Source organism: Anas platyrhynchos, chromosome 21, assembly GCF_047663525.1.
Source record: "Anas platyrhynchos isolate ZD024472 breed Pekin duck chromosome 21, IASCAAS_PekinDuck_T2T, whole genome shotgun sequence".
Taxonomy (NCBI): Eukaryota; Metazoa; Chordata; class Aves; order Anseriformes; family Anatidae; genus Anas; species Anas platyrhynchos.
The window spans coordinates 9972708-11002332 of record NC_092607.1 but is presented as its reverse complement, the minus strand read 5'-3'; the positions used below and the strand labels follow the sequence as shown (position 1 = coordinate 11002332).

Sequence of the window (1029625 nt, the reverse complement as noted above, 5' to 3'; positions counted from 1 at the left end):
GGATGTAAAGCATGCCTGGATGGATTGTGTCCATCAGAGACTACAGCTGCCAAGCACTGAGCCTTTACTGACTACAAGCAAATATATATTTTTTTTTGTTTCATTCAGCTTGGTGAAATTTAAATAGCAAAAGACATCTACCTGAACTAAAAGCTACCTAACTTCCAAATTTCCATTTTCTACTTAGTGTACGTATAGTGAAGTGAGTCTTCCTTGAATAACTGCATTTTTAATACAGGACAAAGCAACATCTCAATAATGTGGCACTCCAAAACAGCTAAGCCAGTTTGTTGCAGCGAACCACTAAAGGCCACGCTTCAAATAAAAATAAAATAAATAGAAAAATAAATAAATAAAATAATTATTATTAAAAAAAAAAAAAGTTAACACCCCCCCTTCACTACCCCCACCCCTATCCCCACCCCACTCCCCCTAAAAATGGTGTCATTTTAGAAGAAAGTTTTCTACAGCTCTAAGTACACGGAACACTGACTGCCTGTAATGGACATTTAGGCCTACATCCAGAAATCCATGCAAATGAAGAGGTTTTCCAGTAACTTCAGTGGGCATCAGATTTTTATTGGGCAGTATAAATGATATTAAGTTAGGTTTGTCTTTGAGATTTGTGGTGAACATGACTAAAGGGCAGGTGAGGGCCTGGGGAGGACAAACGGCCTGTAAAACAGGACATGTAGAAGTGGAGGATGGCTTTCTTGTGATGATAACCATCCAACCATTCTCAGAAGTTACTGCAGTGTTGTCCTAACTATCAACAATCTCGCAGTATATGGTTTTGCATGATGACTAACACTATGCACAAAGCAGGGCACTTCTACCCAGTCAAGGAAAGTGACTGCCTCACTCTACTCTGCGTTGGCGAGGCCTCACTTTGAGTATTGTGTGCAGTTTGAGGCAACACAGTTTAAGAAGGACACGAAACTATTGGAGAGTGCCCAAAGGAGGGCTATACAGATGGGGAAAGGTCTAGAGGAGAGGATGTATGAGGAGCAGCTGAGGTCCCTTGGTTTGTTCAGCCCAGAGCTGAGCAGGCTGAACAGAGGCCTCATGGCGGCCTACTGCTCCCTCAGACAAAAATCATAGAGTTGGAAAGGGCCTACAAGACCACCTATTCCAACAATCCTATCACCAATACTACCCACTAGACTACTAAATCATATCTCACAGCACCTCATCTAGGCACTTCTCAAGCACTGCGAGGGATGGTGACACCACCACATCCTTGGGCAGGCCGTTCCAGTGCCTGACCACTCTCTGAGAGAAAAAGTTTTTCCTGCTATCTAATCTAAATCTCCCCAGGCGCAACTTGTGGTCATTTCCTCAAGTCCTGTCATTAGTTATCTGAGAGAAGAGGCTGACCCCCTCCTCATCAAAACCTCCCTTCAGGACATTGTAGAGAGCAATGAGGCCACCCTACTGTCAGGCAGATCAACACTACCTCCCAACTCGGTGTCATCTGCAAGCTTACTGAGGGTACACTCAATCCCCTCATTTAGGTCATCAATAAAGATATTAAACAAGATAGGCCCCAATAGCGACCTCTGGGGGTCCCCACTTTCCTTCTGATGGAATGGCACGGATCTGTGATGGGAGTGCCAGGCCTAGAGTTAGGAAAACGTTTTTTACTCGGGGGTGGCATTGTCACAGGCCCCCCAGGTACGTAGTCATGGCACCAAGCCTGTTGGAGTTCAAGAAGCATTTGGACTATGCTCTGCCATGTGCTCTAAATTGTTGGGTAGACCCTTTATGGAGCCAAGAGTTGGACACAATGATCCTTGTGGGTCCCTTCCAACTCAGGATATGATTCTATGATTTTGACAACACTATCAGACATAGGGCCTGATTTTTGTGTGGTCCTGTGTGGAGCCAGGACTTGGGCTCATGATCCTTGTCGGCCCGTTCCAACTCGTGATATTCAGTTTCTGTGACTAGGCGCATGACTGAAGTGAGATAGCCAAAACTTAAAGACTACCTCAAGCTGTAATTCTAGCACCTGTCCTGCCTCATTTCAAAATTCAAGTTTCCAAATTCACACACGCCCTGCCAGACACAGAAAAGCCTGGCTCAGGACGATGGCCTCGTCAGGAGGTAGGGCTGGCTCACACGAGCTACCTCTGCCTCACAGACACAGCTGTGCAGCACAGCCGCCTCAGCACCAAGGCTTCACTAGCAGCTTCATCAGGGCACGGAGCCCGGGCTCATGAGGCCAATGCGGGCCGTTACGGGGGGCAGGAACGATCGGGCTGAAGAAAAGCCCGAGGAGCCGAGCACGGCGGTGTTATGAGGGGCTGACATGGCGGAGCCCTGAGCGCGGCGGCAGGTGAGGGCAGCCGCAGCCTCGCCGCCTCCACTGAGCATGCTCGGCCCCTCCACATCCGCCGCCGCTCGGCCGCCGAGAGGCGCGGGGGAGAAGGTTCCCCGCCGGTAATAAGGCCCTTGGCAGGTGGCGGAGGCGGCGTGCGGGGCTCGCTGCCGCCATGAACCCCGGTGGCGGGGCGGGGGCGGCGCCGGCTTTCCCCGGCCCCGTGCAGTGTAAGTGGCGCAGCGCGCTGGGCGGGTTATGCGCGCTCCGGGGCCCGCGAGACGGAAGCCGGCTCGAACCGGGGCCCGGCTACGCCCCGAAACCTGAGTAGCGCAAAAAGCGAGGCGGGAGCGGAGGAGCCCGGGAACCTGGCTGGGGGGGAACCCGGGAATCTGGGTGAGCGCCCGGGGGCTGCGGGGCCCGGGCTGGGCCTGGGCGGGAACCCCCAGGGGACCCGGGGCCTGCGGGGAACGTGGCCGCGGGCATGGGCACGGGCCGCAGCGGGCAGCTCCGCCCCTGGGGGCCACGGGCGCTCGGTGTCGGTCTCCTTAGAATCATAGAATCACAGAATCACTGCCCCATCTGCTGCCGTTCCAGTTCCAGGAGGCACCACGGTGCTGGTGGAGCTCACCCCGGACATCCACATCTGTGGCATCTGCAAGCAGCAGTTCAACAACCTCGACGCCTTCGTCGCGCACAAGCAGAGCGGTTGCCAGCTCACGAGCGCGGCGGCCGGGGCCACCAGCACGGTCCAGTTTGTGTCTGAGGAAACGGTGCCCTCGACACAGGCACAAACTACGGCCAGGACCATCACCTCGGAGACCCAAACCATCACAGGTATCGCAGTGCTTCAAAGCACTTGCTCATGCAAAGCAGCGTTACATTGCTCCCTGCACATGTGTCCCCATCACACTAAGGTGAACAAACTGGTCACACATTAGTTGTCACATCTGTGCAAAGGAAGGAAGAAAACGAGTGTTGTGCAGCCTCAGTGTTGGTGTGGCAACAGATACGAGTTCACTTACAACAACGCTAACGTTGTATAACCAAGTTGTGCAAACTAATTAAAATTGTCAATACTTAGGAAAAGTAATCAAATTGCTATGCATTTTATTTTTTAAGAGTGCTTTTGATGAGAAACAGACTCGGAATTGCTGTCAGGCTCTAATCCAGGCCCTTTTATGTGAGAACACTGCATTCCCTAACATTGCTCCCACAAGTAATTGGCAGAAAAAAATATTACTCAAAATTTCTGTGTATGTGAAGGCTGAAGTAAGGTCCTAATCCTGCAAACATGTAAATAAAACTACAGTTTTGTTCAATGTATGAAGATTTGTCCTTCTATATATTGTTTTGTTTTGCCTTGCTGTGGGATTTTACTAAAATTCAAATTACTCGATTTTAAAGTTGTACAGATAGATTAGGACAACAAATCTGAAAGAGTAGTGAAGCAAAATGAATTCAGGGCTCACTTCCAGGAATTTTTGTATTATAATCCCTCAACTCAGTGTGGGTTTTGGATGAGTCACTCTTGTGCTTCATATTTACTCATCTTTAAAATGAGGGCAATTATATCCTTCTGCCCTTTTGGGGTGTAACATTTAATTGATTTAAAAGCTGCGACTTTGCCTGACAAAGTTGTACCCGTTATGAGTAATAGTTAAAAACAGTATTGTTGAAAGAGGCTGAACTCTTTAATTCTTTTTTAATTTATTTACATTATGCCTTTTTGACAATATTAGCCATGTTATTTTTTTTTCTTTCCTTTAAGCTGTAGCACAGCCAGTGTTGAAAACCAAAGAGAACTTTATTAATGGAAGACCTGGACAGGCTTCAGAAGCAGAATGTTTTAACAATGCAGTCAGATAGGATTCAAACAGGGAGACAAGTGGGCCTGTGTAGGGTCATACGAAGCTCAGCATGGCTCATGTGGTCTTTACAGAGTTTTCATCTGATAGCAGGATAGCAAGGGAGAGAAATGCCTTTCTTTTTCCAACTCCCCCATATTAATAAGAAGCCAGGAAGAAAAATCTTGCTGGAAAAGAAAACAGAGTAGAGGAGTAGTTAATGAGATGGAAAGTAATTAGAAAGGTTTTACTGACTGGACAAGCTAATGTTATCAAACTGAACTATTTTATGTGTTTAGTTTCTGCACCAGAGTTTGTTTTTGAACATGGCTATCAAACGTACCTGCCTAGCGAGAGCAGTGAGCCTCCAACTGCTGCTATCGTCTCTACACCACCAAAAGCACGTTCAAGAAAATCGACTTCCTCACTTACACAGAAGAAACTAAACTGTTGCTATCCAGGTAAGATGTGGGTTATGTTTTCTCCGTTATAACATTGATAGGATTGGTATAGTTACATACAAAGCAGGTGTGTCTGTCTTAAGCACTTAAGATACATGTAACTTGGAGGGCAGCTAACAAAGGGTGTAATATACTACCACTGACATCAGTAGTAGTTTTGCTATTGATTTTGCACGTCTTTAGTCTTTGGTCCTATACAGTGACATACCCTAGTGATGCTCCAGTGGGTTTGCGTATTGACATTGGCCTGTGCATACAGCCATTGCTGTTGAAGGGCAGAGTCTGGTTTCCTTTTTGCCAGCTGCTGTTATTGCATGCAAAAAATATTATATGTGCATTTTGCATTATATGCTTTGTCTCTGATCAGTTAGCTTGTGTATAAAGATGTCCCTGCCCATGGCAGGGGGTTGGAACTAGATGACCTTTAAGGTCCCTTCTACCCAAACCATTCTATGATTCTATGATGATAGTTTGAACCAAAGTATTTGGAAACCTTAGTGAGTAAAAATCATTCGATATGCAGTAAATGTGCGGAGACAGCCATGTAGATGAGTAGCGATCATTAATGGGGACAGAAGTTGCCGGCTCTTTTTTGCTAGCTTGCCTTCACTTGAAAGACACACTTAAAATGTGTGGCATTCATTTCTGCGCTTTAAACCTGTAACACTTTCTGTTTGGGCAGAATTCCTGAACGGTGGGCTGTTAACTAAGTTCCCAGTAGCACTAACTTGAAATCATATGTGGAATTAATTAGTTACTTCTGCATCCCTCGTGTATTTTAAAATGCATCTCAAATCCTAGTCAGAGAGTGCAGAGAATTTGTTTCAAAGCTTATAGAAAGACTTACAGAAAATGGAAATGTAGAGGGGGAATTGCCTCCCTGGGGAAGCATTAGAAAACTAAAGTTCATAGGTAAGCCAGTTTTAAGCAGTTGTAAGGAAATGAGATGGGGAAGTTCTTTTCTGTAAATAGTGAATTTTAAAGAAAATCTTATTGAGAAGAAACCTAATGCCCAGAATCATAGAATGGCTCAGGTTGGAAGGGATCTTAAAGATCATCTAGTTCCAACCCCCCTGCCAGAGGTAGGGACGCCACCCACTATATCAGGTTGCCCAGGGACTCATCTAGTATCATAGTATATTGTTGTTATTGTTGTTTTGGTAGATTTTCCATTAATTTAATGGTGTTCTTTTCTTAATTTTACTACTGTCAGGTTGCCAGTTCAAGACTTCCTATGGTATGAAGGATATGGAACGTCATCTGCGAACCCACACAGGTTTGCATAGTTGCTATATTTTATTTTTGGTTGGTTTCCTTTCTGGCTTCCTGTTAAAGAGTTTTCCTACAAAATAACATCTACAGATAAATCAGATAAGTTATACACATATGTGTATATACTGGAGTTTTAGTTCTTAGTGCCTAGGGAATTGCCTTGTTTGGTAAGCTACAACAGCCCAACTGGGCCATACCACTCACAGCTATGAAACATGAGCACTTTACATAGGTTAAGGCACTGTCAAACTTCGTAGATGCAGACCGTGTGTTTATCAGGGTGCAGTGTGGTGGTGCACAAACTTAAGTTGCCTTTGATATCTAACAGTTATTTCAACAGTTCACCTGCTATCCCCCAAAACACTAATTCAGAGTTCTAAGGGGAGACGATTCCAAAAGGTCTTCTCAACTTTCTGCACTTGCATTTGTAGCCTTCTGGAGCCTTAGCTGACTGGCTGTCAGCTGAAATTCTACATCCAGTTTCTGAAAACTAGCCACACTGGTATTTGAAAGTGTTCAGTGGTTTTTGTTTGCTTGTTTGTTTTTTAGTAATATCTTCATGGTGCAAAAATTCTTCATGTATTGATGGTCTGCTGTTTGTGTTTTGTTTTGTTTTTCAGGAGACAAGCCCCATAAATGTGATGTTTGTAACAAATGTTTTAGTCGCAAAGATAAGCTGAAGATGCACATGCGGTCCCATACTGGTGTGAAGCCTTACAAATGTAAACACTGTGACTATGCAGCTGCTGACAGCAGCAGTCTCAACAAGCACCAGCGCATTCACTCCAATGAGCGTCCTTTTAAATGCCAGATCTGTCCTTATGCAAGCCGCAACTCTAGTCAGCTAACCGTACACCTCAGATCCCACACAGGTGAGCTTATACCAAAATTCAGATCTGTAAAAGTTTGGAAGCCATTTGGAGGATTTTAAAAAGGTATACAGGGTGTTAAGATGCCAGGAAGTGCCTACTTGAATTCTCAGAAGCGTTTAGGCATCTGGCTTCTCTCAGTCTCTTGGGTATGTAATCTAGTAGGGCAAGACAGCTCTTCTGAAAACACCTAGAAGCAATTGGAAGACAGATCTGACTCTTGGTAGTTGTTCTTTTAAATTGACTTTGGAACTGCCTGTTAAGATGTTCTTAAACCAATAGAACCTAATGAATCAATAAATAATTAGATCCTTGAGAGTGTGTAGGGTCCTATCTGTGTTTCTCAAGCCTGGTCCACTATTTAAGAAACAATGAGGTTATTTTTGAACTTTGAAATTACAGTTAAACTAGTTGTGTCATCAGAAACTTAAGATGCGTAATTTAATTTAAATCTCATTAGTAAACTTGCAAGTAATTAGCAACTTAAAGAATGGTCAAAAAAGGTACAACTTGTGTTGCCTTCCACGTTCAGGCTGATGGACATTAACAGGGGAGTATGATCAGTTGGAACTATATTTTTCCCATATCATGTTTGTTCTGTGGATAAAACATTTTAGCCCCCAGGCTTATAAACATTGTATTGTTTTATACTTACACTGTTTGGTTGGTTTCCTTTTAAGTAGACTTCTGACTTACAGGTTGTTCTATAAGAGTTTTGCTGTAAAGATACTACTCTACAGTTGTCTTTGTACAATTTTCTCTATAGGTTGTTTTTTCGCCTACTCCAGGTATAGGTTTGTGTGTTGTCTTTTATATATTTGATTAGTTCTGTGAATTTTAGCTGCAAGGTGGTTATGGTTCATTGATTAATAGATTAGCTTTGAAACTAGCCTGCATCATCTGAATTGGAATTCAAGTACTAAACAACATTAGTTCAGATGTGTGCAAGATGGGATTTATTTCAAACAGATAAAAGAAATAAATCCCTTATGCATTGTGAAGGTGGGAGGGTTAAACCAATCTGTCTCTAGCAGAAGAGAATCTTTTATACTTCAAGTCTGCTGTGATGGAACAGGCAGGATTATCAGGCAGTTGTTTTACAAGTTTCCCTCTTTCTGTTGCTATACAAGAAGACATGGTGGTCAGTCAAAATAGTACAGGGTGTTATGAGAAGGTAGCTGTTAGTAAACACAGCAGTTACAGAATATGCTGTTGAGTTTTCCGCATGTAATGTAAGAGTGTGCGTATCTTTGCATTTATGAACATGGACAGGTATGCTCTGAATTTGACTGTGGGAGAACCTCTGGACGATGACACTCACGCATTCCCAGTAGAGTTAGATTTTTGTTCCATTAAATACTGCAATAGTTGGAAAGGGGTTTTAGGCTGCCTTCTTTCTTTTTAGCAAATCGTTCTGTTACGTCTTAAGCAAACAAAGTTATGCTGAAATTCAAGCAAGGCTTTAGTTTGCTCGTCCCTTCCATTTTTCTGAAATTAAATCCTCTTTTTGTTTTTTAAAAAAAAAGCTTTTTTGATTAACCGACAGGAGGCACAAGACTCTAGACAGTAATCATTTCATCCTTTTTAGGTTAAAAAGCTGTTATGCACACAGCCAATTTTAGGAGAAAAGTAAGACTGGTTTCTAGAATACATTCCTTACTACAATAAAATTAGTCATTCTGTAGGAGGTGAATGTAATTTACATTGCTCAGAGTCACATCATCTACATGACGTTACTTGAACTAGTCATCTGAAGCGCTGTTTCCTATTAATTTGAGTAGAAATACTATTAAAATTGTTAATTTTAATTCCAGCATCAGACACTCTTTTTATTTGTTTGATTCTGTCAGCGTTAATAATAAATGAATAGAAATGTAAAGAAACAAGTAATAAACCACTCTTAAAGTAAACAGAATGTTCATTGCTCTATTCAATAAAATTACTAATTCTTTTTCTTACTGTGCTATGCAGTATGTGAAAATTAAGCCATTGAAATACATACAATGCCTTCATCAGTGAAGTAGATAAAAATTTCATGGCAGAGTATGCAGCTGCAACTGTAAAATAAACCAGATGAGCAAACAGTGCATCTTCATTAATAAAAATGTGTTTAATATAGATAATACACTATGTATCTCAATTATTAAACAGAGACATGGATTAGCACAGTAGGCCACAACTTGATATGAAAAATATGCAGCTAAACCTATGATATATGTAGCTGGATAAGCAAATTATGCAAAACTATACAGCTATTGTCATAGCTGTAAGAATTGTATGAAATATTAACTTATAAAATAGCTATTTGTGGTTTTCTTAAAGAAGAAAAAGCTTGTTAAACAAATACACTCTTTCTCCTCCCTCCACCAAGCATGTCTTAGCACTCAGGAGCACAATTCTCTTTCAAAATAAGTCTTTTAAACTTTATGCTCAAGTAGTTTAGAAAACTATGTATTTTTACCTTAAAGAAAAAGGTAAAGAACGTTTTTCAATAGGATTGGCCTGTTTGCTCTAGATCTTTTTCGATGACTTCAGAAAAGAGTCCTTTTTTTATGCTGTAATTGACTGTATAGATTGATGGATGTACGGCTTATTTTGACCATACATATGACACAAGCCCGCAAATAAAGAAAATGCAAAACAGTGGCTTAGATTCAGGCTGTTCAAATGGTTATTTGTGTAGGTGGCTTGACATAAACAGACTACTAACGATCTTACAGATGAGTACATTAATTTTTCATGCTTTAGCAGTTAAGAATTTGACCTAACTTTCAGTTAAATAGGTTTTGGGTCAGGATTGCTCTCATAAAAATTATGCATTTATGAATATTTTATGTATCTGTTTGCATGAATGTGAACTGATACCGCATGAATACAAACAGATAGTAGATTTTCTTGAATCTGTAGTATATTATTAGGTATGATGCAAGTATCTCAGTTGCTGTAATGCTGGAAAAACAAAAGCTGCATGTTATTTCTCTGTATAAACACATTTCCCTGGAGTCACTGTGGTGGTTTTACTCATGCATACTTGCATGCATGTTTCATTACTCAGCCATTTCTATCTTGCAGTTACATTTACATATCTCTGATTCTTCTGTTTCTGTACAACTGCAGTACCGCCGTGGTTTGGCAGCCACCTGACACTCATCAAGATACGGACTTCTGTCCATACAACTCCCCATGTTCTGGACAAAAGTTTTCACTACTCTCTCTATGCCAGCAATAGCATTTGTGCTGCACCACATGAGCCAGGGGAAGGAATTAACCAGGCCAGAAAGTAAACTAGGCCAGCTTTTCTTGTCAGCTAATTTAACTCACCATGTGAATAAATGTCAGTACAAGAAAGGCAATAAGGACTGTATGGTTGAGCAGTGAGGTTGTTGCCCATTACTTGCCCGTTTCTGCAGTAGCCTGAAACTTACCTAGGCTTAAAGTTAACTTAGGAATCTCACTTTAAATCTTGTACTGTAGACCTGAGACATGTATGTCTTTCTGTTGATTTCTTAGACTTTAAAAATATAGCAGCTGTTAGTGTTTATTTTAACGAATTTTAAATGCTGGTTGAGGCATACTGTTGCTAAAGGGGGACAAATGAGAAAGAAACTCCAGTTGCTTTTTGTGAGCATACTGTACGGTTTTACAAAGTGAACTAGAAATTAAGAACATCTAAATATGGAAAGAAAAAAAAAAACTATAGGTGTGGGCAGGCATTCTCTTTGAAAGTCAGCACACAGGTACGTTAGAACAGGTGATAAATACTGTGCCTCTGCATATTCTAAATACCTGTAAACTCCCAACATATTTTCAACAAGTTGGCTGTGCATGTTTCACTATGGGCTTTTGTCTCCCCAGAAATAAAATGGATCTTGGTGTCTCATCTCTAATTGAAATGTGCTTTTTGTTGACAGGAGATGCTCCTTTCCAGTGTCAGATGTGTCCTGCTAAATTTAAAATCAACTCAGACTTGAAGAGGCACATGCGTGTGCATTCTGGTGAGAAACCTTACAAATGTGAGTTCTGTGAGGTCCGGTGCGCCATGAAAGGAAACTTAAAATCACACATTCGTATCAAACACAGCATGGAAAATACGCTGAAGTGTCCAGAGTGTGAGTTTCAGTGTGGAAACAAAACAAGCCTTCGACACCACATAAGAACTCATCAGCCTGAGCAGCCAGTGAAGTGCTCGGAGTGCAACTACTCTTGTTCCAACAAGGCAGCTCTGAAAGTGCATGAGCGAATTCACTGCAAAGATCGTCCTTTCAAATGTGAATTCTGCAGCTTTGATACCAAGCAGCGGAGCAACCTGACTACTCATGTGAGGAAAGCTCATGGAGACAAAGTCAAGACCAAGAAGCAAACTGTGGAGAAGAAGGAAGGAGATAGGCCAAAGCAAGGTGGCTCTAGGCAAGTTGCCAAATTAGATGCTAAGAAGGCATTTAAGTGTGATTTGTGTGATGCTTCCTTTGTCCGAGAAGACTCTCTTAGGAGTCATAAGAAGCAGCACAGTATGTACAGTGGATCTAAAAATAATGAGCTGGCTGTTCTACAGCTCCAGATGGATCCCAGTCGACAGACCAGTGCCCCGATTACTGTCAGTCACCTCCAGGTCCCAATTCAGGCTGCTCAGGTTTCTCCATACAATGAGGGAAGGGTCAAGATCATTGTGGGTCACCAGGTCCCTCAGAATAACAGCATAGTTCAGGCTGCATCGGTGAATGTTGTGCCCCCCACGCTAATCAGCCAGAATCAGGAAGATCTCTCAGCCAACAGCCGCTTGCAGCTGCTGGGCCAAGTCAGTTTGCTGGCACCACCTCCACCTCCAATATCACAAAGCGAAGCAGTGCCTGTGGCACAACCAGCAGTTCTTCTAACAACCCATGACCAAACTGACGGAACTGCTTTACATCAAACTCTGATTCCTGCTGCACCTGTCAGCAGTCATGAGGCTTCAGCAAACCAAGCTTTCATCACCAGCTCTGGAATCAGCTGCTCTGACTTAGAAGGCCTTAATGCTTTGATACAAGAAGGAGCAACAGAAGTGACTGTGGTTAGTGATGGAGGTCAGAGTATCACAGTGTCCACTTCGGCTCCCCCTCCTCCTATCTTCTCCTCATCTTCTCACACAGAAGCCCCTAAGCAGACCTACTCCATCATTCAAAGTGGAGCACACACAGCTTTGCTTTGTCCAGCAGACTCAATACCAGATTAGTCACAAAGTAACTAACAAATTTCAGCCTTGGAGGCACTGGTGATTTTGGCAGAAGTGCATAGAACATAAGTGAATACAGGATTTGTCCCACAAAGCCAAATACCTTCCACATATGCATTCTGCTTGTCTGTACATGGAAACATACACCTTGTATGTGGCAAAGAGGTTGTGTATATTTGTGCTTCTTTTGAAATCAGAGGCTATGTTCTTCATAAAATCTGAGCATCAAAGCAACTATTGAAAGCTTTGCCAAGCAGTATGCTTCCTGGACTAGGATTCTTGCGTTGTGCTGGCAAAAATAAGAAAACCTCACCTTATGATGAACTATCCTCACAGCAGACTTTCATGTATACACAAAAGACAATAGTCCGAGCCATTCCAAGCTATATTTTTAAGTGAGGTCTGTTTTGATTACATGCTATGTATGGATTAACTGAACCTGGCTGGTTGTAGACATTTCTTATAGATCAATAATGGAGCCCTTCTGAAGGTCATGGGACCTGTTGCTTAATATTAGTAGAAGTGGGTAGCATGTGACACTTGATCTGGTAATGCTGATGCAGAAGACCAAGTGATGGTTTTTAGAAGACAAAATAATTTGTCCATCAGTAATAACTAAGTTTGTTAGCAAGAACACTATTAAAAATTATGTATATGACACAGTGATCTGTGTCAGAGGCACCTGTGTTTTAAAAATCAAAACAACCACAAATATATTTTTTACAAACACTACTTAAATTTTGTTTTTATTTTGATGTTGCTTGGGTGGAAAAAGTCCATTCCACTTTAGTGCTTTTCTTTTCATGTTAAAGGGGAAAAAGAAAAGATTGAATTGATTCAATTAAAAATAATAATTAAAAAAAAAGATTCTAATCTGAAGTTTGCAACACCACCATTAACTCAGATTGGATCTGAGATAGACACACATCATTTACTGCTAAATTAATGAATGAATGCTGGGCTGTATTTTTAGACAGTATTATAGTCCTATCTGATGAGTATTCCTGTAATGGTAGCTATTAATAACATCACTACTCTACTATCTAGTTGAAAAACAGAATGTGTAGCTTGAGAAAATAGACAGCTCTATGGGTCCCTGGATCTGTAAAAATGAGTGATCATTCACAGCCAGACAGCATCCCAAGGACAGTTGTTAATACTTGTGAAGTCTGGAAAGAGACTTATCAAAACCAGCTCTGAGATTCTATCTTGGGGAATCAAAATCAAGTTAAATTTCACAGTATTTGCTAGTGGAAGACATTGAATGATAGCTTTACGTGCTTGGAAAACTTACAGAGAAGATTATATAACTAGGGCCACTTTCTGAATAGGCCTTGTGTTTGAATTTTATTTTTTAGCTTTTACAGACTTTATTTTGCATATCTGGTGGTGTTCCCCACCACTTCCTTATGTGTGGTACGCACTTTTACGTACAGTGTAAGGCTTTCTGCTTTACAATATGTCCAGGAAAATTTAATCATAACTTGCAAGCACAAGTTGTTCTTGAAAATGTGACCTTTGTTTTTTGTTGAAAGGTTGCTTAAATCTGAGTCTTCCTGTATCACTGACTTAATTATTTATGGGAAATAATACTTTTTTGGAGATCTATTCAGCCTTTCTAATTCTTGATTCAAAATTAATGTTCTTAAAAAAAAAAAAAAAAAAAATCCAAATAACCCGGGGTTTAAAAACATCCGGGATTTGAACAGGCTGACAATGTGTCCTTCCACTTAGGGATGTCAGAAAAGACCACACATCAGTTAGAAGGAGAAACATGATGAATGCTTAATTAAAGAGGAAATATTAAATATTTATTTTGTAGTCCTATGCTGTATTGAAATGAGAAGTACAAGTTCTGAGTTCACCAACAGCTGCATTTCAGGGTATATTGTTCGCTGCCCTTGTTCTCCAACCCTTGTTCTCCAACTTTTCCTGTGGCACAGGTTCATCACCTGTTGTTAATTATCTCTTCCCTACAGATAACTGATTTCTGGAGCTGACAAGACCCAGTTCCAAGTCACTAAGCACACCTATTTTTAAATAAATTAGAAGTAGGCGGGAGAGTTTTACTACATTAGATCACTGCAGAACATTCGTTGAGAACAATAAATTGAAAGCCTAGACACTGAATTTTAATGCTGGCATTGGTGTTTTGTGGCTCTCAAGTCATGCCTCATTGTTGTGCCTGTAGCAGAGAACTGATCATTACTACTGTGTTGAAACAGCTTGTAAAGCACTTGGAAGATAAAAGGCATCACAGGTAACTGTTTGATCTTATTATGTGTGGTCCCTGATAGCCAGGTTGTAAATCATAGATGATCACTGTAGTAGCATAGATCAAACATTTTGTGATACCTTTGAAATAAAACACACGGCACAGAAACAGTTCTTTGCTATTAACCCACCTCCAGACATGTACATGCACAAGTTAAACCATTGGGCTGCATACAGTGCTTCCGTGCACTTCTGTGCAACAGTTACTGTAAGCACTAGCGATATAAGGTGCACTTCCAGTCACACATCAATAAATACACATTTCTCCCCCAGGTTGTGGTGTTTTTAGGCCATGCTTCAGGGGAGGCAAAGCTTCCCCAGGAGCGTGTGTGTGGCAATGCCAGGCTGTCCTCAGTACAGCACATGATCTGGGCAGCTCAGAAGGTTTGTTGCAGCTCCTGCAGAGAAAGGAAGACTCCTTCAGTGGTGCGCTGTGCATCGCTGCTCCACGCTTATGCTGAAGTATCTCATCATTGCTGTCCTGCTGGAGATGGGGCAGGTGGGAGCTTTCTTCCAGCTGCTTTTTTGCTGTTGAAGTTGTAATACAGAGCAACAGAAATAGTATAAGTTCTTAAGTTATTGTCTGCTTTGAAATCCTGTGCTAGGTCTTTGAATAGGGTTTGTTAGTCTGTTGGTGATTCAGGTTCTGATACCAGTTGTTACACATTTTCTCTTTATTGTAAGACAAAAGAATCTGAATTGATTTGCAGGCACACTTCTGGTTGTTTTTGGTAAGACTCCCTCTCTATCTGCTTGCTCACACATTGTTGTACCAATATTTCCTGCTGGTTGTTTTTATGAAGGCTAGTGATATCACGGATAATTGTTTTAATACCTACAGGCTGCATGGGTAGTGTGGTTAAGTGCTCTTATTGAGGAGCTTGCATGCTGGAGGTGCCGGTGCTGAAGCTTTGCAGTGCCGGACAAGAGCCATGCCACTGAGCCCTTGTAAGTGCAAAACTTGCACTAACTTGTAAGTGCAAATATAATACAGTTTGGCAACTAGAAAGTTATGCTGGTTTTCATACTGTCCTTGGTGTATACAAACTCCACGTGCAGGGTTTTGTGAGGATGAAGTATTTTGTATCATCTGTAGGTGGTGCAAGAGATCCAGATAAATCGTAAAGTGTGGTCTGTTCTACTTAATGATATGTTTCCTGTTAAACAGTTCCCTGCCTTTAACTCTACCAAGTTCAGATGGTAAAAATATTTCAAAATCCACTTTTATAGAAGTTATAGAAAGTTTAGCTGGAAACACTTTCTTTTCACTTAAGATAAAAAACAAATAATAAAAACAATTTTCTACTGTAAAGATTCCATGAAGCGGATTTATGGCCAGAACTTAATCTCATAATTTAACATTAATTAATATTTTTTGGCTCTGTCAATTAATTTCAGCCTGTACATATTCTGCAGCTGCAGAATTGTAGTACAGTGCAAAAATAATTGAAAATGAGAGATGTTCACAAAGTGGATGGTCAGAATAGCAATTATATGTGTTTGCACTTGGCCAATAGACCTGCACCCAGGGGAGGCACCAGTACGTACAGGAATCTGATGTTCAATCTAATGTCACACTCAACGATACACAGCTCTGTTATCTGCATTTCAGTTAAAAAAAAAAAAAAAAATACATAGTTTACCTTCTAAAATAGGAAACCAGTAGATTTGTCATAAGGCAAAGACTAACCTTCATTCTGGTCCTATGTGTGCCTCTAAGATAAACAGGAAAGATAACAAAATGGTGTGAATGAATAGACGAAGCTTAGTGCTGCTGCTTCAACATTGTTTACTTGATTGCATTATGTTTAAGTGAACAATCTAGAGAGACTTCTTCCCTCCACCCCAAAAAAAAAAAAAGAAAATGCTGATAAGCAAGGCTGGAGTTGAGGCAATTTTCGTCAGTTTTCTGTTCAAATAATCTTGCTTTACTTTTGTGTTTGACAGCAACGGTCTCTGTGTTTTGGAGCTGGTAGAAGCAGATTGTTTTAATCTCTGCTATTCATTTAATACATTCTTCATGTTATCAACAGAGCTATCCCTTGAGAGGGCATGGTAATTCATAACAAGTGTCTCTGGTAGAGCTTCTTTGCTTGCATGCATGTAGTAAATAAATCGTATACCTTCTGAGAGTTCTGCCACAACCACAGAACCCTGTAGCAATTTATCTCTTTCCAGGAGAAAATACTTGGATGGATTTTGTTCCTCTTGCTGCGGGATCTCCAGATCCTCTCTGGTAAGACACCCTCTGCACATGTGGCACAGAGCAAGCAAACCCGGCTGCTCGTCAGGAGCATGTCTTACGCTGTACAAAATGGATGATGTTTACACTGGGTTATGTTTTCTTCTTAGAGCCAGTTCAGTACAAAACTAAATATGCCATGGATAGATTCTTTCCACACGTTCACAGCAGTTTTTGTTCTCTAGATAGCCTGTGTTTTTTGAGGAGTTTGCTTGCAGAGCCCCAGATGTGAGTTACATTGTGTTACAGTCCTACCTTTTCTGTGAATGTCTCTGACTGCTTAAAGAAATGAGGTTAAACAGCAAGAATGTTAGCAAGATCACCAAGAAAGCAGTGGTGCAGTATGCATGCATTTCAGATAAAGCGGCCTCTGCTCTTTCTTCCCTCCCAACTTTTTTTTTTATTTTTGTCATCGTCATTACTCCATAACACGTTTTTTTAAAACCAGACCTGAGAATCACATGGGCAGAGGCTTATCCTCTGCAAGGCCTACCAGAATGTGCTTTCCCTCTGTTTTTGTGAGATAGAAACATGCAGCAGGAAAAAATCCATAGTACAGTGAAAATTTCGTCTTCAACACCTTTAATTGCCCTTCGGTGTGGCAGTTATCTGTGTGTGCTCCTGCACAACGTCCGCAGAAAGAAGCAGTGTTGAGTTGTAACAATAAACCAGCAGCACTCTGGATTAAGTCCTCTATCAGTGTTACCAGTATCTTTTATGCGGTTTTGATAAACACTTTAACTGTCATTTGCATCAAAATGGCAGATTCCTGCTCAAAATCAGCATCAATTTGTCCTGTGCACAGGGGGGTTGCTGGGGATGCAGAAGCACTCCTGGGTGATTGAATGGGATCAAGTCCTCTTGTGAGAGGAGGCACAGAAATGAGAGAAATTGGCCCAAAGTTAGCTCCTTCAGGATCTGGGGGAAAACCAAATTAATGTTGAACACACATGGGTATTCTTTTTTTTTTTTTTTTTTTTTTTGCAATTAAAAAAATAAAATATTTCCCAATCATTTTGGCAAAGTTATTTATTGCTCTTATGATCTGACTGCAGTGGAAAGTACCTTCTGTTGTGGGATTTAAAATTGTTCTTTTAAAATGATAGAAGCATGCCAAAACATTTTTATCTAAAAGACAAACAACTGGGGAAAGCCTCGTTTTTTTAGATGCATTTATTTTATTCCATGCTCTTTATTTTTAGGATATTTATTTATGTTTGCATAGTCTATCAACCTTTTGGATTGTGATACTCTGGTGTTTGGGGAAAAAAAAAAAAAAAAAAAAAAAAAAAGTTGCTATGCCCTCAACAGAATAGCTTCTATCCTATAATTTCAGGCATATTGACTGGATACTCTAATGGCCTTTTACATCTCCAGTTGGAAAATCTTTAGCCTTGTTATTTAAATTTTAAGAAGAGAAACCAATATTGTTAAGAGAAACTGATGTCTCCTGTCACTTATCCAGATGACCTTTCATAAGGTGATAAAGGTTTCTATAGTGACCTGAGGAAATAATGTCTCAGGTATCATTGTGAATTAAAAGTCTGTAGCAGGAAAAGCTTTCTTCTCTCTCTCAGGTATCCAGTTCTGCCTTCGCCTTTATTCCAGTTGCTAGACATGGAGAAGGTCTCATAAAACATACAGTATTTGGTTACATGGCTGTCTTTCATCTTTTAGAGACTTCACAATGTTGTAGGGAAGTGGAAAAAAAAAACTCTATGACAAAGCAAAGGGTTTTTTAATGCTATGTAGTATTAGAATAGCATATAATATGTATGTTCAGGGTCGCATTGTCTGCTGCTGTGAAGCTACTGAACCCTGTGACCCATGATATGAGGCAAATTGTTGCATAAGCTTCAGAATTTTAAATTCACATCTATAAGAAAGAGGAATTATCTAGTATTGCAGATTCAACTTTGGCAAAGTTCTTGTGGGGATTGTGCTTAGTCCCTGGTCTCAGACCTCAAGTAAACTTGTTTTTTAACGTCTGAAAGTGAAAACTCTCCCAGTTAGTGGTAAAAGTGGGTCAATTCTGCAGTTAAAAGTTGAACGTTATCTGGAAAATAATTTTCTGGTGACCTAAGTTTTTTTTTTGTTTGTTTGTTTGTGTTTAAGTTTACAAGGATAGAATTAAGCCTTCTCCTCCTCCTACATGAAATACTGTATAATGCCATGAATATCTTTCAGTTTATCAAACCTGATATGACAGATGCCTAAAACAAAGCTTGGAGAAGCCCCCAACACTTTCAGTTTGACTTTTCCATTGATATCTTCCAAAATGGAGAACTGTTAAATTATTTGTTAAAGGCAATACTTGGAAATAAAGGCTGGCCCTACAAAACAGCTGTACACTACGTATCTCTGTTGGTCACAGCTGTTGAGACAATTGTCTAACAATTTTATTTTGTTTGCAAAATAAAAGCTTAGCAAAGCTGTAAGTCCCTGTCTCTTTTTTAGATGTCAGCTTCTGAAAGAAAATATCCACTCTCCACCTCTTCTTAACCCAGATCACAACTTCAAACTTCCAGAGTGTGTCTGCACTTACTGGATGTGTTTATTGTTATGTTAGTCATATGTGTATTGGAATAGTGCTGCTAAATTGCTCACCCAGAGAAGTGACATGCACTGCAGAAGTATGTTGTGAGGCTGAGAATAACTTGGATACCTCAGTGATGAGCAAGATGCAAATACCTAGATGGATACTAGAGATAGCCACAACTCACGATGGCCTAGAGGAAAATTTGAAAGAACAGGAATGCATAAAGCTGAACTGCATAATGCATAACAGTCATAATTAATAGATTAAAGTTCTTTGTGAAACAAGATTTTTATTTCAATAAAGGAAAGGGACTACAAATGGTGACATAGTTTGAGGAAAAACAATGTAAGATGCTGCGTGAATGTTGTAAAACTAAGTAAGTGTAGAAAATGTACCTTGTTTTTAAATTTTTGCAAGACTGACTTAAAGTTTATCACCTTAGATAGTAGCACTTCCCCTCATCTTGAGGCACATAGGATCATTTTGTTTCTGCAAGTACATATAGTTGCTGGGGGGTTATAAAGATATTACCAATCTTTACTTCTTGTTTCTTAAAAAAAATAAAAATAAAAACTTCAGGATTTATCATATGAATCAATTTACCTACTCAATGTTATTTTTTTCTTAGTTGTAAAATCACGTCGATCAGCCATTGATATAACTTTAATTGGATAGGGATATTTGTGATTCTTTTTTCTTTTTTTTTTTTTTAAAAAAAAAAAAAAGCCTGCCAGCAAAATTGCTTTTTGGTGATGACTCTGCTTGAAAAGTGCTCTGCAGGGGCCCATTCCCAATTGATTATCTTTCACAGCTAATAGCTTCAAAGGCTATTTGGTGGACAGTCCAGTTTTACATTTAAATGTAAATCTTGATAGCCTTGACAGACTGATGATCAGAAAAAAGGGAGGAAAAAACAGTAAAATAAATGTACAGCTGGTATAACTTTCACCAGCTCCTCCAGGGGCAATTGTAGTAAAATTAAAATGGTTACAGTTTGACAAAGCTCTTTATAGTGGATGGTTAGTGAAAACTTTCCTCAAAAGATCCAGCATTAATAAGTTGCTAAATAGCGTGTCAGCCCTAAAAGTTCAGTACAGTGTCAATGGCTCCCATTTGTGCTTCATTTGGATTCAGGAGTAAAGTTCAAAGCACTGGAGCCACCACCGGGGTAAAGTCAGTCTTTTGATGAAGCTGCAGCAGAGAAGGTCTCTGGTAAAAACCAAGTTCACTTTTGCAGCCGATACCTGGTAGTGGCCCAGGTGGCAGCGGTGTGAGGAGACGCTGGGCCTTGCCACCATTTCGCGTGGAATGGGAGAGGTGCCTCAGCTCTGCCTGGGGCCTGCTTGGTTCTACTTTTCAGGCACACTTAGAGCTGAGCTGTTGCATTGATGTCACAAACTGTATATGTATTTTTCCCCACCATACTCATAGGTGCAGGTGCAGTAGGGTTTGGTCTCGCATTGTGCCAGTAGGAGGGCTGGCAGCCTGGCCGTGCCCTGGTGGGAGTTGGCACTAGGCCTGGATTTATGGAGGCACAGCCCGGGGTTTGACAGCTCTGAAAACACTTGCCCATGTGGCCCTGGACCAAAGCTAACGATGATTGGAGAGGGACAATTTTATGACCTGGGGGGGGGGGGGGGAATTCAGCATGGGGATATATGAGATGATGAGTAGTTTGAAACCTATAAGTGGATAGGGCAGCAGGACACAGGGCTTTTCAGCAATGCTGTGCTTGTCTTTGCTGTGAAATGGCTGGATGGTGGCAGCCTGGAGGATCCCGCAGAGACAGCTCATGTGTTTTGCCATTGCCATTTTGCCAAATAGCATTTTGCCTCTTTTACCCTTTCCCTCAGCCTTATCCTCTTCTTGCACATTCCCCATCTGACCACAGTTTGTGGCATTGTTGGCTCTGCTGTCTGGGACTCTCCAGCCCCTGACACCCTCGCCTGCCCCTGCACCACGCTAGGATAGAGAAACACCCATCAAGGATGGAGCGCACTACTAATGTCCATCACTGTATGTGTCCTACTCTCAGGAACCCCAGGGAAAGGCTCTTCGCAACGGAAAACTACTGATATAAAATCTTGTCCAAAAGTAATTCAACTTTCTTACTTCATCATTCCCATCTTGTTTAATATCTAGTGTGCTCTAGGACTCCTTGCATAGCAGCAAAGTGAGTTTTGAGCTGTTTGTGTGAGTCAGCGGTGGGTCCTTGACTACCAGCACTGCTTGCAGGGTTACAAATGCAACAGTTTCTCTGACCTCCTTAGACATCCTCTCCACCTGCTCCCCCTGCTTACATAAAATGCTCTGAAACTGCGGTCAATTAGGAGTGTTACCTCTGTCTGGCACCAAAGTGTGCTGTAGAGATGCTGTAATCTCAGCCTGAGAGTCTCTGCATGCTGAAGCTCCCTGTGCTGTGCTTCCACAGTCTGTGGGAGAAAAGGTGGTAAAGGAATTCATCTCTAAAACATCCCAACAACTATGAGTAGATGCCTTTTTTTAAAAAATATTTGTTACCATAGAAACTGAGCCACAGACACTCACTGAACATTTTCTCCTACTTAGTCCTCATGTATCCAGACACTCAAGAATACTGGTTAACCGCTGTCTGGCGTTTTCTGGTCTTGTGAAGGAAGAAAAAAGGGGACAAATAGGACAAAATGCTTAGTACAGAAGCCACTGAGGAACAGGAGATCAAGGAAAGAGTCTCTTGCAAAGAAAAATGAGACTTAGGGATACTTGGTGATGAAGAGAGAGAAAAAGTGTTCACCCTGAGCATGGGACTGGCACATAACTCCTGCATAGTAAAGATCATCTAAGCCTATTTAAAAAATAAATAAATAAATAAATAAATAAATAAAGATAAATTAAAAATAAATAAATAAATTCTTTGTGATAAATCACAAATTCCCCTAGAAGCAATGACTAGTGCTCAGACCACAGTAAAGTAGTATCAAACCCATCCAAAACCTCACCTGCCTCTTAGTCTTCCTTCAGTCCTATAAGGCAGGACTGTGAATTAGCAATGATGCCCTTCCCACAGTGAAATCCTAGCCTCCCTCCAATACAAAACTAAGAGAAGTACATAAAGCATGTTTAACAAAAATTGATATGCACCCCCTCTCCTCCCGGCTGAATTCATTCTTTGGCTTTACTATTTACTGAGGATGTACAGAGCCAAGCAGCCAACACAGACAAAAAAAAAAAAAAAAAAAAAAAAAATCTCACCTCATTGATTGGCTACAGCATTGGAAAGGCCCAAAATGAAACGTCTTATGTCAGGAGAGAAATCAGAATATGTTTTTTTTGGAGCCTGGCCCTCTCCAGGTGCTGTAACGTTACATGTCTCCTGGCACAGGCTCTGCCAGATATTTCCTCATGCCAGGGCTCGGTGCATCCCTTGGGTGGAAGCCCCCACATACAGAGACCGTGGCTGGGACAAGAAGCCGGCTGGGTCTGTGCACAGTTAATGAATGCCAGCTAGCACCGAGTAGTTGCAGAAAATTATTTAAATTTGAATTAATCCTCTTTTCCTTCCCTTATAGATAAGACTTTAATGATAAATCCAACTATCAATCTGGCTTATATGGAAAGGCATGATCTATAAAATCCATGTGCAGCAATAGAAAACTCTCTCTGTATTAAGCTCTGAATACAAGCTCTCACTATATTAAGCTCTGAAAATATTGTTCATGTGGCCACTGAACTATGTATGAATCTCTTCCATTGACTTCTCTGGGCTCTGTGTTAGATCCTAGTTAAAATGTGCTTGGTGGTGTGGTTGGTACAGGAACTAGCAGTAAGTTAAAACAAATTAAAAAAAAAAAAAAAAAAGAGTTTGTGTTACTTGTTCCTTCTGACATACCACTCCCCTGTTCGGGGATAGGTTTTCAAAATATTTGTTTCACAATTTATTGATTCATGCATGCATAATTAGTCTATTTGGACATGCAAATTTCTATTATTTGCCATGTGTCTGCATGTTCCATTGTATGCACTCAATGTTTGCATTTGTTAAACAGAAATACTTTGCATTTGGAGAAAGACTATACTTCCACCACAGTTCTTCTATATACCATGATATCTAAAAACAAGCATACACACACACAAAACACTCACCATTACAGCAGTATTAATTCATAAAGAAAATCAAGTTCATCCGAAGGTTCTCCATTCTGTACCTGTTATCCATGCTTTATAGATGTTAATTTGTTTAAATCACAAAGACTATCATTATTTTAGTTCATATTTAGACATAAAGGTCTACAAATTAAAGCATTTCCTCTCTTTCTTTCTGCACTGTTATTAGGGGGAAAAAATAAGAAAGCACAATTTGTCTGGAGAGGACTTCTCAAAAACTTAATCCTTATTCCTTTTAATCTTGAAGGTTGTCTGTTTAAATGGTGCATATATTTTTCTGTGTTCATGCTTGGTAAAAATCTGGGTTCCAACCAATGGAATATATTATGTGACCCTTTTTCTCCTTATTCTTTGAGCTAGCTTGTCCAAAGGAAGAAGGTCTCACTATGGTGAGAACAGTTTAGCAATGAGGGGCCAGTTAGCATGGTTGATGAGTTATGCCATCAATACCAAACTGAATTCTAAGATAAATACAACCCTGAGGCATAACAAAGCACAAGTTATGGCCAACTGTCTCTGTATGTGATCATCTTATAGTGATAATACAGCTTAGATCTGCTTTTATTACTAGCATTGTGAAGCATTTATTGTGTTTTTTTTTTTTGAAAGAAAAAGATTAAATTAAAAAGACACTGCAGTGTTATCAGCTACATTCTTTAGTTCATCTCCTAGCAGTTGAACAAGTGGCCCAGCTGACACTAAACGAGACCAAGGAAAATTGTAATATAAATGATTTGTTAGAAAGGCAAATAATTTGGGTTACAGTTACAGAGATGGAATTTGAGGCCCCCCAGTGACCACATCATCTTCAATGTACAAACAGTTGATAATCTTATCAATGCAAAGTTGCCTCCGTGCTGCATTTAAAAGCAAGTTACCTTTATTCCAGCTTCTACTCCATTGAAATCTGCTATAAATACCTACTTTATAACACTGACCCAATATATAAATTGCTTAGTTCAAAAGAAAAGCTTTTTTGGAGGAAGGGGGGAATGGAGTAAACACAGTGTGTTGTAAAAGCTAAGTGGTTTTATTGGCACTTTAAAATACCCTTTTATGCTGAACTCTATCAGCTCTGATTATATATAACAACAGTAGTTATGTATTAAAAATGTGTGTCAATAGTTCCACTAACATTGTGATTTGTCATTTCTGTGCCAGAGGTCCCAACAGGCTTGATTGACAAAATCTACCCGTGGCTCAAAGGGATCAGATGCTGGAGTGTGTTGTTTGTTCAGTAAATTGATAAGAGGCACCATCTCTGTTATTTAAATAAAAAACTTCATATATCAACCACAAAAATGGTAAAGCATTCTGCACTCACAAACCTCTCAAGGGTGCCCACTTGTGATGCCAGCAGAAGAGCCCAAACTGAAGTTATCATGTCAGCGTGCCTGGCACGGGAGGTTCTGGTAGGATGTTTATCAATCAAATAATAAAATAAACCTCTAGTAAAGTTTAAGGAATAAGTTTACTTGTGTTTATGTAGAGTGGCTGATACTCTCCTGTGTTCAGTGGTTTAGTACCTGCCCACATAGCTGTGTGGCTAGATATCAGGGACTAGAGAGCCTATGAACTCTTGCTGCCAAAACATTGGCACTACAGGAGATAAGTGTGTGTCTCACTAAGACGTATTAAGCCTTACATTTTCCATAGGTTAACGACTCAAAAGTAGCATGCATTTTTGTGTGATTGACAAGGCAGAGCACTACTTGCACTGCAGCCAGGATGCAGGCACACAGACAGCTTGTCTCACCTCTGCTTCTTAAATAAGCAGCATTTAAAGCAAATAATGACACAAGTGCTTGCAAGACCAGTCAAGCTTTTAAAGGGATAGTTTAGTTTTAAGGCAGTATTGTGTATGAAATAGAAACTAAAATTTCATTGCACTTGACACAAATGAAGATCCCCTCGGACGGCAGGTGCTGAGCCTTGGTTGTTCAGCGAGGAGAACCTTCCCTATAACTGCCTTCTTCTGCCTGTGTGCAAATGCACAGGCTGCGAGCTGCAGTATCTCTCAGGACAGCTTGCTCTGTGAATTCTCTCCGTGTACAAATTACATTACTCTGAGACCAGAGGAAGTAATTTAATGCTGGAATTCTCCAAAGAGTTTGTCTGCTTGTTTTGCTGAGGTGTAGCTATGTTATACCATGCATATAAAGCAGTGGGGTTTGACAACCCTCTCTTCTTCACAGTCATAACTTCTCTCCTGAGAATTAGATCAGTGGCTTTATACTGAGAATTGCTGGGTACTCGCTACTTCATTTTCTTTGCATACCACCCTCAGCTGAAGGCCAAGCCCGAGTGATGCCTGCAGGGGCAGCCAGCTGCTTCTCACGCTTAGTGAGTGACCAATGGGCCACAGCTGGGCAACATGCACCTTCCTTCCCTATATATACCAGCTCTCACACAGCTGAAGTCATGTATTTGGGTATATCTTCAAGTCCCACCTCATCCTTGTGGTGTACAGTGATGAAAATCTTCTGTGCTGCACAGCTTTTGTTACCTCCTGAGGCACAGGTACTTTGCTAGTGGCTGGAGTTAGTTGTACACAATGTTTGGCTGTTGTTCAGATTCATCTTTTTTTAAAGAAAATAATGTTGTTTTCAGTGGTTAAAGCTATTGCGCTGAGCAGCGATGTTTTAGCTCCTTTTGGGAGCTTTTCAGCTCCCTGCCTGAGCTTTGGGGTGGCTTCAAGAGGGAACATCCCGTCATACACTGTTAGTGGCTGAAAACAGTGATTCCCATGCAGATAGGAAGTTTTTAGGATTATTTCCTTAGGGTGACAGCAGGGGCCTTGCTCTATTTGTAGAGTACCTACTACTCTTTTACTTACAAATAGAAGGTAAAAGAAATACTCATTACAAAGCGCTTTTGTTTTAAAATGCCATTTATAACTTTGTAATCTGGACCGATGGGGATGGTCACAAAGGCCTCATGTGGCTAATCACAACCTGCCTGCTCTGTGTCAGTGGAGGGAAGCAGTTTTCTCCAGGGCTGAGTCAGTGCAGTGTTAGCTTTGACTCACACCTTGGAAAAGCTCACCTCTTTGCATTGATGCATAGTGAAATTAAACTTGTGTGGCTCAAGCTGTGCTTTGCAAATATTCCTTGTAAAGATAAGAGATGGTGGAGAATCCTTTCTGTCCATCTGTGCTTAGTTTAGAAGCAGTCTTTGTCAGATTTTTAAGTAGAAAAGCTCTTGAATGATGATTTTGAAGTTAGCTGAGACTTCTTTGAGCTGTGTGCCCCAGCAGCAGCCTCTGGGTACCCCACCTGGTGATCGAGCAATGCCCAGGTGCTACTGGCTGTAAATACCCTGAGGAACAACAGTGTTCTGGTTCTTATGTGCAAAATACAGCAAAGAAAATACATAGCCAGTTCTGTAAGTAGCCTTAAGATGTCACTAACTGACTTGGCCTTGGCTTTTTCTGCTGGTTTGCAGCAAAGCTCAGGCTGGAGAAGCGGAAATAGGCTGTTATTTTTAACACATCTCCCCCTCCTACAGTGAGTGACAGACAAGGTGCTGATGTCAATTGGCTAGTGTTACAGGCATTAATTAAGTCAACTAAAAGTCCTTTTAGTTTCTATTTCCTTCTGCAGGGACAACTAACCTGCAGAAAGGGGAAGCGCAAAAGGCAAGGGAGAGCTCGGGGGAGCTACATGAAACAGCACACTGCAAGGGGGCAGCTGAGCGCTGCCGTACTGCGTAAGCTTTCGGTGGCTCTTTTACTCCTCTTGCTTTCAGCCCCATCCAACTTTTGTTGTTTCCATTTCCCACTGTGCCATGATCTCCTCGTGCCTTGTACTAAGTTGCCAAAGTTTCCCCTGTGGTTTTAGTCTTCAATTCTGCTCATTTCAAGAGTTTGCTGATTTCCCCTGTTTTGCCTTAATTAAGTCCTGGTCACAATGCAGTTCCTTTGGATGCAGTGCTGTGATGGCTTTTCAGCTTCTGCACTGAAATATTTGTATTGGGACAGTGTAAGGAGGAATAAAATGGAGACAGGTAGAAGGCTCTTGTGTAGGAGCCTGCTCCCAAGGGGTCCTTGCAGCGCCTGGTACCGCAGGATGCTGCAGGGGTCTTCTGGGTGCCCCAGGAGTCAGCTGAAGGCTGGCAAAACCTTACTCCTTATCCCCTGCGCTGCTGCAACTGACTGTAAGGATGGCAGCTGTGGTAAAATCCGCAAGTACAAACCCCTGTAAACAGTGCTGATGGTCTATCTTACATCTGCGGTGATCTAAGCCCATCCTAAACCAGCTAATGTGTGATAACCAGCACCAGGCCTTGGACCACTGGTTCTTTGGTTCTTCATTGCTTCAGATCTTGTTGGTAAAGTTCAGGATGGTACCAACATAAGAGAGACCACCAACAAATTCCAGTGATCTTTAAATTAGATCTGCAGCAGCAGCCATGACGCTGACATCGATATAGCTGGGATGGGTGCTGGAGCTGTTTTTTCAATTACCAAGAGGTTGGGTGCTGAGAAGGCATGAAAATAGCAGTTTTTACTCTAGTGCATTAGGACTCTGCATCTCTCCTGAGCACCAGGCAAACCACCTGGGGAAAAATACTCTATCTGTTCTTTTACCTATATCTGAAACTATTAAATATATATATATACATCTGTAAAAAAAAAAAAAAGTCTATGATTTTTCTTAATGTCTTGTCAGATGCTACAGTTTCAGCTGACCCTGCACTAAATTACTACTTCCTCTCTAGCCAAAATAATATGGGATTAGCAATTCCATATCTGTACCTTCATATAACAGGTAAAATATATCTATAACTTTCCAAGCTTAAAGCATATTTTACTGAGGTACAAAGCCTGTCAAATCTGTTAATCTCTAGTTTTTCTCCTATTCTACTACCCTGTCTCACAGAAACATTAGCCCTACACTATTTTTGCATAATTCTGTGGATGTTTGATTAGTTGGCATCTGGTCTGCATGCTAATTCTTTACCAGTAGAATTATTTCACGTGGTTGTAGGCATCACCTAGTGCCTCTTGCAAGAGATCTCTGCTGTTCCTGTATAATACATTCCCAGTAGCAAACAGGACAGCCCTGAGTTGCATACTAGAAGTTGAGGTGATGTGACAAGTCATAAGTCAAAAAGGCCATCAACATACAGCCCAAGTTCTGCCTCCTTCGCTCAAAACTGACTCACAGCACACTTACCTTGGCACTGCTTTGCCAGTACAGAAAATGCTGTGGTCAGATTCCGATCTTCACTGGAGGAAAAGAAGCAAGAATAAAAATAAGTGTTTTTGTTTTGTAAAGTGAAATCTTAAAATGTGTTAAAAGTTTAGATCTTCAAGAAATCAATGTATTCACGCTTTATAAACTTTGTTGCATTTCTATTTTTTTAAATAGTAATTAATAGTAAACAGCAGGCAGTGTGGAAAAGAATACTAAGAGAGAGCATGCTGGCTCAAGGTTATAGCAGAGGTCTCTGATTCAAGGTTTACTGCTCTACCATGCTTTCATGAACCTTTTTGTGACCCCAAGCAAGTTACTCCCATCTCACTATTCTTCTATTTCCTCTTTCTGTAAAATGATATTAATAGCACTTCAGCTGCAGAGCAGGTTTATTGTACATGGCTTAATGAATGTTTGTCTCCCTCTGATTGAGATTCTTTCCTGCTGGAGGCAAGAATTTTAAGCAGGTTGATTAAATATAAAAGGGCTCTAACTCTGAAGCTGCTATTAAAAGTAGAAGGAATGATTTCTCAGGGAATTCTTAATTTGATGTCTATTAGAACTGTCTAAAACACAGCAGCTTCAGTTCTTCTGTTATTTAGCAACTTTAATTTTAATCCCCATGGGAATTCTGCTAGGAGGATGCTCTGACTGTTGAAGTGATCCAAGACAAAGCCTTGACAGACACTGCTAAACCATTATTGCCCTGAGGAAGAGCAAATCACAGCAGTTGTATGGTCACAAAATTGTGCAACTGTATGAGCACTACATCTGGAGATCTTGGAGCTGCAGGAAAAAACGAGTGTTTGGCCAGATCCAATCCCCATTGCAGAGGCATGAGGCTGTGATGTTGGTGTAATGCCTCTGGCATGAGGGCTCAAATGCTGCTAGAGGTGCGAGGCCTCTTGCTGGTTGCAGGGAGAGCATCCGGAAGCCCATGACAAGATGGATGAAAAAGGTTGTGCAAGTATAGAGCACTAACTAAACTGGGCCAAGAGGAAATGCTGAGGATAACTTCAGTACATCCCAAAAACTTTGTGGAGGCCAGCAGTGTTGTACCTGTGTTCACATGTAGCTGAAAACTCAAAAATAATAACAATTTTCCTTGTTAGAAGAGGCTTCATCCTCCTCCTTTAGAAGAATGCTGCCAAGAGATACGGTTATATACTCTTGTGTTATTTTCTCAGTGTTGGCTCTTTCCAATAGCTTGTGACTTCTAATTTCTGCCTCAATGGATGTGGATACAGCTTCATCCATCAGTGCACTGTGTGCCCTGAGCTAAGCAGCCTCTTCTCTTACAAGAAACAAACAGATACAGGTCTCAGGGCCCTGCTTCTAGGGCTTTCTGTGACTTATGTTGAACAGCCTTTGGACAAAATATGGAAAGAGTCCTAGAAGCAGGGGCCCAAGCCCAAGGGCTTGCTCTCCTCAGGTGGCACCTGCAGACCTGTGGCAGCCCAGCAGATGAAGCTCTGACAGCATGTGGTTCCTTGGGCTTGCCTGTTGTACAGCACATTTTGGCACAGTCCACATTGCAGTTCAGCAGCTGATTTCTTTATCGTATGAGGAATTTCTCCTCTCAAAGAGAAGTTGTTTCCTAACCCTACAGTAGGGAACAAGGGCATCTCTGAAGCTTACAGATGATTCCCAACCATTAATTGCAGCAGCTACTTATTTTGAATTGTTCCTTTTTCATTCCTCATTTCATGTTGTCACTTATATCTTTTGCCACCATAAATGTTAGTTAAGTGGCTGGTCATCGCACCATTTTTTCTGGGAGAAAGAAAAGTATCAGACCACTAAAGTGAGTTTTTAGTTCTCATAAGATTAGCGTGTAGCTCACAGAAGAATATGAAACAGACATAGCATGAATTTAATTTGATGTGTACTACTCTTGTGTATTTTGCAGCTGTGGGAAAATAGGAGCTCCAAGAGCCAGGCTGCCCACCATGGAAGTGGTGCACGGTCACTTCTTTCACCCTCTGCTCAACCCAGCAGTGTGCGCAAAAAACAATTGTGTTAATATAAAGTTTCGCGCATACCCAGGAACATGCTACAGGAGCTCAACGCAGCTGTAACACTTCTGAGAATTGCAATTTATAGGTATTGCATACTGCATAAGCATGCCTCCATAAAAATAAAGCCATCTTTATCACAGTAATAAAAGCATAACTATGGGATCCTGCCTTGCTTCTTTGTCATGAAAGTAGGAAATTGTAAACACTCCCTAAACTCTCAAAAAAAATCTTTAAGAACTTCCCTAAGCATTAAAAATGTTTTCATTCCCTTCTGATATCAGTTCCCTTTGTCTGTGAAACGAAACAGTCAGGGTTCCAAATATGCACATATAGGCTGTTTTCACACTTGCATATAGTGTTCTTCATGACCAATGGCTGGCAGCAAATCAGTTCTTGTAGGGAAGTCTTCTGGCCAGATCTCCTTCAATTGCAGCTTGTACAAGAACTGAATCACAGCAGGCTGCACATCTGACTGTAACACATGTTTAGGCAAGGAGTTAGATTTAATGGTCTTCACTGGATTCGGGTATTTATCACAAAACTGACCTACGTGCTTGACTAAGCAGTTTTTACAAGTAGCTGTATGAACTGAAGTTAACTGTTATATGAATTTAATCTCTCTTCTGTGCATATGATGAAAAGCTTGGCAAGAATTTAGACAGTAGCTAAGGCAGATCACCATTGTGGTTAAGGGATTATATAGCTGCTGCTGGTGGCCAGAGACAAAAGATGTGATGTTTTAAGTTAGCCCCAATAGAAACCACAATGTTTCCATTATTATACAAACAGGGCTTAAAGTCCTTGCCTTTCTTCCCGATGTGTTAAAAGCAATTACACTGGTTAATAAAATTCAGGGGTGAGTTTTGTTTTTCTCAGAAAATGGAGTGTGTGGAACCTCTTTGGAAATCTGTATGATGTAGTTTTGCTAATATCTGCAACTTTGTAACTAAGAAAACAAGTTCATGTGTTTCTTGTGTTAAAAACAGAATGGCCAACAGAGGCTCTAAAAAGCAGGTATAGGGAGGAATGCCCAAGGCAATGTATAAAGGAAGATTTTGCTTTGGGAGCGACAGCTTTAATACACAACACACACGTGGCCAGTAAACCTCCCAATTTTTTCTACTTCACTTTGATTCAGTGACCTCACATTTACTCCTAAGCCTAATCTTCCTCTCTTGTTCAAGATATCAACTACAGAATAAATAGATCAATGGGGGGAGTCAGCGCGATGACATGGGAGCAGTGCTTAAAGTGGCGGGATTTATAGGTGGTCAACGGAGGCAGATATACAACACACTGGTGAGGACGTCGGCAGCTTTTATACCAGTGGGCTGGGAACACGGGAACTGTGATGTACCTATGAACCCCCAATAAAACAAGGAAGTGTGTTTTCTGTCCTCCCTCCTTACGCATACAAAAATGGCAGAAATTGCTGAAATCATCTTCTGTTATCAAGCTTATGAAGTGAGCAGCCTTGTGCAATAATCCCTGTATGCATCTGGAAGGCTGTTGTTTTACAGCTGTGCAAAATGATTACCATAAAATCTAAACGGTGCCAGTTTTGTTGGTTTGGATTCCAAGTAACAAATTAGATTCAGTTCAATGAGAAGACTTTTGAGGTTTTAAATTAATTCATCCTTTACTTATGTTTCTGAATTAAGAGTAATATGTGTTTTTTTTTAGTTTTTCCCATTTGGCAAAGAAGCATGTAGACAAACAGTTTAGTGTCAGCTTAATCCTTCTGATGTTTGAGAGTCATTCATTTAAGAAATCCTCAGGTTATTCATACCATGCTCATGCAAAGTTAGTTTAACATTAGTAGCAAATCTCCCAATAGAAATTGGGGTTTCATGGAGCTTTTGCTATGAAAGAATAATAACAATGATCATTCCTTGAAATTTGACCAGAATCACATATTAAGATTTGGATGTACTAAAAAAAATCAAGTAAATCTTACCTGTCATTCAATTCACTTGAAATAAATTGTGAGGGTTGCTCTGGTAGCCTAATTCATAGCTTTTTTTTTTTTTTTCCCCATTACATTTTGGCATGCTTAGGCAATAAAACCAATAATCAATGCCAAGAAAAAAAATGTTTAAGTTACAAAACTACGTTCTGTTCTATCTTGCTTGTTGTGGGGATCTTTCAGCATCACTGCAGAACTGCACATACAGAAATGTATGCAAATGGACTCTGTGGACTTTTTAAAAACTATCTTCTTTCCTTTTTTTTTTTTTTTTTTAGTTTGTCTACAGAGGTGTCAGAATGTATTTTTTTAATAGAATTTAATTTTTTTTTACCATCCTTTACTTAGTCTTCAAATTTTCAGACATGAGTAGGGAGGTTGTGCCTTCTTAACAACTGTAGTAGATGTTTAGAGGGGAACTGCACACCTATGAAGACAGTATAATACAAGTTTTTGTTACAGGTTTATTAAAGGCATGTTTTTAGGCACATATCTTTAGAAAAATAGCCCATATTTGTAGGTTTCCTTGCCTATAAATATATGTGTGTGTGTGTACTTCAATTGCTGTTTTCTCTCTAACTATTGCATTCCCAATCACTTTTCTTCCATCAGAGGAAGCAATCAGAAAAAGCTGTCATTGCCCCTCAAGGTTTCTTCTTGGCTAATTGGAGTTTTTGGCTCTTTATCCTGATGATTAAAAGAACAGCTGAGTGGAAGTCAGAATGCATTTACAGAGCTGGCACACCCAGCTCTGCTGTTTGGTTTACTCTGATTAATTTAGCAAATGAAACTCCTGTAAACTCACATAACATTTTGCCTATACAAAACTACCGTTGCTATATAGTTCTAAGTGAGCGTTGGGTAAACTATCCCATAGATAACTAAATCAGTGTAACAAAAGCTTTTGATGAAAAGTGGTTTTCTGTAAAGTAACATTTTGTGTTAGGGCATACAGATTGTATGAAATAGAACAGCTCTTTTAAAGAAGCTGCCTTTATTTTAGTGTATGAGAAAAACAACTGTTACTGTTTACACTCTTCAATCAAGGTAAGCATGTTTGTCTAAAGTATTACTACAGCTTGGCTTGCAAACACTTCAGGATTGCTTACCATTTTTCTATATTTAGACTACTCTGTGGAATTGTCTTTATCAAAACTTTTGAGAAAATCTTTAACAGAATCTGAGGAACTTGCCTAATTTATGCAGCCATCTATTCTCCTTCTATTGATTCCCTCCATGATATATGTTTATCCTCCCTGCCTGTGAAAACCTAGAATTAAAACCGAAGCATTTCTATTTTATCTCTGTAATTGCTGGTAGAAAAGAGATGTGATGTTTTTCTGTGAGTAAAAGCCATAATCTGTTTAGTGAGCTTTAAAAACAAATATCTTGTAAAACTAAATACAACACTATCCCAAGTGTGCAAGGCAGAAATTTCCAAGCAGACAGAGACTTACTTCACTGCGATTTTTTAGAAAGTGTTTTTAAAGATCTAACCATTCGCACACCTTTTGTAATGAAATAACACAAAGTGAAGCAGCCAGCTCCTCGGGTTTGAGAGGAGAGAGTGTTGGGGATGTGGTCCCCACATCAAAACTGTCCTGGAGAGATCAACCATTGATGATTTAAATCTTCACTACTTTATCTCTTTGTTTGCTGCTTGGAATGCTATTGATACCTTCTTTGTCTTTGTAATTGTTTTAATTAGCCACCCAGCATGGGCCCCTGACAGTGCTTGTGATAGAGTATTATGGACAACCCAGCAGGACAGTGAGCCTGTTAACATGAAACACAGACATTATGGCAAGCTTAATTTCTTTTATTTGTGTCATTTTTTTCCCTCTCTTCTTTGTGTGTGTGTGCATGCGTTATTACTTGTAGAAGGAAATAACTTCCCAAGTATTTTGCCATTTAAAGGGGAAAAGAAGCGTGAAAACACCATCACAAACATTTCTCGGAGATTGTACAATTAAAGCTGATATTACCACATATCATTTCTGGAGTCGGACAAACAATGAAACGTTGGCCATATTGATTAGTCTTTTCATGCGTCGTGTCTTCAGCAATTAGACCGATATTTATGTCAGTTACTGTACTCTCGACTCTGTAAATTTCTTCTTAATTATTATTTTTTTGGCTCTGCAGCAGTATTTGTTCTTGTTGACCACATCCTTCTTTTGTAAATGGAAATCTGGATGTTCAATTATGATGCAGATCTGCAACTCATTAGCAGTAAGCTTTGGTACTGTTGCCATTTGAAGACAGCTCTGTCATTTAACTTGTGGGAACTTTTGGCAACGTCTATGTTCTGGGAGAAAAAAAGCAAAACCCCAAAGTTTGTTTTTAGAGGAATGATTCAACAATGTCAAAACCTCAAACCCTTTCGTAGTATAGATTTTTTTTTTTTAAATAATTTTGTGCTTGGAATAGCGGGATGTGAATAGAGAGAGAAGTGCTTCATGCAAGTACAAGTTTCCTTTGAATTTAGTTTGTTCAAATTAGCCCAAGGTCAGTCCCTACCAATTATTGCCCCACTTCAGCTGTTCTCTGGACATTAATAAAAGCATCTGCTTTATTAACCAAGAATCTAGTTTTGCACCTTCAAAGCAAGGAATTTTTGTTGCTGTTGTTTTCTCCACTGTGCTGAATTTCTTCCTTGTTAGCCTATTTGTTTCATTTATTGGCCTCCTTGAAAAATACCTATGATAACCATTATTTTGTGACTTGATGGACCGGATTTAAATTACTCTCCAATGTGATAGAGCTAAATATAAATCCTAACTGCCTGGGAATTCCTATGTTATGTTAACCTAAAGGCAATGCTTATTTTCAGTGTTGCCAACTCTTGCACTTTTTCCATGTCCCTCAAGCACGAGGAAAAGGTGTGCAGCGGGGGAAGGATCGAAAGGGGGCAAGGGGTATTTCTTAAGGAAGATTTTAATTGTGACTGTTTTGAAGAGAAGCTGAAATACTGCCTGTACTGTACAGTGCAAGCCAAAGGGAAACTTGCATAGGGGAAAGGAGAGGGAAGAAGGGGTTGCAATACCAAGGGGCTACGCTCGTCCCTGGTGTTGATTTCAGACACCACCAGACACGGTTCATTGTACACTGAACTGAAATCTTGAAATCAAAGGGTATCGCCCCCGGAGCGGAGGGCAGCACAGGAAGCATATCTGCTCCTTTCACAGTTTGCAGCTCAGCATTTGAAGGTGAATTATCCTTTCCTATTTATGTTAACATACCAGCCATGGTGGTGGGCTCCGAGCCCTGGAGCGGCAGCAGGAGGTTTTTGGCTTCTGTTAACACTGTAAGTCAAATGCATGTTGGCCAGTCCTCCATAATAAAATATTTGAGATAACCTATTTAAATTGGGAGGGTGAGAAACCTCCATTGTCATTAAAGTAGTGAAGAAATGCCCTTTATTACAACAAGATGACAAATAATGTTGCCTTATATCCATTGTGAGGGTTCCTTTATGGAAGGAAGCAGGAAGATATTCACTGGGCACATTTGACCCATCCTCAAGCTAATCTAAAATGTGATGTTAAGTTTCTCTGCATCATGACCCCGTTTCCTTTGCTGGCAGATATGAGGGGACTGAGACCTCTGTAGTTTTTCTCAGCACAGCTCACTTACACTAGTGGGGGAAATTAATATGGCAGAAATTAAGTTGTCTTGAGATTTGGTAATTTTTATTTAAAAGGCACAAGTCATGCAGCATATCAGCCTTGTCACAGATTTATTTTTTCACCTTGGGCAACTTACACAGCCCACCGTGTACTTCAGCCTTCTCCCCTATAGTGTAGATGTGGCTTTTTGTTTTTCTAGATTGTTATAGGGCTAAAAAGCCACTAACGATTGCAAAGAGCTCAGAGGCTGCTTTAAAGAAGGCTGTTGGGGCTGAAGGGAACTGATAGTATCTCTGACTCCAGTGCTTAGCCATCCTTTACAGTAAAAATATATCATCTTATTTTATGTCTGTTTATGTCTATTTGTCATCTTCAAATAGAAACATTACTCTTCTGTAGCATATGGAATAGCTGTGGCATGTCATGCTTGCCAAACTGATATCCTAAGTATATATGGTATTTCAGTATTTTAAGTTAAAAAAAATAGCTACAATTGCAAACATCTTTTTCTGTGGAATTGTTATGCTTGCAAACTTTGATTTTTTGAAGTCTCCATTCTGATTACTTCGAATTAGGATGTGCATTTATTTGCAAGCATCAAATGGCACTGTTAATTAAACAATTACACTTAGGTTTTAATTGGTTCATGACTATATCTAGTTATGGAAAAGGGATGCACAAGTTACAGGTACAACCTGGTGGTTAGTGGTTGCTATTTCCCCAACACTGTACCTACTACTTTTGATAAACCTGGCTGATTGTAATGTAAATATTGCAATTTCTGTGATACCATAAATGCAGCTGGCTGTAGGTAGCATGAGTTCAGCCATACCATTGCTTTAATTAGCTTGGATTCAAAATTACTTATTTGGAACCCATAGAAGTCAGTGATCCTTCTTTCACTGGTCTCACCTCACCAGTGCTGAGGCTTCTTGGGGCACATCAGCTCATGCATTGAAATGGAAAAATGAAACTGCAAATGGAAATTGAACTGCAAGGAAATGGCAGCTTCATCAGCAGCTCCTTTCTCCGTCATTTTCAATCTCACTGTTATGTGCTGGCCCCTCTGGTAGGTCAATACAGTTGCTAGGCTGTGTTGAGGAGCAGCTTGAGGAACATAAATCGGCCTAAGAAAGTGCAGATTTTTTTTTACAGTTTGAATCACTTTCTTGGTAGAGTTCACAGTGCAGCTCAATGGGAGGAATGGAAAGATGGAGGGCAGGGCCCAACATGAGGGACAGTTGAGATGCCAGTGCCACCATAAACTGTTTATCCTTGCTGAATGGTTTGTGATACTGGACCACGGTTTAAAGTGGACATCCTTCAGGATGCCCTACAAAGTCAGCGGGAAGAGATGGGCACCCTTTGGAGAAAGTGGCCGAGCACCTGAGTTAAAGGCCTACTTTGAAAATGTGCAAGCAAAACCAGAGCAAACTAAAGCTGAAAGAAATACCTTGCACTCTAAAGGCTTGTGCAAAGAGGCAGAATTTGTCCAGTTTAAGTGAAGTTTGATGTATTATTAGGAGACTGATAAACTCTCTGTGATTAAGACAGGGTCATTGGTCTGGAGATGATTTTTGGTTCAGAACGACGAACTTTGCTCACTGGTTATTTACTGGATGGTGAAGGCTCCTCTAAAGCACCAGTATAAAGGATTTTTGTCTCTATGTCTGACTCATGAATTATAAATAATAGCTGTGTTTACAAATCAACAATGAGCAGAACTCTCCTGGGTAAGCAGACAGTTTAATTAGTTCTTACTCAACAATTGGTAGGCAACAAAGGCCCATCCCAATGCCAGTGGAAAATAGACTTTGTCTTCATGGAATGCCGGATTAGCAATCTGATTTGACCGCTTTGGATGAGGAATTCTATTTTTGTCAGAAAACTTGTGTGGGAAAGCCTTGTAAGTAATCCATAAACTCCAGACATTGGCACATAGTAACCTAGCCTGAATCATCTGGGTTGCTCTTCTCCTCAGGCAAACTCACGTGTTGTAGAATTTAATAAGGGAGATAATATCTTGTGCATCATGGCTCGAAGTCCTCTAGTAGCAATAGCTACTAGAATGTATTTAATCTTGAATGCCCATTTTTGTACTGATTAATGTTCAGGCCTGTTATTAACAATCACACTGTATGGGCTTCCAGTGGCCAGCTGCACACTGGGGCCTTCACAGGGACATGTGTGTGGGGGGGGGGGGAGCCACTCTGGGATGTGGCATGGTGGGGTGAGCAATTTTCTCCACCTTGGAGAAACAAACAGCTTGAAAGAAGCTTCCATGGCAGAGAACAGATTTCTTGTACTCCAAGCACTGAGGAAGCTCTTGGTAAACCTGCTGGGCAGAATGGATTTATTTCTGAAATGGGAGTAATCCATGACATGGCTAAAGCTATTAATTTCTTACACAAGAATTCCTGTAGTAATGCATTTACCAAAAGGCAGCTTGAGTGTAAACAACTAATTGTAAAGGTTGAGTGATTATTTTCTGGTTTTCATTTTGAACTAGATGGTGAAATGTTTACATCTCCTATAGATATGATTGATGTGGAGAGCAAACAAGAAAAAATCTTTTACTGGGTCAACAGGTTACTTAGAAATGTGTGGAAAGGTTAATCCCAAAGCTTCTGTCCTTCTTAAGTGACCATTGTTATTTATGTATTCATAACCCTGGAAAAATCATAAAGACCTTTCCCCCCTCTCCAGGAAGTTATACTCATGCATTTACCTGTTACAAATGACTAACTAAAGTAATCCACAATTTTTATGACCTCTCACTGCACTTTCAAATGAGGTTTTTTCTTTGTGAGAGCTTGGTGAGGTATTACTTTCTGCTCAGGTGTAACTGAAATCCTGGGTCATCCATTCAAGAATGTTGTTGCCTACAAGATATTAATTGCTTCTCAACCCTTAGAACTATTCCAACTTCCAAAGGTTAATGGAGCAGATAGATTTAGGACATGTTCCTAACCACACAGGTTATCCTCCCTTCCAGAAATATGACACTTGCTGGAGATGGGTCATTCATTTTTATTGTTTAAAATGTAACGAAGCATGGCGTTTATAATCTGCTGGCTGGGAACATCTTACTTGTGAAAAAAGAAGCCACAGTATACTCTGCTTTTATGGATGCTAGCACATCCACCTCTGTTTCCATTCTATGGAAACCGGCCACAGAGGCATGCGTTCTGGTCAGTGTCTGGTTACCCGTGCAGGGCAGGCCTGGTGTGCCCAGCTGGGATGCCAGTGGTTCCCAGCTGATGGGGGAGTCCCAAAAGCTGGACTGATGAAGAACTCAAAAAGGTACAATAGACAAATATGCCACTGAATTAGCACTAGTGAGAATTAGCAAGTTTAGCTCTGCACATACTGAATGTAGTGGCTTGTCTGCTTTGTTTATAAGCAAAGTCCTCCAGCATCAATGTTTGTGAAGTTCCCAAGCTTTCCTGGAGCAGCCTCACACTGGACAGTAGTGTGCTCTGGGTTACATTACGCTTGGTTGACACAAGCTTGCTTTCCTCTAGTGTAAAATATACTCTGCTGAAATTTGGAGTGTAATGTTAGTTTCTTTAAATATCAGTAGGCCAGGACCCTTGAACTCTGTGCCAGACGACACTCTTGAACAGCAACAACAAATTCCTCATGTGAACTTCATTATCCACTCCTAATTTTTAGAAGTTATCTAAATTCTATCTATCATAAACCCTTGGCAAAACAACTGCTAAGTTTTGATAAATATTTGATAAGCCTCAGGATTTACTAGGAAGATTCATGAGGGTCCCCTTGTCCCTCCCACACACACTATAGGCTCTGGAATTCTCAAAATATTTGCACAGGTTGTGTGCAAGCAGTGCGTGTGGACACGTGGCTGCCCACAGCACGGATAACCTCCAGCTTCTCGTCTTTGTTTAATACAAATGGATGCAGTATTTTGGCTTGCCAATTTCTCCAATCCACTGCATACTGAAAATAAGATTGGGAAGCTGAAAAAAAGGTTTTGTGTTAGTTTAGAACCGTGTTTCTTTGTCCCAATTGATGTTTTGACTCATAAACTTAATCTATGTTCCATGCAGAATAATAGAAATAGTTTTACCTTCTGTTTATGTCAGTGAAGTCAGATAATTTAGTAGGCTGAAACTGTGATATAAAATACCTGTTTAATAACCTGTTATACCTGTTGTTACAACAGGTTGTTAAAAATGATTAAAGATTTTTTATAAAGTGATACAGAAAATAAGAGAGAAATTTTGCTCTTAGTTTGGGAGAGATCTGTGCATGCATTCAGCATCACTTACCATCCCAGAGAAAGCAGTCAAATTCTGTGTAAAAGCAGGTGTCATCCAGCCTTTTTTCTTTCTTTTCTTGACCAAGGCCAAGATAAATACCGCACTCAAGTCTGTCAGTTGTTTTTCTTGGGAGCTGGTTCCAAGCTTTATGCTTCAAAATTTGATCAAGCAGAAAGGTTGTCTAGGATGTTTGACTGCAGTGCCTCTGTGCACTACAGGCTGCTTCACAGGTTCTACCTATCTTGAGGTACAAGCAAGAGTTTTTCATGTATTACAAATTAAATTTCGAGAATATACAATGTAATCTTACTTAGAAAAATGTTTTTGAAGTTTTCATTTAATGTATTCAAATTTCTGAATTTTGAGTGTATTCACCTTTTCCAAGCATCTTAAAAGACTTAGGATCATGTTAAAACTCCATTTCTGTTGCAGTAAGTAAAGGACTTAGGGAAACTCTTGAAGAACTTGGATCCAGCACTACAATTCCACTATAGATCTGTCATAAGGGCCTGCAAGCTTTTACTGAGGACTGTCTGTCCTCCTGGACAAGGACACTAGGAGTGGGAAGACCACAGTGATCTCAGTTTCATATAGGGCAGTACGTGATATTTAATATGAAAACCCAAGCTGGTAGACTAAAAAGCTGAGTAATACATTGCAAAGTCTGAAGGGGGAAACTTTGCGTCTTCATTTCAGTGATATTGGGGATGAAATGATTTTAATACTTAGGACAAATAGTAAGTGGGAGGTCAGTAGATAAAGAGATGAAGAGCACTCAAAAGGTCAGCACATCTTACTGTGGAGCCAGGAAGAAAGCAGATGAAAGAGATAAGAGTGCTAAAGAGTGAGATGTTTGCTGGCTCCTGATACAGTACGGGCTGCCTCTACAGCTGCTTGAAACATAGCCCCATCAGGGTAGTACAGAGTTACATAGATCACAAGAAGAGAGCAGTTGTTTAACAGAATTTCTTCACTACTGCATTTGGATTAATTGAATCCTGTGCAAGACCTTATCAGGAAGAGCTGTCAGCAAAGAATTCCAATAATCCAATCAGGAGGTCACAAGTGCAAGAATAAGTATCTACAAATCGGATTGGGAGAGCCAAACCTGAAGCCAAGCAATATTCCAGAGATGACAGAATAGATGATTTCACCACATTGCTGATATAATTAATGGAGATTGATAAGTTCATCACAACACCCACATTTTGGTTGTTGTGCTGGAAAGGTGATAATCTAAAACTCTGACAAAAAGGCAACAGAACAAAACAAGAAGAGTAAATCAGGTAAAAATAGCAGCTAAACAATTGTCTGTCATGTTAGATATGTCAAAAATTATGAATATCAGATGTTTCTAAGCAGGTGGGCCCCATGCTAACCACCACATTAAGTACAAAAGTAGAGTGGTAGATGAGTTAGATTATAATTTTTTATATAATAATAATAAAGTAATAGGACTGTGTCAAATAGTCATCTAAAATCAACAGTTACTCTGCAGTTTAGATATTTATGAATATTGTATCAAACTATTCTTGGGAAGGAAGAAATATTTCAAGTGAATGACTCAAACCTTAGTCACTTCTCACAGCTCCTACGTGTTTCCTGTTGTATATATCAGAGAAGTCACTTAGTCTGAGCTATTTTACATGTATATAAAAATAAGGCTGTCCATAAATGAATGAAAAACCGTAAATCCAACATTTTCCAGTCTGTTGAAGCAAGGTGTTTTGTTTTTTCTTATATAAAAGGTTAGTCTCAAAAAGAGAAATGTGAAGTGTGCTCAGGACCGGGTCATGACTAATGAAAGCAATGTGAATTGTGTGTATAATTTTTACTTGTTTCTTGGCCCAATTGAAAGCTGGTATCCAACCAGGATGTGAGATTCCTGGCTTGAAAGGAAAGGAGGATAAAAGCTCTCTGATTTGGAGCAACATTAGCTCCGTGAATTACCAAGGTGTAAGAAAATGCCATGATATGTGCTGTGAGTAAGTCTTCCCTGACCTATGTTTGTTGAAGCAGTATAATGTGATGTTCTTTAATTTTATGACTACAGATGCAGAAACTATAAACATACACCTACACGTTGTTTGTTTTATTTCTGTTTGAGTGTTGCAAGATAGTAAAATCTGCCTGTGCCAATAAAACAAAATGAACCAAACATGAGAACAAGGGAAATATGTTAAGTTCAACTTCCCTCTCACAGGGAGAGTAACTTTGTGATTTAACCCAGTGTGACTGAGGGTTGATTTGGTCTGTTGCTGACTGCATAAATGTTTTCCTGATCCAAGAAGTGCCTCTGTATTGTAAAACCTTGTATTTCTAACCTTTAACATCTTTCCAAGAGTACTGTCCATTGCTTTCACATCATTATCTGAGTTTAAATACCTCTGATCTGAGCTTGTTCTTCCTTAATCTTTAAACCTTGCTTAGTGCTACCTTCATACTTAATCATTCTCCCACCTTGCAAAGCATTTGGGGATCATTCCGATGATAAATTTCAGCTTCATCAGCTACTGACCCACATACGCTCTGCAGCCAGACTGCAACCGCTTGTCCCTGTAGATCCTGGGGTAATGGTATAGTTAAAGAGCAGCTGCTGGCATATATATGCTCTGTCATCAAAGGGCAACTGATGTCCCACATTAACCAAATGGATCTCTAAGGAATTTCAGTGATAGAAATCAACTTTCCTTCCCAGGAGAAATTATAGCACATCTGCTTTGTCACAGCCAGACACTGCACTTATCCTGACAGTTGTCTCATCCAATGCTACAGCTGTGCCTACAGGTGTGGCACTCAGGTTTTGACAGGACATGGGGACCTCCATTCATCTTGCTAGGGTTCCCCATGACTGTCAGAGATGTTTCTCTGTGTATTACCAATAAAATAGTGTGGTTAATAACATGTATTTATCCATCCATCTAATGATTAAAAATAAATGGCAGTTGAATTTATTTTCTTTTATGCATTTTTGTTGCCATATAAAAAGACATTTTAATCTTGTGCTTGGTATATGATTAACCTGTGGAATTTACTGCAGTGGATATTACTGAAGCAAATAGTTTAGTAGGATTTAGGGATTAGACACATGAATAAGAAGAGCATTTGCTAGTTACCTTCTCTAGGTTTAAGAAAGGTAATTTCTTCCTGGTGCAATTCGATACATAAGGTCAGCAAATGATCACTACATAAGGATGGGTAATGTCTTCTCCAGCCCATGATTCCCGGCAGGTCTCCAAGACAATGGTTCTTCCTGGAGGAGGAAAAGGTATCAATGTGCTTGTCAATCAGGCAAAATACTGTACTGGGTGCACAACTGCTCTCTTCTGTTGAGGGATTATTTTGTGCCTGTGGGTCAGGTCAGGACTATTTCACAGCTCCAGCAGTTCAGAGGTTTGCCCTCCCACCTTTTCTTTTTCCTTTCATAATTTCAGAAAGCCTGACAGTGTGGCCAACGCCCTTCCTCAACGCTCATTATAACTAATGGACAAGCCTATTTATTATAAAGTCTGTTAAAGAGTAGTTAACAAGCCCTGATTTCTATTTAACTGTCACTCTGTAACCTGCTTAAGAGCAGAGCTGCACTCTAAACATAATCACCTCTTAATGCTTCTTATTTATTTATTTAGAGCCAGTATAAACACTATAGGGCAAAACCTCGGCTGATACATCAGCGCGCCCCCAGCAGCAAGGGTCTGTTGAAATCAATGGGGCTTTGCTGATTTACATCCCCTGAGAATCTCCACGTAAAATAAATTCCGTCCAGGAGGTATGAGATACATGTATATGCAGAAGTCAGATAAATTGGTGTGTTTGTGTGACACACAGCCGTTTCAGGGTCAATAGTATGTACAGAAATCAGAGTTCCTTTAAAAGAAAACTTAACGACTAATCCAACTTATTAAACCTGATTTATGTTTGTTAAAAAACAGTCAGGTGACAACTAACTGATGCATATCTTTATTTGCTTTGGTGTAATCCTGCGTTTTTGTTTTGCACTAGTAGATATGATGTTTCACTGTTTTAAGGTCAGAGTCTAATTTCAGATGTCACAAGAAAGGTAGTGTACTAAAAAGCACACTGCAGCTTTGTGTGCATGCAAAGAAAAACAGATATTTTGCAACACCAAACTCCTCTGCAGTCACGGTAGATATAAACTGTCCTGTCAACCTTAAAAACAACAAAAATACCTTTAAATCAAGAACTTGCAAGATGTTTTTAAAGCTGTCATCCTAACCAGCCAAATTTTTAGTAAGTTGCAAAAGTCCTAATTTATTTATTTGACTTGTTGATGTTAGTCTTCAGAAAAATATGTGAAGATTTTGCCCTAAGGGAAATGAATGTGTGTCCAGTTTTGGGGGGCCATGGTCCATGACGTGCACAATTAGAAGTTTAAGTTGAAATAGGTGGATTTCTATGAAGTAACATTACCATTGTATATTTTAAGTTTCTTAACCAACCAATTTCTCTGCTGCTTCCTCCCCTCCCCCAGGAAGAAAAGACAAACGGAAACTTTTGACATAATTATTTTTGTGTTTTTAGTGATATAGCCCTGACCCTCAAAACATGACTACTGTACTATGACTTATTATAATGCCGTGCCATGAAACACCTCATAAAAATAATGTTATTTCCTCTGCTTTCTTCTGGACCTTTACAGGAAAATTGCTCTCAGTCTGCTTAAATCCTGTTACTTTTCATAACAACCTCCTACAAAAAAAGCAGTGTAGTTAGCTAGGTTGACATGCACAAAACAGAAAAATAAGGTAGAAGTTTGAATTTTTTCCCCGTTTTGTTTATTGCTTTGTCACTAACCAACAGTTGGAAGAAAAAAAAAAAAAAAAGTAATTGGATGTTTTATAATTTGTGACCATTTAAAAGAATAAATGACCTGAATCAAAGGTCAAAGCCTTTGTGCTTTCTGCAGTAGAGAGGTTTTTGTTTTGTTTTCTCCTGAATCTTGTTATACTGGAAAAAAAAAAAAATAAGGCAGACTAAAATAAAAATCTCCCCTGTGCAGATTCCCTCCCAAAGACAATTCGTAAAGGACCTTTAAAGCTTCTGATTGAAACGCCTTTTTCCTTAAAGGTTGCAAATATCAACAACATTCCTGCACACTGTAATCAAATACTTTCCCAAAAAGCCATGGAATGTGCCATAATTTGTCAAAGATCCTCACTGACAAGTTTTTAGTAAAGTCCACTACAGCAAACCCTCCTCGGCCCCCTTGACCCACGTAGCAAGAGACCTTTGACCTGATTTGGGCCTCTTTTATGAGCTTCTTTCACTCTGACCAGATGGCTAAACTATCAAAGGTTTTTATGAGTAAAAACTGCTTTTCAAACTTGCAAGTTGTATATTTCTCTCCATGTTAATGTGAACTATCAACCCAAAGGCTTTAAATTGAAAACACAAAAGGTGCTCTGCAGCTGCCCGCTCTGCAGCAGCACCTCGCATTGTGCCGGCTGGGTGGGGATGTTTGCAGAGTAAACAGCTGATGTCCAGATGAAGACAGTTTAAGGCCAGATAGTTTAAAAAACACCCATCGAAACCCTAATAAATTATTTCTTCCCTCCTCCACCTCCCCCCCTCCGGATATTGTTTTGAGCCTCTAATGTTGTGTTTGCATATTCATTCACAGCTACTGCCAGCCCACCCTCTCTTCTGCGTAGAGACTTCTACCGTGAGAGGCAAATTGGGACTAATTAGACCAAATTGTGTCAGAAACAAAAATAAGGAGATTACAGACTTCTCAATCAGTTTGAATTTCAATACAAACATCTCTGAACACCTGGGCATCGCTTTCTTAAAGCCAACTGTGCTGTCGCGTTCCTTGCTCTCAGTGTGTTTTCAGAGAACCTCTGCCTCTGATTTCTGATCTAAGAGCATTAATGAAGGTTTGTCATTACTGTACTGTTAATCTGGTCCACATTATTTCTTTACAGAAAAGAAAATCAACTATTTAAAAAAAAATTATTATACTCATCTTTTATATAAAATATTAATACACGACATATTTTACAGCATGTGACCTTCCTTTTTTTTTTTTTCAGAGATTTAATAATTTTAAAATCATGCTAATATAAATCGTGGAGGGATTAATAAAGAATAATCATACCTTCATAGGGTTTCCAAAGAGAACTAGAAATATAATCTGCTCTTCCTCTTTCTCACAGGTTTCCAACAGCTCTTTTTTTAACCCTTCAGGTTCTGGCATGCTTTTCTTGCCATGTTGTATTTGTGTTACATTACTGGGAAGTCAGATATTGTCAAAGTTACATAAATGCAGGTAGTACAAATTTGGGAACAGCTTTAGTATAATATTGTTAATCAAATGATTCTCATGAAGGGCACTTTAATTCAGTTTGAAATTAGGGCCTTAAATAGTTCTGTATTTTTAAAGTCTACTGTCCTTTCTCTCACTTTAAATCACAAAAGATTTTGTTCAAAGGTAAATAATGATGTCAGAGTACAATTAAAAAAAAAAAAAATCAGTATAGGTAAGAAGTGTGTGCTTAGTGAAGCCAAGGTGGCTGCTAACATCACACTCCTAGCTTGTACAGTTGTCCATGCATTCCAGAACCACGTAGGCCATTCCTGTGTCTTCTCTTCAGTAGTTATTCAGACCTACTGTACTTAGAGCTGTCAGTCATGCCAGCATATTACAAGTGACAATAATGTAAAGAAAAATGTGCAAAAATATTTTTTTTCTCTTACCTCAGAGAAAAATTCAGCTTATCCTTACCTTTTGTCTAAAGCTTTTCACTTTCTCAGATTTCTTTACATGTGACTTGTTAATCCATCAGTCTTGTTTATCCAACCAGGTTTATTAATGACAAATGTTGCTGGCCTTGCTGAGTTATGACTGTAAACTGAAAGAATATGAGGGCCAAGGTGAAAAGGTGATTTCTTTATAACAGCTGTAATTTATCCTGGGCTTTGGCCAGGCCTTTGATTTTGGACTGGCCCTGGATATAGTATTCCTACTGATTGCATTAGAATAGCCCTCAGGGGTCATGCTGAATTCCAGGGCCCTGGAACCAGTTAGAAGAATGGAAGATGACCATATGTGCAGGGTTAGAGAATGATAATAAGGTGCAGCACAATACAAGCCCTGGTGTTGTGGAAATCCTCTGCTATGCCTTGTGCATGCTGTCATTCATACAAGCATTGCATAAGAAATGCATCCCAGCTTGGGCAAGAGGAGGAGAAAAGAAAGCAGGAAAAAAGAAATTAAGTCTCTTAGTTAGTCTGTGGGTTCATTAAATGTCTCCTGCGATGAGAAGTTTTAAGTATCGTGTTACTTCTGTTTAGATTTTGAAAGGATGGGAGAGGCCAGTGCCATCTAAAGCAGTTTCAGCAATTGTTGTTTCCAAGTGTTGCTTCTTGTGCAAAAGCCATGAGGTCCTTGTCCTGCAAAGAAGGAAGAAATGGAGAACATAAGGGCCTCTTTTCTGGTTTTCACTTACTTTGGTAGTCCTGAAGTCCATTTGTTATGTCCTGTTTTATTGTCAGTGCTTGTTTTATAGACAGTACCTCAATCTGTCTGGAGGTGATCCTGTCCATCCTATCCAGCTGTGGTTTTTCACTTATTTCATTTCTCATGGAGTAAAAGGAAAAAAAGAGTTGCATGTATTATCGTTCTCCTAGTTTTCCTAACTAGGGGCTAGGGCACTGTCTTGCGAGTCTTGTTTCAGCAAATATTTACATATTTTTTATTAAGCAGTCACAGATAAGTTACCACAGGAACTTTCTTCATCTTTTAATGGTCCATTCTAAGCAATAAAATCATAAGAAACTGCAGGAAACAGCAGGTCTGGGCTCACCTGTCCTGAAGTCAGCTGGATTGCAACGTTGTAGGTGCAAACAGATGATTACACTGCCCTAACAATTGTACAATTCAATGATACATACATACTACCATAGACAAGTTTTCACAGGTGCAAGATTGCCTTTGAAGAGAGATCAATCCAGCCCCTTAAAGTACAGTTTTATTAACTGTTGACAATTCCCATTATTTTTCAGGCATGGCTGATTACACTGTCACTTTTGGCAAAAGCTAAAATAGCTCGTGATCTCTGCAGACTTCAAAGGCTTTGGAGCAGGGCAGTACTGTACCTGCATTCTACAAAATGCACGTGGTGTCTCAATGAGGGCAAAACTGTTTATTGCAGGACTATATGTCTATGTCTCTGGCTATGTATAAAATTGTACATGGCTAATCCCTCTACCTGCCAACCTGTCATTAAGTGTCGAAACCATGATTTGCAGCCATCAGGCATACTTGGCATGACTCAAATGACCACTTTCACATGAGATCTGTATCACAGTCTGTATTAAGACACTTCATTAGCTCATCCTTGTATAGGCTGCCTTTTAGCCTCTGCAAAGTTTTATCACAGTTACCATCCGTTAAATTATTAATGGTCCAGACTTTACCTACCATCAGTGTGAACCTATACTTTTTAAGTTCTCACATAGTTGACCTTGGCAGGAAGCATCTGAACATCTTCCAGCAGTGCAATAGTAAAGTCCCTCATTGTCGTTGTGCATTTGTCCTCCTTCCTCCAAGGAAAAACATAGATGATGGAATAGCTTGCTTTCAGGATGGAGAGAGAGGGAGAGAGGTGTTTTATTTTTTTGAGAGGTGGGAAGGAGAGGGTAAATATTCATAGTGTACATATTGCAGTAATGTACTTTACAACAGCATTCAAGCCTTTGGACAGTTCCTAAAACAATTTTTTTGTTTGTTTTTTTTTTTTTAAAAAAAGGCTACTGCCCACATACTTCTCCCCCAAATGCTTTTCTGATCCCATGAGAGGTGTCAGTAAATGACAAGACAGAGATATGAGTGGCAGAGGGAGAGTTGTACTCGAAGAGGCATGTGATTGCACGGGCAATTGCATACTTCATTTGCACAGGATGACTCTTTCAGCTCCTGGCGAAACAATTGCTCTTGCAATGTGCCAGGAGAGCAATAAACAGCTGTGGTCATTGTTTGGGCCAAATGCTAGTGGTTGTGTTCTTCACAACCAATATTTCAGAAAGCAGAGCTTTGAATTCCATGTTCAGAGGGCAAAATTAACAGTAAGGCATTAATCTTCATTGGCAGAAGCACTGCAAGTCATTTGAAGTTTTGTTAATGAGTATATTTTGAAGTTTTGTTAATAAGTATATTATGGCTGTAGGTTTTCATCTCAAAAAACAACCTAAGTCTAATGAAGAGCACTAGAAAGACAATAACCTTTATTATACATTCCTCCTTCTCTCTTCTCCTATCATTATCTGTAGTACCCACAGCCTGAAGGCAAGGCTATATGGAATACCTGAAAATTTGGAGAGTAGGCACAAAATGGTCTTGACTGCTGGAAATGCTAGACAAGAAACATGTATAACTGATCCAAGTGTTAATATCTCCTGTCAGGCATCATTTTAAATCATGAGATTTAAAAAATAAAATAAAATACTAATAATTTTTTTACTTTCTTTAATTTTTGAGCCCTTAGATGATATATGTTACATTTTCTTTCCATCAGGCATAGATGGAAAGATAAACTTTATTTTTCTTAACAAAAACTAAAATTTTTAATTCACTTTTGCACCAATACCTCTTAAAATGAGGAGAGTTAACAGTGCTTTGTTACAATACAGCTATATTTCCAAACCATTGTACAATTAAGGTGTAAACAAAAAGTACCTGAACAAGAGCAGGCCACAGCTGGGATACCAGAGCTGCAGTAGTCAGGACAAAGAGCTCTGACTGACAGACTCTTGCAGTCCAAGCCATTCCTGCAGGCTGCTCTTGGTTGGTGATAACTAGTTGAGAGGGGGGAGCAAACAAACCAGGGTGGTAACTTCTCCAATCATTTCAGATAGATCCATTCAAAACATGACAGCCTGCATCCTGATGTGGGCCCAGTCTATTAAGACTTTTTTTTCCCCTTCTCTGAATTTTGTAGCAACTGTTTTAAACACCGCTTAAAAACAGCAGTAACAGAACTCCATTTCTCAATTCATTTCCTAGGAGGGTTGGGCAGAATACTGAAAAGAATGAAATGAAATCCCTCCACAGGTAACTGCACCTTGGGCTCACATAATGCGAAGCTGTTGTTTTATCTTCTCATCTGACATACCACTAGCCTTATTTGCAGAAAGCTGACCTTGTGTCAAACAAGATGATCTGACTGACATTTTCTATTTCTGGAAATGATTAATCTGTTTATAAAAAGTTCAGCTAAGAAAACCCTTGATGTTTCCTTCTACATTTTCATTGATTTCTTAAAGCTTGAGTTACATTTTCCATTTGTTAGAAGATGTAGAATTCACTATTCAAAGAAATGCTGATCCCAGTGCTCAGCACATACGATGACTGGACTGCTGCTCTCTTATGCTAGGGTATGAGTTACTTATCCTGAGCAGCCAGTTTGTGCCAGCACTATGGCACACTTCTCCATAACCAGCAGAGGCTTTTGGGTTCCAAGCATGGTTGAAAATTTCACAGTGAACCGCTAACAAAAAACATTCTCTCCCCTCATACTTGTAAAAATCCTACTTGGACGTTAATTTGTGTAAGCCTGTTGACTATGTTCAAATGTTCACAGGCACAGCTGGATCTCCTGGACCACATCCTCTACAAAGAAACTCATCTCTTGTTTGAGTTTTGCAGTCATGTATAAGGAATGGAGCTCCTTCAGTATTTGTGAGCAACTGTAGCTTTATTTTTATCTTCATATACAGTCTGGATAACAATCATGTCTACTCAGAAGCCATGTGATGCCTCCTTCACCCCACAGAATGGCAGTATGTGTTCTCTTCAAATTCGTTCATATTTTATTTTTTAGTCTCTTCTGAGCTATAAATACTCTCTGGATCCATTAGGCTCATTTTGTACTTATTCATATTTCCTCTTCTTGTGGCAGTCCAGTTCCCAGCTGAATCTGATAAGCACATTAGTCACTGCTATGTCAGCAAGGAAGAGCAATGTTGTACCTTAATATTTGTCATTACCCAACACACTCATGCAAAGCAAGCTGTGAGGAATGCAGGTTTTCATGCTTTATCAGCTCTAACTAAACATCTGGTTACTAAAAAAAAAAAAAAGAATCAGTCAAAGTTAATGAAGGTTATGATTTCATATAATCCCTTTCAAGCAAAACAAATTCCATTGGAAGAATATAATAGATTAACTGTGGAACTGAATCAATTGAGGTTTTAACATCAGTGTTATTTACAACCCATCCATTTTCCATTCTAAGCTCAAACTTTGTTTTGTCATTGCCAGCAGGGCTTTTACATTTCTCTTTAAAAGCCTTCTAAAATGCCTTCATTTTGTAGTTTCTTAGAAATATAACCACTATTCTAGCCGTGAGTTCAAACAAATTAATTCACTTTGCATTACTGAAATGCTGACTTAACAAAGCAAAAGAAAACACCTACATTGTTTAAATTCATGTCTCGTACGTTCATGGTGTAGGGTCCAGCTGCAGAGGAGGAGTAATATGGCCTTGTAGAACATCGCTAATCAGTTTGAAGATCTTAGCGATGTCCTGCCCACGTGAGAAAGGAAAATTTATCTTCCCTTTTGTAGGTGGGAGGAACTGGGGCATGTGCTGCAAGAGGTGGGAATAGCTGAAGCTGGCAGGAAGGAAGGAGGCTGCCATTCCCTGGGGATTGTACTCCTCATGTATATGTTTGTGTGCCCATCTCCCTTATCCTCCTCTGCACTGCAAGACTTTGACCAATTTCAAGCAAGTTTGAGAGACAAAGAGAAGTCCCAAAGGAAGATGAGTTTCCTAAGGTTTCTGTGAGTGGAGTGGAGGGAAGGAGATGACTTGTTAGGGCAGTGTGCTGATGGAGGCAATGTCATCTGTCTGGGTTTTCCTTGATAGAAACAGAAAAAAACACATTGGGAAAAAAATGAAAAAGCAGTTGTGTTCCCTGTGCATTTGTGTTGTTTTTAGTTTGTGGCATGATAGCATTGTAGGTGCTCGAGGTAGGAATCAAAGGCAAAAGCCCAAGCGACTATTGACCAAACCCATCCCTCTGCTGCACCCTGTTATTCCGTTCCCAGCCATTGCTTCCTGGTCCAGGAGAAGCTGGGAAAAAGCACATTTATCCAGACATCTATCCTTGCTTATAGTGAGTACAAGGGGATTGTTATGACATGGAAGGAAGTGATGGCAGAGAAGCGTGGTAGAGCATCAAGGAAAAAGCTGCTGTGAATGTGTACGTGCTGCTGGGAAGTCAAGGGCACCGCAGCATTACATGTTCTTCTGGCTGTCAGCAGAAATGATGGTGTGTGGACTGGTAGGTGATGGAGCTTCACTTTGCTACCCATCATTAAAAATGGGGAAAGCAGGGAGATATTTCATGCTGCTGCTGCGTAGGAGGTGGCTGGAAGTGTTAAAAGAGCAGAAGAAAGGACAGGCAGTCTGATGGCACGGCCTTGAGCTGGGCAGGAACAACAAATGTCAGTGTCATGGTTTCTTTTGTGACAGGGAGCAAAATAACAGAAGAGTAGCCTTTTAAATTAAAAAGGGATGTGAAGTACTTTAAAGTTATAAAACAAATATTTTTTTTTCCTGGAAAATTGGTAAGAAACAATTCTGGAAGATATGTCAGGGAGGAAATCTACTTCAGCAAAACCCTTGACTTTCACTCATTATCAAATTATTTGCCTAAACATACCTTAGACTATTAATTTCATTTATTTTTAAAGCAAAGCTGAATGAAATTGCCAGTTTCTTAAGAATGCTGCTCTCTGCACCCCTGAGTCTGGGATTTAGCAGACTAATGGGATCAGTCATCTCCTACTTAAATACATCCTGGGCAGCATTCACAGGAATGTCCTTGTTTGTGTCCAAAATGCACTGATGTCCTCTTTTCAGCATCTCTGAAAAAAAGTGAAAATCATAGCATCCGTAGACCACACCAGGTTTTGGCAGGCAGTGCCATCCCGGTACTCCTGCAGGAACACCTCTCCTACCATACTGGCCTCTGTTGTCAGGAGGCTCTGCTGTCCTTGGCTTATCCTTGTAGCTCCTTGGGGTTTATAACCTGAGTTCAGCAGGCCCAAACTCTTCCCTGTAGGCCCAAATTCTTCCCTCATTGCTAGTGTACATTGCTAGTGTCACAGTTTCAGACATTGCCCCCACTCTGCACTGGTCCCAATGTACTTGTCACAAGTGGGGCCATGCTAGCTGCCTCACTGGGGTGACAGACATAAGTACCTGGATTAGGAGATAGGCAACAGGTAAAGCCTCCCTGCACAATGGTAGGAAAAATGCATTGGCATCCACTCTGAAAGAAAAAACACTTCCTGAGTGCTGATAAACTTGGCTTGGCTGAAAACTGGGTAATTTATGTTTAAATAAATTAATATAAATAAATAAATATAGGTTTAAATTCACAGCAATTCAGCTTCTCAACCCTAGTAGTAAACTAGAAGTTCTAAGTGGAGATATCCCACTGGGCTCAGCTCTGCCTTGTCGTGCTGTGATACAAATTCAGAATGGTTTGTTTTAATGAATCTGAGGACAGAAAAATGTCATTCAACATCCTGTTAGCAGCATCAGTGTATATTTACTCCGGAGTTCTCATTAAAATATGCTAAGTGGATCCAAGTTTGTCTTGATCTATGTTCAGTGATTTCTGTGGAGCTTAACTGTACCTTGGTTTGAAACAGACACAACATTCTGTGATTAACTGAACTTAATTGTTTAGTGGGGAAGCACAAAAACCAATAGACTCAGGAGGACCCTTCTGGAAGTAGAATATGAGCCACAAAGTAGAATATGAGCCACAAACATAGACATGCTTTAACAGCCACCTTTTGCTGGATAAAGTTTCACATCCTCCCAAATGACACACAGTTGTCTTCACAGCATAGCAAAGATCTCCGACTTCTTTCACAAAGCTTCCATGACTTATCTATTTTTGTTTTTTCCCAGCTGTTGTTGTAAAATCTGTTATCTTTAATGTATTACCCTGAAAAACAACACACCTTTGAGAAGGCCAGTGGACTGTGACATAATTAGATGCAAAATGCACATCTAAAAGCTGTTTACTTCCTGTAACACTAGGATAACTACTAATGAATCACCGACTCTGGGGATTCTCAGTTTGTAACTGGATACTCCACAAACTTCTTATCAGATCAACAATGATTTCTGTCAAAAAAAAAAAAAAAAAGAAGAAGAAAAAGTGGGGGTGGGAGGTTTTTTCTTCCTCAAACCAGAGTTTAGCCTATATGCACCAATTCTAAAGCATTTTTAGCATGTCAGGCAGAGTAGTCATGGTGAGTTTGAAGGGATAAGGGAAGATAAAGTGTATCAAAGCAGGATCTGACATTCGTGATGCTATGCAGACCTTTCTTTCTGAGAGCATCTTGCAGGCCGGACTGACAGCAGGGATTAATCCATGCAATGGCAATAAACAATAGTTGAAGTGGGGTTGAGGCCTAACACCTGGATGTTATGTTGCCATCAGTAAAGAAGCCTGTTTCATGCTGTGGATGAATATATATGATCCTGGCACTGTTGCTTTCTCAGCAACAGGTAAGGCTTCTCAGACCTCTTTTGTGAACTGATATTTTTTTTTCCTTTTTGTATGCGAGAAAGCCACAAGCTGTCCAGTTCAAATTAAATGCTTCAGGATGCTTTGTATATGACCTTTGTTGCCAGGTATGAGCAGCTTAAATGCACAGGCCAATGTTTTATGCTTATCTATATGTGTGTATTTATTTTTTTAAACCACGTCTCGCCAAATGAGAAGGAGCGAGCATTCCCTTGCTGGACGTTCACACCTCCAGGTTGCTCAGGTGGCTCTGAAGGGAACATTTCGGTGTTTTGTGCAGGACAGTGGGAATGTCCTCCTGGCAGAGCAGGCAAGACATGCCAGAGCCACTAGGGCCACAGTGTCGCGTTGTCCTCAGCACAAGCAAGTTTGGCACATCCGCTCAAGCGTGCCGGCATTGCAGAGGGATGAACTAACGACAGTATGAGGAAATCTTCCCTTGTTGCCCTCTCGCTCAAGTTACCCTTTTTGGCAATAAAACATGCCAAAAATTTATGTAAAGAATCTGAGAGGCCTTTAAAAGGACACAGAGAGGTTGAAACTTATCCACGAGCCAAGCAGCTCTCAGGAAGTCGTGGCCTAGCGAAACCTTGCCAGGACGTTAGCCGCATGGGGGCCTTTTTCACTATTTTTGACCTCATTTACTCTGGTGTATTATCTCTGAGTTCTCAGGGTCAGCCTATGTAGGTCAGGGATTCATTGACATAGATGTTCATCTCTCTTTTTTACAAGAAAAGAAAAAAAAAAAAAAAGCAGGGAGGGAAAAAGAGAAAGTGGGTTGGACAGACTGACAGAAGGCCCCAACAACCATGTCCAGAAACCAGGCCTGCGAGAGGCCATAAGTGCAGGCATGATGGGGGGGAGGGAGTGCATGAAGGAAAGGAAAACATGCTTCAAGGGGCCCTTTGAGCCAAGCAGAGGAGAAAAATAAATAAATAAATAAATAAATAAATAAATAAATGCACGTGGGAGCCGATTGGGAAGTACTTCACCTGAGCCATCCCCACACAGACCTGGGCCAACTAGCCTGGCAGCACAGAACTGGAGACATGGCAGGCAAAGAGGGCCAGCTCACTCCTCTTCTTACTATGTCAGACTGTCATTTGCTTTATGAGAAAAACTTATCAGCCAGAAAACTTCCAGGCAGAAGGTTGTGGAGAAGCAGAAATGTCACTGAAGGTTACTCAGTGAAACACTGCCTCCTCTTGGAGCCAGTTCTGTGTGCTCAAATGGGAAAAATGAGAGTGGTCCTGCTTTGAGTTTTGAATTTTCAGGTGAAGAGACATGTATCTGGTGGTGCTATAGGGTTTCAAATCTCAAAAGCAGACACAAAAATGGCATTAAAAGGACTTGCTATTTTACAGTTTTCCAGGAAGCAGAAATAAAGCTCATCTCGTACATGTTTTACGAGCTTACTCAAATGAGGGACACTGGTCCAGATCCAGACTGCACCAAATTCCCAAATGTAATTTCTCATGTAGTTCATTTTGCAATCTCTTGGCAATGAGCTGCCACTAGTCCCAGCCATGGAGGTGGCAGTCGCTGCCTGACTGGCCAAGCAGACCTGGGGCTGTGTTGCTCTTCCAGCTAGCTGGCTTCAATAAAGTTACACAGAGGATTTAATTATCCTAGCCATGTACTAGGTTATCCCCTGTGAAAATAAGGGGAAATGCAATGGATTTGTCAATTTTGTGCTTTGATGCAAACATGTTTTGCATTCAACATGCCTAGACTATATTTATCAAAGGTCCAATTTTGAAGTTGCTTGGCCAAGATCAAGGAAGATTTTGCTTAGAAAAGTGGGGAATTAAAACCTGATTTCCCAAAGCCATGCATTGACTCCACCCTCGCCAGTCAGGACTCATCCACACTAAATATAAATCAACATTTAACAAGGAACAAGATAGCTTTCAGCCATAGTTGTCATCAAGAGGTACAAATGGCTCTTCCACTTTCACCTACCTCATCTAGCTCTCTATAACTAGAAAATCTTCATCAAAAATACCACTGGAAAATATTAAATGTGACTTTGTGAACTGTTCTATTTGTGCCTGCTCCTGCAGAGTCATTCATTTAAATAAGTAGCTATGATGTTTTCTTCCATCCCTTTCTCTGCCTAGACAGATACTTAGCACAGTTTTGCCTCCTTCCTCTGCTAGTTGGCTGGTGTATTTAGATGTTACAGAAGAGATTTTAAACATTTTGAATGCTTTTAAGGGCCAAGATCTCAGGCTTGTAACCACTGGGGTATCTGGAATATAGAAGTCAGTCTGACTAATTCAGTCCTGCTCATCTGTTACTGGAAGCCTTTCTGCTAAATTCAGGCTTACGATCAGCCTGTTAATGTTTACAATGTGGCTCTTTTGGAATAGATGGGAAGGATTTGCAAAGTGAATGTGCCTATAAAATCTCGTATTTACATGCATCATTTGAGTGATTGTGTGTGCAGAAGGACAATGACGTGAGTTGTTTCCTATGCAGTGTATTCAGCAGTCTTTTTCATGCAGCAGCGTGGGCACAATGGGTTTTTCGGGGCATTCATTGTGCCCTCCTCTGTAACCTGCCTCACACAGCTTACAGCAACTTGATGTCAGTGTGTTAGATTTCCCGAGGAAAAAAATGCACCAAGCAAGGCTTGGAAATCTGGCCAGGTAGGGCATCGCTGTAGCACCTGGGCAGGAGTTCCATCGACTTCTGACAAGGTTGTCTGCAGTGGATGGTGCTCCGGTCCTCCACATCCAGAGACAGAGCTGTGTGGCTACTGTCTACACCTCTTCTGGGTCTTGGGGTTTATTTTCCCCAGGTCCTTCAGTTGTTTAAAAGGTTGTTTTTAGAAAGAGTCTGTGCTTGGGAAGGGCACATCCTTGTTGTGGTTATGAACAGGGAGATCACTGCTGGATGAGAGCCAGATTCAGCTGTGATTAAGAAATAACGACACTGTGAAAAATCCAGTGGTGAAGCAGAATGAGGATCCTGGTGATGTGGGTTTTATCCTTGGCTGTCTTCCAAAACACTTTGTAGCTGAGGTACCTACTCATGCCCTCCTCCTCTCCCAGCCTTTGCCTCACTGGTCCGTCTGTGAGGACACAAGATGGGTGGCTCGTGCTCATTCACATGGGCTGAACAGCACACAGAAGCTGATCTGAAAACTCTGGAAGCTGTTGTCATGCAGGTAATATATTTGTAGTATTGGCCGAGCACATATATCTAATGAAACCTTTAGGCTAAAGAAGCTCTAGCATCAGATAGATGCAAATCTCACTCCCAAAATTTTATATAGGATTTATTTCTTGATCTAATAATAATACAGTTTCACAAATCTATAATTATTTTTCTATTCTGTTCCAAAATACTTTCAAAACATTTATTGCTAAGGTCTTGAACCAGTCCTGAATGGTAGATAACCATCTCATTCACTTACATTAATTGACCTACTATATTAAAAATAAATAAATAAATAATCTGCATTCAGTTCTACTCAGTGATGAAACCCTCTTGTCACTGCAACGGAAATTAACCTTTTGTCAACAACTGTTAACAGGAGGTTTGCAAAGACGCTGGCTTTCCAAACTGCGGAAATAGCTGAGAAGCAGCAGTACTCTGACATCTGAATTTTAATACGCCAACTCCTTAGGAAGCTTATCAGAAGGGTAGGGGGAAGTATTTGTGCAAAATGCTTTTATTTGACTGTTTTCTCTCCATTCAAGGAGAGTAGTTGCTCTAACAATGGCATGAATCCAGTGTATCGGTGAGTTGTATCCCTTGAACTCCAACTTACAGAACAAAAGACTTCTAAGAAGCATCCATGCAGCAGATGTTTAGTTATCTGAAGTGTCAGAATGCCAATTAGATATTGAACATGGCAGGAGGAGGGTGGAGTTTCCAAAACAAATGAATGATGAATAGGAACAGTTCCCGAGTTTGGTCTAAAGTCCTGCTGTTCTTTTGTAAAATGATTTGTGGCAAATTTGTTTTGTCACTGAGGCATAGTTCCCCTTCAGGATTTAAGTGATTTTTATAATCACTCCAAGGAAACTTTAAAAAAATAATAATAATAATAAAAGAAAGAATATAAGAATAAAATACCCTATTTGTTCTGAAGAACAGTCTCTAAAAATGAACGTGATTTAAAGTGTAACCAAATAATCCTGTCTTCCATGTGGTTCATACATAGGGGTTACTCCCCCACAGTGAAATCCTAGCCTTGTATTGAAATGGAGGATTCTTTTTGGGGGGTCAAACATGAATGGATTTAGTGAAAATTCTTTGTTTCAAAGATTAAATTTAAAATTTATTTTTAATTTGGTTGCTCCTCAGTGCCAGGGTAATCTTGTACAGCATAAAGGGGGTTAAAAAAAAAATCAACTGGGTTACAAAATGCCTCTATAGCTGACTTGCATTTTTATTGTCATTGACCTCAGTAAATCATTGTTAGAAATTAATATAACGTGGACATTTCTAGTTCAGCATTTTACGTGGCACTGGGTTTAAAATAGTCTTCTCTGACTTGCAAAATGCTCTGGATTATTCTTGCTTTATAATCACAAACAACTTGTAAATGTACTTAGGACAACTAGTTCTGTGTGTGTCTCTGTCAAATAAGAATAATACTGGACAGTATAAAATACCAGGCAAAGCAGCAGAGAGGAAATTGGACTTGCATTGACTTAAATAAGCAAGTGCTGTGACAAAATTGTTTAGTTCTCTTTTGACCTTTTGAGGTCACGTTTGACTATTTATGCTATCTCCTAATGCTCTACTTCTCCCTGCCTGGTAACAATTATGTGTTTATGCTGTTCTTTGCCTTCCCAGTTGGTATATTAAACAATTGCTAATTACTGCATAAAAATATACATTACTATTTTGGAGCTTCCTGTAAACAGCAAGCTACTTCCAAATACCCTATTTAAACAGCTGGATGAAAACCTGCATGTTTTATCTATTTTGTTTTATTTTTGGTTTATTTGTTTAAAATTACATATAAGCCAAAATATTAAAAATTGTCATAAATTGATTTTCCATCCAGATATTGACTATATATAATTGATAGCAAAAACTATTTTGGGGAGGGTGGAGACAAAGCTGAATGATTTAGGCAGATCGAGATTTTCTTCATGGTAGTGTTAACAGAGGAAAAACTCAGCTGAACGCGAGATTAGCATATGTTTTGTAATAATCTAGGGAGGTATTTGCCACTTTTTCCTAAGTTGAAGCATTGCTAAGAAGTCTGAGTGTAAAACTCTCTTACAGTCCTACGTATGGCCATTCCTGTCAACCTCAATGGAAAAGGCAATAAGAATTAAAGGTTTCAGGACTGTCTTTAAGAACTTGATCTTATAGTGTTGAGTGAGTTCTGTTGTTTCAGAGTGTTTTCCATTCCCGTTGATTTCTACAGATGTCACTTAATTCAAAAGGCCACCAAGCCAAAGCTTTAAAGTACAGCTAATTTGAAGTTGGATCTTGACACTCATATTTAAGTACTCCAGTGAAAGGCATTTGATATTTAAGATATTTGGAGATCTCATCTTCTACTAACTCCATAAAAGCAGTTACCGAGTACATACTGGTTTTACTTTTTACATAAGTTTTATGTAAGGTATCTGGAAAACTTGATTGATTTTTTTTTTTTTTAATTATTTTATTGTATGTCGTGTAGTTCAATGCTGCAATTTTAAAATTGTTCAGGCAACTTACAGTTGCTTCCATCCGGAGCCAGAGCCAGCAATTCCACCAATCTCAGTATCTCAATGCATTTCAATAAGATTGTTAAGCACCAAATGGGTCATGCACTTTGCCCACCTGGTTCTTTGTGCTAGTGCTTAAAAGCATTGAAATCTCATGGAAAATTGTTTACAAAATAGAAATTCTTTTCTTGCACTCTGTTTATGAACTCTACTTCCAAATTGAATGTTCCTTTAGAAAAATTAATTTGTGAAAATGAAAATGCCAGGTGAATCATCTGCTTCCTGGCTAGACTAAATCTTTCTGCTTTTACTTCTAAAAATGTATGCAAGGGTAAATTGTTCAAAGTGAGCATTAATTGTGTCTAACTAGCTCAAACATGTCTAGTTTTTCAGTTAACCACATAAACGAATCACTGGTGAAAACTGAATATGTCTCTTGCTGTCTTGTACTGAAATTAAATCAACACTGTGTCTTTTAATAGATCATCTTGGTAATACAGCAGTGGAGAACAAAGAGATATGACATGCACACCCCAAATCAAGTATGCCAACATAAACTGACAGAATCTCTGCACTCGATGACGTTACAGTACGTAAAGCAGCGAAATGGGACAGGAAAGCCATTTCCCATGCTATTTCCTGATTTCCTGCTCTCTGCATTCCTGCACATAAACCTTTAATTCATTTCAGAATGCAAAGGTCATGACAAAAAGTCAGAGGATAAATATACCCTTTTGACAAACAGAAGGTTGACAGCAATTTTTACCCAAATGTTTCTGAGGCCAGGTGTTTCCCATATACTGTATTGAAATGTGTACCTCTAAATGTTTTGTTAGTATTTTAACTGTAAACACTCTTAAGCATTATGCTCAAAAATAATTTCTCTGTGGAAAGCAGTAACATTCACATCTGTATTTGTGCAAGACCAGTGGTCTGTAATACCAAAGAGATCTGGTGCTCCAGTGACCTAGGGATTGCACGGTGTAAAACAAATGTCCCATTTGAACACTGTGAATGGCAACTAATTACACACGTAATGTTCTCTTATGATTAATCAAAGCAAATATGTGAATATTTTTTGAGTAGCACAGCTGCTATCATGACAGAGATACCATTTGTTGAAAAAGAAGCACCCTTCTTTCCCCAGTATCCTGCCGCTCCTGGGGTCCACAGGAGACAAATGCGGACTCTAGGACAGAGTCCCACAGCAGTGGGCTCTATGTATCCTTTGCAGCCTGTCAAGCCTTTTATAAATGCACAGAAAATAAACTTTTAATTGTGGAGTATGTGGCAGCTACAAGGATTCCCTGGATGTGTTTGGAAGGCCGAGGCTGAGAACCATCCAGAGAGCACACCAGAGCCTGGGGTGTCCTCCCCCTGTGGTCAGGCTGTTCACCCATTAAATCTTCCTTCTGTGTACAATATTTTGGAAACTTTTATTGGCCTTTGTGTCCTGCACAGCTTAATATCTCAGCAGCACTGCACATTGCAAAACTGCATTTGCCTCTGTGAAAATACGTCAGGGTGCGAAAACATTCATTTTGTCAAGATCGGAGGTGTGTGCAAGATGCATTTATTGGCAGGTGTCAGGAAGGACTTGCTGAAAATGTTTTCTCTGTCCTTTGCTGGCAGCTAACCAAACCCTGCCCATTCTTCAGCTGAAGAGGAGTTATACATCTGATGAATTTCCATGTGTGTATTCATTTCATTCACAATGAAATCTTCAAAGTATAGAAATTATCAACCTATGTGTTTGTGAGTGACCAAAATGCAGGTGTGATTTGCTTTGTATATGCAACAAAGAAAAGGTAACTTTTCTGTGGAAAAACTCTCAGCTTTTTAACTTTTGTTTGCCTTGCAGAATGCCCATGGATTTAATTACAGTTTCTTAAATTCTTTGTAGCCAGTTCCTAGAAATGGAGCAAATGAATTTGCTACAAACATTCAATTTTCATAATATCTGTATTTAATTCTACTAATAGCAACTGCAAGACATGCCCTCCTCAGTCTTTATTTTTCTCAGGAGTGCATAATTGTAAAGCCATCCCCATGCTGAGGATTTACAGCCATACACAGGACGCAACTCAGATTCACACATTTCAGCGTGTGGCAGTGAGGAGCTGTTATTGCCCAGATCATTGTCTCCTGCAATCAAAACCCCTGAACTTTTCTTGAAATGAATTGATAGCAACTGTCTGGAAGTCATTGGCTCCCTGGCATTAGCCCTCCTAGCATCTTCCAGAGTGACTTTTCCCCTTGAAAATTAAAGACTATTATCCTACTTAGTTTCATACATTAGGTCTCCCAAGGAACATCTGAACATTGCTGGGCCTTAATTTGGCAAGGGTGTTTGTAATGGCTGACCTACTCAAACACCCTCTGCAAAAGGTAAATCCTATGTATAGCTCCAGCCTGTTTCCAAACTTGTTTGATGAAGCCTGGAAAATACTATGGAAATAATAAAACAATACTCTTTGCACATAATTATTATTTGCTTTAGAAGTCAACTTAGTTTCATTAGATACCAAAGTTTGAAAGCAGCCTTCAAAGACAGCCCTCCTTGCCCCCATTCCCAAATAAAATGTGAAGGAGATAAATAGATTAGGGTCCTGTTTGCATATTGATAAGAAAAAGTACATTTACATCAATGTAACCACATATCTTATCACAGCCGTTACAGACTTCAAGGTCTCTATTAATATGAAGGGAGGGAAAATCTTCAGTGGTGAAATCAGTGAATTCAACAGGGTGATTTTGGTCCTCTTTAGTTTTTATGATGTGATGTGAATTACTCTGTCATGGGTTAAATGAATTTGTGGTATCCTCTCAGATTATTCCGCTGACCTAAGGCTCCTTAAATTCCTTATGTGGTTTACAGTGACTCATGTACAGAAATGTTTCTCCTGATTTTTGCGGCAGGGCTACTCTGGTTTCTATAAGACTGGACCTGGTGTTTTGTCTGTGCTGTAAGGAAGACCTTACAACCTCTTCCCACAATGGTGGGCTTTGGTTTTTAAAAGATTTTCAGCTAGTAGGTGACAAGAAATATACAAAGGAAACATGTACAATAAACTCCACAAGATAATCAGGAACCATATGAAATTCTTGCGTGTTTCTGGCAATTTTTAATGGACTCTAATGGCTGTAAAGCAGAATATGAAGTGTTATATTGGGTTGGTTTCTCTTAATTTCTTATTATTTAAATTCAGAACCTTGAATCGTGATGTGACTGCTTGGAATGCATTTTCATGTGTTGTGTCAAATTTTGTGAAACTAGAAAAAGTAGAGAGGGAGAAGACCTACTAGACTAAGAATTTTCTTTTCCTTTCAATACCATCTCCAGTGGTCTGGCTAAAGAGGTGCGAGGGGATAAGAAGAAGAGAACTTCCTAAGGTGGTACACTGCAGCCTCCTTGGTGACAGGGTTAGGCTGAGGCTAGAAAACATTTTGGTTTCTTTAAGACATCTTCTGACATCTTTCTGAGAAAAGCCACCTTCCTCTAGGGACCAGGTGCCTTTCTGAGCACTATTTCTGTCTTTTCAAATGAAGAAATCACTATAATCAAAACAAGACATTCATAGAGGAATAACTCTAGATGGGAACTTGCTGCCGTTATTAGGTCTCTTCTTCGAATTTGCTCTGGACACACAGCAATCCCTGAAAGCCGTTCTCATTTTCTTACTATTTAATGGTCTACTCTAAGACAATGGTAGTCTCACACTAACTGCTGTGTAACATTTTTATTGTTGCTGTTATTGACAATTTTATTAGGGAGTTTATGGAGTTTTAAACAGCTTTCTTCTCAGTGAGATGAGGACCTCTCTGGGACAGGACAGGTCAGAGCTGAGAGGCTGTTGTTGTTTTTAGATACATAATGCATGTTCCATCTTTAAACTGCCATTTTAGCATCTTCCGTCACCATCAGTTTCTGGCCATTTTTTTTCCCAAACGTCTGCAGTCCACGATGTGGTTATTATCTGACCCCAACCTCTTCTGGAGTAATATGTAATTAACAGATGAGTTACAGGCTTTGAAACAGGTCTGCTGATGCACACTGGATAATAACTTACACTGGGAAAGCAAGTCTGAAATGTTTTAGGTGCTACCTGTAGAACTGGCATGACAAGGAGGTGCTTTCCATGACAGACTCTGATGGCTTAAATATACCAGCACAATGATACTGTCATGAAAACTGTGCCCAGGGCCCGCTTAACTGCCTTGCATCTCTTCAGCTGACAAACTGGCTGTAACTACAAACAAACCCCCATGTTTGCCCCTGGCAAACAGCAGTTTATGACATTGACATAAACCATCAAGCCTTACCTGCTACAGAGAAAGGACAAATAGATTTTATTCTCTGCTCCTGTGCACCAAATTTGAGGTTCTGCTTTATTCTCCGTCTAACTTTCAAAACAGAGAGGTGGCCCAGTTGCCTGTAACTCCACAAACAATTTTGTAGATGAGAAAAGCTGTCCTGCATATATCCTGCAAGGCTAAAAGGAGCAAAACTGTATCTTAGACACTGGAGTAATCAGGTAGGACTTAAAATATGTTCCAAAAGATGGATTCTGTCCCAAATCACTATTGGGCAGGAATAATTGCACTGCAATTCATGGAAACCTACTGAAATGAGAAAAAAGCGTGTAAGGTCTGAACTGGGTGCAGGAACCAGAATTTCATGGCACAAAAAACTTCTTTGTGTGGCTGCTTCTCAGAGTACAAGCTCTGTAAAGCAAGTTCTTCTGTTAATTTTTGTAATTCTGTAAGGTAATGTCAGTACTCGGTAAGTTCCCAATACAGTAATTTAATTTTGAAATACACTTAGTTTATTTCTCTGTAAGAAAATTATCAGCAGCACACAGCTCTGTTCCCAGTCTCACAAAGGCTAGATGTCACAAATTACCTTCTGAAGGAATAGTTAGTTTTTCTGTACATATTACTGTATTTCAGAAGATTAGCACATCATTGAAAACACACAAGTTTTATTGCTTCTGTTGGCTCCAAGAAATCATTGGTGTACCTTCACTGACTCTTTAAAGGAAATATTGTGTAATTCAAAAAACAAAAATGCATGGGAACTAGTGGTATATGAGTCTTCACAAGCTGAGGGCTTGTATCCACTGTAGATAAGTGTGTTTTTCCCAAATCTCTCAACCTCCTGAGTCTGCAGAATTGGGCCAGAAAATCTCATTTGGAAACAAATGGTTGTTTTGTTGTTTTATTTAAGTTTAATAGCACATTTTAGATCCAGACCAAATAGTGTTCTCTCATCAAGTTTCAGAGCGCGTGTAAATATGAAAGTGGTTTACACCTGGGCTTAACCAGAGCTCACTGAAATTATGAAAGCATGACAGCAAAGACAGATCATCTTCAAAGGGCTTTGGGACAGCTCTCTGAGTTTTCAGACCTCCAGGGCAGGCTGGCAGTTTCACTCCCAAATTGCACAGACATTTCCCAGACCAGTAAATGAGGATGGAGAAGGGCAGTTGCAAAATGTTGCTTTAATTCAAACTACAGAAAACCATAAGGGGGATAGGAGAGAAATTTCCACTTAATTTCTATTTCCCTTTCTCTGCTGAGGTCTGTATTATTTTTGGATGACCACTCTGTGAGTCTTGGCATTGAATGTCTGTAGTTGTACAGGCCAGCTGTACTGGGACCAGGGCAACTGGGACTCCTGGTTCCTTCCCACCCAGCTGGGAGCCAGGATGAAGGTCTCCAGCTCAGAGCAGATCTCTAAATCTCTTTCCCCCTTCCTAGAAAACAGGAGAGTTGTTTCTGCTGGGAGGGTAGCCAGCAGAGCAGCATCTCTTTCATTCAGTGACTTCTTAAGCCTAAGGTAGCCTAGATATGTATTCAGGATTTCTTGTTTTGGAGGCTGAAGAGAATTTAATGTCTTTGGGAGAGGAATTTCTAAATCCCGGATGTCAGTGTTGCGAGAAGGAAGTTGTGGGCTTTGTTCAGCTCTTCATCTGACTTGGTTTTCCTGTCCAGCCACCTCTACAGCTTCTGGTTTTATTCTTTTCTCTGGACAGTAAGAGATTTGGTGTACTTTCTGTGCGTTATCTTTCTTAGCTCCAGTGGTACAAACTGAGTGCAATGTCTCTATGCAGATAATGTTTTTAACGTCAGTGATGATTTCTTTTAGTGTTGATTGTTTTCTGCCTGAAACAACCACCAGGGTCTAAACAATAACAGTTTGTGGTTTTGATATTTTTGTTGATGATGTTTTGTGTGTGCGGTGTGATATTTAACATTCAACACAAGAACTGTAAAGAAATTACTATGTAGGAAATGGTCAGACATGAAAACAAGTTTTGTGACCTTCCTTCTTCCTCTCTCCTTCACAAATTGGGTAACACAAAGAAATTCAGCTTAGGGCTTGCACTTTAAACATTTGTGACAGTTTTCAATTTCCAAATTTCCCCTGAAAAATAATGAAGTGGCTGTAGGAGTGTTATGGGATCTGACACAAAGCAAACCTGCAAGACTGCTCTCAGAAAAATGATAGAAAAATAGGTAAAAACAAAATTTGTCTATATTTAACAAATATCTAGCTGGAACTTTAGAGAACTAAAAACCAAACCCCATGTATCAACAGGGGTTGATGTGTCAGCCTGTCCTTTCCAAACCAGATCTAAGTAAGGAGCTGTCCTGGGGAACAGCAAAGCAATGTTTTCAAAGTTTCTTTTTTCCTTCCTGCCTCAGAAAATCCGGGACTCCAACCTGAATGATTGTTTCATGCTAAATAATATTAGCATTTAAATGGCCCAGCATTGTAGTTAACAACAGGGTGAGAGTAATAGGAGGATGGCAGCGCTGGGTTCACACCTCTGTCCCTGGCCCTTGGTCTGGAGACCACTGCCTCCTCCTACCCTCGACCATGTACACAGGAGGCAGCATGTCTGTCCCTTTGTTTGAGATTTTTGCTGGGATGGTGAAGATCCCTCTGCAGCTCTAAAAAGCCAAAATCCTAGCCTTGTGTTTAGGTTTTGCCTACAACCATGTACAAGCTCATGTCTTCTGCTTGAGACATTGCTCTGATCAAGTAGCTCACAACAAACTGCTTGAAAGATGTTTCAAAATTATTTTTTTGCTTCATTTTATAAGCTTGACTTGCTTTTGCCTATAAAGAGACTACACAGACTACATGTATACTCAGGTGTCCTTATTGTCACAGTTGATATGTTGCCATGGAGGAAGGCTGTTAATAAGAGGACATTAAATTAAATCACCTCTGTGCGCATTTATCTGCACCCAGCACAGCTCCAGTCTTAAGGAGAAGGAGTTGTAGGAAAGCAATTAATTGATGCAGGTGCACAGAAAAAAATGCATTTCTTATATACCTCTGAAAGATGCAGATCATATTCGGGCGTATGCTGCTCCTTGGCATGCTAATCACTTCATCAGATTTCACAGATACAAGGTGATTTATCTCACACAATTTTATAATTAGCAAATTTTTTTTTTGGTTTATTTCCAGAGTTGTCTTAAGAAGATAACAGATGCAGTTGTTTAAGAATGTAAATCATTTGCAGTTTGAGTGGAAGCCTGCTAACGACGACATCATAGTCTTGTCTGATTCAGTGTCACACAGCAGTCTGTTGGATAAAAAAGGTGTCCTGATTCCAAAAAAAACCTGAGGTCTTGGCTCAGCGAAGAGTGGTGAGGGCAACCTGGGTAACATTTATGTGTGTGATTAGCAGGAGGGAAGCCTGCATTTAAAAGAATAGGAGTCTTCTGAAACACGGACAGGAGTTTGTAAGAGGAAGGGTCTTTGTGTCAATGAGAACTTCCTGCCTCAGGTCTATGGCCATGAAGATGAGACATGGATGAAATCTAAACCAGATCCTCAATGCTGATAGATCCAATGCTTTTGTGTCTTTCTGCCCATTCTCAGCCCACAATATGTGTGTGTAAAGCACTGGCAGAAGAATTAATCCCATAAATGTGCAGCTGATAGGCTAAAGCCAGAGGACTGTTATCCCAGCACAGGCACCTCATGAGTGCAGCTGGCCAAGAAGTGTGCGACAGTGACTGAGCGCGTCGCTGTTCATTCGGGTTTCTAGATAACATGGGGAGCAGTAACCCCTGGCCCAAAGATCAAAATATTAAAGATTGAGGTAGTCGTGTCTTTAATTATGTATTTTTTAGTAAATAGGCCCTGAGCACAGTTTCATATGACGGTAGCAGCCAAGGAAAGTGGTCACAGTGTATCTGTGAGGAGGGGCCCTGTAGGACCTTCTCACCTACGTGGGGGTGACCAGCAGCTCCCCTGCCTTGGGAGCAGGGGTTGTGGGGTGTCCAGACTGCAGATCAGATCAGAGATTGGGCCAAGCGATGCTAGCTTGATATCATTACAAAATTAAATGAATATGTAATTAATACATAGTGGCTCTTCGAGGAGCCAGTTAACTCATTAAAATGGAGGAAGATGGTTTTAGGAGAAAGGTTTTTTTGTTTGTCTGTTTGTTTTCCTTCCAACTTGAAGGAGTTAAATTTGCTCCTGGAGTGGGCAGAGCAGGGCAGGATGCGTCCCTGGGAGCAGGACCCTCCTTGGTGAAGGCTACCCCTGAGCACAGCGCCCTGGTGCCCAGGCGCCTCTGGGAGCTGTTTCATGTATGGATTTCCCTCCTTTTGATTCCGTTAACGAGGTAGGGAGACTAATTATTAGCCTTTTGAATCTCTGACCAATCAATTCCTACTCCGTGACAATGATTAGCACTTATTTTGCTTCATGGAACGACAGATGAAATATTTTATAACAGGAGGAAATTGCCCTCAGTTTGAAAACAAGAAAATTGAACCCCAAGGTCACCAGAATGACAAAGTCAGGTACAACACAAGGTTGTACATATATGTGGTAAAAAATCACATAATGAACTGTAAGCTCAGTAAGAAATGGAACAAACTATTTATTCTAGAAGTAAAATCAGTAGATCAAAAAAAAAAAAAAAAAAAAAAAAGTCCTTAATTCATACCAAATACGTAAATTACACAGTAATAGCATTTAAACAATGAGCAAACATAATGGGCACAGCTGACTTAGGTACCTATGTTTCCCTAAAAATCAGTGATTTTTAAAATGCCTCTTGGACTTCTAAGTTTCTTAGGATGTGTGCTTAAATTAACTTGGTATAAAAGAAATGTACAGTATATTTTCTGAGGTTTTGTGACAAAGGAGAATTAAGTAATGGCAACTTTTCTTTCTTTCTCTGCTCAGGCATAATCCAGTCAAAATCTGTACAATAAATTTTGCTTCTGGGCTGAAATCCTGTATGACAGCTTGCAGCCCAGAGCGAGATTTCGGAGATGAGCCATGTAAGCCCTGAAAATAGGAGCTGATAATGATAACAATCACTGACCAACCTTTAACTATGCCTGCACTAGTGTGTGTCACTATAATACAATTTTGTATGTTAAACAACAGATGTCAAACAGAAGAAAGGAAAGAGGCCTTTGCTTTTCTTCTGTTGTGGACCTTGTTCTTCCAAAGCAGCCATTTTTTCAGTTGCCATGACAGTGTTAATAGGAGTTTATCATTTTCCCATGCCTGCTGCATACTAATGAGGGATCAATTCATGAATGTTATCTGTAAGGCTAAGAAGGGTCCAGCACCACAATCTCGGGTGCATTCAGTGCTTGGCGTGGCACCCCTGTCCACAGCCCTTTGGCTGCAACACAGTGTTGCACGGTGCAGGGTTTCTGCTCCTCACCTTTTATTCGTGGCAGGATCGGGATATGCAGCAGACCGACTGAATGACTGCATTGACCAAAAAGTTTGACTCACTATTTCCTGATTTGTCATGGGGAAAAACAGCTGTGAAGTAATCACAAAGATAAGGGAATGGCTTCAGATGTATGTCAGAGGGAAAGCCGAGATTTCTTTCATTTGGGCTTAACTTTGGGAGCTGGAAACTTTTAAGTTTCTGGTATTTGAGCACTTCATTTTAGGTGGTCAGTAAAAAAGCAAATCACACCTTATGCAGGAAAGTACTGGGGCCTCAGATAATGCATTTCAGCAGTGTATTGTGTGCTGTGGGATTGATCCTGCCCCTGCCAGCCATTTTCCTCAACTCGCAGTGATGAAAATAGATGAAGAAACACAGAGATTAGGGGCTGATTGGAGAATTGGTGGAGGTGCAGTTAAGCAATGATAAGCAGTTTTTCTCTAAAATTAAGGAAAATACTGCAAATTCCACACTGCAAAACACAGCATAGCAGCATACACTGGAAGAGCTTTGTCCCACATAAAGGTTTTGGGATTTGTTTCCTTCATCAGTTATCAGCTGCGCTGGGAAATAAGCTTTTGAATTAATTATTCATAATGATGCTATAATGTATTATAGGTAGCAAATTGAGAGCCAAACAAGGTCTTTCTTGAGCTACATAAGACTTTTCAAATATATTTTTTATTATCATATTTCTCATTCTATTGATTCCTATATGTAAACCTTTCTGCTGTTTCCTTTGTGAGTTCTGGTTATATGTTTTTGTTTGTTTGTTTGTTTTTGCTGTTTTGGTTTTCCTTATAAAAAGCCAAAGAAGTGAGGGGACAGAGGTTTTCCCTTTTCTCCACACCCATCACCCCATCAATTATTTAAAAAGAAATCTTAAGGCATTTTGGGCTTTTCTTTTTTTGTTATTTGCAGTTGTTCTTTTATCATTATCTTCAGGAAGCAGCATTACCATGTTGCAGATAAGAGGCACATCCAGATGTGCATATCAAAGGATGAACAACTACTTATTAAGAAAAACTTCTTTTACGCCAAGCAAGGTTCAAAGGAATAGTAAAGTCTATGGCATAAGCGACAAAACTGTCTGGCAATCCTGTGCATTGTCAACCTAATGCACAGAACTGGGAGAGAAAACACTTTCATCAAAAAGAAATGGTGGCGAAATGCATGTAGAAAGAAGAAAAGGCAGTCAGCTTAAAGGGCAAACACCCTTCTAAGCAGTGACAATATTAGCCATTCTCTTAATGCTTGTGCAATTAAAAATAAATAAATAAATATATATATATACACATAAAAAAAAAAAAAAAAGTTGAAGTACCTTTGTTGAAATATGCTTTTTTAATATAAACTAGTTTTAACAGAATGTTCCAAAAGTGTTTAAAGTCTTTCGTGCCAATATCAAAAGATTTGTGTTACACCCACTTTAACTATAAAGAATATTTATACATTTAGGTGAAAGGCAGATTAAGAGACTTGTGTTCTTGTTTGTCTGATACTGGGAAATGTATGAGATTACAATGAATGTACAGCAGCATATTCAGGTATTATTAGTCATCTTCAAAACAGATTGTGTTTAAAACAAAAGGAAACAAAGACTTAATTGGATGTGGAACTGTGCAGCTCTGTAATCAAGGCATAGGTTGGAGTTTGGGTCTGGGCTTGAAGTGATCTTAAACAGGGTGATCCCTTCTCCAGCTCCGCTGAGTACAAGCAGTGCCTTGGGTGCCCCTGACTCTGCCTTGCTGAATGAGTGCAGCACACAGAGAAGGCGATGTTAAATTGTTTTACTGATAAATTGGCTGCAAACACACTTTTTTTTCCCCTTTTCTTCCTCACCTCCTAATAAGCCACAGACAGTGCAAGAAAACTCCTCCTCCTTTCTTTGTGGTTGTCTATCACAGGCATAAGGGGGCTAGGAGAAGATTTAAGGAAGTGCTGCTCCTTCTTATTCACTCCCAGGATTTGGCCGCTGATACAGTGGTTTATTTAGCACACTCAACTTAATCTGGAGCTAAAGTAATGAATTCACCTCCATTTCATGTTCAGTGTTAGATGTTGAAATTTGCTAAAGTGGGTGAAAAATTATTATTTTTTCCTCTCCCTGTTTCACTGCATTCAACCAAACGGTTGGGAAGATGTCTGCAAGGAGGAACTGTATTATATGAGGTGGAATCACTGCTTTCTCATAGTCTTTCTCTGTCTGTGCAATAGCTGGACTCTGAATGTCCAAAGTGACATGCCACATTTAGGGCCTGATGCATGTAAAATTGCTGTTGGGGTTCAGGAGTCCAAGATTTGCTTTGGGGGGGATATGTGTTGAGGTGAGCAGAATACACTCAGAAATCATCTTGCAAAGTGCTGGGTGAAACTCAGTTGCAAGCAGACATATTGTTCATAGCTATTTGAAAGACCTTTTAAAGGATTGATCGTTTGTAATCAATCTTTCATTGTGAGTAAATTGAAATAAAATCATATTCAGATTCCCATCCAGGCAACAGCAGAAAATATGATAGTTTAGCACCTGGCACAATCAGTCCAAGTTCCCAAGCTGTTTTTTTTTTTTTTTTTTTTCCATTTTTAGCTCTGTTGAAAATATGAGATTGCATAATGCATTGCAGTTTATATAACATCTTCACATGGCTTTACATTATAATTTCACATCAGTTTTACCTCAGAGTTTCTAACAGGTCAAGTAACCTTCTGATTTCATTTAAAGTTTCCATTATTCTCTCCTGAAAGGGAAAATCTAGCTCTTGTTTGGACAGCTTTGGTAACTCCAAAGGAAAAATTGGGCATTATGGTGAATACAAAAGATTCACTTTCCATGCATTAGGCTTTTCAATTGCTTTCTTAATGCAAAGTTGGACAGGAGAGTATAGGCAAGAAAAAAAAAAGATCATTTTGTGTCCATGGTCAGATGTCAATATTGACAAAAATAAATGGAATGTAACAATAGATTCTTGCAAAGATGAAGGTCATATGACCAAAATGTCTAACTAGACCTTGCACTATAGCTGTATCTTATTGCTGTTAGTGAAAAAAAAAAAAAAAAAAAAAAAAAAGTGTGTTTTTTTTTTCTCCCATAGTTTAAAACATGCAAAAAAAGAGCACATCTAGAATTTTTAAATTAGCCCAATTTAGGCAATAATATTGAAGGCAAATCAGAAATGAAGTACTTAGAGAATTAAAATATAAAAGGGAAAAAAAAAAAAAAAAAAAAAAAAGAACTGGGAAGGTCAAGAATGTCCATCCCATTGAGGTCTCAGCACATCATTCCCATCTGCATTTTTCAAAATTTCTTTCTTCAAAACTTCGATGATGCAAGCTGCTGCCTCTGCCCTGGGGGAATGGGCTGAGTTCCAGTTTGTATATTGGCTTAATTAGTGATAGTCTGAAGGGTCATTGTGTCTTAAACTGAGAGTTTTCTTCACTTCAGGTTTTCTTGACTAAGTCAAAGTATTTATGAAATCAGCCTTTGAGATTTTTTTTCTTTTTTTTCACATAGTTAACATCATTGTTTTAAACTCAAAACACAAAGATATTACTTAGATGCTGTTAGCATTCAAGCCTTTTCCCGTAGAGATATTTCCCAATTGTGGCAGCAAAATGTAGCCCTGCATAGTAGCTTCAATCTGGCTGAAATGTATGTCTGTGTAGATAACTTCTGACCACATCTGTAGTATCACTGAGAAGAGTGAACAAAGATTACATGTCAAGCAAATCCTGCTTTGGTTCACAGAGGTAATAGAAAACTTCATTCATATTTACAAATTATTTGGGCCCTTTGATTCAGACACTTAAGAATTTTGAAGTGCCATAATTTATTTAGTATACAAGTTCAGTTTCTCTCCTTAGTGCTGCAGCATCTCTTGTCATTACTGTTCCTACCTCTTTTTCTCTTACTATATAAAGATCTATAATACAGGCATCACCTGTTTATCTGAATGCTTGGATATCTCTTGTGAGCCTAAAAAAAATAAATCCTTAGATCCCCATTGTTCCCTGTTCAGAAATATGGATAGATACACAATGTAAGGCAATTTTTAAAAAGGACTTTAATTTGTGGCTGATTTAAAGATTTGGTGAAAGCTATTTTCTTGTCATGAAATGTTTTTTAAAAGCAAATTATTCATTTTTTATTACCACTAAAGTCTGAAAAGTTCCTTGTGTCTTGTCTTGTATGTGGAAAACTTACCTCCTGAAGACAAAGCAATAGGAAAGGTTTCTTAACCATAGCATTGTCCTTCCAGAGCACTGAACAGCCCCACCAAGTTTGTTTCAATTACACTGCCATTTCCTAGCTGAATCCAAAATATTTCTTCAAAAGGCTCATCTGGTTGAGGGTCATGATCATAGGTGGAAGGTCAGTTAGTCATTTGCTGAGACATTCACTTCTCACTCTAATAATCTTTCATAAATCTTAAAGGAATGCAACAGTTTATGCCAGAAGTAGGGGAGGTGGATGGGAAGAGGGGGTAAAAACATTGATACGTTTATACAAAACACATTTCTTCAAATACAGTAAGTATCATTTTTTTCCTCTTTGTTGCTGTGAGAATGAGGCTGTTTCCTCACTTCCAGAAATGAAGCAGCAACATTGCTCCTAAGAACAAGAAGCTTCTGTCCAGCCCAGGCAGGCTCTGCCTGGAGGCTTAGATCAGCATGCATATATTTTCTGGTTATATGCACATACATGTTCATACAATTGTGCTGGTTTTATTGTCCTAGTACAGCTATCCTCATGAGATACAGGAAAAAAAAAAAAAAAAAAAAAAAAAAAAAGATTCTGGGAAAGATCCACCTGAAAATTCAACAAAAAACACGTGTGCATCCTTAACCAATGTCCTTATAGGCAATGTCAGTCGGGCTACAAGGGGGTGCTCCAAGCTGCTACCTCCTCTCCAACCACCAACCGGACCTCAGATGCTATTTTAACAGAGCTGCTAATTAATCATTTTGGGTAGAAAAGGGTGCCTGGTTTCATCTCTGATGGGAATCTTCGATGGGAAATTTCCAAGTACTACCAATTTTAATGCAATACCAACAGGCTTTTCAGACAGCTTCATTTCTCTGTTTCTGAATTTGAATAGTAACACTACGGGAAATTCTTATTCAAAATGCGACCAGTCTGGCTTCTGGATTGCAGTAAGTGAGCCTGGTGCTTATCTGATCTTGGTGTAAATACTATGTGTCTGTCCTGGACGCCAACCAGGCTGTCACTGAATGACAAAGGAAAAGCATGCTAAATAGATGGTAAAATAACCTATTTATCAGATGCAAACAGCAGAGGAAAAAATTCCAATGTACTGCTTGTTGTCCTGGAAAATGTACAGAAACTGTCTCAATGTTTCAGCTTTCTCATGTAGGTAGATTTAATCATATTCATTTCGCTTTTTTTCCTCACATGCAATAGTTTGTAAAGTTTGTTAGATGAAAGCTGCTAGAAAAGATGTCAAATATTAGTACCGATATATCAGTATTGGCTTTGTTGCTGAAAAAAAAAAAACAAAAACAAAAAAAAACCAAACACAAACAAACAAAAAAACACAAGTGACTTCATAAATCTATAGCTTATCTATACTATAGATTTATCCACATAAAGCAGATTTTGGTTCCTCAAATAGAAAATATATGGGCTGATTTCCTCCTCATGATTATCAGCAGCATACAACAAAAGAGTTCTCCACAGTGTTTCTGAGCATGAGTTTGATGATGAGGTGTGAAATGTTTCAGTGATTTGTTTTGTGTTTGTTCCTTTCATTTCTAGATCACTCATGACAAATAGCAATGTATCAGCAGTACGAGACAATTTACCACTGCATGAGCTAAAAGGTGAAAAATGTTCCATACATTTTATATCCCTTTTGTAGTCACTATACTGCACTAAAGATGACCGTGGGTCACAGTGCTTGTACTCAGCATAGTTTATGTGTTAATAACTTATTCGGATGATCTCACCTTATTTATTTTAGGGCCCTTAGATAAGGATGACTGTTGCCTGGGCTTTCTTCCATAACAACCCCGTTCTTGACATGATTCAAAAGAAAACAACCTGGGCTGAAGGTTTTTTTTTTGCTTTTTTTTTTTCCCCTTCTCAACTAAATGGATTTTTCCTTTGTTTGTACATGACAATTGAGGGGGGGATTTTATGCTTAGACTACTCATGTGACTAAGTCACACGCACACCAGCTACAAAAGGAGCTTTGCCATGTTATGTGTAAATCTCCATTAATTGAGAAAATAGGAAACTTTTACGTGACTGGTATGTTGTTCACAAAAATTAACTTATTATCTATCTCAAACCACAATACAATCAAGGTCAAAACAACTGGGAAAACAAAACTTTGTGGTCATGCTGTGGTACCTACATGAATAGCCAGCGTTAGTATTGTCAGTCTCTAGTTTTCATATCATAAGGTAAGTCTTTGTAAATTTAAAGCCTTTTGTTCTGATTTATGCAGGAAAGGAGGTGTGTGATAACACAAGCTTTCTGCAGACATTTCTTCTCAACTAACTCCAGAATTTGTTTTCTGGTCTGACCTAAGTTAGAAACAGAAGTCTCAGAGATCATGGCGCATTTAATGATTCAGCTCGATATAAGAGGACATCTCTACTTTTGGATTGCAGAAAGGGTTGTAACATGTTCACTTTTTATTGGACTGTAACCTATCCAACTGCATGATATACAGGAAACCTTCATTGCTTTAAATGCCTGTGCACAAAGCAAAAGCTGAGTGAAATGCTGTGGATAGATGTCCCCTCCCAGTCTGGGGCCTAGTAATGATGCTGCAGCTCATGGCAGCTTGTCCTGCAGGTCCTCTGATGCACCCATGAGCAGGTTTGGCTTGAGCCCAGCTTCATCCTGAGCTCAGCAGGCTGCAGTGGGAGGCCTACCTGTGACTCCTGTGACTGACCTGAAAGAATTCCTCATACAGAACTTCAGGTACAGATATTTACTTATCTCTGTGTTAGATATGCACACTCTGTCTTTAGAGGAAACACCAAGTCCAGTTTTCAACATGGCTTTAAATCTGCATGTAACCGTAGAGACCCAGACTTCATCACAGGCTGTTGTACACCCAAACACATGCACAACCATGGAGCAAGGATGTCTGATGTCTCCTCCCCTGCCTGTGCTGCTCACCCCACAACGAGAGCCTGACCAAGAGCTCACAGGTTGTCTCACTCGAAGTCCCAATTGCATGCTTGTGCTCTCATCATAAAAAGACACCCTTATCTTGGCGACGACAAAGGCCCCAGTTCAGACAAGCTTGGAAATCTGGACAGGTCCAGAGGCACGTGAATGTGCAGTAGTCCCACAATGCCAGAGATGAAGTGTTATCCCAAAGCAGGCCATAATCACATCTCCAATGTAAATACTCTGTTACTAGTTTAAAAGTTGTCTTCTCTAAATAATCCCTTTTATATCAACAGCTGCTCTTTCTGTGAGGCTTTCCCAGCAAGCAAATCTCTTACACACAAGAACATGGGGACAAACAAATAAAATTGCCATGTTTTTCTTAATTTGAAGCAAATACTGAGGTTTGTTCCCAGCCCTCCATCTGCAGAAAACACGAGCTCTTTCATTTCCCACCACAGAAAACCAAAAAGAAGAAAATTACTGAAATAGCTTGGCAATCTTCAATTAATCTATTAGCATTTTACATTGACTTTAACTTAAAACTTTGCAAAAGACAAGTCCCACTCCACACAGGTAACCTCTTCTTGGTCGCTCACTGTAACTCTGCTGTAGGAAGCTGACTGCCAAGGCAAGGTTCCTGTTTCAATATGATGGGAACCCACCACAATTTTCAGTGTTTTTTCAGGGTTGAAGTACTGCTCTAGTGTTTTAGGCTTATCAGGTTTGTTTTCTGTCTTTCGGCAGAGCATTTATGTTGGCCTGCACTCGCCTCTGTGCGTGGGTGGAAGTCTGAGCAATTTTACTCTTCCAGACAAAGAGAAGAGAAGACCAACTGCTTCAGCCAGGTACCCAGATTTGCTTTCCCTTCCACTTGTGGCACAGACGCTGTAGCCAAGCGGTTGTCATCATTAAGCTGTAAAAGCAGGAGTCCGCATGAGAAGGAAATGGGCACATAAAGCCATCCCGTACAAAAGGCGACACCCCTGAGATTATTCCTGCTTTAAGAGTCTTTCTAATTTGTAGATTGGTGAAAGGAAGCCCAGCTTTTGTACAAAGGTTGGGATAAATCTTTTTACAACAAGCAGCACTAAACCTGTGGTGGGGGCAAGTCCTGTGCAGGTGTGAAAAGGGAGAGCGGCCAGTGGAGCCACACGGAGTGGTATCAGCTGAGGGTACAAGCTCTGCTGGAGAGCAGAGCAAAGCACAGCCTGGCCTCCAAACAGCTTTGACAAAACAGGTTTTTGTCAATATCATGGCCAGGGTGGGCAAATCTCAGAGACAGGCTTCTGTTTTCGTGACATGTTAATAATGTTGGAACAAGGTTGAATCAGGTGTTGAAGGTGAAAAATAACGAGTATGTGTTATCCCAAGCAGCTTGCATCAGTGTCTGCACAATTTCCACTTGCAATGAGTTTGCTCTAACACTTGTGACTGTAATTCATTGCCAGTGGTATGACAGAGTCTGCTTGTGCGTCATCCCCAGTGGGAGCTGCAGGAGACAGCGCACCCTTCCCTAACTGTATGTTCCCCAAAAACTTGGGGGACCACATCCACCCTACTACCCTTTGAAAATGGAGCTAAAGCATGCTTCTTTGTGTAGGGAGGGAATTCAACTGGTGAGCACAGACTGTGGGTAACCACTCCAGCATTCCCACGCATTGCCAAGCACCCGCAAGCCTTGAATTTACGAGCTCAGTCTGAGTTGCAAATTGAACGAGACCTGCTTCTTTTGAATTTCCTAGCTTCATAGTTTTGATCCTTATGTTTCATTGCGTTAAATCCTTTCATGTTTGGGACAGTATAAAACTTCTGTTTTCTTTTTCTGCATTAGCAAGAAAGAGTCACTTTGTATTCTGGGTGTTTTGCAAAAGATGTTTAACTGAAATTGTTGTTTATTGTCATAACCGAAAAGCACTTCCTTTCATGTTTCATTTTAAATGCAGCTCTGATGCTCACAAATAATAAAATACAAACTCATCTTTGCAGTTGCAAAAGTTGGTAAAGCACATAAGCAATTCTGGGATTTTCTTGTTTCCATTAAAAATGCCCAATGTCCTGTATTTGCATGGTTGCTAACATGATTTAGATCTGGCCTGCTAAGCTCTTTTCAGCATACTGTAGGTCTAATTGTACAATTTTCCCAAAGAGGAACGCCAGCTTTTCCCTTTTCTGTGACAGAAACGCTCCCGCTGTGAACCTGCAGCAGGGCTCTGCTCCCCAGCGGGGCACGGGGGGGCACTTCCAGCCCCATTTCCTCCACCAGGCGGGGAGCAGGGGTCCCCAGGGCTTCCCCAGCTCTCCTTGGGGCTCTGCCTCTCTGACAGTTGCCAGCTTGCAGCCACACCTGCTCAGGGCCACTAAACTGTTTTATGAGAAAAGCAGCTTAATATCTTCCAGTAAAAATCATTTTGGAGGTTCCGTCCCCCTGAGCCTCCTTTTCCTTTTACCCCTGCCTCTCCTGCAGGCTCGGTGCAAACCTAATTCCCTGTGAGCGTGAACAATCCCATCTCTGGTTTTTATACATTCGGTATAAACATTTCCTGAAGCTCATAAACACCTTTGTCATTTATCAGTGCAGTGAAAGATGTTTATTGCCTAAATATGAAAACTGTGATAGGATTAGTGCTTAAAGAGGCTCGCCGCCTGATTCTGTATGGTGATGTTCTCCAAAGGAGGGGCAACTTTGGGACCGGGTTTTCATTGTGAATACAAAGGCCCCCACTTTTTAATTACTGGTAGCATTGATTGCAACTTCCAGCATTAAATGGCGAGCACTGTCTGACCAAAGCTCATTTTACAGCAGTTCTGGTATGTACCAAATTGAAGGAGGTAAAAGAAAATGGTCGGGGTGGTGGGGGAGGAAGAGGAGATCTATAACTGGCATGTTAATAAAACTCCAGTTTGTCACTTCAGCAGCACACCCTGAGTGTAATAACTAAGCTTCCTTTCTATACCCCCTATGAGTCCCTTTGTATTGACAGATGCCATTTGTTCATTTACGACGTGATAATAAAAACCTTCAGTTTTACTGAATGTTGTTCTTTTCCTCCCCTGACACTGGGGCACCAAATGGTTTGTACTGCACTCAGCAGGCACTTTTCATTAGAGATCATGGCATGAAAATGAACTGTATTTGAAAACCATTTAGTAGCAAAAGTTCTGGTATTGAATAGGCTGCATATAAATCTTCCCTACCTAGGAAGCGGCTTCCTAGGTGCCTCGGCACACACTAGCACGCATTTACAGATGCATGCTGAAATAATGGGTGTCTTTATGTCAAGCAGCGCCGCTGCATTTGAGAGTCCAAGTGCTCGGATTCCTGTAGTAATGATTGTATGTTGGTATCAGTTTCCTGTGATATATTTCTTTTAAATCTCCATCCAGATTTAAATGGCTCAGAAACATTTCTTTTGGTTTATCTGTATTTCTTTAAACTCATGATTTCAAATGTTTCCAGAAGTTTTCTCTTACACACACACACACACAAATTAAGCCAAAACTGTAAATTCAGATGTCTGGAAACTAGCATCTGAATTGATAATTAAGCCTTTATTCAGGAATGCTTGTAAACATCAGCTCAAAGTTTATTTTTAAGCACTATTCAGAACTCAGGCTTACAACACCTAAAAATGTGACTTGGTTTTCAAAGACACTGAATGCTCAGCATTCCCACTGACCTGAAAAGAATATAAGTGCATAACTTGTGTTTGATTCACCTTTGAAACTGATGTCCATAAGTTAGAAATATTTTGTCCAAAATGTTACAACATTATAAAATGTGTAAAAAAAAAAAAAACAAAAAAAAACCTTGGAGGATAAATAGTATTTCTTTCTCACTTTGAAAAGAAGTCAGTTATAAATTCAGTGGCTATCTATATGTTTTTCTGTGAATAGTACAGTTAAGTTTATCATAACTAGCAATACATAGCAATAATCCATATTCGTTATTCACAACTGAACGAAAAAAGCAATTATTAAACCAAAAAGAGTTTGGCCGAAGTGGAACACAGCCACATACTGTGCTCTTTATGTGCTAATAGAATGTTCTCTGCATTCTTCCCAAGGCAAAACTCTAGCAACACATCACAATAGTCTACAATATGACAATGTTACTCTTTTTAATTATTATTTTATTTGAACCCGTCATATTTCATTGCATTTGGCAAAATCTCTGTAAAAGAAGTATGTACTAACCACAAGAAAGGTAATAATAACTGTTATCATCCTTCCCTGATCATCCAGGAGAGACTTTTATCACTAACATTATCACTTGTTGCCAAACAAGTACAGAGATGTTAGCCCGGAGGATGAAATAGTTTAATCATGGGGAAACAATTTGCAGTGCACAGATCTCAGCTGGTTCCCCTTTCATCTGCTCTCAGTTACTAAGCGACTTCTGAAAATCTGTTTTGTAGCTGTAATAAAATTCATTCTATGGTCTCTCACGCACACACCAAATGGTTTGCCTAATTCAGAAGTGTTACAATCATCTGGAACAAAGAGAAAATTCATAAGTTTTATAGGGGGTTATATTTTTTTTTTTAATCAAATAAACATAATCCTTGGTTTAAAAAAAAAAAAAAAGACAAAATGGAAAAAATAATAATAATAATTTGGGGGGGTGCTGCTTGTTTCTGACTCTTTCTGAAGAAAAGATCTGTGGTGAAGTTAGACAAATTGTTGCAAAGCACGTCAGCTTCAGATTTAATGTGGCCTGAAAATCTCAATATTCAAAGCTCATAAAGTGTCACAGTAACACAGCATTTTAAGTGTGTATCAACACTTGCCTCCTGCAATACATTTTCCATATTAAATAAATACTATTTTTAATCTACAGAAAAAGAGAAAGAGAGAGAGAAATAAAAAAAGGAATATACATGTTCCTCGTACTCCAGAAAAGCAGGAAATTTCAGGTATTAGTGCAGCTAAAAACCTGTGTGAAATCTCTGCCCCATCTAGAATTCTGTGAAATTCTTCACATTTTTTTTGAATCTGTGCTCTTGGTGTTAATCCAGTGCCAAAACATCTCCTGACTCAAAGGAAAATATATTCTAATATAGCATTTGTACTTCAGCTCAGTGGCCTTCATTTAAAGCATGTAAGTAATTTCTTAGCTTAAGAACCTTGGTGAATTGGTACCAACCCAAGCACATCACGCTGACCAATGATCAGAAAGTGCTTCTGTTGCACTGGAAGTGAAGCTTCCCTTGGACTTCATCTGTCTGCTGCTCACTTGAAGGGGTGTTCTCTGAAGTTAGCACAGTTACATCAGCTTAACATGTGGTGCTTTTTCTCTGTTTCCCCATGTGGTATCAAGAGCAGACTGCCATAAAATTATTTTAATGTAATTTTTATACTATATTATGTGTCATTTAGATTACAGCTTGTAACTTAACAATTTGTACATGAACTTCAGGCCTGGTACATGGTTTGCAGTTGTTAAGTACATTGGAAATGCAGACAGAACGAGTAAGTGGGAAATGTGCTCATGGATCATTTGCCAGCAGGTAGGTTTGGGTTTGGTTTCACTGTTTCTCAGTAGTCTTAGCTGAAAGTCACCAACACTGTGTTTGCCTTGACATAACCAAATGTTGGGCTCTGATACCCTTGCATTGAATACAACTTCATGTCAGAAGCAACCCTGTTGAATTAAAAGCCTTTTTTTTTGTTTGCTTGTTCACAGAGAGAATAAATTGGGATTATTTATTTTTTCATTGTTGAGGAAAGCTTATGAAACCTGTTTTTGACTGGCTGGTTACAGTAGGCTCCTGAACTTGAACAAAAACCAGGAGGCTACAAATGGCAGGGTCCAGATTTATATCTGCATTACAAAAGCCAAATTATCATATAATCATGTGTTTCCTTCTCTCTATGGTTTGGTTTAGACTACTAAAAAATGACAGGTATATTGATTCAATAGTTATATTTTCTTTGGATGCCCACATATACTTATCTGAATGTTTTTTGCTAGAATAAAAAAATATTTCAGTTTAGTTGGAAGAGCCTATTAATTTACTAATTTACTACCTGAGTATGACCGTTTCTTAGACTTTGATTAAGCTGGAAATGTATAAAAGTGTCTTTCATAATGCATCTTAAGAAATTGCACTATAATGCTGTTTAAACCAATGTACACATGAAAACAAGAAATGGAAATAAATGTCTAATGTTTTTCATGTCTTATCTCTTCGTCTTGCACAAAAATGACTTTTGCTGAGCAACAGATAACATCTCTCTCTGAGCACAAAGCGCTGGGGTTAATTCAAAGAGTTCCTCACTCTTCTCAGGCTCAACTGCTCGTCAGAGTACTGTAGGCCGTTATTGTGGTCATGCAATAACCAGAAAGAGAAAGTGCTCGGTGCACCCTGAAAAAGGAACTGGTAGAAACCTATCTGCAACAAATCACAGATACAACACTGCAGGTAGGACCAGTGTACAAAGGAGCACGGGGAACATTCTAATTCTTGCTAGCAAAAGCAAGGAAGTTCAGTTAGGTCAGGAGGCCTCTCCATCATCAGCATGCCAGTTTGTGTCTATGAGTTACATCAGTCCCTGAAGAAAGATTTATTGATTACTTCTTTAAAGGGAGACATATAAGATTCATATAAGAGCAGTATTTTCTATCAGTTACAGCAGTAGGGCTGCCTTTACCCCACCTCATGCCTTTCATCTCTTTATCCACCACACATTTTTGAAATCCTACACTGTGTCTCCCAGTGCAATGTTTTCAGCAGTGATGATGGGCAGGTCCAGCCTGTGATGGACTCTTCCAGCTGTATAAAACACAAACAGCAGAGTACTGGCAGCTGAGCAGGAAGGTATAGTCTACCTCTCAGTCTACATGGGAATATACCAAATGTGCTGTTAAAATCCATGATTTGCTCACCACTGCGTGGGAGGAGTCATTGAGCACAGGTTCTGTATGGAACACGAATGGTGTGCGTAAGGGGCAGTGGTAGCCTTCTGTAGTCTTCTGGCAGCAATTTGTCCATCATATATAACATCTCCATGTATTCTACACAGCTCGGTAGACACTATCATTAATGAAAATCTCATAGACACCAGTTTAGAGAGGAAGAGCTGTGCAGCAAGTGGGATGCTGGCTGAGGACTGACAATTTCCTGGGCAACATGGAGCAAACTACCTGTTCTCTTCTTGCTTGCCCCAGTTTCACCCTTTATACAGGGAAATGCACAGATTATAATGTTTCCCAATGTCAGTGTGATGTTGTGACACATCATACTCAGATACTGTGTAATGGGGACGCTATAAATTCCATAGCTACTTTATCTGATCCAGCAGTCATGAGGCTGCCTGTCTGAAAGTGGCTGCTGTTGATAAGAAAACATTCCTGCTCTTGAAATTCCTTTTTGAGAAAAGAGTAAGGAAGGTCTCAGTCATGTTCTGGTGAGCAGGTGCCTTTGCTACGGCAACATAATGGTCACATGCTGTGTGCTGTCCCACACTTTGCTGGGTGAAAGTCTCTGTACGTGTGCACTGCTGACCCTGGAGAAGGGGAAGTTATTGGAGAGGCATCTTCTGCTGCCCTTCTGCAGGGCTGAGGTGGCCTTGGAGCCCAAACCGTTGCATCATTTCTTTACAACAAACTGCGGAAATTTTAAGGAATTGTTCTCTTTTCTTAATTGTTTGTTTTGTTTATTTGTTTTGTTTGTTTGTTTTGGTTGGTTTGTTGTTGTTGTTTTTCTGAAATAGCAAAACAATGGAAATTAATTGTCATAATCCCACTTGAAAACTATTTTTTCTGTATTTAAATATGTATAAATGGTCTTGATTTTACCTGCTTTTTAATGAAACTATTTTTATTACATTTGCTCTAGTTGTAGTAATTTTGCACCAAGTTTTAGCCCAATGCAATACATCTAAAACCCTTTGAATGTCTTTGTTTGTTATGGGCTGACAGCTGACTCTTAACTCTAATATGGTGCCCTATTATTTATCCTCTGGTGTCAAACTAGCCAAAAGAATTCCAGAACACACACATATATTACTGTATGTGCAAACAAAAGGAGGTTTCCAGGTTACAAATACCAATGGCAACACTGGAGGATTCTCAGCTAGGCAAACATCATGACAGTGACCATTCAAAGTCTTGGAGAAAAACCATTAGTGCTACTTCTGTGGAGTGGAGGAATCAGCAGCTCCAATACTGTCTGTACACCTGAGTTTGTGATCCCATGGTAGCAAAGTCAGAGAGACTGGTAGTTTTCATATGTCTATTACAAAATTCTCACCTTTCCTCTCCGTCTTTTCATTTCATCTTCATATAGCCAGCCCTACAGGGTTAATTTAAATAACACATTTATTACTTCAGCAGTTCACAAGAAACATGACTTGTCTAGTTCTGTTTATAGAGCATGTAATCATTAGAGTAAAATAACAACAAAGATCAAAACTCTTAAATCACCATCTGTATTTAAAACTGACCTCAAGTCTTTCCTGTAACAGAAATACTGCTGTGAGCACTTCTGAAGCTTTTGGGGCCTAAACTACAGTATTTTCCATTTTTAACAATATACATCATTATCTTTTGTTACGGTGGATTTTGCTATGTACATTTATTTATACTTTGTTGCTATGGTAGTTGCTACTGGTTTTGAAAGGTAGGGATGTATTATCAGTCAACTAAAATCAGATTAATTGAGCTCCTTCTGATATAAAGATCGCAAATCAATACAGTGTTCCCCCTGTAAAATGCCCAATTTTTGTGTTTTCTTTCATGCCTCCTGAGATCTGATGCATTAAAATCCACGTGGAACTAACTTTTCTTTCTCTTCTCACCCCCACACTTCCCCATATGTGGTTCTGATTTTCCCCTCAGGGTACCTATGGGAGGTCTGGAAAACTCTTGGGAGCTTTCACAGAATGTTAATATGTATAACACTGCATTTTTAGTTTTAAATAAAACATGTGAAGCTTTTTCTTTCTGAGGATAAACAAGTAAAACTGCTAGTTAAAAACTATTTGTGAGAGAAAGTTCTCTTTTATCATAAAAACCTTAATAACAGTTAATTGTATTTCATAGCATTTGGCACCCATGGTATTAAGCATTTACAATTCCTTGTAAAATGTCTGGCAACGCTGACTTTTAATTCTCTTGATTATTTTTTTTTCCCCTCTTGATAAGAAATTTCTACCTAATGGTCCAATCTAGCATTTGCTATTCGATCCTTAAGCATTTTGTTTGCCTAACAGCAGAATCTGCTCCCTGATATCTATGCTGATCTTTATAAACCTCATCTTTGTGCTGTGATATTTATTGTGAGTACCAAGATTGCAATCACAACTGGGAGCAGAACCTTCTGCTATAAGTAATTCTACAGATAACACAAATAAGCATTTACAAGATCAAACTCTCAAGCTCAAGCACATATACCAGCACAGAGACACAGGCACCTTTGGATAGATGACAATTCTTTGGTGGCAATCAACATGCATTAAGTTATTGGTTATAGCTGCACTCCCTCATTTTACCCTCACTTGAAAAGTTAGCTAGTCAGTGCTTCAGATAAAGGCTGTGAAATTTGATCACTGGAACTAAAATGGATGGCTTAGCTGCCTAATCTCCTCCATCCCGTTATCATCAGCTCCCAATCCCCTCCCCACACCACCTTCAAAATTGGGAAATAGCCACAGACTTATGGGAATGTTGTGCTGAGCTAAAAGAAACAGCTCTTCAGGATTGTGCAGCTTCAACCAGTACCCATGGGTGGACCTGATGATGAGACCCAAAAAGGGAAAACTGACTGTAGGAGAGACATCACCAATTTGTCTGTCAGATCAGCTTATTAAAATTGATAAGTGTGTTGATAATATCTGAAAATATCTGATTATATAGTCCTAATTTGTTTAATCTGTGTTTATTTGAGCAAATGAGCTCTGCAGACTACGTTCTGACAGAGAATGCATGCTGTTTTCAGGAAGAATTTTAGCCAGGAGAATTGAAACTGCCTCATCGACACAGTGCACCCATCTGCGCAGCACATGGACGGGGGAAGAAGACATGTTTGGATGTCTTTGAGTGGTGTCCCACAATGGAGATCAGATTGTGTTTCTCATGCATGACCCAGAAGCAGCTGGAAGCAGGGAGAGGCCCAGCTGCTCCCCTGGTACTGCTAACGGCACAACCAGGGCCAGGTCCCCACCTCCCGCTGCAGCAGATGCAGAGCACCTGGGGGTTGGCCCCTAAAAACAGCCACCATGGTACCCACAGAGCCATCCCTGCCTCCTCAGCCCCTGTGGCTGCTTCTGAAGCCTGCCAGAGTGTAAGGGTTCAGTGTGCCCTGCAGGACCAATGTTGCTTCTCTGCAAAGTTTTTTCTATAGATATAGCAGGCAGTCCTAGATCTCTGGAAGCCTTTTTTTTTTTTTCCCCCAACAGAAATTATTTCTCTGTAAGTACAAATTAAGTTTGTCTTTGTGCACTGTGTTGGAGGACTATTTCTTCTCTATGAATACACAAAGAAGTCAAAATTAAGGTGGGGAATAAACTCTAGTTGTGTTTCACTTCTGAGCTTCACTGGAAGGGATTGTGTACACTCGTACTTCTTCCAAGGGAAACTCTTTCCAGCTTTGCTAAATGCACACGGTCTTGCTATCTCGTCAGTGCATTTATGTTGTTAATGGAAGTTCATTTACTGGAATTGCTGAACAAGAAGACAAAATAATAAAATTACTACTGATATCACGTCCCTTTTACATCCATAGACCTTACAGAGGTGAAAAACAGTTACTTACACTTTTCTTGATATTGTAAATTGCAACTAAAATCCCAGTTTAATTCCTGTGTTTATTCTATACTATAACAGCACACGGGCATTCTCATCCCACATTTAAATTGTATTAGATGATGGAAATAATTATAGCAAAAAAGTGTTTCATTTTCCAATTAGTTGCAATCCTTGCATAGGATAACACAGTAGGACTAAAAACTGATGGATTGGGCTAATAGTCTGAACCTCTGGAAGCTTTAGCAATATATATACACTTATTATTAGGTTTTAACTGGACATTTTATTGGTGATAAAGTATTTACATTCTGTACTAAAGTGTTTCCAGAGCATATGAGTTGCTGCTAATTAATCTAGTTCTGATTATCTGAAGTGTTTTTACAGTAATGTAATTTTTACCAGTTTGCCACTGGTCTGTCAGGTATGGGCTCCTGCTTCTGGCTGAGAGCAACAGCTGAACTCTGGACAATAGTGAATATCTCCCAGGTAGATGTGTAATGTTGAATGTGGAACTGGGGAGTTGGCTTTAGTCCTCACCTGTGGCATGAGGATTACTGTGAGAGTAAGTAAACGATGGTCTATTATTATTCTACTTTTTACATTCTATTTAAATTCAAATTGAATGTCCTTTATAAAAAAAAAAAAAAAAAAAAGAGAGGTATTTCCTACTTTGCACTCCCCATCCCCCTTACACAACCAAGGACATATTTAAAACTTAAGGGCAAATGTTCCATAAAACACTGCCCAACCCTTTGCAAATTCCCTGCATAACTCTCACATGCATCCTCTAACTTTAGTCCATCCCTACTCCAAAGTTGTAATTTGCCCTCCAGTCCTTTTCTCTCTCTCCCTCTCTCTTTTAAAACAATCTTTGAGATGACAATTAGCTTAAGAGAAGCACTTAGAGCTTTGCTTCAATTACAGATGCTTCCATCTCAAGTTATATGTTTGGCTGTTTTATGCTAATTTAATGTTATTTTGCATGAAACACCAGTCTGAATTCTCTGATTGTTCACTCCTTATCTGAGATTTGTCTCATGCTTTCCACCCATGGGTGTGGTGATCTACATCCCCCATAGATGCAAAGGCTAACTCCTTCACCCAAAACTAGGTTTTGTTAAAGAGAATCCCTTTAGGCAGAACTGCTAAAGCTAAAAAAGAAATAGAAGTATTAGCGCTGACCATTAATACAGTCCTTTTCTCTCTCTTTGTGAAGCTTTGTGAGATCTGTAGAAGAAGTAAGCATTGCCATTTGCATTTTACAGGTACACAAAGAGGGGAAGAGTACATTTGGACCAAAACAAATCTGATACGGAGTCATAAAGGTTTGGGATATTCATTGGGTTTGAGGACACTTTAAATGATTATACTTATGATAAGAGTGATATAGCTGGGGAGAGCTACCATGGTTATCATCAGTTTCCTTTCTCCTGTATGCTCAACATTTTTTGTGTTTTTTTTTTTTTTTTTTTTTTGTCTTAAATACATGCATCTGATAACTTGAAGTAATTGTTATTCATAGTGTGAACCTCAAAATTTCTGTCCAGTTTAACTCCATCGGTGCTACCCATCACACTCTCCAAAGATATCCAATATTTCTTTCCATGAGAACACCTTGGAGCAGAATAGATTTAAGTAGTGTGTTGGTGGAGAAAATTAGGTTGGGATACCTGGTATGGGGTTGCCAAATGCTGTGAATCACTAACTGGAAGAAGCAGTATGAGATGTCCTTGAGAACTTCAAGGAAGCAAAGACCACCTGTCTTCATGCCAATAATCCTGTCTGAGAAAAATGATGCTGGAGTTAAAATTGTACGTGACACTTTCATTCTTGGTCTTCCTCTTCACCCCTCAAATTTCTGCTGCTGTATATTAAGTATCCCCCTTGTGAAGTTAAAGTAGCTCATAAAAGTGTTAAGTAAAAAGTCAAAACTTACATGGGAACTGTTACATTTTCTCTGTGTGGCCATAATGAGGTTATTTATGGTACATGTAGGAAAGATTAAAGGTTTTCATAATAAAGGAAAGCAAGAGCTCAAGAATTGGGTGCCTCCTAACAGCACTGACTCTCAAGACAGGATAAATCACCCAAGCAACCATTAAAACTTCAAGAAGATTGCTTGTAAACCTCCAAGCAATGCCAATAAAGCATATTCCTTGCCATATAGCAGTCCATATGGTGGAGCTCAGCAGTTTTTCAAAACTAAGGGCTATTCAGAATTTAACCCTACTGTCTTTTTTCTTATAGGGCATAGTGCCAATGAACCACTATCAAATCAATGCGATCTTTAAATGTGGGAGGGCGGGGGACCTGGGGAGCAAACTGCAGTCTCAGGAAAAGTTAACTTATCGGGAAGCGGGCTTCCTGAGACCATGAAGATGTTTTTGATTCCTGTGTTTAGGAACTCAGCACCATTTTTCATTATGCTGCTTCTTGGGGGTCTCACATCATAACAAAATATTAGAGGCACATTTTTATGGGCTATCAGGAAGCTAGGAAAATAGTCCAAGGCCCCTCAAGGTTCTGGTTCATTTGCATTTTAAAAAAACTCAAGTCTGCCCGTTCCTTCCACTCTGAAAGGCCAAGGTAGTGAAAACTGCAATAAATCATAAGCTTGCGTGTGGCATAACATCAGCAACTGCATCAGAGCCAGAAATGACCCCTCTAGTTTTACAGCAGAGGAAAAAAGGCCAAAGCCAATGATATTCTTTCTCTTTCTTATTCTTTTATTTTTTTATTTTTTTTATTTTTTCCTCCCAGTACTTATCAGGAACCTCAGACCAGGAGATTTGATACTACTAGCTCAGGCTGTATGAAGGTAAGCACTGAGGAAACTGATATAGGAAATAATATGGGTCAGCACTGGCTGAAGTGATGCCCAGAGATGGGTCACACAGTTTTGCAGACCCAGGGGATTTTATTTATTTTGTTTCTTTGATTTTTTTTTCCAATCTTTCCTCAAGGGAAGTTACTGAGTGTGATCTTCGTGTTATTCATAACCTTGATTTAAGAGAGTACCACAAATTTATTAAGAGTCTTAATTCCGCAGACTTCAGGCTCCACGTGGCAATCTCCAGTATGTTTCTGGGGGACTTCTCATAACAGACTTGTTTCCCACATGGACAGCTCGATTCTCACTGGAGGAATTTCTAGTGTTGTTACATAATAAATAACAATGATGATAATAAAATAAGGAATACCTAGTGGTATTCAAACAAAGCAGATTTAAACAAATGCTCAGCTTATGACAAATGTTTTTTTCCAACCCACTTTATAAGAAAAATATTTTTGGAGGGAAAGGAGTAAACCTAAATCTTTTATGAATACATCAATATTGGACACTCATGTAAGTCAATTGGACTCAACATCAGCTGATATAAATTGTCATCATTCTGTTAGTTTTTCATTGAGTTATTCCAGAGCTGTGCTGGAGTAATTTTCTCAGTCAGTCAAAGTCAGCGGACATATTCAAGCTGTGACTTTGGTGCCTATGTGGACTGGGATTTATCTATAGGAATCCCAAACTTCTGTCCATGCAAACTAGACAGTAAAGCAGTCTCCACTGCAATCTTCAGATATCATTGTGATTCCTACCATAGACTACCTGCAGATCTGACTTTAAAAAGTAACAAGCTTTCAAGTCCCCCCAGACTCCCAGCAAAATTGAGGAATGCTTTAGGTGTTTAAAACCTGTGAAACTGGGTGCTATTATGATAGGTTAATCAAGCCAGAATTCTGCTTCTACCTGGGAAGGAAAAGGAAGAAACATCAGAGCTGAAATTGTCAGGTCTCAGCACATGTTTCTCTTTCCACTGCCAACTTGGGAATCAGTAAACCCCTGGGACAGGATTGTGGGGGTCATATCTGACACAGTGATGCTGAAGGCTATGGGAGATACCTGGGAGTGAGCCTCCCCAGCAATATCAATACAGCGGGGGCACTGAGGTGGTGTGACTGGAGGGGGCACTGGCCTTGACACTCCAGCAGTACTCTGAAGTTCTGCTCTCACCATTGCTTGCACTAATCTAGTCCAGCACTTATGAATGGGAAGAAAATTTCTTGTCTGAGGAAACCAAATTGCATTTCAGGCGCAGCTAAGATATGTTTCCTTTGTCTGTGGGAAGGTCAAAAGCACTCAAGAGTCAGATCTACAGTAAGACCAAAGTAGGGGAAGTGAATTGGGAACTAATATTTTTAAAAAAATAAAAAAAAAGTGGCAAATGTGGTGCAAGTCCACTAAATTCTCATTCCTGTTTATTTCACTCTCCCTTACTCTTCAGAAACCCATGTGTTCCCATGTGTACCTTATTCTTTTTATTTTTATTTTTAAAGTGCCCTACTGAATTAACCATCTTATTCACATAGCAAAATCATTCAGCTATCCATCCAGAAATGCCCATGAGATTTGAAGTTAGCCTGGAAATCTTTCAAAGGACACCAAAGATAACTACACTGGGTCTTCTATTGCATTTCCATTTTATGGCATCTTTTTATATTCTGTAGTAGGCTTTTCTGAATAAAAATGAGACAGCCTCTTAAGAGGCCTTTTTATTATTTGCATTTGGCAAAAACAGCCTTAATGAGCTGTTAAGAGTCATTCCCCAGTCCTATTGTTGGCGATGCATGGGAGCCTGTAAAGTGTTGAAAAGCCAAAAGACAATTTATGATCCCTGATGCTATCCCTTCCTGAGACAATTCTTCAGAAAGGAAGATATCTGGGGAGTAGGAAGTCCCATTATTTAAATGCCTGAATAACTTTTACTGGAGTCATAACTGTGGAATTTGCTATTTTAATTTCAGACCTGTTTACACTCTGTTTTCCCTAAAAGCAGCAACGTCATGCGTGCACTGCATGGTCATTCAGATCTGCAGCACTGGAGATTAGGAAGATGACGCAAGTAAAATTCACCATTCATTCCCAGGACTGAATAAATAGCACAAAATTCCAAGCAGGCACTAATCAACTTACAGAATTCTTAATATTATTTTTTTTCCAGACACTGCTCATGCTTAATATCTGGAGGCAGTGGTCCATTTGTCAGCGCTAGTTGTATTAGCCTGGTCCACACAGATCTGGAAAGTGTAAAGGAACTAAAATTCACTGACATATGGGACAAGAGGGTTATTCAGCACAGTGGGAAAAAATGAAACAAAGAGTTTCACAAGTTTCTGCAGCAGATGGATGTGTGGTTCTTGGCATTGTTTTCTCTTTGAAAATGGACAGCAGCCAGTGAGTGTCGGAGGTGTTTGTTATTGACTGAGGGTGCTGAAAAGACAATCAAATATTTGTGACAAAGGCAAAGACCTTGGATGTTATCGTTGACACCCAGACATCTCAAGAAAAGAGCAAATATTGCATTCATTGTACTGTCTCTTCCTGTAAATGGCAAAATGACATCTTTTACCAGACTCATGCGTATTGATCTGCTTCAGCCCTTACTAACTTAAATACTGTAAATGGGTGAGGGATAGGTTTGTCTGTTTGGCTTTAATTAAGTGATACTCTCACTGTCTGAACAAAGGGATGACCCAATGAGGCCTTAAGGTAGTGCAATTTTTCCTGTTTTGAAAGAGCAATAATCACTTGCTAATAAAAACAAGGAAAGCATTAAACTAGTGCAAGATTAAAATCTGTCTTTAAGACAGCTTTTATTTGCAATATATTCTCTTTCAATACAATATTTAAAAAGAAAAAAATGAACAGTATCCTCCACTGTGATATTTCCATTGCATGTCTTACCATATGATCTCAGCACACCTCGGGTGTACAATGAACACAGAGTTTAAGCATGATATTTAAGGAGAGGGAAAAGTCATTTAGATGGTTAACTAAAGCACTCAGGTGAGCTTGATACAGTGACTGGCCAATAGGTGAATAAACATATTACCAGGAAAGAAAGGAAAAAGGAGAAAAGGCTCCAAACACTGTTCTGCCTCTGACAAGAAATTCTCTACTCTAGTCAGCCAGGTGAGGATATCTGCACGCCACCCCCAGATGCTGAGTTGGCAACAGTAAAAAAGAGAAAGAGAGAGCAGAATGAACCCAAAGCTGCTATAAAGGGGATTTGTAGCCAGCTCCAAGCCCTCCAGCCCAAAAGGAGGTGGCTCACGGCCTGATTTTGGCATGTGGCTCTGTACCCTCTGGGACACTTACGATGCAGCATGATAGGAAGAGCCCCAGGAAGCAGGAGCAATGTGAGATGGATCAGATCCATGCCTTCCCTCTGCTCCTTCCAGGCAGTGCCATCTCCTCTCTGCAGACCATGGCTTTGGGTACCATCTGGGCAGGAATTAAGGCACAACGAGGGCCGGGCAATGAGATTTCAGGCCATTGTTACATTCAGCTTTTCATCTGGTTTCAAAGGACATGCCACATGCTTGATTTGGATTTGGATGTATAATTTACAAGCTATTTTTGACTAAATAATCAAACGTGTGTAATTTGATTGCCTTCCTTTTATTGGTACACATAATAGTCACTTATGTTCTACTGTAAGAGAACAAAGTTTCCAAAAATAAAGTAACTTACTCTTACTAAAGGTGCCAGCATGGGTACTACTTTTTACTCCTGTCTGCTAGGGGGGCTGATAAAGTATGCGGTCCTGCAGTGACTCCAGATCAAATTTCAATTGATTCTTGCCTATGCCCAATATCTACTTTTTTTTTTTTTCAGACACAATCATATTTTTCTCTTTGATTTTTGAAATCCCTTGAAATGTCAAGGTCTGATTCTGGCCTCACGTCTTAAAATCAGTAGAGTGACTTTGACTCACTTCTTCCATTAATAGCAATATAACTGCAGTATAATTTTTCTTCCATCGGGGAAATATTGCCTTGCTGTTTTGTTAACGCTGGAGTCCTTTGTCTGAAATGTAATCATCAGCAATTACCCATGTGCAGAGCATTTTGTCACAGTTACTTACTGCTCACAAGCCAGCCGTACATAGTAAACAGTCAGACCCAGGGCCAGACTCTTGCTGGTGCAAGCGGTTGTAAGAAGTGTGACAATAAAGCTATGCAAATTTGCAACAGCTGGATTCTTGGCTCCTCACTTGGCTTCTGATTATTTAAAAATGTTCTTTCCTTCTGTAATTTTATTTGCATAAAAACACAACACAATAATTTGACGACTACTCACCCTCACGCTGTGCATAGAAGCAAAACAGCTTACGACTGAACCGAGCAATCAATTTTTATTTTTTTTCTGAAATCACACATCTTTCACTTTCTTTTCTATGCTGTGACTTATAAAAGTGACTTACAGTGCAGCTGGGTTATGTGGTAAAATGAGTAATTCGGAGTTGTTAAAAGAGAAGGATTATTCTTCTGTTAGCTCGTGGAACAAAGCTTCCCAATAAATGTCGTATTCTGCTGTGCACTGAGTGCTTTTGTCCAGTTCATAGCACAAATCATACTGTTCCCGAGTGCTCATCCACAGCAGTATTCTTTAATGCTTAACTCAGTGACCTCACAAAAATAATTGGTGTGAAGCAAATTTACTTAGCCCTCTGCCTTTATTTGCAGACTGAATGGCTCAGAGAATTGTGCATATTGTTTATGGAAATGAAGAGGGAGAAAAGAAAACAGAACATTACTCTCCAGATAAAGATGGGCCCATGCACAGAAGGAACACAGGGGCTTAGCATGATGTCCCTGCCTGTGTGAGAGACACCTAATGAAAGATGCTGATAGACTAATACAGCTGCAAATCAGTTCAGTGACTGTGAAAATCCAATCCAGCTGCTCTGAGTTAAAACAGTTAGCATTTCTGACATTATTCCTAAGTTAAAATTTCGGGTTTAACTGTGAGCTTTGACTAATAATTATCCCCCAGATGCGAACAGCAATAATTTATAAGCAGATTTCTGTTGCCTTGCAGGTGAAAGGACAGATTCTCATTTCTCTGTATAAATCTGAAAAATAAAATAAATAAATCCCAGCATAGCCCTAAGTGAAATTTTGGAGATTTTCAGCAAAAACTATGTTCTGAACACAAGCCATTGTTTCAAACTATCTTTCCTCTGTGCTACAGCTGGTTCCAGCGCATCTGGCAGCTCCTTGCATACTGAGCTCCTGCAGAGGAAGGCAGAGAAGGGGGTAGGAAGGGTGTTGTGGAGCAGGTCAGAATGCTGGCTATTTGTGTGCATCTATATTTATATGTATACAGATGTAAACCTTCCCTATGGGGAAAAAAAAAAAAAAAGAAAGAAGAGAGAAAGAGAGAGAGAGAAAAAAAAAACACAATCACGCAGTTTAAAACAGGGTGATAGACATAACAGAATAGTTGTGCTTGATGTGCATGTGATATAACCATAGCACAAAAGAAGCTTACCAAACAGCTTGCAGAGATTAGCTAACAAGAACTAAGCTATTCTTTTCAGGAGGTGTTATTAGCATATTTTTCATCAATACTATACTTAACAGCTACTACATAGCAGGAAGTGGTATTTAACCTCTTGTTGCAATGTAACAAGATTACTTTGTATGGTTATGTTACATTCCATTCATAAAGGCCCTCCTGTGTCCAGTTAATTAGATTCACTGTTTGGCAGCATTAGCTTGAAGAAAATGTAACAAAACGTATTTGGAATATTTAAATTTTAAGCTTTTGTTTTGCCTTTCTTTCTCGAAGGCTATATTGAGAGCTATGTAAAACTTGATTTGGGGAGATTGGCATTCATTACAGCCTTCTGCCAGGGGCTGATCAACGTGGGCTTTTAACCACTTAAATCCCCGAAGTCTAAAGGAAAGCTAATCCTCAGAGTTATAGTTATCAAAATAAATGATGATCACCTGATTTCACAATCAAAACCAGGTTAAACTATTTTTTTCCTTGATTTGCCTGCAAAAGTGTGAGCAATGCCATGAGTTAAGAGGGGACTTTCTGGTCTCAAGTTTTGCTTTTCAGTGAGTTCAGGCTCGCTTTGGAAAATAGTTGGAACATTTGGAAGAAATTGATCTGAATTCAGAGTCTGGAGTAAAACAGTAAAGCAGGTGAGTCTTGTGGAATGTCATATTTCTGTTTTAAACAACTTCTGTGGTCCTGGTATTTTTTCCATGAAGAAATGACTGTGGAGTGCTTTTGTTTTTCATTATTTTTTTTGGTCATCTTTTTCCTATTTTCCTAAATATTTCCTGGGTTGCACAACTAGTGCCAGAAGTGCTATTTATTTAAAAGACCCAGTATTAGTTAACAATAAATAATTTAAAAGAGAAAAAAATAAACATGCAACAGCTGCATGTAGTTTGTCAAAGAGTTACAGCAAGCAAAGAGGAATCAGCATCTCCCTCTTGCAGAAGCTGTTCTGTGCTTCTACAAAACAAACAAACAAAAAATCTTGAAAAATAGTTAAACAAGGCTATTTTTTCGTGTTCCTGTAAAAACATGATTTTACCACTGAGTAAAAAAAAAAAGGGGGGGGGAGGGAAACACTAATGAAATTCAGCAATCCAGCTTAACAATGCCACTATTTTGCTGTTTGGCCATACAAAGCATGCCTGGCTGCAGTATTACAGGCAGCAGTTTCAGTGCTGTAGCACAAAAGACAAATCACTTTTTTTTTTTCTTCCCCTGCCTTCCGCCCACCTTCCTAAGACTCATCAGCACAGCCTTTACTCTCTGTACATCTTTTAAAGCCAAAGCAAAAATTACAAGAGGACAGAGAAAATGTGTTTTCATGCCCAAGATTTAAAAAAAAAAAAAAAAAAAGGAGGGGGGAAACCTGAAAATCAGACTTAAAATATTGATTTGTCTTTAAAAATATATTTTGAAAGTGCTAGCATATCCTCATGAATATTATGTAGTGCCTCGTTGGGTTGCACAGTTAGATGAGCTAATGTCCTGAAGCCTGACAGAGATTCACCGTTCAGGAGCACATTGGTGTGGATAGAATCCATGGGCAGATTCATGCCCTCAAGGAAGGGGATGAGTGGCCACCTGGATGTGCCTCTGCAGCCTGCCCTTGCCTCTCTGTTGTCCATCACTGTCCATCACTGAGAACCCCTCAGGCAGCCCCCAACTGCAAATCACCACCCCAGAACTGAAGGGTCTTGAGTTTCTGATCCTTTCCAGTGCAAAGACCACTCAGCATGGCATCAGCATCAACTCTTGGGCTGTTGGGTGGAGGCTGGGAGGCCAAGGGGCATCCTGTGAGAGGGGACTGGTGGCAGAGCCTCAGCACCCTCCCAGTTTGCCCTACCGGAGGAGACCCCACCAGCATGGTGAAATGAACCTGGTGTTTGTGTTTCATGTGCCACTGCTGCCAGCAAATGTCATAAAGCAAAGGAGTTTTCACCACCAGCCTCCCAGCCGCTCTGCTTTTGTCCTCCTTGCCCAGGCCGGGTGACATGGGCGGGTGGCAGAGGGTGCAGTTGGCAGGCCCTGTACAGAGCCCTCAGGGACTTCCTTCCCTAGCACGACACGGGCCATGCAGGGCAGCAAACTCCAGCCTTGCCACTATTTCTCGTTCAGATAACAAATCTGTTAAAACATCTTTTTTGTGTGTTTCCAGACTGCAAAATTAATTTAAAGGGACACTGCCAAGGTTAGCATCCTCAGAATTTGATTTGACCAACTGGGCATGTTTCCTAATAACTTTGAAAAGTCTGCACAGATCTTTATATGTGCCTTTTTTTTTTTTTTTTCTTCCCTCTCAAGACAAATATATTTCTCCAGGGAAAATATATCAAAGCTTCAGGTCTGTCTGTCTTCATGGGCAACCCTGGTAAATCTGCCCAGTGTTCATACATAATAGACAGAAACCAAATTAGAATGAAAGCAAGCTTCCTTTTCAAGCCTTCCAAAGGAATGAGTTTATTTTCAAGAAAAAAAGGAGCTGAACCAAGAGTTGGATTTTATAAATGGTGTACAACTCTTTAAGCAAAACTCTTTGAAATTTAAAAACCAAACAAACATAGCAAGTATTTGTCAGTGGATTATGGGGCACTTATTGACTCCCATAGCAGTGCCCACACTTCCCAGGGTCACACTCAGTCTCCCATCTGCTTCAGCCCTTCCAGATATAGCAGACAAATCCTGACGTCCACATTTGTCCACTGCAACTGCTGCTTGCAGGACTTATCAATTATTCAATCGATAACTTGTAAGATGTGTGCCCTCCTATCACAGAAACTTCTTTTCCCCAGCTACTGTGACATTGCTTGATGAAACAAGATGGTGAAGCTCTGGGGTTCCTTGCTGGCCTCACCCTCAGTGCGTGTACTCAAACTTCATTATGTGTCACTTTTAGCTTTTTTTTTTTTCCCCTGGAAGAAAATACCATCTAAATATTTTACTAGTGGCACAGTTGTGCCAGCCAATTGGTTGCAGAAATGGCCTGCTTGAAATGACAGGACAAGCCATGGAAACTTCCTAAATATAGAGTGATCTGCTCTTGAACTGTGATCTACCATAGAATCAGCTACAAATAACATCATCTCCAAGGTAAACACATCTATTCCTAGGGCATCATTTCAGAATGGAAAGTAACCAAATTACATCCATGGAGTTCAATTAAAGATGTAATCTTACCTCTATGAGTTCTGATTTTTTCTAAAACCAGTAAAAGCCATTTTTCTATAACACTTTCTCACAGCTTTTCCAGCCATTTCCAGTATCTAGTTTGTGGTGGTGCTGGTAGTATGTTTTGTTGTTGTTTTGTTGAATGAAATAAGGGCCAACAACAGGTAGGTACATAACTGAGGCACCCGCTGAGGCATTTTGAGCCCTTAGCATCTGCACTAGAACTGTCTCCTTATAATATGGATGACAGGTTTGTTACTCCTTTTTAAACTCTGCGGAGTATAGATATTATTAACAAATTCAATGCCTTGTAGTACTTCATACAATGCTCTAAGAATTGTTTCACAAGTTTCATCTCATTTCTCAGGTACACACCCTGTTTCTCGTAAAAAATACCACTCGCATTGCTCCCGCTGGTCAGCTCAGCAAGCATCTTTTATGCACTGTTTACCAGGAGCAGACCTGCAGTATTTTCTCTTACATGGAGATAAAATATTCTGCTTCTGCAGGTACAAAACAGTACTCCAGAAGTGTTAGAAACACTGCAAATGAAAACTGTGAACCTCTGTGAATTTCATTTAAAAGTTCCCTTTCAAGTGGAAATTCGTTATTTTTCCATAAAAATGATGATCAAATTAGATCAGACTCTAGTTTTTCCTTTCTTCTCTTTCCCTTTCTTTTCTTTCTTTTTTTTCTCATTTCCCCCTTCTACAGTGAAGATAGGGAGTAAAAGAAAACACTTTTAAAAGACCTGCACTTTTTTCTTGAAAGAAGTACTACTATTCAAGTAACTTCTGAAAATAAGCTTCAAAGCGAATTTCTTCATTTTGCTTTTGAGACCTCACATTTATTCTTTGCGTTCAAAGTACTGCCAATCCTATGGAATTCTTTCTGTAAATTCACAGAAGCAGAGCACCCTCGCTACCTTTCCCTCCATCTAGATTCTCTTGCAGCTGCCAGTGGAACGCTGGCACGGCACGGCACAGCCCAGCTTCCCGGGCGCCAGGCAGGAGCTGTCCAGCAAGGCCTGGGTGGCTGTCGAGCTTTCAGCTGCTCCTGGAAGCCACCGGCACACTGCTTGGCTGCCTTATACCAGGCAAACGTCAGGGACTGTCTCTGTTCATCTGCCTTAAATTTTATAGAGTTGCATCGGCTTCGCAAAGCGAGGGAGACGATGTGGGGTGTGAGCTGTCTCTGTGAGCATAAACACACAGGAACCACGTGTTTACAGCGTCGGTGTTTGTGCTGAACAAACGTCCTGCAGCCCCTGCTCGTCCTCGTTTAGCCTCTTCTCACACCCTAAATCATTCCTGAAAGGGAAACGTTCACCTGCATGGCCACTGTGGAAAATACAGTTCTGTTTAGCCTTCTATAAACCCCTCTGTAATTTCATTATCATTTTTCAGGAACATACTGAGTCACACACCAAAATTTGAACACACATGTTCTGCCGGGATTACTCACATGCTTCAAGTTGGGCACATGAGTAAGTAGTTTGTTGAATCAGGGCCTAAAATGGCATGCTATTTCTCAGTATAAATTATAGTTTAAAGCTCATTCTAGACCACCATGGCAAAATAAATCTTTATCTTAGCTACTTAGTACTAATGAAAAACAATATTATCGGTATTTTTCCTATAGCAATTCACTTAAAGAGAAATGTTGTACAATTACAGAGAATGGCTAACCGTGCTTCTTGATCAACCTGATAATTAATAGGAATAGAAGAAAAAGCCCTGTATTTCTGAGTGCCGATCAGGCAGCAAAGGCACTCCAAACATCTGAAGAAAAAACAGTTTGTTAATTGCTGTCTAGACAGTTTATTGCTGCAATAAGATCAAAACACAGAATACTGAGGTTTGTGGTATGAATCATGCAGACTAAACAATTGTTTTATTGCATTTACAGAGCACTTGATTTATAATGCAGTCAGTTTGGTAATAAAATTCCTCCATTGTATATCCTGAATAATTTCACCTCTTTTTGCATCTCTCTTTTAATTCTATATCAAGATGGTTTAAAAATGCCTGTATGGAGGGAGGATTACTGTCATGTATATAGGATATTACTTAGCATGGATCCCTGTTACATTGTCACCGAGCATACAACACTCAGCTGAGCCTTGATCAGCTGGTGGTATTATGGGCACACCAAAGAACAGATTTATTGGGCTGCAGTGAGCACACTAGAGGAAAAGTAAGGCTGTCCCATTGTAAGAGGTTTTGTTCCACTTGAACCAAAAGGGATCAATCAGGCAAGTGACTTTTTTTTCCCTTTAAAAAAAAAAAAAAAAAAAAAAACACTTTATTACTCTGAAAAACTTTTTTTCCTGAGAGGAGTGATTCATTGCTCCTCTTCTGTGGTTATCTCTGGAAGACTGAGGTTTAAGGGAATTCCTCTGGGAACCCAGAATCTTTTGGGATGAAGAAAGTTACTCTTTTCTTTACCAAGTGCCTGAGCTGGGATAGGGCAGTAGTAGCATTAAACATTAAATTTTCCTGGGAACATAAAGTATTGTCTTTGTATAAGAGAAATTTGTTTTGTTTTGTTTCATTTGCCAGTTTTGACCAGCTATAATCATCCTTGTATCTATGAAAAGAAAAATATTGGAACAGAATGTAGTTCTGGAGCAAAACCAAAACAGAGCCCTACAGCTTGATGTTCTTAATTTCACAAATTGCATACTGAAATCCTGGTCCCATCAGGTTTGGTGGAAATGTTGCCATTGATTCCATTGGGTCACAGTTGGACATACAAATTTAGTGAACTACTTATTGATAAATCTGAGAGTGCTGGGGGAAGCATGATGATATTTGTCACTTTATAAAGACCTGTTTACATAAGATTTTGAACTGAAAGCTGTTTGGGTAAGTTTAGATAAGTATCTTTTGTACTTTGCCTTAATATTGGGGGGAGGGGGGATCCTTCTGTGCAGTAATCCCCTGATTAAGGAGATCTGTTCTCTCTCATTGTAATATCTTAACTTGAATACCCTCACTGTAGTTGTATTTGGAGTTAAGCTCTTTAAGAAGGCAGGGCAGCCAGGCTTGACTGGTACGATATGTCTGAAGTGGAGGTGTTTTTGCATATACTCATACTTGGCTTAATTCCTCCCAGTAAAAGTTGATGTTCCTGGTGGTCAAATGAAATTACTTCTGACGATCGCACAAGGCCTGTACAGAGCCTGCTCCACCCACCAAGTGTACTGTACAGGCTCTTCATTATCTCCTAGTACAAGCTGCATTCCAGAGAAATGACAGAAAATGCTCTGGTATAAATTTTGATCCCAGCTGCCCATACTCACAATGAGTGGAGATCAGCCCTATCTCTTTAAAACTTCCAAGCATTGCATTGCCTGTCTGCCTTGTAATTCCTCTCGCAGCCCTGCAGGAAGACCACAGTGGCCCCAGTTCAAGCTGCATTTGGACCTCAGTCTTCCACCTAGGGCAGAACAAACCTGCTGAACATCCGAAGCATGTGAAGAGCCGAATTTACAGGGGACAGATGGAGAAGTGCACAGGCCAGAGTGCAGCGGAGGAGCTGACCTGAGGAAAGGTAGGGCTCTGGGGACAACCCAGACAGCATGGGTCTTGTGGCTGATCCTACAAGCTTTGTGTGTCTGCAGGGCACGAGTCTCAGCAGCACTCCCAGGTGAGGAGCCTGTGGAAGCTGGGGGCTCATTCAGTGCACTTCCAAGAGAAACCCAGAGCAACTCTGACACAGGGCTGGGTGAAGAAGGGGAAGATGTTCAGGCAGGTACCATGTTACACATTTCCCAAAATACCACTCCACAGCCCCCTTCCTTTCTTCTCTAAATGACAGAGGAACATACAAGCAGAGAAGAAGGTGCCTCTTTTTACATAGCTGTTTTATTTAACAAATAGGTAGTGATAGTTGTAGACAAAAGCAAATACTACAAGCCACCGTGACAGGGCAGGCCAAGCCCAGGGGGCTTCCAGCAGCATAAACCAATGCACTGTGAACAGAGAGGCTGAAAGAGTGCCTGAGATGCAAACAGCATTCAGTAGTCCTGCAAGCAATCTGGTAACTGATAATTTAGACTTGGAGGTTTTCATGAATAAAATGGTAAAGTAAATCTACAGCACTGATGCCAATAATGCAGAACTACTGTTTTCCAGTTTGGAGAGTCCAGGTAAATTATTTGGTCACTTTCTGCAGAAAGAAGGAAGCTGTTGCTGTCTGAGAGGATTTGGCATAAATTACCTTGTGGGAATAGCAGAAGGAGCTCTTTTCAGAGTCCGAATTCCCTACTGATGTTTTTTAAAGCTGAGCAAATACTTCTAAAAAGGGTGCCTTTCTTCTTTATGGTAGGACATTGGTCCACACCACACAAGTGAGGTAGCTGCCAGAGCGTGTTGATACCAATTCAGGCAGTTTTCTCCTCTGGTTCTCTAATGCTTCATGTGCAGCAACACGTCAGTCACCTGCACGTTAAGAAAAATTTGGGATGCCATTTCTATACATGTTGCCCAAGATGTTCCTGGGCCCATCCCTTAGTGCAGAGGACCCAGAAGATGGTTCTTACCCCCCTCTACTATGAATGGCCAAATACACTAACAAGCATAGAGGTACTTGTATGAAGAACTTTAAGATAAAAAGTTAGGAATTTTCCTCATTTTTTGGTCAAATGTCAGCTTACTGGCTTTGAGTGTGTTATTCTGGAGGATGCATTCTCCATGTGCTCAGTGTGGATCCAGGCAGGACGGCAGCACAGTGGGCACAGTGTCCTTGTCCCCATACTTGGGACAAGGAGCAGGGGAATTTATTGTGGGGAAAGGCAAAGTGAGAGAAGGGTTATGTCTAGGGAAAGGTACCAAAATGTTGTAGGTGCTGTGAGCAACAAATGCAGAGGCTGAAAGGTGTTGGGGACCAAAGGCTCGGGAAGTTACAACACAGCAGCCAGTGTGCAATCCCCCCAGACAGGTCTGTGCCCCCCTCCTCCAGCAAAGCACCTTCTCTCTCATCAGTGCTATGCAAGCTGTTACAAGCGTATGTACTCGAGGCAGTCAGCCCTTTGTGCTCTCTTTTACGTGGCTTTAAATGCTGCTAGAAGTATTTCTGTTGTTTATTGCTGCTCAATAAAGTTTTATCTTGTGAAAGTCATGATTTATTTACTTCATCTTGCAGAATAGACATGTGCGCTCTCCCACCTCAGCACCCCTTTACCAGATTCATAAAATGTGTTAACAATTCATTTAAAATTCATATACAAGCCAAGTACAGTTCCTTCACAAAGCTGCACCAAGTAATATAAAGCAGCACGCGCCCTGACATATGGCACACTGTCAACGTGTGCTCTTAAGGCCTCCCTCAGCTAAAGTACTTCAGTGTGCTCTTGTAATTGCTCATGTCCAGCCAGTCAAACAGCATCTTCCCATTTTCCAATTACTGTAGAGTTTTTGCTCATTTTCCCTCTCAGCTACCATGAAAATACAGGCTATGAGGATAGGTGGTTTAGAGAGAGACTGGTCAAAGTTTATCTTCAGCTTTAAAGTTTATTGACTGCCTGTTTAACAGGAGGCTTTCACCTGCCCAGACAAGACGTGTCTCCTTGCCGGTCTGTGTGTGAGTTATGCAAGGAAAAAGGTAAGGTGAGAATCAAAATAAGAATTTCTACCCAGTGTGCCCTTCTGGGAAAATCATCTTGCTGGTAGCTCTTGTGACAGTCTTCATTCTGAAAGGTGCAGTCGCCATGTGGCTTCAGTCACCTTTTACTAATAGCTGTGAAACATCTCTGGTTCTTCCCTTTCCCTGGTATATTCAGTTTTCTTGCAGCAGACTCACTCACATCACTGTTATTTTCATTTCCCAGCACCGAAGAGCTGTGAACCTGACCCAAGCACATCTCCCCTCCAGGCTCCTTGCAGCAAGAAGCCCTGCTCCAGTCTGTGCCAGGAAAAGACAGCTACGGGGATGTAACCTCAGGCTTCAACATCCTCTGGTACCTCACAACATTTGCGTAATTCCCAACCGAATGAGACTTGAGGGATCTGTGATGTCTCTGCAGCACACTTTTTTCTTTCTATTCCTATTTTAATAGGGCCACGCACAGGGAAAGGCGTGTTTGGGGATTCCAGAGAGAAATCTATTGGCAGTTCTGTGCTGGCCCAAACAGTAAAATAAAACATTGGGGTGTGGACAGGTCCCAGGCATGTGCTTCAGGCCGTGGCTCTTCAAAAGAGCACCCAGCTGGGCGGCTCTGCTCTGTGTGAAGCTGGGCAGAGTCCTTGCTGCATTCCTCACAATGTTGCTACACACATTTGTGCAATATTTGGCTTATTTGTGCAACGTAATTAATGAAACATGTCTCATTGGCACCAACATCCCTAGGGACCTAAAGCAAATGGGAGGCTTTAAAGCCTTAAAGGGTCTTAAAAGCAGAAAATATTTACCACAAGTTTATTAAATCAAGCTTTACTGGTAATAAATTAGCAGCCTGTAGACATGCCTTTTTCTTGAGGATCTGACATTAATCTTCTAGAAAAATACAGTAATGATTTACAATTTTCATAACACCTTTCCTTCTTTCAATTCCCAGGCATTTTGCTTCCAGAACTCCTACGTTTGTTCAGGTCTCCCTACGGTGAGTTTCCTGCAGAAAAGGGCGATGAGAGAGGGACCCCCATTCGTGTGCCATTCTCAGGAAGTCCATGAGAGACATGAGCCTTACCAGCATGCTTTATAGGTGCATGCAAGCAAAACCCCACACGTAATACTCATGTTATTCCTTTTCACGTAGCCACTGATCCATGACGCTGGAAGTATTTTAAAGACATTGACCCAGAGTCTCAGTAATGGAGCTGGGGGTGGCTGAAATGCCCATTCTGCTCCTACATCTGCAGTTTAGGTTATGTGATCTTACTGTGCTGTTTCAAACCCAGAAAACACTGGGGGGGTGTTTACAGATTTGCACATCTCTCACACTGCACCATTGTATGGTAAATTACATTGGAGCCTCTCCTGAGCTCATTAACAAAAGCCCATTGTGTGAGGGTGTTATATATCCCGCGTGCTTAGCCTGGGACTTATACGTGTGTCATGAAAGTGTTGGTGAGCTTGCATGAGAACTGCTTTCTAGTATTTCTGTTTGGATTTTTAATGACATTTGTGCAGGTGCACAGCTTATAAAAAGAATCTTTTCTTAGTCCATGAAGTTGTTCCACAATTCAGCTGGAGCAACAGGCATTCTTAGCAAAGCTTGATTTTTAGTGGTGACCTCCAAAATTTTTGCTGCATCACTTAGAATTACTCATTTTTATTTATTAAGGGTATGCTTGAGTATCTTCCCATTAAATAGAGAATATTCTATATACAGCCAGGGGAGGGCTTGTCCAGTTCGACAAAAGCTAAATCAAGACCAGGCAATTGTACTCAAGGACACAAGCAGATGTGAATAAGCTTATCTTTTCAGTGTAATGCCATTTTACAGTAATAGGTGATTAAGTTTTATTGCAAGATCAAACCTTCTGTGTTATGTAGTATATTCCTGGCTGCGTTTGACACAGCTTGATAACTGCTCAGAGGGATATCTGTGGCATCCGTGAGTGGGAGGTTAGGGGGATGGTTGGCCTAGATGATCTTGGAGGTCTTTTCCAACCTTAATGGTTCTATGATTCAAGCTTTCATGACAGAAAGGGGTTGGTGATAGGACTGGCCTAAACTCTTCTTGCCGAGTTACACCTTCCCCAGTTTTCCCCAGTACCCTTCCCAAGCTGGCTCTCCACCTGCTTTTTTTTTTTTTTTTTTACTGTTTAAGTTAGATCACATCCCTGAACTGGATCACAGACTGGTCACCCAAGAAGATGGACCAACACAAAAAGGACTGTGGTACAGAGAAGAGAAGTTAAAAAAAAAAAAAAAAAAAAAAAAGGCAGAGGGATTCCTGGATTATTGGAAACCACAACAGCCTCAAAAGTCTCTGTAACATGAAACTGCAGATAAGGTTGGTCATAGCCCGTGACGTGCAGCTGACGGCTGAGCCCATGGGAGAAGAGCCTCCCAGCAGCATTGTGCAAGGGGCTGATACCGCGTCCTCCTAAATCTTGGAGGGCTGAAGCTTATTTGTACAACAAACAAGGCTTGACTGGAGTTTACCGTGCAGAATTGTGCCTCTGTAACACAGTTCAGCTGTGTGTATATTTCATAGCAAAGAAAATATAGTGATGACTTCCACTAGGTTTCTTCATCAGTGGCCATTGCATTAATGCTAAATGTTTGTGTGACTTGTTTGGGTTAAAAGAAGTGCATTGGACAGGATTCTGAATAAATGTAAATTAGAAGTGACTCATTAAAATATTTGGAGTTACAGGCACAAACGGGATCAGAATCAAGCCACTTGTCCTAGTTTCTGTCACACAAACACTAACCCTTTATAAATCATTAATTTCCAGACTGTTTATTATCCAGGGGAAGTAACAAAACAGTAGTATCACATAACACATCCTAAGAATGCCTTGTTCATTTTAAGAGCAAATAAAACTAAATAGCACCAAGTTGTTAGTGATGCAGCCTATGAGACCAAGCAGAAAGACAAAAAGGGGAGCTTAATGAGTCTGAGGCCACAAAATAAACAGGGAAGGGGTAAAAAAAAGAAAAAGAAAAGTAGTATAAGAGTGACTTCACATAGAGTATCTTCACATAGATATTATTTGTTTACTACCACATGGAAATTCCCTGTTCATTACATGGTGGTGCTTTCACTGGGGATGCCACAGCCATGCTATCGGAGTGTGAATGCTTTCCACAGCTGCTGTTACCCTTCATCAGCTTTCTCCACAGGCATAGAACAGAGTGGAGCCACCCTTTCAAAAAATAATAGTCGAAATTAATTACTCTGTCGAGAAAACAACCTTTGGGTTGTTTCATTTACTAGCCCCCTCTTCTAATGTGTTTGTCACATGTTGCCCAGAAGCTGCCCATGATGAGGAAATTACATTAACGCACAGCTGAGGATGAGGCAGAGAAAGTGAGCACCGTGTCTGTCCTCGCTAGGACTGTGCTGAAGTTCACGACTTGCCTTTCTATGGGGCAAGGGGACCTGCCTTGGCTGCAGGAGCCCACCCTGCCACGGGAGCCCACCCTGTGAAGGGAGCCCATCTGGCTGCGCCAGGCAGGCTGCTGAGTTTCCCAGCCATGCAACCTGCTTGAAAGCACAGGGATGGAGTTGCAAATACGGAAGTGGGAGTTAGATAAAACAAGTTTTTTTTCTCGCCTATTTTGTATCATTTCAATGGATAGTGCTGACAGCTGAGAGTGCACAGCTATTTATTCCTTGCACTTTTGCTAATAGCAGCAACGCCAGACACCGTACTGCTTCAGTACCATTGAGCCTTGCTAGCACAGGCTGTATTGGCTTGTTGTCAATTTAGCTTAAATCCGTTCCCAGTTTCACTAGTAAAAAGTCCTTTTCTAGCCAATATTACTGAGCTTATATTGAACTGGCTTTTTTGCTAGCCTTACTTGTCAGTAAAGTATCGTACTTTTAAAAGTGATGTTAGCAAAACCGTAATACAGGCCTCACAGATGATTTGGGTCCATATGTTATTTATTTTAATCTCTTAAGGTTCCAAAACACTATATATTTACAGTCACTCTTTAAAGTTATTGTTAGTTACAAAATATTAGAAACATAGTTTCATCTATAAAATGCGTGATTAATTTAATCTTTACCATACTTTTTTGCATCATACAGGAAACATTTTAGCCTGATGAATACCATGGATGTATAATTAGTGCTTTATACAGTAAACTTGATTATAACTTACACTGTCCACCCTGGCTCCAAAAATCCTTGCAGATTTTAATTCAATTGCTGCACTTTATCTGGATGAAAGCATTTGAATTCAATTATTATTATTCTGCATGCATTTGTGCCTTTGTATAGGTTAGATGTGGTAGTAGTTTTAAAACAAGTTTAGTGGAAGTCTCAAATTAGGCATTAGAGTCTATATTTAGGCATCTATCAGATTTTAAATGCTGACCATCTGATTTTCCTAGCTGAGGTTTGCCAAAGTCAGGGTTTAATGGGTATTGAGACTGGAAGATAAAATTAAAGGGAAACAAATTTTGAGATGTTTCTGAATTTTGATGGGAATTAGGCACCTGCCCTGCCTGGACTATTGTGAATGCCCTGTTACCTGCTTATCTGTACCTGCCAATGCTCAAATGCCTTTAAAATCTTGGCAGGATGCTTTGGATACCCACATAACAGTAAACCCATTAAAAATCTCCTTGCTCATTTGATTTATTCTTTCCATGGCTGAGAAACTTTTAGACATTTTTGGCATCGAGACATCCCTTGAGGTAGCTCTGCCCCTTTTCATTTTAGCTGAAGAGAACTTCATGCTATAGCAAGTTTAAGACATTTTTAAAAACGGGACCCTCAAATTGGCCACGTGCTCCTGTATTTAGGCATCTCCTGGGTTTAAACGCTGGCCAAGGGGCCAGATCCGTGCAGGTTGGTGCCCTTGGCAAGGAGGAGGTGGAGGCAGTCGTGCAGCAGCCTGGGCGCTGGCTGCTGGAGGAAGCAGAGGCAGGCCATTCATTCTCCTATTACAGGCCATTCCTGTGTTTATACCATCTTGTTTAGCTTACTCCTAATGCACATCCTAAGACGTACCTCTAATACACATCCTAAGACATGTTTATGAAAATTCTTTATAAGCAAAATATTTTACTTCCATTGAGTAAGTTCAGATACAGAACAGCCTCAGCGCTGCGCCTGGTTCAACTGCACTCCTGCTCTCTCTCTCCCCGTGCATCTTTTCTTTGAAAATTCAGCCTTCAGCCCACCCACATTACCACAGCAAGACCCAATAATTGTAACATATGGATTCTCGGCCAATCTTGTTTTGTTCTCGCTAACATGTTTACAAGCAGTAATTATTCTTCAGAAGATTAAATACTGCTTAGGGCTGCAGAAGGTAAGTTGTTAGCTGGAGAACCAGCAACTGGATTTTGGATCCATTTTTGGTTTTAATTCTTTAAAGGCTTCTTCAGAGCAGATCCCATATCCTTTCATGAAGCATGTATTCCCTAGGTATGATCCTCAAATCAACAGCATCATTGAACTGGCTAAACATAAAGAATATGCCTTGGTCTGAAAAACATTGTGAACATTTACAAAACCCATTGACTCCATTTGTGGGTGCTCAGCACTTCTGAAAATCAGGCAAGAAGCTTTTAAAGATGAAACAATAGCCCGACTCCAGCAGGAAGGAAAATAATTTAAAATTTCAAGAGAGACACATAAAAAGGGGACATGACATTCAAGAGATATTTTATTATGTTAGACAGCAAATTCATAGGAAATGCTTTTTTCTGTGAAGTGATTTATAGTACTGTGGGACTCATGGCCACAGAGACAAGGATTTTAAAAGTTTCATGCGCAGACTGGATGACAGAACTATCTTTGTTTAACTGTAATTGCTAATAGCATTTCTGCAAGGGTTGTTTAACCTCAGGCTTCACAGCCTAATCTATACTCTGATTTTCAGGTCAAGATGAAACCTAATGTGGTGGCTGATTATCTTGCATCAACTTAATGCAAGGTCTTTTACACTGTCTGCTCTGAGCATCCACTGCTGTCCAGTATCAAGAGTGGTTATTGAACTAGATAGGGACCTCCCCCCTTTTAGTCCCACACAGCAATTTCTGCTGGTCTCAAATCAAGTGTTGGTGTTCGGACACAGCAGGGAAGGTACTGTGCAAACACCCTGCAGAAGGATTCTGTCTGTAGGAGACAAGAGATGATGAGCACAGCAATATCGGGCTACTTAGATAAAAGTTTTCTGCCCTGCATGCTGTGATTTGTCCTTAAAGTCTCACTCTACACAGACCCGATGCCACATGCCCAAATCTCACATTCATCATCTCACGTTCAGGTGGGTGCCGCTTCCCACACTGCTGAACTCAGCTTTTCCTGCATTATTTATGGTTATTCTGTTTGGGGGAAGAAGAAAAAAAAAAAAAAGTACAAATATTTTACATCCTTTTTAAGCTCATAAATATTATAAATCAAAGGCAATTTGGCAAATCTGCTTTATAGCTAGGGACCTTGTATCTGCCCACTTAGTTAAACTCCGTCTTGCTGAGGCATCTTTCTATGTCCGATGAGTCTGTCACTTTGAGCCAATCGATCATGGTGACGTGCTGTTCTTCCCCCATGTCAGGGCACTTGTTTCTTTTTATTTACCCATTACTTCACTTCCTGCCATCTGGCTCCCCAGAGCTTTCTTCTCCTTATTTTTAATACCTGTTCCAAATTGTATTGCCACCATCTATTTGTCCACTGTGATCATCAGACTAAAAGCAGAAAGAGGCTGAAGCTCCTATTGCCATCAGCCCGAAATCTGATTTCCTGGGCCTTTTTTATTCACATATCATTGATAGTATCTGGAAAACCAAATATGCACTGGATTTGAATGAATACATCTCACATAATGGTGAGATAAACATAGCATTCTGTTTCACAGGTATTTGAAGAAAAAAATGTGCAGGTATTAGCTTCAATTTCCCAAAAAACTCCACAATAAACCCTCTGAGATTTATAAAAATATATGAAATGTTCTATTTACTTGCTGGGGGTTGTGACCTTAGGGTGACCCCACAGAGACCCCACATTTTCAAGATTTTCTTTGTTATCATGTGTTTTAAGATTACTTTACAGATCCACAGAATAAAGGCTTCTCATACAACCATTTGTTTCTCTAGGAACTCCAGTTCTAAATGAAACATCAAATATCGTGGGAGTTAGTAACCTGAAACCGAACAGCTCCTATCAAGAAACTGCTTGATACAACATTGAGTGCTCTGAATAGCAGTCATTCATTTTCAGAAGTGCCATCAGCTGAAGTGCCATGTAAAAGTCGAGTCCCAAAATTACAGAAATGTTCAGAAATATACCCTCAAGTATATTCAAACTTTTTCCCTCTTTTCTTGTGAATGCATGGATGGAGTTTCCACAACTTTTTATAGATAACATAGAATTCCACATAAGACTTGATTTAATAAAATCAGTGTTTCTTGAATGAATGTTGAAAGTAGGGAGCAAGGTGGGAGAGCAGCTGACGGCTGTTGGTGCTGGGGCCAGAGCTCAGCTGTTATGCATCATGCCACTTATGTTGGAGCCTATTTATACCCACACTCAGGCCCTAGAAGGTCCCTTACTAGGGACTATGCTGAAGGGTGGGTGAAGGTGCTTTTCTCTGGCTGCAGATGTGTCCTAAAAGGTCTGGAGATCACCTTCCTTAGGGATTTGTGAAGACTACACAGGTGATTTTATGGGTGTTTTTTTTGTTTTCCCCTCTTGTATTAGTAATGTGCTTTTGCTAGGTGAACTAGCAAGAAACAAAGTACGCTTCTGGTTTTCAGTGGTGCAAATTCAGCCCAGAGCTGTGCAGAGACTGGGGGGGAGGCTATAACACCCCTGGGAAAAGCAAACCTGGGGGCTGCACTATGGCATGTATGTGGGCTTCAGATGCTGTTGATTCTTTCTTTGTTTCACTAATTTTCAAATTCCTTGTGAGTTTTTACATAACACCTTATTTTGATGTCACTGCAGATAAATCTCTGTATATATCTAAATATTCAAAAAGCTGTTTAACCCCAGGAACACCCCCAATACCTCACTGGGAAAAGATAGAGCAGGCTATTAAAAAAAAAAACAACGGGGGGGGGGGGGGGGGGGGGGAGGGGGTAGTGCCCATACTATACAATTCCATGACTTGAGGTAAATCCACCCTAGCCCAGGAAACTGTATCCTGGGTTACTCATTCAGAGTATTTCTTCCTGAGAGGCTGGTTGTTTGTGTATGGCTGCCCCAGGCTATTGCAGCAAAATTCCTTGTGCTGAAGCAACTCCATTCATACAGGCAGGGCCTGAAATAATGTGCACCAAGGCTAACACACAGCTGATCCTGCTCGGGGGAGCTGCAGATTTGCATCCCAACTGATCTGACTGCAGTCAGACACAGCCTTATCAATGGAATTGAAAATAGAGAGACATTCTCAGCACTTATATACACCCTGGGCATCCAACAGACCTCTCTCCTTTCTCAGAGGGTTACAGAATGCATTAATTGAGCTTCAGAATGGCTTATAATTGCTGACTAATTTCCCTTTCCTAGAGGTGAAATTACATTAGTAGCAATAAAATAAAATCCTGCACGGCTTACTCAGAAGTACTGCTGGATACGAGACCCAATCCTGTCCTGACTGCAGCCATGCTGGTGAGAACCTGCTAAAAGTGAGAGAATCTGATGGGAGTTTTTCTGGCTGGATCCTTTCTGTGCTGGTTGATGCTTCCTGCCTTGCTACACCAGATCTGTCCCAGAGATGTGGCAGGATGCTGCAGCTCATACCTAGCCTGCTCCAGCCCCACATGCTTCTCCTCCTCAGCTGCTGGACCCATGAGATTTTTTTTGTTTGTTTTGGTGGTTGTGGTCTGAGGAAATAATCCAGCTGCGTTATGAACTCCTTACTGGCTATTTTTCAGCCAATGCAGCATAAAAAGAACAAAAGAGGTGGGAGCACCTAGCTGTGCTGCTGTTTAGGGCTGATACTAAATGTTACCAAGCTAAACTGGGAGGCTTTGGCTCAGTGAACAAGAAAACCCATCTAAAGTCTTGTTGCCACCCAAGGGAGAAGGCTTTAGTCTTCTCCCATCTTTACTCTGTAGCTTCACCCTGAGAGAAAACACCAGGTCTCCTGACTGCATCTTTGTCCTCTTCTGTGTTTATACAGTCCTGAGCGTACTGACTGCACAAAATAGCAGAGGAAATGCAGGTGATAGACTGCTCACTGCTTATTGTAGGTGGCTGTGCCATTTCTGAGACCTGATGTGCCACGCCACATGCAGTTCCCTTCTTTGCCTCATTTTGAGGGAAAGCCCTGCAAGTTGATGATGCCTGATCAAGTCTTTCAACCCTCGGGCAGTGACAACTTTATACTTTGACACAGCTGTAAGGATGATAAATATACGTGCATTTCTTAAGATTATTTCAGGTCTCTGAAAGTCCAAGTTTTCTAATCTTTTGCTTTTCCCAAAATAATACTACATAAAGGATTATCTCCATCTTAAAACCTACCAGGAAGTCTATTGCTTCAGACTCAAAATTGCAACTTGAGAAGGACTGTAAGGAAACAAGTCTGCAAATGTATTTAGTATATGAAAAATGATTTTCTTAAAAACATGCAAAATGTTCTTTCACCTAATTCTGTATTGATTCCTGTAGCATCATCTTTTTCTTTTTATTCTCTTAATGCATTTCTATTTCTCCCAAACACACACAAAAAACTGTTTCCTTTACAAAACAGAACAAAGAAGTTTTCCTTCCCAATCAGTAATTTTGTTTTCTTTTGTAATTGTAAAAAGAAACTCCTGAAAAATCAATATATCGTTGCCAAGTCATACACAATCAGGAATGGAGCAAGCTTAGTAAATAAAGGAAATTGCAATTTTTTCCCTCTCTTTGGTCAGTCTTTAGTACATTCAAGGTGACTGCCAATCTCTTCTGTGTTTCGGGTTTGTTCCTCCCTGCAAATTTAAAAGTTAATCTTGGAGATGAAAAGAAAAGTTTGAAAAGAATTGTTCTTGGAGTCAAAATTCCTGATGTCCTAAATTACAGCAACCCCCACCCCGAAGTGATTGGCTCCTTGAAGTAATCTGACCTCTCTCAATTAACTAGCACAGAGATAAAGATTGTTCATGCTAAAGTTGTCACATAACACCAGGCTTAGAAATTGGAAAATCTCAAGTAAAAGAAAGATACCTTTTCAGCTGTATCTGTAGTTTCAGCATATATCAATATTTGGATTTGGTTTACTCTTTTGATGTGCAAAATTGAGGGAATTTATGTAGTGACACCTAACAAAAAGGACTTTTCAGTGAATAACCATATTAATTAAAATGTAAAAGGAAGCACTTACTAGCTGAACATTTGAGAGCTGGGGTCTATGTTGCTTTTTCTAGGCACAATTGTCACCTGCAAAATATATGCAGAGTTTTGGAGCTCAGATGTGAACTGCTTACAAACCCAAGCGGGGGAGAAAAAGATGTTTTAACGAGTTGATTTGCACCTGCAATTAAACAGACACACAGGCTAGTCTAATTTACACTGAAACTTAATTGCAAGCATAAATCTTGTGTATACATGTGACATAAATAAAACCTCTCCTAGCTATTCATGATCTGTTACAAAAGAGCCAAGAGTACCATAGCTCTTTTTTTCATGGTTATAGGTCTCATTTTTGGATATGGAATTGCTTTAATGCATTTGTCATCTTCCCTGAAAATACCTAATTGTGGAGTGTCAAAAAATAAGTAAATCAGCATCCAATTTGTCTTGGAGTACCTCTAAACACAGTTGCCGCTAACAGTTAATCAGCAAAAGTATGGGGAAATACAGGCGTGTGTGCTATAATTTATTAAATGTAATTCCAGCTTCTTTGAGCATCCTGCAAAGGTGCTCTGCTGCTTTTGCATATTTGTGGAGGGAGCCAGGATTGAGTGTTATAGGGAATGGCTGAAGGGATTATAGATTTGCTGAGGCTACTTTTATCTTCTAAACAATATTTCATGTGTGGAAAGGCACTTTGAAACTCCTAGGGTGAGCAGCATATGACACTGGGTCATCAGTCTTTACATGTGTGGCAACTTTTTGATGAAACCTAAAGGAGAAAGTATAAAAGGAAGCATCCAAAAACCAACAAGAAAGCAACCCATGCTGGGTGTTTTCACCCAAGAATACCTCTTGCATAACAATTTATTTCTGTATAAGCTTGAATATTTCGAGGCTTTTGAGGAGCCTAGATAAGGAGATTGAGGCTAAGATGTAGAAGGCTCGAGAGACCTTAAGTCTGGACAACAATGGAGCACCATAGCCACCCTCTGAATAATGTTAATATCTTTATGGAGACTTGTATAGAAATAGGACTAGATACTTTGAGGGTCGAATTTTAATTTCAGTTTTGAGAAATGGCCAGTCAGTGAAGAGGCTGCAGATTTGTTTTGTTTCTCTTGCAAAATAAATTCTCTGCGTTTTTCCTATTTGAATTGTGAGCCTGCTGTTATTCTGATAAGCCTGTTTATGGTGTGACCTACTTAACCAGAGCTCTGGTGGCTCAAGGCTCACAGTAGCGCAAAGACTAAAGGCCCCAAACAGGAAAAGATATCATATGAAAAAAAAAGTTTTCAAGCCTTTGTCCTTTACATGCTGCAAGGTGTCAAGCACTGAACCAGTGCAGAAACCATTGTTCAACCAACTGCTCTTTTCAAATGGAAATGTCTGCAAAAGCCATGTCAGCAAAAGGAATTCGTTGCTTAAACTGTGCCTCCTAGCTTATATCCTACAATAAAACCTGTGGCGTATTAGTCCATACTTAGGACTTGTTACTAGGTTTTAAAGCTCCTTTCAGGCACAGTTTTAGCCTAATCTGGCTGGATCACTAGCACGGGCAAGATTACGAAACTGCAAGGTTATGTTGCCTTTGACTTGCGAATGTATGTCAAAAGTCTGGTTTATAGTTTCCACCAACACAATTGTCTTTTAAATAATATCTTACTGCTGAAGGCTCTGCAATGGTACAGGACTAGCTACATCTACACAGGAAACAGGATCAAGGTTTTCCATAAGTCTGTTGATTTTTCAGCTTCCATGCTCTGAAGATATATTTCCTTTGAAGTGTCTCAAATAGGGTAGTATCCAATTATATTTGTAATCCCAATCTAATTCAATCAGGGACTCCAATTATAGCTGATCTGTCTTTTAATCTAGTTAAAGTCTGTAGAGTAGACTGCACCTTAGCTAGCATAACAAAATTAAAATTCAAGCTGTTGAACACTTGTAATCAGGGATAACCAAGTTACAGCTGGAACTAGCTGAAAAGTGGGAGGCTTGCAAGGAAGAAGGGCTATTATAATTTAATGTCCAAACATTGCATCAATTTAACTTGAAGCTTGGCTGAGAGCTAGCTGCTAATTACGAAGGACTGTGAGAAGCACTTTTGGATGGAGACAGATACAACAAATATTTTAGCTTTGCCTAGTTTTCTTCCTCCACAAAGCTGCATCCTAGCTCCCCAACAGAGGGCCAAGGAGGTAATGCAGCACCACTTTCACAAGTGCATCACCTTGCAACTCTCTGGAGCAAGTGGCTTAACAGTTGCTTGGTATCTTACCTGCTTACTGTGAGGCCACAGCATGCCTGGAACAATTGGGCAGACACCCAGGTCTCAAATAAATCCACCCTCCTCTGCACACCTCCATTGAAAAGCCTGACCCAAAAATCCTCTGTGCAGTACAACCTGAGGGACAGCAGCTGACCTGACGTACATGGACACACATGGTGATGGTGCAGCATTTACACTAGGAGAGGGAAAAGTCAGCACTAAGGGGCTTGTAGATACAGGAAGAGACACTGTACAAGAGCTGAAAGGGGAGCTTCACACAGGGACACAGCTCTGCTGGCTGGTCCTGCTATATTGGTATAACTTCAGAAAATACATCCCTAGTTAATTAACCAGTGTTGAAAACAGCAGGTCCTAAACCAGTCTGATCAGCCAGTGTGAACGGGGTTACAATGAAACAACCGAGCTTCCTAGGCAGAAAAATATTAGAGTTTGTTTATTTGTAATTTATACTAGAATTGGCTGGCTGAAGTGACCTTGGCCAGCAAAACAGCAAAGATATCCTATTGTGTTTAATCATACTTGGGGACAGCTATTAAACTTAATTAGTTCTGTCCCAAATCTCAGTTGCTCACTTTCAGTGTACTTATCTACCAATTCCAGTTCCCTTCTTTCATTTCTAAGGGTTGTACTTAAACTGCCTTGATGATGAATAAAGTCTGTTTCAGCCATTTTGGGAGATGATGCATGAACCATGTATGACCTAACAATAAAAAGTAATTTCCTTTGTTTGAAGAGAGAACTGAGTAGCTATACTGGTGGTGGTGGTTGTTGTTTTGTGTGTGTTTTTTTTTTTTTTTTCTTAAAGTAGTGTTTGACAGAAGAAATGCTTTGCAGAAAGTGGCAGTTTATAATACTTTGGCCTGAGTTTTCTGATCTGACTTAAGAAAATACATATGCTGTAATTCTAAAATACAATAACGTAGACACATGGCTACAGAGCATCTAAACAGAATATTCACTCTGGACTTTAAATCTTGGTGATCTATTTTCTTGTGTAAGGAAATTCCAATGCAATTTTTATTTGTCCTATCTAAGCAGAGATACTGAATAATATCAAATGTTGAGTCTTATCTTCAGTGGGCTCATGGTTCACTGCTGTGCACTTCAACATCTGCATAATAGCCAGATCAAAACCAAAGAGTTGCTTGAAAGAGTGTTACTTGCAGCAGGCAGAACTCACTGCCATCTTCAAGACTTGCCCAAGAATCAATCTATAAGAAAGTTGGAATGAGGCAAAAGGGTGACATTCTTCCAAAGTTTACGTTCAGCACACAATCCATAAATTGTGAAAACAGTAAATTATTCAGATGTTCAAGAGTGATCACACTGTTATATCCCCTCCATTTTCCACCTTATAGTGTAAGAAGTAGAGTCCTAATCGTGTTAGATATTTAATTCATCATTCTATGTATAAGCTAACACTTCACAAGAGGTGCAATTCATAGATTTCTGTCCCATTTTCTTTTAGGCTGTCATTCAGATAGCTTGGTGTTGACTTCATTCTATTCATTGTTTTAAGTGTTAATGTTTAGCTGTTTTGTTTTTTTTTCTTCCCCTTGTCTTCCAACTATGACAACCAAAACCAGGGTGCTTGGTTTTTTTTGTCGCTTATTTTTTTTTTTTTTTTTTTTTTAATAAAAGCTGAGCTATCAAAGACCAGATAGCACCTTCCAAACCTGCTAATGCTCTGAATCTCCATTAACAATTGGTTGTCAGCCCTTCATTAGGAATGGCATGAACCAAAGTCACCCACATGGAAACCAGCCAAATTCAGGACTAGGATATAACTGATGAAAGTAATGGAAAAAAAACTGCTGTAGCAAAAGAAATGGAATTAGGTCTACAACATCAAATACATACATTACTAATCATAGTCATAAAAGCAGAAAGTGAGAGCTAATTTTACTAAGTAGAAGATCCCTGCTAAGTGGTATTTTGACATCTGAAAATAATTCAATTTCGATCTTGGTGCTTCACTGACACGAACAGGAAATGCATAATTCTCTGAGCTGTTGTTTCAAGCCTACCCTGCATAAACTCTCAGATGCCCAGCAGACTTTCTTGGCAACTCGCTAAGGGATCGCTTGAAACAAGGTCAACCCTTTGCCAAGACAGACAATGTGTTTCATGAGCCTTTCATAGAGTGCAGGGAGCTACTTTTTGGGAATCATAGAATCATTTAGGTTGGAAAAGACCTTTAAGATCAAGTCCAACCATTAACATAATGGCACAATGTATTGACAAATTATGAAGTGATAACACATGCAAGTGTCTCACGGTTATTCAAGATGGTACACGTAAGTGTACAGGGGAAGTCATCCTAATTAGTTACTTACTGAATAGTATTTAGCATTGCTGCCAGATTAAATATTTTACGATCACATTTGGACGTGGTTTGCTGTTCATTCAAAAAAATATACCTCGTGATCAAACCCTATTGGGCTCAATTTGTAATTCTGAAGGAGACTTACCACTAAAAAATGCCAGCCCTGAGGCAGCTGTGATGGCCTGGACGCATGGTTAGTCTGGGGCCCCCTTACAGTGCTGCCTGCATTCTCGCCTGTAAAAGGGACAATAATTAGACATTTCTGATGGCTCCATTACAGCTTAGTGTTAAAAAAAAAGTTTGTGTACCTTGTCTGGAAGGAAATGATCTCACAGGATTCCTGTTACTATCTGGGATGTATCATTGGGTCATGAAATTCAATGAAGGCAGCACCACAATGACAAGTTACGCTTACCTCTGATCTTAGTGTTTATTCAGAAGCAACTAGGTGTTTGCAAATGAATAAATATTGCAGAGTGGGGGACTGCTATTCACTTAACACACAGCTAATCCATTCCTTAAAATGTTTGGTTTGTATTCTTGGGCAGAGGTGTATCCCTCACTCTCCAGATTGCATCTGCCATCTAATACAAGATATTACACTAGGACACTTCTCATGCTGTGAGAAATAGAGCTGATAGTGTTTACTCTTGCCTAGATGAAACGCTTGGGCATTTTAACAAACATCCACAGATTTGTTTGTTTACCTGCCTATCCCACATGCCTCTCATTCCTCCAGGCTGGGGAGCCAGTTGGTGACTCTTTCAAAAAGTTACAATTCCTACGTCATTCCTCAGCTTACTTGGGACACGTAACTTCCAATCAAGCTGCTTCCTGCATCTTCAGTCAGACACATCTTTCATAAAACGCGTTTTAGATGTAACAGCACAGAACCCATGGGAATCAGCAGTCCATTAGCTGCATTAGGAGGACTAATATGAAGGTGGTACTTCTGTTGTGTTTATAAAATGTTTTAGAATTGTCAGCATGGTAAGCCTGAGTAGGAGAAACTGTTTACAAGTAAGGAGGGAGGGTAACTATGAATACATCTTACACACACACCATTGTGCTTCTTTCTCCTTTACCTTCCCACGCTCTAATGGAGGTGTGAAGATTTCACCACCTCCAAACTCCTCATCCCCTCTTCAGCCCCATCATCCATGTCTAAATATTGTTCCTAAAACATAATGCAAAATAATGTAATCTCTTCAGGGAAATCCCAGCTAATGGAGCTGGAGTAGACACTGGGAATGGGGGCAATCAGATGGTTACGCAGAATCACAACAACTAAAACAACAGGGTTTGTTCCCATCTTTAACATGAGCATTAAAATAGTGTGAACATTGGCTCACACTTAACAACTTGTTATTAGTGAATAACTGTTCTCTGATGCTGTTACCTGGAGGCTACATTTAGTGTACAGAAAATATGAATCTCTCTTAATACCCTGGTAGCAGCTTTCATGACTTTTACTTAGTGTTTTAGCTCTTAAATGTCAGTAATGTCAGTGCCTAGATCCTTTTAGGATATTCAAAAGATTTGGTCTCACAGATTTTAGCCCTGTGTTTGAGAAACTGGGAGCAAATTCAGGAGTTCCTAAATTTAGCTTAAAGTTTCTTCATTAACAGGTGTACCCTTTAATTATTCTGCCCTGCAAATACATATAAGGTATTGCTCTAGTGAGGGTAGTTGTATTAATTCCTGTGCAGAAAGTAGTTAAGCTGTGTACAGTGCCTGTATTAATAGGAGCCATGCTAATTGGCCTGATAGGTCAATACGTAAGCTGTCCCTGTGCAGCAGGCTAAGGAAGCCTCTTTCTAAAGCTTTCTCCTCCATCATTCTCCTGTTCCTCGGTGTTTCACCTGCTCAGTCCCTGATGTGTTTGGGTGGCTGGTGCCAGCATGTATGTGCAGACCTGGAGCTACAAATTGGGTGGTGGGTCAGCAGTGCTAACATGCTGCCTCATTGCTGGCTGCCATGCAGGTATGGCTGCCATGCAGGTAGGGGTTGAACCACAGCCCTCTCTTTCAGTGAAGACATAATATGCATCTTTCCTCCCTGTTTAGATGCTGATTGTCACACGGTTTCCAAGAACTCGTGTTTTTTGAAACTGCTATCCTGCTGTCAGGTTGCACAGAAACAGGCAGCAGGCTCAAGACTCATTTGAAAGATGGATGCATAGACTGACTGTGGAAAGACTTAATGCTTATTTTGTTATAAAGCAGGAGAAGAAAAAAAAAAAAAGTCCTTTAATTATCATAGTTATTGCGGTATAAAAACTGTCTCAGGAGTGTGTCTCCTGACTTTGGTTTCAAGTAAAGTCTAGTTTGGGAGTCAAAAATACTTACCAACATGGAATTTAACATACTTATTAACCAGTTCTGAATTCTAATGCCTGGGACTCAACATTCAATCCTGATTAACTGGCACAACAATGAACATTAATTACCCTGATCTACATTAGTTACAGAGCTATGGTCAACTTCATATCAGCAAACTTGAGGCTTCCTAAACACGTCTAACAGGTAACATTCAACTCATCTTCCATGTAGTAGAGATAAGCCCTGAAAGCTTGCAGTAAGGTGTGGTGGGAAGAATACAGGAGGAAAGTGAACTGGTGTGCCTCGGAGTATGTCAAGGCTTGTTTTCCTTACCTCTCGAAGCTATTAAAAAAAAAAAAAAAAAAAAAAAGTAGGTAACCTGTAGCAGCACAGCTTTTTAGAAAAAGACATATTTTTATTTAAATTCTAAATTTAGAAAGAAAGATTACGTTGTAAATGTGTACATCCTTCCCAGAAATAAATTGAACCAATCAGAATAGGATCAGCACAGGATTTAAGAAAATACTCTTTACCTTGGTGGGTGTTAGTGTGTGTGTATGGAGATATCTACATGTATACACACGTATATATGCCAACATGTATACATAAATGTATGTATCACCATGAACATACTTGTCAGATCTGCCACAGTCCTAATCATTTGTCAATGACATTCCTGAAGAGAGGAATTTCCAGGGCTGGGCAGAGCCGTGGTTGCTGCCGCTGGAAGCAGTTTCTTGTGGCAATGAATTCCACGTGCTCATAATGCACAGCATTAAAAAAGCTTCCTTTTATCAGCCTCGAGGGTGGGGCTGGGCTGCTGTTGGAAGTATGCCTATCACAGATGATGCCTCAGCTCTGTTGGTGGTAGAAGATTGTTCCTCTGGACTTTTCTTAAAAAAATAAATAAATGTCAAGCCAGAAAAGGAAGCCTGCTATTTTTCAAATCCAGAAGCTGTAATCATGCTAATCCATATGATCGTGCTAAAGCCAAGTTACATGCCTTTTGCATATGATGTAATCATGCAGAACAGCCTATTTATAATCACTGCTAGCTGGAGGTGCCTTCTGAGAAAAGTTTTTTGGTCACATTTCCCCTCTTCCTATATTTTCCAGTCAGTTATGCTTTCTCCTACTTAAATACAGCAATGTGCATTGCTTTTTTATTTTTCTTGTTAATGCTTTCCAACACGCCTTCTGCTCTCAGTGTGATAGAGCCATACCAACTGAAATCCCAGTACTCTGAAATCAATACCAAAACTTCCATTGATTTCATATAATATATTCTTTTAAATTCAGTACAAATTCTCCACATGAGATGCTTATTTTAAATATGGATCTACTGTACAGGGCTGTCTGTCTCAGCTTGATACATAAAACAGCATGTTTAATAAATTCGCTGGTGTGGGCTGGCAGCATTATGTGTAATAAATGAAAATCTGTTGGTTATACTGAGCATATCAAGTGTAAAAGGAGAAAATTCATCAATGTAAATACCTATCTGTGGATCAATTGCTATCAATCTTGTTTAACAGTCTATTTCCTCAGGACACACTTTGGAAACAAAGAGCATTTCAAACTGCTGGTTAAACAAACAAATATATAGAAGCTCTTTGGGAAACATGAGGGTGGAGTAATCATCAGATAAAAATGGTCAGAGTGATTTTAAATACCTGTTAATCTCTTCTATTTTATATTAGTAAACGCAAAGTTTCTGATGGAACATGTCCATTCAGAGTACCCCATCAAGAGTAGAGGTTTCTGAGACAATGATCTGCTTGCAGAGGAAACAGCAAGAAAAGCAGCCTGAAAAACAAAATTTGTTCCCTGACCTCCATGTTCAGTAATTGTCCAAGGAGGGCAATACCTTCTGCTCTGCAAGAATTTTTCTAAGATTTGTATTATCCTTAGCTAAATAGAACCCCTTAAGACACACTATAAAAACAAAACAAAACCCCAAGAGGATATATAACTAATGAGATCATGATGCACTGTTTACCTTGCTCTACAACGCTAATATCTTTTCATGGCTGTCATGTACAAACTACAGCTCCCCCCTCCTGAAGCATCACCAAAAAAAGTCAAACCTGAACTATACCACAGGCACTTGGCATGTTTGTGTTCACAGGCACAAACTTTATGATATAATAAATGTACAAAATGCAGGTTTTTTAAAGTTACAAATGCTGATGAATTAACCAGTAAAATGAGACTGTAGTATTGTGCAATCGTGTCTGTGGCAATTGCATGGCCTTGTTATGTACTATTGTTTCCTCCCAACCTTTGTGCTGTCTACCCAAATTCAGGTTTTCCACCCTAAATCACCCTCCTGACACACACAAAAAATAATCTATAGGTCCATTCGTGGATGTTTGCCCTCATAACAGCTCTACAGCTGCAGAAATGCCATCCTCATTTTACAAGAGGGAAACTGAGGCACAGATCCTAGCAAAATGTAAGCGCACCGGCAAGTGCAGGTCGAGTCCGACTTTGAATCTAAATCTGAATTCACCACAAAATCACCTCTCAGCCAAACCAATCTCACCAAAAAATCCCTGTAGAGGATTCAATAGGAAAACAAAAGAAATCAAGTCTTCCCCCCTCCCGGTTTTGCAATCCCCATCTCCAAATGCTTAAGGAGCCTCACACTTTTGCTTGTGCAATGTCCAGCTGGCTTCAGTGGGAATCGGAGGGGTGGAGGTGACTGCTCTGTAACTCTCTGGGGCTTTGCAGCAAAGTAAATCTGAGGCTCAGCAAAGCGGGGTGCAGCAAGCCGAGGGAACCACAGGGACTGTGCCCCCAGCATGCCACCAAACGCCAGGGGCCACCCAGATGGCTCTCGTGGGGAGCATTTAATCGGGCGTTTTTACGTGGAATCAGACAAGTTGGAAATGACCCACCGTGTGCTGACCCAACCAATCTGGCTCCCGTCGTCACTTTCAAAACACAATTTTTTCACTTGCATCAAGTTTTTTTCGCGTGAACCTTTTCCATGACTAACGTTTTTTATTTGCTTTTCAAAATACTATCGGCTCACTTTTGTCGGCTTCCCAGAAAGTGAGACTTAAGGGCAGATTTTGCACAAACGCCGGCTGCAGCCGCCTGTAAAGCCCCTAACTTGCCACGTCGGGAGCCCGGCTTAGCCCCCCCCCCGGACAATCGGGGCTCTTTTCCTTTCCCACCTTATCTCCCGCTTTGGGATTAGCATTGTCCCGGGTTTCTGCCCGCTTTAGGGAGAAACCCCAAATCTCCCAAAGCACACTATAAAAAGTGCAGGTGAGATAACAAAGGTATTGTCCCTCGGCAGCCCGCCGGCTCGCTTGTTTACTCGGGGGGGCCGGATCCTGCCCCTTCCCCGCAGCTCGGGGGGGGCTGCCCCGGCCCCCGGCAGGGCGCACGCCTTTGTCAGCCGGGCCGGGCCGAGCCGAGCCGAGCCGTGCCGGGACTACATCGCCCAGCGTGCCCCGCTGCGCCCTGATCAATGGACCTTATTTGAATAATCTGTGAGCCCTTGGACTCAGGCCAATCAGCTGTCAGGGACCCATGATAAATCGCAATGCATTATTGATAATCATAATTACTCTGACATGCGCATTCCGCCCAATGGGGGTAATTTCCCAACTCTAGGAATTTGTTGTGAAGAGGAAAAATAATTGCTACTATTTTGCTCCCGATGCTGGTGCACCATGTCGCGACGGAAGCAGGCGAAGCCCCAGCACATCAACTCCGAGGAGCAGCCCCCAGATGCTGCAAGTGGTAAGGCGCGCAGCCCCGGCGCCCCCCAGCCCTGCTGATGCGCGGAGGAGGCAGAGGGGCTCTTGCTGGGGGGGGGGGGAATTTTTCAACCCTCGTGTTTCACCCCCACCCTGGGTCCCACAGGCTCCTCGCTGTTTTTTTGGGGCGCTTACATCCCTGGAGTTGTTCCGCGGGCTGGGGGGGCTCGGTGTTTCCCTGGGGGGGGGGCTCGGCTTGGGACTGCCCTGCAGCGCTGCCCGAGGGGGTCCCCCAATGTCCCCCCCCTCCCCAACCCCCCTCACGGGGGCACCCTGGTCCCGCGGAACTCGCGCGGGTCCCCGCGTGGGGTGCGCGCTCGGGGCGCAGCCCCACGGGAGGCGAACCCCAAATTGCCTGGGGCGGAAAGGATTTTTTTTTTTTTTTGGGGGGGGGAGAGTAAGGGGGGAAAGAGGAAGGAATTGCGAACCGTCTTCTCAGGGGTAGGAAATGACTCGAGGTAGGTTTCCCCGATTTCTCTATTTAAGACTTTCTCGGTAGTTCTATGAAGATTTTTTTTGTGGGGTTTTTCGAGAAAAAAAAAAAAAAAAAAAGCGTTCGGACTATTTTTGTTGGAGATCACAATCGCCCTGGACCTTTTGTAGCTTGACCTCCAGCCATCTTTGATTTCCGACTTCCTAAAATAACTCCGGTGAGCTAATGTGGGGTGTGCGTGAGCGCTTTGTATTTGGGTGGCGGGGGGGATTTGTGCTCCCGCAAATCACGGTGCCTCCTTTTCGGGGAGCTCGCAGCACTCTCCCTTGCGAAGGGAAGAGGAAAAGTCTCGATTTGAACTCAAAATTATTCCGGAGCGCTGGGTGGGCGTGCAGGGGAAGGGGTGGAGGGGGGGCAGTTGTTTGCCCCTGTTCCCCATGGGAGCGGGGAAGGGTCGGGGCGGTCGTGCCCCGCAGCATCGTCCCGGCACCCTGGGCTCGGGCAGGGGCTCTCACCCTTCTGTTAACACCCTTGTGGCCGGGGCTGGGGGGCAAGTTTCAGGGGCACTTCCCCGCGGGGGGAGGTTTCGCGGTCCCCGGAGGCGCTGCGACCCCCGGGGAGCGCGTGGGGGCGCGTCGCGGGTGGGGAAGGGGAGGCTGAGGCTGGGTCTTAGCAGCCCGAGTACTTCTGTAGGTGCCCCCCCGAACTTTCTGGGGGGGGTTCTGCCTTTTTAAAGGGCTGGTTTCGTGTGGGGTTTTTCCGTGCCTGGAGTTGATCGATACCAGCGCACGTTACAGGAGCTGCTGATTCCCAAACCGCAGGAGGTTCGGGCTCTTAATTTTTTTTTTTTTTTCCTCCTCCCCCCTCTCTTCTTTGATTCGAAATGTGCGATTGTTGGGTCCGGTTAATGGTGACTTAAGAATCGGCAAGCTGGCCAGAAGGCAATAAATCCCATGTTTAATGCATGACTGTTTTCCTTTGTGCATATGGTTAGGTTGGGGGATGGAGGTGATGTTTCCACATGTAAATCTCTGCCCACTGCTGGAAAGGCACCTCCGGGGCTGCGCTGAAACAAAAGGGTTAATAACTCCTGATGCGGCCCGCTTGGGGCGGGGGGGCGTGCGGGGAGGGGAGGGAGGGTCGCTCGGCACCGCTCCTCTGGGCAGCGGGCAGCTGCTGTGCGCTTGGTGGGGGGGCTTTTTTATTTATTTTTTCTCTTTTTAACAACAAAACCCTGGATGAAAATTACCCCCCCGTTCTCCAGGAGCCGGAGCAGCGATTGCATGGGCCGGGGGGTGGAGGTAGGGGCTCCTTTTTGGGGTCGAGGCGCTCGCCGCAAGGGGAGCGGCGCTACCGGGGGCCCCCCGGTGCCACCCCCGGTGTCGGTGGCCGCTCTCGGAGAGCCACCTCGCGGCTGCGACACCCGCGGCTCTTATCGCCCGCAAATCTCCCTGCCCGGCCCCGTCCTCCCCGCTCCAGGTGTGTCCGTAAATACCAAGTGATGAAGCTGCATAACAAAGTCGAAATAGCCCAGGGATTTGTCTGGGACATTATCGGGTATATACACAATCGTAATAATAAAATCAAGCCCTTATCTCCTTCGCAAGTGCTCTTTTTTTTTTTTTTTTTTTTTTTTGTGCAAAGCGATTTGGGACCCACCTCTGCGAACAATGCGGCACGTTGAGAAACGGTTCTGCTAACCTGAGGATCAATTAACAGGTCAAAAAAATCAGCAGGTGGTCACCGGAGAATAATACTACACAGCGAAAATTAGCATTTTCACAAAGGGCTTGAAAATGCCCATTGTGTTGGATTGCTGCCATTAAAAAAAAAATAATCGGGTTCGTTCTTAAAAATACAGTATGAACCGGCAACTTTTTTTCCGGACAAAAAAAAATTTGGAGATTCTCCCTTAATTCCAATCTCAGGTCGAGCCGTGTTGATGCCGCGAGGGAGGTGTTGAGCGAGGAGGAGAGCGAAGTTGCTCGGTAGTGCTGCTCTGATTTTTATTAATTATTATTATTATTATTTCTCGGAACTCGCCCGTTGGCCGGGCTGGGAGCGGGATAAGCATGAGTCGGGCCGGGACAGGGGGGACCCGGGAGCGGTGTGAAGGGTGAGGGTGCCCGGGGGTGGGCGATGCCCGCTTGTTTTTCCTTTTACGTAAGTGAAACATTAGAGTGGTTGTAGTGCCGGAGCCCGGCTGGGCTCGGCGGCATGTGACGTTTTGACAGAGCTGCTGCTCTAACCTTTGCCTCCTCCCGCTTGCCGTGGGTGGTAAGTTGATGTCAGGCTCACAATTAGGACTCTCATGCAATTGACCTTGGCAGCGGGGTTTGCGCCGTTTAGCCGGGTCTTAAACACTGTACTAGTGTTAAGTGTGCTCCGGGGCCGCCCTGCTTCCAGCTGCGGCCGCGCTGCTGGGAGGACCGAGAGCCGCGGAGGCTCCGCCGCCGAGCAGGTAGGGCCGAGGGCGGCCTCTACCGCTGCCTCCGGGGGGGAGGCTGCTGGGCTACCCGCAGCTTCTGGAGGAGCCCCCCCACCTTTTCCTTCAAAGCCCCAAGAAGGGGGGTGATGCTCGGGGATGCGGAGCGCAGGTGGGTGCGCGGCGGCGGAGGCTGAGCCCCGGGGAGGCTGAGCCGGGGGTCCCGGGGGGAGGCTGCGGGACGGGACGGGACGGGAGTGCCCCCCGCCGGCCGGCCCCGCCGCTGGGGCCGGGGTTGTGCCCCGGCAGGTAACCCGTGGACATTTTCCAAGGGGGTTGTCCAGGAATTTGGGGGTTTAAAGCTCTTAGAAACGGCCTCGGAAGGTGGAGCGGGGCTGGGGGCTTGCACTGGAGGCTGTGCCCGGGGCTGGGGGCAGTGCTGCTCGCCTGGAGCTTTCCTCGGGGTTTTAGGGCCGCTCGCTCACGTGGGGCTGTGCACCATTACTCTGTCCTCTGCCGGGTGTTCCTCTTGGGTAGGTGGGTGAGCAGAGCTCAGATGGGTGACTCGGGAGGTAGGTGATGAAATGCCTGGCCAAAACCTGAAAACATGGGAAGCCCTAATGGTTAGGGGCAGCACTGCTTGTTCTTGGGTGCAAAAGTGCTGCTGATAAATTCAGGATAGAAAGCATCGAGGCCTTTGAAATAATTCTGTAAGTCATCAGCCACGTATTTGCTAACTCAAACAAGTGTTTATTGCTTAAAACTTGAAGTGGAGTAGGGGAAGAAGGGAAATTTTGGACAGTTTAATGTTTTTGAAATGCCCCAGCTTTTCAGCTGGGAACAGGGCAGGGAGGAAATGTGGGAAGCACCATGCCTGAGGGGAGCTGATTTTAGAGCTGGGGCTGCAGTGGATGCTTACTGATCCTGCGTGAAATACTCATCGGGAAGTACGTGGTTACTGTAAAGCATTAGAAATTGATCAACCCTAGCCTGTGGGGGGAAAAAAGTAAACTCACCAGAGGTATTAAGCTATTAAAAAAGGGGGAAAAGAAAGCGGGGGAAAAAAAAAAAAGGGGTTTTCCACCTCATTCAGGTGAAATAATCTTCTCACAGTAGAAAAAAAATAGGCCACTAATTGCTCAGATGAGTGGTAGACCAGCAGCACCCTTTTGAAATCAAATCAAACCAGATAAGGCTTACTTCACTCTTTTACTCATTCCCTCAAAAAAAATAAATTAATTTGAGCTGTGTGGATTTTATCAGCCCTCCTTGTCGATGACCGCCTTGTCCTACACAATAGTGGATTTTTTCCATCCATTTGCCAGTGATTCAATCTAACCCCCCTGCTGGGTTTACTGCATTCTTCTAACTTATTGGATAACTAGATGCTGAGAGATAACATTCCTGAAATTCGGGGGTGGGGAGATAAAAAAAAAAAAAAAAAAATAGAAGTCCTATCCCTGGGAAGCCTTTGGAGAGGGTTAACTTGAGTGCACGAGCAATTGTTCTGGCAGGGCTCTCGCTCCTCCACCAGTGCTCTTACAGTATTTGGGCTGAGCTGGCAGCAGATGCACGGGGAGGCTTCTGGGCAGGGAGGGAGCCTGAGATTAAGCCCACTACACCCGTGTGTGATAGCTGGGGTGAGTGGGGTGCGCTGCTGGCTGCCTAGCACTCCTGCAGGGCTGGGTGGACTGGAACAGGCTCCCCAGGGCAGTGGTCACAGCACCGAGCCTGCTGGAGTTCAGGAAGCACTGGGACAACGCTCTCAGACACATAGCCTCATTTTTTTTGTTGGGGGGGGGGGGGGGGGGGGAAGGTGGTCCCCAAAGGACTTGATGATCCTTGTGGGTCCCTTCCAACTTGGATATTCTATGATAAATTGAGATGAAGAGTTTATAGAGATGGGTTTTGTAAAGAAACAGTCGATTGCTGCTTTGTTATTACAGCTACGGCACAATAAGCAAGCACCTTGTTTCTACTACATCTTTTAAAAACAAAATGTTTAAGATAGGGGAAGCATTATGCTCAATTTTGCTGAGGTGGAAGGGAAAATAAGGCATAATGCTTCCCTGCTTGTCATGCAGCAAGTCACTACAAGCTGGGAATTGAATTTGTTTGGAGTCCTCCCTTAGTGCCTCACTGTCAAACAGGGGAACTGGAAACTAAAATGTGGCAGTGACGGCGCTGGTGGCTGCAGGCGGGCTGCTTTCCCAACATGCGTACCTGCAGCTTACTGCAGATGCCCTCTGAGGTGGCAGCTTGTTTATAAAACCAAAAAAGTCACTTTTGGAGCTCCTCAGTGTAAGAAAAATGGGGAAGGTGGACTGTTGTGTGGAGGGGGAGGAAAGGGCTTTGAATTTAGTATGGTCTTATCAGTGGAAAAATAAGGTACTCCCAATGGAAAGGGGATAAATAACGATCATGTGTTTTGAAGCAGTTAAAGTTTGAGGACTTGTCTAGACATAGTTATCCTGGAATATCTCCTTGGGGTGGGCTACAGTCTTTCATGCAGCCGTTTCTGTTCCACTTGAAGCATTTTGCATTGCTACCACGGAGGTGCAAACTGCAGTGTGAAATGCGTGTGTTTGCAGATGAGAGAGACTGGAAGAAAGCTTTGTGTTTTCTAAAGTAAAGCCTAACATTACTGTGCAACCCAGGGAAAGTTAAAACCTTAAATGCTAAAGGATTTGGAAAAGACATTTTGGTGTTTTAGGCTGTGGTCTGTAAAGTACCTATTGTATGGGAATAGTTATGAAAATAGTCAAGTGAAGACCTGGAGTCGGTGTGCAGCATACTTACGAAAACTTCTTGTATTTTTTTCACTGTTTAGTACTTTCTTTCCCATTTTATCTGCTCACACTTATGCGAAGATTAGAGTTTAAAAATGTTCAGTCTTGACCTCAGTCGACCCTATTTATTGACTAAGTTCTGCATCATGTACTTCTTGTACTTAAATAATCGGCAGAGTAGATTTTGTCCATAGTTAAATTAACTTCTGAGGCATCAATTTAATATTTGGAGTGGGAAATGTATGCAAAAAACACGCTTTTCTTCTCAATACCTTCATTTATGAGGGTTGTTTGGGCTGAAGGAGGGAGGGGGAAAAAAGTGTTTCAGTCTCCCTGTAGGACTGTTTGGATGTGAGTGATCCGAATGGTTATGATCATAGATGTACCAAGAACATTTCTTCTCATCATTCGAAGGCAGTTTTGACTTGCAACCTTGAAATTTGTGGTTAACAGAGTTACATACGTACGGATTTGGATGTACTGCTCTGCAGACTGTAGCATAAGGGGGCCTCTATTTGTGTTTTGTAGTTGATCTATTTTTTAAAAGAAAACTTTAACGTGTACTTTCCACCAGTCAACACATCAAGCAGTTGAAGTTTTGATTAGTTGGCTGTATCTATCCATCTTTATAAAATATGTAATATTCTCGTTACCCTTACAAATGTCAAAGTTTACAATATCCTCCCCCACAGAGCTTTTACACTTCCCTGAAACAGTAAGTGAACGTGCTCAGGTTGTTGCTTGGACATGCTCGCCCTCCACCCTGCCATGTACAGGATATACACATGTATCAGATGTGCGGTTCAGTTACACCTTTAAAATGAAAGCCGCAAATAGCTCCTCTGCTTGCAGTCTTTGGTTCCATTTTTGAGACAGTGTGGGGTAGCAGTGTGGAATCAGAGCTAAGCCCTGGGGTGAACTACTGGAGGTGCAGGCCCCAAATACGAGGCCCTGTGGTACGAATTTTCTGTTGACTGAGGCCTGCAGAGTGCCCCTGACTGTGTGTGCGTGTGGGAGGCAAGCAGGGGCAGTGAGGCACTTGGTTACTGCACCCTTGACACCCATTAAAATGGGACCAATTACTGTGAGTTACAGGACGTTTCACCTGGTGTGGGCTGTGAATTATCCAAGGTCTTCGGTGCTTCCCCCCTCAGCTCTACAAGCCTCAGGCTTTACCTCCTGCATGCTCCCAAACACCCACCCGCCTCGAGCTCAGTGTGAGTTTGTTTGAAAGATGGCTAGATTGAGCAAAAACATCCTGTTTTGGTTTAGAATTTCTCTTAACCTCTCTTCCCATTCTGGTATTTTCCTGAATCATGTTTTCTGCATGTCCGTGTGCAAGTTGTGCTCAGTCGGTGGGGCACTGGCAGAGGGAGGGCAGGAGTGGACTTGCAGGCTGGCTTTGCTCTCCTTCCCCCTCCCTAAAAGGGGGGGGGGGGGGGTAAGTTAAAAACACAACTAAATCCAGCATCCGTACCATGTCCGGAACTGCTTCGTGAGTGTTGCAAGCAGGCCTACTAGTTTGCTTGCTAGTAATTGTCAGTATCAACATAAGCTTATTCTTGGATGTGGGGTTCTTGTAAGTTAATCATCTTTTCTTTACTTCTGTGACTTTATAGAGGATTTTTTTTTTCCACGTGAGTTGGCTTTTGAAGTGTTTCAAAGCTTAATATTGGGCTCAAATTTTGTTTCTGTCAGCCCTCTTTGGTAGCAATTACCTCTGTAACGGAGGAGTGAATGTCATTCAATGTATCAGTGTATCATCAAGAACTACTCTGAAGTTCTTTTTTTTAACAACCATGAGTTTCTGAGACCGTTAACTATGAATTCTGAGGTTATGTTCAAAAAAAAAAAAAGAAAACCAAACACATGAACTAAGCTTATGAGAATCAGTTTTTTCCTGTGTAATGATACCTTCTGTCTTGCTTAGGTCATATTCCATTTAGCTGTATTGCAGGGACTAGCTGACTTGTTCCACTGTTCCATTTCTACCTGTAAAGGTAGAAAAAGGGATTTAAGGGATATAAAAAGGATTTGCAACAAACTTATTTCCATCAAGCCTTGTGAGACTTCTTTATTGTTTTTATGGGAAACAGAACTGCGGTGTAGATTTCCTTGGGGGCTGCCAATGAACTAGTAGCAAAACAGCATAGGACTTCAGGTCAATCTGCAAAATTGATTTTTGACACTAGAAAAGTGTCGTGTATCTTAACTTGAAATTCTGGTGAAGTCAGTGTAAACTGAGCTATTAACGATGTGACTTTCTTTTATTTTAAGGGAGTCCACAAGACGTCCCAGGTGACGGAGATGGTGAAATGAGTTCCAAAAGGTGCCGAACAGAGGAAACTAAAATCTGTGAGAAATGCTGTGCAGAATTCTTTGATCTCTCTGAATTCCTTGAGCATAAGAAAAATTGCACTAAAAATCCACCTGTCCTAATCATGAATGATAGTGAGGGAGCAGTACCTCCTGAAAGCTTCTCTGAAGCTTCTGTAGGGAGCTTCCCAAGTGACCGAATGGATAGCAGGACACGCAAGGACACTCAGGCAAAGGGCTGCACTGGCTCTACGGAAAAGAGAGAAGGAAAAATGGATGCTGAATCGGTAGGAGGAATGTACCTTAAAATAGAACCCCCTGCTGCGCCTGCGACTCCTGGGCTAAGCTATCTACCAAAATCCAAAGTACCAAACACTAATGTGACTTTGCAGACGATACGTGGCACTAAAGTGGCTGTGAACCAGCGTACCTCCGATGCCATCTCTTCTTCAGCAGCCAGTTTTAATGCTATTCCGATGATCCTGGAGCAGCTTGTGTGTTTGCAGCAGCAGCAGCTCCAGCAAATCCAGCTGACGGAGCAAATTCGCATTCAGATTGCCATGATGGCTCCCCATGCCCTGCATCCTTCTATAGCTGCTGCTGCTGATCCGCTGAAAGCTCTGGGTGCTCACATGTCTCAGCAGCTGTCGGCTGCTGTTGCTTTAATCGGACAAAAAGCTGGAAGCCAGAGCCTATCACTGGAATCCTTGAAGCAAGGAAAACTACCTCATTCTAACACTGGCGTTGCGGCTGCTGGTTCGCTAGCTGCCGGGCTTTCCTCCTCCTTCCCCTTGAAGCCGGAGGCAAGCAGAAGCTTCCCTGGCTCTATTTCTCGGTTCCCGAATCCTTTGCTACCTCAGTCCTCCCACTCCGTCATCTTCCAAAATCCGCTTTCGGCTGTTTCTTCTGTAATAGATTCCTCAAAGAGGGTGAAGGGGAAACCTCCCAATATTTGCGTGTCCGAAAGCAAATCGAATGCAGAAGAGCCGTTCTTCAAACACAAGTGTAAATTCTGCGGCAAGGTCTTTGGCAATGACAGTGCCCTGCAGATTCACCTCCGTTCCCACACCGGTGAGAGACCCTACAAGTGTAACATTTGTGGCAACCGCTTTACAACCAAAGGAAACCTTAAAGTGCATTTTCAGCGTCACAAAGACAAATATCCCCACATAAAGATGAATCCGTACCCAGTTCCTGAGCACCTGGACAATGTTCCCACTAGCAGCGGAATCCCTTATGGGATGTCTGTGCCACTGGATGAGTCCAACCTAATTGTGGATAGCAAACCTCTCCTAACAACCCTGCCTACCTCTGCGGCCACCAGCACACCTCAGAATGTGTCCAACCTAGCAGGCATCAAGGAGTCCCTGCCCAGTACGTTCTCTGGTGACCTGCAGTCAAGGCCTTCTCCAGAAAGTGAAGGTGGCTCTTCCTCATCAGGGGCAGTCGGTCACGAATCAGGAACAGAGCAGAGCTTGAGTTCACCACAAGCTGCCTGCAGCACGAGCATCTTCAATGCTGGTGGGTCCAACGAGCAAGGCTCTGAAACATCAAAGCTTCAGCAGCTGGTTGAAAACATTGACAAATCCACTGCTGACCCCAATGAGTGTCTGATCTGTCACAGAGTGCTAAGCTGTCAGAGCTCCCTCAAAATGCATTATCGTACTCACACTGGAGAGAGGCCGTTCAAGTGTAAGATCTGTGGTCGTGCCTTCTCCACTAAAGGGAACCTTAAAACTCACTATGGTGTCCACCGAGCCAATACTCCTCTGAAGATGCAACATTCATGTCCTATTTGCCAGAAGAAGTTTACAAACGCAGTTGTGCTGCAGCAGCACATCCGCATGCATATGGGGGGACAGATACCTAATACACCCATACCCGAAAACACCTCTGACAACACTGATGTGGATCCTGCTGCAGCTGAGAAGAACGGAGACATCAGCCGCCCAGATGAGAACGTGGAGAACATAGAGATGGAAGAGGACCTGGAGTCTCAGGATGGCCCTAGGAGTTCCTCAAAACCTCCTACTCCATATGATGCACAATCAGAATCTCCAGCCACGGCATCTGGCTTCTCTGGTATTGCAGCACTGGAGAATCAAATGAAGATTGTCAGCTCTGCTTTGAACTTGCAACGGCAAAGCAGCGTGAAGTCCAGCGACAATGGTTCCGCAGAAAGTGATGGCATGACAAATGATTCATCTTCTGTGGCAGGAGATCCAGATTACCAGAACGGCAGGAGTCCTGCTGCCTCTGAGTCTGCATCCATCCAGGCTTTGTCCCCAGCCAACAGCCAAGCCGAGAGTGTGAGGTCGAAGTCACCTAGCTTCAACAGTCAGGAAGACGCAGGCACAGGAAATAAATCAGAGGGTCCTGAGAATGCTTCAGGAGAAATGGAAGGAGTTGTTGCTTTGGATTTAACTTACGGCAATATTGGTCGGAAGGTCATTAAAGAAGAACCTGGCTTACACTTTGCAAATGGAGAATATGGTGAGTAATTTGAGATGCTGGCAATAACTTGGGGTGGGGGAACAGTACTGGAGGAAATCCTTCTCTAAAAGGATCAACAGGAGTCAAAACCACCTTGGTTTTCCTCTTCCTTCTTTGTTAGCAAAGGAGTGCATGCCCTGGGGAATTTTTGTGACTCAGACTCAAAATTAAAAGACTTAAGTGCTGTCCTCTCCTGCAAGGGGGAGTACAGAGGCCCTAAAAGTAGACAGGGGCTATGCACTTAATGCCTTTCATGGATTTGCCTGATAGCTCCCTGTAGCTCTCGAAAGATACACGTTGGTGTTTCCTGTAAAAGCTTTTAACAAAAGAGTGGCATGTTGCTGGAATGTTTTGAGGGGGTTTTGAGCTCTTTAGCACTGAAGCTGTTGTTGACCTAAATTTGATCAGAAAGTGAGGCTTCCTAACTCTTAAGCTCACTAACAAAACCAGGGATAAGTCAACTTCTTCCTGAGCCTAGTAGCAGCCCTACTGCATGGCTTTACAGGGCTCAGCAAGTGTGCTGCTCAGGTATGTGCAGCTCCAAAGGCAAGGATTTAGGTATCTCAGCCAGATTTAAGCTTGGCCACAGGAGATGGGAGAAGTGTTATCTATCTGTTCTTTCTCTCCAGGCCGAACTAGTATTCCAGCTGCTTTTGTTAGGGCCCCACCAGCCCTCATAAAAATGGAAATGCCGAGCGAGCGTCCCATTAGCACTAGCCATTTCATTGGCCCACCAGCTCTCTCCCCTGGTGTTGCCCCTCTCCTTGTGCCACGACCGAAATTCTGCCGTCCAGCCAAACAGCACATCTGCACTACGTGTGGGAAGAACTTCTCCTCTGCCAGTGCCCTGCAGATTCACGAACGGACCCATACCGGTGAGAAGCCATTTGCCTGCACCATCTGTGGGAGAGCCTTCACAACGAAAGGAAACCTGAAAGTAAGCCATCTCTTGGGTTGGGATTCCCTTTTGTTGGGGAAAGTCTTACAGGAGTGGAAAAGACTATTGATAACATTTGTCCTGCCTTTGGGGACATCTTAGATTTTTCTTTTAGTTCCTCAAATGGTCATCTTTAACTTCTGTCCCCTTCCTGAGTTTGTTCACACAGCTGGCTTGCTAAACTGTCCAGAAGTCTGCTGCTGTCTTTGATTTCTTTTTATGATGGAAGGGGAGGTTTAGCCTGTACTAAGCCAATTACTTGATTTCTGTTTGGATTTGGAGTTGTCAAGACAGTCTTTTTGTAGTTTAAATGCTACAAAATGATGTTTACAGAATACATGTGTTTCACTGCATGGTTTGGAACATCATGCAGGACAAGTTAGAGAAGTACTGCAAGTCCATTTACTCCAAGTTGCAACTCCCTCTCATACAGCGGCTTTTCTGTTCCTGTGAGAAACCTTTTAAAGCAGTTTTCTTGCATAAAAGCTGATGGGGAGGGAGGACTTCCAGCTTTACAGTTTGCGAGCAATTGCTTGCAGGAAGCAGCAGCGGTTTGTGTTGTGGCACTGAAGCTTTTAGTCTAGGTGTAATGCTTCTTCCATATTCCTTGGTGATTTTTTCATCAACTAGTATTTTTTCAGTGCAGTCTGTTCACAGCAAGTGTGGCTCTTCTTGGGTGGTTAGAATGCCAATGTCATTTAAAGTAAGCGTAAGAAACCAGTCCTCCAAATATTTCAGTAGCAAACTCTGAAGAGCCATGGTGATATAAGGCTGATGAATGGCTCTCTTACACATGGAAGGCTGAGGACAAATACAAGAACTAACCAGCCTAAATACTTACCTTTGTGCACACTGAGTATATGTATCTTCTGAGCAGCTTAACTGCAAGCAAAGTAGAACTCGGGTTTTTCATAAAAGAACTGCTATGTTAATGATTCTCTTTACTTATTTCCTCCCTCTGAAAGGTCCATGTAGGAACTCACATGTGGAATAACTCTGCCAGGCGGGGAAGAAGGCTTTCAATTGATAACCCCATGGCTCTGCTGGGGAATGATCCCAAGAAGGTATCTGAAATGTTTCCAAAGGATATAATGCCTCCTTCAGTGAGCATTGACCCCACAGTATGGAATCAGTATGCAGCGGTACTCAGCAATGGCATAGCAATGAAGACTAACGAGATCTCGGTGATCCAGAGCGGTGGCTTACCTACCCTTCCAGTCACCATTGGGGGTGGTTCGGCAATAAATACTGCTACGGTTTCCAAAATAGATGGGACCCAGTCTGGGACTGGTTCTGATACGGAGAAGGCCAGTGGTGCTGCTGCAGACAACGTGCCAAAACATCAGTTCCCTCATTTCATGGAGGAGAACAAAATTGCTGTTAGCTAGAAACTCTAGTGAAGTTGACGTACAAAAAGAACAAAGATATATATACACAAACATATATTTTTAAGAGATTCCACTTCAGCCTCCTATTTTCCTATTGATGTGCAAATGATTTTATGGTTGTCTTTGTAAGAGTTGCCCAGAGTACAATCATGATATTGCTTTGCAAATAGTAAATAATAAAGAATAGGATTTCCTTCTATTTGGAAAGATGCGGGTCTTGCAAAGTAGTTCTTATGTGTGACTTTAATGTGTACAGCCTTACAGAAGTTTCTACAACTTGAAATTCCAAAGGTTAGAATATTTACCTCTTTGTTTAGAGTGGAATACTTGGGGGTTTTGAATAGAGTGGAAACAACCTACTGTTGATGGAAAAGCTTATATTTACTGATGAGAAATGAAAACTATTAATGCGGGTAAATATCCTAGAATGTCTGCCACCCTCTTAGAAGTAGTTTTTCTGTTTGGATTTTTGGCTCTGTGTGGTTTCTGAATGTACTTTTTACTATAATGGCTATAAGAACTACAAAGTCTTTTTTTTTTTTAAATTCCTTTTTTGCCTCAGAAGTTCTATGAAAGGAAGTTGCTGTTTTTCTTTAATCACTGCTTCTAAGGAATTGATTCTCTGTATTGTTGACTGCTGCTTATTTAATACTACTACTAGGACAGTTCTCCAAGTGTAGTGCCAAAACTCCTACTTCCAAAGATGTGCAGTTTTTCCTAGATGTTTTATTTCAATACCAAGAGCCCCAAACAAACATGGGTGGGTATGTATATACTTTTTTTTTCCTCTCTTGAAAGGGAAGACTTGCCTTGGGAAGTCAGGTCTAAAAGCTCTGCAAGGAATCTCAGGTGACTGTTGCAATTAGGCATGGGAACTGGTTTCCTTCGCAAGAGATTTCTTTTTTTTATTTTTATTTTTTAATTTGGGTAATTTAGAAGATCAGTCTGTGTAAACCTGTATTTAAATATGAAGTATTCATGCTTAGGTTAAATGTTTTGTGGGTTTTTTGGATGGCATTCCTACTCTGGTCATTAAGTTTCTTGGTGGTCTGTGAACTTGCATTCTGCCAAAATGGTAATTAATGATCCATGTGTATTGTATGAAGGTTGCTGGGATGGTCATCTGGATTCTAAGTTATCTACCTCATTTTTTTTCCTTTTGTAGATGTAGTGTCTATTTTTCTATTAATGACCACTGTAATGAACTGAGATTCAAGCAGATGCTTCCATGCACTATCTGAAACCAAAACCTGATGTATTAGTGGAAGCACCTGAAGACTTTACTGGACTGACCTTTCACTATTCCTCTAACGTCTGCTGGAACTATGTGTAATGGGATCTAAACCAGACTGGAAACTGAGCATTTGGTATGGAAGGACTGAACAATGGAAAGAAGTCTTTTGACTGCAGGAAATCAAGTCCAGTCTCTGTTGTGGAAGGCCCCAAAAATGCAGATTACCAAAAGTTTGTGTAATGTTGTTGCACCTGATTCTTGCTTATGATCTCTGTATGCCGAGTTGTGCCTTTCCTGCTGGACTTGTAAGTAAGAACATACCAGTACCTGTTTACACTGTAAGATGGATATTGTTACATAGAACATGCAAAAGGCATCCCAATTGTCAAGTTTTCTGCATTGTGAATGTATGACTTTTAAGAACTCTGTAGTTTTGAGTATCTACTGATGCGTTTCTGTTGACATTTTGAGAATAAATTTTGGGATGGCTTTTTCACACTCCTTCTGGTAACGCATTTGTCTCCTGAAGAGCAACGTTAGTATGCAGTACCCTGTTGCAGTCCTGGGTTGTGATTTTTTTTTTTTGTTGTTGTTTTGTTAAAGCCCTAGATCAATTATTTGGGAATACTGGGGTTCAATTTAAAGGTGATTATAAAGGGTAGGTGTGCTGGAAGGTAGAAAACATAAAACATACGAATGATCTACAGCTCCAGAAGACAAAATAGGTGGGGGCAAGAGAAGACAATCTTTCTGCTCAAGGGAAACTAGGTGATTACAGCCTGAACTGCTGCTGTTGAGGAGTGTATAGCAAGAGATCTTTCAGTGGTGATAAGTAAAACCAAACTGTAGTCCACATGCATTCATGCTAGCACGGGTACTGTTGCCAAGCACAGAGCAGTGGTGCTCAGGCTGCCTTTATGAGCTTGTGGCCGGAGCTCATGCTCCAGTTGTGCCTGATTCCTCAAGCACCTTGGGCTGGGCACCACATCCGGGGCTGATTTCCGCCACACTGGGAGCAATGTGGTGTGAAAGAGGAGGCAGTGGGTTTTTGGGACTGGTAGGGCAGGTCTTTGACTGTAACCTAACAAGGAAATCTGATTTCTAGCAGGGGCCAACCAGGGGTAGGGTGAAGAGGAGGGCATCATTTCAGGAGAGGCTGTATTAACAAGGCTGGCCTCTAATAAAGACTTGATACTAAATGCTGTCATGATGTGATGGAAATGTGACAGTAGCAGGAGAAAACAAACAGTTGTGCTAGCAGGAAGACCTGCCATCTGGGGATTTGCACTGTTAGCAGCTTCTGCTGTGTCCTCATTCTTGCAGAACCTGATGTGGGGTTTCTTCTTCAACGTAGTTTCTGAGCCCATCCCATGCCAGCAAGCTGTCATTGCAGCTTTACCTCAAGGGGGGCTCTGACTGCCTTTTTGTTACCCTCTATAAGCGTGTATTTGGGTGTGTGCTGTCTACAATTATGTTGGTGAACAGGTGGGAAGTGGAGGTGAGACGTGAATGAAGTAGGAGTTAAAGTATAAGCTCTGCTCTAGATGAACTAACAGGGTACTTTGAGAAACCAAGGTGAGAGTTTTGTCAAATAGTTCTTCCTAGCCCGTGGTTGCTCAGGGTTTAGGGTGGATGCGGCTGGGACCTGCTGCAGCCAGGCGGATGGCTGTGAGAATGAACAAGGAGGCCTGGCAAGTGCTGCTGTGGGGGCTTACCCTCCAGGCCACGGTGTCGAGCTCTTGCTGTGCCTGCGGCTGGATCTCACAGCTGGGTGATGAAGGTGCTCAGGGCTGGAGCACTTGCACTGGCTTTTAGCACGGGACCTGAAGAAAGGTTGGGACCCATCCAATGACTGTCACCATGCAGAAAGCAGTTCGTGCCACAGGGTACTTGGGGTATTTCTGCTGTATGTAGTGGCAGCAGAGGCTGCGTTTCTGGAGCACACAGGGCTGGGAGTTAACTGCTGTCCTGCCCACAAGAGCTGAACCAACGCTAACCACTCAGCATGCTGGAGCTTACCTACTGGCAGGTGGACATGCTTTACAGCAACACTTCATCTTCACAATTAAAATAGACAGCTGATTCTTTTCTTCACGATGTTGTTGTAAATGAGGGACAAGTTTACTGAAGCTAATAAAGCCACACTGGTGTGAGAGCAGACCGAGCATGGTATGTGTGCTGTCTCTGCTAATCAACCTCTCTTCTTGCCTGAAGGATTCTCCTGTTCTTGTTTGTTAGTGCTTACTTAGCTCATTGCATAGAGGACTTGGCAGAGCTGTTGAAAGCAGCATATTTATTCATTTGAGATAAGGTAAAATTGGCTTATTTAAAAGGTTAAATTTGAACTTGCAGGTTGCATTGATTTAAAAGAAGTAGAGTGCACTAGGTTTGTAATATATGGACTCTGTTCCTCAAGAGGAATGTTTTTCCCTTGACCTATCCCTTTTGTCCAAAAGTTTCCAAAAAGTCAGTGTATGCTTCAAGGTGCAAGACTGTCTTAAAACCACATAAATAAGTGACTCTTCAGGCTGAACTCAGCAACAGCTGATCCAACAGCTGGCAGTGGGGAGGCGGGAGCCTCCTCAGTGCTGATAAGTACAACCTGGAGCAAGACACAAATGGCCAAGGAGCTTTGATCCATCCACAGAGGGAGAGGACCTGGCTGAGGTGTTTGAGCCGCTGGGAGGGTAGAGAAGCTGAAATGAAGGAAAGGGGATGAGTATTGCATTCATTTGTAATGTTTTCCTGTTGAAAGCTGTTGTGCTTATTGCAGAGTTGGTAGTACATTTGGAGTTAGGAAAAACAATGTCCTGTGTTAGCAAAATAACAGTTTAGGTAGGAGGCTTTATTACTGTTTGTGATCCAATTCCTGCCCTAATGCTGAGGCTTTCTTAGTCTCTTGTGTTGGGCTCTGAGGACTCCTGTGCATGCTGCCTGCAGCCTCCCTGCTCGCTGCGAGTGCTCTGCTTTGGTGCTGCGTGGGCGAGCGCTGGACACACGTTTGGTTCCATCTCACATTCATCACTGACCTAGAAAAATGTCTCTCACTGCACACCCAGCAGGACAGGAAACATAACTCGAAGCAGAAAATGGAACCGTCAGTTCCACACTCCTGCATGTTATAATATAATCCATTTTGTTATCATGTTTTCTATTTTCCGAACTTTTAGTTAATTACTATTAAGGGTAGTATTTTTTGGTAGCATTCTGACTTTGTTAATGCCACTGCTACTTGAGAAGGTGTCTGACAGATGCTGATTTATTGGAAACCATACTTTTTAAAGCCTATTGTAACTGGACTATGTGCTGGCTATCGCAGCCAATCCAATGCAGCATCCCTCTGCTTTCACAATTCTTTATTAGCCTCTCTGGCTGTCACATCTTGCAGCCCAAAGCTTAACTTCTTTGATTAAATTACTTTGTGCAGAAAATGTCTCAATTCAGGATGAGAACAGGTGGATTTCACTGCGTGCCTTATTTTCCAATACTTTGTTGAGGCAAAATCCAGACATTATTAAAAGCTTGTATAAAAGCGTCTCTTTAAAGAAAACTGAAAAACAAACCAAGTAAAACTCAGAGCATCTAGCAGTAGTTTATATAATTAAAAGTACCCATTTGAAACCACTGTGTGAGGAGCACTACCATGAGTATTACATATATTGCCTATTACATGTATTGAGCTATTTGTGTTAAGCAAGGATCCTTATACGTAATGAAAATTCCTGCCACCTCATGCATTTTTTTGTCTTTAAGGGGTAGTTGCAGTCCATCCTCATTCAAATAGCCAGAGGAACTTGAAAAGTCACTCTGCTTAGAAAACACCTGTTTTTTTTTCTTCCCCTAATGTAGAATATAAACTTGTGAGGGAAAATCAGGGGTACTGTCTGTGATGTCAATGCAATACCTAGAACTACAAAAGCAAAAGGGACAAATGGGGTGAAATCTGAACACCACAGCCTCAAGCAGGGCGAGGAATACAAATGCACCCTGGCAGTGTTTGTGTCTGAGCAGGGAGTACAGTTGCTGCTTCTGTGCACTTGGAAGCGTGAAAACCATCTTTGCTGAAATTTTGCTGTCAAACTGATGCTTGCTCAGGGACTGCTGGAGGAGGGAAAGTGAGCAAGCTGAAGCCTGCCTGCCTGCCTTCAGGGAGATGTTCCTCGGCTGCTCGCAGATGCCAGGGGCTGGCTTCGGTAGGTAGATACCACAGGGAGCACTGGCGGTGGGTCGGGATGCTTCTGTATTCCCTCCCAGTCTGGCTGAGCTAGACACACTGAACAGCACAAAAAAAAGCCTTTTTGGAAAACTGGTAACTGTTATGTAAAGGCAATTCTATGGTTTTGCTTAGATAGATTTAAGGGCAAATATTATGCAGAGCATAAATAAGATACTGTTTTTATTACAACTGGTCTCAGACATTTGTCTGTACCTCAGTAAGCTCATTTGAGCTTTCAAAATGAAATTAATGTTGTGAGCTGACCAAAAGTCAAAGTACCTGGTTTATGAAACTATGGGAAGCTGAGGGCCAGCTGCACAAAACGTGGTGCGTGGTGAACAGAAAGGAGGTGCAGGAGAAATGCGTGGGGCTGATAACTGCCTGATAAATAACTCGCATTCTTAGTGCAGTAAGGCAGAATCTATCTATCTGGAATCCTTTCATGGATATTATCTTCCCAGATCCTCAATGGCTTTGCAATCCCATGGACTTGATGACAGAGGATGCTTTTTAATCAAGTTAACTGAATTGGGTTAACAGCCCCTTACACTCCTGGAGATCCACTTTGCAAATTTGTTTCAGAAAAAAATGTCCCTACGTGGTCTGTATGTTCAGAATACCAAATGCATATTTTTTTTTTTTTTTGGCCACACTAGTTGTTTCAGGGAAGCCTGTTTGATTTCTTAGGTTCTTAAAGTTAAGCAGACATTCAAATAATTTGCAGGGTTGGGACACCTAAATCTTGGTACATATTCTGAGCTCACAATGTCCAGATTTGGAAAAAAATCCAATTTCCTCATGACCAATTCTTCTGTTCCTCCTATCAATTCTTTCAAACTGACATAATAACCACTTTTGGTAGATATTTTTGTAAAATTTCCAAACATAAAATGTAAAACAAATACTGATTTATTCTCAGTTTAAAGCTTTACTTTTTTTTTTTTTTTTTTTAAAATCACACCCACAGGACGTGTAACAAATAAAAATCAGTGTGATGACAGCTTATACAACAGATAAAGTTAATATTAAGATCTTTTCAAGAGCTAACAAAATGAAATGTGTGTTTATTTTTCTAAAAATCAGCACCTTTTTCTCTCTTTGTTTCTTATATTCAGCAGCCATCCTGCGTGAATGGCAGTTTGACAATATTCTCGTTTTGGAAATTAGGTACTGAGGGGTTTTCCTCTTGATCTGCAACATATAATTGTGCAGGGAAGAAAAAGATCCTATACAAATACTGCACTTCCTCAGCTCAACATGAAAAGTATCTGCTCTGCAGCTTCATTATGAGAATGCCAAATGTTCCCTCGATAACAGAGCCTATGGCAGTATGAGCTTTATTGTAGTTTCCCTTAGCAAGTGTTGATGGATTTATGGAGGCCTTCATTAAATATAGGCTTAAAGGATATCCGCTATCGCCCACTTGTCAAAAGAAAAAATAATATCAAAGCCATCCGTGCAGATCAGAGATGCAGGTGTTAACAGTGCATTATAATCTGGTAGTGTTTAACTTGCCAATTAATTGCAGTAGTCTTGTCTGAGTTCAGACGCTTGACAGATAAATTTAAAAGATGAATGCATCTCTTGTAGGCTTAGGGCACATGTACACGGATACCATATTGCTAATGATTCTTGCTTTGGCATCCCTGTTCATGTTTGCATTTCTCTTACAGAAACGCTTCTTCCTGGCAATGACGGTGTGCGTGTGCAGCCGGTGCCCCCCAGGAGCAGGCAGTTTCTGCATGTTTGCTCTTATTTTGAGTGAAGGCAATAGCCCGCATCTGTCCCAGTGCTGCCTCGCAAGGGTGACGTTTCACCTCACCAGAGCTGCCTGTTTCCTTCTCATCTGTGAGTCAGTAGCATGGGGAAAGCACGCAGCGTCCGCCTGCCTGCTGCACAGCTTCTGCACGCCGGCGAGTTTGCAAGTCCCTGGCAACCCAGTCCCTGCTCCTGCACACCTGCCTGCCTTGCAAATGCTGCCACTGCATGCACAGCTCCGTAACGAAGCTGAAAATACCATCTGCACTCGGTTATGTTTTCAGACTCGGAAGGTGCATCCTGGTATTTGTAAAACACGCAGTTGTGAAATCAGGTAATAATAGGTACAAAGCTTAGTGTCACAATTTGAGTTGCCTGTGGAATCATTGGCATTTTGTGCAACCAGTTACGCGTGAGCCATCTCTTTAGATGTCAGAATTACCTTTAATTGGATACTTGGGTGGGGGTGTGGGCAGGGAAGCAATAAACAAAACAAGCAAAAGCTACTGTAGTCCCAAATCTCTAATGCTCTTCCAGCGTATAAAAGGTCAAGTAGAATATTATTATTGTGACCTTCTACAGGGTTCATCAGGTGAAAACACAGGAGTCCTATGCATAAAAGACTCCATCATTTATTTAGTAATGCAACCAAAATTGAATAAACCTATGGCATCTTGTGCTAAAGAGGTAGTGAGTACAATTTGCAAATGTACCCTCAAAGCTAACATCCACGGTTTGAGTAGGGAACTGGCACAAGGGCTTGCTCTTTGGAGGAATTTAGGCACCACCCTGTAATAGCTTATTATTCACATGTTCTTTAGTCAGTGGAGGGTAGAGACCTGGTTCCATATGAGGACTGATGAAATACTCAGGGAAGGCATCACTTGCAGGTGAGCAGCTGGAGGCAGAGCTGTGAGGAAGAGGAGGTGGCAGTGCTGCATAATGGGGTGGGGGAGAAGGGCCAAGGGATGGGGTGTGAAGGCTCTCTTCCAAGAACGGAGAACCACTATAGTAAGTATGGTTCTTGATTTTTCTTGATGTACAGGTGGTTCAAAGCATTTGGCATCTAAATTATTTGTATAAAATAATTTTTAATACAAATTATGTTGATTTTTCAGTGCTGGTTTGCATTTGCGGTTAGGAAAGGGGACTGAAATTATCAGATTATTTTAACTTTATTCCTTTTATGGTCTAGGCATCCCTGGGCAGTCAGTCATGTACGCAGGCTGTTCTTTGCAAGACTGAACTTTCACTTGTCTTCACAAACTTGAATGGCAGACCACAAGAGACTCATGACTATTCAGGGCATAAAATATAATCCCACTTGCAAAACAAGTGTGCTTGCACTGCCTGCTCTGGGAAAAGATGCTAAATCATTCTAATCAACCACCTGGCAGATTTGTACAGCCCTTTGCATTACAAATGGGGGCTCAACCTTGGACTTTCTGATTTCTGCTTTTGAAACAGGGTATGTAATGTGCAGTGACAAAAACGCTGGATAAATTCTGCCTACAGGACAGACCCAGAGGAGATCAAGTGCTCCAGATTTTCTCTATGAAAAGAATACAGGGGAAAAAAATAAAACACTGTTTGCTGTGGTCTTCATTTAATTATCTGGGTAAAAAGGAAAACAAATAATAGATAATGATTTAAAATATGAAAAACAAGTTAGCTTATTTTAGTTAGCAGTTGTCAAATTCTCTGCTTGCAAAAATAGAGCATCAACAGAACAAGCCAGTGGCGTCAGAGAAACCAAAACAGGCTTTATTTCACTTGATTTAACAAGCCTTGAGAAGTTAGACTGGAGGCTTTCCTTTGGGCATTCCTTCTCAACAGGCAAATGAAAGGTTTGGGAATCAGGGGAGCACATACCTGCCATGAATGGTGAGATCTGATGCAAAAGCTTTACAGCAAGGCTAATGCTACAGAAGAAATATATCAAGAAGTGGGTTTAGTCCGCTGTGCTACAGGCTAGTCTAGATTGTTCACTGTGATTTTCTAACTAAAATCAAACACATTACAACACAGGGCAGAAAATGAGAGTCCCCTCAAGGAAGGCTCTGAAAGCTTGTTTGAATCCTGAGATGCTGTGGGAGCAAGTCTGTAGACTGCACAATCACAATTGCTCGATTTCTGGCACTGTTTGCCGCATTCATACTAGCTGATTATGCAGGTATGCGTAAACCTGGCTATGCTTCCCTTTATCTACTCCATGTAAAGGAGTGATGGCATTCATTTCTGTCCTGAATCACACAGATGTCAAGGGCCAAAATGTGGTGCTAAAAAGAATGCTGGCAACATTAAAATTCAGTGCCACTTCCACCTCAAAACAAGTAACATTGATATTTGAGAAGTTCTATTTATTATACAGACTGAGACTAAAGGCTTGAGGCTATGGTTATCATTTCAGCCAGTCACAGCATAGGGCCAGTGGTTTTGTGGCAATGGTGATAACACTCGTGACAGTTTTGGTTACATAAAACATCCTGTTTAGGTGCTGCAGTTGCTCCTTTTATTACATTATCATTTGAAGTGAATTCTATTATTGTATATTTTCTCTCATTAAATATATATAATGTATATTGTTTTTGCTTTTTATTCTTGAAGTTGAATACGAGAAAAATGGAACAAATGGGTTTTATGAGCTGAAATGTTTGTAGGAGGAGAAGGGATTTCTACTTCTATTTCTATTGCCCCCATGAGTGGATAAAAACGATAGATCGAGAAGAAATTAAAACATGATATTACTATATTGAAATACAGTACAGTCTTCTTGGCATAAGACTGCAGTAGCTCAAATAGCACTGAAAATATCTACCTAAACAGTCTCAGTGGTGGTGCCTGAAACTGGTGTAACTATTAATTACGTTGCTGAAATGTCCTCATTACAAAATGTCCGGATGACTGCTGCAACTGTACAGAAAAAAATTAAATGACAACTGCAGTTTTTGTGCTGTTGTAATCCGTAGTATGACCTGAGCTAGAGCTCAGCAAGGACAGGAAATCAAACAGAGCTACCCAGAAACTCTAATGGGGCTCACTATTCTTTGTTTTTCTTTTCCTTTTTTTTTTTTTTAATATTTTTTCTTCTCTTTTTATTTTCCTTTTTCTTTTTCTCTTGCATGAGAACTTCTCATTGTAAAAAAAAATAAAAAAATAAAAAAATAAATCCATCTATTTGGTATATGCTATGCTAACGAATTTTTTTTGGTAGATGAAATTACACCATTAGTGAGATGCTAATCAGAGTTTTCATTTAAGTGTTATTAGTCTACATCATTCTGATGTTAGGCACTTTCCACCAAAAAAAAAAAAAAAGCACGAGATCTAAGAGTTAGCACTTGTGATACCACTACGCATGTCTTCTACTCATGTTTTTCTCTGCATTCTTGCAAAGCAATTCTGTTCCTTCTATAGGAGAAGAATCGCTCATATTTTTTTCAAATAAGTATTCATTAAAGACTAGTAAATTATTAAAAAAAAATAAATATTAGTATTATAAAGAAGTCATTAAATAATTTTGAACAACAAAACTGGCAGATCACATGATTTTCTCAAATATTTCACATTGAAAACAGGACTTACCACACTGTAGGAAGTGAACGTGGCACTGAAGGATTAGGATGCATGTTGTTAGCTTTGGGGACAGGCGCTGCATCCTTCAGAATACATACATTTTGTCTCTAACAGGTATTTTAAAGACTGTCATTTAAATGCCATAATTTTTTATATTACTGTACACAACATGCTTGCATAGTGCTGCTTAATTACGAGACTCATCATTTTTTATCATGTACATGTATTTTTGTCGCCCAGGATCCCGAGATGAAACATGGCAGCAAAGTACACTCTGTAACTAACGTACAGTTTGAACTGACACGTGGGTTACTCACACTCTGCTCTTGGTCACTGTCCTTGTGGCATTTTAGCTGGGCAGCACAGTGAGCAGCTTGGAGTGGCCGTGCAGGCAGATGCATGCTGGCAGCCTGGGCAGCAGAGAGTGGCACCGCACGCGTTCATGGCACAGCTGCATGCGTAGGCACTGAGTTTTTGCCCCGTGAGCATTTCCAGGAAGGTTACTCGTTAAGGGAAAGATTTTGCCACCAGCCTGCCAATGGAAGAGGAAAAGCTGGCCTTGCTCTAGAAAGAGGTTCACATTTTGTGGTGACCAGGACTGCAGTGTGAGAGGCTGTAATGGATACGTAGCTCTGTTTTATACGATCCTTATCTGCGCTGGGCATTTCCTCCATCTGTAGAGGTGCACCGGTGTAAATCTTTGTGGTTTCAAACAGGAAGGAGCTACACTGACACAAACAACAGCCTCCAGCACATTTGCTGCGCAGGCGGCAGGAGCAAACTTCGGGCAATGGCCAGGGCAGCTGGAGCGCTATTACCCGGCAATAACCTTGTCGTCAGCTGGCTGCAGTCAGCACCTAGGGCACAGCCAGTGCTCAGTGCAGGAAGGTTTTGGTTACAGCCAGCATCCAACACCCAGGCTGTGATTCCCTGGGAGGTGAGGTCCTGGTGCAGCAGCACGCTCCCTGAGCTGCCCGGCTGCCCACAGGCTGTGCTCCCATCCAACTTCCCATGGGATTTGAAATAAAGACATAACGGCCCTCTCCCAGACAGATGTTTTTTGTAAAAGCAGTCACTTTGCCAAGCTGATTTAGAGCGCAGCCACACAGCGAGGTACGTGGTGCAGGGGCACGACGAAGCAGGAGGAAGTGATGTGTAAGGGCTACGGGCTGGATCCGCACTGACCAGATGTCACACCAGGACACAGAGCCATCGCCTTGCTGGTTACAGAATTTGAAGGTTTTTTTTCCCTTTGTTTTGATTACTGAGATTTTTCTCAATCACTTGGTTTTCTCTGCTGACTTTCACCAAGCTTCCACCAGGCTATCATCACTATTTCTGGTGGCTGACCAGATACCATTAGCCCTGTTAGACTTCCCTATTTGTGGCTTTCTAGATATTTTTAACATTTAAAAAGGATGTTGTATAGGAGCATTTGTCTTGCCCATTTTTTTTTTCGCAACAACATCACTAGCAATGCATACATCATGTAACTGGGACCACGATGGTACCACTTCACAGTCTTTGTTATGAAGTACATCTTTGCCACTGGGAATTTTGTTTTTCATGTTTGAATGAAGAACAAGGTCAGCAGCAAGAAAGGTGTGCAGGTCCTGAGGGGTTCCTTTGCTTCCTTGTTTATGGCAAAGAAGAATGTGAAGATGTGGAGATGGCAGGTGGAAAATGCAATGGAGATGGGAGAGGTGGAGTGAAGTGAGATAGATGGAGAGGACGGAGCAGCTGGCAGATGACCCATTGGGCTGGGGCAGGGACATGAAGCAGCTATGGGAAGGCCCGCGGCTGTGTCCCTGCCTGACAAAACCCGCACAGGCCAAGCACACACAAATCTCTTCAGTCTCAGCTGCTGCTGTCCAGCACGTTATTGGAATCTGGTTTGTACACCCAGTTGACAGACAGTTTATTTAGGTGATTTTACAGAAAAAAAATGTAAGTCACAAACAGCGTGGACACGTTGGAACAATTTCTGCCTGGATTTGCGGAGGAAATCCGTGTCAGGACCCAGAAGCGAGCGCTGCCACGCGTGGGTGACAGTCCCCGGGCCCTGCACGAGTGGGGTGCGAGGTGGGCGCAGGCTCGGGGCGCCCCCCACACCCCTGCCCGCTGGGGGGGCTTCGGCCGCGGGCACGGCGGTGCCGGGGGTCGGGACCCCGAGGGGGCGGCGTAAAGCAGCGGGCATAGACCGGGCCCGGAGCGGGCCGAACCGGGCCTGAGGGAGGCCGGGGGCGAGGCGGGGCGAACCGGGGCGGGCGGAGCGGGCGCGGCACCTGCGTGCTGCTGAGCCCGGCCCCTCGGCGAGCCGAGCCGAGCCCGGCCGAGCCGTGCCGAGCCGAGCGAGGCGCTGCTGGGAAGCGCATCCCGCCCCGCTCCGCCCCGCCGGCCGCGGCCATGACCGACAACATCCCGCTGCAGCCCGTCCGGCAGAAGAAGCGGATGGACAGCAAGCACCGCGGCGGGTGAGCGCACCCCGGGGGCGGCTGCTGGGCTGCCTTCATCCCCCCCGCCTTCTCCTTCATCCCTTCCTGCCCGCTGCCTTCATCCCCCCCGCCCTCATCCTCCTCCTGCCCGCTGCCTTCATCCTCCCCCCTCGCCCGCAGCCTGTGCTCGGGGTGTGGGTTGGGGGGCGCCGCGCCCCGGTCTGAGCCCGGAGGAGGAGGTGAGGATGAGGAAGATGAGGAGGATGAGGAGGAGGCGCTGACAGGTTGCTCCTGACGCCATTGCCGCGGCACGCCCGGCGGAGGGAAGGCTCCTGCTGGGGCTGTGGGAGCGCGGCCGGTCCCTGCGTGGGGAGGCAGCTGCCTGGCCTGCCCCTACCCCCATCCCATCCCCATCCCATCCCTATCCCCATCCCCGAGCTGCTGCAGCAATCAGAGCCCGGACACAAAGCGGTGCTGGGCGGCAGCGAGAGCCCCCGGGGGTCCCCGTGTCCCCCCGCTGCATCCCCGCCGGGTGGGGAATTGAGGCTGGGGAGGGAATGGTGCTGCTGCCCCAGCCCGCGGCCTCTGCCTGGGGATAATGTTGGCCCAGCAACAGTGTTTGTGGATCTGTGACAAAGGTCTGGGGCTAAACAGGCTTTAACTGTATCCGTGACAGCAATACAATGTGCCTGCTCGGTGGTGTTGCAGCGTTCTGCATGTGGGATGTGTTCCTGGAGATGCCTCTGGGTGTTGGTACTGATATTTCCTTCCCAGCACCTTCCTAGGGTGTTGGTACTGATATTTCCAGCCAGGAAGCTAAATAGGAGGAATGAGCCTCGAACGCTGTTTGCGTAGGAAATGGCCCCTCTGCCAGACAGGTTGGTTTGTACGCAGCAGAGCGTGCGGGGTGCCGAGTTACCTGGCTGTCAGGAATTGCTGTGCAGGCCTTGGACGTGTGTGCTTCTAAATGTGAGTGATGGGAAAATAAAGCAAAATCTCCAGGGAAATCACGCCTGTCAGAACAAGAGGAAATTGTTACTTTTTCCGTTGTTTATTTTTTGTTGGTTGATGGTTTTTATTGGGGTTCCTTTGATTGAAGTTGTTCTCTGTAGATTATTTGAATTATTCCTTGTTATCAACGTTGTTTCTATTAGCTGGCACGGATGTTGCCACATCAGCCTAGGCTGAGCTGGGAGGTATGTGTGATGCAGCAAATAATTCCCCAGCTGCTGTGTAGCATGCACGGCTGGACAGGTTCCACAAGGTGCAGCCACCGTGGCATTCAATTTGGCAATGTGATTGAAAGGGATCAGCGAGAGCAGGCAGCCGCCAGAGAAATTTCTCAAAGGTTCTTGAATCATTGGTTTCAGAAAGTGCTCCAAGCTCCAGCAAGCCCCTGTTAGCAGTGTCTGACCGAAATAACCCTCATCTGACCTAAGCTGCAGCTCACTGGTTATGGACCTTACCTGGTGAGCAGTCACAGAGGTGATGCTTCCTGTGCTAGTGAGAAATCTTGGCAGCATGAAGTTGTGAAGGAAGATGAACGTGGGATTTTTCTTACTAGCAGTCTGAGTAACTGGGATTTGGTTTTCTGTTCGGTGCTGTAACTGTTTGGGGATGTGATTGCATCCTGGGAACTGCTGTCTTGTTTTACTGATCAGGAGGCTGTGATAGGTCAGTAATTCTGGATGATAGAGTGGATTGCATTGAGGTGAGGCAAATCCAAAATACTGTTAGCAACTGAAGGAGGAATCAGCCAGCAAGCTGGAAAAGGTCGTGTGGTCAGATCCAGGATGGAGTCCTGGGAGCCGTAAGCCATAATCGAGACCTTCTTACTTCCGTTTCCTCTGAGGAAAACACAAACAAAGACACTTGAAAGTCACCTTCGTTTATACGTATGAAAACCCAGTGGTAACCAAGCCTAGAAAGGCTTCACCTTTATATAGCCCCAACTGCAGTTTATAGAGTGTCTATTTTTCCCCCAATGGGGACAAGTTCTTGGGCAGATTTTGTCAGCTTGGTCTTCTGGAGTGGGAAACAGATTTCTCTTCCTGTACTGAATGGCTTCATAGAAATCCTTGTGTATGTTAGCAAAACAGAAATAAATGCCTAATTCTCCCGTAGGCAGCCAGGGGCAGGTGTCATCCAAGCACAGCTTTGATTACAGCCTCAGTCTCTAGCGTACTTTGAAGAGAAGCCAGAGAGGAACTCCCACAGTAGCCTTGCAGAGATGAATAATGGTCCAGACAGCTGAGATCTGTGTCAAAGAGAGAAAGCATGTGCTTTATAAACCAGTGGGAGTAGTGGTTATCTGTTCCTGAGCATAACTTTAATGTGGGTCTTCCTGGCCACAATCAAAGCCTGTGTGCTCTGTGTTCTCCTTGAATTCAGCTGTATTCATCCAAATGCTTTGCAGCACTCTGAAAACCACTCTGAAGTGTGTGCCAATTAGGAAGGAAGGATAGCATTAACTAATGGGACTGCTGGTGCTGTGGCATGGGAGCCTGAGCTTCTCAGGGGCTGCACTCTGACGGGAAGTGAGCTGCAAGTTCCTGAAGCACCCCAGATGCTCTGTTCAGTGCATGACACAAGTTTTTCCCTAAATAGCTTATGGTCTCAGTCCACAATCCTGCGAGGCTTTTTTTTGAAACCAGCAAACTGCTGTGCTCACGCTGCCTCTGCAATGGAAAAAGGCCTCGATCCAGAAACACGGGGGGAAGGACAGGGAAGGAGGAGCTTTCCAGTACGTGCCTGTGGGCTCTCCTGGTCTGTTTAAAATGGCAAATTCCATTTCAAAGTCAACAGAGAGAGACGGGAGCTCCTGGCAGCCACCTGCCTGCGTGTGGGTGTGCCAGGGCAGGGCCAGGCTGGCTGCAAGCAGTCGGGGGGAGCTGCAGAGATGCCCCGAGACAGGGTACCCGCCCGTTGGGTAATGTGGAGGTGTGTAAAGAGGCAAGGTGGTCATGCACTGCTCTGATTTTTTTTTGTCTTTTAAATTAATGGATAATTCTTCATATGCTTTTACAATAATGAAATGTAGGAGATGGGTTTGTGGATTAAAGGTGCCAGGGGATTAACAGCACTGCCTGTGGGAAACGTAGAAGCATCATCTGAGAAATGTGAATGCTGTTGTAGGAATGACTGAATGCATGGAAGAACTTCAGCAGTAATTTGACCAAAACCCATCACTGTATTAAGAAAATGTGGCACTTTTTTCATTATTTTTTTCTTTCATAAGCATTTTTCATGTTTTCCCTAATATATTTCTTTATCAGACGTGCTACATTTATAAATACAAACTGCCTCTTGGTAGTTGCTTTTAGTTGGGCAGCTGACAGTCAATCTGTCATATTACTGTTTCTTACATCATTGCTAAGAATGCATTCTTGTAACCAAATATACTCCCATGTAAAATACACAGTAAACCTTTCTGATCTTTACCAGCTCACGTTCATTCAGATCCCTGTGCAGATTAAAAGCCGTATCACCTATAGGACTCAAAGTTCAGGATGCAGCTCGCATCAAAAAAGAGATGCTTTTGAACGATTTTGGTGACTTTAGAGTGTTTTGCTGTTTCTCAAGTTGTGATTTAGAATGTGAATGGCACGATGCTGTATAAACTTCCCCATATAAGCTGCCTTCATACGCTTTTTCATGTTATTTCCGTAAGATACTCATTTATAAAGTTCATGGTATGCAGTGGTTTGTTAATTTGCCACACTTCGGGAGCTCTTACAATAGTGTTCTCCCATACCTCAGTTGCAATCCAGAGTAGGAGAAATGTTTAGAAATGTTTAGAAATGCGTATTCCTAAACTTTTATAGAAAATTGCTCACATTTCTGTAACTTTGTGATTCCTATTCCTGGAAAGTGCATGCTAATTTTATCAGCATCTCTGAGCAGCAGTGAGGGAATGATGTAAGCTGTTCTTTAATAAAATCTTTCTCTCTTTTCAAGGATATAGTCCCTTGACTTCCTGCTGGAAAAATATTTTATTATTCCTAATAATGCAGATAATTGTCTCCTACGAGAAACAGCCAGCTTCCTGCAGTGACACTGACATTGCCCTGAACACAAACTGGGGAGTAACGTGATGGCCTGAGCAGCCCCTTCCCTCATAGGATAGGGCCTTAAGCTTGATACCCCAAAATAGGGATGGTGTCCAGAGAAATGGCAGATCACAGAGCTATGCATGGACAATAAAATTATTAAAAGGAAGAACACGTAAGCCAGGTAGAAAAGCTGACAGCCCCAATTTAAAGGGCTTCTTATTTAATGAGTACCAAGATAATCTTAAAGTACCTTTGTGTATTTGTTTGTGTGTGCCCAGAGGCCCAGAGTACTTGATTAACAAATCCATTCAGTTGGACACCAGAAACAATGTGGTTTTTTGTTTGTTTGTTTGTTTTTTGAGGTTAAGTTTACTCTTCCCCTTCTTCTCCTTAGGGGTAGTACTGAGTAGACTGCCTGAAATGTTTGTTAGGAAGTTCACCATCAGTCTTCTGCATCTTTTTTCCATTTTTCACTTGGTATGAGTTGTTTCATGGATAGGAACCCTGTTCTGTCATCTAAGCACGTGGGTATCCCAAGTTTCGTGTTGAGGACTGTGCACCCGTAGTGTGGCCATCTTTTCCCTGGTGCAAGCCCTCAGCAGCTTTGGAGTTTTTGCTTGGGTGGCTGTGCACGCGCAGCAGTGGTGCAGCAGGGGTGAGCACTGTGCTGTCACCCCATGTGCTCTGCCAACACAGCCCAGTGCAGTAATAAAAGTGCCCATGAAAAACTGGAGTTTATTCACTTTGTAACATCAGCACGTGTAAGACAAAAAGGGTTTGGGGGGTGAAATTGTCCTGCCTGCACGTGACATTATTGATGAAGGTTGATGAAACCTGCCATTAGTCTGTTAAAACACAAACTGCCAGTGCAGCCACTCCTGTTTGCATAATGCAGTTTGTAAGGAACACAGATGGTGTATGGAGGATTTTCAGTCAGAAATAATGAGCTTAAATATGTATTCTTCGTTAATGAAGTTTAAGACATCATCGAAGAGTTAAAAATAAATAAAATGATGACCCTTGAATATCTTTTAGGCTAGGGAGATAAGCATCAGTCTGTAAGAATGAGCACCTTGTTCTGTTCTTGAGACGTATCCTTGCCAAGAGCTCCATTTCTAACATTGCAACAGGCTGTGGGCTGGCACTTGCACAATTAATGTGCAGATAGCTGGCACCACCAGCGGTCCTGCCAGCCCCAGCTTCGGGCTGTGGCTTTCTGCTCTGCCCGCTCAGCAAAACACGGGCAGAATGCAGGCGGTTGGTGGGACAAAAGGGGAAAACAAAGGGAATAGGCAAAAGTTAAATGCCAGCACTGGGGTTGACAAGATGCTTTCATTTTAAAAAAATGAAAACATATTTATCTTTGGGGATCTTCTTTAATATATGAGATAAAGATCAGCATTTGTACTGCCAGGGTTTTCAGCTGCGGGTGTACAAGTTCCCAGCTCAGCACTGTGAGGCAGTGACGTAGCGGGATTCCTGGGCTTGCTGATAAACCTCCCTGCAGTTGTTGCAAAATGCGACTTTGTTATTGCTGGGTGTAGTATTGTGTTCCATTGGCTGGATTTTTTTTTTTTTTTGACAAATTTATGTTGCAAAGAAACCATGTGTTAAAAGGCTACAAAGAAGATTTTGTGGTAGAAATGCTGGATATTCTTTGCTGGAGCATTGATACTACTGATAATCGCCTTCAGAAACTTGTTAGGCAGGAAGTTTTTCTTTTGTTTGTCTAATTATGTTTTTGGTTTGCTTTCCCTGTAATTCAGGAGGTTGTGAAAACTGTGACTCTAGCCAGGGAGTAATTTCACAAAACTGTTACTTTACACAGCAGATTCTCCCATGCCCTTTCTTGTTTACACTTAGAACTGCGTTATTTTTAGACTGATTCTCAAACCTTATAGTAACACATCATTTGGAAATTAAAATTCCTCCAGCAACAGGTTTTTCTGTGGTGGGAATGCTGTGAGAGGTCATGGCTTTGATTGCAGAACATGTGCTAAATTTTGGGTTATTTCACTTCTGTGAAATTGCTTTGTACTTCCATACCTTCACAGGTGCTGTCAGTCTTGGCTGCGATCTCATTTGGGAAAGCACAATTGGAAGCAGTTTTGCAGTGCTAGGTGTTAGTTTTCAAAGTATTGAATCCATAGTTACTTGGAAAAGATGAGGAGCATTGGAATTGTATGTAAACAGCTGGGTGGAGCACATTCTTTTAAAGGTAAAACGTTCTGTTTAGTTTGTGGGTTCATTTGCCATTTTATTTTACATTCATGATGAAATAGGCTGATAAGTCATAGAACTTTTTAAAATGTCTGGAAGTCTGCTTTGGAGTCTTAAATATTGGCTTGAAAATCTGTCCTAATATTTAGATTTTTTTTTTTTTTGAGCTTACAGATGAATGTTACATTGTAAAAATTAACAGCACAAGTAAATTATCTGTTAAACTATAGAAGTATCCTGCCAAAGCCTTATCCTATAGTGAATATTACAATATAGGTGCCTAGCTCTTTCTGCTGTTCAGTAGGATCCTGACAAGAGGCCCAACCTAAAAAATAAACAAAGGTAACTGGTTTCAGATGTCTGACTGGAAGGGCTGAGCAACTCCCTCTGTAGCTGGGAAGCACGTCTGATGAAACCGGGTGTGTGAACACCAGGTTTGCTCCCTTGGGCAAAGCCCCTTGTTTGGAGCTTTATCATAGGGGTCATTCTAAATTCACAGTAGTTAAAACATGAAATCAAGGCTAATCTTCTGTGGTTTTCTCCATCATGAAAAAAGGCAAAATACTTTCTTTCTATAGAGCATATCAATTTTCTATTGCAATCCAAACACAACCATTTTCACTATTTTCATTTAAAATTGGAATACAAGTTACTCTTAAAGCGACTGTTCATTTTAGCTCTTTATTTGCAAACACAAAAGGGAACTGCAATTAAAAGTTACCAAGCTACTAAAATATATTGCTGGTGTAGAGTTTGTGAATTGGAGTGTTTAACATCAGCTTTACTGTTTGTCCTATGTTGGCGACAGCTTTTCTGGTGTGGGTATTATACACAGTCATGTGGGGAAGGATTTTCTCTTTAGTTTTCTTAACAAGAAAAAAGTTTGTGGATTTGACAAAAATCAATAGCTTCAGGAGCAAGTGTAACTTTCAGAAGTGGGCTATATTTGGGCTACTGGTGTTTCCTACTTTTTTATGGTACTACCTGTTATGGTACTACAGATTGTCAGGGGTGGAAGTCCACAGAGAAATATTACAAATTCTAGGCAATGTCCCTGCTAAAGGTAAGCAGAGATAGCAGCAGTGGTGCTGCAAGTCCATAGGAAGTCAGATACATCTTCTAGATACTCAAACATCAAAGCATCTCCAATTGTTTTATTCCAGTAATTTGATCTAGGTGATCGTTACTATTAGTTTTTTTGAGCTGTTTGCATTACCCACTGTGTTTATTTTTGTCAGATTTTCCTGCATTTTCTCTTCAGCAAATGAACAGTTTGTGAAGTCCTCAGGTATTGAGGGTTTTGCTTACCTGGAGCTGGTAAGCAACTATTCAGCACCATCCAAAATTTGTGATTTCTCAGCACCAATATGCGTGCTCTGTAGTGCTCTGCAGTCCTATCTGCATGTGTCTGAGAGCTGCTTGAGTGAGAAAAGTGTCCTTCCTATGTCTGCTGGCAGCTCTATGCAAATGGCCTAGGTTGGCCAGGCTAAAGAGCCCACCTCTTCAGGGCTCATCTGCTACTCTTCCTGAAACGGAAAAATGTTAATGGACTTTGATTATGGAAAAAAATATATCTTTTGTATGGTTTTAAAAGCTTGCGAGGAAATTCTCCTGCAAGTCAGCCTTGTGAGGTTAATACCCGTGTATGAAACACATGAGGGAACCTGTTCTTTATGTCTGGAAGCAAAGTTGACTTTCATTACCCTATAGACTGAAGGAAATTATTTAACTGATAACATTTCTTTCTCTATTTGTATCCAGCAGTTACGGACAAACAAACAAAAAGCTATTCTCGTAGAAAACCACGTTCTGTGTGGTAAATTGTAAACTGTTCCTCATGCTGCGTGCATCTTTCTGGCAAGACAGTAACTTCAAGAGCTGAATACTTTGTGTTCTTGCTTAAATAGTTCTTTACTTTTTCATTTAGTTAGGTGTGTATTTAGCTAAAATTCTGTATTAGAGTGCCGTGAACCAAGACAGATCTTAGCAGTGTTTTCTGGAAAGACTTTTTGCAAGAGCTCTGAAGCAATTAGTTCACAGTTTGGCGGGTGGTAGCCTTCCCAAATGTCTATGAAATCCAACAGGACTACTTTTAAATAGAGGGGAAAAAAAACAACAAGAGGGATCAGGAAGAGATTGGCTTTCAGTGTGAAACAGTGACAACAGAACAATGATTCTTTCGGGGTTTGGGAGGTTGTAGTGCTGCCATTTTGAACAGTGAGCGTGGCACTGGGGCCTGCGTGGCTCTGTGGCCGTGTTTTGTTTCAGTACCAGCACCAGCCCTGCCTGAGGTGTTGGCTTGTGGCCCAGTGAGCTGTGAGGCAGGTCTGCAAGGCCTCTGGCTGGCAAGGAGTCAAGCTCTTGGTTTGAAGATGCTCGTAACATGGTGGATACCTGGCAGATGAGAGGTGGCTGGTGGTGGATCAAGGAGCAATCCTCAGATGTTCTTCCCAGCTGGTGGAGGGGGTCTGGGGTGTGTGTGTGCAAGTCAGGATTAAAGATTTACTTCTTGATTTAAAGTTAGATGTTCCTCCCATAGGTGTTGCGAATGCCTAAGATGCTGCGGGAGAAGAGACCCAAGGCCTCGTACGGTTTGGCTTGGCCATCCAGAGAAGAGAGACCAGCGATACCCTCGCAATGTTATCAACAATCAGAAATACAACTTTTTTACGTTTCTCCCTGGGGTAAGTGTGAAGAAAGTTGCTTCTCATCCCACCCCAATGCAGTGCCTGATTTCAGCACTTCTGCAGAAGGGAAGTGCAGAACCTGGAGCTGGAGGAAATGAATAATGTTCACGTTGCATTTGGTGGGCCTCCTGCAAAGGCTGCAGGCAGCTGCAGCAGGACAGACCCACGCCTGGTGGGATGAAGTGGTGAGGAGGACTTCACTTCTCCCCCTGCAACAAGGCCCTGCTGCTGATGAGAAAGGGGCCTGGGTTCGCAGGATGGGCAGCAGCTCCTTGGTGTCCACTCTTCCTGGGAGGAGCGGCTGAATTATCCATCCTATGCATTCTTCTGGGGGCAGCAGGAGAAACAAGTCAGGTTCCCACTGATTTTATAATCAGAAGTCAGTTACTGACTGGTTGGGTAAGAAAATGAACCACTGTCAAGTTTTCTGAGTTAGCTGGGTTCCTCTAATGTCTACAGTGTGATTTTGCAAACAAAATCCTGTAGCTGGTTATGTTCCTGTTTATTGTGAGCATCCCTTTGCAGAGTGGGGATTGTTAAAAGTTTAAATTCAAAGCAAAATGATTTATTTGTGTTAAAGGTTTAGGCCCAGCTACGTGGCAGTGTTATCCAACAGGCAGAGTAAGTTGATCTTTAGCAATGAATTTCCAGACTACTGTAAGTGAGCATTTAGACACCAGAGGAGCAAGCAAAAATGTTTCAGATTGTTGGTTCAATTTGGGTAACTTCTGAACTCCATTAATGTCTTATTTCCTCCTTTTTTTTTTTTTTTTTAAGGTGTTATTTAACCAGTTCAAATACTTCTTCAACCTTTACTTCTTGCTGTTGGCCTGCTCTCAATTTGTCGTTGAAATGAGGCTTGGTGCACTTTACACATACTGGGTTCCTCTGGTAGGTAATTTAAGGTTTATTTATTCCAGAAAGTTTTAGTGTTTGACTCAATTTCTTTTGCTGCATTTTTTCTAGGGTGTAAGTCTACACTTCAAATCATGTTGTGAGCTTACTCTTTCAAGCTTTTCTTGTACATATTGTAGGATAGATGCCTGTTTTGGCTTTAAACTTCATTTTGTAAAGGTAAGACCCGGATGAGAGAGGACTATGCCTTCACCTTGTTTGTTGTCTCTTTCATATAAAAGCCATATAAAAATATATATATAAGCATACTTGTACAGCCTCATACTTCCTCAAGGTGCAGATACTCTTTCCTTCCTGCAACCATTTACCCTTTTCTTTTGATAGCTATATGTTTCACTTGCGTTCAGAGGAAATCAGTAATAATCAGCTTTGAAGCACAAACTCCAGTGCTGTCAAAGGATGTAATGAGGAATAGTTCTGTGGGCTTGTTAGATTTCTAAAATGTACTGTACGAGCCAATGAAAACTGTGTAAATGCTTAAGTATAGGTAGCTGTATATTTTTTCTTCAGCTTTTATCCTAGTTAAACTACTGTTTATTTATTTATGTAAATATCTTTTTGCTGCACTTCAGCCTTATAGTGTTATAGAACAATTTTGATTCAGAGATGTCTAGTCCAACTGCCTGCTCAAAGCAGGGCTATCTTTAAACTTAGGTTGGTTTAACTCATCTAGCTGAGTTTTGAAAACCTCCAAGGATAGGCATCTTTTTTACTTTAAAGAAATGATATAAAATCAACTGGAAGTTGATTATAAAAGCAGAGTGTTTTAAGGCACTACTTGTTTGCTCTTTTGTGAAATGGTGGTGGTAAAAATCCATGGCTCAACTGAGTCAGGATGAGGAGGGGCAAAGAAAAATTTTCTTGCCTTTCAGACTTCCAATAGAGTGAAATCCCTGGCAAAAGTCAGAAAGAAGTAAAAGGGCAACTTCAGGACATTGCTTCTAGAACTGTTTGTATCAAAGCCTGGAGCTCACTGAATTCTCTCTCAAGCATGTGCTTAGAATTTCATTTGCAGTATGAATTCAACACGACTTTCCCAAGATCCTGTCCTATAAATAAAGTACACAGGAGCTCCCTTTCTGGGTTTTGTATAGGCAGCTGCGAATTGTCTGTGCCAGGTGAGCAATTAGAGTTTGGCATATGAGTTGCCAGAAAGCAGCATAAGAAAGGTCTTTGTTCATTACTGGCTGCTAGTATGAGTTCTGGGGATAGGATGACATATGTGATGGCATAGTGAGACTGAACATGTGGGAATATTTTGAGGTTATTATTTGAAGACTCTTTAGGTAGCTAAAACATAAGCTGAAAATAGCCAATACTTTTTTTTTAAAAAAAAAAAAAAACAAAAACAAATAGGAATTTCTAGGTAAGCACACAAATGCAGTTTGCACGTGGAAGAGAAATGCTCATTTTCTCAATTTGTTGCTTACCATAATGAGAGAACTACTATGGTGGTGCAAAACATGCTGGTGCTACTGAACTGTAGGGTGAAATGCTTCTCTGAAAAGACTGAATTCTTGGCTTCTTAGTTTCAGTGTTTGTGAAAGCAGCACTGAATACCTGCATTAAAAAAAAATAATTAAATGCCTTCCGTGTGACTCAAGAACACATGCAGTTCTTGTTAAGGAAACCAGGCAGGTTTGCAGAAAAATCTGACTTATTACACATGTGATCCTTATTGTTCTTTGTATGGCAGAAATGTTGTCTTATATTTGTTGTAGGAACTTTCCCTCCCAGTTGATAAATATTGTCTGTTCCCAAACTCATACATGCTCTTCAAAGGCTATAGATGAAGCTGAAAGGCTAGGGGAATAATATTTAAATTTCATTTTAAGGCCATAAGGGAAAGAGATATAGTTAAGACAAATATAAAGCCTTTTTGAAGGGTCATTTGCATGCTTAGATCTTCTTTATTTGTTTCTGCATTTTTAAAAAGTGCCAAAAAATACAGCTTCACGTTTCACAATTAACTGTATTTTTCTCTGATCTTGGTAAGAGAAAAAAAAAAGATTTTGACGCTATGAATATACTAGAACTAATGAAATTTAGTTTTATTATAGGACTGTACGAGCAGGTGAAGTGTATCTCAGCCCCTTTATTAATTACAGAAACTGCTCTCTTGAACTCTCAGTAGCTTTCAGGTCATCCTTCATTGTGTTCTTTTATTTAAAAATAAAAAAAAAGTGAGAATTTGAATTCATACTGTTTTGGGTAGTGTTGCTAGCAACGATATGCAGCAAGGCTTTCCTGAAATGGTTGTGGAGTTCAGGGTCACAAGTTCTTTGTGCCTGACTTAAAAACCTGTACACAACTTTTTTTGGAGGTGTGTGCACAGCTGTTCTTTCTAAAAATGAAGTTAAAGTTGGAAATTCCAGCCCATTGGCCAAATCTTCTGTTTGCATAGTTTGATGTTTACAAACATTTTCTCGAATATTATTAAAAGAGCAACACACATGCTATTGACAGATAATGAGTTCATGGTTGCAATTTTGTATAATACAGGCTGTAAAAAGTTTATATTTCTTCTGTACAGATATGTTTTCACTTTTTTTGAGTCCAAGCTGAACAGTATCTAATAAAAATAACTTCATGCTACTAGTCTCATAAAAAATTATTTTGCATTAAGTTGATTTTTTTATAGTGAAGGGAGCGATGTGGGCATTTTCCTTGTGACATGAGGAAATGACTTCCACAGAAAACTAGGACTAAATCCCTAATTAGCTAAATAGGTAATTATACAATGAGTATTTCATCTCGGTGTGTTTAAGGTGCTTATACATGCACACAGTTTACCAGTATGAATACATACACAGGAATGTACAGACACATTATATGTGTGCATGTGTGTATATATGTTTATATATGTAAAAATCTGGGATATGTTAAATATTTACGTAGATTATATAAGCATATGAAAAACTTGCCAAATTAGGTAAATTAACTGTAATTGTTCTATTTTGGAAAGATAACTGAGATTTGAGGGATTCAGTCTTATACTGGACTTGTGTAACCTCCTTCAGTTGTGGTTACTCTCACCTGTGAAGTGAAATGAAATATTTTCACATTTTAAAAGAAGCACAAAGGCTTGGGAAATGCTGGCAGGTCATCACGGTAAAGGTGAAAAGCACAGCTGCGTTTTTCTTAAGTGGCAGGTCTAGTGTGCATTTGCTGTTAGGAGTCCTGGACAGCACCACCTATCACTGTAATGATTTAGCAAGAGAAAATAGGATAAGGAAATGCAGATTGTTGACATTGGTGCTGATAAATATCATGCATCGCTCTTATTAGAGGCAGATGTGTTTTTTCCTGGCCTTTTCATCCATTCTCTTCCCCCCCGTGCTCTTTTCAGGGATTTGTGCTTGCTGTTACCGTCATCCGAGAGGCCGCGGAGGAGATCAGATGTTACATGCGCGACAAGGAAGTGAACTCGCAGATCTACAGCAAGCTCACAGCGAGAGGTCGGCTCTGTGGCTCCAGCACGGCCGGGGCTTGCTGCTTGGTCGCATGCTGCTGGGGATGGCCAGGGCTGGGTGGCAGCGGGTGCTGGGCTTTGGGGGCTTTGCTGGGGAGGCACAGGGCTGCTGCACTGCTTACTTGTTTCAGATAACTGCCCAGCATCATCTTGCAGTGTGGGGGGCTCACCGCAGCCAGCCCTGGGCAGGGAGGATTGCCAAGCAGCTGATGTTTTCCCTTCTGTAGAGCTGTGACATGAGGGAAGCGCTCCATAAGGGTGCCGGGGTGAAGGCAGGAGAGGCAAACAGCACAGTAGGAAGAAAACGAGTGGGGCTATAATAGATATGTTGTTTGAACTTTTTTTTTTTCTGTTTTCCTTTCCATTTTGGTATCAATGCATCTGTATTTCCTCTCATGTGTTTTTGCTTGGTCACCATGTGGGGAAGAGAAACAGATATACAGAGGATTCCTATAAAGTAGCACTTCATATTCCTTAATGGAAACAACAAATGTATGCCTAAAAAAGAGAGAAGGATCCACATCATCAGATTACTTGCAAAAGTACTTTACTAAAAAATTAAACTGTGAAATTGTCAGAAGATGCTTATGCAAAAGAAGATTCAGCAAATGAGGGGTGAAAGTGAGCTGTGTCCCAGTGTCTTATGTGGGAAGCCCTTTCAGCACAGGTACTGCAAACCATAGTTAAGTACAAGTACTCCATACTGATGGAGCTTGTAAGTGCATGTGTTATATTTGGGCGACTTGCTTGACATGCTGACACATTCTGTCCCTTACTGAACATGCAATACCAATTGAGATTCATAGTTCTTTCTGGGCTGTACCTGACAGGGACTTGCATAATGCTAAAAGAGTTTGTGCATGTGTGCTGTTACTACATCTTCTGTGTGTTTCTGTTAGCAGCAACTGAGGTAGCTCCTTAGTATTGGTAATCTTCTCATGTATTTTTGTATGCATCTTCTTTAGCCACTTCCTCCAGCAGTGAGGAATTCAGAGTCCCCAGACTGCAGATCAGCTGTGTCTGCTCACTGGCTCTGGCCATTGTTTACAACTTGGTAGCACCTAACAAAGACATTTAAATTCTCATTTGAAAAATTGAATGCTGCCCCACTATGGAGTTGCTGCTAATACCATGACAATGTCAGTGAGGCCAGGGTTTTGTTTTTAAAAAGGGAATGAACTGAATTTAAGCAACTTTTTTTTTTTTTTTTTTTTTTTTGCATTTCTGGTTTCTTTGTTATAGAAGTTTATACCCCTGAATTAAGATGCAGTGAACTAGATGTATTAAAACTACGCTGCTTTCAACACTTGCGTGTTTAAGAATAAGCCTGCTTTTTAAGCATAATTGCTTAAGGCTGTATATATTTCACATGCCAGGAATTATGAGACAACTCCAAACTAGGGAATTTGAGTTTCTGAATATTAAATCCCCCTTTAATAACATGTTCTTACTACAACACTTAAAATGCTTGGCAACCAACAAAAGCCCCATCCAAGAGGGGTGTACTATGTCTATTTAAAAATATAAAAGAGTTGCCTTCTGGATTCTATTCAGTGATCTATAAGGGGCCTGACCTCTCCTTTAGTTCTTTTCATATTGCTATTACGTTTCCCATGAATGATTTCCCTCCCCCCAGTCCTTTAACTTCTCTAATTTTGTGAAAGAAACCAAGGAGGATTGGCAGCTGGGCACTGGCTGAAAATCTTAAGCCACTTTGTTTTTAACACACATTTGGTGTAGAAACAGTAATGAGACGCTAGCAGTATAGCCTAGAGTAGGAAAAATACAGAAAATTTTCTGATTGCCTAGTGGCTTGGGGAGCAAAGCCACTTTCTGTCTTTCACTGAATCCAGTGTCTGCCAGCAGTCAAGCTTTTCAGATCTGAGCCTCCACTTTTTCACTGATTAAAACCTTAGCACCTCTGAGAATCATCTATGAACAAGGGAGTAGCATGGTTGAGAGATGGATAGGTGGTTAATTTTTGTATGTTTGTGCCTATTAGAACAGAAGAAAACATGGGCAAGCTTTGGAGCAAGGGCTTCATTGGTTCAGAAGTAAAAGCAGTTAGTACCAAAGTTAGGGTAAGTTGAGAGCAGCTGAACATAACCATTAATTTTCAGTGCAGCTGACAAATCTCCAGGTAGGACTCATTCCCCCTGTTTTTTTTGTATGGCACAGTTCATGCTTCAGGAGTTTGGCACAGCCCTGTACTGCAAAGGGGCAGTGCAGAAGGGTGCACAAAAGCTCTCTGAAATGTTGCTGGCTGGGCTAAGCCTCACAATAGTTTCACCTCTAAAGCCAGTGCTTAGGAGGGGAGAGATTAGGTGAGGCTTGATGCTGAGCACTGCTGTTCTTGGAGATTGGCTATAATGGATCTAATGGATCGCTGTAGCTTTCTCCAAGCTATTTTTATTTCCCCTGAGTAATTGCACTAAACTGCCATTAAGGTGACTGGAGAATAGTTTTCCAGTCCTCAACCTCAGCCTCCCACTGCAACCTCAGGGCTGTAAATACATTCTCTGCTCTAAATGAAGGCAGGGGGACTTAAGCACAAGCTTATAGGCTGTTTTGAATAAGGCCGGAGGTAAACACAGATATGAGTGCCTTCCTGGATCGGGATCCTCAGTTTCCCCTGGATGTGCTTGCCTGTGCTGAGCCCTGGGGCAGGGCCCTTCAGCCAGCCTGCACCTCACTGCTTGGAGCTGCCTCCAGTGCACAGCATCGCTCCTGTGCGTGGGGCTTTGTGATGCACAATTCCTGCTCAGCTTTGTAAGCTTCACTCAGCTGCTTTCTTTGTAGAGAAGGAAGAATCCTCTTTGGATAACATTCTATTTTGAATATAGTTGCTAAATCCCAGTGACTCTAGTTGGAGTCCAGCGTGATGCAGAGCCAGCAGGTATTTTCTGTGTTCATTTATTTTACATAACATCATAAGGAGGGAAAAAAAAAAAAGGCACCCTGAACCTTTCTTCTCTTTCTACCATTATGATCCATTTATGTTCCAAAATGTTGAAACCAGAAGTTTTTTTTTTTAATAGAAAGCTCTTTATTTAAAAGACAGCTGTTTGGATTGTAATAAAAAATAATCAAATTTCAATCCCCTATTCATAAACCTACAAGCCTCCTTGTGTTCAGAAGTCTGTGTGCTGACTTTCTGCTTGATAGAAAGCTAGAACTGTGCTTGCAAATTCTTGGTTTGTTTTTCTTCTCTCTCACTCCCCCTCCCTGGTAACACTGCATAATAGAGAGAAACTCTACAGAAAGCAATGGGAAGAGACCTCCTACTGAGGGGTGCTACTTAAGATACAGATCATTGGCATTTACCAGCCATATAAAAACAATATTTTCCCAAACCCTCTGAGTCCTGCTCCACAGTTTATACAGCATAAAGCTGCAAAAGCCAAAAGTTTGTTGCAGCACATCCAAAACACCCTTTTGTTTTTTCATATGTATTTGACTTGTTTTAATAAGCCGGTGGCTTAATCTTTAATTCCAAATTAAGTATTTTGAACCATGCCTTAGAAGCTGCGCATATTTATTGTGAGAGCTTGACTTTAGTACTCACACAGTAGAAGAAGGTGTCTCTCCTGGCTAATATATTTAATACTTTAAATAATCTGCTTTATTATATCCCTCACACTGCAAATTTTGTGGTAATTCCAAAGGCCATAGATGAAGTTGGAACAAAATACTTGCACTATATTGTCTCCCTTTCTGTCCATTACCCAAATAAAACAAAAGAAATCTTCAGAACATAGCAAAGAATGAAACAAGTGCCAAGCAAATTTTAAGAACTCTTATTTAACATAAGAGATAAAGACTTTTATTTAGGAAAAAAAATAATTGTTAACCACTGACTTTATTCTGATTAACTTCTGAAAATACAAACTGGAAACGAGGTAAATGCTAAATACACCTATGTGTGTGTGGAAGAAAGCACTTCTAGATGCATTTATAAAAGCAGTAATTTATTATTACAAAAATATTTTAATAGTAGAGCAATATTGGGAAATGAAGCAGTTGTGTTATTAGCTGGTTTCTTAAACATGTGTGAGAAAACATCTAATGTTTAGGAGCTAGTTTCCCCACAGAAAGAAAAAGGAATTACAGAATTCCCAAGATCAAAATAAAACTAATTCAAGTAAGTTGCTTTATGGGAGTCCTGAGTCAAAGGAAACATCTGGTCCTGCGCCTTCTTAGTGGGACATATGGTACATGCTGCAGAGATGTCATCCACGAGAGTCCAGGAGTAGGGCTGGAAAAGCAGAACTAGCTTTGCTGCCTGAAAAGGGCATCTCGTGTGTACAAGAGTTATAAAAATGCATGTTGGTTCAAATGGGCCTCTCTTTCCTCTACCTAAAACCAGCTGAGGTTGGGAGGATAATTGAGGGTTATCGATACAAGGCAGATCTCCTCCGGTTGCTTTTTTTTTTAATGGAAAAAAATTTGGAGCAGCTAACATTGTTTTCAGAATAGCCATCCACAAAGCCGTTTACGTGCATAACAATAGGAAATAATGATATTGTAACTTTGCCCGATTTTATTTTCTGGCATGAATTTATTTCATTAAGTGACACAAAATTTTCCATTCCTGAGCCCTGCAGGTAGTGCTGCCTATACTGGCAGTCACCAGCTCAATCCTTGTGATTTTTAAGAGAAATACATAAAATATGGTTGAACAAGTCCACCTGTACTGCCAAGAACTTTTTTTAGCGCAGTGGCGCAGGAGTTGCTGTGCCCTCTGTTGCCCAGAAGAATATTCAAAAGCACTTTTTGTTGTTTCATGAATAACCGTATTAAAAGGGGAGGAAGAGATGTTATCTGTCAGACCCTTTTAGTGTCAGAGTACCTAACTTTGTATAGCCCATACAGAGGACTGCCAGGGATGCTTTTTGGGATCCTCTCGGAGTGCGGCTTTTCTTTTCAAGCCCCTGCGTAATGGACTCTTAATCCCCCGTATGCTTCCTGCCCCAGCAGAGATGTCTTTAGCCCGGCATTCATTTTGTTTACTTTTTTTCAGCTAAAACTCTCAGAAGGCAAAACCCAGAATCTGCAAAAGACCTATGAGATATTTGTGAAATGGGCCATGACTGCTTATAATTTGTAGGAATAATTACAGCATGTAAGGAAGTCTGCATTTATTAGCAGCAGTGATGAAGCATGTTGTTAAGCCCGCAGTGTGTCACCAAAGCAGCAGGCTGCCGGGAGCCCAGAAAGGCTTTCATTGTTAATTTGGAGCAGAAACACTGAAGCATATCCTGAGAAGGATGCTAATGAAGGGACTGCCAGTAGTAAAATCCTAGTGACCTTTGTGCTTTGTGCTAATTTCTACTCCCCTCCCTTCCCCCTTCTCCTTTCCCCCTGAGCTGCTATCTGGCCAGTTAGCCCCTGAATTTGGAGGTACAGTAGGAGTGTTGTCCGTGCCGGGGGGAGCTCCCACGTGCCTCCCCCACTTCCACTCAAATCACAGCAGATTAAAGAGGCTTTTGTTGAAATATAACAGACAGACACTTAGAGGCAGGGTTCAAATTAACTGATTATAAATCACTAGTTAGTCTGAGAAGTCAAATCTAGAGCTGGCTAATGATTTGAAATTACTAGCCAATTGTGAAATTAATCCCTTGTTTTAAAGCAACTGGGAAATGCTTGAGAGCTGCAAGGAAATAAATACGTAGGTGTTTTCTGGGGGACTCGTGCTCTGCGGGTTTGTTCAGGCTGTGTGTGCACAGAGGCCAAGGAGAGGAGGTCGAGCTGAGCCAGACACGAGAGCAGTGGCTCAGGAGGAAATGAGCCTGGTTTTTAAGATGTGCCCCTTTTAATTGTGGCTTCCAGGTCTTGCTTCAGAGAGTTAAGCTTTAAATTTTCATCCACTTGGGGAAGAGGGGTCATGAGCTCATGGTTCCCTATTGTAGCTTTCCTGGGTTTGCACTATTGTCTGCCTGGCGCATGCTGGAAGTGTTTTCAAATTCCTGGGTTTGATGGCTTGTGTCAGAGTTGTCACTAGAGGGTGACAGGCAGCACCCCGAGCCCTGTCCTGCTGCTGCGAGGCGTGGCTGTGATGTACTGGTGTCTTTCCTCTGCAGGGACTGTGAAGGTGAAGAGCTCTAATATACAAGTAGGCGACCTCATCATTGTTGAAAAGGTTAGCCTCTACGTGTCTATCGTTTTTGTAAAGCATGTTTCTTGCAAGACCTTTGAAAATGAGATATTTTGAAGTCATATTTGTTTTATGGTAGGCTCAGAATATTGAGTGTTGAACATTCGTTATGATATTTAATCACTTTTCAAGGTCTCTCCCTTTTTCCCCCTGGCCCTGGAAACAGCATTGTTGTCCTTAAAAATGAGAGAAAATCTGTGGATAAGCTGTGTTTTCCAATTGCACCATAGCAAGATAAAGACTCTGGCCCTTACCTTTGACTGTTGGACAGGGGTTAAATGCCTGATACAAATGCAACATCAAGATGTTGTTTGGTGTAACCAACACAAGTATGGGGAGAGGGATCCATTTGCAGGCACTGGAGTGTACAAGTATATTCTCCCTTTTGTACAAGTTTGTGTTTTTCTCCTCAATTTATTTTCTTCACATGCACACTCCATGCAAATATCTGTGTTCTCTAAAACTGATGAAGGATGAACATACTCAGTCCAAAAAAAAAAAAAAAAAGAGCTGGTACCTGTAGATTTCAGATACTTGCTTTCTTCTAGCATAGGGCTTCTTGGAAGGAAGCCGGCATTAGTTTAAAATTTCTTCTTCTAGAATTACTCGCTAGCTCTTTTGTAAACCTAGACATTGGCCAGTCTGGTCAGTGGGAGCTGGCACCAGTTATTATTCTGCAGGGAAGCAAATTTAGGATTCAAAGCAAAATGAATACCAACCTTCAGTCTGACAAAGAAATACTTTCTCCTCCGTAGCCCCTTTGCTTGTCACTGGGGCTGTGGAAGGAGGCTGCACACGCGTGCAGGGTCTATGCACAATAATGGCCTTTCTTCTTGTAACAGAACCAGCGGGTCCCTGCTGACATGATCTTCCTGAGGACGTCGGAGAAGAATGGTAAACATCTGGAACCAATTGTCAAAATAGCCATTAACCTTTCACTGGTTGTTTAGAGAAAATTATCTTTTGGAAATGTGAAAGAAATAGATAATAGTAAAATTTTGGAGTGACTGGGAATTCAAAGGCTTTGATGGACCGCCAGTTTTCAGGATGTTACACTCTGGTCTTGTTTGCTAATCCAAGAATGTAGTTATTTGAACCCAGAGTAAATGAATGGGATTGCAAAATGCTGTGCATTATAGATGTAAATCATTTTACTTGCTGTTCAGGTTTGTTTTGTCAAGTGTGGGATAAGGAAATGCTTGATTGGAAGGTTTACAAAACATAATGACTAATAAGAATATTTAAAATGTCTTAAAGATACAGAGCAGAATCTCACTGCATTTTGGACTAGTGGAAGGAAATGGATGTGAGATGCAAGAATATAATTCCTTGATTCTTACCTTATTAATAAGTACTACTTTAAATCAGATACCAAAGAAATAAAAGTGTGCTAGAAACAAAACCATTTCATGAGCTATAGGTGTACATAAGATTGCTCTAGAAAGAGCACTGACTGTTGTTGAAATTCCCCAGGGTCTTGCTTCCTCCGTACTGACCAACTGGATGGTGAGACAGACTGGAAACTGCGGCTGCCAGTTACCTGTACTCAGAGATTGCCAACTGCTTCTGTAAGCTGCTTTATTAAAAATACTCTAGTTGTTAAATATGCATGTCTGATTTTCCTGAAAAGTGTTCAGGTGCTTCAGTTAATGGGCTGCTTTGAGAAGCGGGTTAATTTAGCATTGCTTTGCAGAGGGCTCGGTGCATGTTCCAGGTTAGCTCTGGCAGTAAAGAGTGTCTGGTACTGAAACTACGGGTAAACCAGCTCTTCCTGAGCTGCAGGCAAGATGTCAGGTGAGGTGAAGCTGGGTGTTTGGTTGCCACACAGCTGTCACTGCATAGCTGCGTAGACAGAAGGGTGCTGGGGCTGGCAGCTAGGGAGTGGCTTTGCAGCAGAAGGTGACTCATGGCAGGGTGCTCCTGTTTTCTTGTTCGTTTCCAGAGACCATTGCAGTAACTTACTACAGGGTAGGTCTTACTGCGGCATAAGTATCCTTGTTCTTCTTAAAGTCCCCCTTTCATTCACTGGAGTGCAGTATACTGAGACACAAGTCATCCGATTTAATGAAATGGATTCAGAAATTAAGCTTTCATTACTCTCCATCATAAAAGGAGGAATTGTCACCATGGATGCTCCACTGCATGATCTGAAATGAGTGTATAACCTCCATTAAACATTCTGTTCCCTAACTAAACTACTCTCTAGCTAAAGTGGTTTACTCTGACTACTCTGTAGTTAAAGAAGTTTGTGTCCAAAAAAAAAAGGGGGGTGGGGGGGAAATCTGTGTTCCTGTTTTATTGATGTTCTGTCTGTAAAAAGTACAAGAAGTTTATTTTATACTAAGGCTTTGAAGAGAAACATTCTCTCCATGGAGTGAATAGTTCATGAGTGTAGGAATCAGCAGTGAATGTTCTTTTCAGAACTGGCATATCTCCTTGTCACCATAGAACTGTTCCCAGTGACACTAGCATCTCAAACTAAATACCTAGTGGTAGGATGTTCCTTGGTTGCCTTGGAAAAGTAATCCAAATCTTTTTTTGATAAATAGTAGTAAGTGTTTTAGGCTAGCTTCATTATTCTGACTGAAATTGCTTGTATGGGGCACCAACAACTAAGTAGTTCCCAGGAGCCTTTGTTATCATTGCAATAAATACTCTCGGATAAGTACTTTTCAGTAAAGCTGGTATAACAGTTGTATTTTCTCTCAGTTGAACTCAAGTAAGGAGTATAATTTAATTATTATCTTAACTTGATTAAGTAACTCTTGCTCAAAGTATTTTGTTAGAAACATTGGTACATTATTAAAATGTGGTTATCTAACTGCCTGCTAAAACATGTCTGTTTTTAGGACCTACTGCAAATCCGATCATATGTATATGCAGAAGAGCCCAATATTGATATACATAATTTTGTGGGGACCTTCACAAGGGTAAGTCCTACTTAGATATGCTTGAAATAATGTATGTAGTGTTTTCTGTGCAAACCTGCTGAATCACAGGATGCCAGACTTTTTTAGGAGTGATGAAGTGGTGAAGTCTTGTCATTCATTGTACCCTTTCTGTGTTTTTGTTTTCGCACCCTCCATAAAATACATGTAATAAATCTGACATAAAAATATGCTTATTGAAGCTTTGACTTGGAAACAACATAATAGACTGTTTGAGATTAGGGTTCTTACTGTTAAAGTATTAGGTCTGAACATTTGGACTAAGATTGGTAGTTACACGTGCGTGGTGTTCAGAATGAAATCTGGACCACCACAATCACTGCAGGGTTAAAATTGTTTACTGGTGAAAAAGCAGAGGTTCTTAGATAGATCAGTCTTAATTGTGAGTCAATTGTTTTTTTTTTTTTTGCCTTCAGTTGTTGCATGCAACCTGTGTGAACTTAGTTATATCTGCCCTCAGAGGGCAGTGGCTCAAACCCTCTGTGAAATATCACAGAATATCTATCTTTTGACTTCTTGGGAAGATGTGCTGCCTATTTGGGGCAAAAGGTTGTGATGTTTTTGTTTTTTTCCCTCTCTCCTCCCCTCCCCTCTCCCTGGGATTATGAAAACATTAAGAAATACATCTAGTACCCTTGGGGAATTTTCAGAGGACAAATGATTTTGTAACAAATGGGAGACAGTTACAGCTTTTAGAAGTTGTTTGCTAGTATTTCAGTTCAAAATTGTAATTTTTTTAACTTTGAGGCATGGTTTAATCTGATTAATGGCGGTAATATGGATTAGAAGTTTGAGTGGCTTAGTGAGGTAGTTGTATAAACCCTGGGCATATATTAATTTACTTTCTTATGCAAAAGTACAGTCCCGTAGAATTAGTCTTTTGGTGCCTAAGAGGAATCAGATTTTCTTGAAACTGTTCTCTGGCATGCATCAGACAAGTTTCCAGGCATCACTGAGCAGTCCAAATTGGATCTCAGTGAGATCTCACAGCAGAAGGCAAAATGCTATTAATCTGCATGGACCAAGTGAGGAAAACATTTCCCTGTAGTCCCTGGTGAGCTCCTGACAAATCCCTTTCTCATTTCTGATTCCCAGGGTCCTTCAGCAGGAACATGTTTCTTCATAGATTTTTTTTTTTCCACCCCTTCCTTTCTCCACTAAAATCAAGTTGTTTTTTAACCTAGACGTAGGTTTAACTGTTTTTGAAAATCCTCCATCTTATCTAGGAGCTCTCTATCAATTCCCCCAGCATCCCTCTCCAAACACCCATGTGTAACTCTGTCATCCAATAGTCTTTTCAATTACTGACGTTTTTTTTATTTTTGTTGTAGGAGGACAGTGACCCTTCCGTGAATGAAAGTTTAAGCATAGAAAACACTCTATGGGCCAGCACAGTGATTGCATCAGGTAAGATGGAGGCATGTGTCTTTTTTTTTTTTTTTTAAGAGAATATGTTAACAATTTTTAAAGGTCTTTTTGTAATGGAATAATCTCTGTCAGTTGGAGAAATTAGCAGTCAGAGTGAGGTTTCCCACTTGTCCTAACACCTCTGGGGAGCAAGACTGACGTCTAATTGCCTCTTGGACATTCCTAGATGAGAAAGAATTGGAGTGGCCTTTGGGCACTTCTTTAGCATCTAGGACCAGAATAGCACTTAATTGCTCTCCGCATTGACATCCTAATCTGTAACAGAAATGGTGTCAAATAGATTCTGGTAACAGAAGCTAAGATGAAAGATTTCCAGGTAACTGCTTCCATTGAGTTTGTCTTATGTATTTTTAAAAAGAAAAAAATAAAATCTTTGACACATTTTGGTATATGTATAGTATAAGCTCACAAGGCCTGAGATTAATCAATGCTCTTTTGCAGAGGCCTGTCAAAGTAAAAGCCTTGCTCTTCTCCTGCCTAGCATGCCTGCAAGATTTACAGGACAGTAGCTGGAGGAGGGTGAAATTCTGTAATGCAGTGCTGGAATTGAAGCTGTTGAATGGAGGGACTTCAGAGTGCTGTACCAAGGTGTATATGGAATTAATAACAATGGGAAGGAACTTCAAAAGACGTCATGAAGCATTGAAAAGATTTTGATTTGCTCTTTTTTAAAAGTAGAATATAATAAATAGATTTTATACCTGTATGTTTCTGTCTACCCCTACTCAGACTCCTAGTTGAAACACATCTCAGTATTGTCACAGGATGTGACCAAAGGGTCATAAAAATCTAGTTGGCCAAGTGTTATTTAGTCAAGTAAATTATATTTAGGGATGAGTAATTGTTAATTGTTAGGTAACCTGCCTTCCTCCCTTCTGAGTGTAAAACCACTCAAGAGGCATTGGGACTGGCAGTTTCACATACCGAACAGGCTGCTTAACGCATGATCCTCAGTCCATCCTGCTTTGGAACAAATACATGGGAAAGGAAAGCCACTTTTCTTGTGATTCTGACTTCAATGGCAATTTTTCCCGCAGCCCCCTTTCCCACATGGACTTTCTTAACTCTTCCTTGGAAGCCTTTGTCCTGATGCCACAGCTGAGCATAGCACATGTGTGTGCTGCCACGAGCAGTGCGGCTGATGGGAGGGAGATGCTGTCCTGCCCTGAGCCAAGCTCCCAGTCAGCCTGCTGAGGGTGAAATCTAACCCTCCTTTCTGAGTATGAACAAAGTTATTTGTAGATAGATATCTTTCGGAGTTCAGCTAGTAAGAATAATGTTTGCAGATGTTCTTGTAATTTCAGCTGGTTTGTACAATGAAGTCTGTTTTGGATAGCCATAAAATGATTAGAAACACTATTTATACACATACCAGCATGTCTTCAAGCTGTTTTCTAGCCCTGGTAGGTTTCTCCCCTTATTTCAGCTGACTTGATCAATTTAAATTCAGTTGTGTTTTTCCTGTGGCAATAATAAATAGCGTGGTGGAGGTCATTTCTGTAAGGAAAACCTATTGGTTTGGAGAAAATGTGGATATCATTTTTCTTCTTCTGTAAGCAAAAGCTGTCAAGTCATAGTGATGCCATCTCACTGGGACAGCCTTTGCTTGTAAGATAAAGCAGAGCTATGTGACTTTCTCCATCTGCTGCTGTAGTAGGAGCGGGTCTGACTCTGACTGTTTGCAGTTGATTTGGAGTAGCTGTGCCATCTGCTGATTTGAATTGTGATGATCTTACCACCTCCTGCCATCTGGCTCCAGCGACTTCTTGTTGTGCTGTTTTTTTTTTTTTTTTCCAAAGGAATGTTTCCCAGCATTTTTAGAAACCACCTCTTTTGAATTATTCTTATTTGATAATAATTCACTTGCAGCTTGCTAAAACTTCTGTTGCTAATGGGAGCAGGGGAATAGTGGAGTATAAAATGGCAATGTATTAACAACAGAGCAACAGTGCTATTTTTTTTTTTTTTTGTTTCCCCACTGTTGTTTTTATCCATTTTTATAGACTCCTAAAATTTTCTGCTAGAAACTTTGACTTTGGCAATAGCACAATAGCAGCTTTTAAACTCTTGACTGTAGCTAGCTTTTTCTCGATGGCTTTTTGCAAAGGCTTTAAGAGAAACCTGTAGAAAAACAGTGGTTTATGGTACTAAACTGTATTATATTTCTGCAGGAAGAAAAGAGAGCTCTTTAGAAACTGTGGGACATAGCATTAAAATACATAGATGGGCTCCCAGCAGCTCCATCTGTTGCAGTAAGGTGGGAGTTGGTATGATTTGCCTTTCTGCTATTAAACAAATACTTAATTTAAACTAAAACGTAGATTTTTAAAAGCTTTTACAGATAGAATTACCTTAAAGATAAAATTACCAAAAGATTGTGGAAGACTGCACCAATAAAGAACAACTACAGTCCAGAGCACTAATTTAGATGCACTTACAATGGAGGACCACTATCTGAAGTAAGGCAAACTTAGCACACCTGAGTGAGGTTCAAAATAGCAGGAGAAAACACAAGAAATCCTCCTTCCTCAGCAGCTTTTATTGATATTGAGGAACAACAGCTTACATCAGAAGGGGTTACTGGGGAGCCAAGTGAACAAAACTCTTGATTTCTCTTTCCATGCTCTTTAGTTGCTGCAGTCTGTCCAACCCAGTTGGAATAAGCCCAACCATAAGGGCAGTGTGGTTGAAGACTTGCTGACTTCTAGTAGGATGTCTTCTGTTCAGCATCTGTTTTCATGGATTTTATATTTCAAGTACTGGCCTTTCTAGTCTGATTGTTATTGCGTTAGAAATTAACCTGCTAAAAGTCTGTTTCAACTGCCAAGCCTATGTATTTAACAAGCATTTTGCAGATAAAACAAGTGGAGATTGTTTTTCTTAGGCTAATGAATGTTTTGTTCAGGTACTGTTGTGGGAGTTGTCCTCTACACTGGAAGGGAATTGCGCAGTGTGATGAATACTTCAAACCCAAGAAGTAAGGTAGGGTAAGGATAATAACTAATTATTATCTTACAATAAAAAGGGGCAGAAATTTATAATTAAAAAAAATATATATATATAAATCCAAAGGCTATGAGTACAGACTGTAGGAACAACGTCCTACAAATGATTTATATCTTCCAACCTATGATTTAGATAGTTACCATTATCAGAGACATATTATATTTTTTTGATCCTAACTACAAGTATCTGCTCACTTTTTGACAATGGTAACACTTTTATTTTCTATGGTTATAATAAAATAGACCCAGACAGAATGGGAAGGCTGATTTTGCTGCATTTTTCCATTATAGCAAAGTTAAGACAAGGTGTGGGGATGTTTATATAGTGTGCAGCTTTTGACAGCATGAGTCTTTCACACCTCTTCATGCACTCCTCTGCGTCCAAAGGATGGAGCTCTTATTTAGTAAGCTGGAACAGTATCATTTATAAATTTAAATATGTTTGTAGTGTTTTATGTGGAAAAAAAAGTTAATGACTGTTGAGAGACAGCTTGTTGGATATAGCAGCTCATTCTCTTTGTGAATATTAAATTGAACTAACACCTTCGCTAGTGTGATTGAAATGTCTCAATTTCATTCTTTAGATCGGTCTCTTTGATTTGGAAGTGAACTGTCTTACGAAGATCCTGTTTGGGGCTCTTGTCGTGGTCTCGCTTGTCATGGTGGCGCTTCAGCATTTTGCTGGCCGTTGGTATCTTCAGATCATAAGATTTCTCCTCCTGTTCTCAAACATTATTCCTATTAGGTGAGTCGATTGCTAGTTCTTCCAGCAAGATACTGCTTCCTTTGCATCCTCCTCCACACTTCTGATGTGAACAGTCATTTAAAGTCATGTGTGTTCCTCATTTGACAACTAAATAAATTTAGAAATAGAAATCGAATTACTGTTAAAAGTTGTTTTGTTGTTTCTGCTGAATTTGTTTAGTGTTTTAGCCTGTTTGCTGTCTGTGCTCTCTAATTTAGGCTGCAGATTAGTCATTTAAGGCCCCTGTCTCTGTGTTCAGGCTGCCTGGTTACTCTGATAAGAGCAAAAATAGAGGAGAGAGATTTATATAGCATGTAGCATAATAGGATCCAACTGCCTTTAAAAAGGGGCTGAAATTTTAATATTTAATTGTGCTATATTAATAAGCAGATTGTTATTTCCAGCGTAGGTCAGGGATTTGTTTCAGTTCCATTTTTAACTCCTGTCTGCTTATCAATCACACTGTCCTTATGCGTCTGAGTCCATCATCCTCTCAAATTATCTGTCCTCAATGTAATTTTGTCATATATCCTTTTGAATCACAGTACCACTGCAGCAGTGCGCAGTTCTCCCCATCTGCCACCCAACCACTCATTTTGAATATACTTCTCCCTAAATTCCCTCTTTGGCTGCTCAAGTTCAGTATGGAAGGCCTGGCCTTCTATTGCTTTGTCGCAATTCACAGTGATTTTTTCCAAAGTTTTAATGCAGATACACTTCCTTTTTCTTTTTCCCATTCCTCCTGCATAGTTTGCGTGTGAATCTGGACATGGGGAAAATTGTCTATAGCTGGGTGATCCGCAGAGATTCCAAAATCCCTGGGACTGTGGTTCGATCCAGCACTATACCTGAGCAGCTGGGGAGGATATCCTATTTGCTCACAGACAAAACAGGTATCTATGTAGAAAATACAGTTTTGAGTTGTGGTTGAGTTGTTTTTTTGTTATGTTTTTGACTAGCCACCGATCATAATGTAGGATTTCTTTGGGCTGGGAGAAATACGCACTTTCTGCCACTTTGACAATATGATTTCATCAGTTTAAAATATTTTTTGAATTTTTGTTGTTGTTCTGAACATGTCATAAATAAGAGAGGACACAAGTACTATGCTACTTGAAAAAATGGTTCAAGTGTGATATTAAACCAAAAGTAGAGGTTAGACTTAAAATCAAAATCAACTTTTAGAGTTAATTTTTAAAGCTGGATGAAGATAAGTTACGCATTTGGGCAGAAACATATGATCAGTCTGCCTGCTGCTATCTTCACTTTTTACAGTTTAGTTGATTACAAAGGACAAATCTGTAAACAAAAGCTTTGTCTGACATAAACTCCTGGTTCTGTTGAAGGTGTTCCCAGAAAATTTCTTTGGTTCCAGCAGGACCAGAGCTACAGCTGCCACTCTTTCTGGCATCAAGTTTTGGTGAATGATCTCATTATTTCTTACTGGGACAGTGATGTGCACCACAACTTCCCAGGAGATTATGCCCTGAGATTTTTAATACCATCACCTTTGACTTCAGTCTGTGCTGAGAGCCTTGTGCAGTGACTGACTCAGCTTCTGGACCAGTTCTTCTTGGAGTAGGGAATACAGCAAGGACAAGAACATGCCCTGGGGATAGACACATTGGTTCATGTTCCATGTTGGTGCTGCTTCTGTTACAGGAACGCTTACGCAGAATGAGATGGTCTTCAAGAGACTTCATCTGGGCACAGTGGCTTATGGCCTGGACTCCATGGATGAAGTGCAGAGCCACATATTCAGTATATACACCCAGGTAAAATTAAATCGGATTTTTTAACTCTTTGTTAAAGTTTTCCAGATCGCTGGGCTAATGGTGAATTAACACGTCAGGGATCTGCCTATTAAATGTTATTTTTTTGGAGAAGTCTGAAGACCATTGGGTGCTTAATCCAAACATATTAGCCTGATTGCATGCTACATTTATAGGTTATTTCACATCCACCAGTTTTCTAAGTCTAATTGCCGCAGCACTTGCATGGGCCTGTAAGTGTAAGCACACATAGGTACCTGTGTCCTGTTACTGAGGTCTGATCATATGATAGCATACTTTTATTTAGACATTTACCACTTACAGCAGCCACACCATTTGCTTCACTGGAAAATTGACAGGGTGATATATAGTGGATTAAGTTGCTGTTTGAAAGGCTGTGTAAAGGAAGAGGAGCCATCAGTATTCAATAAGCAGTAACAGAGAACAGTGGGCCATTGCTGCTGCTCTAGGCCAGGTGGTTAAAAAAGAAAATGGTGAAAGTGGGATTCTTTCAACAGTGCACCAGTGGCTTCTGGAAGTCTCATATGGCACATAACTGATGTGTGCTTTGAGAAATATCTATAGCTAAAGAAGACAGGAAAGTCAAGATGTAAAGTATAGAACAGGAAAATCCTGGTTTGGAAATCTTTCCCTTGCATTCCTCTGTCAGTGTAACTGGATGAGTGAGCATCCAAGAAGTCTTCATCTTTGGATGAAATTCTAAGAATAAATTCTTAGAATTCATTTCAGAATAAAGAATTTATTCTGATATAATTAAATTTTTTATTAGAATTTATTTCAGAATTATTTTAAGAATAACTTATTAGAATTTATTTCAGTTTTACCTGATAACCAGGTAGTGCCATGAGATCTGTCTGGATCAGCAAGCTGTATTTCCTTAGCATGTTACAGTGGACACTTATCAGCTGAAATTTCATATAGATGCATGCTGTTCTTTCTTATGGATGAACTTTTACTTAAAAAGACTGTAATACTGTTGGCTGGGGAGGGATCAGCTGTCAACAGCTTGTGTTCCAGCCACCCCTCTGAGTGGTACTTATTTAAGATTTAAGAATTGTCGCTAATAACGTAATCATGGAAGCATTATTTTTCATTTTCTGCTAATAGCTGGTTTTGCAACTGCAGTTATTTCTAACTTTTTTGTGACTTAATGACAATTGAATTTTCTTTTGTAAAATGTGATTCAACAGATGCAATCTGCAGAGGTTAGTGATGGGTTGCTAGTCCTGCATTGTGTCTCAAGCATTTTCATTTCTCAATAGTTGTGGTATTGCTTCGTTCCTACAGAAACCACAGAAGTGGTTTTCAAGGTACCTGTGCTTTTCCTTGAGCATGAACACCCCATGTAGTGAACTGGATTTTTCATATCACATTGTTCTTGTTTTGATCTAGAGATTTTAGACTCAAGTGCATTTTCTGTAACCCAACAAACTGAAACATGAAGCCAATATTCTTGCCTGGAAAAGGGCACTACCATAAAAAGGATTTTTATTTTTTGATTTTGTTCAAGGTGGTAAAGATATACAGCATTTTTCCTTGACCTCAGTAATCTGTCTGGTGGCCTAGCTTTTTTTCTGGGCAGACTGTCAGGCTACTGTATCCTTTTAACCATGCATATTATGATTGCTAAATACTTGGTATTTTGAGCAACTATCTTTTTCACTGACATGTGTCTCAGGTAGCTTTTAACTCCTGTAGCCATCTCTCTCTTTCCCTCCTCTGCTTTCACAGCCCTTAATAGCATCTGCTTCTTCTCTTGCTGTTGAGACCCTTAAATGACTGAACTGTACATTTTTTGCTAAATACAAAACAAACAACAACAACAACAAAAATGTAATAAAAAAAAAAAAAAAAAAAACAAAAAAACACCACAAAAACAGACTTCAGATTTATTTGCCATCATTTTGTATTCAATATCCAGAGAAAACTTGACTACTGGTTAATTATTTGCCAAACTATTCAATATTTGTTAAGAATGTTGTGATGACTGTGAGTAGTCCAGTATGTGAATAGTTGTACATCAATCTAAATGTACTTGAGCTGAGGGTTTGCTATTGTTTGGTTTGTTTAAAGCCTGTTGCAACAGTGCTGATGAGCTGCAACAGTAAATTTGAAAATCTTGTGTGTCCTAATCACTAGAATGTGGAAAGTAGCATGTGGAATTACACTGGTAAAGGACGTGTCTCATAAAACGTTTATCATTACAAAGTCAGATTTCTTATAATGAGAAGCATTTGCAGGCAATGATTCATTTTGAACTGTAGTTCTTATTCTGTGCTCTTATTTTTACCACGTTGTGCCCTTTGACCTGGAAGCGAAACTTTTGTCCTCTTGACACTAAAGGTTAACAGACCAGGAAACTAGATCACTGTGTGTCCCCTCTTCAACCAGGATAATTTAGTAATTGTGCAATTATCTGAAGAGTCCCATTCTGATACTAAAAATAGTATTAAAAATTAAATGAATGTAATTAAGATTTTCTAGGTCCATACAAGTCATCTGTTTTCTGTTTTCAGCAATTATATGCTCTTGCGCATGAAACCCAGCTGAGGCGAAACTTTCAGAACCATTGGTCTTTTGTGGAGCAAAAAGTGGTTTCATCAAGTCTTCTGACTTTGGTCTTGCATCCATTGGTGTTTGGTACATCTGCAACTAAGGGCCGTTTACTCCATGTACCATTCTAAAAAATTAGGTGAATTTTTTGTGGGCACCTTCCTCCACCACTAACTGTGATACATAAATTGAATTAGTGTATTCCTGGTCAGAGTTAGAGTACAGTGAGCACATCTCATTCCAAGGGACAGAAGAGTCTGCGAAACTACTATAGTACATATATACTCTTCACTGAAGTAAAGTTTCAGTTTGAATCTTTTTCTCTCCAATTAGACTTTATTCTTTTTTTTTTTTTTTTTAAAGCAATCTCAGGACCCACCTGCCGTGAAAGGCCTTACCTTAGCCACCAAGGTGCGTAAAACCATGAGCAGCCGAGTGCACGAGGCCGTGAAGGCAATTGCGCTGTGCCACAACGTGACGCCGGTGTATGAGTCCAACGGGGTGACAGACCAGGCTGAAGCCGAAAGACACTATGAGGACTCCTGCAGGGTGTACCAGGCCTCTAGTCCTGATGAGGTCAGTTTGTGGAGTTTGGTTCATGTTTCTGCACTTGTGATTTGTCCAGGATGTATTTTGTAGGTCAGTATTTTAAGTTCCTTTGGCAACGCTTAGCAAATTATAGGCAATGGTGTCTTGGGAACTTGTGGAAGGTGGTTGGAACACTCTCATCAGCCAGCTTGTCCCTCATTGGCAGTGTTCAAACTTCCAGACAGAGTTCAAAGTTAGAAGTCTTGCTGGGTCTCATGTCTTACCCGGGAGGCATCCCTTGCCGTGCAAATGGGACAGACCTGGAGCCTGAGTTAGCTCTGCAGGATAACCAAAGTGAACCAGAGTTGGTCTTGGAGCAAATCTGTGCTGTGCCATTTCTCCATCAGCACCTAGTCCAGCCTGGGCTATGTGTAGTGGTACAGCAGAGGGGAAATTTGCAGTTCTCCAGAGGATTGATGAAGACTCTTACTGGGCACTCTACAGAGCAGACTGAGTACATAATGCATGATACAGTGCTCTCTGCCATGCTCTGCAATATTTGAAAAAATAGTGCTAGCATATGATTATTGTGATGCATCTTCTTGAGTGCAACTATGCTAAAACAATTTATCTATTAACTTGTACATTTGGTTTCTGCCATTGAAAGACAGAAGTTTTAAACTTTCCATAAGAATCCTACTGAGGTCCTATCGGTCATTGGGCTACATTTGGAGGATTCTTCCATGTATTGACCCAAATAAAACAAAATTCCCTCTGGAAATAAACTTCTCACCCTTGACATCAGAAGAGAAAGTAGCTTTCCTTATAGTTAAAGATGAGAAATTGTTTGCATAAAAATCAATGTATAGGTAAAAATCCTCAAATGGACAGGTTTCTGAGATTGTAGTGCATGTATTACTGAAAGACTGGCATACAGAGTTAGGCTCCACATTTTGTGCCATTCAGAATATTCTTTGTGGTGTTCTTCTACCCAAGCATGCAATTCATTACTTTCATATAATGTGGTCTTCTCTGTATTACACAAAACCACTATCTTTGCTTTTTTTTTTTCCCCCCACTCCATTGGTATGCCTACAGTGACAACAAATGCTTACCCCTCCCTGCTTTGAGCTGGTGAGCAGATCCCACACCATGACCCAAGTCTTGTGTTTTGCTTACCTGCTTTTCTCCTCTAATGTGTTGCTTTCCCCCATGAAGGCAGCTTTACAGAAAGCAACTGCCTTTGGATTGAAATGAGATCTGAATGATTTCCAGATGGTAATTTTTGTGATCTGTATTTAAGTTTTTTCTTTCCTTTTTTCCCCTAAAGCATTTACTGGCTATTTTTGTGCAATCCTCTGTTTATTTACATGTGTGCTGTGGTATATAGTGAAGTCAGTGATTTTTCTTTTCCTTTTTTTGCTTTATATTATTCTGTCTTAAAAATATTTATGGAGCAATTTGTCTCAAATACCTAAGGGATTATTGTTTGTTTGTTTATTTTACTATAGCATGATAACTAATCCTACCAACATTATTGTTTAAGTTCTTTTTTCTTTCTTGTGGTGTCTTAAGTAGAGAATTACAGTGGGTTCAGAAATCAGATATGCTTTGCTGCATTGAGGAAATCTCGTCTGTAGGTCTTAAATATACAAATATTGTTTAGACGTGCTCTGTGTATGTTATACTAGGTGGTACAATATGCAGGATCAGCACAAGTCAAGTCCTTGAGAAGAGAGTGATGCTGTTAAATAACATTCCCTGTAGGGGAATGGCTTTGGACTCCTGTTAAAGCCAGCCTTTGAAATTCTATATCAATAAAATATTACCATGGCAGGGAAGGTCAGTTTATGAAATGAGTACAAAAACTTGTATTCTCTTTACTTTAACAGCAAGGGTAATTTCTACCAGTTGGCATAGGATTCATTTCCTGTAACAGAAAGCAGGATTTCCTAAATTTGTTTCCTGTGCACACTGCTATTTAGAAGACTTCAAGTATCTTTATTCAGGTATCAGTTACAGCCTTGGGGCTCTGCAAGCGTGTCAGTTGTAGCCATACAGTAACTAACAGGGGAAATGAAATAGATATAATCTGATCAGAGATAAGAGTGCCTGGGATTCCTGGGCAAACAGTCTTTAACCCTGACAGCCCACCGCAGCTGCCAGGACATGAAAGGGTGCTCCGATCAATGGGTTTCTGCCTGTTGTCTGTGTGCCTAGGCAACCCTAAATGGGACGTTTGTAGAGCAACTCATAGCACAGAAGGATCAATTTGTCCCTTTGGAATGAAATTTATTAGTCGATATCCACTTTGGTGGTGGCTTGGGTAATTTAATTGTCAGAAAGAACAAAGTTGAGGGGATGGTACGGCGGGCTCCCGTAGCTGCTCTGCTCTGTAATGCACGGATCTTTGTCTGACTTGGCCAGGACAGAGCTACGAACTCCCAGAGAGCTCTCAGGAACCTTTCTGACTTCTCATCAGTCAGCATGGGCTCATGAAAAGGTGTATGAGTGGTTTCCATCCTGGTTAAAGCTGTCAACGTATCTTTGCATCTTCCGTGTTTCGCATCTTTTTGCTGTGACCAGGAGCCTTCCAGTTACCGATTTATGGGGTGCAGAGTAAAGTTTTTCTGGCCCATGCCGCTCTGGAAGCACGTTGCCTGGCCAGATGCCCCGGCCCTGCAGGAGAACTGGTGGCCTGGTGTCCTTGGTGTCGTCCTGCAGTGTTCAGGGCTGAGCACGTTGTGCTTTGTGGTGAATGGGAATGGCAATTTCAGTGCTTGCAGTGGCTCTGATGGGAACACTTCAAAATGATATCACTTTTCCTCTCTGTTAATTCGCGAAGCACTGCAGAGGCTGGGAGGTGACAAGTTAAAAGGGGTCAGCCCCACTTCCCCGTGCTGAATGGGCTTCACCTGGAGGGCCATTGAGGGCTGAAAGAAGTAGTGCTCCTGGGCCCAGCAGCAAGGGAGAGGGGGGATTTCCTTCATTACTCTTCCCCTTCTGCCGACATGCCTTTTTGTAGTCTCAGGGCCATCCGAAATGAGTGGTGGCGCACAGGGAAATGCAGTTAGTTTGCAGTATGATGTGTGCAGCATAGCAGGTATCCTCTGCTGCTCTTCCAGTTGCTACTGTGTGCTGGGCTTTTCTTTTAGGAGGTTTGAATGCTTCCTGACATAGAATTGAAGTGAGATGCTGGCAGGGAATGAGGAATCTGTGAAAGAAAGTAGCAATGGAGATGCTTTAACAGCCTGAGGTGGGAGCAGAGCTTTATGTCTTCAGACATTTGTAGCTCACCAACATGGGCAGATGAGCATCTAGTGCTATGTACACCAAGCAAGTCCTTGTGTTAACATCACACTGTGAAAAATTCTCAATCATTATTAACCAGAGTATTAGAAACCTGAGCTCAATCTCTGCTCTGAGAGGTAGTTAGGAGGATTATCCAACTGCACCCTTTAATGCACTAAGGATGTCTTGAAGAAACTTTTGAAAAAGAATCTTGAAAGATCCTTTGATTTGTTGTAACCTTTGTGAATAAGCCTGCAAAAACTTGCTAGTATTAAAACAAATATTGATTTAAAGGCCTTTAAAGACAAAGGCAACTCAGCTAATTTTTTTTTTTCATCTGATGATTTAAGACTACCTTAAGAAAGAAAAGGATTTATTTTAGGTTGTTTTTTAAACCTAATTGTGGATGAAAGGGAGCCGAGATATAAAAGATTGTCTGATTAGACCAATTGTATCAACTTTCCTAGTAAAACCTTGAGTCGATGCAAGTATTTATAGATTTCATTTCTATCTGTATCCTAGTGTATGTGATTTCCCAAAATAAATCTCACTTTTATGTAAGGTATTTGTGGGAATAGGCAGTAAAAGCAGAACCTGAAATGCCCAAGGAGTAATTAACCTTCAAGTCAGCAGCAACCATGTGCCACACATTCTCACATTCTTGAGAACGTCACTGTAAAAAACTTCTAGTATTTTGTATTTGTTTGGGGAAACTATCCCTTGATCCTTCCTGTAGGCACGTGATATATGGGCTTATGTCAGCTGCTGCTCCCATCCGTTACTGCCAGGACAGCTTCTAGAGTGAAATGCCTGTATCTCAGCAGGATCATTCCTAGGTGGCTATGTCAGCTGAGGTGGGGAGATGGGGGCAGCGCTGGGGGAGCAAAATGAAGTCTTTGGTCTTCTGTTGTGACTTGGTTGTAATTTAGTGAATGCTTGTAAGGAAATCAATGTTGCAGGTCCTCAAATACGGAAAGCAGCAGTCAAAATGATAGTTGTATAAGCTCAACTGAGTATTACTGTGTGTTGAAAAACAGTTTTTTTTTTAATTATTGTTATTAATTTGTTTATTTTAATGTGTGGGGCAGAGGAGCTCTGCTAAAAAGTGCCTGCGAGCCAGCCTTCATCTGTTTTGCTGCTCAGTACAGAGATTGCAAATTGCTGATGAACTGTTACTACCAAACCGAGTACAACAGGGAGCTTGTTTTCCTTTGTTTTTCCATGTGAATTTTTAATGATCTCTGCATTAGCATTTCAGGCTTTGATACTGTAAATCCAGGGTGAAAGCATCACATTGAATTCTTGATTTCATAAACAGCAAGTTTTGAAACAGCACATTCAACAAGTTAGGTGTTTGTAAACAGATTTTACTAATGGGCCCCTACAGAGGTTTGGGCGCCCTGGAGCTGGGCAGAGGGTACCGGTGCCTCCGTTTGCTGGATGTTTTCCTTCTGGACACTGCAGCCAGAAGCAGGGAGCCGGCGGCCACCTCCTGCTAAGGGCCTAGGAAGGCTTTGCAGCTGATTCAGGAGCTGGCCCGCCCAAACCACAGAATTACTCTTAGTGAAGGCTCAGTGTCAGGAAAAGCCCGTTATATCCAGCTGTACCCGAGCACCTGTGTAAAAAATGTATCATTAACATTAGGTGGAGATTTCAGCAGCCTGATGATCCACAGCCCACCAGTTTTTCTGGAAAACTTGGGCTCTACCTACATGCCTGACCCAGAACCATGGTCAGGGTGCTAGGCCTGGACTGGCATTTCCCTTTCTGCCTCCGTGAACGGTTTTAATTCATGATACAGCATAAGTTTCAGAGCAGATTACAACCTGCTGTGCCTTTCCTCTCAGGTGGCCCTGGTGCAGTGGACCGAGAGTGTGGGCTTAACACTGGTGGGCAGAGACCAGTCCTCCATGCAGCTGAGGACACCAGGCGGCCACATCCTGAACTTCACCATCCTCCAGATCTTCCCCTTCACTTATGAGAGCAAGCGCATGGGGATAATCGTCCGGGTGAGTGGCTTCAGTTACACGCTTCTGTCTGTGATTCTCCTGTGAATATAATGTGGAAGGTACAAAACATTTGCTCTCAGGAGTGGTGTGCTTCCTCAGGCTATAAACTGGTTCTGTGTTTTGAGCTAATAGCATCTCGCTGCTGGGTTAGTTTGGTGATGTATCCTTTCCTTCATCTTCAATTTATTGAACTTTAGTCCCTCATTCAAACTGACAAGAAAAGGGAGGAGTGAGCTGAAGCTTCAGGCACTGTGTGCGTGTCCTCCATGGCTCTGTCTGCCTCTGGCTTCTCCTTCCTGCTCATGTTTTTAATTTCTATCCTGGATTTCAGCCGTGGGTCCAGCTTGTGCTCAGTCTCTGCAGCAGTTGTGGTGGTACAACAGGGGGAGATAGAGACAGCAACAACTGAGAAGGAGTGAGGGGTTGTGGACTGATGCCACAGCAAACAAGTTCAGCAGATTGGTAGTGGTAGTGCGGTGCTGCCCTGATCTCTGCCAGGTGCTGAAACTCTGTCAGACACTGTGGAAGTACAAGACTGCTGGAGAGGGCACTTGCTGTAGCTGCAGAGAATGGTGGAGGTCTTTCTGAGCTGTTTAACATCTCAAAGCCATGCTGAGAATGTTGTATCATGAGCAGAATTCGAAAATAGCTGAGTTAAGGTAAAAGGGTACATCTGTGCACGCAGATAATTTTATCAGCAGGGGCAGGCACTGCACAGGCTAAATATGTGCCCAGCTGAAATTGTGCATATTTGTTATTCTGTCTGCAAATGCAATAGAAGATCACACTTCCAGAAGTTAATTACCTTGAAAAAGAAAGAATAAGAAAGCATGGATCTTTTAAAAACAGTAGAAATGAGTTATCACCATTATCATCATTAGTTTTCCAGATACTGCTAGGAAATCAATGTTAGAAAAATAAATCAACCCAGCTGAAGCAAGGCACTTCCATTTTCCTGCAAAGCAAACAAGGTGAAGCGGTTTGAATATTTCTTTTGGAGATAATTAAAACATTGCTGTTACTTTTTTTTACTGAAAGTACAGACATATAATTGGTGCCAGGAATTTAAAACATGAATAGGAAACCTATAATCCAGGGCAAGATATGATTTGCTGTATCATTGCACAGGATCTGCAGCCTTGTTATTTAGGGTGGGGAGAATGGGTAAGGTTGATCCTTACCTCCTTTTGCTTTGTGCTAAAACTAGGTTGCTGCATATTTATTTGGGGGTATCTGGAAAGAGAGTGTAATATTATCTTCTGCCTCATATTTTAAATTATAAAACAGTAGTTGGAATAGTCTTTGTTGTCATTAGAAGCAGCTGGGACCAGGGTAGTGTACATGGGCCTCTTCCATAGCAGATTTATTTGGTCTGCTTCATTGGCTGATGTTTGGAGGCTTCACAAATCTGAACTTCTCTGGCTGTCTTGCAGAACACAGCCTCTGTCAGAAACAACGTCATGGAGGAATAATGTCACGGAGAACTTCAAATCTCTCAGTAACAGGAATATGGGTGATAAAGATGGAACTGTAACGTGCACACAATAGCTTTTGCAAACCCATGCTTGACAATCTGTGTTTCATACAGATTGAAATTCATTAAAGCTCTTGCAAATGGCTGTATTTGCATTATTCCACCTGTGTATTTTGGACCTGGATCTCCCGTTACTCAAGGAACTGCTTTTAAGTGCTGGATTGCAGGCCTCAGTACAGTGGCACAAATATGTATTTCAAGTTGTTCCAGGCTTTGGAATATTAAAACATGCCTGAGGGCAGGAATGCTGGTTGAAATGTGCTGATAGGCTGAGCTTGTACAAAGTAATCAGTGTGTTAAATCTGTGAGTGTAGAGACCTGACTGAATGTGTTTTAACACAGAGTCCCACAAATGTGTCCTGCTGCATGGGAGGATAGCTGCAGCAAGGATAGCACATGTACCTCTAAATACAGCAAGCATGATTTCTTGAGCTGGACTATTTTTTTTAATGGTAAAAGTGATTTGGAGCCTTCAGGCAACCTTTTTGAGTCCTAAAAGAAAAAGATGAGCAATAAAAGATGGAGGAATAAAAAAACCTTTCCCTACCATTGCTTATGATAAGTATTTTTTTTTTTTTTTTTTTGAGGAACTGTTTTATCAAAAGATTAAGAAGTGGGCTAACCATCAGAACAAGAAAACACTTCTTTTAAATTGTGATTGCGTGCTCAGCAGAGAAACGGATGCTCTGAAATTCTTTCTCATCTAACAAAAAGTAGAATCACAGAATCACAGAATTTCTAGGTTGGAAGAGACCTCAAGATCATCGAGTCCAACCTCTAACCTAACACGAACAGTCCCCACTAAACCATATCCCTAAGCTCTACATCTAAACGTCTTTTGAAGACTTCCAGGGATGGTGACTCCACCACCTCCCTGGGCAGCCTGTTCCAATGCCTCACAACCCTTTCAGTAAAGAAGCTCTTCCTAACATCTAACCTAAAACTCCCCTGGCGCAACTTTAGCCCGTTCCCCCTCGTCCTGTCACCAGGCACGTGGGAGAACAGGCCAACCCCCACCTCTCTACAGCCTCCTTTAAGGTATCTGTAGAGAGCAATAAGGTCGCCCCTGAGCCTCCTCTTCTCCAGGCTGAACAAGCCCAGCTCCCTCAGCCGCTCCTCGTAGGACTTGTTCTCCAGGCCCCTCACCAGCTTCATCGCCCTTCTTTGGACCCGCTCAAGCACCTCGATGTCCTTCTTGTAGCGAGGGGCCCAAAACTGAACACAGTACTCGAGGTGCGGCCTCACCAGAGCCGAGTACAGGGGGACGATCACCTCCCTAGCCCTGAAAAAATGATCCTTCCGCAGGTAGAAAAGTATCTAAGTAGAAAGGAGATCTTTTTTCCCCCCCTTTATGTATGATAAAATGACAAGATGCAAGTCAGTGATCTGAAGCTTGTGCCTTTTAAAACGACCATGAGCTACATTCCTCCCATTTAGGAAGAAAAAGTTTCCTATTGTGCATTTCTGTATTTAATGTAGTACTGCTGAAGAAAATGGCAAAACTCCCACTGGTGGTCAGTGGGAGCAATATCAGGCCCAGATCCTAAGCCTGTAAAACAGGTTTGTATTGCTCATAGAAGCACTGCCTCCTCCATCATGCTTGGTAGCGAAGTGTCTTTATTTTGCAGCTGTGAGCTGCTGCTAAGCCACTGTACAGCCTCCTATGCACCCTGTGCGGAGCCAGGTTTGAAGTAGCAGATGCTGGCTGCCTGAGTGTTACCTTAGCATGTTCCTGTATATTCCAAAATACTATCTTTGAGCAGGGTTTACATTTGCATTAAAAAACAGTTTAAAAATCAGTAACTGTCAAATAAAATGTTTTTATTGAACATGCATGTATGCAGGTGTAGGCATTGATGTTGGTTTTGATACGCAGCTTGCAAAGGTGGTTAGTTACCTCTTCAGCAGATCTTCTAAGACTGTGCTACTTGTCTATGGATCAGTAGAAAGTAGCATAGAGTCCACAAGACACCAGAAGCATTGTGCAGGAGGGGAGAAGAGAGCAGCTGTAGAATGAAACCACACTCAGGAATGCAGCGAGTAGAATTAAGACGGTAATATTTTCTGCTCAGCCATACAGATATTGCCCATTCTTAGAAAATGCCATTTTTCCAGCTAGCAGGAGCCACTGCGATTGTCTTGCCAGCATAATCTGGGTATAGAATTTCAGCAAGTGATTCATGCATCAAGCTCAGCAATGCTGTTACCAAACTCTTTGGCAGGGACGCCCGTCTCCCCTGCTGGTCCAGTCCTCTCTGGCTCTCATAAAAAGATCTCCTTCAACACACAACATTTAGTAAATAAAATAGTAGTTAATATTGAAAACAAGTAGCAGATGTTGCCTCATTTGGGATATTTTTGCAATATCTTCTATATGTGATCAAACTGTCATATCTGTAGCTGATTATTTCAGTTCTAAGAAGTCCTGTTTTAACAAAGCAGCCACTCTTTACAGTACTGTTTACTTACTTATCTTCTTGAAAAGAGGCCTGTTTGTTTGACCACAACATTTTCCATTCTTCTTTCTCTCTGCTTTTTTCCCCTTACCCATGTGGAATGGTCTTTGTTGCGAAGCGAAGATAGTGCTATTGTCATATCTGGAATTGAAAGAAGCCTTTGAACTGTGGCCAGAATCAGACCACGGTGGAAAAAGATGCCTCTCCAAAACAATATAACTGGCAAATCTTTGTGTAGATTTATAGTGTGATCTTACCATAATATGAGAACGCACTAACCTCCTACTGAACTCGGTGAGAGGAAATGACTAATGCAAGGAGATAGCTGATACAGTATTTATATTGGACAAAAACTCTAAACTATCTTAAGCCGGTTCTGCAGCACGGGAAGTAGAGTCCTCATGCAGTTTCCTACAGAGATGTTAGACACTTTTTAATCAAATAATTTAATAGATAAACCCTTACCTTTTGCCAGTGCCAAAAGTGTTATGTTTTATTTAAGCAGAGTTTGTTTGTTTTGGTAGTTGCACGCGTTCTGCTTTGGGGGAGGTGGGATGTGTGTGTATCGGTATGTGAAGGCTAAACCTTTCAGGGCTTTGAAAAACATTCTTAGGCTTAATCATAAGAATCTTACCTGCAAAGCTCTTTGAGCTTGGCAGAAGTCTTTGGTAGAGGATCTTAATTATCCTTGGCCACTTCTTAATTGCCCTAGCCAAGTCACTTATTTCTCTTCGTTGGGTTTTTAGTATCTGCATCAGGTGCTGCTTTGCCTTGCTGTGCAAGTGAACTGTTTTGCCACAAGACGTCAGCCTTTTAATCTATCGACTTGTACTCCTCGTGTGTGAGAACCATCACTACGAGCTTCTGTAATGGCAGAGCAGATTGACGCCTATATTAAACAGTGTAAAAACAAAGCAGTGTTCATTGTGCTTTTCTTTAATTTCTCCTTTTACCTAAAGTATTTCTTCCCCTTTGTTCATGGCTGTCTATTTCCAGACCTTTCTAGACTTTCTGCTCTTGCGTGTTAAGTTTATTTTCTTCCTATCCCTGGTGGCTATCTTCGTTTACAGAGCAGTTTGTTCCTTACTCATTGTTTTGTCTCCTTTGAGGAAATTGCCAGGGTTTCCATTAGCTTGTAATACTAATAGCTGTGACCTCCTTAGGTATCTGCCTGGTTAGAAGGGATTTTTTAATTTGTGGTAATGTAAATATGCTTTGCTTGCAGCCTACAAATTACTTCTATCAGATAAGGCAGGCAGCAATCTAACCTTTCCACGGCAAGCATAAACTTTAATTATGCTTATGTTGTATAATGTAACGGGGTAAATTAAAGTGACTTTTACTCTGTTAATTTTTCTGCATCTGTTTTATTGTTCCTGGTAAGTATGAAGCAGGTTTTCAGGGTGAGGGCTAGAGGTTACTCCAAAGGCACACGCTGTTGGGATTGAGAGGTGGCTGCACAGGGATCACATGTTGCTGATTAAGAAGCTGATCATACTTGTCTAAATTCCTGCTGCAAGTAACTGAACTGTAATTGAATAGGCATCTCCTTCTGGCCCTGAGACAAGATGCTGGGCCAGATGGACCTTCAGCCTGACCCTGCACAGACATTTTTGTGACTGTTGTGTAAAAAACCTCATCACTTAGCTTGCTGAGACCACTCCAAATGTGCTAATAATGGCCCAACTTTGACTCTTCTGCTTCTCAACTTCAGGATGAATCAACAGGAGAGATCACCTTCTATATGAAGGGCGCTGACGTGGTGATGGCTGGCATTGTGCAGTACAACGACTGGCTGGAAGAAGAGGTATGGGGAGGTCTCTCTTGGTCCTGAGGGTTCCACCCGAGAGTGCTTTTCCCCTTCCAGGGCAACACCTGACAAAGCTTCTGCTGTCAGTGTGCCAAAATGGGCACAAGTGCTAAAACACCTGCAGGCCAAAAGATCATGCATTATGGCAATCCACTGTTAGTCTTCAGCCTTGTTACTTCGGCAGTAACAAGGAAGTCAGGTGGCAAGTTCAGCATATTCAGTGCAGAATAATTTCTAAAAATAAAATGGATTTTGCTCCAGACGGGTTGCTATTCAAGATCACCTAATTTGTCATGGGCTTGATCCTGTGTCTGGATTTATTTTAGACTGAAAGGTCTGATTTCAAAACTCCATTTGGCAGATTTGTACTTGGATGTGTTTGTCAGGTTAGCAGTAATGTTGACACAGAGTTCATAGCAATAGCTTCATTTACTGGTATTCCTCAGCCCCACACCCCAGAGTTCATAGAAATAATGGATTGGTCTTATTTTAAAGAGTTTGTGGCCAAAGATTCCAAGTCTTTAAATAAAAGGTTTGTGTCCTTTTACTTAGGAATGGAGAAAATGAAATCAATGGGGCTGTTTTTGCCATGTTGATATGGCAGAGGGGACAGTTTTGTTTCTGATCACTGGGATAGATTACAAACCATTGCAGATCTCCTTTTTTCCTCTCGAGTTTATCATGCACTTTATCAGATGTTATAGACCTGCTGGGGTTGCTCAAATGGGACGGTTATTTTCTTAACCTGCTATCTTGCATTGCAATCTCTGAAATGCTGTGCATAAATCATCTTACTTGAGATGCAGTTTATGGTTTACAATGTGATACTTCTTTCCAGTGTGGTAACATGGCTAGGGAAGGCCTGAGGGTTCTCGTTGTAGCCAAGAAGTCTCTGACAGAAGAGCAATATCAAGACTTTGAAGTAAGTTCTTTGTTTGTTTTTTTTTTTTGCTTTGTTTTTAAACAAATAATCACTGAAGTGATTCTCACAGACCTCTAATGATAATGCCGCCTCTCATCTCCGTACTCCTTCTGTTAGAATTGCCATTTTTCAGTGTCTTGCTGTTCTTTTAATCAAAGTGCCTTTTAAAGTGATATGTAGGAAACTGGATCCCGTCCAGGACTCTCCAAAACAGTTCCTGAATCCTGCCTTCTAATCTTCTGCGGTTATAAATTCTGCAAATATCCATCATTCGTTAGACAAGTTGTGTTTGTTTGAGGCAATGTGTTGGCTTTTAATTTTCATTGTTGCATTCTGGCATTCAGGGAAACTACAAACATCCCACATAAAACACAGCCAGGCTTCATGGAAACACAAGCTTCACGCGTGGGGTTTGTTAGATGGGTCTCTGTACACGGTGCTAACTTCTGTACCCCAAGCAGGCAAAATGTGAAGTAAAACTGGTTAAATGCAGAAGTGAGATGGTGGGAAACTTTAGGATTCTCTGTTGTCCTCGTTTGGAGAAGTGTTAGTCACAAAAGCAGTGGTTGGACCTGTGGTGTGATGGCAGCGTTCCCAGGTTTGTGTGTGTGTGCCATGCTGTGTGCCATGTCGCTTGGCTGGCAGGGGACGGGGCAGAATGACACAAACTTCCTGAAACATTTTCTGGCCCATTCTGTAACAGCATCTTGTGCTCATGGGCCATTACAGGTGACACCTCTGAATGACAGTCAGCAGATAGTTTTGGGGCTTCATGCTGGCTAACCCTGTGTTGCACAAAAATGCAAGCTGACCGTTCATGTGGCTGTGTCTACCTCTGCTCTGTCCTCAGGCACGCTACGTGCAGGCGAAGCTGAGCGTGCACGACCGCTCCCTGAAGGTGGCCACGGTCATCGAGAGCCTGGAGATGGAGATGGAGCTGCTGTGTCTCACCGGTGTGGAGGATCAGCTGCAGGCAGACGTCAGGCCCACTCTGGAGACCCTGAGAAATGCTGGCATTAAGGTTTGCCTAATTTAATATTACCCCGGCAGAAATACCTAGGCTCTCAGGAGTTTACTGTCCTGCAGGCAGAAGCTGACGGTTTGGGGCCCTGTCGATTAAATGTTCTAGCAAGTGCCCTTTGGGAGCAGGAACAGGGAGGCTGGCTGATGCATTTGAGCACGACTTTGGGTACAGAACATGTGGGAAATGTTAAAAGTTAACACGTGAGAGTGTGTCATCTTCTGTGCTTTTCTTCCCTCAGCCTGTTCTGGCTCCATCCACCGAGAAACCGGGTGCACGTGCAGGAGGGGAGCTGGAGGAGACTTGGGGGTTGCATGAAACAACAGGGCTGTTGTGGGGTTTAGTGGGTGACATTGGTAGTAGGGAGATGGTTGGACCAGATGATCTTGAAGGTCTTTTCCAACCTTTATGATTCAATGACTCTGGCACACGGTGGAGCTGGGATGAAGCGCTCGGCTGTGGAGGTCAATGCTTTGCAGCAGCCACTAGAGGGTGCCTGAGCCAAGAGAATGAGAGGCTGGAAACCCATTTTTTTTGGGCTCCTGCATCTGAGACGCAGGCACTTATGGCCCCAGCTGTGCTTGGCAGAGAAGGATTCTTGCTCAGTTTTCCTCTCTGAGAACTTGTCATTCAGATTCTGGATTTGAAAAAGGGAAAAAATAAAAGACTAAACATTCAGATTCAGGCAGTAAAAGTAGATAAAATGTTCTGCTTGTGGCTTTTCTGCTTGAAATATAAAAGTGAGCAAAATATTGAGCTGTGCTGCAAATACAAAAGCAGGGAGGGCTGTGTGTTGGAATTTAGATAGGAATTGGAATTCCAGGCTTAGGACAGTCTTCCAGAAGTGTTTTCTGTTTGGAGCAATCCCTTTAAGCAACATGATCTTGAGCTACAAAGTGAGATGAGCAGAATAAAAGTTACTCAGCAGTGCTGTGGCTTTATCTGATATAGATCTGGCCAGTAACTCCGGAGCAGTTTAATATTGTCTTCTCACCTTGGCTGCAGTGGGCGTTGTGGTGCAGTGTGGGTTGTGCAGGGCTGTGCTTGTTATGGCGGTATGTTCATTAGGGTATAGCATGCAAAAAGCAAATCAGAACTGAAGGCAGTCTTGTAATTCATTACAGGGACCATCTTGTTAAGATCAAATCATTTTCCAACCTCAGATTATTAAATAAATGAGTCCCTGTGAATTTTTAAAAAAGTTTAGTTAAATAGTTAAATAATCTTGGGCGTTGTCTTGAAAGAATAAAAACACTGAAAAAACAGAGGGGGGGGGAAATAGAGAAAAAAAAAGAAAATAATAGAAAATATATATTTACAGTATTGAAGGAATTCCCTGCCAGACTATAATATATTATTGCTGCTGAATATTGCTGCTGACATTGCTTTCAAATGCCCCCCCACCAGCAGAAAATAAAAAGAGCAGTGTGTGTGTATATATATTTAAAAAAAAAAAAAAAGACTAACACAAAACCAACTCAGTCTGTTCCAGACGCACACATCAGCAGTGAGCTAACCCCAGTTGCATCATCCACATTTGAGGCAGGGCCATGAGGGATATTTCTGCAGCGAGGCCTGCTTATTTCAGCGTACAAGAAATAGCTGGGGTGGGACACATTAACACACGCATACACATTCTTTAGCTTGCATTTTGTGGGTTTTATCAGCAGAATCTTGAAATATTGCAGGTGGAAAAATGCTATTCAGCTTGTAACCTCTTTTGCAATTCAGCCTCTTTAAAAGCTTTGCTTTTTTTTTTTCATACATGAGAATTTTCTGTACATATTAAAATAGGGCTTTTTTAGGGAAATAACTTGTATGTGTATTTCCTAATAATTCTCTTCCATGCCTGAACTGATAGGTGGTAATTTTAGATGTCTTGCAGACGTGGCTGTTAAGTTTTGTGTTTAATATATTAAATACTTGGATTTTAGGTGTGGATGCTGACAGGGGATAAGCTAGAGACAGCCACGTGTACAGCGAAGAATGCTCATTTGGTGACACGGACACAGGACATCCATATATTCAGACTAGTGAGTAATACCCGTGTACTCCTCTCAAGACCTGTTCAGGTCACCAAATGCCAGGACAGGAGGGGTGCTGAGATCAGAGCTCTGTTCCAGCAGCAGACCCAGACTATTTATGTTTTTTTGACCCAGCTTTTTATCCCCTTGAGGTTTTGTTTATCAGTGTGCTGCCTGTCCATACTGCTTTTGCTCGCCTTGAGACTTGTTTGCTTTGTTGGGGTGAAAACAAACAAACTCTTCCTCCCTGCCATGTTTTTCTCCAGGTGACTAACCGTGGAGAAGCCCATCTCGAGCTGAATGCCTTCCGCCGGAAACATGACTGCGCGCTTGTTATTTCTGGCGACTCGCTGGAGGTAGGCTGAGAGCTCCCCAGACTGTTCAGGAGCAGCCCCAACACCCTGTCGCTGATTTCTGATTTGTAAAGAAACATAGCACAAATGTAGTGATTGATGCTTGTGATCTCTGTAAATTAGGTGTGTCTGAAATACTACGAGTATGAGTTCATGGAGCTGGCGTGCCAGTGCCCTGCCGTCGTCTGCTGTAGATGTGCTCCAACACAGAAAGCCCAGATCGTGCGTTTGCTGCAGGAAAGGACTGGCAAGCTCACCTGTGCCGTAGGTAATGGACTTGAGAGAAACTTGAAAAACAGTTTTGCCTCCTTTTTAGTCTGCTCAACCTCTTGTTCATACATTAGGCAGAGTCTAAGATTTTGTGTCTGTGGGGACATCTGTGGCTGGTATGAAAAGACTGAAAAGTGTTTTAAGCATGTGAACTGTTGCTTTTCTTTAAAAGCCTGACTTATGTCAGCTCCAGGCTGCAAGCAGCCAGAGGTTGAAGTCAGAAAAGTGTGTTTTGGCTATGCAGCTGTGCAATAAGAAATCTGTTATACCTGTTTCAGAAACAGCACCGCTCTAGTTAGAGTTGAGTGGCCGTGTAGAATGGAGTCTATTTATTTATTTATTTTTAATGTGAACAGTCCTGTGTCATCCCATAACACCTGGAAATGCTGAGCTAAGGAACAGGTTCTTTGTTTTTTTCTGGGGGAAGGATGATTGGTAAAATCAAGTTTCACATATGGAAACTCATAAATATTTGGGGTGATACCTTTGCGGAACAGAGTTTGAACTTTGTCAGATACAGTGCTATTGTTAACAGGAGCTTTATTTCATCATTGTATGTAAAATAGTACACCTACTAGTCAGTTTAACTGATCAGTGGCCTTGAATTCATACAGGTCTATTAAAAAAAACAAAAATCAGAACAAAAACACACACAAAAATCAAACCACTTCTTTAAGAATTCGAATTCCCAATTTCTGTTTAAATTCCTGCTTTTGTTAATAGGGTTCAGTGTTTCTTCTAATGTTACAGCCTGGCCCAGATGCCTTTGGTTAGGTTGGAAGTTGGATCTGTTGCTTAACTACCAATGTCATTCATCTGTGCTGTGACCTGCAGGTGATGGAGGGAATGATGTTAGCATGATTCAAGAGGCTGACTGTGGTGTCGGAGTTGAAGGAAAGGTGAGATTCTCATGCTTAATAAGACTTCCTATGGCAATTCAGAAACTAGTTAGCAAGTATCTCTTAAGTAAATCCTCAGAAATTTGTGCAGGAAAGTGAGAAGCTTCCACAAGAATAATTATCCAACCAAAAATGAAGTGACAAATAGTTTTAGTAGAGTTGAAGTTTCTAATTTGATTCTTGGGAGATTCCTTGAACTTGAACCACCATGGTTAGTTTGGGGTTTTTAATCGTGTGTTGGTGCTCCAAATGCTGGGGTTATGATTGCTCTTAGAATTAAAAATGGGTTATATTTTACCTGTAGAGTGTGTATTATTTTAGAAAGCAAACTCTAGGTTAGAGTTCTAGTTCATGCATGTGGAGTTGTTTTGAGTGAAAGGACTGAATTTAATGGGGGTGGAAAGACTGCTTGCAGTATGCCAAAACATTAAAATTGAGTGAACTGTTGAGACTGAAAATTTGTGTTCAAAACTGACCTGGTATAAAATGAGTGTCACGTTAACATACATGTTGTGAATCATAGTCCAGAGGGTTGATTAGAATCAGAAGCCAGGGTTCAAATGGGAATTCTTTTCATATTTTTGCTCTTTAAGTAAAGGCTGTGGTGGAAGGCAGAAATGCTGAGGTAATACTCTTCTCCACCTAATGTATTGCAATTTTTCCTGGAAATTCTGTTGTGATAACTAGTAAATAACATATATATATATATATATAGTTTTCCCTAATAATAAAATGATCTCCCTATAATTTTGCTTGCTATTGTACACAGGAAGGCAAACAAGCATCACTTGCAGCAGATTTCTCTATCACTCAGTTTAAACATCTGGGTCGTTTGCTGATGGTGCACGGACGGAACAGCTACAAGCGGTCAGCAGCTCTCAGTCAGTTTGTAATCCACAGGAGCTTGTGCATCAGTACAATGCAGGTCAGTGGGCTGTTGTGTGGGCTTTTTCATTGAAGAGGTAGAAAAAAATCAAAAAGCAAAGGTTCTGCTTTTCAGTTTGCATGCAGTTATTTTTTCTTCTGAAAATTTTCTTGGGTTGGGAACTTCAGACTGTTACTTTGTTATGAAAACACACAAGCTCTTGCTATTGGATGAAGATAGCAAGTTTTCCAAAACTGGACAAACAATATTCTGCCTTAGGAAATGTTGCTGTGATACAGTATGGCATTGCTGATTTTAGTAATGCCAAAAAGTGCTGAAAATCTGAAGGAGAACAATATTCTGCTAAGTGCACTTAATTTCAGGTGTGTTTTAGGTAAGGACTTCAAACAGTGGGACTGTAGTTAAGCATCTGGCTGAGGACCTGGCTCAGAACCTGATGAGGTTCCCGAAAGCTTGGTCTGATGTGGTGCAGAGTGTTCCCAGGAGGCTGTTGAAGCACATTTTAACCTCCCCAAGTGCTCAGCAGCTTGCTAACAGCAATGTGGAGGCAGTCTGTTCCTCTTCGTTCCAAAGAGAACCTTAGAAACAGATTTAGTAGTCTCGAAATTTATGTTGCTCGTGTGTGCAGAGCCCCAGTATAACAAAAACGCAATTGCCAGTTGACAGGGAGAGCTGGAAGAGATTTTAAGAGTTTGTAATCCATATTCTGTTCTTAGCTGTGGTGACTGGAGTGAAAGTTGCAGTTAAGGATGGAGGTTGCTCTTTGGGACTTGTATTTCCACACTGTAGAGTATAATTGCGTGCATTAAAAATACTAAAGCTTTTTAGTAAAGCACTTGATATTTTTCAGAAGGCTCATTCTTCCTTTCTACCTTTTTAGAGTAAATGTGTTAAAGAGGGATAACTAGAGAAAAAAGGCTCAAACTCGAGAGGATGGTCTAGCTTCCCCTTCAGCAGAGGCAACCTAAGAGACGTCCCAAGCTAAAAACAAGATCAGAAAACAAACCCATGATTTCTGTAACTGACAAAAATTATTTTTACATTTTGCAGGCATAATCTAGGGAATGAGACATAAATAAGTATGCACCTGTCCTTCACAACGTTTAAATGGCTTTGATCAAAAGAGTGGGCTTCGAAGGAAACTCTTCATGCTCTTTTCTGTGGAATTATATTACCAAAAATTTTCCAAGTCCAGTTCTTCAGTGTTTGCTCTTAAACATAGTTTTCATCCAAGGTTTGCGTAGGAATAAAAGGGTTGATATTACATTCTTCTTAGTTTCGGGAATTTGGAGAACCCACGAAAAGTATTTTCCAGCTTGAACAGGATATATTTTTAAGCTGTTACATTAACTGCATTATTTAATGCCTGAAAAGTTTCTATTTTCTTTTCTAGGCTGTTTTCTCATCCGTATTTTACTTTGCTTCAGTTCCCCTCTACCAAGGCTTTCTCATCATTGGGTGAGAGCTCACTTTTTTATTAATAGTGTGGAAAACATATGTGTAATGATAGATTTGGGCTAATTAACATGCAAGGCATGCACATCTTTGCTCTGCATATTTCACAACACTGCTTCAGAAGGCAGGTGTGATCTCTGTCCCTCTGTGTTGAACAAAGCCACCGAGGCAGTGCAGTCACGTCTAGAATCCTTTCCAGAAGGAGAATGTCTCAAATTCAGAATGTCGGAAGGTTACAGCAGTGCATCTTCCAGAAAGAGCTCCGTCAGTCCTGGCAAATGTAGAAAGACAGTCATGGTGCTCTGGTGGCTGTGCAGCAATGAGAGCCAGTGCCCAGCTCCTGACAGTGTCATTTTAAGGGGACAACACAAAATCTTCAATGGGAGGAATCAGCTGAAACAGTAAACTGAGAGATAGCAGTAAAATATACTGGTATTGCACTTGCAATCCCATGACTCTATAAGCTATCCATTATGTGATTAAAAAACAAACAGCAAATTCATCCCCACCCCCTTCTGGTGCGAACAGGACTCAGCCCAAACTGTGGAGTGGAATTTAGGGTGGGGACAGGTCTGTCCTTGGCTCCATTAATAAACCTATAACACCAGTTGCAGTACTTGAAACAGTCATCTAGCTGTGAATGTTTTTAATCAAAAGCTATTCAGAAAGCAAATCCTGCAGGTTTTTCCTACATGCAAAGCTCTAGTGTGTTCCCTTTGGAAGTTTTTATAATACGGACATTATTTAGTACTTTGAGTTTACTGTACTGTATTTTCTTTGTGAAGATTAGCATTTTTGTTTGCTCATCTAGATCTTAGCTAATTTTTGGTCTTTAACCTTCTTCACAGGTACTCCACAATTTACACAATGTTTCCAGTGTTTTCCCTAGTCCTGGACAAGGATGTTAAATCTGAAGTTGCAATGTTGTACCCAGAACTCTACAAAGATCTTCTTAAGGTGTGGGAGACTCTTGTATGTTTTGGTTTCAGGCAAAATCTTTGTTTTGATTAGAAACTCTCTAAATGTTTTAAATCAAATGGATTTTCTGTAGATACAGAACTCATTGTTGGACATATCATATATATTCAAGCAAAATTATTTTAAAGGCAAATTTGAATTAACAGATATAACCAGATTTTTGTGCAGTTTGCTATTGAATGCTGCATAAAATACAACTTATTAAAAACGGCTGGGAAATAGTAGTTGTACTTTGCAGGAAATTCAAAGTATTCAATATTACTGATTTGTTCCAAAATAAAGGGAGAAGAGAAATTGTCAGGGAATTTGCACTCTCCTGAAGCCAGAAAAGGGGGTGGGGGTCATAGGGGTAAGGGATCTATTAATGTCATGAGGGAAGGAGGTTATCACATAATTTCTTGAATGGAAATTTGCCGTAAGGATCATCTAAGGGGATCGTCTAAAAGTTTGGTTGCTGTGCCTTTTGTTGTTGCCTGAGCATGAAAGACAGAGTTCCTTCTCCTTAGACAAAGGAAACTTTATTTGATACTTACCATAGAAATATCGGGAAGGTAAATCTTGTCTTTGGTTCCCTTTTTTTCTTTTCTGGAAAATTTTTTGAATAACTGGGTATGTGGATTGGGAACATCTTTCTTAATTGAAGGAAAGGATGGACTGAGTCTTCAACAGATCCTTTCCCTCAAGGATTTCTGTTAAACAGATACTCTCAGAAGCAAAGCCTGTTTTTCCAACAGTCTGAATAAGTCTCCATCTGGTTTCACTTGTATGTTGTCTCTGATGTCATAAACCACTAATTCTCCAACCATCCTTAGGCCTGGTCTAAACATAGGTTTTTTTGTACTGGTATAGCTGTGTTGGCTGAAGGAGCTTTTTTTTAAAACCTATCTGCCTTCAATATGATGTGATTTGTGTGTGTATAGAAATATAATATTAATATATACATATATTTGTGTATACACACATCTTATATTTCACAGTACAGTGACTAAACTCATGAGACATCATTGCATTGAATTAATTGTGTGTGCAGTAAGGAAGAGGTACCGTGCAAGCAGTGAGCTTCCACAGTCCCAGGCGTCCTCTGCACATCATGAAAAATGAGAATAAAGAGACAGTACCTCAGGGTTGGTTGGTTTGGTTTGGTTTCTTTCCAAATCACCTTCAAATTCCCTTTTATTAATTGGTGGGTTGACCTGTAAGTGAATGTTCATAAAAGAAAACCCTAACAGAGCTGTTTTTTTTTTTTTTATTCCCCCTTTTAGGGACGACCGTTGTCATATAAAACATTTTTGATATGGGTCTTAATAAGCATCTATCAAGGTAAGAAATCAGCTTCTGCTTATGCCTTTACACGTTTTGATGAGTACAGAATATCTAGTTATTTATACTGTGAGAAGCTAAGGAAGTGAATTTAGCAATGGATCCTTAGGTTATTGAATCAATATTTCTTTTTTTGTTTGTTTGTTTTTTGTCTCAGAAAATTTTGGTAGCCTTCCCAAAGCAAGAAGCAATTTAAAGCTAAATATTGGCAGCAACTGGTCAACAATGTCACAGTGGTGTGATGTCGAAGTTCAAAACATTTTGCCTTTTTCCATCAGGACAACTCTTTGTGATTTTGTGCAAGTTCCTTTTGGTGCTGTAATTGTTCCATCTGCATAGTAGAGCTGGAGACTCTTCCTTTGTTTTGAAAAAGGTTTCCAAATGTATGGGTTATGCTGGTTAGTCAGTATGCAAAACAGAATCTGTGGATTAGTGTATTTTATCTAAACCCTGTTTATTAGCAGTGGCAATAGCTCTGGTTACTTCATAGCCATGTGCAATTAAGGATTAGAGTAGAGCTCAAGGTCTTGATCATATCACATATACATGTACTCTACGTAGCCTGCTAAGAGAGTTGAGCAAATACCTTAATTACAATGCATCCATTTTACAAAAGTGGATGTGGGGATAGGGGTATATGACTCTACAAAGTCTTTTTATTTCATTTTGTCCTTTTTTTTTTTTAATTAAGTAACCTCAAACTCTAATACTTTAACGGTTAATCAGGGTATCATGGAAAAAGTGTACATAACGCTGAGCTATAAAGCTAAAAATGGTAACACGATCCTGTGACAAAATTTCTTGTTTTCCAAAACTCCTTTATCAACAACAGTCAGCATAAATGTGCCAAAATAAGCAGCTAGTTCTTACTGATTTAAATGATGTTACCATCCTCCGTAGGGAGTGAAGCCAAGAATACAAAAGCTCTCTTAGCATTATCTTCTGAAATCTAATACAGTAGAACCCTTTGACAGGGCTAACGGTCTTCTGTTGCTGTATAAATATGATGGCAAAGCCAAGGCATTTATAGAAAACTCACAAGTGGTGGAAAGCTACAGCCAGAGGGTGATGCATTGAGGGAAAGATTTATCCTTGAGCTGAGACCACTATCTCGTTACAATATTTGGTTAAAGTGACTTCACTTCTGATGTGCTAAATAACTAGAAAACATCAGGCCAAACAATTGGACTAGTTGCTAGCAGAGATGAGCCTAACCAAAAACTTGAGCAGCCCTAAATTTTGGAAAGTTCACAGCTGGATTTGAACTCTGTGGCTCGAGCTCTAGTCACTTGCAGGTTTTCCCTTCCGAAACTAGCCTAGTGTGATGGATGTTGGTGCAGATTACTCATGCTGCTAACATGAGTTATTTATGCAGGTGGCTGTGCAGGGTGTTTTGAGCATTCCCTGGCTTATAGCTAGAATAGAAGCACACAACAATACATCATTAACGGTGTGCTTTTATGTGCCCTTCTTTTAGGGGAAAGCGTCAAGGGGAGAGAACTTGGCCAAAGTAGTACAAAAGAGAAACTAACTTGTATCAACTGAACTTCACAACACCTTACTTCTATCTGGGCACTGAGGCAATGCAGTGGGATTTAGAAGTATTTGATATCTTTAAGCTTCTGAGGAGTGACCAGCTGCTTTTCTGGAAGGATAGAGTTTCATGATGCTAGAAGTCACCAGCTGCCAAAATAGTGTGTGTTAATTTCCTATTTCCATGTGTCTATGAATATGATAGATTATCATAAAAGTCTGGGTACCTCTGCAGTAACTTTTCCTTGTCTTATCAGTTGTCTCCTAAATAGTAACTAGGTCATTGTCATTACATTTAACAGGTTTCATGACTATGTTTCAGCCTTTCCAAGGCTTAGCAGTGGGTTTTAGAGCTTCAACTGGTGTTAAAAAAAAATAACCAAATTGGTCTACTCTTTTGCAGGTAGCATCATTATGTACGGAGCACTCCTCCTCTTTGAATCTGAATTTGTCCACATTGTCGCCATTTCCTTTACATCTTTGATTCTCACCGAGTTGCTGATGGTAGCATTGACAATCCAGACATGGCACTGGCTCATGATAGTGGCTGAGCTGCTTAGTCTCTCCTGCTACATAGCTTCCCTGGTCTTCTTACATGAGTTTATTGGTAAGGTTAAATGCCTTTTTTCACCAACCAGTTGCTTCATGACCTGGATAGTAACAAGACTGTAAGGACATGAACTCAAAGGCTGTTGAGGAAGTTAACATGATTATAATGACAGTGGTTCTGACCAGAGCAAACTCTTTGATTTTGAAGGATATTTTATGGTTCCTTCTCATAGCAAACACTAGAGGAGATAAAGGTAAGGTAGTCAGTAAGCTTTGTGCTGCTCAGTGAATCTCATCCTTGCTTTCAGAGCTCCACTGCATATCACCTGTCATGTGCAATAGTGGCCTCTTATTTCCATGTGGGAACTGAACTTGAAACTAAAAATGTTATCCTCTGCTGTTGGTTTGAAAGATGCCATCTTCTAACTGGATGAAGTTACCCAATTCTATCTGCTTCAATGGGGGCTCTTCTCTTGTGGTTTTTGTTGTTGTTTTGTTCATTTGCTTTTTTTTTTTTTTTTTTTTTAATTTACCTGGAAGACAGCTAATAATTTTAGTTTCCCTGGCTAAAGGGAAAAAGGTGAGGAATTCTAAATTTCCAGATTTACTCTAGTAGTTGTCTGTTTGCAAGTATCAGGTCCATACGTTTTGATCCAGGGTTTGTTCAGGAAGCCACAAGATGTCACTACTTCTTCCATAAACTCTTTGCATCCTCTGAAGACAATGAAGATAACTTCCCAGTGGGCTAGATCTCACGAATACGGGTATACCAGCCCTATTTTGAACAATACTTCAGCTATTTTTGTAATGCTTCTGAGATACCATGACTGAGTTAAGAGATGTATTTGCTGGACTACCAGCCACGTAGCAGAGGGCAAGTCCCAGAGTACAAGTAGTCCATTTAAAGGAAGCTCAGTATTGCCAGCAGATGGATATCCCAGTTCCAGATGAGGAATATCTGTGTGCTTGTCTGTGATGGGTTATGTGCCCTGCTGGAATCCTACAGGGAATGAATTATGCAGAAAGCTGAATCTTCTGTGAAAGAGAAAGGCAGAAAAGTGAGGAACCAGGGACTGCATGAGCTTTGAAATTCTGTGCATGTGGAGAAGGTGAGGCTGTTTAAGCTGCATTGTTAGATTGTATGGCTTCTCTGTACCTCTTTCCAGAATGTGCTTCCCTTCTTTCTTGACTCTGCTCTTCTCTTTTTACAGATGTTTACTTCATTGCAACTTTGTCATTCTTGTGGAAAGTCACCGTCATCACTCTGGTGAGCTGCCTTCCCCTCTACGTCCTGAAGTACCTGAGGCGAAGGTTTTCTCCCCCAAGCTATTCAAAGCTCACATCTTAGGGCTGCTTTTCTTGCACACCAGAGACGAATATTGCACATGGCTGAGAGACAAAAATCATGTAGTTGTTACTATAATGAATACGTCTGATATTTGCATAAGGATCATGTAGTAATCTCTATTACATGCTGCTTTATTGAAAAAGACTTCACAACTACTACAAACGGAAACCTAACAGTACAAGGGAAGGATTTTTTGAGGGTGGAGGCACTTGTTAGTTCATCCACTTTTTGTCACTTTTGTTCAACTTAACTGGGGTCAAATGCATGCAACTACAATGATGATTGATTCCTCATGTGTGGTTAAAAGTACCAAAAGCTGCTAACTGACCTTGGAGTATATGTTCGACAATTTTTAAGTTACATTTTAAAAATATCTGTGGTGTTCCTTGCATTGTGTAACGTAATTTTATTATTTATTTTTTTGATTCAAGTAGGTACATTCTTTTTACATCTTGGAAATCCCTTAACGTAGGTGATGCACTATACTGTTGACAGCTGATTCCTGATTTATGGCATGCTGTTCCCATAATGGGGCTCCAGCACGTCGAATCTACACACACTGGAGAATCTGAGCATGTCTGAGATTTTCCTTCAGTTGAAATGTGGTCACCCTGGTGATTTTGGTGGTATCCAGCCATCGATAAATAGAGAGAAATGTAATCTAAAATGAAGAAATTCAGTTTTGTTTAGTTCTTGTGCTTCCTGTTAAAAGGAGCTGGTGACATAATAACTTTACTCTGTATTTATTTGTATAGGACAAAATTATCTAAACTACAGCAAATCCTCTTTGGAAAAGAAATTTGCACTTGATCAGACTTGAAATGTGTTGACAACGTGAGAAGAGACTTGTAGTGTTCCGCAGACAATGTGGCAGACATGTCTTGAATCCTCGGAGACTGAAAGGAAAGGTCACAGAGCTGCTACTCCTCACAACTACACAAAATCTGTTTCCTGTTAGGGTGAAACAGTGAAGATGAGCTGCAAATAAGCTGAGGCACTCCTAGGTAGATGTCATTCTTGACGCCCTCCCTGCAAGGGGAGTTTTTGAGAACCTTGCACTTGCGTTGGTCTAAAACCAAAACTTGAATGGGAGGCAGGAGCAGGGTCTGTACAAAGGTATTAGGCTCATGTGCAGAGCAGTATACTTGTTTTTAATTTTCAAAAACTCAATTAGTTTTGTTTTCATAATAACATAACTTAATAACATAAGCATTGTTCCCCTTATAACACAGTGAGGAGGGCAACACGTGCACAGGCTGTTCAGGAGAGTGACAGGGTTGCAGGAACCATTCACCATTGAATCTGTGCGTCGAGCATGGCTGAGCTTTTATAGTGGCAGCCATCCTCATCTAATGGCTGTTTAGTCTGTGATAAATTAGTTGCTTGCTGTCTTGTTCCCACATCATAAAAACCACTGTCGTGGCGGGCACAGCCTGGCGCCGTCGCTGGTCAGCTGCACGGAGGGACAGGGAACGGCAGAGCCCAGAGCCTGAACTCCCGCTTGTCTCTTGAGGCAGCCCCTCCAGGTCCAGGCAACAGCACTGGTGTGAGGAGCAGAAGCTCCCTGGTTGCCACTGTGCCATGCTGAACCCCTTTAATGGACTGCCAACTTCTGTTGCCATTGCTACAAGATGCTGTCGCAAGCAGCACAGTGCTGCATGAAAAGCTCTGGTGTGAAAATCAGTGGAAAATCCGAGTGTTGTTTTAAAGGGAGAGCTGGAGTCTGCGTTGATCTATAGCAGCACATCTTGAATTTTTAGATCTAAGATTGCCATGACTTACATGGTTGATTTTTGGTAATTTCTCTGAGGAATGCTTTGGACAACCTGACCTGCCTTCCTTTTTCTCAGTTACTGAGAGGAAATAGGAAAGAGAGGAAGCAAGTTCCAAAAGCTATGTAGAGAAATCATAATGCATGTAGCTTCGGGTGAGAGGAAGGTGCAAGTCCATATGGCCTTGTCGTTAGTTCATGTGGGGGAAACCCTCGTAATTTAGGAAGTTATGTTTCAAAATCCTTCAGGAATAAGAACAGCCAACACCCTTTAATCTAAGACAAGGTTTTTTCTTTTGTGCCAGTCTTCTGATTAGGCACTTGTCTGAAATCCTAATACATGGCAACCACCTTTAGAAACAACCTGCTGACCAAGGAAATGTAGCTAATTCTTAGCAGTCACCTTTTAATAATTTGTAAATTTGCCTTTCATTCTCTTCTAAATTTTTTCCTAAAAAGAATAATAATATATATTCCTACTCCTTTGACATGCATTGGGTAGGGGCTTCAAAGTCCTATGCTTCTCATTGATTTGTCTCAAAGAAGAAAAGCAGTGCCTGAACAGCTCTGTATCGGAACAATTGGGCTAGCAGCCGTCTGTGAATTATTGCCAAAAGGTACTTCATGTTGTCTTTATTGTGACTTGCTACAGTTCCTGGATAGTGTCAGACATGCAGCTGTTCTGGAGTCCCCAGTCAGCATTTGATTTAAATAGATTTAAAGAAAAGAATCAATTTTTTTTTTTTTGTCAGCTTCTTGTGACTGAGAAGTCAAGTACCTCTTGTTCTTTGGAAAATACACCATGATACACATCTTTGTAAAATCCCTGTCCCTATCTAGCGTGTATTAGTAGTTCAATGTCCTGCAAAAATAACAGTGCCATGCTACTGTATGTAAATATTTGAGACGTATGTATGGTAGAATTCACTGTTTCCTGAAGTCAATACAGTTTACACTGAGTGGACCATATTTGCAAAATATTAGCCTACACCAAGAAAGGGAGTGAATTGTGATTTCAGTAATATTTATTGAATCATAACTTTAATAATGAATGCATATTTAGTGGCATTGAGACTAATCTGTAGCTGTGTCCTGGGGTGGGGATTATGTTCCTTTGCAGCTAGTTTTTTTGCACAAGGTTGTAAATCCAGGAAGTAATTTCTCTCTGCATTTTTTAAATCAATCAGAAAATTAAAACTGCCATCTAACAAACAGCTGGAGAGAGGAATGATTGTTGTATTTTTCAAGTTTAGCACTTTGTCTGAAATATATTTCTCTTAAGTTATTTAAAAATGTTTTTAAAAGCAAAGTTTAATACATATGTTCATACTTACTGTACATCTGAATAAATGTATTCTCTGCTGGAAATTTAAATTAATCTTTTTCATCTAGTATGCTCATCATTTGTGCTTATTGAGAGTGAAGCATTGTTTTCTTGTATGTAGTTATCTTGTTTGTAGATTTAGTGTTCTTTTTGTTCCTTTTTTGTTGTTGTTGTTCTGGTTTACGTACTGCAGCAGTTCGTATAACTTGTGAGCTTTGGGACTGCGCTACAAGTGATGCTGTAGGATAGCAGTGTGTGTCTTGGTGTGTTCTTGTTTCTTCTGGATGCTGTAGGGAAGCCTGTGCTCTGTGATGTGCTGCTTTGGTGGTTAGTTCCGTGCAGATTTTGTGATATGCACTGTTCTCTTCTTGCATCACTGCAGTAATTCCAGGTGCTTAACAACCTCTTTTTTTTTTTTTTCTTTTCTTTAACTCTTGGATATATTTCCTTTGTAGGGTTTGCCCCATTTCTCTTTGCAAACACTTGTTCAGCTCATACTGCAATTGAAATGCAACATCCTGTGTTCAGCAGCTCAAATCTGGGCAGGGTCTTATCAGAACTGGGCTGGGGAGTGATGAGTGACATCCCTGGTGTCCCCTCAGAGTTGAGAGCTACATGCTGAGAGCTACAGCTGTGGTCGGACCAAACTGAGCAGTATCAGAGGTGTTTTTCTGCAGTCTGCTGAACTATCACAAATACTGTGACAAACTCTCTTGCTCACTGCAACTCTTGATGGAAATTTTGCTGTGGATGGGCTGTTTGTCAGGGAGCCCTGGTGAGTTAGATGTGTGAATCCCTAAAGCTTGTGTTCTGGCTTTATCTTTTAAAGAGAGCTGCTGCATCTTCAGATAATAAATCCTTAGTTTGCACAAGCAGTGCTCTGAACCAGGTATGTGAACTATATTGCATGCAGCTCACCGTCACACATCCTTTGTGCACAGCTGGTCAGATGGGGATTGACTCATCTCCACAGCTGCATAGCTAGGGCCAGCTGAGTGCCCTCTAGAATCGTCAGTGTGAGCTGGGTGGGCTCTTTTCATTTTTATTTATTATTAGTTATTTCAAAGTTAATAAACTCTGATTTGCACGAAATCCTGGGTTCTACAGCTTTGCCAATATGGTCCATTACTACTGCCTACTATAACTTGTGTACTTATATGCCTTTGAGAACACTTTTAATTGTTAAAATTTGTTAAAAATTAATGTTAATTTAATTTAATTTTTAATTGGGGAAATGGATTCTGTTGTCAAAAGGATATTTACTGTGATGCTGATGTTTTGTACTTGTCATCTACTTAAACAACATGTAAATACTCTTGATTCAAGAGAAATATGAATGCCAATTATTTATTGTTCTGTGGAGTTATATGTTGCAGATGTGTAAGAACTTAAAGGGAATGTTGTAAAACAAGGTGGAAAAATAAATTTTATGCAACTTCTCTATTTCATCCATATATGCCAGCTGTGATGCACCTGAGTTAGTCCTGCCCTGATCAGTCCAAGATGTGTTCTGACAGAATTAAGTGTAGAGGTCAAGTTGCATTGTGGCCCTTTAATGTGGCTATATGGGAAATGCACGTGTGAGAAATGATCAGTGCTCCCTGCTGATCAGTGTGGACCTGCTTCGTTATATTTTGCTATAAGCAGTTTGCTAGCTGTCTTCACGGGAAGCTTGAAGTGTATCGGAGATGGCAACTTCTGCCGTCCTTCGCTTTATCGGTGGCTTCTTGAAAGACTGCAGTTTCATGCAGGATTGTGTTCTCCAAGCCATCTGAGCTTTGTATCGTACTGTAAAGGTATTCATCAGCCCTGGGGAGCAGCGTAGGAGCAGCTGCATGTGCCACCTGTGTTGCCACAAGGTGGAAATTTGGGTGCCACTGCGCTCCCAGCTAGCCCAGGCAGCCCCAGGTGCCTGCCTGTTTGAAAAGCCAGTTTCAGGAGACCCAGCTCGTTCAGGAAGATTCTGGTTGAGTTAGCCTTGGGGTTTTTTTAAGCCGGTGTAACCCCAGTGAGGGAGAAGATGGTTGGTACTGGTGATTCCCGCTGGTGTGAATTAGGAGGCACAGGCCTTTCATTCGAAACATGGATGTGCTGCTCTTGGAAAAGCAGTGACGCAACAGCAGTAGGAGCAGCTATTTTTGGCATGTTCTCATCACTCGAACATTTGATTAAGGAACTCTTTCTGCACACAGCAGTCACACAGATAGAGCTGGCTGCCGTGTTTGTGTCAGAAATGGAGGGAGAGGAAGGAATTTAATGCTGAATATTCTCTGCAGAGGAAACTGCAGTAACTTTAAGGACACAATGCAGTGTTTTTCTACTAAAATGTAATAGAGCTATAAACACCCTCAAATAAAAAGAAAGAAAAATAGAATTAGATAAAGTAAATCCATAACTTGGGAGATTATTTAACTCAAGCAGTGATTAAAAACTATTCCCTCAGACTCCTAAATATATATTAAAAAGCTTTTCTTTTAGGTTCTATAGGAGACAGATGCCAGCATATTAACCTCTCTCATGATCAACATTCTTTTGTGTAAAATAGTTAATGCAAATGTTAAATACGCTTTTTTTTTTTTTTTTGGTGATGTTTGCACACATCAAATGAATGCTGTGGACTCCAGAAATTACAGTAACAGACTTCACTCCCAAGTGTTACCAATTTCCCACTCTAAATGGGTTACATAAGCCCTAGTTAGTGGTTCTTTTAATTTATGGACGGTTTCTTTTTAATGGTGAAATGTGTAATTAAAAAAAGCTAGAAATAGTTTTTCTAAACTCACTCTGGAAAGGGAAGGAGAATTTCTGCAATTTTTTTTTTTCACCCAAACATTGCATAATAGTAGAAATGTCAAAGATTTCCATGGGTTTAATTTCATTCTTCATGTGGCTGTGGTCATACAAGAAGTTTGAACACTGCAGGGGTTGGCAGATTTTTGGAAGATCACGCATCCTGGGATAAGTTTTCAGCTTAAGCTTTACCAAAGAATGCCAGTGGCCTTATTTTTCAAATTGTGGTTGTATTATATACTAGTGTCTTTTTTCTTTAAAGGGAGGGGAGGAGGGAAAAAAAAAAGGTGCTGGCTGGTAATTGGGTTTCATACTATGGCCCTGAGCCTTACGTGTGGCATGAAGACATACAGAACCTCACCTTAAGCCGTTCATAAAGAAGAAAATCCTGCTGATGTGCCCTCTGTCTTTTCCTTCCAATGGCTCCAGTTACTGACAGCTGTACTTCTGTATTCTGCTGCTTCTCCATTGCATTAGCATGGCGTTAAATATAATTGTCATGATAACCATTTACTAGAGGAAGGTAGCTGCTGCTGTTCCTGTTTCACAGATAGGAAATGGGGACAGAGAACCTAGGGTCTCTGGTCTGAACCCCAAACCCATGGCAAAGCGTGGTGTATGAAATTACTTTCCTGTTTGATTATTGGAGTTTCTACCCACCTTAGAGTCAATCACACAGGAAAGATACTTGCTCCGTGGTGTATCCAAATGTTTGTTTTTAAATTAGGAATGTGATTGGAAGCTTAAAAAAAAAAAAAAAGGGCACACACAAAACTACTGCTATTATTTGGAGTTTTGATGAACCTCAATTTAACAATTTTGTTGGCTTGCTCTGTCTTGAAATTGGGACTGTGGATCAGGGCTAGTGTTGTGCAACTCCATGGTAAAGTGGTGAGTTTGAGAATGCGAGCAGCAGTTAATCACAGAAATGGCTTTGCTGTAACTGCAAAAAGGTAGTGCAAGGAAGAAGTTTGCTGCACATGGCAGCAGCGATTAGCAGCACTAAGTCCTGGTCCAGCACTTACGTAAATTTGATAACAAAACTGCCATCAGCCTAATGCCTGCTTGGCTGCTGTGGCTTCCTGGGGCCACAAGCAAGCATCTCCTTGCCCTAAAACTCTGGGTAGTATGGGGCTCTCTAGGCTGTGCAGTGAATCTCTTGAGTTTCTGCTTCTTGTAATTAAAGTTATAGATGATCAGCAGCTTGCAGGATTTGGCCTTCAGTAGAATGTCCTTCCCTCTTCTGCTTTTTCTCCCTTTGTGGCCTAGGACCTAACTGTTATTGACTGAGCGGGTTACAAAAAAAGGCTTTAAAATCATAGCATTCCCACTTTAAAGTCTCCTTTTCTTGGCTTGCTGTAATTGTGCACGTAAGGAGGAATATTGTGTGCTGTTCAGATTCTCTCACAGAAAGAAGTAGTAACAAGAACAATCTGTGCGAAAGAATTTAGCACATTAAAGATGGGGGTAATAGTCATTCTCATTTGTCCTTTTATGTGAAACAGATTTTATTTTAAATGTACACTGAGTAGTTTAACCATGTCCAGAGACTTGTTTACCAGGGTAAAAGTAGAATTACCCGCAATATAAATTAAGAGTATTGAATAGAGGTGGATTGATGGTGCTGCGTGATTCTGCCTAGTCAGCTCAGAAGCGCTCCTGGGGCACGCACCTTGGTGGGCACGTGGGACGGGGGCATCTCCCGTGCTCGTGATTTCATCAGACAGTATATTTAGTCATGTGTTGCGCATCTGCTCCAAAAAAGTTGTGTTGCAGCTCTGCTGTAGGCATTGTATTTCTCTGCCTTTAGACATGGATCTGTCTTGTGCCGGCTCTTACACTTTTAAGACATGTCACTTCTGATTTATTTTGCACAGTGGCAGACTTCACCATTGTGTCACTTGTCAAAAAGTGATACAAATCACTATTGATCAGATTTCCTATTTAAAATGAGACTTGGTGTGACTATTACATGAAATGCCACAGAATGGTCTCGATGGAGCACGTTAACCCGTTCCAACGGCCATGAGAAGAAACGCCATCTGGTGCTGAGCCTATCGAAAAGGCCAAGGGACGCTGTCTGCAGAGGTGGAATTCCTCTGTACCATTTCTAAGTTCAATATGACTAAAGGCACCTTTATATGGATCGGCATTGCCTCTGTCAGACGGCATCTCTCTCCTCACACAGCGGTACCCAGCGCCTCACCACACACCCTGCAGCCGCTGCTGCACCTGAGGCGAGCGCCACAGAGCCTGTCACAGAGCGAGCTCCGCGTCTCAGCCCGCTCTCCTGGGCACCTCAGGGTGCTGATTTGCATCTGGGAGCTCGAGTGGGTTGCTCTGACTGTTTGATTCCCTTCGGTCTCGTTCCAAGAGTTGACAAGATCGGACCCTTGAGGATAGGCCTGGGCTGCGGCGGGCAGTGAGGCAGCTCGTCGTCGTCCACTGTGGGCCGGCGGCGCTGCCAGCGGGCCTCCAGGCCCTTAGGAGGTAGGATCTTTCTTCGCCCTGGAGATGTTGCTGGAAATGTTTATTGCTCTCTCCAGCTGCACCTCTATTAGGCTCCATCCTGTTCTCCTTATGTTTGACAACCAGCACACCCTGAGCTGTAAAGTTTCGGAGGCCCAGTGAAGAGCAGCCAGTGTTTTAACCACTCTTTTGCCAAGGCTTCCTTGGCACGGGCCTGCAACGTGAGCGAGGAGAGTGCGTGCTGCTGGAGCTGCTCTTGTGATTAGCAAGCCCCAGGAAACATCAGCACCCACCCTGCCCAGCCAGGGTTCGGCTCCACGGCTGCCCTGGGCTGTGGTGTGGGCATCAGTGCTCACAGGGCTCCTGCCCGGGCACCGAGACATATTTACAAGTCACTCAGTCTGCACTCGGGATCCTTAATTTAATTTTTGAGAGTAACTGGAGCAGTCGCATCCTGTTGTTTATTAATGTAGCTTTAAATATTTAATAGGCCATCTTGGCTTCTTTCTAGCATGCAGCAATTACTTCAAGCCCAATGACAAACAGAAGAGTGATTTCAATGTTTGAAGGTGAATAAAATTAAACAAGGGCAAGCAATCATTCCCCCTGAAGTGTGAGCTGGAAACTAATAATCAATTCTTCACTTCATCTCTATTTGTCCATGTCCAAGGTAAGTAAAATCCCTGGAGAAGGAGAAAGAGAAGTTAAGTTTTAAATAGGTTCCATGCCATTATTTTCTGCTGAGAGCTACTCCAAAGAAGCATTTATCAATGACGCACAGAGTGGCATAGAAACTTGGGCCTTCTCCACCCTGATGGCTAGGCTGTAAAATGAAGAAGTTTCTAAAAGACAAAGGTTAGATGTTCTCAACCCTCATATATTTTTCTTTCCCCAGATACACCCCTTTCCAGTCTTTAGCATCCTCCTTTTTGTTTATCTGAACGTATCGCTGCCTTTTAGCTGGATGCAGATAAATTAACCCTAGTGACAGTTTACATTTTAGGTTGAAACCAGTGCCAGAATTTCTCAGGCAAATGTCTGTGGGCTAAAGTTTGATTCAAAGCTTCCCAGTTTTGCTTCTACGCAGCCTCAGGCTCTTACTGATCACATTTTTGACATCTGATCTTTCCTATATACAAGGAGAAATGATCCAGAAAACAAATTTGCAAAGTAAAATTGCTGTTTGCAACACTAATCCCTTAGGGAGAAAATCCTTCCAAAATCAGATGCATCATGTTGGTATTTTGGTGGAAGATCTGTGGCTGGTGTGCACTGAGGGGGTCGTGCTCCTTGGCACCTCCAGGGAATCTGGCTGGTTTTGTTTAAGTTTAATTCTTTTGAGTCCTTGTTACTGAAGTGTGGAACTAATTTTTACAGGTGCAGCGCTCACCATAAATAGTCTTCAACAGAAAGAAACATCTTGTATTTCACATCTGAGTGACAGCTATTTCCTTCAGCAGCCCTCATGTCTTTTGTGATCTTTCACCATAAGGATGCATACGGGGCAGTGATTTATAAATGTTCCTGCTCTTCTTTCTTTCAGCTCCTGTTGCCATTCCGGCTTCGAAGAACATAATGCGACAAAGCCTTCAGTAAAACCAGAGCCTGAAGGAAATATCAGGTGTTAACATCCAATAAAAAGCTAACACGCTTGAATGAACTAGGATTGCAAGGCTTGTATGGCTCAAGCAAGAACTGACCAAATGCAGCATTTTTATGATGGTGGCAGGTAAGCACTAATTATAGACCCTGGACTCCATCATGAGCTGACTTGTCAAGTTAACTTACTGTCCAAAGCACCTACAATTATATTGTGAAGGCTCTCTACTTCTTTCTATAACTGAATGCAGTTGCTCCCGAAGAAACATAGGGAGTAAATCTGAGGTGCTGAAAGAAATACTGCACTAGAAATTACTCTGTAGGGAACTTTTTATATGCTTTGGGGTAAATTAATGACTGGGTTTGGATTTTTTTAGGAAAAAAAAACTTTGTGCACAAATACATACTTTAAAATATATTTTCTTTCAAACACCAACCATTTTAACAACAGTGTAAATCAGATTTTACAGACCACATATTTCAAGTATGAAGTTCATTAAATGTGTGAAATTCTAGATTAGCTGCCGGGTGTGGCCAGAGCCCCAGTAATGAATCGTAAATTGTGTTTAGGATGTAATATCAGATTCCCTTGCCCTGGCGGCAATATTAAAGGCATAGAACCACCTTTTCAAAAACAGTCATAACCTTTCTTTATTATCATAATTTAGTTTAGCCATCATATGATATAGTAGCTGATTGCATCAGTGTTTCCATCCTAAACTTATGTGCAGGTGTCTAATTGGATTAGTTCATTGTTGTTGTTATTAATAAGCCAACTTCAGACTTAATGTAACTAAAACTAATGCCATCTATTCATACCTGTATTTTTGCCAGTGCCCTGATAGCAAGAGGTAGTTTGTATTTAGATACAAGAATATCACTTTAATCTACAGTTCACTCTGACCTTGTGTGAAAGAATCACTCTCTGTAGTGAGACAGCAGCGTGACGTTGGCTTGAGTTATCCACCAGCACAGCTGTATGCTGTGGCTGAGAGGTGTGGGTGTTGGAGCCCAGGGATTCTGCGAGCATGGTGGGTTTTGTTGTCTAGGTTTGCTGAGTGAAGTCCTTCCTGGGCTAGCTTTCAGCCGTGAATACTTTCCTTTTCTGAAAGCTCTGCAGGCCCTCATGCCAGCCCCATAGGAGAGCTGCTGCTGCTGCAGCATGGCTCTTGCAGGCAGGTCCTTGCAGGATCTTGGCCACACAGCAGGCAGGGGAGGGTGCCCAGGGTCTACCAGCCCCTCTGCTCTCAGCCCCAGGTGTGCAAAGGGCGGTGGTGCAGAGGGTGTGTCCTCTGCTGTGCAGAGGGCAGGAGGTTCACCAGGCAGTTCTAATCCTGATATGATCAATAATGGGAGTTTCCCAAGTAGCAACTTGATGGGGCTAAAAATCCAACATTACAGAGTTCAAAAACAGTCATTCACCTGTGTGGCTGTTTGCTGGAGAGCCTAAAATGGCTTGATGACTGCTGTGACAGGGGCTCAGGCTCTAAAAGAAAGAGGTAAATGGTTACGTGCTGTTTACTTGCCATCCCTGCACAGAGAAGCACCTCTCCAACTCCCAAACATGACTAATGTTCTTCCTAATTATTGCAGTGAGTAATTGCTCCTTTCAGCCCTCTCTTTCTTCTGAACCTCAGCTTTAAACCTTGGAAAACAAAAACAAAGAACGCCCTATGGATGGTTTTATTTTCTTAAAGAGAAAATACCTTTGGCAAAAAAACAATATCTTGATGGTGTTGTCTAGGGTTCTTATTTGCTTAACTAAAAAAAAAAAAGTTATAGTTCAATTTTATCCTACCTGCTTGTTTGCAAAAAGCCTCAGAGCTGCTAACCTCGTCATTGATAGTGGTTTGTAAGGCAGTGCCAATCTGGAAGGCTTAAGTGTTCCCTGCAAACAATGTTTGGTGTTTGGATAAAAGCATAAATCATGGCGCATAAACATCCGTCTCTGCACGAGTTTGCTAAATAAGGGCGCCAGGAGAATTTCAGCTTTGGAGCAGACCTAGTGCCACTTACAAGGCAGCAAATCAATCTGCTGCTTTTATTTCCAAGCTGTTGTGTTTGGGTGCTGCATGCAAAGTTCACAATCCACCTGTACCTTCCCTGTTCCTTGCCCTTCCTGGCTGACTCCCTCATCCTGCTGCAAGCTAAATCTTCCCTACATGGAAAACCCATGTAAACCCGCAGGTTTTTGGCTGCATGATCGGGTTTGCCCCTGCCCTGGCATGTGCAGGGGGTGGTGGGGGCAGGCTTGGCGCCCCCAGCCCCAGCTGTTTCAGTGCTTGGTGCAGAGCTGCAAACTCCTTGAGGTCAAAAAGAGCCTCCTGGGGAGAAAATTGTTCCCTTCTGGCCTACCTAGGGTCACTCCACCTTGTATCCTCTCTCATGCAAATTAATTTCCCTGCCTTTAAAATTCCCTGTTTGAGATTCAACACAAGCTCTCTGCGTATTGAAAGGTACAGGGTCTGAGCACTGATTTTGGTAAGAGTTGGGCTGTGATGCCGGGTTGGGGTGGGCATGTTTTGGGGTGCCAGTGGGGCCTGAGGCCAGCCCATGGGGGACAAGTACCGGCTGGCTGCACTGGGAGCGCCTGTGCTGCGGTTGGGCTGTGTGGTTTGGCTTTTACCTAGGGGGGAGAATGGCAAGATTGTTTTTTTCGGAGGCTGAAGCTCAGAGCAGGTTTTCCTGCAGGTGCAGGTCCGTTACTCCTTTCACAAGCAGCCTGACATGAGGGTGTTAGACATTTCCATAATAACCACCATAAGTGGTTCTGAAGTTGTGTGACTGCTTTGCAAATACACTTTGCTGTCTGTCTGGAATCCTAAATACTTCTAGGAGGCAGACAGGGTAATAGGTAAAGCGGAACACTGAAGCCTGGGATGGAATTGTATCGGGCCAGCTGAAATAATTACATCCTCCTGGTCCCATAAGAGGACACTAATTCAAGAGCTGCCTGACTAAAGACAGTGAGAGTGGGGCCCTATTGTTCTGCGAGTGAGTCGAAAGACATTTATTTTTTCCTTTACAGGAAACTTCTGAGGGGAGGGGGAAGAGAAAGAATGCTCTCTACACTTTCTTCAATATCATTTTTATTTGTGGTTTTGTTTTCTGAAACTGCCTTTGTTGAGGGGGAAAAAATAAAAATCATTCTTCACTTATAAAAAATTATTTTTAATTTTCACAAACAGAATCCTTTCACTAAAAGCCAGTTCTTAGGAAAAAAAACTAACACACTATAACTCAAAAAATAGCCTTTCGGTTTATTGAGTTTTATAGAAAAAACAACACAAAATTTTGACCAATTTTCATTTTAGATGAAAAGCTATTTTTCATTTGGAAAAAATGTTCTGATGGGAAAAATTCGAGCAGCTCTAGTTCCAATCTCTCGGAGCTGTATGTGGGTGGATTCCCCGGGCCACGTGGAGCTCGTTACAAGATCAGACACTCCGTTTGTAACTTAATCAAGTGAGTGAATATGTTATTTAGACAAGTGCATTGTCAGAAGTAAGCTGGTGCCATGCTTTCTGTAGTCACGATGCTCTAGGACTGTTATGAATACGGAGGGAGATGCCAGTTAGCACCAGTTAGCAGGCTGAGCTGCGGCTGGGGAATTGTTGGGTCCCTGTCAGGCTCGGTTTGGGAGCCCGGGCTAGGTGTAGTGACGACACCCAGGTGCCTAAATCTGGTGTTCGGGCACCGCTCTGCCTATGGCCTGCAACACGTCGAGCTCGGTGTGCATTGTGTGTCGTGGCAGATTTGGGGAGAGCTGTATTTACTTTGGAAGTGTGATCAGCTTTTGTCAAAAATACTTATTATTGCTGTGAGCCTGAAATACCTTTGCAAGTGGAAAACAGAGATGTCTCCATGAAGTCTATTATGATAAACTCTCCGGGCAGCTGCCCCAATGGCCTGAGAGCACATCCTCAGGAAGCCTTGATGTCTTATCTCCTGGAGAGCATGAAAATTTGTGTTATTTTTTAAAGCTATTTCATTTTTATTGCCGATCAACAGCGCGGAGCCGGCTGGGCAGCAGCATTCCCTGGCAGGAGGTGCAGCGGAGCGATGCTGGGACCCCCAGGACCCAGCTCCCCGCTCCTCGGGCCAGCTCCTGGCTCCCCCCAGCCACCTGCAGCTCTCCTCTCACGGGCAGGGAGCTCCTTGCTCAGCCTCCTCGGCTGGGCGCCCGGCGCTGAGGCCGGGTTGCTCCCAGGGACAGCAGCGGTTTCCAAACCTGCCTGCAGGCCAGGGCTGGGAGATGTGCTCCCTCCCCTCTGCTCCGACCCCCAAAGCCGGGCATCCTCTTGGTGAATCCTGGGGGCTGCCATGCGCAAGGTGGGGAGGTGGGTCTGTTGTTGGGGGGTAGGGATGTGGTCCAAAATATGCCCCTGAAAGGAAGAGGAAGTATTCTCCTAAAGAGGGAATAAATAGTTATAAATATTAGCTATTAATAGCTCCCTACCTCCAAAAATAAAATCCCTTAGTGATACCAAAATAAGAAAGCAAAGGAAAGTCGGAGGTATTTGGCCTTCCTTTGAAAAGGAAGCTAAAAATAACTATATATATATAAAAATCTCTCGTTTCTAGGGAAAGTCTCTGCCCCCGCATCCAGCCTGCACAGTTATATAAGACTTGAACTATATCCCCCTTCTCCTCCGCGGCCGCTCACAACGCGCTGCGAGCCCGAGCCAGATGGAGAAAGGTTCCGTCAGGAAAGTTTAACTCAGCGGGGAAGCTGCAGCCAGTGGAGGACACGATTCTCTCGCTGAACTCTCCAAAAGCCTTGGAAATCTTACAGTTGTGTCATATGCTGGTTTGGGGAATGCTAGCAGTCCGGAGGCAGCCGCCAGCCCTCTTTCACTTCTTTCTTTATTTATTTTTTTTTTCGCCTTGCACTGAGTTTAATTTGGGTAGCAGGATTCAGCATTTTTAAGTTGGAAAAAACTTGGTGGAAGAAGATATTTTAGGAAAACCCTGTCATGTGAACTAGCAGGAGCCGATCAAACTGAGCTATTAAAAGAAAGACATTGTATTTTTAAACGGTCCAGACTAGGGAAGCCAACCTGTGTGCCATAACCGCTGAGCCGTGACTGCTCCCCCGATTATAGCTCAGCGTGGGATGAGGCGAAGCTTTCCATCGGGGTCGCCCATTCTCCGCTCACTCTGGGATACCCTTGGCAGGGCCTGGTGCCCTTGGCCCCCCCAGGCTGTCCCCCCCCCATCCTGTACCTGGCTGCTCCCTCTGCTCGCCCCAGCCGTGGTCCTGTACCCCAGCCCTGCTGCAGTGCTCCCCCTCACCTGAAGCCCCCTCCCCAGTCCCTCTCTGCATTTCCCAGTGGAATCATACTGGTTGGTGCTGGGGGTAGCGGGTAGTGCTGTGGTAAGGAGTTTGGGGGCGTGGGGGTGCAAGTTGTGCAAAAATAGTGATCCTGCACTTCTCTCCAGGCAAGGCAGTAATCTCGTCGCCCCCTTACTGTTTGGAAATAGAAACCACGTGGCTCTTGACTTTGCTTCAAGTGATGCAAATGGTGGATCTGGGCTTGAACTGGCTCAGAGCGTGTGCCAAACTGGCTACAGGCGTGAAACCTCCGCTCTCTGAAGAGGAGCAGAGCTGCTGGGTGCAGGAGCACCAGCCACATCCCGCAGGGGAGCTGGGGATCTGCGGGTGCACGCACCCACCTCTTGGGGCCAGTGCAGGGGGGTTGCAGGATCTTGCTCCTAAACATCAGGGCTGTGCTGCAGCCCCTGGGGAAGGCTGGTAAAGGACAAATCCTCCAGGGTGAGGCTAGGTGTGAGGCACAGCTTTTTGGCGCTTCCCTGCCTGCTGTTCCATCCCCCAGCACCGCGCTGCATGCCCGGGGCTCTGCAGTGGCTTCGCTGTGCGGGTGCAATGTGAAGGAAAACCTCTGCTAGACAGCAGCCAAAAAGCGAGGTCTGCAACCAGCTTTGCTGCTCAGAGAGCAGTGGGGTCATGGGGCTTGGTCTCTGCAGGATGAGGAGGAAAGGTTTCCCTAAAAGCCCCCTGCAGCAGGTGGGTGTGTGAGAGGGATGCTCCCTGCCCAGGGGGGCTGGTGCTCACTGCGAGCCCCGCTCAGCCCCACTGGGGGATGGTGCCGTGCCACGGGAGGGGGCTCCCCAGCACCTTCAGGGTTCAGTGGAAGCACATTGCATTAACAGGGCGAGGAGCTGGGGAAGGTATTTCCGCCTCTGCACGTCCAAAAATGACAAAGGCTAGGAAAGTGAGGTGCGCTGAGTTTCCCTGGCCGGCCTGCAGTTGCTAGCCTGCAAGACAACAAACTAGAGAAGCAGAAAGTTTGATTGTGATACCTCCTTCGAGTCGATTTTGGGACTCAGAGAGTGAAAAATGGAAACGCTGTGCGGGTGCCAGCCAGCCCTCCGTGCAGCGCCGGGCCAAGTCCCTGTGCAGTGACTCACTCCCCGCTGCTGCCCAGGGCTCCAGCTGACCCCGGCAGCCACCCCGGCTCGCAGGGTACGTCGCAGCATTCGGTGGGGTTAGACACGAACGCCGGGGAGCTGCAGAGCTCTCCCGCTCCCTGAGGCAGCAGTTTACATATGTGAGCTCGTGATCGCTTCTGGAAAAAAGTATATGCAAGTCCTGTTGCATGCAGGCACTGAACCCGTACAGAATCAAGAGGCAGATGCTTGTTAACACGCCAGTGAAAACTATATGTTGGGAGACAGCACACGCTTCACATCTCTGACTTTATTTTCCTGTTTTCTTTTGCTTTATTTTCCTGTTTATACATAGTATGTGTAAACACACACGGGTTGTCTTGGTTTCAGAGGCTTCCTTGGCTATTTCATTCTTGCTAAGCTCCACGTGTATCAATGGAAATCCATGGGGTTGCTCCTCTCTCTTCTAAATGGATCTAAAAATAGAAACAGAGAGAGGTCTGTGATATGCCACTAAACAAATTAACTGATTTTTTTTTTCTTTTCATCTTCTCCGTGAAGAATCAAACTAGCGGTAATTAGAAGCCAAAGCCTGTGCCAGTAACAAGATGGGTATTAATAGGGTGCTGGCAAATTTAAAAGACATAAATATAAGCTTGGGACCTGAGTTTTCTGAATGATTTATTCAAAGGTAAAAGCAGCAGCAGCCCGAGCTTGTCTCTGCTGGGAAGAAGGAAAACTTCTGCACAGAAGCCCCGTTGCTTTGAAAGGCTTTGCAGTGCCTGCAAGTTTTGTTTAAAAAGCACACACTGGGATTTTTAACATCATCCATATTTCTTTCTTTCTCGCTCTCTAACTTTCTGCTCAACAATTAAGTGCTTGTGCTGCAGACTGAGAAAGCCGCAGAGCTGCCTTGGCCCGGAGCTGGAGACGTCATGGATTCCTGAGTGTGAAGCTTGCAGGAAAGCCCTCAGTTTGGGAGATGGCGGCCATCCAGGAGTTTCCATGGCACTGGGATAAACAGGAGGAAACAGTGAGGGAATCCCGTTATTTTACAGCATTCAAAGACTATAAACACTCGGAGCAGGGAAGGAAGTGGCCTTTCCCTCTCTAGTAACCCTCATCTCAGAGCAGAGAACTGACTTCACTTCAGGAACAAGCTCAGCCCAGTTCGGATCCCTCTTTGCACCTCCAAACACTTACGGAGGAGGCGAGCAAGAGGGGTTCCCTCTGTCTGGGCGGCATTGGTTGAACATGGTTTAAAGAAGACTTTTTTTTTTCTTTTTTCTTTTTTTTTTCCCTGCTATTGATTTTTTATTTTTTTTTATTTTTATTTTTAAATTCCTGATGCAGAGAGAAACTGCCTGCAGGCTGGTACATTACCACCACATCATGAGGTCTATGGATCAAGGTAGGGTCTTACTCGGGTGCTGCGTGTCTGTGTGCTGTGTGCGTGCCCTCCCGTGCCTTTCCCTTTCCCAGGGCCGTGCGGGGGTCTCCCCGTGGACCAGGTGCCTCCTGCGGGCTTTCGGCTCGCTCAGCCGGGTGGGCAGGAGGGCTCTTGGGGCAACAAGGTCCCTCGGGGCAGGGACGGGACTGGGTTTGGGTTTGGGTTTGATTCGAAGCGTGCTCTGCGAAGGCGCTGCAAAGCTGCCTGGAGAACCCTCCTTTAAACCTCAGCCAGAGGGACTCCTCTTGCGAGCCAGCACCCGAGGAGCTCGCTGACACCCCCCCGGGCCGCTTAACCCTTCCGCCCCTGCCCCCGGCCGCAGCTCCGGGCACCGCCGGCGGCTTCCCCGGCACCGCCGGGCTCGGGCCGGGGCTTGCGCGGGGCTTGCGCGGGGAGTGCCCGCGGCTGCCCCCGGCCTCGGAGCCCCCCCGGGGGGAGCAGCGGGGCCGAGGGGTGGGGGTCTCGTTGCCCCCGCTCCTCCCGGCCCCCCTGCGGGTGGCGGTGCCGGTGGATGCAGGAGTTAAGCGCGGCGAGAGGCGGAGCCGCCCCCGCCGCCAGCGCTCGGTGCGCGCCCCCTGCGCGGGGCGCAACTTTGCGCTGCGCCCCGGGGCCGAGCCGGCAGCCCGCGGAGGTGGCCCCTGGCCGCTGTCCCTCGTCTCCTGCCCCTTTCCTAGAGCTTGGCGCCGCCTAGGAGGGGCTGCGGCATCCTCCGCGGGGTCCCCCCCATCCCATCCCCGCGGTTGGGGCAGGGCGCGGCCCCGCGGAGGGGTGCAAGGGGTAATGGGGTTATGGGGTAATGGGGTATGGGGTTATGGGACAGGGCTCCGGGGAGGGGGGGCTTCGTGCCCGGAGCTCTCGGGAGCGGCTCCAAGCGGAGGATGCTCCGCGCTGGGAAAGCCCTCCCCGGGGGAAAGCACCGCTGGGGAGGGGAGGCCGGGGGGTGGGGGGATGGAGGTGGGGGGGCCCCACGCTGCTCCCCCCGCTCCCGCAGCCACCGAGCCGCGGGGGGGGGGCAGCGCAGGTGAGTGGCGATTTTCAAACAGCGGCGGGCTGCCGGCCCGCGGAGCTGTGCCGAGAGAGAGGGGGGCGGGAGGTGTGTGTGGGGGGGACGGGGCCGTTTTTCCACGGCCTCTCTCCATTTTAGGTCCCTCCCGGCCCGCTCCCGCCCCTGGCCGCCAGCGCTGGCCCTGCCGCCGGCCGCTGAGTCAGAGCCACAGGCTGGGGCGCTGCCGGGGCCGGCGGAGGGGATGCTCGGGCTACCGGGTAGGAGGCGTTTGAAGGGCTCTTAGCAGCGGCTGGTTTATTTTCTCCTGCCTTAGCGAGCTTCCCCAGGCACCTGCCAAAACACACTCGTTAACGCGTACGCCCAAAAGGGCTCATCCGAGCACTCGCTAGCGCCAATGGAAAGACTCCGACCGGCTTTGCACCGCCTTAGGATCAGGCCATCGCCTTGCCTCCTGCTCCTCGGCTTCCTCCAGCCACAACTCCCTCTCTCCTGAGCACCTCAGCTGCTCTTAGTCACTCTCACAACACCACAGAGAAGTTATTTTGCCGCAGAGAAAGCAGGAAGGGGGAAGACGGGAGACTTCATGCTCTTCTGGGTGTTGTCAAGGTCACACTCTCACCTCCTGTAGGGTGGTGGTGTACCAAAGCACAGGGCAGCACTCTGATGGTACCCACCACTATTTCTTCCGTTATTATGCATCCCCGCTTTCCCCAGGCACGGATGTTCCCCAGAGCCCTGCAGTCACTGACCGAAAAGAAAAGCACTGATTTTTTTTTCCAGATCAAATATTTGAGACCACAGTAGCCAGACAAGCAGTGCAGTCAGCTACACGACACAGCCTGGAGACGCTCCAGAAAGAATATGCTCCTGGGCCCAGGCATGTGTTTTTCCCTTAGGCAAAATGCTTGCTTCTGTCCGTGGCACAGCAGTGATGGGAGTGCAGTCTGACAGCGACTCGCCTTCATGTCCTGCTCCCAGTCTGTCCCCAGAGAAATAGTTGCATGGAACTGCTAGGAGTGAATAGCACGTGGTGCTATCAGGCTCTGGGTTTGGGAGGATTTCTGCACCCACAGCACAGTGCAGGAGTCTCATTAATGTAGGGTGTGTAAAATATAGGTTAATGATTGCGGGCTCTAGCCCTGTTTCATGATTAGAGCAGGTTCAGAATGGGGGATGAAGATTTTGCATAGCCTAACGCTGTTAGCAAAAGGATGCTTCAGCAGCTTTGCTCCCTTGTGCTGTGCTTCTGCAACTGTCAGCAGGATAGAGTAGACACAGCAGAGATTTTCATCAGGCAACCGAGTCCCTATGTCATCCTGTCTTTCCACGTTGCTTGCTGCTCTCTCGCTCCAGGTAACCCCTTTCTGTGGGTAAGCATGCACGGCGAGACAGTTACACCAGCTAGCAGTCAGTGAATCATTTCAGAGTCTCTCTTACAGGGCAGAAATCACATTCACAGATGGGACACTGACATAATTGGAGCACTCTTTTATGACATTCCAATAGATATTCTAACTGAAATGTTTCATCATTCATTTTTTGGAAATAGCCAAGGATAATAATATCCTAGAGCTTCTTTTCCACTACTGGCTTAATCTATTTTTTTAAACTATGATATGTGCATTCCTTTGGTTTGCACAGCAGACTTCAGAACTTAATGGGAACACGGAGATATGAGCAAATTTTCCATTGTCCTTTCTTGCCAAACCACTTTAAGCCTAAAATTGGGGGGTAATATCTCTGACTCAACCTGACCCCAAAATTGAATAGTAGCGTGTGCATGTGTGTCTTTTAAAGGAAGTACCAGAATATTACTCCCTGCTCTCTCTCTCTTTTTTTTGCTCTAATAGCCCTCCCCACACTCCAGACTGAGCAACCAGTCACTCAGAGTCTGAGCTCATTTTAAAGACTTTGGATTAAGTCCATCTACAAGTTTTAGCTGCCTGTTAAATTTCTAATGCTTGCCACATACACCAGTAGAACTCTCAGATTTTTTAAAACAATATTGACTTGTATTTTCTCTGGGTTTTAGCTGCTAAATAGCGGTGCAGCATTTTTAATACACTTCTCTCAACTTCTTTTTCTTTTAAAATCTTTAATACGAGGCTTTAAAATACAGTTTTACAGATCCAGTTACATTTCATGTGGTCCATATAATAATTAGCAGAGTCACCATATTTCTGAGAAGATTGTCTAAAGCTTCCTTCAGCTTGGAACATCGTCCACTCGCTTGCATAAGTGAAGTTATTGGTGTAGGAAATACAATGGAACAGTGTAAGTAGAAACTGAAAATTGGAAATGATAAATTAGATCTGCAGTGAATTTAAACACTGAGAAATACGTGAAGCACTTTTTAAATCATAGTTTGTATTACACTAGAAAATACTCTCTTAGCTTTGTTTTTGGACTTCTCGTCCCCAAGTATCTAGGTAGTCCAGTATTCACATACTTTTAAAGTTTATTAAAGCAAAGCCCTGCCAAGGGCAAGCACCGATCCAACTATGTGGAAAAGGACTCCTTCCATTCTCCAGTTCCCTGAAATGGCAGCACAATGTATTTCCAGTTCTGCTCTGTGTAGAGGCTGCTGCAAGTATACGTGGCTGCAATTTTTGTTAATGCTGCCAAGGACAGATTTTGCTTAACTTCTTGAAACACCTTTCTGGCTGATGAAAACGGCTTTGCAGAAAGATAGAAGTTGATGCTGAGTCCCAGAGCTCTCATGTGGGTGCTACGGGCCCAAGTGGAGCTGTGAGCGAGGCTGGAGACTTGCGGCTGTGTCGCCTTCTGAGCAGTGAAAGGAGAAAACATGGAGCAGCCTTGCAGAAAGGAAGTGTTCCTGATATGGAAAAGACTGAGAATTAGGGAAAGCAGCTAGTATTTCCGGTCCTTGGACGCTGTATTCTAGCCTTTCTCTCCAGCCTTAATGGAAAACAAGCATTAGGAAGTGTTTGTCACATTGTTTGGGTTTTTCCTTTGATTTGGAGTGGCTGGGTGCCTTTTCTGAGTGCATGTATTGAGCAGGAGTCCATGCACTACTTAAGCCTAGTAGTTTTCCTGTCTTTTCTCCATTGCTAATTATTAATGACAGACTGAGGGCAGTATTTGTAAGTTATGTAGCTATAACAGCTACAACTTAAACAATTTATAATGTTTTATTCTCACTGTTGGCTCAGGAGCATGTTTTGGGTCTCAGCAAAACTGTGCTCAGTCCTTGGAGGTCTCCAAGAACTACAGCTGTCACTTGATCTGAATTCTGCAGCTGCTTGCACCTAGTAATGGTTTCATGCATTTCTATGTAGGCCAGATCTGTATTTTGTGGATTTGGACCACTTCTGCTCAAAATAACACATTGGTAGGTTCCAAGGCAGCCCACAGGGTATAACATTATAACTCACACCTCTACGTACTCAGAGTCTGTGGAAACTGCAATTCCTGTATGATACTGCTCAGTGGGCATATGGGACCAATGTCCTCATGTGCCCCATGAGCTGCAGAAGGGAGCAGAGGAACGCGGTTAGTTGAGTGCCTGGTGGCTATTGCTCCTTGACATCTGTCAGGTTGTCTGCTGGGTGAAAAAAAAAAGAAAAAAGTTGAATCCTACAAGCTGAGCTAATTCCTACGTTTCTCTAACACTTCTCTCATTGCTGTCTTGTCACCCTAATTCCTCGCCAGTGTCAGAATTTATGATTCGATGAATTAGCAGTGAAGCTATTTCGAATGACATGGTCCTCTTGGAAAGCAGAAGGTACATTTTCCATTTGTGGAATATTACTAATTCTAGGAGTAGCTAAGGATAACTTTAAAACTTGACATTCTTAACGGATTGCAGGCAAGCTAGGAAATATAGGATGAAGGATCGGATAAAGATTTAGCAGAAGTTGGGGTCATTTCCCCATGCTCTCCTGCCAATCACCCATATCTTATTTAAAAAGGCCAATATTATCATTTACATATTTTCTTTTTGTGGCTAATATAAATGATGCTATCCAATCGTGCTCCATGTGTTGTTAGCTGGAAGGATGACAGCTCTCTTTAGTGCTAAGCCAAGATCAGCAAGTATATTTAGTTTTTCTAATGAATTTTAAATAGAAGGGCTAATGATAAAAGGCTAGTGCTCCAGCAAATGGTAAGCATCATTTTAGAACAGATATATAAATACACCAATTTAATATATTCTTTTCTTCAAATTTAAACAGTTCAGAAGGAATCAAGCCCTCAGACACAGCAGCACATGTTCCCCAAGGAGCCGGCAGCCTGCCGTTCCCCATGCACGTTCCTGAGGGTAGGAGCTCAGCCCCATCTGCAGCTTCCTGGGGTGGCCTCATTTCTGAATCCCAGTAGCCAAGACCGCTAATCACCGGCTGCGCAGGCTTCCCAGTCTGTGCCCGGCGGCAGCAGAGCCCCTTCCCTGGCCGAACCAGTAAGAAACTACAGAGTGCGAGCGCCTCGTGTAGTATTAAGAAGCGGTGCAGCAGATGAGGTAGACTTAACTGTGGTCTCCAGCTCAACCACAGAGAGAGCACTGGATCCTTTCCAAAACAGGCTTCAGCAGTCCCCGCACCAGGCAAGCAACCACAGCGGGCCAGGAAGCAGCATCGTGTGGCACAAGGGGAGATGTACACAGCCTGTGGGCTCTTCACGCTGCTTGTCCACATGCGTGTGCACACAAAGCTGCCTGCTGACCGTGCGGAAACCCAGCTAATTGCTGTTCCTGGCTGTTTTGGCAGGGAGCGCAGGAGAAAGTTCAAATAGCTTGGTCCTAGGAAGCTATTGTATTACTACGTATATTGTGCGTTCCCGAGAAAGAAACACTGTCCTTTTAGTTTGCTGAGTTAAAACCTGGCACTGACTGTAGTGAAATGGCTTGTTAAGCTGGTGGCTGTGAATGTGGACTGGTGGCTTTCCTTTCCCTGTTGAAATTGCTCTCAGCAGTACGTGTATAGACAGGACATACCAGCAGGGATCCCGGTATTTCCAGCTAACCATCTCCTGTAAATACCTTAGTAAAAACCCCAGCCCATCAGGTCTGCCGGATCGCCTGCCTTTTCTGGAAGTCTGCTGTCCCTAACCCTTGCCACTTTCAGGTAAAGAATTAATGCCATAAAGGCCTGAATCCTGCCTGATTGCTCCCCACCTGCCTTTATGCAGCCCCCAAAGCAGAGCCCTTGCAGTTACCCTCACTCTCCCTTCACACCAGAAAGCCTGGTGCAGTGTTCCCAGTCACCAATAGGTGCCTCTAAACACGTCCCAGTAGCTGCCGCTGGGCGACTGGCTGGTAGAGGGCTTGCTGCGGGCTTCTGCAGCTGCTCAGCATAGTTGTTCTTGCACTCCAAACTGGCAAAGGATGGTAAAAAAATGCAATGAGAAGGTGATGATGTGGCTGGCCATATTAATGATGAGGGTGGCAGGTTATAAGCCTCAACAAAGAGATCCCAGTTGATGTGAGCTATGAAACAGACTTTAGGTGAGTAATTTAGAGTCAGATTTGTAGGCTTTTTAGGCTTAGCAAATAAAAACAAGTTGAAGTAAACACTAAAATACCTTTTTAATGATCTTGGTCTCTCTGCCTTTGCCTCCCTACCCTGTCTACAGACTAAGAGTGCTTTTCAAAGCCAGAGAGCCAGTGACAGCAATCTGTTCAGTAATAAAGGGAACCATACAAACAGGTAAGCGAAGGAACAGAGTCTTCTGACCACAGATGCTCTAAACACACAAATTTAGGATCTCCAGGTACCCACGAGTGAAGCCTGCTGGTAGCAGCAGCCGTCAGAGGGGCAGAGGGCTGTTGGCAGGAGGCGACCAGCCCCTGGAAGTGCCCCGGGCAGACCAATGAATGCAGCCAATGTGGCTTGGGTGGACTAGGGGTACCTGGGGAAGCTGGCAGCACTGGTGCTGTGGTCAGCAGCGAAGGCGGTGTGGCCCACTGGGTGAAACGCTGTTTGTGAGCAAGGCAGGGAAGAACAGAGGCCTTGTGCATGATGGGCTTTGCGTTTTTAAAGGTGTTCTAGTGAAGGGAGGTCAGTCTCCTGCAGGAGATGCTCCCAGAAACCTGCCTGTGGCGAGGGGAAGGAGCATGTGGCTTGGGATGTGTGAAGCCTGCAGGAGGCAAGGGCAGCACCACCCGCAGCCCCTGCCAACCTCAGCAGGGACCCTTGGGGTAACAGGGCAGGGAGCAGCTCAGGCACTGGGGGCTCCCCAGCACCGTGCGAGGCCGTTTCCCTGCTCTTCCCTCTCCCCGCTCTTCCCTTTTCCCTCTCCCTCCTCCTCCCCCAGCGGGGCCCCGCTCGGCCACCGACACCCCGGCCGGGGCCACCCTTCCCCGGGGCCGGTGCGGTGCAGCCGGGCCGGGCTCCTCCTCCGCGGGGGCGGCCCCGGGCGGCAGGTGGCTGCTCGGGAGCAGGAAGCAGCCGCTGCTCATCTCGCCATCCCCTCGTGGGCCGCCGCAGGGCTTCCTCGCCCGCACCCCGCCGTCGGGGGCAGCCGCGCCGGCCTCTGCGCGACCCCTGCGAGAGTTTTTTTTTCCTTTTCCTTTTTTTTTTTTTTTCTCTCCCTCTTTTATTTTTTTTTTCTCTCTCTTTTATTTCTTCCCCCTCTCATCCCCTGTAATTCTCTCCGCTCGCTGTTGAAGGCCACCTCCGGGGCTCCCCGCCGCCGCCGCCCGCCGGGCTCTGGCCGCGATGAGCGCCGCTGCCCGGGCTCCGCAGCCCGAGCCGCAGGAAGGGGGCTCCGGGCCAGGCCCCGGGCCGGCCCGGGATGGCAGCCCCCAGGAGGAGTTTGACTTCTCCATCCTCTTCGACTACGACTACCTGAAGCCGATCGAAGGTTGGTGAGGAGCCGGGCGCCGCCGCCTCGCCCCGACGGGGGCCGCCGCTGCCGGACCCAGCCGGTCCGGGGGAAAAAAGGAAGGGACCGGGGCTGCTGCCGGCCCCTGCCCGCCCCGCCGAGCCCCTGGCCGGGCTGGCGGCTGGGTGCGGTGCCCCGCTGCCTCCCGCTGAGGGATGCGGGGCTGCTCTGGCCGCGCCCGTCCGGGCTGCAGCAGGCGGCGATGCCTCGGTGGTGCCCGGGGTGGCCGGAGCGATGCTGGGACTCGCCTGGTAGTGACACAAAGTCCTGGGGCTGCGGGAAGGAGATGGAGAAGCGCCCGGCTCGGTTGGTTGCCTTGTGGCCGTCCTCACGGCGGCAGAGGGTGCGCTGGGAGCTCCCTGCCCAGGAGGAGAGTTAGGGAGCTGGCATGGCAGGGAGCTCTGCCGAGCTCGTTTTCAGTTTGGGTTCAAGTGTCATAGACTTTGGTTAAACTGAAAAAAAAAAGGTCTTTTTTAAAAAAGTGACAGGTTGTTCTCCTACTTTTCCAACTTTATGCAAGTCTGTGGTACTAAAAGTGTCGTGACAAGTGCTCCCTGACTTTCCAAATGATGATTCTGCCTGTTAGTGATACTAAAAAGTGATACTTAAAATACAGATCTGTATAAACCAGATGAAAGGGGCAGGACCCCGAGGAAAGCAGTGCTGGGGTGTCATTTCTAAGACATGCTCGTTTTGATTCTGCACAGTAGAGGTGGTGTTTTGTTAGGGCGTTTGAAGAAGATGCTGTGTTCCCAGGGGATGGTGCAGGTGAAGGGGACCCAATAGGCCTGAACTGTGGCATCGTTAGCAAAATGGAGAGCAGTTGCTGAGTTTTACTCTTTGTTTACATGTGCTCATATACAAACATGCACCAGCTTGGCAGCTGAGTTAGAGTGGCTAATGCCATCCCATGTCCAAAGCTGAATTTTCTTTCAAGGATTAATGTAGATCAAACCATGCTGCAATAAACCCATGATGGGAAGAGGTCAGTGATTTTAATGAAAATACATTCGCTCTCAGTGAAAGTTTCAGATACTATTATTTTCACGTCTTTGCAATAGCGAGTACTGCTGTGAGGCCTTAGGTGGGAAGTTCCACAGAATATAGCAGTGCGTAGGTGGGGGGTAGAAAGTTTAATCTTCTCAACCGCATAAATGCAGAGCAGTGTACGCTTGTAGTAGAAGTAACTTCCTTCTTGAGCCTGCTTTCTCCACATTTGAATGACTGGAAACCATAATTAGTAGTAATTTTGTTTGTTCCAAAGATGGAAATCATTAGCATAAAAAAAATCACAGCCATATATGCTGGCATTGTAATCTGGAGAACATTCTCTCTTGCTTTGAAAAGGCACCAGCTTGAGTCTGTAAGCAATCCAGTATACATCCGTGACCTTTAATGTACAAAAGATTAAAGCGTGTTTACACGAGAACAGAAAATGTTCAAATGTTGAGGAAGGGCTTTATCCACATGCTGGTGGTAAATGATGCTTGTTGTTCATGTGAGATTCTGGCCTCAGATGAACTGCAGTTAGGAAAACAAGTCCCTTTCAGTGGAGGATTCAAAATGGAACCAAAACCATAGGAGCGTCTGAGTGAGGATCCCCGTATTTGAGTCTGGTTCCTATGTTCAAAGCCCGTTTGAAAGAGGCTCTGGTTTCCTCAGTCTGGGCAGCTCCACCCACTGCTCACGACAAGTCCTATAATAACAAATCTCGGCAAACATGCTAAAAGTAATTAAAAAAATAGTTAATGAAACAAATGGAAATCCGGGGCTCTAGAAATGGATTGGGATGAAAGTTTATTCCTGATAAACAATTTTTTAAAAGGTTGTGATTTGACAGTATCCACCTAAGCTTGTGTTTTAAAAGTAGGATCTATATCACAACTTGTTGCCATGGAAATGCCAGAAATATTCTTACTGAAAGCAGTTGGCATTCAGGAGTGCTTATGTGTGCCTGAGACAACAGGAACATGGACTGCTATAAAAGCAACAGAGGAAAAAAGGGTAAATAAAAACCCTACGGTCAATATTATTAATATTAGATATTCCTCTTTAAGCCAACCATTTCCATAAGCAGGAGTGTTGTACACAGTGCCATTTTCCGTGTGCCTTTTACTTTCACCCTTACTGGCCAGACTTTAATTAGCTATCTTCTCCTTGGTATTTTCAAACCAGACATGTCTGCCTTTAGCAGGCTGAACTCCAAGAAGTGCCCAGGTGAATGGCTTTGGGAATTGTGCAAAGCGGGTGTCCTGGCTGCTAGGCTGAAGTCATGGTTTCGCTTGGGCGTGGAAGATGCTTACTGCCCTTTTAAACCATGTGTTAGATTCATGCCCTTCAAAGAGACACATGGAGGCATTGCTAGTGGTACCCCAAGTTTTATCTAATTTCAAATTTGAAAGGTGCTGAATATCTTTGTTTCTCAGAGGAGATTGACAGAAAATAGTTGCACCTGTAGTTGAACCTCTCAGCAAGGTTACAACTCCTCTGCAAGAGGAATGGCAGACCCTAAATGAGAATTTGAACTAGCTCCTGCACATAGGATTCCCTGATGAACATGTTCTGACAAATGTTTTGAATGTTATTCCTTACTAATTCCATAATCTCTCTCCACTATGAGAGACAAAAAAATGGAAAGCCAGATCTCTGCTCTGCTTTTGCAGGTCAGTTCTTGTATTTTTGTTCTGTGTTTACCATGGGATGATTGATCCACCGATAGATAGCACTAGCACATCTTTTTTTTGATACTTGAGGTTAACCCTTCTGAGAAGCGATCCTCTGAGTGGAGTTCTGAAACTTAAAATTCAAACAAAACCCACCTTTTAATAAGATTCCAGACAAATCCTGCCCTAAGACAACAGGTGAGCCTGGCAGTCGGAAGGAGGATTTGCTCATAGACTCAAGCCTTTGCTGTAGCTCAGCAGCCTTTACATTGCATCTTGCAATAAGAATCTTAAAGCAAATGGCTGTGTATATATATTATAGAGAGGGGAAACAGGGAGTACCTATAAATATTAATATTCTTTTAAGTGCTGACTTGTAGGTAGATAGACTCATAGGGACATTGCTACCTCTTGTAGTTGTTAAATGCTGTATAATTTGCCTCATTCCTCCTTTTTCTCCCCACTACAAAGCTATTAAAAGGGGAAAAATGCTTGCAGCTCAGTGCTGGTAACTGCCTCGGTAACACAGGACGCAGTGTTCAGCAGCAGCCATACAGTAAGGAAACAAATATGCACATGTAACAGAGAATACCAGATTTCACTCAGGAAACCAACTTTCACTTTGAGCTTCCAGGCAGCTAGAGTAAATATCAGAATACCCAGCTTTTGAAAAATGCAAAAAAGCTCCAGACTGGTCATGAAATGATAATAAATAATTAAAAAAAAAATTAGGACTGTCTTACTTATGCAAATAAGTAACTCCATTTAAATTACAGCAAATGGGTGTGAGATCGAAACCAAGCTTCTCCCCTGCGTTCCCTTGGCTGCCTTGTCCCGCACACGGCTATCTTTAGCTTTTCTTAGATGATGATTTGTATGAACCCATTGTGGAATGCAGTTGCTCTGGTGATCTGTTATTCCCTAATTTCATGCTAATTGGCAAGGTCACATTTGGCTGACTGAATGGCTTTGAAGTTGCTGCCTTGTTTAACAAACAGCACAGGGTGGGCCGCTGCAAACCCATGTGTGCACGCACTGGTGTGCGTCAGGCCAGACTGGGGAAATCTCCTGGGCCCAGCAGGCCTCAGTACAGGTTTTCCTCTTTCAGAGGTGTGTGAAAAGTTAAATCCTTTGAAACTTAAATCCATTGATCTTTTTCACCTGTGTTTTAGCTCTTCGTGGTAATTGCTTCCAATGTGAGCACCTGGGGAGGTGGCCCAGCCACCAGATGGTTAGTTGAGCTGCCTGCAGCATTCGTGTATCTATAGGAGCTGGTGTGCTGTTTATTTGTAACATGGTAGTGTACAGAGTTCTGCTTCCATTTCCTATTGTGAGAAGAGGAAAGATCATCTTGTGAACTTTTAACTGAATAAAGACTGAGGAACAAAGCGGGAAATAAAGAGCTGTCAGCTTGGATGCGATCCCTCCCGCAGGGCTTGGAGGTAGGCCTTTGCTAGCCGTGAGGCTTGGGTACCAGGGGGGAGTGGTGAAGTCAGTCTGCTGACAGTCTGCACTGACGCTGACTGAGGATGTGGGGAGGCACCGGTGCTGTTTGGATGTGAAGTTCTCTTTCTTTTAACTCCCTTTCAAGCGAGAAGGATATTTTGTTAGTGAATCAGAGGATGAGTCAGCAGTGAAAGCTAAGGCTGAGAGACTGAGCAATGCCCAAGTGAAGGGAGGTGGGGAAGCCCTGTGGTGACAGGGGCAGAAAGAGGGGTGTCAGGGGAGCTGTGTTGCTCTGGGTCGCTCCCTGAGATGTCTGTCCTGCTGTGGTCAGAAAAAGCAGTTGAGAGGGCAGTCCTTCACAAGAAGAGCTCTGTCTGTGTGCTGGGATGCAGGAATAGATGAATCCTTGAAGGTGGCACAACACTGGGAGCAAAGCTGTGCTGCCAGGAGTTCCACACAGGTTGCAAAGATACTTCAGTTCTTGTAGAACACATGTGCTAGGTCTGTTGATCATAATGGTCTCATTGTATGGGGATGCAATGGCCCCTCGCCTCCTCAGGGTGCCCTCTCTGCAGGGGGCTCTCCTCTACTCCTGCCACCCCAACCAAGCTCATGGGGGCAGCTTTTCCTCCCCATGTTGAGGAGAAGCACCCATGGGATATGCTGCCATCCATGGGGCCACGCGTGGGGCTGCTCCACATTCAGGCTGGTGCCTGTGAATGCAGAGGGAAAGCAGGAGGGGAACAACCTTTCCCTGACCCCTGCCTCCTGTCTCCTGATGTTGTTTGGGAAAACAAACTCCCGTGGCGCTTGCATGGAGAAGTGGGATGTTGGCTTGCGTCCTCCCCTTCCCTGAGTGGATCCTGGGCACATCAGCAGCGAGCTGAGCAGCCAGTCCTGCTCCTGCTGAAGCATGAGCCAAAACTGCTGCTGCTGTCAGTGGAAGAGCCATTTATTTCAGGAACGCAGCACTCGCTGCTTCACCCAAGTGCCCCTTCTCCCTCCCCCGTGAAGTCAGAGTGTTGCCCCGTAGCATCACAGGCGTTTCTGCAGCAACAGACTGTGACGCCACAGGCGTGGGCAACAGCGCCTGGGACAGTGATTTCATTGTAGCTCTGAAGCTACGCAGGCTCGGGAGATCTCCCAAAAAAACCCTCAATCCCCAGGTCCTGCCGAAGCCAGGCCGATGCGTCAGGGCCCGGCAGTGTCTCCAGACCGCATGGAGCCGCCCCCACCCCGAGCCCAGGGGCTCCCTGACCTGACGCGGGCCGAGCCGCACTCGTCTGCAGCGCTGCCCACGTCTCAGCACTGCTGCCCGCTTTATCGATAATTCAACGTGTGTGTGTGTTTAGTGGGGGGGAAGCTAAATATTTTTGTTCTGAGGAAGGCTGTGGGTGTTGTCTGCTTGGCAAAGGGTGCCTGCCTGGCTCGCTCCCGGCTAGCGAGGGGTGAGCAATCCCGGCTTGCGTGGCCTGTGAAGCGCTTTGGAGTGCTCTGGGAAGAATGCTGCATGAAGGCACGGTCGTGTTGCAGCTTGCTGTTGTGCCGAAATATTGTCATTAATATCTGGAGCACGGATCCGCTTGGAGGGTGGATAGCCAGGATGAAAGTGCTTGTATTGAAAGTGCTTAATAACACAGTATTTCAGGGAAAAGGAAAGAAAAATAATATAAATAATTGAAAGCCTGTTTTTAATGAGCAAAATGCGGGGCATATGTGTTTGTTATTCACAAAACCTTAAAAATTACACATGCACATATAAATATCTTGTTGCTGTCCCCCTGTCCCCTCAACACAAATCTGAACATGCTGGCTTCATTGCGTGACATATGTTGTGAGGAGCTGTTATTCTTTCCCTCTTGTATGTGTACCTGGCCGCTAATGGCACAGATAGTAGGGTTTAACGTGTGCGGTGGGGGCAGCTATTACAGCAGTCTGTTGAATGGGGAACTGAAACAGCCGCCTGTTCCTTGATGTGAAGCTGTTCAGCCTGGAGAGCTTTTATGCGATTACTGATCGCTGTGTGAATCCTGTCTCGACTCTTGATGTCAATCTTTGCTCTGTTTGGTGCTGATTTTGCTCGCTTGCATCAATTTGAATCTGAATGATTCTTCTGAAAGCAGTGGGAGTGATGTTTTGTGCGACTGCGAGGAGGCGTGTTGCTCTGTTGAGCCCTAAGGAGGGATGAGTTTAATTCACAGTGAATCATAGCACCAATATCTAGGCATGATGTGACAGAATTTGAGTGATGTGAGTGGCACGTGAATTCCTGTGAATGCCAAAGCTCTGATATCTGAGATAATGGTGCTAAAAAATGTTCAGCTCAAAATTCAGTTACTCGTTGCTGTTTTCCCTATTCCCCAAGCAGCTATGTGCTGGGATTAAAAGCCAGAGGGAACCTTAAGGACTCTGCAAGCTGGACTCTTCCAGTGTCTCTGATCCTATCACGTAGAAATTCTGTGTGTTGGTTTGTTTGGTTGGCAGGCTGGTGTTGTCCAATAAACACTAAAGTTCAGCATTTCCTGCTAATTTTTTCTTTAAGTGGAGTTTTCTCCAGGTTTTGCAAAACTTTCAGCACAAAAAGTAGTAGTAGCAGTCCACGCTGAGACTCTGTCTTCATTTACACAATCTTAAAGCTGAGTTAATTTTAAGAAAAAATCCCTAATGGAGCTAATGACTAGGGAAATGCTGCCACTTTGGAGGAGAAAAACAGGTTCATAATCAAAAAGTAAAGATGGCTTTGAACATTTCACTACAGACCAATCTGTGGTGGATTTTGCTTTCACATTGAGGGATTTAAAACTGAAAGATACCAGAAAACCCCTGAAATTAAATAATAGTCTGTGTATAGAAATTTCACTACGGCCTTTTGCTGCTCTTGCAAAAAGTACGGTTGGCTCCTACCTGGCTTTATGTACAATGCTATTGCTCAGAGGAAATGCTGTCTCATGTAGGACTTAGAGAAAATGTTGGAACCAAAAAAGCTCTTTGCCTGTGACACATACTGATCTGTGCCCAAGGGTGAACAGATAAAGCAAATTAATCTCAAACCATGCTGTTTCAAGTGTTTCCTGCTGGATACATTAAAGTCTTTAAAAACATAAAATTTCTGGTGATATCCTGCATGTTCTTGTGTAATGACAAGTATTATTCAGCTCCCAGGCTAGGGAAACTACTGGAGCTGATGTTCATTGAGGAGTCTGTCCCAGGGATACCTGGCATGACTTGCTCTCAGATGCCCCTGGCATTAAGCACCCGATGGGGTGCTGGGATGAGATCCGAGCTGGGCTCAGCAATGCCAGTGGGAATCCTGGTCTGGCCTAGAAGCATCCCTATGCTCTGCAGTCTGGGGACAGTTTGCAAAATGGAGAATCTCTAAAAATTGAGAATTTCTGTACCAGGAGTGAGGGTTCCACTGAACACTTACCTGTTTTTCTGTACTTTATAATCCTCCTCTGAGCTGAATTAGAAAGTGATTGCCTGTAAAAATGGGGTTGGATTCTTTCTAAGTCTTTCTTTTTTAACAAACCTTTGGGAATGTGTTTTCTGATCATCTGGTGCTTTTTTATGTGAAACCTGTTACTAAAACTTGTTGATGTGGTATGGAGCCAAACAAATCTTCACACAGAATTGACTTTATAATGCTGAGCTTGAACTCAGCATTGGTTTCATGAAACCTTTTTTGGCTGGGCTTCACTGTGTAAGAAACACTTTTCTCTTTTCACCAAAAGCTGTTCCTTAACCTTTTGGTTTTATATAGATCTATTTATTTATATAGTTTTATATAGATCTATTTGGAAGTGGTTTCATGATGTGATGGTCTCACTCCAGCTTGTAGCTGACAAAAATTGACCGGCATCACAACATTTCAGTTGATGCTAATGGATGGAGTTGGCCAAATGAATAGGAAGGCCCACGTCTAAATGGGCAGAGAGGCTGATGTGCTGCCTACCCCTCCAGGTGACCCCTCTAGCTCAGGTAGTGGGAGCCCGACAGGGCAGTGTGGAGGAGTTTTCAGTGCTTCTGTCCATGCTGCATCTGCTCTGAGCACTTGAGCTTCCCTGGCTGTTAATCCAGTACTTTTCACAAGCATTAATTGCAGTTAAAAATAATTAAACAAATATTTACCTAATATCAGATCACAATCAGTTTATAAATATGCATATTTTAATCCATGATTGCTCAGGTTCTGTAATAATATTTATAGCCTTAAAGAGACCCTTCTTTTTCCAGAAGAACCGACTCCACATAAAACCAACAGCCCACCCTCTGGAGTTGCATACGCTCATGATGTCTTGGACTGTGGCCTCAAGCCATGCCCCCTGCCTTTTTCTAGCCTTTCTGCAGATCCCATGGGCAGATATGGACAGCCAGATAGCATAGGGACAACACCTACAAACCCTGCCAACGCTGCAGGGGCCTCTGCTCCAAGCCCTAGGATTGAAATTACTCCATATCCTGAACTGATTCATTCAGGGGGTCCCTACCGCAGCAGAGACACAGATGTTCTTTTGGTAGAACATCAGCCAAACTCAGCTACCGCTAGCCCGAGGGTTACCCTGCCTGTCCCTGGCTTTGAGGGCTACAGAGAACCACTGTGTTTGAGCCCAGCTAGTAGCGGCTCCTCTGCAAGTTTCATTTCAGAGACAAATTTATCTCCTTGCACATCACCATGTGTTTCACCAAATAATGGTCCTAGTGATGACCTTTGTCCGCAGTTTCAAAACATCCATACTCATTATTCTCCTAGAACCTCTCCAATAATGTCACCACGAACAAGCATCACGGAGGAAACCTGCTTGGGACAACATTCACCATCACCCCGTCCCAACTCAAGGTCTTCGTCACCAGGTGCAAAACGGAGGTACTCTTGCACTGAGCTCTACAATACTCAGCTGCCTTCCACTTCTCCACGACAGTCAAGGACCCCCTCTCCACAATCCTCTCCTCGCATCCCACTGAGGGAAGACAGCTCTTCAGTTACTTACACGCAGTTGCCCACCGCTTCTATTTCCATGGATGCTATGAACAGCCTCCCTACAGATCCTTCCTGTGGTGTTCCCACGAAAATTTGGAAAACCAGCCCTGACCCTTCGTCCATGCCTTCCCACAAAAACAGCATTCCATGTCACGTCTTTCAGACTGTTGACTTCCACGGGCCTTGTGAGCAGGAGGACAGGAGAAACTCAGCCCCAGAATCGATTTTGTTGGTTCCTCCATCCTGGACAAAACAACTGATGCCGGCAATCCCCATCTGCAGGTATGTAATGCTTCTTGTGGTTGGGTATTTTCTCATGGTATGACGCCCTATCTTGTGCATGAGGATCCCTAAGGAGTGTTCCCATGGGCCAGATCCTGCTGCAGAGCAAAGCTAAGTGCGTGGGGACAGCCCTGGTTCATGTGAGCCCAATCCCTCTGTGAGGTGAATGGTCTGGGTTTGGAAGAAACATCGCTGAAGTGTTTCATTGGTACCATGTCATGCAAAAAATTCATATCAGTTTGCCAAACCATTTGTATAAAGAGCAGATTCCAAACAGCCTTTGACAAAGGTTAAATGTTCTAATTCCATCCAGCTACTTTTAAAGAGAATGGTTCGGTTGCTTTTTTAAATTCAGCAAATGTCTTGCTTACAAATTTCCATCAAGGAGAAAAAATACTTCAAATATTTCCCAAGTCAGAATGGAGCATGCTGCTCCAAGTCAGACCGAACATTCATTCCACTCCAAGTGACTTGGTGGTTGTTAATTTATTTGTCATCTAACCAAAATCTCAGTCACTTGCATGTCTCTCATCAACTCCCTCTGTTACCTGGCACTGGCAGCACCGAGCAGCACACCAGTTTGGACCCTGTTTGTTGTGTGTCGGCCAGAACGGCAATTTCCAAATTTGTGACTCCACTTCGAGTCGCATCTGGGATCCTGTCAGCTGTGCCATTCCTCGTGTCAGCATGGTTTTCCCCATGCTGGGGTTACCCCGTGCTGCTCCAGACGTGGGAAACACAAATTGCAGGAGGAAGAAGGAGGAATCACATAGATTGTGATTTTCTGTGACTTGTTAGATCAGTCCTGGCAGCAGTTTATACTCACAAAGTTGGAGTTGGTTAAAATGCAGTGCAAGCTCAAATTGTGTTTGTTTTCAAACACATCTTTTTCATTGTTTTTTTGTGTTCATCTCATGTGGTAAGCTCTTGTGTATTTTGATAACAGGAGAACTATTATCAGGAAAGACTATTTCGCACTTTATTCTTCTGCATCTTATTAATTGTGAAAATCATACAGTGTTACTAACTTACACAACTGGCAAGTAATGGCAAATGGAGATAATTTTTCAATGTACACTACCCATGTTCAAAACTCAAGGCACTCATGGAAGTTAGGTAAAAGAGGGGGATCTCTGAAATAATGAAACTGCTACAGATATCTCTATTTAAGAACATGGATGTGTCATGCTTCTGCCAGGAGATGGGCCCACAGAAATTACTGTGTTTGTCCTGAATTCCATCTAGGTTTGTAATCAAGCATGAGCAGGACAGCATGCGGTCACTGAAATTAATAACAAACTCCCAAATGTGTCAGCAGGAGCAGCCCAGTGGGGTTCTTGGAGGACAAACAGCTCAGGGCTTTGGGAAATAAAGTGCTGAAAGGTTTCAGCTTATCTGGTCTCTCTCTGCCCAGTTTGCCCGTCCAGTCGCTCCCACCCCTCGAGTGGCCTCTCTCCAGCCAGTCTGGCTCCTATGAGCTGCGGATCGAAGTCCAGCCCAAGCCTCACCACCGCGCGCACTACGAGACGGAGGGGAGCCGAGGGGCAGTCAAGGCACCGACCGGAGGCCATCCCGTCGTCCAGGTAAGGGTCTGGAGATTACCTGCATGGAGAAAAAAATGGGGCTGGCCTTATTTTGGAACGTCTTGCTAGGGGCTTTTCCCCTGAAACAGGGGAGCTTGCGGTACTGCATGTGTTTGTAGTAGTAGGCGTGCATAAAATGTCTGAAGTGGAATGGTGATAAATTTCTAGAAGTTTGGAAAGTTGGTTTGGATTGGCTTGTGAAAGCTCAGAAACTGAGCAAAAGTATTTGCTATCTTTTCTGGGATAGATGTTAAAAGTCCTGTGACCCAGCTCTGTCATAAGGTGTCCAGTATTCCAGTGTCCCTGTATTCACCTGAACCCTTTTTATCTTGAGAACAGCCTCTTCTGTCCCTGCAGCAGGGAGGTGCTGTTGGTATTCCTGGCTGTATCAAACTTCAGCTCCTCTCCAGTCCATACAACCAAATTGTATGAGACTCATACAAGTTCCCTTGAAGTTTAAAGGAAGGCAAAGCTGCCCTCTGGCTGTAGGGCCTTCCCATTTAAATGTAGGTCAGAGAACTTGACCTGTGTGGGATCCAAGCACTCGGCACATCCATTTCAATCCTCTCCTGTTTTTATGTCACTTGCTGATGTTGTGTCCCACCTTGCATGCTGTTCTGCTCATCCTCTGTGGTAACGCTGCCTTCTTTTTGTCCTGGATGTGTGACACCAATAGGAAATTGCGCTAGCTGTAGCTGTCATGCGATAAGGAGGTAGGAGGGCAACAAATGATGTAGCAGTGGGGATGAGTTCAAGAAAAAGTTTGGCCTCTATAAGGCTGTGACTGCAGAGAGGATGTGTTTACTGACTGTAACTCTACAGAGAAAGGGTGAGTGAGTTTAAGCAGGAACTCCCTCCTGAATTGGGCTGATGTCAGTATAGAAACAAAATTTTATCTCTCTGAGGTATCACCTATACTGCTACTAGAAGTTCAGTTCTGGTTCTAGCTATGCTTGTGAGAAGGAAACTCTCGCTATTGAAATCAGTGAACAGAATGCAAGCTGACAGGCTGGAAGTGACAAAATTTGGCCCTCTGAGCTGATTCATTATTCTGCTGAAGAGGGTAAAGGGGCTTTTCCTTCACCATGCAAAGTCCTAGGTACAACAATGGCTGAGTAGCCTAACGGTAGCCCTTTGGGGCCACATCAGGTTTTTTACTCATTTCCTCCTAATTTCAGACAGTGCCATTCCGGAAGGAAAGCCAAGCTTTTGCCCAGGGTTGCAAGGTGTTAATGTGATATTGCTGGTAATATTGCTGGTAATGATGTATAGCAACTGTCTGGATCAGCTACAGCTTTCAATAAGCAAAGTCAGGGTGCATTCTACAGATGTTCCCATCACGCTCATGACTTTCTATGGGAAGCCTGAGACAGGAAAATGCTGAAGTTTATGCTCAGTTTTAAGCATGTGATCAATACCAGTAATTTCACTGGTTTGATTTGTGTTTAACTTCAAAGGTTAAATATTACCCTGCAGGCTCATCCCCTTTTAAAATCAAGCCATTAATTGTTAAATCAATGAATTTGTTTATTTCTGTTGAGCTGGACTTGCATATATGGACTGGATACTTGAGTAAAGGGTGCAGGATAATAAATAGTAATCACATTTGCCGTAACTTAATATATGCAATTTTTTTAGTCCATAAATCTGACAAACCCACCACAGTGTGTTGGGAACATGAACTGTGTGTCCAATCAGCACTTGTTCATTTCTCAGTTTGCTCACATATAATTTACCTTCCCAATATGTTCCTATCAACCGGATGTTTGTTACAGTGAATGAGTATCTTGTCACATGGGGAATTAAGTGTTTTGTTTCCTTCCTGTAATCAATGTCCATCAAAAAGGGATTTATATTTTCTGTTGGAGGTAGGAGCTGATATTCCTAGTTTTATCACAATTTGCCATCCAGCTTAAAGATCTTAAACCATAAATACAAAGATCCTTGTTAAAGTCTCCCAAGCAGATGTGCCTCTGCACATCTGTGCCTGCATGTGGGGGGAATATGGACAGTTTCTTTATGAAGGTTTATTATAAACCTGGAAGTATTTGTTGGATTTGTGTTCACTTTTACATAACAGAGATCATATGGGTACTATGAGCAATGAGATAGTTGCACCTGTATGGTTTATGACATCTGAAACTCATGAAGGCTAGTAAAATCCAAAGCTTTCATGTCATAAGTTATTTGGCTTCAAGCTTCTCTTCTTCTTTCCCCTCAGCGCATTTTAACTTTTGTGTTCCTGTCAGATTCCAACAGTACAGCAACAGACAAAATGAAACAGGAGAGATTTTTAAAGCTGAGGAAAGCGTGCTTGAGTTAGAGGCAACTGGTTGCAAGGAAACTGAATTACATTACTTTTCAACAAGTTGTATCTGTTTTCAGCCCCAGAGCAGGAATGGCAATGTTTACACAGGGATGACGGGGCTGCAGTTCTGCGGGCGGCAGACCTTACACTGGGGACTTGCTGCACTCTCAAAATGTCAGACATGAGCACACCAACCACCTTTTTTTTTGTTTTGGTTTGGTTTGTGTTTTTTGTTTGTTTAGTTTTCTTTTGAGCGCTAGGACCCCTCCATGCCAACTTTCTTGAATCCAGTGCTGCCTCTTAAGCATTTGGATTTAAACACTGAGAAGCCAAACTTGCCCCAAGTGTGAGAACCCCACCAAAGTGGTGGGATTTATACTGAGGCTGAACATCCCATTCATGTTGCAGTGTTTTACAGCCACTTCCAATAGACCGCTTGATTTGATTACCTTTTCTAAAACATAATGACTTAATTTTTTTCATGACTTTTCTGATTTCCCATTAAATTAACCCTTAATGTGACTATCCAGCTGAGCCTTCTGGAGGAAGAAATGTTGGCTACTTGTTCCAGTACGATGTTAGTCTGCAATATTTATTTTTTGAAAACTGCATTTTGCATGCAAGTTTCTTCTTTTGGGTGTGCTGAAGCTACAGACCAGCAGATCTCATATCCTCTAGGCCTTATCTTGTGGTTTATCTTTCTGATGCTGCTTCCTCTTTTTCACGTGTCTAGCCCCGAGAGTTTGTGCTCTGCACCAAGTTGTGCACTCCAAGTTTGGCAGGAGAAGTGTCTGATTAATCAAAATGTCTGGTTAGCTGGGCCATACGGAAGAGGCCATTTACTTTGTTTACCTGGGGAAGGAAGAAAGAAGCCATTCATCCCATGCAATGTTCACACCGTCTAACTTCAGAGACCTTCTAGAGACAAGGAGAAGTGTAGGCTTCCAGTTTAGGTGTTCTGAATTGCTCTTTGGGGGAAACTACAGTTTGCTATTAACTACAGAGAAGCTTGTATTTTAAAGATGTTAGTTGAATGCGAACATTTAGACATCTGGTGGACACACACTGGCACATCACTGAAAACAGCTTTGTCCTTGCTACTCGGGATTTCCTTTCTGAAGTTTGCACGCAGTTACCTTCTTGCAGGGCCATCCAGTTGCTGAAATAGCAGAGGGGGGTAGACATGATTGTTTTCCTTCCCAACTCCTTGTCATTGAAGTTGAGGATCAGCTGCTCACATCAAGACTCTGAAAGAGGCTGTTCACTAGGTAGAGGCTGCTTCTGCGTAAAGAGTTTATGGATGTGATAGGGATTGAGGTGGCAATGCAAAAACAAACCTAGCTCAGTCCCAGTTCACCCCGCAGTAGTGCTGCCTGCTCAGAGGAGTACAGTCTCCTTTGCATGCTTTTAGGCAAACATCTAGTAGGAAGTACATGGATATATTTGAATTCTGCTTGGGACAGGAGACATAAACTAGATAATTCCATGAGATTTCTCCCAGCATTATAGGTACTCCCACCTCTTTGAAGAAATCAAAATTTTGATGGTGTTGGCATTTCTTGCTGTCCTGTTTTCAAGAGGAAGCAGGGCATGTGGTAGCACTTGAGTAACCCTGGATGCTGGCATAGATGTGTTTCTACTGCACACAGGAAAATGTCACAGTAAAAACCTCTCTGTTTCAGGGAGACAGATGTTAGGTTCTTCAGTAAAGGTTCTCCTGTATTTGAACTGTTTAAGATGGTGTTGAAAAGGAAAGACCTTTTCAGTAGCAAAGGCTGGATATGAATGAACTTCACCCCATTGAGCAGAGCCTCTGGTCCCTTAAAAGCCATAGAAGTATTGTTTTAAATATATTTGGAAAGCTTGGTGGTTCTGTTTTTGTCCTGTTGCTTTGCATGGAAGCAGACTTTTTTCAAGATAGAAATTAGGTTTCACACAATAGTGAAATAGATATTTCAGGGAGTTCTAAGTGGAGCCCTTTTCCTTTCCCTTTCACTTGCCTTGAAGGAAGGACAAGTTTTAAAGGAAGATGAGCAGTTGATTTATGCAAATAATTGTGCACATCCTCTGGATCTGTACTTGCTTCGTTAGAAATGGTTGCATTTACATGTGTTGCAGTCCATGTGTATAAAAGGCACAGTTCCATTTCACATAATTATTTTCCCACATTCTGAAGTACTCAGGGTCCTTGCAGTTGATCAGTGCTGATAAATGTGTGATTTACTGCTGCATATAATTGAGAGCAGTGGCACAGGGCAGCAATTTCAGTTGTGTATCTGCCATGGCCTATAGAGATGCCAAGTATTTTGTTGATAATTTGAGAACTCAGCTAAGTCTTGGGGGTCAGAGAGGTAAATAAGATTTTTTTTATTAACCCTTTGTTTCTAATTTTTTCCCCCAAGTGCCTCTGTGTTTTGGACTTGTCTTGCTGTAAACAGTCTGTGGGGAAGCTGGTGTTTTACACAGCTCTTTGGCACAGCAATTTGTAGTAATTTTCTCAAAGAAGCATGCCTAACTCTGGTATTTTGTTTTTTTATTGCCATCTTAGCAAAGCCTTCCCTGATGTATTACTTCTCTAATTTATCTTTACAAAAGGCTCAAAGCCTTCTGAATGAAAACAAGCACAGAGGTAACGGGTAACTTATTTGCATCTCTCACTTACTCTCGCACTCTCGATGCATTATTAACTCACTTTTTCATCTACAAACCTGTCATTTTCCGCTGCTTGTGTCAGATAACTGAATCGATTCAGCACAACCAATTTGCAAAGCAGCCGAGCACGCTTGCCTCTCGGGCCCCCATTTCCAGAGGCACACAGCCTGGAGCAGCCAGCCGGCTGGGGCTGGGGCCTGCTCGGTGTTTGGGGAGAGCAGAGCCGGGCCCTTTGCAGTCAGCAGCCGTGGCCGAGTGGTGCTGGGGCCGTGCTCCCGCCTCGAAGTCGCATCGCAGCGGTTTGGGCGCTTCCCCAGGAAGTGGCAGCCCCACGCTTGGGCCCAGCTCCGCCGCAGGGCTCGGCGGCTTCATACACACACCCCATGCAGCTTTCTCCTGCCTCCTCTGGAGCCCTCGGCCCCTCTGGGCAGGACAGCAAGCTCCCTGCAAGCACTTCCACTGCTGTGAAGTCCTGGGGTCGGTGTTGAGTCAAACGTGACGGGTTAAGCTGAGCAACGAGGCCGAGAGACGGGAGGAGATCTGTCCTCCAGGTCAGAGCTTCGGGGGCACCTCCTTCCCCCACTTCCTCCTCAGAGCGGGGCGGGGAGAAATCTCAAGCGCTCTGAGGCTTCAGCCCCTGCCAATATCCTCAAATCACCCGGGAGCTGTATTTATTTAACAAGAGCCCTGCCAGCACAGATGTCTAGGACACCAGCGAGGTCCTCGGTCTCCTCTGTTCCTGGCACACGATGTCGGAGGCTGAGAGTTCCTCTGACGGAGGTTTGGGAGCAGTGACCTCCAGCAGGGCAGCAGTGGGCACGCTGGGCACAGGACAGCCCTCAGCTGTGGGGAAATGGATGTCCCCCGTGGGCCTCGTTTCAGAGGCCAAGCGTGGGGAGGTAATCCTGGTATGAGCTATCATCCCACTGCCATAATTACACCTCCATTATGGGCTTGATTGTAATGGTAAAAATAAAATGTGTTACCCAAATGTTGCACTTGGTACAGCATCCAAATATAGCCCAGGTCTACAAAGCAGCAGCGCTGGGAGAGGCAGCGCAGGGACCCGTCACAGCCAGTGCCGTGCCACGCGTGCTGGGCTCCTGCTTGCTTCTGGTCCTTCAGGCAGGGAGGCAGCAGGGAGGGTACGGAGGGGGGGTCCCGGTCAGCACAGCCCACCCCTCCTCCCCCCCGGGTTTTAACTTTTAAAACTGTGGTGCCTTTCATTGCCTCGCTCTCTCTTTATTATTATTGTTTATTATGAAAAAGAAGCTGTAATTGTGGAGTTGTTATTGGAACACACGGGAGCTGCTTTGCAATAGCAAATATATGTTCACTTTCCTTTTATATTTGAATTTTGCCGTATGTGTTTTCTTGTGGTTTCCAAGTCAAAGACGACTTTGTTTTCTAGGCTAGGCTTCCCATGGGGGCCTGAGTTGTAAGTGTGTGTGATTTCCAACATTCAACTAATTCTTTTGCTTATTAGTGAAACCAGAACCTTTGATGGAAACTCAAAACCAAATCACAGCTTGATATCGTAATTCACACTCTCACAAGCGGGGCTGGATTAGAGATGTGTTCCTGCTGAAATGAAAACTCGCCTGCCCAGATGATTTACTGCTGGGGACTCAGGGGTGGTTGGGTTTCTCTTTCTCTGCCCATCCTCCTGTTCAGTGAAGGGGAAGTCAGAGGTCCAGGATGAAGGGGGTGTTTGCACTTCCGTAGTGTTTGGCCTCTGCAAGCTGCCCTGGACATGTGCAGCTAAGCTGGCTCATGCTGTGCCATGTCTCTGCACTGATCCTGTTGCCTTTACTTCCTTTTTGTAGCGAGTGGGAGCCTGGTGCTGGCTCCTCGCTGCTTTTGAACCTTGCAGGGATTCTGCCCCCAACTCGAGAACAGCGTGTGACGAATTGTCTGCATGTATCATGCCTAATTAACCTGCAGGATTACCGGGCTTGTTTGCACAACTGTGGTGATTGATTGCATGTGCCTTTAGAGCTCTGAGCTGTTGGTTCGTGGGTACATTTACTGTGTTTACATGTGCTATTGCAGGGATCGATGTGCAGTCTGAAAGCGTAGACTTTGGTTTTAGGAATATCTGAGAAATTGTCTTTAAAACTAATATCCTGTCAAATGCACGGGGAGATGAGTCGGTACCCGGCACACTGTCCTGGTAGCGTAGCTGTACCTTTGGATCTGTCTATCTGAGGCTTCGCTGGAACCGCTGAGGAAATTAAATTACTACGTAGATCGGAAGTAGTGTAGGAAAACATGATTGAGTCTGAAAGTGGCTTTTGTTAAGATGTGGGACTGGACTAAATAATAGGGAATATTAAATGTGATACCTAATAAACAGAGATAAAAGGAAGAGCTGGCTCATATGCCTTCTCGATCATTAATGCAAGAGGAGAACTGCTGGACAACAGTAAGGATAATTAGCTGTAGGGAGAATTCACCTGGACTTAAGCTGCATCTTCTGTTGCTTGAAGTTGTTAAGCTGGGTCTGCGTGCCCCTGTGAGAGGGGTGCTGTCCCTCACAAAGAGGTGATGTGCTGAGCGACTGCAATTGGGGTGCAGAGATGCAGGTGACCAGAGAACCACATACCTCAAGGGAGCAGCTGGATCTTACCATGTGTCTTGTGTTAGAGATGACTGAATGGTTCTCATTGCAACTTTTTGTCTCAAAACGAAAATGGAGCCCAAGTCAAAATACACTGCTTTGATGGAAAGTAATTTTGGCAGAGGTGAGGGGAAGGCAAGTATACCAGCCAAGTCTGAGGAGGATGCCTGTGAGATGCAGGCAGCCTCAGTTATTCCTTGTCTGGATTAGGCAGATCCAAGAGTTAGGCTACTCTTTCATGTGTGCTTTAACTGACAGACTGCACATGCAGGAGTCAGTGTGCAGCAAACCAGAGGCTGAATTTGTGGCTGTTTGCCAGGAATGTGGACACGTACAGCAATAACGCCTACAGAACTCATCCTGTTCAGGGCGCGCTCAAGTATCTGCAGAAGTTGTTCATGCAGAGCAGCCAGCATCCTCTAAGCTCGCATCTGGGCACTCTGGGCAAGGGCTGTACCATGCAGCAAAGCCTCCAGTTCCCCTTTCCTTCTCTCAAGACCCATTCTTATTTAATAGAAAGTGCCTTGGTCCGAGCGAGGACCTGCATGTGGGTGTCTGTGTCTCGGGGGAGAGTCATGTCACTGGGCTTATGGCTTATGAGGGGAAGGGGCTGGACTCCTCCTGGAGCTTCTTGGTGACAATTTTCTAGGGTCTCTCTATTTCTTTCTGAAACAACTGTTGAAACCTTGAGGCTTCCAGCAGATTCCAAGATGCTCTTGCTGCTGCCTCTGTCCCATTTCTCCCCTTACCTTGGTTGCTCTCAAGCTTTACGCCACCTCTTGGTTGCACAGCCTGCTCTACCTGGGACTGTGTACTGTGCCAGGAAGGGCGAAATAACTGTGGGAGGGGAAGCTGCAGGGTTAGGTGACAGAAAAACATCTCTGCTTGCCACCTTCATTCTGCTCCAACCTGGTTGAGGCCGGTCCCCACCAAGCCTCCCGCAGCTGGCAGGGAATGCCGTGGCTAGCTGGTGGCAGAGCTCTGTGCTGGGAGGTGGCGATGCAATTCTGGTGAAATCAGCAAATTTGCACCCTCTGCTTTGCTTGTGGCAGAGTTCTTTCTTGCTCAGGGAAGTTGAAATCTTTTGTCTTGAGTGTGCGTGGAAGCTGACTAACTATGCAGGTGATTTTCTTAGTATGAAAAAAAAAATCATTTTCACCCAGATATAAAAATCTTACCTTCCCAGTCTCCATATCAGTGAGATGCAGTCAGATGGAGAGTGCCTATTTTTTTTTTTTTTTTTTTAACTTTAAGCCGTGAAAGTCAAAGCACCTTGAAAACAAGCAGCTCTTTGTAGACATAGGGAAATTGGGGTATAAAGAGGCAAAAGCTTGCCCATGTTGCAAAGTGTGGTCAGTGTCAAGACGATTGGGAACCAAAGCCTGCTTTGAGCCTTAATTGCTTTTTCCTGAGACCTGCCTTCTCTGCCCCAGGCTGCTGTTTTAACCCCTGGTGGAAGCAGAACGCCCAGTTAGGCACTGGGAGCCTGGTTGTCATTTACTGTAAGGAACAGCAGCGTAAATGAGATTCAGTCCTTGGAATTCTGTCAAAATTGTCACCAAAATAAGGAACATTTAAAATCAAATATAATAAAAACTCATCATTTAGCAGAATCAGATGTTCAAAGGATTATCTTCTGAGGCCTTTTTAGACTGCTTCAGTGAGGAGTAAAAAGAACCGAGGCAGGGATTTCCTTCTGGTTTGCGTTCTCTTGCTATGTCCCAAGTACATCAAATTGAACAAAAACATGTGACAAGTTTCAACTTTATTGCTCAATGTCAGCTCGAACGAAAGCAGGCAGGCAAGCCACTACATGCTGCAGTGTCTGGATGAGGTCTTTGTGTTAATTACTGACAGCTATTGATATGCCACTCTCCCCGAGACAATATAATTTTCCATCTCGGAGTGCTGTTGAATAAAGAGACCCCCCAAAAAATCCTTGAACTTGTTGCAGCCAAAAAGTATTAATGATAGGAATTAATGATCAAATCCAAAACACAGAGTTCCTTCCACCAGGAAACCGACTGAAGAGGCAACGCAGAAATGCTGTGGCAAGCAGGGGCTACTGAGACAAGCACATCTTCCTCCGCTCTGCTGCGGATTGTCCTACAATGCTTGCTGGCATGGAAAACAGCATTGGGGCTGATGAAGAGTCTGGGCAGGGGAATAATTTGTGGTGTCAAATCCCTTGAGGCACAGGCTTAGCTCTGCAGTCTGGCTGCTTCAGGAGGAAGGTGGGAGTTGGGAGTGGGGGCTCCTTCCTCCAGCAGCCGGCGCCGAGACCTCATGCTGCTCCTTGTGCGCCAAGGGGCGAGCCTGTAAGTGCTTTCTTATCTCCTCCTATACAGCAGGAAAAGGGAAGCAGTAGGAGGAAGCGATTTCTCACGCGGCTTTGTATTTGCTTCTAATTAAACGTTGCCAGTCGAGCTCTGTTTTCCCACTTTTCACCAACGGCTGATGACCATCTCTCTGAATCACCACGGCGTTATTTTCAAAGCTGACCACACACATGCACACCCCATTCAGAGGGAAGCTGAAATGACTTCCATGGGGAGATAGCAAGTAATATGCAGCAGTTAATAGACCAAGCATCTTGTTACGGTGAGGCGAAACAAGCAGGAGAGCTGATTAGTTTCAAGCAAATAAAAACACCAAGGCTAGTGAATTCATTCCCATATTTTATACTCTCCTTTTGGCAGTAGCTTGTGTTGTCTAGACAGGAAGATGTGCACAATCAGCTTTAAAGATGCAGCTTTATACCCCACAGGGGAAAAAGACCTCAATTCCTGACAAGCAAAGCTCTGCTGGGTTGGATGGGAAACAAATTATTCCATTCTGTTCTCGAAGGCGATCAGAGTCTGTAGCACACAGACTGCATCACACAGGTTCTCACTGGGGCTCTCCAAAGGTGCATTTAAGACTTGCAGATGCTCCTGCTGTTGTCTCACAAAGTCCATCTCTGTTTGCATGCAGAGCAGATACCTAGCTTGCAGGTGTGCAACACTGAGCTAGAAATTCTCAAGAAAATTTGGCTCTGAAACCTGTCAATTAAAAAGGGAAATGCAGAAACTAGCAATAATAGCAGAAAACAAGGTTGTACAGCTGGTGAGGGGTGTTAGCACAATCAGTGCTCACGGTAGAAAGGGGTTGGTAACCCCTGCAGTGAAGCAGAGCATGGCAGGGACGGGACCTCTGATTTCTCACTGTGCTAATCCCCTGTGGGGCCTGGCAAATCACTGCATCTCTGTGCCTTGGCTTCCCCATTTAAGAATACTTCTCCTCGTCTGCTCTTCCTATCTCTTGCTAATAATGCAATTCTCTATAGACTACAGTAATATTTAAATTCAAGTGCATATGTCCAAGATTCAAAGATCTAAATTCCAAAGGTTTTACTAAGTTCCCTCTTTATGTGTGTATGTTGTATGGTGACCACCTACAGAATCTTAAGGAATTCACCCTTCTTTTTGACTCTGCTGTCAATTTATCACTCGATTACCAGAAAAAATAGCTAAGCAGTGTTGCAGACTTTGCTTCTGCAAAGAGATTTGCTATTTACACAGTACTGCAAAGGTGAACCAGTGTTTTTAAATCCCCACAGCCAGACATTGTGCAAACTGCAGCTGCGGGGTTTGTGTCATCTGAACACTGGAACAGGGATTGATTTAGACTTGATTTTTCAAACTTGCTCAGTAAGTGGTTATGTATGTGGGGCCGGGCTCTCGGTTTGTAAGAAGACGTGCGTTTAGAAATAGTTCAGAAAAAAAAAAAGGCATTCTAATGCACGTGGTCTGAGTGGTGGTCTTAATGGCTGTGGTTCCATGTACCATCACAGGAATTGTGTTTGGGTGGGTAACTGGACTGCCCACACAGCAGCTAATGGCATATCTGCTCATGTTTTGCATGCAGAATTGCATATGTGCCGTTCTGAAAACGGCAGTTGACTACCCCCTCTCCCAAATTTGACTGTTATTGATCCATGGATGAAGTGTAGAATGAATGAGTTTTGTTTATGCAGAGGTGAGCTGATGATTCTGATCATGCCACAAATTTCCATTTTGTTTAGAAACCCAATCATAGCAGCAAACAGAACAAGAAAAGTCTCCTTGTTTTCTGAATGATGTTATTTGTTTATCTGCCAAAGTGCTTTGCATTTCCTCAGGTCACAGACCAGCCCATGTCTGGCTATGTTAATATTATAAGAGTTATGCAAAAGTAAAGTTTAAGAAAAATCTTTCAACTGAAAGAAATAGGATCTTAAAATCCCAAAATAGAGTATGGAAAGGTACACATCATGTCTGGCTTCTCTTTCCCCTTGTGGCAAATGTGACTCAAAGGTGTTGGTTTTTTTCCAGCTCGATCTGTATACAGTTTGGGGGAGTTTTATTGTGAATAGCTCACCTTATAATACACAAAATTATTTCCTTCCAGAGTTCTCTATTCATAAATCTTTCTTGATTCTCACTCTCTCAAAACTGAAATCCAGATGATTTTTTTTTTTTTTTTCTTCATTGAAACAAGCGAGAAAGATGGTAAGAAAGCACCTTGGCACAGTGCTGGTCCTCTGCTCTTGTCTCTGGTGAATCTCCCACATCGCCTGAGTGAGCAGCCAAGTGTTGGGTGCTCCCCTTGGGCAGTTGCAGCTCGCTGCAATGCATGCCGGGCTCTCCCTTTCTGAGAGATGAGCAAAAGAGTGGAGTGGGAAATGGAGATGTTACAGGGGCTTGGTTGTTACTGAGGCAGGAACAGATGAACCTTAGAGTTATTATTCAAAAATGTCTTAAGTCTTTGCTTCTCTGTAGGGTTCTTTCAGGGTTGCTTTTTCTCCTTCTTTGTGCCACCAAAGGAAAGATCGGCTTTCTGGTTCAGTTGTAAAGTAGCTGCCTACCATAGCAGAGGTGAGTGTTTGTGGAGAGTAGCAGTCTCACCCGGTTCAGCTTTGAGGAAAGGTGTATCAGAAACAAAGCCCTAATGTGTTCTTCCATTCTAGCTCACAATGAATTTCTCTGTATAAAAATGCAGCACAAAATATTAACTCCTTCCCGTCCTCATGAAAAAGGGTTAGCATCACTATTGCCCTGTTACAGATAAACAGAGAAGTTATATGACATGACCAAAGCTATATAGTGAACTATTGGCAAAACTGGGTGTAAAACTCTGACTTTAATGTGCCTGGAGCTGTTCTGTGAGCTGTCCATCTTCAGTCTTTGTTCTTAAGTCATCCGAACGTATTCTTAGCATATGGATGATAGATGGAAATGTGTATGCTAAAAGTTAAATTTTACTTATTACCCTTTAAAATGTAAAATATAATCAATTAAGATAAAGACGTGCACTTTTAAATTGGGGTGCTTGATGCTTCCTTGTGTTTTTCTCATTTATTTGCTTTTTATAATGCTATTTTGATTTTACGGTGATGTCATCCCAAAGCATTGTCATAATGTCATAAATTACCAAGTAATTACCTTACTTTCTTCCACTGATCAAGCAATTTATCTGAAGTCTTGCTCTGTGAAGGACCAGAAGTTCTTTTACTTTGTGTTTTGTACCCGTGTCCCACAGGTGACACAGACGTTGCCATATGAACAGACAGTCAGCTCCTATCCTTTTTTAATTATGTATACATTTACACAGCCACACAACCACGGACATTTTTATTCTTAGAAGACCAGGAATAGTTTTTACCTTGGGAACTCACTCTATACATGAGGAAAAACACCACTTACAATTAATGTTGGCCAGTTTTAAAACCTGTGTACGTAGCCAGTTCTGTTACAGCTGCTACTGACTGTGCTCACTTGGGGCAAATTTTCTTTTGTAATTTATTACCTGTTTTATTCCATTCCAGTCTCCCATCAATAACTCTGGGGTTTTGCTCTGCCAGTTTGTAGACAGAACGAGTGCTGTGTTGCTGTCGCTGTAGCCACTATTCCAGTCCAAAGGGTCCTCTCGTCATCCCAGCTGGATTGACAATTATTCCGTCAGGCATGACAATAACCGTGCTTAGTACTTAAAAGCTCCTCCTCTCTTCTCCCCGTCCCCTTGTAAAGACAACACGGCCTTTTCTGATACGATGGCTTTTCACTGAAGGCCAGGAAATATTGGATTTTGAAAGTACCGTGCTTAGGCTGGGTTTCAGTATGGCTCCCAGAGGACCTGGGCTTAGCGGGCCTCCTCATGGGTAAGCAGGGGATAATTTGTACATTCAGGTCTGTTCCCGATAGATCTGTCATTATGACCTCTGACAGCTTTAGTCCTCGAATTTTTCACCTCACTCAGCACATTTCTGAATCTCCTCATGGCCATCATTCTTGGCAATGCTGCTCCTTCAACACCAAGCCTTGCCCTTGGAGTCCAGCTCTGCTCCTCCGCAGCCTCACCCTAAGAGCCCGTTGGCACATTGGGGCAGACTCATATCCTTTTTTCCCTCCTAACAGCCTACTGAAGTACTGGTGTGATTGTAGGCGTATGGTCTGTGGCAGGGACGGGTTCTGTAATTCTTCCATGCACAACCTGTTCTCAAGGCCTGTTGGCTTCAATGGAGTTATTCATGGGAGTGGAGGCTGCATGTCTGGGCCTTTGGGTTGCAAGATTTCTGGGGCATAGACTCTGTCTTCGTGTGCCTTGCAAGTATGTGCTAGATGATAATGATAGCTCAGAAGAGTGAGTGTCGCTTTACATTTGCCATACTGAAGGAAAGCTGCCAGGATTGCATTGATGCTGCATGTGGTCCCCTTCCGGGGGGGGAATTAATCCTTCTGTGCAGAGATACCTCCTGCTGACTGGTAAAAATTTAAAAAAAAGAGAAAAAAGAAAAAAAAAAAAAAAAAGGTTTGGCCATGAATACCATTAGCTTAATCTTCCTTTTCTGTGATCTTCCAGTACTATTTGCTTTGTATGGCTTCATCAAGGTTTGTATGTGGACAGAATAATTGAAAACAAATTCAGTGAGTCTCAAACCATAAAGTTCCCTTTCAGCTAGATCATTGGCTGTGTGGTAGATAAATGTCTGTTTTTCATTTTTGGTTATGTGAAAAAATCAGAATGGTTTGATTTGTGATTTTGAATGTTAATAGAGAAGAAGATATTTCCTTGTCTCTTGGCCTATGGAGAAATTCTGGCTTTATTGGTTCTCTTGCAGTAAATACTGTTTAGGAACACGTCTTTTGGTACAGAAGAGTCTGTTAATGTCTTTCAACCATAGAGGGCCCCACCTCTAAGGTCAGCCAAGACCTCCTTGTGTCACAGAACAAAAAGGCCATCTCTACCTGTACAGATAGTATTTTAGTGTAAGGCAAGAAAAGTGGCTGAAGGTGAACCATCCTGAGGGAAGAATGAGTTGCAAAGAGCAGTGACTCAAGCTCACATAAGTGATTTCATGAGAAAAAGAACATATCTACTATTAATGCTATTTAAGAATTTTGCAGACAGCTTTGTAGGGTAGAGATGTGGATGTTGAAAGGGAACATCTTCCCTGAGGGAAGAGGCAGATGGGCAGAAAATACAATGCTGTGAGCATTTGAGAAGCTGATGCTGGTGTTCAGGACTGGATTTGGGAAGTTTGGGAAAATACGTTCATAACGGCGTAGAAAATGAGAGGACAAAGAGAAGGGCAGAGCTGTGAAGGTGAAGGCAGACATCTTGTATCAGTTGTGAGGTAAACAGGGAAATGGGAGAGCTGTGGAGTTTGGGCCTTGCACATGCCAAGGCCAGAGAAAGAGATGTGACGGGGATTGGTAATTTCTGAAATGTTTATACATAGTTTAACATTTCAGTTCTCAAAATCATGGACACAATTGCTAGATACCTCCTGTTTAGGGTTTTTAAAAGCAGTTGAAGAAGGAGTCATAAGCTGTGCAGAGGCAAAGTCATTTTACTGTACACTAGGCTGGACAGACATCAGGGTTTACAAGTTGAATGTCACACAGGGCCCAAATTCAAAGACCCCTTACTCCATTAGCTTTAATAAGGTCTGTAGAAGGTACAATTTATACCTGCAGGAACATAAGCAGGGGACTCTGTTCTTGCTGTGTTTCCTGCTGATGGGAAGCAGAAGCCCTGCCCAGGGCTGCAGGTGCATGGGCCCACCTCTGCTTTCATGGCTTTATCCACCCCACAGGGAAAAATCTTTTGAACCTCGTTTAGGATTCAGTCACTGCAAATTAAACAAATGTACTAAAAAATGTACCTTTTGAGGGTATTTATCAAAACATTTTGGAGACAACCAACAAATTGCTGGTAATGGAGAGCTTGTCTGGAATTTTTTCCTTCTTGACATATCTAGTGTTATAACCATTAGTTACATATTTTCCATTAACTGCTTTCCCTGGTACAATGTACAAGAAAGTACTCTTAAGAGGTTGTCTGTCCCTGAGAGTAGGGAAGAGTCTGTACTACATGTGTAGTTCTATCTATCTGTATCTCCATATCTGTGTAGATGTCTGTAGATCTGTTTAGTTTCCTGAAATGAGAGCATTGCAACCCCCATGTGTGATAATAGATTTTTAATGTCTTGCCAGCTTCATGGTTACATGGAGAACAAACCCTTGGGTCTTCAGATCTTCATTGGGACAGCAGACGAACGGATACTTAAACCCCATGCTTTCTATCAAGTCCATCGCATTACAGGAAAAACTGTCACCACCACGAGCTATGAAAAAATCATTGGCAACACCAAAGTTTTAGAGATCCCACTGGAACCCAAAAACAACATGAAAGCAACGTAAGCATTTTTATTTTTATTAGCAAAGTTGTGGCATGTTGAAATTCCTGCTCCTATGGAAAGCAGTCACTTAAATGAATAAAGATGTCTGCTCTGGAAGGACTCCCCTTTCCAAAACATGAATTTAAGACCCTTTTTACAAAGGTATGAACAGACAGTTACAAGCACCTGGGTTAAAGCTGCTCAAACAATTACCATGTATGCATTTTTGCTGTTTGCACCAACTTCTTCAAGAACTACATTGTAATTGCCAGTCATATTCAAAGTTAGAGTGGCTTGGTATGGCACTAAGGAAAATGAGACACAAATCTCAAGTCCATAAAGTCCATATGCTGCAGGGACACAATGAGAAACAAGGAGTAGTAAGTAGACAGTGCATGAAAAGTGTATGTTACATTTTACAACAGTTAACGGAATAGAAAACATCTCTCCTGAACTCAGCCAAGTGCTCTGGCCATGAAATCACACTCTCCTGTTGTAATAGTTTACCAGAAAAGCAAGTACAGGCACATCTTTAATGTATTATTTCTTCCAGTTTTATGGAGGCAGAGGGATGAAGTGGGCACCAGTCTGAAACTTTGGGCTTGAATGTGTGCCAGGCAGCACGAGAGTGATTGCTCTGCAGAGGGAAGAGCTGTATCTCCATCCTTCAGAGGATACTGACAAACTTGGCAGAGCAACTGTGTTTTTAAGCCCCCCTACTTCATTGCAAAATCCACATTCTTTCTTTGTATATCTTTTTTTTTTTTTTTTTCCCCCAGAATATATACCTCATTTCTCCCTTTCCTTCAGGCTTATCCTTCCCTCTGCACCCAAGGAAATAAATAAAAGCCCACATCTCAAATTTAAGCAGCCAAGTGCTAAATGGAACGTGATTGTCTGTTCCTAACAAGTAACCCTGGAATAATAAAGCCCTGCACATATACAGTGGTGAGGAACAGTGTGGGTGTAGGAAACAGCTCGGGGTGTATACTCACCGAATGTGATTTTAATTCATATGAAATGTATGTTGTCTTTCAAATTGATATCAAACCAGTTTGGGAGTGCCTGTTAATACTCACTGTACCCTCTGAGGACTGTTGCTGAACTCAGATCCTGTAACATTGGCACTTCTTCTTGCCTGGGCTCTGCTGTAGACAAGTTTGCTAGGCTATGCGGGGCTCCTGAGAAGTTAACCAGTGTGTTTGTACTGAGTAATGTTAAGTAGCAATGCTGGTTTCAGCAGCCCTCATCCTCTCTTGCCGTTCAGCCCTGTCCTTCTCCTGACATTCTCCCTTTGTGAAGGGCTGGGGTGAATGGGAGCAGAGAAGAATCTTCTTTGCTACCAGGCTGTGCCTGCCCTGAATAGCTTGTGTGTTTGGCAGCATCGACTGTGCGGGGATTTTGAAGCTGAGGAACGCGGACATTGAGCTGCGTAAGGGCGAGACAGACATTGGCAGGAAGAACACCCGCGTCCGGCTCGTCTTCCGCGTGCACATCCCTGAGTCCAACGGCAGGATCATCTCTCTGCAAGCAGCATCAAACCCCATTGAATGCTGTAAGTACCTCCTGAGATCTGCAGGGAGCCAGTGTGGGTGTGTGTGTGGGGCTTATATACATCCTGCCTGTTTGTTCAGGAGTGTGCACACTGCCTGCCATCCTGGGAGCGGTCATATTTGTAGTGGCAGCACAAGCAGAACTTGTTATCTCCAAGCTGGTGGTTGGAGGCTTTGAATACAGACATGGGGTGGCAAATGAAATGGAGAAAAGGTTGGATTTCAGGGCTTGAGCACATACTGGTTGTTGTTTTTTCTAGATGACGGTGCTGAGGGGTGTGCAGCTCAGGAGGCTGCAGCTGAAGCAGGGAAAGCCCAGGTTATTCTGGTATTCCCCTGAGGGACAGAAGAAAGCTTGCAGTTTTGATTTCTGGGGAGCAAATTCTATAAGTGTGTAAACTGAGAAACCTGCACCTCCCACTCGTTTTAACGTACTGGATCCTGAGAAAGAGAGGCCTCCAGCAAGGTGCCCCCGGGGTCGAAGTCATTTCTGGAAGGGCTCCACCCACTGCGCTGGTTTATGTGCATCCTGTGATGCTTTTTGTTGATAAATGGTGCCTTTTCAGTGGTTTGGGGATTTCACAAATACAAAATGAACAGTTTTCCTCTCCCTTTGCTGAATGACTCACCCCTTTAGCAGAACCTATCTTGCCATAAGTTATGTGAAGAAAATCATTGAAGAGTTTCTTGTGTGTATTTATTGAGATGTAGGCCTTACTTAAATAATTACTTATTGTAAGAGAGGAGCCTATTTTGGATATAAAATCAAGACAATTTGTGACTAGTGAATTATTGAAAAAAAAGCAGTAGAAGTGAATAAACAAGGCAAGACTAAGGAGAGGATGATGGATATGTATATGATCTCTTGGCAATTTTTATGAGAGGATGACAACTCCCAGAGCATTTTACCAGCTGTGTGAAGTCTCTGGGCACCGTGATGGGAGGGGAGAGCAGTGGGAGTAGCCACCACCTGTCTCCATAGAAAACAGGATCCTCTATGGGACCTGATGCCTGAAACAATAGCAGCCTCCACCCCCGACATGTCCCTGCTGAAACAAAGGCCTATTTGCTAAAGGAAACATTCAGTAAACTGCCAATATTGTTTATAAGAAGGGAATTGCAGTGAAGGAGCACCTGGCTTCTCCCTCAATTTCTTTTCCAAGTGAAAGCAGCCCATTCCTGCCTGCAATGGGGACCTACTTGGGTGGGGAAGCTCTGGGTGTGACTTTTACATCCACTGTACAGATAACCAGCAAGGGTCCAGAGCAGGTGGACGGGCCCTGGTTTATGTGTGAGCCCACCAATCACACCCATTATTCCAGTCTCCTACAGTAAAAGCAAACACTGCTTTCAGAAAGAGTAAGCTAGGCATTTCTAGTACCCACAACAGCACACTGTATTTGTGCCCATCATCAAAGAGCGTTCAAGCAGAAATCCGGTCACGGTTTACAGAATAAGATCACATTTTCCGAATGGTATTGTGCACACCTAATTTGCCTGTGCAATGACTGCTATTTGCAACGGCTTGTTTAAGATGTCTAGGCACTTATTCTGAGATGTGTTTGCTTTGATGAGTCCTAGAGGCATAAAAAAACAAAACAAAACAAGAGTCATTAGTTTGTGGCTTATTTATAAGTTTATTATAATCAAATTGAAATTAAGAAAATGTTGGGCTGCTTAGCAGACAACAAAGGACATATGAGAACTGTGCTTTTCTGAACTCACGGAAATAGAGTATAAAGTGACCTGGAGAAGTAAGCCTCTTCCATTTAGAATGTATGTTACATATTTACAGTGTTTTTGCATTTCACTTGCACTTCCTGATCGCAGCCTGGTTCTAGGAAGATGGTTAAAAACATTAGTTGGTTCAGCCAGCGCTAGTAATGCAGGCTAAATCACACTAGAGATGGTAATCTAACTTGCTCACAGGTAGTGCTCAGATAAGCTCAGGAGACCTGCTGATGAGCCCTGGTGTAGCAGAAGGAGCACGCTGGGACTTCAAGACATTTTGTCCTTGCATCCCATCTCCCCCCTTTCTGTGCTGCTGGGATTCTCTGTTTCATCACTGTTTGCTTTTCACTTTTTTGACATAGCCGCTTGGGAGCCCAAGCCCCTGGAGCCTCTCTCCTGAGATCTCTCCTGTCTGGTAGCTGTTAATAACATCCCACTGGGAAAGCCTCAGTAAGTAGCAGCTCTAAGATAAGCGGGCTCACCAGTGGGGTTCCCTCGAGAGCACTGTTGCTACCAACAGAACATCTGAGTGCTCTCCTCAGCAGAAGCAGATCCCAGCTAAAAACTCCCACTGGTGTCAGCAGATCATTAGCTGCAATGAAGCAAGAACTGCAAAGTATCTGCTTTTCTAGGGGGCAATTTGGTTCCACCTCATCTGTGTCACATTCAGCACTTGACAGGTTTTAGGAGGGGATTTCACAGGTTCAAAGAATCATCCGGAGCAAGTTCCTCCCCAGGCAGCTGTGTGGGAGGACCATGGAGGTGCTATGTTGTTAAATGATCAGTTATGCCTCAAAATGGACCTCATATCCAGACATGCCTGCACACTCAGCAGCTTGCAGCTTTTCTCTCCTTTTGCCTGTTGATTCACTCTGAAGCCACTGAGGACACAAAGGCATTTCAAAGTCCTCTGATAATTGTAGCAACAGGCTATCACTCAAGTCGGGATAAAAAAGCCAATGTCTTTGAGGTGTGGTGCTGGAAAGGTGAGAAAAATCTCTTCTCCTGGTCGTTGTTCCACACTGACACCCTGAAATGGCAGCAAACCCACAGGAGCTAGGTGAGTTGTCCCCATAATCTCAGCCACTGGGGCCGTGCAGCATCATGCAGCGTGGCCCCGCTCCCTGCCTCTGCATGTCTGCAGGGTTATGCCTGCTGCAGCTGTACGTGTCCACATGCACATCCCTGACTCTGAAGATGTGTTTTAGGCATATGGTTAACTCATGAGGGTGAGCTTTTGCGGGGACAGGCAGGGCTCACTCTGAGCCTGGTGCAGAGGCAGGGCAAGAAGTGCTTCAGCAGCACAGTGCTTGCTGTGTAGAAATGACTTGATGCCTCAAAGACAGCGGCTTTTTTATTCCTACCTGAGTGATAGCCTGTTGCTACAATTATCAGCAAGTGCTTGCACGCAAGTATCCTGCAGCCTGCCCATAAAAAGCAGGTGCTGCTCAAGCATAAGCATCTTCGATCTGAAAACTTGCTAGAAATGACCTGAAGTCTGAGTCTAAATGTGAGTTCTAATCTCTCAATGTCTTGAAAATATAATTAGAACTAAACAGTTTTCAATCACACTTCTTTGGTGCCAAAATACAACATTGTCACCAGCACGGCAGTGTGTCTGAAATCTGAGTGGCTAGCACACAACTGCTAACACGCAGATGCTGTGACACAAGGGATTGAAGGGTTACAGAGTTAACCTGTCCATTCACATGCAGCCCTAATAAAAAGCCACTCAGTGAATTGCCGCAGAGGGTTTTTGGTATTTGCAGACCTGATCATTATTCTCAAACCATTCAGACAACATCTGCAATATTAGTTCTGTTTGTTTCCTTGCATTTGCTGTTCAGTGTGAGATGAGGCTCATTTCTTGGTGAGTATCAGTGGAGTCAGGTCTCTACTCCTCAGCTGAAATATCCATGGAGCAGGAAAGAAGCAGCACTGAAAGGATTTCAGAGTAGCCACATCAGCACCTGTGAGGCTGCCTGGTTTATTCCATGCTGCTGGCAACCAAAAATCACTCTATGCAAATATCTTTAAGATGTGCATGTAGGATGAGGAGTACCACTCATACTGTGTCACAGGTTTTATTCTAATGGATTGTGTGCTTAAAGCTTCCCAAAGTGTCTCACAGTTCATGTTTCATATAATCCATGTTTGCTGAAACTAAACTGCTCGTGAATGGCTTAAAATGCAAATGATGGCACTTGGCATGAGAGAGAGAAAGGTTCTAAAATCTTGTTCTTATAATAGATATTCCACGGTGGTAAAAGCAAAACAAACAAACCTTATTACTAAAGAACAGTGTGTCCATCCGAGGAATTTAAAATAGTTTCTGTTATTGACAGTATTTTGTTCCACTAAATTGGGTCAAATATCTTATTTCCCTTTAATCAATTTCCCTGGAAGTTTCCTTTATTTTTCTCTCCTTCTAGTAGATTTTCCCATCGTATTAGACAATCTGAGCCTATGATACTTGACACATTAATAACTACAGAGGAAAGAGCTCGTCATCTAAAAGAATGTTGTCTTGGCAAAGTTGCTTTTCCTCGGCCATGAGTTGTGCTGGTTGGAATACAACGGCAGGCAACAAGCAGGTCTGGTTTACTGAGATAAAAAAGCAGAAGCAAATGGTCTGTTTGCACCTGAGAGGTGCCCGCTGCAATTTTAATCAGAAGCAAGATTATTATGAGAGTAGCATGGTTTCCAGATGAATTAAAGGAATTCCCCCTCCCCTTTCATTTCAACTTCAAGACAGCCATGCACTTTGCCATAAATACAGTTGACATAAAACCTGGTGCCTTTCCTAAAGTAAAATTTCTCTCTCCTAATTTAAAGCTAATTCTGACAACTTTTGCCACTTTTAATGTGCTACTAAAAGATTTTAACCTGGAAAGTCTGTCAGAAGGAAAATGCTCATCCTTTTTGCAGTAGTGCTGCTGGTAAAAGCAAGCGACCCAGCTTATTACGCAGACCATGGGTTTCTGAGCATAATTTAAGCTCAGCAGATCTCCTCCACAAGGGATTAAAGGGAAATGCTGTGCATACCCGCAGAGATGATCGACAGAGAAGTGAACCGAGGCCATGGTTTTCCTGTCATTAATCACATGCTGCTTTGGTGAGCTGGCTGCAGTTCATAGAAAGCATCATACTTATCTGACACTGCTGCCATCAATGCTTGTCACTCCTCCTTCGCAAGGGCATCATAAAATAAATTATGTGCAGGGAAGGAGGTGGAGAAAAGCCCTCTATTTTTGGTGCTTTTTTCTTGGATGGCTCTGTACAAACTGCTGATTAAGTCTTGCTGGCGACAAATTGGAAACTGTTGTCATCCCATATGGGGGTTCTTCTTTTGGTAGCATTTGAATCACATTTTCAAGGTTTCACATCACAAGGGCTGGATATTTGCTTTATTTCCTTGATTCTCGGTTAAGCCTTCCACTCCCCAGTACTCCTACCAGGAGGTAATCCTTCCACCCCTCCAATTAGGAGGTTGTTCCTCGAGGGGGTGTGTTGCTGGTGCCTGCCTACCTGCTAGAGATGCCTCCTCTCCTTGGTCTGCACCCAGCTCCCACACTGCAGCTCCCCAGCCTGTGCTGCTGTGCCCACCCTGAGAGCTCCGGGTGCTTCAGCAAGTGATGAATGGGATCAGAGGCTCCCAGGACGTTAACGTGTTGGACAGGCACTGGGCACAGGAGCACTGCTCCTATCAGTCCTGCCGCAGGCGAGCAGTTCATGGTAAATAAACACGGTGTGACAGGAGGAAAGAGATATTTACTTTGGCTCATTAAGGTTTGCACTGAGGTGGAAGAATTAATCCCACAACAAATTATGCTGCTGTTAAGGCTCTGCTGTTGCTTCTAGGGTTTGGGATTTCTTTTTTAGCGTCAGACAGGCAGCTCTGCTTGCCCTTCTCCAATCCAACAGGAATCAGTCGCTTGAGCCAAGAGCCTCTGGGGGTTTGGAAAGACATGTTAGGGGCAGTGAGTCACGGCTCAGAGGCTTCCAGAAAGCTGGGTGAGCCCAGGACAGGGTGTCCAAAGTGAGACCTGGACATTTGGCGTGGGGGGGACCACTGTGCTGGGATGCGAGTCCTGACACCCCGCCCCCCTTCCCCCTCTTTTGAATATCCAAGTTTTAGTTTACTTGGCTTGTGAGGGCAGTTAGAGGCAATTAGAGGTAATGCTAGCTTTGTCCTTGGTGCGCTGCAGGTGGTCCTCAGTCCTGCTCCTTGTGACCACCCAGAATATGATCTCTCCTGAACTGCGCTCAGCTATGGAGTCAGTTATAGGGACAACACATCGATTTAAGCTCTGGATCTGGCGTTGCAGGTGTCAGGTGGCATGGAGCAGCTATTCTTTGGCCTCTACTTACACGGAAGTTTGCATGGAGGCCTTCAGTCAGTCCACAGACTAAGACATTGAGAAGCTGTGCTAATACCTGGGGGCTATGGAGTGTCTGCTCTGCAAGCGACCGTCAGACCCGCTGCTCTGTGCAGAGTTCACAGCCCTGTTCCTCCCGAGAGGCAGATCATGTAAATTCCCTGATCAGGCTCTTGCTCTTATTGTATGTGCAGGGAGAAAGATTGCCTAGACGGTTCCTCTCCAGAGGCTGTTAAGATACATTTAGCTTCAGTTAAGACTCCTCATAAAACGAGTCAGCCTTTGGGCAAGACAAGGCAGTGCTTGGAAGCCCTCCAAGCCAGTGGAAGGAAACACGATGCTCAGGCAGGGCTGGAGCTGCTCATCAAGGGGACGCGTGGAGGAGCACTGATGGGGAGCAAGAGGGGCTCTCGGGCAGAATTGCGATTCCCTGAGGGGCACGCACAGGTAACACTCCCCTGGGGAGAATTTGCAGCCACAATAGTTGTATCCAAGTAGTCAGTTGTCTCAAAATATCCCTTTTTCTTCCTCGAAGCCCAGTAACTTCTGCCAAAAAAGGAATGATTGTAGGTGCTGTGAGCAGGTGGGAAAGCAAGAAACACCCTCTCCCAGCCTTGGCACATTTCTTGTGGTCAGCCTGCAGGCTTGTGCATCCCATGTGCATAATTCAGCCCACCAACCCAGATGTTTAGGCCATTTTTATGCTTCCTCCACCAGCTGGTACAGGGATGGGGACCAAGGGGACAAGTCTCGTGGCCTGGCAGCGATGTGCAGGCCCCTGGGTGCTGTGGGCAGGGGAGGAGGTGCAGGGGCCACATCCCTTCTGGTTGGGGGTGCGTGGAGGTGGTGCAGTGGCTGGGACAGCAGCTGCTTTTCTCTCTCTCATGTCACTGTGCACATTGTGTTTCTTGGCACTGTGCATCCATGACATCTTGATTTGCAGACAGTCAAATAAAATAGAAAAATAATGTCCCCTGTTAATAGGTTGACACACTGCTTCAGGCCAAGTGTGAGTATTTCTATAGCATTTGCTTTGCTGCCTTATGTCAGTAACTGTTGCTATTGAAAGTAAACACCCCAACTGGTTAAATCAACAGCGTTTTGTTTATTCAAAGCTCATAAACTCCAGTAGCTGTAGGTCACTTTATGAAGTGCCAACCCCTGGGGGAAGAGAAGGAATAGTGTGAAATTATTGCATGCAGTCCACCCATCGTGAGCCTTAGAGGAAGGGGATTTATTGGCAATTAATATTTCTTGCAGAGAAAAATAAAGTGATCCTATTGAGGCAGCTCCGTGCTGAACCTTGAGCCTCCTTTCTAGTGAAAATGGGAAATAGGGGGTCTCCTTGCAGACCTGGGAGAAAAATAAGATCTTGGAAAATGAATTTTTTTAATTTTTATATTTTTTTACAAAATGGTTTGCAAACCACCCAATGGGAGAAGAGTGCAGACAAAACATGCAGGAGGAAGCCTGATGCTCAGTAGGTACCCGAATTCCTCCACCTTTCTCATTAGCATGATGTCTGCACTGTGAAATTCACTGTGAAGATTTCTAAGTGACATTGTTCTGCTGCACTTCTGAAGCAGATGTGGGTTTTTACACCTGTGGGTGTGACTAATTCTGGGCCTGGGTGAAGGCACTTCTGGAGATGCCAGTAGCCTGCTTGTGCTGTAGCTGTGCCTCAGTGTAGCTTTGCAGCAGCCTGGCTACCGCTGGCCAGCATGGGGCTGCATCAGGGAAGCCCCAGCGCTCCTCTGCCCACTGCAGGCTTCCAGGCAGCGCTGCTTGGCTGCCCGGCTCAGCTGGGGATAGCAGCAGGGTTTGGGGTTTCCAAGGAGCTGGGAGGCACAGGCTCCCCAGTGAGCATGCTGTCCTCCCCAGCTCCCTGGTAGGTTGCAGCATACACAAACACTGCGCTCTATGGAAGTTGGATAGAGACTTGGTTTTCGGCAGTGATTTCCAACTTGCCTAGTTCCAGATGTATTTCAGATGAGTCAGATGGTTATTTCCAGGCTAAAATTTGTCCTTCCTCATCCTGAAAAAGCCTTGAGAACCACTGGTCAGTGGGATGTCAGGTACAAAGCTCTCTATTGAGACACTCAGTCTGCAGGAGACGTAGTTTAATCTGCAATTTTGACAATTTGGGACGCTTTCAAAGTGAAACTTGTGGGTTGAATAGGAATAAAGAGCATTCAGGGCAAAGTTTAAATACATTTTCTCTTGAGTGTTGTAGACATGGTTTTGGTTATTGCTATTTACTTGTAAGCCTTTGAGGTTACAAACCTTTGTGATAAATCCAATTATGAACTCATCAAAAGCGTGAGTATTTAGGGATAGGAATTAATCATGGAGCCATGTGAAAGAAATTAGCAGCTTCTGTGAAAATAATCTGAATATATATTCTTAATTGGCAGTATCTTAGCCCAGCTGTTGTAATATATTTGAAGGGAACAATGAGTCATAAGGTTGTTTTAAATAGATTTTAAAAAATGCCTCTCAAACGGCAGAAGAAAGTTACGAATATTGATTTATCTGTATTTCTAACAAGACAAAAAAATAAATTGTTCCCCTCTCCCACAGACACCTGTCTACAGGGTTTAACGTTTACGTTTTCCCAACAAATGCCCCAGCTTTGTTTCTGATGCAGTGACAGAGTTTGTGCAGCTCTTGCTGCAGCCAAGAGCCGTTGGATTTTCGGCTCTCTGAAGGCTGCAGAGCAGTAAAAGGGTGCCTGGACCGCAGCCTTGCCTGTGTGTGAGGGGAGGCCCAGCACTGGACATATAGGTTAACGTTTCTTTGGTTTTGGCTCAGCGGTGAATGGTGTTCAGTGAAGGGAAGACACAAACCCTCGAGGTCTCTTGGGAGCAGGCTCTTTGTCAGAGAAAGTTAAAACCCAGCCAAGGCAGCTGTTAAATAGATGAGCGGCATCCTCTGGAGGCCTTTCCAGTTGGGGTGGATGAATCTGGAGGAGTTTGAGTGCAGGTCATGAACTCGCAGTTCACCAGACCCAAATTGCTGCCCACCTGGTCTGCTCGCAGGGAAGCTCCTGATATTTTCCAGCTGTTTGTGTTGCAGGGAACAATTCTCGCATCTTCACTTTCTTTGCCTCCTGCTGCTCGTTAGTGAAGAGTTGAAACAGGATTGTAGGGATGGTGACCAGGACTCTCCAAAGTTTTCCTGACCATGTAAATGGCCGTTTTAATGGGATGAGAGGACCATAGTGGGAGAAATGGTGCTGTCCTGGTTTTCTGGCTGAGGAGAGAAAGAATAATAAAGCTGGGGGCTGCTTGTACACACCCGGCTTTGTGATTGCCCCTCTGGTTGTGTGTGAGGCCTGCTGTGTGCACATGGAGACGTGTTGGCAACCCGACTGTGCCAGGCCCAACACTGGGCCTGGTCTCTGTGAGAAGCATTGGGCTTTTGTAGAAAGGGTTTATTTTTATTTTTTTTTCTGAAGGAATTCAGTGTTATTCAGTGGAATCCTCTCTGCAGGTGGAATTTTTGGGCTCCAGGACTGTAGTGTGCCTGCACTTGAAAATTTGGCTATTTATTTGGAAACAGACATGGGCAAGTTCCAGCTCATTCATCCAAGCTGTCCTTTTTCAAGGACAAGGAGTAAGGCCAGCACAGCTGAATCGCTGCAGCCAGCTCCTGAATGTTTCCAAATAAAATGCCTTGAGTAAGTTTATTTTTCCCTCTCAAACCTAAATTTAGCACCCTGGAGGAGCTGCTTTGGCAGTCAGTGGATGGTAACGATGACAAGATCGATCTGTGGATAGTTCTGGGAAGATTTGGAAAGTGCTGGTAAAACAGAGTTGATTTCATTCATGTCTGTATTTTGTCCACAGCCCAAAGGTCTGCTCATGAACTTCCAATGGTTGAAAGACAAGATATTGACAGCTGCCTTGTGTATGGAGGACAACAGATGATTCTGACCGGACAAAATTTCACAGCAGAGTCCAAGGTGGTGTTTACAGAGAAAACTTCAGGTAGGGCATTTTTTTTTCTCACTTTTCCTAATGTGATAAGGCAAACCTGCAGTACTGTTGTGTCTCATGATACTGTTCTAAGATTTTTGCTCGTGAGTAACTCTACTCCAGTGAGTAATCCCATTCAAGTTCTGCCAAGTAGAACCAAATTTTTTGAGGTAACCTTGTGAGTAAAATTACTCCTGGGTGCTCACATCTGCATTGTCAACCTTGCAGACACTGTTGGAAAGTAAATCAAAGCCATGTCATGGGGAAGGTTCACAAGAATATAGACATTGGGAATCAGCAGAAAAAGGGTACATTATCAAATAAATTAAATGACTGTTACATGTACCCTTTTGCTTATTTAATCTCATGTTTTGTGAACTTTACTGTAGAAATAATAATTGAAATGACCATTTTTGTTGAAGTGAACTACAGGTAGAGGTTGGGGCTTCTGCCCTTAGAAGTCTGTGAGAGAAAAACGTGTGTAATATGTATTTTGATATCAAAGTAAAATTATTGTTATACACATAATTGAGACATGAGAACACATCACTGCATCTTCCACATTTTTTCAGATATTTTCGGCATTGATAGTTTCCACATTGATAGTTTTCACATCACTTCTTATAAAGAACCCTTTTAAGCATAAACAGAAATATATATTTCCCCACAGTGTGAAGGGAAACAGTGCCTCCACAGGCAAATGAAATTCAAGGCTGTGAAACATGCTGAGATTAAATGGAAAATAATCCAAAATGTCACAAAACACATATAAAAATATATTTTATTGACTAAGGGCCTGCTTCTGTAAAGCTTCTTTCTCTTTCAATTATCCCCAGACAGGCAGCTGCACAGCTCTCTGAAGGATCTGTCTCTAACTTTACCACATACCCCTGAAACACATAGTCAAAATTTGCACTGCTTCCACGTGTACAGGTTTGCATCACCTCAGCATTGCCATTGCAAACTGAGGCATCAGGTTAAATCATGCAGCTATCTAAGCCTATGCACACACATGCATCTGTCCTACTGTCTGTGCAGATACAACCATGTACACCAGGTACATGAAGAACTCACAGAAGGAAGGCTCAGACTGTAGCAAAACAAATCAAATTCAGTTCAGAGGGAAAAGTTCCCTGTTATAGCACAATACTATTTTTTTTCCAGTAGAGCTGCATGTTTTAAAATACTTTTTGCCAAATTTTGGGGGTATTATTGCTAGCTCTTGAGCAATAACAAAGAGGGAATGACTAGCAGATTACAGATTATCTCTGTTCTCTTTTCATCTTGGCTGTTTATTTGCTTAACTTGCACAGAGCCAGTACAAGATGGTCCCAAGCCCTAGTTGGTGTTGGATGAATATAAATAATAGGAATAATGACTGGTTACTGGGAGTTATTTAGTTGCCTAGCATCACCTCTACTGCCTTTGCTGAACTCTATTTATTGTGTTTTCACAATGGCATGCCGTAATAAATACCACTTGATTTCTGACCCAAAGAATACCTTACCCTAGAAAATATGCTTAACATGGTCTAATGATTCAGGTGGGCGGAAGAAATCCAGATTTTCTTGTTTATAGGTAGAAACACAAACAAATGCATTCTGCTGTAGTTAGTTACCTGTTTACTTAGAGCAGAATTGTTTCTTTTCTAATATCATAGGCACACAGGCATTTCCTCTCACCTCACTAGGCAGTATGTGTATTTTATTGGATTTCTTAGGGCTTTTGCAAAATGACATTTGTTTCTTTGTAAATGGTCTAGGCTTGTTTAACTTACCCTTCATTAGGCTTGATCTTTGTATTTGGAATAATGTGCTCTGCAAGGATAATAACAGCATCCAGGGATCAGAAAAGCATCTTGCAATATGAAAGGCCAGACTCTGCCATCCTTTAGTCTGGTTTGTTTTAGTGAGACAAAGGACTCTGCGGTACAAAAGAGCAGCAAGAGTAAAAATAATAATAATAATAATAATAAAAAAAAGTAACAGAGCAATTTTATTTAAACTTCACAGTCCCTTTGCATTGCTGAGAAAACAGACTGTTCCTAAGTTTTCTGTCAGTAAACTAAGGCAGAGAAAGCCTAAGCAATATATCCAGTGACTTGCAAGAAGGGATTTAAGAAATAGCATCACCCAAGTGAATAGCATGTGCGTGGTTTATGGGGTAATGCTTTTGGCAAAAAGCAGGCCAAACATTCATGTATGTGGGCATCAGCTGGTGAAGTGGGGGAACAAAAAGTGTGCTGGAGGTCCCCCTTTCTTCCCACAGCTCCAGCAAGCCACGCTATTTCCCAGCAAAAAGGAGAGCTGCTAGGCCACTAGGCCTCTGAACTGTGAAGGTTCTGATGAGCCTGTGCAGTCAGAGCAATTTTCTTGGCACCCTTTCTTTCCTTTTAAGACCATGTATTAATTCCTTCCCACTGTGCTGCCACTGTTCCGTCGATGTCAGCGAATCGTGAAGGTGCATGGGAACATGCTTGGCAGCCCGCAACGGTACCTGTCCCAAGAATGTTTTGCAGTAACTAAAGGAGATGATACACTAAAAAAGAGGTAGCTCTTAATGCCATTTCGAGGAAACATCTGAAATGCCCAGCCCCTATTTCCATATGAGAGCAGAGAAGGCTTTGGCTGGAACAGATGTTAGAAAGTAAAAAGAACAACAACATTTTCCACACTAAATCTAAAGCTTTTCTTCACTGCTGGGGAAACTGCATTTTTTTGTTTCTTTTTTTACCTCCTGGTAGTGGAGAGCCATGGCTTATCCCAGTAGCAGTGCCCAGTCTGGAGCAGAGATTCGCATGCTGGTGTTCCATATCCTGCACTGCTCCCTGGCCACCTCTGTGGTCAGTCTCAGGCTGCTGGGTTTTGGATAAATGGTTGGCATAAGGGGAATTCAGAGGATGGGAGACCTGATTCAAGGCTTTGGTCTGGATGAGCAGTGTGTGCATGCTGGTATATAGGGTGTCTAGGGGACTCTGCGCCATGCTGCAGGTCTGATAGCTCTGTGTGTCCATACACCATTTTATAATGTAGCAATACCTCTTGCAGGTACACCATGAAGTGCTTTTAATATGAAGATTGCTTTCTTTAATAGGTGTACATTTAAGGCAAGAAACATTAAAGCTTATCTGGATATGTAAGTCATGCAGGGGCTGATGTGACTTCAACTGACTGCAGTAGATGGAGAATTAAGCCTTTGTGCATGGCTTGTAGAGGTCCCAGAGAGCCTGAAAGTTAGGATCTTACACACCTGGGACCTTCAGCTTCTCCCTTTATAAACTGTAGACTATTTTAATTATTACCGTGGCCTTACTTAGTCATTGTTGCATTAGACTGCAGGAACACAGAACAAAAAGGGCTGGTTGTGCAGCCCACTTCTCAATTAGAAACATCGCTGGGTGGAAGGAGGAGGTGGATATTGCACTCACCTCGGAGTGCTTGCTCGCTGCAGCTCCCATCTGCACAGCAGTGTGCAGAAAGCTCTGATAAGCTGCTCAGCAGCAAACTAAGCCACAATAAACATTCTGGTGGGTGGATAGCATGCGTGACCCTGCCATTGTCGCGTCCTCTCCTAGCTCGCAGCACTGCCCCGGGGAGCCTCAGAAAGAATTGTACCTCTGTGCAGGCAGGAAGATGCACCACCTCTGGGGCAGCACAGTTTTCTCTGAGTTTCGTTTTAACAGCTCACAAGCCTTGTCTGTGCTAGAAAGTGGTGTTTGATTTCCCACTTTTGACACCACTTTTAGCTCTACCAGTAATGGCAAGGGAGAGAGCAGCAGTGTGGAAAAGCATCTGATAGGTTTCAGCATGTTGTGCTCTGCAGAGGGCCTTGGCTAGGCTTGTTTGCCTTGTGTTTAAGATGAGAGGAGCAAGACATTTATTTATTTATTTATTATTTCCTCCCCTAAAAAAAACTCGGTGCAGTGAGATGTTCTGTTCACTGTTTCACAGACACTCTACCATCTGGGTGTACCTTGAACCTGGGGTCTGGATTAGTGTCTGCAATGAGCCGGGTGCTGAGGTTGAAGTCTCTGTGACTTACACAACTGAGTAAACTGCTCTTGGGGCTCACAGTTGTAAAAATTAGGTTTCACCCTTCAGATGAATGCTCAAAACATACTTCATTTTCTCCTGGATTTTGTAGGCAATTCTTCACTTAGTATTAGTGACAGAGAGAAATGTAGAACTGTTCATACTTGTGACCAAAATACAACTTGCTCCTAAGAACAATAATGAATACTTTTTACTTCTCTATAACATATACATATTTTCCACTAGAAATACCTGGAAAATAAAGAATATTCCCCAAATTACACTGGGCTGTCATTACGCAAATAGCTGCCTTTTTGTGTTATACTAAAACTAGTGCAATTAACTCGCCACCAAGAAGTCTGTAAAAGGCTCATTTTAGGCTTGCGACAGGAAATGGCAGCAGGAAGCGAACTGAAGGGGCTGGAGCTCAGTGCTTTGTCTGTGAGCAAGGGGATAAAGCGCTTGTGTTTGAACTGCTGATGACTAAATGACATTAATTTTCTTAATGATAAGGTTTACCAACATGCAAGCATTATAGTTTTAAGTTCTTTTTAAGGTTACTTATTTTTGATGATCAGTTGTAATCTTCAGCTGCTGTAGGGCAGGGGAGCTCACGAATTAGAGTCAGGACACAAAAGCAGAGTTGGGTCCAAGGAGTTAGATCTAAACTCAGAGAAACCTAACTGAGCGCATCTGAATAAAAATAGGTCAGGGGAAGCAACTGGATGGGATTGTACAGGGAGAGGTTTGGACGTGCATGTATTCTTTCAGTTTAGATCTGGAAGAGAGAGCTTGGAAAGCAGTCCTGTGGCTGTTAAGGGTTTTGAATATGCTAAAGGTCAAGGGTGTTAGTTAGGGCCTGTATCTTACAATGCAGTAAAAAAAGAAAAAAAAAGGTTTGGAATCCCCCTTCTTATTTGTTTTAATTATCACGTAATAATTTGTAAATCAGATGCAGTTGGTTGCATTCTGTTTATTCCCATTTGTGTACTGGTTACTGCTGCTGAGCTGTGAGTGATAGAGAAGTTTCGCGTTGGTCCAGGAGAAAAGTGCAAATGGACTGTGCTTTCCCCTGCCAAACTCTTATGGTGGCCACATGGACATCATGAATCATCGCTAGGACAATGTGGGTGGTGGAGGAACAACCCAAACAGAAAGCGTACATCTTTGGAGTAGATCCACCATAAATCTTTCAATTCAGCTACACAGCGTAAAGAGAGGAGGTGGTGCTCTCTGCACCCTTTGAACTGATGCAGCTGTCAAGGGCGCTGAAGCATGGCCACTCAAAGTCCATTTAACTAAAATAAATCCTTCCAGCCTCTAGATTCAAGCAGTGGAGTTCTAGTTTCTTTGTCCCTTGAGTTCCTTTATGTGTCTGTCTGTCACCTCAGGGATGTTTTTATGACGGTGGTTTCTTAGGATGCTAATAGGTAGAGCAGGTGAGCGTACTTGAACATCTGCCAGTTTCAGGAGACCTCAATGCAGGGCACTGCTGTGTTCAATGTGCACACCCATCTGCACTGGGGATTGGTGTCCATGGCGAGTTGAAACTTTCATCTGCACAGTGTGCAAGAGGTGGGCTCTCGCTGCATGTCCACCTATACTAACTATACTAACTGTTGGGTTGTGTGTGCAGAAGCACCTATGGTTTTACCATGGCTTGCCTATCACTGAAATAACAATACTGACAATAACTCTTCTAATGATATCTGTACTTTACACTGTCTCTCTGATTTCCAGCACTTCTGTACATCTCTCATTGCAGATGTGCTTTATTTTAACTCTGGGCAAATCATTTATTTGAAATATATTCCTTTCAATTCTAAAAGAAAACAAACAGGGATTGTTTTGTAGGTATTTTGCTCTCAGACTTGCACTTTTCAGTATTCCTTTTGCATTGCAAGCTAGCAGATTTTGAGATTTACACTCTCTAGAAAAATGCTTGTTTATAAAGCACAAGAAGTTGGACCCAATTATGCTATCAATCTGAGTCCAGAGTCAGTGCTGCTCCAGACCCAGGAGTCCCAAGGCACATACTGGCTGACATTTTATTATGAGTGAAGCCCCTACTGCATGTTCTTATCTGTGCAGTAGATGCCTTTTACAGCCCATACTTGTAATTGTGTAAGTTGATATGTATCTGCTTGAAGTCAGTCAAATGACTTGGAGTATGAGGCAGTCTTCTGGACAAGACAGTTCACTGTAGAAAACTGTGATGGGAAGGCATTATGACACGTATAGTGTGAAAAGAAGGTGGCTTGTGTGTTGGTTTTGATAATAGTGAGGAACCAGGGTTGAAGATTAGAATCTTTTGTAGGAGATGTGAAAGGAAACTGTAAGACTGGCAAGAGTAATGTTCCCCTATTCTGTTATATCAAGTCTGAAATTTCTCACCATGCCCAAACAGGGAACTAGATGCCAGTTAGTAGTCTGACAATTTCGTGAATGATCAAAAAAAATGTCCTGGGGAATGCAAAAAATAGCAAACTATTTTCAACAATTATCTCTTTGAACTTAATGATGCAAAATTAATGATGCAATTTACTCAGACAAATTAAAGATAAAAGAGAAACCTAAAACATTTTAAAACTTTCATTTTTTCCTCATACCCGTCCAACAGAGATGTTTTCTGTCTGAATCCAGCAAATAACCATAAATCTTTCATGCAAGCTCCAAGCTCCAGTTCTCTCACAGAATTTCTAAACTAATGAACTGAAACAGAAGATTTAAGTTGTGGAGAATTGAGGGGAACAGGACTTATCTGAGAACCTGGATCCTAACTCAGTCACACAGACTGATGAACATCCCTTACAGTGTAGGTTTTTAAGGTATCTTAACCTGAAACAAAAGCCCAGCATCTGGGGAAAAAGCAAAGAAACAAACTACTGTGGTTTTCTTGTTTGTTTGTTTTTTATGGAAAAGCCTGAGGAAGAATGCACAAGTCTCTGGGAGTAGCTACAGAGTTAGCAAAAGTGAGAGTGGCACTGCAATCTGATATGATTCCATTCGTCTGCAACATGAAGTTCTGTAGACAGCATATGAACTATATTTGCTATCTTGCTCTTTCCTTGGTAGTTCGGACAGCACACACACACCGCCGCTTTCTCTGCTCTGCTCAGTTTGTGGCTGGAGCCTAGCAGTTAAAGGTGGGTGCTGGATCCACTCCAAACCGACAGAGCGATGGATGGGACGAACCGGTAGAGGACATTATTGATCTCTGTGTTGAGAGGCACATCTGATTTTTACATTAGCTAAAGGTGATCACCTTACAGGTTAATCTCCTGTCCTTATTATGCCTTGCAGTGCAGCACATTGAAGTGGCTGCAAAGCAGAGTGGAGGACCTGCTTGGTAGTTGTTCATGCAAAAAGATGTCAGAACTGGAGGGGGTCAGGAGGGTTTTGTTTTCTTTGGGTTTCTGCTCTGTTTGCTCTTTCTAAGCAAAAGAGGAAGGCATACAGCAAATCCCATCATTCTGAAGAGTGACAAGTGTATAAAATCAGGCAGATCTGAGTTTTCCCGTTTTTGCTATGTAGACGAAAGGGTTTCAGGGTAAATGTGACACCTTCTGCATTTTCTTGATGTTGCTGATGAAAGCCCTGCAGATCTTTCTGCCCACAGGTTTACCCCATGGCTGGAATGTGCTGCCTGCCCCAGGTGTTCCTGTAATCCCTCAGGACAATTGTTAGGCATTAAGCTGGGGATCTCAGAAAAACACTGCAAAACAGGAAAAAATCTAAGGATCACGCACACAAAAATGCAAAAGTGTGTGGCTGCAGAAACGGAGTTGCCATAGCTGTTAGAGACTCAGCGAGACAGGGTGGAATCCAGTGTTTTGGAAGGTTTCCCCGTATGACACAAGATTTTGGAATTTTACAGCTGGTAAATCCTTATTAACACAGGCAGCCACTACTGGCCTGGATTCCCTGGCTCACTGTTTACTATGGGGGCGCCTGGTGGAAGTGTGCCTGGTCCTGATTATTCAGCTTTGAATCTTAATTGTTTAAAGAGAATATTAAATAATAATAATAATTCTGGGAATAAACAAAAGGCAGAGAGACAAGCTCCCATCACCTGTTGACAGAAAATTGATCATGTAAAAAGCTGGCACGGGGAGTGGAATTCCCTATTCTCCCACTTAGTCATCACATCCTGGTGTGACTCATTTTATTACATGGAGGTTCCCAGTGGTTTTATTTTGAGACGAGCTTTTGTTTAATAATTTATACACAGACACACACAAACACACACGTATAATCTTTAAAAAACAACAAATCTATTTTGATGAATTGGCATAAGGAATTATTTGGAAGAGCTCTGGGATGACAGACTGCCCCTGCTGCTTCTCTGCTCAACTACTGTATTTATGTTTTATTTTAGTGTGGATTGAATTCCTCAACAATAGCTGGGGAGAACTCTTCTCTAGACTTGTTCTCACTGTGCAAAATGTCAGATTTGGGGCTGGGCTGGATGGCGGATGACTAATCCATTGGCCTTTTACCTCCCAGACCTTGACTTGTATCTTTGGCCTTGGTGACTCAAACTCACGTCCTCAGTAAAATGAAGGCACTGGCCTCAGCTCACCATAAACAGAGCTTCACTAACTGCAGTGGGCAGTCTTGCTTCAGCAAGAAAAAGAAATCCACAGAAATCAGTCAGTGAAAAAGTCAATAGCTCTTCTTTTGCGAGTTGTAAATTCATTCTTGCAGTGTTTGCTCTAAAGTTTGAAAACTAGTCTGAAGTAAAAGCTTCAAAGGCAGCAACTGCTCAGGTGTAATGCTGAGCAACGTTGCACTGACGTGAAGAAGAACAACTTCCCAGCTGAAACCAGAATTCATCCCCCAAAAGAGCAAGAGATTTTGTGTGCGTTTTCCCCTGCCTATAAGGCTTCCACATCCCAGAGGTAGTGTCTGTTTTTCTGGAAAGCATTCGTTGTTATTAGCTTTGTTCTTGGGGTGGCTTAAAAAGACTTGCCTGTTTTCCAGATATGCCTATCATGTACCGATAAAACCTCACGGAGATAATTGCTGTGCATTTTTGGAGGACTTTCCAAAAATCACAGTGAATAGGGACAATTCATTGCAAGCCCAAAGGGAACTCTGCAGAAATGTGATGTGAGGGCAGCTGCCCCACTGGCTACCAGGCTCCATTTCTTTGGGGAGCTCGCATGGTTTGCTGCCTGGGAAAAAGGTAACAGGTTGTTCATTAAGTAATTTGTGTAATGCTTGACTGAAAAAGCAATGTACATTTTCAAGCATAAAATCACATGCAGGCACAGAATCACATACAGAACCGGCACAATAGTGCACTTAGTCTTCAGTTGGAGAGAGCTGCAAAGAAAATTTCCTGAACTTCTCAGCCCATCAGTCATGCTTGTTCAAATAAAGCAGTAAGTTTGTTTCTCTGCTAGTTACTGACCCCAGAGTCATGAGTAAGGGATCGTGAATAATGTGTAAAGGCTGTAACTGGTTCAGAAAACCTTTAATTGGCTAATTAAAAAAAGCCCTATATGGGGCTGCAGAGAATCACCCAAAATGTTCCTAATGCAGACTGACGTTTTGATTTTCCCCAAAGTTTGAAGCAAGACTTTTGGTATGATCATGGTTTGAGCTAGAGAGGGTAGAATTACTTTCTTCCAACAACTCATTCATTCCTCCAAAGAGTGCTGACACAATCAGATCTCTCATCGGGGTTTAATGCTAAGTCTCATAGCCCTGAAGCAGCACAAAAATCTCTATTTCCTGAACATTTAACTGACCTGTGGTGTTAAAGACTTGCCAACTAAGACAAACCATTAAACGAGCAGGGAACCACAACAGTAAAAATATTGCGTGAGGCAGCCGTGGCTGGTAAGACCTCAGGGTCCACGTCCAAAAATATTTTATCATCTTGAGTGGAACTACCGCTCTTTTCAGAGACATGGATTGAATTCCCCGTTGGGGAGGTGGAATTTGAGGCACACCACACACGTGGACCTGGCACGGAGCTCCCACGTGATCGCTGCACATACCAGGGCATCCTTGCAGTGCTCTGGCTGGCACGTATCCCTCCCAGGACAGCCCAGCACACGCTCTCTGCATCTTTAAAATACTTCAGCAAAAATGATGCTGTTGCACTTTTGTAGTTTCCTTACTTCTCCACTGTTAGTGCAGGTTTAATTATACACAATAAGCAATTATCTGTACTTGTAGACTTTATATTAAGTTACCAGTAAAGCTGGGGATTAATCTTCTCTGTCTGCAAGCAGGGAGAGGACCAGTCATTTATCCCGTATGTGGCATGACAGAATTATGGGATAATTAAAGCCAGAATGGACCTCCGGAGGTCGTTGAGCCCAGCCTCCTGCTCAGAACAAAATGCACATGTGGCGTTTAGGCACCACCTGGGTCGCAACCCTGGTGCTGGAGGAAAGGGCCTGCTCCTGAGCACGCACGTCATGATGCTGTTTTTGTACCAGGTCCGTGCTCCACCATCGTATCAGCAGTGTGGTTTTTAGCACATCCTTACAGTAAAAATCACATTTTTGCTGATGACTTCCTTGAAACATTCACTTTACTTTTCCGCTCCCTCAGAAAGACTCTTATTTATGCACGTTTAAAAAATTATAAATGTGCTGACAGTTTGGTGCAAGTTTTCTCTGTTCAAAATTTCCTTTAATTGTCCTACAGGTGGACCTTAGGATTCTTCTTAATTTACTCTTCCTGCTGTCTGTTAACTGTCTGAGTGGGAGTAATCAAAAGATTTACTCTTGATTATGGAAGGATAGGTTAAAGCAGAGAGGTATTTCTGCACGTGCCTGTATTTTTCATTTTATTCACAGCTTCCCGTATCCTTCTGCCAAAAGCTCACTGTAACATGCCTGCCCAGAGGGATTAAAGGAAAAGCAAATACTGATTATCTCAAACTGAAGTTTGTACATTCATAACTATAAAAGTGAAGCAGTGAGACAGGTGGAGCCACATCATGATGGTTAAGCATAAAGGTCAGCAACTAAGCTGCGGAGTGCTTATATTCAACAGGGCTTCGGAGCTTAAAGAACAGGGCCAGCGCTGCTGCCAGATTTGTTAGGAACCTGTTTAGCCCGCTGCAAGCATGAATATATCCAGACAGAAGCATCCATCATCATTAGGATGATAACCCCAAATACATTTATTTCTAGTTCGGTTGGGCTTATTCTCGTTCTTAATCCCCCTAGACTTTGGACTCAGCCTAAACATCATTTGATTTTTATGGTTGGCTTCATTAGCTTTTAGTGCAATTTCAGTGGCTCAGTTACTAAACCAAATCAACTGTGATTGTGGTTGCATATGCTTCACAGGCCTCATGAGTACGGCAGATGACTTTGAGGCCTATTTCTCCTTTATTTTTTGCATTTTGGAAATCCTTTTGATTTCTACCTTCTATGCGAAGTTAGTGCTGCTGCATCTGCACAGCCTGTTTGAATTTAGCAGTACAGGAACAAAGATGAAAACATTCTGCCTGGAGGAAAAACACTGTCAAGTATTCCCACGTGGCTGGCCTTGCTGTCAGGACATCTTCATACTGCATTGCTTAGACTGCTCCTGATGCACGTCTCTATTAGAGCTCTTATTTTGTCATGTTTTCTGGTTTTCTTTTCCCACCTCTTCCTCAAAGGACTATAAAAATTTCTCTTTTGGGGTTGTTTTTGGGGATGTAAGGAGGTTCCTTAACACCTATTGTGATGGTCTCTTTTCACAAAAATCATCTCGAAGGGGAATCCCCCATTAAATATTAACTGTCCTGTCATCAGGCGGTGCATTTAGTATCTGCAGGATCAAAGCCACAGCCACCCACTCTCCCGAAGTGTTTACCAATCCAGCCACGGGTGAAGCATTAGCTACATTAAGAGGGGCATGGATTTAACCTGGAACAGTCCAGAGCAGTGGCCGAAGCAAATGCCTATTATTAAATAATGGAATACTTTCCATTCATTTGCACAGCGGTCCTCTGGGATGTTAGGGCTAAACAGCAAACCAGGCGAGAGGCTTGCTGGCTCTAATTACACCGCTCGCTCTGGCCGTTCCTCCCCGCCTGCTGTCACCGATCTACATGCTAGCGTGGAGAAGGCAACTGACTCACAGGGGAGGGACTTGAGACGCTGAAAAGAGAGAAAAGTCAGAGTTATTTTGCGTTTTCTCTGCACACCAAAATGCTGCGGCGGCACCGGAGCAAGGTGTTTGGACGTCACGCTGCAGCGGTGCTGTTTTGTCCGTGCGTGCAAGCAAGAAGGGACTGGGCAGGATTGGAGGGAGGGAGGGGCACACTGTAGGCAACTGATCCAGGGAAAACCTCCTCCTCTTTCTGAGTGTTGGGGGGCCAGAATGTAGCAGAGGTTTCTTGGGGATGGGACACCAGGGGAGGCACGGTCCTGCCAGGTTCACTGGGCATGCTGGGACCCGGGGACGGAGCGATGGAGTGTCTGTGGTGCAGAGCAGCAGCTTGAGTCCTTCTCCAGGAGATGCTGTCCCGAGAGCCAAGCACATCTGTCAGCTCATTGTCTGCGGAGCAGAGAACAAAGAGAAAGCAACAGAAAAAATGCAAAATGCATTTAAAAATACTCTTTCATTTCCCTTTTCGCCAGAAGCAGAAGTGCTTAAATAACAGAGGACAAAAGCAGCTCTTGCAGTATTTCCAAGAATCGGGAAAAATAAAAAGTCCTCTGAGAAGCGTTTTTATGAGCCTTTACCCTGTGCTGCCAGACCTGGGAAGCAGGAGGGGAACCCCCGCGATTCCCCCCCCTTTAACGCAAACACCAGCCCAGCGGCTGCGGTACTTCAGAGCCCGTCACTTAGCCTGGCTACGTGTCCCCTGTTTGTTTTAAAATCAAACTTTCAGAAAGGTACGAGGCGATGTTTTTTTTTTTTTTTTCCCATTGGTATTTTTCTTCTGAAAATGGATTGGCTAAAAGACTCAGCAGAATTTAAAATCAAAGGGGTAGAGATTAAAATCTAAAAAACCAATAAGGAAAGCATTGCTAAGAAATAGTTCTGGGAAGTGTGAGCGACAGTAGATTTAAGAAACCTTTCTAGCCAGATGAAGCACCCTGTCTGGGTACAAATGTCCTGTGACTGCTCACGTACTTACAGCACTGGGTTACTTTGGCATTACATGCAAGGGGATTATATTTTATTTTACTTTATAAATACTATTTTATGTAACTCAGAATGGGTACGAGCTACAGTGTAATTAAGAGCAGGAAGACTTCCTGTGGGCTGGAGGCTGTTGTACGTATCGTGAGGTGCTTTTACTCCAAGCCAGGTGAATATTTGGTCCTGTGCAGGGACTTCAGGCAGGGCTGCTGGTGGCTTTTCTGTAACAGCGGTGGCAGCACAGAGGTGCAGATCCACTGGTGGAGGTGCTGGGCTTGTTCCTTGATCAGAGGAGTTGTGTTGTTTGGTATCGTGTGCTGAGGTTTCATATTGCACATCTGAGAAATGAGTATCAATAGTGAGAAGGCATGCAAACAGAAATCAAGCATCCTATGTATCTGGTTTCCCAATTACAGCAAGAATCTGTCCCTGTTGAACTACTTCTAGAAAAACCTAAGCTCCGGTGAGAATTCAGAGCATCTGCCAGTTTCACTGTGCACCAGCTCTACGAGTCAGCCCCGAAGTGGCTCAGTTTGCGTGCTTCAGTCTCCATGCAACCAGTGCCAGAGCTGGATTTCCATCTAGTCCTTTCCTCGCCTCTCCACCCAGCCTGTCTCCTACCACACCAGTGGGGAGCTGCGTTAGCCTGAAACAGCAAAACATTTGCTGAGCCCCTGACCCACTATGACCATTAATGAGTTATTTGACCTTCTGGTGCCCTCCGTCAAGTAAATTTGGCTGAAATCAAGTCTGGCAAAAAGCAGATGGTGCACCTGTGCAGAATGTTTCATTCCTCGGTTTGCTTAATTTCTACATAAACATTTAATTTTAATATGTACGTAAGTCTTTTCCTGGCAAGAGAAGTGTTCAATGATGTGTTTAAATTAAATGCTGTTCCTTTTGGTTATAACTGGGAAGGTTCTTGAAATTAAGTAAATTTTGAGAGTTTTGCTGACCTGATGTCCTTAATTTGTCCTTGATTTTTTTTTATTTTTTTTTTTACTTTTTAAGTCAAGCCTAATGATAAAAAAAAACAGTTACATTAATACTGTCTGTAATATTCTTCTAGATGGACAGCAGATCTGGGAAATGGAGGCAACAGTGGATAAAGATAAGAGCCAGCCTGTAAGTATGCAAAACATTGGATGTCCTCTCGTTGAGCTCCTCAGACAGCAACTTGTATTCAAGGGATAGTTTTCAAAGAGCGTCTCAAAAGCAGAAAGAGTAGCTATCTGACTGCTGTGATGACCAAATGTCAAATGCTTCAGCAGTAGATGTGTTGGAAAAAGAAACTATTCATTTAGCAGTAACCCACAGCAAATTGAATAACTGCTAGATTTTGTGTTCATGCAGAAGACTCTATTGTATCAGCCCAGTTTTGAAAGAGTCCTCTGCAGGATGCTGGCTATACTGACTTCCTTTTGCCTGTATGGAAGTCTTGGGTGCTCTGTGCTGGGGAGGACAGGATTTGCACTATAGTATTTAAAATTAACATTGATCTTTCAAGGGAATAGGCCTCATTGTTCCCTTTGCTTAATGGGACCGTACTGTAGTTGTTCAGTGCATTTAGGAGCTAGCACTTGCATTGCCATGGGCCATGCCTGTCCTTGCGGAAGAGAATGAGACTCTTGCTGTTAATTTCCGTGGAAGCAGGATCCGGCTGTCTATAAGTAAGAAGCCTATAGAATAATCTAATTTATTCTAACACACGGAGGGAAATCTGCAATATTTGTTGCATTTGCCATAAGGAAATATTTTGTTGCATTTCCCATAAATTTAAGGGGACGGTTATCTTGGCAGTGGGCTGATCCCACTTCATTCACTTGATGGGAGTTTGCCAACAATACTTGTTTATCAAGCACAGAATGGCTAACAGCACTGCTGTATTTACCACCATTCTGTGTGTTTTATTTGTAGCTAAGACTTCTCTCTCCAAGTTCAGGACAACATCAAGTACCACAGAGGATGCAGTACATAGAAACCATAATACCAAAAATCTTGGCAGTTTTTCACCATCTGCCCTTTTTTCCTTTCTTCCTCACATACCCTTCTTTGTAGGGATGAACTGGGAGGTTTCTCTTCCTGTATCTCTGAACACATAATGCAAGAGACACACCCAACAATCTGCTGTCGGCCTCAGTTACTAACTCTGCACTGTCACCTTTCATTGTTTCAGAGCATGCTTTTTGTAGAAATACCAGAGTACCGGAACAAGCACATTCGCACACCTGTGAAGGTGAATTTTTATGTCATCAATGGTAAAAGAAAAAGAAGCCAGCCCCAGCATTTTACCTATCACCCAGGTAATTGCCAAGGACAGAGCAAGTGGTTGCCTTGTTCTCATGAGCAAGATTTTATTTTCTGCTATGTTGTTTTGTTGCCATTACCTGAGAATCTAAATTTTACTGTTTTAATTCAGTTGAGTGCAGCTAAGCTTCAGCTACTGTTTGGTTTAAAGGGTGCCTGTGATTTAGGATCAGGAATTTCCCATAAGTTTAAGGGGACAGTTATCTTGGCAATGAGCTGATTCTGCCGTATTCACTTGATGGGAGTTTGCCAGCAACTTCAGTGGGAGCAGTACACAGTTGACGTGTACGACACTAAGATAACATCAGATCTGGGAAAATGTAACAAGGGCTTGGTAAGGAGGAAGAAGAGCAATATATATTCTTCAGAATGAGGCTGGTTGAGAAAAATATGAATGCTTTTCTGATGTTCTTCCTCTTGGGAACTGGTGAGCAATCTCACAATAAACGCAACAGGATTACTAATGAGATTCCCAGAATTTCTCAGCTTTGGCTGGGATAAAAATATTGTGAGAAAATTGGAGTATTGTGCTTGTGGAAACCAGAAAGCATAAAATAATAGTACCAGATTTTTTGCAAGCTTTAAAATGATGTCTTAATTTGGCTGGTTTCTAAGGACAGGCAAACATTCATTCTGGTTCTTATTTCAGTCTCCTCCAGCCTATAAAAATTTTTGGTTCTCTCCCCAAATTTAAGAACTGTATTAGAACATCACTGATACAAAGGTTTCATATAGTTGCTAAATTGTTCTCCTGTGGAATAGGAGAACAGTATTGAGGAGTACAATACTATTTCAATACAATCTCTGAAAGAGACCACTTCAGAGTAGAAAACCTTATACTTCCCCAAAATAATCCTGTTGCATGACCATTATATGGTTTCCATTGCGTGGTATTTCTGTATCAAATTTTAGTGAAGATTTGACAGAATAAGCATTAGAAATGTCAGAATTTGTCTTTAGAGGACCATCATTTGTCCACACCAAGATTCATACAACTTCTACTAAATCATGGTCATTTAAATGATGGTGTCCGAGAGGTCGTCAGCTCTCTGCTGGGGAAGTTACATGTAACAAAGGAACTAAAAGAAAGCCCTAAAATAATTAGATACTGCGTTTGGTCACTAGCTAAATGTTTGACAGAAAAATTAGTAGTTGTTTACGTCATAGGATTTCTATTTACTCAGTCTTGCTTTGAGATGCAAGTACTACAAGAAACACCTATGGGCTTGTTATTTTGCATATTTTTCAGAATGGCCCTTCAATGAGTTAATATATGAGCTAAAATATTGCACTTTACAAATTTCAGAAATTTGTGGTTAAATAGTTGATTAAAGATTTTCAGGAATATCTTACTACAAAGCTCTTTCAAGAGAAAGCCTCCCTTGTTTGCGTATTTATTAAGCTCAATGCCTGTGAGATATGAGCTTGCACATGCAAATCTTGTAAATGGCCTAAGTTTCTTTTTACTCCAAGGAAAACCTCTCTGTTCCTCATCAGCCTGTTACAAATAACGTCCTTTGCATGCTTTGTTCTAGTACCATCAATCAAAACAGAGCCCATTGATGACTATGATCCAGCCTTAATCTGCAATACAGTACACAGTGGTCTGGGAACAGTCACACAGCCCTACTATTCACAGCACACAATGGTCACCGAATCCCCTTCCTGTCTTGTGGCCACTATGGCTCCCTGCCAGCAGTTGCGCTCAGGCCTTTCTTCTCCTGATTCGCGATACCATCAGCAGAATCCGGCTGCTGTAATATACCAAAGAAGCAAGAGCCTTAGCCCAAGCCAACTGGGCTACCAGCAATCCAGTCTGATGGCTACACCGGTTGCTATTTCAGATGCCCATAGGTCGGTGCTGGTGCACACTGGTTCCCCAGGCCAAACTTCAGCAGTGCTCCACCACTCTCCGGGCAACCAGCAGTCCTCTCCAGTGATTCACTATTCTCCAAACAACCAGCAGCTGAGGTGTGGAAGTCACCAGGAATTTCAGCACATCATGTGCTGTGAAAATTTCACGTCCAATGTTGCAAGACCCAGCCAGCCCCAAGTTAGTCAAGCACAAAGGTTAAGTCCGAGTTCATATCCTACCGTGATCCAGCAGCAGACAGCTTCAGGCCAACGAGCAGCGAAAAATGGACCACCAGTCAGTGACCAGAAAGAAGTATTACCAGCTGGAGTCACTATTAAACAGGAACAGAACCTGGACCAAGCGTACCTGGATGACGGTAAGCATTGCTCATCACTTGTATGGGTTCATTGGAGGGAGGGGGAAAGTTCGTGAATTAGAGATCCCACCTGTTCCTTGTCACAAAAACAATGTGGCCTTCTTTTGATGTGTATTTGCTGTTTGCTCATAAAAGTAAGTTTTGGTCTTTCATCAGTTGCATTTTTGGTAGATGGCAATGGACTCTGGCAAATGAGCAAAAAAACAAGAGTGTTCTGCAGAAACCTTCAGTCTTGCTTTGTGACATGGAGTGAGCTGTCAGGTTTCAAGCTGTTGCCATTTTGTTTCCCTTTGCCAAGCATTAGTTTGAAAAATGGAGAAACTGAAACAAAATGCACTTTTAAATTATTTTTTATTATTCATATCAGGGCAAAGTCCACTCTGTAAAACGCTTTTGTACATTTTGTACCAAAAAAAGCCCATTGAAGAGTCTATCAAGGCCTGTAATGAATGGGGTAGTGCTGCAGGCAAAACTATTGCAGATGTTCTAGATGAACAGTAGGACATTGATAAGTAAAACAATGCTGTTTCTTTGTGGTGAGCCCAGCAGATTTAGCCTGTAGGAATGAATATAAGTTAGAGTAAAGCTTTCTTTGAACATATCCTGCTTATTCTTAGGTAGGGAGCTATTGGCAAACTGGTTGATTGGTTCTTTCATTAAAGTAGTGTCGCTGTTCCTTGCAAGAGGAAATCAATGCAAAGTTAGTATTTGCAGCTGGCCGCTGCAATCATAAAGGCGAGCAGCAAAACCTACATTGATTTTAGTGGAGCAGAGTGCAGTTGCTGGATGTATTGCTGCAAATATATGGTGCTCTTATTCATAGCGTACAGACCTGATTCTCACATATATTCACTGCTCCTGTCCTTACAGTCTAGGTAACTGCATGCATGATTTGATCCCATGAATGTGCACAGTTATGTGGTTTGCAAACACCCAGTGGCCTGGGATTTTTCCTGTAGTTACCTACCTAGAGTTGTGAAATTGTGCCCATGGAAGTTTCGTTTTCTTAGATTCAGGTATTGAGTGCTCTGTGGTTGTGTCATCTACAGTCTTCCCAGTCTTCACTGCTGCTTTTGTGGGCAGAGTAGAGCCTGTTAGTTGAGCAGTTGAGGCCGTTTCTCTCTGTTTGAAATGCAGGTGACACATTTTGAGTGCCATGACTGTAAAATCTGGAGAGTTTTTACTAGTATCCTTGTCTGAAGAGGAGTGTTGAATTGGGCTTTAACTGTGAATTTGATTTAGGAGGAGATTTGCTAGATCTGCAAGAAAACAGCTAAGAAAGATCCACTTCCCGTCAGGGAATAGGGCATGATAAGAAAGCAAGATAATCTTTCTGATGATAAAACTGAACACTCTGTTCTGAGGTACCTTTACTATGAGAAAATGAGAGCTTCTTCCACATCTCTACAAATACTCGGTACAAACCTTGTAAAAGAAATAAAAAGAATGAAACTTGAAGTTAAAGCTAGCAGACTTCAGAGTAGAGCCAAAGTCCACTTAAATGAACTCCCAAAATGGACTGCAAAATTAATTTCAATGGGTTTTGAATCAGGCCAGAAACATGTAAATAGAGCATGGCTCACAGGGGATGTGCTTGACCTGTGAGCCATTAGGCAGAATAGCAGCAAGTTAGAAATGAAATTCCAGGCTTCTGCTTGGCTGACTGGGTCATTCCAAACTGATCTCAGACTAGAGATTAATTTATCAATTCTGCCACTCAAGTCGAGCAAGGTGAGTTTGGTTACATGTAGCCTCCTTACTGACCTCAGTGAGTTTACATTAGTTAGAAGTCTGACTTGGAAAACTGTGATTTACTTTAGGACTTTGCAAAACATTTGATTCTGAAATGTTCAAGGCTTGAATTGAAAAGCCACTCTGTTTGCTGCTGGGGGAAAATGACTCAGAACATAACAAAAGCCATATTTTTCCTAACTAGAAAGTTTATTTTTGTGCTTTATAGTATTAAAAGAAACCAAACCCAAAGGATTATGGAGGCTTTACCCTCAAATCCCTTTTATCCAGAAAGCTATTCCGAGATAAAGTGAGCTGTAAGGCCTTGCTGTGATTTTTCGTGGATAGATGCTGAGCTGATGGTTCCCCAGCTAGGCTTGGCATGAGCGTGCTGCAGTGCCACTGGTGTACAGACTCCAAGGCAATGGCTGTTTCGGTGTCTCTCGCTTCCCTTCTCTCCTCTTCCCTTCCCCCATCTTCCTCCTCCCTCCTCGTTGTTCTTCTTTCTCCATATTTCTGCTGACAGTCCAGCTTTCGACCCTCTCTGTAGTTCTGACCTCCTCTTCTCAGCTCTCGTCCTCTGCCTTCGTGGTTAACGCACAGCCCTGCAGTTCTGGGCTTTGCTTCTATTCTCAGCTCTGCCATGAACTTCTTGTGTGACCTGGGACGAGCCCTGCTCCCTCAGTTCCTCATTCCTGGAGCTGTTCCCTCTCACAGAGGGTACAGTGTCCCATTGTTTGAGCTCTCCTGGAAGTGACCAAGAATAACATCTCATAGATAACACAATTACTGTTTCTATTTACTTCTTCAAACTGCCATTGCTGGCAGGGCCCTTCACTATTTTCTTCTCTGCTACTGCTGAAAAAAAAAAAAGAAAAGATATTTGGCCTTCTTTCTGAGCCCATGGTTTGTTCTTTCCTCAGTCTTCACTGCTCCACGGGGCACATAAGATCAGGGCTTAGCATGTCTAATCTCTCTGTGCATCCTGCCATGTAAAGATAACAGCCAGTCCCACCTCCACAGGAGGATTACTGTCAAACATGTGACTGTAGTAGCATCATCGGCATAGCCGAAACAGCGAGGACCTTAAGGCAGGTGATGGCAAACATTTGCCTGTCTGCTCAGCTTGCCTGTGCTGTGTGCAAGGAGCTCTGCGCATAGCAGCTGCACACCTGGTGCCAGCCGTACTGGGTACCTTAGTGACAACTTCAGTGTGTCTGTGACACATTTCTGGCCGTACTGCAGATGTGGAGATCTGTCACGTGCTTTGTTTGAAGGAGACCTTTGTCCTTTTCTCCTCTTACCTGTGCTACCTTAGGGCAGCAGGTGCCCTGCCCAGCCTGTGCAGCCCCCTTGCAATTTCTCACTTTACTTCTCCAAGGCCAAGTGGCAAAGTGTGGGGCTGCTGGAAGAAAGGCTGGAGCCTCAAGTCCTAGAGGCTGCGTTGGGAAAAGCAACCAGCAGGGAGCCTGGTGCAGGTTGGATGTTGCCTCCCATATGTGTATCTCTATATACATATTCCTCTGGACACCATCTCTCTGTCAAAAAAACCCAACAAACAACAATATAAATAGATCTGTAACTTTTTGATATGAAAAAGGGTAGAGAGAAATCCTCAGAGGAAAGGACTACTCATGAAAGATTGGCAGAGAAGCTGTTGTTACTCACTTCTGCCTCACAGACCCATTGCTGTTGGGAATATTTTGGGAGAGAGGATGAGCCGTGGTCAGGAAAACCTTCGGGACACAACAGGTAATGCTGGCAAGAAGTGATTAGTTAGTTCAAATGAAGTGAATACTGCAGGAAAAGAGAGTGCTCAGCATGTTTCAGATGAGGCCTCATTTTCATATTGTTCATAACCAGAGCCAGCCACAGTGGTAAAAGCTACACCACCAAGCACAAAACCTTACCGAGTAGAGCTGCCTTCTTCCGGGACGTTCAGAACAATTGGCTTAGCTATTTAAAGCAAAAGCCCTGTTAAAAAAATATAATTATTTCCAACACCATCCCAAATCCATTGGTGCTGACTTCTGTAGGGGCAGGGGGGAGAGTGAGGGTGACGGGGGCTGGGGGCAGTGGCCGTGCCCTGTGCCCCTGCTGCAGAGCCTGGGGTTGCTGCACAGCCCGGGGCAGCCGCTCAGCCGCCGGGTGCTGCAGTCCCCATCTGGGACACAGAGAGACAGAGATCGTGTGACAAGAGCAACAGGAGGGGAAATGCATCGCAGACAAAGCTCTCTGGTGCGACACGATCTGCAAGTGCCTCGTAGAGGTTTGTTGTAAAGCACGGGGTTAGGTCTTCCCCTATACAACCAAACGGACGTGTAGCTGTTGTCTTGCATGTTACCAACTTGCCTGCCTCGGGTTCAGTCCTTCCTTTAGGTTCGGCTGTCATGTTGTGCACTTTTTACTTTACAAAGAAAAATGATTGTCATTATTCAAACGATAGCTATCTAACCACATCTGACAGCCAGAACTGTCTGTTTGATACAGGATCTCTAAATTATTTTTGGTGCGCCAGTAATCTTTAATGGGGAGGAGAGAAGCAAGGCAGATGGTGTGTAGTGGTTAATCAGACTGCCGATCAGCAGAGATGCTTTAGAGTGAATTCATGTATTTCACAGAAAATTTCAGATGCAGCAGATAGTTCTTCAGAAAATGAATTTGCAGGGTGTGCAGTGTGGTGCCTGTAAATCACCCGGCACTTTCAATCACCTTCACTACAAGCAGCCTGTTAGTTTGGGAGTTCTGCTCGCCACCACAGGAACCATTGCCCTTACTCGGAATGTGCCAGGTCTCTCCTTTTACTTTTTGTGTTCTTTCTTTCATTCAACTGCAAGAAAATGCACAGTCTGAACCCACGGTGGCATGAAATCAAATTCAAATCTCTTCTTTCCTCCGTGGACGGGAAAAATACTTTCTGAGCCACTTTTTCTGCGTAGCCACGTAGCTGTCAGGCCCAGGGCCGAGCACCTCCAGGAAACCCCAGCTCCCCTGGGGAAGCAAAGCTCCTGTGTCAGCCCTGCATCAGCAGCAGCTGGGCTCTGACCTCCTTTCTGCCAGCGCTGGTCTCTTGCTGCCCACTCTGCATCTGCGCCGGTCCCACAGGTGCCTCGGGAGCGTGCATCCACCGACACGTGTGTGGGTGAGAGGAGAGGGTGAGCACAGCCTGGGGGAAGGAGGATGCTCTGCTGCTGTCTGCAGGGCACTGTCCCCACCTCAAAGCCAGAAGTCTTTTGGGGTTTCAGCTCAGGTGGCGGCATGGCACCAGCACCCTCCCCAGTCCCTGCATGGTAAGGGTGGCAGAGCCACCAGCCCCCTCAGCTTGGTGCCAGCTGGGGATTTCCCTGCGCTGGGGGAACCTCAGCTGCAAGGTGAAGGCAATTTACACCCTCCGTGCATTATAGAGCAGCGGAGCAGCACTAAGAGAGAGCAGGGATCCGGCCAGCTGCAGAGAAGCTGCCTTTCTATTTTAGCACTGTATTGATCTCCTGGCCAGGAAGCACAGAAGATGGTGGCTGTGGGAACACGAATTGGTTTGATTTATATTTGTCTTCATCATGCATCTACACTCATCAAATGCACGGAGGAGAAGAGCGACCCGGGGCAGGGGGGAAATGTTCCTGTTTCCTGGTGCTTTAGACAGGAGGGCATTTGCATGTTGCAAATGGGCTGTCGTTCAGTAAAGGCAACAGTTTGCACCAAAAAAAGCCATGCTCTGTTCTTAATTAGAACTACTTTTCATAGAAGGTGTGGTCATTTCTGCTCAGACAGCGTTTGACTAAGAGTGAAGCATGTATGTTCGCCACCGTGTTTTGCTCAAGCACTCTAGCAAATCAGGGTGTTCATCAGACTCATTCCTGATGCTCTGACTCACTTTATTCCAGATTTTCTGTTCTCTGCTGGGACTCGATGCCACTCCTTGGGTACACTACATGCTTTATTTCTGGATCATTGTTATTGTATGCTTGTGTTAGGATCTAAGTCCCCCATTCATGTTCCGGAGTCTTGCTTTTGCTAGGTGTGATATGAAAAAAAGAACAAAAAGGTGGCTCTGTCCCCAGAGCCTGTGGTCTGCTGGTAGGAATTAGAAGGATCATTCTATCAAGAGGCAGGTCTCCTGGGTTGTGTCTGAGCACGGTCTTTCAGCAACATATTTTACTCCTCTGTACCTCGGCTTACCACTAATAAAATGAATCGTGTTATCCTTTCTCCTAGTACAGTTAAGCATTTAATTAACTCATGTTACTAAAACTCACATGGACTGTCAGGAAGAAAAAAATGGCTGCATACTTGAATAAGAGCTACGTATCTGTGTTGTTATGGCAGACTGGCATCTGATGTTGCTCTTCACCTCTTGAAATTATTCACTATTTGAAAATTCAGCCCTTTTTCAAAAACGCTATTTTCCCAATAGTTCTTCTGAATGGCTGTCCTGCCACCTAAAAACATGCAAAACAAAGCAAAGTGAGAAAAAAAAACAACACACATACATCTAAAATCAGCAGTGGAGGAAGGAAGAAAATGAATCAAGTGATTAAAACCATAGTTCCACTGGCACCTCTTTGTTCTCGAGCTCAGGAATCTTTAATTGGTGCAGTAAGTGCCCACAGGCAAGTTGTGTTACAAAGCGTTTCCTGTTCAAAAGAACATGCAGACTCCATTAGGAGACCACAGGCACCGCCGCCAAGAACTGACAGTGCAGGATGGGTACGTGAAAGCTTGCTCCGTGCCTCAGTGGGCAGGGTCCCACCAGCAGCCCGTGCACCAAGACAAGAAAGCCCAGTCCTGGCGATTTGTTGGTGGAAGGCATGCCACCGTTTGAAGATGTAAGCAGCGGGCTGTTATCAGCAGAAAGCGCTTCGTTTTCAGAAGGCATCAAGCAATTTGCAACGATAGTTTTGAAATACTGGCAGAACTACTTGAAAAAAAGAACTTGTTCATGCAGTTGGGAATTGAAAGCTTCTAAACCACAATAAAGTCCTTTCCCAGACTTGCTGTCCATTTACTCCACGCTCATGGCATTCCTTAGACGGTCTGAATCACAGACAGCAGACAGCTCTTATACAGACGACCATAGACACCCATCTGTTGGAAGACATCTGCCAAAACAGACCATGCATCTACTTTTATTCCTTCAATCCACTTTCAGTTTAAAGGGATAACAACAATAACATTTGTTAGTCCGGTGACACTGCTCGTTCAGCGTGGAGGAACAGTAACGAACTAAAACAATTCCAGAGCAGAAGGAAGCAGGCAAAGCTTTTCCCTGGCTCTTACAGATGGCCGAAGCGGGGCACGGAGCTGCTGAGTTGCCCAAGGTGATGCAGAACGATGGGAGGCATGGCAGAGCTACTCGCTCCTTTTTCTGTCTTTCCATCAGACTCACTCTTTTCGTAGCGTGTATATCAAAGTGTGCTATCCGCTTTCTAGAAGTGAATGAGTGCCTGCTGGCAAGCAATACGTTACCTGTCACCAAGAACAGGTGTGGCTGTTAGAAACACCCTCGTTTCTTGGGGAAAGCTTGGAGAAAGAGCAAAGCTGTCACACGAGCAAATACAGGGTGTAAGAAAAATGAATCAGTGGTCTTCCTGTCAGCTGGGGGTGACACTGAGGGCTCTACACAGAAAGTCTTTTAGTTCAGGCAAAGTCATGACTGTTTTGACAATATTATTTTTAAACGGGTCTTTGGAAATGAGACGCAAGAAATGTGCAGGTAGCACATTTGTAAGAGGAGTGTGCAAAAGCAGGGAAGGAGGTGAACTCCTTCTGGAGCCGAATTCACCGTTTTGCCTCGAACCAGAGGAGCGCTTTCTGGAAGCCTTTAACGAGGCTTGATTTACACTTAGGCAGCTCACCACAGAGCTATGCTGGTTAAGGTGGTTGAGTTTTTTTCTTTTGCTAACACAGCTATTATGGTATGAGCCCTTGTAGAGACACAGCTCTGTCGGTGTAAAAGCGCTGGGATCAGCACGGCCAGTGCCAAGGCAGGGAACCACCACCAGCTGCTCCCCTGAAAGCCTTTTGTGCATCCACATGGGGAGGGCTTCACGCAGCACCAGTGCTGCTCAGCTGGCCGAGCTTGCAGGGGTAGCTGCAGCCTGTGTAGCCCGATGGATTGGCACATGCAACATGGGCAGCAATTGCAGCAGCTCAGCTCTGTGCCTTTACCACCTCTAAATGAATCCTGACGTCGGTAACTCCCAGCAAAGATGATGTAACGTGCTGGATTCGTTTATTAAATAGATGCACTGCTGGGGGGAGCTGTGCCCTCCCCGAGAGCTGCTCTAGCAGCTAGGTGTGTACTTGTCCTCCCGGCTTATCTTGTTATCTCCCCTTTATAATTAGTACTGTGTAATTGAATATGCATGTAACCAGTGCACGGGCGTGTGCCCACATGGCAGCTCAAAGATTTTGCTCATTCTTTGCAATTTCATTGTGAGCCTTGGAATTTTCATAGTGATTTCAAGTCCCTGTGCAGGTGACTGCAGCAAAATAAGAGAGTTTTTTTCTCTTAGTGATCTTTTCAAGTCCAAGCCAAGAAAATACAAAACCTTAGAATTAGGAGCCTCAATGTTTTGATCTTTCAAAATCCAGGCAGGCAAAAAAAATGATGCCGTTTTGGGGGCGGAGGGGTGATTGCCTGCTTTTATAACCAATCTCATGATTATTAGGTGCCTGACTCATGAGCCCTGAGCGCCTGCATTTGGCATTGCTGCTCTTTGCAGTTTCATTTGTTACAAAGCGAGTTCGTGTTAAGAATGTGCAAAGGTAGGTGAAGGAAGTTTTCTCCCCTTCCAGTACAGTGTAATGGGGGGGATTTGCTCCTGCTGAGAGGGCGAGCGAACAGGCAGCTCAAGGCGTCTTCAGACTGCACTTCTGAAATCTTGCAAGCAGCTGCGAAGAGCCCTGCTGCTTTGAAAAGTTTGGACAACATCTGCACGTTTAACTATTGTGAAATAGGATGCCTGGCAAAATTAGCCATCTTAAAGATATACAGGCTATTTATGGTGCAAACTGAAAGCCGGTTGTAAAGTCTAAAGCTACAGAAGAATAGCTGGATTCGCAGCGTTACTCACACAAACAGAACCCCTCCAGCTGAGTACTGCCAGGCAGCGTGGAGAGCTGGTGTGGGGCTTCTGGTCCATACAGATTTTTTTTTTTCACACAAGAATGAAGCCTTATAGGTTGTTTATTTAAAACTCTTTCTTTTTTTTTTTTTTCCACCTGGTTTTCATACATTATTTCTTAAAAAATACAATCCTGAATATTTGTAATCCCTGAGCACTTAAAAAATGAGGACAAATCATCTGAACTTCCCATGAAACACAGTATTCTTACAAGAGCTCTAAATAATGAGAGCTAATTTAGCTCCAATTAGTGAGAGCTTTTCTGCCCAGCAGAAGCTGCTATGGCCTTACACTCCCAGATCGTTTTATAGTGCTGCTTACTCACCAGTTCCAAGAGACTTCTCTGCTCTAATTTGGATGCAGTGTGTTTTCAGAGGAATTTTAAAAGCAGACTGGACAAATGCACAAGAAGACAATTCTGCATTGGCTATGAGAGGTACTAAATGACCTAATAGGTCATTCCTACTTCTGTGATTTGAAAAACAAGCAGTACATCTGTAGTCCTGCCAGCAGGAGAGGCAGAGATAGGGGGGAACAAAGCAAATTCATGGAGACCATGAAACTCCCTTCCCAGCATATTAGTTTCTAATTTGAATTTCCATCCAGCTGCTAACTTTCACACTCTTTCTCTGTGTTTACCAAGAAGAAAACAGAGGAAGGTAAAAGCCAACCTAAAATGCATAAACAATGCAGTTGTGTCTGAGTCATCACTCCAAGTCCCCATGCTTCAATTTTGCAAGCACAGAAATCTGGGCGTACGTCCAGCTGTGAATTTCACAGCTGGATCCTCTCTCTGAAAGGGGTCTGTGCAAAAACCCTCAATCCAAGTACTCCCGTCTTTGGAAGCTTTCCTGTTCTCCAGTTAGGTGCACGTCTACTACAAAGGCTCCAATCTGTTCAGCAATTAGATCTCTGAGCTGTCTATTCACGTGGCTAACGGCCTGATAACATTGACTTTGAACCTTGGTTGGATTTAGCCGGTGGATTTTGTGAGATACAGAAGAGTTAAATCTGCAGCTACTCTAACCTGGAGTAAAAGCACTGAGGATCAAAGGACTTCAAGGGTGATGCCCATGTGACTCAGCAGAGCAACACTCACTCGCTAAGTGAGAAGCTGGCCTAATGCTTTTCATCCTCTTGCAGGTTCTCCTAATCCACGCAGTTCCCTTTTTAATCACGCCATGTCCTTTTGTGGGTTTTTAATTTGGAATCTGTTTGCATTCCAAAACACAGACTAAACTCTGCCCTCAGCTGAACAAACACGATTGCTTTAGAGTGAAATCGTAATTGAACTAGATGTGGTGAGAAAACTCTTATTGACTTTTGCCCGTGGACGCTGGAGGGATATGTTTGCATCTGAGGGAGAATTTTTCCACGTGGATAATTGTCAGGTGTCAAAGTAAAGGTCAGAGTGGGCCGTCCTGAGCTGCCATCCAGCTGCCTGTGTTGGCCATGCCTTGACTCCTGGCTGGTGGGGGGGCACTGGCAGCACAGACATACGCCAGCCCTGTTTGTGCACCAGGGTGCACTGCTTGACCAGAAAACCTTGAGGCCGTGCAGCAGTAACCAGGTGATACCACAGCAAAGTGACAGCATCGTTTAGCCCTTTTTCAGTGCTCATGCTTGCTCTTCCTTGCAGGGACTCTGAACCGTCGCTTTTAACGCGCAAAGAATAATTTGGACCAGGGTGAAAGAAGCTGTAAATTAGAGGAGTGTGAGTTTGCAATCATCCCCTCTGATCTTCTCTGCCAGGGGAGCCTAGTCAAAGATTCCCAAATTGTGGTGTGGTTTGGTTTGGTTTCTTAATGATGAATGACTTCATCATTCGTGAATGAATCGAGTCAAATGTAGGACAAATAGTGAGACACATGAATGACTCTTATGACATTTGCAGTGTCTCAATTGGTGCTGGTTTATTTAGGTGGTTTCTAAGTTTCTTTGGAAAGAGTGAGAATGACTAAACGAAGGGGGAGCCACTTCAGAAGTATGGGACTCGGTGGTGAAAGTATTGTGACAGTTAAACCTCCCTGGTGAACTGGCTGGCACAATGAGCAACGCGGCGTCGGTTGTTTTGTAAGAGCTCAGCTCCGGGAGCCTCGGGAGCCACAGGGCCGGAGGAAGCTGGGTGGTGTGCCAGGCACAGCCTTTAGGGTCAGACACCTCCCGGTGCTTGGGCCAGGTGCTCACCAGCCCCGTCTGGGATTCCAGCTCCTACTGGGAAGCAGCTGGGTGCTCCTCCAGAGGTGTCTGTGAAGGTCCCGGTGTTGGAGGGCTCCTGAAATCAGAGGCTCTGTGCAGCTCTCTGCATCCAGCCTGCCCAGGGGCAGCACCTTCAGCCTCTGCTTGCAGGGAAAGGGGCACGTGAGGCACAGCTTTAGTCACCCAATTCACAGATCTGCCAAAAACCCCCAAATAAGGCCCAGCATTTCTGTAGGTAAGCGGTTGCCAACCTAGGAAGTTGTCTGTATGGCTTTGAGGAGTCTCACGGTTCAAGTCCTTGGATATGAAGTAATTGTAAATGGTACAAAATGATGCTTGCAGAAGGCTGGAAACAGTGTGAACGTGAGCACTGACCTCTCAGGGCAGGTCTGGGGAGCAAACTGGCTTGGTGAAATCAGAGGACCGAGGCAAATCAGAGCAGAACTTGTAGTTATTTAATTACATTCGGGTTCGTGCATCTCTTCTCTTTAAAATCATTCCAGTTTGCCTTGTGCACAAGGAAATGCACACATGTGTTTGCTCTGAATGGGGTGCTGTCTTCTTCCTTGGAAAGCACACCAGGGTCAGGGTACTGATTACCAGCAGACAAACCCTGGGGGTAGATTTTTGGCTAGGTGGGCTGCTTGGACACCTCTCCTAAGGTCTTCCTGCAGCCTCATGTCATCAAATAGCTTCTACAGACATCTTCTTTTAAAAAACACTGTGGATTTTAATACACTTTTTCTTCCAGATATTTTTATAGGTTACTAATAAAATAAAAAGCCCACAAAATGATTGTTATGTCAGTTTTCAAAATTACTATCTATGAGGCTTTGTTTTACGCTTGATGACATTTCATAGCTCTTCCCAGCTTCCAGACTAGTGCAAGCTTCAGATCAAAATTAAGACTTACCCAAAATTCAGGCGGTTCTGCTTAATGGTCTTGGGGTAGATGTAGCTTTTAGCGCTCCTCCAGCCTATTCTGTCATGCAGAAAATCATCTCTGCTTTTCAGAAACCACTGCTGAGCGTGAGTGTCCGTGCGGGAGGGCTGGAGGGAGCCTTCCCTGCATGTGACATTCCAGCGCAGCTCTCGAGGGGCCGCGTACCCCGGCCATGCGAGCAATCTAACCCTTCATCACGGCTAGACTGTAATAGTTACAAGCATTTCAACAGACTGTGGTCAATAGAACAAGACATTCATTTCCTCCCGTGGATGCAACGAGAGATGCACGCAGTTGATGGCTGCTTTATTACAGGAAGCACGCGTTGCCACACAGCCACGCTCTGCTCGGGCTGAGCCAGGCCGAGGAGCGAGAGCAGTCAGCCAGGGCCCGGCTCTGCCCCTGCCTCTGCAGCGACGGGAGCTCCGTCACGCCGTGTGCATGGACCAAAACCTTCGAGTTTTTTTTTTTTCTTTTCGAGATGCGCACTGCCTGCAGATGCACCAGTTATCCGGGGAGTCCCTGTCCGTGGCACCTGGACAAAAATGCTCTGGCAGGCCGAGAAGTGAGAAAATGAATTTTCTTTTCTTCAGCAAACAGCGCGCGCCATCGTGCCTGGATAGATCGAATTTGTTTTGATAGCAAAACAAGTTCTATGGAAACCATTGTGAACCCTGCAGTGAGGCTGCCCAGGAGAGTTGGGGAAAGCCGCTTTTGTTTGTTGTGCTTGGCATCGTTTTGCTCTGGATGAAGATGCTTTAATTTTGTGGGGAGACCCAAGAGAGCATTCCTCTTTTTCCATACCAGAAAGCCTTCCAAGCTGGCATAAACGTCCCCTCTTTCCAGCTGCTCCTTTCCAAACACACTGTGCCTCCTAAAGATAGTCTTTACAGTGGCTGGGGCTGGTGGAAAACATGAAGCCTGCATGGATTAGCAGAGGAATTCATTTGGGCTGACGAATTGGGTTTCCCTCTATAAACAGCACTAGTGTTTTCATCTTCTGGACAGCACAGCAAACTTCACGTCCCCTCGCTCCTCGGCCCGCCTCTCCCGCGCTCTGCATGCATCCAGGCCGGCCTCGGTGCGAGACACACAAAGTCCTGCTTATGGGGGAAGGCACAGAGCACACGGCCAGCGAGGCGCTCTCGGCTGTCCCCCTTCTCAGAGAGGTTTTTTTTTCCAGCCCTTTAAAGCGATGCTGAGGTTATTTGGTTTTCTCGGTTTATTTTTGTTTCCAGGTAAAAGGGAAATTAAAGTAATCCCTTCTCCTCTGGGTTAGCGACCTTCCAAGCAGCCCACACTATATATTTATGCATTTACTGTTCAGCTTTGTTTATCTTCTGCTATGATGTGCTTATCTGCAGGAGGCAGGGATTCTCTGAAGAGGGTTGTGTCTGCTCCTTTTCCCCCGGGACTTAGGGCACGCAGAGGCTGGGCTGCAGGGGCACGGCACTGCCTGCCGGGCTGCCCTACCCCTGCCAGGGACACACAGGTACTGCTTCTCCAGCCATGTGGAAAACAAAGTTTGCTCTTTTCCCAGCATTTCTCATGTTAGTTTGTGGGATAGAGCTGAGTGTCCACCTAGCACGCCTCTGAATGCCTCTCCTGCAACAAAGGCACTTGTACAGTTTATGCTTTCTCTCGGAGCTTACTTGGTAAATCTCATCATCGGGGTTTTTAATCACCCAGCATTGTTTGCATCGTGGCTTGGGAGGGAGGGGAAAGTCGTGGAAGGGCCGATGATGCGATCAGGCTACGTTTAGCAGGGGTTGTGTTTACCTGATCAGTGCTGGATGATTTTGTCCATGTCACTGAGTGACTTAGTATGGAATAGAGCTGTGTGGCTAAAAACTGAGTACTTGGGGTTCAGCTATCAAAGGGAAGAGTTATTTCAGTGATAAAGCCTTATCCCTTAACTTTACTTAATCCCTGCATTCTCACATGTGTAACCCACACCCCATTCTAAGCTCATTCCTTGGGAGACTCTGCACACTCTCCTGCCCTTTCAAGGCACTCTGGATCCATTTGTTCTCTGGCTGTAGCAGGAGGTGTCTGCTCTGGGGTCAGGGGAAAATGAGGACATTATTGTGGGCTCAGGAGAGAGCAGGAAACTGTACTGGGCATGGGAGAAGTACTGGAAGGGACGTGTGCTGGGTGAATTCATCACCCACATTCATGTATAACCTGTCCTGCTGCTGATTCATGGCATTTTTACAGATAACATAGATTATACTCATAACAGTATGGAATTTAAGAAGAAAAAAAAAAGAAAGCAGAAAACCTGCAAGCAATGCCACAGTGTTTGAAGGTTTATCAATCTGCAGTGCATTTGTTATGCTGCATTTTGTGGTGTAGGCATTGGGATACTTTCACAAAAAGCAGAAGCTGTTGGTGTCAAGATGCAGTTGGCTGCAACCAAAATACTTTCTCTGCCACGTCATTTGCTGTAGACACCTACTATGTAGGTCCTGACCACCTCGCTCTCCTCTGGTGTGGTTATGGTGGAGCCGAGCACCATTCCCTTTGGGGTAATGAAGAGGCTGCCCCCAGGACCCCAGGAGAGGAAGGTGCTGGCTGGGACATGGACTTTCCTGCAGAGCTGCTTTAAGCAGGCTCACTGGCAGCTGAGGTTTTGCAGCTGGAGCATCAGCCATGCTGAACCACACGAGGAAAACAAAACCGAGCAGATTTCCAAAATACTAACAGCTGGATGCAGATGACATTTCAGAATGAAAAAAAAAAAAAGAAAAAAAAGAACAAACCAAACAAACCACTCTCGTGTTGCTCTTTCCCCCTTCTGATGCTGCCCCCATGCAGTTGAGTGCCTTGTCCAGGCAGGCGAACAAGAGCTGCAGCCAGGGGACATTTCTGGGACACCCCACCTGGGAGGAAAGGGGGGAGTCCCCACTGGAGACTGCCAGCCTCTGGAACCATAAAAATTGCCTGTCTTTGCAGGTGAAAGGCTGCAGCCCTCTGTATCTAGGTCACCCTTCAGATCTCAGCCAGGGTCAGCAGTGACCAAACCCTCTCTGGAGACTCAGCTGGCAGTCTCTACTTGCAGCAGCGATTTACAGCCCCAATATAAACGGTGCCGTTATTCTCAGCGTTGCCTCCAGCCATGCCTGGAGCAGCCCCAGGAGGGAAGCCCCCTTCCTGACCCGCAGGGCATCACCCTGCATGCTGACAGCCCCTCAGGGATGCTGGCTGCTGCCTTGGCTGTGGACGTAATGCTTGCTGCTCAGCGGGGCACCTGCAGGTGAGCGGGCACCCTCAGCACAGCGTGGGGAGTTTTCAGCTCTGGGAGGCTCCTCTCGCCTGCTCCCAGCACCCACGGCAGCGTGAGCCCGCTCTGAAATCATTGTGGCTTCGCCACCCACTAAAACCTGGAGTGTGCTTTATCTTCTTGGCAGCAAAAGGGAAAGACCCTGCTTCTTGGACAGTTTATCTTTTCCCACCAGTAATTACTTTCATTTTTAGGTCTCTTGAGGGGGTGTTTTTTCACACCTGAAATCTTCCCTTCCCTTTACTGGGCACCTGCCTGTTTTCCTGCTGCTGGCCTCGGGTTATGGCAGCACTGCGCAGTGTCGGTCCGTGGTGGTGCCACACTGTGAGCCTTCCGTGTGGTGACACTGCAAGGAGCGTGCAAGGAGGCAGCGTTGATTCAGTCCTGTTACAAAAATCTTCCCATCTCTCCTCGACATCCTAAAAGCTAACCCCCAGCTCCTCTTGTAGGATTCCTCTTGTTCACCAACGTTTGTTCCATCTTCTCTACCATGGTGGCACAGGTTGGGCCAGATTCTGAGAGGCGATGCGTGCTCGTGTCTTTGTATAACTGATTGTTTTTTTAGAGTGGGTAAATGTCTCATCCACAGAGATTTAGCTGACAGTTAGCTACCAAAATAGCTTTAAAAATCTGGCCTTGAGGAAGGTACCAGCGGCTTCATATTATTCTGTTATGCTGTGTGCGTTAACCAGGGCATTTCATCCGTGTTGGCAGTTGCTCTCCTTCTGAGACCACTGAGAAGGAGTTATTGTGAGCTTGGCCTTCGAATTTGCTACTGCTGAGTCTTCCAGCTGTCTGGGGCTGGTTCCCCAACTGCAGGACAAGCAGTGTTCCCGTTCAGTCCACGTTCCTTGCTGAAGGAGCGGCCTGCCAATTGCTTTTGAAAGTGTTCTGTAGTCAGATGAGTTCATACCACACGTAAGAAAGTTTTATCTTTATTTTAGGCAAGAGGGTGTTTTATCACAACGTGTTTTATCCAAAGCCTTCGCCGTGTGGTTGGAATTCACCCAGGAAATGTAGCAGTGGATGGTTAAATGCAAACTAATGGGTTCAAGATGAGCTCCAGACGCGGGGCTCGTGAGCTGGCTGTGCGAAGGAGAACGTTGTCATACAGCCCATGGGAACTTGGGAGGGATTAGGACGGTGTTGCTAGGTGCTTGCCGTGTGCCCCTGAGCCACGGCGCTGGGCAGGGCGCCTCGCATCCTGCCTGGGTCGCACAGGGATGCAGGCAGCTCGGAGACCTCACAGCTGGAAAATTTGGGACGGCTCATTACGTCCGGGAAAGGATTCCCCGGGGCAGTCTCTTTGGGTGGTTGTTCCTATGGCTTGATCTAGACTTGGGATGGGAGGTCTGCAAATAATTGAGGGCTAATGTCTGAACAAATGTAGGTTATTGCTGTTGTGGTGAGGTTGGAAATTGCCCAGCCTCCATAGCTCTGGCTGCACTTCAGCTAAAGCCAGTCACCTCAGCAGCTATTGGGCATGGAGGAGCTCCGCTCTCTTTCTGGTAATTTATATCCCCCCTTCTCTTTTCTCTTCATATTGAGAACACAAGTTTTATTGTTTGTGTCCTTGACTCAAACTGAAAGTTTTAAATCCACAGATGATGCACATACATTTTTGTTATGTTGTCAGGCCATTTACTGTCAGAGCTTCCCGTCCTTCTGAGGTGAGATGCAAAGGCAGTTACACTGTCTGCTCCCCAGAAACTTTGCACTCCTTTTGTAGTTACAGGTATCTCTTACAATGAGCTCTCCCTCTCACCTCATCACAGCCTCTAATCTGTCTGTACGCCCCATAGGATTATTTTTATCATCGTATTTTGGTACAGTAGAAAACCCCTCATGGCTGAGCTCTCATTGTGACAGATGCTGTATTGACTCCTAAGATAAAAAACCAACCCAACAACAAACAGTTGCTGCCTCAAAGGGCTTACAGTCAAAGAGCAAAATAAAAGCTAACAGATGGATGTGGGCCAACACGCAGCATCTTGTATGTGGCACCTCCTTGACATTGTTTTATGTGAATTGTAACACTCTGTCAATAACCACTTAAATACTTAATGGTCTGGCTTCTTTCCAGTGAACTTGGGGCATGTAACTGGAGCCCCAAAGTTACTTGCCCTGTTGTCATGGGCTCCTATTACCAAGACCTGCAGACCTCCCTACCCTCTCCCTTTCCATCACCTGCAGAGGCAGTTCCTGAGAGCAGTGCTCTGAAAACAGCGCTCAGCTATCAGTGCCTAATGCAGAGGGGAAGAACCTGCTCCCAAGCATGCGTTTGCTGAAGGACGTGGAATTGTGATAGAAAAATAATCTGTATGCAAAAGTGATTTCATATGTTCCCATGCTCGGGGTTTTGCACTAGGAACACTATGCCTACTGCCCCAAATCCTCTTTAAAATAAGGCACATAAGAAACATATGCCTTCTTCGTGCTCGCTGTTCCGAAGTTGTTTGTGAAAGCAGAGTAATTGCAAGCAGAAGGTCATTTGCATGCCTGTTGCATAGGAAGGCTTGGTCTATCTCGCAGTTGTTCATAGGCCATTTGCGCATCTCTCCTGTTCCCTTGGACAGTGGTTTTCTGCTGGCTGTTTTCTCCTGAGAACCAGCTTCAAAACTCAGTTCAGACACGTTTGAAGGAAACCTGGTTTGCTGGGGAGGACCAGATCCTGCAAGAATCCACAAGCCCTTCGGCAGGGACGCTTGCAAAGTTAAGACGCTGCAGAAGATAAGATGCCAGAGAATTAGAGCCAGTAAATAGTTGTCTGGATTAATAGACATAAGCACAAGTGCTCAAGGGAGGAAAATAGATTACATTATTGACTGTTCATCCCCTGCAAAACTGCCTTAAGGGAAGGGTAATATGGTTTGCTTCCCCTCAATTAAATATTTGTTAAATGGTTTGTTTCCCCTCAATTAAATATTTGTTCTGGTAGTTCCTTTGTGACAGAAACACAAAAAGCAGCAGCATTGCCTATTCTCGTTACTTTCAGCTAATCCTGAACATGCTGTAACTATTCATCGGTGCCTACCCCCCAATTATTTCCTGTAAAACACAGCTTTCTCCCATCCATTCTTTTTTCTCTCTCTCTTTTTCAAACACTTCGCTGAATGACTCATATCACCTCTCAGTAAATAGGTTAAGTCTAGGAGAATGATGAAACTGCAAAGTGCCATGTGAATAAACAGTGCTGTCGCTTGGGTGCTTTTCCTGCCGGCAGGTACTATTTTAGAGGCACTGCGGTATCTGCGACAAATTGCATTAGTGCTCAGACCGCGAGGTGCAAGCTACTGTAGGAAAAAATCATCAGCAAACACCTTTGGTTTTGCTGTTTTTAATCTAAAAGAAATAGATGTTAATACCAAATGGTGCTGCTTATCTCAGCAGTTTTGTAGCAAATTCACAAGGTCCATACGCCGCTCACAGAAATAGATGTGAGCACAGTTCACCCCTGTGCTCTGCAGCAGCAGCCACGGAGTTAGATCAAGAGTTAGGAGTGAGAAAGTGGAGCCTCCTGCCTCGTATTTTTCAAGCTTCAGTCCATCAGTGTAGAATTTCTGTATTTGTTTAGCCAACTAATGTGGTTTAAGAAAATGAACTCCATCCTGTTCTGGTATAAGTTTTTGTATATGTATTTATGACGTGCATCTTCTGCTTGGAATAGTTCACTTGGTCTCATTGCATGTTAACTAAAACTAAATACAAACTTCATTTTTTCTCAGTAACTTACTAACTATCAACTAGAGAGAGCCAACTGCATGACTCAAACATGTGTCCACCCCTTACAATTTCAGCCAAAACTATCTGGCACCAGAGGACTGCAGAATGAAAGTCATATCTAAATATATGTGAGCAAGAAAGAAAGTCAGTTAAAAAAAGACTCTGTTATGGAAAGCTACTACAAACCAAATCCACGGTGGCCTGGAGTTCCTCCTCACACCCAGGCTGATCTAGTTTTCCACTTTCAAGGTATGCTTCCCAAAGTGGCTACTTAGACTCCTAGAAGAACTTCACCAAGCTGTCAGACACTATGTAATGCCTTACACAGAGTGACCGAGCAGACTTAAAGGGTTTATCTGGTAAACAAACAGACTATTTATCGTCCTCTCAGCAAATTTAATAATACAAGAGTTTTTGCTTTTTATTCATATGGTTCCTGGCAGCGTCACCATTAACATTCAGAGACAGTCCCGTGCCAGGTAACCCAGGCCTGGAGCTGGGACCACCCCCGTTGCCATCACTTGGATTTGGTTTCAGCATGCGCAGTGCTGAGGAGCAGGCAGAAAAAGGGTGCTGAGACTGGCACTTACAGAAACACCCCAGTTTGATGAGGCGCCTCTCCTCATTGTAGCCATGCAGTGACCAAGATGGGGTGCTCTACATTATGGGTTTTTACACCAGTGTGAAAACTGACCCTCCAGATGAGCTCCAAAGGCTTCCTGCCGTGGCAGGAGGGAAAGTGCACTACGTTTTGCCCGAAGGTGCACTTCTCTCATTGCCAGCTGGCACGGATTCTTCCTCCAATCAATGTGTAAACAGAGTTTGCACCTATCTTAGAATCACCAGATTAAAAAATTATGTTTAAATAGTGAAATTCATCAAGCTAACAGGAAATCACACTCAGGAGCAGAATTTGCTCTTTCTCTTGCCATTCCAGGCAACAACCCAGGATGAGAAAGCTAGTGCAGGTGTATCCTGCAGATACCACGTAACCCCTGGTTCATGGAGAAAGTGCCTAGAAAACTCAACTCATCAATTTATAATAGATTGAAATATTCAGCTGGGTTCAATAGGAGAAACCACCACAAGTGGCACCCGCTCAGTTCTAGAATTCCTTCCTTCAGCTCACCTTAGCGCACCAGTTGGTGCCTGTTTCTCCGGGCCAGAACGCCATTTGTAGGCAAGATAATTCTCCCATACATTGTTTGCACTTCTGATTTCAGTCCTCTTGTTATGGGGGTCTCAATAAACTGGTCTACCAGGGAATTAAACAACCCGTTAACACCCAGTTCTCTTCTTAACTGATTAACTGTGTGAAAGTCCTCTGGCCATGGAAGCGTAATGATTTTTTACTAATCACTTACAGGTTCAGGTGCAACTTATTACTGATTTACAAGATTGTAACCGTTTGTGTAACGGGCTGAAGTGAAGCATGGCAAACTGGGACAGACCCCATGGTGTGTAGTACGGGGAAAGCAGTGTGGGGTCTGCATTATCTCCACCCGTGCAAAGTGCTCTGCCTTCCTTCCCCTGGAGCTGCTCACTGCTTTGTATCACTGGGAAGAAAGGGCCTGGAGGGCACAGTTGGCAGAGTAACAACTTCTGCCTGAGGATTGTGCATGGATAATGTGGAGAGAGCAGCCAGCTTCGTGCAGTGGTACCCAGGGGCTCCCAGGACACGGCATCCCCAGGGCGGGGGATGCTCCGTAGTCTCCTGGCTTTGGATGCCATAAAACAAAGACAGAATACTGTTTTCAGAGTGCTCCTTAACCTGTGTTGGCTCAATGTTGATCATCTTAATAGAAATACTTAGGACCTAATTTTTAGAGATATTGAGTGCTCCAACCCTGACTGAAGGTTATGGGTTTATAGGTGTTATCTTGCTATCTTACCTTGGTGGCTACAAGGATGCTTACAGTGCCTGAGCTCAGCACCTCATGCCTTTGGTAGTTTGGGATTCAAGCTACCTAAGGACTTTATAACATCCCTGTGGGAGTATTTTGAAAATGAAGTGCTCTCCGCTATCTCCACATGCTCTATACAGGCTCATTCCGTGTCATCATCACACGGGCTCCTTTCCTTCCAAGTCATCATCATCTCAGGCTCTTTTTTTTCTGTTAAATTTCCTTTAAATACTTCTGTGAAGTATTTAAGTTCCCTGAGTGTGACCTCCACAGTCTGCATTTTTCAGACTCAAGCAAACCCTTGATAGAGCTGGTCCTTTGGGAACACTTTGGACTTGGCCAGGGCGACATGGCAAGATGATGGCATAGCAGAGCTCCAGGCTGCGAGCCCCACTGTCCAGTTGTGCCTTAACCACTAGGTCACGCTTTTTCCTCACAGTTTTAACACAGATGTTTCATAGCAATAGGCTTTTGGTCTTTTCTGGAAGCAGGCTGACAATAGTGGAAGTGCTTAGAAAGTCCTTAAAAGTTCTGGGGTGTCGTCATGGACAGATTTGTGCTTTGAGTATTTCCTTCTTGATACTTTTGATGTACAGTGAATTTAGGACACTTTTTTTTTTTTTTTTTTTTAACAGCAATGCTATCTTTATTTTCTGCTCTTTTGCTGCAGAACCACGCAGCTTCCTGTTAAAGATTTTGGGTAGGATGGTACCACAGATAGACATCTTTTTTTTTTTTTTTTGCACCTCACTCTGGAAGCTTACTGACATAGAAGGGGAGCTGAGTTAAATGGCGTGAGCGAAATAGAGATCCCGCAAATCGCAAGGAGTTTAGCTATTGATTTGAGTTGGGACAGGCTTTAGCCAAAAATATGTGTTTTATTTAGATTCTGTTTTCCATCAGATATCTATATTATGATGTTAAATTCATGGAAAGATGCCGATGGGTTTTGAGTCTATTGAAACTATTGTAGCAAAAATGCATCACGGGACTTGACTGAGTTTGGGGCTCTCGTAGTTTGAAATCAGTAACTTCTTCCAAGAGTTTGCATGAGTAACAGAGATGACACGATTGCTGTTGAGCTGGATGGCATTAAAGAGGCTTATAGTTCACACAGATAAATTACAATACAAAAAAAGTTCAAGGGTGCCTCTCCTGGCATTACTTCAATAAGGAGAAAAACCCTTTGGAGAGGTGGAGATGCAATTAAAGCAGAGCTTTACAGCTGAGCACTTCTTGGCAGTTATCTGCCCCAATTTTCCAGAAAAAGCCTTTCATTGCTGTTGATTTATAAAAACATCCCCCCCTCCCCCCGGTATTTTTCCCCAAGACAGTTTGTTGGATTTGGGCTCCTTGTGCCTGATACACCTAAGTTTGTATTTACCAGTCAATTAGTTGCTCTGCTTGCATGTGCAGAGGCTGATTTTCCAGGATGCAGAATATAAAATAGGCTGTGTACTGAGTGGTAGGTTCCAGCGTATGATACGTGGCTGCACAATCTGAGGGAGCCAACGAAAATATTTCTCTTCTATATATAGTCACCTGAAATCCAGCAGCAAAGGCACTTCTGAATCCTGTACTCAAAACTAGCTTAGTTTTTAAGAAGCGCTTTTTCCTCCTTAATATTGGAATAATTTTTTAATTTCCACATGGTTTTGTGGGAAGTGCCAACTGCTTTCATGATGTATTCAAAAGAAATCTAAGAAGATTAGATAGGAAAAAAAAAGAAAAGAAAAAAAAAGAATCAGAATCTTAAACATTGCCATTTTATGAGAAAAAAAACTTCATTTGTATTTGAAGGAAAGACTGTAACTTGCATAACTTCTTTGCACATATCTTTCCTCTTCCTTACAACTCAAGCAGAGTGTAATTTACACAGCCACCGTGCTTAGATCTCTGATTTGAAAGAAGGGACTGACTTTTGATCTGGCATAAATGTGTCATGCTTTATTTGGGCCACGAAGATGATAATACACCTGAGTTTTGCAAAAGGCAGTGACTAGTCTTTGACCTGACTCACAGACACATGGACCTCCTGTGCCTCCGAAGTCTCAGATCAAATTACCAGCATTTCTCGTCTGTTTTGTGATCAATTTAGGAGTGTAATTTTTTGCATACTTATTTTTAGATAATATCAGTTGAGAAAAGAGGGGGAAAAAGTAAAATCTAGTGCTGGATCTGAGCAAACAGAAAGGTCAGCGGTTACGTTCTGCCTTATGTATTGTATATGCTGAAATGTCCTTTTAATAAATTAAAGCACAAAATGAAAGAGTAGCTGAAAACTGTAACATTTGGCCTTGCAACATAGGCCAAAGGTTACTTTTTTTTCTCAAAAATGGTTTTGCAAATCTTTTTCAGAGCTGATAGATACACACCTTAGCTGGATACAAAACATTATATGAAAAAGAATGACTGTGATCTTTGATCCAAGCAATCAAAAAGAAAGGTAATTGGTATTTTTCTGCCTTTTCTCCAGCTGTGTGTTTCTCTTAACCTTTATTTATTTATTTTTTTCAATGAAAAAGTCATGCCCCTTTTTATTTGGCTTAGAGGGTTTAAACTCTTATTTAATTTACTTTAATTTTTTCATCCTTTTTCTTCCCTACGTGTGTACCACGGAGCTGTCCTGCATTAGCCGGGGCTTGGTGGGCAGGAAAGGAGAGACGGGGCTGTGCATGCTGGGCCGAAGCATCCTGCTGGCAGCAGCCAGGACCACGCTAGGACCACGGTTTGCCTGGTCACGTCTTCGTGGCACGCTGAAAGCTCAGGGTTCAACTTCCCTCCCTGGTCCCTGAAATGCCATCAGTCCCTCCCCGTGAGCCTTGTGTTGGCTGCACACGTAAGATGCCTCTCGGCCACGCTGGCAGAGCAAAGGGAACATGTGGGATCCATGCCCAGCAGCGTGGTGCAGGGAGCGACCCGTGGGAGGTTGGCTTTGCCTCCTGCGATGGGACCTTCGCTCTAAGAGGATCCCAAAAGCCCAGCCACTGCAGCGGATACAGTGCTGTGACAGCATTGACTCCGTTGGTGTTATTCCAGACACATAGACGGAATAATGCTAGGAGAGCTGTTACAGTGCGTGTGTGGATGTGTGTGCGCGCACGCATGCATACGAGTGTGTGCATGTATGTAATCAATTCCAAGGAGCCTGACTCTTTGCCAGCTAAAACTGGAGACTGTTTTCTGTCTCTGGACTACTAGTTGAAGCTCGGTATTTAATACAACCCACTATCATCCCACAAGCGAATATACTCCAGATTTCTATCTGAGAGGATGCGAATTAGAGTCTTAAACGTCTTTGAGAAGTGGAGCCTGAGAGCCTGACTGTAACCCATCAAAGCTGGGTGATTAGCACAACGCAGCCAGCCCCCTGTGATTTTAGCCAGTCTCCAAGCTAGCGTGGGGATCTCCAAGCACCAGAGCTGTGGCAATACCCATCCAGCAGCAGTATCTAACAGGATATGCTGAAGAGATTCAGGCCTCCCTAGGCATTTCCTTGGTCTGGATGGCTGACGTCAGCTCTCATTTCAATACATTTTTTTATGATTTCATCTTTCATAATCTTTGCATATGTCCTCATGTCCCCATTTAATTGCTCATTAAATGGATCAACAGCAGTGTGCTCCAGAGCTGCCACATGCCAGGCACCTTAAATAACATTTTATTTATTAATCATGTTATCTCTATTTCCTCACAGCTAGAAATGAGCAGATAATGAGAACTGATACTTGAGAGGCATTTTAACCATGTTACCAAAAAAAGATAGGTGGGACTTCAGAATAGCAAGTTCCGTGCATGAGCTCAGCTTCCTCTGAAGTTTAGATATGTCTCAGTTTGCCGGTTTTGTTCACCCTGCTATTGAAACCCAAGCCGCTGAGATTACACCTCAGGCTGCATCCAAGTGCTCCCCAGATCTCTGGAGCAGATGCGCTGGAGGTGGGCAATGTCACCAGGCTGTGTGGAAGTGACTCCAAGCCAGGAGAGCCATACCTGCCTTGGGATCCACTCCATGTCTGTTAGTTTAGGGGCTCTGGGTGTAGATTTTGGCTTTTTGTGCTTGGGCAGTTGTTGACTGGCACATCCTTCCCTTGGAGCTCCAGTGTAGCTGAGCTTAAATTGCCCCTCACTGCCCTCCACGTGGATTTAGCTGGAATTCAGGGTGAGTACAGGACATTCAGGCCACCCAATGACAGGGAGCGACCTTGTCATTTGGATACAACAAAACCCCAATTTGCAGCCTGTGAGAGCTCACACGGAGGGAGCCCGGCTGTGCCCTCCAGCGTGGTCCTGCAGCCCCTCCACAGGGCTGCTGTTCCACGTCCCCCTGCAACTGTAGCTCGTTCAGATTGCTGTCCGTCTGTAACCTCAGCCCACAAAACCCACTGCTGACCTCCAAGACAGCATGCAGGAGGGAAAGTGAAGGCTGCAGGCTGAGTAAGCCGTCACCGCATCGTCCCACCTGCCTGGAGCCGCGAGCGGGACCGCGCTGGCTGGGCTCGGGGCTCGCGGTTTGCTATTGCTGCTCGATAGCTTTCGCTTCGCCTGAAGCTCAGCCTGAGAAACAGCACCAAAAAGGGACCCCTCCGAAGGCTAAGGGTTAGCAAACACCATTAATTACCTGCTCGTTCACCTAATATTTAACCCCTCTTAGACCAAGATGACTTGGCTCGATGTTTCCATGAGCAGTGGCTGCATTGTATGAAAGGAAACTCGTACACAGCATTTTTGGTGTGCTGGCAGCTCAAACAAACCTGTCAATAAATAAATCGGCCTGCAGCCTCAGCCCACTTGTTGTTAGAAAGGAAATGACCCTGTGAGAGTGGGTGCCCACTTCTTTTACCTCACTGCTATTTTTAGCTGAGACTGTGAAAAATTTCCATTGAAGACCTGCTCCTCTCATTTCCTGGGTAGAGCAAACAGGAAGCCCTTCTGACTGAGCCACAGGAGGGCTTTGCCTGAAAGTAGACCAACCTCACCTCCCTCTGGTTGCTTGCTTGCACTGCAGAGCAGCTATAACCAAATCCCCCCCCTGTGAAGTGCTTCACAGGCATGGATTCACCCAAAAGGCTGAGGACAGAGGCCACCAGGTGACAGTGGCTGCAGAAGGCTGGGCAGCAGGAGAGGCCAGGCTGTCAGACACCTATTTTTGGCCCATGTGCTCCTCAGCAGGCACCAATCTGATTGAAACCAGGCGTTTCCTGGCTGGAATGAGAAAGAAGAGCTGAAACCCAGGCTGCTCACAGGGGGATTTCTGAGCACGGAGGGATGGGTCGTGCCTCGTGTCAGAGCCCACGGCAGAGACCAGGGCGGCTCGCTGCACTGCTGGGCTCCCCAGCCCACAGGTGGGCTTCTCCAGTGAGACCCTGCAGAGCCTTCAGCCCCCTCCTCATCCTCCATCAGCACAGGCCATGGGGCACATGGAAACTCAGAGGACTGCTGCCCTGCGCCTCCCACCCTGCACCTACACTGCTCTGTGCAGACGTTTGGTCCTTGAGAAGTGCCCAGCCACACCAGACAGCTGTATAGCAACAGCTCTGAGCTTCACATAAACCATAGATTTTTTTTTTTCTGAGATAAATTCCATTGTTGTTAGAAAGGAAATGACCCCGTGAGAGTGGGTGCCCGCTTCTTTTATCTCGCTGCTAGTCCCAGTATTAGTCATACTATTATAAATTAATGCGTGTGATCTCCCAGAGATGATACGAGATTGGGCACCGCATTTTACTTGTTGGTGAAATACTATGTTCATTGCTATTTTTCATGATCATTTGTTAGAAACAGGCTTAAGTGTTGTGGAGTCTTACAGCTTTATCCCTGACAATTAATCAGGCTTGGGTGAGGATCTGCTCAGCTTTGACTTGGTCCTTGTCTTAGCCCTGAAGTACCAATGGGATGAAATCATTCAGATTTGGGGTCTGAAACCTTAGAAAATTTGGTCTTCGTTTTTAAGGCAAATTTCTTAGAGTAAATAAGCAGTTTCCAAAGTTGGCAATCCCCCCTACCCCTGTGCATACAGTGCCAAGGAGCTGCACGGAAACGGAGTCCCCAGACAGGCAGTTCTGGAGTTCTGCACCAACACACTCGTGTGTTAGGGCTCTCTCTTAACAAAATCGCTGCCTAGAAAGAAAAGTTGTGCCAGGAGGTACCAAGGGGTGCTTTAGGCAAGCATGTGAAAGGTGTACAGGAGAGGACGGCTGTTGTGTACAAAATGTAATCTGTTCAGTTCTTTTTAAACAGAGAATGAAGTGATTCGGTGTCTTCTCTTGAGCTTTATTTCCAAGCCTGTCCTCAGAGTCTTACAGCATTGTATGGAAGTTTGCTTATGCTACAATCTACAAACAAACCAGAATGAGAACATAGCTCAAACAGTGAGATTTTTGAAAAGAAAATGAAAACAATAAAGCCAATGCTTTTGCACCTCAGTTGCAGTCTCGGTGTTTTCAGCACTATCCACTATATTTCGTCCAAATCTGGCCCTTCTCTTTTCAGAATACTCTCATTTTATCCTAGTGAAAAATATTAAAATGCTCAGACACTTAGAGATTTTTTATTTTTATTTTTTATTTTTTAAAATGTGGGTAAAGGAAAAGTCTGTGAAGGAGTTGTGTTACATAGGGGACGTAGCATGTACTGGACACATGGTGCAAGTTGTCAGTTGTGTTTTCATGGTACTTGAAGCATGCCAAACACTGTGTAAACCCTCTCTCTCCTCTCCTTCCCTCTTGCTTACCAAAAATCTGTAGCCTGCATTATTAGGCTAAAATGTTAATATTTAAATCAAAATAATTATATTATCAACAGAGAGGGGATGTTTTCAGCTTAACAGCAAAGTGCCCAAGGATTGCTTTTACTTCTCATGACTTTGAAAGTGCTCTGACATTTCTTCCTCTTTCTTTTATTTCACAGTTAATGAAATTATCAGGAAGGAATTTTCTGGACTCCCTGCCAGAAATCAGACATAGAAGAAGAGATTTGTGAGACAACTTCTAGCGAATCCTTCCATAACTGACCTCTTAGATCCTTCCAGTGCCCCTGCAACCTCCTGCTTCCTTAACTGTTCATCTCAAGGCACCAATTCAATGCAAGGAACAATGTATTGGCATCAAGCTGACAGCCTTGACTAAGCAACTCGCCACCTCTCTCTGTAAACACCGAAAAGGACACCCTTCCTTTCGTCCAAAGATCGTATTGTTCTCATGTAACGGAGCATCTGTCTGAGGAAACTCTTCAAGCCTGCTGCAAAATACCTAGCTGTGTATCGATCAATCTATCTGAGTAATAAGGGAGAAGTAAGATGTCACTCCTGAACACCACACAAAGCAAGGGAGATTATATATTAGTGCTTATTTGGGTGGGGTGGGAAATGAGGGAAGAAAGAGTAACATATTCCATAACAGAACAGCAACATTTTGCAGTTCACTAACAATGATTTGCCCTCCGGGTCACAAAGCCCTTCTGAATTTTTTTTTTGTTGTAGGAAACTGAGGCAGCCCAAGCTTACTCAGCCTTTATCCAACCTGGGAGCAAAAGCTGTGTTTTCTGACCCTGAGCACTGTGATCGGTATTTCAAAGAGTAGATAGCAGCTGAATCCAGGAGTCTTCTCCATTTTTTTCTTGTCTGACTGGATAGGAATTTGACGGAGAAGGATGCTTGCAGAGAACCAGTGAAAAGAGCAATTCAGCAGTTGTAACACCTGTCCCAAGGTAACATAAACTCACATAAAACAGAAATTGATATATAGGAGTTACAGTAAACCCAAAGATTTTTATGATTTACTCTCATTAATATTTAGGCTGTGTATCAACACATCTTAGGTATTTTCTCCCTAATAAATTGTTGCTGTTTCTTTTCACACAGAACTGCTGTTGGCTGGTGCCTTGTCTCAGCAGCTGTGTTTAACCATTCAAAGCTGCGAAAATATTTGCATTTTACAGAAGCCATATGTTCCAGAAAAAGCATACACTTCCTTATATACACCTTGTTTCTTTAGCTTTGCAAAGCTACCAGCAACTTCTGGAAAGGTTGAATTTCCACACAAGTTAGTATGTTTGTTGTGTTTTGCTTCATGTGTCTGAATATAATGTACTGACACATGCTTATCACAGTAAGAGAGACCTTCTGCCACCTGCAGTTGTACAGCTAGCAAGTTTATAACATTTTGGTGTGTCTTTGGTACCCCACTGTGATAAAAAGGCATCCAGAGTCAATAAAAAACATGCAGTAAAAAGTCACCATAATATTGTAGGCAATACCTAGTAATCCTTAGGGGTTTTGTAAAAGAGGAAAGCTGGCATTTGTTATGAGTGCAGAGCCTGAGCTCTGTTCTAGAAAACACAGTGAAACTACCCTGCTCTCAGTTGTTTCACAGCAAACTTTTCTGATTACCATTGTGCCCACATGCTCACAGTAGGAATTAGGTTACATGAGTACCAGCAGAGCAGCTGCCTACTCGCACAAACCCTACAGACTCAGTTCAACAGAAATCTTTTCAGGAGTATTGAGAAAAAAAAATAATCTGCCACTTAAAGGTGACACTCAAACTCTGCAAGGAGAGAGATGGAAGTGAGGGATAGAAGCATGAGATTTTCCAGAACATCCAACCCTAGCCCCAGCTACAATCTTAAACTGAAAGCTGAATTCCACAAGAGCAGCTCTAACCTCTGGCTTCAACCAAGTCTAGATCCATAACCAGAGCAGAGCCATTCTTCATTGCAAGTCCCAAACTCACATTAGTAACACGGCTTGGGAAGTTTGCTTCTTTTCCCCATTGAAGCAGGCGTTACCTGCTTGGTGAGACTGAAATCTTTTGTCACAGAACGAGTCCCCTGGCTCCCATTTCAGCGACACCAAAGAGAGGTCCCTGAAGGTCTCTGGCTGAGGATGCCGTGTGCTGGTGCTCACATGAGCACCGTGTGCTGCAGCGGGAAGCGCAGCTGCCAGCGTAGCTGAGCCTCAGCCTGTCACTGCAGAAGTCAATGGCCTTTTTTCTACTGACTTTTGCAGGAACAAAACTGAGGCTTGGACTAGCTGAAATGGCCTCTGTATGGGGGAGTTGGTGATTGTTAAACAGCACTTACACTGTATAGCATTTCAGCTGGCTCACATGCCTCAAATAAGCTATTTTGAATTGTTTTTAAACTGCCATATTGCCAGAATCTGCCATCTATTATGGATTTTTAATGCAGTTTGACATTTTGGACAATTTTGAAAAATTCCTAAGGACAAAAGTTGCCTGTCAGAAATTCTTTACTGCGGCTGAGCAAAAGAACAGCTTCACAGGGTTCACACTGCCAACAACGACCATCTAGTTTTCCCCAATCCAACCTGCAAAATTAAGGTATAGGAGAAATTTAAAAACAAAACAAACCCATTCACAAAATAAAAATAAAACTCCCCAAATAACTGACAGAAACATTTCTCTTGCTGGATTTCAAATACAATATTAAAGAACGTGAACTTCTTTGCAAATCTCTAGACACATAGATGTGGTCTGAACATATTGCTGCTTATCTGGTGATTGCCAGTAGTAACTGACTGTCAGTAATCCTCTTTATACAAATGAACATCCAATCTTTAAGTCAGATAGTGGCACACCAAATCCACTAGCAACTTTTCTCCCGCAACATGCAATTGCATTATGTGTGTTCAGAACCTGACTGACTTTAAATTTTTGCCTCTGTCTCCTAGTGATCATTTAAGCATCCTTCTCCCCTTTTTTCTATGAAGCATAAATGTATAAAGCAGACAAGAAAAGTCTGGACCCATAGTAAGAGCTTTTAAGCTTTAAAAGGGACTTCTGCAGGACTCCTCAGATGCCCTGAGCCCCTGCAGTGCTCCACTGAAGCTACTGTGCAGGATGCACCATTAAACATGAGATCTACACCGGAACGATAAGATATACACTGCTCTTGTGTGTTCTTTCAGGCAGTTTGCTGCAGAGAGAGGGAGAGGAATATTTTTTTTTTTTTTAAATATATATGCTACAAGTGCTTTACTCGTGCTTGCACTAGCAGTATTTCTTCCTCATTTTTAAGGCATGGATACTAATCTGGATGTGTGTTTGTGTAGGTGCATATACATGCATAATTATATAATATAACCATGTAAGCATATATGGTTATAATATATATATGCACACATATATGCTTCTGCATGAACACACACAGCATTACGAACTTGGATCACAATCCTATAATTGGCTCCAGTCAGGCAGACCTCTGCAGGCACATGGAGCCAGCTAGTGGATCGAGTGTTCATAAGATGTATATAATATAGACTACATTTTAGTGGTTTTATTTACAGCTACATGAGGTCAGGCTGTGCTACTCTATCTGTTCTTACGTGCCACCATTAGTTAAATAATACAGCTTTAACCAGCTTTATATTTATTTCTGGAGAAAAGGAGTATCCTCAGACATAGTGTTATGCATTGTTGTCTCTTTTTTTAAAAAGAAAACTGCTATGTTAAAATTATATAGCTAGGCTGAAGAACTTCAAAATATACAGTACTAAATTATTTCCTGTTCTTGCTGAGCAGTGTTTTCCAGTATTAATATTTTGTCGCATAATACACCTTGCTCTCTTTCTGTAGAAGCATTAGCTTAACCTTGGAAGAGTTAATACCATTTTATGAGTAATTTGTTCTCACTTTATCTGGAAGATAGCCATATTTGCACATGAGGAAACCCTGTCTTTCCTCAGTTATCTGAATGTTTCACCACAGTGCCTTCCTGCCATTGTACCAAAGGCCTCCAAATATATTGTCTACAGGGTGAACAACTCTAATGCATTTTCCATCAAAGTTATACCATGTGAAGTACATGGGGCTCATTGGAACTCAAAGTTCATCTCTTTTTTTTTTTTTTTTGTGCGTGTGTGTGCATTTTTTTTACTTCCATTTTTCCATCAAAGCTTTGGCTGCAAATACAGGATGAGCTTCTATAAACGTCTGCATCAAATATATGAATACATAGAATAAAATCATCATTCATGATATGTAAACAGTCTAAGAGTGGAATGGGAGTGGACAGATATCAGGAAGATTTTTTTTTTTGTCAGTTATGGGTGTTGGAAGTACGGTTTTCCAGAAGAGTAATTGCTTGTGAAGATACTTGCAATGAAATATGAAGTCCTGTTTTTGTTTTTCTCCATGAGAATGAGCAAAATGTAAGATCTGAACAGCAATGGAATGAAAGCGTCTAATGTATGTGTTTTTATTGGTAGAAAGAATGTAGAAGAGCCATGGTTTTTGCACTTGCTTTATTTGTATCCATGTAAATATGTATCACTCCATTCTTCTGGTAGGAATACAGCATTTTCTGAATGTAGAATATTTCCAAAACCAGCACTATGTTATTCTCTATTGTATAAAATGCTGCTGCTTGATAACATATCTAAAACAGTTCTCAAATTAGCTAGCATGTTTTTTAAAGTGTATTTTGTAATCCATATCTTTACAAAAAATTTCTATGCTTTTTGTCTGACCAAATATGCAACATCTTTTGGATTAAGGATAGTATTTATAAAGGATCAATTTTCATTTTTCTGAGTGTATTAATTTTCTATGCAATTGTCATTGAATTGTTATTGTCCTCAAAAAATTATATTTGATACATTTTCCAAAGACTTCAAAGACAGCTTTAAACACTTCAGATGTCTCTAAATATTTCAATCTGACATTTTTTCCCTGTGTTTCTTTCCAAATTGCTTCTTAATAGAGAACAATTATCTGCCATCTGGGATTCAAGAAAATGAGTATCTTAATTTCAAATCTTACGTCGATTTACATCTTCATAAATCTTGCACCACATAAAATCACCTGAAGTTCCAGTTTACCTGCAATGCCGAGTGTTTGTTATTTATATTATGTATTCCTATGCAATAGGAAGAGGTGCCTATGTCAGGTGTAGAACGGGTGAACCAAATTCTCTGGAAATCAACTGTTTGTTTTCCTCATCGTTTACATTGCAGTGATTTCGTACATACAAATGTAAGGTAGCTATCTGCCACCAAACATGGAAAATTATAGTTCTTTATTCATCTCAGTTCCCACGTTTTGAATGTTGGCATCGGTCTTTAGTGTCTGCTACTTTATAACTGCAGCAGGTGATAGCCAGTAGTAATTTCTTTATCAATCATTGTCTAATCCATTATGGTCTGTTTAAGATTTGTTTAGCCATTTTCATTGTTCCTCGTGTAGATAAAAAAATAATGAAATAATTTTAAAAATGGGACCTGACCCATGCTACAATAAAAATTTGAAATGAAGATGCTGGTACATCATATAGTCTAATACTTCATATAGGCTGTGAGTGAGTGGTTATCTGGGGAGAAGATAATATTTTAAGTTTCTTTTCAATAACTCTCTTAAGATAGCTAAATTGGATAGAAAGTTCTGGAATGACTGAGTCATAAAAATGGATAATGATCCATGTGTTTGTAGTATGTCAGACATACTACAGATACGTGCTGGCAGAATAACCCGTTATTCTTGCAGAGCTCTAAGGATTAAACTGCCATCATTTTACCGCTGCTGGTTCAGTGCCTTACTACAGGCGTGCGGTGAGACCTGGGAATATAGTCAAGGTACTGCAGAGGCTTAATAGTGGTGGCCTAATGGGACCCGTGTTTGTGTGTGTGTGTGTAATTATGAATTGTTCCCCTCACCTCAAGAAGTCCAAGTGTCCTTGTTGAAGCCTTGCTCATATGTCAAGGGAAAAAAAACGATGTTAACAGATACGCATCTCTCAAATCATTCTAACATATGTCTTTTTAATTAAACTGTTTGTTCAAAAGACTAATTTTAAGAACTGAAAAAGGGTTTATGTAATTCACATTCCTACAACAACATTGTTAACCTCCAATGTAATAATTTTTTTGCTATCATCTGTAAAATATTTTTTATATATTGCCTGTACTATGGTAGTTTAGCAATAAATGAGAGGATATCATCTGCTGCATGATTGTTTGGTTTATTCTTAAAAACCTTTATCTTCCTGTATAAACTAATGCCAAGTCACCCAGTCGACTTGTCTTCACCACCCTCCTAAACACAATGGTGTGCCTAAAGATTTCAGAGTATGGAGGGCTTCTTTGTAAACGTGATGCCCAGTGTCCCTATGAATTAAGATCCCGTTCAGCTTCTGTAGATGAGACTGATTCACACAGCATTAACTTAATGAACTTTAATCCACATTAGCAGGTACTCCACAGGGGTTTTGCCCTGCTATAGCATTAATTTGTCTGAGTAAATGTCCTTCCATGCTCCAAGTGTTTTAGAGACTGGGGATGTGCTCCGTTAAATTTTTGTTCAACTAAATCTTAATTCTGCAGTTCTGTATTGCAGACACCAAAAGACACGTTTTCATACTGCTGTGCTGGAAGGATGCCCAGAGCCCATTATGTCTCAGTAAGAGTCAAGTTTATATAGCATACAATTAAAGACATTTACCTTAACAGAATCAATATTATCCTTTGCATTTAAAAACAGAGAATTCAAACCATATTCGATGCATTTGTTGGACATAGAGCAAGCGCTTTGCTTTGCTTATTCACAAAAGCCTCAGAGCAAGAGCCATGTGGAAGTTCTTAACTCCCAGTACGTTGTACAAAGGCTGGGAAGCTCATAAACCAGACAGGCTTCGCCAACAAAGAAGCTGTTACTGGCTAGGAGAGAACATTTTATGATGAGCAAATATATGGCACACAGGATTTTAGCTTTATTCAGCAACAGGAAAATTTAAGTAACTTAACCTGGAAATTCCACAGCTAAGGGCTGAGAACTTGAGCACCTGACCTGATACTCTGGCTTTAATTTATATCTTGGGTCCAAATTACAAAACTACCATAGTACCCCAGATTTTTAGTCTTAACGGGAAATTTCCTGGATTTTGTAGACTTAACTCACTCCTTTATACCCCTTCGACACAGCTGACTTTTTTCCCAGTTTACTTTTCATGGTAGCAGCAAGGAAGAACAATTCATGTTCCTAATGAACATCTGGGTTTCGTATGAGACCTTGCTTGCTCGCGTGCGCAATTGTATAAATACGTGATTTACAAGTTCTTTTTTTTTTGGTTGTTTTTAATACAAATGTAATTTACTCGATTTAAGAAGCTGCCTTTCAGCTTAATACCAGATTCTTTTCCAAATACATCATCACTGGCTTGCCCAGGTGGCCACACTCAACCGCTGCTAACAGTGTGTGGCTCAGAAAAGATGAGCTCACCATGAACCTGTCCTTGTCATCTCTGTCCCTGCTGACCCCCTTCTTGCCTGGACCCTGTCGCAGGCAGCTGTCATCTCCGTGAAGTCGTGTTGGACAGAGGCTGGAATTATTTTTATTGACACAGAGACTTAGGGCAGCGGAGCCCATGCAGAGGATTTGAGCTCCTGCAAAACCAAAGGGCAAGACTGCTGACACAGTGAAATTGCTGAGGCTGTGAGGAACCACTTAACCTAAAGGCCTGGGGGAAGGGGCAGGCAGGAGAGGCTGGCAGGAGCAGCGCTGCATACAAATTGGCCAAATATATCCACTGGAGGTGACTGCAGTACAAAGGCACCTCTTTATTCACCTGTGGGTAGGACTGAAATTGCAGCCGAAATCAAGTGGGAGAGTACGGAGCCAGAGCACATCAAGAAAGGCAGGCAAATGAAACAGAAACAACATCTGCCACAGGCATATAAATAGTAAAAGGATGGATTTATTTGTGCTAACTAGTTTTGAGAGCTCACCTTTGCTTAGGGATTTTGGATGAAATGGACTTTCAGGCCCAAACCTACAGGCCACAGCTAGGGCATGGGGCACAAGCAGACTTGTGCCAAATGAAAAGTGCAACAAAACTTCCTCCCTCAGCTGCGGCATTTATGCCCTGTGATGGGAGGACCCTCCTGGCAGCGGACCAGGACACGCAGTGCAGAGCCCTCCCCGTCCCTGTTGGGGGAAATCTGCCAGTGCTGAGCTGTGCCGCGGGAGCTGTGAGCTTGTGGCAGTGCTGTAATGACAGCCTGGGGTAACCGCAGGGGGAGGCGGGTTTGATCCGTATTAGTCCTGACAGGTGATATCAGTGACTTTTTTGTCAGCTACATTATTTTTTTTTTGACTTTGCATTTTTGTAATGGCAGAAGTTGTCACACATCCATGTGACAACTTTTCACATCAAGTGAACATGAGGCATTCATGCCCATCAAAAAAATCAGAAGCTTGTAGCCCTTCCCAGCTGCCACCAGGCATCCTCACGTCTCGTTGCCTGTGCAGGAAGGCCAAACGGGCTTGGCAGGCTTGCTGCAACTACCATCCGACTTTGCCTATCCCAAACTAAAATTAAAGGGTTTCCAGCATATGAAGAACACCCATGGGAAATGGGGCTTCATTCCTGTCATTTCTGTGCAGTGGGAGCCCTGGGCTACTCCTGCTCATTCACAAAGCTTCCCAGTCTAATTTATAAAGTGGATTCCTCCCGGCCTACAGCGCAGGCGCTGTGGGTGCCGACAGCCAGCAGCACAGGAGCCTGCTCGGGTGTTGTATGGGGACATGGCCGTGGCGAATGGGCCGTGCCAGCCCAGCGCAGTGCTGGGTACGAGTACAGGACTCTGACAGCGAGGAGAATTTATTCAATTCCTATGCCACCAGCTACAGCCCAGTAGACGTGAGGCTGCGCTGACTGCCAGGATCCTGCCTCTGAGTGATACGAAAGGCTCCAGTTTGACCTGCTCCCTGCGGACACTCGTCATTTAGCAAATACTTGGTGGAGCCTTACGGCTGGTGGAACAGCTCACAAGGTTAATGTCGGCCTAAGTAAATTTTTCATGGACACTTTATATAACCTTATTGAAAGTAGGGTATTGTCAGGAAAACCTTCTCAGATGGCTGATTATATCAGCACGGGCAAGCCACTGAAACCTGAGCCTAACAGATGTTTAATTTCTTAGCTTTTTCATGTCAGGCTTCAGAGAAGCAGAGACCTTTCCTGAGTTGAAATCTCCACCCAACAGCATAATCTACCATTGGCACTGAAGTGCCCTTCTTTCCCTATTATTTTTCTCTTTCCCTACTCTAAACTCAAGTAGTTCCATAAATCCGGATCCTTGCTGGCTATGTATGCAGGGTTTTTGCAAGAAATCGTTCTGGCTCCAGTTACTTTTCAAAAGGCCACATAATACAAGAAATAAGTGGAAGGAAGAACTGTAATTGAACCATGCCCACATACCTTACATTTCCTAGGCTTTCATACGGGACTGGGATATGTAATCCCGTGCCATACAGCCATACAACAGCACTGCTCCCCCGGGCTGAGGCTGGGGCCAAAGCAAAGGCTGTATAAAATTTGCTCTTTAGGCTCTCCTTTTTTTTTTTTTTTTGCCCCCAAGGAAAAACTCCGAGGCAGCGTCCCGGCGGCCGGCCGCAGCACAGCAGAGCACTGCCACCTGCAGGAGGCTCACGGCTGCCGCACGGCCCCGCTGCAACCGGGTGTGCGGGGACAGGAGGGGACACGGGGCCTGCTGGCAGCACGCCGGGTGCACCCTGCGTGGTGCACGGAGCGCCTCTGCAGGCGGGCGTGCAGCACCCTCACACATCTCACCCTCAGCCCGTGCCCCAGCTGCGTTTGCTGGCGAAGGAGTTTGCTTCCTCCCCAGCAAAAGGCAGCAAGCAGCACTGCCAGGCGAAGCTCAGGGGTTGCTCCCCCAGCAGACACCCAGACACCCACTTTTCCAGGCACAGGGCATGCACACACAGCATTTCCAACGCCGAGATGCAAGCAAGCAGACAAGCCCCCCACCCACCCCTGCAGGGCTTCCCAGACATCCTTCCCCAGCTCTCGCTAGGCCATGCCAAGCCCAGTAAGTGTTTCATGATTGTGAAAACTATTTTGTCTGGAAAACCTTGTTTTTCCAGCCCTCCATGCAGCCTGATCTGCCTCGTGCCGCTCAGTTCCCTCGTAAGAAAGCGGCGTGTTTCAGCGGGCTGAGCTCTGCCACCGCGCCTCATGCAGCAGGCAGCGGGCGATGAGAGTGGGTGCTGCCTTTCCTATGAATCGCAGCAGCCCTTTATTAAACCGCTGTTTACACAGCTGCTGCACTGCCTGTGTGACTTCCTGGCCTTTTTCTCCTCTCCTTTCCCCCGTACCACACACTCAGGCAGCCGCCAGGAGCCAGTAGCCCCATTTCACAGACGGGAAGGCCGCAGGAATGGCAGGCTGTGAATTCGGCCCCCACCATTTCTCTGGGTCACAAAACACAGAGCAGGCTTGGCAGCAATTAACCTTTTCTTTAATTATCCCTCCCTTCTTTAGAAACAGGTTAAATGAAACGTGTTTTTTATAACTAAAGAGCTACATCTAAACAAGATCTATTTTGTATTCATTATGGTCCAGGACAAATCTGCTTTCCTAAAGCTGCATCAGATAAAGCCAGATCTTGCTGGCCAGCCTCAGGCCCTCCGAAATACGTCTAATGAGGAAGGCTTAGCTGCTTTGTTTTTCTTACCCAGGGACATGGCAAGAGCTCCATCAGGAGAATTTAGGAAATAAAAGGGATTTGCTGAACAAGAAGAAAATCTGAGGACAAGGGTTCTTTTTTTTTTTTTTTTTTTTTTTTGTGTGTGTGTCGTATTGATTTTTATTCCCAGTTGAGAAAAAAATAATTCAGTATGGGAAATAACCAGGAATCTTCTCCCTCCTCCAAACATGAGTGACAAACTTTGTTTCAAATATGTGACAGCAGGTTGGAGTGTGAACTTTCCCTGGCTGGCACTCCAGGGCACCACGTTCAACCCTGCTGGCTGAAACCTCGGGACCTGCCCCTGACAGAGAAGCAGCCCTGTCAGGGGACTAGGAGCCCATCATGTGCCTGATGAGATCTCCTCTGCATTGTGTTTCTTTAGTTTCGGAAATAAGCAGGTTTGAAGCAGGACAGGCTGATTCAGAAAAGGTGTCAACGTCCTTCGGGAGCCACTCACCTGTTTGCAGCTGGTGGTGGCTCTCGCCTCATGTCCCCCAGGTGCTGGTACGGCTCCAGGCATGGAACCGACTGCAGGTGAGGATGGGTCACTTCTCAGCGAGGGTCAGCTGGCAGATGGTTCATAAGCAACTGCGGTCAGGGGCTGACCTGGTGGCAGCCGAAAATTAACCTGGCCACCACTTTACCCAGCACAGTTTTCAGTGACGGAAGAATCCAAGCGAAACAGCAACAGAAGAGACCTAAATGCAGTTTGGAGACACAACAATTTAAGAATGGCTGCAGGATAAAATGGCTTCCTTAGAGAATTATGCACATTCACATGCTTGTAAGTATTTAGTAGGACATTCCATCTGGTTGTGCTTTTGGAGACAAGATGCTCTTCTAGCCAATAAACTCCTGTATGAATCAATATACCCAATTTTCCACATGGGAACCTAAGCCAGAAGACTCCCTGCATTAGCTGTCAATCACAGAGAAATGAAAACATTGTAAAATTTTAAAATTACAAAATTCCTTGGTTCTATCCAGTGCTCTTCATCCACACAGTATAAATTTCTCAAGGAAATGTTATAACCTTGGTTGCACAGATGGCAAACCTGAGGCCTAGGGAAAGGACTCACCAAAGTGCCAGCTCCAGCAACTGGAATAACCAGGGACAAACCCCAGTTGACCATAGTCTGAGCCCAGATCAAGAGCCATGCTCCTTCTGCCCCCGATTTATGAAGTAAGAGAAGGCTGCAAGCATCTCGTACTGAGGAATGGCCCGAAAAAGACATGGGGCTGGCAAGCACGGGCTGGCGCTCAGCGCTGAAAGGTAAGCAGGCGCCACACCAGAGTCCCATATAATAGTCTGGCACGGAAACCACGGTTCATAGTGACATTGTTGCTGTTGGCACCAGGTAGCTGGTACAGGAGAAGGAGAAACACCACCCTGTTATTCTGCTGGCCTTTGTTTCTGATTTATGGCTCCCTCTAAAGTACAAGTGAAAGGTATTCACTTTACTTATGGCATGTGGTAGAAAGTGGGATTGCGAGAATGGCCAAAATACCTCCTACATTTGCTGCAAAGACAGCAAATTCCAAGTTTATTTCCTCTTCAATGGGTACAAAATTTGCATGCTAATAAAGAAGGCACTGGGGAGTTGTTATGAGTAGAAATTCAAGATATATCTTCTACCCTGTAATAATGTGGTTTTGTTAATCAGCGTTCAGTCCCAGATCTTGCTTTCAGATGCTGGGATTACGCTCCATGTATATTGACATTATACCTGCCTGACTGCGCTGCTTCCCTTGCCGCAGCTCACCACTGGTTTGGGGATTATTTTTTTCTTCTCTCCTGTGGGATTAAAGCAATCTGAATGGAAGCATGAGCTCAGGGCAGGAGATGATTTGCAAGTCTCTGATTGGGGTTCACAAACCAAATTTCCAAGGGAGAAGGGGGTACCCCATCACAGGAGGACACTGGAAAATATGGTAACAGGCAACATACGTTAGGGAGTAAATCTGCATTAGGCTGAAATGAACAAGGCATGTCCCTGTACGGAATTGCTCATTCTGATCCAGTTCATTTTCTTGAGCTTGCATTAGAATTTATACGTGTTAATAATGCTTAATAAAAAGGCATTTTTCCCTCTGCAGTGCTACAGCCAACCAAGATGCAGAATCTGTTGGTCTGGAAGCTTGAGTTAAAGCTTGCACAAATTACAGAGGCTAATTTATTACTTTAATTGGATTCTGACTTCTCACATGCCTCATACCATCTCTTGGTTCCTACTTTCCTTTACGCTTATTCTATATGAGAGCACAGGGATTGTTTTAGTCCCAACAGTTTATCTGTCTTATTACATGAAATCTCTCATACACTTTCCATGTGATTAAATTTTATTTCATATTAATTAATTCCAATTACTAAATAATTTATATATGTTCAATTATTAAATAATATGTGAAAATAATTAATTTCATATTAATTTAATTTAATTTCATTTATTTCATTGAAGACTTTTCTTTCAAATCATAATGGGGACATTAGTCCAGTCTTTAATGAGGAAAACATTGATGTCACCAGTGAATCAGTAATCACAGGTGGCAGCAAGTGTAGGAGCCTCAGCAGCGAGGAGTGAGAGCCATGAAGTGGGGAGTCTTGGCCCTACGTACTTCTCACCTTGCTGTAAACCCAGCCCAGGACTTACCAACACTGGAGGCAAACTGCATTTTGTCAAACTTAGCATACAGGGCTAGGTCCAGCTGCATTCCCACTGTGGGAAGGAGAGGAGAAGGCTGGAGGCGGTATGGGCACAGCAGGGAGAACAGCAGTAGGATCAGTCCTACCCCAAACCATCCATAAGAGAGAGCCACCGGCACAGAGGCTTTTAGAGGGCTGGCACCATGTGCCAGACAAGCTTCTCTCCCTGACTGGCAAGACGGGACCCCTCATCTGTGCTGTGCTTATAGAGCAATGTTTAAAGCCTATTTCATTAACCTGTCACATTTTTTTATTGTTCATCTTTGTGTAATTTTAAGTATACCTCTCTAGAGCAGTGACTCTCTGAGATGTACTGCAGCTGAATTGTCGGCACCGTCTCTTCAGTCATCGTGTTGCACATCAGCATGCACAGAATCAGCCCACTGATAGCATCGGGCTAGTGTCCCAAATCTATTTTTGTTTGCTGTAAAAAGAGAAAAGAGGGGAAGGAGAACTTCATCCCATGAAACATTTTTCGTGGTTGCTGAGAGACATCTAACTTTAAATCTCCCTAACGAATAAACACAGTGCACTTAATTTTGTTTATGAAAACAGATTTATTGTGATGGCAAAAAGCATGAGTCAGTGCCCTGACTGAAGGGGTGTGCTGCAGCTGGAGACACTCACTGAAAAGCAATGCCTCGGAAAACAGAAGAACTCTCTTCTCGACCAGTGCCAAGAGATGCAATTTCTCCTTTAACAAAAACCATGAGGATCCAGGGACAGGAATCAGGCTTCCTCATGGCCTGGCAGTGGGTTGTTGAGCAAGCATTGCCATTGCTATGAAAAAGCTGAGAATTTGTGAATGAGCAGCATGTGCTAGCTGACAGTGAGTGCCATGCGCCCAGCCCAGCGGCATCCTAAGGATGCTCCTCATGAAGTCGGCCTGAGCCTGACTTGCAGGTATGGGCAAGAGCTGCTGCTGGTCCCTCCATAACACACAGCAGAGAGACAGAAGAAAAGGCGTCTCTCTCTCTCTCTCTCTATATATATATATATATATATGAGCCCCCAAATGGGGCGAATTGCTGACTCCAACAAGCATTTTTCTATTCTTCACTTCCTCTCAGACATTTGCAAGGACATTTATTTTACTTGGACAAAACGAACATTGCTACAGTGAGACCAAAAGCAGGTGAAGAAACATGGGAATTTGGAACTATCACTGGGGCTCCCTGGCCTCGTTAAGGTCTTGAGGTTTCAAACAAGCAAGTGCAACAGCAACACTATTTCCTTTAACTCATTTTATTGTCTGTACTCACCATTAGACTTACTTCCCATACACGTGCCCCATGTTTTGAAGTGGAGTGTCTATTGTGGAAAATGCCTTTAAGGAGCCCCGAGTTGCTGAGTATGTTGTCCTTGTTGTAGCCACCAGCTCTGTGTCACTCTGCCACCAGCACCCTTGCAGGGCGAGCCAAGAGGCCAGGCTGATCAGATCTTCATCTCACCCTCAGCACATTACTGGCGCTTCATAAATAATGACAGCCCTTCCTTCAGATCATGGGCCTTTTGTTTTTATTCCTCAGTTTCACTGATGTAAATCTGCCATGTATGCATGAGGCCGTGCCATGGTGATGAATGATCCTGAATAAGGACCCACTTAGCCAATTCACTGTACAGAGTTTCATTGTGCGGAGGAGGGTTAACACACAGGGCTCTGTTCAAACAAAATGAGGTAAACAGAAGTTCAGTGCTTTTCCTTCCTTCCTTCCAGAAAAAAAAAAAAAAAAAAACAACATTTTCCGAAGGCCAAGCATGGAGGAAGGAAAGAAATTTCAATTCAAAAACTAAAATTGCTCATCCTACATTGGTGTCTAGGTCAGACAGGCAAATATACTGGACATAAGTATGAACAGCATCAGGAGAAAGGTTTTTAGACACCACAGTGAAGGCAGGAACAGATGCCACTACATCTACCCAGAAGGCATATCAAGCTACCCAAGCTCTCTAAAAATGTCCCCAAAGGACTAACCAGGCAGAGATTTAAAACTCTGTGGGTTCCACTTTCCGTGTAGGGTGGACAAGAGCCCATCACTCCGTAGGGGGTGGCAGCCCCAAGCCCACACAGCAGCTGGTGCTGGCATTACCACTGGTGCTTCGGTCCCCTCAGCTGCTCAGTGCCCTGTACGAACACAGCTGGCGGCTTTCAGCGGGGCTGAACACAAAAATACCGCAGCTGCAGCCTCCAACTATTACATGCTTTTAAACATCCAGTCCGTTAGGACTGGGACTCTAAAAATTGAAGATAGTTAATAAATTAGTAGAGTTTCCATACAGAAACTGTAGTTAATATTGTTGCTGTTCAAACGACTAACCAAAAAAGAGTGATAAGATTTTAGCTATTAATAGCTATTAACTATTGAGGTCTGTGCTTTGCCCTACAACCACACAGTCATTTAATATTTTCAATTATTAAAACACGCTCTCTAACAAGCTGCAGCAAGTATGCCACACGTGCTCACAGAGGAAGGCAGGGCCGAAATGGGACTGGTGGAATTACATCACTAGAGCCTAGTCTCCTGGATGAAAACCACCAGTTGTAGAAAATCTGCACAAACCAATGCCCTACAGGGAAAAGGAGAAGAATTTGGGCAAGCTGAAAGGTCAGCGTCCTGCCACAGGCAAGGCACCGTGAGAGGGAACAGGGCACAGGGATGCCACTGTGGGGGGGCTAGGTGGCAAGATGGCCGCTGGGGGGAGACAAAATGGCGGCTGGGGGGAGACAAAATGGCGGCTGCGGGGGGCAGGATGGCAGCTGAGGGGGACAAAATGGTGGTTGTGGGGGGGGCAAGATGGCGGCTGGAGGGGACAAAATGGCGGCTGGGGCAGCAAAATGGCAGCTGCAGAAGGCAAGATGGCGGCTGGGAGGGGCAAAATGGCTCTGGGTTTGTAGTGCCTCCTGGGCATGGCTGCTGTGGCTGTCACATACACAAGGCCAACCCAGGGATTTCAAATGGATTTTGCATGAACACATGTTTTCATACGGATACAAAGCACCAAGGTGTGTTGAAGGCCACTGATTCTCCTGTTGTGGTAGTTCAGTTGCTTGTACCTTGACTTGGTTAATAGTATAATTCGTTTTCTTTCTCACCCAGCAATGCCCCAAGCAAAGTTCACCATGTTAAAAGGAAACTGCGGTTTCAGAGGGTTTTCAGCATCCTCCAGCAACAGTAACTGTACGTTCAGCTTAATAATTCTATTAAAAGTCTGTTATGTCTAAATTGGAGCCTTAAGTAAATGAAGGATGAGAAGCAATAGTAGAATTCTCTCAGTAGACCATGCAAGTCACAGGTTGGTGCTTTCTGTTACTGTAATTCACAGGAAAATTGCCTTAAGAAAATTAAGACTCTGTAAGCCAAGACTTTTTTGTCTTTTTGGTACCGTATTTGTCCTCCAAAGCTTAAGATAGTTGAAACACACACATCCTTTTCCAGTTCCTTTAAAGTCTGTGATGAAACAATGATTTTTCCTTTATCTTCAGTACAAAACCAATTCTTCATCTGCCACCAAAACACCAAAGGAAAGAGGATGTGGCACCAGCCCAAATGAAATGCCAGAAATTTCATGCAAAACCTGTGGAAATCATTTCTCCAGTTCTTACAAAAGCCACTTTCCTGATTCCCTGGTTCCAGAGCATGAAGCAGGAGGCACCCAGCAGCATCCCTGACACCACAAGGGCCTGGCTACATGACTTGCCATTTACTTGTGCTGTAATGCACCTGGCACAATGAGGTCTTGGTCCCTTGTAATAGTCATACATGAGATACTGGTACAAAGAAATAATGGTGAATAATAATTTTCCCACCAGATCTATTTGAAATAGTTTGCATCCAAAAGTACTTATAATTCAGGGGGGAAAAAAATCTATTAAAAACTAGTTCTGTGGTACTAAACTTGGCTCAAACCAGCCTCTTAAAAAACAAAAATAAAAACCTAAGTACTGTAGATTAGTTGGCTTTTCACCAACCAAGTCTTGATTGAAAATCAAATACAGATGTGAACAGAAAAAAAGCAGCAATTTCAGCTCTCACAGCAGCCGCTTGTTGTTGGCATGCTCCAGAAAAATATCAGTGCAAACTGGTACCGTCTGGACCACTCTGTAGCCTTCGTGGCAATTACGCAGCCAGAGTGTTCCTGCTGTCCCTATTAAGATAAACAGTGCTTTTCTGCAACAAAGAGAAAGGAGGGATTAAGACAAGAAAAAAGGACTCAGATGGGAAAGCTTAGTTTTCTTACAGCTAAAGGGTCTTTGTGCAACTCAGTGCGCTAAGAGTGAAAGCATAAGCCAAGAAATTCATCCTCTGGCTTGTCCCTGACAATGTCTAAATAGGAAGAGTCCTCCTGCACATGGCAAATGGGGACTCTGTCACCCCAAATTGTAACCACCGGCCAGAGAACAGCACCTGACTGGGAAGGGAGAAGATGAGCTCTAAAGAGTTTTAAACTCCTTTAATTTAAAAAATAAATGATGAAGAAAGAGAGAGTGTGATGATAAAAGATGTTTTGTGCTGTACTGGCAGAGGAGCAGAATTGATGATGTGATGAGTCAGTTCCCTCTCCATCATTAACAATCCTCAACATGCATCGTCCAAAAGCAGCCTCTGTTTGAGATCCCTTACTGTAATATCAGCCATACTTTCCTTGGGACAAGGATCTGTCTTCTCTCAAACTTTACTATTCTGTTGGGGGAAAAGTATCTTTTTTTTTTTTGTTTCTATCACCATTACAAATTCCTTTCGGGACAGACAAGCTGCTTAAGTAGCTGGTTGTCTGTAGGGCAAGAGAGAACATTTTGTATCAAAATAAATTTCATGTGAATGATACTATTTATTGTGCTAATCTCGGACTATTCTAATTTGCCATACCCAGAAATACTAAGAGAATTAAACATGAAATGTTGAAAACCATATCCATTTCTACATGCAGAGTCTAACTTTGCTGGATTCATTTTTTATTTTTATTTTTTAGTTCTTGCCATAAGCTACCTGGCATTCCCAAACACCCACTCCCTTGCACACGATGCTTGCAGTGGCTATCATACAAATGACACGTTGTCTTTTGGCAAAAAGTTGCACAAAGTGAGGCTTGACTCAGAGACCTGTTCACCAGCAACTGCACGAAGTCTCCTCAAAGTTTCCTACAGAAGCAGAGCCAGAAGGTCTCTCTTAATTAATTCTCTCTAGAGAGTGGGAATTTGGAACATCTCTGCAACACTAACTAGCAGTTTTTAAAAAGAAAATTACTGTCTACAAATACAAACAGCCCCAGATGCATTGGTTTTCTTCTTTCACTTTGTCCCATATACCTACAACAAAATAATCTGAGAACGGAAATACCATTAAAACAGAGAACTGGAAAAAAGATCCTTACATTCGAAAAGCATTCACTAACATGGCCATGGATAAAATACAAGGTCTGGTTCATGACTCATCTCTGAATCTATAACTATTTTTAAATACCAAAGTACTTTGACTTTTATGTAGTCATGACGAATAGCAACAGGCAACTGAATTCACATCCTTAATGTGAAATATTTTATTAAAGACAGTTCTCCACCTAGCCATCTGCTCTCTCTCCCGTCTTTCCTTTTTCTTGGTTCTTCATCTTGGACTCCTACCTCTTTTTTCTCCCAAGAGAGCATCCAACCCCAAAAAGCGCTCACAACATTGCAGAACCATCTTGAAAGAAATGTGGAAATATTCTACAATTTTTACAGGAACAGCTTTTGTACACTTTACACAATAAGATACTGCATATTTCTTAAGAATAAATTCTTTGAAGCTGTCTCCATATTGTTCAGCCATCATTGTTATCAGCCTCAGCAAAAGAAGAACAAAGTTAGCACTACTTAATTGCCACATCACTTTGAAAACAAAGATTTTCTCTACTTCTGGCTCTGGTATCTCCTGGGATATCTTTTTCACACAATATAACAATCCCACTTTGAAGCTTCCTTCCCAGCACACAAGAGGTGAACGATTAATTAATGATGCTATTCCAAATAATTGTGTACTGCGGTTGCACTCCTAGTTCTTCCCTGAGAGCCACCAAGCACCTTGCATGTGATTTGCTTAGAAACTCTCAGTTTGAGCAGCTCCAGATCTCCTGTGAAGGACTAACATGCTCTCTGTGTCCAACATCCGGGGCTACCAGAGGTTAAGTTGGGCTCAGTGCTAGGGTGCCATGACTTCTACAGGCTGCTGTCACTGGCACGAGGAACACCTTTCCCTGCACAGTACCTGGGAAGGAGAAGGTAGAAGCGGGGATGGAGACAGCTGAGCTGTATCTGCCCCTGCTGAGGCAGGAACAGCCCAGGGACATGGTGATGGGAGAAGCACTGCAGAGGTAACCAGACGTCCTTCTATGCACCGTTTTGCCTGCAGACTTTGGGCACTGCAGGCAGAAACTTAGTGTACAATGATTCACATCAGGGACACCAGCAAGGAAGCATGTTGGTTTCTATCTTTTAATAAAAATAACTGTTTTAACATTACACAATAAGCACGATCTTGCTGCAGAGAACAGTTGCTAAACCAGCTTCAGATCTTTACAAGCCTGCAATCCTCAACAGAGAAAGGGAGGGAATTCAATTTGGAGTTAGAGATCTGTGAATACCTATTTCTGCTGGGGAGACTGGCAGGACACCCGGCTAGGGAGAGAGCACGGGTGCGGGGGAGTTATTGTGGGCAGCCAGAAGAGGCTCACACTGGCTGCAATTCAAAGCAAAACATGTCATAATGAAAACAGAAGGAACGGGACTTGTTTTTTCACCACCTATTAACTCTTCAGTGCTTTTCTGCTTCTCCAGTTTACACTTACAAACATTCACATATTCAGTGTTAAGGCAAGATCTAATTCATCACCACTGAAACCCCAAAACATAGGTCACCGGAGGGCTTGGAAGCTCTACATAAGTATTATTTAACCTTCACTAACACACTTCAATCATTTGAGCTCAGTCAGATGGGATGGTACCATCTATTTTAAAGAGCAAAGCGATGCATCACAAGGCAAGCCACTAACAATGCTCATTAGCACAAACGAATTAAAGCCAGGAGTCCTGGCTTATGGTCTTTCCCCTCCCAACTGGAATCTCTGCCTAATCAGGTTCTTTTCCTCCCATCATGACAATGGCATATCAGAGATCTTTTCCAGCCCTGTAAGTAACCATTACTCCATGAAAACTGTATTTCCTAGTTTATTTTTTCCATCCTGCTTGCTTTGTGCAGGGGGGGCATTCAGGCCGCTGCAGCTGCCGTACCCTGACAGCAGCCTTTCCTGCCCCGCTGCAGGCAGCAAGGGCCTCTCCCAACCCATCCCTTGATGCCACAGTTCAGACAAGGTGCTGGTATTTCACAGGTAGCCCCTCAGATACCCAAGGGTTTAAACTGTCACAGAAAGGACAGCCTGGATGTCTGGTCCTCTAGATTATGGGAAAAATCCATCTTCCCCAAAGGTTAACCCAAGAGCGCTTGGTCTCTGAGCCTGTCTGCAGACAGGCTGTGTGCAGCGAGCACAGACACAGGGGACGATCTCCATGACGTACAAGTTTCTGTTCACTTGGCAGACTGCTGGCCTGATGATAATTTGGGTCCAGTATACACACACAGTGTTTCAATCCAAGCTCAGGATTCATGCTGGAAAGCTGAACTCCGTATATGCACAGCCCTGCTTTTGTCTAATCCACTCAGACTGTGCTGATGAGAGCCTGGGTCTCTACAAAGACACCCATTTTGCTCAAACTCATGCTTCAAGACAGTGAGAGCTGGATGCAAGCCTGCGCCAAAGCCTGCATGAAAGCAAGCTGCTCGTGGACAAGTCTGGACTTGGACATGGACTTGAACATATGGTCCATTAACAGCATAAACCTACCCCAAAAGCTGGGTGATCTGGCTCCTCCGAGCGTGATGCCTGTTGACCCTAAAACCTAAAGATCAATCATGATTTCAATAGCAATAATTTTAGCAGAGCCTTCCAGCAATTCTGGAGCTGGTTTGTCAGCTTTTCTCCTGTTGCCAGAATGGACACCAGTGCTTGCACTAAACCCAAATCCTTTCAGCTCCTTTGCTATGCAGCTCTGTCCTGCACTAGGACAGCCTAAGCCCAAAACTGCTTGCAAGCTCATGGAGCATGGCTGGGGCCTCCACCCAGCAGGACTCAGCTCCTTTTCAGCCCCATCTGCCAGTTGTTACCTGCTTGCTTTGAGGCACTGAGTTTCTATCAAACTGCGTGGCTCTGCCATTTATCTCCCACGTGTCAAAACATGCATCCAGACAGAAGTACGTGCAGTATTTGTGCTACCACGTTCACAAGAGAACGACCACGTGTGGGGATTTGGACCAGATGAGTGCTGTTTCAGCATGAGGCCATATCAGTCTAAGCCACTCAGGTTACATCCCTACCTCCTCGAGTGGGACGCAGTATGTACGCTGCTCACTTTGTCGTTCTCTAGGGGAACGCATGGCATCTGTAATACATTACCATCTTTTCAAAGAAATGTTGTCTACATTAAGTAGAAGTATTTAATTAGCACTTCATTTAGAGCATGTGGTACAGCTCACAGTTCCATTTTGGGCCAGAGATGATTTTCAAGGGTGGGTGGAAAACAGCCGAAAATGCCAGGAGGCCAGAGTAGTTTGCAACAATCACTCCCTGCTTATTTCTGTTTTCACATTATTGCAAACTTTGCAGGGAAGCAGCCATGGTTCGTAGCACTGGTGATGTAAAAACAGAGCCTGATAGCAAACACACACAGAAAGTCATAGTGGCAACATTTACAAATGCCGTGTCTCACCTTGATCCTGTTTTTCACCCATGGCCACTCTGTAAGTGCAAGGTCCCTTCTGCAAGAGGCTATCCCTGGGCCTGCAGGTCTGCAGAGCTGGAAGCAGCTTCTCACCAGCCTCTTTCCCTGTCCCTGGAGCCTAGACATGTGGACAGGCCGTATGCATGAGTCCCAGCCTCGCCCAGGGGAAGCCCAGATGATTCAGACACCCCTCTGAGTCACGCTCCCTCCCCAGGGAGAGGCCAGGTTGTTGGCTGGCCAAAGCTAGTAACAGTTTGTAAACCCTGGGCTTGGACAGCGCGGTGGGTGGTGACACCCCATCTCCAGCGTGGAGCTCAGCTCCTCCACACCCTGCTCCAGCAGGTAGCTCACCCACGCACACAGATTTCTTGCTTCCCTTGGAGATAAACAGCCAGACTCCCTCGTGCATGACCGAGTTCTAAGTAACTAAACACAAAATGCTCCAGTATTGTTTAATGGAACTTGTCCATAATTTTATCAGTTCCTATGAGGACTGGGATTCAAGTGTCCATATTGGCCTAAATATTCCTCCTTGGATGGAGAGCCAAAACCTCAAACAGGAGCTTCTTGCCAAGATCAAAATCAAGTCAAAAGACATCTTACAAACAGACAAGCAAAATCATTGCACTAGATCTGCTGGAGTGCTTTGGCTATGTGCTTTGCACTTCTCAGGCTGAAATCTTGATCTGACTGGCTTCAGATTTTTTGCATTTGTTCCAACCTCCCAAATGAGCTACCTATTACCTTCCTGGTGCCTGTAATAAATTATTAATAAAAAAGACAATCGGTACATCTAATAAATATATTATCAGAAAAAAACTCTATCAGGCATTATGGCAAAAGGACAGGACCAACCGGCTGTGGTTTTCTGTGTTTCGTATACATGCACATGCATCTATTCATATATAGATAGTGATATATCTATTTATAGATACATGATAAAAACTATTCCTTGGCTGTGTACATACAACAAGTATTAAAGTCAGTGTGACTTTGGTGAATATGCATGTACAATCATTCATCATCATCATCACCTATTTTATGTGCATTGTATCAACAGTTTTCTATACTGTGGCAGTGTACTATGCCATCTTGTTGCAAAAGCTTTGCTGCAAGTGACACCAGTAATCTGACAAATTTTTCACATTTAATTGTGTTAGCAAGTATCAAAATCTCTGAGAAAGAATTTGGCCATAACAATCCAGTTATCACTTGAGATACTACATAATCAATACATGGACAAGCAGGACTGCTGTCATTTTGGTGATGAGAGATTCACACAAAATGTAAATGTTAATACTAGCTGGAAGGCAACACGCATCTCTGGAAATTCAGATTTCTGATATCCAAAATACAGCTAACAGAACAGTAAGGCTGCTGCAAAATCTTAAGTTCAGGCTATAAAGCAACCTTCTGAGACTCATATTTTATACTCTGGTCTGCACTGCCAAACAGCTTATAACTGTCTCCATTCTGCGTGTGTATATCTTGCACTTCTGAAACCCTAGGGCTGCATTTGCAAAGTAGACACTCTACAACTTTCTTTTTTTGTGTATACTGATGCTTGTCTATACGTAGCTATACAGACTTTTTCTTTGGCAGGAAGTTCCAAACACACTATTATTATGGGCACAGACTTGGATTTCCTTTGACAATATAGTCCATAATGTTTCATGAGGTAGAACTTCTAATGCTGTATCTAACACTGGGAAGCTTTGTTCTCTGCAGTGGTATTTGAGCTCATGCCTGTTTGAAGGCTGCCATAGTAAGGAGCTGCTCTGTGTCTCATGTGGGATTATATATCTCATAGCAGTGTGTAATTTAGTGACTCTGCTCCAGCAAATTATAAAGTCCAAGTCAGACTCTGGTCAGTCCCGACGAAGTGAACAATGTGTACCACCAGCACAGCTCTGCTGGGCTGTCTTAGCAAATTAAAAGGTTGGCTCCACTTTACCCAAATGTAAATGCAAAAGGTGCTTGTCCTGATATTTGCAATTACTCTGACTGTCTGCTCGCAGTAAATGCAGCTGGAAAAAGCTAAATTTGTTTTTTAGAATTACATAATTCAAATCACTCATACACGCTCCTGGGAAAAGCATGGCTGTTCGGCTCCAGTTTATTCTTGCAGAAGTCCGTAACCAAGTATGAGCGCTAGCAGATGCAGGATCAGCAGCACTTCAACGCTGAGCATCTCTGTAGCTGCTTCCTTGCAGCTGCAGCAAAGGGAGTTGTTGAGTGTTGGAAAGCAGCAGCACACAGAGTTGTTTTCTTGGGGAAGCAAGGGTGAAGAAAGTGAATATAAGGGCAAGAGATCTCATGGGAAAGAAACTCTGATTTACATTCTCTGAAGACACAGAGATAGGAGATAATGAGGAGAGAGGAAAGACATCTTAAGCCACAATTCTGCTGGCTTTCCTTCTCCTCTCTGCATATTCCCTGGAAGATTTCCTGGTGGCACAAATTGCTTCATGTGTATCTTGTTTATTTTTGGACTGCATAACTTCCTTTGGAGTCAGCCCAGCCCCTGTTGGGAACATACGATAAATCTGGATTCATTTGAAACTCCCTTTTGGAATAGGCAGAGGTGTCCCTGTCAACATGTCAGATTAGGAATGCTCCGTTTGGTTTAATGGAGCTGGTTTTTGGTTTAATCCAAAAGGCTCCATAAACTTCCATTGTCATTTGTGCTCCAAAACTTGCAGTCTTCAGAATTAAAGGGTTTTTTAAAATTATTTTTTAAAGGTAGTGGCTTCCTCGTTATATTGAACTCCTTTGCTGTTTGTTTTGATAGTAAATCAAGTCAATTGTATCCACCAGAGATGAAGTCAATCATATCCAGCAGAGATGCTCCATTTATCCTGGCATATAGGAATGTATTTTTATCAATCTGAAGCCAATATAATTTTAATTATCTGCAAAGTTAAAAAATGAGTCAAAGAATGGGGGAAAACTAAAGAAGGAAATTTTAAAAAAGGATACCCCAAACTGATTACAGTACAGAGTGGAATCAGAATTATTCCTTATAACACAGACTTCTCGGATGTTATTGGCAACTCAATTCAGACGTTCTTTAGCATCCACTTCTCAAAAGACACTCAGATTATTATTACATTGTAAAAGACCACAGTCATTCATTCCTAAAGGAGGTGAACTGGGTAATAATAATAGTCTTTTCCATTAGTAAAACTGTTGGGTTCTCTAAGTGTCATTTTATGGCAGCTGAAACTTTCAAACTACTGAATCAATCAGAAAGCCTTATTTTTATTTTTTTTTTTGAAAGAATGGATAATGATGAATGCTGTGCACTGGGCTGGCACTCCGGACATCTGGGTTGAAATCCCATCCCTGGCACAGACGGCATCTGGCAGCCACAGAGTCTATTGTGTGACTTCAGTGAGTAACCGCCTTTCATTCCCCAGCCCATGGAAGAGGGATAGTAACCCTTCCTCATGCTCCCATTTTTCTGCCTGATCCAGCTAGGTGAAAAATTCATCAGCTCAGGCCTGTCTTTTCATAGGCACTAACTGGCTAAGTGGCACCTGGTCAGCTCAGACTCTGCCAACGTAACTTGCCCGATATAACATGTTTTTCAGAGATTGCTCAATGGTTTTGGAGGAGGCATCTTGCTCCATTTTGAAACCATATAAACCAAGCTTTGTCATATGAAGGGCTTGCTCCCTCACTTGTGTCTCACTGGAAGGGCAGAAGTTCTCAAGGAAACACTGCTGCAGCTCTACCAGCACGGTGCAGTCAAGCTGCCATAGTGTGAGGAAATTACTGTTTGTGAAAGAAAGTGGTCAAAGACTGACAAAGCCAGTAAAATGTAAAAATTTCTTACATTTACACAGAACCTCAGCCCAGTCTACAATAAGTAGAGTGATCAACATGGTGAAGGGAAGGGTGGTGGTTTTCTGTCCTGAAGTTGCAGGTAGGTAGTTCCCATGACTGTCAATCCACACAGCTCTTCCCAGACATAACCTTAGGCCTCTCTGCATAAGGAGGGGCAGACACCACAGCCCTGCAGCTGTATCAGAGTCTTGCTTTTGAAAAAGCTTTGTTAACAAATAGGAACAAGGATTTGGATAGGTTCAATGCCTCTAGAACTGGATCTTTCGGCATTGCCCAATTGTAAGGGCTCTTTCACTCCCCGTAGTATTGCTCTAAGCCTGTTTTTTGCATTATTTGTTTCCTCTCTGAGAACTGCCTTCAACCAGTGAATACCCAAATCTCTAGCAGAGGACAGACTTTATAAAGGGGCATCTGCAGGTCCCTGGCCTGCTGGATGCTGCCTTCGTGGGATTCTCTGTGGCAGCCAGTGGTGCTCCCAAGGAGGATGGGTCTATGGGGAGGTTGGGGTCTGGGTAAACTGAGCAGAAGATGAGCCACCAGCCATACAACATCCCAGGGGCTCTCTGCTGCAGTGCCAGGCCGCTATTTCTAAACTGCAATATATGTTAGCAGTCCTGGCCCCTCTGCTTCCACTCCCACTTCCCAAGGCACAGAACGCTCTGTGGGAGCTCTTCTCCCTTTCATAAGTGAAAGGGAATGTAGCAGCCCACTTTGTGTCACAAATTGGCATATACGCAAACCAAGCTGCCAAACCTTTGTCCTTAGAAGAGCTGCCCCCTGCACCTTGTGCCAACAGGACAGGACAATGACCTGGATTGCTACTGCACCCATCAGACATGCTTATGGTCATTTAAAATTTGCATTTCTTTTTTTTTTTTTTGGTCCAAGGTATTTAAAATTTATTAAAAGCTGACTTCTAGGTTACCTGCTCTAGTTTTCATTCATAAAAAGTATGCTCAGAGCTCCCAGGATGCTGATTCTGTACTGCCCAGCTGATGAGCTGCCAGGCAGAAATGTTTGTTTTCTCTTTATATGTACACAAGCAATTCCTGAAAACCAAATCCGATTCAAAGGAACTTGACTGCATCATGAACATGGAGACTGTTAGTTTCTGGCTGACCACAGACACACTGCTTGCTGTTTTAGCATGATGGGTAGCATGACCTGGTTGCGAGCTGTGCTGCAAAATGAATACCAACAGGAAAAAGAAGAAAAAAAAAACCTCTATAGAGCAATACACCAGAGAGGATTCTTCTATCTCTGCTCAGTTCCTTGAGGAAAAAAAACAAAAACAAAAACAAAAACAAAACAACACAGATACATTTCAAATGAAATTCTCATATGATGGGCTCTCTTACAGGCCAGTGTTCAGGTATTAATTTAAGCCTGATTGCTCATTTAGATGGTAAAAGTTTTTGGAAGTATGTAAAGATCACTGGAACACAAGCAAATCAAATACTGTATCCTTGTGCCAGCAAAGCAAAATAGAGCAAGTAATTAGAAGGAGATCAAAAAAAAACATACTTTCCTTACAACATAGGCAACTTAGAATATGTAAATTAAACACCTCATTAAGGGCAGCAGCACTGCTGATCATCTGCTTTGATAATTGCAGATGAATCCAGAGCAAAAGGTATAAAATTAAAGGTGAAATGCAAAGGGAGTTATTAAATCCTTCCAGCTCAAATACACAAGTTCCAAAACACATACACAAAATTACTGATGAGAATTGGCTGGAGGTTACTACAAAAAACATTTTCTTTAGCTGCACGTTCAACAGATCTAGTTCCTAAAAATACATTTACCATAAAATGACTTAGATAGTAACTAAGGCAATGAAACAAGTTGTCACAGGGATTTTAAAACCCTGAGTGAAGGAATTTTGTAGCTGCTATTTTTGGAATGGGTACATCAACTGCATGTGTGGGGCACTGCACGCAGACATGCATCAGGCTGGATGCCCTTTTCCAAGCTCAACACCTGAATGACACTCAGAAAGCTCAGCACATTCAGAGAAATATTCACCTGTAATTCTCAGAGCTGGAACAAATAAAGCTGTCATACATTTTTAATATTTCTCAGCTATTTAGAATGTAAATATTCATCACTCTTGCAAACCAAAGCCTAATTAGACTCATAAATGATTATTGCTTCAACGTAGAGCAGAAAAGCAGCAAGCATTTCTGAAGCTCATTTCACCTGGAGGAGCCCTGGTTATCTCATGCACATTAATGAGATAACAAGCATGCATAAACTTACCTCTTTGTAAAGTACTAAAAGGCAAACACAAAGCTGAGGAGAGGAACTCCACAAACCATGCCATCCTCAGGCCACCCCCTGCAGCAGCTTCATTGACGTCGCAGGCACCTCTGGGACTGTTTGCTCTGATCCTGCTCAGGTTTTGGTTAACACATTCCTGGTCCTAAGGCCTGGTGTATGCTGGAAGCAGCACCACGAGGTCAAAGCAAGACCAACAGCATAGGCAAGACACAATGGATAGGGTGGGATAAAGTCATCAGGCAGCCACCATCACCTTCTGCACCCTTGCTTATTATTTGTCTGGAAGCTTCTCCAGTATCCAGTAACTTATGGAAACGGTATAGACCAAACTTTCAAGCTGAAAGATACAAATAAATCATCTTACTGCCAAAAAACTTTTGAAGTGGATCCAATAGAGGCCAAGCTGGCTTTCATGTTACCTGCTGTGATACAGGGGACTCCTGTGCCATGAGGAGGAGGAAGGATGAGTGCTCTCCCAGTGGGCCAGGGAACTATTTTGCTCACGGGCATGCGAGTTACAAGTTGTGAATTGGAAAACTTGTGAGTTAAAAACTCCCTGAATTCATGAGTGCTGAATTAGTGAATTCACGTTACACTAGTCTGTAAAATGGCATTAAGCCCTTTTTTGATGTGTTCATTTTCTTTTTTAATGAGCTCATAAATTTTAATTTACAGAGTAAGTCATCCTGTAAATCTGAGAGATCCAAACAGACCATGGCAAACTCTTAAGCAAAAAAGATAAAACCAAGCATATAAGATTCGTAGGATCAAGCTGAACTTGTTAGCCAGATCATGCCTATGGAAAAAATAGTCTATTCCAGCACAGAGCAGAGGACAGAATTTTTTTGGTGTGTTAGTCCAGAGTTATGCCCTGAATGGAAATTCAGTAGTCAAAAGTGCAAAGTCCCTTGCTGGCATTTGCTCAAGTGTCCCATTTCAGCAGTGAGCTCATCTACAAGCTAGTGGCTGTAGTCACAAATGACAATTTCCAAATTTCTTTATTCAAGTAGTCAAAGCTATCAGTTTCATTGGGCCTACTCACATGAGGACAAGCAGGATTTTATCTTTAATACTGATTTTTGTCAGAATAATCATCTTCTCTCCTGTGCCATATACACTCATCCTAAGAAAACGTTTTGACTGAGATGGGCTTCAACAAAAAGAAAAATGGGAAAGAGTCTGGATATGAGTTTTAGGTTTAGAGATGTGCCACCACCTGGTCAAACCCTTGCTGAGTGTGCCCAGGAGGAGCTGGAGGGCTCCTGGTGATGATCCTTGCTCTCTTCTCCTCACAAGACACTTCCTCCGAGGTGGATTTGAGGTGGAACGGCATCTGCATTTTACAGCCCAAGTTTCTCCTGTTCAGCTGTATACCCACAGAGAACTTGAGTGAAACCCATGTTGCATGGTAAAATGTAAAGTGAAATGTAAAAAAAAAAAAGTTTTTTAAAAAAGTAAAGTGGCCCCCATTTTAACTTCTTGCGGCACTGAAGATCTAGTTTTCTATTTTCATTGTTAGAGAACTATATGAATTGCTTCTTTAAAAAATATATATATATAAAAAAATCTGCAAAGGCTCCCAAACCTCTTAATCTAGATGGCTGAGGATTTCCAAGGGAACTTCACAGCGATCTGTGGTGAGCTGCAAATTGCAGACAGAGCCCTCGAGTGTCCTTCACTCCTCCTGGAGTGGTTGCTCAGAGCAGGTTGAGTGTCCACATGCGGCAGGGTGAAATTGCTCTCTGTGGGACATATTTGCCTATCAGAGGGAAGAACAAATACTTGGCTGTGCTGCGGTTATAGCTGTAGCTCCCGAGAAGCCTTCTGTGCAGCTAAGGGCATGCATAATGCATGTGGACTAAACACACATAATACAGATTTGGGGATATTTCCAGCTCCCAAGGTTTCTGATTTTGATCTACTTTGCAAACAGGCATGCTCAGCTCCCTGGTGGCCGTGCCCTGCTAAGGTACCTCCACTCCAGAAAGACACCAATGAAAGTCAGAATGATAATTTGGGTACAGCTGCTGAGCAATTTGCCACCAGTAACACCTACAGCTTTGTCAGCTGCGAGATTCTTAGTTGGGCACGAGAGAGGAGGGGCAGGCTCTGCCTCTCCTGCCCCAGGTAACAGTGCAGAAAATTTGTTCTGTAAAGCTGTCTTTATCTTTCAGTGTATTGTCTTCTTTAGCAGCACCTAAAGCAGAATGTTGTCAAAGGCAGGACACACAAATAGAGCATATTCTCGATCCATATTCTCATCTGAGACCTGATACAGATGCCATGAATTTTCCTGTTCTTGCCCTAATGCAGAGATAATTCCATTTCCATCCCACTTCAAAGTCTTTTTGATTAGGGAAATTCAACTCTGCTCTGCATAGCAAAAATGATAGGCCTTGCTGCCACAGACTAATAATTAAAAGAAAACAGTTCTACTACATATTTCAAGCAATTAGGCTGACTGTACCTCATTTTAAAGATCATTCATTATTATTCATTGAATCATGAGAGATGCTGCAAATTATAAAAATGTAAGTCTTCCTCAGTAGAGAAACCTGCTTTAGGATTTGCTTGTATTTGGATTTTCATTACAGGAAAGACTTCTCGTTCTAGCTTCTTTAGAGTATAAAAATAGCACCGGTGTTAAAATTAAAATATAAATCTGTTCTATTTGTGTTAACAACAGTTCTAATTTCAGGCTGCCTTTTTCCTGAGCTACCCTTTACTATGTTTCCTTTTGACAACTGGCCAAGATCATAGCCTTGAATTCAAAACTTCTACTGTTTTCATGTGGGTCCAGTTGAAATCCCAGTATCAAATTATTTCCTGTAATTTAAGTCTCTCTACAATAGATAAAAGAGAATTAAGTAAAAATCAGATAATTTAATATATTTTTTTAAATAAACAAATTTGAAAATGAAATCTGAGATAAAAACTTTGAGATAAAAACTCAATATACTGAGATATAAATTTAATAGCTACTTACATTTTTATACATATTTATTTACTTTTGAAATAATACATCGTTGCTGCTGATAGTGTGAAGGGAGTCATGCAGTTATTCTCCAAAAAGCTTGCCATTTAAATAAGTAATTGAACTCTACTTCAAATAGCATTTGTTTCTTTTGTAGGAACACAGAGGAAAGAAAATTCAGTGTATTTGAATTTCAGTATATTTGTGTTCAATGAGTGGGTTATTTGACACTGAGAAACTAGCTAGGAGTTGAAAAGGCAAAAAAGTTTGTTTTCTTCTTCCAATTTATGCATACAAATGAGGTGTGAGAGCCTGGGCTCTGTTAGCTCAAAAATGTTGGCAGACACATTGACAAGAAACAATGGGTTCAATTTACTGACTCCGGGTAGAATTCCCTCCTTTAATAAATGCATTCATTTAATTGTGAAACACAGCTAGGTAAACTTACTTCTTTTCTTTCTGAGGAGTCCAAAGTATTTGAAGGCAGCTTTTAAATAATAATTTTAAAGTGTTACCTTAAACATTTACCGATAAAGCCTTTCCTCAGGGAGCACGCAGAACAAGCAAAATGCATCTAGCACATACAAATTTAGAAAGGATTTTTGAAGCACAAAATCAAAACAGCTTTAAATTGGTTGTTTAAAGCTAATGTTTCTGACCAATTGATTTAGATCATGACTTTTATTTACAATTTAAATAACTTAAATCAGTTCACTCCAAATACTTCCCTTCACCCCAAAGCAAACACAGCAGCTATTAAAGAGCTCTTTGGCATACGGCTGCAGCACAACAGAGGGCAAAGCTCTGTGCCATAGCTTACACGGAAGATAACTGGAATTTTATAATTTATTTACATTCCTCTAAGTAGAAAAGTGCAGAATACTGTGCAGAAAAACGTCATTCTCCTCCAGAGCCACAAGAGGGGAGCCTTTTCCTTCTGTAACTCAGAGAAACTCCTGCTAGACAAATCACCACCTGGAAACCATTGACTTTAAGAGGGAAAGTCAGCTCCTTTGATCTAGCAGAAGAGTTTGGCATCATTTCCAAAGTCAATAAATACACACAGAGAGTCAATTAAAAAGAAACCAACCAACTTATAACCACACTAATTATTTATATATGCATGTTAAAGACTCATTGTTCCAGGGATTTTACATGAAAAATTAATTTATATAGAAGCCTGCAACTATTTTTCACCATCGTGTGAGAGTGTCTGCAAACCCCACGTTGTTATTCAGAGCGTTGTGGTCATTGGGGAATCCATGGACTTCTGCTAAAAAGCCAAATATTTCGTTTTGAAGTTGCATGTTCAGCAACAGAGGACAGGCTTGCAGTAGGCTGGGAACTCATTAATTGTAGGCTCTAATGTCATGCCCACTATTAAAGCTGTCTAAGCAGTTCATTCTGTATGTTGCAATAACAGGCCTTGAGGACTAAGAGGGTCTCACCACGATAAGAACAATTAATGCACTGTAGGCACTAATTTTGTGCCCCACAAACATGCTGGGAGCCTCTGTCACAGCTCAAACCCCAAACACATGGCTCAGCTCACAGGGAGCCTTGCCAGGCTGGGAACCAGGAACATGAGTGTTACTCTACATCCACAAATTCACCTTTTTTTTTTTTTTTTTTTTAATCTTTTGTAGGAAGCCTTAGGTAATTCCTGCCTAGGTAATTCCTGCCTAATTCCATTCCCACCTACAGGCAAATGCCCTCACTGAGGTGGAGGTGGATTACCTGGGGAGCACCAGCTGTTCAGATGAAGGAGAAACCAAGGACTCAGAGTACAGAGGTGAAGGATACTCCAAGGTATGCGCAGGAAATATTAAGCATTAAAGAAGGAAGGAAGGTGTGAGCTATGTCATTTTTCTAATTCAATAAATAGACTGAAACTCAAATATGTCTTTGTTTTCTGGATAGAAGGTGGCCCAGCTAGATGTTCAGATTCCCTGAAATTGTGCTTGTACCCCCAGACAGAGCAGCACGAGTCTGATAATGGTCTGGGTACTAGTCACATAAGAACTGAGGCGAGTCTGGGCTTCAGGCGCTGGTTTGCTGCAGCCCCGTAGCAGGGCTGGATTTGCCCTGCAGTGTTTTCACCCGAGCTATGTCCTTGTGTGTCCCTGCAGTAGGTAAGTTGCTGACTGCTTAAGAGCCATAGTGTGAGTATCTGGATATTGTATCCCCTTTATTCTACTTACAGTTCAATCTCCTAAGCTTAAGGACAGCTTTTCTCGCTCCTCCCACTTCCCCCCTCCCTCCTGAAGCTGTGGAGTCAGAGAGCAGTTATGTTACCATAACATTTGATAAGCTCGGTAAAAATATCAGAGAACATTTAGTACCTGGAGGAATACAATGGGATTTTCATCCATCACTCTGCCTTTGTACAAGGCTATTATCTACAGAGCACCAAGCAATGATCTAGCACTAATAGACATCTTCACAATAGTCTGAATCAAGCTGTGACATAAAAGTTTCAAGTGACACAGCCTCTGCCACGACTATTTAATCCAGAGCCCATTACCTTTTAATATACACAGTGGGTTGCTGGAAAGACCAAGGCATGCAACGGCTGTCTGTCAGTGGAGAAATATGTGAGACCTCTGGTTTTCACTGACTGAAATTTCAAGAGCATAAATTATCTGAAGTAGTTTAAAGAGTCTTTATAAAGCCAGCTCTGAGCACAAGCCTACTCAGCAGCCGTTCTGATGGCTTTCCAACTTCTCGCTGGGAACCTCGTTGTCTTCTCACCACAACATAATTTTTACATAGTAAACGGGCGTGGGACATCATTCTTGCTGTGCGCTGCACATGTACAACCCTTTGTGCAGTGTAAATCATAAGGCTGTGAATGAGGAAGCACAGCCGTGACTGCTGGATTGTCAGAATTTATGGAACAAAGCTTACCCCAAAGTAGAATTACTTTTTATTACCAGTGCAATTATTTTTTTTCAAAGAAACTAAGCATAACAAAAAAACCCTTCACTTAAAACAGGTCCACAGAAGAGAAATATAATTGAGATCGTGTTCTTTATTTATCATCAGAAAGGGATGAGGTTTAAAGTGTTTTTGTTCTTCTTTACAACTGCTATCAATTCTGACCTTCCCATATAACTCATCAGCAATCTCTGATTCAGACTCTTCTCCCTTTCTAAATAAAGGGAAAGAAGTAATGAATTTTAACAAAGACATCTTTATGCCTCACAGTTTCTCAGAAGTCTGAGTTAGAGCAGCATTAACAAAAACCAAAGAGCTTCAGATAGCCTGAAAAAAGTTCTCCTCACCATGGAACAAGGCTTTATTTGCACAATATTTCTCACTTCATCACCCTGTATCATCAGTGACCACACACCAATTTACTTCTGAAAATCAGGTGCCTTTTCAGAGGGGCGATAGAGCCTTACTTAGAAGTAAACTGTATTTAGTTTCAGTTACAGAAGCCCTGGCCCCAAGACTTTGGCTGCCTTGCAGTACGAGCACGCTGATGGTGAGCAGATTTCAGGTGCTTTCCAGCAGCAGCTCTCCCACCCCTCGTGGCAGCGCTTCTGAACACATCCCTTAATGAGTTACTTGGGTGAAAACAAGTTCAAGCCATTGCCTAGTGAGATATCAATCCTTCTGCATAATTAGTGGCTGTCTCTTGATGGTATAAATAGTATTATTAATTACACCGATATTAATACTGCCACTAACATTATAAGGTTTCATTATGGATACAAATTGGGTTTGCTGCAGGATCACAAGTCATTAACAGAAGAAATTGGCAACTCAACCTTCTCTGCTTCCCTAAGCAGGACGCAGATGCGGACACTGGAATGTGTCCCGTGCTACAGGGTGTTGCCTTTTTAATTTTCAGTCCATCACCACCCTTTTTCACTGGAAAAAGGGCAGACCAACCACCACTGTAAGAGGCTGAGCCTTGTTTCTATTTTGCCTGCTGAAATCAAGTGAGGGAAAGGTGCAGCCAGCAAACAGTGAGCCTTTAGGAAACACCAGAGGACTGAATACCCAGTACCATTTACATCCTTTGCTAACTGATTCTCATTTGCCCTCAAGACACTTGTTGGTCCTATTTATTTAAGCAGACAAGTAGGCCAGCAGCTGGCGATGCAGAATCTTCCCTAATTCACTTCCTTCCCTAAATACAGTTTCATGTATTTAAATTTCCCTGATAAGCTGGACAGTCATTGGAGAAATGTATGCTTGTCTTTCCTACCTGTGCAAAGCAATTGCAGAATTTCAGTCTGCATAAACACCCAGCTGCCTCTCCCTCCTCTTTAATGACCTCAAGAAAAAAGTCCCATTAAGATTACTGGTTGGCTGCATGTACTGTCAGGTCAGAAATTCCTCTTTCTGACAACATTTTATTGTTATTTACCAGCTTCTGTCTGTGGCCCTAACTGGAACCAGGCACAAAGAAAGGAAATTCTTGCAGAGATCAGTGGGGTAAGAGAAAAGACCCACACTTGGGCAGAAACTAAAGAAACCTCGTTAATGTTCACGTCTGCAGGGAGGCTGGCGATCTGTTTCTTTGGCTTTACTCATTACTCTATTTTTATTACTTTTACATGTATAACTATTGTCATCTACGCTTCTGCTACTTTGTAATACTTTACCAAATCAGTTAATGCAAAAGTTTGAAATGCACCTGCATAATACATCTTACTAGGATGCAATATTCTAGAACCAAAGTTTTATGAAAGAACCAGTACAAGAAAAGTGGGTCAAGCAATGTTCTTAGATGCCAGAAGGGAGCTAATCTTCCTCAAGGACGATGGATCTCAGGAACCTCTCATTTGTGAGGCAGATCAGAAAAAAACGATGAAAAAACAGCAGATCTCTTTTCTGGTTAAAAACTGTTTAAGTACTACCCGTACTTATACAGTATTTGGGAACATAAGAACACAAAGGGCCCCCAGCCCAGCATGTAGCCAGTGGACTGCTTTGCATCGTGCCCAGGGATAACAACCCCGGACCGAAATCCCTGGGGCTCTGCGGGGCTGGAAACTGCACAGGCAACTCCGGCCTCAAGTTGCTGCTGGCCTGTAGCCCAGCTGTGATTAATCACTGCTATCAGCATCCCTTAGCTGTTCTGTGACTCAGGGCTTGGTGTAAGCACATTCATTTGAATTCATGTCGCTCATAAAATTGTGCATCTAATTACCATTTGCAAGCATGCACGTTGTGGTAGGCAATTAGGAAGCTGTTGATCTTAATGCAACAAACATTAATGCAACAAATATTTGGGGGCTTTCTACAGCTCATTAAAAATAAAGGTTTGTAATAATATTTAATATCAAAATCTCAACTTTCCGGGATTGGAAATTTTGAAAGAGGTGGGTAAATGAGGATAAACCCATATACTACACTTACAAAACAATTGTGCCTAGGAAGAGCAAATTAGACTTTGCAAGGTCATTATGCTGGAAGAATTAACCAAGCATTTTAACTATTAATAAAACTTTACATCCCTGAGTTTCTGGAGGGGATAGGGAAAAGAAGAATGAACACAAAAATGCTGGGAGTAGTGCTAAATGCATAAATTGGCATATTTGTAGCTATTTCCATTCTGTTTATATTTCTGAATTCATTCAGTCTTCCTTAAAAAAATAATACCAGCCTCAAAGAGAGTTGCAGAGAGGTAGTTAGGGCTTCAAGCCATGGTACAGGATTGGTGGGGACTGCCTGGTGCTTGTCAGCCCACAGGAGCATGGGTGTGAGGAGGGGACAGCTGAGTGAGGGCTCCAGGAGCCCCCAACTCCTGACCTCCCTCCTGTCCCCACACTCCCCCCGACAACAAAACCGCTGCAGGAAAAGAACCTTGTCATCTTCTTCTTCACCCACAGGACCAAGGTGCACAGCCTGCCATCTGACACTCCCCGAATAATTGGAAAACCACCGTCCAGAGAAATTGACTGGTGCCTTTTCTTGCTGCCTTTTCAAGAGTTCACACAATGGCAAGGTTTCCTCTGACGAGAGAGAAGGCTTTCTTTTTAGCTCTGACCTGGAGCTGGCTAAGATAGCAGCAATGCAGCAAGGATGTTCGCAGCAAGTGCTCCCAGCCTGCATACGTAATGCACAGCAGCGACACCGGGCAGCCACAGCATCACACATTTTTTCCTATACTAACGATGCGGTGCAGCCTGGCATGAAAAATGGGGGGGAGGGGAATAAAATAGAATAGGGAAACAAAACAGGTGATTAAAAAAACTGTCAGAAACACCTAGGCTTGATCGATCAGTTATATACTTGGGTAAAATGAATACTGTAAAAGGGTTCCTGTGCTTACAGTACAGTAAAATCCATGCTGCGGACCTCCAGGGGCTCACAAGCCATGCTTTTGAAGCTAGCAAATGTGATATTTATCTTCAAAGAGTTTAGTCCTATCATGTTAATGCTTTGGTGTAAGTAATCACACAGTATTTCCCACTGTGCATCAAAATGAACAACAGTTTTTTTTCTAATAGTATACAAGCGAGTAAATATTTCCAGAGGCATTCTGCACTGTGCAATAGCTGAGATGGATGACAATGTCATGAAGTCACAATCTCAGGAGAGAATAAAGATAGAAGGAAAGAAAGAAAAGATCAAAATTAAGATCTTTGCAGCTTTAATCTAGCACCTTATACCCTGAAATTACAGCATTTCCCTCTGGAGTCAAATGAGAGGGCATACCAGATACAAAGTCCAACTAGGTCTATTTTCTTTTTCCAGCTTTTTCTTACAAATGTGAGGGAACATTTTTGCTGCACTGAGTTATGCACCCATACAGGCACACAAGTCACCAGCAAGGTGACAGTCCCACAGATCTGCTGTCACCCCTAGAGCAGCGACCTCCTTGGCCATGCTCCGGAGCACGCCGAGTGCCAGCTCCGCTCCTTAGCCAACCCCAAAATACATCGAAATAACCCCAAACCACTCAGTATTCCAGCCACAGGTCAGCTGGCAGTTTTTGGCTTTGAAACTTCCACCAGCCCTGTGTTTGCGAGGATTTTACCTCAAGCTAATCAGTTAATTGGAGTTAGGCACTCTGGGAGGTTCCGCATGCCTCTGCTAATGAAGAGGCTGCTGCCGCCAGCCGGCTCGCACAGTCCTCTGGCAGCTCCCTGCCCTCCAACGTGCTTAGCATTACATGCTGAGGGAATTGAGAGGCTTTCCATCGAATCCAGGGGGGTTTCCAGGCCAAATGCTTGAATGCTGAGAAGCCTTTGGATGCACGAGGCTGGGGAGCTGCAGAACGTTACTGCAGAACCAAATCTTTGAGGCTTTCTCCCCATTGGTGTCTCCTGCCCACCAGCTGGAGTTGGGCAAGAACATGCAGCAAGTCTCTGAGATTCCCTTCATTAGAGCAGAACCTTGTGGGGCAGCGAGTCACATGGAAAGGGGCTTTGGTCCAAGCTGCTGTTAGTAATAACTGATGGCAAAATATCACTCTGGCATGGAATTAATCATAAAAAATAGTACCCCCTCACTGCTCATATACAAGGGGTTTCGTCTGCGGTTTAAACTACTTCAAACAGCAGTCAGGTGCTTGAGGTTGCCAATGCTGAGCCCTGTGGTGGTAGGACACAATGACCTTGCTATAGCAAAAAAAGACCAGAAAAGAGTCTATCCTGCCTCTGTAAAAGTTCTTTTCCCACATAGCAATATCCACTGAAATGATGCAGCAAACACTGGTGGTAGGGAAAGAGAGAATAATCTGAAGAAGATAATTTACAAACCATCCTGCTTTGCTGGGAAGCAAACCCGTTCAGAGCTCCAGAGCTGATGTTCTGGGCAACAAAGGCAACCTGTAAACGTGCAAGTGACCCTGCTCACAGAAGTGTCACAGCCTTTTGTTAATGAATGCCAGGACAGCTCCTAATTTCCCTATGAGAGTCCCTGGAGGAAAAGGATTCCAGAAAGCCACAGTCAGGATACAGGGGAAAAAAATAATTAAAAAAAAAATTTTTTTTGGAGAATATTCTCATTGAAAAAAAAAAAAAAACACATTAAACCTGCAAGAACCTGCTAGGACAGTCTCTGTCAAATGGTTAATGTAGCACTTCCTTCACTGAATACCTCTTCAAGCATGAAATAATCTAAATCTATACCTCTCATCCCACATCAGGTTTACACTGCATTAATTCATTGATGTTGCTTCCAAACTTAGAATTAAGCATCTTGATCTCTTGTGCAGTTTAAACACTAACCTACATACCACGTTTTACCTGCTCTCACCCCAAACCAGAAAAACAATCTTTTTTTGTTTGGCAGCATACTTTGCAATGTGCTTTTTTCCTATCTAATTTTCTTCATCTATCCCAGCAAGTATGAGGTCTTGTTCTGTAGTTTATAAAGATTAGTGAAAACAAAGATCCTCCAAGATATTTTCACTGTTTGTCTCTTTAGGCCTACATACGTCCAAGCTAGGCATGTGCTTAAAATACTAAGCACAGGGATTCACCGAAGACAACTAATTTGTCTACATGTGTAATGAGAGGCACAATGAAAGCACTGCTGAAATACGACCTAAATGATTTGACTGATGTGCTAGCTGTAGGTTTGTAGCAGAACCAGGATGTGAGCTTAGCTTTTTGCAGCATCCCAGGCTGGTATTTTAACTTTATTCTGACTTCTGCAAAGCTCCTGCTGTTGTCACACTGGAGTTCCCAAAGCATTTCTTTGAACCGCACACCCTGAGATAGATCACAAGATGTTCAAGGGTTCTGAAGATGAACATTTTCATTCTGTAAGGAGTTTTGATTTTTTTTTCCCACGTTATCAGTAAAAATGCTGCACCAAGAGAGAAGCATTTTTTTTCCAAAGTCCATACAGCTGCAATAATTAGCATGTTTACATCTTTAAAGTTCCAGTTGTATGTTTTGTTGTTGTTGCTTGTTTTACAATTAAAAAAGCAAGCTACAGCTTGCCATTCACCCTCTTCTATATTGCCATAACTCATCCTGCAGCTGCATTTTGGTTCCCTGTGTGTCCCTGTCAGGAGTTCTTGTGCAGTCTCAGAAAACAGGGCAAGCAGAGCAGTAGGCGACAGCATACAACAATACGTGCTAGGAGAAGGAAGCAGTTATCGATCGTTAATGCATCAACAAGACACAAAGGGCCAACAATTCGTGGTTCAGTGAAAGTGTTCCCTCTCCTTCGCTTTTATTCCCTGTGAGCACCTTCCCTTCCCCTCCTCTGCTTCCTCCTGCTACCCACTGCTTGGGCTTTCAGGGCCATAAATGCAGCGGTATGTGTTTGAACCCATCGTTTATATGGGTTGATAAATTGGAGCATCATCATTTGCAGATGCAAAAGATCACCCACAGAAATGTCGGCTTGGATTCGCTATGTGATCCTGCTGCAGAGCACTGCGTCTAGCTTCTACTTTATACTGCACATTACTTGAAGTTACTTGAGGGTGAATAGCTCCCCTCAGCTTTCAGACCTGAGGATTTTATGGCTCAGTGACTGTCTTCAGAGAGCGTAAGACAATTCACTTTACTGCAATGTGCCTCAACCCAGGGATCTCCAGCTCTGAAAAGGAGATGAATGCTGGAAATCCAAATTCCACAGCTCTATTTCTAAGAGAAGCTGAATGTTTTCATTCAAATGCAGGTATTTAGTTATTTTATTCTTTTCTACACAGCAATAAACACATTCCTTTTGCAGCCTGAGGATAGGTAGCTGCCAAACACAACGTCCAGGTTTTGACTCAAAGCTAGAAAAAATGCTAAAGATTTCTAAGATCGTGAAAAACAATGCAAGCTGAATCCGATAAAACCTGTTGGCATCTCGTTTTACAGTTTCCCTCTTAAGATAAAGCATACAGTTTAGTATCAAAGCTAAGTTTTACTGTTTGGAAAGTTGAGTGTTTTTATAGTAGGAGAGCGAGCACTTTGCTCTCAAGGCAGCAGCAGCACCAAGCCAGGCACAGTCCCGGTCCAGGTCCATTGCTGGCAGGAGTGCTGTATGAAACAGAGCAAACACAGCCTGAATTACAAGAAACAGGCTGAGCAGAAAGCCACGGGGATAGAAAAAAAGCAGCTGTTTTTGACTTGTAAACTGAATATATTTGATACGGAAGTGGTAGCTGGAGAATAAGAGGCAGAAGCTTCATGTTCGTGCTTTTACAACTTAAAGTGTTGAAAATAGTAACCTGTTTAAAAATAGATTTTAGATATTTTATGAACATCTAAAACTTTGAGAAAAAAAAAAGGTCTGAAGGAAAACCACTCAATAGAAGTCAAAAACCCTAGGCCTAGACCTGTGCTACTTGGTTCAAATGCAAAGATAGGTGTGAGATACTGTTATAGAAAAATGATTTTCAATCTTTCCTTGTGGTTTCATGGGGTCTTCTGAAGATACCTGGAAAGCAAAGGATTATAAGACCTTGTTTTCCTCCACACTCATATTCCCGCATCCAAAGAGACAAGCTCCAGCTCCCCCCTGCAGAGGAACACAGAACTGTTTGTCTGCCACTCGCTTGTAAAACAACCAGTATTTTTAGAAATCTCACTTATAAAAAATGCTGCTCCCCAGCTTGTGAGGAAAGATACCAGTTGGCTGGAGGCTGCCCAGAAGGAAAAGAGGAATTGACTTTCCTGCTTCAAAGAAAAAGCTTCTTAACAATTGCATTCCAGTAAAGACCAAAAGCCACTGACCAAGCAGATCACATTAAGTCACTGACTTTAGAGTTATGCCTACAGGGAGCACAGCACTCTGACTTTTGGCCAAAAATATTGATACTTCCTTTTTTTTTCTGCTTTTCCTTTTTCTTCTCTCTCTCTCTCTCTCCCCCTCTCTCTCTCTCTTTTTTTTTTTTTTTTTTCCCCATATCTGGAGGAGACAGAGGGCAAAGGGTGTTTTCAAAAACAATTTTCCTACACATTGGCAATTTAATTCCTTGGCATGCAGCTGTAGGGAGATGAAAAGGCTGAGGTGCAGGGAAAGCTTTATAGTTTCCCAGTGGCTGGTTCCTCACCCACCCCCAGGGTGGCCGAATTACAAAATCTCCCGTTTGTTGTGAATTTCAACCTTCTGTTTTTTCTGTCACTCTCTGTAGCACATAGGAGCATTTCAGTGTGTGCAATCCTTAAATGTCAGCATAATGGAAAGCAGATGAGTCTTTTATGGCTGCAATTTTTCACTCGTTTTTTTTGCTAAAACTATGCAGCGGGAATAAAAAAAAAAAAAAAAAAAGATTTAGATGGTGAAAATTGTAGTTTAAGTCAGACACCACCTATTGCTCATTGCTTTTGCCATGTGAGGCACACAAACACATTCAGGTATCAGTCTACTTTCAGACTGCTCTGCTGCAAACAAAACTTATGAAGTCAAATGTGAATTCCTCATTAGCACTGCCCAGCTTTTCTGCCAGTCAAGCTTTGTTATGAACTTAATTAATTATCTGGTGCCACTACATGCTACAAGGCTCCCTGGGTGTTGGTGTTGCACAGGGTATTTCACACGAGTGACAGTGCATGACCAGACAGCAATGCATCCCAGGGCATACTGGTGTTAAGGGTAAGCAATTTTTATCCTGTTTCTCCTCCTGCCGTGCTTCCAGAATTTTGTACGTGGCACTTGCACAGCCTGCAGAAGGAGCCAAAGATTTAATGAGCATTTGAAAGTTAAATAATTTGTAGATGTGACTGTTCTGAAACCTCTGTTTGCAGAGAGCCAAAAAAAAGCTATGGCTCTGTACGCAGATGACGCTGAACTACTAAACACTTATCCAAAAATGTCTTCAGAAAGTACAGGAACTGCCAATCAAGACGGACACGCAACATGTTTAGGAAGGTCACTGCCTAATGATATGCTATTGTAGCACGTATGAATGAATGAAGATATGCAAAATTATGAGAGTATAAATTAGCATTTAAAAGGTGACAAATGTACAACAAAAACCAGACAATTCCTTGTCAAAAACAATAGCCCAATGATCTTTCTTTGAAAATGAATCAAAGGAACATTTCAGAGTAATGCAGTTGTATAGTTTTGAGTTTTGTTATTTAGTGGTTTTCACTGAGGGTTAGGGGGTACTGAGGGCTGCAATCCATCACTGGGAAATTGAAATAGCTCCCTTAGAGTAAGTGCAAAATTTAATTTGTGTGAAAAAGTCAAATTTTCTACATCCCTGCCTCTAGTGGGAGGTGTCCCTGCCTATGGCAGTGGGGTTGGAAGGAGGTGCTCTTTAAGATCCCTTCCAACCCAAACCAGTCTATGATTCTACGATCTGTGGACTGCAGAAATAAACATAACTTATTTTCTTTCCACACTTCTGAAAACTTTGGAATTTAAACAGTTAACTTTAAAATTTTAACAAATCTAAACTTACGTGCCTTTTTAAGAAAGTTCATGGAATATTCCTCACATAGTTGCAGTCATTGCCTGTAAAAATGGGAACTGAATCTTAAATCACCATGAGGAAGCTTTTAAAATGTGGCTCTGAGACTAAGGCCTTTTGGTACAGGTGACCTACAAGTATCTACACTAACGAGCCTTAAGTGTTTCCCCAGCTGATAAGAATCAGCTCCAGCTTTTCTGACTGTTCCAGAGCAAGGCTTAAGAGATGTCTAGTCTACAAAAGACAAAGTTATAGGCAACTAATCCTGATTTAAATGTGCCTCCCAGGTCTACCAATGGGAGGATTCATCTCTCCTTGATTCAGAAGATCTTCAAGCACCCATAATGCATCAAGTATCTGTTTTGCTCTCTCTGTAGTTCTCTTCAAGTCTCTTTGTTCTCTTTTTTTTATTCTTCTGACCTAACACTTACTGCTTTATAGGCAGTGATCAGCAAAGATTGCTGCTGCAGCTACCCATAAGGGACGTCAGCCACACATTTCATCACTGCCACACAAACACATCCAAACAGACGTACAAACACTGCAGGCCTAGAAAATTGTATCTTTGAATTTCAAATATGTTCCAAAAGAAAAGTAACGGGATCTGGATCAGATCCTGGGTTCCTAACCTGCCTTGTCATCCACACACACGTAAGATCTTACAGTGCAGAAGAGCAGTCTTGTTTTCAAGACTTGGTATCTTTTCAGCAATGCTTACTGAAATGACACAAAAAACATCCTTAGCATTTCTACGCGCCTAGAATATTTGTCACCAAGTTATGATCTTTGAGAAGAACCAGACGGGAGCTGCTTTGTTTATGCACTGCACAAGAGAAAACCTGCCCGAACACCTCTGCCTTGCAACACTCGCCTCCTGTCAGGCACCGGCATGTAGTGGTTAGAGACCAAGAGGCCAATTTGCAGGGCTTTCCCTCCTTGTGGGCTCCTGTTTAAAGAAATTCCATTCTAATTACAGCAGCCCTTCCTTCAGATGAACCAGACTATGGCAGGATGGGGCAGTAAGGTAGCACAAGTGTGACATGCAGCCCGGGCTTCCAAGCCACGGCGGCCCTCATAGGGTGCTCCAGGGTGAAATCAGAGTGGCCTCAGCAGCCAGATGATGCTGACACAGGGACTGCTCACCACTCCCAAGCCATGCAAGGAAACACATTCACAGTGCACACAGCTGCTGGGGTAAACCCACCCGTTCATCCACGGTCCTTCTGACTCAGTCAGCCGTGGCCTACCCCAGTGTGGAGCCCCGGAGAGATGCTGTCATCTCCCAGCTCCCCGCACACCAGACAAACACCCCATGGTTCGCCAGCACCCACGAGCTTTGCTCTCAGATTCATAGGCTCAGCAAGGTGTCGGGGATGCCGTGCGATCCGCAGTCAGACGGAGTGTGTAACAAGGTCATGGGGTGAGGGTGGACTCTGTTGTTCCCTCCAGACTGCCTCAGTGCAGTCCTGCCTGCCTGCTGTTGCTACACAAAGGTCTTCAAAAGCTCTTGCAGGGATGTACAAAGCAATCAGGCAGGCTTGAAAGGGACTTGCTATGGACACCGCACTTGTTTCCTCTAAGGCCTGCCACTTTACTTCTTGTTTAATCAGTTACTAAATAAAACCCACACTTTCCTACTTTCTGTTTACTCAAAAGAGCTAATGAAACCACTTCAGGAGGTAGCTTAACCCTTTAGGCAGTCACCTAAGGCAACCGTAGATAAAAATCTGCCTGTAACTGACCAAATCCACAGCAATGCTTCACACTCGGGAGAGCAGGACTCCCCCTCTTATGTTGTAATTTGAAGATGGCTGACAAATGAATGTCAGAAAATTGAATAGATGATCTGTCTAACATAGCAAATTTTTCATTTACCCTGCCTTGGTTATGAATAAGATCTTTACGGTGCTGAGCCACCTCAAGAGGCAGCATTATTCAGCTGCACAATTGGAACAAAACAACAAACAGTCCAAATTAATTCTGTACAAAGGCAGAACAAATTGTGTCATTTGCAATGCAAATGTGATTTCAAGCTTCATTAGCATTTCCTTTAAGGTCTAGTGCCTCAGTACTTGGATGGAGTGATGCTTCCCTAACTCCCAGACATGTGCCAAACACCCTGCCCACTTCTCAGCTCCTTAGCTCAAGGAAGATAACAGAGGAACACAATGAAGATCAAAAGCCAATAGTGATAACATACATTGCTTTGCTCCAATTTGGAACGAAATCCCAAAGGTTAGTTTTCATTTTAGTGGAGTAAATTCTTGATGAACTCTTAACATTGCGATGTACTCTGCCTTTGCTCAAAGAGCCTTCAGAAAAGTAAACGTGGATGAACTCGTGTATTGATTTCCTCAAAACCAACACAGACCCCTACGAGCGTTCTACTTTCAGGAGTGCAAATGGAAAAAAAAAGTGAGAAAAAAGTTTGTAAACATGGAAATATGAAATAAGAGCTCCAGGATTTGACCACTCCCACCCTGCTTTTCCCCTGGGCGCCCCTTGCAGTTACAGTAAGGAGGTCAAATTCCTCCACAACGTGGGAGCACAGCAACAAACTGTGGGGTTAGGGCCCTGGGGACCTGCTCAGGGATGGCACCACCAAAGCTGCACAGCAATAAAAGGCAATGGGCATGTGGCAGAGTTGGTTGGGACAGGTACAGCACTGCTTTGGTCCAGGCCTCTCAACATACACTGGGGACGGATATCCTATGGGAGGACACGTGATGGATATATAATATGTAATTTAATAGTGTGTAAATACATTTAATGGAATATCTGGGAACAAACCTACTAGTAGATATTTTGGAAAAAAAAAAAAAAAAAAAACCTAGAGATTTTTAAAGGCTAAATTCCCCTACTAAAAGGGGAAAATACACTGTTTAAGTCAGTTTGTGAATTCAAGCTGATATTGTTACACCAGAGTAGCTTTCCATGGGGTATATGATGTATAAACCTCCATGTAACAGAGGTATTTTGTCAACTTATGTAATTTTATTTGTGTAACTGGAAAAATTTTCCTTTCCAGGCAAGCCCTCAAGGATGGTTGAAGGGTATAGAAATACTGGTGTTTTGACACAGCGGTCCACTAGAGGTCCTGCTCAACTCAGAATGATCTAAACATGCTTTTCTAAACCTGCCTCAGTTAAATGTGATAAAATGCAAATGAAAACATGCCCAAATCGTGCACACAGACTGGATACATAGATGCACACACTAAATTTAGGATATGCAAATCTGTATCTGATTCATATGCCCAACGACTGCCAGTGCAGGAATAAATCAGTTAATTGGCTAAGGCCAAAGCAGCTATAAGGTAGCCAAAACACTGACTGCTGACCGGTCCAGGTACGTAATCACAACAGCTGCACAGAAAACTGAATAAACACCTTTCAGGAAATTGGGCTCTGTACCACTGCAAAAGAAAGCTGAATGCCTGGGGCTATCTTCTGTCTTCCGTTAAAATCTTACCTTGGGTTCACTGAACAGTTTGCCAAGGTTCAGCATGGGGCTGGTGAGAGCCCATCTGGCATTCAGGATTCTTGCGTGGATCTGGGTGCAAATAGTGCGTCTACCACGAGTCAGACACCGTCAGGAAGCGAGATGTGAAAATCAGGCTCTGCTCACAGTCCCAGAATAGCTGGGTGTGAGTAGCTGCAAAGATAGCTGATGGCACCAGTTACGCAGCTAAGGCAGAAGGTCTCTTCAGTGATGCTGAGGCTGAAGCACACAAATAAAAAGTTGGTTGCACAGCACACCAGGAACTGTTCTGAGAGAACAACAAAAAAAGTCTGAATGGAGAAATAAAATGTGGATTACATCCAAAGATAAATACGTGCCCTTAGATGGCGTGTTGGACCTGGATCAGCAGGGCTGGAGCTCAGTCGGTTTGGGAGCTGATGTGTCCCCCTTCAGACACTCATTCTTTGGAAAATTGACCCATGGTTGTTTTTCTGATGGGGAGCAGTGGAAAATCAAGAGGGCAAGCACGGTGTGTTGCAGAGGAGCGGGGTGCACAGGGTGCTGCGCATGCACGGCACTCTCTGCCCTTTCACAGCCCACATTAAATCTTGTTCTGAGACCAGTAGAGCAGAACAGCTTTACTCGGCTCCTGTTTTGCTCCTTAAGTCATAACTTTTTATTTTATTGACAAAATCAAGCTTTCTACCTTCTTGGCACTGCAGAACCAACACAGGGAGCAGACTCCCCTGCATGCATCACGAAGACACAGCACAGCTCTTGCTGCCAGTAGCTTTTTCAGAGGAATGGCAGATGCAGACAAACAAATACCAGCTGGTAGAAAAATTGAGTCCTGAAGTCTCATCTGGGGCTTCATTTTTTACCTTCTCATTTGAGACATTCCTTTAAATCAATACAAGGGCCTTCCAAAGCCGCACACATGCCATTGCTTCAAAAACTTCTCTAATCATATCTTGTGAAGACGTGAGTCATGAGCAAAATTCTGAAAGCCAAGAAGGCTTTAAAATTAATCTCAGTAATCATCACATTACCATCAGTGCTGCCTAAATCCTTCCTACAACTCACTCTGACATTTTACAAATAAAGATAAGGGACATTACAGAGCCCAGCTGGCCAGCTACCTTAGCCTGCAGGTGGAGATACGGGAGGAGAAAAGCAGAATAATACTGAGGGCTAGCTGAAAATGAACTAGTAACCTGGGGGAAGGAAGAGGTAGAGAAAGATGGGGAAGCCACGAAATTCTGTGTTTTTTCCCCCCTAGAATGTTTGCCTGGTTTGAAACCTAAGCATCCAGAAAAGGAAAAATTCTAAGCAGAAAAATTCAGGGTTGCATCTTTTTGCATTAAAAAATGCTTTCTGCCACCCCCTTCTATTTTCATCACATTTATTTGGTTTGTTCAAGCAAGCTATGTCCAGAACCCCTGCAAATCCATGGTAACAGCCCCAGCCCCAGCTGGGATGTGGTTATGTGCAGGGCTTTGGCACGGCCTCTCTCTTCTGCAGGAGCTGCTGTATCCCAAACACCCACTGCCTGTCCACCCCTTGGCGACAGCCTCTCGGAGCATCCTGCCTGTGGTCTGGACAACTTTGCATCCCAAGTGGAGGAACATTGCCCAGCAGAGTCAAAACAAAAGAAATTAGAGGAACCAAGGTGGGCAAAGGCCAGAGATTTATCACTTTTGGAGCTTTGTTTGCAATAACTCAGGAAGAAGGTTGAAGAGCGGAGAACCCTATTAAGCTGAACTGACCTGAGCGAAGCCCAGTATCCAGAGGCAAAAGACAAAAACAAGGATGAGGGAGTTTTAATACCATAGCCACAGCCTTCAGAACTGGAGGTGAGAGGGTGCAAGGACTGCAGCAAATATGGGAGGAATTTGGGATTCAGGAGGTGTTGATCTAGCTCACAAACTTCCTGCAGTGCTTTGCTGATACAAAATAAGGTCTCTCGTGTCACTTCAAACTTCCATGAAGCATTAATACGAACACACTCCATTCCCGCATAAAGTCCCATGGAAACGGGTCACAATCTTCTTGTCAGATCATATCTAACAGGTACTATACATATATTTATTTCTATCTATTTATATAGCCTCCATCACCATAGTAACTTATCCATCTGTTAATACTACACGATCTCTTCCTTTATTCAAGAGAGATAAAATACAGTTTTCCATTATCAGCCCTCAAGGTTACTGCACCATTTTCACAAGTGATCTCAAGAGCACATCACAGCCTGCCAAATTCTGCACTGCCGGTGATGCCTGCTGATTACTTTGGCCTGGGGCAGGAGCAGGGAAAAGAAGCTCTCCTCCAGCAGGGCTTCAGAAAGAAGCCTGCACTGGAGCACAGAAAAGAGCAATATTAATTCCTGCATTCTGTTCCATCTCATGCCAAATCAACTGCTCTAAATATTGATTTTTTTTTTCTAATGCTTAAACTAAAAAAAAAAAAAAAAAAATGCGAAAGAGAGAATCTGAGTCCAAAGAGAGGCTGTGGGCACCAGTTGCTGCACGTAATCATTGAAGGCTGTAGCACTGTGAATATATTTCTGATTATGTTTCAGTTCTTCGTTATTAAAAATGGACTGCAGTTGATTCATAGTTTTGCTACAATCAGCTGAAACCCAATTACCATCACAGCACAAACCACTTCTGGTACAGGCTCTCAGACCACCAGGAAGGAATACTGCCATATTTCTAAAGCACTACTTTCCCCCAGTGGCAAATACAACTTATTTGTTTTTACACAGTTTGGGAATTTTCTGCAAAACTTCACAAAACAGACACTGACAATTATACAGTGTCTGGACCCCTTAATGGAGCTGGATTTTTCCTTTCCAAGCTTTGACTCCAGCCATGGCCCTGTATTACAGCATCACTGAACCATAATCCTTCCCCTGCAGCTGTCCGTGGCCTCCTGCAGCAGCAGAACCCACTCCCCACAGCCTACCTGTGTCCTGCTGGTCCAAATCCTGCTCTTTCAAGTAAAACCCATTCTGACAGGCCTACCAATTTTCTTTCACAACATCATGATTAGCAGCAGGGTAGGGAGCAAGGTTTACTCTTTGGCCAGACACTCAACATAAGCAGCATGAGCAATAATGGCTCGCCACCCTGCCTGGTAGTTTCTCCTCTCCTCCCTCCAACGTGTCACTTTTCTTTGGGATCAGAAGGATAGGAAATTACTTTCATTTTCCCTGAATATTAGAAACAAATTTCTCTGTGCACGTACTTTTGGTCGACCCTTCCTGCAGAAATACAGCCCAAAGGCTCTTGGTACGTGGCCATGCAGCCCAGTTTAAGAAAGAAGAGATCTGTGCATCGGCTGAAGGTCAGGATGCAGCACAGGGAAACACGGGAAATGGCAGAGCAGGGTTATTTGGAAGGGGGCAGCAGGAGAAAAATAAAAGCCACACTGCGTCTTCGTGTTTCTGTCCTTCTTCAGAAGTTGTTAGTGAAGTCATATCTCTATTGGCAACATCACAGTCGTCTCCACAGCAACTGATGTGATGCTGCAGAATGCCGAAACGTCTGGTTTTTAAAAAGGTGGGAGGAAAACACAAGCATGGAGCACATAGGGGTTGAACAACCACACGGGCCTAATGACTGTGATGGGAGATGCATAAAAATACTGCCTGAAAAAGAAGTCAAGCAAATGAGCTTCTGAAAATCTGTGTGTGTAACATCTTCTGGCCCCCTTGTTACATCTAGTGGGCAAAGATAGCAAAGAAGTCACAGAGGCAGCAAAATAATCCTACAGCTGGCATCACTGCCTCTCTTTCTGGATGCTCCCTGGTCCTGCACAGCCAAGCGAGGCAGCTGCCAGGAGCAGCACTGCACAACTGTGAATGAAATACCAAAGTGAGAGGGACTGCCTGCGGAAAGGCCCAGTGTGAGCCCGTATTTTACACTGTGCTAAAGAGCGGTTGCTTTTCTGAGAGGGAGATCCCTTATCCTTTAAAGGACCTAAGAAGGATTTGCAACCATAAAACTTTAGGGGATTAAAGCAGAAGGAATTTTAATTTCCAAATCCAATCTAGATGCAGCCAAAAATACTGTAACAGCATTCTGTTAAGTTTGTTTGGCTGTTGCTAAAAATCCTAGGAAATTTCTGTTTCTCCTCCATCCCCAGATGATTCTCTAACACTTTGCCAGGAGGCCCTGTGGGGCTTCCTACAGGAAGCCAAGATGGGTGCTCCCCATTCTCTTCACTGCCCTGTTTGCGATTCCAGTAGTGTTCCTCCTCGTGCAGGAACAGCAGGCAGGGCCCTCAGATTCAGCACACACATGGCTCAGTGTCACGGGTCCTTTCTACCACCTCTACCAGCACGCACTTACAAAAAGAGCCCAGATGCCAGAAAAATAAAAGCTCGTGGTAAGAACAGATTTGGGCCAGTGAGCAGTAACCTGCAATGCCCCAAATCCCCTCTATCACACCCTAGATAACATTTCTGTTCTTCGTGTTTGTGAACTGCAAATTATTATAATCCAATTCATGCAAAACAGAATCCTAAAAAGATGAAAAGGCAATGTTTAGAATTTGTACAAGAAATATAGCACCGTAAATATTTTTATTTGGTACTATGAATTACGTTTGGTTTATGCTGCTTGCACTGTGCACTACACATGTTTTGAAATCAGGAGTTTATGGCTGAGGCTGGCTCATGGTTTCCACTGAATGCACACTAACAAGAACTGGGATATGAGAGCACAATAAATACTGTTGAATAAATGGGAAAACTTTTCACTGCAGAAATAATGTATTTTTCCTGAGTCTCTCTCCTCCTTAGCTTGACAACAGAATTTGATTGTCTTCAACCTATCTGGAAAAAAAAATAAATCAGAAAATGCCAATTTTTCAAAGAAGAGAGGGAAATGTTTGCTCTGCTGGCAAAGGGTGCCTGAAATAATGGTTTAAATTCCTTCTCTCTCTAAATCAACTTAAATGGGTTGGTTGCTACCTTTTGCCAAACAGTTATGTATCCTTCAGAGTTTTGAGGTTTTCACCCAAAAGCTCAAGTGTTTGGTGGTGTTTTTTTTTTTGTTTGTTTGTTTTGTTTTGTTTTCACAATGACAATATCTTTTGAGGATGAGAAATCAGTTCCCTTCTCAACTCCATTTTTAAACAGCAAGTCAGAACAAAGCTATCTCCTTCCTTCATGCTTTTCAGAGGTTTCTCTTTCTCTGCACTTTGTAATAACAGCAATTCAGAGGTGTATGAAAAGTGACAAATAGGAAGTTAATGGCACAGGAGTGTTCTCCTTCCTACAACAGTACAGCCAGCTGCCTACAGGAAGGGAGAAAGGCAGAAGAGAAAGTTGGACCACCCTTCACTTTTTTTGCGTGGATGAACCCCAAAGGCTTTCAGCCTCACCCAAACCTGGCCCACTGGCACATAGGGCAGGTGCACGGTCGTGGCACACTCACACTACAAGGGCAACTTCTGCATTCAGAATGGTGCACTGAATTTTGAAAAAGTCTGACCCCACATTATCAGGTCTTCATGAACTGGAAAAAAACATTTCTTTAAGGTAGCCAGGCTTGCATAACGAAGCTAACGCATGCCCTTCACACAACATCAGTGAAAGCTCAGTGAATTGTTAAATGCATTTAAATTCCATCGCATCAGGAAAGATGAATCCTCTCTGCAAAAGATTTTCAATAACCCTGAAATGGCAGAAGAGTGAAATTACTCTGCTAAAATCTAAGGCGCTCCGAGCTTTTCTTAAATTTTTATGTTTATGGTGTTAAGCTGCCAGGTAGGGCTGCCGCAGCAGCCCACAGAGCACCGCAAGATAACGCTGTGTGCACCAAGAAGTAGTCAGCTGGAGCATACCAAAACAGGTCCAGGGACCTTCAACAGCAAGAGCTCTTAGAAAGAAGCCCTTAAGCATTGAACTGAGACAGTGAACTCTGCCGGACTGCCCAGGCCACCCCAGGAAGCTAATAGCTGTGGCCATTGTAGGTGATCCTTTACGTATTGAAACTACATGCATCTGTAGAGGTTCAAAGACATCTCTTGTGCACTCCTTGGAAAACAACTGCACAATCATTCTTGCTGGCTGAACTGTCAACCGTAACAGCCTCCTTTCCTCTCCTCTAACTGAAAGCAATGGAACTTCCTCAGAATACAAAAACCTGCAATGTGCTAGCAAGGATATAGTCTCAGAGATGTGTTTTCAACCCTTCAGCATCCCAATCCTCTACTGTTGCAGTTTTACCCTCTGCGTCCATGTACATGCATCCTGAGGTCTGTGTGACTGTCACCTACCAGCGTAGGTGGGATTGGTTTCCCTCATTCAGCTGTGGGTGCAAAATGATTCTCCTTTTCTGCAGACAGATATTTTGAGACCTACCTCTCTTCCCAGTGACATTAGTTTATCTGTTAGTTTTATGTTGATAACAGAGCATTAGCATGCACAACTGCAATTCTTATTTTATTATTTTCCTACCTCATAAAATATAGAAATTTAAATCACCAAGGAATTAGAGGAATGAAAGGAGCATTATGTTTAAGCAGCTACAAAATGTGGTTTACATCATGTAATGGGACATGTTAAATGTGGTTTTACACAGCAGCCTTTCATCATTTACATTTGCCTCTGGCTTAATAAACTCTGTCATTCTGTTTATGTTTGTTACGGTTGGATATAAATGCTTCCCAGGCAGCATCCCCATGAATCACACCTGGAACATGGAAATTGGCAATCAACATTTTCATACATCACTTATGTGCTTCTGCCTCTCAGCCTTAAGCTTTAATATTTTATTTAGGAGTGTGCCAAGTGCTTTCAATTATACTTGATGGCCAGCCACGAGCACCAATATCAAACAGTGTGAAGTGATGTAAGGTTTCAGCCTGCCATCCTCACTGAATTATATCTTGTTCCAGGAGCCATCATGCTGATGGGGCTGCAAACATCCTCTGGCTTATTGAAGGAGGTGAAATGGGGTCTGTGATGTGTGTGTTGTGGTAACTACAACAGCTAAGTGTCCTTCTCCACAATAGGTGATGGGCTCATTGACAGCACCCCCATAGGTTCCAAGAGAGACAGGAATTTACCTCCAAGTTTCTGGGTATTTCAGGCATGGACAGCAGCAGCGAGTAGAGATGTGTTACTGAAGATGGTTCATCTGGGAGGTCACACTTCCAGACAAAACCTTGCTTTTGTGCAGTAGTCTTCAGGTGCTGAGAAAGTCCTCCCCAAATAGCCAGGTTGGAATGCCCATATGGAGCGGTGCCTCCTGAAGACATCGCAGGAGCTCAGCCTACGCTGCGATCAGTTGACTCAACATATATTTTTAAGCCTACAACCACAGTGGGATTTCACAAAAGACAGAATACATATTTGGAAACTGTCAAGAAACAGCCACCTTCACGTTGCAGCTGCCTTTGGTACGTTGGAGCTGTCGGAAGTAACAGAACTGGAAATGGGGAGGCTGGAAAAACTGCGTAGGACCCACTTCGAACCCCAAGCTGCTGCAGTAGCAGCCTTTCTGGTGCTTCTCAGCACGTGTATAGAGATTTCCTGTGCAACAGCTGAGCCAAAGCTTCACTGCAGGTAGCTGTGATGTGTGTCCATGCACAAGGACTCGCTGAACAGGGACAGCCGTGGCTGCTGCAGCACGGGGAGGCGGCCCTGGTGCTCCCCAGGCTTGAGCAGTGAGGGGTCTGGGGAGCTCAAAAAACTTCACAGACCTCAGCACCCCTGGCTGCCATGTGCTGTGGGGTAGCTGAGCAGGGACTTGGTGTTACAGGCACAAACTGAATGGCACGGAGAGGTCATGCTGCTCTTGTAGCAGGGGCATGGCAATAACCTGCACCAGCAAGTCCATGGCAGCCAGAAAATGGAGATGCCTTGACAAGCTGTTTTGCATAAATCCAAGAGCATCCAGAGAGTATTACATATAGCAACTTTACATCCAATAGAACAAGAGTGAACATTATCGATTTCTTTAAAAATCACCTTTCATGGGCATTTTAATGCAGAAGCAGTTTTTATGTGTAGAAAAATACTCAATCTATAAAAGAGATTACAAGCACATAGATACCTAATCTCTTTCATCAGTTTTAATTAAAAATCAGTAGTGCAGGGTTGAAAGTTCTCCAAGATTTTATTAAGCTGGGCAAAGTTGGAGGAGGAATAACAAACACTCACAGGAAAGAAGTTTTGGTCTTATTATCTGAACTTCCACATTTTCCACTCGTTTCTGAGCTTCTATTCTTTTCCTCCAGCACTTTCTGGCTCCTGCTCATTTTGGTGTTCATTGTCTTAATTTAAATCTAGATACACTGTTTATGATATAGCATAACAAAGATTACAAATCTTGTTTGGAAGTTACATTTTTATAGACATATCAAGCAATGACTTTCATCAAATTCTTCCTAAAATACACTTCACGTTTAAATAACAGACCTAACAAAGTCAGCATAATAGTAGCAAAAGAGGGTGAAAGAAAGGAAGGAAAAAAAAAAAAAAAAAAGGAAATGAAACAGGTAATAAAAGAGATTTTAAAATGAGATTTGGAATCAAAAGCAGTGCCAAGAACATATCTCAATGGAAAGGAACTACCCTGCCTATTAGAGACAGCAGAGGAGAAGGCTCTTGTATAAGTCTTACAGTAGAGTAGGAGCGCAGGCAAAAATCACAAGCTATATGGAAAATCACCACGGCCAGGGTAATTCTGGGATGACAGGAGAGCCTAGTGAAGGACATGGCTGCATGTCTACAGCATGCCTAGAACGGCAGGGATAACATGAAGTGTGTGGAGAAAGGCATGAGTTCTCCGTTAGGCAGTGGTAAACTCCAGACACAACCAAATCTCTGCCCAGGACAAGACAAGAGAGGAATTTAAGACAGTAAGGCATTAAGACTATGAGAAGTGCTGGCAAAAGAAATGAAGTCAAAAAAAGAAATGGGCAGGCAATAAAACTTTGCTTTTAGTCTAATTACTCTCTGAAGGAGCTTGTACTGTACTCAGTAACAGCATGGATAGCTTCTACTCCCGGCAAACTTCATTTCATTCCAAATAATTATCAAAGAAAGATTACAGCTGCTCTACTAACACATGCGTACTGTATCAAGGTATAAGAGGGAGGAGGCCAGAAAAGCAGATAGCACTTTTGCATTACTTCCACATTTGCAATCACTGCAGTTAATCCCCAAGTTCCTTAATCAAAACTCATCAAGAATACACTGTCAATGAAATCAGGAGAAATATTACTTGAGTAACTCTTGAGACAGGATTGAAGATTTTTGCAGTACTACATTATTAAAAATGATGGGCAAGTACTGATCATTTTCTAATAACATCAAGTATAGCAATCTCCATGTTTTTAATAGCTGTCTTTATCCAGTTTAACTCCAAAATCATTGACAACAGTAAGCTGTCAATCTCTAGCAGGTTTGGAAACCCCATTGGAACAGAAACCATTGAATTTAAGTTTTCAAAGTATCATGAGAAAACAGTAGGAAAACATGTTTTTTACTAGCTAGATGAAATGCTAGATGCTTAATTTGACCCAAAGTGACAAGGATAATCAACAAGACCTTCACTAGACTTCCAAGTAAATAAGAATAGCACCTAGATTAAACATGTTGTAGTCAAAGTTTAAAAATTTTGTCTACTTACTGAAGATTTGACAGTGGATTTACGATATCCACTGCAGCTTCCTGCTGTCTAAATCTTTTTTGGGTATGTCAGGACCTACTTTCCAACAAAACACTGCATGTAATATTATGATAAATCCATTCTATGTTGGCACTGATGCATTGTTCTCATGATTTCCAATGATAAAATACCCCTAATGCAACATTTTATTGCTTTCATAAATCAAATTCACAATGTCAATTACATTTCTGGTAACCTACTGTGAAAGATCTCACTCTTTTATTAGACAGATCTATTTCTGTGCAAAATACAGTGTACTCCTATCATATATCATAAGAAACACTTCCAAAAAGTTTCTCAATGCCTGGAGTTTTTGTCTAGTCTTTCTTTCTGAGTATTGACTAACAATATTTATCAAAGCAACAATAATTTGCAGTGAGATGGAATAGGTTTTTGTTTGTTTGCTTTAATTTCATTAAACTCAACCTAGAGACAGACTCGTTGTACCATGAAGACAGAAATCTCAATGGGTTTGAAATCTCATGTCTGAAAATCTGAGATTTCAAATAGACAGCTTTATCAGGCAGGACCCAGACTTTGGTTAGACTCACTACACGCTGAAGTTATTCCGTAGAGCTGTGATCATAGTTCTTTGTTCTGAGACACGCACAATTAGCCATGCTGTCCATGTATTGCACTGCTTCAATTCCCTCCATCCCCATTTCCACTGTCACACCATGTATAACCACTGTTCTTATCATCTTATCTTATGAACATGGATCCAGCTTGACTGGGAGCACTGGTTTTTCTGTGTTAAGAGAATCTTTACTTCCAGGATGGGTAGGAATCTGGATTTACAGAGAAATGTGGAAATAGTTAAACTAGGGGGAAAAACTACTCATGTTTAAATTTCATGCTTAGGTTCATTCAGAGTTTGAAATGAAGGCATGAGCCATCAGTTCTTATTTTATTCAAACCAGGCCCCTGGAGAGTGTTAGGTTACACCAAGTTACACTCTGTACTCTGGCAATTAACCAGGTTTGTTTATTGGCTGCCATTTTTCTGATCCTTCATACCAGAGAAGTAGCCTAAATTGCAGGAGCCAAAAAGCAGTGCCCATGTTACGGCACAGTGCAGCCTCCAAGCAGAATGGCCGCATTGTCCCTGGGCTGCTGGGACCTCGGGGCTTCATCTCTATTAACTTGGGGCCAAAGGACTTGACCCTGAGAGGCTCTGAACACTTTCGGGGATGTGAAGGACTGTGCACAGCTTATCACAAGGACTGAGGCTTCAGGGTTATTGGCTCCAGCAGCTTACAGGAAGCACATCCACAAAGGTGTGAAGGAAAGAGAAGAGCTGCTCATCTGTTTCCCCTTCCCTTCACAATGTTAATGCCTTAGGATGCAGAGAAAACTGTTGGATGTCACGTACAACCAAGGATTAACCACAACTTCTGAAGTTCAGACAATGACCTTTCCTAAAGCACATGATTTTCTGACAAAAGTACTTGTAGATTAGAAGGGGCTTGTCTGTATTTAAAGGTTCTGGTAGGAGGAGACATGGGATTTTTCTTTGCTGTACATCATTATTTGTATCGAAGACATTTCCTCATTGTAATTCTGAATGAGAATGAGCACTGCTCTTCACAGAATTCTCTGCACAGTCTCAGCGCTTTTCCTTTCATATTCTTCAATTTATTTTTTTAATGTAGTGCAATTTGGTATCAACAAAAAAGAAAGCAAGAAAGAGCCCATTTCAGCATAGAGCCCAAATCCTCCTCCCAACTCAGCCCCCTGCAAAAAGATAGATATTACAGCTTTAGCTGGAGAAGACGGAATGACATTTTCCTAAATTCCTGAAACGCATCATGTCACTTCACAGTACAATCATACAGCAAGAGCACAAAGGTCACAGAGACCTCTTGGTCACACACTATATGTGACCACAACTTCAACTCAAGACAAATGAAATGGTGAGACTGTGATTCTGTCCTGGGTGTCCGGTGGCACCCATAAAACAGAAACTCCAAAGCAAACGTGGATTTAAAGAGTTAGCTTGGTCCAGTAGTTGTCTGAGATGATCTAAAGAACCTGGGTGCACTTTTCTGTATATGGACTAGATTCCCTCACTATGTGATGAATGCTGATCAGCTACACAGCCACAGAAGCATATTTCATTTGAAAGATGGAGCTGTTTGCTATATCCACTGAGATGAGGTTTCAATAAATGCAATATATGAGACACAGGGCTGATATATTTTTTCTTATTTGCCTACATCTCATTTTTGTGCATGTACATGAGAAATAAAAAAGAGGATTCAGTTGTTAATGATCAGATTTCTGTTTCCTCAAACAACTCCCGTGCCTTTCAATTAGTTGTTTTAACAGGAATGGGAACCCAATAAAGTTAAGCTTCATGAATAATTTGGACTTAATTGTCATACTTGATAACAAATCACTTCACTTATACCTTCATGCTCCATTCTGTCTAATCTTTCACTACCTTTCATACAGCATATATTTTATTCTTTAAGAATGTGACTGTGATGTTAAACAATTGCCCTCAACAGAAACATCCCTGATGGTGGGCTATACCTTGTACCTCTCTGAGGTCATCAGAGGCTTTCATTGTCTTTCACATTATGATTTAATAATCCTATTTCATTGTGTTCTAGTATTGTTTTTAATAATGCTTTGCATAGAATAGATGCTTGATTTGTATCTATTTTTGGTTAAAAAGGAAGGGTCTGAGCCCTGCCATCCATTACACACTTTGTTATCTTCCACAAGACAACCCTAAACAAACAAATGCTAAACTCAGGTCTGCCAGTGCCTCGATATGTTGTGAGTTTGGTTATTTATTATTGTGTCTTGGTTTATTACTATAGCACCAGCACACATTAGGCTTGTTCTTTCCAACCTTCCCTCAGGCAGCTGTGATAGGAGAATGAGTAATCAGTGGGGACTGCTGCTGGGCTTCTGCCTCTGCCCAGCACACAGCACGTACCTGGAAGCAAGGGGACACGCTCTGCTGAGAACTTGGATAGTCTGGTCACCACTTCATTGGCATTCCCTTCTAGTCAAATACACACAGCCCCACCTGAAATAAAAACTCCACAGGAAATAAGATGGAGAAGGGATTACACCAAGATAAATAAATTCTCATCTATGAAGATATTCTCATCTAGGAAGACTGAGGTTCCTTTTTCATTCAGATCTACAGGCCTCAAAAATCTCCTCTGAACTCTACCCTGTATGTGCCAGCACACAGCATATCATCAGATTTAGCAGTGAAAAACAATTTCCAAAATGGGAAACATTTTAATTCATCATTAGAAACTTTTTCGTCAGCTTGCCCAGACCACTTCATAGAATTTATGAGCTTCATACCCATCAACACTCATTTCACTGCCAGCCTCTGACAGGCTTTTCATCTTCAGACCATTAGACCTCCGCAGTGAAGCACAAGCCTTATTTGACCCACAAATATTTTTTTTCCCACTCTCTTCCTCCAGCAGAGTTGAGAGAAAAGCATTTGGTGCACTTTTTTTTTACAAGGGCTTCATCTTCAAAGAATCAAGGCCTGGCTGCATCGTCCTTATCTTCAGCCATCTAAAAGTTTGACATCTCATCCAGCACTGGCAGTGAGCCTAAGCTCCCTCTGCATTTGAAAAAAAAAGAAAAAGAAGTGCATTGTATGGGTAATTCATCACCTTGGGAAGACTTCACGTCTTGTTGTTGCCTATTGAGGAAACCCAGAGCCTAGTTTAGCTGAGGGGTCTTGTGCCTGGCTGGTGGCTGGGAGGAGCAGAGTAAGCAGCCACTTGTTTCTGCCACGGTTTGTGCTGGTTTGCACACACACAGCTCCGCTCACTGTGCACAAATCAAGCTGTACATTCACTGAAGCCTGTATTCCCCCAAAATACAATCACATGAATGTACATGCATATTTCCAGAAATAATTATAACTTTCTTGACGATATGGTGCCTGACGCACAGTCTAAAAATGCTTTTGAAAATCAACCTCCCTCTGGCAAGAGTCAAAAGAGAGGATTACATGTTGTGCTACCTGCTAGTCAAGGAACTAACTAGTCATTCGTGTTGGCAACTGAATGGGATGAAATACATCAGCATGCCTGTAATAATCGGATAAATAATTCTGCACCTACAATCCCAAAAGAATACTTTAAAAAAGAGACCAAAGCAAAGGAAGACACACAGAGCACCCAGGAAATGTATGTGAAGCCCCTGAGGCTTTGGGTCCCATGAAGAGTTTTCTTGTTTATTTAAAAGACTGGATTTATTATTTTTAAAATCAGCTGCCCACAACCACTTTTCTTAGTTTTAAAATGTAAATGTTTCTTGTAATCTAAAAGCAGGCAGCGTCAATAAGTGGCATTACAGGAATAAAACAGCACATCCAGTTTGCTGTCAATATAATGAAGTTTACAAGTGACAGATGCCTGAACCAGCCTCCAGGTGAGATCACTCACTTGGTAGCCCAGATTCACAAACAGCATTTTACACTTGAATAAGATAAAGAAGAACAAGCAACCACATATTTCAGAGTAGGAAGCTGGAATTGCAATTAGAAGATTTTTTAAAAGAGAGAGAGAGAGAGATTGCATGTTGAGTGCTGCTGAATGAGTCATATGTCAAGACTCCGATGTAGGGAGGATGTAGGAAGAAATTCAGCATGCTGATTTCAGCATCTCCAGAATTACAAACAATTTCTACTACTGACAGATATTCAAAGATTGTCCATAAACCTAAAAAACAAAGGGTGATAATACATGTCTTATTAATTCAAAGTGATCTGTTTCAAAAACAGTTCAGCTCTCCTAGAACTATGTCATTGCTTCTGCCCAATAGAACTGGACAAATCAGTATAGATTTGATGATGCTTTGTCTGTATAATCATATAGATTGTTAACTCCTGGGGCAGGGAGTGAATTCATTACAAATTTAAAAAGCTCAGCAAATAAAATATTAAATACTATGTTGATCACAGTCATTATCCAATAGCACTAGACCATTACATGGTGTACCACGGGGCCAGTGGGCAGGATATTTCAAATTAGTCAATGCTATGGCTTTTTGTTACTTTGATTAATGACATTTGCATGCTACAGAAGGATCCAGTTCAGTTCCCACTGTGCCACATTCATTTCTCCAACAAAGATTACACATGCTGCCAAACCCTACCCTGTGGTCCTCTTAGTCTTTTCTTCAGGCAAAATCCCAGTAAATGCCACTGGAAGCTTTTCCTGACTAAGAACTTCATTATCTGACCTTTAATGTTATGCATGAGCATTTTGTGAGCAATGCAATTTACTAGTAACACTTTCCATCATACGATCCTACAAAAAATTCTTCCTATCTTAGGATAAATTCAGCAACAAGCAATGTGAACTATTACTGATTCCTAATGGGAAGCTCTGATCACTAACATTTGTCATGCTGCCTCGTTCTTTGACTTTTGATGTGTCACTTGAGCAGTCTTTGCCTCAGTTTCTCTACCAGTGCCACATGACATTAGAGGCAATGAAGGAATTAGCTTATCTGCAGAGCTGCTTAAAAAGCAAAAAGTGAATAAAGGCCATAACCTAGTTAGGAATTAGCATTAAATACTGATTAAGAATTTCACTTTCCTGGTTTGTTCTCATCCCCCAGTACAGATAGCTGCAAGGCCAATTACAGCTTGGGTCCAATGTATCAAGAACTGGGCGTTCAAGAAACTAGAGAAGCAGCTTCAGCCCACATGTCTGCAGCACAGGTTAAATTCGCTGGAGTTGATTCTACCCAGCATTCAGGCACTGCACTTACTCAGATGTGATTTTTTATTTTTTTTTAATCCAGCTCACAGCAAAGACTGATCTCATGATCTCGCAAGCTAGAGGTAAGAGGATCTCTACCTTGAGCTAACCAAGGCAGCTCTGGAAGCACTGCCATGGCTTACTCGTGTTCACTGGCTGAATTCAGCAGGGATGCATGCTGAAGAACAGGCTGGATGGACACAATTGCAAAAATAGGACAAGCACCATTAGAAGGGACTCCAAGCTCCTCTTTCATCAGGATCATCAGGAAGTGGGGAAAAGTGCAAGAAGTAAAAGGATGCCTTTTAAGAGAAACAGTGAAGTATTCTTTGACTAGAATGAATGTATGAAAGGAAGGCAAGTCTCCAACACCATAAAACTCCAGCTTTTTGCTGCTTCACAAGTTTTCACAATGATGGCCCTTAAAAGCAAGTTTTGGGTTTCATCTTCAAATTGAATGAGGAAAGAAAAAACTATACCAACGATACAAAGAGACAGGGCTAATTAGAATTTCAATCTAAGGCCCAGGTATGTCCCAGATAAGAACAAAAAATGAAACAGTTATAGAAAGCAATCCTGCAATAACAGCCACCTGACTTACATACTAATAGGATCACCACAGCAGTGATATGTGGAGTAGGGCAGCATCTCATTTTGGATCATTTGCTTTTTCCAGACCCAGAGTTCACATGGTCCCTCTCAACTCACTCCTGCTGCTCTTCCTTGCTCACCTCCATACAACCATCCCCGAGACCAGGGAGGTTTTAGTGAGTGAGCTACTCAAAACATCACTTCAGACAACAGATTTTCCAAAGCCTAAGGTGAGAAAGAATTAACTTGTTTTATCTAAAGCACTAGGTGTCAGTGCTTTCTAGAGCACTCAGCTCTGATTACTGCAGCTGACTGACCCAACTGCATACAAATACACACAGGTGTGAGCCAAGGAGATGGGAGCCTTCGTTTTTGGCAGAAAATATCACAGATCACACAGGAGGATGAGAGAGGATTAACAGAGTAATACTGCCTCTGTTTCCCAACAGCCTCATGAATCCACAAGTAGTCAACCATGAAAAAGGACAGCTAGAAATTCCTGAGTCTGAGTTCTACTCTAGCCCTCTAACTCAGAAGAAAAAGGTATTATTTGAAATATAGCTACAAAAAGCCACAAGAAGCTGCATTTTAGAGGCAGAGATGTTTAATTATGCTGTTGAGAATAGCAAGGCAGGCAGACCACATGAAGAGAGGGGTTAAAGATACAAGCTGAGAAAAAAAAGATTGCAGTGGTCCTTTGAGTGACTGAGTGACTTGGCTAAGTTGCTTCATCTCAGTAAAATGAGGCTTGTGTTGAGGAATACTGCCCATACTTTCAAAGCACATCACACAGGGTAACATACAAGGAGCTCCACAGGAATAAAAGTAACAGTGTTAAATTCTCTTTCGTTATTAATACTGTAATTCCTTTCCCTAACAAGCCAGTACGTGTGTGTGTATATATATATATATATATATAAATAATTATTTTTTTTCTGCACAGAAGTCCCAAATACCATAACACCAGAGAATCCTCAGAATAAAACAGGCTTTAAAAATGTGGCTTGTTTAATCCCATCATTTAATCAATTTAGAAGAAGCAGGAAAGCAGGGAAAAAGGGGAACAAAAGGCTGTGAAAGAATGAATACATGGGGGGGGGGGGGAGGGGGGGGGTGAGTCTCACACCTTGATTGTGGCTCTTATTTCTCAGTTAGGAAGCAGCTGGCTTCCACGTGTCCTAATCCCTGGCCTTCTTAAAAGCAAATATCACCACTGCTGCTTGACTGCAGATGATGGCTGTGCTGCACGGTGTGAATTCCAGCAGTACCTCATCAGTCATCCCTTCTAACTTAGCAGCAGGGACAGCCCAGAGCATCAGTCCGGTGATATTTGGGCTCCAATTATACATCATTGCATTAAAAGCTCAAGAGCTGATCTCGCAGCATTGTTCTGTCACATGGCACCCATGGATGAGATTCCTAAATGGTTTTTAAAACAAAGACAAGAGGACAGCTATAACAATTACAAGAAACTAGCCACTTTGAAGGACAATTTGCTGTGGCATTTGGTAGGGCCTCGCAGTTGTGTTTCTGGGCCTTTTGAAGCTTGTTGTTGAATAAGAATTGTAAATGCTACATGGCAGAGGTACAGCCCTCTCCAGCCTACATGAAAGCTGGCAATTACACAGCTGCAGGCAACATAAAAAGCCTTAAAAAAAAAAAATCACACGTATAGTTTAATAACACCTCAGCCTCCGTGCTGCTCTGAAATGAGGTGCTGCTTCAGAGGCTCTGCTCCTGCCAGGCCACATCTCGGCAGGGACGAGGGCCACTGAAGGGAAGGCCCCAGGGCCTGGCTCCCTGTGGCAGCCACATCATCGTCCTGCAGCAAGGGACAAGGGACGGCAAGGCCAAGGCTGTGCCCTCCCCACAGCCCCCACTGCCTCCCTGAATTCCTCCTCTTCTCTAAGAAACCTAATTATCGAAAGAGAGCTGCAGGGGCCTAGGAATCGCGTGTGTGTTCTTGCAGCGCTTAACTGCCGTGCAGCTCCTGTTAATTAATGCTCTTGATTTGCATTTGCATTGGGCCTAACTTGATTACACACTTTGTTCCAGCACCAGGGGACCGTGTAATTCCCCGTTCAATTGCAGAGATGGAGGGATTGCTTTTCATTGATCACGATGCTGTAATTCAGGTGCAGCACAGCCCTTGTCAGGCCAGTGACAGATTACTTTGGTTACCCTGTGCTATGCCTCTTTCCAGCAGCACATTACACAGCTAAGATCTTAGGGTATCTAAAAATAAAATTGTTTATTTTTCCCTTATCCTTTTTTCCCCACATTTCCCCTCTAAACACACACATTCTGTCTTCCTTTCAAGAGCATTTGCAGAAAAATAGTACACATGAAATAGGAATAAAAAACACTGAATGCTAGTGAGTCTCTCTTAACAGGTTTTCAAGGCCTCTGTTCATAAGCCCACCAAAGTAATGAGCTCTTCCTTACGCTTTCTTGCAGCTCTAGCCCAAAGAGTTAATGGTGAGAGAAGCATCCACATGCCCGTTTTGCAGCTTAAAGAACAAAGCCAGAAAGCCAAGGAGACTGGACCAGCACACACCCAGCATCGTTACCTTTTGTCCATACCAGCCATGAGTGCACGTACTGACATTTGCAGAGTCTCTGGCAGGTTTAGTAGGAAATCTGATTCTTCCCTCTCCCTGCACCCTGCAATCCCTTGGGACTGAGCAGCCCATACGGACACATTGCTGCCACGTGCACTTCTCCAGCTTTGTGGTCAGCTGAAGTCAATACATTTTCCTAGGCCAAGACTAACTTAACCTCCACTTTCTCCTGTATGTCATCACTCAATCAGTATGGCACCACCACTCATGCTTCAGGCAATGAAGCTGCTCTCAAAATCTGCTCTTCCCCCAAAAATGCAAAAGATGAGATTGTATTAGTTTGGGTTTCACAGTATTTCCACAGAAACTGTCAGCTTGCCAAGCCCTAGAAAGCCTGCAGTGCACCTCCAGCTCCCATTCACACCCATTGCTGAACCAGACTCCCCAGCTGGATGGCATCTCCTGGGGTTTGCTGCAGCAGTTCAGCAAGAGAGTGGAAAGTTCTTAACCACAGAAATATAACACAAGAACATAATAAACCCAGTCCAAAGAGGGGTGTTTAACTGATTATTTTTTTTAAAACATATGCATATAAATACAGGGACCCTCAAAGATATGACCATGCGATTGAGTCCTTCACTTATTTTTTTGTTTGAAAGAAAATAATTAATACTTTGTGGTTTGCTTTCAAAATTCAGATTCTTAGTGGAGTGCTGTTCTGTGAGTTATGCAGTTTCTGTACTGAAAGTCTTTCACAATGCACACTGAACAGAAAGAAGCTCAGGTTCTGGCTGGTGCAGATAAATATTTGCCTGCTCTCAAAGGAGGTACAGGAGACAGGTGAGCCACCTCAGCACTGAGCTCTGTGGGGAGAGATGCCTTCTCCTTCCCAAGATAAGTTAACTTTATGCCACTGCCTTTACATAAATCCTGGTATGTGCTAGATTACTTTCAACTTCACAGCTTAGTTGTCTCTGCACTGAGTCACACCGTGTGCAGATTTATCCTTAGACAACGAAACCTCCACAGATTGTCAAATGGGAGTACCAAGCAGCCATGATCCTTGGGGCCCTTTGACATTCCCAGCCGTATATCTACAAGCTGGCCTTGCCCATAAAGTATGTAAGCACATCTCTGAATGTTTTTTTTTCTGCTCACTTGTCAGACTCCGCAGCCAGGCATCTGGATATCAGACACCGATTTTTTTTCTGTATTTTGCGCAGACTTCATTAAAAAATAACAAATACCAACTAAATACACAAGCTATTTCCCATAGCTAAGATCTGCTTCAGACTAATTTCCGTGATGTCTTCCATAACCCTAGATGCCATTCACAGCATCATCTGGCAGAAACAGTCATGCCTACGACTGTTCAGTTTGAAGGCAATGCACAGTAAAACAAAGTAATTTTATTTTTTTAATTTTTAAGATTAATTTTTATAAAGTTCCATGCAGCTAACCACCATTAGACAGCCACTATTTTTGAGGTCATATAGCTTCTCTTCATTTTGCCTGCCACTCAGCTGAGAATCTGTAAGTTACTTAAGCCTTCAGTGCTGGACCTTGCTTTACCCTTTGACAGCAGTGTATTTTCTTCTGCTCAGCTCAAAGGGGGTAGTTTTAATTGATTAACTCAGACATGCTCCAGAAGGACTTTCCTCTAATTTAATTTTTAAATTAAGAACATCGTGTTCACATTAGGAGCAGCAATAGGGAAAGAAAGAATAATTTCTCAATAATTATTAAAAAGACCAGAATTTCAATTAAATTCATGACCAGTAACAGGAAGGGTAAGAGGATCCAATTACAGCAGCTCTTACTCCCATCACATGCTCCATGGGAATAAAGATGCTCACATGTGTGAGTAAAAATTGCAATATGAGATCCTATTTAAGATGTATGCTCTGAACTTCTGCAGCAAGCAGCTTTGATTTTCTGCCACTTCCACTGACAAGCAACACGCTTCTCTCCTCTAACTTACACAAAGTCAGTATTTATCAACGAGGCATCCTTTGGGTTAATAGATATAAAGAACCCATTACACGTATCTTATTCTATATCCTCCCAGTGTGCATTAAGGATCTGTGCATTTGCTACCAGCTCAGCTAGACAGTTATAAGTGGAAGCAGAATTGTGCTGGCTGCTCTTAAATGGAACTTTCAAGACGGTAAACATATATATATCCTGTTCGATTGGATGCGATGGAGAAATTTCTTGGCTGTCAGAACAGCTGTTTCTGTAAGAAGAAAGAGGATGTGTGCATCCTGTGTCCCGTGCTTCCAAAAGAAGAACAAAATAAATCTTTCCCTTTCATCTTTTTCTCACTGCAGGGATATCATCTCACTGCCATCGAATTGCTGCCACAAGTTGTGAATGACATCTGAATTGAAAGCCTCTGCCCACTGCACAAGGGGAATGCATGTAACACTGTGTAATCACGGCTGTGCAGTGATATTTACTTTAATACTGTACCCAGACAAGCAGAAAAGGCCAAATCAAAATGGCTCCTGCTAAATGAAAGGGGTGAATCTTAAGGGGTTACAGTTACAGCCACCTGCAGCATACATTTCTAAGGCCAGTTCTCCAAAACTTGTGCCTTCAAACACTCCAATGAATCGGTCAAGTTATACTCCACATTTGCAAATCAGCACATCACCTCGAAAACATGGAAAATCCTTTCTAGGGCTCAAATATACCATTCCAAGAAATGTGGAAAAGGTACATTTTAAGCTACCTTTGCAAAAGGTCACTTTTGCAGGCACTGCTGGGTACATCCTTAGTGTATGTTGCCATTTATGCAGCCTGCATATCAAAAATGAGCTAGGAAATAACCTAGGAGGAAATGGGATCAATTTCCAACTCTGTTTTCTCCCCAGTTAATGCACTTCATCCTGCGCTGCCAATTTTCTAACAGAAATATCAAATCCACAGAAAATACAAAACGTAACTGTAAAAATGACACCTGGGTAACGTGAGCCCAGGTTTGGTGTCTTTGCCCCAAGACGGGAGAAGCTGGGAGAGTTTTATCACCCCGTTGGTCTCATCTGTGGTCTTTGCTGGCATTCTCCCTACCACCACGAGACCCCAGAGGGAAGGATGTTGTCCTCATAAACGTGTCTGAGAGCACAGTTTGTAACTGCAGCCCACAGTGCTCCCACACAGGCTGCCTATTTGTTCATGGAGTTTAATTGATAAGCAAATGTCAGGTTTGTTTGTTTTTTAATTATTTCTCGGCTCAAGCCATCAAAAAGTTCTGGAACAGAGAGACAGCAGCTATTTGGAAAGAAAAAGGGCAGCTTCATATCTGTGAAATAAATTTACTGCAAATAATGTGTGTGTTTGAAATAATTGATCTCTCCAGAGTGCCTAGGAGTGTCTTTCCTAAAAACAAGTTGGAAAACACAATCTAAGTTCCTTTCAGTTCAGAGCAATGGAAGAGTTGAGAACATCAGTACAAATATTTCTGCTATGTCCATCCCTGAATCCAAGCATGATCTGAGTGATGAATCATTTCAGTCAAGGGGAAAAGTAATACGCTTCATACCTTAAAGAATCTAAAGTGTCTAAATTCATGCTGCACAGCAAAACAAATTATTTTTAAAAAGCTCGCTTGCTGGAAACTGCATCCAAGGACCTGCTAGGAGACAGGCAGCTGTGTTGGGTGCTGTCCTCTGTTCTGTGATTATGGGTTGCTAACCTTGAATCCTAGCCTGGTGCTTGTTCTCATGAAGTGCTTTCCAGCCAGAAGATCTCATAATATTTGGGAAACTTCACTGAGCTGGGGCAAGTTTATCTGTAAGGGAGCGGTCATGCCTGATGGGATGCTCACAGGTGTTGTGTTTGCTTCATGTAAAACACGTTAAACAAAAGGAGGAAGCACTATGAACATACCATGGTTCCTGACAACCAGGCTTTCTGTTCCAGCATTCACTGGTGCTGGCAAAGTAAAATACCTGTGCATCTCAACTGGAAGAGAGCTATTAAGACAATTAAATTTCTCCTCTCAATATCCCCAGCAGATACAAGGCTTCCCTGAGCTTCAAGCAATCTGTGTTGGGGAGCATTATGGACCATTATTCTGGGATGTGAGGAGAAATACAAGAAAGCTCAGTGAAAATGCAAAAAAGACAAGAAAGCAGAAATGTTGCTTGGGCAAAGCTACTGGGCCCAGTCTGAGACTGGGACTTTTTGTTACAAGGAAGCCAGATACAGGCTAGGTACTGACCAAAGGGATGGTCCATCCTATTTGCTCTTCATTTCTTGTAGAACACCAGTTCCTTCAGGGGAAAAAAAACAGCAAAAATCTCTAAGCCAAAATAATAGATGTTGTAGTTTTAATTTTGTATAACTAGTCCTGCCTAAGCTTTTTTTTTTTTTTTTTTTTTTTTTTTTTTAATAAAGGGATCCTCTCTAAACACAGTTGCTTACATATGCTTCTGCTCTCCTGGATCTGGTAGTTTCTACACTAGAAGACAGGCAAGCGTGGCAATTTTTTTTATGAAGTATTGAAAAGAATACTACTCAAATCCCCTACTCAAATCCCAGGTGCTAAAATAGCATTGCTGTTGAAATGCTAGAACAGTGAGAATAACATTTTTTTCTGCAAGAAAACAAAGAATATTAATCAGACAGAATTGGTTCACACTGGAATTTCACCACATTAAGACTGTAAAGCTGATGCCCTGCACAAAAGCAACAAACCAACCATCCCCACACAGATATTTCATGTGGAAGGGCCACGCTGGATTTCCTACACAGAGATAATGGATGTATTTATTTTTGAAATGGCACACTTTGAATGTTATGTTTTCAATATGATGGAAATTTTTATTCAACCTTTACTCATAAAGAAGTCCAGCAGCTTTTTGAGAATCTGGCTACACTGAAATAATTGTACAAGTATGTTCACATTTAATTTACAATGAAAGACCAAACAAAATAAAACCCTTTCACAAATTGAATTTCCAGTAGTTTTGTCAACTGCTGTAAACCCATCCACAGAGTGACAGGGCTCATTTTCTCTTTGCTTGTTTTCAGAAAATAACATAACCAAACTGAACCCTAGTATTAAATCTCACCCAGCCCCTGACAGCAATGACACATGTCAGCATCGACTGAAAGAGAAAAGTCACTGACCACCAAAATGAGTTTTTTTTGTTGTTGTTTTGTTTGGGTTTTGTTTTGGTTTTTCCCCAAAAGGAAATATTCTTTCTTCATAAGGGCAAGCTGCTTACATAAATAGCAGAAAATTATTAATGTCGTTTGACTGAAAATGAACACACACAGCTGCAACAAGACTTCAGCAAAGTTTTAAGCTGAGCCTTTAACTCCAGCTTGCTGGTTGCTGAGCACAAGCCAGATGAGTAACAGCACTCAGCACTGTTCCTCCTCGCTGACTCAGGCATGGACTACCAGGGAGTACACATGCCTTCAGAAATGTTCTTTTCAATGTACAAACATACTTCACAGTAAAAAAAATAGTGTTTTTTTTTTTTTTTTTTTTACCGTTTTAAAATGGATTTTAGACGAGTAATGGCAATGCACTTAGTGTCCTGGTTTTGTCCCCGAGGTTGTCCTACTGATGCTAGGACGTAAAGAAAATAGTTGAACAAACGAGAGACAGAATGAACAGTGGGAAGGGAGATAGTGAAAAGCCATTACCTGATGGGAGATAGCTCAGCATTTTTATCACTGTTTGACTAATGGAACTTCAAAATCGGGCAAAACAGGAAGGGAAACAGGTCAAGGCCAAACACCAACAGTGAAGAGCATGCCCATGAAAGCCATTGAGCTGCCAGGGAGCAGGCACGGCTCTGGGCACGCAGCCACAGAGAAACGACTGAACTGAGCACACTGCGTCTTGGAGTCACCCTCCACCCAGTTCACATTCAAAATTCACATAAACCCTTGTGTTGTGCTTCAAGATACAAAAATTACATGCACGTTTTAGTCTTATCTCCAGGAGCAGACAGTGGTTATGGTTATTAAGTGACTGTTCCTTTTCTGTGTAGCATAACAACACAAAGAGGACAATCTCAGGGGACAATCCCGGTGGGGCTGTGCCTGCTTGAGATCCCCTCCTTGTCCAGAAGGCCCAGGGATGTCTTAAGGGCTAAGTAAAAGCACAGCAGCAGACATGGCTGCTTTTCTCTGGTCTTAAACCAGATAAATCAATGTGCTGTGATAACATTGCTAAATCACCTCTTAAGCATTACTCTTCCTCTTCCAGGCTCTCCATCCCTAAATTGGTTTGACTGCGGAGCCTATGATGCTTCCAAAATGGTTTGATTGTCTTTAGTTTTCCCTTTTCTTCCCTCTTACTGAGTCAACAGAATAATGAGGAGACTGTTCCTTGGTTTTGAAGCTGAATGAGTAAATGACATTCCTATTCATTATTTATCTGCTTTGAAATTCTCATGAATACCACCAGTGGTGATTACCTAATTTCTATCAATTTATTTCTAGATCACAATCACATACAAAGTGTACTGAAGGTTGCAGCTCAATCCGCTATTGATGAAGTGATATATATATGTTTTTAATGAATACCTAGAGGTTCAGTAGTTATAAGCAGAGCTGTTCTTTGAAATTCCATACTGGGGATACATTGAATAGAAATGTATCTCAGTTTGTTGGAGTTCATGCTATTACTTGAAAACATCATAATCTTTCAAGATAAATTTTATAGCAGATATGGAATTAGATCTACATAAAAGGTGTCTCTCTCTCGTAAGGTCTGCCATTGCTGCTCAGCAGGGTACTAGCACACCAACCAGCACTGGCAGCATCCACCTATGCTGAGATGAAGGCCACTTCTCCAACGGCTGAGTACTAAGGTAGGCAGAGAGTTTGCAGGTACCTGCAAGGAGTTTAAGTCCATGAACAACTGAGCAGTTACGGAGGCTCACATCAGCTTAGCACCGCAGAAAGTTGGGCAACTGTCACCTTGAGTGGCCAAGAGACCCCTGCAGCAAGCCCGAGGCAGATCTCCCTGCAGCAGCCCGTGCTGGCGATGCCAAACGTAGGCATAGTGTCAGACCTCTAATTACATGAGGCTTTGCTACCAGGTTTTTCCCTGTGTTTCACCACCTGCTTTCAAAACACTGTAATGAGAAGGTGTCCACTCACAGCAGTGACAGAAACAGCCTGGGGAATTCAGGCATTTCAGGGTTTTTAAAGCTTCCTGTAGGACATAAGGAAGACTGTGTCCTTCATGCTGGATTTTATCAGACATCCTGGGTTGCGCCATCACATTCAGTGAGTTCTAGACTATAGATCTTCATTGCTTTCATGCCACTGCTTGTTTTACAGGACTTTGTTATAGGTCTTTGAACAAATATGTACAACTTGGGAGGCCTTGGTAAATAAAGGGCTGTAACAAGCTGACATTTTGGATCACAGTTACTGATAAAGAATGATAACGAACGCTCTTGTACAGTTAGCATGCACAAAAATGAAAACCAGAGCAAAGCCGAAGGACTAGCAGCATTTAATGATTGTCATGACAACGAGCTATATGTTTGGCTCAAATGAAAGACCAGAAACGCTATATGGCTGCAGATTAAAAATCAAATTATATTTCTTGCAGCCACCTCTGCCAATGCCATTGGTTTATATTATCTAGAATTTTTCGGACTAAGAATTCTTAGAGATCTTCAGGTCATCTGTAGAAAGTTGAAGGTCACAGTGCACTTCAGCTGAAGCACTGAACAAAAGAGGTTCAACTGCTTCTCCAGAGGACAGATAAGAATTGTCTGTTAGCATTGAATGAATTTTTGCTGACTCCATGCAGAATACTTGCAGTTCCGTGCCAGCTATGCCTATTTGCCAGGTGCGGGGTTAGTCCACAACAGCCTCTAGATCTCCTCTGGCAGTACTCTCATGATGGAGAGAAACCTAAAAGTCTGTTTTCAGTTCTGGGTAAGGACCAAGGCTGGAACCTTCAAAACCTGTTGAATATCTCAGGAAATTTCTACTTGCAGCCTTGGATACAAACAAGCACGCTGTGATCTAATGCCACCTTCAATCCAAAACACGGATGGGATTTATCTTCAGAATCTGTACAGCCAAAGGAATCTTATTAAGACAGGTGGCACTAAAAGATTTCAGGCCAGCTTATACTGAAATTGTGCAAGATGATTTATGAGATGTTAATGCTATTGAATTTGAACTCTGATTCAACCTCGGACGTGAAGCAAAAGCTGATGTATATCTGAATGCTGACAGCTCTCCTACAATCTATCCACTCCCTGCACTGTCCCAGCAATTCCCTAACCCAATTTAGCCAGCAGTGATCAACAGCAGACCCAGGCAATTGAGTTGTTTTCCTCCAAATCTGACAAACTTTACTCTGACTCAGGCTGATCGTCGTTCCAAAATAGGGAAAGGGAAGGCAGCCAAGTCAAGGAAAGGAGGAGGAGGAGGAAAGGGAGGAGCTGGCAGTTTCTTTGCTTTTGGAAAGAATAGCAAAAGGAAGCTCAGATGTCGGCACATCCAAACAGAACGAGTATCCCATTTTTAATCTTTTCTTCCCCATTAAATTCAACTGTTGCACGAGTCTTGGGATAACAGTGAAGCAGAAAGAATGGGTAGGGCATTCATGTGGCATGAATGTGCAAACAGTGAATGACTACATTTTATATATACATGCACAGCCACCGCCCATGAAGAGGATGATCAGAAATCCTTGTGGTGGGCATAGCGAAAGATGTAAAGGGAAAAATTTGACCATAAAAGCACCCCAGTCTATTTGTTTAATAGGGGTGGGACATTGCAGTCCTTATGTGATGATTTGCTCTTTCCTCACTCCCTCTGAGCACATTACAAGAGTAAATCTTCCCGCCCTCAGAGGCATTTGTATAAGAAAATGGCAGTGCCCAGCTTTGCAGTCAGTTAGCATTAAAGCTGGGACTGCTGTGAGCTGGCTGGCTGACTGGGTGTAATCTGGGAGCTATTAGCAAGAGAAATGAACCAGAAAATATCCATAATAAGCACATGACCAAAAATGAAGTATTGAAAGGAGAATCCATCCCAAAGGGAAGGCAGCCACGAAACTGTCTGCTCCTCACACTCCCTGCTGCAGGCACAGTGATTTCCTTCTGGAGTTTTATTTCCTTCTGGAGCTTTCTAGCATTAAAGACAGCAGTAGGAACACAGCACAAAGGTTTGTCATTTGGCTCTCTTCTTTCACACCTGCCACTCAGTCCCCTCCTTGTGCCCGTGTGGATGCCAGCAAGACCCCTTCCACAACCCTTTATGGATCTGCAATGTTTTTCTTGTCTGAGTGCCAAAGAACGTCTCTGTTCAGCATTCGCTTTCTATGGAGACGGATTCTTCCAGGGGGGCTGGAGTGCCCTCAGGGATGCTCTACTGCACAACAGGCAGCGTGGAGGGTGCCTCTGGTTCCCTTTCTGCCCAGGGGACCACACGGAGGGTTGGCAGCTCAGCCAAGGCACACTTGCAGCAGCATTTTGGGACAGTGCCCTCCAGAAGGATGGGCGGTAAAAAGCTATAAAACTATAAAGGAAGAGAAAATTAAGAAAGGACTATCAGGAATGAAATATCTGAGTGAAGCAAGCACCATGTCAAGAAGGTCAGTGACAAGGTGAAGGAGCAAAGCGGTGTTTCAGATGCTGGAACTGGCATTGGAAGGAGAGTCCATGAAAACAAGCTCAAGATGGATCTCAGAAGAGCACCCAAAGCGAAAATTCCTATTTCCCAGGTGTAAATATAAACTAATCCCACTCAAACACGGGCCATGCCAGGAGCCCTGCCCTGACGTGCAGAGCGGCTCTCAACGCCAGGTTCAAGGGCAGGACCCTGACGTCCCCTTGGCCACGAGGGCCACCGGCAGCGGGAGGCCAGCTCGGGGCGTGCAGCACCCTCCCTGCACGGCCCCACAGAAGGGACCACTCGCTGCGGTTGTTGCTATAACAGCCATAAGAAAGGGCCAGAAATAGAACATCTTCTGCCAGCAGGAGATCATATCGGCAGAGATTTCGCCCCAGCTTCTTACAGTGCGCTTGCTCCTTAAATATATAGACACGCATACATGTGTACCTCTATATATAACACATGCATGCGTATAAACGAATACGTCTCCGTCTGATGTACAGAGTATGTGTAGGTGATACCTATGCAGCCATACAAGGATCACAGTCAGCAGCACATACAAGTGCGGGGCTTCAGCCATGCTGTGAGGGTGGCCGCTCGGAGCTCTGTGGCAAGCAAGGGAAGAGCTCAGGTCCTTCGCCCCTCCTCTGTCCCAGGGAAGACATTTCTGGTGGTGATGTGGCCTTGGAGCCCTGCAAAAATCTTTTCTACTCTGTCTAGAGAAAATGCACCAAGAATTCTTGCTACCCCTCTTTTGAGCATCAGAACGGATAGAGAGGAAGGGCTGTACTGCTTCTTTGGAAAGAACACCAAATAATTCAGATCATTCAGGTGAGAAAGTTCCCCGAGCAAGAAAGCAGCAGGGGACTATGTGGTACGGGCAGCTCCCTGGCACAGACACGATGGGTCTTGCTCAGATTTCTGGATGATGCAAGGAACCCTTACCACATCCTTTCAGTGAGTATCAACACCTTAAACCTTCTCTGCCAACTGGGGGTTTTAGACAAAGAGGCATTTATTACAGCAGTCACATTAAAAAAGTAAACTTTTACACTTCAGTTGTCACAGCAGCAAGGCACATCTGAACTGCACTTCCCCAGCAATCCTAACAGCTGCACCCAGCCATCGCCGTCAGGGCGCCCTGAAAGGAAGTGAATGCCGTGCTTCAAGCCCCTTCCAACATAAATGTCAGTCGCTGTTTTCAAATACTAGACATTGCCAGTGATAATAACACCTCTGCACTGCACCGTGCATAACGCCCAGCAGCGCTCCCCGCAGACCCTTCCCTTGTGCCGTGCACACTGCAGAGGCAGTGCAATGACCCACACCGTCCTCAGGCCCTTCGTGTGCAGCAGACCCCACTGCCTGCCCTCTGCCCAACTCCACTGGAGTTCCCCAGCAAGAACATCACTGCAGAGACCTCCACCTCCTTCTGAGTAGTGTAGGAAATCTAAAACTGTGTTCAGTTTTAGAGACAGGGAACACAGACGGGATAATTCGCATGAGGCACGTCGTACATTTGTGGTTTATTATGGAGGCAACCTTCTCCTTAAAATGGATGGATGGATGGGGAAACTGAGGCACGGGGACATGGATCTCTGAACTAAGGTCACCCAGTGACAAAACCATGAACAATTCCCAGGCCTACTGATTGCAACACTATGTTTTACACACAAGATCATGTTGTTTACCAGCAAAACCCAAATCTTAGTAGAGATCATCATAATCCCAGCTAAGATTAATAACTTTCCCTTCAGAGTCCCCAGGTCTCATCTGCACCGGACAACACACTGAGATAAAGGAAGATAAAGATAAAGCTTCCCAAGTATCTGATCACATCCCTGTTATTCATTCCTGCAGCTGTTTTAATCCCACTGATTTTGGACTAAACTTCAAAATAAACAACATGGTGCTTTTTCCACCACCATTAAATGTAATTAAGGGATCCAGCTAGTCAAAGATAAAATCCCTAGCAGAAGGTCCATAGCGATGTGAATTTTTGCTCCATTTTTTCAAAGTATTTTGTTTACTTGGCATCGTTGTTTTTCATTCATCGTAATCTTTTTATCTATATTGATTTCATTTCAAACTGTGCTCTTAATCTCAGCTAATAAATGTAGCTGTTACACCATTTCATATTCCAGTTGTCTGAGAAGTTGACACAAACAGGTTTTTAATATCTCATTTCCCATTTAAATATTTTTCAAATTATGTTTTCAGCACATTGTCATCTTGTTTACTTTATCCTGAGTCTCAATAACCATGTATCATGACAAACACCTGTGACTACAGGGCAGCAGATATCAAGTTCAACCTGCAAAAGAGCTGATTCCCAGACGTTGTGCATCTGGTTTTGAACCTGTAAGGCATCCAAATGAAGGTACAATAGTGGCGTGTGATGAGGTACTGTGTCCAGTTCCCCTGGATGCATACAAATGACTTATTTTTTATCCACAGCCACACCATTTGTGCATGCACTCCCATTAACACTGCCTGTCAATTAAGCAATGCTTTACTGACAAATTGCATGAGAAGTCAGAATTCATGTATGCAAGGAAGACTAATGGACATGAAAAATCGAAACCCTCATCGTTCAAGCAATTGCAAGTTGCACAGAGGTTTCTGATAAACCTCTGCCTCACCTGTAAAGCCAACTGAAGTCAATGGAGCTGAAAGGATGCAAACAACAGCAAAATCTTCTTTCTATATACTCAGAGATTTTCGTCCCAAAGGTTGCAGAAGAGCTTTTCCAAGATACATAATGTGAAATAATTCAATTCATCTCTGAAATGAGACCATCTCGGAGGTGAAACCTGATAAACTTTTATAAAAGACACTTGGAATGTATGGGCAGAACACGCTGTGTCTTAGCATTGCAATCAAACGTATTGCTCAGACATGGATTAATATCACAGTTCTGCCAAAAGACGTGCACTGCCATGAGACCCTGTGTGTTTAGAACCTCAGCTTTCAGCCAGAACCAAACCAGCTCCTTGTGGTGTGGTTCAGTGTTGACTTGTGTGCAACCTACGCTTCTCTGTGTGGTGGGGCTGCAGAATCCTGCCCTTCTTTACTCCTAATCAACAGCTTCTCTTCATCAGGGGGTAGGCAAAGGGCAAAACTGAGGTGGCCACTGAGTCCAGGAGGAAAGACTGGTAAAAGAGCAGAAAGAAGCACCATCTCATCTCATCTCATACAAGAACTTTTTCTTTTTTTTTTTGATGGAAATTCTGATTCTTGCAAAAAGAATTTGTTATTTGAGGGCTGAAGTGATTCCATAACATTTCAGGGGCACAAGTCGCAAAATTACAGGCTACTTGCTGGTGAGTGTTTTAAACTAAACAAATCTTCTGCTGATCCCCCTAGCGAAAAATAAGCAGCCTTAAGAGGCCTCCTTTGTATGGGACAAACTTGCCCTCTGCAGTGAATGTGATGCAACAAATTCCTTTGTAACCAACCTCAGCAGTGCCTGTCCCATGTGGGAAATGAATTCTTGTTATACTCCAGCTATTGATCCTTTACCAGGGATTCTTCCTTCACACACCTTTGGGCTCACTTGGGAAGCTTAGCTCTCATTTCATATCCATGAGCCGAGATGAAAGGAAAACTGCAAAACAGCCACTTAAGGAGTTTGTATTATATATATCAAATAAGTGTGTTAAAGAAAATCTTTATTAACAAAAATCCTTTTAGAGAAATAAATATCATTGTCAAAATTTGCTATAATAGTGGGATAAATTTTCCCTGAGTAACAACAAATAGAAAACAGTGCGCGTAACCACTATTGGAGCACAGGCATCTCACAAACTACAAGGCACAGCTTGGAACAAATCAAAAGCCTCCACAGATCAATATTAGTAGCAAGTAAAAGCCATGTCAGGTTTTGATTTTGCAAAACTATTAGTAAATCAGACCAAAAATTCTTTTCATCTAAGACCAAAGTTCAAATAAATATTCTAACATTGATTTGTCTCTAAATATCCGACTTGGAACAAAACTCCACCAGCAGAGAGGTGAACACATGAAGCCATGGAAATAAAGAAAACTCTGTAATGAAAAAAATTAACTCTTACCAAAATGAAAACAAAACCACAAACACAACAATTGCTCTTTGAGACCTAAATTAACACAACAATTCAAAGTCTTGTTATATCAGTTAATTTTAGGGCACGTGGCCTTAGCTGCCTCCAACTCTGACTGTAGAATTTAAACCCACCCCCATGGCATTTGCCCGTGGTCTTCCCATCAGCCTTCCTGGCCGGCTTTGATAAGGAATTGCCCTGGCATCTCAGCAGGGCCAAGCATCAGCGTGGGTGAATGCTACCGCATCCTGTGCGTGTTTTGTACATACAAAATACCCAGTGGAAGTGCCACTTGCCCAGGTAACATTTGACTGAAATTTTGAACATAAGACACATGCTGAAATGGGTGTATATATATATGGAGGTGGGAGCAATGCACTTACACAGAAACTATGCAAGGCTAACCAGGCTCCAACCCTCACAGCCATCCCCAGTGTAGCTATCACAAACCTGCATGCAAGACGTGTACTATGCGGTAAGTGGCTCTTTGTACACGGCCTGCTGTGACTCAGATTTTATATCCCTTTCTAAATCATCTCTAATGATTTCATCTCTAATGATTTTCTTTGAAGACATTTTTACCCTAAAAAAAAAAATCATTTCTAATGTAAAATAGCATTCTGAGCTGATCCATACTTTGTCTAAGAGAAGGAATCAGATCAAAAAGGAAACACTCATTTCTGTAACACAAATCTATAACAGCAAAAGTCAGCTGTAATTTAATTAGCAGCTATCGAAGATTAGAAGATTTGTGATTCCTTCACTAGAGAGAGATTTTTAGGACCAATTAACACAAAACGAGATGTGAAGCCTTGAAATTCAGAGAGAACGAAGGTGGGAAGTAGACACAAAAAGACATACAGGAACTGGAAACAAAAAAGTTTTCTTATTTTTAATCACAGTTCTCCTTGCTTGGGGCAAGACATGCTACTGCTATAAGCAGGTAAGTGCCTAAAGTTGGGCCATAGCTTGCTCAGCTGCTGAACATAATTCCTGCTCTCAGCATCCCTCCGTTTACAGCAAAGTTGCTTACTCATTAAAACAAAACCACACACATATATTGGTAGCAGAATTGCCTTTTACTGGGTCATGAACTTTTATTTGTTGCATCTAATCAACACAGAGAAAAGAAAATGGTTCTGTCTTGACTGGAATAGCATGGGAAGTAATATATCAGCAAAGCACAGAAGCCAAAGACAGTCCACTTACTGCTGTTGCATCTGATTGTTTGCTTTATGGTTTAATAGTGTAAATGGAAAGACAGCTTAAATGTTAGCATATCTGACAAGATGGTAAATTCAAAACAATAAGGAAGGAAATAAAATGATTCATGTGGAATTTAGATCTATCTCAAAATATGCCAGCCACCAGATGTCACGAAGCCTGCAAGCGATGATGCACTGAAGCGAGAGAAGGGCAAGGCTCTGGCAATAGCACCCAAATGCAGAGCGCAGCAGGAAAATTTTCCTATAAACCTCCATAAATCTCAGAGTCTTGGAATGAACGGAATAAAACACACTTAAGACAAAACAAACAGATTTTCTCTGCAGTCATCTACCTCAAAGTGGAAGTAATGTGTTCAAAAGCAGCATCCTGAGCACCAGAGAAAATATGGGCCACTTGTACACCGCAATGAGCATTTAAAGATATATAGGGCCAATCTGATCTGCCATAAGCACAGACAAGGTCAAATGCTTTCCATCACTCACAAATTTTCAGAGACACAGCCAGTTACTTAAACTGCTAGCAACACAAATTCCCGAGCATTTATTTTTATTCATGTATATAGAGAGAAAGATGGTCATCTGCAAGCTCACTGTAGCCTTCATGCAGCGTTTGAATCCCTACATGAAAGCCACAATTTAGTCTAATTAGAAAGGAATCTTTCTGTTGGCCTTGCCAGACCCATTATTGGATACTTAGGGAATCACACAAAATATGTACAAACCAATTTCCATCACGTTCTGATGCTAATAACAAGCTAGTCTGAAGAAATGATTCTCAGTAAAGAACTTAAAGCCTGATTCTTAATATTAGTTCCAAAAAAAAGCATTTGAAATCTTAAACTGAAGTAAAGGTTAAATCTCACCATATACCATAATAGTTCTGTTTCACACACTGTAAAAAGAATGTGCATTTCCCCAACCAAAATAGCACCGTAAATCAAGAATATCTACTGAGAAAAAGATGTCAATAGGCATGAAGCAGAAAGAAAAAGTGATTACTAACATTCTGCAATCCAAAGAAAAATTCATTCGGAGCAATAAATAACTTCACTTTTGTTAATACAAGCTCCTACTGCTGTTGTGTGACTACAGCAATCTCCAAGAACTGCAACAATATGAGAAAAAAAAAAAAGAATGAATTTGCTCAAGGAAGTAGCAGTTTATAACCTCTGATAACGCTTCCTACACTTGATTGCTTTTATTTACTACTTTTCTATTTTAAAAATTAAATACTGGACTATAGAGCTATCTGGTGCCTGTGCCAAAACCTTGTATACGGTATGGCAGATGTGAAAGGTCAGCATTTATACTGCTGTATTGCACAGCCCATTAATCATCGGTCTCTGCTGTCACCTAATCCCACTGCAGGATGTTGTTGTATAAAGTACTTGGAAATTAATAAAAGATGAACAGAGTAATTTGTTTTATCTATCTGAAAACTATATAGAGGCTTAATGCATTTTGCACTGTGGTAAGCCAGACATGGATACCTATCTCTGCTACTAATCTGAAACCCAGCCTTAAACAATAAACTATTCTAAGCAAACCAGAAGACACGGATCATTATGAGCTCCCTAGTTTAGGAGGAAATGAGCTGTCCTGCACCTTCACTGCGTTACCTGTGAGCATATTCACAGGGCTGAGCTGGGCCAGAGCCAAGGGCTGCGGCACACCCCGCTCAGCGCAGCGGGATGCAAAATCCTGGGGTTCATTTATAGCTCGGGCTGGTCACAGCGGCACTGAAGGCGATTCAAGAGAGTCAACTGGGGAACAAAGCCAGGAGGAAGGAACTGGAATTGCTTACTCCAGCAGCACCAAACTCTTAGATCTGATTAAGTGAATGTTTTCTCTAATGCACAGAGACCCAAACCCAAGGTAGATAAAATATAGTTATGCTACAGGATTACCAAAGTCTGAAACCTACAGGCAAAAGGGTTGGGATTTAAATTCACAACAATCAGGGCTAAAACCTTAAACACTGCCCCCACACAGTGCATAAATGGTCCTTTAATTACCAGTGCTTGGGTAGTACAAGTGACATGGTCAACGCCAGGTCATGCTTCCTGTGCTCTCATTAGCTGGGAGATGCGAGCCCCAGAAGGTGCAGTGACCACAGCTAATTTAGTCAAAAGTAAGGCAGCAAAGCATGAAAACAAGCATTTAACCTATGCAGGAAGGAGCTCGAGTGAAAAACTGTATTAAAGACCTTTGAACACTTATGTGTTCTGCAGAGAAGAGCACCACTCCGTTGGACGCAGGGTTGGTTTGCAGCAACCCAGGAGCTCTGGGAAGCATTGCAACCAAAACAGGGTGCCTGGGCTGTGATGCCAAAATAGGGTGCCTGGGCTGTGATGCAGCAGGATGCTTGTTAACAGCAGAGCCTTTGGCTGGGGGTGCAGCAGAGTGACTTCAAACAGTTAGGGTAAAGTTGTTGTAATCAGACTAATCAAATTAAATATCAACACTAAAAACTTAATAAAAGAGAGAATAAGACTGATTTTCCACCTTTTTGACCTTGATGTGTTAGTGAAGCACAAATGCCCTTAGCAAGAAATGTGCCTGCTTGGCGGAAGCCCGAGAGCCTGCAGTTGCACCTGCGTAACTGCCACATTGGTCCTGTTTATTTTATTCTGACTGAGGATGCAGCAAGGGAAATATAGGGCTTTGAATCTGAAGCAGCTTGTGACATATAGAAAGGAAACAGAAGTGATTTTTTCAGTCAGATCACCCACTACGTCCAAAATAACAATCCACCCTATCCACTCTGACAAAATAACACATAATAGAACTAAAACTGGGCTGAGAAAAATAGTCTGTTAAGCTTCCCATTCCTCTGAGGGCTGACGTCTATTTTTAACATGGAGAACTGAAGTTACATACGCCCCATCGAAGCTGCCTCGCTGCAGCCAATTGAGAGAAGCAGCCTGCAAAGCATTAATAATTCATCTGATTTAGTTTAGCTGGCATATTTCAGCAACCAAACTGCACCAAATTCTCCTGCATGGAAAGAGAGGGGACATTTCAGAACAAGCTCTCCTCTCTCACTGTGTTTTTTTTTTCTTATGTCTTTCTTTCCCATGCACTTATTGGTGATGAAAAGCCTTCACAGGCAGTCTTGGAGGAAAAAAAAAAAAAAAAAGTCTCCACATAGCACTGGAGTGGGAAAAGCAGAGACACTGGTAAGAAAAGATTTCCATGTCAACAACAAACCTCCAATCCAATCTATTTCTGGTGAAAGACAGATTATTCTGTGCTCCTTGACAGTCATTTTGAGAAGTTATCCCTGGCATGGCAAGAATAACAAAGACCTTTGTCTGCCAGCTGTACCTTTACATTGCATCCAAGACCAGGCTCTTTTTCCATTCAGTCTTAAAGCCAAACAAAACTTGGACATAACTTGCATGCAAAACATCCCTCTTTTTTTTTTTTTTTTTTTTTTTTTTTTTGGTCCATGTTTTTTGAGCCATGTACAGCTTCAAAAGGAAAGCCTCTGTTGCCTTGCCACACCAGCACTTCACCAACTCTTCAGCATGCTGAGTCCTGCATTTATGTCCATTCATTTCACTTTTAAAATGTTTTCTAGAAAATGGGAGTGAATTAAAACAGTGGCTGTCTCTAGGTTTATTCACTGTATTGATTGCTCTGGAGATGAGTGGGAGTAATTATTCTGAAAAGGTTCACTCTGAAGAGTGAACATGGAGGGTGCTAAATGTATTCAAAGTGGTGAATAACACACAGCTGAAAGTGAGAAAAAGACGCGATTATGAATGAATGAAGAGGAAAGCACACAAAGGACAGGGGTCTGAAACAGTAATTTCTGCTGACCAGTACCACATAAAGGGGAAGCTGAGAAGGTCCTAAATAGAGATTTCACACTTGTGAGCAAGCAGATGTGTTTGAGAAGGGCCAGCTTTATCTCTAGACATCCCCACCACAGCCTCCTATGGAGGAGGGGCCGGTGTCTTCAAGAATCGTGTGGATGGGCAGGAGGCAGGATTTACTGCCTGATGGGGTTTGTCCCAGGTTAGTAGTGCTAAATACCACTATCAGGTTTCACAACTTCTTACAACTAACAAGAGTCCTGTGAGATTTACTATTACTTTTAATAATACTGGTAAAAGTGTTTGTCAAAAACTGAGAAAAATGGATCATAATCCAAGGACATTAATCATCCAAGCACCTGAGGACCCAAAGTTCTGCAAAAGCAAGGACACAACGCCTGACAATACGCTTCCAAAAAGAAGTGCCCAGTCTGAGACAGGCTGGGATTTCATTGAGAAGAGCTGCTTGCACCTCACAAATAAATGGGTTAGGGCTTTGCGTGTGCTTCCTGCTCGGTGCTTTCTTAGCTCTGAGCTTTTTGTAATTGCTCTTTTAATAAACATATGGCTTGCTTAGCACTTGAAAAAAATAAAATAGGCCCCTCTGGCATGAATTTGTTTGCAAGTTTTCATTTTCATGAAACACAAACCCCAGGTACTTTGTATTCATAAAAATCGAACACCTTTAGCATGTTGAACTTTGCCCTCACATGGAGGAGATCATTTAGTCATTACTGAATCATCTTTCAGTAATTAAGTCTCTTCTACATAGCAGTTATTCATCTGAGTAGGTCTTAAAATATTACAGAAAGAGCATTAGAGACCACTTTTAGAAAAGCCATTGACTAAAGAGAAAAAGAACAGAAGACCATTTGTCCTTCCCAGTTTGTTGTTCTGGCCCCAGTCACACACAGCCCCTAGGTAGTACTGGATTAAACATGGATTGGATCGGAAATATTAGCGCACCCACGCAGAGTAGGAGCCTTCTCTTTTTTCAGAAACTTCAACATTTTACCAGAGTGCTCATTTCCTTACATTTTGCAACTGTTTGTGCCATGCTAATCAAAAGTGAAAAGCTGTATCTGTCGTACCCAGATTTGTCATCACGTGAATATTTTGCCAACAAATCTTAGAGGGGTGGGAATTTTGTTGCTGTCCAAATGAATTTATCAAGTTGCCTAGGTTAGCCCATTGTGAGGCATTCCGTGCCTCGGAGCGCAAACAAAAAGAAAGTTATATACAAGAGAAAAAAGGACCAATCTAATCAACTACAGAGGTCCTGTAAGTGTTCCAGCACCAAATTTCCCTTGGAAGCGTGGCATAGATCAGTACCCCCAGGGCACCCACCAGCTGACTGCTGCACTGACGATGGAGCCGGCCTTCAGCAAAGAGCAGAACGTGCTGGAGCAGGCAGCACAGAAGCACAGTTTTCACTTGGAATTGCAGTAATTTTCCTTCTCAAAGTTCCCTGTTGCACACAATCCAGTGCTGCATTACAGACACTGCAGTGAAAAGCAGAGAAAGCCTCAGCAGCAGCAACACCTTGTCCCCAGAAGGCCTCAGTCCTCAAGAAGAGTGTAGTGAAGGTCGTCATAGGACTGCAGTTCCCAACCAGGCTGCTCTCAGGGGAAGCAGCAACAAGTGCTGTGGACGTGCTCAGGGCTCAGGCACAAGCCTGGAAGCACAGGTTCTGGAGGCAGCATCCCTGTGGGAGCCATGCTCAGGTGCCTCGACCTTTACATACTGGTTCCCCATCACTGGCAACCCACAACTCAGCATATTTCCTCTCATGGGGAGCAGTCTTTCAAGTGTTATCCTTCTGCTTGACTGCTGTGATTACTGAATTAATGCAAAGGAATTATAAAACAGAGCTACCAGCTCTGGCTCACTTATTTAGTGAATAATCCTCCATCTTCTGGTAAGCCAAGAAAGAGAAGCAGCAAAATAGTGTAACGAAATGGCATGACCACAGGAAAAAAAATCAGGGTAGCTTTCCTATGGATAGCTGAAAATGGCATAAATTTCCTACCTGGAACAGGAATGATGTATTGGTTGAATAGAAAACCAATTTCTTTATCAAAAGTTTGCATGCACAGTCCGTACAGAGCTCCTTTAGGAAGAACCTCAATAGGGCAAAGTAAAGAAAGATGAGATCTCTTCATTCTCTGCCACTTGTAGAGCACTGATTAATCCCCCCTTTTCTTTCTCCTTTGCCATCCCCATCTCTGCAGGAGGAACTCCTGGTTAGTCAGCCAGCTATCATAAAGCACGGATCCCCAAGAACAGGGTTTGTGTCAAAGTATCATTAATTCCTGCATCCTTATTCCAGAAATGCTTTTCCCTTTAAGACAGCTGCTTAATTTAGCACATACAACAGCTTGAAAACAGGACGGCGGTGGCTGTTTTGAGAAACCTGACAGCAGCTCTCTAAAATATCACAAGGACCTCGTACTTGCTGTGACCTTTTGCTGCTGGATTATGATGAGGAACAAGACTACACTTCAAAGGCTTATCAAAAGCAGCACCACTGGGAGATGGCTGGCCTTCTTCAGCACTGCTCCCCGGAGAGGAAGCATAACTCAGGTGAGCAGTCATTAAGGTGTGTGTGCCTAGCGGTTCCCCAAACACGCCTCGTAGAAGGAGCTTGTCTTGTTTTTGTCACCATAAATTTCCAACAGGACAGGAAGGCCTTGCAATGGGAGCAGGTACTACATCAGGAGAAGGTCATTTTAATTTAATGACTGACACACTGGCTCTGATACCTCACATTTTTGCATCTTGCATCAGGCTCTGCAACTGCATAATGCCACCTCTGCTGCACGGGGTTCTTCTGCCACGTAGCAGGAAATCACCTTGTTAGGGGGAAGCAGCACAGGATTGCATCCACATCCAGATTTAAGAAATTATACATCCTTATCTGAATTTAAAGAATTTATCACTTCTCATAGGAAGATTCAATTTTCAAGAAAAGGTTAAAATACTTCAACAGTTGGCTTACGAAATATATGCCTTGATTTAGAAATTCTGTGCTCCCATTTACTTTGCCACATTGAACTTCCTGAGCGACCATTTACTCCGCTATGGATTTTCCTCTTCAAGGGTGGATGCTGGACAGCAACACTTCAGAGGCCCATCAGTATGCTCCCAGAAGAACGTCCTTTCCATAGGGAGCAATATGTAAGGAAGTCAACTGAAGCATCAAATGGGCAAATGCAGCAGCATATACAAAATAAACTGGTTCAACTCAGAGCCAAAATATTTTTCATTTCCTATCAAAAAATCAACATGATCTGGAGGAAACTTACATGGGAAAAAATATCTAGGAAGTCTAACATTTCTCAAAAAACAATTAGTATTCAATTTTAACAGTCCTTGTACTTTATCCCATCTGCAGTCCTGCATGACTCCAATGAGATTTTGAAAAATATAAGCATCATCTTGTTCTTTAGTTGTAGCAGCCTATTCACAATGTTAAAACTAGCACATTCTCAAATTTCTTTTCACCTTTTGCCACCTGCAGTGATTCATCCCTACCTTTTTCCTTCCCCTTCCCTGAGGACTCATTTAATCATCCCTGCAGGATGGATTCATGGCTATTGGGTCAAGCACCCTAAGTCTAACAAACAAAGGAGGCTCCTCCTAGGCTGGAGGAACTGGATATCCCATGCAAAAGAATATGCAAGTTTTAGTTCTCTGTTATCCAAAATATTCCAGACAGCCCAGGGACCAGCCCTTTACTGCAGGCATTCGCTGCCATATTCATGCTTCCTTCAGCATACCTTTCACTAAAAAAAAAAAAAAAAGTATCTTTTGTTGATTTAGTCTCTTTTTCAATGCCCTTTGCTTGTGGGCACACACCTGCAAAGGGCAGCAGGGACACACAAACTGTACCTGGCATTGACCCCTGAGGGTTTGAGTGCTGTAAAAGCAACATGCCCGTAAGGCATGGACAGCCTTTTTTTTTTAAAAAAAAAAAAAAAAAAATAGATATTTAGCCAGCTTTTATGTCCATGTAGTCTAGGATTCTAGTGTAAGACATCATTATGTAACCAGAGCAGAAATTTCCCATATGCCAAGGAGAAGTTGGAAAAGTTCTCCTCCCCGCCCCGAAAGCTTGCTGTAGGTCAGATTGCCCTCTAGAACAAGAGATTCACAACAAGACAGTTTTCCTGCAAAGAGACAGCCAGTTCTGATCACATCTCATCTGGTTAGGACCGGAAAGCCAAATAAAGAAGTGCAAATCGCCAGCTGACCCAAACAATCCTGCAGATACGTCACACGCCGTGTTTGCTGCCTGTGCTCGCTTGTTTGTCCCCTGCCCTCGCGGCTCTCGCAGCGAACAGACGCACAAACGCTTCCCGCTGGTGCCAGAGGACAACCTTATCCCTGGGCAGGAGGCATTTATCAGGAAAATAAATTCAGTTAACACTAGGGGACTTATTTTGCTTTTGAGCTCATAATTCAGGCTTCTTGATTTTGCTTGTTTCTGCAATTCCAGATATATAGAGGCCTGTATTAAAAAGTTGCCTGGCACAAAGCCTACATCATTTGCCTACTCCTCAATGCCAAATGCTCCTGCTTTTAGCATCTTCTTCCAGGATTCTCAGAGCACGCAGCCATCTGCAGAGCTCCCCTCCACCCCCAATTTTCAATTATTTCGCCGGCTAAGCAGCAGTTACTCTACCACTGAGCTGCAATTCCCATGAGACTCCGCAGCTCTCCTTCAATCTGACTGCACTTCTAGCTGAGCATCTTTCCTGTTTTGTGAAATTATTCTGATCAGCCAAACATAACTGGTGTCGTGTAACTTCGCAATTCCTGGACAAAGCCATTTAGAGTCCTGCAGCTTACATCCTTCAAGCCTTATGAATAAATTATAGCTCCCTGCACCAAAATATTCCAGTGAACTGACAAAAAAGCTCCCCACCCAGAAGCTTTGGTTTTTAACAGCTCGTTTCAAGACAGCAGAATTTCTAACCAGGAGACTTCCAGAGGTCTGAAATCTGCACTAACAGTGAAGAGAGTCCCAGACCCGGCAGGCTGAACACTGAACACTTTCTAAACACTGTCACTCCAGTTTAGCAGCATCCGAGAAGTCTACTTCATTATTCTTCACACATTTCCCAGATGAAATAAGGGGAATGGGTAATCCCTACGCATTTACAGGATACTGCTTGCTGGCTGGTGGGGCTTTCGACCCGCTCAGGAGGTCAGGGCAGCTCCCATTCACTGCACAAATCCCCACTGCCCAGCAGTAACGTGGGTCATGCTCAGGGCTCCCTGATCCTTATTTCCCTTCTACCTTGCCCTTCTGTTTTAGGGTCTCCAGTCTCCTTGCACAAGTACTTATGGAAACATAAAATCAGTTTCTTCATAAGATAAGCAAAATAATAATATTTGAGGAAGAAGAGTTGCTATTTTTATCTTCATTTTCTGTTCCTGCATTTTCTAAAGAACTGTGCTCACATGGACAGATTTCTCGTAGCAATTTTTAATCACTTTAAGAAGAAAAACTCTCTCTAGCTTCTGCTGTACCTTGATTGTTGCTTCCACAGACACTCATTTATGATTCTGCCAGCTCTGTATGCAGACGTGGCAGAACATCATTCAGAAAAAGGCCACGCTTATGAACATTAAGCCAACCTAAACGCTGCCACTGAATGCAACAGTCCCAGCCCTCCCCAGCCGCCCACTCCCACCGCAGCTCCGTGCCAGCGCAGGCGTTCGTACAGCTGCCTAAGGAGTAAGTGCATCTGAGGAGCAACCTGGCAGACCTACAGAATTATTGCTCAGCTGGCTGTCTCCTGGCCCAGGCCAGCAGTGCCACTGAGCTTAGGGCACCGAGCCCCTGGGTGTGCTGCCATAGGCACTGCGCACACCCACTGCTCGTAGACACCAGTGGGAGAGGTCAGGAGCTGTGTAACCGTGTGTGTCAGCTCATCAGGAGGGGAAAAGGCAGTTTGCTGCCACTCAAAGTCTGAAAGGAATTTTAAAATGTGAAGGACTCCGATTACAGCAGCTGGGTCTTGGCTGGGACACAGCCGTGCTGCGAACTCCGAGCATTGCTTCAGTGCCTTCCAGGACATAGAAACCGGATCCCACAGCTAGGCACAACTCCTGACTGAAGGGTAACGTCAAAGCCATCACTTCTCATGGTTCTGACTTCGTGCACAGAGTAAACGGCACAGAAATGTACAGGAACATACTCCTCTTGTGTGAGCCAGCTGGTTGCCAGTACCAGTGGCTTGAGTTTTTCAGGAACTAACGCATTGCCACTGCAGCGCTGGCATGGCATTTCTTTGATCAACAAGCGCTGCTGTCACTGCCCCTTTTCACTCACATTCTCATAACAGGACACAACACGAAGCAGCTCCACATAATAAAGTTACCAGAAGAACTACAGCCCGCTCTGCCTCTGAAGCCCTGCACCCAGAGCACACCAGGCCTGTCACTGAGCACAATGTCCTGGATTTACTCCTTTTTAATTGAAACAACTCTGGTGGTCATTTTTATAGTCAGGCCATTTTTATGGTCTCCCCTTCAAGTCATTTGAGCAGCTGTTACACTTCTCTGGTTGCCTTTGTTCTATTTTTCATTTATGCAAGTTTGTAGCTGGTGTTTGCTTTGGATTATTATTATTTTTTTAATTTATTGAGCTTGCTTACACTCCCATATTCATGTGACATCATCACAGGAATCGCAGAGAGGACTGCAGCTGTGAACATGATCAAATCCACCACTGAGCCTTAATAGCGGTCATAATCCTGAGGCACAGAAAATGCCAGTGCCTGTTAGCGGCAGCCCTAACTCTGACCTTCCTCGCACCACACACCTCATTATTGAGATCAGCCTTGAACTCCCTCCAAGTTCAAAGAGATGAGCCCATTTGGATAACCCCTATCACCGTACCAGTAAAGATGGGCTCATGTTGAATTAGAAAGGGAAAAATCAGACCTTTTGGCACAGGTGCTATTTTGAACTGCCAAACTGAACTTGAAAGCGTGCTAGCTTAGAGTTACCAATTCACACAAAACCAATCCAGTCCTTTGTCCATCCTGCATACCCCTTTAGACTAAAAGTGTTTGAGATCATACATCCTGCTGTAATCACTTCTGTTGGTTTAACTCAACTGAGCTTTGTGCTGTTGGCTGAGTTTGATATTTCCCCGTGCAGTTCAGTCGTTCTTCCACGCAAGCTCCTCTGGCTGCAGCATGCGAGCTGCTTGCCAAAGATGCCAATAAACAAAACAGCAGCAACAAGCCCTGAGCATAGAACGAGGCTGTTTGTACAGACAAAGTGACAGGAACATATATCTGAGACTGCTTAGCTGCTGTGACATTTGCCTAGCCTGTATTTTAAATGCACTGCTGTAAAGTTAGCGTTAATCCTATTTATATAAAGTGATCCTGTTCAGCTACTGAGCACTCTTCTCCCTTTCCATGGATGTACATGGAACCACGGAAAGTGATGAAACCTATAATTCACCATGGTGACATCCACTGGTGTTCTGACAGTGCTGAAGTAGAGGGCTGTTTGCATAGGGTTTTTGTTTTGTTTTTAAATTTCATATTATGCAAAATATCTACTCTTAGTTGCCTGTTAAATGAGAGAAAGGAAGACTTGTGATGTAGGATTTATTTTTTTTCCCTTTAAAAATTTTCAAATCAGCCTTTCCTATTTCTCTACCTACACAAAAGCAAAGACTTGAACAGCAAACACTGGATGAATCCCTTCAAGGTCTGAAGAAATGCAGGTATTTCCATACTAACATGTAAGATGTCATCAGAAGTGGGAACCAACACTAAAAGCTGCTTTGAACGTGAAATGGAATACATCAAAACATGAATGAGAGCAGCAGCAGATGTATTCTGTGCACAGACATCAATTTACAGCACGTTAACCTCCAGAGAAGTGGCTTCTGCTCCTGGAGAACTCAGCACGCTGCCCCTGCACCCTGACGTGCTGTAACTTCGGAAATGCGGGAGACTTAATTCTCTCTGAATTTCACAAAAGCCATCTTGCTTCGACTAAAAAGGCATTGCAACCATTTGAAGAAACAAGGCTTCCCTTGTATGTTTTTAAAGTTGTCTCTTGTACCCTTCACAAAAAACCTGTAACTGATGATCAAAACTTAAAAGGACAGTTCAAATACATTTGCCACATGTATTAACTGGACTTCAATGACTCAGAGTATGTAGGATAACTCTTGGAGAGCAAAAGTTTCTGCGACACTATCCACACTTACTCCCTTTGTTGTAGGGATTCTGATAATCTGCTACACTACAAACGCTAGTGCGGACGGATAGGCACATTGCTTGTTTCCAGTTCAAAGTTGTCCTCTTGTCTATTTGGCAAATGACCAATTTATAGAGAATGAGAAAAAGGGAGAAATTAAAACAAGCAAAAGCATTACACTTAAAATCAATTTCAATTTAGGTACGGCCCCTCTGCTGAGGAGCAGACATGTTCTTACAAAGCAGCCCACTAATCACAGAAATAAATAACTTTTAGAGACAAGTTTTTCCTGACACCAGAATAATATGTCAAGTGCTGGAATTTAATTCCCATTTCCAATATGTTTGAAAACTGAGCAGATTTCTATTTCTGCAGGTAACCATTAGTTAGGTGCAGTTCCATCCTACCTTCACGAGCACATAGCCTTCTGCTGACAAGAATGACCACAAAAAAATAAAACACACTGCCTGGAAACCGTTTAGCTGCTGTTAAGCAGCCATTCTGGCATTATTTTGTAATCTCAAACTTGCATCATTACACCCAACATTGCATGCAGTATAAGATAGGTGTGTTTCATTTAACCCAAAGTGTTATATAATGACCAGCAACTTTTCAAAGCCTAATTTTGTATCTTCTTAGGTTTCAGCAGAGTCCATTCCACGAAATAAATTACTATGCACACACGAGCATTTACATTAAGGTTGTTTGTGTTTTTTTTAAGCAGTGGGAACATTAAGTATTCCCTCACCCTCTCTTATTGCCTCTCCTTTAATATAGTTTCTCTCTCACTCTGCTTACAGAAGTGAATGGAAGCACACTGGTGGGTTGGAGAGTTGGGGGACAGAGGGACGCGTGCAGGGGGCTGCATAGAAACAGGCTAAAAGCAGAACATGACAGAATAGTTTGCAGATACCTTTGTCTGATGAATCTGTTGTTCATTTGTGAGCCTTTCTGCCAATTGTTCCATTTTCTGTAAATTGACTATAAGGTAGTGCTTATCCTGGTTTCTCTCCTGCCTTATTTACAAATGTTATTTGTTCCAGCGTTTTGTGCCTGGCCACTTCGAATACCTAAGATTACTACTATTGTTTCAGAAGAGAAGCTCTTCAGACAGAGCGAGGAAAGCAGACAGACACTGATGGCAAGAGTAATGAGGGATATAAATTCAGCCATCTCCAGATATTGTGACTCGCATTGCGGGAGAAGAGTGTTCTTACTAAAAATACCCACTACTTAATAGTATAAAAACAACCAAAAAAAAAAAAAAAAAAGTAGCCACATTCACATTAGCATTTCTGTCTGAACACACATTCAGAAAGGCAAACAACTTCACATGCCTGTTAGTTTGGGGGTGCTTTGCTATCTCGATTAATTTAATATAGTCATCTAATAAAAAGATGATTTGCTTTAAGTACAATTATATTATACTTTAAGTACAATTATATTCTGTCCACAGACCTTAACAGAACAGGTTTAAGAGTTTGCTCTGCTGTCTGTGATGATAAAGGCAGAAGTTTCTGCAACTTCATGGGGGATGCAACTGAGTCGAGGCTGATCCCTTGGGAGGATTATGCCTGAAAACTTCTCACTGCAGAGTTTGCAATGCTTCCTTTACAATATGACATTATACAGTGTGCTGTATAATTTATAATAGTCTCATAACTTCCCCCTCTATCATTACAAGTAATCATTCTCTACAATTCAGATCCAAAAACCTCACCATTAATATTTTTGTATCTTCAGTATCACGGGTTGTGTGTTTGTCTCACAGCTCTAGGGACAGTCTGATCCCAGCTCCTCTAATGCTCTTCACCAAACCTATTTAATTTCTACCAGTAAAATGAAAATAGTTGAACTTGTCTGCTTTCAGAAGGGATTTCTGAGAGAAGAATGGAAGCATATTATGACAATATATGAAAATACCACATAACCAAAAGGCTCTTCGGGTACTTACAGACTTTTATGTCCTCTAGGAATTGGTAGATAATAGTCATATGTCATAAATGTTAACAGAAGATGCCTACAGAGGCAAACATTAATATCTGAAGCAAAGAAATTAGTATTCATTATCACTTGCAATTAACATTTTAATTCATTAACCTAAAAAACAACAAAACTAAACTGTATTTCCAGGTTTAAAAAGGTTTAATAAAGAGGATTGATTACCTGATGTTCTTAATGTTTTGACAAAACTCTTTTCAGAACAAAATGCAGAATTATTTCTTACACGATGAAAATGCATTTTTCCTTGGTCCAAATTCCCTTCCTTACAGAGACTTTTCCTGGACAATGACTTACACTCGCCTATTCCAAGTTTGGGATCAGTCATTATGCCATGATCATTGCAATGGAGCTACTTAAGACAAACGTGGAAATCCAGATACAAATTTAAGTTATCACATGATTTGAATTCAATTCTGTACTTCCCCATTCCCATCTTTTTTCATCCAGGTCATTCTGACAAGCCATTTCATGCTAAGGCAGTACAAAACACCCCTGAGCACCAATTCCTTCCCCTCACAGGCTGAAGCTTCATGAGGTTGTAACCAAAGGGTAAGAGAACATCAAAGTTCTGTGAAAGCTCTGTGACTGATTCCCGTCTGAGGCTTGAAACAGCATCCACTTACAAAGTCCCTGTTCCATGCCCTCTCTGTTGAGTCAGGATAAGTTATGTCTAGACAGTAACAACCAAGTATCTGTCCAGCAGCTAATTGCAGATCTCCAAAGAGTCTTCCCAGCTCACTGCAATGCTTCACTGCCCTGGCCGATGGCTGGTATTCTCTCAAATCTCATCTAAATCCTCCCTCACCTCAAATAAAACCAGGTAACTGTTGTCCTGCTCCCTCCTGAATTAAACCACTCGTGTTTACATTGCTGTTTGCTAACATACTGTACTTGAATCCAAATCCAGCTGGAAAAGGAAAGAAACTAGAATTGAAACTCTATCCCTTCCCACCTCTTTATTAATGTTTAGGGGACAAAATATTGCTGGAAGGTACAAGCATTTTTTCATGAGTAACTCACCAGTCTAGCAAATGGCTGCAGTCCTAGCCAGTCCCAGCTGGAACTAATCTGAGCCTTGCCTGAGGTTCAGGAGGATCCTTTTACTATCTTGAAATTACTCCTGCCTGTCTGTAGATTGTGGCTCCAACACGGAAAACATACCTCCTGAGTCTTGCTTCTATAGTATCAAGCCCAAATTGTGTTAGCATTTAGCAGTAATGTTCCTGCTTTTAAGCACAGGATACTGTGAGACCTTTTGCATGAAACAAAGGAAAAAGGTATCAGGAATTAGTATGGAAGACATTCAGATTTCACACCTATTGTAGAGAACAGCATATAGTAAAAAATAAATAAATAAATAAAAATGAATTAAATAAGTAATTTACTACTCATAGGATAGGAAATACTGTAATGAATAGAGCATTCAGAAAAAATCAGGCTGAAGTTACTGTGCACTGCAGTTTCAAACTTGCAGTGAATAAAGGCAAGAAGTGTTCTGGAGAGCAATGCACAAGTTTTATTCAAGTTTCTGTTAAAATAGTTGGTGATATTTGCCAAATAAACCCACAGAGCTCTGAATATTAGAGAGACAGAAGTTATTTATGGCTGGCAAAAAGTGCAAAATACCAGACCATATTACTTTGCAACAGAGGCAGGCTATGCCAGATGTTTCATGGCAGTATATATTTTCAGCCCTTAATTAAAAGAAAGAAAAACAAGAACAAGAAGTCCCAAGTCACAATCATTACAAAGCTTTGGAGGAAAAAACTAAATCAAGTCTCTTACCATTCTCCAGGGACTTAAATTAAGTGCCCAATAAAATGGGCAGTTAACCATATAAGCATAGATCTCTTCACCGCTTTAATTAAATGTGACTCATCTAAGTCACAATTTTCTTGGAAACTTCAGGTACATTCTTCTCAAGGGGGAAAAGCCCCAGAACATGGAATAGGATGAAAATTAGTTAACTGAAAAGTTGCACTCTGGAGGTAAAGTGTGCAGATAGATTCAATATATTACAAGGAACAAAAACAGAATTTGCAAAATGATGTGTCATGCTTTGTGACACTTGATGCACATTTCCTTCCCCCTTCCAACAGGAAGGTAATAGGAAGAAGCTGCAGGGCACGATATTTCAAGGGAATGGCAAATTTATAATTATACAAATGAACAGTGAAGAACAATCTTCAGAAAGGAATAATATATTCCTATTTCTCCATATCCAGTGGAACAAGACTATCCCTTAAAGATGTGCCCAACCTCCTAGGAACAGAGGGCAGAAAAAGAGCAGAGCTTTCAGGGTCAGGAGATGCTCTGTACTGAGCCCACTCCTGCTTAAAGGTGAGCAGGGACCGTCCCAAATCCTGTCGTGGTGTGGTCCGAGTCTGAAGAGCTGATCAAGCTGAAACACCCTATAGTTCATAGGAAACTGGGACATTTTGGAAAGCTTTAACTCTGGTTCTGAACAAAACCTGAAATTTTAAAAACTTTCCACCAAAACACACTAAAGGACACATTTCAGGAAGAGCAAAACTCTGTTCCAAGAAGAAACCCAGGCAGCAACACCTGCTGCAGACCAGCTGCACCGCCACAGCTCTGGAAAACTTCCCGGGCTGCACCCAAAGGGAGCAGGAGGGGACCCTGGGTCCCCCGGGGGCTCTGGGCACCCAGGAACAGCCCCACAGCAGGATGGCAGCTGCCAGGGACCAGGCTGCACCACAGAAAGCTGAGACAACCTTTTTGTTAGAGAAGTCCAAAAGAGGCAAAGGCCAAGTGTGAGTGCCTCCCAAGCTAGCTCGTGTGTGCACACATCTGCTCCAGCTGGAACTAAGGCTGAAGACTGGTGAACCCATGTGGGTGAAGTAAGAAGAGGTTTAACTTGTCCCTTTAACTGAGTCCAACCCCAAATCCTGCCAAGGATTCAAAACACTTCCAGTTAAGTGTTTTTCCATGCGACACGTGACATGTGGTTCCAGGGCTGGCACAGAAACAAATGCAAGAAATGCTCTCAGCAGCCTGTCAGAGCAGCACAGCAAAGAGGGCTGGAAACTCTGAAGATGCTTTGCTTCATTTGCTGCTAGAGGAACCGTGAGAAGTTTCCAGATTTTTGCAACTTTTTCAAATGAAAATTTTGGAATCCTAATCAAAAACAAGTCCCTCTAGATCCTGCTTTGCGTTTCTATTTTGCAACAGAACAAGAGAAGTAAATTTGCCAGAAGCATCTTTCACTCAAAATTGAAAAATGAACAAAACTGCACAGTTAAAGCACCACAGAGGTGAAAATACTTCACACTGGGTGAAAACAAGAAGTAATATCTAGTAAAAGAGCCTTTTATGAAGAGATGGTATGTCATTCTCCGCGTGCAAGATTTCTGATCATAGCTTTATTGCATTCTTTGATCCGCTAGCATAAGAGGATATGTGAGAGATTATTACAGAGAAGCTGAACTAGATGAGATGACCGAACCATAATGCTACTCCTGCTCTTTCCATACTGTTGTATCCACTGATGACTTGTTCTGTACAAGCCTGAGATCATCTCATATTCCTGGATAAACATGCCATTATGTTAGGTTCTCAAGCCTGCAAATAAAATAAAGTGGGTATCTAAGCCTGGGTGATAGGTCCAACTCTTCTCCTTTAGCACTCCTTTTACAGACGTGAGGTATTCTTTCATGTGAACCTGCAGTACCTGCCCCAAGCCTCCCCCAGTTCTGCAGTCAGGCCAGGCTTTGCCACATCCTCATTCCACTACTTTATCTTGAACTGTTGGCATGGCACCCAGCCTGCATGAACGAACTCCTGCTTCATTAAATGTTAATTCCTGTTTTTCCAGGAGTGTTGTGAACGATGCATTATTGATGTTTACAAAGTGCTTGGGAACTCCGGACTGGAGATGAAAGATGTGTTATGTGATGATCTCTCCAAGCATATCTATAGCAGAAGGAAATGGGGCTGAACAGTGGATTTATTAACCTTGGAACTTTATTTGACTTTAGTCATTGTTGTGACAAATGTGGGTTTTAAGTGGGAATTTAGAAGTGAATTTAAGTTTTAAATTACAGCTCAACTGTATTTTGTATGAACTATGCCTGCCACCTACCTCGGGTTGCCAACTGGAGAGAAGAACGCTCCTCAGATGCTCTGCACTAGGACAGAAATGCAAACACTTCAGAGAAGTGAATGCAGTAAATATACAAATATAAACATCTGGACACTGCTAGCTTGTCTTGCATTATTTGTTTTCAATCATCTACCTAAGTTCATTACAACTCTTTTTCCCTGCCAGAATCTTTGCTTTGAACATCCGTCAGACAGCAATATAAATAGCATCCAGCAGCTCATGCTTGGTGGTCACTTTACCTCTGCCTGAACCAGATAGATTGTTCTTGCTGCAGGGTAGATCTGCACAGAACAGTCACTGAGCTCTTCAGATTTTGGGAGACGTTCCATATCACTCCAGTGACATTAAACTACATTTGAACTTTAGAAAACCTAATTTTCTCTTTTAGATCAATATAGTCAATAAAGGTGTTAGGGGAAAAAAACAATTACCTTTGCTGTACTTCTGCATTTTATAATAACCCACGAGCAGACTTTGTTTACCAGCTAACAGAAAGTCTATTCTCATGAATCAAAAGGAAATGTCGGTGACCTACTAATCACAGACAGGGAAAATACTGACTATGGACAGAACCTTTATGGGAATTACAACCTGCAATGATTTCCTCCAGTGACTTGAATCACTGCTCTCACCCTTAAGCTTCAAGAGGATTCAGATTTTTTTCTTGTCTTCTATATTTGACAAGAATTTTCTGGGTTATTAAAACAGAAGGTATTATTGGGGCTGTCTACAGTAGTGATCCGTGGATCAACTAGAAGTTATATTTAATGTATTATATTTTTTATAAAGCTAGTAACACTATTTATTAGAAGATAACTGTATGCTCAGGGAAGAAACTATCTTAAATGTTTGTGCAGTATGTAGTAAAAGAGCCTTGTTCCAAATATAAGAAGTGTTTAAGTAGGAGAAGGAAGGGGTGGTTTCTTAAATCAGAAATAATAACCTTGCCAGGAGATGCTCATGAAAGTGGAATCTTAATATTTACTTCGGCTTTCAGCAGCACTGGATTTGCACTGCAATTTATCACCTCTTCAAATATTGTACAATGTACCTAGACACAAAACATTAGCCACAAGAAGTTTACCTGAAAAATATTATATTAGAACAGAGCCTATTTTAAGCATACACCTGGCCTTGATTTATCTTCACATTCAGACAAGGACAAGTTATACATTTCCATATTAAAACGAGTAGGATTTTTCTTTGTTGCTTCCCCTCATGAACAAGAGGTTCATAAGAAGGAAAGAGTTACCACAGATCTCAGCTCATATCCTAAACAAGCTCAAAAGCAAAACGATGTAGTCAGCACCTCCAAACCACTGTGCGAATATTGCAGATTCCTGCGTTAATGACATCTCCACATCCCTCTGTTCCTAATCCAGCCGCTGGAGCACTGCTAGCTACAGAGGTCTCCAGCTGGTTTGCTGCAGTGTTCGGATCAGCCCAAACCACTGGCACTCTTCCCAGAGGAGAAAGGGTCCAGGCAAGGCAGACGACTCACATCAAATGCAGATAGCTATCTGAGAAGCCCTCGGTGACTAAGGTCAAAGGGAGACAGTTGTGCATGTGTGCGCTAAACCACTACTTAGAAGTAGTCTGCTGGCACCTTTTATCTGATATATTAACAGCAACTTGTTGAATGGCTTTAGGTTTCAGCTGTTCATAGTATCCAAGACTGTCTTCACTTACGTTCTATATTATTTACAATAGTTCTTACAGTTCTATATTTCTTACACACACCAATTTATTTTAGCAGGAAACTACACAGACCTTCCACTTTGTTTGACTTGCTACCATTAGCACCAAGTTTCGTCAGGGCTTGAGGGACCCCAGATATGAAGTTCAGATCTGGAAAACACTCTCACTCAACTCACAGTATGACACCATAAGCCTTTAGCATTAAGCCTTCTCCCTGCTCACTTTGCATGTAGAATCATTTCTTTTTCTTTTTAATTTTTAGCTCCAAAACCTTGAATCTACCTGTAGATTCCTTAATAAAGCCAGCCATTATTCACCCAACAAATGTCGCCCATTTCTATGTAACATCAGGTCCAGAAACATGTTTGGAGAAAAGTGAAAGGGAATGCCAGAGGGCAAAATGTGTCAAGCACAAGAGTCAGATCTGAAAGTCTTTCAAATGGAAACACAAGCCTGACACGCTGCCTTGGAGAAACTAAAGCAGGTATTGCAACAAGAAATGCTCCATTCTGTCTGCTGAGGTACGCTTCTCATCAATAATGGATACTACTTAGCATTTAATTGGATTTCTCCACCATTTAAAATTTGATGCAGCTTGTTCATTTTCAGGAGATATTTTTCCCTTGAGGAGCCCCAACACTTTGCTGTCACAGTTCCTAGAACTTCTTTGCTGGCGCTTGGCCCAGACAAGTTGTTACTGAACGCATGCCTTTATTATTCCCGAGCAAGACAAAAATTGACAATTCTGATAAACAAAAAGTTGGATGCTCCAAGGAACACGGAGTGCTCCTCACATGCTAAATACTTCAAATGATACTCTGAATAGGTACAGGCCTCCAAGTTGAACTTGCCTCAGTGAACTTCAGGGAAAAGGTTCTCACTGAGCTTTTGCAGGAAGGCTGGCACCATGGTCTTTAAGATCAGTATTTCAATGTTGTACGAAGTCCCAGGTATTCAGCTGGAAGCAGGCACTGATGATGCCTTTATGAGTTAGCTTGGGTTCCTAGAAGCCTAGCTAGACTTATACCCATTCACCTGATTTGGTTTTGATCTTGTGTTGAAATTGTTGTTCATGTTAAGCAGCCTATTTATCCAGTCCTTACCCAGAACAGAGTTAGTCTCGCTGCTCACATCTTGCTCAACTGCACAAGTCCCTCTGAGGTGCAAAGCACAAGACTGACAGATCATATTCCTGGTTTCAAGATAGCCCAACTTCTCCTCAAAGACTTGTCTGTATAAGAAAAGCCTGCCAACCTAAAGAACATATGGTTTTCCTTCGCACACTTGGAGACCCTATTGCTTCCATGTATAAGAGCACTCCAAACAACATATGGAGAAGATGCATTTCCTAGCTGGGCATAACAGTGGCTTTGGATGCACAAATGAGTGAACACCGTAGAGCTTGATCTGCCATCGCTGCCATGCGCTGAGTCTCCAGATGTCTCAGATCCTGGCATTTCAAAGGGTTCTAAGTGACATTGTGACTAAAGTGAACAAAGCCAGAACAGGCAGGGGCAAAACAGTAGTCGCTTAGTCAGGAAACTAAGGTGCTAAGTAGTAAATTTAGTAATTAATGTTTTCCTCTGCTAAAAATGCATCAGAGTTTCTTTTTTCCAGTCTCTAAAACAAATGTTTTCAGTTGCTCCCCCTCCCTTTATAATTCACTTGGAAAATGGAAATAACAGCATGTTCAGAGCACTATTTGCTCAAAGCCACATCCGAGTATTTCACAGAATAACAGAACAGTTGCTGTTGACAGGGAATTGTCCAGTCCAACACCTCAGCTAGGGAGGAGAGTTGCTCAGGACCTCGTCCAGTTGGGTTAAAACCTTCCAGGATGGAGACTCCTTTGGGCAGCCTGCTCCAGGGTATGACTAGCTGCACAGTAAAAGCCTTCCATGTTTAATGGTTTCTGTATTTCAGCTTGTGCCCGGTGCCTCTTTATTTCACTTGATATTACTGAGAAGTGTTTGGGTCCATCTCCTTTACTCCCTCAACCCCACTCCCATCAGATATTGGTACACATTAAGGTCCCCCTGATCCTTCTTTTGAGGATGAAGAGTTCCTCTTCTCAACCTCCTCATGAACAACAGGTGCTCCAACCCCTTTTGTAACTTTCATGGCCTTTGGCTGGAGTCTCTTAAGTATGTCCTTGTATCTCTTGTACTGAGAAGCCTAGAACCAAACCCAACACTCTCACTGGTGCTGAGTAGGGGGACAAGATCACCTCACCCAACCTGCTGTCGCTCCTCCCGATGCAACACAACCATCTGGTGTATCAGCCATTCCTTCCAATTTTGCATCAGCTGTAAACTTGCTGCTGATGCATTGTCTCACCATCCAGGTCATTTATGAAGACATCAAATTGTGTTGGCCCTAGTAGTGACCCCTGGCTGCATCTCTGGACTCCAGTTGGTCTTTGTGCCAGTGAACACAACCCTTTATGCCCCAAAACCTCAGTTTTCAATCCACAATGCTTATTTACATGTATGCAACCAGCTCTTCATCAGCTTGTCTATGAGGCAGTAATGGCTGAAAGAAGCTTTGCTTAAGTCAAAAGAAATGACATTGCTACTCTCCTCTCATCTACTGAGTTTGTCGTTTTGTCATAAACGGCTGTCAGCTTTACAAGATTATTCCTTCAGAATGAAGATAAATGTTATTTTCCCATTTATAGAGGACACACATTAAGTTGCTCTTTACTTTGTTTTTCTCCACTGAAGTTGCCCAACTTGTTTTGTTACACTGAACCTGAGTTGAGACATACATAACTTCACTTTGGTGGTCACTAAACAAAAGATTCCCGCATGAGAACTGGAGTCCCTCCCCTACTCTTTTCCTACCTGGAGGAATTCCCATGCTCTCCAGGCATGCAATAGCCATATCTGAGTGTTTTGGTCCCTAAAAATATTAGCTCTCACTGAAAGGCAGTGGTGTGATGGTGCTTTTCACTATGTGCTACAGCAGCCCGTCGTTACAATAGATGAGTGATCGATCTCCCTGTCAGCACATCAAACTTTTAATGTTGCCTTTCCAGTACAATATAATTTGTTAAACTTTGTGATCTCCACCCATAATCATTTTCTCTAATGAAAAGCCTGCATAGTCACCACATTGTTTAAAATCTATCTTAATAAGGATTATTAGATAATCATAATATTTTCAGCTAGTCTGTGCTGTCTTGCCGTCCTCAGTGGACTAAAGACAATCTGTTCTAAAACACTCATCTCAGGAAAGCATGATTAATGTATAATTAACAGTTTGTGTCCTAAAAATTGCTGTCAGAGTGTCTGCTGCACTGTGAACTCAGCTTGCAGAATAGGTCCCATCCTTCAAATTACCATAGATTAATAAGGCTTATTGCATTCTACATTTGTCCTCGGCATCCAGCTGTTCTCTCTATTTATTTTGTAAAAACTTCACAGCATGCAATCAGCTGTACAAGTTGAATGATATTGTTTCTACCACATAATCAAAAAGCACATAAAAAATAAATAAGGCACCTTCCAGAACATGCATATGGATTCTGCAGCTTCTGTACCTGAAGCTCTAGAACATCCATTATTCAACAATATATTCAACAATATATCCCCATCAACCATATGGCAGTTAAACACAACCACCCCAGTCTGTACTACAACCACAGACTATAATTTGAACTCATGAATCAGTTTCCCATTAAATTATCCATTCTCTGGGGAAAGCCCACTAATACCCTTGTGTCTTGGGCGAGAGCAGGACCTGGTCTTTAAGTTGCTTTTTAAGGAAAGAATTTAACTTGTAATCTGACTTTTGGCACAAATTATATTCAGGCTCACACACAAAAATAGGGTGACCAAGTGGTGAACTGTGTTGCCAGCCACAAACAAACTGAAGAGGAATGGAAATGGATTCAACTATTTCAGGACATTTACACTACCTTTCAACAGACGGGCGAGTTCCACTCAGCCTAATGGCAGGGGCTACGTTTGAGGTACTTGGTTTCTCCTGTGCCTATGGGAAACATTCATGCCCAATGCTAATAGTCCACAGATTAGGGATTAGAAGATGGCCAAAGACCATTCAGAACTGTCACTCACATGAAAGTACTCACTCTTGAAAAACAGCGTTTAAGTAAAGCAGGAACCTAGAGCCAAAGCACTTATCTTGTATGACTTTCTCAGCCAAGCTATGAGGTACACATATAACCTTCCCAAAGATGATGCTCTCCTAATATACCTGAGGATACAAATCTGACAGTGTGTCACTTGCATTAGGTTTATAGAATATACCTAAAGAATATAGGTCAGGAATATGACCATTACCCAGCTGTTAAAAGACTAGATCCAGAAAACGTAACTCTCTGAGAAATCCTTAGTCTGTATTTTTGTCTCTTTTTACCTAAAAAGAGAGAAAACTCTCTAAAAAGAAAGTAGTGAAATCTTGTAACCAGTCATTTGCAATGTCACTGATGAAACTCTGTGGATTTTAGACCATAACACCCCACTTTCAAATACAGTAACATTGCCAATTCGGTAGAAACTCCTTATGTAACAGGAGAAAAAATTGGAAGTTAAGAGTTCCTTTTAATGCCTTTACATTCACCTTGAAAACTAATAACAAGTACTAAGTTATATTCCACCTTATGGTCATTACTTTTATTGTGAATTATATTTACAGCCGGGAGCCACAGACTGGAACATCCGAAGAATCGATGCAGAGCAGCAGCATTGCAGGGGGTTTTAGCACAGAACTGCACCCCTGAGATCCTATGCAGAAGATGCTGTAGAAACCATTCCCTGCAAGGAAGGAGGAACCTGCACTGTATTTTATGCTTCCGTGTTTATTGTGTATCTTAAAGATTTCATGTCTCAGTGCCGTCAAGGTTAAGCCTGTACAAATGGCAGGAAGGACCTGAGGACCCTAAACTAATGGGAAATTGTGAAACCAGTGACTGAGCCTTAGGAAAATGGATTAGAGTGAAAGCAGAAATGCTACTGTGAAGAGCTTCTGCCCTGAAATGGAGCATTATTCTCCACTTGCAAATATACTTCCTGCTGAAGAAAACAAGCTTTTATTCACATTATTGGTTTTGAGGTTTACAAATGTTTTAGCTGGAGTTCCCTGTAGTAAAAGTTTGATCTCTTTGGTGCTATTATGTTTCCAGAATCAAGTCTAATAATATTGTGCAACTCACAGATAGGATATTTACTTTTAACATAATTCTGAATAATTTTCATTTTTACTATTGAAGTAAGAATCAGGAACCCATTGCACTGAATTCTTAGGGGAAAAACTCTTACAGTTGTGTAAATCCTAAGAGGAGGACAATATCTTTACACCGTAAATCTAACCACCGATGTTAACTCCATATCCAGCACCTAACATGCAATCGCATCAGCTTTTTGCAGGTGGATGAAAATGAGAAATGCAAGTCCCAGGCAGGCTCACAGATGCAGCCTTGTGTTATCTAAGCTGCAGGCAGCACCGGTTACTGGAGGAGTTAATGTGCAGTTCCAGTAACTGCCAGGTGAGCCCATATAATCAAGGAGACCATTTAACATGTTAAAAGTAAGGAACATTCCACTCCAAAGTGCTGCCTCTCATTTATCCCCAAAGAAATTCTCCTAATAGCTTCTAATAGCAATGTTTAAAAGACTTCTCCTTGGAGCACATTGTAACACGCCTTTGTTCTTTCCCTCCCCTTGCAAGGCCCACTACTGAGAGAGCAAAGCTATAATTTCCTCAGCTTCTAAGTGCTCCGTAGGTTTCGCTGACCTTTAGAAAACACATTCTCCTCCCTCCCCATCTCCTTTAAAGCAGCTGCTTTTTCACAGCACGCCCCGTGGCCCAGGCCCTGTGGTAGCAGGGGTCTTGCAGCACCCGTGGGTCCCCAGCCCCACGCAGGCCTCCAGCATGCGCCGTGCTCAGCGGGGTGGTGGCAAACACAGGAGAAAAACATCGCTAGACATGCAGAGCAAAGAGCACACGGACTCTGACATGTAATTGTTGCTGATTGCCCCTCTTTTCTTGGCCAGAGCTTTACTGTTCACCAGCACCAGAGCACAGACTCCTCGTTAATGCCCGTCATTAGCCCTGCAGGTAGCCAGGGGCAAATTGCAGGGCCTGGCTATTACAAGTGCACCCTTCACGTCAGCCCCTTTGGGCACTCACTTGAGCCCGCCTGCAGTTTCTTAGAATTTGAAGTCATTTACAAGGCAGCCAAGCTCTCAGACCCAAGCGTTTGCTGTGCACCGTGCACATACAGATCTGCACGATGAGGAAACCTAAAAGGGCTCACAACACTTACGGACTCACAACACGCTCCAGCTCAGCACAGACATGAACAGGACGGCCCCACGTGCTTCCAGCGGCACAGCACACGCACCATGAAGGAGCACGGATCACCTGGGACAATAATCGCAAGTCATGGCCCAGGTGAACAGCCAAGGGACTCACTATGACAGACTCGATGAAACAAGCAATGCAGGGCTGGTACCAGGTGCAGACCACGTTGGAAGCCAGACCCTCCCCGTCCCTGCAGAGGTGACCTTTGGGGAGGATGGGCACACCAGTGATGTCCTCCCCTCGACTCTGCCCACTTTATCACACTGCCAATGCACAACTAGAGCAGGTGGCAACCAACTATAAGAGCTCAGGGGGTTCGTTCCCATCCATTTACTCATCAATGATGATTCACAAATGTTTTGAAAGCAGCACAGTGGACAACCTGTCCCTTTCTGCAAACTCCACCAGAAGTATTGTTTTTAATCACTTCCTCCAGATGAAATCAAACTTTTATTACCTGCCATTCAAAGCCAACTAGACTAAGATGAGCAGCACATCCTCAGCGCGATATGTGGGAGATGTGATAAAGTAATAGATGGGATTTTTTTCATATCCCATTTATTTCTTTAAATAAGACACCTGCTGAGCCACTGACTATGAGTGCAGAGTTCAGGACAGAGGGAGGTGCTGTTCCCTCAGCCATGGAGTTGGACGCTGTGCTTTGGGCACCTGGAGGTAACACAAAGGCTGTATTGCAGCAGCAGGGACACAGTGAGCTTTCAGAAGTAAAACAGTTCCAGTGATAATGAGATGATCTCTTCCGTGTTATTGTGACATCTTAATGCACACATGAGACTGAGTTGCAGACTGATACTGTCCAGATCATTTAAGACTCGGAAGAGAAACTTTATGAACTTAATGGAAAAATTAAGACAGCAAGATTTTTCCACCTCTAATTCTGATGGAGAAGACAGGGAAAATGCCAACTTTTACTAGCAGCAGCCCAATTCTTCAGTATTACAGAGTTATTCCAAATACCGTTAACACATCTTTTTTTCACGCTGAACTTCACTCCAATCAACAGTTTCATTTTTGAAGCTTCACACACCCTTTAGAGACCGGCTTTGCCTGGAAGAAAGGATCAAGGAACTAAAACTACACAATCTTCTCCAGAGACCAAATAAGACTAAACCAGACCAAATAATCTCCAGTATCAGACTTTAATGGACACTCATGCCACTATAAAAATACTCCAAACCCCAGAAGAATGAGAAGCCATACAAACTTAATTTATACTATAACTCACCCGGTTCATTAGAGGTTAAGATAATAAATTTGGTACAAAAAAAGAGCTCTCAAGAATGGCTTCTTGGTTTTAACGATTTTGAGGATGAAAGTTTTAACTGTCGAACCCATTTTTAAACACAACCAAGCTCTTGTCTAGACAGATCAAAATGGATATGATTTCATCTCCTGTTAGACACAAGCTTCTGCTTTCCTTCTGACAAACTCTGCTCTGTTTAATACAGGTGTTCTGCATGGCAGATGCTTTCCAAACAATAAAGACATTTATGAAAAAATTACAAGAAAACAAGGTTAGTACACAGCCATCCCATCCTACCAACGCGACAGAAGGCTCAGTTCCTATCATCACTATCATCAATTCCAAAGCCCCCCATGCAAGAGCTCTTATTCAAGCACCACAGTTTAGCTCAGCAGTAATGGTCCTTTCAGAATTAACTTCCCTGTAAAGACGTTGCAAAGAGCATTAACGATTGTAATGTTTCATTAATTAGTAGTAAATACAGGTAAATCAGCCAGACAAACAACTCTGCAGAACTCCTGGTGCTCAGAGCATGCTAATATGCTACTAATTAAGACATTCAGCATTCATTTTAATGATTGCATTTGTTTGTTTAAGACTTGATTCATATTTTTACCTACTCTCGTTTTTCTTATTCAGAACAAAAACCAAGCAAAGACTATACAAAAAGAAAAATAGAGCCATTCCATTCATGTTTGTGGTGATAAACTCAGTGTTTTAGCTTCCAGCCCAATCTGATTTCCAAATTAGGATGTGAATGGGAGACAAAGACAAGGAAAAGCATGCACACGGAGTCCCGTCTGTGTAGGAGTTATTTCTAGGAAGTTGTGTTTGCTTGCAGGCATTGGCCCAAGTTCACCTCTCAGACAAGAGGTCCTGGTTCAGACCCCATTTGTGCACAATGGTTATTTTCTATGAGAAAATCAAGCTCTCCTCCACAAGCATCAAAGTTTGCAAGTGTCCCCCCAGCCACAGGATCCAGCCATCAGGTCTTTTGTAGCCATTTCTGCTGCTCCTTCTGAATCTCCCAGCTGGGGACAGAGGCACCACGATGCATGATGACCAGAAGAGAAAAGGAAAACTGATGACAATAGCACTGCAAGAGTCATATCAGGACCTCCTCTAGAGCTTCTCTAACTGGTGAACAGCATCTGGCTTGTGTCAATTCAGAGATTAACCAAGAAGCCAGAAAGAGTAGTAGTTAAAATACCTATTCTTACCTCCTTGTATACAAAGTTTCTCAATATTCAGCTAAAAAAAAAAAAAAAGGCAGATACTTATATCCTAACCAGCTTTTCCCAGTTAGTTATCACACAGCCACCTTACAGGCTTCCTCTAAAGCTGAATGACAGTTTCTACTCACCAGGAACACTAGCACTCTGGCAGTGTGTGACCCTAAAAAAGACAGCCTATCTTAATACAGGTTAAGTACATGACAGTTCCTTTTCAGTTTAAGTTGTCGTTTGAGCAACTATCAGCGTAGACAGCTGTTTGGCCAAACTGGCTTCTTTCAATCCAACTGAGATCATCTAATCTCAGCATTGTAAATAATTATATAGTAAACATGCATAACCCAGAGGATGCTTTAATAGAAGAAATTCATCCGTGCTCAGCAGTGTGGAAAGATGATAATCATTCTGAAGTGTATGCACAGCCTAAGAGTCAAGTAAAGATTCACCATGACTGCATAGACACTAGACCCAAAAGGACAAGAATTTTGCATGACCTGGTGCCTCTGAAACCACAAGCCTCAGTTCACCAGCAGCCTGCAGAGCTTTGTCTGCAGGAGTTTAAGAATTACATATTTTGAGAATAAATTCTCAGAGGACTGGAGTGCTTCAGTGTTCAAGACTTCTGTTTCATGAGGTGTAAAGTTGCAGAATAAATCAGTGAATCACTAGTTTAGATGTTTATCTCCAAAAGCAAAATGCAAACCATTTCTACTATATCACTGCATTTCTTAAAAAGAAGAAAAAACACTCAGAAGATCCTCCCATTTGCTTTCTACTCTGCTGTGTCCCTGCTTGGATTGCTTCAAAACTAACAGCTTCTGAACAAGTTCAGAACAGCAAATACCCCACAGAGCTGTTGAACTAAGTTTCAGAAATTGTCAGATACAACCTCATGAGAATTTACCTAGAGGCAGAAGTGAGAAATCGGAAATAAAGCCATTTCCATCCTTTCTCACTAGAAATATTTCACAATATTAGAAAAATACCTAGATGTGAATATATTAAAACTAAAAGAAATGCATTGAAACAATACAAAAACTCCGGCTTCACACGGATACATAGTTTCAGTCCTTAATTCATCTCAGTCCTCCTTTAATGCCTTTTCTATAATATTGTTTCCCTTAAGGCAAACACTGTCAGGAACAAGACAATCTAAGTATAATGGGGTTGCCTCTGAGAACTTAGGCTCATATATAGTGCAATCAGTCCTTTCTATGGACCAAATTAAAACTCACAATCATTAATTTACTGTAATCAAGCAATGACCTCATACTGTTACCGAAAGTACCAGTAGCTTAGTCACCTAGTCACTTCTCAGTAGGAAACAAACAAACAAACAAACAAACAAACAAAAAACACACAAAAAAAAAAAAAAAACACACAACTGACCCTCCTAAAATGGAGCTCCTAAGATACTGCGTCCATCTGAGGTGTTTGCCACAAAGCAGTTCACTTAGAAACAAGGGGTTCCTGCCATTAAACTCTTAATAACAGCATATTAAGAGTTCGTTTCCTATAACGTGGTGAAAGGAGGGCGCTAACTGCTATATGTATTGCTGTATAAGTTCTTTGCATAGTTGCTGGATCTTGTACCAGCCAAGAAGCACAATCACACACACGTATTAGCTGTACAGTGACGGTACCCTTTCAGAAAGGATTATTCCACTGACACATGTCCCCTATTATGTCCTAAAAAAAAAAAAAAAAAAAAAAAAAAAAGCAGCAAAAATTATTTAGTAATTGTTTTTTCCAGGGAAAGAATCCAGTGATGCGGAGACCTCTGAGGGGGGCAGTCCCCCCCAGCACGATATTCTCTGAAGGGCTGAAATCCAAACAAGAGTGTGCCTGGGAGGGAAAATAAAAGAGGGAAGATAGAAACAGATGCATTAAAAGGGAGAAATATTCTCTTTGTATACAGACTGATGATGAAAGGGAGGGGGAATTATGATGATTTCAAAAAGCCACCTTGAAAACAAGGAGAAAAATTCATGTTACCAGAAAGGAAAATAAACAAAACTGTCCTGGCAGGAAGCACGGCATCTGCAGTGGGCCCCTTACATGGCAAAGCCCTCAGAAATCCAAGTCTTTTGTTTGGATTTCACGTTATGTGGCAAGTGAGAACAACGGCTCTGTACGTCTTTGTGGTTTGCCCATCTTACCCTTTTACGTTAGGGAATTTCGCATTTCTTTTGTTTTTATTTTTGGAGGGGGGGGAGCATAGCTTGTCCCAATGACTTAGCCAAGCAGGCAGTACGCCTGACACCAACAACCAGTCTCCCTTGTATTCGACACAAAAAGCCTTGGAGATGAAACTATTCCCTACAGAGCAGCAGGTAGACATGTGTGTCTTGCAATGGAACAGGCCCAAAAATCATTGTTCAGCTGCCTAAAACATGAAACAGTTTATAACAACATCTTTTTATGGTAGATTATGCTAACAAATCCTCTTAATTTATTCAGAGAACCAAAATTTCTCTTAACCAGCAGGCTCTGCCCCCTCTGAGTTGTGCCTCTGACCTTGCGACAAGCCTGAGACCATGTAAGGATGTCCTTGGAGTCCCCCAGCCCTGAGGGCAGGACAGGGCCGAGCCCAGGCCAAAGCTGCTCAGGGAACCTTTCACCCTCCTGAAAACCAGCTGCCAGGAGGAACGTGCACAGTGCAGCAGCACACGTGCAGGTACATTGCTATCTGTGGGTGACAGAGGCAGCGTCACTCAGCTGTTGGGTTGCCCAGGCTCACAGTTATGCCCATGTCAGAGGACTGGGTTTGCTTCGTGCACACAAACGTGCCTGAAGTTTGACCCCCCCCACTAACTTACCCTGGTAAATTAAGTTGTAAAATGGTTTACACTGCTTTGGATGGGAATATATTGCTTCACACACTTAATTATGGGCACTTTCTCTCACAGGAGCCACCTGCTCCCCCTGCACTATAATTCCGATGCCAGGGCAGCGTTTGGTTGCAATTCTTAGGCAACAGTAAAAGCGCACTGCTCCCAGGTCTCCACATGCTGATAAGCTATTTAACCAGTCAGCTATTTTTAGCTCTGCCAAGCAATCAGGATGCTGTTCATAAACCACTTCACCTTAAAATATAATTGCTTTCCTCAGATGACATTGTCATGCTCTGTACTTTTCACCTTTAATGTGAAATTTCAAATAAAGGAACTAGATAAGGTGGCTTATTGTGAGGGTAAAGATGGTTCTTGGTCAGAGTGGAAAGATGAATGTGTGCTTAAGTTTTAGCTTAATGATACCAAGTGATTATCACTGCTCTTTGTGAAAGATGTTGAGTCCTAATGGATGTTAAATAACATGGGGAAGCAAATCAGTCAGACGCAATTATCAGGGCAGCGCTGCCTGCCACTTGGTATTTTTGAGGCAGCCCATCTTGGAAGATGCCCTCATTGTGGCTGCAGCACCTCAAAGCCACGCAAGAGCTTCATTCAGCTGATTTAAGGGTTGTATGTTCAGCATGCAGCTGCCTGCAGGAAGCCTTCAGGGCCTATGGCCTGCCCACGGCCTCAGAGCAGCTCTTGCACACTGCCAAGCCCAGCTTTAAGAGTACAATCTCCAGTACCGGATTACACCCATCTACATGCCCACCTCTTTCTGTCCTGCTAGACTCCTACCAGCATGTTTTCTCTCCCCCAACCCCTCAGATCTCACACTCACCACCTCCCCCCCAGAAGTACTTTCACTCACTCCAGTTCTCTACACTAAGATGCGGACGTTCAATTGAACTGTCCGCAGCCAGCTTTACTCTCCCTCATCCCCACAAGCCTTAGCACACAGCATGCTTAGGAAGAACGAGGCAAAGCTCAATCCAAGAGTTCAAGAGATTTGTAGACAAGTCCAATGCCTGCCCTGATCCGTGGGATGTTCATGTGAGCCAGAGAAATGGCACGTACAGCAGTTACCTTGGGTGTTACAGTGTCTGAGGTGCCCTGGGCCTGTTATCCATACAGTGGCAGGCTCATTTATGGAAGAGAATTTAAAAAAATAGGATATCAAGTGATCCAATGTCTTGATAGAAAATTGACAATAGAGACAATGCCTCTGTTCTTCAAGAATGGAGCAACAAGCCATGCTACATTTGCCTTTCCAAAAATCAGAACAGGCACAGTTAACCCCACAAAGTAGCAAGAGAAATCTTCCTGTATCACAAGACACCTTCATCTCCAGCACATTTTTCGACTGTCACAGTCACATTTGCAGAAAGGATTCATCTTTATCTGAAACTGTAATTGAATGCCAGTAGTTACCTTGGTGACATTTAAAAATCTATTGCTGTGCTTTGCTGTCAACACTTTATAACACAATAAAGTGCCTCATGGAACAAGTCAGAACACAGCTTAGGAAATAGTTCCTATGACAACTATATAAATTGAGGAGATGGCAAAGATCCCAAAATGTCAAATGGACAGTACCACGCAGGTAAAGAAAACCCAGGCTGAAGTCAGTGCTGTGCTGAACTGCCGCACAGAGCCTGGTTCTAGCCACGTCTGTAATTAACCAGCCCGCGATTCTCTAGCTGCTCCCATTTGCACTGAAAGTGCTGAGGACTCTGAAATTTGTTATGCAATCAATCTGGCCAATTTCAGCAGACCTCTGCTGGGACTAATCATTAAGAATGAGGAAGAATCAATTCCTGCGAATAGTTTGTTGTACTTAAAATATTTAAAACAAGTGGAGAATTTAATTAAGCGTCAAAATGCAGGATTCCCATTCTGCTTATTGCAGCGTGCCCATTACTTTCAGATGCCAGTACAGAACAGCCCGGAGAGCACATTCACCCTTTGTATTTACAGATTTAGTGTTCCTCAGTCACCCAGAGATGAATTTCTCTCCTTGTCACTGGCCCACAGCTGTATGCTCTTGGTCTAAATGAGAAGTCACAGCCTGCCACAGCCGTGCCTGCAAGCTGCAGCCTGCTCACAGCCTGAGCGGTCCCCAGCTCCTTTACCAGGAAGCAGGCAAGAAACAGCTCACAAGGAGGAGAGGGGTGAGGGCACGCCATGCGTGGCAGTTGTGCACACGTCAGCGTTACAGCAAACATGTGTAGCTCTGCACAGCTGGGAGAAGACCTTGGCTGAAGCAGAGGATGGCTGAGGAAAGCAACCCATACCTTATGCCCTCAAGATTGCCTACAGCTCCATCTCTTCTTCAGTTCTTCCTTTGCCTTTCTCTTCAAGTTTGCTTGGCCTCTCCAGCCTTGCCCAGGTTCTTCTGTTCCTTCCCAATCGCCTGAAAGAGCAACTCTCCTCCCCAGCACATGGGCCTCAAGTGCTTCTGCCACAGACCATCTGGGGTTGGGACACAGAAGCATCTGGACTGTTGGCCCCTAAAGAAGGTAATTATTTCTTTTGTTGTAAATCAAAAACTGAGAACCAGTTTGTTTGGTAAATCCCTCAAAAATTTGCTGTGGCCTCCCTCCAGCCATCCCTTCATGTGAGAACTGTACACATCCTCTAAGGCTGTCCAAGAACCATGGAAATGAATTTAGGACTCAGGGCCAAGTGACAAAACCCAAGTCAAACCAATGCTAATATAGCAACAGTGCCTTGTTCATGTGCTAATAAGCCCTTCTTTGGCAAAATCAGGAAAACGCACCCTCCTCTGAACGCAGCTATGCTCCCAGTATGTTGAAAGTCAGGTGCCTTGCACTGAAGTGCAGTGACCTCTGGCTGGGCTTTTTGGCACTCCCTAGAAATGTCTTTGCCACATTTTCACTTGAACTTCAACCTGAGAGAAGAGAAAGCCATAAGCAAAACTGATAAAAACACATGCTGGTGAAAGACAAACGGGGTAAATGAAGAGATTACATTCTTGCCCTCTAGTAAAGTTTTTTGTTTTTTTAACCTTAAAGCCACCCCTGAGTACAGAAAATCCTGCCACTAGAGAACACAAAGGATAAGTCATTTGCATACAGAATAGGCTCGCAGAAAATTAAACTGCTGTGGAAAACTAGAGCTTATTATGCAAGAAATGTGATAAGCTAAAACATACAAAAAATCCTCCTCAGGATCTGAGCAACATGAGCTAAAAATACCTCTATCGTGTGTCATTTACAAATTCAAAGGGTTGTTTAGGCTGTGTTTAGATTGTGATCAAACAACACTCGATACATTTTTTTTTCCCACTTATGATTAAAGATAGTGCCGGATTTTAGGTGTTCTGATTGCTTTCCCTCCCTTCATTTTATTGCTATTTTTAGTTTGCACTCAATGTTCCCTGCACCCTTGCTAAAAGCAAACAGCTCGGGGGGGACTAAGGGAATGCATGGTTATCGCACACGTTGCCCACTCTTCCTAATGACAGGCACAGGACACGAGGCAGGAGCCACTGCACCAGAGCAGCCTGGAGAGAGCATCCCTGATTTACTGATTTACACAATAAAGGGCTGAAGACATCATGTTCCCAGCCTCTGTTCGTGCTCACATGCTCACATCTGTGCTTTGCAGGTGCAAGCAGTATGTCGGGCTGTTAGCCACCTGCACACACCTTTCCAGCAGCACCAGGTGTGTTCAGATGCCGCAGACACCTCTCGTGCCAAGAAGGTTTCCAGGCTCTGGTGCAGCAAGCTGCCAAACATTCCCAGCTTCCCGAGAGCCATTGGCATGCAACACTTGGCTGGCATTATGCCGCACAAGGTAGCATCGTGCTCTGAAAGTGGCCCAGCACTGGGCTAGGTGACAGCTAACATGGGCAGGTGTCCTGGGGCAGCACATGAGAAGTGCTGTGCAGGTGCAAGGGTTTATAATTAAAAGTCTCAACACAAGTCTCCAGACTTTTCCATCTTTCAAACTGCAGAAAAAGAGTTCAAGAACCTTTCATCACGGCGATGAACATAAATTACCATCATTTTTCTGTTATGCAACGTGATTCATCCAAAGCATGCACTGGGCTCATTCCAGTTTCCACTGAAGTCAATACAATTGTGAGTGTTCAGCACCTCTGAAGAATCAGGACATGCTTATTCATGGGTATAATTTATGGTACCCAAATTAGAACGGTCTGTCCTTAAGTTACCATTGCAGAAAAACATGGCTTCTTACTCCTTTCCCTTTTTCAAGGGATATTAATGGGGCAATACTGGAATTTACCCCCAGATCTTCAATCAAGTTCCTAGAACTGGTCAAACTTTCATGAACCAGAACACAAGGTTTGAAATACTGGCTCCAGAAATGCCTTCCACCCACCCATTAGATCAAGTGAGCTCCAGGATGATTGGTTTTACCTATGTGAGCCCTTGCCTCCAGGAGGTTTCACAAAGGAGTAACTTCCAGAGAGATTTTCTAACCCAAACTTATTACAAGTTCTAGATGAAGAAAATCCATCATCTAGCAAGGCCATCTGGAAAGCCAAACCAGAAATCTGTGAGTTAAAAGCAGCAGAGTAGGAAGTCTGTGCTGACAGCTCTGCTCATCCTGGTGGCCACGTGTCAGTGAAGTACTAGTTATCATCCCTTCTTTATATTCCTGTTAGACACAATCCCTCTTTCCTTCAGGATTGTGCCATCAAGGATGGCAATAAAAATCCTAAGACCAATCCTGGGTTTCCTACACATCTTTGAAAGATGCACAGGAGGAGGCAGCAGTTTGTGGGTCTGACCAAAGAGCAAACAGCACAGCCTACGTAGATGGCTTGAGCCCCCATGACCCCAGTGTGAAGCCACAGAAGGAATGTGGGGCACTACAGAAACTGGCCGAGCCAAGCTGCAGGTTGCCAAGAGGTACAGCTTGGTTCACCTTAATCTCATAGCATGGCACCATGCTGCCAGAACAGGAACAAGACCACAAACAGCAATGCTGCCCCTTGCACCTTCGCAGCTTCCCCTATTACAGCTGCATCTCCCTAGATCTCCTCCCAGGGAAGCACTGAAGAGGAGGGAAGTCCAACGGGCTCTGCTCCTGTAAAGCAAGCAGAGCAAAGTCTCTTTTCTCCTCTGCATTCCCTCCCAGAGCAGGGAAGGAAGAGTTAAGCAAAACTCTTGGGCTGGGAATACACCAGAACCAGTAGGAAGATGATATTTTCCTTACACCAAATTAACAGATCTTGTTTTTATCCGGTCCCCCGGGCCCCACACAGAGGACGGGCAGATGGATCCCGCCAATCACTTGGTGCCACAGTTGCACCACACAAATGTGCTTGAAGGAAAACTCCTGCAGCACTAAGAACGAGGCTATTATAGGAGTCCAGAAACAACAGCTTGTGTGTTCGCATTTCTATTCCAAGTTTCAGATTCCTTCAGAAAACAGGAGACCAATCTAATCCTTTTGACTTTGAATCCCTTCGAGGAAGGCTGCCCGATGTGCTGTCAGGCTGACAAGGAGACGCACACCTTGCTCCCCTAAGGCCAGCCTCATGCCAGGTCCACCCTGCGTCCTGGGCTCTGAACGTCAAGGACTTTGCAGGTATCAGACAGCATAAGAGAGCGATTAAGCAGAGCTGGCACATGCCATAGAATAGCTAAAAACCCCAAAGCAGCACTGAGTTTCACAATTGCAGCATTTAAGTTAAAAATACCAGGGTGGTGGAATTACATAAACTGCAATCTTTACCAGTTTCTAAAGGCAAAAATCCAAAATGGCCTAAAGCACACATGGGTAAGTCACCTGATGGAAAGAAACCTAAAAACACCATCCTGAAACCCCACATGAGATGTCATTTCTTTCATTCATTCAGGAATGAGATAATTCAAAGCTTTGTGCACAGACAGCTAGCAGCGGGTGCTGGAAAGGTATGAACCTTCAGGAGGAGCACTTATTCCAGAAACAGGCTGTTCCTTCAATATCTCCTCAGTCTCTTTATTCTTTTCTCCATGCCTTCCAGCTCTGGTCTCCTCTGCCCCTTGAAGAAGCCTTTGCACCCTTCCCTCCCCAGCTCTGTGCTCTGCTTGTAAACAGATCTGTCCCTATACCAGGGACAAGCAACATATGGTCCTTAAACACCTTCCCAAATGGAAAGCTTTGCAGCTAGAAAGAAGGTCACAAACCTGAAACAGAAGTTTTGAGAAATTTCTGAAGCCAGATTGTTTTTTAAAGGACTTCATCAGGGACCAAAAGTACCATTAAACAGAATTGAAAAGGTTTTCCATATTTCAGCTAGTTTACAGAAATAAAATGAGATGGGTTTTCCCACACCCTACTTAAATCCTACACATTTAATAGGTGTCAAGCCCTTCTCAAAGGGCCTCTGACTCTCTAAACAAGCCATACATAGCACTTATAACAGCTTCCTATACCTGCAGCTGCTGTATAGGCAGGCACCTCATCTCTTCTCAAGCTTGGTGTACTCAACCATAGAAGTGACAACAATATTTAGCAGTACTCATTTCACAGGAGGAGGTGTGGAGCTGGTTTGTAAGGCAGTGATTCACTAGCAGGGCTCTAAGTGTAGAGATGATAGGAAATTGTTCTTTTATTATTGCTAACCCGTTAATATAGTTTCATTATCTGCAAATGTAATGCAGCTCTCAAAAGCAGCTAGCAATTAAGAGCACAAAAGGCAGGAAATCCTTTACATTAAATCCCCAGCAGCAGACTCGTGCCAGTAACTCAGAGCAGCATTAGCCCCATGTACACAGCGAAGCCTGAAGAATAACAGAAGAATCTTCTGATTCTCCAGCAGCCTTGAATCCTGCATCATTTTTGGACCAGAAAGTCTGATATTTGCAAGAGGAGCGATCTGTACGTGAAATTGTAATGAGGTGACTGATGATCGTTACCTTGGTGACATTTAAAACTCCGGCACTGAGCTTTGCTGTCGGCACTTTATAACACAATAAACTGCCTAGCAAGGGAAGTCAGCTCATCACTCAAAACGTGCTCCCATGACAACGGAGGCCTTCTTCCCACCTTGCCGGGGCTGGGGCCGTCGCTGGCCAGCAGACCCTCAAGAAGCTCAGCTTCCCCAGCAGGAGCTACTGCGGGACTGCTGGTCCCTTGGGAGCTACCCGAAGGATTTGGCTGCTGGGGCTGCTACATCTCCGCCGAGATTTTCTCTGCCAGAGCCACGCTGCTGAGCTCACGGGCTGACAGAGCAGAAAGCACAGACCAGGCTTTAGCAGCAGAAGCATGGGGGAGAGATCCCAAAGCAGAGGCAGAGAGCCCAGCAGTACTGCTGAAGTACTTCTCACTCTTTTCAAGTCACACATCGGCTGTTTCTTGTTTCCCCCACTGCTTTAGGGTCAGAAGCAGCACTGGTGCTGGATGCAGTAGAGCTGAACACCAAGGAGCAGACGTAGGCCCTACTTTTAGAAAGGGGATTCTTGAAAGTGACCTCAAGAAGTGCCCAAATCCTTCCCCCCATTTTAAAGTCCCGATGGTCATTAGGATAAATCTAAGTGATACAGCCTAGGAACTCAAGTTGATATTTGCATTTTTTCTTTAATAACATAAAAATTCAAATCTGCAAAACCACAAGACAGTCCGCTTTCCATACTGCTATTTCAGGAGTCCCTTGTGCCGTGCATAATCTAACATTTCTGTTGTCTTAATTGCTACTCAGAAGCCGATCTGCTCTTGGTCAGAGCCGAGCAGATGGGCTTAGGGAAGCCATGTAAGTTCTGTACATCTCCAGCTCTGCAGCCTTGAGTACAATGATCTGTTTATTGATTTCAACACGCACGTGGGTGGTTTAACTTAAAAAAAACTAATATTAGGTATCATGTGTTACAAAGTAAACTTTCACTTACAGGAAAGTTGTTTCTATAGTAACTAATGTTTTTCTAGCAGCACATTCCACATTAGGGTTGCTATAGGAACAGAACCATAGGGATGCGCTCAGCAAATAAGTTGCCAATAGCTTTTTTCCCTTGCCCACCACACCCTATCCACCCTGCCTACCTGAAGGTGAACACAGCACCCTACCCACTGTGTCTACCTGAGGATACCTCAGATAGTCTCCAACAGGAGTGTGAAATATTTGCTGCCCACTTGAGAGCATGATTTCCCCCGTGTGATTTCGTGCTCACATTCTCAGGAGTAAGCAAGATGCTCGATTCCGGATCAGGTTATGAATCCAGACAAATTGGAGCTCCTGAGCAGGAGGGTATTGAACACCCTGATGTATAGGAAAAAGGAAAGTTACCGTACTGGGAACACTGATCCCAGCTATGCTCATCCTCTTAGAAGCCTCAGGGTGCTGCTGGTACATGTCAAAGGGACATCAAGTCATGCCAAGAGGAGGACAGAAACTCTTGTGCTTTGAGCATATATTTAGGCTTAAGCATTCCCAAGGGTAGTGTACAGACTCCCACTCACATCAAAGGAAAGTCTTCAAAAAGATCACAGCTATAATCTGGCATTTACATAGCAGCTGGGATTTTAATTACTATTTGTTCAGTACCTTCCTGTTCATTCAGTAACAGCCAAATGTACACCTTCAGGACTAGCACTGTTCCTGACCTTTGCTTTGCCTTCTTCCCCCCTCTTTCATTTCTCACTACACTTCCCCGAGATGTTTCTTCTCCAGCCCCCTCCACCCTTTGATTTTCACCTCAGCCCTCCCCAGAAGTAGGTTCTAGGTTTCCTTTACAAAAGCAGCCCCTTCAGTCTTTACTCTTTCCTTTTGCTTAAGTAAGGAGCTACAACAGATTCTCCAGATCTGGCCACAAGGGCCCTTGCTAAGGCAACTCTCCTGTCAGAGGAAGGCAGGGAGCTGTGGCACCTGCTGCTTCGACAAGAGGCTAACAAGCACCTGGTGACAAGCTGTGCCAAGAAAGCTGCCCTAGCAGCACAGCCTGTGCGTGCCTTTCCAGCATGGAGAGCAGCCATCCCCGGGGGATTAAGGTGGGCTGAAGATCATTTCCCTCAGCCATCGCCTTCGCAGGCTCTATGGATTCAGGAGGCCAGCACTGCTCCATTTCACACTCAGTTCTCCACCACACAGGTGATCACACAACCAGCACAGCAGCAGCCCAGATTCAGCACACCCATTACCTCCCATGTGAGCCTTCGCTGCTGCTGTCTGCCTGGCCTCCTCTTCAAAAGGAACCTTTGTTCCTTCAAGCAACTTTTGGCAAACACCATTTTGGCATTTAGTTGTTGGCTCAAATGCTTCAGAGCTAAACCACCCAGCCAGAGGTGCCACAGGAAAGGAGAGAAGCTGTAACTGTCCAACCACTTCACCTACACCTGAGACTGACTGGCTCCAAATTCATCATATCTATGGTGTCTTTTACAGATATCCTCTCCCAGGATCATCTTTTCAGATGCAGCAGCTCAAAATATGGAAGAAAATGGAATGATTATTGAAGTGACATTATGCATAACTTTCCAAGTCAAAACCACACAATGTGGGGACCTAAAAAAACAACGAATGCAATTTCTCTGTTAACTCCATTCCAGCTGTGGCTCTGCTTTTTAACTAGGAAAATGGCCAGGCTCATAGAGGGCAACTGCTCAAGCACTACACAATTCCTGCTTCCACAAGTACTTCCAGTGCTGGTTTGCATGCTCCCTGCACTCAGTAAGTTGCAATGCAGGGCATGGTGCTGGCATGCATCAACTGCACTGAGCACATGAAGAAAAGAGAACCATATTATTAGAAAGGTCTCGTGCAGAGGGACTCACTGTCACCAGCAGAAGAGTCATTCCCACTTCATTCTTAGTGGTATGTATAAGTGATCTACAAAAAAACATTGGATTTGGGTTAGCTGGTAAGATCTGTTTTTATTCAGCTCTATTTCCAAGCTGCAGAAGCACCCTTCAGAGTGTTTTCAATTATTTAATCTTTCTGTAACTATGCAGTGACATAACACTGAATGTGATATCCTTCATACTTCAGTCTGCCCCCACCTACCTCTCTTAATAAGAGAAGTAGCAGGGATACAGCTCTTCGTTTATCATACTGGAGTGTTACAACAAAACAGTCCAAATCCTACTGCCTTTGAAAAAAACATTTAGGAAGAATGATAGAGTCCCTGTTTCCACTACAGATATAATAACCCAACAATACAGCCTAAAATAATTGTCATAAAAGAAGTTAACTTAGGCAGCCCACCACTAGGGTTTTAGAGGGACCACCCCCACATCAGGCATGACAGGAAGGAAATAAAAATCTGAGTTCTGCAGAATCCCACTGGAATTCCAAATCAGATTTATATGGGCTGTTATATGGGCAGCAATTTGAAAATGACCTTAAAATCCCTTTGCTGACAGATTCTGCGAGTTACAGGGAGTTTTGCTAATTCACATATACAGGTCTTACTCAGCCAGGCCTGTTTGCTTGCAAAGCCTTAGGCTGGAAACAGCTCAAGCTCAGAGTTGTTGTTTGTGCATGCCCAGGAAATGCTAAATATAGACTGAATAATATGCAGACAAATCATTTTTATGAACTTTTTAGGTCAAGGTCCATGCCTTCATTTGTGCCTAAACAGCACCTAGTGCAGGAGGAAAATCTGTCCCAGATACAAGTCTCCAAGCACTACGGCAGCTTAAGCAGCATGTTTAAGCAGTAGTTTTGCCTCTCTATCTAGATATTTAAAGTTATTTAGCTCATCAGCTTCTGCTGCCTCACCGTATTGCCTCACCCTAACGCATGCGCGGTTCTTTGTAAGCTCACAAAGACTTGCAAAGACAAAAACTAAGGACCAGTGTTGGGAAGCCAGAAAGGTGAGCCCAATCCAAAAACTAATCTAAACCTACAACACTTATAACACTTATACACCAATCAATAGCCTCACTAACATAGAAAATCAGCCTCACTACAATTAGTTAGCTCTTCTGTCATCCTATTTCCCCACACTTCCAACTATCTCCTTTTGAAACAGATATGTATTTTTTAAATGAACAGTGATAGAAGTAGGTTTTGTTTCTGTGCACAGCCTCTTGATAAAAGCTATTTTCTATTACTCCATGAGTTGAGGAACGATCCATAAATCAAGAATTATGAAGGGATCACTTCACTCATAAACTTTCTGTGCAACCACAGCAGACACGTCTGGTTCAAACAGCCACGAAGAAATGGAGTATAAGATCACAAAGGTGTGAATTCCCAGAAGTTATCCTCGGTAACAGGATGTCCAGATGCCATAGTTTCTCATGCAATGTTTTTTAGAAAGTTTAGAATTATTTTATTCAGTTACCAACTGAATGTAAAATTAAAAAAAAATAAAATATCAGAATTACAACAAAGACCTATTCCTCTTCTCCTTTTTGCCCCATCCTAAGAAAGACAGTGTCTCAACATGCCAGTATAGGACAGAAATCCACTCACAAAATATAGCTGAGAGGAAAAAAATTACAGTGATTATGAAATGCGCATTTTTATTTTAATTTATTTAATTATGCAGAAGCATTAGCTTTTCCAGGGATTGTTATTTTGGCATCCAAGGTCACATTAATGAATAACATCAATAGAAATGAGCCACAACATTTGGGTGCAAGTCTGAAAGCACCAAATATTTAGAAGTGCTTGAATATATCTCCCAGCAGAGAGACAGAGGCTGTTTAAGCTTAATTACTAGTGACCAGAGCTTAACTGTTAAACAAAGGTGATTGAGAGCTGCCTTGCTACCTGTATTTCTTTAGATTTACAAGGCTAAATCCAATTCCCAGTTACGGCATTTAAAATCTGCCTTCAGTCCACTGAGACCCAACAGAAAAAGAGATCAACATTTCATTCACAGATTTCAGCTATTCTAACTTCTGGTTGTCACGGATGAAAGCAGTAGACAAATTCTATGTCTCTGTTCATTTTGAGGACAGCCTGATCCTATTTTGGGATCATTTTATTCATGAAAGTCACAACTAAAGTTCCAAACGTCTTAAGGTTCTTCATAACCCTCTCCCCAAATGGGCTGTATGCACACCTTGTCTCTCTTAGTGGGGCTGCCATTAATAATACAAGTTGTCCTGCCATCCCCATGATCTGGTTTTGGTTAGAAGGAAAATGCCTGTCCTGGAGACAAACGCCTTTATCTTCCACTGCAAAACTAACTACCAGACTCTCATACCTCGCACAGTAGACACATTTAACCCTAACATCCGTTCACTTCCCTAACCCTCCATTTACGATCCCTGGGTCCAGCCTCAGCCCAATCTTATCATCTGCTCAGTCACCTCCTACACATCAGGTCACACTAATAATTTTGGTGTTTCAGAGTTGTTCCAAGCTGATGAAGGATTTAGTGTTTAGTTGTATTTCAGAACCTGGCAGCATCTGAAGCTGTCAGTGATTTGCACTGCTCATTAAATCAGTGAAATCAGTTTGAGTGATTATAGCTCTCAGTCCTTAACTAGGCAACAATCAGGGGCTTTTAGAAACTCATTTAAAAGCACATAAGATGCCCTCAGGAAAAAAATGAAAAAGAAAGGAGTGGAGTTTGGGAATGGATAGGACAATTTCCCCAAGCAAAGAAGCAGTACTGAATATAGAAAATAAATCCACCATCTCAAAACACACAGAAGTCCTTCAGAAGGAGCCCCTTCACTGTACCTCACTGCAGCTGCTGCTTGCAAGTTGCTAGAAGCAAACCCAGTAACAAAATTAGCTTTTCCAAATGGCAAAAACAGAAGGTGGCAAACTGTGACATATTCCCAGGCTCATACACCAACAAAACATCCTGTAAGCATTTCTTTTTTTTATTAAGGAAATTTCTAAATACACAGGCTGGAAAAATAGTTACAGTCTTAATAAGGAAGCAAACTTCTACCCTGAAGTCAAAGCACACTGATTAATTACAAAGCAGGTGACATTTCCTACTGACAATTTCCACTGGCTATTTTTACAGCTCTGAACAGCAAACTAACCAAAAGAAAGTGTTTTGTTAAGATGGTGGATAGACTGACTGCTTGTTAAGCCCTGATTACCCCTTAAATATTTGGCTAGACATGAATCTCTTGAAGGACAGGTCTAAGGATTGTTCAGTCTGATCCCATGAAACTGGCACAGGAAGCCCACCTTGAAAGATCCCTGCTGCCTGCATGGAACCTCACAGCATCAGCTGAATTACTGAAAGTGGACTGAATCCCCTGTACCACTCAGAACCCAAATATGAAAAGTTGATACAAAGCTGGGCATCTCAGATTGCTCTGGACTATTTATTAAAATTTCATCAATTATCATAGCAGCGCTCCTGTGTGCCAGGATGAGCACTGAGATGAGAGGCCACTCATCTGGGTCAATTCGCTCTCCAAACCTGCAGGTACAGGAGCATGTATATGCCCTGAGCAGGTATTGTTCAAGGCAGATGGGTTATTCCAAGCTCTGCTACTCTTTTTTGCTATTGTAATTTTGTCCTAGCAAAGGCATGACCTCTGAAAAAGCTGTGGGGTTTTATATTCAGGATGTAATCAAACAGCATTTGCCATTTTTGTCCTTAATCCAGACAGGATACCAAGCTTCCATACCTTATTCTTGTGGTAAGATACATCAGTGCAGCGAACAGATGTACCATGTTTAAGATCAGACTTACTAGTTTTTGTTGTTGTTACTTGTTTGCTTTAAAAGCTTCTGGCCTAAAGGTCTACGTCTGTAGTATTTAAGACATTATCTTACACCACTGCACAAGGCAACACAGCACATGCACTTTTAAAGCAACTGGAAAGAGGAAAGGAAATAATGAAAAAAAATCACTCTACGATTCTTGCAGAGAGAAAATGAGAAGATACATTTGCACAGAGTCCAGCAGGCCACCCAACATTTTACTACACAAAGAGCTGAGTCTGCAACAGGAGTTTTGCCACCAGCTCATCTGGACAGGCTCACCCAAGTTCACCTCTGCAGTCCCCACAGCTGATTTACAGGTGTTTCTGAAAGTCAAGACCAAGGCTCTGTGGGGTTCCAAAGTCTGTTGCTATTCAAAGAGTTATAAATAAATCTCCTCAGATCACCTAAAGCCTTGCATCAGTATAATTTCAAACAAGCTCCAATGGAAAATATCAGCTACTCCGGGTTTGTGTGCTTTGCTCTAATAGCATTGAATGCCTGGGCAACAAGATGAAGAGCTCTTGCAAAAACAGAAGAGACAAGCTGAGATAAATTGTATTATGTACTAATACCCAACCCTATTGACAACACTTATCTGTAAAAGTGAGGTCTGTGCAGACAAGGGGAGTTAAAAGCTCTCTTATCTTCAGAAGCGGCTGTCTGCAGTGAAGTTTGTCCAGGCCCCATCCTCCCCACGTCTGGCTTCTGGACCGGAGGGACCGAAGGAGATTCTGATTCCGCTGAAGTCAATGGTAACACGAAGTCCACCAGAGCCAGGATGCAGGACCCTCCAGGATGGGGAGGGATGCTGGTTCACCTGCACTGCACGTGCACACGTCAGCAAAGAAGGAGAGGCTTGGAGGAATATTTATGACCTCACAAAGCACGCCTTTTCTTGAGCAGAGGCTAGCGTTTGCATGCAGCCACATCACCCGTACTCAGCTCCGTCTGTTCGATAGCACTCATTTTATCTCTGCCAGCAGGAAGGGAGTTAAGTCAGCCTTTTGTATCAGCTACAAGTCTGCAGAGTCTTTGTATAGCTTTGTACCTCTGGGACCAAGGTTATTCAAAACTAGAGGTTTTCACAGCACAAGAAGAAGAAGCAATTCAGAGTTTAATTTTAAAAGTCCTTACCTGCATCACTTGTGTCCTTCTAATTTAATCTCACAGCCTCACCTCTGTGTCAACAAATGGTTTACATTTTAGTCTGGTTTATTCAGTCTCTTCTTATATCAGGCACTGAAGGTTGATGGCTCAGTGTGCTCCATCCCAGGCATCCCTAAGCTTGAGGGTTTGACCTGAATTCTAAATGCTGGTGAAACTGATCAAAAGAGTAGAGTAAAAAAAAAAAAAAAGTGATAACAACACATGGTAGGGAAGAAAATGCAATTGCAAGCTATGGCGGAAGAAAAACAGCAGAAAGATATGAAGGAAGAAGAAAGAAAAAAAAAAAAAAAAAAAGGGAGAAAGAACACCTGCACCATACATAACGTGCTGCTTCCAGCTGCTCAGTAATAATACCTCTGTCACCACTACAGGTGTTACCAATAGATTCAGAAGTAAGCCACTGATATAAAGAGAAATCAACATATTCTTCTGAAGAGCAAAACAGCTTTAAGTGCTTTTTAACAAGAACATATTTAAGTACTCCCTGAAATAATCTGAGGACTGTTGAGGCAGTCAGTAGCACAGTGCTACTTCTGGGAGTTCATCTAGCAGCATCTTGACTTCTTGGATTCCTCTTTTGAGGAAGCCCTGAAGTTTTAAAGAAAAATCGAAGAGACTTCTATTGCAAAAATATATTTCCAAATCCCTGCTTTGTAAATCAGTTGAATGCATTTTTGATTTGGGTGTTATCTTACCCCTTTTCTTCCTGATAAGGACCATTTTGTACACCAAGTTTTTCCAGCGTTCTCCTGTAAGGACTTGAAGAAAGTCTTTTTTTTTTCTTCTTTTCTTTTTTTTTTTCTTTTTCTTTTCAGCATCTCCTAACACTGCTGCATCCCAAATCATTGTATCGTTGTTCCCTCTTCAAATCAAGGTATACAGGGCCTGTTTCCCTTTAGGTTGCACTTTAACAATGTGCACATGAGGTGTAAAACATTTCAAGTAATTTCCCTTTGTTTTCCCAATCCCGTCTCCCAACACTGCTGAAGAGTTACAACAACGCTGTCATGAGGTACAAGAGGAGTTCTTTTCTCTTACTTCTACATCTCCACTGTTCATCCATTCACACCCTGATGGCAGATTCAAGCCCGGGGCAGATCTCTGTGTGTGCAGGTGCTGAGAGGTGATGACTGTGCTCCCACTGCCGCTACTGTGCAGTTTCCTTTCCTGCACTGCATGACCAAGTGGGCACAGCACGGTCTGTATGCTTCTTGTGCCACCCTGAGCATTGGGAGCTTTCAGCTCAAGCTCTTCTGGTGTCACCCCATGTTCTCAGTGCAGAGAAGCCCTTTCAAATGCCCAGTTGTATTTTTGGCATTACCAGAAATGCAGGGAGAGCCTCTGCACCTTAGCGGGTACTGGCAGAAGCTCCCCTTAACCCTAACCATTAACATCATCATCTGACAGCATCTTTCATTATCCCACTTCTTCGAGGCTTTGTGGTATGTCAATTCATTAGCATAAAAGATCAAGGCTTCATTTACAAGACAAATACCATAAACAAGAAATTAATTCAACAGATCAGTTGATTTCAAATGAGAATGGCGATGTTAATTTCAATGTTAAAAAAAAAACGAAACTCTTGGTGCAGTAATTAAATTCTGTTCCACCAGATATAGTCAAGCATATGCTCTGCCTACACAAGGCCTGATTAATTGACCCTAAAATGACAGCCTCCACCCAGCAGTGGGGACCAAACTGTCCTACATCACAGAGCCCAGAAAAGGGCTCTCCTGCTGCAGAAAAGGAGAACCTGCTCTCTTCTGCCTTGCAAAGATCCCCCAGCCTTCCACAACGCGATGCAGGTTTCCTCTTCTGTTTGTCAACAGCCTCTCCTGAAATTTCTTCCTTGAGGCAGAAAGTGTGATGATGAGCACTGGATGAAGCTTGGTGCCATCGTCCACATCCTGGTGTTCACACAAAGCTGCTTGCCCTTTATTGGCGTGGTGCTGAGCTGTGTATCGGTTTTGCATGGGGAGCACAGCAGGGCTCCATTTCTTGCTGGACATCAGACCACAGGCTCTGCCTTTGCAAGTCTCTTTATCTAGATTGATGAAGGCAAGCTTCAGAAAGAGTATTTCAGCAGCCTCATATAAGGGGCATTAGTCACTGCTGCCTTGGTGCCTAGCAAGAGCCATCAATTTGTGTGAAGCAGACAGACGTAACCTTCGAGTGAAATGCAGCCAGGCTCACTGACCCGCAGCTTTTCTTCTCTTTCTGACTCCACAGCTCTGATGAGACCTGTGGGAGTTTGGACTTCAAAGCAATGCAGGATCATGCCAATTAGGAGACTATAATAACCAATGTAGAACTAATCCCCTATTCCCCCAGGCAATCCACATTGACATCCACCACTAATGGAGACAACTGCCGAGACTGCTGGACTTCCCTGGATCATCTCTAAGATGGACTGCGATACCCAGCTGCTGTGGGAACACGGGACTGCAACGGGGCTGGCAACCCATGAAAGCAGGCGCATAGCATCTTCAGCATTTCTCCTGCCACAAATGCACATTTGAGAGGCGTTTAAACAGTGAGCCTCAACACCGACCTATGTATCTTTCTAGAAGAAGACATATAATAAACAAGGAGGTTAGAAGAAAGAAACCAGCAAAGTTTTACAACTTAGAAAGTGTAATTAAAATATAACAGTCCCTTTTTGAAAAACACTAAATATACGCGCAAAGCTTTCGTATAATCTGTTATTTGACAGCATTCTTAAACTAAGTGTGATCTCTAAAAGCAACACTGAAATGAAAGAGCAAATGGATGGGGCTGAAGTAGGTTTCATGACAACACCAAGGAAGCAAAACTAAAGATGTTGGTCAGAATGACAGGATTTTGTTTAAGAACACATGTACTGCTTTGTAGCTTGCAGAAGAAAAATTGATTTTCCAGACACTGCTATAAAACATGCCAAGAAACAAGTGTAAACCAGAGAAAGCACAAGCTATAACGAGACAATAAAGCATCCAAATTTTTCCATGTATGCCTATTTATGGAGGGAAGGAATTACCCTATACTTAACTTTGCTCCCTCTGTCACAGGTCAAAAGACAGGGAACATTTATAGAAAGCAGAGCTGAGCGTTGAACCCGATGTGCATGAAGCGCTATCGACAGGGGTTTAGCGGGGCTGATGAGCAGCCTGGGACCTGCAGCCAGATGCCTCCTTTGGCACTGAGCGAGATCCACGCTGCAGTAACCCCTGCGAGCCCAGGAGTGGAGCTGGTTTGTTACAGAAACAAAGACTGAAAGGAAACGATGGTTATGTCCAAATATTTTGATTCCACTTGTTATCACAGGGCAGAACAACTGCATAACAGGGACCTTTCAGTGGGTTCAAAGGAACTAATTTCATTTATATGTACATTACTTTAGATTGCACTGTGCAATAATCTCATTGAAGTAAATTTTTAACTCATGCTACAAGTTATACAGTCAGATCCATGCACACTAACAAACACACCAAAGGGAAACCTCCGGGGAGAAAGCAATTGCTCCCAAAATGCAATAGGAACAGGCAATGAGCTGTGGGGTTCTGGTCCATATAGCCAGAAGTTTAAGGACAATTGAGAAAATAATTCTACTCATATTAATTGTATCCTGCTTGGTTATTCCTTCCAGGCTATTTAAGCATGCTTTCCAAAACCGCACTAATTTGCTCCATCAGTTATGGCTTAATGTCGTCCTGACATGCTTGCTTCATCAGCTTCCTGATTCATTTCACATTTTATGCATCTGTTTTTTTCCTTTCCTTTCAGCTTTACTTTTTCTTAAATATATCAGACTCATGTAGGAGCTTGTCCAGGGACTGAATGTCAGTGCTTGGAGCTGAATTTATCATTCCTGAACTTATCCCTGCCGCAACAGCAGATCCCTGCATGTGGCCCAGTGAGAGGCAGCAGGAGAAAACGTGCTTTCCGTGCTATCTTGGTGCTTATCTTCCTGTGTGCTGGAGGCAATAGGCAAACACTTGGAAGAAACCTCAGGAAGCAGAAGGGTGTACCTGGCATTAACTTTCCCTGGAAAAAACAAAGGAACATCCCCTCTGTGCTGGAGGTAACGAAGAGCAGTGCGTTTTGGGGACACAGACCAGACAGCCTGGAAAGCAAAATGCACTGTGGTGTGTTTCACAGAACATGAGCATCTACCATGTCCTGGCACAGCTTTATCTGTGTGTCCTCGTCTTCCTGCAGTGATAAATAACACCTAATGTGCATTTCCATCATTCTGCCCTCCGGGCAGGGGAAATCCAGGTCAGACAGGGCTGGCCACAGTCAGCCAAACGCCGGGACTCCAAAGGGGTGCTCAAGTGATGACAACTGGGAACCCTGCACGTCCACCTGCTGGAGGCAGGACAGGGCTTGATACCTTAGCCTGATCTGGAGTAGAAACTTCTGTGCTTTTAAAAAGGATCTGTTTGCTTCTGGTGATTTAATAGCTGTAAAACCAAGTTCTGGGATCTGAGGCTCCAGCAAGCAGTCTGAGCTCACAGTACATGCTAGCCTGTGTGCCTCCTGCAGGAATTGCTCTGGTGAACCTCTGTCCCAGAGCTGGGCCCTGCTATTAATCCCAGCATCCGCCCTGAGAAGGAGACAAAATCCATCTTGATTCATCTGCCCAAGCCCAGGTGTGGGCAGCGGATAAGCAATATCACCAGAACAACAGGCACAGGGGAAGATATTTCTTCGCCTTGTGTGCTTTGGACTAGCAGATTATCTCCGTGTGCAGAGCAAAGCTGAGCAAATCCTGCAAGTGCCTTCCAAAAAACAGGGGGCAGGGGGAGTAGGTGCTATTATTGGTGCCCTATTGTAGTTGTAATAAAGAAGTTTCTTCAGTTAATTTATTGCTGGTTCTCCCTGAAATAACAAATAGCTCAGGCTGCTTCTACAGAAACAGTCAGCGGGGAGCGGACTGGCATCACGTGCGTTTTACACCTCCCCCAGCTAATGCCAACATTGAAACTGCATGGCAGTTCTCAGGGAGATCTCAAGGAGCTTTTACTCTCCTGCGAGGTTTGCAGGTCCATAAACCAGCCAAATAGTACAGCGAAGCATAAATAAAATATTTTCATCCCTGACAGAAACAACGGTATTCCCCAAAAGCAGAGGAACATCGAGTTTGCTTGCTACTACTACCAGACTGAATGACTTCAATTTACAAATATAAGAGGATAATAAGAAAATATAATTAACTGGTTTTATTTAATAAACTTGAATAATTGGTTTATCCTTTCTTTGCTGAGCTTTTCTTATAAATTAAAAGCTACAAAAAGAATAAGGTTGAAAAGAACTGGGAAAACCTGCAAATTACTTATTTTAGTACAGATCAAACATAGTGGCATATTCCCAATCCTAGGTTTATTTTTTTGTGTGTCTGGGTTTTCCAACATTAATATAACCTCATGCACTGATGAAGTAAAAGATCTGAACATTGAAGCATCTCCTGTGCATTTTCATTAGTAGGAGGAATACCAAAGCAACCAATGCTTTCAATTCCAGTTTGCCAGCCACCCGAGAGGTGAAGTTCCTAAACAGAATGTGCAGAAGTGTAAATTCAATTTCAAAAGTGAATTTGTGCCATACAGAAGGTATTTTGGGGGAATTTAGGCACTGAAAGATGCAGATATGCAAGTGCTATAGTTTTCTAAGATACTTACCAATTACATTCCATACAAAATTATACACAAGTAACTACCCTAATGGTAAGGGGAAAACTGACTTGTTGTTGTACTGTTGTTCTATTCTCCGAATGCCTCTTTCAAAAGCGTTGACAAACTAATCTTAGTTGTTATGTTGGCCAAAATACAGCACGTCATCCCTCTTGATTTCATATTGACGTATTGATCAAAGCAAGTAAAATAGCACACATACATTTCAGGAGAAGTTGGAAAAACAAGTGTGACATGCAAAAAAGACCACGATGATCTGATAAAAGTCATCAGGCCTCATCAGTGATAGAGAGAGAGGCTTGGTGAGAACTGCACAGGGCGGAGCAAGCTCCAAGAGAAACCCAGGGAGGGCGAGTGTGGCTGTGGATGACTCAGTGTGCAGCACACTTTCTAGGCGAAATCTCTGAACAGCATCTGGGAGCACTGAAATGTCAGAAATTCCAGTACTCAAAAGAGGGCCAAATCGTAGCAGGCGGGCACCCTAGGGAGCTGAAGAACAGGCTGCTGGCTCCGCTGCTTTGAGGAAGGGCTCCTGTGGAGCGCTTGTGCTCAGCCTCGCAGCATCCTGCCCTGCCTCTCCTGCCTCCTGTGCGCGGCGCAGCCACGCAAGGCAGTGCTTGGCGTGCTGGAGGAGGCTGTGGGCTCCTCACTGGTGTTTTGACTGCTGTGAAGTTCTGGCTGGTGTTTTGACTTGCAGCTAACCGATTTTACAGCGTTTGCAGATGTACATGGATAACCAGATAAACCATCCTCAATTTTCGGTGTCCCTCTGAGCATATCACTTGTGAGAATATGCAATCGCTAAACACAGCTTTTGAACTCAGAATAAATCAATAATTTATCTAAAATTATAGTCTTAGGCTGTTTAATAATTCACAAGTGCCCATAAAGATTTTTAGCATTATTTTTATCAGTACATCAGACATGCAAACCACTCCAGTGGGTAGCACCTGCACCCGATTCCCGATGTGGAAATGCCCCACTGCCTCCAGGACCACATGGTATAGAATTAAAATGTTAAGCACATTCTCTTCCCTGGGGAACACTTGAAGGCTTTCATTATTCCAGTTATAGATTCATTATTAATCCTTTCCAGATCATTTCAAAAGCTAACAGCTCCCTGATTGCATATAGCTGTAGAAACTACTGGGAGCGCAAGCAGCTTAACACAGCAGCGTTTCTGGACACATCCGTCTCCAATACATAAAGGACCTTTAGTGGCACAGTTACACGAGGTCTTTCATTTTTTTACACGCCTTCTCAAACAAAAAGGAAAGAAAGAGGATGAAGAAATTTGCTTCTGACATTTGATACCAGTTCAGCACAAATATTGGGAACTGGGAGCTCTCCCTGGCATTCACCTGCACCCTTTGAAGTTGTACCTACATCAGGGGCACCAGAAATACTCACTCTGTATTTCCATCTCAGGTGAGATGTGAATATAGCACATAAAAATCCTTCTGTCGCTATTACTTAGCCACATGGTCAAACAGGATTTGTTAAATGGTGTGTTTTACTGAGCAAAACCAGTGTGTGATGACTAAATATGAGCCTAAATAATTTTTGCTATGTCATACAAGGATGATAAAGAACAATGTTTATTGCCCTACAACCAAATCTTCAGCAGTCTCACAAAACTACATCTATATGCAAAATGTTCAAGAACATGAGCCTGAGCTGGTACGGGTAGTTATACATGGGCAATAACACCTAAAGAGCCTTTTTTTTTAACCTATGCATGTAGAGAAGAATAGACACAAATGTTCTTCTATTTGCCATCACTCTTCCTCATGGTGCAGGTGACTGAGCAAGATACATATACCCGTGACAAACCCTTCATCTAAAAGGCAATTTGCACGTGCCTGCTGAAAGTACCTTTACAGTTGCACCACGTGCCTACAATTAAGAGCTTTGATCTTCCACTGACTCCAGCGTGTGTCTTAGTGAACCCCCTGAGTCACCCTGCCGGTTCAGTGGCCACTCGTTGCACCTACGCGCATCTCAGTGGGTGCACGCACAGGTATCGAGGCACGAGATTTGGCAGTGCTGATGCATTTGCATTTTTGCAATCCTATTTTCGGGGGGGAAAGGTTTTATGATGGGCTGAAATCCTGGCTCACAACTACCTCGTTATGGCAGAAAGGAGGAGGAACAGTTCCCAACCAACAGAAAAAGCAGCCCCAGCCCTGTCGCTTCTGGTGGCCGTCTGCTCCTGTTCACAGAGGCTGTGGAAGGTCAGGGAAGTCCCAGAGGAATGAGCATGGCACGAACAGCATGCCTTGGAGATGGATACTGATGTTTCTGGGATTTTTCTCAGATCTCTCTGATCCGAGATACTGAATGAGGTATTTTCAGTCATCGGGCACAAATGTAAATGCTCCATTCACTACAGTGGGTATCTCTGATTTGCCTTCTGCATAAATACAGAGATCCAGTGCAGGACATTGCAGTTTCCTTGCTTTAGACTTAGCAGTGTTAACACCCTTGATCAATAAGATAAAACAATTCACAGAAAAAAATCTGGAAACCTACTTAAAAATCTGAACCATATTTGTTTTATTTTAGTTTACCTTGTGCACGGCTAAATAAACAAAGATTGCACAGAATGTGTGTAATCTGTAGTAGCAGCTAAATCAGCCTTCTTCATTTGCATGTTTTGCTTTAAACTCCTGGGATATTTTTATGTAGAGAAAAATAAATGTTACTTTCATTTTGCTTTAGCTCATTTTTATACTTTTCTGTGATAAATTATTCTTTTAATTTGAGTCTGGAGAAGAGACGGAAAAGCTATTTTCTACAGGCTGAAACATCATTGTCAAAGTAAAATGAAAACATCCAGTTCCACAAATCTAGAGTTTTTTTGTAAGTACAGATGTCTAAAGAAATTCTGGTGGTGCTGTTGTTCCAAACCAGTGCAGCAGGTAGTGATGGTAACAAGACTAACAATGACAGAACCAAGCAGAGATAATTTAGCACACGGATATTTTTATTATTGCTATTTGAAAATGTTCCTGGTCTCTATAGTAGCACTACTGTCAATAAATATTTCCCTTCTTTCCTTTCCTTCAGTAGGTAAATTTACATTTTTCTCTTTAGATAGCTACTATCATACCAGACACAAACTGTCATATGTGAGCCAAATTCATTCCTGAGTGAATCCTTCATGCTACAAAACATTTAGTCAGGAAAGTATTGGATTAAGAACAACTGAAATGAAAATAATGTTGTGATTATTCTTCTACTTAATCAGAAAGTGTTACAGGGATAAGAAAAAATAAAAATAATGGGCCAGTTAGTCCAGACTAACCCCGGACATACTGAATTTTGGGAGAATCGGGTCCAACATTCATTCCTTCAAGTGTGCTTTCTAACTCACTTCATTTAGACTTGAGTGCACAGACTACATTTTGCAGAATTTGGTCCTCAAGAGGTTGTACAGCACAGTTGTTGCTCTTTCTGCCACAAATCACATCCTTCCAGAGCAGCTCTTGTGATTACAGCCGGTGACCGGGACGGGCATGACCTTTCTGTTCATTCCGTGCCAGACCCAGAGACGCAGAAGTTCAAGAGAGGATGCAAGATTCAGGGAAGTTTGGCTCGGGACAAACACATCTTTTCTTTAGAAGTACTCAGGATTTGGAATCACATAGTGCTAAGGACCATGGAGACTGTGCATTGCTCACTCCTCTCCTCAGACAGCAGGACGGGAGAGACGCCACAAGATGCTTAGGCACCAATTTGCGAAGCACTGCTCCAAACACTGTGCGGTGCTTCATTTCTCCCTCTTACTCAATATATTATCCTTTTGGCATCCTGCCACCTTTGTCATAATGGATTATAATTTCAGTTTGATGGAAAACTTTGGACAGACTGTTCTGAGTCATGGCAAGGAGTAACTGTAGTCATTCTAGAGGTTTAATTTATACCTGCCAAATTTTAGGTACACAGTACAGTAAAAAAGGACTGAAAATGGTACAAACAAAGTGCTCCTGCTGGAACCTTAAAGTGCACTATGGCTCAAGAATTAGCCTTGATTTCTGTAATTTATTATGTGAAAAATTAGAAAAAAAAATCTATATTCAGGAGTGGTGCAGATAACTGGGGCTGATGTAATCAGTCTCTCTCAAAATGGGCATTACGTACTGGAGAGGATTTAAGTGGTTTTAGGAAAGGATTAAACATGCAGTGATCTACGCACATAGCAGCACACTAGTAAGTTAGGCTGTAGGAGAGCAGTGAGAAATTTACCATATGAGGACTCTCAAGGAACACAACAGACCTTGCTCTAGAGTATCATCGAGGAGCTGGAACTATCTGGGCAGCATGGAACACCTCTCAAAAGATTTTCCTGCCCAAAGTAGCAAGAATTAGCATCCATAGTACAAGTGATGCTAAAGCCTTGCAGCACAGGAGGATGCACCACAAGGCTGGGGGCAACAGAGCAGGTGAATATGGGTGGATATGGGAAGAACAAGGAAGGAATTCTCCTGTTACAGAGTGAATTGAACAGGTCCCAGCCCTCCATAACACATTAGAGCTGCAACTCTACGTACATTTAAAGCATCACATCAGCACGTAAGGAATAATTCCTGCTCACAGCAGGAGACACAGGAGGTTTCCAGGAACTAGAAAAGCTATCTGTATATTCAGAATGGCCCCATACTCTGCCTGCAGCAAATAATGACTCCTGCCCACAGCACAGCATCATATAAGGAAGTTTACAAAGGAAGTTTTTGACAAATCATTATATGATGGCTTTCAGAGAAGAGATAATTGGATGTGTCTCCAGGTCACTGACTAAGTAGTGTTACTCTCAGCTAGAGAGGAAAAGTCCAACTGCTATTTCTGTAATTAAAAGTAAAATCAGTATATTGCTAACCTCCTTCTACCAAACCAGAAACCCACAACAACAAGCATGTGTCAGCTGTACAATTACAGCACTTCAATTAGATCTATAAACCCAGCTCTTGGGCAGCATATCAGCATCTCCATTCAGATAAGCCTAGCTGCTCCCTGGAAGCAGAACAATCGTGTTCCGCGGGGCTCCCAGGAGAGGCTGTGTTATCCGCCGAACCGCTCAACAAGTTGTCAGTGAAGGCTTCAGCGAGCTGGCAGCCGAGCAGACAAAGCCCCGTTCTGTGTTCCCAGGGCAGCAGCACATTTTGCAGGAGATGGGGATTTCTATTTGTTAAACAAATGGGAAGTCTCGGGATGTCGTGGCATCCCACAGCAGACAGCACTTGAAAACTGATGATTTATTAATTAAATCAATCGCTCACTGGCCAGACACGGTGTCCACCTAGCCATTCTGAAGCGTATCAAGCCCCATAGCTGCAAACACGACTTGCTCCCTTTGGCCTCTTAGTACAGCTCCACTCCATAAAGGGTTATAGCACACACATTATAACCCTAATACTGCCTTAAAAGCGCTAGTCTTCATATAAACATGGCTAATGGGATTTATACCAGACCCTTGAAGAGCATTAGACCCAGCCAGTCCGTCAGCTTTTGGTGTTCAGAGAGCCACGAGCAGTCTATAACTCTCTTCTTGTGCTTGTTTTGGCAGATGAGTCTAACAGAACGACAAAGAAGAGAGAAAATGAACCTAAACATCTCCTTTACTGGAGACAATCAGCTTCAAGGTCTCACCCCCACTGTACTTCAAAAGGCGGCTGCTCTAGGAACAATAATGCTCTGCACATGCTGCTCATACTGCTATAACTAAGTTAGTTCATGAAATCATTACAGAAATACCAGCACAACCTTTAGTGGGGACACAGCTGCTGAGGAAATGTTTATACTGATCTAATTTCTTTCTTTTCTCTCCTAGATACGGCTGTACTGGTGTAACGAGAGATCAGACAATGCTAACACAACTAGCCCAAATTTCTAAGGTACGTACGGCTGTAAAGGCATAAACGAAGAAAAATGAGATTGCAAACTAAATGTAAAAAGAATTCAGTACAAAACACACTTTAATATATCCATTAAAATATCTGACAGAGCTAGTTCTTTCAGTAACTTTATATACCCTGCACTAGAAGTTGCTCCAGAAGATCTCCAGCACAGCATTTCTGCAAAGCCCACACTGCAATTATCGCTGGTTTACACCTCCTGGGCACTAAACGCTTTCCACGAGTGGACAGTTAAGTCACTTACTGAAACAGAGTAGATGGTATCTCTCCAGCACGCACTGTGCTGATGCTTGAGTGCCCATTTTCCAATTAAATTAGTACATTGTAGATTTACCTAGTTGTCTGACAGAAGAAGAGAAACTGCCAAGAACTCATTAACATCTTATCGAGGTACTAGCTGCTAAACTGAGATTTGATTAGCAACACAATCAGGCATTGTTATTTTGGCAGCATGGTGAGGATTATATAGAGACTGAAAAGTGGGGAGATTTATCGTATAATTGTAAAAAAAAATAATAAAATAAATCATTTTGTTGTGTAGTCCTAGAATGCCTGCAGATACAGGGGAGTAGAGTGGCCTTAAAATATTTCTTCCTACAGAGGAACTATCCATTTGTGAGTTATTTCAACAGATTTGTCACGACAGTACCATTTTCACTATTTTATGAGAGAAATAACAAATGCTGACATTGTTCTTCAATTCCCAGCAGCCCAGAGAACTTAGCTGATCAGTGCACACACACCCCAAGTCCTTTTCTTTGCCAGATTAAACACAGAAATGGCAAAAAGGACAGATTTTTTGGCTCACGCTGGAAAAATACTCTTTATTATTTGTATCGTGGCAGCCTCTAGGAGCCTCAGCAGTGGATCCAATCCTCACTGTATGAGGACAAACAGAATTACGAGTGTTAATTAAACCACAAGATGCTTAAAACATAAGCCAAAATACACATCAAATAAGAAAGAAGTATGATAATCTTAGCGTCCATTCTGCCACACTGTGCTAAAAGACAGCAGCAAAACCTACGACAGCTACAATATTTAAAGAGCAAGAGGTACAAAAAAGCCTCAAAGTCTGTGCAAGGTCTTGCTCCAGCTACACCTGCGACCCTGTGCCAGTTTCATTGAAACCAAAGGAATTTTGACTTGAATTTCAAGGGGAAAAACAAGCCAAAATGTGCCATGATCGAACTCCAAAAGCATGCAACTCAAGTCTGTTGTTGCCTAGAAGGGTTCCTAGTAGCAAGCTAACGCCAGGCACAATTACATCCAAACAGGAAATGTCAAGAAATAATATTTATTTTTAGATAAATACATGAGATTCAGAAGTTCAGTAAAAGTGAATGACTAATGCATAGTAAGCCACCAATGAAGAACCTGATTTTATTCTTCTGATTTCTACAGAATTATTTTTAGAGCAACATTTCATAAACTTAATAAGAAGGGAAAGAATCTTATTAACCAGAAAGCTGGTCTACATTTTGCGGCAATTTTGCTCCAAGCAAGACGTACAGCTGAACAATAATTAGGTACAATAACTACATTATGCATGTCTTGCTTCTTGTATATGAGGGTCCATTTTTGAATTATAAGGATTACATATTGTTTTAACTTTGAATTATCTATCCACTGCCATTGATACTTTCACATGCTAGGAAAACCAGGAAAACCAAACCTCTCCTGGAGGTACCTGGCCTGGGCTCTCTGGACTCTCCACTATTTTCATTTTTTAAGTGTTAATAATTTTAGCAGCTGTTGAATCATAATGAGATAAAGTCATAATCGGAATTTAGTAAGAGAGATGTTATGGTTTGTCACACAGCCATGAAACTATATGGGAGACTTGTTTATTAATTTAAAAGGGCAACAGGACTACGGGGCTGAGACTTTTCCAAGTAATGCAGCAACCCACGGGAAAAGTTTTGGAAGCAGGATCACAAGTATTTGTTTTAGGGCTACTTACAGGTAAAATGTCATTAGTAAAATGCAATTAGTACCAGAAAAAGGGATTACCAAGGGGCTATTCACTACTTGTAGTGGGGGGTCTAGCTCTAAGGTTAAATGTCAGGTAAGCTACCAGATGTTTTACAAATATTTTTATATGAACATGCTGTCATTTGAGGCTTCCCTGGTGCTGACCAGCTGTGTCACTCACAGACAGCCTGCAAGGGGCAGGAGGACACATCCTTTGGAGAGCACGGGGCACTCTGCCCACATACACTGCTGTTTTGCAGCAGCTGTGGGGCAGGAAGGCAGAAATCCCCCTGTTCCCACCACGCTGGAGGTCATTCCTTCCTTCCAAGCTCCTTGGGAAATAAGGCACTGCTCACAGAGGACAAGAATATCAGAGTCTGGCTCTGAGCTTAAAGGACTGCTTTAAATTTTCATTAGAGATGGGGAACTGCGCCGAGCCAGGAAGCAGAATCCTGGTGGATGGTCAAAAGCACCATTTATAGGAGCAGCCCGCAATTACCCACCCAGAGCCATTGTTTACCACTGTCAAATGTTTGGCAATTGACTGCTTTTCTACAGGGCTTCAACCACTCATAAAGTTTTTTAATTAAAAGTGCACGACACAACTTCAGACATGCAATGAAACATTCATTCGCACGCTGCTGTATTTTCCAAGCAGAGTACAGATGCAGAGAAACAGCAAGAAAGATGCTGCTCACAGCCAACCAAATGAATGGCAAGGATCTTGTTTTCACCACAGCATGCAACAAATAAACACATTACATGTTTGTGTACTGGGTGTTTCAGCTGAGCACAAAGTTGCCCATTGTGCATGCAGAGATGGAAAATTCCTGTGCAAATGGCCAGTCAGCTGGTCTCACTATTACTTGGGACTATAACTACATTAACAGCTCTGCTACCTACAGAATTATCTCCAAGTCCCACTGAGTCTGGGAGCTCATTCAGGGCCTATTTTACAGCATATTCTCCAGATGGTTCCCTTCCTAAAGGGAAGATTTCCAGTGGTGAACATGTGCATTTTTTTTACTATTGAAAATATTCTGCCCTCACAGACACAAGAGACAAATCTCCTGAGGGAAAATAAGCACAAGCTGTAACACAATTCCTCCGGTGCCCCAGAGCTAAGACAGGAACAGAAGCACTGTGCCCTGTCTCCTGGTGTCCTGGCCACTGCCTTCGTGCGCAGTTCCATGTGCAACCACAGTGCTGAGTGAGCAGAGGAAGCACCAACTTAGCGCCGCGCTGTGCAGAACAAGGGCAGCACTTACCTGGGGACTCAAACCACACAAACTCCTCAGGTTCTCCTTTACTCTTTACTCGGTCAAACCTCGAAGAATGAGGTCTGTCTGGATGAAGAAGGCAGGGATTGGGACTTTTTAAAGTGTTGTGTTTACCTGCAGAAATGCCATTGTACGGCATACACCCATGGTTTTGTAACAGCAAATGCAGCAGTCATGCAGGATGTTTTTGCCTAATAAAAATTGTCTTTTATATTGTCAAAATCGTTTTTGAAAACTGCATCACCAAATTTGTTATTGTACAAACCAAAGTATTATGACTAAGATAATTATTTCAATTTTGCTTAATGTGTCAGAAGCATGAAAAATTGATTGAGCTAGAAAAGCAAATGTAATGGAAACCCATCTTGTCTTCTTAAATATATCTTTGAACAGAAGTGAATGTCCAAAAATTGTGTGCCTGGCAACTTCCAGTGACATTTTGACAGTTTGTGGAATCTATCATCAGGGAACAACTTGTAAATTTAGTTTGGCATTAGGGACTCTCTCCCTGTTAAGTGTTTCATACCACAGATTCTGTTTTGAAAGCGGGGCCATTTGGCCTCTCTATTTTTCTTTTCTTGTCCATGACAGAATGAATCTCAAAAGGGCTGACAGTAAGAAGTCATTAATTTGAAAGGCTCCCATTCAAATGGAAATGCGCTGGAAGGAGGGAATGGCTGACTCCAGATTTCTCCAGTCTCCCTGCAGAGAGCTTGGACTCCAACACCCTGGAATTTTACCATGAACTAAACCCAAGAAACTAGTCCTAGAGAAATAAAGGATAAGAATATGGATGTTGAGCTGTGAGTTCATTCAGTGAAGAGGGGAGCTGGCAGCACGAAGAGACGCTGTTTTCTGGAGAAGATGCCATGTGTTGTCCTGGCCATTCTTGTGCCCCCTTCAGAGCCTACTCTCAGACCAAACCTTCATGGGTGAAGAAGTGATGAAGGCAGGGAGCACACACTGCTGTGCTCCTTCTTGCCCACTTGCTCCACTTGTTGCCAAGGCAGTGCTTGTGCTCCTGCTGTGCCTTGTCCATGAGGAGTGAACTGCCATCAGATGGGTGGGATGATGGAAAATAGGGGTTGTGTGCTACTGCGGGAGCCTAGGGAAGCTGGATGCACTGAGTCTGTTCCAGCAAAGGGGAAGAGGAGAGCCCCAGCAGGGAGCTCTGTGCTCCTCCCCAGAGGACGCAAAGCAAGAACAAGGCCAGCTGGGACCCAGACTTACTAAGCTGGCATCTAAGACTGCCAGGTCTACAAAGCTCTGGCAATTTTCACAGGGAATTGCATACTAGAATTCATATTTACATCAGTAAGGTCCAAAGACACATCCCTAGACCCACATACTATATGAATACACCCACATCTTCTCGTTGCCTGAACAGAGGCCACGAAAGACGATTTCTGTGACTAATCTGAGGCAGATGCAGTAACAAGGTGTTCAGGAGTGTTATCTACCCTTTCTCATAAAGCTGAACAATACTGATGCCTAAACACACGCTTGGAAAGGCATTTCTCAGATCCTTGCAAGGCTCTTTCGGTTCAGCAATCTGAAAAAAAAACGTGACATGTTTTTGGAAGCCTGCCAGAGCCGTGATAAATAATACGCTGCCCTGATAACTTCTATACAGCAGCCTCCTGAAACGCACTGCAGCCAAAGAACCTTCCTCTCCTGTAAACACTTCTGCTGGTTTTGTTAGTACAGGAGATAAAATAATAATTTAGATGTGTTGAAATAATGCATTTTATCAAATGTTTTGGTATTTTTTTAATGTGGCTCTGCAGTGGCATGCCACATGGTTACTGTTGTGTGCCTAACCTGAAAACAGATTCAAAGTGCCAAGAGCAACCTGCACGCAATGATGCTCCTGTTTACCCTTTACTAGCATATTAACTGCACATTCAGATTATGCAGAGATTATGCAAAATATGCAAAATATATGTATGCAGAGATTCCTCTGCTCACTCATGAAGTCATAGGATTTTCCAAGGGTGGGCACAACCTACGTGGAGTGGCGTGCTGCACAGCCAAGCCCCTGAGACACACTAAACTTAGGAACATTTGCTGCACAGACCAAACTAAAATCTTGTGAGACTTCAAGTATATCCATATCTTATTCCCAGTTTAAATTAAAAGGAGTTTTCTGCACAACTGTGCTCCTGACCTCCTGCTGTTTTCCACTTTCAGGACCTGTTCATTTCCTGTTTGCTTCATAGAGTCAGAGTCTGTGCTGATTCTGTTTTTGTGTCCACCGATGTTCCCTACTTCTAAAACTCCCATTTTCCAGCAGAGTAGACCACAGGTAGCAGTCACACACGTGTACACCAAAGGAGTGTTCAGAACAAGCCTCAGCGTATCTGCAGTGGGGATATGGGGGAGGCTGGCAGCATGAGGTACCGGAGTAAGACTTCAAGTGTTTGTAAATTAATTTTAGTCACATTGGCCACCTTGCAAACATAAACATAACAGCCACGGAGCTGCAGATGGAGGAGGTATGTGTTACTCCTCTCTCCCTCAATGCCACGATAACGCGATACAGCCGTGCAGAAGCTCGTGCAGGAGTCCTCCCTAATCATTTTCAGCAAGAGCAAACAGAAGGAGAACAGTAGAAAAGCCTGACTCTGACCATGTGCAATCACAAACGCAAGCACAAAACTCACAAAAAAGCTGCAAAAGGAATAAAGCTAAAGGAAAGCTTTTCTCCAAACATGAATGTCTGAGGCTCTGGCTGAATGACTAAAGACCAGAGTAAGATGTCTAAATTGAATCCTGTCTATGCTACAGACCTTTTGTGACCTTAGGGAGGTAATTCCAGGTGAGACTCCTCTGTCCAAATGTGGGCATCAGATGCCAGATTACCTGAGATTCCTTTCGCAGTGAGTTGAGCCTTGAGTCACCCATTGAGTCAGATGTAGTTTATTTGTGCTCTACTTTAAAGCGGGTAACCACATTTGGTCAAATGCATCTCACTTAGCAGCAAAGGTAATTAAATTGACACATTTACCTCAAGCAAGGCAGGCGAGGAGATCATTAGCATTCCTTGGAAAAGGGCCCCCAAACCAGACAAACACACTGCTACAATGGAGACAGGGCTTACCTGCAGTATGTGCTCGACGAGGACTGCTCTGAGAGCTTGGAGACATGCTTGGAATGGTGAAGCTGAGACTTTTAGCCAATTGCTTCTGGCTGGCAGAGCACTTTACCTTTCTGGGGAAGCACAGTAAAGATAAACACTACTGCAATGCAAATGCATGTCTGTGTGGCTGGGGGGGGACATGTCCTAAACCAGGGCATGGAGAAAGTACGTGGATTTCTGAAGGCTTCTTGTAGTGACAGGAGGAACTGCAAGATGTGAGGAGCACAGAAACACGGGAACCTGGACTGTTGAGTCTGGTCCCCTGCTATTGCAACTCTGTAACCTAAGCATCTCTGTGAATTCCAGCAAAAGACAAATTGCTGTTTTAACTGGGTTACTTGTAATAAAAGTCATAGACGTGTTCTGAAGCTTTACCCACAGGAAGGTGCGCTACAGAAGCACTGCATTAAGAGTAATGGGGCTATTCATGAGAAAAGACATGAGAAGAGCAAGCAACAGAAATGCCTGCATAGGCCATAAATCAGCAAAGAAATGTCTCGCCATGCACTGACACGAGAACTGGGTCCATCTGCAAGCAGTGTGCGGTCTGCTTATGTCAAAGGTCACCTTGGACTCACAGGGGAAGCTGACAATGGCAGTAGTGTTTCCAACAGCAATTACCATCCAAACACGGAAACACTCAGGCTGAAAGAGATGTCAGGCAGCCTTCTTGCCCAGCCTTCTGCTCAACGCAAGGGTAGCTATGAGAGCAGACTTGGTTCCTCAAGTCTTAACCAAGCTGGCCTTGGAAACCCCAGGGCAGTTGTCCTCCTGCCATGCACCACAGTGAAGAGCCCACCTCCAGCTTTCTGAAAATCTTGTTGATATTGGAAGCTATTAGGAATCCCTGAAACCTGCTATTCTTCAAGTGCCCAGTTCCCTCAGCCTCTCAACAGAACATGTGCTCCAGCCACTGACCATCTTGGTGGCCCTCTGCTGAGCTCAGTTCAGTTTATGGATGTTTATCCCATCCTGTGGGCCCAAGACTGGGTGCAGTATTCTAGAAGTTATCTAGCAGGGAGCAATCACTGCTCTTGATCAGTGGCCAAGCTCCTGTTAATACATCCCAGGATGCTGCTGGACTTCTTCGTTACCAAGGCACATGGTAACTAGCCATGTGCTGGGTAGTGTTCAGCACATGGACCACCACATCCATTCCAGAACTGCTGAAAACTGCCATGCCCAGCTCATTTCGAGGACCTTTTCCACCAAGCAATGGCTACCCCCTTAAACCAGCTCATCTGCTGCGCAGCCTGGGCCAAGTGGTCCCACGGGTGCCCACAGCTCAAGAATTTTAGGGCAGGCCACGATCATTACCTAATCTGCAGTCATTTTAAAGCCCTTCTTTCCCAGTAGGATTGTCACATTGGAAGGGCTGACGGAGCTGTACTGGCAAACACTTGCTGCTTCCTTTGCTGTGGATGGTGCTAAGACTGAGTGGCTGCACTTTCTCACTGCCCTTCAAAGTCTTTCCCCATTGCCAAAATCACAGGTGTCACATAACCACTTTCTTTGTGCAATAGCAGAAATCAAGATAAAAATATATCTGGGTATAAACAGAAATGAAGGAATATATTTCCTTGGTCTTGAAGGAATTCCCATGTTCTGTGTGAGAACACCACTGATACACAGCAAAATGTATCGTGGGTTTTGATACATTCTTTTTTCAGACCTTTTTGAATCTCTGTACAAGAGCAGTCTGTGCTATCCACCTTCAGCTTAACATTTTGCATATATATTACATAGAATCCTCAAAAGACAAAAATATTAAGTTTTCTAAAAGCAGGTGAATAATTTTTCATCCATAGTTTATTCAACGACTTTTGCTTCTATCTCTGCTTAGAGAGTCTTCCTCAAACAGATGGCATTTTTGTAATGTATCCATTAGTTGAAATTTTCTAATGAGTAAGTTCTGTGAACAATCCTTGCTCTGTAGCTTCATTTTGAAAATTCTCATCTTTCAGCTGCATAGGAATTTACATTCTGTTTTATAAGAAATTAATTTACCCTCCTGCTTTGTTTGGAAAGTTAGAGGTGAAAGGTGCTGTAAAGTTGAAATACTTTGTTTTGCTGGCAGCACTGCTCCTGACTGCAGAATGATGCTGGAATTATCTGCAAAAGCCAGAGAAATGACAGAAAGGGATTTCAATGTCAACAATCAAAGGAACAGAGGAAAAGCAGCCGTAAGCTGCAAAAAGTAATGAAAGTGGGATTAATTTTTTACTCTGTGGCAATGCTAATTCCTCAAGGAGCAGAAAGTAGTAGATTTACTTGGGGAATCCTCAGCCAGTTTGTGCTGCAGTCAGCTTATCACTGCAGATGAACTGCTAGCGCACTTCTTGTTATCTTCAAGGGCATGTACAACTTTTGTTTTTCACATAAACTCCATGTTCATGAAAGATGGAGGCAAGGCATGCCTGAAGAGTACAGATCTCCATTTGCCAGAACAGATTTAGTATAGCCTGCAGTTAGTGCTCTCACATCTGCCTTTCATTTCTCATTTCAAAAAGTCAGGCTCTCAATGAAGTTCTTGACCTCACCTGACTCCGCCAGCATCCAAAAATGAAGTGGTGATTTTGACAGTAAGTACCAAGCGAGTTCCAAGACGCTTAAATTTGCACTGGCAATCAAGCAGTAACAATTTTCAATCATTATTGTTCAAAAGTGGATTTGAAAACCGCTTACTTGGAATGGATAGCTCCACTCACTACCTGCTGCAGTCTCCAGATCTTAAAGAGATACTGATGCATAGTCTGGCATGACTTACTTAAAAGTGCTGCATTAATCATATGCAGGATGTGTAATGAGTTCTTCTACGCCATGCTATTATGCCTCTCCTGAATAGATAGGTGTAGCTTGTTTGACAATCAGAAATCCTAGAAACATGGGCTGGTAAATGTCTCGGGAGATCACTGGAACAAGATCTTCTCTGCTCTGAGGAATGGCCATTCATGCTACAGCCAGCCCTGATAGATGTTTATCCAACCTTTTTTTTTTTTTTTAAAAAAAATCTCCTTTAAATCTTCTTTCTAAACCTCCTGAGATTCCGTCTGCTCTCACAGTAGCAGGTGTTTTGTTTTTTCTCTCCTTTTTTTTCCTTCCCCCTGATATCTTAAGTAATCTCCCTAATTGCACTTCAGGAAGTTGCTTTTTATCCTGCCATTGGTGGTCACAGAACAACTGATTACTGCCATCTTTACAAACGTGTTTACACATCCGAAGACTGTTCCATGTCCTTACATTGTGTTTTCTTTTAGAGATCAAACAATCAAATTCCATCACGCCTCATAGCTTACATTTCCTAAGCCCCTTGCAGCTCTGGTTGCTATTCTCCTGTCTTGTTTGCCCACATCTTTCTTTAAAAGTGTGTGTAACGCTTGAAACTGGATAGCGTGCTTCAGCCAAGCCTGCCTGTTGCTAAACAGAACAGAAATAACACCCTCCAATGCCTTACATACGATCCTCCTGCTACTGGAGCTCAGAACAGCACAACTATTTTGCAGCACTGCACAGTCCATGACCCACTACAATCCCAAGGCTCCCTCCTGCAGTATTTTCTCCTAACGAGACAGTCCTCATTTGACATGTGATATTCCTTCCTAAGTGGCGTACTTCATACTTCTTCTGCTAGAATTTTATCATGCTGAATTTAGACTGGGTCTTCAATATCTCAGGGTCATTTTAAAACCCAGTCTTGTACGCCGTGACTGGAATCACTGCAAGTGTTATGAAAGTACAATCCACTCCATCGCCCAAGTTATCACAGAAAATACCAGCGAAAAATGATCCTGGAAAATTCCCTGGGAGATCCTATTTGTGTGTCCTTCCTTTTTGACACTAACCATCCATAAAGGCTTTTGAAATACAGGTTTTCATTAGCAGGACTGTTATAGAATACACAAAGGGAAAAACTCTCCATACATCTCACTGTGGTCAGTAAGAACAGCTACATCCCTTCTAGAGTTAAAGGCTGAGAGCCATCCTAAGAAAACTTTATCACAGAATTTCCCAAAATCAAATAAAAATCGGATATCAGGAAAAAAGCAGCAAGTTGCTCTCAGCCACAGCCGATGACAGCCCTCCAGAAGTGCTGTTTAACAACTCCGGTTGAAGAATACAAGCATGACTATTTCAGTAAGCCCACACAATTCTGAAGCACAGTCCAATTTAATTTAGAAAAAAAAAAAAAGAGAGAGAGAGAGAGATTTTGCTAAAATTACTATAGTATAGGTTTTCAATTTGTATTACCATAGCAACAAAGGACCTCACTTGAAATGAGACCCCCCCTCTGCTCTTGGTGCCAGTGCATAATGCTCAGAACAGGAGACAGCCCCTGTCCCACGCGGCTCGAGGTGCCTTCCCCAGCCCGGCCCGAGGTGCCGGAGTCCACCCGCAGGAGTTTCCCTGCCTCCAGGACCCCTGCCCAGGCAGGTAAGGCCAGCCGAGGAGCAGGAGCGCAGCAGCTCTGCGCCCCCCGGGAGCCAGCACACGTGGGGTGGGAGTGGTTTGCCCACGAACGAGTCCGTGGCAGAGCTGAGGATGCTGCCGGCTCCTTAACCCCGCCACCCAGATTTAATTCCCCGCTTAAAATCGGAGACGATCCCCGCTCCGAGGAGCTCCCCCCGGCTGTCCCGCAGATTCCCGTGCAGAGCGGGCACGGGGAGCGCTCCCCTGAGCTGTGCGAGGGGCGCGGTGTGGTGACCCCTGCACGGGATTTCGGCTTCCCTGGAGCCATCCCGCTGGAGGGGGGGCCGTGTGTGTGTGTGTGTGTGTGTGTGTGTGTGTGTGCGAGCCTTGCACACTTCTCGGGGACACGCACAGCACCGAGTGGGAAGAGCACCACAAGTTCATTAAGGGGTGCCACCGGTGGGCAGCACCCTGCTTCCAGCACCCCACCGGGGGTCACAGCGGGGCAGCACCCGTCCGTCCGTCCACCCATCCGTCTGTCCGTCCATCTGTCCGCCCTCCACCCTGCCGCTGCCACCCCCCGGTGCCAGGCACGACCCCAGCGGGCTGCCCCCTTTCCCCGGCGAGCCCCTGGCCCCGCGGAGAAGCGGCTCCGTAGAGCGGGAGGTGCGGGCGAGCCCCTCCTGCCCCGGCCCCGCCGCCAGCTCGGGCGCGCCCCCGCGGGGCGGGCTCTGCGCGCCTTTTGCGCGGCTTTTGCGCGGGGGGAGCCTCCGGGTGCGCCATGCGGAGCGCTCGGCACCGGGACCCTCGCCGGCTGCGGCCCGGGGAGCGGGGAGCTGGGCAGCGGCACCCGGGGCTGCGGCCGCCCCCATGCCGCGGGGCCGCCCCCCGCCGCCCGGCACCAGGCAAGTTTGCGGGGAACTTTTCCGCCGGGGTTGCGGGCACCGGGAGGCACAGCCCGGCACGGTGGGCTCCCCCCCGGCTCCGGGGCTCCCCCCCGGGGGTCGTGAGGGTCCCCGCAGGGGTTGCAGCAACAGGTCGGCTCCTGCGGCAGGGCTGGCAGAAGGAGCGGGCTGCCTCCGCTCCCCGCAGCGGGAGGCGCTCGGCTCCCGGCGGGGCCCTTCCCGGCTGCTCCCCGCCTTCTGCCGGCTGCGGGAGCCGCCTCGTCCTGCGGGCTGCTGTGCTGGGGATGCTCCGCCAGCCCCGCCGCGGCTCCCGCTCGCTCCCGCCGAGCCCGGTGGCGGCACGGCGCGGTGCGGAGGCTGCCGGCTGAGATTTCCTCGTCCTGGGCTAATCTGAAGGTCTCTTGCAGAGTTCTCTTTGAAATACTCGAGATGGCTTTGCTACCGAGCTACTTAGGGACTCGCGGTCGTGGCAGCTAATAGGTAAAGTTAACTGGTCTTGATAAACATTGTATTTCTGGCAGTTTTTTTTTGTTTGAAAAGATTTGGGGGGGGGCAGAGACAACATTTGTAAAATATCTGCTCCATGACTACCTTCATTTCAATAGCAAAATACGGCTATATGCAAATAAATGCCAAATCCTTTACTTTATGACAAGATGTTTAAAAGACTGTTTTCAATATGACTTGCTAAAATTGCTTAACAAATATATTTCAGTGTGAGCGAACTACCGTAGTTATTGCCTGTAATGTATGTCCGAACATTCTCCTGGGGATACAAGTTATCTAGCAAAGTTATTTCACTTCTGAATGTTACCAGCAGAATACGGCTCAGCCATATAAAACAAACCACCGGGTAACGTTTGTCATCATTCAGTTTGTAGGATGTCACAAGATGCCCTAAAGCATAACACTGACCAGATCAAGGAGAGCAGCATGCAGATATGTTTGGCTTTTTGTGTTTGTGTGTTCTTTCAGAATGATTTTGGTTTATGCTATACATTGACCCCTGTAAGTTTTACTTCAATTTGGCTGGAGGTTCACTTTGCAAGCAGAGCTAAAGTTTGAGATTTGTTGTTGCTACCTAGAGAGCTGTGTGAGTACAACTTGGTATTGCATGGGGGACCCTGCCAGTGGCGATACAGGATGGAAATCAGGTGTCAGAAGAGAGCTGCATTTAACACTGGCTATTTTAACTAAGAAAACTATAAAACATGGAAACTGCAAAGCCGTTTCTTACAGGATCCTTTCAGACAAGTCACTGTATTCACATTCACCCTGCACTGAAACTTTTTTTTGCTAAAATTCAAAATGGTAAAAGGCAGCAGAGATCAGTTCCAGGCACTGGAATTGATAGAAGAGTCTAGGGGGGAGTTACGCATCTTCCTTGCATGCTTGTTATCACCCAGGCACAACTTTGAATTGTCTGCATCACAGAGCAGTATCAGGACTCCTTGCAGGAGCTCTGATTACATCAGAGATGCACTGCAGAATTCAAAATACTGCAGAGGATGCTGGAGGGGGGGAGAACAGAACTTGAAGTGGAATTTTAGCATGTTACTTCGGATTTTTATTTCTTTACCTAAGAAGGGCATCTTTAATAATTCTTTCCCCCATTGTCTAGGAGTCTGGCACCCTTCCTGAATTTGTGCGGAAAGTAAGGGCAGTACAGATTTCTAATTCAATTTCTTCACCAGACATAATGGATCAGAATATCATCTTGTGCAAGAGAGATTTTTAAAAAGATGTTATATCTTGATTCACATGCACGACACACCATTTAGAGTCACCAAGAGCTCTTGCCATGGGACAGTTAGTCTGTATTACTGTGGTTTCTAGAAGCCAGAACTACAATCAGGACTGTATAATGTGGTAGGAGTCAATTCTTGCCCTGGTAAGCTTACAAACAAAAGTAAAGAAGCTCAGAGAGAAGTGAGTTATCAAAAACAAGCACACAAGATGAGCGAGGGAGCTGGAAAGAACTGGACTCCACAAACTCCCAAGCATTCAAAGGGCAGAATGCTATCTCAGATGAGGATGGATTTTATCACTGGGCCCTACTTAACCAGAGCAGTTTTATCTGAAGGAGGATTTTACTGTTATAGCACATCCTTAAAGTTCATCTTGTTTAATTGTTGTGAAAATGGTTGCTGTAGGCTAATGTGTTTTTATATTCCAATAACGTACTTCTGAATGCATTTCTTACACCTATCCCCAATGTCATCAGTCTGCAATCCACAAGTAAAGCAGGTTGCTCTTTTTGCAAGCTGACTAACAAAAAAAACCTTTCTAATCATCAGATAGCTCCCTTCTTAAAGTAGTGCTGATCATCATTCCGAGAGGTGCCTTCCAATGAAGAAACATGCAAAGAAGCACATGGCTTTATTTTTCACCTTCCTCTTCTCCTTCAATTGAGACCATCTTTCCTATTGTCCCTTGTTTTCTCCTATTCTTCCCTCTTAGATATGAAGCTTTGTGTATCGGAGGTAAAAAATCACATAAATAACACATGTACAGCATGAAATACCAAAGCTGCCTACGTGGAGTCTGTGGGCTTGCCAGTTCTGGTTATGGAAATAGAAGGAACCACCTTTTATAACTGCAGTCACTGTGTGTTACACAGGGGATTAATTTGTCCAATTTATTGTCTCGCACAGGTCGAGAAGCTGGAAGTGAAGAACAAAATTATTTTTTCTTTGCTCTGTTGTTTCACAGTTGATGCCTCAGGGTTACAGCGTGTGTCTGACACACGCGAACATTTACATTTCCCTCTCCCCATTTCTTTCCATTGTGTCAACAATGGATGTGGTGGGAGATCAAACCAGTCACAGAGATGAGCTGCCTCCTCATTTTTCCTGGCTGAGATTCAGAGGATAAATTGTTGCTAACCAACATCATCTGGCATTACAGAAGGGAAACCGGTTAACTTAGCTCCCATTTATCCACAGTCTTCCATTAATCATGATCTTTATTCTCTTTAGGCAAGCCCAGCCTTAGACATAGTTGAGGCAGAGGGGAAAAAACTTGTTTCTAAAGAAAACAACAGCTACTCTTAAGGAGAAGGGTCCTACATAACCATACATGAGGTAGCTCCATTTTCCCACCTACAGCTTGAGCTCACAATGCAGCATTTCTGCAGATGGGCATGCTTTAGTAGACCAGCTCTTAGGTCACTAGGAGTGCTTCGTGTGATAGGACTGTAAGTCAGGGTAATTACAAGCTCAACTGCTCCTTGCTTGCACTGTTCAACATGCTCTAGCTAGCACTATGTGAGCCAGCTGTCATTCTCCTGAGATCCATTCATTTATCTGAGCCCTGCAGCTTTAGCAGTGGGCAGTGGCAGAGTGCCACTGTTTGTCGTGATGCTCCACTGATAATCCCAGCGTTGGCTGGAGTTCTCTAGACAGTGACTTTTTAGTACGATTGCATTTTGTGTAATGTTCATTCAGAAAACAGGACTTGCAGATCAGTATGCCTTCACTTAGTCTTTCTTGAGACAACACACAAACTTAAATAATCTAGAAGTTTACTCGAGTTTATTATACCCTCCTTTTCTAAAACTCCTTTGGAAGTTTTAGAATTGCCCATTGCCTGCCATGGGGATTCCCAAGAGTTATAATTCTGGAGCAAAGACAGGGCCCCTCAGTGATACAAACAAGTATGTAATGATAAGGTACAGAAAGCTGAACATAATTAAGATTTTAGCAGAGAGTGGGTTAGCCCTCCAAACAGCCAATCTCAAATCACTAGCAATAGCAACAGAGATCCCACTTTGGGATAGCAGCAAGATGACAAAGCTTACCTCTGCCAAAACAGCCAGAAAATGGAACCACAGCTCTCGAAAGGTCTGAATCACACCTTGTCCATTCTTGTATATTCCCGTAGGCTTTCTTTTTCCACAGTCCTACCACAGGCCCTAAAGGTAAGTAAATGAATGATTTCTTTTTGTACTAAAGAGTATACGCATTAAAAAAATCAAAACACATCACTCCATCCAAAGCTCAGTTGTAAGAGTATGTAAGGAACTGCTTCATTTAGAGTAATTCTGGGAAGTCTGGGAGCAGGACTGAGACAGTATTTTATTGAAAATATTTTAAGCCCCCATGCAGCAAAGAAAGCCTGTTGCTCTTAAACTGAAGTGCAGCTGTAGTAATGTGGTTTACAAACCCCAGATTCTGAAAACAACAGTTCTGTGCTTAAGGATTAAACACTGTGCATAAAGCTGTAGCTGACTGTGGGGATGGAAGACCTAGAAGCAGGGCTGTACAATTCTCCTGAGCAAGAGCAGACTTTCAGACTGACTTTTAAATTGCAGTGAATCAGGGAGGCAAAACCTTTTAACATTTCCAGTACCTGTTTTTTATACCAATTTGAGCTTTGTGGTCCATGCATTCCACAGACTTCATACTAGTTTTGTGTGAGCAGAATTTAAATCTGATTTTCAAAGTCATCTTAAGAATTTTTTGGTTTCTTAGAATCACAGCTGGAGGTAGTCACCTTGGTTCTCAGCTACTACTCAATGTTAGAACAAAGACCTATTGTTGTGTTTAGGGTGCCAATTGTAATTGAAATAATATTCCAATTTTTGTGTAGAAACCATGTATTTATTAACAATCTTTTGTAAATGAGTCTTTAAAAGGGGAGTTGCCATGTCATTAAATGTGTAAACTCTATACAAAGATTTTATGTGATCATCAATAGAAGTGTTTTTTTCCAAATTGTTTCCATATGGCTTTTTAGAAATTAGTCTTATAGTAACCGTTTTTCAAAGTATTTAGTTAATTACAGCATAATTGACTTCTGTTTTTTTTTCCTATATACTTAATGCAAACTAAAATAATTAAGATTTTAACGTGTAATGTTAAATAAAAAAGACATAATTTCCTTTTCTAAAAAATACACTTGAATTCTGTGTTCTTACGTGATACTATCATAATTTTGACACTTCCTTTCTGTAGCTGGAATATCCTGCCACATGCAGGAATTATTCCTGGTTTCCCTCTGTACCCACTGGGAACTGAGACCTCAGCATTTGAGACAAAAGTTCCCCAGTGTCAGTAAATGGAGTCAGTTCTACCTGACCGGACAACAAGCCTCGCCAGAAAGCTTTTCTGACCATACTCAGCCACTGCTGATTTCTTTCCAATTATTTTATCAACCATAAATGTTTCTGAGCCTCAGTCACTGCATTTGTTCCAAACTCGAAAACAACCACTCACTCACTAAACCCATATATCTGTTTTTCGTTCCAGAAGACACTTGCAGAAGTAGCGAAGTGATGTGAAATTACCTTCCAAGATGACTCTTCTACCTGGAGAAAATTCTGATTATGACTATAGTGCCCTGAGCTGTGCTTCAGATACTTCCTTCAACCACACATTCTTTCCAGAAACAGAAACCCTTAAGGGAGTCTTTTACCAAAGAGCCAAGCTAATTCATCCTGAGGAGGATCTCCTGAAAGGGTTTCACCCTGATGATCGGAAGCATCATATTATTATAAACGTAGGGGGCATTAAGTATTTGCTCCCATGGACCACGCTTGATGAATTCCCATTGACACGTTTGGGACAGCTAAAATTCTGCAACAATTTTGATGACATTCTAAACATCTGTGATGATTACGATGTGACATGTAATGAATTCTTTTTCGACCGCAACCCAGGAGCATTCAGGACAATCCTGACCTTTTTGCGGGTTGGAAAACTTCGGCTCCTGCGGGAGATGTGTGCGTTGTCTTTCCAAGAGGAGCTGCTCTACTGGGGAATTGAGGAAGATAACTTGGACTGGTGTTGTAAAAGGAGGTATCTGCAAAAAATGGAGGAGCTCACTGAAATAAATGAACGGGAGGATGACCTCATAGAAAATGAAACAGGTGAAACATTAGAGGAGACAAAAATTGGCTTGTGCATGAGAAAGTTACAAGACATGGTGGAAAGACCCCAGTCTGGCCTCCCTGGGAAAGTGTTTGCTTGTTTGTCTGTTTTATTTGTAACTATTACAGCAGTGAATTTATCCATCAGCACCATGCCTGACCTAAGGGAGGAGGAGGAAAAGGTAAGTTAACTTTTCAGGATGGAAAACGGTATATGCTGAGAAGAGCAGAACAAATATGAGGTCTGATGGTATTGATTTGAATGGGGATTTTGCGGCTGCCTTTAGAGCGAAAAAATAGCACGAAGAAGATTGGAAATCTTACGTGACTGTGTTCAATTACTTGTAAGAATCAACCATATCAAGTTCTATGTCCAAAGAAAATGTTGTTAGTGGGCATTCTTCAGTACACTTGTATTGTATAACACCTTGTTAGGCTTGCATTTGGTATTTAGAATGCCTGAAATAACCAAGCAACATCTTCTGTGCAATAAGTAGTTCTTGTCTAAGTTTTGCATTTAACTTGTTCCAATTTGTCAATGTGTTTCCCCATAGCAACAGCTTCAATTCCTTTAATATTTTGGGTTTTAAAAAGCCCACAAAACTCTCTTTCTGTCACCGTACCAACTAAAATAGTTATTATCCAAGTGCCGATTACAAACTCCTCCTCTTTCTTCCAGGGTGAGTGTTCCCAGATGTGCTACAATATTTTCATTGTGGAGTCTGTCTGTGTGGCGTGGTTTTCACTGGAGTTCCTGCTAAGATTCATCCAGGCAAAGAGCAAGTTTGCATTTTTGAGAAGACCTCTAACCCTGATAGACATCATAGCCATTCTGCCATATTACATCACTTTGCTAGTAGATACCACTTCAGTGGGCTACAAAAAGCCCAGCTCTGGGAGCATCTACCTGGACAAAGTAGGTCTGGTCCTCCGTATACTCCGTGCCTTGAGGATTCTTTACGTTATGCGGCTGGCCAGGCACTCCCTGGGGCTGCAGACGCTGGGGCTGACCGCTCGCAGGTGCACCCGGGAGTTTGGTCTCCTGCTGCTCTTCCTCTGCGTGGCCATTGCACTGTTTGCACCGCTCCTGTATGTCATCGAGAACGAGATGGCGGACTCACAGGAGTTTACCAGCATCCCCGCGTGCTACTGGTGGGCTGTCATCACCATGACCACGGTAGGCTACGGAGATATGGTTCCCAGGAGCATTCCCGGCCAAGTGGTGGCGCTGAGCAGCATCCTGAGCGGCATCCTCCTCATGGCATTTCCAGTCACTTCCATCTTCCACACGTTTTCACGGTCCTACCTTGAGCTAAAGCAAGAACAGGAAAGAATAATGTACAGGAGAGCACAGTTCTTATTAAAAACAAAGTCTCAGATAAGCAATGCATCACAAGGGAGTGATATTTTATTTCCCAGTCTCTCTTCTGAGACTAGGGAAAATGAATGAAATTTAAGTTGCTATTTTTCCTCGTGTCAAGTAATGTTTTGTTGTAACAGATTTCACCTTTTAATTTGCTTTGGAAGCTTTTTACAAAGGTAACCCTCATATTAAAAGGAAGAAAAGGGGCTATTAACCAGGAACTGACGTGGTTTAAGAAGGCTATTATTATGTTGTTTCTTCCCCCTGACCTTCCCAGTATAACGTTTGGGACAGATCTTTCACTGAAATCATACGGTGGGATTTTAGGGATTGAAAGTTCTCTGACAAAAATAGGAACAACATATAATTCTGTACGTGACAGGCTGTTTTGTCATTTGAAATACACATTTTTTCAAACAAATCACAATGTATATAATCATTAAGCAGGCTGCCATTTTTCTTGGTCTTCTTGTATATAAATAATGTAAATACAAGAAAATTAATGGCTAAATTCTCTCCCAGTAAAATGCCTCAGAGCGTGATGGAAATAACCACAGCTGTTTGTCCCATTGTGCTCTTAAAAAACACTAAGAGTTATTGTTCACAACACCAACTGTATATTTCCGTGCAAGTCAGCCATAAACGTAACAGGAAAAAAAAAAAAAAAAGAAAAAAAAAGAGAATCAAAGTGTTTGTATCATAACCTCGCTAAAGATGTAAATACTTAGAGCTCACCAGCTTCAAAATTTAAATGAAGTTACAACGCTGATCCTATGTCACCGAATGTAGGATTCCAAGGAACAAAGTCTTTTGAGTTTTGTAGCATTTAACATTATCAAGAGGCGAATAGCTGCAAATCAAATGAAATATGCATGATAAGATGCCAGTCGTTCCCTACCATCTGTTTCCATGTTTTTACTTTACCTCAGATATGAAACAGAATTAAAAGAGGCCTGTTTCCAGGGGACACCCTACCATTACTTGGCAGATCAATATTGCAGCTACCCATTCACATTCTGCATTTGGTTCTTTAAAAGGAGCAGAAAATATATGGTCGTGGGAAGTTGCCAATGATGAAAAAAAGAAAATATCATTTGAGTCATGGAGTGGGGGGTACTGACAGCTTTATACTTTACTGTCCTCAATCACGAGGGACCTAAGACTTAATTAACTATAACTTTACCGTTATTACAGACATCACAGTACCAGAGAAAATTTTAAATAGGCTATGAAAAGGCAATTAGGTCCTAAAGCACAGGTGTATTATTCATCCACATGTGTCTTGGTCCAAGTTCCCCTGCTGAAGCCAGTGGGAGTACACGGGTCAGCAAGGTGCTGGGCTTTGGCACCTCTTTCTCTGGAGATTACCGACAGACCTCCCTTTTATTTTAGAGGGAACGAGACTGGTTCACATAACTCAGGAGACAAACTCCAGGCCTTTAAAAAAAAGAAGAGTCAAATCCAATTGCTTGACTTCATGTGTGCTCAGAGGTAAAGAAAAGATAAATGTATGAATTCCACTTTTTTTTTTTTCCTCACTAACTGTTAAGAGCTAGGGAGAGATTTGGAAGTTCCTCAGCCTGTGCTATTTGGCCAAGTCCACGTTACACCGGTTTTCTTTTCAAATGTCTTTAAAAAACAATTTGAAGGTGTTTTGGTATGCTTATTTTAGGGAATAGTTACAAAACTTGCAAAAATGTACTCTACAAATAATTAGGAATCTAAGACTCTTCAGCCTGTCATAGGTAAACGTGCCTATGGAGCTTTACTGCAGCGCTAAAAGACCCAGACTAAACTCTTGGCAATTAATTACATGCCAGAGCTAGGACTACAACCAGCTTTTCACTCTTGTTCTTCGGCTCTAATTAGAGTTGGACAAAAAATGGGAACATTATGACGAAAAAAGGAACACATTTTCCATCCAAAATACTCTTAATTTCAAAAATGTTTGATCATCTGTAGAATTGGCTTCAACACAAGTGCTATACATCCTTCTACCTTTGTGTCAGCAGTCATAAAAAGAGACAGTAATTAGATTAGTCCTGTGAGCAACAGTTGCTTATCTAAGGATGTTTTTGACAGGCTGAGCCAGAAATAAGAAGCTGTAAGTGAATATAAAGAGAAATCAAGTCTTACCAAATAAAACCTAAGCTTATTTCCTTTTTTTTCCCTACCTAATAAATGCTGAAGATCTGCCCATTTTCTCAGTGCCTTTACTTTGAGTTAATCCTCATTAATTTCATGTATCACTTTATGCCAGAATTATAGCTTGATTCTGAAGTCCTTGTCCAGAAAAAAATAAAAATAAATAAATCACCCTGAATTTGGGTGTTGGTTGAGCAAACCTGTGAAAGTATCTTGCCTGTTGGGAGTTCTGCCTGAGCCAGGAACAAAGAAGCCTTCCAGGATGCACCCCTGTGTAATTCTGAGCTTGGCAACACATCTCTTGTAAGCATACCAACATGTTTCACTGTGAATCACTCTAACAAACTTGCTTATGTTTTACACAAGGTAACGCATACTGTAGTCCTTATGCTAAATAAAGCCAGCTATACGTCTTCAGAGCACAACGTTAATATGAAACCCACATGCTGCGTTCCAGCTTCTGCTGTGAAGGCTGAACGTTTAACACGATTATGCCTCTTTACAGTACATTATCTGGAATTTTAGTCAAATTCATAAAAATTATGCATTGATTCAAAAGCTGGCTGTTTCCAGTGACACAGCTGACAGCTACCAAGTCACCTATCACTCCTTTTTTGCATTTTAACAGCATGTGAAGTCAACAAGAAAGTCCCAATAAAAACACTTTGTGCTTTCCTGAAGTCAAAAGAATTGTTTGAATTGCCATTGATAAAGAGTGGTGCTCGTCTCCACTGGAGATAGGCTCGCATTGCTATTTATATTAACCTGGGTATACTGCAGAAATACTACAGCGTGAATTCAAACAGCAGCAGCTGTATTCATTTTGGTTAATAAAGTGTTAAGTTCTCCTTTCACTTCCATGTGCTTCTTAAGGTATAGAGAGACTCAGGCATACTACAGGCAGGCATGACATCCTGGGGTCACGAGGAGTGCGTGACCAGCAGCTGAGGGAGAGTTTGGGCTGGAAGTATCACTAGCTGAAGCATGCTGGTTGTAAAAAATAAAAATAAAAAAAATCTCTCAGTATAGAACAACCTAGGTACCAGTTCAGCAGTTTGAATAGGGAAAATTTTCTTGCATGTTGTCCCAAGAGTCACAATCAGTTACTGACCTGTTAATTGGGACATAACTCAGAAACAATTTTAACCGTTTAATCAAAGAAACTAACAGGTTCCAGAAAAGAACTGGAAGGATGTGTGGAGATTGAGGATGAGAAAAATCCCTAATAAAACCAGAACTTCCAGGTAAAGGTGTTGTATTAAATTACTTTCTCCATAATCTTTCCCTTCTTCATCTGCATGTCCTCAAAAAACAGTAACAAATGGGATAAAATCATTGCTCCTTTGTTTTTCTCATTACTTCAGTATTTTTCTCAGTACTTCAGATTTCCATAGTCAGAGGTTTTCGTAGTGTTACCGAACAGTCAGAGGCTTTAGCAAGTCCAATTAAGCAATACCAACAATTATGCAGAACTGAATCATGAATTTGCACATCATCAGCTCCACGTCTGGGAAGGAAAGCTGGCATGCTCTCTACATTCATGACTTGTGTGGGTAGAATTTAACTGGGTATTCAGGCTGATGCAAAAGCAAAGAAGTTTTGCTGTAGAAGGTTCTCATTTCTACTGCTATAGCTCTGTGGTCTTATTAAACCAAAGTTTCATAGGAGTCGCTCTGAACAAAAGCTTTCTGCTCAGTCTTCCCCCTTCAGGCTACACACTGAGGCTCAGAGTCAAAATTCGCGTTAGGCACTTACCAAAGCACCTGAAGGGGCAGCCTAGTTGCCGGAGATCTGACTCACCCCTGGCAGTGTGTAGTCTTCCCCATTCTTTATCTTTTAAATAAAGGGTGCCTAGAATGAACCAGATCCCTAGTTCAGGTGTCTCATTAAAAACCCAGTGTTAGGTCAGATGAATTGGAGCCTTAATCCTGAATTGTACAGACCCACCCATATCTTCCAGCACTAACTCCATGTTATTTGTCCTTTCCACATCTCATTCACTACCTGTGGAGACCAAGAAATAGGAAGCAGCACCCAGAATCCTGGGCCAGAGAGGTCAGCTTGGCCTTGGCCAGGATCAGTGTGAAACAACGGCAGTGGCAAACATGGTTCTTGGCAGCTCGTGCCTGACTGAAATAGTTCTGTTCCCCCCAATTACTGATTTGGGTTTTCTTTTGGCTTAGTTAAGAAACAAGACTAGTAAATTAAAACAAGAGGAAAAGAACATACTCTAACAAAGCCGTAAAAGTTCACATCCCTCTCTCAGGTTTGTGACAGGCTGAAAACTGGAGTGGATGCTTCCAAACCTACAGATTTAATTGACTCTGTTTAAGCAGAAATTAGAAGTAAAAGTGACAAATGTGACTTTGAAGACTGGGCCATCGATCTCTGCTCATGCATCAGTCAGTGCTACAATGGTTCACGGCCTAGTTCTTTCCAGGTTAATAGTTCTGTTGGCTCCCTTGTGTGAGATTTAACAGGAATTTACTACCTATTTATCCAGAAGACAATATGGGTACCAAAAATACAGAAAAAAACATGCCTGAAGTACAATGTCTTCTGAAATGGTGGAACTGTGGTATCCCATAGGCCATCTCGAGAACACAGGGAGTGCAACCTACAGGGACTAGGCAGAACTGAAGGCCTGAGCTAGAGGTCACGACTGGATGAATGTCACCCCCAGCCACAAAAATGCCTTCAGAAGTTCTATTGCCAACACAGAAAATGCTTAACACTAGATTTACCCATTCATTTATCACTACCTGTGTGGCATTTCATAATCCCATTTCAGCACTGGTAATGATCTCAGTATTCCTAACATAGTAATGACCACATAAAAAGGACAGGGAAGCACAGAAGACTGGTTTAGATCCAAAACTTCCACCTCACCGCAGACTTCAGCTTTGTGCATGTTCTGTCTCGTCTTGTAACATTAGAGTGTAAGTCCTTCGGACAGTATTCCTTGTTTGGCATCAGCCAGTCACTGTATAGGACTATGTAAAGTCACACACCACATATTAAGATAAATTGGTATACCACAAATAAAGTCAAGAATATTGCCTGCACTGCACTGCCAAACTGAAAACGTTCCGAGTTTGGCCTATTAATTATTAACAATAAAATCAGAACTTCCTCCCTTTTTGCTTGTTGTTTTTCTTTGTCATTTTCCAGCATTTCTCGTGTCTTCTGAAACACTCCTTAGAATTCACAAACGATACCAGGAGTGCTATTAGCCCTGCCAAAAGCAGGTTGAAGAAGCTGCATGACCATAGCATCAGGGGACGTTTCTGCCCTGTCCAACAGAGTTTTACTTTCTCTTTGCCTGTGGGAACTAATCCAGAAGCAAATGTCACTTGAACAGAAATAAAGTTCTGCCATAACTGGAAACACAGTAGGCCAATTAGGGTAATTAGAGCGTATTTGCTACACTTTATAAATATTCATTCATTATCCCTGTAGCCCTTGTGACGAGCTGAACAGCCTTGTGCAACACTGGAGTCAGCTAGGGCACATAAACACATGTAATGCTGTCAAGATGAGGTTTCAGCTTCTCCTTTATCAGGTATCCTATTTAATGACTGCAGTTTTGTAGCCATACTTAATTATATTCATATTTTTTTCCCTACATTCACTGTGGGTCCAGAAAAACAGGGCTTTAAACTACAATAATTAGCCTGCTCAAATGACTGACCTGGAATACAAGCAGTTCCCAGCCCTCAGCTGGAGATTAGAAACCCAAGGCTGCTTGTTTCCAAAGCTAGACAGACAATTTTACAGCTCTCAATCATTCAAGTTAAGTGGTCAGTGAGTATGGTAATGTTTATCTTTCTGCTCAGCATAACACTGTAATTTAAACGGGTGCCTATCACAAGAACAAAGTTGTGTGGGCTAGCATGAGCTCCTGTACGTAATTATATAGAGGGGTAAAGTTTTGACACACAATTACTGAACAATACATTGAAGTGATGCTGCTCATTTTCATTAGTGAAACACTTCATGTCATGAACAAACTGAGTAATAGCATTGGGAGCTTTTCTGTCAGTAGCAGTTCTCAGGCCAAGCAAGGAAAAGACAACTCAGTATCACTCAGAAATAGAAGCACACCTTGGGAAATCAAGCAGATCAGATCCAACACTGTGGAATTGCAGGTGTCTTTAATTATTGAGAGGAATGCTTCAGGGGACAACCTGAGTGGGGAAAATTAAGACTGCAGAGTATCATGTGGCACAATAATTGGGTGAAGTTATCTTTTAGTTAGGTGAAAGCAGAGAGCACAAATTCAATACGGGTATCACAGGATGAAAACAAACATGATTTGACGGGATCAGAAAAGCAGCACCAGCAACAATAGTTGGTGTCCCAACACACAGGCTTCTGTATGCCCTAAAATTCATTAATAAAGTATTCTTCTCGGTGTGACATGCATAAATTGGGGGATTATTTCCCATTGACTCCTTGCTCTTCATACTGACAGCAGCAACTCTGGCCCACAGCTAAAGTACTTCAAGAGCTTGCACAAGACCGTGATGCATATTTAATTTTTTGCATATGACTGATATGCAAAGTCAAAGTTTTCCCTGTAACCCAAAATTTATCATTATTTACTGTCTTTGAATAAAACTGTATTTCTAACTATAAAAGTTTTAGTATCGAAATGCATCCACAAAGGAAGGAACGGTCAATTCTGCTAGACCACATTGGTCAATTCTGAAGAAGAGTCAAGTTAATGATAAACAGTGTGAATCCTACCTGTGCGTCAGTGCTTGGTTAAGATAGGGGGTTTTCATCACTGCAGACCGCAGAATGTGCCCAATTCGAGGATCTTACATTGCCATCTACGGGCTGCTCCTGGCAGTTCACTTCTAATTCCCAGGAACCCTGTCCTAAAAGCACCAGTTCCTACCAGTCATCGTTAAAAAGATGTATAAAAAAATAAGAAATTGCTTTTAAATCTTAGAGTCAAATATTCAGTTCCTTCCTTAGCTTGCTTTCTGAACACATGGACTCTCATTACCCAGAGAGTCCTGTCAGATCAGAGAGCTGTTAGATCTGCAAGCAAAGAGGGGCACCTGTAGCAAGGCAGGATCTCTCACTGCAACGGAGAGATTCATTTCTCTCCCTGACAGCAAGAACTTGAGTCTAATCTTAACTCTAAAACGCTTTAAATTTGAATAATGTTATTTGTGGGGTTCAGGTTCTAAACTAATCAGGAGCCAAGCCAGGACTATTTGCTTCCCTACTGTCTAGGGTTTGAAAAAAAAAAACAAAAACGGATTTCCAAAAGCACACCAGAAGGCTTAAGGCAGGCAGGGACGGTGCTGGAGGTTCTCGCATGTCAGATACAGCGGTCCCACATCACCCCGCTATGACAGACGGGTTTTTAGCAGTATGGAGGCACGCATGTTCAGTGCACTGTTCATCAGTTGCAAGTAGACTAATCTACGCCTCTGCACAGAGCTTCTGCACATGATTATGGCTCTGAACCTGTATGAGTAGAACTACCTATCATTTAAGTAGCTTTGTCACCCCCTCTACTTCTGTACCCCCTGAGTTCGCTGTAGAGAGAAAGCACAGGTACAGATAAAAAGGAGGACTCGAAGAAAAGTAGGATGCAACCTCCACAAATAACAATTCTCCTGTAACGTAATTGCTTACAGCACAGCTCACCTTTGCCTCACCTTCCCTCTGGAAGCACCCTGCAGGCATCACAGCAGCAGCGAATCACACTGAGAGCCACAAGAGAGGACAAGGTGCCCAGGGGCGTGGAAGTCTGTTGGTGTTGAGAGCAACACCTGAACAAGACCCACTGCAACAGCAGCACAGGTGTGCTGGGAGAAAGGCTGTCAGCCTCTTCCCAACATTGGTTTGTTGGTAGGTGAAGGAAAACTGAAAGCAGTCATGTCACACAGGCAAGTCTAGAACACCATCGCCAGCCAGAAAGCACCAGTTCCTCCAGCAGTGTGAGGTGTAACCTCTCAGGTAGAGAATTTCCATGATCCAAAAGCTTCAGTCTTCGCTTGGAAGAGTATCAGGCACAGACACAACCCTGCTCTAAAGCAGAGGCCTGCCCAGCCATGAGGTTGGTGATATTAATCACAGCCGTGAGTATTACCTGAAATTAATAATGGGAGGGCTAAAAGGAAGCTGTTTCAGAGTCTCTGCAATCTTGCAACATGCCAGGAAAAGTCACAAAACTTCTCCCTTTTGTTCAAGTTCCTCTGTCTCTGGCATACACAGCACTCAGCAGCAGCAGGCTGTTAGAAAGGAGTCTTCCCCAATGTCTGTACTCTGAGTCTCTGCAAAAATATAAAGTCTTCAATTCCTAGTAATTTTCACATTGTACTAGAATGGCTTTTTTTTTTTCCTTAGAAGTATTGTACATCAATGCTGTCACTATTTTTAACCACAGTACAGAGGAAAAGGAAATAAAAAAGGAAACATGATCTACATCATCTACAAAATGATCAGTGATTTAAAAGACTGACAGGATAAGAACATGAAATGTGAGCTTATCACTGTGAAAACCGAAGAACTGATCAAGGTAACTGTATCCAAGAAATAATTATAAGAAATCATCTCATAATGGTGCTTCGAATGGACTGAAATATGGCATTCAAGATATTCTAATAGAGAAGGAGTTTAACACTAATCAAGGCAGGAGATGAAAAGGCCATAATTCAGAGCTTTGTGCAGAAGGCAAAGGAGAAAAAATAAATTATTGTTTAAAAAGCAAAGCATCAATATTCAGGTATTCTCTGGATCAGTGGAGGGAGTGATTCAAAGGCGAGCACTGCGGTTCTGAGTGCTGAGGAAGCTGCTGGTGCTCTCATCCGAGGAGCAGGAAAACACAGACACCTAACAAACAAATCCCATTTTATTAAAAGGACACCTACAAGGGCTTTATCAAGTTTTAACTATTGTTGCACCTGTTACTACCCACAGGTACAGTAATAAAATAGAAACTGAGAGCAGAGTTTCACAAGTGTGTTTGAAATGGACAACAGGCATATCCTGGAAAGGATTTCTATACATTCCACCCAAAACTTACGGTCCTGTCACACAGTATCTGGAACACGCCTGTGCTCCGTGTGTGCACACCCCTTTGTGTACGTACACATACATACACGTCTGTCTTTTGTAAGTTTCCGACCCTTGTAAGGTCAGAAATCTCATGACGGCAGAACTTCCTTTCGCTATTCACGAGCAGGTGAGCGCTCGTCTGTACCAGAAACTTCATTTCCCAGCCGAACGCACGAGCGGAGCCATTTTCAATTTGGACAGAACCTTTCCTTGCGAGCCGGGATTCAGTCTCCTAGCAACAGCACGAACACCTTGCGAGCGAGTCTGCAGCTTACGTGCATGGGAGGGCCTGGCACCGGGCAGCCACAAGACCATTGGCGGCAGGTTTCTTCCTGCAGGGGATGATGATGAAGGCTCCCGTCAGCAAAACTCAGAGCTGACGTACATGTCCAGGCCCACCAAGGGCCCACTGCCCCACTGTCTGAGCACCAGACATGGATGGTGCTCAGACACATCCACATCCACATCCACATCCACATCCACATCCATCTCCTTTTTTCTCCTCTAGCTACAAGGGCCGGTGAGAAACACTTACCTGAAGGATAAAGAGCAGGCACGTTGCACTCTTCGAGGGATCAAGCCCAAGTTGTTCTCATTTCTTGAATCAGAGCGCCAGAGCTCTGGGTGTCTGAGGCCTATTCCGTGGGGTTCAAATCGCGCTGTCCCCGAGGAAGGCAGCCCTCGTCCCACCTGCCAGGACTGTAGCTGAATCCCTGGCCATCCCTTCGTGGCCAGGATGCCCCCGCCCCAGCAGGCCTTTCCCCCCTCATCTGGCTGCAGCTGTATCCTGACTGCAGCTTCCCCTGGACGCTATCATCTTCAGAAGGCCTGATACAGAACAGGAATATTTCTGGCTGGGAAACTTGTGTTGCAATAGACCAGGCTAAATTTATAGCAATTTCCTTTTCTGATAGCTTCGCGGCAGGTGTCATTTTGGATGGAAGCTATTTTTTGTTCTTCACTACAATTTTTACCGCCAGCATGAAATGGAAGAATTGCAACGACTTCACAACAAAAAGAAGCAAATTAGGTCAGAGCAGCACCGTCACAAATATATTTCAGTGGGCTTTTACAGTCAGCTGAATCAACCAGATGAAATATATTCTGAAGACGAGATTAAATTAATCGATCCAATGATAAAAGACTAGAAAATAGGCAAACAGAAGCCACTTTCCTTTCCTAAATAGACCAGAACATAACAGTTGCTGTGCTGCTGCTGTATTGCTCAAGCTTCTGACTGCATAACAAAGGTTAGACCATATTTACACTGCAAGTGGGCAAACATGTGGCATTGGGTCCAGCTGAGGAGATGCAGTATCCCATTGCTTGTGCACGTCACAAAATCTATGAATTTTAGATCTCAGAACTGTTCCAGAACAAAATGCTCCCTTGGGATCTGATCACTAGAGGAAGATTTAAACACACCACACAGACACAACAGGGAGCTGGGGCAGAGTGATTTGCCCAGGTGTACAGCCAAAACTTCACAGAAACTTTGGATTTCTTCTTGGTCTTTTACATTACTCACAAACTCATCGCTCCTTTGGACAACTCAGCTATTCAAGGAGAAAGCTCTGGGAAATTTTTGCATCTCCTTCCCAACCATGGGTTCTAACCCCACACTGTTTCTTTCCCTGTGCTGTATTTATTTTCCCCACAAAGGTCCTGAAGCTGTGGTATACGGTAAGTAGAGGAGCTGGTACGTTTAACCAGGGGTAACAGCAACCACAGCAGGTATTAACCACAAACCAGTCTGTGTGTGTGTTTTCCTGTGGTTTATGTTGATGTTTGCTAACTGGTCTAAACTTTGCTACCCTAACACGTTAATATTTTACTCTTCTGTTAGTCTGTAGGGTGACATGTATGACGTTATCATGCCCACTAGAAATTCAAAGAACCAGTACTTCCTCTGAGGAGCACCCGTTAGTCTCCAGCCACAGTTATTGCTACTTTTCATTTTTGCCTCTCTTTCTTCTTTTCCCAGCTACTCTCCTTAACAAAGTAGCTTCTTTTTATTCAAACCTGTCATTTGAAAACTACTCAACTATTTCTGGCAGATGTCTTATAATCAAACCAAGCAACCCAGTTTGTTTTTATCAAGCTTCTTGTATCACTACAGGCTCCCCCTTTTTTGTTCAGTGTGGGTCCAAGTTTTGGAGTAACCTCAGTGTGAGCAGTGACCAATCCTTCCTCCCAGCAAGGCAGGGTGCTGCAGGAGAAGGAGAACTCATAGCAGCATTAGCAAGATTATCTTTCTCTTTATTTCCTTCTAACACTTTGGCAGCATTTGTGAGAATTCTCACACAACAATTGTCTTTATAAGCAACCTCTGCAAATGTGGATCTGTTGGTTATGTTTTGGTTTCAGCAGTGAAGTCGCACACAGCTCCACTGCTCTGAGGGCTTGCCACCACAACGCAGAGCATGCAGCTGGTGCGCTTCCGTTTGCAGTCACTGAAATGGATCCACACTTCTGATGCCTGTGAGACAGGTAACATCCAGCACATTCACTGTGGAGAAATCATCTGCTAATAGGCAGCAAAACTTCATATTGCTGAACAAGTAACTGCAAACAAACTCCCCAGATTTAGCCTGTTTGCCCCAGCAGTGAATCTCAACTATATAATAATAATTATATTATTTTATTATAATAATATAATAAAGCCTCTCCTGTTTTTCACCAAAAGACTTCAGAAAACCGCAGGCAAATTGCAGATTACTTTGGACTAGTAATCGAAAGATGAGCTCTTCTCATTATCAGCGCTTTCAAAAAACCACTGCCTACAGCAAAACCAAGTGAAGTTGAGGAATTTCCTTTTTAAGCTTTGTTTCAGCATATTTGTTTTACTAACCAGCAACGCTATTTAAGATCTTTGTCTCTACATGACAGCTGCAAGCTGTAAGGCGTTTTACAAAGTAATTGTTCTTTCTGAACCATACAAAAAAGGGTTTGTAAATGAAAAGATGACATTACATTATTCCTCTTTAGTTTCCTCCCTCAGATAGGAGCACTCCACAGATGATCTCAGATAAACGTGACCTGTGTAGGTCAATCCATTTGCCTTCTCCCACATGAAACAGCTGCCACCTTTTATTAGTATTAGGTGATCACATGGGAATAAAGGCAGAGGCTTTCAGTGTCATAGAAAAAGGAATGCAGGGGCTGAACGCACTCTTACTCCAGAAGAAAAAGCAAATCCTTGTTATATTCTGATCCACAGCTCTTCCAAGATAATTTTTCCACTGACATGAGCAGGCACTAATGGGGGAGCTTCAGGTGAAAATCTTGCAAAAACAGTAATCCAGCACCCAGGAACTTCAGCAGCCTTGCAATGCAGACTTTGTAACAATGTCATTAGGACTAAACTTTCTATACATGAATCTGGTTAGCATGAACATTAACAGTGAACCAGGAGTAAATGTAGGAATGATTAGTGATGTAAATTATTAGGTGTAAATTATTGACAGCTATTAGTTATCTTGCTGTATTTTAAAATTATGTCTGACATCAAAAATGTGAGTAGCTTTAAATTGTTAGCTTTGTGTTTAAAAATCTGACGTCTAACTCTTTATAAACTTTAGTCTACATGAACAAAAATATTTTCAAGAGTTACTAAATAGTCACAGATAATAATGCCTAGTAAAAGCCTAATTATCCTTTGGAGAAATTAGTTGTTGCTGGGGGGGGGGGTTGGTTCTTAACAGTGGATTCTTTTTCCCCTAAAGTGGTCTTGCTGCATTTTATTCAAATATACTGGAACATGTGCACTTTTTTCCCCAGTCACTTTAAAGATCATCTTCTGATGTCTTACAAGCCACTACTCTTTTACAGACCACCAGCTGAGAACACTGCCCTGGACTACACACACGTTGGCTGAACCCAGCTGGCAATTTTAACAGAACATCCCAGTACCCACTGTTCTCTTTTTTTTTTTTCTTTTTAATTCTGCTTCATGCTATTAACTCAGGTGTATGCATAAACTAAGCAACACGAATAAAGTTCATGCTGACACTGTAATGACTCAACTCCTTCTAAAATACAGTGATAAGCAAGCCTTTAATCTCTAGTGCTAGAATGACTCAATTTCGTGAACAACTCACCTAATTAATCAGGACATGATTTAAGTAATGTCATCTGTAATAGTGTGATGGTCTACTGTAGGAAATACCAAATGCATCATTTTTCATTTCTGTTTTCAAACCAGCATCTTGATTTCAACGAAAATTACAATTATTTGAACTGATGCACGTGCCACAACCTCACAAGATATCTTCTGATTTGTATCGAGGGACCAGGCGGTCTGGCAGGTTCCACACTGCTAGCATCATGCAGATGTTTAATCAGATTTAAAGGATTGTAAGCTTGAAAGATATCCCACACGTCAAGTTGAAGATTATAAAGCGAAAAACTTTTCAAAGTATTAAAATAAATCCTGAGTTACAAGATGTTTATTGTTATAGAAGCTTTAAACAGATGTGTTTGTTTTGATCCCCTTGTTCCATCACTATTGTTACAGCATTTTTAGAGCTACAAGAGGCAGAGCCAGCTGTTGATTTGCGATCTGAAGTTTCTGCAGAGGATGTGGGTTTGCTGTCAGTACGTTCACGTACATTTGTACTGAACACACCTGTAGGCTTTTTTCTTTTTATTTTAGCTTTTAAACACTGAAGACAGCCATAACAAATATATATTCCCACAGCAGTATGTGGGACACTAAGGCTCACAACCCAGTTTTATTACCACAGGAGTGTTTCTGAGCTCCAGGCACAGACACATCAGGTGGTCTTGTTCTGATGCATCAGGTCTGCAAGTTCAGTTCTTGTTTTCCAAAGAAATTCACTGGTCTTTTTTCAAAAGAAATGTTTAACTTTGTATTGCTACAAATGCACCTCAGCTCTTGCTACAGTTGAATTGCATCTTTACAGACCAGGGAATGATTTGGTTTATTAACTTGCAGTGCCACCTAGCAAACACCCTTAAAAATTTTTTTGTGATATTTTTTTTTTTTTTTTTACAAACGACAGCTTAGGGCTTTCATATTAAAAAAGAGAAAAAGATAAACTCGTGCTTGCACCGAGTGCATAGTTTTGTTTTGAACAGTTAAATTCCAGCTCAAAATTATGCTTGCAAATAGCGTAAGAACATGCCAGGTGTTCACACACCTAAAATTCCAGTACATGAACTCAGAGAACTTGGTTCGGACATAGTCCCTTAGAGATTTGTCTAACAATATTATTAGTTTTATTTTTATTTATACAATTCAGTTTTAGATCAGCACTGAATTTGTTGGAGTTTTGAGATAAGAAGCTCCTGCCACCAAAATAAGGCTTTTAGCTTATCAAGACATGTCAATGTCTCGTATGAAATTCTTCTTAGACTTCCCTGAAAGCTACACCAGCTTGATTTACTCTGCTTTAAAATAACAACCATGTCCCAGGACAAAACAAGTTTAGATACTTAAGTCTGTGCCTGAACCATAAAGCTCTCCCACAGACCTACATGGGGATTCAAATGCAGCAATTCCGAACAAACGCTACAACCACTTTTTGTTATCCTAAATATCCAACAGGAAGCTGTTTCCTGTTCAATTCCTGTGCCAAACTGTAGTAAGCCACTTTGAAATAAAAGAGGTATGACCAAGCAAGCTAAAAGCAGCCTCAAAACATAAAGACTGAGGGCCAGAGAAAAAAACTCTGCAGCCTAACCTTACCCCTCCTGGTAAGGCATCTTCGACCAGCTACACTGTAAGCTCCCTGAATAAAGCTGCTTGTCTTATTCACAACGTCCGCATGCATCAGTATTTAGGCAGTACTCCGGCAGCAATACAAAATGATAGTTTTATTGCTGCCCTTAGAATTTCTAAACAGAGTTTTGCTATGATACCTCCTGGTGGAAAGAGAAGCCGCTACATGTTTGACAGAGTTCAAGAAACGAAGCAAGTCAGGTAAGTTTGGGTAAGATTGGATATTAGAGCCTCACTTGCCATCGCACTAAGTACAGAAAAAAGAAAACAGGTCATGCATTTCAAGCCTCTTATCAGAATGCAGATTTTGTAACTGAACCAAGCCTCTACACCCTGCCTTGAGAGGTCTTACAACTCTCACACACCACAAAGCACTATGCGTACTTTCACTCATGGCCTTACACACTTTCCTTGTCCTCTAAGTTGCAGAGATATGACTGTATTTATAAATTCATCATTTTCCTTCAGGAGAGATTCCTAGTGCTAGAACCCATGGCATACCATAGTAAAGTAGGTACTGTGGGTGTTTTCCACCTTATTTTATTAAATCAGTAGTATTTTTTTTCACTCTTGTATAATACAAAGTCATGGCAAGTGCTGTTTTCCTCCTTCAAAATTTAAGGAAACCCACTTCTTTATTAATAAGATAATTACTATGGCATAACTTCACTTTTGCTGTATAAGCTGAAGAAAACACTTGTTGCCAGCCCACAGATGAGCATGGCTGGCTTCTGAAGTTCTTGACAGGTATGTAAGACAATGAAATACCTTCAATACACCTGAAACTCCCTACTCACAGACTAACCTTCATAGTATTTAATATTTAAATTACACAAAAAACGGTTTTACTCAAATACATTACTTACTCAATTTCTTAAGACTGTGGGCACTGTCATCAAAATTACCCAAATCCAGAAAAACTAGGCTTGTAAAAATCAGGTCATGAAAAGAATTAAGTGGTCACAGGAACAACACATAAGCCACACTTCGTGGTCACCTTCAAGCGTATCTTCAAAGACCCTTCGGCTTTGGCTGTCCTACCTCAGATAGCCAGGAGTCACCAAAGCTTAACAGCACCCTATAGAAATACTGCAGAATCCTAGGGCTGCCTTTGGCTCTAAAAATCTGACTACAGACGTTAGTCTGGGTTTCTCTGTCACTCTGGTAGTAGCTCTACCCTGACTGTTATTGCAGTGAGCACTCCTTCCCTAAATACACAGTGCTGCTGCTACAAGCTGCAGGATGGTGACTGAACGTCTCGTCAGTGTGGACTTTTTCTTGGCAATTCCTTATGATGGGCTTTGTAGTGCTAATGAGCAGCTAGAGATTAACAGTTACTGTTGTGTTGTTGTTTTGTTTAAACCACTACATGTATTATTTCAATTTATGTTGGCCCGTTAGGAGAATGAGTAAAAACTTTCAACACTACACTCTTGTGCTAGGTCATTCTCAAGGCTGCAATAATTAAAGTAATTCTCAATTATCACTTGCACAATTAAGCAGTCATTCCAAAATTTCTCAGTTGTTTTTTAATAGTGAAAATTATTTATTTCCACATAATTTCATATTTTTATATAAAAACAGACACCAACAAATATATAATTAAAAAAATAATAAACGTGGAAGATAGAAATATCATGTTGTATCTCCACATGATATAGACACTGCAGAGAAACATTTAAACCCCATGCATTTCCTGTGAATATCCTTTTTTTTTTTTTTTCCATTTATATTTCTAGTACTGAGGAAATGTTGGGTCAATTTTACTGGCCCAAGCCATGAGCCCCCCTTTAATATCCTTAGCTAATACAGGACCATATTCTTTAACAGGTAACTCCTGAATAATTCTGACAGCCTTCTGGGAGTCATTTCCTAACTTGCAAACAACATATACAGGAAAAGATGTTTGGCCATTAGTTCTCTGCTTTTCTTCACAGATTCGTTTTTCTAAGTATTCCAAACATTCTTCATTTTTTTCCTCTAATTTACTCAAGGGAATGTGGACAGAGTGTGCCAGGCGACAGATATCCACCTCAACCTGGGGACGAACATCTAACAATACATGAGGAACTTGCTCATCCAACAGTTTTTTGTATTCCTCTACAGATATCCTGTCTTTACTGGACAGCAGATGTAAAGTTCTACATTTGTCTGTTGCAGAAGACCCACAAAATGCCTCATAATCCTGAAGGCAAGTGACAGACGGATTGTCCCCACAAACAGCACAGTCTGCTTTCTTTGGTCTTAACTTGATGTTGCGAAATTTCCCTTCCCGAGCATCGAACATCAGCATGAACTGATTGAAGGAGGAACCCATTCCCGAGGCTATCTTCAACACTTCCAAGGCCTGAATGCACCCCATGATGCCCGGCACAACACCCAGCACCCCCCCATCTGCACAGTTTGTCACCGTCTCTGGCGGAGGGGGTTTGGGGAAGAGACACCGGTAGCAGGGTCCCCCTTGGTAGTTGTACACCACTAGCTGCCCCTCCAGCCGGAGGGCACTGCCGGACACCAGGGGCTTCCCAGCCAGGACGCAGGCGTCGTTCACCAGGTACCTGGTGGGGACGTTGTCAGAGCAGTCGGCCACCACGTCGTACTGCCGCACCAGCTCCAGGGCGGTGCTCGGGCTCAGGGCGCCGCAGTAGGGCACGTAATGTACCGTGGAATTCAGCAGCCTCAGGGTCGCCGCGGCAGACACGGCTTTGGGGATCCCCCGGCGGGCCTCCCCGTGCAGCACCTGCCGGTGCAGGTTGCTGGTCTCCACCACGTCGTGATCCACCAGCCCCAGGCGGCCGATGCCGGCCGCGGCCAGGTACTGCGCGAGGGGGCAACCCAGCCCTCCGCAGCCCACCACGAGTACGGAGCAGCGGGCGAGGCGCAGCTGCCCCCGCACGCCCAGCTCGGGCAGCACCAGCTGCCGGCTGTACCGCAGGATGGCGGCGGCGCTCAGCGAGGCCTGCCCGGGCAAGGGAGGGAGCTCGGCGGGGAAAGCGGCGGCGCTGACTCCAGCTGACCCCTCCTCGGTATCCGCACCGCTCTCCCCCGCCAGCACTTCAGCCAGCCGCTCCCTCAGACCCCGCAGCTCCCGCTCCCGCCGCTCGATCTCGGCGCCCAGCCGCACCGCCTCCGCTCCGCCCGCCATGCTGGGCAAAATGGCGGCGGGGAGCCCGCTTCCGCTTCCGGCCGGGCGCTTCCGGCCGGGCGGCGCTGAGGGGCCGGCTGCGGGCAGCGCCGCGCCATGGCGGCGGGGGGGGCCGGGAAGGTGTCGGTGCTGCTGCCCACATACGAGGAGCGCCACAACCTGCCGCTCGTCGTCTGGCTGCTCGTGCGCACCTTCCAGGACAGGTACGGGGTGCTGGGGGTGTCGTGGAGCCAGGTGTCTCGGCTCGAGGGGCAGCGCTGAGCGCCCCAGGGGGAGCCCCTGTGGGGAAATCGCCCCCGGCTCCGCGCTGGGGCCGTGCGGGGCGGGCAGCGAAACCGGGCACTGCCCTAAAATAGGTCTCGTTTCAGTGGAATCGACTTTGAAATTATCATCATCGACGATGGAAGTCCGGACGGGACGCAGGAAGTTGCGGAACAACTGGAGAAGATCTATGGGTCAGATAAAATTGTGAGTTGCACGCTTTGTTTGGGGGTCGTTTTGTATTGGAAAGCACTTGAAATTTTTAAAGAACTCGAACAGAGTCCCTGCATCCTGCACTGACTTTCCTTGCCTCCTTAAACAAGGATATAAAGTTACTTGTTTTAAAAACAAGTTAGTTAAGTTTTGCACACCGCTTAAGCAAACATAAAATTGCAACAGTCGCTTACCAGCATTATGAACTCTTACACAGAATCATAAATTAATGCTTACAGAGGTTCTCAACGCTTTGTGCATTGCTGTGTGCTCCTGAATAATGTGTTTGGTTGGTACTTTGTGCACGCCTGAGGGAAAGGTGAGGTTTGGATACAGCTGCATTTCATTTTCTGTGGCTGCAGGAATTGGAAAATTAAAAAAAACCTGGGCAGCTAGTTGGTTGTGGGATTTATTTGTAATGTCTGGTTGCATTTCTCAATAACGAGTAATTTTTTTCTATTGTGTTACTGTAGAGCCAGCAGTTGTATATAACAAGATACTGCCATTTACTTACTCCTTGTGAGTCATTAAAGCCAGTTTTTGGGGAGGATAAAAGCTTTATCACAGAAGAGTGGAAAAACTCCAAGCTGAGTTTGACAGTTTTGTGCTGTAAGCAGTGTCAGGCTCTTTTCCAATCTATTACTGTGTAATTGTAAAGTTTTTAAAAGTATTTGTTGTTGGGTTTTTTGTTTGTTTGTTTTTTCCCCAAGCAAAGTCAGTGTTCTGATTTGTCCTCAGGGCGTTTCATGCAAATAATTTCATGGGGCTCCTGGCTTAGTAAGTTACGCTTACTGAATGTGGTATGTAGATAACCCGAGAGGACAGCACGTTTTAGGGAGTAGATGAGGTGTTGAAGTGATTTATTTTTTTTTTTTGTAAACTTTGACTATTAAAGAACTGTTATTCAACTTTGACTATTAAAGAGAAACAATCATGGTGGAAGCAAAAGTCAAAATAATGAATTATTAGAAGGACTAATGATTGTTCTCAATACCCTTGTTGTTCTTCAACTCACATTAGTTACAACCTCTCAGATAAGGTAACAAAATTAGCCAAGTTCTAAAAGTTGGTATCCATGGGTTATACCTTGTATGCACATGAAAATCTTGAAATTTATATTCAGTACTAAAAGTATATTAAATCATGCTGGGGAACTTGCTAAAATATTGAGTGAGTGTTTTCCATTCCCTAAATTAATGATACCGGGGAGACCTTTGTTTGAATTCATATGCATGTATTTGATAGTGGAATTTGAGGAAATTCTTTAATTACAGAGATGGAACTTTTAATATTTATTTTTTTACTGAAAAAATACAAGTAAAGCTTATAAGGAGTTTGTTTTTAAATGTGACCTGATCAAATACCTGCTTAAAATAACGGCTTGTTTCTCTTACATTTTGTCAGATTAATTTTTTTTGTGTGTATAGTGAAAAGGAATTTTCAGTTCTTATATTGAAAGTACGGAATTTAAAGATGTCACTAAAAGTAATTTAGAACTGTTCCTCAATTAATTTATATGTATTTTAATATATCCTACAGCTTTTAAGACCCAGGGAAAAGAAGTTGGGCCTTGGTAAGTCCTTATCAAGTCTGGTTTGTTGTTTTTAAAAAAAAAAAAAAGTTATATTCTTTGTTTGATTCTGGTGCATAAAGTTCCAGAAGAATCAAAGTAAAGCCCAAATCTGCAAATATGTTTTCACCAAGCTTGTATAAGTGAACAAAGTTTAAAAGCATGCACGTAAAAATCACAGTGTATTACAGCAAGTTAACCACAACCTCAAACCTGATGCCTGCGGTGACTGCTGTGCCGTACAGCTGTACTTTCCTGTTAGCACGCGCCTCTTCTCCTCCCACACAGCGTTTGCTGATCACAGAATAAGGGACGGGGATTGAGACAAGAAGTACCTGTTCAAAGAGTAGCTGCCCTTTCTGAATGGAGCCTACTGATTCAGAGCAGACAGTGGCGCTTTCTGTGGCATCTACCTGTGTATAGGATGCTTCAAAAAGTGGGCCATGGCTTGTGCAGGGCTCCAAGCCTGGGACACTCCTCGGTCACATCTTTTCACAGAACTCTTCGCTGTCAGCTCATGTCAGCATAACTGTTCAATTAGCTTTAATTATGACTATAAATAAAAAAAATGCATATCTGACATGTCTAGCACTCAAACTACTAAGTATTGTCTCACCTATTAACTAACACATGAACTGAAGCCTTTGAAGTGCATTACAGAAGTTACTCATTGTGTTCCAGAAGCCCTCACAGATTTGGGAGCCAGTCTTGTGCCATTGAGCTAAATCATTAAAGTTTTCATGGAATGACACAAGACTGCAATTTTGTAGATCTGATTTTGTATTTCACAGAAAGTCTAAGTCAAGCCTGTCTTCCTTTGCTTCAGAAAAAGCACCCTTAGGAGGTCGTAAATGTCATTAAAACTGGCAGTATCGAAGCTGTCCTAAAATAAAGTTGAAATGATTCATTGTGTAAAGATTCATGTCTCAGATCCCTTTTCCTCTCCTCTTTTACAATAGGAATGGAAAAAATGATAAAATGCAGTATGTTTCTGGTTTATTGGATATCAGTATCTGTCTTTCTACACATCTTGGCAACCATTTGGTAAAACATTTCAGGTGTCTTATGTACCAAGTACTGCGGCTAACAACTTTCTCCATTCCACTGACAAAACCAAAGTTCTCCTTTTCTAAAAACTGAATTGTCTAAATTCACCTTTATACTTTTTTCTACATCTAAGAAACTCTAAGAAGCGTATAAATCTTAATTTTTCTGTTTTCTGCTTTTTGAGCCTTTGTCCTAATTTGACTGGTATTACAGCATAAGCTGATTGATTTACATCTTCATGCACCGTGTTAACCAATCCTACACAATACACGAACCTGCAACACTTCTACTGTGTAACTTTGGAAATGACACGGGAAAGAAAAGAAAGACAGGTTGTTCATTAACCAGGACCTGTGACACTGCCTGCTAAGGATGTCAGTTAAGAGTGTTTTGGTTTCAGTTTTAGCTATTCCTTATGAAGTTAAAAAAATAATTTGGATTAATGAACAGGTTTTAATCTCTGTTAGGCTGCCGCACTGTTCTTGGAAGCAGTGCTATCTTTGAGTGATCCGACTCAGATCAGAAATTGGCATTATTGAGGAAAGTTCTAATAGCAAAACTTGCTCATATCAGAGAGCTGCATCAGTTCATACAGGATGAATAAACCACAAAATCTGTAAGGAAGGGGAAAAAAAATCTTTTCAGGAATATAATTCATGGTGTCACGAGAATAAATCAAAATGTATATGCTATTAATAGGAAATCCTGAGTATAGAACAGTTTTTTTTCTTAAACCCTGTGATTTCATATCCTATTTCCATTTTTTTATAGCACTTAAGTGCCAGTGGTGCTTCTGAATGTTATTTCAAATAGTGACCCATTTATCAAGTCATTTCTGTATGCATTTGTAGTGCAGTAGGGTTTGACAAGACTTGTATTTCTAAAATCTAGTACTGAAAGTATAGGGAAAGGGGAAACGGTTTTAGTGTTTGACCTCTGATACATCATTAAAAAAAAAAAATAGGAGTATTTAATTAATCCTTTTCTGGTAGAACTTAAAGAGTTCAGAAAATTAAGTGAAGACTGACTAGAAGATTGCATATGTTAAAATACTGAGGGAAATTACTTCTGTATTGTTTTAATCAGGCACTGCTTACATTCATGGAATGAAGTACGCCACTGGGGATTTTATTGTTATTATGGATGCTGACCTGTCTCACCATGTAAGTTGTATTATGTACTGTTTTTAATCTGTTGTAATTACATATTCATTGTTCATGCCTTTCTTTTATCTCATCTCATCTGTTTTCTTTCTATTTCAGCCAAAATTTATTCCAGAGTTTATCAGGTAGGTAATAGTTCTTGTATAAGTGAATGACTTCTAAACCGTTATTGTTTTGTAGTAAAACTGGAAAGCTTTAGGTTATTTTATAGCAGTCTAACTAGTGAGAAAACTGTAAAGGCAAGAATTCAAATAAAAGTGATTGGACCTAGTTAATTTGTTCCAAAATAGAACAGAAAAAATAATTAGCTTCAAATTGGAGCAAAGATCCCCAAGTTTAAACTGACAGAGAACATGTGTGGCTACGTACTTCTCGTTCTTTTTGAAAAGCTGTGTGTATGTGTGTGTGTATATATATATATATATACATACATATATATATATGTATATATATATACACACACACGCATACACAAGATCATTAGGATTAGAAGATAATCTTTTTTATTTTTTATTTTTCTAACGATCTCACGTGTTTGTAGGGATGCTGATAGGAGGACCCATTCCTCACTTAATTGTGAAGTACTTCTCTCCTGCCTGCCTACCTCTTATCTTCCCCTCTCTGTAATATTTCAATTTGTGAGAAGCAGTAAACAGGCGTTCCAGTGGAGTCTAAGGGTAGTTCAATAATTTTCAACTTTCTTCCTAAGTAGTGCCAGAGGCTTACAACTTTTAGATACGTTCCTGCATCAGTTTAGGCATGATATGGATAGTCCCAGACCTCTTTTTTTTTTTTTTTCCCTTATTATGTGTCTGTGTAATATAAATGTTTAAATCAGCATTTGGTCTTACCTTTACTTTTATACTAGAGAGACTTGCTTTGAAAATAAGATACTCTGAGATTGTTCTTTATAAGAGAGCAATTAAGCATTTTTTAAATGTATAATGCACCATAACCACCCTTACTATCGTTTTCCTATCTTCTGTACTTGCTTGTTTAAAGGTTTGTAAAATATAGAATTTGTATTAAGAGTGATCATTCTTATTTTGATCTATATACTGACTTTATGCAAATACTGTTCCTGGTTTGTTCTGATGAAATCAATTGCTTATAGAAAGCAGAAAGAAGGCAATTTTGATATTGTGTCTGGGACAAGATATAAAGGAAACGGAGGAGTACATGGCTGGGATTTGAAAAGAAAGTTAATCAGGTTAGTAGTTTTTAGATACTTACACATAAACGTGTTGTTTAGAAATTAATAAAAATTCCAAGCACAGAACTCCAATAAATCAACGTGAACTGAATTGAGTCTTTAGTTAATTGTACTGGGTACTGCGAAATTATGTTAAGTAATAGGAGTATGCACAATCTGTAGATTCTTCAATTAAAAATAACAAAGAACTTAATGATACAACTAGGTTTGAGAAATTGGTTGGTACAATGTAAAAATGTACAAATCTGCACAGCGTCAATTTGGGAGGCTTTTTCAGGTTTATCATCCAAAGAATAAGCTGAGACTGACGCTTTTCTCAAGTTTGAATGATGTGTTTAGTTAGCTTTAAGAGCTGCAAAGGTCCTTTCCCTCAACAGTAAATGACTTGCTAAACCCCTCTGTTGACACTCTTTTGACACACTTTGCTAGAAGTTAAGGATTATCTGGCATGATCAATGTCAATAAATTATTACTTAGACCTTATTGGAAAAGGGTTACAGTGAGCACCAAGGAAAAGTTTCACCCCCAAAGCAGAGGAAAACTGTATCAAGGTCATATGAGTACACGGAGCATCTCACGCTTATAGGGGCTCACAGATTTTGAGCAGTTAATCAACAAGTTTCTTCTGCTTACCATCTTTTCTAAGTGTTTTAAGAGAATAGGCATAACTTACTGCTGTTGGTTTTTTGTTTTTTGTTTTTTTTTTACTGTGAAGAATTTGGAGGTGAAGTGTTAACAGTCTGATTAGGAGATGGTATCACAGGGATGGTATTTGGATTTCTCCCTTTTTTTAATGGCTAGAATAAGTGCTTATTTTTTTTGTGAATGGGAGGAATTTGTACAGTGTATTTACACCCATCCCTGAAGGGAAGAAAAAAAAAAAAGAAAAGAACAAAGAAAGAAAAAGAGTAATGGGTGTTACAGAGAAATCCTTTTGTATCAAACACTACAATGTGAAGGAGTTGGACATCCCATCTGTATGTAATACAGCCCTGAGCAACGTAGTCATGAATGACTTTTCAGTCTTGCAACATTTTTCATCTGTGGAGCTTTTCCTTATTATACTAAGAAAGTAGAGTAAACCAAAACTGAATCTTGCTTTTCTAAATCCAAGTCTAACATTCATCCAGGAAGCAATTTTATTCTTCTCTGTTAGTAAATGTTACAGGAAAAACATTATTTTGTCTGTTGTCAAATTTATTTCTTTTGTACTGCAACACAGTGTGTGGTTGTACTGACAATTCTACTATAAACAGATTGTAAAACTAATTTCTGATTTTTTTTTTCTGTCATAAAGTTCAATAATCTGTTAATAATTTGCATTTGAAAAACAAAATCACAGAATCACAGAATTTCTAGGTTGGAAGAGACCTCAAGATCATCGAGTCCAACCTCTAACCTAACACTAACAGTCTCCACTAAACCATATCCCTAAGCTCTACATCTAAATGTCTTTTGAAGACTTCCAGGGATGGTGACTCCACCATCTCCCTGGGCAGCCTGTTCCAGTGCCTAACAACCCTTTCAGTAAAGAAGTTCTTTACTGAAGATGGGATTTGACTTAAAACAAACATTTAGGAATCAAATCTAACAGTGAAAATATATTAGGAATACAATTGTTTCCTCCTAAGCAATTAAAAGTTTCTTTTTTGATATTTACTTATTTTCTAGAAACCATGCTTGATTTTTCTGAATTATGTACTGGGTAATTTTGACATCTGTGTTTTCTTTGCAGTCGTGGAGCCAATTTTATAACTCAGGTTTTGCTGAGACCGGGTGCATCAGACTTAACAGGAAGTTTCAGGTACGGGCCTGGTATGCAAGTCATAAAGTCTATTTGAAATTAAGAAACTGCTAAACAAGGAACTGGATTAAGAACAGACCTTTACAGAGGACTGTGACGTCTGTTTGAGAAGGGTGTAAGAAACAGCAGACCAGACTGCAAGACCTGTTGCTCCTATCACTTTGTTAATGATTTTTTTTAAACAGTGACGATATGAATGAGTGATCACAGTTAAGATTCCTACACATGGTACGTTGATTTCTGAAGTTCAACAACTGTTTTGTGTTTCATTTTCTCTGTAATCATTTACAGGTTATACAGAAAAGAAGTGTTACAGAAACTAATGGAAAAATGCATTTCTAAAGGATATGTCTTCCAGATGGAAATGATTGTTCGGGCCAGACAGCTAGGATATACTATTGGAGAGGTACAGTAAAAGTCCTGATAAGTGTATTACGCTTTCATTTAAATGTAGGTGCAGATTGCTGTACCAGTCAGGTTTGTGACATGGGCTCTGTCACTGGTCAGTTATGCTGTCCTCCACAATTCATATGTAACATTCCCAATCTTCCTTCCTCCTTTGGTTTCTCCCATGTGGGAAGATTTCTAACATCTGAAGAGCTGCTTCATTTTTCTGCTTCAGCACTGCTTTAAAGATATCTTTAAAGATATCCTTTGCAATATCTGCAACAAACTTGACAGTGTTCAGATTGCTAACATAGACCTATATATAAGATTATTTTATTGCTTTGGGGTTTTTAAAAAACTGTTCTGTTTATCATCTCTATATTGTAACTTCCTGGGGCAGGATAATTTTCCATTAAGTCCATTGATACAATATTTCCTGACCAATAGTTACGATTCCTAGATGGTTTATAATTATCCAAATAATGATACTGACATTTCAGAAGAGTTGACATTTACATGTCTAATTCCTGGCTTGCAGATGCTGCTTTTGTAGCCACAGGTTACAAAATTTTTTCATGCAGTTGTAAAATCTGCAGAATTATGAGGGTTAAACATTTCTTATGCAAAGTTAAAAATGAAGATTTCTGAGACCTTCCAGTCTAAAAGAAACAAAGGGGTCATGGTAAGATAACTGACACAAGCTCCACGCACCTGTTTCATTTTGCTGTGTTTCTGTGCCATAAGTGAAATGTACCACGGCCCATGGAACATGCCCTTCTGGAAATGCCTCCTTTGAGACTAACAGAGCTTTCCGTGCAAGAACGGCCAAGTCCAGCAACAACACAGGTGGTTAATCCCTATACTGAAGGGGAAGACTGGATACTTCTTGGTAGATTAGATATAAATGGTTCTTCCATCACTGGTCACGAAATACCACATCTGACATCCTGAGCTGACTATGTCTTCAGTGATTTCTGGTCCTGCCCCGTTGATCAGCTGTCCCCAGGTGCCATGATGCTTACTGGGATTACCAAAAGGGACCTTACTAAGAAAGCTAAAATCATTAAGTCTATCTGTGTGCCTTGTTAGGTCTTCTTTCCCTGGTTTCCCTTCTACCATGGACTGATGTGCTTAGAATTTTGAGAAATCCTCAGTCCTGGCACAGCTGCAAGGGTGTGGTAATTTCTGTGTTCCACTTGCCAGATCATTTCTGGTTGAAACTGCTAGCAAACACTAAGCCAATTTTTTAATGACTTTTGCAAATGCAGTTCTTTATTTTAGCTGAAGTATCTTGATTTCACACACAAGTATATATGGAAATTCTTGAATATTCTGTTACAGTATTGGCAAAATGACCTGTCATATGTCATTGTACGTGGTCAAATTACTGAAAAGGAGTGTGTTCCTCACGCTTAGTGAGTGGTGAGTTAATCTGGAGGGTATGATCACCTAAGTAAGGGAAACAAAATAACTTTTAAATGACTTTCTATCCTCTAAATAACCTGTAAAATGGTCAAAGACTGACAAAGGTAGGTATTGCTTTTAAAAATATTCACTAACTGCCATACTCAGATGTCATCTTCTAGCCAGTGATGAGGTTGAGCAGAATGCTGTTTCACAGTGGCAGGAGATGGTTGCTTTCCAGAGGCATTTTCTTAAAGTTACTTTATTTAGCTAACAGGGAAAGTGATGACGGTTCATGTTGAGCCCCTGGACTGTTAGTGTACTTAGGCTTTTAAGGTTGTTCTAACAGCTGTATCATCCAACTGCTCAGTAATGTCTTTGGATCATCTTTAAAAGTGATAAACCAAATATTTTCATGCTATCCAGCTATGGGCCATCACTAAAGTCATTGGTAAGAAGAACTGAGATGAAGGAAGCCAGCCTAAGGCTTTCTGAACTCCACCACAGAAAAGTGCTGTAGTTTGATGTCCGTGTTTTGCCTTTCTCTTTCTCTCTCTTTTTTTTTTTTTTAACATAATTTCTGGTTATTTAGGTTTTGAACCTTAAAAATAGTTTTCCTTGTTTCAACAGGTTCCTATTTCATTTGTGGACCGAGTCTATGGAGAATCTAAACTGGGAGGCAATGAAATAGTCTCTTTCTTAAAGGGACTCTTGACCTTGTTTGCTACAACATGAGACTTTCAAAAAATTAATTTAGGATAAAAACATTTTCTGACCTCTGTGTGGCTTTTAGCATGTAATAGCAGAAGCTTGATAATTTGCCTGGTGACCAGAAGACCCTCTATGATAAATGAACTGCACGTTAAACAAGTCAAAGTAAAGACTAATACCCTATGCCTTTTTAAAAAAAAAATAATAAAGTCTAATAAAGAACACAAATCTAAATTGTATTATGCATTTAGAAATGAATCATTATTCAGCAGAAGATGATTTTGAAATAAAGATGAGCAAGTACCTTAAAAATATTATTTTTTCTTTATTCTGTGTTTTGCAGATAGTATTTTAAATATATACGAGTTCCCTTTATTTCTTCGATGCAGATGTACATCTGTGTTACAGCAGATATAAAACAAAGGTGTTTCTACAGAACTGATAATAACTTATGTAGTTTAAGAGGGAGTACAGATGAGTACAGTGTTTGTTCTTTCAGCTTTGTTCTTTTTAAATTTGCCGCTAGGCCAGAAACAGAGAATATTCTTGGGATAAGAAAGAGAATCACTGGGATAGTTTTGTATTGCGTATGCATGTCCAGAAATAGATGATTCTTTTTTCCTACTTTCTTTAAAAAGTAAGCATTTTTAGAATCTAAAACAGGAGGATAACATCTCACACAACTTTAGAGTGATAGAGAACACAATTGAATAGAAAACCTCACTGAAGACATACGAGAGATTTTTCTTACATCAAGTAACATTTTGCAATGTAATATCTATACTTGCTCCAGATCCTGATTGGAAAAAAATACAAACAGTATAATACTCTTGGCTGTTGGTTTGTTTGTTTGTTTTGGTTTGTTTTTTTCTGTCTCACTATTTGACCTAGTCAGAACTCAGAAATGCTGAAGAACTTGCAAACAAATATGCATTTTGAGGGAGTTTTTTTTTTTTTTTTAAAGGAGCAAGCAGGAAGATGAAATTGTTCTGATAATGGCTTTGTATACAAGAAAAATATATCCTTGCATTTTTTTGGGGATGGGAGGAGGGAAGGGTGGTTCTGTTAAAATATGCATGTCAGAAAATGGTGGGAGAGGAGAAACAACAAATACTTTAATGATTGTACTTATTTTGCTTGTATTTTGTTTGAATTCCCCTAATACACTAAATGCAGTTGTTAATATTAAAAAATGTTAAAAGTCTGTACATTAAATAATAAATTCACATTTCAGATAGTTATTTTTAAAAAAATTATCCCACTCAACAACATAAAAACTTCAAAATCCAAACTTAATTTTCTAGTGGATTGTTTTAATTAAAGATACTCCTTTTGTTTTTTAGTGAAGTTATTCAGATTCTGCTATTTTTCCCCTTTTCTGAGTACTCACAGCAGATGTTTTGAAATAATAAATGCTTTAAAATAATAAAAAGGTAGCTGTAGGTTTTGAATCTACCTGTAACTGAATTACAGTGACTTAACTGTACATTTTGTGACATTTGCCTGTACTTTCCCAGCAAATTATGTTCATCTCTCTATAATTTAATTTGGTGCAGGCTAATCTGATCTAATAATATATACAGAAATCTCTGGGCCTGAAGGACCATGGAACTCTCATGTGAATAGGTTTCATCTATCTATGTTTCATTTGGAGCATCCATGGCTAAAATAAACATTTTAAGTTTGAAATAGGTATAAAATTTTTAATTACCATATAGTTTTTAGATGTTGCTTTGCATTTTCATACAAGTGGAAACCGTTTCCTAGAATACATATTGAGCCTCAGCAAGATTTATTTTATTATATTTCTCAGACTTCTGTGTAACTAAAGTAATATTAGTTACTTGTGATCTAGCTGCTGGGAATTAGAATATATATGCTTTTTTTTTTTTTTTTTAACGAAAACTACCTGGTAAATTCCCTTCTTTGCGAAGTCATCTACTTATGAGATGGCATTTGAAGTAAGTTGCTTTTAAATATAAATTAGGATCATTATATGCAGTGTTATTTTGTGTGCTTCAGTACATGCAAGTTTGAAGCATGACGGGGCTATATTCAGTTTCTAGATAAATAGATAATATTCCTTATTATGCTTAAATACAACGGAATTTAGGTTATCATAAAGAAAAATGCTTTAAAGAAACTAAAGCAAGTGTTTCATGTCATCAGTACACAAGCAGAAAGATGCATTCTGCAGTACTTCCTGAGACAAGAAAAGGTCACGGTAGTGAAACTGATTTAATCGCCTGCACCAAGCTACTCATAGAAAATGCTATTAAAAGGACCTAATAAAACGTGGATCCAGTGCACAGAAGCAGAATTAATGCCACTGCTGGCTGCAGAGTAGCTCTGCAAACTTTCCTTGAGTTAGCAGGCAATGGATACGTATGCATATTTTACTGTATATATCATGAAAAATAACTTTTTTTTTCCCCTAGCCAAAGACTGTATTTTTCCTCAGAAAGGGGAGTGGGCTACAGGTAACTCACTAAATACTGAATGCGCTTTCAAAAGTTCCCTTACTGCAAGTTTTAAAAGCCTCAACTTCAGAAGTAGCTGCTGTTTGTGTGTTTGTCCCTCCACGCACTTGCAGAGGAGAGATTCGTAAATTAGTATTGTGCTGATGCTGAGTAAAACAAACACAGAATCTTTGCCCAGACTTGCTCTAACTAGCCTTTCCCTTCATCTTTTCTCCCATCTCAGACCAGTACTGTCTTTCCAAATAGTTTCTTCCCTGAGGTGACTAAAACCATCTGATTCTAAAGTATTCCCTGTGCTTGAGCGTGTCAGAGCCTCACCAGTACTTGAAGTGTTCTGTACATAGGAAAACTTTACAGAAACAAGCTCCAAAGCTGCACTTTAACTCTGACCTTTTCTCCTGTATGCACTGCTGTGAAAGTTCACGGAGAATAAATATTGTAAAACCGTAGCCAGTGGCCAGAGTTCTAATACAAAGCCGCCTTTAATAAAGCTTGTATCTTTTAAACAAGACGGGGTGAAATAGCATTCATTTAGTGCTACTTCTGATGGTTTTGAGTTTCTGTTAATATAAACCCTTTGAGTTACTTGAATTTGTTCTCAGCTTCTTTTAAACAACTTATAAACCACCTATATAAATTCTTAGTTAAAAAAGAAATAATATGTATTGTAGGGGAACGATGGCCTATAATGTAAGAAGGAAGTTGTACAAGAAGGGCTGTGCTGTCTCTTAGTGCTCAACAACGGCTGCAGAATGAAAGCAGGTGAGAAACAGCTGCTGTGATCTTTGCCCAACCACACCAGCAGTCAGCCGTACGGGGTCTTCTGAAGCCAGAGAGCGAGAGGGCCTGGACCTTTTAATGGCTTCTGGGGCTGTCTAAGGATTTAATTGCTTTTTGAATCAATTTATAGTCCTAGCTTCTACAGCACCCTGTGGCAGGGAGTTCAGCAATTTACACATGTATTTTGTGAAGTCCTCTCATTTCAAACCTATCACCTAATAAATTCATCGGATGTTCCCTATTGTTTCCCATTTCCCTTTTCCTGTGTATTATTTTATAGACCCTGCTTATCCCCTCATCGTATTCAGCCCTGTTTTTTTTTTAAAGTTCCTCAGACAGAAGGCACCCTGCACCTTGCTATTCTCAAAATGTCAGTAGCACGTTACGGTTCTATCCTTAGGGACCAGGTGCCCAGAACTCCATACAATGCCTCAAATATTCATGTCCTAGGGATTTACACGGTCGCATTTTAGGTTTCAGTTCCTTCCTTAATCCCGTTGCAATACTTGGCTTGCCTTGTTTGGGCCACCACAAAACACTGAATTGATATTTACAGGGAATTTTTCATTCTATGTCCTTGGTTTTACAGTTCCACATAAATCAGCTTTTCTTAATTACATCCATATTCATTTCCTATGAAAGCACAAATACTCTGCTAATGTACTTTACTTTCTCCATTATACTTCCTTAAGAATCTGTGTCTGCAAGCAACTCAATCATTTGGCAAGAACAGGAGCTTTAATTCCTTCCTGGCTTAAATCTGTGCAAATCATGGATGTTTGTTTGGACATGTTTAATGTAGAGGGGGGAGCAGGTGACACATTTTATACCGGTAATGCACCCTTTCCCCTGAACAGCAAGTACTTCCTTTGGCAGATGGGCAAAGCTATGGGAAGGAGACCTCTTGTTCTGTCATTGTAGACCAGAAATTCAAGGTGGTGTGTGAAAACTCTCACACACAAACCCATGAAGACAACCAAAACGTGCTAAACTTCAAGAGTACCGACCCAACACATTTGAGCTTACAGAAGAACAGGTTGTGAAGCTATGCATGGAGTTTTACACAGCAGGGCATAAGGTTATTCCTGACACACGTGAGGTCCTTGCGCTCTGTGCGGTTTGTGAGTCCCCAGTCAGAGCTGTGACCTAAGGCCTGTGCTGACGTGAACTTTTTTATTGGACAAACCGAAGCCCCAGTTGTGAGATGAAACACTGCTGGGGGCTCCTGAAGTTGATAGCACCTTTTGTCAGAGGACTTATCACCCCATCAGCTATACCATGTGGCAGCAGTGTAATCTCTATGCCCTTACCACCTTCCAAAGCCCTGCCCCAGGGCTACGCAATACAGCCCCATACCCTGAGCCATGGAATTTATCACTCAGTCTTACGAAAATTTTCATATGCAATTCGACTGACTACACCATTATGATCCCACAGCTGGGACAACCACTTCACACGGCCAAGGCCTGGTTAGCATATCAACTGAATCAGAAATCAGCATCAAAACAGTATCCCTAGTTTAGCAGGTTTGGGGCTCGAGGGTGAAGAGTCGACTGATCTGAGGTTGGAAGGAGTTGGCTGCAGTTGTGGTTTGTTTCTAAAATACAAAGCTTTAATCTGAGGCTGCAGTAAAGATGTGCCTAGTTGCCAATATGGGCAGCACAATAAAACATATTTTCCAATGGACTGTGTAGAAGCCAACTGCAAGGCTGCACAACCTTCTGCATATCAACAGTAAAAAATAGCAATGACTAATCAATAATATTTATCTAAGGGTCTATCAAGATTCCCAGTATAAGCATGGATTGAAATCTTGGCACAACTGAATGAAATGACAGATTGCCTACTCAGTTCAACGCATTGGACTTGAGCAACAGCTTTTCAACAGTTAGCATTCCAGAGCGGTAGGCAAATTAGGATCAGTAAATACAGAGTGTATGCAGACGAGAGGGATTGCTTATCAAACTTTATCACTGTTTTATGACATATTACCTCCACGGTGTCATGCTGTAAAAGTCATGACCGAAGAAAGTAATCACAGAACATTTGTAAAGCATAAACATTTTTGGAGGATCATTTCCTCCCCTCTGAGGAAAAACTTCCCACGTTTTACCTACCTTCTTTCTTCAGGAATGACATTCATAACAACTTATATATTGTGATTGTTACTGTTCAGGGGAAGTGTATTGGGACCAGAGAGAAGTATACTGAACTACAAATTTTAATCCAAAATTAGATCTGAAAACTCATCCCTAGAGAGAGGGATTTCTCAACAAAGCAGCAGTGGGCACACATAAAATGTAAGCTTTTTCCTGCAAGGTTAGCTGTGGTGATGGTTCAACAGGAATTGATACTGATGGTGCATCACAAAGACACGCGTTTGGCTCACAAATTCTTATTGCATTTTGACTTTTTCAAACATGTCACACCCATAGCATCAGGTAAACCCATCGAAAACCACAATGGAAAACTAGTTGCTTTCTGGGAAGCTGAGGGTAGTTATCTAAGCTCCTAAGATGCTGTGCTCTCAGAAGATCTGAGCACTAAAGGATACTTCTACCTTTGCTCCAGAACAGGAAAGATCTCAACTGAGCTCCTATGGTCACAGCTCAAGAGGACTCAGGGCCCTTCCAGCACACTACTGTGCAACCCCTGGGGGGATACCCGCAAAGAAAATAACCAGATTGACTTACTATGTGGTGAAGTTCATGTCGTGAGTCAAATGTGCTTGGAGAGCTCTCATTTCTAGTCCAGTCTGCCATTCTGCTCGCTCTTGCAAAGAAAGCATGCGGCAGGACTTTTGATGGGCTGATCCTGTCAAAATAATTACATTACTTGGTATTACAGCTTCAGTGCAGGGGAGGTAAAAGAGACAAGCTGCTTGAACATGCTAAATTATTGAAATTTTCAAGGTAGGTGATTTTGTAATTTATTTTTTTTAATTGACATTTTTATTAACTAAATCCACACTCAGAATTCATTGTTTTTGAAATTGTTGACAAAACCTGGAAGCTGTCAATCTTATATCCACAAAAAAAGTGGTTTGTCATGGCAGAACAGCATCGCCTCCAAAGGACATTATGCTTCACTTTCCAAAGTGAAATTTAAATACTCCATATGACAAATCAATTTCTTACTGTTCTAAGGGATCAACCTTTCCTTCCAACATATCCTAACCAGCTAAACAAATCTATCTTATGCAGCTATTATCACTGACCTGCTCAATTTAAGTATTTTTTTTCTTAAAAACAAGGGAAAAATGAGAACTCTTTGTGAAGGGATAGTTCTTCCCTACTTTCATCTTGATACAGACTGAATTTGGCTCCTGCCTAGTGACTTTTGCCAAACTCATTTTAATGGAAGAAGGTTAGAGAATGCTGACAGATGATGAAGTGTCTGAATGACAAAGGAGCTGGATGGCTTAATGGAGCCCTGTGAGACTAGGGATCTTAGTGCTGCTGAGGATTAACCTTAATTGTATTTATTATATAATTAATTATGTTAGGGACTTACAACCACTGATAGTTGGCTTAGTTATTCTGTATTCGAACAAACACAAACGAACAAACAGACGGCTGCTAAACTAGTGCAGTTGTAAACATGGGCACAAGCCCGACCTGAATCAATAGCACAACACACCTTCAATTATACCTGTTCAGTGTGGGAATGCTAATTGTGTCCCCTCTGGTGCTAAGTGTTTAGCCTCTTACAATGCCAGGAGTCTATGGATTTCTCTGGTTGTCATAGCCTGTTGTGAGAAACAATACCCACTTCCATAATACAAAAAGTATATTAAGAATATTAGCATGAAGTTTTGTCTTGCATTGTGCACACAGCAGAAAAATGGGCTCACGGCTTTGTTTCTCCTTCTTCCCCACTGCTTGAATTTTACCTCTCAAATCAATCTTCTCATACAAGCTTTGTATTGTTCTCATCTCTCTTTTCGAATTTGCTAACTGCTGACAACTGCCATACTGTGAAAATCATCCGGAAAACTCTTGGTGAACTAAATGAGGGTGTTATAAATGAAGTTTCAACTCAATCTGAATTTAGTAATATTTATAAAAGGCAAGTAAACAGTGATGGGTGCGCGGGGAGTCTATGCTCTACCAACATGCACACACGAACATCAAACCTTCTAAATATACAGAACATTGCTTTACATACTAACCCCGAGTACACCTATACATACGTACAATCAGAAAAGGCAACAAGCAATCCTTTAAGTTCCATGACTTAACAGTCTCCATTTTCCATTCCTTTTCTTGATTACAAACACCGGAGAATTCCAGGGCTAGTCATGGGAACAATATGTCTCGCTTTAAGTTGTCAAGCAACTCGGTCTTTGGGCCTTATGTAGGATCCCAGATTGAAGAAAAACATATCCATCTCCTTTTCAAGGCCAATAGGCCTGGGTCAAAAGGCACGTCCAGGTCAGCAGGGGGCGAAGCAGCAAAGGCCTGAGATGGCTGTAGCAGCAGAGGGGCCGATGGCATAGCAGTCGGATCAGTAAAGGAGCCCGCAGCTCCCTCACTGTCTGGCAAACCACACGTTTCTGACTGTGGTCCCACAGGGCTCTTTAAGGCCTCAGAGACTGCTCGCCAGGTGCTGAGCAATCCCACTGCAACCTTGTCATTTTTAGTTGCAGAGTCCCCCACCTTGACCTCAATTTGGTCCCATGTTTCAGGATCATAAACTGTCTGATTGTTAATAAGGAGAATGAGCTGTAAGGTTACCAGGACAGTCTTTGTTCTTCCCAGCTCCAGTGCACCCATTTCCAGTGACTTTCTGTACGAGCTTTTCTGAGCAGTTTGCTGAGTCTGGCCGAACCTATCTTCATAAGGTGATCAGTGTGCTTGTTCCCGTGCTGGTCCCCATTCCTTTTCATTCCTTCTTTCTACTCCTTTATTGATGACATAACTTTGTTATATCTGGAGCAGTAATTCGTGTCAAGAAAATGGTTGATATTAATAAAGAAGGGGGAGATTTGGGAGTGTGGCCATGGGGGTTTTACTTGCCTTTTATACCTTTTATAAATATTCCTTTTATAAATATTACTAAATTCAGATTGAGTTAAGACTTCATCTATAACAAATTGGTGATCCCAACATGATCTTCTTGGACTTTGGATCTGTGAATAGTAAAGGGAGGCGCCCCACATAGTGGCCCTTGCCGATAGCACTGCCAGGGTCCAACAAGATTTTGAACATAAGAGGCAAGTAAAGAACCAAGAGCTCTCCCTTTGTGACCTGTAATTCTGCGTGCAAAGACCCAAACGAAGACAACATTCAGTTGGGTGGATCCAGTTGTGTGACTGTGTGTAGGGGTGTGACTGAGACAGAACTTTGTTCCAAAGCGAGTGCAGAGGTCTTCTAACCCCGGTTCCGATCTCCTGTGAGGGACTTGGCCGGTGAAGGACCGAAGTGATTGCTCTAGGAATTCGTGAGTGGGTTAACCACTTAAAAGACACCTCCAGACACAGGCACAGCCAGGGATTCAGAACCTGTTTGAGGGTTCCAGGGATTTGGAACCTCTTGGAGGGTTCCAGGGATTCAGAACCTCTTGGAGGGTTCCAGAGATTCTGAACTTATGTGAAAGTTCCAGGATGGGTCAGGTGAAAAGACACCCATAACAGGAACTTGGAAGATTGAGTCTACTCCTGGAGATTTGAAAGTTAGGCTTAAAAGAACTTAAAGTACATTGGGGCATAGCTACCCTTTGGATGCTATGAAAATAATTGAAATAATAGGTGGGAAATATACCTAGAGGATTGCTTATCTACTTTGATCACTTGAATTTGATGTGTGTGATGCTGCTAGTGACAATTATTGTACACCCTGTGGAACAATGAATTGGGTGAAATATTATTCCAACCATGCTAAAAACTTGTTTATAAATCTTGCAGAGAATATTGCGAAGGCATTTTCTTGTTGTTCAATTGGCCTTGGCCAAATTTGAAGCCAAGACATGAATTAATGATACTCAAAAGAAGAGGAGGGATTGTTACATATGGAGTGGTAATTCGTGTCAAGAAGATGGTTGATATTAATAAAGAAGGGGGAGATTTGGGAGTGTGGCCATGGGGGTTTTACTTGCCTTTTATACCTTTCATAAATATTCATTTTATAAATATTAGTAAATTCAGATTGAGTTGAGACTTCATTTAGAACAACTTCATCGTGTTGCCTTTTTTTTCGAGGACAGGCTCCTGTCTTATACCCTTCTCCCCACAGCAGTCCTTTTCAAAAACAACTTTTAATTGGTCAAACAACTTTGCATCTAACAGCAACAGCAAACACCCAGAAACTTCCATGCCTTAACGGCTGGAGAACAAGCAACCGGAGACTGCATGGAGTCACCCTTCTTTGTTCCCTCTAAACTCTTTTATATTCCTGATGGCTTCATCGTTAAGAGCCTGATGTTACCATCAACCACAGGGCTTGCCGACCCCCATGGCCACACTCCCACATCTCCCCCTTCTTTATTAATATCAACCATCTTCTCAACATGAATTATTATTCATATATCACAAGAGGAAGATCTTGTCCGTCATTTGAGGATTGCTTTCAACATCTACTGTCTCTACTGTGTATCCTCACCCCCAAATCATTTGAGCCCTGTCACTGCAGACTTTATGCCAAACCAGGCAATGGCTCCCATTTGCTCAAACTGCTGCTGCTTCATTATCTTTCCCTCCTGTCATTCTCTCTTAAAAATCTTTGCCTGAATCACCCACCTTGTGCACGGGGTGGATATTTCTGCCTTCTGGTGCTCTTCTTTCCACCCATACCTAATTTAATTTCCTCACACCAAATTCCAGTTTCCAAAGTCTTTCTAACTTGTTTTCCGTGTTCTTTTTGTCCCTAATTAGACTGGGAACCATCATCACAACATGGCTGGAATGTCATTTCCAGCTGGAAATTCCTTGATATTGTCGGATATTGAGGAAGTGGTTAGAAAACTTTCTATCTTTGGCTGTTCTGGCTGCCAGCCTAGCCTGGAGGCTGTGTCTGATGAATATCAATAAACTACCGCAAGATACAAAATTAATACTTTCATTTGCAAACAGAATTCTGGACATGAAATGATGTCTGAAAGCCTGTTCCTTTCTCCTGCCTGAAATCAAAATATTTCTGCTTGCGCTATTGTACCACTTACGCATACTCTTCTGTTGTGCTCATCCCCTTAAGCATCTACCACATCTAATTTCTATTTCCTAGGGCACTGTTGTGTTCCACAGAACCCAGTTCCTCTAATCTTCAGGCACCTCAATGTTTTCTCAAATTCAGCTTTTAGATTTGAAGGTCTGTGGGTCAGGGATTCGTTTTTCTGCTAGTTTTGTCTTACTAGACATTTCTTCTCTTGCGGGTGGATTTTCTTAGAAATTTATTTTCTACATGTAATAAATCCATTCTAGGATCCTAAATTACGGTGGTGACACATACAGTCAGTTAAATCTATCCTCTCCAGCCTTGCCCGTCTTCTCGGCACAACCAAATGCACCAGAAGGTCTTGCAGCCTCAAATCCAAACCATGGCTTGGTAACTTCCATTTAACTCTTCTGCTGCCATTGGTCATTTCCTCATTTGAGCATTCCTCCATACAACCAAAAGCATCAGATGGCGTTAAACCTCACAACAGGCAAGACATCTGCAGTAGTTACCGCTCTTCACTCCAAAACTTCAAGAACTGTTTATCGGCATGCTTTTTTTTTCTTCTTTCATAAAGAAGAAAAGTTTGTGTAACGGTGTTGTATTAAATGTGCTGCAAACATTTCTCCTCTTCTAGAATTTTAATTTGGAGAAGAAAACATAAACCTGAGCAGTAAGAGACATTAGGTAAAAGTGATCTCTAAACTTTTTTTTTTTCCCAAATAGGAACTTCAAGTTCTAGAAACTTTTTTTTATTATTGTGATAAATCACAAGTTTTGTTTTTGCAGCTGTTTCATGTACTTCCATTCTGTTCTAAAAGACTCTTTCCTTCACTTTCTGATTCTTATGACCACTAATGTGAAGACAGTGTGAAATACATGGTGAAATAAAGGTGTGATTTGCAGACGGTGTACTTTTAAATGCAGTTGAACTAGGAAGTGTTGAAAAAAGGTAACAAACGCAGTAAAGCATCACTAAATTCTTCATGAAAGATATTTACGTGAGTTGTGGTGTAAACATTTGCGGAATGTGAGTCATAAAAACATAGGAATTTGATGTTTTATGAAGTCCAAGTAAGTTAGGGCAACTTTTCTATGCTTTTAAACTTCAGAAAACAGACAGACTTTTCTTTCTAGCACCGTGAGGTTCAACCATTGTGTGTGTCACTGAGGCAGCAAGGCTCAGTGCCAAGTACGGCAGGGATTGAGCTTCACTTCATCTTTCAAGTCTGTTTTAGAAGCAGCAGCCACCGCGGCTCCACTTCACGTCCAGCACCTCTGTACCCAGCTCTCAATTACCCCCAAGCTCTCTCTCACACCGGGCCTCGCTCCTCACAGCGCTCCCACGGGCAGCCGGGCCCTGCCGTGCCTCAGCCGCCTGCCGCCTCAGCCTGGTGCTCACCAGACACCACGGAGCTGACAGAAATGACAGAAATAACGGCGCGGCTGCAGGAGCCCAGCCCGAGCCGGGCAGGCCGCAGGGCCGGGCGGTGCCCGCCTGTTCCCGCCCCTCACCTCAGCGCCGCTCCCGCCAGCTGCGCGCGAGGCTTCTCCCTCAGGGGCCGCTGGGCGCCGCCTTCGCCCCGCTCGACGCCTCCGTGCCCCGTGCCGGGCCTCACCCTGCGCGCCCGGGCCCCTGGGTGTCCCTGGGTGCCCCTGGGTGCCCCGGGGGTCCCGGTAGCCGGCGCCCCCGCCCCGGGCCGTGCCGCGGCGCTGTCCATGGTGTGAGGGAGCGGCGGGGCCGGGCGGGGCCGCGCTGAGGCGGGAGGGGGCGGGGCCGAGCGGGGCGGGGCGGGGCCGCTCGGCGGGCGGCACGAGGCCGCGCGGTCACGTGCGCGGGCGGCGCGGTCACGTGGGCGCGCCCCCGGCGGCGGCGGCGGGAGGCCCCCTCGGGCCGGGATGTAGTCCCGGCCGGGGGCGGCGGAGGGATACCCGCGCGGCGGCGGGCCCAGCCGCAGGGCGCGGCGCCTCCTAGCGGGGCCGGGGTAGATCCCGCCGCCGTCTCCTCAGCCGCCGGGGGGGGGGCTCGGGGCCTCTCGCGAGAGCCCCCCCTCGCCTCAGCCTCACCCCTCCCGGTCCTCGCAGCTCCCCCCCGTTACCGGGAGCCTCCCGCCGGGGGCAGTACCGGCGGGAACCCAGCTCCGCTCCGCTCACCCCCCCCGGGGCGCGGCCCCCTCCCTCCCCTCCCGCCGGACAATGAGTCCCGTATGCTAATGAGCGCCTGGCGTCACTTCCGCTCTTTCTCGGCCGCCATCTTGGCCAGGGCAGGTTCTGGGCAGGAGGGACCCGGCTGTATTGTCCGCAGGGCGCCCGGGGAGACGCAGCCCCCCCCGCACCCCCCCACACGCCTCCCGCACCCCCCGCGCCCCGGGGACCGAGCCCTGTGAAGCCGCCGCCCCCCCCCCCCTCGGGGCTCGCTCCCCACAGCCGCCCCCCGCCCTCCTCCTCTTCCTCCTCCTCCTCCTCCTCCTCCTCCATCCCCCCCTCACGCAGCCCCCCCCCGCCCCCTTTGTCTCCCCCGCGCCGCCGCCGGCTGCGCTGCGCCCGCCCCGCACACACACACACACCACACACACCACACACACACACCGCTCACACCCCCGAGGCTGAGGTGCCGGGGGAGCGCCCGCCCTCGCAGCCGAGGACAGAGAGCCCCGGGCAGGTAGGTGTGTGCGCGGCTCCGCGGCACGGCCCGGCTGCGGCCGGCCCCCGCCCGCCTCAGGACACGGCCTGGACCCCCCCCCCCCCCTCCCCAGGCGGGACCCGGCCCCGGGGTGGTCGGCTGGGGGGCTGCGGGGGGGGCGGGCGGGCCCCTTCCCTTCCCTTCCCTTCCCTTCCCTTCCCTTCCCTTCCCTTCCCTTCCCTTCCCTTCCCTTCCCTTCCCTTCCCTTCTCCTGGCCGCACACCCGTTGAAGCGCTGAGGCGGCCCCAGCGGGCGGCGGGGACCGCTACGCCGCCGCCTTCCCTCCCTCCTCCTCCTCCCCTTCCCTCCCTCTCCTTCCCTTCCCTTCCCTCCGGCCGCTGAGGGGTCCCGTCCTGTCCCATCCCGTCCCGTCCCCAGCATCCCGCCACTGCCCCAGGGCCCCGCTGGCGGAGTTGGGGCCGGAGCCAGGCGGGCAGCGGCCCCCAGCCGGCCGGGAGGAGCCGGGGATGCAGCCCAGCAGCGGCGGCGCCGCCTGGCTCGGCCCTGCCCGGCCCCGGCCGCCGACCCCCGGCTCCCAGACAAAGGCAGGGGGGAACCAGGCAGGGCCCGAGCGCCCCGCTCCGCACCCCGGGGCCGCTCCCCCCTTCCCCGCGCTCGGCGATCGCAGCCCGGGGGCGGGGGAGGGAGGGAGGGGAAGGTTTCCCAAACAAGTACCGCGGTGTGGGTGATGCTGAGCCTCAGCCTGCCCCCTTTTCTGTTGTGTTTTTTTTTTAATCATTCTTTTTCTTCCCATCCAGCTCCCCCCACTCCGTTCAATCCGGGACCATGGGCTCCCGGTTTGATGACCGTGGCCGGGGAGAGGAAGGGGGGGGAAAAAACGTATAAAATAAATAAATAAATAAAAAATACCAGCCCCCACCCAAAATGCAGCGCAGCCCCGCCGGAGATGAGGGCGGGCGGCGGCAGGGGGCGCGTTCCCCGCGCCGGGCACGGCTGCGGCGGGGAAGGGCCGCGCAGCGCCGCCTGCGGCCCCCCCGCTCCCCGCCGAGCCAGCGGGGCAGGCCCCGGCCGCCTCCTGGCACCGGAGCCGAGGGGCCCCGGCCGGCCTCGAATCCCCCCAGAGCCCCTGAGAGCCCCTGCACACCTGGCCGGGGGGCTGGGGGTGGCTGGGGAGTCGCCCGGGGGGCTGAGAGGCGCCTGGAGGGGCTGCGTGGCTCGGTGAGGCTGGGAGCTGGAGGGCGTTGGGTGTCGTGGTGGGACGCGGTTGTGGCTCCTGGTGCCATTTGCCTTGGGATCTTGCTTGGCTCTTCTCACACCTTCCAAGCGCGCGGCTGCAGGGGGAGAAACTTTGGGTGTGGGGCGGCACGGAAAGGTTGGCTGCTTTGTTAGGGGCGGTGGGCGAGGCGGGATGAGGGGAGACCTCGACGGCCTGAGACTTTGTTAGACGTGTTGGAACCATTCGGTAGGTGGGGAAGAGGTTTTGATTCCCGTTAGAAGAACTGCAGGTTTATCTTCTCCAGGTTGTTTTCACTAGCTATGTTTTTGTTCGTTTTTACTACTATTTGCCATTTGGACATGAACCATGTGCCTGAGATAATGGAGACACCATTCCTACCTGCCAACGTAGCGTGGTCTCAGGTTGGCGTGGCTGCTGCGCAGCACGGTGTGCATCTCCTGCAGGCCACCAGCATTGTTCCCTGCTGCGGGATCTCTGCTACTTAGGAAAACTTTCCCTTGGGGTGGCTGATAACCAACAATTACAGGGTTTACAGCACCTTGCCATAGTTGCCATCCGTCCAGGTGAGAAGGATGGATCATCCTGATTTAAAAAAAAAAAAAAAAAAAAAAAAGCTTCTTATTTTTGCATTTAGTAGCAATTCCTGTGTTTGGTTCTGCTTTAGACATAATTTTTACAGATGTTGGGTGGTAATTTGGTATGAGCAGATCAACATCTAACACGATATGTGTTGAAACCTTAAAACATTGAGAAGAGATAACAGAAGAGAAATGGACTGTTGTTAACAAAAATTGTACTTGAGGCTGATGGGTCATAAGGTGACTGTTACCTTTGCCGAAGATGCTTACAGTAAATAGTTACGTAAACTTCAGCCACAAACCAAAAACTTATTCTCTTCCAAAAGTAATAAAAAGGTGAACTTTTTTTGCTTTTAAAATAGCAAACCACCCTTTACTAAAATTAATAGTATTTCTTATCGTCACTTTTTTTTTTAAAGACTTTCTAGTATCTATTAGAAATGAAATGCTTCCAGTGTTCGAAGACAGCTCTCTAAGATCATTGCTAATTGATACGTCTGGAATGCTCCCTTATTAGGGAAAAAAACCCTCAGGTTATTTTTAACTTGAAGTGAATGGTTCATGATACAGATTCTATAAACCTGTATCTCATTTAGGTTACTACTGCTTGTGCTTGAAAGAGTATTAAGTGGATCTGCTAGAGCTGGAAAGTCATTGTGGGCTTGTGAGATCACTTGTGTTAGGCTTTTAGGGGAGAGGTGGTTGGATATATGAGGGATGTTGAAGGTGAAAGGTGGCTGTGTCTGCCTGTAGGTAAGAGGCGAGTGGTGAGTGTTGTCTGCTCTCAGAGTGCCCAGGAATGAAAGCTCTTCACAGCAGAGGAACTTCTTGGCAGTTTTGGAAAGCGCGTGCCCATCAGCGTTAAGCATTAGCTTCACAAACAAACCATCTAGGAAGACTGTGCGTGCTCTCTAGGATGAGATGAATAACTGATTTTTTTCTCTGTATATGTAGGATAGAAGTTACCAGTTGTCAGAAGATGCCCATTAGCATTTTCAGAATTGGTATGTGTCACTCACAGCGGTGTATTACAACAGCATTTTAATTGAGCGCGGAAATAATTCGACAGTAGTGTGAAGTATCATTTGTTAGGTACTTCCCAAACTGAGCTCTGCAGTTACCACATTCATTAGTAAAATAGAAGGGGATGCCAGAGAGATTCCTAGATGAATGCCAGCACAAATTTTCTGTGGAAGGTAAGTTGTGCTTCTGTCACACTGCGGAGTGAATAATAGATGATTATTCCCAACCCAGCTTTACTACTCCATAATAATAGTAAATACTGAAAGTAAATATTAAAATTTAAAGTAGCACTCTTGCAATGCATAACTCAATCAGAAGCACACTGGTAATCAGAAGTCATATAGCCCAAATGTGTATTCTACACTTTTATATTAAGATCTGATTTATGCTTTAAAAAAAGGGCAGAAATTGTTTTATGGGAGAAAAGGCAGTGCTCATGGGTTAGTGTATTTAGTTTTGGGTAGCTGCAAATAAGACTCAGCAGCAAGATAAGAAATGTATTGATCTTTTTATTCCAGAATTGGGAGGTTATCTTTGCTCCAGCATTTGAAGCAAGTTTGAGAAACAAAATTTGTGCATTGGAGATGGACAAAACAGCATCAGATATGGTGAGACAGTCTAGAGTCACTAGGACATAGGTGTCAGAAGAGATGCACTGAGTTTGACTTAAATTGATCAGTTAGTTCGTGTGGTCCACTGGTGTGATTTGGTCTGCTTTGGATGGGCAAAGATGCGCTTCATTTATTAGTTCATTTGTTAGTTCAGCTGAGTTTGTGTTTTAATAATGCTACATTTTCTGTTCTTTTTCTTTTTGATACATTTAACATACTTATTTAAAAGAACAACAACTGACTATGTTGGCCTGCATCTAAACAAATCATTATTATTTGTGATTGTTCAGATCTGCTCGATGCTTAAAATTATTTTGATGTTGGGTACAATTTTTATTAATACAATTTTAAAAGTGTAATAGTTAATGGGGTAGTAGTCCTGCTCCTGTAAATAAGTATGTTGGTGGAAGTTCACGTTTCCTAGTAATAGTATGAGCTATGGAGATGAGAATAAATGATACTGGTGTAAAGATAGTGTAATACAAATACCTGTATAGACATTGGAAGGTAAATAATTCCTAATTACATTAATTTAGTTAAAATATATGTATATATTCAATACCTTCTTTGTATGTGGAAGGTTTGTTTTGACTGACCTGACATATTTTGGGAAAATGCTCTTGCTTTCATAGTCAGGTTGGCCAAATTGGCTCATTCATTTTGAGCTTTCAAGAACTACTTAGATCTGGTGTAAGGACCAGACTCAGTTCTAGACTTGAAGAAAGATTTTCAGAGAGGGTGTAACTCTGGCTTACCTGTCTGAGGGCTTATATGCCTCAAGGAAAGACGGTTCTTCAGAACTTCACTGCAGCTGATGGTGAAAGGCAGACATGAGGCTCAAATTCAGCATCCCCTTCTTCACAGCATACGGCAGTTGATGAGGTGATGGTTTTGAATAAGAGCGGAATAAATACTGTTCTTTCCTGCAGTGAGTCACTTTTCACTTACCACCCTTTATATATCCTTAGGTGGTTATTTTTTTAAAGGTGGCATGCATAAAAGATTGTTTGGGTCCCTGCTGCCTGTTGGGTCCCAATTACCTGTGTAATTGTCTCTGAACACGTCACACCTGCAAGTTCTTGCCTATCCAGATCATGTGACAGAATGGTTCCTTTAGAAGCTACTTAAGAAACAGATTTTTGGAACGATTCACAAGAAATAGAAGTTTAACTATGAACACCTTGTCCACTGAGATACATTCCTCCAGTCATTTCCATGTAGGAAAGGGCACGGGCATGCTCGCAAGCCTGGCTTCTCTGACTGCTCTTTCTTCCCTATCTCCATCTTCTTTGCTCCCTTTCAGACCTCAGCCTCCAGGCGTTCTTTCCTTTACCCCTTTTACCTCTTCTGTATATTGATTTCTGATGTGACTCTGTGTATTGATTCCCGACGTGACTCTGGACCTGATAGTTCTTTGCTTGTGCTGCATCTGGGCCAAAGCGGTTCTTAGTGATGCAGATTCATAGCAGCAACAGTAAGGGGGCAAAATATCTCTTGAAATCTAAGTAGACAAAATACTGGTCTTAAAATGCTTATTATTTTTTCCTCCTAACAAGTCAAACTCAAGTTTGTGATCTCTTGTTTTGTTTTGTTTCCCCATTCCTCCTGCTGCTGCTATGAAGCCTTTTGAGTATCGAAGGTTCCTGAGTCAGACTGAAGACAGCAGTAGCTGAGGTGGTTTAATGCTGGAATGTAGTCAGGGATTGGACCGTTGGGAGCTGTGCTTAGACAGAAAGGGAAAGAGGTAAGAAATGTGGAGTGGCAAGACCGTTTTTTTTTAAGCTCTTATTTACAGTCTTTACCCAATCATTTTTTTGGTAAATGCTTTACCCAGCATTTGTGCATATCATGTGTGAAGTGGTAAGGCAAAGGAAAAACAATTAGCATCAGCCTACTTCACAGACTATTTTTACATTTTAAATACTTAGATGCTAGCCAGTTGGCGAGGTCCGTCAGTATCTGATACATCCTCTATCTGAGAAAACATGTATTGGCAGGATTTTAGATGAGCTTGTAAAAGTGTTTGTATGCTGTCTTTTGTTTTGTTGGTTTGTTTTGCCACTTATACCAGCATGCAAGCAATGCATTTTACTAGTTAGGACACACTAAGGGGTGCAGTTTCACTCGTGGTATAAATATATCTATGTCTACGCTGCCTCTACCAGGAGTGGTACAAGCCCCGCTTCCTGCCACCTCGCTCGTACCAGTCCTAGCACTTCTGCTTGGGAGTGTGGAGGAACTGCTCTGGCTGCAAAAGACTGCTTTTCAGTTGAATCAGTTCTCTGCTCTGGCTGCTGCACAAGTCCTGTTGCTGACACAGTGGTGGTGTCAAGAAAACATGATAGTGAGAAGATAAGACTACCAGTGGTGGTGTAAGGAAAACAGCATAGAAGATAAGACTGCCATTTGCATTTGCAGTCTAATTTCTGTTTGCAGTTTCACAATCAGTGTAATCTGATCATAAATTATATCTATATTGATTACATGCTTCATTCCTGCACAGTTTAGAGATTTCTATTCGAATGTGTTTTTTTGAGTTTTGGATTGAAAGATTATGCTTGGTTTTATTTAATTTGTAACTGCAAATTCCCCAAATCATTTTCGTTCAGGGATTGTTCATGTTTAGTTACAATCCAGATGAGGATCACGTTTGGAAATTGTAAAGCATATTCATGCAGCCTTGGTTTTTCCTGATCACCGAAGTGTGGATATCACGGTGTAAGCAAATAATAGCCTTTGTGCTTCAGTGACCTCTAGTCTTGCTTTCAAATTTCTGTAAGATGGGCAGGCTTTAGTACAGTTCGAATAGGAATATTTACAAAATAACCCTAAAGAAGCAAGACTGTTGTATTGAGCATGTACATTACACATTGATTTCACTGCACATATGTGGAATAAACATAAATGGTTATCTTTGGAGATCATGAGCAATCACAAAAGATACTCAAGATAGCAGTACGGGGAAGCTTACTTCTTGGTGCTAGTGCCTCTGATTTAGTATTTCCTATGCACTGAAGTATAATGGATACAATTTAAAACTGATTTTCAGAATGCAGTAGAAACTGACAGAATTGTTGGTGTTTTTATGTGTTCAAAAGATTTTTAGAAAATATTTAAATTTAGCTAACAACGTGCTTTTTAATTTTTAACGTCAGCCTATGTCATCAAAATAAGAAAACCCAACAAATTCCTGGCAGAGTGCAAGGTAGCAGATTACTGATGAAGAAATAAGGAGTTACTGTTCCTAGAGCAGTGGGAATTCGGCCATCTCGTATTTTACACTGGGGCACAGAAATCACACAGTGTACAAAATTTATACTACTAAGCAAAGGTTGATAAGGAAATAGTTAATTTCCTTTTAGCTATGCAGTTAGTGTACACACCCACCAGATGGAGCTTCTGGCACCAGTGGAAAATTCCAGAAATCAAGCAAGAATGAGAAGTGTGTGAATGACTTAGAAGATCCCTGTCTGCTGGGCTGCAGAAGATATTTTTTTAACCTTTAAAAAAAATGAATGGAAAGAAAGAAAGATCAGCCTTCCCGAGCCTTCTCACTAGAACTGTCTTCCATAGAAGTTCTTCCTCTGTGGTGGGAAGTTGGAGTTGTTAGCATCAGAGTCACCAAGTTGAAGATAGACAATAAGCTCAAAAAAAAAAAAAGCGAGAAACAGTTTCATAAACACTTGCTGAAGTTCACATAGAATCACAGAAACAGCACGTTAAGGTCATTAGCCAAAGAATTTCCTCCAAAGGAATGTGAGTGTGGCTGCTTTTTCTATTTTTTGTTGTTTGTTTGTTTTAGTACTACATTTGAGAAAACCTACTGATGTCCAGAGAAGTGGTATGAACAGTCCTTTTTCTTTGACACGCTGATTTAATCTCTGAAATGGTTTCAAAATCTTTTTAAAGTCTTTAATTGACAAAGGAACTTTTAAGAAATAGACTGTTTGGCTGTGAAGGACAGCCAGGGGGTTTAATGCACAGAGGTCTGCAGAAGTTTTACAATACACTGACCAGGTACCAAAATACATTTGCTAATTCCCTTCAGTTCCAATTACTGTAGTTTTAAAACGCCATGCCAGATTTTTACAGAAGATTTGATTGGGTTTTCTGTTTACTTTACATCTTTCTAATATGCCTAGCCCTGTTTTAGGTACAGACACAAGTTAAAGGGCTTGGGGGCTTGTGCTAGCTGAAGGGTCTAACATGGCACTGCGCACACAACTGTCTAGTTGGAGTTGAGGTGTTAGAAGTTAGCTGGCAGCCATCCTGTTACATGGGCAGTAGCTGGTGTTGCAGATGGTGGAGCTGATAATGCTGTGGAGGTGCTCTGTGTTTAAAATGTTGCCAGAAGAGTAGAGCGTGTGCTGTTACAAAACAGCCTCTGTCCTGGGATTATAGCAGACTTGAAAAATGAGCTCTTAGTTGTCTGGCATTTAAGATGTGCTGTTAAACTGTAAATCTCATTACCTTCACAGGAGATGTTGGTGAACAGCTCCTATGAAAACTAGGCCAGAAATGCTTAAATAAGGAGAAGAGTGCAACTAGAGGAAAGTGGAAATGCTTATTGTAAGCCAGAGATAGCTGTGTCAGGAGTACACTCTATGCAGTCAGTGCACAGAGGAGAGGTATTGAGCTGTAACTCTTACCTTCTCATGGAAGTTTTTGTTAGTTTTTAGTTCTCCCAACTTCTCTCTTTTCCTTGGTGTTTCTGCTCCTGGTATTTTTGGTTTGCTCACTCTTCCCCGTGATACCTTTCTGCTTCCTGACTATCACTTCTCCTTGCTCAGCTGTCCTGGGACTTTCAGGTTCTGGAGCCCCAGCCTTCTTGCCAAAGATACAGGCTGTCGTTGTCCTAATGTGACTACAGAACATTATGCACCACATTACTGCATAGCATCATTGAAGCTTCATACATGTGGAGGCTGCATTTCCGTTGCTGCAGGAACCATAGGTTAATTTCCTTGCATATTTTTCATGCGTTTTTTCAAAATCTTGCCCAGTGTTGCACTAACGGCCTTCCTTGTGAGTCTGTTTTATGGCTGGCTGTTTACGGCATGCTACTAACAGCAATTAAACAGACAAATCATTAAAAATCTTATTTTAAATGCATTTGGAATAGGTTCTATGATTCTAGGGAGATAAAAAGAAAATACCAAGAAACTAACAGTCTTGTTTCATTACACCCAGGAACACGCAGCTGTTGTCAGCGCTGATACAGGCCACTGTGTTGCCCTGTAGCATGCAAACTAAGAACTTCTCCAAGTTAAGATACTATCAAAATAAGGGCTAAAATAAAAGTATTTGGGATTACACAAAGAAAGACAAAATGCCAGAAGCGTGGTGATTCTGGTCAGCAACACAACACAGGGAAATGATATTGAGTCTTTGGGCCCAGTATGGGATGAGTACTTCTGTGTGCTCAGTGCTTGTATCTTCAGACTGACACACTCATTGACACCGATCTGCTCTCAGTCCTGGTCAGTCCTCATCCAGAAGTGTTCTTTCTGCACTGAGGATGCAGTGGGAGAGAGGTAATTCAGACTTGACAGAGATACAGGGACATAAATTCTCCTTTCTAGCTGGGAAGTAATCCAGTATGAAAGAAAAGAACCCACCACTCTCACCTATTTGAAGGTATGGCTGGTCTTGTTAAAGCATATGCGGCATTCTGGTCTGCCTCACTGTGACATATTAAGAATTTTGTCTTTTTTTAATTCTGTGAAAACATTTTAATATCTTCTGTTGAAGCCATACTAGCTGAAGAAAAATGATCTTTAGTTTAAGCTGTGGATGTTCTGTCTGAATGATCAACAGAGGAAAAAATAACTGTTTTAAACAATGAAAACTGCTGTGGTAAACTAAGTGACTCCACAAATGTTGCTTTTGTAAACACTGCATTTGCTTGTTGCAGTTCTAATGGTACTATTGCTGTGTCTGGTGTTCCCAATATTTTCAAAACTGAATTTCTCTCCGTGGGTGATGTGTTGAAGAGATACCGAGTCTTCCTAGAGCAATGTAATCATTTACATGCCATTACCTGGAACGGTGTACTTCACATCCTCCTACTAACAGCCATAGAACTGGAAACTTTAATCTGAATACTTCCCAAACGAGTGTGTTTCCCTAGGGTTGTGGCTGGCAGCCATGTCACCTGTTTGATCTCCCCCTGTCTTGTAATTTAAGGTGGGACTGTAGTTGTATAGGAAACTTTTTTTTTTTTTTTTTTTTACCAGTATTGAGGGAGTGTTGGTGCTTCTTAAAGTGTGCTTGGTCTTCGGGGTGCAGCTGTGCTGTTGGTACGAATAGCTCACGTGCAGTATGAATGGAGGCCCCAGATACTTAAGTCAAAAGGTTACATGAAGTGTGATAGGAATATTCATCATGGTATCCTGCTGGATTTCTGACTTGGGTAATTCAATTGAATTGTTAGCACCGGAATATCCTTCAGGTAACATCACCTAGAGAAATTTGTTTAAAGCCACAGATCTGCTAAAACTTCCTGCAGCATTCTTAACCTTGCTGGATTGCACCCCACAGTAGCTCCATGTCGGTAACGGTACCGCGTATGTGGTTTTAGAATCCTTCGCAATGAAATGTATGTTATAAATGTGAGATTGCCCTTACTACGTTTCTCATCTCTTGTCTTTAACACTCTGTTTTGTACAGCAGGATATGATGCTTCTTCTATGTCCGGGCTTTGGCCTCACACAGTAGGTGTAATATAATCGCTGAGGTGGGCGTTCTGCAAGGAGAATTATTTTTGGAGGCTTTTGCATGAAACTTGTCCAATGAATCTGAGACGCCCAAGCACCAATAATTTTGGAGGTAAATGCCTCATAATATGTACTGAATAGATTGGGAGGAGTTAAGATTTTGATTTGGTGAAGTACGTGCAAAAAATAGTTGAAAGGATAGTTCTGACTGTTTGTTACTGACATTTGGACGTTTTGAACTTAAAGGAACACCAACTTGAACTCTAGAAAAATTGTGGGCTTGGAGGGCTTTGAGTTTAACCATTCTGGCAGCTTTGCTGGACACTGCTAGTTAGTTTGTGGTTTAAAAGTTTCTCCCTCTTTTGGTTTATTAAGACCAACAGAGGCAAAAGTAAAAGCTAATTTTGACTACAAGGGAACTGCCAGAAGAGTGGAAAAAACTGTTTTGTGATACAAAAGTTAAAAGACGAATATAATTTAAGTTGGATGTCCCTTTAAGTTATTTATTGGAATCTGACATTTCTTATTTGAATCACCATTTAAATGTTAAATTTTAGAACCTTAAATATTTTATTATTGATATATTTTCTATCATTTGTCTATAAATTGGTCTGTCAAACTGGGCTGGAATATGCCCAACTGGAGGGGAGGGAGGAATGCTGTAGTTAAAAACAACAATGAAAAAATGAAGCCCAAAAGGGGGGGGTGGGGGATGGAATAAATAAATTTAAAAAAAAAAAAAAAAAAAAAAGCAAATGAGAGAAAATACAACAATGATGTCCCAAAAGGTTTTTTTTTAATGACAGATTTTAAATGTCAGTACTTGTCTGGGGGACGGTGGGAGGAAATTATTTGCATGAAACTGACTTAATTTAAAATTTACTGATGTTATTATGATTGGAACAAAATCAGGTTACTGATAAAATTGTGAAGATAACATGGGAAAAAAAAAAAAAAAGCTTGCCATAGCAAATAACAGTGATGTGGTACTGGCACACAGCCGACAGAAATTTAAACCTATTTCAAAGATTGACAGTATCTGGGTTGCACTGATGGTGTTGATCCTGGATTCTCATTGCTTTCTGGTTTTAATGGTAACTGTTATTGAGAAATACTCAATATTTAAAAAGGCTATTTAGTAGAGGGGTATCCTGTAGTTTTTAATGAAGTAATGTTTAGCATAATCTGAATTTTATGCACTAACTTGTTACCAAACTGCATGCATTTTTCTGATTATGCTGTGTTTCACTCTGCTTCAGCCCTTCCCTTTTAGTATTGTAGATAATAAGAAATTGGGGTTTGAATTACTAGAATGAAAATCATGGGATCACGTTACATACCTAATGTAGTCAATAGACTAGAAGAGTGGGGTGGGGGGATATATTATACAGGGAAAAGGAGGAGGTTTTTAGAATAAGGGTTTGAAACGTTGCTTTTTCTGTAGGAAAAAGATGGAGTATTGCATGCTGGGAACAAGTGCTTTCCATAAGGTAGCTAAATTTTAAAAGTACATTTGTTTCATTTTGTTTTAGGCTTTGCTTAAGTATTCTAATCTAGTAACTTTGTCCTTTCTGCAGTTTTCATTTTGATTAGATACCTCTGCAAAACTATCTTCTAAACAAATTCAGAAACCAAACCAAACAAACCTGGGCCACAACTGCAGTTCGGCATACTTCTGAATGTTGCTCAATGTGTACGGAAGAGTCTTTAAAGAATATTAGTACCAGTATAAATTCTTTCTGTGGTCTGTTTTGTATTCTATGATATCAAAATTGCAGATCTTAACATCAGTAAATTTAAAGATGTGAATGCGTTGGATGACTAAAGAGAACCAACCAAAAGTAAAAGGATTAGTTAAAAGGCAGTCTTAAGTGACACCTCTTAAAACAAAACAAACTCACCAGGCATGCTTTTGGCAGAAACTGCAATTACATAGTTAAATTCTTTTTTCCTCTATTCTTGTGAATAGCAAGAGATAGCATACTTGGAGAAAGGTTGAGTAGATGAGTCAGGATTTACTGACTCATTACTAGTCACTATTAGTTACTTCATTAACTGCAGTTAAATGTTTTGGCCAGGTTTCCCGAGGAAACAAAGCTTATATAATTTTTCAGATTGTGGCTTGTCTCCTACTGGCCTGTCATTCCTCTCAGCCAAGAATAACGTTGGGAACTTCCAAACAAATCTGAGAGAGGTGGAGGTCTGAAAAGATAAGTGAGAACCTTTTAAGCTTTGTTAAACGTAGATCTCCAGTAGGAGAAGAAACTGAGTTTTGAACGTTTACTAGTGTTTCCTTCCCAACTCTCTCCTGTTGGCCTGTTCTTTCAATTGGATGCTGCAATGCCCAAGTGGCTGCTAAAACCTGTGGGAGGAGTTGGAAGGGGGAGGGGAAACAAATCCTCCCGCTTAGGCCCAGGATTTTAAGGGTTTGACTTTTCAATATTGGATGCGCGCCGACTGCTAAGGTGCCAGTTAGGTGTTGTGCCTGGAGCTGAATGTAGCAACCCGCCAGGCGTTATCTAATATGGAGCTAGCAGAGGGTTATGATGGAGGGAGAAGAAGCAGTAAATAATCTTGGCTTATTATTTGAAGTATTCAGCTCCAAATGAGAGTTGTTGGTGCCTGACTGAGTGCATGTATAGTATGTTATTCCATGGAATACAATATTATTACAGGTACAGCAGCAGCTCATGATGCCCCGTAAAGCTTTTCTTTCCCAGAAAGAAAAGCAGGCTCGTGCCAGGGAAAGAGATATGTTAAAAAAGAGGAGGAGGCGACAAGACTATCTCAAAAGAAGCGTGGAGCCGCAGAAAAATGCAGAAACAATAAAATGGCACAGGGATGAAGAGAAGCGGAGAGAAAATGAGCAAGTTAAGGACAAAGATATCAAGAAGCGGTGGAGACAGGATGAGAGAGAACGACGAAAGAATGTGGACGCTATGAATTGGCGCAGGGAAGATGAGAAGAGGGAAAATGAGCGAGGTAAGGACCAAGAAGGCCAAGAACAAGCCAAAAAAGGAGGAGGAGAGGGGAAAAGAGCGACGAAAGGATGGACCTTTTGAAGCAGCAGAGGGATAATGAGGGGGAGAGGGAAGAGGAAAGAGTAAGAACAGTTCCATTTTATATGTGCAGAAATAACAGACTATTAGTATCATTTGGTTTCAAATTTATCTGCCTTAATGAATTACAGTTCTCACAGAGCCAATTATTTTATCAAATTGATCACTATAGATGTATGCAAATTCAAAAGTTAGTGGGATAGAAAAGACTTTATGCATTGCTTTTGAAAATGTCTGTTTTGCATGCATGCTCACAGCTAATACATTCTTCAACAATGCAGTTGTTAATACTGTGTTTCAGATCACCAAAAAGTTCAGGTTTTCTCAGTCTTCATAATAGGAATAAGTGAGAGTGTTAGGAAAGGAAGGGTCAACCAAACGTGCACGTAGAAGGTTTTATTTATTTTAATAATGTGATGTTTTATTTATTTTAATAATGTGTGCAACAGATAGGAAAAAAAAAAAAAGGTGTGCAATGACAAATGAGGTAAATTATTAGAAAAGTTGTATGGAAGTGTAAATTTCACTTTTAAGAAGCAGTCAGTTCAAGATCTGTTATGAGTTCTAAGGTACCTGTATCAAGACCTTGGCATCAAATATGTAAAACTGACAAACAGTAGGTGTTTACAGTAGGTAGGTCCCTTTTTTAAAAATTGCACCTGTATTAATTTTTATGTAAGACTTTTATCTGGAGTTACAAAATGTTTTTTGTAGTAGCCCCTGAACATTTATTTTTGGTTTATGAACTGGCAATGCATTTATGCTGCATGGTAATTTAGCTCTTTGGAGTGCTCAGACTCATCTGCTAGAAATGCAAACCAATTTAGAAATTAGAGCCCTTGGAGTAAAAAATATGGTACCTCTGCAAACATGATGGTAGCTTGCTGCCATTTTACAGCTGGAGATGTTGCAGCCCTTCTTCGAAGACGTCTTTGCCTGCAGCTGTTCACAGTAAACACTGGGGCTGTCACAGTCTTTGGTGCAATAGTGCCTCTTGTAAGCAGTAGTAAAGATTTAGCTACCTGAAAATCAGGCACTGATTCAGTTGGCTGCATCTTCTGGATTTAACATCTGATGAGCAACCTGGAAGCCACAATAATGAAGTGAACAGTTGTGTCATTAGTAAGACTACTAATTGCTCCATGACTGTGTACTTATAATTTCATTATTCAACAAAGCCAAAATGGTCAACATACTGAATATGCATAAGTTTGGGTTTTGTTCTTTTCCAGTGCCGATCCTTTGAAGCCACAAAATAAGCCTTTGTAAGGGGAAGGGGAAGGGATAGATGTCTCTTACAATGAGTAACTTCATTGTGAGGAAAAATGCTCGCAAAGTGAGTTACCAGCTTTCTACCCCTATGTTCCTGCAGGTTTTTTTCATCGTAGGCCTGGAAAAACTGAGTATCGTTACAAACTGATAAATCTAGGTCAAGAAAAAATAACTTGCTTCAAGTAGTATTGTTTTGTTCTGTAGCTTCTTTCTCTATTTGTTTCTAATTTTCACTCGATAGTCACTAGAAGCTTTGATTTTTGTAGTCTTTTTCTTGACTGACTACTTGTTCTAACTGTTCTGAGGTCTGTGAGCTTAGATAAACGTAGAACTATGTTCCCAGAATTCCCAAAGGAAATCAACAGAACAGCCAGATAGTAACTTTACAGTTCTTCTAGTATCACTAGCAATGTTGACATCATGTACTTGACTTGTATTAAAAAATGTCTTTCACTGCCTTGGTTCCCCCAGAGGACAGTTGTTTCAGAAGAATCAGTGGCCATTGCAAAGAGCATTAGGATACCTAGCATACAGATGCCTAAATTAGAATAAAATGAAAGAGAACAGTTTTTGTTTAAGCTCTTTAGAGATTCCATAACTGTTTTTTTTTTTTTTTTTTTACTCACCACTTCACAGTGATGTTCTTTACAAACCTTGTTGAATGAAAATACTTTTTTCAGTTAAATGTTTAGGGTCAACTACAGTCTGTGCTTGCTGGTCATGGAAGGGTTTCCATGATGGTACAACCAGACAGGGTCATGGTAAAGAAATGGTGTTTGCAGTGATGCATTAAAAGAAGAAATGCTAGAATAGTCCACTGATGCTGTCTTGGTTCTTCTACAGTATAAGATTTTCCTCCAGATTACTTCTTGAGGTTTTTAACCTATTTCTGTATGAAAACCACAATTTTACTAATAGGACTGCGACATCAGTCACTTATACTTGTTTGTTACATCTGTAGCAAACCTCAATTATCAAACAAGTACATTAAGCACTTTGAATAATGTCTAAAAATGAAGGGGGGAAAAAAGAGGCAGATGTGGACTATTTGTTGAAGATTGTAGTTCAGAGAAAAGGGCTGTCTTGATCTGAAGCCAGTGCACTTTTTCCAGAATCAGAATGGCGGTGTCACCTTGAGGTTCTCCTGAAGTTGTATACCAGAAGATCCTACGTAGTGTTCCAGATAAAGCTGGCAGAACTGAAACAGTCTTACTATGTTACCTGATAGTATCACAGGTGGTAGGATGCAGAGTAGCCCTTCTGTTGAGGTCCAAAATGCAAAAGACCCACTGGAGTCTTAAGCTTTTAGTTGCACCAAAAGAGAAAGAGCTTTTTGGGTCCAAAGACAGGTGGAAGAACTCGTTCTCGAAGCACAGAATTCTAAATCAGGCATGCAGTATTGCTTTTTATATCAATTTTCCACATAATGGCACAGTAATCCAATTTTTTTTTCTATTTTTTTAACTCCTCTTTTGACTTAGTCTTCAGGTAGTTCCAGTCCCTTGGTAACTGATGTGTTAAAGGGCTGAACTGCACCGCTATGTTAACTTGAAGTGCTTGAAGCTGATGTAGTGAGAATAGTTTATTAAAACAATAGGTAGTTTAAAAGTCACTCAGTACTGTAAGGGGAGGATGTGTCAGACTTCACATTCTGGATGTTTGTAGAAGAGTGGCTACAATTGTTCCCATCTGGAATTTGAAGAGCTAGGAAGGGTAGGAAGTGGTAAAGACATAATTTGCAGTTGAAAGATACTTTGAGTCTGTCTAAATACTAAAATCTGTTAAAAAAGAGATACACTGAAGAGTTTAGCATGGGTTAAAACTTCTGTGACTATGCTGTAGTTAATTTGTGCTAGACCTTGTTTTCATTCTGTCTTTTTCTGTCATGTCATAACAAGTCCTGTTCTCCTGTATCTTGAATATTTGCAATGGTAAGTTCCTAAGCTCAGCAGAAATTTTCTCTAGTAATGGGTCTGTCCCTCTTGTTCACTTGAGTTATGTTTTTTCCTGAAAATAACTTCCACTGGTGCTCCTGAGAGCATTTCAAGATGATAAGCAATTTTTCCCCTAGTATTATTTTCTTTCACCACCTATGGCTAACAAGCTCAGAAAACCAAGTAGAGAAAAATCCCTTTGCTTGAAGCAATGCTAACTTAGAAGTGAGGTCCGTTTTCTTTTATAGCTATGAACCTGTGTTCTTTGAAGCACTTGATTTTAAATGAACAATGTAAAATGTTGTTGCCTCTTCAGGCCTGCAGTTCTGGTTGCTTCCTAAAATGTGCTTATGATTATTATTTAAATCCATCAGCCTGTATTATGTTTTGGCTCCTTCCCATTTCAGGATATGATTCGACTGAGTAGACTGACCTGCTGGTTCCTATAGATTTCGCAAACTTCAGAAGTCTTTGTAGTTGTTTTATGCCCTAATTTTGAGGTTGTAAGATGCACATATCAGAAGTGCACTTGAGATTAAGTTCTTCCTTCCTGGGGCTCTGGAGGCTATTAAAAGTAAAACAGTGCTTCAGTTCTTAAAAGCACAATATCGTGTACACTTCTCAAGTTCTGTGAAGTCACTTACCTGCTGTTCCTCTGCTTACCTTGCAAATATTCCTTGTTTTTTTTCTCAGATTCCCACCCCTTCAGATTTTTGGATGAAGATTTGAGAGTACTTCATTCAGACCTTTCTCAACATGTATGCACTAGTTAGGAAACTTGTCTCAGTTTTTGTTCGTGCTTTGAGTATTGGCTGGTATCCAGAGCAGCGGATAGCACTGCATGAAGTTGTTCTAAACTTTCTGCCTTTGCATCTCCAAAATGTGACTGTGAAATGGAAGCTGAAGTACAGTTTCTAATTTAGTAATGATATTTTGCTCTTCTATAGCTCACCTTTTCTTATATTTGGCCACTGAATTACTCTGGGAATAATACCTGCCTATGGACTAGACCTTTATGCTAGGTACTGCATAAATACAGAGCAAAAGAGAGTTCCAGACACTTCTTATTCAGTTCTTTTGCTTATTTTACAGTTATTTTGTGTCTGGAATACTCAGACCTTTGGGGGAATAAATGCACTAAAGATGAGTGATACCTTATTAAATCAGGCATTTTTTAGAATTTCTTATAACTAGGTTAGTAATCCATTTTATTAGGTACCTGAGGATACTACCTGGATGATCTCAGTAGGGAGGTTGATGGTCTTGTGTAATTCAGCTTACGAACAAGGGCTTCCCAATGTATTTGTATTTGTGGGACCCAAGCCTAGAAATAGGATGCAAAAGGGCAGACACAAACTGAATTCTTATATCTGTTGGATCATGAACTTGGAAATAACTGCTTGACTTAGAGGCAGATCCCATTATTCCTGTTACTGCATGATGATAAATACTCAGGTTACTCTGTAGAATCATATTTGCTGAACATACATGGGATCATCTTGGCTTATTTTCCTGTGAAGGTGTGTACAGATGTGCATTCCCTTACAAAGACAAATTCTGTAATGTAGTAAATATGTATCTAGGACTTTCTGTGCACAAATGAATAGGATAGAGTAGAACCAGGCAGGAATATAACAAAAATTAGTTACGCCTTAGTAACCACGAAACAGAATACAGGGAAATACAGGGTATCCAGCTAACTGGAATGCTGTGCTGAAATTACTGTTGGATGAGCAATGTCAGCTCAGGATAAATTAATTCCTCCTTCATTTAAAAAAAATGCTGCTGAGCTTCCCTTGAGCTCTTTGAGCTCTCTAAAGATTGAATCTGTAGTACGAGGTAAGCAGTGCCTCTTCAACCATCAGGAACTGGTAGATGTGTAAAACTGGAGCTGCTTGTGCCCCTTGGAAAGACTTGTGCCTTTTATTTGTCTTCCCTGAAGTGCAGGGTATTGGAGACCGTTCTCTTTTGGCATTCCAGTAGAAAAACAGAGAAACAGCATTGAAGTCAGTTATTTTACGGAAGGATCAGTTGTGAGGACTTGTGAATCGTTATTATGGGCATCCTTCCCTGTTGAGCATGACGGATGCAGTGCAATAGCTCAAGTACCAGTTAAAGCACCCACTGCTGCTTGGGGTTAAGTAATTCTTTGGATCTGAGCTTTGGAGCAGTAAGAAGTCTTGACAGTGAAGCGGATGTGTTCCAAGTGTCCTGTCTTAAACATCAACTTTTGGTCAGGTGAAAGATACCTTTTTTCAAGAATAGCATTTGTGCCTAAACAGTGATTTGGGAGACTTAATCCCAACTGTTCTAAAGTCTACATTCAGGAATATGCCAGTAGCATGTTGTGTATACTGCAGCTACAGCTTGAGGTACTGGTTTGAAAAGAAATGAATGGAGGTGCTGAAAGTTCTTTTTGTAGTCACAAACCATAACGATATCAGGCTGTACCTGGCTCTCCATTAATTATGAGTAAATGGTCAAGAAACTTCTTAAAATAAATGAACTATATTAACTTAAGGGTGAGGTTGCTTCTTTAAGATTAGGTAAGCTGTATTCAGATGTCAGGCAGAATTTGCAAAGTAAGGTTGTTCTTCAGTTTTCAGATGGGAAGATCTAATTATATCCTGTATAATGTGATAGAAAGATTTTGATAATTTCTTGTCTTTAAGACTTGGCTGTGAGGCAGGCGGAAGGCAGAGGCAAGAAGATAGTGCAGATATAATCGAGATTGTTTCTAGGCAGTCCTAAATAATTTGCTTTCTTTATTACCTGGGTTTGTATATATCATGGTATGTTTGACATGTGCAGGTGTATTGGGCACAGTCATTAAGAGAAAACAGTTGTTTGTTTTGGGGAAAAGTTGTTGGTGGCACTCTTTATTGACATAAGAGGCTGCTGCTTAATAAACATTATTTTGAGAAATGTAGCTGACTTTCAAATTTAAAAGTTATTGCCTAAAGACAAACTCTACTGACTCTTGCTTTGTCTCAAGTTAAAAAAAAAAATCTATCAGCAAAATGAGCAGATTTCTTAATGTTTGCATTAATCTTTCTACAGTAGGCATTAAGAACTGGAGATATCCTGGAATAAAATTACTAGGACATTATTTCCTTGGATTTGATATTCTTTTGGTAATGTTCATTCAAGTCCTGAACGTACCTGACTATGCTGTTTCCTATATTTTTTGACGAAAAAGTTCAGCATTCGGGTATTTACAAAGAAGCTACTGAAGGCATACTGAAACAGAACAGTCAGAGCAATGCACATTGGGTTGCCTTTAGAGAAAAATTAATGGAGCCGTGATTAATTTCTTGGCTACATTCATAGTTTTCTACTCTTGCTCTGTGAACTGCAGCAAGAAGAGCTTTTAATAAATGGATGTTACTGAGTTTAAAAAATAATAAATGGTTATGCTGTGCTTTGGAAGTGAACCTGTACTAACTTTGTAATTTAATGTTCAGAGCCATGTTTCCCAATTCTGTTTTGGGAGGAAAGTGAATAGAGTATTAAATACCGTTTTCTTTCCATCAAAGAAGGGATCTGTGTTTAAGGACAATACGTCCAGTCTGTGCGCTGTCCTTTCAGATATGGCGGTGTCATAATGGCATGCCTAGCCATACCTTGTTAATAAGTGTTATTCCTGGCTTGCTATTAATGTAGCTCTGGCATCACAAGTCAGATTTCTCTTCAGACATGAAAAAAGTGACAGTGGGCTTAGTACTGGAAGGTATTTACAATGTCACTGGCCTAGGAAAAGAAACTGCAGGTTGGAGTTGCAAGTATTACAAATTCCTGTTTGCAAGGTGAATATCCATTGCTATTCTCAAATGCTTTTTCGCCATTTATGCATTTATTCTTTGTCATAAATGGTATTATTTTCATTTTACATCATCCAAAAGCAAGCTAAGTGTAGTACCAGTAAGAGGATAGAGCCTCTGCCCAGAGGTGCTTACGCAGTAAAACTGATACCACAGCATGGGCAAGGATGGGTAGAAAAGCAGAACAGGACTTTACAAGTTCTGTAATTATTTGTCAAAGCCTAATACTCAGTACAGAGGTAGAAAATTTTATGTATGCTAAGCGATTTTCTTAAAAAAACAAACAAAAAAAAAAAGCTTCAGTTTGTGCCTGTAAAAATGGCTCTTAATGAGAGAGAACAAAGAAGAAAGAGACATTTGGAATTTGCTCAGAAAATCTGGTAACAGAGCCATGAGCTTGAATGCAGATTTGGATAAAATAACTGGTTTGCCTGAGTCAGCTTTCAAAATAACAAGCAGTTAGAAACTCAGATTCAAACCTCATTTCCTAGTCCCTTGTGAGGACTGAAAAACTCCCTAGCCAGGAGTGAGTAGCATTCTGAAAGGATGACAGGAATCAGTCTAATTATTTAAATGATCCCATTATTCACCCTTGTAGCAGAATGTTTGAGGCCTCGATATTTTTATAATTGCATATGAGATACTTGATTATAAAGGAGTACAGTTGAGAATGGATACGGCGTAGAAAACACCAGTTCATGATTTTCCATACTGTGTCTTTAGAGGCAGTAACTGGGCTGGGAGCAGCGCGTAGTTTACTGCCGTGACCCATTTAATCCTTACTTTTTGGAGATGCCAGGGGTACCTGTAGTAGTGCTCTCTGTAGCTTGGTTAGGGTTGGTAAATGGATTATCAGACTCTGCCTATGAAGTGTTTCATGTACATGATAATTCTTCATATTTGTAAAGTGGTTTGAGTTTCCCTCAAATGGAAGGTGGCAGATAGCATACAGAAAGCAGCTACTTTTCATGTGAACTTGAATCTATTTTTTTCTAATTCTAGTCTTTTTAATTGAGACTAGAGAGGAGTGCTAGCTGAAACACCTTTGCAATCACAGAAATTAGTGTGCTTGCATTTAGAGTTGCTGAGGTCAACAAAACAAGCTGTGGTTGTACTGAATTCTTTAACAAATCTCACTTGGAGGAAGTTAATACAGAACATCGAAATATTTGTTTCCTGGCCCATGGTGGTTTTTTTTGTTTGTTTTTTTTAAATTACGTACTTGGAGGACGTTGTGTGACAGTGCAAGTTGAAGAGTTCTGTCTGATCAGACACTTGGTTATTGTAGTCACAACCCATAGCCATTGTACTCTGAGAAAATTTCTTTGGAAGTTCCTTGTAACTTAGAGATTGCCTATCACCTCATGACAAAATGGGAGATTTTTTTCTAACTAAAATGTTTAATGGTTATAAATTTCTACTGATCCTGAATTCTAGGTTTCTGCTTGAAAGTGGTTAAAAAAAAAAAAAAAAAAAAAAAAGAAAACGTTCAAGCTTCTATCCAAAAAGCTCATTTTTAGTTCGTGTAGGTAGTCTTTGGCCCATATAGTGGATTATGGAGTTGATAAGAATCAATTTATTGTTCCATCAACCAACATCTGAACTGTCTCACAGAAATATTAATGATAAAAATGAAGCTTTGTCCTCTGGGGTGACGTTCTTTATGCAGCAGGCATTGGAGCACTAAAGCCCAGTGAACAGGGTAACCCTGACACTTCCTTGCTGTTTAAGAAGCTTCCTCCCTTTTTCTTTGAGGAAAGCCCTGCCTCCTCCTTTATTGCTGGCTCCACACCTCACCCCCTACCCACCTTCCAGAAGAACTGTATGCATACAGTGCCACTGTAAGGGTAAGGGTAGCAACGTGCAGACTGAGAACTCCCATAGGTTCAAAATAGGGCTAGTTGTTAGCACGGGGAAGAAATCTTAGTGCTAATGGTTGGAGCTGGGAGTCCGCGTACCTTATAAATTTAGGCTTTCTTTTAGTTGGACAGCCTCAGGCAATAATAGACAGTAACAGCAGTTTAATTGGAATTAGCTATCTATATAAGGAGAACTAAAAGGGAGGGTTGTCTCGTAGGCTGAAAATACCTGGTTATGTTCTGAAAGGTGCTAAGCCATCTCTTTTTTTTTTTTTTTTCCAGTGACTTCTATCTCTGAAGGGCTCTAACCAAGCTTTCAGGTCCCGTTTATTAAGAGCAGTGTACAGTGAGCAGCTTGTCAACCAGCCATTCAGACATTTAAAGCTATAAATACAGGAAATGGAGGAAACTGTTACATTTTTGCCTACCTCAGTTTTCCTCAATTCAAGGCATTCTTAACTAACAGTCCTGCTTTAGCAGTCTAAAGGTTTTCCCATCTAAGGTTGCTCACAGAATATTTTGTTGTGGTATTCATGGGTTCCTAAAATAAAAAGCTAGGAAAGCTCTGACTTATTTCATAAGCCAATGTAGAGTACTAAGAATTCATGTGTGACTGCAGTTGAATGCAAGAAGCATCTTGCTCACTGAAGAGGTACTCCTACATTCATTACAAGACTGACACAAAGCTCAACTTAGCAGATTTCAAATCAGTTAGAATATATATGCCTAAAACATAAATTGTGGTTTAAGTACCTCAGCATAGGAGGTAGATTTCATCTAAACGCAAACACTTTACAGAAAGTTATTTCCAGATGCAGTTGATTACTCCTGTAATAGTTGTTACATCTGTTTTCTTTTTTTTTTTTTTTTCACATGCTTTTTAAGTTTGTCAGTATCTAGCTTTATGGCCAGCCTCATTTAAGAACAAACCAGACAAACTGTGGTAGTTTCCTCAGTTAATGGTACAGCTCTGATACTGAATTATGGGTAAAATGAGAGAAAATAATTAAAAGTACAACTCTTCGTCAAACAAAACGCATTTGACTTAAACCTTTTCTCTTACTTTCTTTTTCAATAGAAACTATGTTCCAGCTTCCTGTCAACAACCTTGGCAGTTTAAGAAAGGCCCGGAAAACTGTGAAAAAAATACTTAGTGACATTGGTTTGGAATACTGTAAGGAACATATAGAAGTAAGTATGATACCTCCCTCCCAAGTGCTTTAGCGTTAGAATGCTCAAACATCAGTGGGATTGTGAGGTCTTTGTGTGACTTTTTTGGTTTTGGGCCTGTTTCATGAAATACTAATTTTTTACTGTAAAATTTTGAAGGGTGTTCCTAGAATCCCCTGAATCAGAATCCCATACCTTAGTCCTGTGTTTTCATCAGCTTCTGAGAATGGTTGTAGGATTCCTTTTTGAGCCATGTTGGTCAGGCATTGCTACCTCTGCACTACCTTTTTAAAACCTGTACAAAATGGGATTTAATTAATAACTTGAGCTAAAATGTACTTGTAAACACTTAGAAAGTTTAGCAGAGACGAGATACAATTCAGGCTATATATGATTGACCTGGTATATCCTGTAGATAGGTTGTCCTTTGTTTTCCTTGGATTCCTAAAAATATTTACTAACTGAACACTTAGGAACGAAGCAAGAACTAGATGTCGTAGAGGATGATGTTGTTAGACAGAAGATGGTTCTGAGATTTTCATGGAATGCTTGTTGGTGCTGAACCATAGGTAATCAATTTAAAGAATCACTTAACGTACATCTTAGTTTCTAGAAGGGAAAGGTATTTGTGCTACTCTGCTGGACAAACTTTGTAACTGTTCTTTCAAAAAGGCAGCTCTCTCCTGAGCATGACCTTCAGAGTATGGACAATTCATACAGTTGTTTAGAGTACCCAAGGAACTGTGACTTGTTTGCTTGTCTTTTCTGTTAGTATCTCTTTAAAGAGTATTCAAGTGAGATCCTTTAAGAGAAAGAAATACCTGACCTTCCTCTTCGGGAAATTCTGGTGGAGCAAATACGGTTTTTAAGGGTATAATTGTGACAAATATTGATAATTGGGACAATGTTACTTTTAAGCATTAATTTCAGTGGAAATAATATTTTAAGATCCTTATGTGCTGCTGACATTTATATGCCAAAGATGAAACATATTTAATGAGATTTTTTTTTTTCAAACAGGAATTGGGCTACTAAAACATCATACATGTAGTCAAACTTTTATCTGAATTCCTGTGTAAAATAAATTTAAATAACATAACCAACAAAAACAATCACAAAGTTTGTGTTACAGGACCTATAAGATCTTAAACGCATAGCATTAACCAGCTATTACTATCTCAGTGACTGCTTTTGAAAATAGGGTGGGTATGTAATGACAGCCTTGGGCTAATTAGGAGAATGTGTAAAGAAAAAAAAAGTTCATGTGTTTTATATTATTGAGACTATTTACAGCTATTTACCTCCAAATAATGCATTTTAATATACAGATTTCCTTGAATTAATGTTCTCTACTATTTGCCAGCAGCACTTGAGAGAGGATCGCATGGATGCTTGCAAGAGTTGCTTAAGGGAGCAGTTGGTCTTGGGTTTTGATTATCTGTGCTCTCTTCCCATCTTTCCCTTCTCTAGGATTTTAAGCAGTTTGAACCTAATGACTTTTATTTGAAAAACACTACATGGGAAGATGTAGGATTGTGGGACCCATCGCTTACAAAAAATCAGGTTGGTAATGGTTTATGTTGACAAATCCAGTTCTGAAGATGGTTAAAGGGTGTTTTGCTATTATGCCAAGAGCTTTCCCTGCGGTTTTACCCATTGCTCAGTTGCCTTCACTTTAACGGATAGCAAAACCCCTTTTTTCTTTTCATTTTTTTTTTAGAAGCAATGATCTCAGTCTTTATTTTAGTACGTATTGATAGCCGAATATTGAAGAAAGGATTGGTGAAGAAATCTTATCCTTTGACAACTGCATGCTAATAGGCCATCTGTTTTCAAGCTTAGTACAAATTCACCTTCCTTCCAGTCAGAAGATCAACAATTTTGTATTTTGTGTTTAATTTTGTTACCTTTTCTTAAATATGTTTTCATCATTTCAGAAAAACTTTAAATGAACCTATCTAGCAGCCTCTCTCTCCACTATTGTTGTAGCTGTTTGCCACATCTGAGGATTCTCATAATCTGACTGAGGTTTGGTTTAGACATACGCAGTTCTACACAGTGAATGAAATGACACCAGAAGTCTTCCTTTTTAGATACTTGAGTCAGTAATAAAGGAGATCTGAACTGACCTGGAAGTAGGAGGGAATGCTACTATTACAGTTATTTATTTGATTTTCCTGGTTTAACACATAGTGTATTAAGGTATAGATTGCAATAGACTCTACCAATGGTGCAATATAGAGTAATGCCAGCATTTTCAGAACAGTGAGAAGGTGAGAAATCTCTCTATAAAATAAGCCCTTTCTTCAGCATCTGAGAGACCGGGTATTGTTTGTTACAGAAAATGGGAAACCATATTATGATGGATTTCTAGTGGTGGTGTTGGTCTAAAAATAGCCCTTTATTACTGTGTTCCATAAAATACACTGATGTTGTGCTTTTTTCTACTTAATTCCAGAATAAGAACCTTAATATAAAAGGAGACAGTGTTTTAGTTTTTGTATCTTGTCTCCAGCCTACCAGATGTGAGGCTTCAGAAGGTGGACAGAAGCATGTATTCCTACTTATACAAAGGAAGCCTACAGCTCTAGCTACTTTAAATCATCTGTGTGTAACATGTTTGACACACATGACGAATGTCTGTAACTATGTGAATTTCATATCTTAACTCATCTGAAATGTCAGATTGCTTGTGGCTATCTCTCAGGCCAGTGCAGTTTTAGTTCCTATTACAACAGATGACAAGAACTGCATCAGCAACGTGTTAAATATAACAAATTGAGGGAGCAGGGAAAGTAGGCAAGTATGGAACTTTCAAATATCCCTTTTTTTTTTTTTCCTTCCCCCCATCCAAGATTGTTTTAGAGTTCAGGATTGTGCTTTGATCAGAAGGAACAGGTGTGGTTGCTTTAGGGGCTTGTGTGGCCTTAGTATGTAACTTAGCTTAACTCAGCTTGCACACCAAAAATAAGTTTTGAAGAGTGTGTTTCATCTTACAGTTTGTAATAGATTAAGAGACTGAACTAGCTAATGTTTTGTATTTGTCTTACACCTATGAATGTTTAGCAGATTTTGATGGGAAGTAACTCAGGTCTTGATACTGTCTCATTCGACTCCAACAACCATGCTTTCTTTTGCCCCCCAAAAAATGAGATTATGGTGACCTTGTCCATGCTCAGTTGCAGGGAATGCAGCTTCTGTTGGCTGGAGGAGAAAGATGTTTATGATCTAGCCTTGCATGCTGGGTTTAAGGTTAAACTCTTGAAGACCTTTTAAACTGGCGCTTAGCACCTCATGTATGTTCAGATGATGAACTTGGCCTAATCTGTAGGCCCAAAATTGCAGGGAATAAATCTAAATGTTTGAGGTGGTTGCAGTAGGTTGTGAGACTATAGTTGTTTAGAGAAGTTCACAGAATTTCCATTTTTAAAACTGCTTTTCCATATTCAGTTTCTGCTTTGTTGTTTGTTTTAAGGACTATCGGACAAAGCCCTTTTGCTGCAGTGCATGTCCATTTTCCTCGAAGTTCTTTTCAGCATACAAAAGCCACTTCCGGAATGTTCATAGTGAAGACTTTGAAAATCGGATTCTCCTTAATTGTCCTTACTGTACTTTCAATGCGGACAAAAAGACTTTGGAAACGCACATTAAAATATTTCATGCTCCAAATGCCAATACACCGAGTGGAGGCATCAGCACTTTTAAAGATAAAACCAAACATGATAGCCTTAAACCTAAGCAGGCTGACAGTGTAGAACAAGCTGTTTATTACTGTAAGAAGTGCACTTACCGAGATCCTCTGTATGAAATAGTTAGAAAGCACATTTACAGGGAACATTTTCAGCATGTAGCTGCTCCTTACGTAGCAAAGGGAGGTGAGAAGTCGCTCAATGGTGCAGTTCCATTAAGTTCCAGTACCCGGGAGGAGGGTAGTATTCACTGCAAACGATGCCTTTTTATGCCGAAATCATACGAAGCTTTAGTACAGCATGTTATCGAAGACCACGAACGTATAGGATATCAGGTAACTGCAATGATAGGTCACACTAATGTAGTGGTTCCAAGATCGAAACCTTTGATGCTAATAGCTCCAAAACCACAGGATAAAAAGCCTATGGGACTCCCTCAGAGGATGGGTCCCCTTTCCCCTGGAAGTGTTCGATCTCTTTCATCCCAACAGATGATGAACAGACTCACTATACCAAAGCCTACGTTAAATTCCGCAGGAGTGAATATGATGTCAAACGTTCACCTACAGCAAAACAACTACGGAGTCAAATCAGTACCGCCAAGTTACGTTGGTCAGCCAGGGGGGAGGCTAAACTTAAGTGGTAATGCACCAGTTTCTCTTTCACAGCAGTCTCAAACAATGAAACAGTTTTCAAGTGGCAATGGAAGGCCTTACACGCTTGGAGGCGAACAGAGATCACAGGCCTCAGCAAGATACTCTCTTCAGTCTGCCAATTCGTCCTCTCTTTCATCAGCCCAGCTGAAACAAACATCATTATCTCAGTCACAGGCAGCTTCAAGAGTATTAGGTCAGTCTGGCTCCAAATCTCCGGTAGCTGCTACAGGTCCTTCTGCTGTCAATACATCATCCACACAAAAGTGGAAAATCTGTACAATCTGTAATGAGCTGTTTCCTGAAAATGTGTATAGTGTCCACTTTGAAAAGGAGCACAAGGCTGAAAAGGTGCCTGCAGTAGCTAACTATATAATGAAAATACACAATTTCACTAGCAAATGTCTATACTGTAATCGCTATTTACCCACTGATACATTGCTTAATCATATGCTAATACATGGTCTGTCTTGTCCGTATTGCCGGTCGACCTTCAATGATGTTGAAAAGATGGCTGCTCATATGCGAATGGTTCATGTTGATGAAGAAATGGGACCTAAGACTGATTCCACTCTAACATTTGATTTGACGCTGCAGCAGGGCAGTCACACGAACATCCATCTACTTGTAACCACCTACAACTTGAGAGATGCTCCTGCTGAATCTGTAGCTTACCATGCTCAGAATACTCCCCCCGTTCCTCCCAAACCACAGCCGAAAATGCAGGAGAAGTCTGATGTACCTGTAAAAAGTTCCCCACAAGCAGCAGTTCCCTACAAAAAAGATGTAGGGAAAACTCTCTGCCCTCTGTGCTTTTCAATCCTAAAAGGACCCATCTCTGATGCACTTGCACATCATTTACGAGAGAGGCATCAAGTTATTCAGACAGTTCATCCAGTTGAGAAAAAGCTAACCTACAAATGCATTCATTGCCTTGGTGTATATACCAGTAACATGACTGCCTCAACTATAACGCTGCACCTTGTTCACTGCAGAGGTGTTGGGAAGACTCAGAACGGCCAGGACAAAGGTACTTCGTCATCTCGGCTAGGCCAGTCTCCAGCTGTAGCACCTGTAAAACGTACTTACGAACACATGGAGTTCTCCCTGATGAAGAGAAGGAAAATGGATGATGATGACTCCCCCTCTGCCTTTGAGGAGAAGCCTGAAGAACCTGTAGTTCTAGCATTGGACCCCAAGGGTCATGAAGATGATTCCTACGAAGCCAGGAAAACATTTCTCACAAAGTATTTTAATAAGCAACCATATCCCACTAGGAGAGAGATCGAAAAGCTGGCTGCCAGTTTGTGGCTCTGGAAGTCTGATATCGCGTCTCACTTTAGCAACAAAAGGAAGAAATGTGTTAGAGATTGTGAAAAATATAAACCTGGTGTGTTGCTTGGTTTCAACATGAAAGAACTAAACAAAGTTAAGCACGAAATGGATTTTGATGCTGAATGGCTGTTTGAAAACCACGATGAAAAGAATTCCAGAGTCAATGTTAGTAAGACTGTTGACAAAAAAATAAACATAGAAAAAGACAATGAAAGTTCCTCAGACAGCTATGAGAATATAGAAGAGGAATACAATGAAAGCGGTAGTCCATTTGGTCCACATATTTCTGACATTGGTGGGAAAGCCTCTTCTGATAGCACAGTGGAGAACCCAGACGACAGCATATCCAAGGAAATCATTGAAGAAAATACTTTGCAGTCTCCAGAGAAGTCTGATCAAAAACAAGAGGAAAGCTCTAAATATGAAGAGATTTCTGCTGACGAGCCAACAAAACTGGTGGGTGATGTTTCAGATAGTGAAGGTGATCAGGATGAGCAAGATGATGCTGTTGAATGGAAAGATGGAGCTTCGCAGTCTGAAAGTGGGCCTGGTTCTCAGCAGGTTTCAGATTTTGAAGATAATACATCAGAAGTAAAACCAGAAGTGTGGACAGATGAATCCTCCCAAAGTGAAGATGCTGGTAGCAGTAAACCGACTGTTGAGACAAAAGAGGGTGGATCTGAAAGTGATGAAGAACAGTCAAAGTGGAAGAATCGTTCCTATGGAAAAGTAGAAGAGTTTTGGTCTAAGGACCAGTCGCAATGGAAAAATGCATCAGAGATTGAGGAGAGCTTGTCCAATCAGCAGATGGAATGGCAGAATAGCACAATTGACAGTGAGGACGGAGATCAGTTTGACAGTGTGACTGACGGGGTAGCAGAACCAATTCACAGCAGCTTAACCGGTGTGGAGCTGAGTAGCCAGCAAGCATAAGCTGCTTGATGCAGAAGTGTCAGTAATACCCACTCTACAACTGTCTAAACACTTTCATTTCAGTATGACTGCTAAGCTTAAATTCTAACTGGTACTGCCTTTCAAGTGCTAGGTCATGGTGAGTGGTGTTTGAGGCCGCTGTTACTCCAGTGGTTCTGTAAGGATGCTGTTGGCTAATCTCGCTTGAGAATACCTGCTGGGACGAGCACAGTAACTTAATGTGAAAACAGATAAGCCGGTGGCTCCAGAATGCACACAGAGAAAAGCAGAGGTTTGTTTTATCTGCATTTTCAACATTTATTTCACTCTTGTACATGTTCAGTTGTATGTCTTTTTAAACATTACCCTTTTTCACATGGTAGTGTAGGGCCAACGTACAAACTACCAGTTCAACGTGTATAGTAGACTATGGGGAAATTGATTTTTTTCATGTATCATTCTGAATAGTTGAAATGTATATTTGTACAGTCTTTTAGACCTATTCAAGTGAAGCTTATGAAATTGTTCTTGTGTACCCATCATAGATTTGTTTCTCTTTTTTAGTGTTGCCCTGCTGTGTAATAAATGCTGTATCTAGTTTACCTAGCAAAAGCTTGAAACTGCTATAGTATGACTTTTGACAAACTTAGTTTTTGCACATAACCTTGTACAATCTCAAAAACAGAGGCCAGCAACATAAAATATATCTGGACTCTATTGTATTATAGAATTTTCTTGTTCTGAATATCCTTGACATTACAACTGATGATAAACGTATTTCAGAGCCATTTTCTGAAATCTTTTAAGCTAAAAAAGAAAAATCACATGCAAGAAACAAGTTTGCAGCTACTAATTTTGACACCTTTTAGATCTGTATAAAAGTGTATTGTGTTGAAGCAGCACACTGAAACAAAAGTGCTGTGTTTTGGATATTTAGTTTTATCTTTAGTTAACACCAACAAGGTGTTGTATTCATTTATACCATCTAATATATGACACACTGTTGTAGTATGTATAATTTTGTGATCTTTATTTCCCTTTGTATTCTTCATTTAAGCATCTAAATAAATTGCTGTATTGTGCTTAATGTAAATATTTGCTTTATTACATGCAAGTGCCACATGCCTGTTTGGTAAATCCCACAGTGCTACTTTTTTTTTTTTCCATTGTCCAAAAAGTGCTCCACAGCTCTGCAGGAGCATGTATGTATAGTATTTTCTTACTGGATAGACTGATGTCTTCAAGGACATTGAAAAATCCTACAAAACTAACTTTGTCTGAATTTGTCTTTAGCATTCTAGAACACTACTTTATAAATAAAGTTATAGTGGTTGTAGTTCTGCATCCTTGAGAAACAGTCTATGAATTACTTGCATTTTTCATCCCTTTATATACTAATGAAGATTCGATCCTTTCACATATTAAAAAGTTACCTAGAACTATGTCTCCCTCTGAAGCACTGTGCATTCAGGGTAGGGGATAGGGAAGGTATTTGAATACTTACCATTTAAACACAAAGGAACATGCCTTGCAAGCTACAGCTTTTTTTTTTTTTTTTTTTTTTTTGAAGAAAAAGTAATTTGAATACTTAAACTGATTTTTATGTTTAAGATTTATTATTGGTTTGGTCATCTTGGCATTCTGGCAAGTGTGCAATACAAGACAGCTACATACCCAAAACTTCACGGAGATAATCAGTTACAGAAGGGATTTAATTGTGTTGAGAACAAAGCTATTGTTAAGTAGAGCAATGAGCCTGATTTAGGCATATGTCTAATAAAATAACAAAATACTTTCTTAACAAGAATTAAATTTACTTGTGAAATTGTCATGAATGTGCTAAAGGAGGAAGTAGTTTTGTTCAGCATTTTAAGTAGCAAAACTGTTTCACAGAGATTTTTAGAAATGTATACATTTCTATAGCAATTTTGGGTAAGTAAAAACTGTACTTTACACTATTATAACAAACAAGCCACTATATAAGCCAAATACCAAAATATTTTTATCTTCTCCTGTTCTGCAACTAACTTGTGCTGCTGACATTCTTTGGAAAGAGTATTCCTTTTTTGTTGTTTGTCTGAAAACAGTTACCTTTAGCTGAATATGATTTAGCTTTGCTTATGGATCTTTTTTACCCTTTCACAGAAGGCTTCCGTACTGCTTTTTTAACTGAGAGGTAGAGATGTTGGACTGGGTCCTACCGATACGCTCGTGTTAAGGTAACTTTTAGGAACAATACAGGAAAAATGTTTTTGATGTTTACATCAGTAGATGAGCTCTTGGGGCCTTTCTGCCTTAAAAGGAAAAGTAGAGCCTCAAAACAAGAGCCTCAACTCTCATTTTGTTGTCAGGCTGATAATCTCTTTCATTGAAAATACCTTTACAGTAAGGTCAAATGAGACTTAGCTACTCCTTATAGATACCAGGTGGTGTTTCTTTTCCAGCAACACCAACTATTTGGAGTCCCAGAAAAGGCTGTTCCCTGACAAGAATACTTGGTTGTGTTCCTGTTGCACAAGGGACTGTCTGAATACATGACATTTCAGAATTTGTTGAGTGTCATTTCACCTAGGCTTTAAGAGATTAATTAAAAAAAAAAAAAACAAAAAACAAAAAACACACAACTTAAAGGTTGCTGTACTACCATTTACGATTTTTTTATCTGTTAAGTAAAAATCACTATGACTCTGCATCATATTTGTCTCAGTATCCATCAAGGTTACTTCACATTGGTGAAGTTTACAGTTCGGGCCAAATTTCTAAAGTCTGAGCTCCTGGTTGTAGTCAGTGAATAGTGAGACTGAAATATGAAGTCACTAGAAGTGTTTTATTTGCCAGAAAATGCCATTAGTAAGAAATACAATTTTATTTAGTGATTAAAGGTCTTGCATAAAAATGTTACTTACCAGAAATATTAAGGATAGGGTTGTTTCACTTTTAGCATAAGCCTTGAGTATTTCAAACAAGTTACTTTTAAAATCAGAGTATTAGTCTAGGCAAGAATTCCTTTCTAGATTTGAGGCAAACCACACATTTTGTTTTTGAGGAAGTCAAAAAGCAGAAGAGGAACAGCCCAATAAAACTAGAGAAGCCTTAAATCCAGTTTGTGTAATCTTAGGTTATCGCACTATTATAGTTGTGTGAGGTGGAAGTTACCCAATGTTTACATACCTTACTAAAGTTCTTTAGCAGAACTCCAGAAACATGCCAGCTGTGCATGCAGAGCAGCCAGCTCAAGCTGACCCATTAAGTCTGCTGGCTTTGGCCAGCACAATATAGCAGGAAGATCGTTAACTTAAGAATATGCTAAGTAATTTGCATCAGACAGTTTACCTAAATTGAAGCGAAGTTAACATGTTTAGGATGAAGCCAAAGTTATCTGAAATCTGAAGGTTTAACTGTGTGAGGAAGCAGGAGGACATCACCATACACTTTGTTTCTAGACACAAGACAGCTTTGCACAACACAATCTCTTAAGTGTGGCCTGGTAATTTGACTTTTGACAAATGCCTGAGACAGGTGAGGACAGCCTGAGATGGTTAGGGGTAGCTGCATTTTTATATGACACAATCTATTTCTATGGGTTTGTAATAGCAGTAATTTTGGACCATCATTTACTGCACTGACCTGCAGCTGACACATACTGCTTCAACAAGGACACTTTTCCCAGTTCTTTACTATACTCTGCTTCCATCCCTTCCCCCTCCCTCCTTGAAGCATGGTTACAGAACACGAGCTTTCATCCAACCTAAACAGTTATTTTCCAGCAGGAACAGAGAGACAGCTTTTGCTAAGCTAGTTTTCTATCAACAGCACCATACACTAATGTCACACTTGATCTCAGCGTTTTCCTTCAGGTACTGTGAATTAACACTTCATCTACACTAGCATTTGTACTCAGGTCAAAATCTTTTACGTGATGTTCCAGAAATATCTGCATTGAAGTTGTACTTCACAAGCTCTTAATCTTACTGAACAAGTGACATTTAACACTGCCATCCTCTGTCCAGCTGAAACGTTTCTGCAACAACTTGCCAATTAATGCTTGACCCTTCAGCAAGACAGAAACCTGAATATTTACCCAGTATTTTCATGCTAACTTTCTATCATTATCAACAAAAAATTAGTAATTTTAAATACCTGCTAATACAGTAATCCATTTTGTAGTATGTATATTACAAACACTACTAAGGTAAAATAAGTTTATTTCAATTTTTCATCAGAACCAAAAAAATGTCAGGAGCATGGTGTCTGTACTGTCTCTTCATTTCTGATAATAAAGCTGCTGCTATTTGGATAAATGGGTTGGTATAATTAGAGTATTTTGTTACCTTCATAATTAATTTTCCTCTCTATAATACCAGTTCATTTGTAATAATCCATTTCAATAACCTGCATTGCAGGGGCAGAGACATTGACTAGGTCTCTCTATTGCTTTATATTTTAATTCAACTTTATCTCTCATCATCAGTTCCACTAATAAATATGAAAAGGTTGAGTTCATTTATTTCTGCATCAGAAAAGCATTGGTCTCCATGGTTACTCAAAGCCATGTAGCTTTACTTTCACCATAAGATTTTTTCCTTTTTTTTCCTCTCCTTTTCCAGTATTTACATTGGATCCTCCATTAAAGAGCATTTATTTCTGTTTCTCCAAATTGTGCTATATGCAAAGCCAATCATCTAGAATAGTTTATTTTTCAGAAGCAATCATCTACCATCTCAGCCAATACCCCCTCATTGTTGCCATAGTGAGATTTTCTGTGTATAAGGGAGACAAGTATCTTCTAAGTATATAACCATCTCTTTCTAGTGTTTTCTGTTCAGACAAGGGAGTGGGGTATTTTTGATTGCCCTAGACATATTTTGCTGTCAAAAAAAAAAAAAAAAAAACGCTACAGGTGGGATGTTGAACTATTCTCCTTCAGTGCTGGTTAAATAGAATCTTCATTACAAAATGGCACATCCAAAGGTCCATAATAACTTTGCAGAAAGTTTATTCATACCATTCAACTTATGTTACACAACAGCTTTTAAAACCCTACTCCTCATTTGAAGAGGAATGCTGGAAGCTCCAGCCACGTGTGGTTTATTTAATTCTTAAATTTTGATACTTATTTTATTCTGCCTTTTAAAACCCGAATATTTGTGAAGCTGGCATATTAACAAATTGTACTGATACTGTTAGCATGCTATACTAGCATGCTCTTAAACCTGATCATTTTAATTATAAAAATGTGAGGGTAAACAAAGTAAGTTTTTGTGTATTTTCTTTGCTGATTTAGTAAGCTTATAGTTAAAGCTACTGTGACCAAATCTTAGAATAAATGTTCCAGACTCTGTATGGCCACAGTAGTACCATTGGAAAGCTTTAGCTGCTCATAGAAATACTAACCGAAGATCTGACATGTAATGGTTACTTTGTCATTAGAAAGAAGCATGAGCCATAAGAACAAACCCAGCCTTTTCTAAAAAGCTGTTGGGAGACACAAATTAGTGGTTTGGGTATTTGGTACCTACGTAGTTCATAGGAAAATAGTCTTCAGTTCTGTAGAGTTTTGGCAGATCATAGGAGTGTGCTACTGATGGAGGACGACTCTGAAACAAAAACAGCACAGAAATTAATCTTATTGTTAAACAACAGGAAATAATACCTTGAGGGATTCTTCAGAATATGCACTGGAGCTGCATTCCATGCACCAACTGAGGAAGAAGATCTGGATGATGAAGTGGCTTGATTAAACCTTTAGTAGCTTGCATGAATGTCAATCAAAAGAATGGAGAGCAGGTATCCTGCTGCTAACCATTATCTCACTGTAAAGGTAGGTACACATTTAGAAATTGCTTGAATTCAAACGTACTACTTAGTATGCTCTGGCAAAAGACATGGTAGGCTCCAAATGGAAAATGACTTCATGATGCACTATGCTTGCAAACCATCTCTCTCAACTTCCTTTAGTGTTAAAGCTAATTGTTTAAAGCTGCAACTCAAAAACAAAAAAGCCTTCCACTCTATATTCTGCTTTACTTCATGAAGGACACTATACTTCCCACCATTAGAAAGTTGTGGTTTTGTCTGCTTTTAAAATGAATTCTCTACTTGCTCTGGTTCAAGGATATGCTGATGATTACTTCGATTTTGCACCTTGCATCCTAGAATGCATATTTAACCACAGCCTGTTGTAACTACAGTACTTACATAGTTAAATAGTATGTTCAAATTTTAGCACCGGGGGAAGTTACATTCCTCAGAAAGCTAGCTTTATTGTGTTTGTGCCTTTATGCCAAATACTTTTTTTTTTTTTTTTGGAGGTGGGGGAAGCAGCTTTCTTTCAAACCATGCTACTCTAAAACAGGTAAGGGCATCAGGAACTGGAATGGTAAAGTTACAAATGTTTTTGTTCATTTAATCTCCTGCTTTTGCAATACATATCTTGGGAATCCATAATGCTGTGAAAAGACGAGGGACCTCTAGCTAGTAACTTCAAACCAGGTGCATTCCATATGAACAATAGTGAAAATGAGTCTTACTCCTAAATACAGGTGATGTGGATTCTTGATCACCTATATTTTGCACGTGTGCTCTTGATCTCTTGTACAAAAGAGATACGGGGGGGGGGGGGGGTGGAAACCCTGCAGCATCTCATAATTAAAGTTATTTTCCAATACAAGATAACTGGCTCTGTAAACAATTCTGAAAATGTAAAGTTGTTTGCTTTCACACCTGATTCTATAGACTTAGCTTAGCAATCACCTTAGCTGGATTAATATTGAACAGCTAAAAATAGAGTAGAACACAGGGGAAATCAGTTTTAAAGCACAGAAAATGCAAATTAGTTAGTAACACTGGAAAAGACTGACTAAAGAAATATAGAGAGGGATTTAGTTTTGCTTGTGGGGTTTTGAAGAATTCAAATAATTGATTAATCCTGTACTGAGGAGGATCAAATAATATTTCTACAGTGCAACTATTCAAACCTCTAGCTAAAATCACAGTCTCAACGGCAAATTAAGAACCTAACCCTCCATAAAGCTAAAGGTCTTCAGGCTCTAAACGTAATGTATATTTCCACAAAACAGTTTACTAGGTAGATGTAATCTTCACATTGATCTGTATTTAATTTTCAGTTGTGTTTCAATTCTGTTTACATAAATTTCTTGATATTCCACTGGTAATACATTGGAATAGATGCTGTCTCTCCACATACACCTAGGCACGATTTAAGACAGAAATATTAATTTATATAATGATCTAGGAACCAGGTACCTAAGCTGCATTGCTCTGCTGTCATTGTCAAAGCAGACAGGGTGACTGGGGTTCTGCTGACTAACTCTCCATTAGCCATCTAGGAGAACAAGACCACGTTCTTGGAGGACACTTACCAGATATTAGAAAATATAAATCTTGCTATGGAAGAGAAACACTTAGTGCAAATCATCAGACACATGTAGCTTTGCATGTTTTATGTGCAGACCCAAGCAGGAGATAAGCTCCTTTTAATGGGCAGAATTCTAGACTCTTTAATGTAGAAGGCAATCAATTTTTTTCCACCTAAGATTGAAAATCAACAGCCAGTCAAAACCACTGAGTAAGAGAAGACAAAGAATCGGAATCGATCATGCAGTACTACTAGCAACTAGGCTCATGTCTGCAAAACAGAAAGGAGAGGAAAAAACAAGCTGTAACAATCGCCTGCGTTCACAGTGCAGTACTAAGATGCTTTGGACTCTCAATAGTAAATGAGAGGCAAAGATACTGATCCCTACAACCTGACAACATTTTACAAGGAACGGGTCTGAGAAAATCTCTCCTTCACAATGTACAAATGCCATGCAGGGTTAAAAGACAAGGGCACAGGGAATCTGTGCTGCACACATCACACATACTGAAGATGAAATAATTCCTTTGTGGTCAGGCTGCTTTGAAGCTTAAAGAAAAAGCATTACAGTTGCTAGCTAAGGAGGGGGAAAGGAAAACGGGAGGAGAGGGGGTGGCTTGAAATTCCAAAGCCTATTAAAGTCATAAAAAAATAAAGGCTTAAGTGGCAACAAATGGCTTTTCACCTCCAGATCATTTGATTGGTGTCTGTCACAATATAATACAAGCTGGATTACAGTTCTTAGAAAGTTGGTGCTCTCATTAGGATGGCATCCATACCATAAATTAAAACCGCTGCTGGCAGTGCCTACAACAGCAGTTTGCTGAAGACCAGGTGGCCATAAGCCGTGTTTGTGTCTAATCCCAGCCATGAAGGCCTCAGGACAAGGAGCTGTCATCTCGCTGGCCTCTGTGAGCGCCTACAACACCTACTGCATGCCGATAAACAAATCCTTACTTCTCCTCTAACTTGTCTCAGGTCAGGTCTCAGACAGCTGAGCGCAGTCCAGCAGCTTTGCCCTGCACCTGAATTCCAGCAGCAGCACTGACAGGGCTGTAATCCTTACAACCTGGCACTAGCAGGAAGCTTGCTCAGCGTTTCAAAACTGAACATTTACGACATTGGTATTTCAAGCCAAAACACGTTTTAGCACAACAGAATGGTATCCAGCACTACCGAACCCCACTGAAGTCCCCTTAGAAAACAAAGCACGCATATCTGTCTAAATCTAGGCACAGTTGCAGCCCAATCTGCAACTGCCCTGGAGTTCCTAACCAGGAGAAGGAAGCTAACAAGTAGGGAAGTCAGTGAAACGCGAGTGGGAAACAGAGCTCTGCTGGGATGCCTCATACTGCAGCTTTTCTCCCAAATGTGGAAGCCATTAACTTAAAGATCCAACAACGAGTGAATAAACTGAGGAAATAAGGAATAAAGAAATGATAGAGGAATTTAGCGTTTGGAAGGAAGAATAACAGGTTTAGATGAAGCTAGATGAAGTAGCAGAAATGAAAAGCTTAAAGCACTCTCGAATGCTTTTGAAAAATAAAGTGCATGCAGTAATTCTGCACTTGCAGGCAACTAAAGGAAGTGGCATGTACGATCATGCCTGAAAGATTAAAACTTCTGGTGGCAGCTCCAGAGACCTCAGCGTGTTACACTTCGACAGGCAGCCCAGTCATCCAGGGAGACAAGTTGTGTGACTTACTATCCAAGGCACTAAAAGCACCCCTTGAGAAAATCAGTTTGAAGCCCCTAAAAGGCAAGCCCCCAGCTGGAAGAGTAAAAGACATGAGAGGAGTACGAAAATGACCCATTTAAGAGCTTTGTGGTTACTCTGACAACTGCACCCTAGCATCAGAACGGCGAAGTTGGGTCAAAAGGTGATCGCTTACAGATTATATCACCTCCAGGAAACAGCTTAATTCACAGGCAGATTCCACATTCTGTTGAAGAAAAAATACAAATGCTGTGCTGAACGTGTCGGCTGGCTTCGCTTCATTTTCATAGGCAGCCTTCAGTCAGCCTGCCTCAGCTCCGGCACAGCAACCTTACACTGAAGGCAAGTGCTGCAAGAATTCCTGGGGTGGACACAGGACATTGTTGCCTTGCTTTTAAGTATCTAAAAGATGTTCCAGTGATCCACTTTGGTAGATGTAGGGCATCCACCCCTGAGGGGCCGTGAGCCCAGCCCAGCCAGACAATTCACCCAGCTCTCCCTGGCTCTTTCCCTCTGCACCAGCAGGCAGAGCAAGGACGGAGCCCATGGCAGAAGCAGGTGGGCAAGCACAGGCTGTGGGGGCTTCTTGGGGTGCAGGGGCACTGCCACGGCCAGCAAGGGCACCAGCAGAAAGCTGTGGCAGCACTGTGAGGATTTCTGACCCTATTCCGAACAGTGTGTTTATCCGGGCTATTGCAATGTGCCTGATTATTACCAGCTAAAATGTTGAGCTATTTTCACAGGCAGAAAATAGCAGATTACCTGAGAAAAGGAGGAGGGATATTATTTCCCACAGAAAAAAATAAGTTAACCTTTCACATGCTGCATTTCTGGAAACTTAGTCAGCAACTTGAACTTCTGTTCTTACTTTGAAGAAAATACAGCAACCGTGGCAGACTGCACATACCACCCTACTCCCCCCCCCTTCTTTTGTAAAACAAAAAACAAGCAAACACAAACAAAAACCCTCACTTAAGGCTACTCCATTTAAAGCCTTGGTAGTTCAACTCAGACAGATTTATTAACAATAGCTGTACGGGAGCAGCTATTCCTCATCCACCTGAGCTGAGCTCCTGGTCAGTTCTGCCTCTTCAAAGCTATGAAAATAAAATATTATGTCCACACTGCTGGGCCGTGATGCTGACTTTGCCTCAAGTGCTATTCATGTCTCCACGGCTCCTGAAGCCATTTATCGTACATCTGCTGCCCACCACCTGAAGCAGCACTAACACCTTTCCCTTGACACCAATAAACATATTTGCTGCTGTTAGCTTCCAGTGGAGGACCTCCAAAGCTTCCTGGAGCACAGCTCAAGGAGCATTTCTCTGCAGAAACCTGCAACAACAATTTAAACTCTGCTATCAAAGATACGAGTTGATTCTTGCGTGTCTGGCAGAAATTATTTTCCAGATTTGGTCATTCTCAGGGGTATTAAGATCAATATGTAGACTGTAGGAACGATCAAAGCCAGGCAAAAATTGAAAGCTGTTTTTTGGGCAGCTCCAAAATCAGGCAACCATCCTCATTTTAAATAAAAGGCACAACATTTCAAAAATGTTTATTCTGGTCCCTATCAATCTTAATTATTTATACCATTTTATAAAACAATGGCAAAATATTTTTTAATTTCAACTAAAATAGATTTAAAGTTCAACATCAAAAAATACTTAAGAATAAAAAACTAGCAATTTTGACTCTTCTAACCAGTCTTGTTCTGATTATTGCCAGTCCATCTAGTACAGTGCTAGTGGCCTCTTGTGAGACAGTTTCGGGAAAACTATGAAGTAGTAACAATATTTTTCACATCAGCTCTGATGCTGAGCACAACAAATCCTCACCTGCACATTCTTCTCAGAAGGAACCACTCTGAATCAGGGGCTGAGGATAGAACAGTCTGTGAAAGCAGGTCAGAGTCCAAAAAGGCATCACCCAGCCGAACTGTCTGCACCCACCAGAAAGTGCTGTTACCAGCCAGTTGTGTAAATGCACTGAAATCTGACCTTCTATACAAACGAAATTTTCTAAAGTAGAAAGTCGTTTCACTGCCCAACATTTCCACTGCATTAATTGCTTATAGTTTTATATCATATTGTCCAGATACCTCATACTGCCTGAAAGAAGTTTTCTCTCCTGCAGCTCCTCTTAACACAAAAGTAAGTCAAGCCACCATCAAAATTGCATAACATCTTTGGACTTCTTTTGAACCTTAAATCCATGCATATTTAAACATGAGATAATCCGCAGTTCTCTTCTCAGGCATACTATCATCCGTTAAACACTCACTATGTGCTAAGAAAATAATTTAATAAGGACATTTTTAACGGAGGAGAGGGGGTCTGACGTGCACTGCTGCCACATCAGAGACCTCTTTTGCTTTGGATGGCTTCCATGGTAATTCTTATCTCCCATTTGTGGGGCTAGCAATCCCACTATGCCAAGACAAACGAGCTCGGCTCTTCTATAGCGCGTGCTGAGTAAAACTCTCCAGTGAAAATACGGTGTCACACGTCATCTGAAGAAACAAGCGGTGTAAAAACAGTGCTAAGGGTTATCCTTAGCTAACTAACAAAGCTTCTCAGAAGCTTCTTAAAGCTTCTCAAAGTTGCTTAACCAGTGTCAAGGAATCACCTTTTAATTAGCAACTTCAAAATAGATTGAAGATTAATCCTAACAATAGCCTTACAAACTAGTCAAACACTGTTACACCTTGGGAAACCAAGACAGGAAGGTTGGATGACAGACAGACAGCAAGTCACGGCAGAGCCCAGATTTAAATCCAGGCTGACAGAGGAATTCTGGCAGATCCTGCAGCACTGGTTTAAAACTTCACTGCCTACAGCTGTCCTCCCCATTCCTCTCCCAGAGGTTATTTTTCTCTCAGGCTCAGCAGAAGGAAGTATGTCACCACATTGCAGCCATCCCAGTTCGGCCTGGCACACTACCTGGAGTCACAGAAGATAGCTAAGGTGCCAAAACTATTAATTGCAAAAGCTAGATTATGGGTATAAATTCTCTTCTTCTCTTCAAGAGAGCAGCTTCTGAAAGGGAGGCCAACAGTAAAGTCAGACCACTCCAATTTTCAGAATACAATCCTCAGAGCCCGATTTATGCTCATCTCCCCAATTTATACTTATATTCTTTACCCTGTATGACTTGCAAGAATTGGACTTCATTCTCAACTTGACTTGCATTGCATCTTTTACTATGTCGGCAAGGTTAAGAAATTTATCTCTGATTCTTTAAGCCCAGAACACACCTTGGTTAGGAACATAAATTGCAGAATATTCTTCCTGAGAAAATACAAAAGTCTATTCTGACCCTGGGACCTGTGCCTGTCGCGAGCTGAAGCCAGCAGAGCCGGACATCTGACCTCACCACAGCACCCACAAAGCCTTCCAGTACCAACCTCAGTAAATTCATGCTACAGGATTCTGTTTGAAAGCAATGGTACTTTCTCCTTTTTCCTTTAAGTCCAGGGGATTACTGTGAAGGCTTTAAAGCAGTTTATTAGCTGTCTAAAAAAACAGAAGGACACAGAGGCTTTTGCTAGGAGAGCGTGAGACAGCGAAGAGATGCAACAGTTCTGAAGAACCTCACAGCAAGATGTGTTCCAACTGTACGGTCTGAGATCTTGCGCTTTAGGCATGCTATCCACCAGCCTTTCTTCCCTTCAGTGATGAATCTAGTCTCTCACTAATATAATCATTTCCCCTATATGCTGTTGCCAGAAGGAGCACGTCCTTTAAAAAAAAAAAAAAAAAAGTCTGGATTTGTTTTGCTGTTGCAATTTGTGATTGGTCTGACAGTCTGCGTCTATGAGGCTTCCTAAAGGCAGCTTGCTCTGGTTTCAGCACTCTCACTCTCCCAAATTATTTCTCAACAAGAAGCGGGGATACATTTGGGGCTGCTCCTCATGTATTAATCTTCAGGAAAGCCAAAAGGGAGCAGGACTGAAAGAAAGAATGAGGCAAACTAAGATAAATAGCAACAATAATACCAAGCATTTCTATCTGCAGGAGCACAAAAGGCAGAAACTGGACATCTGAAATTCACAATATCCTTCTAACACAAGTTAGAAGGACAAGCTCATTTTACTAATGAGACAACTCAATACATCCTTTGTCGTGGGATTTACTGCCAGCTCTGCCCCCGGAATTCCCAAGTCCCTCTCTAGAGGTACAGTCTAAGGAGGTGTGCAAGATGGGGCAGATCTGAATAGAGACTCTTACAGCAAACTGGTAAAAACAACAAGCAAGCGAAAAACCTAGTGGTGTACTGGACCAAACAGATGCATTTGAGAATGTTTAAGTTGCTGGTTCACATCACTGTAAGGCTGCTGTTTGTCATCTTAAAGGTCAGGGCAATCAGAGGAGGTTCTTGATGACTGGAAAAAAGCCAAATGTCATCCTCATCTTCAAGAAGGTCAAGGAGGAAGAGATGGGGAACTACAGGATGCTTAGCTGTACCTCATTCCCCAAGAAAATATGGAGCAAATCCTTTGGGACTCCACACCCAACACTTCAAACAAAAGAAAGTGATTGAAAATAGACAGCATAGATCTAATTAGGTCAAATAATTGATACCTAACCCAGTTAACAGCTGGCTAGAAAACAGCTTTGGAGAAAAAAGTACAGGAGCCCTCACAGGCAACAAGCTGAACCAGAATCAACGGGGTGTCCCAGCAGTGATGAGAACTAATGGCATATCGGTGTGAGTAAAAGCACAACCAACAGACTTAGGGAAGCAATCACTCCAAACTATCTCGTACCCGTGAGACTGAATCCACAGTACTGTGTCTGGTTTTGGACTCCCCAATTCATAAAGGATTTACTGCACTGACATACTTGGATCAAGTCCAGGAGAAGATGATCAAGATGCTTGGGGGCTGGCGCACATATATTGTGATGAGAGGTTAAGACAGCCAGTTTCCTCAGTCTGAGGAAGAAAAGCACAATACAGTTGATGTCTTCAACTATCTAATAGATGAAGACAGAGTTACTTAAAGAGAAAACAGAGCTGGACTCAACTCAGAAGAACACAGCAAAAAAGCTACACACAATTCATACGAGTTGCAGAGAGAGAAATACCAATCAGACATATGCAAAAGATTACAGTTGATGGTGTACTCAAAGACTGGAACAGGTGCCCAGAGAGGTCGTAAAATCTCCATCCTCAGAGATGCTCAAAACTTGATCAGAGAAGACCCTGGCAAGCCCAATCTAACTGCAGAGATGACCTTACTTTCAGTAGGGAACCAAACCTGATGACCTCTGAAAGTTGTTTCTAACTTCTATTATTCAGTAATTGTAACAGAGGCACAGAAGCAATAAATTACTTGAACTCTGTCTGTGGTCTTAATCGTGTTAACCTTGGGCTTTAAACTCAGCATTTCCAGGCTATTTATTCCATTCCCTAACTGCTGAGGAAACCCCACGTGGTATTAGGGTTATGTAGGTTTTGGTTAAGTACATTTTCTGCCTTCTTGCACAAGTTAAATTATAAATTAAAAGAAAAAAAAAAAAGCTGTATTCATACTATTTGGTGGCACTTCAAACAAAAATGTGCAAAGTCCAACAGTACTATCTATGTCTGCTATTCACGTCCAACGCTCAAAATTAATGTATTCATTACTCACTAATGTATCACTTGCCAACTGTTTCAGTCCAGTTCCTGGGGGACTGAAAGTTACATCCACAGATGTTAGATAGCTTTTTCCCCAAAGGTGCTAAAGTGGAGGGCTAGGGATTCTCCAATAAACCTCCAATCCCATCTCTCAGTCTTTCTGCAGCAATGGGTTAAGGCATAAACAGCAGACTCCAAAGCTGTCAGTTTGAGACTTATATGAGCACTTTTTTCTTTATTAATACGGTGTCTGAGTCGAGCACATACAATGCCAGAATGGTAATAACCTCAAATTATAGGTCCCTTTACAAACCAATTCAAACCAACACGTTTTCTCGTCTAAGATATTTAAACTTGTGGAGTCTCTTGCACATGAAACAGCAGCTGAAGTCCCCAAGGAAAAACTCAAACTGCTTTCACTTTCTGGAGTAGTATCATAGACAAAAGCAAACAAAAACAATACCATCTATCTGAACCGTGAGGTAGCATTATATCCAGAAGGCAGTCTGTAATTATAATGAGAATCAGATAAAGCTAATAAAAAATAGATTGACCAAAGGGAGACAACAAAACACAAGGAGTTCACCCTCCTTTCCTTGGTGAATGATTCACTCCGTGTCTGCTGCAGTAGCCAAGTCAAGGAAAGAGCCTGCTTCGCAAGCTGGCTCTCGTTTCAATATTGCCATAATACAAAATAACCTTTCGACTCCTTGTCTAAGACGATAAAAAGCAATCAGACAGTACGAATGTGCAACATGACTGAGCTCAAGCATACTTGAAAGGCATTTGGATGTAGTCTACATGACTAAATAAGAATCTTTACAGTTATTGTACTCCAGTTCTACAAGTATTATCTATAAAATGGGGGCAACTAATCAGTATGAAACTTTGTATGTAGACTCACCCATTTTATTACAGTAGTCCCAGCAGCCCCGACCAAGTTGTCAGAACACCCCGGTGCAATTTATGACCAATGTCTCCTCTTCACCTGCTATGCACCTCACCAAAGAACTTAGCTTCATCTTCTTGGTAACTTCTTATGCACTGGGAGGCTGCTATTAGGTCCCTGTAAGGTTTATCTTCTTCAGGCTGAATAAAATCAGCTGTCTCAGGCTCTTTTCACCAATTGGGGGCTCCAGCCCCAGTATCTTTGTGGCTCTCTCTAGAGCTCAGTCAAGTTTATCAACATCTTTCTTATACTGAGGCTACCTAAACTAAACTTGGTATTCAAGGTGCATTGTAAGAAATGCCCGATAAAGAGAATAATCATTTCCCTCAATCTACTGGTCATGTTTATGTTGATATTGCCCAGTAAGGCTGATTGGTGGTAAACTGCTAACTCATGCTTAGCCTACTGTCTGAAAAGATCCCTGTGTCTTTTTCAGCAAAGCTGCTCTACACCCGGTCAGTCCCCATCTTGTACCACAGCAGGGTGTCAGTCCGTCCCAAGTACAGGATATAGTGCTTATCCTTTTTGAATTTCAAGAGATTCAAGTGAGCACATTCCTCTGGCCTCCTGATGTCCTCAGCAAGGCAGCCCTGTTCTGGAGCACAGCTCTCAGTGTGCTGTAATCCATAAACTTGATGAGGGTGCATTCTGTATCCTCCTCCGTGTCACTGATAAAGATGTTAGGCAGATGTCTGACAAACTACACCTGTAACTGAGATCCAGGTAGAGTACAATCCATTAACTACTCTTTGAATCTGATGCTCTGTTTCTTCACCCATTTAGTCTACCCATCTAGATTCTAACATGCCAGGTTGGATACAAGGATGCTGTAGGTGTCCTTAGGAAGCAATACAGACAAGGTACGCAACATCCACTGCGCTCCTCTTATCCACAGTGACATCACAGTCATGGCATTCCCAATGACCTCACAGTTAGAATGAATCTAACGTTCCTAAAAGGGAAATCATACCAGCAAAAAAACATTCATAAAGTATTAAAACAGATAGGTCTTGGTCCTACATTTCCTGTGTTTCCATGTAAGGCAATGGGAAATGAAAGCACACAGCACCTTGGACAATCCAGCAGATACCAAAAACATGGCAAGCATAGAGCAGCATTAAATTTAGCCTGACAAAACATACAATATTCTAATGCTCAATGAGAAGGCATTCAGACAGTGAAACTGATCCACCCACAAGTCGTAGCAGATGGAAAATTACACTCAGTTTCCAAGAGTAATACAGCAGGAAACAAAGATCAATGAGGTTTGGCTTGTACGTCAACCTCTAGTCAGCAGCTATGGTGCTGTTCTACAGCAGTAGAAGAAATCTGTCCACAAACACAGGGAGAGCCAGCACGCATACACTGTCAAATCAAAGCTCAGTAACTCATCTCCAGCTGAGACCAACGGCTGATGCTTAGGGTATAAAAACAGGGCAAGTATGCTGCATTGCTGCTCTGAATGCTCTCCTAACCTATAGGAATTTGCAGCATAGAGAATCTCAGAATTAGAAAGGTAACTTTGCTAAATGACTTTGTCTGATCAACTTCAACATATGTAAATCTCTCACTTACAACACTGAGTTCCAAACTTCAGTGATATATTACATGAAAAAAAAATTAGTTTTCTTGATAATAATTTCTACTTACTGCCTCATGCAATTTTAGATTTCAAAAAACTCTAATGAATCCTTCTTTAGTGTGGAAAAGAGAAGACTAAAATCCTAGTCTGCTTAGCTGCTTCTCAAAGACAGGTGGTTCCAAACTGCAGTTCCAGGTGCCTTTGCTTTTTTTGCTGCAACAGGCCCAGAATTTCAGTCAGTACTAAAGATGAAGCAATGGATTTACAGTGGTGCAAGGTTTTTATTTTCTTTCTTTGCACTTCTCTTAATAATTCCTAACATGAAATTTTCTTTCCTGCTTGCTACTGACCTGTGAGCTGAAGGCTTTCATGAGGCTGTGATGCTTGTTCAGAGACCAACACCATGCAGGGCTCACTCACATTATCCCCATTTGCATCACCTTGTATTTATTGACATTTCGTTTTGGCTACAAGTTTTTCCACCCAGTCTCTCAATGTTGCAGTCTGTCTACACTCTCTGCAGTTGGCATTCACTTCTGTGATCTCAAAATAACTGTGTCAACAAGCTTTCTCATCTCATTGTATGCCTCATTTTCTAAATCATTTGTGAACAGCATGCTAGAGATACAGCTAGCATCTGAAAAGCTTCTTCAAAGTCTTTTTGATCAGGAGCAGATAAACTCCTTGGGATCCCAACAGGATGAAGGAGTCAGCCCCACACATGTACTTTACAGGCCTGTCGTGGAACATATGTGAATAGAGATTTTAGCAGCTTGACGTGAGCACAGCCATTGTGCCTAACTGGGAAATGAATCAGCCCAAACTAAAAATTAAAGGAAAAAAAGCATAGTCCCACCACTGAGGTCCCATTTCTTTTTTATATAACAGAAATAGAGTTTTGTAGAAGCTACACCTGTTACCAAAAATAATTTCAAGACTGTAAGAATGATCATAGTATTTTGGTTTTACAATCACATATGGTCCCAATGCAGGTATTCTGGAAATGCAAGAGTTAAGCAGGAATGGACTAACCAGACTTTTCTGGAAGAAACACGATCAGGAAAGAGCCCTCCATCAATACGGTCAAGTTGTGAACGCTACGAATAAAACTCTGTGTGGGACCAGGCAAAGGAAAGGGCCCACCAGGGCTGGGTGTGGGGGGGTCTGGGCTGAGCTGTGAGGGTGACAGCAGCGCTGCGGAGCTGAGCCCAGCTGCCAGGGTGGCTCTGCACGTGCTTGATTTCTGCAGATTGTCTTGCATTTTTGTTCTTGGCAAGACAGAGCAGCTTGGGAAGTATTTGCAGGTCTGGCTGCTTAAGCAGGAGCAGCCTCACGAGGAGCACACGACAATTGCCCAAGATGGGCTTACAACATTACTGCTGCTGGAGGAGGAAAATCGTTTCCACAATAACTGCTTTCCAGCACCCCAGCTACGCTTTCTACAGCATTTCACCACCCAGATGCATTACAAAAAAAAAAAAAAAAAAAAAAAAAACAACGAAGAGCAAGCATGTTATTTTCATACCTTTTTTTTTTTAAGCCGTATTGACACATGGACTCTGCGACAAAATGAATGCTACTGGAGGCCCAAAATATCTGCACTGAATATAAATATATTATGAAATAGCTTTTAAACTCAGCCCCGAAGCACCTCGTGATTGGCTGCCAGTGATGTCAGACGTGCACAAAGCCCAATAAAAGGCAGGGGTTAACAAGTCTCCTCGCTCTGCATAAATCCCATGCAGCAGCAGAGCGGCTGGCGGCCAGGCAGGGATTAACGGGACCATCTCTCAGGTAGCACAAATACCCTGACCTCAGGCCTCGGGGTCGAGCGAGCTGCACGCTGCCTGCCAGAAGTGTGCTCCTGCACCGGTCTCAGCAGCGCTTAACTAAGCATTGTTTACTCGAGAGAAAAGCCTTCCTAAGGGACACCGTAAATCACTGTCAGATTTAAGGTTTTAAAGATGCACTCGTGCATATTCAGAGCAATTACTTTAGTCTTATCTGGTAGTTAGGATCTTCCATTTCACGTCAGAGCTGAAGCAGCTACGGTCCCCTTTTCAAACAGGAACTTGGCCTTCCGTCCTATTTGAATAAACTACTATTAGTAGAGGGAGGACCATATTTTTGCAAAACCCTTAACAAAATTAAACTCAAACGCTTATGGCAGGAATATCAACTAAGCCTTTAAAACATACTATTTTGGAACTGGTTGCTCACAATTTGTTAACTCTTCCCATGCACTCACGCTTACAGCTTGCCAGACAAGGAATGCTCATTCGCAGGTTGACGTAGTTTTGACAAACTAAGCAATCCATGCAGAGAGGGATTAGCTGTATAAAATCCCATGTGCGCATGATTCTCAATTACCAGAAACCACTATTTGTTTTGTTTCTTACTGTGAATGCAATTTTTGGACCTGGCCTAGTTTCAAGTGTTATTAGGTAGATAGCATGTCATATTGTAGGAAGGAGTCTTAGGCATGAACTGAAAATACGCTGAATTTGATCATCCCATTCTAGGCAGTTTTGCTGCCAACATGGGCTATATATAGCCTATATATATATGTAATAGTTTGCATTCATACTTTGAATGCAAGAATGCAAGCAGATCATATAGAAATATGGAAGTGTTGTCTGATTTGCTATATAAAACTTTGTTTTTCATATTCTTGCCTGAGATGTGGGACTAGATGTAGGAATAGAAATAAAATTGCAAGCCACACCATTCAGATATGGAGCTGCTCTAAGGTATTGTATCACTGCCCTGCTCAGAGCACCATCACCAATGCAAGAGAAAATGCTGTATGCTGTTGTCTACTATTGCTCCTTCTGCCTCTTTTCATTTTCCTATTAATGGTAAAAATGCTAAAACCCACAAGCTCAGTGTCTAGAAACCTCATGCTTTCCTCGATTACTCCTAAAGGATCCCTTTACTGCTGAACCTCAGCACATACCATCAAATATTTCAAGTGGAACAAATTCATTAACTTGTAAACACTACTTAACTAACTGAACGCCAGTGACAGAAACCTAGAGCACTGTTAAATCAACTTCAAGCAGGCACCGCATTTCATGTGTTAATACTTGCCATCTGCTCATGTTGCATTTTTTACCACAAGAAAAAAATGTGACTGCTGAGTAAAGACACTTCAAAAAAAAAAAAAAAAAAAAAAGAAAGAATGAAAGAAAGAAACAGGAGAAACCTGGCCTCACTTAGCCATAAACTATGGGTTCATTTTTTATTTTTTATGCACACATGCACTAAGAACAGAAAAAAAAAAAAAAGTAAAATAGTCCTTTAAGTTACTGCTGCTTATAATAGCTACACTAGGAAATTTTAAAGATAAAGAAAAAAAGAAAGTGCCTGTGCATGTTTGGTACTCCAGACAGCAAGAAATTTGCCTCGGGGAGAAACAGTTTGTAAAAGAGCTGGGGGAAGGGAAATATGCTGGGAGACAGCATGCAGAAGGGAACCACCGTGTGAGTGTGCGTGCACATTTGTGTTGAAGGCCCTGGAAAAAAATGCTAGTCACTACGGCTCCTAGAGGCTCCAGCACAGCAAAGCACCTTTCCTGCAACGCATCCATTACGCGGACAGAAGTGCCCGCCAGCCACAGAAAATGGCCCAGCCAGAAGGGATGGAACCCTGCAGATGGAAGGTTTCCCCACTTTGTGAAACATGCGATTTTTCAGGGAGGATTAGAAATCAATTTAAAAACAAACAAACACACCCTCCTAACTTCTTACCCCCTTGAAAACTAAAGGTGTTCAACATTTTACCCTAAAAGTCAGGCCTATGACGTAGGGGATGCTAAGACACGATGGAAAGCTTCGTTTTCGTTTTATGGTATTTCATTTGATACTCAGTGTTTTTCTAGTAATATTCCTAAAGAGCACTCAAGCCTTTCAGTAATGTGAGTGAAAAGGAATTTGCTATGGTACAAGGTCACCAAGGAATAAATATTTCTGAAGCCATGAAGTTCTGATTAGCTATTGCCAAGAAAAACAAACAAACAAAACCAAAAAAGAAACAGATTTGCATTTGTGCCTTTTTAAAGCTCATGCTTTGAACCAGTGCTTATCATGAAAGCAGCCGATGGCTACTTTGGGGCATGGCACCTGCCATTCGTATGCCAGATCCGCTGAGGAGCAGCAGCAGGGCAGTGGCTGTTGTCCTGATCTAGATGGGGAAATCCCAAAGCAAGTTTCCCTACAGAACCATGTGTGGTGATGGCGATCGAGGTAGAAACTTACCAACTGGAAAGAGAGACAAAACCTTTTCACAAAATTCACTGTGCAGTAACCATGCATGAACACTGCTCCCATATACGCTCCTAGTTGCGATGATAAAGTCAGTCAGTGCATGAAACTTGAAACTGTGACTTCTGGATCAAAACCCATGTCATCCTTTTCCTATTACCAGTGCCTAGAACTATTTTACCTTCATAAAACCACAGGCTCTTTGGATGTCTCTTTTCTTCGGGTGTATTCCTAACTTTACCTGCCGTGATTTGATATTAGCAGAATTTTATTTGGCTGTTGGGCTTCTATTTATGATGACTGCAAATGATCAAAAACAAACAAACAAAAAAAAAAACAACGTAACGTTGGTCATAACCGAATAAAGCAACTACTGGCCTACATTGCACATGACTGAAAAAGGACACTAGCAGGATGTAACCAAGTCACAAATATGTGAACACAAGACATTCTTAATTGTGAAAAAAAAATAATAAAAAAAAATTATCTGGCCCCAAATCCTTTGTATTTAAAGCTCAAGCCTCTTTTCTTCCACACCAGATCAATCTTTCCAAAGGAGACCAGGTGTTCCTTAAATTCACTTAGCATTTCACTCATTCTCACATTAATGAAACCCATATGTGTAAGTATTACCATCTTTAGTTCCTTACTTACTGCCCTTTTCCTGAAACTTGAATTAATTGAGTTGCTTTCTCTGTACTAAAAAAAAAAAAAACAAAAAAAAACCACATTGCACAGATTTTATTAACAGCTTGCATAATTTTTAAGACTGCTGCAAAAAAGTGTATTTACCTAGGACAGTTTTGATGCTTGAAAACAAGATGCACATCTCCCCTGTACCAACATACAAGTTCCTGGTTTTGAAAGTATGTTGGACCAAGATTACCCCTTTTACTGCTACTTCAAGACTGCATATATTAAACTGAAGGCACAAAGAGAGAAGAGCTTGCACTAGGACAGCTGTAGTGGTTTTCAACCCCAGTTGACTTCTGTCTCTTCTCTAGTGTCCCTCCGCACTGCATAAGCAGCTGCTAAACTGCCCCAGTTAATAGCCCAGCATATGAAAGAAAAACAAACGCTGGTTTCACTTTACTTCTGCATACCAACAAAAGATCCAGCCAAATTGTCATGTTCATCAGAAAAGCCTGACAGCCACTTCACTTATTTGAGTTCAAGTTATTCCAGTCTCACTACTGCCATGTAATACAGGTATTTATTCTAGATGCATTTAATGTCTACCCATGCTCCTAGATGAAATGCAAATCTAAAAAAAATAAAGGTCCCAACCAAAACTGATGTGAAAGACACACAACCACCGAGAGAACAGCAGTCATTCAAGAAAATGAGTCACAGAGGCAGCCAGCAGAATGCTGAAGGAGGCTTCCATATGTGACTGTCTCATACAGAAAAAGAAGAGGCACTGAAAACGAGTTGATAAAATATTTTCAGAAGGTGGTGGGCGTCCCAGTTAGAACCATCAGAGTGGCAGCAAAAGCAGGGGGAGAGTTAATTGGACATCTGTGTGAAAGTGAGGGAGGGCAGACAGGAAGGCAAGAATAAACTCCATAAGCAGACCACGACACGGGGCGAGAATAAGACTCACACTGCTCACAGCAAGGAAGTAGGACCCACGTTTGTCAGACTATGCCTGTTAAAAATTATAATTCCTTCAAACTGACCTTGCTTACCCAAGACATTTTGGAGAGCAAGCAACTTCATAACAGACTGTGGCCTTACACTAGATTTGTTAAAACAAAGAAGGGAAAAAAAAATATGCCAGAGCCTCACTAACTTCACTCCTCAGTTCATACACAAATCATATCAGGTATTTTGGGGAATGCTAAAGTTCAGGCTGATTTCACAAACAACAGTATTTTGTGGATCATTTTGCATGTGAGTAGATATCTACACATACTTAGGATTAATTTGATTTGAAAGTATTTATGCAGGATCAAGATTTTCATTTCTCAGACCACCTTCATATTTCATTCACCTTAATCTATAAATGCACTTCCAGAAAAAAAAAACAGTCATAAAAATAACTTGATTTACAGTGAAGGTCACAGCTGAGTATCACATCAGGATACTGTGAAAATCCACAAGCTACGTGTTCTGCATTATAAAAGACACATCAGAATAAAAATTCCTTTCCAATATTTTCTTGTGCCAACTGCATCCAGATTTTAACAGAGAAATTACTCTGTGTGGAATATCTGGAGTGAGGATTTTTCTGCATAAACCCTTTACTGCCTCACAGTTTCTTCTTGGGTCTTGTACCAGTTTATCCGGTTATAAAATTGATTGTTCATTCACTTCTGAAAAATCATGTATTTACGTTAATCCTTTAAAAAAAAGGACTTGAAGTGGAAAGCTGAAGTGTTATCATAGTTCAGCAAACAAGTTTCATGGAGACAGCCTTCTACTTAATGTTCTGTGGACACTTCAATGTAGTGCCAGGCTGTACTGCAGATTTATGGTACAACTATAATAAAGCCATTTTTATTTCTGTATGCCTCTAATTCCCATCAGGATGATGGTACACATGTATCCTTTTGGCCACCATTTGTCTGGTGCGTTTACGCAGCAAGCGGTTTGCACCTGGAACTACCGTCAATTGTGTGCTTCAAGATTCACATCCTGAGCTCAGTTAAGCCATACAGCCCCTACCATAAGTTATGAATTGAACTTTTTTTTTGTGTGTGTGTGTACAGAATAATTAAGAATAGGAACAAAATAAAGACAAATTTCTGTTTTTGTCACACAGACCACAATTTCTACAGACATTCCTCCGATGAGACACTATTACAGAAGTATATATTACATGGTTACAGAAATAAATGGAGGAGCATACCATGCCGTGGAGACAATAATCCACAAAAATATGGTAAAACAAAGTTCCCAACAAGCTCACCACAACTATGGCTGGCAAGAACATAATTTCTCAGTGGATTACAATACATTTGAGACGTTTAACCCTAACATCATGTAATCTGCAGTATGTTTCTGCATCTCAGCTAGTTTAAACTGTAGCTGGTAGAGCATAAACCGAGGAAAACAGCATAACCCAAGAAACACAGGAACAGGGAAAATAGTCATCCTTTGTTTAGTAGAAGAGAATATTTTTAATATATGGCAAAACATGGTTAATATCTCTTAACACCAGAGATATAAATGGCACACCTGTAACAAAGAAACTGAGATGTGCGAAAAATGCAGAGAAGTAATTCTGCTAAGATATTGACTCAACCACACCTTTCACAACATGCTGCTCGGATGGCCTGAGGGCATTCATGCTAGAGACACAGCGGCCAAGTTTAAGCTTTTCTTGTTTTATTGCTTTTGTTTTTTAAAGAATCTATAGCAGCACAGCACACGTTTATGAAAAGAAACCCCGAACCACCGGAATCGTGAGCTATTTTACATGCATTGTTTTGTAACAATGACTGCACACAGTCCTCTTTAACAATGGATATGATGGCACAGAGCCTCACATGGAAGACAGAAATGACAGTACAAACAGAGAATCTGATACAACCCAAGACATCCTATATTGCCCCAAGAAAACAGGCTGGTGCAGAGCTGCAATGTACAACATGCAAATGCTTAAATCAATAGTGTGAGCAGGAGCCACTGCTTGCTGCATTCCTTACAGCCGCAGCCAAAAGGAATGTGAAAAAAGGGCAGGGTGGAGAGATGTTTACTGCTTATTGCTCTGGCACCAGCTAATATCTTTTCTGTAACTAATTCATTTTAACTCTGCACATGGCACTGTTATGTAAAATGTTTCTGAAGCAAGATTTTTTCCTGCTTTTCATGAGCAAGCATCAAAGCCCAGTAAACCACGTACTGCAGAATATATTTAAAGCTCATCAACACAGACCAATAGAGCCACTGAAACTGACCTCTGGAGGAGGAGCTCTTTACACGCAGAGGTTGGGTTTCTATTTTCTGGCACAGATCAACCCAGCTTACAGAAAGGCAATATTTTACAAATCTTTACATATGTAGCCAGAAGCTTTTGTCAGTGAGATGCAATTATAGTTTAAAAGCAATTTCGATGACAGAAATGAGATGAGAGCACTAATGTAGGTGGCTTTCTGACAAATCAAGTTTTTCCTGTTTTTTTCATTCATTTGATCTCTACTGGAATTTTGCAACAGGAATTGGCTCAGTCTCTTTCAAAACATGAAGGGCCTAATCCCTTCCCACTGGAGAACAGGAAGTCAGAAGCCATTCTTAGCACTGATTAAAAAAGAATCTAGATTGTTATTTTAATTTCAGTGTTGAATGTTAACTAGATTCATTTTTCTTTTTTTGCCAACGTTTCAGCGTGATGGTTCAATTAAAAGCTGATTTCCTCCATGCGACACCTGTTTAGTACAAGAGACCCTTTACACCAGTCATTCTCTGTAAAGCCGCAATCACACTACAACTTCTCCCTATGGCTGTGTATGTAGCTCAGAACATGTGCTACCCAAGTCCTTATTGACACACCACTGTACTCTCTTGCTTTGGACACTCTAGCAATGACATTTCTAGTGCAAAGACTTTTCACACTTGCTGTAAGTGCAAAATCATTCAGTAGGGAATGGGCAGCAGTTTGTATTTTGACTTCCATTTGCACACGCTTGGAAACTACCAACCGTTGTGCATGTGCCTACTGGATCCTACAGCCCACGCTCCCCACTTCTCCTCCCCAGCCTCCTCTGATGTTCTCAGTGCCCTGATGTGAACATCTGTACTTCTACTCCTGTGTGCAAGCCCCAAGCGCCCTCACCTCCTGTTCCTTCACACCAGTGGCACTGCTCATTCGCGGTCCATGCACTGTGTTGCAGCTTCTCTCAAGTTGTCCTTAGCAGATGCCAGACTTCTGTAAAGAAGCTCAGACTCCACTTCAAGAACTGTGCAAGCTCCCTCAGGGAAGCTGGCAAATGAGGGCTAAAGCTACAGGTAGCTGAAATCTTGACCTCTGGGCCTTCTACACCCCCTCGCTTGTATCTTCTTATTTTGAAGCGTTGCCTTTCTTGACATACAACCATCGCCACCTCTCTGCGGCTCCCAAAGCAGCTAGCAGATCAGTCCAAATCAGAATGGGACAGGATCAACCTCAAGCATAGCTGCAGGTAAAATAAACTGACAATACTTCATATCCCATTACCGAGTTCCCAGTTCAATTTACTAAAATCTAGGTGTCAGGGGAAAAAAAAATAAAAAAAATAAAAATCAACCAAACCAAACAAAACCATTAGTGAGCACCTTAGTCCAGACAAAACAGCAAAACCCTCCTCAGATGACCAGCTGCTGTTCTAGAGATTACATTAGTAGAAAATGGGGATTAAAAACAAACAAACAAATAATCTCTTCCCAAGTTCAGTACGAAATTCTGAAAATTCCTAAGAGTATCATCAATAATTGACAACAATCTCATAACAATTAAAATTAACATGCTTTTAATATTAAACTTAAAAACTGTTATTGGAAAGAAATACAAAGCGCATTAAGTTATGCTCCAAATAAAAATACACACTCATTGCTTGGCAGCACAAACCAAAACACTAAGGACACTTTGAGTACAATGGAAAGTAAGAAAATTAAAATGGAAACACTACTTTTTATAAGCTTAAAAGACATTTTATCTGCTTTCAATATGCCAGGCAATTGCAGGTACAAAACCCACTACCACTACAGTATTAAGGGCTTATGAATAATGATGTAAAAAGATCTACTTACAGTGAATTTCTAACTATCTGCTTCTTTACACTATGCGACAAAATTCCAGAACAATTTTTCAAGTACACCTACCATCCCTCTCTTTTCTGTATGCTTCTCAGACTGGGTTTTGAGTATCTGTCAAGCCATTCTCATTATGTTCGAAAAGAATATGAAACAAAAATATCTTGGTTTTCTTATTCCTAAAGTTTCCCAGTTTGGATCACAATCACCTTTGAGGGCAGTTATGCACCAATTTTTGCTGGTTTAGATTATGTAAAGAACAGTTTTACAGAATTAAAGCTCCCTAATTTGATGTTTGTCCTTCATAAGTTATGACTTTTTCTGAGTACATGATAGCTAATTGTGAACGCCAAGGATCTTTTCCACTTGCATATTTTCTCAGAACTGTGTCTGATCCACCATATATCAACCCCAGTTTTGGCTTGAAGAGGAAAAGGGCAACATCTTGTTAAATAACCCTGTGTTGTACCACGTTCTAGAATTCATGCAACACTGCGTTGACAGCCCAGTAACTAATGGAATCACTTGGAGGAGAACATTTGCAGCATTGCCAATCAATGCCATTCGTGAACTATGCTGTTGATTTGACAATAAAAAGTCTCTGAAAAATCTAATGTGTATTTTTTCTTCATAGCACTGGTATGAGATTTTTGGAGGTTATAACTTTACAAGCCTTTCCCTGCAACTATACAAGGGTTAAAAATTATTCTAAAGATAAATCTCTGTCAAAGGTATTATCTAATGACACTGAAAGACATTTTCCGGTTTTAAGAAATGGCAGTTATCACAAAATGCGTGAAAAAATGGAAGAGTTATTGGTGTTCAGTTTTGATCCATTGGAATAGATACTAGTGATTTTTTTTTTTTTTTTAATAAACTCCCCACACTAAAGTTTTCTAAAATAGATTTCCTGTCCTTTCTCTAAGATTGCTGAACCCCATTCAGCCAGGGCACAGATAAAATCTTTGGACAAAAGATTTGAATTCACAGTTTCTCCCATACAGAGTTCAATCTTTACAGGAGAAAAGCTGTTCTGCTACAGAGCTGCAAACTTCACAGGAGAAAGTTATTTCCTCTGTTCCATTCCCCCAGGAGGTGTTATATTCTTATAACCTGTCAGACTTACACAGTCATATTTGTAATTTATATTTAGTATAAGGTCGTTTCTTTTCAAACCACCTCTGGATATTCCTAACACAAAGCGTGAATTCTGATTATTCAATTTTCTCCCACAGGTTTGACACCTCTCCCAGTGTTACTGTGCATTGGAATTCTATAGGAAACAACTTGAATACCCAAACAGAGTCAAAGATAAGAAAAGAAAAGAAAAAAAAAAAAAAGACTGCACCTTGCAATATAATGGAAAAACAATGTGAATCAGATTTGACTTGCACTTAAAATAGCAGGCCAGTTTTATCAGACGAGGAAAACACTTAGCTGAAATACACATATGTGCACATACTCCTTCTCCTCAAAGCGGGCAACTCACACGTTTTTATACCTAGTCTGATCAAGAAGGCTAGAGAGATAAGATACACAAGTTTGGTACCATATTTTCAGACCAAGTTAAACTCACCTACAAAAATGGTTAGGACTGTCTTAATTTTCAAATGGCAAAGGATGCCTAAGGGGCATCTGTGCCATGATATCCTACAGAGCAGAGGAAAGAGGATGCACAACTACAAAGAAACACATTTGGAGAGAGCACAGAAATTTCATTAGCTGGTGGAGATCTTATTAGGTTTCAAGCAACAGCCAAATCATAGGGAAAGTGCCTGTAGAAAATTCTAACTTCATTTACATTCGTAAACAACTCATTGATTTCTGCACATTGGCATTAGAAATTAGTAATTCTTTACCAACACAAAGCATTGCCAATCAGATGCAGAATTTACAGTGAGAACCACAGTAGAAAAGTCATTAACAAGCAGCTATACTGCATCATTCAAAGGTCCAGGATGGACCAGATGAAGGGATTGTCTAAAGAAACGTTTAAAGGACAAAAATACCAATTTACTTCCCAGTGTCCAAGAATTCATGGCTGAAGGACTGGTATATGTATATTTAAAATACCAATTTTTGGATTACTTTACATGAATTTGTCTGACCACTTTTGGAATACGTAACATACTGTGAACATAAGTGTCATTGCATATTAATACATCATGTAAATTAAGTACCTCCCCTTTTTTTGCATGGTGAACCTGCCTGACAATAATTTCTTTGGATTACCATAGTTCTTGAGTTATGCCAGGGAGTGAAAAATCATTCTCTATTCACCTGTTCCACATACAGAATGGCTTCACAAATCTCTATCCTGTCCTGTCCTCCTTCAGGCTAATCTTCTGTTTAGAAATTCCTGTGAAGGAACTTTTATCTGTGTTCATCCTAGCTAGCTCTCTCACCATGCTTTCTAGTTGTACTATATTTGGGGAAAAAGATGAGAGGAAGGGCAAAAGATCAATACAGTAGGAAGTTACACCATTTCCTATTTATTTTTCTCTTTTGTTCACTAATTCTATCATTCCAAGATGCTTGCAAGAATGAATACACAACTACACAATATTTGAGATTTTTCTTTATAAGGACAAAAAAATATATATATTAAAAACATTGTATTATCTTTGAGCCCAACTCTAGCCAGCATCTGAGTAACTAGTCTGGCCTTCTCCGTTCTTCTTGGCATCCTGGTTATACAACATTATTTGTATAGGCAGACCAACCTTGCAAAAAAATCCAGCATTGATACTTTTCCCAGACTGGGTATCTGCTGCAGGCTTAACATGTTTGGAAAGTTTTAAGGAACAAAAATAAGCCAATTTAGATAACAAAAATAAGGAAAAGTATGTGCCGTTTAGCCCTTTTGAAAAGCTCCATTGCCTTCATAAGCTACAGCAGAAATTTTAAATTGGCAGAAAACTGTCCTCATATCATGGACATCTTTTCCCATTGCTATGAAAATATTACCAAATTTGGACAAGTTACACTTTTTACTAGGGTTTTCTAAAGATTCACTAGAGTTTGACAGCTAAATTATCCAAAGACCAAATCAGCATGCACCATCTTCTTTCCACGCCTCTGCATAATCATTACACTCTGTGAGCAGTTAAGGTTTGTCCTGAACCTGTAGAAATTGAACTTCACTTCTGCAATGGAAGTTTACAGAGGTTGCTCTGACACCAAACAAAAATTTGACCTGGTTCAGCTGTCCCTATTCACTGATACCTGCATATTATTGCCTATCTGGTTTTATGCATAATACTGCACCGTCTCTGTGAGGAGAAAAAAAAAAAGGGGGGGTGGGGAGTGAGGGGGGATATATGCACTGCTAAATAATTTAATTGAAAGAATCTGTTTAAAAAAAAAAAAATCCCTTCACAGAAGCAAACCATGGGTATCTCTTTTACACAACTTAAAATTAAAAATCAAATCTCCTGGAAGGCCACATTTTATCTAGAAAAGGTATTTAACATCTTCCCCATCCTCTGAAACCAGCTTTAAAAATACTCACGTTTTTAAAAGATGGGATAGTTGCACATTGAAACAATTTGCAAACAGCATTAAGAAAAGTTCCATGGCTCTTCTCTGCTTCAAGCACTTGCTCTTCTAGGAAGGAAACATGGTGTGCAACCATTTTAACAAATGCCTATGGAGAGAGGAGAAACACCTTATGAAAATTAAAAGCACCTGATCTGGATTTCAGCATTACCCTAGATAGAGATCCGAAGTCAAAGAAAAAAAATTAACAAGATATCAGGATGCACTATTGCTAATATAAATATCAAAGGGGCACATATTCAGAAGTAGGCTACAGATACTTATAGCTATCAGAAGAACCATTGTTCATGACCTAAGGCTAGTTGTTTGTTTTTTTTTTTTTTTTCCCTCTTTCTAAGGGCACAGCTTTGCTCCCTCTTCAGCACACAAATTAAGTCCTTCCATTGTGTCTGAAGGGCCGACAACATTTCAACAGTGAGGTGAAAACTCCTCTGAACCCACACAGGCACTACAACTTCTGGTGGGAGTGAGAAAGTGACCGCAGTGGTAGGAGGGAGGAGAGAGCAGAGGAAAAGATAATAGCAGGTGCCTTTAGCTAAAAAAAGGTCAGGAATGAGTGACCTAAAGCCTACATTAGTTCAGTTTCAGCTTAAATTTGAGCCATACGGGAAAGCCAACTAAAAAAAAAAAAATAGTATTTGCTAAAACACAAAACTATAAATAATTTTGATACCCACTATTAATGATTATGCCTTGGGTTTTTTTTAAGAGAGAGGTTGATCACTGCCCATTTTAGGGATAAGGCAAGGTTGAGCAGGTAAATTAGTTGTTCCAAACATACCAGTGACAACATCAAAGTTAAAACCCAGCAGAATTTCATTCCATTTACCCATTACACAACAGTCTCTCCCTTTTTTACTCTTGGGGGTACAAGTCATTTTCTCCCTTGAAAATCCCTATGGATGCTAAGCTTTAAATTTAAAAGTTCTAATTAAGACATTAACTACTGCTCAAACTGCCAATTTAATCTTGTGTTCTCAGATTACTGCCATTACAGCTGGTAATGTCAGGGAGAAAAACTGATTTCTAATCAATGAAGGTATTAGCCTAGTCTGATAACACAGAACATCTATCAACACAAGTTTGCTGCATTTTTCAAGGGCAACCTGTAGCCTATCATAAAGACGGGCTCTCTTCATAGTCCAAATTATTATCTTCCTACAGCTGTATTAAGGGAACTGGGTAAAGGGGCAGGAAGGGTGTTTTTTCCCTCTTTGTATTAGAGGGGGCAAAAAAAGGAGCTCTGTTGCTTGCCATACTTTTGGGATAATTAATTGCTTAGTTTTTATTTTCGTTTTCTGTTCAAAGACACAGCTTAAGTATACATTCAGGTATAACCAAATTGTCAAGTGTGCTATTTCTTAGACGAGGATAACTCAGTTCTGAAAATCAGACAGGTTTCAGTTGACTCCCACTTTTGTTCTAAAATGCCTTGCCTCAGTTTCCTGTGGCAATCTTTCTCCTGGTGCTGTCCATAAAATATGAAGTGTTTTGATAAATCTGTTATCAAATATAAGTGTAAAAAGGCAAACTACAAAAAAAATAAAATTAAATTAAATTGCATTTAACAAAACTTGCTGAAAGCAAAGTCAATTGCCCTGTCCCTCCCATAGCTGTATACCTCATCAGAGAATATTACCACTTTGTACAGGGGTAGAGGTTGAAGCTTAAGAACTGCCTATCTGGAATTAATGCCACAAACACTCAGTTTATTTCACTTCTAAGTCAGTTAAAAGTGATTTTAAGCATTACACAATTTATCTCGTCACGTTTTAATTATATTCTTCCTAGAGGCAAACTCGCCCTCAGTTGACACAAATTTTAACATACTGCTTACTAAATATGGTGAGGGCATCTTAGTGAGTCATACTGGCTTCCCTCAGTCAGGATACAATAAACACCAAAATACACGGCAGAAGATGGGGGCTCAGAGATCTCCCCTCAACTACATAAAGCCATCATGAACAGCTTGAGTATGTTCAGCACTGGATGCCAGACTTTAATTTTTTTTAAAATTTATAAGTGGTTTCACAGACACTCCTTTGAGTCACAAAACAAATTAACATTACCAGCATTATTATTAACATCAAAAACATAACTAGTGCATTTAATCCAGCATTAGGAATTGTAGAATCCACAGCAATAAATTACTCTGTGATCTTCCAAAACCATAAACAATTGCATGGGCTGGACCACAGGTAAGAATCACATTGACTGAAAAACAAACACGAGTGCTTCATGCAAATACCTAGACAGTTAACCTATAAAACACACAAAAAGAAGGATGTAAACTTTCCAATACAATTAACAAACCTCCAATTTATCAATTTTGGCATAGACGTGGTTCATTTCCAGCACCTTGTCTTTAATGAGTGGAATGGTCTCTTCCAGGATCTCTGATGTATCGCTTCTAATCTGCATTGAAGAAAGAATATCACATGAGAATGAGCCTTGATGATAAACTCTTTACTATTTTTTTCATCTTAATATTTCAAAGCACTTCTACTCTGAAACGATATCATAAGGGCCCTTTGGTAAGTATGCTGTTAAGCAGAGATTGGGAAAAACACATTTTCTCAAGTAATCAGGGACAACAAAACAACCCATAGCAGCTGACAGGGCTCCGACCTCAAAACCAGCCTTCCTCTTCTCCCCAGATTTCCACGCTACTCCTCCCAAGACACTTCTCACTTTCCATTATGAAATGCCGCAGACATGAGGGGTAATGAAGAATTTAAAATGAAAATCAATAGTTTTTGAAAAGGATTTGAGTTAGCCTGTGGCAAATTATCCTCATTCAGGGGTAGCAGGAGGTCACTCTTGGCTATCAACTGGTGCTAAAAGACCATTTACACCTAAATAGTACAATTCAATTTGCAATGCAGTCTGATACTAACAACAAAACAGAGAAAAAGCTTGGTCAGATCTTTGATTACACCACTTGTAGCATCTAGTCTCCAACGGGGGCTCAGGACAGCGGGAATCTTCATGTAAAAGTTCTAGTGTAAGCACCTCAGAGAAAGTTTCTGCTCCCAGCACCTGTCAGCTTCCACAACTCTTAAGTGCCCTAATGCAGGAATTTTGTTTGGTTGCTAGTAGAACTAAGGTTGCTTGTGACCTCGATATGACAGCCTGATTTCAAATTTTATTTGAAATTCTGTTAATGTTTGTGTTAGCAAGAATTACCTGATTCCCTACATAAACAACTCCGAGTGTTTTGTTAGGTGGCAGTTAAGACGCACCTCCAGTCAGAGGGCTACAGCTAACAGAATGTACAAAAAAAAAAGATGGATAGGCCAAGAGCTGGGCTATGCTTTATAAACTTTAATAAGTACTTAGAAATTTTATTGATGATACGACTCTCTTTTTTTTTTTCTTTTTAAAAGAAGTAATGTTTTTAAAGGCTTAGAATGGATGAAGCTAGATACGTATAAAATGACTCCTAGTAAGATTTTATAGCATTTTTATTACCAGCATGAGTAAATGCAGATCAAGTGCTTAATAGTGCTATAAACATTCTAAGATATGAGATCAAACAGACATATCAAAATAGTACTAGCTTTCTACTGTAAACAAACCAACAGTGTCTCCTGTGTTACTGGTCGTAGCACTACATCCACCCGGCGGTGAAGCAACTGTAGACACAGCCACACGCTGTTATCTTTCCACTATGTGCTTTATATCCAACAGAAAACAAGCACGGACAGATGGGCCAGATGCCTGTAAATGGAGTCAGACTTATAATAAAAATGCAAAAAGAACAGAAAATGAAGGAGCTAAAGCAGATAAATTCCAGAGTTGCCCTATTGAATTTTTTGGGAGGTCGATAGTAGGTGGGGGCACGCCAAGCCCAAACCTTTATAATAAAGCAGAAATGAAAAACAAATTGGTGATCTGAGGTGAGGTTCACACTCAGGTAAACTACATCAGAATAAAATTTGAGCCTGTAATTCCCAAAGATAAGGTAACAGACTAAGAAACTTGTTCACTAATATTCCTCTCAGAAAGAACTACAGCAAAGCCACTCTTACAGCTAAATGCTAGATAGCTTCTGTAAATATAACCACAGTTTGGGATATAGCCAGAAAAAGAAAGATGTTGTACAGACCCAGTACAAAAACTATCAACATAACAAGGTCATAGCAGACACGGAACAAATCTAAACCATATTTATTTGAGGGTAAAAGCAAACAACCAATACAAGATAGAGGAGAGTTGCTTTTCCAGCAAGCAGCCTGTGATGGAAGGGAATGACATGCAAATATGATTCAAGAAGAGTCATTCTGCAGCAGTCTGCAGAACCACAGCGACAGAGGAGTTCAAGAGGAGCCAGCACACGACAAAGGGAAATGATTCTCTTGGTACAGCAACCTCTCACAAGCCAGGGAAAACAGGACTGGTATGAAACCCCACGTTATAAAACAAGATTTATTTTCCGTTGTGCAATTATTTTACTTCATTTACTGAAGACTTATCTGAGTGCTCAGCACAAGCACCAGAACACAGAAAAATAAGAACAAAACTAAACTCTTCTCCTCTTACTGGGTTTTACTATGCTAATTTGAGGAGTGAGTGAAGGGAAGGGAGGTTTGACTGGACTTTGTCTTCTAATAGTTCAAGTCAGCAAGACAAAGCCCAAGGAGGCAGCAAACCAACAGCACAAAAGTCACTTAGCAGACAGCACAACCAGAGTATGAATGATGAATTAGGACACACACCAGGAACAGCACATTGCATGTAGGGCAGTGAGACCCAATTCTTGCATACACTGCAGTTCAAGCTGCACCAGTTAAACAAGCATGCATCCTTGGTATTTTGTCAAAATAAATAAATAAATAAATAAAATTAAAAAAAAAAAAAAAAAAGAAAAAGGAAAAAAGCTGGAGCCACAAGTAAAAGTAAAATATAGCGTGCAAATTCTTGTTGTCACAGGGGTTTATCTGAAAGGCTCTCTGGTTTCTTTATATGTTAACACAAAGTAACATCAAAGAACCACCAGCAAAAGTAGCAGTGGTAAAGTGAACGGCTCAGTGGTGAGAAAAGGGAAACCTGAGGTTGGCATGTTCCTAAGAAGTTAGCAAACCCCAGCCACAGCAAACCAAACATAACCTCTTCCCCTCCTTTCCCCAGTGACGAAACCAGGATTCACACCTAGGGTCTCAGGGAGGAGGTTCCCAAACTGTAAGTCTGTGAGACAACGATAGGCAGTTAGCAGCTGGTCTGTGGAAGAACCCCTGGGGTGAGTTCTGCAAGAAGGTTCAGTGGTTTGAGAACCACTAACCTGTGGTTTTATAAACTGCTGGGTACACTGGAGAATCAACATACGTATTTTAAAAAAATCAGAGTATCAAATATAGAGATTTTATATATATCCCCTACATCCTCTTCAAGGATCTGAAGCCAAAGAAATTGAAGTAGTGAATTTGTACCAAAATCAGATGTGTATCTCTGAATAGCTATCATTTTCAATCAGGTTTTAAGACACACAAGAAGTACACAGAATTATATCCAAAAGATACAAATATGACTCTGAAAACAATGTGAGAACAGCATATGTAAGAGTCTGGTTATTACAGTGAAGTTTTTTGCCTTTGTGTCACTGGTTCAAAGTGTAGCTCAGTTAAAATCGCAAGTTGATAATTACACTTAAGGAGCTGTGAAGCCACTTAAAAGACATTGATTAAACTTTGTTGAAGTCCATGCCCTAAGGAAGGCAAAATGTACCTAACACTAACATGCTTCTGGCACAATCTTTTCACTGCAAGATGCTCCTTCCATGACAAGTGTGAGGTATAGTGGGCTGCATTTAGTGTCACTGTAACTTACCTACTGTACAGGTGTCTATTTTAAGTGCTGTGCCTAGCCAGTTATAACAGCGTGACTCTGGAACTAGCATGTTGTACTCCTAGCACTGAAGACCCAGTTTTTCCCCGTTCTAATATTCAAACCTATGCATCAAGAGTACTTTTAAGTGAAAAGCAGCAGCACACTCAAGGGAGAAAAGCCAAACCCCCTAACGTGAATACTTTACTGAATGCCCAAGTGAAATAAGCAAGATTCCCCTTGTCTTTTGTTGGCATAGACAAAAGACCAAATTATTGCTACGCACAGCAGTTGGAATCAATTCAAGCACTACATTATATTTATCAGATTCCCAGATACCACTTGATGTGCTGCTGAAAGGAACCTGACATTAGAGGTACTGGATTGAAAGGAACAAAATCAACACGCTAGCTCTGGTGCTTTGATGTTCCCAGATAAGGTCAATAATCTGCATACTAGATAATTATTCACAGCCTGTAGGTCGTGGAAAAAAATATTTTAATGGGCAAAGCAAAGATAGTGTACTGAAAATAGGTTAGTGTTTTCTGTAGAAAAGGTTGGCAAGAGAAGAAGTCTCATAGGAGGTTTACAAGCTCACTGGATCCATGTGAACAAGCTAACCTTCTCCCATATATTGGAGCCAACAATGTAAGGTACATGCCTGATTGATGAGAAAAAACATAAGGTATATATATATAAGTCTAAGGTCCCACATAGAAAAAATGAATGAATGAACTTAATAGTAAATCAGGCAGAATACAATCATTAGTGAAGAGCTATTGATTCAAACCTCCTGGTTTGAACAGCTGATATTACATCACTGAAGCAGTCATCACCTTGCAGGAATTAAGTCAAAAGATTTGGGCCCAATTTCTTCTACTCTATGTTTTACAGAAACTAAACATGCCACACTAGAGAATCTAAAGCTGACAAATATAAGCCAAGATGTATCAAAAAATAGGCTGCATGCTCTGAGGTTCACATGCTCCTTTACAGCTATTTTTGTAAAAGCTGAATGGAAAAAGAAGCGCTTTAAACAGCCACTAATACTGAACCATTCTTTCAAGGCAACTATTTCTCCTTTTAAGTCCCCTACTAATCATGTGAGACTGATGAGCTAAGCTTTTGTTTCTTTCCACACTATGTCACTTCCTTCTGGAAGCAATGATGCCTCCCTTCCCTAAGCAAAAAATGCCACACACCCAATAGAGATGTTGGCTGGTCACTTCTTGCTGTTTGAGGTGCATTCAATATTTTATTGCAATTAGCAGTTGTTGCAGTTGATGATGATGACATAGATACACAAGATGCTTGAAGACAGAGAAGAAAAACATTGTGGTGAGTGATAACACACCTGCATATGGCTTGCATATCAGTGAATTTAGGAGAGAGCCCCTCTAGGTAAACCTGGTGCATGCTAGCTAAACCAGCATTCTATGAAGCACTCAGGATTAAAATGCAGTGCCATTTCACCTAATTTTATATTTTTTAGCTTAAGGAAGAGAAAGAAAAGTCGGCTGCAAAACCAACATCCATTCTTTGCATGTTAACACCAAAACACAAGCTGCCTTCAGACAGCATGGCCTTATGCAGAAAGCCTGACGGAAGCTAAGGAGCACCGCACACCTCCTGCTCTGAAGAGTTTATCACAGGCGCTCGGGCAGTGCCGATGGCCAGCAGAGTCGGTGAGCTGCGGATGGAGCCCCGGCCCCCAGCCCCAGCCCCAGCCCCAGCCCCAGCGGTGATGCGGAGGGGCGGGGCGGGGCTTAGCGGAGGGGCGTGGCCTGATAGGAATGATGGGCGTGGCCTGCTGTGCGAGGGGCGTGGCCTGGCGGCCGCGCTTACCGCAGCGCCACCTGGTGGGCGACAAGATGGCGGCGGCACTGTCAAGATGGCGGCCCCGCGGGGCCCGCGCCGACATGGCCTCCGGTGCGCGACACGCCGCGACACGACACGACGCGACATGACACGACACCTACCGCCTCCGTCAGTCCGCAGAAGGCCTCCAGCTGGCCCAGCAGCTCCTCCACGGCCTCCTCCAGCGCTGCCACCTGCGGAGAGAAGAACACAGACGGCCCCACTCGTGTCAGCAGGGGGGTTCCGTCGGGGGCCGGCCGCCGGCGTCCCGTGCCCGTTGGGAGGGGGCAGGGTTTATTCTGCATTTATTCTACAGCTCGCATTGGGCGTGAGTTTCAAAAAGTGATTTATAAAGTCAATGTGAACGCTGGCAGGGAGGAGGGCACAGAACCGAACCACACAGGTTCTGCCGAAAGCCAAGGGCCTGAGCACACCCCCAGCTGGGGGGGACAGAAGCCAGCAGACTTGCCTTCCCTCAGCTAAATGGGGAACACGCCTTCTGTTCTGACCATACTTCAAAAAACATGAAACTTTCAAACTGTATGCAAAACGAGATGGAAATCTGGAAAATGAAGACCACTCCAAATCCTGGACTTACACTGTAATTTAAATTATTTTAAAATATTGAATCTAGTCTCTTGTTCTAGTCTACAAAATAAAAATAACCTGAAGAAAATTTGATTCAAAACAACAAGACCACAGGGAAACTATCCCATTTGTTGGAGCTGTTTTGCTCATGTGGTCGTTGTAAAAGTAGAACAGCAAGGGTTGCCTCAGCAGACCTCTTTATCATTTCTCTTCTGGGTTGTAATGAATTATCTAGTTCCTAAATAAAGTTTATTATCCCTTCATCTGGTAATAAATTAGGAAACATGAGTGGCCTCTCAGATTCCAAGTGCAGCTATCAATCTAACAGTCAAGTGAACTCCCAAGATTTTTTATTGCCACTCCTAGAAATGCCCAGGGACCTTCTAAAATAGGCGAGGTCTCCCCTGCATGAAACAACAGGAGAAAGGGAGTTGCTGTTGTGTACAGGCATCAGATAGGAGAAGGGTGTAGGAAAAAGAATAAGACAAACGCACTTTGTCAGCAGTGGGTAGAATGGAAAACACCTGGCTCCAAATGTACTTTGGTGTTACAGCAACTCAAACTTGATTCAGGTGGAAGCAAATGGTAAGACTGATGTAAATGTGAGGTCACCCGAAAGGCTGTGCTTCGCGTAGACTGAAGGCAGTCACTGGCATGCAACTTCACTCTTACCTCGTAAAACCCATTCCACATCAACAGAGGAATCATTCTCTACAGAGCCTACATCATCTTTCCAGCATGAAGGTGGTGTTCTTACATGTCTGGAGACCTATTTGCAGCCAACTTTTGCAGCAGAAAAGGTTTGAGGGAACAGTTTCAGCTGTGAAGGTATCCCAGGAGGTAGCTTCCGCACTGACACTAAGGTGGTGATAAGGAAGGGTAAAGAGTCTGCAAATCACATGAGCTGGGGCAGGGCTCAGCTCCTAACATCCTTGTGCCTCCGGAGAGGGAGAGCCAGGCAATGTTCACAGCCTCAGTAAACAAGTGAGAGCCCTGATACTGTGCTCAAATGGGTTCAGCAATAGCCAATTTAATGTAATAAATTCCTGCTTATCTGTGGAATGCCAGTACAGATTTCAGCCTAACAGAAGATAAACATGCAGGTGCACGGAGAACTTGTAGAACTGAAACAGAATTGAAGTGTGCTGAAAGTTTTGAAGCAATTCATGCAAAAGATGTGAAAATGTAAAACACTCATCTTCAATATATAATCAAAGGTTTCTACCATCGTTCTCAGTTCTCTACAAAAAGGTATTTCCTCATTACCAACTTGAGAATACCCAGATCATGTTCGTATACAGTGACAGTGGGATAGGCTAGAGGCTGGGATGTACAGCTCTAGGGTAGCTTCCTTGGTTAGCAGAAGAGAAGATAGCTTGGTTTTAATGCAGGGGCAGTCAGATCTATGAACACTGGAGTCGCATTCAAGACAGTGATTCAAAAACTAGAAGGACAAGTTATGATGTCACAAAGAGGAAGAAAAAAGTGACAGAAAAGCCTTAAGCACACAGAAAAAACGCTGCCTGTTTTTGTGAGGGCAGACACAGATGTGTATATAAAGGACAGGCTGAGGATATGTACCTATTGAGCAGAATGCATACAGGAGCTCTGACCATGGTCAGAGTAGCAGGAACGTGACCCAACTTGGCCCAAAAGCTGTGCAACTATCTTAGACCAGCATTAAGCTAAGCTTGTGTGTATTGTCTCAGAGAAACTCTTAGAAGCTGTTTTGTGTCAGCTTAGTGACCACACCTGGTGGCCTGCTGAGGTTTTTTCCTGAGCTGCCAGTGTCTTGTGTGAACTCTATGTGAAATCACCATGGTGGTATAAGCTATCAAACTAAATCTTGTATAAGTGACATTACATTGTGAATGTAGAGCCTGTGCAGAAAAGTTTCCCAAGCTTTGTGTACACATCTGGACAGAAGAAACCTCAAGACACATTACACTCCACAGGTTTATCAGAAGAGATCCATGGATGCTGTAAATCAGTGCATACATTTCAGTAGTGCTAACATGAGTTTACATCCCCTAACAATCTGTTCCGTGTCTGTCTGAAGTAAAGATTTCTGTATGGAAAAGCTGTTTTCCTTCTGCTGCTCCTTTGCATACTTAAATAAAGGACCAGAATTTCCACATCTAATTTCTCCTCAAAAAGAAAAGCGCACCACCCCACTACACACAGACTAGCTCTGGAAAGATCACTGCTAAACAGCAGAAATATGCATTCTTTTCACATAAGAAAGAGTTCTCGCTGACTTTATGTTGCTGAAAGACACATTTAGTTTGTGGAAAAAAACCTGGAAGCCTTGCATCTGAAAGTCTGATTTCTTGAAGTCTTCATAAGGCAGAGAAACAAATTGGTAGCGTTTTTGTTAAGTATATTTTACAGCAGAGCAATCGCAGTGGGTGGTGCGTGCATCAGATGGCCTACAGAACAACTCTATCAAACTCAGACATTTCTTGGCAGTCAGCTTCACAGGCCTGAAGCCACTCACACAGCCACATGTTCAGGGCTAGCACAGTTGGCTTAAAGAGATAGGCCAGAGCCGATACCAGACTTACAGCTTTGAAAAGGCTGTCCGATGGTAGCTATCATGAACTGCATAACTGCAAAGCAAGTGGAAATTCCACTGATTTAGTAGGGGATGCATTAAAGAAACATCCAAGTAAAGAAGTTGCATTGGCTGTACAGGCTACTGTCCTGCTCTGCCTAAACATGCAGACCCACTTCAGGTCAGGTAGGTAGCTTGCTGTTACTAGCTAAATATATCACTGCTGAATACCCACCATGAGCACCTTGCATTTGTAATGTGCATAAAGATTCAAACAGCGGAATATCATGTGTTTAAGGGCAGAAGCAAAGTTTATTGACACCACCAAGAATAAGATTGAGCCAATTCCAAACAGATTCACAGTCCTTAATCTTCACTCTAAGTGTTACACAGCCTGAAACATAACAGAACAATAATACAAAACAATAGAAAATAGATACAAACAAACCTTAACACTATTTCTTCAAGGCATGCTACTACAAGACCACAGTAGGCAAGAAAAAAAGCCAAAATTATGTCTAAAAAAAAAACCCCAAAAAAACAAAAAACTTGGCCCCAAACAATTAGCAGTTACTTATCAATTGCAAGAGAGGAAAACAACATTATTAGGGGCTCAGAACGTTTACAACACCTTCAGAAATGGTTAAAAGGGACCTGCTGCAAATCAGTGTAAGCAACACATTTACAATTATCTTCAATTAGGTGCTTACTAAACAGACCATAGGAGTTCCTTGCAGGTGATTCTAGGAATTATTGTATATTTATCACTAAGATCTGAAACAAAGCCCATTAAATAAATTTCAAAGTTATGATGAAAACATGGGGTGCCAAGTCCTCCTTAGTTAAGACAGTAATTTCACAATCACTTTAAAAATTATATAAGCTGACATCGATGATAAAAATAGTTTATCCTCTTCCATCACTCACTTATGCCCCTAAAGTCAACACTTTCCATGCGAGAGGAGAAACATTCTCAGCAGAATGAATCAGAAAGCTATTCTGGGTTGAAAATTAACCATTAATTTCTTTGCCAAATCACGTTAACTCAGATCAGTTCAACTCAATTCATAACAGAGCCACACCAAGGCTAGTACTGACAAAGAAAATAGGTAGTGAGGGGAGCAGTGACGTTTGAACGTATCCCAAAACCTTAGCCAAAGGCACAACAGCACCACTTCCAGATGGCATTTTAATGTTCCCTTCTATCCACTGTTGATTCTCCTGTTTATTCATGGAAAGAAAACAAAAAAATAATTAAAACCATGACTTTTTTTGTAACTTAAGAGGGGAAACACATGCAGTCTAGCTTTGAGGTTAGCTTTCTTTTCAGACTTTTATGTATTATATACTGTACCCATAGTAAAATCTGCTCCTCACCACTTCCCTTTGCTGTTGAGGAACAAAGGCATGTAATCTCTTCCCTATCTTATCTAGGGCTTGGCATAGAGAAGCTTATGTAACTCCCCCCAGTGCTACTTTCACTTCACCTCAACCTGAGTATTATGCTCCCATGCACCCTTGAAACTATTTATTTGCTTTGCCCCAGGATACATGTATTTATTTTTTCATTTCTAGATTGTTCCTTTATACAAACATTTGGGTCAGGTATTGTATACCATCAATCCTTCATTCCTGTGATATGTGAATATAACATTGTAACTTATTCATTATAGAACATTTAAAAAAAAAATCAGCATTAAATCCCTTCTACAAAGTTTTCCAAAAAAGTCTTCCACTTTCAATCACAATGTTAAGCTGCCTTTGTCAGAACTCGAAGTGCTCTCCTAGCATGTCATTAAGATGAAAAGGTAGGCACAGAAAACCAAAAATAGCCAAGCCAGAGAATCACACTGCTCTTTATAGCATCACAAACTCAACCAGGAAGGTACGTTTCAATATTGCTGAAAGTTATCAGGTTCTTCAGTACGATGTCCTCCTATGCCAACTTCAGAATACTGAAAAAACAATCAATGCATAAAAGGAAAACAAGAGCAGAATTGCAAGTGCATTTCAGGAATGAAACTATAAGTCTTTCACAACAATTTGCAGGGTATCTTCATATCAGGTAGGATAATATGCCATGCAGCAGTCTTGAAAGCCTTCATTTAGTCAAATCTTCCACTCGAGTCCACAAATACCTTATTTTGAATTCCATCATTACCATAGTTTTATTTGCTACAACTGTTACACAAAATTTAAAAATCATAATGAAAACTAGGAATTATATACTAGAGGTAATTTCTAATTACAAAATAATAATAATAAAAAGCTAAACTACAGCAACTCTGTATGAAAAGGAACCGACAGCCTTCATTGTGATTTCAGCAATACTGTTTGTGATACACAATAAAGCTGAGCTAGCACGACAAGGCCCACAGGAAGAAACACTTAAGAACATGCCATGAAAGCTATGATTAATCCCTGCGTAGGAAAATACCTTAATTATATCACTGCTCTGAACAAACTACCAATATGTGCAAGGATCAAGAAAGATCAGCATTAAAACGAGTGCTTAATAGCAGCAGAAGATGCCTGAAGGAAACAGAATGACTTGCAAGTAGCAAAGAGCACAGGTAGTTTTTGTGTTCCCTAATGAACTAACAGCTTGGCACTCAGTTACAAAAACACACTATCTGCCATACAACTCTATACACGAAGCTTGTTTTTATTAATTGGCAGGTCCTCTTTATTTAACACCAGCTTGAGTGGTACTTGAAAAAAACAAAAACAGAATCCAAACAGCTGACATGAACTAATACTTCAGTGAAACTTCTTCCCTACGCAGCAGTTCACTCTGCAATGTCATCTTAACCAAGCTGGGAAATTCGCTTTTGTAATTGTTAATAACATTAGCAGTACTTCTTTCCAGCCTACTATAGATGCCTGGACGATTACTGGAGTGGATCTGAATCCAGATGTAAGACAAAAGCTGTCAGTGGTTTAACCACATGAAAATTACGTGGATATCATAGACTAAGCATTATATCACCTCCCTGAAAATACTGAACATAAAAAACAGAACAGTGATTCCAAAATTTGTATGTAACTGGTCTGATTTATTGCAAAGCGCATATAGCCACATTTGGAAAAATGAAATTGATGGAGTAACGATGTAAAGGCAGAGAAATGTGGAAAATACTCAGGACAGTGAAACTGAGGAAAAATTTCCCCCCCTTTTTTTTTTTCCTGGAGACAAATATAAAACCCACTGCCAAAGTGAAGAAAAGGGAGAAAAAAAGCTGTTTTGAAGACAGTAATTTTAGTGTTTTTTTCTCCTTACAAGAGAAAATTGTAAACTAATGTGCCCAAAGAGAATGTCACCTCACAGCATCTCCAGACTCATGTGAGATAGGAGTTACCTGCAGGTCAGAAAGGGAGATACTTGCAAATGCTCTCTATTTTCTGTTTTCATAGATTTCCTCTCTTTTCTAGGGGAACATGACCTACCAAGTGCAATTTCAGAACCTTCCTCTCTTTGGGATCTGAAACGCTCCCTGCACGCCTTACCAGCACGGTGAGGGTGCTGTAAGCAATCACCACTGTCACCACCGTGTCCCAGAGGGGACCACCCGCACCTAAGCTCCTCAAGCTAAGCATCCTTCCACTCCATCACAGCAGCGCTCTGATCCCGACCTTAGCCGCCAGAGGACTCGGTTTCCACAAAAACAAATGACAGAGTAGCAGCCACATCCATCTGCGTTCAAAAACAAACAAACAAAAAGCATGAAAATCACTTATTCGGCTCTCCAGGAGCCCAGCTGCTGCTCAACTTGCCCCAGCACCGCATCCCCGACACAGGAGACCCCTGACAACCAGGCCCTCCTTCAGCAAACACTCCCTGTCTCCAAAAACCACGAAACCACACCGAAACCCTCTAAAGCCCCCAACCAAAAGCACGAAGGGCACAAAGGCTCCGGAGCAGCAGCAGGGAGGGGGGCTCGGTGCCGACCCCCGCAGCCCGGAGGCGCCCCGGGAGCTCCCTCAGAGGGCAGCCGGGGCCGGGCGAGCGCTCCCGCCTCACCTCATCCCGGCACCCGGAGCCCCCCGACCACCACCACCACCGCCAGCCCCCACCTCCCCCTTCCTACCTCGCTGTCCTCAGCCCCCGCCCGGGGCTCCGGCGGTGTCCCCGGCCGCAGCATCGCCTCGCCGGGCCCCGGCCGAGCAGCCGGCAGCCCCCGCTCCGCCCCCGGCCGCCGCTCCGCCTCACGGCCCCCGGCGGGGCCTGCCCGCCGCCTCGCCTCCCCTCAGCGGGTCGCGCGCGCCACCCAGCGGCGGCGGGCGGGGGCGCGGCGGGTAGGAGGGGGGGTGGGACACCCGCCCAGCGCCCCCCCCCCCCCCCGCGGGGGGCTCTGTGAGGAGAGGGGGCCTCAGGGCTGGTTTAAAGGACTTGGTTACAGCCGTACCGCTTCGGTCACGGAGCAGCGCTTCGTCAGGCACAGCTTCCCCATGCCACACTTAAAAAACAAATTTCTTTTTCTAGTGATGTGCTTCCACAAGCCCGCACTGCAGGCTAGAGGGGAGGTTAGATACTCAGAGATCAGGTGCTGGACTCAGTGCTGCCTTTTGACTCACTTGGATATTAAAGGCGGCTGCAGCTGGCAGCACAGCTTTTAAGTGCTCATAATCGCTCTGTGCCATGCGCTTCCCTGCGTGCAAATGAGAATTTAAACAGCCTGCAGCCTGGTTTCTGTGAGGCAGAGCAGAGCCCAGACCTTGACCCCACACCCAAGCTGCCGAAAGCTCCTGGCACCCTCCCCACAGACAGAGCTGCAGGAGGCACGCTGTGGAAACTTCTGCAACCTTCCGGATTCTTCTGCGTTAGGCTCCTTTACACTCCAATCTGAAACCAAAGCAGCATTTTAGACAAAGACAGATGATCAAGATGGCAGATCGAACAGAGACAGAAAGGGCCATCTGTTCATGGTAGCTGTTCTTCCTGCCCTACCTGCTGAGTAATGTGCCTCAAGGAGCACTGCCTGGAGCAGGGAGAGTGCTCACTGAGAAATCCTCTCAGCTGCAAGGGGTCAGCAGCAGCCCGCCCTTGAAAGGTGCCTGGGCCACTCAGCCTGTATGGGGCATTTATACTAGGGTCAAGGGGACTCTGTGGCAGCAGAGACAAAGCAGCATGCAGGAGTTCACACTGACTGGCTTGCGATGTCTAACTGGAGTCCATCTGCAGACAGCCACAGCCCCGAGAGAGGGAAATCTGTTAGACGCTGTGGAGAGCAAACCTGAGCAAAGCCAGATAAAATGTCATCCACTTCCCTGAAGAAACTAGAGCACTAACCAGACACCAGAGCATTAATCTCATTGTGAATTACTATTAAAAATACTATATAAATACTAAATACTGTAAGAATACTATATAAAACTACTTTTCAGTGCTTGCAGAGCCAAAGACAACAGGCCTGCATTGTCATCCAAAGCTTTTCTTGGCTTTGGGCAACACCATATTATTGCTGAATAATGGAAGAAATTTAAATTCACTTCAGCATTCATAAAGAAATGCCAGATTTATAGCCTGTGGTTTGCTGTGAAGATCAAAGAAATCAGGCTTGAAGAGGTACTTGAAGAAACAGAAAAAAGAGCTACCAGTTTGCAGGGTTTCTCCACAAGATCATTTTTTGAGTAGGAACAGCCCCATTGATTTGAATCTACCCGATGTCATTCCTGACAATAGCACCAGACAGACCCTTCTATGCTTCACTTGCAACTTAAAAAGCACTTATCTGAAAAATCGTAAGGTATTTGCAGAACCTGATCTTCCACTGACCAGCACTGCATAGAGAGAAAACACATTGCATCTCTGGGCGTAAATCTCCAAACACTCTTTTGTTTCCTTTGTTTCAATTGTGAACTCCCCAGGTCTGGGCAGACTTCTTGCTATGTATTTGCACTCCTTAACAACACAGTCCTGTTCTCTGCTCAGCCACTCCTTTACCATTTATGCTGTAGTCCCCAGGGGTCTGTACTGTGTATGTTTGAAAGGTGCACTAGATTAAACTCCAGTGTGATCTGGAAAGCATACTTGGGAAGCTTTAAGACCAGAATGAAATAGTTCTGGCTTCTGTTGTACATCACAGATTAACTGTTACGAAACTAAGTTATCTCAAATAGGAGAAAGCATGTGAAGTGGTATGTTTAGAACCAGAGTCATGGGAGTGTCAAGAAAAGACTTAACAAGATCTGCTAGACAAGAAATATTCCCATATTAGAAAAAGCCCACTGCTGCAGTTATGTAATAATACTGAACACGCATTTACAGTAGGAAGCCTTTACAGTTAAAGTTCTGCTATAACTGTTATAGTTCTTACATCAGTTGCTTCCTTTACTGCACTTAGCAGTTCTGGATTTAAGTTTAAACACACAGCTAGTCAACATTTATTTTAGATGCCCGGAAAAGAATACCACTAAATGAGATTCCTCCTGATTATTCTATATAAACTATATCATCCACATGAGCTTTACGACACTGCTAAATCTCTCAAGAAAACAGTGCTAAAAAGAACAAGATAGACAATGCATTTCTGCTGCTTTGACCAAATGGCTTCATGACCTTTGTCTTACCTGTAAGATTGGGATAAATATTTATATTCACTATCCTAACAAGTAAAGTATCAGTTTAAATATAGTCAAAATACAGGGAAGGTCACATGTTGAATTACTGACATTTTTTTCAAGCTACCAACTTTGCATGATTACTCAAGGAATCTTATTTTTTCTACATTATACAGCTCCACTTAGTAACCATCTGAAATATTTTTGAAAGACAGTAAATAGCATTTCAATATTTAATAAAATGCCCAGATTGTCTTTTGCAAGTAATTTTTGCATTTAATTTTATCCCATTTACTTTAAGTTTGCAAAAAGATACCTACTTTGTTTTACAGAAAAAGTATGAAGGATGTTGTTAGATTTAAGCTACTATGATTTAAAATTTCTGAACTTTAAAGTTCAAACCATTTATGTAACCTCATGTAGTATTCAGAAAGGCACAATAACCTGTTTATATATTCAGTGCTTTCTCCTCAGCATAAAGCTTCCAAATCCTTTGCATCTTCCAACAGAAAGATAAGAACAATTTTTATTTTTTTAACTGGGTTTGCACTATCTAGAATAATAGCAAAGAAATAAAATGGAAAAAAAATGGAAACCACTGAAAAATCCAGTGTCTCATGACAGGAATACCCTTCTTGTCCATAGAGGTAACAATGTTACAGCCATGAGTCTAAAACAAGAGGCAAGGCTTGCAAATAGAGATAGTATCTCTTACATTAAGCTGTCAGTCTAATAATAGAAAAAAAAAATAGCTATTGCAACTTCAGTATTCCTCTCTGCAGTATGTTGGGACATCCTTTACATGTATTAGCATCTCTTATTTGCTTTCTGCTGTTTCATCTTCTCTCCCATTTTGTCTTGCAGCTGTGAAAAACTAGGCTGCTTATTTTTTAAGAACTTCTTTAGGCATGCCAGATTATGAGACAAATTCATCTGTTTTAGCCACACCAATAGGATGTTTTTATTCAAGTACGAACCCCCGGACTGGATGACGTCCCTACCTTCACTAGCTCTCATCACATCATCTATTCTCATCTGTCCCTCGAGCTCTATTGCATGCTTCTGAGCACTGCCAATGCATCTGTGACTATATACAAAAAGAAAAATAGTCTTATCAGTAACTGGGTATTACACCAGGTGCTCAAAGAAAGCATTCTGAAAAAAACTCATTGCACTACAGAGGAAGAACCATATTCTCCTCTAGAACGGAAACATGGGTGGTAATAAATATGCACTTAAATACTTTAAATGTAACACAGAGCCCAGCATAAATCTCTCACACTGATGAAATGCAAGGTATTTCCTTATACTTTCAGGTAATAAAGTAGTAGTTCAAGTGGAAAGGAATGTTAATTGGAAGAACAGGAAATTATATCTTATTAGCAACACTTCTAAATGGCTGTAACAAGAAATGCTGGTAAAATAGAAAATACTTCCTCAAGTCACTTCACGCTTCATATTTCCAAAGCACTTTTAAAAATCAAGCATACTACACTAAGTCCTCGGAGAGACGTTTATCTCCCATTTGACAAGGAAAGTACACAACTGATCTGTCATAGCTGCACAAGGAGTCTGAATTCTTAAGTCTCGGCTATGATCTCACCTCTCCAAGAACCAGCTGTAACATTTCTTGCATACTTCTACAGCATCCAAGAACAATACTGTTACCATCCAACGCATATTTTTCAGCATGTTAGTATTGGAAGCTGTTTATGAAGCTACCTCAAAGCATAAGCATGATTCTTGTTGCATACAACAACCATATCCATCAGAAGTAATTCTGTCAAGTCTAAAACTTGAGTTTTAGCCACAGCTAATCTCAAAATAACAAGAAAACTTCAAAGGGGTTATTATTTAGCACTAATCTAAATCTTTCTCCTGTATTGATACCATGTGTGTATTAATTTATTCCTTTTGAAAATTCAAGCAAGTCTATCTGCAACCATACATTAATTTTGAATTTCATAAAATAACTGAAGTTGTAACACCTCATTAAGAGCTTATCACCTTGAGAAAAGTTAAATGCTGTTGGTATTTAAAGGACAGACTGGGTAAGAAACAATCTTGAGAGTTTAGAACAAAGTATTTCTCCTTTGGCTTGAGAGTTAAGATAAGAACCTCACCCTCTGTATAAGGTGAAAAGATAAACGCCACTCACAGGAAAAATATTTGCACCAATAAACTCACAAAATAGAGTAAATGTTTGACTGATATAGTGGCTGTAACTTGTTTCTTTTACTTTTTGCTTACATACAACCTGGGTACAAGTGCAGAGATGAGGTCCCAGTTAAAGACCCACTTTGTGAGAAATGCTGATACTTCTTGGTTGAATTTTATGGATGAGTGTGAGGAGACCTGTCTCCAGTTTTGTTTTCTCATATTTAGGGCAGAATGCATTTACCTATCTGATTGTGCACTGAGTGAAGACTTTTTTGGGCAGCTAATGGCTAGATAGACTGGCTGCTGTCACAGAAAACAAACTTGTGATCTTGAAAAGTAGTTTTTCCTCAAATATTGTTCTCATGTTTTATTGTATGATATTTTACAGTTACAGTTCTTCCTCAAGGAGGCAGCAGCAGGTAAAGGTAGTCTTCCTTTTACAATTAGTTTAGGAAAACAACCTGTAGGGATTGCAGTGACTTGTAGAAATAGCATTGCTCATTTGTACAAGTATACATTTCGTTCTCATTCATTTTAAGTGTCCCTAAATAGCTTCCGTACTGTGTCTCCCCTACAGATTCAGTCCAGGTCAATATTAACATTTGGACAAGAGAAGGCTGGACTACTTAAAAAGATCTTATCAGGCTTTATATCCTCATGGATACATACCTCCTATGCATTCCTGCAGACACATCCCTTAGTCTTCGTTGCTGCAATAACCTCATGCCATTGATTCTTGGTGGATTTTACTGAAGACAAATTCTCTCAGACATGGAAGCTTGCTAGATGGCACAGAAGCATTAATGGGTATTAATGGCCTAGCCATAGAATCCGTTCCCTTGCTGGTAAGAGCACTTCCTACCTCTGTAAAAGTAGTACCTGCATTTAGCATCAGTTTCAAGCAAGCCAAAGAGCATCGTAGCAAGTACATTTGCAGAGAGCTTACGTCAACACCAGACTTATTCTGTGAAACCACACCTTATATGAAATTGTTTCATATAGTCTCAACATATTTTTGACCTCTAGGGAGAAAAAATTTGCTACGAATCAAGTAACTCAAAGTTACTAAGATGTGGAAATTGTATTTCATTGCACTTTTTCAATCTACCTGATGGTATTTTATTTCCTCATACAAAACTATTTACACACAGGTTTATTGCCTTTTGAATTATATGATATTTTTCAGGCTGACCAGTCCCCTGCTACCCACTTCTGTTACACAGAAAGAAAATCCTAAAATGCAGATAATTGCTACCACACCAGAATTTTCACACAGGATGAATTTTTAAATCTGACACTGTTTCAAGAACATCTTGCTAACTTCAGCATTCCTTTAAGAAAGGGGTGAGCTGTCAGGTTCTGCACAAGGAAATCCAGACAAAAGGCATTCAAAATCAAATACATGATAAAGTAACTGGATTCTTTCAGCTGCATATCACTATTAAGACACAGTAGTACTGTTTGCAGACTTTGTCACCTCCCATGGCTACCTCATAGGCAAGTTTGTACAGTACTGTTCATACAACTGAAGCTACAGTCATACACGTATAAAGGAAGGTACAGGATAGAAGTCATATGGTTGGGCCTGAGACCAGCAGGCACAAAAGCTTTACACAAAAGGACTAAAGAAACTGAAGTGTTTTGTAGCTAGGTAAATGTTTACAAGGGCTGCCAATGCGTTAGATATGGGACAAAATATTTGTAAGTGGATCGAGTACAAATTAAAAAGCTGCAAGAGTTATAACATACTTACAGTAACAGTGAAAGCCTCCAAATTGCCAGCAGCAAATGGTGAAGGAGGATGAAGAACCTTCTTCTAGTTTCATGTCCTAAACTTTACTGCAAGCAGTCGTCAGGCAAGTGATACAATGCAAGATCGATTATTTGCAGCTACTGTAGGAATGAGCACATCACAGGTCAGACAACGGGACTGAGGGACAAGTTTCTTGAACTCTTGCATCATTTCCACATGTAAAGATTTGTTTCAGAGGAAGGGAGGAAGGAGCAGAGGAAGCAAACATTTAAGGCTACTATGAAAACAGAACCCACTTAGCTGCCCAAGAGAAAACTCAAGCCCAACTAGATTCACACTTCAGAATAAGCAAGAGATGCATTCTTCCTCATTTTTACCTAAGAGTAATTGAGAAAAAAAATATTTCATTTCTATATCTGTTTATTATTCCAGTCTGTAAAAATATAAGACTAATATACAACTACTACAGCTAGCTTGATTTTGTAAAATCAATCTTCATTCAGTGAGATACCAATGTACATTATACATTGAAGTTGTAAGAAAAATACTGATATTTGACATTTTAAACAAGTTCATTCATGTAAAAATCACATTGCAAGGAAAATTTAATTAGAAAATACATAATATTCACAAAAATACACATGTTAAAGACAGCTTGTGAGAACATTGTCCTAAATTTAATTCAGCTGTGGAAAAACATATGATTCACAGTTAGGCTTGACTTATCCAGTACCTTAGCAGAACTTCAAAGTAAATGCATCTTAATTCTATGAAGAATTTACTCTTTCCTATTAAGGTGCACTTAAACCTCCCAGTCGCAAGAAAGGAACAACTTCCCCCATGCATGTACACAACATATAACACTACTCAGAGGAATTTTAGTTTTCCACTCCATTTTTGAAATAATTTGGATATTTATAAATTAATTTATAAAATCTGGATTGAAAATACAATTTACATATATATGATACGTAATACACAAAGATTAACATTAATAGCAGCTTAATATTGTCAATCATGCATAGCAACCGCACTATCACTTCTGGATTTTTTTTTATAGCTAAAGATAAAAATTTGTATAAAAACAGTCAAGCCTTTAAGCATTTTCTTCCAAGGAGAAAATTGTAAAGATGTTAAAAATATAGGAGGTAGTGAATGAAAGGCTAACGATATCAGCATATTTTCAAAACCCTATACTGAGCCCCAGTACCGTTTATATATAAAATTTAGCCATTCATAATCAACCATTGATCATCCTGAAGTAACTATTTAAAAGTATTTCATTATAGTGTATGCATTAGTAAGATATGGAAGAACTTTACAAATTTCATGGTCACTGCAGCATTAAGTGATTATATGCTGTGCAGTCTGTCATTGTAACTAAATACACTAAAAAAACATTTTTAAGGTTTAATTTTTATTTTTTAATCAAGTTCCAAATGCTTAGTTTTACTATATATGTTATCGAATTTCTGTAAAATAGAACATTATTTGTTAAAAAATATCATTGCATGTATTTAGAGATCAATCAATCAGTTTGCAGGAAAGGTCCTACGAGGTGAATCCTCATGCAATTTATAGTGGGACCCTAGTTACATTTCTACAAGTCCTTAATACTGGCATATATATGCAAAATATTCATGCATCTGTTAAAAGCACAAATTAGGTAACACAAGAGTTTGGTAGCACACTCACTTTGGGTGTTTGTACTTGAGCAATGAATTGCCTTGTAACATTAGCAGTCTCAGACTCAACCCCCCTGTTTAAGCTCACCTTGCACCTAAGCTGCAAAATACTGAAGTACCACAGTAGACCCAGAATGTATTTCCACCAAATGAAACCATTACATCTGAAGTAAGTGCACTACCAGTTCATCTTCTGTATCTGTGGACCTCATTCTCTTCTCATCCACGTGCCTTTATTCCTTCGATAATTCACAATACATTCAAGTAAACAAAAGGCACAGAAGTGCAAACTAGCATAATAAATGAAAGTCACCATTGGCTGATGATTTCATACAGGAAAGTCTTCTGATAAAGGAAAAAAAAAGATATCTTAAAGTAAACAATCTTCCTTCAATAAAGGAAGTGTAGAGCAGCACTGACAGAAAATATGCATATTTAAGACGTACACATTGCAGAACCATTTATTTTTCCCATTTCACACTAAGTGGATGTAGTAACTTCATTTTAATAATTAGCAATATAAGTAAAACACTTAAATTCTTGGTCTTGTGGGAAAACATTCCAGGGCCTCTCCAAATGCATACTAAGGAAGCCATAAATCAATCCAACAAAACCACCCTAACCTGCACTCGCAATGCATGCCCTTGCCTGTTATGCCAACTCTCCGTAAAGCAAAAGGGGCATTAACAAAGCCTTCCTTGACATCTATGAGACTCAAACTCCAATGTTATTGAAGGCTTGAAAATACTTGAGATTATTAATTCAAAATTAAACATCACTAATACCTGTAGCAATTTTGTTTGTATAATTACAAAGAGCTTAAACAAATGGAGTTTTACCCTCTGATGTGCTCTGAAGCCTTTTACAGGTGCCTTAACATTACTCTCATTTAGTAGAATTACCAGAGGTAGATGTTTCCCCAAGATAGACTGAGGAAAAAGAACAGGATTAGCCTCCTTTCCTGCTTATTACATCTCCCCGCAGGGCAGAACATGCGTGCAAAAACCCGAAGTACTGGCTCTGGTAAGCACAGTACAAGAACTGGCCGCATCCTACCTCTCTCAGAGGCTAGCCTAGACTGCTAGATCCCTGCTGAGAAGCTCCATGCATCCTTCTCCTCAACCCTATTTGTTCCTATCTCATTTTCCTGCAACAACTTATGTTCCCACCATAGGATCAGGTAGGGAACAGTGCCAAGTGGTGAAAGGGGAGATCTCAAATGTGGAGAGAGTATTGTAGAAACCTTTCCTTACAGTTGTCCTAGTAAATTTGCAGCTGATTATGTGCATGCTTGCTTGTACATTTGCAGTATCAGGACTTGTCATCGGTATTTTGCTTTAAATACAGCAACTTTGTAAGATTCAAAACACCCAATCAGCGGTGCACAGGAAGATCAGTATTTATGGTTAAGTTAATTAAAACAAATAGTTTTAATAACAGCTCAAGTTCTATTAAAGCCTCATCCTGACTTCAAGCTTTTTTTCTTTTTAATCAAGGAACTTAAGTCAATTTAAACTGCTCTGAATCATTTAGGTTTGAAAAAAGTGACTTTTCACATTTGATTCACTACAACAAACTTTTGCTAGTAGAAATCTTTACAGCTTCTACTAGGACTGATTTTAACATAGATTACATAGTATGTTATTTCCATAGCATTATGTTTACATCTGAATTCTTTAAAATTTACTGGGATTAGCAACTAAATCCAATGATATCCTTAAGTATTGCAAACTAAAATGAGAACAGGTCTTTGAGATACAGAAGTATTAAGACTTTCACATTTGAGTTCAAAAATCGTAGTGTCATTAAAAGTAAGTTAACATGGCCATAAAAGGCAAATTAAAAACAGTAAAGGTGCCTGACTAATGAGCCTGTGGTTGCACATTCATTTACAAAGGGACACAACTTCAGAAGCCCCCACCTCCAAGCCCTGACTGTTGTCAGTGTGCTGACCCCTGTCACCTACCACTGTTGCTCAACAAATCAGGGAGTTTGACCAACTAAGAATTATTTTTGTTTCCTCGTACGCAGAGCCACACAAACAGCCCTACCAGCAAAACAGCAGACCAGAACAGGAATGAAGTGGCTAAAGCAGCACCACCGTACGTAAGCAGCACTTCAGTTGAACATGAAACCACAGCACATTAGATAATCGACCTCACACAATAATGGAAGTTTGCTTCTACAGAACCAGTAGTATTTCACATAAAAAAAAAAAAAGAAAAAATCAAGTACCTTTAAAAGAAAGCTCACAGCCATCTCTTAACTATCCTTCATTTTCAGTTTAAATTTTCCTCATCCAATTTCAGTCAGTTATGAACTAACTGTTATCTTTGTGAAGTATTTACATGGAAGTGCAGAATTAACTGAAGTTAGTCAACTTATATCATTTTGAATGTCTCATATTTACTTTTTTCTCCTTTTAATCTAACTGCAGTGCTCAGTAGATGGAGAGGTATAAAACATATTACATATTAAACCAAATCAAAACATGTATGGCATCCTTGCTAAGTACAAAGTACACCAATGTAATTTCATAGCGTTATTATAGTTCCATCTTCTAATGATTTATGATCTGGATCTTGTACTTCATATTCCATGCTAATGCTGCCTGCTGAATGATTCAAGTTCATCTCGCTGGAAGGAAGGAAGCCGTTTTGTGTTGACTCATGGAGTTCAATTTGCGTCAACGATTCTATGCTTTCGCTGGTAGGTGCAGCTTTTGGAATCTGCTGTGGCTCGCCACTGTCTTCAATAACAATGTCCTCTTCATCGCTCTCTTCTTCTCCTTGCAAGAAATTTGCTAAAATATTTGGTGTGCTACTTGGAAGGCTAGATTCAGTAGACTGACCAGAGCTGCCAGAAGTCCGACTGTTCCTCACAACGTTATTTCTCTGGTTTGCTGGTCTTACCGTAATGATCAAGTTACGGCTGTTTGCAATCATCATGTCTGTAACCTGATCAAGGCTTTTTCCTGAAACTTCTATTCCATTCACCTCCAGTACTTCATCATTGACAGCCAGCAAGCCTGTGCTTTGAGCCAGACCTCCAGGGACAAGCCTGGATATGAAAATCCCCGGAACTTTCTCTAATCCATGGGGTGTTACTCTGACACTAGAGCCATCTCGTATATAGAATCCCAGGGGTTTGTCAGTTCCATACTTGTAAAGCCGTACCCTGCGATGGGTTTCTGGAAGGATATCTACGTCTATAATAGAAGACACCGGTCTGAAGTCTTGCGGCATGCTAATGACAATGTGTGGCTTCTTCTTGTGGTTATCTGGACGTAACACATTTGATAAGACATTTTTCTTCCTTGTCATAGTATCGGTACCAAAGGCACTGTAGTCTGCATCTTCTGTAAGACATAGCACATGCATGATTAGGTCACTTTATATATGGTCCATATGGCATTGCTATCATGTTTTAGGTTAACAGAATGAAACGCCCAGCCTAGAAGGTTTAAGGCTTGCTATAGTAGAAACATCTCTCTATACTTGAAACAAGAGCTTTAATGTTATGGGATTCATCAACGTTTGTAATGGTTTCTGTTTCCTACTACCAAAGGAAAAACAGTACCCAAAAAAATTAAAGGAAGTCAGCAGTAGTAGAGACAAAGAATTATATTCTAGCTGCTCGAGAAAGGTTAGAATGGAAAGAACGAGTACATTCCTAGAAACGCTTTAATTTTATTCAGAGTAATTCCACTTGCTAGTTTTCTCTCCTCAAGTTTCAGATCATTGGAAAAGAAAGAATGAAAAAGGGAAAGCAGCCAGCGTGCCTATTATTGCCTAGCTCCTGGAAGCTGGCCAAGTGACCTGGATTCAAACTCCAGAAAGCTTATTCCATTCTGCGCTCCTTTCCCTGCCCCCCTGTGCAATGTAGGTAAAATGGCTGCGGAGCAGGAACAAAGGGACCTTACACACACACACATTTCAAGCAAGATTGTTCAAACAAACAATACTGCCACGATTTGGTACAGAAGTGTACAAATGGCTTAGACTGTCTTTAAAAAAACACATGCAAGTCAAACATCTTTAACAGGAAAAAACAGGTTTTGCAGAAATAATCTGATGTCCAAAATGCCTATGTGCCAAAGGAAGCTTTCATTAAGTATACTCCAAAAACGATGAACTGAAATGCATTCAGATCCAAATTCCTTTGGATCTACACTGGTATCGCTGTGATGTTGCATAGACTTTTCTGCAGTGGATTAAAATAAAGCAGAAGTAGTTTGCACTAACCCTGGGACTCAGAATGGAGGATTTCTTTGTAACATCACATTATGATGCCATTGGTATGGCCACAGAAATAAAAGAATAGCTTTACATTTTAATCTGTGGATTGAAATAACTATGGGAATGCTTATCCTAGTGTGAAATTTCAGGAGAACTGTTCAATTGTTGATGAAGTACAGCATGAGTCTGTAAACCAGAAGACTTCCCCCCCACCCCCCCATACTAAGATGAAGATATGAGTGCGTGTGCCAGCTGTACTTGGACTTTTCACTTCAGATGGCTTAACCAAAAAAGAACAGAGAAAGTAATTCCAAAGCAATAATCTATTCCAACTTGCAATACTAACTCTTTCCTTCCCTGACATCAAGGCTACTGAAAATGAGTTGCTTTTTTAAAATATGCAGTTCATTTAAGACAACTGTGGACTTAGAATTCTACAACATAGAATTCAAAATAACACAATTTAAAGTTAGCCTACCAATAAAGTGATTATAAACTCATTGTGTGTACAGAATAGTAATAGTTCATCAACTGTTTAAAGAATGTCTTGAAGAGGGCCTAAATTTTATATATATATATATATATATATATATATATATATGAAAGTTTTTAGTTGAAGGAACAGATCACATCTGAACAGGCAAAGCCATCTACTAAGGACTGAACATCTGTATCAAACTAAAGTTTAAAGATTTTAACTTTCCTTACAAGAGAAGTTGCTTAACGCAGAGGGGAGCAACTTCTGAATAAGTTTCTGATACATTAGTCTTAGAAGTGACTCCTGAGTATATCTCAGCTACTTTCAGATGACATGGATGCCTCACATAGTAATTTTTACTTCTGTTCTTCCTCACATTTGGCTATCTTGTCATCCAGACCACTGCTTCTGTAAAAACTGCTAAATGAAGAAAGGCAATACTAACAGACTGTTCCACGCGTTAATTTACTACAGACAGCCCACAATGCTCTTACTTCACACGTACAAGTATATGTTGGCTTCTCTCCCACTTCACACACTCAGCTTCTGTGAAATCTGTTTCCCTGCCTTAGGATCTGCACATGTAATAACAAAGCTAATCAAGAGTCTCACAAGGAAAAATAAGAAGGGAAAAGCAAACAGAAGAATCTACCTGCACCAGCTACACTTGAGCACGTTAAATTAGGTGACTGAATACAAGAAATAAATTTTAGTTTAGTTGGGAACCCAAGAGGCTCTCTCAGGAAAGCATGGAATTACTGCTGTTCCTCAGCAGAATATTTCAGTAGAAAAAGGTATAGTTTAAGACTAAATTAAAATAATAACAGATCTAACACCAAGCAAGAGAACTTTAGAAATAGCTTAAAACTTGTTCTTCAGATGCTTGAGTGTGTTAAGTCAGTTTTGTGTTGGAAGAGAGGCTCTGTTTAAAACAACCACACGCAAAAACAAACTCCCAAACCAAAGAACTTAACAGGTGGACTATGTCTGAAGTGTAAAACACTTCTCCAAATGCACATTTCCAATTTCCTGTGTAAAATGCATTTTGGAATATCTGACTGAAGATCAGCCATTAAAAAATCCTGCACTCCATAGCTGAAAACTAATATGTTAATTTTCTTCAGACAATGTGGAGCAATTCTTTTAATCTTTACTTTAAATTTATGATCAAAGAAAGAAGTATGAGTAGAAGCTTTGCCCTTATCTACTGACAACCCATCAAACCAGTTTCAAGTTAGACATCTGGTCATTACATTGTGAGGATTTTTGCAATTCAATGAGTTGCAATAGCCTTACTTTATTTGGAACTACAGCTGCTTACAAAACAAGGGCAATTGTGAAATAACATTAGACAGAAGGGCTTTGCTTCAAAGATCTTTTGGTGTTAAATACAGAGTAATGCACAAGTACAGCAAGGAAGTGATAATAAAGGTAAAGATTATCAGACAAACAATAGATAATGGTGACCTGAATGTCAGAATTCAGTAACAACGTTAATGAGTGCAAAGGTTAATTTTTAGGTCATGATTTCTCCTTCCCCCACCAGCAGCTGGTATGCATTGAAGTGATTTCAAAAACTATGTAAGAACTTCTGTGCAGTCCATGATTAAGTACTAAGATTTCTGATGCTCTAAAGCTCTGGTTTTTATGCTGCACAAACAGCGGCAAATTCAGCAAGACCAGTAAAAAAATATTCCAAGTACCAGAGAGACACTGCATGGACAAGACACATCGTTTTGCCTCATTTCAAAAACTTTGCTTCTTTTTGGTTTGCATTGACACATTTCTAGACATCTAGTGCTGCATTACTCCCAGCTATTTCTTTTGGAAGTTCTCCATAAAGCCATTGACTAAGTTGGATGCGCTCTGACTGATTAGTTCCATATTGTTCAGACCTTAGGCCATATTTTTTTTTATTAGAGTAAGCTCATCAAAAAAAAAAAAGAAAAAAATGTACATGCAGAACATTTTGGGTTAGAGCATAAAATGCTGACAAAAGCAACGCTAGTATGTAGGTACCAATTAATACTGGTACCAGTGAAGCACTAGGTTTCTACTGGCTTTAGTATAGGCATTGCTTTGAAAACAGTATCAAAACATTCTAGGTATTGCTTTTCTTACAACTCCTCTTCCATATCAAGTATTGCAACACTAAAAGGTGTTCACTTTCTGGTTTTCCTCCTTCAATTCAAAGTGCACACATTCACACTCTCGTCAAAGATTCAAAGTACATGGCGATTTCATACATCAGCTATGACAGAAACGTGTACCGTAGCGAAGTTCCCAGCTTCCTGCAGAGGGCTGGTAAAGCTCCTCCAGCTTCCTGGCAGGCCACAGACCGTGATCCCCCTCCTGCCGCTGCCAGGCCCACACGGTAGGTTTGGAATGTGCTAGCTACACAAACATACAGACACTGCGTGCATCCCAGAAGATTTACTGGCTCTTGCAAATGATCACAGTCTGTTTCTGTGCTCTACCCAACAGTTAGCTCTAGAACCATGCACGTGGCTTTTCACAGCTTCCTTCCCTGACCAGGACAATTTTGGAGCACACAAAAAAGTCATCAGCCTGTGTGGCTTTCCATGACTATCAGCAGATTAGGCCCTACATTTTTGTCCAAACCACGTCTCTCAAATTTGTAAAACATGAAGTGTAGCAGCAAAAGGACTGGCTTTGAAATAAATCTTATGTAAGTACATCTGTAAGAACTTACATCAGAGACTCAAAAGTGCTTCTGAAACTAAGAACAGAAATGTATTGGAAGATATATAAAGGCTGTTACGGAACAAACACTATCAGAAATCTTAACACTGAGCTGGTACTTTTGCTTTGAGACATACTTCAAGTTAAATGACACTTTGCTGAAGTGAAATAGCATCCCAAAATTGGGAGCTATGTACATCAAAACATTTAAGAAACTGTAAAGCAGAGGAATCTTGGGTTCTTGCATCGTAACTCATCTTAACAGTGTAAGAATTCAAAACCAGTACAAACCTTAGGATACACAGTTAAAATTGTATAATTTGGAGGGGGGGAGATAGAAAAAGGTTGATGAAAAAAAAACTCATCTCTCCATATCTCATCCAAACAGCATGACTGTTTAACTTCACTGCTAAACAACTTTTCTAAAGCAATATTCTCAAGTACAAAGGCATCTTTGTTCTGGCACCTAGCTAATCAGTTTAAAGCTGCAGTGCAAACTATTTCGGCATAAAGCCAAAGGACAAGGTGTTAACTACAGATAATGTTAAGAAGAACGTCCACATAGCATAGAATTATTTGTTAACTTCAAACTCAAGGTGGCACCAATCTGTATATGCTTACTACATGAAATTTAAAACAACCAGCAAGTGCCAAATCTGGTTTCAATTTAACATAGTTCAAGACATATTTACAGTGTTTTTCTGATCTGCTTGCTAGGCAATGTAAAGTTACCCCTCAAGAATTACATTTGCATAAACCCCAAATCCTTACTACAGTGGAGTACGAATACAGTTTACCATTGTAAAATAAGATCTAACAAATCATGTCTTATCTAGTGACACATTATAACAAAACAGTATTCTCAGAAAAAGGACACGATGCAGCTGGGATCTTCCCCATTATTCTAAAAAGCCAATTTGTCTTTTCACCAAAATAAAGCTTCCTCATAGCAGAAGTCTACTTTAATAAGTAGAAATTAATTAATTCAAGAATCTACTTTTTACTCTATAAATCCATGTATAGTGCAGAACTGATATTGTAATTTACGATTCTTACAAGTGAGCTTCACGGACGTTAGTGAAATACATAGTCTGAGTTATTGTCTGTATTATTTATCTATTTATAATGCAAAATTCCCCATGTCAAATTGCCCTTTAGTGCCTGTGGGGACTGTCTCCCCTCCATGATTTTATCTCCAGTAAGATTTTTCTCACAGACAGAGCGACTCCCATGCATCTGGATTTAATCATGATACATCAGTCTAACATTTAAATTCCAGATGTCAACAGTACCTGTTAATCTCTTAAACTGCTGAATAAAACTCCAATAGGCAACTACTTTCTGCAAACAGATAGCCATTCTGAATTTGTGCAATATCAAGTTCTAATTTAGACCTAACACTGAAAAATAAATATTTTACAGAAAGGTACTTATGGTTAGAAAAATTTGAGGATGAATACTTTCATTAGAAGATCTCCAGGTTTCTTACCACATTAACTAGCATACACATGCTTAGGACAGACAGCTTTCCAGTTTTGCTAAATAGGGGGTCAGAAGTGATTATTAGTCGAAAGTATGCTTACTCTGACATGACAAAATTTCTAGGTTAGACTTGTGTTACCACAACTGTCACATAGTACAATTGCAAAAACACCCTGTTGCTCTCACTTCAACCCGTTGAAGTGTTCTTTGGATGCAGATTAACACTTTACCCTGGATTTTATTGTAGTCTGCACGTATCTTACACTAGCTTTCAAAAAATAACGCATTCTTCTAGACCAGTAAAATAACGTAATAAAATTTCATATCTTAAGACAATACAAACTTTCTCCTCCACACTGCTGTCACATTCCCCAGTGGCTTTTTGCCAAAGACCTTAAATTCCCAACTATCCTTGCTGTGTATACAAAAAGAGGACACTTTTTCAACAGAAAACCCATAGAGAACCTTTCAGCTGATTTTATATAGTATAAGAAAAACCACAACAAAGTTGAATTGTTTTTCACTGTAGTTTCAGAACAGCACAGATCAGAGCAGCCCCACTAATAGGAAATGTTTGTTCAAGTATTTGATTCTCAGATTTAGAGGTACAGTCAATAAACTGCCACAGCCGTGCAGATGAATTAAATCACACCTTAACAGTAAGACTGCTGCACATGTACCTCAAACTCCTGCAGCTCAGCATTAGTTACATAACTTATCAGAAATAAAACACAGAACCAATTATTTCCACATTTTCCATCATATAGACCCCTGTTCTGCAAGACAATGATGTTAAACCTCAATGCAATCAACAAAAGTGATCAAAGTGGTCACAAATAACTTGGAACAAAGTACAGCGCTGGAAGTGCTGGACTCACCAGGTTCCTTATTTCCTAAAGCTCTACAGCCAGAAGGCTAGTGTCAAAGGGAAGGTGATGACAGCTACTACTTTCTATAAAGCTTTTCTTGCCAATCAATTCCCATCATGATAAACTTATGTGGGTTAATCTTATTTCACGTTCTGTATATTATATCAATTCTATTCTCAGTTTCTTGCAGAATTGTAAGAAATAATCCATCATTCTCTAAATAAAGATACAAAGAATGAAGTGTTAAAGATGCTACACTAGTATGAATTGGCATTAAGAGTTTAATGCTAGTAACAATTTATAAACATATGGTGTTAAAATGTAACCTCAATAATCCCAGTCTGACAAAGTAGCTTATCTGTTTCCGTCATATGGCTACAGTAAGAGATTAAATGGAATCGTAGACCTCTTCTACATCACCATTCTATTAAAGCAAACGGTTTGTCCCCTTGGCAATTCAGGGATGAAAGCATATAGTCCTTGCTATACTACACTCAACAAGACAAATACATTGTCAGAAACACAGCAGCTGGCAAGCAGCCACACTGGTTTTGAATATTGTTTTTGTGTCAGGCTGCTTGTTGTGGAGCTTGTTCATTTTGTGGAGTGGGAAAGTCAATAAGAGCTTCTGATGCCCTAGTGTTTTCTAAGGAAAATATGTCTGCCAACAAGCAACAGCCAGAAACAGCACGCATCTGTACAGAATAGCTAGGGAACAGGTCCGTTGACTGTGTTATGACAGGAATTGCGCGTGCACACGTTCACATACATACTTACGCACATACATGCATCCACACACACTCCTGTATGCAAGTAGGTAGAAAACCAACAAACGCAGAGATTAATTTTTCTTGGCTTCTCTGGAGTAAAACAATTTCAAGTCCCAACACTACATTCCACCCCCTTCTCCAGTTCCTTATACTGGATATAGTCTGCTAGACAAGAACAAATGCAACTTCAAAATTGATTTCTGATCAAAATGAAAGCAGACACTGAAAAAGACAAACTGAACTTGTACCTAGAAAACACACTATCGTTAAAAAGCAAGTTGACAAACTAAGCAGCATTTACATTCGTTTGCACAATCAATTTGTCATTTTGAAAGCTTCTGATTGTTTTATTAGAAAAGTGTGATAAGAATAGCATATTCAAAGTTAGTCTTTATACTGATACTTAATACTTTATGTAGTAAGACCTTGCAGATTCTTTTCCATGCTGTAGTGGTCTTTCCCCATGTCTGATCAAGGCTGGAATTTTAAATGAAACGCATCCAACATATGGAGCATAAAACCCTAGAAATACTGAGTTGAACGTTTATTTTCATTTAATTAAATGAAACCAGAATGAAGCATTTGCTAGAGATTTAACTTGATTTTATCCAACCAAACTTAATACAAGAAAAATGCACAAAGCATAAATAGGTTGCCTGAGGAAGAAACAAGAGAGAAGAATTGTAAATAAATTTCATGATCTATAATTATGGAATTCAACGTTGTAGAAGAGGGCATTTCCTCCACACGTCATCCTGTTACTGCAGCACGGTACTGCAAACAAATGATTCACCCGCTTCAAGTGTGCTTACCTTTCCTCTGAATGAAAATCCTAAGTAGAGGATTGGCTGTGGAAACTGCTTTATGATAGTTGTCGTCATTATTGATAGGCAGCAGGTCTCCGTGAATGTCTGTATATCCCACTAGAACATCAACATTGGGTATCTTGTGCACGTGCTGCAGTAATCCATAGAACTCCTCAAACTTCCCAGGTTTGGACCTCTCCAGAGAAAACCGTCGAAACTCTGCTCCAAACTATAACAAAATATATCTTTATTTGCATGGAAACCCAACATATACTCAAGCAAAAGTATGTTTCGTAATTAAAAGAGTAAACGAAACTATAACCAATAATTTTGAAGGGGAGTACAAAGGTCCATTAACATTGTTTTTTCCAAAGTTCTCATAAGCTGCTTTCACTGCTGTTTGTGTTGAAGCATTTGCTAATGCGGGAAGCTAGCATTAAGGTGACAAACCAGTGCAAGAATAACAGCAGATTCTCACGTGCTTCTGAAACAGCCATGCTCTGGGTAAGGGAGGGAACTGATACCCAGCACTGATGTTTGTTGGTGTCTCAAAAACAAGCGTGATTGACTTTCTGTGGTATGTGACTACCTGAAGTTTTTCAAGGAAGTTTCTGAGCACATTAGAATGGCATGCATAGCTTGATACGTGGCTCTGGTTAATGCATACAAGGCTTAGTAGTGTTCGTATTCCTAGCTGTTCAGACCATAAACAAAAAGCCACTTTGACCTGACAAATATAAAGAACGGCTCCCGACTTGCAGCACAAACTACGCACGTGCAGTAAAGCTTTAGTGAGATGGTCTTAAGGCAATTCTGCTGTTGCTTGGAAAGAAATCAAGTGGGAATCCAACCACTACCCCCCTTAAGAGCATTCAGAAGATTTGTCTCTGCCAACAAGACTCAAGTCTTGACTGCACAGCCATTTAAAATGTAGCTGCATCCAAGGTTTAAAACAGATCAGGTGCAGACAATACACAATGCCACACACTTCATCAGTGGCATTTTGCATGTGCATTTAGTCATTATGATCATCCAACAAAAAAAAGAAACACCCAAAATAACCCAGCTCACTATTCCACTAAAACTTTACTCCCCTAAGTAAGATACAAGTTTTTTTTATTAACTAATGCTAACAATGCTTCAAGCTCAACTGTAAGCAGAGCACGAGGGCACACGGAACAAAATACTGGCTGAAGTCTGAGCTTCAGTGTCCTGTATGTGCTACCTGCAGCAGACCTGAGGGTGCACAATACCAGGCCTCCAGACCAACCCTACCTTACATTTGATTACAGCCTTTTGAAGAATAAAGGCTTCAGAGTTCACACATACAATGAAATGAAAACAAGGAGATAAAGACCCTGATGTTCGTAGGGTGTTAATGTGCTAACTCCAACACTACACAGCAAAACACCCTGCCCTGCCCCAACACCTCTCCTTCCTCCAAAAGGTGCAGTTAAAGGCTATAAGCATTCCTCTCCTAGAAACACTCCAATAATAGGAACATTAAGTCAGGAGAATGATTCATGTGTGCTCACCAAAAAGCAAACAGCCGCCTGCAGGAGGCCCTCCCTCCACGTCAGAGGCAGCATGCTCAGTTATGACGTTGGGAAAGAATTTGTCTCGTGTTCCTATTTAATCTTGCTTCAGCTATTTGAAGTATGAACGCTACAGAAACTCTCCAGGCATTGCACCAAATTCCATTTGCTTGGCTTTGAAAAACTATGTAGTTTAAATACTATTACGTTAAAAAAGCCAACAAACCTACTCTCAACTTGAAGGAAGTGTTAAGTCCTACTGCAGGAGGCAGACAAAGGACCAGCTTTTCAAACTTGGGATTTTAGTTTTCCACGTGATTTTATATGAAGTTGGTGCAAACACCAAGAAACAAATCATCTGGCTATTACTCCCTAACGGGGCTTGCCAGATGCTCGATGCTATTAGGAAGTAGATAAACACAAAAGTAAAACCATGCAATTTCATGGGCAGTTTATTTTATCCCTCTGAATTGTTTTCGGTTTATATCAAATATTGCACTCCAAGCCATTAAAGAAAAAAAGATGCACTGGCAAAAATTAACAACTTGTAAGAAGTTTAAAGGAGACAAAAGATTCAGAGAGACTAATTTAAGAAAGGAAAGCTTCCTGCTGCTGGAGCTGGTTACAAATACTTGCTGTTACGTGGTAACTCATCTGGGAAAACACAAGCTATGTCAACTTACTAAGTTACTAAAGGACACGATTAAGACTGGCCTTTGAGAGGAATCTTTAAGTGCTATATAACACAGCCTACTGCTACTATACTATTAGTGGTCTCCAGCAACAGTGACAGAACAAAACTTAGAGCTACTGTATCCGTCTTTGTCTTATCAGTATTAGATTTCATTCTGAAAAAAAAAAACCACCACCACCACCAACAAAAAAAAACTGTTCCAAGTTGTAAGGGGAAGCAGGACAGGGACCTGAACTTTCTATCTCAGAATCCAGAAGTTTATTTGGGGGCTTTCATACCACCACCAGAAACTTTAACAGGGTGTATAAAACTTGTCTGTGATTAGAGAAAGGGTTAGCCAGAACAAATACACTATGGGGCTTCCCAGGGTTAGCTCAGAACAGTTACCCAAATTGAGCAAGCTAGGCTACCAAAATAATTTTGCTCATATAACAAGTACAGTTGGGCTGTGCTGACATCTCTTTGTCAGTAAGGGCACAATTATTGATTTGGAGTACCTAAATAAGGAGCTGTGCATCACAGCCTTCAAAGCCAGGCGGTAATGCTCCCCTCCACCTCCCACAGAACCTTTCTTTTCAGAATTCCTTATTTTCATAGAAGGAAGATGACTACCATGCTATATTAAATCAAGGTAAGTTTAAATAATGCATTAGCGACAAGTAGTTCGAGGAATGCCTTGAAACCTGCTTTATAATATGCACTTAAGAGACAGTCCCTATTCATTAGAACTTCAGCACTTCTCTATGAATACCAAAGGGTGCATCGCTCAGCTGATCTCCAGATACATTTTAAATCAAGCAAAGCACATGATGGGCGAACATCAAACCTAGCGATCTGGGCTAAGGCAAGGCATATTCCACAGCAACAGCTATGTTTAACTAGTATTTGGAAGCGAGGCTGCCAGGTATTCCTGTGTATTTTGACTTTGGCCACATGAAGGTTAAGTTAACAACACTTTAAAAAAAAATCATTACCACCAACGCAAGCTAGAGAAGCCAACCACACGTTTTCTAGTAGAAGTTTCAGCATTTTGCCATATTAATCTTAAAAAAAAAAAAAAAAAAAAAGAAAAAAAAAGAAAAAAAGACACCCAAGTCCTAGCTGCTTCACCCACAGTGCAGTCGCGATACCTGATTTGCAGGAAACGACAGGACACAACACAGGCAAACAGAATGGAGACTGGTTTAGAAAAAACAGAGACACAAGAGATGCATTTACAAATAGAAGAAAACACATTCCTGTAGAGGTGAGCACAGACAATGGAAAAGGGTTTTTAATCTCAAGTTACATGTATTTTTTAATAGCTTGACACGACTTAAGATGTCTCAGATCCAACACCTTTACTGTTGTAAATTTTAGTTTACAAGTAACTGCAAGATAATAAGTCAAGGAAATATTATCCATCCAAACCAAAACAAAGAATAAAATGTTTCAGAACCCTAAAGATTTGCCAACAAGACCATGGCTCAGCAGCACCCAGAAATTAACAGTTGGAAGAACGGATGCAGAGATAATGATGCAAGATGATTCAGAGAACCGTGCGAAGCTTTGACAGCAAGGAACTGTTGGTATAAGCCGTAAGAGAGATACGGGCTCGATAAAGTAACTCCCAGTGTAAAGTCCTTGAGGAGTTTTTAAAGGCAAGTGCTGTGTTAAGGGAAGGCAGCCAGGTAACTACTCTACCAAGCAGAGCGAGCTGTAAGAATATGCTCTACTTTAAAAACAAAAACAAACAAACAAAAAAAAACACAATAGAGTATAGAAACGTAGAGCCATTAAGTTAAATAAATATATATATATTTCTTTCCAGGTTTGGACGAAGACGAGGTTTGGGCTTTCCGCCTAAACCCCCTCTTTCCCCTCAGACACCCGCACCTTCTCCCCCTTCACCTCCTTCCCCTCCTGGGCAGGGCTGGGAGCCCAACACCCCCCCCAACCCCTCAGACCCCTTTTATCTCCCCCCGGGGACCACAGACGCCCCCACAGCGCCCCGTGCCCTCAGGGGGCCGGCTCCAGGTGAGCCCACCCCCGCCCCGCGGCACCCACCTTGCTCTTCACCTCCATCGTGCCCAGGCCCCGGCTGCCCGCGGCCCCGCGGTGAGGCCGGTTCATGCCGCCGGGAGGGGCCGCACCTCAACCTCGTCCCCTTACTCGGCTCCGGGGGCCCTCCGAAGAGCTCTGGGGAAAGGAGCGAGGCGCCAAGGGAGGGATCGAGGCGGGGAGCGAGGCCCGAAGCCGCCCGCCCCCGGCGCCCTCCACCCGCCGCCTCCCGCCGCCCTCACAGCGGGGCCGGGGCGGGGCCTGGCGGCCGCCCGCACCTGCCAGCCGCGGGGGAGGCGGGGCCGCGCCGCCGAGCCGCCACCGCGCCTGCGCAGCCGGGCGGGGCCGCGCACCTGCCGCTCGCGGGCATGCGCACTGAGGGGGGGGGTGCGGGGGCGCGCACCTGCGGCGGAGCTCGGCGGGGTTCCAAGATGGCGGGCGGCGCCCCGCTGAGGGGGGGAGCGAGTGGGACGCGATAGGGAAGCACTGGAGGGGTTTTTGAGGAAAAAAACTCAGGGAGCGGGCGTGGGATGCGCCTTGGTAACCTTTGGGCTGGAGGAGCTGGGGGTCGTGTGTAAATACGGGGCTGTGGCGGCTGGAGAGCAGCGCTTCGCCCCCCTTCCTCCTCCTCCTTCCCCTCAGCCCCCGTGCCTGGCCTCAGGCTGTGGAGCGCCCTCTGGAGCGGGAGGTGCCTCTGCCCCTGCTGGGGTATTGATCATTAATTAATAGAATTAAATGATTTTTAAGGTCCCTTCTAGCCCAAACCACTCAGCAATTCCTCTGGTCTTCTGTGAGGAGTTCCCAGGGCCCGGCCACCCTGAGGGCAGGGGGCGATGCCTCAGGCGCCCCTCAGCTCGGAGCAGGTGCGCCTGTGTCCCAGGATGTGTGCACGGGTTACGTGGAAGGTATTTACAGTTATATAGAGCGTATCTGGAGGAGTGGGGTAAAAGTTTGAGCTAGTGCTCTCAGGATGTGTTGAAGCCCATCCTGGCTGCGGAGTTGTTGGAGTTTGTTTTCATTTTAACCACAGCTAATACTGTGGGATCTGGTAACATGTCTGAACAGTTGGCTTTGTGGCCTGGTTTATTGGCTTTGTGCTGACAGGAAATCTATTTTTTCATATAAAGACCTACTTAATTTCCTTGTTAGGGGACTGACAAACCTACATAATGGGGAGACCATTTACGTTTTACAATCTGAAGAAAAAAGATTTTCCGTTTACATAATTTTGCATATACAGGCAGAAAGAAAGTGTGTAGATAGATCTAGTTATGTCAACAAACCTTTGAAATTATTTATTTATTTACTTATTTATTTCCCAGCGCATGAAACTGGTAGAAGGGAATTCAGTGTGAGGCATCCTCTTGTACGCTGTGTTCAGACGGCTGTCAGGAGTTCAAACAGCTCCTTGCGGTTGAGGCAAGGTGTGAGTGTCTAGTCAGTTCTTAAGTCTCAGCTGGTAATCAGTAATATTAAAAAAAATCCAGTACTGAATCACTTTTAAGTCGGTAATGTTTTGTACTGTTGATCTTGTCATGCCAAAGGCAAAGAAATTGCAGCTATCACTCAAGCCAAGACAAGTTGTAATTACTACAGAGGATATTGTTAATTCTTAAGTATAGTTTGCTGTCAGACAGTGTCTAGGCTAATTCTGGTCTTCCCATCCTTCGTCTAGTATGTTTTGTTTCTACCCTGCAAAAAGATGAGAATCCAGCCTGCAAATTTAGATAAAATCTGTGTGTTGTAAACAGAAGGCAACAGATTACAGCTACGTGAGCAGGACTTGGATAAAACCTCCCATTTTGTCACTCTGTAATTAGAAAATTGGAAAGAGTTTGGACTACTTTCCATTTCTGTCTTCTATGGTGTGCTTGTCTTAGGGAGTCGTAGGAAAGCACCAGGAACACCTTTTACGTCTTTTCTTTTTTTTAAGCAATTGGTTTGCCATTTTTCTTTGGAGGAAAAGGGGGGAAGAACCTTCTGAAGATGATTTGTGCTTGAAGCCATTGTGCAGTTAATTTTATTGCTATAGATTTATGAGGTATTGTCTAAGATATTTTTTTTCTATCTTGAATTCCTCAAATGGTTGGAGTTCCATTCAGTGGGTGTGGCAGCATGCTTAAGGAGTCAGGGCAAATTCATTTCAAGTCACTGAAACCAACCTAATAAAATGTATTAATCACTGGCTTGCTTTCATCACGAGGAGCTGACGTATGAGGAAGGAATGCAATAAACAATTTGTTTTCAGATAAAGGTAGGGAGAGAGGCTTTTTGTGCCAGGAGTAGCACAAGTTTATAGAGCTATTTTAGTCACAATTTCTGGAAAACCGATGACTTGATCACGACTATTCATGGCACCTTTAGTTTCAGCTCCTGTGAAGTTGAAAGACAGGTTGGGTTTCCTAATCTCTGGATAGCTGGGGAAGTTTGTGGGAGGACTTTTTTTTTTTCTCCTGTTTGTTCTCATGGGGAAATTAGTTCACTAAGTCCACCATGGAGTATAATGAGATGCTTCTTTCCCATCTCAACATTTCCCACTTTTTAATTGGAGTGGCATTATATACAACCCTCCTGGGGGTTGAAAGAATATTTCTAAGAATAAAAAAATGTCTACCAGCATATATTGACTGTTACTGATGACCTACCAAATCTTTTATTGTGTAACTCAGAGCTTATGCTATTTTTACATTTAACTTAAGCTATTTTTTATTTGCACAAGACAGCGCTTGCTCATTGGATCAAGCAGGGGGCAATCTGATTAAATACTGGAGTTGATGAGAGGTTTTTTTCAATAGGAAGAGAAGTTTTATTAAAAAATGATAATAAGGTCATATCACAGATTCTACTCCTTTCAAATAGAATTTGTATGTTAGGCTTTCATTTTGATGCCTTTTGCAGTTTTTGATATGTTCATCTTGTATAGCAGTTACATTTCCCTGCAAAAAGTGGAGTTCTCAAGAACAGTGTATATGCTTGGATAGCTTTGTTTTCAAGATGCTAGGGATATATGTGAGCTCAAGTTGTTTTTCCTTTTCCCTTGATAAGTACGTGCAAGCCGTTCTTGTTGTAGAGGTATCTGATGTTCACAAATGCAAATAATGTTGTAAAGCACTATTTATAGGTACCTGTGAAGCCATGGAACATTACGTTCTGTTATTTTCATAATATTCTGTTAACTGTTGTGATCCTGGAGTAGGATCCCTGAAATTACAAATGTTGCATTATATAGAAAGAATTTGGGAAGGGTAGCTTGTTATGTTTTATCTCCATGAAATACAGTGCATACCAACAGCACTATACAAACATAAGCACAAAGCTCGTCAAGTAAACCCCATTACATAGCAGTTTAGCTCTTATTAACAACAGCAATATTTAAATAGGGCATGTATAGTAAGAGTGGAGTTCTTATCCTGGACTTGTGACACTTGGTGCCATGTACATTTTAAGGGAGGGGGAGGAGTTCTTGTTTTGCTTTGCTTTTTAGTAACAGATGTATTTCTTTTTTAACTGCATATCTATAAAATAACTTTCAGCACAGAAGTAGTGATATAATAGACATAATAGTGATATAATGGTATGTTGCTTATCCGGTATGCAAATCAGCAATACGACACACTCCTATCAAGAGTAGATTGGTAGTGCCGTGGTTGTATAGGTGCACGTATATAGTTAGAAACCATGCTGCTGCTAGATCTGCATAGGTCAATAGATAACACGGTGGTGTTTCCTTCTATAAGGTAGTATATGAACGTTAGTTATCTCTCCAGTACCCACTATTTTTAATCTAGAATTTGGAAGAGTTATGATGGATCAAAGGAATAATTGCTCAGAATTTTCTTTTAAGCTTCACGTTGGTAGAGTTTGGAATTTTAGTTTTGGCTTAAAGAGAGAATTAGATAAAAAGCTCCACTTAATTAACTTTTTGGAGTAAAGACTTTGCTTTTAAGCTTGTCTCGATAGCATGTTCCTGTTATTGGTGGTTAAAAATGCCCCCTGCTAGCAGCTGCAGCCTGGAATAAATGCTGCTTTAAGTGCTTTCTGCTGAATAATGGTAACTTACACCTTTGGCTACAAAGGAATGTTTTTAGACAGAATGGTGTTTGATAGATCTTAAAATTACTTGTGACCACCCATGGTATGCTTAATAGAGCAAACAGCATGCCTTGCCAGTGGTTAAAGGTAATTAATTACCTATCAAACAAGCAGGTAACATTCGAGCTTTAAAGCTGCTGTGGATGCTGACAGTTTCATCTGCACATCGCGCTCCTGTGCCGCAGCCGGGCTGCAGGGTGGTGCTGTGCCCTCTCTTCCTCCGGGGTGCGAGCTCTGAGCACCCGGCAGTGTTTGCAGCTCCCTCAGTTACCGGCTCGGGGCTGCGGGCAGCGCGGGGCGGGACGCGCCACGGGGGCGGGGCTTGTGCCAGGCCCCGCCCACCTCCCCACCAGGCCCCGCCCCCCGACGGCGTGGCGGGAGGTGCCGGCAGGGGGCGGTGCGGGGCCGCGGGGCGCTGGCCCCGTTCGGGGGAGTTGTGAGCAGTCGCCGTGCCCGGGCATTGAACTGACCGCGGGGTTTTTGTGCCCAGGGTGTTGTGAGCACACATCAGCGAGGCGAACCCGGTGTGAAGGTACGGAGCTGAAGCAGGCAGACGTGTAGACGCTGACATAATAGGGCTGTCGCTGCTTATTAACCGAGCAGCACTGATCCACTGTAATAAGTAAAAATAGAAAAGGGCAAGCAGGGAAGAGCAGCAAAGCAATTCAGTTTTTCCATGTATGTCACATTTGGAAATACTGAGTCCATGTGAGTTCAGCCACTGTCACAGTCCTGTTCAGCTCTGAGAGCGTATTCTCTACTTCTGTTGGCCTCTCTTCTATTTTCCCTCCTGAGCTATAACACTGTGAACTAAAAATTCCAGTGCAGGCAGATGAATGTACAAAGAAGCAAAAACTCAAATGCTTAGAATTCTGGACCTGTGTAACTACAGTTTATTCTTATTATAGCACACTCCCAGAAAATCTTGGTAAATATTCTTTATATAGGGATGGTGTGCTTGAACTTCTGGAGTTTGTTGTGTTACAATAACAGAAGTGCCAATGTATTGATAATCTGCTTCTATGCAGATTACTTCATATTAATTAACATTGAAGTAACATTTTAAAATGAAAAGAATGCAAAATAAAAAAGGGTGGTGTAGAGAGACAAGCAACTGTTAGCATACATATTGCTTGCACCAAGAGCTGCAAGAACAATGATTGTTTTCTCCAGGTTAGCCTGGGGTAAAGGACCATATTAAGACTGCTAACTAGGTTATTAGCTAAGTTATTAGCTACTGCTAGTGTAAACAGAGGTATGGCTCACAGGAGCCTTTGTTAAAAGTCAGTTTAGTCTGGATCTTCCCTAGTAGCCTGGTCTACACAGAGTTTTCTGTCTATAGTTCAGTTGGTTTAGAGACCAAAAAAGAATTACTTAAGTCCATACTTAAACAATAACATTGTTTAAAGTCAATCTGATAATTATTAAAATTGCTTAAAGTGAATCCGATTTTTCCAGAACATTGGTGTGGCTGGAACAGTCAATGTATAACATTTTTTGCAACTGTCCTGAATATTTCATTGCAGAATGATCTGTGTGTATCATTGGCACACAACTTGATGGATGTCAGGTGGCTGAATTAATATTTGTGAGGTGCTTTGAGATTACTGGAGAAAACATACTCTCATTTTTAATGACCCTTTAGGTCTGAGAGGCATCAGTGTATTTTGTTTTTTTTTCTTCATAAATATTATAATGGTGGCAGCAATTGAGTATTTACTGCTTTTTATATGCGTGAGAATACCAAACATATGTATTTTTTAAAGGAAATTCCAGAAGACTGTGAAACTAGCTTGTAACAATAGTTTTTAGGTTTGTGTCCATTGTTTTCAAGAATATGTAAATTGTTACATTATAGAACTCACTTTGAACCCTGCTACATAATTAGCTGCACTAAACATCAGTATTCAATTTAGAAAATCTGTAGCCAAGTGTTTTATTACAATTTCATGGAAAAGGAGAGAATGTGAACAAAACCGTTGAGCAAATAATCTGAAATGCAGTTAAAAATAATGAAAACCAAGCACCAGCCACATAAACACACCAGATGAAGACACAGCAAATGAAGATCATAAAAAAATAAACTGGAATAAAAACACGACCAATCCTCAGCTGAACTAAATATGGCCATCTGCAGAGGGAGTGATGGAACCTCGGTCATTTGCGTTAGCTGAGGGTTTGGTCTGTGCGATTTATTATAAGTCAGGAGGAAATGACAGTAACAGTAAAGGTTCTTTGGTCAACAGCAGTTGTGTAGGGCTCCTGCAGAGATTTGGTGTTCTGACAACCGTCCTCCTGCAAATCCAGTTAAGTTGCTTTAAAATAGCCCCTGCGTGCTCCACCCTGCTGCGTGGCTGGCACACTGAGACACGAGTCCGCGCTGTTACGGCTGCAGTTCGCAGCCCAGGTTTTAGCATAGCCCTGTGCTGTGTGAGCTGATCTGACACAGCTCACGCTGCTGGGCCTGAGGCAGGAGCACGCAGCCAGCTCTGCTGGCCCCCTGTAAGACTGGTAACCCCAAGCAGAGGCCGGCCATGTGGCTTGCTCCATCTTAGGCTGCTATAGTTGTATTTGCCAGGGGGATGCTTCTTGAAGCAGTGTGATTGGTCTTAAAACCCTCAAATACTGGGAAAGGCAAGAGAACAATAAGTAGAGTTACAGTTCTTAGAATATGTAATGTTGTTACATGCACAAGTCCATGTGTTTGCATCTCCTTGCAGTTTGTCTTCTCCGTGGGGTATCACTGGTGCCTTTTTTCAGCCCTCCAATCACCTATCAGCTTCAAGATCAGGTATGAAAACCACTTTTACTTGCATTTCAGCACTGTTCGTTCTAAAGCATATTAAACCCAAAGTGCTTGAGTTATTTGCTCAGCTGACTCCATCAGCCCAGCTTCTTTCCTATTGCTCTCACCTTCATGTGTGTCCATTCCCTCCTGCATCTTCTTAAAACCATGCTTTTTTCAGTGATGTGAGAGATCTCCCCTTTTCAAGGCTTTCATTTAAGCAATGTCATAAAGTACTGTAAAAGAGCAATAACTCTGCCCTGACAGGTTCTTGGGGGGGGATCTGTGGTCAGCTGGTGCTTTGGGAGCTTTAGCTTGTGTTTTATCCTCCTGAGACACGATCGTAGGAGGGCCTGGTGCGTGTCCTAGGTCTCGCTGTATGTGGTTTGAAGGGGAGCAAACACATTTAGTAATAAAGTTATCTTACAAGCACATCCGACTTCCGTACAGTCAGCTCATTTGCTTCGCGGGGAGCGTTGAGTTTCCTGTGCTGTCAGTCAATCAACTTGCTGACTCTGCGGGGAAATGGTGAAAAAACAGGTGAAAGTGAAAGAGGGATGAGACACACCGTAATTAATACAAGGTGCTGTGCCCAGGGCAGGAACGCAGATGTGCGTTGGTGTTTACAAAAGGCCTGGCAAGGCATTGTTCAAAAGAAAAGAGATGTGATTGTGTGGGTTCATACGGTGAGGCAGCAAACCTGGGAGGATCTCGTCCTGCTTTCTACATCACAAATTCACATCTTTTTGCCAGGCTTATGTGGAAGGAGTCCAGAAAACAAGCAGAAGGGAGCTCATTCTGGAGGAGCAGTGCCTGCCTGAGGAAGCAACGAGGTCAGTAGTGGGTGCAGCAGAAAGGGCTTGGGTTAGCAAAGAATGAAACGGAGCAAACGACACATGGACAGTAATAGAAAACCTCTGGGAGGACGGGATGGAGAAGGGGAAGGGGCACTAGGAGAAGGAAAGATGCTGCTTAGGGAAAGGCTGATGAGGGCTGGAGGAGGATGGTGAGGAGAGCGGGGACAGGGGGGATGCCGGGGGGACAGGGGTGGGTGGCCCTGCGAGCGGAGCCCCTTTGCCCCGGCCCTGCTAAAGCAGCTGGAGCAAGCGAGGGGGCGCTTGGGATGCTCCCTGATTAATAGCAGAGGGTCCGGGCCGTGACCGCAAGCTCGGCATGTGCCGGAGCCTCGCTGCACTTTCCCAGCCCCCCTGCCAGGATGAGGGGGGTCGGAGGGAGGGAGGAAGGGAGGCAGCGAGCGGGACGGGGCGATCGGCAGCCAGCTGCGAGCCAGCAGCGCTCCGGAGCCGCGGCTTCCTGGAAGCGGAGCCCGGCCGGGCGGCAGCCGGCGGCGATAAGCGGGGCTGGCGGAGCCCTCCCGGCGGCACGGCCCCGGCGAGCCCGCAGGTAAGGCAGCACCTGGCAGCACGACCGAGCCGCGGGGCTGCGGCTGGCGGGGGGGAGAGAGAAGCAGGGTCCCGGTGCCGGTCCCGGTGCCGGTGGGGGACCGGGCGCCGCGGGGCAACCGGGAGGCTCCGGCACCGCGGCGGGGAGAGCTGCGGGAAACCCACAAGAGCTGCCCGGCTCCTCCAGCGGGGGCACCTCCGGAGAGCCGGGAGCCGAAGAGCCGTGAGCAGGCAAGCATCGAGCCCTCCCGCAGGAGCAGGGCGGTGCGGTGGTGGTTTAGCCAGGGGTAAGCGCGTTCGTGCCAGGAGACACCCGGGAACCCCTCAGGAGGTGAATGCCTGGCTGGAGCAGGTGGAAAAGTCAGAGGAGCAGGGCAATGTTTATGCCATCCTGCGGGGGTTGTGTTTTGGAGGTGTCGCTGTATGGGCTGGTTATATTTTTGTAAGCTCTTTTTGAATGTGTAGAGGTTGTATTTTATTTGCTCATAAATATGGATTGAGGTTTTGGATTGTGGCCCGGTTACGTTTTGCTGCAGACAGAGTTTACTTTCCCCTTTCAATAAGTTTTAAATACACTGGGCCATATGGAAATTGACTTGTTCATCAACCCAGGAAAGTTGAACGAGTTTGGAAAATGATGTTACGTAATTCTTGAGCGTGCGAGTATCGAACCGGAGTCAGAGCAGCAGTACTCAGAACTCCCGACTCAGTCATTCACTTCATTGGTAACAAGACTTGATCTGTCTCTACCAGTGTTTTCACAGCTGTAAAATGGGAGCTACACCTTTTAATGAGGGGCATTACATAATCTTTTTGGAAAGACTTTACTGAAAAAGAAAAAGCATAGTAATGGTCATTTTAGATCGTGTAAGGGTAGTAAACAACACAAGGTACATCTGAGGGAGCATTTTATGTTGAATGGAGAGAGGTGTCTGAGAAAGATGTGGTGTCTAGTGGAACGTGAACATTAAAAACTTCTCCGTAATGTTCATTTCTCATGCAGTTGCTCAGTTACATGCTGCTGCCCTGAATTCTGCAGAGTGGATGACATAAGCACTAGTGCTTCCCATATGGGAAGGAGGTGTTACTGAGTAGCAGACCAAGCCCACTTTGTGCCCCACGTCTAGAGAGAAGCTTATCAGGGATGCGACACGTGCGATATGGTAGTGAGCAGCTAGCTTGTTAAATTTTTTCCGCCCATTAGATTCTGAATATTGTTTAGAGGAATGAAAGGGCATCCGTGAGACATCAGGTTCTGTGTCCTATCCTGTGCTCAATTCTAGAGTCAGTAACTGAAGTGAAGGAGTGGCATTTCTGTTAACAGCATGAAGCCAAGAATGGTGAAATATAGGCCAAACAGTGAGTTATGTAATGCTGTTCCCTAAAGGGCAGTATAAACACGAGATGATTTCCTTATGTCCAGATGAAGAGCAGCAGCAGAGTTGCTCTGCAATGTTTGCTTCAGCCCTGGGTTCCTTAGGATCAATCCAGGCAGGGACCTGAGTCCCCATAGTAGCAGATTGACCAATATTAATTTATTCCCTTCCACAGCTAATTCCTCGCAAATACTCCTTTGCGATATGCTTATAAAGAACCTGAGAAGTGGAGTGGGGCTATTATAGCTAGAAAGGAAGTCAGTCTACTGGGAGGGGAAAGTTACAATTGTAATGTGTCTCTCTTGAGGGCTTGAAGAATGATAATGTGGAATTGTAGTGTACCAGGACAAAAGAGAGGCTCTGGGTATAGAAAGTTTTGCAAAACAAAGCAAGGGAATGAGGCATGTCTCAGAGGGGTTGTTAATCGTGCCCTTTGGATGAAATAAATAGTAAGGCTACATTGGAAGAGAAGTAGATATTTCATGTAAAATAGTGGGTTTAACATTAGTTTAATATACACACTTGCTCTTAGCCAAAAGACTGAGAAAAAGGGAACAGACAGAATTGAATTATCCAGATTGTTATTGACCAGAACTGGATTTTGGAAGGTGACTGGCTGGTGACAATCCAAAATTATACAGACAGCAAGTCTTGCAAAGACCATCAGCAGGCCTTTAATGACTACAGGTGCTCAGGGTCCTGGGTTTAATTCTGATCTTAAGATGACGCCTCCACTAGTCCAAGAGGGACTTAAAGGTCTGTTTCTGACTTACCAGTTTTTATCCACTTTTTCCAACTTTTCCATTTCTGTTGCCAGTTTATTCTCCCTCAGTGCAGATTGCTTTAAACCAATATGTCTTCAAAGACATAGTGCCTGAAACCATGATTTCTATTCAATGTTTTGGGAAGAAAAAAAAACCAACAACTTGGTTTTCAGCCAGTCAGTGCATTTAATCATTACTAATTTAGAGGATCAGAATACCAGACAATCTCGCTTTCTTTGTCACTAATACAGAAAACGCTGTAAGTGTAGTTAACAAACCATTTCGTATGTAATTGATCTAGGTTTGAATTTGGCTATTTCTAGTTAAATAATAAAATCTGTTTCACAGGGAACTTAAAATGCAATTATTGCAAAAGTAACTGTGTCAGTGATATTTTCTTATCCATCAGATATGTTCTTTCCATTAATTCATCCCTGATTTACTTGATAGAGTAGTAAAAATCTATTTTTGGTATTTTTTTTTAACTCCTGCTATTCCAGGCTGAGAGTGCAATAATCCTTGCAAACTGCTCTGGTCCTTACATCATGGACTGAGATCCACTGTAGTGTTGGCATCTTACCGTGTCAATCTCAATTGAACTGTATAATGCCCCTAATAACTTGCTCTAGATTATTCTTACAGTTTATTAGAGATTAAAAAAAATGTTCATATGCTAATGTACAGCCCCAAGTTCAGTTTGTTAAGTTTTTATTCTGTTTTTTCTTTCCTTTCTCTACAACTAAATTGTTCAGACTAGAGATTCTAAGAATGCTAGAAGGCTGAAGCTGGGATCTCTAAAACATAAACTAAGTGTTAATAGGTTCCTATAATCTCAAGTAAGAAAGATCTGTTGGCCCTCAACAGCTTAGAGGGCCAAGGACTGCATGCATCAGCATGGGCAACAAGCAGTAGAGGCATTCACATCTAACAGACACTTCAGACATTCTGGCCTTATGTGCTCCTGACAAATCTCATCTGTAAAATGGTGATAGTACAGTAATGTTTACATAGCATTGGAGGGATGATAAGAAATCAATATCAAGTGTTCTCAACGATGTAGGGCAAGTTACGTTTATGACTAAGAATGAACCTTGTTCCTCTTAGCTGCATGCTTTCCTCACATTTTTCATATGGTAAGAATAGCAGTAACAAAGCATTCATCGTTTTGTTCTAAAAAAAAATAAATAAAAAGCTCACAGAATGTGTGCTCACCACAACAGTTTTCTCTAACCATTGTAGGAACATTTTAAAACTTGTACTTTTAAGCTATGCGTAAGTATTGATAGTCAACATTATGTGCGCCTATGAAGGTGGAAAGGGTTATACGGTTACATGTATTTGCAGATCTCTTTGCTTCACATTCTTGCAGACCAGAACAACAACATAACTTTCTTCTTTCAGGATAGTTAATGTTCTGGCCCAGAATTATAGCACCAGATGTGTTGCCACAGAAACAATTTAAAGGGAGAAGGAATCGCAAGCGAGTTGTCTTTCTAATGGAAAATATAAAAGCAGTATTAATGTTTTAGAGCATGTCTTTGGTTTTCTACGTGTGTTATATGTTTGTGCATGAGACAATAAGGAAGAATTGTACTTTTTTGTTTTGTCCATCTGTTATTGTTTTAAAAGCTCTATACAGGGTTGAAAATTGAAAAATACTGTATTATGGGCATGTTACATACCTCAGAGACATTTTTTATTAAATCCTGATTCATTTTTAGAAACATTTTCCCTGAAAAGTGTGCAGTGTGCTTGCAGATTTACTTAGCTCCACTTGCAGCATGCTTTGGAAAATATTTCCAGTAACAGTTGTTTCTGTTAAAGTAAGGAAACATATTCAACTATATAAAATTATCCCAGATTTTGATGCTGAGAATTAATAGCACATTCTTACTTACTGTAGTTGACATGCTGATGAAAAGAAGGAATGTATATAGGAAATATTTTGATTTAATCTTGCCTAGGAAGGCTTAAAGCAACCAAAGCCCTGGATTTTAGCTAGCATTTCTTTTACTCTGACTGGTTGCCATAGGGTGCTCTATTCAACATACTGTTTTCTCAACTGTTATGAAAATATTCATCTGAACAAAATGCAACATAAATTGCCTTAATATCTCCTTTTCACTTTGACCACAGAAGGGCATCTTTTTTTCCTACCGTTTTGTACGCTATTTGGGGGTAGAATAACAAGAAAAACATCCATGAAGGCCAGAACTACAGCAGAACAGGTTGGCGCCTATAATTGTATTGGAAACTCTGCAGATACGGATACATTTTGTGTTTAGAAAAGGAGATTTTTCTTGAATTTAGGCTGATTTTATATCAATTTAATTTAAGAAAAATGCTGACAATTGTATCTGTACTAGGATTTCATTTTACTCAAAGACTTGTCATAAAATACAGCATCTGTAACTAACATTGGTGGGCATTTCTTGTATGAAAAGATGGAAAAAAATTCTTGTATGACTTTCCCTGAAAAATCAGGGAAAATTTAAAAAAGGCCATGATCCACACATAGAGACTTGTTTCCACAGTTACTTGTCATATATGCTGTTGGAAGTTATTTCTCTTTGCAAATTTTGAAATACAGCTGTCTGGGTAGCTGAAGAAAACATAATTGCATTTTTCTTACCAAAATCCAGAGTGAAACTCATATTGTTTTGAAGCGATGGAAAAACGTGATTATGTGCATCTTTGTGCATAATGCTACCTGGAGTTTTGGGAGGATAATAAGCATAGACTGTTATGCTGAGGAGCCTTTATTATTATTTATTTATTCATTTATTTATTACTTGCTTTCTGTGAAGTAGGTGTTTTTTAAAATCTTATTTTACAGTGTAACATTGCTTTTTGTATAGCCATACTTTTAAATGTGTCTCAGCTTGGAAATACATAATTTACGCCCTTTGTTCCCTATCCTTTATATAAATCTAGCATTTTTACTTTTCCATTGCTGAAAATTATAACAGAAGTATTGGAATATGTCAATGTATATAGGAGTTATGAACAGTTACATAAGCTTATGAAAAAATGTTCCACCTCTTTATAAGTGTCCTACAGGAGTAATCTTTTGAAACCTATCAGTTTTGGAATTAGAGTGCATAGCATGTCACACATTTGAGTTTTGGCAGGTTCACAGGCATGTACATCACCAAACAAGATGTGCCATAAAGATAAGAAATGCATTTCTCTCTTGCATTCCTTATTCGGGCAGAGCTCCAATTTTGGGTGTGGAAGGAATGCAGAGCTGGGCCTAGTGCTTGTGGCTGCACAGGTTAGGAGTGAACTTTCAGTGTAAAATTTGGATCTGAAAATGCATCCAGATTTTGCTAGAAGACCACAGTTATTTAAATCCAGGTTTCTGGCTTGAGTGTTCTTTGGGGCGGAATCAGTTCTTGTTTGCAAGCTGATCCAGACATCCCCGTAATTAGTTAACATCCCTTCTGTTTGATTCCACGAGGAGACAGGTTAGTTTGTCTTTAGGTGGTAGAGATTTCCCAGACAGATATTGTAAACTTGAAATATAGGTACTTACAATTTTCTTTAAAATGTCCTCTGGGCCTGAAATTTCTTGTGCTTGGTTTCAATCCAGTGTTGAATAAGACTGGAAAGTCTGAATAATGTCAGTTCAGCTGCATTTGAGTTATTCAAGTGCATTTTAAAAATATGTACTTTCCACTTACATTTTTTCCATAATTCTTTGCACTCACATAACCTCTGTCTTATTATTTAAATTGCCACAGACGTGAAGAGGAAAAAATCATTCTCCAGTACCAGGACTCAACAGATAACCAAGTAGGGAGGCAATTGAAAGACCTCAGTGTACTTTAAAGTCATAATGTTTACTGCTTTAGCGTTAGCATGAATAGGTTTACATTTCTAGTAGTGCAGACGAAACACAGTATAAATAACATCCAGTTTTCCTGTGCACTGAATTTCCGCAGTGTTTACTTTCTGTAACTGAAATTTTGTAAGAAGAGTTTTCAGTTTCTCTAGAATGTGAGGAAGGATTTTATTTGATGAGATTTGTAAAGTCAAAGTGATAGGCCATGGTTTTCCCAAAGATTTGATGCACATTCCAAATGCATATGTAGCTGATGGAGCAATTATTACAATTATCTTCTCATTTGTGAAAAAGTGGCTAATACTTGATCTATATAGAAAATTCATAGGCTTTTCTCAAGCTGGAAAGATTCGTAGCTATTTAGCTGGTACCTGTGTGCCTGCTGTGTTTTGTTTGTTTATTTTTATAATGGAAGAAAAAAACATAAATGCAGTTACAATGGATGGATTATGTTCAAAAATCTTAGTTAAGTTAGTTTAGTTCCGTCAGTAACATAATAGTTTTAACATCACTGTTAACTGAGCAGTAGAGTGTGCCTTTTTTCATTCTTTTAGTATATTAGTATATGCATAGACTTCTTGAAAAGCCGTCCCTATGCTTTTGTTATTCACTGTCTGAAATGGAAGCCCACAGAGTGATCTTCAAGGTACTGTCACCTTTCAAGGGAGTCCTGTATGTAGAAAGCTGACAGGAAATACTACTTTAAACCACAACTCCCACTGAAACAATGGACCTATCCCTTGTGTAACTCTGTTGAAGTCATTGGATCTTATTCCTAATTCCACTGAGGCCGAGTTGTGCCCCTCCCTTTTTCTGAAGTGTTCACATGCCAATGTGTTGTGCAACCAACATAATTTGTTAACAAATAAAGAATTTAAATAACCTTTAAAAATCAGTGCAGGCATCCCAGCAGCCTGTAAACAAACATCAGAAGTACAACACAAGTAAGTAGCAGTGCAAAGTACCTTAAAATTGTTCTTCAAGAACAACACAAGTCTAAGGCATATGTGCTCTGAAAGAGAAGGTTTGGAAAAGATCGCGTACTGCATCTTCTGGTAAGATCCAGACATAGTTTCTGTATCTACACAGCCTTTTGCCTCCAGAGCTGCAGTAATACATGGTGAATCTTTTCCCACTGTGTGTGTGTGGATTTACTTGCATTCAAGTTTAATTTAAAGCAATGAGCAAGTATACTATGACCTCTAGTCATAGACCTCTCTCAAGTAAACCAAGTTGTATGGAGCAAAACGCCGTTTTGTCTGTTACAACGTTGAATGGACTGTGTGTCATTGCTGCGGGAAGTGTGTCTGGAGTTAATTCTGGATCTGGATTTGTGTATTGCTGGGATTGCTTGTCAACACATGTATATTGTATCTGAGTGGCCATTTCTGAATTTTGAAGAGTACCCAAGTGATTTTCTGCCAGTATGGTCTCCGGGCTGTGCGTTCTCAATGATGATTCAGTAGAGGATCACAAATGTGAGTTTGTAAGGTCAATGATCCATGTGCTGATGTTTGGAGGGTCATAGTGCAAGGGTGGGAGAACTGCCAGGGGATATAAAACATCACAGGGACATACAGTTCCATCGACTGCCTCTTCAGCCAGGCATAGTTCTTCGTTAATGGGAAGGCTTATCCCTGTGAAGCTTACAGTGCTGTTCAGCATTCTGAACACTGCTGCCATCATATCGGGCTCATCTGGCAAGATGTGTGGTATCTGTCTTTCACAAATCATGCCTGTCTGATGCCAGAAAATCAGGTCATTACACACATTGTTTAATATCGCTGGAATCATAACAATACCATTGTATTTAAGTGTTTTGCCTGTGTGCTGTCCTGAAATTTAAAGCTTGGTGATCTCATCTATCACCAGAACGCCTTAAATTGTCAGTCTAGCAATAGCTACATGAACATGAACTATGCGTTTGGCCATCTATCTTTGTGTTAAATCTCTTTGCCACTCCGACAACTGTAACTGAACACAAACTGACTGTCATTTTCCTACATACCATGTTTTGAAGGTGACTGTTGTTTGACCTTGTTCTGTTTGGACATTGGAAGCTGACAAACTAAGGATCAGTATGTACAGTGACCTGGTTGACACCTTGCATCTTTTGCTCATTGGTCTTGGGTGACAGCTCTTCATGCTCTTGAGTCAGTGTGTGCGTTAGCACTATAATTCACTCCATCCATCTTGAAAGGGAACTAAGAGAACTTGCTTACAGGGGGATCTGTTTTTTGAAGTGGTGCAATCCTATTCTGCAAGGGTGGCCTGAAGTGTAATTGGCTTGTAGGTAAGTATTAAAGACTGGATGACATAGATGAAGTTAATTTGCATCACAAAAATAGTTACTGTTTTATGAGGCATGAAGGATTTACCCACAGATTTTTTTTAATAAACTGAGGATTTTAGTTCTATGCTTGTCTTGTGGCCATAGTAATCTCTGTTCTGCACTTAAATGTAATATTGCTAAATCTTTGTTTCAGATGAGTTTTTTTAATGGTATAGCCACCATATGACATTAAAAGCATTTGCAGCTACCTTGATATGGCAGCGTTGTATGTCAATGCAATTTGTTCTTTTTTGCAGATGTTTTATAGCTGTATGTCTGCACTAACAATGTCCTTGCAGTATCTTAAGTGGCGCAAGTAATAAGCCCTTCCCTCTATCTGTTAAGTCCCTGTCTGTGCTGCAGATTCCTGCCCTCATAGCTAGATTGGGTAAGGATTGTTGGTCAAAGATAACATTTTTCATATGGCTGAATTAGCAAAAGACACAAGCATAGAAGCAGTTATAGTGAACAGTAAACATGTAGTTCTACTTGTTTTAAGTCTGAAGGCTGGTTTTAACTATGCTGCTAGAAAGCACAGCCTTGCTAGATTGCTTCGTTCGTTCCAGGAGCACTTTAGTAGTAAATAATACCTATATTCTTGATAGCAGTGAGGTGCTGATAGTGTAAATTATGACAGAAAATGTCCACATTGGAGGATTTTTTAAATTTATATTATCTACTACTAATACCTTGCAAAACCTTACTAGATGTATTACACACCCTGGTTTGTATTACACACCCTTGGTTTGTATTACAAACCAAGTTTTTTTTTTTTTTTTTTTTTTGTAGCTCTATAAAAGATTTGTGTTACAAAGTTTCTGGCATAGCTGTGAGTGCTAAGAGGAATGCTAAAAAATAAAATCCGTGAGGATTTAGCTATGCTAGCAAAATACTCACACAAAATACTCCTTTTGCCAGGATTGCCTGTGTCTTTTGGGGACAGAGGTAGACACAAGCTGGCAGAAGAACTCGGTTATCTCTTCTGTGGGAATTTTGTTGTTGTACATAAATGCAGAGTAAACCAGTCCAAGGTCTAAGAAAAACTCCTCGTGATGCTGAAAAATATGAAACACTAAACAGATGCAACTGCGTCTGTGAAAGCTTTGAGTCCTAAGGGAACAAAGACTTGGGTTCACAGTCTAAGAAGAAGTTTGAGACAGAGATCCGATAGATTCTTTTTTTGTGCACAAACCAAACTCATTTTCATGAGTGACTCACTGTCTTTGTTGATGATATTCATAACATTTCAAGGGACCTTAAAATTAGGTTAGCTTTTGGCCTAAGTGTGGTTTGATCTCAACCAATCCTGCCGCTGATCAACTATTGCTTAGCATTTCAAGTTGCAAAAAAGTATGCCTTTTTTTTTTTTTTTTTTTTTCTTTTTCTAGGGAGTAGCTTTCTTGTGCTTCTGCTAGGTGACTGAGAAGAGCCTGACACTTCCAGGAAATTATTATCTCTAGCAGAAGTCTTGCTTATGTCAGTTATTGATAAGTGAGAAAGTAAACATCTGGCTGATTAGGCACTGCACTTTCAGTGGCTTACCACTAGGCTGTTTTCATTTCTGTTTTTCACAGCACATGGTGGTCTTGCAAAAAAAAAAAAAAAAAAAAAAGTACTACCCTTTATTAATTTCTTAAATTATTTTTTACTGTATGGCTTTGGTAGACAGTTATCTACTTTTTGCTCCTTTGTAAAAGTAGATAACTCCTAATGTAAAAGTATTTTTGTTTACAAATTTCACTTGCATTAAAGATAATTTCTAGTCTTGCTGGAAATGCTTTCAATTTAAGAAGTGTGTGACCAACTGTATTAACCTCTAATGAATATCAAAAGGGAGCCTTCTCATACCCAAACAGACATTCTCTATTTGCTGACTGTGAGATATTTGTATTAAATAGCAGTAATGAAAACACAGGGCTGAAGAAAGGAAGTTTATAGAGGCCAGGGCAGATGTGAACTCTGCAATCAGTTGTTTTGGTAGAAGGCATCACCGTTCTCCTTTAGAGATCTCTTGTCAGAACTGTTTATGTGAGCTCTCCCTATCCAACTTCCAAGAAAATAGCTGTTTTAGAATAAACACTTGAAACAGTAGTCTTTGCTAAGCTAACATTTTTAGACTGAAATAGGATTAAGGGAAGTTCCACAGAGTAATGATCATTGTACGTTGTTGTGGTCTTTCGTGGGCAAACTATGTCCAGAAGTCAGTCCATGAGTTTGACTCTTTTGATTTTATAATTTTGAAAATAATATTTTTGTAATTCTGTTTAGGCTTGAAATAATCTAAAGGTATCTTCTAGGCAAAATCAGACTGACAAAACTTGTATATCTAGTTTAAAAGTAAATTCAATTCGTTTTAGACTGCATTTTGCTTGACTGCTCATTTTACCATATGTATCCTAATATACATTACTCTTTCAGCTGTTTCCAAAGCCATCTACTTTAGAGTGTTAATATTTAAGAACCAATTATATCCATTCTGTTTTGTTTGGATAGTTTGCAATTAAGCATTCTTTCAAGTGGGCTTTATTTAGCTAATTCCATCACAAAAATAAGCTCTAGGAGAATGAAGAGAAGTTCAAGCTAGCCAATGTTTATTTTTATTATTAATAATTTATATTATGGTAGTCCCTAGGGGAAGTAGGGCCCCACTAAACCCAGTTTCCTCTGTGTGTAATGACAGTGTCTCACATAGCCTTATACAGCAGAAGATTCTTTCTTTCTGCTGTGGCTTAGGGATCCACTCTGTACTTCAAGGCAGCAGATTGATGAAGAGCATACGAAGACAAATCAAAAATACATTTTTAAGAAGTTTAAACTAGGAACCAGAGGGAAAACTTGATGCATCTCTTCTATACAAAGCCATCACTAATACATTTTTCCAGTATGGGAGCCAAATCACAATTGCAAAGGTTTGTTCATCCTCTCTCTGAAGTTATAGCAATTCTATCAGTGTCTTTCATGAGAGCAAGACTGGGCAGAGAAGCAGTGGGGCTAAAAAACACTTCTGAGCTAGCAGCATACGACGCTATATGTTAAGACCATTCTGATAGGCAAGGGTAGTTTAAAAATTGTTTTGGTTTCATCAAATTTCCATCAGAAGTTGATGTTTTCACAGCATCTGATCTGGTCTGCTTCCTGTTTCATGGAATTCTTGAAAAATGTGGTTTAGAGTCATCTTACCCTTGCTATATGCAAAAGAGGCACAGGGTCAAATCCTGAACTTTTGTAAATCATAGAATTACTAAGGTTGGAAAAGACCTTTAAAACCATCTGGTCCAACCATCACCCTACTACCAATGTCACCCACTAAACCATGTGCCTAAGCACCACGTCCAACCTTTCCTTACACACCCCCAGGGACGGTGACTCCACCACCTCCCTGGGCAACCTGTTCCAATGCCTGACTGCTCTTCTGAGGAGAAATGTCTCCTCATTTCCAACTTATAACTCTGTTGCATTCAATAGAGTTACAGCAGTTCATATCAGCTGAGGATCTGGCCTGCTCTTTATGGGATACTCTTGTGAGTTGAGTGGAGATACTGGGATCCACAAGGCTGCGAAGTGAAAGAGCCCTGAAGTTAGTGCAGCAGTGCAATTTTTCATTGTGGATTTACTGCCCTTCTCCCCTCCCCTTACGTGGAGGCACCAGTCTTTTCTCCACTGTTTCCATAATTTCAAATTCAAAATCTGACAGAAGTTTTCCTGTCCTATCTGTTCCATGCTCCTGTCCTCATTAGTTCAGTTTAAAGGGGGTAAAACATCTGTTTCCAAGTACAGCTGTGGTTAGTATGTAGGCTTTTTTTCTCCGTACAAAATCTCTAAATCTGGCCATTTAAGATTTTATGGGAGCTAGAGTTGGGCTGTGCAAAGTTCACCTCATTAAAAACAAACCCAAACCAAATAAAAGCAGAGAATAACAGCGTAAAAAATGTGGGCCATGAATGTCAGACCATATGTATTAGGAATTGGTAGGAAATGAAGGGGAAAGTACAGATATATAAACATAAATTCAGAGTTTTTTTTTTTTTTTTTTTTTCTTCACCAAGGAAAGTTTGTGGCTATGGAGTGTCTACAGAACGGGAAGATTAGTACAGAGTACAGTGTTGGTGTGGCTATGACAGCTACCCTAATTCATTGGAAAATAAGAGTACAAGCCTGTGTTAGAAGATACTGAGCAAATTCAGCCTAGATAAAAAGTTCAAATATGCCAAATGATTTTTGAAGATTGTTCTGTTAGCTGGTCAATGAGAGCCGTTCTCATTGTCATGGTTTTGATATCCCCTTCTAAAAAATACACACTTTTCAGTTACCTTCATATACGTACCAAGAGTCACTAATCAGTAGTGGGAATACTGATTTTGCAAAAAGTAAGTAAGTCTGTGCCTACTCAGCATTAAAGAAAATGCTTTGCTTTAAAATATAAAACTTTACTCTCTCTCTCTCCAGATGTCTATTTCCCTGCTATATGACATTTTGTGTACTTTTTCCAGTGTTCTTTGGGTTACTGGTCCTAACTGAGCAACTTCATTATTTTTTGGTATGAGATTGTCTTGGTAACATTTATGGAAATAAAACATTGTTGCCATAGAAAGTTGACTTAATGGCTTAATTCTTAATAAAGGGACAGTTTTCATGATCAGACAGCTACATGACTGATGGCTTCTCCCACTTCTTCCCAGGCGTGCCCCAGGACATGTACTAGTAGATTGTGATTGACAGACTTCAGTTTTTGAAGATATCAAAAGACATCCCATATACTATTGAACAAACTGCACTATTACTGGAAGATTGTCATCTGTTTTGGTTAATATACCCTTCTCAGTGAAATAATCAAAACATATCTATCCATCATAGGGGTTTCTATTGAAACTTAGTACTGGGACTTTGCACAACTCTAAGGCTGAGATAAAGAGCATTTCTTCTTTCATAACTGACCTGGCAGTAGGCTTTTAGGAGGCTCCTGCATCATCCAGTGGATGAAGATGTGATCACCCCCAGTAACTCTGCATGTAACATATACTAAAGCATAGATTGCGGAAAGCGGGAGAATGAGAAATGTATTACAGAAGAATGTTCCTTGGGGTTTTTAATTAAGGAGGGACCTCTCAAGGACAGAATGTAGGATCCAGTGTCTTGCTGCTAGGCAAATTTTCCTTTGTCAGAAATGGAAGAGCCTGTTCATCACTTGTAAATTGCTCTCTCTCAAAGCCATCTGCTTCTTCTCTTGGTAGGAATTTGTTTTTAAGTATTCATTATAATGTAGCTCACTGCAGACTCAAATTCTGCCAAAGCTGAAAAAGCTGCAAGTCAGGCTAGCGTGTGGAGCCTGCCACATTCCTGAATCTCTGATTCAGACTTGCAAGTTTGTCATCAAGTTTGAAATTGAAACCAGAGGAGCTTACAGCAAACCCTGTGCTCATAAATCAGCTGATAATGGGTGAATTGTTCTGTGCCTTTCCCTGAAGAGGAAAGCAAAGCTCAGTGCAAAAGTACACGCAGCAACCGAAGAGCTATGATGTTGGTGAACATGGAGAAACTACATGTGGCTGTGTGAATATGCTGCGTACTGGCAAAGGAAGTAAACAGGGATTTGGGCTATATGCAATCCCTGATCCTTCTCCTATTACAACATTACAAAACAGTTACAGTGGGATTTACAGCCAACTTTGATTCTGGGTAACAAACTTCCATGAAAGAAACAGGCGCAATACATCAGCGTGCGATCTGTGACAAGGTCTCTGTTGTGCCTTATTTGTTTGATATCTGCTGCCACTAGAGGGAGGTACAAAACTGACCACAAAATTATGCCTTGAAAAATAGTTTCCAGGTCGTTAACTAAATATGGGCCAACTTTGCTGCCGGGATTCTACTGAAAATCTGGAATAAATGACTGATTAATTTCCTCTGGTTGTGCACCAGTGTCACTGAGAATAGAACTTGGATCTGTATACTTAGAAAACTAATTAGAAATACAGCAACATATTGAGTTGCAGGCTTGAAAAACAGGTCATCAAGGACCTGAAAGTCGAGTCCTGTGTTCAAAGAACTACTCTAGAAACGGTTACATGTGAGTCGCTACCTCCAGCACAGGAGAAGCTGTCTGAGGGGAGTGATTTTGCTATTTAAATTTATTGCTGTATGGCCAACTTGGAGACTCAGAACTTCATTTCCAGAAGCTGGCATAAAGCTGTAGAAGGGACTAATGACTAAAGCAGTAACCTGGATCAAAGCTGTTTATCTGACTTTCTCTTTATGGCTTAAATATGACCAGGAGGAAAGTATGTCAGATATGTAGCATTTAAATACATATTTAAGAATTGAATCAGCCCAGAAAGAAATAAAATTTTCAAGAGTACCTAAATGAGTAACACACTGAAGCCCCATCTTTCCATATAGTGTGAGTTATTGATGTAATGCTTATTAAAAATCAACGGAACTAGATCCTAAGAGCCTAAATTACTTCTGAGAATGGAATTATATTCCTAAATCACGTAATATGTCACGTAACAGACATAAATTTGGTGCAAATAAAAGGGACAAGCTAACAATCTGATTTAGGCAGGTTTAGGCCAGGAAGTTGTGGAATGCATGTGCAGGGATGTAGAGAAACAAAATCTTCCACTTGCAGCAAAATTGCTATGTAATTGCTCACATTGCTCAGTTTTAAACGTGCAGAAATGTGTGGTGAATACGAGTGGAAAAATGACTGCTCATGGATCTATACAGCTGTAGCTACTGGGCTTCACAGCAGTGTAGCTAAACATACCACTTTGGTAGAAGATGGTTTCCTGCATGGATTGCCTTTTTCAGCAAAGAAGACTGAAGAAATTCATCTGTCCACATTGTTTTATTCTCATCATAGGAACTGGGGGGAGGAAGAGACGAGTAGGTGTGAGGTGGGAGAGCAGGCAAATTGCAAAGGAGAAGCAAAATGTACCTCTTAGTGGTTCAGACATGGTTGATAACAGTACCAAGGGGAAAATATTCAAAAGCTCATCACAGACATATTTTTCTTTATTACCATTATCTGTTTTACCATATGAATCTGATAAACAGAATACCAAACATACATTTTCCATTATTTGCAATTGCAGTGGCTTTTCCCCTGTCTGTGTGGTGGACTAGTTAGAGGTTATATGTATTGGCATGAGACATCAGTTTTGGATAAATGGTATCCTGCAAACAGAATTCCTGTGTTACACTGAATTACATATAACCTATTCAGATTGTGCTGTGAATTTCCACGAAAGGATGCATCTGAAGAAAGGATCCCTGTTTATGTGTAATGCTGTTTTAAAATGGCTAGAGATGTAGCATCAAGGGCATTTTCTGTCTTCCTAATTCAAGTGTCGTTAATCTTTAGAAAAATAACCACATTTTTTTCTTAGTCCTGCCAATAACAGCATAAATAGAATGTTCGTTTAATAATTGAACAAAAATGCTAAAAAGTTAAGGGGCCTTCATCATAAATTTGGAATGTTTATCTAGCAAAGTAGCCATTGCTACAGAGGTCAATGGTTTTGCTAAAGAATGCTCGAGAGCAAAGATTAAATATAGTGTGTATTTTCCCAGTGGATTCAACACTGTGCTGTACACAAGATGGTCACTTCATTCGTTGTTCTGTCAGCCTTCATTACATATACCTTTAGAGTAATTAGGGCCGAGTCATGATGTTATCACATCACAGGAGTTTCATTAAATTTAATGGTGTGGATTCTTTAGATCCCCAATGCTGCAAAGTAAGTGCCAAGATCTAGAAATTTCCAGCCTGTTCCAGGGTACGCTAAAATCACAGGAAACTTCAGTGGTTCAGGCCAACCAGCCCTAAGACTCTGTTCAGAAAGTCTGACATTATTGTAATACGCTGTGGCAATCTGATTTTTTTTTTAATCGGTATCATGAGAGACTCAAATGTCATTGTCTGCTGCAAGTGTTTTGAAGTGGATACCACCCGTCAGAAGCAGCCAGAAATGTTAGCTAACTACACTGTTTCTGAGTTTTGAAATAAATGATAGGAAGAAAAATAATTATGATTACATCAATATGATGCTAGAAAAATTTAGATCTTAACTTGGACTTTAAAAGTTTTCTGATGTTATTATGCCAGGATTGTCTTTTCACCTATTAGGTGCTTGCAGTATGTATTTCTATCAGCTAAAACTCTACTGCCAATGCAGTTACAATAGCAAAAAAGATATTGTACTGGAGTTTATAATAAATTCAGGGAAGTGAAATGACTAACTTAGAACAAAGATTTTTTTTTGAAATATCAGATGATTTGTTGGAATCACAGATCATTCTTAAAGTCCAGAGAATGTCTCTGGAAGAGGATTATGTTGTGATAATACAAAATGAAGTCAACTCTTTGGTTTATACAACTAGAAGATAGAATGGCTCTACCACAATCCCAAGTAAAGCTAATGTAACATTTCCAAATAAAATTATGTATAAAAATTACAAGAATAATCAAGGAGAAAGCATCAAGTGGTATAAGGCAAAATGTCATGATGCATGATTTGTCCAGAATCACAAACGTGATCCTAAAGCCACTTTACTGCCATTGGCATTTAATATTTTTTTTTTCTTTTCACTGTGTTTATTTTCTACAATGACTAATAATTTACTTGATTTCTACCTGGCTTTTATTCTGTGAGCAATATGCAGCTGCTGCTTGCTGAAGCCAGGGAACAGCAGTTTCTGGCGTACTTGTTGCCCAGGCTATTGCCTTGATGCGTGTATTCACAATCAGCTGAAGGAACCAGAAGTCTGGCACACTTTTTGCAGATACACAACTAGGAGCAGGTGTGTGCCTCTTAACCAACAGGTTATTCTCAAATGGGACACTATAATATTTTAAGAAAGCATGAATATCTTACTCTAGCAATAGTTCATCAAATTCAAGTGAACCTCTTGAAGATATTAGAAGAAAATCATGGCTACTAATTTAAAGTACAAAACACAAGCAGAAATATTTTGCAAGAAGTCAGTGAGTCATATTTTCCTCATAAATTTGTTGAAACCATTGTGTCCAGAAACAATTAAGTATGTGACTAGGGTAGGAAAAGTTTAGCCATAAACACAAACAGACACCAGCTTCTTGTTTGTAGAAGATCAAGGTCCTTTGGCTCGAGGAATACCCTGATACTAACAGAGACAAAGTAGAACACGAAGTTTGAGTGTACTTATTGCTGCAAAAAAAATCAAATGTTTGGTCCTGTATGTCTGGATAATTGGTAATTCTTAAGGCTAAATGCTAATACTTTACTGGTATATGGCAACTCATTGAAATAGGGACAAACATACTCCTTTAATTTGAAAAAAAAAAACCACCACAACTCTTTTGATTTATATTAAAAATATATTTTCTAAGACCTGAAATCTCAATCTTACAACACTGCAGGTATTAATGTGTTTGAGTATATAAGCATCCAGCAGTTCAGAGGTCTGTTTACAACTCAGAAACATTATGTTTGATTCAAGCTTTTTTTTTTTTCCCCAGTAGCTCAGTGTTTCTGTCACCCCTGGCAGTAGACTCCGTCAGTTTGGCCTGATGTTCCTGTACTCCACACATGCCAGCCCCATGCTAGCTACTGTATCCACATTCTGTGCTTTTTGGGAAGATTAAAAGTGAGGAAGTACCTCTGCTCCCCAGGGTATAATCCTGGCATTTAAGAGATCTGAAGACGTTGGCCTACCCAGCAGAGATTACAGGTTGGAAGATAGATTGGAGCTCAGCTTTGTTGGGCTGTAGGGGGGTCCTTATCTGATTTATTTTTAGCCTAAAGGGACAGTTGAAATTGAAGACACGTCCAGATGCTCCTTCTCAGGGCAGTTGTAACATAGCTCAGCACTTTTGTACAGACACTCTGGCTAGCGAAACCCTGTGTTTAAACAACTGCATGTATAAATCTTTCTTACTATTAAAATGTTGTCAAGACATTCTTCATATGACCTTCTAGTCCGATGTGTGAAACGAGCTGCTAGATTTCTAGGTTACAACCAAAATATGTGTGCCGGTGTGTACCATGAGGTATTTGGCTTTATCAAAATAATTTTAAAATAAGTAAGATAAGTCCTTTAACATTGTTTTCCTAATATTATTCAGATTCTCTCATAGGAAGGAACTGTGAAAATGTGCTTGTGAATTGCATGTAAACGTAGCTATACGTTGGAGCTGCACATGACACAGTCAGTGACCTTGAGGGCTGAGCTTTGTGCTGTTAAAACCAAACAACCCATGAGTATTTTTAAATGTTTATGGCTGTGCACAAGTGAGGTCCAATTCATCTCTCATTTCTACTAATTTGCAATATTTTCTTAAAGTCTGAAATTATATTTGATTTATAAATACATATGTGGCAACAGAATCAAGTCTAAGCAGATTAAGCAATTTCTTTCTTTCACCAGCTGAAGTTTGAGGGTCTGTACATTTCCAACATAACTCTTCATGCTGAGAGTTCTGTACCACAGACTTGTATTTCAGAAGTCATCTCAGCATTTTTCACATCACTTTCCCTGTCAAGGGTCTCCCTGTTTTTGTTTTTGTTTTGTTTTTGTTTGCTTCCTATCTATATGCTTGAAAAGCTTCTGTTCTCTTGCTATAGAGGCTTTAGGAATCCTATAAAGTCAGAAAAGCTTTTCCTGCACTTCTTTCCTTGTCCTGTCTCAAGAAATAAGCTCCCCAGGTTAGGGAGCTGAGGAATGGATCCTGGGAATCTGGCTCAGCCTTCAGGAGGGATGTGGTCAATAACCGTGAGGCTATTCCTTTTATTTCTTCCTTTAACAGCTTGTTATGCAATGACATTTTTCAGCAAGTTGCATGTTTTTTTTTTAGTCTACTGATCCTTTTGATGGGGTGACTGTTCACAGACATAAGCATCTGAAAACCAGAGGAAAGAATGGAAAATATTTTGAAACTTCAGCTGTGATGTGGTTCAAGTATGCTCTCTGATTAGGGGTGTTAAGGAGGCATCGTTTCAAAGCAACAGAGCATAAGTGCTGTAGAGTATGATTTAAAGGTGATTAAGGTGCACCTAAATTTGTCCGTGTAACAGATTTCTGTTGATGCTACTGGAGCTATGGAGTCCCGTGGGCTTCAGTGCACTAGATATAAAACCACTAGCCATATCCAATATTTTTTCTCTATTTAACAAACTAGGTAGCTTGCAAAGCAAGGTAGCTTTTTGCCTCAAATGTATCATTTTCACATCTTCTTCTAAAATGCTTTGCCTGATTTTATTTTTTCACAGATGTGTTCATGAGCTTGGCAGATCTTGTAGAAACAGGAGTCTTTTAGCTCAGCTCAGGGCACTAACTGAACGGCTTCTAAAGAAACGATCGGTTCTCAGTTCTCGCTTGCCAACAGGATCTCTGCTTGTGGAAATCCATAACAGCTTAGTGACTGCCTTGGTAGACAATGATACCTAAAGCATAGTCACTTACAGTAATGCCCTGTACTTGTAGACTAGCCCAGAATCAGCAAAACACTCCAATCTCATCCCTCTTGGGAAGGATAGTTCAACCTTTTAGATCTTTGTATGCAGTCTGGAAGAGCATTGAGTTAGGTTGCTCTTCAAGTTAGTGGCAGAGCCAGGAAAAGTCTTACCCTGACACTTCATGGCTTCTAGGCTGAGTAATTGCACCCATGCTGCTGGAATAATGTGGGGGGAATAGGGGTTTAGTGCAGATGTTTCTTTCCAGTACCTACACTGATAGATTAGGTAATCTCACTAATCTTCAAAGTGTGTTCTATAATGTAGGAAAAATTTCTGCATGGAGCATCTCCATGTGGAGGTCTTTGTTGTCGTTTGTACTTCTCTATACAAATAGATACCCCAGCTTTTTCTTTTAATCAGTTAAAAATTCTCAACAACTTCAAATGGAGTTTTGTGTGAGTCAGGAGTAAGAACTAAGAGAGGAAATTAGGATTTGGCCCTCATTTTGGCCTCATTAAAACAATTAAAGCAAAGCTGCAAGTTGTGGTGTTTATATTAAACCAGCTTTGGGGAAAAGGAAGGGAATGCTGTATATTAATTGTCCGGGTGATTTTCTACAGCTGCTTTGAGAGATATGTCTGTTACTTATATTGTAACTTGGATTCTATAGACATATGGCAAAGAACACAACTCTCCAGAAAGCAAAAAAGTTTGACTGATGGAAAACAGAAGACAGCAATCCAAAGGAAATCCTGCCAGAGGAGGAGCATGAACCTGAAATTTACTGTTGAAACCAGATTTCTGCCTTGGGCTTAAGTACCACACTCGGCCAATTCTACCATTGATTTCAGTGTGGCTCTGCACAGACGCAAAGAACTATTTTTTTGGACCTGACTAAGTCTGGAGCTTAAGTATTTTTCTGGCATTCAAACTGATTTGGAAATACATGGGTTGGCGTGAACTCCTTAAGCAGTGGGACAATTACAGGGCTTTTTAAAAATCAGAAATGCAGACAGCCTGTGAATAGAGGTTATTCTGGTTTTTACATAGTGAATTTGTAAAATCAATCAGCAATTGCAGAGGGCATAAGAGATTTCATTGCACTGTTTAGTACTCTATTAATTGTATTGTGGATGGCAACAGAAGAAACCTGTATAGCAGAGAAGTCTTTTTTTTCTATTTAATCTACTGCCTGTTTTTCTGACTTTCCCCTTTCTTGCAGCTCAGCACTTGCAACAGCACAGGTCTAAGCCAGAACTGCCAAGTAGGTTTTGACTCATCTGTTTTTCCTTTTATTTTAGAAGCCAGTAGACTTGCTGATTGGCAATCATGTCGGTCAAACTGACATTCGTGTCTCCTGGGGATGGCGGTGGTATCAGCAGGAGTTGTTCCTTCACTGGATTCAGCACTGTGCAAAGCAGAAAATTAGCGTAAGTAACACCAAAAAAAAAGCATCTGATCATCTGGACAATGAATGTTAGGTACCATGAATGTATTTTTTAACAAAATCAGGTATATATAGAAGTTGTTTCTTAATCTTGATCTTAAAACTTAAATGAGTGTTGTCATGGTTCACTGGTAAGCACTTACACTTTACACTATACTGTCTTACTGCTATATACACTGTGCTTCAGAGGCAGCTGAACTTCTGGTTTGTGAGAGAGATTATGTATCATATTCTTCATAGTGTCCATTTCTTCTAGAAAAATGTTGATATGAAAGGTGTTACCTAATACCTTTTACAATCACTGACCTCCACTTCTCTGCTGTGTTTCTGCAGGGTGAAAAGCAAATGTGATCACAGAGATGATCTCACTTGCTGAAGTTGGTCAGATATAATAAAATCAAAAAGATATGGATAAATAATACCAAAAAATAGTTTTCCACTTTCCATAAAGTAATGTTTGGGATCTCAGCATGCTCAAGAATTAGTATTAATGTTCCAGTAGGAGGCATTTTTCCCTGACATCTGTTCTAGTAATACACCTGGTAGTAAAAGGTGTATTCTGACTAATAGCAGCTTTCAGATAAAGTGGAAGGCCTTCTGAATAGTTATGGTAATTGAAAATCTCATAGACTTTTAAAAAGATGGTGATATTAATGGTGAATCCTGGCAAAAAATGTCATTGATCCCAACTAAAATTCTCCTCCAGTTATTTAAGTGGAGTAGCATTACGTGAGAGGAAGGACTGCTTTCTGGCAATGACACAAACTAGAGGAAGGGAGGAAGACAAAGAGTCCAAGAAAGCTACTGCAAATTCACTACTGTCAGTAACAGGTCAATAGTATAGCCAAGGTTGCAATCCAGTCCTTCAGTTTTCAGTCCAACATGGTAATTGCTAAACCATCCTGCACTGTTTTTCCCTTTTTGGTTATTTACAAATTGTTGTGTAGCCTTGCTTTATGCAGATAGCTGTGCAGCTTTTCTGCTAGAAGTGTTCTTGTTCTTTTTCTTCATGTAGTGATCCTTGTATAGCCTGTGGAGTGCTTTCTGAAGATATGATACATAAATAGAAAGTAATATAATCCCTGACAACCAGTGCATGTTAGAATAATAACAAATCATTTAGAAGTATCATATAGAGGTATTGGAAAGTATGCCTCTAAAAGTATTGTATCCCAAAAAATCATATTGTGTATCACTAAAATACTGGAGTCATTTGATAAAATATATTTTCAAAGAAGCAAATGATTGTATTACCCTTTTAGGTAAAAGTAGTGTGGTAAAGTATGAGCAAAAATGAAATTCCAGCATGACTGTGATATGAACAAAAAGTCTTTACATTTGAATAAATTAATTTGTTGTGGAAGATGGAAAATAACACCACCTAGCAAAGACTAGGCATCTAAGATCTTGAAGAAAACACTGACAATAAATTGTTTAAGCAGACTTGAGCTCAAGTGACATAGTGGGAGTTCAAGCAGGGAAAAGATCTACCAGGAAAGGGGCTGAACAGCTGTTTCTCCAACAAAGACACAGTCCAGTGGGGTAAGAATGCTCAAAACAGAAACGTTTCTGTATCCCTTAAGATTATTCTCTTACTTTTAGCTGCAAAGGTTTTCTAGCCAGATGCGTCTCTTTATGCATTTTTTTATGATGTTGCTTTTTGTTATTTAAATGTTTAGACAGACAGTTTTGTTCAGGAATTATGACATTAAGAAAAATTTTTGTACTACTCAGTAACAGCCTGGTAAACACCCAAGAGCCTTCTCCAGCATAGCAAAGAAATATTCTAATCACCCTCTCCTAACTTCTCTCTCTCTCAGGCACTGTTGCAAAACACAGCAGGAGATTGCGGGGCCCTATGCAAGGTCTATCCAAAGGATGACACACAAATCAGGTCCACATGGAGATTCTTAAGCAGATGCTAAATATATTTTTGCATTTGTTTAGCAACTTCCTTTTGAGGCTCTCAGTCAGACACACTATTTCATTTTTCCTCACAATGGAAGTAAATATTAGTAGTAATACCAAAATTACTAGGTTCACAAGGGAAAATGACATAGCATCTAACATTAGGTACTGTCCCTGAGGTCCCAAGCTAGCCCTTCAACTTTTCTATGCAATGCGTGGGTTTCTAAACATCAGTGCACTGAGTGCCTATGGGCTGCATCACTCACTAGCAGATACTGAGGAAAAGGGTGACTTTTGGCTGCTTAGCTGTACTGCTTAGCTGCTGTACATGAAACTGAAGGGAAATGATTTTCTGAATTTAGGATTTGCAGTCTAAAACTCTGAAGGTAAATATCAAAACTGTTTAATTCCCCCAAAAGTAAACAAACAAAAACCAGGAGTAATTTGGGCTTTTTAATTTCAAAAAGATAGAATTGCCTTATATGTTCCGTATGGTATCTTGCTCTTTGGAGTACTCATCTAAAACATGAAAATGGATACTAATCATTTCTTTGCATGAAAGAATTTTAAGTCATGATCCTTATAAGAGACTCTTTCAACTGTTGTTATTGGCTGGACTGTTACTTCCAGTGTTATTCCTGTTGAAACCCTCTCATTTTGCATGGAATACTCAAAGATTCATTATCTTAGGGAAACGTTGCACGTTTCTAATTTAACACTTGTGTTCCTCGTTATAGGTAACCTGAGTTCCAAGTGGTTTGGTTGATTAACACTTTACAATAAGCCATCATAAAAAATAAGATAATCATTGTGGTGAAGAAACTAAATATCTAGTACTGTTTGGCAACAGATAAGGTGTTAAAAAATGAAGTTAAGTGGAAATTTAGCACCAGGATAGCTAAAGTATTTACTTAAAGGTTTCTAGAGTAGGACTGGGAACAGCTCTCAGGTTTGCTGGGCCTATTTAATCACCAAGCTCAATAATCTCTTTAGGCATTGAGTCACATGCCTAGACCTTAAGGCAGCCAATGGATAATTATTAAGCCTGTTGGAGTTCATCATTTCCCCAGGTGAGCTGAATTTAGGACGAGGATTATAGAGAAGGTGGAAAGCTCCTTTGAGTGCAACCAGTTGGCTCAGTCTCATGGAACAGGAAACTTCTTTAGCTAATGTTATTTTAGAGCCTCGACTTACAGGGAGTATTAACAAAACTAGATAAAAATAATTAAGACTTAGAAGACTATATTAGCTAGAAGCCAAGCAGGAACCTGACAATCTGAAAGAACCATTTGCGGAGAGTTCATTTTCTGCTTTAAATGTGATAGATACATAGCTAATGGTTAGGGATGTTGTAATTCATCAGGTTAGCACAAGCAGTCCTGCATGTGGGACTTCTGTTAGAAACAGTATTTGGTTTTGCAGTTGCTTTTAAAAGTAAGTGAAGTGTTAGTTTCTGAAAAAACACTGTAATAATTATATCTTGTGTGTAATCTGGGCTTGGTAGTAGGCTTTCCTAAAACATGGTAGGGCTTTAAGTGCTCCCTTTAGTGAGTACAAGCAAAAAGATAGCTGTTATTAAAGGTTTTTTTATGTTAGCTCTGTCAATTGGAAAGATAATAGCTTATCCAGTCTCTTGGTAGTGTTTTAAAGCTAATTGTGTGTGTTTGTCATAATCTGTGCTTCTTGCGTCCAAGCTAGTGCTTAGAAGTGTAAATGGTTTAGCTTATCTCTGGAGATTACTGGTAGCTGGAGAGCAAAAGTCTCTTGAATTCTACTTCCAGTTTACAGTTGTTAGGCCTTGAGCAGATCAAAAAGTCATTGCCTCGTTTTCCTGAATTGCAGGTGAGAGTCAGAACAGCAATGTCTGTGTCTTGCAGCATGACTAGATCTATAGTTGACTCAGCAGCTAGTGTGAATGTGTATATAGTATTAGGGCCTCAGCTAGTGGCCCAACAAGTCTGTTAAGACAAGTACTAACAGTATGATCCTTTACCTGTTCCAGAAATGAGCTTTTCTTTTCTTTGCTTAATATCCCCCACTTCCTGAAGAAATGAAGACCTGCACAATTCTTCTGCCTTTAAAAAGGGGCAAAAGAGAACCATTAGGCTTCCTTGAGTCTGCTTCAGTCTTGGAGAAGGAACCACTTCTTATTTTTGTTGGAGTCAAAAAAAAAAAAAAAATTGTAGCTTTTCTTCATTGGGTATGTGGGGCTGGGCCTGAATGTTCTAATGTTATCCATTGAAGTGTTTTCAGTGTGTCCAAGAGCTTTAATCCTTTTGGTAAAAATACATGGGATTCGGAAACTGGAAACTCTCTGGGTTAGGCATGTCTTCTCCGAAGTGATGTGTTTTGCGTCTTTCCCATATTTCTCTTCTTTTTCTACAGAAAGTCTCTCAACAGAAGTTCAGTGAGATCAAGAATGTCACTGAAGTCCCCCAAGGCATATTCTTCACTGCAGAAAGGGGCAGTCATCTGGGATCCAAAACCACTGCAGGTGAAGAAAATTTTTGAAGCTTTGAAGAAAGGACTTAAGTAAGGACTCTTTTTAAATATTGTAATTTACTGTACCTAGTCATGCTACTTAACTCTGTGTATGACATTGTTCTCTGTCTCCGTTTGCCATTCTTTAAATAGCATGCTACTCTGGAGTTTAAAAATCTTCTTTCATCACTGGGTGGCTTGTTGTAAGAGAAGAGCTAAGCAGATCCCCCTGAAAGACTTAATTGACATGAAGTGATAAAACAGATCTGTAGTACAACTCTATCTTCTTATGGCAGTGTAAATAACATTACTAAATGTGTTATTTCAGTTTTCTTGCTTTAAAAGTAGCACTATTTCATAGTCTTTATTATAGTTGACTGCTGTTGTCTATGGTTGTGGACAATGTTATGTTAGTAAAGACTTGACTAAAAAGGCTAAAGGCCCAATTTGTCCATTTTCTCCATCTGGCAGATGTGAGGTGTATGTAGCAGACATAAGAGATCAAAGTCTGGGCTGGCAACCTGAATTTGGGGTGTTCTGGCTTTGAGGGAGCTGTCAGTTACATCACTGAAACACTTTTGTTCAATCTAAAATGGCAAATAAAACAGATAAGCTTGATTTCTTGGTGTTACAGACCAGAAGTTGAGAAGTAGTGGTAAATGCTGTTTGCACTTTGCATCTTTGACTCCATTAGTGAGAGAAAACTGATGAAGCTTTAACTAAGTCCTGAAACCTTACTATATAAAATACGAATCATTAGAATTCATGTTGATAGATCTGGTCTAATATTGCAGGAACTTCATTTACACCCTGAGGCAGCTGTTGGAAGATAAAATATTGTCACTTGGATTTGTAAAACCTGTTACTTTCTTGTTACTGCTGCCATCCCACTAACAGTTGATTCATGTATGTTTTTGCTGGCATCCCACTAATGAAGTTCATTTCTATGTGTTTCTGCTTCCCTCAGAATTTTGCTACTGTATTAATTATGATTATAATTTTTTTCTTAAGGAAAGAACATAAAAAGCACTGTAATAACTTACTGCACGCTCACGTTTTTATTCTGATAAAGGACTATTAAGTTCTAGCCCTAAAAAAGAACAGAGGAAAAAAAAAAACACAGTCCATGTCTTTTTATGATTTAGATTTAAAACAAATAATGAAATTAAATGTTTTTGCAGAGTTTAGAATTTATCAGCGCTTAGAGGGAGAAACCATAAAGTGGATTAGTGTTCCCAGTTCTACAGGGAATGCCATATGATCTGAATCATGCCAAAACTGAGTAGCTAACTAATTGACTAAAGTAACCTACAGAAAACAACTGTATCGAATAGCAATAGGAAGTCCAAACTTTAAGTAGATACAGATTAAGTCCATTTGGTGCAGGAGCGACTTGAGTTTTTAGAACAGAATATGTTTTACGTGCCTCCTTTTTTATAGCTATAGCAAATAACTCTTTTCTGTTAACCATCTGGATACCATTCCATCAAGCTAGCAACTCTAACATGCCTAAATCTAAAAGTGACAAAGCTCTCCTAAAAGGAAAGCAAAGTCTTTCTTGCAACCAGCCCTGGCTACTCCTGCACTGAGCAGTTAACAGGCAAAGGTAAAGAGTAGGTTGCTGAATGCTGCAGCCATTGAGTGTCTTGAAGGATCTGTTTTTGTCAACAGTAAGAAAAATGAAATGCATCAAAGCAAATGTGAAAAGTACAGCTGTCTGACATGAAGCTATTTTGACTGCTCAGCGACTGTGTCTTATGCTGTATTTACCAGGTGACTTTTTCTTTCCTATTTCAACATTAGAGGAAAAAGTTACCTAAGCATGATCTGTATTAAAAGCAAAATTGGAAGGAGATGTTGTCAGCAGTAATAGTTCAAGGCATTGTGAGAACTCCAAAGGGATAACCCATGCATGTAAGCAACTCTGTGGGAGCCAACTGGCATCAAGTGCTTCACACCCTGCAAAATAGTTCCTGTTCTGGAAAAAGTAATGGTTACATTAAGAAAGTTTCTAGTATGCTAGAAGGTGGTATTCACTTCTGTTTGCTAATACACCGAATGACATCTGCCCTATCTTAAGAGTATTTCTATGGGCTTTGTTCTGCAGCCCAAGTGTTTCATGTTGCAGTTCTTTGACTTTGTAAGGTGGAATTGGTTGACGACTTACTCCTCAGTGACTGTAAGATAAGACTTGTTGAACAAATGAACTGTTTTTCTACCTAACAGAAAATGTTCCAGAAGGCCAAACAAAAAATGGAAAAAAAAAAAAAAGGGGGGCTTTGTGTGTTGGGCTGTGTTTTAAAACTTGCTGTTCTCCTACATCCCTCCTTTCTTCTTGCCTTCAGTAGTTCTTCCAGCTCTGCTGCTTTTTTACTTCACATTTCTAGAATAAAGCTTATCTTTCACTTTATTTTAAATGAAGGGAAACAACAAAAAAAGTCTGAATTCAGTGTGCATGTGCACATGTATATACATTATGCACCAGTGTTAGCTTTCTTGAATTGCAGTGTAGCATTCTCCTCCCAGAGGAGTGACAAGGATTAGGGAGATTCTTAATGTACATCATCTTTGAATGTTGGGTAGCAATATTGAACATCTGTGGGCACTCACTTTATACTTAAGTTCCTCTTCTTACAGATGCTCCTATACATCTGTCTCCTGATCCTCTATGAGTGTCCTACATATAGGACAAATATTTACTTATGGAAACCATCCCTTCTCATCCATTGACCCACGTTCCTCTATATGGCCATTCAAATATCTAGAGTAAAGCAAGAGAAGTCTTCTCTAGAGATGTTAAAAAGTTACTTTTTAACATGCTACTGAAAAAAATATTTGAGAAGGTGTTATAATGAATGTACCAGAAGGATATAACACTTGACGTTTTCTTTTTCTCCAGTGAATACTTGGAAGCACATCAGGCTGAGTTGGATTATCTCTCTGGTCGGCACAAAGATACGAAAAGGAACTCCAGATTGGTATGTTGCTCTTAATGTTAATGCCTAAATGACTTCTAAAAGGTTGGCACAAAACTAGATGGTATCTCTCACTTCTGGGACTCCCAGGGGTTTTACATTTAAAACACTGAGGTAAGATCCAGCATAGCAGCACACTCTAGAATTTACTAAGTAAGTTAGGTCTAGATGTGAGAAATGAAGTTAGAATTTCCCCGTTTCAACATGATGTTTAGATTGTATTCCTTTTCTTACTTAGGTAGTATTTCCATGTGTCTGTTCAGTGATCAGTGTTCATACTGAAGTCTGTATGGAGAGAAGCAGAAAGACCAGGCTTTGTTTTCAGTAGTTGGTGAATGTGTCCTAACAACTTAGATTCTGCTGTGTTCACAATTCCCTAGAACCGTCAGCAACAGTGCTAATGAAAAGACAACTCTCAGATCCAACTTTGCCTTCCATTTGGAAAGTAATAGCTAGACAAAAAACGTCCCGTGCACCATGACCAATGAACATCCAAGTCCTTATTATAGCTGATGGTGAAAGAATGTCTCATTTCAAGCATCCGTTGGGGTGTTGGAAGTGCCAAACCAGCCACATGCAGAAAATGAGACTGATTCTAAAAGTTTTTGTCTGTCTGCTTGTAGTAAACAGTACATCTTAATTCAGTGTCACTAAATGCATAGTGAGTTTTGCAATAAAAGTCAAAATATTGTTACTATGCATGCTCTCCTGTTCATCCTGTGCTTTTTTTTCTTTCAGGCCTTCTACTATGACCTGGATAAGGTAAGATTTGTAAAGATGAGATGAAATATTGTAGGTGAAGAAAAAAAGTGTTGCTTACTGTGTTACTTAAAGGCATGTTTAGGAAATACTGAAATAACTAACCAAGTCCCCCTTCTCTCTCCCCTCTTCAAAAGCAAATTCGCTCTGTGGAGAGATACATTAGAAAATTGGAGTTCCACATAAGCAAGGTAAGGGGGTTTTATACGTTGCATGTGTAAGGCTTACATTGCTATGTAAGCAAACTCTCTGAATAGAAAATACTTTAACTATAATTTGTCTGAAGGGGAATTTCTGGGTACTTTTTGAAAGCTGTAGCCACTCTTGTTACTGAAGGAGGCGATTTTTATTTATTTATTTTCTTGAATGGTTCTATTCAGGCTGAATGTTTGGCACAGCCCAACATGAGCTTGCCTGTGAAACCAATTTGCGTACTCTGCCAGTTTGTTCAGAAAATAAATAAATAACTCTGCTTTCGGAAGTTTCACACATTATCCCCCTGCCCCCTTTCTCACAAGGGGCCTAGGTGGGCTGTTCTTTATCGTGTATGTCTACGATCTGCTTCCAAAGGAATTAAATCTATCCTCTGACATGGGTAAAGGTGTAGGTGTGTTAATGTATATTCAGGGAATTAACTTTCTTCTCCCTGAGTAATTTTTCCCTGAACAAAGTGTTACTCTACTCCCTGTCTTCCACTTCTTAATAATCACAGAGTGAGTTATTTCTCAATATCCCCTCCTTCTTTTGCTGGAATATCTACAAACTGTTGCACTCTGATCAGTCTGTAAAATGCAGGTGTTGCATTGTGGTGCAATACCAAGATAATCGGTTTTGGTTATGGGTGGTTTGAGTGTTTTTTTTTTTTTTTTTTCCCCCTCTGTTAAGGACTGACAATGTTCCTTCCCAAAACATATTAAAATTATGTCAGGGTAATTCTTGTAAATTCTTTTCCTCACCTAAAAATCTTGTAGGTGGAAGAACTCTATGAAGCTTACTGTATCCAGTGCAGACTGCGTGATGGCGCCACTAACATGAAACATGCCTTTGCCTTGTCTCCTTCCACCAAAGCCTCCAGGGAGAGTCTAGTGGAGCTCTACAAGAACTTTCAGGGATGTACAGAGGTAGGGAATACTGCTCATACGTAGTGATGACCTGACTGTTTCTTAGCGAAAAACGTACCAGAACTTGCTGTTGGCTTTTTATTATTGGTGGGGGTTTAAAAACAAAACTGAAATACAGGTATATAATGCAAATTGAAGCTTGTGAGATAAATACCTTGCAGGCAAAGCTCTTGAGTTCTGTGTTTCATTCCTTTTTTTTTCTTTTTTTTTTTTTTTTTTTTTGTCCCCTGCTTAACTTGGCTTCGTGCATTTGTGAGGACAACTGAAAAATTCATTTAATTTCTGCTTTAACACTGGAGTGAATTATGACTTCCACTGGAAGTAATGTGATGAGAATTAAATACATCACAAGTAAGCCATGCTATTTTTGTAGAACAAACAGTGGAAGGTAACTGAAGGTGAATTGCTTAAGCAATTCCATTCTACTGTGGAGAGGCATCACAATTTTCTAGCTTAAAGGAGGCTGTAGCGAGGTGGGGGTTGGTCTGTTCTCCCACGTGCCTGGTGACAGGACGAGGGGGAATGGGCTAAAGTTGCGTCAGGGGAGTTTTAGGTTGGATCTTAGGAAGAACTTCTTTACCGAAAGGGTTGTTAGACATTGTAACGGGCTGCCCAGGGAAATGGTGGAGTCACCATCCCTGGAGGTCTTTAAAAGACGTTTAGATGTAGAGCTTAGGGATATGGTTTAGTGGAGGACTGGTTAGTGTTAGGTCAGAGGTTGGACTTGATGATCTTGAGGTCTCTTCCAACCTAGAAATTCTGTGAAAAGTGGTATGAATGATCTCTCCATTGGCCTTCACTAGTGCAAATGTTGTTGTCTATCAGTTAAAATATATATTAAAAAAAAAAAAAAAACAACAAAAAACCACACACACAACAAAATAGCCAAAGTTCTTTAAAGATAAGAAAATGGTATGTATGGGAAGGGTAGCTACTCTTCACTGCTTTTCACTCCTAGTGACTGTTCAGTCTTCCTTCTAGGACATGTGCTTTATAGAAGGGGCGTTGGAGGTCCATTTAGGAGAGTTTCACTTGAAGATGAAAGGTATGTTCTTCGCGTGTTTTCTTTGAGATTTATCAGATGAATAAATAGGTTCTCAACAAATCAGATTTCTACATAGGAAACCCAAAATTAGTGTTGGCTGCTTCCACTGTTTTTCTGGATCAGACCCTGAAGAGAATTCTGGCAAACTTGTTTGCTTCAGTGCTATGAAATAGATCTGCAATGGTATTTTATACTCTAGTACAAAAACTGACAAACTTTCTTTCTTTGTCTCAATTGAAGTTTTTCTGAAGAGGTTTGGGCTATAGGAATAGCTTCTGCATGGAGCTGAGCACAAAGGGGTGTTTACCAGATTGTCTCTTTGTTTATTGTAAGCTGAAGCTTTGTGGGACATCATAAAACTCTTCAAATACGATGAGTTTTTCTTTTCTTTTCAGGCTTGGTGGGCTTCGCACGTCTCTGCCCAGGGGACCAATATGAGGTGCCGTATACAGTGATTCATTTTGCCCTTTATTTTACTGCTATGAATTTACAGTAGAGGAACCGGAGTGCAAGGGTGCGACACGTAGAAGGCGAGTGGGTAAACAGGCTATGATAAAACCAAGCACTGCTCTGGTGAGGGCAGTACTCTGGCACACTCATTGGTTGCTCTGGCCTTTGAGACTTAAAAGAAAAAGACTTAAGTGTTAGGAGAGGTTTTAACAGATGGCAGTGATTGTCTATGAAAACCAACCTAGCAGGTCTTTATCTTCAAAGTTGCCCTAGAATCAAGTAACAGTTGCTGCCTGTTTCTTGGAAGACTGCCCTTGGCACGATTTGAATGCATCTCAGTATATTACAGGGTTGCTCTCCTACTTGTAGTGATTCCAAATCAATTCCAATGAGCCTTGTATTTCAGTACTTCTGCACCAGGTAGACATAGTTTTACAAGTCTTTTGGAATGGATGGGATGTGTCGTTAGACATTGATTTAAGGTGTTAAATCTGACAGCCTGAACCTTGCCTCCAGCCTTCTACTTTATCCGAGTTCCTAAACGCACAGTGATCAAAAGAACAGCTTTGCCTCTGCAGTACTGGAACAGAGTGAGGCTTGTGGGCCAGAGAGTGTTCTGGGTTATGTTGACCTACCATCCTTCTCTTTGTGGTTTCCAGGTTTTTGTGCGACTGGGACGCCAAAAATGGCGGTTGAAAGGCAAGATTGAGACTGACGACAGCCAAACATGGGACGAAGAAGAAAAGATTTTCATACCTAATCTCCACGAGCAGTTTGAAATCAAGGTGTGGTGTATAATGGTTGGATTGGAATCAGTGTGTTAACAGGTCTTCTATCTTACTGCTTACCTGTTAGTGTACCGTGCATTTGTCAAAACTCCTATATAGTTTTATTTTCCTAGTCATGTAAAAATAGCACTTAATCAACGTGCCGTGTATTGAACAGAATTCTACTTCTATTCTTCCTTACCAGTGCTAGGAGCACTGTGTACTGTACTGGTGCATTTGCTTTCCCGTGTTCTGGAGTCTGGTCTGTGTTTTTGTTTTTAAAAAAAGACATCTTAAATCAATATCTAGGTTACTGTAGGGTAAAGTTTAAATGTGGAGACACAAAGATGTGTATTACTTGTATTACCCATGTGGGATATTAAGTACCTAGAGTTCTGTTTTCTACTGAAAAAGAAAAATGGGTATATGGAAAACATATCACTGCACATGAGGATGTTTGAACTACACATTCAAAATGCACATGTGGGTGTGCTACAGATTGTTTTATCATGTTTGCATTAAGTGATGCTCCATGTTTCCAATAAGCTAATGGCATTTATATGTCAGTACGAGGTGTACTTTAAGTAGTAGTATCAGGTTGCTGCAGAAAGATAAAGTACCTCAAAAGAGGCCTTATCTTTAACAGTAAGGGACCAGTAGTAGTGGTCTGTGATGTTTTGTGGGTATTTCTTGGAGGAAGCTTGTATTACTTGTTGACCCTTATGCAGCTGGCACTGGTTCTGGTACATACCTTACATACCTAGCAGGTGGAGTTAATCCTTAAGCAGCAATTCCAGTGTAGTCTGGCACCTTTCATGGGCTGGAATCTGCACTGTGACTCCTGTCAACCTAAAAGGAGCTGAGATCGAAGTCTGTGCTGGACCCTAGTCTATTAGGAAACTGTGCCAGTGTAGGGTTTCAAGCTCTGGCATTGATGTTAAAGCAGCTATTGCAATATTCCCCTCCTATCTGGCAGCAAGAAGTGGGTTACATATGTGGGACTTCTTGGCATCTTGCCAGCACAGCCTTTAGAAATGTGCTTATAACATGTTTTTGGGTGCCGCTGTACAATGAAGATCAGGTGAGAGGCTAATTGAGAGGCTTTTCTTTTTTTCCTGTAATAGTTGTAAAAATGTGTATTTCTATGACAATGAAAGGCTTTGTTTCATAAGAGCTAATGCAAAGCTTTACTTTTTCTGTCAGCTTACGGAAGTCTGACAAATGTTCTCCACACCATTCTTCTCTTTCTAATTTGTTCTTAATCTTTACCCAGAACAAATTCATAGTAGGTTTAAAAAAATATAAACTTGAAAAGTGCCAAAGAACTTTCTGAGAGGAGCCTAGGAGCACAGCTTTTGCTTACATTTAAAGGAGATGCAGGCATGGAACTAATTCCTGAAGTGGACTTTTGGTACTTGTGCCAAAATTCTGTACTGTCTGATGCTTTATGCACTTGTTTTGGAACAACTTGGTGCAGAATAGATGTGTTTTCAATAGCAAAGATGTATAGCAAAAGTTTGATTTAGTTTGTTTTATTTAAGTAGCTGAAAAAACTGCAGGCCTGCACCTGGATTGCTAATGAACTTGGAGCTGCCTGCAGAGCTAGAAGGAAGAACTGGTGCTTATGTTCAGATTTTGCTCCACAGGTTAGCTCAGAACTGTTAGAAGGGTCACAGTAGATGGAGACAGCTGCACTTCGAGATTCTTCAGGCAGGTTAGACCTGAAATATTCTAGTGTAGGTAGGCTAATATACTTGCTTGTGTTATTTATATATATATATTTATGACGGTGTTCTTGTAATAAGATGCAGGCTGGACTCTGCACTATCAATGACTACTTGAGCTAGAATTTCCAAATTTCAGACTACGTTTGTTCTTAATCACAGTTCTCCAAACTGTGTTATTAGAAGTGCTGTACAGCTCTGTTTCTTTCCATGGCCCAGGCATCTCCTCTTCTGTGTTAGCAATCCATGGCATATTCCTTGTGGGATTATTGGCTCACAGCAGTTCAGGATCCAAGACATGAGTATCGAGGTTTTAAGTTTGTTGTGGGCCTCCGAGCAAATCTGAGCCTGGGAAATTTGCCTTTCCATACACATGACTCTTAGGATTATCTGCTAAGATAAAAATGGATATTTGTCTCTGCAGGTGACAGAACTGCGAGGACTGGCCACTATTCTAGTTGGAGTTGTGACATGTGACAGCATAAACTTCTTTACAACCAAGCCTCAGGCAATCATTGTGGATATAACTGAGCTGGGCACTATCAAGCTGCAACTGGAGGTCCTCTGGAAGTAAGTACAGCTTAAAATGAAAAAAAAAAAGGAGCCAGAAAAAGTGAAATAAAGATTCTGAAGTACATGTATGTCACTTAGCAGCATTCAGCATCGTAGTCCTCTTTCTATTTGCAGAGCAGGTGCAGGATAGATGGAAGCCTCACACTTCCTTACAGCAACTCCAGCTGCTGGGCCTGATCTCTGGATCTGTGGGTCCAGCCCTCTGGAATGGAAGCACAGGGTGGAAGGGGCAGAACCTATTTCTGTGACCCTTCAGTTCTTTCTACTGTTGTTACCACAGCCATGGCTAGCCACAAGAGCTGATTGTAAGCTTTTGCTTACTTTAGGACTGTTCTGAATGAGCATTCATTCAAATGAAACTGCAAGTAGCAGCTTCTGGGCACAATGGAAAAATATACTTACTTGGAATCTAGGACAATTACTATTACCAGGCCACAAGTCATTAAAAAATTAAGCTTCTCTGTAGACTTAGCACCTTTGTATTTGCACTATGACCACAGTTGTTGATATAAGGCCTGTTTGTGCACAGCAGGGAAGCCTGGTATACAGATGCACATTTAAAACAGCTCATTATTTTCATGGTGCCTGTGACTTGTTAAATTGTTTTATACTTGTTTGTACTAGTTTTTGTAGTTGATTACTGATGTTATTAAAAACAAATTCTCACTTTTGTGGATGCTGCACTCAAACTTCTTCTCTAGACATACCACTATAGATTTTTCAGGTTGTACTGTTACTTCTGCTTTGTTTTCTTATTTGGGTGTACCACTGCAGTCTTGCCAGGCTTTATCTTCTAGTTGTTCTTCTAGAGTTCTTCAACTCTAGTTGGTTATGTCTGAGTAGGTGTATGATGAGCCTAAATTAGTCCTTTCCCAACAGCAGTATCTGATATGTATTAATTTGTAGCTCTGTCTACAGATCATATGATAACTCTCTGAACTTATTAAGATTTTTTTTATTAGTAAGAAAATGAGTGACCTGCTTTCCTGAGAATCTCTGAAGAAGTGAGGAAAATGATTTTGCAGCTCATTAACTACTACTTTTTCTTGGGTTTGTGAGGGTTTGGGCTGTGTGAATACCCTGATATAAGCTTGCCTGTAGGATGGTGGTGTTTTTTTTTCCTACCTTCCTAACATGGCAAGCAGTTATATAATTCAGTAAACTTCACAACAGATCAGATTGGTATTGGGGAAAGCTTCTCAATTTCTTGGGAAGCAAAGGCAGCAGCTTAAAGCTTGGGAATGTCAGTGCACAGTGAGCATCTTGTCTGTAACAAATCAAAACTTCTTAGCTTTTTCCCATTGCTACTGTGCAGGGATTAATTTTAGTTGTTTTAGTGAAATGCCTAATTAAAAAGTGGGACATTCTCACTTGTACTTCTGTATGTGGCTTATTGTGGTGCTCAGTTCTTCTCAGCCCACCGTGTCCAAGGAGCTTTTGAACATGACATCAAAGATTGGCCTTTCCAGAAGGTCCTTATGGATCTAGGCTCTCTCCGGGAAAAGTAGAAAGTGAACAACGTTTAGATTAGGAAGGGCACCATGTAATGGCTTGCAGGTCAGACTCATTCATGACACAGCCTTAAACAGTGCTTCTCTGACCTAGGTGGCTTCTTGTTTTCTTAAAAATCACCAAAAATTAAAAATAAAAAGTTTGTATGTGTTTAATGTGTGGTCTGCCAAATAGATCTTACCAAAAGAGAAACATTTCCCTGCCCTTTGGGTAAAATAACCAAATGTATTTTATAGTCAGGCTTGAAAATCAAGTCTTAATACCCTATTTCTACTTTTAATTACCTTTGGAAGCATAATTTGACTTGAACCTTCACTTAATTGTTGACATAATTAAACCTTGACATAATTTGATTTAGTCTTTTAAGCCACAAACGGGAGAACTGCCACATGAATAGGAATTGCAACAGAAAACCTTTGAGTGCTGAGAAACAGTTTTCAGGTTGACTTTCTGGGAGAGAGGAAAGAAGAGCTTTATTGATCAGCATGCTATTTTCTGCCTGACTTTTGTGTATACTGTGGTTCTTGAAAACCCATTCTGTTGAACTGTAAATACAATTGGGCTGAAACGTAAGGTTTAGCACCAACATCTGAAACTTATTTTCAAACACACGCACTGCTCCAAGTTGATGAGAAACAAACTCACACAGCAGAGTTCTGTGTGCACCTGTTGTTTATGGCAACTTTTTTCCTCCTGAGATCTAACATTGGGTATCAGTAGATGTTTTGGTGAGTTGCTGCAGCTGCTCTGAGGCTTCTGAAGCCTCTAACTTATTTGAGAAGCTGAGCCACTAATTAGTTGGGTAACAAAGCCTTACTCGGGAAGCTTACTGTGACCATGCATTGTATGTTCTGTGAAGCTTCTTACTTGTGGCAAAGCACATACATATTCTCATTTGAATCTGAAAGCAGACATGTTCATGTTACAATTAATGACAAGTGTGTGGAGTGAGGATGCTGCAAGCTGCATGATACCTTTTTTTTTTTTTTTTAATGTAGAAACAGATTTTAAAATGAAAGACCTTTTAAAGGCCCGTTGAACTTTTGGGTTTTGACATTTGCATGTGTTACAATTGGGGAAGGAAGTAGAGAAAAAGGGGGTATGGGGCTTATATGGACTCTTAGACACCCCTAGCAAAGTCAGATGCTAAACAAATATTTGTCACTTCTTCCCACTCACCCCACAGTGTACACATACACCTCCAAAACTCCCACTGGCTTTAAACCCTCTACACAGCTTTAAGGCAGAAGGGACTACAGGCAGAATACTGTTTGCAGAAGTGCCTTTCTTATAAGGGAAGTCTTTTCTCCCTATGATTTCAAGCCTAACATTCCTAGAAATCTCTGTGGAGTAAAAGAGACATGCTTTAATGAACTCTAGGTATAAAATTTGTTTTTGCCCTTATGGAAAGTGCATACTGAGTGATGGCACGCTTGTGATGGAGGTTTGAGATCACTTCTCTTTTGTGCTAACCTACACCAATGGCCCTCTAACAGGTTTACTTCATACTTGCTCTTGCTGAGTTTACTTGCTTGGCTTTTGTCACTGTCAATAACTGGCATAAATACATATGTATGTTACAAATTTTTTTCTTCCAAAAGAGCAGTATGAAGAAAAGCCCTTCCTATTCTGGGATACTGTATGGTTTCTCAGATGATAGCCTATGTCTCCAAAGCAAGTGGTATTTGTGACTGAATTTTCTAGAAATGTGTAACTTAAATTATGTTGATACCTGCCTGTTGCAGCAGCTTTTGACTGGCAAAGACGGGCCCTCCTATGGCATTTGGGACAAACATCACCCAGCTTTTGGAGCTGGCAATAAACGAGCTGGGAGAAGGACTAGCAGTGATGCACTTTTTTGGTAGTTAATCCCCACTTGGAATTTCCCTGTGTATGAGAAGATTTCAGCTGTGCATCTCTGCTGTGTTTCAGTTCTGTGGAAGGTGTTGGGATCCTACCAAGTGGATTCTCCAGAGCACTTCAGCACAGAAGGCAGGCTGGCAGCCTCTTCTTCTTTGACAGCCTGTTTGTTTACAGGAATGAGAAGTTACATGGTGATAATTCAGGCTGTTTCTATTTTCAAAGATAAAGCACTCTAAAACAGCTGCTTTTTCTTTGATTCAAGAATGACTAAACAAACCTACCAGCCATGCCCAAATGTCCCTGAAAGGCAAGCTTTCACTACGGACCTGCTTTGTGAGGAATCCAAGTGCAGATCACTCTTCCACTTCTAAATGTATATTTTCTTTAACTAGGCCACTAGTCTTCTGGCCTCTAATAAAAGTTCCTTCAGCTCCTTTATAGATTATGCCATGAGGAGCATGAATGAGCTTGGGCCTGTTGCAGAATTGCTTTGCTGGCCAGTTTGGCAGGAGCCTTGGTTTCTTTTGCCAACCAAAACAGCAGTCTGAATTCTGTCTCATGGAGGACAAAAAGAAAGCCTGTATTCTCTTCTCAAAACTTCAGTTAGCACCCCGTTCTGGGATCTAAGGGTACCAGCCAGCCACAACCGCTCTTGTAATTTCTGCCTGCTTTGAGCATATGCTGGCCTGGCTCACAAGGGTTTCTGGAGAAGGAGAGAAACTCTGAAGGGAGAATTTTAAAAAAAAAAAAAAAAAAAAAAAAGTCTGTTTTTTTTTCCTATTTTTTGGGGGGGGGGAGGAGGAGGGAGCACAAGGGGAAACATCCCTACTGACTGTCCTGCTATAGCCAAAAACTTATATGAATAAATGCTCATGCGGGTATGTTTAGGTAGTAGTCCATCAATATACTGCTGTGCTTTGGATCCAAATGATGTTTCATAGCTTAGTCCAATAACAAGCTGTGCCAATCTTGACAAAGGTGCTCATTATGCCACAATGACCAGCAGAAACCAAACTCTGATCACCCTGCTAAATTTGCATCTATGTTTGCATGTATAGTCATTAGAAAAGGAAAAAAAATCTCACAACATGTTAATAAGTGAGCCTGCTCCAGCTGACCAGAGTTTTTGTTGGGATTAATACAAGCCTGGATCTGCAGGCTTAATGGGGACATTCAGATATGTCTATCCACCATGAGCCTTATGGCTATTTAATACGTGGTGGGACTGGACAGAAGGAGGCTGGTTTAGGTGCTCTCCTGCCACTGGGAGAGAGGAGTTCAGAGCCTTGGGAGCTGAAGACAGAATTGAGTTCAGCTCTTCTGAGCTCTGCCCCATTACTTATGTTTCTCTGAGGATGTAATCCAGGAAGTGTCCTCCTTACACACCCAACAGCAAAATGAAGAAGGGTGAGGAAATGGTAGAAATCTCAAGTATTTCACCCCTCCGCAGGGTGTGGGTTTGATGAAACATCTCGCTGTTATCCGTGCACGGTGCTGGCAAGGCTGAGGCACCTGAGTGTGTCAAAGTGCAAAGCTGCTGATGTCATGGGAGGTTCAGTCTCGGAAACAAAAGCTCTGATGAGTTGTAAATCTCTTCAAGGTCAGGCTGGGGACGTGTTTTGGACATGAATGCTGAAGTCCTGCAGAGGTGCTAAGGCAAGCTAAAGGAGTGTCATACACAGCATTAGCGTTGGCCTTAACGAAGGCGTTGTAATGTCATGCATTTTGGTTAATGAGTCATAAGCAAAGGTCAACGTGCATTTGGCAATGTAGAAATAGAAAGAGGACAACAAAAATGGTCAGAGTTGGGGTCACTTTCATCACAAGGAGACACTAAATAGGTTAGAATTTTTCACGCTTGAAAAAGTGTTGCTGTGTAGGCGGAGGTGTTTGCGGTGCACAGTGTGAAAAGGAGGCGATTAGCCACAGAGGACATCCCCAGTCAAGGTACTTGTTCTGTGTTTCAAAGTTAAATAACCAAACTTCTGCGTCCTTCTGACCTACACGGATCTTGTGTCAGTGATTACAAGAAGTGGCTAGACAAGCTAAGGGCAAGTTTGTCTGCTAGTGACGATTGATGGCAATATTCTGCTTATGAAGTCTGGCGCGTGACACATCTAAGCTATGGATTGCCTGAAATTTGAGTATACGTCTGGGGAAGGCCTGCTACAGCCGACCTGTCTCCTTTGCGTTTCCTTACTGGCTTCTGTCAACGTCAAGCTGTTGGGTGAGATGGGCTCTTAGATCTGTCCCAACGTGATGCTTTGTTTGCTGTACGATGTGGAGCAGGATGACAGATCGTACCCAAAGAGCTTAAAAGCAAAAGATAATAGATGGTTTTGAGCAGACTTGATTCTTTCCAGTGTGTCTTCACCCTTCTTTTCGCTCTCTCTTCCTGCTTTCTGCAGTAACAGCGACTGCCTGCGATTGCGGAGGGCAGCTCTGTCACTGTGTTTTGCTAGAGGGTACCAGTAATTGTCAAAGGGGCAAGATGATTTACCTTGTTATTCCTGTGCCTTTCCTACCAAGAGTCATTTTGCATTACTGTATTGCTATATTACAAGCTACAAATGAAAAACCTGAGGAATGGATCCCTGCGTCTCTTAAGAAGCACCATGGATGGAAGCAATTTGCTTCCATCAGTAAACAGCAGGCTTTGGCTACGAGGTTCTTGCTGTCAGAAATCTGATGTATTTTCTACACAGTGAGACAATACAGATGGTTGTTAGTGTGACTGCATGGAGCTGGCCTGTTTGATGAACCCCAGCTGGGTGACACTGGTTAATTTTGCCAATTAACCTGTATTAGGCGAGCTCCCATAGCGTTACCTCCATGCTGAGGATGACAGTGGTGAGTTGCACTGCGGGATGCTGTCCATGTGCAACGTGAGAAGTTAAGAGGAGGGAAATTAATTACAGTTTTCCTTTATTATATGTTTTATATTTCCTTTCTGTCTGATACGTGTGTCTCTCACAAGCTGTCCAGTGCTATCAGCAAGCAACCCGTACCATACTTGCCACCACTGTTGGTCACGTAGAAAACTACAGCGGGACAGGGAACTTGTCAGACTGCTGGTGTGTTGGGCTCTTCTTCCAAAAGCTTTGGCACAGGTCTCTTTCTAAAGGGTGTTGTGAATTCTGTGTAAAATATACACTATTTTCACCTACTTCCTTCTTTCTCTGCCGGTGCAACCAAAGATACTGGTCAGAGAGGCAGTCCCTCTTTCCTTTTATTCATCCTGGTGTTTATTAAATGTCACAATTCAAATCCTAACTGATCCTGTTGCTAGACGTAGCTGTACTTGCTGGTTGTACTGACACATGGGTTTTTGTTTCTTTTGCTACAGACCCTTTGACACGGAGAACCTGTTTTTGTCACCTGGAACCACTGCCAAGTTTTCTGTGGGTAGCAGGAAGAACTCTTTATACAACTGGACCCCACCAAATACCCCCAGCTTCAGAGAGAAATACTATCTGGTGAGTATGCTGAGGAAAACAAGATGCGAAGCGCAAACCTAGGATGTGATTTGTGGATTAGATTAGGCTATTGAAGAGCATACTCAGAAATGTGGAAACATGTAACATTCTAGAACCATTGCAGATTATCTGGGGGCTTCTTTGTATTTTAGTTTTATTATTTTTACTTTATTTTAACCTCTATTAATTTGAGTATCATTTTAGATTTTGTAGAAGAAAATAAATTCCTGCCAAATATGCCTCTGAGCAGCCAGGACGATGGGGATCTGGGCGCGTTTCTAATACTCTGTAGTGGGAATCCAACTAGGATCCAGCCTCAGTAGTCATGGCGCAGAGCAGTACCTTAGAACTGCTATGTAAAAAAAAGCCTTCTTCTTCCTCAGCTCAGCTTTTTGCCAAGGGTAGCCTAAGGGAATAGAAAAACCTCTCCATGCATTCAAGAGGGTTTTAATCTAGTGGTTGTTTTATACGATCTCTCTGTTTCTGCAATGTGTCTCAAATACTGATAAGGTTATATATACATTTCCCTAATATCAAGTCTAACTCAGATTTGGTGTTGCCTCACCATGCCAGGAAACCACAGCTCTCTGTCTTAGGTGGTGTCTTATGCTTTTCAGTTATATATGTGTTCACCTATACATTTATTTGCTGCAGTCTGTTTTGCAACAAAGACAGAACCAAGGGGATGTAAGTGAAGAAGCTCAGCCTCCCAGCATACTGAGCTATTTGGCTGCCTGTGATTTTGGTGTGCATGAGAGGAGTAAGGCTCACGATCCCGTGGAGACGAGTGAAGCAGACTCGTTCAGCTCTGAAGATCTGAAAGGGACAGAGTCTAGAAATGCAACTCCAGCTGCAGACCACAGGACATTGCCATTGGTGATTATTCAAGAGGCTTGTGCAGAAGAGCAACATCCACTTCCAAATCACGCAACTCTGGACATTCTGAAGAAGACTCCGTGTGCGGATGGATTTCCAAGTAACCCACCTAGTTTTCTGAGTCGTGGCAAAGGCAGCAGAGCTTCTTTCAACCAGACCAGAAATCGCCATCTGACAGAACAAGAAAACATTAGCCAGAAAAGCTTGAATGCTGCAAATGATGTAAAACTAGATGGATGTACAAAGTCAATCGATAAAACTCTCCAAGAACTGTTAAATTTGCTGAAATTACATGATGTCAGGCAAGCCCAACTGGAGAAATTGGAATACCAAGTTTTATCTATGAGGGATAAACTAAAGGTACGGTGGTGTTTTACATTTGGTAGCTTCCACTGCAGGTAGTTTCCACTGTTACTCCTGGAGCTGTAAAAATGTCGTGACCCTGTAGTGGGTTTGATATCAGAATGTGTCAGTGGCATGTTCCCCAAAAATAAGTTTGGCCACCAGAGGTCAGTCAGTACTCAGAAAAGGCAGCCTTGAGAGCTGACTACACAGAAGCGCTGTGTTGCATCTCTCAGGGACAGCCTTCAGATGCCATTCAGAGGTCAATAACCTGGAAAAAAAGTAAATTGAGAAACTGCATGCAGTCAAACTGGAAACAAGTCTGGGTTAAACAGAATCTGAAAAGTTCTTGGATACTACACTGACATGCAGCAGCCTGCTCAGATTGCTACTTCTAGATATGAAACAGGGAATATGACACTAATAGAAGGTGATGCAGAGAAAGTCAGCCCTCGTACCAACCTTCACAGGTGTGGAAATCCAAAGAGGAATACAAACAGACTAAAACATTGAAGCATGCTGCAAAATTAATTAGCAGCATTATTTTGGAATCAGCGATGTACCAAGAGCTAGCTTTCCTGATGTGTTAAGAATAAAGGAAGAAAAGCAAACTGGTTTGCTGTTTAGAATGATATGAAAATCAACAAAGAAATCATGCAAAATGGTTTGATGCCTGCAAATAACAGTATTTGTCCCTCCATTCTATCAACAGCTAAAGACACTTCATCACAGACGTTCCTCTATGGAAAGTTTAATGGTGGAAACAGTGCTGGAAAGTTTTGACTTTTTAAACGCTGACTGCAGTGCTGATGAGCTTTCATTATTTGGAAGTATAAGAACAGCCAGTATCAGGTAGGTACCTGCAGCACTTTATTACAGGGGACAAGGAAAAGGGGAAAGCAAGGCTAATCCCAGGGATACTTACTGATAGACTCTGCTTGGCTAGGTATGAATTGCACAGAGCTGCTAATGGTATGAATATCCAGGATAGAAACATTTTTTTTAATTATTTTTGAATGCTCTGAGCTTCATTTCATTCATTCAACAGCACATACAATGACAGCACGTTTCAGTCCCTGAGCTGTGACATGAAAACAGAAGCAAGAGGTGTAACTACTGGTGATGACAACTTAGATGTACTTTTGATAACTCATCTGAAGCTGTGCAAAGCTCTTTTACAGGTAAGAGGTAGCCTGTGGGTTTCCAGGGCGGTGGTGCAGGATGGCAGTCGTGTCCCAGCAATGCGCCGTGTACATGTATGTGGGCAGATCACATCATACAATACCTCTGCCTTTTTTCAGCCTCTTGTTTTTTATGAAGTTCTAACAAATGCTTCTGTGCCCAAAGCAGGCTGTCGAAGAAGTAGGATAAATTTTGGTTGCATTGTGTGTCAATAAGAGGTTGTTGTTATTATTATTATTATTATTATTTAATGAATGGAAAAACTGCTGCCTCTAGAAAGAACTGGTAGCATATTGGGAAGAAAGAATTCTTTTCTCTCCTTGAGACCTTATTCCTTTGCTGATTTCTGTTAGTGCTCAAGCACATTATTGTCTTCAAAGTATCACCTCTGATTTGGATGGCCTGCAGAGGACAGTTTATCTGTTACTATTGATCTGCTACACAGTTGTCAATGGATGGGGCAGAGAAGAATTTTAAATGCTGGACAGTCTTTTCCAGGAGAATGTGATTTATTTGTCCTGTTCCGCTGAGCAGCTTTGTACTCAGAAGTGATGGGAAAAGAGGCCTTTTGAGAAAAGCTGGTGTTTTCTCAGATTTTAGAAGCTTGATTCTATGAAACAAATACTCATTCATCTTGAGCTTGGTACTGCCTTTGTTTCAGCTATTGAGATGAGCATGTTGCATTTCAGAAACTCAGATCACTAAACATAGCCCAGATTGTCCAGGAGAGCATTTTGGAAGAAGTGTCAGAGCAGACACAAGTCCTGGGGGATGTCTTGGATACGTCTGTTGAAGAAAGTGAGTAACTGCATATTGTCAAGGCATTCCAGAGGTGTGAGAGTTACAGGTTGTGCTGTTTGAGCTTTCCCAGATACATCAGAGTTTCATTCTAGATTCCTTACAAGCATTCATGTAAGTAAAAAAGTTCTTACAGATAAATTCTAAATTCTTAGAAAAAACATGGCTCATGTTCAGAGGTTTGGAGTTTTCTGCTTGTGAAGGTACATAAGAAAGGATCTCTAAAATGCTACCAGCAAGAGGCATGCCACTTCTAAGAAGTGGAAATGGTTAAACTCACAGAAAGTTCTTTTGAAACTCAATTCAGATGATAGGAAAAGTTACTAATGAACTGAGGGGCAGTAGAGCTCTGCTAGGCCTCTCATTCAGGTCTCCTAATGACAGTTTGGTACCACAACCAAAGGTTGCTGAAATCAGTGCTTGCAGATGTTTAAAATACTGGAAGCAAATCTCCAGCTTTGAACTAAGCCTTCTATATAATGCAAATACAATTTATGCTGATACATCCCTAGATACGCCATGCAGTGCATAATTTCTTATGTAAAATCCAAAATCTGCTAGAGTTCACTGTTTTCCTAAAATGTGACTTTTCAGTTATTCAGAAGACTAAGAAGAAGAAGCACTATCTGAAAATCTGGAGTGATCTCGCAGAGCCTGGCAGTATCTTGTTTGCTTCAGCAGAAAGATTCCATCATGCACTGAAATACACATCAGCGCTCAAAATGAAGGAAAAATACCCTGGTCAATTAGAAGCAGGTACCAGTGCATTCCTTGAACACGAGGCTGCTTTGATTTCATTTTGTTGCAAGGATTAAAATTGTCCTTGTGCCTTTAAAGAACATATTTGTTTTAAGCAGCTTACATCTAACCAACTTTTCCTTTTCTCATTTGTTCTTTTCTGTGTTATCCCTTCAGTATTGCGGAGATTTCTAGAGCAGATTGTCACCTGTGATGGATTGCTCCCCTCTCCATACCACCAAACAGAACCAGTTACTTTATTCCAATTTTATAACTACCTGGAGAAACATCACATTACCAGCCTGGACAAACACTTGGGAAAACTTGCTAAAGAAGGTAATGGCAACACTTGGCTTCTTCATTCAAATCATCAAGCCCAGGAGCTGCTTCTTGCTACTCAGGTTACTGGTGAAGTAAACATCCAGAGCAAAAAACAGCCCTACCATTGCATTGCCAATTGGTTTTGATTTTATTTCCCCTTATAACCATGCACGTTTAGTTAGAACAGGACAGGCATGCTTGACTCTCACATCTGACCAGGTAGAAACAAGCAGAGGTGTGAAGGAAACATTCATCCTAAGTGTTGTAAAAAAAGGGTTCTGTGATGTACTGAAGTTAGAGCAGAAACTAATTTGGCAGCAACCTACAGCTAGACTCAAGAACTGAGTAGATGTCTGTAGCTTTGTGTGGCTATATCAGCAGCAATGACACAGTTAATAGCAATAAAATTTCAGAGGTTACTAGCACATGCTTTCTAAGAGGTAGCCAGAGTCTTGCCAAAGCTTAGTCCAATAGCACTTTAAAATTTAGCCTGTATCAGAAACGAATTATTTTTAAAATGGTCCTGATACTGGACACATCTTTAGTCTTATTTTTGATGCAGGTGATTTATCAGGTAGGGGAATGAGGATTTGTGCATTATTAGTGAAGAAAAACTGGAATACTCTTCAAATTAAAAATGTCAATCCAGCATCTGATTCCTTTTTTTTTTTAAAAAAAAAACACAAACATACAAGGTTTTCTTTTTGACCAATACAGCAAGATTTTTCAAAGCTGCTTAAAGAATTATTTGGCTTGATCATTTTTTCCCCTTGTTTTAGGACTGTTCTGGTTGTCCTAATGTCCAAAGGTACAGGAGTTCTCTTGCATCATATGTTGTACTTGAGGCACCCAGGTCTTATAAGGACCTTGTTGCATCCCATGAACGAGAATTGTGATACTAGTCACTGCTCCATTTGTCTGACAGTCTGGCATAGGAGGAAATGAAACAATGAAAGGGAAAGAAGACAGGACGGTCAAAGGGGCAGTCATCCTGATGTGCTTCCTGCCGTGCCTAGCTTGCTTATTAGCCATGTGAATAACTTCATAGGCTGAAGGAGACAGAGTTAGAGAGGAGTTTGTCTTGTCTTGAAAATGTCTTCATTTGTCATTTATTGAGGTTAAGTTGTTTCACTTGCAGTGATGCTAATTGAGGAGCTGCAGTGCCCTGGACGGCTGAAGACTCTTAAAAAATTGAAAGGAAAGCGATTGAACAAGCTCCAACCTCTACCACAGACTTTACGGCTGCTTGGGATTTTACAGCTGGATGACAACCACCGCGTCAGCAAAGCAGCCACATCCTGCCTCTCCCGTGCAGCAGCAAACAAGAACTTTAGGGAAAAGGTTAAAACTTACAGTGCTTATCAGCTTCTCTAAGTAGGTGCTGGAATACATGCAACTTGTTTTATCCTAGAATAGTACCGTTGCACTTCATCAATCTATTCTTGAGCCTAAACCATGAAGTGCTCAACTGATTTCTCTGTATCCTTTATTCAATTTCACGTAGGTAAAATAGTGCTAAAGTCAGTCTGAATTTGAGTGCTCAGTTACGCTTAGGTTATAAAACCTTTCTTCTTATCTGTGTTTTTTTTTTTTTTTTTCCTTTAGGCTCTCCTTTTTTACACTGATGTTTTAGCTGATTGTGATGCAAGACTTCAGCAAGCTGCGTGTTTGGCCCTTAAAAACCTCAGAGTAAGTATTTATAGCTCTACTTGTTTTTTGCTGCATCTGGCAAAAACTGCTGGGTGATGAAGTGTTATCTATTTTTTTTAAGCTTGTAGGGTTACTTTTACAGCTTCCTTTTATTTGAGATTGATGAATACTTTGGCTGCCACAAGTCTAAAATACTATTGCTGTTATTTAAAAGGCAGCAGGTAGAGGGAGCTGCAGTTAGCTTGGAGTGTCTCAATTTGATTTGACGAGCACAGCAAAATGGTAGAAAGGATGCTTCCTAACTTCTACAGTACTGTCACAGCAGACGGTATCTGATGGGGAGACACCTAGTGTGTATGAAAATGAGCAGTGGAGTCATTTGTATATGGAGTCGGTTCTTACATTTTAACTGTAGAAATTAGAAGTTAAATCAGTTCATTTTATTTTAATAATAAGCGATTATAGTCAGAAAATAAAAGTAATATTTGTATTGCTATTATAAGAAAATTTCAGAATAGCTTTAAAGCTATCTAACAGCTACAAGTCTGTAATAAATTGTTTGCACTCGGGATTATTGTGAGTACAGTTTCTACAAACATGAAGTCACAAGATAGGCCCCACAAACCGGTCTTACTCTCAAATAGTCAGATTTGCAAAGCAGCTGTTGCCATTGCACAACCTGTCAGTGAAGGTCCTGATTGCTTTATGGTAATTTAACAATACTGCAGCAGTGAACTGCATGCTAGAGTTTTAACTTTCTCATGCCTTGAAAAGAGAAAGCGGCAGAAGTGAGATTGTGCTTGTAAAAATCAAGTACAAGCTTATATGTTAGGGGAGAAAAGAAAGATCACAGTTGAAGTCAGATGCAAGAAGGGATAGGAGTCAGTTTGGAATGTGTTTATCTTGCAAAAAAAGTGTTCCTCAAAATGCTTGCTGAAGCTACCATTGGAATTTTACTTTTTTTCAAACAGGCTGTAGAGAGTATAGAGCAGGTCGCCCATCTGTGCCAATCTGAAATAGAGGAAGTTAGGAACGCTGCCCGGGAGACAACGTTGTCCTTTGGTAAGTCTCGTGTACAGCTTTCAAATATAGATTCTGAAGAGCAGCATGAAATAGGTAAAGCTTCAGGCCTGTCTGGTTTTGCACTATGTGTTGTACAGCATGAACACATGTGGGACAATGGAAATTTTTCATGAACAGCTCTTTCATATACTGTTAAATTACTACCATTCGTAATCTTCCCCTCCTAGCTTTTGTAAAAATGGCATTTGGACCTGTCAGAGTACAGTAATGCTGCTTCTAGCTCTGTGAGATTAGCTAAGATGATCTTTTATAAAGCAGAACACCAACAGAATAGTTCAGCCTGGTAGTCTGACATAGCCACCTACAAACCAACTAGTTAGTGCTAATTTTCCTGTTCTCCACACTGCTGCATTCTGAATATTGGAGCGATCATGAGTACAGACAATATTGTTTTGTACCTGTTACTTCACCTGAATTTTGTAGATACACAAGTGGGGTTGACCTGGTAATGAAATGTCAATGTTCTTAATTTACTGCTGTGTAATATGTGTACTTTTACTAAAGCCAAAGGACCATTGTCTAAGATAAGTTTATTAAATGCTTAGCTGCTGGGAGGATGTCCACTTATCAAGGAGATGGTTAATTTCTCTGTTCTTGGTAAAAAACAGTTAAGATCATGCTTAGTTCTGGGGCTCTCCAGGCTTACCTCATAGAAATACTAAGATTCACGTGTATTACAAAACAGGTTTTCCAGTTGTGATGCTCCAAATTAATGTGTTTACAGAAAGCTTGATTGTTTTTTTTTTTTTTTTTTTTTTTTCCCATGGTGTCTTCTAGCATTTAATAAAAATTATATATATATTCCTTTAGAGATATGTTTGTTCAGAGCTTAATAAGAACTCTCAGGATTGACAAAGTCACAACAGAAGTATTTCAGTGTAGCACTTTTCTCAGGGTGTTTCTAACGGCTTTCTTTTCCTCAGCATGGGATGTATTTTCTCTTTCTCCATAGGTGAAAAAGGACGACAAGCCTTTGAGAAAATGGACAGAATTTGCTGTGAATTAAGAGACACTGTGCAGCAAGAGGCTGAAATTGAAATCACCGTATTTTAGTAGTGGAATATGAGGAGCTAAATCCCACCTTCCTCACAGCCACAGCTGAGTACTGAGGATTTAGTTTGTTCAGGGTCTGGTTTATTGACACCCTGCTATGTACATGCTGCGTACTGACAGAGTACAGCTTTGTTTCCAAAGTGGGCACAGTTTGCAATCTAAACCAAATAGACTGGAATCTGTATTTTCTTACTCTCAGCACATGATGAAATCTCAAATCCAGGTTGCCACTTGAGTTAAATCTCCATCTCATTGGAACTGGCTGCCTCTGCATGAACTAGAAGTCAAATATGATCTATTTTCACTTAAAATATTTTATTAATTTGGCATTTCTCTAAGAGGAAATAAATGATCACTCTCCTGCAGTCCATCTAGAAACTAGCAGAAAACAGCTTGCTTATATCAACTGCCACATAAATCAGAAAAATCTAGAAGCCTTATTAAGTGGCTACCATTCTTTTTTTTATATACAATTTAGTTGCAGAAGAAAAACTTGTTACTTTAAAAGTCATTTTTGGGGTAATCACTGCAACTTAGGCCAGGCTCAAGCAAGGCTTGAGAAGGGTAAGTAAGTACTGAGTGTAAATTCTCAGCAGTTTACAAGGGGAATTTATTTATCAGTTATTATCCATGTACAGATCAGACTGCCCTATGGACAGATCTATGTAAGTAAGTTTAAAAAGAAAAACAACAAAAAAAACACAAAAACCATTTTATTCCTTTAGTCATAGACCAAGGTTTTGCATAGTCACATACCCATTGTCAGGCTCCTTACTCAACACTTATTTAATGTAGTGGAGGCTAGTCACAAAGAGAAGTCTGGCTTCAGGTAAAATACTTGAAAGGGTTTGGCTTGTGTGTATATATTTTATATATATAGTACTTTTCTATTCAGTATTTATTTGTTGGATTTCATACTTTTTTCCCTACAATTCTAATAAAACTTATGAGACAAATTTCTGCAAGTCCCTCACGCTGGTGTATGTCCAGAGTAACGGGAACAGGGATAAGGCAATCAACCCCTCATGGCAGGTAAGATACTGTGTATTGAGCTAGATGTGTATCAAGGAAGCACGGTGTGTATTTCTTCTAGCTATGGGACGTTCAGGCTTGCATGGGTGAAACAGGCTGGGCTATCTGCAGTATTTCACTTGGGAACATGCAGCTTCCTGAGACACTTCAACTCTATACTCACGAGCTCTGTATAGCAGGACCGTGGTGCCAGGTCATCCTATTCCATGGCAAAGTTTAACCAAACTTAGAAGGGGCTGCTTATCTATGGTTTAATTCTGCTTTCAATTTACAGATTTATTTAAAAGCAGGGGAACAACATTTTCCTACTTTAGTAAGTTTTCTGCTTCCCCCTAGCCTCATTCACCTAATCTGCCCCTTCACTACAAAAAATAAAGAGAACATTTTGTATATGTATAAAAAAGTTAAAGTACAGTAAAAGACAAGTAAATTCTTACAGTAATATTTAAAACATTTTCCAGTAAGAAAAATAACAAACATTGGGTTAGTCCAGAGCTGCAAGTGGTTCAAAATAGGAGGCCCTGGCTCTAGCACTGAGAAGACAGGAAGCGATGAGACACGTACCTTCTTTAAAAAAAGAATTTTATTGTAACAACTAAAATGAGAACTGAAAACTTGGATGGGAAATTGAAAAACTGTACAATTTTACTCTAACCTCTGAGGTCTTTGCAGTGGCTTACACAAAAGACAAGATACCTGAAAATGTATTATACCAAAACATTTAGCTTTTTTGTTTTTTATTTTTTTAAAAAAGTTTATTCTATGGCAATCTGTAAAAAAGAAAGACCTGATGAGTAAATATTTGCTTAAGGCATATAGCAGAGCAGCTCACTAACTTTCTAACAAGTTTAACATGGATATTTGTCCATTTTCCAAGAATAGGTTAACCAATACACCCACTTTGAAGTGCTACTGTATATACACACCCGAACTACTACATACATATACAAGACATCAAAACAAAAATGTTTACAGTTCAGTATTATAAGCCTTATACACACCTCACTGGTCTTGTGGGCTACTTCACTGTCTACCCCAGGACAGCGCCAATTCTCCTGGATTTGGAGCAGATGAAAGAAATAGCAAAGTACATTGGTGGAAGGCGGGGGGGGGGGGGTTCAAAACTTACTTCCTCTGCAGGAAGTTTCTCTTACTAGAATAATTTGCAAAAACAGTGCAAGTGAATTATTCTAGATTCAAAGGAAGATGCTTTATTTTATTGTCAAGCCTAAAATTTAAAGCTTTCCTTCTTGGAAAGAGCATAGCTTGGGGGGGGGGGGGGGGGGGGCACTATTTCAAGAACCTCTATTTTTGCATTTTTGCAGCTCAAAGCATGCTATTGAGATCTTCCAAGAAAGGTTTTCTTCCTCATCCTCCAGTGCAGCTCTGCAGGCAGCACAGCAAGTCATACCCAGGAATCACTGAGCTATCACTCGCCTCAAGTGACCAGAGGTGAGGTGTGGATATGGCTTACTAAACACTCTGGAATGTCTGTACTATACTTACTCAGCTGAAATGAACCATGCTAAACAACCGGGTTACACTGAGTACGCAGAAATTCAATAGGAAGTCATGCCAAGTATTGGGCGAGTACATGTTATCTGATAAACACCAAATCAATCTATCGCTGAACGAAGAGACTTTCAGCAACACCCTTTGAACCACAGCCACTTAATGATCAGTTCATGCAAATATACTTTGGGCACATCAGTAAGCAGAAATATGTTCTTTCACCTTTCAAGCACATGGTATTTAATCAGGACACTAGAAGACTTTACATGCATTTTAATACAAATGATGTACAAATGTTGCTTTAGAACAATATTCTACCAGATGATGGAGAGAATAGTGGGGACAAAGCAATCACATACTGTATCTTAAATACACAGTTGAGCCGTTATATATTACCATTTTTCTATACTCATTTTTCATGATTCCAATAATATAACTAAATATTGACTGATTACAACATTCCTCCTTTCCAGTACTGGTCTGACCAACAGTCTCACAGGTAAAGTATTGACTCCCAGTACTACCTGAGGATTTATTATTGTACTTGTGAAAAGCCCTTGATGCAACCTTGACAGAACACAAAATAGAAACAACTCCCACCCCCCAGTTTACCACCTTATTCACTGAAGGAAAAGAGCTACACTACAGACAGTTTTGCAAAAATAAATATGGAGTGGAAAGAGACTTACATAAGATACTCCATAGTGATGTCTGCATGAGAGTGGTGGTTAAGTGCTATAAATCTAGAAAGCATTTAAAGATAAAAAGAACTGATTATTAACACTGTTGCAAACCAGTTGTCATGGATTAGTTTCATTCACTACGCCTTTCAGTAGTGAATTGACTCTCGTCTTCTGCCCCATGACATCAGCAAAGAAGTCTTTGCTGCTGTTGTTTAAACAATAATAATTTGGTACTAACACGAGGAACAGCATTGGCAAAGACGGTTCAGTGCAGTGCAGGCTTCCAGTCATGGTTCCACCAGTGTGCCCCAACCCTCCTTTACAAGCTCTCTATGTTTTCACCAACCGAGTGGAACAACTCAGCTGCAGCACGGCACAGGACAAACCCACCCAGCTCACGTTAGGACAGCGACAACCCTGTCTGCAGAGGTGCAAGACTTACCCACCAACACCACCACGTCCCACCATCACTGAACAGCGCATCTTCAAGCCAAACTAAGCCAGTACTTTAAATCTTTGCTTTAAAAAAGCAGAACACGCAAATGCTTGCATCATAAGCCAGCTGATACATTCTCAGACCAACATGTCTTCTGTTGAGCTTTTTACTTCGTAAGGAAGCTGCCACAGCATTAATTGCTCTGGATTTCTTGAAACGCTTTCCTGCTCATTACTCGCACTGCCTCTGAGCACGTTACCTCACCAGCTGCTGGAGGAAGCATGCTATGCCTTATGAAGCAGATGTACAGATGTAGAGTGAAACTGCATTTTACATTCCAAATGATGAGGTTTAAGAACTGGTCCTTCTCAATGCCAACCGAACAGCTGCAAAATGCTGGTGGACATGTTTTGGTTGAATTTCGTTTCCCGTTTCTCTCCCTCACCTTCTCCTAACCCAGAATATAAAAGTAAAAACAGCTTTACAAAGGATGGTGCAATGTAAATAGACATATGTGCAAGTAGAGTGCAACAAAAGTCAATGAGAAGATACACTTATTTCCAAAAAAAAAAAAAAAAAAAAGAAAGAAAAAAAAGAGCTTGACATGTTGGGATACCCTGAGCAAATGCAGAAGCCTGTTTCTATAAACACATGTAAAACAGTAAGCTCTTTAAGAACAGTTATGCCAAGATTAAATATATCAATACCACAGGCACTGCCCACAACTCAGTCTTTAACAGATGAAGCAAGTTACAAAACAAAAAAAACACCCAACCACAACTGCCCCCCCCTCTCCCCCCTTCAAAAAGTTTACATTCTTCAGGTATGTGGGTTTATTTTTCTTTTTTTTGGGAACTCATCAATATAACTCATGTATTTGGTTACAACACTTGGAGAGTACAAGCAAGTTTCACTTGTGCCTAGTTTTTCTGAAACACGAAAGAAAAATAACTGGCTTTTTAAAAAAGGCTAAAAACAACAATGTGTTGTAATTCTATTATTTAGTTAAAAAAAAAGAAAAAGAAAAAAAAAAAAAGAAAAACAGACTATTTGGCATTTTCTTTGCTTACTCCTGAATATTTTAAGGCCCTGAGATTAGAATATTATGTTCTTGGGACCACAGGGCTAGATAAAACCCTAGTGCATCAATTCTCTCTTAAGCCCTAACCAAAGTTCCGGCCTTGCAACCTAAGATCTATCTCCACTGAGACAAGGCTCCCATGCCTCAATTAGCTTTCTTTCACAGAAGCTTATTACAAACCGATCAAATCGTTGGTGTTTTCTGCAGGGTCACTCGTGCTGGCATGTCCATCAATGAAAACACACCCTGTAAAAAAGATAAGCCCCTGCTGTGAGGAAGGTGAACATGCATATATTCACTAGAAATGGCTTCCAAGTTGTCATCATATTCTCATCATCCTCTTCTAAGTTGTCCGACTTCATTGACTCTTCTTTGTGGGGCGAGAGGTGCTGATTTTCACCAACAGTTCTCCTCCGAATTTCAGTGTCTTGACTATTGCTAAAGGACAAAGAAATGAATATTCAGTACCGGATTTTGCATTTTGGAGAGAAGCCAGGCAGACTTGATTGAGAGCATGGCCTCACCCACTGAACATCACAAAGGTGGAAATCTCTTGCTATCACGAGCTGCAGCTGATGACACACCAAAGCCTGTCCCTAATGATTACGGTTCAGGCTGTTAAATTACAGGTTTAGAACAGTCCTTGTCATCAAAAGCCACCCAGAAAGAAAGGATAGTAAACATCCAGTCTGCACCAGATGCTCAGATTACTTATGCATTCAATCCCCAGGGAAACTCTTGCTAGGTAACCATGCTTGGGGAGTATTCTGTGCCCTTTACAGAGCCAGGTGACTTAGCTTTAATCACCACCTACTTCCATTGCTCATCACAGATCTGCCACCTGCACAGCCAGAGACAAGAAACGAACTTGTACAAAGCCACATCCAGCTTCGGTGAACATTTCTATACAGTCCTAAGCCCAGGCACCCACTCAGAAAGTGAGAAAGGGGTGGAATTGTGAGTTGCTGCTGCAACTGTAACTTCGGAAGGGCGGCTACACACATTGTGATAGCTTTTAATGATGGAACTGATGATTTCTCCACCTTTTAACGTTATCTCTGGATACTAGACCTCCATCACGGTGACAGTATCCTGACACCTAAGGAAGCTTCTAAACTGAGCAGGAGTTTTCAGATCTACGGTACAACTCCTATCTGAATTTAGAAAGCAGAGCACCGCCGTGCCGTGACAACCAGCAGGGTGGTGACCAGCAGGGAGATGCTTTGCATGGGGACTTCCTACACATCTGACAGCTCAAGTCCAGAAGGCAGCAATCCGCCGTCCCAGGCACCACGTACCTGTACCTGGGCAGGAAAAAAAAGCACACTTAAGACTGCTGCCTCTTCTTTGCTTGCTTCTGCCAGCACGTCTCCATTTCTTCCAGCCTCTCACTGTCTCATCCTTTCACACCGATCTGCTCCTTCCCCCTCCTGCCTGGCACATTTCACTTCCCTCATTTCTGAGCTCACTGCCCCAGGCACAAGGACAACAGCAGTCATCGAAAGGAGGCCTCATCTTGCAGCTGCAGCACTAGTGCGGGATGAAAGAGCTCAGGATTCAAACCCTGAGCTTTTCTAACATAAAAATACTGTGTACGATAGTGTGTAACTTAGCAGGGTAACAGGCAGATGCCCAGCCCAAACCAGCCTCTGCGATTAACGAGGAAGATGAGCAGTTCCAGAGGATGACTCAACTCCAGCCTCAGGCAAGTGTCTGTAATAAAATTAATCTAAGCCTCCGCTCTTCAGAACTGGACATCTCTTATGTTCATTTAGACTAAGCTGCACAGAGTCTTTCCAGGAAATCATTTATTCGCTGAAAAATCCAGATTTATATAGCAAATGACAAGATAACAGCTTTAGATCCATACTCCCCATTGGGCTCAAAAAGCATTAGCTGACGTCTCACATCCCAGCAAATATTCTGGTAACAGCACTGTGTTGTCACTGAGGGAAAAAAGAGGGAGGTGCTTCTGTTCTAATGTTTTTGTCTTTTGTAGCTAAGCCTCTATTCGTGCCCTATTCTATTCCCAAGTTTCCTTTCTTTTTAGTAAAGGTATTTGCAATTTGAGTATTTCATTTTCACAATCTCCCCTGCTGAATCAAAAAAAATAATAAAAAAATTCCTGATCTAAACATTGCATCATGTTAAGTGGGGAAAGGAGACACTTCCAATTTATCTCTTTGCCTACAGCACAATTTGGAGGGAGATAACAGGTTCAGCCTCTCTGCTCCACAGAATTAAGAGGAGGTTTATTTTGAAGGAAGACTACTGGAAACACGTCTCACTAATCTCCCGTTTCCAGAGTCACACACTCCCCCAATGGCCTAGCCAAATAAAATATATCAAGTCTGCCAGCTGCATCTGTTAAAAGGCCTTAGAGTTTTGTGGAGAATAAAAAAGTTTGATACTTTTATTCCAATATTCCTGTGAGAAGCTGAATAAGTCTTCTTAGGAGACCATCTAGTGGGGGAAAATTAAACTTCCCCTTGATTATCCCTGGTGGGATTTGCCTAGCTGTTTTTGTTTTTTAATTATTATTTTCTATATATTTTAAAGTGTTTATTCTTTGTTCTCTGGGGCGTTCAGTTGGTTGTTCTGAGTAAAACTAGTTACCATGCAGGATGCCAGCAACACCAAGGCATGCTGACTTTAATCAGCTGCATGCTACACTAATAAGGCAGGAGTGACATCTAGTGGTTACGCGTGTAGGAACCTTGGCTTCTCTGTTGTAGGTCAGTGACAGGTAGGAAAGTTCTGTGCTCATGAGCCCCTTCTCCTCCTTTCATCAAAAGTAGCTTTGCCTGTAATTACTTTCACGTTTCTAAGTGCAACTAAAGCTAGTCAGCCTAGCTTTGAGCTACATGACTAATACTGCCACTAACTAGTGAATGTGCTCCTCTGTAACTTAACACATACACCGCAAGTAAATTTAGACTAAACCACCCCGTTATGCCGTCACTTGTTCTTTAACTATAAGCAGGATCCCATAAATAGCCCTAGTTTATGGGTGAAGTTAACAAGAAAAAAAACATAAGGCCTTCACTGAAAAGGATCCACCACAGATTTTGTTTCAAAACTGCTATTACACTAACTCAATCAAGGGTGTTCTGGGCAGAACCTGCTGTACGAAATGCCATTTACGAGCAAGCTTCTTGTAACTTCTTAAAGCCACAAGGCAACTGGGCAGTCTTTTGGGGGCAGTTAGAGTGGGAAACTTAAGGAATTACCTGTCCGTGATCACTGGCACAGACGAACAAGCTCTGCCATCTGGAACCATCTCTTCCACAGTGCTGACTGAGCAACTGATCTCTTCCTCTGCCACTTCATGCTTAGGGAAGAATTCTGCGTGTTCGTGCATCCTTCCATTGTGCATTTCTGAGGTTCGCTTTGGTGGTCTGGGAGGTGGTGGGGTGTGTTCTGGTGGTGGGTCCAGGTCTTCATTGGAGAGCTCTTTCCACTGTTCCTTCAGGAAAAAAACATCATGTGAAGTTTCCCATTATTTCTTTTACATAAACTACTCTAACAAGGCAGGCACTCTACAGTCTATTTCATTTATTTTTAGAGTGGCTGTTCATTTGCATCAATAAAAAGGAAAAAAAAAAGACACAAAAAACTCCAAACCTAAGCTATATCTAGTACATTGAAGACATCAGCTACGAATGCAAGAAATTTTAATCTATGTCTGGAAACTTTAAATAGCACAAAATAGAGCCTAGTTGATGGTTTTGCTTACCATAAAAGAAATATATAAGATTTAATCATAATACTTTTATACATTTTCTGGCATACTAGAAAAGTGTTCCCTTAGATGAAAGACAGCTGACGTACCCAGTCTACACCCCAGTAACAGTGCTGAAAAGCATGCACAGTGCTATCACACAACAGGACTACAGGTAGGTTTGTTTTTTTTTTTTTTCTGCTACAGTTAAAGAGTTGCAGCTCACCACATCTGGCTCTGCAGTCAGTACTCACTTGCACTGAAGCATCTCCCATAATGAATTTTGCTCCTTCAATAACAGCTAAGTAGGAGAAACGAAGCTGATCCGCTGTCTGTATAAGTCCCATTCTGTACTTCCTCATTTCTAGGAGAACTTGTTTGACATCCACAGAAGAAGGATCTTTCCGTTTGTCCATCTGAAGGTACAAAATGGGAAACATGCCTTAATGCTCTGATGAGATTCAATACAGTGACTCCTATACTACGGCCTTCAGACCATCCTCCATATTACAGAACTAATAAACTAATTAAAAAAACTGGTATCAGCTACTTATTTGGCTTCTGAAAAGAGAGAGATGGGATACTGGTTCCCCAAAATCTTCTTGTATGTTTTCCTTTTTTTTTTTCTTTTGTCTTTCTTGTTTTTGAAAATATAGTAAATAAAATAATTTTAAAAATGGGTATTCTGACCTAGGCCTAACTTCTGTGTATTAGTTGTTCTTGCACAGTTAATAATAATAAATTTATTAAGTTAAAATTAAAAGTTAATAGTAAAGCCAAAATCTTTCCCTACCTACACAGGGTAAGTTGATTCCCTTAAAGGAAACACATTAGATGTATTTTATATTGTTTCTGGATAGTTTACAGTATTATTTAGTGAACACATAGTGGGTTTTTTTTCTTAACCATAAGGGCAGTCTAGCCTTGTAAATTGCTCTAATAACTAGAGACTTTTCTTCCCCAGGCCCCAAATGGCCAGCTAAGAATGAGCTCTGCCTTAATTTTAAAGTGGAATACAGTCCAACACAGAATAAGAGTAAGATAACGAGAAATAACATGCAAGAATACTCCAGAGAAAACACCACAGCTCTTTGTAGGCTTAAAACAAGCCATTCCTGACCGTGACTACTAAATAGCACATTGTCTCGAAGCAGTAGCTCTTACCAGCAGAAGACATGTATCAACCAAACAGAAAGTTCCCGATCTTCCGATTCCTGCACTGCAGTGCACCACAACGGGTCCGTACTCGGGGTTCAGTGAGCCAGATTCTCTCACTTTGAACAGGAAATTGAGGAATGAAGCAGGTGACTCCGGGACTCCAAAGTCAGGCCACGTAGTATAATGAAAGTGCAGAATCTCTCTAGTTTCCTGCGTCTGTAAGAGACAGTACTTCTGAAGTCCTTTAGCTGGGACACACAAGTCAAAGCCATTCAAAGCACAGCTGCCTACAACAACGTTCGAATGGGCAAACAATTCCTCACGATTATTTTCCTAGCAAATAACCTCTCATACATTTAGAAATACAGCTTCAGAATTTTGAATTTTTTATAGCTTCAAACGTTAGACATTTTTAGCTGTAAGTCAATTTCAGATTTGTGCCTTTGGAAAAATGTTAGCTTCTTCCTTTGGAAGTAACTGGTTTATGCGGCATGGAGGAATGTGCTAGCTTGACTCTGTGTGAGACTGACTACACTGCTACTTCTTGTACGGTGTACCGACACAGCAGCTGACAAATTCAAATAACAAAGTTCCATACTCTGAGGGAGTTTTATAGCTCCAAAGCTAATTAACTAATTACAAATAATTATCTCTGTTTTGAGCAAAGTAAAATGGATAAGTCAATTTCCTTATACATAACCCATCTTAGTTTTCTCAGTACAGTTCAAATGCTTGCATCACCACAGGCAGCTGGCAGTGCCGCTGCCCAGTTTCGGATGGCAGAATACCATTTGAAGAGTTCTCAAATGGAAGTACAACAAACTACAGAAGCCCTTTCCACTTTCTGCAGTCAAAACCCTCACACAATCACAGGCGTTCCTTTACAGCTTCATTCCCCACCTGAAAACTTTCTTCCAGGCCTGCTGTATCACTGCTGTTCACACTCTCTTAGAACACTGAGGTACAACCATCAAAAACACGTCTATGGCAGGTGTCATTTTTAATGCACACTGCAAACTACAACGAACAAATCCTTATTCGGGTGCAATTTCATTAGTCAAATTAGCATCTGTTTGCTCACTTTTCCTGGCAGAAGGAAGCATGCAAGATGCTAACAGCTGAGCAAAGGAATATCTGTACCTTCCAGCAGTGAGCAGTATGAGGACAGGACAGAATTCAGGTGAGAATGTCCCAACATACACACCTAGCTCAGCACCATCAGGAACCTCAGAAATTATCTTCAGTTACCTGCATTCAGTGGAAGTTAATGGCATTCCACCTGAGGCAGTCTCACCCAGGAGCTTCAGATCAGCTCTCACTGCTCTGCATGCTTCTGTTTTTCTCTGCTGTGTTAGAGTAATGCTCTAATACACTGCAATGTTGAAAACAGTCTCCTGCAGAATCATCAATTGCAGGACAAAACCTGCTGTATTTCATGACCAGCTTTTTCAAGAGCTTCTTGATGAGGTGAGTCTCATCTCAGAGGTTAAAAAATGTGATTGGTACTAGTTTAGGTACTTACTGTAAGGTTTTCCAATTCTAGCTGTCGTACTGTGTAATACGATTTTATATCTTCAGATATCAAGGTTAGTTTCAAGTTTGTATCTTCAAAAAACATTTCTTTTTCTTCCTTCCGTGGCCAGTACTGCGCACACTTTACCTAAAAACAAGCAGGTGCCATTTATATTTGTGTAAAATGCAATAAATAACTATTCTTAAATACACATTTTCAAATGAAATGATTGCTTCTATTATAAGAAGACTAATTCCAATGTGAAGAATACCAGTCTTCCTTTATGCTGCAGAACCATGTGTTCAGTACGTTTTTTTTATGAATCAAATTATTTTGACCCTGACTGAAGTCACAAAGATACCTAGGGATTGTGTAGGTAGAGCTCTCTTTCTCCTACTGAAGCTGAAAGGCTGCTACAGGGCTGCACCACTGCGGAATCTAATCAAAATCAAAGTCATTATTTATTTTGGCCTGTGCCAAACCAATCATAAAAACCAAAAAATTTAATAATTTTCTAAATATAAAAGCTGTTGGAACACTCTGCCAAGATCTGAATTTTTGTCTACTCTGCATTTTATGCATTGACCTCATTGAAACATTTCCATTTCAAAAGAAGAGATGTTAACAAGAGCAGAATGTACCATAAAAAAATATTATGAATTCCACAAAGAAGCTACGTACAGAGAATTGCAACATTACTAATTTGCAAGTATAACATCAGATGAGATTTTTGGTTACTTCATTCATTTACCACAAAAATAAAACCAGCACTGAGATCATTTTAATTTTACATGGCATGATTTAAGAATAAAGGGCCAAACAAACAAACAAAAAAAACTGCATTCAGCAAACATTCCTATTTCTAACTGAATTTCAGTTTCATGGTAAAGTTTTCCAGAGAGCTTAGTGTTGCAAAGACTGCTACATGGTAGAACCTTAAATGAGTCAGTCAAACAGACAAGTAGCACATTTTGTAGCATGTAGGAGAAAACAGAACTTAAAGAAACTCATCAGTAACAAGAACAGGGAAGTCTGCAACCGGGTTTATGACCATTAAAACTATGGATATGATGCCGGTGAGAACTGGCCTGCTATTTCTGCCATTAAGCACTGCTTCTCTGAAAAGAGATTATGACCACCACTTGTCCATAGCTAAGCTTTCAATGGGAATGGATTGTCGGACATGGTTAGAGTGCAAATAATATAGATTTAATGCTGAAATGCAGAAACACTGATAAGAGAAGAACAGCATTCTCACTCCAGGATAATTTCTGACAGCATTCTAATGAATAAGAAAATCCTTCAGTATTTTGTTCAGTGGTACACGTATTCTAGTTTTGCCAAGACAAATTCTAATTTTTATTGAAAATGTATCCTTTGGCTTATCAGTGTATAGAACTCGATTAAAATTCTCTGCACTTTTATGGATATTAAAGTTTATGAAACAGCAACTGGCTTTGTGTCTAATTTCTCCACCAAGTGGGTCTGCAAACAATATTGTGTTGTGCTCCACTGTAGGTCCCCCACTGCTGTTTGCTGAGAAGTGTTAGCAGCCTGTCCCAAGGGATCACAGTAATTCGTTTTGTTCAAAACTATGGACATTGCAGAGAATGAGTGGGAATGGCTGGAAAGGAGAAAACTATTGAAAACTATGGTTACTGCATCTCTTGAAGTTTCACTTACACTAAAAAGAAAAAGCAAACCACTTAATATCAAGACTGCATCTCATTAAAACACAACTGATTGCACAAGAATTCTTTCCTGACTATGCAAAACCATGAACCACCCAGTTATCACTGGTAGATACCCAGCATACCCAACACCCCTACTCTGAAGTATCTTTATACTGACTGCATTGTGATGTTTAACTTAAAATTGTGCGTTTCTGTCAGTTTTTAAAACTGCTTTTGTCCCAGATTTGCACAGATTTACCAAGTCTACTTCAGGACCACGGGATGGCAGCTGTGGAGTTAGCATACGAGCAAAGCTCCGAACCCACGGATGAAAAATGAATTCCATGCTTGATGGTTCCTGTCTTCACCACCACCAGAAGGGCTGAGGCATTTCCTCTCAAGACAGCAGCTACTCCATGTGCCAGAGGAACCATCCCTTTTTATCTATCAGAAGGTTAATTACTTAAAATAACCCTGATTGTTTGTTCACCTATTGTTCCCCTTCATCATTTGTCTGTCCTGCCTAATGTAAACTTCCTAAAAGGTCCGGACAGACCCAAGCCCTCTGCACTTGTCCTAGTGAGCAAAGCCTTGGCTGAACAGTGGGTTCCGTATCTCTGACATCACTGCTTCAGACAGACACCAGTACAAGTACTTTTGATTGTAAAACAATGACCCTGGAGGAGAAACAACATACGTAGCAGTCAAGTTTAGAAATCAGAGCTCTTACTGCGTGAAGGAAGCCTGGAGTCAGAGGCCCTGTAATTACTCTAAAGCTGTTTCATACTGCTTCTGAATGAGCGCTTGGTGTGAATAACCTTTGACAGGCTGACTGTGCGTGTTGGGAAGAGTGAGAACTACATTCAGATACCTAGGTTAGCAGTAGAGAGCAAATACTTATTTTTTGTGGACAATTATGTTGTGTTTGTGTCTTACTTCAGCAAAATGCAGAAGAAATTAGGACCTGCAATTACAAACTGAATAGTTTTCTGGATTTATTATTTCACCAAGTACCCAACCCTAAACACAATTTGTTAGATAAAATTACTTACAGTCACCTTTTTTCCCCCTTCTATTACTGTTCTTCGCCTTTTATTTTTTTAATTTAATTTAAACCAAAACATGCAATGAACACACAGCTCAAACCAGATAAATACTTACGGATCCCTTTTCCATCACTCTGTTCAACATGACAACACCACGGCTTTTCTGTTCCCAAACCATCTCCCAAAAGTGACCACAAGTATTTGGCAAAGGTCCCTGCAGAGACAGAATCCCCAGAAATAAGCGTTATTCTCTGTTAAAGTCAGAGTAATGTTCTCCAGTAAAAGTTACTGCCCTAGGCAATAAATTTAGGCAAGAAGTAGTAACAAGCAACTTCTAATTTCAAACTGGAAAAAAAAAAAGAAAAAAAAGAAAAAAGTAGTGATATATCTTTAATTTCCAATTTCCCACTATGAATTCACCCCATGAAAGCATGATTAATCTTCCCCACACACACACATAACAGGAAGACAGAAGTAGTCTCATTTGCAAGAAGAGAACTGGGAGCGAAAATTGCTGAGAGAATTTTCTTAGGCAAGTAAGCAAAAGTAATGGGGAAATAACTTCCCATTGACTAAGAGCAGAATTAATGTATACATTTACCTCTTCTGCAATACATCATTGTTATTCATAATACTTGACAGTCCACTGAACAGAGAAACATCCGAAAGACAGAAAAAATGCCAGATCACTAACAAGTTATATGGTTTTCCAGAATCTTCATGGATGTGCTTTTGGACTGAACGAAATTATAATTCCTTTTAAAGAACTACTGTCTACTTAAAATTAGAATTTCCTTCTAACTTTATGGTTTTGCTTTGTTCCTTTGCTCTTCTCTACTTCAAAACCATTGTTCTGAATTTTGGGCAACACAAACAAACCTCTCACATTTGCTGTCCACCAAAGAGCACTGCAGGACAGCGCCCTCAAAAAGCCTGTCAAAACCATTAAATATTGGATCAGGAAAAGTAGCTGTACGTGGAATAGTCAGATATGCTGCTAAGTAGCAGCAGTTCTTCCTTTCAACCCAACGATCAGCCTTCCCTCTCCTGAGTAAGGAAAATAAAAGCTGCACAGAAAAAATTTCATATTGAATGCTCCACTGTCTGCTTCTTCATTACAGATTTATCTTTATTCTCTAGAAACAGGAAGGAAGAGCTGCTGAACTTTACTTGAAAATATTAATCCCAGTCTACCTTTATCTAAAATGTGGGAGGAAGGAAAAGAAGAGTCAAGATTAAAAGCCAGCACTATTTCCAGGGAACTGAACATTTAGGACAAACAAGAATTCCAGCACAGTTGCCAGCTCTCAGAATAAGATGACAGTACCTGGGTGTTTTTGAATGCGCTACATAATTAGATGGGGAAGTCACAGATTCAGTGAAAGACAGCAACTTTCCCTCGTCCAAATCCCCATCACTGAAGTCTGCATTCATGGCTTTCCTCTTTCATGTTGTAGATAAAAGCATCAGCACTGCCCAGTTTAGACATTTCAGGGACCATGTCATTTGCAGGTACACTATTTGTGAATGCCACACTAACATATTCACAAGGACATTTAACGACAGGCCGTAGGGCGCACTGCCTATTTTAAAGGGAAGGTTAGGCATTAGGAAATCCCTAGCATACTTTTATCTGTTAGGTTGAGTGGGGCAGAAGTTATATAATGTGTTATATTTAAGTATGTTTGAACATCTTTAAGTCCATACTTAGAGTTCTTCTGTAAATGCAAAACCCTTCCACTAAGCAAAGCTCACTTCTGGTCAGAAAATTTATCAGACAACTTAAGATTGTAATGGTCTGAAGTTTTTGTGCTGGCCTTCCATGTAGGAGAAATGTGATATATTTCAACCACATCTAAATGTTGTTTATCATAAGCCAACACATCATAGGCAGATTTCTAGAAGCATGTTGGCTTCTGTTCTATAACAAAACCTAGGTAGGCCTAAAGTCAGATATACAAAGGGGCCAAAACACGCTACAAAAAGTCTGTCAGTGATGATGCAAAGGAGGAAAAATGTGTAGCATTTCTGTAAAATTGTTCTATGTACACAGTATGTTTATATAGACACAGAGATGTTTGCATACACTTATCTAATTTTAAAATAAAGTAAACAGGCATGAGGTTAAAGAAATCCTACAAGAAACAATCCCAATCACCATATGATTTTTATTATCCACAGCCTGCAATTACCTGGGTGAGGATGTAGCTCCTTTGGGCCTCTTCCATTTTTATCAAACTAGCATTGATATAGTCATTGTCACCTTGGTTTAGCTTAATTCGACTGTGATCAACTGCAGCACAATTAGAAAAACACTGGTTAATGTATACGGCACAGAGCACAGTCCACGCACAGATCACCAAATATTATGATCAAAAAAAGGTGAGTTTTCCCGAATAATCAGAAGAGCTTAATCACAGCGCCAAACCGTTCTCTGGTACTTGTAACTCTGGAAATGCAATATAGCGCCCACAAGAACAGCACTGCACCAGAGCACTGATGGCAAGTCACAGTCCATCTTCTCAGAATACGCTGGAGGAATAGAAGTATTTGCATCTGAAGTGCTCACAGTGGTAATGAGCAAAGCAGATCACACTGACCTATTTGTACGGTTATCCAGTTACTGTTTTTAAATAAATCTAGTTACACAATTGCTTATCTTTAGAAGCTTAAACATTCAAAATAAGCTTGTTCAAGGCTGAGAAAGGTTTGCCTAAACATATATTGGACAAACAGAACAGAGACTTCTTACTCCTTCTGTAGAGATTTAGCGACTTTTCCCAACCCAACCACACTTTAAAATAGAAAGAACGATTAAAAAAAAAATTACAGTAAATGTAATTTCACTGCTCTTTTGTTAGTTTCAGTTTGCTCTACGTAGAATAAAAAAACCACAAACCCAAGAGTTTCTACATTTTGCAAGAAAGGCAGATTGGAAGTAGTATTATCTAAAGGAAAAAAAAAAGAACCATTTGTTACTCACAACCCCAAATATTAGAACTGCTTAGTAAAGCAACCTACGTGCAACCTTATTGTTTCTACAATTACCCTGAAGACTTAAGTAACTTCAAAGCACTAAGTATAAAAGTTTGCTGGTACACAATGGAACTAGTGCCTTTGAGCAGAATATAGGCATTTGCCCAAATACACAGAAATTCTACAGGTTGTGTTTAAAACAGGTAGCAGTGCTGCACCCTTGAAGAAGAGGGAATGAGTCCTGGGTGTTGTCATTTAGTGCAAAAAAGGTAGTTAAGCAAACCAGCTGTGAACTTTCTCTAGTGTCCAAAATATCAAATATTATTCACTGATCATTTGGCTACAGTCCTGTACCTCCCTGCACTCTGTGATTTCATTCCTGCAGTCTCTCTTGCACCTCAGAAGTCAGCATGCCAGGCACAGGCAAGTCTGAATGTTAGTGTCTTTCTACTCAGGAACATGGAAGGAAAGACAGGCTGCAACTCTGAACTGAGCTGTCATCAGTGTGCCGGGTACAGAGGACACATGCTCAAAGATGCACGGCCCACCAGAATTCACCAGAATGTGCAATGCACAGTGATAATCATTTCAGAAACACATGTCTCACACTAGTATCACCATCCTTGCAAACTTCCTGTTTTCTCTGTTCCAGATAGCTTAGGATTTATTTCCAGAGGTCATATGCTTTACGCAAGACTTCCCCATCTTCCTATAGCAGCGTTTATGCTATATGGACTAGAAGGGTGCTGTAGTAAATATACTGCTATAGAAAGGATACTTCCACTTTTATTAATGCAATTTCAGCCACCATTCTACCCTAGCGTAAGAATTCAATGGTAAAGCAAGTTCCTTTTTTCAGTTTTCTGCTCAAGAACGCAGAATTAGTCAGCTGCTACAGTACAATCCTATGGATATAATGGCATCCTGTGACATCCATACTGTAACCAAAAATATTAACAAAATGAATTGACTTGAATGCACACGCATCTAACAGAAATCTTGTTCTTACATGGTGCTATTACAAGTCATTAGAGGTCAACTGTCTGTTGCAAACAATGGAAAAGAAAGCGTACTTACAGGGGCTGACATCTCTGTACCTATTTCTGTTTTTGTTTCTGGGATGTTTGGCCACTTTACATGGAAAATCACTGGCTTCATGCCTGATGTCCTGAAACAAAACAAAAATAAGTAAGTCTTAGATATGAACCCATCTAATATCATCATACCATTTTAAGCTATTTTCAGACAAACAGGCATTTGACTACACATTTTAACGTGTGAGTGCTTTAGACAGTAAGCACTCTAGGATTCAAGTTAAAAACTGAGTTTAAATTTATCAGGATACAACACTATTTGTGTGTTAATAATATTACTAACTTCCCCAGTAAAGTAGTAAAACATTTACCAGACATTACGCCTTTGCATTCCCGATGGAACAGGCTCTCTGACCCAAAGCACTTTCATATAAACTGTTCTATGCTATTGTTTCCATTATCAGTGGAACTATCAAGTATTTTTTCTGACTCATCAGGAATTAGAAAATATTCATTATGATAGAAAAAACACATCAACACACATGGAGTGGTGACTTGTCAACAACATGCTACAGTCATGCCTTTCTAGGATCATTTACAGCTTGATCTTATCAGCAAGATGCCATAAAGCTGCAAATGGCAAATACTATTCAATTCACACGCTCAACTAAAACATATGTACCGTACTAAGTATATATTTAGGGTTTCTTCTCCTTCTCCACCCCCCAATAGCTCAACTATCTGATACAATTTCAAAAGATAGAATAAAAAGAATTCTGCTGTCCCTGGACATTAGCCCCAGATTTCACACAAGCACAACTTCACAGTGTGAATAGATACTGGGGAAGTATGAAATTCTTAAAAATTGTAGTACAAGGGGCTTTATAGTGACATTGTCAGATGTAATTGAGATTAATGAAAACTGAAGAAATGGATATACTGTAGAACTGGTATTTTGATAGCATCATTAGGTTTAAGTAATCTTAAGACAGATACATTGTGCACATACATGGTAAGAAAAAAATAACCTGGCCCAGATACCATTGAAAAATCACCATTAGTAACAAACTACTGAGCTAAATTCATCCTCTTTTGCAGGATGAAATTTACTTAGTAAATTAACTTAATTAACATAAAACTTGGCTTGATTTGGTTAAGTTATCTGTGCAGACACGTATGTACTTGAGCACAGTGTTGATCCACACATCTATAACCACTGTGACAGAAAAGAGGTTTCTGTGCACGTAAATCTAGCACTCCTGTAGGGCTGCTGGTCATGTACAGACCACTTGCATAGGAAGGCTGGGCACTCCTCCATTACCAGCTTCACCTTAGCTCAGGCTCTGATTTAAATTGTGGTAGCCTTCCAACATCAGAGCAGAAGGATTTTATACCAGCTCAAAAGCTAATTCCTAAAACAGAGGCCAAACACGACTCTTTTTCTGATCGTCTCAGTTTTGCATAAATAATTATTTATAGTGATTTTTATTATATTTTTGGAGGTAGGCTATCTGCTGCAGCTTATTACTTGTTCATTTTTCTACCCCATTATTCAGGTATGTACTAATTGATACTGAATTTCACATGTAAAGTAAAGAGCTCTATTTTATATATACCTGCTCAAAATTAGTTCAGTATTCTGAAATGGCTCCTCACTGAAATAAGCCCTGACATCAGCTGCTATCTTTTTATAACTTAACACATGGCTGCCAGTATTTCTGCTTATGAAGAATGCAGTCTGGAGAATATGATCTTGACTGCCACAGTCTAATATCTCAAACATGAAGCAGCTAAAATGGCTGTTTTCAGAAATTCATCTCTGACGTTAGGTTGGTGGCTTTGTATTTTGCAGGGGTTTATTTTTCCTATGTACTGACTGAGCAGGATTAATAACAGACAAAAACAGGGAACTAAGGAAAAATGGTCTTCTAGATCTCTAACCACATTTCCCACAGAGTCTACATATTTCTTTCTTTCTTTCTTAAGTGTAAAACAGTCCCACAAAGTACAAAAAACAACACTTAGGATCCACGTTAAATATAGCAAAATGCAAACAAAAAAAACTTGCTGTAAATACTGGGTTAAATTAGCAGCAGCACCCATCTACACTGTTTCATTTCACAGCATTAACAAATTGGAAAAGAACTGTCCCCTCTTCAGAAAAGGAAACAGATCAAATGCTTCATTACAGAAATGAAATGATGCAAAGGAATTCTAATATAAAATTATTATACTCGAGTATATGCACTTAAACACTACCTCCAGAACATGCTCCCAGCCTCAGAGCTCCCCACATTCAGATACCAACATCACACGTTTAAGGATCTGACATTTTATTGTTCAAGGAGGAGATTTGGCTATTAACTCACTGCCAAATACTAGTTTTTGTTTTTGTTTTTTTAAGATGCCAAAAGTACAGAAAGAATAAATGAATTCTAGACTCCTGTATGCCTATAAGAAACAAAAAGAAAGAAATTACCCATATACCTTCCAGAAACACAGGCAATTTTTAAAAAAATATTTTTTCTGAAGCATGTTGCAACATATAGAGGAGAAAATTAAAGGGTGGGAGCGAGGGGGAGAAAATGAGGGACCTAGATATGGCACCAGGCAAGCCGCTGTTGTATGAAAATCCAACTAGCATACAGAAATTCATTTCTGAACATGATACCAATAAAAATGAAAATCCTAGATGGCATGCATGCCTGGATCTCTGTGGTTAAATCCATGTCTGAAAAGACTGGGCATACTCTTCTCAGCAACATGGAGTAACAGTGATTTTTTTTCTCTCTCTTTTTTTTATTTTGTTTAAAGCTACAGCAGCTGGTAGAACATCTTCTGGCAAGAAACATAAGACTGCTTCCAGGACATTAAGATGACTTCAGTGGAAATCAGATGGCCTTCAACAGAGATTACTGGAAGAAACATTCTAGCGACCAGTTCTGTAAAATGGCCACGTTACAGGCTCCCTTGGATGCTTCTCAGAAGCATCTGTGATTGCGGGAGTCAGCTATCAAATTAGGTAATTACGCAGTGTTCCAGAACACAGCAGTAACAGCACCACAGGATCTCCTGCTGGAGAGAGCAGGCTCATTCAGAGCATGGGAGCACTGTGCCACGGGCAGCCTGAAGCCAGTGACGCTGCAAGAACTGAAGTTAGTCGGGGATGAACACAGGGATTGATAAGGTTACTTATCGCCTTCTTGAATCACAGTCACACTGCAGAGCTCCTGCCATTTAAAAAGGAAGCTCGACATTTCAGTTAAAAGGTCGTGCAACACAACACTTGATAAAGAGGAAGGGCTAGAACTGAAGTCAGTTTTCCAAAGTCAAATGCCTCTGGTTTTGAGCATGAGTCATCCTCTGCCACTCAGCTCCTGGTTGTAAGTCCCGGACCCAGTGCAAATACCCCTAAACATCGCAGGGTGGAAAGAGGAAGCTTGCCGAGGCGCTGGTTTTCAAACGGAAAGTTCTCATTGCTGGTTGTTTGTAGCAGTGACCGGGGCAAGAAGTTCTCCAGTGCTCTTCAGGAGATGGTTGCTCGCAGCCGCACGATGGGCCCCACGAGGCCTGACAGCATCCCACTGCCTGCCACAAAGCCCGGGCACAACACAAGGATGGGTGACCGAGCTGCTCAGACACAAGGTCTCAGTGTGGTGATGGTGTCCTCGTGTCCCAGACACCTTCAGCAGGATGGGGTGCTCATGGTGGCCAGAAGGCCTGCCCCAGCCTCCCTTCTGAAACCTCCTCTTAGGAATTCCCTCCGCAGCCCTTTCTTTCTGTTCCTCCCAACCTTCAAAAACTTCCCCTCATTTCAGCCTGTTAACCCCAAAACAGCCAGAGTCCCAGGTCTGCCAATTCCCCCCAACGCATAAGCATTTTCTGCCATCTTTCTGCTTGTCCTTGCTGCCACTACTCTGCTCCGTGCTGGATTTGCCACGTGTGAACTGGAGCACAACCCCAATGCTTGACCACACTTTCCTCCTCTTCTTCAGACACCAACAAGAGGTTATAAAAAAAGCAGATCCACCTCAAAATCTTCCAGAAAGCATTAGGTAAGACCACACCAAGAGGCATTCATGACATCAGTCATTCAAGCACTGCAATTTTCACCGATTTTCACGTTGGTATTTCCAGGGGAGCAGCTGCGATGCGCAGGCCTGAAGGGCCTTCGGATTCAGCGCAAGGCTCCCCGGAAACTCTGCAGCAGGCCTCAGCCCGATGGCGCTATTTTATTGCCCCATAAATTCTGCAGTAGCTCAGACTAGGCTATAATGATATACTGCCATTTTAACAGTTCTGTTCCTACGGGAAACAGCAATTGCCAAGATCTTATCACGAGCTACAAAGGCACCCGGTAATATATCTGCTGAGCCAGTCACACTAAGGAAAGCAATTCACAACAAGTATATAAACACTTAAATAAAAAAGCAATTTTAGCTTAAGAGCTTAAGAAAAAGAAGTTTCCTCTTAAAGCTAGCATTGAAAAAAAATGACTGCTATAAAAGGTAAGAAGGTTTTAAAAAAAAATATAGTGAAAGCTGCTGTTTTCTAGGATGTCATTAAGGGCTGATTTCAGAATAGAAAACCTTACTACAATTGTATGATGTGGCAAAGACCTGTACAGAAGTCCACAGGAACAACAGGTACTACTGGAGGATCCACAATGAACAGCTACTTTACACAAATGGGAAAACATCTTTAGTGTGTGAGGGAGCAAATTTACTCACTGAGAAGCAGGGAACTGAGTCCTTCCTTGCGAGGACATGAAGTGTATGTAGATCAACACTGCATGTAAGCCAGTTTGACAAGTAAAACTGAGCTGCTTATCCCTTTGTATCAGGACATTTGGATGGGGACAAGAACAGGGATATAATTTCTAGGTAACACGAAGGTCATCAATGTGCATCTAAAGACCACATAAAGACCAGAAAATCACATTACAAGCTGCAGAATTTCAGCCAGTTTAGTGAAATAAATGTAGAATTTAATATCCTTTAAAAAAAATGTATCTAGTCTCTCAGTTTTGCTTTCAAGAAGAAGATAGCACTATTGATTTGCCTATTAATCTGCCTCAAAAAAAAAAGCCAGTGGGCTGGTATGCCAAGCTTCTTCCTGAAGCCAAGTAACATGAAGAGAGAGCGAGAAAGAGACAGGCTTGTTTAAAGTTCAACAACACTATTACGTGAGTTAAAAAATTATATATATATAATCACACACTTGCAACACGGTTTTCCTAGAAAGCCCCTTGCTAATTCAGCACTATGTGGGCAATCTGGAACAGGTTGTAGCAATGCAGCGTAAGCAGGGCTCCTGACACGGCAGTCAGCTACTTGTAGGCACGGAAATAACCCCCCCCCCCGAGAATGTAAACTGGGCATGATCATGCTATTAAATCATATCAACACTTGGGAAAGTGTACTAATTTCTTCTGTGCCCATGTTCACCACAGATTCCTTCTCACCACTGACTAGTTTCAACGCGCCTAACTGTAGAAATTTAAGGATCAGGAAAGTAAATCCTGCAGCACTTCACTGCACCCACCTCCTCGTGGTAGGTAACCGAACACTAAATGGTCAATTGAATGCCTGAACCCAAACAGTTCCTGAAACTTGCATACATACTTCCAGAAGCGAGAAAGTACTAACTTGTACCGTTTTCCGATTTTAACAGTACTGTATTTATTTTGTGTGTTGTCAGAAGGAAAGCATTGCTGTAGAACAAATGGCTGCAATTCTGAAGAACTCAGTTGTTGAGCTTCTCATACTGCTTCAGGGTCGTTATCTGCAATGAGCAAAAGCTGATTTTTCAATTCTGATTTTTTTCTGAAGGTTACAGCAGAGATTGGGTTGCTTGTGCCAAGCATTGTACTAAACTCTAATATTTGGTTAAAGAATTACATGAGGCTTCTCGAATTTCAGTAAGTTCAAAATACAGTTTGTCCTTGAAATTTATGACCCATAACAGAAGAAGTTCAGAGTAGCTGGCAGGAACACTCTACTTCTGCTGTTTTGTAGCCATGTACTCACTGCCAAAACAGGAAACAACTGAACGGAGGGTCAGTATAAAAAAATAACTGGAGTTTCCTTCTTCTCCATGTCCATCTCTATTTTTCCTCCCAGACATTCAATCTGCTACAGAAGTGCATCTTAGACATTACTGGAAGGACAGAGACTTTTGAGAAGATGAAATGGCTTTTCTTGACAGCTGTTTTGAAGAAGCAAAGCTTTACTATCTTTATCATCAAACAAAGTCAGTGCCAGGAAATAAACCACAGTCCTATTAAAGTGTCAGGAGGTTCTAAGTCAGTTACTCATCTCCTATAAGAAAAATAAGAGACAAGATCCAAATCTTGACTTACCCAAACACAGAGGTCTCCAGATAACAAATTTTGGTTTAACCTCATCTCAAATAAACTGGTGCATCCAACAGCCTGGACACCTACAGAACTCCTCAAGGAATTTAGGCTGTGTAGCAAATCCAGACCTTAGTTTGTTTGCGGTATGGATTCTGTATGAGTTTAAAACGTGTAATTACAGGCTTCGTAAACTGATAGCTGTGCTTATAAACAGTCCTCCTTTCCTAGTTACCTAATACTTCATCCCAACATCTCACAAGCCACCTAATGGCATTATTGCTTTTACAGAACATCTACCACAAAAAACAAGGTAAAGACTAAGTGTGTGGACTTCGTAGGCTTCAGGGTGGGTGGAGAGGAAGGAGAGAAAACATAAAAACTGAAAGTATTAGAGGTGAGGAAGAGACGAGAAAAGCTTCTTCTCACACTTTCTTTCTCACACTTTCAACATGCCGCATATTAGACCAGCTGCAAATGACACGTTGCAAACTGGAAACAAATGGAGGAGAGATGCCCTTGGAACCACTGCAGGTAGTTTAAAGTTTCTCAAAGGGATCTCTGACTTCATGAACTAGGAACTGTGGAATTACTTTTTATTTATACTCACTCAGAATCTTCTACAATCTTTCAGACACTACATAGTGTTAACAGCCTCAGTACTAGCTGGGCTAAAAGCATGAAAAAATGCATGACTTTACTGTGACCCCAAATTCTTGCATCATGTATTAGCACCAGTTAATCTTCGAACAAATGAGCTTATTTAATAGAAAAAAAATTTATGGATAAACAACTTTAAGGCTCTCTTGTTTTTGAGCATCCCCTTTTCTGCAAAGTATACAAAGAGATGGTGACTTTCAAGATACCTACGTCAGTATCATTCCTTGCTCGCTGATTGTTCACTAGCACATTGTTCACTTTTATGGTCATTAGTCACTGATTAGTCACTCTTTTTTTTTTTTTTTTTAAATCAAGAAACCTTATTTTTGCTCTAGCTCCCCCCCAAAATCATGCAACTATTTTCAAACACTTGCTGAACTTTGAAATACTTAAATTCATATACATGGTTCTCAGAAAGCAGCTCAGATCAATACACCAATTAGAAAAGCTTTACGTACAAATCCAGAAAGCCCAATTAATTTATAAAGCTCAGTGTTCTGTACAGAAAATGTCGTCTCTTCAAAGGTTTGAGATAGGATAACCTTTTGTTTAAAGAATTTCAAGGATTGTGCTTGAACAAAGATAGAAGACCAGATGAAAGCCAGTTAGTCTCCTTTGCACAGCCAATACCAACAGGAACAGCCGGCATGCATGTATGGATTTCCAAAATTTACTATCTGACACATAGAAATAATTTAATTTGTAAAATTTGTAATTTAATTTGTGAAATTCTACAATAAAACTAAGATTAAAGCTTCCTAATTGCTATCCAACAGCAGCCAACTGACATTACATCTCTCAGCAACCAGAGTTGCCTACTACAACCTACTACAAGATAGTGGAAGGCAACACCATGCTGATGTGGTTTACACTGTTAGTTTTATCCTAAAAAAGCCCTTTGTTAAAAGGATAAAAATTTAATAACTGCATAATCAAAACTAAGTAAAAAAAATGCATTTTCCATTGCAAACAGAAAGAACTGAGACAGGAGAAAAAGCCCATCTTGTTCATATCTAAATTTTAACAGAATAGATTCAAAAAAGATGGAAGGAATAAACTTAAGTATTACCCTTTCAGTTTTTAACTGTTTCAGGAACTATCATCAGGTGGTTCTTTATGTGCCACGACTGTGCAGACATATGGATAGCTTATTCCTGGAGCCCTGAAAACAGGTTACTCTACCAGGTAGTGGCTAATTTATCTTCAGAAGAACTAGAAAAATTACTGAAATAAAGACAGGAAGGCAGCGAGAATTCTTCTTCTCTATAAGCACAAACCAGTTGTAAACTTCATTACCATTACAGGAATTACCCTGAATCATTCTTATTCAGATTTAAAATCTCACCTTTAGAAAAACTTTAAGAGGAAAAAAAAAAAAGCTTTATTATTTTAAGTCATTTCAAGTGATATCTAAAATATCGCTCATGCTTTGTTAATATCAGAAGTTTTACTTTAGGCAGAAATCAATATGCAGAAAGTGAATCAGTTCTGCCACACTTCCTGTAAATTGATTTCAGTACACTGAAACAAGTACATTTAAAAATTTGAAGCACAAGAAGGTTCCTGTAAATGAACACAAGCACATAGTTCCATTTTCTAACTTACCGTCCTCGCCCTTTACACACAAAGTGCGTGTGATCTGATCTTTATAGGTATATAGCATGTGCTCTGCTGCAGGGACAAAAACTTGCCAAAAATTTACTCCCAATTCCTGTCAGCTGTACAGCAACCTTAGCGAGCAATGAAAATCATTACTAGGTCTGAAGACGTCTTTTCCCTCTCTGTTCTGACAAACTGCTTCCTTAATTTTGATAGAGACATCAGCAGGTTACCTGTGGGTTTGCGTGCTGCTGGGATGGGTTTTTTCTAACTGCTTTTAAAGCACGTCTTTCCTAAGGAACCTACAGTTGCTGCCTTCCTCTCATATTTCAGACTTACCGTAAGATTTATTCACACATTTAGGAAAATGATACCCAGATCCTTAATTGAATTGTCATTTCAGAATTTAAGCTTGGCCTGGCATCTGAATGACTCCAGAGAAATATTTTGGCTCCAGCTAGTGCACTGCAGGCAGCCCCCCCGGAGCACCACTACCACCCAAGTGGCAACAGATTTGACGCCTTCTCGGGTGAAAGCTGCACAGGTCTTTCCAATTTTTGTTCTGTATCTCCCTTTTTTGATCCCAATATATGTCTGCTCCAAGACTTTTCATTCTGAACACATCAGAATTGGGCATGTGGGCACACTGCCAACTAAGTAAGTCCTTAGAATATCTGGCATTTTTATTACTACTGTTAACAAGGAATTTGAAAGGCTCCTAGTACAATACTAGGTATTGTACCAACACAGAAGGACATTACTTCTGCCTAAGGAGAGAATCCAGGCATTTGTTTAAACTAATATTTGAACTACTGTCACTGTTTAAAACTCCCTAAATCAATTTACATCTATTAACAAGATCATCTTGTGAACTATAACCAAAGTACTACAATTATTAAAGTACCCAGAGCACCCACACACAGATTGTGCTCTGTGGTCTTGATGAGTAATAGCACACTTAGCAGGTTGGAAAGCAAGCAGCCCTGCACATCTGAGGAGCTCAAGTTTGAGCCTTCCTACTAAGCCGTGTTTAAGTTGTTTTTGTTTTGTTCGTTTTTTGGTTTTGTTGTCATTAAAAAGAGACTTTGTTTTATATTAAAACATATTCTTCACGTTCAGTGAACTACAAACGAAACTTGTCTGTGGTATTTGTGTCCTTTCACCTTTTCCTGGAAAGTATGTTGACTAAAAGCCAAACAAACAGCACAGCACTTTAGCTGCTTAATAGACAAACACTGCAGTCATTTTGCTCAGGACAAATATTTTAAAGAAACAAAACGAAATCCCAACTGCTAGATTAAACAAACAAACAAACAACGTGTGCCAACATTTGTGTATTCACCTTATCAGCAGTTTGAACGTACACAGTTGCAGAACTACAGCACTATTTTTTATCCTTTAGGTAGATGACAAGTTAAACACATCTAGCTTACCAAGCTGTGCTTTAGAAGTATCGGTCACATTAACAGGAGATTAGTCAAGTCACGACATGATGGACTGTCTGGGTTGGAAGGACCTTCAAGGATCGCCCAGTCCAACGCCCCTGCCATGGGCAGGGACTGCCCCGTGCTCCCTGTGCTGCAGCCACGTACATTCCTCAGGAACTAACACGACCTTTTAAAACAACAGCTGTCACGGAGAGAAGGACAGGCTATATAATTCCCAAGTCATCTTAAGTTTGTCAAAGTCACTTTCAAATTAAGCTATCATACGCAAGATACAAATCTAATCATCTAGAACAGGTCACAGAAATTGCCAGAGAAAAACAAAGTCAGCACAAGCAGAGCTTTTCAGCAAGCCATTTCTCCGGGTTTGAAAGGACAAGATGCAGTTTCACCATGGTGCACTTCAGTAGCATGGCCCATACAGCTGATTTCCTGACGCATTTACGGAATTATCCATGAAATCATAATGCAAATCAGGCCTTCCAAAGCAGTAGGATTCCCCAGACATTTCGACTGGCATGACACATGTCTCGTGCTTCCTACCCCAGGGAAAGGCAGCTTTGCTTTGAAACTGGAGTGCAGGAATTGCCAGCATGGAGCACTGGTTTTCCACCAGTGAAAAAGTCTGTGAAAAGTCAAGGATTTAAACAACAAGTCCCAAAATACCAACAACAAATAAACTGAACACTGCCTTGCTAACTCACTAGCTTTACCTTTTCTCCTTAATTGAGACTGATCAGGTAGCATCCATGAAACATGAGGGATTTTAGCTTACAGCAAGGTGATCAAACTGACTTAAGGAACAGATCTACAAAAATCAGAAGACATACAACTGTCTACAAAACAGACAAGAGCCTAGCAACACTTGTGATGTGGGTACGATTGCCATCTACTACAAAGTCACTGCCTCTCAAATGCATCTTTTGTCTATCCAACAGAAGTAACAAAAAATAATTGCCAAGCTCTTAAGTATTTTATAGTTCTAATCCTGAAGGCAAACCCAACAGCCCAGAGAAAGAAAACGTGTTTTCTTAAATAGTCTCCTAGTGGGAAAGAGAAGAAATACAGAATTTTTGCTTCTCAGAGAGTTTGACTTCACATCCATACATTCAGCATCAGAACAATCCCCTGGATGGGATATGACTCCCTGAATAAGATCACTAGGATTTTTAAACACAGATTCAGTAACTAGAAACGTGGCTTTCTGAGTTTTCAGCTTGTTCTGCAGCACTACCTTCTCTTGCAAATGGATGAAGAGGGTCTAAGAAAAATAATATACCTTTCTATCTCTTCACTGGTGCCGTATCTACATTAAAGTGGTGGTCCAGATACTAGCAATCAAGACCAAAGACAGTTTACAAATACTGCTTGGAAATAAGAAAAAAGATGATTTCAGAAGTTTTGGTGGGTGCCAAAATGAGTATTAAAAGATAGGTGGAAACAGAGATGGCTACATAAAGGTACCATGATCGAAAGCAAAAATGCACTGTTGTCAGAGAGAAGAAACACTAATCCTAAAGAGCTCTTACAGCACTAGAGGTGCCTGAAAACAGAAAAAAAAATGAGTTTTAAAAAAGCTCTAGAGTTCTTTTCACATTTACTTATCAACTTCTTTACAAATTCAACAACTTAACTTGGGGTAATAACTCCTAGAAACCACAGTTAATGCCACAAGTAATAGGGACAGCAGGAGACCTCATGTACTCCAAGATTCATCACCCATTCATGTGGTATGCTGCTAGCACAGCATCGTAATTAGCATGCAAAGGCAAAGTAGGCTGCGTGTAAGAATACGCACACGCACAATCCTTTGCAAGTTCATTAAAGACTTACATCAACAAAAATATCCTTTTAGAGTCCTTCTTTTATTTTTACAAAGGAAAATATCATACATTTTTCACATCACTGCTATTGTTCTTTGGATGCCCTCATGTTGTTTGTTGTTGTTGCTGGCATTGCATTCCAAAAGAAACATTTATGTCAACTTGGACTGCAAAACATTAAAGAGTTTCAGGGAGAAACAGAAAAACCTTTCAGCTAGAGTACTGATTTTGATCTATCTTATCTCTTCCAAATAGCCATTATTGCAGCCACACCTCCCCTTGGGAGCAGTGCAAATAAACCAGTTAAGGAATCACCCATTGAAGGCAGCCAGGAGATACTTCTTGGTTGCTATTATGGATGCTGCTTGTGTTCTCCAAGCAGATTAGTTTTCATCTGCAATGCTCTAACTCATTTGGTTTCTAACTTAGGAGTCAATGTTTCTCACTACCATTTTAGGAATCCAGCTACTACACTGTAACGCTGGTCGGTTGACAGCTGTGTTGGAACAACTATATACTTCGCCTTTCAGAAGGGAGGATATTTCTCTGAGCAGTTTTTTTGGCTCTTGGAGGAATGCTTTTGTCTTCCCTGGTCCCGAGAGGCAAGGGAAGAAAGTTTTAGATTAGCTTCCCTCCCCCATCGTTAGCACTGCAGCAACAAATTGTCATTGGAAGCGGACATCATTCAGCGCCATGGGAGCCAGGCCTGGAAATCATGCATTTCCTTCACGTTTTTGGTGAGAAAGTCTTTCGAAACACATAAGTAGATCTAGGTTGATTGTCAATGGCCTATTTTCCATGATGACAAAACCAGAAACAAAAGGATTTTTATTTAGGAATCAGAACTATTTTCTGGAGTTGCCTAGTTTTTAGTTTCTTGATTTAAGCTGGTCTGGAAGCCTCCTACCATCATGAAAAACAGAAGTGAAAAACATAAAGCTTAGGAAAACAGGATTAATTCGCAACCATCGTTTTCTGTATCCAACATCAACTAAACTCAGATCTTATCTGCTATAATTTTGAAGAGATACAGTAGGAAAGCTATTGATGTTAACAGAAGCAAAAAAGAAATAACTTTAAAAAACCTGAATTCTTATCTGAAGTTAAACTAGTTATATATGCCTTCACAAAGTACAGTCAGTTAAAGCAGTTTTAGACACCAGCATGCCATATGTTATATTAAAATTAGACTGACTAAAAAGAAGGATGCAACAAATTTTATGCACGAAGTAAGACTATTCACTGTATGTGTATCCTGATTAATGCTTTTGCTTATCTAATAATCTTTGCAGAAAGTACCAAATAAAGCTTATTAGCAAACTACTAGGTGCAGTTTAATTTTGAAGTTAGTCTTGACACCATCTCACTGACTGGTAAGCACTTTACACAAAGTAACCTATACCAGTATTGGTTTCCAAACTCTTGGTTTACTGAAGTTTCATAGCCTGAAGAAGTACAGTTAGCTGCAGTGATTTTTAGATCTCTGAACAGAATTTATAACTTTTTTTTTTATAGGACCTGTACATCGATCGTATCTTAAGGATCAAGAGAAAAACATTTTTTAATGCAAACAATAGCATGCAAGAAATTCTTGTATAATGGAAAAAGGCAACTTTCTCAGAGGGCAAGAGGAGGGGGGGATATGTATGCTAGAGAGATTTTATGTAAACAACTTACAGAAAACAACAATTACTTTACTCCAGGGATCATGTCTTTTCCTCTGAGGAAACTTTCAGTTCAAACTCATGCAAGTCACAGACAAGATTTCAGTGTACCACAGCCCAGACGCCACCTGAAGTGTTATCTTTTGTCTGTACACTCACACTGTTTGTTCAGAGCTAAAAAGCAACAGGCTAGTTGCTCTATAAATGTTGATTGTACATAATTTATCGGTGGGATAAACGCATATTAATATGATTTTTAAAGGTAATAACTAGGGTACCATTGAGAACTAGAGACATTATAAACTGGCTAAAAATAGTAATTTGAATTCCAAGCTTAGTCAGCTTGGCAGAAACAGCTGTGTTCACTGTACCCTCTAATTAGTTTGCATATTATAAGAGTTCCAAAGGTTATTTCCCTTTCAGAAACCTACCAAATTAGCCTTCACAGCACAATACTGTTACCATATCAAATGCAACAGCAACAGATTATTCAGACTTCAGAGACTTACCACTACTTTTTCTGTTACGTTTCATTTATATAGGCATATATTCTTGTTTGATAAGGTAAAGGCAATCTCCTCTGTATCTAGAACACTCGGAAGAGTCTTGAAAGGAAAAGGTCCAGTTCATAGCTGCTTGCTTATGAACGTGTACTCCTTGTTTAAACAGCTCTGAACTCTAGTTTCAGTAATCAGCACGAAAGTGTAGCTCCTCTATCTATTTAGCAGCAATAATATGAAACAGACTTAAACACAGCTCTCAAAGAAAGTACACCAGAACTGTCACGAAGTTCTTCTGGGAGCCCTCTGTGTTTTAGAGATAGCGACCAGTATGCTTGTATCTTGGAGCCTTTTTTGTTCAGGTGATGGAAGAAATGGTTTAGAAATCAAAGTTATTTTTTAGCCAAAGTGTACACACATTATTGTATCTTAAGTGATCCAGCCCCAGTTACTGCTAGATAATCTTCTGAATACATCGCATCACAAAGGTTAGATCTTCAAAATGCTGAGAGTCTCACCAAAGTCAAAATATCACTGAATTTACTTGGTAGAAGTAGTGGCAGACCAATGTTGAGCATGTTTCAGATTGTTTAGATGGTTATATTAATCGCCAGATTGTTAAAGATTTTAAAATTAAATATAGATGGCTCTACATGTACAAGATTCTTACTCTGCAGGAATAGGTAGACCACTGATGAAGAATGAGAGATGATGAACAGCATGCATTATCACAGTGAGTTTAAAATTAGCATCACAAAATAAGCAATTTTTAAGCCATCATGTTTTTGATTTATAGATATTAACTCATTTTATTAGTACTTTTATAAACAAGAAAGGTAAAAGAATAATAAAATAATTTATATTGGTGAAGACATATTTTGAAACCTACTCTTTCTAGAGAGAGTTATGAAAAACAACTATAAAAAAGTGTTTAAGTTTTAAAAGGACAAACAAAGCAATACAAATCAATGTTTGATATGAAAAAGAAAGGAGTTATTTCTAATTCAAGTAAACCCTGTGCACTGCTTTGAAACGCTACTTAGCTGCAGTCAGAGTTTAAACCAATTTGTTTCCTCTCATGGCCATGAGGTGTCACGTTGCATAAATGATTAAAAAAAAAGCAAAAAAACCACCAAAAATCTAAAAGCTAAGTAACACTTACTAGTATATTTACAAAAGTTAAGGGAATAAAGTCTCACCATGACTATGATGTGGCAAACATTTAGAGCATAACAGTATTATTTTTGTGTTTAGTATCCTATGGGACAGGCAATAGCCTTATTTCCAACTTTCTAGAAGTTCCATCAAGATTCTCAAAGTTTTGAGCTCGTATGTAGAGGAAGTACTAAAGCAAACAAGAAAGGAAGTGGCAGGAATTGTTAAATAGGAAGTTGTGAACTCCACATTACCTATTAAAGATATCTACATCTTATTTAGTGGTAAACTTCATTTCCTTGAAGATGTTTTTATCATACGTTATTTTACTGGCTTTCTTGAGATGCAATTTTTAACTTAAAAGTACGAGGGCAATTACTGGATTTATTTAGTAACAATAAATGTTGTTCATTAAAAACGGTGAACAATATGCTATGAAAGGTACTAACTCCATAATGTAAGTGGGTTTCCCTCTTGTATTGTTTCTTCCCTACAAATAAGGGTACAATCCCAGCAGGTTCTAACACATGGCATATGAACACTTCACTCTAAGGGACATCAGTGAGAACACAGGCAATGGAACTATACTCTTTATACTATTAGCAAAAGCTTTGTACCATTTCTAACATACTGAAATTCAAGTTTAAAGAGAACGTACAATTAACAGGATTGTGCAAAGCATGTTCATGCCTCTGCGTGCAGAGAGAGGCCAAACTCAAGCTTTGCTCCTACATGAGAACCAGCAAGTAGTCATGCCTTCTAGTACCTAACCTCTTTCAGCATACAATTCCCAGATCTCTTTTTGGGTACTTTAAGTAACTGTAACTGGTTAACAATCATTTGCAAAAAAAAAAAAAAAAAAAGTTCCAAGTATCCCTTTCTTAAATCAATTTCAAGAAAGGCTTTTGAACTGAAATTTGAAGAAATATACTGGATGACAAATCTAGATGAGCAGCTTATTTCATTTGAGATCTGCTTAACATTTCTGTTGCTATTATAATCACAGATACCCACTTCACTATCCTTATAATATTCAAATTTGGAAAGGAAAATTTCAGTGATGATTAAAAGCCTACTGAAATCACTGAATGGTGCAACCTACAGGTTGCCAAGCTACTGCAATGCACACAAAAACCTGCTGAGAACAAACAGTACTGCTGAAAACAGATGTTAGATAAAGCAGAATTGGGATACTCCTGTTGTCTCACAAGCTGTCTAATACGTGTTTAGGTAACCCAAAAACAGCTAAACTAGTTTTACTTAGGAAAAAAAAAAAAAAAAAGCTTACAGCTTTCTAAACCTGAGACAACTAGCTCACTACCTACAGACTGAATACAGTTTTTGGAATAAGTCAAATGCTGGTGCCATCTCCCCTGCCCCACGAACACAAGTTTACACATTCATTTACCTGACTATAGGGCTGCTGGGTCATGTAAGGGCTGAATGTGTCACGTGCCAAATGCATAAGCACGTTGGTCGATGACAGGGACAAACCTGGCTGTGCAGCTTTCACATGGCTCCAGGACAGAATGGCTGGGCACCTCTGTTCTACACCAAGGTTTAAAAGAAGTTGCACTTAAAGCTCAATGTTTACACAACTATTTTCAGAGTAGTAAACTGTTCTAAGAAAAAAGAAAAATCAATACTTTTTTTGGAAGAGAAACTTAACCCTTAAATGCTGACAGCAGAGATGTTAGATTTAGTGAAGCCACATTTGGAGAGGATACTCAGGTCTGAATTAGGTTTCAGAGCACTTTTCTTTACCAGCTGCCCTTCAAATGCAAATCAAAACACACACTAAGTCTTCAGTCACAGTACATATCAATACTGGTTTTTACTTAGAATAATTTGCACATGGGAAAGTTAATAAACCTGTGTCTCTAGAATAGACAGTTTATAAGAAAATCTATGGACAAAAAGCTTGAGAAATTCCTGTGAAAAGTTACAACTCCTCCACTAATCAAAAGCAAGCGATACTTTTAATGCTAAAATTCATTCTATACTTCATTATTTCTCCAAATTCCACAGCAATTCTTTAAGACACCGACAGAACCAATGGTGTTACTAAGGATTGTTTTAACCGTCACTGCAGGTGTGAGGGAGCTTTCCCCTTCAGCTGTGCAGGTCATCTTCTGCCCATGTGAAAGCAACTGAGAGCTTAAAAAACAAGCCTCAGTGTTAAACAGGCACCTCACACAATCAAGAAGAACTTGCACAGGCATCCTAATGCAGGAAGGATTAGCACCCCGCACTCCAGTACATGAAAGGCTCTGCAGAACTAGCCAGGCTAGGCCTTCAAAGGCCTATTTCATCCTCCCCAATGCTAATGAAACAGATTTGTCAGTGAAAGTAACTTGCATGGATCAGACAAGATAAACAACATTTTGCCACTTCATGCATCTGCTAATGCTGCGAGTTTAACATAATTCACTGGGAGAACACCAGCTCATTTGGCAAGGCCAAGCAGCATCCCGGTGATCAGCACCCCCTCGGGAGGCACAGCTCTCCTCACCTCCTGCGGTCCCCCCGCGCTCCCCACACCTCTGGCTCCACCGGGCTGCGCTTCCTGCAGGCCCCAGCCAGCGACTAGATGTGCTTCACCCTCTGGTGGCTACCTCCAACCCCATTTTGCAGTCTTAGCACACACCTGGAACGCTTAAAGGAGAGAAGATGGAAAAAAAAAAAAAAAAAAGCAACTTCCAAAAATCTTAAAAAAATACCAACAACTTCACCTCCTCACATCCCTTTCTACCCAAGTCCCCACCAAAACACTGTTGCACTAGAGGCTTCTGAGCAGTGATCCACAAATAAAGGTTATTAACGATTAGAGTCACACACAAGTGCCTCCTATTACATAAACAGTGCTGGGGGCACAGCATTTTCACAAGACTCTTGGATTATTTTTCTCTAACCAGTCGAAGACAGACTTTTGTAGGAAGTCATACTTTTATGTGGAAGACATTGTTAGAGAACAGTTTAGTATAAGGAAACCTAAAGGTCTTTTGCTGGTTTTCTTTCTTCCTATTCGAGATCTCACGTATACGTTTATTATTTCCACATAATAATGTCTGAGTGCTTGCTCCTAACCAGGTAGCACTATTAACTAATTTAGCTACTCTTAAAAAATAAGTACTTAACAGTTTTACCACCCTACAGCTCCACTTCATGTGGTAGAGAACTTCGCAGACAAATAATAAGGAATTTCCTGCTGTCAGTCAGTCATAGAGAAGTAGCCTGTACAATAATGCCATTAAGTAAAGCTTACCATGATGGACTGGGTTCCTAGCTGAGGTTCTGAATGCTAAGCTTTACACAAACTATGTCTTACTTGTCCTTAATTTCTTGTTTATAAGTTAATCTCCATAAAATCTTTCTCCTCTGCCTGCTCTTGACAAGCTTTAAAAAGCCTGTTGTAAGATTAGACCTCTCCACCAATGTTCTCGTGCTGGCTAATAAATCCAGTAACTTAGCAGCTGTAAAGATTTTACATATTTTCAACCTCCTGTTCCAATCTTTTATCTCTGCTGAAAACAAGACGAGTTTGAGGGAAGAGAGAACAAGCTCTGGAACCCAGTGGTGCACCCCACACACCGTCCTATTGCTCAGCCCGTCTTCAGCAAGGACAAGTGACTGCCTCAGGCCTTGGAGCCTCGGCCTGCTCCCAGCCTCACTTCAAACGACTGAGGCAATTGCCCTCTAAAGGGAAATTATTGATGAGCCATCCACGTCATATCGCTCACTGGCAAATTCCCTCCCCCCCCCAGCTCAATATTGTATTTCTCAGTACACTACTGATTTAATCACTGCTAATGTAGTGCACAAGGATAAAAGGATGGGTTTGCTGGTTCACAACATGTATCGTCCTTCAGATATTTACCAGTTCTGAAACAGTACAAGGGCTGAACTGCTCAGGTCACGGCAAACTTTGGGCCGGTTCTGAGAAGATATCAATACTGGGAATGAAAACACTGTACAAGTTGAAACAAGATTCTCACTCGTCATACCACAGATACTGCTGGGCATTGCACAGTTCCGAGCAGGCAAGTGCAATTTAGTGTGAAAGCACTGCTTAGTCTGAAGTTTAAGAACACAAGTAACAATTGTTGCTTTCCAATTTAATTAAACTGTTACAGATAATCCACAAAAATATTTTCTAAAGTTGGGTAGCTGTCCACTCCTTCCTCTCTTGCTGGTTAAAACTCTCAAATTTTCTTTCATTTCTGGAAATATTCAAAAAATTTCTAGAACGTGTGCATATGTATTTTGGCTGTTTAATAAGCTATGTAGTATTTTTCCAGTTCTTGCTCCAATGACCCACCCTCTCCCTCTTTCCAAAAGAAGTTCCTCTTACTAAATCCTCCTGCTCATGTCAGTTCTGTTTTCCCCAGCAGCCCACATCCCACAACCATTCAGACCTGCGCAAACCAGAACAGGGACGCACAATTTTACACAAGGAGAGCAGAGGTTCAGTCCTACTTCAGGCAGCTGCAGTGACTGTAAAGAAGACATTGGAAAAAACAGGCCCAACGTAGTATAATGGAATCAAGATCTGAACCAGTATGGCTTATTTTTCCTGTCAGAAGAAGGAAGTATACTCTTCCTTAGTCAAAGATGCATTTTTTAAATAGATTTCACATTTTACTTCCTGCAATCACACTGAAAGGTCACACTGTTTATGCTACTGTAACCTGTTACTGTGGGATTAGCAATGATATAAACAAGCAATTCGCATTCAAATGTGCACAAGGGAAGAAGGTTATGAGAACATTCCTCTTCATGTGTAGACCACTTGTTCTTGTTCCAAATAAATATAAAGAATCTGAGAAACAGAGTGTCTTTTGTAGACCGGCTCACAGCATCAAGTACTTGATGAATCAAGCACTTCACAGAAGAAACATAAAATTCTGGGAACTTGAGATACAAGAAAAAGCACCTGAAAGATCACAAATAGAACAGCTACTTTAAGTTCCAAATACTACTATCTGGTAGCTTTTTCAACAAGCCATTACTTCAGCGCAAGAAGTATTGTAAGCTTGCTGAGCAGAGGGCTCAGTTTCCACTCTGCCTCCAGCCAGACCCGCACAGCTCCACACTGTCCACTGGAATAGCAAGGAATTTCTCATGTAATTACATACACAGGCAGAATACAAAATTTGCTTTGTTGTTGCTTTATTTCCTACTTCTACTTATGTAGAAACTGTTTTAACCTTCTAAGTACAGGAAGAAGGTTGCACCACACAATTCAAATCTGATTAAACAATATCTTAACAGCCGGTGAGAAATCAATCTTTCTTGTCATTGATGTCTGCTGTCAGTGCTGAAGATGTCTTTATATCCCTCTAACCATGTTACCACAGCATCTATAACAACTAACGGTTGAGACGATTATAGTTTCAGATGGTGGGAAAAGGCACAGACAGTAAAGGCATGCAGCAGGTTTCTTGCTGTTCTTTCCATTGGAGTATGCTGCAGTGAAAAGAAAAAACTAACTACTACTTCAAGGCCTGGATCCCAACACAGAAGGAAGTAAAATGTCCAACATGCAAAGAAGAAATCCAGTTTTGGTCCCTAGAACTGATAAACAGGCCTCCAAAACAAGTTTTTAATGCAGGTATCAAAATACTACCTAATTAAATCCAAAACATACCTCAATGAGATTAATGCTGGGTTCAACAAGAAGTTTTTTTTTCTCTCACTTTCTCTCACAAAAGACTTGTCCAACTAGGAAGCAGGACGGCCCAAATATTTTTTCACACCAGAGGTTAACAAAACAGAAACTAAGGTACGTATTCAGTATCAGTGATACCAAGAAATTCTCCTGCTTAAAAGTACAGTGAGTACAGTGTAGCTTATCATGCCAGCAAGGACAGGCAGGAGACAAGAGAGTGGAAGTTAAAAACAAAAGCCATCAGAAAAAAAAAAAAAAAAGAAAAAAAGAAAAACACTAAACACCACACAATTTGAGAGAAATAACAGTTGTCCTAGTATTGATGTTAGTATTTTGAGTTGAAAGATACAAACAGGCTTTAGCTACAATGGTTAAAAACTCAGACCTCTCAAGTAAGCTGGCTGTATTTATGGTGCTTGTCACAGGCAGATGCCCTAGATAACCAGCTCATTACTTTTAACAGTACTTATGAATGCAAAAGACAATTACTTATGGAAATAATGTGTTCAACAGTTCATTTTCTTGGACAAAGTGTTGGGCAAGGTGAAAGCAGATGGAAATAGAACTTGCAGAACTAGAAATCAGAAAAGATTTTTTTTTTCTCAAAAGTCTTATACTATGCTAGCTCAATTTCCTTCCGACCACGGACATCAGATTTTTCATTGCTGTCCTGTGAACTTTCCTCTTAAATGTAGAAAGCACAAACCCAGTTTGAAAGTAGATCAGCTATCACTATTAACAGAATCACATGAATTTCCAAGAATCACTTTTATCACTTTTTCTTGGTACAATATGACAGGCAAGCTGTTGTATCTTAGCTGTGTTTTGCGTGGGTGAGAGAAAAAGCACATCTAAATTCACAAGCCTTGGTAGAAAATGAATTGGCGTTTGTACTACATGATCTACAAAGTGAACACACAAAGGCATTTTGATGCTGTATCATAGTGCCTCTCCCAGCCAAACCAGCAAGGGCATGTCTACTGGCACCAGAAAGATAAACAAAAAAATGTTTCTTGTGCAAATCAACATGAGACAAGTTGACCAATGACTAAAAAAACCCATCTCAATGGTTAAATGCTGTAAACATCAAAGCTTACAGATTAGATCAAGTTCATATTATTACTTCTGAACATCGCAGAGAATCTGTTACTACATTTCATTTTCATAAACTGGTTTCTTTTAGGAAAAAATGCACACATTTAGTGCATTGGGGAAGCCCTCCCCTGACAGGTAGTGATGCAGCACACACGTTTAGGTGCACACACAAACATAGTCTAATACTTAATAAAAAAAAATAAATAAAAAGTTTTGTATTTACATAATTCAGTAAAACGTCTGAACACTGACAACACTTCAAATCAACACTGTGAATATGATATAAAACCATAGGCATGATCCTCTAATGTTACTCTTAGATCTGAATTTATATTAACCTTTTTCAAAATCAGTATTGCAGAAACTAACAGAATTAAGCAGGGTTTAATATATAAAAATCTACACTCAGGAAAGTTCTGATTATCCACTCCGGATAGGTGTGAGGTGGTGTTCGTTTGTTTGTTTTTTAACTTGTTAGCCTTGTGGCATAATACTCAATTTTCAAATATTTATCCATCTGGTCGCTACTAAGCCTCTGACTAAACTCACATTTTGAAAACTACTCTGCACAGATCAGATCCTTCTCCACGCTGGACAATAGGCCTCTGCTTTTGAAGAGAACACAATTGCAAAGGAAGGCTACGGTCACAGGAGAAAATCCACATATGATTCTGAATTGCTGAAGCATTACTGGAGCTTAAGTTGTTGTCACACAGCGCTAACCTAATTTGCAGGTATTGAAAAAAAAGAAGAAAAAAATACTAAAAAGTTACTTCATATATTAACAATAACAAAATACTGATACTGTATGCACACTTTTGGTTTCCTTTCTGTGTAATGAAAATAATTTTTTATTAAAAAAAAAAGCTCTCTAACATTTTACTGAATACAGTTCTCATTTTGCATATGTGGAGTCTAAAGTAAAAACTAGTTTGTTTGACCATGGTAAAAGCAATTCAGTGGCAAATCTGGTGACTGATAAAACCTGCCCAATTCTCACATTCATTGGACTACAAACGACAGCAAGACTTCAAACTAATGCTGCTATTACAGACTTTTTTCTTCTTCTCAGACTCTCTTTTCTACTCCACTTTCTTCTAATTAAAGTATGTCCACTTTGATTCATACATGAATTCTGAATTCTAAGGAATCAGTAAGTTTCTCTCACATTTGATGAGGCTAAATTAGCAATCCAAATAGATTATTATGTCATGCTGGTGACAGTGATCTGTTAACAAGAAAGTAGCAGCGATATTTCAGTGTAAACCACAGCCTAGAACGTCCCAGATAAAGAGAGCCCTCAGAGAACATCCATTTGCAAAGCAAGTCTTACAAGAAAAGATTTCATTTTAATGTTTAGTTGCCTATAAGATGAACTGTTAATTGAAACCTACCCAGATTATTTTAAAAGAGTTATTTTAGTTTCAAAAATACTTAGTGTACCACTCACAAAACACATTTTATTCTCTACTTACAGGGACTATTTCTGTTTGAATTTAACATCACTTGGCATGTGGCAAATGCTGCGTTCTCCATAACTGTCAGTTTCCTTCTATGTATATACCCTTACAGCAAACAGAAAGAAAGAGGAATAAGTAATGTGGAAGAACACAGGAAAAACATGAAACTCTTTCAGGTATTCAGAAGCAGGTGAAGTACTGTCCACACGTATGATTTCTAGAATTTTGGCAAATGCCATCCCTTTAACAGTAATCCGTAATAGGGAAACACTGAGCTCCATTTTTAAATACTCTACTTACAGCGATGCTATCAGCGAAGATTTGGATTCAAGTACTTAGATTTTAAACCCTGGAGTCTGAAAAACAAGCAAAACTAAGCTGCTTAGTAGCTCAATTTAATGGGACTTGCACAATCGCGTGTTTGCTATCAGCCGACGAAAGAGACTTGACCTGGAAAAGTTACTGGCACAACTAACCAGCGCAGCCGAGTGCCCTGGAACACACTCAATGGTACAAAGGATACCAGCACTGGTAATTGAAAGTAAACTCTGGCTTTCACGGAGAGGATATTGACTTTGCAAGCCGCAGAGACTCAGATACTTACTCTGTCATCGTTAGTCTCTCCCATGCTTCTATCAAGATTCAGTGGCTGTACAGCACTGGAAGACATGGATATCCTTAGCTGTGCTGTAGGAAAACAGAGACTCCCTGCAACTATCAGTTCTAAACTAGCTTTCCATAACCAGAGCCAATTAAATTAAGCCTCGAATGAATCAACATAGCACAAGTTAAGAAGTGGCAAAGCATGCATGCAGAGACCTGCATTTTCAAGTAGCAAGAACTGGCAGAATCGAGCACAAAGATGCATTTGTAATAAGTTGTGCTCACGCCACAGTTTATCTGTTGCAAAGAAGTTTAAAGTTTGTGAGCACCAGAGTAAAAGAGAAACACAAATGCTTGTAGCGTGCAGCAGCATACAGTCTGAACTCTCACTGCAGCTTATAAACCGAAAACGCTGGTAGAACTTCCTGTTCATTTACTTTAAAAATACAACGCAACCACAATATTATAAGTCTACAAGGCCAACCATTTTACAGTTTGTTACCCTCAACTTTAAAATCTATCTACATATTACATTAATGTTGTTTCAGAGACAATGACTACACAAAAAAAAAAAGCTTTCCGCATCTTTTCTTTTTTGAGAGAAATATCCAAAATATACACAACAGCAGTTTTCTGCATCTCCCCCATAATCTGGGTAAAGCTTATTAACTTTCATATCTTATAGTGCTTTAGCTTAGCTTAGAGAGGTTTGGGAAAAATAGCAACAGTCACGTTAATATTAGTTTTAAAATACTTTAAAAATTAATAAAGAAATTGAGAACAGTTATAATATTCCTCTTCCAGGCCTCAAATCAAACTGTAACTATCTACACCTCAGCTTTCCAGAGCACACACAGCAGTACAGTTAGTACTATTTTCAATATTTTCATTTCTGAACATATTTGAAAATCTAGATTATACCCAGTTCTTTCTTATTTTACTATAGTAACTCAGAAAACAGCATAGGATTTTGTATAATTTTGCTACCTTTACATGGAAAACAGTATGAACTGTCCCCAAAGAAGTTTCAGTGAAAGCCAACAGTGTCGAGTCTGCCTCCATCCCCTCTGTATGGGATCCCTAGTTGAATGCTAGATCACTAAGTAATTCACAGGTCTCTTCAATGTTATTAACACATCAAACTTAAAATCATTAACCAACATACTAACATCAACATACCTAGTTTATACAAACACAAGAAGCAACTCTACCTGTATTTGAGGGTTGTGTTTTTAAGATAGTATCTAATTATACCATCATGTGTGTGAGGAGTTAGAAACCAAAACACCCCCTAAAATTTTTAAAGTCTTCTGAATACAGAATTACCATTAAAATCTGATATTGAATTCACTGGTAGCAAGTGAGGATTCAATATTCCTTTGATGTTCTGGTCAAAAATTTCTTCCTGTATCTTGTCTCCTCTAACAGCAAGCCTAAACTGTGCTTTTCTTAGCTTTGGGCTACTGTTTTTTGTTGTGACATCTCCAGAATGAATGCTTTTCATTCCTATTGATACTCCTAAAGGTATTTATGCACTCTGCGTATCATTCAACTGCCATTAGGTATTTGTTTTCTAGACTGCACACCTTTACCACAATATCAAATTGCTATCCATTCAAATCAAAGTCCTCTTCCATAAAACAGTAAGTTAAAGGAAAATGGTCAGCAGCTCAAATATAAGATTTGCATTCTCACCATTTCTTATGCTTAGATCAGAAGATAATTAATAAAATGAGACCTGAGTATGCTTTTCTACAAAAAAAGAGCAGGCCAGTACCCAGACCCTTTTAAAGTATTGGGCCTCTGAACAACCTTTACAAGATCTCATGGCTCACAGTTCTTGTAGTGAGTAAATCTAAATGAAAGTAAGGGATGATACTGGGTGTTTAAACAAAAATAAATCAAAACATTGAGAACTTCATTTGCATTTACCCTGTTTCCCAGAGAACAGTTCCACTAACCATACAGTGCTCAAGGCAGAATCGTCACGAATACCTACAGTAGTTCTTCATTTTGAAATGTTTTTGTCCCCATCTTGTTATAATTTATACTCTAAAAAAAATAATCTTAAATTTTATTCTTTCAGAACTGTACCATTATCATAGCCGAACATAGCTTCCCCTTGTCCAAAAAAAGAAGCTTGGAAAATTTTAACTCTTCAAAGTCACGTGGCACCCAGACGTGTCTCCTTGCAGCCATCCTTCCAATTAGCTTCACCTCCCTGTGTATTCGTAATTCCTCCCTAATTCTGTCCTAACAGACAAGTGTCCCTCTCGATAATAAATTTAGCCAAGAAAGACGAGGAAGTGACTCTGTTAGTAAACTGTGTTATGCTTCATTCAGAACACTGCCGAACTTCTTTGGATTTTAGCAGTTACAATCATAACACCTAGGCACTAGAAGCAAGTGGTACAATTAACTGTGGTGCAATTAACTTGGAAGACTTTTTAGAAATAGAAGACTGCACCAATGACAAACATTTTTCCACTTACTCCATTCTTCAGGCAAAGATTGGATTTATAGGGAAACAGCATTGTTAATGTCAGCCAAGACATCAAAAGCGTGGATTACAGTGAAGTACATTGTTCTTCTGGATGTACATGATCTGCCAAGAAGTCATTTTAAACAGCTGATATTTAAAAGCAGGATGTAGTTAGAAACTGAATTACATGATGTAGATGCACATACTTACTAACCAACCTTAAAATACAAACAGCAAGAAAAAAATAAAACACAAAAAACCCACCTCTCAGGCTTGTCAACAGTTGGATGCAAATCACTGGATTTTTTTTTTTTTTTTTTTTAAGTTAGTTCTCAATCAAACCTCATTCTGTCCCCCAGTCTGAGCAGATTACTGAGTCACATCATTCAAAGAAAGCAGGACAAAAATATCACTGAATGCTACATTGAAAATATGCCACAGGCCCTCATTCTGTATTAATCTTACAGCTCCTTACATATTTCACTTCTGTAACTCAGTTGCACCCGTAGCAGTACACCACCTCCATTACAGAGCTATATTACTCAAAATCATTTCCTGAGCACTGAGCCTGCAACACACCAAATCGTCAAGAACAGTTTAGCAAAAACATAACGTCACATATGCACATGACTTTCAACTGATAGAGTTAGCAAGTGCTGGAACCCTGCAGGAAATGCAGTCCTCTAACAAAAAATGGGCTTTTCTGAAAAACATACTCAAAATTGCATGCTTATTCTCCAATTGCCAAACTGCTGGAGATATTCATCCTGCAAGCTACTGCTTTTAAAACTTGCCTACAGTAATTCTGAAACTGAAGCTCATTTATTACATTTTCGTAAATCCATTTTTTTTTGTTAATGTCTACTGCCAGAGAAATACAGTGAGAGGGATGCAAAGCCCAAGTTTTACATTACAAATATGATTTTAAAACTCATTGGAATATGCAATGTGGAAGCTTAAGCATTCAAATGGATTTTACAGTAATGCTGCCCGATCTGACTGAGCACATCCACCCAGCCATTAGCATGCTTCGTCTTCTCTCAGCCCTCATTTTGGATAAGCGCACACAGAACTTGCTGAAGACAAAGGGCCTAACTTCGGGTCCCCGCACCTCCGAAGCTGTGCGTGGTTCGCAAATAACCTTACCATCGCAAAAACGTTTGCCACACGGCTTTTTAGGAACGTCACAACCAGGCTAAATCAACCAAGTAATAAAAAGCAGCACCAGATCCCTGCACGAGTATCCCTAACAAGCCATTTTGGGGGGATCTGCTCTGCTATTACAGCGACCAAAACCTAGGTGCGTGCAACGCCGCTCGCCATCGTTTCTGTTTAAAGAAAGCAGCAGGAGCTCGGCTTTGCTCCCCGAGGTCAGGAAGCAGCTCTGGAAGGCTGCTGAGCACTCAGGGCCGCGCTCAGCCCACCGAGGAGCCCCCAGCAGCGGGGCAGGAGCGCCCCGAGGGCTGCTCGGGGACCCCAGGCGCTCGGTAAGGCAGAGGGGAGCCCCCAGGAGCCTCCTCTCCTCCTCCTCCCTCAGCGAAAGGGGAAGGAGGGCAGGCAAGCCGCGAGGGGAGACGCAGCGCAGAGCCCCCCCGGCCCTCAGCAGCGGGTACAGGCAGAGGGACCAGCGCTCCCCCCCCCCCCCCCCCCCCAGCACCGCGGGGCAGAGCCGAGCCGGCTGCCCCTCACCTGGTACATGGCGGCCCAGCTGGCGGCCTGGTCCAGCCGGTGGAACTCCTTCTCCATCTCCATGGCGGGGACGCCGAGCACTGCCCGGCCCGGCCGCCACCACCACCCCCTTGTGCCCCCCAGCAGCAGCACCCCGCTGCCTCCCCGGGCTCCGGGCTGCTGCCGAGGCCGCCGCCGCCTGGCTCGGCACGCCGCTCCTCCCCGCTCCACCGCCGGAACTACGCCGCCCTCCCCGGCGACGCGATGTCCGGGGCGGCCACAACCGCAGCCGGGGGGCTGGGGGGGAGAGAGGGGGCGAGGGTAGACCAGAGCGCCCCAGGGTGGGTCGGGGCGGGCCGCCTCCTCCTCCTTCTCCTCCTCCTCCTCGCCTCAGGGCCGCTGTCCCCGCCGCCCCCTTTCTCCCCCCCGAGGCGACGAGGAGCCAAAAATCAGGCAAAATGAGGCAAAAAGGGGTGATTTCGGGTGCCTCGGCGCTGCCCCGCCAGGTAGGGCGCTCCCCGCAGGGCTGTGAGGGGAGCGGGCAGCGCCCCGGGGTCGTGTGCGGGAGGACGGGCAGGGAGCCCGCCAAAAGTTGTCGCCCCCCCGGGGAAGGGGCTGTGAGGGGGGCAGCCCCTCCGGGCAGGTGGCCGTGCTGGGGGTGCTGAGCCCCGGTGTGCCCTGACCTGGAGGGCTGGAGGCAGCTCTGTGTGTGTTCAGGAGATGGAGGAGTTGTTATTTGCTCTTACACAGGCTGCACGCTGAGGTGGGTGCTGTCAGTTGAAGGAATGAGTGCCATGAGAAAATCAGAATGGATTTCAGTCACCTGTCCTCTGTTCTCGCGTTCCTACTCAGAAATGGCCTTTACTATCCACGTCCTGTCCCAGCAGGTAAACGTTTGCCATCCTACCCCACCCTAAAACACAACACTGAGTAAAGCCTCAGCCTACACGTCTGGTACTGGGGAGCCAACGTGCTCTTCCTGAGGTCAAGACAAGGCGTTCCAAACATACGGACACAGTTATCCCACGCGTAATGCTAGAGCCCGCTTCGTTTCCAACGTGAGGAATTTTACTTCTCATGTCAGCCAACTTCTGTTTATTAGATTACTGTTTCTCAGGCTTTGTGCCCGTGTTGCTTCTGAGGGTTGGTGTAGGCTTGGTGTACCTGGTGTCTCTGCAGCATCAGCGCTGACCCAAAATGAGATAGGGGGTTTGTGTGGTAGATGTTTTTCAAGTGAATGTGCTCACAAATCCCCTAGGCACAATATGGATTTAAGACAGAGTGGTAGGGTTCTCAACAGGCAGGATATATCAATGTCACTGAAGACAGAGGTATTTCGTCCCTTAGCTGCAGCCCTTGCACCACTTGGCTGTTCCTGCTAGCAGAAGCTTTTCCATTGCTTTTCCTAATCATTTGACCGGAGTCTTTGGAAGACTGTGTTTCAGTGTTCAGCCCCAAAGTGCCACCCTACTTGAGCCTTGCTTAATGGGCTACTAAAGGGCAAACGGATGCTCTCTGGGAAGAGAGGACTAGTCAGAGACATGAGCTGCGCGGCCCAGAATTTGGGGAAAGGGTTAATGGGAATGCCAACAGTAAAGGCAAGCTACAGAAAGCAGCTTAATTGGATAAATGGTTTAAGCTAGATAAACAATGAAACATTATTCTCTAATCACGTGCTACAATAGAATGGAGGCATTAGCAGGTGGTATTAAAAAGTTTTTTTTTGCCTTTCTTACTGCTTTCTCTTGACCTGATTTTTGGAACTAGGCAGATGCAATGTTAGCCCTGTGAATGAAAGTGTTTCTGCTTGTTGAGAGATTGATTTTCAGGGCACTAAAAGCACTGGATAGGGGACTGCATCTTCTCTCCTAATCTGTCTGCTGTGAGGCAGTATCCTTATCTTGAGAACAGGTGGTGAATTTTTAACCTTCTGGACCTGGGGAGATAAAGACAAATTTAGCAACTTTGCTGCTTTCCCTTTTTCCTGTGATTTCAAGGTTAAGAATTATGATCATATCTGGGGAGTCTTGCTGTGTTTCAGTGACTCCATACAGAAAGGTAAGTATTCATATGGTCCCCAGAGAGCAATGCCCGTGGATGGCCATCGTTCATGCAGGTGTAAACCTGATTGTGCCCAGAACAGGTTGGAGCTTGTGATGCTATAGCTACATGCAACTGAATTACTGCAATGTGTAAACATTTTATAAAGGAAGATAGCACAGAGTCTTTTATGCTTATGTCACCTGAACGGGTGTAATAAATATAAGCAGTGCAGGTTCTTCAGTCAGTCAGCAGTATGTTCTGCTAAATGTGTACTCTTGTCACAGCAGTAATTGTCTTGAATGACAAAAACTCATATATTGCCCCGAACAAATTCATATTTTACTGTAGATTTTGCAGAGTAACCCAAAAAATAAGAGATTATAGAAGTTGGTAGTTTTTTACATAAATGCTCAGTCTATCACAGTTGCAATAAGTGTGACCAATAACACTTTACAATGTGTCAGTCAGGTTCAGTGAAAGTTCTTGCTACGCAACTGGAAATTTTGGAGGGGATAGACCACATTGTCAACAGTTGCTTTTGCATATATATGCTTGTACAAAAGAGGTAAAGAACAATTTGCAGCAGTGATATACATTGTCATATTTCAGAAAAGCACAGATAACTGGCTTGCATGCTATTGAATCCTTTTGGCTTTATTTTTACATACAATTGCATGCAATGACATCCATAGCAAGCCCCTTCCCCCCCAAACTGGGATGCTCACCATGTACAGTTGGATACTAGTTTATATTAAACAATAAGCTTCAAATCTTTGACATTTTGTACTGCTACAGCAATGTAAAGGGCACATAAGGCCACCTTATGAAAACATCAAGTGCATTCTGTCTGTAGAAGATTCTGGAAGGTTCTAGAATTCCTCCTGCTGAGTTGGGGAGACCGCCCTCCCTTTTTTTTTAAAACAGTTGTAGGGATTAATAGTAATTTTTATATGGTCCCTAATATACGCTAGGCACTAGCTACCCACAAAATAATGTGAAGCAGCCTGGGCTTAAAATGAACATTAACAGAACAATGAAACTAACTCTATTATTTTTATTTCATTTGAAGCCCATAAAATGACATACTCAGCTTAATCACGTTAAAGTCTTTAATTTGCATTTCTGTTAACAATATTCAGCATTTTGAGATGGCCTAGTTTAAAGTGCCCAATGTCATAAATCCCAATTAAACTGTCGGCAAATATGATACATTTTGTTTCTTCACTGTTTGATTTTTGAATACAGCTTTATAGTTGTATTAAGCCAGTTCTAGCAGGCTGTATCTCCAACGTACAACTGGGGAGTATTTATTCACATTCAACACGCTTTATGCAGTTGCCTGTACATCCTTGTTCCATTATTCTATGTTAACATCTCCTTTTATTTAGCAGAAACATAACCTCATGTTAAACAGAGCTCAGACTTTCATCCTCTAATGCATCCTTTTGGTATTACATCTTGGGCATTCCTTTTGTTTTCTCTTTTGTTTCAGTTAAGCATTTGGGAATGTTATTGTGGAAAGTTCGTTTCTGCATTGATTTTGCTCTTGCTAATATTACAACATCACACAAGGCTCTAATGATTCACATAATATCCCTTCAGTACTCTGAAGAACCTGCAGGTTCACAAACAAAATCCAGTGCAACTGGATGTTGTCACGTGGTGTAGACTGTTTTGCTCCTGATTTTGTTCTGATGTTAGCATCAGCTTTACAGTGATAAAATCATTCTTGATTTACGTAACTGTATGCAAGATCAGGATCAAGCCTGGTATCTTCTACCTCTGTGTGTCTTCTATGGTAAAGCTTGCATTTTTTTTAATACTAAGCTTACATACAGAAATTAATATTCAGGCTCAGCTACCTTTAAAGTTCCCTGGAGAGGTAACTGGTTAAGAATTGAACTCGATAAAAATAGTATGGTTAGTGGAGATTCAGGATGAAAGGCTACACTTGGAAGCAGTAGAAACTATGAAATATTCTGTAGTGAGGTGAAAAAGCCAGATCACTTTTTCTTGTAGAAAGAGAGAAGTTAGGATCGACATGGGTTGAGGAGAAAATTACTGCAGTCCCGGTGTTAGGACAGAAAGGAGGCTCAGCTTTTAGTCCTGCTGCTTGTGGGTCTTTAATCTGTGCAAAACAGTTTAAGATAAGGAAGGCTAATGGCTCTCCTCACCAGACTACAGAACCTCATGGTTAGGACACTGCTGTGAAAGCTGCGTTTCCCCAGGCAGAGGCAAGAGCTGAATGCAGGTCTGCCACATCCCAGTATTGCAGGAGATCTAACGGCTGAGGGATTTGTTGAAAGGGGATTCCCACCCACAGCTCCTGTCTGTGTTTTCTGAATATGCACCGCTGATGCTTTGAGTATGTTTTCAGATACCTCAAGGAATGTAAGTGAAGAGAACCTATTTGTGAGTTGAAGGCTTAGACTAAAGAGAAATGCTGTAATTCTGTCAAAAGCTGGGTAATTTTGTGCATGCAAAGAGGTCAGGTAGAGAATTTTATACTCCAGGTTTTAGGCTGATTACTTAAGAGACCTTATAATCTAGTAGAGAATCTGCTGGGCATCTTTTTGATGAGGACAGCTTCTTCCTGAAACCCGTTAGAAGCAGTGGCATTGCTTCACTGCAGAGCAAGCCCTCCTGTGAGTTCTAATCCATGTGAAGTGGTCCACTTGACCTTGCCTCCTAATGAGAACAGATAATACCCTAGAGGCTGGAGTTTGTGCTGAAGAGGAGATAAACAGAAGATAGTGGGAGTACAAGAGTGTGAGCAAGCAAATCACAGTTCATCAGTGTGCAGCAGAAAAATCCATTTGATACATGAATGCCAAAAATCTTTGCTCCAGTGCACTTGAGGACTGTGATCATGGGAGATGGCGTTAAGCCCTAAATGCTACAGAACCACTGTGTTCCCATTGCAGCGAGGCATCTGTAGGCAACAGAGGTAGTGTTGTGTACTGAAGGTCTTGGTAGAAGGAGAGCTATGAAGCAGAGAGGCACATGGGTTCTACAACCTCTAGGTACCCTGTCCTACAGAGAGAATCAGCTCCTCCAGGAATGACAGGGGAAGGGGTCAGCATGGAAGTGGCGTGCATTGCTAGACCTGTGGCTCCCTAATCAGGTAGAGAGCAGTTGTGGCTGTTGGGGTTGGCTCCACGTAGGTTTGTGCATGGACATGGCCTCAGATGGAGCACAACTGGAACGTGGGCGCCTTTACACAGCAGCTTGGGCCAAACGGACCTAGGAGCTGGGCTGGGTCAGGGGCAAAGGAAGCTGCAGACTGGAAAACAAGCATGGATAACAGCGATGAAAAGGATAAAATAAATTCCAATGGCAAATTAAAAATGAAAACGATTTAAAAGCAAAATGGGCTTTCTGACACGTGGTTCACATTCTCATAGAGCTCACTGGGTGACAGCACAGGCATGTTAATATTTTGGAAGGTGCCATCCACTGGCTAAAATGCTTTACGTGCTCCAGCACAGACCTCTGGTTTCAGAGCTGGGGAAGGTCACCGGGTTTTGATCTCATCTCTCATATGGTGGTGGTAGATTTGTCACCAGGGTGTCTGTACGTGTGGAACCAGGGATCAGCTGAGCTGATTTGAGTTTCAGAGGGATGACTTCAGCATGTCGTGACGTGATTCACACACTGACACAGAGCTTGGTGCCCTCCTGCCTTAACCTAACTCGTTGCATGGCTCTTACCAGTTCTCAAACCTTAGTGATTCAACCTGGCCCTGAAATGATTTCTGTTAAAGAGGATTATGAGAGAGAAAAATACTTGTAGCATTAAGAAACACATGCACTAGTCAAAGAAACCGCTTGGTGTCACTCTTTTCCATGGTTCATACTATATAGAGCTAAGGAAATAGCTAATTGTTTGCTTAGTTGGTGTGTCCTTTTGGAGACATTGCTGTGGACAGTTGGGTAGGAGCAGAGCTGGTCGTGTAAGGAAACAAATGTTTTCCTTTCTGAAATGAACTGCTTTCTGTAATGATAATTATATCATACCCCATGTTCTCATTATAATGCCTCTGATTATAAATTTCAGCCTTCTCCTTGGAGAATCTGAATAGTTGTAGCTTATAAACCGTGGGCAAACAGGAAGGAAGGGAAGATGGGTAGGGTGGGAGGGAAAGAACAAGATGCAGAGACTGCAGCACAGCAGCATGTTGTAACTGGTCATTTTTCTGCTCCAAAACAAGTACTGGAACAATTTTTGTAGTCTTTTGTATGGTAACTATGGTCATGTTTTTTCACTTTATGAAAAATATGAAACATAGTTCAAAATTATTGTTGCGCCAGTGCTGCAGGGTCTCATGCATCAGCTGTCCCCTTTTAAATTAGGCTCTGCATGAAAGCAGGATGAAAAGACCACCATTGAGCCATTTTATCAAGTAGTAAGTAAAGTTCTGTTTTTGTTTTTTCCCTTTGTTTTAGGTCTTTAGGCTGTTAGTGTATTTTTTGAAAACTGCTTTAAGAGTTGATGGCAGATTATTAAGAATTGTGTGACTTAACTTTCTACATTGTTACCTTCCATTCTCCGTTGTGAATATGCACTTTTCCTAGTGGTAAATATTTTGGTCTAAAATGCACCTACATGGAAAATCATCCCTTGCGTAACTTGGTTCATTCTGTAAGTTTTTTATCAGTGAATTCTGAACTATTTCCTTCTCAAGAGGAAGCAGTAACATTTTTTTTTTTTTTATTTTTAGAAAATATGGTACTATGTAATGATAATTGGGACAGAATAGAATAGGTAGTAGGAATGACTGGTTGGGAGATCTGTTGAGAAGGTCTGTTTTCATGACATTTCCAGTTTTAGCTTGCAGTGTAATGAGGATAAATTAATCTCTGGTTTATGGATTTATATTTTCAGTTGAAGCCAAAGGGTACAATGTGTATTAACTAATGCTGAATTTGACTCTACAGGCTCCATGCTTTGGGATGCCTGTCTCAGTAGAACCAAAGGTCTTAAATATATTCCAGTCAAGAATATGGGCTGAAAAGGGCCACTTGGATCTGGGCTCTGACCCCTACAAATGTGTGCAATCATTTAATAGATGTTTAGTCCTCAAATTACACTCTCCACATACATCCACAGCAGCAAAATATTTCCTAACAGCATATATGAAATTTAAGATCCACCTTGCAAAATACTAGAAGTTGCAAAATCTGCAAAGCATTGCAGGAAAATGGCAGGGGAGATAAAAAAAAAAACCAACACATTACTAGATCCCTGTAATAACGGAGGATTAAGTAACTGAAAATGTTCTGTGATCTCAGGACAGAGCTCTTTTTGCACTTTAGAGACAAAGGCCTATTCCCAAAATAATACTTCTTCAAATCCCCAAAGAATTCCAACATGTATAGGCTGGGACACATTGCATTTTCACCCCAATATATTCTGCTTCAGCTTTTAGCTGGTACTGTCCATTAGAACCTGACAGTGGAAAAGAAAAAAGAAAGGGTTGGATCTTGCTACTTGCTCTGCTGAAAAAAAAAAAAAGACATATATCCTTCCTTTGTTCTGCATGGTTCAAAGAAATTTGATGAGTTAAGTAGCAAATATGCAAAATGTGTTATGTGGAGCGTGGCAGTATAGGTGATTCTTCATGACTAGCTGCTAGGTTAGCTATCAGGCTTATTCTGTACTACTTGGAAAGAGAAGTCTTGTATGATTGGATAACCTGAATGCTGCCAGCAGGACCAGGATAATAAAAACTGTGCTCACTGCCTCATAAAAGAGAGTGAGAACAACCTTTTCAAAGCACATCGGTTTGCACTAAACTAGCTTTAAGAAATGTGTGTAGAGGAAAGAAGGAATATCTACGTGCTATCTATGTTCCAGCCGTGCATCTGTGTTCCAACCATGCATATTTTGCTGCTTCTGATATTTTTCAGCCTTCGTGGGTTTTGCAGAATGTGTTTAGGGCTAATATTCTATATGGCAGCACTGAGTAGAAGTAGAAATTTGTAAGAAAGCTTCTAAAGAGCATTTTACCACTGGATGGCACTGTAGTCCTTAGTGCTCACAGTAATCACAGCCCTGAATTTTTTTTTTTTTTTTTTTTTTTTTTTTTTTTACAGCTAACAATTTTAGGTCAAGCAACAGCTAATAGGGAAATAGTTACTGGAAAGACTTTTATGGATAATGTGATGTTAATAAAATAAAATTGCACTTGCAGAGCTGGCTTTAATTTCACAGCATTAGATACAAGGAAATCTGTGTTCAAATCATGCCAGGTTGCTTAGTTTTCTAAATCAAAATTTCAAAATGCAATTGATGCTGTTGCATGGTATTCAGGGACTGTGTGCTCTTTACTGGAATGGGAGATGTTATTGTTATGGTTTTTGATTGTAGGATATTTTATCCCAAGGCTTTTTTTATGCTTTAGGCATTGTTTTATATTAATGAAAGAATCATGTTTTCAGCAAGCTTTCTTTAAATAATTCTTTTTCTTTTTCTTTACAACAGGGATGGCATATCTGAATTTGGAATCACCTTCACCTGAATATCCTAGGGCTACAGAATGGGTGAGTGTTTAAGTCTGGCCTTATTGTGGAGATCTTGCAAGCATAAATATCTTTCAAGCTGAAGACAAGTGTTTAAGGAAGTGTCTGTAGTCATTCAAAGTTGTGGCTGCTCTTTAAACATATGCAAGGAAGCATTAACTTAAATTTGGTTTATTGGTACGCCGTTGGTTTAATACTGAGACGTTTATGTCACTGTTATCACTACAACCATAGCATGGCATTCAGTGCAAGCAGGCCAGCTGCAAATTTACCTAAGTTTGCTGTGGCATTTTGCAGTGTGTTCCAATTTCATTCCTGCCAGTACACACAGTCCGAAGCTATGAGAATTATATACATGAACTGCTGACTAGACTTGAAGCTGTATACTCAAAAGCCAAGTGTTTGGCAGCAATATTGACCCAACCTCACCTCCTGTGCCACCTGCTGCTGGTTTCTGTGGCATACCACCCCCTCAATTGTGCCAGCCCAATTATTTATGCAGCTGCACTTGGAAATGGATCTGGGAACTCATCTACTTGAAAAAAGATCCTAGGTTTTCTTCTGGCTAAGTTTTAAGTCAGAGCAGGCCTCCAGTATAGGGAACCATGTGGCTAGACAAAACATGTTTTCTAGAAAAAAGGAGTGCAGTAATGCTGGGGCAGGAAGATTACAGAAGACAAATATCAACACCTCAAGCCACTATTGCCACTAAATACTTCATCTTGAGACACCACAACTAAATCTACAATTTCAGCGATTCACTGAAAATTGTGATTTAAGTTAAGGTCATACTTTAAATGATTCTGTCTGGACCTACTTCCATATACCATCTCCTGATGGCCATGGATATAGCATAGGTCCTGACAAGCATAGATAAACAATTAGGAGCACAGCACAGCTCAATGTGGAGCTTAATATTTATTACAAAACAAACAAACAAAAAACAAACAAACAAACAAAAAAAACAACAACATAAAAAAAGATCACTGTAGCAGCAGAAAATGCCTTGTGTGGAAGGAGTGTTCATAATTCTTTTTATCCAGGAATAGAATGAGTGCCTTCCAGTTTCCTATCAACCTCTAGTGGAGGAAAGTAGTGATATGAAAATAGGAGTATGTCCATTTTAAGAAGTATTGTGAAGCAAGGGTGGCTATTTTTGTCCTGTCCTGTCCTCTAAAGACCAATTGTTTCTGGAGGCATATCTTACTTCTTTTATAGTGTGTGATTTCTAGCATTCTTAATATATTTCCCATAAAGGAAAAGGAGCTCAGATCGGCTCCTCTTTTACTTAGTCCAAGAAAGGCTCAATATAGCTGCTTTAAAAACCAACACCACATTTGGGATGGCAGTAGGTGGATTTACACATTGTATTCCCCCAGCACTGTAGATAAACAAGTATCTTTCAGCTGAAATATTTTTTCCAAGTCAGATGTAATAAAAATTCCAAAAGTGGCCTAGTTCGATAAGCAGGCAAGCCAGAAAAATACTGCTGTGAGGGAAAGAAACCTCAGTGCATGGCTGGCCTTGGTCACTACCTGCCAGGAGAAAAGGGACCTATGAAACTTTCTTCTAACGTATTATCAGACTCTTATCTACACAAACACTTCAGAGTTCAGGAAGAGCAGCCAAAGTCAATTTTTGCTTAGTGTGTTTAAAACAAAAAATAAACAGAAGGGAGAAGTGCGTGTGCAGGAGGAGGTGTTGGGGTGGAGAATGGATGGGGTGGTGGGATTGGGGAGGGAATGTTTTAACCTGCATTGACTCTTCTGAAGTCCTCTTGGAAGTATACACTGTTTTTTGAAATGACAATGACATTGCACAATGCATAATTGGGGTGGTGGAGAGCTGCTGGCTTGTGTCCAGGGGCCAGTGTTCTGTCTGACCTTAACAGGTAGGTGAGACAACGGTATAAATTAAAGAACAGCTTTGTCATTACTGTATGCCAGTTATCTGACTCTACAGTGCCTGAAAAATGCCTTCTGAAATGCATAAAACAGAAACGGGGTTTTCAGGGCGTAGTGTGTTAATATTTTAAAGCACTAAAATAATAAAATATTTGCTGATCCTGCAGTACTCCAGAGTGCCTGAAATCTTGTGGACTCTCACAGTGCGCACTGTCCAGACACAACAAAATCCTTAGAATTTCAGGAATACTTTGTGAACTTACCTGCCTTGCCAGCTGAAAAGAGGCACCTTGGTGTTACTTCTGTCTGGATCTGTCTGGTGATTGAGAGATTAGCTATTCTCTCTTCCCACCCTTAACTGAAACAATGTTTTCAGACCAGCTGTCAAGTCAGCTTAGCCCTGTATTTAAATTGATGTGGTAATATTTCATCTGTAAAATTCTCCTTCAGTTTACTAACACCTTATTTATTGAATGTAATGGCTTATAAAAACTACAGGGGCTAATGCTCTTGGAATAGCTTGCTGTTTGGTGGCCAATCAGCACTGTTTTTCAGAGTTGCACTGATCCAAAGGAAGCTCCAAGAATGACTGTGCCTCAAGAGATGTAATTCCTTCCAATTCTGTAATATCGATGCAAAGTATAAATGGTTTGGCATTATCTTTTATTATGCAGCCTTGGCCCTTTTGTTATGTGCAATCTGCTCTGATATTAAGGAAAAGGGCAAGTTGCAAGTCCCTTGTTTACTACTTCTTCTCTGTTGTGTGAATTAAATAGGGTGATGTAGAGAAATTCATTTCCATGAACAGGATTTCATTAGATTGAGTGGGAATTCAAGAAGGAGTTCTAATCTGATATTGTTTAATGTTGCCTGTGTTCTGATTCTTCGAGCACTGTGTGAAAACTAGGGTTGGGGCAAAACTTGCAGCTTGTGAATTTTCCAATTTGTACTATACACACCAGCTAGAAAAAAAAAGGTCTTTATATTTAATGAAAGAAAGGAATTATATTAATGTTTGGTTGGGAGAATCTCAAGAGGTAATCTTAGGGATCAGCTAGAGGGATATTCTTCCAAGTGTCTGTGTGATTCTCAAGCAGAGAGCTACAGAATATATTGGGATTGGAAGGGAGTAGAGTATATTGCCAGAGCTGCTGTGATCAGAGTGCAAGGTATATCAAGGAGTTGGAGGTAAAGATAAGGCTAAGCAAAGCATTTCCGTGCTTTTGCCTATTGCCTTCTCCCAGGCACATCTTCTGTTAGCTCAGCAGCTTGCAGCATTGATCTTCCATGAAAATATCTATGTAGGTATCCCTTTCTTATGATTAGTATGAGAAACACTGAGAAATCACCTGAGGAGAGAAATACTAAGAGCACAAAATGTATTGGAGCAGGGATGATAAGTGTTCAGATGGACTTGAATAGACAGTAAATGGGTGAAGATTCTCTAATACCATCAGACATTCTATTCCAGTGCTTCACTATCATCATTATTAGACATTTCCTTCTTTTATTTTATTTTTTAATTTTTTTTCCAGTGCTAAAAGAGGGGAAGGATTAGCCTGTATGTCTTGAAGAAGTGTATAGTTTACATACCAGTAATGATAAGTGATATTCCAGTAGAATTTTCATGTGCTAATTTTACATATTAAACTGTTTGGCGCAGATATTTAGGGCATCCAAATGCATATGTAAATGTCCATGAGAATGGTTTGCAAACCAATAAGGAAGCTGAATGTGCATGTGGCTGATCACACTGGTAAGCACCTGTAGGAGACGTGGGATGTGAGCACAGTTCTGCCAACTGCACGTGTAGTCAGAATAATGAGAAACCAGTTTATAAGCATTTTGAACTTCTATTTGTACATTTAGCATCTTTAAAAACCAGTTACTTTGTGCCATCAGCCAATAAGAATACCATGTGAATAATTTTTGAGTACTCTGGCTAAAGGATTAAATCATAACCTCTGCTTATTTATCATGAAGGAAGCCCTTCCAGCAGGGGCAAATGCCTATTTTGTAGCTGATAAATTAGGAGGAAATTTAACCGAACCAATTTATTCTGTTTTCTATGAAAAATCTTGTCTGTGAAAACAGAAAAGCACTTACAAAATGTCAACATTTCGCTCCTATCTGCATGCAGATCGATACTGATGGGTCACAGCAACCTCTCAGAGAGCAGGTCTGCGTGACAACCAAAACTAATATGTATCTACCGGTCTCCAAAAAACACACACACAGGCCACCTTTATGCACAGAGTGTCTGCTCCCTACAAGCTGATTTACATCAGAGAGGTCTGAATGATCTTGTTTCAAGATGGCCTCTTTTAACTTTTCATTATAGCAGGAATTTCATCAGTACAGACAGGCATGTTTAATCTTTAAGTAGGTATTCTGCATTGCTTGGTGTTTCACTCTGCTTCTTTGTCAGATGTCTATCTTATATTTAAACATTTTTAAAAGGCACAAATGTAGGAAGAGTTCTCTAATTGCATGTGTAATTACCACCACCGTATGCAGCATACATCTGTTGCTTGGGACAGCATTTGCAAAAGCTATTACCAAAGAAGCTTAAAAGATTTCTGTGGTACGACTGGTCAAGATGCTAGACTGACCCAGGAACATGGTGCACACTGCTGCAGATACATTGCTTAGCAACTCTAAGTAATAAAACTGAGGTGTAGCAAAGCTCCCTTCTGCCTCACTCCTGATTGCCTCACCTCTCATGATTTAACAAACCTGTTTCTGATTTGGGTGCTAGTGCTCTGTCATTGTGCATAGATTTGGAAGTGTATGGGATGTGAAAATACCAGCAATCTGTTTGGAAATTAAGGATTCAGGTACCTAAGTACTATAACTCCTTTTGAAAATCACATACGGTGTTCTGTATGGTGTACAGAGTCTGAATTCAGCTGAGAAATAAATAGTAAAACTTATTTTTTTTTTTCAACACCTTAAAAATAGTGTCTGGTCTTGATGTCATGAAAATAATTCTTACCTAGATTCATAGTCCAGTAATACTGGTCAGATCTAGTGTACACTGTGATTTCTTTTTAGCACCCCTATAATTTAATAAGGAGCCAAGTGAAGGTTGATGGACTGAAGGTAGCTTTAATTTTAAAATCTTAAATGAAACAGCAAAGTCAGAATATAAATACTTAGTTTTTAAATTTAGCTCCTAATTTTTGGCAAGTTAATTGGTCAAATATGAAATACATTGCAAAGACGTGAATTTTCTGTTTTTTAAGTTGTTTTCCACTAAAGGCTTTTCATTTACTACCAATTTCATATGTGAGGCCAGATTCAGCAAAACATTTTACTGTACAGTGTATTCATACTGTATTCATACTTATGAATGTGCCTAGCAGGTCTGCTGAATTAGTCAAAGTTCTGAAAATTAAATTGTCTATTTAAAAGGTAATACAGAATACATATCCAATTTTTCCCTCATATGTCATGTTCTTTTCTTACTTATTAAGATACTGCACTGTACTGTTAAACATCACATCTAGATATAATATTTAATAGATAAGAAACAAGATGGAAAGATGAATGGGTTCTCCTCTGCCCAAAGGATGAAGCAGTTAAAACTCTAATCAGATTCCTCTGTGTCTGATCTTTTGGTGATGAACACTAGCTCAGTAAAACCCTGAAGTATGTGGGACAAAAATCTGGCACAAATATAAATCTGAATCATTGCAAGCAGTTCTTGTAAACATTTCTCATCCAACAAACCCCAGATTCCTAAACGCTTGATAATGAACCTTTCTTACCGCTCTTCGTAACAGCTCTTTTTAGTTCAGGTGCAGTGAGGGCACGCAGCATAGTGTCACGGTTAAGATGTGGCCACATCACCCAGAGAAGTCAAGAATCACCAGGCCTCATAAATCACTGTCTGTCTGCTGAGCTGTAGTCACTGACCATGAAGTCATTTTTAAGCTGTGCCAATTCTGTAGTAAAATGCGTTAAATTAAATCATTGTGAAGGTTAAAGGTAGGGCCTAGCATTACATTTTGGAGGTCGTGTCTAGTCCGTTTTAGTTATCGTGATTGCATTCTTGTAGATTGGAGGAGATTTTAACAGGAAGTTAAATGGCAGGACCCCTTAAGGACCTTACAAAAAAGCAATGCAAAGTGGCAGTCCACATGCACTTCTAAACTACTTAGATTATTGAAGTGAAGGAAGCGAGCGGGAATGGTCATTAGCATGCGGCTAAAAGGTTTATTTTAGTCACGTTATTTGCAGACCTGACAACTGAGACAGCAACTCCTTGGGAACACAGGTTATTGTCTGCTCTTTTGAAATTTGAAATGCACATTAGACAATCCAGGATTAACCCAAACTATGACAGTTTAAAGTCATGAAGCTTTTGCTATGTGTGTACAGACATCATTTTTGCTACCTGCCATCTGGAAATCTTAGATATTGTTGCAGAGCTACAAGTGTCTGGTTTACATTCTGCGGGGTTTGAGTAGAGTAGAGTATGTTTTACAAGATCATTGTTGGGCCAGTTTCAATTCTTTCTCCAAAGCCTTATGCACAGGAAGGGAGGGAGCTGGGAGAAGTGATGTTGTTCCGCTTGGTGATGGGGATGGAGATGCAGACTCCCACCTGTGTAGCAGATACCGAGCATCCAGTAGTGTTGCTCCTGATTTAAGTATGTCATAAACATTGGGCTATTAAAGAGTAAAAGTGAGAAAAGAAAAAATCTATTTTCCCAAAGGAAGAAAATAAAAGGGTGAAGAGGGAAACAATGCTTAATTAGGTCCACTGAATGTGTGCTTTGCTACAGAAATGTGGGCTCATGTGGATTGTGTTAAGGAAACAATCTGCCCATGGGAAGCATGAAATGGTACTGTTGGGTCATGCTAGCTGGCCGCTTGTTGACCAGAATAAAGAACGAAAACCTCCTTTGTCACCTTAGCATTTGATTGACATAGCACCCATCTCAAGTTGTGTGAGGAATGGTTCATTGACAGGTTGAAAATCAGGTGGTGTAGTGAAGAAATTTTATTATATGAATTGTTTTGACCAATTTATAGAAATTCATTGGTGCAAGTTTAAATCTGGTGAAGATTTGGCCATCAGTGTTATATATATGTATGAGCTCTCTGTGTACCAATATGCACACATACAATATGTAATTTATATTTTAAATATATTTACAAATGTATTTAATTTTTCTCGTATAAAAAAATCACGAATACCAAGAATGCCTCATAAAGTAGAGGCCGTAATAATTTCTCAGTACAATGAGAAATTGTTTCTAAAATACAAGTATTCAGTATGGACTCTCTGTGAGGGACTTGTTCACATGATTGTTTACAAATCTTATTTTTATAGCAATATTTTAGTACTTAATAATGAAGGCAAGTAGTTCCTCTATTTTTTTTTATTTTTTTTTTTAACAGTCTGTGCTTTTACATGATGGAGTTGAGTAGCATTCATATTCCCTAATTGTAGGCACATCTTAGCTATATACTCAGCTTTTAATTACCTGTACAGTGTAGATAGAGGTGGTGATTTAGAGCCAGGTGCATTGAATTGCGGTTCAAGGATACTGCTGCTCTGTATTGACAGGGGATTAAGAGAGGACAACGAACTTCCCATTTCGGTATCTGGTTTATTGTGCACAAGTCAGTAGTATGAATTCCATCTCTCTTAATAATAAATTTGAAATTACTGATTCTTTTTCCCCATAATGACATTTCTGGCAGTTTGCTGCTCATTTTGATGCAAATGAAACTAAGCTCTTATTGCAGGTCAGGAGACTTTAATGGTTATTTCCATACAACAGTAATTAATTTAATTAAATAAAAGTGGCCAGAAGACCAGGAGGGAAGCAAACAAACAAAATTCCTTTTTGGAAGGTCTTTGTGTGGCAGTGCATAGCTTTCAGAGTCAGCAAAATCAGATCAAATGCTTCTTTTTTAAATAAAATGAGGCACGATTTTACGGTTGGTTTCAGGGCCATTTCAGCTTTTTTCTTTTTCTTTCTTTATAAGGGACTTTTAAAATGGAACAAGGGACTAACTTTTGTTACAGCAAAGCATTCTCTAGTATTAGAACATCATATTTTATGAGGTGAAGACTCTTGCTTGCCAGAGTGTACTTTTAAGTGCTGGAAAAGGCAGTGTCTTCACAAAAAAAAAAAGGATTAGTTTTGAGTGAAGAAGCATGTAGATCTACGAAATACATTCCAAGCATGCAATATTTCACTGAATCACAAAAATCTGTGGCTCAAGGTTTTGTATTCCCTACCTGTATATTTCTATTTCAGATAAGCTTGTAAAAGCAATGAGTACTGGTCGAGAACGTTTTAGCAAAATAGTGTCTAAAAATGCTGTTTTGTTAGAAGAGAAAACAAGTCTTGTGGATGTAATTTTACAGAAAGCTTCTAAGCTCCAGAATGGAATTTCTAGTCAAAAGCAGAGAATATGGGAGAGACTCCCATTTTGGAAAATGAAGAAGCACTCATAACAGGAACTAACTTTTGTCTCCTCTGTCTCAGAGAAGTGCCTTAAACGAATGGCTCTTTGAAATTTGGCTGCCTGTACATGGGTTATGTGCTCATGTTCTGCTCTTGGAAAAGAAAACAACTGGAAGGTCTTCTGTCTGTTCCAGTCCAGAATGCAGCTAACTGCTGAAACTTTGGTACTTTTCTCAGATATTTTGCCCTGTCCAGCCATAAGTGGTATAAATAGTAGCTTAAACCCAACAGCCTTTAGCCTTTGTATTATCTTACCGTGCATCTTTGTTTCACTCTGCCTTCTTTGGGTCATGTATGTATCGTATTTGTCTTACATCTGTTACCCAGATGAACAATGCCATGGGATGCGTGACCCACCTAATGGCTTGAAACTCTGGCACCGTGTCATTGGTTACAATAGGTGGGGCTGTGTACACCCAAAACCAAAAATGTCTTTGGACAATGAGATGTTTGGGGCTTGTTTGTCTGTGTTTAGGTTTGCACATTGTGCACATAAGCTATTGATCCAAAATAAATAATGAAAGAGAGGAGATCCATTAAATAAGTTATTAAAAATACCATAGAACTTGTCAAATAAGTGATTTCACAAGCAGTACAGCAGTTTCGTAGGGATTGGAGAAAATCCAGACTGTTCTCAAGCAAAATCCAGTTGAGGTGAGATCAGAATTTTGCATTGAAACTTCACAGTCCAAGGGGTTGTGGAAAATGTTGAACTGAGTAAGTTTTGTGAATTATTATTTTTCACTCCTGTACAGCCAGGTGTGGAAGAAGTACGTATATATAAGACAGTACTATTGCCCAAACAATGGTAGATGCTCAATAGTAAAAACCTGTGAAAACAGAGGTGGCCGAAGGTCCAGATACCTCATGTCTCTGTAAATACAAGGCAAGGCATATTCAGTGGTTTCAGATCCCAAAACAGGGATTTGTGCTACCCAATCAATAGCATCTCCCTGTTGGCTCTGAACTATCCTCTTTTTCCCTTCACAAGGCATATCCCATGATTTTCAGAAATAATATCACCTGACTCAACATCCATTTGCTGGGCAAACCACCGTGCTGTGGCAACAGGGTGGTGTTGCATGGAAAAGGATCCTTGTACAAACTCCTCAACAGCTGGGAATAGGTAACTTGTTTTGGAGTATTATTCCCCACAGGGCACACTTTCAAAAAGGGACTTTCTCTTCAGCCTATGCCTTCAAGGTAGCAAACTCAGTCTTTTACCCCTGTGAAAGCAGTTCTGATAGTCTACCAATGCACATAAATCTATGGTATGTAAGCGAAGCTAGCAGGATATCTGGTACAAATTAAGAAATAAATCTGCGGCTACTTTGAAAATAGTCTAATGCTCAAACTGAGAGGAGTCAGTAAGAATAATTTACAAAGGAAATGGAAAAGAATGTTACGATTATGGTTTATGTTGGGAGATTAGGAAGGTTGTGTTTCACAGGTATAACTCTGTCTTTCTGAGATAATGTAAAATTGATAGAAAACATTTTTTTTCTACGTGAAGCAATGCAAGCTGTGGAAAGCAGGGAGAGAACAGGAATGGTGCAAAGCATCGTGATGCTGAGTGCTGCAGTTGAGCAAGTGGAAGAGCTGCTGGATGAGCCCCTGGGTATCTTTGCCTATGGTCAGGAAAGGCGCACATCTAGCTCCCATCAGGGACTGTGCTGTGACCAGGCAGGACGGTATTGTAACAGTTCTGAATTTTATCACTGAGAATTGGCACAGTGAAATATGCCTATATTGCTACTGCTAATTAGCAGGCTCCAGTGATAATGAGAAAACTAAGATATATGAGAGATTTATTAGCTACTGGCATCCTGGTTGAAACTCTCCATGGAACAGATAACTGCTCTTTGGGCAGGGCATTTTTTCCATGCAGAGTGGGTATGCTATTGTCCATATTTGTCCAATTTCAGCCTAACTAGTTCCAGATTTCAATAAAACACAATGTTTGTGAACTTTTTCCTCTACATATGTCTCTAATGACTGGGTATATTCAGCCGAACACGGATCTGAATTCTCCACTTACTAATGCTGTGAGTCTGATGGTCATGACCCAGACCAAAAGAAAATGGTGAAATTGGCTTCTGGAATGTATGTGCAGTGCAATGTGCATGATTCTAGTTTAGCTTCAAACCGCTGAAGGATGTACATCGCTCATTCCCAGGATGTCCATCCTGTTTTGAATTGAACAAGAAAATGGTCCTTAAAGAGCCACTGAAATACAGAGAGCTGCCTGCTGGTGTTTGCTGAGCAACCTCAAATTCCCCCGCCTTTAATTGAAATTCAGCGTTTCTGTGAAGAGCTTGAGAACACCAACAAACAAGAAAGTGATGGACAAGTTTAGCAGCAGGTTTTGTCTGAGGGATAACTACAGTATTACATTTCAAACGAAAACAATCAAGCGCTACAACAAGCACCAACGATAATTGTAGTTCTTGTGCAGGATTTTTAGCAGCAGTCTTTGAAGTGCTTTGTAAGGGTAGTCAGTAACCTTAATCCCGTTTCTTAGATAAAATCTGAATTGCAGAGGGATGAAGGGACTTCCCCAATATCTGAGTGCCTGTCTGTGACAATTCAGAAATGGGGTGTAAGTGGTGGGCATCTCACTCCAGTGCACTGCCTGTGGGATGAGGCCCTGCCAAAGGAGCGTTGGAAGGGCACGTCGGTCTGTCTGTCCACCTCCAGAGCCAGCCTAGGGCTGATCTCCTCGAGTGCCATGCTGGGGACCCTGTGCTGCTGCCCACTGTGTGTGTCTGGGGGCTGTCAGCCTGGCATTCTGAACCCACATCAGCAACAAGAATTTGAGTTCTCGCTATCCAAATATTTCTTAATCTTTTCTAGATTTTATTATCTTCTTATTTTTGCATGCTTAGCAGTATTTCAGAAACTTGTTGGCCTTATTTTTTTCCCCAGAGCCTTAGCTGTGGCTATGAAGAGAGTGGAAAGATTGTTTTTCTGTCCTTAAACTGCTTTTTGGATTTTGAGTATTAACACTGCAAACTTTTCAGTCTCTACTTGACCTGTTTAATATTTAACTCAAATAAACACAACTGAGGGTTTTTCATACAAAACTAGCTATTGCAGGCCAAAAATCTTTGGATTATTTCATTTCAAATAATTTGAAGTAAGAAACATGAAATAATAGACCTTTTGTAATGCTTCAGCAAGTGCTACAACAACTAGAAGGGAAATTAATAAGTATTTAAGGACACCTTTATCCATGCGTGCTGTTCCTGTTAGCATGACCTGTTGGGTGCTGTGAAGAAAAACAAAAGCAAAATATTAGGCCTGCACATATAGTTTTCTGCTGCTTGTTCTCCATCTCCTCCTCTTAACTGGTTCTACTGTGATAAGTTCCTGCTTGTTGCTGCCTTTTTTTTTTCCATAGTAAAACTTTTGTCCCAGCGCCAGTACATCATGTTCCTGGTTAGAGCGTGACGTCAAATGGTATCTGGCTCCAGGCCAGGGAATGCTGCTGGGAAGCAGTGAATGAATGAATGGATTTTCAATTCACATTGTAGTTGCCTCGTTCCGAGCCAGGAATCTTCATGTAATATTCAGTCAACTGGCTAATGTAAATTTATCGGTGTTCCTTACTAGAAGTAGAAGGAACTTCAGAGAGGATTCAGAAGTGGTGACGATCACTATAACCAAAATGGGAGAAAGATGTGATTCAATGCATGGTGCCTGCTAAATATAGTAAGGAAAAGAGCCCTGTGCCTGCAATAGTTACTATCTGGTGTTCAGAAAATGAAAGGGAGGACAAATTCCAAATTTTAAAAATCTCTGTGAGCTCACACAGTATGTGTTCCTATCAGAATTAATACATCACTAACTCTGCATGGCCATACACTTCTTTGATCTGTGCATTTGCAAATCCGAGGGATCACAATTACAATTCAAATTGGAATTTACCCCAGGAAATTCAGAAATTCCAAAGTGCTGATAAAATTTTGTCCGGCAAGTAGTTGGGGACATTGCGTATGTCAGCATGTGGAGGAGGCACATGAGCAGTAGCAGTGGTTTCCAGCCTCCTCTGAAGGAACCAGCAACAAACACAGCAAAACTATTTAGTGTATCCTCTTTGATGCTGCAGTGAAAAACCGACGATTTATATGACCTGTGACAAACACAGCTGTGATGTGTGGATACTGGGTGCCCTGAACAGTGCTTGGGATGTCAGCCGATCAGCAGCCACGTGTCTCTGGATGGCTGCAACTACAAGCTCTGAGCTGCTGAGGTCGGGACCCATAGGGGAGCTTGCGGCACTTCTGTCTGTTAGGACCTCTTTCATTTTCGGAGAGGTTTGACATTGCAGCCTGAGGCTCATTTTACAGCTGACTGTGAGAGGACGGGGATGCAGCGAGCTGGTATCGTGTTGGAAACAGCCGGCATGGATGGACTTCAGAGCAGAAAATGTTCCAGGGGCTGTGTTTGCCGAGATAGCTGGCTTAGAAGCAGTAAGATGAAACTTAGCCTCCAGTGAGAGGCCTTCGCTGGGATGAAATAGTTGTGAGTGGTAGAGCCAAAGGTGCCTCTAGCATGTCTGTAACAGCACGGGCACTTCGTGCTAACGTGGTGCAGGGGAAAGTTGTATAATATAGCTGGCCTTCCAGAGAAAAACAGTTCACACCAGCAAGTGCCATTTTCCTGATTTCTCTGTTTCTACCTTACTGGTTTCTCCTAGCACATCTTATGCACCTCTCCCCTACGTGATGTGTGCCCCCAGGGGTCTGTAGTGTAGACCCAGCCTAAGGCTTTAAGGCTCCAGTGCTCTTTTTCTTAGAAATTGCAACAGCTCCTTTTTTCCCACAGAAGTAAAGGGCACAGCAGCGGGTGTGGTAACTTAGCGATGGGTGGACCTCAAAACTTCTCATTTTATTTGGGTTAATTCCCCAAAATTTCCATGCTGCTCGCCCAACCAATTCAAGCTGTTTTGATCAGCAGAATTAAGCACAGTATAATAGGACTGGCTTATATGGTGGCACTTCTGAATCCAGACAGTGTCACCACACATAAGTACAAAGAGGTAAATAATGACAAGAAATTAACTGGACTTCCTTGAACCTCCCCAGAAATATTCTGTTGTATTCACAGCAAAGGTTCAGAGCGGCTCATGTTTTAATTGAACCACTTCACTCATCTCTAAATGAAAACAGTTGCAAATAGCGTCCAATGTACATAGCCCCAGGCACTGTAAAACAATCAAATGAAAAGACTTTTCTTTGTTTTATTTATTTACTTGAAGCTAAAGAAAAATGCCAAAATTCTGTCCTTGAACAAATCACCACTTTTCACATACTTTACCCCAGGCAGAAGTTCCAGTTTTTTCCTAACTTACGAGTTGTTTTTGTTTGTATTTGTGTTTGTATATTTTTGTATATCTTATTTGTTTACTTTCCTGCTTCTTAAAATTGTCTCTTCTCTTTAGAAGTGGGGGAGAAGGAAAGGAATTGAGGTGAAACCACAATATGTTTTCATTTTCATGTAACAAACATCTTTTTTTCACAAGCTTCTGCAGGCACTAAATACCAAATATGGTTTGAGACAATAAATTATAATGTCCTTTAGAGAATAAGGAGCTGGGAAGAGAACAAATGCAAGTGTTTGCAACATGTGTTAAGAGAGAAAAAGAGAGATAGCTAATGGAGATTTCTTTGTTAACTCTACATTGTCTCGTAATTTATATTTGTAAAAGATAATAACGGTAATTATCCTTGTTCTGATCACTTTCAGTTTGTCTTTACACATGTGAATAAGTGTCATTATTTCTGTTTTTCAAATTTTTGTGGTGAAAAAGTAGCAAAATCCCCATGGCAGTTAAAGCTGACATTTTCAAAAGATTGAGAGTCTTACGTTAGTCTTCATTGGTGGTATCCTGTGTCGAAGTGTATCACCAAACTGAATCTTAAGTAGAGCAACAGGTAAGCTAACCAGTATTAGAGAAAACACCTGGAGGGAACGAGATAAAACTTCACTTGCCACTGATTTCAAAGACGACTGAATTACCTGTAACGATTGTCCAGGAAGATTTCCTTTTATGTGTCAATGCAGCTTAAAGAGAAGCCATTAGTTTATATTAGTCCAAGGTAAATTTCTGCAGTAATGAAATTATGTAGGGGAGCCTTAGTATAGTGGGAACAAAACTCTTGTTTTGTTAGGTTTGATGTTATTCTGTATGTGCCTTTTTTCAGAACCGCCTCATTAGGCACCTTCAAGAAAAGGCCAGATATTATTTTGTAGGGTCTCCCAGGGTCACTGGAATTTTAAAGCACGGTCAAATGAGCTGGATCCCAGTGACTCCTCCTTTTGCTAGAACCCAGCTAGAGTCCAAGGAGTGCAGCATCAGAAGCAATTTAGTTTCTCCGCCCTGAATTCTGCCAACCGTGTCCTTGTTTCACCTTCTCCCACCCAAACGTACTGGAATTCTTTCCTTCCTTGTTCATTCAGCATACTGTGCATGTCTTATCACCAGGTGAACCCCACATACTTAAGTGCTCAAACAAACCATACAAAAATTAACGAGGCAGGTCCTATGAAAAGCTGAAACATGTTATTATCTATGTCCTGCTTTAACCATCTCTACTGAAAAATGTAAATTAGATGGATAATGAAACAATAAATGAGTTAAGGAACAATTCCTACCTTCGAGACCAGTGTGTCTTACACCTGTTGCTGCTGACATTGAGCAGAAGTCAAAGGTAAACTCTGCATTGTAAGACTTGCCCTTAGAAAGCTGAACACTGAAAAAGAAATCTGAGATGAATTGGCTTCATCAAGAACTGCCCTGATTCTTTTAAGTAAGGAGGAAAAAAACAGTCTTCTGATTTTGCAACTCTGTGTATGTAGGTAAATTATGAGGAATGTTCAGAAAGTCAAGTGAGTTCATAGGTTAGCCCCTATATTTTTTTGTTTTGTAAACAGATGTGTGTTTGTAAGTAGCTTTTGGATGCAATTAAGCATGTATTAGTTTAAAAAAATTATGCCAGAAAAATCCCCTTCGTGGGTAAAGATTAAATACATTTGAAGGAACAGTGAGAATCAGCAAGACTCGAGTGGACGAGGACAATGACCAGTTACCTTATAGCAAAAACCTGCCCATGAATGCTGTCTCTGGAAAGAACAGGTTTGGTTGAAGGGATAGCTACCAGAAAATCCATAATCCACATAAACACAAATCTTTTGTTTTCAGGACATCATGTATATACTCATAATGAAAAAGCATATGCATTTGTTTAATATTTGGGATTTCTAAATCATCTGCACATTTGTAGTAAATACTACATAAAAATATTGCTGTAAAATCAGGATAATTTGCTTAGACAGGAGTTGGGGATTTCTTGTGAAGAAATTGTAGAATCATAAAATGTTTGTGTCTGGGAGGGACCTCTGGAGGTAGTCTAGTCCAACTCCCCAGCGTACAGCAGGACCAACAAACACAGAGCAAGTTACTCAGGATCACGGCCAGTTTGGTTTTGAATAGTTCCTACAATAGAGGCTCCACAGGCTCCTCTCAGGGCAAGCTGTTCCAGTGTTTGACCACCCTCACAGTAAAAAAACCTTTTTCTTATGTTTATGCCTTTCTGTTTCCTGGGTTTCATTATGTGCCCATTTCCTCCTGTCCTGTCACTGAGAGCTACTGACTGTGGTATCTTTTCTTCCATCAGGTATTTATGCACATGGGTAAGGTCACCCCGAGCCGTCTGTACTTGAGGCTAAACAGTCCCAGCCCTCTCAGTACCTCCTTGTGTGTCAGATGCTTGAAGCCTTTACTTGTCTTAGTGGCCCTTTTGTGTGCTGTAGAGCCAAGGATTGGACAGAGCACTTCATAGGTGGTCTCACCAATGCTGAGCAGAGGGAAAATACCCCCTTCCCTGACCTGCTAGCCAGGATGCTGTTGGCCTTCTGTCCTGCAAAGGTGCATTGCTGGCTCAAGTGTAAGTTGCTCACCGGGGCCCCCAGGCCCTTTTTTGCAAAGCTGTTTTCCAGTGGTAGGTCCCCAGCCTGAGCTGTTTCTTAGGGGTATTCCTCCCCAGCTCCACGATCTTGTATTTGCCTCTTGTGAACTTCCCGAGGTTCCTGTCTTCTCATTTCTCCAGCCTTTCAGGTCCCTCTCTATGTCTGGTGCAAATGTCTATACTTCATTCAGGTGAAGAGTCAGTTGAGGAAAGACTTGAGTACAAGAAAGTATTAAGCATGAACTTTAAAAATACACACTCAAGGAAGTTTGAGCTGAATTCCTCAAATCTGGAGCTTTCAACACACAAAGAAACCAAAATCTGTGTTCATGCATTACTTAAAAGCCTAAATGACTTATTCTTTCTAGTAAAAATAACACTTAAAGTAAATGACAGTTACTAAAAAGTAAAAATTATTGAATTTTACTATTTCTGCTAACCTTTAATGGAATATGTAGCATGCACGTACCTTCAATGCAAATGATACTCAGATCTACAATATTCCGATTCAGCAAAATGTTTGAACAGATCACTTCAACAGAATTTTAACCTACCCAATGTCAAGCATGCTGTTGACTAGAACTTTATTTTTTTTCATCTATAAAATAAGCTTCTAATAAACTAACCCTTACAACACCAGCAGATACATGAGGCTGTTGCAGGTGTTGAAACATAAATCCTTTTGTATAAGAGCAGGCACTGATCTCAGATGATGCTGGGTTTTAACTCTTGTGAGCTCTTAGAAATAGTTTTTAGTTTAGCAAAAACCCCAAAGTGCCTAATATGGGAAATATATTTCTGATGTAAAGTCAATTTTATAATGATTTTAGAGTTGCAAATGTGCTTGGCTGAAAAGTGACTTCTGTGAACAGGAACTTTGCAGGTTCCACTGGAGGAAGACCTGAGCCTCAGCTAGGAAGGGAGCTTGCTCAAGATTTCCCATGGCCCCAGAAAAAAAAAGAAAAAAAGAAAAAAAGAAAAAGAAGAGTGCATTGTGGTGTCAGAGAGAATTATATTTTTCTCTTTTCCCCTTGCCCTGTTGTATCTGATGATCTATTATTTTATGTCACAGCTTGGTATTTTAACTGTGAAACTAACCTCCTCATAAGCAGAGCAAAAGGTGATGAATGTTATGCCTCTTTTTGAAAGCACTCTTAGTGATCTTTTGGATTTGTCCTTGTCTGTGTAGTGTAAAATGATGTTTGGATGATAGTGTTTTGCTTGGCTTCTTTCCAGACTTTTTGTACTTGCTTTCCCACTTCTCTGTATGTGAAGTATCCGATCAGTGATACTACAAAGAGGTCTGCTACCCTGTCCCAGGAAACAGAGGCATTGGAGCTGTAATGTCTTTCCATCTCTTTATAAGGGAACAGAAGTTCTCTCAATGTCTGTGATTTGAGGTTGAGTAAAATTGCAGAGGTATCACCTGCAAAAGGATGAGACTTGGTAGCTCAGGCAAACTGTTTTCCCTGGAATACATAGTGGCATTGCTACCTTTTCAGTTCCAGTTTCTGCTGTATTGTGAAGGTCTGTCATCTCCAGTAGCTGGGTATGGGACGTGGTGTGTAGTGTGCTGTACTGAGGACAGCAGGAGGATGAGCCAAACACGTTCTGAAGAGCCCTGTCAGTTGCCAGCATCTGTGGAAATCCTGAATCTTACCCAGTCCGTTTGTTCAAGAAACAATCTAGTGATGGAGGTTTCCTCAAAATCTTGAAGACTTTCCAAAACTGTCATGGAGCTTGTACATACAGTGGAAATGTTACATGGGTAACAGTATAGATTTTATGGATCATATTTGGGCTTTCTTGTTGAGTCATTTTAGAGTCCTTACTCATAAATTTCCCATTGTAAAAATGGAACAGAATTTGATCCATTACATTTAATGGAAAAGATTGTAGAAACTTACCAGCAGAAAGGTCCTTGAAATTCTTCAAGTCTTTATCTAGTACAGCAGATCCCTCCCGTCTTGGTATCATGCTTTGAATAAAAGAGGATGTAAACAGTACCCAAATTTGCATGGTAATCTGATCCTTCAATGACAGCTTAGGTTTATATCACCGTATAACTACTATCACTATATAACTATAACTACCGTTCTTTCCTTAGCTACAGTACACAGAAGGATTCAAGCAATAACATTATGATAATAAATTTAAAAATCTCCAAAGACAGAAACTTCAGAATTCAGTTTAATATTTAGATTTCTATCTTGAGTAGATGTATTTGTGTCACCAACGTGTGATGTGAAAATTTTCAATTTTATTCCCGACTACCTTTGAATTCATGAGTGATTTTGGATGAACTATTTCTGCCTTACATTTCTTTTAACAGCCTTTGGCGTATCTTTTCAATATTCATATTAATTGCTTCTACAGTCTGTATTGAATGCATGGGAAAATCAAAGAAAAAAATGGCATCTTGTAGACTTCATGTCTGTTTGACTCTGCCACCCAATGGCATACTTTATTATTACTCACTGCTCTCTTTGCATTTCTTAGGACCTGTTCCATTATTATTTTATTTCTTTAAATGCAGACTTGTCTCCAGTGATACCAAGTTCACATCAATGGAATTACATTGTCCAAAGATAGGACTTGTAACAGAAAAATGCCACATGGATTTATTTATTTTTAATCTATATTATGATATCTGTGGTGCTGAATACCATATTCAAACAGCTTACATCTTGCTTTTGGAAGTTTCCAATTAATTTGAGGTCAAAGTTTCTTTGATGTAGCACTGCAAAGGCCTAAGACAAAAGAGAGGACAGTAAAGAAGGGATTGCAATTAGACCCACTACCTTTTAATATCAGTTTTGCCAGAGAAACACAAAATGTCAGCCCCTGAAGTGGTTAAAAATGTGAGATCACAGCATATATAAACGAGAACTTTTAACAGAACTCTAAACCATAAGCCTGAATTGTGGTACAGCCTCCCGACCCCTTCAGATGACAGGTTCATCTTTCTTTAGGATGAAAAGCTTTACTCCGTGTTATGCCAGAAATGTGCCAAAGACATCCAAGCAAAGTACATACGCACTGCAGAAAGCTGAGTGGGGTGTCGGGATTACTGCTAGACCAGTCGTTCGTCTCAGGTGCTTGTTAATGGAACATGGAGTTTTTGAGGAAATGTACAAACTCATTCGTCCTTATCAGCACGTGGCCAGAAGAAGTGCTGTCAACTGTCAAAGCTGGCAAGCGCTGCACATACTGTACCCTGAGTGTTCGGTCACGATGCTGTGGGGTTGTTTACTTTGCTGTTCTATCTTGAGAGTTGTACAGGTGTGTACCTTCTGGGAAGATAAAAAAGGGTGGGGGCTGAGAGGGAGGGAATGTTTAAGAAGTAGGGTGATAAGGTGCAGAGTGCTATGTTGGGAAAATTTGGTCGAGCCCGAGTACAGGGGGATTTTATAAAGCATATAAAAGGTCTTAAAGCTTATAAAAGGTCTTCAATGCAGGGAAAAACAAATAGGCACTTTGAGGTTTGGTGCAAGTGTAAGCTTATCCCACTGACAGTGGTCAAATACCAACATTTGTAATGATGGTAATCTGTGTAATATTTACAGGACTTGCAACCCAGCTAGCCTTGAAATAGTAAAAAATGCAGATCCATCTCAAAGCAGATGGGAGCTGGCAATATTATATACTGTGTGGTTTTAAATTGCATTCAGGCTTTACTGAAGGCAGGCTGCATGCCTATTTCCCACCCCATTTTATTTTGCCATATTGACACGTGAACATTTGGTTTTATTGACATATGAATATCTGATTTTCTGTTGACTTCAGGATGTCAGTCTTGTCTTTATTTAAGAGAATAATGGAGGTGCTGGCTGGACAGGACCTTTATTGATAAGCTTCTTCGACCTCTTGCTTGAAGCAGGGCCAGTGAGTTCAGCGCACTGTGTAAGTCAGAGCTTTAGGATGTCAGAGTACTGCTGCAAATGCTGAGCTGTTTGAGTGGCATTGGTGAAAGCAGTGGTAGTAGTGAGAGATACACACGATAAAGTGAGCCTTCATAGTTTGAGCTAATCAGAAGACTCCTGCCTAAGCTGGGAGGTACTTACAGTTGCTTTGGAGTGCCAAGATTTCAGTAAGAAAAGCCTGAACTCCAACACCCATAGCATTTTGTAATCCTGCTGCAATTGTGGGGCTCACCCCACACCTGGGAAAGCTCTGCGAGGAGTATTTTTGTCTTTTGCTGTTGTGTCAAACAGCAGGCACACAGGCTTCACTGCACGGCCCCAAAGTGGGGTGGCCAGCTGGGTTGAGCGGGCAGCCCGCCAGCGTCTAGTGAGAGATTATGGGGAATGTAGTTTGTTGCTTTCAGCAGCCTCCAGAAGGAGTGGCAAGGCACTCATTCCCCAAGGCACTTCAGCTAAATCTGCTTTACTTGGAATATGTCAGAGTACTTTGGCGGCCTACTTTATCTTGCACCAGTGGACAATTGCAAAGCCAAAGTGTAGCTTGAGGAATACTGAACATACTGATGTACTTTCACCACCCTATGTGTTAAAAATACATCTCTCCATCAAAGAAAACAGAAGAAGAGCTGGTGTGTTCTAATACTGTATGTCGAACATATGTTTCTAACCCTAAAAGCAAGTGAAGTGGCTTTGTAAAGACATGATTCATGGCTTTCTTTTGAAAACAACGCTGGGTTGAAGTGAACAGTCCCAATATTTTGCATTTTAGTGGTAATTTGTGTAACAGTGTGGATAACAGCTTTTTTCATAACAGATTATTTTTATAAGATTGTAGAATTGTATTGAGATGTTAACTCTGGTTTCCTAATGTTTGTGTGTTACTGCTACGCTGTGTTTATTTAACTAAAAATAATGGCACAAAGGAGTAACGACTAACTGTGTATATCCACTGTGCTGTCAGGACATGGGATGGCTTAGGTAAGGGGTAAGTTTATTTATTTCAGTTCGTTGTGCCCATTAGTCACTTGATGAAAAAAGATTAAATTTCCTGGAGCCTGAAACTAACATTACCTATACCAAGGTTCTTTGCCAGTCAGTACCCTCATTTTCAAGGTATCAGGGACAGCTGTAGTCTCTGTAAATTAGTGAAGGATGAGGAAAATTTATTAGTGTGCCTTCTGTCATGTTAGGACTTCACTGACAGTGCTCAGCAGATCTCTTTGTGATTTCCTCTACAATTTTCCTTCAGTTGATTTTGTGTTAAGGGCTAAGTCTTATCTGGCCTGCATTTTTTAGAGTAGATGCTCAAATATTCTGTAAAGATATCTCAGGGCTAATAAATTATCTCCTTCTTGTCAACCGAAATTTCTTGTGAACCAAGCTGAGATTTATTTTAAAGGGAAAGCCAGCTTCAAAGCCCAGCTCCTCAGAAATATGTGTCCTCCCACAGCCTGAAAGCCAGTGATAGTTAGCTACCAGTGCATATGCAAATGCAATTCATTTATTAATGGCTTATGTGCTTTGATGAACCTTACAGGCCTGAACTGTAGCTTGGAAGGAATACTGAGAATTAGTGACTTACAAAATCTTGGGTAATAAATTCTCAGGCCCTGTTCGTGGAGGTAGCGCTGTGTCTGCATTGTGGGGCTGTGTCCCTGCGTCCAGGCGGTGCCGTGGCTGAGGTCCGGGGGTTTTTAGCAAAATGTAACTCAGATGAAGAGCGGTTTATAGCAGATTGGTGCCAGATTAAGAGCAAAATATTTCAGGGAAGAGGGGAAGTTTGGCTGTACAAGGGAGATAAGCAGAGTGATGCCTCTTGGAAAAGTGCAGCATTCTGTCACCTTTTCTCATGTCCCGCTAATTTCCTAATTTCCCCCGGGCTGTTTGTGCCCTGCCTGCTTCAATCATCTTAATTCAGGCCAGAGCAGAATCTGATATTTAGTCTCCATTTTCTTCTGTTACTTTTTGTCACATTGGCAGTCCTTGCTGGATCAGTAGTCTGTACTGCAGAAGGCATCTGTCCTGGACACACAAAGTAGGGAGCCTCTTCAACTTTACAGTCATTTGAAAAAGAAGATGGTTTATACTGAGCTCTGCAAAACCTCTTCTACTTCACTGTGTAAGAAGATCAACTTCTGTTGGATGCCTAGTGTACTGTGTGGTGTGTCTTCTGGTGTATGCTTTGCTGTCTTTCTGAGTGCAATTAAATTGCGAACTGGGGTGGTTTCTGATTCCAGACTCACCAGAGTACAGTTTTAAGCTACATGAACAGCAAAGTCATCCTGACTGATAAAATTCCTTGTAAAAAAAGCACTGTTTCCATGTTGCTTTCAGTCATGGTGGAAGCGTATCAGTGCTTCTGTTACTTGAGACAAAGGTCTCAGCTCTAAAATGTGGGTATTAAAAATTCCTTAGTTTGCAAGCAGTTAAAAAATGCAAATGCCTATTGTCCGTTCAATAATACTGGATATCTACATGTATAGCTTCAGTCACTACTTTGAAGCTAATATAAATGAGGGGAGAAATGGGCCATTTCATGAAACATTAAGATTGTTTATGGAAACATTGGACGTCTAAAAGCAAAACTGATGCTGCAATAAACATCAAAAAATGAAAAAAAAAAATAGTGCTGAAAAGCCGTGAATTCAATTTTACTTTTCGACTAAATTCAAGCAAAATTGACTTTACCCTCCTTAGTTGCTACAGCAAATGCGTTAGGTGTCCTAGTGTGGCGGTAAGTAGGCCATCGTGCAACTGAGCACACACTGAATGATGAAATTCCCATTTGTATTCTATACTGTGGATATTTGCATTTGTGACATAATTTTTGCTGGCGCAGATAAAATAGCATTGAAAACATTATTTTTCAATTCTGGGAGAATGTTTTTTTTCAGTTCATAAATGCATGCAGTGGAAATAATGTTTCTGAATAAAATCAAAGTGCTTAATGAACTGTTCAGTCATCTGAATGTTTCCATTTGGAATGCTGAATAAAGACTCCTATTTCTAATCCAAGACGGTTTTTATTAGTACTCAGTGCATTTAGCACAAGCACAGACCAGTTCTGAAATCAGCCAGAGTACAGCTTGAATAATTGGGAAACTATTTTCTGCATAAACACTAGATTTATTAAGGCCTATTTTTTCTGTCTCATGAAAGACTAGTTGCAACTTGTTTGAGGAAGCCATCAGAACAATTTATACATTCCCAGGATCTTTAAGCAAAAGAAGGTAGCTTTACTGTACAAACAGTGCTGCATTTAGAAACATATTGCATCTCTTAGAGAATGCCAAAAAAATATTGGTACAGCAGTAACTTGCTCTGTAACTTCTTCAGAATTTATCTGAAACTGGAATTGTACCATACTCAAAGTCCAGGTGAGTAATTCAGATGAAAGATGGACAAATTATCAGCTTTCTAAAATGAGAGTTGTTTTTATTATACTCTCCACCTTGTCGCTTTGTTGGCTCACATTACCATGTTCCACTTAACACTGCTCATCCTTCAGCTGTACCTTGGTACCTGACAATTTATGTACAGTGCCCAGAAGGTGCAGTTAATCATGGATAGGTATGCACTGGTAAGAACCATCTCATAGAAAATAAGTAGTGCCAAGAATATATGAAAAACAGCAGCCACAATTCATATTAATTTTTATTTTAACTAATTCTGTTGTGCAGATGTGTGTGACTTTCTTCCAAAGTTTCCTTGTCCCCACATGTGGTACGTGATCAGTTGCCTTAATTCCAGGTCTTAGATAGCTGTGTTCTTCACACTGTATAAATATCCTTTGTGCTGGAAAATTAAAAGGATGCATTTGCATTGGTCTTGGGGGCAAAATGAGGCATCTGCTTTTAAAGCCCATCTCCCAGCTGATGCCGTTAGCCATCAGGCTGGTGTTGTGCTGTGGTTTTACAGTACACAAACAGGGTTTCTTTCAGATGGCCTGGAGCTGAAGATCTGCTTCAGGAGCACAGTGGGCAACTCCTGACATCAAATAGGAATTCTGTTCATGAGACATGCTAGAGTTAGTGCTGAGTAAACTCCTGCACAAATGCAGCGTGACTGCTGGGTCCTCCATACCAGCTGGTTTTGGTTTGCCTGGCTTCTTTTAGGCCATGTCTTGCCAGTGTAGACATAGCAAGAGACAAATGAGTGACCTGTCCAACTCCCATTAATCTTCAGACTTTTTTGAATCTTTAAGCTTTTCATACTTTCTCCTTTAAGTATCTAGCTAACAGAATAAGTCAATAAATAAATTAGTTTTTGCATAGTTAAACCGTCTTTAATGCAGCAGCGAGCAAGTGGTGCTCTGAGTGTTGGTGAGTTCCCATCCCACTTGGGTAACCTGGCACTAACGATCGGCACTGGGCCATGCAGGGGAGAGTCTACACAGGTGAGTGAGAAAATGATTGAGCCACTCCAATAAAAAGCAATTTTTCAGTAGCTCTCTCTCTGAGTGCCTGTTCAGTATGTCACATAGCAGAGGAAAACTGCAATGTAAGGACCCAGTGCAGTGCCAGTGTATATGATCTTGTGGTTAAGTTATAGTTTTGAGAGGGTAAACCCTGCTTTCTCCAGGAGTTTAGGCAGTTTTGTACAGTTGGATGTCTTCATTGTGTTTACTTTCATTAAAAGCACTTGAAGTGAAACACAGTTTTCTGCTGTTCTATCAGGAAAACAAAACAAAACAAAAATCTTATTTAGATTCCAATAATTTTTCTTGACCTTTTATTTGCTGTAGCAAAGCAATAAAATACTTGAATACATTTTTCTCAGCACTTAGGAATTAGTTTGCTTTGGTCATTTTATGTCTTTTCAGTTGGTCATTTTATGCCTATTCGGTGGGGGTTCCTGACACTTTTCGACAGCATATTACCAGTCCAGATCCATTTGTAAATTGAATATGAAGTTTATTCTCTCAGGGTTAAACTTGCAGGCCACACTACATGTGTTTAACTTTGTAGGGGTAATCCCACTGACAGTCATTGTTTATGGCATGTCATATACGCTTAAGTCTGGCCAGCTGCTGGATTTTGGAAGAGGAATTCATTTTTTATTGAGTTTTAAATGCCTATGTAGTTTATAAATCTTTGTATACGTAGGCACATCTATATACCTCTGTATATGGTCACCAGCAGGGCTTGCATACTAGGGAAAAGCAGGAAAAATCACTTTGCTGTAAATATACCATTAGCTAAATTTCAGTCTTTTTTAAACTATTAAGCTGAAACAGTGCCAGAGTGAGCTGTTGTGTTGCTGGAACTAAGTAAATGCATATTGCAAAGTATGAGATGAAAACGTGTAAGGAATGTTGCCTGTTTGCAACTGCATTAATTTAATGCAACTGGAGGCAGTATTCAGTGTCAGGACTGGATGTGAAGAAAAACAAAATCTTGCCTGATGAAAACATCTGGATTCAAGTTCTGGTGCCAGTAAGTTCTTCCCCCACTGGTAAAAAAGATTGTAAAACCACATTCTTTTCGGGTTATGTGATTCATAGGAATGTTCTTCAGTGTGCTCCAGCTCTTCTTCTAAATACAGAGCTCAGGGTCATTGGCTGGCAGCGGCGGCGTTCTGGGACCAAACCAGAGGGAGGTCAAGGGGCTGTATCCGCACTTCTGCTGAGTTTGCAACTGGCAGGTAGGGGAGGATTGAGCTCCATTTCAATTCCCTGAAACTGGTAGAGTCCAGACCAGTCCTGGAGGGAACTCGGGAAGCAGGAGAGCTCTGCGGTGACTGTGTTGAACAGCGTTTGCTGCAGGGAATGGCTCTGTGCTTCGGCCTCCTCTGGCCCTGCTGGTGGTGCTCAGGCACCTTTGGGGATAATCAAGAACTTTGTGCTGCAAAGTCAACAGTGCTGCTTGTTGTACAGAGTTCCTTCTGCAATGGTTATGATCTTCAGCTGCTCCTGGAGCTCATCTCCAGTGGGTTTTGGCTCTCCTATTGGTGGTCTGGAGAAACAGTGAACATGAGCAACATTTCGGCAGCTCCATTAGCTTTAGGTCCTCTACCCCTGTCCCCTGCCCCGGTCACTTGTTCCCAGCCCTCTGATGGCCCCAGGCACTGCTAGAGCCACTTCGGGAGTGGTGCCACCTGCTCAGTAGCTGCTTCCTGCTGGGTGATGTTTCTGCCTGTTCAGTCTCTGCTTCCCTCAGAGCTGGGGCAGCACAAAGGTGGAAACCAGCAGCTGGGAGTGAGCAGTAAGGGGTGGCAGATGCTTGAGCAGCATTGCTGCCAAAGGTCTGACCGTGACCTAGACCAGGGTAGCTGGTGCAAAACCTGAATTTATCCTACATTTTCTGACTGTGAATATGGTAAGGATGTGGTTTCATGAGATGAAGTCTTAGCTAGTTTTGGTTATTTGCCTTCAGCCCAACTCTTCCCCTCGTCCCTGCCCAGTGTAGATCAACACTGTCACCATCACAGATGCACAAGAAGCAGGGTCTTAGCATAGAGAAATGAGAAACTCTAAGGATAGAGAAAGGTGAAGTTTTTGGCCCTGTGAAAATTATAGAATGTGGCACAAGAAGTTAGGAAGTGGGTGCCTCTGTGCTTAACTGGTGCTTTTCATGTATTTTCTTTCTTCCTTTAAATTGGTTTGGCTTTTTTCCTTAGTTATTTGCCAAAAATTCCTGCCCCTCTTCAAGCAGGGTATGTGTTTGAAGTTTGCTGTCTCCAGATCAAGTTTGAAGAGTGTCCATTTTTCATTGATTGGTGTGCAGTCTTAATGTGGAGCATAGCCAAACCCTCATACTCTGCATTTTCTTCTCTACTGGAGGCTGCCACTGTAGAGGGAGAACTGCTTAGCATGTTGCAGGAAAGCTGAACGTGTGCCATGGCTCATGAAGGCATCATAAGCAACAGAGTTAATGAGCTGTACATGGCAGGACTAGTGAGTGTTCTTCCACTGAATTATGAGCAAAAAGGGAAGGATGTGGTGGTGATGTACTTTTGACATTTTATTTTGAAAATGAGAAAATGCATAGTAATCGGGTGCCAAATATGCTGCCTGCAGTTATTTCTAGGAAAAAAAAAAAAAGTCAGTTTGTCCGCATTGAGACAGTGGTTCTTATGCAAAGTGAAGTCCCACTATAGCCGTTCATCTCTAGCAGTGGTTTGAACCTGCCTGGTTCAAGCCTGCCTACCGTAGTCTGTGCTCAGGCCACGTCGCAATTTGCTTTAGCTGTCACTAAGTCCAATATGCTCTGTTCCTGGACCCAAACTTTAGAAGCAGGTAGAGTTGTTTCAGGATAACTGCAGCAATTAAAGCTACGATTTTAGGTCACGTCTACACTAGGTGTGTGGACTTTACTCAGCTATAATGATGACTGAGATCCTATTTCAAACAAGCCCTAAGGGTATGTCTGCACTAAATCACAGGTATGGATGCAACATGTACAGGCATGGCTAAGCTGCTTTTAAACAATAACAATAATGGAGTGGCAGCACAAACTTTACAACAGATTGTCTAAACCCATTGGGAACTCGGAAGATGTATGCAAATAACCAGTTGTATTGAATTTCATGCCTCCACATTCCCATTGCTATTGCTAACGCATGTTGTAATTGTATTTTCAATTGCAGTGTGTAGAAATTCTATGAAGCTGTGTAGTTGCCTTGTTATAGAAAATAGGGCATTGATTGGAAAAAACAAATAGTGTAAAGGCAACATGTCTTTGAATGCGAAACTCAAAACCGCAAGAAGCATTCACATAGTGTTTCCTGTTCAGGAGGGGGTACATGGCTGACGTCCTTTCAAGTCAGAAACTAGGTACAAGCTCTCATAATGACCTCAGTGGAGGAGCTACACATCAGGTGGGTTTTTTTAGTGTTGCTCTGGTTTGAAATTAGAACAACGGAAGGAAACACCAGATTGTTCTTTCTAGTGAAATGCTTATCTGTCATAAGAGGCATGTGGCTTTACAGTTGTCTCTCCTGTCTGTCTCTGATGCAAAGAGTGTGTCCTGGATTTGAAGTTCAACCATTTTCTTTTTTTAATTAAAGGCAATGTTATGATCTGCTTGCAGACATGTCTCTTCCAATTTCAGTTGTTTCAGTTTGTAAGTAAGAATTTTCTGAAGCAAATTTTAGGAAGGAAAAAATGTTCACAAAATAAATGTAAAATGGTTCCTGGAGAGGAGCTGGCTCAGTAATCCTGGCAAGGGACTAGGCAGCTTTTTTGTATGTAGTTTGTAAGTCCTCGTCCAACAGGTAGTCATTACCTAAATAGTTGTCTTTATTGAAGAGCTATTTTGTAGCCTACAGAACTGAAACAGTTGGTCTCAATTCTGTTCCTGGAGGTTAAGGGGATCCTTATTATAAAAGCAACATTCTTATTCTAAGTGTAGATTGGAAATAAAAGAAAAAAGAGAGAGAATTCAGAGACAGCTAAGACTAGAGTGTCAGAAAACGTATTTTTTAAGGAGAAATCCAAAGGGCTTTATTTATTTCACATACCCCAAACCAGGTCACTATAAGGCATAATAAATAATATGAATCAATATCTGGATCTGAAGTCATAGAAATTAAGATGAGCAATAAGAAACATTTTAAATGTTTCAAAAAATTACTGAGCATTTTATTAGATTTTTTACTTACATGGTTCTAGAAATATTTTTCTAAAATACGTGTACTCAACCTCAATTAGAGTTATTGAGAAAGGAATTAATTCAAAGGAATCAAATAACTTATTTTACGTAGGAGATGAGGTTAAATGACTGCAGCATGCCCTTTTGACCTGCTCCTATGCTCAGACACATGTAGAAGAGGTTCCTTTAACTGCAGTCTAGTGGTGTGGACTGATGTAATGCACTTTGTCTTATCCTGTGCCAAGAATGAGTAGAGGGCTCCAATCTTCCTAGCACCTTTTTCAAGTCCTACAGCAAGACTGAAAAATAAATGTGAAGTTAGAACAAAGCACAAAGAGAAGCTTGACGAGGAAACCAAACTCTCGTTTTCTGTTTGTGTGTATTAATCCATATCAATGCACAATGAAGCAGGCTTTAGTCACTTGATTTGTTTGGCAGCTACACTGAATTGATGGTTTATTTCTGGATCCTGAAGGAACCTTTCATCCTGTAATGTGTGTGACCTTCCAGATTTGAGTGAGACTCAGCTGTTTCAGTCTTAAGAGGCCAAGAATACTATATCTACAGTGTACACCACATGTACAGGCTCTGTGATAAATCATCCTGGGAAATCAGTCTTCCCAATAATTAGTCTGTTTTCATGGTTAGTCTTCATCCTGTTAGTGATAAAATGATAACCATCAAAAAGGTCTCAGTGGATGTGTTTTTCTGCTTTTGAAGTTGACCAGAGGTAGGGAATTCTGCTTATGTTAGATCCAGTAATGAAAGAACAAGACATACAAAAAACAGGCAAAGCAAGCCATGATACCTGATCAATAAAGTCAAATCAATTCAAAAAGGTTCAGAAATGAGTATTCTTGCCTTTGGAGATTCAATAGCAAAAGCATATTTGCAAATACTTCACAACCAGCCAGAATCTCTTAGTATCGTTTAAGATGAGTATGTCTGACATATGAAACAAATTTCCAAATTAACAAATTAATTTTAACAAATTAAAATAGTCTACAAATAATTTGGGGATGGAACCAAAAATGTCAAAGCAAGGGAAAACAAGATAAAACTGACTCTACATGGAAAGGCAAGCAACGTAAATGCATGCTATTCCTGTCAAACGAAAAGCTTTTAGCTATCCTTTGCCGTTCATGGATGGGTTTTTTGTTTGTTTGCTTTGTTCCTGTTGGTAAGTTGGCTAACTGACTTTGGAAAGTGTTTATTTCATTAGGCAAGACAGATTGAAATATGAGATATACAGATAAATTGGGCTGGCTTTTCAAGACTGCTTATATGTGTTTACAAATATTTCTGTTTACTTAATTTGTGAGAGCTAATACTGTCTTCCAGCTGTTTATCTGGCTGGGGTTTCAGATACTGGGGTTAAGGATTCGTTATGGAAACCTGAGGAGTAAAACAAGATGGTACAAAAACATCATTTAAAACTAATAGGGAAACCCTTTGAATTTGCGTTGTTTCTGTTGTAAATCTTGAAGCTACATCTATTCAGAAGCCATATGTTTACGTGAGATAAAATCTGAAATGACCAATATCAACACGGCAGCACTGTGCTGGAGAGGGGCAGTGGAGGCTTGACTAGGAGTCAGCTTCCACCAAAAATAGCGACAAAGACATAGTTTTACCTTATTAGTTTCTATCTAAATGTCCTTAATTAAGAGCTTAGTGAAGAAAGAGGATTTAAACCTTGTATAGGTCTGAGTTTAAGTAAAACATCGCTGGAACTTGTGACTATCTTGATCTGAGGCTTAGATTCAGATTCCCCTTACGTCTGGCTTCAGGCCAGGTGCAAAGGTCCTTAACATCAGTTTAATCAGGATAATCAGAGTAAGAGCTAAGTGAAATTTGTTTAAAAACCATGACACTTTCGATAATGATTTGAAAGCGAAACATTAATTTTTATTTAGTTTGGCAAATGAGATTTAGTAATTGGATTGACCACAGTAGAATGAAGTGCACTTCCTAGGCCACTGCTGAAGGGCTTCGAAGGTTAGCAGCACACCAGAGAACAGGGCCAAGACTTACAGCTTGTCCCTGGGGGCTGTCACCGATGGGGCAGCTGATGGCAAAAGCTAAAAAACATTGAAGCAGATCTCTCTAATTCTCCAAATTCTGCAAAGATCTGACATTTGCATGGCATTTTTTAGATCTTTAGATAAGATTTTCAGTGACATGGTCATGTGTATTTAGTGTAAATCATTAACGCTTGAAAATCTGTGATATTGTTCTCTGTCAAAGGGAGGAAAACGGGAGGGAGAGGGGGTGTGTGCGAAGCAAAGAGAAACATCTGCCAGAGAATACTGTGGTGTAGGAATGGTAAATGATCAGGCACCTCAGCAGCTGGAATGAGCTTGTTTTTTTTTTTGCAGCCTTTCTCAATATGACGGTAAACAGGAAAGCAGCCCCGTTTCAGCAGGGGACTAGAGGATTTTTTGAACCTTCTTCTAATCTTGGCTCTTCTAATCTTGGCTTCCAGCGTTTCTGATTAACATAAACCTTGCTGTGCATGGCAGAGCTTTTCCACCTAGTCTGCGTGACAGCAGTGCCTGGCTGTGATTTTCCCAAACTACAGACACTGCACTTTCTGAGTGCTTCCTCGCTAGAAAGCAACCAGAGTGCTCCAGCACGGCCAGGGGTTTACAACTGTTTGTATGAACTCCTTGCTTCCATGCTAATCTCATTCCTGCTCTGTCTTCTCTGCCATCCAACTCTTCTCAACTGATAATTAAGGAAAAGGAACCAATCTGTTCTCCTGGAGTGTTTGCTGCTTTGTTTGTGTCCCTGTGGGATGAGTACAGTTTTGCACATTCAGTGGAAGAGATGATTTGGAACAGCCAAAGGTACAAAGTTGGAAAGTACTGGATGCCTGAAAGTGGTGTTTGTGTCAGAGGTGCTTGCTTATGAAATACTCAGCTTGAGGCAGGTGTGCAGGAAACAGTAACCTTTTCGTTTTCATTGCAAACTACTGAAACAGCCCTATAGCACGATGCGATAATGTAAGTGCAATGCAATGAAATATTACAATGCTGAATAACACAAATCACTGGATAGTTGTGTTGCTGCTGGGTACCATGGCTTAGGGGCAGAGCTGTCTTCAGATGACCCCGATGCTGCTTTCCCTGGGCTTCATGGAGCCCTGGCACAGCGCGTCGGAGGCAGGCCCTTCCCTGATCTCTGTGGCCTGCTCTTCAGACCAGTGCAGAGATTAATTATGGTTTTACAGCTCTTCTGAAAGCCTCAAAGCAACATTTTCGTAGGAGAGGAAAGCACAGAGTACATCTTGCGGATACCCTCTTTTGCTGAATCATCCCTCATGGTCCTACCAGGCAGGGAAATGTTGTATCGCTTGCTTGCCGCAGTTGGAGGGTCAACACACATGACAGTTTGGGGAATGGAATAACGTTGGTAGCCAGCATTCATAAGACTTCTGCTGATTAAAATCAGAACTACCATACAATGGATAATTGTCCACTGCTCTGCTGACTAGTAGCTGCAGTGCTTGCTCTGTTGTCAAAAGGCTTTTTTTTTTTTTTTAATATAAGGTCATGGGTAGAAATACTCAGTTCTGTACCCTTTTACTCGTATAATGATGGCCTTGGCTTGTCCTTGCTGGTTATTTACAATGTGGCCTTGTGGCTTAAAACACAACAGAACTTTCTGAAATGATCACTTGCTCTGCACTCCTCTCCCACACTTAATGCACTAGTCTAGATTTTGAACTCTCTGGGGCATTATGTCTAGGTGGTAATGCCCAGCTACAGGCCCTATAGTGACCCACAGTGCAGCCAGTATATGTAGTTATGGTACATACTGGATATAGGGTAGCTGTTGCATTATGATGAGAAACTGATGGAGTATTGCCTTAAAAGAAAAATTCTCCCTCTGGAGTCACCTGTGCCATATATACTGCTCTTCATTCAGCTTAATCTGTGATCCCACTCTAAAGAGGAATCAATCCTGTGTCTGAGAAAGCAACAAAGGAATGATGTACACATATTATACACAGTGCTTGCAGCCTCTATAGTGTCATTTTGCCTGTTACCCCAAAATAGCACACAGTCACCACAGGAGCAGCACCTGGGTAAAGTGCAGTAACACTGCGCAACAGCCGCAAGAGAAACACTGAGAAAATCGAGCATGGCTCTGTTGATCCAAATTGCTCTTTGGAAAACCAGATCTGAAAAGCATGGTGTACAAGGGAAAGGGTCAGATAAATACAGTGGGGAAAGTGAATTTTCCATTTTGGATTTGTGTATTGTACTGTAAGCTGAGCCATGAGTTTCTCTTGTGTAGACTGAAGAGGAATTCCTGCAAACATCACTACAACCCAGTTGTTCTCAGAATTAAGAACACATTCACTTCTCCCAAATAGTAGTTGAATCAACAGGGATTATATTTTAGACTTAATCCGTATTAAAGAATTGTAGCAAGTTATTTTGTACTGAGTAGTAGTGAATTGCTTCACATATACAGGATAAAAACAGGTCAACAACTAGCTTCCTTGTTCAGTACGTCAGTGCCGGGGGCAGATATACATCTATTTGACAAATTCACATCTGTGACTATGAAAACAGCATGGTTCTGTGATGTGCTGGGAAAAGTATTTTCAGCGGACATAAGTATAAATTAAAACTATTGTGAAATGGATTAATAAAACGGTGTATTGAATGCCTGCTATGCTTCTGGTTTCCCATGCGTTGAGGCAGATGAAGTGCAAAGAAAGGATGAGCAGGGGATCAGAGCACCTAAATTACAAAGGAGTGTCTGGAAAAGTCCTTTGTTCAGCAAAATTGAGGTTGGGGGCAGATGATCATTGTCTTCTGTAAATGCCTCAGGGAACAAGATTAGAAAAGGAGAAAGAAAAACTGGCTTAAGAACAATTAATATAGTTTGGCTAGACATAAATTTAGATTAGACATTGAAACAAGCGTGTAACTATCTGCCAAAATAAAAACTACTCTTTGTGAAAGCAGGGAAAGCAAAGGGCTGCAGCAATTATCAGATGGAGTTTGGTAAATACACGAACAGGGTTAGATGGCTTGCTTGCCTCCAGCAGCAGGGAGCTGGCCTAAGAGGCATAGAAACCCTTCTGGTCCTTACAGCCACCATAATGCAAACCCTGCCACCTTCTTAAGGCTGTAGTGGCATTCTGTGGCCCTTACCTGCCTATATGCACTGCCGGTGAGCTACAACAATTCCTAAATTCTGCATGCACCTTCCTTCCCTCAAACTTTGCACCTGCAAAGTCACCACAAATTATTCCCAGTCACCTGTGGGGTTTTATTGTGCACCCTGCCTCCAGTAGACCAGTGATAGTCACCTGCACGGTAACGTCCTGCTTCCTGCAGAAGGAGCTGACTGCTCACTCCTAAAATATGAATACAGTTTGTGTGCACTACAGCTGTGTGCTCAGCAGATCCTACGGTATCACGAAGCATCTTGCTCCTACTTGGTGTGAGCAGAGATTTTGTGACTGGCTGTCAGGAAATTCCCACTTGTGGCAGCGTTACCTGGCATTGAACGTGCTGTACTCTCTCCAGTTCTTCTCACCCTTTTTTTTTTTTCTTTTTCAAATTCCATTTCACAATAATGTGCTTCTGCCAACACTACCAAAGGCATGTCATCGGTGGCTCAAATTGTAATTTTCTTGTCATGTACTGTTGCTTAATTATTTATGTTACTAATTAGAAATATGGATAATTTAACATAATCTGTGGATCAGGGTAGAAGCATCAATATTCTGCGTGTATTTTAAAGGGGAAAAAGTAGATATAAAGAAAATGAAGAATGTGAAAATCACCTAACATACAGCATTTGGCGTTTGATAATGTTAATTTCTTCTGCTAGGCAGGTCCTGTTGTTTGCTCCCTTACTTCCACATTTCTGCAAAAAAGGATTGAGAGAAATAGTTAGATCCAGCCTTTGTATTTAGCATAGTAAATCATGTAGCTCAGTTTCTTTGCCATCATTATTTCTCTGGACCAAATTTATTCCTGATACATGTCCACTGATTCAAACCAGAAATTAATTTAGCCCTTTTTTTAAAAAAAAAAAAAAGAAAAAATGCTCAAGTTGGGTGGAACTGCAACTGTAATTAGAATCAGAGTCTGAAACAAAAAACATTAAAGGACAAACTCCCTTTGGAGAACCTGACCTTGGACATCTCCTATCCATATTATAAAAAGAAAAGAAAAAAGTCCTGGTCTGTTGTCTCTGAGGACTGGAATATATGATGTCAGTGTAAAACTGCAGAGTAATGCCCAGTGGATAAACATCACCAAAGAACTGTAGTTGTATGATTAAGAATTGTTTCATAACTGAAAATTATTGTGATTCAGGTGATGTAGAAAACCTCAGAGGATCGTGTAGCAGTTACAACTGTGATGCATTTAAGACTATTTATTCTCTAAGGGCTATATTTTTAAAAAGTGCTTCTATGGAACCTGCTTTGGCAGGGGGGTTGGACCCGATGATCTTTCGAGGTCCTTTCCAACCCCTTCAATTCTGTGATTCTGTGATTCTGTTGGCACATCAGATGTCATCTTAATAACTGATCTTTGTGTGTCCCTCTGCTATTTTTCCACAAACCTTAAACATTTACACGGATATTTCCTTAGTCACACCAGTGAAGTTTCTGTTTCCACTGTTTTCTGGCTTATCTGTATTTATGCAGAGGCAGCATTTCATACAGGAGCTGTAACTACAGTTGTGGTGAGCATTCAGGCATAGCGCATGCGGTGTACAACCAGATGGAACGGACCCGATGACATGGGGGCTGCCCTGCTCCTCCACGATGCTGGTGATATTCAGCACCAGGGCTGATACCCAAAAGCTGGCTGGCACAGGTGTGTGCCTACCTCTGTTGCTTTGGAAGTGTTGTTCCCATGGATTGCAAACACGGTACAACAGAAATGCCTCTGGGAATGGAACGCCACATTTACTTCTCGTATCCACATTTGAAATATTCATATTCTAAGCCCAGTTTAGACAACTGCTACAGAAATTACCTTTGGATCCAAAAAGGCCAAGAAGAGAATGGATTGCCAGTTTACTATATATAATTGGGGGGGGGGGGGGGCAGACTTGAGTAAGTACGAGAATTTTTAAGATGGATTAAAGCATAACAAGAATTGAGAAGAAGCTGAAATCAGACATTGAGCTGTAGAAAGGACATATATTTTTGGCAGTGACTACAGAACCATTGGAACTCCCAGTGCAACACTGTCACTCCGTGACTTGTCTTCCAAGGAATACTGGATTCCCTTCTGAAGGACTTGCTGGAGCCAAGCACCATTACTGGTCTCATTAAAATGGTTGCTGGGATAATATCCAATGACCCATGATACATAAGCAGTCGGACTAAATCAGGCTAGCCCTTTCTGTCTGTAATTCTTGTGAATGTAAACTAATAAAACTTCAGGTTGGAATTTATAGCAAAACTACTAAAAGGTGCAAATGATGCATAACGCAAAAAGTTTTGTTAAAGGGAGGATGAATCATATCTGAGGAAATTATAGCGAAGAGAGTTACAGTGAGGGAAATCCTAACAAGGCGAAAGAGAAAAACCTATTTAGTCAACATCTGACTTCAAGTTGCTGTGTCAACCAACTTCTGATACAGATCTAATGATACGTCTCACAAGCCACCTCCAAATTCCCATAGGCATGGCATTAGCATTTCTGGTATGGATTGAATCTAACCTAAGTTCTGCTGAGGATAGAGGGAGGCAGCTATAGCTAGGAGGAAGAGGAACAGGGAAAATCCCAAGTACCTTCCCATAAGCCACCTGAAGAACTTGTCCCACAAGCCTCAACTGTTTGTTTCCATCAATACCACCCTTTGTACACAAAAAAACAATCCATGCCTGGACCTGCTGGTAGCAGGGAGAGCAAAACAGCCGGCGGAGCTGAGATGTGTGTCAAGACTTGTTCCCGCACCACGAGCAGTGTAGCCAAGTATAGGGATTAAATAGAGAGAACCAGCCCCTTCTCCGTTTGGAAAGGCCTGGCTCGTGGTGTTTTGTTTGGAATCAAAATCTTCAGATATTTTAATGATAGCAATATTGAATCTTACCTTCTGTAATGGGAGTCTTAAGATTGACTTAAAGCGTGACACTTCATTCATGAAGACTAGATTTTTTAAGTGAAAGGGGTTCTGTTGATAGCTTCTACATTCATATGACAGAAGAGGCCAAACTGTAGCTCACTAGCTGTATGGCTTACAAAGTTTTATAGGGTTTGTGAGAACAGCTGAAGGAAGGCAAAAATATACATCATCTTGGCAGAAGCAAATGTGTTCCTGCTGGGTATATCACATATTGAACAGATCTCGTGCAGGACTGCATCCATGTTTGAATCTGTTTTGTAAACGTAGCTTATGGCCAAGACAGGGCTGGAAATTTCTGGTGCATCATGTTTAGAAAAACACTAAAATATTGCCAAACTGAGGACAAAATTGTGAGTTAGCTCACCAAGGCATCTTACGAGAGCTGGGTGAATACTACTGGCAAGTATTCATTTGACTAATTTGTTTCCATCAGCTTCAAGTAATATGTGTACTGTGTCTTCATTCTTCATCTGGTTGAATTCCATGGTAAATTAAGTGTGTTTTTTGTCAGCACAGAATGTGTTGCATATTATTTTTAGCATGAATTATTTATTTTTTGTTCTTGTAAGCATTACATATTTACATGGGTAGAAATAGTGATACTGAAATCTTTGAAGTTGCTTTGTGTGTTCAGTGTCTGGACTAGAAATGATACTTTGAAATTCTAGGTCAATGCAATTTATGATCTAAAGGCTTCTTGTACAGGGAGTGACAGCACTGCTGTAACTGCTCGTGATTTACAGAGTGAGTGGCAGGATTTGGCTGGACAGAGTTGGAGTTTGCCATGTTAGAAGCTTGTGCCGCCTGGGTATTAGACCTATTTGGAGTTAAGTTGAGCATTGCAACATCTGCTGGGGAGAGGAGTCGTGGAACCAAACAAGACAAAGTGTTGCAGGAATAGGCTGCATGGAATGGGATAGAGCAGAACTGGTGTTCTGGAAAAATGGGGGTATAGGATTGATTTGGGCATGCAGAAGTAGGCAGAAGTGTGAATAAGCACCTGCAGAATAATGTTGTGTACTTCTCGTGGGGCTGACAACATGAAATATGATGCAACTTGGAAGGGTAAGGGGGCAGAATTTAAAAATCAGAAGTAGATAGATCAAAGCTACAAGCTGAATAAAATTATTTCCTGGCTTTTGCATCATTCTTATAATTGCCTAAAATCTGAGTTTTTTTTTTTACCCATTTGACAATTGCTGCAATAATTTCTGTCACTCCTGAAAATTCCCTCGTAATAACAGAGAATATATTTAGAGCATTCTGATGAAATGTGTGAATTTTTGCTTTACTGACTGTGGGATGGTAGCAAAAGCCATCCCAAACAACAGAGGTTGAGCATCTGAGAACAGATGAATCCTGTTCTCAGCTACCTGTATTTCAGTATGACTTGCTCTTTGTGCTGTTGTAACTAGGAGCAGAACTTATGGCAATATAGAAGGATAAAATATGGCTTAAGTTTCTGAAATGTTGTCAGACGTGTTCAAATATATATGGTATATATATGCAGATATACCTAGAGATTTCTGCAGATATATGCAGATATCTATACGCACACAGTACCCAGCACTCTAAAACCCTGATCTCTGCTATGGCTTCCTTATTATACACGTGGGTTCATAAGGTTTAGATTTATTTAATTTAACATGTACTTTACATACACACAAATTAGATTTAATTTATTTTTAATTACTGACAGGTCATTTCCTTGCAGCTGTATAGTTCCTTTTCTGTATTCCATAATGGAATACCTTCTGGTTAGCCTGTCTGAAAGCCTTTTAGGTGAAATCCTGGTTTGTGGGAAATCACACTGAAGCCGCAGCAACACTGCAACTAGCAATTAAAAATAAGCTGATGCAAACAACAAGAACAGCACGTGTAATCAAAAGACAGACCAGATGCACTGCATTCTATGAATTTTTTTCTCATTCTGTTGTGACCTGTTGGGTTTGCCATAGCCTTTCCTGGATGCTTTCTATTGCTCTCATGAATTATAATTTGTGCCTATAAATTGCTCTTGGAAAAAGCCTGTTCACTTTTGCCTTGTTTCCCCTCCTGCTCCTCACCTTTCTCCCCTCCCCTCCCTGGGAAACGCTCTAATTGTTTACCTAGACAAGGATAAATTGGTGCTTGTGATTGTGGTACAAGACATCTCATTTAATTTTACTTGCAATCATAGCTTATTTAATTCTGATGATTAGGGTTGAGCCCCTTCTTATTAGGGAAAGACAGGCTGGAGCAATGCTGAGCAAATGGCACGGCATCCAGTCGGGGCTGGGTGAGGGCACTGGTACTGAAAGAGGAGTTAGACTAAGACAAAATGTAAGCTAGAGGAAAAATACCTGTGCTCCCCAACTCCTGCCATGATGGCTTCACAGAGTAAGTCTGTTGCTGTGATTCAGCTGAGGAAAGATGGCTTCTACACTATAATTGAGGATTTTTCAGTCCCAGGCCAATTTCCAGGATTCTGTGGCTGTTCCCCAGCAGTCAAATTCAGTTTATTTACATGCCCAAATTTGAGCTTCTCAGCCTCCCCAGGTTCAAAATGTTCTGCTTCAGACTTCTGCTCTGTTCTTCTGTCTTTCTGTATGATTGCAGTCAAATCCTTAGAAATTTAGATACAGATCTCTCAACTTCATGTGTAAGATTTGGTCTGAATGAATCTTACTGCAGTCTGCATTTGGCCTCCTACTGTAACAATACTTGTATTTTATACTCTTTATTTATATACTTTATGTATTATTATTTCTATTTATTATATTATTCATATATTATTCTTTTATATTTATATACTTTATATATTATTCTTTATATTTACACACTCTTTTTGAAGCTCTGGACCTTTGAAAAGGTTCATCCTATGGCTTCAAGCTCTCGTGCCCCTTAAGTTTCAACACTTCATGAGGCTGATTTGTCAATGTTTAATAAGGAGGCTTGTGTTACGCAGAGATAGCCTGTCAGAAGCCCAGAGACATACTGGCTTCCTTATGGGTCACCTGGAATTTCCAATGGAAGCCAGGAGGAAGGCGTTGCAGAGGAGCGGTGACCTCAGTGTGCATGGGGATGACTGGGCTGCTATCTGCAGCTCCAGCAGCGCTTGCGACTGAAGCAGCTGGGTTAGTAACACTGCAGATAGCTGGTAACACATCTGCAAGTAGTTCTCGGTAAGGAGCCTCTTTGACACAGTCCAGGGTGGAAATCCCCAGCCAGAACAAATGAACTGAACTGCTGCTGGTGGTGTCATTTTAGCAACAAAGAAGTGAGGTGGGTCAGGAGAGACTCACTCACAGGGCATGTGGTTTGAGTGCAGTAACAGTTGACTAAGTTGGGGCAGAGAAAGGAGCTTTGGAATAATGATAGAAAACGTGTGGTTCAGTGAGCTAGCCCTGGCTCAAAGAGTAGGTACATTAGTAGGCTGAAACTCTTGTTCACAACTGGAAAGAATCCTAAGGAGCTGGTGCAAGGAAGTGCCTACAGGTTTCTCTTGGTTTGCATATTTCTCACCTTCAGTACTACACGTATATTGCTCACAGTTCTTTGCAGAGGATTATACAAAACATGCTAAATGTCACTTCTGTTGGCATGCTGAATGTTGTGGGAGATGATGTGCTTCATCTTCCAGGTGATTAGCACTGACCCTGGTGCTGTTGGCTTACGGGGGGTCCCATCTCAGTGAATGGGTAGGTAGGTTGGCTTTTTCTTGGAAGAAAAGCCTAAGGAAGAAAAGAGATATAGTTCCTTTGGGTCAAGAGGGGTTTAGGAGTGCAAGTCCGCTGGAATAGGATCAGACTAGACTGATCAGCAGGCAGAGCTCTGCGGGCAGTGCAGGGATGATACAAGAGTTCTAGAAAGAGTAGACACAGGGAAATTACTACAACAACAGATTTTGTGAGACAGATAAGCAGTGAACTTAAATGAGCGAGTAACAGTTGACAAAATCTTGTGCCTGAGCCATAGGGGATGAAGTTCTGGACCAAATCAAGTCACTGCAGCAATTCTCATCCATATAGGATCAAGGATGTTGACTGAAAATGCATCCACTATGGTGAACAGCCATAGAAAATAGCTTAGCAGGTGGAAACATGAATGTCTGTTTCATCATCAGCAATGCAGAATATGTAGGAAACTGTCATATTATGTCATATTATATCCCAGTGCCACAGCAGCCTCACCTGGAATAAGGCAGCAGAAGGAGCAGTGACCTAGATCCAGGAACTTCCCATGAAGCCACTGCCCGCAACATGGTTTTACCAAATCCAAGGTCTTGCCAGTGAACACAATACAAAAGGAGGTTGCTGCTGGTGGTACTCCTACATTTGTGGCTATGCTCTTTCATCAATGAGCAGTGTGATGCTAGCTAAGCTGTAGAGCCAGCTGCAATGCAATCCCAGCAGCACAAACATCTCCAGGCTGAAGAAATGCGACCAGCTGCTGGGGTGTACAATATAGCTAGTTTGAGGTCAATAGACAAGTACATTATGTTGATAAGAAACCTGTGAAAATAAATAGATATTATCACCTGTAGTTTATAGTTGTTGACATACACATCTGTTGCCTTTGACTGAGCAAACAATAAATTTGGTTGCAATGCAACATTAGAAAAGTCTCAGCATGAAATTAGAGCGAACAGTTATTGGGAGCTCTTGCCAGCATTTGAGAAGAGGAAAAGAGCTTTTAAGGGAGGAAAACAGCTAGAGGGAGAGCCTGAATTTAGAATCAGATCTCAATGTTCCATAAGAGAAATATAATACACTGAGTCAACAGTAAATATATCCAAGAGATTACTGATGAAAGTACAGCAGACATGAAGGAATCCTTTTATCACAATATGGGAGCACTGGGAGTGGAAGGAGCCATTGGGACAGAAGTTCGGGTTGCTGGAGAGCCAGATGTTGCTTGTGCAGGGCAGTCTGCTAAGTGGTAGCAGGCACAAAGCCCACACAGGTATGATCAGAGAGAACTTGGGAAGGTTTTCTACAAACACCACATCTTTTTGTTAAGATCACACAAACAACTAGTAGGGGAGGACCAGCAGGACCATACATAACAGGATAGAGGTAGTAATAACAGTAATACCGCATGCTGAGTCAATAACAGAAACAGGAACAGAAACAGGAGGAAGAGGCTGATTTGAAGAGCATCATCCTTCTAAGACACAACCCCATCTTACCATAAGAAAGATTTTATGGGAGACAGTATACTTCTAATCTGTGCTTTTTTGACGAGTCGGTGCTTAAACAAAAATCGGAATAATCTAATTTCTTATAAAGAACGATGTAACAACTGACACAAGTTTGGAGGGCAGAGCACGTTTTGTAGGGGAGACTTTGCATTAGAGCCCAGGAGCTCAACCAGTTGGCACTTGCAGGGCTGCCATGGGATGAGGGCAGAACCTCTGGGGGCTGTTCTCTCCATGTCATGAACCAGTGAAGTTTGCAAGCAAGGAGTGATGTAGTTACACAGAATACAGTACAGAAAGTAGTGGCTTTCCTCAGAATTTCACTTGGGGCTAAGTAGTTCAGGTGAAAGCACATCTTTGATCCCAACTATATTGCTGGTCCTCTGCTTTTTAGCTGTTGCATTTGGTGCTTTCTAAGAATGCTTTCAGTGGCCCCGGAGGGTTGCGAGTACCGCTGTGGAGTCAAACCAGCAGCAAAATTCTGATCGGTTTTCCCCCACCCCCAGGTTTGATGTGAGTCTTATCAACATTTCCTTTGCTTTTTAACCGTTTTTTTAACCATTTTGGCTGGTAGGAGGTTTTCAGTTTCACGCTGTTTTTATGTTTGCTTGGCACTGTTGTCTCATTGCCGGGCTCTGTTTTGCATTATATTCTGTTCTTATCTTATCCAGGTGATTACAGTTACAGCTAAACCCCAACCTCAAGAACAGTGTATAAGAATTTACTCTAATGAATTTCTCACCCGTTATTATAATGGTCCAAAAAGTACTTGGAAAACAACCTTTAAACAAATACCTCAAAGGGGTAGGCTGGATAGTAACAGCACTGATTTCTGTAACATTTAGAGCCTGATATTGTAATCAGTGCTGTGCTTTATCACTTAAATTTATGAAATATGTAGAATATTTCTCATCACAAGCTAAAAGTTTACACTCATTTAACGTATTACTTGGACGTGGATAAAGGCAAAAAGAGAGTCTTTTGTTTCAAAAATATTTTAGAGCAGTTTTCCTGTGAAACAATCAGAGCAAGGCCACTTTCCAAGACTGATGGATCTGGCTGGAACCCCAGCATTATCAGAGTTCACTTTTCTGCACAGCCCCCTTCGCATGAATGTGCCTAAGATGCACAATTTTCTTTCAAATCTTTATTTTCTGGCATTATTGAAGCAAAAAAAAAGATATGTTCTTGGAGTATTTCAGCAAAATTTACAGAGTAGAATTGCAGTAACAGCAAGGCAGTGTTCTTCACCTGGTTCTTTTGATAGTATTTTGCTTTCATGCACTAAAACTAAACCTTTATAGTTTTCCTTAGCATTTGACTGACTTGTGCATATAAAAAGTTATACATAAATGTATAAATTTAAGGTAGTAGCAGCACTTCATGAAATGAAGGCAATGAAAGTGAAGGTCAGAGATCATAAAGTCTGTTCCACCTCCACAGCCTGCATGTTTGATTTTGCAAATAGATTTTTAAATATTGGTGTGCTGATATCTATTAAAAAAAGGTAATGGTCACAATCTTCTCATAGCTTTCATAGGAAAAAAAAAAAAAAGCTTCTTATGATTGTATTGTAGCTTTGCTGTGGCCAGATTTTTCACCAGTAAACTGAAATAGCTCTATGAACTTTACCAAAGCAATGTTTTCTTGTTCTAGCTAAGGATCTGCTTTAGTGATTTCTCCTTTTGATGTAAAATATTTCCAAAATGAAAGGTATGCTCCCGATCTGTTACAAAAATGCAATCAGGAATACTTACGAGTATAAATCTTGTTGGATCAGACTCTTAAAATGTGTAGTTAATGACATGCTGACTGAAGCATTTCATGGAAGATTTAGTTGATGGAGTGAGGCAAGAGGGGAGTGTTTGCTTTTACGTGTTTATCTTCCCTTGTACTGTACAATCCATTCATTACATTTCCCAGTTGGGATGTGTAAAATACAGCTGTGAGTACCTGCTGCTTTACTTGACTCTGAGCAAAGTGTTTTACCAAGCACAGAAAACTGAAGTGCTGGCTCGTTCGCCTCCCTGATGCCATCGTAATTACGCGATTGTGTAGGATGCTCTTGTGCATCCTCACTGTTCTTTTATAACCCTTACACAGCCTCCTTCTCCCACATTTTGGCTGTATATGCATCCCTTACAATTGAAGAAATGAGATTTCATCTCTGAATGGACGCTTTGAACCAAATATTTTGGAAAAAAAAATACTTTGCAAAAAATAATCCCCCTGAGATTCAGGGGCTTTCTTATGTAAAGCAAAAAGGAAGTGTCTTTTCCCAAAGTCTCAGCCACTGCAGAACTGATGGTTACACCTGTGCTGTCACTGTCCTCAGTGTAATCAGAATGTTCCCTTACCTGTTACCATACTTGCAGATCTTGTGTTTGTTTTCCCCTGTTTTGGCATTTCCCTACTCTAAAATTGAGAGCAGTACGACTGAAGAGTTTGGTGCAGAGGAGCCTAGAGAATGTCTGTTAAACTGCAGAGAAACCCAAATACAGCATTAGGAGTGTGAAGCATAGAACAATAGGCAGCATTCAGAGGAAAGCAATGTCACTTGCAATTAAAATTATTTTATCTGCACTTGTGAAGCTTCCTAGAGTGCTTCATAGTTAACAGCAAAATTTAGCTTCTATGCAAGGAAGAAGCCAAAGAGTTAATGATTATGAAGAAAGCTGGAGCCATCAGGATCCTGACAGCTTAATTACTGTGCTGACAGCATTTGCTGTTTCAGTGCTCTGATGGTATTTTCATCTGTAAAGCCCGTACCGACGAACAGCAGCGGCTGGGACTCAGACACACCTTTTTAATGCACCTGCTGGCAGAGAGGATGTGTGTAGGTGGCTCGCTCAGGCGAAGCAGGCAGGCGGCGAGGAGCAGCACGGTAAAGTACCTGTCAGACAGTCTGCTCCTGCCCCTGCCGGAGAGGGGATCGAGAAGGTGCTGGAGAGAAGAGAACAGAATAAATGGTAGTTGGTTTAGTTTTCTCTGATGTTTATGTTGCAGTTAATCTACAGCATCAGATGAGCTAATACCATAACAGCCTTTCTTTTAAGCATAACGTGAACTTTGAGTTAGTTTCACTGTTAATGAGAATGAATAAAATAGACTGCCAGTGTCTGATACCATCACACACGGCCACCCTGTGCAGTTAAAAGGGATGCTCTTTTGTGAACGGGCTGCGGATGTTAAGACTTATCTTTTCCTTTCTGTGGTCTTTGGTGGCTCTTTGTCAGCAGTCAGTGTGCAACTTTGATGTATAAAAGGAGAGAGCAGGAAATAAAGGTGTGAGGGTATTTATAGTAGCCTGCCTGTAAGACTGCTGTCACACTTTTTGTTAAGAATACAGGGATGCTTTTCAGTAAGTGTAGTTGCCAGAAAGAAACGCTTTCATGGCTTTCCTAATCTCTCAGTTTAGTTTACCAAATAGTTTAGACTGGCTGTCAGAAAGAACTAACAGCCCCTATTGTGGTTTCATGCACTAGCTTTCATTGGCACAGTGAGAGCTAGTTGTTATTTACACCCCTTTGCAGGATCGTCGTATCTGACTGAGGGTCTTCTGTGTTTGCTGGGGAGTACTTCTGCTTGACTTTGAGATCCTAGTGGGTCTGTCTTCTGTCTTCTGCTCAGGGTTTCCTAGCTTGGTAAATTATGGTCAGTCAGGACGTTGTATTTCAAGCTGTTAGGGGTAGAACATGTTGGAACGGAGATGCCTGTAACACACAAGCCACTGACAGCCTCAGACTCACCCTACTGTTTTTGGCTCTGCTTGAGTGCCAGACGATGGGCTGAATGTATGATGTGGAAAGGATATGCCGTCTCCCTGGGTCGGAAATTGGGTATGATAAGAAAATGCTGTGTTATCAAAGCTGTGATTTCCCACAAATAATTTTAACAAATGAAAGTGTCCTTCTGTAACTAAGCCTGAGTTAGCCCTGATCAGATTATAACTGCTGGTCATCCTTTACAACACAGACCACATGTGTACCTAGGGGCAATATGTCATGCCCGTCACATGTTAATCCCACAAGACACATGTTTTGTTTCATCACTGTGTTTGTATTTTGAAGTATACTAGTCGTTTGTATAAAGGGCAGAAAAGACAGTAAGACAGCATCCCTTAGCTCACCACCAGCACTATTCACGTTGCCTGTGCTGACGTTAATTAATGCATGATTGTTTCGTAAAAATGCTACTGTAAAAATCTGCCTTTAACCCCTGCCAGCTTTCCATCTTTTCAGGTATGGTCTTTTAGCTACGCTTAATCAATACTCTAAGTCTATCAATTTGTAATAGAAAATGAAAATTAATATGTGGCAGATTCCACTGAGAATAATAGCAATTGCAGCCTGTATATCGCAGGCAAAATATTGCACTGTGAATAAAGAATCCATTTGATTGAAGGCTCTGTGAATCTGTTGTAAAGAAATGCAAAGGGTCTGTTGCTTTTTTGCAGATACAATGCTTTAATTGCCCCTCAGGAGTAATCTGACTTCTAGAAAACAGAGCAATTATTCTTGGTAGTGTAGGAAGTGACCTACCTCCTGCTTTTGCTCAAGCGTGACCCAAGCGATGAAAGACCACAAATATTTTGAAGAGGTAAGAAGAAAAAACACATCCACATTCAGTAGTGCTAGGTGTATCTTACCTGAGTACAAACATAGTCAAGCCATTACCATTTGCTTTGGCTGTATTTAATGCACAGTGATTCAGCTGTGTGGGAAAAATGAGTTAATGGCCATTGAGGAATACATCCATGCATTACAAACCTAATAAACACAGTATAGTGGACATTATATTCTAGATCTATTATTTTAAAATAGAAAATACAGGACCCCTATAGGAAAGACAGGACTAATATCACTTTAGAGGTCAAAAAAGGAAGCATTGATGAGCCACATGTTAGAATAAACAGGAAAGAAGAGTTAAGGACAGCCTCCTGATACTTGGCAGGATTTGCTGCAATTCCATGTTTTAACCCAAGGAAAAGGTACTTTTATTGTAATATGGGCTGCAGTGTACATTTGCCTTTAGGAATGCTTTTGAAGTTATCTCTCTCAGCGTTCTTGTCTGGAGATGGAGAAGGTTTGGGCTGGGTGAGTGACTGTAAATGGTCTGAAGGGCTGCACCGCAGGGCTCCAAGGATAACAACACTTCATGGCTCAACACAGCTGGTGGGCAGCAAGGAGTGGAGGACCCCAGGGGCTGATACTGGGGACAGTATTATTTGAGAATTAGAAGTTCAGTACTGAGAAGAGCTAAGTTCGGCTGCAGGGATAGGGTGACCTCTTGCTGAAAATCAGCTGGATCAGTAGCTGCCTGGCTGAAAAGGAGCTGGGGATTATGGCCATGTCAAGCTGAATGTGAACTAGCAGAGCAAACAAGAGCAGGACAAACCACATACTTGGCTCTACTCGAAAGAGAGCAGCCAGCAGACGGAGGGAAGTTGCCACATCTCCCTGTACAGTGCTGGTGAGGCTGCACCTCCAACGCAGCTCCTGTTTTGTGTCCCCCTCTTTCTGCCAGCTCTAAAGGGGTGTGCAGAAACTGGCCATGGTCTGTCAGAAGGCTACTGAGCTTGTGGGTCTGGCAACGAAGAGAATAGGGAGAGGGATTTCGAAACTGCTTGAAACTGTTTGAAAGGGGATTAAAAAGATGGTAGGGGCAAATTTACCTGTGCAGGGAGACAATATAGCAAGACAAAGTGATCACAGAGTGTAGCTTGGGAGGTTCACGTTGGAGATGGAAAAGCCTGTTCACTGAGGCCATCCTCAGGAGCAGATTAGCCAGAGAGGCTGTGGCATCTCCATCCTCGGAGGTTGTCAAGACTCAACTAAACAAACCCCAGCCACCCTGATCTTGTGTTGATGATAGTACCACTTTTAGCAGGAGATTGGACTACATAACCCCCAGAGGTCCTTTGCAAGTTATTTATTTAGAAATATTACGTAGCTTAACTGTCCATCTACCACAGTTAAGAATTTCTTTCACTTCTAGTTCAGTGTATAATTATCACATGTAGAAAGAGTCAGATAACCAAACGTTCATGCTCTTTGTAAGAAAAGTCCCTTGTAAAATTGAATAAATTTAGGTTTTATTGTGCACACAGAATGACAGCAGTAAGCAGTTCATCCTCAGGCTACAACTGAGAGCTGTGTGAAGAAGGCAGCCTAAATAACTGTTTAAGCACCAACAGAAATTACAGCAGTCCGGTCAGCCATGAAGCACAGCATCCGTTAATCAGTGAAGGATACTGACTTGCCTGGTATAATTGGCTGAAAATCTGAGTCAGTACCAGATTTAGGATTTTGCAATCCTTTCCTGCCGAAAAGCAGGATTTTCCAACATTGTGTATTAATACGTCATTTATAGCACTCCCCCCCCGCCAAACGCTAAGGGATTAACATAATCTTTATTGCCATGTGGCATTTTTGGGCCTTACATCATTTTTTCCTGAAAACAACCTAATGATGGTTCAACATGCATGATTTAGTAACTGACCTGGTACATCGCCCAGACTGGAAGATGTCAAGTGTCTGCTCAGCTACCCTGAGTTTTTGGCGAGCATTCTCTCAGTGATGCATAATAGCTGATGTAGCATTGCCATCCGCATCTCGAGCTCCCGCATGTAATTGCTCAGACAAACAGGAAAAAGGCCATTATCTGCATAGATACACCAGTCCAAAATCTATACCTGTTACTGGGGCAAACGTGGCCTGGTCTTATTGTAAATGTAATTCTATTGTAAATAATAAGTGGTAACTGCACTGAATAAGGACTGACTCAAGATCAAGAACATTACTAAGATACTGGGCTCCATTAGGCTCAGTGAGGACAGAACAAGATCCAGGGGAATCTAAAATGGAAAAGGAAATAGATACAGATGTTTCTGTATTAAAAGAAAACGTGGCAGTAAAAATGGAAGTTCCAGTGTGATCTCTGTGATGTCTGTGGCACTCCATAAAGGATGACTTGTGTGGTTACTTAAACTACAGATCCCACTCCCATTAAAATTGGGTTTGTAACTTCAGAAGAAGTGGGAGGCAGTCACATGTGAGTAAATTAAACATAAAGGAGGAAGTGGGGATAGTTAAGGGTTTGGTAGTTCCAGATGAAGTCTGTGCAAGTAAACTATTTGGGTATCTTCCAATCCTAGTATTGAAGCAGTAAATTCTCGTAAATTGGATTAAATAGAATAAAAGCAATACCAGTTACAGGAGTGGAGGAAAAACACTAACTTAATTTTGTATCATACTTAGCATAACATTAATGACCTTAACCATAGAGTTACTAACAGATGAATATGAACAAGGATAAAGATCTTAATAAGGACAGATTATAAACTGAGGATTAACTACTGTAAGAAAGTTGTGGCAGATCTCACACAGTAACATAGAACTAGTTAAGAAAAAGCGTTCTGGGAATTACATGAGGAATAATCCGTAGAGACATCAGGAGATTAACTGTGATCTAACACAGCAGTTGCCAAACAAGAGGCAAATCATCACATCCCCCTGCATGGACACTTGTGATGCCTGCAGCCCGCACTGCTGCCTGCCTGTCTGTGTCTGCCGCTCTCAGGACGGAGGTGGGATGGTGGGAGAGCCCGGGGGGCAGAGGTGGTAGAAGCACAGCCCAGCTTCTCGCCTCTCTGTCCAAAAGGAGAAGTGTCTCTCCAACAATTCACGAGACCCCAGGTGTCTTTCTGCCACTCTCATCTTCCCTTCTCCTGGTGATTTTCAGGTGAGAGAGTGTTAGGCTACTGCTGTCACATTCACCACCCTGCCAGGTGCTCTCTACTCCCTCCAAGCAAGTGCACGTGGATGGTCCCCTTCTGGGAGCTGCCCAGGAGCACTCGGTAGCACATCCCCAACCTGGATGCGTGCCGTGGCTCTGGGGCAGAGGCACACACTTGTACAGGCTGGGGCTGGGCTGGTACAGGATGTGGAGACAGACAGATGCAGCCTAAGGAGTTTGCAGTCTGCTTTCCTTCCACCAAGCTTCATCATGTCTTTCTGTAATTAACAAAACCTCTGAGAGACGATGTGCTTTTAGCTTCAGTCCTATTTCTGTCTTTTATTAGATAATTTGAGGGAGCCAATCTCTAAGTCTACCTGCCACTTGGTGTATGTCAGGATCCTGACAAAGCCCTAACACAGCAGTGTGTCATGGTGACAGTAGTGTTGTGTATGTCCAAATCTTCTCCTTATCTTTAAGCTTTGCTAATTCCTGCGACACGAAGTATCCATGGCACACAGCTTCCCATGGGGATTTAAAAGGACACCAAACAAAACATTCAGTGTTCCAAAAGAACCTAACAATGAAGCTAGTTCAATTCTGGATCAACAAAAGTTCTCAGTGCAAAATTAACCTGGTAAAGTCTGATTCTTGTAGTATATGGCAAGATTCCACCTTCATCAGGGCAGCGCCAAAACAAATAAACAATCATACCTGGTGCATAAAGTGAAAATAGTTGAAGTGTTTTACTATGAGAGATTATTTGCCCAGGTGTTCTAAGTGTTACACATTGGTTTTCATAACTGCTGACAGATATGTCAGTGGGGAAGGTTCAGTTATGGGTACGTGCCTTGTTAGGAATCAGGTAATGAAAGAGAAAATCCCACAGACTGTGGCCCTGATTCAGGAAAGTAATGAAGTGTGTACTTAGCTGCTCGGGACAGCAGTGCATCATGTGCTTAATTTTAAGAATGCAGTTATATATAATTCACTTCAGTGAGATTTAAGCACATAGTAAATACTTACATGCTGTTTTAAACCTTTGAGTTAACCCCAAATTAGAAATTATCTTTGTCCATGTTGAATCCATTTCAGTTTTCTTTTCATAAACTCTTAGGCAAACAAAATAGGTTCCTTTGGGGCAAGTGAATGTCAGGAATTCCTTTTATCACAACAGGATTTTTATTTTTTAGTAAAATCATGTTTGTTTTGTGTTAGAGTTCTGGGATAAGAAAGTTGTAGTAGCTAGAATATTATAGCTGGGGAAAGAAAAAGAAGTAATTCTGTGAAATTAAGCACCTAATAAAAGAGGTTGACTATCAGTCCTAACTGAGCTCCTGCCATATAATGTACTGTCTTTGGATAGGCAGGATACAGAGTTTTTGTTTGTTTTGTTTTGTTTTGTTTTAAATATTTCATATAGCAATTACTTTTTTGGCATTGGCATCGGTAATGACAACTTGTCAAATTGTCTGTTTGTTATTACAAACCATCTTATGCTTCAGGTTATATTGTTATATGTAAACTGCTGTGACTATTTTGTGGTCCATAATTACATGCTTCAGTTTTTTTTAGTGAGCATGTCTGATTTCATGCATTTGGAAACGTTTTCCTTCTAGCCTATGTTCTTTCACCTAAAATGTCTAAGTTTAGACTTTACTTCATGTGGGCACTTAAACATGAATTCATGTGTGGAATCAAAGCTAGCTTAAATATGCAGGTTTATTTGAAATTCAAGAAGTGCTTTTTACCATCAGCTGTAGATCTCATTTTCAATAATTTATTTTTGATTTGCACTGGTACAGTACAATATTACGGTAGGTCTTTTACGGTGTGCCCTCCGTCACAGAGAAGGAAAAATAAGCCATACCTGGATGCTCAGAGACATTTCAGGCAAGTTCTTTTAGGAAGAACTTCTTTACTGAAAGGGTTGTTAGGCATTGGAATGGGCTGCCCAGGGAAGTGGTGGAGTCACCATCCCTGGAGGTCTTTAAAAGATGTTTAGATGTAGAGCTTAGGGATATGGTTTAGTGGAGGACTGTTAGTGTTAGGTCAGAGGTTGGACTCGATGATCTTGAGGTCTCTTCCAACCTAGAAATTCTGTGATTCTGTGATTCAGTGGAAGTCTACCAGTGAGCTTCAAGAGCAAAGAAAAAGGAAAAGCATGTCAGAAAGCTGTAAGAAGCCCTTACAGCCCCTTGGGCTGACTGCCACTTGATTCTGTCAGAAACCTGCTGCAGTTTTTGCATCGTCTCAGTCACTGAAACCAGCAGCAATAATCAGCAACTGCAGAGAAAAGACATCTAAACAGAGGACTCTGATCATGATGCAAAGTCCTGGTGTTGGTAGTGAACAGAACGGAGAGGTTGTGCCCTGCCAGGGGGCAGAGGAGCCAGGCTCTTCCACCTGCAGCCCCCAACCACCGCAGGCCCCGTGAGGCCCCGCCGAGTCACCCTGGCACTGCGGCCACGCTTTGAGCTGGCTGCCAAGCGGCCCAGAGCTAGCTAGAACAAAAGAAATCCCCAAAGGCCACGTTGTGTTAGAATGGGAATTAACATCCTTAACCTTTTAAACCAAGAGAACTCCAAATAATTACTTGAGACAGAACAGAAAGAAAAAGAGCTTGTAAACAAGTCCCCCCGACCAGTGGCTGGGCACGGCCCCTCCGGGCTCTTCCTGGGCCTTGCTCAATCGCCTCGCCCTGCGCCGCTGTCACGTCAAGCCGCGGGCTCCTCGCTCCTCGCTGGGGCTGTCTCACTCCCATTTGTCTCTCGTGGTCTTTCTTCTGGTCTGGAAGCTTCTTTCCCAGGGCAGATTGCTCTTCAAGGAAAGAAGCAATTTCTCACTCCCTCCACAGGATTTCTTCAGACCTGAGCCTTGCTTGTTAAAGGAAGAGAACACACGAACGGGAACAAATCAAGCAGATACTGGCTGTCAGAGCGGTCCGTAACAAACTACAACAAAATGGCATTTAAATGATTTCTCCAAAGTCACACTGAGTGTTTATGGCATAAACAGGATTAAACCCCATATCCCTTGACTTTTTTATGTGTATGCTTCCTCTTTGAATAATGCCTTACTCTTGCCCAGAGTGCTGGGGGGTGAGAAGATTCTTTTCACATTCTGTTTTCATATGGGAACTCTGTAGGAATTATTCATGGGGTTGTCTGTGACACTCCACAGTGCACATGGCATGTCGTAAAGGAGAATATAACACTTCATGAAGGAAAATATAGCACTTTAATACTTTCCTAATTGCCTTGCCATTATTCTGTACAAAACAAAAACATTCACAGTACAAACACCTTGCTTTGGTGAGAGTGGCAAACCTCGGGAAGTTTGAGCTTGCTTTGTTGAGCAAGAGAAAGGGAAGCTTATGCATGTAGGATTGCAAAATGCTGTTTGGGATAAACTCTGTCCAATGCCTGTTGCTGTAGGGAGAGCAGCAGTTCTTCTGCTGGGCTACCAGAAGTACAGAAAAGCAAAATCTTTTTAGCATTAAAATTACAAAGTTTTGCTCTGCTGCCGGTGAGTCCCTAGTTGATTCAAGGAGGATCTGTCCTCAGCAGGTTCATCGTTGTTCAAAACTGAGTAGGAGACAATTTGCTTTATATCCAAAGTACTGGGAGAGGAAACAGGTCTGGAGAGGTGAAGAGACTCATCCACTTGTGCTCAGTGGTACAAGCAAGACATAAACCTGCATTTCTTCCAACTTCCACACTGGTATGCGATCTGCTACAATGCATCACTTTTTCCTAAACCAGTATTGTTTATAGTAAAAATATGAAACCTAAGAAGCTTGAAATGCTCAGAGCTAGGATACTGTGGTTAACTCTAACCTTCTACCTTTGTCTGTGGCCCACATTTCCAAGTCCTGCTGTAAAAGTGCTCAAGCTCTCAAGTAAATTGTCAAAACTGAAACTACTGAAGTATTAACTTCTATTTCAGGACAGACATCCCCTCCTGTGACTTCCTAGACAAAGGCAATCTAGGCTGATCCAGTTGTTTTACATAGCCCAGAGCCCTGATGAGGGGTAATGAAGTGCAACACCTTCCTTGGTTATAGCAATGTGTTGGTTAGGGTGGTAGCTCCTAAGTAACTCCATTTTTTACAACAAGCTGTCTTGAGTGGTCAGATTCTGTATGAGGTAACTCAGGCTAGTAGACTTATGCTAACGTAAGTAAATACACAACTAATCACTTTTTAAACACAATTAATATGCAATCCCTTTCATTTCCTCTTCTAGTTTTTTTCTTAGGAAAAAAAAAAAAAAAAAGGAAAGAAAAGAAAAGAAAAGAAAAAGAATGCCTAGTCCTGTTGTCTGTAATCCTGCTAATGTGTGTAAACTCTTGCCATGATGCCATGAGCAATGTATGAGCTGCCTGCATCTCATCACTTCCCTTTTCCTATTGCTTTTACTCACCCAGTAGGAGCAGAAGCAATGGTATCAGTGGGAACAGCTTGCAATTCCATTGCCATTTTTGATCCAGGGAACTTTTATTTTGCCTCAGTAAAGTACCCACTGCATTTAGATCTATATTTAGTTTCTTAGAAAGAGAAACACAGTCACACAAATGCCATATGTAGTAGATGCCGAAATGCATATTCTAAACCAGTGATTAGTTTGTAAGGTTTTTTTTTTTGTAGTCACCAGAAGCAAAACTGCATTATCCTACTGTGATTATCCTGGTGAAACTATGGACATCATGGGATCACATGATGCCATGTGGCCAAAAATTAGAGGAACTGTAATTCATCATCAAGGTGAGGACAGCTTTCAGGGAGATACCACAACATCCTGTCGCTTTGGAAATTCTAGCTACATAGCTGGGAAGCTACAACTTGCTTAACTTGTGTTTTTAATTTTGTCTCCCAGATGTGTGGTTCCAGATGTAGAGGACTAGCACGCAAATCTCAGCTTTAGTCCCATAGTAACTCAGGAAATTTTGATTTTGATGTATGTAATATCAACCTGTGACCTTGCATGTTAGAAACACTGAACATTTTCCATTTGTGGTGAATTAATTTTCTGAATATAAAGGAGAAATTTAGAAAAAGGAGAATTTCATTTTAATAGCGTATGAGATGTAATGGTTCCTTTTATGACATGATACATAAAAAACAAATTGAGAAAAAATGCACTGTAATTTTTCACTAAGCTGGTAAAAAATACACCACCGCCAATGCCAGAGTGAATGGTTGTTTTACGTGACAGGTTATAGTTATCCAGTGTATTAGTTCTGTAATCAAATCTAATCCCAGTGGATCAGAGCCAAGTAACAACCAAGCTACTAAAATAAGACTCATAAGAAGCACAGACCAAATGAATCATGGTCTGTACTAGTAGAGTGGTGGATCGCATTCAATGACAGAAAAGAAGATAATCACAGAAAGATTCATAACTACATAATAATAATTTCAAAATGGAACTATCTTCACAGAAATAAATATTACACATAAAATATGACAACTAAATACAAAATTCTCGGGATATATTGTGCTTAATAAATAAGCTCAGAACAATGACATTTGAGCATAATAAACACCCTCCTGGGCCAGTGCAATAGTTTGGAGAAGGAGATGATTTTTAGAGGAAGCCATGAGCCTGGCCACTTTCTGATTCCATTTCCCATTTCTTCATTCTGAAGTCCATTTCCCTGATTTTTCCAGGGCATCTAGAACTGCTGTTTTAGAGAGAACATCTCTGTTTAGTGTCTGTTAATGGTCCTGTTGTCCCTGAATTTATCTAACCCTTCCTCATGCCTGCTGATACTTTCTAGTTCTGCAATTTCTTTTGGCATTGAGTTCCAGAAATTCACTACCTGCTGTACAAAGAAGTAGTTTTTTAACTGATCTGCTTTTATTTTCAAGCATCTCTCAGCTTTTTAATTTTGGTATTTAATGAAAAATAGCTAAATATTGAGCTTTTCCACCATGTAAATGATTTTGTAATCAGTAATTTGTAATCAAGGGTTATCATATCCCCCCTCAGTCTTCTCTAAACTTGAAGGATTTCAACTTTTTTAGACTATCGTCAAAGGATAAACAAGTTCATTTAACTCATAAGCAGATGGACAGTTTGACATATACATGGATTAAATGTTAGTCCAAAGTTAAACAACAGAGGTGGAAAGGGGGTAAATTCTTGGTGCAAATGAAATGTGTGAGAACTTCAACATTTGACCTGGGATCAGGATTCTGCCTTAGTAGTCGTATTGCTTAGGATGTTCTCTATCCAATAAGTAACATATCCTGTGATAATGTATTTCATCTGAATCTTCTGAACAGGTGAAACTAACTTTACATTGAAACTATCTTTACATTATTTGAAGTAAGGCCACTATTCTGCTTTGAAAACTGACATGCAGCACTCCTTAGTGAATTTGCCAGCAGCAAAGTTATCAGAATCTGCAAGTTTATTCTTTATTGTTGATTTTGGGTGAAGTAAGCAACCCTTTTATATCTCATTTCTTGGATGGGAAGATCTTTATAAAGACCCTTGGGCAAAAGATGCCAAATAAACGTTCATATATACACACACAGACATGATGTATTTCATTGCTGACATTGATCAAAACTCTATTGGCTTTCATTATGTACACTAAGAGTTGTGTGTGTATAAGAGGAAAAATGAACTATGCCTTCATTCAGCATCTGGATGTTGTCTTCTTGGATAGTCTAAATGAACTCTAAATTACAATGATATGTAAAGAAATTATTGGGTAGTCTGGGTAACAACAGGATAGTCAGGATAGCATAAATGTCAACTGAGTACTGCTGCATGCAGAGAATTATCCACAGGCTCATCTATTTCTACAGCAAAATTGCCCATCTCCTTAGGAGAGCTTGATTTTTAATTGGTCTGGTTCCCTCGCTCTCCTGGAGCTGATAGTTTTGAAAAGCTACTGAACTATCTTCTTGAAAGAATATTTTGTCTGGGTTTTTGTTTGTGTCTTGGAATGAAAATGAACTGTAGGAATCTTGTAAGAGATGAAGACAATGGTCAACAGTGTCCCAGTGCAAACAATTGTGTTTCATGGACCAGATTCAGAAGGCAGTTTGTATTCAGAATACCCATCCAGTGGGAGACCTGCATATTAGAGAGCCATAGATCAAGACCACTTATCAGCATGGCAATTGAGCTGTCACTGTTTGGAGCAAAGAACTCAAATCTTGTGAAGGTGAATACCAAAAATTGCCTTTTGTAGCCATGGGTCTTTGCACCAAGTCTATGCTATTTACATGAAAATAATCCTGGCGATGCAAGTTCAGCACTGTCCACAGACTTGAGCTTAACTTAAGCCTTGCTGTAGAAATCCTGAAATACTTTGACAGTGCTCAGCTTCTTCATGGCTGCTCAGATAAATAGGCAGTCTACCTTGTACTCTGCAGTGTGAAAGCTGGTGCTCTGATTCTAAAGATTGTTCCTTTTAATTTTCTAAGTCTTAATGAGGCAGGCAGGTTGTAGAGTGAGACAGGCATTGTCATCTGTCCTGAAGACAGCAATGAGTCAACTATGCGATGAAGAGCTTGGGAAGCAGCAGAAATTTCTAACTGTCCCATTTACATTTTCAGTTCTTTGTACAGATATAAGGTGCCAGAAACTCCTCTGGAGAAGACCACACTTGAAATGATTGGGTGTTGGGCATCATCAAAATTTGTCACTGACTCTCTGGTCAGTTATCCAGAGTTATAGTTATCACAAGACAGCTGTGGCATACAAAGAGTAAGTCAGTTAAAAAATAAAAAAAAGCCTTTCCATCTTACTAGTGCTCATATTCTGAATGTAGAAGCACCTGCCCCTCCTTTTTCTTAGTGCGATATAATTGGACTTTGTTTATGGATGAATAAAGGGCTTCATTGTAAAGATTGATAGACTCTAATTGGGAAAAATTTGGCAAAGATTATTTGTCAGTTTTATGGAATAACACTACTTGTCATGCTTTTACCTCCAGGAACTGGAGAGAAGCCAAGGGAGATTGTTCTTGTTCTAACTTTTCATGAAGAGGCTCTTTTCATAACACACAAAAAAAAAAGTCAGAGGAAAAGAAAAAAAGAAAGAAACTCCCCCAAACAACATAATTTAAACACACAGTATCAGGAAACGAGTGGCCAAAGAGCCAGGCTGTCACTTTAAGTAGCACAGTTGTGTATGGACTTACAAAGCCTACCCCAGAAAAATCAAAATGATTCTGTGTTAATAATACTGTTATTAACAGTATTACAGTTCTGGTGGTCTTACTCAAAACAGGATGCAAAAGTCCTGAAGGGAAATTGAAAAAACAAAAACAGTCCAGTAATTGGTAAACAAATTTTAGTTAAATTCATTTCAAAGAAATGATTTTAGAAATTACTTGACCACTCTGTGTAGATACCTGCAGATGAAAGGCATGCAACACTTAGGACATTTCAGTCATGCAGACAAAAACATAAGGAGATTCTGTGCTAGAAACAAAAGGTTTTTTTTTTTTTTTTTTTGAGTATCTCTCAAATTAGTAATATAGAACTTGCTAGCAGTGAAAGTAATTAAATGGTGTAATTGTTTATCAGGGACAGCAGTGTCTTCACCAGTTTTTGAATGTTTAATATGAGATCAGATATCTTTCAAGAATATGTGCTTTGGTTTAGGTTTAAGAAAAAATTACAGAATTATTGAGGTCAAATTAGAGGATCGTAATATCCCCTTCTGATTCTTACAACCTCTGTACCTATAAGTCTACTTCAGAGAAACTTCTGTTGGGCTAGAGGCTGACGTGCTGGAAGGCTGGGAGTTTCAGCATATCCTGTGAATGATCACCTCTGATGATCCTGTACCTGAAGGAGAATTTGATATTGTAACGTGGACACTTGATAGGATAGAGCACATGGGAAGCTGAGGCATTTGTCTACCTTCTGATATCGTAGTGGTGTTTATAGCAAGCCAGTGACTTCATTGTCTCTCGTTGCAAGAATTAAACAGGGGGAAAATCAGCTTAGATTCTTTATTTAAAATGCTATCTTTTTCCATAGCCATAGGTTTTTACCTCAGTATGCAAACAGCTAAATAGCCACACAGTACAAGATGTGAGATGAGATGGAGGTGTTACAAGATACAGATACCAGGTAAAAGTGAGATAAGTCACAAAGTCACAAAGAATTATATCTCAAATCACTGTTCTGTTCCCTTCACTTCTCATGTATCACCTAGTGATGTAAAAACAATTTGTTAATCTCCAGAAACAGGCAGCTCTTTGGGATTGTATCATATGATTCTGTATTTGTCTGAGAATATTCACATAGCGGCCCCACTTCAAATTATAGTTTTCCTTTGAAATGGCACAAAATACCACACTGCCTTAGAGATGGGCTTTCACACAGTTGTGATTCAACCAAACCTGGATGACAAGGTTCCCCTAAGGAAATGGGAAAGTTTTCCATTCCTGATTCTCTAACTTAAAATCCGTTCTGAGTCCATAAAAGAGAGAATAGTTTGACCCAGTATGGCGGTGATGTATTCTGCACCCAGATGTCTGGACTTTATGTCCAGATGCCATCTGCAGTGTCCTGAATCCTTCTCATTCCCAGAGACATGGATAGGAAAGTAGCCTTCTTCTCCTGTCAGTCTGTGTAATGAGCTCTCGTGTTAATGTTCTGAGAAATGGTCTCAACATTTTTTCTGTATAAACTCCTGCTTATGAAATTGGGAATCAACATAAATAGCTTATTGGTGCTTAACTGCATTTGTACTTTTCAGGTGAGATGACTTCTTACAGTATGGGATGTTCAGAATATGTCTTGACCTCCAGTTGGCCTAGCGTGAAGTAACATTTGCATGATGATGTCCAGCCTTTCGCAGGCAGAAGGAACATATCTTTACATACATTCTTCACATCCATATCTTTTGTTTTATCGGTCAATGTCATAGCAGTGGAATGTGGGAAATCTGCTATTTCTCAACCATTTTGGAGGAGGCTAGACTAAAACACTAAGTGTCTCCTTTTATGAAGTACAAAATGAGGCTCTGGTTATATTATGCTTGATTAATATTTTCCTAATTATTCCCATTAGCCTTTCTCAGTGTAATAACAACTGAAACAAAGTTATGGGTCTGAAACTTGTGTACTCGTAGAACTGCCATTGGGCAGGCGTAGGATATGCTCTGTTACGTGTGTGCTGTCCTGTGCATAGTTTTACTTAGGGTTCCCTGATTTTGTTTAGCTGAGATACTTTGTCCACGCTTGGAGCCAGAATTAGCTGTTTGTGTGCTTACTTGTGTCTGTGGTTACTGCCTATATTCCTGCATGTTCGTTGAGCTCTGATTTTGTAGCACATTCAGCCTGTGTTTTTTCAGACTTTGTGCTATCAGTCTCTCTTGCTGCAAATTTAATAACAATAAATTTCTCAGCAAAACTAATCAGCTGAAACCCAGATCTTCAAGGATCAGTGAGAAAGGGGGTGCTACCCCAAACTTGTCTTCACCCTTATAATGCTCTTCTTGCTCCCGAAAGTACATAGCCTTGCCCATATTTCTTCCATGGTCTATTAAAGAGATTTTCAGAAGTAGATACTGGTCTGAAATAAAAGAAAAACAACGCCCTAATGTTGCCTAATTTATATCATTTAACTTATTTTAACATTAGTGAGAAGTGAGAGCTGGAAAGCCAAGGAGACTGTGCTATAGTCACAGGAGTGGATGTTATATTGGTAGTCAGTGCCCCTGGCAAGATCTATTGTGCTGGATGCTGAACAAACAAATGCAGAAAAGAGACAATCTGTGCCATGAGGACTTCTAAATAAAGCAAAGAAGAGGGCACAAAAAATTCCTAGGTGCTCTTCTGTGTTACATATATAAGAAAACTGTAGGTCTTGAGTTAATGAAAAGAAGGGAAAAGAAGGAATGAAAACAGAAGACAAGGAAAGAACAGGAGAGGGCAGTGGTGGCATTTTCCCTAACAGGAGGAGATCCTGAGATCAAGTTGGAGTCAAATGCTATACCCAAACTGGTAAATCAGTGCTTGCAGTGTTGATGAGAAGCTATTCTGAAGAATTATCCATGATGTTATAAGACCTGTGAGTAGTGATGTTTTCTAGTGTTCACCTCCCACTGTCCCAAACGATTCCATGTTTGGTACTTGCTAAGCAAATCACTTGTACTTCTAAAATTATAGATGATTAATAATAGTAATTACTAACAGTATGAGATATCTTGACATCTTAGTAGTGCACAGAAAAAATGAGTCTTTAGCTTCGCATTCCTTGAACTGGAAGAAAGGTCAGAAGGGAAGAAAATTGCAAAGAAAAGGAAGACCAGGAAGTGTTATCGCTGGGGAGCTGAAGGCAGAATGAAACAGGGCTAAAAGAGCTGATGTTCAGTGGAATCCCTCTTCTGGAGTTAGGGCACTGCGCTGTGGTGTCTGTTTTGCTCTCTGGGGACACTTTGGTTGAATTCCAGAAATTGACGTTCTTTATAGTTTTGAACCCACATTTTAAGAGAGGCTTTAATCAATCACTTGTGAGGAGGTCATGTGCACTATTGTTTGTAAATAACTGAAACACGAAAGAATGTGACTGTGTGCTGCATTGGGAAGTGTATCCTTGCCCACCAGTGAGAACGGAGAGAGAAGGGCACAGGCAGGGGAGCTCCATCAGCCACAAAGCTCCTGAGACACCCAGACGGGGTTGGAGTGGATTGTGGTCTTTTCTGATCGGGTTCTTGCTGCCAGGAGCTGAGTCTATTTCCAGTTGTGAAGAAGCACAGGAGCAAACACTGCGTGACTGGGAATTGCTGTTCGCAGTCCAGGAAGGGAGGCAGGCTCTGATGAAGATGGTCATGCCAGCGCTGGGCAAATACTGGTTGAGAAAAAGCCCCTGTCTCAAGAGCTTACATTTCAAAGGAAAAGGAACAAACACATGTTAGAACAAATATATGCTAGCTTTCCAAACAAGATGACACAAGTGAGATTCTAAAAACAGGCAAAAGATTTTGTTCTCTGAAAAAGTAGGAGGAAAACCGGCTAGCTAATCCCAGCAGAGGGAGACTGCAGAGGGGGGACGGAGGGAATGGAGAACATTCCAGCCCATTTGTTGATGACTAACATACTTTAAAACAACAGGCTGCTTTTTAAACTTAGAAGGTGACTTGCTGAGTGGTTATTCACTGTTCACTCCCTGGTCTTGATAAGAGCTCCCACAGGACATTCAGTTCTTTCCAGCGTCTCCCGCATGGGTTTATCTGTGAACATCAGTACAAAGCAAAGGGGAAAGAGGCCAAGCAGGTTTGTTTAATCTCTGCTGTGACTAATAATGGTGTGCAGGGCTGGCTGCTCTTTAATGCAGCTTGATATAACTAATCTGACTGGCCCTTTGAGCATCTTCCTATGGGGTGCCATGTTGATAATTACTGTAGGACAACCAATGATTTTAAGAGCAAGACTCAAATTAAATTCATTTCCACCTAGCTGGGAAACCCAGAGGTCTGGGAGAATATCGCCAGGCTTATCACAGAAACTTTGGCTCTGGATTTGCTGAGGCCACGCAGGACTCTACTTTCTTTGGCAATGGTAGAATTTAAAAAGACCGATTCTGGCACAATTTCCTTGTTCAAGATCTGTTCAATTGAGTTTGATTCAAGTTGGCCTGCTGCAAACGAGGAGTTGGAGCAGATGACCTCCTGAGGTCTCCTCCGACCTAAATTATTGTATAATTCTATAATTCATATTTATATGCTATTTGCATTGTATTTTGTAAAATTAATATTAATTGTTTACTATTAGTGCCATATGTGCGCATCTTTAAGCCCTATAGAGATCATTTAACCTGTATTAATGATGTCACTTTTCTGGGATTCAAAGGTCCCACAGACCTTTTCAAAACTAATAAGGCAGCTTCATCTCACTGATCAGGATCAAATTCTTTTGACTTGTGTTTACTTCCAATATTTGCTTGTTAAATATACCTAGTAATAAACATTTTGGAGGATGGGCATTGTATTCCATATGAAATGTAGTGTTGGGCTCTACAGCACTACTACAGTACAAATAATAAAGATGTGTGTACATTTTTAGCTCCTACCTGGTATAAACTGAGTCAAAATGGGGGAAAGCAGGATGATCAAGGATCAAGCCAGAAGCTAGAGACTGAGGAGCTGGGAACAGAAGCCAAACTGGCTGACCATTTCATGTCTTGGCCCTTGAACTGCAACACAACCTCTCTTCTTCCTCTTTGGTCTCAGAAATGAAAACATAACTACAAGTGGACAAGTGGAATGAAAGCGAAACGCTTGCCTGTGGTGCTAGCGCAGCTAAGGAGAAGCCTTCAGACATACAGGCCTACCGGGGACAGCTTGGGATGTTGACTCAAGTGCTTTCTTTTGAAGTACCATGTTATAACATTGTTCATGTTGCCTTAACAGTTTTATTCTATAGTTGGGGTTTTTGTCTGCAGCTCCCATGTTTGACAGCCATAGGATCAGACAGTACAAGAGGCTGTCAGCCTTCTAATTTTCAGCCTTCGTTTACTAGTAGTCAGTTAATGCCTGTTTGCTCCTGTACCAGCAATAATGTTTAGCTTAAACTGCTCACTCCTTCATTTCTTATTTTCCCCTTGATGTATTTATAGAAATCTTATACTTTTTCACTCTTCATTTTGCTAAGCTCACTGACTGTCTTCCTCATATTGTTCTCTTCTCGCTGAGGGACAATTCACCTTTCTTATTTCTGAAGGGGACCTGAGGACTGGAAGTACACTTCCCCACTCTTGAGCTTGTGGTAAATAATAATCCAAGCAGTAATGCAGGGAGAAATCAAATGTTCTGCAGACTAAGGCCTAATGACTCTCTTCTTACAAATGTGCAACTGTGGAGCATTTTATGACTGGAACAGGAACACATGGAGTGTGCTTTTAGTGTATTGCAGCCTGCTGAAGGATGGGGAGTGGATGAAGAGGCACTCTGCAGGGCTCCAGAATGGCAGTCTTTGTGCTCGGTGTCCGCAGATGTTGTCCTGTGATACACTGCTGCTGGCCATGAGGCCTATTGCGCCAATGGGGATCTGGCCACGGGTGCTGTGGCCTAACCACACACCGAGGAAGATAAGGTCGCAGGATCAACTTCTGCACATTTCGTGTTATTGTTTTTTTTTTTAAGGTTGAACTCTCCCAGCCACATGAAGAACTAGCAATTTTCACCTTAGTAGAGAAAATACTCAACGCATAAGCCATAAAAACTCCAAACTAAAGAGGCAGTGAAAGGACTCAGCACTTTCCCTGGTTGTGCTCCCCGCTGGTTACCCAGGGGGACAGGCACAGGGGGCCTGACTGCCCGATGCCCTGCGGTGCTGGCGGGACGACCCGTCCTTCAGTGCCTCACGCTGGGCACAGAGAGACCGTCTCAAGGAGGAGAGTGGTGCTTATTGATTGGGAATCACTGACCCACATTCCTTGTCGGATAATTACCCAGAACGTATCAGGGCCTAGTGTGACAGCAGCAGCAGCTTGCACTTATCAGGCTAGAAACGGAATTGAGCTCTTACAGAGCTACTTACATTTTTAGGTTTTGGACAACCATATCCACTTCCTGTTGAAAAATGTAACGGTGATATTTTTAACTTGCCCTGATGTTATATGTATTTGTCTTTTCACTACTTTGATGCACAGCAAAAACACATTTCAAAGTAGCACGTAGGTTGTGCTTGCCAGCTGATAAGGTTTGGGATGTCGCCGCCTGAGTTAAGTTTTTCATTGGCTCCCTGTTCTTTCAGTCAGTACCCAGAGAGAAGAGCAGTGGGACCTGCCCTTGCAGCTTAAATTCAATTTGATTAATAGTGATTAATAATTAAGATGTTTGGTTATTTTGGTCTGGCTTTTGTTCAGATTCTTGTTCACTCCCAGCAGTGGGAGGGCTACCTCAGCCAAAAAAAATCCATGCCTAGATTTTTACTTTCGGGAAGTTCAGGGTTTTGAGATCCAAAATTAGGTTTTCAGTTTGTGCCAGAAGGGAATCAGGCACTAGATTAAGAATTTGGATGCTTTCCCTCACAAAAATTTCTGGGAGTTGTGTGTCAGGTCCAGGGTTTCAGATGTATTCCCGCTGTAACTTCAGAGTTGGAGTCACGTCTTATCTTCTGTTGCAGAGATATGAAGAAAAAATGGGCTTGAAGGGGGAGGGAAAAAAAAAAAAGGGTAAAAAAAAAAAAAAGAATGGAAAAATAAGATCCTGGAAAAATGGAAAAAGTAACAAGTCACATGGGTAAACGGGGAATTGAACTCAAGGCCACCAGCATGCAGTTGAGGGATCAGATAAGAAACATCGCTTTGTATAAAAGTGTCTCGTTGTCATTGTTCTCGATGGCTCTCCCAGACAGTTCGGGTCAAGGGGTTATTTTTAAACTAACCATTGATTCATACAAGATGCTCGATTATGAAATGTTGGAATCTTCTACCAGCAAGGGAAAAACCTCCCTGGTGAGTGACTGTCTGGAAACCCACAAGAGGGAAGGGGTTAATGGTTGTTCAGTTTACAGCTGGGAATTGCTGGTATCCAGGAAACAACGCAGAATGCACAAACCATAAGACCAGCTGGAGCCTGCTGGAATCCCATTCATTTTGGCAGAGGTGTCTGTGGTCTCTGAATTCTGACATCACTGCCTTTTGCGTCACAGAGGAATGCCTTAACCACTTCTCCCTTTCTATTTTTTCCCGTCTCTCTTGTTTGTGTGCCTGACTCAGATTTGCAAAGCAATGGGAAGAGGCAGCTCACAGACTCCCAAAGTCAATGCAGCTTATAAGTGACTCCATCAAAGATAGATGATAAGATGCAGGAAAAGCTGCACTAAGGAAGTATGGGGTTGGGTGTGATATTTTTCTGTTTCCAGGCTTACGAAGCACATTACAGTAACGGCGAGCAGTGTGTCTGACTGGGCCCCAAAGATCAATACTGTCTGATGGTACAGATACTTCAGAGTGTATCAGAACAGCTGGAAACCCACTTCCTTGGTGTGCTGTGTCCTTCCTTCCCATATGAGAAAAACAGTTTGAAGACACTACAAGTCCAGGCTCTGGTTCCTCTCTGTAAATAGCTCTTCTGAAACCTCAGTCCCTCTGAGCACAACTGAAAACTCGTAGGCTGTTCAAAGACACATCCTGCATACTTAACTCTTTGTGCTTCATTTTCCTTAGCTATAATCCGAGGATAACAATCCCTGAGCTCTCCTGCCTTTTTCTGCTAGCATGTCCTTTTACATGGTGAGCAAAGCCACCTGGATTTCCTTATTACTGCCTGTGTGCATGGATTGTCATTTTGTGGTCCCTGGTCTTTCTGCAGATCTTGCTGGCATAGGAATAAGAGTAATAAATACTTTTTCCTCTTTAATATCTTCATGGCCAAAAAATTCTAGTGTTACTTTTCAGTGTAATTTACTGACCAGTAACTAACATAATACATGTGAAAATTCGGGCAGCTGCGTATTGGAGTGATTTGCCCAGAAGGTGCACTGTCAGGCACGTGGCGCTGCTGAGGTTGGCTGGTGGCAGTGAAAACCCCAGTGCCTAGTGAAAACTTGTGCCCGTCCCCACTTCCCTCTGGAAAGGCCTGACCTAGATATAGAGCACACTCTGTGGGGAAGATGTTTCATTTCAGAAAGGACTGCAACCTCAGAGGACTATAATAAGGGAAATATAATATGTTTAAGCATTTTAGGACTCTGGTCTTTTGAAGCCTGTTGGTGTCTGGTGTTTGTCCTCAGCTGCTGATGTGCAGCAGCTGATTGATCTGTTACTCTTGTTTGCATGATTAGCATTCTGAGCCTCAACTCCGCAGCCTTGATGTGAAGTGTGGAATAGCACCATCTTTGAGAAGGAGTCATTGTTGTAATCCTGAAAAAACACATATGTGTGACTGGGTCACCAGGGAAAGGGAAAAAAGAAAGAAAAAAATGTTCTTGCAAAATTTGGGATAGGCAGACAGTTAAAAGACTAATTTGGGTTTCTGTTCTAGAAGCGAAGTTCTAAGAATTTAATCCAGAATGTTCTTATGAAAGTATTTCACTATTTAATCTCACTTGTTCAGAATGTATTCTAATTCACTGAAGGATTTACCTTCCTTTTTTTTTGTGTGTGTGTGTGTGTGTGTTTACACATGCATCAGCAAATATTTGTCTTGTTATAAATAGATCTGCACCCACCCTTAGCCAGGTTTTCAGACCCTGAAGGAATTTCTATACCTGAAAGATTCGGAGTTGTGCATATGTGTAACGCTGTACTGTCAGTATGTGATGATTTCACACTTGAGGTCTACGTGCTGGGGGTCTGTGATCTGTGCAGGGCTCAGTGTTAGTGGAACTTGGTAATTACCACATCCCTGATTAAAAGTGCCCATAACTTCCTTGTGAGGGGTGAGGAGCACCAGTTGAGGCAGTGCACGCTGCCTGTTCAGCAGCCCAACTAACTCCTGATCAGGCATGGGCTAAGCCATCGCCTCGGTGTGTGCAAGGTAGGTAAGAGGAAGGCATCCCTTCTCCACCCCAAGGAGCTGCACCACGCGTTTGCAGACATTGGAACAATCCAGGCCAGTCTGCGTTTTGCTTCCACAGGGCTCTTACTGATCCTGCTGAGAGATTGCAAGGCTGGGAAAGAGAACAGGACAGAACATGCAAGTACCAGCTGTGCCAGGGGTACAGCAATGAGGCTAGCGTGAGTACCATGGCATACAGGTTTCACAGACTTCCTACCGAGCTGTTATGAAACCGCCTCTTGAAGTCTTCAGCACATTGATTTTGCTAGATCCATTGGCAGTACAGAATTTAAATGCGGCATGAATCTATCCATAAATTAGAACTCCTAAAATTAAGGGTCTAACACAAAAAAGCTTCCAATATTCACAAAATCTGATGTTTAACGCTTGCCATTAGCTTTTCTGGGCTCTGTTGAGTGTTCAGCACAGCAGTGTGACCTCTTGTTTAGGTACACAACATCGGAAAATGTTGCCTTTCACTTTCAAAGCAAGCAGTGCATTTGTATGGTGTTGTTCTTAAGAAAGACTCACGTAAGAGGCCATGATTCTTTTTTTTTGTTCTTTTTTTTTTTTTTTTTTTGCCGTGGTCTCAGGAACTGGGCTCAGAAGCTCACGGTTTAGTTTATTAGAGGGTTTCAGCTTTGCAGAATGCTTTGACAGCTTTGCTCAGTGACTGCTTCAGATCCGACAGTCCTGCTGTATTAAAGGCAGCAGACCTGCACTGCTTTCGATTTTTGCTTCTTATTTTCATTGGCAGAAAGTAAGGCTTTTCATGGCAGACAGAACAAAAGCAACAGGGGTAAATAACCCTTCCATGGAAAGTGCAACGCTTTTGTTTCACGGCTGTCACAGACAATCCCAATCTGTTAATGGGGCTTCTAGGCAACACAAATAAACACCACAACTGACAATACTATGTTGGGCAGGGATCCACACTCACAGATGTTGTTGTCTTCCACTGCTTAAGAGGCAATATCATAGAGATGAGTACAATCATTTTAGTAGCTGGAAGTGGATTAAGAACGGATAGCGGATGCAGTCTTAAGAGCTGAGATGTAGGTTCATTGCTGGGTAGTGCAGGCTGAGCTCTGACGATTCTAGACTCATTAATGCAACCAGAGCAAACACCTGGCATCATTTAAAAACTTGACTAAAAAGTGTTTTTTTTCACATTAATACTCAGGAGGAATTTGCCTCTGACCCCTCCTGGGTGTGGTATGAGGAAAGCCACAGCCATTGGAAGAATGTCATTAACGTCAATCAGGCAAGGATCAAAACCCAGCCCCACCCACCCTGCTATGGTGTGAATGTGTCACACAGACACTAACTATTAACAGCAAGCAGTGCGTGGAATTTCTGTATCAGTCTTCTTTCAGCCCTGTATGTTTATTTTTTCCTTCCACATTCTTTTCCTGTTTACCACACTTTTTCTAATCAAATCACCCATCTTGGATTGCGCAGGCGAGGGTCAGTCAAGCACTAGTAGTCATTGGTGGAGCCTTTGTGCTTTCCAGTCTCTCCTTCCTGTCTTCCCATTTCTGTTATTACAGGTCCTCTCTTCATGATAAGTGGCTTTTCCGTCTCAAAGCTGCATTTTGAAAGATAGCTTGAATTTAAATCAATAGTATGATCTGGATACCTTACAGATACTAACAACATGTCTAGCCCTCACCGTGTGTAGACCATTGAGTAGGAGACTGGGCATCCAAGGAACTGTCTGTGCATGACCCTAAGTCAAATGATGGTAAGCAGTAGTTAAGTCTTTAGTACAGCACATGAAATCTTGTACCAGTGAGGATGTAGTACTGCCGCCATCACGTGAACTCAGCACGCACCAGTGTCAATGGTAGGAGTGCTGTCTTAATCTCTGCTTATTTTTAATGATTGTCCACCTTAAAGCTGAAGTTTGCTCTTGCACTTTTCTACGTGGAATGACAGTGTGTGAACTTACCTAGCAAATCAAACAAACTAATCATTCAAAACTGGCTGCAAAAGAAGGCATACATATAAAATTGGTCTGATTTTGTACCAAGGCTGGGTGCAGATGCCATTTGAAAATCATTTGTGTTGTATTACCTTCACTCTCCGTGTACGGTGCTCATGTTGCATCTTTTCCTTTTCTTGTCATCACTGTTCATACTTTAATTTGTGATTAAAAGGGGAACTAAAGGTCTGAAAGAATATCAAAGAATAAAAAACAACACACACAAGTCACTTGCCCAAAGTCATGTGGCAGGTCAGTGGTTGTTCTTAAATCCATTTAAAAGTATCCATTGTATTACACCAGCATCAAAATAATGTAAAATATCATCCCAGCGTAAGCACAGTAGCAACAGTACAGGATACATCACAGAGCTTGCGTGCAGGAGCTGCTGATGGGTTTTGTGTGATCGTATATTACAAAGTTAGTCCTAAGGGAATATTTTGCAGTCAAATGACGGCTGAGAGCTCAGGCCCACCACAGCTTCCTGTCCGCTTCCTCAAGGGCAAGAATCAATGTCTGTCACATCTGCAAAGTCACACGGGATTTGGATTATTCTCTACATTTTTATTTAATTATTTCTCCTTTTCTGCTTCTTAAGAGACTCTTAAAATTTTCAAATGTAATACGAAATAATAATAACCAATTAAAAAGCTGTGGGTATTGAGTGGGAAATAACAGACCCTAACAAAAGCCAAGGATTATCCTGGGAAATGACATTTATAGATGGATCCTGAGCATTCGGTCCTGTGAGGGAACCTGAGGTTTTAGCTGTGCTTACAATGAGGCAGCATGCAAGGTAAAGTTATGGCAGAAATCACCAGAGTAGATTTACTGCAGGATTCAGTGTGGACGTAAAGGAGCTGTTCTGTCTCCATTCCCCTCATTAGCACTCCTTACTGTATTACTTGTGCTCTGAGTCATGTTGGACCCCGTTCATATCGAGGCTGTATCATTCTCTGTGTTGACCAAAATAATTCTGTGGGCAGCAGCCAGGGTGTAGACATACAAGCAAAAAAAATTTAAAAATCCCCATATACTGTGTTTCCCTTATGAAGTTAATACAAACCATATGAGCAGAAGCATTCTTTTTTGTGTGCTGTGACTCCACCAGGACAATCAATTATTATTTATATACCATTTAATATACACTGAAGAAAAGGGCTAACAATGTTCATACAAAAAACTTTCTCAGGCATAAAAAAAAACAAAACTGTTGAGTCGAGTCTGTGATTAGTAGCATCCAAGGGATTTTAACATGCACCACGCTCTCCAGCTGTATGCAGATAAGCAAGGTGTCTCAATAGATAGCTGGCCAATCAAAGAGTTATGGTTGGACAGTACGTTTATATAGAGAGTGATGTCTAGAATTTTTTTGTTTTCAGATGGTATTTGATATGAAAATACATACAGCCTATGTGGAGAAGCCGCAAAGCCCAGATGTTGCTTTGCTTCTTTTATGGTCGAATGCTGGGGTTTAAAGAAATCTCCTTCAAACATAATTAGTTATGTCTTCCAAAATGGCCAAAAAAGGTAATATACATACGACTAAAAACATCCTGGCCCACAAAACCAGCATGTGAAAGCATTGGTCCTAGTTATTTTACCTACACTACAGTTCAAACACCTTAACTTTCTGTAATGAAGACAACACGTTTAGGTATAACTGGACCTGAGGCCATAACCTGAACTGTCTATGTATAGCATGTACTACATGGTTCCTGAATTGCATTCTGACAACACCAGGTAAAATAAAGATGGAGGAAGAACAGTTTAGCATCTCTGCAAACAGAAGCAGTTCAGCAGGAGTGTAGGACCAAAGGATTTATCCTTATCAATTTCTGTGATCATCAAATATTATGTGAAGTTCAGGATAGCGAGCAATTGGCCTAAATTAGCTTCATTGGCATATTTGGAATACTTACCTGTGAAAGGATCGGGTAAAATCTCAGCAAGGATTTCTGGATTTGCTCTTTTTGCGTGTAGGCTTTCTCATGTGAAATCAGGCTTTCAGGATCACGATCAAGGCCCTCATCCAAAGGGTGCTAAAGTCAATGGAAAAACTCTCATTGTCTTTAGTGGGCTTTGGATCAGGCCCCAAGAGTTGAGTCATACTTTGAATGGAACATTGTTTGAAGCAAAACAGGCTCAAGGCTTCATTCACGTAGGGGATTTAACTGTTGAGTGAACTTTCCCAAGCACTTCCTGCTGCCTCCTCTCCTGGGGACACAAACGGGCAGGGAGGTGACCGTGAGCCTGACCCTGGTGGTCTTCAGCCCCATCTCTGCTTCCTTTTCTCTGTCTAATGGTGGGAGATGTCTCTGTCAATGATCAAAATGCAGATGTCCCTCCTGTCTGGTAATGTAACAGTAATGCTCTGGGTAGGTCGTGCCCACAATATATCCCATATGATGACAGCATCCACATGCTGACATAACAAGAAGGCAGCTCCCTTTCAGTTGACTGAAAACATGTCCAGCCTCCTGGGCCTGAAGGACCAAAGCTGACTGTCCTCAAGTGCTTTCGTTAGGAACCACTGGCACCAAGAGACTGGGCATCGCTAATCTAATCCATCTCTTTCATATCCAAACTGAATTCATACCTAGCATCTTCCCCCCAGAATGTGGAGGCGAGTGTCTTTACTTATTTGAAATTCAGTCTCAATATCGTTATCTAGCCAGTTAGTATTAGTTTGACGTAGAGTTTTAGTTTCAATTCCTACAAACATTTGTGTGACTCCAAGTAAACTATGGGAGCTTGTTGCTTCTGGATGGAGAGGGCCTGGAGGATGTGGGCAGGACTCCTTTCTGGTCAGCAGAGGTGGCAGACAGACTCTTCTGTTCAGTAAGGTTTCAGAACAGAGAAATAGTAGTTATACCTCATCCTTGCTGTGCTATTGCTTATTTCACACCATCAGGACAGGGAAACTGGATGGAAGGATGTGTTTGTACTTACTTCTGCATTTGACATTTAAGAGGCAAAAGGAAATGTGAAGATTTTCTCCAGATATGTTTTTGGTAGATATCCAGAAATACAAAGGATGTTTTGGTGCCCTTACATAAAGGGACTTCGTATTGACTAATTTCTGTTTATTAGGAGATGCCAAAAGTGACTATCTAACAAAGCTGTCAGTCCTGCCAATTGATCATGTGTCTTCAATTCTTACCGCCAAGTTCTGTGTGTCAAAGTCATAAGAGCCCAAGAAAAATAAGGAGCCAAAGGAAGAAGCCCAGCCCATCTATTGAATCTAAATTATGGTTAACTAAATATGACTTTATGTCAAGATGATATCACATGTGCAAGATGCACTTAAACCATCCATGTACAAAGGAACACGAAGCACATAACCCACACTGCAAGAAGTACACATGTCAAACCACACCGTCCCCAAATACCTGGCCATGTAATCCACATACTGAGTCTACAAACATGTAGCATATACCCGTCTTCAAACCTGAAAAACATGAACATGCAAAACAAGTCACTAACTATGAAGCAGTCTTTCAGACCAGTTAAAATTTTCAAGCTCTTGAAGCATTTTCTTCTCTACACTGGGTTAAAATGTTCACCTTCCCCAAATTGTAATGAGGAACATGCAAGCGTTAACCGAAAGTAATTACTAGCCCAGTAGCTAGGACAATTAGTTGGGTTGTGAGAGATTTCATAAGTCAAACCCAGAAGTGGAACTCATGCCCCAAGTCTAATGTGAAGGTATTAATCACCAGCCCAGTGCTTGCTTTAGGGCGCTCCTGTTGTGCTGTTCTGTTTTGATTAAAAATTGAGCAAAGCACTGGACCTAAATAAAGAGATCATTTTGAGTCCCAACGGTCAGAGTGCTTCTGTGGGATGTTGGAGACTAAGTTCAATACATATTTAATATTTATACAAAATAGGACATCTCCAGTGCTTGTTCCCATGAAGTTGCAGGTTCAACATAGTATCGTTTTCCTTTAAAGAAAATCAGAGAAACACTTCATCGGAAAATTCCCAAGTAGCTTTTCCTCTTGAACTACCTATGGAGTTTGCCAAAGTAGCTGACGTACAATGAGATTTTTGCCCTCTGTAATTTAAATCCATGCTTTTTTTTCTGAGGGTGATTCATTTTACAAAAACACACAACAAATAAACAAACACATAACTGGAGTTAAGGAGCATGTGTTATGGATTAGGAAGAAGAGCACCCCTCGAAAGCTCAGCTGGTCCTGCTCATTACGAAGATAGTTTTTTTTTTTTTTTTTTTTTTTCCATTTCATTGTCTTCCTCTTTGTCTGTGCCTCTTTTCTCACAGTGTCTCTCTTCATTTTTTCTCTCTGGTACAGTCTTTACTCCATGTGTAATTTGTTTGCTTTCCTTGCTTCTAGGCTTTGTCTAGACCAGGATGTGGAATGTGTTAGCTAACACCCGTTAGCTGTGCAGAGTAAATGACCAGTTAACAGCCTAGAGTAGATGACTAGGCAGTGAGCCTTTAACTTGTTGGGTATACTGCAAATCTCGTGGTCTAGAGCATTTTCCTTCTCTGAATGCTGGATTTTTTCTAGAGTAGTGTCAACAGCAGTCCCCTCACCGTACTTTCTGAACACCTCCCAGCCTTGCATAAAGCAACACTGCTGCAAGCACTTCGTTCTCTCATTCTCTGCCCAGAGGGAGGACTGGGGTTGGAGGCAAATGTTTTTTGTTTTTTGTTGTTTTTTTTTTTTTTCTTTCCATATGCTTGTTTTTGTTTAAAATGACATATCTGTGCTGTGTTTGTATTTGAGAAGGTGGGTCAAGGCTTGCCTGACGCTTGGAGTGGCAGACTGAGGTGCTGGAGATTTTGTTCCAGGGGTTCAGGGCCATCTCTCTTTTCTTAACAAATGAACTTTAACTGAACTGAGCATGCCAAGAAGTGGTGTTTGCAAACATGTGTTGCAGATACAATGGAAAGAGACAGGGAGAAATAAGTACAGGAAGCTTAGGGCACAAACAGGAAGGAAAGTAAAACCATAATTTGATTTAATGTATTATTTTCCACGTAGTTTGATATTCCAATTTTCCCTCCTCCCTATTCCTTCCCCACTGAAGTTCCTGCAGCAACTTCTGAGCCGCTCCAGTAAAATCACAGTGAATGACAACACAAGGAACTTGATAGAAAGTAACCTCATTTTCCCCATAGATTCATACAACTTTTTGGTTTATAGGAGGTGCATGTGTGTAACTAAATACAAATTTGGCACAGATTCGACTTCTGAATCAATTCACAATGAGCCTTATTCATTCCCTGTAGCTCCAGTGCAGCATCTCACACTGGAATGTGATCAGCTCCTGCGTACAGGAATATTCCTGCCTTTTCTTCTTTTCGGCATGTGAGTGGGGAGGCAGATCATACCTGGAATGTATCTTGCCACAGCAGACACAACAGCTCTGCCCTTTGGAAACTGACACTCAAAGTTTCTTAACCACAGCCCGGCTGTCACAAGAAGAGATGATTAAGTAGCCATGGGGCTGGGGTGGGCCGGGGGGGCTGCAAGGGGTTGGGAACTGGCAGGGAAACAGCTGAACAGATTCTGCGAACACTAATGCAGGCCAAAAGCTGGAGAACCGCTGGAGAGATCTCCAGTTTGAAAGCCAAAGATTTCCAGGCAGAAGCCAGAAGGGCTCTATAAACGTAAATGAGTGGGTGGACAGAACAGATCAGCCATGTATCCAGAGGTCTTTGGATTCACTGACCCTCTTTAGCACCAGCCGCTGCCTTTAATGCGCAGCTGGCCGCTGGAGGAGCCCGTCCCTGTAAACACAGGGGGAGATCAATCCGGGATGGAGCCCAGAGCCGTTTGCCCAGCGCTGTACTGCCCGGACGCTGGGATCTTTTTGATCATGTCCCGCACGTTGTACAGTACTCGGATGAATCACTTCCTGCCCCTGCCCTTTCTGCTCGCCACTGCATCACGGCCACGCTGCACTGGGGCTGGCTCCCGCAGCCGGGGCTGAGCTGTTTGTGCTCTCCGCGCTGTCCTGGCGCCTGCTGGAAGGCAGAAAAGGCTGCTGTGCGTCTAAAGTGCTGTGTCATACTTGGTTATTAATGACCGAGAGCCACATGACACCAAGTTCTGGGAAGCTCAGGCAGATTCCAGGAAGGGGTCAAGGAGTTCAATAAACAGTTTTATTAGAACTTGAATTGCAACCAAAAGGCTACACATTTACTTTTTTTTTTTTTTTTTTAATGAAAATTTAGTGAGTGTTACTTGACTTCAGAAATCCTATGAATGGCAGAAAAAGCCCAGAGGTTATCTTTTGATTTTTATGTCACTGCTAGTTCATCACAGTCCTCGGTAAGGGAACCTGAATGCTCCTTTCATTTGCGTTTTGTCAGTTGCCTCTCCAGGTCACTGGCAAACTGGGGGGTCAACTGAACTTCAGTCCTGTAAGAAGTGCATTCTGATCGGAAAGCCAGATACATGTCTCAGTTAAACTGATGGAAATTCAGAAATTAATGCAGCAATGCGAGATTTACACCAGTACATCTCACCCTAAAGTCTAGCGTAGGCATGTCACACATCACGGTTGAAAAAAGAAATGCAGACTGTAGATTAGTTTACTAAGTTAGTACTGTGCTGGGGCGTCACCCAGGATGAAAGATGCTGTACCAGTGCATATTGCTGAGCATATTGCTGAGTCTGTGTGAGTTAGAAGTGGCATTCACACAGACCCCAAGGAACCACGAGGTGTCCGTGAAATGATGCGGGGTGCGTCTCAGCAGGCAGGTGGCCACATCTCCGTGTCCCCATAGCCAGTGGCACTAATTGGCTCTTGCTTGGCAGCAAGCCCATGGACTGAATAAGTTAGTGCTCAGTAAAAACAATTTTTCAGTAAATTGCCTCTGCTAAAGTAATTGCTTTTACATTATCTCTATTGCACACTCGTTAGGACCAAGCCACAGTTGTGTCTCACTGAGCATGCTTTTAATTAGGATTGCTGGCTTTACTTTTATGTTGTCCTTTATTGCCACCAAGCACTAAGAGCTGTCTAGCACTGAGCATGGTATAAATTGATTGATTTGTTCATCCATCAATTTCTGTGTGTTAAAAGAAATGGGAAATACATTTCCCTTTGAAGATGACCAAAAAGCATTAATTATAGTGAATATTAATGCTCTGCTGGATGAGCATTGCTGCTCCACTCTTCCTAGTGGGTATCGAGGCACGGATATTAAAGGTCCAAGCCAACTTATTCCAAAGTAAAATTGAGCTGGTTTTGACCTTCCTAGAAGGTGAATGAACATGCTGAAGTTGCTTGGGAAGATAACTAGTAGAGATAAAACTAAAGGTTAGGCCTTCTTCTTCATAATTGATCTGTCCATGGGACAAAATCTTCATACTGCTAGAATTTGTTGGCTGCTTGCTACAGACCATAGCACTGTATGATATGATAGCAGTTCTGCATTCAAATAAAGAGAATAAAATTTTCTCCACAAATATCACTGAGGGTACCAAAGTTCTTGCTGGGTCATTCACTGGGCATTGTAGCTGCATTTGGGGTAAAACACAGCAAGTACTCAACAAAACGTACAAAGCTACTTGGCAGTCCTTAATGGAGGAAGTGAAAAAATATTGCATCTGTTTGAAATAAAAGGGGAATTTTAGAGAGGCAGAATGGAATTACCCAAGCTGGAATCTGACTTCAGTTAGCTGGTGTTAACTCTTGCAAAAGCAGCCACAGATTTTTCAATGATCACACTGGTCAGAAGTTCAATTTGACCTCTTGTCCTGTGGGTGGCATTTCAGACGTCCTGGTACCTCCTTCTGCGAGGAGGTAGGCCGGCCTGTTGCTGACTCAGAGAAGATCACTGTATTTTTAATCTCTAAAGGCTCTTCCACAGCACCTGGAGTTTATCAAAGCCTGAGCCTAAAATTCACCACCACTTGCCATGGCCACTCCAAGGTTCCCCTTCCCAAGGCCTGGCATACCCAGGCCTTGAACATATCTGTTCAGTTCTGCAGGGCAGTGGCTAATAGCTGTGGCTTTTCTGTGGCATCTCTATCAAGAATTTATGGTCTAATGGAGATTATTTGTAGAGGCTGTTGAAATTCTGTGGTCCACACTGCTACAGAATACTCCATAAACTTCATTTCATATAAAAGCTGCAGATAGATATGCAGACGAGATGTATTTTTTGAAAGTCTTTTAAGTCTCCTAGTCCCCTGCATACACGTAAGAGTTTTAAAGCTGCAAGTCACCTGAAACAAAGACATTAAAGAACTTACTTGCTCCAAAATACAAACCATTTCTAATCAAACATGTTGCACACTTACAGTCAGTCTGTCTTACAGTTTGCTAGGATTTCACATGGTCTGAACTTTTGGGTAGACCTGTGCGGTGTCAAGAGTTGGACTTGATGATCCTTAAGGGTCCCTTCCAACTCAGGATATTCTATGATTCTATGATTCTATGATTTCTAGCCTCGTAGGAAATAAAATACAAAAAGCAGAAAACGTAATGAATTTTGGTTTTCTGTGCCCTTCTGTCCGGCTGTGTGTGTTCTCCCGGGTGTGAACCCCACGGGAAGATTTTCCCATAGGTGGGTGTTTGCTGTTCCCACTCATCTGCTTTCCATGAATGCAAAGTCACTTCAGCTTCAGCTTTTCCCTTCATAGATGCTTTAATAAAATCTTTATCTGACTACTACAATGAAACATAAAATCTTAACATAATTTAGACCTCTGTCTTTATATCAGATTCAGTGGTAAATTGCCATTTGCTTCAAAGTTATAAAAGACTGACGGATAAACAGAGACACGTGTATGTAATCTATGCAAGCGTGGCACAACCACAAAAATCCACTTCCCTTAGGAAACCAGGTTGAAGAGAAGAAGTCTAGCAAGAAAAAGTCAATGCAGGAAATGGGAGAGATGGCAAAAGAAGACGTAACATTTCTCTGGATAACTATTTCTCACAAATACTCCATTGAAATACTGTGTTTTTGCAAAATTTATTTGCTGCTAAAAATATATATATATATAAAAAATTAAACTTGATTTTCTATCACTAAAATTTCCATGGAAAAATTTACATCAACCATGAAAGGAAAGCTGAAGAAAGCTTCCAGAAAACATCCAAACAAGACAGGCAGATCTTTTAGTTGGAAGATGTAAGGATCAACAGAAACATGACATGGGAAAATATATATGGGCTGAAGTGAAAGTTCCTAGGAAGTGAGGACCATTCAGTAACTTGCTTTAAATTTGGGCAACAGTGAAAAAATTACCCTCAGAAGTTGTCCAAGCAACAGTGTCCTGTTTATATCTTGTGGTCTTATGAGTAACTGAGTGGAAAAAAACAAGAATGAAAAGATAACAATTACAATAAAATTAAGTTAAATAAGCTAGTGACTCATTACAAAGCAGTAAAAACAAAAACAAGATCATTTAGGACTCAATAACAACAGAGGAATTAAAAGGAAACACAAAAATGGCTAGATTGTTTTCCTTATATATACCGTGATCCACTCTGAGGTAGTAAAAGAGGAGGACTGATCATCCAGTTATTCAGTGGGAGGCAGCAAATATGAATTACAATAATACAGTACTGTGGCAACAACATTAATTTCAGTGGAACAAAGTATTTTTTTCCTTAAGTGCCATAGAGGAACAAAACAGCATACATCCAACCAAGATAGAGGAGTGGAACTGACGACAGCATTTGTCTTACTTACTCAGTCTTTCTCCATAAATGCATTCAAGCTATGGATTATTATTACCATACATTTATTTGGAACCTGATTCATAACTATTTCATGTTGTTTAGGCTTTAAAGAAGAATTCTCAGTGAAGAGCCATATGTCATCTGCCTCACAATTTTGATAGAGGCCCAGGGCTAATCCCAGAGCAAGGGCAGTCCAAGAAGCTCACGAAACATTTCAGCAAACCAGAGCTCAATTTCATGTGACTCTGCTGGGACAGTTTGTGAAGTCCCTGTGCTCCCAAGGCATGGTGCGACCGTGCACGGCACGTTCCCACCTTGGTGCTTCTCACCGAAATGTGCTGTGCGGTGCAGGAGGTCTGGCTGAGCCCTGCACAGCCCTAGTTTTCTGATTCAGAAAAGCTCTAAAAAATTTATTCTAAAGATGAAAATGTATTCTATAAAGGAATGCCTTGACTTTTCTTCACCATTAATTGCCAATGACAGGAACAAAATGGAAAAAAAAATCTCCCATGTTTGTGGTCATTCTTCTCAATAAATGCTCTTTCTCTCTCTTTTGTAAAATATTTCTAATGTTCTCTTTGCCATGATCTCTAATAGATCACTTATTTACAATTCTAAGTATGAAAGAGAGTTGAGCACAGTGACTCCTGGACTGGTTTTGAGTCTTTTATGATATGCTCTACAGACCCTTTGCTCTGCTGCTGTGGAAAGGTTGACCTGCTATTCCTGAAGCCTTAAACATTCTGTGGAAATACATCCTGTTCAGTTCTGCTTTAGCATTGCAATCCAAAGAACAAAAAGCACTTTATACACACAAACAATTGGTGTTCGTACCACTAATTAGGTGAAGTAGTACGTTGGAGGAAAGAAAACAAGACACAGCAAAGTAATTTCCCCTTATTTGCTCTGGGAGTCACTCGGAGAGCAATAAATAGAATCCAAATCTCCTGACTGCTCGTCCTGTGCTTCAGCCACGAGACTGGGCTTCATCTGACAGGCACTGATTTCTGGGGTGTGCATTGTTTTTCTGCACAGATGGCAAATCCTCCTGCAGAGTAAACAGCCTGAAAAGGGAACAGCTGCAGATGCCTTTCTGACAAGCACCTCTCCTGATGCTGGCCATGTGAAGATTTGTACCCGTCAGATGCATTACACTGTCCTCAGCTCTGCTGTGGTGTTTACAGCCCGGTTCCCTGGAAGTCAACACAGCTTTTCACAGCTAGTCCTTCAATTCCTGAAAAGACATGAGTCAAGTACTTTTAACTGTTTTACATCAAGGCTTCTACATTTGTTGCTGTCCTTTGCCCAAGCTGCTTCTGTCCCTTGGCGTGCTGCAGCTGAGCAGGAATGTTCTTAGTGCTCCTGGCACTAGGAGCTGCAGCCGTGAGGTTAACATAGGGCTGAAGAGGTTTCATGCTCGCTTCCATTCACCAGCCCATACATTTCAAAGCTTGTAAGGCTGAGCAAACACATCCCTCATAAGCAGTTCAGTTCTTTCACTATCATGAATGATTCTTCCTAACTGATATCACATATGGCAAGGCCCCTGTCTCTGAATTGCACTTTTTTTTTTTTTTTTTTTTTTTTTAGGGAAGAACTTGTCTCTTTGGTCAAGAAAGCCAGTATGAAACATTTTCTTGCCCCAAGCCTCCCCGGTGCTGGTTACCGAAGGCATGACACACAACTCTCTCATGTTGCATGTTTGTGTTCACTGTACAAATGTTTACTGCTGACATCAAGTTCCAATTTGCTGGATGCATGCTCTGGTTTTGATGAAAGTGTGCTGAATTTATACATCTGCTCTAAAATAGTAACTTACCAACTGGGTTTAGTATTTTAAAATGTCACTGCCATTGCTGTAACAGATGCTAGCAATAAGTTGGCAGCCCGGTTTTTCCACTGAGGAGTCATTCATGGATGCTGCCTTTGTAGCAGAATCCGTCAGTTCTCTAAGTCATGACTCAAAGGGAATGCCACTTCACGCTACTTGAAATGCTGAGGATCATGTCCCAGGTGATTATACACACGCAGTGCTATTCAACCCTGGAGATGTACTTGGTTTGTTACTTGACAAGGATAGTAGAAGAAGCTCCCTCTTTGGAGATATTACAAAATAGAAGGTGATAATAGAGGGGGAAAAGTGAGGAGCTTAGAGCTGGGAATAACGCAGAAGTGTTTTCTGAGAGGTTTTTGGAAATTCACTGGAAACCACCAAACTGTAAAGCTGAGGCCAGCACACAGGGTGAATTCACATCGACATGTAGTCCGCTTGGCATAAACTAACAGAACTGAGTCAGCCTCCCTTCCACCTGCTCCTGAACCTTCGCTGGACGTGTAGACAAAAAGCACCACACAGACTTGGCGTGCTGCCGGGCCATGTAAACAGGAAGCAGAGAGGAGGTGTCCTGGCAGGAGTCCTCCTCTGCTTTCTGCGGCCCTGGGAAAACCCAGCTGCACCACTTCGGGCAGGGTCGGCCCCTGCGTCGGGAACAGAACCGCAGGAAGACATGCAAAGGTCGCCCATGATGTGACAGCGTGGCTGAAATCAGAAGCCTGAAGGAGTGCTTAGGTTTAGGAAAATAGGAGAGGACAGTAGCCCTGGTGAACGGGCAGAAGGTGTCCTCAGACCGATGAAGGAACAGGGTAGCAGTAGCAGCTTTGGTCTATACAGACAATTAATTAGGACTGAGCTTAAAGTTATCACTGCCCTTGTGTCGGTCACCAGCGTTCACACTGCAGAGCTCAGAGGTCAGCTTTTGATGGCGATACAGCCCAGACCTGGAATATCCGCTGAGTTGCAAGGTTAACCCAGCCTGATTCCCAGCTTGGCCTAAGCTTGTCCTTAACCTAGCAGACAAGGTTAACCTAAAGTGTCCTTAACCTTGTAGACAAGCTACAAGGCACAGTAAACAGGGCCAACTTTCTTTTTAAATATCAGTATAGGCCAGGACTTGCTTTATGACAGAAAGGTCCAGCACGATGTTCTAGTATCTCTGTCCATGTAATACTAGCTCTGCTAAGTGAGTGGCAGAGAAAATTAAATTAACTACCAGAGAATAAGAAAATATGTTACACTTTGCAGATATCAAGCCTTTTGTTTTGGTTATCTCCCCTGAAATTTATAACAGGCTTATGCCAATAAAAAGTGTTACAGGCAGTGAAATTTGTCATCGGTTGAGTTTTGCTAAGCGAATGATGTTCTACTTGCAAAGTGTTTTTATGGCAGTGTATCTGTGTTTGCTGGGCCTTGTGCTAACACAGGAATGTGACAAAACCAAAACTTATAACTGGCATTTGCATTCCAGCAAATGTTTTGTCACAGTTGATTGTGGAGCCAGTGCAAATATTGCCATCCCTGTCTGAATGCTGGGGTGCCACACAGATGCCCGGCAGGCTGCAACCCATGGGGAGCTGGGGTCCCTTCCAACAGAACCAGGTTTTGTTTCCTGCAAGGCATACGGTGAGGGGACGGGGAGAAAGCTGCAGGCACACATCAAGTGGTCTTGAAGCAGCTAGCCCCTGCCAAAGGAAGATAAGGAGACGTGAATTAGCTACTCTGGAGCCAACTCCACTTCTTCTTGAATAACGTCAGCTTTGTGCTTAGTCAAAGCATGTCCTCGCTTTGAATGCCTTGTTTCCATTCCATGTCAATTCTCTAGTGCTAAACTAATTTGCGGAGGCTCTGCCAATGTCTCTGCCAGAGGAGCTTCCATCACTGCTATATTTATTTACTCAGAAACATCACAACAGTATATTTTCGCCCTCTCTTCCTTTCAAATTATTTTCAGCGTCAGTCCCTGTCTATCCCAGAAGCCGCTCCCTGCGCAGTGATACATCTCAGCAAGAGGACAAGGCAAATCCAGCAGTAACGTCCTGGGCACGTGTTGCACACTGAAGGTTAACAGAAGGCTGACTGGCTGGTAACCCTAACCGAGTTCCTAAAGTTCTGCCAGCCAGCAGGCTGCAATGCCACCAGCATGCCAAAGCAGTGCAGCCTCGTGTGAGTACCTGCAACCTGCCATATAATGTTTGCTTCAGTGAGGAACCTGCTCTGCTGGAGCCAGGGTGACTTGTCTGAGCTGTGAGCTGCCGTGACGGTGGCTGCCTTCTTCTTACAGAGCTTTGTGGGTCGTGAAAGGGAGTGGATGTGCTGCTGGGCTGCTCAGCATCAGTCCCTTTGCTTCTTCCAAAATTCTTTTGAGGAATCTTGGAAGGGCCATGGCTGCCCCATTGCTCGCTGAGCCATCGTAGGCTTTGAAAAATGATAAGACAGATGACCCTGACTGCAACTGCATGACTGTTTATGTCTCGTTTAAGATAAATTTCCATATCCTCCGGGGGCATGGGTTCAGTCCATGCTAATATCTAGCTCTTGTAATGATGTGCTCCCTCAAGACTACTCCATCATTCTTGGCATTCATTATTTGTACTCCAGTAGTGCCTGCAGGCCTCGTTCAGAGTTGAGACCAGTAATGCTGGTGTGTGCACATGGTGGGAACCAAGCCCTGCTGCAACTCCTCTGCAGCCTGAAGAGTGATCCTCATGTACTCGCTGCTGAAAATGCTGATCACTTTCAGATGGATCTAGAAAAGAATCTTTAAACCTATTGAGAGAGCCGAGACCGATTGCCGTTGTTGTTGTTTTTAGCAAGTAACAGCATCAAAAAGCAGGGATATACCCCAAGTGCCGGCCTGATGTCATGGACAGGCCCATGCATGCTCCGTGGTCCCAGCGCCACAAACTTAACTCACAGCATCTGAGCCTATCAGTTCCATGTGGTTTCTTTAAAGCATTTAGGTCAGGGGAGTAACTACTGATTTGTAACTAAATTCTGTCCTTATGTCTGTCCGTTCTGCCTGTGTCTGCTCCTTCTCCTTGAAGCCTGGCCCGTCCTTGCATCCTGACGGCTGGGTGGCTGCACGCAGAGTGTCCAGGGGCTGGGGAGGTACTGGGGCAGAAGGCCAATCCCTCCCTCTCTCTGAGGGCCGGATGAGGAGCCTCCCTAGGATGATGCAGGCTGATCCTGTTCCCCAGAGCTAACCCTGATGCCTCCCTGACAGGCAAACGGGCCCTCCCAGGAGCTGAGCCTTTCATGAGGATGCTCCCTCCCCAGGCAGAGTGCCTCCAGCAGGATAAAGCCCAGGACACTCCCTCTCTCCTGGAAGCTGAAGATACAACGAGAAAACTGTTCCCTACCTTCAGGAGCTCAGCCATTTGCTTTTTTTTTACCTTCTTTTCCTCACCTGCTTTTTTGTGACACTTACTGGGACCAGATTTAATGGCACACTGTTCAGAGCATACCAAGGATAAAGCCTTTCTGGTTTATTTTCTCCGTGGCATAAAGCTCAGGATTAGATTGATTAGAGGTTGTCTTCAGTTTCCTGTTAAATCTTTTTTAATTATACATCTTTTTTAATCACGGTCTCTTGGCTGCTGTTAAAAGGGAACGCAGGAGGTTTTGGCTTTGGAACCGAAGCTAATGACTTTCCAGTAGCTTCAGAACAACAAGGTGCCAGTGCCACCTCTTGTTAGTGAAATCTGATAGCAGCAAGCCAGTGACTAATAGTCCAGGACTAGCCTTTCTCTCTTTCACTGCTGTCACGTAAAGTCACTTCTGAGCGTAGCTTATAGAGCTCTTGTGGATGCTGGACAAAAAGTGTTTAAGTCTGAGAACCTTTGCAACGTTGACAAATTTTGGAAGACTCAGATCTGCTGTTTGTGCTGGCAGACAGAAGCACAGAAGTGAGTTGGCTTTGCCATGAGCAATGGTACAGGTTGTCAGCAGGAGTCCTGAACTCCAGAGCTGGTACAGAACAAAGGCACCTCATCGCCTGCTCTTCTCTTTAGGTGCACAGGTCTTCAGGAAAAAAAAAAAAAAGCTCTTTTTACTTGCATTTTTCAATTGTCAGTAAGTGTGTGTATGCCAAGGAACAAGAGTATCACATTTGAATTACTGCTAACTTCTACTGCAATTGTGCCCAAAATCCCAGAGTAAGTCTGGACTCTGTTGCTATGTACTGTGCAAAACATGTCAAGAGAAACTACAGCATAAATGAATGGAACAGAAAAACTGAGAAGAGAAACAAAACCAGAAGGAGGGGAAATAACTTCAATAGGATGTCAGAGCTGGTGATAGAGCTTGGTCAGGAAAAACCAAGTAGTGAGCCCACATCTCCTCTGTAGTTAATCATACACTTACTTTACCATGCCCACTTCCTTTTATTGTGTTAAGAAAAGCGCATGTATCCAAAAGTGTGGCAAATTACAAATTTCGGGTACGATTTGGCTTTTGCCCAATGCCGAGGTCCATTCCATGGCATTAGGAGGTGAGCTGCTGTATGGTGCCCCACCACGGAGCTGCTCAGCTCCTTCCTGCACCTTGGGGATCAGGCAGCTAGTCCCACCTGCACCTGGGGACAAACCCTGGGTACCTATTCACACCTTGCCCTGCGTATGCACACTCCACCCAAGAAAATGAAGGTGCACTTGTAGCACGTGCAAAAATATCAGTGCTACCTTAATCTAATCAGCATAAATACTAACAACCACAGAGGTGCACTCTGCTGAGTGGTGTTTAACGTGCTAATAACCAGAGTACACACTTTGAAGGACTCTGCATGCTCTGGCTGTTAAACCCAGGTTGCCACGTTTTTGCTCCTGGTGTTACCTAGCTGTGTTGGACTAGCACAGGTAAATGAGCATACGCTGCAGTTAGTCCTTTCCCCGTTTGGGATGCAGGGCACGTTTAAAGGCACAATACTTTAAAGAACCCAGCTACACCTGCACTTAAGGCTTTAAAGAATGCTCTGTTCAGAGAACCAGCATGCTTTTGTATGGCAGATTGTTACCCTGTCTGATAGAACTGAATATACTGAACTTTTTTTTTGATGTTATTGATTTGATATTTAATGCCTTGCTACCAACCAGCCTGGCACATGTATCGTGATCTTTGCAGCGTTCATACAGATCTCATCTCCCTGAAGAGAGGTGAGCTGAGAGAGCGGAAGGGAGGGCTGGAGTTTACCTGGTGAGCAGTTGATTGATCCATGTAGTACCTTATACATAAGACAATGCAGATTGCCAAATCGTCAGGCTAGGAGGAACAAATTCTAAGAATGTGATTTCCTGAAGGCAGCGGCAGAGAAGTTCCATTGTTACAGCCCGGACCAGGCGCTGTAACAATGCAGCCAGAGGTGGCTGTGGATGGCACTGCCTCCAGCACAGCCAGAGCAGGAGCACACGCTTGTGCAACCCCGGGTAGTGCAGCCGCAAGGGCAGAGAATTTCCTCCCCAGGTCAGCTCAGTCATGCTCCCTTCCTGTACTGGCTTCCTCTACTGGGAAATTCCAGTCTTGTTAACGTTGACTCTCCCTTACCCACTGTAATTTTCAGCTCTCCTCTCGAAGTCTGGCAAGAGCCAGATACCTGTATGGATGCAGATGTCAATACAAGCTTTTCTGCTACAGACTGGGGATGACTTCTTTTATCAATGGATGTAATTACACTGAAATTAATTAGTCCCACCTTCAGGGTTAAGCATACACTCACTGCTCTTTTAGGATCAATAATATGTATTAGTACATTTTTCTAACTAATAATTAAGACCTTGATTTTTCAAAATTTGACCTAATTTTCACAGCAATCTCCTTGGCATAAATGTGTTAAAGATTTAGCTTAAGTGCCAGTGTTTGCCAGATCAGGGCACCAGACCATGCATGCTTGGGAGCAAGGTCCTGCTAGTATTTAGCTGTCTCATTCATGATAGCAGGAACCCTCATGTTTGACTAGGACTAGAGATGCTGCTGTAATACAAATAATTATTAGGAAGGAAGCTGCTCTGTAGTTCAGTGAAGAATTTTTTTGCCGTTGGCCTGAAAGCCTGTGTCTCAATTCTCCTGCCAAGCCTTGGAGCTCACACCCCATGGACAGACGCAAATGGGTTTTTCCCATCAGTTTCATCAGAATAAAACTGTTCTGTGGTTTCTTGTTATAAACTCTTTACAGAAGCTAATTACTGCTGGCACAGAGTTAACCACCAGTTGTATAAGTGAAATTCTGCTCAGCTTTGTATCCTGTGCTGCATTTACAATACGTAAGAAGAATGTGCTGCCCAGCTGTGTGTGCTGTCCTGCAGATGCTCTAGTGCAAGATCGATCCATCTGCCCATCAGGTAGAAGTTAAAAGTCCTCTTTTACTTTTTAAATAAACAAGGAGGAAATCCCAGTGTTCTTGTCAACATTTCCCCTCTAAACACACTCAATTCTAATGTTCAAGGCTACAAGCAGTTTCAGCAGAGCCTACAGATGCGTTGACATGCTCACCTGAATTTTTCATGCACTTTGTTTCAGTGACATACATGTAGTATGGAAAACTCTGTATAATAGACCCACTTTGGGGCTATTTTACCATCTAAGTGCTGAGCAGGTGTTTTTATATCATTTTGAATAGTTGCTTTAGCTTTGCAAATGAAGGAAAAAAATCTGTCCCATGGAGACCAATGAAATTTGCGAGGTTTGCACTTTATTTATGGAAAATTAATTCAGCAGGGTCAATGGGGCATCAGTTTACAGGATGCCCTAGCTCCCACTGATGAGTAATCTGCTAATTAATAGCCTTGGAAATCCTGCCAGGATCCTGCCAGAGTGATTGCAGCACACCAACAGACCTAGCTCAACCCATCAAGAGACGTTCACATAAGCAACCGGAGCTGCTGGGCAGAACAAGATGACTTCGCGCTATTTCTGCTGGTCTGTTTTCCAGGCAAAAAGATGTTAGGTCTTGTATCTGTCCTCAAACACACATCTTGCTTATCATATTCTTGACAGCATTGGTCTCAGTTGCTGAAAGTGAGACCTAGCTTCTGTTTTAGCAAGATCTCAGTGTTTTCAAAAGCAGTAATTAAATTAAAAAAAATAAATCTGACAGCTTCTCCTTTGACCAACAAGAATTTAACAGATACATCTCTGCACTCTAAATTTAGGAAGCCTTTACACTGAAGATGAGGTAAAATAGCTACCTTTTTTGGAGATAAGGGGTTTATACATTACGGTCTCGCTTGTTTTGTTGTTCTCTGATTGTAAAGTAAAGGCTATACAAATTCAAACTGAATCTGTCAGTGAGGCATACAAACTTGAAGGATTAGTTTTATCAGATTCCAAGTTATATTGCCAACTGCTGTCTCTTCAGAGTCTTGAATACTGGGAAAATCTGTTCTAAATCTAAAACAACAATTCAAAAACCCGCAAAATCCGCAGACCCCTGTGTAGTATCCTCATTAGCCAACTGATCCTGCCTCTTTGTAGACCATAAGCTCTCAGTGTTCAGAGCTGCGTTATTTGGTGAAGCAAAGTGATAGCTGTTAGGGTAACCCATGTCTCAGATGTGGGAGAGGCCAGTGTAAGAGGTCAGAATCCCAGTCCGTATCAAATATGACATCTATATTGATTTTAGTGGAGTGAATCTGATTTCTGTCAGCCAAGGATTTGGCCCACAATAGGCACAGTGTGTTCTGTTCTTCTGTCTGTTTGGGGTTAGGAAGATGAAGGTGTCTCATATCCAGAAAACACATGCCAAAGAAAAATAACAAGCAGCTGCTCTGAGATGTGTCTGGCTCGTAGGGGTACTTCATATTCACTCCTGTTGGTAAGACTAATTTTATTCTGCTGGGGCTTTGGCTTCTATACAATGCACTATTCCCAAGATTGCTAATGAAAACCATTATAAGTCTCTAAATTCTTAAGTTTGGGAAGACGTTCATGATGAATAAGCGCAAGGAACCAAAAGCTGCATGGTTTTTAATGCTTCCCTTTTCTAACTAGAGCTGCTGGCAGCCAAGGGGCTATTATATAGCTGCGATTACTACTCTCTGCCTTGCAAAGAGGTGCCTTCAGTGTTTCCCCTTCCGTAGTCCTCCTGGGAGTAGAGATGTACTTGCCCCACTTCCTCAGAGCCCACTGAGGATGCTGGCCTGCAGAATGAGCCCCGTTCCAGTGCGTTGTCACATCTGTTCAGAATTCACCCCTTCTTTTTTGTTTGTTTGTTTTAAAAGTTGTTTTCTTGCCAGAAGTAGCTTCCTTAAAAAAAAAAAAAAAAAAAAAAAAAAAAAGCATTTAAATTTGGGAAGATCTCATGTGGGGAGTGCACGTAAATCAGTATGGATTATCTGCTGTCAAGGTCTTTGCAGGAGAGGGTTAGCCACTTGATGCCAGGGCTGATAGCACTCGTTTCCCTCCGTGTGTGTATACACGGAAATGGGCTCTTCTATTTCTTGTTTACTGTTGCAGTCTCAGAGGATCTAGCTCGTCTTTCAAATCATTATGCTAGTCAGTGGGGCACTTGGTTCATGTGTCTCCAGAGGAAGAATTAAATGCTTGTGTTCTCAGTGGGCGTGTGCCTCATGCACCTAATCTTCCTGTGAGTGCCAGTGCATTTCTGTGAAATGTTGCACTGGAAAAACTTGTAAAAATAGTTTTCCTCTAAATGTAATGTGGAAACATACGTTGTCAGAATGGGTTTTTCTTTTTCTTTCACTAAGACACAAAGTTAAAATAAAGTCACCACAAGAGAGCATACTCTGCACCTTCTCTGTGGGACTCTTACACTGAGCGAAAAATGGCATTCTGGATGTGGGGACAGCTGAGCCCTCCTTAAAGCTGGGAAAGTGAAGCAAATGACACAGACAGCCACAGCAGCACTTCGTGGAGTCTGTTCCTTCCATCCCCTCTCTAAACATACTTCTGTCTAGCTTCTCAGTGCTGTTTCTGAGAGCTCGCTTTCTTGATATTAAAAAGGTAAGGAAATTTTAAAAGGTCAAATGAGACACAGAAAATCTAAAAAGAGCAGCAGAGAGTTCCAAGAGATTCCAGTTAGGACTTAGAGATTTTGTTTCCTCTTCCAAACCTTCCCAGGAAAGTTCATGCTACTGCTTTCTAAAGTGTAAATGTTTGTCTTCATAATTCCCCCCTCTCTTGGTGAAATTCATTTGACAATGAGAAGTACGGTTTTGGTGCGATGAGGAGTGGAATACAGGTTCACAAATTAATCCTTCAGCTGGGAAATATGTTTGGCATTTTGAATGTCACATAGATCGTAGGCAACATCCACTTTGACCTCCAGTATTTTTGTCACGTAGGAAAGTCCTGAAACTTCCTAGTCTAGTACCACTAGATCAGGAAGATCTGTATCTGTACATAGCACTTTTATGGACTAACAACATACTGCAAGTCGAAGCACTTTTGGAAAGTTTTAATCTCCCTTCAGGACCACAAAGAATGTCAGCTGTTTACTGTTCCTTAATAACCTAATAGCACATCAGTGATAAGAAACAGACTACCGAGCCTATGCTCAGTAGGGTGTTTGTGGATAAAATTACCTATCTCATAGTTGTCTGATACTCTGCGTCCTCAGCTGAATGTCCAAAAATGGAAATGAACACAAATGGCTCGTCACTTTTGGCAAAAAATGGCATCATTTAATTGTTTGCTTGTTAATTTCTAGTGAGCTCAGGAAGGCAGGCAGATAAGAGGGGGGATACATCCTATGACAGGGCTGAACCCCTGAAAAACTCAAGCTAGTTCTTCTGAGTCCAGGTCACGTTCACTAGAACCTAGTCGACCACTTCTCTCATCAGTGGACAGATCAAAGCCTCTTTGATAACTGAAGCTTTCATTTTTATCATCAAAGTGCTATCTTTTCCTTGCTTCTGTCACCTTCAGGAAAGCTGTTACCCAATTCTGGGTGCCATTTGAGGAAGCAACGATTAAGTAATAAGCAGCAACAGGCTATGTATGACGCTGCACCAAGAAACTTCATCTCTGATTAACTGCAGGTTCCGTAAATGTTACCCGTAGCGGAGGGACCCCTGGATGCTTCCCTGTCTGAAGTTCCTTTCTGGACACTTTCCTCATTCACTCACTGTTCGTTCTTCTGCAACAGCGAGGAAATGAAGAAGAGGAAGGAAAGGAGGCAGTAAGCAAACAGCCAATGGGGAAGGGGGCAGATTAAGGTACCAGAGGTACCCTTAGAGCTTATGCAACTGGCCTGTGCTCAGCAGTGTCCAAACAAGGCGCAAAAGCAACCTTCCTGTTAGACAACAGCCGTGAGAAGGAAAGCAGAAGTTTGCCTTTTGGTTACAGGAAATCAGCGCGGACCAACCACCGCCCTGTCCGTGCAGCGCAGGCCCTGCCCTTTCCCCTCACCTCCCATATCCCACGTCTTCATCAGTCAGAGAGCAGTCTGGGGTGTTGTTCAGCATCAACTAATGACGGGTATCTTTGTCCCAAGTGAAGCAATCCCAAGACCCATTCCTCTTGTGTGACTTACCAGAGGCCTGAGGGCAATTCCAGAGACCAGTTTTTCAGCTTATTCAGACTGTTATTTTTGTTATGTGAGAGTCTAATAAGGCAGTAACTTCACTTCAGACAAAAAGATAGGAAGGGGCAGACTCCCTTCTGCACACAGACATTGGCCAAGTGTAGTAGAAAAGTCCTGCTTACCTAGGGGAGCTGGCGGCCACAGAGCACGTCTGATAGCCAGCTGCCCACTGCCAGTGAGTGCCTTCTCCCCGACCAGGAGGAAACTCTTACGCACGAGAAAACACGTCAGCTGATTGCCTTGCACACTGCTTTTGGACCTGAGGATCTTCTCGCAGATTAATCACCTCCTCATGAGACCCCGAGCAAGAAAAACCTTTCCTCAAGCTGTATATGCTTGTTTTGTGGTAAATGTTGTGGCCAGTTTTTTTAGTTTGAATGACGAATCAGATACTGCATTTTTGCCTGAAATCACGTTATCTTTATACACTCTTATTTTGGCCAAGCGTTTGAGCTTTCTAAGTGCCATGAATATCAGATCCAAACTAAACATTTTTTTTTTCCTGTTGTATGTGTCACCAGGAAGTTTCAAATGGAGCTGGGAGAAGACCTGGAGAACCACTGTCAAGACAAATGATGTCAAAGCTCCTTGTATTCTTGTTGGGTTCTTAGATGCTTTCTTTATTTAATTCCATTGAATACAGTCTTTTACAGAGAATGGAGTATTATGTTTTGCTCAAGCTCCCTGCTCTGTGTGAGGGAGTCTGTTGAAGAGCTGTGGTTTGAAATGAACTCATTTGCAACTTAGTTTCAAAAATATATATTATTATTATTATTAATTATTATTATTGCATGCTGCTGGAACACAAGCTGTCCTTATCTCCCAGTAAAGTCCATAGGGCTAAGCTTCAGCGTTCAGCATCTTACAAAATTAAATTACCATATATGATTGTACGCTGAGACTGGAAGATACCCCCCAATACACCTAGGCATGCGATTAAATTATTTGTGTGTATTATAATGGTGTTTAAGAGTCCCTGCTGTTCAACAGCACTCTGTTGTGGTGTAAGCGTGTTGGTTCTGGAAGCGTGTGCTTTGTTTTTGGGCTGGAGAGATAAATGGGGTTTCTTGAATGTGTCAACCCCAACACTGCCATTCAACTGAGTCAAAGGTACCAGCGGAGTGGGTGGATTTTTACAGAAGGCCTGGCTAATTTTTAGACCATTAGTAACATGTAGTTGGGGGAGATAAGATAATGAACAGCATGATCCAGTCTCATGCTGCAGAGTGCAAAGAGTTCAGCTGCTAGAGTTAAGAAAGAATTATTTTCCTCATCTAGCCATTGCACAATAGCAGAGGTGCTTGAGTGAGGGGATGTCTGAACCGCGGGGTGTGGGGTTACAGCAGGAGGCAGGGGATCGCTCTTGTGGTTTATGGCTGACCGGTATCGAAAAGACATTTTTCTTATGTTTCAGAAGTAGGAGCTATATACCTGGTTCTGGGATGGCAGCCTTGCCCTTCGGTTCCTGAGCAGCCTACAAAGGGCACTAAGAGACAAGCTGGGACCTGGGAAGTGGAGTATTGGTGGGAGCCCGTTTCCACCTCTGTGCTGAGCATGGGCTAACAACATTGTGCATGATGACTTCGTGGTTATGAAACACCTTTAATGTTTGTGAGCACTTCAGATGAGAAGGACAAAAGATTATCATAAAGAAAGTGATTGTTTAATATTTGGATGCGCAAGTAGCAACTGCAGGGCTTAACGTAAGGGAGTGTTTCCTCAGTGTGGTTTATGTGGATCAGTGTCATCCCTTGAAGTAAGTGATCTTCTAATTTCAGCCTTACCAAGCATAACATCAAGAGGTACTGGGCTTTTATATAATTGTGAAGCTGTTATGGACTCACAGAAAGTACAGAAATGCCTTTTGTTTTCCGTACAAACCCCACTAATTCTCTTCTTAGTGAGTGTGAGTATGATTGGAGACAGGAATTGTCATGCAGAACTTGAGAGAGATTTTCCCAGCGAAGAAAAATGGTGTTCTCTACTTCGGCTCTAATTTCACCACGTACACAAAAAAAATGTTGGGTGCTAATTTAATTTCTGTACACAACATTATGCAGACCTTAGAATTCCTTACTGATTTTGCATACACTGAATACATTAGCTAATATTCATATTTACAAGGAGTATATACATAAGTATTTAGACACCTATATACTGTTATAGCACAACTTTTCTTGAAGTTAGATTATAGCATAGTGCAGGTAATTAAACAGTGATCTCTATACAAATTAAAAGGGTTGGCACATCCTTTTAATATGGAAGTACAATTACAGTAGTTTTATGTGCATACTGGCTGCATAAAAGCACACCTACAGTTCTGAGAACCCGGGCCTGTGTTTTGTACGTGCTAGTGCTGTTTGCACATGCAAATATGAGGCTTACTCACATAGGGAGGCTGCCTTTGAAGCCCTACCGCTGCAGAATTGCTATGTAAATATGCCTACACTCCAAGAGACAGTGGATTTTCAAATGGTTTGGGAAACACTATGTGAAATGAAGCCTCTTCCCATTTCCTGTTAGCCCTGCCAGATCCGAACAATGCACAGCTGAGCAGATGCGTTTCCTTTTTCTCCTTCCCAGATTGTGCTGGAGTTTCGCTGGAATGCCGCAGTGCTCCGAGCAATGGCAGTTACAGGCTGTCACCAGGCATGCTGCTTGTTCAATTTATTTCTGACTTGTTTACTATTCATTTTAATTTAAACATTGCGCAGACTCGAGGTAAACCAACTATATGAACAGCTGAGTCCCCGTTCTGTGCACACCTGAGCCTGGCAGCTCAGAAGATGAGAAGCGTGCAAATAACCCAGTCATGTTGCGTCTGAGCAGATTTTGGCTTTCCTCATCCTGCTTTTCTTGTGGTAACGTGGATGCTTGCAAGCACAATCACAGTATTTTTATTTTTTTGTGCTGTGATCGGGCTGCCAGCCAGAACTGCTGTCAGGGGCCGGTGTAATGGGAGCAGCGTTTCTGTAAAAGGGACCGAGTGAGTAACGGCACGCAGGCGGCACCGGCCGGGACAGCACGAGTGTTAAGACACGGCTTTGTTTGTGAAAGTCTGGACTCAGAATCAGCTGGGAAAGCCACGCAATTCCAAGTGCCTGCTCGCAATGTAGGTCAGCTGAATGCAAAAGCGAAAGCACAAGTACCAGCAGCGTCCGCAGGGGGACGGGTGTCAGCCTGCAAGCGCTTGAAAGCCCCGCGCCGCCCGTGTCACCCTCGCGTCCCTGGGGGGGGGCGACAACGGGGGCTGCCCTGCCGCAGCCCGGGGCCCCTCGCTCCATCCCTCCCGCACCCGACCCCCAGCAGCCCGGATGGCGGTGGCACACGGCCGGCCCCCCCCCACCCCACCCCGTCACGCGTCCCGGCTTCCAAGAAGCCGAGAGCGGGATGGGGCCGGGGAAATCCCCGGCGGCCGCCCCGGGGCCGGGTGGAGTGGGGAGGGCGGCTGGGGCTGAGGGGACGGCCCAGGGGACGGCTCGGGGCAGGGCTGAGGGGATGGCTCATGGGGTGGCTGAGGGGAGCGCTGAGGGGACGGCTGAGGGCAGGGCTGAGGGGATGGCTCCTGAGGTGGCTGAGGGGAGCGCTGAGGGGACGGCTGAGGGCAGGGCTGAGGGGATGGCTCCTGAGGTGGCTGAGGGGAGCGCTGAGGGGACGGCTGAGGCGGGCCGCCGCCAAGCGCCTCGGAGGTCGTCGTCTGGCCCCTCCGGGTCGAGGCTCCCCGTGAAAGTGCTTCGCTAAGCGAGTGTTTTCCTTCCCCGTGGCTGAATAAAAGCGCCGTGCCCGCACAGAGTCTTTCACTTGCATGAAACCTCTTGAGTTTTTAAGCGGATCGCCGTTCTGCGGCGGCGTGGATGCTGTTCCAGGATGCGAGCGGTGTAATGCAAATTAATTGAGCTCCCAAAGTGGAGTCCAAATTAGCATCCGCACAGGAAATTAATTAGGAGGAGCTTTTGCCTCTCTCTCAAAAAAAAAAAAAAAAAAAAAAAAAAAAAAAAAAAAAGTCGAGCACCGCAGTGCTTTGGGCGTTGCAAATGCAGCAGGCTGGGGCTGAGGTGTTTGAAAAGTGCCCTCACCCAGCTGCCACTGCTCCCAGAAAGCCCCAACACACCGAGTGCCTTCTGCAGACGAAACCAGAAAAGTGGGTCACCGTATTCTAAACTTCTAGACAGCATAATGTATTATTAACAATTCCTAAGGGGGTATTAAATATAATTATTTCTAAGGATACAGCAAATTGAATATGTTACTGTGGGGCAAGGGAAGGTGTGAACTTGCTGCATATCATCTGTGCTGCGGTTTGCCCTGTGTGCTTACTTTTACCCTGTGGTGAACATGAAGCTACCCCCACATGAAAGAGGAAGTCTCTCTCCAACCTGAGACATTGCAGTGAGCACCTCAGTAGAAGAATAATATTTTTATTTCTCTTAATTGTGTGAGGATGTTTCTAGCTATCGCACATACACCTAATGTGCAAGTTATGTCAAATTCTGGCTATGGTAGTATCCCATGGCAAAGTGTTCCTCCAGTTAACCAAAAAGAGCTGCCAAGGCAGGTGACAAATGAAGAGCTCGAACTTCAGTGCTGAGGGAGGCCAGCCTGTGAGTAATGGTCTGTCACTGCCCTCAGATCATGAGCTGTTTGCATAACTCTGGCCCAGGACAAACCCAAGCCGAAGATGATGGATGATGCCATACAAGCTTTCCCTCTTGCTCCAGTTGGCTCATTCCAGTCTGATCTAGATCAGCTGGCCCCCAAAGTCATTAGCACTCTATAGCCATTTATTGGCAAGGGTGACAGGGTTTGTGGCCTCCCTCCCACTGTTTGCAGGATGACAAAGTGGTAGGTAAGCATGTAGAGGAGTGATCTGCAGCTCATGGCCTACTCTGAAGCTTCAGCAGCAGTAGAGATGAGACCGAGGCAGGTAGCCTAGGCTGGTGTCACTCCTCCAAAGCAGCCACCGCCCAGCTGATGTCCCTGGTGTGCACAAACCAAACAGTATCACTCTGTCCTCAGGATTCAGCCACTTCCTAAATCTGTGGTTTGGTCAGCAGAATAATATTTAGTGTTTGATGGCCTCGGAAAAGTGGCTAAAATTAGAAACGAGGCTGAATGTGATTTCCAGCTTTTTTTTTTTTAACCAACTTTCATGGCTGGCATTTCCTCCTTGTCCCTCCTCCTTCCCCCACAAGGAGGGACATGTTGGGGGCTCAAAGGAAAGCCAGGGGTGTCATTGAGCACTGACCAACTTCTTATGAGTATGTAGGAAGAATATATATATATGTGTATATATATATCTATATATATCTATATATATATATATATATATAGGACAGAAGTGCATTGGACATACAGGACTAGTCAGAAGCTAGCTAGCTCATGCTGTGCCTGCTGCTAATAGCAGGAGCCCGACTCGGTGACACAGGAATACTTTCCAGTCCAGTGTTCTTTGTGCTCCAATCCATGCTGCTGGGCATAGCACTAGCAGCTTTGACAAACACACCTTGCTGTTTCCCCCATCCTTTTTATATATCTGGAGCAACTAGAGGCAGTAGCATGCCTGCTTCTATTAAGTGGGTTTAGAATCTCCTCCAGGTAAGCTGTTTTCTTCGTCCTTAGGAGAACTCATCTGGCTCCTGCTCTGAGCAGATCCCTTTCCCTTGACAGATGGCAGCAGGCTGCAGTACATCTCCTCTCCTCTCCCCTTCCCTATCCCTTTCCTTGGGTTTGAGATTCAAACCAGTATGGACACCGAAGTCACAAAGACTTTTTCATCAGTAATCCCCCCTCATTGTTGCTTGGCATTCTCTGTGCGCCTTCCAAAACAACCAGATGGGAGAATCATGGTCATGGGGAAGTGGCTGAACTGCACAGAGGGATATGATAATGTAGCCACCTCTTTACCCCGTAGTCAGGGCTACTCCTCTCCTCTATATTTTCACTAGAGAAAAATAAAAGGAAACCATTAGGTCAGCAACTCAAAAAAATCAGGGAAGGAAAAGGCTTGTCAGCAAAGGCAGGCGCCTCCAGCAAATGAAAAGGAGAAGGACGAGCTGTACACAGCCTGTGACTTGGTGAATGCTGCCACACATGACGGGGGCTTCTTGGCTGAAATCACGTTACAGTGGGTGGGGAAAGTTCAGAGTGAGGAAGGCAGCCTGCTGTTTGTCCACACTCTGCCGTTGGGAAGGGGCTGCTGAATAATCTTTTCCTCATACTCATATCCAATCCTCTGGGCACAGCGCTAATTTTTAGGACAGCTATGGCCTCCCTCTTTTTTCCTCTTTCCTCTTCACTCATATATCTAAAAGCAGAGATGTGGCAGCACTCTGATTTGAGTGTAACCTGCTGCTAATTCTAAGGTCAAGGACCTGTTACAGTTCGGCTTGTTTTCTTGGCATCTCCTATGGCATTATTGCCCTTCAGGAATTCAGGCAAAACCTCTGTGACACTCGTCTGAGGAACCTGCTCCTTCCTCCAAGCACACTTGGTGTTTCTGGAACTGAAGACTGTCTCGTCACTGCTCTGCAGTGAGTCCTTCTCCAAACCACCTAACGTCAACACTGAACGATACCTGACGGGAGATTTTTCCGTCTCTGTCCCTGTCCTAGGAGGGTTTCACTGTCCATCTGAATTGAATCCCTTCATTCTTCCCTTGGCTCTCCACCATCCCTTTTGTGTTGAAGGTCCCAGTAAATCCAGGACTGCAGTTCTGCTCACCTCTGTTTAGCTGGGTACTTCTGATGGGCCCTCTCCGGTCCTTCCGAGAATTTCAGTCAGACTCTCCAAATTTCTGAAACCTGAGCTCATATCAGGACCCAGAAGGAAGCACGTTTCTCATGGATGGGGACTTTGCTGAAAGAATGTAACCCGTCTCTTACCTCAGTGACTTCATATTTGTGGGAAAACAGTAAAACAGCAAGCAGCAGCACAAAAACTAAATACATTTTGCTCCCAGCTGCCATGCTGTTAGTGTTTTGTGTGAAAGGATGGCTGAGCAGGGGGGCTGACTTTTCCTTGTTCCTTTTTCTTTCCTTTTTTTTTTTTTTTTTTTTTTTTTTCTTGTTTAACTTCAAAATATGTTGTTGTCATTTTCACGAGGCATGACCCAGCCTGGGGCCTTTTTCACTTCTTTGTTTGTTCTGAAGCGGGGCCGTGGTTTCCCCCCTTTCAGGCAGTCTTGGCTTCAGGTACCTCAGCAGAGTGGGGAGTTGCTGGCCCAATTTATCTGTGCAGCTTCGTCTTCCCAGCCAGTTGTTCTGCTTCTGGGGCACCAGTGCAAGTCTCCCCCTTCTCCTCCTTGCTGCCTTATCAGAAACCCAGCCTAAGACCCATACGGGCCATTTGCCAACGCATAACTCAGCTCAAACATGGAAACTCTGGATACTGCCTTTTTAACTTGTTTTTCAGGTAGTTCCTACCCTTTGAACACTGATATTTTTCAGGCTGTCATTCAAATAGTTCATCGGGTCTCAACCCCAGGCTCAGAGATTAACAAATTGATGTGCCTGATTTTTGTGGGCTAGAGTAAAACAGAACGGGACTTTACAAGCTACTTAAAGTATTCTATCCTAGTGAATTCCCTTGGGAACTCCTACCTGTGTACCAAACCTCGCTTCCAGAGTTTGGGCACAAAACCATTGTGCTTTCCCCATGAGCATGTAAGCTTGGGTCTCCCTTAGGGCACTCGTGTCCTAAGTTGGGCCAGGGTTATCTATTAATGCCAACAGATGGCTTTTGCAAAGGATATAAAATCACGTGTTTTCCGGTTTGAAATCAACCTGTAGGAAGTTGGAAAACTGTTCCATGTGGAAGGTCCTATCTGCCCGTGATAAAAGGAATCACGTCAGCCCTTAGAGTGCTGTGCAACACACTGTGATCAGCGTGTGCCTTTCTGCAAAGAATGAAACAAAGCCCGGCTCCAGGAAATTAGCAGGCTTGTCCTTGCCAGCCCCCGTCTTCAGCCTCATATCCACAGTTCTGTGGCACCTTGAATGCTTGTTGGAGCTAGAGCTGGTGGAGCACATCCCTTCATGAAATGAAGGGCAGAATGGCAATTCCTTGGTTCATTCGAGACAGGGAGGCAGGCGTAGGTGAGAGCACGGAGGCATGAATCACTGCTGTTGTGATCTTATGCCCAGTGATAATGCTAGTTTCAGTTCTGCTTGTAGAAACCTTGAAGTGTCTACCCAGTAGTTCTTTGGTTTCCTCCTAGAAAAAATGATATTGCTTGTTTGTTCACAAGTGCTCGCTTTGGGAATAATGCGCAGTAGAAAGAAAGGAAGGTGTCCTGTCACTTGGAAAATGGAGCCTTTCAGGGAAGTGAAAAATAATCCCGCAGAAATGTCCACGTATGTGGAAGACTTCTGAACAACCAGATAAAGCAAAGCAGTGAGACCCTGGAACTCGCTTGTGATCAAAGAGAATAAACTCCATCATTTAAGCTGCTTTTGTAATTGTAGTCCTTTATCAACAAACATATTGCTGGAGGGGCTGGCTGACTGGCTAGTGCAGATGTGTAACATCTGTGCACATTTGGCCTCTGGAGAGTGTCCTAGTGATGGTTCATTCCAAAAATTTTATTGGTTTTCTAGCTTTTCTCTTGAAAAGCTTTTCTCCAGCTAAAGGAAGAATGCTTTTTCCAAGGTCATTTTTGGTGAGGCTGTTTTCTGGTTCACATCCAGCAGACCAGAGGAGGCAGACCACAGCAGCAGAATTGGAGCTCAGTTTTCCTTACTGAAGCAGCCCCCCAAAGCCTTATCGAGGGCATGCCATTGATAACAGCCCACCCTGGGCACATAGCTGTGGGCACTGCTGGTTAACATGCAGTGCAGAGGGGACAGAACTGACCTACTGTTTCACTCTAATCTTTTTTAACATGTAAAGAAGTTGGGAGTCTTGGTCACGAAATGAATACTGCTCAGAGATGAGCACTGTGGTACATACTGAGCAGCACCGGTGAAGGCTGGGCTTCTATCCCAATGTGCATGGCTGGCTACTACAAGTGTACGGGATCAGAATGAGAAGGCAACAGCATCGGGGCATCCCCATCCCCATCACAGCTGCACATAGAAAAGGGCAGCAGACCTTGCTAGGCTGATCTGGCAATGCAGGGGGCATGAAGGTAATGTCCCCCCACTGCCACAACACCAACCTGTGGCTGTGTGACACGGTCCCTTTAGAACAAGATTTGCGTTAGGAGAATTTCTCAGCTCTGCTCAGAAACGTGGAACTAGCTTCTGCAGATGGGAGAGTGTTTCACCATCGTTACTGTTTGAGGATCCGTGGTACCCGTGAGGCACCCCGTGTAAATGGCTGTGCCTGCTTTCCCTCTGAGGGTACATTTTTCCCTGGTGTAAGCGGAAGAGGTCAGATACCAGCTTCTGTAAGAAAACCCTGCCTAATCTTTCTGGCTACACTGTGATCCCAGTATGTTGACTTTCAGAAACCAAAAGCATGGTTATGTTTTTGCTAGAGTTTTACCAGTGCAGACCAACTGTTTAAAACATGCATTTGTCCAGGTACCTGCAGGGGAGGAGAAGGAACAGTGCAAAAACCAGTCACTTTTCTGTTCACGTTCTTCATGCTTTGTGGTTTCTATATTCCTTCCACGTGCTAACACGATGGGAGGGTCCCTCTGGAGAAGGATCTTACTCTTCTGCCATCAGCATCTAGGTTTGGGTGGGTGTCTTGCTTGCAGCCCCAAAGGGACACTGTCTGTGACCAGCCACTTCCCAGCTACAGAATTCAGGGAGTCCTGAATTTTGTACAGGGGAGGAAAAACTTATTTTTCAACATCTTCTTCCCTGACAGACTCTGATTTCCCTCTCCAACCAGCTGTAGGCTGAGTGATCTTTTGTGAAATACAGACTTCACGAGTAACTTGATTATTTGCTGTTCAGAATGAGTTTTTCTGAATGTTCCTCTATGACCTGGGGTGGGGAGAAAATAGCAACATACAGGCCAGTGTAATAAATGTATCGAGTAATATGAGTAACTGTGTTTCAAACTTACATCCTGGGTTTATACTTCATCCAAACAGAGGTAAATGCTTTATGAAAGGTGGTTTCATGGAAGGAGAAACTAAGGCACAGTTCTGCTGGATTATTTGTCCAGTGTCATTGGCTTCTGGGAATAGGAACCAGAGTTCAGTCTCATGTGAGAATTGTTAGATAACATGGATCAAAATGAAATGTATTCCTTTCTGGAATATTATTGAATTTTGAGATCTTAGGAAGAGGCAAAAGTTTTTTTTTTTTTTTTTTTTTTTAAAGTTGGGCAAGGAAGTTTCTTCTAGTTCCTTCTTTTCATCCCTCTCCAGTTTGTAGAGTCTAGTTAAAGTGCAGCAAGAATATTCATGGAACCTAACTCCATCTTTTTCCTTTTCCACCTTTCTTCTTCAAAATCCCTAGATTTGGTCTTGTATGAACCAACGCCGTGCACTAGAGGCATCTATCAGCTGCCCCAGCCTTTTTGGTTCTTGTTACCTTTATTCACAGTGCTCTGATTTCTTGTAACTCGTCTCCCTGCACTTTCGTTTGCGTTACGTGGCTCACACACGGGGCCTCGTGGGAGCAGGCAGCCTGCGATCCAGGGAAGGGGGAGTAAGCTCAGCACCTCCTGAACAGCCCCCGCCTCCTTGCTGTGTCAGCCCTATACTCTGTGGTTTCTTTGTTTCAGCCTGGCAAAGTTCCACCACCCTGAAATCAGCTCAGCTCTGCGAGCTGGCATATGGCATGGATGGTCTAAGGTTGGCCTTAGCTTTTGCTTATTTATTTTGTTTGCTGATGGGTGAGCACTTTGTCCTCTTCGAAAAGCTGACTGATTCAAAATCCAGCCACTCTCCGTTACCTGATTGCACCACAGGTCCTGGAAAGACCACTGACATTAACACGCATCTTGAAGGAATGTTTCCAGATGTAATTTTGAGCTGGTCTGTTTTTTTACCATCTCTTGCAATCCAGGAGTGCGTACCAGTAAATATGACTGCAGAGACATCCTGGCTGTGTCACCGTGTTTGCACAGTGCATAGCTTGCACGGTGCCTTTTTGGACGTGTTCGTCACTGCGGGTGCACTACAATTGTCAAATAATAAGTGCAATCATAACTGCACCATTGAATAAATTACAGATTACCTTGGTTTGGACACTGATTTTGTTTTTTGGATGTTTTGGTGTTTTATTTTTTCTAAATTAAAATGGTTCTTCACCTTTCTATATGTAATACCTCTCCCTTTTAGCTGGCTTCCAGCCAAGACCTCTTCCCACTGTAGGTGAAGCCGACCAGCTGCTGGGATGATCGCGCGCCGCTCTTGCCATGAAGAGTGTACCCGTCTCTCCCTCGGAAAGCAGGACTTTTACCATACAAATGTATGGCACAAGATCCCATTTTAAATGCCAAATGAGATTCTGGGAATCCTCTCCATGGTCCCAGAATACTTTTAGAACTGTTTATCTTAGCTCTCTAGTGGTATGCCAAACCACCAGGTGTTCCTGTACGCCTGGGGCTCTGCTTGTTCTGGAAGGCTTCCTTGTTTTCTGTTTGTACAGTTATCATGGTCTGGATAGTGGGATCGGGGCGCCTCTACCAGTGCTGTATGCGTGTTCCCATTGACTTGAGAGGATCTTTTCATGCTTCTCCAAGACCACCAATGTTAAGGTTATTCTGATCCCATTCCAGGGTCCACTTCCAAGGAGTGCAGTGGGCGTTGGACAGGACTCTGTGCTGGCTCTAAGCTGGGTCTGCCTTGATCATCGTAAATACCACCCGTGGGCATTGCTTGCTTCGGTACAGCCCCATTCCTTCTCAGGCAGGTGGGACCTTAGCTCTGCGTTCATAAACATGTTTTGTTTAACCTTATGCAGCAGCCATCGTGTTGCTGCTGTGTGAAAATGAGCTTATTGCAGTGAAAACTGGGTGAAATTCCATAGCCTTGTGCTGTGCAGAAGGTCAGATGGGATGTCCGTCACATAGAGGCGTAGAACGGCTTAGGTTGGAAGGAGCCTTCAAGGTCTTTTGGTCATTTCCTCATCAAATACATGCTCAAAGTGGAAGTTGATTGTTTCTCCCTGTGAGGCCTCCCGTTAATCCCATGTTTTCCAGTTCTGCCTGTCTAAATGCAACCACCTGTAATTGTATTTAATCAAAATTACTGTTTCTGACCTGATTTTTCAGGAGTGCTGAATTGCTGTAGACTTCAGAGAGGGGTGTTTCGTAGTAAGCACTTCCCAATAACTGCCCCCAGCCTTATCTGGGATGTGAGAGAGGCAGGCAGGAGGATTTGGCATGCAGGACACCAGGAGGTTAACCAGAGTTGCAGTGCACATTCTGATTCAAGCAACCTCTCTTCAGGTATCTGACAAAATGACAGAAGAAGAAACTGGTCGTGAATAACAAATCCTTCCTGCTTCACTGGGGTGAGGGAGACTTTCACTAGGTTACTTGTAACTGACCTGCATGGTGACAGCCAGGGAGAAATTCTTACTGAGGGATTGCTTGGTACAGGCAACTAAATCTAGGTGCCAGTGAAGTGTTGTGCAAGGCCTGATACTTCTATGAGGCCTGTGCTTTCAAGGGTGTGTACTTACAAATATTATAGACATTGTATAGATAAATACCAATACAAATAGGCTTAAGAACAAAGCCCCCAGATTTCTGCATGCTCAGTGATGGCTAAATGATGCAAACAGACATCCAAAACAGAGTAAAATCGTTATTTAAGTCGACGTATTCAGAGGTGCAGAATTGGTTTCAGTGAACATCTTGTCTTGGAAAAAAATAATTTAAAAAATGGTTTTTAAAGAAAACTTCTAATTGACCCATCCCTTTTTCTTTTCTTCTCAATGTTCAGTTTGTGGAAGTCAACATTTTTTTCAAGTAGGTACCAGGGAAGTTTTGGAAGTTTCAAAAATATTCACAGGAAAGGAGAAGCAATTCTTGCTGATCTCAGCTTGGATCCTTGGGGGAGTATGACAATTTCTACAAAATTGACAGAAAACAGGTAGGATTTTCACTGCTTGCCAGGCAGGTTTGAAAACCTGCTTGATTTCCTTCCAACTCACCCGCCCAGCTCCTCAGGAGCCTGCTGACAGATGGACGGAAAGCTGAGAGCCAGAAACCCATCTCTGCAGCTCTTCCAACCTCTGGGCTGCCACCAGCCCTCTACTGGAGGTCCGGTGGGGTGACTGCCGTACCTCTGTGCAGCCCATCACTGGACTATTTCAAGCCAGGTCTTCCAGACTAATGGATCTTCCACAGCCTGCTGGGGTCTTCAGGATCTCTGGCTCCTGGGCAACTTGGTCTCTTTAGCAATATTAACCCGTGGGTGCCCCGGCCCCTCGGCAGTTCTAGCTCTCCCTGAGGGCTGGGAGCTCAGGATTGCTGGTTTCCACCGGTTGTCTCCTCTGAGGGTCAGGCGGCCGTTCCCCTAGAGGGCAGGTATGCAGACTCTCCAGCTGCTCCATGAAAAAGTATTCAGCCTTTTTGGTATGGTTTGGTTTGGTTTTATTCCACTACAGAGTGAAAATAGCAAGCTAAAATCCAGAATTTCTTTCCTGACAAGAAAACCAATCCATCCAGGTCAGCTTTGATTCCAAGTAATGTAATTTTTTGAGGAATGTGAATTTGTCCAGTAATTCACGGTGATTTCATGGAAGTAGCTTGTATTGAAATTACGCCAATTGAGGAATATTCTCTAGGGTATAACGAGGAGTGTTTTGTGAGAAATATTAATCCTTTTGGACGTTGTAGAAGAAGTGAATCCTGGATCACCCTGGGAACAGACCCTTCCCATCTTTGAACACCTTCTGCCCTAAGCAACAGCGTTGAGTCAAGCCTGATGTGGGTCAGGCTCACATTATTCAGACCATGTTTGCTGGTTCATGTGCAATACAGCATCATCAGGAAAAAATGCTCTGATAGAGAAACCTGGTCCTAGGGCAGTATAAATCCTTGATTTCAGACATGTAAAATTTTAAATTTGGGAAAGTTATCTGATGGAGAGCCCGGTAGGTCAGGGTTTCTTCCTGTCTTTGTTACGTCTTTTTTTGGCCAACAGAATTCCACGGTACCTTGTCATCAGGCTTGTCAGCTTTCCTCATGCTGAAGCTCCCTCTTTGGATGTCAGAGAAGGCCAGCTTCTGACATCTCCACCGACCATGCAAGGTTTGGCAGAGGCTTTGCCACATGCTCAGGATTGTGTCTGGGACCACGCTAGCTCACTTTGTCTGAACAGTTTTCATTAGCTACTGAAATGGGCTGGGGTGAAAGGTGAAGCCTGGAGATAAAATTTCCATAGAACCCTCCTGGTGAATCACCAAGAGCCTATGGAATATGGCTTGTAGTCAAAAGGTTGACAACATTTAGCGTCACAGAGCTCTCAGGGACTGGAACCTGAGTGCTTTAGCCTTTACTAAACAAATACTTTTAATGATTTGAGCCTTAACAGGAAAGTCCAGTGGGGGCTGTTGAACTCTGGAATTCGCTGCAGGGGGGCACAGGAGAGATTAGAGGCCACGGCTAATCAAAGAAAATCTGCTTTACATTGTACTGCTGCTTGCACAGCCCCCAGTTCCTATCTGTGACTCCCTTCTGCCTTAGAGGGAGCTGCTGCATGTGTAGCCTGACCCTTTCTCTGCTGAGCTTTGCTGCTGAGACCTTCCAGGGCAGCCTCTGTTTCTCAGGCTGGGAATACATGTCAGCTTTTTCAGTGACCACTTCTCTCCCCTCAGTTGATTGTCCCTGTTCTTGCACTGCTCCTGTTTTGAATCAGCACACCTTTTTCCATGGTTGTGGGGTAAACTGAACTGTCAGCTGAAAGGAATTTTTCAGCTGTTCTGGTCCACTGCACAGCTGCAAAAACAGCTGTGCCAGCAGAGTGGTGAGCGTGGAGAGTGGGGGTTGTCTGTGCCACTGAGTGTGAAACCACAGCCTCTATGGTTACAACTGAAAAATGCTGCGATGCTGACAAACCACTAACGGCACAGGCATTGGCTAGTTCTTCATTTTCCTTGCAGGTAGTGGAAGATAAAGCTGTGCCTTCAGGTTCTGCAGAGCCAGTAGCTCTTCAAACCAGTACATCCAGATATTTAAAATAAAAAAGCCTCCAAACTGAAGCGTAGGTGACCAGCTGGTTTGTTTCAAGGTTCATTCCAACCCGGCTCTCACTAGGGTCTCTTACTTTTAGGTGTTTGTAATAGTTGGAGGCAACCTGGGTGACTTTGTACTGAGGCAGAGGAGACATAAGCACACTGTTCTGTTAACTCATCTTCCCTTCAAGCACTGTGAAGCAATAGCTTTCAGAAACAGCGTGGTAAGATGCAGCCAGAGTGAAGTAATATCTCAGATAGCTTCCTCTGTTTCTGCAGTGTTTCTCTAACTGTGTTCATAAACAGCTTTGAAAATGCTTAACCTTGTGCTGTGCACCCACCGTGATCCTCCTTAGCTCCTCGTTGCTCCTGTGGAATATTTAGATGGATGGGCCTAAGCACCAGAGCACCGCTCTGCATCAGGCAATCTTTTGGCCGCTTTCACATCCCAGTTGGAACATGTCTTTTAAAAGGCAGCTTTTTGCAGTTTCATACTTCAACTACCAACTAAACTCCTTATCAGTGTGATTCTATCAACAGGAAACTGGTAAGAAAAAAAAGAAGTACCCAACCCCTACACCATGATGTTATCTAATCTCTATCCAATCTGCTTTCTGCTTGGGGACACATTCAACAGACTGCAGTAACTGTATGTCAGAAGGTCAAAGAATACAGGCCGGGGACAACAGTACAAATAACCAGTTGGGACTGAAAGAATCCAAAGTTAAAGCAGATTTTTAAAGCTGCTTAGTAATCAAAATATCTCACTGTGCAAATCAGCAAATCAGTTTCTTGTGGTTATAGCTCCTCACTTTCTTACTGGTTGGAATGTTTGCCACTGCATCAAAGATGTGACAAGAGAGGAAAGAAAGATGCACAGAAGGATGGACATAGGGTTTTGTCTTCAACTGTGTACCTGTAGTTTGCACATTCGGAAAAAAAAGTGATTTCATGTGGCAAGTAGACTTTTTCAGAATGCTAAAGTCAGTGTTCCTGAGGGGTTCAGTTGTTACAGTTGTATGGTGATACAAGACCTAGCTAAAAGCTCTAAAAAAGAATGAAAATTATACGGAGGTTTACAGTGCTGAATTGTTAATGTTTGTAATTACAGTTAGACTGCTGTCAGCACCTGCAAAATGCTATGGAACTGTTTTGATTAGAAAAGATTCAGACTACCTCTGGTGCTTCTTTTTAGGTGGGATTGTGCTCACCAGAGACTGAACACCAGCTGAAAAGTGGCCCTTACATCATATGTGGCCCTGGCAAAAGGGAAAACTCATAGAGCAGATCATCTCCCTCTCCTGCCCTCCAGAAAGAGGTGCAATAAGAGCAAAAGAATACCACACGCCTCCTGACCAGCTGAAACAGATGGCCTAACAATCTTGTCATCCCTTCCCATGACCCCCGTGTTGCCTAAACCCTCCGCGATCCGATTACTGGTTTTAATCTGATTGTATTATTGCACTAAGCGTATTATTTTAAGGACTCTACAGGTATGGTTAGCTGGAATATGCGTGAGGCTGCAAATTAGATGCTTTAATGAAAGTGGACATGGGGGCATGTCAACAATCTGCTTAGGAGGAGAGTGAGTAGCAGGCAAAGTGGAAAGATTGAGAATGAGAGTTTAGAATCAACACATTCGTAGCACTTTCTCTTATAGATTATGGACTTAACTCATTCCTGGTTCCGGGACCCTTTTCTTGGAATTGGTAGGGATATCCTCTTAGCAGAAGAGGCTAAAGCCCTATGTGACTCAGTTTGGCCATGTGCAGAATCCTGCCGCACTTACGGTATGAGTAACAAAAATGGGAGTAGGTTTTAAGTGTATAAACTACTGGGAAGATTCATTCAGGAATAGTAATAATTGGAAAAATGTCTTTAATTGGTCTAGGAGTTTAGCAGACTTCACTATGAAAATCTGTAATTGTGAAAGCAGCAATCACACGCTGAAGAACTTTAACCCTCCTTTCTCTCTTCTGCATGGAAAATAAATAAATAAAAAATAATCTAATCTGGTTGAGGCACTCCTTAGTATGCTGTTTGTAAGGAGCAAAATATGCCACTGATACCTGTTTTAGACAAAGGAGAGATGTTAAACCTTCAGGATTGGTCTGGTGCAGAGATCAGAAGATGCTGAACTCTCCATCACTGTGGTGCTGCTGCTTTCAACTCCACCAATATCACAGTCACAGTATGAATACACAGTGGAAATTGCTTCTTGTTTAGTTTGTCTACTGTTCTCAATGAAGATCTGTACACAGAGAATTGGTGCCTTTTATTCTTAGTTCAAGTCTTTGAGCTGAACTCATCTGATGATGGACCTTAGGCGGTCCTTATATTATTTGGATAGGAGACCATCTGGGAATCTTGGGTATAGTAGGCACCAGCCAGGGAACTGTGGTTGGATACTTGGCTGTATTAGAGCATGAGTGGAATTCCAGCTTGTTGCTGAGCTGGGGAATGAAAATGAAATGTGTTGTATCTTACAAGATGCAGCAAGGAAATGTGCTGCTGTTTCACACGCAGTGAATGGAGCTGACACTTGAGGGATTTCAAGAGGCATTCCTGCTGCTTGATCACTGCTGTTTGAACTTGAACAAAGAATTCAGATTTTTTTTTTTTTGCGTCCTTGTTTCTGACTGCAAATGTAGATAATGAATCTTTGAGAAGTTCTCTAACTTCTGCAGTTAAAAGAGTATAGACATGCGGTGTGTGTGTGTGATGTATATAATCCCAGAATGGATATTAGAGCAATGCTTATTGAATAAGAAGGCTATCTTTTTGCTTGAAATATATGTGTCTTTCTAGAATTTTGGCCTTTTGGTCTTACCATTTCTTAAATTGCATGATTGTTTTCCCGTTTCTCTTTTTTTCTCTTTTTAAATCAAAACGTCCACAGCCTGGTTGCAGAAATGGCTGGAGTCTATGCTAGGTGGATTTAGGTTTTGCAGTCACTGAAACCTAAGAAAATTGTCTTCTTTGCCTATTGCTGTTCTGACAGGCAACATTCAACCTGTGTTAGTGGTGTCATCTCCTTGGTCTGATGAGCTGTGTACTCACTTCCCTTCAAGTGGTTAGGTTAGTGGTTGTTTTGTGTCTATAATTTGGCTATGGGAAACAGATCTTCCTAGCAGTGTGGTACTAGAAAAATCCCTAGAACTATTTCTTGTTTTTTTCTTCCTACTCGATATTGCAAAACATTGATGATAAATTACAGAATGTGAGCAAATCCTGTGCTGTGATCGTGGCTGCACTGCTGATCTGTGCTTCCTATAGCAGGAAAGGTCTGTAACAGGTGGGTAAGAGCTGCCTGCTGTGGGTGACACGGGTGGCAGTCAGCTCTGGCACCATGCTCTGGTGCATTTACTGCTCTTGTTTTTCCTTGTTCAGCCACTACTTGAGCTAAAGCAACACCTCAAAGACTTGAAGACAGAGGAAGGGAATTCAAAACCTTGTTTATATCATCTTAAAGTTACATGGCTAAAGCTCACTGTGTTTGTGCAAGGTGCCTTTACCAGTGCAGCTCACGAGTTCATTAGGCCTGCTCCTTGCAGAGCACCTGCTCTCATTCAGCAGGGTTTATGGGTTTGGATACGGGTCTTCACATGGAGATAGCTGTACAGGTGTGAAAGTGCACAGTGAAATAAATGACCGTGCTGAAATAACTCCTAACTGATGGTGTCAGGAGCAGCGTTTTGGAATGAGGGGTAGGATGATGTATGTACCTTGGAGGAGGAAGAGAAGAGGAGGAAAAGGGTGATTACTGCTGGGGTTAGCTGAAGCATTTCAACTTCTTTGTAAATAAAGCCTTTCTGACAAATGCAGTAGGCTGTGGGTAACACATCCTTGCTTATTCTTCTTGCTCCTTACAGCTTGGACACGCTCTCTCCAGTCAGTACAGCCCAGTTTCACAGAAACTGGCTGCTGGTCGCAATCATCAACAGAGGCAGAGCTGGTCCTGGGAAGCTTCCATTTCCTAACGCAGCCACTGGGGCTCAGGGCCAGCTGAGGTGAAGAGAAAGGTGAGAGAAAATTAGGTGCTAAACCGTCACATACCAGCTTTAAGTAGATCTTTCTGAAGTTAGCTCAGCCTGAGGTTGGGTCCTTTTCCAGAAACTCTACAAGCTCTGCTGTTACCCAGTCCATGTCATAGGCAAATTAGAAGCACGGACCTCCTCAAAAGAGCCTCCTGGAGAGAGATGTGTTGGGGTGGTTTGAACCTCAGCAAAAAGCAATGGTTATATAAACAAAGCATCCTGCCCCCTGCATTTGAAAGAGAGTATTTATGAAAAGAATGCTCCAAAAACCCACAAGAGGTGAAGGGACATGTAGAGCCGCCTACACCCTCCATCCTCCGTACACGCTCAGTCACTGCAAAAACAAACAAACAAGACGGGACTGGCTTTGCCGGGATGGCTAGGGAGGCTCAGTCAGAGTGTCCTGGCTGTAAAAAGTGAACGTGTATTCTTTGGAAAATGAAACATTGATATGAAGAGCAGTGTGCAAATAAAGGATTAAGAGGAAGGGAGGAGTGGCGGCAGGGCAGGCTCATATTGCTGCTGAAAGGTGCACGGTGGGGTAAGGGAGTCTGTGTGCGTGGCGGTGCGCATTGCATGAGTGTTTAACCGAGTGTGACTGCCCGCACACTGATACCCACCCTTCAGAAGGGAAGGACGGGAGGACAGGCCCTGCCACTGCAGCCCTGGGGACAGCTCCTGGCCTTGTAAATTTATTTCTTTTGGCTCTGCCATAGGCTCATGGTGCTGCCTTGAGCAAGTCATGGGTGTGTGCTTGTATCCGTGTGAGCACACGCATGTGCGTCCCCATGTGCGTTTCTGAGCACGTTGCGTGTCTGCACTTGCATGCAGCTGTGTCTGTGCGGGCGCGTGCATTAACACGTGTGATGCATGTGTTTGTGTGCTGCACTCTGAGTAAATATGGGTATATCTCTGCATTTCTGTCTGACTTTGTAGGTTAGTGTTTGGTGGAAGCTGTGCATGATACATGTGAGTGTGCAGGAAGCTGGTTTTGTGTCTGTGCTTCCCGTGCGCTTAGACATCTGGGGATGGGGCTTTTCCAGCTTTCCAAAAGCACAGGCAAATCTGAGCGGCTGATCGGAGCAGGATAACTACTGGGCATCTAATGCAGCAGTGTGGTTTTGCCTCGCTCCCTTTGTAGAAGCCTTACCTGTATTTACATCAAACTCTTCACAGAAGTGGAAGGTGTCAGTTTGGATTCCACCCACATTAGGATTCTTTAATCTGCTCTATGAACATCATGTCCTTTGGATACGGTTGTACCTCAGAAGTTAAGATAAGGCTGTATCTTTTCTGTCTGCATCGGTATGATCAGTTTATTATTTCATGTTGGCTTAAACATAGAGGTCCAGTAGCAGCTGAAAGCAACTGGGAGCTCACTGAAACTGGGCAAGAGAACGTTTGGTTGGAGTGCCTCTTAACTTAGTTGGTGACAAATGGGACATGTATATGGAAAGTTCCCAGACTCCATAGGCAGTTACATGACATGATTGAGCTCTGAAGGGGGTGGGTAGGGACATCAGATGGGTAGGGACTGGCCTGATTTTAAACAGGCCAGTAATTCACCTAACTCATCTTAAGGACAGAACTGTTTGCCTGAGATGCTTTAATTTATTTCCACCTCTTGTTGTAGACAATTCCCTGTATCCTGTTGTTTTAACATCTCTAATAATCTTATGTTACAACATATTATTTTTTTAAAGAAAGACACTTCCCTGTGCCTACCAAAGCTGTTTTTCCCTTCAGACAATACTCTGTATTTATTTGTGAAATAATACTCTGATACTATCTGCACTGTGCTGTGAATCGCAGTAGCTGGTTATTATGTCCTGGCCACATCTAATAGGTGCTGTACTCAGCAGAGCTGTGTTTTGTGGGGTTGGTTGCTCTTGTAGGATGACATTGCCTTGTTGTGGGCACTCAGTGGTATCTTCTGTTCACAGATGCGGTGCCATGGTGTATTGTTTCCTGGCGATGTTTGCTTTCAGTGGTGGTACCATCCAGAGCCAGTGCAGGTAGCAGTGCACGCAGTTTGCAGTGTTTAGCCCGGCTGCTTTGTAGTTACGCTTGTGGCATCGGTTTATGGAATATTATATGTTGAGAGTCCGGGTTTGCCATGTAATGATAGCCTGTGTAGTCTTCCAGTTTCTTACGGGAGCTGGGAATTTTTCTATTTGAGAAATTCAGCATTGAACCTCTTTTTGGTCTGCTGAGTTTGTGCTACACTGTCCAAGAGCATCCAGTGCCACTTTGTATCTGAGTGTCAGTCCTTTATAGTTTTGGGCTTCCCATGAAATAGATGTGATTTCTCTGTCAGAAGGCTTTTTTTTTTCATTGGTTTCCCCAAATATAAGATTAAATGAATCTTCAAAAATAGCAAGTTCATTGCCAAGGACTGTGTAGTAACAATGATTAGTGTTTAATTGGCTTTAGATTCCAGCAAATGTGTAACAAATTAGCTTCAGTCTAAGGAATTCATCTTTCTGCAGGCAAATTAAAAACTGCAAACAGATCCTAATGGCATGGCAGTGATGTGGTGTGTCTCTTCTTTGTGCTATTGAAGTGCATAGTATTGTGGTCCACATGTGACTTGGTTAGTAAAGCAAGTCAAAATAACACTTGATAATTTTAGCTATTTTACCTGAGCATTTGCTCAAACAGCGCCTGATTCTAGGAAAAAAAAAAAAAAAGAAAAAAAAAAAAGGTAATTTGGTAATTTGAAAGCATGACCATGTGTACAAAATGCATATGTAGCTTACTGCACAATTTGCACGCACAATTACCCTGGTGGCAAATGCAATTACACACGATGTTTCTACAGTCGCATGCACAAATTGGCAAGTGCTATTCAGCTCGGGATTTTGACGTAGCCTTGTCAATTTATTTGGCACGAGAAGACTTCAGGAATGAAGTGTCAGTCTGTGAATGCAACAAGCAGACCTTTCTGTAGGGTATGCCTCCATCATAGCTTCCTCCAGAAGTGGGAGTTGAATTCAGTATCCATTGCCTGGTCAGACATTAACCTTTTCCCTGGAAAGCACTGAAGATTTCTGAACTTCATGATACATTCATCTGTCCCAGCGGAGCAAGCAGCACCTCAAGTCTAAGTGATCTGATTACCTGTGACAGGATTTGAGTTCTCTGCTGAAGGCTGTGCCCTGCACCAGCAGAAACGACCTGTATCTGTTCTGATCTTTGGTATATGGCCTGGGAGTGTTATTTAAGATGTTTGCATGGTTCAGTAACTCAGGGGGTGTTTGTTTGCTTGTTTTTGTTTGTTTGTTTTCATCCAGGGCCCTTCTTTTCTTTGTTTGTCTTTTCCTTTGGCTTAGTCAGGACATTCTTCCCTTGACCCAAAAGCCTCCTCGTCAACAATCCGTAGCTCTTGCCCAGCTGACAGGTGTAGGTAAGTACCCATACTCCACACATCAAAACAGGTTGGATACATGTTTCCAGCGTTCAGCACTTGCAAATCAAGACCATATTTTCAAAGCAGCCCACATCTCATCCCAAAATGCCTGTAGTTGTAACTGAGTGTCAGAATGGCCGGTGCCTCGCAGGTCTCTCTGAGATGCTGCATTTTTCAAAGGATGTGGCAACTTCCTGGAAAGGTCATCACTTTTGAGTTCCTCAAAATATTTGAATGCACGCTACTTTTATTCCAGAAGGTAAAGACACTGTTTTCCTTACCAAGCACAGTGAGGCAGTGGCAATAATTACTTAGTGTATATTCCTGCACTACGCAGGATCCGCAGACTGCAGAGTATCTCCTGTCTAGACAGATTCCATTAGTTCTTTCAGGCTTTCACCTCAGGAAAATGCCTCTTGCATTGTTTATACCGTCTGTCCACAGGTTTACATAGCTCATTATCATCCCTGGAGATTTTTCCTTTTATTTTTCATGAATGAAATGTTTTGCAATATACCAGTGTGTGCCTATGTCTCAGTAACACTGAAGACAAGATGGATTTTCAGACATTCTCTTCTCTTTCTCATGGATTCATCAAGACTTTTGGTGGCTTTTAGTGGTCACTTCTCTGCTTCCTTGACCCCAGGTAAACCTTAGTCTGGTGGCTGCTAGGAATTAAATCCAGGTCCCACACTCCTGTAATCACCGAACGTTCCTCTAACATGGATTTTCCAGAGATTTTAGACTCGGTGATGAAATGACAGCTCAGGTAAACTTTCTGCCTACTTAAAATTCCACCTGCAGTTTCAGTTTGGCACAAAAGAAAGTTTATTTTCCTAGTTCTGTTTTCCTTGTCTATATGTTTGTGTTTCTGGTACTGCTATTTGTACTAATCCTGATATGCACAGATAAAGCCAGCTGCAGCTGAGACTGCTCCTGTAACCCAACACAATTCTATAATCAAGAATGGGAGCCACTGCTATCTTATCTCAATTTCAAGCTGAATCTGCGTCTTGAATCAAAATTATACAGATCTTTGAGTCCAGCAGGCAATACAGTAGATCAACATGAGTGTCCACAAAACTATTTATTAAATCTCCCTGGCACAAGCAAGCAGGGAGCAGACCGGGTTATGAATGGAGCTGCAGATTTTCTGCACCCTGTGGGTCAAACCAAAGATCCGTAGCAAATCAGTAACCTGGAGGGAATTCCTGTGGAAACTGCTTTTATCCCTGCAGCATATTGAAGGAGATGAGGCGAGGAGGATTCATGGTTACTGACTCCCCATCTATTGCCGAGGTGAACTCACTGACTGCTGGTGACTGATCTCAAAGGGAAGCCAGCTGTGTAAGTAATGAGTGAGTAAGGAAGCTTGCAAAGGGCTGAAAGTTTGCTATGGGTTAAATTGTGTGTCTTCATTTGCTGCTGTGGCTGGAAGGAGCTAGAGGAGAGCCAGAAAGTTATTTTGCTCCATGGGAGATCACTGAAATTATTTTTCTGGCTTATGCAAGGGATCCGATTCTCCTGTCACATAGGGAAGCTTTGTAGACAAGTAACCTTAGCTGAACTGCTTGATTTACGTCAGTGCAAGTGAAAAGAGAAATCAAGATATCGCTTCTATAGAATTGGGCAAACAGGAGCAGTATGCATTTGTCTCTACGTTGGCCTTCTTCCTTTCACTAAGATCTTCTATTGTTAAGCTGTTACTTCTTGGGCATCTTCTCTCAGTAAGTAATTATCTTTGATTTGTGAAAAGAACGATTGAAATGATTCTTCGCACGGGGATATGGTGGGAAGCAAGTCTTCCCATCTGTGAAATGATCTTAGGCAGCCAGGCCTAGTGATGGACTTCTTAAGGGAAAGAGGAAGGAAATTACAAGGCCGTAGCCCCCCTCCCTCGTTAGACCTCAGTTCCCATGTGGTGGAAGAGCATCTGGTTGATTATGCAACCGTCTCTACCAGAGCACGATCATATATACCCTGCTGAGACCTTTTCTATGTAATTATGGCCAGGGTCATATTGCTAACACCATCCTTCGTCATTCTTCTGCGTTAGCCCCTTGTCTCTGTACCCCAGAAATGCAGAACCCTCACATCAGATCGCCTCAGGTCGCTGTAGGGGGGCAGTGCGAGACTCAGGGCCCAAACCCGGCAGACACAGTGTGCCGTGGAGGTGACACCGTCCCTGTCCCAGGGGGAAGGTTTGTCATTTGCTGCTCTGCGTGATGAGTCAGGAAGCAGAGGAAGCCAACAGGGTGAGAACATGAGAACAGAACAAGTTGTTTAAAAGAGGCACACAGTGGGCAACCCTTACCTTAGCTGCACGGCCTCTGGCCAGGAATTTGTAGGGGAAAAAAAAGACACTTCTTAAATGTTCTCCCTGCTCAGCATTATAAATCAGACACTGGTTTGATTTAGTGGTAGCACAAGCAGAAGGATGTTTTTCTCCTGTTGCTGTCCCGAGGAATTCCCTCTGGGACCCAAATGTCAAGGTCTGTATTTTGTTTCTTGTGTGAAATCCGCACGTATTCCCAGGTTTGAATGGGAAGTCTTTTGTCATCCTAACAAACTTCTCGGGCTTTCCAGAGCGCTGCTGTGTTCAAACTTAGTTTGAACAAACATCTTTTTATGCTTTTTGCACAGAACCCAGAGTCGACGCTGGTGCCAGTGTAAGTGGCAGCCCGGTGGTTCTGGCAGCCGTTTAGGATAAGGAGGTGCCAGGTGCTGGTCCCAGCTCTCCCCTAGCCCTAGCAAGTGCCTGGCTGCAGGAACGCAGGCTATTCACACGCTGCTCTTCCTAATCCAGTTGGGATCTGTCGAGGCTTTCTTAACAAACACTTTCCTAATATATACAAAACTGTAGCCTGATAGAGATCTCTCTTCTGTTCAAAACTCCTTTTCATTGAAAATTCCCAAGCAGCTGCAGATGACAAAGCTGTAGATAAAGCAAGCACCAGGTGAAAGCTTTCCTGGGTCCTTCTCAGCAGGTTTTTGGCTTTGCACGAAGAGCCAGTAGCAGCAGCTACAACAAGGTCAGTAGCTCTGACTAGTACCCACAGGGGACAGATTGCTGGGAGGAACAGGTCCATTTTTCTCACCTCTGTGTTCATACTCTATAATTCTAATGCTGTAGGTCTATTTGCTAAAGAGTGTGAGGAGTTGTAACTGTGACAAAGACATCTGTGCTGCCAGGCGTCCCCAGTACAAATACAGTCCAGCTGGGACAGAAGCTGAGTTCATGTTGGGCATGTTGCTGGCATGGTAGATTGACTTAGCTGTACTAGTAAAGTAACAGACCCAGTTACTGAGTGCCTGAATCATACACGGTGCATTTGTTTACCATATAAACAACGAGGTGGCTTTGCTTGTCCTTTTAGCCAAAGAAGAGGTACTATGTAAATGGAATGATTTAACAATATTTGACTATATATCAGGTTCTCTCCTTCAAAGGCTGTCCAAGTGGTTTATTTACCATAAATCTAACCTTGGACTAAAGCTGAGATGCTTAGATACCGCAGCGATAGGCACCTTAGAAATGCTAAGGCAGAGATAAAGGGAGTACCATCAGATCGGGTGAAATGAGAAGAACTGTCTGGCCCCTTCACAAATACCAAGGATAAACAATAGCGATCTTTGTACTTGGGCTGTAGGCGTGTTGTCAAGGTAAATGAGACCTGGCAGAGGGCCCTATTGTCTCCTTTCCCACAACTCATTAAGATTTACTTGTTTTATCATCAATGAGTATAATAACCCGCGCTCTGATTATGCCACAAGGACATCCCAATGCCAGTGATTCATGGAACAGAGATTGCGTTAATCATCACAAGGGTCCTCTCAAAGTTTTCCTCCTCGTCCTGTGGGAGGTGGGAATGTTTTTCGAGTGGACGGCTCAGCAGGGAGCACTGGGCTGATATTGCACACTTGTGTGAAGTCCCTCGCACCCTTTATCCAGCTTCACCCCCTTAAGTTTATCCACCAGCGACACCCTTCCCTAATGTGCAGCATCAACACCCACACACAGAGGATGAGTTGCAATAGGGCTGGAGGCTACCTCGCTTCGGAGCCTTTGCCAGCAAGGATTGCAGCACATAATGAATCAGCTGGATTATGCTTACCTTGAACAGGTCTGCCAAAAACTCTGACCTGATTTCCTCTCCCCCCACTCTCATATCATTGCGAGGAGCCAAATGGGCCCTGGATGCAATACAGTGCCACTAGCTAAGTTGCCAACCCACAAAATTTTGCAATAATACACCTTTGTCTTTCAGTAGCATCTATTATCAAACAGTTCATAGTTATTGTTACAGACCTCAGTGCTTCAGTGGAGCAGATAAGTGTTATTCCCCAGAGAGAAGGACCAAGGAGATACTGAAAGATGAACAAGATCTCGGAGCAATTCAGTGGCAAAAGCAAGACCACGCTGGGCTGCTCTGCTGCACCAGCTCTTTATGAACATGCACCTGGTAATTTCCAGGGGCAGGCACGGTACATGAGATCTCAGCACGCCAGTTCCTTGTGCTACTCCACAACTCACTTCTTAATGAGATGATAAAAGCTCAGCAATGCAGATAGAGTGGTACAGGGGGATGTCCCTCAGCAGAGGGAAGCTCGAGTACAGCTGTCCCAGCACCTTGAGCTCAGCTCAGGGAGACAATTACTGCTGGCTGTACCAAGCCCTCGACAAAACACTTTATAGATACTAGTTTAGAATACGTTCTTGGACATATATATTCTATAATACTGGAAAACTGCATTTAAACATTGCTTTGTCTGTGGAAGGGTAATAGACGTGTGAAGACTTTAGTCTGTTAGGCCAAGTCTGTGTTCCTGGCAGTGACTTTGCTGGAGATAATGCTGCAGAACAGAAAATACAACATGCTTATCTCTCCTGCTCATTTCTAGCTGAACTAATGGATGTACCCTAGCTATCGGAGAGTTAATTGCCTAAGCAGTGTGACTAGTGTGCCTTGTAGGGATTTGTTCTCACTCCCTTCTAATAGGGAAAGCTGCGTGCAGCAGGGTCTTGTTTTCGGGTTTGTTTTTAATACACATGCAATACATAATAACATTGGTGTACGAGGCAGCGACATCAAAGTGGAGGAGAATGGAACATGGTGAGAATTGTGAGGATTGTTAGTTCCCGGGGAGTTTTTTCCACAGCCTTGGACTGGACCACAAAACCCAGCACTTCAGGGTCTCTCCAGTCCTTTGGTCCCACTCCAGATACAGGGGCTGGAGGGAGCCCGTGGCACCGTGCAGGGCGAGAAGCATGGCATCCTCCTGGCTGCAGAGCAGTGCCTGAGGCCTGTGCCTGTCACACAGCACAATGCGAAGCTTGCCCCCATCATCTTGTGGTGTGGGGACAGGGCTCAGCCCATTCCACTGAGACCCGGGATGCCACCACCCCTAGCTGAATTCTTCAGCTTTAAACCCCGGGCAGCCCTCTGCATGCCTGACCTCGGGTCAAGGGCTCACAGAAGAGGGAGCAGGGCTGGTATTCCGCTGAACAGCATTGCAGACAAAGGAGGGCAGGTCCGACTTGTTCAAGCAAATGCATAAACCCATGTTTGAATATCAAAACAGTTTTGTGATACTATTTCAGCATGGAGGAGCTATGGAAGTAGCTCTTAGAGAAATGAGTCTGGGATCTCCTCAGATCCTTTGGTGTTTCTTTATTCACAGGAGCTATTTAATAGGATGCATTGCATACACCTAGCTCGTGTACTGAAATAACGTATGTGTTAGGTATAAAGACTTCTTTCAAGGATTAACTGTCTCCCCGGAATCTTTATGGTCATGTAAGAGTTCATAAGTGAATTCTTCAATAAGATAAATGACTTATTTGCACATACTTGAAATTTAACAAACAAGCAAAATTTTTAAGCCAATCCTGCACAGCTTTGCCAAAGGGGGAAAAAAACTGATCCAAACACCTTTTTGGTAAGTGAATGTTCATGTCAGTTATGTCAGCAGAAGTGAAGTAACTGGCTGAAATAGCCAGGCTGCCCCATGCAGAATGGTACTTCCTGTGAGCCAAGCACTTGACGGTTTCATTGCAAGCACATATTGCGTTTGACCTTGTCAAAATTAGTTCAGAAAGTGAATGTGAGTTTGTTGCCTGTGCGAATCTTAGCAAGACAGAGATTTTAAAAATAAACATCATCAAGACTATTTTCAGTAAAATCGTAAGACATTTTTCTCGATGTGCATTCTCAAGCATTTTTACCAGGAAGACTCTAACAATGATTTTTTTTTTTTTCCGGTCAGTTGGGAAGTATATTTGTAATAGTCTGCAAACTGCAAGTAGGCAACATCTTACACAATGCAGCGTGCAATGCACTGACCACTGTAGCTCCCAGGATATCCAAAAGGCACCATTAAACGATGCAAATGTTTGAAGCGCATTTGCAGGACAAAATTTTAGGTAAAGATTTTGTTTATCGCATGATACCACAGAATTCTTCCTGTTTTTCTGTGGAAGGGGATGTCCTTGTGACCAAGCAGTCTGCTAAAAGCTCTAATTCTGGTGAAATACAGCGATCAATCTTAAATATGATAGTTTTAGCAGCTGGGTGAGCTGTGTCTGTGTATAATACTCCTCAGTGAATGATGAATGTGAATATGTTTCTGCCTGTGGATCACTTTTAAAATATTTGCCCTAGCTTCATTAGTGGGGTAATTAACACCAGTCACCAAATGCATTGCCTCGTGAACGGGGAACCCCTAAGAAACTTCAGGGTGGCTGCCCAAGTCTAGCTAACAGAATACAGCTCTGCAGGGGCTCTAGTAAGACAGGACATTTCTGTGCATAGCCCAGCGAGTCTCAGATGTTTTGCAAACTAAACACTTGTTCAAATAAAAAAGGAATAGTGGGAACTGGAGCCTGTTCTGTGGGGGACCTGCCAGTCTTCCTCGGGGTTTTGCAACCTCCCTGATGCATCCTGTGCTCTTTTCACTGTCGTCTCGTCCATAGAGTGTGTTTGTGCGTGAAAACAGGGGACGAGTTCTGTACTGAGTCACGCTGCAATCTGCTAGGTATGTCGGGCTGGTACGCCAGGGTGGTTACATTGTTCTCTTGATAAGGGTAACAACAGAAAAATAGATAGCCAGAAAAACGAGGGAAGGGAAGTGGGGGAGTGAGCATCAGGCTCGTGAGTGGTGCAAGACTGATGGCCCAGCTGGCCATCAAGATGAAGATAGCCTGGGTTGGACTTGAACTGCGACAGTCTGTCCCAGGCCGTCTCAGCACATCACCTGAATCACTGTGAACCCCTGTGAGGTTTAACAGGGTTTTGTTGGAGCTGCAGGAGTCGGCTCTGTGAGTGCAGTGAGATAAAACAGGACTGCCATCGCCACGTGGCAGGGCAGGGAGGTGACAGAAAGAAGGGGAAGGCAGGGGAAGGCTGGGCCAGGCACGCTGACCCGAATGGCAGCAGGGCTCGTGTGCCTGGCATGTGCCTGGCCACACGGCTCTTCCTGACACTGCAGCCTAACACGGGCTAGGCCATGTGCCTCAGATTTGTCCCCTTTATTCTCACACAGCTGTAGGTTGAGTTAATATCCCGAAGTAAAGGAAACTAATAGTAAAATCCCGGCCACCTCTCTGAAGAGGGGCACCGTCCTGGTTGGTGTAGTGAGACAGAGCTCCATTGATGCTAGGAGCTGCACTTGCTCATGCCAGCGGTGTCGTTTGTTTTATTAGTCTGTATGGGCTTGATCTAACTCTTGCTAAAGTCAAGGAGTGAATGGGAAGCCTGTCCTGACAGCCAGCCTTATCACCATCCGGAGAGATGGGGCTCCTAGCACGTTACCTCTGCTGCCAAGAATTAATTGTGTTCAAGTCAATGCCTGAGTTAAGACGAAGCTGTGCCTGACTGACAGCTCTCGCTGCGGCAGGAAGCGTGACCCAGGAGGAGCCAGCCTATAAATGAGCCATTTTGTCTGGAGCACCTTCCCTGTGCGCTGCAGGTGGGAGAAGCCAAGCGCTTCACCGGCCTGCTGGCTCCTAGCGGGGTGTGCAGAGGGACTGAGAGCAGTGTCTGCCTCGCAGAGGGGTTCTCACGGCTGGCAGCAAGAGGCTGCCGGGGCTGAGGGGTGGGCAGAGGGGGCCGTGAGCTGTTCAGTGAGGTGTCCCCATTGCCTGCTGGGTGCTGCGATGGGAATCGCTCCGGTTCAATAACAGCAATCAGAACGTGAACATCGCATCCCTGAATAATACCCGAGGTGTGCCTCAATTCATGCTGTTTTCTTGGGTTTAAGCCAGGTCTAGGATCGGTCAGATCAAGCATTCAAAAACTGCAGCAGTGTCTGCTCAGTGTCTTTGTGACCCAATGGTGAGAGAACAGCGGAATATTGGGGCATGGAGCACTGGAGGGAATGTAAATAGCAGCACTTCTGAGTAATGCTTCCTTCATTGTAAATGGATTTTGGTTTTGTTTTGTTCATTGTTTTTTGTTGTTATTTTTTGTCTGGTTTTGTTTGTTTGTTTTTATGAGTTATGAATATAGTCGCAGGGACAATTTCTGGATTAGAGTCTTCAGTTGGTAAAAACTGGCCACGGATCCCTCCCTTGTGCCTAGACACAAAAAGGACATAAAATGCTCCTCGTCTCTGTTTTGTTTTGGTGCAGTTGTTGTTGAAAATGATGCTAGGTGTACACAGGGCGTGTTGGTGCTGGGCCTTGTGGGTGAGTCTGTCCAGAGGCTGAATAAGCCTGCCTGACGCCCTAGTACTACCTAAAGTGTCTATATTGGAATAAGCAGGGATTTTTTGTTTTCATTAGAGATTATTATTAATTACAACTATTACTATTTCATTTCAAAGTACAGCTTAGGAATTGCAACATTTTCCACTTCTTCCTTGGCTCAATATCTCAAAGCATTTCAGATTAGACTGGGAAACGCTGTCACAAGGGAACAGAAGGGACCTCAGAAGCATGAAAAGGCTTCGGTCTCAGTCAGAAGAGCATTTACGAGCCACAGATCCCCCAGCAGTTGGCTGTACAAAGGCGTCACCACTGGATGAATTTCCATGCTCCCATTTTCTCTCGATTTTACAGTTCCACCACCCCGGTTTAGCTGAGTGGGGTGTTTGAAGCAGCGCCTGTGGGAATGGCCGTGCCGTGCAGGAGCAGGATGGAGCAGCCCCGGCTGCATTTCTGCGGGTGCTCACGCACCGCCCGGCCCCGGCAGGCAGCGTTGCTGATGGGCTGCGTGCCAGCAGCTCCCTGCTGGCCCCCCAAGAGCTGCCACCCCACCAGGACACTGGCTGGGCACTGCTTTCCAAGCAGCAGGTACCACCTTCAAACCACAGCTCATTTCAGAAGGGCACCAGCAATGCCTCCCTGTACCCCGAAATTCCCTGCTTGCACGTGTGGCTACCAGCTTGCACGTGTGGCTAGCAGCCCAAACTCCTTCAGACGGGGCCTAGCAGAGCATGGGTTGTCCCACTGCTGGAGGAGCACGCTGTGTGGCTGATGCTGCCTGCTCAGCTGCTTGGTGCCGTGTCCCGAGTCCTTACACAGCGTCCAGCCGCACATGGAAGGAATTGAGAAGGGAAATTGCTCTGAAAGCACTGCGCCTCCTCTGTCTCTCCTGAGGGATCCAGTTCACATGTCCAGCCTTCTGAAAGGCTGAGCTCTCCGGGCAAGGAACGTGTATTATCTAGTTTGTATTTTATGGCAGTATATGACTGTTTTGTTATAATAACAACAACAACAATAATAATTAGGGCTGTGAGAGCCCTGAAGGGCTGGAAAGGAACCAAGCCCTGCAGGTTCTCTCAGATGTTCAAGTCTGACGAGCTCGAACCATCCAGGTTTAACCCCCAGCACCGGTGCCCTCTCTCACCCTACCGGCTACCATCGGGAGCAGGAAGTCTGCCTCTGCCCTCCGCGTGTCAGCCGGGAACCGGGATACCCTGGGGCTTCTCGAGGGAGGATCCCGCAGTCGCTGGGGAGGATGTGAGTGAAACTCACTGAACTTTCGTGGATGTGGGCTGAGGGTCGTGAATCATCAGATCTTCAGCCCAGGCCAAGCCCGAGTGGGTCTGAGAGTCTGCGCAGCGCCGCGCTGGTTTGGGATTGCAACACTGGCCTTTGCCCTCCGAGATCTCTGGGTGAAAGTCCCCCTTTCATGCAATTTTAAAACGACCGTGAAGGCACTAAAAATGAGTCTTTGGTAGGAAGTGCTGTAGATGATGGAAGCCTCCTGTGAAACTTCCATCCTGGTGTCTTTCATCGGCTATTCTGTCTGTCCGGCAGTGGGATCTGGAGCTGATACTGAAAGAAGAAAACAGATTTTTTCCTAGCTCTCCACACTTAATGGACCTGGAAGGAGGTGAGGTTGCTGGTGCACCAGAGGGGCTTCAGTGATGGTGTTCACTGCAGAACTGAGGCACCGCTCTTCTTTCCCAGCAAGACCGCTCAGCGATGGGAGCGTGGGATGGGGGTCCCGGCCCTGCTGAGCTCTCCTCAGCTCTAATCCCAATTCCCACAGTGTTGCCTCAGCTAATCGCTGCCTCAGTTTTCCTCACTTGTAAAATGTGGGGGTAATAACTGTGCATACCTCACAGAGGGCTGTGAGGATTCATTAATTAAACGATGTTCGGGAAGTGCTTTGAAGATGAAAAGCCCTATATAAATGCTGGGTGTTACTAGTGCTTAGTGAGTACCTTCACAGCCACAAGCAGGGCGTGCCTGCAGGAAGCAGAGCACTAGGCTGAGACTGATGGCTAAGTGCCTTTAAAAATAAATACGATCAGTAAATGCACTGCAGGTCAGCTTCCCTCTCCTCCCCCTTGGGGTAAGCTCCCACCTCAAAGGAGCTCAGGTTTTTCTTTGCCTCCTCCACTTCTGCAAAGCACAAAGGAGCTTTGGGAGTGATGAGGAGAGGATCGTGCCCGTGGTAGTGATGCTAGGAGACATCACAAGCAACCAGTTCACTCACAGGTACAAAATCTGTGTGTTCAATGAGTAGTGTTGTCCTGACAGGTCCCAGAAATGGTCTGAGCAGGGCGGCAGCTCCCCCGAGCCCAGTGTACCAGGAAAATGCATGTTTGTGTGCTGAAATGCCAGGGTTGCCTGCACGAGCACTGTCACTGTTAAGACAAGCGCCCCGCTGACATGCAGGTGGATGACATGTACGAAGTCCCATGACTACCTGTGCAGTCATACTAATTACATGCATACTTTAGGTAGACAAAGGCAAATCTGTACTTGCTCCTTCATATACATGTTTGAATGGAAACACAGATGCCGATTTCCTCTTCTTCCCAGTGCCCCTGGAAAATCTAGTATTTAATATTCACCTGACTAGGCAGAAATAAGAGAAAAGGGATTTTTGATTAGTTTAATTGTTTTTAATGACAGCCTGCCACATTTGACAGATCCTTCTTGCGAAGCTTCAAGACAAGCAGACTCTTCTTTCAGGGTTGCTGTGCGTGTTTCTGTCCTTAGTAAGATGCACTGAAGTTCCATTTTCTGAATTGGGTGGGAAGGTCACTTCTTTCACAATTCTCCCCAGGTTTGTCAAGGAATAACATACCTAAGCAATAACGTCTGACCTGGTGCAGATGTCCAGATGGAAGTAATGGCAGAAACTGATAAGGTAAAAGCTGTGTTTACTAGCTTAAGCAAGACTTGATTAAAGAAAATCAACAGCTTAAGACCAAACTTTGAAGCAGATTCAAATGTCCCTCTATAAGAGATTGAGGCAAAACCTGCAAATTCTTCTGAGATGGATCTGTAAAGTGCTTCAAAAGAAAATGCTGGTTATTCAGTGGACTGATTTATAACACTGAAATTCATCAGACATTTCATTGGCTCTTTATATTCAAAAATTGTCTAGAAAAGAAGATGTAAATACCTGAGTCATAGCTAAGCAGACCTTATCTATTATGCCAGGAATAATGTTGGGCTGCTGAAGAGAACATGAAAAGAGATGAACAGAAATATCTTGTAGGTGTTGAGGGGAGGACTTGGTCTTGGCTTTGGGGACACGGAGACCTCATGGGAGCAGCCAGCAATGAACAAGCTCTGCTCTGTGCAGGGAGCTTTCTTTCATCCATTCTGGAGTGCCCTTTTGGCTCGTTCCTTCTTATCATAAAGCTTATCAGACAGCCTGGCCACGTTCTGTAACACACAGAACACCAGGCAGGGACACAAGAAGTAAAGAGTACTGCCACTGGCAGGCTGTGATACCCCGTGCCTCAGTTTACCCATTGATTGAGGTGATAACCTTCCCAGAGTGCTGTGGTGATTAATTATTAATGTTAGTAAAGCATTCTGAAGATGAAGAGTGCTACATGCTGGCTAAAGATATTAATTACCTCAGACTCATGATGAAATTGTTATATTTACATAATGAACCAGGCACGGAAGAGCTGCAGAGATGGTCTGTCCTGGTGAACAAATTCTTCTAATTCAACTATCTCTGCCATCTTCATTATCTAAATCAAATCAAATCCTTTTTTCCACGGGGAATCTGCTCGTGGAGCAGGCAGAGCCCACATGCTCCATGTGATGCTCCCCGGATGGCAAGCAGCCACAGCACCTTTGCTAATTTCAGTCCCTGCCCAGCCCATGAAACTCACCTCACCCAGAACTTGTTTCAACTTCTCCAGCTGTTCTTGGCATGTGTTGAGATTTCATAAAGCTGATGCCATCAACTCCCACACACATGGCAAGAGAGAGTGAGAGAGAAAACCCACACACAGTAACTAATATATAGGGAGAAGAGATATTTGCATGGGAGAGCACAAACATGAGGCTTTTCTAGCTGGCTCCAATGACTTCTGACTGTTAATGCTCAGATGCAAAGGGATATGCAAAGGAGGAGGGTGACTCAGGGAGTCCTTCCCAATGCACAGCTCCAGGAAGACGCACGCTGCTTAGAGCAGGGCCGCTCGATTAGTTTTTATGGAGGTCAGCTGGGTGATGCTTCCTGCAGTCCCACAGCAGCTCAAAGCGGTGTCATCGCTTCGACTCTGCCAGCCTCGGCGGGCAGCAGGTGGTGGCCTCCCTGAGGGAACTGCTTCCCAACAGACTGGTGAGGGATGGAGAGGGTGACATGTCTTGGCCACCAGAGAGGTCTGGAGAAATCTTACTCGTGGTCCAGGTTCAGAATGCAATCTACCCCCTGAGTTACTTTTGCTAGGTATTATACACCATAATAGTTGCATTCCCCTTATTGGTCCTTTCTGGATTTCCTTTATTTTTTTGGAGTCAAGTGCATGATTTTCCAGGCTTTTCAGCCTCTGAGACTTGTCAGTCCATAATTCAGTATCCAGATGATGCCAAGGCATTTAATAGATCCTTTTAATGTAATAATCTCACATCAGTTTCAATGTGAAAAATCTTGCAGCTGCACAGAAGGGAGAGTTTAAACACAAACCCGAGTACAGGCAGTGACACACTTTTCCATACTCACATTTAGATCTGGGCAAATTTCCAGGGGAATCCACCTTTGTCTCCTACAGCCAGGACTTCAGAAGGAGCAATGGATTGTTCAGCAGTGAGCAGTCAGACAACAGTCCTGCTTGGGGTCTGATCTACCTAGAACAGGACAGACAGCTATTGTATTTGGGATAAGACAACAGCAATAATACCAAGACTCAGTGCAAAACATGGTTTGTTACACTGAAGTCAATGCCTTAGCTGAGAACAGAGTTGCTTCCTTTGCTCTTCATGCCCACCTTGCAGCCCAGCACTGCTTATCTGCTCTGCTCTGCCTTGTTCAGTGTGGGATCCAGCTGGTAGGCTGCAGTTGCTTCATGAATCACTAACGTGCTGCACACTTAGAAAGTACTTAAATGTGTTTTATAATGATTGAAAGGCTACAAGGACAGTGTGCTGACTGCCTTATTGCATACTCAGAGAGCCCTGCAAAAGCTTGGCCAAATTGTGGGGTTTAATGGACGCCAAGCATCAGGCCTTCCATTTCCTCTTCTATTTATGTTCTCTGTTTTAATGAAAACCACAAATCTTTCCGGGTGAATTGTTTCTTAAGTGAATTTAGAACAGTTAACACTTGCATTTATTAATTTTGTAGAAAAACAGGTATTACTGGTTGCTTAGGACTCCAAGTGCTATCTCAGAGCTCATTGGATGCCAGCTGCAAAATCTTGGTGCTAAGCCTTTGTTGATGATTAAGACAGGGATGTTATTTTCAGTGCCATGGAGCACCTCCAGCTGTGGCTCCACAATGACCCGAGGAGGACTCAGCACCTCGGACAACACCTCTGCAATTAGTCTGCAAAGCAAAAATAAATGCAAAAAATAATAATAAATGTTTAGGACCAGATTTTCGGAACTGTGTGCACAGAAAGGTAACTGTTTGTATAACCTCAGCACGCATCTGCTGAGATCTCTGATACTTTGTGGTGATGGCACATCTGAATTATTCTTATGAATTGCATGCTTAAGCAATAAATGAGAGCCAAGTCCTAAAGCTACTCATGTCCCAATCCATGAATATGAACTGACTGTATTTTTAATATGAATGTTTGGGTTTCTGAGATCAGGCACTGAGTTTTGATATGCCCTTATCTGAGGAAGTATCTGTGGTGCCTTCTCCCTAAGGTAGCACTCCCAGATCCCACTGTGCCCTGAAGTTTTGTTCCACGTTTCCTTGATTGCATGATCAGAAATGCTCTTTCAGTAATTTCACCTCATTTCTTTTCGCTAATGACAGATCTTTTCTCTCTGCAAAACCACCTTCAAATTCTTGATTTCTTTTACTAGGTCACTGTTAGCTCTTCTGTGCTGGAGATTTTTGACAGATAGGCTTTATGCCAGTCTCCTGCATAAAACTGAATTACATCTTGAGCAGGTATGAACTTGGAACAATTCCTACCTCCCAGGTAAAATAACTCATCGGATGCATAGCCATACTGTGAATCCTGCACAGACTGAAGAGGCTGGGAAGCTGAAAGGAAATTTTTCTAACTCGCAGCTGAATTTCTCCTGGTGAAGGATATGTACAACCAACTGCAAGAAAACAAATGATTGTTCTGATTTATTTTCCACTGTAGGAATAATTGGTAACATTGTTCTTCTTGGCAAAGATGAATAGTTGGAACCAGACTATTTCAGAGACAAAATATCCACAGGGAGAGATTTTTGAGGCAGTCATAGGATGCACCCTACAGAGTGTGATTCTCATGACATTAAAGCAGTGCTAATGGCACTGCGATTAACTTCTAATGAAGAAAGAAATGAACCTGATAAACACAGCATAAATGATCTACGGCAAGGACAATAAAAACGTTAAATTTTAGGCAAGGTCTGGCTCTCTCTGAAGCCAAATCAGATGAGCTTACTGAACTTAGCCATAACAGGCAAAAGAATTTATGACTGTGGAGGACGAAGAAATACTGCCGTGAGTCTGAGTTGCTGAATAACTCTATACCACAGAAGAGATCCCCCAGAGTTTTGCAATAGTAACTGTTGTGCTACTTTGTGGAATTCTCTGACCCTTTGATAATGTTTCCTCCTTTTAACAGCACAATCCTCACTCCTTCTTGAAAGCTTTTAGAATATTTTTCCTTATGCTTTTATCCGAGAGAAGAAGGCAGGACTGCATTTGGTATTTAGGCCAGGGAGCTGGCAATCTGGATTCTTTTCAGCTTTGTCACTAAACCGTGGTATGACTTTGGTCTACTCATTGTAAAGCGCCACGGCTTAGGGAAGCTATGGGGAGTCTGTGCCTCGCAGAAAGGATCCTGTGTGTGCCTACTGAAGTGACCGCCTTCCCTAGCCTTGCACTTGGCAGTCCCAGCTCCTTCACTGCTTCTTTGCCGCCCAGCAGAAAGTGCTCCCACCTGTACCATGCTGAGGTTCATGTTTTTGGGGTACCCACAGTCTGTGATCTCCATGGAATTGTAATGCTGGAGCTTTGCTCATTTACCTTATCCCCAACATCAGCTAAGCCTCGTAGTAAAACAGGAGTTTATTTAGTAACAATTAAAATTAGACATTTAGATATTAAACTGGGAGGAAGTAATCAAGTAAAATGAAAATTATTCCAATTCTAGCTGAAATTTTGCAACCAGAGGCTAGTGTTTTAGGCTGTCCTCCCCAGAATCTCAAAGAATGTCCACACGCTCAGGCACTGGGATCCATTAGCCCCAGTCCTGAATATACATCATGCTCCATCCTTCTTGGAGCAACTCTTTGAAGTTCTCCACACTTTTGTTCCCTAGAAATTAAGTTTTATAATACAAATGCATCTCTAATTGGCTTTTACCAAAGCCAGCAGCAATGGATATTTTACCAGTGGTTCCTCTGGGTTTAGACCTAATTGACCAGAAGGTGTGTGACCTCTATAAATACACCTGCTGGCCCTTCCTGGGAGCGAGGTGCCTTATTATTTCTCCTTTCCTCCTATCCAGCCTGCTGGCTACTGCTTCCCACCCACTCTGAGCTGCTCCCTTGGTTTCCTTGTACAGAGTTATTAGTGTTATTCAAACATTGGTTATACACAGATTCTATTAAGCTTATGATCTGTGTTAGTGGTTTCCTATAGAGACCTATATGTGCTACATTGTGCATATAGGTTAGTTATTGATAACAAGTTGCTCAGGGGGGACTCATCTATGAGAACAGGAACTTCTCAGCTTTATGCTCTGACACTGTCACTTAGGCTATAATTTCCAAAACCCTCCAACAATAACATGCTTAATTTTTAATACCTACCTTCAGGTGAGTCACTGAGCACCTCAAGCTTCTGTTAACTTCATTTGGATTTGAGGTGCTGGTCTTGAAATGAGGCCACTGGCATTGGGCACCTCCAGCTTCCCCTGACTTTGGCTTTTGGGTGCCTGTACACACTAGAAACAAGCTAAACAAAAACATGTTTGGGTTTTTTTTTGTTTGTTTGTTTGGTTGGTTGGTTGGTTGGTTGTTTTTTTTTGAAGAGCCTTCAACATTAAAATGGGACTTCCAATTTCTAAAGGCTGACAGGGAATTAGTTTTGAGTCAGTCTTTGTGTGGTCATTTTTACTCTGCAATGAGCGTATTCTTGCACAGAATTACACTAAAAAATTTGTCAAGAGACATTGTCTTTTGTTTCCATGAGTTTGCAAATATTCCCAAGCAAATGTGATGTAAGCCAGCAAGACCGAGCTTTTATCCTCCCAAATAAAAGACCTTCCTGAACAACATAGACCCTCAGCTAACTTTGAGCTCCAGCGGCTGCTGGAGGGAGCGTGCTGCTGATCTCACGCTGCCAGCAGCCGTAAGGCCCAATCCTTTTGCCATGGCACTGACACGGTGCTGAGACAGCCTCTGCCTGAGCAGGCGTGCATTGCTGTGTGCCCAAAGCAACCAGGAACGGCACTGCTGTAACAGCAGCTAGAAGATTATACAATGTATGTGGCAAAATAATTCCTGTCTCAGTGCACCAGGAGCTCCTCCCCATGTAAACAAACTCTTGGTCACTTTTGAAAGTTGGACTTTGCTTCTTAAATTATTTACATCTTGTAAATTTAAGGTACCCTGAAAAAAATGGAGCAGAAAATAGATATTCAGGTACTTGGCACCATTTTCCAAAATTTCTGTTTGCATTCCCAGCAGCCTAAGCAGATAGATATATTATGAATCTGGCCTTTGGTGCTCCAGTCTACTGCAAAAAGTTCAAAGCAGACACACACTGAGGTCATCGTTGCATCTTGCTGCGAGTGTAATGTAGACATCTGGAGCACTGCTAGGTTGGCTCTCCCAGGCAATGGCAGCTGGCTGTGCAGCGGTGTCCTTCTGCCCAGGCAGAATGGTGCAGCTCATGCGAGTTCAGTGCTGCTCCAGCCAGGCTACCACAGGGACGTGGACAAGGGAAGTTATGGCTGCAGTAGGGGGGCTCCATATAGTACTGCCATGGCATCATGTTTTGATGAGACTTTAATAAAACTAAGTTTCCCAAATTCCTCTGATGAAGGACATTATATGTTTTCAGTCGGTTTCATTGCCTAATTATGAACAGCAACTAAGACTTTCACACACATAGTTTGTAATTATTCGCATTTTGCAAAATTCCCTTGCCTTGACTTCTCTATTACTACTAGTAGTGTAGTAGTAGTAGTAGTAGTACTAGTAAGGCATACTGCACATTTTATTATTTATCCAAGTTCCATAGACCAAGCCACGTCATCAAGCCTCACATCTTCAGCTGACAGCAAAATGGCTCAGACCTGAAGCAGCTGGCTTGATGCTGCTGTGATTGTGGCTCACATGTACCTTGACAGACTCCACAACACTGAAACTGAATTAAACTGGTAGTACACAGGCATGCAGCACATACCACCGAGGCTGATTCTGCAGATGGTCAGACCATGAGTGAGCTTGCCCACAGGAGCAGTCCAACCCGAGGACTCCCACTGATTGCAACACTGCAGTGAGATTATTTGCATACACGAATTTGTGCGTGTGGATATGTTCTTGTATTTATCAGTCCTGTAGTTCCTAGGTACCATCAACTTCCAGTGACCTTTCTGGGAGTTGGCAGTGTTTAGAGCTGCATCGTATCCCGTGCATCTGTCCTAATTCAGCGACTCACTGAACTGCGCCAGTAAGACTCATGCAGATCTGTATGTGATTTACGGAATGGGGAACACGTTGATGGCCTTTACGCACCTCTAATCAGCGATTTAATTGTACTTTCAAAACACTGCTTTGAAAACTGCGCTCTCGGTGAAGAATAAAGCCAATGCTAATGTTTTTTTCCTCATGCTATTAGGTCGGGTCAGATTGGGAAATGCGTGTGCGGGCAGGCAGAGGCCGCCAGGCCGGCTGGCTTCAAGGCCTAGTTGGCGAGAGCTCAGTAGGGCCCTGCGCTGGGGCCTGGGCACCGATGTCCCACACAAAGAAAACAGTTCCTCAAGGAGATACCTTGAAGCCGCCAAAGTAACTGAGCAGGGGTTCTGTGTTATGTTATTTCTTTTCTTGTTGGTGTCTGTACACTGCAGTCACGGTGGTGGGCAAACCACAGCGTGGCCTGATTGTCTGGGCAGACGGACGGAACAATGCCGGCCCCTTCTTCACGGGCTGCATCTCCTGGAAAAGGCTCTCTGACTCGGCTGTGGGGTTTTGCAACAGTATGGAGTGAATATGTCCAAATGGGAAAGTCTCCAAATGGTGACTGGGACATTAGTACGAAGTATTATTAATAAATGAATTGACTTTGTTTTTATTAGCTAGATAAATAAACCTAGGCTCATATTGTTGGAGTGAAACTAAAACTGGGAGAGACAACGTTAAGAACACAACTAGAATAAAAGCTGCCACACAGTAAATCAAAGAAAAAGAAAAGTACATGGCTATTAATGTTCTACTATAACATTCCTCACAAGCTCTCTGCAGTGTGGAGAACTGCAAGCCAACATTTTTCAACAGTCCCAAAGAATGTGAAATGTAAATGTTTAGAAGAGTGTTTTTCTTGCCAAGCTGAGAGCAATCATAAACATCAGCTTCTACTAGAAACATTTTAAAAAGATGCACTCCTTGCTGCCAGCTTTGGAGAGCAACACCATTTAAATTAGATTTGAGTGTCCTTGGATTCTTGACACTCCATTGCTACCTTTTATTTGCCAAAAATTGTTGGATCGATGTTATGTTTGAATTTAAAGTATGAACTGCAACTGTATTAAATATGTTGCTTAAATGTTATGTGGATAAGCAGTCAGTTAACCTGCCTTGGATTCATTTTGAGGAAGACACGGGTCAAAAGAAAACGTTGAGGGAAAAGAACCATTGTTTTAATTATTGTACTTATTTTCTGTGCCATTACAAATGTGCATGGTGTGTTCCTGTCAAGTGGCACTCACAGATTTGTTGAGGTGTAGTATTGCCATAGCTAATAATATCCTAAAAGCTAACCATGACTTACTCCTTACTGTAACCACTCTGCCTTTCAGCTGAGAGGTCTGTAAATATCATTAATAAAATTATCCAGTAAACCGCCATTGTAGATCTGTATTAGGTAATACTAAACTGCTGATTCTGACAGCATGTTATTTCTTCACAATAACATCCTCCTATAAATTGTCATCTGATAATCTTAGCCAAAATGTTAAAATACAGGAAAATTGAAACGCTTTGCGAACTAAAGCCAGTTTCAACTGATTGTTTTAGTTATATCACCCTCAGATTCCAAACAAATCAAATTATATAATTTTAGCATTTTCTAAAAAGTAAAGCATTTCAGCTTTGGGATTCAAAGTTTCCATTTTAGATTAGTGCTTAATTATATTTTTGGAAACCCTTAAAGCAAAATTAAATATTTGAATCAAACCATTTCCGTATGAACCAAAACATCTTTTTTGTCAGTGCTGCGAGTGAATCAAATTTAATATGTTTTTAGAAGAAAGAGCCATCTCTGATCACAACCAAAAGCATCTCCTTATATAATCAGTGCTCATTTTGTTCACCTCCCTTATTTTGCACCATGAGAGCAGATGGACTTGGGTTCACCTGGTCATTTGTGGATCATAGTTATTCATCTTTGCACTTTTCATTTCAATAAAAGACTTTGAAATAATCTAGGAAAAATCTGTTCTTAGAGAAAATTTCCTGGTGTTATGTATAGCATGCCACTTCTTTGGAACAACTTTGTAAATTTGAAAGAGGATTTTCAAAGGCATAGAGAGCAGTTTGGAGCACCAGTCTCAGATAAACAGATTCTTAAAGAAGGATGACAAAGCTAATGCTGCTTTGAAACTGTAGTACTGAAATAGTAATGGTGAAATCATGAGATTTCATTTTCAAAAACAGTAATATATTTTTAGTTATTTTTTTTCTTCCTTTTTTAATTTGTATTTTGGGATGATCACATGCTACTTCGACAGGGTACTTCTGCAAGTGTGGCTGCTGGGACTGTCCAGCTGCTCTGTTCTCCTCCAGTAGTCCCGTCTGAGAACAGCTGAACTTGTGGGGCATATGATGAAAAGCAAGGAGAAAACACCTCGTCATTATAAGCAGATGTTTTGAATGAATGCAGAAGACTGAATTAATTTCCTCTTTTTCTCTCTTTGTTGCTACAGAAACAGTGATCTTTGGAGTTTACAACTGTTACCTGTGTCAAAGAAACAGAGACTAAAAATGAGTGTAAGAGCAGAGAATACCTGCAGCCATCACAGGGTGCGAGGACATGAAAAAGACCCAACAGCAGCAAATAAGAAGATGTGAGCTATGCTATGCTCACAGTGGAATCATTAGGAATTTTACCATGAGAACAGAACGGAGTTGTTCTTTCAGGTATGAAATGCACTGTAAATTACAAATATAGAGCTCACATTAAGAGGTTAAGACAGGAAGCTGTTTTCTTTCTAGGATGAGCCAAGAAGCTGCAATAGCTGGGTCTCTAAACTTGTGTATTCTAGCCAAGCCTTGGCAGAAGTCTTGCTTCCAGCATCCCTTGAGGGTATTTTTACTTCCCAGTAATATATATCATAGTTCTCCCATCCCTTACTTGAGTTCTGGTGTCCTTCTGTCTCTTTTCCATCTGATCAAGAGCCTACACAGTAATCCAAAGTACACTGGAGTCAGTAGATGTCTTTGCACTGTCTTTAATAGGCTCTGAATCAGAACAGAGAGGTCATAGTTAGGTTTGTAATTCGTTTTGCAGATAAATTGGAACATTTTGCCATTGTTTTGATTTGAACCTCAGATAGTCCTAGAAATAGCAGAAATAGCACATACATAAAGCCAGGTTCATGCCAATGGAACAACCAGGAGAGTTTATGTATGCCATCCCAAGAGAAATGGGATCTTGGTGGCGGAACCAGGAAAGCAGTCTCAGAGTCCTCACTTCCCTCCTTGTGCTTTCACCATTTGATCACACAAACTCCCCCAGATTATCATAAAATTGTGCAAAGAGCAACATCCAGTAGAGACCAGCTCTGCCTGGCTCCTATGAGCCTGCCAAGGCTGTTAGGATAGCGAGGGAAGAGACACACAATTAATTTTAAGAAGGTTTTCCTCCCCTATTTTGTCGTTGCCTTTGTGGTGGTTTGTGAAATGCTGGGAAGGGACATTACAATGAACAGAAAATGTTCCAAGGAAACCAGCCTTCTCCATGCCGTTGCCCAACAAGCATCCAGCGTACCAACCGCGGAGCTTAGCATAGGAGTGTACGACACGACACACATGGGGACTGTGATTTCTGCTGGGATAAGGCCTGTCTGAATTCACAGCGCAGAGAAAGGGCAGAGAATTAGAGCCTGTCCCTGCCTGGTCAGGCTCTCCCTCACCTCCAATACAAATGCAGGTGCAAAATTATCAAGACTGTATTTTTTTGCATAATTTAAAGCTGTAAAATGGAAGCTGCCTTTGAGCATTTGGCTCTTCCTCTCTTGCAAGTTAGGGCCAGATGCAAAAGAAGACTTAAGCACCTACAACTCGGTAGGTTCCTCCCTGCTCAGGATAACATTTCTTCCAGTACCAGCAATTTTATGTCTAGACATGCCCAGAACTGCTGTGATCTGAGCAGCTTAGTACATAGTTCCCACCTAAAACCCGTTGGGATCCTGAAAGAAGTAAAGGAGCCTCCATTTTCTCAGGCCAGCCAAATCAAATGGAATGTTCTGAACAAGCCTCATACACACCAGCAGGACCAGTCCCCTTGTATGGTACAGTCATAACTACTTTCTTTTAAATTTGACCAGAGGGGAGTGGTGCTATCTGGCTGAACAGTGCTTTTGACTGACAAACACAAGCAAAGTCAGAGATGTTCTTAGCTATTTCGTGTAAGGGTCCAGGCCTGCCCCGGTCTTGTGGGCATTGTCTAGGAGAATAAACATTCCCTTTGGGAATGAGATTGGAAATCTGAAAGTTTCCACCACAAAGAAGAAAGGAAAACACACACACACACATACACACACACACACACACCTTTCAAGGAAAACATAAATGTAGAGAATTAAAAATAATAATAATAACAAAAAAAAAGCTGAAGAAACCACAGTTATTTTGCTGGCTAATATCACGAAGACATGATAGTACTTGCAGCTTCCTGCTTGGACCTGGCTTGCTCCAAAGTTATTTTGTGTGTTAATCATGTGGTTTAGATGATGAAGATTAGGTCTGAGTAAGCTGTTTCAGATAAAAGGGGGAAAAGCAGCAACCAAACCTTCACCCAAAACTCTGACCTAAACTTTTCTAAGCTTTGAAAAAAAAAAAAAAAGTATTCACTTTTCTTTATTATTCTTTTGTTTTGCAATTAAGATTTTATTTAAAGGTACAATTATTCATTAGCTACAGTTATTCATTCAAAGTTTTAAAAGTGCAGAATGTTGTAAGAAGGACTACTGTTATCAGTACAAACACAAAAGTACATTTCTTTCCCTTTTCCTGAACTGAGCTTTCTAATAGCACTTTTTTTTTTCTTTTTTAATTCTTTTTACTGTTTCCAGTATAACCAACAGCATACTGTGTAAGTTTCTACACAGTTTTTTGTTTTCTATGCATCTTGGCCTGGAATGTTCAGTTACAGATTTCCCGATAAAGACTCCAGCTGACAGCTAGCAATTTGGCCAGTATTTCTCAAAAAAATAGGTATATAAAATCACGTTCTAAAACCAAACGGAAGTGTGTAAGGGGTCTGATTCTCAAAAAACAAGAATTGCTTGTTGCTCAGAAATTTTGAAAATTAAACTATGTTCTTTAGTGCTTTACTGTGTAATACTTTTAGATACCTATTTTTAAGTATTTGCCTCAATGGGTGGGATACTTTTGTGTTTGAGTTGCACACATTTGGCATGTGGTGTGCAAAGGAAATACATACCTTCTCCATTTATGTGCTGGCTGGGCAACTCTTTGCATATGCGTAACAAGTCCAATATTTGCTTATGCAGACATTATATAAGTACAATTGTAACTGCTGGCCCAATCCTCCATTGCTTTTAAATTATGCAGACTGGGAGCCTGGCACTTCCAGATGTGCTAGACTGGGTTTTACACACCCTGTGGACTTGCTCTGAGTCCCATGGGTTTGGACACAGCTGTAAGGCGGTGGGGAATTGGGCTCTAGGATATTGTATGAGAACACTTCTATTTAGAAAATCAACCTTCTAGAAAATCAAGTCTCCTGCATTTCAGTCCACTATAAAGCACCAGCGTGCCGCAGAGCTGACTTGAAATGACCCATAATGGACTAGCCATGGGGCAGGGTACCGGTCAGGAGATACCGTAACATCAGGCATTTCACAACAGAGCTGGACCTTGATCCTTCCAAAGTTCAGGCAAATAAATGAGATGCTCAAATTAGGAGTCTAGCTCCTTCACTGCAGTCACTGTCAAGAGACATATAGCTTTAAAAAGAGATTGAGTTTCTGAGACATTAAGGAAACAGGGATTCTAACAGTTAAGCACGATTAATCCAAGCCTTAGAGCCAAGAACATGCAAAAGTGAAGTGTCACAGAAGGACATAAGACTGTGGCAAGCGCTGTCTGGAGACTGCTATTCAGTCGTTTGATTTTTCTGCACATCTGCAATTACTGATTTCAAGTGGGATTGTTGGAGGGGATCTACTTTTCGTGACAGCTGCTGTTTGTGCAGCGGTTCAAACCCAACTGCAGTCAGGATATATTAAAAATGGAATGAGTAAGCTGCTCTGGAGAGTGACTTCCATCATTATAAACTAAAGAGGCTTGGATTAGCATTTGAACTTTTTGAATGCTTATTCTAATTAAACCACAGAATCTTCTGAGAGCTTCATCCATCACTAATTAAGACATGCAACCATTTATCTGTGGTTCATCCGTGCACTTAGCAGTTTGTGCTTTAGTGGGACTTAGCAGTGCAAAGTGTCTGCGCTGGGCTAAATGCCACTCAGAGCAACACACGGACTAATGAACTCTGCACTTTTATATTAACCGTCTTACCCCTTCCGTACTCAGGAATACTAGTGTGGCTTCAGATGTGGAGCTAAAACAAATAATCCACTTCAAAAATAAACTGCCCTAGGAAGTATCTTTGAGCTTTTTAATGTTGAATTAAATATAAAAATAAAAACACGTGAATGCAAATAACTCTTCCTGCAAAGAATGCAGCACAAACTTCCGAGTGTTTTGGTAGTACCTGAGAGCTGGGATATAAAACTGCCTGTAAACAACAGTGAATCTGTCTGGCAGCTCTGTTTTATTTCTCTCTCTTCTCCATCTCCCCCAGTACAAATTAATAAATATTGATGAGAAAGAGAAGCAATAAGACTTATCTATTAATTTCTCTCCTTTTATTTTCTGGACATGCTTAATTTAAAAGTGTGTTGGGGTTACCTTTAGTCATATATATGGCTGTTTGAGCCTTTTATTAGCCATGATTCATTCTGCATATCAGCACAAGGTGGTGATCATGCTTTCAGTCTGTATCTGTTCCATGATGCTCGGTTATCTGTCTGCCCCTGAGCTATCGGTAGGTATGGATTTGCATGTACACTGTTGTCCTATGACAATAGTATGCCAGGAATGACCGGTCTGGTATTACCTGGTCAGGTGAGGTTCCATTCAAATAATGTACATGCCACCAAAACAATTCAGATCAAAGGTCTGTCTTTCAACAGAATTAAAATGTACGGACTTCTAAAGCAATTTTAGCAGTTGGCTTTACAAATGAACTTATGTCAGCTGCTCTGTATGATGACTGACTAAATTACTTATATATCTAATCTTATCTAGCTATCTGTCTGTCTGTTTTTCAGCATTTCAGTACCCATCACCATATTATCTAGGCGCCACCATAAGATTAAGAAGCTCTGTAGTGACATTCTCAACATGATCTGCTCAGAGGTCATTAGCAGCGCCTTTCATACTGGCAAGGATCGGAGGAGAGCAAGGAAGTGCGCAGCAGCAGGAGAGAAAAAGGAAAAGAGGCGGTAAGCAGTTGGAGCCATTTTAGTTGTGCTCATCCTGTGTGGCTTGCTTAGCTAGTACTGAAATGTAAGAACCTCATGTCAGCTGTCTTTATTTTGATATGAGGACTATAGTACTTGTTGTTACACTACTGTTACATCAGAAAATTATCTCACACAGCCTCCAGATTGCTGTCCCTGTGCTTTCTTCAGATGCTGTTTACCTGCTTGGTCTTCATGATTTCCGTATATTACTGCCTCAGAGCAGGGTACGTCTCTCAAAAATTCCTAGTAGAGAGCAAGCACTGCATCTCAGAGAACCACCTTCTCCAAACTAATATATTAGCTAAGGTTTTATTTTTAGCTTAGCATGTGGATCCTACATACAGCTTGAGCTTGGAGAAGGAAAAAAGGTGTTTTTTAATGTCCACAGAGTTACACAGGACCCATGGACTCAGGAGAGATAATTTTGTCCCACGAGACCCAGTCTTGCTTTCACTGAAGTCACCTGCTGTAGGCTCTCTGATTGCCATGGGCGCACACTGAGGACTGTCTGGGGCACTTGCATTTTAGAAGGGTGACACTGGCTCTACTGTGTGTGTTCACTGATGCAGTTTGTTGCTACCGTTTCAAGAAATACACTGGTAAGTGAAAAAATGGCCAAAGCTCTTTATTTCATTGCTGCAACTAGGAAGCTGATTCAGTCCCGAGGAGGCCAATAGCAGTATGCTGATACACTCAAAAAAATTTCTGGGTGTCCTTTGTACCCCTTTTGGTACAAAAACATGGGGATTTACACTAGGGGATAAATAGGTGGTTCCAAAGCAAGAAGGAAAGAGCCAAAGTTGGAAGCTAACCACAATACGTGGGTGTAAGCGATTACCAAAGGCTTCCAGTAACTCTGCTATCATCAGAGACTGGCTTTATGGGTATGGCCTCAAGAAGTTTCCCTCCACTTAATTAAAGAGGCAGATAAGTATCTAGGTGGAGTGTGCAGATAGGTTCTGAATGAGTTATCCACTAAGGCTGGTTCGCTGCACCTATTGTTAAAGCCAAAATATAATATCAGATTAATGCATTATATTTGCCTATTATAGCACTATGTCATCATTATATGACATGTTATAATTAAAGCTCTGCGTTAGAAACAAAACTATTTGGCTTGGGATAAGTTGCCTTTATGACTTCTGTGGTTATGATTTCCTCCTTTTCTTAACCCCTTAAAACTGCATAATATAGCTATTTGTAACTGTATAAAGAAAGTTTCTAGTTTCAGATTCTAATCTCAGGTAATTCAATGTAAATAAAGTCAAAATCTGGCAGATAGGCTTTTCCTGTGTCTGAGTATTTGCTAATAGAGGGAAATGCCACGCTGCCCGGGTTGAAGGAGTCACAAAGATGGGCATTAGATTAAATACGAGCACACACAACTCGCCATCTAGCCCTCATAGTCTGTCCACATCAGTTCCTGATTATGTACAATTCCCCATTACTTTTTAGGAGAAGAAGCCTAATGCTTTTACTCTTCTTTTTCCTTCCTGGAACTACAGGAGGTAAAAATTGGTTATTAGACTGGTTTCTGGACCTAGCTCTCAGGAAACCATGCTCACGAATGCAAATCTGCAGAATGGGTGTGTGATTGCATGCCTAACTCGGAGATACGATTTAAGATTACAGTTTGGGTAACTGACTATGCTAATGTGTTTAATTAGTGATTTGCATATGCAAGCTTTTAAATTTCAGTAGTTGGTGATTCATGCATTTAAGTGCCAACCTTAGCCTTGCTGTCAGGTTTAGGTAGACAGTGTGCCAGCAGTACCCCCTATCTCCCACATCAAGTGCACAGGGCAAGTATTGTCACCACTCAAAAGGTAATTTCCTGAAAATAGTCAGGCCTAGTCTATTTGAGAAGCAAACGTGCTGTGGGGTTATGAATTTTCCTGCTGTTGTTTGGTAGCAGCTTTTATTATTTAATATTTTGCAATACCCTTATATAAATCTAATTGATGTCTTTTATATTAGTAACCAAACTTTGCATTTGTTTAGTTTGGAGATGACCACCTTAATAAAGGTTAATTATGAGAAGACGGTTACCAATAGCTAGGGGTGATATCCCACTGTCTTAGTCAATCGGTGAGAGTTTATTCTGTTGCTGCAACGCTGTTAACTCAATAGTTTGCTTCCTAATTCGTGGGTGACCTTTCGCCTAGACTTGGACAGAGCTGGGTTTGGCCTTGGTAACTTGCTTGTGCAGTTTTAGGCTTTGAGCACGCCAAGCACTATTTTGTTATTTCTGTTTCACACACATCTTGGAAATGCATGTTCACTTCACGCAGGAAGGCCCCAGGTATAAATGCCAGATTTCTCAGGTCATCAGTCTGGGATATACGTGGAATTTGGATTTATAAAGCTTGCTGGAGACACATTTTTAGCATTTCATCTAAAATAAGAACATTCTTAAAGCGAAAAGTAAATAATGTAAAAATAATAATATGCAACAAGGTGATTTTTTTTTGCACAGAAAAGTTATTTCGTCAGCTTTTGCTGTTGCTAGCCTGGCCCCGGCTCAAGATGGACCTGGCTTCCCTGCACAGCTGCTTGCTCACACGGGTAAGTCACTAAACTTGATCCCACTGTGACTGCTCCTGTTTGCACGGAAAGGAAGCTCTGAAGGGATGACTCAGAGGGCAAAATGGGATGGAATGGGCCACACATGGGCATTCCAGAGGAGCGTGTTCTCCTCAGTGGTGATTAATTTTCTGCTCTGCAAAATACTTAACAATACAAAACACTGGTAATTTCTTCATTCTTTAAACATTTCCATCAGTCTCTTAAAGGTGCTTTTATGAAGTCCATTCTGTCCTTTTCCATGTTGATTGATGAGTCAGACCTAATTACATCGACAATTTATTATCATGACATGTTGTCCCTGAGTAGCATGTTATTACATACTTAGTAAAACTGCAGCCATACCCACCAATATCAGGAATTACATACTGTCAAGGGGAAGGGAGTTTGAAAGGAAAATGCTGAGGAGTCAGAGAAATTCTGTGAACACAGAGCTCAGGTTCCAGGAGAGGAAAAGGAAGATAGTACCCAACTTTAGGATCATTTCAAATACCTTAAAAAGCATGAGGCATGATGAAAAGATGGCCCCTGCAGACGATTTCATCATGAGGGATAGGCTTCTGTACTCTACGAGTCAGAAAATTACTTTCTAATAGCATCTGCCTATTTTACATACATAATGAGCCAAATTTGGTGTGGTCATGCTGCTGCCTGGGGAGTGTTTGGAGTGAGGGACAATTGTGCTTCCAGTCATTTTCACCAGAAGACTGTCCTAAAGAGTGCACACTACAAAAATAACTGAAGGCTTTCCCTGGTGAACTCATTTTCATTTTTAGCATTTAATACAGACTAAGTAATTGATACATGGCATTATTGATGTCTCTTATCTCATATTTCACACTTCTTTAAACAAATAACACCTGAAACACCCGGCTCTATTCTCTCACATCCAGGAAGTGTCTTTCTGCGCAATAAAGAAGTGAAGCATTGACGGGTGAGGTAGCTTATCCAAAAAAACCAAGTTTGAAACAATGCCAGAGACAGGACTATACTTTCTTTTTCCCAGACTCAGTAGGCCGTCATTCCTGCCTAGTTATATGGGGCAGAGCAGTGGAGGCTGAAAAGCAGCTACCTGGGTATAACATGAAGCACAGGACCAGTGCAGCGTGCCCCTGTACCACACCAGGGCCCCCCATCTTGCTTGGCTGTGTACTGAGACCAAAACCCTCCGGAGATCCCAAGCTAATGTTCAGTCCCTGCGGGGAGGCTGGACAAGGACTCAAATTAGCTCAGAGTGTAAGTTCTGTGAAGTGCTTATTTGGAGCTCACTTTTATCCCTTTCCTCCCCTCAAGACATTGCGGCAACTGTCAGAGGGAAGAACCTCACACTGCATTTATAATGCTGATAGCAATGGGCTTTTCTGTCCTAAATTTGTGCACAAGTGATTTGGTTACAAACAACTGTGGATGTTGATGAGCTGTGGATGCAGGAGGCAGAGTCAGTCAGAGTTACCAGGACATGAGAGTAAAAGGCAGCATTCCTCCCAGGCGACTTTCATAGAATCATAGAATATGACTTTTATGCACTATTAAATGTATTTGACGTGGATAATTAATTTTGCCATTTGTCCACTTCCTACCCAAGTGCCAATGAGAAACCCTTCTCAGCATAAAGCCTGTTTTGAAGCAAGGGATGCAACGGCCTGAAATGCTGGTGTCTGAAATCCTTGTTTTACACCAGCAGAGCCTAAATGCTAAATGGTGAGAACAGGGAAGCAATATGGGGCTGCTGGGAGGTGGTCCTCACCCTCCTCTTCTCTGACTGCACATGAGGATGAAGTCAGCTTCTGCCATACATCCACAGGCAGAAGCACTTCCTGCAAAGATAACTTTTCCTTGAGGAAGAAAACCAACCCTATAATTTCTGGACATTGGAGTAAGCAAAATAACCCTCCAAATGGGAGCAGCCTGCAAAGAACAGAACAGTGTTTGCCTCAGTGTGCAGAAATCAGGAATTAATAAGCCCAAGAGGTCTATATTGCCATCTCCCTTATAGGAATCTGTTGATCAGGAGATTAGGAAGGCACTACCCTGAGAGCGCAGCTACTACCTTGATTAGCAGTTTCATAGTCTCGTAAAAGGCACCTCGTTTTGCTCTCCCATGTAGGTGGAGCTTTGTTGGCAGGTGGAGCGTAGGAAAGGATTGCCAGTATTTTTTTTTCCCACCTCTAATCCTGCACTGAATGCCTAAGAGGAGCTATTGCAGAGGAGGGGTGCTGCCGAGGGCTGCCGGCTGCGTCCCCCTGCTCCGTGGGCTCCCTGAGATGCAGTCGCTGCTAGAGGAGGGGACACAGACACGTTACGGGGTGTTTGTCCCTGAGCTGCCCTGTGCTGGAGAATGCTGCCCTGCTCCTGCCTGTCTGGGGACGGCTGGGTACCAACCTGCTGCTGCCCTCTGCTACCCCTGGTTAAAGCAGGATTTTGCCTCTTTTTTTTTTTTTTTAAGAGAAACCTTGTAGTTTTACCTGTCACTGTAAACTGACTCTAATGCCAGTAAAGCACGCCTAATTGGCAGGATTTAGAGACTGATCATTTCAATTTATGCCCAGAACAGGTAGGGCAGCAAAGAAAGCCTCTCCCACCCAACCCCACCCCTTCTCACCAAAGTGCCTCAACCCTGCCCTGAAGGGACCACCTGGAGGGCTGAGAAGGGAGTTCCCTCCCTGCGCGCAATAAAAAGGCACAGTCCTACAGTAAATACCAGGGTAAGCTTATGGCTGTTTAATAGTTAGTGTACCTCTGGTAATAAAGCTCTGGCAGGGCTCGTGCAGAAGAGCACCTGCTAGTGAATCAATGCAAAAGCAGGAGCCATTGGATAAGTCTTTGCCTTCAAAAACTTGGCAAAACCCACCAGAGGAGAATTTTCACTTCATGTTACCGTGAGGTCAGTGAGAAAATAGTTCAGTGCCCCTAGTGTGTCTGTTGGAAACAGTTCCCATCACTGCCACAGCCTGCAATAGCCTTCCCAGAACCAGGCGCTGGTTGGTCTCACTTCCTTCTTTTAAAGCCTCTTTGCCCCATGGAGATCTGCCTTTTAGTCCTTTTTGCCAAACCCTTTCTAATCTGCCAGCCTCACTTGTGAACCGTATCCCCTGCAACCAGGCACAGGATTGTATTGCAACAGGTTTGTTTGCATCATGCTCACCCATTCCAGGTGCCTCATTCTCCGCAAGCCAAAATCCACAGGAGCTAATTCTGGAGAAAGGCACAGCTGACCCAGATTTGGTACAGACAGAGGAAGAGAAGTACCAAGGAGTAGTGGTTTTCCCCTGTAAAGTGGGAGTATCTGTTCATCTAAATAAAATGCTCTGAAAAGAAAAAGCAAACAGCAAAGCCCTGTGCAACCACCGTGTCGCTCTGAGCCTTCAGCAGACCCGTCTTATGCAATTGCAGAACTAAAATAAAAATAACATTTTCCAGTAGCCATTAGTGGCACTCAGATTGCCCAATGCAGGCATCATTGCTTTTCTCAGCGTCTGCTTTATCAGTTGCCTTCCAGCCTGTAGAAGTCCCTGGTTCTTGGCAGCGGCTCCTGCTGATGTGGAGTGGGTTGTTGCCTAAGAGTGCTTTGATCACCAGCCAGGTACTAACACCATGCGTTGGAGCAGTGGCTTGCCAGCCCCGGCCAGCAGACACACTGAATGGGCTCCTTCAGCACAGGAGGAGGAAACCAGGATTCATTTTGGCCCATCTGGGTGCATCTCATTCAGCATCTTTTGAACACCCAGAGTTTCTGCCATGTTTTCTGTGCCAGCGGCACAGCTGCATCACAGCAGTGATCCAGAGGCCAGGTAGCTATCCGTGCCTGGGACTGGAATGGTGTGTTTCAGCAGAGCACTTGGCACATCCAAAACTTGCAAGCTGGTGTTCAGCTTTGTTTTGCTTCTGCTCAAGTGCTTTGTTACACTGGGACCCACTGGTAGCTGTTAGAGCACAGGCAGTGTCCCACTAGTTATATTTTCCTTCTGTCCTGAGGAGTACAAAAATGCTGAAGCCACCATCATCACCTTTTGTATGGGAGGGGATAGCCAGATCAGCCCAAGTGCCTGGGTAGCTCTGTAGAAATTGGATATACGACATGAAAGTGCTCAAAATTTCCTGGGGCATGTGGTGTAAAACAGAGGAAGGCACAAAAGTCTTCCCAGAGACACAGTGATCTCAGATCCATGTATATACAGATCCATGTAAATGCATCCATGTAAATACCGATCTGTGCATTTATCATTACTCATGGGAGTAATAACAGTTCCACTGAAATCACTGCAGCTACATGTATAAAATGAAGCACATATGTAAGATCAGGATCTAAATATATAATAGGCAAATACACCTGCAGCTATGGCAACTGCGCGTTAGAGATGCACATATGTGCACACAGTTCCTAGTCCATTTAGGGGCTAACTATCTAAAGATATATGATAAACTGGTGAGAGGACCAGGACCAGAAACTCTGTCCTTCCATTCTCATGCTTTCGCTAAAGCTCGGTATTTATGCCTTGCTGCTTAATTTCTGTCAGAGTTCTGCATTCATTAACTCTGCAGCTATATAATTTGCTTTGAAAGTGTTTAAGGACACTGCGAACCCCATAGCTAAAGTCCTGCATGAAGGCCTTCTGCCTCCCCTCCTCCTCCTTCAGATCTGGGGACTCAACACAGCAGTCGGAGCTGTTCTTAACTTGGAGCAGAACAATGTTTTCTGCCACCATGAGTGGGCATCAGGAACACATCAGCGAAACCACAGTGCTGCTTGGAAGTTATCTGTCTTCATTGAGCTGGTGTAAAAGCCAGCTTGCATGCAGAAGTTAGGCATAAGTGGCTATGGTCCAGCTTGCATTCCTGTAAGCAATCAAACCCCTTGATGATTACTCTTTTTTTTTTTTTTTTTTTTTTTTTGTGTAATTCTACTCATCTCATTGTGCGAAGTTATCCCACAGATTTTGTTCTGCTTCTTGTACGTTTAAACATTAGACACACTTAAGTATCTCGATGAATTACATTCTAGGTTCCCTTTCTGTCCTTTTGTATTTCAGAAAACAATAGAGGCAGAATCCGTGTCCTCCCTGTTCCCTGGAAGACACCTAGACTCGGAGAAATGTGGCGAATTGCAGTCAGAAACATCCACCCCCGAGTTATTGTCTAGATGACAGAGGCTGGGGAAATTAGCAAAACAATGTTTCTGCTAGCTAGCCACCAGTGCTCTCTCCTTCTGCTTCTCAAACCGGCTCCAGGCACTTTCTCTTGTTCTTGTGATTCCCTTCCTGAATTACTTCAGCCAAGTAATTGTTTCATCATGTTGCACAGAAATATTTTCCCATCGTGTCACCGTGACATTCATTTCTAAAAGCAAAGCCTCTCTGCTCACTTACACAAAATATAAATCAAGCTCACAAAACTTTTGTGGACCTGGATCACAGGTGAGCTAATGTAGGAGGGGAACACAGTCAGTGGATGAGGCATTAGAGGGATTTTTGCATTGTTTGAAGGAGACAGATTCCTGTTACTGTAATTTCTAGACAACATCAATGAGCTACCTACCACAGGCTTAATGAAGTGCTGTTGCAATGGACTAGCAAACGCAAGGTATTTATAGAAAACAAACCAGCTGTTGCGCTTCTTTTATGTGGGGGTAGGGACCATAAGCTTTCGTAGCCTCTATCAAAAACTCGGCTCCTTACTCTGCCTGGCATGATGTTCAAGCCCATCAAAACAAGGTCTGCTGACAAAGCCAGCACTTCTGTTGTGTGCTGTAGGGAGGGAATGCGTGAGTTCTGAGATGATTTATTATTCTGCAAATTGTATGAAATTGTGAGCCCTAACTAAAGCCTCTGATTTAAATATGCTGGACTCTGAGAAAGTGCTTTGATAGCTACGTAATGTGTGATACAGAGGCAGGAGCAGATGGGACAGGGAAAGGCAAAAAAAATGATGTAGATCAAAGCCTTCCTTAGACTGTAATTAGCTAGAAAATATTATTGGAATTAAATACCCCAAATTTGTGGTGGCTTCAAAACAAATGAGGGTTAAATTTGGCTCTGCTCTGTGAAAACTGTGACAACCAGTCAGAAGGTTTGGAACCAAATGTGTCCCTCTTGTAAACACAAATCAGTTAGTTTCAGCAACTATTAACCCATTTATCTGAGTTGGGAATTCCAGCCCTTTTGTTTTTCACATCCATCCACATCTAACCACCAACATTTGTAGGAGGGGTAGAAAGCCCTTTATTCAAAACAGAACAGTCAAACAAATTAGCAGGTAAGAAAACAATCACAAAGGGATTTTAGTTCCCGGTAGATAGAACTACCCAAATCAGAATCGGAGCTGTGCTGAACTTGAGAGCTCTTCTTTACTGAGGCTTAGGACTCAAATCCCACAGCAGTTGTGCTCCCGGCTGCTGAGCTGCAGGGTCTGGTATCACTGCAAAGAGAAACTGTCTTGGGATTTCACATAGTTTTGCATCAGGCTTACACTGCATCATTCATCTCACATGGTCCTGATGTCAATGCGCGGCTATTTCCAGGTGCTTACATATTCCGCTGCTCAGCTGCCCAGGCTGGGTCAAAGCAGGCCTCAATTCACATGATAGAATCAGAAACCTCCAAAAATCACGGGATATTACCCAAGTTTACAGCTTGTACAAAGTTTAGCTTTCTGCTGAAAGGATTGAACTTTCAGAATATGTTTTGGGTCCCAGCAAATAGTTAAGTAGAACTCCATTCTTTTAATAATTTCACTAGTCTGTTCAGGGTGCATCGCCCAAAAGAAGAGCCAGTTCCCTCACGTATTTAATGTACAGATAGTGCCACTTGGTTCTACTTTTACTTTACTGAGTAGTTAAAAACAGAACAGACTTGTTTCCGTGGGAGTAGTTCATTATATGCCTAGTTTCGTTTAGACTTCTTGATTGTATTAGGATCCTTGCAACATACATGCATAGGTTTACATTTTTCTTAACACTTCACATTAATATATGAGTTTTGCCCTAAAATTCTGACTACTAAGCATGTGCACAGAGATAAACACGCAAAAAAAAAAAAAAAAAAAAAAAAGGCTAACCTGCAGGAGAGGTTTTTTTTTTTTTTTTTTTTTTTTTTCCTTAGTTCTTAGTAGGAAAAAGAGAAGCAGATTCATCATTACCCCATCCACCACATGATCATCTCTAACCAGAACAAACCGAGTGCAAAACCCTGCTGGTCTAATTTGGTGGTGGTTTAGTTTGTGTTGCTCTGAGTAACAGGAAAATGCAAGACAATACTTATTGTATCTTAAGTGATACCATTATAAATGACAAAAGAAGATGTGTAATTTGGCCTCATATACATTTTTGTCTTTATTAAAGCAGATACTAAGTTGCATTGACTTTTATTCTTGTCACAGCTAAGGAAACATTGCTTGAAAACTACCTAGTACGAGAGTAACTTCATATTTTCATACACATCCACATCAATAACAGTTGGTCTAGTGAGGAAATTGTAAAGGTAAACACTTCACAAAGTTTTTTTTTTTCAGGTTGTAATTTTGATAGAAGAAGGCTATAGCAAGAATGAGGAAAAAAACAAAATGTGATCGAGTCTCCCAGCCCAGTAACCCGTTGGTGCAATTTGGGTGATTGTATTTCATAGAAGATAAACAATTAGTATAGAAACAAGTGTAAATTTTCCTGCATCTTCCAAGAGTCAATAAGGGAAGGCAGCGGGCAAAGTGTCAGAGCAACACCACACAATGCCAGAGCTGTATGGGGCTATACATGCTTTGGACAGATAAGCAGAGGCTAGCAATTGCTATTAATAGACAGAAAACCCACTAACAAAATAATACTTATGTTTTTTAAATATTTTGGCTTAAAATTATACATATGATTCCTTTTGCAGAACTAAGCACAACTGAATTTGAATGTTAGCAAATGATGAAACGGTGCTAGGTGCTTTGGATGCCAGTGCTAGGGATGTGGTCTTACAGACTTATTTCTAAATAGGAAGAAACTCTGTTATTTTGGTAGTAACAAGAAAGATCTGTCTGAATCAGTCAATGTAGCATTCAATTTGAAAGGGGAAAAACAACCCCGAACCAAATGACGTTTATAAACTTCCATAAAATTCAAAACAGACTCATGGCATAAAGGCCGTAACTCCTCGGCGTGGTTTACCTGCAGGTAGCCTGCAAAGTCCTACCGCAAATTGCCCTGAGTCACTTTAGGAAGAGAAGCTAAAGAAACCTTGTGAGAAGACAACTGAGATGCACCAAGTACTGCTTTCAGTCAACCGAATCTTGCTTGTAATGGGAAGCTATATCAATATTTGGAGCCGAGCCCCTGTTCAGACAGGGATTTTCCAATGTCCCCACCCCCACCCCTGTAATTAGAAAAAATATTTGGACTCTTTTGTCTGCTTTAGTACTAGAATTAGTGCTCAGATTCATTTCCAAGCTACTTTTTCCCAAACTGTTTCCAAACATTATTTTCTAGGAAATGTTTTAATTCCAGGGGCTTTTTCATATGCTTGTTTATAAAGTGGGGTATTTCATGACCTCTATGCATTTAATCATGCTAGAAAGCTCCTAAAATGTAAGTTCTGTAGCTGACAGAAGATTAAGAAAGAAGGAGTCAGGAATTCTCTGACTCTTCCAGGTTCCTTCTGAGACTAGTGTAAAATCAATGCATTTGTGCTCTCGGTTTTCCTCTCTGTAACCGCGTCCTTTTGACAAAAACTCATTGCTGCACAGGTTTCTTCCTGAATGAGAGATCTTTAATCCAAATGAAGAGATACATGGCAATACAGCAGGAATTTAAACATTCTTTAAATTGCAGCAGCGCTGCCCTGACTCTCCTGGAGCAGGCAAAGTTTAAGGACGGGGATTAGCTCATTCGTGCCTGACAGAGCTCTATCTCCAAAACTGGACTATTATTTAAACAAATATAAATACCTTTAGTACATCTTATCTTTCAATCTACCCTGCCTCCCAGCCCTCATAAACTGAACTTTTGTTGGAAGCTTTGTCATTTATAAAGAAAGAAAGAAATGTATCTGAGGACATCTTCAGTCCTGCAGCAATTCTGCCCTCAGCAGTACTCAGCTCCGACTGGGAACGCAGCTTGTGAGTTTGGGTAACATTACATGGCCTACAGCACAACAAGAAAATAGGATCTAACGATGTGGATAAGTTTCGTAACTAGAAGAATAGTAGAATAAACAGCCACAGGAGGCTGGAGAAATCAGCGTCACGAGGGACAGTCAAGACAAGATCTAACGTCTATCCTGCCTGCAAGAACTTGAGTCAAGCCGGTGCAGGAGCTAGCTCACCCGAGAAAATCGATTCTTAGGGTCTCATAAAACCAACTGAACTGTGCTGTCCGAATTAAAACAGCAGAAATCTGTAACAGGTCTAACACTTTGTGCTTACAGTGCCCAGCTCCTAGCAGGAGCTGCGGAGGCACTGCGGGAGCAGGGGACGCACAACAAATTTCAGGAAGAGCTCCGGGAGTTTGCCCCGCCAGAGGAAGGTATGATCTTAAGTGTCAAAAATGCACAACAGTTCTTTCAGTAGAAAACACACTTTGCTTTGAGAAACATTAGAAATAAACAACAAATTTGATATTTGTCCTGAAATCTGCTGCTTTTTGCATTAGAATGTATAGCAGCCAATTCCAATGCATTGGCTCGATCCAGAAAAGCCCTTCTGTATTCAGCTGTCCAACAGCACAGACAGTTAAGAAGTTTCTGTTCGGAGGCACTCGTCTTAAAAACTTAGTGCTTAAATTTGGCCTAACAGGAAAATGGAAAATGCTGAGTAAGAGCTGATCATTTTCTCAACTCCCTGCGCGTAACCAGCTCGGGACTGTTAGCTGCTCGCAGAGCTGCGTGCGGCAGCGAGCAGCGGGGGCTCGGGAGCCGTGCCGAGCCTGGCTCCTTCCATCAGAGGCAGAGCCCCAGCTCCCCTGGGAACAGAGGTGTAGCCCAGCACCAGCTTCCTCCTTCTCTGCCCCCCAGCTTATCTGCCACTGTCCCCCAAGCACAGAAGCACAGAAACAAACACCTCTCAACAGAGAAACTCCATCTACAGTTTTTTCGGAAAATGTCTCAAGAGAAAGGATAAGGGAGCTGTTCGTGTGCCTCTCACCTGGCCGGCTGCAGGAGAGCTTCCTGAGCAGTGACCGAGTTACCAGCATCCAACAGACATGCTACTTTCTGATGTTTGTTCCTGTAAACTACAAACATAAGAAAGGCTGAATCATAGCTTAGAGAACAGAAACTCCTTAAGGAAAAAATAAATAAATTAATTAAAGCTTCCTCCCTTACTTTTTCTTCCTCCCTCCCACTTCAGAGTCGGAGTTACTTTGCCAAGGACCGGCCCCGGTTTGGACAGCACACCTCGCTCTACACGTTGGGAACAGCAAGAAGTGCAAAATCCGAAAACGCCAAACAACCACCTCCTCCCCACACAATACCCAAGCGGCAGCTAAAGCAAGTGATTAGAGGAAATAAAATGAGGCAACAAGAACTGGCTGAAGCTTCCAGCCCTGCTCTTTGCTGGCTTTCTCTTGGGGTTTTTGTTTTTGTTTTTCTCTGAGTCACAGAGAAAGTGAAAAGACCAACAGAAATCCTGCTCCCTGATCACAGCACCGAGCCAGATGCAGCTAGAGTTTCAGCTCTGCCTTTAAGCTAGCTTCAAACGTGCCTTCCAAATAAAACAAGCTACTTTTTTTAACCTAGTCATAAAGTTTATTAAAATTGTTCATTAATGCTTCAAACGTAGCAAGAATGCATAGATCCCAAAATATACATATGTATTTTCTTATAGAAATAGATTATTCTTTATAATAAAAAAAAAAACAAACGTAGGAACATCTTTAACAGATTACTCAATCCATGACTGACAGTTACACGAGATTGCATCATGTACGCAGCATTCCCAGCCATGCTTCAAGGATTGCATCACTTCGCCCTGCTCTCCTCTCGCTGTGTTAAATACCCCCAGCGCCCAGCAGCCCGCAGAGCCCCGCGGCCGCCGGCCCCCGACCCCCGACCCCCGGCGCGCCCCCGCGCCCAGGCGGCCTCACCGGGCCCCTCCGCCGACGCGTAAATAAAGAGCAAACCGAGCAGAAAACCCCGCCGAGCCCGGGGGGAGCCCCGGGGGCACGCTGCGAGCCCCCAGCCCCGGGCTCCCCCGGCATGGGGGGTGGGGGGGGGCGCAGCGGGGAGCCGGCCACCGGCGCTCCCCTCCGGCCGGCCCCGGGGAAAGGGGGTCAGCAGCGCGGCGAGGAGGCGAGCAGGGGCTCGGGCAGCTGTTTGAACAAGTTCCTGAGGGTGCTGAGCTCCCGGGAGAGCTGCTCCACCTTCTTCTGCAGCCGCTCGTTCTCGGCCGTCAGTTCCAAGACTTTGTGCTGCGTCTCCAGGTTGCGCATTTTGGCTTTGTCGCGGCTCTTGCGCACCGCGATGTTGTTCCTCTCCCGGCGCAGCTTGTACTCGTCGCTGTGCTTGTCCACGCACTTCTTGGGCTTGTTCTTGCCCGCGGGGGGGGCCGAGTAGCCCCCGCCGGCCGCGGCCGACTTGGAGGACTCGGAGGGGTTGGGGGTGCCGGGGGGGCTGGAGGAGGACGAGGTGGACAGGTTCCCGCTGCTGCCGCTCGGCACCGACTGGTAGCCCAGGTAGGAGCGCACGGTGCTGCCGTAGGGCGAGGACATGCCCCCCGGTCCCGGCCCGGCCCCCCCTTCTTCCTTACGGGGCCCTTTGCAAGAGTCCAGGGTCTCGAAGACCGGCTCGGCTTTGGTCTCCACGATCTGGGGCGGGAAGCAGCCCGGCAGCCCCCCCGGCTTGTGGCTCTGGCTGCCGCACGGGTGGCCGTGCCGGCCGAGGCTGATGTAGGTGTAGTCGGGCTTCTTGCCGCCGCTGCCTTTATAGTCCTCGGCGAAGAGATCGGAAAGGAAATCTTGGCCGCCGCCGCTGCTGCACGGAGGCTCAAAGTTGCCCCCTGCTGCTGCTGCGGGAGGAGGCGGCTGCGCCGGCTGCTGGGATGCTAAGGGGTCCAGGTAGGGGCTGAAGTCGATGGCTCGCTCGTGGTCCCCTACGGTCAGCTCGGTCATGGAGCGGCCCCCGGCCGCCCGCGGGTGCAGCTTGTTGAGAGCAGCCAGACAGTCCGCCTCGTAATAGAAATTCGCCACTTCCATGGATTTAAAGGCGGGCGGCTGGATGGGGAGGCATGCTGCGTCCCAGGCCACCAGGCGTTGCATGAAAGCAAAGGGGGATGCGGGGAGGAGAAGACGGCGCAGGGGGCCCCCCCGGCAGAGGATCGAGCTGCCGCCGTCGGGGTGGGGGGCTCCGGACCCTGCCTCGGGCTCCGGCGCTGGGCACCGCGGCTGCTGCGCTGCCCCCCCCGGCGCCGGCTCAGTCCCTGCGGCTCGGCGGGGCTCTGCCGCTCCGGGTGCTGCGGCTGGAGCTGGCGCTTCTCCTGCGGACCATCTGGTTGCGGGGCCCGCGTCCTAAAAGCCTCTGCCTTAGGAAAGTTCCTCCGCTCGGTTATTTATAGGGGCGGCCGATCCCATAGCAACAGGCGCGTCACCGCCTGGCCGCCTGCCACGCCGAGCTGCCGCCGGCCCCGGCCCGCGGGTGCGGAGCGGGTGCGGAGCGGCTGCGGGGGCCGGCACCGCCGCCGGGACCGCCCGGAGCGGGGCTGGGACCGCAGGTGCCCCCCGCTCCCTGCCCGGCCCCGGGGAGGGGGCAGCGATGGGCCCCGGGGGGGTGCGGAGCAGCCCCGCACCCTGCGGGGTGCGCGCGTTTGGGGACGCAGGGGTGCAGCGCTCCCCGCCCCGCCGGGCTCTGTTTGCCCCCGGGGAAAAGCAGGCAGCGAGGGGTTATTCAGCTGGCTGGTTTGGCTTTTTCCAAGCTCTTTTGGCAAAGCGGGGGAGCGCTGCGAACGGAGGGCAGAGCGCGGTGCTCGCCGTGCGGTGCTCGGGGGAGGAACAGCCGGCGGCAGCTCTGCGGGCAGGGGAGCGCAGCGGCGTTGTCCAGGGGCCGGCAGGGAGCAGGGAGAAGCGGCTCCGGGCTCCCTGCTCGCCGCTGGAGCAGTCACAGCAAAGCCACAGCTCCCCTCCCCAGCCCTTCGTGCCGGGATGGTGGCCTTAAAGTTTGTCTCGGCGTATTTACTTTGCACGATGTGGTGCAACTGTCAGGGTACACAAACGATAGGGGATCTGTGCCCTGGACCCAAAGGGGACCCAGGCGGTTCTGAAGCAGGCCGGTACGTGCACGGCAACATGAGAGCCCAGAGCCTGCAGAATGGCAGGGTAAGTTTGGGAAGGAAGACTGAATCTTGATGTCCGTTTTAATTAAAGACACCCACCTTGGGAATCAAACTTATATTTTCACTCTCTTACTCCCACATTTACCTGTCTACAAGCCGGTGATTCATCGCCAGAATAAAGGACATTAATTTAAAACAAAACATATAATTAAAGGAAGTAGGAGTGTCCTTCGCCTCAGTAAAGAAGACCTAGCACTGCAGGGAAAATGACACTGCCTCTTAGAATAATGTGAAGCAATCCTGCGGTGTGGGAAATATTGTAACGTTAAGCCAGAGGAACAGGTATTGCATTATACGATTCAAACAGTCAACTGTTCATAATGTTCAAACCTCAGAACTTTGAAAAGAGGAAGAATTCAGAAATCAGTCAGTGGACCATCACAATTTGTCTTTCTTGCATTTTTTTTTTAGTTTTCTTTGCCTTTTCTTCTCGCGTTTTAAAGAGATTTTTCTTTCCATAACAAAAGTACCCTAACTGGTTTTCAGGCTTCAAATATTTCTAGTTCCATCTTTATCTACCAAGTTAATCTTTGGTGAATGCACCAGAGATTAAATTGGAGCTGGGCCTGGCCAGAGATCTGGGTCTGGAGGTTGTAGCTGGAGCCCATACCTTCCTAAACACAAACATCTGTATTGGGTGCAAATACTGGCAAGTCGCAGGGAGCCGGGGCTTGTTCTCCTGGCTGTTTACCCTCTCGTTCTGTGTCTTTATCCTGCCTTCTGATCTGGCAGTTACATCCAGCGGCTGCCCTAACTGGCCCTTGCAACTGAACTCTTGAAAATCGGTCTCATGCGCTTCCTACCTCCAAAACAGCTCGGGAACCCACAAGCAGAAGGTCTCCTGCTGAAACGCCTGTTTGGTTTTTCCTGGCATTACCCTGACGGGTTGCCACGGCCACTGGCTAAAATTTAATGCTAAAACTGATTGATAAATTTGGTGGGCATTTTTTTTCAAGACACTCGTGGAGATCTGAGTTTGCCCTCTCCGAATTTCTGCCCTGTTCCCTGCAGCTCAGCGGCAGAAAGCCGTACTCCCGCCCAGGCTGATCTTCCCTAACAAAATAAAACGTCTGTGCAACTGTCATGTGAAATAGATTATATCAGGGATGGTGTGGCCCACACCTCCTTTTCCAGGCCAGTGCTGAGTAATCCCGTAGTCACTGAGATCACACGTCAGCCGGAGTGGTAATTGAGGTTGGATGCCCAGCTTGTCCCCTCCTTCCCTTCTCCCCCCTCACCTCCCTGCTGCACCGAGATCTCTTTAAACTTCCTCCAGCTCACCTCAAATCCCAACATCCACTCTCACGGAGCCAACGTCCATTCTCAGCTTCTCATGGGAACCTTGTTGGCGGGACTAACCACTCATCCAAAACCCTAACGTTCGGCAAGCAGGTTTTGAGCTAACTCCAGTCTCTTTTAAATTGTTTCTGCACTTGTCATAACAAATGCATGGCCAGAAATGGGGTTTTTGAAATGGGAACAGGTGTAGGGTGAAGCTCGCACCGCAGAGGGTTGGGTGGAGGTCTTGGCACACCGAGCTCCGTCCCTGCAAGTGCCACGGCTTGGCCTGACCAGGTGTGCGGAGGCTGCTAATGGTCCTGGAAAGCCTTCTCCACACAGAGGTGCCTGGATAGGAAGAGAGATGCAGACCTTCCTGGTGAAGGGATCTGGGTACTGGCCTCACTCTCTGTAACAGGTCTCCCGACAGAGCAGATTGCAGCAGAAAGGCAGCATTTCTATGAAAAGCACCCTCTTTTTACTGATTTAATGACTTAGTTTTTCAGAACTAGTCAGTTGGGGAAGGAGACGGCATTACTCACAAATTACTTAGTGAGAACATCAACATTTTTGAGCAGCAAAAGATGTTTTTCTGATGCAATAAAATCCAGATTCCTCTTTATTCGCGTGTGAAACAATATAGATACTGGAAGGGTAAGACAAGGATATGAAAAGAGGCAAAGTGGAGGAAAGAATTTCATTGTCACTGCTCAGTGCTGTCATGAATTAAATTCTGCTATTCTGCTCTCCAGTTTCCCTTTTGTGCTGTAGAAGCCACACATTTCCAGCTGCAGGCTCAGACCTACAATAAAGCATTGCAGAGACTTTTTTTTTTTTTTCCTGGAAATTGTCTCCTTTTCTAGGATTTCTTGCAAATTTTCCAGTTCCCACACTCCAGGTCTATAGCAGCTGTCCCTAGAAGGACACTCACTTTGGGGTGGTGTTATTAGTTTAATGGTCACAGATCAAACACTGAAGCATTTCTAAGAAGGTCTGTGGGCTGGGGTTCGTACTCTAGATAGAGGCTGTCTATAATTTCTTATGCTTCTTGCTATAGACCCGTCTCAAGTATTATTTGCCTTGCAGCAGCTCATAGCAGATCGATAAGATCAAGGTTCCATCATGCTAAAAACCCAGTGTGAGCACAGCTGCTCACCCACAGACCTGCAGTCTGAAATGCGATGTGGAGGGGCAGAAGAGGGGCAAAGAAGCAATAGGGTAGTGCTAGAAGCTGAGCAGTGAACAAGGTGATGTAGGTGGTATGCTCAAGGTGAGCAGAGAGGAGAACGTGAAGGGTTTCAGAGCAGAGTGGTGTCCCCATGTGTGGGCACACTGGGGGAGAGCACAGGGGTGGTGTGGGAAGGTCTCAGGGGGTAGGATGTGACCTTGCCTGAAAGCCCGGCTTGAGCAATGTTGCAATAAAAGCTGCAAAATAGAGAAGTAAAATTGAAATTTATTTCTGAGCATGTTGTGTGCGCTGTTTTTAACTTCTTCCTAGCCCCAGGTCCCTCTTTATACAGCCGCACACCTTCTGCCAGCAACGACTCATAAGTTGTACCTGGCAGACGCCAGATTTCAATCTATTGCTTTCAACTTGCTCTTCTCCGCTGTTAAAAAACAAACAAACAAACAACAAAAAAGCCAGCATTTATGAAATGTCAGGCAGGGACAATGTCTCAACTCAGAGAGAGGTTGGCAGAGACAATGTCTCAACTGAGGGAGGTTGGCTCTCCTTCCATCTCCCCCAGCTCTTAGACCAGGCTGGAGACTTTGCCTCATTTTAACATAAAAAACTATTGCCACATGCCTTCTTCTCTTCTTAAACCGCAGCTGTGGTACTCTGCCTTGCAGTCTCCAGTGGCAGGGAGCTCCCCAGGCGGGTTGCAGGCTGTGTCTCCTGGCCTCCTTCGGTTCTTTTGTTACAGACCAGAGTCCTCCCCTTCCCCGAGGGCTCCCTCACCCCTCGTTCCCATGTGACTTGGGGATGCTCGGGTATTTGTTGGTCTTCTGCTGATTTTCTGCTCACCTCTGACCTAGCATGCTTGGCCTTTGCAGTGCTGGGTTGCTCAATCCCCTCTTTATCTACATGTTGCTCTTTGCCCTACCGAGTGCTGCAGAGACGACACCTGGAGATTGGCACCACTGCCTCCAGCCAGTGGGACAACATGAGCAAAATACCTTCCCCTACCAGACTCTGAAAAATTTCCAGAGCAAATTGGAGGTCAGAGCACCCACTCTGCAGCTCTGTGGAGGAAAGAAAAGGAGGGGGCGTCTGAATGCACACAAATGCCCATGGAAGGGAGCAGTGACAAAGCAGAAGCCCTAGGCGCCAGCGCTGTGTTGCAAAGTCTGTACTGAAGTCATTTGGCTGGCAAGATGTGGGTTTTCTTTCTGAGCAGGGACAGTAAGAGGTGACTCTGTGTGTTATGAGTAGCCTGTCTCCTTGCACCCTCACCACCCTCTGCTCCACCCCAAATAAATTAAAAAAGTAGAGAAGTTGCTGTCCACTAACTTTCCAGAGGTTCTCCATAGTTGTCTCACATTTCCTAGGTAATCATAATCTCCAAGCTTGATGAATGTGTTGCAGAGCACATGTTAATCCTTTTTTTTTTTTTTTTTCTTCTAGAGTACTCAGACTTTCAAAAAATCCATCAAGGGAACAGGAATCTAACCTTTTTAGGGCACCCTGACAAGTGTCAGGAGTTCCCAGGAATAGATATCAGTGATACATTAAGGAAATTTTTTAAAAGAGGAGAACGATTCAGAGGACCTGAAGATGGGGCCAGGTAACTGGAACCTCAGGGTGTGTATTGGCGGGGGTAAGGTAAACCGAAGGAAGTCTTGGGTTGACAGGAGAGTGAGCTTCAATGAAGAATTATTGGATTTTTGATTAAAAGCATTAAAGGTCCACTCCACAGACTTTACAAATACTTTTTATTCAGCTGCTCTCGTGTTGAGCACCATGGGATAAGTGGGGCTGCCAGGGGATCAGTTAGGACTTGTTGGTGGTGAATGCTGGCGTAGAGGAGCAGCCCCCGGGCCGGTCTGTGTCAGCTGGCGGCTGGCCTCGATGGCCTGGGCACCAGGTGGGGATAGCCGCCGTGTTCATCCTCCACACGCTTCGTTTCTGGGTGCCAGTCATCTCCCTATCATTGCATTTATGGCTTTGGAAGGGAGCCGTAGGAGTGGCTATTCCAGCTCTCCCACCCACTGACACTTTCCCATGCCAGAGAGTCCAGCAAGGGAGCTGCAGCCAGTTTCTGCTCCCTTCGTGCCTCACGGATTAGGAAGAATTGCATAAGTGAGGGTAAGAGGCAAGAGAAACGAGTCTGAACTCTGGCTGCTGTGCACTGCGGCCAGCCCCGTTCAGTGCTGTGTGAGCAGGGGGTCTGTGTTCAAACACGGCTTCCAGATCTTTGTGGCAGGCGGCTCTTGGGCACAGATGGGTAAGGGGGAAATACAGAAACGAGGCGAGGTGGCTGCTGTGAATTCGCAGGGTGACACAGCTACTGGGACCTCTGGTGCCCTATAAATCGAAATCATTGCCACCACTCAGCCTCAGTTGTGAGGGCTGCACTCTGCGCCTCTCCAGCACGCTGTTGAGTCTGCAGCTGGCGATAACAGGAGGCAGATAGAAGACCAGATAATTACTTTAATGAAGAACACGTGAAACCTTGTTTAGGTGACACCTGTCATAGCTGAACTGGCAGACAGGCACGGGAGCTGGAAGGGGACATCAGCCCCACGCTCCCCTTTGGCTCTGAGGAGGACCCGTCACCGGGGCAGGGCTGTTCTGTGTGGGTTTTACTCTTTATTTATTTACAAGTTCCGTTGCTTTTCCAAACAGGGGAAGCCTGGAACCGAGGGCCGGCGGCCCAGGCCTCACCTGTACCCGTGAAGCCAGCGGCCCGGCCCGGCCGCGAGGTGGCGGTACGAGCCCGGGCACGGCGCAAGGCCCAGCCCCAAGGGCCGGGCTCGTACCGCCACCTAGCGGGGCCACAGCGCCCTCAGCCCGGCCGGGGCCGTGTCCTGGGCCGGGGCGAGGAGCAGCCAGGGCAGGCTGAGGGGAGAGAAGCCGGCAGAGTGCCTGGCCCCTCAGGGCAGCGGACATAAAGTCCCTGCAAAGCCTTCTCACGGCTTGGTGCACTGAGAGGCGACCCGACACGACGTGGCTTGTGTCTGTGTTGCTGGTCTCCTTTCAAAAATAAACAACACAAAACAACCCTGTAAGTCGCTATTCTTTCAGAGAGGGACATAAACAACCCTCTAAGTCTCTTTGTTCTTTCAGATACAGCCGCAAGGCAAGAGAAGAGTGGAGCTGGACTCTATTTGCTCTCAGAACTTCTTCGCCCGACTCCCTGCACGTGGTTTGTCAGCGCGGTGAGTTGAACCCTCTGGGTCTCGAGCCCTGCCGTGGCTGGGCACACACTGCTCTTTGTTGTCCGGAGCTGTGTATTGACAGACTTTACAAAGCTGGAGAGAACTTGTCCCTGCTGCCTGTTCCCTATGCGTCCCCAGCACCACCAGGAGCCGGCAGGTTGCCCTTGCCCAGGTTACCTGTGCACAGCGGGGCCTTTCACAGTGCGGAGCAGGGAGCTGAATACAACCAGCACTGTGGGGGCTTGGCTATAGGCTACCCTTAAATAAAGCAGCCAGGGATTTAGCTCTGTTATAGGCCTCTTTATGGTAATGTGGTCTATGATGTGCTGCCAATACTACAGTCTTCCTCTTCTCCAAATAGCATCAAGATTTTACTGCATAATTACCTTTTTAATACGGATTTCTGTTCAGAATCTCAACAATGTTGTCCTAACTATACTGACACTGTACCACATCACCAATATGTTGTCTGATGCATCACTTTAATTCGCTTTATTTTATTTTTCTATATTTCAAAAAGGCGTTGGACTCATGCAATGCTGAATCCTCATGGCTTCCCCCGTGTCGTGGGACACAGTCATAATAACTGTACCAAGTCTGGGAGGTTCACCTGAGTCTATGAACTAACCTACCACTTCCCCCACCTCCTCAATTAATGTTGGAGGAAAGAATGTTCTTCAAATGTGTCCTGAGCATTGGTCTGTCACTAGGAAAGGACCAAACCCTTTCCCCAATGGTCTTCTGCCATGTCCCAATGAACTGAGATTAAAATGAGCTGCAACAGCACCTTTTTTCTTAGGCTAGGTTTCACTCTAAGCAGTTACACTGACATTTCTATGCAGCTTTACTCTGGCAGATATCAAGACAAAACTAAAAACCATTTTCCAGGAGAACATTATTATGCATTCAAAGCCAAAGCTTGCTAGCAATTTGCTGCTTTTTTCATACTGACAGTCCTATTGCCTTGACAAAACAAGAAGATTAACAGATGTTGAAGGTATCTTGGCAAACCCTGCAAGAACCGTACCTCATATAAAACTGTTTATATCTTACATCTAGCTTACACGTTTGTAATGGAGGCATATGGTCACATATCTCAAAAACACATTTAAAGGTGCCATATCCTACTGAAACAACATTAATTCTTTCACATTTATACCACTTCCACACTAACACTGTTGAGGTCACTGTGACCCTAGCAGTATCGTAGAAAACTCCTTAGCATCAGAGCAGCCTAACCTTGTAAATGCCTAATGAAAACATCAGTATCCCTTGATGCCAGACTGTTCCCATCACTCAGTCTAAACAGAGCCCAGTCCAACAAATTGAGGCACCCCAAGCTAATGCCTTTTAATTGGTTTATTACCCAATTAATAGAAAACACAGAGAAATCCTCCCTCAGACAAATACCTTCTTTTGTCAGCAGCAAATCATCACTTATAGTTTCCAGAACTTTTGATACAGTAAATGGACTCATTGAATTCCTGAACCAGCTTTTCATTAAGAACTGATAATTTGAGCATATGTTTCATAATAATCCATTTGTGATCTTTCAAACAGCATGGCAGAGTCTGGGAGGCTCTTAACCTGCTCCAGAGACATGGTAATTTTGGCACACTGCTAAGTGACAATGTGGAGCAGTTCCTTGATGGTTAGGTTTGTTCAGTTCTGTGAAGTTCCAGGACAGAACAGCCTGGTCACAAGCAGTGTTTCTCTCCTGCTGTCTGGAGGGGAGCCCACATGTCCCCCCTGAGGGAACAGGAACCATGTTTCCCCTGGTGGGTGTGATTTGCTGGAGTGCAGCCGTCAGGGTGGGAGGCGAGCCCCAGGCCCAGCCAGCAGCAGCCCAGGTTGTGCTTTCCCACCACGTGTGCCTCGCTGTCCAGGTGTGACGTGTCTCATCCCTCATGGTGCATCACCTGCGGGGACACAACCTTCAAGTTAGACAGACATCTGGCTCAGCATTTTGCTCTCTCTAAATGAATCTGTTCTTAATTATTTAAACGGAGCCTGCTTAATTATTTGAAACACTTCTATTTTTTGAAGCTGTTTTATTTGATCATCAAATAAATATGTTTAAAAAAACTAACAGGCATGACGCAGTGCTTAAACATCGCTTGGGGCTTGTTTATCTGTCTTCGTGTTCCATGCTGGAATGTGTTTGTTGGGGCCCAGCGAGTACCTCAGTGAGTGTCTGTTAAGGAACACAGGCCTGATGACCAAATAAAGGGACCGAAATTAATGTTACTGGCACGGAAGAAAACCAACATGATTGGCAGGACCGCAGCCTGGGTGCCCCAAGGGGCAGGAGGGCGCCCAGGGAGGCGCTCAGGGCTGCACCCGCCGATGACCGCACGCCTCCCCGCCCCGCCTGGCGCTGGGTGGCGGCACCTCGGCGGGCAGCGGCGCCGCCAGGGGGCGGGCGGGCCTGTGGGGACAGGGGGACAAGGGGACAAGGGGCTGAGGGGCAGGCGGACAGGAGGACAGGGGGCAGCGCCCCGCCCTGCCGCCCTCCCGCCGCCCTCCCTCCTCCCGCCGCTCCCTCAGGGCAGCCCCTCCCCTGCCGCCACCCCATTGGCTGCCCCTCTGCGAGCCGCGTTCCCCATTGGCTCTCAGCTCGCGCGGCGGCGCCGCCGATAGGCGGGAGGCAGCGGCGGGGCGGGGCCAACCCCTCCTCCTCCCCCCCCCCCTTCTCCCTCCCCCTCCCGGCCCCATTTCCCGATGCTGCCGCCGGGCGCCTCGGCGGGGCCTGCCCGCCCCGCGCCGCCCGCCGCCCCCGGGGAGCGGCCCCGCGGCCGGGACATGGCGGCCGGCACCGGCACCGGCACGGCCCCACAGAGCCTCCAGCACGGGGAGCGCGAGCAGGAGGCCGAGCCCGAGGGCGGCAGCCGGCGGTGGGGAGCGCAGCACGCCGGGGCCCGGGAGCTGGCAGAGCTCTACTCGCCGGGTGAGGGGGCGCTGAGGGGGATTGGGGGGGGTTGGGGGTCTGTGAGGGGGTTTTGGGGGTGCCGGGGTTTGGGAGGTGCCGGGGTGGGTGCCCGGGGTGCTGCCCTGCCGGGAGCTGCCTCATGGGAGGCCGGGGAGGGGGCTCCAGCTGGGGTCTGCCTGTCACGTCCTCATTATCGCTGTTAGTATCGGCGTTATTGCTGCTACAAACCAGGTGAAGGGGGTTGGTCACAAAGCAAGGGAACAACCGGAGCCTTCCCTTCAGGATATTCCCAAGGGCCTTGGGGTGCCCGCAGGAGGGGCGTTGGGGTTTTGGTCGTGGTCTGACAGAGCCCAGCACAGCACAGCCCGTAATTCTCTCAGCCCGTCTGTGAGGTGCAGGGTGTGAGGTTGGCCGTGAGCTGCTTCACGCGTGCAGGCTCAGGCACAGGGAGATGTCGCAGCGCTCGGTGCCGTGTGCCCGTGGTTCCTGGCAGGTCGGCCCAGCTTGTGTCTTCAGAGCGATCAGTGGGTCAGCAGGAGCTCTGGCTTGCACAGAGCCGAGTAACGATAAGCAAACACGCGTTGGTTAATCTGTCAGTTCTCTAGGCTCTTCAGGGCAAGTCTGTGCCCATTCCGGCTTGTGTTGGTTACATCATCCGTGCCTTGAGAGAAGGAGCAGGGTGACCTTTTCCAGCCGTTGGTAGCGATCGCTTCTCTGTAAAGCCCAGGAATCAGTCACCAATGTAACCTGCTCACCGTGCTCCTGCTCATAAGGAAAAGACTCCGCTCCCCAGGCTACCTGCTGTCCTCACGTTTACCTGCAGATGGAAGTTCCTGGGAAATCTGCGGAGCAGTGAGCGTAGGGGTGTGTAGCAGAAGTGACTTGTAAGCTTTTAGATGTGCAGATTTCTCCTGTCATTACATAAATAACTTATGTAAACAGTGTCAGGACACGTTATGGCGGAAGCATGTGATGGTGAACTACTGAATTCTTAATAACACAGATTACATACAACCATGCAGAGTGAATGTGGCTCTGGAGTACTTGCACAACCTCTGTGTGTGTACTTCCTGAGTTTAGCACCTTATCCCTTCCTGTGGGCCAAACATTTAAGTTTGAGTACTTTTTAAACATGAATTACTGCTCTTCTGGCCTTCAGGCCTTTGACTGCTTCGTCTCCCAGTCTGTCCAGAGCTGGAGCTGTTTTTCTGGACTCAGGTGTCCTTGGACGGGTGGTCTTGGGATCCCCATGTTCAGAATACGGACGGTATTTGAACAGACTGAACTCGTGGGACTTGCTTGTAAGGAGCCCAGCGCTTCCTTGCAGTTAGCTAATTGTTCCGTGAGGACCTACCCATTTAACTCCTCTAATCAGGGTGTGGTTTTCTTAGGCTGGAAGTGAGTGTTAATTAATTCTTCCTTTCATTACCCCAGGGATCTCTTTATAGAATCTTGCTCATTGTGACCTGATGCTGTACTGAAATACACTTGTTCTTGTGTCTTACTGTTAGGATTCTCTCCTCTGCCGCTCCAGAGGACATGAGGTTCAGTATCCGTGCCCTTTCTAGAACAGATCTCTGAACAGTAGGAGTCTTTGTTCAGGCTTCTTTAAAAGCTGCTGCTGTAGGCGCAGCGGGGATGATACCGGTCCTCTTGGATGTTCCCAGCCTCCCTTTTGTTCTGTGGTGTGGCGTTTGGAAGGAGAACTGCGAGCAGGCAGTAGGTCAGTTTAGCAGAGCAGTGGGCTGGGAGCTCAGCTCCTGAACACGAGGTGCGGCCGTGCCAGGGCGTGCTCTCAGGGTGTGCTCTCAGCCCATGCTGGCGGCTCGCCTCACGCCCAAGTGGCGCAGTGCGTGCGGTGCCGCAGGGGCAGCAGCAGCAGGAGGCTGCAGGAGCAGCTGCTCGGGGCAGCCACGGGCGAGAGGCGGCTGCACTGGCTGGCCCCGGCAGAAGGCAGAGCCTGACCTGGCTGGGCCGAGGTGGCAGCCCAGATCTCACCCTGGGATTTAGCTGTTCACCTTCCATTTCTGGTGCCTTAATCCACATGGGTCTCACGTTGACTGGTCTCTTAATCTTAACATCAGTGCCTTGTGAGGATCTAGTGGTGATTAGCAGCAGAAAGCTGCCTCTCCGTCTGAATATTCAGAACGCTACCACATCCTGGTGTCTGTTCTTTTTTTAATCGGCATTAAATTAGGTTATTGTAGAGGTGCTAAGTAGTACGGGAGGATTCGTGCCAGTTATTTCTCTCTGCGTGTTCAGTCTCTTGTCATGACAGTACAGCTGAGAGGTTGTAGTTTGCTGTCTGAGAGCAGGAAGGCAAAGGCAAGACCACAGGAGTTGAGGGTTAAATTAAGTAAGCTCCAGAAGTGTGCTTGCAGTGTTAGGAAAGCAATTCTATGGCCACCAAGATACGGAGTGATGCTTTTTGCTGTTAGTACAACAAGGTCTGAGATTTTGAACATCATGTCCCATAAGGTGATTTAACTGCAGGGCTTCTGAGGCCAGAAGCCCTTGTTCCCAGATTCAGCTGTACCAGCAGCGCTGATATTGAGCACCACACGAATTTGAAAGATGTGATGCAGAGGAGCTTTATGCCAGCAACCGCAGGGAAAGCAAACTAGGACAATATGAGTTGATGTCTGGTTTGTCGCTGTTATTTTGGGCAAGGGCAGAGGGGAAGGGGTTAGCAGTGGCTCAGGGAAGAGGAATGTCACTTGACAAACTACTCACACCTCTAATGAATAATAAGCCTCTGTTTCACTTCCCTGTCAGACCAATGGAGCAGGTCATCCAGGCAGTACAACAGCTGTCTGTATTATTTCAAACTTCAAAATGTCCTCACAAATGAAAGTAAAACATGCTCTTTTCCTTCTTTTCCAACAGGGAAGAGGCTACAAGAATGGATCTCTGTCATCTTATGCTTCTCTCTGATCTGTTTCAATTTTTACAATCTTCTCTTCTACTTGCGACTGGAACACACGCCCTCCATTATTGTTGGGATATGTAAGTAAAAAATGCTCGCTTTTGTCAACAAGGCAATATTCTCTCTTGTAATGCTGGAAACAAACATCTCATCTCTTATGCTTCACTTCCTACTGGAACAGGAGAGAGGCAGTTGTGCGCATGCAATAGTTCCTGCAAGTGTAAGGGCTCTTCAGAGGGAAAATAGCTGTCAAGGCTGTTGGAAACAACAATCTAATCCACAAAATTAGAAGAACTTCTTGGAAAGCAAAAGTTCAAGAGAAATCTTACAAAAGGTGTCTCAGGCATCAAACAGGCTTGATTTAGAAATAGAGAAATAGGTATTTGTAGCATTATGTTTTCACGTCAGGATGTGAATTTTGGCCTTTATCCTGAATGCTGACGTCTTTCCTGCAAGGTAGCTGGAAATTCCAGGTGCAGCTGTCGTGTAATAAATGTGACTCTGGGGGTCTCCTTACTTTGATTGGAAGTGGAGCCAAGCAAGCTCAGTCTCATATCTTTGCCTCAGATGTGTGGAGCTGTTTAAATTGCCTGGATCTTGGCAGTACAGAGCTGGTTCTTCTTGAATGACCCTTCAAGTATAGTGTAAGTTGCAAATGCTCTGCTGCTTCCTTGCAGTGACAGAGGGTATGTCTTCATGTGGGATGACAGAAACATCGCTGTTCTTTGGCTCTCTGCTCGTAGATCTGTGATTGCTTTTCTTTGAATTTGGAGTTTAGTAACCAAGTTGTTCTTACCAGGACTGATACTTTGATTTAAATCAACTTCCCTCTTTCTGGGTGTTGGTTGGGGTGGGGAAGGGGAAGGAAGAACTTGTTTCTGCATCCAACCATGGACTTTCAGAAGTTATTAGGAATGCAGTATTGGCTTTTCTGCCTTACTGAAGGAAATGCTTAGCTTAGAATTAGGTGGCTATTAAGTGGGTCTCTACAAAGTTCATTACATCAACCAAAGTCTAAACATGCGCAGAACTTGAATGCTCTCTAACACTCGGAGCAAAAAGTACTGGTGTTTCTATGAGCTTCCTGTAATGAGCATAGTAATGAAATGCTTTTGCACAGAAACTTCCTGGAGAGTGAGCAGAAGAGAGGGCAGGGGAAGGGGCTGAGCTGCAGCTGTGGTCATCTGTGGCTGATTTGGTCTGTTGGGGATGTCCGGCCAGCTCCGGGTAGCTGGGTCAGCCTCCTCTAGGTGACAGTGCTCTGGGGGCAGAACTGTCACCATCTGTAACGTAACCCTACTCATCTGCTGTCTGTGCCATGTGTATTTTTTTCTAAGTACTGGAAGGCTTTAGGGATTTCCTTGGAAAAGATACAGGGAGATAAACTGTGAGAGAAGCTCTGCAAACTGTGTCTGTTGGCTACGTATGTATGGGAGGGAACACGAGAAAAGATTTAAGTTTAGAAACTGGGAGTCAGCTCTGCAGCACATACCCTTTGTTATTGTCTGGTTTGGTGTGAGGGGAAGAAGAGAACCGTAACTTAGCACTTCACTGGACTTCCTGTATACCTGCAGTGCATACTGATGGCTATATTAACGTCTGCCTTTGGATGTATGCTGGTTACATGTTTTTATATGAAATGCGTCCTTAACTGGAAGGAGAATAAATTCATTAGGGCACCATGTAAACTGCCTACAGGTGTTCAGCTTCTGAGCTTTACAGTGAAAGCAATTTTTCTACGGACTGTGTGAGGCATTGCGTGTTTCAGAAGTGATACTTGTTCACTCACTATCACTGTTGTGTATTACTAATGATTTAAAAACCCAGCAGATTCAAATAGTGATAGGTGCTGTGAGTTTTTGTCAAAGCTGAGAACTGCTAACAACTGCTTAGCTTAGTCTTGCCTGCTCTGACTGATCAGGTGGAGGTGCTGAGAGGAACAGAGGTGAGCATGGCATGAGAACTGCTCCGTGCTGACGGGGGCAGATGTGGGAGAATCAGTAACGATTGCCCGCCTGGAGTGCGTGCAATCTGTTTGCAACTGGCTGTCATCTCAAAATTAATATTGATAAAAGCTCAAGTTCTCTGATATCCTGTTTACCAGTGTAAGTGATAAAGCAGCCAATTCACTGATAATGCTATTTAAGCAGTAGTGAATGATTAAAGCAGCAGAATCTGGATTCTGTGCAAATAAAGCAGTGTGGAAATAACTGATAATATGTACAAAAATGAGTGCAATAAAATAAGGACTGTGCACACTGTTGGTTTTGCTGTCAATGTATTACTTCGTCAGGCGAAGCACGGCTGATGTCTCACAGCGATGATTAGCTTTTATTAAGTTTTGTGAGACTTCTCTGTGCCACGGGTAATATAAAGGAATATTGCCATGGGTGCTGTCAGGTGGCTTTCTGCTGAAAGCTTTCCTGATGCTTACGTTAGGATATTGACCTTTGAGTTGGGATCACAGACTAAACCTCCTGCTAATAAAGGAGCTTGAACCAGCTCTGTCTTGAGTTCACATCAGGTCTCTGTCTCTGGAGATTACAGTGATGTGAGAAGTCCCTGGGTGATCCCTGATCCGAGGCTGGCTCTGATCTGCTGCCCTGGCTGTTTGGATGGACTTTGGGATGCCCGTGTGCTCTCGTGTAAATGCCTCCTTCCTGTTCAGAAGCAGGGAGCAGTGTGGATGTCCCGTGTCCCTAACTAGAGGCTGGTATCCTTGGTCCCAATGCCTTTACAAGCAGGCAGCTGTAACGCGGTTACGCTGTAACTAACTTAATCTGGAGACTGCTGGGACAAAGGTGGTCTGCTCCTCCTCCTGCTGGCCGCCTGCAGGCACCCACTTCCTCGTGTGATGGGTGCAGGCTGCTCAGAAGCTCGGGCGGCGTGCTGGGACTCTGGTGCTGATCCAGCTGCAGGTGCCCGGTGCAGCAGGCAGGCGCCAGTGCTGGGGTGCTGCAGCCCAGCTCTGGAAGCAGCTGTCTGTGCTGATAAAAGCTCTCATGGGGGAGAGGAAGAGGAACCCACGTGGTTCTCTCATCTCCTGCCGCTTCAGCAGGCGGGAGGCAGTTCCTTTCCCTTCGCGTGGTCACAGAAGTGTAGGCAGAGGATGGATGACTTTTCTCCTCTGTGTTCAATCCAGTCCCGCCCTATTCTGAATGCCTCTAGCTGCTGAGCAGTGAAAATTCCCCTCTGTGTGCGAGCTGGCAGCTGTGCAGACTGGAGCCTGGTGCTCTGGTTGTGCAGATGTGTGTGGTTAACACCGGGGTGGGCCTGGCTGGGTCGGCTGGCTGTGGTGGGTGCTAGAGCCCCCTGTTTTCAGCTGTAACCCAACTGTCCCTGCTGCAGGACTGCATCCTAGTGCTACAGCCGAACCACAGCAGCCTCAGCCGCTTTGTTAGAAGCTCAGCAGCACCAGGAAGGCTGGTGTAGGTGGCCTTTGTGTGTAAGCACCAAAACAAATGAGATTACTCTTGAAAGCTCTTACACCTCCAGGCACGTTTGTGGTGTCGAGCATATTACTCAGTGCACACGAGGTACGTGATATGTGCTATGCTGATAGCAGCTAGAGAAAGGTGGGAAGCTGCAGCATGGATTCCCTTCCCTTCTTTCTCATCCTCATGACTTCCTGCAGGGTTTTAAAGCCTTTTTGTTTTTTTGCCACATTGGTTGACTTGCATTTTATCTCCAGACGTCTTATGTTCTTAATGGATCTTGTTTAATTGCAGCCCTATGAAAATTAGTTATTAGGCTTGTGTTACCTGTTCATATGGATAAAAGTCCCCCACATATGCTGATACATTTAGGGACATCCTGTGACACAGCACAAGGTAAAATGAGTCATTGCTGACTTGAGGGACAGTAAACTAATTCCTGTAAGGCTTTTATCATGTTTCGTTATTGCAGAAGTTGTGGGCTGGCCAGAGGGCGCTTGCAGGAAGAAATCACTTGTTTCATTTTCAAAACAGAAACCTTTGTCTCAGGCTTGAGCAGCTCTGCTGCAAAGCTGTACCTTGCTCAGCTGCATTGCAGAGCCGAGTGATGACCGTGTAATGTGCGAGAGCTCTGGCACACGGTGGAGGAAAAGCACTCCTAGGCACAGGCACTTCATGAAGTGAGCTGCTTTGATTCTTGCTGCCCTACAGCAAGAGGCAGAACCTTCTGGTACAATCGTGATGTTAAGATGAGTTTCCACTTGGAATTTTGATTTAAAAGATCTTTGAAGGTACAGCAGGAAAACCTCAGTTAATGAAGGAAAATTCTCCATTGGGTGCTGGCCTGAGCAAGAGAAGTCCCCTTGGTACCTGCTGTCTCGTCCCATCTCAGTAACTGTAGGTAGCTGTGTTTTAAGTCCTAAACTGTATCACCTTTTGAAGACAGACCCCACAAGTTGTCATTGAAGAGGTAAAACTTCGATTCAACTACTTGTTGCATTTCCCCTGCACTGACACCGCCTGTTTGTACCGCACCATCTCCTGTTAATGCACACAATGCAATGGAGGAACTGAGGAGCTCCAGGGCCTTCCTGCTCCGAAGGATCCTGGGGGCTGTCGGTCTCAGAAGTGGGGTTACGGAGTGTACTTGGGCAGATGATTTGGCACCAGCTACCTGTTCTCCATGTAGTTTGGTGAGGGATGGACTCCCTCAGCGTGCCAGTGGCTGTTCTCAGCAGGACGGATGGAGGAGGTAACCTCGGGGGGGAGGTGAGCCGTTCCCCTGCTGGGTGCTGTGGACGTGGCCCCATCTGCGCTTCCCTGCTTGTGTGCACAGCGGAGGAGATACTGCTCTTTCTGTCAGCAGCGGGGGCTGAGAGACAAAGGAAGCTGTGTTTGCTCACTGTGTTGTCAGGGGCTCTCTTAAAGTTGCAGGGACTTCGGCTGGAGGATTTACCAACAGGTCTTAGCGGCCCTGGTTTGCTTCGGATAGCGCCTCTTTCAGCTCAAAACACCGCAGTGCTGGAGGGCTGCCCTCATGAAGGAGTGGGCTGTAGGGAATGCTGCCAGGAGTGGCCAGCTCGGTGAGTGCAGACCTCGAACACAAGTGGTGTTATCGCTGCTCACGTCCCCAGCCAGGCCAATGTGTAGGTGTTGGGTCTCCCAGGGTGTGGGCTCCTGTACACAGAGCCGCCCGGTGCTCCTGAGAGCTGAGCGCACCCGGGTGGTTCCTGGGGGACTGTTAAGTGGAGGAAAGCAGAGAATTGGCTTGGTCATTCTTACTAATTAAAGTGGTGTTTGTTTTTGTTTTGTTTTCTTTTTTGCAAGAGTAAATTTTTCTCTTGATTTTAATTTAGTAGCCATTATTCTGTTCTCTTTGTTTTCTTCTGGAATGGCGTAATTGCTTTTTTTTTTTTTTTTTTTTCTGAGCATGTGTCACCCACAATGGAGGTACTTGTTTAAAAACCTAGCGCTCAGGTAAAGTTGGCAGGATTTTGTTTAAACGTGCCAGCTGTTCTGCAAACTCTCTGTCAGCTGGAGAAACAGTAGGAATAGCTTGCTGAGCACTAACAGGCTGAGGGTAAAGACAAAAATAAAATCAGGCAGTTCCTGCTATTGAGCTTATCGGATAGTGACTCTAGCCAAGTCGTGCCTCTGGTAGATGAGCATTTGCTCCAGGATCTGCTGATGCTTGCCTTCAGGACGGGCAGTACCCGGGTTCATCGGGGCTCTCCTTTTGCTGGTAGCTTCTGGCAGCACCACAGGCTGTGCGGGTCCTGCCCCTGAGGCTCATGTCTGGGTCCCTGTCGGCTGGAGGTGAGGTAAGGGATGTGCCTGTGCTCCCAGCGGTGGTGCTGGGGGCAGTGAGCTCACTGAGCAGGGAGTACCTGGGAGAAATGTTTTTTGTGTTAACATGCTTGCACAGTAAGGTTGTGTGACAGGCTGGGCTTCTCCTAGTCCCTGCAGTGTGCATATCACAGACACCGCTATTTGAAAATCCAGCTATAATGTAACATGACTGTTATCTGTAGGTGGATCTTTAGACCCTTCCTTTATTTCATGGTTGAGCTGTTCTCTGCTCCCTCACACCAATAGCTGTGCTTCTGACGGAATGGTTCTCCTATGACTTAACCAAAGCGATTACCTCTTCTCCTCTGGGCTGCCGTGCTCTGTGCTTGCCCACATGTTGGGGATTATTTTCGTAGTGCCCTAACTTGCCACAGGACCAAACCCCTGCCTGCTCTGTGATAGCAGTGACTGCATTGCAGTAAAGCACTGAGGGTGGGTGCAGATGATAGCAGTTTCATTTTTATAAGCATACGTGTAACAAGTGGCTGATACTCCAGCATCTTGGTGTCCAGAAATCCCAAGATTTCTCTGCGGAGTTGGCTACTCTGCCCTGACTCAAGCACTGTACTGTTCAACTACTTCCTAGTCACTGATTTGAAATGACTGTGCTTACTGATGTTTTACGTGATACTACTGTATAACTCTTTGTTGCAAACCTGCAGCATAGCTGATCTGCTGGCACCTGGTGCCTGAAACACACAGCTCTCGCTGGGCTTCCTTCTACCCTGCGAGCAGTCGGGCTGCGGGACACGGGCTGCTCAGACAAGATGCCCCTGTTGAGGTGGAAGCTCCCAGCCCTTAGGTTGGTGCTCCAGGAAGAGGAGGAGCAGGAGCTCTTCTGTGACATGAGCTCTTGCATGTTATGTGGCTTCTGAACCAACCGCAAGCAGCAGCGAAAACTCCTGCTCTCAATTCTGCACCTGGGTCAGCTGCGCTTCAGCCCTGCCACGCTGTGCCAGCAGGTGCTGGGGCTGCTGTCTGAGTGCTTCTGCAGCCTCCGGCAGGTCCCAATGGGGGTCAGGTGTGGGGCTGGGATCCTCAGCAGAGCCCCGAGGGTGCTGCTGTGCCTGTGCCAAGGGTCACAGGTACAGGATGGCTGGAGGAGAGCGGCCGTCCTACTAACTGTGTGCATCACTCCTGAAATGTCTGCAGCTGACATGAGTTCACTTGCACGCCTTTGCTCTCTCTCAGTGTAGGCCTCTCTCTGTTCTCCTGATTCAGCAGTCTGCTTGCACAGCCAAGAAATCCTGGTGTTCTCAGCGTGTTCTGCAGCCCACTTAAGTGCAGTGCCTTCTCTCTGTGTTTTCAGCATAGCTGCTTCTTCAGCAAGAAACCAGAGCCGGGCTGCTCCTCCGCGGCCCCTGCCCAGCAGGTGGGAGTAAAGGAAGCGCTGTGCACAGAGCAGCAGTTCTGTCACGGATCCTGCTTCTAGGAGCGTGTGAATCCACTGGCTGCAGTTCAGATGTGTACACTGTCAATAGCCTCTCTTCCTGACCTTATGATTAATTTATAACTCATGTTCCGGGTTGTCAGGCTATTGTACCTCACCCTCCCAAACCTGATGGCAGAGCATCAAGATCTGTACCACCCTAGAGAAGTAACTGGACACCTGTACCTTGATTTTTTTTTCCCCTCATTTTTAACTTGGGGACAGTGCTGGGTGATGAGAATATTGAGACTAATTCCTTGCAGACAGGATGCAGTGTTACAGCGCTTGCCATGTATAACCTGTGGTACAGTCTCTGCTCCCTTCTTACATCTCTTCACACACGACTGCTGAAGAAGCAGCAAGCCCCTCCGCGGTACAGCTGCGATACGGCTTGTGGTGGTTAGCTTTTCCAGCCCGCCATAGTGTAATGCACTGCTGCAGGCACCCTTCATTCTTTCCTCTGAGCTTTTAGCAGTTCTCAACAAAGTAAGATGAAATGTCTATTGAACTGCTGGTATTTTGTCTCCACTCTTGTTGTTCCTCCTGCTGTTATTGCAGACTCCGAGGATAACGTGTGCTGGAGGCGCTGTGGGTTAACCGGGTGATTAGCTCGGCAAGAATGGTATTTGAGTTGTTGTAAAGCAGAGTGCTGCTTAGATATCTTCCCCCTGAATCAAGGCTGTTTGCTCTTTCAGCTGCTAGATGCAGATCCAAAAGCTATTGTGCTCCACCCTGTCTCGCTGTAGCCTACATGTGTGGTCTGAAATAAAACAAGCATACTGAATGTGCTGGTTCGGAAATCTAAGCTGTGTGCACCACAGTAAGGTGAGACAGAAAAATATCTTCTGTATACAGAAAGTATCTCCTGCTGTAGAGTTTGGGCCGATGGGACTGAATCCAGATGGATTCAGCAGTGAGGATCTATTTTCAACGTGGAAAGAAATCGTTTGGGTGTAGCAGGTGCTGCAACAGTTGATCCTGATTTTTTTTCTGCATTTTTAAAAAATGACAGGGGTGGCAAAAGGCATGTAGAAGTGAGGAATTAGCTAAGCAAAAGGTAACCACAAGGAGGGGTACATCTGTACTGCATGCGCTGTAGGAAACTGCTGTGTCCTGAAGCTTAAGAGCACGTGATCAATAGTAACAGAACAGCCTGGTCTTCATCTGTGCTCTGAAAAAATGCCTGCTCTTTAGCAATCCTGCTAATGTTAAAGAACCTCACCAAGCTGGGCTCTGGAGGCAGCTGACCTCAGTGCCCTGATGGAGCAGGAGGGTCAGGTGAAGCCCAGACCATGGCCAACGTAAATAAGCTGTGGGACTTCAGGGAAAGATGCACATTGAATTATGTCCAGAGAAAAACCCACCAGATTGTTTTGAGTTTGTGAGAGGGGGAGGAGTAACAGGATGCCCTGCAGTCAGAGCAAGGTGAACTGGTATGCCAACAACTCTTGATTTGGATTACAAGTAAGTTGGAAGTGCTCTGCCTAGCTGTGTAGCAGGCAGAGGTGTACCTGCCCATCACAGAAAGCCTCAGTCCTGTAACTGAGAAGCTGTGCTGGGAAAAGTCTGCAGAGAACCAAATGCTGGCCGGTGGAGGAGAAAGCCAGGAGCTCTGCTAGCTTCACAGCCCTCTGAAGAAGAGTTGGTAATGCAGTTGGAGCAAAACAACCCTCCTGCATGGCACCTGGCCTTGCAGCTCCCTGCTGCTGGTGCAAAGGCTGCTACAATGGGTGACCTCCCTAAACACCCTGGCTCTGGTAAACATCACTGGGGGGAACTGCAGAACGGCATTCCGGCCCTTCTGAGGTGGCCCTGTGACTGCCTTGGTTTATGTGGATGGCTGTGGGCAGTTATCAGGCTTCTGGGAAGTGAACTGCGAGGCGTGCCAACTGTAAGTGAGTGTGCCTTGTGCTCTGAGTCAAAGGGAGTAGGGCATTGCTAACTAAGCTGCTTTGAACACACCATCGTTGTGGTTCTGTTGCTGTGACTCATTTAACAAATGACTGCAAGTTCTGTGTGTAGCACTTGAATTGGCATGAGGTTTGTTTGATATCTGGGGAATTTGCACTGGGGTCAGACAGTATCAATTCCCAGGTGTATATATAAAGGATTTGACTTCTAACCAGTAGCTGTGCTGCAATCTGGGTAGTGCTTCTGCTGTTTGCTTTTTGTAACCAGAGCTGCAGGTAAGAGGTGTGTGCTGCCTCGCCCTTTGAGAGTGTTAGTGCTGACCCCACAGGGAATCACCAGGTGTGCTTGTGTTCACCAGGTGGGCAGCGAACAGCCAGCTCTTGCTGTTCATGTGCTAACCTGAAAGGACAGCACTGCAGTGAAACAGAATCCTGATTCGTAATCTGGTTGTTCTTCAAATGTGGGCCCCATTCAGGCAGTTAATCTTTATCCAAACCTTCTCGGAGCAAGACGTGCAGGCTCGCAGTGCTGCCTCTGGATCCTTGTGTTCGTTAGAGGGCAGCATCTGATCATCTTCAGTCCCTCAGGCTTGGAGGTCCCAGGGCAGTGTCACTCTCTGTGCTGTGTTGCTATGTTTCCCCAGCCTCCCCATTAAAAGTAAGGACATCTTCTCTGAATATTCTTCCTCAAAAGTGTCGTGAGCCTGGCAGGAGGGCTGATGCAGGAGGGCATCTCAAACTGTGCCAGAGACTTTGTAGCTCCAGGTCTTGGGAACCTGAGGGTTTCTTCTACAGATGAAGAATGATAGGGTGCCTGTTAAACACCATCCAGCAGATCGGTGACTGACTGGGAAATGTACTGCTGTTCTGATCAAATAGCATCTAATATCCTTACTCCTAAAGGTCAGTGTTACTCAGACACCTGGGTGAGAGATTGTCCAGAACAGGAAGGCAAAAATGTGACTTTGTTTGCCAGAACTGAAAATCTCCTTTACTTGACCACAGTTCTAAAATTCTCATGGTTGGCATCTAGAAAAATCTTGTTGCAGCAACCTCTGTTGGATGGTGTATCTGAGTTCATATGGACACATCACAAGTGTAGGCTGCCCTTGCACAGAATCGTCAGATTGGTTTCCAGGGCCTCTGCCTGTAGCATTGTGAGTGACATGGTCACAGCGCTGTATGACATTCCAGTCTTATTTAGTCAACAGTCTTGCTGTACCAAGGAGTGGTTTCTTAATTGGTGCTTACGTAGAGTTACTGGAGTTCAGTGTTCCTTGCTTACAGACGTAAGGGACCCAGGGAGAGGAAGGGTCTGCAGATAGAAATATCTCTTGGGGTAGCTTTAACAGATGTTCTGTAGCCAAGTAATCCCTTAAACACCATGAAAGAAGATGGGCACGTACAGGGAGAAGGTGCGTCTAAAATAAGATCTAAGTGAATCAATTTAATTTTATTAGTATTTTGTGTACCAGCAATTGCAAAGATTTCCAAGCTGTTCTGTAGAGGAGTGGTCAAATACAAAGTCTTGGTGTAGCTGTAGTGAAGATTGTCCAAATAGTGTCTCATTAACCATTACTGCTAGCTGGCTGATCCTAGTCAGATAAAAGTTCACAGCCACATGAGATCTGCCCAAAGTTAGAGGTAGGTAAGCAAATAAACTTCTAAAATGAATAGAAAATGTGAATGCTAGTGAAAAATGCTTTTGTGTATCTAACTGTATGTGTCTCTTCATTCAAGTTGCAGGAGTTATTACTGCTGACTTCCTATCAGGATTATTTCACTGGGGAGCAGATACCTGGGGATCTGTGGAGCTACCAATAGTCGGAAAGGTTTGAGATTCTTATCCTTAAGCTTGAAAAAAAATTAATGACATGCTTTTCTGAAACTATTATAGTGTTCTCAGCTGTTAGACAGGTACTTTTCCTGTAGTCTTGCCAGTGTAACCAGCTCTTCCACCCAGTACCCTCCTCCTCTTAAGTGGCACTTGGTACAGTGCTCCCAGGGCTGTGTTTACACTTGACCTAGGTGACATGTGCAAGGTGACACTGTTCCGTTTATCGCCCCGATTAGGGTTTGCTCACAGTTTTGCAATACCAGTGTTCACAGGCCTTCCCAAAGGACGGTGGGCATGGCCAGTTGCACACCAGCGTAGAAACCTCACCAGAGACAAGACTTGTGTAGAGCTTCGGAAAGGCTAATAAATGCCAAGAAGTGCAGAATTTACCTGGCCTGCTTCATCGGGAGTCTATTCCTGGAGCTAAATTCTCTAAAATCTCTGTTGAAAATACAAAGAAGCTTTAGCAAGAAACTTTCTAGTTCTGTGTGCACCTGCACCTTGTTGTGAATGTAATAGTGTTAGAATGGTGATGACTGAATATTGAGATTTCAGGTGTATTATACATCTGTGGCTACAAATGCTGGATGCTTAGACGACATTGCACTGACTTCTATAATAAGCTGCAATCTGTTTTTTAATAAACTTCTTTATAGCTACTATTAATTACTCCTCACAGTGCAATATTAGGAGGATCTCTGTTTTCAAAAAATATATGGGATATTCCTTATAATTATGCAGAAACGAGTGAACCAGCTCAGCAAAATTAAGTCTGTTGGGTTTAGGTTTATTTTTGTTTACCTTTAGTAGATTTGGTAGTCCTTGAATGTCTGTATCTGTGGACCATAGTTCAAGGGGGAAAAAAAAAGCACTACAGGAAGCTATGCACTAAATAAACAACAGAGTTCAGCTTGCTCAGGATACCTTTGCGTAGACTGTACATGATGCATGTGTTGAAGGCAAATAACTACGCATACTTTACTGTCCCTTGCCTACTTAACAGATTTGCTCTTTCCTCTCTGAGATTGTATAATTCAGGTGCTATTTCTAGTTTTTCTATTTTTCATTCCCGTGATAACTCCTGAGTTACGGTGTCATGTTTATCAATTTGTTTTCTCAGGCTTTCATTAGACCCTTCAGAGAACATCATATTGACCCTACAGCAATTACCAGGCATGATTTCATAGAGACCAACGGAGACAACTGCTTTATGACGCTAGTCCCATTGGCAAACATGGCATACAAATTTGTTTCTTTTTCCCCAGGTAAGCTGTTACTCATAACTTCTGTGAATTTAGGATTTTTTGATATATAAATGAGCAGCTCTTAATATGAGGATAAAAGAAGCCAATGTATGGGAAATGACTAGTGCTAGCTCTTGGAAATGTGATGCTCCCTGGTGGAGGGAAGGGAAACTTTTTCTTGAAAGGGAAGCAAACTGTTTCTTCTAGCCCAGTCTGGCTGAGGAATCTTTTAAGGAAGCATTAGAAGTAAATGTACTTTCTACAAAAGGAATCAAACTGCACGCAAGGAAATTCATTGTTCTAAACGTTATAAAAATGCTTCATCTGTGCATAAATAACTTTATTTGCTCACCGGAAGGGCAAGAATTAAAGGGTGAATTTAAATTTATGGATAGGAAATTCAGACTTTAGCTTCCTGTTTGTGGTGAGTTGGCAGATGTTGGTGCATCCTGGTCTGTCTTGTGACATTCTGAAGTTGCTTATGTTGCACTGCTCTTGTGACACTTTTGATAAACCAACTTCGTTGAGGCCCTTGTTAGTTCCTGTAGCAGCAGCCAGGTCTGGCTTGGCAAAACAATGCATTGGGTTTTTTTTGTTTTTTTTTAGTAGAAATTCACATTTTTGTAAGAAGTACTTAAAGATACAAACCTTGTTTTGCAGAAGCATTATATGAAACATGTCCTTGGGAGTGTTATGTCTTTGCCCTCATCATCTTCATCACCATGACGAACCAGATTCACAAGTGGTCTCACACGTACTTTGGTCTTCCACGCTGGGTCATATTTCTACAGGACTGGCATATTATCCTGCCACGGAAACACCACAGGATCCACCATGTGTCGCCTCATGAGACGTACTTCTGCATTACAACCGGTACTGTCATCAGGTTCATAGCTTTTCTTAATAGTCTAGTACCATTCACCTGGCAAGATGTGATTTAGTGACAGTCTATTAAATACAGAAAGACACTGAGACATTGTGAAGCTAACTGTACTCTTAAGTTTTGCTAAAGTTATATAAAGCTATAGTTTTTGCATTAAAAACGTGTGAGGAAAATTCCCAACTAGGCACAGGGTAACTTTCAGTGGGGTAGGCAGTGGTACTGAGGTCTAATTGCTTTCTATCTTGGGAATCTTATGCTAGCGATGCATTTTGCTCATTAAAGTGTTAAAGCAGGTGGTGGGCCTTACACAAGGAGCATCATAGGACTTGCAAGTGTGGCTTACCTTGAATGCTTGCTTCTAAGGCAAAAGCTTCTGGACTTCTAGCATTCATTCATTGTGATTTGGGGCAGAGGAGAAGACAGACTTGAAGAGTATAAGACAGACTTGGAGGAAACCAGCTTTAGGTTCTTCTTATGTCTATACTTGATTTTACACCCACTGTACAGGCTGGGGTACTCAGTCACCAGTGTTGCACAATCCTGAATAAGTTATCATGTTAATTGAATGACTCGATATAAGCTGCTCTGGTTCTAGATTCTATCATTGGCTTTGGCAAACAGTTTGTCAGTTCTGAAATCTCTACCAAGAAACCAATCTAGTTCTTACAGCCATAATGTCATGTAAAAGCACTGTACAATTAAGTCTGACTTGACAGATCATGGCAAAAATCTTGTCACTGTAAGAGCTTTTTTCCAGTTCTCCTGTTCTGAAGTGGTCCAGGTAGAACACTGCAAGTTGATGCTTGACCATTTAGTGTTACTCTTTAGTTGCTTTTGTGTTCTTACCTACAAAAAGAAGTTCTGTTCAGTCAGTGCTTTCTGCAAGTGTCCATATCATGCTGATCTGCCATAAGATGGCACGACAGGTTGTATGCTTGCAGTCTTCCAGTGGAGCAATGTGTCTGCAGCCCTAGTTCTTCCAGGGCAGAAGCGAGGGGGAGGACAAATATGCAAGCATGTGCTATTTAAAATCGGGTCTTTGCTTCATAAAACATGGCCATTAACTGTAATGCACCTGTTAGTGGCTAAGTGCAGAGCACATCTAAGAGAAGACTGCCAAGCCCAATGAGTGTACTTGGTGTCAGAGCTGACCTGTGCATGTAAAGGTCTGCTACTGCCAGGGAAGGGGTCAGGTAACAGAACTATTTGGTGATCCAACTGCTAAAGCGTTTGGACTGCCTCCCATTTTTAGACACTGGCAAGAAGGAGCCTGCACCTTGAGGGTCTGTGCCTGTGCTAATGAGAATTACATGAAACGACTTCCTAAAAGGCATCAGCATAGAGTGAGTTGAGCAGGGCTGCAGTAACACGTGCACAAGGAAAAGTCATATGCAGCTACAGGATGTGGCTGAAAACAGCACCTGTTCTGATGGATCGTTAAGGCTATAATTATGTCTGGTTGGGAAGGATAGCTGTATAGAAATAGGTTGCTTTTCAGCAGTGGATATCCTGAATGTTCTTTCATTTTAGTGTTTATCAGATAAGTGCGTAGTCCAAGGCTTCAGCAAGACACACGCATTCCTGCTGCTGCCAGTGTCCGTGCTGCACGAGTGCTGCTTGGGTCTGACAGAGCTGGTTCTGCAGCAGCTTTTCTGCATCTCAAACTTGCTCATAGTACCCTGCATTTGAGCTATCTCCTTCCTCTAGCGTGAACTGCCACTGCTAGCTCACTGTTTCCATTGTGGTAACAACAGCTCCTTCATTCCTGCCTTGCCTTTGCTTTTTTTCTTTTTTCCAGGACTGTATATGAAATAAAGTATAATGTGTGTATTTACAGAGCAGCTCTGTAAGGGTGGGATAACAGAACCCAATGTATATCCATTTCTTCCTGGCTGTAGAGAAATGTCTACAGGAGAATAATACTTCCCAGTGCTGATTTTTTTTTGTAGCCATTGCAATATTTAATAAGAGGCCTAAAGTTACTATAATAATACATTGTAATAAAACCCTGTGAAGTTGCTTCTTTGTGCACTCTGCAGCCAATTATTTGTGGTTAGGTTGTCTTCAAAACACAGTATCAGAAAAGCCAGTTAGCTAATGTACTAATTAATATCCCAAAAGTGAGATGTAAAGCCCTTCTGAATTCAGCGTGAGGCCTATTAAGCCTGTATGACTTCCAGCCTTCCAGTCTGTATAACAAAACGCTTCTACAGAGCATTCAAAATATACTGAATTTGTAGGCTAGGAGAGCTACATTTAAACTCTTGCTGCATGGAACAGAGGATGATGTTTACTGTTATTTTTACATAAAATGGTAGAAACCTGTCCCGTATCAACTGTTAAGAGAGACTGTTACAGGGAAGCAGAAGTGGTAGCTGAGCTGCACGCTTTCAGGCGTGTGCTGCTAGCAGGGCTGCCCTCTTAATTCAGGAAACGTCCACCTTCAGTGTCATTAAGTGCAGCATGGTACTACAGCAAGACCTCCCCATCACAGGCTTCATTAGCAATCATTTAAGCAGACTTAAAAAGTACTGTGCCCTCTCTTGGTAAAACTAAAGTATGAAAATTTTAAAATAGAAAACTGATATTGGAACTGTCAAAACTTGAGGTTTTATTTAACGAAGAAGTTGGTTTACTTCACTGAGCCTTATTGTTTAGGTTGCAAACTGCAACCTCAGTTTTTCTAGGAAGTGTAGCATTGATAATGTACTTCAGTACTATGTTGTGCACTTTTTTTCCTGCTGTACTAGTTAATGAGAAACATGGGGAAAAGCCAAGCTGGCTTTGGTGACTGGGGGGGGGAATAGCTAAAATTGTTGGGTTGGTTTTTTTGTTTGAATTTCAACACTAAATCTAAGGTGCTACTGATATAACTATCTTGTTTGTAACACATCCCTTCAACTTGGTTTCTTCTCTGACAGCTGTTCAATGGCTGTAGAGTAGTCCCCTTAACTAGCCACACTTCTATTGTGTTTAAAATAAAGAATATTAAATATTGCAATACATTGAACTTTGGATGCTATGATGAACTAATCTTTTTTTCCCTTTGATATCATTTAGGTTGGCTGAACTATCCGTTAGAGAAGATAGGATTCTGGAGATGTTTGGAGAACATTATCCAAGGACTTACGGGGGAGAAGCCAAGAGCAGATGACATGAAATGGGCTCAGAAAATTAAATGACTTTTGCCAGCCTTCTGCAGTCCTTATCTTTGTTGCCAATGTTTTTTGTTTTTTTTAAAAGCCATCAGCCAAACTCAAGACCTGCAAAGAAATAAGACTCTAAAGCACAAACTAAAAAGTGCTAACAGACTGTAATTAAAAGAACTAATTCTTAAAACAATACTTGAAATGAAGATGATTACTCTTACTGAGCACCTTTGTTTAGCCATGTCGCTTACATCTTAGAAAATACTTCATCACTGTATTTCATAAAGCTGTCAGGCAAGCCAGAAGGCAAGACAGTCACTCCATTGGTACGTGGTGGCATTGTAAACGTGTTGTATCAACATTATTTAACACTTCAGAAATAGCTTGTTGCCTAAGACCTATGGGAGAATGGTGACAACAGTTTGTCACTTCATGTTTGAGTCCAAATACACTGCATGAAAACAGTGTGTCAGTACTGGAAGCCTATAAAACCATCACTGTTCAATGCACTTAGTGTTTGGCAACCTTATAGTTTCATCTTCACTAGTAAGTAAAACTAACTGATGTAATGTGGAACAGACTTTGAGAATCCCACTCCACCAGTGGGCCACGAATCCTCAAGTGTCTTCAGTTTCCCTTAATGTAAAATTATTCTACTCTCTACGTGGAATTGAGCAAACCGTTTCTGCATAAGCCTTCAACTGTACCTTAAGAAGCCTCTGCAGAGGGGGAGGGCACCCAGTACAACACTTGCTCGCATTTGTTTGTGTGGAGTGCTCACTGATGAGCTTTCTATTAAGTGTTTCCTACCCTGACAATAAATGTTTAAAATAGTTATAGCATTGGGCACATTGCAAATAGCTGTATTCAAGAGCTCAAGGTATCAAACTTGTAATGTTAGAAGGGAAATGTCAATGACTGGTGTTTTGTTCTTTTTTTTTTTTTTAAGGTGCTTGCTTGTTTCTGTAAATAATATAAAGCCTTAATCTCTTCTGGTGTAATGGAATAATATTTTAATGTGATGTTTGAATGTATATAATATATTTATAACAAAGCAGTTGGATAATACTAATCATGTCTGTCTTGTTGCTCTTCATTCATATATTCTCAGTGTTTAATATAAAATCTTGATTGCTATTCTAGGCAGCTGAGTATTTTTCAGCCTGATAGGTCTTGTTTAGGTTGACGTAGTTATTTCTTCAGTTTAGTAGGACCTTGACCCTATGGTTCACCAGACTTCAGCACCTTTCCAGAAGTGCAACTAACTGCAACAGCATTGGATGCCAAGGAAGAGCTTTGCTGCATTGGGGGGGAAAGTGTTCCCTTAGGAAATTCTGAAGTGTTTACATCCAAACATCCAATAGACATTTAAGTGGATGTAATTTGCATCTTGTTTCCTTTCTAAATGAAAGCGTAATGAAGGTCAAGCCTAAGACTAGTTGTAAACTATTAAATTCAAGCTGTACTTCCTTGAAGTGCCTGGTATAGAAGGGTTTAAGTTCTAGGTTCAGAATAACCTTGTTCTCAGTTTTTAAGTATCTGTTTCCAATGATAGACCACGTTTTAAAGGGTGGGGACTTGGCACCTCTCCTTCAGTTGAGTCTGCTCAATACTGATGGGCCTGAGCTGGCTTCTACAAATTAAAATTGCAGTTGGCACTGCGGTTACCAAATGTTTAATATGTTTAAATGATTCAAACCCTTAGGGAGAACTTCTTACCATTCCATGAAAATGTCTCCAGTTACCATAGTCAATATTGTGCATCCACCTACATTTGACAGTTGTCGTGGTTTAACCCGGCCGGCAGCTAAACACCACGCAGCCGTTCGCTCACCCTCCCCCCTCCCTCTCTGGGACGGGGGAGAGAAATGGAAAGTGAAGCCCGTGAGTTGAGATAAAGACAGTTTAATAAGACAGGAAAATAATAATAACAAAATAATAATAACAATAATAACAATAATAATATGGTGATAATAGGGAAATAATAATAATATGTACAAACAAGTGATGCACAATGCAATTGCTCACCACTCGCTGACCGATGCCCAGCCTAACCCTGAGCAGTCCGGCCCCCTTCCCCCGGCTAGCCACCCCTATATATTGTTTAGCATGACGTCAGATGGTATGGAATACCCCTTTGGCTAGTTTGGGTCACCTGTCCGGGATCTGTCCCCTCCCAGCTCTTACTGCACCCCCAGCCTGCCCGTTGGCAGGACAGAGCAAAAGGCTGAGATGTCCTTGGCTTAGTATAAGCACTGCTCTGCAACAATTAAAGCATCGGGGTGTTATCAGCACTCTTCTCATCCTAAGCCAAAACACAGCATTCCACCAGCTACTAGGAAGAAAATTAATTCTGTGCTAACTGAAACCAGGACAACAGTAAAGAATGCTTCTACTTTAGTAAGCATTTAGCTGTACACCTGTACCATTATGAGGCCAAGCAGGAGAGTGGCGCTCTGCTCTCAGAGGCCTTGAAGAAGTATGGAGGAGCCCCAGTCCGGTGAGTAGAACAGAGATTTTGGGGAAGAGCAGACAAAAAATGAGATGGTGGTGAATGAGGTTATGCCACCCTTCTAGTACAGGGCTAGTGGGCCAATGGAGGTGTCCCCATACATGGGACCTGGGCTGATGATAATTTTTTTTTTTTTTTAAAGAAAAAAAAATCTTTGTAACAATAGTTTGTTAATTTGCCTTGCCACAGATGTTACTGAGTTTCTTTGTTTACTTCTGTTTTGGAGGCATTCAAAATTTTTGTATCAAAAAAGGAAACAATCTTCATTTTGGACTTAATTTTACCTTAATTTTTGGACCTGCTGACAAACTTTTTTATAAGAACGGTTTAGTTTTCTCTGAGTACAAACCTAGGTAAAATATTACTTGGGAGTCGTTTAATACAGTAAATCTTTTAATAGAGTTTTTCTTGTTTGGTTGGATTTGGGTGTGTGGTCTGCTTTTTTTTTTTTTGTTGGTTGGTTGGTTTGTTTATTTTCCAGTAAAACCTGGAATGCATCCATTGTTCCAGAAAAGCAAAATTTGAGTTATCAACCATGCCTGTAACCATTTGCCACATGGTATGAAGACATTGGAGTTGGCTGCTCTCCTGAAAGAGAAACCAGGTGTGGGCCTGAGATCTTTCATGAGATGGCACAGAGGATCTTGAAATGCTGTTATCACCATGGTCATCTTGCCACCATGTTACATCTGTATATATCTTGCTACCATATCTGTAGTGATGTAGGTGATGTGCAGAGAATTCTGCACTGTCTCCAGCATCTGGTCCTGCTCCAACACAGAGCTGTTGTAAGCTGGGATGAGCCCTAGAGCAAGATTTCCCACAGTCATCTCAGTCAGGGTATTGCGGTGATTGTCAACATGAGAGCCCCAGGAAAGGCCTGAACTCCAGGGTCAGACACTCAACGTTTTGGAAAGGTATTTTTAGTTATTTCCTGAACCACCACTGACTTCTGAAAACTGGTCTTTGTTCATTGTCCTTGGAAATGAATTCGTGAGCCAGCTCATAAGAGATTTAGGTGCAATTTGGTCAGACAAATCTTTAGGAGTGTTTAAGTTCTTGCAGCAAATCCAACCTCCCAGGATGCATTTAAATGTGCCTTAGTCATGCCTTTACACAGCCCTAGTTTATAATCTCTATATGTAACAGCTGCATAGGCAGGTACAGGGCTGTAAGTAGAAAAGGAGACTTTACAGGTTATGGTGAGAAGTTCTGGTATTAGAGCTGAAAACCTGTTAAGCCATTTGCAGGTACTGTGGGATAGAGATGCTGTTTAGGCAGTGTAGGAACGAGTGAAATGGTTGCATTTCAGCCCTGCACTCAAACACTGGGACAGGGAGCGCTGTGAAGGTGAGTCAGAAACTGGCCCAGATCCTGCATATCCCATGCCCCCTCTGGGATAAGATATCCCTGATAAGATATATCAGGGTTTAGATATATCTGGGATAAGATATATTTGGATAAAATATCCCTGATAAGGTATATCAGGATAAAGGAGGAGTTGGTTGATGAGGACTGGGTTAAGGACCAATTAAGCAAACTGGACATCCATAAATCGATGGGTCCTGGTGGAATGCACCCGCAGGTGCTGAGGGAGCTGGCAGAAGTCATTGCTAGGCCCCTCTCCATCGTCTTTGGTAAGTCATGGGCATCAGGAGAGGTGGCTGTGGACTGGAGACTATCATCTCAGAGCATCCTCAGGCCATAGAATCATAGACTCATAAAATGGTTTGGGTTGGAAGGGTCTTTAAAGCCCACCCAGCACCTCTCCTTGTTGGCTCCTTTCCGCCTTGGAGAAGGAAGTTATCAATGCATTGCAGGAACCTCCTGGATTGCTATGCCCTGCTGTTCTGTCCCTCCAACAGATATTGGGGTGGTCCTGCATAAGGACCAGGGGCTGTGAACCTGAGGCTGCTTCTATCTATAGAGGGCCTCATCTGCTTGATCTGTGGTAGACTCCCACTATAGTGTCCCCTGTCCCTGCCCTGCCTTTATTCCTGACCTATAAGCTCTCAATAAGCTCCTCATCCATCCCCAGGTGGAGCTCCATGCACTCCATCTGCTCATCAGCATAGAGGACAACACCCCATCAATCATCACCCCTGTCTGTCCTTTCCAAAGAGCTTGTGTACTTCCAACACTTCAGTCATAGGAGCCATCCCACCACATCTCCATGATGCCAATGAGGTTGTAGCCCTGCAGGTGTGTGTACGCCTCTAACTCCTCTTGTTTATTTCTCATGCTGTGTGCATTTGCATAGAGTCATTTAAGTTGGGCCTTCAATGAGGCTTTCTGGCTGGAATTGCTTTGTGCTGTTTTTCAGGTGCTCTTCTCTGGACCTGTGGTCCTTTTCCAGGCTCTGGGCATCAAACTGGGAGGAGTGGGATGGATTGAGGTTCCTCTTGCCCAGCAACTTTAGCCCTCTCTCACCAGCTTGGCAAGCCTGTGACCAAAGATGCTCTTCTCCTCTTCTGACAGATGGACTCCCTCAGCTCCCAGCAGACCAGGTTTCTCAAAGTAAGTGGCACGGTAGCCGAAACCCTGGCTGTGCCACCAGTCCTGTGACCATCTGTTTCGCCAGATTCAACTGGTCCTTTCGATCCCCTTTCCTTTGACTGTGAGGACTGATGAAAGAATATCTGCACTCCACAGTCCCTAACTGCTGCTCCCAGGGCTCTGTAATCCTTCTTGGTACTCCTCAGGCTGTTTCTGGCTGCATTGGTGCCCACGTGAAACAACAGCAGCAGATGTCGTGGGGCATCAGCAGCAGGGCAGTCAGTGGACTGTACTAGGCTTGGTAGTCTCAGTGTCATCCCCCGATACAAGCCTCCAGTAAGCAACACCTCTCTTTAGAGAGTGCATCAATTCAGCAGATGGGTGCCTCTGTACCTCTGAGGGGAGCCATCTAATACTATCACCTGCCAGCTTTTCTTAGTTGTGCTGGCTATTCCATGGGAGCAGATTGGCTGCCTTACTCAGCTCCAGCATCTCTCCTAATTTGACAGGCCTTTCCTTTTCAGCCTGCAGAGCAGTGAAGGGGTTCTGTAAGGGCACCTCATGCTGTAGGGAAAGTCTCCTCTTCCTGCTGGTGCCTGTTATTACAAGCTTCCATCATTCTGCATTATTGGCTCCCCTCCCTTCTGTGTGTACTTGTGGGGGAGTTTTTGGCTGTTTGGCCGTGGGCTGTAGGGCCACTGCGGGCTGCACTTGGAACCAGCTAACTTGTTCTCAGCCTTTCTGATCCTGCACAGCTTTCCCACTGCCACCTGCAGCTCAGCCACCTGCTGCAAGAGATCCTCTCCTGGGCAGACCTTTTGCAGCTGCGGTGGTTTTACTGAAGTGGGCAGCCAAGCTCCACCACAGCCGCTCTCTCACTCCTCCTCCTCAAAGGGAAAGGGGGAGGAAATACGATGACAAGGGCTGAAATAACGATGGGGAGATCGCTCAGCAATTATTGTCACGGGCAAAACAGACTCGAGTAGGAAGATTAAATAAATTTATTGCCTATTACTAACAAGCTAGAGAAGTGAGAAACAAAGAAAACAAACTAAAAATACCTTCCCCCATCCACCCTCTTCCACTTCCTCCCCCTGAGTGGTGTAGGGGAATGGGGAATGGGGCTGCGGTCAGTTCATAGCTTTGTCTCTGCCGCTGCTTCTTGGTCCCTCCCTGCCCCTGCTCCCTGTGGGATCCCTCCCATGGATGCCGTCCTTCCCCAACTGAGCCTGCGGGGGCTGCCCACAGGCAGCAGCTCTTCAGGAACTGCTCCCACACGGCTCCATCCCACGGGGTCCATCCCCCAGGAGCAAACTGCTCCAACCTGGGTCCCCCACGGGCAGCAGCTCCCCCCAGACCCCTGCTCCTGCGGGGGCTCTCCATGGGCCGCAGCCTCCTCCAGGCCACATCCACCTGCTCCACCGGGGGCTCCTCCACCCATGGGGGGGCTGCAGCGTGGAGATCTGCTCCATGTGGGACCCATGGGTGCAGGGGGACAGCCTGCTCCACCAGGGGCCTCTCCACAGGCCACAGGGGAACTGCTGCTGTGTGCCTGGAGCACCTCCTGCTGCACTGACCAAGTGGTCTGCAGGGCTGTTTGTTTCTCACTCCTCTTTCTCCCAGCTGCTGTTTCCGAGCAGTTTTTTTTTTTTTTTTTTTTTTTTTTTTTTTTTTTTTTTTCCATTTCATAAATCTGCTCTCACAGAAGCACAAACAACATCACTTATTGGCTTGGCTCTGGGCAGCACTACCAAAACCTTGCCACATAAAGCCACTACAGCAGGCAGATCTGCTGCCCGTCCCTGCCCAAGGGGAAAGGTCTAGGCATGCCCAGCAGTTTGAAGTCTTCACTTCAGCCCCCACCTTCAGCAGCTCTGTCTGGGTGTGGGTATCAGCCACAGCTGGAGTAGATGGTACAGACCCCAGCCAGAGCTGCAGCCTTTGCTCTTAAGCAGGTGCTCGCTATTCCCTATTAAGGGTCAGGCAGGAGTAATGTCCTTGAGCAGTGCAGATGGTCACAGAAGGGTGCTGGATGCTTGGCTATGTGTACTTGGAGTTGCCCACTCAGCCGGTGGGATGGCCTTCTCTGAAGATGTGCCCTCTTTGAGCACCCTCCAGTGCACACTGCCACACCACCCTCTGGTTGCTCCTCCTGTTTGCAGTGCTTCTGGCCACTTAATTATTTATTAATTATAACTTCTGGCCATTTAATTATTTTATTTATTTTATTTTAATTTAATTTAATTGTATTTTATTTTTTGTTGAGCCATTTCTCATTGGGCTGAGACAAGGGGGCATGTCCCTGCTCGGAGTCGTCTTTGCTTCTCATCCCTGGATCCATCTAAGCCTGCTTCAGATCTGCGTAGGACTTGTTTCAAGGTACTGTTTCCACCAACCTTTCTCTAGCCAAGGGCAGGGCAGTTCAAGTGTTCTGTGCATCAGACCTGAGTCTCAGGTGAGGTGTAAGTGAAGCTGGGAGTAGCCAACTGGTACTCACTGTATTTCGGGTGGCCCTGCTGGTGTCCTGGAGCTGTGGGGCCAGCTGAAGGCATTCCACCAGCCTTCTTCTGAGAGCCTGATTCAGAAGTTCATTTGTCTCTTTATGTAAAGCCTCAGATAAACTCCATTATATTACAAATTACTGTTATTTTTTTGAAGACCTGCTGCTCAGAGCTTGCTGAGGCATTGAGCATGTCTGACACGGGACAAAATGGAATCTGGCCGAGAGGACCCAGAGTTGTCATTGCTGCAGATGGTAAATGCCAGTTGTGGTGCCCAGCAGACAGGTGCTCATGGAGGCCCCCTGTTACTCTCTTCTTTTTCTCTCATCACATGAGCATCCATTATCTCGGCACACAGAAGGAAGTGACGTTTTTGCTTTCTGCCTAGCAAAAAAGAGGAGGGTTTTCAGACTTGCTAGGTGAGGGTTGCTCAGCGTGGAGTGGGACATGGACTAGGTCTAGGTGGTCCTAAGCACGGTTCCAAAGGGAGTCCCTGTGTCACTGTGCCAGGATGCAGCACCTTCCCAATCCTGGGCTACAGTAGATCTTGTGGACGAGGGTGGAGATGAAAGAGGAAGCTCTGACCCCAGTGCTGTTTTGGTGATTTCTGTAATGTTGGGACTCTGCTGGGCCATTCTGCTTTGCTCAACAGTTCAGGTGCTGATGCTACAAGCTGCTGGATGCTTCCTACATCCAGCCAATGTCCTCTGGTCCTCATACACTGAGGGACTGGATGGTAGTTAGTGCTCTAGCATCTACCTATTGGTTTTCTCTGATTCACGAGAAGTTAGCAAAAAGGATCAAAGCAGTCAAAACTCTTTATTTTCCCCTATGGATTATTGGTGGCAGAGTTTTTGATCACTTTCAAGGGAAGACCTAGTTAGTAAGTAACTGAATTAAATAGTAGGTGCAATGTGTGAACTGACTTTTTACTGCTTTTGTGGCTGTCATGAAGATTATTCATACCAATGAAATAATGGTTTCCATAGCAACTAATGTACTTAGGAAGGGAAGAACTGGAGACACAAATAACAAAGACAAAGCCCAAATCTCTAACACTAAGAGGCGTATACAAACATAATAAACCACAGTGCAATGCACTGGGATGGCTTCAGTATGTGCTGACACTATACAAGATGGCATAACGGGGTTGACACAAAGCAGAGGGGTATAGGGAAGAAATTGGCTAGGGCAAAGGGCTGGCAGGATAGCAGGCTGTGTGACTTGGTGCAAGGGCCATAATATCTTCCAATGTGTTCAGGTGCTTGTTACTGCAGAATTTCTTGGTGAGAAACTGCCACAGCTCCCCTTAAAAGCATGGCAATTTGGCAGAGATACCAGGGCAAAGTAGCAAGAGAGACAACACCTTTCCACCAGCCATCTTCCAGCCGGAGTACTGCAGTCGACAGTAAACCACCAGGCAAAGTGCTGAGCTGTGTCTGGAGTGTTAGAGGGGCTCAGACAGTAAATTCTCCTGGCTGCAGGGAGAGCTCAGGAGCCTGTCTTAGTCTTCCCTCTCTAGGCCATCATGCAGAACATCTGCCTCCTACCAAGGGCAAACAGCACAGCACATGATTTTGGGGAAGACAAATGGTTCAGGCATGATTGTGCTCAGATTTTTTTTCACCTTTGGCCACCTCAGAGGTATCTGGGCACAGAGCAGATAGGCCAGGATTTTCAGAAGCAGCCACTGATGCCAGGTACATGAACATTTCAGTGATCTGCTATGAGATGACACCTGTGAGACTCAGCAGGATGTGAAATGCCTCCCTTCAGAAAACCTGAGCTGAGTGGTTGCTCCCAGACTCTGACCCCAGGTCCCTCAGCTGGAGGTGTCAGTGTCCTGTATCCCTGTCCCCTCTGCAGGGTATTGCTGCTCTGAAATGGAGTTGATGGGATGAAAGCAGCGCTGCACCTCTGCTTCTGAGTGAGCTCCAGTGCCCTGGATAAATTTGCTTGTGTGGGTGACAGTAGTGCTGTAGCCAGGGCACAGCAGCACACATCATGAGCCTGCCATTGCTGGCAGGGGCTGTAGGTAGAGCCTCAGTCGTTGGTCTCCAGTTCTGACCATCAGGTGGCAGCAACAGGGCAATGTCATCATCGCAAGGCAGATGAATTAGTGTCAGCTCCAGCCAGAGTTAAATCCTAACTTTCCAAGCTGCCTCATAAGAGGGGTGAAGTCTTTGGTAACTTCGTACCTCTGGTTAAAGGCTTTGCTTGCCACCATATTGAAGACTTCAAGGTTGAGCGATGCCATCATCCCAGATCTTGTGCTGCTGCTTTTACTACAGAAAATCTTTAATCACCTTCTATCAAATTTCCCCTCACTGATTCTAGGGAGTAGGACATTTTCAGGCAATTACTTTATTTTACAAAATTGTGGGGGCTTTATGAAAGGTGAGCTCATTGCTGCAGAGAAAAGGACTGCCTTGGACCAAGGTGCATTTTGGTAGTACTGCAGCCACATGTCTGGGCTCTATGTGGGGGTTTGGTGCTGGAGCTATGGGACGGGCAGGGTATGGTATGGCATGGTGTGATCATGGTATGTACTTTCTTGCATAAGAACATGTCTCCCTGCAAGCCACCACCAGCAGCACCATGTTCCCAGGAGGCCAGTGTCTAGGCAGTTCACTTCCCAGCCCTGTAACAGGTTGTTGCCTGAGTCTGGTCCTCTCAAAGCAGCCGTCTTACCAGGGGCCTGCTGGATTTGCCCTGAACCATGACCTGGTACCCCATCACCACAGGCCATGCCCAGGAGCCACATGTGGCACTGGGCACAAGTCATGTCATTCCTCTGCCATGGGTGCAGGGGACACTCTAGGGTTGCTGAGCTCAGTGGGTGAATGATTCTACTGCTTATCAAGGCATTTCCCCCAGTCTGCCTGAGAAAAACAAACAAACATGATTTTGATCCCTAGGGCTTCTCTAGAGTATTGCAGAGCTTCAATTCACCAGCATGCACAACGAGTGCCTGAGTAGCACTTGAGGAGCAACTGATTAGCTTAATATAATGAGTCTTAAATACTTCCTTGTCATCTCCCTCTTCTAGCTGTTGCCTGTGTCTTTTTGCTCAGGCACGTATTCAGGTTTCTATAGGCATTCAATCCCATTTCTTTGCTTGTGTGATTACTTACAGTTCTTGTTTAAATTCTTCTCATTTTCACAGAGTAATTAGGAAGAGGAACGACCTTTGTTCTTGTAGTTAAAAAGTAATTAACTATGCTTTTTGCTTCATGGTTGTTTTTTAATTAGGACTTCGTTGATGTCTTTTGTCCTTGGAAGAAAATAAGGGCTAGAGCATATGTTGGATTGCTTCTTGCTGGTAAAAATCATATTTTTGGGGTGTACGTTTGGTTCATTCTTCATATATGCAAAGGAAATCAGTATCCCCCCTCTCAACTCACTCTCTATGTCTGAGAGCCTTGTCCAAATGCTTCTCAAACTCTGGCAGGCTTGGTGCTGTGATCATTTCCCTGGGGAGCCAGTGCCCAACCGCCCTCTCAGTGAAGACCCTTTTCCTACCACCCAGCCTGACCCTCCCCTGTCCCAGCTCCATGCCATTCCCTCGGGTCCTGTCGCTGTCCCCAGGGAGCAGAGCTCAGCGCCTGCCCCTCCGCTCCCCTCGAGCCACCATGAGGCCTCCCCTCAGCCTCCTCCTCTCTGGGATGAACAAACTGAGGAACCTCAGCCGCTCCTCATACGTCTTGCTCTCCAGACCCTTCACCGTACTTGTAGCCCTCCTTTGGATACTCTCTCATAGTTTTGTGTCCTTATTCTCTTGTGGCACCCAAATCTGCACACAGATTCACACCACTCCCTGCCCCCAGACCATCAGCAGTGTCTGATGGTGAGGCCAGTTCTGGATTTTCACAAGGTAGATGGGTGACAGGCGCTGTCACACCCAGCAGCATCACCATGACCCTCCTCCTAAGCTAACCCTTCCCGTGTGAGTGCTGGGATTAAAAGGATATTTTCCTTTAAGGAGCTCTTTCAGTGCTGTTAGGTAGGCCAAAAATATGAGATGTCATGCATATATTGAATGCAAAGTCAGGCACTTTTGAGGCTGATTCAGTCGGAAGATGCAAGATAATTACATGTTTAAAATCCTTTCAAGGGAGCTTGGCACCAGGCAGCTGTCACGGTGGGTAGGGAAGCAGGCCAGACAGCGCCCGTCCCCCTGAGTGCGGGTACCAGGCGCTGACAAGCTGTGACACAGCACGAGGACGGCACCAGCAGATGTACTTGCAGAGGAGGTCCAGGGGTCTCAGCTGACACCTGGGCAGGGTCTCAGCCTTATGGTGCTGCCTGCAGAACCATGCTAGGGCACCACAGCAGGGCAAGGCACGGATGCTTTGATGACAAACCATTCCCTGGCCCTCTGGATTTCCTTTTTTTTTTTTTTTTTTTTTTTTTTTTTCTTTTTTAATGCTTGTCAGATAATGGCTGCAATTTTTAGCTGAACATTGGTTTCAATGTTATGAATGGCAGGTACTTTTGGATGGAGATTATTTGCATATAATAACACAAAAATTCATCCATAGAACAGCTCTCCTGGAGCACAACGACATCTTCTGCCGTGCAGAGAGCCAGGACAAAGCCCACTCCCCATTTGTAATCCCCTGGAAGCCACTAAATAGCGCTTGAATGGTGCATAAGCTGGGCGAGGGCTGTGTGCCAGACCTCTCCTTGCAGAGGAGGATGTTATCCCAGATACATTATTCAACAAAAGGTGTCAGTCCAGCTTTTTGCACTAGCTGAAAGAAAAATCATAGCCATTTGAAGCAAGCTTTTTGGAAACTAAAATTATCTTCACGTTGCATTTCTCCTCCAGTAATGACAGCAGTAAATTTTCTAAAAGTCTGAGTCAGACATCAAGAAATAGAGTAAAAATGTAATTGGCTCAAATATCATAAAATTTAAAAAAAGGATCAGAGTGCCAAGATGTTTTTCTTCTTTCTCCTGTTTCCAACTAAGCCTTTAAGACGCTGGTACCATGGTTTTGGGGGCTTGGGGGGGTAGGGACTTGCAAGGAGCTATAGAAATTTCCTGTTTCTTATTTATTTATTTATTTATTTATTTTTAAGGCAGTACTTACCTGCTTTGGTCCCTACAATCATCTCACCAGCAAAGCATTCGCTTACATTTCCACACTGTCAGGCCAGGGGCTCGCATGTGAACCCTTTCATTCTCCATTTCCTAAGGTATTTTTTGCCAATGACCAAGTGTAGCATCTGTAAGAGACAAGGGCCCCTTAGTATTATAACTAACAGCTGAATGTAAAATGAAGAGAAAAAACCCTGTCCATTCCCTCTCTTTCACTGACACTTGCATTGGCCAAAGAAGCCCCTGCAATTTGTACAGAGCAGGAGTTTCTCTTACCAGTTTGTCTGTTTGCAGCAGGGCACAGGGGCTGTGGATGTGGACTTCTCTCCAGACTTAGCCAACAGACCCACTACAGTAGTGCCCTGGACAAGGAACTGTGCCCGTGGGCTGTCCTCACTGGCCCTTGCTATCTAGGCCCCTGTAACTCCTGCCCTGGAAGCCCTCTCTGCAAGCACAGCTGTGAAAAGCAGCTGTAGCCCTGAGCAATGAGCATCGCTTGGTGCCCAGTCATCCATTCTTTCTGGAGACCTTCCGCAGGCTTTTTCCTACTCTGGGAAGCAGCCTCTTGTCCAAAAGCGTGCTGGGTGCCCGGGCAGTGGGCACTGCTGGGTTTGTGGTGGGGATACAGATGTCATAGAGAGGTGCTGCCTTTCCCAGCCTCCTCCTGCATCCCCCTGCCCATAACCACGGCCACTTCATCTGGCTCCTCACATTCATCATCTCTGTCTGCTTGCTGCTCTGTGTTGTTCCCACCTCGCAAAGCACTTGTGCAAACTGGCCAGTGTGGAAGCTGCCCTGGACTGCCTTGTTCCTGCCCCAGCGGTCTCCTGGGGTACATTTGGAAGAGTGCTGCAGGGAGGTGATCCTGCCCCTCTGCTCAGCTCTGGTGAGGCCACACCTGGAGCATTGTGTCCAGATCTGGGCTCCCCAGTACAGGAGGGACATGGAGCTCCTGGAGCAAGTTCAGAGGAGGGCTGTGAAGATGATCAGGGGATGGCAGCACCTGTCGTATGAGGAGAGGTTGAGAGAGTTGGGCCTGTTTAGTCTGGAAAAGAGAAGACTGAGGGGAGACCTCATCGATGTGTATAAATGTCTAAGGGGAGGGTGTCGAAATGATAGAACTGGTCTCTTTTCAGTTGTGCCCAGCGACAGGACGAGAGGCAGCGGGCACAAACTGGAGGACAGGAGGTTCCGGCTCAATATGAGGGGGCAATTCTTGACTGGGAGGGTGACAGAGCACTGGGACAGGTTGTCCAGAGAGGTTGTGGAGTCTCCTTCTCTGGAGATATTCAAACACTGCCTGGATGCCATCCCGTGCAATGTGCTGTAGGTGATCCTGCCTGGCAGGGGGTTGGACTGGATGATCTTCACAGGTCCCTTCCAACCTCATTTTGTGATTCTGTGTTCTTGCAAATACACAGAAGAAAGTTTCTCTTTGCTCAGCACACAATTTCCATCTTAACCTTTCTTAGGCCAATACTGTAAATAATGTAGGTCAATAACCTTTCTTAGGCCAATTGTCTTCTTAAATATCACTCTGCTTTGCGACCTAACACAACCTTTACCAAAATCAGTGTGAATCTCATCAGAGCCAGAACAATTTGGACTGGTGTCTTTTCCTGGTTTCTAGCACAACAGAGGGAGTGAAAGGAAGAGAGGTTCCACACTGCTGCCTCATCTGGCATCACACACACTCTGACAAGATGCTGAGCACTTTTGTTCCCAGGCATAGCAGTTACACAGGTCATGCTTTAGGACGCTGCTCTCAGCCAAAGCGTAGCTGTTTGTTAGCATATAGCATACAATGGATTTCTGAACCTCTTCCAGGAAAAACAGGGCTGGCAGGGGACTCAAAGTGTTGAATCCCTGCCTTTTTATAAAAATGGAAAAAGCACAAGCACCATTTTGTCACACTTATTTGTGAGTGGGAGGTAGAGCAGCTGTGCAACTACGGGTCTCCTGTATGGTGGAAGCTGTTCCCACATTGCTGCATGTCCGTATGATCATGTGCAGCAACATCTATCACACATCCAAGAGCAGATCTGCTGAAGGCTTGTAAGCAGTCCAGTGCAGGCACAGGGAGAGAGGAAATCCTCCGGGGCTCCACCTGCTGCTCGTCACTGGCAGGCAGCCGCCTGGGCACGGGCTGCCAGCAGCCTCGGATGCTGACCTCTGCCTGCATGCAGCCGGGGGGTCCTTGTGGTTCTGTGTCCAGATGTCAAAGGAAAAAAAAATAAAAAAATTCTGCCTCAATCCGTGTCTTTTTGGAGTTCAAGAAAGGTAACACCTGTTTATTTGTATGAAGATGAAGCAAAAATCATAATCTCAGTGTCCTTTTTAGTAGCTGGTCTGCCAGACTTACCATTGAATCTCATCTATGGCAGCCTCTGAGTCTGCTTATCTCTGGCTGTACTAGCAATGCATTTGATCAGCTCCAGCAGTTGTGGATGAAATCACATCTGGCTCCATTTGCAAATGATATGTCATGCTGAAGTGTTTTATGTATTTTTTTTTTTCTGTTAAAAATGAAAGAGAAGATAATGTAATTGGAAATGTCAGGCTTTGTGTGGTGTGGGTGGGATGCCTGTAATTTTTCAGCCAGAGTAAAGCTGTGTTATTGAGAAGCTCTTTAAAGGCAGACAAGCTGAAAACATGTTTTTTTTTAAACAACACACAAGAGGTTTATAGTCTGTCATATGCGTCTAATTGGCTTTTATTATATGAGCATGCTGATAGCCTCCAAATATGTGCTCCATCATTCATCCTCTGCTGCTGTGCCTCACACATTGCCTCCTGCGGCTGTGCTGTCATGCTGCTGGCCAGGCAGCCCACAGACTTTGCCATGACTCTGATCCCATCCATCTCCCCATCCCTTCTGAGTACAGCCCCTTTTAAAAGGAGACCTTTTCCCCGGCGATTATTGTTCATTTTATTTCAATAAGACTGAAAAGCCCTTCGTATGCTAGATGCTGTGCAGGGAGAGAAATGTTTGTTTCTGGAAGAATATGAGTAGTAGAAAAAATTAACAAATAGTCACAGAAGTCATGTGAAGTCTTCAGGTGCTGATTGCTGGGTATACCACCTCAGCCAAAGGACAGATCACTGACAGGTGCCTTTCACTGCAGATTGTCCTACACTTACCCCAGTGAGCATGGGTGAGGCTCTGAGCCAGCACCACCCTCCCTGCAGCTGTACCATCCTTTGCTTACTCACATTCACATGCCACATCTGCAAAAAGCAAGGTACAGACCCCCTCCCACCTAACCTCTCCCTCAGGGGCCAGGAGACAAGCTAATAGCCTGAGATAACCCAGCTCACACAAGAGCTGGATGAATAATTTACTCCAGGGTATTTTTCTGGAAGCCATTTTACTGCAATCAGACTTTCTGTATGAACTGTCGATGCTTAGTGACTTATGTTTCTTTAAAAAGTTCTTAAAAACCCTTCCTTTAAAGCACATTCTGAAAGTATATTTTTATTGTAAATTTATAATATAAAACACTTTCAATTATCATAATGAGATGTATAAACTTTGTTGAAATATAACACTTCCAAAATGACTTTTGGCATGAACGTACGAACATGACAATTTTTACATAACTGCTTCAGAAGGAATTTCAAAATGTCAGAATTTCGTGAATAACAGTGATCCTGCTGCCCTCTCTCCTCTGACTTTGAGTGGGAAAATTCTGAGCTGCTTCATGCAGAGCGTGGTGTATGTTCTCCAGGTGTTGAAAGCAGCTGCCAGGCTTCAAAGGCTGATTATGGGCACAGGTTGTGTGCCAGCGTGTTCAGTCATTGGAGATGACATAAGATTGTTGCTGCCGTTGACAAAGCTTTTCCTTTGGGTATTTCAACAACAGTCAACAAGTTTCTTCACAATTGCTCTCCGCAGCTTGCAGTCCTGGTAAGCAGATATGCATAAATGAAGTGCTCTCTCCAACACTGGTCATTTCCAAAGGTGGCAAAAAGAGGGCAGAACTGGTGAGAGCTGAAGTTGCACTCCCTGGAACCCAGGGTCTGTCTGCTGCTCCTGGGAAGAAGCAGCCAAGCAGCCTGGCAGAGGCTGGGGCTCTGTCCCACAGACATTGCTGCCTCCCTCCTGCTGAGAAAGTGTGATCCTGGTCTGCCAGTCATTCCTGTGCCTGTCTGGTGCTCCTGGGGCCCTTTGAGTTTGTGTTTCTATCTCTCATATGTAGCGATATTACCACATCAAAGGGAGCTCAAGCTCCCCTGACACTCATGGTGTTGCCAGAGGCTTTGCATGAGAGACGTGGGTAATTACTTCTCTTCCTCTCTTGCTAGACATGAGAATTTATTAGCTACTTTATTTTGATTAGCTAGTTTCTATCCTCCAGGACGTCGTCTCCTTCAGTTACACATATGAACTTTGATATGAGGAACAGTGTTTTGATATTACAATCCCTGCTCACCTGGACAAGAGCCCAGGACAAAGAAAGAAGAGGAAGAGGATCTGTGCTGCTCTTTGGAGACAGACCACCATCCACCTACCAACCTGATGAAGCATTTAAAATTCTAGGATCATCTCATCTATAGCAAGCACGGAAAAAAAAAAAAAAAAAATAACAAAACAAAACAACCATCCCTTTGGCAAGCAGATGTGATGGGTTCACTTTGCACAGTATTTTTTATTACACCTGTTACCCAGCACACATGCAATGTAAAGATTGATTCAGGTTCTTAAATCAGAGTTATTCACCCTGCTTTACAGGTGAAATTAATCTTTTCCTTCCTGGGCAGAGACAAAGCCTCCATCCTCAAAGCCAGTGCTGCTGGGCATTCGGTGTCCTTGGCAGGCCAATCAGCTGTGAATAACTATCACATCCAACATAACCTCCTTTCTGCATGCAAAAAGAATTGACACACTTTCTTGTTTTCAGGCAAGCTGATCGTAAGCATGCATTCCCAGCCACATCGGTGCAAGCTGGCACTGCCACAAAGGCATAGTAGCCCACAGCAAAATCAAACTCCACTGCAGATTATGCAAGCCATCTACAACTGCTTTTTTTGGGCTGCTTCTCCCATTGACACTTGTTTTTAATATTACAGTCTATTGATTTCCATCCTGCCTGCACTGTCTTCTCAGCCCTCAGCATTTAGCGAGGCCAGCAGCTGCTGGGGATGGGCTCTGAACATTTGCCTCACCTGGCAGCAGCCCCTGCTTTGCTTTGTTCAGGTACAATTCCATCTCCCTGCTGTTCTGCATGTGTCAGGTTTTTCTGACATCAAATAAAAGGAGGTGTAAAAGGAGATTGCCACCACGCTGCTGCTACCTTCATGTCATCCACACACAATGAGGCCAGGTTATCCAGCTTCAATGACTGATGTCTGGGTGGGAGCAGGTCACCTGTGGCTCCGGGACATGCAGGGCATGTTGTTTTTGTCTTGTAGGATTCCCTGCTGTGTTCCCTGTGGTCAGGACATAAAACAAGTAAAAGCAGCAACAGAAAAGGAGTTAGCCCCTGGCTCCTCGGGGAAGCAGGGATTAATATTTCCATTCTCTAAATGGGAAAACTGAGGCACGGAAAGTGACACAACATCTAGCAGAAAGGGAACAGAGGTAGAGCAGACTGAACAGCAGAGAAAAAACACATATGTTTTTTTCCCGTGGAACATCCCTGTTTCCCCTGGTTTTGTTTATCCTTCATGCTCCCCATTGGGAACTCCGCACCCAGCTTGACATGCTTTCTTACTCCATGGTGGGTCATGGATGTGCCATTGTTTTCCTTTCAAGTGCCCTGCTTACTTTGCTGCTGTCTGGGTTTCTGGGTGGTGACTGTGTCCTGCAACAAGTGCCTTGCAGAGATGGGACACCTCATGCTTTGGACGTGCTCAAAGCAGCCGTGTCCTCTGCGTGGGCAGCCCATGTACCCTGCCACTGTCCTTGGCTTTGGGAAAGCAAGTTAGAAGAAAAATGGTCACATAAAATGTCACACACGTTAAAAGTTCAACTTTCACCCAGAAGCAAAACATTCCTTCCCTTCACCATGGCATAAGCAGGCTAGAAATCTGATGAGAGCCCAGCAAGCCAAGGGCAGTGTCACTGGGAAAAGAGCCTCCTTAGCTAGCAGAACAAAATATTAATGTTTTCAGAGCCCAAACAGCATGTTCTGTGTTCAGGGTTGCATTTCTTCCATCTTCATATCTGTGCCTCCAGGACAGCCTGGCTGCCTTGTGCACATCCTAGGCCAGAGGACCGGCAGTGCCTGCTGAGCCCCGTGCCCCTGGCACTGCCTGCCCTGCAGGAGCCTGGCCGTGTCATGCTGCGAGCGGGGTGCCTGGGCAGGACCCACGCTGGGCCGTTTTCTTTGCTCTGTGAAAGCCTGATGTACTTTGAAGAACTGTATAAATGTCAACCCACTGGCAGCACTCCCGGGTAAGACATGGAAATGGGTGTCAGGGCCCAGAGGCATTGCTGCTGGGAAGCCATTCTTCATGCAAAAAAAGGGGTCCCAGTGCAGCTTCCTTTCTGATCCTCCTTTGGCTCTTGTTTTCAGAGGCTGCTGCAGAGAGCTGTCCAGGCTTTCAGAAAACATCTTGGCTGGAGGTCAGCTGAAGGCCAGGCTTAGCAAGGATGCTGGAAGTGCCTTGGCAGTTCTCTTACGTGGCTGGTGCCAGTCCCTCCAGATTGAGAGAGAGAGAAAATGAAGCAAACCTCACATCCTAATGACTGGGATTTGCTTATCATTTGCCTGGGTTTCCCACTGATTTTTTTCCCCATCACTCATCAGGACAGACAGTGCTAGCACAGTGCCCGAGCAGATAGAGCCGCACTTGCCTTTGCTGCCTGCTTTGCTGCAAAGTGTGGCTGACGGCCAGCCGGACATGCTGTGGCAGAGAGCTGTGTCAGAAAGGAAGAAACAATCAATTTGGGAAAACCCAATGTGAGGCTCAAGGCATCTCCTACCTCCTGTCTCACCTGAACATCTGCCTCAGTTTCCTGTCTGCCTCCAGTCACCTCTCTGCCCAGGAAATGTGTGTAACCTCCAGCTTGTCTGAAGGCCCTGTGAAGCACTGTCTCATCTGCTCATCCCAGACCCAGTCTGCTGTGACTGCAGCTTTGGTGTCAGAATAATTCTGGCTTCTGATTTTAGCTCATCACTGGCTGTAGAAACACAGCTGTGGCCTCTGCAGCTTTGTGAATGGCATGGAGTTCACACCAGCTTCTTTTCAGCAGCTGCTCAGATGCATCCTCCTCTGGCTCTGGTGGTCTGCCCAGTGCCCTCATCCTGACACGTCCACCCACGGGTGGTGGCTTGGGAGCAGAGAAGATCCCTCCTCCCCATTTCCCCCTCCTGCTGTGGGAGCAGAAAGCAAGGAGCCACCACCGAGTGTGGCAGAGCTGGTGTAGGATGGGGTGGGGAGCTGGGGACAAAGAAGTCTGAAAGTGCTGCTGTGTGTGGCTGCCAGTGCTCCCCAGGTGCCACGCTCAGGACCCAGAAGCTCATGGAGTCGCCAGTCAGGCACTGGCCTTAGGGACTCAGAGATGATGAAGGGTGAGCCCAGAGCACGGGGCAACCCTGGCATCCTGCCCACAGCCTTGCACTCATCACTGCCCTTGTGGGAATGAGGGAAGGTTGATAGATGCCATCGCCCCACCTTGTTTTTCCCAAGGTGCTTTTTCAATGCAAAATGCCAGTGAGTCTGTGCAGTGTGAGTAACTATCTGCCCATTATGGCATCTGTGGTGAAAATTGCCTGCCAGACACCCAGGCAGGGGGTACAGAAATGTACTGAAGAGCAGCCTGGGGACATGAAACTGGAGCATTGTTTTAACCCCCTGCCTTTTGCAGAAGGCCCTTCAAATGAGAAATACACGTCTCCCTGCCAACATCCATCAATCTCAGCTGAATACACAGACAAGTCCCCTTCTCCCGAGGAACGTGAGTGAGTGCTGGCACGGTGTCAGGGGCCAGGAGGAGGAAAGCCACCCGCAGGCAGCAGCACTGTGCACTGCTCCTCAGGCTCTTAGCACCACAAGGGCAGGACAGTGGCATGGGTTTTGCTGTAAGGAGGGAGTTCCTTGATGTCCAAGTACAAATTCAGTTTCCCAAGAAACTGGGTCTGGAGAGCCCAGAAGCTTGATGGCCATCATTAGGTGCTCTAGAGAAAATGTGGACACCCTAAATTAGCTATGGTGGAAATATGGATCCAGCCTCAGGTCTCGTCTTGAGTTATGAACATCATAGAAATCAATTGCTAGAGGACTTTCCCTGAACTGGTAGATGAGGGCTGGGGGAGAAAAGTCCCAACCCTGGACAACCTGATGTAGTGGGCATTATGCCTGCCCGTGGCAGGGGGTCTGGAACTAGATGGTCTTTGGGGTCCCTTCTGGCTTGGGTTGGTCTGTGATTCTATGATTCTGTGAGCAATCCACCACAGCCAAGGGGGGCAGGATGAATTCACTACTGCTTCCCTAGGCTTATGCAAAGGGAAAATCACTGGCATTTCTGTGTTGAGACTTCTGCCTGGTTCAGGTCCCATCTACAACAGCCTCAATTTTAGCATGTCAGGGCTTTCAGACATTTGACATTTTGTCTCTGGTGACCTGGGCTCACTGAACACATTAGCACTGTCGCATCTTCAGCACAAAGCCTGCCTGCACTACCAGCTCATGAAGGCCATTAACCACCATCTTGCTGTGCCAGCGTGCGGGGCTCTGCAGACGAGAATCATCCTGAAACATCCCAGGGGATTGGGAGGGGATGGGCACTCTCTGCCCTCCATCTCTGGTGTCATCATGCAGTGTCTAGACAGCTCCAGTCACCACGTTTATTTATCTGGCCAAGTACCTCAGTGAGGGAGGAAGACATCCAGCATAACACAGGTGCTTCTTCTGAACTATGGAGCTTGATAGCCTTGCAGACAAGCTTGTTGGTAGGAGGTACAGAGCCACCCATGTTTGTAATGCTACCATTGCAAAGTGTGCACAACCTCTTGCTGTGCCTCGGTTTCCCAGTGTGTAAAACAGATTGTTGTTGGTATACACTGTTGTTGTGCTCAGGGATGGAGGGTAAGCAGATCTCATTTACACATAATGAATAAAACTGTATCAGCAGAAGGGAGATCAAAACAGCAAAGTTGTCTGTTTTTCTCATCAGTATTCCCGTTAATGACTGCAGTTAACCTTCTTTGCCCTCACTTAAGACAGATCTGGCATGTTGGATGTTCTTTTACAGGCCTTAATTACCAATACATTTCCTGTTCTCCCAGACTGGAGGTCTGGCACATCTGAGCAGGCTTGTCTCTGTCATTTTTTATTTTTTTTTTTCCCATTTCTATCCACAATGGCTTCGCTGTGTCAGCCACAGCATCAGTCAGCCCACCTCCCTGGCAAGGGTTAGTGCTGCTTGCTGAACCTCTCCCTGGAGAGCAGAGCAGCTCCCCAGGGCTCACCTATGCTTTATTCTGACAGCCCCTGTACCTCAGTGCATGCATAGGGAAGCATCTGAGCCACCTCCCCTTTCTGCCAGCACTCACCACTTTTTCTCAGCTAACTTGCCTTTCTGAGAGCGAAACATTTTCCTGTGGTGCTGGAGCAGCTGCACTCTTAATTCAGTTGAGCACTTCCTCTGTTTTAATTTAATGCAAGTTGCTTGTATGGCATAGCTGAGCTGGGCTCATTATCCACATTGATAAGATTGTCCTCAGCCTTCTCCAGACTATATAGTTCCAGCTCTCTCATCCTTTGGCTGTATAATGCATGCTCTGAGCACATAATTATCCTTGTGACACTTTGCTGGACTCTCTCTCTCCAATATGCCCACATCTCTTCTCCCAGGGGGAAACCAAGACCTGGATACAGTGCTCCAGGTGCAGTCCTACCCAGAAGGATTTCCTCCCTTACCCTGCTGGCAATACTCTTCATAATGCTGCCCAGAATGTTGTTGGAGATTTTTGCAAGGGCACATTGCCTTCTCATGTTCAACTTGTCCACCAGGACCCTGACTGGGTCATTAATGAAAATGTTAAACAGTCTTTGCCCTGGTACTGAGTCCTGGAGGACACCACTGGCCTCCACCTGGCGTTTGTGCCACTGATCACAACTCTGAGCCCAGCAGTTCAGCTAGTTTTCAGTCCATGCCACTGTCCACTAACAGACCAGTTCAATAGTTCATTAGTTTGTCTATGAGGATGTTATGGGACACAATGTTGAAAGCCTTGCTAAAGTCAAGATAAGCAATATCCACTGTGCTGGGTCTGTCTGGGATGGAGTAAACTTTCCCTGCAGCAGCCCACACAGTACTGTGATCTGCACTCATAGCTAGAACAGCAGTGGGATCACCCCAGTGCTGTGTCTATGGCTGCATAGCGCTGGCACCGCATCAGGATTCCCTCCAAGACCAGAAGAGCCAGCAGGCTGGAGTGGGGAAGTGTTGGGGAGGGGACATCACCAGGGCAGCTGACCTAAACCAACCAAAGGGATGTTTCATAACACCTGATGTCACACTCAGCAACAAAAAGGGGGGGGGGGGGGGGGGATGGGCTCTTGTGGGGGAGGGGGCTGTCCACCCAAACAACCATTATGCACTTTGGGGCCCTGCTTGCCAGGATGTGGCCAAACATAGCTCGTAGATGGGAAGTAGAGAATAACCTTTTTTTTTTTTTTTTTTTCCCTTTCTCTGTGCTTCCACGTGGCCTTTTTTTTTTTTTTTTTTTTTCCCCGTCTCCCTTTCCCTTTAATTAAATCATCCTGATCTCAAACCTCGAGCTCTTTGTATCGTATTTTCTCCCCCTTCCTCTTTGAGGAGGGGGAAGTGAGAGAGCGGCCGTGAAACTTGGCTGCCCACCTGATTAAAACCACCACGTCCCCTCAGCCACCAAGCTAGTCACTTTGCTATAGAAGGTTATCAAATTGATTGGGCATGAGTTCTCCTTTGTAAATACATGCTAACTAGTTTCAATCACCCTTTTGACCTTCATATGCTTGGAAATGAATTCTAGGAAGATTTACTCCATCATTTTCCCAGGAAACTACATGAGGCTGTCTGGTCTGTAGTTCCTTGGATCCTCTTTCTTGTCCTTTTCGAAAATAGGAGCCTGAGGGTGACTCTGTTCCATTGTCCAGGTTGTTGATGAATATGTTGAACAGCACTGGACCCAGTACTGACTCCGGGGGAACACCACTAGTTTACAGACCTCCAACTAGACTCCAGGCACAACCCTCTGAGCTCTGCCATCCAGCCAGTTCTCAATCCACCTCACTGTTCACTCATCTAGGCTGCACTTCCTGAGCTTGTCTATGAAATGCTCTGCAAAGCAGCTTGCTTATGGATTATATGAGGTACAGCCACACAGTCTAGATGCTGGCTGTTCTGCTGACGTGTGAGGTGAACTGAGGCCACACATGACAAATAACAATTACAGGCTGCTGTTTCCTGCAGTTTATTAGAGGTTTGCATTCTGCTGCTGGTGTGAGGGCCTGATGGAAAGAGCAGCGTGGTCAGTGGGGCTTGCCTTTAGCCAGGGGCAGGGGATGCCCCAGGTCATAGAAAGTCTCTTACATTTTACTGGCAGGGAAGGGTGAGAAAATCAGCTCTGAAGATAAAAGCAGAACCTCCTTCTCCCATGTCAGCACCCAGCTCTGGAGTGTGAAGGACACTGAAACCCCAGGCAGGGAAAGAGAGAGCCATGCTGAAGCTAGCTGAGGCTCCCAGGAGCTGCACTCTGGGCTGTCCCTCATGGCAAATGTCACAGTCCTCAAATTGAGGGGCTGCAGCCACCTGGTCCCTATTAATCAGTAGCGTCCAGGGTCAAGCCATATTCAAGATGATTCACCTACCCAGTGCTGCTACAACACACCTGGGACCACAGGTGAGACCCTTACAGTGATGTGTCATCTGCTCCTCAGGCTGGGCAGCCCATGAGCCTTGGCTTCTGCATCCCCATGGCTCTCTGCATGACTGCTAGCACCTTCTCATTTCTCCCTGACATCACATGGAGTAGGGGAAGGGAATGATTGTGAAGGAGCAGCAGATGATGAAGTGTTGATTAATATCTGACCACAGCCCCCATTCCCGATTCCCCTGTGCCACTCAGGGGTAGGACATAAAAGAGGGTGGATGGGGGAAAGGTGTTTTTAGTTTTTGTTTGGTTGCTTTGGTGTTTTGTTGTTGTTGTTGTTTGTTTGTTTAGTTGTTTTTTAGTTTCTCATTGTTCTAGTTTGTTAGTAATAGATAACAAAATTCATTGATCTCCATAAACAGCTGAGTCTGTTTTGCCCATGATGATAGTTGGTAAGTGATCTCCCTGTCCTTATCTCAACCCTTGAACACTTTTCATTGTATTTTCTCCCCCTCTCCCTTTGAGGAGGGGGACTGAGAGAACGGCTGTGGTGGAGCTCAGATATCCAGCTGAATAAAACCAGCCCAGGGCTGGGGGACACCATCCAGAACTTTGGGTGTTTCCTTCCCAGTGCTCCGTTCCCTGCCTGTTGTCAGCGTTGATGGGCCTGGTGACAGTGCAGCATGGTGATAAAGCTCTGGAGTTCCTAGACGAACCACGATTTTCCTTGGCACCACTGTACTATCTACTGTCTTCCTCCTGTCTCAGCCTGCCACTGAGGTAGAGGGTCCATCCCAGACACAGCAGAACCAGACCAACTCAAAAGGAGAAAGAACTTAATTTCCCATGCAATCTCATAGTGATGTCAGACAAGCTGACCTGGGGTGTTTTTTTGGGTGTCAGCTGTCCCAACAAATTTCTTGCACTTTCTTACTGCTCGATGTATCTCAAACAATTTCTTAAGTAGTCCAGAACAGTCACACTCTGCAGAACTTGTCTTGCTCTTTTTAGACTAGCTTTTGATGGACTTCAAAAGGGCTTTTGCACATTTCTACCGTCACATCATGAACTGTATGACTCATGAAAGCTTTAATTTCCTAAAAGCAGGCTGCATTAGTGCTGACAGAAGGGAACAGGGTTAGAAGGGAAGGTGACAGTGGGAAGGAGGAGGTGGAGGAGAACAGGAAGAAATGACGGGAGAGAATCTTCTAGGCCTGGGACATGACTTGAGGACAAGAATGTGATATGCAGTGTGAGAAGCAGAGTGCTCTTGAAATGCAAATATTTCTGAATATCCACAGTTCCCAGCCAGTGTGGTCCAGGAGGAGGATGTGGCTGTCCCTTTACAGGTCCCCAGTCTCAGCAGCACATGTGGGTGCTGAGCTCTGCTCCACAGACTGAAATTCACAGGGCCTGGGAGGCTTGATGCTTACAACAGTGGAGTCAGCAGCGGGCAGGGGACCTTGGTGGCTGTAGCTCTGGAAGGATGCTGGAGACAGCACTTCCTGGGACTAACTGCAGTGAAGAGAAAGGATCCAGGCTTCTAAGGAAACCGCCTTTCTTTGCTCTCAGAGTTTTGGGAAAATGTGCTTTGATTCAAGAACAAGGCTAATATTTACCTTTTTTCTCAGTCTTCAGCTATCAGCTCAGGATGAGTGATAGGGAAACCAGGAAACCAAGGAAGAAAGGAGTGAGCAGAAGACTGAGGCAGGAGCGAGAGAATGGGGAATGAGAGACGCAATGAAGAATAGTAAAGAATGAAAGCAGAATAACAATTGAACATGGAGGCCACCAGTCATATTATTCAGCAGTCCTCTCAGCCAGCCTTTCATGGATTGTAGTGTTTTAAGTTTCTCCAAACCTAGAAAATTCCCACATCAAGAATTTTAACTTATTACCAAGACTGGTGATACAACCCAAACTAGGGTATACAACCCAAACTAAGAGACATTACATGAGAACAAATGCTTAAATCCATGAAAATCACAAGCAAATACTACATTTTATTATTTCTATATCAACCCCAAGAGCTTCAGAGCTGATTGGAGATAGTAGTGGGAGAGGAATCAGCAGAAATCAAGAAGAACTTAGGAAGAAGGAAGATAAGAAGCTGAGTGTTGTGTAGGTACAAAACTCATAAGAAAATCAGATTCAGATTTATATAGGCGGAATCCCATGTCACCAGAGAAACACTGACTTGCCAGCACTCACATAACCTGAAATCTGATTTTGCACCGCGTTTACACTTTTTGTTTCAGTCTAGGAATAACTTTCTGTTTTTTTTTTTTGTTTTTTTTTTTTTTTTTCCAGCCTTAAAATATCAGTTTGTTTTTGTGATTTAATGCCTTCTGAGCGGAATCCCGAGCATTTAGCATTTTACTACACAGCAAGCTCCCTTTGCATTTCCTTATGCCTTTGGGAACATATGAAATCTGTTTTTGCACCATGGACTCATTTTGCCAGGTGGGGAAGCATCACTGCTTGAAGGATATTCAGGCAGTCATCATCCTGAAGGTTAGAGAAACCTCTATGACAGGTACAGGATCTGGCTGCTGGGATGGGATTTGGAGGGGCTATAGGCTGCCGTTGGCTTTGCAGAGGCTCATCCTGGTGCAAGTGGTGCATTCTGGAAAATCTGGTCACTCTTACAGGCATTGATCCATTGGACATGACTCTTTAAAAAGTTCAAGCCAAGATGTCTCCACCTGAGCATCTGAGCTTTTCAGCAGGCAATCTTTTGTCCAGATTCTGCCATCCTAATGGGTGATGCAATAGGGTTTGCTGCTGCCCCATATTTCCCCCATTCATTTCCTGGGGAGCAGGAAATATGTCCAGCTCCATCGGAGCAGCCTCCCCACCATGTCCAGGTGCCAGAAGGCTTGGTCATAGGAGATCAACCCTCAGTGCTATATTGCCAGTGCCATGAGCAGAGCAGCCTTTGGTTGTCCACCTTATAAACAGCAAATCTGCCCTGGTGCCTCTGTACCTTCTTTATCTCCAGTTGCTGGAGCCCACCTGCATTGTAGTGCATCAGGGTGCCTCAGTGACACAGACAATCTCTGGGTATACCCAAAAGAAGTTTAGCACTGCTGGGGAAGCTCCTCTCTGTTGGGCTATTGCTGCACAGCCAGGTGCAGGAACCCAGCCAGACCAGCACGTAGATGTGACAGTGCCAGCCAGCAGCAGGGGCCAGGCTGTGCATCAGTGCTGGGGAGCAGCAAGAAGAAAAAGAAGGACCAGGAGCTGAAAGAGTCCTTCTCTGGGGTGTCAAGAACAAAAGAATCTTGTAGAAACCTCTGCTGTGCTTCTGTGCTGGTAGAATGGAGACCATGTGGCCCAGGAAGGGCAGTTACAGCAGGGACCAGGGCATTTAGGGCTGAAACTGACAGGCAGACTGCAGCACTGTCAGGAATTCCTCCTGAGCATCATGCTCATTCCTTTGAAGCCTAAACCCATCTGCAGTGAGGGGGTGTAGAGCTTTAAGCACAAGCAGGAAGCACTGTCAAAAAACCCTCGTCAGTGTTGTTATGCTAGAGAAATCATAAAAAAAAAAAAAAAAAAAAAAAGGCATCACCACCTGCAAAAAGAGCAGGGGCTATCACTGACAGCCCACACACAATGTCAGCCCTACTAGCGACAGGCAGAGGGCACATTTCTCAGGTCACTGCACTCTGTACAACCAAGTCTCCAAGCCCTGGATCTGGCTGAACCCTTCTCAAGTGACAGAGCAGCTCAGGATCTCCTCCACTGCCCCACCAGGAGCATTGCACTAGCTCCCTGGTTCTACATGCCTGAAAAAATCATGGGACAGATCCTCCTTGAAGCGATGTTAAGGGACATGGAACACAGGGGGGTGATTTGGGACAACCAGCATGGCTTCACCACGGCTTCACACAGCAAAGAAGAGCTCTGTTCTGGGCAGTGGTAGGACCACCGTGCTCCTCCTCAGCTGATGCCACACCAGGCGGTGTCTCCTGTGCAGGGACTGATCCCTCCATGGTGTGCCTGCACAGGCCAGCTGTGACCGTAGGGCTCTGGTGAGGCTGAGTGGTCCTGGCAGTCCTCTGAGCTCAGAGGACATCCCCAGCAGGGGAAAAGTCATCAGCTTGTGCCTGTGGTGCAGAAAGGGCTTGGCTCTCTTAATAATATGGCTGGCCAGAGCTGGACACCCTGCCTGCTGAAGGATGAAAGAATATCCAAGGGCCACGATGGACCTGTCCTGTGAGCAGAGATTTATTCCCTGTCTGAAAGGATGAGTGACAAGAAACAAGGGGTGGACACAAGAAAGCTGGACAAAAGCCTGGATCCCCAGGACGGGTGAGAAGTTGCTGTGGAATCTGAACAGGACTGAAGGAGAGATCACAGTGCAGACTCCTGAGATCTGAGTGGGACAGACAAAAATGCCAGGAGAAGGGGGACAAAAGGGAATTGCTGGGAACATCACCTAGCCACTGAACATAACAGGGACTCGATGGGACAGCACAGGCTGGGTACATCAGTATAGAAGGCAGAACCCATTCAGGATGGGACAAGGGAGTAGGGCAGCACTGTTATACATCAGAGATGTATATATAAAGATGAATATAAAGGTAAGTACAAGCGTGGAGAGATTAAATCAAACAGACTAAGACAGAAAATCAGTTCTGCCTAGATATAATAAGACTAGAAGAAGAAAATCTGTACACGAAAGTCCATGTCCACTTCTAAATGAGATAATTAAGCAAATTCTAGATGATATGTGAGAAGGCTAAATAGTTGAACACCTTTTAAGCTTTAAATATTTACAGAAGGGTTAACTATGACCAGAGTACTTCTAGCAACAGGAGACTAGGAACAAAAACAGAACAACAAGTTTGGAAGATGTAGCATGGACAATTTGAAATTTACAAGGTATGATAAAATTTACCCTGGAGTACGTAAGGAACTAGCCATAGTAATCTCTGACCATTAGTAATTATCTCAGGAAACAGATGGAGCACGTATGAGGTCCCTGAGGACAGCAGGAGGGCAAAACTTAGTACATTGCATTGAAAAGGGAGAAAGGGAAATTATACATTAGTTACTTTGGTGTCTGAAAAGATACAGAATGAAATTATTACACAATCGCTTGTCAAGCATCTCAAGGATAATATGTGACAAGGAACAGCCAACGAGCATTTGCTAATAATACAACATGTTAAACCAATCTAATTTCCATTATTGACAGGGGAGGTGGCACTGCTGATAACAGGCAACAGAAGATATATGTCTTGACTTTCATTGTGTTTTGGTGCTGTCCCATGGGATGTGCTCTGCAGAAAACTGAAGTGATGGAGTGCATTTGAAACATCTCTGAGCTGGATGTACAACTGGTTAAAAACTGCTGCAAGCAGGGACTGCTTAGATGCTCTCAGAGTGGGAAGACGTGTTAAGTGAGGTCACTTTGTGGATACGTCCTGTTCACTATTTTCATTTAGCCAAGAGGTTGATGGAATAGTGATTATGCTTATAAAATGCTGAAATAATAGCAAATAGCAAAGGGCTGCAACAGTTTAGAGGGACGTGATCAGTTTTTTTTTGTTTGTTTGTTTTGTTTTGTTTTTTAAATCTCGATCACTCAGTAATTGCTTGCAATTTATAAAATGCAATTCAGTGAGAACAAGTGCAAAGCTGGAAAACTGGAATGGACAAATACCAAGCAGAAACTCACTGACTGGAGAGCAATCTTGCTGCTGGGGAGTTTTTGTGAATCCCTGTAGATCAGGCTGAGCAGCCTGCTGCTGCTGTGCGAACATGAAGGGTGGTGTAAGCTGGGTGTCCCTCCTAAGGCAGGGACACAACACTGTTCTGCTCACCCTTGGGGCAAGCTCAGCCAGACGAGCATCGTGCTGGATTTTGTGCTGGTCATTAAAAGGAGGAGTTGGTATACATGAGAAAGTACACAGACGATGTTACAAGATTAGTCAGAAGTTTGGAAAACATGAGATGCAAGAGGAACAAACTGACTCTGTCTAGCTCTGAAACCTGAGAACAATGAGCACCTGAGCAGGGGTATGACAACAGCCTTCTGAAATGCTAAAAAAACAATTGAAGGAGATCATTTTTCTCAGGTCTACCAAGAATATTTTGTGTAGTAATTGGCTTGACTTGCTTACAAAGAGATTTAGGGAAGGTATTAAGATTGCAGGAAGGTTTTCCTTGGCCCATGTCATGAAGTGTTAAAGGCTGGCTGGGATCTAGCTGCTCCAAAACAGCATGCAGAGGAGCAGCTCCTTGTGGGCTCATTTGCCCTCTGGGGCTCTCTGGCACCCACAGTGGTGCCGGCAGATGTCCTCCAGCAGGCTTCCCCAGTGAAGTGGGACCAGGTGGGGCAGGTGAAGCTCTTGCTAAGAAGCTGCTCATCCTCCTGCAAAGGTCCTGCAGGGGACCTTTGCCCAGGGTTAAGGGATGGAAGCAGTTTTGGTGAGCTGCACCAGTGAATGTGAAAGCCAGCTCCATAACTACATCTTCAGTTCTTCCCGTTTTGATCTGCTCCTCTGCCCCACTGCCCTCTCCCCTCCCCTAAGTCTGCTTCTGTTTTGCATCTTCTCCATCATCTTTCTGCTGCTGTACCCCTACTGCTCTCCATCTTTCCCATCCCTGCAGCTGCGCTTCTCCTTTCTAGTTCTTCCTATTTATTCTTATTCCTTCTCACAGCAGCTATTTAATTCAGTAGCAAGACATTTCCATTTGAATTGCTTTCCTGACTCTATCCAGGACAGGAGCTGAGCCAGGGTGCTGCATCCTGTCCTAGCCTCATATTCATTAGTGTCACGTGGACGGTGCTGTCTGTCACCAACAAGCCCGCTCTGTATTCATGGCAGCATGCTCCCTGTGCCCTCCTTTCTGCCTGGTTAGCATCAACCGAGCATGGATTACAGAATGCATGGTGCTTGAGTCACTGTGTGGAGAGAGCCATGGGGAACCTTGCCTGGTGACAGGTTGAGTGCTCCCCATTCTCATCCCAGAAAAAATAAAAGGGCAGCCCTGTAGCCACTTGGAGGGGATCTGCTGGGTTTACAGGGTGCTTTTCTGAAGGTACAAGACACATATATGTGTATTGCCTCTGTCTGTCAGTCCTTGTTGGCTAGCCTGAGAACCCCCCAGCCAAGTCAGGCACCAACTCATGCAGAGTCCATTGAACTGGGCCTGGAACCAGCTGTGGAGGCTCTTCTGCCTCCCCTGGCAGTTTCTCCTGAAGGGGCTTCCCCTTCTCCTGGACAATGGAGATCCAGGAAATGCCATCCTGTAGGTTACTTCTCCACAGATATGAGAGGCCCTGTAAGACCAGGACAGAGTTCTGTCCCCAAGCCCATGCCCCTTGAAGTCCCTTGGGCTGGAAGGAAGATTTTGTGTGGGAGCCTGTGGGCATGTGGCTGCACACCCTCACCACCTCCTTCTCTTTTCTAAGACTCATTTGGTTGTTCCACTTCTCAGAGCTCTACCTCTCTCCCTTGTGACCTTGCAGTTCACCCAGGCTAATTAAGATTGATTATCCTCCCAGCACCAGGTGGACACATGGGCAAATAGTTTCCAGCCTCATGGGACATTTATTTCCTTCCCTATTAGGTGCTGGTTAATAGTTAACTTTCAGAAGTTTTCCTCCTGTCAAGCAGGAGCTTTTCAACATTTTTTTTAACCCCTTGGTTAAAGAAAACCCAAGAGCCAGTTGGTATGTGGTGAACTTCTCTCCATGCAGGGTGGAACTGGTGTCGAAGATGCCTCCACGCTGCTGCAGCAGGAAGCAGGCAATGACAACACTGCCAGCTCAGCATGAGCTGCAGGCAGCCGCCTACAGGTGCCAGCAGCAGGATACAGGAGAGGGTCTGGGGAAGGTTTGATTTCACTTAGAGGATGTAGAAGACTGGTCTGATGGAGGGCTACAGGTGCAGCTGAGGATCTGGGGGAGGTGGGCACAGAAGCTACCTGGCTTTTTCCCACCAGAAAAAGAGCCCGCACCAGGCAGGACTATGGGCAAGAGGGGCTGGGACTCCATAGCCCTCTGTCATATAGGTGCCTCAGGAAGGTGAGCACCCAGCAGTAAATGCACAATACATCCTCAGTAGTTGGTGCTAAGGCATCAGGTGCTGGGAGCTCCCCAAAAGCTGTGACCATCAGCTCTCTTCTAATGGCAGGAAAAGAAAAAAAAGGAATGCACAGGTTACTGCTTATTCTATCTAATAGTCATGCTGTTCCCCAGCAGTTTGTGTATTTCAAAGAAAAAGAGGGCCTGCCATTAACAGTTCAAAGGGGTAGAATACTTCACAACCTTGTTTTTGTCTTACTGATGGCCACTCACAAACCTTCAGCACGTGGTGACCCTCATGGCACAGAGATGAGTATTTGAGGCTGCACCCTGGCAGACAGCAGCATGGCATAATGCCTTGTCACTTCACCCAAGGTGGGGAATAGCATTTTTTGACAGGTGTCTTAAAATATCACTGGATTTACGTTCTCTCTGCCACGATGGAAAAAGCAAACAGACATAGAGACTTTGCACTTGAATTGTTGAATTTTCATGGCAACTTAGCAAGGCTGATTGAAAGTCATTTTCCAGCTAATTTCAGTTCCTCTGCATTGCTCCTTAGCTACAGGGCCAGGGCTGAAAATGCGACAACTGGGAGCTGCTCAATTGCTGCTCAGAGTCTTGTTGTGGAATAAAGCTGACCCGGGAAACATTGTTATCAGCATTTGATAAGAGATCATAATACTAATTCTGGTCCTAAAATTTTTCCATAATAGAAATGATCGACTCATATTTATCCCAGCAATTACAGCTGCGAAGAGCTCACATGGTTAGAGGACAGCCACATTCTGCAGCTGAAAGAGATATTTACATGGATAATGTGAAGCAGCTGATGTTAAACCAGCACCTAACTTTTAGAAATTGTGTCATGTTATCCCATGGACTGGCTGTCCCATATCTGCCTGACACATGGGTGTCTTGCCAGTCCCCTAAAACAGCTGACTTTTGGCCTTGTAAGACCAAGGAGGAAGGACCTGGCCTTGCTCCAATGCCAGCGTGGGTTTGGGCTTGAGGTCTGACATTTTCAGTGGTATTTTTGAGGATGTCTGCAAGGTGCTTTTACCAGAAAAGCACCTGATCAGTGTATCCAGCAGTGAGGACTGTCCTTCTGTGCCTTCATGGGGGTCCAGAGCAGGGGTGTGGGGTGAACTGCACAGCTCCAGGCAGGTTTTGGATCAGTTGGTCAGTGCTGGGGCTCAATTAAAGAAGTTCCCCCAGGGGCTTAGACCATTTGGGAGTAGCCATGTGCTCCAGAACAGGAGCAGTAGGAGAAAGAGGCACTTGGAGAGAGCAAGAAGCAGGGCCTTCCTAGTTGCGGGAGGCTGGAGAGGGCCATGGCTTCTGACACCATGGCACTGCCAGACTGCCAGATTGTTTGTGCTTTCCCGAAGACGTGTTCTCCATGCCCCTGCCCTCTTAGAGATGGTCTACATGAGTGGTCCAACAGGGTCTGTAATTGCTGAGGCCCTGGTGTGCTGGCTGTGGGACATGGCAGGGGCTGAAAAACAGCTCTGATGCATGGTCCTTCTGCAGCCCCCTCATCTTTGGTCCTTCACTGAGTGTGAGCCATGAATGTGGTCTGATTCATACAGCAGAGGTCATTAACTTCCTTAGAGCGGCGGTCAGCTCCCCACCATGCCTCAGCTGTCTGTCCTTCCCATGGACATCTGCCCAGCCATCAGTCCCAGGCTGCACAGGAGGCTATGGAGTAGTTCTTCAGGCTTCACTGGGTGAGGCACCAGCCTGGATGATTATAACAGTCCCTTGTGATGTGGGTCTTTTTCCACCCAAAGAGGACCTTGGATCACTTTTGACCCTCTCTTGTTTTCTGACTTTCCAGCTTTTAGGTTTCACTTTTCTTTTTCTTTGGTACCCACATGTGTTAGAAACTGAGATTTGCACAAAGTTATCTGGGTTCAAGAGCAGGGACAGTAGGGCTTGTAACGGGTAATATGAAATCCAGAACAGATAGATTTATTTTTTTTTTTTTTAATGTCCCTGTGATTTTTAATAGAAATATTCACACAGTTCACACATTCTCAAAATGTTTGCACTAGTAAGTAATAGACTGGGAAGCATTAGGTACAAAGTCAAATTCTTGGGCAGAAATAAATTTTTCTACTGGGGCAGTCCTCCAAGTCATCACTCCTACTGCAACACAGTGATTAATAGTGTGCCCTCCGCTGTGGCTCCCTAGAGCACAGCGACTTAGCATAGACCCAGCTTTAAAGAGCACCTGTCCAGCTAGGGCAGCTGAGTGATGCAGGAGCCATGTGAGAGGAGAAGATGCTTTGTAAAAGGGTGCTGCCACATCAACTGAATCTTTTCTGCCTCAGAGCACTGATGTTGGCAGAATGGTGTTTGTGTTAAGGGAGTAAACACTAGCATGTTTGTGCTCCACAGTTTCCGCTTTGTTCTTCATCTATTTCTGCTTTTTCTCTCCTTGGTGCCTAGGGTTTCTGCTGGGTGGGTCTCGGCTTGGCTCTCAGTGGGTAGTCTAGTGTCAGACTCATTTTGGTCAACCCCTGCCATTCTCAAGCTGGCAGTTAATTAAGCTGTCAGAACCATCCATTTAATCAGAATATGTCAGACACATGCCAGGGTCTCCCCTCAGGAGAACTGATAATTTCCTGGCAGCATCAGGATGGAAAGACACAGGATATCCCATCGTTCTGCTGATCGTATGACGTTCAGGGTAAATCCTCAGCCTCACTGGTCTCTTGTCAGGATGGAACTGATGCTCTCCGGGGACTCATGACCCAGGATTGCATCTGGCTGGTCTTTGCTGAAAGCCCATCGAAGGAATGAGAGTCTTCCACAAGGCTCTTGCCAGCATGGGGAAGCACATGCACAGAGGGCAAAGGCTGCAACTGGGAGCAGAATCTGTCCAGCTCTTCCTCCTTCCCCTTACAGCCCATGGAAAAGAAGTAATCGGTTGTCAATGTTGTCACTCTTTTCACCGGTGTCTCCTAAGCCCACCACTGATTTGCTTTGGATTCCATCTGTGCCACGGGTCTGCTGAGATGGACACAGCAAAAGTGCTTTCCTGGTTACTTTGCAGTTTATAACTCGGTCTCGTGGCAAGAGGCAACCCACATCCTGCCCTAGTCCTCAGGTTCCCTGCCTAGAAAGTGGGCAAATATGCCTTCCTCCCTGCACCCCAGAGATGCTGCAGTTCTTCCCACTGAAATCCTGTTACCCCTCCAAGCTGGAATGTGTTACAACTATTAGGCAGGTTATGAATCTCTTTTGATTAAATTTTAAAAACACATTTCCTGTCCCTTGTGTTCTTAGTTGTCAAGGACATGCATAACTACCCAAAGTTATGCTCAACCATTTGAAGATCGGCAGGCCTAGACTGCATTTTGCCACTAGATCTTGTTACTTGGGAAGCAGGATGAAGGCAGTGGGAGGGCTGCGTATCCCCAAAGACTCCAGGGCTCCAGACACATAGGGATACAAGGTTTGATCTAAGTTATCTGGCGATATCTTAGTCCCAGAGACTTCTTCAGGCTTTGGGTCCCACTCAAACAACCTGGAGGAAGATGGCACAGATGGCCCTGCATGAGTACCAAGAGCTGCATGTGTTTTCTTTGGATGGAAACATTGGCCTGAAGCTGCTGGAAGCTCACCAGTGGGTTCCCCACCTCCAAAAGGCATGCAGGGCAGAAAGTGCCCAGGAGTGCAGTGCCAGGAGTCGTGCTCCCTCTCCAGCAGGGCTGGCTGCTTCTGCAAGCCCCCCTCAACCGTCAGGCACCCTGTACCTCACTGCAGGCACAAGTTTGCCAAGTGGGAAGGAGATGAGGAGCACATGGAGTATCTCACTGCTCCCAGCTGGCAGCTGGCTCCCTGAGAGCCACAAAGGGCCTTTTCATGGCCTGCATAAACAAGAGAGGCAAGAAAGGTTGTCACCGCAGAGCATTACTTCTAGCAGCAGCTCAGGCAAGGATTCTCAGAATAATCTCTTTCCAAAACCACATGCTCTTCTTTCCATGCTGCTGGGTTTTATGGATTAAAAGCTTTCGGTGCGCTCAGTTCCTCCACTGTCCCCCACAGCCCAAGAGCTGGTCACAGGCAGGGCTTGACAACTGCAAGGCAGATCTGGCAGTGAACCAGATTGTGCTTGTGCGTGCCTGTGTGTGTGCACGTGTATGCACACGGGGATGTGTTCACCTCCTGTTGCAAGTGGGCAGGAACATGATCACACTGACTTTTGCTACATCCTTGTATTTGCAGATCTGATGACGAACACTTTGCAACGATTATTAATAACCAGAGGTGTGCTTCCCTGACACTGTTATTGCAAGGACTAATTAATAGTTTGCTCTGTGCCTGGAAGGAGTGCTAACACTGCTTCCAGCAGGGAAAGCGGTCATGATGAGACAGGAGTTAATAGAAACCATGTAACAGCAAGGAATGTAGAAATGCAGTCAAGGGTCACTACAGAAGTATGTCCTGACCTCTTTTGGTTTCTATCCATAAATCCAGGCCAGACTCACTGCAGATTTTAGTTGTAATGGGAAAACGTGCCGGAAAATTTTAAAAAACTATAAAAATACAAGTTCTCGAGGACATCTAGTAAGAGCCCAGTGACCAAATCTGTCCTACCATTGAAACATCAAACATCTGCAAGGCCTTTCCTTTTATGCCAGTCCTCATTTATTTGTACTGGCATTAGTATTTTCTTATGTTGTTTTTTCAGGCCGATTCTGCCAGACAATGGGAGTGTGGCCAGGAGATCTCACTTCAGCTGCGAAAGCGTGGGTCCCAGGTGGTCCAAGCAGTGAGGAGTGCTTGCAGGCTCCTCCATCACCTCGCCACTGCAGGAGGCTCAGGGATTTCCCTCGTGCACAGCTGAGCAACAAAGGTCTCCATGTCCAACATGGTGTGGGTGGACAGACAGTTCCCTAGGGCTGCTAGTGGATCATGGATATTTAAATGGATATTTAAAATATATATATATATATAATAATATATTTTTAAATGGATATTTAAAATAATTGGATATTTAAAACAACTTTTCTAATTAAAAGCTAACTTATTGGGAAATTTATTGGATTTTTCTGAAGAAACAACTGAGTAAGTATGGGCTGTTTTGAGTTTCTTTGGGATTGTTGTTGTTTCAGTTAAGCTCCCAAAAACCTTGTAAAGTTCTCACTTCCTCAGTGCTTTCCGGGGAACAAACAAGCAAACAAACAACAACAAAAAAACCTGTTCCCTTCCCACCACCCCATTTGTAATGTGTGGCCTGAGCAGGTATCTCTATTGTTCCCATCACTGAGCAGGAATATGATGAGGATGTACAAAAGCTTATTTGTCTGTTATTGAATAACCAGAAGAGGATCCATCATAAGATGGGGTGATCAATATTTAGCAAATTAAGCTCTTCTTCATTTCAGTGGGCAGAGGGCTGTATGGCTAAGTATGCATATAAATTGCATTTTCCATGTCTTCGGCACTGCTGAGGGCATTTGGTTTTAGCTGAAACTGTTATTTTAGCTTAAACTGAGGAGTTTTAACTTCCTAGTAAGTGGAAGACAGCTCAGGCTACGCCATTTGTACCAATGCTAGAAGGGATTCCTCACTGGAGGAATTTGTTTTGCATGTTCCTGTGCTGGCTCCTTGGCTTCACAGGGGGAATACTGCCATGCTAGGTATTAGAAAACTATCACGAATATCTTATGTATGTGGTCAACCACTGTTTGTTTTTGACCTAAACTCACTTTTAACGTTTAAATTTCTTTTCAGAGGATGACAGACTCTGACCCATCAGGCAGGAACTGTTATTTTTTCCAATTGGATGAACTGAAAGATGAAAACAGGCAGTAATAGTCTTCAAGACTGTGCACAGATCTACAACAGTGCCTATTTTAGCAACAATATCGTTCAACCTTTATCCTGTAAAAGTTCCCTACAAAACCAGCACAGCACGACAGGCAAGTGATGCCCCTTGTGACTGCACTGCAGCTGCTGCAGCAGCAAGGGGTGGCACCCATTCAGCAGCACCTGGTAGCACAGCACTGTGGTAGAGGCCTGAAGGTGAAAACTATGTCTGCAAGGGGAATCTGAGCAGTAAGATTAAATGTCATTTATTTGTAAATGAAAGCCCTCCCTCAAGCTTGGTGAGCTTGGCCCTGGCACAGTGTTTTTTTTTTTTTTTTTTTTTTTTTTTTTTTTTTTTTTTTCCTCCAAGAGGTTCCTGCTATTTACCCAACTTTCCAGCTGGGCTTCGCTGCGGCACAAAGAGGCAGGACCTGCCTGGGTTTGCACAGTGAGTCAACAGCTCAGCGGGGGATTAGAGCCCACAATCCTGCTGGCAGTGCTGCCTTGGCTCTAACCGCTGGACCATGCAGCCTCGTTTTGTGACTGGTGCTCTCTGCTGCTGTGTGGCTTGTCAGGAAAAAGCCTCGATGTGGCTAATAAAGGGACACTTCATAAAGCAGTCGAAGAAGCCAGACTCGTTCCAGTTCCAGTTCCTTGTCCCGGTGAGGGTGCTGAGGGCTGGGTCAGACCGGTCAGACCTACATTTCCTGGGGTCACTGGCAGAACAGGGAAATCCAGGGACACCACACAGTGCTTGGAGCCCTGCGTGCCCCAGCTGGAGCCCAGCACAGCACACGCTTGCTGGCCCTGGGCATCAGGACAAGAATAGCCAGGAAGGGGGAAGCCCAGCCCCATGCTAACCTGTGCCTGACACCCCACTCCTCTCCTCCACCCTCAGCATCTGCAGGGCAGAGAGGGCCGCTTCAGCTTTGTCCTCCACAAAGGTTTCGTGGATGGCTACAGCGGAGCCTGGTGCTGGGGGGGTGCACGCGTGGGTGGAGAGCAACCGGCACCCCCCGGAGAGGGGCAGCCAGAAAATACCGAAGCCAGACAACCACCCCGAGCTCAGCCACAGCTCCGCTCGGGGCAGAGCCGAGCCGGGCCGAGGCAGGGGCGGCTCCCGGCAGGCGGGGCTGTGGCTGTGGGCGGGCAGGCGGCGCGGCTCGGGCTCGGGCTCGGGCTCGGGGCCGGTCCCTTCCCGCAGCGCCGCCCCGCGCTGCGCTCCCGCCGCACGGCGGGCAGGCGGCAGGCGGCGGCCGCTGCGGCGTGGGGCCGCGCCCCGGAGGAGGAGGAGGAGGAGGAGGAGGCGGCGGAGAGGGCCCAGGTGAGCGGCCGGGAGTGAGGAGCTGGGGATCGGGGTAGGGGCAGGGGCTGGGGCCGCGCTGCCCGCCCGGGGTGCGGGGAGGAGGAGGCGGCGGTGAGGGTCGGGTCCCGGCCCTGCAGCAGGGAGCCGCCCGGAGCTGCGGGTGGCTGTAAGAGCCGCGGGGCTTTGGTTTTTGGGGAGGCGATTTATGGTTTGAGGGAGAATGCGCGGAGAGCCAGGAACAACTTGGAATGGGTCCGCGCATATTTCTGCGGTTATTTTTGGAGTATCGTCATATGGCAGGAGGTGGGCTCTGGAGGTATCCTTGAGCTCAGCATTTTCTCCATAGGCTGGTTACCCGGGAGATCGTCTTAGGGGATCCGTGTGGCCCTCTTCTCTGTCAGTGCTTTCTGTTGAAAACGCCGTTTCCATTGCTGCTTCTGCAGTGGTATTGTTTCCCTCCTGCACGCCCAGCCCTTCTCTCGCAGCGGGTTGTGGTAGGGACCCTTCTGTGGACAAACAAAGGTCTGGGTATGTGCAGCTGGAGATTTGCAGCAATGCTGCAGGAGCAGGCGATGGAAAAGCCGCGTTTGATGTAGCTGTCGATGGTGTGAGGTGACTCCTGATCTGCCACCCCCCGCTGAAATGCCCTGAGAGGTGTGGCTTTTCCAGCTACCTAGAGAGGCATCAGCCTCTGCCTGCACTTAGCTGTCATTTTCCCTCATATTCTCACACTGGGCTTGTTCAAAGTGGCTTTTGCATCCAAACAGCTTGAGGTGTGGGAAGCCTTTTGTTACCGAGGTCTGCTTCTGGCAGCCCTCTGCTGCCTGGCAGCCCTCTGGCTCCTTTGCAGCCCTCTGTCCCTGCCTCTCGTCCCTTTGACTTGAGCTGCCACAGCTATGCAGGCTGTGGAACTGTCCTTGTGGCCTTCAGCAGTGTGCCCATGTTGTCTTCAAGCACATTTGGAGCTGAGGGAAGGCTGGATTTGGGTAGTGATCCTGACAAGTCAATTGCTCTTTAATTGTATGTTTTTGGCTTCTGGTTTGGCAGGCACGGAGCCTGTGCAGGTCTCCCCAGGGTGCTCAGAGCCATGCTCTCCCTGAGGACCCCCAGCCTGGCAGGAGAGGCAGGGTGTGTTCTTTGAGCTGTGTCAGACCCTTGTTATTGTAGCATATGGCAGGTATACAATTACCCCCTTTCGTCCAAATCATTCCCTTCTTATGCAAGGGCAATCCCCAGATTTGGTGAATCATCAGCTTGTAGCCATCCCCTGGGGGCGTGAGCTGCCTCCCCTGCTCGCAGCCACTGCTGTGAGCAGAGCATTCACATCTCTTCACAATCATTGTGCCATGTTTATTGCTTTAACAGCAGCTTCAGCTGGCGATGGAGTCATTAAACCAGACACTGCTGTAAATAGCAGAGCCCCGGTTGTGACCGCAGGGGTTCAGGGTGTCTTGGGAGGGTGTGATGCTGCTCTGGGTTAGCTGCAGAGCCTGCATGTTTGCACTGACGGTAGGCTGGCTCTGCAGGAAGGTTTTTTCCCACCATTTTGGTTAAGCATTGATGTTGTAGCTAGAACTATCCAGCATTTTTATTTTTACTGATTTTTGAGACATCAGCCTTTTCCAAAACTCTCAGGAGAGATGTTTTGTTTTGTACAAAGCTTCTAAAAAAATAAAAAAATGTCTGGGGTTGTATTTCTGTGCAAAAAGCATGACTGTAGAAAAGAGCCTGCACTCCTGGTGCACAAGGTTTTGGTACCTTTCCTGTCTAGTGCAGGCAAAGAGCTTAGTGAGTCCTGTTTCCTGGGCTGCTGCCATCGTCACCATGACATATGACAGCCTTGCAGGGCAAGTGTCTTCTGGCATGCTGTTCATGGGAAGCCAGGAGAGGTGGCCAGGTTGACTGAAGAAGGCCTTGGTGGAAATTTTTCAAAATCAATTTTCTTCCCCAAGGCAGCTGAGTTCCCTTTTAAGCTCTGGTTGACAACCTTGGTCCTGGTGAGGAGGTGAATCTCTCCTCGATTTACAGAATAACCTCTCCTGCTTTCTGCTTGCAGCACCAAGCCCTTGTCCCGTGTATAACTGAAGTGCCTCTGTGTTGCCTACACTCCTTGCTCTAGCACTGCTGAAGAGTTTTGCATAACTAAAAGGGGGTTGCATGGACAGAAAGACCGGTCAGGTGCCTGTCTAATTTTGTTCCTAGAAAAATATTTCCTGAAGATAATTAGGATTTCTAAATTAGGAAGTTGTGGAGAATGGCCTGTTGGTTAAAGAACAGGAGGTGGGCTTGGCTGTTCCCAGGCTCGCTCTGGGTTTCCTGCCTGGTCTCACAGGCTTCGCTTGAGTGTCCTTTGCCTTAATTTTATTCAGCTATGAAATGATGACAATTCCCTGCTGCCTTGGGCACAGTGATATGCTGCCTGAGCGACAGCTGGGATGCTGATGGGGAAGCGTGTGTGAGGAGATGGGTTGAGCATGGGCTCAGGCTTGGTGGCAGATCTGTGTGGGTGTCTGGAAGGCCTGTGTTTAGCTATATAGTAGACTTTCATGTGGTGCCTGTCACTTGAAGGTCTGAGCCTATTCTGAAATCTGAAGCTCTGTTTTGAGCATAGATAAAAAAAACAACACAGAATGGCGGAGATTCCCAGGCCTGGTGGCTGGAAGCTCCTGCGCAGGAAGACTTGTACGGTTACAGATAAGTTACTCTCACACAGCATCTAAAAACGTGCTTGTGCTGAGGCTGTGACAGTGATGGCTGCGTGGCTTATTGTTCTCATTAGAGCAGTCAGGTGGCTGTGAGTCAGCAGGTTTGGGTTTGTCACAACCGTGGCGATTGTGCCAGAAGACCTGGGAGGTTCGGCAGCTATGAGCAGTGTGGGCTCTTCCTCCACCTGGGCGGGCGGGGGTTTGAGCCTGGATTGGGGCTCACTGCTGGCTTGTGCTCTCCTCTGAGCAAGGAAGAAGTTGTGGTGGTGGTGGGAGTCTGAGAGCTGTCTGCCTTGGTATCTCCTTCCTGGCTGGATGGATTTGCGTGCCTTGGGCCTCCCTGTTACTCAGGGTGGCAGCCTGCCGAGCGAGCGGGTTTTCTCCTGCTCATCGCCTTGTCTGGATTACAGGAGATGGGAACAGTGGTGGGAAGAGACTGTCCTTGGTGGGGACGTGGCACAGTATTTCCTTGTGGTTCCAAACCCATCTATCCTCTCAGCCCTTGAGTGGAAGCTTGTGGTTTGTCCAAGGACTCTGAGTGTGAAAGGAAAGAGATTTGGGTGTCTGTGTCTGCTGCCGTGGAAGCACGCTTTCTGCAGCAGCTCTGCTGTCCCCATGGTGTGTCTTTGGTGCAAAGTAGGATGTTCAGCCCAGGCCTGTGGATGTCCCTCATCTAGGATGATAGTTGCTCCATCCACCCTTCCTTTCTCCAAGGAGGTGAACTGTTTGGGGGTATATAGTGGCATCCGAAACAGGAGGTGTTTTGGTTGAGCTTTTCTACAGCTGGGGCAGAAGCCAAGGTTTGTTTTCCTTGTGCTGGACAGGGGAATGTAGGGCTATATGGAAAGGGAGGGTCATCTTAGAACTCTGTTCGGTGATTTGGTACAAATGCTTCATGTCTGCATGTCTCAGTACACAGCTGAGGGTGCTTTGAATTGAAGCTGAGAATTATGTAGTGCCTGCTTATAGTGTATGCATGTACATGTGCATAGTCATGCACACATCACAGGCTTACTGTCTGGGAGGGAGGGAGTAATGGACAGAGCCTGAAACACAGAAAATAATGGTCTGGAAGGGGAGGGAATTTCCTTCCATCTTATGCTGATGGTTCCCTCCATAGGGGACAAACAAAACAAAACAAAAAACCTCATCCAATGTTAGCTGTCCTGTGGGCTTGACGGTGTCTCAGAACGAGTCTGCCCTGTGTGGGAGCAGCTGGGTCTGGGCAAGGAGCATCCTGGCTGGGTCTGGTGTGATCACAGAGCGGAGAGGAGACTGGGCTGGCCCCATTGTGCTCAAACCACGAGACAAATGAGGTTGAAGCTGCAGATCTGCTGTTCCCAGCAGATCAGCAGTTTTATTTGTGTACTTGGTCTCTTTGTAGAGATGAAATGTGGTATCACTTTAATATCTGATCCATTTCCCTTTCAGAAGCCAGCTCTCTCCCCATCAGCTGTAATCAGACCCCATGGTAGTCTTGTTGGGCTTTGTTTTGCCTTATCTCTTCTGTTTCCCAGTCTGGTCCAAAAGACTGATGCACCTTTCCAGGGTATTGGAGACGTGGTCAAATCTGGCTCCAGGTGCTGTGCTAGTGTAAAATGCATCCCGCGTTTGAGCCGATGCTGAATGAGGATTTACAGTAGAATTTTTCTGCCAGGTTCCACCCACCTGACTCTTTCCTCTTCTGTTCCTACTAACCCACTGCCTTGGCCCTACTTACTGACTGGTGGCAGAGCAGAGATGTGTGCCGGTATACTTCATGGAGTATCAGATGAAGAGGAAAACACAGGGTGGAGTCATCTTTTGCACAAAGGAAATGCTGAAGTATCGTTTCTGACTTGGGTGGATTTTTAGGTGGCTGGGGAGAGGTTAAACAGGATCTTAACACATTCACAGCCCCCTTCCCACTTCATTTTCCTGTGAATCTGTTGCTGCCGTGGTATCCTTCAGAAGGTATTTTTAGCTTTGCTCCCCCGCTCCCTCTCTCTGCCCGTATCAGGCTTTTGAATGGAAACAGATTTCTATGGCAGAGCAGAATAAGCCATTTCACGAGGCATTTTGTTACGGGTAGAAGAGACGGGAATCTGAATGTTCATTTTAAATGACATATCCCCTTTGTAATCAGCAAATTGTGCTTGCTGTGGTGACTGCCAGCAGAAAGCTGGCCTGGCTCATCCGGAGGCAGCTAGGTGTGCACCCGGGCAGCCTGCTGCAGGGGGGACGGGCTGCAGGGGGGGACGGGCAGCTCCTTCACACCCTTCTCTGGCCCTTCGGAGCCATCATCCAGGTGGCCCAACATGAAGGGCTGCAGCACTGGGAGTGGTCCTGCAGGTTTTCCTCTCTAATTGTCCCGTTGGGGAACAGTACCCCTGCATACGAGAGAAGCAATTAAATGTTCTCGTTAGATGCACTATTGATCTGGCAGTGTCTGCTCCTGCTGAGCACGGTATGGCATGGCACCTGACAAAATGTTGTGTCTCATCTTTGCCAGTGACCAGAGGGAGGTGGCAAAAGTCACAAAGCGGGGGAGTGATGCTGTGCAAAGGTGTGGGGCACCCCTTGCCAGACAGTGAGGTCTACTGCTTTCCAAGGGAAGGTGGAATTTTTGCCAAGAACACAAACCCAACAGTGATGCTCACCTTTGGGTCAGGAAACTTCCAGCCTGAATTCTCAGTAGCATTGCCTTTTAGGAGAGATTTATTACAACTCCTGATAGTGATGTTGTTCTACCACTACTCTGCAGAAACAAAAATACCCTTTGAGGTCTGGTCTGGGCCAGAGTATATGCATGCCTACATGAAGCAAGGACTACTACCTGTGCAATTTCATTGGGGCTCTTCCCCGAGGAACCAAAAAAATGCTTTCTGATAGTATGGCATGAGTACATCCTTGCTGGTTACCTTGGTCTAGTGTGTAATACATCTGTAAGAAATACAGCTGACTTTAGGATGACTGTTGAAAGTAGCAGAGGGGGTACAGATAGAGAAAACACAGCTGCTCCTGCTGTGTTTTGGTGGCAATTTCCACTGTAGCTATAAGCCTGCCTGGCCATTTCCATGCTGTTGCTTTGAAGCTCAGTCCCACCACATGTGGGCAGGACAACCTGCAAGGCCAGAGTTATCCATGGTGGTGTTGTCCACGGTCATCTGCTGAGTGCTGGCTGGGCTGTGCGTGCTTAGGTCACTGGAGCTGATGCGATCGCAGTGTGGGGTGGAGTTGTGCACAGCTGGATCTCTACCCAGGTGTGCTTCATGTGCTTCATGTTCCACTAAGCTCGTGGTCTCATTCTGGTGAACAAGTGGAGGGGACAGCACGAATCCCCTCCCTTGCCCTCTGATCACAGAATATCCCAAGTTGGAAGGGACCAAAAGATCATCTAGTCCAAGTCCTAGGTCCCTAGAGGACGACCCAAAAAATCAGACCATCTGTCTGAGAGTGTTATCCAAACGCTTCTTGAACTCAGCAGGCTTGGTGCCGTGACCACTGCTGTCGCAGCTTCAAGCCCTTCCCTCCGGTCCTATCGCTGGTCACCAGAGAGGAGATCAGCGCCTGCTCCTCCATTCCCTCTCTTGAGGAAGGACTGATGAACATTTTTGCAATGCTCTGGCCTAGATTTGAGCAAGCTGGGCATGCCATACGGCTTCCTCCTAACCCCCGCAAGGAGCTGAGCCTGCCAGCATTGCTGGCTGGGCTCTGCCCCTTGAAGGGACTGCAGCATTTGTCGGGCTGATTCAGCCTCCTGCCTGTGGTCAGTGTCCCAGTGCCTGCTTTGACAGCCAGCCCTCACGCTTGCCCTGTCAGGGTCAGGCTGGATAATTGCTGTGAGTTTGTGACAATGTGGGTCATCACGGGATGTTTCCAAGCCGGAGGCACTTGTCTGTGGCTGAAATGGCGTACGGCAGCCTTGTGCTGGGAGAGCTGCATGGCAGAGATCGCGATACAATCTAGCAGGCATTTTTGCTAGCGGGAGTGTTACAGGGAGTCAGAAGCTAGCAGGGATGGGGGAGGGTTTGCTCTCAGATGCCTGCCTTCTCAAAGCACTTCATTAATATGATATTAATTGATGCAGTAGCTCAGATCCCAGAATGTCTCCCTGCTGAAATGCAGACAGCCCCGGTGAAACCCGCTTCAGCAGCAGCAGCAAACAGGAGGGACGGATGCTCCGTGGCTGATTGGGAGCACAGGGCTTTGTTTGGCAGCACACAGGTGCTGGTGCTAGAGCACACGCAGATGGGGGATGCTGGGTGCCTCTGCCCTGCCCTTGGTGTCTGCCCCCTCTGTCTTCCTGCTCTGGGGGAATGAGTTGCAGCCCCGGGGTGCCGGGCTGCTGACAGATGGGAGCTGGGCTCCTGCTCCTGGGTGGACCAACAGGCTGCTGCGTGCCTGCTTGCTCCCCTCCACCTCTTGACTTGCCCTCGAGCTGGGACAGAGGAGGCCGAGTGCATGGGCTTGGGACCAGCATGGGGACCCCCCAGGGATCTCTGGGCTTGGTAGAGTAGGAGCAGGGCTGTGGGGGTTTGTTGTCACGCCAGTTAGGAGAGTGGCTGGGAGTGATCCCTGCAGATCCCTGGGGTGTTGTGCAGCCGTCTCGGGGCAGGTCTTTGAGCCTGGTCAGCCTGGCCTGCTGGGCACCTGTGTGTCAGCTGCTGGCAGTGGAGCTGCGCGAGCTGGGCTGCTGGTGGGGCTCCTCCACCTGCGTCCTCAGCCGGGGCAGCACCTGCCTGAGAGAAGGAGGCAGAAGCAGGAAAGAAGTCTGTGGTGGGATCGAGGGGTGTGAAGAGTCAGGAAGGTGAAGCTGCTCTTTCTTCCTTGGACTTTACCCTGTGCAGTGAAGAGACGCTGGCCAGGGCAGTGCTGGCAGCCGTGTCCCTTGGGATGGCCTGGGCAGTAAATTCTCCCTGCTCAAAGGTGATTTTGTTTCCCTGGAGGTGCTGAAGCTCCTGGCTTACTGCATCAGGTCTGATGGACAATGTAATGTCCTGTCCTTGTTCGCAATGATGTGGACTGGAGCCAGCTGCAATATCTGAGCTAGCTGCTGAAGGCTGACAGTGTAAGTGCTTGGATGCTGCGTGTCACCTTGTGCTGCTTGGGGACTCTGTCCAAATGGAAGTGGAACAGCTTTTGTGCCCTGAGCAAGCTTTTGAGAAAGTTGCTGTGGATCTGTGTTGCTCCTGTGGAGCCAAAGCCTGCTCTTGGCACTTTCATACAGTGCAAGCTGCGTAGGGCTGCATGTGGCTGACTTTTGTTGACAGGGAGTGAAAGGGTTTTACTGCATCTGTGTGAAATGTGGAACAAGTGAGCTCTGAGTCCTTGATGCTGAGTGCTCAAAGGGCTTTTGGTTTGTTTTTGTTTGTTTGCTTATGATGTTTCTGAGGTGATTGAATTTTGCATAAGCAAGTTATTCTGCTTTTGCATTTGTGCTTATGAGAGGATCGCCTGTGCATGTTGAACTTATATTTGAAAATTAACCTTTGTAAAAAAGGAGGAGGTGTCCTTGCTGTGCTGTTGGACGTTGCTAATTCCTTTATGTAACTGTAGAGACCACTGGACTGCAGCTCTTCTCTGTGCCTGCAAGGGTCTCCTTTATTTTTTCCTTGTTCCATTAGACATAGCTGTCATCCAACACATGGCTCTGAAAATGCTGTTGCAGGATCCGGTTCTTGGAGCGTTTCCTTTTAAAGCTGCTCATTTTACTACTGGTATGCCAAACCTGCCTGTCTCTCTGTGGATGGGTGAGCCAGACTGTTTCCCCATGTATCGTGCGTCATTGCCCAGGAGGAGAGTCCTGCAGACCAGATGTTGCCCTCACTGCCCCTTGCCTGGGCTATCATTGTCAGAGGGGCTGTGCAGGTGAGACAGAGGGACAGAAGACAATGACATGGCACAGATGGCCCTGAAATGAGAACTTGGGTAGCAATTGGCTGTGCAAGCCAAGAATGTATCTGTTTCACTTCTCAGAGGTGTCTTGGTTCTGCAGTGCTGCCTGTAGTAAATACTTGCTTTTACCAGTCAGATTAGCAGGGCTGGCTCTGAACACATGCAGCGAGCAGATACGCTGCTTTAGAAGGTGCTGTTTTCACGTAACTCTCTTTGAGAGTAAAGCTGCATTTAAAGAAATCTGTAGCGGAAATTCTTCAGCAAGCGAATTTGTATGGTGTCTAAACGCGGTGCTTGAGCGGTTTGGGCACCATCTTGTGATGAAACCCCTGGCTACTGCCTGTCCATGTGCCTGTCATCATCCCTGGGACGATATTTTTTTTCCTTTTAACCAAATCCGATTTCTTCTTTGCAGGTTCTGAATTGTGCCTGAGCAGAGTGCTGAGATAAGCCCCTGGAAGCAGTGTGAGTTTATCTTGAAAGCCTTTATTCTCCTTTCTAGATCTTGTGTCAGACCAACTGGGTTTTGTAGGGTAGAAGGGCTTGTGCTGGCTGGTGGCAGGAGATTGGAGATGGTGCTGCAGTATGAAAGAGTTTTGTGTGGTGGCTGGTTCTTTGCTAGAAACCCACATAGGATTACAGGAAACCTGGCCTGCTACTGCTGAAGTGCAGAACTCTTGGAATTGGGATTCTTATGGCTTTTCTAATGCTTTAGGATTTTTCCTATTTTAGGAGTTAGGCAATAGCCCATTTGCCAACAGGAAGGCTCCTACCGGCTGTCTGAGTCTTTGCTTATTGACAAAGCTGTTTTGGGTCATATTTACATTAAGTTTCCATGTGCAGCCTTTTAGGGAAGGCAGTACATTTGCAAACCAGCAAAATGTGCCACTGTGTTTGGTGAGGAGGTCCCAGGGTTTCAGGTAGGGTTGGGCACGGCTGGCATGAAGTGTGTCCCGGGTTTGCAACTTGGAGTGGAAGACAAGCAAGGACAGAGATCTGAGCCGCAGATTTAAATTTTTGGGGGAACCGGAAAGAGTGAAGGCCTTGTGGCCCAGCCCTTTTTGGAGAGGGCTGTTAACACCTTGGGTCCCTCCAGGTGGCTGGTCTGCTCTGCTCCACTGCCTTGGTGCAGGTCTGCATTACACTGTCACCTCTGTACCTCCTCCAGCACCCTGCTGTTGCTGGTTACAACACCATGCACTTGAGGGTATGGCTCCTGCCTGTCTGAGGCAGGCAGTGCTCAGGTTATGGGCAGGGACTCCACATCCTTGCTGAGAGCTGCAGATGTGCTCCTTGGGGCTGGAGGTGTCCTTGGATCTGAACAGAACAGCTCGTTAGTTCTTAGGAGCAGTTCCTCACCAGCAGAGAGCTAGGAGACTGGCCCTCCAGAGGGCTTCTTTGCAGGTCCAGTTCTGCCCATGTCCAGAGGGAAAACAAGGAGCACGGAGTTTCCTGTCCCTTCTCTCTGTGCTGCACAGACATTTGGGTGTTGGAATACCAGGTTTGGAATTAGAGAGGTAGAAGTGCAGTTCTAACTTGAGTGTTGGTTTGCACATGACCCTGCGTCACCACGTGCCTCATTTTCCCTCTGGCATGGGGTCTGAGTGCTGCTGCTCTGGGGTTCTGAGTGAGGAAGGCTGCCTGGCATGGCAGTGTTTGGCTGCTGTGTGATGCCTGCCAGGAAGCTTTACCCTTGTGATAGAGGGGTGAGTCCCTATCTTTACAACAGGGCTGTTGAGGTTCCCCTGCAGAGCCATCCCCTTCTTGCTACAAGCTCCTTTTTCTTCCCTCTCTGGGGAGAGGAGTGTCCCCTCCCATCCTGGGCAGCTCCTGCCTGCCCTGCGTGGCTCCCTCCGCTCTGGCAATTAAGACTATCCCTGAGAAACGCTGGGGAACCCCCAAGGGCTTCTTCCTCCCTTCTCACTGAATGTGAGCTTGGCTATGCTTGAGAGGACAGGGTGAGGTGTGTGGCAATGGGGATGGAGACTCCCCCATGCTGGGTGCCACACCAGAAGCTTTGAGTGAGCCCTGCTGCAACTCCCAGCACCCTGCCATGCCCTTGGCTTTGCTGGCAGCCTTGGTGCCCTGGGTGCAGCAGGATGTCAGTGGCCCAGCTCTGGGTGTGTTGGCTTTCTTGTGTCTTTTTCTTGCTTGTGCTTTGTTTAACAGGTGTTCTTGTTAGCTGTGCACCAGCAACTTGGAGAAAACTCTTGCACATTGAGGCAGAACTGTTTTGTTCCTGTGCAGTTCGGGGAAGCTTGCTGAGCCATGCGCTGGGGTGACAGCACGGAGCCTGTGGGCCCCGCTGCCTGGCAGGGCCTGGCAAGCAGAGCATCGCTGGGGCAGCACGTGTGGCCTGACCCGCTGCTGTGCTGTGCTGAGGAGTGTGTCCCTGCCCTTCAGTGGGGGCTTGTGATGCTCCCAGTCTTGGCATAACTGTCAGCCTTTCATTCGACATTTCTGCATCTTCCCCACAGCTGACTGTACCTCATCAATACCACGAAGGGCTTGCTGCTGAATTTTGGCAGGCGGAGGTGAAGAGGAAGAACTCTCCTTGGGATCTTGCTCTAAGGAGCTGGCCTTCCTCCTGGAAAGTGATGCACAAGACGTGACTGGAGGAAATGGCACTTTGAATCCACTGCTTTCGGCCCTGAACAGGGCTCTTTTGGGGCTGAAGATCACAGAATGGTTAGGGTTGGAAGGAGAACACCTTGTCTAATCCCTCTGCTCAATCAGGAACACCCAGAGCAGGCTGCCCAGGATCATATTCAGATGGATTTTGAAGAACCCTTGAGGAGGAGGGAGACTCCACAACCTCTGGGCAACCTGTGCCAGCGCTTTCCTCCCCTCTACAGCAAAAAGGAGGACTAAGACTGTACAGTATTTGCTGGTCAGCTTGCCTGAGAGCTTGTGCTTGCCTTTAGCAGGGAAAAGAGGTTGGGAGAAGGCAGGGCCGAGTGCTTGACTAAGCTGGGTTCCCTGTATTGGCTCCTCTTGCTCTGAGTACTCTTCACCTGCAGCTGCTCACACTCTTCTTTCCCAGTGCTCTGCTTGGAGGCTGGGCTTGTAGTTTCCCGGCTGTCTGCTTCTGTGTCCTTCTTGCAGCTGATCTCCCTGGCTGCTATATGCCAGTGCAAGACAACAAACCCCATGGATAGTGCCTTCCTCTTCTTGGTTTTGCCTGTGAGCAGATTGCCACAGAGGCAGCAGGTGACTTGGAGTATGGATAGGAGCTGCTTTCTGCAGTCACTGGTGGAGGAGGAGTGTTCCTTGGTGATGCATGGTCCAGATGTCCTAACACCCCTGCCTGCTTCTGACACAGGTCTGAATGTCTGAATGATATGTCCACAGGGCATATCTGCACGTGGGTAAGCTAGAACTTCTTTCTTCTCCTTCTTAATGCACTAATTTTGCTTTTTAAAGCTGGTCACAGTTACCAGCCTTTGGGTCAGTGTCCCTCCCTCTGCTAAATATGCTGCCACAAAACAGCCCCAGTGTCTACTGCAGTACCTTCCCTGCATGGCTGTGAGAGCAGGAGGGGAGGAATGGCTACGGTGCTCCAGGGCTGAGATTGTCATGGTCCTGACATCTCCCTGGAGAGCCTGGTCCAACCCAGGCTGATGGCTCTGGAGTGTGTGGCCATGGCATCTCCTGAGCAGCCCCTTCCCTGCCACTCCCAAAAAAGTGCAGCGGAGTGTGGAGGCCTGCTGGGCATGGCCAGCTCTTCACATGGCAGTCCTGTCACCAGTGCAGAGACCCCTGTGCTGTCAAGACATGCACATGGCACTGAGATGATTTAGCCTTATAATTCTGCTTGCAGGCAGTTTCTAAGAGCAGCAAAGCACAGATGAGCACAGAGCAGCTGCTGAGGTCCCACCCCAGTGCCCCAGGCAGGATTAGCTCCTTATTGCAAGAATCGGCTCAAGAAGTTGCACTAATCACATTTTGCCTGAGAATTGCTTTTGGTCCATTTCACAGAGCAGTTGGGAAGATGAAGGTGCTCTTTCTTCTTTGGACTTCACTGTGCGCAGTGATGAGACTTTGACCGGGGTGGTGCTGCCATCCCTGTCCCCCCAGGATGGCCTGGGCACAGCCCATGGGAGCTGGCACCCACAGTGTGGGGCAGGTGTCTGCTCTGTGGTGGTACTGCCCAGGGTGGATGCTGCGGCACTGTGCCTGCTCCACTGCCCTGGCTCAGGGGCACTTTGCTCTTCATCCAGGGCCTGTCCTCACTGGGTATGTGTCTTGGTCAATGAAGCTTGCTCTGCGCCATATCAGCTGCTTTGGCGTTGTCTAAGCAAATTGGTTTGTGGTATGTGGCAATGTGTGCCTTGAAGGCTGGTGAGAATGCTGCCAGCTCCCTCAAACTCGTATTGGGAAAGGCTGGCTTCTGGCCAAACATCCTGCTTGCTTTGGCTGCTACTTTTAACCTCTTCTGTATCGCCTTAGTTAGGAGCCTGCTTTCCCCCAGGTTGCCCTGCCGCTGGGATGTAGGCCCACTGCTGACACACCCCTGTCTCCCTGCCCAGCTGTTGAAGGTTTCTCTGCCAAGATCCATGCTGGGGCTGTAATCTTGCCCCACCTTTAGGTGTGCATTCAGTGCCGGCTGCTTGGCTGGCAGGAGCTGTGGCTTTCCTTTGAAGATAGAACTTTGCTGCTCTCGTGGTTGTGCGTCTCTGAAGGTGTTGTGTGGGGCTGCTGTGCTTGTTCATCTGAGCTTGCAGGGCTCAGCTCCCTCCTGGGTGCAGCTCAGGGATGCCGTGGCTCACCTGCCTCTCACTGCCCATCTGGTGCCAGTCCAGGGGCTGTGCCTGCTGCAGTGGCAGGGTGCTTTTTGTGCCTCTGTGTATAGCTTCTTGGGCTGCTGGGAGGGTCTTTGTCGTGGCTGTTATCTTTTATATTGTGGGATTGCATCAGGTTGCCTGGAAATGGCCAGTTCTCCATCAGGCCATGTGCTGCCCAGGTGTTCAGGTCTCGGCTGGTGTCCTACACGCCCCTACAAAGGCTGCAGGACACCTGGTATAGCGATGGGGTGGTGAGCTTTGTGCTGTGGTGAGCAACTTTCGGAGCCTGAGAGGCAGCTGAACGTGTGGGTTGGAGAGTTGGACCCCTGTGGTGTCACGTGGGGTCCTGCTGCCACGTGCACATAGTGGCCCAAAGGCTGCTCGGGTGGAGCCGGCGCTGTTTTCCTGCCCTGGAGTCGCATCCATCAGGCGACTGCAGCACAGGCCCCACCTGCCTCGAGCCAAACCAGCCTGGGCCACATGGGCAGGCTGGCAGGGGGCTGCTGCTCCCGGGGGCACAGCTGTGACCATGCTCCTTCCTGACCCTGAGGCGATAATTCAGTGCTGTGTTTTGGATGAAAAGGGCAGGAGGACAGGGGAAAGAAAAGGCTTGCTGTAATTCTGTTGGGATTCTGTGTGATGCCTTCTTCACAAGGCAGCACGGCTGCGAGCGCCGAGGTGCCGGTATCTGTGTTGCCAAGGAAACGGAGGCTCGTGGTGGCTGGGGAGATGGAGATGGGGCTGGAGCCAGCGTTGTGGCTCTGAGCCAGAGGCCACCCCTCTGCTGCCACCGGTGGCAGCCTGGTGGCTGTCCCCAGGCTTTGTTGCAGAGGACACATCAGATGGCATCCATGCCTGCATCTTCCTGCAGCAGCTCCCGAGGTGCTGGTGACTGTAGGCCCATGAGGGTGTTTCCCTGGTGGTCTGGGCCTAGGGCTCCCTGAGGAGGTCCCTTGAAGCTGGGGCAGACAAGGGAGAGGCTTGCGGAGGTGAGACAAATGCAAGCGCTGCAGGTGTTCGAGCCACCTCCACACAGTTCCCTTGTGCTGGCCCCAAGGGCTCCGCTCTTGCCAGAGGGTCTGGTGCTGGTGGGTGCTGCCCGGTTTGTCACAGGTGATGGGTTGGAAGGGAGGTCTTCCCTTTGCTCCTCCATCCTGTAAATGAGGCATGTGGACCCCCCCCTCCTGGGGAGTACAGACTTGTACCCTCTGCTGGAAGGCACCCGTCATGGGCCACCTTCAGCTGAGGAGTGACCACGGACCAGCCAGCCCATGGCCTTTGGAGCTGTGGGTCTTCTCCTGTAGGCCCAGAGCTGGGTGTGACCTGTCACCCCTCTGCCGGAGCCGATCTGTGCCTGGTGGCCTCCTGCCAGACAGACTGGGACACGTGGGATAGAAGAGGTAGGCTGGGATGGACACGGCTGAGACTGCTTGTCTGTAGCCCAGGGCAGTGCAGATCAACGTAGGAGCTGTCGCTGCTTCTGCTCCCTTTGTCCTGGCTGTGGTGTGGTCCCCAGTTTTGCTGCAAGGACAGGAACCACGCCATCCTGTGCCCAGCTCTGCTTGGCACAAACACCCTCACGGTGCCCGCCACTGTGCTGGGGAGGTGCTGCTGCTTCTGGCAGCGAGGCTGTGCCCAGATGGTCAAAAGTGTGTTGTGTGGCGGGGCTGTCCTGCACCATGGTGGGGCTGAGAGCTCTCCTCTAGTTCTGCAGAGCTCACATCCAGACCTGGCAGGTGTCGGCTAAGCCATGATGATATTCTGAAAATGTTTCTCTACCTGCCAGATCAGGGGAAAAAGTTATGATCAGGAACTTCACGCATCATGTAAACTTTAATCTTTTTTGCTGTTTGCTTCAGTGGTAAAACATTAATTTCTTTCTTTGTGCCGTGACTGCTGAATGGTGCTTCCCCACTGCAGGGTGAGCTTAGCTGCGACCCCAGGCACAGCCAGCTGGATCCTGATCTCCCAGTTTAGGTCTGTCTGCAGCAACCTCCTGGGCAGGGCTTTGTGCCCCTACATGCCTGTGTTATTTAGTGGAACTTTCCTACCAGCCCTGTGTGACAGCAGGAAGCTCTGGTAGGCCTTTCACTGGTTCTTGCTGAGGGCTCTGCCCTTGGGTGTGGTGGAAAGGAGAGGCTTAATTCAGTTGTAGGTTTTGTGTTTTTTTTTTTTTTTTCTTGCTTCATTTGTTTGTTTTTAACCTCTCCAGCCTTTCCTTTTCTTGTCATTTAATTGTTCAAGTTCGCTGAGTGCCTGTCATCTGCTGGGGGTGGGGGGCGAATTTGGAAAACAACACCTGCTGAGGATTGTCCAAGAGGTAAATGGAAGGGCTGGGGGAGAGCAACAGAAAACTAGCAATATTTGCTTACCAGCAGTTGCCCCCCTCATCCCTGGGAGGCCTGCTGGGATGTTGGGTTCCTCAGGGAAGACCTGGCTGGATGTTGAGGGGGGAAAACAAGGCTGGAGCTGGTTTACAGTGGGAACTGGGGGTCTCAGTGTGTCTCTCCCATTTTGGTATTGGCATGGGTTTGTGCATCTGTTTGTCAGAACTGTATTTGTGCATCATCTGTATGACTGACTGTGATATCCCCATCTACTCAGGGAGTCTCTGCTCCTTCCTCTGGAAAAACCGGGTGCTCATCTGTTCCTGTGCAAGCTTTCCCTCTGCAGCTCCCCTGCAATGGGGGAGCATTTGTTCAACAGGGTTCTTGGAAATCCGATTGTGTGTGGAAAGTGGAAGAGAGGTGCCAAGAATGAAAAGGGTTAAAATTAGGCAGCAGACTTGGTGCCATACCTGGGCTGGGTTCTTTCTTGGGCTCTGCAGGGGCACTGGGCAAGGCGCGCACTGCCCTGGGCAGCAGAGGGGCACCCACTGGCTGGCTGCGTGGCCCCAGGCTGCAGGCAGCGACTGCTGTGTGTGAAACCTGCCTGGGCATGGGGACTTTGGCTTTCTGATGAAGAGAGGGAAAATAAATGAATTTTGATCTTTATATTTGCAAATAATACAAAGCAAACGAGATGAATTGGTGGCATTGTTTGCAGTCTTGGGACAAGTTTAAACCAGTGCCTGGGGAGGTGTCAGCAGCTCAGCCTCTAGCAGGAGCAGTCTGCTGTGCGGAGCAGCTTCAGGGTGCACGAGGGAGCGTGGTGTGGGCATCAGCAGAGGAGCTCCTCGTGCTAGCCAGCTGCTAATCTGTCCTCACTCAGAAATGAGCTGAACAACAGCATACCTTGCAGGCACTGTCCAAAAAGATGTTTGCAAGAATAGTTCCTTCACTGAGCTGCAGCTCCTGATCGGTTTCACTTACTGATTTGCTTCTTTTCTTCCTGTGGACTTGAATCACTTTCTTCCTTACAAAAAAATTTTGCGATGTTTGGAAGAATTTCTCCAGCATGTTGGTCTGTATCAGTTGGGAAGCAGCAGCAATGTTGAGGGTTTTGATTTGCCCTTGGTGCAGAGCACTCCCTTCTTACGCCCCCAAAGGCGATGTCCCGTGGGTTGGCATGTTACGGAGGTGGAGAGGTGCTGTCCTGGGCTCGTCGCTGGTTACAACCAGTGATCTGTCGAGCAGCAAATGTGAGCACGGTGTGATGGAGGATGGAGGCAGTGGGGCAGGTTGGGAATCCTGCTCTGCTGACGTGGCTGATTGCCAGCGCACATTGTGCAGGGAACAGGTTGTTTGGGCAGGTGCTTCTGGGTTTGTAAGGCTTTGCTGAGCCTGGCTGTGTCCTCAGCACTTGGAGCTCAGGGCCTTGGGGGAGGAGAGCCAAGCTGGAAAGGGTTATGCCACTGAGAGAGCACAGGGGAAGCACAAAAGCATTGCTGTCCTTGGGAAAGCAGGCTGTGTGGTGTTATGGAAGCGCTGCTTCCCAAGCAGGCTGGGCTGGCCACTTGAGATGGAGCGGAGTGGTTTAGATTTGTTCTTTTCCTCTTTGTATCCATCATTTGTCAGCTTCCAGAAGCAGCAACTGGACTCGGAGTGGAAGGTCTGCCTTGTCTAAAAGCATTTCTCCCTTTCCTCTAGGCCTTGGGTACAAAGCGAAGCTGGGGGCCATGCAGTGGGAGGTTGGTTCTGCCTGCTTCTGCTGGCTTGCACCAAAACAGGGAGAAGAGCCAGGAGCCACAAGGCTCCTGCGAGGCCCCAGCACCAGATGCAGCCCCTTGGTCAGGGCAGGGGGCTGGGAGATGCTGGGCAAGGTGGGTGAGCACGTCTTCCCTCCAGTCAGTGCCAGGTTATGTAGGTGAAGCATGGGGGCCTTCAGTCTTCATTACGTGGTGGCTGTGTTGAGACAGGGATAGGCAGAAGAATATCCAGGTGCTTCAGAAGGGTTCGGATGACCTGTGAAGGCATCAGTGGCTGTGCTGCTCAGGTGTCAGAACTCCAGGCTGTCCCTCAGGGCAATCACAAGCCTCTCTGGGGAATTTATTGCCTTGGGTCTGTTTTCTTAACAGACCATTCCCAGTCCCAGGTGTTTGTAAGGCACTTGGAGAATCCTTTCTTAGAAACAGCAAAATGCTTTGGATCAAATGAGATCCTCTGGTATGAGAAAGATCTGTGTTTGTAGCTGCTGTAGGCTGGAGGAAAGGGAGGTTGCTGTGGGTGGTGGCTTAAACCCTATAGCGCAGAGCATCCAGAGGGTGCATCACACAGGGGTGCTGACTGTGTGACATGCATCAGAGGATTTTTCATGTTGAATGTTAAGTGAACTGCTTTCTCCCTTGCCCTTTTCCTTAACACTTGGGAGGTCCCTGTCCACGTCCAGGACCTTTGCTGAAACTTTTTGAATGCCCGGGGTCTTATCATATTATGGTATCATAAAACTCCTGTCTCCCTTCTATGCTTCTAGCATCTCCCCTATACTCTGCTGACAGTGCAGATGTCCCTTTTAAAGGTATGTGCTTGCCTGGTAGAGGCACATTCCTGGCTTCACAGAGCTGCTTGACTTGGTGGAGGAGGCAAGCTGTGCAATGCTGTGTTTTGCAAGAAGCCTTAATGAACTTTGTGCCCCCTACGCTCGTTCCTGGAGCGGAGGGCAGATTTCAGGCAGCCAGTGCAGGGGGACAATTTGCAAGGTTTGCTGACAGTGGCATGGCTTGTGGTGTGTGGCTGCTGGGGCTGCTGCAGGCTCTGCTGTGCACAGGGCTCTGCCCTGCCAAGCTCTGTCTGTTCTGTGCCCTGCCCTGTGCTCCTGGGTGCCTGAGCCCAGCAGCTGCTCCTGTGCTGGCAGTGCCAAGTGTCCTGTGCCAGCGGTCACCACAGGGCCAGCTGTGGGGACACTGCTGCTTGTCACCACCAGCCCAGCTTGGGCACAAGGCACGCTCGTACCCAGGACAGGAGAGGGCAGGTGCCTTCAGTGTTTTGGTCTCTACTTTCCTGGAGGCAAAAGCCTCCTGGGCTGCAGGAAGAACGTGGAAGTAAGGAGCTACCCAGCAGCTGCAGGGGCACGTGTCCAGCAATGGGCAGGGCATCAGCTGGGTGCTCGCCCTGTCCCACATCGCAGGGCTGGGTGCTGGTGTGGAGGACGGCCCTGTCCTGGCCTTACATGGCCCTACAAGAGCAGGGAGGAAAGCAAACTGCGATGTGAGATGTGGATGAGGCATCGCAAGTTGCAATCTGTGCCTGCTTTTTTGTCTCACTGCTAACGTCTCGGCAGCACTTGAATCTGGAGAAATGTATGGTGTTTTTGCAGGGCTGAATCATGCTCTCATCTGACCCACCAGTTGAGAGATCTTCATTTGCGTGCTAACGAAGTAGTGTGAAAGGTATTTCTTGGCTTCCTGAGCTGTCCCCTGGGAAGGGTCAGAGCCATTTATTCCTGAATTTCAGCTGGGAGGTGTCACTTGAAATGGTAGGAGCTTGGTGGCTGAAACCCTGTTAAAATGTCCCTGGTCTTGAAAATCAGCTGTTTGCTGATGTGTGTGGTGGGAGCTGGACAGTGGGGAGCAGGAAGTGCTGCTTTTGCATCTGGACAGGCTTGGGCATGGAGCAGCCCAATCCCACCAGCATGGATGCACCTTGGTGCCGCTGGGCAGGGGAGCTGCTGAGCCCTTCTGGAGTGTGGGGAATGGGACAGAGGTCAAAGTCCTCTTTCCTGCTTTTCTCGTGCCAGAAGGGCTGTGTGTGTGTTTTCTAAAGCAAGGCAGAGTCTGCCAGGATCTGTGAACGTTCTCATGGTTCATGTTTTACTGAAGTCCTGTGTGGCATGATGCTGTTGACTTTGGAGCCACAGAGGGGCTAAGCAGGCTTTCTGAGGAGAGCTTGGTGAGATCTGTATGGACCGTCTTATTGACACCAAGCTGGGGGTTATCGTTACAGGAGATTGCTGCCCATCTCCAGAGGGCAATGCCACTGGAGGAGTGGTGTGGTTTGTTGCAGGGGAGGCACTTTGCTGGCTGTCAGGCATGTTGGAAAAGTACAGCTTCATGCTCCAGGGTCAAATGTCTCCGTGCTGCTGGGCTAACACATGATGAGTAAGCAGATGTCCAGGCTCTTGGCAACTGCTGACATATAAAGACATAATTGCCCAAACACAGATTCAACATGTGTCAATGAAGTCTGATCTCACTGCATAAGAGCAGCTTTGCCAGTCTCACTCAGAGAGGCTGCGAGCAGGCTGTCCTCACCGTGTCTGGGCTGGTACTGTGGGGATCTTTGTGAGGTGGACCCCAAAGCTTGTGGAAGTGTTGCATATGATGACTGTCCTTGTGTAAATATTTTACTTCAGGGTGACTTCCTCCTCCCATCTTTACCCTCGTATTTTTTCCTACTTGGCCCAACTCATAGCTCAGCAGCTCCAGCCCTGGCCTTTATGTGCCATGAGGATGATGATCCACCATCTGCTTCTCACCACAGTGCTCAGCAGCTTCTTCAGCCCTGGGTTTGACTCCTTTTCCCCAGCCCAGCGCCCTGGTTGCTCCCAGGAACTCAGGATCTGGTCAGTAATTGCAGAGCACACCAGCTAAACAGCCCAAGCTTGCCAGGCCCTGCTCAGGGCTGGAAAGCAACCACCTATCCTGCCAAACATGTCTCTGTTTGGTTTGGTTTGATTTGATTTAACATTATAAGATACGGCTGGTAAAGGCATATATTGATTTGAGACTGGAGGAGACTGTTCCAGCCTGCCTCGATGAGACCCTCCTGCCCTCTGTTACCAGCTGGGCTTTGGGACAGAGCTGGCATCTGCTGGAGGGACAGGAGCTGATGTGTCTCTGTGGTTTCACTGGGAGCATTCCCTTGTGGTTAGTTAGTGGTGATCTTCTCCAGTGCCAGGATCGTGCTTTATTGTTCTCAGCTGCCTGAAGATAGGAGCTGTGTAGGGCCAGGTCCTGCTGACACTGTGCTGGTGTGTGGTGGGCCAGGCTTGCTCCAATGAGCAGAACGAGGCAGCAGAGCCCTGTCTGGGCAGGGCAAGGTCTGCCCACAGGCTGGTGGAAAAAGTGTCTGAAGTGAAGAGGGAATACACTCGCTATTCAGCATGTTTCTAGCATGACCTGCTCCTGCTCAGACAACATGTTGAGCAGGACATCATGCTATGTTGGTCTGACATCTCATTTCCAAAATCCTTCTGGCAAAGGGATGGGAGGGAGCAGGTTTGAAGGTGATGGAGAAAGAGTGGATTACAGGGACTGTGGCTGTCAGATATGTTTATTCAGTAGTGCGGATGGACCTCAAGGCTTGTGGGTGGGTGGAGGAAAGGTGTCTGCAAGAACCTCGTGGTTCCACGGAGGCCGGGATAGTAGTGGCAGGGGATGGGTGGGTGGGGGAGCCTTTAGGCTCTCCAGCGCCGTGCCATTGCTGTGGTAACTGCTGCGCGTGGTGGCTGTGGGCTGCAGAGGCATGTGTTCATCCTGCCTGTTGCGTGCACGTTGAAGGTCTTGCTGGGCAGAGGAGTTGGGTCACTGAGAACTGGAAGATGCCTTGGGTGCTAAACAAAGAGGGAAATGCTTTAACATAAAGGGAGAACATCAAAAGAGCTTGTGATTGCCTGGAGAGACTTGGATGCTAGAACATCCTTCTCTGTGACTGATTTGAAGAAAAAGTGGGACATGAGGAGGGGATGTAGAGAACTTGAGGCAAACGTGGGGGTGAAGGGTCTTAGAAATCTAGCACTTCTGTGCTGCATGGTTACATACCAGCAGGTAAATCTCGGTGCTGCAATAGCAAAGCTTTGTTATCCTGGTTAGCAGAGATCTGCAGGAGCCAGGCAGAGAGGAGGGCTGAACCATGGTGTCTGTCCAGCTGTGGGCAGCAGGGTTACTTAGAACAGACCCTTGCTGCATGGCTGAGACCCCAATGGCAGGAGGAGGAACCAGCGCTGCCTGGTTTGGACACAGCACTGCTCCATGGCCTGGGAAAGATGGGGAGATGCAGATCTGATATTGTGGAAAGGTGGGAGCAGCTCTCCCCTGGTGCCCAGGGGACAGGGACAGCCACAGCCCAGGACTGCAGGGCTGAGATTTGGATGAGATACCGGGGAACGTCTCTGATGAGAGGAGAAGCAGGCTGTGGAGGGAGAGGAGTTTCTGCTGCAGAAACTATTAAAGGCTTGTCAGGCTGGTGGACCAGCTCTGTGTGTTGGGCTGAAGGGGATTAAACCAACTCTCCAAGCATCTCTGCTGCAGTGCTTGCCTTGCTGATGAAAGGATGCGGTGACCTCCTGGGGGTTTGCAGGGGAGGCAGCGCAGGCACTGGAGGCCTGCGGGATGTGAGCGCAGGCGGCTGTGGGGACGAAGGCTTCCACGTCAGCAGCATCTGGAGCCTCACCTCTGTGAGTCAGCGTTTTGGGCACTGATGATTCACAGCCATACTGCAAGACAGCCACGGGCTGATGCAGGGCTGAAATTAATTGTCTGGAAGGAGGGCAGCTCGAGAGGAGGGAGACAAGCTGTTTTCCCTCAGCTTTTCAGTGTTTACCAAGCAGGGCTGTGAGTTATGCCAGCACTGAGATGTGCTCAGCCTGCAAAGCATGCTTCACCTTTCAGCCCCCTGCCCTGCCTCCTGTTGCCGTGGCACTTTAGTGAGCAGGTGGCTGATGTCTGGTTGTCACCGTCCTGAGGCTGCAGAGCACAGCCCCCTGCTTGGCTGAGCCTTTTAGGACATTGTTTCAGTCATATGCATCCCCTACCATCCTGAATCTCCAGGGCAGAGAACAGGATAATCTCCCTCCTCTGTGGGTGCATGTGCCAGGAGACACCTCTGATCCCCAAACCCACAGTGCCAGGCTCCTTGTTCAGTGCATGTGTTTTTAGAATTCAAATTAAAAGCGGAGACTGAGATGCAGGAGCCGGTGGCTGGAAGCTGCTGCCCTGTTGTGGGGTGGTGGGAATGGTTGGAGTGGCCAGGATGGTTTTGGAGTGGAGATGATCCTATCGTGTGCCACGTGCTCAAGTGGGGTGAAAAAGGAGGCACCACACCTCTGCTTTCAGGCAGACACTTCGAGAAGCAGCCTCTCCTGGTAGGAGTCTCCCATATTTGTCTGCAGTACGCTGGTGACCTTGGAGCACACGTGGACACCCCTGAAAATCCCTTGAGCTGTTCTGAACCAGCTCAAGGCTGAGTAACAAGTACCGTTTTTATGCTTCAGGAAAGTTAGTCAGGGTTTTTCTGAATTCTTTCTGGGCTCAGTTAACCTCAGCATGAGGTTTAAATTGTCATAACTACCACAGACGTGTTCTTCTCAGAAGGCCTGGCCCCATCCTCGATGCTGTAGCTCAGCTCAGAGTGTGGCGAGGTCAGAGGCTCAAGTAATGGGTCCTCAGTGCATGTGTGTCCAGCTCAGTGATTTCCAAGCTTGAGATTTCTTTATGGACACTTGAAGGATTTTTGCAGACGAGGTGCAGAAGCCCTGCAGCAAGCTGAAGCCTGACAGCAGTACGTTTTTTGCTTTTATTTTGCAAGTCATTGCAGGATTTTCCATTTGTCCTTTTTGGTTTTTGTGGTGTCTGGCCACTCTGAAAAGCCAAAGGGCAGATTTTCCCCAGCTCTGTGGCAGATTCTCCCTCTCTCTTTGGGAGACCAGTGAAGCATGTTGCTAGCATGGTAGACCTGCAGCAACATAAGGAAGGTTGTGCAAATCCATGAGACTCTTGCCTTCCCTCTCTGAGGCAACTAACTGAATTTTGTCTCTCTGCTGCTCAGCTCGATGGGGAGGTGTCTGTCTGTCTGGCCATATACACCGCATCCCTTTCCACATGCGTTGCCTGGGCTCCTGGTCACCGTTTCTGGCTCCTGCTCAGCCCTTTGACTTCGAGTTGCTTCGACACCTCATTGGTCCTACTTTGACGTATCTGTTAAACGCTTTAGAGCATGAAAATTTCCAAGTCACAGATGTTCCCACAGCAGATGCAATTCATCTCTGCTGCAGGTATATTTTGGGACTCCGGTGTATGAGTGAGCACTGCAGTGCTGGGCACCGTGGGTGCGTTGGAGGCCAGCGTTGGGGTGGCTTTGGGAACTGGACCTGAATTCCTGGTGGTCGGTGTGTCACTGTGAGGATACAGCACTGCATTAATGTGGTTTTGTTTTCTGTCCTGAATATAAAGCAAGGACAGAAAGCAGCACAGGCAGAGCTAATTGCTGCCGACAGACAAATGGGATGTGTAAAAGGTGTAAAGTGGGAGAAGATGAGGGTAAATCTGTTCCAGAAAGTCAGTTATTTTGTGTATGAATGCTTTGTGCAGCAGAGCCAGCCCAGGGCAGGGCTGGGCTCGCCACCCTCCACCCCCCAGAGGCAATACCTTGGCCCCTGGGGAAATGCCTGGGAGGGGAGCAGATGGGAGAGCAGAGTGGCCTGGCTGCGGGCAGGGGTAACTGCTGCTCGCATCCTGCTCCTGTGCTTGGACCCTGCCCTGGGGCTCACCCAGTGCCCAGGCTCTCCAGTGTCAGCGAGAGGAGGACAGGGGACTATTTTCTTGTCACCTCTGAGGCATCCCATGCTCAGCCTAGCTGAGCCTTGATCTAGCGAAGTGGGGAAACAGCTGTTGGCTCCATGGATGCTTCCCCTCGGCAAGCACCTTGGATCCAGCCAACAAATCTCCTGGGGAGCTTTGTTTTGAGTCTGGTGCGAGGCGTGGTCTGTGGGAACCCCAGGTACTGGGACACCATCTGAGACAAGGTGGAAGTGAGTGCGCCTGGCAGATGCGGGAGGCACTGGGAGGTTCCCCAGACCAACTGGGACCAGGGGCTTTGTCGGGGAGCAGAGCTGCGAGGCTGGAGGCTGCCTGGGAGAGGCTGCCTGAGGGATGCTCATCTCTGCAGCTTCAGGGCTGCTATCAGTGCTGATCATCTTGCACCAGCCCCAAAGCATAGGCTCAGCACAGGGCGGATTGTACACTGCATAGGGCTGGACAAAAGTGCCAGTGCTGCCAAAGGGGCGGTTTGGGCTGCTGGGAGACCTGGTTGTGCACAGACCGGGCACTAAGGATCGCTGGACTGTCCCACGCACCCAGGTCACAGTGAGCATGTCCAGTGCTTTGAGTGGAGGTGGGCAGGAGCTTGGTGACAGTGCTTGCAGAGGGTGCTGTGGGTTGAGGGGCTGCCCACAGCGCAGTGGGGCAGCTGTGGTCCTGGGGCAGGAGATACCTTCTTGTCAGCAGCAGTTGTTTTTCTCAGCAGCCCCAGATCTGCTCGTATGTCCTGAGTCCCTGCAGGGTTCCCTTGCATCCCCTGTGCAGGTCAGCTGCTGAGCTGACGCATGCTGCTCTGCTCCCCACCCTGCAGCAGCTCCAGGATGACTTTCCCTTTCTTCTCCCTGCACTCTGTTATCCTTTATTCCGTCTGTTCTGTGCTTTATAACATTTGCCTCTTATCTTTGATAATTGCCTGTGAGGCTTGAACGTCTCCAAGGCCTAAGAGATGTCTTTGCTTTGGAAGGAGGCCAACTCTGGCTAAAAAGGTCATTTCTTCCGTTCCTGGGCATATTCAGGGAGTGTGAGGCCCCTTCCCTGCAGCAGCCTGGGAAGATGGGGATATTTCTCCATTCGGCATAAGCCAGAGATCCTCCTTTTTGCATGTCCACTCTGCATTTGAGCTGTGGGTTTTCACCAGTGGCCGTGCTGCTTGCTAGCTTGATCCTGCCCTACCTGCCCAGCCCTTCGCCTCGCTGCTGGTGCTGCAGCAGCCGCTCTGACCATGTTGGGAGGTCAGTGCCCTGTGCTGCAATACGCAGGGAGCCCTTGCTTTGCAAGTTCCTCTCTCATCCTTTAGGCTTATTTGGAATTACTTGCTCTGGAATTTCCTAGAGTTCCAGCCTTGCTTTGATCTGTTCTCAGTAGTGGGAACGTGGTTCTTGGTGCCTTTGGTGCTTGTAATATGAGATGTTAAACAGGAGATCTTAAACAGGGACAGGTAGTTCAAGTCAGGTATTTCAGGAAAGGACCATTTTGGGCAGGGACCAGGCATTACGCTCCTGCAGCCTGTGCACTGCTCCTGCAGCCCTTCTGCTCGGGCCACGGATGGACAGTGGCTGCCCCCAGCCGTAACTTCTTTAATGAGTTGATCCACATTGGTAGGCACCAGGCCCAGTAACACTTCTCCTCTGGCTGGTGTCTCATACCTGGACCAGGAATTTATTCTCAGCACACTCCAGGAGTCTCCTTGCTTACAGCCTGCTGTGTGGCTTTTCCAGCAGACATCCAGGTGCTTGAAAGGATCATCAGGGTGACAGGACTCATCGGGATGAAGGCCTGTGAATACAATGCTTCTTGTAGTTGTAGGCCTCATCAGCCGGCTCCCCTTAATTAGATGGCCTGTAGCAGACCCCAACCACGAACTGTCCCTTATTGGTCTGCTCCTTAACTTTTACCCCCAGGCTCTCAATCTGTCCATGGCTGTTTCTCAGAGACCTCTGTTCCCCAGACCTCTGGTGCTGCTGTGGGGCAGCGGGTGTGTGGGTATGGGTGTCCCTGGGCATGCCCCAGGTATGTGGTACCCTTGTGGTGGCCTGAGCTGGTCCACAGCGCGGTGTCAGAGAGGCAAAGGGAGGCCTTTATGTTTCCTTGCTGTTGGGATGGGATTTTGGTTCTAGATTCCTCTTCTCTTTATCTTTAAACATCTGCCCTGCAGGACTGGCAGCTTGGGGACCGGTGTAGAAGAGGACAAGAGTGAGAAGATCCCTGTCTCTTTGTCCCTGCCAGCCCCCACTAGCTACTCCTGGCTTTTGAACCATCCTCAGGTCGGGTCCAGCCTTGAAGAGCCTTGTCCCCTTAAGCAGCTTTTGTGAGCAGGAGAGCACTCAAAATCAAAGACTTATTTGGGGTTGAAGGAAACCTTGAATCAGGCTTGTAGATAAAACTGTGCCATAGAGGAGAGAGTATCTCTTCCTCCTGGTTTGTGAATGTCTCCAAAATAATGGTTGGCAGACAGTTTCACCAGGCTGGCGTGGGGGGAACCGAGAGCAGTACCTCTCTGCCCCAGCAGAGTGCTGCTGCAAGCCAGGCTTCTCTTGCCTCTGCTGGGATCTAAGGGCTTACTGTGTTGTTGAACTAAAACCTAACCCCAATTTAGCCGTGACCCCTTCTAAGAATTGAGACGCATCCCACACTGGTCAGAGGGAGCTGGCAGTCCTTCAGCATCTGAGTCACAGAGCAGCATTTTGAATTGCTGCAGGGAATACAAACGTTTGCCTCCTCTGTCAGCTGTGATTGCAAGGATGAGAGAGAATGGTGCTGCAGTTCAGCAGGGTGAGCAGAGGTGGTGAAAAGCAAGGGCAGACGAGTCAGCAAGCCACTGTATTTGCAGGACCTTGCAGCAGGCACGCGTAGATTTTGCTCTCTTCCTACTCCTGGAGCTGCCCATGCCTTGCCACCAGGGCTGTGTCCCCTTGTCATAGGGGCTGGGAGTGGCAGGGCACCCTGTGAAGGGCTGGGTGCTTCTGGGTGCTGGCAGCCAGGAGCGATGCAGCCTGAACCCCTCAGCCGGGAGGCAGCGCAGGCTCATGCCGTGGGTTGCCCAGCAGGGTTCTGCTGCTGGTAAGCTCTCAGGTGCCTTGTGATTCCCGTGGGCTGAGCTGCCTGCGGGTTTTGGAGCGAGAGAAAAGCCTTCCCCCGAAGGCAGGTTGCCAGGGGCTTTACATTCTGCAGAGCCTCAGGCTGCAGCCAGCTGGCCCTTCCCTGGGTGCTCCCCACCGGTGAAGGCGTTTGAGACCCGTGTGTCTCCTCTGTGACGTTTGGTGTGCCTTAATGCTGGTCCACGTGTCCAGCCTGATGCAGATACCTGCCATGGGGGCAATGAGGGGCAGCTGCCTGCTTGCCCGTGTCCCCATCCCCGTTGGTGTTCCTGGGCTGGAGGTGTGGGTGCTGCGGGTACCTCTTAGCCTGGCACCCAGGGGCTTGAGCACCTTCCTGCCTCTGGCTGGGTGCACTGCTTCTTGCCAGGGGCTGCTGTATCATCATTTCTTCTCCTGTTTTCCACACGCCTCCCTGAAGAGCTGGTGCAGGGGCATTTCGTGTGCTTAAGGGCTGATCGGGTGGTGGGGGTGTCCCGTGGTTATTGGCAGGCCTGCCGAAGGCCCGCTAGCTGCCCTGGGGTGAGCGGCATGGCGTTAGATGGCAGCGCTGCTGCTGCCTCCCTCCTGCCACGCTGCTAAGGGCTGGGGAGTTTGGCTGAGCTGTTGTTGTGCCGGGGTGTGCATGACATGATAAATTAGGTCCTTCCCATCATGTGTCAAGTCCAATCGGAGCCATGGTTATGGGCTCAGGGTCTCTCTCTGACTGCTCCATCGCTCCCTTTCTGTCTGCTCCTCCTGTCAGTCTCCTCTCAGCCCTGGCCTGACCCTGTCCCTCTGTTTTCTGCTCATCGCTTCCCTGTTTGTGGTTGCTTCTCAGCTGCTGCGGCATGCTGTGGAAGAGGATTTTGGCTCTGTGCCTCCATGCCCTCCACGTTTTCCCCTTGTTTGGACACTGCGAGGTGGCGGTAGCCCCATGGCAGTGGACAGGGATCTCCATGGAGCAGCACCACGTCTCACCACCTGGCCCTGTGAGCTGTGGCCAGGTGCTGCAGTGGTTCTGGTGGTTTCACAGCTGTGGGTGCTTAGAGATGAGTGACACCAGATCGTGATGCCGTGATGCACTGTGCAGAGGGCTGTCCACATGGTTTTGGGTCTGACATGTGCCCACGTTTCCAAAGGGCACAAGGAAGAAGCTCATCTGGTGTGTCCCACTGGGAGCTGTGGGCTTGGCTGGTCCATGTCTGCTCTCCTGGGGTCAGGGAGTTAATTAAGGGTCCAAATCATCCAAATTAGGGCCAAAATGTACTGAGCATGAGGGGCTGTTCAGAGAAGTGTGGGATGAAGCCTTTGACCTTGCTCTGTCCTGCTACCTCTTGCTGGTTGGGGAGCAGCCTGAGCCTTTCTCCAGCGTGTCCCCAGCCTTAACCATGCTCTTGTCACCACCAGGGCACTGAAGTTCCAGCATATTTTGCAGGATCCATGCTTGTGATGGTGGGGAAATCTTCACCTTAAAGCCTGTTTCTCTGAACTGTGCGAGTTGGGTGCTCTCCACAAGCCCCCAGCCTGCCGCAGCATGGCTCTGCAGCCGCTGCTCCCATGCAAGAGTGACTGTGGCACAAGGGCAGGGGGTGCAGCCCCCATGCTGCCTGCCCCCCATGGGCTGGGGTGCTGGGCGCTACCTGGGCTGTCCCACAGCAGCTCTGACAGTGCAGCTGCTTGTGTTTCGGGGTTTCCTGCCACTAACTGAAAGCAGGATCCTCTGCTGCAGTGATGTGAGCCCTGTGCTTTAATGGATACTCAAGCACTCTGTGCTGTTGGGTACCATGGGAGTGCAATACACATGTGATGCAGTAACTGGCCCCAGTGTGTGCTCTACGGTTTTTTTCCTCCCTGGGGGGGCAGAGTGGGACAAGGAGCCACATGTCCCATAAGCAGAGAGATGCTGGATGTCACACTCAGCTCTTTGGTGTGGACAGGGCTGATGAAAGAGCTTCTGTTTAGCTTTTGCTGTCAGTACATCTTTGATCTGACTGCTGAACTCGTGCAAGTGGGGTACCTGGATATCCTATTTCAGAGCTAGCATGTTATTTTCTGCCCTACAACCCATTAAAGAGACCTCGTCATGGCATCAGAATGATTGCAGCCTGTCCTCCGGTACTTGGCCTGGGATGAGTCAGACGTTTGCAGGTGAGAGAGGCTGAGCACTGGGATGGAGGCGGACAGGGCTGGCGTAATCTTCCCTGCGGGGTCTGCGCTGTGCCCGAGGACTGCAGTGTGGGTGCAGAGCTCCTGGTGAGGTGGGAGCCTGAGTGCTGCGGGGGGGAGAGCAGGGAGATCCCCGGCTGGCAGGGCAGGAAGGCAGCCCAGTTCCCAGCGCCGCTGCGGCTGCAGTACGCATCAATCAATGCACGGGGGTGTTGGAGTTGAGGAAGCGCCTGCTCTGCAGAAAGCGCTGCCTTGTGCACGGCATCAGCCCAGCAGAGAGGAGCTGTGCTGGCAGCATGGGGACTGGGAGATCACGCCAAGGTAGGAACTGCCCTGCTATGCAGAAGGCAATCCATGCAGGATGCTCTGTGGCACTGCGTGCTGCCCGGGGCCATCTGGACCTGGCCGCTTCCCTGCAGGCAGCTGCAGCATCTGGGCTTTCAGCAGCAGCACCTGCCCAGCAGAGCAGCAGTCTGGGTGGGCTGTGGGTCCTAGAGACCACGCAGGGGGAGAGGGAGCAGACAGTTTTCCAGTTGGGGAGCAGGGTGCGGCCGTGCAGGTCTCCATCCCTTCCAGCCCTGCAGGAGGAGGAGTGGTGTTGGCGCTCCAGGAGCTGGGAGCACCCCATGTTCCTGACCTCCTCACCCTGCTGTCATCAGGGCAGCTGGTAGGATTTTTTGGCCCTGTTGTGAGGCCTGTGGCAGAGCTGTGTGTCTGCAGGCAGAGAGCCCTCTCACACGGTGCTCTGGGCTGCTCCTGCAGTGCAGGGGGCTAGCCACGGTCTGGGGTTTGCGATCCCTGCTGGGATGGCTGGGCACACGTCCCCTTGGGCTCCTCTCTGTTTTTTCCAGGATGACTGGAAGGCGCTGCCTGTGCTCCTTACCACACTTGAGGCCTGCCAGTATACCTGCATGGCTGCTGGGGGCCTGGCAAGCTCCTCAGCCCCTCTGAGGGCTGGAATCAGCCCTGGAAAGCTGCTGCCTGCGTCTGAGCAATCGGTGATGTAGCTGGGCCCCCACGTGTGGAGTCGCGAGGCTGCCACCTCCCTCGTGGCGCTCCCCACACTGGTGCTGTTTTGCTGGGAGCACCCCATCTCCAGCAGTCCTTGGGGCTGCGATCTGTCCTGTGGTGTGGCAGCGGGTTTTGCTGCCTGGAGCAGCCCTGTGGGGCCCTTGGCAGCTGCTGTACGCAGTGGTGAGGGAGAAGGGCACTGCCTGGTTGTTGTCCAGCTCTGAGCACCCTGGTTACTCGGAGGTTTGGGATGTGCATGCAGACATTCTGTCCTGCACAGGCGGCTTTGCAGGAATACATGTGTGCTATAGGAATACATGCTGCAGAAACAGAAACCTCCATCCCCAGCTTCTGCATAGGCAGCATCCTCAGGGAAGAGAAAGGAGAGGATGGCTAAGCCCGGGAGCAAAGCGTGATGCTCAGCCTTTAAAGCTAACCCAGCAGCACAGAGTGAATGGGAAGGTGGAAACGGAAAGCAGGCTCAGGCAAAACCGTTTGTTTGGAGGCAGCAGGGAAGGGGAAGCTCTGGGAGGGGAAGCACTGCGGAGGCTCAAGCTGTGATGTGCTGGGGAAGTGTGGGGGCAGAGCTTCTGGGTAATCCATGAATCCACATGCCAGCTTGAAAGGGGGTGAGGAGGAAAACACCCAGTAAAAGAGAAGAGGGAGGAGATTATGGGAGATCTTAGGCATTGCAGGCAGGTCCACCTGTGATCCCATTAAGTTTTGTTTTTTTTTCTTTTTGCTATTCTGGTGTGCCTGTCTCTGCAGCGTGGAGCTCTGACCAGCTCCAGCTGTGTGACCTCAAGTTCGCCATGCTGCGAATATCCTCCAGCTGATTGTGTATCAAGTTTCAGCACTAGTGAGGCAGCTGTTGCCACAAATCGGGTTTGGGGAACCCAGCTGTGCGTGGCATGTAGTCCTGTGGCCTGCAGGTGCGGAGGAGTCCTCCAAGTGCCCCGTCCCTGCTGCCAGCCACGGGGCTGGGAGGATGGTGCCCACCCCCTCCTGCCCATCCTGCCTTGACTGCTGCTGGCCTCGTCACAAGAGCTGGGGAGCAGGGGAGCAGCAGGGGTGTCTGGAGCAAGGCGTGGGTGGGCAGAGCCTGCGATGGGCTGGGACAGGGCAGAAGGGGGGCTCTGGCAGTAAAAGGCAGCTGGGCTGTGTGAGAAGGGCAGGGGTGAGGTGCTGGGTTGGGGGTGTAGGCAGAGGGCTCTGGGGCTACGCATCCCTGCGCTGGAGTGGGATCTGCAGGTCCAGCAGAGCTTGGTGGAAGCCACTGGCAAAGCCACCACTGAGTGCCAGCCTGCACCATGGCATGCCACCGGCCCTGGTAATGCTTTGGCCTCTGTCTCAGGGGTGCAGCAGCGGCCCCGTGAAGTCAGAACGTGCTTGCAGCTGGCTCCAGGGGTGCTGTGGTTTTGTCAGCAGAACTGGAAAGGAATAGCAGAGTTAATCTTGCCTCTGCAGATTGGCTTTGAAATGGAAATTGTGAGGCTGCCAGGTGGTGGGACAGGAGTGCTGAGGAGGTGCAGGGTGGCAGCCTCTGGCACAGGCAGCTCAGCCCACACACCAGAGGGGCTTTGCTCCAGGGGGATGCACAAGGAGTGACACCAGGAGCCAAGGACAGCGATGGGACAGCATGGGCAGGCTGCTTACCCTGGAGGTTTGGATTCTGTCCTGCTCCTGCTGTAAGCAATGTTTAGGAAAAAAAATGAACTGTTTGGGACAGCATTTCCACTGGTCTCAAACAGTTTAGCTGCACTTCTGATCTAAACCTCTCCTGTCAGTTTGCGGTGCCAAATGTATGTTAGGTCGTAGCAAGCTGCCAAAAGGATGGTTTATGTCCTTTTCCTATTGCACCCATGGCTCTCCACATCAGGGGTTTCCTGTGCAGAGGTGCTGAACTTTCTTCTGCAAGGGGAGGTGGCAGGAGCTGAGTTTTGCATCCAAAAAGCAGTGTGAGATGGCAAGCACTGTGTAACCAGCTTCTTGCTGCCTGGAAGTGTGCTTTCCATCTTTGAAGCTCAGATAATTCCTGCTCAAGTCATATAGATGTTCTGGTAATAAACATCCTCTGGTTTCAGAGCTCCTGAGTGATGCAGCAAAATCCTTGGGGGAAACGAGCTGCCCAAGCTCCCTGGGGGGGTGGGGAGAAGGGGCTGGAATTGCTTGTTAACAACGAGCTGGGAGTGTGGGCCGTGTTTGTCTCTATGGAGGATGGCTGGGAGACGTGGTGCAGTGGTGGGAAGCCAGGCTGTGTCCCCGAGCACTGTGGGGACGGTCAGTGCATTGCTGTTCCTGCCTTCCTCAGAAGCCTTCTCCTACGGCTGGGCCTGCAGCAGGCATGGGCCACGCTGTTTGATGGAGCTCTGGCAGTGCTGGAGGGTGGCAGCGTCCTGCACGGGGGCAGGAAGGAGCCAGGCTGAGGCTGACCCCCAGTGCCCAGCCAGCCCTGAGCATCCCTGGCCCTGTTTCTGCCTTCCCCATGCCCATTTTGCCTTGGGGTGACCCCAGGGATGTGTTCAGCTGGGCTGGCGAAACAGGGCACAGCCTGGGCTGCAGAGATGGGGTCTCAACTTGGGCCCCGGCTGCTGCTGGTCCTGCCCAAGAAAAGCTCCAGAAAGCTTGTTAGTTATGAACTATGAGTTATGAACCTGCCAGCCACGATGCCCTTCCAAGCAGCAGCTCAGCATTTTACTCTCTGAGCTGGTTCTGAGCCCTGACCTGAGAGCACTGAGGGGCCCCACGTGGCCTCCTGGATGCTTGTGGGGATGGGCTCGATGGGCCCTTGCCGTGCCCCTGCTGGGTTGCTCTTGCATCCATGCTAAGCCTTAGCTTCCCGCTGTGGCCCAGGGATGCAGGTGCTGGTGCTCCAAGGAGCTGGGTGGCACCTGAATCCAGGAGGGGGAATGGCCAGGGGGGGTGAGCCATGCTGGGACTGGTGAGAGGGGGCCAAGGGGGGTGGCAGAAGGCAGGAAAAGGCAGGGTAGGATGTGAGTGAGGAGATGAAATGTCTTTAGGGCCACATCAGGCCCCTTCCTTATGGCTTGGTGCTTCTTCTGGCAGCATTACACGTTGGCTCAGCCGCCCTGAAGCTTCTGCATTGTGCTCTCGCCTGCTGCAGCAGGTCCCCGTGCCTTATAGCCTGACGCACAGGGCCCCTGGAGCTCATGCTCCAGGTGGGCACTGCATGCACTCGTGCAGGTGATGAGAGTGGTGATGAAGCCCCAGCCTGCCAGCTTTGGGTGAAACCGATCCGGTCATAGCTGAGGTGTTTCCGTGGGGATCGACATGTTGGGGTGGGGACACACATACTTCATTTGTAAGAAAGTTTAGAAGCTTTAAGTGAAAAATTTAGGGAGGTTTTGGCCCAAAGCGACTATTGCTATTTAGAGACTCCACATTAATTTAAAAAAAATCACACATCAAGAAGTGTTTTGAAGTGTTTCACACACCCATTTGAAGTGGGAGCGCGTAACATTTATCTGAAGTTGAAAAGCAGCAGCCCTCCATCCCATTTCCTCCATGGAAAAAATAAACCAGTGGTGACCTTCAGACTATTCTCATGCCCTCAGCTGAGTGCTTGGGGTTGTCAGGCGAGCGGGTGTTTCTCAGGAGGCAGAGGCAGGTCGTCCTGCCTGTCCCTGGCCACGTCCACGTGGGGCTGGCCACTCTGTGCCTCTTGGGACAGCGGCAAGGGAGAAATTCCAGCTCTTTTGGTGTCAGCTGAGTCTCTCTGGTGACCTCAGGACTGGGCTGCCACAGATGCTGGCTGGGCAGGCATGCTGCTCCTTTTCTGCCTCTCCCCTACCACCCGGGGAAGCCAGGTGTAGCAGTACTTCTGGATGAAGTTTCACAACTCCCCTCTGTGCTGAGGACACCTGAAAGATGCTGCGGGGGTTCCTTGCTGATGGCTGGCTGAACTCCACCATGCCGTGCTCTCGTTCCCCCTCCTCAAAAGAGCGGGGGGGAGAAAATATGATGGGGGGAAAAAAAAAAAGAGCTCATCCCTGCGTTAGCACAGGCAAGCACTGCTAGGGGGTGAGCAGCCCAGGTGGCAGAAGGGTGATGGGTACAAAGGGTGCTCCATGTCCTGTGGAAGCGGGGGCCGTCCCCAGCAGCCCCCACCAGCCCCGTGGCTGCCCACGCCTGCCCTGCAGCCTCGAGCCATGTGCTCAGACTGCCCATGCTGCCTCGTCTATTGCTACTGTGCCTTGTGCTGCCGTGGTGAGGGCTCGTCGGGGGCATTGGCAGAAACCAAAAGCGGGGCTCTGTGCCTTGGTTTCTCCACTTCATACTCTGAGCAGCAAGGTCTGGCTAGAGGTGCCCATGCCAGCAGATCTGCTCTCTTAGTTTGCACTTTCCTGCCTTTAGTACAGCTTTTCTGGGGGAAGGAGATAGTGTGCTGCAAGCATAATGTGCAGAAAGGACAATGTCAAGGGCACCATTTCAAAAATACGTTACTCAGCACCCCAGTAAGGGACAGTAAGCACTGAAGTTGCCTTCCCCCTGTGTTCCTGGCCCTAGTTTTGTTTTTGCATCTTACACAGGATGGACAGCTGGAGCTGGAGGCAGGTTTTGTCCCGCCTCCCGTGCAGGGTTCAGCCTTGCTGGCTGTGGGAACCCAGCGTGCTGTGCTAGTGGGAATAGAGGGGAGAAAACAGCCATTCCGGATGCAGTACGGAGAGTTGTCCGTGTTTGCAAATTCCTGTGTTAATGCAGCATTGTAACCTGACTCAAAGCCTGATTTTTTTTCTTCCCTGAATAAAATATTTCATTGGTTTTATATATGTATATTTTGTGTATAAATATTTATACATATTTATGTAGGAGATTTATATATATACATACGTTCTGCTGCAGTTACCAAAAGCTCTAGAGCTGGGATACAGCCCCAGCTCCCTGAGTACAGTGCTGGGGAGGGAGCCTGGCTTCCTGCCTGCCCCCAGCTCCCCGGCAGGCTGCAGTTGCCATGGGGTTGAGGTGCTGCCATCGCTCTCCATGCCTCAGGCTACCAAAAGGTTGGAGGCTGAGCACTCTCTCTTCCGTGGTTGGCAGGGCAGAACGCACACAGCAGTCTGCGTCAGGGCAGCTTGGTGCTAGGGACTTTGGGGCCACATGGGAGCAGGGAGCGGGGCTGCTGGTGTGGGACTGGGCTGCTGGTGTGACGCTTTCTATCTCTGTCTCAGTGCCAGGGCAGGGTGACGAGCAGCCATGACAACAGAGACAGGTCCTGATTCGGAGGTGAAGAACGCACAAGAGGAGGCCCCACAGCAGCAGCTGGAGGCGGCCACCCACGGCCCCACTGCCGTGCCTGCCAGCCGGGAAGCTGAAGCCAACGAGAAGCCTGGGGCGCAGCCCGACTCCCGAAATATGGAGCCGGTGAGTAGGCAAGGGACAGGAGCTGTGGCCCAGGTGGGACAACATGGGAAAGACTGTGGGTCTGGCAGGGGAGCCCCAGCTCCGTGCTGCTGCCAGTGCTTCCAGCAGCCACGGAGCTGCCTCAGCCCTGCCTGCTGCAGGAGGCAGCCAGATAGGGAGGTCTCAGCTGCTGAACCAACACCAGGCTCGCAGACATTCTTTTTGCAGGGTCACTCTTCCAACCATGCCCGTGGCAACAGTGAGGGGTGGGGGCTCAGGGGTGAGCTCCTGGCTGTGGGATCCTGCATTGCTAAGGGGCAGAGGAAGTGCTGGCCTCCTCTGCTGGCCAGTGCCAAGTAACTCTGTGCATCTCTCACCTTCCAGGGCACAGACATGGAGGAAAAGGACTACAGCGAGACCGATGGGCTCTCTGATAAAACAACACCTAGCAAGACCCAGAAGTCGCCCCAGAAAATTAACAAGAAAATCAAGAGTGCCCTCTGCAGAGTGACCCTGCTTGATGCCTCTGAGTATGAATGTGAAGTGGAGGTGAGTCAGACGAGTGCACTGGCGCTGAGCAGGGGACGTGTCTCAGCCCAGGAACCCTGCCCAGCCCACAGCTGGGCTCCAGCAAGTCCTTAATGTCAGGGCTGTTCTAAGGACAGCTTTGGAGTACTTGTCATACAGACAAAATGATCCACAGAAATGACCGTTTAAGTCGGAATTTCAAAACCAACAAAAAATCTGGAAAGATAGACCTTAGCAGGAAATTTCAGCTTAGAGAGTCCAAATTTGTTAGCTACTCATTATGGAAAACAGTGTGTAGAAAGCAGAAGCTTAATAGATGGAGATAAAGCTCTGCATGAAAATATGTGCATGACACATATGTATGCCAGTGTTTCTGTTGACACCTCAAGAGCACAGCGTGTTTGCTGTCCCACTTGCTAAGGCACAGGATGTGTGTGCATGTGTTTGTGCAAAGAGGCCAACATGTGCAGATACACATGGCTCCCTGAGATGGGTTTGCATGTGTGCACACAGACCCACATGGGTTTTGGCAGCATTACATACTGCACCTCACCCCAGTCTCCCTGTTTTCATCCCTTGTGTCCTTCCCCATAAAACTGGCAGGCCAGGGACCGTCTGGGACGTGTGCTGAAGCCTGGCAGGAGTGCGTGTGTGAGTAAATAGAGGTGATACACATGCATGTATTTGGCAATGCACCCTCATGTGCGTTGGCAGAGCAGCAGGCCTGGGCACCCTGCTGTGGGTGTGTGGGCTGCTTGCTATTTGTGCAGTGTCGCAAGCGTGCAACGCGAGTGTGGGCGAGTGTGTGCTTCCCTGGTAGTGGCTGTTGCTGCAGGAAGGGACAGAAGGGACTGGCGCCCGCCAGTGGCCACCTTTACACTGGGATGTATTGCAGGCCTGCTTGAGCTGCTGTAAACACAGGGTTAGGAGACACCATCAAGCCCAGAGTTTGGGCTGGGATACGGGCTCTATGAACCCACTCTGTGGAAGAGGCAGCTCGGAGAAGGGTTGTGAGTCGGGCGTGCCCGTTTCTGCACTTGCTTCTGTCTCCTGCCTGCATTCAAGGAGGCAGCACATCTCAGACCAGCAGCATCTTCCTGGTCAGAGGGACATTTCTGAGAAACTTTGCTTAAAAATGCAGAAGTTGACACTGTTCAGAAGCAGAGATCCTGGAGCCTTTGTCAGGGAGACCTTTGCACTTGCTGCTGGTGAGTGGGTGGACGGGGTTTTGTTCTCAGCAGGGTGGCAATGGCTCAGGCTGCGCACAGCAGACCTGCATCTGTATGCAGGTCCTGGCTCCATGAGGTCTCAGCTGCACAGGATTAATGAACATAAGGAACGCTCCTCTCTCTGTGGCTGCACAGGAATAGTGAATGCCCCAAGGCAGCTGGCGGGGGAGGTCTGGCCTCTGGGTTCCAGCGCCAGCAGTGGTGCCTTTGATCTCTGTGCTCCAGCAGCCCTTACTGTCACTTTAGTGGTAAAGTCTGTCACAGAGAGCTTTAGTGGCTGTGGAAAGATGGATTGTCATGAAGATGAAAGTCTCTCCCAACAATATAACCAGAGCTGAGTGGTCCTGTGACTCCAGTGGGCTCATGGGGCAAAGGAGTGACTTCGGTCAGCCCTGAAGCAGCATGTGGTGGTGTCATCCTTCCCCAGATCCCCATTCACATTTGCCAAGCAAAACCTGCATGCAAACACAAGTCTGGGATGTACAATGGCTGGCTGCTTTGTTAGCAGAACAATGATTCTCAACAAGCTTAGGAAAAGCAGAGCATTACAGTTCCAGCCCCCCTAGGCTTTGTTTCTGATTTTGTTCCCAGTGCTTGATGTTGGCAGTGAGCTGGGGCATGCAGGGCTTTATTCACAGTGAGGTCAAGTTCTCTGTTGTTGCAGTGCAGAGGACAGGGTTGACTCAGCAAACACGGAGCTTCTGCTCTCTAAAAGTGTAATTTGGGGTGTAGGGGAGAGGAGGAGGAATTGTTTAGCACAGAAAGGCTTGTGCTGAATTTCTTCTTTCTCTCTGTTGGGCCCCCTGGAAATAGTTTTGCCTTGTCTGCACACAGAGGATGTTAATGCTTAATTCTGTAAAAATCAAAAAGGGAAATCAAACCATTTGGTGTTACACCCCTCTGTGTGCTGTGTGCTGAACCCCTGTCGTGGAAATCTGGGTTAGCTGGAAGGGGAGGATACAGAAAGGGTATGGCAGGAACTGCTGGGGTCTGGAGGAGATTTGGATGTCAGGAGGAGCTCAGGGCTGGGGTCTGGCAGCAGTGAGACAGTAAGTTGAATTGTGCTGGTTTCTGTGAGAGTGGCTCCAGTGCTGCAGTGCTTGGTAGAGGTACTCAAAGAAATGGGTACCCCTCGGAGAGGGTAAATCAGGAGCCCCTGGTCGGAGAAATCTGTAAATACGTGAGAAACACATGAGGCTCTCCGTGAGCAAGCATGGGCCTCACTGCCACCGGTAGTGAAGAGAAAATATACAAGCAAGTGCAGAGGACCAGTAATGAGGGCACCCTCCGTCATAGCATGTGTCTTAGGCTCTTCGTGCTTCTCTTCCATCCTGCTGTGCTGTGAGGAGGGCGTTGGGAAGGAGCTTGGCTGGGACGCATTTGTCCCAACCCTTTGCTCTGGAGCAGAGGTGCCTGGTCTGGCTGCACCCTGCTCTGGTTTGGCACTGTTGTCCCCTGGTGTGATGGGGGATGAGCCAGGTGGCCGCTGGGTCTCCACCAGTCTGTGGGACCTGCCACGGGCTGCACCGTGGGCTGTGTGGCCTGGGGAGTGCCCTGACACGGGGTCTGTGGGCCCAGGCCAAGCACTGCCAGACGAGAGGGCTGCTCTCAAAGGCAGCCCCCAGCAGTTTCGTGTGGTGGCCTGAGGGGACAAGGGCTGCCCTGATCCTGGGGCTGCTCCCAGCCAACACCAATGCAGGTGGGGATGGAGGTGTCCTGTGTCCAGCAGGCACTGCCTTCGCCTGCTGGCTCTCTGGAAACACGAGGGAGCTGCTTCACTGTGAGCCTCTCTGTATCTCCTGCAGAAGCATGCCCGAGGCCAAGTCCTCTTCGACATGGTGTGTGAGCACCTTAACCTCCTGGAGAAGGATTACTTTGGCCTCACCTTCTGCGACTCCGACAGCCAGAAGGTGAGCATGGGGGACCCCTCTATGGCCACCCCACTGCTGAGCGGGGTCCCCAGCCCCCTGACACGTTGTCTTCTCCTTTCAGAACTGGCTGGACCCCTCCAAGGAGATCAAGAAGCAGATCCGCAGTAAGTGGTTGGGGAGGGCCATTCCTCCCCAGCGCTGGGCTCCCAGACAGTTCGGCCCCAGCCACTGCTTGTGGTTGGGCTGAGCCCTCACCTCAACTTGTAACTCTGTGCCCTTGGTGGGTTTCAGGTCCCCGGCTGATCACAGGACAGGGCAGGGATGTGGCTGGGAGCCTGGTGTGCCACGGGGTCACACATGAGAAACCTGGGAGGTAGTGGCTGGAAACCAGGCCCTGTGCAGGTTCAGCCGCTGTGGCAGGGAGCCTCCCTGCTCATTGCCCCCTCCCTAGCACACTGTCCCTGGCTGCTCAGTCCTTGCTGTGCCCTCCATCAGCTCATTTTAGTAGCGTGGCAGAAAACGATCATCCTTTTCTGTCAGGTTAGTAAGTTAAATCAACTGATGGGGCACTCCAACAAACTCAAGCACTGAGGCATGGTCAGGGCCAGGAACAGCCCATCTTATTCAGGTGCCTGTTAGCCCTGCCCATCTCCCATCCTGTTCATGACAGGTGTGGGCATCACAGACGTTGTCTGTGCTTCTGGAGAGCATCTGAGACCTGGTCCCTGCCCTGGGTACCATCTCCTCTTGCCCAGAGCAGGGAGGATGGAGATTGGGTAGAGGTGGGTTGAGCTTACTGGGATGGGTACTGGGATGCAGGAGTGCTGTTGTTCAAGACGTTGCCTTGCTGCACCATGCACTGGGGAGGCAGAAGGGCTGTTGCTTGTGATGTGACCTCACTGGGACACGTGAGGCTTTTGCTGTGACAGTGTTTGTCTCTGCATGGAGTGAGCTGAGCCGATGGGTCCCAAGATGTGATGCTTTTCTCTCCCTGGCTGTCTGGGGACGTTTACCCGAATTGCACTGTTGTCCTGACAGCTGAGTGGCTAGAGCAGCTGGGAGCTGCACAACAGGGGTTCATCTGCCTCATGGCAGCCTTTGGAGCTTCCTGACCCTGTGCCAGGCTTGGGTGGAGTCCTGGGACCCTTTAATAAATGCCTGGATGCTGTGTGCACGCCCTGTGCAGGAGTGAGGGAGATTCCTGCAGGCAGCCAGTGTAGCCCCTGCCCTTACTGCTCCCTACCTTTGCTAGGTGGACTCTGGAACTTCGCCTTCACTGTGAAGTTTTACCCTCCTGACCCTGCCCAGCTCACGGAGGACATCACAAGGTGAGGACTGCCCTTAGGAACCTACGATGTGGTGTGCCCTCGGGCACAGCTGCTGGAACAGCTTCCAGAGGGCCAGGTGGGAAGCATGAGGAGGGGCAGCACTCAGGACAGAAGCAGGGGTAGTCAGGGGAGTTGTCAGAGGCTCGTTCTCGTTGTCTTTCCTCTGTGCGTGGCATCTCTAAATCACACAGAATGGGGCTGGGAAGGCATCTATCAAAGGTGGCAGTCGCACGGTGAATGGTGCAGAGGGGGTGTTCTTTACATGCAGAACCTCCACAGGGAGCCCCAGCCTGCTTCCAGGGCACGCGCCTCTGCCTTGCTCTTACCCTCTGTCCCCTTCTGCAGATACTACTTGTGCCTGCAGCTGCGTGCGGACATCATCACAGGGCGCCTCCCCTGCTCCTTCGTCACGCACGCCCTGCTGGGCTCATATGCCGTGCAGGCTGAAATGGGCGACTATGATGCCGAGGAGCATGTGGGCAACTATGTCAGTGAGCTTCGCTTCGCCCCCAGCCAGACGCGGGAGCTGGAAGAGCGCATCATGGAACTGCACAAGACCTACCGGTGAGCTGCGGCAGGGAACAGGCTATTGGTGAGGGAAGGCACTGGGGAGCTGGCCTGTGCCCCGTGGGGTGTCTGGCCATGTGTCCCCGTCTCTGTCTCTCTGCAGGGGCATGACTCCTGGGGAAGCAGAAATCCACTTCCTGGAGAACGCAAAGAAGCTTTCCATGTACGGGGTGGACCTGCACCATGCCAAGGTACTAGGCTGTGGAGCTGTGGGAGTGATGGCCAACGCCAAGCCCCATTATATCCTGGTGCCAGCACACCCCTGGCACATCAGGGCTTACAGCAGCTCCAGCTCCTGTTTCCTACAGTTGGTGCAGTGACGAGAGAGTTTAAATGTGCAAGCTGCTTTGGGTGCCCGTTGAGCGCAAGAGCTGAACAGGGCTGGAACTGTTATTTTAGCAAGGGAAAGTGCCAAGTCGTGCCTCAGGGGAGGAACAAGCCCAGGCTCCAGGACATGCTGGGGGCAGCTGGCTGGAAAGCAGCTGGGCAGGGAAGACCCTGAGGGTCCTGGGGGACAGCAAATTGAACATCGATCAACATTGTGCTCTTGCAGCAGAGTATGTCAATAGTATTCTGGGCTGCATTAGGCAGACAGTTACCAGCAAGTAAAGGGAGGTGGTTCTTCCCTGCTGCTCAGCACTGGTGAGGTCACACCTGGAGCCCTGGGTGGCCTTCTCTGATCAGGGGGATTGAAACACATGGTCCCTTCCAACCTCAACCATCCTGTGATTCTGTGACCTCTGCCAGCTGGTCCCACTTAGCAGAGCGCTAGGCAGGAGGGAGCATGGCACTCTGGAATGGACTGGTCCTTACTGGGCTGCTGAACCGTCTCCTCCTGTCCCTCTTGCCTCCTCCAGGACTCAGAGGGTATCGACATCATGCTGGGCGTCTGTGCCAACGGCCTCCTCATCTACAGGGACCGGCTGAGGATCAACCGTTTTGCCTGGCCCAAGATCCTTAAAATTTCCTACAAGAGGAGCAACTTCTACATCAAAATCCGCCCTGGTGAGGTGAGTGCAATGGGTCCAGTGCAGCCTGAAGTGGAGCTGTGCGGGGTGGTCCTTTCCTAGCCTCATCTTCTGCCCCAGGAGTCCCAAGCTAATGGCTTCAGCTGGCCAAGAGAGGAAAGTTCTTGTGGTGAATGGAGGCTTTCAGCAAGTGCTTTCTTGTTTGCACTCTCATTTTCTCACTGACATAATGTCTTTGGCCACAGCAATTCAGAAGGTTCAGGACACCCCACACTCCTTTCCCCATAAGCCAGACACTGTGACCCTGCTGGTAAAAGGTGTCCCAGGAAGGGAATTTCAGGACCGTTTTTGATATTTGTCTTCCATACTTTTTTTTAAAGAAAAAAAAATTTCTTTTCTTTCATTTTCTGTCATTGTTTTCTGACTTTACTTTCACTCTCTTTTACTTGCACTGATGGGAAAATGCATTTCCACCCACACATTTCCCAGTGGACAGTGCATCTGAGATGGAGAGAGAGACTCTAGCCAAAACAAGCCGTAAAAGTTTTATGTTTCTTGAGGGAGTTTCTCTCACACTGAAAATCCATTTACAGTTGAGGAAAGTGCTTAGGCCAAAAATTTAGGAGGTATGATCCTACCACCCAGTGGGGCTGGGCATGGAACTTTCCAGCATTGTTTTGAAGATGTTTTCTGCGTCATGGCTCCTGCCAAAGCAACCTGAGGACCTTGGCAAGGCAGGTCCCATCCCACTGTATCCTCTAGGGCAGGATCTGCCTGTAACAGCATGTCTCTGTCTCCCCCAAGTACGAGCAGTTTGAGAGCACCATTGGCTTCAAGCTGCCCAACCACCGCTCTGCCAAGCGTCTCTGGAAGGTCTGCATAGAGCATCACACCTTCTTCAGGTGAGGAGTCCTTCTCCAGGCGTGCTCCTGCCTCTGGCCCATTCCAGCATATTTGTGTGGGGAAGGGGAGCTCCTGCCATGCCCCCAGCTGCCCGTGCCCTTCCCAGGCAGGAGCTGGCCATCCTTCCAGTCTGTGTTGGGGGGGGCTGTCCCCTGCCTTTTAACCCCCTGGGTCTGGCCACTCTGCCTTTCATGTGCAGGGAGGGAGCAGCTCTGCCCCTCTGTCAGCCACAGACCCGCTATGTCCCGGGTGCAGAGGCTCTGGTTTGTCCTCCTCGTGTGTGGAGCCATCTCTGCTCTGTTGGCTGCCCTGTGCCACTGCTGCCCAGGACCACTTGCTGGTTCAGTCCTCGTCTTACGGCCTTAAATTCCCCCCATCTCTCCTTTAGCCCTGCACTGTGGCTAGCCCCTCTCCTTCACCACGGTCTCAGCTCTGCTTTGCACACTGGTGTTGGGGAGCAGGGCTGGGACTCACCGATGCGACCCCACCTCTCCCATCCCCAGGCTGGTGTCCCCAGAGCCACCCCCGAAGGGCTTTCTGGTGATGGGCTCCAAGTTTCGCTACAGCGGGCGGACGCAGGCGCAGACACGGCAGGCCAGCGCCCTCATTGACCGCCCAGCTCCCTTCTTTGAGCGCTCCTCCAGCAAACGGTACACCATGTCTCGCAGCCTTGACGGAGGTATGCCCCAAATTGGGGAGGGGGAGGGAGATTGGTCCGCTGGCGGGAGCAAGGAGGCAAGGAGGAAGGTTCAGAGGGGTGCAGCCAGGGTCGCTTCTGGAGGCTGTCCCTGACTAGGTGCCCCTGGCCTGTCCCCACACCAAGTGGTGGCTCAAATCCTGTGAGCAGCAGCACAGCTGGCTCCGCTGAGCCAGGGCTGGGGTCTGGGCAGCCTGGGGATGGGGCTGTCCCCAACTCCTTGTACACAAAGCAGGCGTGGAGGCCAGGGTGGTGGAGGGAGGGAGAAGTGGGCTGAACTTTGGGTCATCGACACTACCAAGAAGCCCTAGGACACATATTTCCTGCTACAGATGCTCTTGGGGCTCCACAGCCACCATCTCCTAGCCAGACTGGGGTGGAAGGCTGGGGCAGGTAGGGCTGGGAAAAAATGCTTGCTGCCTGTGACCTGGGCTCTCCCTGCACACACAGAGTTCTCACGCCCAGCCTCTGTCAGTGAGAACCACGATGCTGGAGCAGAGGGTGAGAAGCAGGATGAGGATGGTGAGTTTGGCAGTGGGAGACGGTCCGAGACGGAGGATGAGGAGGTGACTACCCCAACAAAGATCAAGGAGCTGAAGGTACAGACCCCGTGGGCAGAGGACTGTGAGTTAGATGGGTGGGCTGGCCCACACCCACAGCAGACATGCAGCAGGCTCGGACGTGGGCATCAGGGCTCCGTCTCCCTGTCTCAGGGCCATTCTGCAGGTGGGAAGGATCACATCAGGGAAGAATCATCTGGAGCCCTTTCTCTACCAGGCAAGCCCAGTGCTTGGTGTGACCTGTCCTGCCTGGGGGCATGGCTCTTGGCCTCACTGCTGGACACAGAGCTGTCATACCCTACCAGCAGCTCCAGTTTCCCCAGCACCCTCCAGCTTTCCTCAAGGCTGGTCCCCCAGCAGAGCCCAGGCTCTAGGCAGGACTGGTCCCCAAGCAGGGCTGATCTCGGGGCAGTCCCGTGCTGGTGTGCAGGATGGGGAAGGACCAGGCGTGCCAGCGGTCACCACTATGCAAGCAAGGAGTCCCCTAGCCATGGGAAGCGTGCTGGGCCCCTGCTCCCTTGGCTCTACACAGCCCTGCTTGGGCACCCCATGGCCGTGCCCACAGCCCCATTCGTGTGCAGCTATGGCCCTCTGCCCTCCGCCCTGGCACTGGGTCGGCTCAGGGCACAGCCCAGCCCATCTCAGCCCTGTACTGAGTGGGGGTTCAGTCCTTCTGTGCTGATAGCCAGTTCTGACTGGGGGTAGGGGGGCACAGCCAGGCCCTGTGCAGGCACCTGAATTCAACTTAATTGTGATGCTCTTGAGAAGTTTCCTCGACTGACCCTGCTGGTTACTTTTAACCCTCTCTTTGCTGCCAGCCGGAGCACGAAACAACCCCCAGGCACAAGCAGGAGGTATTCTCTCTCTGGAGTATCTTAGTTCTCATTGGTGCATCATATTGTCCATCCTTTTCAAAGCACCACTGTGTGTCACCCTATTTACTGGAATACAAGATGCACCGAGGCGGGGGTTGGCCTGCTAGAGACGCCCGATGAGCAGACAGCTGGGGATCTGCCCCAGAGCACACACAGCATCTTCTATCCCACTAAGTAAGGTAGTCCTAACTGTATGTGTGAGCAAGAGCCCTCCCAAGGCTCAATGGCCAGGCCACCATGCCGAGTCCTTGGCCCACTGGGAACACTTGGCTTCTGCTCATGTTACTGACTCCTCCATGTCCTCTCCTCATGTCTCCTCTCTGTCCAACCCTGTGGCCCTATCTCTCCCACTGAAGAGACAGCACTGGCACAGGCTGGCCCCATCATTCCCACCTCCTGGCCTATGCTTTGCTTTTGGCTTTCCTGACTTGGGCTCTGCATCACATGCCCTGCACAGAGGCTCGCTTTTCATGAAGCCCCTTGCTGCCTTTCTGCCCTGCCGGGAGCAAACGAGTCCCTGAGCATCCTTTGGCACTGACCCGTCAGAGGCAAACACTGACGTCCACCCCCATGCAGCGGAGGGGCTTCCCAACCAACTGTGGCTAGCCTGGCCAGGGTGAGCTATCACAGGCAGGAGGGAGGCTGTGTTCTCCCCTCACACAAATTACCTGTCTGCAGTGCTACCTCCAGCAGAAATGGGCAGCAGAGATCCCCCCCGGACTGGGTCTGCTGCTTCATCCCAGCCTAAAATTCACAGTTGCTCTCCAGGTTTCTCTTCTACTCACAGTGGGGTTCAGATCATCGCTGAACCAGTCAACAGAGGCCAGTGCAGCCCTAGCAGTGCTAGCCAAGTGGCCATGAAATGGGGCTTGCTGTACTTCCGCTACGCAGCCCTCGGCATTTTGCTCAGCACAGCAGGGCAAACCCTGCTGGTGCAGTGGGCACCATGGCTCCTGCAGGCTGACATCTCGCCCCCCAGCTCAGCGCTGGTCACGGTCCCTCCACTGTCTGCTTCATTGCTTACCCCTGCTGCATGTGCATGTGCTGCTCCCGCAGCCCTGTGCCCCCTGGCACCACCCTGAGCCTAGAGGTGGGCAAACCATGAAGCACATGCAAGTGGACAGGAGAGTTTCTTCATGAATTCTGCTGAGCTTTCAGGATCTGTATAATTTGTCTGGGCTTTTCATGGGACTCCTTTGGATCTCTGGGATTTCACTGAGCAGAGATATGGGGGAGGGGAGATACTTCAGTCGACTCATTTCGAACCTCAAACCAGGTTTGAGTTTGAAGCAGAAGCCGGGTTCTTGTTCGGAGCTAGTTTGCCCACCTCTGCGGCAGAACAAGGGGAGCCACCCTGGTGCCTGTAACATCACCAAAGGATTCTTTAACACCTAAACGTAACCTCGCGCTTGAGCTCTTTGAGCTGTCCTCTTTCTACAGTAGGCAAGACCCAATCCCACCCCAGACTGCCGTTGGGCCCAAGCTGGTCCATGTTGATGCAGGTTTGGATCTGTGTTGGTCATCTTTGACCAGCCCTTGACCTCTTGCCCTTCAGCAGAAATCCCCCTTTGAAGCCAGTCCTTTGGAAATGCCAATGGGCAACTCCCTGAAGCTCTTGCTCAGAGGACTGGCCAGTTTCCTGCCCTGCTGGGACAGAGGCTCTTGGTCCTTTTGTGCCTTGCATGTGAGAGCAGCAGAGATGAGGTTGCTGATATTTCCAGTGGGCCCCTATCCCTTGCCTGATCCCTAAGGAGAGCCCTCTCTCTTCTGTAGATGGTTCAGCTCATCCTCAGCAGCCCGTGCTGGAGATGCCGAAGGGGCATATTTTGCCCTGCACAGGAGGAGGGCAACTGTGGGTGTTCCATAATTGCAGTTCCCTGCAATGATTGTAGTGAGAACTGCAGCCCAGGGTGCTCTTATGTGCTATTCATTTGGCTCTCAAGACCCTGAATTCAAGCCCAGTGTAAAGCAACCTCTCCCCAGTGTCCCTGATTGTCTCTTTTGCCTTGGCTAGTGCTTTAACCATGGTTACCTTCCTCTCTCCTTCCCCAAGTTTTTAGACAAACCAGAAGATGTTCTGCTAAAGCACCAGGCCAGCATCAATGAGCTGAAACGGACCCTGAAGGAGCCCAACAGCAAGCTGGTTCACAGGGACCGGGACAGGAGGCTGCCTTCCTCACCAGCCTCTTCCTCGCCCAAGCATGAGGATGAAACACCAAAGGGAACCCCAGAAAAGGCCAGCGAGGTTTGTTCTGCTGCTTGTCTTATGGATGAGATCAAGCTGTTCATTAGTTGCTGGGCACCTGGTCTCTGCCTCTAGCACAGTCATGGGGAGAGCACAGTGGGAACTATGTGTTGGGCACAGCGGGTAAAGCAAGGGAGCCTCTGGCCAGGCTGTTGTCTCTAAGTTTTGTAACGAGTTTTGTTTTTGTTTCCTCTCTGCTGGTAGTGATCTCCCTTTATGCCCAGGCGCTGCATGGGGTCAAACTTGTCCTCTTCAGGGGGATGTGTTTGTTGGCTGTGAGATGGGGCCTTCTTCACCCTTTATCCTATCGGGGCTCCTGGATGTCAGCACCCTGTGCAAGTCTCGTCCAGTGGGTGTCCCCAGGACCGTGGGGCTGGGCTCCTGCACAGAGGTGTTCGGTGGCACACTGACCTGCCATGACCTGGTTGGTGGGAGCCGGAGGAGGGGTGCTGGGTTGAGTGGTGCTGTGCTGGGATTCTGCATTCGTGTTCTCTCCTCCTGGCATTTTATCTGCTGGCTTTGCAGTGGGACATCTGCCCTAGGAGAGAAAGGAAGATGCCTGGGTTGCTGGAGCAGGACATCTGAGATGTCTCCCCACTGCCCAAGGGGAGTGGATGCAGTGCAGCTGGGCTGCACGGGGTTGGGCTCATGCTTGGTTCAGCCCAGGCAGTGGCCCAGGTCTCAGTGGTGAGGGTATTCCGCAGCTCAGACACCCTCTCCCTCCCATGTGGGCTGAGAGCACTGGACCCTCCATGCTTGCTCTCCCCACCTCAACGTCCTCTCCCCTGCAAGAGCAGTGGAGCCAGCAGCCATGAGCTTCAGGCCTCGTACACTCTGCATGTGGGGCACTCCCTGCCCCAGCTCTGTCCTGGAACCGTTTCACTGAGCAAGTGAGGTCATGGCACTGCGATACCAGGAGGGGCTTTGGGGGGAGGCTCGTCTGGGGCCTCTCCATGGGGAATTTGTGGTGTGTACATGTGCCTGCTGGTCCCCTGGAGATATGGGGCTGGCTTGGCTGGCTGCAGAGTAACCCAGGCAGAGGTGAGTTACAAGAGGTAACGACCCCTCACCAAAGTGCCATGCTGGAAAGAGGAGGAAGGTTTTTAACCTCACATCTGTTTTAGAAGCATATGTATAGTGTGCAAAGAAAGACCTAAACATAACATCTAGACCTGGCATAGCTGGTGATCTCTGTTCATCCATCCATCCATCATCCACCAATTTGTTCCTTCATTCCTTCTCATGTGCTCTCTCTCTTTCTGTGTCTGTCTGTCTGTCTCTTTCCCTCCCTCTCTTTTCTCTTTCTCTCTCTCTCTCTCTTTCTCCATGGGTGCTGGGGTTTCTGTGCTGACACAGAGGATGGAAGAGGACACCTTAGACGATTTTGCATCTGAGCATGGAGCTGCCCTGTGCATGGAGTCTTTCACGCAGAAAAGCCTTGTCTCCTCTCCTGAGGTTATCATCATCCCCTTTCTCTTCCCACCATCGGCTTCACATTTTGCCCTCTCATGGTGCCCCTCAGGCAGTGTGAGGCGTTCCTGCGCTCTGAGCAGAGCCCAAGCTGTTCGCTGGCATCCCTGGATGGGTCTCTGGGGCAGGGCTGTTGGTGGAATCTGCTCCTGTTCCTATTGCTTTGAATCTGTGAGACAGTCCTGAGAGACCTTCCAGTGAAGCCCCACTGGCCAGTGGTGGCAGGGCATCCCCCAGGGCTGGCTGTGCTCTGGGTGAGGGTCCGTGCTGGAGCTGGTGCCAAGGGTCCCAGGAGGCAAGTGCTGAGCCCCACAGCACAGGTTCTCTGCAGGTGTCTCCTCCAGGAGCAGACAGGCACCCAGCTACAGGCTGTTTCAGCAATCCCTTGTGCTTTCCCCTCCCTTCAGCTGCAGTTAGAGTTGCTGAGGCCCTGGCACCCAGAAGTAGGGCATCTCTGGATGCATCAAAAATGTTGGATTGGCACCTGTACAAAGCAGGATCACCCTGCCTTCCGAGGCCTTGTGTGCTCCCTGCCCGTGAGGGACTCCTTGCGTTCAGGGTTCGTTGTCGTGTGATAGCGATGGTTTCCTGGGACAGGTGAAAAAAGATACCACTGAGAAGAAGAAAAGTGGTCTTCGAGACTTGGTTCTGATGTGGTTGGATCCAATCGTGCTGAAATGTAGTGCACAGCGGTGCTGGGGTGCGTGTCCTCCCTGAGTGCCCCCAGAAAAGGCAGCAGGGGAGCAGCAGCAGCCTGGGGCAGGTGGAGGGGGCAAGGGTGAGGCTAGTTCCACCCTGATGCTCCCTGATGTCCCCAGGTGTAGAGATCCCAGCGCTGGCAGGGGCAGGCTCTGCTCCACCAGGACAGCTGGAGTGTGAACCTGGGCTGAAGCTTGTGTCCCCGAGAGGGGGGGGTGGATATGAGTGAGGGTTTGACCATAGCCTCGGGCTTCAGCAAGGATGCATGCACCTTCGGTGAGGCTTGGGCTCTGTGGCAGCATCTCCTGTGTTGTTCTGGGGCCCTCTATGTGCCAGTACTTGGGGGTTGCTGTGAAATACTTCTAGGTGCCAGTACTGCACTTATCTACAGAAGTGAGATGCAACCTCTGCCAGAGCAGAATGCGGCAGCCTTTGCACAGAAACAGCAGCAACGAGGTGTGCACGCTGTACTTAATGCACGCCTTCCTCTCTTCTGCCTTCCAGAGGCCCTCGGGGTGCCAGGGCTGTGCTGAGGTGCTGACAGCCAGCTGGTCTCACCTGAGGTTTCTCTCTGCACATCGGCAGCTGAGGTTCAGCATCCGATGCATGCAGTCTTGCCCGTATGTGGCTGGTGCTCTCCGTGAGGAAGTCAGGATCCCATGAGGATGATTGCACGAAGACTGGCACATCTGCAGAGCTTGCATCATGCCCAAGTGGAAAGTCCCTTGGTGCCCATGGGGTTGCTGAGGTTGGGTTATCTGCCACCCCTGCCTACGTAAGGTCACTTCTCCACCTTCCCCTCCTTGGTTCTCACTCTTGCTGGACTGGGGGTTGGATGGAGTCTCCTCAGCTTCAGGTGACAACAGTGTCGTCTTGATCTTGGATTCATTAATTCTTCCCTCCTTACTGTGAGGCTTGTGCATTCCTTTCAGGTGAGCTGGGTCTTTTCATTGCAGGGGAGCAAAGAAAAATGGCAGGTACCTTGAACAGTGCCAAAAGGAAAACCTCCTGACTGCTCTGGGCTCCTCTGAGGTTGTGAGCTTTGCCTGCAGCCATCAGGTGCAGAAGGCTGTCTCTGTTCCACATTGTCATTGCACTTCTTTCCCATCTCCGTGTTTGTCCTTTCTTGTGACACGAAGGCTGTGGTGAGAATGTCCTTCCCAGCTGCTCCTGTTCTCTGGAGAAGGCATGTTAGGGGAAAAAACAAACAAACAAACCAACCTCCAAAGCTCCAGAAGTTCTCTGCTTTCCTGGAGGTATCCAGCTGTTTTCACTGAACATTCCCAGGAGTCCTAAGGCTCTGGGGGGCTGCCAAGAGCTGTGGGACCAGAGCTGTGGCCAGAGCTAGCCTTGAGCCACCTGCAGCAGAGAGTTCAGAACATACCACAGGGTAGTTGGCTGTTTCCCTGGCATGGGCTATGCTCATCCCAACAAAGTTTGAGGAGTAGCTGTTTTAGAGATAAATCTGGAGATTTCGTTTTTTCCTTACTGGTTATGAGGTACTGCTGTGGATCAACACATTGTTCCAGGCTTCAGAAGACTTAACCTAATGCTCTTTAATGTACAACAACATTTCTCTAGAGCCTTACCTCAGAGCAGGATCCTGACCAGGCTCATCATCTTTGTCTGGGGAAGGTCTCCTCCAAAGGACTCTGTCTTACAGACAGAGAAAAGGGAAGAAAAAGCTGAAGAGATCTGTACCTGTGCTCGTGCCCTGTCTATCGGTGCATTTGCTGCAGAAAGGGTCGATCAGTGAGGCTGCGTTGCAGGACCAGAAGAGCTGTACCCTCAGGGAAATAAGCAGTCCTCTGGCTGAATCAACCATGAGCATTCCTAGCGTTCAGAAAAGACTGGAAACTGACCTGGGCATCCTGGTAGTACACATTTAGCTCATGGTAGTGGTGCTTCCTGGGTCAAACTCACCCACGAAAGACACAGATGTGCCTGGGAGTCACTGAGTACCTCTGCTGTGGCTTCTGTGGACAAACAAGAAACAAAACCACGTGAGGAGATGTGGAGAAAGTGGCCTGCAGAACAGACAGTTTTGGGGAACGCGGGTACACTGAGAATTAATATCAGGAGGCTTGTGCAAGGGGTGCTGTGGGAAGCTGGCAGAGGATGGCTCTACTGAAGGTCTAGGCTCCTGGGTGCTCACAGCCAGTTTTCATGGTGCAGGCTTGCTCCGTAGCCTCCTGCTGCAGTGCAACAGCCACTTGCTCTCACCAGAGCGTGGCAGGGAAAGGAGCCAGCACTAGGCATGTTGACTGCCCAGGTGGTGCTAGCACCACAGCCTGGGATGCTGAGTGCCAGCAGCCGTAGACCTTTCTTTGGCACCTGGTAAAGAAGGCAGGAACTAGGGGGTGGCATCTTTTTTGTTGAGGGCTCTCACCAATTTTTAAACTAACAGTTTGAACTGAAAGAGGGTAGATTTAGATTAGATAAAGGAAGACTTCTTTTACTCTGAGGGTGGTGAGGCACAGATTGCCCAGAGGATCTGTGGATGTCCCATCCTTGGAGGTGTTCAAGGCCAGGCTGGATGGGGTGGGGGCAGCCTGGGCTGGTGGGAGGTATCCCTATCTATGGCAGGGGTTTGGAATTGGGCGTTCTTTAAGGTCCCTTTCAACCCAAACCATTCTGCAATTCTGTGATTTCTGATTCCCCTCCTTGTGGAGGTCTTTCCATTATCAATTGTTTTTCCTCCTTTCTCTCTCTCCTCTAATCTCATTTTCCCTTCTCTCTCTGTGCTTCCTTCTGTCCTCTGTTTCTCTTTATCCGGTCTCAATTAGGTTTCCGTTCTGGGTGTAACCACTCCCAACATTCACCCTGGCCCCTCTGTGTAGGGTACTGACAGTCCAGCTCTACTTTGCATTACTTTGTTTTCCTCGTTTGAGTAGGGAGAGTGCAGCCAGCCCCAGCTCCCTGCGGCTGACGTGCAGGAAGGTGCTGCAGCAGGTCAGTTTCTCTCACCCTGCAAAAGCAACGCTGGCTCTGTCCTACTGGCCAGTGTCCTGGACATCCCATGGTGTGGGCAGAGCTAGCCCAGAGAGGCCATGGGAGCCCCGTGGTGAGCTCTACAGGACCTGCAGCCCTGCCCTTCGTGTGTATGCAGTATGTACCTGGCTGAGGAGGCTGCTGGGCTTCCTCATCAGTACAAATGCCCATTGCTGTTTTCCTGCTTGCTGCGTTCTCATGGGTTATTTTCGGCCTTCAGTTCCAGAAGTGGAAAAATTTTCTCCGTGTTTTGTCCTTGGAGCTTGTGAGGTCTTCAGGGGTCTTGCGGGACAAACACATGAATGTACCAAGTGTATGTACTAAAAGTAATCTAGCATCCACCCCTGCACAGCAGCATGTAGCTTCACTGTGTGCTATATCAAATACTCACTGTGTCTTTGCTGCAGGATGCTGCAGCCTTCGCTTGGTCCTTGCTGCAGTCCCTGCAGCTATCTCAGCCGCTGAGCCTGTTTTTTAATTTTACAGTTAACTGTTTACAGGTTACTTTTCTGAACTGCATGGTTTCAGCATTGCTAGAAACCTCTGCTAAATAATTGGTTTTGATGATATTTCCCAGGAGATCTGGAAAGGAAGGATGGACCTTGGAGTGAATCCAAGTGGCAGCGTCTGGTAGGAAGGGGAAAGGGCCTTGCTGATGCCTAAGGTGGCTTCTCTTCTTGCTCATGCTACTTCTTGCTCAGTCCAACTTGGTATTAGGGCATGTGGATGAAACTGAGAGTAAAGCTAGACAAAACAACCACTGCTTACAACAAAATCTCACCCTTAGCTCTCATAGAAACTGTTAGGGCCACCTAAAAACAGGAGTGAAATGGAGAGTCCCAGTTTGGTTTAATCTGCTGTATTCCCCTGCCTCGTGGGGAGCTCTGTTAATGTGCCTGCTGAGAGCATTGCTCCCACTTCTTTATTTCCAAAAAAGTGATAGATTTTGCAGGTATGTTGGTAGGCCGTTGCCCATAACAGAAGGTGGTCCAAGGCCCTGGAGAGTATAGAAGGGCTCAGCCACTTTCACAGCATCAGCCCCCTTATTTTAAGTACCTTCTCTCCATCAATGCCATCAGTTGTCAGGCTCTTCATATATACCCTGCCTCAACTCTTGCATGAACAGTAATATTAATTTAGTCAAGCCCATCTAAGGCACATCAGCTTTCTGTTATTCATGAAAGCAATCATCAGCTGTTAGGTAAAGTATGTTTGATGCTAACTCTTCTTGCTCCAATTGCAATGCAGGGCTCGGAGCATTGGGTATTTATAGAGAGAGAAACTTCTAGGCTGGAAGAGGTAGCTCTAAAGAAAGCTCTGGGAGTCAAGAAAGAAGAAGCACGTGCAGGTACTTCAGAGGTGGAAATGAGTGTGAGCATGTCGAAAGTGGAGATGGCAGTAGGGAAAGCCAAGGAAATGGCAGGCCAGGAAGAGACAACAGATGCAGATCTGGAGACCTGGAAGAGAGCAAAAATGATTGCTAGTCCTGAAGATTTTGAATCTGTCTGGGAGGATGAGATCTATGAGAAAGAAACCAGGGAGGAGCCCAGCATGGAGGCAAAGTGCTTGCCACCTGAGAGAGCAGAGGAGCCCAAAGAGAGAGGCGAGGGGGTAACTGCAAGTGAACCAGGTCTGTCCAGGCCAAGCCAGAAGCCTGAAGAGAAGCAAAGGACCAAGACTTCAGGGCCAGATCTGCCCCAGGGAGAAAGCAAGATGATCCCTGAGGAGTATGTTTCTGCAGCCTCCAGGAAACAGGATTCCAGAGTGCTAACTGCAACCACAGAGTTCATTAAAATTAAAGTGAAGTCTAGTGATGACAACACAGAGACTTCTGCTACACAGAGGATCATCTACTTAGGAGACCTAGAGGGAGATGAGAAGGACAACAAAACACATCTGCTTTCAGAGGCAGGAGGACAGCTTGACTTGGTGGAGAGGCCAGAAACCACAGTGAATGGGCCAGGAGAGGGATCAGAGCCCATAGCACCCATGGAAGAAAGGTCCCAGTCCACTTCCTCAATGTATGAGCAGCAGAGAGCAGTATCAGAAAAACCTGCTGTAGTGCCAGAGCAGCCTGAGACAGGCTGTGATGAGACAAGCCCTGCAGGACGTCCTCCCTTGGAGCAGGAGCACTGTTTGTCAGTGAAACAAGAAGTAACAGCAAGTCTTAGGGGCTATGAAACACAGGAGAAAGATGAAACCACATTGTGTTCCCAGGAGGTGGGCCTAGATGAAAAGGATCTGCAAAGCCCAGAAGGAGGATTGAAGCTGTGTGCCCTGGAAGGGGAAGGCAGTAGGGCTGAGGACCCTAAACAGAGCCCAGCTGCAGGAGAGCAGTGGGGCACAGACATCTCTGTGACAGAGTGGAGGCTCTCAGAAAGAACCATACCTAATGGGAATGAGGAGGAAAGCTCCAGAGTGGTTCTGCAGATGGAAGAGATAGAGACTAAATCATCCTCTTCAGCTGTGCCTCAGCAGGGCTGCCCTCATACCTCTGCAGGGCTGGAGGAAGATGAACCCAGCACTCCCACCCCTGGGCCTTTTCCCCAGCAACCAGGCCCTGTCCCTGCAGAGCCAGCCCAGGACGCAGAATCCAAAGGCCAAGACCTGTCCCGGGGCACCAGCCTTGTGAGAGGTGTGGGCACACTGGAGGATGTGAACCCCTCAAAAGAGGTGACGTGCAGGGAGGCAAGTTCTGCAGTAGGTAAAGGGACTCTCAAGGACATGAGCCCTGTGACAGAGTATGAAACACCCAGGGATGTGAGTCCTGAACCTGAAGAAAAACCACAAGACGTGGGCTTTGCTACAAGGAAAATACACCAAGATGCAAGTCCTGTTGCAGGAGGACTACACCAAAACATAGACAGTGCAGCAGAGCCAGTCCTGGTCAGAGATCCGGCCACAGGGGAGGATGTCCGAGACTCAAACCTTGTCACTACAAAAGAAGTCCAGAGAATCACAGAAAAGCCACTCCAGGAAGAAAAGCCTGTGATAAAAGAGCTCTCCCAAACAACAGGGCCCAGATCAGGAAAGCTGATGGGAGATGAAGTCTGTGGAGTGCAAGAATTATCCCATGACAAAAGCCTTTACATGAAACAGCAGCCTCCCAAGGCAGAAGAACCAGAACAAAAGACTGAGACCATTATAAGACACCTGCCCCAAAAGGGTCCTGAGTCTGGAGGGCCACTCCACACTGCACATACCAAAGCACAAGAACCGCCCTGGGACTTGGAGTTCAATGTGGGACAAGCTCTGCAAGGCAGGAGCTCTGTGGTAGGAGACCCTGCTAGGGACAGTGACCTTGCTCTGGGGCAGCCAGTGCAGCCTCCCAAAGAAGAAGCTGATGTCCTGCACTCCCACTCCACTGTAACGGGAACACGTGAAGAAAGCACGATGTTCCAGCTTTCAACCTTCAGTGAAGAGCTGCAAGTGAGCAGTGGGATACAGAAAAGAGAGTCTGGGCCATCGATGTGTACTGGTGGTAGGACAGAAACTGTGTCCCAGGAGCACAGAGGTGTCACCAAGGTCCCACTCCTGGGCAGCTGGCAGGACAGTGAGAGTTACAAGAAGACCTCAGTGGCCTCTAAGATTAAGATGTTTGAGCAAAGTGAAGCTGAGCGAAGGGCAGCCCAGGAGGAAGAAGAGCATTTGCCTGAAACTGAGACGCCACCAAAAGCAAAGGGGAAGATGAATCTGACACAAGACGTGCCTTTGAGCACAGGCCTCATCTCACCTCTGTCGCTGACAGGTACTCCGGTGGAACTGGCATCCAGTGTGGGCTCATTTGCCCTCAAGGGGCAAGGGGCTAGTTCAGGAAACTCCTCTCAGCCCCTGTCTCTGAAGGAAGATGTGTCTGTTGATCTGGAGCATGGAGAAGACAGTGCTGACCTGGCTTCCCCTGACTCCGGCTGTGAACTCACACTGGCAGAAGCCGTGGTAACTCTTCCAATGAACTGTCCGGATGGAAAGTTCATGCGCATGTTGTGTGGCTCTTTATTTACCATGTCCAGTGGCACCTCACACATCCATTGACTGAGAACAGTCGCTTTGCATCCCCTGTCCTTTTATGTATGTGTGTGCGGTCAGGCTTATTTGCTGAATGCAGACCTGCTGGCCAGTTGGTTCATTGGCTTTTTGTTTTGTGATACGTCCCCCCCGTCCCCCCGCCTGACATTTTGGCAACCTGGAGAACGCCACTTGCTAAACCTGAAAATGGGCACCCAAGCCTCATGTCCAGGAGCAAGAAAGGGAGATGGGGGGTTGGATTCAGGAGGTGTGGCTCTGCCACAGGTGTACATACACCGATCAGCAACATGTCCACGCTTCCAGCTTCACCCCTGCATTTCTTACGTTGATAACCCTTCTTGCTTAGCGCACCAGCCTCACCCATCCTCCCCTGTCTTCGGCAAGCTGGTGGCTGGATGATGAAATAGCTTTCTTCACTCTTGTAAGCATTAGATCAGCTCCTATAGAGTTAATTTCCTTAAAACTAACCATTTTCTCTAATCCAGAGCAAATCTCAGGAACCAAGTGGGGAAGAAAAGGATTTATCTGACCCGTCTGTAAAATCCAGCATGAAAGAAGAGAATTTAAAGACTGCTGTTCCAGTGGTCTTACAGGTCTCACTGCTGTTTTACTAACTGCTTTTTGCCATAGTATGATAGCTCACCTTAAGCAGCTGAGGACTGTATGCTTCCAGCTCCTCTCCCCCTGGTAGAGCTGTTGTGAATGTATTTATACACACACACACACAAACACATATGCGGCTGTGTTCCTCTTGCATTTGTTTGACACCCTGTTTCTCATACCTCTCAACCTCCCAGCAGTGCAAACAAAAAGTGCCTTTGCCAGCAGAGCCTGGCACATTGCAGGGGATGGCTCTGGCAACAAATGCTTGGACCAGAGTCCAGGAGGTGGGCTTCCCGTGGCATTAGTGGGATGATTTCTAAGGGAGAAATGCCTAGAGCAAGATGCAAAATAAAGCAAACGCATGGGTCTAGATTTCCCATCACTTCATGACAAAATATGGCAAGAAGAGATGTACCCTCTGATGGCAGAGTTGAGAGGTATGTCTGTGTTTGGGGAGCAGCTAGTGGAGGGAGGTGGTCCCTGGGCTCTGATCGTGCTGTCAATTACACTGACCCAACACATGATCTGATGCCTTAAGAGTCACCCCTGGTTGCGCGAGGCCTTTGGAGGGGGGCTGGTGGGCAGCTGTGGTGTGTCTAGCCCTCCTCCCTCGGGGGCGATGTCCCCCAGTCCCACATGGATGCTCCACTTGGGCTGAGCTCAGTGCAGCTGGCACGCTCCTCTGCTTCTCCTTCACCGTACCTTGCTGATGGGGCCCTTTTCTTTAAAACTCTTCTTTTTTCCCTTTTGTCTTTTTTTTTTTTTTTTTTTCATTCCCAGTTTTACCGGTGTATGATAGCATTGGCGTTTGAGCTGTTTCTGAATGTCTCTTGACAGAGCTGTTGTTTTGCATACATCTGCTTTCACCAGGTGCACTGATGTGCCTCTAAGCTGGCCAAGCTTTTCTGTGTGACTGACCCTTTTTTCCAGCGATTAATTACCAGTAGGCTTTTGGCAAAGTCAGATTAAATAACCCTTCTCCCGCCACCCCTGCAAAGTTGCTGCTGTCAGAAAGGTTTCAGTTTCCATGCTTGAGTTGTGTTGAACTCTACTCTGTGATGTTCGCTGCAGCCTTTTCTCCTCCTCCTCCTCCCCCCTCTCCTCCGTCAGCGCAGCCCGCGTTGCCGTGCCATGCCGTGCTCACTGTCTCCATCTCTCTCCATCATTGTGTCTCATTCAGAGAGCGGGCTTGAGGGAGGGCACCGAGGAGAAAGCTAAGCCACCTCGGCACAGGGCTCCTGAGAGTGACACTGGCGATGAGGAGCAGGACCAGGAGAAGGACGCGGTGTTTCTGAAGGACAGCCACCTGGCCATCGAGCGCAAGTGCTCCAGCATCACGGTCAGTTCAACCTCCAGCCTGGAAGCAGAGGTGGACTTCACAGTGATTGGTGACTTCCACGGAACAGCCTTTGAGGACATCTCCCGGAGCCTGCCCGAGCTGGACAAGGACAAGAGTGAGATGGAAGATGAAGCCCTGGTTTCCTTCCAGCACACTGACAAAGTAGTTCCTGGACTGGAAGAGGATATCAAAGACAGGGAGAAAGTCTCCCAGCCCAGCACAGATGTCTCCCAGCCAGAGGTACACAGGGAAGCCGTTCCACCAAGATTGCTTCGGTGCTGTCATCTCTCCATGTTCTCTGTCCTGGTGCTTGGTATTGCCTTCCTGGTGTGCAGTCCCACATCAATTTGGAAGAGCATGCTAGCTTTCAGACTGCCTGGGTTCCTGTCTGGTGTAAATATTTAACCCTGATGCATGCTCTTGTGTGTCTTGCATGGTTCTTTCTGTTTGGGCAGGGGCATGGCTCTGTCGCATGTTTTGTGCATCTGCTATCCAGAAGAAGTCATCACTGTCTCTTAATACACTGTGTCTGGCTGCCTACCCTGTCCCTCACACCACTACAGCATGTCAGCAGCTGGAAGGGCATGTTTTGCTAACTGATGGCTGTCTCTGTATTTTGCATGAAGTCAGTGCCCAGTTTGTACAGCGAAGAGAAATGTGCTGCCAACTATCCTGTCTGCTCATGCCTGGGCAGGAGAGGTTTGCAGAGTAGCCTGTGAGAGCAGCTCTGAAGGTTGTGGAGGGCCAGCCATACGCTGGGAGTGCTTACAGCAGGGCTAAGAAAGCTGCATGTGGCACATGTGTGTCTGAGGGGAAGCTGAGTGTATGCTGCTGAGAGAGGACAGTAGAGCCAGCCCCACCTTGGATGAAATATAGCATGATCTCTGCACGGGACCAGAGCATCTTCTGCTTGGGCCAGTCAGCGCTGGCCACAGCTCCCCAGCCCCAGCCAGGTGAATTCCCCAATTGCTCTCTGGAGCTGCTCGCAGCATGAGTCCAGTCCTGGAGCCAGGAAGAAGCTACAGAAGAAAGCAAGTTGCCTCTGAGACAGCCCTTGTTTGGAGCATCATGTGCTGCTGGGCTGTGGGCTTGGATTATCAACTCCAGCTCTCAGCAGGGGCAGTTGTCTCAGAAATGCTGGGCACATGCTGGAAACCCAAGTTTCCCCAAGTTAGCCTCTGTCTGGCAGCCGTGTCACTGCAGCTGTCAGGAACTGAAGCAGATCATAGAAATGCCAAAGGTCACGAGAGAAATAGAATTGGTGGGTGAAGACCAATTTGCCCTGCCCTGTGGTGTCTGTAAATCTGTCAAAAAAATCCCTGGCAACCTTGGGATGGAGCATCGGGTCTGATTTGAGGTATGTCAGTCCTGTAGGGCTCTTTGCATGGTAGCTATTAGCCCAGTGTAGCAGCTGGGCTCTGCTCTTGGTCTGGTGAGGGCCAGCATGACACGTGCAGGTTGTCACACACAGTGGCACTTGCAGAAGATTACAGTGGGGCTCTGATCAGGCACACTGGTGCAGGAGGAGCACTGAAGTGTCCTCCAGGCAGGGCTGCCTTGGTGCGCCCAGGGAAGCAGGTTTTGTGGGAGCAGTGGCTGACTTCCCATGTTTCTTCTGCAGTCACGAGCCCTGAAAACGGATGCTGTGACTTTTGGCCTGGGGTTGGGCACAAAGAATCCTGAAGATGCCTCTGCTCCTCACCAGATCAGCACCCCAGAAGCAGCCCAGGTGACATGGCTGGGTCTGTCCTCTTGCGGACCTGCTCTCAGGTGGCTCTGCAGAGCCTCAGTCCAGCAAAAACTGGCCCCAGACACCAGTGCTGCGAGGGCCAGTAGCTAAGCTAAGACCGTTGGGGTTCTCTGCTTTCTCTTGCCTTGCTGTACTCCCCAGAACATCAATTCAAAGCCTGTCCAAAGTTACTCTGCATTTACTTTTCCATGCAGGCACCCTTGAACCCTTCCCCTACACGTGCTTCCCTTGCCCAGCCTGCCATGCTGCAGTGCTGGATGTGGCGATGTCTGCAGAGGGGTCACCGTGTGCTCCGCACTGTGCTGCTGGGCCCACAGGCATTGTTTCCCTGGCAGCAGGGAAGTAAAGCTCCATCTCTGTAGACGTAGCCCCTTCACAGGCACCTCCAGGCTCACGAGGCTGCCTTTGCCTTTGGCAGGTGGAAGGAAGCGCCCTTGGCCACAAAGACACGACAGCTGCTGCTCAGGCAGTCACCGCAGAGACTGTGCCAACAACCTCAGTAAGCGGGGCTGGCCCTCACGGTGCTGGGGTTGCGGACGTCCTGTGCCATCCCCCTGTTTTGGGGAGGGAGGCTGGAACAGGCTGTGCTGCTGGGGTGGGGAGAGGAAGACCTCGCCTCGACAGCAAAGGCTCTGGGGCGAGCTGCCCTGCTCCAAAGCTGCCCTCTGGAGCTCGCCGCGCTGGCCTGCGCGTTGTGCCCGAGCTCACCTGCCCGTGTGCTCTTCTTTCAGGATAACACCACCAAGCCTGGGAAAGGGGCTGGCCCCGTGACAGAACTTCGCTCTGTGTCACCGGTGAGTGGGGTACGGGAGGGAGGGAGGGAAGGAGAGGGGTAGGCAGTCCCTCGGGGCTGTGCTGGCCATCCCGCTGGCCTCCTGCCTTTGCAGCGCAGTGACCGTGGCTGATCCCGTGGTACTGGGCGAGAGCAGAAGGGTGCGTGGGTACTGGGGGGCAAGAAGGCTGGGGAACCATGCCTGTGGTGTTTCTCCTGTGGTGCATGTACTCCCTGAGCATCAGCTGAAGGAGGATAATTCCCCAAAATAAAGTAGCCAAGTTCCTGGTGAAGTCTCAAGTGGGCTGAGATATCTTTAGCGCTGAGGGTGCTGCCAGACTACCCGGGGTCATGCTTAATGACTCCTAACTCCCTGGAGGTGACAGCTGTCAACAACCCTGCCCAGCAGCAGCCCTTCGTGTATAAAGCATCTTCCTGCTTGATTATTCCTTTGAAATGGAATCAAGCGTGGCCAAATGCCATGTGCCACCCTATGCTGGTCACCCAGTGAGCCTGGAGCCCAGGGAGGCAGTGCTTGGCTCAGGCTTTCCAGATGATTCCATGAAAAGCAGAACAAAGTGCTGCGTTTAGGGACAGAGGAAGCCTGGGAGCCCTGCATTTACAGTGGCTCTAAGGCACTGGTGGGCGAGAGTGAGATGCTGCGATCAAATCATCTCCTTGCTGCAGAGACTTTTTTGTTGGTCTAGGCTTGGGGTAGCTGCACCGCATGAAAACACACATCCAGTCAGAAGCACAGCATGTCATCTTTTCCCTTGCCGTGCTCTCCCCTCAGCAGGGCAGACACGCTCACCTCAGCAACATTGTCCCAGTGGGCAGGTCCCAGACCTTTGGAAGCGCCAAGGGAGCCAGTCCTAAATAAAGGCTCCCCCGTGGCAGCCCCTGCTGACACTGCTGCTCTGTCCTGCAGATCACCGGCAGCTCCGCTGGGAAGGAAGTGCTCACCAGCATATTCAGTGCCACTGCAGAAACGCTCTCCACTTCCACCACTACCCACGTTACCAAGGTAAGAGCATCTCCAAAAGGGGCAGCCAAGAGGGGGCTGATGAAAGCCAATGGAGTTTGAGGAAGGTGGAGTTATGCTGGTTTTGGTACAGAAGAATCATAGAATCATTCAGGTTGTAAAATACCTAAGACTTCGGAAACTTCATCACTGCCTACTTGAAAAAATAGTAACAGGTAATAGTCTGAAGGCTGAAACAGGGCAGAAAGTTTTCTCTTCACGTCCCTAATCCAGGCCCCAGGGAGGCAACAGAAGTGGGTCTGGTCTGCATATTGGGCCTTCTGTTCCCTTCAGAAGGGAGTCTCCCATGACAATGACCTGTCTCTAAGAAGATGCTTTTCCCCTCCTTACAACCTAAAAAAGTGGCTGCTGGCCTGTGGGAGATCATCATCTGGCCCTTTGCTGCACTCCAAGAGCCCCTGGCCCAGTTCAGCCCTGCTGTGCTACCCATTCAGTGCAGCTAGGCATGACTCCAGGGGGTTTCAGACAAGGATAAACTGTGTTAGACTGACTTTGGGTGTTCAGCACCCCCATGGACTGTGCCCTAGTGCCATGCCCACCTCTGTGCCTTGGTATATTGGGAGTGAAGGGAGTCACTGGATCAAGAAGGAAAAGCAAAGCTTGACATTGCTGAATTATTGGTCCTCAATGCAGCAGTGGGGATGGAAGAGACTGCATTAGGCTGCCACCAGTGTGTGTGCAAATCCTTGTCCTTGTAACTGGTGTGTGTTAATCCAGGCATACCTCGAGTTAGATCCCTTGTCCAGAAAATCCATAGCACAGCTGCCAGGTACCTCACATCAGTGCCAGAGCACCTCACCTCGTCTCATCTATGGGAACCATGTTCATGTTGGTATATTGGATTTATTAGAGATTGGCTTAGGCAAGGGAGAAAGATGTTAGAAAATTAAGGAGGTATAGCTGCATCAGAGGACCTCACCCATAGCCAGTTCATTCCCAAAGTAAGTACACATAAATGAAAGTAGAAACCCAGCAAGATTGGTGCTCCACTACCTGCCTGCCACTGGCCCTTTTCCTTTGCTATTACTCCTATCCTCCCTGTGATTAGCTCTGTCATGCTAGCTCCAACCATGCACTGAGTCAAGCTTAGGGGGAGATGCATGAAACAACCAGGGAGTTCCTAAGATGATGCTGGCCTTGTCCCTCCTCTGGTGGGCAGTTACACCTGCCAGGAACTGGTTTGTTGGGTGCTCTCCAACTCCCCTCCTTCACATGCAGAGGCAGCATGATGACTCTTGGCTTCTGAATCTTACTGTCTGTCCTGTGACCAAGTGGCTGCAGACAAGGCCTTGTGTTAGTCTTTTTTCCCCAGAAGCCTGTAGGCTGCAAGGTGTGGGGCTGAGGCAGGGCACCGGTCCTGGGGGGCTGCAAGTGAGTGCTGTGTCTTCTTCTTGTGCAGACTGTGAAAGGAGGATTTTCAGAGACCAGGATAGAGAAACGCATCATTATCACAGGAGATGAAGATGTGGACCAGGACCAGGTAGGAGCAGAATACCCTGGCTTTGCCCAGCTGTGGCTGCCCCTGGCTATGTCGCTCAGTGCTTCTGGTTCTGGCTTGTACATGTTTGGTCCTTCACTCGGAAAACAGAGCCCTGAGGCCCCAAACCTACCAGAACTACACAGACCATAGAAGGGGGCAGTTGTGTACCTCCAGGAGGTACAGTGGTACTCACGGGAATCCCCAGCTCCATCTCAGAAGGAGTAACATCAGTCATTACCCACTTGGCCCGCAAAAGGACAGGATCGTTTGTTTTATACTGAGCAAGAGTTCCCAGCCCAGCTCCCATCAGCACCTGTTGCAGAAGTGAAGCAGCAGTACAGATTACGTTTCCAGTTGCCTTTTCTCTGTTGCAATACCCTGCAGTGAGACAAGTTCTCCCTTTTTTGCAGTCTTACTATGGGTTGACTCCCTCCAGGTGACTTTGTTTTGCATCTGCCTCCTTGACATAGGAACGAAAAGTGAAAAATTTCTTACTGACATAAATCCCTCAGGCTGCAGGGTCATTTCCCTCTGTGCTAATCCTTTGGGATTTGTTGCTTAAAAAATGAAATTGAAGTTCTAAAGTACTTTAAAGTGATCTTCAGCAGGCTCTAAAATTAATTTTAGATTTTTTAGAATTATAATAAATTTAGTAAAAACACTATTTTAGTTTTTTTCTAGGGTATTTCTGCAGAGAATCGCTGCTCTTCCTTTGCTTGGGTTTCTAAAGGGAGCCTGGGACATTGTGCATCTCTACAGAAAAGACAGCAAATGAAGGGCAGTGCACAAGGCCTCCCAGTGCTGTACAAACACCTGGTCGGTGATAGGTTCCAGCCTTTTCTGCCAGGCCCTTATGTGTAGCTTCAGCTTTGAATCTCTGCATCTGTGTCTGCCTGGAATCCCATTCAGCTCCAGCTGCTTTTCATCTGCTGGTTGAGAGCAATGCTAGTACCAGACTTGATGGAAATGTTAATGAATACTTTCATCATTCTGATTTTAGGCACTGGCTTTAGCAATCAAAGAGGCAAAACTACAGCATCCTGACATGCTGGTAACCAAAGCTGTGGTATACAGAGAAACAGAACCTTCTCCGGAGGAAAGAGACAAGAAACCTCAGGTAGGTGGAGAAGTTATCAGGTACAGCTTATACCTGCTGTGTAAGAGATGTATGTAATAAAGTGTCTCTGCATATCCCTTACACCATATCATGTGGAATAATGCAGTAGAGTCCTTTGCAGAGGTTCTTCACTGATGCTTGCTTAGGTCTCCATGCGATTGCATAGGCAGAGCACGCATTCCCACAGTGCATGGGCTTTGCTCACCTTCCTGCTCAAACAGCCCAGGCACATTTCCACAGCTAGTCATGGTTGGTATTTGGGACTGACCCCACCAGCTGCAGGTGCTGGTAGAAATTGCTGCTGCTTTGTGACACAGGAGTGGCAGCTCTCAGCCAGCAGTTCCAGTATGATGGTGATTGCAGGCATGGCCACATGGCTGTGGTTATAAAGCCAGTGCCACATCACCAGAAGCAGTGTATATGTCACCTTGCTCTCCTGCTCAGCAGGGGGGTCAGAACCATTTGCATGTAAAGAGGAAGGACCTGCTCATCTCCCTGGGGCAGAGAGTGAGAGAGGTGATACCGATATGGATAGCCTGAAAAACTTGGCAACAGGTTTTGTAGTCGTTCCCAAGTATCAGATCAGTATTGGCAAAAGAGGTTTTTATAATCCCATCCCTGTTCCCCAGGTTGTCCTTTTAGAACCATGCAGGTGCAGGCAGCAGCACACAAGGTTTGCATCTCCCTGCAGGTACCTCAAAGCAGATACAGCTCCGCACACATTTTTCTCCAGGGCAAAATTGGCTTGAGGAGTCCTGCTCTACCCTTACCCCCTTATTCTGACCCCTTTGCTCCCCGATCAGATTGCTACAGCTATTTTGTAGCCATCTGTACAGCAAGGCCATGGCACCTCTCAACAAACTTCTGTAATAGAGCAGCTAAGGGGCAGAGGAGCATGTTGAAAAAGGGAAGGGGAACTTTTGAAGGCAGCTTCACTACCGAAAAATGTTTGAGGAGCTCAGTTGCGAGCTAGACAATACATTTCAAGAAGCCTCTTGGAAATGGGATTTCATGTTTCTTTATTATATGAAGATTTTCAGTTTGGAAGGTCAGAAAATCTGTCTACTCTTACTTCCTTTAACACAGCACAAATAAGCCTAGACATTTTTGCATCTCTTAGGGAGCCACTCAATTATAATTTAATGGCCTAAAGTAATCAGTGATCCACTGATATCTCCCCCATACACCAACACCAGCTGAGGGAGAACTAAGAGGTCCTTCTAATGACCGACATCCTGGTAAAGAAGTGAAAACAGTGTCCCTAAATGTTTGCAAATTTACTGTCCATTGCCCTCATACAAACAGGAAACCTGTTATAGTTGAATAAGTCAGAAAAGGAACACCCCATGACCAATCATTTTCATCTGCCTTGTACAGGAATCTTGACCAACATGTTCTTGGAAGTCAACATCTGTATTCAAACCTGGAGAACAGTGAAGAAGGAGCCTTCATGCTGGATTTGTCAGCAAGACATAGACATCCTGGCTGCAATGTTTATGGCAAGAGACAAAATTTTTAAAAAAGGAATAGCAAATATATTATATATATATATATACATACACACACACACACACATATATATATATATATAAAAACAGGAAACAAAATGCATCCTTGCACTGCTGCTATATGCTGGAAATGAATAGCAAACAACACCAACAACAAACAAAACCACCCTCTTTGCAGATAAATTGAAGAATTTACTGGATTGGTGATAAAATAAGATTATAAAAACATAATAATAACAATAATACAATAAGCCACCATCCTGCATGTTACATTAAAGGATACACAATCATGAGTTCATTTGTTGCACATTAAATGGAAAGGAAAACTGCTTTGCAACAAAGCAAGAAATAAGCAAACTGAAATAAAACAAACACAAGCAGAAGCAAAACCATTCCCCACCTCTGGAAAGAAGAGAGAAAAACATTGAGTTTATTACTTTAGAGTTATTTTCCGATTTGGAAGTTTGATTTCACCCTTCTCCTCATTCCATGCTGGTTCTTTTGCATCTTTTGGGGTTCTGTTAACTCTTCCCCTTCTCTGTGCACTTGTCCAACCTCTTGTTCTCTGAAGGTATTTAAGAATTGATTTCATTTCAAACAAAACAAATTATATGTATATGGTTTCTCATTTATAAAAATGCAGCCTGTAGGGGTTTCATATGGATGTGCATTTAAGTTATGTATATTATTATATATAACAAGGGGGGAGGGGGGGAACAATACTGAAATAATTCAACAGCACTGGTAAACATGATGACATTTTTAAATTATTACTTATTTGATTGACTGTGGTTGGTGTATTTTGAGACTCTTAGATCACATTGGGACTCTTAGTCCTGCAAGAAGAGAACAGGGAAGGTGTCAGCCCCTGCTGTTTGGAGGGAGGAAGGGGAGAGAGAGAGGTGGGAGAAGTCCTGCTGACTGATCCACATGACAGAGGAGGGCTGGGTTTCCTGTTGCAGTATGTGGTGTTTGGAAAAGGTTGCTCAGTGGTGAGTTGGCAGGGCAAGGAAGGAGGTTCAGGCTGCTCCTGCAGCCCTAGATCCTCTCCCTGGCTCCCACCCAAAGGCATCAGCATCAGCTGGGATCAAGGTTGCAGCTGCAGGACCATGTTCATCACTTCTCTTCAGCTCATTGAGCTGTGAAGACTTTTGGGTTGTTTTGGATTGATTTGCATTGTTTCTGGACCCCAGAAATGCAATTACTTAAGATTTGTAGTAGGAAGGGTTGGAGGCAGAATAGTTGTTTCTGCCCTGCTTTCCTTCCGCCCCGGCTGCGATAGTTAGTGATGGTGATGGCAGAGCAATGGCAGTCCTTCCCTGTCCTTGCCTCCAGGTGCTGCCCAAGGGCAGGCAGTAGAGAGACCACGTTGTCTCCATCACTGCAGTGTCCCAAATGTACAAGGCTGGATGACAGAGCCTGGTTCTTCTATGTAAGGAGGCATGTGTCTAGGAGATACCAGTGAAGCTGCCTGCCCCACAACTCACGATGACTCTGCCTTTAGAGACAGACCTTCTCTATGGCTGCCTTTGGAAGGGGATTATGGGCCAAGCCCAGGGTCTTGTACACTGTGAACCAGGCAGTTAGAGTAGACTTGGAACAAAAATCAGAAAGGAAAGGAAATTAACACATTTCCATTTTGGGATTATCTCTGTCTCCTGCGTAAACAGAAGGGCCCACAATTCTGCACCATTTTGCCTTTAGTCTCCCATCCTTCACATAGACTGTCCAGAAACAGGTGCATTTAACCGGTTTCTGCAATGGATCTGAGGATGACGGTGAGCAGGGAGAGCCTGAACCATTAGGATGTTGTGGGCAGACCTGCCTTACCAAATCTCCTGTCTTGGTCTCTGGAAGCCTTGGATCATCAGCTGCTTGCTATAGTGTCCTCATGAAGTCTGTTCTCCTTCTGGTGTATAGGTTTCCCCCGCAAGCATTGAAGACTTGAGCACAGGCTACTTGGACAGTGGACAGAGCTGATGGCTGATGCCAGTGCAGTCATGTTCCTGAAGAAGTTGATTATGGGGTCTCCCTCAGCTTCTGTCTGAGTGTGTTCATCTGCTTGTGAACTGCTGCTTTTAGAGACCGGACCCCAAAACAGAAAGAATTAAGCCAGTTGCAGAGAGGCTAATTTTCTCTCTTTCCTTTTTATATTCATCCAAGCCAGCTGTCAATAGCAGTCACACTTTCAGAGGGACACATCGGGTGACAGAGGACCAGTTCTCAGTGCCTGCACAGGGCATCTAGCCCTTCTTGCCTATTAGCAATGACCTGCACACCGTGCTGGTTGTTCTTCAGCACACTGTAGTTTGTACTCAGAGCAGACCATGTGGCTTTGCTACCCTTACAACCAACCACAGGCCACTCTGAAGATAGATACCTGCATTTTTCATCATGTGTACCATTATAAACATGAAGGTTACTCTTTAAATTAGGGGCCTTACACAGTTAGAATTGATGTGAGTTTGGACTCAGACTAGTTATGTGTGGAGTGAATGGATCCAGTTCCCTGGCTTCCGCAACTTGTTTAATGGGGGGTGACAATGTTCAAAAAAAAAAAAGAAGAAAAAAAAAAAGAAAAAAGAAAAGGAAAAAGGAAAAAAAAAAAGAAAAAAGGAAAAAAGTTCACTGCTTGTTCACCTGGTGAGGTGTGGGTTTCTGCTGCTCAGCAACAACTGATGCCCCTGCAGGCTTGGCTCTTGCAGCCTGCCCCTCATGTTGCTGCCGTTCTGGATAGCTGATTACCATTTGTTTTCTTCCAGGGGCCTTTCTGTTGAAAGGAATGAGAGACATGAGTGCCTGTTTTTACCTGATCCCATAAATCCATTCCAAACCTGGCCTGCAATTGCATGAGTAATATTAACAGTAACAATAACAATAAATATTTATTTTTATTTGAAAAGCACCTTACCAACCAGCTGCAGTGCTCTGTTGTTCCTTCACTAACTCCCCTTTTCTCTTCCCTTGTTCTTCTTCTCCCCCCTTCGGTCATACTCCTTTTCAGTGCTCGGTGGTGTATGCGTGTGTGCTCACTGTTCTTGTATTCAATAAAAGTGAAATAAATGTGTTTGATGCTAAACCAGCTTGTGGCCTCATTGGACTCTTTCCCACCCAGAGAATGGACAAACTGGGGGGTGGGGGGCATGTCCAACCAGGTTTTCTGCACATTAAAACACTGGCCTCTCCCTTGTATATAGCAAAGACGCCAGTTTGGGTATTGCTGTCTGATGGGGAGGTGAAAGAAAGTCAGTTCTTTATGGCTTATCCCTCAGCTCTGCTGTGTGGCGTGTTTGTATGATGCAGTTAGGAAGGCTGTAGTGGCTGTGAAGATGTTCAAAACACGGGGAGGAGGGGGCTGCGCTTGTCTTTGAGGAGCTTCCCCTGCCCTGGGAGGTGATGCTGCTGTCCGGGTGTCTGTCCCGGGCTTTCGGTCTGTCTGTCCCACCACGGGGCTCTGGGTGTGCAGCTAGGGGCTGACTGCCAGCCTCGGGGGCTGGATAAGCGACAGTCCTTCCTGGGGGGGAGGAGGGACGCGATTTTGGGTCGAAACGAGGCAACTGCTGGCCTTGGAGCGGGAGGCAGCTCTCTAGGAGCAATAAGGGGGGGGGAGGGGGCACAGGAGAAGGGCGCCGGCTGCCAGGCGGGGAGACCTGCGGCAGCGTGGGACTGTGGGCAGGGAGAGGAACCCTGCAGGCACCCTGCGAGGTGCGGGGAGCCCTCGGGAGCCTTTGTGGCCCCAGCGGGCCCGGAACGGCGGTGCTGAGGCGTGGGGCTGCCCGGGCGCTTTCGGGGAAGGAGCGAGCGGGGCGGAGCGGGGCAGGGCCGCCTCTCTCTGCGGGGCCGCTCGGCGGTGGCGGTCGCAGCGAGCCCAGCCCAGCCCAGCCCAGCCGAGCCATGGCGGGGCCGCAGCTGGACCCCGAGCTGGCCAAGCGCCTCTTCTTCGAGGGCGCCACCGTGGTGGTGCTGGGCGTGCCCGAGGGCACCGAGTTCGGCATCGACTACAACAGCTGGGCCGTGGGGCCCCGCTTCCGCGGCGTCAAGATGATTCCCCCCGGCGTCCATTTCCTTCACTACAGCGCGGCCAGGGGAGCCGGCAGCCGGGAGACGGGGCCGCGGGCGGGCTTCTTCCTCAGCCTGCAGCGCCGCGAGGTGCGGGTGCTGCGCTGGGACCGCAGCAGCGAGGCGGTAGACCTGGCGGCCCCAGCTCCCGGGGAGGCTGAGGCCTTCAGGGAGAGCCTGCAGGAGATGGACAAGTTCCTCGGGCCCTACCCGTACGAGAGCTTGAAGAAGTGGATTTCCCTCAGCAGCTTCATCAGCGAGCCGGTGGTGAGGAAGCTGCAGCCGGAGAGCGGGCAGATCAGCGCCTTCTCCGAGGTGCTCCCGGTTGCGTCAGGGAAGCGCAGCGAGGACCGTGCAGGGCAGCAGCTGCCCCCGTACGATGCGGGGTGCAGGAGCTACGCCGAGGGCATGGCACGGCTCCCCGAGATGAAGCCGAGGGCTGGCACTGAGATCCGATTCACAGAGCTGCCAAAGCAGATGTACCCCGACGGGGCTACTCCGGAGGAGATAACCAGGCACAGCATGGACCTGAGCTACGCGCTAGAAAAAGTGATCAACCAGCGATACGCCAGCCAGCCTCAGGATTTGCTCGGTGAGTACAGAGTATCCCACTTGGGTGCTTAGGAAAAATGAAGTCGTTTCACAGTAAAAATGAGAGCCCCAGTGCGAAGCCTTTGGACCTTGTCCACATGTGGCCTTTTAAATGCGTGACTGCACGGGACGGAGGAAGTTTTTGGGGCTGCAGTCTGCAGGGCCTGTATTATTGGTGGTACCAGGGTGCGAGTGCTCACGTTCCTAGTGTCTGTTGCTTCTCTTGCTCCTGGGTGCTGCACTAATGCATTTTGAGCCTGGATTGCCTCACATTAAGTCAAAAGCATCCACTGCAGCTGGCTGTGGTTGGGGGGCACTGCAGATCCCCCCTGGCCAGCAGGCACAGCATGCTGCTGCTGGCGTGCAGGTACCAGCCTGGCAATTTGGCTATGAAGTGATTTGAGGACAGAGCCAGCCGGGTCCTGGGAGCATTGAACAGGGCTGAACATTGCAGTTCTCAGATTCTTCTCCCCTTCCTGGTGGTGTGCTGGTATCGGTTCACCAACAGGCACCAGCAGGGAAGCACATGGAGATCCTGTACTGGAGCTGCGCCTCCTGGTCACAGTGCTGTAATTACTTGCTAGCCTTCTCTGACAGCTTGTGATACAAATAAATATCAAATCTGTGGCAGTCCTGGGGGGTGTGTTCAGTGGCAGCATGGACAAAGGACATGAGCCAGAGCGTCAGGATTGCTGAGCTTTGGAGTAAGCCTTTGTTTTTCCCTTCATCCGTCTTTTCTATATTAATGTTATATAGTTCATTCTTTATCAAAATTGCTGTAGACAATTCTAGAATATACAAAGAGCTGATTACATCGTCATATGTTAAGTTTCCCAGAGCCCTGGGAAATGGTGACACCATTTTTCTGGCAGATGCTAAGCATCCAGTGAGGACATGTCCTGGCTCTTAATTCAATGATGGAAAAACATCCATTAATCCAATGCTCACCTCTTCCAGTGTTCCAGCACCCTTCTGCTCAAAGGCATTTGCATTCCTGTATGGCTTTAGAAACCCAGGTACAGGAGGAACAAATGCTTGCAGAGTACCAGCTGTGTCTGTTTTTATAATGGTGTATCCTGAGTGGTTTTAAGAAGATGGACGACACTGAAGTCCTAAGGTAGCTCTGTACTTTGATTTCCAGCACAGTCACTCTCCAAAGATGATCATTAGAGTTACAATGAGCTCTGCCCAGTTATGCTAAAGCTGAAGAACAGAGCATTAGGAAATAGTATTTGGAGTATCAATTGCTGTTAGCAGAATCACTTGGAAGGCAGAATTTTGTTTATATGCAAAAGTTAAACCCAGCAGCTATGCAGTCATTTACAGAGATTTTAAGAGGACGTGTACTTTGGATATTCTTTAACTTATGTAGCTTTTATTTTGTTTTGTTCAATATGTGCAGCTGAGTTGCAGTTTGCTTTTATCTGCTTCCTGATCGGGAATGTATATGATGCATTTGAACACTGGAAAAGACTCTTAAATATTCTGTGCCGTTCTGAAGTTGCTGTTGGAAAGTATCAAGACCTTTACACCAATCTCATCTTTGTGCTGTATCACCAGCTCAATGAAATCCCATCGGATTTTTTTGTGGACATTGTCTCCCAGGATAACTTTTTAACCAGCACTTTACAGGTACGTCTGTGACTATCCCTTGAAAAATGGGAGTGGGAGGAGAGGACTTACAGAAATGCCACTTGCTTGTCATCCCCAAGCTTGATCTGATGATGAGTTTAATGATGAGTTTAATTGATCTTCTGCCTAAAAGAGTTTAATGTATTATCAGTTTGAGTTAGTCTACATGTACAGAGGCCAGCAAAGTGAGGCAGTGAGATAAAAGACAAATGAAGATAGCTACAACAGAGAATGGGGACTGTGTCTGTTTTGTTGTTTTCCTTGCAAATAATGCTGGAAGTAGTCTGGTACATTAGCACAGTTTTAGAGTTCTGGAGCAGCTCATCTAATGTGACTGGATTGTACCAGCATACTTTTTTCTAAAAATGATTCATGCTTTTAGCTGCATTAAGCTGAACAGCTGTGAGAGAGGCTGAGCAAGTGCAAGATGATGTCTGTTGATATTTTTTAATGTATTTATTTTTTATATTTTCTTCCCCCAAATACCTTTAATTTTTTTTAAAAAAAAAAGGGAAAAGAAGTGTAGCATAAAATACTGATGATGATAATTTTTGGTCAGCTTGAATGGTATGATTAGCATGCAGAAGAGTTGAAGTTAAAACTTACTGAGTTTAGGGCATTGATAGTATTTAAGAGGCCTTGCCATTCCTGCTCGTTTTATACAAAGGTCAAGGTTTTCTAAAATCAAATTCTTACTCATAGGAAATCAATGGTTAGTCCAAAATGTAGAAATGCTCTGCTTATACTGAGGTGGGCCTGAGCAAATCTATAAACCAGCAGCAGTAAAGCCACTTACTTCCACTCACTTTAACCATGCGAACAGATCAGCAAATAGACAGAAATTTTATATCTAAGGAAAACTTAGATTAAAAAAAAAGCCATAACCAAATACACTGGTAAAACTCAGCAATAGAAATTTAATCCCAGCAGGAACCAGTAGTAAGTTATGTTAGAGATGCTTGTGGCAAATTGGTATTGCATTCTCCTTTCTTAGGGAATGGTTTCTTTTCTCTAGTTGTAACTCCAAGATCCTGCTGTACGTTTTGGAGAGGGGAGGGGGGCTGAAGCAGTGCTAGGGAGTTGTGTTACCCAGTCACTTCATGTGCACAGTCAGCAGGGTTAACAGTCTTACCTGGATGTGGACAGGTGGATGGAAGTGCCAAATGGGAGAGGCTGGGAGTTGATATCTGTGTGTTCAGCTTCGAGTGCAGCAATTTTATCTTTGGAGTTTGATCTAAAGCAGGAAGAGTGCAGCATAACCTCCATTGAGTATGCAACCTTGACAATGTTTAAAGAAAGAAAGATTGATGAAATAAGTTATGAAATTTAATGTGCAATTCATTGAGGAGAAGTGGGAGGTATAATCTTTTAATTTTTTTTGTCATAGCGGTCTTTCTGTGTAAGGGAGCTGTGTTACCAGGAGTTAGTTTTACACTACAACGATCAGGGAATGGGCAAATGATCATAAGCAAAGCAACAAACTTTGCTGTTCATTGTCAGTGTTTTATGCAGCTGTCAGTGGGTCTCTTCCAAGTAAGAATATGTTTTTTACCCCAAGCAGTTTTTCCTTCAATTCCATTGTGCAATGAAATTTTTCTTTGACTTCTGAATTATAAATTTCTTCCTATGGAAATGAATTCTGGACCACAAATTTGGTATAGGATCAGGTGTGGGCTGATGAGAAATGGGATTTCAGGATAAATGACCTGTTTAATCGTACACAGGTACTTTAACTCTTAAAATGCCAACAGAAGGCTGTGAATTTATGAAAAGTTTACAGATTTGTGCATTTGAATGGTGGGGAGGAGCCAGCCTCAATGGTTATTCCAGATTTCAGTGCCCTGTGCTGAAATGAATAGCTGTGCTCGGAATAACTGGACTTTTTCAAGAGAGCTCCCATTCCTTTCTTACCTTCAAGACGTTTTATTGCATTTCCTCTATGTTTCCTAAGGTGTTGATTATACAATATTACAAAAATATGCTGGGAGATCTCATGATCCATCCAACCGTGAAAAAAAAATGGTATAATTACCTGTTGGCCTTGTTGATTCATGCTGTAAAATTGGATATGTGGCAGATAAAAATTCACAGTCTCTTTTTTTTCCCTCCTGCTCTGCCAGAGGGTTTTTCTTGCTCACACTTATGTATTGCAGAATTCTGAAATATGCTTATTTAATAATATATATACTTCTGCCTGAAACAAAGTTACCACCTTAGTGCAAATATTTCTAAGGCTAACTCAGTGGAATACAAGCAGAACGTCCGTCTGTCTTGGCTGTGGGATGAGAGGCAAAGTGCAGGCTTTGCACTTAGGTTGCCCCCAAGATGTTTTCCAGGATGTCTGATCCTTTCCCAGTGGACCTAACTTTAAACATTACGTGGTACACACTGTTGGTGATGCACAGTTTGTGCCACAGCTGAGTTCTTACTGACATTTGCTCTGTTCTTTTAGGTGTTTTTTTCCTACACATGCAATGCTGCCGTTGAAAGGACCCTAAGGAATAAGGCTGAAAAATTCAAGGCTCACCTAACGAAGAAATTCAAGTGGGACTTTGAGGCAGAGCCTGATGACTGTGCTCCTGTAGTGGTAGAACTTCCTGAGGGTGTGCAGGTGGACTAAGCAAATCACCCACTTAAAAACAGCTTTTTAAAGAACTTTGTCTCTACACCCTCTTTAACTTTTCCAGCTTCCTAAAGTCTGTTTCTGCACCTAATTCCTCTTTGTGCTGTAGAAACAAATGTAGAAAACATGGAAGGAGGAAGGATTTGTCATCTCATGAGAAGATCAGAGTTACTGGAGCTGTTTGAATACAGTCGTATGGATGCTTTGGACACTTCGTTTCTGTTTTCTAGCTCTTCTGCAGCAACTTCTCATTCTATACTGAACCAACTACTAGACCCTTGGTCTCTTCTGTCCTCCTGGACTGGAGGTTGCACCCAATTCAGACAGAAACTGCATTTAACGCTTGGAGCCTTTACTGATCGTGTTTGCTGTCTCAGGAGTGAGGATTGTAAGCCCACAGCAGGTCATCACAGCTTTTTGCAACCTGAGCCCAAACTGTGAATGGAGAACCTCTGCTTTTCTAGGCTTGAATTACAGGAATATAACCAGAACTGTTTCAAAACTGTTGGAGACTTATGCTGCTTACTGTGATTTATTCCCATGTTGTGCTGGAGGACTCAAAGCCACAGCAGAATTCAGGCCTATTTTATACCACTTTTATACTGCTAATACTGAGATTTTATACCGCTAATACTGCGATAGCTTTTCTTCTAATTCTGTTGAAGCTTTTGTATTTACTACAGATTCTCTGTTTAGCATGATGTAAACGAATGTTAAAAGTTTGATAATCAGAAATATAGTGACTGGACAATAGTCACATAGGTTTTAACAGAGGAGAGACAGTTTAAGATAAAAGGTCAGACTTTCACATGAACTGGACACTTCCACTTTGTTGTAAACAGAAATCTCAAGTGCTTTCACAGGTGATGGTCTTTTCTGTCTCCCCATCCCCCCAAGGTAGGCTGTAAGAAAATTCTGTGGGGCTCATTCAGAGCTGCACAAGGATTTAGTCCTGTAACTTGCTTGTTACTTTCTTAGCTGTTAGACTCCTTCAGGTATTTGTATGCATGTCTAACAAAATAACATGCTTGTTAGTCTGTAAAGTTTAAAATAAATCTTACTCTCTTGGCTTTGCCTACAGAAAACATCTGTACAAATTTTTTATGAATTATTTAGCCCAAGCTTTTGGTATTATGACACTGCTGTGTCCCTCACTTTGGGATGTCCAGTGTCACAATGGTATCTGTGGTATCAAAGGACAACTCATAGTACATGGCATGATGCAGAGATGTTCTAGGAAGGAGGTATGTGGTGATGTGATATAATCAGGAACTTACCACAGGAATCAGCTGTCACAAGCCTTCATTACCATTTCCTCACTTTCCCTACGGGATTCAAACTCCATTACTCTGTTGTCTTGATTTGTCCATTTT

At 43.2% G+C, this 1029625-nt stretch overlaps 17 protein-coding genes and 8 long non-coding RNA genes across 98 annotated transcripts; 16 read left to right on the top strand and 9 right to left on the bottom strand.

The window, feature by feature from the left end:
* Window positions 1–2361: 2361 nt before the first annotated feature.
* ZFP64 (ZFP64 zinc finger protein) lies at window positions 2362–12713 on the top strand. The gene is made up of 6 exons (XM_027472943.3): window positions 2362–2550; window positions 2918–3157; window positions 4467–4628; window positions 5842–5904; window positions 6521–6772; window positions 10681–12713. The coding sequence occupies exons 1-6, from the start codon at window positions 2496–2498 to the stop codon at window positions 11979–11981; spliced, it is 2073 nt and encodes a 690-aa protein (XP_027328744.1). The 5' UTR covers window positions 2362–2495; the 3' UTR covers window positions 11982–12713.
* Window positions 12714–25614: 12901 nt separating this feature from the next.
* Window positions 25615–80440, top strand: LOC119713389 (uncharacterized). Of its 2 annotated transcripts, none has more exons than XR_005260586.2 (4): window positions 25615–25699; window positions 77086–77214; window positions 78157–78257; window positions 79013–80440. It is a non-coding gene; the product is annotated as an uncharacterized lncRNA (long non-coding RNA). The 2 variants fall into 2 exon arrangements; XR_005260585.2 differs by having other exon boundaries at window positions 78861–80440.
* Window positions 80441–87371: 6931 nt separating this feature from the next.
* Window positions 87372–90089, top strand: LOC110353893 (uncharacterized). Its single transcript, XR_002405085.4, has 3 exons — window positions 87372–87823; window positions 88581–88721; window positions 89425–90089. It is a non-coding gene; the product is annotated as an uncharacterized lncRNA (long non-coding RNA).
* A 6904-nt stretch (window positions 90090–96993) lies between these two features.
* On the top strand, window positions 96994–108271 carry LOC106019132 (uncharacterized). 4 transcript variants are annotated; one of them, XR_003501475.3, is made up of 6 exons: window positions 96994–97153; window positions 103063–103235; window positions 105219–105287; window positions 105514–105642; window positions 106240–106284; window positions 107458–108271. It is a non-coding gene; the product is annotated as an uncharacterized lncRNA (long non-coding RNA). The 4 variants fall into 4 exon arrangements; XR_003501476.3 differs by having other exon boundaries at window positions 105219–105292; XR_005260561.2 differs by lacking the exon at window positions 105219–105287 and having other exon boundaries at window positions 96995–97153; window positions 107462–108271.
* Window positions 108272–125707: 17436 nt separating this feature from the next.
* Window positions 125708–140822, top strand: SALL4 (spalt like transcription factor 4). Of its 5 annotated transcripts, XM_038166392.2 has the most exons (5): window positions 125708–126292; window positions 134234–136765; window positions 137395–137702; window positions 138668–138766; window positions 140256–140822. In XM_038166392.2, the coding sequence occupies exons 1-5, from the start codon at window positions 126223–126225 to the stop codon at window positions 140259–140261; spliced, it is 3015 nt and encodes a 1004-aa protein (XP_038022320.1). In that variant the 5' UTR covers window positions 125708–126222; the 3' UTR covers window positions 140262–140822. The 5 variants fall into 5 exon arrangements, with proteins under 5 accessions (XP_038022320.1, XP_005010492.3, XP_027328742.2 ...); XM_005010435.6 differs by having other exon boundaries at window positions 125711–126292; window positions 138668–140822; XM_027472941.3 differs by lacking the exon at window positions 125708–126292 and adding an exon at window positions 126752–126959 and having other exon boundaries at window positions 138668–140822.
* Window positions 140823–142940: 2118 nt separating this feature from the next.
* On the top strand, window positions 142941–147882 carry LOC106018911 (uncharacterized). Its single transcript, XR_001193335.5, has 3 exons — window positions 142941–144517; window positions 146214–146632; window positions 147494–147882. It is a non-coding gene; the product is annotated as an uncharacterized lncRNA (long non-coding RNA).
* A 4294-nt stretch (window positions 147883–152176) lies between these two features.
* On the top strand, window positions 152177–214004 carry ATP9A (ATPase phospholipid transporting 9A (putative)). Of its 3 annotated transcripts, XM_027442931.3 has the most exons (28): window positions 152177–152348; window positions 161121–161265; window positions 162046–162159; window positions 165533–165641; window positions 171739–171797; window positions 172655–172706; window positions 173286–173380; window positions 174662–174742; window positions 176092–176167; window positions 179094–179170; window positions 179778–179938; window positions 180689–180831; window positions 181601–181713; window positions 184648–184860; window positions 189951–190112; window positions 195817–195909; window positions 196751–196834; window positions 197685–197855; window positions 199790–199888; window positions 200146–200235; window positions 200356–200500; window positions 201337–201401; window positions 202171–202326; window positions 203681–203745; window positions 204591–204699; window positions 205983–206040; window positions 207977–208180; window positions 209334–214004. In XM_027442931.3, exons 1-28 carry the CDS (start codon window positions 152281–152283, stop codon window positions 209468–209470), a joined length of 3144 nt encoding a protein of 1047 aa, XP_027298732.1. In that variant the 5' UTR covers window positions 152177–152280; the 3' UTR covers window positions 209471–214004. The 3 variants fall into 3 exon arrangements, with proteins under 3 accessions (XP_027298732.1, XP_071882694.1, XP_038022247.1); XM_072026593.1 differs by lacking the exons at window positions 152177–152348; window positions 161121–161265; window positions 162046–162159 and adding an exon at window positions 162221–162342; XM_038166319.2 differs by lacking the exons at window positions 152177–152348; window positions 161121–161265; window positions 162046–162159; window positions 171739–171797 and having other exon boundaries at window positions 165546–165641.
* A 3153-nt stretch (window positions 214005–217157) lies between these two features.
* NFATC2 (nuclear factor of activated T cells 2) lies at window positions 217158–325549 on the top strand. Of its 9 annotated transcripts, XM_072026605.1 has the most exons (14): window positions 217163–217845; window positions 218336–218494; window positions 219368–219553; window positions 226711–227245; window positions 243993–244502; window positions 245917–246085; window positions 262182–262384; window positions 263749–263921; window positions 273878–274018; window positions 288215–288270; window positions 289322–289448; window positions 290988–291683; window positions 314952–315039; window positions 319500–325549. In XM_072026605.1, exons 5-13 carry the CDS (start codon window positions 244006–244008, stop codon window positions 314993–314995), a joined length of 2106 nt encoding a protein of 701 aa, XP_071882706.1. In that variant the 5' UTR covers window positions 217163–217845; window positions 218336–218494; window positions 219368–219553; window positions 226711–227245; window positions 243993–244005; the 3' UTR covers window positions 314996–315039; window positions 319500–325549. The 9 variants fall into 9 exon arrangements, with proteins under 9 accessions (XP_071882704.1, XP_071882706.1, XP_071882702.1 ...); XM_072026603.1 differs by lacking the exon at window positions 314952–315039 and having other exon boundaries at window positions 217158–217845; XM_072026599.1 differs by lacking the exons at window positions 217163–217845; window positions 218336–218494; window positions 219368–219553; window positions 226711–227245 and adding an exon at window positions 234589–235112 and having other exon boundaries at window positions 243476–244502.
* On the bottom strand, window positions 308453–312008 carry LOC110353898 (uncharacterized). Its single transcript, XR_002405094.4, has 2 exons — window positions 311819–312008; window positions 308453–309687 (listed from the first exon to the last, which is right to left on the bottom strand). It is a non-coding gene; the product is annotated as an uncharacterized lncRNA (long non-coding RNA).
* On the bottom strand, window positions 325542–517304 carry LOC106019152 (uncharacterized). Of its 3 annotated transcripts, XR_011804548.1 has the most exons (9): window positions 516663–517304; window positions 510690–510810; window positions 476395–476799; window positions 475300–475420; window positions 473418–473531; window positions 334060–334457; window positions 333081–333221; window positions 331821–332013; window positions 325542–330791 (listed from the first exon to the last, which is right to left on the bottom strand). It is a non-coding gene; the product is annotated as an uncharacterized lncRNA (long non-coding RNA). The 3 variants fall into 3 exon arrangements; XR_011804547.1 differs by having other exon boundaries at window positions 475300–476799; XR_011804549.1 differs by having other exon boundaries at window positions 331821–331888; window positions 475300–476799.
* On the top strand, window positions 468624–482134 carry KCNG1 (potassium voltage-gated channel modifier subfamily G member 1). 7 transcript variants are annotated; one of them, XM_072026607.1, is made up of 4 exons: window positions 469452–469618; window positions 470026–470098; window positions 474871–475669; window positions 476167–482134. In XM_072026607.1, the coding sequence occupies exons 3-4, from the start codon at window positions 474914–474916 to the stop codon at window positions 476935–476937; spliced, it is 1527 nt and encodes a 508-aa protein (XP_071882708.1). In that variant the 5' UTR covers window positions 469452–469618; window positions 470026–470098; window positions 474871–474913; the 3' UTR covers window positions 476938–482134. The 7 variants fall into 7 exon arrangements, with proteins under 7 accessions (XP_021132414.1, XP_071882708.1, XP_071882707.1 ...); XM_072026606.1 differs by having other exon boundaries at window positions 474868–475669; XM_021276739.4 differs by lacking the exons at window positions 469452–469618; window positions 470026–470098 and adding an exon at window positions 468624–468737 and having other exon boundaries at window positions 474868–475669.
* Window positions 485852–486966, bottom strand: LOC139999234 (uncharacterized). Its single transcript, XR_011804550.1, has 2 exons — window positions 486611–486966; window positions 485852–486407 (listed from the first exon to the last, which is right to left on the bottom strand). It is a non-coding gene; the product is annotated as an uncharacterized lncRNA (long non-coding RNA).
* Window positions 493325–495000, bottom strand: MOCS3 (molybdenum cofactor synthesis 3). Its single transcript, XM_027473051.3, has one exon. The coding sequence runs from the start codon at window positions 494961–494963 to the stop codon at window positions 493554–493556; it is 1410 nt and encodes a 469-aa protein (XP_027328852.3). The 5' UTR covers window positions 494964–495000; the 3' UTR covers window positions 493325–493553.
* DPM1 (dolichyl-phosphate mannosyltransferase subunit 1, catalytic) lies at window positions 495005–505569 on the top strand. Its single transcript, XM_027473052.3, has 9 exons — window positions 495005–495166; window positions 495332–495431; window positions 496977–497010; window positions 499141–499217; window positions 499317–499342; window positions 500332–500427; window positions 502166–502234; window positions 502526–502640; window positions 504656–505569. Exons 1-9 carry the CDS (start codon window positions 495060–495062, stop codon window positions 504758–504760), a joined length of 729 nt encoding a protein of 242 aa, XP_027328853.3. The 5' UTR covers window positions 495005–495059; the 3' UTR covers window positions 504761–505569.
* A 324-nt stretch (window positions 517305–517628) lies between the features above and the next one.
* ADNP (activity dependent neuroprotector homeobox) lies at window positions 517629–549015 on the top strand. 14 transcript variants are annotated; one of them, XM_027473288.3, is made up of 9 exons: window positions 517638–517809; window positions 520561–520610; window positions 521148–521237; window positions 527910–528068; window positions 529401–529446; window positions 530632–530938; window positions 540980–541092; window positions 542542–542634; window positions 544547–549015. In XM_027473288.3, exons 5-9 carry the CDS (start codon window positions 529408–529410, stop codon window positions 547679–547681), a joined length of 3687 nt encoding a protein of 1228 aa, XP_027329089.1. In that variant the 5' UTR covers window positions 517638–517809; window positions 520561–520610; window positions 521148–521237; window positions 527910–528068; window positions 529401–529407; the 3' UTR covers window positions 547682–549015. The 14 variants fall into 14 exon arrangements, with proteins under 14 accessions (XP_027329084.1, XP_027329089.1, XP_038022312.1 ...); XM_038166384.2 differs by lacking the exons at window positions 520561–520610; window positions 521148–521237 and adding an exon at window positions 530071–530166; XM_072026586.1 differs by lacking the exons at window positions 520561–520610; window positions 521148–521237 and adding an exon at window positions 522863–522984 and having other exon boundaries at window positions 527913–528068.
* BCAS4 (breast carcinoma amplified sequence 4) lies at window positions 531490–594621 on the bottom strand. Of its 2 annotated transcripts, XM_038166387.2 has the most exons (7): window positions 593372–594621; window positions 592917–592977; window positions 586264–586335; window positions 580820–580876; window positions 578415–578549; window positions 553180–553257; window positions 531490–532098 (listed from the first exon to the last, which is right to left on the bottom strand). In XM_038166387.2, the coding sequence occupies exons 2-7, from the start codon at window positions 592971–592973 to the stop codon at window positions 532057–532059; spliced, it is 441 nt and encodes a 146-aa protein (XP_038022315.1). In that variant the 5' UTR covers window positions 592974–592977; window positions 593372–594621; the 3' UTR covers window positions 531490–532056. The 2 variants fall into 2 exon arrangements, with proteins under 2 accessions (XP_038022315.1, XP_038022314.1); XM_038166386.2 differs by lacking the exon at window positions 592917–592977 and having other exon boundaries at window positions 531499–532098; window positions 580775–580876; window positions 593372–593586.
* PARD6B (par-6 family cell polarity regulator beta) lies at window positions 589569–617342 on the bottom strand. 3 transcript variants are annotated; one of them, XM_072026608.1, is made up of 5 exons: window positions 617064–617342; window positions 612795–613017; window positions 599758–604800; window positions 598674–598868; window positions 589569–590504 (listed from the first exon to the last, which is right to left on the bottom strand). In XM_072026608.1, exons 1-3 carry the CDS (start codon window positions 617127–617129, stop codon window positions 603977–603979), a joined length of 1113 nt encoding a protein of 370 aa, XP_071882709.1. In that variant the 5' UTR covers window positions 617130–617342; the 3' UTR covers window positions 589569–590504; window positions 598674–598868; window positions 599758–603976. The 3 variants fall into 3 exon arrangements, with proteins under 3 accessions (XP_071882709.1, XP_071882710.1, XP_027329097.2); XM_072026609.1 differs by having other exon boundaries at window positions 598674–598786; XM_027473296.3 differs by lacking the exon at window positions 598674–598868.
* A 138-nt stretch (window positions 617343–617480) lies between these two features.
* Window positions 617481–679937, top strand: RIPOR3 (RIPOR family member 3). 12 transcript variants are annotated; one of them, XM_027473156.3, is made up of 25 exons: window positions 617481–617962; window positions 623870–623940; window positions 624688–624767; window positions 638333–638456; window positions 646390–646518; window positions 650829–650975; window positions 653824–653902; window positions 654638–654661; window positions 654796–654849; window positions 655630–655779; window positions 656761–656824; window positions 657220–657263; window positions 657934–658059; window positions 660190–660335; window positions 667060–667189; window positions 667844–668425; window positions 669120–669259; window positions 669456–669588; window positions 670279–670387; window positions 670982–671143; window positions 671303–671461; window positions 672585–672787; window positions 673052–673135; window positions 674068–674158; window positions 675132–679937. In XM_027473156.3, exons 5-25 carry the CDS (start codon window positions 646418–646420, stop codon window positions 675230–675232), a joined length of 2829 nt encoding a protein of 942 aa, XP_027328957.2. In that variant the 5' UTR covers window positions 617481–617962; window positions 623870–623940; window positions 624688–624767; window positions 638333–638456; window positions 646390–646417; the 3' UTR covers window positions 675233–679937. The 12 variants fall into 12 exon arrangements, with proteins under 12 accessions (XP_027328957.2, XP_038022299.2, XP_038022300.2 ...); XM_038166371.2 differs by lacking the exon at window positions 617481–617962 and adding an exon at window positions 621532–621681; XM_038166372.2 differs by lacking the exons at window positions 617481–617962; window positions 638333–638456 and adding an exon at window positions 621532–621681.
* Window positions 676830–721538, bottom strand: PTPN1 (protein tyrosine phosphatase non-receptor type 1). Of its 2 annotated transcripts, none has more exons than XM_027473150.3 (9): window positions 721296–721538; window positions 693141–693231; window positions 691280–691380; window positions 689203–689301; window positions 686378–686515; window positions 684862–685071; window positions 683952–684113; window positions 683207–683442; window positions 676830–680414 (listed from the first exon to the last, which is right to left on the bottom strand). In XM_027473150.3, exons 1-9 carry the CDS (start codon window positions 721356–721358, stop codon window positions 680207–680209), a joined length of 1308 nt encoding a protein of 435 aa, XP_027328951.1. In that variant the 5' UTR covers window positions 721359–721538; the 3' UTR covers window positions 676830–680206. The 2 variants fall into 2 exon arrangements, with proteins under 2 accessions (XP_027328951.1, XP_071882711.1); XM_072026610.1 differs by lacking the exon at window positions 721296–721538 and adding an exon at window positions 703145–703163.
* Window positions 721539–721540: 2 nt separating this feature from the next.
* On the top strand, window positions 721541–893769 carry LOC113841945 (uncharacterized). 4 transcript variants are annotated; one of them, XM_072026612.1, is made up of 9 exons: window positions 721541–721780; window positions 722025–722161; window positions 729801–729859; window positions 864823–865036; window positions 869479–869652; window positions 872150–872238; window positions 889454–889613; window positions 891116–891207; window positions 891728–893769. In XM_072026612.1, the coding sequence occupies exons 4-9, from the start codon at window positions 864930–864932 to the stop codon at window positions 891748–891750; spliced, it is 645 nt and encodes a 214-aa protein (XP_071882713.1). In that variant the 5' UTR covers window positions 721541–721780; window positions 722025–722161; window positions 729801–729859; window positions 864823–864929; the 3' UTR covers window positions 891751–893769. The 4 variants fall into 4 exon arrangements, with proteins under 4 accessions (XP_071882713.1, XP_071882714.1, XP_071882716.1 ...); XM_072026613.1 differs by lacking the exon at window positions 889454–889613; XM_072026615.1 differs by lacking the exons at window positions 872150–872238; window positions 889454–889613.
* LOC106019193 (uncharacterized) lies at window positions 795524–801715 on the bottom strand. The gene is made up of 3 exons (XR_001193839.5): window positions 801137–801715; window positions 799307–799402; window positions 795524–798818 (listed from the first exon to the last, which is right to left on the bottom strand). It is a non-coding gene; the product is annotated as an uncharacterized lncRNA (long non-coding RNA).
* On the bottom strand, window positions 882949–884763 carry CEBPB (CCAAT enhancer binding protein beta). The gene has a single exon (XM_072026611.1). The coding sequence runs from the start codon at window positions 884477–884479 to the stop codon at window positions 883496–883498; it is 984 nt and encodes a 327-aa protein (XP_071882712.1). The 5' UTR covers window positions 884480–884763; the 3' UTR covers window positions 882949–883495.
* Window positions 893770–893908: 139 nt separating the features above from the next.
* PEDS1 (plasmanylethanolamine desaturase 1) lies at window positions 893909–914369 on the top strand. Of its 2 annotated transcripts, XM_027473148.3 has the most exons (6): window positions 893910–894154; window positions 897023–897142; window positions 907925–908016; window positions 909142–909286; window positions 909926–910138; window positions 913209–914369. In XM_027473148.3, exons 1-6 carry the CDS (start codon window positions 893929–893931, stop codon window positions 913328–913330), a joined length of 918 nt encoding a protein of 305 aa, XP_027328949.1. In that variant the 5' UTR covers window positions 893910–893928; the 3' UTR covers window positions 913331–914369. The 2 variants fall into 2 exon arrangements, with proteins under 2 accessions (XP_027328950.1, XP_027328949.1); XM_027473149.3 differs by lacking the exon at window positions 897023–897142 and having other exon boundaries at window positions 893909–894154.
* A 38394-nt stretch (window positions 914370–952763) lies between these two features.
* On the top strand, window positions 952764–1022429 carry EPB41L1 (erythrocyte membrane protein band 4.1 like 1). 16 transcript variants are annotated; one of them, XM_027472833.3, is made up of 26 exons: window positions 952766–952904; window positions 961884–961933; window positions 988608–988800; window positions 989164–989328; window positions 992342–992446; window positions 992529–992571; window positions 993660–993735; window positions 994081–994299; window positions 994406–994493; window positions 995160–995312; window positions 996075–996172; window positions 996677–996852; window positions 997321–997469; window positions 998249–998284; window positions 1000359–1000550; window positions 1001907–1002005; window positions 1006959–1009643; window positions 1010222–1010329; window positions 1011520–1011918; window positions 1013300–1013407; window positions 1013847–1013927; window positions 1014160–1014222; window positions 1015129–1015224; window positions 1016642–1016722; window positions 1017723–1017839; window positions 1019217–1022429. In XM_027472833.3, the coding sequence occupies exons 3-26, from the start codon at window positions 988633–988635 to the stop codon at window positions 1019223–1019225; spliced, it is 5514 nt and encodes a 1837-aa protein (XP_027328634.3). In that variant the 5' UTR covers window positions 952766–952904; window positions 961884–961933; window positions 988608–988632; the 3' UTR covers window positions 1019226–1022429. The 16 variants fall into 16 exon arrangements, with proteins under 16 accessions (XP_038022116.2, XP_071882754.1, XP_027328634.3 ...); XM_027472832.3 differs by having other exon boundaries at window positions 1006959–1009646; XM_038166188.2 differs by lacking the exon at window positions 961884–961933 and having other exon boundaries at window positions 952764–952904; window positions 1006959–1009646.
* Window positions 1022430–1023018: 589 nt separating this feature from the next.
* On the top strand, window positions 1023019–1029337 carry AAR2 (AAR2 splicing factor). The gene is made up of 3 exons (XM_027472844.3): window positions 1023019–1023998; window positions 1025400–1025629; window positions 1028082–1029337. Exons 1-3 carry the CDS (start codon window positions 1023242–1023244, stop codon window positions 1028247–1028249), a joined length of 1155 nt encoding a protein of 384 aa, XP_027328645.3. The 5' UTR covers window positions 1023019–1023241; the 3' UTR covers window positions 1028250–1029337.
* Window positions 1029338–1029625: the final 288 nt, after the last annotated feature.

Excerpts from the sequence above, each read along its gene's own strand:
- ZFP64 (XM_027472943.3), top strand. The coding sequence starts at position 2,496 with ATGAACCCCGGTGGCGGGGCGGGGGCGGCGCCGGCTTTCCCCGGCCCC. Across the intron at positions 2,551-2,917 it reads TTTCCCCGGCCCCGTGCAGT|TTCCAGGAGGCACCACGGTG; the intron begins GTAAGTGGCGCA and ends CTGCCGTTCCAG. Across the intron at positions 6,773-10,680 it reads ACACCTCAGATCCCACACAG|GAGATGCTCCTTTCCAGTGT; the intron begins GTGAGCTTATAC and ends TTTTGTTGACAG.
- SALL4 (XM_005010435.6), top strand. The coding sequence starts at position 126,223 with ATGTCGCGACGGAAGCAGGCGAAGCCCCAGCACATCAACTCCGAGGAG. Across the intron at positions 126,293-134,233 it reads GCCCCCAGATGCTGCAAGTG|GGAGTCCACAAGACGTCCCA; the intron begins GTAAGGCGCGCA and ends TTTTATTTTAAG. Across the intron at positions 137,703-138,667 it reads CAACGAAAGGAAACCTGAAA|GTCCATGTAGGAACTCACAT; the intron begins GTAAGCCATCTC and ends TCCCTCTGAAAG.
- ATP9A (XM_027442931.3), top strand. The coding sequence starts at position 152,281 with ATGACCGACAACATCCCGCTGCAGCCCGTCCGGCAGAAGAAGCGGATG. Across the intron at positions 152,349-161,120 it reads GACAGCAAGCACCGCGGCGG|GTGTTGCGAATGCCTAAGAT; the intron begins GTGAGCGCACCC and ends TTCCTCCCATAG. Across the intron at positions 197,856-199,789 it reads TGAGAAATGCTGGCATTAAG|GTGTGGATGCTGACAGGGGA; the intron begins GTTTGCCTAATT and ends CTTGGATTTTAG.
- NFATC2 (XM_027442933.3), top strand. The coding sequence starts at position 234,968 with ATGAGCGCCGCTGCCCGGGCTCCGCAGCCCGAGCCGCAGGAAGGGGGC. Across the intron at positions 244,503-245,916 it reads CCGGCAATCCCCATCTGCAG|TTTGCCCGTCCAGTCGCTCC; the intron begins GTATGTAATGCT and ends CTCTCTGCCCAG. Across the intron at positions 263,922-273,877 it reads ATCAAACCCCATTGAATGCT|CCCAAAGGTCTGCTCATGAA; the intron begins GTAAGTACCTCC and ends TTTTGTCCACAG.
- KCNG1 (XM_021276739.4), top strand. The coding sequence starts at position 474,914 with ATGACTCTTCTACCTGGAGAAAATTCTGATTATGACTATAGTGCCCTG. Across the intron at positions 475,670-476,166 it reads TAAGGGAGGAGGAGGAAAAG|GGTGAGTGTTCCCAGATGTG; the intron begins GTAAGTTAACTT and ends TCTTTCTTCCAG.
- MOCS3 (XM_027473051.3), bottom strand. The coding sequence starts at position 494,963 with ATGGCGGGCGGAGCGGAGGCGGTGCGGCTGGGCGCCGAGATCGAGCGG.
- DPM1 (XM_027473052.3), top strand. The coding sequence starts at position 495,060 with ATGGCGGCGGGGGGGGCCGGGAAGGTGTCGGTGCTGCTGCCCACATAC. Across the intron at positions 499,218-499,316 it reads ATGCTGACCTGTCTCACCAT|CCAAAATTTATTCCAGAGTT; the intron begins GTAAGTTGTATT and ends TTTCTATTTCAG. Across the intron at positions 500,428-502,165 it reads TTGAAAAGAAAGTTAATCAG|TCGTGGAGCCAATTTTATAA; the intron begins GTTAGTAGTTTT and ends TTTTCTTTGCAG.
- ADNP (XM_027473283.3), top strand. The coding sequence starts at position 529,408 with ATGGAGTATTGCATGCTGGGAACAAGTGCTTTCCATAAG. Across the intron at positions 529,447-530,631 it reads GAACAAGTGCTTTCCATAAG|GTACAGCAGCAGCTCATGAT; the intron begins GTAGCTAAATTT and ends ATATTATTACAG. Across the intron at positions 530,939-540,979 it reads GAAGAGGGAAAATGAGCGAG|AAACTATGTTCCAGCTTCCT; the intron begins GTAAGGACCAAG and ends CTTTTTCAATAG.
- BCAS4 (XM_038166386.2), bottom strand. The coding sequence starts at position 593,425 with ATGCTGCGGCCGGGGACACCGCCGGAGCCCCGGGCGGGGGCTGAGGAC. Across the intron at positions 586,336-593,371 it reads CGGGGGCTGAGGACAGCGAG|GTGGCAGCGCTGGAGGAGGC; the intron begins GTAGGAAGGGGG and ends TTCTCTCCGCAG. Across the intron at positions 580,877-586,263 it reads TCTGCGGACTGACGGAGGCG|ATTAGAAGCGATACATCAGA; the intron begins GTAGGTGTCGTG and ends TCTTCAATGCAG.
- PARD6B (XM_072026608.1), bottom strand. The coding sequence starts at position 617,129 with ATGAACCGGCCTCACCGCGGGGCCGCGGGCAGCCGGGGCCTGGGCACG. Across the intron at positions 613,018-617,063 it reads CGATGGAGGTGAAGAGCAAG|TTTGGAGCAGAGTTTCGACG; the intron begins GTGGGTGCCGCG and ends ATTTTGTTATAG. Across the intron at positions 604,801-612,794 it reads GATTTTCATTCAGAGGAAAG|AAGATGCAGACTACAGTGCC; the intron begins GTAAGCACACTT and ends TATGTCTTACAG.
- RIPOR3 (XM_027473156.3), top strand. The coding sequence starts at position 646,418 with ATGTCGGTCAAACTGACATTCGTGTCTCCTGGGGATGGCGGTGGTATC. Across the intron at positions 667,190-667,843 it reads TCAGAGAGAAATACTATCTG|TCTGTTTTGCAACAAAGACA; the intron begins GTGAGTATGCTG and ends TATTTGCTGCAG. Across the intron at positions 672,788-673,051 it reads ACAAGAACTTTAGGGAAAAG|GCTCTCCTTTTTTACACTGA; the intron begins GTTAAAACTTAC and ends TTTTTCCTTTAG.
- PTPN1 (XM_027473150.3), bottom strand. The coding sequence starts at position 721,358 with ATGGAGATGGAGAAGGAGTTCCACCGGCTGGACCAGGCCGCCAGCTGG. Across the intron at positions 693,232-721,295 it reads GCTGGGCCGCCATGTACCAG|GACATCAGGCATGAAGCCAG; the intron begins GTGAGGGGCAGC and ends GTTTTGTTTCAG. Across the intron at positions 680,415-683,206 it reads GTGCCAGTGATCACGGACAG|CAATAGTCAAGACACTGAAA; the intron begins GTAATTCCTTAA and ends TTTGTCCTTTAG.
- LOC113841945 (XM_072026612.1), top strand. The coding sequence starts at position 864,930 with ATGAAAAAGACCCAACAGCAGCAAATAAGAAGATGTGAGCTATGCTAT. Across the intron at positions 865,037-869,478 it reads GAACGGAGTTGTTCTTTCAG|CATTTCAGTACCCATCACCA; the intron begins GTATGAAATGCA and ends TCTGTTTTTCAG. Across the intron at positions 889,614-891,115 it reads GGACCTGAAGATGGGGCCAG|ATACAGCCGCAAGGCAAGAG; the intron begins GTAACTGGAACC and ends TTGTTCTTTCAG.
- CEBPB (XM_072026611.1), bottom strand. The coding sequence starts at position 884,479 with ATGCAACGCCTGGTGGCCTGGGACGCAGCATGCCTCCCCATCCAGCCG.
- PEDS1 (XM_027473148.3), top strand. The coding sequence starts at position 893,929 with ATGCTGCCGCCGGGCGCCTCGGCGGGGCCTGCCCGCCCCGCGCCGCCC. Across the intron at positions 894,155-897,022 it reads GGCAGAGCTCTACTCGCCGG|GGAAGAGGCTACAAGAATGG; the intron begins GTGAGGGGGCGC and ends CTTTTCCAACAG. Across the intron at positions 908,017-909,141 it reads AGCTACCAATAGTCGGAAAG|GCTTTCATTAGACCCTTCAG; the intron begins GTTTGAGATTCT and ends TTGTTTTCTCAG.
- EPB41L1 (XM_038166188.2), top strand. The coding sequence starts at position 988,633 with ATGACAACAGAGACAGGTCCTGATTCGGAGGTGAAGAACGCACAAGAG. Across the intron at positions 994,300-994,405 it reads GAACTGCACAAGACCTACCG|GGGCATGACTCCTGGGGAAG; the intron begins GTGAGCTGCGGC and ends GTCTCTCTGCAG. Across the intron at positions 1,009,647-1,010,221 it reads TCACACTGGCAGAAGCCGTG|AGCAAATCTCAGGAACCAAG; the intron begins GTAACTCTTCCA and ends TCTCTAATCCAG.
- AAR2 (XM_027472844.3), top strand. The coding sequence starts at position 1,023,242 with ATGGCGGGGCCGCAGCTGGACCCCGAGCTGGCCAAGCGCCTCTTCTTC. Across the intron at positions 1,023,999-1,025,399 it reads CCAGCCTCAGGATTTGCTCG|CTGAGTTGCAGTTTGCTTTT; the intron begins GTGAGTACAGAG and ends CAATATGTGCAG. Across the intron at positions 1,025,630-1,028,081 it reads TTTTAACCAGCACTTTACAG|GTGTTTTTTTCCTACACATG; the intron begins GTACGTCTGTGA and ends CTGTTCTTTTAG.